This window comes from Podarcis liolepis (assembly GCF_965112155.1).
Source record: "Podarcis liolepis genome assembly, chromosome: 14".
Taxonomy (NCBI): Eukaryota; Metazoa; Chordata; class Lepidosauria; order Squamata; family Lacertidae; genus Podarcis; species Podarcis liolepis.
In genome coordinates, this window is record NC_139569.1 from 28,593,967 (window position 1) to 29,700,428 (window position 1,106,462).

Genomic DNA, 1,106,462 nt, shown 5'->3' on the forward strand with positions numbered 1-1,106,462 from the left:
AGAAAAGAGATATGTAGTCCTTAAGGCTGTAAGACTAAGCTAGAGTGTGTGTGCATGTAAAAAGCTGCAGATGGCAGGAAGCTCAGAGTGCCTAACAGATCTTGCTGCCTTTCCCCACAGCCGTCAAAGGTAGAATTAACTATGCACAGTGCTGAAAGATATGCTGATTGGCTGCATATTATGGCTTTCCCCCACTGCTCCTGTTTAGCAAAGGCTGGTTCTTTAGCTGTGGTGACAAAAGTGAAAATTTGTGCCATAAGTCCTCTTGAGTCACTTGAGAACAAACACTTGGGAGAGGCTCATTTTGGCACATTTAAAAACATTTAAGGGAAATTTTACGGAAAGGCTGTGTGGATCAGTGGTAAGCACCTGTTCTGCATGCAAAAAGCCTCAGGTTTAATCGCCAGGCAGAGCTGGGAGAAACTCTTGCCTGAAGCCTGGGAGAGCAGCTTAGTATCAACAGCACTGAGCTAATGATCTGGCATGATATGACACAACTACCTATTTAAATCAACCCCTTAATTTCAAACCATGTGGACTATAGCCTTACTTTATTTAGAGGGGGAAACCAAAGCTCAATAGTGGACCACATGGTTTAACATGCAAAAAGTCCCAGGTTTAGGCCCCGGTGTGGGAGGGACCCTGCCTGAAACCCTGGGGAGCTGCTGCCAGCCAGTGTAGACAATACTGAGCAACACCAACCAATGGTCTGAGTAGGTATATGGTACCTTTTACCTACTGGGAAAATCCATGATCTGTAGCAGGGGTAGGCAACCTAAGGCCCGTGGGCTGGATGAGGCCCAATCACCTTCTCAATCCGGTCCGGGAATCAGCATGTTTTTACATGAGTAGAATGTGCCCTTTTATTTAAAATGCATCTCTGGGTTATTTGTGGGGTCTGCCTGGTGTTTTTACATGAGTAGAATGTGTGCTTGTATTTAAAATGCATCTCTGGGTTATTTGTGGGGCATAGGAATTCGTTCATTCCCCCCCCCCAAAAAAAAATATAGTTCGCCCCCCCCCCATGGTCTTAGGGACGGTGGACCGGCCCACGGCTGAAAAAGGTTGCTGATCCCTGATCTGCAGGCTGCAACAGGACAAGAGGCTGATTTCTGTATGATTGTATACAGCAGAATTGTCTGTGTTCTTGATTATCATTGTTTAAGGGTAACTCGGGCCACCCAGGTAAAACAACTGTTAGGTTTGGGGAGTGGAGAGAGAAAACTTGCAAATGCAAAACTTCTCAGCTCCACTTTGGACTCCAAAATCCCTTTTTGTTCATATCCTAGAAGTACGTCTCCTTACATATTCTTCCTTTGGTTTTAAAAATTAGACACTTTGGGGCAGGGGGGCAAAACCTATAATGCAAATACTTTATTATCAACGAGTGTCCGGTATTAGCTTTTTTCTTCTTCTGGGTATTACTATTATTTTTTTTAATATAAAAAACTATACAGCCCAAACATGGCGCTACTTCCAATTTTTGCTGTATAATTTTTTTCCTCCTTAAAAACAAACACAACTGTATTGAAAGACCTCTAAGCCAAAGTGCATTTTCCTTTTTTTGTCCATATACACATTGCACCATACATAAATAATTACATTGTAAAAATGACTCCATAATTACAAGTATAATATATATTTTCATATAATATATAAAACTTTATATTAAATCTAGGTAGATGATATTTGGGGATAAGTCTCGTGTCCCGCTCGGCTCTCCTCCTCCTCCTCCTCCTCCTCCAAGGCTGGAGCGGCTATCTGTGGTTGTTGAGCAAAATCTCCAGCCAGCAGGGGCAGGAGGTGATGAACTGTCTGGAGTAGGAAGGGCCCCAGCCTTTTGCAAAGCTGATCCGGACACTGTTAGGGTCAAAAGGCCCGTCTGGGTACCCCAAGTCTGTGGCGTGCTGCAAGAGGCAAGACTTCTCATAGTCAAAGACCTTGATCGAGTAGCCAGGCATCACTTTGCGCACAATCAGAGTCCGGCAGTTGGGAATGTCCAGTGTTGGGGAGTTGATGAAGATGGGGTGCTCGCTGCGGTTGTAGGCCCACACGCCGTCCTGCTCCTTGCTGAGCAAAATCCCATATCCAATCTTACTTCGAGTCCGGCGGACAGTCTCGTTCCTGTTCTCCAGCTGCAGCTGTCCCAGGCAGAAGCCGTTTCCTTGAGGTAGGTCATAGAAGATACTGACGGACTGTTCGTACACGGTGTAGAGGCGCCCGACGCGCGTCCGGTGCTCCCAGTAGGCGACGTTGCACCAATGGCTTTGCTTAATTGCGTCAGGGGACATGCTGGCATCTAAGGAGAAGAGGAGACACAGAAAGGGCAAGTTAGTTTCCAAAGCAGCAAACCTCATGCTGCGTGTCCAACTGGCGTCAGAAGTGGACCTCCGTCACCCAAATGCAGCTTATCCCAAATGGGATTTCGTGTGTGCGATTTGCAAACCAGTTCAACTGGACTTCCAACAGGGCTGTGTTAGTGACAATCAAAGATTTAGGGCTTAGAAAGGAGCGTCGGGAAAATCCCCCCTCCTCCCCCCCCCGGTTCCTTTCCCTGCCCCTATTCCACGGCCCCAGGAAACAGAGGCAGAGCGATAACCCAAGGGTTGCCTCCCGTTGCCCCACTTGCAAAACTGCGCAGCCCAGGAATCGACATCCTTGAAAGGGGCCCTGGAAAGGTGAAGCTGCTTTCAAAACATGTAATCTGGAGAGCTCAGCAGGCTCTTTTCCAAAAAAAACCATTCGGGGGATTCCAAGGATGACCGTAAAATAAACAGAAAGTCCTCCTGCAAGCACCCTATCTGCGTCAATTCCCTGGCCGCCCCGCCTTTCGCTCGGCTCTTTTCTGCTGCCACAGCTGAACCACACTCAAGTTGTGCACACGCCCAGCATCTCCTGCCTCTCAAGTGCTCAGAGGATTTATTTCCCCGACTCTGTTAAGGAGGCTTAAGGCTGCCCACCCCCACTCCACGCCCCCTATGCCAAACACCGCCGTTCCTAGCTCAGGAAGAGCCAGGGCATCTGCCTGCCACGCAGATAAGTCACAGCATCTCCAGCTAGGACTGAGAAATATCCCTTGCCTGGGAACCCCAGAGAGCTTCTGCCAGTGTAGACAATGCTGAACTAGATGGACTCAGTAAAAGGCAGCTTCCCATGTTTCTCTGTGCCCAAGAGTCTGCAAGCTTGCAGATGCCACAAGAAGCTTACTCTAGTCAGCAGCGAAAGCTTGGAGGACAGGAGACCTGGCTCCATTAACCAGGTGTGGGTGGAAGTCCAGCACAATCCAGAGGTTTTACACGGCTAGCCACTGCGGTGGTCAATATTGCACACATCTTCATAGCCCCAAGACAGCTCAGTCGGAACTTAATCTTAGGGTCAGGGGTTCGAGCTCCACGTTGGGCAAAAAGGTCCCTGCATTGCAGAGGGTTGGACTAGATGGCCCTTGAGGTCCCTTCTAACTCTTCTTTGATTCATTCTTTGCTCCCCATGCTTGCTCTGGAGTGTGGGAGAGCACCTATACTGTTCCAGGGCTGTTACTGTACGTACACAGACTCCCAGGCTCTGTGCCCCACAGCCCCGGGTAACCCAGTTCGTAAATGGGATCCTTTTGTTGTTGTTGTTCTTCAAAGAATGGCGGCGTTGGAAGGGTTCCAAAGGATCATCCAGCCAACCCCCTGCAATGCAGGAATCACAGCTAATCCCAAGAGTCTTCAGGCATCCAACCTGGTGGGCACAAGGCTGGCAAAGATTGATCCAAGGTCCTTGGTACCTTCCAGATGTTTTGGAATCTGCCTCCCACCAGCCCCAGCCAGGATAGTTGTCAAGCGTTGACCAAGTCTGATGTGAGGCAGATTCCAAAACATCTAGATGGCACCGGGCTGGACGGAGAGTCTGCCAGAGGGCAGTGGAAGGGCCAAGGCAAGTTCAAGCCACCATGACTCCTCTCGAGTCTCAAAGATTCTCACCCACTGCCGCCAAAGTTCAGTGAAAATCCACAACCCCCCTCATTTTCTTCCCTGACCAAAAGAGCTGGATGTTGCCTTCTATTCTGCAGTTCAGAAAGAATGCCAGAGATAACCCTGGAGTCTGATAAATATTCCAACCCAAACGTTTTGGAGGATTCCTATGGAAACATTTCCCCAGAACTCTCCAAAATGCTTCCCCTCCTACTCCAAGGAACTCTGTCAAAGAGATGGGAGCCCCTTCCTTTCTGAAAGCGTCTCCCCTGCCTGTACACCATTTCCCTGGCCAAATGGGGCTCAGCCACTTAGCAAATGCCAGGCTTCGATTGGTAAGCAAACAGAGAATCAGGAGGCAAACAATGATTCTCTGCCTGCTCCTGCGTGTGGGGACTGGTCTCTCCAGCTCTGGCCGGACTTGGCTCCACCACTGTGGCTGTGAAGCACCAGGCCAGGATTCTCAGTTCAGGGCGGAGCTACGGACCTGGCAAGGAGCTGGTATTCAGCTCCCTGACAATCTATCACGAGACGGCGGCCTCCTGACCCCTCTGCCTTCATACCTTCAAGTCCGATTAACTCGCACACAGGCTGATGCCATCATTTTGCTTGAGAGATTCCATTGACTCACCGGATTTCAAAAACAGGGGGCTAGTGCCCCTGCCCCGCCCCACTCCACACTGCCCCCACCTTCCCCTTTCATTCTCAAATTTCACTGGCAGGGGAAATATAGACCCCGCTTGCCTGGAGAACAATCTCTGGAACTGTGCAGCTTTGTTAAAAGAGAGTTTTAACTTGAGAGTTGTAACTCTACAATTTTAAAGGGGGAGAAAGGGAAGGGAGGGGGGTGGAGATAATGGTGCTTTCCCCACCTCTCAGCCAGACAATGCAACAGGCTTAATAATCCGGCTGGTGCAAGAAAATGGTTTCATGTTTTGTCAATCAACCAAGCCCTTGGGGATTCTCAAGAGTAGCAGTTGCAGGGGGGGGATGTTCTGTTTTTTTCTTTTAAGTGCATACATGAAAACAGCTTTTCTTCTTTGGCTCATTTGCTTGTGTTAATAATTTCCCGATCGTTTGGTAGATCAGTTTGCCCTGAGCTGTGATCCCTTTGACGTGGGATTTATTTGGACAGTTTATGATAAACAAGTGAAACAACAACAAACAAATGGAACACAAAGAAAAATGGAAAATGATTTCATGGGGGTGGGGAACTGCAGAAACACAACAAAACAGGCCTGGTAGCAACTCCCAAAATTAAATGCATTTAAAAGACAGAGGCTTGGGTGACCTAATTGATTTAAAAGACCCGGGTGACCAGAAAGGGTGAACAAAAAGATGAAAAGTTGACCCCAGGAGAACCTCCCTGCACAGGCTATTCCAACTGGGGTGCCACTGCTGACGGCTGCCCAGCTGGCTTCATTTGGTGGGGGCACCGAAAGGTTTGGGTAGCCTAATTATGGCAGAAAGTGACTTTGGCCTGTTCCCAAGTTACCAACAGCAGTGGTTCTCCAAGTGGGGGGGGGTACTGCTCCCTGAGGGATGGAGTACTGAGGGGGGCACTGGGGGTGTAAATGGCTACCAAGACTTCTAAAAGCTGCCTTCACTGGACCAAGTTCATCAATGTTGTTGGATTAATTCAATTAAATAGTTTTAACTGGATTTTGAATAAATGTGCAATTCACTGCTGCTATTTTGAATGTTATTGTGTTGTTATTTTCCTTAGTGAGTCGTGCAGACCGCTATTGTGAATAATGCTCTTTATAGGATACAGTGGCAGACACTGGGGGTAGGTTTAGGGAACCAAGCATTTGAGAACCACTGGCTTACAGCTTTAAATGAGATAAAGCCAGCACTTTAAAATGATGAGCTGGAAACAGACTGAGGTGGCAATGGGGGGAGAGTAGAGCTGGCAAAGCACAGGTGCTATAAGTCGACCCACTTAATCTCACATCCATGCTCTGGACCCCTTGCAGTCTCCGGACCTTTCTTAAAGGCTGATCCATGTATAATGCAACAGTCTAAACGGGACGTTATCAGAACATGGGGAATAGGAGCCAAGGTATCACCATGCAGGTAAGATGACAGCTTGCAGATCAGCTGATAAAAGCCACGTTGAGCCACAGAGGTCACTTGAGTTACTAATTCCGTTGCTGTATCAATAAACACCTCAAGATGGCAAAGCCAATGTTTTGGGGGGGAGTGCAACCCCCATCTAGAACAGGCTGCTCACCTGTATATGTGCATATATATACGTCTCTCAGTGTGCATGCGTTGATAGATATAATTGTGGAATCTAGAGGTAATAAAAATGTATTCTTTCTAGGAGGAAGGAAAACAAAAGCACCTCAGATTTTCCAGTTTTCCAAAGGAGGTGTCCCTTTGAGACCCAGCACTTAGCCTCCGCTCTGAGGGGAAGGATTCGAAAACCTGAAGGCAGCTTAATTGCCCAACCTTGTGGAGGAAGATGCAGTTCCTGTTGAACTCTGAAACCCATTCAAGGGAAATAACATTGACTGGAGGGATGGGGTGGGGGCGGCGGAAGAGACATGGATGTCACGTAACTTAGGGCTTCCAGCCAGACCCCTGGAACTCAGCCACCTGCCTCCAACCGGTTTGCTTGGGCTCAGAAAGCAACAAGTGGCTTTGTGGTCCTTGCAAAAAATTCCACGGGCAACTTCCTTGTGGGGGGAAAAGGATGTCATTCAGAGTCACCTGATAATAAATGCTGAGCCCATTGGCAAAAAAGGGGCTTCTCTCCACTTTGACAAACGGCAGTCTTTTCATCCCTGAAAACTGTGCAGGATATAAGGGCTGCTTGCAACCTGCCTGGAATAAGACAACTCCCTCTGGCAACTGACATGAAGATCTGGGATGAAGGACATGACTTCCCAGTGTTGTGTAGTTGCTACAGCACTCTACTAGGACCAGAGTTTATATCTGCACTCTGCCATGAAGCTCACTGGCTGGTCTCGGGCCGGACACCCGCTCTCAACCTAACCCACCAATATAGATGGCATTAAAGGAAGTTTAGGGACACGGGTGGTGCTGTGGGTTAAACCACAGAGCCAAGGACTTGCCGATGAGAAGGTCGGTGGTTCGAAACCCCGCGACGGGGTGAGCTCCCATTGCTTGGTCCCTGCTCCTGCCAACCTAGAAGTTCGAAAGCACGCCAAAATCAAAGTGCAAGTAGATAAATAGGTAGGAATCTGGCAGGAAGGTAAACGGCGTTTCCGTGCGCTGCTCTGGTTCGCCAGAAGCAGCTTAGTCATGCTGGCCACATGACCCGGAAGATGTACACCAGCTCCCTCGGCCAATAAAGCGAGATGAGCACCGCAACCCCAGAATTGGCCACGACTGGACCCAATGGTCAGGGGTCCCTTTACCTTTACCTTTAAAGGAAGTTTGGACAAATTCATTGAGGAGGAGGCTATCAATGGCTACCAGCCACGATGGCTCTATGCTCTGCACCAGGGATAGTAATGTTTATGAATACCTGTTGCTGGAAACCACAGGGGCAGAGGGTGTTCCTGTGTTCAGGTTCTGCTCGCGGGTTTCCCACAGCTATCTGGCTGGCCACCGTGAGAACAGGGTGCTGGACTAGATCAGCCTTGGTCTAAATCCAGCAAGGCTCTTCTTATGTTCTGACTGTTTTTAAAAATAGTAGAGCAGCTCTCAGAGGTATCCTCCAAATTGGACTTCTTACTGTCCGACTCCCCTTTTAATTGACACCACGCACAATCCTTGCTTCTTTACTTGATTTTACCCTGCATTACTCAGATGGAGCCAATCTGAATGCTTTGCCTTTCCCTGATCTATTCTGCGTTTCTTTAAACTACAAAACTTTTGCACAATGTATTCTGATTTTGCTCGCCATAAGGCGAATCAAGGGACTGTGCAGGGCATCCAATCCCTGCAACCAACCACTTCGAAATTTATTCCGTGACCCTTCTTTTGCTCTAGAGACCATGCTGCATATTTTCTCATTCATAAGACTCAGCCCACGACGAATATCCTCAGTAAGAAGTAGCTGAGTAAGGAAGAAGTAAAATTCCCCCTGCAGAAAATGGTACTTTAAAGCCAGAAAATGTAGCCGTCAACCTCCCCTGCCCCCCTCCCGCCCCAACACTACTTCGAATCATTTTCATCAAGCCAGTATACTTAAAATACATCAGCCTTACAAGTTTCAGCTGGAATGCATCACTATAAAACAGAGCTAAAGCCTGCCTCCAGAACTATCCCATTACATTAAGAGCTCCAATGGAGAGCAAGGGACTTATCTGGTGGTGGAAAACTTGCAAGAGGCATGGCCTGCAACCAACTCCGCCAGCTCCCTCCCTCCCTCCCTCCTCAAAAGCTTTCCCTCCCTCCTTATTTCATTATTATGCAGGAGGCGAGATTGGCGGGTCCCAAGACAGGCGATCCGTGACAGGTTGGGGGGGGGCATTGTTGGAGCAGCGCTTTCACAGCCCCAAACTGCTTGTTTGTACAAGCCAACTCTTCAGAGACATACCTTCGGAGTTAAGTCAGCCGTCAGCTCGCTTTACTCCCCACACCCCTCCCTCGAAAGACCCCTCCCCGCCTCTTTATGTTGCTTCTTGAGGTTGAGTGCATGGGCGGAGGACACACACAGAGAGGGCCCACGGCAAATCGTGGTTTCCGTAAGAGCTGCCCCCCAAATTTTGCCAAAAGAAAAAAAGTCAAAAGGACTTTAGAGGTACCTCTTGTGGGGCGGGGGGAAACTCAGGGATTATAGGGAAGCCAGAAAGCAAATCTCCCGAGGGTAGGGCTGTCCACACACCCCTAGTTTCAGAAGAGTGGTTATAGGATGGTTTGGCAACGCTGAGAGGGTTTGCAAGGCTTCGGATCACTATTCCATTTAAGATCATTGGTGCTTCCACCAACAGACCAGTGTTCTGACAGTAGAGAGACAAGCAACATGTGACTAGAGCAGCCTTCACCAACCTGGTGCCCTCCAGACTACAACTTCCATCATCCCCAGCCAGCTGTATGGCACGGGAACTGATGGGAACAGAGCCGCATTGGCCCCTGGGGGCTGATGGGAGTTGTAGTCCGAGACATCCAGGTGGTATCATGTTGGCGAAGGTTGGATTAAACTGTGAGCCTCGGCTGATTGCGGAGGACCCCTTTGCCACAGGAGGGTGGGTGGGTGTCCCCGACACAAGGGATCTGTGCAAATGTTTTATCCTCTGGCTTCAGCGCCTAAGTGCAAAATAACATGCAGCAGTTCTGCAAAAACTAAGCACTGCCGTGCTATTTCATTTCTAAAAGACAGAACTCACCAGCTCCTTTTTAAATGCCCTTCTTAGAAAAGCATTCCCCTGCCTGCCCCCTTTTGCTGGCTTTATCTCTCCCTGATCCTTGGAGCGTGGCCCAAAGCCAGCGCTGGTTATTAATTAATCTTGAGGGTGCAAGTTACATTCCTGGCAAGTCTCACCACTTCCTGCACTGGCTGAGGCAGTGGGCATCGTTTGCCCTGCGCTTCTGATAATAATGCAACCGCAAGACCTAGCAGAGAACATTCACAGCTTGTTACCCACAACAAAGAAACCCCAAACTCTACAGACGGTTTTTTCCCCCTTTTGCGTTTTTTGATGGAAAGCACACAGTTAAAAACAGGGGAAGGGGAAGAAGCCTTGAAGAGAGGCGTGAGGTTTTACTAGGAATGCCAAAATGGCCTGTGACCACCTGGCGCCCCCCAGATGGTTTAAACTACAACTCCCATAAGTCCCAGCCTGTTTGGGAGCTATAGCCCAAAACATCTGGGAGGCATCAGGCTGGCCTTGAGAGTTTAGAACAGGATGAGGGAAGACAGAGCCTGGGATCAAATCCCCTTTTGGCTGAGGATGTCTCCGGAGGATGCAAGCTTTAGGCAGGGGTCGGCAACCTTTTTCAGCCATGGGCCAGTCCACTGTCCCTCAGACCATGCGGTGGGCTAGACTATATTTTGAAAAAATATATGAACGAATTCCTATGCCCCACAAATAACCCAGAGATGCGTTTTAAATAAAAGGGCACATTCTACTCATGTAAAAACACCAGGCAGGCCCCACAAATAACCCAGAGATGCATTTTAAATAAAAGGACACATTCTACTCATGTAAAAACACGCCGATTCCCAGACCGTCCGTGGGCCAGATTGAGAAGGCGACTGGGCCGCATCCAGCCCATGGGCCTTAGGTTGCCTACCCCTGCTCTTAGGCTTTATACTACACCGGCTCACCCTGGAAAACAGCCCACTGTTACAAAAATCCCATCTTCTGCTTGGCCGACTTTTGGCCTCTGGCTCTGCCCACTGCTACTCGCATGCGGCCCCCAGAAGCTTGCCTGCAAGGGAGTGTGGCCCTCAGGCTGACAGAAGTTCCCTGCCCCCGTAACAGACAAAGCGCCTCAACAGGGAACCCAGCAAACAGGGAGCCAAGCCACCCCACTGCCGGGATGAAGCTGGAGTACCTGAAATTGTCCAAAAAACTGACACAACCATCATTACTGAAAATGTAGACAGACAACATGAAAGTTTGCTGCTCTAAAGAGCTTGTGACATGGATGTGAGCGGCAGCTAGAATTTCAATAGCCCCGTAGTCTTGAAAGATCTACATCTGTGGTACAAGACTTTGGCTACTGCGGAAAAAGTAATACATAAACTGCACATCTCCAGAGAGATGAAGGACCCAGGCTGCTTTTATGTCATCTGGTGGACAATGTTAGAAACTCAGGTATATAAGCTTGGTGCCAAATGGCAGCTCAAATCTCGGTTACAATCGCCACACAACGGAAGGCCTATTTGCCAGGTGGTTGGACTAAATGACCCCTGGGATCCCTTTCCAAAGCTACAATTCTATGATTCCATTTTCTGAGCCACATTGTTTGAGTGTAACTTGCTCTTACAGCAATTCTCTTGTCCCAGTATGCAAGAAGGAGAAACACACACACAGTGGAAGTGGAAATGGTATAGACTAAGGCAGAGGTTTTTAAACTGTGGTTGCCAACCTGGTGCCCAGAAAGCTCCACGAAGTCATAACTGGATCTGTGTTAGTAGCAAAATGCGCTTGGCGCCTGGCTCATTTCAAAAACTGCAGGTGGGATTTTATTTCCTATGCTTCGGACTTGGATGCTCAACATTCGCCATCCAAGTCATCTCAGGAAAGAGGGGTGTCTTGATTTGAATCAGCGTGCAGTCATTTCTTTCTCTTATTGTTTTCATTGCTTGCTTGCTTGCTTGCTTTGCATACGGTACAATGCTACCACACTTTGGGGTTGTTAGTACAGTGGTGCCTCGGGTTAGTCGCTTCAGGTTACAGACTCTGCTAACCCAGAAATAGTACCTTGGGTTAAGAACTTTGCTTCAGGATGAGAACAGAAATCGCGCGGCAGCAGCGGGAGGCCCCATTACCTAAGTGGTGCTTCAGGTTAAGAATAGTTTCAGGTTAAGAATGAACCTCCAGAATGAATTAAGTTCTTAACCAGAGGTACCACTGTAATGGCGATTAAGGAAATTTTAAAAAGGAACAACAACAACAACAACAACAACAACAACAACAACAACAACAATGCAGTGCTATTTTGGATGAGGGCTTTTGCAGGCCTCTGATCCTGTGACCTCAGTGCAGCCTTTGGCAGAGGAAGAGGGGTGAGCCGAAGGCCTAAGTAAAACAACCCCCTCCCTCACCAAAACCGACACCAGAGGCAGAGGAAAATCAGAAAGGGGTGTGTGTGAGAGAGACATCTGATCTGTTTGGCCATTACAAATCAGCAGGGTACATAAAGATCTGTGACTCAAAGTTCTTATTCTCTAAGGTTTATTTCCTTAAGAGGTCCTATCAAAAAAAAAAAAAAAATGGGGGGGGGGAGAGCAAGAGAAGAGAAGCTAGGCAGGACGTGACAGCCACTTTCTCCCCCCGCACACCGACAGAGTTGGTGGCGGCCATCGCAACACTGTTAGGAACAAAACAAAGCCGGAAACAAAACTGCACGGTTCACATTTTAAAAAAACAGAGCAAAGGGGGGGGAGGGAGCAAGCCCACACAAACATGGGATTAAATCAGCCCATCTCTAAGCTGGCACCCTCCAGATGTTTTGGGCTGTGATTCCCATCAACCGCCTCAACATCACGGCAGTGCTGGCAGCGGGGGCTGATGGGAGTCGTGGTCTGAAACATCAGGAGGGCACCAGCTTGGGGAAGGGCTGAGTTGAGTCAACATCTGCAAAAGATATCCCCGCCGAACCAAAGAGCAGGATTTCATTAAGTAAATTGCAACTTGGCACAAATTCTGAAAGAAAAAAAGGGGTGGGGGGAAGCCACAGTCAAGCCTGTAATTTAAGCCCCGCTTTCAGGGTGATGGCATGACTGCAACAGACTCCGGCTTCCAAGCTGACTTGAAATAAAATAACCGCCTGCCCCCCCTCCCTGGCTCCTGCAAGCTCCACCTCAACGACCCACAATGTTTGCAGGTAATTATAACATTAGGAAGAGCCTCCCTGCTGGGCAGATAGAAAAGAGAGACCGGAAAGTAGAGAGAGGATGGAGCCGCCATTGTCATCTGAAACAAATTTACCAAGTGACCAGGAGTGTAACTCTCTGGGGAGAAGCTTTTGACCACAGGGGTGAGCTCCAGAGTTGCTCAGCTCAGCAGCTTGCTGTGCTGGCACACCTACCCAAAAGCACACAAAAACTGAGCGTGCAAAAGGGAGTCAGCAAGGGCTGAAACGGTAGTCCAGGAGCCAGAAGCAGGTGTGCAAAGTCGGTCCAACAGGACGTTCAAGCCCAGGTTCAATTACTTTCCCCAAGCCCCAACCACACTGGAAACAGAATTAGTTCGCTGCAAGCCGAGAAGGCGGTTTGATAATGCTTTCCATTAGTCTGGTTGCTTCTTTCAATGCAGTTGTGCGAAAACTGGATGCAATCCCTTCCAGTGACTCAGCAGTGTGCAAATGCTCCCCACCAAAAGACCAGGAGGAACCTCACCAAAGGAAAATCACACACACACACACACACAAACACACAAAACAATGCCACCTAAAAATAAACCAACTTGTTATCAGCTCGCTGCCTGCTGCTAGTGGGCATGCTTTTTTGCTTCAACCCTGGCAGAAGATTTCAGCTCTCCCAAAGTTAACAAAAACAACCTTCCAACTTTCTGAGTTAAATGCAAAATTGGTAGGGGAAAAAGAAGGAGCAGCAGCAGCCCACATCACCAATTATTTGCTTAGACTGGGCTTGGCTTCTTGCAATTTTCCTGGCACTTAAGACTACAGTCTGTTATTTTGGAAGGCTCTCCACTGTATACAGAGCTCAGAAACCAGCAAGCTGACTTCCTCCATGGTCTAAACATCCGCATGCCGTCCCTAGCTGGATAAAACTGTGCACTTCAGGAAACAGCACAAGAACCCTCAGTAATTCTGTGTGCGGAGGACAAACAGGCATCACCAAGAAAGCAAAAAAGCTAAAGCAAGATTTCTAAAGCAGAGCCTTTCTGTGATCCATTCAACAGGGGGTTGTGATTGCAACACAAGCCATTTTATCCGGCTTCCAGAATATTATCTAATGCACCCACTGGATGCCTGAGGATCTCAGCATCACTCCTCAAATGAACAAGCACCGGACCCTTATGATTGCAGAGATGAGCTTGTTAGGTGGGGTGGCCCAAGGAGCCTGAGTCCTGGATGTTTTGCTCTGGGCCCTAGATGTGTTGCTTCTTCCTACTTTCGGGAGGGGGGGGGGAGCCTTAACATCTTATTGGGACATCCAATGAAGCTGAATGTTGGAAGATTCGGAGCATAGAGAAGGGGGGGAACTTCATCACACAGAGCATAGCTCAACTATGGAACTTGCTCCCAAAGGAGGCAATGAAGGCCATACCTTGCACTGCTTGAAAAGAGGGTTAGATGGATTCTCAGAGGATAAGGGAATCAATGGTTACTAGCCATGGTGTCACTATCTGAGGAGGTCTGCCTCTGAATGCCAGTTCCTGGGAAATTCGGGTGGGGAGAGTGGCTGTTGCACTCAGGTCCCACTTGCAAGCTTCCCACTGGAGTATTGGGTTCGCCATTGTGTGAACAGGATGCTGGACTAGACAGGCCATTGGCCTGATACCGCAGGGATCCCCTTACGTTCTTAAAGGCTATTGGGTAACCCACAAAGCTCAATCACAGAGCCCATACTTTGCATGCAGAAAGTCTCCCTTTTAATTTGCATTCTCTTCCGTTTCCCTTCTAAGGAAATTAGAAGGCAATTTCAAACATTTACAGGACTCGTGACTTGAACCGGACTTTTGGAGAGGCATCTAAGCAACAGAGGATTATTCGTGGAAAAGATCTTTGGTGATAGTCAATCCGCAAGTATGAAGGATCCTTTTGCCTGTAAATGTGAAAGGAAAAGCCTGTTTGGATGCTCCTTTTTTGCCCTGTGACCTTAAAAAACAAACCCTCTCATCAGGGCTAATACTATGTTCTGTCACTAGATGTCACTATTCTTAGTTTATAATTTGTCTACGCTTTTCTCTAGCACAGAAACAGAAGGAAAATGTACAGCAAAGCCTTGATACACTAGCATAAATTTATTCCATTTGCAGAAATGTGGGTCTGCAGGTAGCAGAATTTGGACTTTGGTATGGATTGAGAGAATATTTAATAAGCAGGGATAACTGAATGAAAAAAACAGACTCTTATTTCAATGGTCCTTTAATTTTTACATTCCCTATGTGTGTTTGCCCTCACAACTAGCCCTGTGAGGTAGGTGATGGCTACTTGGGTTCCCCATCCCCCGATGAGGAACTGATGCTAAAATATACAGTGACCTGCGTAAAGCCACATAGCAAGACTACTGTGGGTGTAAGACTTGCATTGCAGTCTGTCAGATGTGTCCATCACATCAGGGTACTGGCCGGCTATCATTTTCTGCCTGGTTGATAAACAGTGTGAGTTCCAACGTTTCTCAAGTCACTCAACCTGTTTCTTTGTGAGCTTGCCAGAGGCATCTGGTTGGCCACTGTGGGAACAGGATGCCGGACTAAATGAGTCTTTGGCCTGATTCAGCAACCAGCCTCTTATGTTCATTTATACCACCATCTGAGAGGGCAGGAATTGGGTCCTCTGTTTGCAGAGCAATTTCAACAGGACTGGAAAATGTAACTGGCTGTTTGCAAAGGAAAACACACACACACACACACCCCACATAGCCTCTTGCTCCAACTTAGACTAGAGAACCTCTGAATGTCCCAAAACGGTTTTCAAAACCGGGTAGCTTCCAAAAAAAAACCCATTCAGATGCGGCAGGGGGCATGAGGTTACCACAATATATTAAAAATAACAACAACTAGCAGTGCCCTGAGAAATGCAAGGAATGCGGGAGCATTGGAATGATTTAGCAGGAGAAAACATTATGGGAGTGCAGGACTTAAATGCAGCCTTCTCTCCACAGAGCCCATGCATTTGAAATGCCTTCCAAATTGCCACTGACATTCCTCATGTACCATCATCTCACAGCAATACAAAGTCATATTCTGCAGGGCAAATAAACATGTTTCCTCTCTCCCCTCAACCCCTTTCCTCAATCTCAGCTTTTAAAATGAAATAAAAAGGCTAATTTCTTAAACTTTATGACTCTGCTCCACTTGCAAGAAAGAAACGGTATTTGGTGCCCCTGCTCAGAACTGCTGACATTTCAGGGGAATGAAGTGACCGAGCAAATTACTGCGAAGTCCCCGGGGCTTTCCAGATGGAAACTGCACTCGTTGCTGACGTGTTTGGAGGTGCAGAGTCTTTTTTCCCCTTTGACGCAAGCGAGGGCTCCCGGTAATGGAAAAAAGGAGTCCGGTCTGTCACTTCGTCACTTCACGGTCCTGTGGCAAAGTGCAGGGGGGTTGTGGCCACCTAGGGCTGGTGGGGAAGGAGAGGGGCACTGGAAATTGCCTGAAACCAATTCCTCCACAAGGAAACTTCCAGAGGGGGCAAGAGCTGTGTGTCAAATATAATGAAGGGGCTTGCAAGCACACGTTCCTTGAGCACTTTGGCCTGGCCGAAATGCGTCCTTGGAAAGTGAAAATGCCTCTCATTTTCCTGGATGGATGTTGGAGAGGTGTGTTGGTGGCTTGTGCAGAAACCACTGGCCTTTGTGTGCCTGCAATCCAGCCTATTATGCAAAGGGTAGGGGGCACACCCATGGATAAACCCACTTTCGCCAATGACATGTGGCCCCCAAAAAGTTCCCTATGAAGAGATGTGGGCCTTCCCGTCCCCTGGGAGATGCTTTCATGGTGCCCAGAGTCCAGTTCAGCAGCTGCAATGCTTACACAGAAGGTAACTTAAAACGTACGGACACCCCAAACCCCACCACTGCCGGGTCAAAGGCAGCACAGCTATGGAAGGGTGACGGGGAACCAACGTTTATTCCCTGTGAACTCCAGTAAGCAATGGCAGAGGCACTGGGCTGGGCTGGTGAGGCAGAAGACAGGGAGCCTGACAGCAGGTGGCACCAGACCAACTAAGTCCAGTTTTGTCCTCACTGTTAAAATCTACAAGTGCGACCCCTGGGGTGAAGAAGGAGAAATAGGGCTGAGCGATATCAGATTTTCAACGTTGTGAAGCATCACCAGCTAATCACTGCGATACATCACAATGTTGAAAAGGAAAGAACACTTCCGCTGGCCTTGAAAGGCACCAGGGTGAAGTCACTGCTGCCAACGCCTGGCGCAGGGATGAAGGAGGCAGCTTGCCCACTCGGTCGGAGAAGCTAAGGCAACAGCTGGCAAGTTCCACTCGCAATATACTGCTGGGTCAAAACACCATTGCGACCTGGCCCTCAAACCTGTCCTGGATGATGTACCAATACATTGCCCAAGCCTAGGGAGGAAACTGGCAGGCAGGGCCACCCCCTGGTCAGTAAGTGAGTGGCTGGCTAAGGGCAGGCTGAGGTCAGCGGGGTAGGGCCCCCATTTGCCCCAGTGGATCTGCCTCCATGATGCACAGTGAATATGCGAGCACAAGAGTTCCCTGCCAAATGTTAGCACAGCTAATCAAGAGCACCAGACCCCTGGAGTCCTTATGGCCTTGAGGCTGGCCTCTCCAAGGTTGCTTTGTCCCAATACGGGCAAGAAAGGTTCTCAGAGAATGTGTAGTCTATTGGGTCCAAAATTAGCCTCTGGAAAGATCTGTGTTTGGGTTGTTCCCAAAACTACTCAGCCTGTCCTGAAAAGATAGCTGAACTAACAGCTCCGACCATGACTGAAGGCCTACCAAGTGCGTTTGTATAAATTTCAGGAAGTACTTTAAACATTTACACAACAAGTCATTTAAAGAGAAACCTGTTATGTCTCAAAAATGCAACCGCTAATCATTCTGGAGTTACCATCGGTCATTTCAGGCTTCCTTCCCCCGGAATATCTCCTTTTCAAGGACAGAAAATAAAGAATTGCTAAGGAACCTTCCTTTCTGGGCTTGAAACCTAACTATCTATATTCACAATGAGCCCTATAGGAGCCTCCAAGCCAGATTTCGCCAACCTGTTGCCCTCTATGTGTTTTGGATGACACCTCCCATCACAACAACAGCTGGGTCTGGTGGAAGCTGTGGTCCAGAGCATCTGGAAGGCACCAGAGTGCTAAGAACAGCTGCTCCTTGGAATCAAGAAACATCAAAACCTGCTTGTGGGTTCCTGTTTCTCTGGCCCCGGAGACTCTATCAGAGAAGGGCATTCATCCATTCTTGCACACTTTATAGAATTCGCAACCTATTCAATCTCCTGCTTCTTTCCACAGGAGGGGAGCAGCCTGGGATACTTTGACCAGAATTCTGCAAAGAAAAGAAGATAGACAGAGAAGAGGGCCAACGGTCTGGATGCTGGGTAAAGGCAAAAAACAGCCCCATTTCACAATTTCCTTAGAAACTAAGAATCATATGTGGCTGCAGGTTCCAAGTTTCTATCAGGGCCCAATGTGTGGGGCAAGAGAATGTGAGAAAAGGCTGAGTGCTGGATCAGGCAAGAACCCCTTCATAGTCCAGTATCCTGTTCTCACAGTGGCCAACTATGTGCCCCAATGGGAAGCTCCCACTGTACTTTCCAGAACCTCCAGGCCTGCCGGTTACTGGGCCTAGCAGAGTCTGACTGGGCAAGGAATGGGCTCTCCTCTTTGGGGTCATGGCTTCTGATCTGCTAGGCCCATCTCCCCCTTTAAATCTATTCCCATTTGCTACCATCACCACAACATCCAGGAGTGAATTCCGTACATAGCATAACAACCAATTTACTAGGCTCTACTGACAGTCATCGAGTAGATGTTTATAGGATGAATTCCACTGGGAAACCCCATTAAGCCTTAACCAGAGACCTTCAGCTGGCCGTAATGCAACCTTCAGCTTTTAACAGGGAATACGGAGCATCTTGCAAAGTGGTGCCGCCAAGGAAATGGCTAGACCTGAAGTAAGAACCCCATCAAAGAAAAGGAAATGCGTGCCCAGCCTCTGCTTGATCATTTGCCTAACTCTCTTGATTTCCACCTGCAGTACTCTTCCCCAAAAAATGAGCAAAACTTGAAAGCCTCCACATCGCATCATTCACTTGCAAGGAGGGCCCATCAGCTGTGCTGGCATTCCAGCTGATGACATCATCGCAAAAGGAAGAAATCTGATTTCCACCAGGGGGGAAACTAAGCAATTCTCAAAATAATCATCTGCACCCCAACTTTTAGGCAGCTGTTCTGTTTCCTCCATCAGGCTTTGTCTCAGGACAGTGTTCATTAACAGGGTGCCCTCCACGTCAGAACCAAACAAAACGTCACAATGTAAGTTAGCATGCTTTTGAGATCTCCAGAACCCTTCATCAGGCCGGATTCTGAACAAAGCAGTTTTCAGTCTCAAAACTGGTGAAATAGGGGTGGGTGGGTCCCAAAGCAAGTTTTTAGTATTTAAAAGAGGAGCAAGAGTGATGACAGCGAAACGAACTACCTCGCAAGGTAGCCGGGCTCTCCTTCATTGGAGGTTTTTAAACAGAGGCTGGACAGCCATTTGTCAGGGATTCTTCAGCTGTGATTCCTGGATTGCAGGGGGTTGGACTAGATGACCTTTGGGGGGTCCCCCTCCATCTCTTACGATTCTGAGTTTCCACTACCGGAAGACAGGACACAAATCAACCAAGGAAACAAACATTTCTGCATAAAGCAACTTGTCATCTAGGAGTGCCGTCTCCCAAAATGACGCTGAGGAATTTTAGCATCTCATTGCTCCACCGGGGCTTGCTCCTCAAAATCTGGTGCCACTTCTAAATATTTCAGATATTCTTCCAGCCATGGGAATTAGGGTTGTTGATGGAGGTGCCAGACTTGGGGTGGGGGGAGAGCATACAAACACCAACTCAGCATGCCAACATACAAATAACGCACCCTGGACCTTACAGATTTCCCATTAAAAATATGAACCAAATCTTTGGACACAGAGATGCTGGGGGGCTGGCTATACTCCAGCCCCACCAATATACGCCCAATGTTTATGATGTGCAACAGGGAAATGGAAAGACCCACAGACAGTTCACGTTATCAAATGCACAGCCAAAAACATGAGACAGGTAATCCTCTTCTGAATGAACGAAGCTCGATTAGAGATAATGAAATATAGAAACGCACATCCTCCTCCAAGTATTACATCACCATCGATTTCTAGATAGCTGGAATCTCCCGCTGATGGATTCATAGCCAGCTCCTCCCTACCAATCAATTTACAACTGCTGCAAGGTTGCTGAAACGCTGCCTCGTTTTCTACTTTTTTTTTCCTTTTATGAAGCCAGGATGGCTGCTCGTATATGCAAATGCGGTGCCGAAATCCACAAAAGATTCCAGCGCGCGCAAAATACCGCTTTGGGAATTCACGTTACGCCCCAGGCAACATGTGTTTACATTAATGTGAATGGGGGAAAGGCGCTCGCGGAGGGGAGGGAGGGGTGGAGAGTGCATGAAAACAGTGAGCATTTCAAAAGCAACAGACCCAGGAGCAGAGAGCTGAGGAGGCTAGGAGCTCCGAAAAAGGCCGCCGGGCAGCATTAAGGAACAAGCGAGGAACATGCAGCAGCAGAAACAAATGCCAATTCCAACTCCGCCAGGCCCCTCTCTGCGAGCACAGTTTTTGCTCCTGCCTTCGAGGGGAAAACTCATTTTCATAACCAGCTGTTTTTAATTGTGCATTCTTCGCAGCATGCCTAAATAAGTGGGGGGGGGTGATGGAAAGAACGCAGGGCTGATGGGGGTTTGCAGGGTTGGCGGGAGGGTGGGGGAAGAAGAAAGATCAGGGCTTTAAATAATTCTGGGCCGACTTGGACAAAAGTTGAGTGGGCTAGAAGGACGCAGAATTTGCCACTCCGGCCCTGTGAAAAGAAATATTCCAATCTGCAAGCTCTTTTCTGGCAGTCTTGGCACAATTATCCTCACTTAAGAAGAGAGGGCTCAGCGTCAGCATATTTAAGAACATGAGCAGCAACACAGCTATAGGACTCAACTCCCTCCCTCCAGAGCCCCAGAACACAAAATGGCTGCCACTGGAGGAGCAGAAGGTGTATATCGGCTGCCTCCTATACCCGAGAGAAAAGGACAACCGAATTGATCAAGAGGATGGAGAGACAGTCCTATGAATAAAGGTTGCAGCATTTGGGACGTTTTTACTTTAGAGAAAAAGGTGAGGAAGAAGCGACACAACACAAGTTTACAAAATTATACCTGGTATGACGAAAGCAGGCCGAGAAAAATTTTGTCCCTCTCTCCTAACGTTTTATTACATTACACAACATTACAGCTCATGAGAATCCAATGAAGCTAAATGCTGGACAATCTAGGGCAGGAAAAATATCGTTAAACTATGGAACTCTCTCCCACAAGAGGCAGGGATGGCCACCAGCTTGGATGGCTTTAAAAAAGGAGTAGGCAAATTCATGGAGGACAAGACTATCAATGGCTGCCAACAACAACATGGCTATGCTTTGCCTTCAGAGTCAGAGGCAGCATTGCTTCTGAATCCCAGTTGCTGGAAACGCCAGGAGGGGAAAGAGCTCTTGTGCTCAGGTCCTACTTGCGAGTTTCACACAGGCATCTGGTTGGCCGCTGTGAGAACAGGACGCTGGACTAGACGGGCCACTGGCCTGGTCCAGCAGGCTCTTCTCATGTACAGTGGTACCTCGGGTTACAGACGCTTCAGGTTACAGACGCTTCAGGTTACATACACTTCAGGTTACAGACTCCGCTAACCCAGAAATATTACCTCGGGTTAAGAATTTTGCTTCAGGATGAGAACAGAAATCGTGCGGCGGCAGCGCGGCGACCCCATTAGCTAAAGTGGTGCTTCAGGTTAAGAACAGTTTCAGGTTAAGAACGGACCTCCAGAACGAATTAAGTTCTTAACCCGAGGTACCACTGTACTTATGACTTTGCACCACTCCATTAGCAACAAGAACCAGGAGGAACGGCAGAGGGCACATAACAGTCTGAGCCACATTTCTTAGAGCTAATGGCTCCCAGTTGTGGCATCTGGTTGGGGTAGGGGAGAAATAACCAACAACTCGATGACAGGAGTCACCAGGAAGTCAGAACATTCTGGCCAATAACATTAGTTTATTTTGTACATTTATCACCCACCTATCTAATGCCAAGAACCCTCCCTCCCGGAGGGGGGGTGAGCCCATGGGGTTGCCCATCCAGCCACTGACCAGGCCCAGACCTGCTTAGCTTCACCAAGGTGGTGGGTTCATGAGCCTTCAGACCACATCCTGAGGCTCTATCCTGGGGTGGGGGAGCAAAGAAGCAAGGAGTTTGGAAAGGGTTTCAGTCCAGAGACTGGCCAGCTAACAAAAATAATGCTGGATAATTTCAAAATGGATCCCTATGTTTTCTTAGACACTCATAAATCTTTTGGTATCTGCCGCCAAAGCCACCTCCTTTGGGATAATCTCAACTTCCCTGAGAAGAGATGTGAGTGGCTAACCCAGATTTCACCAGCCTGGTGCCTTTCCTGATGTTTCCTGAACTACAATTCCCATCAGCCCCAGCCAGCACAGCCAATGGCCAGGGGTGATGGGAGTTGTAGTCCAAAACTGCCTGGCGAGCACCAGATTTGTCACCTGCATAACAGTGATTTGCGGAAGGCCAGTTTGTGAACCCACAACCCAAGATAGCCTTCACAAGGAACAACTCCTAAGAACGTGGAAGCCCTACGTCTTGGAAGCAAGAAGGAGCAGCTCTCTCAAGCCTCAGAGGCTCTTGCACAAATCTAGCCAGTCAAGCGCCAGGCACCTCTGCCCAGATTGCTTTGCATTCAAGAAGGAGCCTTGGCTGTTCCAAGCACAGCTGAATCCAATTTCAGATCACCAGATTCATATCGGTGGCGCTGAAATGGAAAACACTAAGGGCATTCTCAAGTATGTGTGGCTGCAACAATCTGAAAACTTTTATATATATATAAAAGGGGGGGAACGTATCCAGAGGAATTGCATGAAATGTTTCTACCAATAAACAAGCCAAGTACTTTCGCATACCTCTGTTGAGGTTGGCCTTTGGTGACAGGGAGAAGGCTGAGAGAGACATGGGAGGGGGGACACACTTAGAATGGGGGTCTTGGAAAATAAATCCGAACAGCTGAAAGGCATCAATGCGAAGGATTCTGCACTTCTAAGACCCACACAAGTGCACTTGTTGCAGAATTCCAGAAAAGCACCTCCGCTGTCCTTTTCTGAGTTTTCTAATGATTGAAAAGAACATGCTTCTTGCTCCTACATGTGCAAAGGTCACATTAAAACAGGGGACGGCAAGGTTTACCTTGCCTGGGCCGGTTCACTCCTGCAGAGATCACTTCGTGGGCCGGAATGCGTCTGTGCAGACGCAATGTCCGGCGCTGTGGAAGAGAGTCCCTGCTCCATGCTGCACCACTTTAGCGCAGCGCACAGGGACTCGCCAAGTGGGCGGCTCAGCTCGGGGGCAGCTCATGGGCCGTTTAAACGACCCCAGTGGGCCAATGGGCCGCAGGTTGCCAACCCCTGCATTAAAACCTCACAAGCAAAAGTTTGACGATTTCTTCGTAGCTCTAGTTGGAGGCTCCCCAAGGCAGTAGGACTGTCAAGTGCTGCTCTACCCATAACTCCCACTACTCAGCACATCTCACAAGACTGAAGAACAGAAGATGTGCCTGCTGGATCTAGTCCCTCATCCTGTTCTTGTAGTGGCCTTCCAGATGCCCATTATGGCAAACCTACAAGCAGCACCTGAGCACAAAAGCAGTCTCCCCTCCTGCTCTTCCCATCAGCTGGTATTCAGAAGCATTCCTGATTTTAAGCACTGGCAGCACAGCATAGTCTTCATGGCTAGTAGCCATTGATAACCTTCTCCTCAATGGATTTGTCTAATCCTCTTTGAAAGCCACCCAAGTTGCTGGCCCTCTCACTGCCTCCTTTGGGAGTGAATGCCGTAGTTTATAACTATGTGCTGCAGGAAGAAGTCCTTTCTCAAACTTCCAACATCACTGGATGTCCACTTCCCAGCCTGATCCACAGTTTCCTTTTTTGATTTCCCCTTTTCATTTTTGCAATTCTATACTACGGTTACCAGATTTTTTCAATTAATCCGGGGACACTTTTCAATTTCAATAGGAATGATAGGATTTTGTCAGGGGACTGATTTGTAAATCTGGGGACTGTCCCCAGGAAACAGGGATGTCTGGTAACCTTATTCTATACAGCCTATCTGGGATGTAAAATTGGGGGTGTCATAACAGGGAATGCTTAATCAGTGTTTCCAAGGAAAATACTGTGACTGTTTACAGACAAGTGCCATTTGTGTCACGATACCCATAACAACAGTGGTGCTTAACAGTGCTTTCACTGTTGTCCGTGGGCTACCAGTGGTCACAAACAGGAAACAAGGGGCAAGGGGACACCAGTGGAGAAGAGCAAGAAGGGAAGACACCGAGACATCAAAGTCTGGAGAGAAGCATAAGGTAGGCAAACATTCCTCATGCCTTATCTAAGAGACCTTTGTTGAGAATGACATCCATCCAACTCTGGGGGAAGGACCATCCATACCTTTGCATGCAGAAACCTTTTGGAACCTCCAGGCAGGGCTGGGAATACTACTTGCCTGAACCCACCAAAGTTAATGCTGGCCAGCTAATGGGGTGCCCTCCAGTTCTTATTGGACTACAACTCCCATAATCCCTGACCATGCTGGCTAAGGCTGATGGGAGTTGAAGTCCAGCAATATCTGGAGGGCACAATGTTGGCTACCTCTGCTGTAGACAATATTGTACTAGGTGCTTTGTATGAAGAAGTCCTCAGGTCAGTACCAAGCATCTTCTGGTATGCTGGGGTCCATTTCATCTGAAAGTCTGCTTCCAGTCAGCATGGACTATATTCAGCTAGATGGACCAATGGCCTGCCTCGATATAAGGCAGCTCTCTAGGTTCCAAGCTCTAAGGGCAGCTCTCGCCCCAACCATATCATGGGCATGGTGGCATGGGGATCCAGAAATTGCATGTGCTGTCACCCAGGGATAAGGAAGATCCGAGTCTTGGAAACCATTCCTGGAAAACAGTGAGCCCATTGCCCCCAACATTTTCCACAACAATAGCGTTTGCTAAATAAAAAAGCAAACCGAAAAGGGGAAAACACACCCTGCTCTGAGGCGGAAAGGCAAGCTACAGCCAACAGCATTTCCCAACTGTAAAACAAGGTTCACTTTATTTATTATTTTGAAAACACAAATTACTTCCAAAAGCAAGAAAGCGGAAGGACACAGCCTGCCGGCGCTGGCCAATTGGCCGGCGCTGGGCCAATCCCATAAATGTTTGGCAGTCAGCAGAATACAGAGCCCTCTTCTATTGAAAAGGGGGCTAGTGACTGCTATCCCCCCTCCCCCCCCGCTTTGCATTCCCAGCGGATTCATAAAACACTTTTCAGATTTCAGAATGCACTTCCTCAGCCTGTCCAAGTTTGAAAGCAAAGCCTGTAGGAAGTGGTTGGTCTTAACCTTTTTTTGCTATGGAGAGAGGTTGGGGGGGGTTGAACTTCTTCCACCAGCTATCATAGAATCTCATTGGAAAGCATCTTCAGACTTCTCCTGGGCATGAAACCAACAGGGTAAAAGTCCGTAGCTCGGGGGGGGGGGGCATCAGCCTCGCATGCAAAAGGTCTCAGATTTCACCCCACACAGTATCTCCAGGTAGGGCTGGGAAAGACTAAGAACTAAAAACCCTGGAGAGTTGCTGCTGGTCAAAACTGACAACAGCAACTACAGGGATCCATGGTCTGACTGGTGCCTCTGTCCACACTAGACACTTAAAGCATTATTATACCACATTAAACCATGGTGTCTTCCACCAAAGAATCCCAGGAGCTGTAGTTTGCTAAGGGTTTGTTAGGAGACTTAGTCCTCTCCCAGAGCTAAAATTCCCAGGAGGAGGATTGATCGCTAAACCACTCTGGGAATCGTAGCTTGGTGAGGGGCTCTCTTAACAGCTCTCCGCACCCCTAACCAAGTACAGTTCCCAGGATTCCTTGGGGGAAGCCATGACTGTTTCAAGTGGTATGAGGTAAAGTGCAGATGGGACCCAAGCAGAGGGCAGCTTCTTATGTTCCTGACACCAGGAGTTTCCACCCATGCTTTTCTGGGCATAACCCTCCATTTAGCTCATCTGCCGCTTCCACCATTTCCCACATAAAGATGTAGATTTCTACTCCTAACTTAAGAGCCCCAGGTGTGCACCAAGGTAAGCTTGCCAATGGAGGGAGTCACTCCCTTGCACATCCCTTTCATCAGTGGAATCAAAACTGCCCCCAGTAACAAAAGCTTTCCTTTCAAGTGAGATGCGTTAGAAGGGTGCAAGCAGTGGCCTGGCTCACACTTATGGCTTTCTCCTCTTGGAGAGTCAATAAAGTTGAGGTGCATAACATCCAGGGACTACCAAGTTGGTGAAGGTTGCATTCAACTGTGTGCCAGGGAGGCAAGTGTGCAACGCAACCCAATGTATGTGCCCTCAGACCACTTGACAGGATGCCAGGGGGACAAGTGCCTGTGTGCCACGTTTAAGGTTTTGATTTATTTTTCATAAAATTTATACACTGTTTGATTGTTTAAAGAAAAGAAAACATGAAAGTGGTTTACAAAAAGAATAAAGCAATAATATTATCAGCAAAGGCAGTTAAAAGCAACAATTTAAAACATTTATGTGTGTAGAATTTTGTAAGAAGAAATATATATATATATATATATATATATATATATATATATATATATATAATTAAAAGCAACTCTGAAGAGCGATGAAAATGCAAGTCTACATTCTACGTATCTGGGTAAGCGATGGGTAAATAAGATAGGCTGCTATCGCTCAAGAGATGCCAAGGGGAGTGTGGATCCAAGACAGGTAGACAGAGGGTTCTTCGCTGAATAAGGCTCAAGATCTGAACACAAGCCCAGCCTCTGGGGCCTCCAGAGGCTGGGTTCCATTGGTTGCCAAACCAGCTAAGAACAAAGAGCCATGGGAAAGACTACAGCCAGCTACTGTGCCGACATCATCCCAAACTGTCTTCTCCTTGATCCACATTAGGCATGAACCATCTGCCTCCAGATCTTGGGCCTAGCTTGGCACACACCGTCACTTCTAATACCAGGGTGTGCCAAAATGCCATGGAGTTCAAAGTGCTTGCTTGTAACAGCACACAAGTGGCAAACCCAGCCAAGACAACAGCAAGAGGGAGTCCCGACAGGTTTATGCCCTATCAGGAGGCATGGTGAAAGTTGCGGAAGGCAAACAGTCCCCTTGAGCTCGATTGAGGTAGCCAATGCATTGCATTCCTCCAAATCCCATCAGCACCAGCCAGCATGGCCAATGGACAGGGATGTTGGGAGGTGCAGTCCAAACATCTGGAGGGCACAAGAATCGTAGAATTTTAGAGTCATCTAGTCCAGCCACCTTGTAATGCAGGAACCTTTTTGCCCAACATGGGGTTCAAACCCACAAGCCTGAGATTAAGAGTCTCATAGTTGTGGGGAAGGCTGACCTAGATGGACCAATTGTCTGACTTGGTCTAAGGCAGCTTCCATCATAACTTCCACAATGGCTGCATTCCTTCCTCTGAATCAAATCCAGGAAAGCAATGCACAGTACAGCATCTTAGCACAGTACGATCAGATATTACGTGGGGTGTGTGTTTCAGTTCCAAGGGTTCTATATATACACAAAAACGCGCCTACTCAAAAGGCCTAGTAACCCAAACCCCATGCAAACATCTGGGGGCTTTCGGAACTGGCACACCGGCTCCAGAAACCCTAGGATGCTCTTGCGAAATCGCACAGGGCTGCCCACATCCATGCAAAATTTTGCAGGACCATCCCAAACCCAGCAAGAGGTGAGAGAGCAAAGCCATCTCCATGCACTGGATGGTTGTGGGATTTCAAGCAGCCTTCAACTGCGCAAGTGGAATAAGCGTAAGATGTCATGGTACTGTATGTCCTACTTAAATCTTCTTTGCATCACCAATGGGCACGTATAAATGCTTGTTTCCCAAACAAGAGACTGCTATGGCCATTCAGATCCAGACATTTGTAAGGGGGCAGGGAGGGAGTCTAAGAAAGGCTTTCTATGCAAAGTACTTTTGTCCTGACACAAAAGCTAAACATCAGTTTGACACATTTCTATCCATCAAACCACCACCCTCAGAACTGGAATTTTTCCTCATCTGGAAAAGATTAAAGAAGACCTCTCCCCTTCTCATGCTCTTTAGGTATATACCTTTTTTCAGATGAGCCATTCTCTGATTCTTTATTTTAAAAACTGAAATAACAATGTGTGTGTGAATACAGCCAATGGAAACGCAGGGTTGATGGTGGGCTGGTGTCCCGGGGTCTGGCTGAAGACTGTGTTCCTTCATCTATATATTCTTCCCTTCCTTTTACCACAACAAATCTGACCGCCCCCATAAATCCGCAAAATGCAAATAGCAGGTTGCTCTGTACATTTTATAGATTTGCATAACACATTTCTAGCTTGGAAATGCAAATTATCTCATTGCAAACATTTCAGCTTCTTGTGTTCCCTCTCTCTCTGAAGGGCTGTCACATGGCATAGGGAGCAAAGTTGTTTTCTGCTACTCTGGAGGGCAGAATTCATATGGAAAAATAGGAGATTCCAACTCAACCTTAGGAAAAGCCTTCTGATAGTAAGAGCTGTTCCAACAGTGGAATGGACTCTCTCAGGATTCCTTAGCTGCAATTCCTGCATTGCTGGGGTTGGACTGGATGACTCTTGGACCCTTTTCCAACTCTTGTGATTTCCAATTCTATGATTTTACATCTGATTAGAGAGGAGGGGGGATGAGAAAAGAATCGGAACAGTCTCAGGTTCCGGAAAAGTTCAAAGCTGTCGGCAGCCGAACCAGGAACGGCCAACGCTGTATTCTCAAGAGCTGAATCGACACAAATGCCCAGTGTTCCAGGGCAGCAGGATTCAACCGCCAGAAATTCTTTGAAATTATGGGTGTTTCTCTGAAGTTCTCTCCCTTCAGTTTGTTTTGGGAGGGTTTTGATTTTCTGCCCGCTTTTTAAAAAAAGGTATTCTTCCGCCATCTCTGACTCTCCAACTGGGCCCCCCCTCCCCCCTCCTGAGACCCGAGCTTTCTCCCAAAAAGCAAATTGCTGAGTTTGGATTTGGCACCTCCAGGAAGAGGAGGCACCTTTGATGAATACCAAGCGGGCAGACTTCAATCGCTTCAATGAGAGCCGTGCGTTTAATAAGTTATTTCCATGGAAAAACCTTGGTCACAGAGTTTGGAGGGAAGGCTTATAAACGCCTCCCCCTCATCAAAGCGGCAGAGGGATGGGGCGGAATGGGGGGGGGGGGAGAGTTACTGTAACTCTAAATAAGTTCTCTCCACAGGTTTCCAGAAGAACTCAAGAGTTTCTCCCATATTACTGACCTGGTTCTTAAGCACGATAAAAGAAAACAAACTTTGACCAGCAAACGCGTATATACCCCTAGGACAAAAGTGGAGGGACCTCAGATGCAGGAACTGAATGTGGCCCCCAGGCATTTCTATCTGGCCCTCGGAACTTTCGTCATGACACCCCCTCACTGTGACCCCACTTTTCACCCTGAGCGCTTTGTCCTAGCAGAATTTACGTCCTTCAGCTCCCATATTGCCCATTGGTTGTCCGGATGGAGAAGAGAGGTGTGACTGTGTGTACAATCACAGAAGTAGAATAACAGAAACATAGAACTGTAGAATTGGAAGGGACCTCAAAGGTCATCAAGTTCAAGCCCTTGTGATGCAGGAATCTTTCACCCAACATGGGGCTCAAACCCACAACCCTGAGATTGGAAGTCTCTTGTTCCATTGTCTGCTCCAAGCACTTTAGCCTCTGGCTCCACTCACTACTAGCTTGCATGTGGCCCCTGGAAGGCTGGCCAGAAAGGAACGTTCCCCAGCCCTACTCTGTGCCTTTACTTGCCTAAAAGCATGGGGTAGCGAGTTGGCCTGGGAGGGAACCTTTTATTCTACTAGGGTTTTGGGTTGTTGTTTTTTTTACTATTTCTCATAGTCTGCTCAGGCTTCTAGTCCTCAAGGACATGGGATCCATGATTAATGAAGCACCTTTTAACACACTATCTCGGCAAAAGGCCTCTCCTAGCCCTCCTATGCAATGATCTTGCCAACTGGCGTGGATTTGACTGCTGATTAGCTTATGCTGAGGTTTTAAGATGCAGTTCACTGGCTCTGCGATTACGGGGTCAGCGGAAGCTGCACTATCCTGAATCAGGCCCATTGGTTATCAGCTCTGCTGAGTTTCAGACAAGGGGTAATTCCCAGATCTATCTGAAGGTGGCAGAGTTCCTTCTGCATGCAAAACAGGTGCCCATGAGCTGCAGCCCTTACTGCTTGGAGAGCCTTCAGACAAAAAAGCAGTGTAGAAACAGACTGTTGCCATCAACACCATCATTCTCCCCCACCCCCAAAAGCAAACCAGTGTGGTTCCAGGCAAATTCATCTTCCCAACTGACCTCTTTTATAAACCACCTCTCTGATAGGAGATTGGTCCACTTCATAAGCAAAAGCATGTTCCACTATTGTGGGTGGTGGCAGCCCCTCCCCTGCTGGTCCAATTCACCAATTCACACACCCCCAGCCCCCAAACCTGGTGCCCTCCAGATGGGCCTGATCCAGCAGGGCTCTTGTAATGTTCTTAGGGCATGTTCCAAAGCCCCTGCCTCATCAGTGGAGCTTGGAGCACAACATCTAAGAGAGGGTCCAGTGGCGGCTCTACCTCCTAGGTCTGCCTTCCCCAACCTGGTGCCTGGAGGACACACAGCCAAGAGAAGGCTATTCTACGGCAAGCCACATTTAGCTTTTTGCTCTAGACCAGCTCTTCATTGTTGATGGGATGGCAGCTCCCACACAGGGCTTTCTGGCTGTTCCCTCATTGTGAGAAGTGAGGTTACGGAGAACCAGACAGAGGGCCTTCTCGGTAGTGGCGCCCGCCCTGTGGAACGCCCTCCCTTCAGATGTGAAGGAAGTAAGCAGCTATCTTATCTTTAAAAGACATCCGAAGGCAGCCCTGTTTAGGGAAGTTTTTAATATTTAATGCTGTATTGTTTTTAACACTCGATTGTGGCTGGGGAAACTCAGCCAGATGGGCGGGGTATAAATAAAAAATTATTGTTGTTGTTGTTGTTGTTACTATTATTATTATTATTATCATCATCATCTTGAGAGTCCCATGGACTGCAAGAAGATCAAACCTATCCATTCTTAAGGAAATCAGCCCTGAGTGCTCACTGAAAGGACAGATCCTGAAGCTGAGGCTCCAATATTTTGGCCACCTCATGAGAAGAGAAGACTCCCTGGAAAAGACCCTGATATTGGGAAAGATGGAGGGCACAAGGAGAAGGGGACGACAGAGGACGAGATGGTTGGATAGTGTTCTCGAAGCTACCAGCATGAGTTTGACCAAACTGCGGGAGGCAGTGGAAGGCAGGAGTGCCTGGCGTGCTCTAGTCCATGGGGTCACGAAGAGTCGGACACGACTAAATGACTAAACAACAACAACATTATTATCATCATCATCATCAATCCCACACAGATTGGCCAATGCTCTGGGTTGATGGGAGCTGCCGTCCACCAACATCTTGAAGGCTGCAGGTAAGCCCACCTGTGGCCCAGGCAATCTTTTGTTGTACTTGCTTGAGAAGGAAGTGTGCAAACATCGTCTGATCATGGAGGAGAGGTGGACTATTGACTACTTGCCGCGATGGCTAATCTCTGCCTCCACAATCGGAGGCAACAATGCTTCCGAATACCAGTTGCTGGAACCGCAGGAGGGGAGAGGGCTCTAGTGCTCGGGTGCCGCTTTCAGGTTTCCTACAGGTATCTGGTTGGCCACTGTGAGAATAAGATGCTGGACTAGATGGGTCACTGGCCTGGTCCATCAGGAACATCTTATGTTCTTCTGGCTCCACACTTTTCAGGATTCTGGGAAAGCTTACACCACAATAACAGATTTTTGTTTTTGTTTTGAACCACAAGAATAAAAACAGCAGCCCTCTTGGAAATTAACACTTTTCCCCACTGCCTTGGTTGATTTTTTTTCTCATCAGAGAGAAAAGACTTTGGAGGCCTGAGAAGTCACTTTTGCCTGGAGCTCCAAAGAGGGTTAAACGTTTTGTGAAAACAAAGGGAAGGAATGTATTCTTGGAGGGAAGGGGAAGGAGATTCTCCCCCTCCTTTATTATTATTTTTTATAAAGCAACAAAATTGCTCAGTCATGCTGTCGCTCTGCGATTTTCATCCAAAATGGTTTATGGAATCGTTTGGGCCATATGGGGAAAGCGCCCACAAGGGGCAAAGAATTTTTACTTTTTTTGGAAGCGTACTGGAAAAGAAATGCCCTTTTATTTCCCATCGGCAAAATAGGTCCATAGAGGGAAAAATGTTTAATATAAAAACATCTGAACGAAGTATCCCCAGCTACTTTCTTTGCTTACTCTTCCCTCTTCCCCCACCATGCCCCCCCCTTTTTTTTTTGCTTCTAAGTACTACTTTTTGGCAACGGACACGTTACCTTGTCAAGAAGACTTTTTAGCCTGATTGTAACAGGGTACGCAGAGAGAGAAAGGCCAAATAACATGAAATGAAGGGGAAGCCCAAGGAGGGAATCTACATCCTTTAAATAAGAATAGGGCAGAGATGCAACCGCTTGTAACAAAGAGGCCTCCTTCTTCCTCTCATAAAGGCCCTTTCATATTGTGTCATCATTAGGGGACTTCTCCTTTTGAGACAGGGGCTTCTACGTGATTTATTTATTTAACTTATTTATTAAATTTGTCAGTTCTGCTTTGCCACCCAAAGCGACTTACATTACAACCAAACATCAACGGACAATAAACCCCACAGAGATACATTAAAACCAAGAGGAAAGAGAAGTATTTTAAAAGCATCCCATCCACTGGAACATCTATGAAACGAGCACTCTCCCTCTTATAATATGTGGCTGGCACAGCTGTTATTCAACCTTCAACGCCAGTTAAAGACATACAGTGGTACCTCTGGTTATGGACAGGATCCATTCTAGAGGCCTGACCATATCCTGAAAAGTCCGTAACCAGAGGCGCCCTTCTGCGCATGGCGAAACCCAAAAGTATACACTTCGCAACCTGAAGTTTATGTATCCAGATACATAAGTAGAGGTATGACTATTTATCTGACCAGGTTTTCCGAAGGGGTCGACAGGAGGGGGCCTGCTGCACATGGATTGACGTAAGAACAGCCCTGCTGGATCACACCAACAGCCCATCTAGTCCAGCATCCTGATCTCACAGTAGCCAACCAGATGTCTGTGGGGAACCTGAGGGCAGCATTTAAGAGTAAGAGTCCTATCCCCTTCTGTGGTTTCCAGCAACTGGGTTGGTGGACGTTCTGTTGCAGCGCTGTGCTCTGGTTATGTACAGCTCCTTTTTCAATCATTTTCATATTCATGCTATTGCTGTGAGCTGCCTGAACCAATATAGCAGTGGTTCTCAACCTGTGGGTCCCCGGATGTTGTTGGACTACAACTCCCATCATCCCTGAGCTCTGGCCTTGCTAGCTAGGGGTGATGGGAGTTGTAGTTCAACAACATCTGGGGACCCACAGGTTGAGAAAGGCTGCAGTAGAGGACAGGCCAGAAATCTAAATAATAGGGCATGTTCTTCGGAATGGAACCTCGGGCCCGGGGTCTGAATGTGGCCCTCCATGCCATTCCATCTGGTCCTCAGAACTCTTTGGGGGCCACACACCCTCCCCAGCCTTGTATCACACCATCCTTGACTGCTTTTTCACAGACTGGAATGTGTCCTGCAGGAGAAAATTTAGCCCCACCCACTTTGCCACTCCCCCCACCACGGGCATGTGATTTCTCCATGCCTGAAGCATGCCCAGAAGAGAATGCACCTCTCAGGCTGGAAACGGTTCCCCTCTCCCACCATCTGGTTTGGGGACGCATGACTTTGCTGAACTCAAACCAGTGCTTGGATGGAGGACCTGCTAGCACCTGCCCCGCCTGAAAGCCAGTAGTTGGGAGTGTCAAGACTAGGACACAGAAAATCGGGGTTCAAATCCCCACCATGCCAGGAAACTCACTGGGCGTGACCCCCGAGGTCACTGCCTCTCAACCTAACCTACCTCGTACGGTTGTTGCGGGGATTAAATGAGATGGGGAAGAAATCACGTGCGCCACTGTGAACTCCTGGGAGAAAAGGTGGAATTATAAATGCAACCAACAACTAATAATAATAATAATTTATTATTTAAACCCCGCCCATCTGGCTGGGTTTCCCCAGCCACTCTGGGCGGCTTCCAACAAAGTATTAAAATACAGTAGTCTATTAAACATCAAAAGCTTCCCTAAAGAGGGCTGCCTTCAGATGTCTTCTAAAAGTCTGGTAGTTGTTCTTCTCTTTGACATCTGGTGGGAGGGTGTTTCACAGGGCGGATGCCACTACCAAGAAGGCCCTCTGCCTGGTTTCCTTGTAACTTGGCTTCTTGCAGTGAGGGAACTGCCAAAAGGCCCTCGGCACTAGACCTCAGTGTCCGGGCAGAATGATGGGGGTGGAGACTCTCCAACTAAATAAATAAATTCATTGGATTTCATGATGCCATGCTATTGTTGGGGCTACTAGCCATGATGGCTATTGCTCTGCCTCCACAGTTAGAGGCAGCAATGTTTATGAATACCGGTTGCTGGAAACCACAGGAGGGGAAAGGGATCTTGGGCTCAGATTCTGCCTGTGAGCTTCCTTTTTGGGCTTCTGGTCAGCCACTGTGAGAACAGGATGCTGGACTAGATGGGCCACTAGCCTGATCCCACAGGGCTTGTATCCCAAGTTCTTAAAGGGGCATGCATGGGGCCACACCAGGCCAGAGACTTCCTGCCAGAGACTGAACTCCACTGACGTTGCTCAAGTATGGCACGCTCAGGGTTAACTTCAGCTTGTCTCTTATCCTATATATATGTAATCCTCCCCACTGGGGAAAAGATAAATAGCCCACATTACACTCTTATGAAGAGTTGCGCCACTTGAAATTCCACGGTAGGAGATGGGAATATCCAGTTACACTACAATCTTGGTCACAAAGTGATCGTTATTTTGTTCCCAAAGAAAAGTTTAAACCCGCTTTCTTCTCCCGTCAACAACGCAGGGCTCAGATACCACAGAATCTAATCCGCCACCTTCCCCCTGGAAGCTCACAGCTATTGTGTGTTTTCATCTGCGGTTTATTTAAAGAGGGGGCTGTGTGTGGAAATGGATCATTCCAAGACATTATTTTAGAACTGAAAGTTTTCATGCTGAAAATTCATATGCGAGCCTTTGGCCCGGTGGTCAGAAGCTATATTTACTGAAGTTCCACATCTGAGTCACAAGCCAATATAGGCCAAGCCCTGATCCAAACGCCAGCTCTCTTTCCTGGGTTGTGGGGCTGGAGAAATATCTCAAATTCCTGCATGTCAGAATCAAATTCGTCCATGCTCACCCAACACTTCCTCCCCGCTCTCGGATTTAGCACCAAGAGGACAAAGAGGGCAGAGGAAAACCCAGGATTTCCTGGGTTGTTTCTTGACAGAATCAGAGAATAGGAAGGGACCCAAGGGTCATCTAGTCCAACCCCCTGCAGTGCAGGAATCGCAGCTAAAGAATTCCTAGCAGATGACTATTCAACCTCTACTTAAAAACTTCCAATGAAGGAGCGTCCACCATTTTCTCACTGAGTCCGTTCCACTGTCGAACAGCTCTCACCCTCAGAAAGTTCTTCCAAAGCTTATTCAGAATCTCCTTTGTGGTCATTTGAATCCCTCTGTAGCAGCAGAAAACAAGCTTGCTCCATCTTCTACATGACAGTCCTTTAGGGTATTTGAAGATGGCTGTCGTATCCTATACTGCTGAATTGTGAGGGAATCACACAAGTGAAACCTTAGTTGGTTCCATCTTCAGGTTTTCTCCTTGTCCAGAATAGGTCTCAAACTCTGCCAGCAGAAAGGTGGGTGTGGTAGGGCAGAGACACTTTCCTGACGCTGGCAATGCGTCTCCTGACCTAGATGGGGCCAAGGAGGTCAGTACTGCGGTGTCAGGACTCATCCAGTGCTCCAACTGGTGCACCCACACAGCCCCTAACTCACTGCCACCCTGCCTAGTCCAGGGAAGTAATGGTGACACTGGTGTCAGGAAGACAGCTCCACTCCACAGCATGGATGGCTGAGACCTTTTGCTCTAACACAGTGATTCCCAAATTGGGTGGCACCCCCTCCCAGAGGCAGGAATTACCTAGCAGGGCACTAAGAGGCAAGGAGGTGGCAGGGGGGCTTTGGAGGTACAAATGACCACCAGACTTTGAAAAGCTGATACAGCATTGGATCAAGTTATTAATTTTGCTGGCCTAGTTAAGCAAACTAAATAGTTAATGGGACTTTGAATAAATGTGCAATTATTTGTTACTGCTTTGCATTTCATTGTGTTGTTATCTTCCTTAGTGGACTGTGCAAACCACTATTCTGAAAGCTTTTTTTATAGGGTAGAGCAGGGAACCAAGGGGGTGCTGGCCCCAAAAAGTTTGGGAGCTGCTGATTTAACAGGTCAAAGGTATAGGGACGCCTAACCATTAGGTCCAGTCGTGACCAACTCTGGGGTTGCGGCGCTCATCTCTCTTTACTGGCCGAGGGAGCTGGCGTACAGCTTCCAGGTCATGTGGCCAGCATGACGAAGCCACTTCTGGTGAAACCAGAGCAGCGCACGGAAACGCCATTTATCTTCCCGCCAGAGCGGTACCTATTTATCTACTTGCACTTTGACATGCTTTCGAACTGCTAGGTGGGCAGGAGCAGGGACCGAGCAACGGGAGCTCACCCCGTAGCGGGGATTCAAACCGCCGACCTTCTGATCAGCAAGTCCTAGGTTCTGTGGTTTAACCCACAGTGCCACCCGCGTCCCTTATCTAGCAGGCTACAAAGCAGCAATTGGAAGTCTCAAGTCTAGCCAAATCTGCTTCAAGAGCAACAAGATGTCAGTTACTCAACCATAACTTTGAGGGGACACAGCTGAAACAGCCACAACAACACCAGCAGCATTTGAGGAGAGGACATTTGCCACCATCACGTCCAACTCTGCAAAGCATCTTCAAGTCACTACTGTCCCGGGTCAAGGTTCCCTGCATGTTTCAAAAGGAAGATGGAGAAGAAGTCGCAATTTTCGACCCCAGCTATGGGGTTCATTGAATTGTGTTAACTGCTTTGACCAATTAGACGCTGTCGTTTGCTTTACTTACATGCTACTGTGTTTAATATCATAGTGATTGCCTTGCTTGTTGCTGTTTTAATGCCACCGTGGTTGTTGCAAGCTCAACACTTGTTGTTGGAAAAGCAGAACACAAACATTAAACCAAACCAAACCAAAATTAAACCAGTTGGGTATTTGACAACAACAAGCCACAGCAGTCAGGAGAAGATCCATGGCCAGTGAGTAAAACCTGGCCATAAGGACTGCCATTTGTCAACTACTTGGATGTGGTTATCATCTTTTTTCTGCCTGCCTTGAGAGAAAGCAGGATGTGTGCATTTCTGAATAAACAAATCACAGCTTCAGAAGAAAATGATGGGAGTCTTCCAAAACCCCCACTTTTCTATCAATTGCCAATCTGGTCTGATTACAACCATGCCACCATGGCCATCCTATTTCCCTTTGCTTCTTTCCAAACAGGTCTCTAAATCAAGCTCCCTCAGCTTGGTGCCCTCCATATACTTTGGTCTGCAGCTGCCATGAGTCCCACCTAGCACAGACAATTGTCAGGGATACAAGGAGTTGTAGCCTAAAACATCTGCAGGGCATCGGGCTGGAAGAATGCAAACTCCCACCTCCCACATTAGGACGGCAACAAAGAAATACTATACTTCCTGGTCTCAGCAAACTTGTTTATGGCTTGCTGCTGGCTCAAAAAACTATGGGAAATTGAAAGGGTGGGCAATGTCTGAAGCACATTTTCAAAAGCAGTAGCCAGGACTAATTAAAACGTGAAACTTGGAGTTCCACAACAAATAACAAGAGGAGTATGAGAACTTGATTATCCAAGTTTCCCTTGGGCAAACCAAGTCCTGCAAAACAGGAGAGATCATTTGCAAAGGGAACAACCGGTTGCCCGATGGAGCAGACAGACTGTCCCAGCGACCGCACATTTTCATTCTTCTTTTTCCCCAAGCCAGCAATATGGTGCAAGAGAAACTTCCAACTGACACCAAATTAGGAAAATATAACAGCAATTCACATGGCAGGGACATTTTTGTTGTTGTTGTTACAGAAACACAGAACTCCATCATGCTCCATGGAAAACTAGATCATTTCCACTTTAAAATTCGAGCCAAGATTAGTTCCCAATATTTATGACAAATTTTTTTTTGAAGAAACAGATAATCAGATAAATGGAAACATACAAACAAAGCTCCATTTGCAGAGATACTTAGAAGGCATGCACTGATTATGAAACAAAACTGGGTAGAGAAAGGATTCTCAACTCTAGATTAACTGCCCCACCCCCAGTAAATACCCATATTAGCAACTCTGTGGCCTTCCAGGTGTTATTAGAACCAGCTGCACAAATCTAAGATGGGGAACACCTGGATTACCAATAATACTTATGAAAAGGATCTAGGGGTCTTAGTGGACCACAAGCTTAACATGAGTCAGCAGTGTGATGCAGCAGCAGAAAAAGCTAATGCTATTCTGGGTTGCATCAATAGATGCATAGTGTCAGATCAAGGAAAGTTGTAGTCCTGGCTCTGGTCTGCCTTGGTCAGACTTCACTTGGGAGTACTGAGTCCAGTTCTGGGCACTATAAATTTAAAAGGATATGGACAATCTGGAACCTGTGCAGAGATTGGTGACCAAGATGATCAAGGGTCTGGAAACTAAGCCTTATGAGGAACCGTTGAGGGAGTTGGGCATGTTTAGCCTGCAAATGACTGAGGGAGAAACGATAGCAGTCTTCAAATATCTAAAGGGCTGTCACATGGAGAATGGAGCAAGCTTGTTTTCTCCTGCTCTGAAGGCTAGGACCCAAACCAGCGTCTTCAAGTTACAATAAAGGAGATTCTCTAAACATCAGGAAAAACTTTCTGATACTAAGAACTGTATCAGTGGAAGGAGGAAGACCTCCTTGGAGGTTTTTAAGCAGAGGCTGGATGACCATCTATCATGAATGATCTAATTGAGATTTCTGCACTACAGAAGGTCAAACTAGATGAACCTTGGTATCCCTTCCAACTCTAAAATTCTATGATTCTATAGGATGGCCAATGGTCAGGAATAATGCAAATGGTCCAGGAACATCTGGAGGGCCACAGGTTCACAGACGCTGGCCTACACTGCAAGAGTAAACTGCTTTTAAACCATTTTAAGTGCCACAACATCCCATAGGGAGCCCTGGGGCCAGAGGTTTAGTGATGGGGTTCAAACCCATATTAAGAGATCCTGAGCCCCCCCCCATAACTGCAATTCATGGAGCCTCCTACACTACTTTTAGGTGTGTATCACACCTACGCCTTAATTTTCTCTTTCTATTCCATGTCAAGCAAAACCATTAACAAATATCTTGGATAAAATTCTGAGGCTACGAAGCCCTGGGAAATGTCCCTTTGATATACACGACCATCACCCCTTCGTTTCCCATATTCAAATGAGCATTTCAACTTCTTGGATTCTATTTCCCAAGAGAGAGTCAGTTTCTAATACTGAGTCTGACAAAGTTGCCCCAAAGAGTCCCTTCATTTCAACACGCTGAAAAATCTGCTAACCTGAAAATTCTCCAGGGGTGACATTGGGCGAGTTTGTAGCCTCTGTTTCAGTGTACGACAAGGTGGAATCTGAAAGATCTAGAAGCAAAAGTAAGAGAAAAGACAAGGGTTATTTCCTAGAAGACAGGCATCTTATTTGCAAAGACTCTGAAACCCAAGTTGCCGCTCACTCAAAACACAAAATACGCTAGCACAAAAAAAAGCTTTCATTTCAAAACCAAATCCTTATCGTTCTTTAAAGTGTTGCCTTGCCCTTTCTAGGGGTCAATGTACATGTTGCCCTCTTGGTGAAGCCACACAAGCAAGCAAATCCCACTATTGGTTACACAACCCACCTGGAGCAAAAATGTAGAAGGTTCCTCACGCAGTCCGGGGCTGGAAGGTGGAGACGGATGACCTATTTGATCCAGAGAAATCAGTCCCCAAGCAGGAAGGGTGACAGAGGGGTTAAGGGACAAGTGGAAAATGGCAACAGCAACTGGGAAGCATGGAGTTAGGGGGTTGTTCTTGGGAGCACTCGATAGGATGGCTTGCTGGATCAAGGAAGTTGGCTCAATTCTCCCAGAAGACAACACAGGTGAAAGCATAGCTGTCAACTTACAGATTTGAAAATAAGGGACCAGCAGCCTCGAAAATAAGGGATCAGCAGCCAAAATAAGGGATTTTCCCTGCACAGGTATGTTCAGCTTCTGAGCCCCTCCGAGCCAAAGACAGAAAGCCCAGCCAGCAGCCAAACGAAGCCTCAAGCGGTGGTTCCCACAACGCATCAACCCAGCAAAAGGGATGCAGCAAGGAAAACCACCGTCACCTCTCCACTGGGAAGCGCTGAGCAAAAGCGAGTCCCTAGGCAACGCGGCCGATTTGATTGGCACAAGGCATGCAAACTCCACCCCCTAGTCATTCTTAGACTCCTTATTGGGTGAGCAACACAGCCAAGCAACACAGCTGGAGCCTCCCTCCTCCCTGGCCGGCAAGGAGGGAGGGAGAGGAGCTGCTTCCTTTGAAACCCGGGAAATTTAAGGGACATCATCAATAAGGGACAGCAGCGGGACACGGCACTGGGATAAGGGAGTTTCCCGCCAAATACGGGACGGTTGGCAGCTATGCGTGAAAGGCAGACTGGTTAAGTACGCTGGAACGGGATATGGCAGGAATTGGGAAACTTAAGGGCAAATGAGGCCCCGCAGGCCTCTCTCATTGGTCCTCAGAACTCTCCCTAGGCCACACCCCCTCTCCCAGGCCACGCCCCTCAGCAGCACAGCTCCACAACCCATTCCTTTGCCCTTGAACAGAGATGATGGAGAAGTACAGAGAGCCTGCTTAGCCAGAAGCCCTAATGGGAAATGCACAAGCAGGACCTGAGCACAAGGACCCCTCCTGTGGTTTCCAGCAACCATAGGAGCCAACTTCTAGGCACTGAGGTCCCTTCAGCCCTCCCCATAAAATATTTGAGGGGGCTGCCCCCCCCCAGTTGATGGGCATCGTCATTCAAATGGGGGGAATGTGATCAATTATGCAGGGCAGGGCTTACCAATGGCACCCCCCCAATAGTTTATTCAAGTTGCCACCCCTGCCAGCATTTGGAAGCATTAATGTAAAGGCAGAAAATTGCCATCATAGCTACTGATAGCCTTCCCCTCCATGAATATGCCCAATCCCCTTTTCAAGCCATTCAATTTGGTTTGCCATCACAGCCTCCTGTGGAAGAGAGTTCCATAGGTTAACTATGCACTGTGGTTGGCCCCTGTGGAACAGGATGCTGTTGCTAGATGGGCCATTGGCCTGATCCAGGAGGCCTCTTCTTATGTTCTTACATTCTCCATGAATTTGTCTAAGAGGCACCCACGTTGGTGACCCTCCCTACCATAAACTTTTCCATCAACTAAAAAAAGAAATCTGGCTATGGTTGAACCTGTGGGATCTTCTGCTTGCAAGGCCTCTTGAGATATGGTGGCCCCTCACCGAACTTCACACTAGCCCCATTTCCCTTTGTTTCATGTCCCTGCAGATCCAAGCGCCATTCACTGCTCCCCTTCCCTTTCCTGAAACACCGAAACTGCCCTCAAAAATAACCCAAGGTTGAGTGGATCAAATCAAACAAGTAGGAACTTGGGAGCGCCGCGGATAAGGTTACACTAAGCCTCCAAACAATTCATCGTTACTATACTTAATTATCACTATTAAAATTCTTGAAGCTGTTTATTCTTGTTTCCTTCCTCCCTTCCTTCCTCCCCTGCTGAAACCAAGGAAACTTTGTTTTAACAAGTTAAAAGTCTTTGTTGATCTTTCTCCCTCTCTCCTCCACCCACCCCCACTTTGCTTGCACCCCTTTAATTAAAAAGGTGCTCTAAATGTTTGCTCCAAGATCAACTCCGTGTGTGCGTCGCCCTCCCCCATCCCTTTTCTTTTCAGTCAAACCAGCCTGAAAAGCAAAGCTTCACTTCGCAATGTGTCACTCAAAGTTCTCCGTCTAGGGAATGCAACTCAACTTGGTGCACTGTGTAGGTGCTCTGAACTACAACTCCCATCAGCCGCAGTCAGCATCTGGAGGGCACCAGGTTGGGGAAGGTTTGAAGAAATTATGACACCTCCAGTGCAGGAATATGCAAGTGGCCCATATGGGGATAGAACCCACAACCTTGGCATTATCAGCACCACGCTCTAAACAACTGAGCTAGTTCTCCTCCACCTCATTTAATCCCCACAACAACCCTGTGAGGTGGGTTAAGCTGAGAGGCAGTGACTGGTCCAAGGTCTCCCAATGAGCTTCATGGCCAAGTGGGGATTTGAATTCTGGTCTGCCAGATCCTAGCCCAAGACAATGGTACCTCGGGTTAAGTACTTAATTTGTTCCGGAGGTCGGTTCTTAACCTGAAACTGTCCTTAACCTGAAGCACCACTTTAGCTAATGGGGCCTCCCACTGCCGCCACACCACTGGAGCACGATTTCTGTTCTCATCCTGAAGCTAAGTTCTTAACCCGAGGTACTATTTCTGGGTTAGCGGAGTCTGTAACCTGAAGCGTATGTAACCCGAGGTACCACTGTACTCTAACCACTACACCACACTGGCTCTCATACTTAATTTGAGCAATTGATGTGCACTGTTATAGTTCTATTGCTTTTGTTATTGTATTCCATAATATGTACTATGCAACAAAACTTTAAAATAAGCAGTTAATTATTTTTTTTAAGTCTATACAGTGGTACCTCAGGTTAAGTACTTAATTCGTTCCGGAGGTCCATACTTAACCTGAAACTGTTCTTAACTTGAAGCACTATTTCTGGGTTAGCGGAGTCTGTAACCTGAAACGCATGTAACCTGAAGCATATGTAACCTGAGGTACCACTGTATTGGGCAAATACACATTTTCCTTGTTATGTTCTTAGGAGGGTTCTCGTGAAGAGCCCTGAACTTTAAAAGGTACCACTATACCATTGCATTTGGTGACTGCTTATTTGCAAGGGATATGGGGTGGGCTGCACACGATCCGAATTCATGATTCTTGACTTTGCATTCCCACCTAACTGACCAGCCTCCCAACCCCAAAAAGCCAGAGGCAGAATCGGGCACTCCATCCACTGAGGTCTGTGCTTGAATTCCTCAGAGGCAATATATACTTTGGAAGGCCACTCCTTTTGGATTTCACTAGCTTTTAAAGTAGGTCAATTTTTTCCCCCAGTTCCCAGCTTCTTTGACCATTTTTCCTTTGCTTGATTTGGGGGAAGGGGGAACAACAACTGGAACGTGTCCAGAGGAGGGCAACCAAAATGGTCAAAGGCCTGGAAACAATGCCTTATGGGGAACGGCTAAGGGAGCTGGGCATGTTTAGCCTGGAGAAGAGGAGGTTAAGGGGTGATATGATAGCCATGTTCAAATATATAAAAGGATGTCACATAGAGGAGGGAGAAAGGTTGTTTTCTGCTGCTCCAGAGAAGCGGACACGGAGCAATGGATCCAAACTACAAGAAAGAAGATTCCACCTAAACATTAGGAAGAACTTCCTGACAGTAAGAGCTGTTGGACAGTGGAATTTGCTGCCAAGGAGTGTGGTGGAGTCTCCTCCTTTGGAGGTCTTTAAGTAGAGGCTTGACAACCATATGTCAGGAGTGCTCTGATGGTGTTTCCTGCTTGGCAGGGGGTTGGACTCGATGGCCCTTGTGGTCTCTTCCAACTCTATGATTCTATGATTCTAAGGAGAGAAATTAAATCCAAAGCATCTCACATTGCTGTGTTTAAGGGAGGCTTGTCACCTTTGCTGTGGCCAGATTCTTTTAGCAGACTCAGTTTTCCCTTAGTTGGCAGAGCACAAGACTCTATCAATCTCAGAGTCGTGCGTTTGAGCTCTATGTTGGGCAAAAGATTCCTGTATTGCTGGGGGTTGGTCTAGATGACCCTCAGGGTCCCTTCCAACTCTACAATTCTGTGATTCCCCTACTGCTGCACTGATCTGCGGGTGGCAGACAGACAAAAGGCAACCCGCCTGCAACCGTTGGATTTTCTGCCTACCGTACAGGTGCCAATAGCTCAGGTGCCCTATCAGTGAAAAATGTGGTAACCAAAGATTATAAAGAGAGCTGGGGGGGGGGCATTAGCTCAGTAGCAGAACATCCGCTTTGCATGAAAAAGGTCCCACACAGTTTCTATCTCCAGAATCTCAAAGCAGGGCTAAGAATGCTCTCTGTCTGAAACCCCGAAGACTCTCTGTCCCTGTACATCCCCAAGAGCGTTCCTGGGATCTTCTAGGGAAGCACTATAAGTGGTCCTCCATGGCCCAGAAGCACAACTCATGCCAACAAGTCATCGTGCCTTCAGGGTGCAACCCTGTGGAACTTCCTCCCACCAGAAGTCAGACAGACACAGTCCTTGCTGAGGTTTCAAAAGCCTGGTTAGAACAATTTCATTTCAGGAGGCCTTTGCACTACAAACGCTTCCCCTTTGTTCCAAAACATTCTGACGCTCTTTTTTTGTTTCTGAGATTTTAAATTTGGGGAGTTTTGTTTGTGTTTGGGATTTTGTCAATCGTCTACAGTGGTACCTTGGGTTAAGTACTTAATTTGTTCCGGAGGTCCGTACTTAACCTGAAACTGTTCTTAACCTGAAGCACCACTTTAAATAATGGGGCCTCCTGCTGCTGCCGCACCGCCGGAGCACGATTTCTGTTCTGATCCTGAAGCACTATTTCTGGCTTAGTGGAGTGTGTAACCTGAAGCGTATGTAACCTGAAGTGTTTGTAACCTGAGGTACCACTGTATTTTTTTTGTTGCAAGCCACACTTTGTGAGGCCTAAATGGCAGAAAGCAGGATTTAAAAGAAATGAATGAGATGGGCTTGGCCTGCAGCAGCTTTTGAACATTTCGCGTGAAATCACAGCAAGACACACAACTCCAGGACTCCAGCAATGTGCAGAAAAAGAGATACTTACCCAGTGGCTTTTGCTCGTCATTTGGAGACAGCCGGGAGTAAGGAGGGGGTGGAGATTCTGAAAAGCGAGGAAGACACTGATTAACAACCCCTGGAAGTTTAGGTTACAGAAGCATTTGCCCCCACACCAAGGAAGGAACCATTTGGCTGAATGTATGGTGGAATATCTCTCTCCTTGTTTTTATGGAGACACTGGGCACCATTACTCACTCCTAAAACCATAGGTAGGCAAACTAAGGCCCAGGGGCCGGATCCGGCCCAATAGCCTTTTAAATCTGGCCCACGTATGGTCCAGGAATCAGCGTGTTTTTGCATGAGTAGAATGTGTCCTTTTATTTAAAATGCATCTCTGGGTTATTTGTGGGGTATAGGAATTTGTTCATTCCCCCCCCCCCAGTATAGTCTGGGCCCCCCAGGGACAGTGGACTGGCTCTCTGCTGAGAAAGTTTGCTGACCCCTGCCTAAGACAAAGCATTCATAAGCACATCACAAAGCATAGTTATTTAACAACACATTACCCCTCAAGGTGCTGGGTGTATACGATAAAATGGGGAGAAGTGCTTTCATGGACCACAATGAACTAGAATTGGGTCTTAAGGAGGCCACGGGCTGCAGTCCTTAATCAAATTTACTCTGCTGTAGTCCCATCAACCGGGGACACGGGTGGCGCTGTGGGTAAAACCTCAGCGCCAAGGGCTTGCCAATCGCATGGTTGGTGGTTCGAATCCCCGCGGCGGGGTGAGCTCCTGTCTTTCGGTCTCAGCTCCTGCCCACCTAGCAGTTCAAAAGCACTCTTAAGTGCAAGTAGATAAATAGGTACCGCTTTATAGCGGGAAGGTAAACGGCGTTTCTGTGTGCTGCGCTGGTGCCGGTTCGCCAGATCAGCTTCGTCACGCTGGCCACGTGACCCGGAAGTGTCTCCGGACAGTGCTGGCCCCCGGCCTCTTAAGTGAGATGGGCGCACAACCCTAGAGTTGGACACGATTGGCCCGTATGGGCAGGGGTACCTTAGTCCCATCAAAGACAAGGAGGGTACTCTGGCCAGGTTCACTGGGAATACAATGCACTTTGTGGCTAGCAAACTCCTGCTCCTACAAAGGCACAAAACGCCTATTTGCTTGGGAATAGGGACCACTGCCTTTTCAAGTTCCAGAACTTCCTCATTAGGGCTGGTCGATATATCGTCCAAAACCCCGGTTTGAAGTTCACATCGTGATAATTGTTTCATAATATTTTAGCTAGCAATATATCGCGAATCACAATGTGTGTAGGGGCTAGGTCAGGCATCCCCAGCCTTCAGCCCTCCAGATGTTTTGGGCTACAATTCCCATCATCCCTGACCACTGGTCCTGTTAGCTGGGGATCATGGGAGTTGTAGGACAAAACATCTGGAGGGCCGCAAGTTGGGGATGCCTGGGCTAGGTGATTGCTGGTTTTCAACATTGTGATAACTCACCAGCTAAACACTGCAATGTTATCAGGAGCTAAACCTCACAACATCACCTGCTAAATGTTGCCATCTACCACAATGTCTGAAATCTGGATAGAACTATACAGAGGCAAACAGGACAACGTCCTGGCAACTGCTACTACTTAGGGGTCTAAAACAGATAAATGACAATATTACCAATAATCAAATACTCGGTTTCATCAGCAGGCGTGCCAAAATGCATCCCAACAGGACTTTGGGTTTGGGGCTTGGCTACCAAATGGTGGTATAGAGGACAATCCAAATTACGGCGATGAGTGATAGTGAATACATATAATCTGGGGCTGCCAGCAGGCCTACTAGGCGGCAGAAGTGGCAGTGGCAGAAACAGCTTGCCATGACCGCGGTACGTGGCAGCAGCAGCAGCGACAACCTGCAAGGCATGGCGGCACAATCAGTGGTGACCTGCAAGTCCTCGTGGCTGCGACGGGAGCTGGTAGCAGTAGCAGTAGTAGCCTGCAAGGCCTCATGGCGGCAGAACAAACAGTAGTAGCAGTTACCAGGATATTGTCCTGTTCGCCTCTGTGTATTTCCGTTCTTATTTCAGATATCGTGATATATTGATATATCACGATGCTTAGCTGGTGCTATATCGTGATACGGTGGTACCTCGGGTTACATACCCTTCAGGTTACAGACTCCGCTAACCCAGAAATATTACCTCAGGTTAAGAACTTTGCTTCAGGATGAAAACAGAAATCGTGCGGGGGCGGCGCAGCAGCAGCAGGAGGCCCCATTAGCTAAAGTGGTGCTTCAGGTTAAGAACGGACCTCCAGAATGAATTAAGTACTTAACCCGAGGTACCACTGTACTGAAAACCCATTACTGTATTGTCCAGCCCTATTCCTTATCAGTGTACAATGAGAACTGAGCGTTTACTTGAAATTTCAGGGCAACTAACTCTCAACACTGGTGCTCCAAACAAGACTGCAAGCTGAGGGAACCACACTATGGAAGGGCATCAACACTTCAAATTTTTAAAAGAAATTTTCAACTAGTTTATTTCAATTTCAACTCATCCTACCAGCCCAAAGGAAACCTGGGAACTATAGTTTTCAGAGGTGCCTGAAAATACCCTGTTCCAAGGTCCAAAGGGTGACAAATTATGGGGTTTCTCTAGGAGCCAAGAAAGTCCTCTGTAGAGTTTTGACACTGCTGCGGAAAGAATCCAGAACAACACTGTCACATTTTTTTAAAGCTGCATTTTGGGGGTTCTCTTTCTTGGGAGGTGTTCAACAACAGCTGCTTCCCTCCAAAACCCTGGACACAAAGTCAGTGCACATTTGTTACAAAGAACACGGTATTCCGTGTTCCAGTGATATTCGAGAGAGAATATTCGAGAGAAAGAAATTCCATCACTCCCTGTAGGAAAGATCCAAAGTGAATGGGGATTGCAAAACAAAGAGAATTAAGGAAATTAAGGAAAGTTGACTTGCCAAAAAAAGGGGGGAGATTCCCCGCTCCCCTTGCAGCAACGCAGAACAGAATTAAGAGAGAGAAAAGCGCACACAGAGAGAGAGAGAGACTCCTGTCTTGTTCCTGTCAACCAAAGAACAAGATCTAGGATCCTTTTCCAAGTCAAGTTTCTTAGACAATTTAATTTCTACGTGAACTGAATTCTATAGTTAGGGCAACAGAAAATTCAGGTTCGTAGAGCTGGTTTTTCCTTCTCTTAAGGAGTTTCAACAGGAAGGCAGGTTTTGCTGCTTTTTAAAAAAATGGAAAAACCCCAACTTGCAATAATAATAAAAAACACCAGAAGTTAGGAAAAGGGGCACTGCAGCTTTAAGAGAGGCAGTCAGATAAATTGCCAGTCAGGCTGGCGCCAGCAAAATGCAAACTGCATATTATCACCACTTCTTCACCTAAATAGCAAGAGGGGGGAACCTGCTAAGGAAAAGAAGGGAGGGAGGGGGGAAGGAAGGGGGTGCTTTTTAAGAACAACTTGAAACTGATCTCGGTTGAAAGGGGATAATGCCAGGCCAAAAGAAAAAGAGACTTGTGTGTTTGTGCGTTTCTCTTTAACTCCCATTTTCTTTTGCCTGAAGAAAACCAGTGATTTTCTATACATCCCCTCCAAAAAGGTTAAGTCTCCTTCGGCATTGCCGAAAGGGCAGTAATTTTGTGGATACGGTTACTACCACCAAAAACAAAAAATGCAAAAACAGGCAAGGCAAAATTTGCCTTTCTAAAGAGAAGGAGCCTGCGATGAGAGTTCAGCACACTTCTTTGTGTGATGGCTCTTACTCCTGTGCAAATTTACTTAGGGCTGTCTTGGGAAAACAAGCCCAAAGCCTGCTCAGCCTTTTCTTCCCACAGAGTTTTGCTTAATTTAACACGTGTTCGCAGAAGCCCCTTTGGGAATCGAACTCAAACAAAGTGGATCTATATTTTTTTTAAATGCCACCAAGCTGTTTGTTTGCTTTTGCTGGTCTTGATTTCTACATTTCCAGCGCCTGCTGTCAGAGCAGAAGAATGAGATAAGGGAGAATCTTGGATCTCCTCCTTCCAAAATGCTTTGGTGAACGCTAACTATTCCTCTGATGGAAGCAGAAATGGATGGTGGCGTTTGTGTGTGAATTTGGTCCAATGGCAACAGAAGAGGGGAAAGGATCCTGGATGTTAAAAACAACAACAACACTGTACTTCAAAACATCTGGGGGGGGACACCAGGTTGTAAAAGGCGCCATCCCGCCAAACTTTGTCTAACACGGCCCTTTTCAAAAACACACAGTAAGAATGCACAGAAGATGGTGTTTAGGGATGAAGGGAGAAATCTCATTTGCACTACTCTGTATTAAGTTACAGGGAGTAGAAGGGCTGCCTACTCTTACTTCACCCTCCTGGCATCCTATAGACCCCATGGCCACAGGGAGTGAAGGGGGCCAGCCAAGGGAAGCCAGCCTCTCTTTCCCCCCCAACCCCACCTCAAATTGCAGCCCCTGATGCAAAATGTTAACCCCTTGCTGCCTGGAGCACACCATCCATTGACGTGCTCTGCTGGGATCAACAGGTGTTGCTGGTTTTAAGCAGTGGGGAAATCTGCACTCTCTTGATGCCTCAAGACTTCCACTAAAGGAAGCTGGGAGAACTGTGCAAAGGTGAGGGGGACCGCAGCCAGCTTCATCTGGGACACCCAGGAACCCACCCTGGGGTGCAGGTAAAAATATGGGCATAGGAAACTGTCTCAAACCAGTCAGACCACTGATCCGTCTAGCTCAGTTCTTAACCTGAGGTACCACTTTAGCTAATGGGGCCTCCCGCTGCCGCCGCGCGATTTCTGTTCTCATCCTGAAGCAAAGTTCTTAACCCAAAGTACTATTTCTGGGTTAGCAGAGTCTGTAACCTGAAGCGTCTGTAACCCGAGGTACCACTATACTGTCTACTCTGACTGGCAGGGAATTACCAGGGTTACAAATATGGGCCTTACCCAGTCCTACCTGGAGATAGCGAGGACTGAGCCTGCTAAGCTAGTGTTCAGCCACTAAGGTACAGACAGCCCACCTCACAGCCCCTGAAGCAGAAGAATGGGTTACTGTCTTGAAGGAAATTAATACCATGTTTTGTCTAGCTGATTGTCCAGATTTTCTATGACTATTATTACAGTGGTGCCTCGCAAGACGAAAAGAATCCGTTCTGTGATTCTCTTCGTCTAGCGGTTTTTTCGTCTTGCGAAGCAAGCCCATTGACGGATTGGCGCTATTAGCGGCTTATCTGCTGATCGGATCAGCTGATAAGCGGCTTAGCGGCTTAGAAAAAGGGGGGGAAGGGGGGAAAAACCCCGCAGGAACTCGCAAGGCTTTGTCGTCTTGCGAAGCAAGCCCATAGGAAATTCGTTTTGCGAAGCACCTCCAAAACGGAAAACCCTTTCGTCTAGCGGGTTTTCTGTCTTGCGAGGCATTCGTCTTGCGGGGCACCACTGTACACTGACATCCCATTCTTCCTCCAAGGAGCTCACGTAATATACATGGTTCTCGCAGTCGTCCTCACAACAACCCTACGAGGTAGGTTACACTGAAAGATAGGGACTGGCCCAAGGTCACCCAGTGAGCTTCACAGGCAAAAGGGAATGTGAACCCTGGTCTCCCAGGGTCCTATTCCAACACTCCACTTGCACTCATTCTGGATTAGTGGCAAAAGGGTTCCCACACCTGGGGCTTCATGGTTCCCACACAAGCACAGAAAAGGCGCAGAATTTGGGTCTGGATGCAGAATTCAGCACCCATGTTTCTGGTCCTGAACACTCTGAAAATAATAACCATAAACACTCAGCACGAAGATTCTCTGGAGCTCCATCCATTCCCATGTTATAATCCTCACGACAACCCTGTACGGTAGGCCTCCATTTGCATTTTACAGTTCTGAGGCTGGCAAGAGAAGAACTTGCTTTAGGCCAGGTGCAGAATTCATAGCAGGAGGGATCTGAATGAAGACTGGACTCATCGGTTACACTAGCTTGAAAGTTTGTAGAGGACCATACCCGGGAAATGTCTGCAGCCAGATGGGCGGCTGAACAGGATTCCCGTCAGCTGTTTGGCACAGCATCTGCTTTGCATGCGGAAGGTTGCAGGTTCAATCCCCAACAGCATCTCCAGTTAGGACTGGGAGAGAACCCTTCCTTAAACCCTGGAGAGCCATTGCTACCAATCCGTGCAGACAATATAGAGCTTGGTGGACTAATGCGTCTGATAGCTTCCCTATGTCGGGTCACAATTCCTTGTTTAGAGCCAAGCAATGACTGGAGCGTTGATCGGGGTGACAGTGATCTGGAGAGGGGAGGAAAACACCCCGGTTCCCCCAGGTCAAATATCACTGTGACCAACATTACTGTGACCAACATCACCTCTTGTCGCACAGGGAAGGGTCCAGGAGAGCCCTGGACAACCATGAAGAAGTAGGCAAGCTTCGATTTTCACCATACATTTTTTGAGCTATTCTTACCCCTTGTGAAATAAACTTTGTCCCAGTTTTTGCAAGAAGGAGGTGAGGAGGTAGACCTGAATTGCACCACTTTAGAGTGGAGGTTTGCCCTACAAAATGGTCCTTGCGTTTGGTTTACATGCAGAAGGTCCTAGGTTCAATCTCTCTAGGTAGGGCCAGAAATGTCCCTAACCTGAACCATGAAAAGCTGCTGCCAGTCAGTGTAGACAATACTGAACTAGATGGACCAATGGCCTGACCCAGTATAAGGCAGAAATTTTCTTTGTTCCTTAACAAAAAAACAGACTCCCTGGAGATACAAAGGAAGCCAAGACGAGAACTCTTTCCCCTAACTTCTCCCCTAACATCTCGGGCTTTTTTGTGGGCAAGGAAATTTTTTTTCAATCATGCAAGCCCCACCCTGCAATCTGAGGAGGGACAACTCTTACCAAGCTCATCAGCTGCTTGTGAGAACTAAGTCTCCCTTGCAACCGGATAACCAATGCCGATTTCATTCGTCACTTTGAATACGGCCACTGAGCGGCAAGATATGCATTTCATACACGAAATAACTATAAGCAACATATAAAGTTTAAACTCAGCAAACAGGTTTCCAGTGCAGCCTTTGATCCAGGGAGATGATGCAGCTTTCTAAGTGGGCCAAGAATCAGGTGTCCTGTGCGTGCGCATGTGAATGGGCGACCCAGGGACTTTTTCATCTACTCAGATACAAGGCTTCACACGAAATCTGCCAGAGTCAGCAAATCCAAAGCAAAGATGCATGAATCAGAGAAGTCAAGGGATGCACATGCATGTGTGAAACAGCCCTCGCTCGGACAATGCTTGACATCAGTCTTCAGCAAACCCTTGAGGCAGACAGAGCACAGAACAAACACTACACTAGGGTGTTATTCAATAAAGGCCTGTGTTTTAGTACGGCATTACCACCTGCAGTCCAACACACCTGGTTTTAGACATGCGTAAAGTAAAGCAAAGCAGTATTTTAATTTAAGAAAACAAGAATGTGCCATATGTGTGTCCGTGTGTGTATAATACTATATAAGAGATCCCTGTGTATATAAATAGACCCTGAGTGCTTTCCCTAATTTAAGCTACGATCTATTCCAAAAGAGGGAGGAATTGAAATATGAGCAAAGGTGCTCTGTTGCCAGTTTTGCTTTGCTCCAGGGCTTTTTGGCTGGTAAACCTTAAAGCATCTCTGCATTTATATATATATTTTTGAAAGCCGCAGCTAGCATGGCCAATGGTCAAGGCTGGTGGGAGTTGTAGTTGAAAACATCTGGACCATTGAGCCCAACCCACTTCCCTCCTTGGTACTCATAACAGGAGGAACCAACCACAATCCCTGGCTTTAGTGTGATGGCAGAACTTGGGACCATGGTTTGTTGTACCCCAAGCAAACCATAATGATAAACCAAAGTTTGTTCTTGCCATACCAGTCATGGTTTACTTAAGCTAAACAAACTATGATCCCTGTGGACTAGATGGGCTATTCACCTGATCCAGCAGGATCTTCATATGTTCTTACAGTTCAGATGTAGCTTCAGGAATCATGCTTTGTTTCCTTCCAACATGAATGGGGAGGATCAGAACGGGCACCATGTTCTTGTGTAAACCAAGGTTTCCAGCTAAACATGATGTGTCACCTTGGCCACTATCTTCAGCTGGCCTTTTCCCCTAGTAACGTGTTTGGCATCAATGAAGTGCATTGTCCTCCTATATTCTCAAGGAGCGTCTCCACCCCCATTGTTCAGCCCGGACACTGAGGTCCAGCGCCAAGGGCCTTCTGGCGGTTCCCTCCCTCTGAGAAGTGAGGTTACAGAGAACCAGGCAGAGGGCCTTTTTGGTAGTGGCGCCTGCCCTGTGCAACGCCCTCCCAGCAGATGTCAAGGCAATAAACAACTATTTTACTCTTAAAAGACAACTTAGGGAAGTTTTTAATGTCTGATGCTCTATTGTTTTTAATATTCGGTTGGAAGCTGCCCAGAGTGGCTGGGGAAACCCAGCCAGATGGGTGGGGTATAAATAAATTATTATTATTATTATTATTATTATTATTATTATTATTATGCTGGCCACCAACATGGATGGCTTTAAGAGAGGATTAGACAAATTCATGGAGTTTGAGGCTATTAGTGAATGTCAAAGGCAGTTTGCCTCTGTATGCCACTTGCTGGAATCACAGATGGGGAGAATGCTGTTGTGGGATTTCCATAGGTATCTGGTTGGCCACTGTGAGAGCAGGATGCTATGGTAGATGGGCTATACTTATGTTTTTATCTCTCACTCTCAAAAGTTGGGATACAGGCCTGGGCACAGCAAGACGTCTCTGGCTTAAATTCGTCATGAACTATGTTGGACCAAAAATACTTTAACCAGTGCGCTTTCCACACTGCGCCTGTCAAAATTGCACAACAGCCCTGTCAACACTGAAAAGGAAAATCAGTTCAACTTCCAAGGGCCAAGCACCAAACATCAACAGATCTGGGCCACACAGAACCTGCAAGCTGCTCTGCTCTGGTAGTAAATAGCCATTTGCCACAGGTGGTGCAATAAATAAGGACCACTTCAGACAAGCATGTGCATCACTTGGTTTCTCAACACTGGATCACCCTCAGCTGGAATACTGGAAGCTGAAGATGCCCACTGACTTCTGCAAGCCTCTGGCGACATTTTACAGTTCTCTTGGTGGCCCCTGGAACTGTGATGGTGCATCCACACATGCAGGCTATTTTATCTGATGCCTGCAGTTTCTAAGTGAACCAGGTCTTGATGAGTGGCAGTGGGATGTGTCCACCAACTTGGTATGGGAAGCCCTGGGTCTGAGGGGAACAGGAAGCTCCTGGGATGCTTCCTTCACGGATGCAGGCCTCCGCTGGGTGCTGAAGTTTTCAAGTGCAGAACCTGCACATGTGAATCAGCCCTAGGGTGGCAAAGCGGAGAGGTCTCTGGTTCCATGCATTGTGTGAACCATCACCATTCCAAACTTATCATCCCCAAAGTGGCCTGCAACTTGAACTGCTCATGTGGTGGACAAAATAAGTTCAGATCAACATTCCTAGCTTAAGAAGGAAATGGCTAGAAGTTGTTAACCATAAACAGAGAGGTACTGTGTGGCTCTAGGCGTCCTGGAGGTCACACCCTATGACTTCAACACGATGCACCAGAATCCCAGAATCCGTTCTGCACATGCTCAGATATGCAGGGAAGGGCTGAAGCTCAGTGATAAAGTATCTGCTTTGCACGCAGGTCCCATGTTTAATCTCCAGGCAGGGCAGGGAAAAAGACTCCGGCCTGAAATCATGGAGAACCACTGCCAGCCAGTGTAGACAGTAGGGAGCTAGAGGAACCAGTTTGCGATGTTCCTTCCTATGCTGCTACGATTAGCTACATATACAAGATTATCGCTAGACATGGCACTTTGCAGAGTTTCTCACACACACAAATTCAGGTCCTTGCCCCAAGGAGGTTCCCATCATGTCACATGTGCCAAGCCTGAGATCTGGCACTGAAAACTTGTTTTCAAAGCAGGCTGAGCGCCTCTCAAATAAACAGGGCGAGAAAGAGATACAAAGGCACCAGAATTCTGCAGCACCTTCCAAGACTAACAAAGATTGTTGTGCACCAACTTCCACAGGACAGTCGTTACATCTGGCAGTTTGAGCCGGCAGCCGTCGTCATGCCCTCCAAATGCTGTCAGACCCAAACTCCAATCATCCCTGACCCTGAAAACTGGCCATGCTGGCTGGGAGTTGTAGTTCAACAACCATAGCCGTATGAAAGGGCAGTAGCTCAGGGGTAGAGCACCTGTTTTGCATGCAGAAGGTTCCAGGCCCAATCCCTTGCATCTCCAGGAAGCCAGGTGTTGTTGGACAACAGCTCTCATCATCCCTGGCCAATGGAACTGATGGGAGTTGTAGTACACCAGCATCTGGAGGGGACCACATGGGCTACACTGAGGCAGATGGACACAGGTCTAACTCAGAAGAAGGGAGCTTCCTATGTACATCTGAAGGGCATCAAATTGGCTATCCGTACCAAACTCCATCTGCCCACCTTTGAGATGCCTCCTATGGCAAACTATTCTGGAAGTTGCTTATGCCACTCCAGGCAAACTTTTACACTTGCAAAAACATCATTCCCTCTTGGTTCAGACCAAAGATTCATCTGACCTAGAGATGGGGAACCGCTGGTCTTGCAGACACTGTTCAACTACAGATCCTGTGATCCATGGGAGCAGGGAACCCAACAGCGTCTAAGGGCCACAGGTCCCCCATCTCTGATCTAGGCCAGCATTATGGATCCCATAATGCAGCAATCCCCTTGATTTTAGCCACACAGGTGATAAGATTCTCCCCATGTCGTTTGCCCCCAGCAACTGAATTCAGAAATACAGTGGCTCTATCTATGGTGCTCCTATTCAGCCACCATGGTCAAAGGAGATCCAAGTGAGAGAATTTTCACCAAGATGCCTGGGCATGTTGATTTTCAACACTGAATACTTCAAATGGGAGGGGGTGTAACTGTGGGTCCTTTATGAAGATGCACCTTCCCCAATACTCCAGTCCCCCTCCCTGTACTGCCTCAGGACATCCCAGCTGCCCAGCCCTCCCACGCCCCAGGTGGCGCCGAGGCAATCGACGGTGCTACTAACCTGGCCCGCACAGCCTGCTGAAGTGATAGGGGTTGCAGCACACCGTGGGGCCGTCGGGGAGGCCGAAGCTGCCGCACTCGCACAGGGGCTTCAGCTCGGCCGGGTGCTGGAGGTCCGGCCAGCGGAAGAGCTTCCCCAGCAGGAGGTGCGGAGGAGCCGCCTGACCGCCCAGGCGCACCTCGGCGCGGGAGACAAGGACACAGTCACTGGGCATCCCGCCGCGGGACTCGACGGCTTCGAGGAGACTGTCGAGGGAGCGCTCCTTGAGGCGCTTCAGGAGTGAGTACGTGACGGCCTTGAGCTCCTGCTCCAGCAGAGAGAGCCTGGAGCGCCCTTCCCGGGCTGGCAGCTCCCGGGGCCGGGGCGAGACGGCGTCAGCGTCGGCGTCCCTCTCCTTGAAGAGGCAGCAGGTGACGGTCATGCCGTCGCTCTCCTGCGCCCACCACGGGCTGTCCCTTTCGAGGCCGCCGTCGGAGCCGCCATCCTCGGCGTCCTCCAGCGCTGCTGCTGCTGCTACGGCCGCTGCCTCCTCTTCCACCTCGGGGGGCGCCGGAGGGTCGCCCTCGCCGTGCGCCATGGACCTCTCCAAAGCGCACGGCTCCTCGACGGCGCCTCCGCCGGTCACCGCTCGCCTGCCGCTCGCAGGGGGCTTCTCCGGGCTCCTGCCGTCGCTGCCCCCTCGCTCATGGCTCTTCCTGAGGCTGCCGGTGCTACTGCCGGTGGAGCCGCCGCCACCACCATCTCCTCCTCCTCCTCCGACGCCTTCTCTGTCGGGGAGGACCCGGCTTCTCCAAAGTCGCCGCACAAGCCCTGCCCGTTTGGACCTGAACATACGCTTCGCCCGGCCGCGGAGCTGCTGGCCTTTCCTGGCTCCGGGTCAGATCCTCCCAAACGAGGGCCGCATGAAGGAGACCCAGCAACGACGGCAGCGGCGCCGGCGCCCGGAGCAACCGCGGGGGCTCCTCGCCCGCCCGGCCCAGCCACTCGCCCAGAAGCGCCGGCCGGGCAGCCACATGGGGGAAGGAGGCAGCAATAGCATAGAGCGGAGCCCCGCAGGCCGGCGTCCTGGCGAGCGGGGGATCCGCCGCAGCCCGCCCCCTCGGCCCTACATGGAGCCCCGAGAGCCAGGAGGGGACGGGGAAGGCTTGCCGGCCCCCCTCCTTGCGAGGGAGTCCTTCCACGAACAAGCGCGCAAGCAAACAAAGCAACAAAACTCCCCCAGGCTTTTTCCTTTTCGCCCTGGCAAACCCTCGACGCCGCGGTCCTTCCTTTGCGTCTGGCTGGGGCGCCTTTTAAAAAGTTGCCCCGACGCCTTCCCAAGTTAGACGCTGGCCGCCCCCCGGGGCAAGGAGCAGGCTGGCGGCGCCGCGCATGGCTTGGCTCGGTACTCAAGATCCCAGCCCGAGAGAAACGCGGCGGCGGCGGCAGGAGAGGCAGCACTGCAGCAGGCGCATGAGAAGAAGCGCCGTCGCCGCCGCCGCCGCTCGGGGAGAAAAGGCGCCCCAAATCCTCCTCGGCGGTCCGGAGCAGCCTCAGCAAATCCACGCCAAGCGAAGCCCTGGGTGCTTGCAGAAGGGCCGGCGAGGCTCCTGGGGGCAGAGGCGTCCACCCAGGCTAGAGCCCCCCGACTTCACTCCTCCTCCTTCTTCCGCCCCCCGGGCTTGGGGGGCCGCCGAGATCTGCCTCCCGAGCAGCGGAGACCCTCGTCGCCTCTCCCTCCCTCTCTCTGTCCCCCCCACTTCTTCCCTCTCTCTTTTTTGTTCTTCTAAAACACACACGCAGGGCCCCCTAGGAGAGCGCTGGAGTCATTGGCTCCCTCCCATCATGTGCCAGTCTAGACACTTTGGCGGCGCGGAGCTGCACTGATGGTTGCGCAAACAAGGTTTCAAGTTTCTTAACTCTTAAAGGAAAACGCCTCCCGGTTCTCGCTCGCCTCTCCTGGCTTCTGGCTCCCCCTTCGCTCTCTCCCTCCGCGCTTCTGGTTTTGGGGCACCCTCTTGGCCCCCACCCCTAAAATAATAATTAAGGGAAGGGAAGGAGCTTCTGTGAGGAAGACGATTCGCAAAAGAACTAATAATAACAACAACAATAATAAAAAGGCTGGGAAATGGGAGCGAATTATAATAAGTTCTCCTGTCTGCTGTGTGCAAATGGCCAAAGTGTTTATTTGTTTATTGGAGGCATTTTTTATCCCCCCTCCTCCAAGGAGCTCCAGGTGGTGTCCACGGGTCTCCCCGTCCTCATTTAATCCCACAACAACCCTGTGAGGTAGGTTAGTGGGCCAAGAGGCAGTGATTCTAAGAATGTCCTCTTTCATATTGATAATAATATTGATAATAATAATAATATTAATGAACTGGCTGAGCAAGTCTTCATTGAGCTCCTGCATTTGAAGCTCTATAGAATGTTCATCCTTTTTCAATAAATCCCATGGTGATGAATGAGACCTAGTCCCAAGTAAGCATGCAAAATTAATAACCGCAGTGGGAGTTAACTTCTGGGCAGACCTGCCTGAGATCAGGCTACAAGTGCACTAAGTGGGTGTCTACTGGGGTGGGGAACCTGCTCCCATCAGTCCCTTCTGGACTTTTGTTCTGCTCTTGCTCTCAAGTGCAGTATGTCAGTTGTGGCAACTCAATCCCCTGTCTGACTGAGGCTTAACTTTCAGTGGCTCCCAGTATAAATGTTATATTTTGCACCCCCTTGGTTCAGTTCCTTTTGTGCAGGAAATGCCCACACTGCCCTAATTCCGGCACTGGTGGGAGTTGTAGTTCAGAAAGATCTGGAAGGCTGCAAGTTCTACATCCTTGGGACACAGCCTTCAAGGCTGCCCAAAACATCAAAGCTGCATGGCAGGTTCTGGGAAACATATACCTTGGGAAGATAGTGTGCATATTTGCAAGGGATGCTGGGGTATAGCTTCCAAATTGTATTTTCCTGCATGGGATCCCAGCCACTGCGCACTGCAAGGCAGGGACCCTGGCACATACCTCTTGGGTTGGAAACTCCACTGGCGCCCCCAAGCAGCATCACCTTGTGATGTAGGCAGCTGTTCCTCCCATTTTAACACAGGGGGAAACTGAAGCCGAAAATTCGCATCTCACATAGGTTTGGCTGGGACGTTGAGGCTGCAGTGGGGAAACTTTTTACCCATTGGTTACCTGCAGTTTAGGGCAAATTTCTACACTACACTTGATCTTAGCAAAAAGGCCGAGTAGCAAGTTTCATTCGTAAGGAAAGTGCTTGGACATAAAATGCCTGCTTGCAAATTGTTTGGGTGCAAACAGTTCAGAAGGAATCTGAATCCCCATTGCAGAAGTGGATGCAACCACAGGCTCACCTTTAATTATTTAGCGAAAGTCCAAGAAGAGCAGGGGATAAAGCTAAACATGGCTGCCACATTTGGAATCACCATTTGCTTTAAAAGAACAGAAGGGCTGAAGCTCAGAGATAGAGCATATGCCTTGCATACAGAAGATCTCCCCTTTTACTCCCCAGCATCTTGAGGTATGGCTGGGAGAAACCCCTGCCTGAAACCCTGAAGAGGCGAGCTGCTGCCAGTCAGTGTAGACAATACTGAGCTAGATGGACCAATGGCCTGACTCAGTATTAGGCCGCTTGCTGTGTTTGCTAGCTGATAAAGACTATGGAAGGGCATTTCTGCCCTCCAAGAATCACACCCTCAATTCAACTCCCTAGATCTCCCTGGGACACACACATCACAACACCACACCCCTTGTTTTGCAAAGACTCATCTGCACACCCCAAACTGCCCTGCAGCAGTGTACAGTGGCTGCAGCTCTCCCTGTGCTTCATCTCATTAATGCAGGGTTGCTGTATGTTTTTTAATAGCAGCACCCACAACATATCATTTCAAAGATTGCATTTTGGTTTTTTTTAAAAAAATAGTCTGCTCACGAGGCCCATCTTCATAAAAAAGTGAGGCCCTGGACTGCATAAAATGAGAAGCTATCACCAATGTCCTGTAACACAAAGTGTAAGTACTGTACAGAAATAATCTCAAAATGCAATTTTGGGGGTTTGGATGGCTTCAGAAAGGAGTTGGTTTCTTTTTGTTTTTGAAGCTGTTACCTTGTTTGGATGTAAACTCTCCCAAGCCCAACCCTGCTTGACTCTGGACACAGGACAGAAGTGTCTGCCGCATTGTTGGGGCTAAATAATGCTGGACAGTGCTCATAATATGCAACAGGGCTTGGTATTTCCAAGATTATCTGATATGCACAGAATAGTCTTATCAAACGCATTGGGGATATTTGCTATATAAACACACATACATTACTTTCTGTTTGTTGTGTCCTCCTTAGATTATTATATAAAATAATAAAATTGTTATTGTATAAATTTCTCAAATGCCAAAGAAATTGTGGGTTTGCAGGAGACCCATGCATTGTACTTTCAGAGGTAGTGAGGACCAGATGGGTTTCCAGGAGAATCCTCATGCCTTGCTTGTGAAATTTGGAGAGCTATTCAATTAGTTGCTGGGTATGTGGACTTTTTATCTTATTCATTCTTTCCTCCATCATATCTTGCAAAGTTGTTCTACAATTGCGCGTGTATGGAAGAGAGAGAAAGGATGAGGTCTTGAAATCTCTGGATGGGCTGACACTTCTCCCCCCTCCTGCTCCCTACCTTCTCATACCAGGGTAGCCAACTGACCATGATGACCACAAATACCTGCTCCTGTCAGCTGGCTCTGCAGAAAGCAGGCAGTGAAGCCTTTCACAGTATTAAGATAAACTGTTCTTTTAAGGCACAGGAACAGAACCCAGCAAAACATATTTGGCAACGCCATTCAGCATCAGCAATTACCCTAAGCAAGTGAAGATATTTCCTGGCTTGTCTATAAGCGTGCTGGGAATCGCTTCGCCTGCTTTATTTATCCCGCCGCCCCCCGCCCCGCCCGGCTGCTGTTCAAGACAGAGGAGCAGGGCCAAGGCAGGCAAGTTGGCAACCCCCTGCTTTAAAAGGGTAGGCTTTGGAAAGACGTTCTCCTCCGGCGCGCCAAGGGTTAAAGCGCCTCTCCTCCGCCGGAGTCAGAGAGGCTGGGCCACGCCTCCGGGATGTATTAACTTGTTCAGGGTGGCAAAAGTTCAGGCTCCGAAAGCCCTGGTTGGCCTTTGGCAGAGGGACACCCCGCCTCCGCAGCGCGTCCATTGGCTCGGCTGGCCGGGGGGGTCTCCGCCTCCTCCAGATCACAGATTGTCCCTGAATGAAATAAATTCCGTTGCTCTCATTGGCTGCTCGCCGCAATATTTATGCAACATTCCTTTCTCTCCCTGTCGGCCGCTGTTTTGAATGAAGTGGCTGCGCAGGCAGCCGAGGCAGCGCCGCTCTGCGCGGCTCAGCTTTTGCCTGCGTGGGGCTTACTCCCAAGTAAAGCGACCCGAGCAGCGATGCGACCCGAGCCTCCGTGCACGTTTACGCTGCAGGAGAAGAGGCGTTTTGAGAAAGGCCATAGCTCAGCGGTAGAGCAGTTGCCTTGCATGAAATCCTGCCAGTCCGTGCAAACAATACTGAGCTAGATAGGCCCTTGGTCAGACAGTATAAGTTAATTTCCGTGCATAGGATCAAACCCCTGTTCCATGCCCTTCAGGCAGAGTTCCTGACAGATGAGCCAATTCCTGACAGATGAGCCCTACCTTTAAAAAAAATATCTGATGATTCCTACACCCTAATATAAAAACTATTTCTTTGTGGGTGGGGATGGCACATCTCAAAGCGTTGTTGATCATGGATTGGGAGATGTGTCTCGACCAGCAACTCATTCAGAGACATTGTGGGAAGTTGCCTCTTCTGAGGTTGAGTGATTCTGTTGCAACCCTGCAATGGGAGCAGTTGGATAATTCAATCCCATGGTAGAATGATTTCCCCCACCCCAAATGTGGACTGAAGCAAGCAAGGCTAGAGTAGGGAATGATGGAGAGAGGCTGGAGACAGCCTCCTCTGTGTTTGGCTGCTTTGGATTTTCATTAATTTCATTAATCAAGGTATAACCTTCACGGTATGAGAGAGCACTGGAGATTTAGGGTGAATTAGTACCATTTATGTTTTTTGACAGATACGCAAACAAAGCATAAAGGTAAAGGGACCCCTGACCATTAGGTCCAGTCGTGGGCGACTCGGGTTGCGGCGCTCATCTTGCTTTATTGGCCAAGGGAGCTGGCGTACAGCTTCCGGGTCATGTGGCCAGCATGACTAAGCCGCTTCTGGTGAACCAGAGCAGTGCACGGAAACATCATTTACCTTCCCGCCAGAGCGGTACCTATTTATCTACTTGTACTTTGAGGTGCTTTCGAACTGCTAGGTTGGCAGGAGCAGGGACTGAGCAACGGGAGCTCACCCCATCATGGGGATTCGAACCGCCGACCTTCTGATCGGCAAGTCCTAGGCTCTGTGGTTTAACCCACAGCGCCACCCGCGTCCCTAAATAAAGCATAGTACAAAGAAATAAGCACTGGCAGCAGGTAGCACAACCAGTGATCCTGTCTCAGTTTTCCAGAAAGTCACTTTTCTACACACGCACCCAGTGCTTCCCCCCCCCTAAAAAAAATGTTTAGGGGTACTCTCACTTTGACTTAAGAAAACCACCATTTTATAGTTCGAATCGGGGAAAATAAATACAGTAAATGGACAAAGTACATAGATTCACAAAATGTTTAGGGGTATGCGTCACCCCCAGAAAAAAAGCACTGCATGTAATTCAGTGTTGCACACCAGTTTTACTCTTTACAAAGATCTATGTCCACCTCTGTAAACTTAAACTGCAAAACTGTTTCCTATCCCACTAACTGGAGGGTCTAAACTTCCTAAGCTCTGACGGGACAGTGCTTTCCAAAGGCTGGAAAGCGATTCTCAGCTATCAAGATACATCACAGTTCTTTTGTTAAAATATGAAATCGGTTGCCCATTCAGATTAATTAGACAGCCAAAACCCAAACCACCGATTTACATTTCAACCGCCCTCTGTTTAAAACTGGTTCCAGATGAGCTTTTATGTGGAGAACTACAGCTATGTAAATGTATGATAAATACCAGTGATACATTGAATTACTAAACTGCAATTTAGTAATCTATTGTAATGACTATGCAGGGATAATCAACATGGTGCATTCCGGAAGGGTTTGGACTACAATTCCCATCACCCCGACCATTGGCCATGATGGCTAGGGCTGATGGGAGTTGTAGTCTACAACATCTGGATGGCTATCCCTGGGCTACAGCTTTTGTCTATGTGAGATGGGCAAGTTCTGCAATACCATCTCTGCTCGCTAGGAGGTAGATGAGCAGCTCATCCTCATACAATGTTTTTGAGGAATCCTCGAAATGTGTTTTAAAACCTTTGATACAAATGTCTTTTTCTAAACAACAACAACAACCAACCCAAACTAAATTTGATACTTAAAGCCATCAAGGCTTGCATAAAATATAAGCAATTTGTTCCACACAAGCAACATGGAAATCAAACACTTGATTTTTGCCCCCCTCAGTTGTGTAACATTTTGTACTATTGATTATAAGATTCTATCAGACACTTGAGCAACAGACATTGACAGTTTCCTTTGCAAGACTTCCCTCAAAAACCAGAAAGACAAGCTAGTGTCACGGAAGTAGAAATAGCTTGCCTAATTTTAAAAAATAATAATGTTATATTGATAACTTGACATATTTCCTGGCAGCACTTTAAAGACTCGTGGGCTGATTTTCTTTCATTTTTAAAATCAAACTTGAGACACACACATAGGAAGAAGGCATGCCAGAACTAGCTATCCACATAAAATTGGTTTGTTAAGTTAAATTTATATCCTACCCTTCCTCCCAAAGGAGCAGCAAACATCAAATTATTAAAATCAAATGCCTGGGTAAAGTGGAATACCGGGGAGGGCATTCCACAAACAGAACCACCACCAAGAAGGCCCTGTGTATGGTACAGTGGTTAGAGTGTTATACTAGGATCTGGGAGACCAGGGTTCAAATCCCCACTCAGCCATGAAGCTCACTGGGTGTCCTTGGGCTAGTTGCTGCCTCTTAGCCAAACCCACCCCACAGGGTTGTTATGGGGATTAAATGAGCGGGAGAACCATAGAGACCACCTGAAGCTCCTTGGAGAAAGAGGTGCGATATAAATGCAATAAATCATAGAATTGTGGAATTGGAAGGGACCCTGAGGATCATCCAGTCCAGCCCCCTGCAATATGCAGCTGTCCTAAACAGGGATTGAACCTTCAACCTTGGCGTTATCAGCACTACGCTCTAACCAATCGCAGTCAAAAGCAGCAGTCAGAGGGACCCCACCCATCAGGGCCTCCCCTGCTGTTTGTAGGGCGTGAGATATGGTTTGGGGAGTGAATAAATGTATCTGACCCAAAAGGGATCTAAAATCATAACTGGTGTGATCAGTGATGCTGAGCATCACAGACGATCAGCTGTGGTGACTGAAAACACTTCCTCACACTTCCCAGGTGGCAGGAGGTTCCAAGGGCTGCCTTTCTGTTTTGTGCAGAAACAGTGCTATGTAGAGGGGCCACAGCCCAGTGGTAGAGCATCTGTCTTGCATGCAGAAGGCTCCAGGCTCAGTCTCTGGCATCTGCAGGGAGAACTGCAAATGCACCCTGCCTGACACCCTGGAGAGCCACTGCCGGTTATTGTAGACCATGGGTCGGCAAACGAAGGCCTGGGCGCCAGATCTAGCCCAATTGCCTTCTGGATCCGGCCCGTGGATGGTCCGGGAATCGCCGCGTAGATTGGCATGGGGATTCTGATCATTTGGGCTCCCTCACACACACCGCCGCGGCGGCACCTCCCTCCCTCCTCCTGGATTCTCCCTGCCATGCCTAGAGGAGGAAGGGGGCTGGGCTTTGTTGAGCCATGGTTGGCTGAGCGCCATTTTAAGCAGCCCCTCTCCAGAGCCAGTCCTTTTGCACCACTCATCTTCCCTCCGCCGCCACCAACCCCTGCCACTCACAAGGCACAGGTAAGCATTCACCGGAGCTTTTCCGGTGCTGTGGAGAAGGGAGGGGAGAGTCGGTGGGGGGATCCCCCCCAAAAAAGAATATAGTCCAGCCCCCCACAAGGTCTGAGGGACAGTGGACTGGCCCCCTGTGAAAAGGTTTGCTGACCCCTGGTGTAGACCATACTGAGTTAGATGGACCAGTGATTTGACGCAGTGTAAGGCAGCATCCTATAGGGACGTGGGGTGCGCTGTGGGTTAAACCACAGAACCTAGGACTTGCCGATCAGAAGGTCGGCGGTTCAAATCCCCGCAACGGGGTGAGCTCTCGTTGCTCGGTCCCAGCTCCTGCCCACCTAGCAGTTCGAAAGCACGTCAAATTGCAAGTAGATAAATAGGTACCGCTCCGGCGGGAAGGTAAACAGCGTTTCCATGAGCTGCTCTGGTTCGCCAGAAGCGGCTTAGTCATGCTGGCCACATGACCCAGAAGCTGTACACCAGCTCCCTCGGCCAATAAAGCGAGATGAGCACGCAACCCCAGAGTCAGTCACGACTGGACCTAATGGTCAGGGGTCCCTTTACCTTTACCTTTAAGGCAGCATCCCACTTGAATCTGCTGGCCGTAACCATGTATTTGCAGGGCTGAGGTTTGGAATCTGAACCAAGGGCCTTGTTTAAATAAATTATCTGTTATTGTTTTGGCAGGCAAAGCATAAAGCTTCTTCAACACCGTATAATCACCCAGCATGCAAGAAGGCATCGTCGAAGACAATGGAGCTTCCATAGCAATGCAGGCCCACTATCACAGCTAGCAGAGATATGCTATGCAGAAGCTGTCCCAGACATGTGCAACTCTATATAAAGCATCCCAGGACAAAATCAGGATATATTTAAAGGACGTAGCAGAGGATATATTTAAAATGAATCTTAACTCTTAATTCATGCATTTTAAATTCAGTAACTTTTAGTGCTAATTTGCCAAATTAATTATTGCACCCTTGTTTGTGGGTTGGTTTTTCTACTTCGCCTCTTAGGCTGCTATCCTGGGCAAACGTACTTGGGAATAACCCCAACTGAAACACAGTGCAACTTATTTCCCAGTAATCATCAAGTATAGGATCGGGTTGCCCAGAGACAGCCATTATGTGGGGGAGGTCAGGGCAATTTAGAGGCATCAGATTAGAATGCAAGTTCCCATTTTTGCAAGCAAAAGCAATGTGCAAGAATGTCTCACACAAATTAATTTTGTCTCCTGCAGAAATGTCCCTCTGTCTTCTTAACGTAAAAGCTTATTCATGCATTATGATGGAATTTGCTTAGAGGAGCTGATCGGAGCCAGCTATAGCAGGCATGCTTTGTAAAAAGAAAAAAACAATTCCTCCCTTGGAAAACACAAAGGCAGGCAGACAGGCTGGCCTGGCGGCTTCCCTCCCTCCTTCGCCTCTCATATCAGCTGCCTTGGGCAATAAGTTCTGTTGTGGCAGCTCTCGCTGAAGAGGTTGGCGTCTGGTACATTTCAGAGCAGACGCCAGTCACTCCAAGCGAGAGCCACTTATACCAACTCAGTAAATATTTTGTGCAGTGCTGCTGCTGCTGCAGTCTTAAAGGGAGGGAGGGAGGGGTTGGGGTTGCAGCGGGGGTCGCTTCACAACAGGGAATCTCCTGGAACAGAGAGCACCTTGATAAGGCAGGTGCTGGGAGCGGGGCTGTACTCAGTAAAGCAGGGTGGGCGAGTCACAGAAGCTCAAGATCGATTTCTCCGCCCTCCTGGACTGCAAACTTTTTGTATGACCTTGGGCAAGGTCACACGGGCCTCAAAGTATTCAGAGAGGAGCACATGGCAGCAGCACATATGGCTTCGGTGCTGCTCAGGGGATAGAGGGGTAATAGCACCAATCCTAGGCATAGCTTGTCAGAAGCAAGTGCTTCCAAGTTCTGCGGCACGTACTCCTGAGAAAACATGCATAAAAGGAGCCCTACCCAAAGGCTCTGTCATAGCTTCTGTGGTGCAACTAGGAATGGGCGAATGTTGGTTGCTCTCATTTTGCAATCTGAAGTTCAGTTCTTCACATTTCCATATCAGTTTGTGATTTTTTGTTAAAACTCACCAGGGTTCTAGTGCAAATTTCCCCTAATACAGTGGTACCTCTGGTTAAGAACTTAATTCGTTCTGGAGGTCCGTTCTTAACATGAAACTGTTCTTAACCTGAAGCACCACTTTAGCTAATGGGGCCTCCCGCTGCCACTGCACCACCACCACACGATTTTTGTTCTCATCCTGAAGTAAAGTTCTTAACCCGAGGTACTACTTCCGGATTAGCAGAGTCTGTTACCTGAAGTGTTTGTAACCCAAAGCATTGGCAACCTGAGGTACCACTGTATACACATTTTTATAGTGTGTTTTGTCATGTTATTTTCACAAATACATACATCTTTATGCCCCCTCTTGCCTCATTACAGTGGTACCTCAGGTTGCATACGCTTCAGGTTACATACGCTTCAGGTTACAGACTCCGCTAACCCAGAAATATTACTTCGGGTTAAGAACTTTGCTTCAGGATGAGAACAAAAATTGTGCTCCGGTGGTGCGGCGGCAGCAGGAGGCCCCATTAGCTGAAGTGGTGCTTCCGGTTAAGAACAGTTTCAGGTTAAGAACGGACCTCCAGAACGAATTAAGTTCTTAACCTGAGGTACCACTGTATGTGCATCTTTCTGCATGTGATTTGGCTGCAGAATTGCAACATTGAAGAAGCCGGTTTCGCTTTGTGCCCTGTTACAGGAAATGTGAATTAGATAGGTTTGCCTGGATTGATTTCTCCCCCTAGCCCTTAGGTGTGACTATGTTGGAATAAGCTGAATCATATGGTAATGAGGGATTTCAAGATGTCACTAGGGGTGGATCATGCCTGGTATTAAGAACATGATTGAGCAGGACAGAAGGTTTCAAGCATCATCAGCATAAACCCTGTTCACCCGGGGTGGAGAGGAGAGAAGAAGAAACCAATACAAGCTGATGAAGGCAAAAAAGGGACCTCTCCCCCTTTTCAGTTTTCAGCCCAAGGGCCACTTTCCAGGGGCCATATGCTGGGAAGTGCCAGCAGCAAAAGCGGTTGTTCGGGGCATGAAACTCTCTTATTATTTTGTGCTACGCTGCATTCCAGCAAAAGTCAGAGGTCCCTACACACCGACTGCCCACATATCTTTCCATCCAGAGAAGCAAGGCTGCAGTCACACACCAGGCCTGAGGCACCCCTGCTTTATACCATAAGACAAGGAATGGGGAATCTCAGGTTCAGGGAACAAACACAACCTTCTAAGGCTTCTTCATTTTGACCCTTAGAACTCTCCCAATGGGACGTCCCCTCCCCTGGCCACCAACCCCTGAGTGCCTCAGCCTGGCTGAAATGTTTGTGTGTGTGTGTATTCATAAAATACATTAAGAATCAAAATAATAATCAAAATATACCCTGCCCATCTGGCTGGGTTTCCCCAGCCACTCTGAGTAGCTTCTACATTTTAAAACTTAAGAAAATATCAGACATTAAAAACTACCTAATACAGGGCTGCCTTCAGGTGTCTTCTAAAGGTTGTGTAGTTCTTTATCTCCTTGACATCTTGATGGGAGGGCATTCCACAGGGCAGGTACCACTGCTGGCTCCCCGTAACCTCACTTCTCTCAGTGAGGGAAACGCCAGAAGACCCTCAGAGAAGGACCCCAGTGTCTGGGCTGAACGATGGGGGTGAAGACGATCCTTCAGGTATACTGGGCCAAGGCCGTTTAGGGCTTTAAAGGTCAGCACTAACCTAGTCTACAGAACAAGACTAATAAAAAGAAAAAAACCAAAAATAAGGCGAGAAAGAGAGAAAATATAACCATAAAACCCTTTATCATACAGTGGTACCTCAGGTTAAGAACTGGAGGTCTGTTCTTAACCTGAAACTGTTCTTAACCTGATGCACCACTTTAGCTAATGGGGCCTCCCGCTGCTGCCGTGCCACTGCTGCACGATTTCTGTTCTCATCCTGAAGCAACGTTCTTAACCCGAGGTACTATTTCTGGGTTAGCGGAGTCTGTAACCTGAAGCGTCTGTAAACTGAAGCGTCTGTAACCCGAGGTAGCACTGTATTTATATCTCATATATCCTATCCTTTATCCACACACAGTGAAGTAGACCTTCCCATCTTTCACCTAGGAGCTTACCATATTTTTTGCTCTATAAGACTCACTTTTTCCCTCCTAAAAAGTAAGGGGAAATGTGTGTGCGTCTTATGGAGCGAATGCAGGCTGCGCAGTTATCCCAGAAGCCAGAACAGCAAGAGGGATTGCTGCTTTCACTGCCCAGTGATCCCTCTTGCTGTTCTGGCTTCTGAGATTCAGAATATATTTTTTCTTGTTTTCCTCCTCCAAAAACTAGGTGCGTCTTGTGATCTGGTGCGTCTTATAGAGCGAAAAATACAGTACTTCTTCTCCCAGTCTCTCACCCAGGGAGACTCTTTTTACCCTGCCTTTTATGCAGGGGCCTTCCTCCTCTGACTGTCCCCTTCGTGCGTGTGCCCTCCTCAGTCCAAGATTAAGGACTGCTCAAATGTCTGACGATGTCTCTTACTCGCTCGGACGGAGAGGTGTGTCTGTGTGCAAACCTCTGACTTCCGTACGGCTGGAATGCAGCCTATTGTAAGAGTCACGCACATCGTTCCACCCACGGTTGGCATGTGGCCTCTGGAAGCTTGTCCATGAGTGAATGCGGCCCCCTCGGGCTGAATAAGTTTCCCCACCTGAGCCATAAAGGAAGGGGAGTGCCTGCCTTTCTCTTCTTCTCCTTGGTGTTCGTAACGTTGCTGGCGTTGTCCGCTGTCAAAATTCAGCTTATAAGCTCCTGAGGGCAGGAAGTAATCTCACCTTTCCTTACATTGTTCTGCAAAGCTCCAGCTATATCAACGCTACTATAGAAAGTTGATTAGGATGATTAATAATAATAATAATTGTAGTGCCAACAGAAACAGAGCAAACGTGTTTTACGTGAGGCCTGTCCATGGCAGGGCCTCTCCGGTTTCATGTGACGCCAGACACCTGCAGAGTTCCTCATTCACACAAACGTATTCATCGCTTGATAGCTGCAGTATCGTGGCTTGGACCATGCCTGCTACCTATCTTCTTGGTCACCCCAAATGCAGGCCTCTTTCCACAGTCTGTTTACACCAGCTTTTGCCAACCCGGGGCCCGCCAGAAGTTTTAAACTACAACTCCCATCAGCCCTGCCCCAGTCAGTGCTGCCATACAATGCTGGGGCTGATGGCTGATGGCAGTTGTGGTCCAAAACATCTGAACCCCTGGAGATCGCTGCCAGTTAGTACAAAGATACAGTGGTACCTCGGTTTACATACGCTTCAGTTTACATACGCTTCAGGTTACAGACTTTTATTGCTTATGCAAACCACTCAAAATATATGGCTGGATGACAAATTTGACTCGTGGCATCACACCCTACCGGAGGAATGGGGAACCTCTGGCCTTCCAGAAAGGTTCTGAACTCCATCCCCCATCAGCCCCAGCAGGCATGGCCAATGGCAAAGGATGATGGGATCTGCAGTCTTCCAGCTTCTGGAGGGCCAAAGATTACCTCAACCCCTGCCCTACAGAATATCACAGGGCGACGATCTGAAAATGGGTATTTTCTGCTATTACAGTGGTACCTCGGGTTAAGAACTTAATTCGTTCTGGAGGTCCGTTCTTAACCTGAAACTGTTCTTAACCTGAGGTACCACTTTAGGTAATGGGGACTCCTGCTGCCACCGCACGATTTCTGTTTTCATCCTGAAGCAAAGTTCTTAACCTAAGGTACTATTTCTGGGTTAGCAGAGTCTGTAACCTGAAGCGTCTGTAACCCAAGGCACCAATGTACAGTGGTACCTCGGGTTACAGACACTTCAGGTTACATACGCTTCAGGTTACAGACTCGGCTAACCCAGAAATAGTACCTCAGGTTAAGAACTTTGCTTCAGGATGAGAGCAGAAATCGTGCGGCGGCAACAGGAGGCCCCATTAGCTAAAAAGGTCTTCAGGTAAGAACAGTTTCAGGTTAAGAATGGACCTCCGGAACGAATTAAATACTTAACCTGAGGTACCACTGTACTGAGCATGGGGTTAGTCGACTAAATGTGCACCTCAGAATGCTGAGCGCTGCTCCCTTCACAGAGTTACAATTCCCAGAGTTCCCTGGGAAGAGGGACTGATGGTGAAACCGCTCTGAGAATTGTAGCTCTGTGAGGGGAATAGGGGCCTCCTCAGCACCTTTAACAAACCCGAGTTCCCAAGATTATTCGGGGGAAGCCATGTGAGCTAAAGTGGTATGATACTGCTTTAAATGTAAAACGCAGGTGAGGCCTAAAGCAAGGAGAAAACTGAGTGGTGTGTGTATCAATATTGATATTGTTATAGATATCTCGGAGGCACAGCTGGATTGCTCAGTCGATAGAGCATGAGACTTAATCTCAGGGTTTAAGCCCCACGTAGGGCAAAAGATTCCTGCATTGCAGGGGTTGGACTAGATGACCCTTGGGGTACCAACTCTACAATTCTATGATTCAATTATTCTATACAATGGTACCTCGGGTTAAGTACTTAATTCGTTCCGGAGGTCCATAATTAACCTGAAACTGTACTTAACCTGAAGCACCACTTTAGCTAATGGGGCCTCCTGCTGCTGCTGCGCCGCAGGAGCACGATTTCTGTTCTCATCCTGAAGCAAAGTTCTTAACCTGAAGCACTATTTCTGGGTTAGCGGAGTCTGTAACCTGAAGCGTATGTAACCTGAAGCGTATGTAACCTGAGGTACCACTGTATCTGTGATTCTTGTATTGCAGGACTAGATGACCCTTTAGGTCACTTCCAACTCTACAACACACACACACACATTCATGCTTGAACTAGTCCAGTACTGGACATCAAGCAGACATTTCTTCATCCATCTTCACTCTCCCCTCTTGTTAACCCAAGGCCAGCCTGTTGCAAAGAGCTAAAGTCTGACCGTCTGCCTGTTTGACTTTCTCTCTGCATGTCAGCGCCTGCCCTTTATTTAGTCGATTGAGCCTGTCCGAGGGATGGAGACAGGCTGGGTTAGTCACTCTGACCACGGGTCGCCAGCCACTGAGAACCGCCTTAGGTCATTTCCAAAATGCACCACTCACAATGAGAGGGAATCGAGCCCCAGGAGACCTGCAGGAAATGGAGTGGAGATGGAAGAGACAGATACCGTCCTTCACAAAGGAACACAGAAAGAATGTCCCCCGTGTGTTTCGTCGGGCAAAAGAGTTTCTTCCTCACCAGGGCCGCTCCATCTATTTTAAGTTTGTTTGCAGACCAAAAATGGTCATTCAAAGTGCTGAGTGGTTCTTGATCCAAGAACCACCCAAGGAAATGCAACCCCTTTCGGCTGACTTTTGTGAGTGGAATTCCTTTCAGCGGTTCCTGGTTGCAGAAGGAAATGGTTTGCGACGACCTTTTTTTGTCCGCTTGGCACTCAAGTTGGGCTGGAGAGGCTCTGGCCTGGAACGGCAGGAAACTGAATGAGAGCTGGTGATTTGCGCCAGCCGAAGCTCTGGGGTGGCTCTCAGGCCTCAATGCACTTCTTCGTGCAGCAGGCAAAGAGAAGGGAAGGACTCAAGTTCTCGATGGGGGAATCGTAGGCATGTGGACCAAATTTGGCCCTCTGCGATTCTCTATCTGGCCTGCAGGACTCTTCCCAAGCCCCTTCCTTCCTTCCCCAGACCCCTCCCTTGCCCTGCTCCCCACTCTCCTCAAGGGCTCTTGTTTGGCTGGAAAGAGTCCTTGAGCTGTGCCCATGCTTCTTGCTTGCCCCGAAGGAGGGCAGTGAGCTATGTACATGTGCATACCCTCTAACATTCTCCAATGTAAATAGGGACGTCCCATTCCATCACCATCATCATTTTATTATTTACACCCCGCTCATCTGACTGGGGGACGCGGGTGGCGCTGTGGGTTAAACCACAGAGCCTAGGACTTGCCGATCAGAAGGTCGGCGGTTCAAATCCCCACAACGGGGTGAGCTCCCGTTGCTCAGTCCCTGCTCCTGCCAACCTAGCAGTTCGAAAGCACCTCAAAGTGCAAGTAGATAAATAGGGACCGCTTTGGCAGGGAGGTAAACGGCGTTTCCGTGCACTGCTCTGGTTCGCCAGAAGTGGCTTAGACATGCTGGCCACATGACCTGGAAGCTGTACACCGGCTCCCTTGGTCAATAAAGCGAGATGAGCGCTGCAACCCCAGAGTCGGTCATGACTGGACCTAATGGTCAGGGGTCCCTTTACCTTTATCATCTGACTGGGTTGCTCCAGCCACTCTGGGCGGCTTCCAACATATATAAAAACATAATGAATCATTAAAGATTTAAAAAACTTCTCTATACAGAACTGCCTTCAGATGTCTTCTAAAGGTTGTATAGTTATTTATCTCCTTGGCTTGCGGGGGTCGCAACATTTCTCAGATGCAAATAGGGATATCCTGTAGAAACCTCGGCCTCTTGTTTGGCTGGAAGGCAGTCTATTCTGCAAGTCACCTCCATTGCTCAGCCCTTTTTTTGCCTCTGGTCCCCCCTGCCACCAGTATGCGGCCCCTGCAGGGTTGCCCACAAGGCAATGTGGCCCTCAGACTGAAAACGGTTCCCTGCCTCTCTGAGGGATCCTGCTACTGATGCCAAATGAAAAGGGAAGTCCCAGCTCATGCTTTAAAACAGAGGTTCTTAACCTGTGGTCCATGGATCGCTGGGGTGTGTGTGTCTATGGATGGGGCTTGGGGGTTCATGAAACAGACCAGGGTGGGGAATGGTTTTTTCTTTGATTTCCTCCCTGTTACTTTGACAACTGTCTTTGTGGGGGGAAATTCCGATAAGGGGGTCCAAAGCTTTCATCAGATTCTGAAAGGGGTCTGCGACCCTGCTTTATTTTATTTTATTATTTTTTAACAGCAGACACAATCATTTTTACTTCCAAGCCAAACAGATACATATATATATAATAAAAAACCTTAAACCACTTTCAAAGCTACTCTTCCAGCAAACAAGTTCACTACACTGTCATTTAGCTCCAAGCAGCTCAGTTTCTGACCCTTATATATCCCCACTTCAAGGAAGCACAGAATGGTTCCCAGACTTTCTAAGCGTAATGGCTCTCGCTCATTCACTGTCACAAATTATTGGCTCCTTTTCCACGAGTGAGAGCTTGTTGAACCAATCTAGAAGTACTCGTCTTTAGAAAGACGTCTATAAGTCAAACCTCAAAACTCAGATTTTAAAAAAAATATTATTATTTCACTTTAATACATCACAAAAAAATGGGAAATACAGAAATAAACAAATATCCATCACCACCAAACATCAACAAAAAAACAATACATTAAATCCTGCTTTAAAGGATGGCAGAACGGCCATTTGGATGCTACCACCCATAGCTGTCAACGTTTCCCTTTTTTAAAGGGAAATTCCCTTATTCCGAATAGGATTCCTATCAAGAAAAGAGAAAAGTTGACAGCTGTGCCTAACACTGGCAACATTCACCATATGTTTAAAGCACTATGGAAAATATTAAGAAAATGATATACAGGTGGTACATGACACCAGTCAAGCTTGCAAAAATCTATCATCTGCCCGATAATAAATGTTGGAAATGTAAAGAAACTTTAGGTACATTCTTTCACCTTTGGTGGACATGCCCAAGGATTAAGGCTTTCTGGGAGATGATATATAATGAACTGAAAAAGTTATTTAAATATACCTTCTTGAAGAAACCAGAGGCCTTTCTCCTGGGCATAGTCGGCCAATTGGTGCCAAAGAAAGACAGAACTTTTTTTTATGTATGCCACAACAGCAGCAAGAATACTTATTGCAAAGTATTGGAAAACACAAGATCTACCCACCCTGGAAGAATGGCAGATGAAGGTGATGGACTATATGGAACTGGTGGAAATGACTGGCAGAATCCGAGACCAGGGAGAAGTGTCGGTGGAAGAAGATTGGAAGAAATTTAAAGACTATCTTCAGAAATGTTGTCAAATTAATGAATGTTAGAATGATGTTGGATAGAAACTAAGTGGTCTTTAGCTGTAATGTTATAAGAGAATACGAGAAAATGGTTATTAACAGGTAAAAACTTAATGTTATAATATTTTAAAATTGAAGATTAAGATGATTGAAGAGGGGGAGGGATTTGCTGAATTAAAAATTTGAATTGGAATACAGAAAAGGGAGGCCTGAGGAGGTCTGGGAAAGAAGCAAATGAAAATATGTGATGGAAAGACTGAATTGTTTTTAACTATTTGTATTTTTTCTTTTTTTTCCCTTTCTTTTATATTTGGTAACTTTTTTGAAAATCTCAATAAATATCTTTTTTAAAAAAAATAAAAAATAAAGCACTATGATACCACTTTAAAGAGACATGGCTTCTCCCCACAAAGTTCTGGGAGATGTAGTTTGCAAACAGTGCTGAGAGTTGTTAGAAGACTACTGTTCCCGGAGTGGTTTTGCAATCAATCTCTCTTCCCAAAGGAACCCTGAGAATTGCTACTCTGAGACAGGAACAGGGGGATCTCACACCAACTCTCAGAACCCTTAACAAACTACAGTTCCCATAATTCTTTGGGGGGGGCATGAGTGTTTAAAGTGGTATCATACTGCTTTAAATGTATGGCTATTGAGATGCAGCCAACAGCTTACTGTAAGCTGTCCAAAAAGTCAGGAGCAAGATGACATGAGCCCTATAGAACGAGCTGGGATTTGTGATGTGCACAACTGCTGCTAAGATCGCAGCTGGATCGAGGTCACCGACTGAGAGAGAAGGAAAAAATAGTGGACTTGTACCCGTAAAACACATTGCCCTCCGTTTGAAAAGCCACAGAGCTGCAGTGAAATGCTCACTCCAGGAACATCAGTGCCATTTGGTGTGTGGGTACATTCCAGGGTTTTACAGTGTGCAGAGAAATGGCTGAGTGGGTCAGGATTAGGAGTCCCTCCACCACCCTGCTGCTCTTTAATATCTGATGGAAAGATCACTCTAGCGTGTCGTTTTGCTCCAGCCACGGACTGGAAAACGTCTCTCTTCTGGAGCAGTTTTCTGTAGCTTTCCTTTGCTTTGCTGGCCTGGGTAGGGAGGGGTGGAGGAGCCGTAAGCACAGGACAAACTGGCTATTGACTTCAGTCTGGGTGAGTGTATTAAGAAGCTGTACATTCTGATGCCCTTTTTTTGCTCAGGGTAGAAGGGGGGCGGGAATCTACAACCCTAAAAGCAGAGGTGCATGGAAGGGACACACCAACAAGCAGGGTGGCCTGGCAGATAAAGAGGTTTAGTTCTGGAACTAAGGTGAGGTTGAGGACAACCATCTTATTTGCTGCACTACAGAATGGGTGCAATTGCCTGATTACCCTGCTGTCAACATTCTCAGTTACACACATCCTCTGTTAAACTTCGCAGCTCTTTGTACTATATACTTAAAGCAATATTATACCACCTTGCATTCATGCCTTCACCCAGACAACCATGGGAACTATAGTTTGTTGAGAGTTGTTTGTTGTTGTTTAGTCGTTTAGTCATGTCCAACTCTTCGTGACCCCATGGACCAGAGCACACCAGGCACTCCTGTTTTCCACTGCCTTCCGCAGTTTGGTCAAACTCATGCTGGTAGCTTCGAGAACACTGTCCAATCATCTCGCCCTCTGTCGTCCCCTTCTCCTTGTGCCCTCCATCTTTCCCAACATCAGGGTCTTTTCCAGGGAGTCTTCTCTTCTCATGAGGTAGCCAAAATATTGGAGCCTCAGCTTCAGGATCTGTCCTTCCAGTGAGCACTCAGGGCTGATTTCCTTAAGAATGGATACGTTTGATCTTCTTGCAGTCCATGGGACTCTCAAGAGTCTCCTCCAGCACCATAATTCAAAAGCATCAATTCTTCGGCGATCAGCCTTCTTTATGGTCCAGCTCTCACTTCCATACATCACTACTGGGAAAACCATAGCTTTAACTATATGGACCTTTGTTGGCAAGGTGATCTCTCTGCTTTTTAAGATGCTGTCTAGGTTTGTCTGAGAGTTGTTAGGAAACCCCTATTCCCCTGATAGAGCTACAATTCCCAGAGTGGTTTAACAATAAGTTCCTCTTCCCAAGGAACTGTAGCTCTGGGAGGGGAATAGGGGTCTCCTAACAGCTCTCAGCATCCTTAAGAAACTAAAGTTTCCCACCCAGTATTCTTTGCGGAAGCTGTGACTGTTAAAGTGGTCTCATGGCACGTTAAATGTATGGTATGCTTGCAGCAAAGGCACCTGCCTGAAGTCAACTGCAGCATGTTCAGGCATTTCCCTGAGAAGATGGGCTGATTGTTGAACCACTCTGGGATGGGGGCATAGTTGTAGAAACAGGCATAACACCAGCCTGGTTCATCCATAACACTAAGCAATGGTTTGTTTAGCAAAAGTGTAGTTTGTGTGAATGTCTGAATTCAGTCCAACAGACTAACCATGGGTTGTTTTATGGGAACAGACCACGATATTGGCCTATAAACCGTGGCTTGTTTTTACACTGGTTTGGTTTCAACCTTGGTTTGTTTTTAGGTGGATGACCTTGCTTACCCATGAAACCATGGCCACCCCAGAAGTTTGCCAAGCTAGAAAAGCCTTGAGGAGCTAGCTGATGAAAGCCAAAGCAAGCTTCAGAGGAAACAACCGTGGTTTGTTTGCTTATCGGCGAGGCAACTGCTGGGTTGTTGGAGAAACCATGGCTTAGTGTCATGTGCAAATGCAGACACTGTAGATGTATGGGCAAAATAAAACCCAGCCCCACAACTCAGAGTGGCAACCAGCAGAATAACTTGCATGTCTTTTATAATTGCTTTTGTTGGCGCAAGATTCTGATTTTAAGTACAGTGGACGCTTGGGTTGTGAACGTGATCCGGGCGGGATGCACGTTTGCAACCTGCAGCATTTGCAACCCGCGCCTGCGCACACGTGGGTTGCAATTCGCCGCTTCTGCGCATGCACAAAGCGCGATTTAGTGCTTCTGTGCATGCGTGACCGCTGAAACCTGGAAGTAACCCGTTCCGGTACTTCCAGGTTTCTGCGGTCCATAACCTGAAAAAACACAACCTGAAGTCTCTGTAACCTGAGGTATGACTGTACTTTTAAAGCCCTGTTTAATCAAGCCAGGAAAGCTCTACTGAATTCAGCATACTGTTTCCAACAAAGTTCCAGCAGAGGTTTTGCAAAAGTATGCATGTGAAGGCAACAGCCCTTTGCTTATTATCCACTGCCAGCTTCTGGTATACTGCTTCTTTATCTGGAGGTTCAGCTGAGTTATCAGAACTAATAACTCTTGATAGGCCTACTCTTTATTTATTTGTCTAATCCTTCTTGGAAACCATCTACATTCCTGGCATAAAAGGAGCCTTGCGGATGAGAGCAAATGCCCATTCATTCCAGCATCCTGTTCTCACAGGGGCAACTAGATGCCTATGAGAAGCCCACAATCAGGACATGTGTGCGATAGCACCATCACTACCTCTTGTGGTAGTGAGTTTCATAAGCTAGTCATGGCCCATGTAAATGTGTTTGTGGATGTTTCTGTACAGAGCACATTCTCTTTGCATGTCAAAGGAGGCTTTGCAAATGTTCTGAGTCCTGGTAGAGCTTCATTTCCCCCCCCCCCCCCGCTTAAAATCATTTCGTCTGTCATCACAATAATTAATTCCTCTGCACAATTGTTGGCATGTAGATAGTCTATTGAAACAGCAACAATAACAAATAGAGGAAAGGCCTCTTTTTGCAAGAGAAAGGATAAGGAAGAACAAGACATAATTATAGAATGAGCACATCACAATGGAGAGAGAGAAAGTTAGGAGATAATTCCTTAATTGCCGTGGTTGCTCATTCTTCTGGTGCTGGTTTTATCCATTCGAAACAAGGAACTTTAAATTATTATTTTTAAATTATTATTATGTATTTATATCCTATTTGTATAAAAGGGAAATCAAAACATGTCGTCTCTTTTTACAGTGGATTCAACCATATCTCTGGCAACACATTTTCTTGAACTTTGCTGCATCAATAATACATAACAAACACACTCCATTTTTCTATATAAATATGATTTGTCTTTCCACCCATAGCCAAAACAAATTAAGTTTATTTCACCATGTATACTGTATCCCAAACCTTTAACATCTGGTCCTCGGAAGCTGGGGTTTTTACTCCCCCTCCCCCAATTTGAACTCACTGCCATTTATTTGCACAGTGAAGAAGAAGAAGAAGAAGAGTTTGGAATTGATATCCCGCCTTTCACTCCCCTTCAGGAGTCTCAAAGCGGCTAACAATCTACTTTCCCTTCCTCCCCCACAACAAACACTCTGTGAGGTGAGTGGGGCTGAGAGACTTCAAAGAAGTGTGACTGGCCCAAGGTCACCCAGCAGCTGCATGTGGAGGAGCGGAGACACGAACCCGGTTACCCAGATTACGTGACTACCGCTCTTAACCACTACACCACACTGGCTCTGGTCAAAAGATGGAACATTGCTTTCCTCCTTTCAGGTAAAACAGGTAAATCTAACAATTAACAAGCAGTAGCCATATCCTGTTATTATTTCAGTTTTAGATAATACCCCAAAAATATTGTTTTAGGACAGCTTCTGTCTTTTAATTTATAGCTTTAGCTAATTTGAAGAGGGTGGCTTGTTGCTTTGCCTTGACGGGTAGCCCTTACTGATCTGCCACTGACTTAGTAGGAATTCATGAAAGGCTTCCTCAAATAATTCTGGGAGCTGTAGTTTGTTAAGGGTGCTGAGAGCTGTCAGGAGACACCCTCCCGTTCCCCTCCCAGCACTACAATTCCCAGAGTGGTTTAATTGCCAATCCCTCTTCCCAGGAAACTCTGGGAATTGTAGCTCTGGGAGGGGAACTTGCAGCGCCTTTAATTCTTTGAGGGCAGCCATGTCTGCTAAAAGCAGCATCACAGCACTTCAAATGTATGGGGTGAAGGAGTGCATGCAGGAGAGTCCTCTGCAGTTTCACCAATCGGCTTTTCTAGCAAAGGAAGGGATTAAATGCTCGCCGCTGTTCTAGATCTTCCTTTGCTTGTGCATTTAGGCTCGGTTCTTGCTCAAGAGAAGCAGTTAACGGGATCCTGGGAAAAATAAGCATGTGCTGCTTGCAACTGGGGCAGATTCTGAAGCGGGGCAGTGGGGTGGAATAGGTGCAGGGTTGAATGCCTTGAAGTCGCAACCATATATTATACATTCCATTATTGCCTCCTTGGTTCCACTGAATGTCTGCGAGAAACCACGGCCAGAAACCAGCAGAGGTCACCCCTTTGGAGACGAAGGGTTTGCTGTGTGAAAGGAGTGTAACTTTGGGTGCCTTATCTGCTGCTGGCTGGTTTGATGAAGAGTGCTGGCGTCTGTCTGGTTAAGCTCGATGGCTCCCATTTAACCCCGGCAAAGGCTGCATCAGCGGAATGCAGGGGGAGATAGCTGGGCCTGCTATCTAATCGCAGGCCTTTCTAGCATTCAGGAGGGCCTCTGGCTTTCCATTTTGCCAGGCTGGGAGCCCCAGACTCCCTGGATTTTCACAGGGAGGGAAAAACAACAACACCAAACACCCTGTCAACAGCTACCCTTTCAAGACTTCCCCAGCCAGCGGTGAAAATCAAGATGGGCAGGGGGGTATTTTATCAACCAAACTGGCAGACTTCTGTTCTCCGGCTTCCAGGTATTGGGCCGGCCAACCTCAACTCCCTTCTGCAGCCCCTGCGAGCGAGACATCGAGGAGACCTTTTTGAGATAACAGCTTTTCCCTTGGCTCTCTCTTTTCCACACAGTCCCTCATGAGGAGAGCCCCTTCCATGGGAGCTTCGTTTCCCAGCTGGCTCCGTCTGGGTAGTTTTAACTTTCCCAAGAACGAAGGAGGCCTGCCTCCACAGAGATTGCAAATTTCAAGGCGCTGCAGGGTTTTGCAAACAAGCTGGTGAAAATTCAAAGCGCAGAACAATGAAAAGTGACCTTCAGAGATTTCCTAACCAGGTCTCTCAAACTTGTTCTAAAGATCCCATTTCCTCTGTCAGGTTCAAGGACCAGCTATAGCAAGGCCCATGGCTCAGTGGGAGAGCGCCTGACTTTCATGCAGAGCTGCTGGCAGTCAGTGTAAACAATAATGAGCTAGACAGACCAATGGTCTGGCTCAGCATAAGACAGCTTCCCATGTTCCTTTGCTCTTCAATAACTCCAACTGTGTGGGAGATTAGCAGATAAACCTAACAAATGCCTTATTCTTGCTAGTTAGCATTAGAAGGGACTAATACCACAGAGCTGTACTGCTGATAGGCAGATACTCAGACCAGAGAAATATAATGGGTAGAGGGGGCTCTGTGTGATGTCATTTCCCCTCCTCTGCTGGAGAGGAAGGAATATATAGTATTTCCTGTTCCTCTCCCTCTACCTTTGACCATCATTGGATGCAAACGTTCCTTCACTTTCACCAGCTTTAGGCACACGCCTGAAATTGTTATACTCCAAATAGAAGTACCGTATTTTTCGCCCTATAGGGCGCACTTTTTCCCCTCCAAAAATGAAGGGGAAATGTGTGTGTGTCCTATGGGGCGAATGCAGGCTTTCGCTGAAGCCTGGAGAGCGAGGGGGGTCGTGCACACCGACCCCTCTCGCTCTGAAGGCTTCAGGAAGCTATCCGCTGCTAGCGGAGAGCTTGCCGGCACCCAGAAGCTTGGGGCACACTGAGCTCAGCATGCCCCAAGCTTGGGGCTTCGTGCAGTGCTCCGCTAGCCGTGGGAGAGCCGCGAGAAGTCGCACGGCTCTCCCACGGCTAGTGGAGACCTTGCCGGCACCCAGAAGCTTGGGGCACGCTGAGCTCAGCACGCCCCAAGCTTGGGGCTTCGTGCAGTGCTCCGCTAGCCGTGGGAGAGCCGCGAGAAGTCGCACGGCTCTCCCACGGCTAGTGGAGACCTTGCCGGCACCCAGAAGCTTGGGGCACGCTGAGCTCAGCACGCCCCAAACTTGGGGTTTCGCGCAGCGCTCCGCTAGTGGATAGCAGCCTGTTCTGGGGGTGGGAAATAATTTTTTTTCTTTATTTCCTCCCCCCAAAAAACTAGGTGCGTCCTATGGGCCGGTGCGTCCTATGGGGCGAAAAATATTTTGCCAGCATGGTTTTTACTACTGCCATTGCTGTGAACCAATGAAGGATTATAAGTAAATTTTTTAACTTTGTTCCCAAATTCTTGCCTGATACTTTGTTAATCGGGGTAAGAAAGGAAGAGTCACCTTACTTCATAGCTAGACTTGCTCAAAACAAAGCTTTGCAGCCTAATACCTGTGTTTTTAATTTTGCTGCCAAGGATGGTATTTTGAAACTCTGTTCAACCCACACAGATGGGTGCCTGGAGGAATAAAATGCAATTAGTATGTCCTCTCCTACCCATTAAAACCCACCCCACAAGTTGCACCCTTTTTAGAAACCTAGGAAGCTGCTTAATCTGGAGTCTGACCCCTGATCCACCTTGTTCAGTAATTTTTACAACAGGGACAGTCAGCAAAAGGGCCCTCCCGATGTTCTTGAAATACAACTCCCATCATCCTTGCTGGCCATGCTGGTTTGGGCTGATGGGACTTGCAGAGAAGCAAAATGTCAACACCCAGTGCTGCCTCAATACAGCTGTGTGCTTCCGTTGCTGTGGTCCATTGAAAACGGCTACTCCATGCAAACCAGGAAGTGACCTCTCAAGATAACAGAATGACTCTTCTTATCTTTGCAGCTGTAATCTCCTGATGTCAAGGACTGATCAGAGGAGGAATGGTGGAGACTGCCTCCCCAGCCTGACCCTTCCAGAGAAGAAGACAGTTCAGAATTACAACAGGGGTTGGAGGGAGGTCACAGCTCAGAGGCGGATGAGGGGGAAAGCTGGGAAATAATGTGAGAAGACGAGGAGGAAGCACCAGCAGGGTGACAGCTGATGGACACAGTGTCTTTAGAAAGCATTGCAGACCCCACCCCCTCTCCCAGAACCCGGCGAGCCTTGAAAGTAGTAGTGCAAAGAGCTCAGAAGCAAAGGGCCCTCAGCACCACCCATAAGGGAGATGATGACAATGATGAATGAGCAGTGGCGTAGCGTGGGGGGTGCAGGGGGGGCCGGCCGCACCGGGCGCAACATCTGGGGGTTAGGGTTAGGGGGCGCAAATCCACGGGTTAGCGGGCGCAAATTACTTGCATTGCCCCGGGTGCTGACAACCCACGCTACGCCACTGTGAATGAGGAAATGGGAGAAAAGGGGGGATGGAGAGTCACTCTGGACAATGCCATTATCCCAAGAGGCTGTGTTCCAATCCTCTCTCTGTAAATATTGAATAAAAAGCAGAGGGTAAGAACTTTTCCTTGTCTTACACGTTCCTGGCAACCGGCCTTGGGAGTTGCTTACTGCCGCCTGACACCTGGGTGATGCAGACGCCATTAGGCAGTTGAATGCACATGCACACTCTGTCTGTTTCCCTCCCTCCCACCCTCATGTGGCCCAGGGAGCTGGCAACCCACGCTACACCACTGGGACAGACAACCGAAAGTACCTCTCCATGCAGCGCATAGTTTTATAGATTATGGAGTGACATCCCTCCTCTTTCTCTCTACACATTTTTCTCTCTACACATCCCTCCTGCCTCTGCTGTTGACAACAACAAGGAGTGCTGAATATTTCCATTCTTGTGGCAGCCACTATCGTTGCCATTCCAACATCAGCTGCAAGCACTTCTGGAGTCAAAGAATTCAAATTATGTTTTCAGATGGCGTTCTCGCCAACAGCGGGAAAGTCCCTTAAAGCACATGCAAAGACAGCAAGTTGGCTCAGGAGTGCCACGGATAATTTGCCTGGTGCAGTTTCTGCCCGTTTGCAGGGCAGAGGGGAAAGGAGGAGGGCATTAAGTTACACAAACGTATTATCTGGAGAAATTGGGAGAACAAAGTGTTCAATGATTGTGCCAGTCTGTTCCACGGTGTGCCAATTACAGAGCCAAAGTATTTAAAACATCCTGACAGTGCAGCAAGAAAATAACCTATACAAACTTGAGCATACTGGTGAAAAACATTTCTTTCTACCACAAGAAACCAACAATGGAGCACATTCTGTGACTTGCTTTACGTATAAACCCCTTCTTGGGGGTCTGAGTACTTTATATAGATATATGTATAGGAACTCTCCCTTTCAATGCTTCTCTAATTAATTTGCTCTCCCGCTGCCACAACCAAAGAGCTATAGAGTATTTTATTTCTTCTCTGAAGTATCTTATATAATGCTGTGCATATATGAAGCTTTGCAAGAGTTCATCTCCTAGATCAAGCATGTTAAGCTTTGCAAGAGCGAATCTGCCAGGTCAAGCAAGAACGAAATTTGTGAATAGTGGCTACATTCACACTATACTACTTCAAACAGCTATGGAGCTACAATTCTCAGAGTTCCCCTGGGAAGGGGGATTGATTCTGCAAATTATAGCTCTGTGAGGGGTATAGGGGTCGCATATCAGCTCTCACCACCCTTTCCAAACTACAGCTCCTAGGACTCTTTGGGGGAAGCCATGACGGTTTAAAGTGTTATCATAGTGCATTAAATATATGGTGTGAATGTGGCCAGTTACATAAGCAAACTTGAGGTTGTACTATCTTTCTTTTAACTACAGCTCCCCAATAAATAAATAACACATACATTCAAGCCAGCTTCAAAACAAAACAGAGAGAAATATAAAACTTACAGGTCTTTCCAGTGCTATTTTTCTGCAAAAAGGTGTCAGAACTCACCATGCCTCCCTTGTTGTCTTATAAGAGGTGCTGGAACTGAGTTCTGGTGAGTAGTTGAAAAAAAGCCCTGGGTCTTTTTAAAAGGCAATATGAAAACATTACACCCACTGAAGGAGGCTTTTGGCTGACCCCTAAAGATAAGCACAGTGGTACCTCGATTTTCGAGTGTCTTGGGAAGCTGAACATTTCAGTTTTTGAACGCCGAAAAGCCGGAAGGAATTGCTTCCGTTTTCAAACGCGCCTCAGAAGTCAAATGGCTTCCACTGCATGTTTTTTCATTTTTCCATTTGAATTTGCAGCCGGCCCTTTGCACCTTGGTTTTTGAACGTTTTGGAAGTCAAATGGTCTTCTGGAACAGATTACGTTCGAGAGCCGAGGTACCACTGTAATGATGCTGCCACACATATCTCTCTGGGGAGAACATTCCACAGTCAGGCAAGTCTCCCCAGGGAGAACATTCCACAAGCAGGGAGCCACCCCTGAAAAGGCCCGTTCTCATGTTGCCACCCTCTGGAGGGGGCACAGGGAGAAGGGCCTCAGAAAACAATCACAGGGTCACATGATGAAGGGTTCTGGAGAACTTGAAAGCTTGCACACCATTTGGTGATATTTTAGCTGGCTGGGTAAAGGTTTTGCCCTTATATGGATGTTGGAAACTCTATTCTGGGCAAAAGCAGCTACCTGGGCTTTCTGTCTGACTGCCCTTGCTCCTGATCCCAGCCGTGTGAGCGACTTCTCTGCTCCATGTGTGTGGTTTTGGCTGGTTCAGCGTGACTGGAGGTTCCTCCTCCTTGAATTGTTCTCTTCAACTCCAATGAAAACACTTCTCTCTCTCTTTTTTACTCCTCCTAACGTGCCGCAGTCCTGCCTCACATTCCAAGGGCAACAAATTAGAGCATTTGCAAAAGCTGGAAAGATGCTTTCAATGCTGGGACAAGCTTTAAAAAGCCTCACGTGGACTCTAGGCTTTGTTGGAAAGCATTTTGTAAGGGCTGCTGTCATTTTCTTCTTCTTAATTTGCAGGCAACTTCAGTTGGGAAAGGAGCCTAGGAACCTCCACCCTACTGCTGCATTTAGGATGATTCAAAGGCAACTCATTCTGTATAACAGTGAGCTAGAGGGCAACACAGTGGAAGAACGTGGGTACAAACCACTAGGAGAGACTTCCCCCACCCTGGCACTGTTTTGGACCGCAACTCCCATGCTGGCTGGGGCTGATGGGAGCTGTAGTCCAAAACATCTGGGCAGCACCATGAATGGGGGAGCCTGCACCAGAAAGTTCTCAAGGTAAGACCCACTGAAGAAAAGACTGAGAGGTAATCAGAGAGCCACCTGCAAATACCTGTCACATGGAAGGTGCAACAAGCTTGTTTTCTGGTGCTCCAGAGGGCAGGACCAGAACCGATGAATTCAAATTACAAGAAAGGGATTCCTTCATTGCAGGTTTTTTAAACAGGGTTTGAATGGCCATCTGTCAAGGCTTCTTTAGCTGTGATTCCTGCACTGCAGGGGGTTGGCCTTTCTCAACCTGTGGGTCCCCAGATGTTGATGAACTCCAACTCCCATCACCCCTAGCTAGCAAGGCCAGAGCTCAGGGATGATGGGAGTTGTAGTCCAACAGCATCTGGGAACCCACAGGTTGAGAACCGCTGGCCTAGATGATCCTTTGGATTCCTTCCAACTCTACAATTCTATGAAATAAATGGGAGGCACAGGATATGCAGCTCTTATTGATTTCACTTGTATAGGGAGCACTTTTGGGTGGACTCTGCCCTTTGGTGCCCAAAGAGAGCCCTGCTGGATCAGGCCAATGGCCCAACTAGGCCAGCATCCTGTTCTTGCAGTGGCTAACCAGATACCTGGAGAAACCTGCAAGCAGGTCCTGAGCACCGCAACTCTCTCCCGACTTGTGATTCCCAGCAACTCGTAGTGACAGACAATACTGCCTCAGACATTGGAGCTTGTACACAGGCATCATGCCTAGAGCCATTGAGAGCCTCATTCTCCATGACTTTGCCTAACACCCTTCTAAAGCCATCCAAAATAAACCTGCTTGTTTTGCCAAGACAGGACAGCTGCTTTGAAAGCTTTATTGGGGGGGGGGCAGATTTTCCCCAGCTCTGTTTCAAGTTATGGGTTGGATCCCCTAAAGGAAGAATCTCTTGGTTTTATGGCAGGGGTATATAAGGCATGCCTTGACCACTTGGAAGGGTGAATCTGTCAATTTAAGTTTCTCTGTTTCTAATTTTTCCAATCCTAAATTCATTTCTTCACATTTACACATCAGTTTGTGTTTTTGTGTGTGTGTGTGTTTCTTTAAGGGAAAGTCCTTTTAGTCCACCTAAACTTTTCCCTAATATGCACATCTTTTATGCAATTTCACCTAACTTTTTTTTTTTGCAAGCAATTACCCCAACTATTGTGCTTTTTTGTAGTTTAACTAGTCTGCGCTTTTTGAAACACATTTTTTGTACTAACCATCTTGACCAGCAATTAGCGGTGGACTCGTAATCTGGTGAACCAGGTTTGCTTCCCCGCTCCTCCACACGCAGCTGCTGGGTGACCTTGGGCTAGTCACACTTCTCTGAAGTCTCTCAGCCTCACTCACCTCACAGAGTGTTTGTTGTGGGTGAGGAAGGGAAAGGAGATTGTTAGCCGGTTTGAAACTCCTTAAAGGGAGTGAAAGGTGGGATATTAAGTCCAAACGACTACTCTTCTTCTTCTTCTTCTTCTTCTAATTCCCAACTCACATCACACCTTTTTTAAAGGTAAAGGTAAAGGTACCCCTGCCCGTACGGGCCAGTCGTGTCCGACTCTAGGGTTGCGTGCTCATCTCGCTCTAGAGGCCGTGAGCCGGCGCCGTACGAAGACACTTCCGGGTTACGTGGCCAGCGTGACGAAGCTGCAGCTGGCGAACCAGCACCAGCGCAGCACACGGAAATGCCGTTTACCTTCCCGCTATAAAGCGGTCCCTATTTATCTACTTGCACTTTGACGTGCTTTCAAACTGCTAGGTGGGCAGGAGCTGGGACCAAACGACAGAAGCTCACCCCGCCGCGGGGATTCGAACCGCCGACCATACGATCGGCAAGTCCTAGGCACTGAGGTTTTACCCACAGCGCCACCCGCGTCCCTTACACCTTTTTTTATCACCTCTCATTTTTGTAATTTGAAAGTTGGAAAAGTCAACATTCACTACTATGATAGGGCCACTTCAGTGGTAGCTCCCTGGTTGTGAAATGCCCTCCTACACGAGGTGCGTCTGTCTGTCTCCATCTTTATGCACTTTCAGGAAGAATTTGAAAGCATTCTGGTTTAACCAGGCATTGGTGGCAACCCCAAGATGGAAGTATGTTTTAACTGCAATTGCTTTTAGTTGTTTTTAATTGTATTTGTTTCTAGAATCTTTTAATCTGTTTTAGAATCTTATTGTTTTTACATTGTTTGCTGCCCCAGACTCCTCGTGAAGGAAGGGATATAAATTCAATAAATAAACAAATTCAGTAAATAAATAACTTGCAGGGCCATATTTTGAAATGCGAATGTCAAAGCATGGCTGCTTTATTTCATTTATTGTTTTGGGAAGGGCAAATCACCTTTAAATGTGAACAGAACCTAATTTCTCCTCACCCCTTCTTTACAGATGTTATGGATTACAACTCCCATCATTCATTGGAAGTGTTGGGTATGGCTGATGGGAGTTGTAGTCCACAACATCTGGAGGTCACCACATTATTTATCCCAGATTTAAGACCAGATCCAATGCTTGTAATATTCACCTGATACATCTCTATATCTAGGAACCAGGCTGTTTCAATATACCTTTTCTGTAGCCCCAAAGCGTTGCCTAGAACAAAGCCAAACAATTTCTTTGCCGCAAGGATGTCTTCCATTCTTCCAGATTCTCTCTCCTCTGGCCCCGCCTGTACACACTTTCTGAGCCTATTTTTTTGGTACAGCTGCCAAAAGGTTCAGCTCAGCATGCCACTAAAAATGCAGACTTCTGAATTCCAAACTTTCGCTTGAAGAATAATTTATGTTTGGGTGGTGGAAAGTACATTTTCCCACTGCCAATGGAGACAAAAAGAATACCTTTGCAAAAATACATTGGGAGCGCAAGAGAGCCTGCAAGTCCTGCGCCTGTTGTTATTTTCATAGGACAAGAAACTTGGCCCTGGGCTAGTTTAACAATGTGAATACAATGACATGGGGCTATTTTCTGGAAATCCAGTGAGCTCATTCAGGGCATCAGATTCCCAATCTCACACGGGTTTCCCGATCCACCTGTCGCACAAATGAGGATATGTCAGTCCTATGTGCATGGTCTTCATTAGGACTTCAGACACTATCCAAACTGCCCCTGCCATTGTACAATGAATTATTTCAGAAGCTCTTGTGTAAAGACCAGACTGGTTGGCTGCTAACTCTCCACTGTTTAGTGGTGATTAGAGCATCTAACTACTACACACTAGAGAAGGGTCTTAGCTTAGTGGTCGAGTATCTGCCTTGCAAGCAGAAGACCCAGTTCCCAGCAGCATATCCAAGTAGGGATGGGGGTGATTCCCTGCCTGAAATCTTGGGAGAGCCACCACCAGTCAATACTGAGCTGAATAGACCAAAGGTCTAACTCCATATAAGGCAACCTCCTATGTTTCTAGTGTTGGACTACAACATGGGAGACGTGTTTGAATCTCCACTTGGCCACTAGGTGACCTTCGGCCAGTCACTGCCTCTCAGCCTAGCCTACCTAACAGGGTTGTTGTGAGGATTAAATGAGGAAATGGGGAGAACCATGTATGCCACCTTGAGCTCCCTGGAGAGAAATGTGGGATATAAAAGCAGTCAATCAAACTTGGTATTCTCCCTGCCTATGCAGAAAATCAAGTGAGAATTAGGAACAGAGCCTGTGCTTCATCAACAAAGCTCAGGCTTGTCAAGAAGTTATTGATATGTATAGAATGATTTCACAAAGTTAAGTTAAGCTAAGCTAAGCAGATATGTAGGATTGAATGTTTAATTATTAAGATACAAAATTACAGTCTTAATAATAAAGTTACAAAATAATAACATGGAAGTCACGCACGGGTGGAGGGAAGACACAGGGCAAGAAATAAGAAATGGATAAATGTTGGTACATAATGAAATGTGAAAATATGAATTTACGAATATAATGTATATGTATCAATATGTAAAGATTCCATATATGTATTGTAACATTAATAATAAACAAATTAAGTGCAAAAATTAAAAAGAAAAAGAAAAAGGCAAAGCTCAGGCTTAACTCCCAGTCATTGAAATAGGATTCCCCAATAGATTGCACCCAGAGAAGGCATAAATAATATTTGACAGATAACATGCTGCATAATCTTCGGAACTCTCTCCCACAGGAGGCAGCGATGGCCACCAGCTTTAAAAGAGGAATGGACAAATTCATGGAGGGGAGGGCTAACAATGGCTGCCAGCCACAGTGGGCATCCTCTGCCTTCATAGCTGGAGGCAGTGGTGTTCCTGAATCCCAGCTGCTGGAAACCGCAGGAAGAGAGGGTGCTCTTGTGCTCGGATAAAGCTTGTGGGCTTCCCATTGGGGCACCTGATTGGCCACTGTGAGAACAGGATGCTGGCCTGATGCAAAAGGCTCTTCTTAACAGGTATTAAGAAACCAAATTCAGGGATGGCCATCCAAACAAACAGGAGTGCAAATGGGAGAAAGAGGACCTTGCTGGTGTCTGACGTCAGCCTAGTTCTCTGGCTGATGAGGAATAAAAGTGGAAACAACGGGGAAGGAAAAAGGAAAAAAAACACACACACACACAAAGGGGGAGGGGGTGGAATCAGAAGTCAGAATCTTAAACAGGAAAAGCCCGGCGTCAGGACTGGCTGGCGATAACAGGGAACTCCGCCGAATACACAAACAAACAGGGTTTCGGCAGAGGCGACCTGGCAAAAGCAGCCCTTGCACGGATCCAACCAAGAACACAGAACATCGGAAGCTTATACAGAATCAGACCATTGGTCCATCCAGCTCACTATTGTCTACACGGACTGGCAGCGGCTTTCCAGAGTCTTCAGCAGGATTCTCTCCCGGTCTTAACTGAGACGCCCTTCAGGTGGAGCTGAATGGAGGTAACCATTCTGAATTCCATGGGACTTCTGAGTTGACATGGTTCGAATTGCAGCCATCATGCCCGTGCCACTAAGTTTAAAAGGGGTTGGGATGTGGTTATGTGTTTGGCATCCCCAGCTCCAACAGAAGACTATTCTCCCATCCATCCAGGAAAAAGTTAAATGTTTCTGCCCAGCTAAAATTTCAACAAATACTGAAAGCTTCCTTGCTTCACTGCCCGACATCACTGCAACATCCATGCTGTAATCAAAAGCACATTTTTATTTTATTTTTTGCAATTGTGAGGACATTTTGCCAAACCAACAAAAAGCATCAAACTTTACCAACTCGTCCAAAAATACCCGACGTGTAATTTATGCAAAATCAGCAAAACTCATCTTTTACCCATCCCCCCCCCCAGCCACTTCAAAGCGGGGGCCTTGAAGAAGGGCAAATGTGAAAAGTTCAGAAGGAGAGGCAAAGTCTGTTCTGCAAAGTGCCGTTTGTGAGAGTGAAACAGACAAGCATTACCCAGTGCCATTTCTGAGTACAGGTGAGCATATTCTAAGGAAACAAACAAACAAACAAACAAACAAACAAACATATTTTGCCTCTTTCCCACTGGGAAAAGAAGATTAACTATTTTGGCCATTGCAGCAAATTAAACCAAGATTCAAAGTTGGGAGGATGCATGAAGACAGATTCACACTTGCACATGAGTAACTATGATCTGAGAGATGTGTACTCAGCCATGAAGCTCACTGGGTGACCTTGGGCCAGTCACTGTCTCTTAGCCTAACCTGCCCCACAGGGTTGTTGTAGAGATTAAATGGGGAGAGCCATGTACACTATCTTGAGCACCTTAGAGGGAAAGGTGAGATATAAATGAAACAAATAAATCAACAAATATTGGCAAGTATCCAAAGAAAGGATGCGAAGAGGGAATGGCACACACAGCTGGGTCTGGATTTTGCTGTACAATACTAATTCCTCCGGGATGCGGGTGGCGCTGTGGGTTAAACCACAGAGCCTAGGACTTGCTGATCAGAAGGTCGGCAGTTCGAATCCCCACGTCGGGGTGAGCTCCCGTTGCTCGGTCCCTGCTCCTGCCAACCTAGCAGTTCGAAAGCACCTCAAAGTGCAAGTAGATAAATAGGTACCGCTCCAGTGGGAAGGTAAACGGTGTTTCCGTGTGCTGCTCTGGTTCACCAGAAGCGGCTTAGTCATGCTGGCCCCATGACCCGGAAGCTGTACGCCGGCTCCCTCGGCCAATAAAGCGAGATGAGCGCCACAACACCAGAGTCGGTCACAACTGGACCTAATGGTCAGGGGTCCCTTTACCCTTTACCTTTACTAATTCCTCCAGCCAAGGAGGCAAGCCTCTTTACAAACTGAGCATTGCATTGCCTCTTCTTCCACGGCAAACTCTGTTGCAATCAAAAGGCCACAAGCACATTCATCCTTTGGAGCCCAGCCGTAGGCTACGATCAAACACCAATCCTGTCAAAATAATGAGAATTTACTCAGGATCGTGCCCAAGGAGTCCTATGGCACCTTAAGGATGAATATAGTTCAGGGATTGCCAAGAAGGGACCATGTGGCCATAGGCGCCGACTCCATGGGGCCTGAGGGGGCCCGAGCCCCCTCAAAAATTCGTTTGGGGGGGCTCCGCCCCCCAATAATCTCCGGCGCCCCTCCAGCAGAGCGCCCCTCCCCCAGCCCAAAATGCACAGGGTCGGGCTGCATGCCTCCTGCCCTCCCTCCCGAGCAAAAGCTCCACCCAATTTCCTTCGGAGCTGATTAATAGGCGCAGCACGCTCTCCCCTATTCGCTCATGAGGAGGCGGCGCCACTTTATTTGCATATTCATGAGCTTATTTATTATTCATGAGCTTTCATTTATTATTCATTATTTATTATTCATGGGCTCCCCCAATATTTTTTATAAGTCGGCGCCCCTGCATGTGGCAGAAGTCCAGCCCCCATCGGCCCCAGCCTACCTGGCCAGTGCACAGGAATGGGGGGGGGGCTATCTTCCACAGCATCTTAAAAAGCAGAGACATCACCTTGCCATCAAAGGTCCATATAGTTAAAGCTATGGTTTTCCCAGTAGTGATGTATGGAAGTGAGAGCTGGACCATAAAGAAGGCTGATCGCTGAACAATTGATGCTTTTGAATTATGGTGCTGGAGGAGACTCTTGAGAGTCCCATGGACTGCAAGAAGATCAAACCTATCCATCCTTAAGGAAAACAGCCCTGAGTGCTCACTGGAAGGACAGATCCTGAAGCTGAGGCTCCAGTACTTTGGCCACCTCATGAGAAGAGAAAACTCCCTGGAAAAGACCCTGATGTTGGGAAAGATGGAGGGCACAAGGAGAAGGGGACGACAGAGGACGAGATGGTTGGACAGTGTTCTCGAAGCTACCAGCATGAGTTTGACCAAACTGCGAGAGGCAGTGGAAGACAGGAGGGCCTGGCGGACTCTGGTCCATGGGGTCATGAATAGTTGGACACAACTAAATGACTAAACAACAACAGAAATCTTCCAATGTGGTGGGCACCACGTTGACTATGTGGCTGTGCACCTGTTTCCAATCCTTACACACACCAGAGTCTGCTTCATCGAATGGAAATGCAACTGCCACTGGATTTGGTTACCCCAGCCCAGACACCTAAGCATGCTCCAAAGCATGCATGGTGGTTTTGAAGAACATCAGCTATTCTGCTCAGTTTCAGCATAGGCAACATATCCTTGCGCATGGGCCCATGCCCTTCTCTTTCCTCTGGTTGGTGGGGTTTGCTGCGTACACTCATCAGAACTCCTTCACCCGTATAGTTTGGGGCACTGTTTCCTTTTGAGCAATTTCCTGGGGCTTGTGTTTTCTTCCCTCCCCCTTGCCCCCGCTGCAGCTGACTTAGCAGCTGGAATGAACAGGGACCAAACTATGCATCTGCAGCAGATGCCATAAAACAGATCAACCAAGAGCCCATGGAACACCCAGCTTTCTCCTCTTCTGCAGTCAGGTCTTGCTTGTACGCTTCCGATCTGGCTGGCTCCACTGTGAAGGGCAGGAAGCTGGACTAAATGGGCCTCTGGTCTGATCCAGCAGCCAGGTTCTTCTTATGGACTAGAGCAACTCCCAGAGGGAACGCTGCTTTAGGACACAGGAAACTGACCTGTGATGAGTCCATCTAGCTCAGGGTTACTGCTGTATGCCAGTTCCTGGGAATCATCACAGGGGAAAGAGCGCTGTTGCACTGTGGTCCATCTTTTGGGCTTCTCATTACGGCATGTGGTTGGCCACTGCAAACAGGATGCCCGACTAGATGGGCCCCCTTTGGGATGGACCCCCCTCTAGCAGGCCTCTTCTTATATTGACACGATCCTTGCTGAGCTCCAAAACAGCAAACGAGAAAATGTTTGGGATCTCCACGGCCAAGAGTCCCGCCTTTCCCAGCCCAAAGAAGAGCATTTTTAATTAGAAGTTCCAGCATTTGGTTTTAATTCAGCCCAGTGAACAGGATGGTTTATTTCCACACACAGCATATTTTCATAGACTCATGAAACACTGTGCCACTAGGAGGTCGTTACGAGCTGTGATTACAGCTTTTTACATTAAGTAATTACGGCGGGAGGAGCAAAACGTTGACTTGATCTGCTTCAGGAGAATGGATCTATCATCCGCGTGCAGTTAATTAAGCATTCCTGGCACAAGTCAATTAGCGAGCAGATGAAACAAAACAATAACACCAATAATTATATATGCAGTGGTAGCCTTTGCTTTGGGCATATTGAGCACAAGAAATACGCATTCTGCTGATGTTACGGACCAGAACAGAAGTCAATGCGGAAAGCCTTTTAATGGCATGCCTAGTGGACAGGACGACGGGCAGTTTTGCATATTAGGTAGGGGGCAAAAAACCCCTGTTTGCTTCCAATGAGACATCCAATGCCACGGAGCAGCCGGTGAAAGATATCTCTGTACAAGAGATGTCTCTCCTGTCTCTCTGTCAGAGACAGTATGCCCCTGAATATCAGTAGCTGAGAACCATTAGCGGGTGGAGGCCTGTTGTATTAAAATCTTGCTCATGGGCTTCATATTAGGGCATCTGGTTGGTTGCTGTGAGTACAGGATGCTGGACTAGATGGCCTGATCCAGTAGGGCTCTTTTTATGGTCTTGTGGAATACAACAACAAAACACCCATGGTTGGGAGGGAGAAAAACCCTCCTCTTTACAGTGGTACCTCGGGTTAAGTACTTAATTCGATCCGGAGGTCCGTTCTAAACCTGAAACTGTTCTGAACCTGAAGCACCACTTTAGCTAATGGGGCCTCCTGCTGCTGCCGCACTGCCGGAGCCCAATTTCTGTTCTTATCCTGAAGCAAAGTTCTTAATCTGAAGCACTATTTCTGGCTTAGTGGAGTGTGTAACCTGAAGCGTATGTAACCTGAAGCATATGTAAGCCAAGGTACCACTATACTGTTTTTCATATATATGTGTGTGTGTGTGTGTGTGTGTGTGTTTTAACATATCATTTTCAACAATAATTAAACATACTTTTACATCTTATACTATTTTTTGACTTCCATCAATCCTGTCTCAAAATTTTCCAATCTAATCTCTTAATATACATTTCTTACTTCCCCTAATACATTTAAATCTCATAACTCATATCTCTATTATTTTTCTACTTTGTAACATTTCATATTTTTCTCCTTACAGAACTTCTTGTTGTCCTACTAGCGTAATTTGTTGATTATAATTGCTCTTCAAATAGTTTGTACACTTCTTCCAATCTTCTGTAAATCTCTGGTCCCGCAGGTTTCGAATCCTTCCTGTCATTTTATCCAATTCTGCATAGTCCATTAATTTTATCTGCCATTCTTCTTTCGCCGGAATTTCCTCTTTACTGTTTTTCATTCCCCGATGCCATCAGATGTTTGCGGCCATAAAGCCCACTAGCTGTGGCTCTCATGGCCAATGCTCAGGATGATGAGAGTTGTTGTCCCAAACTTCTGGAAGGCACCAAGCCATGGGAGGCTGCCCTTTACCAATCATGCACAACCTCAAAAATCAGTACACTATAAGTGATTATAATTTACTTTCAGCAATTAAAATGGACTCCAAGGGATTAATTGGTTGACTAATCTACCAATTGCAGGTTACAGCCCTAGTGAAATGAAACCAATGTAGTGTTCTTGGGCTCGGGGCAGTGGTGTAGCGTGGGTTGTCAGCACCCGGGGCAAGGCAAGTAATTTGTGCCCCCTAACCCATGGATTTGCGCCCCCTAACCCGTGGATTTGCGCCCCCTAACCCCCAGATGTTGCGCCCGGTGCGGCCGGGGCCCCCTGCACCCCCCACGCTACGCCACTGGCTCGGGGGAGTGCAGTTGGGGAATCTGTTGACACACATGGATTTGCAAATGGATCTGGAAGGAGGTGGGAACATAGGAAGCTCCCTTATACATCTAGCTCAGTATTGTCTACACCGATCAGCAGCAGCACTCTCCTGGATTTCAGACGTGGGGCAGGGAGTAGGGATGTCTCTCCCAGCCTTCCCTAGAGATGCTAAGGATTGGACCCAAAACCTTCTACATGCAAAGCAGATGCCCTACCACTGAGCTATGGCCCTTTCCTAGACAACGCAGGCAAAAATCCCATTTGCAGAGGAAGCAACTGGACTTTGAGGGTTTTGGCCACAAAATGCCAGCATTTTAGGCACAGATGACTTTCTAGGTGGCCTTTCAAGATTGTTTATCCTGGCTATGCCCTCGCTCCCCTTGGCTTCTTGTACCAGCAGCCTCCACTGTGTGCAAGAACAGCAGCCTCCACTGCTGACGCAGCCTGCTTGCTCACGGGCAATCTTAACTCCATTCCTCCTCCACCCCCCCAAAGGTCTTTGTCCCGTCTTGGGCCTTATACTGTCAAAACAACGTCACCAGGAAGATAAGAGAGCTCCAGATATTAAGAGGCTCCTTCCTGCAAACCGCCGTCTATCTCCAAGAAACTCTCATCTCGGAAGGGCAACAGACACACATGGAAACCGGGATGTGTGTGTCTTCCAGTTGCATTGCCAGAAATATTCCGAACCACTCTTGACCTCCAGATTTTCATTTTCTGCTGTGTGTTTTTTTGGTGGTGGTTGAAGCAGCAACACAATTTTCACGTACAGAAGGATCTGTGTTTTCCAGGAGTCACTGAGGCTGGTCTCCCATTGGGGAGAGGACAGTCATCCAGGAAAACACACATTCTTTGGGACTGGTTTTATCTCTGCCTTTTTGTTTTTTTGGCATCCACCCCCACCCCACCCCTGCTCTCCCCCAGCCTAGTTAGGATCCCTGGAGCCTCCTCCTCCTGAATCGAATTAATCTGAGGCTTTGGACTCGGCCCAAAACCTGCCCCACACAGATATCCAAGAGGAAATAAGATTATAAAGGGATGTGATTCGTTTCGTTAAGTTTCCCCTTTTCAATTACTAAGCTCTTCCTTTGAGAAAAGTCATCTTCAGTCCAGAGTGAGCAAGTAATTTATTTATTTCCCAGTGTGTGGGGGGGGGGTATGAAAAAGGGTGGTGGTGGAAAATGCAGAAGCCTCTCCCCGGTAGCTTTAGCATTTGATTGAACAAAAAGTGGGGAATTGCTTTATTTTATATTTATTTATTACATTTGTATCCTGTCCTTGCTTTCAAAGGAGCCGACGTTAAAACAGCACAATGTACAATAAAATAAAAACACGTTTTAAAAAATTGAAAAACAATTTGAAAAATCTGAACTTTTAAAAGCAATCACTGTTATTAATTTCAGTTACCAATCACATACTCTCACTGTTATTAATTTCAGTTACCATGGCCAGTCTCTATCAGCCATCAAATGCCTAGGTAAATAGGAATGTTTTGAAGTTTTTGCTGAAAGTGAGAAATGAGGGAGACAAGCACTCCTCACCAGGGAGGGCATAGGGGCTCCTCTGCTGCCCCCCCAATTTTGATTCCCCCCTAAACCTCCAAAGCCATTGTCCAATCTTCTCCCCACTTCCACTGGCATTTTCCACTGAGTGAGAGGCTTCCTAGATGAATCTGCCCATCTCCTCGGCTTAGTCAATCAAAATATAATTATTTACTAGTAGGTCCCATCCATGTCTCCAATATCTCCCTCCCAGAGAAATGGCTTAGGCAGGGTGGTGAATTATTCTGCTCATTTCCCTCTCATTTTTCTTTCTCCACAAGCAGAAAAGGCCTTTTTTTCAGCTGGAACTCACTGGAACTCAGTTCCAGCACCTCACAGGTGGGCGCCACTGCCATTATAACGGAACAAGGGATGTGTTCATGGTGAGTTCTGGCACCTATTTTTCTAGAAAAATACTACTGTCTGTAAGAATCTGTGGAGAGTAAGTGGGTTGAAGGAACAAGTTAAGGTTTATAAGGAGGTGGGATTGGGGTGGGGGACACTGGTAGCCCTACCTGTCAATTAGTCCACGCTAAGCCAATCAGAACCATGCATTCTTCCTGAGGCATCTTCTTCAGGTCTGCAGTTTATGCCACACACACACACACACACACACACACAGAGAGAGAGAGAGAGAGAGAGAGAGAGAGAGAGAGAGAGAGAGATTTTTAACTCATAGCAGGAGCCTTGTTTACTGATACATTTTCTAATCTGCAGTATATAAATTACTTAACTCTTACGAGGTCTTCAAAAATGTGCTGCTATATTTTCTGGTTTTTCAAGATGTTGCTTTATCTGGTATTATAGTTTTTCAGTTTCGTATAGAAATAAATATAGATATAGATATGAAAAATTGCAATATATGTACAACTACAATATTTTATACTTATATACATATGGTGTCACTTTTGTAAACCGCATAGGGACACTCTAAGTATTAAGCAGTACATAAATATATGAAACAAATAAACATGAAACTAATTTTTAAAAAGGTGACTATTTCTGCATTTACAACTATAATTATAAGCTGGCAAATGCAAAATTGTACCCTCTTTAAGCTGAGGCTGAAGCATCTGCCCTACATACTGAGCAGAGAAGAGATAAAAATTAGGAACATACATGGGTTCATATCCAAAGTAGTGTTCAGTCTCTTGTTCCACTGGAACAAGAATTTATCATTTCACAGCAGAACTCCTCCCCCTCCTTTCTCTGCCCCCCCTAAATTTGTTCTGGGACTCTACAACCCCCATCATCCATGCTGGCTGGGGCAAAAATTTGATTCAGTCTGTGTTTAAGGGCGAACCTACCTAATCCACACTTTTTGAACCAAAACGTGGCCATCCTTCAAAATTTGCATTTCTCCGAATTTTGCAGTTCAGTTCTGCACCCAAGTAATGTGTACGTAAATGCATTTACTAGGGTAATGTGTGCATAAAAAGGAATATATTCGTGACAATAACATGCAGAGACACATTATGTTGAGGAAAATATAAATATTAGGGAACAAATGCTTTGCCAGAAAGGATGTGCATATTCGGTACAATTGCATACAAAATTGTGGATATTAGGAGGAATTCACAATAAAGTACTGACGTGTTTTCCCAAGGACCATCAACATTCTTTTCAAAAGTTGCAAACGAATATGGAAATGTAGAGAACTGAACAAGAAACAAAAATTGGCGTATTTTCTCATCCCTGGCCAGGGCTGACGAGAATTGCAGTTTGAAACATCTGGAGGGCACCAGGTTAGGGAAGGCTGATCTGCAGGAATCCTACATGCATAAGAACATGGGGACCCCTTTCTGGTTCTCTTTAAGGACCTACAGGACCAGAATCCAACTCCCCCTCTTCCGCTTTGCAACAGTTTCTTGAGAGCAGCGCATCCCTCGCCCCTTGAGATTAACCCGGCTTAGGAGATCTGGGTCTGGGATCCCAGGCCTTGTTCTTGGTGACTTTCCCTCCCGGCACCTCTTTGTTAAGGCCGGGCGGGCCTCCCTTTCCCATGCCAGGGAGAGATTTGCCTGGTGCCGGCCAGCTCTTTGTCCCAGAGCGCAATTGATACAGCTTCCCCCAGATAAACACAAGCTTGTTTAACTATGTCTGTTGATAAGTCCCAGCAAGACTTGATAATGTGGCCGGTCGGATGTTGTCAGGACGAAGGAGTCAGACATGCTGGCAACAACCTTTTCCCTTTCAAAGCACATATGTTTAGAGAAGAGAAGGGGCCGAGGCTGCTGCCTCTGAAGCACCACTGGAGGCTATCAGAAGCATCAAAACACAGAGCGGAATGCTGTCGCCCAGCCTGTGAGCGCAGTCACCCCTTCCCTCCCAGGCCCGGATCATGAAATAAAGATCACACACTTACAAAAATGAAAGGATCTCGGTGAAATGGCTCATGGGCACATAAGTGGGATGCGGGCTGCATCCCACGTAGTCCTGCGCGAAAATTCTGTCGGTGCAGGATTCCTGCGTGTGCACTGGAACATAAGAAGAGCCTGCTGGTAGCGACCCATCTAGCCCAGCACCCTGTTCTCACAGTGGCCACCAAGATCTCCTAAAGCAGTGGTTCTCAACCTGTGGGTCCCCAGATGTTGTTGGACTACAACTCCCATCATCCCTGGCCTTGCTGGCTAGGGGTGATGGGAGTTGTAGTTCAACAACATCTGGGGACCCACAGGTTGAGAAAGACTGCCCTAAAGGGAAGCCTACAACTCCCATCACCCCTAGCTAGCAAGGCCAGAGCTCAGGGATGATGGGAGTTGTAGTCCAACAACATCTGGGGACCCACAGGTTGAGAACTGCTGCCCTAAAAGGAAGCCCATAAGCAGGATCTGAGCACAAGAGCACTCCCTCCTGGCCCTGGTTTCCAGCAGCTGGTATCACTCTGTACACTAACCACACAACACCTAAATCTGTTCTAGTGGTTTCCCCAATCCTCTGGAGAAGATTTGAGGAGGGCACACACGTGTGTGTGTGTGTGTGTGTGTGTGTGTGTGTGTTTGTGTGTGTGTGTTTGTGTATGTGTGTGTGGAAGGGAGAAGTCCCATTGTGCCAGCAGAAATCCTTACACTGATGGGACAAGTTCACTGAATACCACTCCAGGTATGCAGCACTGTGCATGTATGTTTGTGTGCAAATGTGTGTGCACATTCAACAGTTCTCTGGATATATGTTGGCTGTTCAGGCCATTGCTGCTTTCTAGCGCTGCACTGACAAATTTTATCCTCTGCCTCCTTGCAATCGTTCTCAATCGTGTACTAAGAGAAGAAGTTGCATTCGAAAATTATCAAAGGGGAGAGGAAAATTGGTAAAATGTTTGCGTGCAGACTTTTTGTTGTGCTTTCCTTACTTTTCAGGTGGTGTTTATGGGACTGTCCTGTCTTTCATTCTACAAATAATCTGGCCAGTGGTCTGCACTCTACAGCCTTCCCTGGCTTCCCGCCCATCAATCACAAAGCCCAGGGGAAGATGTTGTGATGCAACTCTTCCCCCGGGGCTTTTTTTGGACCAGGAAATGTGGACAGCCAGGGAGGCTGGATAAATGTTTACTGGAAAGAAGAGAAACACACACATGCACACAACCCATAGGCACTTCACAGGAACAAGGTAAGCTCAAAACCCCAGACCTTCTTAAAACCACAATCTAAAGGGTCCTAAGCATGAAGTCGAAAATGGAAGCCTCTTGTGCATAGGAGGCAACCCTGCAAGGAACTGCAGGGCAGATCTGGGCAAAACAATGCTGTTGTGTTGGATCCTCAACCTACTTACAGCGATTTCATGACTGATTCATCTGGTTTTCATCATTGCAATAACATGTATGTGCATTGCTCTAGTTCCCTTTTCTTGATGGCTACACACTGGGGCCAAATGGTAGGGTATTTATGGTGCTCAGAACTGGTCGTCATTTACTGAGGTGGCCGTTGAACTAAAACTACTTGCTGTGGACCCTCCATCGAAACCTATTGAACCTGTTCATTTCTAAAGCAAGGATACGAGAACATGTGGCCCTCCAGATGTTGCAGGACTACAACTCCCATTGTCCCTGACCATCAGTCATTTGGGTCGGGATTGATGGCAGCTGGAATCTGACCTGCATGTGTGAATGGACCACCACCACAGCAAACTTCACTGTCACCTTTGGTGGACCCAGATCACACATTAGGCCTGCAAGGGTGCCTGTCTCTGTGATGCAGCCACATGTTTTCCCACCCCTGTTCTAAAGAAAGACCTTTGTGGGTAAGGGCTGTAGCTCAGCGGCCTTGCATGCAGATAATCCAGGAATGTCCCAATGGCATCTGCAGGTAGGGCTGGCGAGGACCCTGGAAAGATGCTGCCAGTCAGTGCAGACAATACTGAGCAAGATGGACCAATAGTCTGATTCAGTACAGTGGTACCTTGGGCTACATACGCTTCAGGTTACAGACTCGGCTAACCCAGAAATATTACCTCGGGTAAAGAACTTTGCTTCAGGATGAGAACAGAAATCGTGCTCCGGCGCTGCAGCGGCAGCAGGAGGCCCCATTAGCTAAAGTGGTGCTTCAGGTTAAGAACAGTTTCAGGTTAAGAACAGACCTCCGAACGAATTAAGTACGTAACCAGAGGTACCACTGTATAAGACATCTTCCTATGCTTCCCTCTCTTCTCTCTGTCTTAAAGGGAATCCAGTCTGAAAAAGCTCAAAGCCCTTGCAAAGTCTCCATGAATAAAATCAGAGAGCATTGAACCTGACAAACAGGATCTGTGCACGGAAAGACCCCATGCTGGATTCCAAGCCAAGCGGCCTGCCAGAGGCATCCACCCGCCTGTCATCCCTCTCTTGAGATGGAAAACTTTCCTGGCCAAAGGGAGCTCTTCCCTTTTTTACACTCTCTCTTCCAGTGCTGAGGAAGAACCCACAGCACAACTGGCACCTGAAAAGAAAGGCACTCTCATGCCAGGAGGCAAGTCTGTCTTTTCTTATTTCAAACGTTTGGTGTTTTAGAGTGTAATGAACAGATTAAACGAGCTCACACCTACAATCTGCAGCAGATATGCGGTCAGCAGCAGCACTGAAGTTACGAAATTTAAAACCCTGTGAACGACGTACCAAAAAACAAGAACAACGCCCGCAAAGCAGGACCGCACCTGACACTGAACAAAGGGGGAAGTAGTGCAGACAACTTTCCCTGGACTGGGCTGGTGAAAGCGGCTTAAGCAAGCTGCCCTGAGGACAGCATTCCAGAGACAGGCTGGCAGCTGCATGTATGAACTGACACCACTGGAGGTGACAAGAAAGTTTGCTGTGGGAGCAAAGGTCTGCAGTAGTGGCCCAAATGCTGAAGCCATCAAGCAGTGAGTATGGTGGACATGGGAGACTGATTGATTGATTTTTATACCACCCTTCATCAAAAGATCTCTGGGTAGTTCACAATACAAAAGACATGAGATAAAAGCACAAATACAGTGGTAAAGGTAAAGGTAAAGGTACCCCTGCCCGTACAGGCCAGTCGTGTCCGACTCTGGGGTTGCGCGCCCATCTCGCTTAAGAGGCCGGGGGCCAGCGCTGTCCGAAGACACTTCTGGGTCACGTGGCCAGCATGACAAGCTGCATCTGGTGAGCCAGCGCAGCACACGGAAACACCGTTTACCTTCCCGCTTGTAAGCGGTCCCTATTTATGTACCTCAGGTTAAGTACTTAATTTGTTACGGAGGTTCATTCTTAACCTGAAACTGTTCTTAACCTGAAGCACCACTTCAGCTAATGGGGCCTCCAGCTGCTGCCGCGCCGCAGGAACACAATTTCTGTTCTCATCCTGAAGCAAAGTTCTTAACCTGAAGCACTATTTCTCGGTTAGTGGAATCTGTAACTTGAAGCATATGTAACCCGAGGTACCACTGTAAATAGCTAAAACAGATTTCACGACCACAACGGAATGCAACTCTTTGGATGCTGACGCTGAATTCCCATTATAAAAGATGAACTTTGCTGAACCTGAACTGCAGGAAAGTTCTTGTAAGACCTGGGTCGCTTTGCAAGCTAGGTGGCCCCATTAAAAGCGAGCTGCTTAATGACAAGCTGACGAGGTTTCCTTCCCCAGCAGACTTAATCAGCGAGAGTCAAAGGGCCAAACCTAACGGGATGGTAAACGCATTATTGCTACTCCTGTCAAAGCTTTTAAAATTAATAGCAGGCATGGTGAGGGGGGGGGGGCGGTACTGATTTTCATCAAGACCATAGCATTCAGAGGAGGGGAGGTTTAAGCAATGGAAGTTTTGCTCCTAGGTCTCCTAGTAACTTGGAGGGGGGGCAATTTTCATTAGGAGTTAGGAAGGGTTTAACATTCCTACTTGACAGGGATGACAGGTATATGGGGTGGAAGGGGCTCCAGTCGTTGTCCCCAATATTTTGGGGCAGGGGGCTGTCCCCCCAATATTGAGGGGGTTACCACCTCCCGCCCCCTGGCATCCTCTGGATGCCCCAACTCCAGCCTCCTCCCGGCAGCCGGGACAAGCGAGGGTGACCAGCTGGGATGAGCAGAGGCATTGTCAGCACACAAATCTGAAATCCAAGATGCTCCGTTGTGGACTTTTAAAGCTTCCAAAAATATACTTGGATTCGGGGCCAAGGTCAATACAATCTTCCTTCACATCCACACACCAGTTTAAAACCCACACAAAAATATGGCAATCTGCCCTTCCCTCTTTTTTCTCACAGGGAAGCTCACAAGCAGTCTTTCTTTTTATCACTTCAAAAGCTTAGAATTTATAACCACATCAGCTCCCAAGTCAACCTCTTAGTTATTACAAGAAACGACTTAGGAGAGGTCTGTAGGTTTATGCAAAAGGTTGTATATCAAGGAGCCCGCCTTTAGATTTAAATTCTTTGCGAGTTCTCTTCTCTTAGGTATTTTAAAAACATCTTTCATAGAATCCCTATATTTTGACCGACTTTATCCTCCCAAATCAAGCTGGTCCTGTTTAAAATCTGGAGAAATCTGCCTCTAACTATCCAGAACCCAAGAGTTCTGGGCTCATTTTTTTATATTAAAAAAAAAATTCGCTCCCCATCCAACCGAGTTCTAAGTTGTAAACACCTGAAGTAATTCTTTCCATAAGCCGAGCCACTGTGGGCCTCACTTGCTCATCACACACAAATCTTCAGAAGTGTCTTTATGATGCGTAACTGTGTAAACATGTGTGAGCCAATGAAGCATCAGGGCTTTAACTGAAGAAGAAGAAGAAGAAGAAGAGGAGGAGGAGGAGGAGGAGGAGGAGGAGGAGACTTCAATGGCACAGAGTGCAAAACCACCAGGGTGCAATTCTTTCCAGCTCTGCTATTCTCAAGCCATTGCAACCAAACACATATAGAACTTCTTGTAAGGTGGGGCAAATTTTCATAGACACAGCCCTGGAGGAAAGCTATACCTGAATATAGTCATGGGAATAAGAACAGTACTCAGCATTTAATCGAATCTTCGTCAGTCTGCTGCCTTTCAGATGCTTTGGACTACAATTCCCATCAACCCTAGCCAGCATAAGGTTCCCAAAAGCTAACTTCACCATTGCTTTTTGAGTGTTTTTTTAAAAAAATATTTTATTTTCAATTGTATACATTTCAACAGTTTTTCAGTCATTCTAACATTTCAAAACTTGACTTCCTTCCTCCTCTTTCTGCAGTTCCTAAAATTTATTTTTATCATTTACTGCATATTCTAAATTAACTTAACTTATTCTTTGATTCACCTACTTTAATAATATACTCTTATGAAACTGCAGGTTATTACAATAATCCTGCCAATGTCCTTATCTGTTTACAATTTGTTTGTAAATATTCAATAAACCATTTATTAAAAGTTCTTATTTTTCCGGTAAATTTCACCATTTCTGCATGGTTCATAAGTTTTTGTATCCATTCTTCTTTCATCAGGACTTCTTCCTTCCATTTTTAAGCAAATAACATTCTTGCTGCTGTAGTCACATACTGTACATGAATAAATTTCTATACCATTTAGGTAGTTCTACCCCCTATAATCTTTTTTTTTTTTTTACAAATGTTATTTTAAACATCTTTTTCCATTCATTATATATCATTTCTCAGTAAGCTTTAACCCTACTACAAGACCACCACAGGCTTCAAACAAATCTCAAAAATCCTCTGACACCCAGGTTGAGGGGGAGACTGCTGCCACATTGCAGATGTTGACAGAATGGCTGTTGGAAGTGCAGCAGCAGGGACCATCCACCTTGTTACTTAAGGGTTAATTCTATTCTCATAGAAGTCAAGTAGCCAAGAGGAGAATGGGTGGAGGTGTTGCTTAGCAACCAGGCAGAGTTATATGATCTTCACTTAGATAGCACAGTGCACTGATTGGCCATGTAGTTCTAAGTTTTCCTTTGTATGTTTGGTTGCATATCTCTGTGCTATGTACAAGGCCTGAACTAAGAAAAACAAAACCTCTCTGTTTCTTTCTTCTCAAATTATGCACTGTTTTTGTTCAGTTTGGTCAGTCCAGTGTTAACAGGACTTTTCTTTTTTATTATTATTAAATTGTTGTTGGTTTAAAATACAAAGATACAAACATACAACAAAGGTAAGTATTTCAGATTTAAATACAAAAAATAAAAAATAAAAGAAAGGGGGGGAATAATTTTGAAACAAAGACAGAAAAAATGATATAAAGGAAAAAAGAAAAGACCAAAGATTTATACAACATTATATCTATCATATAATTTTTTTTTGCAAAAAACTTCTAATCTTTCTCATTATACTTTTTCTGTTGTCATGATATTATTGTGCGGTTTTGTTTTATATCCCTTTTCATACATTCCACTATAGTGTTTATATCATTTATCTATTATTCACAAGTATCATTCCAATTCTGCTAAGGGGAGTTTTAAACCAGAAAACATACAGAGAATGGAAAATATTTAAAGAATATATAAGATTATATTGCGCAAAAAAAAAAATGTTAACAGGACTTTTCTGCCTGGACTCCATCTGCATTATTTGAGTAACTGAGACTACACTCTCTACCAGGACTAACTAGGAAGTCCTGTGGGAAGGCAACATGCTACATAACAACAGAGAGAGAGAGAGAGAGAGAGAGAGAGACGGGGTGGGGTGGGGGGAACAGACAACTTTCCTTCCCTCAAGCACTGTGCCAAATTGGCATTAACTTGCTTAAGCTGCCAGCTACCAGGCATAGTTCATTACCATTCTGCCCAATTGCCATGGCGTTACTATCGTGCTGATCAGCTTGAGATATTTTTTTAACAAACCTCAGCTTCATCCAGGCAGCCAATTAAGAGGGCTCTTTGAACTCACACTAATGAATGCATTATGGTATCATTCGAGGCTCATGGCAAGAGGAGGCATGTTTGCCAAGAGGAGGCCAGCCCCTCTTTCCACCCCTCTCAAACGCAGACGCACAAACACACAAGCGTTGCACAAAACAGGAGGTGTGGCTGGGTCAAATCCCACAAGATGGCACCCTGAGCCACCTCTGGCGAGACTGATCTTGTTCTCGGGTCCTGCTTGTGGACTTCCCATTGGGGTACCTGGGTAGCCACTCTGAGAACAGGATGCTGGACTAGATGGGCCATTGGCCTGATCCAGTAGGCTTGTCTTTTGTTGTTAAGTCTCAAACATCAGCAAGTGGCGGTCATTTTCTAGAAAAAGAGGTGCCGGAACTCACCATGAACACCTCCCTCAATCTCGTGTGATAGCAATAGTGCCCACCTGAGAGGTGCTGGAACTGAGTTCCGGTAAGTTCTGGCTGGAAAGAAACTCTTGTCAACAAGGCACCAGACTGGGGAAAGGGTGCTCTAGTCCGTCTTCTCTGTGGAGGGTTTGAGTTAAAGCACCAAGTTAGCGGAAATGTCAATGACCAAACAGCCAAGACTTGAGCTGCTTCTGCGCCTGATAGTCTTATCTTGTGCGCCGCCATTGCCAAGGCTCTCAGTCAAGCCATTCAGTCAAGAAACCTGCGATGGTCGTGCAAGTTGCAATTTGTTTATAAGCTCGTGTTTGTAATGAATCATGCAAGGAAGTGTTCACCGCATGGAGACAAAAGTCTGGAGTTGCTAAATCAAAAGGGAAATGTAACGACGCAGTTTGCCTCTCCCCTTGGCACAGAGTATCTTTCAGGGTTTTGTTTTTTTTCAAAAAAACAAAAACAAAAAACCACGTGTGTGTGTGTGTGTGTGTGTGTGTGTGTGTGTGTGTGTGTGTGATTTTCTGCTTATTTCAGCTGTTTCTTTTTGTCTCGTTTTTATATAGCAAAAGCTAGGCACGGTATCTGATTTTAAATAAGAAAGGCTTCAGACATTTTTTTAAAAAAATGTACACTTATTCAGAGTGGAAAGAACAGCCCAGTGCCCTTTGGAACTCCTTTTCAATGCTAAAATCTTTTTTTTTTTTTTTACAGAAATAAGTAAGCAACAATGTAGAATAGAGTTTGGAGAGGGGAAACTTCCATACTGCAGTTGTTTGCAAATAAAGAGGAGGGGAGGATTCACAGCAGCTCACAGGCAAAGAATCAACATTCCCATCCTATCCACCACTAATAAAATTATTAAAATAAGTACACAGATAGATTCAGGGTGCCTCCCTTGACTGGTGAGCTGCGGGGCTGTTTCAGGGGTGAGGAACCAGGTCACTTTCAGATGTTGCTGGAATACAACTCCCATCATTCCTATCCACTGGCCATGGTGGATGGAGCTGATGGAAATTGGAGCCCAACCGGGTGTTAGGGGTTTAAATCATTGATTACTCAGGACTACAAAGGGGCCACAGCTCACAAACAACCCACCACTCCCCAAAGCTGTAGGTGGGATCATTAAGCATGAGAATAATCAACCACAGTGTAACCAGGAGGGTGGGGGCTTCTTCCAGCAGTATTATCACCCACCTAATGGTATTTCCCTTTTTAAAAAAAACTTTCAAGGCCACCCAGCCCCTAAGAATCCTAGTATAGTCCAAGGCAGAGCCATGACTTGCTAAATGCTAGGAGTGGACAAGAGAGGATGGCGTGCTCGCTTGGTGCCCTCTGCTGTAATCCCAAAGCATGAAAGGCTAGAAGTTGGAAAACGAGGAGCTGAAGGAAGGGCCAGAGGCGAGATACAGCAGGGAGCTTGGGTGAATCGGTCCATTTCAGTTTCTTAGGTTTCCAGTTTACCACACTTCCACATCAGTTTGCATCTTTAAAAAAAATAGTGCTCATGAAAATGCACCAGCATTTTAGTGCAGATTTCTCCTTAAATTCGCATTTTTGCAAAGCAATTTCCCCTACTATAATGTGTTTCTGTATGCCATTTTCACTAATATAGGTACGTTTTAATGCACACTTCACCCTAGCGCACACATTTTTGTGCGCATTGCTTGGCTGGAGAGCTGCACTGCAAAATTCAGAGAAGTGTGGATTTTGAGGGGTGGCTGTGCTCATGTTTAGTTTCAGAAAGTGTGGATTAGGGAGGCTCGTCATTAAATGCAGACCGGATCAAATTCCACTTCCATTCGTAATGCCACACATTGTGTTTTGCATGTGTGTTGCTGCAGGTTGAGATCATGGAGATATTTTCACATCACAAACTGGCTTCTTGCATGCCAGGCTGTCCCTGGGAAGTTGTCAACAAGCTACTTAGTGATTGGCTGGCGGTGTCACCATGGAAACTTGGGGTACGGTTGGTGTGGTTGTTCTGTGCTTTGGGCTTTTTGTGTGTGCTGGGGGGTGCCTAGGATCCTGACTAAATTGTGCCAAAAGGAATGAGTTGCCAACTTGCCAAACTACAGGGATTGCTCAGTTACTCTGCCCAGCTAATGAACAGGTTTCCTCTAAGCCAGCCTTCCCCAACCAATCAGTTGCAGTCAGCACAGCCCACATTCAGGGATGATGGGAGTTGTAGTTGAAATCATCTGGAAGGTGCCAGCTTGGGGAAGACTGCCCCACCATAGAAAAATAAAAATTCAGCCCTGGAGAAATATATACCACCAAAGAACATAAGCCGCAAGGGGGTTAGATGTGGCACGACTCAAGTCCTTGAAGATGAAAGATTGGCATTTATCAAAATGTGACAGTATAAATATCTTAATTACATTAGGGCAACTGCCAGAACATAATTGCCTGAATGGTACAGACAAGTATGCTAAATCTTCTCCAAGTGGTAGCCAGGTAAGGATGATTATGCATCATTACACTTTTATCTCTGCAAAAGCAGTTGGGGGGGCTGCTTCTTCTTTTTGTGATCTCTTGGGTACAATTAAATGTTTGCTTCTACTCCAGGAGAAGATTGAGAAGGTGAGACAGGAGGGGGAGTCATCCTGCTCCAAGTTGTGAGGGGTGGAATCTCTCACTCTTGCCAGCAGTGAGGCTGACATATTCCCATCAGCTTCTTTTAATCATCCTGCCCCCAGAAACCTTTGCAAGGCAAGGCAGGAGAACAGCAAGCTGCCATTTATGCTTATTTGACGCGTGGGTGTCATTTAAAACCAACGGATTCAAATGACAAGAAAGGAGATAAGGAATAACTTATTGATGGTAAGAGCTGTTCAACCACGGAATGGACAACCTGGGAAGGTGAGGGACTCTCCTTCACTGGAGGTTTTTCAACAGAGGTTGGATGACCATCTTTCAGGGATTCTTTGGCTGTGATTTCTGAATTGCAGGAGGTTGCACCAGATAACGTTCAGGTGCCTTCCAACTCTACAGTTCTATGATTTTATGACATTTTTTTCTGTTCAAGCAAGTTTCTAGATTGGGAATGACTGGAGCAACCTAACTCTGTCCAATTTCATTTTCACTGGTGCTCAGCTATAAATCCATTTCATCTCACTTTGTGTGGATCTTCTTCTTTTTTTAAGAGCAGACAGATTCCCAGTCTGTAAATTGTACGTGTTTAATGGACTTTTGATGTAAGGAAGTGAGAGCTGGATCATAAAGAAGGCTGATCACCGAAGAATTGATGCTTTTGAATTATGGTGCTGGAGGAGACTCTTGAGAGCCCCATGGACTGCAAGAAGATCAAACCTATCCATTCTTAAGGAAATCAGCCCTGAGTGCTCACTGGAAGGACAGATCCTGAAGCTGAGGCTCCAATACTTTGGCCACCTCATGAAAAGAGAAGACTCTCTGGAAAAGACCCTGATGTTGGGAAAGATGGAGGGCACAAGGAGAAGGGGACGACAGAGGATGAGATTGTTGGACAGTGTTCTCGAAGCTACCAACCTGAGTTTGACCAAACTGCGGGAAGCAGTGGAAGACAGAAGTGCCTGGCGTGCTCTGGTCCATGGGGTCACGAAGAGTCAGACACGACTAAACGACAACAACAACAAATGGACTTTTTGCATCAAAACCAAAAAATGTTCATACCTTTTATGTATGCATTTTTCTATGAAATGTGCGTATTTTTAATATAAAATATGTACTTTTCTGTGCACTTTCTGCACACCCAAACGGCACTGCAAGATCTGCAGCACAGCGGTATCAGACTAGGAGTTCCACTCTGATCTGCAAGCAACCAATGGCACTTCAGAAAAAAAGGAGTGTCTTGGTCAAGCTCAACAGTTGTGGAATCCAAAGTTTTGAGAAACTCTTAATTTACCTAGCTAAGTAGGAAAATGCCCCAAAGATCTCGGTCCCCACAAGCAAAACTAGCTCACCCATATTCCAAATAGTCAGGACACAATATGCAAAGTGAAATTTGTAACACAAGCATGCAAGAACACTCATTAAGCTTTTGAAATGCAGACCTCATTGGGGCAGACACAACAAAGGGTTAAAATGCAGCATGGCCACGAGGTCAGGAGTCCCCTTTGCATTGCTTGGAATCCTTAAGCTCTCTCATAAGATCACCCACAGGCTGCGTCAGACCTTCAAGAAGATCAGATTTGCCTGCTGTTGCAACACACTTGTCAGCATGCCAGGTCTCCATTCACTACCATAAACCAAATCTCTAACCCTTCCCCCTCCATGCTCCATATTTTCTGACAATCCCTTCATTCATCCTAACTGCAACATTTCATTGGACAGAGAATCATTCTGGGGCAAAGCATCGAAAGGCACTTACCAAGCCCTGACCAACAGCTAATGGTTTGTGGGGTTGGAAACCACCCGCAGCGGGTTGGTTTTCTCTGCGATCACAAAATCATAGAATTGTAGAGTTGGAGGGAACCCCAAGGTTCATCTAGTCCAACCCCCTGAGATGCAGGAATCTTAACTAAAGCATCCACGACAGGCGGCCAACCAACCTCGGCTTAAAAACCTCCAAGGAAGGAGAGTTCCCCACCTCTCATGCAAGTCCGTTCCACTGCCAAACACCTCTTATGGAAGATGTTTTCACCAGACTGCACAAGTCCACTGGTAATGGGAAGACCAACACCCTGCCCCAATGGGTCTGCAAGAAGACTGGAACATAAGAAGTGGCCTTATTTGGAACCAGACCCATTGAGCCACCTACGTAGCTTACTATTGTCTACACTGGAAGACAATGGCGTTGCAGGGTTTCAACCTGAATTTCTCCCAGCCTTACCTGGAGATGCAGAGGACTGGAGGACATGCCTTCTGCATGCCACACAAATGCTCTAACCACTCAGCCTCTATCCTTACCTAAGGGGAGGAGAAGTGCATTTAGGTCCCCCCCCCCACCTCCCACAAACTCTCTAATTTTCACTCCTCTGTCTAATCCCCTCCCTCCAGCCTGCGCTCTCAGAAAGTTGCAAATAATATAAAACCATAATGATTCTTATGCATGTCGTGGCATAAAAGAAAGGAGATTTGCAGAGGCCTGATGAAAGTGGAGAGTTCAGCCAGCAAACTCTGAGAGATTGTTGGCAAATTTGTGAATTGGCCTCTCCCCATCTTCTACAACCCGTAGAAAGTAGCTGCACTCAGGATATAAACAGAGCAGGCTGAGTAAGGCCACTTCATGGTGCCTCAGAACTAGCCAGGACTTTGGGCAGGTGGCGAGGAGCAGGGGCCGTCAGAAAGGTGACAGAATATCCACCCCATGTCTTTGTGTAGCGTCTGACACACGTTGAGGATTATCGCATTCAGAAATACAAAGCACTTCCAACATCTGAAGTGCCAAAAGCAACCTCAGCTAATGGAAAACTTTGCAGAGTATTTAACAACTGTTGTGTTTGTCCAGGCTTTTTTGCATGTTAGTGAAGGAAGTCAGCTTTTAACACTGACACTTTGGTTGCTCTGTCCTTTCGTAACTATTTGCGGATTTTGGGATGTTGTTGCTTTTGAATTTTTTCCTGGAAACTCTCTGGACTGAGGAGTAGGACGCATTCCAAGCAAATAATTAATAGGCAAACTTGGCACTGACCTTTCAGCAAGCAATCGCCAGTGATTTCAGCCTCTGGGTTTTGTGGCTGCACTTAAGTTAGTCATTTCAATTCATTTCATATTTAAAGGTGACCCTACCTAATATGTGAACTGTGGGGGAAAGCCACCCTTTGGAATTCACACTTCTCTGAATTTTGCAATGAAGTTTTCCAGTTAAGTCATGTTTACAGATATGCATACATATGCATATATTAGTGAAAACAACATACAAAAATGTGTTATATTGGGAGAAATTGTCTATATTAGGCAATATTGAACGCAAACATGTGCATATTAGGATGAATTCACAGTAAAATGCTGGTGAATTTTCATGAGGACTTAAGAAAACTGATGTGGAAAACTTAAGGCTGGAAATTTTTGAAAATGAGAGAAACCAAAATGGAAGGATTTACCCATCCTTCGCTTTCATGCATTACAATGCCATTGGTAACTTTAAGTAAAGCGCTGGGCTGATTTGGGCAATCATAGCTGAATAAGCCAAGATACGAACGTGCCTCTGGGGTGCCTGTGCCACCCCCGTGCTTCTTCCTTTGTGCTGGGAGCAAAGGAACCAGAAAGTTTTCTGTAGAGTTTTTTGTTCCATCCAAACCAAGAAACTATGGTTAACATAACACAGGATAGTAAGCAAACTTCATCATCCATAATCACTTCAGATATATATATATTCGTTAAACCATAGTTTCCTGCTTTGGACTAAACGGGAAACTGTAGCTAATGAGGAACCTCCTGGTTTCTTAGCTCACTTGCACAAATGGAGAAGGGGAGTGGCTGCAAGCACAACCCAGAAGTTTGCTCATAGCTTATTGAGCTGAGAATGAACATCCAAATGCAGCTAAGTTCACTCACAGCAACCCCCACCCCCAATCTGCCATAGAGGGATTATATAATCCTGGTCTATTTTACGGTCCTGTTTGCAAAGATTACAGGGTGACTATATGAAATGCATTGAGGTCTTAGGAAGAGCCAGTGTGGTGTAGTAGTGATTAGAGTGTTGGACTAGGACCTGGGAAACCTGGGTTCAAATCCCCACTTGGCCATGAAGTTCACTGGGTGACTTTGAACCAGTTACTGCCTCTCAGCCTCACCTACCTCACTGGGTTGTTCTGGGGATTAAATAAGGAGGGGAAGAAGCATGTCCGCCAGCTTGAGCTCATTGGAGAAGTATGGTGGGATACAGCTGCAAGAAATACCGTAAATAAGTGAACTTTATGAAATCTAAGGGGCTTTTACCCTTGGCTTTCTTCCTGTTGCTTTTTCATTTTCAAATTAAAACAACAACGTACTTTAAGTTCGAACCTTAACATCACTTCTCATCTCTTTCAATAGCCAGTGGATGAAGTCACGAGAGGGAATACAGGTCTTTTATCCATCAAAAAGATTGGCACCTCAGTCAAACTAGAACACCCTCCCAGTGGGGCTGCCTCATCAATCATGATGCCCCCTCACCTCCTTCCTCTCCATTTCCAGTAGGAAATTTTGCACCTTTTACAAGCAGTAGCTCCTCCAGAATCTCAGCAAATTGGTTAGGAGTCTGGTATACTCATGTCCTCCTGCCTGGCTCTAGTCCCATCCTGGCTTTGTTTATCGAGACCCTTTGCTTCTCGTTCTAAATTCACAACAAAGGTGTCAGAGGGTGGTGCATACACACCATCAGGTGAACGGGACATTTGAGGCATCAGAGTTAAGTGCACTTTTCGCTTCTGCTTGACTGTGCCAGTATGGCCAATGATCATGAAAATTAAGAGTTGTACTTGAATGGCTTCTAGAGAGCCACAGGTTAGCTACTCATTTTTATCCTGCTCTTCAGGCAAAAGAAAAAAAGGGAGGGGGGGCTTCCAAAGATCAGAGCTGAAAAAAGTACCTGCCTGCAGACTTATGTTTTTGAAGACGTGGCACGCAAGAAAAGGAAGATGGGGAGGGAGGAGGAAAAAAGCAAGCTCAGACACCAACGTTGTGTGGAACCACCCTTGTTTCTCAAGTGTCTTGTTGTGGCTACGTGGTTATTATAACTTAGCACCTGTATATGCTGTTTGAATATGTATGAAAACAAGCAAATAGTTTGTATCAGTTCTTAATTCCTCTCTGTGTCTGTGAAAACAAATCTCTAAAGCCACACACACATCACTTTTCTTTTTTTTATATAAACCTGGGCAGCAAAAGTGAAGGAATCACCTCAAGACATTCCTCAGCAGCTCTTATCTGATGAAAGATCTCCGCAAATGCGCCCAGGCAGCAGAAGAAACGCTCCTTTGTTAGGCCTTAACATTACCTCATAATCCAGGCTGGAGTGCTTACGGAAGTCCAGATGGTCCATTTAAAATAAAATAAAAACTGAGCATGTTGCCCCTTCTGGTTTGCCCAGTTTGAGGAAGAAGCCATTTGCTGCTAGAAGTTACTGCGACACCGGAACACGATTCATGCCTCCCTGATCTCCCACTCATTCCATAGGCTTCAGAGCAGACGGCAAACTGGGGGAGCGAGAGGAAAAGGCAACAGAAAGGGCCCCACATCGCGGCTCAAGTTTTAGCAATATCCTTCAGCAGGGCTGTAATTAGATAGTGCACTGCATTAATCTGCCGCATTGCCTGCAGGCCGCCGTTGGCCTCCAGCAAAACCTCCCTTAATGAGAGAGGATTCCAAAGATTCCAGGATGGGAAACAGTACATGAGAAACCCTGGGCCCTTCTGGGTTCTCCTCCCAGTCAGCTAACCCAGGAGTTGGCTAACTGACTGAGCTGCATCAACCGGCAGGTCATGAGGAGGCCTATGCCAAAAGTAAACATGCGGGAGGAGGGATCCAGTTCAGTTTGTATCTTAAGGTGAACCCACCCGACTCATGTTTCCTGGAGCAGTACAGTGGTACCTTGGGTTACAGACGCTTCAGGTTACAGACGCTTCAGGTTACAGACTCCGCTAACCCAGAAATAGTACCTCGGGTTAAGAACTTTGCTTCAGGATAAGAACAGAAATCATGTGGCAGCAGCGGGGGGCCCCATTAGCTCAAGGGGTACCTCAGCTTAAGAACTGTTTCAGGTTAAGAACTGACCTCCAGAACAAATTAAGTTCTTAACCCGAGGTACGCAAATCGTACCCACTGTACGCAAATCAAAGCACCACCACCCTTCAAAATCTGCACGGATCTGAATTTTGCAATGTGGTTCTCCTATCGAAAGGAATGCATGAAATTGTGTGTATTTATTTTGTTTACAAATTTGTACACCACTTGGTTGTTTTTAATATTAAAAGGTCCTCAAAGCAATTCAGGACAGATTGAAAGGAAGGGCTTAATTCATGCAGCACATGGTTAAACTATGGAAACTCGCTCCCACAGGAGGAAGAGGTGGCCAACTTGGATGGCTTTCAAAGAGGATGAAAGAAATTCATGGAGGAGAAGGCTACTAGATGACTATGCTGTGCCTGTACAGCTGGAGGCAGCACTTCTGAATCCCAGTGGCTGGAAGCCACAGGAAGGGAGAGGGCTATTGTGCTTACATGATGGGCCACCAGTAGGTTCTTCTTATGCATGGAGAAAATACCTATACAGAGAGAGACCAACAGAGCTTTTTCTCCCTCTCTCATAATAATAAAACCTGGGGAACTCTCTCATCAGGGAGTCAGGCCTGGCACCATCACCACCAGTGTTTTTGGCACCACCCTCAGGCGTTTCAGTTTCCTGAAGATTTTTTGGCTCTTAATCATGGATCCGACCTCAGTAGGATTCTGGCTTCTGTTCATTGTTTAGTGAGGTGGAGTCAGATTTTATAGGAGGACTAGATCAGCACTGCGGGAATTTTGCTAGCTCTGTTTTGTTTGTTTTTCTTGCTGTTTGTTTTTTAACTGATTTTAGCTGTCTTTGTATTTTATTGGGTTGAAAGTCATTTTGATGCGCTTTTATTGTATAAAGCAACAGATAAAGGACAGGCAAAGCAACCTGTAATTAGCTGGCGGAATGCACAGCATTTCAATTCACTAAAAAGCACTAAAAAATGCATATTTTGCATCAATTGTGCGTGCAAAAATCCCTACTTTATGCAAAAAGCGGAAACAAAATGTGTATAATTTAAATGTATTTTTTTCATGTTATTGTGAAAAACCCACACAAAGTGAGATGAAACTGACTTATAACTGAGCACCAGCAAAACTGAAACAGGATGGAATTTGGCCACTCAGCCCATCAGTACCTGCCAGCATTCATCCCTTCAAGAGGTCTGTTGCCTTTGCTAGTTCTCGGTTGTTGTTTGTACTGATTAAGACTCCCACGCTCTACTGACTGAGCTATGTGAATTAATACGTGTCTTATAAGTAAGCAAGTCAGAGCATCTGGCGCTAGTAACCCACCTCCCCAGAAAGAACGCCTTTAAAAAGTACCTATAAACTGCAAGTTTGTTTTTCATTAGAAGCAGAAAATGCGCCCAAGCCAAAGGGATTCCCTCCATCAACCTAACTGGAGTGGCTTATCTTGAAAATCAAGCCCAAATTCTCCAAGGCAGGATGAGGGCTTTGAAACCTGATCCTCAGATGCCTCAAAGAGGGCCAAGGCACCTCGCTCTGAGCCCTAGAGCCTCTAACCAAGACTCCAATTGGATTGGCTGAGGGAGGGAGGGATGGTCAGAGTAAGGGGGGGGATTGTGTATCATTCTGTTGCAAGACATTTTGGCACCTGAGACAAACCACAAAACGGCACCCCCCCTCTCCACCAGGGATGAGTGCAGAACTACAAGAATGGATAGGTTTGATCTTCTTGCAGTCCATGGGACTCTCAAGAGTCTCCTCCAGCACCATAATTCAAAAGCATCAATTCTTTGGCAATCAGCCTTCTTTATGGTCCAGCTCTCACTTCCATACATCACTACTGGGAAAACCATCGCTTTAACTATACGGACCTTTGTTGGCAAGGTGATGTCTCTGCTTTTTAGGATCTCTGCTTTTTAGGATGGAAACTACAGGAGGGGAAAGTGCTCTTGTGTTTGGGTCCTCCTTGTGGTTTTCCCATGGGCACCTGGGAAATGGGATTAGCCACTGTGAGAATGGGATGCTAGACTAGATGGGCCATTGGCCTGATCCAGCAGGCTCTTCTTACGTTCTTAAGATGTTTGGAAAGTGTTTCTCTGCAGAAAGAGCACATCTGAGGTGCCTGGTGTTCCAGGCCTCAAGCGAAGGCAGGAGGCTCCTTCCCACAGAACTCAGGCATGTGGGATGCACTGCTTCTGCTAGAAGGCCATTCAAAGAGGGACCGTTCTGAACCAGAGGAATACGTGCAATTTCTGGAGAAAGAAAGATAGCTTGGCACACACAGTATTATTTAGATAACACTTTGTCCTAAAGGCGAATGTGAGACGGGTATAAAAAGGAGAGGCTCCATCTCACTCCTCCTGCTTTGCCGTTGACTGATAAGCAGCAACACCCTGGCATATCAGCTACAAGGATCTCCCAGGAAATCTGGCTCCAAGACGTGGGCACAGGTGGGAGACAAGGAAGGCTGAGGGACACTTGCCCCAACAGAGAACTTCTCCAGGGCATGTTCCTGAGGATTCCTCCCCACCTCATTGCTCTGCATTCCTCACCCTGCAAAGGAAGATGGAAAACAGAGGATGCAGCCACGGGGGTTGCAAGGAGATGGAAGCTTTACAGGGACATAGGAAGCCAGAGTTTGGCCCTTGGTCTATCTAGTGCAGTATTGTCTGCACTGACTGGCAGCGGCTCCCTAGGGTGTCAGGCAGGACTTTGTCCCAGATCTACTAGAAGATGCAGGGAATTGTACCTGGGAATTGTACCTGGCAAAGCATGCAACTTTCTGCGAACTGGAGGGCTGGCAGAGTTGATAGAGAGCAAAAGAACGATGGCAGGACACATTTGCTGGCATCGTTTGTGTGACCACCAAGTATGGTGGAGAAGCACATGCTGATCGCACCAAAGAATTCATATATGTCGTTAGGATTTTCATACCACGTGGGCTCTGAAATCCTCACACTCCCTGCTTCAAGGAAAACCCAATAAATCTTGGTTGGGAATTTTAAAATTTGGTTCTGACATGAATGAAGCTGTGCTGATGGGGAATAGGGGGGGGGCAGAGAGACTGTTGTGAAATGCACCATTTCATTGTGCTCTCAGGTGCCAATGTGAGCACCTCCTGACAGTGGTACAGTATTTATTGATGTCCTCAGCTAACTGTTGCTGCTTCAAGAAAGCAAATCTTCACTGGTGCAGTCAATGACCAGCACCAGGGAGACGAAATAGGAAGCGCATAAAACACATTATCCAAATGTGTATGATAGAATAAAACAGAATGCATTAAGTTGGATAAAAAAATAACATAAATAATAATAATAAATAAATTTTATTTATACCCCGCCCTCCACAGCCAAGGCTGGGCTCAGGGCGGCTAACAAACAATAATAAAAACAAGTTGAATGAATACAACTTAAAAAAAAGATTAAAATACAACATTAAAACATAAAGTAAAATGATCGTCAACACCTTTCCTCATGAAAATCCAAGGGACACAGCACCTTTGGAAGCTGATTTTGTCACAAAGGAAGATGCAACCGCATCATCTCATCCTCCTTTTAAAACCCTTGCTTAGATTTATTCTGGGTCTTGGGGAGCAAAACCTAAGCATAACATCCAATATGTTTCTTCTTTGGCCTTTCTTTCTTGTTTAAATTGTCACCAATAAGCACTTCACTGCTGAGACTTATTTTTCCCGTGAGGTGACTGCCTCAGGCGGCAGGATCCACTGGGTCAGCAGATCCCAATGTAGATCTTCATTCCCCCCTTGGTGCTCAGGAAGCTTCTGAACTGCCCCTGCCACAATCATAGCTTGCTTTGTCAAGAGGGGGTGAGCGTGGCTACCTTTTCCTTCCTTGAAAAGCACTTAAAAGTGAAATAGGAAGTTGAAAGAGTGACACTCTTTCCCACTTCCTCTTGCCGCTCTGTGTGCTTTCCAAGGCTCCAGTTGGCACCTGAGCATCTGAAGAGAAAATGGCATGACCGAGAGAGTAGAAAGGGAAGGGGAGAGATCTGGGAGGCTGAGGGAGGAAAACAGTGCAAAGCGGGGGTGGGGGACTCAGAATTCAGGAAAGAGAATGCCAGAGAGAGAGGTTGTGTGCTCTCACACACAGGCTGAATCCAGTAAAATGGGTGCTCTTGAAATTACGTATTTATTTAATGGGTTCTCCCATGTCCCCAGCCACTTTCAAATCACAGATCACACCTGTCTCCATTGACTCAGCTGCAAAAAAAGTGGACCCAGTGTTTTCCAGCACTGCCATAGCACATTTCCTCCGCCCACAAGAGATTCCTTTGAAATCACCATCAAATCATAGGTAACATCTGTGCTCTCAGTTGTGTTCTGTGATTTATGGTTGTCATCCTTTTTTAAAAAAAGCAACCACCATGAAGATCCATAATGATCTGTGCCTTGGTGCTGGCAAGCTCCAGACCTATTATTTTCATTGTTCAGCCGTACAGCAACATAAACTTTAATTTGATGGTAGTTTTTTGGGTGGACCTCATGTAAAGCTCTGCAAATTCAATATGGATCTGTTCAAATTCTGCCCAGGCCTTTAGAAAAATGAAGTCCTGGTGGCTAAGTACTGGAAAGGTAAACAAATACCCGCTAGGGAAGAATGGTTATGCAAACTTTGTGAATACATGGAACTAGCAGAGCTGACAGACATTATAAGACACAAACCAAAAAATATAGATAAGAAGGAATGGGACTGTCTGAATGAGTATTTTGAAAGACAAGATTCAAGGGTAAAAAACTGGCTGTGTTTAGAATGATCTCATGAATGGAAAGGAAAATGTGTACACACACACACACACACACACACACACAACACATTAAGATAAGAATAATAACGAAATACAGATAGGCATATTAAGTACAAAAGGAAGTGCTGTGAGATTGGTGGAAGTCTATTATTTATTATTTATGTAAAAAAAAGGTGTTAAGGGTTTTTGAAGTATTTTTTCTTTATTCATTTCTCTATTTTTTATTTCTTTTCTACTTTCTCCCTTCACCTTCATTACTTTTTTCTTTCTTTCTTCATCTTTTATTCATTTCTATGCATTATCTGTTATTTTTTATGTATTGCTTTGTTTCAATGTAGTTACTTTGCAAGAAAAATAAAAATTATAAAAAGAAATAAAGACAAAATGAAGTTTGTGTGGCCCCAAAGAATTGGTGACCACTGATGCTGCCTTAAAGCAGGGAATGCTGCTGATATAAGTCTATCTTAGGACTGACGTCTTGCAAAGATGGCTTACACATCCATCCTGGATATTCTAGGCTTAAAACCCAAACACGTAAAGCGGGAAAAGGAGTTCTCTCCAAAAGACCACAGTCTGAAAACGAAATGAAATCACATGAGCTGTATGGAGTTCAAGGCATCTTGGGAGCCAATGGTTTCTTATCAGCCAGATAAATGTGAGGAAGGAGAAGCCTGACGGCAGCAGGCAATTGTACAGCTGAACACTGCATATGGATACAACAAAGCGCATTTTTGAGCCACGGTGCCCCAGAATAATAAAGGCAGTGTTGACAGGCGGATCGGACGTTGGTCTTCTGTAGTGAAAGAGGGATGGGATTCCAGTGGCAACCTTGCACCTCCTTTAGAGAAGTCTGAGTCCAACTAGCTGGAGCAGACACAATGAAAGCCAGTATAAAAAAGGAGGGCTCTCTGTGGCACGTGGATAAATTATTTAGTTTTATCAGTTATTTGTTTTCAGGGTTCTGTTCTGGGCCCATTGTTGTTCAACATCTTTATACAGTTGTACCCTGGAATCCATTTCAGAAGTCCGTTCAACTTCCAAAACATTCGGAAACCAAAGCGCGGCTTCTGATTGGCTGCAGGAAGCTCCGTCGGACATTTGGCTTCCAAAAATAGTTTGCAAACCGGAACAATCACTTCTGGGTTTGCGGCGTTCGGAAGCCAAAATGTTTGGGAACCAAGCTGTTCCAAAACCAAGGTACGACTGTACTGTAAATGACTTGGATGAAGGTATTGAGGGGATGCTTATTTAATCTGCAGATGACACCAAACTGGGAGGGGTGGCCAGTGCCACTGAATTGGGATTCAATATGACCTTAACAGATTGGAGAACTGAGTTCCACTTGAAAAAAAGCCCTGGCTTCAGGAATCACAGCCGCCGTCTGGGGTGCTGGCTGGGGTATCTAGGAGCTGTGGAGGAGCCCCAGATAGGTTACGTCCAATGCATGGGAAGTTAAATTCAAGGGTCATAGAAAAAAGTCTTTTGGGGTGAAGACTCAGGAGCCAGCTGTCAGCCCACCACTGCAAGATATGAACAATCTACAGCCTTCATCACTACTACAGAAAGGCCACACCTACTCTCTTCACAGCCATCCCGGTCTCTGTTTCACACCCTCCTTGGGTGTTTTTGCCAGGTTGGACTGTGCCTTTGCACACTGAGAGTGCCTCTTGCTTGTCTGGATGGAGGCTAGAGACCGGTGTGTGAACGTGTGTAGAAACTAGCCTACAGTACAAAGGTACAATTTGTTGATCCACCCACTTTGCCTTCGGCCACACCCATCACTGGCATATGGCCCTTGGGAAGTTGCCCAGAAGAGAACATGGCCTTCAGGTGGAAAATAGTTCCCCAGCTTTGCCAAGGTGGAAGATAGAGAGAGGTGTGCTTGCATATAAACTTCCCTACTGTCCAAAGGTTAAATTTGCATTTGTTGCTCCACCCACCTTTATCTCTGGCCCCTCCCACCACTGGCACCATGCAGCCCCTGAGAGGTTGCCCAGAGGGGAATTTGGCCATTAGACTGAAAAATGGTTTTCTGCCCCAGATGTAAGCAGAGCCAGTTGGCAAAACAAACCACATACTCTCAACACCTATCTACTGCCCTTCATGTGACATCTAAGAAAGCCATCCAAATACAGAATTTTGCCCCGTTCCTCCACGGTCATGCCACCCAGATTTCTAGGTTGGCTGGCCATCGTACCATTTTATTTAGGCTAAGATACCGAAACCACAAGGACGGCCCTCCAGTGGAGGGAGCCCTGTTGCATAAACAATACTTTCGAGAGAATAAGCAAGGTTCTGTGTTGCCGTGACCCACTCCAGAGCCAATAAATTACATCTACGCTAATAAATCGCTCAAGAAAGAACACTCTTGTTCCATTAGAAGAATGGCGCTCAACTCTGACCCCGAAAGGAGTAATCGTATTACAGTATTAATAAAACAAACTCCATCCGATATGTTATTTTCCTTCCAGGAGAACATGCACTCTCGGTCCTTCACGGAGGGGAGGAAGGAGTAACAATTCCCCAGTTAGCCGCGTCAGGAAAAATGCATAAAATGCACCACTACAGCTGACAGGGAGAGCAGAGAAAATGATTTATAGGGTAAACTCGTAACGCTTTCAAGTCACATTCCTCCTGCCCACACAGCCCTGCTCTCCTTGCTGCAAGAGAGCCCGTTTCTCAGGGTGTACGATGAAATTTAAGATTACTTTTAATTACAGAGGGTGTGGGAGAATGTTTTCATGGGAGACAAATGCATCTTCTGCTTCTGAACTCTGTTGATTTAAGAGGCTCACAGCAAAACACAAATAAACCAATTTATTGGCATGGGGGCATAACACAGCAGACGGCCTCAGCGCTTCAGATTTACATATATTTTCTTTAGGAGTTTGGCCTCTGGGCTCATTATAATTGGGCACTGTGGAGTGCTTGTAGAAGAAAGGTTATTTTGACTTTTCTCCTTCGAAACCCCGGTTTATGGATCCAACGCTGCAAATGGGATGCAGGTGAGATGGCCAGCCTGCCATTCCCCATTCCACGAGCTGACAGAAGATCCAGGGCCCCTCCAGACATCCTCTTTACGGCCCATTCATGTTGATTTCTGCTCACGGTGCTCTTGAGGCAGTCAAACAAGACACCCCCCCCTTTCAATACTGTTTGCCCTTGCAAAAGTTTTGGGGTGGTTGCATAACTTCCTGCTGAAATCCTGTAACTTTCTGTACTGTGCATGTTCTGGTTTAGTTTTGTCTGGACAGCAGTAATGTGACAGAAGTGGGGCAGCATCACAGGACAATTAATAAAGCAGTATAAACCCACCAGTTTATTGCATCAAGACTGTTATGTACTGAAGTTCTCAACCTGGGCCAGCAGGGGGATACTGTAGATAGTTTTCACTCAGGTCCACATATGCAAATAAGGGATTGAAAGTGATGTTCAGTGATTGGATAGTTACTTGGAAAGTTGTTACTGTTGCGTTGTAGTGGAGCTCTATATAAGCAGGCTGGCTGAACCCTTCAGTTCAGTTCTGTTCTGGGTCTGTGAATAAACAAGAGCTGTTTGAAGAATCACTGTGTTGTCTGATATGTTCACCCACAACTTAACAAAAACTATGTTGAATAAACTAATGGAAGAGCCCTCCCTGTACACATCCTTCTTTGATAGTGGTAGAGCACCTTCTTTGCATGCAGAATGTCCCAGGTCCAATCCCCAGCATTTCCAGGTAAAGTTGGGAGAGACCCTAGTCTGACACCCAGGAGAGCTGCTGCCAGTCAGTATGGACAGTACTGACTAGCTAAGAATAAGGCCTAGCTAAGAATAAGGCAGCTTCCTATGTCCCACTTACAGAGCACTAGAAAAGAGGAAGCACATCACCAGGTACAGGTCTGTATAACATTTTCAAATGCTAATGTATGTGCAAATATAGATATATAGCTATATATCTGAAAGCAACATAAATAAGTAATACAAATAAGGACTATCATTGAGATAGAAATACCAAAAATACTTCAGCAGGGTGTGGAGGCAGACTTTAACCAGATGATGTGTCTGCTGCCCAGGTGGTCACTGTTCATTGCATGCAGCGCTGTTCCTGTTCTGCTGCAGTTCATCTCCCACCAAAAACTATGTCATCCGTCTCGCTGCTCACTCTGGCAAAATTACATTGTTTGTATAATTTACGTTCATTGGTTATATAAATTACTTTGCCATTACGCTATTCCTCCCATTTCATTTCATTGCACAGGAAATGCAGCACAAATGGGGACAAAACATAATCAATTACATATCATTTGCAAACTGAAAACAACAGCAGCGAATGCCTATTGCAGTGTTTCCCAACCGGTGTGCCGCGGCACACTACTGTGCCGTGAGACACCGGCTGGTGTGCCGTGGGAGGGAGACGGGCGAGTCGGGCGGCGAGAGGCGGCGGCGGCGGCGGCGAGGATCCGCGTCGAGCCGGGGGCGGCTCCGCGGTGGTGGTGCCGAGCGGCGGGGCAGCTCGCGCAAAAGGGAGGAGCGCGAGACAGCGGAGGAGGAGGAGGCCGGCATGTCCGGGCAGCAGCAGCAACAGCAGCAGCAGCAACTCCCGGCGACGGCTCCTCCTCCGCCCGCTATCGCCGCCGCCGCCTCAGCTGCCCTCGCTCTGCTGCCTCCTCCCACCCCGGCAAGGGGAAGGGAAAAAACGTTCATTTTTGTGCGTCCCCCCCCGCGTGACGCTGCGCGCTGACGTCACGGGGCGGGGCTTTAATGGTGGTGTGCCGCGAGATTTTTTTCCGGTAAGCAGGTGTGCCGTTGCCCAAAAACGTTTGGGAAACACTGGCCTATTGTATCCATTGCATTGATTTTCATCCAGACATGAGAGGAATAAGCGAGCATTGGCAATTGCTACTCCCATTTCCGTTTCCACAGGGAATTCTCTGACCTCTCCATCACTGATGACAACTTCAAACCCACATCCACCTCTCTGCTAGTCTCCCTTCTCAATGTTCATTGCCCTTGAAGTGGGCTTGGACCACACACTTTGGAGTACAGTGGTACCTCAGGTTACAGATGCTTCAGGTTACAGACGCATCAGGTTACAGACTCCACGAACCCAGAAATAGTACCTCGGGTTAAGAAATTTGCTTCAGGATGAGAACAAATCGTGCGGCAGTGGCGCGGTGCGGCAGCGGGAGGCCCTATTAGCTAAAGTGGTGCTTCAGGTTAAGAACAGTTTCAGGTTAAGAATAGACCTCCGGAACGAATTAAGGTCTTAACCCGAGGTACCACTGTATATGGAACAAATCCTCCTTGGTGTTCTTCCTGCTTGCCATCTCCAGAGTGACCCTGGGAGCCAATCCTCCAAGGCTGAATCCCCTCTTTTCACTCTGATTGGCTCCAATCAGAACAAAGGGCAAGAAGACTTCTTCTTAGCCTTCTGCTGATTGAGTGACTCTAGGATGCTGGACGACAAGAGACCCTGCTGGGACCCTGCTGCAGAAATAGTAATAGGTGTCTGCCCCCCACCCCCGTATCCTTGGGCCACAAAATATTGGGTACTGCACCACCCAGGTTTGGTGTTTGTTCCTTACAAATGGCATTCTGGTGTTCTCTTGAACAAACGCTCCATGCCATGGAAACATTGCTTCCCTTGTTCTTCTTAAGGCCAAGTTCATCTACAAGTCAGGGTGAAGGCGGCTTTGGCCATCGAAAGCCAAGACACTCTGACGATGCTCTGGATGACCCAAAGGACCTTCTCTTCCTTGCCAAACAACCTGCCAAGTCAACACCACATCTCTGTGAGAAAGCTGCCATTTCCCATGATATACGGGCAACGATTCTCTCTCTTACTGGCAAGATCACTGGAAAATTGCAAAACATTTTCACTTAAAAGAGGCGTTTCAGCCTGCTTCTTTACAGGAATGTGTGGGGGAAAGACCCAAAAAAACAGCTGGAAAGATTCCGTGGACCTTTTGTGTTCTTAATGCCATTTAAAAAAGGAAGATATATCTAAAGTATAAGGAGATAAGGAAGAGGCACAGTTATGTGATCTGCATAAGTAGGGAAAGTGGGAGCTTTCAGGACCTTAAATGGGGGCGGGAATCCCTGGCCACAGTCAAATGAGTGGGAGCTGCGCTAAAGCACTGACACTCAGGGATTGTTTATTGTTTCCCTTGCGCAATCAGCATGCATGACAGAATGATAAGGGAAGGACACAGATTCCCTGCCCCAGGGACCTTACAATCAAAATCTCAGCAGAAAGGAAGGCAAAGGGAAGAAAGGAAGAGGCAAGGGTATAAAGGGCAGGTCAATATGTACAAATCCAGCTTCAGCCAGCATGGCCCAGCAGTCAGGTACAACAGGGATTGCGGTACAGCAACATGTGATGGGGAACAGATTGGGTACTAGCCCATGACAAGTTGGTCATGTGCACACAACAATTTATTGATGGTGTGTGAGAAAGGTCGTGAGTGGCAGAAAGGCATGGCAAAGAGTGTGTGTGTAATAAGGAAGCTGCAGGAGGCGGCTCACATTACAAGTCTTGTACAGTTTTTATATAAGCTTAACTGTTGTGCATTCTCCCAAAGGATCATGGGAACTGTCATTTGGCAAAGGTATTGAGAATTTATCTGCCGACGATCCCTGGCTTCCCTCAGCTTTGGAGAACTACGACTCCCAGGGTGCCCAGGGGTGGCTATTAAAGCCTGTGAGCCAGTGTGGTGTAGTGGTTAAGAGCGGTGGACTTGTAATCTGATGAAACTGGTTCGCTTCCCCGCTCCTCCACATGCAGCTGCTGAGTGACCTTGGGCTAGTCACACTTCTCTGAAGTCTCTCAGCTCCACTCACCTCACAGAGTGTTTGTTGTGGGGGAGGAAGGGAAAGGAGAATGTTAACCGCTTTGAGACTCCTTTGGGTAGTGATAAAGCGGGATATCAAATCCAAACTCTTCTTCTCTTCTTAAGTAGTGCTATGCAGATATACCCATGAAAGTGTTACACAGAGAGAGACACAGACACACACACTGGATCTGTTGAGTGAAAGGTGCCAGCTGGCCACCCTCCAGATTCTTACAACGCAAAGCCCTTTAAATTGTGCTTGGCTGTGGTTTTTAGGAGGGTGCCTAGTCTTGAACAATCAGAGGATGGTGAAGGATCCACCATCCCTCTTGGCAGCCTTCCCCCTCTCCTCCAGCACTTATCACCCGTGTATGATTAATTGTGTTTTCTTTTTATGTCTGATTTGCATTTTTCCAACTTTGACTTCCTGCCCTGGTTGATCCCGCCCCGCCCAATGGTAGGTCTCTCACTGATCAGGTGTAAACCTTAAGAGTGTTAAGAAAAAGAAGTCTCTGCTTATAATAGCATGTTACTTCTGCTGGGGACGAGCTGGATGGATTATACATGATGACTAGGAATTTAGGCTTGAATCTAAGCTACAAACTGATTTCAGTTTTAATTCAGTGTCATTTTCATGGCTTCCCCTAAAGCATCCTGGATACTGTCATTAAAGAATGATAGAGAGCAATACATAGTAAAAATGCTTGACAGTGATAGCTACCGTATTTTTCCGTGTATAAGACACCCTCATGTATAAGATGCCCCCTATTTTTTTTTTAATCCAAAATTAAGAAAATGCACTATGCACTATCCATGTATAAGACAACCCCTTATTTTAAACTTCAAAAATTTAGGAAAAAATATAGTCTTATACACTGAAAAATAAAGTATATGGCTAGTGTGAGTTTTGGGGCTTTGTTCACAGACACAAATGGAGGACTCAGTGCATTCAACAACATCCAAGTGTTGGCAGAAATTGTTTTCTCCACCTCAGAAAGACTTGTTTGTAACTATCACAACAAACTGGGTGAAGTCATGCCAAAGTCACATTTCGGTTTGCCTTCTTGGTTCAAAATGGCAACTGGAATCCCAATGTCAATGAACACTGCTGTCCGCGATGTGGAAACTCTTGTGCCAAGTTTGAAACTGGAACAGTTCAGATCCGTCACACCAAAAATTGGACAACATCATGCTAAAGTCACGTTTCAGAGCACCATCTTGATTCAAAATGGCAGCCAGCATCCCAACATCAATGAAAACCGCCACCTCCCATTTCAGGAATCGCTGTGCCAAGTTTGGTGATGATATCCTGAGAGACATCCAAATGCAGAGCGAACAAACAGTTTCTCAAAATATACAGTCGATTTTGAGGGGTCAGCAAGAAGAAGACTGATGGCATTTCCCCGAGTCTTTACTTCCCATTTGCCTTATCTGCCGGGGGGAGAACCCCCTGTCTTCTGCATGTCCTCAACATGCTACCTTTCCTCTTTATGGTTATTTCCGCAGGTGTTTTGTGGCTCTCAACAGATCATTAGCGAAGTCTTCTCACTTGATAACGTCAAGAGCCAGCCAGATCAAAGCCACAGCTGATCTTGCAACCAGTAAACTTGACTTTCTCCACTGTAATTTCTCTAATGGCTCAGCAAGAAGCTCCGAGGGTTGATTGCTTTCCAGCCGTGGCGCCAGATTCTGAGCCCTCATTAACTTCTGCACCAAGGTTTGTGCAACCCAGGAGTTAATAATGACTCTGAATTAACATGGGCTTGGCATTGCTCCAGGTGAGATGTTGCGGTGTGATGGGCTGCACCCAGCCACACAATGGCTGCAGTGCATTTTTAAAGGAATCTTCTGGATGCCCTGCAAGCCCCACCCTAACCCCTTTGGCCATCCTGCAATTGCAGGGTGATTTGGAATTATCCCTAAGCAGGGCAACAGAATCTGCACCAGGTTTCCCCCTGGTGGCTTGGAAGGAGGCAAGAGATTCCTGTACGGAAATCCAAAGCGCATTTAAAAATAAATGCCGAAGCTTGTCTGAAGTTCCCCCATGCAAGTTTTTACACAGCTTTTCATTCTTGGAGCTGCTTTTGTATGCTGCTTTTTGGGCTGGAGGAAGGGGAGTTTGTGCTTTTATTCTAGGCTGTATCTGCATTTTATTGCTTATGCAAACCACTCAAAATATATGGCTGGATGAGGGTGTGTGTATATATAACTGTAATAAACAAATTTGACTCGTGGCATCACACCCTACAGGAGGAATGGGGAACCTCTGGCCTTCCAGAAAGGTTCTGAACTCCATCCCCCATCAGCCCCAGCAGGCATGGCCAATGGCAAAGGGTGATGGGATCTGCAGTCTTCCAGCTTCTGGAGGGCCAAAGATTACCTCAACCCCTGCCCTACAGAATATCACAGGGCGACGATCTGAAAATGGGTATTTTCTGCTATTACAGTGGTACCCTAGGTTAAGAACTTAATTCGTTCTGGAGGTCCATTCTTAACCCGAAACTGTTCTTAACCTGAGGTACTACTTTAGGTAATGGGGCCTCCTGCTGCCGCCGCGAGATTTCTGTTCTCATCCTGAAGCAAAGTTCTTAACCCGAGGTACTATTTCTGGGTTCGTGGAGTCTGTAACCTGAAGCGTCTGTAACCCAAGGCACCACTGTACAGTGGTACCTCGGGTCACATCCGCTTCAGGTTACATCCGCTTTAGGTTACAGACTCGGCTAACCCAGAACTATTACCTCGGGTTAAGAACTTTGCTTCAGGATGAGAACAGAAATCGTGCTCCAGCGGCACGACGGCAACAGTAGGCCCCATTAGCTAAAGTTGTGCTTCAGGTTAAGAACAGTTTCAGGTTAAGAACGGACGTCTGGAACGAATTTAGTACTTAACCCGAGGTACCACTGTACTCCTTATCTGCAGAAGAGGGTAGAGAGAGAAGCGCTGTGAACACTTCAGAATGGGATAAAAAGGTTTAACAACCTATATTCCTAACACTATACTGCTGTCTAACTTTTGTGAGTTTAATCTCTGCTACTGGGGCTCTCTCCCTGCAGGAGATTGTACAAAGCCTCATGTTTTGAATCCAGGAACACAGCTGTTTTCTTTTGTTGTTCACCCACACAACAGGGTCTGTAGGGGTTCACCTTTTATTCCCCCACAAATAGCAACTTCAGAGGAGAGATTTGCTCAGAAGCTGACCAGCCAAGAGGTGAAGAGGCATCATGCTAGCTTCCGGGCAGGTGAGTAGCTGTTGCTTCCTGAGATGGTGAGGGATGAGACCACATGGGAGGTCAGAGTGGTACAAACATGCCAACAGGAGCACCATGCTGGCTACACTGCTGAGTTTGCACTGCACCAACCTCCTCACCACATTGTCCCTCCCTTCTCCATCCCAGTAAGCAGCAGTGACCTGCCTGCTGAGAAGCGAGAGCAGCATACTGGGAAGTGTAGTTTGTTAAGGGTACTGAGAGTTGTTCTTCACAGAGCTACAATTCCCAGAGTGGTTTAGCAGTCATTTTTGCTGTTGTAGGGCAATGTAGCTATGCAAAGGGAACAGGAATGTCTTAACAACTCTACACCCTTAAACTACACTTCCTAGGAAGGCATGACTGTTCAAAGTGCTGTAATAGTGCTTTAAGTTTATGGTGCAGACAGGGCCCAAGGTATTGGCACCCATTATCGCACACCAACTTTCCTCATGACTTATTGACAACGGGTGCTCTCACCAGCCCTTTGCGGCCCTGCCAGGGTGGCGGTGGTGCCCGCTGCCTCTTTATGTGGGGCAAGGCTGACTCCGAGGGCAGTGCTCTGTTTCCTCAGCTGGAGAGAGCATTGTGTGGAAAATGTCACACAACCGCTCTCCTGCGCAACCGAGCAAGCGGCGGCTTCATTAAGATCCATGCGTAATGAGCACATCGTTCCCGTAGGACCTGCCCAACGTAGAAGAGGCTGCCAGGCAAAACCCTCCTTGAAGGAAACCAGACTTGACTGTAATTTAATGGAGTAGCAGCTTTGCATTCTTGGAGCGTTAAATAACCAGGAGAAATGATCATAAATTGATCAAGCCGGAGTGTGTAGATTTCCCCCTCCCCTTTTAAGCGCTTTATGGTGCCAGAGCTGCTTATAGAGTGAGCAGAACAAGATCTCCGGGAATGGTAGAATGCAGAGAAGCCCAGGAGTTTACATAATCCTAAATGTCAGATGGAAAATCAGTTAAAGGAGGAGGGACCCTCCGCCTCACGCACACACGCAAGCACACACACACACACACACACACACACACACACAGACTGCATTGAAGTGGGGATTCCATTTGGCCCAACTACCACTCCTTTTAAGGATTGTATGGGAGGCAATAGCCCTGGGGCAAGGTATCAAGGCTACAAATGCGAGCTGGAAAGGCCCCACTTCAAATTTCTTCTCAGGCCATAAACTCACTAGGCTTCAGATGGGGAACCTCAGCCCCAGGGGCCATTTATGACTCTCCATGCCTCTCATCCCTCTTCCCAGACACACCCACTTTTCACTGGCTGCCCCCTCACTAGCCCTGCTTTGTACCTCAAGTATTGCTTGCCTGGTTGGAGGACAGAGAGGGTGTGTTGTGTGTTTGTTTAAAAACCTCTGGCATGTGGGCTGGAATTGTTGGGATGTGATTAGATGCTCGGAGAGGATATGTTTATTAGATGTTATCTTTCCTCCCTCGGGTTTGGAAGTCCAGCAGAGTGCATCCCTTTGCAGCTTAAAAGGGAAGATAAGATAGGCTAGTTTCAGCCTTTTAGGAGTTTATCCAGGATGTTTTAAGACAGACTGACTGTATTTTCCTGGTATTCCCCACCCCCCTGTAAAATAATAACCAACAACCAGAATTATTAAAAGGTAAAAATAACATATACTCACTCACAATGCTTCTTGAAGAGTAACAGATACAGCAGCTGTGTTCAGACAGGCTTAAAACATTAATTCGGTTACAAAGACGTACTTAAGCCTGGCTTAAAAATGGAGTTTGGGCCTGGAGCTCAGACACATAGATGCTTCCACACTGCTAGCATGGTGCATAAGAGCAGAAAAAGGATGTGCTCAGGCAGGGAGAAGCATATATAGTGACAATCACTTCCTGTCAGGGCAACGAGGGGAGTGTTCTCATCGGGTTCTCTCTAGGAAGCTCACAGGAAAACTCTGTGAGCCTCAGCCCCTTAATGCACCTATCTGGCAAAACATGAATTGTTGGTTTGACTGCCTTTAAACATCCCACAGGAATGTGACCTACTGTACCAAGGCAAACAAAACTTCACTCTGTCCCCTTTTCTTCCAGCCCCACCCACAACTGGCATGTGGACCCCAGAAGGGAGGGAATGTGGCCCTTGAGCAGAAAATGGATCCCTGCCCCAACTTGGAATTTCAAGGGCCACTTGGGCAAATTGGTTAATCTTTCCTGTAGTTTAACCACCCTTCTGTTTGTTGACTTAAAAAAACCCTAGCATTATTATTATTATTTGTTACATTAATATACCACCCTTCATCATTAGATCTCAGGGCGGTTCACAGCAGAACATACAAAATAAAAAAGCAAATAATTAGAATAAAACAGCAAAGCAATAACCACCACCACCCTTCCCACTCACACATTTAAAAGGTTGTAGAATTTTAATCAGCCAAAGGCCTGGTTGGAGAGGAATGCTTTTGCCCGGCACCTAAAAATATATAATGAAGGCACCAGGTGAACCTCCCTGGAGAGAGCATTCCTCAAATGGGGAGCCACTGCAGAAAAGGCCCCTTCTTTTGTTGCTATCCTTATGTGAAGGGCCTCAAATGATGAATGCAGAGTTCAGGGCGGTTTGTATGGGAGAGGTGGTCCTTGAGGGAGGGAGATCAGAAGTTACCTGCCTTCCCTCCCTGCCCCATCTCTCCATCTGAAGTAAATGGCAAACAGTTTGTATCATGGTGTGTGTGTGTCAGAGGGTTGAGAGTGCATGTAGAAACGAGATCACCCTACAAAAGGTCACATTCACACTCATTGTTCTGTCCATTTTTTGCCTCTGCCCCCACCCTCCACTGGAAAGCAACCTGTCCAAAAGGAATGCAGTCCACAACCTGGGGGGGGGGGGAGAGATTCCTCACATCTGGCTTCCTGGAAGGTGAAGGAAGGAGCAGCTGCAGCAATCAGAGGACGAGCAGATGGCTGTTTATTGCCTCTATCTAGGTAGGTCTGCATATATATTTACAGGGAACTGTATTCAAATTTGAACATTTGCATGATTTGAAATGGTGCAGGCAGGTTTTCTTTGCACAAACTTTTGCATTTTCTTTCTGCACGGCGTACAGAATGAGCATACGGCCGTTGAATGTTGTCTGAATGCGCTTGGCATCCCACACGCCTGAATTTGCATGGTGTCCTCAGCAGTGCCAAAGCCTGAAGAATATGCCTCTTTCCCCCATTTCGAAACTTAATGGCCTGTGGACTGTGTTTTCTCCAAAGGAGAGCATCCATCGCAGCGCACTAAATCTCTGCCACACAACTGGAAAGCTGCCTTTTGCTCAAGCCTGGCTCTAGAATGGGAATTATTTAGGTCAAAGTCAAAGTGTATTTTAACTTGCTAACTCTATTTCTTCCTTAATTAGTGGCAAGAGCCATGCTGATCCAAAGCAATAAACTTCTCTCCCATGGTTTATCTATCCCAAATACATCTCCTTCCCATTTTTATGGGTGCTCTGTTGCACGTGTGAAGCTGAAGAGGGAGCGGAGTATTCCCTTCCGGCCATTAATGGAAGACACTAAATATCCTTTTCAGCCTGATTTCAACAGTTTTGCAGTCCATTTGCATGGTAAATTTTGCCAGCGTTAAGAACATTCTTGCTTCAAAGAGCTGGGACTGGAGAAAGATACAGTCTATATACTTCATTTGGTGGATGTAATGACACTTCTCCCCCATTTCCCCACAACTTTGAGAATGCTCAGAGGCATTTTGTGGTTTGCCTTCTGTGACTCAAGAGTGGTTCACACAACCCACTCCTTTTGTTTTGGGTCAGAATAATAGAATTGTAGCATTGGAAGGGACCCCAAGGGTCATCTAGTCCAACGCCCTGCAATGCAGGAATCTCAGCTAAAGCATCCACGACAGAGGGCCATCCAACCTCTGCTTAAAAACCTCCAAAGAAGGAGAGTCCATAACCTCCCGAATGAGTCCGTTCCACTGTCAAACAGTTCTTGCAGTCAGAAAGTTCTTCATGAGGCTTAGTCAGAATCTCCTTTCTTTGTAACTTGAAGCCTTCTATTGTTTTAAAAGGTTGGATCATTCTCCCTGCAACTTTGCACCCTCCAGATCTTTTGGACTACAAATCCCATCAGTACTAGCCAGCAAGTACAGGTCATCACATTTGCACATCAGCTTGTGTGCGTGTGTGTTATGTACTGAGCTGAATCCTAGAATAGGATCCAGAATGCGGCAGTCTGATTGGTCCGCAGGAGCCACCCAATCCAGCTGCAGATGGAAGTGAATCAGTAACCTGACTGGCCTGCAGGAGCAGCCAATCAGGCTTCTGGAGGAAGTGAATCCGCAACCTGATTGGCCTACAGGAGCAGCCTGGAATTAGCCAATCACGCGGGGCCCATTGTGTAAATAATGTATATATAACTAGAAGTTTTGGGGAAAGTTTCATTCATTGCTACTACGAGCTGAATAAAGAGCATAAAATTCACACTCGACTCCGAGTATATTTCAGTGTGTTTTAAGTCCTCACATTCTGTCTGATTTACCATTTGGCCTTTAAGCTTCTGCCTTTCCTGATCAAGTCCCTCCTTTTTTGCAAGCAGTTTCCCCTGATATAATGCAGTTCATATGTTATTTTCACTAGCACATGGTATTTTGGCTTTGTCCTAATATATACATTTTTGCACACATCTCAAAATTCAGAGAAACGCAAATTTTGAAGGGCAGCTTTCTTTCAATTTTGTACATATTGTTCTCAGCATTGTAAAATGAGGCAGTTTGTGAATTGAACTAAATTGCCTCCCCATCAGTGCACAAGAATCTACCCCATGAAGTATAAGAACTGGTCTGCCTGAAGGAAATCAAGGGAAAAAGCACTGCTGTGAAGTTGTTGGGAGATGGGGAAAGCAGGTCACTGATCTCCCTGAATTAAACAGTTGATTATCCACAACGAGAACCAGTGTGGTGTAAGTGGTTAGAGTCATAGCTGTCAACGTTTCACCTTTTTTTAAGGGAAATTCCCTTATTCCAAATAGGATTCCTCGCAAGAAAAGGGAAAAGTTGACAGCTATGGTTAAAGTGTCAGACTAGGACCTGCAAGACCTGCCTTCAAATCCCTCCTTGACCATGAAGTTGCTGGGTAACCTTGAGCCAATCGCTGCCTCACAGCCTAATCTACCTCACAGGGTTGTTTTGGGGATTAAGTGAGGAGGGAGAGAACCCTGTAGGCCACCTTAAGCTCCTTGGAGGAACGGTGGGATAGAAATGCAGTGAAATGAACCAGAGGACTCATCTCTATGTGGCAGTCAGATAGAGCTATGAGCAGATATCAAAAGAGATTTCTCTTTTTCCTATGAAGAAGAGTGGGGGTGGCTGGGGGAGGTAAAACTTTAAAATGTGAAGCCAGAACTTGACCTCAGAAGGCAACACGGTAAGGAAACATCACATTATGTGGAAAGAAAACGTCCCCTCTGCTGACGTTAAGGCCACTCAGTATTTATCACCAAGTTGCCGTGTCATAGCAACTTGCAAAAGACAACACATCATGCAGGGTGACTTTTTCCTCCTTTGAAATAATTAATGAGCGGAGAGCTGTCATCTTGGTGTCCTGATTCAAGGAGAAGACAAGTCATAATTCAGAAGGAGGGCAAACTGGATATATACAGTTCCCTTCACTCACTGCTGACATCCATAAATGACAGCATTAATTGCCCATCAAACATACAGAAGATCTTACTGTATGCATTTTGGACAGCCCTCAGCTGTCAGAAATTGACACCTGCCAGGATTGGTTCCCTGAACTCCATGCTTATTTTTTTTCCTGAGGTGACAGGAGTCCGTGAAATTGACTAAGCCGGGCTGATGGTTATACACGAGAATGGAATGCTCTGAACAGAGGATGGTGTGCGATAGGTAACAGGTTGCAATTGCCACATAACTTTGGAACTCCCTTCCTGAAGAGGTTAAGCTGGCCTGCTGGCCTTATGCCGGCAGGTGATGACATTTCTATTCCAACAGGCCTTTGGGAACTGATAGTTTTTGTGAAAATGGCTGGTGCTGTGATGCTTTAATTGCTATTGTCTGTGTTTTAAATGGACCTTCTAAATATTTTAATTCTATTACTGTTTAATTACATTTTAATCATGGTTTTTTCTATGCTTTTAGCTCATTCTATTTTATCTGTGTAAGCCACCTTGAGTCCTGGACTGGGGACAGGGCAGCATATAAATATAAATATAAGCTTTGGGTGGTCAACCAGATAAAGTGAGAATTGGTAAAAGGTATAGCTTAAAATTAATAATAATAATAATAATAACAACAACAACAACAACAACAACAACAATAATAATAATAATAATAATAATATAATTTATTATACCCCACCCATCTGGCTGGGTTTCCCCAGCAGCCACTCTGGACGGCTTCTAACAGAACACTAAAATACAATAACCTACTAAACATTAAAAGCTTCCCTAAACAGGGCTGCCTTCAGATGTTCTAAAAGTTTGGTAGTTATTTTTCTCTTTGACATCTGGTGGGAGGGTGTTCCACAGGGCGGGTGCCACTACCGAGAAGGCCCTCTGCCTGGTTCCCTGTAACTTGGCTTCTCATAGCGAGGGAACTGCCAGAAGGCCCTCGGCGCTGGACCTCAGTGTCCAGGCAGAACGATGGAGGTGGAGACGCTCCTTCAAGTATACTGGACCGAGGCCATTTAACGTAAGCCCTGCTGTTTGTCCACCTCTGGTAACGAGACACCACCACACGAGTTAAATCTCCATAGAGACTGCACTCACCCTCCAGCGGTCTCACAGTTATGGGAAGCCGGTGCCTTGTGTGTGTGTTTTAATGCGTGTTTTCCCAAGACCAGCATGCGCCTTTACTCAATCTCTCTCCCCCACCACCACCACCAAGCTCTTTTTTTTGCATTTGTGTGTTTGTAAGATGGGCCTCTCCACCTGCCTTGTGTTGAGGTGTGCACCCAACAACTCCCTTTCCTAAAATAAAGCATGAAATCCCCCTCCAAAAAAAGTGTCCCCAGATTCCTTGAAAAAAATCTGCTAGCCATAGAGTAGGTACAACATCCACCATGATTCTAAAGCTCCTTTGAAGCCATCCAAGTTGATGGCCATCACTACTTATCATGGGAGCAGATTTCCAATGTTCCCTGTGAAGAGGGATCAAATATCAAACCACTTTGAGAATTGTAGCTCTGAGAGGTGAACAGGAGTCTCTTGGCACCCTTAACAAACTACAGCTCCGAGGATTATTTGGGGGAAGCTATGACTGTTAAGTGGTATAACAGTGCTTTAAACATATGGCATGGAGGGTCTCTAGCTAAGTTGCTCTTGGATTGTTTTACAGCCTTAATTAATGTGCTATACCAGCTTACTTAACGGTGCTCTGAGGATTGGTTTTGCAAATATCAAAGGGCATCTAGCAAACTCAGAAGACTGTATGGGAGCATTCCCAGGGAAATCAGATTTTGTTCCTTGATTGGCCTGAATTAACTCTCCTCTTCCCACTCCTAACTCCCAGATTATCACTCACTCTTCTTTTTTTCTTTGATAAATGGTGTCCCCTACTGGTTTGATAAAACATATATAAATCACTAGACTCCTGGGGCCTTTCTGCAGGATCCTGAAAGCACACTGCTACTGGCTGCCTAGGGGGCACCTGCTTTGTAGACTCAGAACCCACCTTCAGTCCCAAGCTTCAAAAAGGAACATAGTTTTCTTTCCTGCTACTCCTTTTTCTTTCTCCTCATATAGCTGACCTTGGTAGTACATTGTGCAGCTCCCTCGCAAACAGCTACATCCATTTTAGACCCCCCCTTCTTATAATTCCTTCTAGATCTTTATTCTTTTCATTATTTGCATCCCTCACAATCGGCAACAAATGGTGGCAGAAGTATTGGTTACATAAGGTTACCACCTCATGGAATCGTAGAGTCATCTCATCCAACCCTCTTTAATGCAGGAATCACAGCTAAAGAATCCCTGAGCGATGACCATCCAACCTCTTTTTTAAAAACCTGCAATGAAGGAGAGTCCACCATCTGTTCCGTCTCACCCCATATAACCCTGCCCAAAAACTGTGCTAAGGGGTGAACTAGGAACCGGTCATTTAACTGTTATAGCTGCAGCACTCTAGAATTAGTTACCAATTGAACTTAGACTGGCATCTATATTGAATACAGTCATACCTCGGGTTACAGATGCTTCAGGTTGTGGTTTTTGGGTTGTGCACTGCGCCAAACCTGGAAGTATCAGAATGGGTTACTTCCGGGTTTTGGCGCTCGCACATGTACAGAAACACCGAGTCACAACCCCGCGTGCGCAGAGGGTTGCGAACTTGCCTCCCGTACGGATCATGTTTGCAACCCGAGCGTCCACTGTAGTTAGTTAGTTAGTTAGTTAGTTAGTTAGTTAGTTAGTTATTTTCTATACTGCCCTTCATCCAAGGATCATGGGGCAGTTTACAATATGAAAACACATAACACAGCAACAAACTAAACAATACCCTCCCTGCAGTTTAAAAGGCCATAGAGATTGTTGAATTAGCCAAGGCCTGGGAGAAGAGGAAAGTTTTTGCCTGGTGTCTAAAAATATGTAAGAAAGACTCCAGGTGAGCCTCCCCGGGGAGAGCATTCCTCAAGCAGGGAGCCACCACAGAAAAGACCCGTTCTCGTGCTGCCACCCTCCGGACCTCTCATGGAGGAGGCACATGAAGAAAGCTGTCCAACGATGATTGCAGGGTCTGGGGCAGTTCATATAGAGAGAGGTGGCCCTTGAGGAATTGCAGTCCTGAACTGTTTATAGCTATTAAAGCCATTTTACCTGAAAGACTGTCTTCCTGACAGCCAGTGTGGTGTAGTGGTTAAGAGCGGTAGTCTCGTAATCTGGTGAACCGGGTTCGCGTCTCCGCTCCTCTACATGCAGCTGCTGGGTGACCTTGGGCTAGGCACACTTCTCTGAAGTCTCTCAGCCTCACTCACCTCACAGAGTGTTTGTTGTTGGGGAGGAAGGGAAAGGAGATTGTTACCCGCTTTGAGACTCCTTAGGGTAGTGATAAAGTGGGATATCAAATCCAAACGCTTCTTCTTCTTCCTTTCCACTACCTGGTAACAAGTGGATGGTTATGATTATCAGCTGGCTTTTTCACTAGTAGCACCAATGTTGTGGAATGCTCTCTCTGCTGAAATACAAAAGGCGCCATTGGTATTAGTGTTCTACCAGTTCTTAAAGATGCACTTGTTTAGGCAAGCATTCCCCTGATCTCCTGACCCCAACCTTCTGTTTTAATGGCTGTTTTAATTGCTGTTTTAATTGTGCTCTTTTAATGGCCTTGTTTTATGGCACATTTTAATTGTGGATGTTTATTTTCATGTTTCAACAGAATTTTGATTTATTGTGTATTTTAATTATGTGTATCCCCCCCCCCCCCACGTAATTGGGTTTATACTTGTAAACTGCCCAGAAGCCACTTTGGAAATTAAGAACCAAATAAATTTAACAATCACCACTGTCATATTTTTTGGTTCAAGAAGAATTTCCCTGAAGTGTGACTGGGTCATGTTATGGAATAACGATTGTACCAAAATTGTTTTTTTTGGTTTCAGTTTACTGAGTTTGTAACCTTTTAAAATTTAGTTTAATTGTATTGCACTCTGCGTCAGTGGTGAAATGGTTTATAAATCCGCAACCAAATCAATAAAATAAGTGTGTTCCATCTTAGGTTAGGCTGAGATGCACTGATGGACACCTACCAGCTGAAGGCCATTATGAAAGCACATTTTTAGACATTTCACAGTACCACCACCCTACACAAGTGAATTTTCAGATAAATAGCACACAATAGATAAACAGCTAGGGCAAGTAGCCTTGTTCAGGGGGCAGGAAACATGCTGCTGTTCTCTAGAATGCCACATGACACTGTGTAGTAGTCAAAACTGCATACAAACAATCTGTATATTGGGAGAAATTCACACAAAAATGCTGATGAGGATTTTTAAATTTTATTTTAAAACAAGATTAAAAATCGCAAATTGCTGTGCAAATCTGAAGAACCAACGTTAAGACTGTAAAAATGAAAAACTTAAGTTGACAGATTTGTCCATCCCTCATTGCCATGTGGAATAAGCTCTAATCGTTAACATTTTCCACACAGTTACGTTCTCAGGTTTGCAATTGTGGAGAGAAAGGGCTGTTTATACGTGTGAACTGTGAGGAAATTTGGGGTTCTCTTCCTTGTAAAAGGAACGTGTAGGGAATGTGTGAACCTCAATCCAAGAGGCAAACGTAGATCTAGTGAGTCTGTTGAAAACTTTCTTCCGCCCCATTCAAACACTCAAGGAGGCCCACTTCAGAAACCAGTTTGGCAGGAATGCTGGCAAGGAAAGATCAAGCAGTCCTGCAAACATGTTTGATTTCCTCCAAGTAAATCCATCTGGGATAGAATCTTAGGTGGAGGGCTTTTTGCTAAGATCTTGTTCTTAAGCCATTTTGCTTCTCAGATCATTCTCATTTATCAAATTGCAACAGAACCCCCTCCAAAGAATCCCAGAGAAAGTCCTGGGTGCAGATTCCCAAAGACAATGAGAGTTCAAAACTGTAATGGGGATTTTTAAATCTCTCATCAGGCTCAGGGACATTACTCAATGATTGCAACCACTTTCCAGAAACAGTTGGGAGACATTTTTGTTCCAACTAGCTTCCCCAGATGAATGACTGTATCTGTGCTGTGGGTGTCCATTTTCTGTTTTTGAATTAGTTCAGTGAATTAGTGAATCTGTTCACTCCAAGCACTGCATTTATTATACAGGTCACATTAAGGAAAGACATACCAGGAGTCTTTTGAAGAGGTATCACTGGATAATAATTTATCCCAAAAGGGAAGTTGGGAGCAAAAAAGAGAGAGAGGCAGGAAGCAGCCCAGCATTCAAGCTGGTTCACCCGGCCAAAGTCCTCTGCCTTTTCAGCAACGCCAGAGTCCCCCTCAAAAAGCCATTCACGTTAATTAGAGTTTTGTAAAAGGAGAAATCCCCACCCCCCAAAAAAGATGTCAAATTTTATCTGGAGTGTTAGTGATGGATGGATGGATGGAGTGAGGCTTTTGGGCCTCTTAATTGGGTCTGTTTGTTCAAGCGCCACAAACGCTTTTGACACGAAATGTTCTAATAACCCGGCAGCACAGGTGGCCCATGTTCCTGACAGGCCCGGTCTTCATGTCCGTTCCGTTCAGGGTCCGCACGACTGAACAGACGGCTTTGGGCCTTACAGTCATTAACCCTCATGTTCTCAGCCGGTTGCCTAGCAACCAATTTAAGTAGCCGGGATCTGTTAACATCCGTACCAGAAATCCACACAAATAAAAAAGCGGTTCTGGGGTAGACTGGATTTTATCGACATAGATCTCATGAGGGTTTGGTGTGGCTTTTTTCTTCCTGATTAACTATGTGGGCTGAGTGAGAGACAGTCAGCAAAAACCTCCCACTTTTGACACTGCATTCAAACACTACTGAAGATCTCTGCACATGTTTCTAGAAGTTCAGTTTGGTTTAGCTGGTCTAAACATCAAGAATGCAGTGTAAAGGTTATCAGGGCAACCTATAAAACAAAGATACCCACAATTTGAATGCACACAAGTTGTGGTGCTTTCATTTATTTTATTTATTTCATAAAATTTGTGTGCTGCTTGATAGTATAACACACAAAAGATCAAAGCAGTTTACGGAAAAGATAAAACAATAAAAGTATCACTAAGAGAAATCAACAACAATAATTGGGTCATTCCATATCAAGTGATCCAACTTTTTTTACCCCATGTCATCCAATTTTCTTAATATTTTGTAGACTTGTTGAATGATCAAAACTAAGTTTAAATTTGAATTTTGTATCTCATCCTGTTTGTGAGTTATGAGGATTTGAATTTTTTTAAAAAATTGACAATTTTGGCCTCGCCAGAGTACACAAAAACCTTAAAAGCTCAGCCCCAAATTGAGATACATCAAAACTAAAGACACCAATTTCTTCAGAACTTCATGAGCTTTAATCTTATATGTCAAATTTTAAAATTTAAGTTACAAAATTTAAAAAGTGATTTCAAAAACATGTATTGATTTTAATATTTCTAAGAGCTATCTGCAAAATTTCATCTAGGAATCTCAATAGAATCACATTTTTGAAATATATTTTGTACATACACGTCTGCCTTATTGGGTTCTATTTAGGATAAATGGGTCTTCTTGGAGTAAAAAACTATAATACCAGTTACTTCAGGCATTTCTTCAAAAAGTCCTTCAGACGTATCTGAAATGCTAGTCAGGCTTTTCTTTCAAAAATGTGTTCCAAAGCCGAGTGATAGCTTGCTATTGCATGTTAAAATTAACGCTTAAAATACTTATTGTTAATCTACCTATTACCTCATGAACATTACCTCATGAACAACAAAATACATATCAAACAAAGGATGACACTGCAGAAACTCTTTAACTGCTGCCAAGATAACATCCCTTCTATCCAAAAAAGAAGAGGGAAAGTGATGAAGGGAACAGAAGGATTTCAATGCTTCGTTCCATCTACATCCATTCTAACGGAAAATGTGAGCATTTCCTACCTCCCCACTCCTATAAACCTCTTGAAGACATGGGGTCGACTTAGTAGAGACATCTTTGCTGCATGCCTTCCACGTGCAACCTCTCAGGACCTGCAAGGCTTCCTCTCATTGTCTTTGGCGCTCCTCAGAGCAAGGGAGAGATGATTGATGGTTCGGAGACATTTCCATGTTATGTATTATTGACACTTTTAAACCTTGGCTTTATTGCTAACTCTTAAATTGTAGTTGTTTTTTGTTGCCCGTGCAATAAACGAAAAGGCAAAGCAGCGAGATCGCACCGATTAGGAGCAGATAGCAGCTTGTATTACACATGCAAATAGGGGTGTTAATCGTTCATTAAGCAACCCTAAATTAAATATATATTTATTTTGTTGGGACAAGCTGTACCCTGAATTGCAAAAGGAGCGGGCGAGATAACAATCTTGGAACAGCATCTGGAAGGGGGGAGGGGAGGGAAGAAAGTTGCTGTTTTATCTAATCTGATGTTTTGCAACCTGTTACCTCACTCGCTGCCAAAGCTGGCTGCTCATAGAAAGCAGGCAATTAATCATCCAGGGCTGATTGTTTTTGAATAGCAGTCTCTGATGCTTTGGGAAATGAGGAAAGCCCGCTTATGAATTTGTCACCTTTGTAACCCAGCTATTTCTTCACCAAGCATTGGTGATTGGGATGTTGCTGTACGTCATTCTAACAACAATCCTGGGAGGTAGGCTAGGCTTGGAGATGATGACTGGCCAACATCACCCCAGGGCCAGGGCAGGAACACTTAGAACTACAAATGATTACCGTAGTTGGTATATAAAAGATCGAAATAAAATAAATAATGTTAAGTTGTGGGTGAACATATCAGACGACACAGCGATTCTTCAAACAGCTCTTGTTTATTCACAGGCCAGAACAGAACTGAACTGAAGGGTTCAGCAAGCCTGCTTATATAGAGCTCCAGTACAACGTAACAGTAACCATTTTCTGTAACTATCCAATCACTGAACGTCACTTTCGATCTCTTATTTGCATATGTGGACCTGAACTATCTACAGTATCCCCCTGCTGGCCCAGGGTGAGAACTTCAGTACATAACAAATAAAATAAAGAGGAAAATGTCAAGATGACATCCCCACTCCCCAACCTGCGTAGCAGCTGAACCTTCCTTTAACATGGAGGACAGAACATCTTCCACTGTACCTGAGAACTACAGGCTAGTTAGAAGGGGCAGGATAGGGTATTTATTACAGTGGTGACTCGGGTTAAGAACTTAATTCGTTCTGGAGGTATGTTCTTAACCTGAAACTGTTCTTAACCTGAAGCACCACTTTAGCTAATGGAGCCTCCCGCTGCTGCTGTGCGATTTCTGTTCTCATCCTGAAGCAAAGTTCTTAACCTGAGGTATTATTTCAGGGTTAGTGGAGTCTGTAACCTGAAGTGTCTGTAACCTGAAGCATCTGTAACCTGAGGTAACATTGTATTATAAATCAGGGGTCAGCAAACTTTTTCAGCAGGGGGCCGCTCCACTGTCCCTCAGACCTTGTGGGGGGGCGGACTATCTTTTTTGGGGGGGAGGATGAACAAATTCCTATGCCCCACAAATAACCCAGAAATGTATTTTAAATAAAAGCACACATTCTACTCAGGTAAAAACACCAGGCCTCACAAATAACCCAGAGATGCATTTTAAATAAAATGAATCATAGAATCATAGAGTTGGAAGAGACCACAAGGGCCATCGAGTCCAACCCCCTGCCAAGCAGGAAACACCATCAGAGCACTCCTGACATATGGTTGTCAAGCCTCTGCTTAAAGACCTCCAAAGTAGGAGACTCCACCACACTCCACTCCTTGGCAGCAAATTCCACTGTCGAACAGCTCTTACTGTCAGGAAGTTCTTCCTAATGCTTAGGTGGAATCTTCTTTCTTGTAGTTTGGATCCATTGCTCCGTGTCCGCTTCTCTGGAGCAGCAGAAAACAACCTTTCTCCCTCCTCTATGTGACATCCTTTTATATATTTGAACATGGCTATCATATCACCCCTTAACCTCCTCTTCTCCAGGCTAAACATGCCCAGCTCCCTTAACCGTTCCTCATAAGGCATCGTTTCCAGGCCTTTGACCATTTTGGTTGCCCTCCTCTGGACACGTTCCAGTTTGTCACATTCTACTCATGTAAAAACATGCTGATTCCCGGAACGTCCACAGGCCAGATTTAGGAGGCGATTGGGCTGGACCCGGCCCCCAGGCCTTAGTTTGCCTACCCATGTTATAAATAATAAAGCTGGATAATGAAGCTGGATAATGAAGTCGCCCCCCTCCCCCGCTCTACAATGACTATAGCTCCAACTCCTGGGAAAGTGAGGACTTTTAACTAACTGCCTTCTTTTCACACTAACATTCAAGGCCGGCCCTATCATTAAGCAGAGTGAAGCAACTGCCTCAGGTGGCAGATGCTCAGGGGCAGCCCCTGACTCTTCCTCCTGAGCCTCTGGTAATTGCCCTCTGATGCCACATGGCCTCTCCTATGCCCCCCCCCCCAATTCAGCCTGCTGCCTCCAGTGTGTTGGAGGATGTTACCCCATCACAAGCATTAGATTCATCTGCTGGCCCAGGCAGCTTCTGTGTGTAGACTTGGTAAGGAGCACTGAAAGTAGGTCCTTAAATTTTGCTCCATGGAGCTACCGTTGGCAAGCGGAAACAGACCAGAGTCGCATCAGAAGTAAAATAAAGTGGAAAGATTTGTTTAAATTGAAACAAAGAAATGGTGAATATATATAATCTCTTCCATTACTAAAAATATATAAAAAGAATGCATGAATGAAATGTAAGAGTGCATATTATAAATGGAAAACGAGATCAGATTGGCAAATAAAAATAATTAACCTTTAAGTAAGTAAGTAACCCAACAGTTGCCAATAAAGCATGCATATTCCTAAGCCCTAAATTGCATCCTCCTAAAACTTCCACCAGTCCAAACTAGTTGAAAGCTTACTAAATTCCAGCCTTATAGCAATTTAACAAAGATCAGGAGTGGGAGTGGATTATAACTGCCAATCCAAGCAGGGATCTGAGGAACTGGCTTCTGTGGGCTCAAAGGGAAAGTTGGGGATGAATCATCCAGGATCTGTTGTAAAGGATCCAGAAGGATCCGAGGGGAAAATAAGTTCAGTTTAAAAATAAGGAGAAATGTTTAAAACTGGATGTCTGAACCTCAGAAGGGAATACAGTGGTACCTCGGGTTAAGTACTTAATTCGTTCCAGAGGTCCGTACTTAACCTGTTCTTAACCTGAAGCACCACTTTAGCTAATGGGGCCTCCCGCTGCTGCCGCGCTGCCGGAGCACGATTTCTGTTCTCATCCTGAAGCAAAGTTCTTGACCTGAAGCACTATTTCTGGGTTAGCAGAGTCTGCCTCTCACATTCCAGACAGAAAAGCATTTCTGCCCTCAAGACAGGCATTCAGGACTACTACATCCATGAGCCAAAGCTTCTGGGTTCAACATTTCTCTTCCATTCCACTCCACAGCTTTGTAGAGTGATTATCTTCACCCTGTGTGCAGATTTTCCCTCAAAACTGACCTCCCTGAAAGGCTCCACCTCCTCATTTGTCTCAGATAACAAAATGTCCTGGGCCAGTCCTCTTGACATGGCTCCTGGGACAGTATCTCAGTGTCCTTCATTCAGTCCCATCAAGGTGAGTTGAACACACACTTCGCTCTCTTCATCTGAAACTAACAGGACTTAAAAGTGGACAAATGAAACTTTTTTATTATCGCTCTCTCACTCTCTGTTATGTATTTAAGTCCTCACCCTGGTCATCAGAGGTATTGTGTATATAGTTTTCACTCAGGTCCCCGTCAGCTAATTTAGGCGGGAAACCCTGGGATGTTGTTGTTACAGTGTTGACAGCCGGTGTTATGTACTGAGTTGAATAGGATCCAAAATGCAGAAGTCTGATTGGTCCTAGAACAATAGGATTCAGAATGCAGCAGTCTGATTGGTCCTAGAACAATAGGATCCAGAATGCAGCAGTCTGATTGGTCCACAGGAGCCACCCAATCCAGCTCCAGGTGGAAGTGAATCCGCAACCTGATTGGCCTACAGGTGAATCCCGGAATTAGCCAATCACGTGGGGCCCATTGTGTAAATAATGTATATAAAGCAGACATTCTGGGGGAACTTTCATTCCTCCTCACCACTATGAGCTGAATAAAGAGCATGAAATCCACTCTCGACTCCGAGTGTATTTCAGCCGGCTGCCTATAAAAGCAGGCCGGCTGAGCAGTTCAGTTCAGTTCAGTTCCAGCTTACTATAAAGAACCACTTGGAGAAATCTCTGTGTCATCTGCTTTGTCACCCACTACCTAATATTCTCATAACCCTAGAACTCATGGACATCCAATGAAGCTGAATGTTGGAAGATTCAGGGCAGACAAAAGGAAGTACTTCTTCATTGAAGTGTGTAATTGAACTGTGGAACTCATTTCCACAGGAGGCAGTGATGACCCCAGCGTAGATGGCTTTACAAGAGGATTGGAAAAATTAATGAAGAAGAGGGCCGTCAATGGCTACCAGCCATGAGATTGTCGAGAGCCAGTGTGGTGTAGTGGTTAAGAGCGGTAGTCTTGCAATCTGGGGAACTGGGTTCGCGTCTCCGCTCCTCCACATGCAGCTGCTGGGTGACCTTGGGCCAGTCACACTTTTCTGAAGTCTCTCAGCCTCACTCACCTCACAGAGTGTTTGTTGTGGGGGAGGAAGGGAAAGGAGATTAGCCACTTTGAGACTAGGGTAGTGATAAAGCGGGATATCAAATCCAAACTCTTCTTCAGTTGGAGACAGCAGTGCTCCTGAATACCAGCTTCTGGAAGCGACAGGAGGGGAGAGAGCTCTTGGGCTCAAATCCTGCTTGCTGGTTTTCCACAGGCATGTGGTCGGCCACTGTGAAAAGAGGGTGCTGGACTAGATGAGCCATTGGCCTGATCCAGCTGCCTCATCATATGGTCTTTTCTTCCTATAATATTGTTAATAGAAGCCAAAAAAAACTTTGCAGCCAGGAACTGAAGGCAGTTTACTCTCCAACACCCAGAGAAAGGCTTTAGCCGAAACATGGCAGGGTTAGCGGAGCGAGTGCCTGCAAAGTCACGCGTTAAATAAAGCTGTTCTTTTTCATTCAAGGTAGCTACTGTCTAACAGTACATAATTAATATCGACTTGAAAGGCAGACTTCCCAAGGGAACCTAAACAAGTGCTGATGCTACACGCCGATAAAAGGAACAATCTGGGTATCTGATGGTCTGTTTATGCCATAACCTAAATGAATATTTGTCAGTTCCAGTTGGAATCTCTTCTGTCTTCTGCACAAACTCTTGGCCTTGGAATAAGGGGGAACCTATGGAAGATGAAACAGGAAACTCTGCTGGGTTGGAAAGAATCCAGCCTGCAGAAGAAACAGATGGTACCTGCTATTAAACCTTTGTCTTATTTATTGAAAGTATTTCTATACCATTTTTCATAGGAAAGTTTGCACAATGGTTTACAAGCAAGGTGCGGTGTCAAATCAACAAAATTAACAGTACAAAACTGCACCAGATAAAAACGTCGTAAAACATCAAAACCCAGGCAACAGAACAGCATAATCTTCCCATAATTCAGAGTAGGGTAACTAGAGGTACCCTAAGCCTGGCTGTGTAAAGATGTCTTAGCAATGATGCAACCAAGTATCCCAAATGGTATATGTACCAAATTGCCCAATAGCAGGGAAGGAGAAAAGATAATGGGCAAGTCCAGTGGCGTAGCGTGGGGGGTGCAGGGGGGGCGGCCGCACTGGGCGCAACATCTGGGGGTTAGGGGGCGCAAATCCACTGGTTAGGGGGCGCAAATTACTTGCCTTGCCCCGGGTGCTGACAACCCACGCTACGCCACTGGGCAAGTCCATTGGAGAACATGAGAATGCAAAGTAATGAAAAGCTTTGATTATCAGCCTTGATCATAAAATGAAGAGTGCTATTATGTCTTATTGTTTTCATTTTTAGCTTTGTAAAACTATAAAATCCAATAAAAATATTTAATATGAATAAAATGGATAATGGCTATAGAGCAACTTTGAACTGCATTGAAGGTGCATGAAGTCCCTATTTGGGCTGACAGAAAAATTGGCAGCGGAATGCCTGCTGCAGGGGGGCCTGGTCAGGAGCCCAGCAACTCTGAGCACCAGCACCCCACAACAACCAGGGTCATTCCTCCTTCCAGGGAATTCTAAGAAATATACTGGGTGAGGAAAACACAATGGACCTCTAATAGAAATCTCATCACTTCATCAGTCTCAGAGGTAGTCACAGGAGCTATGTAAAGGGGTATAAAGTAAAGCTATGTTTACAGGGCAAAGAGGATCTGAAACTCAGTAGGTAACAGCACTGGAATCCTGTTGACTTCACAAACCTTTGGAACTAGACGACCTGAGCTGATCCTTCTTTCCTTCCTTCCAAGAAACCCAGCCAAATGAGGAAAGAACATGTTTTAATTAGCTGACGGCTGTAACGATAACAATGGAATCAAGTAAATGTGCTTAATTCCTAGCTTTTAATAAATTTAAATACAAAATTTACATGTTGCATCGCTGGCTAGCAAGCAAACTGGCAGAGCATTAAAGGGTTACAAATTTAGCTGGAATGAGCACAAATCCGATTTTATTTTTTTTGTTTTATGATTACAGCTAAGTAATAATCCCACAGGAGACAAAGTTCTTTTCTTCAAACTATGCCAACAAAGTTAGCTGGAGAAAACACACACACACACACACACACACACACACACACACACACACGAGACCTTAAGAAACTTAAGAATATATTTGAAATTTTAAGTATTCTTTAAAAAATAATAATAATAATGAATTCACCCCACGACACAGGAAACAATAATCAGATGACCTCAGCTCCAAAAATATTCCACTGTAGTGGCTATGCCAGGTTGGAGAGTTCATGTGGAAAATAAAAAGCTTTTTAATGTCTCCAAGTATCAGTCATCACTTCCAGATACCTCTAAATACAGCCATTCATTTCACGCTGCAGGATATTGTATCGAAAAGCAAGGCAAGGCACAGCCAATCCAGCACCTTCCACTGCTAACTCACACACACAGCACACACAAGGACCTCTGGCTAAGTGTGTTTTTCCTATTTGGAACAGGGCTTCTTCAGTGCTGGAGAAAGATTTGTGGAGCGAGCGCTCCTCTTGGATAGGGAAATTATTCACAGCCCTCTGCAATGCAGTCCTAACATTCCATGAGAGCTACATGGCAGAGATGCTCCTAGTGATTCAGCAACCGCTTCCTTCTGTGATATGCATCAATCTTGTATGGATCAAAGCAATGCATAGCAATAGAGCCGGCCCTACCATTAGGCAGAGCGAGGAAGATGCTAGGGAGAAGGGCACGGCAGCAAGGTGTTGGGAAACAGAGCTGTGTGTGCCAGCACTCCCTAGGCTGGTGTGTTGACCCCACAGGTGCAGTGGAAAACTGACACACACCCCACCAGGGTAAAAAATAATTCAGTAGAGAGGGGGTATTTGATTCAGTTCACATTTAAAGGCAAAACTACCAAATTCATACTTTCTTGAAACAATGCCGTTCTCTAGCTAAGCAATGTGTACAAAAATGCTCAGCTCTCACCTGTGGCTCCTAAAAGCTGTCAGCAGGTGACAGCAGCCACATCCCAGGAACGACTGTGACTTGCTGGCTAAACCAGGAGAGGCTAGTCAATGGGTCTCAAACCCTCAGTGAGTTAGGGACTTCCACTGCATGTGAAGACGGGATCTGGTAGATTGAGGGAAAGAGACCAATTGTGGGTCCAACGGTTAAGGAGGCAGTTTCTGCACTTGCTGTAGAGGGAAGTGGGGAGCAGATGGAGCTCATCAACCTGGGAAGGAGAACTCTGGTCCTAAACCTCTGCTGTCTTGAAGGATGTATTCGGGAGAAGAAACGGCTAAGGAGTAAAACCCTACACAAATCCAGAGTGGAGACCATAAGATGGTTGGATGGCGCCTTGTATGCCTCCTTCCGGCAACTCCTGCAGCCAAGCTGGTTCCAAACGTATTGCTCGGCTTTCCTTTGGACCACATCAGCAAGGTTGAGGGTGTGGCTTTGTCATCTGGGCAGCCCAGGACCCCATACACACTCCGACCCTCCAAGTGCCCCTATTTTCCAAGGACGTCCCTGATTTAGAGAAGCCGCCCCAGTTTCTGATTTGATCCCGTAATGTCCCACTTTCCCTTAGGATGTTCCTATTTTCACTGGAGAAATGTTGGAGGGTATTGTAGAATGTCCCTATTTTCATGGGAGAAATGTTGGAGGGTATGCATATTGCCCAGGTTTTCACCTCAGGGAGGTCACTTCACTGCTGCTAACACCCTGGTGTTCGACTTCACCACCAGAGGCGCACTCCATTGTCTTTCAAGACAGACAAATGCCAACAACATAAGGAGCGTGAGGCATGGCAACGGTTGGGACATCTTCACTGCTTCCATTCAGTCCTGCAGCTCTTGTACCTTGGAATCATGACTTCCGGGCCCTGTGCTTGTTTGTTGAGCCTGCACTGCCATTAGCCTGAAAAAAGATCTCTTCTTTTGGGACATGAGAGTGGCAGGAACTTCTGGCCGGTGGGCCAGTACTGGTCCAGCAGGAGTTCTGATTTGGCACATGAAGTTTTGTTAAACCATGTCCACCTGTCAGTTAGAGGTGTGCGCACATTGATGGGCAGGTTTGATATGCACAAGGGAGCCCTGACCTGAGCAGGATTGAACCCCAGCTTACCACCTGACGGGTAGGAAACTGAGTCCTGCTTTCGGCTGCAGGTGCAGCTGATCCCTTCACTGAGCAGAACTGAACTCTCCTCACCCATCAGCTGAGCCCAAGGCAGTTCATTCCTGCCTTGGTTTGGCTGCATGTGCCAGTTCTCCATAGGGAACTGGCTCACATAGTCAATCCCTGCGCCAAACAGGGCCAATCAATCCCTGTGCATGCCAGTCAATTTCTGCAGAAAGCACAACTGAACTCCCGCTCAGCTGATGCACAGAGAATTTAATACTGCTCAGTTTAGCTGTGGGCACAGTGAAAAATGTTGGAAGGCATGCTCATCTTCCTCAGCCCCTCCCCCCCCCCATGCGCATTGGGACAAGAACAATTGTGGCCTACTTTACAAGGCTGCTATTAAGGATTGCTGCAAAAATGTGTGTGAGGCACTTAGAACTCTCCCCAAACACTATATAAACTACCCCCCCCCTTCACTAGGTAATAAAATCCAGCCACTGGAATCCAAATCTTTGGGAAAGGTGCTGAGTTGCAGATGTTTGCTTCCTCCATGACATAAATGCTCATGTTTTAAAGTCTAGTTTACACAAGATAAGAGAGCGAACTTGGGCTGATGTTGCTGAATTGTTGCCTGAGGCGCTGCGTGGATGTCAGAGCGCTACCAACTAGGCCTGGAAGCATTAGTTGATTACTCAGTGTGATTAACCAATTAATAGCTTGATTACAGAGTAAATATACAGCTCTGGCTAATTGGAACTGACAACCCACTGGGGGTCTTCGACTTCCACTGCTGGGGCTGACATGTTGCTTAATGCTCCACTTTCATACTGTGCTGCCTCCCACAGCCCGACTTGCACCCCTAACCTTTCTCCACCCCCTAATGAATAATTGTTTGTCTCCTAACATCTCTGAACATTCTTCACTGTGGCCTGCCTTGCCTCCACTTTGGTTTGGTTTCTGGAGTTTGTGAGCATGGAAGGGTTTGAACAAGAAGCCTCAACAGTCAGGAAAGTATAACGTCAAGACCAAATTGTGCCAGATAATTTCGCCTGACCACAATGGCCTAATTTAAGGCCTTGGTTTCCCCTGCCTTTTAAGAAAGGCAGCTCAGAGCTTGCACTAGGGGAACGAAAAGAGGAAGTCAAATGGAAGAGTTATTCTAATGCTGCCATCTTGTGGGGGGAATGGAACATGGAACCGTCTGGCATCTATGGTTTGTCTTCTTGCGAATTTTAGTGCCTGGTTGCTGCGAAAGTGTCTCCATCACTACGTTTTTGCCTGAAGGGGCTGCTCAGCAGAGTCAGGGATTTGCAAAAGAACCGTAATGGCATTTTAATGGCTGTGAAAGTGACCCAAGGGCAATTCATCTGTGGTGTGTGTTTCAGATGAAGCTATCTGTGCCCTACAGATGGGCTACTCCAAAGCCCTGTCTGTGTGGCTGCCTTCACTGCGTTGGGCCCAGGAGGCAGGGCTCTCTTCCAACACTGTTGTGAATAGATTTCACTTTTGTAAAAGGTGGTGGGTGGCTGGGTGGGTGAGTGAGAAAGCTTCAATTGGTGCAATTATCCAAAGCTCTAACAACACCTAGCTGATGCTGGCTCTGGTCTTATCAAATGCTGATAGCCTAGCTTAAATTGAGATGCATTCTGGGTGGATAGTGGAGATGATGTCACCATTTGAATTCAATTGTTTGGAGGCCAGTCATCAAGCGTTAGAGCAGCAACTATTAATTTTAAGGACAGAATGCCAATATTTGAAAAGTGAGCTACTCACTAAAAAACCTCCTCACCAGTCTTCATACTCCAAGTTGAAAACTCTGTGTTTTGGGATAACCTCATTCCTTCTTGCTTTGATATGTGATCTCCTCATTCTGTCCTCATTCTGATCAGTTTCATGGGATTCCCCCTCCCCATTGGGTGCTTCCAGATGAGTGTTGATTGAGGAAAGGCAGCTTCTCAAGCATGTAAATTTTTTTGCAGAGCCTGTATTTTCCCCCCCTCCCTTTGCAAAATCTCAGCGACCCATTTGCAATTTAAGCCTGCACCTGGAAACACTCATTAGTAGTCAATAAAATTCTTCAGTAGGTGCTCTTGCTCAATCGAAAGATGAAAAACTACTTTTGCTGGACAGCTCTTGTCATGTCCTTTGCATTGCACTTGGCAAAACCGCTTTTAGTGGTCCAACAGGTTTCTTGCAGAACCCCCCAGGAAATGAACAAAGCCTTGGCAAAAAGAGCATGAAAGTGACCAAGTCCCATTTGGTTCAAGGAAGATTCCACACTAAAAATTCCCACGGATGGTGATGGGGCTCATCCTTCATTATGAAGCTGGGCTTACCAAGTCCTTTGCGAAAAAGAAAAAAAAAGGAGGGGAAGGGGAAACTATTTGTATAGTTAAGCTAAATCCTTTGCTGCACCAATGGCTGCGGACAAAATAGAAGGATTGTTCTGTATTGTTGTAGGGCGTTTTTTGTTGTTGTCGTTCTTGTTTTAACCAATAGTACATAGATGGGGTGGCGCTCTACCTAGAAGTTTCTACCATATGTATGAGGCAATCTGTAAAGTAATGTAAAGGTGAATTTGTTGTTCGTGCTCTGGTAGTTTTCCAGCTGCGATGTGAAAGTCTCCCCCCATCAGAGCACCACGCAAGGAAAACTAGCAGGTAAGAGCAAGCAAAGAGAACAGTAATTGAGTGAGGGGGGCAGCAGCTATTTTAATTAGCAGGTAACTTACTAAAAAAAAAGGGCAAGGTTATTTATAAATATGCCTCCAGATCAAGAGAGTACAAGAGTGTGTAATTGTAAATCAGAATTTTCAGACTGACTCTCACACATGTTAGCGCTAATCGTTGCTAAAGTAATTATTCATACAGGTTTTCTAATTGCAGTTTGGGCCTGTTCTCGTGTCTTTAATAGGAATGGGGTAGAGGGAAGCAAGTGACGTTTTTCCTGGGCCCTGGTGATAGAGCAATAGGACGTGAGCTGTGTGTCAAGCTGTTGTTAAAGGCAGCAAACAACCTCTTCTATCAGACTTTACTAACCTGGTGGCCTCCAGAAGGCTTGGACCACAATACCCATCAGTGCTTCCTGAAGCTGACAGGTGTTGCGTTCCAAAATGACCGGAGGACACCAGATTAGCAAGGGTTGCCCTACCTGAATCTTCATCAGTTTCTTTTTGGATAAGAATCTGGAAGAACCAATAAGAAGGTACACTCCTGTTGGGGGAGAAGGAGAGTAAAAGATCAGTCCTGGATGAGAGCTGTTGTTCATTGCAGTAACAAAATGGAGCCTCTCTATTCAGCAGCAGTCTCTCTCTGCTCACCAGATGATGCAAAGGTTCCATGGAAGCATCCTGCTGGCCACTGGCAGCGGACGAATGGAGAAGATGGGGCTTCTTCTGATCTTGCAAGGCAATCCTTAGTTCCAAACAGGTTAGCTGAAGGAAGGGCAACATCTAGATTTGTTTGGAATATCCCTGAAATGTTGATCAGAGGTGTTTTTGTTCCATCAGGTGGAACCTTGGGACAGCCTTTTCATTGCAATGCTGGTACAAGGAGCAGTGCAGATGTGTGTTTTGGGAGCAGCCTTTCTGCTTGGGCTACCACAGGGTCTAAAGCCTGCAGAGGACTTCTCACGGACAAAGCAGAGCCCATCTTCCTTTCATTACAGAGTTTTCCCAAAAGGCATATTCCATCTATGGCTGGTTTTCTTCTCTTTTTTTGCTCGGGGGTGGTGAGAGATTGTGAATTTATCTGTCGACCCAGGATTGCCTGCTTTTTGAAGACAAGTCTTGTGGCACCTTGAAGACTAACAAATTTATTAGGGCGCCTCCAGGCTGTCAGTATTCTGTGGCAGGGATTTAAATACATCCCAGGAACAGAGCTGGCCCATCCATGAGGCAAGAGGAGGTGACCGGCTTGGGCGGCAGTATCCCCAGGGGCAGATTTGGCCTCCAGGGAATGCATCACCCGCTACCCCTGCCGCGATGGCAGTGATGACTGCAGTGGGCTTCTTGGAGGCCGGATCTGCCTACTCCTTGGCAGCCCCCTTCCCCAAGCAATTCTCTAGAGCAGCCTCTAAGCCCATAGAAGCTGCTGGTGGTCTCCTCCCACTCTTGTTCCTGATGTAGATCTTCACCCACCCCTTCTTTCCTGACATGCACAGAGTAAGGGGGGAGCCATTTTGTGGTTTGCCTCGGGTGTGAAAATGTCTTTGGCTGGCCCTGCCCAGGTTTGTGTGATTAAAAGTCAATGGAAGTGCTCTGTCATCCCCGCTTAAAAAAGAAAGAAAAAGAAATGGGCATTTTATGGTTAAGAAAGTGACAGGGAAACACACTGAAAAGTGGGGATGAACAAACGACTAATGGGAAGATGTGTAAGCACCCTGCAAGCAACTCGGAGTGAATCTCTTGATTTCCTTGGAGAAGAGGTGGGATATAAATGCAATATCTATCTCTAGCTATCTGTCTGTCTGTCTGTCTGTCTGTCTATCTATCTATCTATCATCTATTCAGTGACCATGGACCATAATCTGCTTCATTAGAAAGCTTACACCATCATTTTATTTATTTATTTATAAATAAATAAATAAATAAATAAATAAATAAATAAATAAATACACGTATGCCACAATTTCATAGATTTGTTAGTCTTCAAGGTGCTGCAAGACTACATTCTTTTTGGTACAAGAGAGTGCCAGGACTGCCGATCTGGGTACTGCTTCCGAAGGCATACATTTACTTCAGGGCTGTGGCTACTGTAATCTAAAATTTAGTGCCTTTTTTGGAAGAAGAAAATCTGGTGGGCTGGGAAATGTGGCTAATGTGGCTGTTCATTTTGGGACTTGTTTCCAAACAGGTAGATTTAGTTCGGGGCTGGAGATAACAACAAATGAACCAATGTTGCCAAAATCCAGTGCCAAAAATGTTTAACGTGCCAACCCTCATAAATGCAAGCTTGACAATGCTTTGACATAAACAGCTAAAGCTCTTCTTTAAAAAATCTCTTTCTCAAATACCTTTTTCCTTTCTCTCTCCTCCCCCTTCTGCAGAGCACACCAGAAACTGTAATAACCTAAGCCAGATTAAAGAATTGGGCACAAACATGCCAGTGCACATAAGGGAATTATTGAGCAACTATAATACACTGCATAGACAGAGAGCAGTTCCCTGGGCGTCAATATAAACAGCAGTTTGCTATCCGATTGTGGTTTCTGCAACGCAGCATACATGCCAGCCATTTAAAGCATGTGACTCCCCTCAAAGAATCCTGGGAACTGTAGTTTAACCCTCACAGAGCTACCATTCCCAGCACCCTTACCAAACTACAGTTCCCAGAATTCTTTGGGGGAAGTCATGTACACCTCGGGGGAAATGTGCTATAAACAGAAATGAAATGGTTTGGTGGGACTCCTGTTTGCTGACTTGTTTTTTCCTGTGCTCATTTGTCGATATCTTCAGGGTTCCTCTGGGGCGTTGGTAGTTCTGCCTGCCAAACTGAAGGCGCCTGGGACAAGGATGGAAAAGGCCCAAGTATCTGGGACTCTTTCGGGCACCAAGCAGGGAAGGTCTTTATGAACCGCACAGCAGATTCGTCATGCAAAGGCAACTATACCGTTAAAGTAAGATTCCTCCCCAACCCTCCAAATTTTCAGGACTAAATTTCAGCAAATTTGTAAGCAGGATGCTGTTGGGTGGATCACTATCCTGACTCAGCCTTGCAAATCTCCAATTTGTAGCAAGACCTGTAGAATGTTTTTAAAGACGTAAGCAAAACTAATTTATTTCACCCTCTTTTCCCCTCTGCTTGTAGGATGACATTCAGCTGTTGAAAGAACTGAAGGTTAATCACTACTTGTTCTCAATTTCCTGGCCTCGTATTTTGCCCACAGGGATTAGATGTAAGCCTAATGTTTTGGGGTAATATTTTCCTACAATATGGCAACTAACTGATGGTGTGGGATTTGGTGGTGATCCCCCCCTCTCCATACATGTATCGTATAGACCAAGAGGGAGCTTTCAGTTTTTGTTTTTTTCTGCATGATAAACCACTCTTGAAACTGAAAGAAGTTTCAGGAATACAGTGGTACCTCGGGTTAAGTACTTAATTCGTTCCGGAGGTCCGTTCTTAACCTGAAACTGTTCTTAACCTGAAGCACCACTTTAGCTAGTGGGGCCTCCTGCTCCTGCTGCACTGCCGCCGCAAAATTTCTGTTCTCATCCTGAAGCAAAGTTCTTAACCCGAGGTACTATTTCTGGGTTAGCCGAGTCTGTAACACATTCCATTGGGTGGCTGCAAACTTATGTGGGCCAAAGAAGTTCTTCTGCCCCATATATCAGGGTCAGTTTATGTATTTCCCCCTGAATTACATCTTAATATTGAGATCCTCTCTTATTCTCCCCCACCCCATCCCACCTGTTCACAGCTCAAGTGAATGAGAAAGGCATACACTTCTACAACGATACCATCAACACACTCTTGGAAAACAGGATTGTTCCCTTTGTAACCCTCTACTACTGGGATCTGCCTCAGGTTTGAAGGAGGATACTTTGATAATGTGGGTTGGGCTGGGGAATGACAACTAACATTTTAAAATGTATTTTTTTATTGACCCATCCCAGTAAATCTTAAGTTATATAAAGGAAAAATAACATGGGTATATAAAAGCATCTTGGAGTTTACTGTTATAATTATTTCCCCCATTTCTCTGCAAATGCATTTGTTACTTGGTGGTGGTAATAATAATAATAATAATAATCATAATCATAATAATTAGTTATTACCAACCATTCAACCCTGAGGTCCCAGATAAGTTACAGCATTAAAAACAAAAGAAATGTACAACCCTAAGGATAAGATGGGTCCCAAAAAACATGCCCTCCCATCTGATGTCAAAGAAATAAACAACTACAGTGGTACCTCGGGTTAAGAACTACATTCATTCAGGTCCATTCTTAACCTGAAACTGTTCTTAACCTGAGGTACCACTTTAGCTGATGGGGCCTCCCACTGCAGCTGCATGATTTCTGTTCTCATCCTGAAGCAAAGTTCTTAACCCAAGGTACTATTTCTGGGTTAGCGGAGTCTGTAACCTGAAGCATCTGTAACCTGAGGTACCACTGTATCTGGCTTTTAGAAGACATCTGAAGGCAACAGTGTATCGGGAAATTTTTAATGACTAATGTTTTACAATTTGTTCATGTGTTGTAAGCCAACCAGATGGGCATTGTACAAATAAATAATAATAATAATAATAATAATAATAATAATAATAATAATTATTATTATTATTATTATTATTATTATTATTATTTATTACCCCAAGTGTCAAAAGCCAGGGTAAAGAGGGGTATCTTCAGCATCCTCCAGAAGCTATACAGTGGTACCTCGGGTTAAGTACTTAATTCGTTCCGGAGGTCCGTTCTTAACCTGGAACTGTTCTTAACCTGAAGCACCACTTTAGCTAATGGGGCCTCCTGCTCCTGCTGCGTCGCCACCGCACAATTTCTGTTCTCATCCTGAAGCAAAGTTCTTAACCTGAAGCACTATTTCTGAAGCAGAGTCTGTAACCTGAAGTGTATGTAACCTGAAGCGTATGTAACCTGAGGTACCACTGTATAATGAAGGTGCCAGACACACTTCTGCGGGTAGGGAGTCCCACAGATTACCAGCTGCCCTCTTCCAGACTGCCACCCCAAGCCTCTGAGGGTGGAGGAACTACCAAGAGATTGACAGAAGACTTCAGACAGAAAAGCAACTGTGCATACCTGCCCATAGCAATCCAATATGGAAGGAATCCTTAAAGATTTCCAATAAGCTGTTGCAGTATGTAGGATTGACATTGGCTCCCAGCATGATTCTGAATGATAACAGGTAACAGGGGTGTGCTAATTCCAAGTGGTAGCATTTCGCTGCTTTTGTAATATGCTACTGTTAATTAGTACTGTTGTAGTACGGCAGGTCAGGTGTGTGTTTTTATCCTGCTCTGAGCAATCTCACCCCCTGCAACTGATGGCCTTTGGCTAAATTCTAAAGATTTGGCTTTAAGATGGATGGAGTGACACAGCTTTTTTAAAAAATATTAATCTTGCATTTATTAAATCAAAAGAGAATGTTGGACATTTTCAAAAATTGTAGCCATTTTAAAATTTCTTGCACACACGCAGGTACTTCAAGAAAAATACGGAGGGTGGCAGAATTCGAGCATGGCAAGCTATTTTAAGGATTATGCAGATTTGTGTTTTGGGGACCGGGTGAAGCACTGGATTACTTTTAACAACCCCATGGTAAGTCCCAACTTCGTCCAGGAAGAATGCCACATTAAAGCCAAACATCTGTATAATGCAGAAATCCAAAGATCCACACAAACAATACAGTGCTGTAGCAGCAAGGATGGAGGTTTCTCTAACAGCAATATGGGGCATAATGGCCAGAGCTTGGAGACAGAGGAGAACTTAAACATTATGGCATCAAGTTTTCTAAGTGTGAGGAAGTTTGTGCTTTTTAAAATAAATAAGTAAGTAAGTAAGTAAGTAAGGTTAATACTTCACTAGGACTCAAGATTATAGATGTTGTTAAGTGCTCCTCAATCTCTGAGCGCTAAGTGATCGCAGAGGTCTCTGGGCATACCTTGGGTTATGGTTTCCTTAGAATGATCACTGGAAGCTATTGGTGGTCTTTTGGAAACATGGCTTTATTTGTACATGCATGCAGGCTGAGCTGAAGGTGGAAGGTCTCTGTAGATCTTGCTTCCCCCTCAAGCCATTCCTTTATGCCTCTTCCAATCCCACTTCAACACTGCCTGTTCTTTGTTCTCCTTCAAACACAAAGACCTTGATACCACCTTCAGCCAGGGAAGGGGAAAGGCATAACTTCCCTTCTGCATATCTTATGTAATTCCCATGGCCACCACTTACGTGTATTCCTTACGGTTGCAAAGAGACCACCTAAAGCCATTAACCTGCAGTACTTTTTCTCTGCAGGAAACCCTGAAACCCTAAAGATATAACATCACAGGCTTGGCGGTGAGTAGTTTCCCAATTTAAAGGCTGCAGTCTTAAGCACATATATATGTGATTAAAGCCCAGTGAATACAGTGGGGCTTTCCTTCAGAGTAAACATGCAGAATGTTATAGAGAGAAGCTAAAACATGGGTTGGAAAACTAAGGCCCGGGGGCCGGATCCGGCCCAATCGCCTTCTAAATCCAGTCTGGGGACAGTCTGGGAATCAGCATGTTTTTACATGAGTAGAATGTGTCCTTTTATTTAAAATGCACCTCTGGGTTATTTGTGGGGCCTGCCTGGTGTTTTTACATGAGTAGAATGTGTGCTTTTATTTAAAATGTATCTCTGGGTTATTTGTGGGGCATAGGAATTGGGTCATCTTTTTTTTCAAAATATAGTCCGGCCCACCACATGGTCTGAGGGACAGTGTACTGGCCCCCTGCTGAAAAAGTTTGCTGACCCCTGAGCTAAAACATTGTGTGTGGGGGCTATGTGGCCGATTACTGGCCAGGGCACAGTTTAATTTGGCAGTGCCAGTTCTTATGTACTTTCCCTGCCTCTGCACCCTAAGTGAAACAAATGTCGTGTTTCCAGGCAATCGCAGTGGAAGGCTATGAGACAGGACAGCATGCGCCAGGCCTCAAACTAGGCTCGGACGGAGCTTACAAAGCAGCACATCATATAATTAAGGTAAGATGGGCAGAACGCTGAATCCAATTCATGTTAGTATTGGATTCCTGTGTGACCAGAACAGTGGAGACACCACTTTCCCTTCTCCTCAACTTTGTATCATTCCAGTCACATTTATAAACACACCTAAGAGCCTTGTTAGATCAGACCAAAGGCTCGTATAGTCCCGTGTCATTTTCACAGTGGCCAACTTGATATCTCTGGGACATGAATGCAACGGCACTATCCCTGCTTGCAATTCCTACCAACTTCGCTGTGAGTCCCAGAAGCTCTTGCTCCCTGCCTTGTAGGCCTTTTCCCACTTGGCCTGGGAGGATGGGGGCCCTGGCTGACTCAGCTACAAAAGTTGAGGCTGCTGAACAGACTCTTGGACTGGGGTGTTATTGCTGCTGGTCTTTTGTATCTTTATTTTAGATCCTGTTGTGATTTATGTAGAAATTGTTCAGTTTGGTTTTGTGTGTTTTAATGTTTTTTTTAAAATTTCTTGACCACTTTTGTTATGTTGTGCTTATGTACTTTGTTCATGTTGTAAGCCGCCTTGAGCACGGTTTGAACTGTGGAAAGGTGGCTTACAAAAAAAGATTATGTATGTATATAAACTGGTATTCAGAGGCACAATACAGCCATCATGACTAGTAGCCATGGGTAAAGGTAAAGGTAAAGGGGCCCCTGACCATTAGGTCCAGTCATGGCCGACTCTGGGGTTGCGGCGCTCATCTCGCTTTATTGGCCAAGGGAGCTGGCGTACAGCTTCCGGGTGATGTGGCCAGCATGACTAAGCCCTCTTAAGTCAAGTAGGGAAATAGGATGTAGAATGATTGTGGTTGTGCACTCTTACCTTTAAGGGCTAGTACAGAAAAAGTCATGGGTGCAGCCATCTTAGTGTAACATTTTTTTCTCGCTAGAGACACATTGCACAGCACTATGGAAGCTGCCTCCCAGCACTGAGCAAGCACCGTCTTGAGGATAGTTAGTAGTGATGGGGAAAGAGGGTGCTCCACTATGTGTGCACCAGAATGACAAATGGTGAAGCTGCTCCAAAGATTGACAACTCTTTCTTTCCCTTTCTTTAAAAATTAAGAGTATCAGCAGAATACTGTTGCTAATATACTCGGACTAATTCACAGTAATGGGCACAACCCATTTTTGTTATCATCTGAGCATTCACATGCTTGTAGATTCTGTTAAAGGGGGGGGAAAGACAGGAATCTAGAATTGGGCTTCCTTGTGTTTCAAAGTTCTTATGGGAGTTGTTGACATTTGTTCATAATTCCAACTTAGTGCAGAATGACAGCAATGCTGTTCAAAAGTAGTTTTTGATGAAAATGCACAGCTGTACTTATCTAGCCCCCACTCTTTTCTCCAATTTCAGAGCCTTTGACAACTCATTTGGAAATGGTGACTGAGATTGTTGTGCCAACAGTTTTCACCCTCAGCATTCTCATAAGTGCTGTTCTACTGCTGATTCTACTCTGGAAACATCATTAACAAGCTTTTCATAAAACATCTTCATTTGAAAAATGTTCCCACCCATTTATTTCTCCATCTATTGGCTAACCAAAGTTCATCTTTTTGCTGACTTTATCAGTCATCTTTTAAATCAACACTTCCTTTGGGTCAATCGCGAGCGAAATAGCTGTATCCATTAATTCAGTGAGAACACTTTATAACAAAGTAGCAAATTTTTATTTTACATTCATAACCTATCTTTTTTCCAATATGGAACTCAAGGACCTTTGGCAAGGTGGCTGCATCATGTGCCTTCAGACTATGCTGTGGGACTTAACTAGACACAGCAATCTCTGATCTAAATTAGGAGAGGAATTTAACATATCATTTGTCTGCTTCTGAAGTAAAAAGTGGCCTTCAAAAATTAAGAAAGGCTACATAAAAATGGCCGTTCTGGAATATATAAATAATATCCAAGAAGAGTTCAATGTTGAAAATCCCACACTAAACCTCACTTGCTGCTGCCCAAAATTCCAGCTTGTAAAAGAAAGAACTTAGCTTGAATTTTAACATCAATTAGACTGATTGGATGACAGTTGTTGGGTTGTTTTTTAAAAACCTTTCTTAGAGATCAGGACAATACTTGTGGTCCAACCCTGTGATACACTTCCGGGATGATGTAAAATTTAAAAAGTGTAACAAACACTGAGATCAACCAGTCTAAAGTCTTTTCTGATTAATTTAGCAAAAATACAACCTTCTGCTGAGGCTTTCACTAAGAAAATGTTATTTGAATTATAGAGAATTAGGTAGGTGCCAACTGGTTCAGGGTTACTCAATAGCTAAAATGAGCATTTTTTAGTAAGTTACCTGTCAATAGAAGTGTCTTGCTTTTCAACACAGTCCTCACTACCTCATTTTTCACTGCCACTCTCCCCGACATCCCCACTTTTCCTTTGCTAGCCCACAACCCTCCTCGCTTCCTCTCAGTCCCATCTACCTAACATAAATTCCAAGTATTGTGGACAAATGAGTATATTAACTTCTGGCACACTGTAGACACTACATAAATGTTTAGCAGGAGCAAAGAATAAACCTTAAACTTTAAGGCTGCAGCTCTGCTTCATGTATGGACTTTGGTACAAAGCTGGAGTGGAGTCCAACAGTCCATTTATCAGGAAAATAATCATCATTTATTTATTATTTCTACCCCGCCCATCTGGCTGGGTTTCCCCAGCCACTCTGGTGGGGGGCTTCCAATAAAAGATTAAAAATACATTAAAACATCAGGCATTAAAAGCTTCCCTAAACATAAGGAAGTTGTCTTATAGAGAGTCAGAACATACTATCTCAGTACTATCTATGAATCTTCAATGGATCTATTGGTGGTTACTAGACATAAGCACAATTTCAGTGTCAAGAGGCCTGCGACTACTAAATTTCAGGAACACAGAAAGCTGCCTGGTTCTGGGGTCAGATTATTGGTCCGTCCAGCTCAGTATTATCTATACTGATTGGCAGTAATCTCTCTCAAAACTTTCTGCATGCAAAATAGATCTTCCTCCTGCTATCTGCTCAACTGCATTTTTACTATTATATTGGTTTTAATAACTGTCTTATGTAGATTTTATATTTGGCTATTGTTAGATGCCCTAGGCTCTTATGGGAAGAACAGGAAATACTGCCAATATTTTATGTAAAGTACACCTGAGAGCACTCGGTGAAGGTAATAAAAGACAGTTCTTTACTGCCACCATCTTCAGTATCATCCAGAAGACCTGCAAGACCAAAGAAAAGTGGTGACAGGTAGAGAAACCACAACAAGTGGATTATGAGGTGCTACATGGGATGTTAAGAGCAAAACATTGGACTTATCCATGAAGCTTTTTCTGGTTAAGTAAAAGGGGAGACTTCTGTGTTTTCCATGGGGGGGGGGAGACTTTCTCAGGTTTGGAAGTTCCCAGAGTGAAGGAATAAGCTGAACTATACAATTCAAGAAACCCGGAAACTCACTGACACTGAACACTTTCTTGCACAGAAAAAGAGGACAGAAGCCCATCCACAGGATCTTAGTTAGAATAACTAAGACAAAAACACATAGTCCCTAGGTAGAATGTGGAGACCTGGTCTATCTAGGATATTCTTTCCAGGAGCAAAACGTCCAATGTTTTTTCAGAGAATCTCTGAACAGTTTGGGATGAAATCTGGATCTGACATCTACATTCTGGTGGTAACCTTCATCTTAGCATCTGACCTCCACTACATCAGCCATAGCTGTAAGTGGCAAGATGGTACTTCTCCCTTTCTGAAGACCTCAGAGCAAAGCCATCAAAATTAATCAACCCATCAGCTGCATGGCCCTGACTGTAACCAATAAGGAACTTGTTTCCAGACTCACTGAAAAACTATTATGCCTCTCTACGAACTAGTTTGGGGAGTTATGTGAGCCAGTGCCCTTGTTGTTTACCTTTCCTCAGTTCAAGACACACACTTCATAGAAGAAACCCATCTTCTTCTCTTTCTAGAGAATGACACTCCTGTAAGCTACACCCCAGAAATTCCCTTCATTTTTGGAGGCCAAAAGGAACTGTAATCAGTGATCTCTCGTACATATAAATAGCCTCTCCCTTGCTGATATGCAAGTCTTCACACATGCCTCAGGTCTACTCATTTAAACCACATGTAAGATGTGTCTGCATTGGCAATCACCAGTCTGCCATCAGCTCCAGTACTGGAAAATAAGATTCCCAGTAGTAAGACATTTGTAAGGCAGGCTACAGGAAGTGGAATGAGGCAGAGCAGGGAGAGACAAAGAAGCAAAACAAACACTGAAATTCAGATCATAGAGACCCACTCACCTACACTGCTTGAGCTCATGTGTTCAGCTGGCACTGTGGTGCTCAGTTGCCATATTGTTTTCACTTTTTTCTCTCCTTGCCCACTGCTGATATCCACTCTCCATACTTGAGGATTTGCACTGAAGGACAGTCAAGAAGAAAGCCAATTATAAGACAACCTGGAAGTTAACGCTCTACAGGCATTTAAATTCTAGGGTTCAAATACTGAGGCCTAGCTTACTTTTGGTAGAACTCCTTCACAAAAGTTGTCCTGACTGGTAGCTGAAATACATGATTTTCATTCAGGGGGTTTTCCTTGTAGTAATTTATACAGGACCTAGGAAAAGAGAATTTCTTTGAATATCAGCGCTCTGAAGAGATACCCAGGGAATGTTAACTATTGATCCCTGCAAAGTAATTCCAAACCAGCCACATCCTTAATCTTTACAGTGATCAGCTGGCAAAAAGGTATGAGATACACTCAGGCAAAGCACAACCTATTTGGAAGGTATTTTCATAAGTGCCAGAGTTAACAGGAGTTGTGCAAAGAGCACATTCATGCTGAAAAACTTAGGGGCCTTTACAGGAAATAGCAGCAACAGGAAATCCCTTCAGATGATTTTTGATTTCTTAAATAGGAGCAGAGAGACACTTTAATTTAGAGCTGTGGTTCTCAAAGTGACGTTCTGTCCTCTGGAGGGCGCTAAAAGGCAAGTGGGCAGCAGGGGGCCAGCGGAAGTGTAAATGGCCAACAGACTTTGAAAAGCTGGTATCATCAATATAGTTGAATTAACTGAACTAATTAGTTTTATTGGATTTTGAATAAATGTGCAATTAAGTGTTATTGTTTTGAATTTTATTGTGCTGTTATCTTCCTTAGTAGGTTGTACAAGCCACTATTCTGAATAGTGGTTTTTATAGAGTAGGTGGCACTGGGTATTAATTTATGTAACCATGGTGTTGGTGGCATGAAAAAAAATTGAGAGCCACTGATTTAGAGCTTAGCTGTTAAGAATTAAACAGTACTCCCCTCCCCTTTAGAAATATATTCTATGGCCAAAAACTTGACACACAGCAACTTGGGTGTCCAAGAGTAAGATGTCAATAATCCAATCATTATTATATATTTGCCCCCAAGTTGTATTTTTGTGACAGCTGCACTTCTCTTAAAACCACTTACAAACGGAGAAAGGAGTTAGCAGCAGTACACACTATGATATACAGGGAAATAAAAGAAGGGTTAAATAAATAATAATAATAATAATAATTTATTATTTCTACCCCACCCATAGTGGGGACTGGGATTGCAGTCTCTATCTTCAATTAAGATGGCCATTTTCCCTTTCCAGATATCAGTATTCCAGAGCATTCACTTGTCCTTGCTATTGAGATTTGCTGGTAAACAATTACTGTGTCAAGAAGATGAGGTTCTCTTGCTCAAGTTTCAGAAGTTCTACACAATTGTCCACGATCTCTAACTTATGGTGGAGTTTCTGGATGCGCTGAACCTGCTCTTGCAGATCTACTGAAGTTGACATGAAGTAGTCCTTCAAGACAAAGAGGTGGCAAAGAACAAAAATCAATAGCTTTTAAAAGAGACACCAAATATATATAAGTTGCTCGGTTAAGACAGAATGCAATGCAAATACTTCAACACATGCAAGACAGTGCTCACCCCTACTTTACTCAAGAAAGACTAAGCCAAAAGAATTGCTGCAGTTCCGCTCATAAAAGGTCTAGTTCGCTCATCATAGTAAACCATAGTTGATGGTTTACTCTGAACAGGTACTTTGCTCCCCCTGTTATCATGTGGAAACAAACCATGATTCTTGGCCTAGTGTTCTGTCCAAACCAGAGATCATGGTCTGCCCCACTCCCCTAAACCCCTGAACTATAACCAACATTTGTTTTTGGCTCACTGACCATAGTCTGTTGGGAATGAAACAAACCACCATCTCCGGTTTGGAAACAATGCTAATCCAGGGATTATGGTTTGCTGCTTCTTGATAAAGCACAAGGGGAAACTTAAGTAGCCAAGATCAGCGAGTTGTATCAAATGCTAGTCCTGCTCAGAGCAGACCCATTGAAATGGATGGGAATGACTAGCATAGGTCCATTAATTCCAGTTGGTTTACCCAGAGTAGAACTAGCATTGTGCAGGCTGGGCCAGTCATTCACTACTGTTTTGAAGAGAGGAAATATTGGAAGTCTCTTACCAAGTGAGTACGGATTGCAAATTCCTTGCCTGAAACAAAGATAGTTCTACTTAGCATAATTTTAAATACAAGGGAAACTTTCATTTATATAAAAAAACCCAAATGCGGATATTACCCAGAAAGTCACAAGCCTCCCTCCACATTTGCTCTGCAAAGAGCCCAAGACCAATGAGAAAACTTGAGATGAAACCCAGATGAGTAAGAGACCTTGAAAGTTGGCCACAGCAGAGTTTTAACTTCTTAATAAATTAAGAACACTTTTTTTTCTTTTTTTGTATCCCAGCATTTGGTTGACTTCTTATTGGAGAATTCTACTGGATATGTGTGTTTTGTTGCTGTTTTAAAGTTCTATTTGCTGATATAATTTATGCTTTGTTGTACTTATTATATTGTTCCCCACTCGAGGATTATTTTTTATTGAAGAGTGGTTCAGAAAACTTTTTTTAAAAGAGGGCAGTTTTGCAACCACTAATATTTACAGGCAGCAGAAGGCCCCTGTTTTAGTGGCAATGCTATATACAATGTATTGATAATATCAGTTAGGTCAACAAAATAACCCCTGAATGAATGGATCTAGGAGCATGACCAGGAGTCTAGACCACTAAGTGCAATCAGAGAGTCATTAAAGGTATGTAAAAAATGTAGAAGAAAACTGGTACTAGAACTATTGCCTAGTAACACATATAAAAAGACAGATGTACAGTGGCAAAAATGTTGGTTCAACCAATAATTTTAGTTGCTAAATACTTGGGAAAAATAATAAATTCCATCAATAAGACTCTAGTGCATAAATTGCATATTATTAACAAATATGGGAAGGAACATTAGAATTTTTTTTTGCAAAGTTTCCCTTAAACCTTGGCACACATTCATATTTCATTAGTAATAATAATAATAATAATAATAATAATAATAATAATAATAATGTATTAATTATATGCCGCCCATCTGACTGTGCTACCCCAGCCACTCTGGATGGCTTCCAACAAACAAAGCGAGTAAGACATAATAGTGTAATAAAACCAAACATTTGGGTCAATAGCTCTCTGTATGGGAGGCGATTTAAGAAATGTGCTGAAGCCAATATTGAAAACTTAGTTTGTACATAAACGGTACTCATCATTGTACCCCCTTCCGATGGATCTCTAACGATTCTCTCTTCTATCTTTGTGCTTTTGTTTTAAATGCAAACCTCCTCCTCATTCATTTATTTATATTCCACCATTCCCACTTACAGGGACTTATGAACACTTTCTGCTCCTAAAAAAATTATCTGCAACCCCCCCCCCCAAAAATTGTCTTTTAAAAAGAGAAATCTACTAAATATTATGTGAAGATAATGTAGAAAAGCAACGTAAGGACAAGGACCATCTGGCAAACTCAGCTGATAGTCACTTTTGTTGGTTTATATCCAAAAGTAGCATTCATGGAAACAGTCCTAACATGTAATTAAGGAATTTGCCCAACAGAACTTCAAATCCTTTTTCATGACATGCCCGTCTAGATTTTTTAATTGAAAGAGATTGATTTCAAATGTGATGGACTGTTTGGACGCAGTCACCCAATATCATGATGGTTGTGCAAAGCAGACTTACCTACAAAATAGCTAACATAATCTCTCTTCATCTTATCCACACCAATTTCTAGAAGCATTTGAATTGGAGTATCTCCACTAAGAGAAACTGATTCTATGCTTCCATTATAAGATTGCTTAATCAGTTTGCTCAGTAAGCTGTTACTTCCTTGATGAACCTACAGAGACATAATCCGTATAAATAAATGTATACATCCTGTCTACTGATAAGATATAGTGAAGTACAATTACAGCACAAAGAGTAGTTTTAAGAGAGCCCATTTCTGAAGGCTATACGAGTCCGCTCAGCCCTAATCATTCAACCAAATACATTCACTGATACTCATTCCTTCAATTAGCAAAGTCAGGCAGTAGAATACATCTTAGTTTGGAAATAAAGCAGGGTCACTCAAAAGTAATGAGTGGTTTCATAGTTGGGAGCCTATATAGTGCCCTCCAGATGTTAGTGGACTACAACTCCCATCAGACCCAACCAGCACAGCAAATTGTCAGATTTGTTGTAACCCAGCAACATCTGCAGAGCGACCCCTGCCCTGGGTACAAAGAAATACAATAGTTTGTAAATTAATTTATTATTATTATCAAATTCACAGAGAGAATGGCATGCAAGTTTCTAGCATGTATGGAATATTGAGGGGTGCCAAATAAAGGGAAATTGTGGGGTGGGGGAGAAAATTGGCCTCTGCAAACCCCTAAGATGGTTAGTAACCTGACAGAAAGGAATTAAGGTGGGGGCAGGTGTATGACATGACATTAAAAAGCCCACCTACCTTCTCTGCACTGTATTTCGGGAGCAAGGAAAGGAAAACACAGATTTTCTCTTTCCCATTCTCCAGAACCCTCCCACCATACTGGCTACTTAGGTTTCAGATGCTTTGTTTCATGGGTACCAGCCTTAAAACAGAGCCCACTGAGAATATAAGCTGCTGCTTTTTACCACAACAGGCTGTTTGTCTGTCTCATCCACTGTTGCCTAATTTTGACTGGCAGTGTTATTTCAGAGAGTCGGGCAGAGATATGCCATATGGATGCATTATCTTATCCTCAGCACAGCTGGGAATGGTATCATAGGGGTGGGAAAGAAAAAAAAAGTGGTCTATTTATTCTCCGTGAAACTCTGCCTGCCCCTACCCGCACTTACAAAGCCTGAATAGGACTGGCTGAACTAAAGCATTCCTCTTAGGGGCTGGAAGCAGACCTGCCATAAAGAAGTTTCCTGGTCACCACTGGCAACTAGAAATTGCTGCCAGGCAACCAGGCAGTGACTCAAGACTCCTCAATATGCAGCACATTCCCCAGCACGAGCCTAGTCCTTAAAAAAAAAAAAAAAAACCAAAGTAAATTCACTGGATATGCTCTGTTCAGTGCCAATTATATCAAACTAGAACTTTGTCTCAGAAGCCTCCTGCATGACTTTGTGGAGAGCACTGTCATTTCACGATCAAGACTCCGTAAACTGAGATGAAGACTCAGGGTGAGCAGATTGTTCATGGTCTTTGGAAGGATCTTTAGCACCTTCTGTTTGCTTTTGCCTTGAGGCTGATTCATTAGGAAGGTGTAAAGAGAGCTCCAATAAGCCATTTACTTTTGTAGAAGCTGCAGCTGCCTTAAAATAACCTGGAAACTGCTTTGATAGGAATTCTGCAAGGGCTATACAAGACTGCTTACAGTCACTCAGCAAGTAAAGAATAAACATATCACTTAATATATGGCTTCTAGGCATTAGTTACGTCAACCTGTTTGTGAGCTGAGTCCTGGCAGTAAAAAACAAACTTTGGTCCAAGTTCTAGTGAACACCAACTCAGATTAAAAGGAGAGAAAATGAGATCTGCCAGAGGTGCACCTGCAGTTGTGTTGTAAAGAGGTGCTGGTTTGGGGCAGCGGGGGAAGATTTCTTTTGCTTTGTCTGCCCAGCAAGGAGAAGTTCCTCTGCAACTCTGTCCAATATTTTAAGAACAATATTCCTGTGCTCCTTTGGAGATTCATCAAGGTAAATCCAAAACCAAACCACCTTCTCTATTTTCCCCTTCGAGTTTTATTTGTCCTGAGACTTTACTTTTGTAATTCCAGAGCAGCTGGTTTAAAAACAAAGCAACCCCCCCTTCTCTTAAATCTGAGGTGAGAGAATTGACAAGAAGTGCTTTAAAAAAAGACTCACATCAATATGGAAGGAATTAAAATACAATGAGCCAGAGGCAAGGGAAAGAGGGATTCTAATCTATGTACTCAGCATTTAATTAAAAAGGTATTTATTTCCGACCAACTTTAGCAGGTAGCCCCCTGGATAGCTGGCTAAGGGTCAATGAGGTCCTCGGCCTGAAAAAGGTTGGCCACTGCTGACTTAAGGGAACAATCCTATATTGTAGTTCCTCTGGCTGGGGGTTTACAAGATTTGGTGGAAGCCCAGCATGAAAAATGGCTGCAATGTAGGCATCCTTTCCAAAGCAGCCCGATTGGTGGGCTGTAGCACCAAGGAATGCCGAGGGAGCTTGTCATTTTTTTGGTTATCTGGTTGTGCTTCTCCCCATCCCAGACCAAATACTCCCAGGATACCACAGCTGCTCAGCTAGCATAGTAGCTGTGCATCTTGTCTCCCTGCCTACTTCCCAGTAACGTAATTACTATAAAGCAGGGGTGGTCAGAAGGTGGACTGGGATCTACTGGTAGATCTCTGGGGGGGGGGGGTGCAGTAGATTAACAATTGGGAATGAAATTCTTGGTGAACAATAGAAAAAACTTCTTGTTTTCCAAAACGAAACAAAAAGTGGTGGGCTGGAGGAATGGATTTTTCAGCAGAACAAAAGCGAGCTCAGGTTCTGGCATTGAAAACAAATTCCTGGGCACCAACGTATGCCCTGTTCCTTAACTCTAAGGATATACCTGCTCCACTTTCTAAGACAGTACAGTGGTGCCCCGCAAGAAGAATGCCTCGCAAGACAAAAAACTCGCTAGACGAAAGGTTTTTCCGTTCGCGATTTGCCTCGCAAGACGAATTTCCCCTATGGGCTTGCTTCGCAAGACGAAAACGTCTCGTGACTTTTTTTCTTTGACTAAAAACAAAGACATGTTTTGTTTATAAAGTTAATTTATTTTCCCTTAAATTTTCGAACTGCTCTTTACAGTATGTGTGACTTTAAAGAGCAGTTAATAAACTGTTGTTGTACCAAATTTGGCTTTGTTTGGACTTTTTTTGACCATAGGAACGCATTAATTGATTTTCAATGCATTCCTATGGGATTTCGTGCTTCGCAAGACGAAAAATTCGTTAGACAACAAAAATTGCGGAACGAATTAATTTCGTCTTGCGGGGCACCACTGTACTTTGCACATGGTTCCAGTTTGCAGACAGCAGGATTACAGGGAAAAAGGCAGATAATAATAATAATAATAATAATAATAATAATAATAATAATAATAATAATATCTTTATTGTTATTGCCCCCTTCGGGGACAACGAAATTACTTCCCACAAGCTTGATCCCACAAGCTTGAAGTCTGACCATCCCTAGATAGGATTGGTTTGCCCAAGATGTAAGCTTTATTAATCATTACATACCCAGGTCTTCAATTCACCACACTGGAGAGCTTTCATTATCAACATGAAACACTTCACCAATTCTTCATATGAAGTGACATCTTTTTTTGGGGGGGAGCAAAGCATTAAATAAAACCAGTGTTAATTAAAAGTAGCTCAAATGAAAAACAAACAAATAAGCAGGACAGTGCATAAACCTTCAGTCATTTCTCTTACAGGCTAAAAATCTTAAAATAAAAGATAGCTAGGGTCATCTAGAAGCATACTTACTCTTCCATATTTTACACCAGAACTGCTCAACAAAATCAATGTCTCTTCTCCTGCTAAAATGTGTTTTCATGGTGCCATAAACTGCAGCAGTGTCATCCTGGAGATTCGGAAAATAATTTTTAAAATCATCCTTCATAATAAAGGCATGGATTTAATATTATTTTAGTTATTTATATCTTGTTCTTCAAATAAATCTATCACCGGGCATTTACAATAAAGAAGCAAAAAACACTACACCTTTTTTTTAAACCAACAGCAGTAGCAAATAAAAAGGCCAAATAGTTAAATATGGAAGAGTTCCTTTGGATCACACAATGTTAGGTTGGTAATGGCACCAGGTTGGAGAAGGCTGAACCAAGCGAATCAACAGGAGCAGACATGCCACCCCAAACCCATCAGACTCTGTGTTAGACTAGTTTAATAGGTCCCCATCACTGAAATGAGCTGTACTAGTGCACCCCAGGACCTGAGAAACTGCCCCAATATAGACCTGTAAGGTAACTTTGATCATCTGGAGAAATTCTACTCATTGCATCACGCTCTATTATATTTTTACCATAGGGTGGTGACCTGAAAACAAGCATTTCTGCTACTGCCCATTCGGTGGCATGCCTTTTTCTGTTTGCCCTATGCGAGAGCAGCAGCCATCATATGCTTCTGATGTCTTGTAGAGACATCTTTTTGCCTAGGCTTTTCTTGACCCAGAAGATCAGACTCTTGTTTTATTGTTAGAATTCCCCAATTCCTATTGTATCTGTTTTATATGCTTTTATATTGCTCTTTTTTCATATTTAGACTGCATTTTTAAATGGCATTTAAAAATAATTGCACACCACTTAGTGAACACTTTTAAATAAATAAATGGAAGTGGCCGGTGCCAATCTGAATTGCAACAGGATATGACCCAACCATAACAAGGGACTGCTTCAGTATTTTATAAATATAAAAGTATTTAAGTTTAAAAAGTAACAAAAAGCAGTTGCACTGGAAGAGAGTTTGAATAGCACAGTCCCTCCTATACACACCTATGAGGCATAAAATCATGTTACCAAACAATGAACAGCCAACACATATCCAGCAACTACAGATTGAAACTGCCCTGGCAATGATGAACAATGAAAAATTTCACAGCTCTGAATACCTCAGCATCACTACTGTTTGGCATCTTCAAACCGTCCATCATGTCCTTTAAATCTAAAGTGGGAGAGAGGATGACAGTACAGATCTATTGGCAAGGTACACATAGCAGAGTATCAATACATAATGCAAATGCCATTGATGTAATGCAAATAGTTTTGCTAAAAAGTTTGGCTGCAATGGACATTTACTGAGCACAACAAATTTACCTCTACTTCTATTGGAAGCACAAGAAGTTGCCTTACGACAAGTCTGACAATTGGGTCTATCTAGCTCAGTATTGTCTACACTGACTGGCAGAGGCTCACCAGGCTTTCAGGTAGAGGGCATTCCCAGCTCTACCTGCAAATGTCATAGTTTGAACATGGGACCTTCTGTATGCAAAACAAATGCTCTACAACTGAGCTATGGTCATGTCCAGCTTTTCACAGCAAACATTTCCAGAATACTACAAAGTTACCTTTCAAAAGTTTCTGTACTAGTTCAACAGCTGGTTTCCCCCCCACAAGTTTAGGCCAGTCAGCCATGCCAGTCTTCAAGCTCTCAGCCAAACTCTTGACAGCACCGTGTAAACAAAACAAAAAGATCACTATTCAAGAGCTTTGTATTGGTTATGGTAGGATACACAGTTTATGGAACCAAATTGATGGCCCCAATTTTTGGGGGAACCACTGTTTTAAATGTATAGAGGATCTACCCCTAGAAAAACCATGTCTAAATTCTGCCAAGAAACTGTACTCAGGGTAGGATTTTGGTTCAACTAAGAATCAATTATGTTTACTCAGACAAGACCCACTGAGATCATTGACCTTACTCCTTGGTAAGTGTGCTTAGGACTGTACTTGAGACTTCATACTTTGTTCCATTTCTTAAAAAGAAAAGAAATACCACTGGAACTACCATGATCTTTACTGCAAAACATTTTTTTTTTTAATTGGGAGTATTCTTGGTAAAGGTAAGGGGACCCCTGACCATTAGGTCCAGTCGCAGACGACTCGGGGGTTGCGGTGCTCATGTCACTTTATTGGCCGAGGTCATGTGGCCAGCATGACTCTGGCAAACCAGAGCAGCGCACAGAAACGCCGTTTACCTTCCCGCCGGAGCGGTACCTATTTATCTACTTGCACTTTGTGCTTTCGAACTGCTAGGTTGGCAGGAGCTGGGACCGAGCAATGGGAGCTCACCCCATCACGGGGATTTGAACTGCCGACCGTCTGATCGGCAAGCCCTAGCATCTGTGGTTTAACCCACAGCGCCACCCGCGTATTCAAATATTTATTTGATTTAAGGGAGCTGTTTAAAACCACACAACCATCCTTGTTACTATATGATCAATAGTTCTCTTCTGAAATGTGATTTTCATAGCTATACTTACAAGAAGGAACTGCAGCTCCCTATTCAGTTCATACACAGAACTCAAGGGGCTCCCAGATGCCATCTGAATCTTCTGAAAGTTCAAAAAAAGCATAATTCTTGATGTGGATCCTTGCTAGAGCCCAGGAAGACTAATAAATCATTTAATGCACTATCACGTTAAGCTACCTAACATTAGTTTGTCAATTTACACTATTCATAGTTAAGTCAGCACAGTTTTACTCTGCTACTATAATTTGTTAAGAGAGGTGATTTCCTTACCAATGTGGCAGCTGAAGTCAGGGGAGGGGCCTCCACCATCTTCTTTACAGAGTTCCAAGAAAAATCAGCGAATATATTTCTCTCCAACGGAATAAGGGTGTCCTCCAGTGAGAGGGAGTCTAATGAAGTGGTTTCAAGGAACTTGTAACGGGCAAAACCCTTTATTGTCAACTATAATAATAATAATAATAATAATAATAAATATTTATATCCTGCCCATCTGGCTGAGTTTCCCCGGCCATTCTGGACAGCTCTCAACAGAACACTAAAAACAGAATAAAACATCAGACATTAAAAACTTCCCTAAACAGGGCTGCCTTCAGATGTCTTCTAAAAGTCAGATAGTTATTTATTTCCTTGACATCTGATGGGAGGGCATTCCACAGGGCGGGTGCCACTAGCAAGAAGGCCCTCTGCCTGGTTCCCTGTAACCTCACTTCTCGCAGTGAGGGAGCCGCCAGAAGGCCCTCGGCCCTGGACCTCCATGTCCAGGCTGAACAATGGGGTGGAGACGCTGCTTCAGGTATACTGAGCCAAGGCTGTTAACTAGAATTAACAGTTTACAGTTGCAGAATGCTGTTGCAAAGGTGACCTCCCAGAGCATATTTCTGAGGCAGAAGGGACCGGGGGGGGGGGGCAGGTAAGGAAGGGGAAGTCTGCTTGTCTAACATTGGATGTCACCCATAGTTTAGAACAAGAAAAACACCCAATTAAAAAGTGGTTACCATAAAAATCCCATTAAGGCTTAAATCCCAAACAAGAGCTAGACCCAGATTGTTTAGGCTCTAGCCCTACAGAGGCCATGTCCTAAGACTAAATATCAGTATTTTAGGGGTCTAGGCAGTAAGTGACTTGAGGTTTCGCCAGTTGTGTGCATGTGAAAATTAAAGTAGTTCCAATATTTGTATAGGTGTGAATAATAATAATAATAAACTAGAGAAACCTACGTCAGAAGAGTGATTCCTCATTCTGTGAGTATCTTTTAGTTCTTGCAAGTCTGCTGAATAATTTTTATTTGATATTGGACCTGGATTAAAAAAAAAAACTGAATTTAGTAGAAGTCTTCTAACTTTTGAAGAACAACATGTCAGTTTCCTCTTGGGATCTGCTTGCATCAGAAGATTCCCCTCATATCAGTATCCTACTGCCTCTCCCAACACTGATAAGCTATGAAAAGAATCTAGATTATGGGTTTCTCCGAGACAAAAATTATTACTGGCAACCAGTAATACACACCCACTTGTCCACATCTCTTTAAAACAGCAAGTAAAGTACACCCACCAGACCATCAAGATTAAATAGGTACATTTCCAGGTAATACCATTTGAATTAAGAAAAACCCAACTTGTTTACTGTACTACATGCTGTATTAACCAATATAGCCAGCAACCACTTTCTGAAAAACATCTTCGGGACTAGAGGTGATGAACTAACACTTTGATTATGGACCAGAAATGCAGACACTGTATTTTAAAGACTAAAAAAAAAGGGGGGGGGATTTACATTAATAGTCTTAACATCTCTACTTCCTCTCACTCAAATTCAATGAAGAGGTTGCTGACAAGTAAGGTATCCAAGGGAAAATCTTACCATTGCAGGTAACTGTGTATAGATGGATCCCCGTAATCTTGTTTCCAGTGCAGAAAGGTTCAGCTCCTAGCCAGACAGTTTGTTTGGGGTCGGAGTGATCACAACGCACCCACAGTGGAGGAAGCGGTGCTGACTCGTTTATGTTGGGGTGGGCCATATTTGGATTTTGAGACATTGTGTAGAATGAAATCAACTGCCTGGAAACAAACTTAAAGACATCAGAAATGTTCAATAACTGTCAGAAGTGTATTATGAGGGGGATAATGCTTAATTCCTTTCTATGCCACAGTAGCCTGATTTAGAAGATAACCTCTTCACTTAATAAACCAAGAAATGTGCGTGCTATTCTAAGAAAACACAATGGTGGTGTACAATAAAAGCATTAAAACACCACAGAGTACAGAATAAATGATAAACACAGACTCAAATTAATTCTCTGAAAATGCTTAGCGAAGCAGAACTGTTTTCAGCAGGTGATGAAACATCAAAACTGCAGGTGCCTGACTTGATAGGAAGGAACATCTGCTCTGTTCCTGGCTCAACCCTTCTTCCTTTTTGCTGGCATGCTGTGGCACATCTTAAATTAACTGCAGTTTCCTGCAATGTCCAAACTGGGAAGCTATAGTTACTGGTATGACTACCAGATTCAGAATGAGCAAGCATCTTAAACCAACTTCAAACCATGAAATGTAATTATAGTTACCTTGTTCAGACATCATTGGAAACGATTAACTGAAGATTTCCTGGCTTATCACATTGCATTGAGAAAGGGGAGCATAAGGATGGGGTTGACAGGGGAAGTCTAGTACACATATCATCTTAAGAAGTTGAGATATGACAATCTAAACCAAGCCACTAGTTCTGGGCTGGATCATTTGATCTTACAATTCAGCATGCAACAGCAAGCTATCCCAAATCAAAGAAAGCTAATTTATGTCTCACGTGTAATAAAAGCTATTATCATCATGCAAATTTAACATAAGCTCCTCTTAGAGGAGTTACAGGTGGCTGCCTACTAAGGCTGTCATGAAACATTTGTTTCCAGCATTTCTCAGAAGTTTACACATTCAATTACAGTAGTTGACTTGCATAATAAACAATTAGTCTTTTGTTAGTTGTTAAGAAAGTGCATTCTTTTCAATAAAAATATAAAAATTAGGATTCACACACCTTGCTTTTGGAAGGGGTAAAGCAAGTGCTGAAGAATTCTCTTTTGGGAAAGTCCTAGAAATAGAAGGGTCACCTATCTGCTCCTCTTCCAGTTCTTGCATTTCTTCACAAGGTCTCTATAAGAATAAGCAATTGTGTTAGAATGATTACCACTCAGACAAAAGCAAGCTCAATGTTTGTTTTAAAATAAAGACACTAAACATACTACTTTCTCCATAATGAACATTGTATCACTCCTGTCCCAGAAGCTCTCCAAGGGATTTATACATCCTTCCTGAATCAAATAGACTTGCACATCAGCCTGGAAGAACAAACAGTTTAATTTCTGCAGTACAGCTTTGGGAAGCATTTAAATGACACTTGAGGAATAGAACATTATCTGCTATAATTAATTTAGAGCATCAATACATGAAGCAAATCTATATGAAGTGACACTAAGAATGAGTTTTCTTCTGTCCATTTCCATCTCCCCTGACTAAAAGCTAATCTCCAAATCACAGGGAAACCCCCGCCCCTGATCTCAGCGATCTTTTCAGTGGTGATCCAGAGTTGGACTTTTCACATTTAATGAAGGTTAATGTGACCTCCTATTGACGTACATTGCAGCCTTAATCTACATAGCATACACATACTTAAAAAATTAGGCTGATCAATGTCAAGGAAGCATCTCTTTAAGGCAAAAGCACCAAAGCTACATCAAAAATCTTGAGATAAGGGTCTACGATATGGCAAAAATGAGAGATCTATATTTTCCTTACAAAAAACTGTTAAGAGTTCATTCCAACATCTCAACTTTCGAGGCACAGAATGAAATTTACTCAATAGCTGTTCTTATAGCATGAGTTGATTTGCCATTTCAAATCAATCAGATAAATTTCTCAGATTCAGAAATACTACAATTTTAAAGTTTGTCAATCAGATTAATCCATAGATTTCTTCTCCTCCTTCTTTTCTGAATGTAGATCTAAATTAGCACCCCCACAATTGCAGAACTATACATTTTCATCTACTGTACTGTTGTAAAACACAATGGGTGTTTTTGGTAGAAATTATACATGCCTACCTCAAAGGTAAGTGGTCCTTGGTTGATATTCTTTTTTCCTTCCGCATATACTCTGTAACATAAGCAATTTATAGTATTTGGTTTTCTGAATTAACAGACTTCAACAGAAATATTTTGCAGGCCAACCCTAATAATCTTCTGGTAACACTGTCAGTATACAAATACTGCTAAAATCACCATCTGTCCTAAGGTTGCTATTCCACTCCCACCTCCAATCATTAAACATTAATTAAGCAGCAGTAGAAAAATGCTCACATCCATTTAATTTTTGCCTGTCAAGTTGTTACTAAAAGTTCAGGACAAGACTCATTGCCAACAGTGTCCCCAAGCGAGTGCAGCATTTTGCAGATTCCCTTAAGCCAGAATGGCACCCATCCACTGCAGGAGAAAATAAAAAGAAACATTTGGCACATAGTTAAACTATGGAACTCACTCCAACAGGAGGCAGTGATGGCCAGCAATTTAGATGGCATTGAAACAGGATTAGACTAAATTGTGGAGTTCAAGGCTACCAATAGCTACTAGCTACAATGGCTATGTTCTACCTCCATTGAAGGTTCTTCACGGTAGAACCTCCACAAAATACCTCTGAATGCCAGTTGCTGAGAATTGCTGTTGAGCTCATATTCAGCTTGTGGGTTCCCCATAGGCATCTGGGTGGCCACTGTAAAACCAGGATGTTGGACTAGATGGGTCACTGGCTTGATCCAGCAGGCTCTTATGTTCTCATGGCAGCATTGTGTGGGCTCCCACTGACTAAGAATCAAGCCTGTTTTGCACTGCCTTATCCCTTTGTGGGCCTGACCCCAACCTGTGCCTTGTATCTTGGTTAATTAGGGGCAAGCAGGATGCAGAAAGAAAGAAGAAGAAGAAGAAGAAGAAGAAGAAGAAGAAGAAGAGGAGGAGGAGGAGGAGGAGTTTGGATTTGATATCCCGCCTTTCACTCCCTTTAAGGAGTCTCAAAGCGGCTAACATTCTCCTTTCCCTTCCTCCCCCACAACAAACACTCTGTGAGATGAGTGGGGCTGAGAGACTTCAAAGAAGTGTGACTGGCCCAAGGTCACCCAGCAGCTCCATGTGGAGGAGCGGAGACGCGAACCCAGTTCACCAGATTACAAGTCCACCGCTCTTAACCACTACACCACACTGGCTCTCCAGTGCCAGACGTTGATTTCTAGGGAACCACCTGCAGGTTCCAAGGAACTGTCACAGGTATCCCAGAAGGCCCATTCCACAGAAGGAACAAAATTAAATTCTGTAAGCTTATTTGATAAGTTGCAGACCTGATAGCAATATATAAATAGATACATTTCTATTAAGCAGTGTTCTGTATCATCCTTGGTGCACGATTATGATGACAAAGCCTTGACACCTGCCCATGCCTGCCCTTCTTCCACCCTTGTCCTAGAGCTGGACTTTAGCCGGAGAGCTCCAGGTTCCAATTCTCTCTCACTGCTTGACCCAAAACCACCACTCTGGAGCAAATTCACCTGTTCCTTATTTAACTTGCAAGATGCACCATAACTGCAAGAGGCAAATTTTTGAAACATAATGCGTTACCAGGGAATTATATTCCATTATTTTTAAAACCCAAAGTTTCTGCACCACTCAATATTAAGAAATGCACCACAGTAGCCCTAAAATGAAAAATGAGTGAGGTTTCAACTAAAGAAGAATGGCAACTTAAACTGATGGAACATGCGCAGCTTGCGGACCTAACATATAGAATGAGAACAAGAAGAACATCCGTTTAAAGAAGATTGGAAAATGTTTATTGAATATATGGGGGGAAACTCTGCACACTTGAAAACGTTGGCAGCATTAAGATAAACAGTTTTGATGAATGTATTAATGGAATACTGAATGGTTTAGTTTATGTAAAATATACAGGGATTTATGATATACAAATTGAACTACGGAAAGAGAAGAATGGAAGTCATTGACATTTTAAAGTTGTTTAATGAATATTTTAAATTGTAAAATAGAAAACTTAATAAATATTTGTTGTTGTTTAGTCGTTTAGTCGTGTCCAACTCTTCGTGACCCCATGGACCAGAGCACGCCAGGCACTCCTGTCTTTCACTGCCTCCCACAGTTTGGTCAGACTCATGTTTGTGGCTTCGAGAACACTGTCCAACCATCTCGTCCTCTGTCGTCCCCTTCTCCTTGTGCCCATCTTTCCCAACATCAGGGTCTTTTTCCAGGGAGTCTTCTCTTCTCATGAGGTATACACACACACAAAGAAATGCACCACAGAATGACATAAGAACATTCAATTATTTATTGCACCCCCACCTTTCTTCCAAGGAGAGATACATACTGGATTCTTGTCTCATTACATATGCTAAAGCTATTTTTGGTCATCTGCATACTATCCCTTGCTTTTTCCTGTAGGACTAAATGCAGTAGTCGTCAACAGGTTTACCATACCCATTGAGTCACCCACCCCTCTCCTACTAGTCTTCTGAGAAAAGCCCCACCTCACCCTCCCACTATATATATAAGGGTCTGGTGACTTCAGTATATCTGAAGAAGTGTGCATGCACACGAAAGCTTATACCCAGAACAAACTTAACAAACTAAAGTGCTACTGAATAGTTCTTTACTTTTTTTTCAAGCTGAAGCACATTACATAGCTCTCTTTCTCCCCATTTCCTCCTCGCTCCTGCGAGAGGCTGTGGTTGGCCAGCAGACTTCATAGTTGTTTCCTTGTGAATGGTGCAAAAGCGAATTACAACAACTGGACAAAGTGTCCCCATAATAACTTATATGCAGAATTCATCATGCAAAAGGCTGGGCTGGATGAATCCCTAGCCGGAATTAAGATTGCCAGAAGAAATATCAACAACCTCAGATATGCAGATGACACAACCTTGATGGCAGAAAGTGAGGAGGAATTAAAGAACCTTTTAATGAGGGTGAAAGAGGAGAGTGCAAAATATGGTCTGAAGCTCAACATAAAAAAAACGAAGATCATGGCCACTGGTCCCATCACCTCCTGGCAAATAGAAGTGGAAGAAATGGAGGCAGTGAGAGATTTTACTTTCTTGGGCTCCATGATCACTGCAGATGGTTACAGCAGTCACAAAATTAAAAGACGCCTGCTTCTTGGGAGGAAAGCAATGGCAAACCTAGACAGCATCTTAAAAAGCAGAGACATCACCTTGCCAACAAAGGTCCATATAGTTAAAGCCATGGTTTTCCCAGTAGTGATGTATGGAAGTGAGAGCTGGACCATAAAGAAGGCTGATTGCCGAAGAATTGATGCTTTTGAATTATGGTGCTGGAGGAGACTCTTGAGAGTCCCATGGACTGCAAGAAGATCAAACCTCTTCATTCTGAAGGAAATCAGCCCTGAGTGCTCACTGGAAGGACAGCTGAGGCTCCACTACTTTGGCCACCTCATGAGAAGACTCCCTGGAAAAGACCCTGATGTTGGGAAAGATGGAGGGCACAAGGAGAAGGGGACGACAGAGGACGAGATGATTGGACGGTGTTCTCGAAGCTATCAGCATGAGTTCGACCAAACTGCGGGAGGCAGTGGAACACAGGAGAGCCTGGCGTGCTCTGGTCCATGGGGTCATGAATAGTTGGACACGACTAAACGACTAAACAACAACAACAAGATCACCACGCGTTCGTTGTGCTGGAAACTATTACTCAGCAGCAGCCCTACCTTACAGGGTTGTCGTGAAGGTAAGTGGCGAAGGCACCTCCCGCCCTCAAGACACTTGCAGCTTGTCATGAGGGGAAGAGGGTGGAGAGAGAAGTCAAAGGAAAAAGGTGTGAAGAGGGAAACACTCACCGCAGGAGGAGGCTGTGGAACCGAAGGAGCGACTCCTGCCTCTGCCGGGAGCCCATCGCCGGTTCTCCCGCGCCACTCCCGCAAATGCGCAGCAGCTCCCTCGGCTTCCTTTCACTCAAGGGACAAACGAACTGCGCGCCAGAACTTCTTCCTTACAAATCGGCCTCGGACAAGTCTCCGGTAGGAATCCCTCCGCCGAAGTGAGGTTTCCTCTCCGCCGCCGCCCGCACACACTAAAATAATCCCTAGCATTTCTGAGGAGAACTCATGCAAAGAAAGGGAAGCGAAGGCGCTCTTTCCTTAGTTTTCATCAAAGAAAGCGGCAGCGAGGAGATTTACGTCCAGGGAAGAAAAAAGAGGGCGCCGAGAGTTCAATCCGCTGGGCGGGGGGGGGGGGGAGGGGAGGGGAAGGAGGGCGGAGCTGTGAGCGGAAAGGTGCGCAAGAAGCAAAAGAGGAGCGGCCGCGAGCAGTCCTTCCTTTTCCGGCCGGGGCCGAGTTGGTGAGAGAAGCCAGCGTGAGGGGCTCCTCCGCTAGTCGCCATCATGGTGAGCAGGGAAGGGGCCGGGGGCTCTGCCGGAGGTGAGGCTGGGGAGGCAGAGTGGTCGGGGGGAGGCCGCCATGGCGGGCGGAAAGGAGGAGGAAGAGAAGGAGAATGGGAATATGCCGGGCGGTGCGGAGGGGAGAAGCGGCGTTACAGGCCGGCCGGGCGCCATTTTGGAGCGGAGAAGCCGCCGCGTGGAGGCCTGGCTGACTCGGGAGGGCAGGCCCAGTGCCCGCTCCTGCGGCTGCCTGGCTCGCTTGTCTTCCTCCCCGCTCGCACCGACCGCGACCTGAGGGAGGGCCTTTAGCTAGGAAAGAGGGACGCAGCCTGGAGCCGATAGCGCTGGGAATGCGGAGGCCTGGAAGGAAATCCCCCCCTTGGCTCCTCGTTTTTCCCTCCTATCCACCGCTCATTGGATTGAGTGACTTTAATTTTAAGTCACACAAGGGAAGAGTCAGTGGCCGGCCTAGTCCGGCATCCTGTTCCCACAGCGGAAAACTCGCGATCAGTACCCGAGTGCAAGAGACGTGGCCTTCATCGCTTAAAGATGCGCGGCAAGGCGGGTCTACAGCAGAAGAGGGTCGTGCTGTAGTCCTGACCATTCACCACATTGGCTGGGATTTGCGGCCCAGCAGTAACTGGAGAGGGGCACATTCCGCCCCCTCCCGTCTGCTGTAGACATATATACAGTATTTCTAGTCCCAAGATGCTTCTGAGCTCCCCAAAGGTGGTGCCGTCTTCGTGAGAGGACTGTTTCAGTAATGCATTTTTTTAACTCTGAAATTTCTGGGTTTTATATCAATTTACAACCACCACCACCCGCTTTTCAGATGATAAGTTATCCTGTGCTTGTAGGATAGAGTGCAGCACGTTTCCGTTAAGACCCTGATTATTTTGCTGGAAATTTGCATTTACCAAGCCAGCATGTTTACACTTGGGCTTTCATTCTATATGTGCTTACCTGTGAGTAAACTGCACTAAATCCAATAAATATGCATAGAATTGCTACATGCTTTCATTATAAATATGTCAGACAGCATATAAAATTAATTGCACTGAGTTACATATGACACATTGTAGTTGAAACAGTAAAATAAGTATTGCCTATGTTCCAGTTTTCCCAAAACCTTTCCAGTTTTCTAACTTTCCCATTGGCCTCATAATGTCTAGAAACCATACACGTAACTTACAATGATGTAAATATTAAAATGGTTAATAGCAACAATAGTATAGAGCTTCCAAGTTCAGCTGATGTTGAGAGTGTTGCAGCTTTCCTAAGACTATGTAGTGAGTTGAGAGCAGAAACAAGATTTGCACCAGGACTCCATAGTTCAGTCTCTTTGCTGCTGCTCTACATTACCTATTAGAGGCTAAAAGAGTTAGATTAATTCATGCAAAATGGGCTTATCAATGCTGTGTGTTAAATACCTATATTCTTGATGATTAAATTGAACATGTTCAGACAGAATATGCCTCTGAATACCAGTTGCATGTGGCAGGGCAGGATAAAAAGTGCAGTAGCTGTTTTTTAACCTTGTTTGTCAGGCTTTCAGAGATACATTTGGCAACTGAGGGAAACTGGATGCTGAAATTATAATAGAAAAGATTAAAAAGAAACCACAAATAGTCTAAAACTACAAAATGATTATATCATAAATAACCTTTAAAAATCAGATGAGAAAGCAAGATGATCCATGGCAGCTTGACTTTTGTTTGTTCAAAGTAGTATACGTACTTGGAATGTGGAGGAAAGTTGCCTACAGACAGTGTCTTCTATAACTTGCTTGCTTAAGTGGTCAGCAGATCCAACAGTTTCATGGCAGTCCAGTAGAAGACCTGAGTAGTGGACAGGAATTGCATTGTATGGACGATATAGAGGGCTGCAGGTTCTCAATCCCTGACATCTGAGAGTCTAAAAAATAAGCCGAAATACTTGTATGTTCATTCTTTATTTAACATAACAAGCATTTTTATGCTAGGTGCAAGAATGCATTACATTGCGTGAGTGCACATATTGCTGTGATGTTGTAATTTGCGTCCTATCCGGTCTTCAGGGGCAGTAGCCTGCTGTCCACTTGCTGTTGCCGTTGAGCTGACGACTTTCTGAAACTGAGCAATATTTGTGCTGTTGCTGAACTGCAATAACACCAGTTACTTGTATTTGAGAATTTGCTTCTCTCCCCATCCCCAGGCTTGTACTCGTCCTTTGGTTTCGGTATATTCCGAAAAGGGGGAAGTTTCGGGTAAAAATGTCACTATGCCTGCTGTGTTCAAAGCTCCAATTCGTCCAGATATTGTGAACTTCGTTCATACCAACTTGCGGAAAAACAACAGGCAACCATATGCTGTCAGCGAGCTTGCAGGTAAGAGTTGTACCAGTACCACTGGGGATTGAAAATTTAACATACACATCTTATTTTTTAAAAAAAGCTTTTTGGATATAATTTCTGAAAACCTGACTGAATAAAAGTCTTGGCTTGTTACTTCAAGTAAGTTTTAAAAGATCCATATGGCATAAAAATAAATATATACCTTGCTGAAATGATGAAATTCCACTTCATTGGTCCGTGTTTTTGAGCTCTGTGATATCAGTGGAAGTTCTGATGTTGGCTGTTAACAATTTCAGGAAAATGACATAGAACATGGTGATCAGTAATTATTTAATGTCATGCTTCTTTTCTTTTCAGGTCATCAGACCAGTGCTGAATCTTGGGGTACTGGAAGAGCTGTTGCTCGTATCCCAAGGGTTCGTGGAGGTGGAACTCATCGATCTGGCCAGGGTGCTTTTGGCAATGTATCCTTGACTCTGGCTGCCCATTCTGATTATGTCCTCAAAAGCAAAGCTAATCAATTGAAATATAATGATTTATTAACAGCATTGTGATAGAATGTATTGTGTGTCTAGAAACTGGTTAGGAATAGAGGGATCGTACTTGCCATGATGTCGTAATTTGCGCCTTACTCTGTATACAGTGACAGTTGCCTGCTGTCATCAGGCTGGTACAGATGGTTGATGATCAGCTAACTCTGAGCAAGACTGAAAGAGGGGGTGGATCTTCCACAAGAATATACTTTGGTTCCATCCTTTACACTTGACAAATAGATGTGTCGTGGAGGTCGCATGTTTGCCCCAACCAAGACTTGGCGACGCTGGCATCGTAGGGTGAACGTACCTCAGAAGCGCTATGCCATCTGCTCTGCTCTGGCAGCTTCATCCCTTCCGGCACTTGTTCTGTCCAAAGGCAAGTATGTTGTTTTATGTAGGGCCATTCATGTACTTATTAAATGTGACATAGTTGTAATTGTGGGACAGTTTCTAGCCCATGTTTATAGGAAGCAGAGCACCTTTTACAGAGCATGTAACTCCAGATGTTGCAGACCACCAACTCCAGTCGGCCTCAGCCAACACGGCCAGTGGTCAGGAATGATGACTTGTAGTCCAACAACTTTTGCAGTTTAACCACCCTAGGAATAGAAGGTGACTGATGAGCCTGGAGGACAGTTTAGAGTACTTACAGAGACATTGGGGTGTTATAAGTGGGTTTTCAGGAGAACAGGCTTAGAGTGCAGGTTTTTTGCTATCCTGGTGTTTATTAATGAACCCAGACATTTAGTGGTGCTGGTTGTTTATTTGCCATTGTAGTCAGTGTGCACTAAAATCTAAAATGTGCTATCTTAACAGGCCATCGCATTGAGGAGATTCCAGAACTTCCTCTGGTGGTTGAAGACAAAGTCGAGGGCTACAAGAAAACAAAGGAAGCTGTTCTACTGCTTAAGAAGCTGAAGGCCTGGAACGATATCAAAAAGGTGTGCTGAGTGTTGACTGCAAAAATCTGGGGTGGTAGAGGAGTGTGTGTGTGTTTAACTAATCCAAGGGGGAAAAAATATATATATATATATAGCTTCATATAGATAAAAGCATTCAGCAATCTGATTACTGTTGCTTCTGCAAAATGATGAATTTTTCACTGGTCCGTGTTTCAGATGAACACTGATGATTGTGAAGTTCTGAGTTGCAGAAGCACAGTTGTTAACCCTGAAAGTGGTTACTTGGTTTTTACACAAAATGTTTGTTTCCACCCAGGTCTATGCCTCCCAGCGTATGCGTGCAGGCAAGGGAAAAATGAGGAACCGCCGTCGCATCCAGCGCAGGGGACCCTGCATTATTTACAATGAGGACAATGGCATCATAAAAGCTTTCAGGAACATCCCAGGTAGCTTTTGAATTACTATGCAAGATGCATGAGGGAGGTTGTAGGCTGGAGGGGTGTAAAAAATGATGATATTCCACTTCATTGGTCCGTGTTTATGAAACACATGATTTGGTGGAGGTTCTGACTAAATACCCAGATTGGGGTGAATGTTTAGGTGGGAATATGGTTAAGAGCCGCATCGTGTTCCCTTTTATCTTCTAGGCAGTAAGAAAACAATTCATTAATCAGAATAGTGAACATGTGTACTTAAAATACGTACACTGTGCTCTTATCTAACAGGGATTACCCTTCTTGATGTCAACAAGTTGAACCTTTTAAGACTTGCTCCTGGTGGCCATGTTGGACGTTTCTGCATTTGGACTGAAAGTGCTTTCCGCAAGTTGGATGACTTGTATGGCACCTGGCGTAAGCCAGCCACCCTGAAGAGTAACTACAAGTAAGCTTGTTTTTAGGTTCTGGTTGGGTTTGCTTAGCCTCACTAGTGGTTAGAAGTGTTAATTGCCCTACAAATAAAGTGGGAGTTTCAAGTATTGTAGTGGGCTTGGTGACTGTTTGGTATGCTCACTGGAAAATCCCATAATAGTTGCCATTCCTCCTTAATGCCTCCTTTTCAGGCCGAAAAACACCTTATCAAGGAGGAGAGGGTGGCAGACAGTGGATGGCTCCCACTTCTCCAAGGCATTGGCTTGGGTGAGGAAGGGCTGTAGGAAATAGTGGAAATGGGTTCAAATCCCAGTTGGGGCAGGGGACGGTAGAAGCATGGTTGTGTGTGACTGAGGTTGCCCTATTTGAATGAGAAATTGTCACATTTTGTACTCTGCCATTTGGAATTCTGTCCAGGCCTACTTAATGACAAATGGAAGGGTGCTCATGTAAATACTTGTAATATCTATCATCAATAACTAAAAGGAGATGAAATGTATTTGTGTGTGAGAGTTCAGTGCTAAAACTGTAACATGCCTGTATTTAAATGCAGCCTGCCAATGCACAAGATGACCAATACAGATCTTGGAAGAATCTTGAAAAGCCCAGAGATCCAGAAGGCCCTCCGTGCACCAAAGTTAGTGTTTGTTTTAAATTTTCAACTTAAAATAGTAGTCCTTAAGTAGTGCTATAAGTGAGATACACTGGATGTTTTCTGGAACATAGATAAGGGGAAATGAAGCTTCAAGTGGGAATTTTAGATTTGAACCTTGAATTTCTGTCATATTGTGTAGCAGTATTTTTCTAGTTGCACACAGATTCTCTCCCTAGTATCTGTGTTTGGCATCCTAACAGAGCTTAGGAATTCCTTTTTTTCTTCTTCTTCTTCTTTTTGTTGTTGTTGTTGTTATTGAGCTGTATATAATCTAACCCATCTGCACTGCATGATGGTGATGACTAGGCTATAAATAAAAGGGCTATGTACTCATCCAACCACCTTCTGCAGGAAAAAGATTCACCGCAGAGTTCTTAAGAAGAATCCACTGAAGAATTTGAGAGTTATGATTAAACTGAATCCATATGCCAAGACTATGAGACGCAACACCATTTTGCGCCATGCTAAGAATGTAAGTGGGGTAAAAATTGGATTGAAATTAGATTTCCTGTTTTCAAAGCACTGCGGAGTATAACCATCTTAATTTTTCCCTACAGCACAAGCTCAGAGAAGAGAAAGCAGCAAAGGGCAAAGCAAAGGTTGAGGCTGCAGCTGCAGCTAAAAAGACAGAAATTGCAGCTAAAAAGAAGGAAACTGCAGCTAAAAAGACGGAAACTGCAGCTAAAAAGAAGGAAACTGCAGCATAAATAAGACAAGCATTGGCACTTCTCTGCTTCAGTGCTGAAAAGGGCTGTACTGTGGATTACAGTTAATAAAAAACAAATCTATCCAGAGTGCTGTCTTTACTAATCATTTGCGCTGATGCCCTTCAGTCCTGAAAGAATGGAATGGAAATTCAGGAGCCAGTAAATACATTTTTATGGAATGGTTTAGCCAGAGACCTAAGATGATTTGCATGTGTTATAAAGACATATCAAAACATTTTTTTTTTGGATACCATGTTATTTATAGTACCACATAAACTACTCTGAAGTGGAGTGTTAGGACTTGTGAGTTACTCTTCAGAAGAATTCTGGCACACAAAACCAAGTTATAACAGATAGAATTTGGAGTCGGAACAAAATTAGAGGGGAAGGAGAGATGGAAGTTTTGAGGTGATGGATTTAACTAGGATGCAAACTCATTAAAACTTTCATCAGTAATGTGGAATGGGCATTGGAGGGAGTTCTAGGGATAAAATATTGGAAAGGGCTTTTAAATGGGCATAAGTGGAAATACAACTTGCAGTTAATGTGATATCACAAAACACTTGACCAAAGACTTTCAAAGTTGCTGATTCTGCATCAGATTTCCTCTTATGTACATGATGCAGAGCGGGTTGCAGTTGACATGCAGTTTTGATTCTGCATGTTCTGGGAATAATTGTAGATAGCCCCTGACCACTGAATATATAGAATGGAAGGATGGCCTATAAATCCTTTTTAAAGTTAAGTGAGGACAGGTCATTGCTATAGAAATAGTACCAATAGTAAATATGAAGGAATACACAAAGTAGTTAAACACTCAGCCAGTTGTGGGATTTTTTTCTGGTTGAGGTTCAGTTTGCAACATCTGACATGTCCAATCTTTTGAACTGCTGCTTAGAAAGTGCAGGAGGGTAGCTGTCCCGTTCCAGCAAAAGCAAGCCTGTACCTTAAACCAAGAGTCAGTGCTCAACTATGAAAACTTGTGTCTACAAAATAATGGAGGTGGTGCAGTGGGGTATGAGAGCTTGAAAACAATGCCAATATATTTCACACCTGGCATCGAGGTGTAGTTTGGTCAGAATTGAGTATACACTAAATACATCTGGTAAAAACCACCATAGCCACTAGAGGGGCATGAAAAATTGGGATTTTTAGACTACCAAAGTACAAACCAATGGAGCACATTGGTTGCCAGATGTGAAATGAATTGGCAATACAGTATATTCAGCTTTTCTACCCCACTAGCAGACCCTGAGCTCCGTAAGGGCTACAACAACTGCAGGTTTGCTATTTTAAATACAACAAAGAGAATACCAGAATTGGAAACATTCTAGCTAAATATGTTCCATTATGCGCCACCTCTCAACCTGACGCAGGAGAGGATTCACAAAAGAAATTTCTTTCCCTCGCTTCCCTTTGCAATGAGAAATTATGCCGCTGCAATGGGTAAACCGGTCCGCTAAAGTAGAAGCAGACGTGACTCCCTGCCCGCGCCCTCACCGAATTGCAGAATGGGAGAAAGGCGGGCGGGCCCTTTCTGTCGAAAAGCGGAGCGGCCAATAGAAAGGGGTGGGCGAAAAGGATTTACGCGCCAGCCATCCGGCGGAACTTTGAGCACTTCCGCCCTCAAGCAAGATGGCGCTGCCTCCTTCCGGGCAGGCGAGCTGCCGCGACAAAGGTAGCGTCATCACTCCACGCGGCTTGAAGCGGTGGCGGCGGCAGCAGCAGAAGCAGGATGCTGAGCCGCCTGCAGGAGCTGCGCAAGGAGGAGGAGACGCTGCTGCGGGTCAAGGCGGCACTGCACGATCAACTCAACCGGCTCAAGGTCCGCGGGGGGCGGGAGCGGTTTGAAAGAACAGGAGCTGGAGTGGGGTGGGAGGGGAGAGAGGCTTTCTGGGCCCGTCTCTATGGGGGGGGAGGGGGTTTATTTGCATATGCAATTTAGGGCGTTATGTGTGTGCGTCTGCAGGTGCACGTGTGCACGCGTTTCCTCAACCCGTGTTTGAGTTGCGCTCGGTGCAAACGCCTGGCGAGTGCAGCCCGTCAGCAAGGGTGGAGGGACGTGCGGTCAGCGAGTTCAGGGCGGTGGGTTTTTTGATCCCCTTCCATGCAAAATGAGGCTTATTTGGGGACCACGGCTGTGGGTTTGCTGGCAGAACCCAGGCTTTCGCTGCAACGGGTCAGCGCCGTGGTAGAGGATCTGCCTTGCAGCGTCCTTTATTACCCTTGGGTGCAGCCCATCAGTTCCCGGAAATTCGAATTCATTTAATGTAGCTACCTCCCGTAACACCTCTTTTCCTATCTTGAGCTGCAGCTCCCTCCTTAACCTAGCTCATTTGGTTATCACCAGGTTAGGCACTGCTTTCCTTTTGGGTGAAAATATATTAGATTTTATTATGCATCTTATTGGAATTATTTCAGGTCCGGGGTGGGGAATATGTAGTCCTCCCACATGTTGGATGTCCCCATCAGCCCCAGCCATCTTAGCCAATGGCCAGGGATGGTGCAAGGTGAAGGCTGATGTCAGCTGGAGGGTTGCAGTTCTCCATCCCTAGGATAGACAGTACAGTACTGAGCTGGGGAGGCCCAGTGCCTGGTTCTATATAAGGCAGCCTCCTATGTCACAGAGGATGACATGCTTAAGAAAGTTGCCGTCTACACAACTGGAGGGCACCAGATTGGCATATGCTGGGTTAGGTGGAGGTTCTTGGGCTAACGTAGGAGGGCTCTTTATTTGTTTTTATATAGGTCCATTTTGTGTTCCTAGGTGTTCTCATTTGCCTCTGTAGCATGCATGTGTTTATGCAAATAAGGGAATATCCACAGCATACATTTCAGGTACATGGCTTCCCCCAAAGAATCCTGGGAATTTACAGAGCTACAATTCCTAGTGCCCTTAAAATATAGTTCCCAAGATTATTTGGGAGAAGTCATGTGCTTGAAATGTACGGTATGGATGTGACTTAAGAATCAAACCCATTCCTTCCTCTTCTCTTTATTCAGCTGTTTTCACAATAGTAGGCCTCTATTTTTTCCTCATTTCAATAGAGCCCTTAGGCCTGCCTTCTCCTCAGCTCTTGTGCACTATCCATCCTCTTCCTGCAACAATTCTTTTTTGTCATACTCAAGAGTAGACCCATTGAAATGAACTTGAGTTACTTAAGTTCACTGATTTCTGTGGATCTATTTTGTGTACAGCTCACATTGAATATCACTCATTCTCTCTCCCACCTGAAGCTCACTCTTCAAATAAAATTCCTATATTGCTCAATATGACTTGCTAGGCAATATTGGCATTTGAATGGGTCCTATCCAACATTACACCTATTCACAGCAGACCACACTTAGCCTTAGTGTGACTCAGTTGGAGATCACCCAATATGAAAAGATAACAGCCATATCAGAAAGCTGTATTGGCATACATAATAATTTAGACATTTACATATTTATATCCTCTCTTTCAGTCTCTCAAAGAGCCCCAAGATGGCAGGGGGGGTGGGGGAAGAAACAGTAAGATTCATCTTGAAGCTCCCCCAAAGAAGAAATCCCATAAGGAAGTTGCTGTAAATTAGGCAGCCTTGCTCCTTACAGTAACCAACCTAACATCAAAAGATAGCTTCCCTTAAAGCTCTGAACCCACAACTTTGTGTGTGTAGCCCCAGAGTAAGGAAGCTTTGACTTTCCAGATGTTCCTGGGAGGGGAGGGCCATAGCTTTGTGGTAGAATTCTGCATTCAGGTTCAATCTCCAGTATCTCCAGGTAGGAGTGAGAGAGACTCCTGGCCATTTTAGCCAGGGCTGATGGGAGTTGTAGTCCAACAGCAGCTGGAGGACTACAGGTTTCCCCAAACCTGGTGTAGTCTTTTAAGCCTCTTGAACTTTTCCTTCATCTTCCAAACAAAGGTCAGATGAAGAGTGCTTATTTAAAGGTGCAATTTCTCCATAGACCATGCAGTTTGCTTCCTCTTCTGCAACTTGTAGCTATAAAAGGGCTTGGCCAGTGGTTGTTTGCAGTGTTTTGCTTTAAATGCCACAAGGTTTTGGGAGCATTAGTACAGCTTTCAGCTGAGTGCTAAGGCTCTGGTATGGAGAAGGGAAAACAACAACACACACACACACGGCAGTGTTATAAATAGAGCGCTAGGGAATGCACTTTCCGGAAGAGATTAGAGCTTAAGCTTCCTGGCATGTGCAGAGTGCTAGATGCTATGCTGATGCTTGCTCACCATTGTTTTGGCTTCATTCCATGTTTTGGCTTCATTCCATGTGCCTGTTAAGTGTGCCTCGCAAACATGGAATTCAGTTTTCTTTTAAAAGTAGTTATTTTTAAAAATCCCTTCCAACACTACAATTCTGCGACCCTAAATTTCTAATCCTTGTGATGTGGTAATTTTGTAAATCTGGGCAATGCTGTCTCCACATCCATCCCTGTGGACTTTTTTTTTAAAAAAATGAAACTTGAATGCTTTTGAAGCGGGAATTTTAATTTTGTTTACAGCTACCCGTCTTCCTGTTATCTCAGTTCGTTCCTGTTCAAGCTTTTTCTCCTCCACCTGCTGTAACCCACTCCTTCTGTTCTTCATTTTAACATGTCAACATGACTTTATATTCAAAAGAGCAGGACTAACTAACTCCGTGCACCTGAATATGTTTGCTGTAAGCTGTTTCTTGTTCTGCTGTTTCTTGACAATCCTGCCTTCTAGTGAATCCAGCCAAGTTGCTTTTTATTGGGGTGGGGAATTGCGCAATTTACCCACAGGGAAATGGGCTGTAGCTCACTGGTAGAACATCTGCTTTGCATGCAGAAGGTTCCAGGTACAGCTGGGAAAGACTCCTTACCTGAAATTCTGGAGAGCCGCTGCCATTCCGTGTAGGCAATACTGATGGACCAATGGTCTGACTTGGTGTACGGCAGCTTTTTACACTCCCGAGAGCTTAGAGGATTTGAATTTTGGTGTTCATAGAACCATAGATTTGTAGAGTTGGAAGCGACCATGAAGGCCATCTAGTTCAACCCCCTGCAATGCAGGAAACTTTTGGCTAATGTGTGGTTCGAACCCACAACCCTGAGATTAGGAGTCTCATGCTCTACTGACTGAGCTATTTCCCCAGCATCATGCTAATTTCCCCTGACACTGGGTGGTGAACGAGAGCAGACTTTGCCATCCTGGTGCCCTCCAGATGTTTTGGACTGTCAACTTCTATTGGTGCCAGCTGTAGAGAGCGCCAGGTTGCCGAAGGGTGAACTTGCTGGTTTTAACATTTTGGCTGTGCTGCTTTCACTGTTCTTTAAAACATTTCTAGGTGGAAGAGTTGGCCCTTCAGTCCATGATCAGCGCCAGGGAAGGAAAAATGACCGTACCTCCCGATACCGAGATGGAGGAGCATCAGAACGTAAGTTCCCGCTCCCCGCTGTTCTCTTTTGGGAGGAAGGCAGTGTCAGGTTGCCAAGAGAGACAACTGGCCCTGATCGAATGCTGGTGAGGAGGTGCAACATACCATCCACTAATCCTTTTAGCGTTTATTTCCCCCTGCCTGGAAAGGAGAATGCCTCCTGTGCCAAAATGGATTTGAGCCAGCTGAATGGTCCCAGTAGCATTGCTGACACACTAAGAGTGGGGGGTGGGGAGTCGCACCAGGAGAGAGGCAGAAAAAAACATGTCATTTTCTTTAAAGAACTGTTCCTTTTCAATTTCTTCCATCCCCTGGTCACCCCAGGGAGTCAAAGGTAGCCATTGCTGCCACACAAAACAAGTGTGGAATGAGTATTTTGTGGCACCAGTGTCTGTTCTGCAAATTGAAACAGCCAAGCAGGAACCTATGAGCTTTCGCAACCCTGCAAGTAAACTGGAAAGATGTATTTGGGGGTGTTTATGCACATTGTTGGGACGCAGGTGGCGCTGTGGGTAAAAGCATCAGCGCCTAGGGCTTGCCGATCGAAAGGTCAGCGGTTCGAATCCCTGCGGCGGGGTGCGCTCCCGTCGTTCGGTCCCAGCGCCTGCCAACCTAGCAGTTCGAAAGCACCTCCGGGTGCAAGTAGATAAATAGGGACCGCTTACCAGCGGGAAGGTAAACGGCGTTTCCGTGTGCGGCTCTGGTTCGCCAGAGCAGCGATGTCACGCTGGCCACGTGACCCGGAAGTGTCTTCGGACAGCGCTGGCCCACGGCCTCTTGAGTGAGATGGGCGCACAACCCTAGAGTCTGGCAAGACTGGCCTGTACGGGCAGGGGTACCTTTACCTTTATGCACATTGTTGCATCTCTCAAATAGGAGGGCGCTTCTGGTTTGCGTTCTTTGTCCTGAAGTAACTGGGTTTTTTATTTTATGCATGCTCACGGGACAGATGGACAATGAAGCTGCCATCAATCAAACTAAATTGCAGTTGCAAATGCATGTCAGTGAAGAGGAAGAGGAGGAGGAGGAAGAGGAGGAGGAATCCGATTCATGAAGTGTAGCATGCAGCAGCCTGACAGCCTTTTCCTCCCAAACTCAGGAACCTCCCTGTCCACCACCATTCAAGCAAATTACTTCATTGGACTTTGCTTGGTGCTACAGAGACCAAACAGTATTCACAAGTGCATCTGGGTTTCCCAAAGGCTTCCAGAGGTGGTGATGAACTGTGGCCGGTGTTGGGAGAATGCAGTGTCGATGCATCACTATGTAGCATGATTCCTTTTAAACACACACTCTTTGAGCCAAGTAGCATTTGGGAAAAGTCCAACACGCAACTCCTCCCAAAGCAATAATCTACCCTTTGCAGCATCTGCTGCTGGTGAAAATAAGATGAAAAAGCATCAAGTCTAAGCCAATGGCACTATCCAACCTCAAATACTACAAACGGAAACGGTACTTTGGGACTTTTCTTGCATGTAGCATTTGCTGTGGCATTCACAAAAAGCAACAATTTCCTTTGATTCCAACCCACGGTATGAAACTTTGAACATTTTATGTATTGTCTACAAGTAATAATGGGGAACATTTTGAGACAGGAGCTTTTACTTCTGAAGCGGGCATATGGAACGGTGTTTCTTTCAGCAAAAGTCAGCGGATCGTATTTGTGTACAAAATAGAGGGGAGTCTGTTGATCTTCCTAAAATCAGGGGTTTCTTGCCTTGAATGAGGTGCCCAAGTATCCCTCCCCCTTACTGCTTAGTTTGGCAACCACAGGCTTGATTGCAACAAGCCCATCTTCTGGAGTGTGTCTAAAATACCTTGGGCTTCTACCGAAGGGTTTTTAAGATAGGTCCTGCTGGAAGCAAGTGCTGTACTTGTGATCAAGGGTGCTGAGTGCCTGCAGTGGCTGCTGGTCCTCAGAGCTGAAGTGCTTCTCTTTCTAGCCTCCCTTAGCTCTGTGCTGCTATGGCAGAAGAAGCTGATTCTTCCTACCTGCCAACCCAGCAGTGCTGCTTCCTCTTAGGGAAGTGAAGCTGGTTGTGCTCCTGGGTGTTTTTCTTCTAAGTCCTTTTCAGCCCCAGGTGCTTTCCCCTGCTCTTCCTCTTCCCAGGTGCAGGCAAAAAAAGTGGGCTTAGGCAAGACCAGAGAGGGGCCTGAGGGGTTTTGGTTGTCTGTTTCATGTGTCTGTGATCCAGTGTCTGGATTTCACATGTGCTGGTTTACGGTGTAATAGCTGAACATCACCCAAGGGAGTGGGGCTAAACCCAGATGTATGACCATACAGATGTGTGCAAACAGCTGCGGGGTCTCCTTATCTGTCACAGGCTTTGAGGTGGAGTGAACAACTGCAAGCAGCACATATACTCCCAACTAATAGTCGGGTGGGTGGGTGTGTAGCTTTATAAATTGCCCCATTCTCCCCACTTGAAATGGCTAGCCACTGGCATGCACGGATACTGGGAGTTGTAATATATTACCATTGTGGCTGATAAGACATTGATAGCCTTATCCTACATGAATTTGTCTAATCCTCTTTTCAAGCCACCCAAGTCGGTGGCGATTGCTACATCTTGCGGTAGCGAATTCTATCGCTTAGCTATGCGCTGAAGAGGTTAGCTTGATGTGCCACAAGGAAGAATGGAAGGAAATCTACAAATTGAATGCGTGACAATGTGCCCGGGAGGAGGAGGGTGTGCAGATCTCAAAGGGCAGCACTGGAGTAGCAAACCTCTCCTCCCCCCCCTTGCCCAAACGCCTTGAATCCGTCTTGATACCAACGAACCACAATTAATAACCCACTCCCTGAAGTAACTTCATGACATTTATTAGTGTAAGATGAAACACCTGAAATAATAAAAATGATTAAAAGAATTTTCAAACACTTGAGTATGCACAATTTGTCATATCAAACATCAGCTGACCTAGAAGGGAAACCATTCTGATGTGTATTATTATTATCATTTATTACTCATTCTTCAAAAAGTCTTTGATTCTGGTTGAGAGAAATAGTTCTTTCTCATCACCTGTTCTCAAAATACAGATACAGGCAGCCCCCCCCCCCTCGTTTACACGAGGGTTATGTTCCGAGGCACCGTGCGCATCAGTGAAATTGCGCATAATCGAAACCAATTGAAAAAGCCCACAAACACCATTCTGCCCTTTTTAAATGATGTTTCAGTGGTGTCTTTAGGACATTTCCAGGTCACTTCCAGGTTTGGTCTCACACATATTGAATGTGCATAAACGGGCAGCTGCCTGTACCAAATTAACCAGAAGGGGACAGATGTATACCACTAAGCAAATCCCAAACATATGCAACAAGACACTTAAAAATAAATAGAAGTGCCAACAGATTTCTGTGTGTTGACCTGGGGGCGGAGGGTGGCAGCAGTCTACGGCACAGGGTCCTACTCACATTTACCAAGAGTCTGTTATACAAACCAAAATATCAGAGCCATTATTCATAACTTCGATCTCAGATTAGCAGCAGCAAAGACATGCTTCAGGGGAGGCTGGACTTGGGGCATCTCTGAACTGTTCTGCCCGCAACACTGGCTAAGCAAGGCTTGGGGGAAAGTACCACAAAAGGCTCACGGTCAAAACAACCCAGGAGAGGTGAGAAGGAAGCAGCTCCAGCAGGATTTCCTACTTGTTGAAAGGATATCCCAACATCCAGTGCCAAATTTGCCATATCGCTATCACTTAAAGCATCACATGTTTGGTCAGTTAACAAATAAGGAATCAAACACAACAGCTGTTAATTTAGAACCCTAAAGAGGAAATAAAAGAGACGGGGAATGGGGGAGAGAATTTGGCACATGCTAAAATTAGGGAGACACTCTTAAAGGGAAGTTTATGGGCTGGGGAATAGACTTTTTTTTTTTTAGTAGACAGAAGCTCTGAGAAACAGGACCAAAACAGCTTTAAACAGTTGGAACAGGAAGTAGCTTGGAACACAAATCCACCAGGCGCCATTCCAGTTTGCTTTCAGTGGGTCTTGCAGGGGGAGGTCCTGGTCAGACTCCACTTGGAATGAAGGTGGCGCGGGAAGAGCAGGAGCAGAAGGAATCGGCCGCAGGAGCTCTTGGTGTGTTGTTTGCCCTGGAGACTCCAAATTCAGACTCCTCCCATGTGGGTCGGGGTGCTAGGCTGGTTAAGGCCTATGGTGGCACACAGCCAGCCTGCAAAATCCACTTCCTCGGCTTCTGATCTCTTTATGAATGTGTGGACCTAGAGGATGCAAAAGGGGGGTGTTACAACAAAGAAAGCCCAACTTTGAGGCTCCCATGGGAGTTGTTACATAATTAGCATGGAGCAGATTAAGGCAGCAAAATGTATTTTCCTTGCACAGGTAGAGGCCAGAGGGGACCCTTTTTATACCAGCTTCCCTAAGACCGTGACTTCTGTCCAGCTTCCAGATTTCAAAAGCTGGCAGAAGGCATCTTGGAAAGCCCCAGAATACTGTTAGCAGAGAAAGGAGTTTCCACTCACCACCAGCTGCTTCAGATCTGCCCTCTCTGCTGGATTCTTGACCAAGCTGCATAAAAGGAAAGAGTGTCATACTCCTCTTGCCACTTCAATACACTCTGCATCGCAGAACGGACAATGCCAACCATTGCTCTCCATTTGGCCGGCTTTAGATGGTGATACGGCACTGAATGACAACTCTTGTGTGGCTCCTGAACATTTCAACAGGGCTTGTGCAAGAGAACTTCACCCTGGCTTGTGCTGTGGGCTGAATCTGGGGTGGGGAACTGGATCCTGACCAGTGGAGCAGATCCTTCACACACCCACAGGCCAGGTTTGACAACCGGGATTCAAATGACCTGTTTTTGCCACACTGCTGGAAACCAAACCGCGAGGGCAAAGAAGTATGTATAGCATTTCCCTTCTGCCGACAATCAGCTGACTGCTAGCGCTAGGTTCTGTGTGCAGCTCTACCCAAGCAGCAACAATCAGCTGATAGCCAGTGCTTGGGAAACATGGCGCGAAGTGCTTTGCAGCCAAAGCTGAAAGCAGGCACTGCCTAAGTCCTTTTTGTCCATGCCCTGCCTATACCTGTCCCACAGCTGATGTCATATACAGTGACAGGTGAGTATGGTTTGGCCAAAATGGCCTCATGGGTCAAATGTGGGTGGGGCTTGGGAGGGCTTCATTAGGCCTACAGCCAGAGGTTCCCCACCCATGTTAAATTAAGGGGAAAGAGGACTGGCATTTGGGAGACCCAGAAGCATTTTGACCCCGTCTGCTTAGGATTCTTTCCAAAAAGCAAAACCACACTTTTTATTTACTAGTGAACCCCAAACAGAGTTTGAAAAACACACGTAAAAAACATTTCCTCTGAAAATAAGCTGCTCAAGAACTGAACTCACCACTTGTTCACGAAGTCCTGGAATTCTGGACTGAAGACTCCACTGGGAAGCTTTGGAGGAGGCTGGGGGGGGATGTGGCAAAGAGATGAAAGCAAAAAAGAAGAAACATTGCAACAATATAACTCCTGAAACTTGCAGTTTATTTAATGGTTCTTTAGGAAGGCATAAAAAGGATGCAATTGAGTTGAAGGGGTTTTAAGCACTCTCTTGACAAATAAGGCATTCACATATGACATCAGAGAAAGGTCCAAGTGGTATTTTGTGTGGTGTGAAGGGGCTGACAAAATCAGTTTGTTCAAAAAAACTCCACCCACATACAAACATTAGCTGTCTTTTGAGACCGGAAGCACAGATTTAGTGTTGGCAGGCAAACGGGGGTGGTGTTTTGGGGGGAGGGCGTGTAGACATGTTGACAATGTCAAAGGATATGATCATGGCAGCAAGTGTCTAAAAGGCAGGGTTTTAGTTTTAAATTGAACACCAGAGCACATTTGTGAGTCACCAAAAGAAGTGCATAAAAGCTTTGTGTGCATCATGCAATGTGTACAGTGACTCCAAGCCCCAGAGTCTCAGGGCTGGAAATCAGGGCTCTGAAATGGGGAATAAAATGCAGTGGTGCTTTTGCATGACAAGGTATTAAAATAAGCGAGGGCAATGTACAGCCTTCCTGCATTTGCAATCCCTGGGATGGTCTCTCTTGGATGCTGCATCCTGGGAAGGCAGTGTTTCAATATCTTGCAGCCCTTGCTTTGATCCAGGCTTGCCAAATGATCACGGGTCCAAAAGTGCAATCTTTTAGGTTCCACATGACTCGAGCATGTTAGGCTTGGAACTGGCGCCCTCCCTTCTTCCCCAGGGGAAATGAAAGAGCACAACAACTGGAGGAGGAGGAGGATGGAGGATCAGGTGAGAGCCTTCCTGGAGGGGGTGCTGCAAGGGGTTCCCTCTCGGCCCCCAAATTGGCACAGATTGCAGGGAAGAAGCCCCCACAAGCAGCTTGTCTCACTTGAGTTAGCTGGGGTGGGGAAAGCTGTTCAGCCAGAGGGCCACATTCACTTCTGGGCAATCTCCTGAGGGCCACATTAGAGTGAAGGGCAGGGCAAAAGTGAGCAGAGCAACAGATGTGGATTTTGCCCAGGTATGGGCAGGCAAACGAGAAGCATAATTGGAGTTCAAGGACACATCCCAGCAGGACAAGAACACCCAGCATGTGAAGTAGAGCCCAGATATGAGTGGGGCCTATGGCCTGGAGAGTTCCAAGGGCCAGATAGAATGGCTTGGGGACCACATGTGGCCCCTGAGCCTGAGCTTCCCCACTTCTTGTCCTAACATGTTGCTTGAACTGTGTGCAGTACAGGGGAGTTTGCACCCACCCCACCCACATCCAGGGTGAGGCAAGCTACCTTTACGTTTTGAAGGATCCATATGCTGGAATGGGGTGAAGTCTAAACCCTCCTTACAGCACATTTCCTCCTTGCAAAACTCGCCAAAATGCAAAACACAGAATAATAGCAGCTGGCTTACCTCGTTGACAATATAGTCTAGGAGTTCAAATATAGCCATTGGTGGTCTGCTGTCTGAGCCATAAGCTGAAAAGTCACAACAGAGGTTGGAAGTTAATGAGACAACTCATTTCTCTTTCTTACGTTTTGTTGTTGCTCCTACCTTTTCTAGTAAGTTCTGTTACCCCCAAAGCCATCTCTAAATGTTGGTTTTCAAATGCTCACATGAAGTCCAGATATTCACATGCTTACAAAATGACCACTGAGGTTTTGTTATTCATTGCTGCTTTGTTTCTTTTTTAAAAACAAAAAAAAACCCAATTCTGTCTGGCAGAAGCATTTGGCAGTAGCTAGGTACCTCATTTCCTTAATTCAGCCTCCTCCAACCTGGTGCCTTGCAGCTTTTCTGGAACTACAACACCCATCAATCCCAGCCAGCATTTCCTGGCTGAGGATGATGGGAGTTGTAGCCCAAAACAGCTGGAGGGCACCAGGTTGGAGAAGGCTACTTTAGTTACAGTGAGCCCCTTGTGAAATGGGAAGCAGTTAGGAAAGAGATTCCATAAATAATCTGAAAATAACCATGTGGAAAAAGTCTTCCAAGCACCTCATTTTGTCATAATTACTCTTGAGGAGACGTTTGTGCAGTTTTTGCAGCCTCAATTTATTTATTTATGTCTATTTACCTAACAAGGTTTATATATAGCTTGGACAACTAAAACCAGCTTAACATGAAGCAGTGCAAAATACTGACTTAAAAAATACTGATAAAAACCCAGCGTTAAGAGCAAGCAGGCATAAAATTTATCTAAGTAAATAGATAACACCAGCAGTCTTTTAAAATAAAAAATATACATACATAATAATGAGTAGGTTTGCCTTAAAAGGGGGGGGGCAGGCATTGAAAATAATAAGGCACCGAGCTAGGAAGCTGCATGTTGACGGATTGCTGAACCACCATCCAGCAGAAGAAAATTATTCCCCAAAGGTGTATTCAATTCACCATTGCACAAATGGCTACTTTATAAATGAGTCTCAACTCCTACCCTGAGGAGAGTATAATTACACTTTGGGGAAGGGCCATAGCTCAGTGGCAGAGCATTTGCCTTGCATGCAGAAGGTCCCAGGTTCAATCCCAAATGGCAGCTCCAGGCAGGACTGGGAAGTGTCCCCACATGCAATCCTGGAGAGTCACTGCCAGTCAGTGTAGACTGAGTTAACTGGACCCATGGTCTGATGCGGTATAAGCAGCTTCCTTTATTCCTAGGTATATTGTCTTCATCAACTCCAAGAAGGCCTCCATGCAGAGACCAGCTCTGGGATGGCATCATACGTCTTCGCTGACATGGTCCTCCTCCCTGTGTTAAACTGGACAACCTACACTGTGGGCATGAAGAGGGAAGTTTGCTACAGAAAGCAGGATTTTGGGTTTAGAGAGGAAAAGACGGCATAAATGACACCAACCTCTGACCACAAGACTGCTGCATTGTGAACTCTCCTGTTGCCTTTGTAGAGCTTTCCCTATAGGCAGCAGAACCTTGGAATTTGGGTGGGTTTAGGCGAATTTCCAGATTTCCAGGCCGTGGGCACAGAATGCATCAGCCAATACAGTGGTACCTCTAGTTGCGGACATGATCCGTTCCAGGGTGCCGTTCGCACCCCGAAAAGTCCGCAACTAGAGCGGCACTTCTGCGCATGTGTGAAGCACGCAGAACGTTTCTGCGCGTGTGGCGATCGCAACCCAAAAAACCACAACATGAAGCAAACGCAACAAGAGGTATGACTATGATCTTACCGCTCATCGGCCGGCTGGGTGTTCTTTGCCTTGGAGATGCCTCAGAGACAGGCGAGTCGCCCCCTATGGGGCAGCCGAACATGAGCTCCAGCTCCTTCGAATCAGGTGGGGGGATTGGATACCTGCCGATGGCCATCTCCACCAGGGAGAGCCCCATGCTCCAGATGTCCGACTGGACCGAATAGTGAGTCCCTTGTAGTCTTTCTGGCTACATGCACAAAAAACCACAAAAGATAGAACAGAAATAAATCTAAAAGCCCGAGACAGCGGAAATTTGCAATGTAAAAGAGAGCAAACCCCTGGCGAGTGTGGCAAAGAAAACAAAATGGAGGAAGGTGTTTTAATTCTGCTTAGGCAGGCCCCTTTTCTTTTGCTTTCCTTTCCCCTACAGCAGGAGACTTGGAAGCCTGTGGGACCTTCAGAAGCCTTCAGGAATGCTGCACTGCTGAAGCCTTCATAAATATCAAAGAGAACTGCCAATTTTTAGTTGTAGTTCGTGCTGCTCGGCCTGCAATCTGTTGTTAAGCCTCTATGCCACAGGAAATAACGTGGCGCTCAACTTGAAACGAGCACGGCTCCTCCACTAGCCCTCTCTGAAGCTGATCCTGGGAATAACACCAACCACAAGTAATGGGAGAGGCAAGTCAGGTCCGGCTCTGAGGAAAGGGTCAAGTTCCTTAATCTCCTGCCCCAACTGCATCTGAAGTTCATGAGCCACAAAATCCTGGCAAGGTTTGATTCTAGCAACGTCTGTCATAACTGCATCCCTTTCCAGCAATGCAAATGGCTCACACGTAATTCTGTGGCACGTACACAACTGCAAAGCACACCAACGTGCAACTGTCACACATGGTGAAAAGCACACCACACGAAGGCATGGAAGCGCTCTCTGCACATGGCCATTTTGTCCTGAGTAAACTGGACCATCACAGTTTCATCATCATCATCGTTGTCTGTACTTACGGACATGTAGGACCTTGTGCCCACAAAGGAGTTAGCCATTGAATCTATCAGTTGTCCACTGACACCAAAATCACAAAGCTTGATCTCCCCTCTAGAGTTTACCAAAATGTTGGATGGTTTAACATCTGGGAGGGGAAAAAAAAAGATGAATGGACGATATTTTAATTACTTGTTTTCATTCAGGCATTTCTGCCTTGCTTTTTTTAATCTCTGGTGCTTAGTATATATTAAAATGAAATGAGAGGGTGGTTCGAAAACAGATCATGAAAGTAACAAACCAAAAAGTGAAAGGGAGAAATGCAGTCCTTTCCTTTTTATAGCGCAACAGAAAAAATTAATAATAATTCCTTCGGTAGGCCTTCTGTTTACCTCATGACATATAGGAGACAAGATACTTTGACATTCCACACCAGCCTTCCCCAACCTGGTGCTCTCCAGATGTTTTGGACAACAATTCCTATCAGCCCCAGCTCACATGACTATGCCAGCTGGGACCGTTGGGAGTTGTAGCCCAAGTCTTCTGGAGGGCACCAGGTTGATGAAACACCAGCTGTGGTTGCAAGTTGTCCAATTCAGAGTTCACTGGTTTGTCCATTCTGGGCAACCTTCCAGGGGCCGCAAGGCAGTGGTGGGCAGGGCCAGAAGCAACAGTGGGCAAGGCAACCAATTTTACCTTTGTACTGTAGTTTCATTTCTACATGCACTCACAACACCCATCTCATCCTTCATCCAGACAAGCAAGAAGCATCATCACATTTCAAGGCCACTTTCCAGTCAGGCAAAAAGAGGGCCAAGTGTCTTGGGGGAAGTTCCAAGGACTGGATAGAGAGCCCTGAAGCCCTCCATTTGGCTCACGGGTCTGAGTTTTCCCTTCCCTGCTTTACATGGTCAGGAGTTTTGCTACAGACCAAGAACGTTCCTGAGGTGGTGCAAGCTGATCTTGGTCCAAACATATCCCAAACTCAGTCCAATTATGCAGTAAAGGCTCCTTGTGGATTGCTCCAAGGATGACTGAACCCAAACAGCTTGTTCATGTAAAGAAGAAACACGACTTTGAAAAGAGCGTCCTGTGGCACTTTGCAGACCAACAGTCAGATCACAAAGGACTTGACTTCTATAGAATTTTATCTGTTTATCTAAACTTGTACTGTCCAATCGGAGCTGGAGCTGCAGCAGAGAGGAAGATGCTTTCCCTGGTCCTGGGACTTGACAGCCTTTGTATGGGAGATCCCAAGGGCTGAGCAGAGGAGACCTTCTGCAAACAGTGCCAAGTGTTCCACACAAACACTACACACACACACACACACACACACACACACACACAGAATCCTGGACTCTCTGCCCATGGCACCCCACTGACATAAGCATTTGCAAGCTACAGCTGCTTAGACAGATGGCACAGTCAGGACACAGAATATGTCCTCTGAAACGCCAGCCTCACTGCCTGTTCTCTGCCTGTCAACAGACTTCCTCTACTCATGAGGCTTCACATGTTTTCATTCCCTCCCAAACAGTTTCCCTGGATCAAAAGCAAGAATTCCCAGCTGAATTCCTACAGTCTTTTATCACGCAGGCATGCATGGGGGGACAAGGCTCTTTGATTTCACAACTCCAGAGTGGTGTTATGGGACAAAAGTCACAACCTCAGAATATCACTCAACTGGGGTTCACAGCCCTGTTGAGCCACACAGCTCCTCTCGTTCGCTCTGTCTAAGCTACCCTACAAGGATGCTGTGAAACGACTAAGGGAGAGAAATTATGTATGCTTGCCTAAGGTCTTTGGAGGAAAGGTGGGGTTAAAAAACAGGGTTGTATTCAACCAGATGGGCGGGATATAAATAATAAAATTGTTGATAATATCATAAGTCACTAGATGAGCAGAAAGATTTCCATGAGTTCAATGTAACTCCTTTCTCTCTTCTTTAAGGATGCTCCCCAAATCTGTTCTGGGGGTTCCCCCAACCCTCTGGGGCAGATTTGGGGTTCTGTTGCACTTTTGGAAGCTGTTCCACACATGCAACGATTCTGCTAGATTCAACGCACAATAAAGCAGGGACTGTTTGCAAACCAACAGGCAGGTGGCGAGATTATGGTCAACCACCTCCCACTTCAAATTCAGTCTTGATCTACTTTTCAACATACACAAAGCAACAAAAGTAGAGGAAACTGTACCCTGATCTACCTGGCATATGGATGGCTGAGTCAACAGCGGTAGTAAATAAATGTCAGGTGGACTCTGGAAAACTTGGGTTCCCCCCACTGCACAAATAAGGGATAAAACTTTTGCAAAACACCAAGTTATGGGATGAGAAAGCAAAACTTGGTTGTGCAAAGGGATCCAAAGCAAGAAGCTCTTCAAGCCATCCTCTTTGGACAAAAATTGGAAAACATGGTGGCTGCTGGAGCCCATCGCTCATCGGACCTCTTCAGCCAACTTTGATCCACCACACTTTTCCAACAAAACCATAAGAACCGAAAGCAATCAGTGAGTCTTTTGGTTTTGCAGAAATCAAGGCTCGCTGTAGAAAAACATGGTTGTCTGAACCAAGCCACCACCAGCTTACATATGCAGCCCTGCTTCCTTAAATAAAGGCTGTCTGTAACTAGGCAACTGAAAACTATTTATGAATGCTCAGGCACTGGAAGCGATTCTTTTCATCTTTTCTGCTGTAGGCGGAGGACACCACTGTAGAATAGAGCACTTATCCAGTCATTAGTAATGCATTAAGCCTTATGAAATAAGCAGGCATCTCTGCAATCAATTCTTCTGGTAAGGAGGAAAAATGAAGCAGCTGAAAAGTGGTGGAGGTTCAAGGAAGCAGCAGCAGCAGCAGCAGCAGCAGCAGCCTCTCACGATTTCTACTTGCAGGGCAGGGAAAGTCAAGGGCCCAGAGTTCCTTCCTCACTTCTTCTTTTAAGAAACCTTACAGTGGATAAGAGAAAACATCACTGATGTTTCCAGTGGGTTAGCTGTGCTAAGTCTTTTGCACCTACTGGGCTTCTATGGTGGATGGGAAAACAGTAAACCTCCTGAGTCAAAGCCCATCTCTGTGGTATAGTTGCATCATAGGAACATCTATGTATGTTAAATCTATGTGGATTTTCATATTCATTGAGTGGTGGGAGACTGGGATCACGCCAGCTCACCCTGATCCCTTTGGTGCACCACCAAACCTTTAATCCTCAACTAATTTGCACATTTCAGCACAGAGGACTCCCGCCCTCATTGGACATCAATGTCTCGTGCTACTGTTATCTAGTGCTGAGTAACACACTTCCAGGGCAGTGTAGCTCTGTGTGATTGTGTGTGTGTGTTCTTTCACTATGGCCTCATTCCCTGTGACACAGGAGCACAAAGGATGGAAGGAGGAGTTTCCACATTCCTCCAGCACTTCCAACAGCCTCACCTGCCACCTGGAGTTCTGAGAACCAGAACATCATTTGCCCAAGGAGCCCCTCAAGAAAAGGTGCAAATGAAAACCGACCTGCATGTTTTGCACACCTTGGGTGATACTCAGAGCAGAAATCAATAGATGCAAGTCCATTCATTTCAGTGGATCTAATCAGAGTACTGACTGCACAGGCTATATCGCTCCTTGAGCTTTCAGGGCACAGACAGCTGATTTGCTCCCTGAGACATTTAGGACTTATACAAACGGTAACTCTAACATGTGAAGCACAGATGAAGCCAGTGGTGGGGTGGGTGCCCGATATGGCTGGGCTGGCTTGGTCCATTCCCTTACTGTACAGGAAGTTGCTGTGTCAGCTTGCTTCATCATAATATTGCGGTTCTCCATGACACCACTGCATGTTCCTGCAGAGCTCTGGGACCAGAATGGAGACTTCCCACAATGGAGCAGTAGAGCCAAACCATCATGTGGGAAGACTTAAAAATTATGCGACCTCTGAGCCAAGGAGATAAGTAGCTATACAACCTTTAGAAGACATCTGAAGGCAGCCCTGTATAGGGAAGTTTTTTAATATTTAATGTTTCATTACGTTTTTATATATGTTGTAAGCTGCCCAGAGTTGCTGGGGCAATCCAGTCAGATGGACAAGGTAAAAATATATTATTTATTATTATTATTATTATTATTATTATTATTATTACTACTACTACTACTATTACTACTACTACTACAGTAGTAGTTAGGTTAATCAGGTTAGGTAGTCAGGTTAAGTACTTAATTCGTTCCGGAGGTCCGTACTTAACCCCGAACTGTTCTTAACCTGAAGCACCACTTTAGCTAATGGGGCCTCCTGCTGCCGCCGCACCTCCGGAGCCCGATTTCTGTTCTTATCCTGAAGCAAAGTTCTTAACCCGAGGTACTATTTCTGGGTTAGCGGAGTGTGTAACCTGAAGCGTATGTAACCTGAAGCGTATGTAACCCGAGGTACCACTGTACTACTACTACTATGGAATAGGTCGTCCCTATTTTCATTGGATAAATGTTGAAGGGTATGGTAGAATGTTTGATGTGTACAGCAACTCTCACCCTCAGCTTTCAAAGGAATCTCAGGAGGCACCCAGCTGCTATCTCTTATCTCCACTGGTCTGATATGTGTTGAAGCTTTCATTTGAATGGTCATTACAGCCAAGAGAAGAGGCAGCCCTCTTGATCATGGTAGATCTTCACCGGTACTGTTTGCATCTACACCCTCCCGGATGAAATATTTAGCACCTGCTTCTCCGAACCTCACATCCCTGCATCTTGGCTGCCATAACAACCCAGTGCTTTACAGCTGCAGAAGGAGCCAGCTAAGAGCCTAAGTAAATGCAGTCAATTAGACTAATGCAAGAGTACAGTGCTAGTTCTTTATCACTCCCTTGCCAGCGCCAGGACCCAAAGGCTCTTCAGGATATTTAAGTCAGGATCTCCAGTCCTCTGCCGTGCCTTTCCCTTTGCGGGGGTGGGCAAGTCATTCCCCCTAAGGGAAGGGCCATAGTTTGTGGTAGAGAGTCTGCTTTGCATGCAGAAGGTCTCAAGTTTGATCCCCAGCATCTCCAAGTAGGACTGGAAAAGACTCCTGTCGGAAAGTCTAGACCAGGGGTTCCCAAACTTGGGTCTGCAGATGTTTTTGGACTATAAGACCCATCATGCCTAGCTAGCAGGACCAGCGGTCAGGAATGATGCGAACTGTAGTCCAAAACCAGCTGGAGACCCAAGTTTGGGAAACCCTCATCTAGAGAGTCACTGTCGGTCAGAGTGGGTGATACTGAGCGAAATGGACCAATAGGCTGACTCTGCATTAAAGGTAAAGGGACTCCTGACCATTAGGTCCAATCGTGGCTGACTCTGGGGTTGCGGCGCTCATCTCGTTTTATTGGCTGAGGGAGCCGGCGTATAGCTTCTGGGTCATGTAGCCAGCATGACTAAGCCGCTTCTGGCGAACTAGAGCAGCACACGGAAACGCCGTTTACCTTCCCGCCGGAGCGGTACCTATTTATCTACTTGCACTTTGACGTGCTTTCAAACTGCTAGGTTGGCAGGAGCAGGGACCGAGCAACAGGAGCTCACCCCGTCGCGGGGATTCGAACCACCGACCTTCTGATCGGCAAGTCCTAGGCTCTGTGGTTTAACCCACAGCACTACCTGTGTCCCTGACTGAATTAGGCAGCTTCTAATGTTCCCCTTTTTGTTTTCATGTTAGGAGGTGCCTGAGTGAAACACACCACTTAAAAAATGTGAACTATATTATCCTATATTCTAGGATATCGAAATGAGCGTCTTGCCTCTTATATTAATCACCGGGCTCTATAGGATACCATCTCACCAGGAGGTCCACCCAGTTCCATACAATGCAGGAACTGGACCTTCAATGGGGTGGCACCTCCCTTTTGAAACTCCCTCCCATTAAAAGGTAAAGGACCCCTGGATGGTTAAGTCCAGTCAAACTGGTTAAGTCCAGTTATTGTCTTTTCAGTGCCTACTGAAGACTTCCAGTGTTCAGACTGCTAGGAGCTTGTAGCCCAACAACATTCAGAGGGCAAAAGGTTGGCCAAGGCTGGGTTTCCTGCACCGTTACCCAGTGCTTGTAACAAGGCAAAAGGAAAACAGAATAAAAACCTACAAATTCCAGTTTCTTTGGGGGCAGAATGCACATAATCACCCCCCTGCCAGCTGGGTATGTGTCCTGCATGGGCAGCCTAATCCACAGGAAAGGAGATACACAAGTGCACTTTTCTGCAGTACCTCCCCATTTGTGAAATGCTCTCCCCAGGGAGGCTCACCTTTAGGTGCCAGGTGAAAGCATTCAACTTCAACCAGGCCTATGGCTGCCTGACATCCTGCATCCTTTTAAATGTGTTTGCGGGGAGATGGGAGGAAGAAAGAATCCCTACTAGACAGGAATGGCACATCAAGCTCTTGGACTTGGCAAAACTGACCGGAAAGCTCAGGGACCAAGAAGTCAAAAACTTCAAGAAAGAAGTAAGCAGATGAAAACATTAGCAGGATTTTAATCTCACTTGTAATGTAACAAATACTATGCACAATACGGATAGATATAAAATATAGGCTATGATATAATATGCAGTTGAAAACATTGACATGGAGGGGATGGGGGGGAAGTCTCGAGATTCAAAGAAATTTCTATATATGGATATGTATTTGATTTTGTTATAAATTTATATCTGTAAAATCAAATAAAAACGATTAAATAATAATAATGTGTTTGCGGGGGGAAGGGGAGTTATTGATTTATTTTGGTTTTGTTCTTGTTTTTATTATGTATTTTGTGTTTTTATCTTGTGTTTTTATTCTGTGAACCGCCCTGAGATATTTGGATGATGGGTGGCATACAAATTTAATAAGTAAATAAATGCAAAGATCATCTCAGGGTAAAGGCCCTGCTGGCCAGAATCAAGCAGCCCAAAATGACTGTTCTAGCAGTTTCATACAATTCTTTTTTCTTAGCCTTTTAATCTCCTATTTATCTGAGCTCTCTGGTTTTATTGATTTCCACCATCTGAACATCCAATAATGTCTGTCAGAAAGAGAATAAGTTGACACAAAGACACAAACACACCTTTGGAATATTGGCTTTTGCAAACAGCCTCCTCCAGGTTTATAAACCCCCCAGGGGTGCTTGGCTGCAGAGGATCTATGGAAGGAGGGGTTATGTTGGGACACGGACACTATTAAGGAACTGGGGAGCGGCTGGGGAGCTGACAAAGGAGGCAAAATTCACACTGCATTTGAAGGTGAGAATTGGTTTTTTAAAATGCGTACATTGTACAGTAGGTACCTTTTTAACCTTGAAAGGCTGAAGCAGCAAGTTGGCCTTGGAAATAATAAAATGATGCAAAGCCCCAGTCTCCTCACCCCCTCCACTGACCATGCAAACAACTCTGCAAACAAGTGTTTCTGGAACAATCCGCCCTATGCATTTAAAGCACTATCATAGAGACTTCAAACAGTCATGCTTCCCCCCAAAGAATGATGGGAATGGGAATGCTAAAACGCCAAGGCTAGGAAATTAAGTGGTTACCGCTGTATTGATTGGGTAATGACAGGAGGGGTAAAAGGTCAATCAGTTAAATTTTGAAGCAAGGATTTGCTGAAAGAAATTTGATAATAGGGATGCAGAAAGGGAAGGTATGGGGAAGTCGGAGAAATAGGGTTTATGAAAAGAAGGTTTTGAAATTTTACATGTCTATGTGTTCGTTTGTCATTGTATTGTGTTCTGTATGTGTTAACTATGTGTTAAAAAACCAATAAAAATTTATTTTTAAAAAAAGAATGATGGGAATGGTAGTTTGCTAAGGGTGTAAGAGTTGGTTCAGAGACCCCTCAAAGAGCAGCAATTCCCAGAGTTCCCTGGGAAGAGGGATTGATTGTTGAACCACTCTAGGAATGGTAGCTCTGTGAGGGGAGTTAGGTAAAGGGACCCCTGACAGTTAGGTCCAGTTGCAGACGACTCTGGGGTTGCGCGCTCATCTCGCTCTATAGGCCGAGGGAGCCGGCGTTTGTCCGCAGACAGCTTCTGGGTCATGTGGCCAGCATGACTAAGCCGCTTCTGGCGAACCAGAGCAGCGCACGGAAACACCGTTTACCTTCCCGCCAGAGTGGTACCTATTTATCTACTTGCACTTGACGGGCTTTCGAACTACTAGGTGAGCAGGAGCTGGGACCGAACAATGGGAGCTCACCCCATTGTGGGGATTTGAACTGCCGACCTTCCAATCAGCAAGCCCTAAGCTCTGTGGTTTAGACCACAGCGCCACCCGCATGAGGGAAGTCAGGGGTCCCCTAATAACTGACCATTCCCCTACAGTTCCCAGGATCCTTTCAGGGAAGCCATGATGTTTTAATAATGTGGTATAAGTGATCTAAGCATATAGTGCAAATTGGGCCTAAAGTATGTCCTTACAATTTGTAACTGGGATTCAAGAGCAGCCCTGCTGGGGTCAGGCGCAAAGTCCAACACCCTGTTTCAAACCTCAAGCAGCTGGCCGGCTCCAGGAACCTTGAAATCAAGTTTATTGTTGCTTATTTATTATGCTTGTGCCCTGCCTTTTTCTCCAAGGGATCAGGCTTGGCTCTCCCACCCCACCCCAGCCCCATTTTATCCTCACAACAACTCCGTCAGCCTCCCCCAAAGTGGTGCCCCATCCAGGTTTCCCTGGCCAACACCCACAACTCTACCCATCACGTACCACACTGGGTTCCCTATCGGTAGGAGAAAACAACAGAGGCCAACCAGAGTATATTGAGAAGTAAAGCGGCTAGTATGCCTGATCTTTATTAAAGGAACTGCTGCAACATGGTCCCCACTCACCACATGCAGGAAGGTGGTGAACCCTGAACAATGCTGCACAAGCCCTTATATAGACTTTTGAAGTTGCCCACCCTGTAGCCCAAGACTACCCCCCAAAATATCATACATACATCCCAGAAAGAGGTGGTCTACAGCAGGAACCCTGTCTGCCAGGATACCTGAGAATGATCACTGATTGCACTACCTGGGCAATCTGGCCATTCTTTTGTGGTGGTTAATATTTTACTTCCTGAATCCAGGTCACAGGCTCATCCTATTCATACACAAAAATGCCCTTGAGACAGGATTTGAAAGCGAAAAGACAATGGGAAGGCTTTCCATATTTGCCTCTCTTACTGCAGGTTTGAGGTTATTGGGAGAGTCAAAATGGCTTCAGGATTGCTCTCCCATACTATTTCAGACACATGGTTCATATATTTAGATACGTGTGCGTTTATGAATATTTATTCTATATTTGAGACCTTAAAATTCTTTTAACACTCCTCCAAATGGGCTGAGCTCAACCCTAGTTGTCCTCAGAGTAGACCCACTGAAAATTAATGAGCCTTACTTAGTCATGTTCATTAATTTCAGTGGGTCTTCTCTTAGACGAGTATCATCCTATGAGCTAACCTCACAGACACCTACAGGGAAATGAAGCTAAAAAGCATAGACGAATGCAGAATATGCTTGATCGTGAAGAAGGAAGATTGCATCCTTACCTCTGTGCATGATCTTATGCTTCTCTCTCAAGTATGTTAGACCTTTTATGACCTGCATCCAAAACCAAAAGATTAAATTAAAACAAAAAAAATAGCAACGGAAATGAAAAGCCATATATTGCATAAAATACAAGGGGAAATGGCATTATTTCTCCTTGATTGGGGAGCAGCAATGCTCTTCCTTCATGTATGAATTGTGCTTTAAATGAATTTAGAATTGCAAGACAACTCCTCAGATTTGGCTCCACTTGCTAGTAGAATACAGCAGAATTTAATTTAAAATTTTAATTTAATTTTTAAAAAGCAACATACACGCCCCAGAATAAAAACTCACAAGCTAAGAAGCCGTTAAAAACCAGCTGAAAACATTTTAAACAAGCAGGGCAATAATAATAGCAACAGAACCCCCTAAACAATACCCCAACCCCAAAATCTGTTCAGCTGCCTTGGCTTTTGTAGATTGAATCAGTCAGGGCCCTGCCCTCTCAGGCCAGGTAGAAAGGGAGCAGGGAGCAAGTGGTGTTAGGATGAAGGGCAGTATACAAATTTAATTAAAAAATAAGAATAAGCAAAATAAACTTTAGGGGGGTTTGGGAAGCTGTTTTATTAAGTGGGTTGGTAACATCCAAGGTTGAAGTGGAGGAGGCAGATGCAGAGACAGCAAGGAGGAAAGGGAGGGTCTCTCCTTGCATCACATACTTTTCTCTCTCTCTCTCCCATCTGCCTGCCCTCTGACCCCAAGTTGCATCACACGCTGGGGAACAGGAAGGGCATGCTAGACCACAACAAATGAGTTCTCTGTGGGTGACTGTAGTGGCTGTCCCACCCAAAAGCTGCTGCAGTCAACTAAAGGCTTCTGGTGACAAGGGACTTCTATATGGGCTATATTTCCTGTGCCAAGTGTGTCTTTCTATTTAAAAGGGGGAAAGCAATATATTTAGACGCACGAGTCATAGCTGTCCATCTCATTTCAGTTTGCCTCAAGCAGAAACTTTCAACCAGCTGTCTCTGCCTTCTGGACTTGACCTGCCATCACTGACTACATTTCGATTCCACTTGCTTGAATGCCAAAGCAACATACTTACGGCAATGCTAACTTTGCCCAGAATCTGTTCGGGGATTCTGCCAGCCTTTTTCAGGACTTGATCCAAGGAGCCGCCGTCCTATTAAGAAAAGAAAAAAACATGTTTAAACATTCAGAGCGTTAATCATGTTTATCCTCAAAGTGTCAAAGACACTCCGAAAGGCCTGAAGGGGGCAGGAAAAAAGGCAGCTTGACATCTGATAGCAGAAAAGGAACAGCTGGACCATGTTTTTGATGAAATCAAATGGCAAGTAGTTCTGCAAAAGGAAAGAACAAAGGAAGGCCACACAGAGCAATTTCTTACCCACAACTTGAGGACGTAAAGGGCACACAACTTCCTGTAACTCATCCCATTAACCCCTGAACTCAGATGACACATTTAAGGTTCATAACCCCTTCCCACCAGCATGTTTCTGTGCCATAAAGCCATTATTTATCCAAGTGTGGACATTGGCAGGTGTGTCCCTCTTGTTACCTGCACACCCTCTAGAATTTGCACTGCACAAGATTACAGCTGAATTAACAACACATTATCTTACTTCCACATTTTGAAACAAATTAATCAGCAGGTTACTGGTCACCACACAGCTGGAGAATGCAAGAGCCCTGCTGCATCAAAATGGGGCAGGGGCCTAACATCCTCTAACATCCTTTTCCCAACGGCATGTCAGCCTGTTGGGTTTTCTAGAGGCAGGGACACCGACTTGCCTCCCACCCCTGAGGTGGTGCCATCGCGCTTGCTTGTCCCAGCCCTGGGTTGGCTCCTGGGCTGCCAGGCGGAGGCTGGGGCTGGGGCATGCGGAGGGTGCCCAGCGGCAGTGGTTGAGGGGTTGGCCCCCTCAATATGGGGGGGTGCAGCCCCCTGCCCCCAAATATTGGGGGACTGGAGCCCCTTGAGCCCCATATATCTGGCACCCCTGTCCAGAGGTCCAAGCAGGTCACAAAAGCAGGAGCCCTTCCCCACTGGTCCTCAGCATTTCCAGGGTATACTGCCTTTGAACATGGAAGTTCTATACAGCTGTGAGCAGAGCACACCTTTTTACGTCAGGCAGAATTAGTTAGGTAAGGAGTGGGACACCCATGACCTGCCAAAACATGGGTTTTTTTTGGGGGGGGGCGGGTGGAGCAAGGAAGGCAAGCAAGACATAACCAAGCAGCACAGAAAGCCTGCTATCCTTAGACATCAGTCTTTAAAAGAAAATCTCTTCCCTTGCTTATCGGGGCCTGTTACAGAACGCAAACACACCCTTTCCAAGTTAAATATATACTGCTGTTGCTAAGAGCTGGAGGCAGAAGGGGAGAGGAACGGTGTAAGTCACAATAATTTATTTATTTTTTGCAAAGCACAACCATTTTGAGGAAAGAACAGGCTTTAAAAAGAGCCCACCTCTCTTCCAAAACACAAAAACCCCAATCAAAATCTTTATTTTAATTGTTTTCACAAATAGAGTTGGGAAGCGTCTGTTTCCAGGGTGGTGGAGAGGTTCGTGGTGTTCCAGACTTCCTGAAATGCTTGATTAACAAGGGACAAACAGTCTCTGCAGTTAATTTATTTACTAACCCTCTAACTTTCCTCTAAGGAAGAGACAGTGTGGGTGAGACGCAGGGATAAAAAAAAGCTGCCCAAGCAAGGAGCAAGCTGGGTGGTCTGGGACACTTTAAAGCTCCTCGTCTGGATAGTGTCATTGTGAACGGAATGGTAAAGTTATTTTATAGAACAGAATCACAGAATTGTAGAGATGGAAGGGACCCCATCATCATCATCATCATCATCATCATCATTCTGCAATACTAGATATGCTTTTTATATCATTTTGATTCCATGGCTAGATTAATTACTTAATAAGCTTTTTATGTTTTTAGCTACATTTCTTTCAAGTGTATTTGTTTTAATTTTTGTAAGCCCACTTGAGTCCTGGCTCGGGGGGAAAAGGTAGGATATAGATAAGGCCAGGGTTTTCTAAACTTGGGTCTCCAGCTGTTTTGGGACTACAGTTCCCACCACCCCTGACCACTGCTCCTGCTAGCTAGGGATGATGGGAGTTGTAGTCCAATGACAGCTGGAGACCCATGTTTGGGAAACCCTAAGTAGATAGGTAGCTGTAGGATACATCTGGAAAAAACACCCCCCAAAACTCACCAGCCAGGAAGGGTCCTTTTGACCTACTGCCCTCTTTCTCATACACCTTCACAGTGGTACCTCTGAATGCGAATGGGATCCATTCCGGAACCCCATTCGCATCCTGAGTGGAACGCAACACACGACTGCGCATCTGCGCATGTCGCTGCTTCTGCACATGATGTCATTTTGAGCATCTGCGCATGCACAAGCAGCGAAACCTGAAGTAACGCGTTCCGTTACTTTTGGGTCGCCGCGGAGCGTAATCTCAAAACGCTCAACCTGAAGGAGATTTAACCCGAGATATGACCGTATTTTAAGTTATTCACTGCTCTTCCTGTAGAGTGTGTTTTCTGTGAATATAGAATAAAAAAAACCAACTCATGTCCTTCTCATTTCATAAGAAACATTAGCAACAGAAAGGGCAAATAAAACAAAGACTTCTGTTAGAGTAGGACAGAAATAACGATGCATCGTGGCGCTCAGAATGCCAGCTATTTTTGTAGGCACCATTTCATTTAGCCCCAAAGCTGGGACTTTGGTGTTTTTTGGGGGGGGGGGATATTGCACAACAACATTTGGTCACACATGTGAAATTGTTCCGACGCCTCCGCTGGGGTTGAAGAGAGAGAGGGTTATGACTGACCTTTAATGGAGGGGGGGGGGAAACTAGTGCTCTAAAACTAGGGGTTCCATCTGGCTCGACAAAGGCTGACAGATGTCGAGAGCAAAGTGTCATTTTTTTCTCTCTATCAGAGTGAAAATAAATGTTAAATAGTTAAATAATGTTAAACCTGAAACATTGGGAGAGAGGGAAGGGAGGGGGAGAGAGAGAGAGAGAGAGAGAGAGAGAGAGAGAATGGAGGGGGAACTTTCTAGTTTTGTTAAAAAATGGAAGATGGGAGCAACCCCAGGCAGCCCATAAAGGTAAAGTGACCCCTGACTATTAGGTCCAGTCGTGACCGACTCTGGGGTTGCGGCGCTCATCTCACTTTATTGGCCGAGGGAGCCGGCGTACAGCTTCCGGTCATGTGCCCAGCATGACTAAGCCGCTTCTGGGTGAACCAGAGCAGTGCACGGAAACACCGTTTACCTTCCCGCCTATTTATCTACTTGCACTTTGACGTGTTTTCGAACTGCTAGGTTGGCAGGAGCAGGGACTGAGCAACAGGAGCTCACCCTGTCACGGGGATTCGAACCGCTGACCTTCTGATTGGCAAGTCCTAGGCTCTGTGGTTTAACCCACAGCGCCACCCCAGGCAGCCCATGCTCACTGTTTATTTCCCTACAGGTGAGAACGGCAAATGCAGCAGTGAATACAAAATAAAAATACAAGGTGAAGTGGAGCAGTATGGAAGAGATACTACGTAGATTTGTATTTAGGGTGAAGCTCATAGTTTATATTTTTCTGTTTGGGTAGGGCACACACAAGGAAGAACTCGTCTTAGAAAGAGCAGTAAATCCTACAACTGTCTCTACAGGAGGGGCCATAGCTCAGTAACAGAGCACTTGCGCTGAATGCAGAAGGCCTCAGGTTCAATCCCCAGCTTTCCCAGGGAGGACAGGCGAAGACTCATGTCTGAAACTCCGGAGAATAGCTGCCAATCAGAGCTGACAACACTGAGGTAAGAAGGACCAATGGCCTGAGTCAGATTCCTGTATTCCTACCTCTTAGTCACAGGTCCTTCCATATAGAAGCTGTGCTTCCATCCAATAGCCACCAAGAGCTCTGATGAAGCTCTTGAGCAGGACACACAGTTAAAGCACTCCTTGGATGACTTTCAGAAGTGATTAGACAAATCCATGGAAAAGGACGTTATAAGGATGTACCCAGTGCTAGCCCTACTCAAGAGCAGATCCTGACATTCATCCTCCCCAATTTTGTCATGTTAATTCATTTCAATGGGTCTATGCTGAGTAGGTCTAGCAGTGGATATGGCCTACAAGTCATGATGGCTCTGTTCCATCTCTACTGTCAGAAGCATACACCAAATGCTGGCATTCACAAGTTGGGAAAATGCTGTTGCACTTGGATCCTGTTTGTCTGCTTCCCTTTGGGGTATCTGGCTGACCAATGCAAGAACTGGATTCTGGGCTAGGTGAGCCTCCTTGGACCTGATCCAGCAAGGCTGTTCTTATCTGCCTCTGATTAACCAAAGCAGTTCGGTGTTTGGTGTAAATGAGTTCTATGAGTTAATCACACAAAGCATCATGTTGCGTGCCTTAACCCTGCCTCGTGAGGACCCAAAATTCTGGTACTTTGAGAATGCACAAATAGCTTTTCTGTATTCAACCTCATGGAATTGTACAGTTGGAAGGGACCACAAGGGTCATTCAAGTCCAACGCCCTGCAATGGAGGAATCTTTCGCCCAATGTGGGGCTCAAACCCACGACCCTGAGCTTAAAGAGTCTCATGCTTTACCAACTGAGCTATCCACCTCTCCATGAAGACACACAATGGGGAAGCCGTAATCAGGGAAGGAGCCCAAAGGCGGGGGGGGGAGGGAGGAGAAAAGGCATACTTACCATGTGTTCCATGCAGATGCTGATCTCACCGTCGCTGTAAAATGCTCCATAAAAGCCCACAATATAGGGAGAATTACATTCATGCAAGACCTGTAGCTCACGGATGATCTGGTTCCGGATTGCCGGCTTGATCTCCAGGTGAATTAACTGCAAAATGATAATTGTCATAAGTTTCCGGGGCATTTAAAAGAAAATAAGCATACCCCAGATGCAGGGTGTGCTGCCCGAAGGCAGAAAAGTCATGACATACCAAACACAGATTGACCCTAAGAGCTACAAAGCTGCATTTCATGGAGGAATCTCTTGTGAAGTCTGAATGTTAGAAGCCACAGAGGAGAACACCTGTGGTCTGAACATCCTCCTCCCAGAATTATGGGCTGTACTGATTGATCTCTGTGGATGCGTACCAAAAACTTACTAGACTTTTACTCAAGAATTTGCCAGGTGGTAGAAACTGGCTATGGCAACTGTGAAATAAGTAACTCTGTGGGTATTTTATTGCTTTTTACATGCATTTATTTTATTTTAAGTTTGTACTGAATAAATAATAATAATAATAATAATAATAATAATAATAATAATAATAATAAATGTTTTGATATATTGCTGCCCCGGGCTCCTTTGGGATTCCTAATTTTTATTTGTTTCATTTCCCCAAATTCCCAATTTTATTTGGTTTAAACTAAATTTGTACTACTGTTTTACTGGTTTTATGTTGTATTTTTGTTTTAGTCATACTGTTTATTGTTTTTATACGTTACTTAGAGATTTTTAAATATTAATCAGTTTATATGTAGGTGCTTTTAAATAAAATAAATTATAAATAAGACTACAGAATGGGCAAATTTGTCAGTGGGAAGCTAGCCAAAACAGCTTTCCTCATCCTGTGCTGGATATGCTGGGACTGATGGGAGTTGTAGTCCAAAAACTTCTGGAGGGCACCAGGTTGGGGAAGGGCTGGCCTATAAGGTCAGTAACAATGCTCACCTTCCTTGCCATAATGAGGCCAGAAGGTTTGTGCGAGACTTTGAAGACCACCCCGCCATTTCCTGCACCCAGCTCGCTTATTTTCTCAAAGTCATCGTCCTTTAGCTCCCCAACTTTTTGTTTCTGGGTAAGGAAGGCCTCAAGGCGTTTTCGCTGCTGCTCATCAAGTTCTAACTCTTCCAACTTTTTTTGGAGGGCTTCCAAATTTGTCCTGGAAGGAGAAAGAGAGAGAAAAGGCAAAGAAATAGCCATTAACTGAACTCGAGTCACATTCACAGACACTGCTAAATGAGAAAGTGGAGAAAGAGGAGCCAACGCAATTCAGCAGGGCCAGCTCTACCATTAGGAAGAGTGAGGCAATTGCCTCTGGTGGCAGTTGCTGTAGAACAGAAGCATTAGCAGTACCCCCTGATCTGTGGCTCAGAACCAATCCCACTCCTCCTTAGCACACTGCACCAGTCTCAGAATGGCTCAGGGAAATGCTGAGGTTGGGACTTGGATGAATCCTCATCTCAAGGGAAAGACACTCCACAATTGTGGCACAGCCACAGAAAAGGCATTCCACGAGCCCTTGGAACAAGGTATGCAGGGCTCCAACTGTTTAGGATTCTAAGTCAAAATGAGAGCTATGTAGATTCCTTGCCAGAAACATCAACATTCTAAGCCAGGTCATCTGAATTCTGCACCACAGGAAGTGCAATTCTGTTTCTCTCGTCACGTGTGCCATGGAAATCGGCACAATTTCTCTGATTTTACACATTTGTTACTCAGTTTTACTGTTTTGCAGAATGTATTGTGGTTTTGCTAGTCACAGGGAGGGGCAAATATCTTAGCAGGATACTGAAAACACACACATTCTAGAAATCCTCTTTAGTCACCTCACTCCCTGCAAGTTTCAGAGATTTCGGAAGCTCTTGCCAACGTGCTTCCAAGCACCTATCTGCAACCATAAGACCCGGAGACTTTACCTCTCTTTTTAACCGAAAGCTGAAATTGTCAGGAATCTGAAAACCAGCTGAACCCAATACCGCATTCTGCTTGCCTCCTTTCCCCTCCCCAGAACTGGAGCACATGCAGAACTTGCATGTTTGGTGGTGGCGGATGCAACATGAACAGGAAAAGGAAATGTCTGTGCATAAGAACATCTAGGTGGATTCAAGCCAGCCACCCCTTTGGGACAGGAAACCGAGTTAATATTTGACTCAACACTTCCATTGTCCATGTGGCCCCGTTGACTCAGCAGTGCTAACTCATGTTCCAGTGAGCAATCACTACCTCTGCAGAAAGGGTTCTCGGATTGAGTGAGGGGGACGGATAGAACGTGCAATCATACCCTGCAGAGCTTGTGTAAATATTTCAGATGCGTATCTGTGCCAATTCAAAGGCAATTACATAACCATGGGCACGCTGCATGGAAGCTTCTTGCTTGCGCTTCTCCCTCGTCCACCCTTCCCACATAAATAAAACGTGTCTGTTCACTGAAAGGAAAGGAAAACCAAGGAAACACAAGAGGGCAGCTTCCCTTCCAGAGTCCACACCGATTGCTGATACCTCTGGTTGCTTCAAGTCATTTCCTGCCGAATTTGAACTGACTCCCTTTTACCAAGTACAACACTGATCTAAAAGCCACTTGATTTGCTAAGCACCCAAGTGAGTCCTACCAGCAACGAAACAGCAGCCAGCTTGCATTTCCCTTCCTCCATGAAGTTTGGAGGATGTATCAACAAAGAACTATGCTCAAATGAAGAGGATGTGGCTAAGCAAGGGCTGAATCTGTCTATACGTGCGGAACAGTAATCAGTGTTAGAAAAAATAAAAAAATTCCTTCCAGTAGCACCTTAAAGACCAACTAAGTTAGTTCTTGGTGTGAGCTTTCGTGTGCATGCACACTTCTTCAGATACCAAGTGTGCATGCACACGAAAGCTCATACCAAGAACTAACTTAGTTGGTCTTTGAGGTGCTACTGGAAGGAATTTTTTTATTTTGACTATGGCAGACCAACACGGCTACCTATCTGTAACCAGTGTTAGAAACTCAGATATATAAGCTAATTGCCAAAAGGCATCTTAAACCTGGGTTACGGTCACCACAATGGAATGTCAAGGCGCCATTTATTTTTACAATGAAATATTGTTCATGTTGTTATTATCATTATTACTAATTTCATTTCTATACCGCTTTATATTTTACAGAAAAAAATCTCAAAGTGGTTTACAACACACTAAAACATCAGATAAAACAATCCAGAATAAAACAAATTCAAGCTTCAAGGAAAATATTTCAGATCCTTCTCTAAGTGACATTTTGCTTTCCCCATATTTCATTACCTTCTTAATTTATATAGCTGCCCCATAGCAGAAGTACTATGGGAAGCCAATGTGGTGTAGTGGTTAGAGTGTTGGACTAGGACCTGGGAGATCAGGGTTCAAATCCCCATTCAGGAAGCTCACTGGGTAACCTTGGAGTCGGTCACAGCCTCTTAATCTACCTTCTAGATCAAGCCAAAGCCCATCTAGTCCGGCATCCTGTTCCTACAGTGGCCAACCAGATGCCCCAATGGGAGAAACCTGCAGGCAGGACCAGAGTCCAACAGCATTCTCCCCGATTGTGAAACCCAGCAAATGGGCTTCCTCACTGTGGTCTGCAAGAGAGCTTCTCCTTTTTGTATGCTGCTTTGAGGTTTTATTACAAGTTGTGAAATAAAATAAATAAATAAAAGTCCCAAAGATCTCAGAAACCTGCTCCACAATAACTCCAAGCAGGGCTTTCAGTGTGGCTTTCCCTGTTCAGTTGTCGTGACTAGTAGCTAGCTAACTTCTGGTCAGAAGCATAGCTGTCAACCGTCCCTTATTTGGCGGGAAAGTCCCTTATCCCAGCGCTGTGTCCCGCTGCTGTCCCTTGTTGACGATGTCCCTTAATTTCCCCGGGTTTCATGCTCGCCCAGCTCGGGAGGGAAGCAGCGGCTCGGGGTCCTCCGCCGTGTGAGAGAGCGCGCGCACGAGCTGCCGCGTCTCTGTCTCTCCCTTTTCCCCCTCAGGGGCGCATCGTGAGGAGCCCGGTAAGCAAAATCCCTTATTTGGGCTGCTGATCCCTTATTTTCGAGGCTGCTGGTCCCTTATTTTCAAATCTGTAAGTTGACAGCTATTGTCAGAAGTGAACCCAGTAGCGGCAAATCGGTTGTAAGCTACAACAGCCAACATGTGTTTCCCAAGTTTGCAGACCAGCACATTTCACAAACAAAAAGGGAGTAATTGCATTCTACGCAATGGCATAGAATGGTAGGGTTTATGCAACATATATGAAATGCCTATAATAGCCTTGTTCCACCTGCCACATGCTTCTCCTCCTGTTACAACAGAAAGACGGGAAACCGAACATCTCCTGAAACAGGAAATCTGCATCTGTTTCAGGCCTGGGACACAAAGAATGCAAGAGGATTGTGTTTTCCTAGCCAACCCCCCCCCCCATTAAAACAAAGAAACAGAGTTCCTCTCTCACAGCCCTGCAAAACAACTGATGCATCAGCTAAAAACAAGAGGCACAGGTGGAAACAGCTGCCTTCTGCCCCTTTATGCCAACAGTCAGAAAACAAAATTAGAAGCTGCTCTCATTAAGAGGAGGAGGCAGAGCACTTGCCTTATCGCAGGGCAGTAAATATTTGCATGTCAGTGCAATCTGATTATTCACTTCCTGCCCTGGAAGTTTTCTGACAGGGCAGGAGAGCAGAATAAGCAGCTCACGCTTCTGAAAGAGCATCTGCTGGCAGGGCCCACCTGGTCAGCTGAACTCCTTGGCTCAGAGCCAGCTGAGCTAGGACCCGGGAGCTTCCACAGCAAAAAAGATCAGGTGGTGCCAGAGACAGAATATCCTGGACAAATGACAAGAGCCATGCAAGAAAAACTGCCAGCACCATTCGCAATTCCAGGTCAGAATGTGAATTTATTTACAGATAATATGTGCACTTATGAAATCAAACAAACTGTAAGTTATTGGGGGGGGGGACAGCCATGTGGTTCTTCTGCTGAACCTGCATTCCACAAATTCCGCAATTAAGCAAACCCTTCTAAGGGCGTAAGCAGATTACTGCCCACCCGCTCCAGATAAGAAGCAAAACAGGCCTTTCCCATTTATGTCTTTGTTATTCAACAGTTAGAACTACATGCTAGGCCATGGGTGGGGACCCTCAGGGATCAAATCCTGGTCCCTAGAACTCTCTCTGGACCACGCTTCTCCCTAACCACAAACCCTTTCCCCTGGCTTCCATAAGATATCCTGCTTGAGTGGCCATACAAGCAGGTGGCCATCACTGCCTCTTGTGGTCAATTTTACATCATGCCTGCAGTTTGCTCTTTAAAGATACGGTATATATAACCATTGTCATGGTTAATTGCATGAATCGTATCACGTCTAGCTGCGTTTCACATCTACTGACACAGATTCGGGGGTACGGGCGCAAAGGCACGAGTGCTCATCTAAAGCACCTACGCACCTGTCTGTTTTTGAAAAGGTAGGAGGTGTTTGACAGTACAATTTGCATGAACAATTGCAACTGGGGAGATTGCTGGTGCGGGAGAGTGAAAACTGAAATTCTGCAGACAGCTCCATACATCTTGAAAAGCAATACATGCTCGCTTCCACACGGTGGCTGAAAGAAGAGGGCAAAGTAATTTTTTTAATTGCTTTTCAAGAGCAGCATCTCAAGAAATAACAGAAGGCAGCTCAGCCTTGAGGAGCCTGGGAAACTCCTTTATACCAGGGTACTATCTGACTGGCAGCAGCAGCCCTCAAGGATCTCAGACACAGATGGATCTTTCGCTTCCTGGTCCTCTCCACTGGCATTCCTGGCACCCTTGACAAGGAGCTGTACTGGCACCACTACCTGAAAAAAAATCACTTTGCAGAATAGCCACCAGCTGAGCAAGTCCCACATAAGCACCAAGGCTCTGCTGGGACCACCTCCTTCTCCTCCTCCTCCTCCAGGGTCCTCTCCCCCCATCCATCTGGGTGCACACAGCAGCAACGCAGCTCCCTAGGCTGTGCTATCACCTAGAAGCAAGCAGGCGCAGGCAGGCAGGCAAGCAGGGCCTACTCAGGCTCTGACATTTTTGATGCTAGTGCAGTACAGTGCTACCTCAGGTTAAGTACTTAATTCGTTCCAGAGGTCCGTTCTTAACCAGAAACTGTTCTTAACCTGAAGCACCACTTTAGCTAATGTTGGCCTCCTGCTGCCGCCACGCCGCCGGAGCACGATTTTTGTTCTTATCCTGATGCAAAGTTCTTAACCTATTTCTGGGTACTATTTCTGGGTTAACGGATTCTGTAACCTGAAGCGTATGTAACCTGAAGCGTATGTAACCCAAGGTACCACTGTATTGATGAACAGATTGATAGGTTTAAAGACTGTCTCAAGGCAAATCTAAAAAAATGTAGTATAAACACAGACAACTGGGAAAAACTGGCCTGCGAGAACTCCAGTTGGAAAACAGCCTTTACCAAAGGTGTCATGGACTTTGAAGACACTCAAACTCAGAACGCAAGGGAGAAATGTGCTAATAATAAAGAAGAAGAAGACCTGTAAAAAGACTGTGTGAAAGGATATTGTTAGGAGAATCTGCTTATTGTAAGTGTCAAGAAGGTTTGTGCAGGAAAAATCTCAGGCTTGGACCAGCTTGATAGAAAGCACACACTGAATTCTTTCTGCTGAATCAGGCACCCAAGCTCTGATAATGCAGGCATGCTTTCCCTCCAAGAATATTGCTTAATTTCTCCACCTGCATCAAGCTAAGGCAAGGGAATGGAATGCCTCTATATGAGCCTTTATAAATTATAGGCCTGTGGACTCAACTCTTGTTGATTCCCCAGCAACCACTGTTGCGACCAAATAAAAGCTGTCTTGAACATTACCATCTGGACAGCTCCGTTGGTTAGAGCGTGGTACTGATAACACCAAGGTTGCAGGTTCGGTCCCGGCTCCATATTCCTACATTGCCGGGGACTGGACTAGACAATCCTCAGGATCCCTTCCAACTCTACAATTCTATCACAACTGTAGTGTTTAACTGCAGAAAATCCACTACACTAGCATGTAAGCATTTAAATGTCTTCTCTGACGATATACAGCTGACTCTTTAACGTTTTCATTTTGGTTCCTAGGAATTTGAAGCATTTCCCCCCCAGACCTGTTTCACAGGAGAATCTCCTCCAGAGATTGAAGATTAAGCTAATCAGCTTCCTGGAGCCCTCCTTGCCCCTGACATTAGTCCGTGCGCACACACACTCCTGATGGAATGTCTAAGAAGTGATGAAATCTCTCAGAGAGGCCATAAATCGTGTCACAGTCACTGAGGAATGCCAGCCAACAACGTTCCAAAGGAATTTGCTCTTTTCCTGTTCAGACAGGGCTGTGAGTAGGAGAGAGACCTTCCGTCCATCCGAGAGCAGATGTTTGCTAAAAATTTCTGAGCGGCAAATGGTCCCTTTCCCCCTTCGAACAGCTGCTGCTTTGCTGCAGGGTAACAGCCAGCAAAGACTTTTGGCATGCGGTTCTCGGAGTCAACGTGTCCTCGGATGCAACCCTTTTGCGGCTGGGGGGAGGAAGGAAGGGAAATTTGCCCGCTTGGAAGGCAGGGGGAAAGTTCACCACTCAGTTCCAATAATAACATTAATCGGAAAGCACTTGCACAAGGAATGCTTCCCTTCCTGACGGACTCAACCAAAGTCTTTGGTGCTGCCTTTTGCCAACCTGGTGCCCCCCAGGTGTTTGGGGTGACAACTCCCATCAGCCCCAAACATCTGAGGGGCACCAGGTTGGCAAGGCTGCCTTAGCATATCAATAAAAAGGGAACAGAATCTTCTGGAGCTGACAGAAGACAGGACCGCAGAAGAGGTTTTGCCAAAGGAAAGTGGTTTCTGGCCAGAGAAATTAGCCACAAGAGAAACCAACGCATACCAGATGTCAGGAAAATACCACCAGCAATGGGGAGGTTGCTGCTTTGGAGTCCTGCTGTGGAGTTTCCAGAAAAATCTGTCTGGCCGCTGTCAGGAGTGGAAGAGAATGCTGGACGAAAGGAATCTTTTGCCCACTGCAGAAAGACTTCTCTCACACTTATCAGTCACTTTCCCTGGGCTGGAAGTGGGAAGAGCAGCCTGGACCTACCACACTCTCTCTCTCTCTCTCTCTCTCTCTCTCTCTCTCTCTCTCTCTCTGTGTGTGTGTGTGTGTGTGTGTGCGTGTGAGATATATATGTGTGAGTAAAAGAAAAATGACAACAAAAATGCACACTGCAGGATTGCACTTGCAACTTTCTGCAGCTGCCCATACCTGCAACACTCTTAAAAAACTCTAAATGTGCCCTCACATCCCTGGAGGGTCAGCTGACCCCTGCTCTTTGCACTGCCTCATCCTGAGTCAAACTGTTTTGCTACCTGGCCCAGCACTGCCTACACTGACTGGCAGTGACCCTTCAAGGGTTCAGACCTTCCCAGTCCTACCTGGAGATACTGGGGTGAAATCTCACGAATGCAAAGCATGTGCTATATCAGGATGCTCCGACGCTTCCTAAAAGGTCCTCTGCAATGTTCAAAACTCCCATTGTTCTAGGCGTATTTAGCGACAGGGAATGTCATTAGCTCAAGCACTTTCTGAGCTCTGGGCGCAGTACTGCGCCTAAGATTTCAGATAAAAACTGCAGAATGGAAGGAAAGGAGGACCTTTTTCTGCTCCCCATTTCCAGCTACTCTCTGAAGACTGGAGAAGGGACCCTCATAAGAATATAAGGGGGTGGGGCAGGGGAAGAATTAGACCATGTGAAAAATGAACATGATATTTCAGTTGCAGTTCATTCATTTTCAGCTTTGCATTCTTGTTATAAAAAAGTGTGCCTAGACATTCCGTTGCTGCACCCATAATCTAGGTTTAAGGTGCCATTTAGCTCCTAGCTTTCATATCTCAGTTTCTAACACTGGTTCTCTGTATCTAAAAATGTGCACTTATCTCCCATCAGTGGATTTCCTTCCAGTGCAATTTAACAACATGAAAACACATCAAAATGGTTCGTGTTATCACACAGCATCATTTTATATCCAAATATCAAAACACAAATCTTTTCTCAGTCTGTACAGCGTGAGACACTTAATCTCAGGGTCATGGGTTCGAGCCCTGGGTAAAAGATTCCTGCACTGCAGGGGGTTGGACTAGATGACCCTTGTGGTCCCTTCCAAATCTACAATTCAATTATTCCATGAATGGCCTTGCCTGCAGGTTGAACACAGGAACCCTTGCACCCAAGGGAAGCAACGTGCTCCCAGAATCCAGAACTTGTCTTAGAGGTTACCTTGGTGAATGATGCCTGGAGGTGATTCCCCCTCCTTTTTTCTTTTCTTTTCTTTTTTTTTGCATCATCACCAACATACAGTAATTAATTGCTCATAAATTTCATTTTTAAAGACTCTCATGTGGCAACACATACAAGGGTTAAGAAACACTGCCTACACACTTTCCCTTGTACATTTCTACCTAGCTCTTTATAATTAAAATGGACACTGATGAGAGTATTTTATTTCTCCTGGGGGTAGATTGGAAAGCTGGCCTGCCAATCTGTGCTTGGAACTGAATAGGGATTTAAGGTGGATTTGAAAAGTGCATTTAATAACAAACAGTTCCGCCATTAGCTTGGAATTATGCTAAATTCATAATGCCCGGCTCGTAAAGTACACCCTTTCACAACCAGGGTGGACTGGTTAACATATTATCAGTAGGGAAGGGAAAAGGAGACTGTTTTAAACAAACTAGATGGATTCCCCCCCCAAAGCAATAAGCACTTAGAAGACAAAAACGTAAGTGAGGCCATTTTAGAGACAGGAGATGTAAAAAGAGAGAGACTGTCATTTTACTAAATGGACTCATTTGGCACCTGAAGAATTAACCAATGTATTATAAGCATAAGCTTTCTATGAACTAAAGTACATTCTATCAGATGCACGGTGTGTTAACCTCAGGGCAGGTATCTCTCTCTCTCTCCCCTCCCCTCACTAGGGATTAAGAAGACCTATGTTCACACAGCCACAAAGCCCACTAAGCAGCTATAGCAGCTATGGGTGGGTCACAATCTATCAGCATGTCCAGCCTCACAGGGGTGTTGTGAGGATAAAAAGCTAAGGGAACCTTATAGCTTCTTCTTTTAAACAAAAAACAAAAAAACAACTGCGTTGATGCTATTTAGGAGGATTTGTATGCTGGCATAAATAACTGTGATAAAATGATTTGTACTTTTCTGGAGGAAAGACACAATATAAATGAAAGATACACATGCATACATAATTGCCTATATATATCGTTATCCGTGCACAAAAGGACAGGTCAGTGCCCCAAGGGGATTACAGTCTAGAAACAGACACAACGGACAAAACAGGGAGGAAATGGAGGCAGGGCATAAACAGAGTGAGAATGTGTGGCTATTGCAGTTATACAGGCTTTGTTACAGTATGAGGGGTGATGCCCAAGGCTTTGCACACAAACGTGGGTTTTCAGGGTAGATTTGAAGAAAGTGAAACTGACAGCCTCAGAGAGGCATTCCAGAGGGGGAGCTGCATTAACAATGCTTTATGCCGAAGTAGCCAAAGCTGTGTTCACTAGATGTAACTCAACTGCGATTCCCATCAGCACCAGCCACCTTCCCAGGGGCAGGAGCTAACCCACAGCTCAGTGACAGAGTGTCTGCTTTGCAAGCAGAAGGTCCCAGGTTCAATCCTCACCATTTCCAGATAAAGCTGGGAGTGTCTCCTGCCTGAAACCCTGGAGAGATGCTGCCAGTCAGTGTGTATGCTACTGAGCTAGATCAGGTACTATAAATTATAAATTAAGTAGGTAACAAAATATGGGGAAAGCAAAATGTCATTTAGAGAAGGATCTGAAATATTTTCCTTGAACCTTGAATTTGTTTTGTTCTGGATTGTTTCATTTGATGTTTCAATGTGTTGTGAACCGCTTTGAGATGTTTTTCTTTAAAGTATAAAGCAGTACAGAAATGAAATAAATAAATATAATAAATTTCATTGTAAAAATAAATGGCGCCTAGACATTCTGCTTTGGCAAATGTAACCCAGGTTTAAGATGCCTGTGTTGGGATACTGCCAGGGAGATATAGTCCATCATGGCAATTAGCTTATATATCTGAGTTTCTAACACTGATTGCAACCAACTAGTGGGTCCAGACCCACCAGCTGAAGACCAATGAGCTAGACTGACCAGTGATCTGACCTGGCAGAAAACAACTTCTTATAGTCCTATGTACCATGGTTAGTAGGGACGCGGGTGGTACTGTGGGTTAAACCACAGAGCCTAGGACTTGCTGATCAGAAGGTCGGCGGTTCAAATCCCCGCGATGGGGTGAGCTCCCGTTGCTCGGTCCCTGCTCCTGCCAACCTAGCAGTTCGAAAGCACATCAAAGTGCAAGTAGATAAATAGGTACCGCTCTGGCGGGAAGGTAAATGGTGTTTCTGTGCGCTGCTCTGGTTCGCCAGAAGTGGCTTAGTCATGCTGGCCATGTGACCTGGAAGCTGTACGCCGGCTCCCTCGGCCAATAAAGCGAGATGAGCGCAGCAACCCCAGAGTCGGCCACGACTGGACCTAATGGTCAGGGGTCCCTTTACCTTTACCTTACCATGGTTAGTGGTCCAGGATGCTTGGAATTGCAGCCCAATTACATCTGGAAGGCACAAGGTTGGCCACCTTGCTTACATCCAAGTCCCCTGCCCTTCGCCGGAAGCACAAGGCCTCTTCTAAAGTAATAGCTGCCTCTCTGAGAGCTGCTTGCAAGGCACATAATTCCCATCTAAGACAAAATTATATTTATGGAGGAACAGAAGAACAGACGTGCATAGCAAAAGCATTAAGAACAAAATGATGTTGAGAGCAACAAAAAGGTTATATAATAGAGCAGTACCAACACAGAAAGGAGACGTTAGGAGCTGGCCTCATTTTATCTCTGGCGTTACCAACTCTGAGTTGCATAATTAAAGCTCTCCAAATCAAATCAACATATTCCTACTAAGCAGCCTTCCCCAACCTGGTGCCCTTCAGGCATTTTGGACTACAACTCCTCAGCAGCCCGCTGTACACCAGATTGGGAAAGGCTGGTTTAAAGAACGAAAAATACTTTCTTTCCCTCCTGAATGAAGCATACCTTGAAAATGATTTTTAAAAGGCAGCAATGGTGTGGCGATCACAAATCTGGCAAGTTAAAATGCAGGGCCAGCCCTCCAACATCTTCACACCAGTAGCAAAATAGCATTTACCTCCTCTGATTGTTAACCTGGCACTGGCTAATTTTATCAGCTAGGAAAGGTAGGGATCCAACAAGCAAGCACGGTGTCTCAACCCTCTAAGCAACTTATCAACATCCTCAGGCTGTTCAAGCTAAAAATAATTCATAACAGGGCCAGACAGTGTTCTAGCTGTATCTTTCTCAGATTCTGTCAAAACTATGCCAGAGCTGACATGAGTGATCTCATCCGCAGAAGGCACCTATGGGCCTTTGAGAGTTAAACAGGTTGATCCATTGGGCCTCTGCAGCACAGGCCTTTCACCACTGAGAAGAGCTGCATTTGCTGGCATTGTGCAGAATCAATGGTGGTGGTGAAGTGAGCTTTCTTCACAACAGTAGTATAAGCTCTAAAAAGGGCTCCAATCTGTGCTTGATCATATTCCCTTTGAGTTTTCCACCATCTGCTCTCCAACAGTCAACCTTGCAGTTTCATTGATATGGTGCAGAGCTAAAACCCAAAAAGCTAAATTGACTCTATGGCTTGGCCAGTAACATTAGGAAGCAGTCATCTCAATGGCCCAGGTCACCTCCTGATTCAGGGGTAGGCTACAGCCTCGGTAAGACTGCTGGCCAAATCTGTGGGAAGTTCTGAGGGTCTACCAGTCTTCAGGGTCAAACCATCAAAACTGGTCCTCCACATCTATGGAGCTTAATTGCAGCAGACAGCCCAGACCTGATCAAATAGTGATTTGTCCATGACAACAGTCATTACTAGTACCCACAGACTGCCACGCCTGGTAGGAACGCAGAAAAGGGCCTTCTTGGTGGCTGCTCCCAGACTCTGGAACTAGAGAGTCCTGCAAAAGCTAGACTGGTTCCCTCCTTGTTCTCCTTCCACCAGCAGGTGAAAACCTCCTTGTTCCCATAGGCTTTTGGAATTGACTGTTTTTAATGAAACGGCTTCTGACGTGCTACTTTTATTGTAACCGTTTGTAAGTTTTAATCACGATTTTATATATGTATATAGTTTTAAGTCTATTATTAATTGCTTTTTAATTATTGTTTTTCCTATGTTTTAAGCGACTCTAGCTTTTATCTGTAAGCTGCCTTGAGTCCCATCGGGGGAAAGGTGGGGTACAAATAAATATGTAACAACAACGACAATTACAGACACTCAGAACCAAACAATTCCTGAAGTGGGCATCTGACAAAGGAGATGGGCTATAGAAACCCCACCTCTTCAACACTCAAGCAAAGGCTCATGTGGCACCCCAATCTGAGAGGCTCAGCCTGAACCCCTTAAGCAAACCAGGTCTCTGTTATACATTCCACACCAGCATTTTCCAGGTTGACATAATGCATAAAAAAGATACTATATATCAGCAATGTCCAACAGGTCGGCCGCGATCAACAGGTAGATTGCCGGGGTGTCCCAGGTTGATTGCGGGATATTTGAAAGTGTTTGCCCAGTTGCTCCTGAGAGCGATCTCCACGCTCCCTGCCCCCAGCGCTAATTAGCATTGCTGCTAAGACAGCTTGTTTATCCTCTGTCAACAAGTGTGGTATTCCCCTCCTAAAAACAACTAACTCTGCCCCCCCCCAAAAGCTCAAGAACTATTGGCAATGACAATGAGTAGATCACTGCCAGTTTTACTACACTGGAAGTAGATTGCCTTCTCTAGAAAGTTGGACGTACCTGCTATATATCATTTACGCTGGGTGGCTGCAAGTTCTAAGAAATTGAGAAAAGTGTTTCTCTATCCATTCCATGTATCTACCTAGTCTATCCTACACAATATATCATTTTATAAACCTCTCTTACGACTTCTGTTTAGTTTCCCCCCAAATTAATATGTCCAACATTATTTAGCCCTTCTGCATTGGAAAAGTGCTCCAACCTCTTGATGGTGTTGGTTGCCCTCTTTTCCACCTTTTTCTAGAACTAAGATACCCCTTTTGAGAGCAGGCAACAAGAACCGCACACAGAATTCCAAACACAGCTGCGCCATAGATTTACATCAAGGCAGAATGACACAGGGTGTGTTTTCATCCCGCTTCCTAATACTGTACTTCCCAGCACAGAATTTGTCTCACTCATTTCAGCCGGGTACCAAATTGGCACTCACATTGAGCTATCCACCGTGTCCCCAATATCTCTTTCAAGGTCAGGCACCACCAGAGCCCATCAGTGTATCTGAACGCGCATCACTTTGCAATTAACTTACACTTAACCTCATTTGCCATTTTGTTACCCACTCATGCAATATAGGCAGATCGTCCTAGAGCTTTCCAGATTCCGCTTGGGTTTTCACCATCCTGAACAATTTGCTGACATTTGGAAACTTGGCCATCCCAAACATCTCCCATGACTACAGACCATTTAAGAATGTTAAATTAGCACCAGCTTCTTACAGAAGCTCAGCACTTCCTTCCTTCATTGTGAAACCTACTTTTGCCTTCTACTTCCTCATCCTACCCTAGAAACTAACTGATAAAGAGGTCCTAGCCTTTTTACCTCAGCTCTGCTAAGCTTACTTAGCAGCCTGAGTTTGCACACGGGTTGAGTCAGAACCTATGTTCAATTCTCAATGGCATTTGACCATTTCCAGAAGACTGATTCATTGTTCCATTGACCTTAGCACAATTTTTGCCACTGCGATTGCTTGTGGAAGTATTCTGAAGGGGGAAATGGCACACCAGAAAAGGTCTGTCCATCCATCCATGTGGATTTTTAAAGTAAATATTGTTATTTGCAGCAGTTTAATTTTTATTTTGAATAGCCAGGCACCTTGATGAATCTCTCTCTCTCTCTCATTTTAAAATGGTATTGTATGTTTTCACATTGATAAATGCCTGGATAGTTTATGATATGGTGATAGAGATGGACCTTTACAAATAAATAAGAAAGAAGAAAAATCTACCTTTCTGAGGGGAGCCTCTCACTTCAAAGAGTCGTGTGGATATCCAATAGCAAACATTTTTCTACATATACAGGAATCATTAAAAAATGGACTCGTGGATATAAAAACATCATGTGGGTGGTTATGACCAACAACAATTCATGCACACATATGAAAAATGGAAAAGGATTACAGGACCCTGACAAACCAACAGCAGAACTCTCACTTTAGGAAAGGAAAAAATCAATCCATTTCTGGGCAGTGTCAGATAGATAGATAGATAATACTTTATTCATGTCACTTTTGCATGGTTCTGTTGTGTACGGTTTCTATATCAATCTGTGATTAAGAAAAACTAAAGGAAAACTGTATAAAAGTACATACTTTCAAAATTGCACTTTTACTTTTAACCTTGCATTTCTAAATGTAGGTTTATAAGCTTTTTGACCCTGGGACTATGAGAGAGCATTCAGAAAGTACAAAAGCCAGCTGATAAATTCCAATTAGCACGCCCCCAAAATTTCCTGTCGGTCCTGAAAGTGTCAGTTTGTATCTGACTTTGGAAATACAATATCGGATTCCGTGAATTCCATTGTGTACATCTCAGCATTGCAATGGAGAGGAAATTAGGGACCTGCTTGTACTATTCATTCCCCCACCCTTCACTAGGCAGAAGGCTTCAATACAGAACTTTCCAGGCACTCAGAGTTGTCAATTCACAGGTAATCCTGACGATCAAAGGCAATAGTTTTGATTAATGCAAACATCTTGGTACCATTTCAAATGAGTGCCTAAGGCAATGAGCTGCTTGCTGTTTCATCCCACACTCCACCCTTCATCCCCAGCGCCCGGATTGTGATGTGCAAACAGAAGAACATCTTCAGTTCTGTCAGAGAACATCCACGTTGTTGGAACAGCCTGTAGTCAGCATAGCAACAGCACAGTATGGCGATTCCGTGGGGTTATGCAAACATATTATTGCAGGTGTCTTACTTGTGTGTTTAAGTAGCATTTCCTGCAAACAATTAATGTAGTTTTGGCGGCCACAAAACTGTCACTGCAGACTGGAGCGGGAGGGTGCGGAAAGGTTCTGCCAACTCACAAATAAATTTTAAAAAGTGTCTCTTTTTCACAGGCGCTGCTTTTAGCGATGCAGCAGCTACAAAACACTCCGGGAAGTCCTCTACAACGGTCTTCAGCAGAGAAACCTGTAGCTAGGCTGAAACAGCGAGTCCTTGCACTAGGGCAGTTTACAACTTAACCTCCAGCCATAATTTTATCTTTAGGGCGGGGGGAAGTGGTTTAATAAGCGCAGATTCTGAGTCTCAATAGTCCATTCACTCATTTCCTCCCTTTCTTTGAAAATACCCCTACACACGAGCCCGAGCCCACAAGAATATTCCTGTGCTCTTCAGCCTACAGTTTCGAACCACCACTTTAAAAGCAACTAAGCATGCGAAGAATTGATGCTTTTGAATTATGGTGCTGGAGGAGACTCTTGAGAGTCCCATGGACTGCAAGAAGATCAAACCTATCCATCAGCCCTGAGTGCTCACTGAAAGGACAGATCGTGAAGCTGAGGCTCCAAGACTTTGGCCACCTCATGAGAAGAGAAGACTCCCTGGAAAAGACCCTGATGTTGGGAAAGATGGAGGGCACAAGGAGAAGGGGACGACAGAGGACGAGATTGTTGGATAGTGTTCTCGAAGCTACCAGCATGAGTTTGACCAAGCTGCGGGAGGCAGTGGAAGACAGGAGTGCCTGGTCCATGGAGTCACGAAGAGCTGGACACGACTAAACGACTAAACAACAACAACAAAGAATGCGAAAGGAAACGAGGGGCTCCTGGATTTCCGCCGGGCGTCGTTTCCCACCCCTCCAAGTCCCCCCCCGCCCCCATCTTCCACCGAAGTCCGGCGAAAGAAGTCCTGCGCTCCGAGGGCAGGAAAGCGCCAGGGCGGCCCGGCGAGGGACCCCAGCCCGGCCCCGCTCCACTTGCCTCCCCCTCCGTCCCCCCAGCCTGACTCACTCGGCCGCGCTGGTCCCGTTGATGGCGGAGCCGTCGGGCGCGGGGTGGAGCTGGATGGGCATGGGCTTCTTCTTCGGCATGGTCTCCCTCGCGCGCTCCGAGGAGGCTGCCCGCCAAAGCGCCGCGCTGCCTCCGCCCGCCGAGCCCCGCGCTCTGCCCTCTCGCCCTGCGGCGCTGGGCGCGCTCCCTCCTTGAGGCTCGGAAGCCGAGCGGAGGAGCCCGGGGCGAAGCAGGCGCCGGCTCGCTCTGCGCCTTCCGGGCTTCGCCTGGGCGCTCCGCCACCTTCTGGGCGGCGTTTACTGCGGCTGCTGCTCCTGTGCCGAGGCGAGCTCTCGCCTCCTGCGCGCTTTAAAGAACAAGGCGGGGAGAGAAGCGCCTCAGCGGCGCGAGAGGGCGGAGGGTCCTCCCCCCGACGAGCGAAGGGGTCCGGCTTAACGGAGGGCGCATGTGCCCAGAGCCGCGCGCATGGACGTTGTGGAGGGGTGAAGCCTCCGCCAAGCTTCCCTACCCTTACTTTGCCCGGAATGCGTGGGAAATTGCGGCAGGGAGGGGCCGCGGAAGGCGCGCTCCGGGGCCAGAGCAGCCCGGGAAGAGCGAGCCGGTGCAGCAGAGCGGCAGATCTCGCATGCAAAACGGGGCACAGGTTCAATTCCCTCCCCCATCTCCTGGGGTGCATCCTATCGTTCCCAGGAATCAGCGTTGACAATACTGAGTTAATGAAAAATGAATGAATGAATGAATGAATACTGAGTTACAAGCAACTTGTTTCTGGGACAAGAACAGCGGCACAAAGTCTCAGGTTCAATCCCCGGCGTGTCCAGGAAGGGTTTGGAAAACCCTCGTGCCCTAGAGCAGCGATTCTCAACCTGTGGGTCCCCCGATGTTGTTGGACTACAACTCCCATCATTCCTGAGCTCTGGCCTTGCTAGCTAGCGGTGATGGGAGTTGTAGTTCAACAACATCGGGGGACCCACAGGTTGAGAAAGGCTGCCCTAGAGTTATCTGCCAGCCAGTCTATACAGTGGTACCTCGGGTTACTTATGCTTCAGGTTACATACGCTTCAGGGTACAGACTCCGCTAACCCAGAAATATTACCTCGAGTTAAGAACTTTGCTTCAGGATGAGAACAGAAATCGTTCTCCGGTGGTGCGGCGGCAGCAGGAGGCCCCATTAGCTAAAGTGGTGCTTCAGGTTAAGAACGGACCTCTGGAATAAATTAAGTACTTAACCTGAGGTACCACTGTACAGTACTGCGCTGTATGGACCACTGGTCTGGCTCATTTCTCAGGCAGATTCTTGGGTTCCTATAATTTCCTTTATTATAGAAGACTTAAAGTAAGGCGCATCAGCAGTGTTTCTTAGCTGTTGTGTCTTCTTCGGTGGCACAAATTGACTTGGCACCACTCACAGCTCCAGAACATTACATGGACTCAGGGCCAGATTTAGATGAAGAGGGGCCACTTGTGAGGCTCCTCCCCATCCCCCACCCTCACAACTAGAAGGAAATGGAAGAGTGTTATGAACAAAATTGAGTGAAGCCAAGGATGATGACGGGTGTTTAAAATTCTACAATTCACAATTTCTCCTCTAAAGGACATAAAATATTATTGTTATATACCCTGGGCAGGCCGCAGGCCGGGTCATCCTCTTATATACCTGCTGGGATTGACAAGGCATCTGACCCTCACCTGAATCTCATTAGCATCACATGTCATGTGAATGGAAGTTGCCGAACCAATTAATCAACTTGAAGGATTGCTGTTAATAGCACCAGTTTTCCTAGAACTTGATATTGCTGGATAGTTTTGATGAACTGCAAAAGCATTTTTAGTTTGCTTTCTGTTGCCACCCTGGAAGTTTTCTTTATTAGTGCCACTTTGTTTTGTACGATTCCTTGCAAATGAAGGAAAACAACTTTTCTCCCTCCTTGTGTTATCCTCACAAAAACCCTGTAAGGTAGATTAGGATGAGAGACAGTCACCGGTCCAAGGCCAGACAGTGAACTTCATAACCAAATGGAGATTGAACCCTGGTCTCCCAAGTCCTAGTCCAGCACTCTTAACCAGTATATTGCTGTAAGCTGCCTTGACCCTATAGAATACAGCAATGTGTGTGCACCTGAATGTATAGGACAGAGTGTGTGTAGATATGTAAGAGTGGGTACTCTTACATATACTTCTTTTTCCTGTACTTCTTTTTCCAATATTTTCTAACGTGAACATTTTTGTTTAATATTTCATATACCTACTTTTTAACTACAAAAAGAATAACGAACTGCAGAAATTGGATATAAGATTTAGGATGAGCATTGCTTTTCTATTTTCTAGATTAATCTTGACAATAAATAAAGGTCCCATAAAAGCATCAACCTAATTAAATTAAAAACGTTGCACAAATGCTCGAAGCAAATTGTGATTGCTGTGGAAGTTTTGCAGTAGCGTCCTATCCAGAGCCAAAAGTCATGCCAGAACAATTAAGAAGGAAGAGAAGTAATGAAAGTAGCTGGGAGAACCTCAAAGGAACAAATTGAGACTGCGTGAATATTTCTGTTTACTCTGCATCCAGTGTGCTCCCACTGCTGGTCTGGAAAGTGGTGCACACATTATATGAGCTACAATCCATGTCTATATTGCATCCTGTTCTCTTCTTGTTGTTGTTTTTTTAATATATACCAGTATACAGTGGTACCTCGGGTTAAGTACTTAATTCGTTCTGGAGGTCTGTTCTTAACCTGAAACTGTTCTTAACCTGAAGCACCACTTTAGCTAATAGGGCCTCCCGCTGCCGCCGCGCTGCCGGAGCACGATTTCTGTTCTTATCCTGAAGCAAAGTTCTTAACCTGAAGCACTATTTCTGGGTTAGCAGAGTCTGTAACCTGAAGCGTATGTAACCCGAGGTACCACTGTACTGCATTTTGCTACATTTCCCCCTCAAACCAGCTTCAATCCAAATTGAGGAAAAAGAACAACCTAGCTGAGTTTTAAGCTGGTAATGTGTACAAAGCCTCAGTGTAATAAGGCATATAGGCGCTTGTCTTTCATGGTATAATTCACTTTGCACTCTGAAGGCCAAATTGGGTGAACAGATTCTTGGAATGATTGATCCTCTTGAGTCGTGCTGATCCTGAATCTCGCCGTAGATAATTTCTGCCTGCCGTGGACTTTTTAAAAGACACAACCTCCCTGCCAAGAAAAAGGGGGGTGGGGAGTAGAAACTTCGTGTTGTATTTACTCCAAGTAAAAGAGGTGTGACGGAGCAAAAGTGAGGGCTTGTGGGTCAGAAATGGCAGTCCCTAGACTCTTACATGGAAGTAAACCCCAGCAAATAAAATAAGATTTGCTTCTGAGGAGACTCCTGCACTCAGCACTTAGGTAAACTACAGAATTTGCTTGGATGGTATTAAGAGGATTAGACAAATTCATGGGGGATAAGGTTATCAATAGCTATGAGCCATTATTACATTTATATCTCATACTTCTTTCCACTTTTTTATTGTTTTGTTATTATTATTATTATTATACAGTATTTGTATACCTGCAGGTCTCAGTTACAACATAAAATCACAATATAAAAACACAAAATACATAATAAGAATAAAAACAACCCGCTAAACCCCCCTCCTCAACCCAACACATTTTAAAAGGGTATTGGAGGTAGGTTGGGCTGAGACGCAGTAGCTGGTCCAAAAACACCCTGTGAGCTTCATGGCTGCGTAGGGATTCGAACCCTGGTCTCCCAGGTCCTAGCCCAGCACTCTAACCACTACAGAGCACTACTTCCGCTGTTATATATGTACTCCGGGATCTTCTGCGACATTCATGAAGGGCAATAAGGCTATCAATGGCTATTGTACTTCTCTTGGCAAAGGCAGAATCCCTTTGAATGCCAGATGCTGGGAAACACAGATGAGGAGAGGGCTGCCACATAGGGCTGAGCGATGTCTGGTTTTCAACATCATGATATATCACAATATACCAATATTTCATTGATGTCTGAAATAAGGATAGAATGATGTAGAGTGAACAGGGTAATGCCCTGGCAACTGCTACTACTTTGGGATCTTAAAAGAAAACCTTTTTTCTTATATTTTCCATATTGTTATAACTGTTACTTTATAGTACAGAACAACGGGGGTGGCAGGAAGCTTGACAGAAGCGATGACCAGCTTCACGGTTTTCCCCACATCACAATTTTTTTTTACATAGCACACACACACATCACAATTCTCGATATAGCACCACGTCAAATATTAGGAAACCGTGACCATGATGTGGACTTCAAACCGATTTTGGACGATGTATCGATACATCACCCAGCCCGATTGTTGTGCTCATGTGCCACTTTTGACTAAATGGGCCTTTGCCCTGGTCTAACGGGGCCCTTGTTATGTTCTGGGGATTCTGGGGCACAAATTCAAGACTGCACAGCACAACCATGCAATGGGAAGTACAGTGGAACCTTGGTTCTCAAACGGCTTAGTTGACGAACAAATCGGCTCCCGAACGAAAACCTAAAAACCCGGAAGTAAGTGTTCTAGTTTTCAAACGTTGTTCAGAAGTCAAGCATCTGATACGACTGTTGGCTATTGCTTTCGGGGCACCTGCGCACAATCGGAAGCCACACCTTGTTTTTTGAACGTTTCGGTAGTTGAACGGACTTCCAGAACGGACTACATTCGAGAACCAATGTACCACTGTATCAAAATACTTAATGCAATCCAGGCCAAAGCCCTCACACTGAAATCTGACCCCCTACCTATGCCATTTATTTAATTACGTGTTACGTTCATCATACCTGGGTCTCCATCCACTCCTGTTTTATCCTCACAACAACCCTATGAGGTAGGTTAGACTGAAAAAATGGCTGGTCCAATTCAGCCAGTGAGCTCCATGGCTGTGTGGAAATTTGAACCCTGGTCCCCTAACTAACCACTACACCACACTGGCTTTCATAATGTTCGATTTTCTAATCTTCATCACAAGATATAATGATTATTTATTAAATTTGTGGGTCACTTAGCACACAAAGGTAAGTGACTTAAATATATATGTGTGTGTGTATACTTCAAGTCAACTTATATTGTTTAAATGTAGCTATCCTTTTCCATATATTAAGAATGGAAATTTTATGTACTATATTTATGAACAATGTCATCCTGTAAAAGATTATCTAAAAGAAAATAACAATACTTCAAATAATATAATGCATATAAATATCTGGACACCAGATGGCACAATTTATACTGTAGAGGGAGGGGGTGTTAGAGGGGAAAGGGTTGGTGCAACTGTGTTCAGGTTTTAATTATTCTTATTTTTGGACTATTAGTTTCCTCTCAGGCACAGTTTACCACTAGTTGGCCACTGGGGTAAAAGCGTGCACCAAGCAACTGCATAGCAACAACAGAAAGGGGCCAAAGTAACAGGTAATGCAAATGAGGCGACCAAGTATGTGTGCGCAGACAAATGGGTAGGGTGGAGCAAAGCAAGTACTGCAATTAAGCGAATAATCGCAGTAAATTGAATCACACAATTTTTTTTGTTTCCGAGTGCATATAAAACTTACGTTACCACTATATTGTAGTCTACTAAGTGTTGTTGTTTAGTCGTGTCCGACTCTTCGTGACCCCATGGACCAGAACACGCCAGGCACTTCTGTCTTCCACTGCCTCCTGCAGTTTGGTCAAACTCATGCTGGTAGCTTCGAGAACACTATCCAACCATCTGGTCCTCTGTCGTCCCCTTCTCCTTGTGCCCTCCATCTTTCCCAACATCAGGGTCTTTTCCAGGGAGTCTTCTCTTCTCATGAAGTGGCCAAAGTATTGGAGCCTCAGCTTCAGGATCTGTCCTTCCAGTGAGCACTCAGGGCTGATTTCCTTCAGAATGGAGAGGTCTGATCTTCTTGCAGTCCATGGGACTCTCAAGGGTCTCCTCCAGCACCATAATTCAAAAGCATCAATTCTTCGGCGATCAGCCTTCTTTATGGTCCAGCTTTCACTTCCATACATCACTACTGGGAAAACCATATACGGATCTTTGTTGGCAAGGTGATGTCTCTACTTTTTAAGATGCTGTCTAGGTTTGTCATTGCTTTTCTCCCAAGAAGCAGGCGTCTCTTAATTTCGTGGCTGCTGTCACCATCTGCAGTGATCTCTACTAAGTGTGCAATAGTGTTATTAAAAAAAAAATCAAACAAACATCAATGTACATACCTTAATTAAAAAATACTTTATTGCTAAAAAATGCTAACCATCATCTGAGCCTTCAGTGAGGCGTAATCTTTTTGGTGATGGAGGGTCATGCCTCAATGTTGATGGCTGCTGACGGATCACCTTGGTGATCGCTGAAGCCTGGGGTGGCTGTGGCAATTTATTAAAATAAGACAACAGTGAAGTTTGCCGCATTGATTGTCTCTTCCTTTCGCGACAGATTTCTCTGTAGCATCCAATGCTGTTTGATAGCATCTTACGCACAGTGGAACTTCTTTCAAAACTGGGGTCAATCCTCTCAAAGCCTGCTGCTGCTTTATCAACTAAGTTTATGTAATATTCTAAATCCTTTGTTGTCATTTCGGCAATGTTCGCAGCATCTTTGCCAGGGGGAGATTTCATCTCAAGGAACCCCTTTCTTTGCTCACCCATAAGGAGCAACTCCTGTTGTTTAGCGTCACCACCTCCATCCATAATCTTAGCTAGAACTTCTGGATAGCTTGCTGCAACCTCTACATCAGCACTTGCTGTTTCAGCTCGCCCTTTTGTGTTACGGAGGCGGCTTCTTTCCTTAAACCTCATGAACCAACCTCTGCTAGCTTCAAACTTGTCTTCTGCAGCTTTCTCGCCTCTCTTGGCCTTCATGGAATTGAAGAGAGCGAGGGCTTTGCTCTGGATTAGGCTTTGGCTTAAGCAAACGTTGCGGTGGGTTTGATCTTCTATCCAGACCACTAACACTTTCTCCATATCAGCAATAAGGCTGTTCCTCTTCCTTATCACTCGCGTGTTCACCGGGGTAGCACTCTGAATTTCCTTCAGGAACTTCTCCTTTGCATTCACAACTTGGCTGACCGTTTGGCGCAAGAGGCCTAGTCTTCGGCCGATCTCGGCTTTCGACATGCCTTCCTCACTGAGCTGAATCATTTCTAGCTTTTGATGCAAAGTGAGGGACGTGCGACTCTTCCTTTCACTTGAATGCTTGGAGGCCATAGTAGGGCTATTAAGGGATTTCAATATTGTTGTGTCTCAGGGAACTCAAACTCCCAAGGAAAGGGTGGAAGAGGGTCTAGGGACTTAGTCCATCCCCTGGTCCTCTTGGCTGCAGGGGCAAGAGGGGGGAAAACCCGGCTCCAGCCCTAGCCAGCTCCACCAGGGCTGCCAGGTGCTGCACCCACGTCCAGGCTCCTGCAGCCTCGTCTGCAACCCAGCAGCAGTAGCTCCTGCAGTTCTTCACATTGTCAAAACCGCAATATCTGCGAAGCGCAACAAAGCGAGCCGTGACGTTTACAGTCCTGTGTCGCAATAAGGGGAAAGTAGCGGCGTGGAAAAGAAGGAGGGAAGCGAGAACACAGAGCTAGAACCTCAAGAGGCAGCCCATCGCTTCGCTTGTGTTATAGGCGATTTTCGGGTTCAGATAAAAAAAAAAAAGATATTTTAAAGTGCCGCTTCTGGATGGAAGAAGTAAAACCTAGGCGGAGAAATAAACATGGAAATTCAAGGTAATTGGAAGTTGGGCGCAGACTGCTCCCCCGCCCTTCAGAACAGAAGGGCACCAAGAAATCGAGAAGTCCTTGTTTTCTAACTCTTGCTTCTTTTGAAACATTTGATTTACAGTGCAATCCTCTACGTGTCTACTCAGAAGGAAGCCTCGTCGAGTTTAATGGGGCTTATTTCTGAGCAGAGGCATGCACAGAATTGCATTGGTAATTAGCTCCTGAAGCGTGTTTTTTTTTTTAAAAAAAAATTAAATTAAAAATAGCCTAATCTATGCAAAATATCAGTGCCGATATGCTCTACTGTCTTCCACAATGGAAACTGGGGCAGTTGAAGAGAGAAGAGAGTTGCGTTCTCAGCCAGGGGCGAGCACGATCGAGCCGGGATTTTTATTTGGAGGGGGCAGGGTTTTTTTTAGGAACTCAAAGTTGTTTCTTAGGAAATTAAAGCTGGAGAGGCTTCTGCTGGGGGGCGGGGGATGGCAGAGCCTCAGATTATTTAGAGCTTTAAATGTTTTTGGAAAATATTTGTGGATTTCCCCCCCCCACCGCCATGCCATCGACTTCCTTCTTCAGAACCGGGTTGCGCTGTAATGTTGCACATGGAGGCCGGGTCAGGCTCAAGTTGTGGTTTTACAACAGCCTTGCAGCCCCATGATGCCGAGGGGAGTCTCACACAACACCCTCGCCATGGGATCCACCGCCGCCCATGTTGTTGTTGTTGTTTAGTCGTGTCCGACTCTTCGTGACTCCATGGACCAGAGCACATGGACCATACATCATTACTGGGTCACCGCCCATACTTCATGCTAAAGAGTGCTTGCGTCTCCCACCCCCAAATACCCCAGGTAAATCTCCTTTTTTATCCACAATCTTATCATCAATCTTTTTTCCCTTTTCTTTTCCATTTGGGGCGGTAGGAGTTTCCTTCCCCGCCCCCAGGGAAGAAAACGAAACGAAAAGATGAACTCGGAAACTGCCTCTGCCACCTTCTGCCTGTTAGGTCTACTGTTGTCTGAAGTCTATGGGAGAAGAGCGCGTGTCGCTGCTCTCGCGAGATGTCGCGGCTTCCGCCTCCAAACCCCTCCCCGCGCAGCGCTTTGGCGCGTTTTCTGCTCGGCGGGAGCGGAGGGCCGGTTTCTGAGGGAAGTTGTCGCTGAGGTAAGCGAAGCCATTCCGTTGGTATTGTCCGGTAGGGAGGGGGCTTCCTCTCCTCGGAGGGTTTGCGTGGAGGCGGCTCGAGGCCCAGGTTGGCTGGATTAGGAAGAGGAGCGGCGGCGGCTCCCCTTCACCTGCCCTTCAGGAGGAGCTGGGCGAGGCCCAGAAAAGGGCTCCCAAAATCATGGTCAAGGGAATGAAGGAGCAGCTTTTCCCCTCTGAGGGAAGGTTGCAGCTTTCAGAAGGAAGGAGGGTAAGAGACGACATGAAATCACTCGAGGTGGGGGGGGGGAAAGCGGAAAGGAATAATAATAATAATAATAATAATAATTTATACCCCGCCCGTCTGGCTGTGTTTCCCCAGCCACTTTGGGCGGCTTCCAGCAAAATATTAAAATACAATAAAACATCAAATATCAAAAGCTTCCCTAATCAGGGGAAGGAGGCTTCCCCCCCCCCCAAAAAAAACCCTCTGAAGCTCAGGGACATCCCATAAAGTTGAGTGTTGGAAGATTTGGGGCAGATTAAAAAAAAAGGAAATCCCTTCACGCAGCGCATTGGTGAAGCTGTGGAACTCCCTCCCACAGGAGGTTTTTCAATGGCCACCAACTTGGGACGGTTTTAAAAGAGGATAAGGTAAATTCATGGAGGAGAGGGGCTATCCGTGGCTGTGAGCGAGGAGGGTTATTTTATCTATTGCCTGCCTTTTACCCTAAGGTCCCAGGGTGGGTTGCAACAGCATTAAAAGCCATATTTATAACAAACTTGGATGGTTATGCTCTGCCTTGATAGTTGGAGGCGATGATGCTTTTGGATACCAGTTGCTGGAAACCCGAGGGGGTGGAGAAAGGTCTTGCGCTCGAATTCTAAGTGGACACCCAGGGTCTATTCATCCTGCTGGGAAAGCTCTCGTCAGAACGAAAAAAACCCCACATCTTCAGTTTCTGCAAAGTGAAGATAGTGTGGTATCTCAACAGGAAAGCTGTTCCAATGAACAGGGATGGCCAGACTGAAAGCCCTGCCCGGAGTTAGTGTGGAGCGGGGTTTCTGAGATCTTTAGTGCTAGCTATTTATTTATTTATTTATTTATTTATTTATTTATTTTATTTCACAATGTGTAATAAAAACCTCTGAAGCCCAGTTGCTGGGTTTCTAAATGGGGAGAATGCTTTTGCACTCTGGTCCTGCCTTGGGGCTTCTGGTTGGCCACTGGAGGAACAGGATGCTGGACTAGATGGGCTTTTCACTTGATCCTGCAGGGCTTTTATTAAGTTCAGCCAGAATGATCAAGGTGGCTGGAGACCTTCTCTATGAGGAAAGGTTACAGTGCAGTGTTCTCAGGAATATGAGGTGATAACGCACAGCCTTCTGAATGAAAGCTGTGTTGCTCTATACTTGATTCTGAGACAGGCTTGTTATTTTCTAACATAAAATTTATAACCTGTAACTTTTATAATCTGTCTTTTTTGTTGTTGTTACCTCACATCATCTGCCCTTTGTCTGAACGTTATCCATGACTACTTTACTTCTTTATCCCTTGTTCATCTTGTAAGTAACATTTTACAATTTTGCATTGCTACTTTTCCAGGATAGAGTACTTTGGATCGCAAGATGATAGATCCAATAGATGGCAATTTGTTTGATCTTCCTGATTATGAACAAATCCAAGATGAGACGTTTCTACCTCTACCACCTCCAGACTCTCCAGGAGATGTTGAAGACAACTTAGTGAATGGAGGTGACTGTTCACTTGAACTAAATGTTCACATTTTGAACCCTGATAGCACAGTCTATGCACGTTTATTTGGATGTAAATCCCACTGTGTTCAGGGTTTTACTCTGAGGTAAGTGTGCATAGCTTTGTGCCCTGAATCCATGAAACGACATTTGCTTCTAATACTAGACTTTACGAGGCGAACTTATTTTATGCACATAGTATGTTTTTAAAAAACCAACAATAACCCCTATTTAAATTATATCTGGTGTTTTTGTCTTTTTTAAAAAAAGACTGATTGAGTTACTTTGCACACTTATTCCTTAAGGTGGTTTAGCTTTGACACAACAAGCTGTAATATGTAGCATGTGGACTATAGCCTTAGGGTTCTCCCTAGGCCATGCCCCCTCTCCCAAAGTCATGCCCCCTTGCCTTCTTTGCTCCAAAGCACTCATTGGGTGCTTTTACCTCACTGGAATGTGCCCTTGAACTGTAATAGCCACTTATTTGCCAGGATGGGGTCTGGAATGGCAGGAATGTAACCCACCATTCAAAGGTAAGTCTCCTAACTGTTGCTCCTCCCAATTTATGTTTTGGATTTGCCACTACTGTCATGTATCCCTGGAGGTTTGCCCATGAGGGAATGTGGCCTTGAGGCTGAAGGTTTCCTATCCCTGTTTAGCAGCAAGGGGATAGGACACTAAATATAAGACACCATTGCATGAATAAATACCTTTCCTGGAATATGCCTGTGTGACTGTTACAGCATTCATATATGGTATATAAAAATATATGAGAATGTTTATTACTATGGATGTTTCACTCAGTAAATCTAATCACATTCTCAGTTTTAGCATATGTTGTTTTTCATTTGTCAGAATCAGAAGAAAACAAATTGTCACAAGCCAAGGATTCTTCTAGGACTACAAGGCGATCTGTTAAAAGGCCGGTGCCTAAACTAGATGCTGACAGGTACTGTATTTAGAAAAAAATTTCCTAACCCTATGTGTGCCTCTATTTACTCTGTTGCATATTATTGCTCTTAATCCTTTTAATTGATGCCAAACTTCTAGAATTTGGATCTTTGAGATGCATCCCAATATACATAAGAGTTTTTACCTTTTGTTGACCTGTATGGTGTTCTCCTATGGTTACTAGAGTGGAACTTCCCTAGAGTGGAACTTTGGTTGCTGAGTCCCACCATCCATTGCTATTGTCCTTAGAGATCCTCTTTTACACAGAGGTCCAGTTGGCTAGGATATGGGACAATGTCCTTTCAGTTACAGTGTCCAGGTCATGGAACTCTATTTTCAGGACCCCAGGGTGGGTTCCAACCATAAATACATAGTCCATTCTTTACTGGCACTTCAACATGCTGCCAAAACCTTTTTGTCCCACCATAGCTTTGGTTTGGTTTAGTTTCCCATTGTCTCTTCAGTGACTTTAGTATCTGGCTTCTGGCATTTAGCCCCAATTTTAGGAAATTTATATTACGTTAATCATGTGAGCCATCTTATGATGACTGTTGTGAGGGGCCCAAAGGCAGGACATATGAATATTTAAATAAATGAATAAATTGGTGATTTTGTAGATCAGCCTAGGCAATGGGTTGTGCTATACCTTTGCCATTGTTATGTTGCAGTGTCACATCATTTGCTTGGCAGTGAGTGACGAGAATAAAATGGAACTGAGCAGAAAACATTTGGAGACTTGCTTAGTCAAGGGCCCTCTTCCCAACACAGTACTCAAATGGGTGCCAAAACCCATCCAAATAATGGCTTGGCAACTCAATTTGTAAATGGTTTGTTTTAAGGAGGTTCAATTCAGTTTTGTTGGCTTAAGAAATATGTATATACTATTGTATATATGTGTGTTTGTGTAGGTATATGTATATATGTATTGTAGATTCTGCTGGAACAAATCGTCTATGACATGGATAGCCAATATCATGTTCTCCAGACTACAGCTCCCATCACCCCTGACTATTGGCCGTACTGACTTGAGCTGAAGGGAATTGTAGTACAAGAACACTATGTTGGCTATCCCTGGAGAGTTTGATAGCATTTTGATACCTCTTCAGAACTGGAAACATTTTCTTACATGAAAATTATGTGCATCATCAAAACCCATAACAGACTGTATACCATGCCTCTTGTACACATTGGCATCGTATTTCAGAGTTTTGGGTGGAATACCTGTTATTGAAAAAGAAAATTTCAAGTAACTGGAGACACTTCTAACATTCACAGGTTAGTTTCAGAGCGAGGACTTCCAGCTTTGCAGAATATGTTTGATAATGTAAAATTCAAAGGTAAAGGTTATGAGGTAAGCAATTCTGAGAATTCTTCTCTTGATTTTTGTGGCCATTGCATGCATATTATGTATTCTGGGATATAAGCTGTATGGAACATACAAACATGAAGTTTTTCAGCAAAGGATTAGATTAAATGTAGGGATTCTAATACTAACATGTTTAGCTTTGTTGATCAGTTGTGAATTGCCACTCTGTCATGATGATGATGGCACAAAATTGACTATTTTGGGTAACTTACGTTTAACATTAGCCTTCCTTAATAGTATAAGGGAAGCCAAAGCAAGGAGAAAGATTTGCCTCATTGTTGAAAAGATTGCTGTGTAGGCTCACTTAACTAATACATTCATTAAAACATACCCTTTCCAGACAAGATACTATTTTACAATATCTTAAAAGACTGGAGGGGAGAAGCAATGCAAGTACAATTAAAAACCAGTAGGAATATTTAAAGTGATGGATATGCCATCTCCAGTCTTCAACCACAAATCCACACCTGAATGGACCATCTCAGTTGGTGGAGCTCCTGTTCTTAAACCTCTGGGGACACAAGACTGAGGAACAGTGGTCTACACTGGCTCGCAGTGGCTCCAGGATTTTAGACAGGGAACAGTCCCTGCCTTAACCTGGAGATGTAGGTGTTTGGGATTTTTTTTGCGTGCAGAACAAATGCTCTATAACTGAGCCACAGCAACTCCCCAAGCATCTTCAAGAAAGGGCCTTTAATCTGTTGTTGTTTTTTAGCTAATAACAATTACTGTTGTCAGTTGGATACACTTTTGCACCCCAAATGTACAACTTCAGTATTTAAGGCTTTGTAAAATAAAGCTTCAAATACTTTCTCAATGTGAGCATGCCCAATGTTTAAACTGTATCTTGTTCTTTATGTTCAGGAAGCAGACCTGAAGGCGCTTGTGAGGCATATGGAGCACTGGGCTCACAGGCTATTCCCTAAACTTCCATTTGAGGATTTTGTTGACAAAGTAGAGAGTTTAGGAGGTAAACAACCAGTCCAGGTGAGTGTCAACCGATCTGAGTAAAAGTAATGCTTAACTGAAAGCAACAAATACAACTCGGATCTGTAACATATGGCACATTTTCTCATTCTAGGCATGCTTGAAGCGAATTAGACTTGACCTGCCCATGTTGCATGAAGAATTCACAAGTAATGAAGGCATGTATGCATTGAAAATGTTAGCACTGCATCCTTTTCTCTTTTGACGGTTTAGGTGCTACTGAGAACTGACAGCAAAATTGATGTCCTTTAGGACTGAGCTGACCAGTCTTGCATGGTCTCATTTTAAAAACTTGAATCCATGTGTCTGCTGCTAAAATTACAATGCCATAGTGCATCGCAGGAAGTCTTTAACAGTTGAGGATAACTTGTTGGTATTGAGTGCTCCTGAACTTGCATTTTTGCTTAAAGACTTAAGAAGTGCCTTGCTAGATCTAAAGAGCTACCTAATCAAGCACTCTGTGCAGCAGATTCTAGTAGCAGGTCCTAGACGCACTGGAAATTAGCTAGAGAACTACTATGTACTTTCAGCCCCTCCCTAGAACAATGTATTTAATCCTTTTTTAAAAAAATAAGGAACAAATGTCCGTTCCATAAGTTTGTGTATTTGTTGGGATCCATCTGCAGTCCAAACACTGGATTGCACATTGTGCTTAGGACACAATAAGTTCTGTTTCCAGAATACAGGATTTAATCTGAACAGTCTCCTTAAGTGGTGTGCATTTTGCTAAGCCCTTTGATTATACATTAATTGTAAACTTTTGTGGTGTCTTGGGAAGCTTGGACTCATAGAGAGAGGAGCTAGGTAGAAATTTTGGCAATTGCTGCAACAGTGCTGAAGTTTAATGACAATCTTTCCTAAAAGATTAGCAGAAAGGCCACTACTGCCACTGACTTGACTTTAAAAGTGTAAACCATTAATATGCTGTTTTGCCTTCCTCTCCTGGGATATCAGAACAATTAGATAATTGTGGATGCAATGAATATTGGTTGCATTTGTTAGCTATACAATGCAGCCCTAGGCAGCCACATATATTAACAAAATGGATCCTGCCGACAGCCTCTGTCCAGTTATCAGATTTCTGTGCGATGGTTCCATACATATATGTTGAGTGACAGACAACAAGAGTTTTGGCTTAAGGAAAGGTGAATGACATTTTGTTTCAGGAATTAGATAACTTTTTGATTTTGACTGCTTTCTAATTAATAAGACAGGAATTAACACTTCTGCATTATTGGACAAGTAGCTTTCCTTCTATAATTTGCTACACTATTGAATGAGGGAATATTATTGTAGTTCCGGCAATATGATGATAAATCTGGTATACTTTTTTTAAAGCAGCCTAGCTTAGTGTAGATTTTGCCTGGAAACTTCTGATAGCCTTTTCCCATTCAATATAGGTGAGGATGGAGGAAGCAATGGACCTAATCCAGCCACTGAAGAATTAGATTTATTTTCTGAAATCCAAAATGCAGGAGAAGACTTTGGTTTGCCCCCAAATAGCACACTAACAGAGGAGCAGCTGCAGAGAATTGAAAGGAACAGACAACTAGCCATGGAAAGAAGACAAGCAAAAACACAGTTAAACAGTCAGTCACAAGAAGGTAAATTCTAAAGTATGAATAGAGGCTATTCATGGTGATACTTTGGGATAATTGAATTCAAAAATCCTGCTAAAAATCAGCATCTGGTTCTGTTTTGACAATTGCAAATATAAAAATTGAGGTTTTCTTTAAATTTGTTTGTAAATGATTTCTTCCCCTTCAAAACAGTTTCCCTCTCAATAGGCGAGCTGTGGTGTGCACATCTACACGGGGGTTAAGTTCCAAAGCCAGTGCATTAGGCAAAATTCATGTATAGTCCAATTTACCTTAAATTACCTCCCCAGTCTGGCTTCAAGGCATCACCACTTATCTGAGGAGTCTCCTTTGGTCCCTGTTCTTTCCCTGAGGAGCTGGATCAGTGGAGAAGGAAGAGGGGCTTTCCAACCTTCTCCATGCTTGTTGCTGGCCAGCAGGACTGCCTTTCCACAAATGGCAGGAGGGAGGGGGGTAGGCAGGCAGGCAGGCAAAGGGAGGCAGAAAGAGAAAAAAGCTAGAACGGATCTTTACAGTTGCAGATGGGGTCCTAGTAGCAGCTTTTGCAGGAGCTTGCTGCCGATCATCTATAATTGAATTTGTGTTATTTATGTGTGTGTGTGTGATGCGATTCCATTATACTTTCAGATTAGCAGGAAGTTCATGTGATGACTGGTTTATTGCTAGTTCTATATATGCACTGCCCTTTTACACTAAAACTTGCCAACTTGATATAAACAGGGAAATTAAATCAAACAGCTGGTCTTTGTCTTCACCTGAACAAGATTCAGGTTACCTTGTTACTAGGTGAATGAGCTACCAAGGATTGCCACAAGAGCGGAATAGTTATTAGCAGGAATTTTTCTTCTCCACCCCCCTTCCTTCAACTTAGTAATGAGATTTATTGTGGTGGAGATTCACCAAGTGGCCTGAACCACGTTTCTTCATGAAGGTGTACCACACTATGACAAAACCAAAGAGAAGGAGAGTTTATGTAGGAACAAATGTCACAATTTGTTCTTTCCATACATTTGATGACTGAACTAAAGTGTCTTGGTCTCTATTACAATATTCTGTGGAAAGCTAGCAGCCAGAACATTCCTCTCCTTGCATTTCGAATTCATGTTTTTCAGTTTTAAATTTAACTATTTCCTTCAACTTGACCGCTGCCTTGTGATAATTGCTTCATTTTTCTTACTAATAAAAGTTTGGTTTAAAGAAATTGATTGCTTCTCTCACCTCATAAAACTTCAAGTTATTGACTGGGCTAGGGAGTATGAGCCTAAGCAATTACATTAGAGGAAATGAGTTAATGCAAGAATGGTGACAGCCAATATTTTTTTGTTTCTAATAGAGCTGCAAGTGACCCAGGCAGATTAAGAATGTAACATCTTTGTGGCTCAGGAACAAGATGACCTGCCTGTGGGGGAAGGAGGAAATGTACCTTTTCAGACTATTGAGAAGAAGAAAATTGGAAGTATAGAAGATAAACGACCTTTAACTTTTGTATCAAGTGACCAAGGACCAACATCTTGAATTATACGTCACGTATTCCTGTTATTTCTTCCTCTTGAAAGTGGTTTTTTTAATGAATTTTTTTCTACTGGAACAACTGATCATTCTTCTCAGTTCCACTGGTCTCACTTACATGTAAAGATGAGCCAAACCATGCCTAGGCATGGATGAGCAAGTGTCCTGGTAAGAGGTGGAAACTGTGGCTGCTTGACTCCACCCCTGTAGTGCCTTCCATGGTTTGTCTTAATGTTCTGTGCAAACCTAGACTTGTGGTTTGTCTTCTCCGATCAAACCATGAGCAGTAAGCTAAGAACAAGCTTTAGTTACAGCTTGTGGCTTGTTTCTAGTGAGACATACAAGTCTAGGCTCAAATGGGTTAGTTCTGTAGCAGGACTCAGGGAGGAGTAAAGTGGCTGTGATTTTCACTCTGTACCACTATGCTTACTTGCTCACGCTAAGGTATAGTTTGGCTTAATGTTGCATGCTAACTTGGCCTTTCAGTGAGAGTTCTGTAATTCAGATTTTTTTTCTCTTTATCCACCACTTTGGAAATGGTGTTTCTCCGTTTAAAGTGAGACGAGTTGAAGCTTGAATTAAAAGTAATGGCTGCTAATCCTTCAATGAGAAAGCACCATTCTCACAGTAGATGTTATAAAATGTTACATATAGAAAGCAGACCAAAGCAATGATAGTTCTGCCATTAAAATCTTTTATAACTTTCACATTGTGAAATACTTGTGCTATGTGTCCATATTTTACACTGGAAATGAAGATGTTGGAAATCTGCTGTGAAACGGGAGACTTTGTCTGCTACTAGAAGCAGCAACTAATATACTGCGTAGGTAAATATTGTATAGGTTGATCTTGCAGAATAGAGGTAATGTTCAGTGGCATAGCATGCAAATTAGGGGATATCTATGTGCAAGCTTTTAGATACGCTACGTATAAAAGTAGTGCTCATTAAAGGAGCATGGTTTGGGATATCTGGAAGGTTACTTTGCAGTGTAACAAAATGGCACGATCCAGTGTTAGAATGAGAACTGAGTCGATTCAGATAAGCCTTTCCTGCAACCTCATCCCATCCTGAATTCCTGCACATTGCTTGGATGGTTTCCACATGGCAGGTAGGAAAGCCTAGTCTGAACTGAGAGGCTGAAGAAAGAAAAATACAAAATCTCAACTAAACTTAGTTCTTATATGCGTCATTGCTAAAGTTGTTACTCAAGAGTTTTGATCATGGTTTCGTAATTCGGAGGTACATTTCAGTACAACTCAATGGTGGTGAAAACAAAAAACAACCCAAATGCTAAATACTGGATATAAATTAATGGGAAGTGTGTAACATTCTTTTGCTGTATAGTCACTTCCATTATCAGAGAGTAAAATTTTAAAGAGCTACTTGGTTGTCATATCAAATTATTATTTATTCCCTGAGGTGCTTTGAAACATTTGCCATTTTATGTACTCAATTCACAGAAGGCAAAGTGCTATTTCATTACCATCCATGGCTACAAGTGTGTTTTAATGTATAGCTGCCTGTTTTCATAGAGATATTGTATTATACCATGTTTTACCAAAAGCCGAGCCAACTGAAATAACGTAATACATTTAGAAATATTAGAATTTTTTTTTTAGGACAGGCCAAAGGAACAGCACTTGCATAAGAGCTTTCATGCTCCACTATCTGCAGATACATCCAATAAGGCCAATTCCTTGATTTCCTCCAACAAGTGATACAGGCTCACACCCTGAGTCTGGCGATACTCCTCATATTCTTCCTCTATCATCTTTGTTTTGGCCTTGTCATGAGCAAGCTGGGCCTCCTCCACAGTCTTCGTTACTTCCCGTACCAAATCTGTTCTAGATATGTGGGGGCTTTGAGACAGTTCCAACTCTGGTGTCTTGTAAGGTTTGCAGCTTGTTATATGCAACTGAATGCGATCGGTATGGCAACGAGAACTCTGTACGGAAATTTTTACCTATGGGTGGAAAAAGCACACAGTAAGATTCTATTTTGCCTCCTTGTGTTACAGGAGAGTAATTTCAATGCAGATACGTTACATACCGCCACATGGTCAAACAGGTTCAGAGTAACAGGATCCTCAGCTGTGGGAGCAGAGATAATTTTGCTAGGAAAGCGCTGGAGACAACCAGGTTTCCATTTGCAGCTCCCATCGGCTTGACAAGAGAGGACCAACCCTTCCTTATTTTTCAGATAGGCTGCCCCTTTAATTCCATACCTGTGACAGAAAGAGATTAGGTTCCCAAAAAAGTATCCAATTGCCAGTGAACTTTATCGTTAAAAAGCCTGAGGCAATTAATTGATTAAAGTAAGTACCTCTTTTTAGAAAATTCAATAAAACTATTAGTAAAAAACAAAAATAAATGTAAAATAAGTATCAATTAGTATTACAAAACATGCTTTTTTAACAAACAGAAAGACTAGGCAGTCTCTGTTGCAGGAGAACTTATTCAGTGGAGCTCTGTCCCACCCTATGCCAGAGGCTCAAAGCATTGTCACATGGGGGCCGTATCTAAGTAGTGAACAGGCTCTGAACAGAGAAGGTCCCAGGTTCAATCCAGCATCTCCAATTGGATTTGGGGAAAACTCCTGTCTGAAACGTTGGGAGAGCTGCTACCAGCATTTGGTTAGAAAGACAAGTGGTTTAACTGAATAGGGCAGCTTCCTAGATTCCTGAATTCAACTTCCCCTCCTCCCAACGTCATTTGAGAAAAATGTCCCCACCAAATCCCACAGGATTAAATTAAAAGCTGCTATGCTGTAATCCTTTCCGTGTGTTCCAGATTGCCCAGAAATAGGCAACTTGCCATGTGGACTTGCTTGTCTGGCCTCAAGCTACAGTTGCCTTACCTTGGCACAAAGACAAGCACGCCATTCGTTCGGATTGAATAGATAATCCCGTCTGCTGTGCGCTGCTCATCTCCATCAAGACTCTTATCTCTGAAGTACATACACTGGAAAAGTTCAGTGGACTGCTTCTGGGCATGCTGGGCGGCCTATCCAAAGAAAGCCATTTAGATTAGAAATGAGGGTTTCCACTATGTTGGTGCCACTACCAAAAAGGCCCTGCCCATGATGTTTTGATATCTGGTCAACCAGACAGCATAGCTCAAGACAATGACCTTAAAACCTATGTAGGTTCATATGGATGGAGGCAGTTCTTTAGGCAGCGGGGTCCCAGAACATTTAAGGTTGGGAATGACTTCCTGTCTTGTCCATTCTCTTCCTTTTCTTTATGTTCTTTAGGTTAATGTAATTAAATATTTGCATAAATCATTGTGATTTATTTGCACTGGCCTGCTTCCAAAGCAAGTGGGATGACAAACCTCCCTCAAAATAACTTCCCATCTTCACTGCAGTGAATCAACCTTCACAGTAAATCCACATTCATACTACACATTTAAAGCCCTCATCATGATTTCCCCAAAGGAGTCTAGGAGCTGTATTTTGTGATGGGTGTTGAGAATTGTTCACAAACCCCTAGTCCCCTCCCACTGCTACAATTCCCAGAGTCCCCTGTGAAGAGGGATAGTTTTTAAACTACTCTAAGAGGGGAATAGGGATCTCTGAACAACTCTCTGCACCCTTAACAAACCACAGCTCCCATAATTCTTACGGGGAAAACCATGATTTTTAAAACTGCATCATAGTGCTTTAAATGTATGGTGGCCTAAGTCAAATGTGCCTCTCTGAGAATCTATTGCATAAACATACCCAAATGCATGCTCACGAATCGTCTTACCCTGTTTCTGTTGTTGATGTGTCTACATAGCTCTTCAAGTTCTTTGTTGCTAAGCAAGTTCTCCTTGGTGCCTGATTTATCTCCTTTCGAAGTGGCCACCAACAGCAGCCGGTGGACTATTATATCAGCATATCTTCTAATTGGTGAAGTGAAGTGGGTGTATTTATCAAGAGCAAGACCTGCCGCAAAATAGGATGCAATAATGGACACAAAGGCCATGAAGACAATAGTGGAGGAGTTGGAGCTGGGATTTTAAAAGCACACAGAAAGAAACAAACGACAGCAGTTACCATAGTGAAAGAACTCTTCTTTGGGGCAAGAGCCAGTTGAAAAATACAAGGCGTTAGACATTGCCTGTGTGGCCATAGATCTCAGCAGCCTATTCACCAGAGGATCGGATGGGTCAACTGCCTTATCCAGGGAGTCAGCTAATGCTTTGTTCGACCTATCGAAATGAATGGATTAATGATAACAGAAAACCAATTTATTTGAACTTTTCAGTAATGTATATGCTTCTTGCTACAACTTTCACAAATGAACCTACGCCACCCACCTGTCCTAAAACTAGTCTTGGACTTACCTGCACAATCTCAGAGCAATTCCAGTTCTACACCAGTTGCTAAGGGGTCTAGCTCTAAGTTTTTAAAGATGCAGATGGAGAAAAGTTTCCAAGCCACTCTCCTCCCCTGCCTTTGAAACTGTACTTTAGTCCAAAACTCAAGTTGCTGCAACCGAGCTCTTCTATGGCAAGCTCCAGCTGGCTGCCTTCTAACCCTGCAACCAGACTACTCTGAATACAGAAGGGTAGAGCAGCTGGAAAGATTGTAATAGCCTTTTTCCTAGCCCAAAGTGCCTTATCTGTACATATTCAATAATGAAAATGCTGCCAGAAGATAACTCAGGTTCTGGAGTGGCATATCAATGTCATAATTGTAAAATACGTTCTTAATGTTCTATACAGTGGTACCTCGGGTTAAGTACTTAATTCGTTCTGGGGGTCCGTTCTTAACCTGAAACTGTTCTTAACCTTTTGCTAATGGGGCCTCCTGCTGCTGCCGTGCCACCGGAGCACGATTTCTGTTCTCATCCTGAAGCAAAGTTCTTAACCTGAGGTACTATTTCTGGGTTAGCGGAGTCTGCAACCTGCAGCGTATGTAACCTGAGGTACCACTGTACCACCCTGGAATCTTTTGATAAACGGTGGTATATAAATATATAAATTAATTAAATAAACAACGCATAAGCCCAGCCTGTTTCTGAAAATGCAGATGATTTGGGCACCCAGAGCCGCATTGTACTTGGAGATATTTTTGAAAACAACTACTCTGCAGCTTAAGGAAGGCCTGGACTAGTAAGCCCTGATTCAACTTGCCGTGTATCTATGAAGAAGCCTTTTGTTCCAGCACATTCTCGGAGCTCTGAAAAAAACTCCTGCCGTGGGGGTGGGTGTTGGCGCAGGAGGGCTTGGTGAGGGAAAGTCTCCCATATCTTCTTGGCCACCCAATGGTTTGCGAGAATCATACATTCGGCAATCGTTTCGTGGACTTCCAGCGGCTGCCGAGGGATGAGGTCGTCAATGTTCTTTTTGTCATCCAGTAGCACTCTGACCTCGACCCCTTCCAATTCCAGCGCTCCGCAGCTGTCCCTCTTAGCTCGAATATGCCGGGCTACATCAGTCAGCTTCCCTATGGCCCAGGTCAGCTCATCTAACTTCTGTTTCCTCGTATCTTCGCCCATATCTTTGAGCTCCAGAATTTCATCGGCCACTGTCAAGTCTCCATCCAGCAATGCCTGGGCCGCCTCATAAAACAGTTTGTAGGAAGAGCGAATGATGGTTCTGTGGTACCAAACCTCCTTTATTTCATAGGAAGTTTTTTCAAGTTCCCAAATGACACTTACAGCATACCTTGAAAATAAAACAACATTGCTGATTTATAAATGACAATTCTGACCATCATGTAGCCTCTTTCCATATGAACATACCCAGACCTTGAGATCATCTTCTGAGGCCCTTCTTCGTATGCCTCCTCCTCAAGAGGTTCGGAGGGTGGCAACACAAGAGCAGGGCCTTCTCTGCAGTGGCTCCCTGTCTGTGGAATGCTCTCCCCAGGGAAGTTCACCTGGCACCTTCATTATATACCTTTAGGCGCCAGGCAAAAACATTTTTAACCAGGCCTTTGGTTGATCTGATTTATATCCTATGCCCTTTCGATTTTTTTTTTTGGGGGGGGGGGGTTATTATGTATTTTGTGGTTTTATATCTTGATTTTATTCTGTGAACCGCCCTGAGACCCCCAGGTATAGGGAGATATATAACTTCAATAAATAATAATAATAGTTTCAAGCAAGAGAGAAACAGAGTTCAGTTGGTTTGACATTCATAACATGGGTTGCTTTTATGAATCATAAACAGCTGTGTTAGCAAAATCCACTTGTTAGTCATTGGAAAAAACATGAAGTTCACCCCTAGTTTCCACCCTTTCAATTTTCAGTACAGGGGAGAAAAGACAATGGCCAGTGACGGAGAAATTGATTTAATCGTTATATTTTAAGTATGTGCAGATTCTAATAATGGCCAGACTTCTGTGCTTGCAAAACACGCTAGAATGTTTTGTGTATGAAACGTTTCTCATAAACTGAGAAAAGTTGCAGAATATTAGAATGCTACAAGGGGTTATTTTGGTCCCCCAAAGAGTCGGGGCTAGGAAGAAGCAAAACACCAAGAACTTGTCCTAATACCCGAGATGCTAGGGCAAGTCAGTGCTAAGAGCTCACCTGTCAACATTCCCAAGAAGAGAACATAAGTTGGCACTCAAGACGGCAGGCAGCATGTCGTAACGGCGATCTGCTAAGTAGTAAGTAGTAGCCCTGAAAAATTGGAGAAATAATTATTACAATGCTCGTACTGCACATCTTTAAAGTTTCAGAACATTTGGACGCATATTGCAACACGGTTGGCTTATCTAATGCGAGTGCTAAACAATTTAGGACGGGCCATTTATAATGTAGACAAGAGACATTTGTTTCAGTGACACTAGTATATGCGTAAAATAACCATGCTTTAATCCCTTTTGCTGTGGGGTGACTTATATTGATATCTACTGCTAATTCAGAATAAGAGCAGTTGGCAGCTGTAAGAAACAAACACCCCAAGCATACATGTTAAGATTAGTTTCAGCCTAAAACAGCAGCAAAAATATTAAAATCAATTTTGGGCAATTGTACATCTAAACAGAGCTTTCACAGTTACAAGAAAAGATTTCCCTCTGATGACACGAGTGACTGATTCTGCCATCTCCTATGCTGCAGTATTTAGTCACTACTGTTCATTTCAGAAGTATATTACATTCTTGGTATTGGCTATTGAAATCACTATCAAAAGAACAATCATTCAATTTCTCCCCCTGCCAGTTAATACAATATACAGGTCCATACCATACATTTATAGCACTTTAACAGTCATGACTTCCCCTTCCTGGAAAGTAGTTTGTTAAGTCTGCTGGGAACTGCAGCTCAGCAAGGGGTAAACTATAATTCCCAGGACTCTTTGGGGGAAGCTATGACTGTCAAAGTGCTTTAATTCTATGTTGTGGATGTGCACAATGAAGTACAGTGGTACCTCGGGTTACATACGCTTCAGGTTACAGACTCCGCTAACCCAGAAATAGTGCTTCAGGTTAAGAACTTTGCTTCAGGATGAGAACAGAAATTGTACTCTGGCGGCATGGCAGCAGCAGGAGGTCCCATTAGCTAAAGTGGTGCTTCAGGTTAAGAACAGTTTCAGGTTAAGAACGGACCTCCGGAACGAATTAAGCACTAAACCCGAGGTACCACTGTACTATTATTATGCTTCGCAATCTTGTTTTCAAATTGATTTTCCTATGTTATTTTATATAACCTTGTTCACTTAGGTACTTTGTTTTAACTGGTTTATATATACAGTGGTACCTCTACTTACATGCCCCTCTTGTTATGTATCCTTCAGGATACGCATGCGGCAAACCCGGAAGTATATTTCCGGGTTTTGCTGCGCGTGCATGCACAGAAGTGCTCTATTGCGCTGTATGCATGCGCAGAACAGGCACCTCTGGTTGCGGAAACCTCGGGATCTGACCGGAGCTCCGGAACGGATCCCATCCGCAACCGGAGGTACCACTGTATTGCGACAATAAATATTAAAGCTTTCAGCTTCTACCCCAGAATCCAACCCACCTTGCTCTTGCCTCAATATCTGTGTAAGAATTTGCAGCCACGAAGTGAGTCACGTCTGCAATGTGAACCCCTAGCTCCAGGTTTCCATTAGGCAGGGTTCTAATGGACAGGGCGTCATCCACATCTTCACAGCCTTTTGGATCAATGCTGAAGACTAAGTGGGTCTCCCTCAGATCCACACGCTTGAGCTCTTCTTCTGGAGCCACTTTCCATGGCTTCTCTGGGATAACAACTGGCATCTCACACATCTGCAGGAGGAAAGTCCTGCCCGTCAGAGATTTTAGATTGAAAAAATAACACTTCATTTGTATCCTCTCTAAGAGTCAGCGAGTAAAACCTGCTGGAGGCAGCTTTGCCCCCTGTTTATACTGAAATCACAGTACATCAGACCCCTTCAGTGCAAGGGGCAGAGTTTGCTTTTCTAAAATGACACCTTAAATTCAGCACTGCTCTAACACAACTCTGCAGTGCTTAGTACAGTCGTACCTCAGGCTTCCGATTGGCTGTAGGAAGCTCCTGCAGTCAATTGGAAGTTGCAGCGGATGTTCGGGTTCCAAAAAACACTCACAAACTGGAACACTCACTTCTGGGTTTGCGGCATTCGGGAGCCAAAAGGTACGAGTGCCAAGGCGTACATCAACCAAGGTATGACTGTACTGTATAATAATATTGTATTATTTGTACCCCACCCATTTTGACTGGGTTGCCCCAGTCCCTCTGGGCAGCTATAGCTGTTATAGTGTCTGACTAGGACCCTGGAGTCCAGGGTTCAAATCCCCACTCAGCCAGGAAGGTCATTGGGTGACCTTGAGCCAGTCATCATCTCTCAGCCTACCCTACCCTGTGAGGATAAAATGGAGAGGAGGAGAACCACATATGTCACCTTTCCAAGAGGAAAGCCGGGATATATGTATAATAAACAAATAAATAAAAACTGCTTTTATCTCAAACCGCTAACAGCAAGAGAGCCATAAACAGGCCTGCTGCATCAAGCAAATGTGGAACTTGATATTGGGTGCAGAATTCAGCACCCTGAGAGCATAGAGTTTTATTTATTGATTTTAAAAGCAGGTTTCTAGCCCTCAGCTGTAGCGATAGTTTTGAAAGGGAGCAGGTGAAACCTGTTGAATGCCAGCTGGTAGTGGTTAGGTAGCACTGGCAAAGGTCTTGCAGACCTTTTTGAGCCTCTCCATGCCAGGTTCGGTTATAGTTTACTTCTATGACACTTTTCATCCCAGGTCAGCTCCCAAAGGTTAAAACACAAAGACATCATTCAAACAAGACAATGAAATGTAATTTACAGCAAATTAATTCAAAACAGACATACATCAATCACATCTATTTAATGGTGTGTGAATTCTTGGGAAGAGGTCTGTGTTTGGTGGGCAATCCTTAAGTTGCAAAGCCTCTGTCAAGAATCTCCACTTTCACTACAAAATACATTTCACTGCAGAGCTCTTGCAAATTCCATGACTAACAGAAGCAGAACAGTTTCCCCCTCCCAAAAAATAAGCAAATTTGCACTATTTACAAAGGCTGCAGAATTCAATTGCTGCTTTTGTCTGAGGTTACCTTTGTATGGAAGGTTTGGGCCAGCCTTGACAATAAATAATAATAATAATAATAATAATAATAATAATAATAATAATAATAATGACATTTGCATAGACCATCACCCACAGTATCTATTACCTGAAATAGTATGGCATTTCTCCAGTACACCTAGTATGTGTTTCATGCAATTGAACAGACTGCACTGTACCAATTGCTGTTATTACCAAACCATTGGGAACAAATATACAATTACCATTTACCAGCTGAAGTATTAAAAGCAAATGCAGACCAACCTGCGCTTCGGAGAAAGGGCTCACAGAGATGCTGTTTTCCACCAGGATAGTCTGAATTTCTCCCTCAAGATCTCCTATCCGCCCTAAAACACGCACAAAATGCCCATTTGGATACACCGATGTCGACTCCCAAGAATCGATACGCACGATAACCCGGAAGTCCTGTTGTGAAACACCAAGTCAACAGAAAACCCATGATTAGCAAATGCAGATTGGAACTTGGTTGACATTTATGCACCAAGGAACTGTTTTACCTGTAGAGCCTCAGCTTGCTGCGTGCTAATTCTGATCTTGGGGATTCTGTAATCCCACGGTGTCACAAGGACTTTCTGTGCATTTTTGCCGTGCGACTGGCTCTCTTCTTTGGATGGAAAAGTGACCACATAATCACGCCAGTTCTTCTGTATGATGCCAACGACTTTACCTTTGAAAGTGGAATAATGCTGTGATTATACATCAATCCCTTGGAAGCAGAAGCAAAACGCATGATAAGGAAGATATTATAGATAAATCCATTTACAGGAAGATCTATCGTGCCCAAGAGGCAATAAGGCAATTGATAAAATGATACAGTAGGTCTGCGAAGTGTTCTTACAGGACTAGCTTGCCACTTTACAATGCTACAGTGCATTTCAGACAAGATCAATAATTTCTTCTTCTAAAATATGAGCTTGTTTTTACAATGGCCCTTCCTAGCAAGGCCCAAGGGACACCACTACAATTTACAAACTTCAACACACCCCAAGTAAACCAAATACAACTAAAAAGTTGTCAGCTGAGCGGCTGCTAAAGCTTGAACAGGGTAGCAATGCGTATTAACATGATGTCAGTGACAACTTGCTCAGAATTTGTTCTGCAAAGCACAAACCATGGAAATGTAGGGGAAAATGTCTATTTCCAGCTCACAGCCCTATGATGTTCTGTAGCGTGCAATGCCAAAGGTAGAATTTCCCCAGGTGACTGAAGTGCTTTTACACGTCTTTACAGAGGCAAACAGCCTTTCAGGTAGCTTGCTCTCTACACTTACCTGTGGGCATAGGTTCACTGTAAACCTCCCCAGAAGTCTTCTCTTCGGTCTCGTTCTCACAAAGGGCAGCAGTCCGTCCCTTCCACTCGCTCTTGGGGAGTAATTCAACCGCTACCACATCACCATGAATTGCTCTGTTCCGAGCTTTGGTGCCGTAAATGAGGACATCATTTTTGAGATCTGGGTGCAAAGAAAGGAGGAATGACTCAGTGGAAACTAGAGCAGACAGCAGATTCCTATTTCTCGAAGTCTGATTCTTTTTTGGCATTTTCTTATATAAAAAAAGGGGGGTGGGACTTAGCCGGCCTCACAGATAAATAAATAAATTTTAAGAATGCACACAGCTTCCAAGCCACACTGCCTGTTTCCTAATCACTGGTGTTCATCTATATACAAGATGAACTTCTGAAACTCATAAAGCCACTCTCATAACTAAATGTGAAAAACCACATATAGAGATTTATAGGGCCAAACTCCAGCATATACCGGTACATAAATTCTATGTCAAGAGAATAACTGGATTACTATACATAATATTATGGTTGCCAAGTGTCCTTTACTTTCAAAGAACTGTCCCATATTACAGGACATCCCCTTATTCATTTTGAGCACAATCCAATCCCTTCCTGTTGAAATACTGATCTGATCATTTAAGGGGGAATCATTTGGAGGGGGCTTTCCTGGCAAAGGGAGAACCCTAGGAAATAAATCACATTATTTATTTCCTCTCCCCACTGTTCTGTGGAAAGCGGCAAAAAGATCTACCCCTGAGAATCTGTAAAACCTGATTGCAGAGGACAGCTGAAACCCAAGAGAATACCTGCTCTAAAGCAGAATTGCAGCAGCAGGAATGAAGAAACTATTCAGTATGAGGCAGCTACCACCCTTTAATCAGCTCTCACTATGAGGCAACCTGTTCAGTCTAGACCAGACAAAGGCAAACTCGGCCCTCCAGAAGTTTTGGGACTACAACTCCCATCATCCCTGACCACTGGTCCTGTTAGCTAGGGGTGATGGGAGTTGTAGTTCCAAAACATCTGGAGGGCCGAGTTTGCCTATGCTGGTCTAGACCACTAGGAACCTCAGAGAGAGAGAGAGAGAGAGAGAGAGAGAGAGAGAGAGGGAGGATTCCAGAAAAGTAAGTGCTGCATGGCAAAGTAGACCCAGATGACCCAGCAAAGTAAGCCAAGCTGTACTTTGCAGAAGGAAAAACCTAGCAAAACCCAGTTCACTAGTCAAACTGAAAGCATGGAATCTGTTCTCACCTTTTTCTTTGTTGCTGGCTCCTTGAAGTCGCACAAATGCTTCAACCTGCGCTCTGTGCTTATTCACATTCAGGACCCCCTAGAATAAATTAAAATTCAGAACCAGGCACAGCCAATACAAATATACAAGGCTATGTTAAATTCGGCTCTGTAGTACTGTAACTTGCTAATGACACCCAGCTCTTTCTCTCACTGTTCCCTGCCTACACTTTCTATAAGTTCCAGGGAGACAGGAGAAAGTTTGAACCGTTGTCTAGAATCAGTGAGCCCAGCATTTTGGCCAATAAACTGAAACAACCTGGACAAGACAGAGGTGTTCCTGCCCAGAAAGAATGCCAATCATGAGAATTGCTGCTGCCTGTTTTGGATGGAGTTGCACTCCATCAAAAAAATCCTTGGGTTTAGTGCTTAATTAGTTCCGGAGGCCCGTTCTTAACCTGAAACTGTTCTTAACCTGAAGCACCACTTTAGCTAATGGGGCCTCCTGCTGCCGCCGGAGAACGATATCTGTTCTCATCCTGAAGCAAAGTTCTTAACCCGAGGTAATATTTCTGGGTTAGTGGAGTCTGTAACCTGAAGCGTATGTAACCCGAGGTACCACTGTACCTGGGTTACAGAACTCACCTACCCCAGGAGATCCATTTGGATCCTTGTTAGCAACTTTTTGTCACTTCCTGGACTTCTTTGCTCTAGCAAATATTTGCACAGCCATCTGGCTGGGTTATTACTATTTTCTTCTTCTTTAAAATTTGCAACATTCTGTCCACTGTGCTCATTTTATTAACGATGTGATTCTGAGTGTTTTTATATTTTGTCTTGTTAGCTGCTCTGGCATCTTTGATGGGGAGAGCAGGATTCAAATTAACTGAAATAAATACTTTCTGTACACAATGCCAGATCTTGCAACTGATCTTGCTTCTTTCCCTATCAACACTGTAATGAGCTATAAAGGCCACTGCCGACATTTCAGCAAAAGACTCCAGTCTATCTTTTCCCACAGAGACACTGTCCATTACGGGGCAAAAGGGCAAGGGGGAAACCAAGCCAACTGATATCGAAGGGAGCTTATTTGCAGGAAGAAAGTTTCCCAGTGTTGTCTGTTTTATATCCCTACTCTAATCATTATCCTCTGAGCATTTTACAGAAATGTTATGAAAACTGACCTCCTTGCTTGCTGTTTCACTGTTCCAGCGTCAATTTTGGATTTAGTACCTTTTTGTGGCAGAAAGAGCCCATAAAACTTTTCATTTCAAAGTCCAGCCTCCAAACTTTTAAAAACGTTGTGTTAGAACTCTTGCAAAATTGCTTATTATTCTTATTACTATTACTGCAGCGTGTACAATTTGCTTCACCTATTTTTCTTCTCGTATCACTGGGTGCTTTCACCCTGCCAAGATCACACGGGGTAACTTCAAAAAGATGGAAAGTTCTGACTGTTTGAGCTCACACTATTGGAGGCAATGTTCTGCCTCCATACTGGTAAGCAGTACGCTATGATTACCAGTTGCCGGGAAAGCACAGGAGGGGAGATAGCTCTTGTGCCCAAGTTCTGCTTGTGGACTTCCCAGAGGCATCTGGTTGGTGTGATAGGAATTTTGAGGTCTTAGATATATGGTAATGTTCATAAGTGTACCAACCAAGCACGTACATAGATCAGCAGAGGAAGACCGACCTGGAACCATTTTGATTCCTAAACTCAGCAAATGTTTTCTCTGCAAGGTCAAAATGGGAAACCTCCCATTGTCTCTTTCCTCACAAATCCTGTCTTAAGGGCACATTTAAGATATGAAAAGGGTGTGAGCCAGGAACTAAGTATTTATCATTGCAAAAAACTGGCCAGGCTCCCCAGGAAATCCAATCAAGTAACCTGCCAGACAGGAGATAAACAACGACAGGAGAAAAACAACATTCAAATTCCTGTTTTAGATCGGCTTTTTTGTGATGTAGGTGTGATGTATCTGAGGGGTGGTCTTAGATTACACCCCTTCTATGATGTATGTATGATGTTTCTGGGGGTGGTCTTGATCTACAGGGTGGCAATTTCAAAAGTCTTTATAAGGCCTTGCACGCCATTTTTCTGGGTTCCTCCTCCTCCCTGCGGGTGAGGGGAGGACCCTGTTGCAACAGATCAATAAAGATCAAGCTTACTAGCTGCTTTGCTTCTCAATATTCTCTGGTTGGCCTCTGTTATCTTCTCCTACCAATAGGGAACCTACGTAAGGACTCTACATGGGCTCTTGAATACCCTATAAGGGAAAAGGACAATTTTTGTTTACAACATTGCTCATTGTGAAAATAGGATGCTGGACTAGATGAGTCACTGGCCTGATCCAGTAGGCTCTTCTTATGTTCACTACATGTTGTATTGGTGGAGTTAACAGCCATGAAACCAACTGTCCATTAGACTGATCTGGAAAGGTTTTGGCTCTGTGAAAAAATACTCAGTTATTTAATGGCAGGCTTTCATTTCCCTATGCACATCTGAGAAACTGCCTCTCCCTAGCCTGCTCACTTAGATCTATGGATGAAGATCTCTTGCTGGTGCCTCTGCAGTAAAGCATAGTGGGACTCAGGCATGTGCTTTGAGCAATCAGGCACCAGTTCTCTTAAATTCTCTTCTGTTAGAAGTGAAACAAGCCCCAACATTGCTCCATTTTCTATAACTGCTGAGAACTTTTCTTCTCAAATCAGCCTATTTCAAATCTGCAGATTTTAACTCTTGTTGGCTTTTATGCCTTAAAACTATTTTTTTATGATCTGCATTATGTTTGATATTTATACTCTCTTTCTTTTCATACTGGTTTACTGTTTAGCTGTACCATATTCTGTATTTTCATGTTTTATTGTCATGCAAACTTGTTTTTTTTTAATTGGAGATTGTATGCTGCTTTGTGAAGGAAGTTCCTCAAAAAGCAGGGAATGCTTTAAAAAATGAAATAAAGAAATAAAACAGAACCTGTATGTATCTCCCCGATTTGATCCCTGCTTCCAGCATTTCCACAGGGACATGTTCAGGGTACTCCCTTCCGTGATTCTCTTGACTTTCATTCTCCCGTTCGCGCCGTGAGTGGACTATAGACTCAAAAAGCTCGTGAGCAGCTTTTAAGTCAGGCCAAAAGTTGTCCAGATAATTCTGTGCACGGACAGAAAAAGAGGAAGGAGATTATCCCTGTAATTCGTAAACGGGCAATTCATAACAGGACCAGTCCATGTTGGAAGCCCTAATAAATAAGGCAGAAATAGTAATCCTAAAGTGAAATTAGTGAAATTACTGGGTCATCCTGCTGCTCCATGTTCAACCTTAACCATGTACCACAATGGATCTCTCAATAAAGACGGCAACTGTATCTGCTAAAATACAGGGATGCAAAGAGCTAAGTCATCCCTCTGAAGAGCCACATACAGTGGTGCCTCGCAAGACGAAATTAATTCGTTCCACGAGTTTTGTCGTCTTGTGATTCTTTTCGTCTTGCGAAGCACGGTGTCGGGGAAGTTTTGGAAAAGCTTCAAAAATCACCAAAGTCTTTAAAAACCTCAAAAAAGGCTACCACACCGCGTTCTATGAGTTGCTCCTCGAAGTCAAGTCGCAACTGTATTAACGGTGTTAAGAAAAAGGAAACAAACTTGCAAGACGTTTCCGTCTTGCGAAGCAAGCTCATAGGGAAAATCGTCTTGCGAAGCAACTCAAAAAACCAAAAACCCTTTCATCTAGCGGGTTTTTTGTCTTGCGAGGCATTCGTCTTGCAAGGTACCACTGTACATAGTATTTGCCAATCCCAAGATATAGAGCAGAGGCAAGATGAAATAATTTGGTCCCGTAAAGGTATGTGACTATATAAGGCTTTAGGAAGAACTAAGCTGTGTTAAGAGAACATTTACGTCATCTCCTTTCTCTCTAGAAGGAACATTTACTTTTCCATGCCCTTGTGTGTTACCGAACAGTTCTGATGTTTTACTACAAAACGGGTCCATTCTATCCATGTTGCTTTAATGCAAAAGAGCGAATAAAAGGCACAGAGGCATTTCTGCAGGCAAACATCAAGTACTGAACTGTTTCATTTGCCATTACAGTACAGAAAGATTACCTTGAATGAAATCACAAAAACACCTTCTGTTTCACTTCCAAGTTGCTGGATGGAATCTTCATCATCTGTTACCATGACGATGGGCATCTGACCCGCAAAGTGATTATAGTACCAAACGGATGCATTGTAAATACTCCTAGGAGAGCAAACCTTCACAATTACCACTCCATGTCCTGTTACATTTTTGCCTTCATTTTGACATCATAAATGTGTAAGACTGAGTCATTATAAAGGCTTTCTATTTTAGTATAATTAACAAGCTTCTTATGGGTCAGTCACCCACTGACCAGGGCTGAACCTCAAGGGTGGAGAGTTGCTGGACACAGTTTTCTAATAATTTTACTGATGCTTTTAAACTGGCGACACAACCTCATATTCAGCACATACCTTGTCTGCCACTTCTCCAAAGATTCTCCCCTCTCTCTTGGCAAGTAAGAAAGCAGCTGGAATTCATTAAAAAACATAATGCAATCATGGCGGGCATCCCTCACCAAATTTCGCAGTTTATTGTACTGTCTGTGAAAGAAAGAAGTCAAATGTCACTCTGCCAAAGCATTACAGCTGTATTATTTATAAATGGTAACATTCATTTTAACAAAGGATCATTAATCCACAGACCATCTTGTGCATGTAGTTAGCACCCAAAGGTACTCCTATTGCTGCCAAACAACTCATTGTTAAGTATCTAAATATTCATCCATATTGTATTCAAATTTAGTACTACTGTAACAGTAACATTATAACTTTTATACGATCAGAAATTTTTATATCAATTATAGTATAAATTAAGAAAATAGCTCTATTTTTATTATTGGTACGTTTTATTAAAGGGTGGGTAAGGAATCAAATAAATACAATTTGCTTTCTTTCTTCATTCCTCCCCGTTCCTTTTCTATTGTGCTTTTTACATTCTGATCCTGCGGGGCAGGGAATGTATGATATTTTAATCTGCGCACCGTGTTTAGAAAGTTATAGGTCCTTTAAAAGCAGTAACTCACAATAACATTGACGATGAATCAACTTTTCAATCTGATCTAATCTTTAAATGCATCCCTGTACAATCAATATCCACTAAAATGATTTAAACAAAAGTGCAATTTAAGTTTATTAATTTTAAAATTATGATTAATTACGAATTGTTAAAATTTAAATTATAAAATTTAAATTTAAATTAGACTTATTTCTCTACCAAACAGGGCCAATACAAGGATGTGCACAGAGAGATTTCAGAGTTGCCTCCTTACCCTGCAAATACTAGAAGCTGCTGATGCGGAGAGTACCAGGGGCCAGGAGTCAGATTCCTCTTCACTGGGTGATCAAGGGAGGATTCTGAACCAGAAGGGGAGGTGCAGGCAGGGCCAGCCCTGGAAGTACTGCTAGCTGATGAAAATGCATAATGCTTTTTTTTTGCCGCAGCCTGAGGATGTGGCACTGCTGTCCTCTAACTCAGAGGACTCCATTGCAGAAGACCCAGGAAAGCCTGAGACTCACCTTCCTTAGGTCTCAGTAGGAGACTATTGGAGAAGGCTGGGCCCCTTTTAAGTCAATAATCATCTTGCAGCACAGGGGGTGCTAACCATCAGGCAGCACTACCAGCTATTACAGTTTAAAGACTTAATTTCAGCTCTTCCCTTGCTGGAGGAACTTCAGAGCATTGTGTTCCCAACAGCACTGCCTGAGCTGTACAGCCTGTTTGCTGCTTTCCCTTATTGCAAAACAGAGCAGGATAGAATGGGTTGATGCAGAGACAGAATCACAGAACTGCAGAGCTGGAAGGGACCAGGAAGGTCATTCAGTCCAACCCCCTGCAATGCAGGAATTAATATGATATGTTAAATTTGTATACCACCCTATACCCGCAGTTCACAGGAATCGCAGCTAAAGAATCCCTGACAGGTAGCCATTCAACCTCTGCTTAAAAACCTCTAAGGAAGGAGAGTGCACCACCAAGATTCACATGTAAGGTAAAGGTACAGGTAAAAGGACCCCTGACCATTAGGTCCAGTCGTGGCTGACTCTGGGGCTGCAGCGCTCATGTCGCTTTATTGGCCAAGGGAGCCAGCGTACAGCTTCCAGGTCATGTGGCCAGCATGACTAAGCCGCTTCTGGCGAACCAGAGCAGCGCATGGAAACGCTGTTTACCTTCCCACCGGAGTGGTACCTATTTATCTACTTGCACTTTGACGTGCTTTCGAACTGCTAGGTTAGCAGGAGCAGGGACCGAGCAACGGGAGCTCACCCCGCCGTAGGGATTCAAACCGGCGACCTTCTGATCGGCAAGTCCTAGGCTCTGTGGTTTAACCCACAGCGCCACCCGTGTCCCAGTAGATTCACATGTACAGCTCTGCTTATGCCCCCATGTTCTATACCCCTTTGGGAAAAACTCAAAACAAATGTGTCCCCTTCCTATCCCTACTGATCATTTCAGGAAGAAACTGCACCATTCCTGCTATAGTTCCCGACATCTGAATTGGGCCGTACAACTCTTATCAGTACAAAATATGATGAATATAATCACAGATCCTAGCCACTGTTCTATATATCAAGTCTCACAAAAGTGCAATGCTGAAAACAAAGCCTGCAAAGTTGGGTGGGGGTCGGTGGGGTGAAACCTGAAGCATTAAACATTGAAAAATATGCATAACCGTTGGTATAATAAAGGTGGCAGCTAAGTAATTAATGCACAATGAAGAAATGGCTGGCTGGGGTTTCAAAAATGAATAGCCACTCTGCAGATATGTGAACCTCATCTCGCGGATGCCAAATTAGCTCCATCAAATAAAGTGACTGATGTTGGACCAGCGGCTTGTAGGCTGTAGCTTTCCCCCCCACCTAAGACCCCCGCCCCCTCTCAAATCCCAGAATTTAAAAAAGGCCATGCAGAAAGACAAGGGCCAGACCTTGTGTCACAATCAGAAATATTTTTAAAAGAGACCCACATGAAAACTTTATCTCAACCTGGGGAGTGGTCGAAGGTCAAAAAAATAGAATAAAAAATGCTGGCGGGAAGAAAGCATTATGTATTTTCATTAAATTGCCTTGTTATGACTGAGGATTAGAATACTGCCATTACCTCTGAAATATATTCATAGATAATAATGCTATAATTAATGTCAGTGAGAGAAATCCCTGATTAACCTTTGGGGTCCCAAGGGCATCTGAAATACAGATGTGCTCACAAAATTGCTGTAGCATAATATTAACCTTTGTAAGTCTAAAAAAAGGAAGGGGAGTAAAAGACATTTCACAGTTCGGTTCTATTATTTCTTGGCATTTACAGTGTCATTGTGAAGCTGAAATAAATCTGCCACATGTATTGTTTATAGAGAGGCATCTAAGGATATGGCGCTTTTGACAAAAAAAGAGGCATGGCCAATCTCTACCCAAAGGGCTCGCCATCTAAGAAAGACGGGAGGCTGTATCCAATGTAGCACTAAGTTAAAGTTATTTAGTGGAATGCTTGTTCCACTGGAGAAATGTTTTGTGCCAATGGACCGCTGTTGCACAAGAGAATGCATAAGCAGTTCAGCTTTGTTGTGCAACAGGTTGCACAATGCAGAGTTTGTTGGGTGCTGAGTTTCCACCAGTGCAACAGGACCCTCCAATGGATCTCTACCCCGGCACTGACCACAAAGAGCCATTGGATTCACCCATCTCCAACACAGAACCAGGGGAAACAGTGATGCAGGGGAAACAGTGATCCGGGCAGGAATTTCATGCGCTAGCTGCAAATAAGGCTACTCGGGAAGACAGAGAAACATGTGAGAAGCACCTGCCCAGGTCAGGACTTGGCTGAGAGCCAGGAAGGAGAGGAGCCTGCGGTTCCTATAAAAGTGATAGTGCTCCTCTTAAGATGATCTGCCGAGTCTTCCTGGCTTGGGGTAATGCAGAGCAGGACTGAATGCTCAAATATTTATCATTTTATTTTTGGAGGAACTTGAAGCATGCAGGAGGCTTCGTGAAAAATCAAGATACCTGCGCCCTCTCTGATGCTGCACTGCTTGACATGCTGTTTGCATGAAAACAATCCCCCTGAGCTCCAGGAACTCCAGTATCTCCAGATAATCTTGGACAACCTTCCAGTCAGGTACAACATAGTGGGTCAGATCGTCGGACAATAATTTCTCACCTGAAACAGAATTCAAAGTGTTACTGTTTGCTTATTTATTTATGGCCTCTAAGAATTATGGTTCTGGAGGAGACTCTTGAGTGTCCCATGGACTGCAAGAAGATCAAACCTATCCATTCTTAAGGAAAAGACCCTGATGTTGGGAAAGATAGAGGGCACAAGGAGAAGGGGACAACAAAGGACGAGATGGTTGGATAGTGTTATCGAAGCTACCAGCATGAGTTTGACCAAACTGCGGGAGGCAGTGGAAGACAGGAGTGCCTGGCGTGCTCTGGACCAAGGGGTCACGAAGAGTCGGACACGACTAAACGACTAAACAACAACAACAAGACTGTGTTGTGCTTTACAAAGCACGTGTCTCCACACTGAGGCGCGTACAGTCTTGTAGACTATAAGGGAAAACCTATAATGGAGAAGGGTAGAGTATGGTAAACAAGGGAACAACATGCAGTCATATTTCAGTTATACCTGCATACTGTGGGTTACAGCTTTAGTTGCAGTAAGCAAGGTGGAGAGGGGGAAGCTGGTGCCCTTCAGCTGTTGCCCTCCAACTCCCATGAGCCCCAGCCAGGACAGACAAGGGTCACATATTATGGGATTTATAGTTCAAAAGCATCAAGAGGTCGGACAAGGTGGGTTTTCTGAAAGGAGTGGAAAGAAGAGAGGGGAAAATAGTGCTGGCTCACTAATTTTACTCTGTACTACCCTTCGTCCACCTCTTGGCCTCCAGATTTTTGGATTACAATTCCCAGCAGGCTGGTGTGGGTTGTAGTTCAGAACATCTGGACGCCAACAGGTTGGCAAAAGGTGCTCTGTACATACTAAAAATTATATGGTCCCAGAGAGCCTCAAATCCATCCTTCTAATGGACAGATAGTCCTAGATGGCATTAAGTCTTTCTCACTTTATGAATGGTGATTGAGGTCAAAAAGAGGGCACACTGCAGTAACAACCTGGCAACAAGGACAGAAACCTTATTTGAATAGTAAAGGCATATGCTGCTTCAAAGTAAAGGCTACCAATCAATTTACTTTCAGGGGAAAGGGCAAAAGGGTTTATTCTACTTGGTATAAACCATTTGACCTTAAATTCTGATGGAAAATAATGTAAGAGAGATGTTGGATCTTCTGTGCATTGCTACACAGCATTTCTGATTTTCTAACACCCACTTGCTACAACAAAGTTAGCAACGAGCCTCAAAAAATATACAAGAATCCCTAAATTCGTACTGGAAGAGTTGCAAATTACAAGTTTTATTCTTGGAACATCCAGTGATTCATTCCTATGATAAAAATTACAATGGGCAGATAGGTACAGTCTGATTCAATCAATGGATTGTGTTTGTACAGAAACGTAATAAGACAAGATGGAAATACTGTGGGAGAGAAAATCTGTTGATCTGGAGGGAGCTGTGTGCCCAGTACTGGATAGGGATGCATTCCCCCAGAAAGACCAAGTCTGAACTTTGGGCTGGGGTGTCCTCCTGGATCTAGTGCTATCACTAGAGACATAGGTGCTATCTGTTACCAGCAGTGCTTTTTATCACCTTTGCCTGATTTGCCAGCTCCAGTCCTATCTCAAGAAAGCAAACCTTGCCTCATTCATGCCCTGGTTATGTCTAGATTAGACTACTATAATGCACTCTACATGGGCCTGCATTTGAAGATGGTTCAGAAGCTACAACAGGTGTAAAATTCAGCTGCCCAGATGTTTTGAGGGCCAAGCAGCTGGAGCGCCTAATACTCATTCTGTACCAGCTACACTGGGCACTTACGCATTTCTGGGCCCAATTTAAAATGCTGGTGGTTACCCTTTAAAGCTCCAGAAGTTTGGAAGCAGTTATTCAAAGGACTGCCTGCAGTTGTGTGAACCTGCCTGGGACCGAAGTTCACCCACAGGGGCCCCATTTGGAAGCCCTGCCATTAAGCTCAAGCAAATTCCCAGGCACAAAAGACAGAGCCTTTTTTTGTGATGCCCCTCTCCCAGTCTTGGTGGTACGTACAACTGGTTTCCTTTTTAGTGGATGCTAACAGATCTTATGGCTGCTTTTAAATGCTGGACCAGGCCTGGAGTTTTAAAACAATCATTGCTTTGGGTTTTCTCTTTGGTGGTCTGGATTGGGATTTTTATTTTATTTTTTGCTTTTTGTTAATTGCTGCCTTGTTTGATGTTTGTTTTTATGAGGATTCTTTATGCTGTTGTTTAGTAAATGTATTGAGTAAATGTAACCACCTTGGTAATATTTGTGAACTACTTTGCATTGCCTGGAGAAGCAGGATATAAATAAATAAACAAATCCTTCCTCCTGCTTATTTGGGCCCTGCTTCTTTAGCACCAACATGAAATCCAAAACCAATCGCACTGAAAGGCACAGGAGCTGCTTAAGGGTGCTACTACAGTTGATGTGAGGAGTCACAATGGCTCCATGGAACATCCATGGACAAGGGGTCCAGTTTGTCTGTGGAATTCCCAAAGGCATTTAACCGGTCACTACAGAAAGCAGGATGTTGGAGGAGATGGGCCTTCTGACCCAATCCTGCAGGGTGGTTCTTATGTTCTCCTTACTAGGATAGCCAACGTGGTGCCCTCCCGATTCTAGAATCTGCCAACGTAGAAATAGTCAGAGATCCTGGGAGTTGGAGTTCAAAACATCCAGAGGCCACCACATCAGCTACTCCTGTTCTAGTAGTATAATTTTGTGTGTATATGTTGACAATCATGCTCCTCTCCTCCTGTTTTATTCATCCCGGACAACTACCACATCCCCAGTTATGTACTCATGAGTTCTGTTGGAAATGGCACTCTACCGCTTCCTAAAAGAAATGAAATAAAGCACCACAGACGCTTTCCTCCCACCCTAGTGAATGCCCAAAGAGGGATAACTAAGCCACGTGCATGGAGCTGAAATATACGAATTCAGGAAGATTATACCAAGTCAGATATCTGGTCAATCTAGCTCATTATGGCCCACATATAGCCTTTCCCAAAGCTACTTGAGGATGTCAGGCCCTCAACCAGGGAGCTCTGGCCATTCATGTATGTGCATGTAGAATAAGCAATTGTGTGTGTCTTACACAGAAGCACCCCCCCACTCCTTTTCCCATTCACATGTACTAAAGTTAAACCCTTCCATAATAACAATAATAACAATAACAATATTTTTATATAATACCCTGCCTATCTGGCTGGGTTGCCAGTTGGGCGGCTTCCAACACATATAAAAACGTAATAAACCGCCAAACACTTTCCTGCTCTTTTGAATAGGGAGCAAGGAAAACACTTTGCATATGCCCAGTGACCTCTTTTCCTGCATTAGCCAGTTTGGTGTAGTTTAGGAGGACAGGGTTCAAATTCCTGCTCAGCCATGAAACTCACTGCTTGATCTTGGGTCTCTCAGCAAAAACCTGCCTCACAGGCAAAATAAAAAATTCCTTCCAGTAGCACCTTAAAGACCAACTAAGTTAGTTCTTGGTATGAGCTTTCGTGTGCATGCACACTTCTTCAGATACACTTCTTCAGATGTATCTGAAGAAGTGTGCATGCACACGAAAGCTCATACCAAGAACTAACTTAGTTGGTCTTTAAGGTGCTACTGGAAGGAATTTTTTATTTTGACTATGGCAGACCAACACGGCTACCTATCTGTAACTGTTTCACAGGGTTGCTGTTAGGACAAAATGGGGAGGGAGAGACTTATGCAGAGCTCCTTGGAGGAAAAGTGAAGTATAAATGTAATAAATAATAATTTAAAAATACCAAATCAGGCATGAGCCTTGGATAGACATTTCCCCTCCCTGCCCCACCCAAACATGACACCATGCCCCGCCTCAATGGCCAAGCCCCACCTCCTTTCAGCTTACAGACCGGTGCCCCGCCCACCCTCCTTCGCCCCGCCCACCTACCGCGGGGACAGTCCGCCCGGCAGAGGGCGCTGCCGCAAGGCACGTCGGGCCTCAGGTAATGCTCGCGCACCACCCGCACGGAGCGGCCCAGTAGGCCCCGCAGCTGGAGCACCTTCTCCGTCCGCTGCATCTGGAGAGGGAGGGAGGGGCGCGCGGGAGAGAGAGAGGGCCTGCGGGAGCGGGCTCGAGCGGGAAAGCCACACCTCCAAACGACCGCCCTGCGCCGTCCCACCGCCCTGATTCGTCGCCGCCGCCGCCCGTCCTGAGAGGAACGTGGAGGCGGGCTAGGGGCAAACGGGGAGGCCGGAAAGAAGAGGCGGGGCTACCTCTGAGAGAAACAGGGAGGCGGGGCCGCGGCGCGAGATCAGAAAGGGGCGGGGCCGCCTTAAAATGGCGGGCATGTTTTCCTGAGGGGAGAAATTCCCTGAGGGGATGAGGCCGTTTGCGTCTATTCGCTTTCCACCCTCACGGTTACAGCCTTGGGCAGTTTAGTAAACCCCATCGTCAGAATAGAATAATAATAATAATAGTAATATATTTATACCCCAGCCACTCTGGGCTGCTCCCAGTAGAAGAATTAAAAAATGTGATAAAATATCAAACTTTAAAAACTTCCCTAAACAGGGCTGCCTGTTAATGGGCATGGTTAATTTCGCCCCATTCCTCCTCATGGTGAGAATAATTAAGTTACATCACATTACATTTCTACCGAGCCTTTTCTGTAAGGGACTGAAAGGGACCTACTCAGTTCTCCCGTCACTTAAATTTCAACAACAACCCTGTGCGGCGGGTTAGGCTGGTATTTTGCCAGCATTTCCCTGCAAAAATCAAGGCCTCCGAGGTGGCAGGCAATGATAATAAAGTAAGCTATTGAGAGAAAAAAAGAGGTGGTGGGGAAAACGGAACTAAAAATTAACGTATAAATCAATACATTCATTCATAAATTTATAAATCCAAGGCAGTGCACAAAACCAAAGCGACTAAAAGCCAGAGGCAGCAGTTCTGGTCTATTTAAATAAAGAAGAAATTCATTAACAGGCAATCTCTTTATTAGGAGCGTCTGAAAATAAGTTTTCCAAGTTCATTGGATCCTTTTAGGCAAACAGAGTTCAAAAGGGAATGAATTGAAGACTGTGATTTGGTCCCCTGGCAGAGGTGGTTTTAGGAGTGATCTTGTCCCAACCCATCAGGATTAACTTGAGAACTGGATCTGTTGTTGAAAAATGGAAACAGGAGACTGACATTGCAGCTAGCTGTCCGGCTCAGAGGAGACTGGAATAGACAAAATGCTGTCATTTTTTACTTGATTAGTATCTTGATTTTGGGTGGCATGCCAGAGCCGTTATCAATTATTAAATAAAGAAGAGAAATAAATTGACAGAGATATACACAACACCGCTTTCCTACATAAATACAGCTGTAATGTATCATCTTTTGACATTTTAATGACAACTCTGTTGCACTTTATGTCATCCACGTATTACAGAAGTTCCCCTCCCAACCTCTCTCCATCAGGCAAGACTAATGCCTTTCATCACATACGGAAAATTAAAATAACCAAATGCAGCTAGTCTCCAGAAACATGTTGCCAACAGCAAAAGGAACTGCTCTGGTTGGTTTCAGGGTTGAAACGAAGATGTTAAGAATTGTGCAATGCAATCCCATGAATGTTCACTCAGGAGTAAGCCCCACTGGGTTTAGTGAGGCTTGCTCCAAGTTAAGTGTTTTAGAATTTCAGCCAAAGATTCACAAAACCCCAATTCTGGAAATCCAAGAACCCTTTGCTCTGAAGATAATTTAGCAGAATGTCCTGGTGCCTGTCTGCAAGTCATCAGGATGCATTTTCCATTTTTGTCACTAGGAGTCACTGTTTCACTAATACAGTAAAGATAAGCTATATGATGGGGAGTTTCCTTTGCCCAGATGCAACAGACACAAATCCACTCAAGTCCGTGATAACAACATAAGCAGATTGTCTTCAAAATAAACAAGAAATTAAGTGTTTCCCTACAAAACAACAACGTAAACAAATCCCTCAATTTATTGGAAGGATTCAAGTAGTGGAACATGAAATTACAAGACCAGCTTATGAACATTACTGGTTGTATAGAAATATCTTGCTTGCCATAGCTCTTTGTTTTTGCTGCCATGTGTTTAAGAGTCAACTTTACACTTTATCTCTGGATTAAATTGTTTTACTGTCAAACCAAGCTGCATATTACTTTTATTTTAATTGCAGCCTGACCCTGACACATACTTAAGCCCTTGAAAATCAATGGTCTTGGGCATAGCTAAGTCTGCATAGAATTGCAACCTTAAACTCCAGTTCTATGCACATGTGCTAGAGGATAAACCCCATTGCATTAAATAGGACCTACTTCCGAGTAAACTGTCTGGAACTGAGCTGCTGAATTTTTTTAATTTTAGTTTCCCAAACTGCCATTAAGATCAGGAAGTTTGATAGATGGTTTAATATTACTTTCTTCTATTACCTACAGCAAATCAGAATGTTGAAGGCACTGCATGGATGGAGCTTTTATTTTTATTGGATTAAAAAAAAAATCTCTTTCTCCTAAGTAGTCCAGGGTAGTTTACGTGGGTCTAAGCCCCTCATTTATTCCACACAACAACCTTGTTTGGTAGATTTGGCTCAGAGAAGGTGCTTGGTCCAAGATTGCCCTGTGAGCATGGGGCTGAGCAGGAATTGGAACCAGAATCTTTCCCGTTCTAGTCTGGCCTTCAAACTACTATGTCCTACTGGCCCTCACAGCCTTTTTACCTCAGTTGTTCCAAACACAGCAGCCAACAACTCGGGTGGATGGACTGGCTATAATATGGGAAATGAAGCCAGATAGTGTGCCTTAACTCATGTATCTCCCCACAAGGGCCTTTACCTTTTTCCAGGCAATGCCTGACTATTCATGTAAACCACTTCAGAATCAGGTCCACCTTAGTTAGGAGGAGAAAGTGCTGGTTGATTATCACACCTGCCGCCCCCCGGCACCTTTCTCTCTTGAATTTTAATGCACATCCTTTAGCCGCTAAGAAAAACTCTTCTTATCTCATTTGTACCGCAAATGACAACTGGAAAGAGTTCAATGGAGGTCGATTGCCTCCTCATTTAATTTCTCATGATCGGTGGCTAAAAAGGAATCCATCAATTTCACCTCAACATCACAGCTCAAGAATGTGAGGGCAAGGGAGCATTCTTCCATTTGTAGGTGGACTTTTATATACACAGCAAAGCAACCAAACCTATTTCGGAAATAGCCATGGCCCAGCCTGTCAGGAATGGGGGTGCGGACCTTTAAATTTTGGAACTTCTCCATTGTACTGTTGGTCAAATATGGGCCTATCTGAACTAGACGTGAAACCCAGATTCTCCCTCTTCTGCTGATGTTTTGGTAACGAGCACAATGAAACACTCCTCAGATTTCAGTACAAGGCTACCTTCTCCTTCCAAGTTACAGCCTTTTTTAAATGCTGTCCTTAATACCTTAGAAGCTATAACTTGCTTTTATGGGAAACCATAGTGAAATGAGCATTATAAACTACAGGAGCAAATAAAATAAAATCTGAATGGCAGGTGATATTCATGCCTCTTTATCTAAGACTATAGAAACAGAAAAAAATATTTCATGGACCCTAGAAAAAAAGAGAGAAAGCAATGAGCAAGCTTTTAAAATAAAATAATTTATAACAGCTATAACACATAAATCACTCTTGGTTGGCATGGAATAGTTGTTAAATGGTGGTGGCTTGATGTAAAATGGAGAGTGAATGGGGAATTGCATTTGTGTGAGTCCTTATTTTTTAAAAATGCAACACCTGAAGGCTCTTGGCTGACAAAACATGTAGCTATGGGTAGGGGTGGGGACAACTCCCATGCACTGTTGGTTATGTGTGTGAACTGCTGCTTTTTCCATGGTGTAGTTAATGCACTGAGCTTCAGCACCCTGGATAGTTCATTATCCCTCTGCTAATGCTGGCTGCTGTTTTTCCTTTGCCTCACCTATCTCCAAGTTGTATCTAGTGTTAGTCATACTCAGAGTAGACCCATTGAAATTAAAGACCATTACTTACTTTCGTCCATTATCTTTAATGGGTGTACTTTAAGCAGAGACGGTTTGCTAGAACCTTATATCTATCTCACCTCTTTTCTAAGCCCATTCTAAACCATCTCCCAATTCCTTTCAAAACCCGCTTCTTGGATAAATAGTAAGTTATGCAAAACAAATGCGTGTCAATATGACTAATTCTACATGTGCATCTCATTTGCAGAATTTGGATTTTCGTGGTGAATATTTTTTTTATTTTTGCACAGTACATACGGCCTCCATCTGTTCTTTGTGTTTTCTTCCAGAGAGGCATAAAAACATAGTTTATGCTGACAAACCTCTAAGTATGCCGGTGAAAACTATGATGCAGTCACCCATCACGAGGATGAAGCTTACAGAAGCAAGTTGATAGATTTATTTGCTGATCACTCAAGAAAAGGAAGGAATGAACTGTGTCATCCTGCTTGCATTTTTACAGAAGGCGTTTGCTCATGCAGAAAGACGATCGGCATTACACCAAGGTGCTATGAGTTGTTGTTTTTTTGTTTTTTTGCAGACTCCTGGTTGAACTGGCAAAGGCACATGAAGGTCAAATGACTTGCCGGAGGTTATTCATTGATCTGAGTGTTTTTGGCAGGATGGCAGCCAAATCTTCATGCTCATCCTGGTGCATTGCCCATCAGCTGTCAGTGCAGGATTCTGTTGTCTTCAGTCTGTATTTCATTTGTAAAACAAAATGGGCTTCACACCATTTGGTAATAATTTAATAGATTGCACATTAAAAATCCAGAGGGCATGTGTATGATTGCTTTACAGCACATCAGCAAAATGCCACTATCATGCACAGGAAATGCAGTGTTTGGAGTAAAGCTGAGATTCAACACATTCATTCAAGCATCAATCTCAAGCAGAGGCAAGGCAGAACAAGCAGAGGCAAGGCAGTAGTACCCTGGACAGCTCCACGCAGGGCTCAAGCACTGCTCAGATGTTGCTTCAGCACCAGTTATTTAGATTGCAGCTCCCTCTCAGTAGCTAGCTCTGCCTTTACTTCAAGGGGCCTAGATTTCTCTGGCAACCTTTGAATCTGACAAGGTGAGTGAGACTCTGGGACTCATGTGATGGAGCCCTTTGAGTCAGATGTGGGTCAGAGGGGAACTGGGTACACAGATTCTATTTGCAGAAGTGCTTTCAGTAGGTTAGGGGCTTCTGGTACTGATCCAGAGGGCAATTCCCTCTCCCACTCTGAATCCCAAGCTCATTTCCCAAAGAAGGTAAATCTGACCCCGAGGTCATGACATTTCATCCTCTTGAAAAGCTGTTTCTTCTTTCACTTTCATCTTCTTTGGTGATCACTCACAGCCAAATAAGATTCCATAAACTTCTATAAACATGGTTTTAACAGTGGGTTCATAAGTGACTGTGGAGGCCAATTCTGGATCCACGCGTCCTTCCACAGTGGGGACATAGGTTTCTGGATGGCAGTTGATCATGGTGAAGGTTTGCCAAGCGTGCCTTCCTCTTATTGCATTTCTCCCTTTCATCCTGAGTTTGAGCATCTTCAAAGCCCATGACACCTTCCATAAATATGTTGAAACAGAGGTAAGAGCATCCTTCCTTTTATTACAGTTTAATTATGCTGAGTAAAAACATTGTTTGTGATCATACCCTGTCAGTGGCCAACAACTAACTGAAAGAGTGGTATTTATACTGGAGTAATGATATCAAGATGAAACAATTAAATCAGGAGTGATTTAATTCTGAACAAAACATAAATTATTTTAAACAAAGAAACAGAAGTGTGAAATCCTCAGCTCTCTGTACATCCTGCTGTACAAGTCCTGTTGAAATAAATGGGAGCTGTGCAAGAGTCCTGCTTCCCAAATATATTTTGCTTGCCCTTTTCACTCTGTGGCTTATCTTCCAAGGATTTTAAGAACATTCCTCCATCTTTGGTTTCCCTTCATCCTATTGAGTTGTCTTTTTCTCCTCCCCACTCACCCTGTTCTCCACTGCGTGGCTCCCCATGTGTCAGATAATTAAAAAAATGGAAATTGCAAAACACAAGGCTGGAGAAGGTAGCAGAAATCCATACTGGTTGAGGCCCTCTTGAATATTAAAATGACTTTACTTTTGAGAGCATAGCAAATTCCAGCCTTGACAATTTCATTTTGGAAACTGTTTATGCTCACAAAAGTCCATAACAACAACATTTCCATTATGTTCTTGCAGGATTTTCTTGTGGTCTTTACTTTTGTGAGTCAGCTTTTATTATTGTTCAGCACTGATGTCGGGCAATGCAAATGCAAAACAGGAAGAGCTTTGCGGTAAAGATATTGCTGTTTTCTCAAAGTACAAAGGTGTCTGTCGGCCTGCAGCCCTGATGTTTTCTCCTCCCGACCTGCCTCAATAATGCAAACTAGCAGCAGTGGAATTTATTCTCCTGAGACTGTAATCTTCATTTACCTGCTACCAAGGTACTCTACCTGACTATATTTAGATTTCTTTTGAATGTTATCTCAAGAGTCTAGAGCAGATTATAGTATATCATCATCTCTTTTTATCTTCACAAAGGCTATGGGAGGGAGAGGTAGTGGTTTGCCAAAATCCATGCAAATCAGCTGCATCTCCCATGTCCAGACTAGCCAGGGCACCACAATGTCTCTGCAGGGCAATTAGTGAATTCCCATCTCTGGTTTCTGTCCCTCTCTTTGGACTTTCTCTGTAGAAGCTGGGTGCATTCAAACAATCTCCCCCTCCATTGATCTTGCATTAGGAACAGCTATTTTCATTTAAACAGCTGCGGGGAGTCTGGAACACTGACCTAAAAGGAAGTCAAATTTATTTGAGGCTGATTTTATTCTCATGCTTTATTGTCCCATTGAACATTAAGTGATACATGCAGGCATGCATGCACGCACACACACATTCTGCCATTGGGATACGTAATGCAAATGAATCATATAAACAATTTTTCATACATAGAATAATTTATCATTTCCCCAAGATCTAGGTTTTCAAATAATTTAGGCTGGTTGGAAGGAAATAAGGTAGGCAAAATTATACCACAGGGTCTGAAAACAAGGAGAATGCCGAAAAGGAGAGGGCTTTTTCTGTGGCAGCTCCTAAACTGCTGAACCTCCACTCCACAAAGATGCATCTAGCACTTCTGTTACCCACTTTCCGCTGTGTGCTTTCTAATCTGACCTTTGACAGTCAAGGTATTATTGGGCGACCCACCTCTTCTGTTTTCCTTAGCTTTTAAAGGTAAAGGGACTCCTGACCATTAGGTCCAGGCGTGACCAACTCTGGGGTTGCGGCGCTCATCTCACTTTATTGGCCGAGGGAGCCGGCGTACAGCTTCTGGGTCATGGGGCCAGCATGACTAAGCCGCTTCTGGCGAACTGTGCTGCATTTGTTTTGAATTGCTTTACTTGTTCTTAATTTTACGATTATGAAACCCATAATAAATAATATAAATAATCTAATAAATAAATATGAGACCACCAACAGGAAGGTGCTTTACACTGAAACAGACCATTGTCCCTCTAATTCAGTGTATTGTCTACACTGTCAGGGGCTGTCTAGGGTTTTAGGCAGGGTACTTTCCTTCCTGGAGATGCCTGGGATTGTACCTGGAACCCCCTGCATGCACAGTGAATACTCTGTTACCACTGAGCCACAGCATTTCCCCTTAAGCTGCAGCCCTTCCACCAAGCCTCTAGGGCAGGCATGGTGAAACTTGGCCCTCCAGCTGTTTTGGGACTACAACTCCCATCATCCCTAGCTAACAGGACCAGTGATCAGGGATGATGGGAATTGTACTCCAAAACAGCTGGAGGGCCAAGTTTCGCCATGCCTGCGGTTCGAAACCCTGTGAGGAGATGAGCTCCCATTGCTTTGTCCCAGCTCCTGCCAACGTAGCAGTTCGAAAGCATGCCAGTGCAAGTAGATAAATAGGTACCACTGTGGAGGGAAGGTAAACGGCATTTCCATGTGCTCTGGCTTCCATCACGACGTTCCGTTGTGCCAGAAGTGGTTTAGTTATGCTGGCCACATGACGCAGAAGGCTGTCTGCAGACAAACGCCGGCTGAAAGCAAGATGAGCGCCACAACCCCATAGTTGCCTTTGGCTGGACTTAACCGTCCAGGGGTCCTTTACCTTTACACTTCCAGATCACCTGAAATCCCCTTCACCTCCCTTGTTGTAAACTCCGTGATAATTTTGCATACAGTTAGAACAATCTCCCCACCCCCTCCCCCCATGTAGATCTTTTTTTCCAGTGGCATCTTCTTTTACAGAGGAAAAGCACCACACTGGAATCCATTGCACTTCATAATGAAGACAGATGGTTTACCTGGCAGCTCCTCTTCGTGCCTTCTGTCTCAGGGCAAGCAGATTGAAAGGGAGGAGGGGCAGAACCAGGGGGTCACATGGAACCCACAGTCGGACCGAAGATCCACAGAGGATGGCGCCCTGGAGGAGCAAAAAGAAAATAAAGAGAAGAAAAAAGAACTTACCAAAAATAAAGGTAACCATGAACCATTGTTCTGACACAGGCAGCCTCAGACTATTCTCACATGCTTCTTCTTTTCAAGCAACCTGTCTGCTTTCAAGAGCAGGCAATCTGCTCTTCTCTCTGTGTGTAGGAGGAGGAAGCATGCTTCGAAACCATCTAAATGCAGCTGCTTCTTATATAAAACTCAAAACATGCAGTTTAAAGACTTTGACAAAAGTGACAACGTAAGTGGAACAGCAGCTGTTCCCGAGAGAGGGGGAAGTGAACCCCAAAATGTCCCAGTTGACCAACTGCCAGGGGACCCTTGTTCCTTTAGCTGCCACAAAAAATGTGAAATTCTCCTGCCTTTTCCTCCATTTCCCACTTAGTTTGCATTTGCTGGGCCCTGGGGTCATATGGAAACCTACGCCTGGAAGGTGGAGCTGGAGACAGATGCAGAGCAAAGTTTCAAGAAGGTGGAGACCCTCTGAAGCAGAATCAGTTCTGCTCAGTTGATTAGGCATTAGCATCAGGCCTGGCCCATCCTCCAATTGCACCCCACTGAATTCCCCTCTGTGCCTGAAGAGGACCCTGAAGCCTGACCAGTTCTGCAAGTTTCCAAGCTCCAGGAATGAATCTTCATGCTAGACAGTGAGTAAAACGACTGTTATTTTCAGGGCATGACTTGAACATCTTCAACTGTCATGGCTTTGCTCAGGGAGTCTGTCAGAGTCTTAATCTGAGACAGGCTGGTTTTTCTCAAGAAGTCAAAGTGGAAACACACAGATATCCCTCTTCACAAAAAGCATAAAGTGCACCTCCAGAAAGAAAGAGTCACACCTCTGTCCTGCGCATGGGCCTCCACCATAGGCATCAAGTTGGTCACTGTGCGAAGAGGGTGCTGGACTAGATAGGTATTTAGCAGAACTCTTCTTAGAACACCTTTGCATAAGATTTGCTTACAGTATGCTGATTTATAAGAGTAGATAGGGAACAAGACTGTGACCATCTCTCAGCTAGATTGGTAAAGAAAAAGGGTTTTATATGTGTTGTATGTGCGATATAACACTTTTGACAACAGATGGCGCTGTGGAGCCCCATCTTTCCCTACTGGATTTCCCTATATGAGTTCGCAACGTGTAACTGAATCACTCCTTTGACGTCTCTAGATCCAGCCCTGGTGGTCTGTGTGCCTGCTTAGTCTGCTATCAGCTGCTAATTAAATGGGAAACTCCTGCTCTCCCTTCTTAGGGCTTTTTAAATCTTTAAACTGGGCAGCCTTCAAATTTCTTTTTCTTCAAAATAGTATTACGTAGTAGGACCAGGAGGCGGGGGGCAGCTGCTACCTTTCTGCATATCACCGAATCTGTTATTCAGGTTGAGAACTTCCAAGATGCTGAAGCAGGTGTATTCCTAATCCTTTGCTCTGGATAACAACCTTCCCACGGGGACTTTCTTCAAGGGCACCTCTCTCTTAGACCTCAGCAGCTGGCCTGCTTTGATTCTCCTCTATACTTTCAACAATCACTCTTCACAGCCACCGTTCTCTGTTACCTGTTCGGAGTGCTTCAGAGGGAAGAAAGTCTCACTTGTGCTCACACTCAACAAGAGAGCATGAACAGGTAGGTAGCATGAGAACATAAGATGAGCCTGCTGGATCAGGCCAATGGCCCATCTAGTCCAGCATCCTGTTTTCACAGTGGCCAACCAGATGCCTGTGGGAATTACTAATAGCTTCCTCTTACATTTCCCCCGTGGTGGCTTGTACCTGCGCAACTGGCAGGGTGGAAAGCGGAGACGGGTGGGTAGTCAAAGCCAGAGCCAGTAATGGGCGGAGCCACCGCCTGGCTGCTTGTAAGAAGGCAGGCAGGTGGGGACTAACTGGGAGCTTTTTGAGATGGGTGGGGCAATGCCCAGTTCACCCTAATGAACAAGTCTCCACTGCTGTTTCCTATGCTCATTCATGTGCATAGGTCCTGACTCTGCACCTTTGGTCTGAAATGTACAGATGAAGACCTTGTTTTTTTGCTTGAGCAAAAACTCTGCGTAAAATCAGCCACAGTGTGTTTGAAAGGGGGACTGCGTTTTATTTTGTTTCCTTTGGTCTCAGCGCCTAAATCTAATATATGTTATTTGATTTGGATCCTTTGGATTAGTAAAAGGGGATTGGCTATAAAGGGGGCCAGCATCATTATTCAGTGTTATTAATGATGTTGTCAACCGTTAGATTTCCCCAAACTAGAAAACTCATAAATTTTACTTATGGGGGGAGTGGGTGGAATCTCAGAATGATCTAACAAATATATAAATTCTTTAAAGTATTTAATATGTGTTAAGAGGACAGCATGATAAATTCAATATTGAAAACCAATATCAGGTTTACAATTATTTGCCATTTATCATCCCTGATTGCACAGACAGTATCTTATTGAAAAGAATAAAGTGATTCATAAAGAGAGTTCTATTACAGAAGAAAGGAACCAAAAAGAGAGAGGGGAGGAACAGTCAAAAATATCTTGTTTTCCTCTCCTACCATTATTGTCAGCTGCTATTTGCTCTTTTGAGAAAGGAACCGTGTGAGCTTAATCGCCTGCACTTTGATATTAGAGATACGATAAATTTATAAAGGGAGGAACCATCTCATTTTCTGAACAGCATTCTGACAGCACATTTTTCTTTAAATATCTGATTTTCTACTTACGGAGGAAAACAGACAGCTCTGTTCCATCTTTGTCTTTACAAGCTTGAGTTCTTTGAAGTTTAGTACATTTGTGGGGGGCCTTGTTTCCCTTCCCTGCCTGCCCCATGAGTTTGTCATTCTGTTACTGGTGGAATACGTGGAAGAAACCAAACTCCAGCAGTTAAATTGCACATGATAAGACAGGAGAGGGTACCATTGGGGGAGGGCAGGGCACCCCATCCTTGTGTTCCAGAGACCACATCTGATAATTTCTGAAGTACAGCTATTGCCTACTGTCTCACTGGTCTACACTTTGGATGAATGCTAACAATGGCATTGGCCTATGCACCAGGCATGTATGCCAAAGGTGCAAACCCCTTCCCTTCATATATTAAGATTTGCAGAGGGGGCTTTGTGTATGTAATGGTGCCCAGGAGAGGACTTTCTCTGTGGCACCCCTTAAATTGTCAAACTTCCTCCTCACAGTGCTGCGTCTAGCAGCTTTAAACACATTGTTTGTTATGTGTTGGGGTGCCAGAGTTTTGTGGGTGCAAGGCACCCATAATCCTTAGAATTCATAAAAGTCAGAATTAACCAAGGTTTGATTAAACGGCGCCAAGCACAGAAATTCCTGGGTTTAGCTTCTGCTAACGAGCCAGACTAGCCTGGCAGGAACAGCTGAGTGCAAGCCATTCAGAGACAAAGACCAGTGATGCCCATCAAGGAAAACCCCAAGAGTGAGTGAAGACTGCCAGACCAGGAGGGGAGGGGCCCCTCCTCCAGCTGTGTGTTGCTTGGTATTTCAGACAAACAGGAAAAAGTGTCAGTTTTGCAAGTGGTTTGGGAAGCAGAGAAGTGGAGGGCAGAACATGATGTAGGCTGGTTGTGACTGGCTAGAACAAAAGAGCCACAGAGCATGGCTTTTTGCTGTTCTTTGAATCCAGTGCTATGCTTACAGGGGAGGGCAAACCCCCTTGAAATGTGTATGTTCTGAACTCTCCCCATCAGGTTCAGGTTACCTATCTGTGTAAATAAACCATGTATCCTAAAGATACCAGTGTTTTTGCTGTGCCTTATTCCCAAAAGGAAACACAGGCCCTGGGTAAGCACCCTGAACCCCTGAAGTCTCTTGCACCACCCTTTGGAGATTGGGGTGGCGTATAACAATATGCTGAACAGCGAAAGGGGCACAACATGGCTCCTTCTCTTGGCCAGAGAAGGAGCAGCTGCAAAGAGCTTAATTCTTCCTATCCCACCTGCCTGAATGACCACTCAATTACCTCTGGCTGTTGCCCTGGGACTGCAGAAACAATACACAAATAAATAATGCACCCTGCCATAGTCCCTATTCAAAGGTAGTGGGCTGTTAGGAAGGTCCCCCTGTGAGAGCAGGACTCAATTCTGTATTCCAGGTGAGAGCAGGCTACAATTTGGGGCATGATTTATTGGTCCTGAAAGAAGTGATTCTGCGCAGGTGAGATCTGGGCTCACAAGCAGGATGTGTTTGGGGACAGTGAATAATTGCGTGTAATTTTTTTTGCTGCAGTTAATATGTTTTGCTCTTTGGCAGTTTAAATTAGGGTTATCAGCTCTAACACTCCTGGTACTGCAGGCCTTTAAATAGGAAATTGATTTGAAACCTTTTGAAACCTTTTCTGTCTTAATTCTGCTATTAGCAAGCGTTCTATCATTTGTTGGTTAGTGCATGTCTCTATGGCAGTGTGGATGGAGGTGTCCCAGTTGTCAGCGTAAGTGGTAGGGTATGTTACAGTGATGGGAGGATGATGTTCTGTATAGATACTTAAGAACTGTCCCTCCTCTCATCTAAGGGAACCTCAGTTGCCCTGTCAATGGACCACTGAAATTGCTGGTGCTAAATGACAGGTCAGTGAAAGGGAAATGTAGCTTCCAGGACTTGTTCCTGAATCGGGACCAACCTGGTCTACATAATTAAGATATGGTACAGTGAGACTGGCAGGTAGGCTCGTCCCTAGACATTTTGCTGACGGAGGTGAACAACAGGATGGCATCCACTTCCACATTCCACTTAAAGAAGTAGACTGGATTGGGAACTGAAGATTGCTTCAATGTGTGCCTCTAGCACACCTGAGAACAGCAAATTCTTTTAGGAGATGCAAGGCAAGTTGTGTGGCACATGCAGTTCTGTCCCCCAGTAGTTGGGAACACCTAGAGACTCAGGAGGAACAACCAGAAGACTGCCACCGTCTTCAGCATCTGCCACCTGAGGCAGTCCCTTCACTCTGTCTAATGGTAGGGCCAGGCCTGCAAGAAGGGTTGGCCTGTCTCAGTCATAGTTTTTCAGTGTCCTGTCAGCACAGCATCAGCATAGGTAGGGAGTCAAGGAAGCAGAGTTTCTGTCTTTTATCTGAGCTCCATCTTCTACAGGTTCAGCATGGATCCAATTTTAAGAGACCGTGTTGTACCTCCTACCCTGCTTCCTAACAGACTTCCCTGCCTAAGCAGGTGGAGGAGGTCTTGAAGATCTTCAAGCCTTCAGTGTTGGGCAATTAAAACATCAGTGGTAGAGCATTTCATGCTACCTGTATGGTGGACCACGTGCTTGACATGCTGGCACATGTGTGGGTGAAAATTCCCTTACCAGGAAGAGCTAGACTTAAGCTTATACAGGCTTCTCTGCAGCCATAGGGGATCAATTAACCACTAGAGGGTGGAAGTGTCATCAATATATTGATAACACCCATCTCTATTTCTCTTTTCTAACTTAACCAGGTAAGGAAGCTGACACTCTGAACAGGTGTTTGTGATCAGTAGTGGACTGGGTGAGGAGGCTAGCAAACCAAAGCGAATTCCGGACAATATGGCGCCCTCGCTGGTTGGCAGCTCAGTTGATCCTGGAGTTAATGTCTGGCAGCATTTGAAATCGAGTTTGTATTAATTGGTGTACTTTGGTAGTATGATATGTATACTGATACGTTGCAACCTGTCCTGTGACCATGTGGTGAAGGGTGGGAAATAAATCAATAAATAAATGAAATTACCACTGCAATCAAATTCCCTCCCTCCACAAGCTAGGACTTCCCTCTGACGGTCCCAAAGTAGTAAAATAAGAAGCTGCATTTTACTAAGCCAAACAGTGGTCCATGTAGCTCAGTGTTGTTGAAGCCCAGGATGTTTTGAACTCCTATCAGCCCCAGCCAGAATTTTGAAGGGTCAGGGATGACCTGAGTTGCAGTTCAACACATCTGAAGGGCAACAGGTGGGCGAATGCTGCTGTGCATTGACTGGCAGCACCTCTCCAGAGTCTTTCTGTGTCCTACTCGGGGATGCTGAGGATTGAACCTGGGACCTGCTGCATGAATAAGCTGATGTCCTGATCATGGAGCTGGATGAATCATGGCTCTCCTAAGATGTGTAGCTAAGATGTGTAGTCAGTGTGTAGCTGACTCTTTGATATGCCTTTTAATGAGTGCCATTGTGTGTTTGTTTGATCCCCTGCTTCTTTATTTTTAATGGGTCTTTTATGGTATGGTGGGGTTTTAAAAAATGGTTTCAAGAGTTTTTATTATTTGGAACTGATTTTGTTTGCCAAAATCATTGGATCTCTTTCTTAGTGGAAAGGCATAATATAAACACTTAAATAATTAAAAACAAACAAACAGCATCCTCCCTGCCTTGGTGGTGGTCATCTTCTTCTAGGGCAGGATGTAAGTAACTTAAGACGGAAATACACAAATCACGAGTTTGTTGTTGCTGTAGGTCTTCATTTGTTTTTAATATTCTTAAGCAAATAATAAAAAAGCAATTAAGTTTATTCTTATTTATTCAATAAAGCCATTGCTAAATTTCAATCAATATGCAATGGCGTTCAATCATCCCCTAATTTAATCAACAATTGCTAATTTATTATTAATGTTGTGAGCTAATAAGAGGTTTGTAAAAAAAAAGAGAGAAAATAATTAAAAATAGACCGGCGTGCTGAGCATAAAACTGATGTGAGAATGCACCACCCCCGTGCTGAAATGTATGGGGCAGTTGCAGTGTTAGGCAGATACGTGGCAGAGGTTGCTGCAACCTTGCGTGATGAGGAAGGCAGGGAAATAGTTTTCTGTAGTGACAAAGGGATTATGGAAATGGGTTTTCATAGAAAAGTGGACCAGAAGCCAGCAGCAGCTGCAAACGTGCATATAATCCTTTGCTCTTGTCTTGACGCAAGTGGTTGATAGCAAATTCAGGTAATGCTGACTGCTGAATTTGTATCCTATTTATTTAGTAGATTGATATCCTGCCTTTTCGTCTGTCGTGCAATTGAAAGTTGGCAGATATGGTGGTTTTCCAAGCAGCCCTCCATCCAGGGTGCTGGTTAGGGCCAGACCTTGCTGAATACACACACACACACACACATATATACATACATATATATATATACACACAGTTACAGTTTCCTGCACCCCGAACAAAACTACAATTCCCTGGATTCTTTAGGGTAAAAAATGTGCTTTAAATGAATTACATGTACACAGTCTGGTGGGCTTGTTTGTTTAACAAAATTTATATACTGCTTGATTGCAAGAAAAGACCTTACTAGTTTACAAAAATATGGAATAAACCATTGAAATTCTTGATTTAAAAACTGCTAAAAGCAAGTGTTTAAAAACACCCAAAAGATGATAAAAACCAACAGTAGCTAGGAAGAGATGAAATAGGTTTAACATGCTTGCCTAAACAAAATTGCTTACAGCAGGACCCAAAAAGAATGAGTGAAGGTGCCTGCTTAATAGGCAGGGAGTTCCAAAGTGTATCTGCTGCCACCCTAAAATGTTCATTACAAGTGCAGAAAAAGTGCTGTGTGGCACCTGCAACAGTATTGGTTCAAACTGAAGAGACATCCAAGGGGTAAAGGCTGCATCCAACATTACTTCTACTCAGAGTAGACCCAGTGAAATGAATGGATGCAAGTGCAATTCTAACCCTGCTTACCTGGGCATAAGCTTCGTTGAAGGCAACAGGACTTCCTTTCAAGTAGACTGGTCAGGACTGCATGCCCATTGATTTCAATTGGTCTACTCTGAGTAGGCCAAGCGTTGGCTACAACCCAATAGTCTTACTGGGGTGGAGGCGGCTGTTTGGATGGGGATGCGTATTGCTTTACGTCCTCCAAAATTTGGTCCCCTAGCCCTGCTGTGTATAGTGTGGGTCCTGCTTGTTCCGATGAACGGGGTCATGGACTTCTGGCCCCCAAGTCCTGCCCTGACGGCACCCCCTCGCCCCGTTTCCAACAGAGCCGGCCAGGTGCCCCGCTTTCCCCAGCAGTACCTGAAATTCTGGGGTAGACTGCCCCTTTCCGAGGAGGCTTCATACATATCCAAGCTGCATTTAGCTACCCCGTGAACCTTGACACGTGCAGGAAAGATGCTGACACCCCCCCCCCCGGGAAAAAAAACATGGGCCGCGTTTCTGCTCGGTCGGTAGAGTGGACCTCTCGTCATTCTGAGGCCCTACCCGCGAGGTTTACATTAGCATCATCATCATCATCATCATCATCATCAGTGTTTTGCTGCGAGGTTACTGCCCAGCGGGACCGGAAATGCACTCCGCACATGCTCAGAGGCGCCCCGCTTTCTCTTCTCGACTCCCAACGGAGAAGCTGCCAGCAGGCGGGGACCCAGCCAACGTCTAAGAATATCCCGCCGCCGATCCCAGAAGGTTTTGCTGTGGGGGTTGCTGGCCGGTTGGGAGAAAGAGGCGCTCTGCACTTGCTCAGAGGCGCCGGAGCCTGGCGTCCCCTCGCCTCCCGTGGGGGCGGAGCGGAGGGGAGGTCCGGCTCTGAGTCTCCGCCCTCCGGGCCGCCCCGTCTTGCTGGGAGGCGGGTTTAAGGCGCTCGTGCGGCCGCGGCAACTTTCCTAACAGAGCCAAAGAGCCGCCGGGAAGGAGCGCGGAGCCCCGGCCAGCCAGCGAGCCAGCCAGCGAGCCGGTCCCAGCCCGGGCTGCGGCTCCTCTCTCCCGACCGCCTCCTCCGCTCCAGGCAGACGCTCCCTTCTCCTCAGGTAGGTGCCGCCGAGGCGGGCTTGGCGTCGCTGCTGCTCCGCTCCGGCACCCGGCGAAGGAGGACGCGAACAACAAGCGTGCTCCTGAGCGCGTGCAGACTTCCGTTCCTCTCGCCTCCTCTCTGCGTGCGCTGGGCAGGCTAGGCGCCATGGCTGCCTCGCTCGGCGTTTGAGGGGCGAGTGGGGCAGTTGCTGGATGTCGACGGCTGTGGGAGGGGGATGGCCGTGGGTCCTTCGTTGCGTCCCCCTCCCCTCACCCCAGGGACAATAGGGTTATATCGCTCTCCGGGACGGAGAGCGTTTGTGGAGAAATACTAACCCTAACCCGAGTTAGGGAGTCCCGCCCCCAACTGCTTTCCAAGTTCCTAGCCCCTATGAGGGCTGCTTTTCTTGCAAGCTATTTGTGTGACTGACCGCGAGCAAGCAGCCAAAAATCTTTCCCCTTGCCTCTCTCTCTCTCTCTCTTTGGAAGCGTACGTGGCCAACAGGATAACCCGTCGGTCGATGGTGCAGGGCGAGCCCCTCTCACTAGGCAGCACGTTTCCTGCACTAGGGTCTTCGTTTCGTGTGCGGGAATGTAATTCTGTTTACCAGGAATTCGTGGGTGGAGTTGGCTATTTCTCTTGTGGCATCCCCCCAACCCCCCAAAACATAAGGCTGCAACGTGACTGTGTGAGAAACCCCTCTTTTCTTCCATCCAGAAGACCGCTCCCCTATTCCATTCATCCCAGTCCTAGGTCTGCTCCCAAGGACCCCCCCCCCCACAAAAAACAGCTTTGGGGATATGTGTGAGATGGGTTTTAGCTTTCCAGAAAATTGTGGCTTTTCTTGTATGCAGAAGAACAGTTTCGAGGACACCCCCACCCTTGCATCTCACAATTTTCTTGCTGCTAGTTAAAGATCAACTTCTGATCTCTCACCTCCCCCCCCACTCCAACATGCTCCAAAAGCCCTGCAGTTTTTCCCTGCTCCACATTCACTCCACGCATCAGCCCTAGCGCTTGATGAATGGGGTTTCCCTGGGGGTGACTGAGTGGGAGGGACATTGCGGGCCAGGCCTGTGGTGGGGAGGGGGGGATTGGGTGGCAATACTGATGGAAAAAGGGAGGAGGCGGGGGTCTTGGCAAATTGGAGCTTGGTGGCTGGACGCTGTCCAGAGCCAGCCTGCTGCCTCTTCAAGCCTGCAGAGCATAGCTCATATCTGGGAGGAACGATAGCCTCTCTCTTTGGGTGTTTTTTTCCCTTCCCTTTTGCAGTAGTTGATTGCAATAATCTATTAACGTGTTACTTGCGAGGTGGCAGCTGAGAGAGGGAAGCCGGTTTTGAGGGAGAGGAGGGCTGTTGACGTAGCAAGAGAGGGGATCCATTTCGAAACTGAACCCTCCCCCCCCCTTAACAAGGCTCTCCTTGAAGTCTGCTCTGGAGCTGTGGTGGAGGATGATGCAAAAGGATTTCTCCAGGCAGCCAGCCAAAGACGTAAGGAAACTCCTGATTTAACTTTTTTTTCACCCCGCTGCCCCTTTGCTTTTGACAGCTGTAGGAAGAGTGCATCCTGAACTCTTGAAGGGGGAAAAGATCACCAGCCCAGTTCCCAAAACTGGAGATAGAGTGGGGAGAGTTTCACTTAGAAGTGAACTAGGTTAGTGAAATCACTTGAGCCTGCATGTCTGTGCCTTTGGTTTGCTTCCAGCAAGGATAGTCCCGCAAATGTAGACGGAATTCCCACTGACTTCCTGGATGTCCCAGGAAGCGTGCTAACTTGAGGCTTAATTCCTTGCAATGAAACCTCTTGGCACAAAGGAGATGGTATGCTTTTGTTGGTTTGCTGTTTCTTGGGGGGGGGGGGAGATAAGAGTGCCTACTCAAGATCATACAAACCTTTGCCCCCACCACCCGCACTCAATCCCTGTTTGTATGATAGTCGGGCTTGATTTGCCCATCTCTGGATAAGGAGCTGTATTTTACTTTCAGTGACTAGATGACGCTAGTTAGATGAAGCTTGCGATTTTATGCATGGGGCATGTTCAAGTCTTCTTATGGGACTGTATCGCCATCAAAAGTGTATATTAGCGGAGAAATCAATGGAGCGAATGCACCAACGGAAGCTTCCTCGTATTGAGTTGGAAGGAATGTGTTGCATGTTGAGTGCCGTTCACCTGCTGTGTAGTTGGATATTAGCACGGATAAGTAATTTATGGAGCAGACTATTCTGATGGTAGGCAGGTGAAAGTGGGGTCTATTATGTACCTCTAAGGTTTTTCTTCCTCCTTGCATCTCTCCTGGATATAAGGGGCTCTACTTCGAAATGCAAGTTTCATTTACCCCTTCCCCACCCCCAAAAAGCACTCCCTACTAACTTTTTTCGCAAAGGTGCTTTGTGAAAGTTGTTTGCTCATCTTTTGTTCACATTCAGAGATTAACTTTGCAAATAGATTGGAGGAGGCAATTTTTATCTCCCTATATTTCAGAATGGAATGGAATGTGATGGTTTTGATTGCCCCGGGGAAAATCAGATACCGGTAGCTGAATGCTGTTTTATAAATTTAAATAAGTTTTAAGAGATTTTGCTGATACAAAGGTGGAAAGCAAATAATAGTTTTTCTTTTTCTGAACACCCACCTGCTTCACTCGGGGACATTTTCAGCTACTTCTAAAACAAAAGCCACACGCACAAAGCCCAAATGGGCTTGTTGTACAAATTTGTCTTCATTATGCTTTAAGCGACCATTATCGTTCTATGTCTTAAAGCAAATGTGCTACTCAGCAAAATTATGATTCCTTGAAACTAGGCAGTTCCTAATGGAATTCTGAATCGAGCTTTTAAAAGCCGTTTGCACAAACTGCCGTTCTCAGTTAGGAGCACAGCTCCTCCTAACCTCTCATCTAAATGTGTGAAATTGTTCCTGTGCCTTTGCTGCTACAAAATGAGTGTCTGGCTGTGGCTTGAGCTGCTGCTTTTAAATATAATATTTAGAGTGCTCCTAGGTTGCTTTGAAAAAAAGAAGAAGTCAGAAGGAGGCAAAAGGGTGTGGGAGAAATGCCGCTTGCTGAATATTCCTACATAATTGCTACTTCTGGCTTCAGAGCTCTCAAAATCTCTGGGGCAGCTTCTCAAATGGTAGCAGTCCTGTATAGCTCAGTTGCTTCTTATAGTTGGGCTAGTTTGTATGATGAAAGCTGTGAGTTGGGTACACTTTCTCTGTGTGTGTTTGGCCAGAATACCAGAGCTTTAAATACAGTGGTACCTCGGGTTAAGTACTTAATTCATTCCGGAGGTCCGTTCTTAACCTGAAACTGTTCTTAACCTGAAGCACCACTTTAGCTAATGGGGCCTCCTGCTGCTGCCATGCCACCGGAGCACGATTTCTGTTCTCATCCTGAAGCAAAGTTCTTAACCTGAGGTACTATTTCTGGGTTAGCGGAGTCTGTAACCTGAAGCGTATGCAACCCGAGGTACCACTGTAGTGTGGAATTATAAAGTGAGCAGGTACCTCCAGGCTTCCTTGTAATGTGGGCAAGCCAGAACTTCACTGCACCACGCCAGCCATGGACTCTGATGGTTAAGGCATGATGGGCACCCCCCCTCCGTAAACTTTTCCTCCTGTTGTCTTGTCCTGTAGGTCAGAAGGTTGATGGACACCTCTGGTTGATTTGCAGTAGATTTCTGACTCCCAGCTGTCTAACAATAGCATCAGCTAAAAAGTTCTCGAAATTTGCATGGAAGAATGTTCGTTTTTGGTTGCTGGTGCTGATCACAGATTCCTGGGCAGACCGTGTGCCTGGATTCTTAGTGTAAGTCTGCCCTGCTTGAGCTGATATTTTGCAACTGGCTTAGGCTGGTGGACTTTATGGTATGAAAAAGAGAGAAGCTGGTCCTGCAAGCCTGAAGTCTGCCCTCTCTGCATTCATGTGAGGCATGTGGTGGACATGACCCTAGGCTTTCGGCAGCCCCTTATGCAAAAGGTACTTTGGAGCCCCACCTTGCAGACAGTCTTCCCATCAAATCCAGATTAAATTTGCAGGGCGAGGCACTAGCTGGGGCCACAGCTAGAGGAACCTGGTTGCCCGGAAGTCTCTCCAGCTTCTTCCCAGCTTCTCTCTGGTCCTTGCAATTCCAGGTGTGGAAGTACAAACTTGTTTCTCAGTTTCTTCCTGTTTTTGCAATGTGTTGCAAGCTATCTGGCGTGGCCGATGAACACTAAGACATCTGCCACATTTTAAAGCTCTGTCAAATGTAATAAATTAAACCACTTTCCCATTGTAATTAGATTATTACTATTTAGGCTGCGTTGACTTTGCCGAGGCCCCTCCCATGTATCCGTTCCTTCACCCCCTCCTTCCCAATTTCATACTGCGAGTGCAGAACAGGAAATTGTGTGGCTCTCCACATGTTTGATGGGCTTCATCTCCCCATCAGCCTTGACCGCTGCTCTGAATGCAGAGTCCAGCAACAACTAGAAAGCTACAAGCTCCTCACCTGTAGAGAGGACTCTGCAGAAGGTCTGAGTAGCTTCCAGCCACGTGACGGGCAACTTTTCCTGCCAAAGTGTCTGAATTAATCACAGTCTGCAATTTGAACAGTCCTTGGAACTGTGTCCTTAGTTCAGATTTGCTGTCCGTAGAGCCTCCTTGCCAGTGTTAGAAACTTAGATATTTAAGCTAGATGCCAAATGGCACCTTAAGTCTAGGTTTGCGGTTGCCACGAAAGAATGTCTATTCCCCAGGGGGTTGGGATAGATGATCCTTGGGGTCCCTTCCAACGCTACAATTCTATGATCTCAACTACATTGACTGACTGTAGCTTGCTCTTAACAATTTGCTTGTCCCAGTATGCAAGGAGGAGAAGCACACACAGTGGAAATGGAATTAACTATGGACTATGGCAGAGGTTTTTAAAGCGTGGTTGCTAGCGTGGCGCCCAGAAATCTCCACGTAGTCGCAATTGGACCTGCTCTGGTAGCAAAATGTGCCTTGCACCCGGGTAATTTTGAACACTGCTCTTTGCTACCATGTTGTGGCCTCTCATTTTGGGGTCCAGAATGGTGTAGGGCTGTACTTGACGGCAGAGCACTTGGTATTTCTCGGCACTGGGGGGATAGACAATGCTCTTGTCTGAAGCCCTGGAGAGCTGCTGCCGGTCAGTGTAGACCGTACTGAGCTAGATTGACCAATGGTCTGATGGATGTGTGAAGGATGCCCCCCTACATTCCCAATGCTTCTTGACTTGCCGGAGGATTTGGGGTATGTGCAGGAGGGTCTCATGTATTACTCAGCTTTGGGGTGGTCAGAAATCTCTCTGAAGTGCAGGATAGCCTTAAATGCTTTTTTAATAGTTATCTGCCTTTTCCAGAGAACTCTGCTGAGGGTGGGCAGATCCATAGTCTTCATGAAGCTTGCTAAAAATGGTGACTGGCCCAATCTCATTTGCGGAGATTAAACATGTTGCTGTATGCTGAGTGCCATAGAGAATGGATGGCGTAGGAATGTAACTGACTAATACTTTTAGTGGAAGAAAGGGGTGTCAGGGAGAGAGGAAATGTTGGCATGTGCTTAATCTTGAATGGAAATCTGGGATGGGGAGGTGAAATCCTCTGCTTCCAAGGCAGATAACTCTAAAGGGCACTGACCTTGTCAAGGTCATTGAGTCTGTGGGTGGCCTAGTGGATATGCCATTCCTTATCAGCATGAATTCAAAAGCCCACTTAGTCATTTGCCAACCTGGTGCCCTCCAGATGCTTCGGACTGCAGCTTTGGTCAGCCCCATGGGAGTGGCTTTCTAAAACCTTGGGAGGGAATCAGGTTGGTTAAAGTTGCCCTAGTCTCCATTCCACCTGTGTTCTGCTATCATCACTGCAGTCTCATGCAGAGGCGTACCTAGGGTTCCTTACACCCTTGGCAAGGAGCTGTATCAGTTTCTACCCCCGAAAAAGAAACAACAACCTGATTTTACGTGACCCAAGTACTTAAAGCATCCAGAGTGAGGTTGAGGCAAGAAGGAAGGACAAAAAAATAAAAATGGCATGCCTTGGTGCCATGGTACAAGAAGGAAGGGCAGCTGTGAGAGCCAGTGTGGTGTAGTGGTTAAGCGCGATACTCGTAATCTGGTGAACCGGGTTCGCCTCTCCGCTCCTCCACATGCAGCTGCTGGGTGACCTTGGGCCAGACACACTTTTTTGAAGTCTCTCAGCCCCACTCACCTCACAGAGTGTTTGTTGTGGGGGAGGAAGGGAAAGGAGAATGTTAGCCGCTTTGAGACTCCTTCGGGTATCAAATCCAAACTCTTCTTCTTCTTCTGTGTTTGATCTCACAATGACAGCAGTCGCATGCACACCATACATTCCATAGTTCAAGAGGTGATTTTTGCACATACACATACTGGCCTGTGCTCCTGGCAGGGTCTGGTTTCACCAACCCCTGGGAACGCCTCTGGTACGCAAGGATAAGAGCTTCTTTCCAAAGGATCCTATGCCCATCTCGGTCTGATTGGCATTGGGGCTTCCACTTCAATGTTGACTAGCCTCCGCTAAACTGAATTGGGCCCCTTTTAGGTACCAGAGCAGAACAACTATTTGGATCTGCATCATGGTCTAAACTCCCTCCTTGCTGTTCTCAAATGGAAGCAGAGACACCTTTTAGTCTTTCCTTAACTGTGTTGGTGGCTTTCCCTTTTGTGCTGGACTTTGAGATCTAGAAACACTCCAAATTTATTTCTAAGATGGTGTTGGGGGCACAGCCATTGCTTTTTTCTGTCAGATACACATGGAATTGCAGTTGACTTTCCACGCTGTGGGTTTTTGCCTTTTTTATTTTTTAAAGATGTTCTATTCATCCAACTGGGTGGTACATGTGGACAGGGAAGGTACAATTCACACTCCAGCCATTTTTAAAACACTTTTTTTGTATCAGTTGAAGGTAACTTAAGTCAAGCTTTTTTAAAAGTATAAAATCACATCATTTCCCACTACATCACATGTTTTATGAACTATTGCTCAATTGCTTTAATTATGTACAAAAAGTCAAACAGTTTTAGGGTCATCTTTCAAAAGAATAATAGAAATTTGTTTTGTTTAATTGCTCAGCATATTAAAATTAAATGATATAATAAAAGCCACATTGCAAAAAGTGAATACAGAGTCTTTTTAAAGCAATTAAGAATAGGATAGACTGAAAGGTGTATGGCTGACAAGACTGTCTATAACTGATGACATGCTGATGACTTCCCACATTTTTGAGCATTCATGCTTAACCTGTTTTCACAAAGTTTGTGCAGAGGTTAAACAATGCCTGATGTTTACGGAGCATTCATTCTTAATTGTTTGCGCGAAGGTTATACTATACCATGTCAAGCAATTCTTCTCCCACGTTTTCCGGTACATTTCCCTATTACTTTCCTTACAGAAAGAAGACTGGTTGGTTTTTTTGTGTGGAAGTGGGATTGTTTTGCAAGAAGACCACATTCACTTTAATTGTACAACCCAAATGCGTTGATACATCACTGAATTTCATCTGTAAAATAGCAGCAGCCTGGAAGTGGCTGAGTTCAATCCTGAGTTATTTAAGCCTGAAGAACAACCATGTTTCTAGGAAAATCTGTAGATCTGATAAAAACAAACAAACATTAATTGCTGCCACCAGAAAGGGTGATAGCTAGTAGTAAATCATTTTTAAAAACAGCCTTTGGGGGCTATTATACAAATATGTTAATAAAAGCATAGCCAAAAAAGCATTCTAACTTTAATTAAAAGATTGGGGGTGTTTTTTTTAATGGTACCAAGCGAAAAGCTAATAGTGACGGCCTGTCAGTGATTCTAGCTTCACCTGCCTGACAACTCTCTGCATATATAAAATCCTGCCTTTTGAAAAAAGATGAAGGATAATGTGAAGAGGTTTTACACCTGTGGAGATTGTGCTACTCTTCCCTAAAAAATAAAATAAAAAATTGAGGTTTGAAAAGGAATCATTTCAGGGAAAATAACAGGACGACGGGGATTTGGGTGATCATGTAGTTGCCCTGTAGAAAGCAGGTGAACGAAGTGTGACAGTTATTTCTGTGTTAAATACCTGGTGTTTGGGATTCCCGAAGCTTGTGAAATTCCTGGAAGTGGGGTTGAATATTGCTGAAGGTATATGAGCATAATATGGGCAGAAAAGCAGCAAAATATACCGGTACATAGACAAACACACTACATCAAGGGTGCCCAAACTTTTTCCAAAGAGGGCCAGATTTTTTAAGGATTTACCCCAAAGCTGTTGGGCTTTTTTTAGGATTTTACCCTGGAACATATACTGCTACGGGGGCTGGATTAAATCCCCGAAACGGACTTTTGACATGCCTGCACTACACACTGGAATTGATTGGTATTTCAAATAGTGTTAGGCTTGTCGTTCCCCGGTTGAGCCTCAGTGGGTGTTTTTTGTTTTTTTAAATTGTTCAAATAGTTAAGATCAGGTACAAGAAAAATCCTTCACAGACCATCCAAACATTAACAAAGAAGAGAAATGAAATGAAATGAAAGAAAATGTATAAAACCCGAAATGTATTTGCCTGTTTTTGTTCCAAAGTCCTCCAATAAGTGCCACTTGAATGTAATTTATGCTTTGACGTAAGTGCTGTAGTTGGCTTACCAACTTTAAAAATCCAGCTAAAACAATGATAAGAAATCTCGGGTGATATCCTGCATCCTTCATATTTAGAGCCAGACCCATTGTAGCTTAAGCCTAGTGAGCCTCCTCTGAATATATGCAATAATTCTGGAAAATCTCCCACTGATAGTGGGAGTCTAGCAAATAGGATTTCACAAGTGATGGTTTGCAAATAACGTATCTCGACGGAATTGCTTGCACTGCATGTCAAAGGTAGAAATTTGCCTGAAAATGAAACTTGCAGCATAAATTTAATCTCTCTTCCCTCCTGCCACCCCCCCACCCCAGTAGCCTGTGGGGTCTTGTGAGGAGAAACACAAGATGTCACAGCGTGGAGAGTGAGATGGTTAATGATTTAATAACTTGGGGTTTTCATCTTAAGTCATTGCAATAAGAAGGTGGGAGGTGAATTATTTAGTAAGGATGAAGACCATTAACTTGATCAGTTTAAGGTGGATTATTCTTTGTTGTTGGAATGGATTGTTTATACTTTGGGAGTAGCTTACCTTTGGTGGGGAGAAGGAAGCAGAAATAAATATGAGGTAACCTTCATCAAAATGCTGGCAGCCAAGGAGAACACCCTATACACAAAAATGGGATGTGCCTTGATTTGGCACCCTGGACACCTTGTTCAAGAATTACTTATTCCAAAGAGCTCAAGGGAGTGTACATGGTTTCCCCCCTCATCGCTTAATCCCCATAACAACCCTGTGAGGTAGGCTAGATGGAGAGGCAGTGACTGGCCCAGGTCACCCACTGAGTGACTGAGTAGGGATTTGAGCTCTGGTCTCCCAGCTCCTAGTCTTACACTCTAACCACTACACTGTTAAGTTGTGGGTGAACATATCAGACCACACAGCAATTCTTCAAACAGCTCTGGTTTATTCACGGGCCAGAACTGAACTGAACTGAAGGGTTCAGCCAGCCTGCTTATATAGCGCTCCACTACAACGCAACAGTAACCACTTTCTGTAACTATCCAATCACTGAACGTCACTTTCAATCCCTTATTTGCATGTGTGGACCTGAGTGAAAACTATCTACAGTATCCCCCTGCTGGCCCAGGGTGAGAACTTCAGTACATAACATACACCACACTGCCTTTTCTGCTGCGCCTCTTCCTTCTGCAAGGTGTGGTGCAGGAGATTGACTCAACTTCTGCCTTGCTGTGAATCCAGAAGAAAGGGGAATGGCTTTTCATCTCCAGCTCTGCCTTGTCCTGCGAGGAGAGACTGGGGCGGCCCCAAGACTTCCATAGATTCTGGCGTGTTTTAGAATTTTCATGAAATGGTATGAAATGGTGTCTGGTTTAGCAGGTGATGGGGCCTTTGCTGTGGCCGAGGCAGGTAGAGGCGACCTCTTTCCTTGGCATTGTGGCACAGCACATTCTTCGTTTTTTGTTTGCTCAGCATGTCTTGGGTTCAGTCCCCCATATTTGTAGTCAGAGCTGGGGCTATCCTCTGCCTGAGAGCCATTGCCAGCCAGGGTAGGCTATGATCTATCTGGGCCAACAGTCTGACTCTGTATCAGTTCGCTTCCTGTGTTGGAAACGTTAAAAAAAAGGGGGGGGGAAAGGATAGCAAGCTGGGTTTTGTTTTGTTTTTAATTTCATTGCATCTGTAGTTGGACTTAAATAAAGTGCCCAAGGCTGTGGTTTGCTGAAATAAAGATATTTGGATTGCTTTGAGGAACTTGGTTTTTGGTTCCTACAGATGGAAGTCACAGCAAAAGGTGTCAGCATGGAGTACTCCTGTTCAGGCTTCTACTCAGCCAGCCATACCCTCTCCTGAACACTCCATTCCGCTCCTCCTCCAACAGCCAGTCAGCATTCCATCCTCACCAAGCATGTTGAGTCGTCCTTGCACTGTTGTTTTTTTGTTTGTTTGTTTTGCAGCGGTGTGTGTGAAATTTTGTATACCTTAGAATTCCCCTAAAGATCTCCTTTCGGAGAACTGGCTTCACTGGTATTATATAGAGCAGGGGTAGGCAATCTAAGGCCCGTGGGCCGGATGCAGCCCAATCACCTACTCAGTCTGGCCCGTGGATGGTCCGGGAATCAGCGTGTTTTTACATGAGTAGAATGTGTGCTTTTATTTAAAATGCATCTCTGGGTTATTTGTGGGGCATAGGGATTCATTCTCCCCCCCCTCCACAATATAGTCCAGCCCACCACATGGTCTGAGGGACAGTGGACTGGCCCACGGCTGGAAAAGGTTGCTGACCCCTGATATAGAGAATGCCAAAGGATGCCGTATTATAGCTCTTGGAGTTTGTGAAAGTCTACAGCTCCCCAGAGAATCTTCCGTTTTATTTCGGGGTGGGGGAGAAAGAGAGAGAGGGCATTTCACTTAATCACTTGCTCCTAAAAACTCTCAGTTGAGGTCTCAGCGTAATTTCCAGTCACGTTAAGGGAGCTGTCCGTGTGCATTAAGAGGAAAATAGACTCATTGACGTCTGGTGTCAAGTAATGGCAAAACTATCAATGCTCTCAGACAAAGACGGCCTGTCAAAACAGGATATGTTTGCATCTTGGGATTGAAAGGGCTTTTTTATCTGTTCGCTACAACTAGCTTACCATGTAGTCAAATTAAGACAATGCTGTAGCATTGTAGCAGTAAATGTAGCATTAATTAGTCTTTTGATTGCCTTTATCTTAAAATGCAAGAGATGTAAAATATCTCACTTTTAAGAAATGTGTGGGCAATTAATTTTAAATTGCATGTACCCTCTACTTGTAGAAGATAAGGGTGATCAAAAACTGTGATTAGATCTACATTTTCTCTCTGCCTGCCCTCCCCAGATGGGAAGGAAACTAACCAAAGTATTCATGTTCTTTCTCCTCCAATCTGTGCTCTCTTTCTTCCTTCCCCTCCCAGGTCAGATGGACCTTTGGTGGGGAAGGTTTGAGGGGGATAGGAAAAAAGGAATAGCCTGATTCTTCAGAGCATACAATACAGCTCAGCACCTTTTGAAAACCTGGGCATAGCAGGCATCAGCACTGAAAAGTTTTCTACACTGCTTTTAGTTTTACGAAAAGGAATACCAGACAGATACGACAACAGGGAACCTGTGGCCCTTCGAATGCTGCTGGAATACAGTTCCAATCATCCTCTGCCACTGGTCCTGCTGGCAGGGACTGATGGGATTTGGAGTCCAACAATACCTGGAGAGCCCCAGGAACTCCATCCTGGCACTATAATAAAACATAGCAATATCCCACTCAAGGTCTCCTCCCTTTTCCTATGTTTTGGGACCAGGCATTTATTTCTAAAGCCGCCGCCTCCTCCAGCTTCTCACAGCTTCACATCTCACAGAACATCCGAATCGTAAATATCCCATAAAACCAATCATCAGTAAAATCAGAGAAATCATCACTGCTGTCGAGCATACCAGGAGCTTGTATTAATATTACATCCTATAATAATGCTAATAGTGTTACCATTAATTAATGTTAATTATTAATAATGAAGCTCTTAGCAAAAGGGCCGGGGACAGCCTGGATGAACATCTTGAATTGCAGGGGTTGGGGCTTGCCTGACCTCAATGTCAGAGGTGCCACCAGGCCAGTCACTCGCAGGATGGTGAAAAGAGTTGTGTCTCCTTAATTCTCTAGTGGGGCAACAGTGGTGGTGGTGCAGGATCCACCCTTACAAAATGAAGTCGACTTTTTAAAAAAATAGTCAAACAGTATACAAATTTCATGAAATAATGAAATGAGTGCATAAGTGTCTAAGGACTGGCAGAATTCTGGAACGGCTTTCTGCCCTCCAAACTCCATAACGCTGGTCTCGGGGCTTGGAGTGTGAAAAATTGGGGGGGGGGGTGTCAGTGGGAGGGCTCGTCTTTTTTTGTAGGCAAATTTCTTCACAACAGAGAATCTCCTCTTGCCCTCTCCAGACTGAAAGAAAGCGACTTCTTCTTTTCAGTTTGGATTCTTCACTGAAGATGCCAGGATGTTTTTTAAAGATATTATAGATATTGAGAGGGCATAATTTACTGCTTGTGAGCTTAGTCTCTGCCAGCTTGGTGCCCTCCAGATGTTTTGGACAACATCTGGAGGGCACCAGGTTGGGGAAGGCTGGCTTGGATTTTGTATTGTCATTCTGTTCTGTGCCGGACCATCCGAGGCACTCTGGCGACGAAGGTATTTTTAAACCAATGTTGCCTGAACAAAGAACGTTACCAAGCCTTTTTTTCTTTCCTTTTTTCTTTTTTCTTTCTTTTTTTTTTTGTAGATGCTTTTCAGAATAATTCTTGCAGAGTGCCTATCCATCAAGGCTGACTTTGCTGCAAGAGGCAGTTAAAACGCTGGCTTGTAAAATGCTCATTCACTTAACCCAGAAACTGATCATCTACAGAACATTGTGACTCCACTTAATCGGAAATGGAGTTTTGAAAATAGCATCGTCCTGGCCCATGGAGCCTTGGGTTCCTCTGTGTTGGAAGAGGAGGAACCTTTTGTTAATTGAGTTTTCCAAATTTCTCTATTTGAGGCTTTCAGAAGATGCAAAATTATATTAAGAGTAATAATAATAATTGTGCTTATGTGTGGGGGATTTGCTATTGTGAAAGCAGGGAGTAGAAACTAATAAAAAACCCAGCACTAAGATGAGGTCCGTTCGTTCAGCTCTTGCTAAAACTTAATGGGGTGTGAAATTCTGCTGTATCTCAGAAGGGTGGGTCTTGGCAAATTTATTTAGGAATATATATTTTGGGGATTAAAGTTTGCATCTGTAAGTAGGATGTATAAAGGGACTTTATTGCTAAGCCCCAAGAGAAGGAGCAAGGGATCCCCTCTTATTGAGGTCTCCTGGACCCTGCATCTCAAATGACCCCAGGGCCAAATCCAAACCCTTGAAGAGCGTCGGCTGATCCCCAGGTTACAAATGTGGAAACGAGAAGCGGGTGGAGAACAGGGGTGGCAGATTTCAGGCCCTGGCGACAAATTCTGTGTTCCAGGCCTCCCTGTTCAGTGCTTGGTACTCTCAGGAGGAGAAAACCTCCTTTGATGCTCTCTCTGAGTTCCTTTGGACGTGGGTGGCGCTGTGGATTAAACCACAGAGCCTAGGACTTGCCAATCAGAAGGTTGGCGGTTCGAATCCCCGTGACGGGGTGAGCTCCCGTTGCTCGGTCCCTGCTCCAGCACCCACCTAGCAGTTCGAAAGCACATCAAAGTGCAAGTAGATAAATAGGTACCGCTCCAGCGGGAAGGTAAACGGCGTTTCCGTGCGCTGCTCTGGTTCGCCAGAAGCGGCTCAGTCATGCTGGCCACATGACCCGGAAGCTGTATGCCGGCTCCCTCGGCCAATAAAGCGAGATGAGCACCGCAACCCCAGAGTCGGTCACGACTAGACCTAATGGTCAGGGGTCCCTTTACCTTTATCTGAGTTCCTTTGCCTGACTGGAATGTGCCCTTTACTCTGATAAGGCACGGAGAGAGGTGCAACATGCCTTTTCTTTTCATACCAAAACACAGGATCGGTTTTTAAGCACAGCACTGGTGAGAGCAGATGGTTCATTGGCTACCCAGGCTCCAAGCAGTCTTGGGGCTTGAAAGCTACTTGGTCATTCTCCATCAACCTGTCTTGAAGTGTCTTGACTGTCCTCAGTCCTGGGGACTTGCCTTCTTCCTGCTAGTGGGAGACCCAGAACTGGGTTTTGCTTGAGCTGCTGCTCCCTCTTGCCATGATTCCTCAGCCCACCCAGACGGGCCATTTCCCCCCTACTTCATGACCTTTGGTGTGCCTGTTGCTGCCCCCTGGTGGGGAGGCAGGTGCTTTGCCTCTGAAGGCATGCAGTGCTGCTGTCTCGTGGCGAGTTATACTGAGGAAGCGAGAAGCAGAAACAAGCTCCAGCTTGCAATGTTTTGGCTGCTGTTTTTGCATCTCCAACCTTCTCTGGGCAGGATTTCAAGGGAGTAAATGAAAGACAAGAGTACGAGACCCTGCCAAGGACTTGGCACTGTCTTGCTTTTTTACGCTGGTGTTCCTGTCTTCTCCTGGGTGGGAACAGACTGAGCTGTTTGTTCCAGTTTTCCCTTTCCCCTTTATGCTTCTACCCAGGTAGTGACTTCTTAAAACAGGGTTGGGGAACTGGATCTGACCAGTGAGCCAGGTCCTTCTTCCCCTGCCCTGCCTGGAGCCAGGTTTGGTAAGTGGGTGGTGCCACCTGACTGCCAATCACCTGATGTCACAATGTTAATAGGTGACTCTTTTGCAAATCTACACTTGGAAAGGCATTTTCACAGGACTTTGCAGTCACAGCTGGCTGGTGCTGCCTGCAAATCCCCTTATGTCCAAGCCCTACTTTTGCCTACCCTATGCCAGGAATCATAATTCATTTATATGTTTATTAATTAGTTATATTTGTTGCTTTTCTCGCAGATTGACCCAAAAGTGACTTGCATTAAAATTAATTAAGAGCAACCAAGTAAAAACCTAAAATGACAGCTAAACAGATGAAAGAAGCCTTTGCTTTGGTGCCCAAAACCAGATAGAGATTGCCTCCATTCCACAAATGGGGAGCCACCACTGAAAAGGCTAGTTCTCATGTGTTTATGAGTATGACTTACCTGAAATGTCCTCATGGGCCAAATGGGGAGGCCTGGCATGGAGGTTCCTTACCCCTGCTTTAGAAAAGATCTCCATCTCCATTTCCTGGCTTTGTTGTAATTGATTTGGATTCATTCGACACAATATCTATACCATGTGGGACAGCTGGGAAATAAGATGCAAAAGACTTCACAGAAGAAGTATACTTAGCAGACCAAACACAGTTTGCAAATAACAGGGCATGTTCTTGTATGTTGCAGACTCCCAAGACACACAAATGTTCTCTGCAATCCTGTGCATATGCTGTATAACATAAAAAAATAAATCTGCTTGCAGGTAATTCAAATTCTGCAACCAGTATAAAATATGCTTTTCTAAGCATTTGGGCAAAGCCTTCTCAACTTTTGGAAGCCTGTGATGTGCTGCTGAGTAAGGCTCCCAGTGGTTGGGGAGCAGAGTGTAAGTCCCTGTGCAGATCGCTTTATCCTTTCTCCATGCAAGAAATTGTTCAAATTCACATCATTTATACATGCTGCGGAATTGAGGTGGTTGCACAGCTTGGATTTCAAGTTTGGTTTTGTGGGGAGTACGCACACCCCAGAAACTTACCGTACGTTGTTGGAAACTGTATTGCACACAAGCCCTCCGTGGCTATTCTATGGGAAGCTTTGCCTAAGTTGCAGAGGTGATTCTCAAGGAATGAGCTAAGCCCCTTCTGCTGGAGATTCAGAGCATCTGTTCCGCCAAAGCATTCATGGGCCGCAGGGCGAGGAGTGAATCTCAAATGCCTGCTTAGTTCAAATCCCACTCTGGCAAATGCTGAATTAGAAGCATTGATCCTTCCCCCAAACAGGGTGGTGCGCAGGAAGCCTGTTGTTTGGCAAGTCCTTTTAAAGCCGCAGCTCTTGGGGTAGGCAGGCTCATTCCACTCCTTTCCCAGAGCTAAAGATGCTCCATTGCATACAGCCAAAACTTGGTAAATTGATAAGCATTGTGTCCAAATGCTGTGAAGGGGTCTGTCCAAGGGCTATAAGCAGTGGGTCACTGGGCTTACCCAATGCCACCGTTCCCTCTAGGTAGGAGCAAGATGGATTTGGCATAATTGCACACAGACAGTGTTTAATCTGGGAAAGGCCATAGCTCAGTGGCAGAGCATCTGCCTTGCATGGAGAACATCACAGGTTCAATCCCCGACATCTCCAGACTGAGTTATGCCAAAAACTGTCAGCTAAATAGACCGATACCCTGACTTGGAGAAAGGCAGTTTCCTGTGTTTCCTAAAACACAGGAAAGCCCTGCCTGAGTAACAGAAGGTATCTAAAAATGAACAGGGATGGCTGGGACCGAGTTCCACAGGCTGCCTGCCACACTAAAGGCTTGGTCCTTGGCAAAGGCTTGCTGAATATCAGGGTTGTGGAGAACCCCCAAGGCTTGCTATCAGAGGGCCTCCGAGCTCATAAGGAGGAGCACAAGGAATCTTAAGGGCTTTGTGAAGAACCTTGGACGTGACCTGGTAGCAGAATTAGTAACCAGCATTTCTGCTCTCAGGAGCCATCATAGAGTGACGAAGTCCATCGTAGTTGTAGCCATGCACTTCTAAGATTTCACTTTTTTTTTTAAGATTATGCAATTATCTTAGGGACGCAGGTGGTGCTGTGGGTAAAACCTCAGTGCCTAGGGCTTGCCGATCGCATGGTCGGTGGTTCGAATCCCCGTGGCGGGGTGAGCTACCGTCGTTCGGTCCCAGCTCCTGCCCACCTAGCAGTTCGAAAGCACCCTTAAGTGCAAATAGATAAATAGGTACCACTTCTAGTGGGAAGGTAAATGGCGTTTCCATGTGCTGCGCTGGTGCTGGCTCGCCAGAGCAGCTTCGTCACGCTGGCCACGTGACCCGGAAGTGTCTCCAAACAGCGCTGGCCCCCAGCCTCTTAAGTGAGATGGGCGCACAACCCTAGAGTCGGACACGACTGGCCCGTACGGGCAGGGGTACCTTTACTAATTATCTTAACATTTTACAGTAATAACAATAATTAGGGATTCATCACAATGATCAGTGCAGATCTCCATCTGTTGTCTTTCAGCTAGATCTGAAAAAAAGGATCAGGAGGGTTTATCTTCTTTTGGAGTGACTTAACTGTTCCATTGTGCATAGCAGAACTTGCATATTGTTCTCTTGAAAAGGAAGCAGCTTGTGTTTTTGGTGTTCCTAAGTGCTTCACTTCCGGCTACGCAGTGGTCTCCTTTCATGCTCTTTGGGCAGCTCTTGGGTGCTGGAGATCCAGCTGCAGAAGTAGGAACAGCGTTAGAAACTCATATATAAGCTAGGTGCCAAATGGCTCCTTAAATTCAATTGCCAAAATGGAATGTCTAGTTGCCATTTTGGGGGCAAGAGGACTCCAAAGTCTTATTTTTCAAATGATGGACTGACTGTGAATGATTCCCAGTTAAACATCTGGCTAGTTCAGATGACAACCTCGAGCTAGGTTAAATGTTTTGTGAACTTAAGAAAAGTCACTTAATCCAGGGACAGTCCACATATGTATTGGCCCATTTCAACCTCTTTTTTGTAACGGTGGCTGCTCCTGTTTAGGCTGCGCGGAAAAAGCCTCTTGGCTCCTGAAATTCATTCCGATTGTGCCGATAAAATATAACTGAAAGAATTCTACAGGATGGTGTTATTACTGTGCGAAAGCAGTCCAGGTCCAATGATCCCCAGATGGAGATATCAGGTGCCATCCTAGTGCCCAGGCATCTTTGATTGGTTGCAAGGGGTTGAAAGCTAGGTGCAAATTGTGCCTGGCGCTTGGCTAGTTTCGAACACCGAATAGAAATGGGTGTTTGATTCCCCACAACCCTGGACCACTACTCTGCTTCTCAGCAGAGGATTAACATGTTGCCAGTAACCTGCTCCTATGAGCTGTCTGGCTATTTGTGGTGAAAAGCAAGCGGGAGGCACCAAGTTGGCAGAGGCTGGCATATAGTGTGTTGCTGCCAAGAGGCAACAAGCATTGAAGCTGCCTTATAGCCAGGCTTGGTTTTGTTTGAGTGCCCTGTTGCTTATTCCTGACAGGCTGCAGCTTCCTCCACAGTCTTTCCCCTACTTTTTATATTGGAAATGCTGGGGATGAAACCTGGCGCTTTTATATATGCTGAGCACCTGTGCTACCAACCGAGCTGCGGTTCCTCCCCTAGCGAAAGAAGATTGCTGGGCACTCAAAGTGCATCTACAGTGTGTCGTCTTAATTATTGTCTTCCACTCTGGCTTTTTCCAGCCCCCTGGTTCCCCCCCACCCCACCCCTCGTTGATCCCCAAGATTGCCACGGAAGAAATCAAAGCAACCTAATTGCCATTCCCGAATCCATTTTTCAACGGTGCCAATTAGGAGTAGTTTATTAGCGACCGGCTTGAAAAGCGTCAGGGAGGCTAATTTACCATAGGAGGCCTTTCATGCACTTTGAAATCCAGGCTCTGTATCCAGGTTCCAAATGAGATCAGCAGAGGAATGAACCTGCTATTTAAAAGCTAATTTGTACACAGGAAATTTAAGTTCTTGAATATTCCTAGTGATGAAAAATGCATTATTTGGTCTTGTTAAGGCGCCTGGCTGCTTTTTTTTTTTTTTTAGAAAATGAAGCCCTGATCTTAGTCTTTGCACTAAAAATATAAGCAGTGGGCTATTAAGTGGGGAGGAGGTCTGGGTCAATGGGGGCATGTTTTCTCCCTCCTACCCTAGTGTCTATGTAAGAAACACCAACATCTCAAGCTGAGGAGTTGAGGTCAACACAAGAGGCTTTGTCCAGAGCTCAGTGGCTTGTCTTTGAATCAAGTGCTCTCTTGCTGGGACCCGGGCATTCTGAGGCAGGCTGGGTATAGGATCCCCCCCCATATCCTGATACTGCTGACCCCCAACCCCAAATCACTGTAGCAGGTTTCCCAGAACAGGATGCTTGACCAGTTGGGTCACTGGCCTCATCCCACAATGTAAGTCTGTGGGTTTTGTGCATGTGAATAATTGTGCTTCTATTAGTTGCTTGCTCTACATATGGCTATGAAGAAACCCTAAAAAACTAGACACCCCCCCCTTCCTCTGAGTATTGTCATACATTTTAGAACCCCACAAGGAGTAGAAACCTAGATTCAACACACCTCTTTCTTCATGGGCCCATTTAGGGCGATTAAGCTGTGGCTTCCTCATGAAAATCTTGCAACGTGACAATCCAGTTTCAGGTTCCCTGCTGGAGACTGGAATTTTGTACCATTTGACACCAGCATTTTAGTTCTATAGATTGTGTTTAATGAGCCATTTTTTCTCTGAGAGGTTCTGGCCCACTGTTTATTTGCCAGAGTTTTATATGCCTTGTTGTTTAGTTACAGTGCCAAGGCAACAATGCTAAATTAAATCTTTATGTTGACAGCCCATCATATTCTGCAGCAAGGTACATTAGCAGAAACCGAGTTGCTTAAAACCTCACATTAAAATACTCCTGGTACTTTGGACCATTTCGGTACACTTTTAAACATTGGTTTCATTGTAATGCAGAGGGCTTTTTTCTGTTGCTGCTGTTCTGTTTTGCTTTAGGAACCATCACTGCAAGAATGAAAGAAAGCTCTTAGCTTAATTGAACCGGGTGTCTTAATACAGCAACTCATCAGTCAACAGCCAGAGTTCGTTCCTTCTGTTATGGTTAATTGTATTTCTCTCTGGGGCTTTGCAAGATCAATGCTTCTGATAGAAGATGCTCAGCATTCTGTCTTCCCCCCGCCCCCGCCCCAGTAGTTATGCAGATAAACAATTGGTCATAATAAACCACTTAAGAACAGTAAGAATACATATTTTGAGAGCTGTGGAAGAAAACAGGCTTCTGGTGCATGGCACCAGCGACTCTGAGTTGGTAGGAAGCTGCGCCTTTGAATGTGGAAAGGGCCACGCTGGAAGAAAAGGAGGGGCCATTGGTAGCCAATCAAATGCTTCTCTGTAGCTCACCAGCTGGACATGAAGGCAATGACCATTCCTGTCGCTTATTAGGTGGGTTCTGCAGGAAACCTGCACACAGGAAGAGCACTCCTTCGACAATCAGCACCATGGTCAGTGGCAGGTGCGGCTGCTTTGCATGCAGAAGGTCCCAGATTCATTCCTCGGCATCTCCAGGTAGTGCCTGCTAGCGGCTTTCCAAGGTTTCGGTCAGTGTAGACAATATCGAGCCAGGTGGGGCAATGGTTTGACTGTATAGAACAGCTTCTTATGCTCACACTGATATCACCCCTTTGCTCAGAACCCGGAGGCCAGAGATCTATCTTCATTTTTACATCTTGAGCTGCAGTTGTAGTGCTTTGCATGCAGAAGGTCCCATTCACTGGCATCTCCAGATGGAGCTGGGAACATCCCTTTCAGAAACCTGGAGAGTTGCTGCCAGTCAGGGTAAGCAGGACTGAGCTAGATGACCCAACAATCTGACTTAAGGCAACACCCTGTGTTCCTATGTAATGCTGGCCTGGAAGCATTCTAGTGCTGTGTTGCTTTTTGAAAATCAAGGCATCTTGTGTAGGACGTTGACAGCAGGTGGTGTTGGGCTGTGAGGTACATCTTGAAAGCCTGTGTGGCATAGTGGCTAGAGCTTCAGACTAGGACCTGGAAGACCAGGGTTCAAATCCTCATGCGGCCATGAAATTCACAGGGTGGCCTTGGGCCACTCGCTATCTTGCATCATAACCTACCTCACAGGGTTGTTGTGGAGATTAAAACCATATACACTACCTTGAGCTGCTTGGAGAAAAAGGTGGGATATAAATGCAAGTAATAATAACAACTTCATAGCAAGTGAGCTCAATTCATCACAAACGAACCACTTTTGTTCCATTTGTTTCTGTGCATGAACTTGCACTGTCTTCCTTGTAATTGATGCAACTTTGACTTCCCTTTGGGCTGCTCTGCTATTGCTGGAGCGGGTCTAAAGCACTAAAGATATTGACTTTCCTTTTGGGTGGCACAGAATCCTGGATTTCTTCTCCGGGACAGCCTGCCAAGTTGGGCGGGGGGGGGGGAGCGGGGGGGGAGAGACACACCACTTGTTCTTCACTGTGCAGATTGAGTCACCAAGGATGTCTGTGCCTTGCCAAGCCAAGAGAGCATCACTTGGTGTTTGAAAACAACCTGCGTCATCTTCTGTCAATTTATCCTAAGCAGAGCTGTGTTGGGGAAATATTAGAGGCGGGTTTCGGACGAATACAGTAATGCTTGGTTCAATATGGGCAAAGCAAGCCAATTCCACCTAGCACTGATTCTAGTGATGGGAAAGACCAGGGTGTGACGCTTGGTCTTACATATTTAAAACCATTTAATACATTTCCAAAAAGCTCCTTAAGAGGTGAACATTATATATATGTGAGAAAACAGATTTGGGGGATTCATACATGTCAACCAGGGTCCAATCTGATGGGTTGGGGAAGGGCCACGGGAGAGCCCTTGCTTTGCATGCAGAAGGTCCGGGGTTCGATCTCTGGCAGCATCTCCAGCTAGAGCCGGGAGCAGCTCCTTATCTGAAAGCCCAAGAGTCTCTACCAGTCAGTGCTGAGCTAGAAAGACTGATGGCCTGACTTGGCGTAAGGCAATGTCTTGTGTTTCTATGTCAGGGAAATCCGGGGTGTGAAAAATTTATTGAATGCATTTATATCCCTCCTATTTCTCCAGGCATCTCAGGGTGGCATTCATGGTTCTGACCCCTCCATATTTAATCCCCACAACAACCCTATGAAGTAGTTTAGGCGGAGAGGCTGTGACTAGCCCAAGGTCCTACCTTGGTGGGAATTTGAACCCTGGTCTCCCAGGTCCTAGTCTGATGGTTGTTGCTTTGCACATGGCAGAGGCCATCTGCAGACTATTTGCCTATGCTCCCTGTGTGGGGTGTGTGTGTGTGTGTGTGTGTGTGTGTGTGTGTGTGTGTGTGTATCTGTCTGGAGAAGGCAGGGCTAGGCTTATGACTGAATGTAAAATAGGAAAGCTGTCTTATACTCAGCCAGATGATGGGTCCATCTATCTCAGTATTGTCTGTCCTGGCTGGCAGCAGCTTTCCAGGGTTTCAGGCAGGGAGTCCTTCCCAGCCCTATTTGGAGATGCTATGGCTGAACTTGGGTCCTTCTGCACACCTTTATGATACAGGGGCAGGTGATTTTTCTGGTAACCAAGTCCTGAGTTGATTCAGGCCTTTATATGCTAACTGCTATGCATTTCATCCAGAGCAATTTGGATGAAGGGCAATGATAAAAGAGAATAAATCTCCTTGGACCTCTTACACTTCTGCCTGTTTCTGCACTTTTTCTGTCTCGTTATGCCTCCCTATTAATCTCTCTCTTGCAATATTTTAGCTCTCATTTAACCTCTTTTAGGATCACTCCAAATCATGACCTTGTGTGGGGATCTGTTACAGATGAGAGAGTATCCATCGCCCAGGCGTTGCGGGGAGCCTTGGTGCTGTCTCCGTTGGAAAAGGAAATTATATTTAAATGGGAATATTAAAGCCCTTGTTAAACTGACTTCAGGCCTTGCAAACGTCACTTTGGGGAAAAAGAAGAAAAACGACTCCCTTGCTCTGTTGCAAAGATTAAACTAAGCGTAAGCACAGCTCTGCTATATCAGGGCTTTGGGCTCTGGTATGTGAAGTAAGCCCAAATAAGGGCCCTTTTGTGCATGGACAGAATGCTTTTTTATATTAGCACAGAGGAGTCTCACCAGCTGCAAGTTGTCTCTGATGATGGCAAGGGACTTCTGTGTGTCAATTACAGGTGCTTGAACTGCCACTTACTGGCTTCCTGCATGGGCATACAGGTGAAGGAGCCAGAACTTCTCAAGCAGAGCTCCGTCATGGATCTCTCAAGTTAACATGAAATCCATCCTTTGGTTTTCGTTTTCCCACATTGCTGTAGTCAGTCAGAACCATGGACAGCTCCTTTTCCTAAGCTAAGCGATGAGGATTGGACTGATGAATCAGTTCTATGGCTCTGTGTGTAGACATATGAACAGAGAAGGGGTTGGAAGGTGGGGAGATGTGGCTGGAGCTAGGGTTGCCATACATCCACAGTTTTGCAGACATTGCCGGTATTTGGTGCTAGTAAACAGCATCTGGGCGGAAAACGATGAAATGTCCGGGGAAATTTGGACGTTTTAACAGTCACAAAACACCCCTTGGCTCTCCAAAAAATGCTCAACAACTTTTGTGTTCGGATTTTCATTTTTTGAAATTTAGCAAGCCTGCTGGAGCATCATGCCCAAGTCCCTCCCCAAAACCTGACCCCATGCCTGCCATAAAAGGGTAGATGCAGGCTGATAGTCTAAAGGCAAGTGGCAATAAGGGGAGTAGGGTTCAGGGTTCTCACTTCTAGGCTGCAGTGGGGGCAGCCTGCTGATCTTGCATTGGTTGCAATTCATGCTTCACAGCAACTTTGCCTCTCTCCAGCCACGGCCCTGAGCGAGAGCCGGCGATGCTCGATGGCTGCACATTAATGCGCCAGAGCAGCCGCAGCTTGTGGTGAAAAGGCTGATTTGTCTATTGTGCTCCCTGAAGATGGGAAGCAGGAAGTGGCAGGACAGAGCGATGAATGTTGCCTTCCCAAATGGGCTGCTTTTGATCTCGGGAGCCTTTGCCGATTGGGCTTTTCATTAGCTGCCTTTTTGGCCTCCCCCAACTGCAGCGTCTCCTCTGAGCCTTTTTTGTGCTTTCCGGTGAATGATCCTCTTGTTTGCAGCGGAAAAGCATGGCTGTCTGGGGACTTTTGGAAAAGCTTCAGGAATGCATCTGGGGCAGAGTTCACACCTCTGAAAACGACAGCTCCAAGCAGGGGGTTAGCCAAGGGACTTCTGAGTGGCCCCTGTGAGGCTGGATTTACATGATTCGGGGTTTACTCCCTCACTTTGTGGCTAGAATCTATTCCAGCTGTTTGAAAGTGTCCTATGTTAGGTTGGCTATGGACCATGTAACCATCTGTAACAACAGCCCCATTGAGATGGGCAGAGAAGCAGGAGCCTAGGAAGCTGCCTTAAGCCCAGTTGGACCAGTAATCTGTCTGGCTTAATGTTGTTGACACCAGCCTTCCTTCTACACAGCCTGATGTTTGGGATTATGATAGGGCTGGGCAATATATCAATACATCGCCCAAAACCGGTTTGAAGTTCACATTGTTATATCAATTTCAGAATTTCTGACCTGGCAATATATTGCAAATCATGATGTGTGTACTATGCAAAAATCACAATGTAGGAAAAACCATACAGCCAACCAATGCTTCTCTCAATTCCTGCGGCCCCTGTTAACTCTGCTGGCTCAGCTCTCCCTTGCCTCATACAGGGGGCAGCAGCTCACAAGAGCAGGCACCAGCAAAAATCACGATGCAGAAAAAACCGTGAAGCCAACCAATGCCTCTACATAGCTCCATCCTTACTTCAGATATTGTGATATATTGGTATATCACAATGTTTAAAGGTAAAGGTACCCCTGACCGTTAGGTCCAGCCGCGGACGACTCTGGGGTTGCGCGCTCATTTCGCTCTATAGGCTGAGGGAGCCGTCGTTTGTCCGCAGACAGCTTCCAGATCATGTGGCACATGACTAAGCCGCTTCTGGCGAACCAGAGCAGCGCACAGAAATGCTGTTTACCTTCCCGCCGGAGCGGTACCTATTTATCTACTTGCACTTGACATGCTTTCGAACTGCTAGGTGGGCAAGAGCAGGGACTGAGCAACGGGAGCTCACCCCATCACGGGGATTTGAACCGCCAACTTTCCGATCGGGAAGCCCTAGGCTCTGTAGTTTAGACCACAGTGCCACCCGCGTCCCCTATCACAATGTTTAGCTGGTGATATATCACAATCCTGAAAAACCAAATATCGCCCAGCCCTAGACTACAACTGCCCTGGACAGCACACTCATTTGCCAGGGTGTTGTAATGCAAAACAGCTGGAGGTCACCAGGTAGGGCAGGACTGGTCCATACTGAATGGCAGTGCCTTTCCAGGGTTTCAGAAAGGCTATTTTGCAGCCCTTCCTGGAGATGCCAGGGATTGAAACCAGCACCTTCTGCATGTAAAACAGGTGCCCTATCTCTGAGTGCTTTCCAAGCAGTTTGGGACATAGGAGCCTGGCTTATACCCCATCAGCCCATTGGTCCATTGAGCTCAGTACTGTCTACTCGGATGGGCAGTAGTTTTTCTTCAAGCCCTATGGGGAGATGCTGGGATTTGAACCTGGGACCTTCTGCATGTGAAGCAGATGCTCTGCCACTGAACCTTTTGACGCATGCCAGCTTTCAATCAACAGAAGCTCTACCCCTTTTTAAAGATTTCAATTCCAAAGCAAAGTAGCCTTCTGCCTATTTTGTTTTTCCATCTTTCAGCGGCACCAACAAAGCACCTATTCCCTAAGGCTATTTCGAGGAGGCCGCATTATTTTATGTAATAAAATTGCTGCTCGTGGACCGCGTGTGCTGGTATTCCTGGCCTTGAGAATCAATGAAGTTAATTAGCAGTGATTAATGAGAGAGTGCTGATTGTTGACTGTAGCCATTAGGGTCGCAAGCGGTCAAGCCATTGGCAAGGAGGTGCCGGCAGTCCCGCTGCAAAGCCAATTTAGACTTTTATATTTTCTGCACTGTTTGCAGCTTGGTGTTTAAATATAACCCACTCCAAATGAAAACGGGAGGAAAACACCGGGGGGGCGGCAGGAAGAAAAGGGGAATTCTCTTTGGTCTCAGATCTATAAACTCTCTCCCATCCAACAGAGCCAGAGTTTGTTCTCTGGTACTGGAATTGTAGGACGCGGGTGGCGCTGTGGGTTAAACCACAGAGCCTAGGACTTGCTGATCAGAAGGTCAGCGGTTCGAATCCCCGCACCGGGTTGAGCTCCTGTTGCTTGGTCCCTGCTCCTGCCAACCTAGCAGTTCGAAAGCACGTCGAAGTGCAAGTAGCTAAATAGGTACCACTCCGGCGGGAAGGTAAATGGCATTTCCGTGTGCTGCTCTGGTTCGCCAGAAGTGGCTTAGTCATGCTGGCCACATGACCCGAAAGCTGTACGCCGGCTCCCTCTGCCAATAAAGCAAGATGAGTGCTGCAACCCCAGAGTCAGCCACGACTGGACCTAATGGTCAGGAGTCCCTTTACCCTTTACCTACTGGAATTGTACATAAAGCTACATTATCCCACATCAGACCATGGGTCTATCTAGCCCCACATTGTTTACACTCTCTCCAGGGGTTCAGGCAGGGGACGTTCCCCCAGCCCTACCTGGAGATGCTGAGGATTGAACCTGCAACCTTCTGCATTCAAAGCTGATGCTCTACCACGGAGCTACAGCCCTTCCCCAGATAAGTATCCAAGATAGAACCTGACACAGGGATTTAGGAAGCTCCCATATACGAATTGGTCCACCCACTCAGCGTCTTCTACACTGGTCAGAGGCTCCCTGTCTGACCTGAAAAAGCCCCAAAGCAGGAGTGAGAATGTCAGAAGAGCTGGCATCGATCAGGCCAGTGGCCCACCTAGTCTAGCATCCTGTCCTCACAGTGGCCAACCAGAAGCTTGTGGGAAACCATCAAGCAGGAGTAATCACATGATCTCTTCCCCTGGGCTTTAATTGAAGTGTGGGGACCCAGGGAGGCAGACCCCTGCTGTGGATGGAAGAAATAACAGTCACAAAAACACCCCATGGCCACCTCAAAAGTAAGGTAAGCACCCACCTTGTGCTCCACCAAAGTGTTCTCTCCCCCTTGATGGTATTCTAATGCAATTTATTTTCTCATTCGTTCATTCATGGAGAATGGGAGGAATCTTTGGTGTGCCCCTTGCTCCTACTGATACATCTGCCCACATCCTCCTCCAGCTTCCAGGGCTGAATTTCCTTGCAGAAGTTGGTCAGAGGCCCAGGAACTCCTGGAGTCATCAACCCCCTCTCTCCCTTTATTATTTCGTTCCTCCTGAGTCAGCTCTTAATTGCTCTTCAGGTTAACCAGGTCTTCTATATATTCTCCCACCTTAATTATCCTTGCGTTCTCCTCTCTCCGCTGCACATTATTTAAATTCAGCTTCCTAAGTGTGGATGAACATTGAACTGCTGTCAACAGTTTTCGTGCGTGTGTTGGGGACTCGGCCGCTCAGCCATGTAAGCACTCAAGTCTGCCCAGAGAGTGCCTCTTTGTTCCCTTACTGTTCAGGCCAACACAGCACCTGTGGGCCCTGAGGGTACCACTTGAGCTCCTTTTGGCACCCAGGGAAGACCCCTGCCAGTGTGGTGTAGTGGTTAGCGTGTCTCACTATGACCTGGGAAAGCAGGGTTTGAATCCCCGGCTTCATGAATAAATAAATAAAGAATGAAATTAATCTTGGGTATGATTAAGCCAGTTCGGTTAGGGGTTTCCATGTGTGTGTGGCTTTGCATGGTGATGGATGTGTTTCTTGGAGCATCTGCTATTTTCCTTCTGTGATTTTGTTGTGCCTTTTTGGGGTGTGTGTGTGCTAATGTGCAGGTCAGTATCTGAGGCTCAGACCCAACATTTATTTACTACATGTATATCCCATCTTTCCTCCAAGAAGCTCATACTTCTCCTTCCCAACAACCCTGTGAGCTAGGTTAGACGGAGAATGAATGATTGACCCAAGGTCACTCAGTGAACTTCGCGGCCAGGTGGGTATTTGAGCCCTGATCTCCTTGTGACAAGGCAGGTGATCTTGGCAGCATTTCTGTGATTTGGCAGCCATTTTGTGGTGGTGCCCACAGCAGGGTTCCAACCCCCCCCCCCCCAATTTCCAAATGTGCCCCTGGACCCAAAAAAGGTTGGAGATGTGACCCCTGTCTTTTTTTAAGGGAGCATCATAGAATTGTAGAGTTGGAAGGGACCTTGAGGGTCAGGCCCCTGCAACACAGCGATTTCAGCTAAAGCACCCATGACAGATGGCCATCCAACCTCTGCTTGAAAACCTCCACGGAAGGAGATTCCACAACCTCCCGAGGGAGACCGTTCCACTGTCAAGCAGCTCTTACTGTCAGAAAGCTCTTCCTGATGTTTAGCCGGAATCTCCTTTCCTGTAACTTGAAGCCATTGGTTTGGGTCCTGCCCTCTGGGGCAGCAGAAGTTTGCCCCGTCATCCACATGGCAACCCTTCAGATATTGAAGATGACTGTTGTATCGCCTCTCAGTTTTCTCTTCTGCAGGCTGAACATACACAACTCCCTCAATTGTTCCTCATAAGGCTTGGTTTCCAAAATGACCAATTTTTAATTTTGGTTGCCTTCCTCTGCACACTACAGTGGTACTTTGTTCTCGAACTTAATCCGTTCTGGGAGTCCGTTTGACTCCTGAAACGGTTTGAAAACCAAGGCGCAGCTTCTGGTGGGCTGCAGGAGCTTCCTGCACTCAATTGGAAGCCATAGAAGCAGCGTTGGATGTTCGGCTTCCTAAAAATGTTCGCAAACCGGAACACTTCTTGGTTTGTGGTGTTCGGGAGCCAAGCTGTTCAAGTACCAAGGTACCACTGTACCTGGATGAAGAAGTCACAGTGTTAGACAGTCATCATATTGCATTGCTCAGGAATCCCAGTGATAGCCTGGTCGACTGTTGTATACACAGCCACCGGCTTCTGGGCCAGCCATGTGGACCTCGCAAATTTCAAGCGCTCCATTTCTCGGGGAATGTTCTCTTGCAAAGAACCTTGTATATCTCTCTCTTAGCAGAGTGTATAATGCCATGGCACGAATTGCAGGCTATTGAATCTCTACTACCAGCACCCGCATTTAGCCTTTGGCTTCCTTTTAAAGTGTGGAGTAGGAACCAGAGAACAAAACCCGACACAAATGCAAGGAATGTCTCCTGGCAGGGGCGGCTATTAACGGGCTCTGCGTCGGGCTGAGCCTTTTTTTGACTCAACGGCTCGGCAGTTCTTTTATGCACCCAACAGAGGGCTTTTTCTTCTTCGTTTGCTCACCACGCTTTCCTGCATATAAACAAGAAAATGAATAAAATTGTGCTCGCATGATGAGGCTCAAAACTCTTCCCCCCTTTTTTCCTTTTAAATGGAGAGTCTCGGCACTCCTGGTGGGTCGTGCGCAGTCAAACCTCCCTAATTGAGAGCAGATTGCTGGGCCACATTCAAGCACATGGATGAAGCCAAATGGCTTGTTTTCTGCTCCTGATGAGTCTCCAGTGAGAAGAATATGGGGGGGGGGAGCAGGGATTTACCAAGTTAAAAACCGCACGCCTTGAGATCTTCTCTTTTCCAGGAATCTTTGCTTAGACGGAGATCATATCTGTGCCGTACATTTACAACACATTTAAAAAGGGAAAGGGACTCCTGACCATTAGGTCCAGTCGTGACCGACTCTGGGGTTGTGTGCTCATCTCGCTTTATTGGCCGAGGGAGCCGACGTACAGCTTCTGGGTCATGTGGCCAGCATGACTAAGCTGCTTCTGGCAAACCAGAGCAGCACACGGAAACGCCGTTTACCTTCCCGTCGGAGCGGTACCTATTTATCTACTTGCACTTTGATGTGCTTTCGAACTGCTAGGTTGGCAGGAGCAGGGACCGAGCAACGGGAGCTCACCCCGTCACAGGGATTTGAACCGCCAACCTTCTGATCGGCAAGTCCTAGGCTCTGTGGTTTAACCCACAGCGCCACCCACGTCCCTACAGCACATTTAATAAACATCTAAAGAACATGGTGCCTCAAAGAATCATGGGAACCGTAGTTTATTCCTTGCAGAACTACAGTTCCCAGCATCCTTCACAAACTACAGTTCCCAGGAATCTTTGGGGGAAGCTATGTGCCTTAAATAGATGGTGTGGATATGTGACCTGAGTGAGTTCTTCTGCCACACATCTAAGGAGAACCTGGTAACACACATAGACAGAGCCCCAACCAACTTGGCAAGAACCTCCCCATTCTTTCTGCATTAAGCGCTTGAGTACACAGGGACTACTTTTCACTGAAATGATTGCAGAACCCCATAATAATGTAATAAGGAGAATAATTTATTTTTAGTACCCCACCCATCTGACTGGGTTGCCCCAGCCACTCTGGGCGGATTCCAACAGGCAGTGCTTTTTTCCTTAAAAAAATGTTTAGGGGTGCTTTCATTTTCCTACTCATATTGAAATACTGCCCCTCAACGAGGGCAAACTTAGAGTCACAAAATGTTTAGGAGTATGCGTCCTCCTGCGTCCCCCAAGGAAAAAAAGCACTGCCAACAGGGTATACAAAACAACAACAACATCACACAATAAAGCGTCCCATGGCCAGGAAAGCTCCACTTTCTCTTGGTATTTCTACAGAGCTCTGGGAGTGTCGCATAGTCAAAGGGCAGCTATTCATAGACTTTGTAGTGAGCTTTCCTGAGATGAGACGTCTGAGGTCCTGCTCACACAAGTTGAGGTTGTGATGCTGATGCTCTGGAATGTCTTTCTCAAAAGGCCTGCCATATGTCCAGATTTTTCTGGACATTACTGGGATTTCAAAGGCAGAATTGCCATCCGAGGGGAATTTCCGAAAGTCGGTGCATTGTCCTGGATCTTAGGCAAGCCAATCGAAAAATTGCATTCTTTTGGTGGTTTTAGGGGGTTTCCTAAAAAACCCCAAGTTTTGTGGTGTCCTGGTTTTTACTTTTTGAAATATATCAACCCTCCTTATGACCCCATCACTGTATGTGGTGCCACCACAAATTAGGCCCTATCCCTGGTCAATTACGCGGTTCAATCCCTTATAAACTAACCCAACATATTTAATTCCCCACTCCACCAGGCATCTTGACCACCAGCCTCTTTACATGGCCTGTTAGCATGACTAATTTTGGGGTGGGTGGGGGGATGAGGCATTTGCCCCCCCCACTACTATATATTGAGTTGGTGGGGCTAACCAACAGAGATGAAGTTTCTTTCTTGTGAAGTGAATCCTCTGCCCTTGAGTCCAGGTGTTGAAACAATGGTCAAAGGGTATTCCCCCTGCCATGTTCCACCTCTGCACTCTGCGTAAATACCGTACATTTTTAGTGGCTTAAAAGGTCACTGGACTCCTCTCTGTGCTCCTCCCCACTCTTCTCCCCCTTCCCCAACTGTCCAAAAAGGATGTATACAGGCTGCTTGGAAAATATTCTGCAAATTGTGCCCATCTGCATTATCTTTTTATGCTGTTCAATATCATTAGGTATATATATATGTGGTGGGTTTTTTTGTGTGTGTGTGTATAGATATATATATGAGGTGATTTAGTACGTGTGGAATAGCAGTTTGGATCCTTCTTCAAATGGATTCTGAGCTGGCTGGATTTCTTGGTGGAATTGACTTTTCTTGCCTTCTTTTTTTAAAGGATTGTAAGTAAATGACATTTAATCTTTGGTGCAATAGACCTTGTCTGAAACTGTTCTCTAAGTTTTTATAATAAATTAATTAAAGTGGACATTTTTAAACTAATCAATTTTGATGTAATTATTGTGGTGGGGTTCAGTGTTTAGTGACGAGAACAATGAATCCTAAGCAGTACAGCCCCCACCCCAGCCATCCCACCCCCACACTTTGTTTGCCAATATCTTATCCAGGGAGGCAGCCAGTCCCAGGGGCTGGGTGGTTCGTCTATGTCGCAGGAGACCTTTGCAAACTCCCTCTGTGACCTTCATGTCTCTCCCCTGCCCAGCCCCACTTTCTGCTTTATTCCTGGGAGTTTGCTTGCAGGTTATTTGGCTGAATCTTGTTTTGGAACTGGTCTGGAGTCTTAACCTTGAAAAACTGTTATGGCTTTATTTTGCCTTATTATAAGCAGCGGTCTGAAAGTATTTTTAAATAAAGAGTTAATCCTTTCTAAGGCTTTGCAAAGGAATCCGCAACACTCATTAGTCCATCTGCCCACAAGGGTGTGGGGAAAGCATGAGAAAAAGCCCCCTGGTTTTTAAAAATGCTTCTGGTCAAAATGTTACCCCAACCGGTACGGGTGTATCTGTCAATTTCAGTGTCTCATTTTCCACACTTTAAGTCCTGTTATGCAAACTGCTAGCAAACTTTGCAAAGCTAAGCAGAGTCTGGTATGGTTTGAGATTGGATGGGCGACCGTGTATTGAGATTCCTGCATTGCAGGGGGTTGGACTGGATAACCCTTGGGGTCCATTCCAATTCTATGATTCATATTCTGCTGCAGTTTCAGGTTTTTTTTAAGTTCTTCATGAAACTTTTTGGCGTTTTAATGTGTATTCTGCTGTACATATTTTGCTATGAAATATTACCATATACAGTGGTACCTCAGGTTACAGACACTTCAGTTTACAGACTCTGCTAACCCAGAAATAGTACAGTGGTGCCCCGCAAGACGAAAAACTCGCAAGACGAAAGGTTTTTTCGTTTTCGAGTTGCTTCGCAAGACGAACTTCCCTATGGGCTTGCTTCGCAAAACGAAGCTTGCCCCTGCACCCCGGACCTCTTTTGAAGCAAGGGGCGGTGGGGAGAAGATCGCTTCTCCCCATTGCCAGCCCTGCAATCTCCGGGGACAGAGGGGAAGGCGTGCGCGCGCCTTCCCCTCTGTCCCCGGACCCCTTTTGAACCAAGGGGCGGCAACGGGGAGAAGCGATTCTCCCCGCTGCCCCTTCCCTTGCTTTAAAACAGGTCCGGGGACAGAGGGGAAGGCCCGCGGCGCTTCCTCTCTGTCCCCGGACGGTCTCCATAGGAACGCATTGATTGATTTTCAATGCATTCCTATGGGAAACCGTGCTTCGCAAGACGAAAAACTCGCAGGAAGAAAAAACTTGTGGAACGAATTAATTTCGTCTTGCGAGGCACCACTGTACCTCGAGTTATGAACTTTGCTTCAGGATGAGAACAGAAATCGTGCGGCGGCAGCGCAGCAGGAGGCCCCATTAGCTAAAGTGGTACCTCAGGTTAAGAACAGTTTCAGGTTAAGAACAGACCTCCAGAACGAATTAATTTCTTAACCAGAGGTACCACTATACATAGATATACAGTATTTTTTATTGTTATTTTCACTGATGCATGCACTTACGCCCACTTTACCCTAGTGTATACATTTTTGTACACATTACTTACTTGCTTGGAGAACTGCAGTGCAAATTAAGTGCAACTTTTGAAGGATGGTTGTGCTGAGCTTGGGTATTGTTTCGGAAAGCGTGAATTGTGTAGGCTTGTCTTTAAAAGCGAACTGAATCGAATTTCTCCTCCATTCCTAACTTCAACATTGGTTGGGGGCGGGGAGAGAGCATCCTTCCCTCACATGTGAGGATAGCTAACTAAGGCCACATGTGCACTATACCTCTAAGGTGCTATTATACCACTTCAAGCTGAACAAAATAACACAGCACGATGGCCAATAACAATGGCACTAAACATTATGTATAGACTAATACAAATGATCAAAAATTGCAACCAAAGTCTCTAGATCTTCTTCACCAGTCGTGGTAGAATAATTCAAAAGTTCAATATTTACATAATCTGTCACCAAATATCAGTGACTACAGTATCATATGAGCACTGATCCAGAGCATATTTTCTACAGCATTTATATTTACTTACATCATGTTAAGAAATTGAACTGCATCCTTCTCATATCAGTTCTTACAAGTCTGGCTGATGAAGAGTTGATCAAGATTGGCTGATGAAGCATTGAACGAAACAGATTGGTTATCCGGAAACTCTGTTCCGGCGATATTTGGTGACAGATTATGTGTATATTGAACTTTTGAATTATTCTACCGCGAATGGTGAAGAAGATCTAGAGACTTTGGTTGTAATTTCTGATCATTTGTATTAGTCTATACATAGCGCTGTGGGTTAAACCATAGAGCCTAGGACTTGCCGATCAGAAGGTCGGCGGTTTGAATCCCTGCAAGGGGGTGAGCTCCCGTTACTTGGTCCCTGCTCCTGCCAACCTAGCAGTTCGAAAGCACGTCACAGTGCAAGTAGATAAATAGGTACCGCTCCGGCGGGAAGGTAAACGGCGTTTCCGTGTGCTGCTCTGGTTTGCCAGAAGCGGCTTAGTCATGCTGGCCACATGACCCGGAAGCTGTACGCCGGCTCCCTCAGCCAATAAAGCGAGATGAGCGCCGCAACTCCAGAGTCAGTCACGACTGGACCTAATGGTCAGGGGTCCCTTTACCCTTATACATAGTGTTTAGTGCCATTGTTATTGGCCATTCTGTTGTGTTCTTTTGTTCAGCTTGTCTATTTTGCAACACAGGGGTCTGATTACAGATCATACCACTTCAAGCAGTCATGGCTTCCGCCAGAGAACCCTGGGAGTTGTAGTTCGGTACGGGTACTGAGATATGACCTCTATTCTCCTCACAGAGTTACAGGTCCCAGAGTGGTTTAACTGTTAGGCCCTCTTCCCAGTGAACTCTGGGAATGGTAGCTGGTAGGGTTCTCCTCCTAGCTCCCAGCACTTTTAACAAATGACAGTACCCAGGATGCTTTGGGGAAAGCCATGACACTTTAAAGTGGTAAAATAGTGCTTCAAATGTATGTTGTGGTTGTCACATAACTTAGGTGGCCTAGGGCAGGCTCTGCCATTTAGCACTTTGGCATTCATCATCTTCAGCTGCCTCACTCTGCCCAATGAGAGGACAGGTGGCTTTTGAAATTAGACCAAGGGCCACAGGTTGTACTACCTGTCCTCTAGGCTTTTGCTTAGTTAATAAGCCACCTCTTTTTTGCTTCACTTGACCGATAAAGCTGTAAAGCTGCGTGCAAGTTCAATAAACAGTGTTCAGTGGCAGAGGTTCACAGAATGTTAGAGACTTTCCCAGCTTTGACTGCTTCTAATCAGATCAGTAGAGACATCACCTTGCCAACAAAGGTCCATATAGTAAAAACTATGGTTTTCCCAGTAGTGATGTATGGAAGTGAGAGCTGGACCATAAAGAAGGCTGATCGCCAAAGAATTGATGCTTTTGAATTATGGTGCTGGAGGAGACTCTTGAGAGTCCCATGGACTGCAAGAAGATCAAACGTATCCATTCTTAAGGAAATCAGCCCTGAGTGCTCACTGGAAGGACAGATCCTGAAGCTGAGGCTCCAATACTTTGGCCACCTCATGAGAAGAGAAGACTCCCTGGAAAAGACCCTGATGTTGGGAAAGATGGAGGGCACAAGGAGAAGGGGACGACAGAGGACGAGATGGTTGGACAGTGTTCTCGAAGCTACCAGCATGAGTTTGACCAAACTGTGGGAGGCAGTGGAAGACAGGAGTGCCTGGCGTGCTCTGATCCACGGGGTCACGAAGAGTCGGACACGACTAAACGACTAAACAACAGCAATCAGATCAGGCAGATCCAAAGCACATTGAATGCACATTTAAAGCCCATGACTTCAATCTGAGTAGTTCTGGGGAACTGTAGTTGAGCTCTGCCATGGGGAAACAACAGTTCCCAAGATTCTTCCAGGGAAGTCACATGCTTTAAGTGTGCATTGAATGGGCTTTAATTGTACGGGCTTGGTTTGCCCTTGGGCATGGCGATTGCTTGGAAGACATCCCATCCCATGCTAAAAGCATTTTTTCCCTGTCTGCCTACCACCACCGAGAAATCGTTTTTCAAGTTCAGATGAAGATTTTTGGTTTTCCTCTGTGAGGGATGCGGATGAGCTTTCCCCCCTTCCTGCAAAGCTCAAAGCTCAATGCTGTTTTGACAGAATTATGCATGGGATTCTGAGGTTTCCCGGAACACCTGAATCACCTGTCAGGGAGCCATGATTAGCTGTATTCCCCTCTGACACACACACACACACACACACACACACACACACACACGAAACATGCAACATGCATCCTCGGTTTTGCTGATGCGTAATGTGCAAAGCAGCCTTTGGTCTGCCTGCTGTATTCTCTGTGCGTGCGGAAGGGCTGACTTCGCTCCTGTGGCAGTGGGCCAGACTTGCTAAATAAAGAAAGAGGAAAAAGAAAAGAAAAAGACTGTAAGCTGTTGGCTGGCAGCAAATTCTGCTGACCCAGGAAAATGGTGTTGCAGAAACTCTTGACTTTCGAGGGAGGGTGCAAAAGAAAAAGTGTCGGGGCTCCCCGTTGTTGTGAATTAATCTAGACATCGCTGAGCTGGTGGTGTTGCTGGCCTCCAAATCCTTTTTTTTCCCCCCCAGAGAAAGTCGACATAAGACGGTGTGAATGGCAAATGCCTTTGAAAAGGGGATTTGGAGAAGAAATTGACTCAGCTGCGATAAAAGGGAAACCTAGTTAGATCTGATAGAGAGCAGTGAGTAGGGAGATTCTGAAGTGCTTTTTGATTTAAAAAGACAGCTTCATTAAAATGGTTTGGGTTTAAAATTTTGGTTTTTGATCTGCAACAAAATGCTGCAGTGTGGTCCTTTCTGTTCTGGATCCCAACTGTTCCATTCCATCCCCCCGTCGGTTTCCTATTCCCCCTCTCCAATAGTTCATCAGCATTCCACACCCACAGGGCATGCTCAGTCTTCACTGACTTTTGGTTTGTTTCGCCAACTCCAAAGATACCTGTTTCTACTCTGCCCTAACCTTGCTGCCTCCTCCCTACTCCTGTGTACAGTGGTGCCTCGCAAGACGGAAAGAATCCGTTCTGTGATTCTCTTCGTCTAGCGGTTTTTTCGTCTTGCGAAGCAAGCCCATTGAAGGATTAGCCGATTAGCGCTATTAGCGGCTATTAGCGGCTTATCTGGTGATCGGATCAGCTGATAAGCGGCTTAGCGGCTTAGAAAAAAGGGGGGGGGGGAACCAGCAGGAACTTGCAAGACATTGTCGTCTTGCGAAGCAAGCCCATGGGAAATTCGTTTTGCGAAGCACCTCCAAAACGGAAAACTCTTTCGTCTAGCGAGTTTTCCATCTTGCAAGGCATTCGTCTTGCGGGGCACCACTGTATAGGTTTGTTGTTTGGACTACAGAAGGACTCTTCAGACCTGAGGTAATTACTAGTAAGGTTGGGGGAGTTGGGGATGTTTAGCCTGGAGAAGAGAAGGCTGAGAGGTGACATCTCAAGGAAGATGGAGCAAGCTTGTTTCTGCTGTTCCAGAGGGTAGGATCAGAACCAATGGATTCAAATGACAAGAAAGGGAATTCCAACGACATTAGGAAGAACTTTATGATGGTAAGAGCTGTCCAACAGTGGAAAAGATTAGCTTGGAGTGCACATTTACACCACCTGACTTCCCCCAAAGAATTCTGGGAACTGTAGGTTACTCCTTGCAGAGCTACAATTCCCAGCAGCCTTACGAAACTGCAGCTTCCAGTACTCATTGGGGCAGGTTGGGTACTTTTAATGTGTCGTGGGTGTGCTTGAAATGCATGTGGCAGACCTGCCTCAGCCTGGTCTCAGTTCACAGTACGGTCCACTTGTTGCTCTGTGCCTGATCTGCAGACTTGCAGAAATTGCTTCCCTTAACACGCCATTGCTGCGTTTGAACCTTGCTCAGCCGCTCAAACAAGCACATGGCTTGGCATAAACCTCGGGTGAAAAGGGATCAGGAAGTGAGTGAGGGGTTTGGGTTTTTAACTTGGTAATTTTTTTCGGTCGGAGGCAGCAGAAGCATATCTTGTAAAACTGGCGTCCAGGGCTTTCCCTGTGACTCTGAATCATTTTCTTTTCCTGTCTTCCTTATCACCTCTTGGGAAAAGTACAAAGAGAAATGCCCAGCCTGTTTTTCAGGAGAGTGATTCATGTGTTGCCGGGGTTATAATTTTGACTGCTTTTATGGGTCAGAAGAGATCTGTTCCTGGAGCGTGGTTTTCTCCCCCCCCCACCTCCAGGCTACTCTTTCTAATGTTTAGGGAGGGCAAGAAAATGTACTTGCAATCAATGCAGCTGCTATAACTGTGTTCAGCATTGGTGGTCTGAGGTTTTTGTGGGATGTAATAGCTGTTCCTGTTGTTACTCTTCCTGCTGTTATTATTACACTTTGGGTGTTGGCCCAGCCCACAAATTTCCTTCGAGGGAATATGACCTTTGACCTAAAAAAGGTTGCCCACCCATGGCCTACACTGGCTGGCAGCAGCTCTTGAGAGTTTCAGCCAGTGGTCTTTCCCAGTCCCACCTGGTGATGCTGGTTATCAAATATGGGATCTTCATCATGCAAAGCATGTGTTCCCACCTTTGGAACTGCAACCCTTCCATCCCTCCATCCTAAGGACTAGAAACTTATTTAAAAAAGCCAAGACCATTATAAATCTGACAATTTTTAGGTCCCTAGATGAACTGGATGTTGCAAGAACAGCTTCCTTTCCTGCCATTTTGCTCTTTGCCATGCGAAGAGGTGTCATGGTGCTCAAAGAGCCAGCCCACATTCTGTCGCTCCCCATCTGCCTCTTAGCCTTCCTCTCAAGGGCAGTTTTATCCTACGCATCCAAGTGCGAATGGATTTTTCTTCTCCCCTGGGTCTGTTTTGAAAACCAAATTCTGCAAACAGTGTTGAAGGGGGGTGACAGAATCCTGCCACTGCGTAATCATTTATGGATCTGGTAGCGATTTCCCCCCCTGTTCTGTGACTTAATGACATCTCTGTGCTCTGGGGAGCTGAGCTCCCTTTGTCAAATATTGCTGATACACCCACTTACGTCTGCCAATGCTGATCAAAGCTAACTGCCTTATTTTATATGTACCCGAGTCGCTCAGTTTGCAAAGGAATTAGGAAGTGTTGCACAAGGCACTTCTGTTTTCCTCTTTTCTTTTTTTTTATCTTGCAAAAGTGAATAAGGATTGCAGCCGGTATATGGGGTTGGTGGGTAGTTTGCTAGCTGAATCTTCCTTGGAGCTGCAGCTAGAAGAAGAGTGAGGTGATGGGGACTCATTCCTGCATGTAGCCAAGATGACACACCCATGACTGAATGGGCCACTGGTGGGGTCAAGTACTTCATCCAGAGGGTGATATTCAACTTGGTCCTTCTTTGAGTAGACCCATTAAGAACTTATGTCGGATCAGGCCATTGCCCCATATCTAGTCCAGCATCCTGTTTTCACAGTGGCCACCCAGATGCCTCAATGGGAAGCTCCAGAACAGGATCTTAGCACAGCAACACTCTCCCCACTTTTGATTCCCCACCAGCTTTCTCTGACGGTGGGCCAGAGTGGCTTCTGAGTGTGACTCACATTGGATATTGTGTGTACGTGTGTCTGACGCTTGTTCTGTGTCTTAAGCAGTGAAATGTCTTTAGGCAGCTAACCCTTTCATGTAGGTAGATATAAATAAAGAAAGAACACAGAACTTTTTTATTGAGAGAGCAATGATGGGCAAGAGATTCGTTGGTGTTCTGTCATGCAGTATTCTTCAGTCATCATCTTCAATTGTAGGAAATAGGTTTATTGGATAATTAGACTGTCCGTATCACAGAGATGTAATTAAAATCCTAAGGAAGCTAATTAATTTCCTTAAAAATAAGTTTCTTTGAAACCGCATTATAGTTGCTTAAAATAGGTTTCATTTATTATTATTTTTAAAAGCAAGGAGCTATTCCTGGGCACTGACTTTCCCCTCGCATATGTAAAATAGCTAAAAAAACAGCGTTTTGCCCATTATTCATTTTTGCAAGCCCTGGTCTTTATTTTCCTGTTGCCTCCCACTGTGTTGATGCAAAGCTTTAAAAGTTCTTATTCGTCACATCATTGCACTGGCTAATTGGTTTCTGATTACCCAGAGAATGTGGGAGAGAACCCATTCTATCCAGCCTTTTCAGTTGCCTGTGGCTGAGGACAAGGGCATGTGTAGGCAACTTTTGGTCCCCCAGATGTTGCTGAACTACAACTCCCATAAGCCCCAGCAAGCCAACAGTCAGGGATGATGAGAGTTGTAGTTCAGCGACATCTGGAAGGCCAAAGGTTCTCCGTACCTGGAGGGATGGTGCCCTCTTCCTGTTCCACCTTAGAAGGGGCTCGGGGCCGGCCCTAAGATTAGGCAGAGTGGGACAGCTGCCTCAGCCGGCAGATGCTGGGAGGCAGCAAAAAGTGATGGAGAAGTATAGGGGAACAGAGTTGTGTGTATATGCTATACAGCCTGTCTTGCACCTCCTAAGACAGCCTGATATTCACAAGTGGGATCCAGGAAGCTGTCTTCTTGCCAGCATTGTATTAAAACCAGCTGCTAGTCAATGCCCCTGTACTTCTCCATCACTTTTTGTTGCCTCCCAGCATTTGTTGGCTGAGGCAGCTGCCTCACTGCCTAATCTTCGGGCCGGCTCCGAGTCACTTCTAAGGTTTGGTGGATGCAAGCTTCCAGTAGTGCAAGCTTCTTGGCTCTTTGCTAAATTTCTTTCTAATGCTGATTCTGGGAGAAGAGCTGAAACCAGCACCTTTTACCTAACCTCAAAAGCCAGGCAGCTTTGAGAACAATCTGACCTCCACGACAGTGCCTAACCCAGTCAACGGACATTGGTCTGTCTGGGATGGCTCAGCAGAGCCTCCACATACAGGAGCAGTATACCTGTGCATGACGAGAAACAACACAGGCCTATTGTCCCCATACCCAGCTGGTGGGGATCCTTTTCAGCCCAAGAGCTGCAGTTCTTCATAGGCGACCATGCTGGGGGTGGGGGCTGCCTGCCAGTTGATGGAGAGGCAGAGGCAGAAGTGGGTAGAGGAAAGGATACAATGCTTACCTTTGCACAGGAGACTCCATCCCAGCTATGCAGATGCCTGAGGCTTCTACACATACACCCCTCCCTCCCTCCCTCCCTCCCTCCCTCCCTCTCTTTCTTGCTTCTGACTATGAAGGCAGAGCATGGCCATGAAGGCTAGCAGCTGTTGATAAGTCTTCTCCATGAATTTATCAAATCCTCTTTTAAAGCCATCCAAATTGGTGGCCATCTCTGCCTTCTGCAGCAGAGAGTTCCATAGTTTAACAACAATATGCCTGGATTTACACACAGCCAGAACAAGACTTGGCCTCAGGAGCTTGCCCTTAAATATACCGGATTTTTTGCTCTATAAGGCGCACCAGACCACAAGACGCACCTAGTTTTTGGAGGAGGAAAACAAGAAAAAAAATATTCTGAATCTCAGAAGCCAGAACAGCAAGAGGGATCGCTGCGCAGTGAAAGCAGCAATCCCTCTTGCTGTTCTGGCTTCTGGGATAGCTGTGCAGCCTTCATTCACTCCATAAGACGCACACACATTTCCCCTTACTTTTTAGGAGGGAAAAAGTGAGTCTTATAGAGCAAAAAATATGGTATTTTGGGCACACACACACACACACTTTTCTACGGTGGGGAATATATAATTGGTGGTGTGACATGGGAGAGAGAATGCACTCTTACAAAATGTGTGGGGAAAGGCGTATGTTATGGGGGGAACAGCAAATACAGATTTTTGTTGGAAAGTAACTGTTAACGCATAAGAGGATATTGCCGGGTTGACAAGCTGTAAATAGTCACTGCTGGTGGAATTTAATATCCTCCTGACTTCTGACAGAGATGTTTCGATGAGTCTCCTGCCATCTCTGCAGCCGCTCAGAGCTGCTCTGTCTCTGACTGCCTTGTCAGATTCCTCCTTTAGCCAAGGCAGGGAACAAGTCCCTCCACAACCCCCTTTTGTTTCCAGGAAGGAGAGAGCCTTGCAGAAGAACTCCCTCTTTTCTCCCTTATTTCTCAAGGTTCTTCTCCCTCTGCATAAACCTCTTGGCTGTCATGGTTTATGACATCAGCCCAGCCGCCCGCATGAATTACGGTTGCGTTCAGTTCAGCGTTGCTGGATTTACAAGGTGAAGATATTAAGGTGAAAGTCTGCGTTAAATTAACAGACTTTGGGCTTTGTTGAACTTGTTGCTACCACACAGTACATCTCAAGGGCCCTATTCAGACCCCAGAACGCTGAACGGAACTCTGAGGGTTGGTTGGTTTAAAGCAATCTAGGGCTCTCTGGAGAGTTTGAACTATAACTCCCATCAGCGCCTGGCCATCTTGAGTGACTTGTAAAAAAAATCAGAGATCCGGTGCTGACCAGCATTTCTTTGACACAAAGACATGGATCTGAGCCAGGGATCCTTGTATGTTTTCTTAAGGGATCCCCTCAAAAGCACCATCAAATCATAGGTCGCCTTTGTCCACAGATGCATTCTGTGATTTGTTGCTGGTTTAGTTGTCCTTTGTAAAAAATAAAGATCATGAATATCCATGAGGATCTGTGCCTTGGAGCAATGTATTTTGTGATTACCCCCCTTTCTTTGTGTGCAGTCTACCCGATGTATGCTTGAATTTGATGGTGATATATAGAGAGGAGGGAGGCAGTGTAGAATTGTGTAAATTCAAGAGGGCCAGTTTTTCTTACCCAAAGAAAAGCAAAGTGTGTGTTGTGTGTATGCAGTTCACACACATGCTTTCTCTCTGTCTGTCACGCCCCTTGGCACACGCCCAAATAAAAAAAACACCCAAATTCCACATGGGTTCATGGGCTCTGAAAGGTTGATGACCCCTCAAACACAACAGAACTCGGGCATGGTATAAGGCAGCTTTCTACACTTGAGTCAGACTATTGGTCCATCTAGCTTAGTGTTGTCTACACTGACTAGCAGCAGCAGCAGCAGCAGCACGCTAGTGCTGCAGGCAGGGCTCTTTCCCAGCCCTACCACAAAATGCCAGGGATGGAACCCTCAATTTTCTGCATGCAAAGCAGATTCTTTGCCACTGCAATGAGAGCATGGAAGTGGCGAAACCTGAGGAAGCTTCTTTCTGTCTCCCAGAATGGTCAGCTGCTGACCTGAAGGTGAAACTTCAGAGTGAGACTCCAGCATGGAATGTACCACCAAATTAGATTCTGCTCAGTATGGACGTAATTGGGATTGTGGGTTTCTTTCCCACTACAGGTATTAAGATACGATGCCTACGACGGCTGTTGGGAATGTGTTAGTTGGTTTTTACAGTATTCTGCTTAGAGCAGGCATCCCCAGCCTTCGGCTCTCCAGATGTTTTGGACTACAGTTCCCATCATCCCTGACCACTGGTCCTGTTAGCTAGAGATCATGGGAGTTGTAGGCCAAAACATTTGGAGGGCTGTAAGTTGGGGGTGCCTGGCTTAGAGCATGGTGTGGACAACACCAAGGTTACAGTCTGAGCCCCATATGGTACAGCTGCATTGCAGGGGATTGGACTAGATGACCCTCAGGGTCCCTTCCAACTCTGCAATTCTATGGTTCTATGAAGTTATTCGCCGCTGGGAGGGTATGTAAAAATATCACAGACTTATTAAAAATGCCTTGCATTTTGTAGAATTCTGCTCCCACTGCAAATTAAGTTTTGTATTCCTTTGTGTCTGTGTGCGTGTTTATAGATAATACGTATTTGCCAACAGAGACTGGCTTCCCCTGCGTCTTCTGAAGTGGGCTGTGAAGTTTTCAAGGTGCTGCAAGGCTCTTTCTCCCTCCCTCCCTCTCTCCCACTTGCTAATTTGTTCTGGGGCTGTTTTAGCATGGAGATTTGCAGTGTGATCAAACACTATGTAGATTTCCAGCCTCCCCGGATAAAAATCTTGACAGGAGCTGAGATGCATTTGGGAAAAGCTGCTGCAACAGGACAAAAGTAGTGGGGGGGGAGGGAGGGGAGCTGTGGGTTATTAGAATAGACTTTGTCACGTCAGTGAACCTGGAAATCTGCATCTCTCGGCTTGTCACTATTACTTTGTGACCTTATGGATCTTAATGTTGCCCATCTGTTATTGGTGAAGCCGCCGATGTGTCATGCCGTTAATAGGGTAGCTTATTCAGCAAGAGCGCTTGACCCGTAATCAATGGTGGAGGCCAGGGGCTGTAAATTAAACAACATCTGACTATTGCCTGATATGCTTTTGGTGCAGTCCTGGGACTGAGAGTTGCAAGCGCCGGTGAAGGGCACCTCCCTGATGAAGGGCCTTCGCTTAGTGGCAGAGCACCTGCCTTGCATGCAGAAGGTCCCAGGCTCAGTCCTCAGTTGGCATCTCCAGGTGGGGCTGCGGGGAAAGGCCCTGGACCTGAAAGCTTGGAAAGATGCTGCCAGCCAGTGTGGGCAGTACAGTGGTACCTCGGTCTACGAGCAGTCTTGCTAACGAACGCTGTGGACAGTGATCTCCGCAAAACCGGAAGTCGGTGTTCCAGTTAGCGCACTTTGCCCCGGAAGACAAACGGGAGGCGTCATTAGGGAAAGCGCGTGCCTCTGTTTAAGAATGCTTCAGTCTGAGAATGGACCTCTGGAACGGATTAAGATTGTAACCCGAGGTACCACTGTACTGAGATAGATGGACCCAGTGGTCTGGCTCAGCAGAAGGCAGCTCCCTATGTTCCTATTTCAACCAGCTTTTTCATTCAGAAACATGAGGACCTGAATCTCGGGGAAGGGGCATCACTAAGTGGTAGAAGCATCTGCTTTGCATGTAGAAGGTCCCAGGTTCAGGTCGAGCACCATTTCCAGGTAGGGATGTGGAAGAGACCCCTGCCTGAAACCCTGGAGAGATGCTGCCAGCCAGTGTGGGCACTACCCTGAAACCCTGGAGAGATGCTGCCAGCCAGTGTGGGCACTACTGGGCTAGATGAACCCAATGGTCTGACTCACAAAATGGCAGCTTCCTGCATCTTACCTCCATCCTCCTCTCTGCACATGGAGGCACAGGGACTGTGTGCTTATTCCTTTTCCTGGAGTGGGGGGGTCGAATGATTTTTACATACCTTCCAACATTTCTGCGATGAAAATAGGAATGTCCTGTTTAATAAAAATAAAAAATAGTAATAATAATAATAATAATAGTAATAATAATAATACCCCGCCCATCTGACCAGGTTTTTCCAGCCACTCTCGGCAGCTTCTAACATGTATAAAAACATAATAAAACATTAAACATTAAGAAACTATACAGGGCTACCTTCAAATGTGTTCTAAAGGTTGTATCTCCTTGACTTGGGGGGGGGGTCACATAACTCCACACCCTTCAACATTTCTCAGATAAAAATAGGGATGTCCTCTGTTCCTGCACTGCAGGGGGTTGGACTGGATGACCCTTGAGGTCCCTTCCATGATTCTATGTTACCATACGCTCCACCATAAATCTGATGAAAACAGGACGTCCTAAGTAAAAGCGGGACATTCTGGGATCAAATCAGAAAACAGAGGAGTGCTTTTGTAAATCTGGGACTGTCCGTGGGAAATAGGGACACTTGGAGGGTCTGCTTTTAAAGCAGCCTTTGCCAACTTGGTGCCCTCCAGGTGTTTTGGACAGCAACTTCTGCCCACTCCAACCCCCACAGATGTGGGTGCTGTAGCAGAGCAGGCTTGGGGGACACCTTCATCCATCCAAGTGTTGCTCGACTCTCCGCTGCCATCATTCCCCCACCCCGACCGAACCAGTGTGACCAGTTTTGAGGGATGCTGGAAAAGTTGGAGTCCAGCTGCACCTGCAGGGCCACAGCTTTCCCATCCCTGCTGCAGAGGCTCAGGTGTTGTGCCAGGCTTGCATCTTGAAAGTAAGCCCAGGAGCGTATGATTTTTAGCAGGCCTTTTCTGACACATCTGCACTCCCAGATGGCTCAAAAGCCATCCCGTGGGCATCTCTGCATGGAAATGAGTCATTCAACTTTTTCTGGAGCTGCATCTGTTACCAGGACTCTAGGAACTTGCTCACTCGGGGTTTGCGTGGGAAGTACTAGCACATGGCCCATGTGTGGGGGGGATTAGCTATGTTAGGAACAGAGGAAGCTGCCTTATTCCAAGTCAGATCCTTGGGTTCATCTAGCTGAGTGTTGTCTATTCAGCTGCAGCGGCAATCCAGAGTCTTCAGGGTCTTCTATCTGGAGATGCTGAGGATTGAACCAGGGACCTTCTTCATGCAAAGCAGATGCTCTGCCACTGAGCCCACAGCCCCACCCTCTTGCAACCTCATGACTAATAGCTGATGAAAGGAACAGAGGAAGCTGCCTTATACAGATTCAGACCACTGGTCAATCTCACTCAGTGTTTTCTACACCAGGGTTTCCCAAGCTTGGGTCTCCAGCTGTTGTTGGACAACAACCTCTCGTGATACTTGGCTATCAGGACCAGTGGTTGGGGATGATGAGAACAGCTGGGGGCCCAAGTTTGGGAAACATTGGTTTATACTGTCAGGCAGCAGCTCTCCAGGGTTTCAGATATGGGACAATTCCAGCCATACCTGGAGATGCCAGGGATCAAAACTTGGACCTTCTGCATGCAAAGCTGATGTTCTGCTGCTAAGCTACAGCCCTTTGCCTATGTCGAATAATAGAACCAGAGAATCTTAAGAGTTGGAAAGGGACCCCAAGAGTCATCTAGTCCAACCCCTAGCAATGCAGGAATCTTCTCCCCAACATGGGACTAGAAGCCACCACCCTGAGATTAAGCGCATTAGTATTTAGGAAGTATGAGAACAATCTGGGAAGGTAGACTGGTATTGCCGTCTCAGTATTCCAGAGAGCGGCTCTAAATTGGAGCTGTGCTCTTAGTCCCCATGCTGCCCCAGCTCAGGACCAGGACTGACTTAGGGTGGTGCTTATGGGAAGGTGGGCATCCTTTAGCATCCTGCTGATCTATGCGCCTTACCCAACTGCTATCTCGTTGCTTACCTTAATTGCTTTCATTAAGCTGGCAAAATTCATTACAGCACTCCAGATTTCTTGGCTTTCCATGCTTTGAGTGTCGGGGGTGGGGGAGCCGTTCAGACTCGTCAATAGTAAATCTTATTAATGTTCTTGTCATCTGTTAGGATGTGCCTTAATGAAAATATAATGTGCATTTGAGAGAGCTAGCAGAAGTCTTTGCATCTGCTACCCCAAACAATTGGTGCAAGAGAGTTTCTTCCCCCACCCGTTTTCCACCAGCCGCTCCTCTTGTGCTTCTGATCATTCCCAGCTTATTAATTCAAGGAGCTTTAAGCAAACATACTGGGTAGCAGCAGCTCCTGCCTGTGGGACCCTCCAGGCTGCTGCTATTTTGCTGGTGTCTTCTGCAGCATGTCGCGGGCACAATAATAGCGTATTAGTGCTGGATTTATATATGACCTTCTACACTTCATTCTGCTTTATTAGTTGTTCTGCGATGCTTCTGTAATGTTAACGCCTGATTGCTGTCTACAGGGGCACTTTTATGCTATAGCTCAACAAAAGTGTGTGCGTGGGGGAACACCCGTAATATCTGCTGCATGGCAAGTTGCAGGATTTCAGCGGGAAGTTTCTTATAGTATTGGCTACCAACTTGGATGGCTTTAAAAGATTGGTCAATTCATGGAAGAGAAAGCTATCAGTGGTTGTTAGCTGCCTCTACTGACAGAGGCATTATGCCTCTGAATCACTGTTACAAACTCAGATATAAACTGGGCACCAAATGGCTCCTTAAACCAGGATTATAGTCACCAAAACGGAACTCCTAGTTGCCATTTTTGAGCCAGATGGCTCGGAAGCCTTATTTTTCAAAGGAAGGGCTGACTGTGAATGATTCTCAGTTAAACGGCCCGCTAGTTCATATGACAGGGACGCGGGTGGCGCTGTGGGTTAAACCACAGAGCCTAGGACTTGCCGATCAGAAGGTCGGCAGTTCGAATCCCTGCGACGGGGTGAGCTCCCGTTGCTCGGTCCCTGCTCCTGCCAACCTAGCAGTTCGAAAGCACATCAAAGTGCAAGTAGATAAATAGGTACCGCTCCTGCGGGAAGGTAAACGGCATTTCTGTGTGCTGCTCTGGTTCGCCAGAAGCGGCTTAGTCATGCTGACCACATGACCTGGAAGCTGTACGCCGGCTCCCTCAGCCAATAAAGCAAAATGAGCGCCACAACCGCAGAGTCGGTCATGACTGGACCTAATGGTCAGGGGTCCCTTTACCTTTACCTAGTTCATATGACAACCTTGAGCTAGCTTAAGAACATTGAGAATTTTTTGGTTCCTGAAATTCATTCTGATTGTGCAGATAAAATATAATGGAGAGAATTCCATGGGACGTGTTGCTAGTGTGTGAAAACAGGCAAGACCCAAGGATCCCCAAGCATGCACCTCCAGATGGTAGAGACCTCAGCTGCCCTCCTGGCACCTGGGCATCTTCACTTGGTTGCAAGTGGACAATAGCCAGGTGCAAAGTGCAAAGTGAATTCTGAATGCTGCTCTGAATACCACCTGCTGCAAATCACAGGTGGGCAGAGTGCAGTTGAGCGCTGGTCTTGCTTGTGGGTCTCTTGGACTAGATGGGCCATGGGCCTGATCCTGCAGGCCCTCCTTACGTTCTTATTGTCCGGAATAATTTTTACGGTCAGCCACTTGGTGACTGTATTGGCGGACATCTGCCTTTCTGCTGCAAGTGCCAATGTTTTCCAGCTCTGAGTACTGTGGCTGGATTATCTCAGTCTGCTCTGTTTTGGGCTCTAACATTGTGGGAGTTCTTCCCTCCATCCTCGGTCCTGTTCCGCGACCCCCCTCCCCTGCATGAGCCCTGCTAGGTGCCCTGCTGGCTCCTTGCGCTGTTGAGAGAGGCTCTTTTGCCCGTGCCTGCCCGCAGTGATTACTCGGCATGGCTTGTGGTGATGTGCTAATGGCAGTTCAATTAATATGATAAGATCTTAATTGGCTATGTAGAATATTGTCCTTTCTAATCTATGCAGAAACTCCACGGCTACCAAGAGTGAGGCTCTTGTAATTCTCCCTGAGTTATAATAAAATGGGGACATCAAAGCTCCTGTCTGCCTGGTGATGAACACCAGGGTGGAGTGAGCAGAAGGTTGATTGCCGGTGTCACTCACTGGGTTCTTAATTCTTCTTGCCTGAGATTGCAGCAGTACTTGCTGTCCAGTGGTAAGTGTTGTTGGATAGGAGTGAGTCTCTACACAACTTGAGTCCTGGTCTCGGGAAAAGGTGGGATATAGCTAAATAGCTAAATAATACGACTGCAGATGGGTGAGTCTCTCAATTTTGGTTTTTCTCTCTTTCGATTCTCCACATTTCCACATCAGGTTGCTTTTTTTTTTTAATGCGTCATCGAAAGTCATCAGCAGTTTAGTGCAAGTTTCTCTTAAAATGTTTTTTTAAATTCAGTTTGGCCTAATAGACCCATTTTTGCAAAGCAGTTTTGCTTAATCTAATGCATTTTTGGATGTTCACTAATATATACACGATTTGGGTGGTAGTCAGCTAAGTTCTTGTCCCTGAAATGAGCAAGCATGACTGAGTTAGGTCTAGCCTCAGACTCTAAATACCTTCTATGAAATGTAGTAGGTAGAGTCTACTAGCAAACATGTTTGGCTTAGAGGACACGCCCTGAAGGCAGCTGGTCCAAAGACTTTATTGTCTCCAGCAGCAAGACTCTGCTCCCTCTGCCCAAGTACAATTAAGTCTACTACCACCTAGTGGCTAAATGATATATGACAGTATCCACCCAGCTTTCATGCTCAGCTCAATATATGGTGCATCATTTTTTATACTTAATTGTCGTATGAAAGCCATCTATTTCTAAGAGAACGAAGAGGGGAAACAGTCCTTTTAATCATCTTCAACATATGTTCCCTCTGTGAGAGAGACATTCTGTCTTCATTCTGCCATCCTTCTTTCTGCTTTGCTTCCTTTAGAAGAAGGCTGGTAATCTCTTTTCACACCATACTTCGCGGCAATACTGGAGTTCTGTTTTGGGGGCTGGAATCTGAACAGAACGGAATCTAAGTTTCCTTTTGGATATATATTTAAAATTTTTGGTCGATGTACTTCATTTGACAACCTGAAATAACTTCTAACTGTGATTTATGTCTCTCTTCCCCGCAAAGCTTTGGCTCATCTGATTGAATGGCAACAGAAAGACAACTAATTCTTTAAGAAAAAAAGATTGAGGCAACTTGCCTGGCATATGCAGCTGTTGAATTTTGTGTGGGTGGGTGGCAGGGAGCAGGGATAAGGCATTTGCTAGATGCCAAATAAACACTTCAAATGAGGGATGGGGCAAGAAGTCCTTTCAGCTTAGAGTACACAAAAATGCATTCTGTTACTGGAAATCAGCTAGCAGAAATGCCTGTTCCATTATTGCTATTTATTTGATTTATATTTCACTTCCTCCTGAAGGATCCCAGGGTGGCAAAGCTGCAGACAGAAGTGTGTTCATTGGGAGAAATGCACACACAAATTAATACAAATGCAGAGTTTGTGTAAGCTTGCCATGGACTGAACTGTCCTCCTCATCAATGCACAGACTCCTGGCCCCATACTGCTGGAGGATGATAGTGATGAAACAGGAGTACTGACCAAAGAATGGGTGTTTGGTGCCAGTGCTAGAATCATAGAACATTTGGAACTGGGTGCTTGATGAACAGCTCGATTCCCCACTCCTCCACATGGAGCTGCTGGGTGACCTTGGGCTAGTCACACTTCTCTCTGAAGTCTCTCAGCCTCACTCACCTCACAGAGTGTTTGTTGTGGGGGAGGAAGGGAAAGGAGAATGTTAGCCACTTTGAGACTCCTTAGGGTAGTGATAAAGTGGGATATCAAATCCAAACTTCTCTTCTTCTGATGTGGTCCAAAGGAAAGCAGAGCAATACATTTGGCACCAACTTGGCTGCAGGAGTTGCCAGAAGGAGGCATACAAGGCATCAACCAACCGTCCTAGGGACTCCACTCAGAGTAGACCTATTGAAATTAATGTATATATGCTAGCCATTTCCAATGACATCAATGGGTGTATTCAGCATTGAATGCAACTCAAAGCTTCCAGTGAGGGAGGGTTGGTCCCTCTTAGGCAAATAGGAGATTGCGTTTCCTGTTCTATTTTAAGGTGTTGACTCCTGCCCTGCCTGTCACTCACCCCTTGATAGGAAAATGGTTTGGGGGGGGCAGGGAAGAAAGGTTTGGGCATAAAAATCCTAACCAAGGACATGGCCTCTTTGAAAGCTTTCCCTAAGGGGAAGCTGAAGTGAACAGAGATGCTGGGATTTGCTTTAGCTATTACTATGAATGAATAATTATGTTCAATTCAGCCAGTGATATGGGTTCACAGCAGGTTAATTGGTAATAATGGCCTTCATTCCAAACAGTGAGGGAAAATGAAATTTCCATGGAAAAATAGGCTGCCCCTAAAATGTCCTTGTACTTGGCGTTACACATTCATAAAAATTGGCAGCCGGAGAAATGGGGATCATGTCTTCTGCGGTGGGTTGCAGAGAGAGAGAGGGAGAGAGAGAGAGAGAGAGAGAGAGAGAGAGAGAGAGAGAATATTCAGGGCTCCAGCCAGGATGGGGAAGGTTCTCTGAGGAGGCAGGACCAGTTGTGCAAATCCTCCTCCAACTCGGAGGGGGGGGTATTGGAGAACATAAGATGAGCCTGCTGGATCAGGCCAGGTGCCCAACTTGACCAGCAACCTGTCCTCTCAGTGGCCACCCAGAAGCCCATGGGAGACCCACAAGCAGCACCTGAGCACCAGAGAACACTCCTCTTCTGTGGTTTCAGCAACTGGTATTTAGAAACATCTCTGCCTCCAACTGTGGAAGGCAGAGCACAGCCACTGACACTTGTAACTATTGATAACCTCATCCTCCATGAATTTGCCCAATCCTATTGGAGCCAGAGTGCGGAAAGGTATTTTATTCAACTAACGTTAACCGTTTTATTTGCACCATGCACTCCCCCCCTAACATCCTCTTAAATTGGGGGCTCTTCCTGACGTTCGTTCATGATGACTGAGAATCTACATGCAGCCCCTAAACATCTGGATGCCTGTCACAATTTGTTTGTAGAGGTTAGTCAGGGTGACCACTCGTGTTTTGGAATCTTGACCCTTTGGGATGATAAAAACTAGCAGGGAGGGGACAGCTGGCTCCAATAGGACTAATGCCTCCTTATGAGAGGGGGTGGTCCCTGTGGCTTGACAAAGGCAACATCCGATGCCTTTTAAAATGTGCTTATTATTTATTAATTAAATTTGAATACCTATACCCGTAGGTCTCAGGGCAGCTCACAACATAAAATCATAATATAAAAAACACAAAATTATTATTATTATTATTAATAATAATAATAGACAACCCAATAACCCACCCCCCCCACAACACATTTTCAAAGGGCTTAGGATGTCAATCAGCCAAAGGATTGGTTAAAGAGGAATGTTTTTGCCTGGCACCTAAAAGTGTCTAATGAAGGCGTCAGCCAAACCTCCCCGGGGAGAGCATTCCGCAAATGGGGAGCCACTGCAGAAAATGGGGAGCCACTGCGTTGCCACCCTCCTGACCTCTCGTGGAGGAGGCACACAAAGAAGGGTCTCTGAAGATGATCTTATGGTCTGGATAGCTTTATATGGAGGAAGGGGGGGTTGTGTTGTGGAAGGGTGGGTTATTGGTTTGATTCGTTCATATTTTTATTATGTGTGTTTTGTTTTTATGTGAACCACCCTGAGTTCTATGGATGAAGGGCAGTATACAGATTAAATCAGGCATAGGAAAACTCCGGCCCTCCTGAGTTTTGAGACTACAATGCCCATCATCCCTGACCACTGGTCCTGTTAGCTAGGGATGATGGGAATTGTATCTCCAAAACATCTGGAGGGCCGGAGTTTGCCTATGCCTGGATTAAATGAATGAATGAGAGTAGGTCATGGGGGTGTTTGCAGAAGGGCCTACATGGGGGTGGGGGCGGAAAATCCCTTTGGATCTTGGGGGCTTCAGTTGATGTAGGCTGTGGGTGAATTCTTCTCAAACATTCAATCCAAGACTATGCTGGTATTGACCAGGATAACTTATTTCTGACTCTAAGGAGCTATTGATTGCTATCTTGATTGATTGTTGCCCACTGATCACTGCCTATTTGTTGCTAGCATGCGGGCAAGTTTGGGGCTGGCGCCATTGGTTCTTTGTTGACGCTTGTACAGCGTGAGAAGAGCTGGGAGGAGCAAGTGCTGTAAATAAGAATTAATTCATTGCAATGATACTTCAGGGCATATTAGATGTATCCTAAAACTTTTCCTTTGGAAAAGATAGATGTTCTTGTCTCTAAATGGAAGCCGGCTCTTCATGTATTCTTGAGTGCTTCCCCCGCCCCCAAAACCCTCATAATGTGTAAATATAATGTGGAGGTCACTTCCTCCTTGAAATTGGTTTTTCATAAGAAACAGACCCTGTCTGTGGGTGTGATAGGGGTTAGGCACTGCTCACATAACTGTTGCCTTGGATTGAGCAAGACTTGAGGCTTTTCTCCGGAGTGGTACAGTGGTACCTTGGTAGTTGAATGGCTTGGCTCCCAAACAAATTGGCTCCCGAATGCTGCAACCCAGAAGTAAGTGTTCTGGTTCGCTAACGTTTTTCGGAAGCCAAACGTCCAACGCAGTTTCTGCGGCTTCTGATTGGGTGCAGGAAGCTCCTGCAGCCAATCAGAAGCCACACCTTGGTTTTTGAACGGTTTCAGGAGTCCAACGGACTTCCGGAACGGATTAAACTCAAGAACCAAGATACCACTGTACTCTGGATTCTTTTGCATTTCAACAGAGTTGCACATTTGAATATCAAGTCAGATACAGATAGAATGTACACATTGGGTTTTTTTTTAAAACGGCTCTGTTCAGTTTTTCTGTCCTATCTTAACATGCTTGTAAATGGCCCATTACTGAATAAATTTATAGATTGTAAGCTCTGTGGGGCAAGGTCTTAATCGCCTGCCCTCTCTTTGCTTTTGCTGCTTAGTGCCTTATACACAGATGGTATTAGCATGAAACAGTAAAAACTTGTCTTTAAAGTGAGGTGATGTAGCACAGCAGCGAGGAAGTCCTTGATCATAATCTAAGTGTTTATTAATATATTTATAGCCTACTCTGTGTCAAATGAGCTCTCAGTGGGGGGCACCAATCATTAAAACAACGAACCCAATTACAAACCGGGAGTAGCTAAAACAACAAGCAATTCTAAACCACCAGCCACAGTCACTACAAAAATTAAGCTGTGAGAATGAGGGATGGGTGAATATTTCAATTTCTCTCCTTTTCTCTTTTGCTCCATTCCTGAGTTCAGTTCTTCACGTTTGCATATTTTTTTAAAAAAGACCTTATAAGAATTCATTGGTATTTTAGTGATATTTTCTCCTGATAGCTGCATGTTTTTATGCAATTTTGCCTCACATATGCATTTTTGCGAAGCCATTTCCCTACTGTAATAAATTTTTGTGTGCTGTTTTCACAAACACATTCATTTATATGCACACTTTTTACCCAGACTTTCCCATACCCATAAGATCAGACCCAGTCTATACTACTGTTTTCCAGGAAATTTGTGTTGTATTTTTGTTTTAATTAGTCTACCTTATGTTGTACCACTACTTAGGGATTTTTTAAAAAAACCAATTCAGCGCTTTATAAATGCTTTAAATAAATAAATAAATGCATTCTTGAAATAAATGATACATCAGGCCATTTGCAATTCCCTCAGCCTTTTGGATCTTCATTTGCAAGGTGAGGGATCCTACCTTAGAGAGGCGTCATTAGGATTTCCGAGAAGTGCCCAAAGTCAGGGCCGGCCCAGTATATCCAAGCACCTGAGGCACACCCCAAAATGGCTCCCCCCCTCCTGCCAGGAAATAAGGGGTGAGTGAAGATCTACATTGGGAACAAGCAAGGAAGAAAGTCTGACATCAGAATCTGCTGCCCCTGTAGATTCTGCCGCCTGAGGCAATTGCCTCAGTTTGCCTCACGGGTGGGCCGACTGCGCCCAGAGTACTTAAAGGCCTTCTTCTCTCTAAACACCCAACATCTATTGAAGGAGGGGAGGGAAATCCCTGCTATGTCAGGCTTCTGTTTGCTCCAGCTATAAATTCATCTAAAAGGTCACTATTGCTCCCTCCAATTTCTCAGGCTCAGCTGGGAGTTGATTAAAACTGCCAGCAAAGGCATGTCAAGGGGTTGTCAGAGAGACAACTATATCAACACTTTTCTTTTCGTCATCCACCCTGCTGGATGGTATAAACATAGTTATCTTTTGAGTTGCTGACGGGCTGAGTGCTGGAACATCAGCAAGGCTCAGGCGTTCATTATTGGGGCATCATCAGGAGGGCAGTTTTTGTCTTGGAGCTAATCAGCTTTATTTATCTTAGCAAGATCCTGAGTCACGCTGAATATTGTTATTGTGGGAGCTAGTTCACTGTGTTTGTGTGATGTGTGCAATCCACCCGCCTCAGAAATGTTGCTGTTATTATTCAAACTAGTTTTTTATAGTGGTGTTGGAAACCTCAGGGCTGGTGGGGGTGGGTGGGAGTTCACTGAATCTGGCCCTCCCGTCCTCTCTACCTGGCTCCTCGGGACTATGGAGGGATGAATCTGTCAATTCTGGTGTCTTTCAGTTTCTCATTTTTATCCATTTTTAAGTTCCATCCTCCACATTTCCATCTCGGAGTCCTCATGAAAATTCGCTGGCATTGTTGTGAAAATTTCTCCCTAACAGACACATTTTTAATGCAATTTTGCCTAATGCATTCATTTTTTGCAAAGCAACTTTCCCTTGCATAGGATACATTTTTGAAGGCTGGCAAAACGTGCATGTCTATACACACTTTACCCCAGCACAGGCAATTTTGTTACATTATGCAGCTGGAGAACTGTACTGCAAAGTGAAGAGATTCTGAAGGATAGCTGTGGTTCAATTTCAAGTATTGTTTCAGAAAGTGCAAATTAGGGAGGTTTGCCTTTAAATGGAAACTGAATTGAATTTCCTCCCTCCCCATCTCTACTTGGGATTCTCCCTAAGCACATGCGTCTCAGCCCATGCCCCTCAACAGCAGGATTGCCAATTTTAATAAAATGGGGGGGGGCAGGTAATCATTGCCTTGCATAATCGATCACAAGATGTGGAGCACACACACCATTTGAATGGTAATGTCCACCAACTTTTGGGGGGCCTGACCCCCTAAAATATTTTATGGGTGGGGACTTAAGGGGTTTCGGCCCCCAGGAGTTGGCTCCTATGCTAACCAGCCTTGCTCCACACCCACCTCGAGGGTTTTTGCCTGGCTGGACTATGTCCTTGAACTCTGATTGGGCCTCCTGGCTGCCTGGATAGAGGATAGGGAGGAACATGAGCAGAAACTAGCCTACTGGAGAAAGGTAAAATTTGCATTTGACCTTCAGAAGGTTCCCCAGATGGGAACATGGCCCTCAGGCTGAGGAAGCTGCTCTAAAAGTGGTGGCTTAGAAGATGTTCTGTAATTCACAAATGGATTCTTCAGTGTGAACCTGCCTCATACTGACGGAGGGCCATGTGAAGAAGGAGGGTCTGCTTTGCTTAGGCAGATTGTTTTAATCTTTGCTATGGAAAAGGATGTCACTAGCTTCTGGGTTAAACCCTTGATTCAATAAGACGTATTCTGGCCAATTTACACTTTGTGGAGGTGACGTCGTCCAGACTTTGGTGTACTGGAGAATTGGAATAGTGCAGGTATGCTTGTGTATTCCAGGGGAGCCAAGCGCAGAGTGTGCAGTGCACATTACTTTAATGTATGGATTTTTGGCGAAATTAAGATTTCTGCACTACAGCCGCTGACGGCAACGGAAAGCGGAGCTGTCCCTAAACATAATTATTAATCACTTTAATAAATGCAGCGGCACTCTTCGTACCCAGCTCCTCTTGAATGAAATTAGATGCTGCAAAGCTGTAGGTTGGGTTTCTGGTATGGGGGTCCCCTTAGCTGGGATCGTTCCTCCCCACATCACATGGACGCACAGAACTGGTCCCAGTCTGCAGCACTGACCACAGAAATTCAGCAGGGAAGCTTTCCAGGAGATGCGGTGAGGGCAAAACCTCACCCGCTTATTCTCTGCATATGAGTTTGGCATGTAAGACACACGAGACCCGTCAGAAGAACTGTTGGCCACCTAAAGCTAAAGAGGGTTGTGTTGGTTTTCCCTGGCCCTTCGGTGGCTGCATTTTCCTTTTAAACTCCACAAAGTTTTACACGTGTGGGAAAGGTTTCGCTTGAGATGACGACCCGTTTGAAAGCAGTGGCGTTAATGGAGCAGCTCACAAGAGGCTGTGGTGGTGTTGCTGCATTTCCCTTCTCCTGGAGCAAGGGGGAGATGCGGCGTTTGGCTCTGCTTGGTCTCGCAGGCAACATGAATTTAACGGTTTTACCAAATTCCCTGCTGTCTATTCCTTCATCAGCGCAACTGATGTGTACAAGCTTGAACATGCACTCTTGTACAGTGGAAAGGCAATCTGTTGCACAGAGAAACAAGTGGCAGGCAGAAGAAGGGGGGCATTCCTCCCACGGTGCCTTAAGCACTACGACTCCCGGTAGCGCCAGTACGCTTGTAGAAATCTGCCCCTGGTTTCCCCTTTAAATGCTCAAGTAGTGATTGTAATCGCAAGGGGGAAATAAGCTGGGGAAGGCTTCCCAGTGGGAGGAGAAAGACAAGAACGAGTCCTGACAATGGCTCTTAAGGGATAGCTAAACGACCTCAAATGAAACGTAGCGTTGGAAGCTTCAGAACAGATAAAAGAAAACATTTCTCCATGCAGCACATAGTTAAGCGATGCCGCTGCCTCCCACAGGAAGCATGGATCGCTACCAACTTGGCTGGCTTTCAAAAGAGGATTGGAAAAGTTCATGGAGGAGAAGGCCATCAATGGATACTAGCCATGAATACTATGCTCTGCTTCCATGGCCAGAGGCAGTAATCCTTCTGAATACCAATTGCTGGAAACTGCAGGAGGAGAGTGTGCTGTTGTGCTCAGGTCCACCTTGAGGGTTTCTGATTGGGACATCTGGTTGGCCACTCTGAGAACAGGATGCCAGATGGGCCTTTCGGTCTCATCCGGCAGGGCTCTGAGGTTCTCATGTCCTTACCCATCCAGATACCCATGTGTGGAAGCGTGGAACAATTCCCATTTGCCTGCACGTAGGCAAACACATTCAGACTCTGACTTGCAGGTTTGCCCCTGTGACTGGGTGGTAGGAAAGCTCTCTGTGTGGGTGGTAGTGATTGCATACTACGGTGGTACCTCAGGTTAAGAACTTAATTCATTCTGGATGTCCATTGTTAACCTGAAACTGTTCTTCACCTGAGGTACCACTTTAGCTAATGGGGCCTCCCACTGCTGTTGCCCCACCGGAGCACAATTTCTGTTCTCATCCTGAAGCAAAGTTTTTAACCCAAGGTACTATTTCTGGGTTAGTCTGTAACCTGAAGCGTCTGTAACCTGAGGTACCACTGTATTTGCAAGCCACAATCTATGGCACAGCTACAGAGTAAACATTCCTCAGGCCCTTTCTTTGAGGGAAGCTCAAAGAGGGAGAGGTGGTGGCCAGGAAAAGGAGGCCTTTCAGTTGTGGCTTCCTATCCGTGGAATGGTCTCCACCATGAGGCCCACCTGGAATCTTCACTGACACCTGTTGATGGTGATGACTTTGCTGTTGTATGATTTCCTGTGACTGTAGGGGTAGGGGTTGTTCTGTATATACTTACCAATGGTGTGTGCTTTTGTTATGAAGGTGTCTGTACCTATGTAATCAATGTTCATGGTTTTAGACATGTTGCAAATTGCTTGGAGGCTTTTGTGTAACAAGACACTGACAAGTCTACTGTAAATAACAACAACAAACCAGCATGGATTATGGGAATGTTCCACAGAGTGTTCATAGAAGTAAAACACTTGATCTGGGATGTCTCTACTTCTGTGACAGCCTCTGCTACAGACTTGCAATATTGCCTCAGACAAATTGCCTATGCCCCCCTCTTTCCTCCCCCCATTTCCCTGACTTGAAACTTGCCTCACAGGTGGCTGTGAGAGGCAACAGACAACAGTGAAATGACAGTCACAGTTGAACATTCCCAAAATAACCCTAATCAGGGAGCGTGCTCTCAAACACTGACAGAGCTCTGATATTTCCATAGGAGGACTTTATTCGCGTATTAATTTGCTTGTTAATGAATCTTCTGGTCGGATATTTATTTACCAACATGTATGCTTTGGGATTCAAATGAAGATACAACGATTAGGATGGTGGTGTGTTTTTGTGTCTGTGCAGGAGTTGCCATTGATTATCAATACATTGATTATTAGCTTTCAGTATACTTTTTGTAAACCATCTGGAGGTCTCTAGGTTGTGGAAAGGCTGGTTTATAGACTTGTATACTGTCTAAATTGCATCGAAAGGCAAAAATGAGCACTTACATCCTCTTGGAAGTGCTTATGGTGTGAAAATATTATCTTCTGGTTTTTTAACACTGCCTGGTAATGGACGCCTGAGATTTATCCCCTTGTGCAAAAGAGAAATACAGCCTGAGCAAATTAAAGTTAATAACTCCATCTTTATGATGTTGAGTTGGAGGCGGCATTAATGTTAAGGTGGCGGTAAAACTGGCAATGAGTTACAGCCCAGATGTTTACAGAAAATGAAACCAGAATTTGAGCCAATCAGTGTGTGTATGTGTGTTTCTTCGTTCCCTATAGTAGCATCTATTTTATTCCAGCTTTCACCAAATTGGCCAAACATTTGTAAGCCAAACATTTTTTTAATGTGTCTTGGAATAGGTGCTCCCGAGCAGAACAGGTATGCAGCAGGGGGGAGTTTGCTTGCAAAAATATGCAGCTATTTGAGTATTAGGTTACTGATGTGGAAAATTGCTCTGACAGTTATGATATTGTGCCTTTTCTTTTATTAAGGTTTAAAACTGTTGTTAGCTTCCGACATGTCCCCCTCCTCATCCTGTTCCAACTGGTGCTTGGCTTAGCCTCGGATTATAATTGGCTGGTTGCATATTTTTTGCATATTTTTTAATGTGTTCACACTGGAAGTGGCACATTGCACAAAGTTGGCGTAAGAGGAGGACATTCCAAAATCCACAGCAGGCCAACAAATATGTCACAAAATAGTGAACAGGCTTCAGAGTTCTGCAGAAGTCTTCATCGCCTTGGGGATGAAGTAAAGCAAGCTGGAGGAACAGGGAGTAAAATGGTTTGGTGTTTAAAGTCAGAATGCAGGGATGAGGAACCTGTGGTCTTCCAGATGTTGCTCAACTAAAACTCCTATCAGCTCCAGCCATAGAGATGTGAAGGCCTGGAAAAAACCCTGAGACAAAATAATAATAATAATAATAATAATAATAATAATAATAATAATAATAATAATAATTTATTTATACCCCGCCCATCTGGCTGAGTTTCCCCAGCCACTCTGGGTGGCTCCCAATCAAGTGTTAAAAACAGTACAGTGTTAAATATTAAAAACTTCCCTGAACAGGGCCACCTTCAGATGTCTTTTAAAGATAGGATAGCTGCTTATTTCCTTCACATCTGAAGGGAGGGTGTTCCACAGGATGATGGGGGGCGCCACTACCGAGAAAGCCCTCTGTCAATTGGGTAAGTACAGGGGTAGTCCAAAGAGCTCAAGCTATTCACTGAAGTGACCTCCATATCTGAACTCTACATTGGAGACTGTTGTCTGTACCCCTTCTAATGGCAGTGCCATTTCTGTGGAGAATGCACATTTTCTGATACTTTCTCTTTTGGGCAATGTGCATTCAAGATGGCTGAGGACATGACGCCTTGGACCTCGGTTCGCATTAAAGGACAAAATACAGTCTCAACCCCTGTGAGATGTATACAAAATGTGGAGCTTTTGAGTGGATGACTGACTATCCATTTATGTAAAACTCAAATCTGAAAAACAAATCTGAAAAGCCTTCCTTTCATTAACGGAAGATATCTTAAGCTAAAGAGTTGCCTTATGCAATGCTTGGCTAATAAATCCCACTCTCTTTCTACCCTGCCAGAGAGGATACTTTTGTCTCAAAAGATATTCCCCATAAATTACATCTGATTCTGTATACCTCCCCGCTGAATAAGAAAAAGAAACGAACTGCAGATTGCGTAGCCGAGAGTGATTCTTGAAGACCTTTGGCTGCTGCAGTTGTCTTCCTAAATAATAGTTACTGAAATAATTCCTAAATTACAAATGCTTTTAAAAAATGAAGCGCAATTAGCTCATTCTCTATGGACCCTTTTACCACGTGCGCTGTCATTAATTAACATTAGATGTCATTAATGATCAGTCAACTTATGCAGATCAAAGTAAATGTCTGTTGTAGCAGAAATTGAGAAATAAGCGCACGGTTACTAATTATGATGTTGGATCTTTTTTCATAGTTTGGAAACTTTAATTATAAGTGATACGAAGTGGACTTCATAGAGTCTGCTGTGGGTGCTTTGAACACGAACATTTGCTGGCATTTTCTTGCAACTCTTACATAAATCACATCTGAGGCTAATTGAGTATCTCCTTTCAAAAGGTGATGTTTTAACGGACTTTGAAACCTGAAAAGAGTGAGTTCTGTCTGGTGCCAGATGAAAGAGGCAAGAGATTTGGGATTTGCCTCCCCTGTTTGTTTCACTTCTGATTTTTTTTCTTAACAGCCCTGTGGAAAAAAAAATATGTTTCAGATCTCTAGGCGGGATACATTTGTGCAGCGGAAATGTATAAGGCAACTCTTCCTTTTAATTAGCAGGCTGTTCTAATACACCTTTTCCCCCAAGCTCCCCTCGGCTCTGAAATTCCTAAAGTTCACAATACTTTTTCGGTTTCTGAAAGTTCTCAGTGAGGGCTTAGAGAGGAAGAGGGGACTGAGAAGGAAGCAGAATGGGGAAACTGTTAGACACACAAAACCCTGAAGCGTTGTAAGAGACATTAATGATGATTCTTCTTTATCACATGTGAAGAATGTTTTCATAGTGAAGTAGGAAAGGGTATAAGATCAATAGCATAATTACAAATGCTATTCTCTTTCCCCCACTCCCTGCCTTAATTGCTTTACTTACGAACACAAAAGCTGCATTTTGAAAGTGTGTGTGTGTCTAATTAACTGTGCCGTTCCGTGACACTGAATTTGCGCCCTCTTCATGGTATTAACGGGAGGGGGGGGGAAGCTACCCAAAACATCTATTTAAACTGCAAGGCAAAGGTATTTTGCTCCTCTTTACCTACCACTTGATCTCCAATTTTCCATCTGTCACTGATTACCCTGCTTTCTGCTTGACTTCGCTTCTTGGAAAGCAGGGGAGAGATTCATCATGCAAAGTTGAGAAGTAAATGGGCAACAGGGCACTGGCTTCACAGCCTCAGGATGGCAGAAGGAAGAGCAGTTTTATCTAGCTGCTTGGGCTAACAATGGCTGGTATCCAGTGTTAGCCCTGCTCGGGGTAGAGCCATTGAAATCAATGCCTCTCCAAGCTTTGCCAGGCATTCCAAAGAAGGCACACTTCCCAGTCTGTCTTTGCAGCCAGAGCTTATCAATAAAAATAAAATCTAAGATGCTAGATTCTGTACCAGCATTGGGCTCTGGGTCTTATGCAGTTGCTATGCAAATGGAAGCTTTTGGGGGCTTTCCCCCTTCACTGTCCAAGCTACTGTTGTTGTTGTTTAGTCGTTTAGTCGTGTCCGACTCTTCGTGACCCCATGGACCAGAGCACGCCAGTCACTCCTGTCTTCCACTGCCTCCTGCAGTTTGGTCAAACTCATGCTGGTAGCTTCAAGAACACTGTCCAACCATCTCGTCCTCTGTCGTCCCCTTCTCCTTGTGCCCTCCATCTTTCCCAATATCAGGGTCTTTTCCAGGGAGTCTTCTCTTCTCATGAGGTGGCCAAAGTATTGGAGTCTCAGCTTCAGGATCTGTCCTTCCAGTGAGCACTCAGGGCTGGTTTCCTTAAGAGTGGAGAGGTCTGATCTTCTTGCAGTCCATGGGACTCTCTTCTACCCAGGGGCATAGTTAGGGGTTGGTGAGATTGGCTCCAATTAAGGGTGCATGCCCAGTGGGGCACAAAAGCCATGCCTCTTCACTCTGGTGGCTTAGAGCCCTTCTGCCCATCTGTGCGCTCACTGGGCCACCTATACGCTGCTTTGGGTGGCTGGATGAGGTGTGCAGGCTCCTCTGGGCACCTTGGCAGAAGAATCTGATTGCTGGCATGGACCATTGCAGCAGCCCTGTGCTAAGGACGGGGGGCGCAAGTACAGCTCCTTGCCAAGGCCGCCTCTTCCAATACCTCCTCTGGGAACTGCTGTGGATCAGCAATCCAAACATTTGTGACCGGAGATCCTGCCTCTCGATAAATGTATTTTATGTTTTCTAAGGAAATGAATGGATTTGTGTTATTTTCATTTAAATTTTCTATATAATTTATATAAAAAATGGGTATAATATCACAAAAAAGAGCCACCTAATAACCGAAGAGGAGCCCTGTTCTTAGACTGGCCAACTAGATGCCTCAATGGGAAGCCTGTAAGCAGGAAATGAAGGCAGTAGCCTCCTGCACTCTTGTGTTTCCAAGCGATAGGTGGTCAGAGGTATGCTGCCTTGGGATACTGCAGATATTTAGTACCTTGTCTCACAGTGGCTAACCACTGGGGAAGCCCACAAGCAGAATGTGAGCACAACAGCATCTCTCCCCACCTGCCATTTCCAGGAACTGGTTTTCAGAGGCATATTGGCTCTGATGGTGGAGGTAGAACATAGCTATTCTGATGCTTAGCCATTGACAGCCTTATCCCTCCATGACTTGGTCTAATCTTTGTTTAAAGCCATCCAAGTTGGCGATTGTCACTGCCTCCAGAGGGAGGGACTCTCATAGTGGAACTATGCACAGACCACACCTGGAATATTGTGTCCAGTTTTGGGCGCCACAATTTAAGAAGGATGTTGACAAGTTGGAACATGTGCAGAGGGAGGGCGACCAAGATGATCAAGGCTCTGGAAACCAAGCCTTATGAGGAATGGTCGAGGGAGGCAGGTATGTTTAGCCTGGGAAAGAGGAGAGTGAGAGGAGATATGATAGTCATCTTCAGATGTCTAAAGGGCTGTCACATGGAAGATGGAGCAAGCTTGTTTTCTCCTGCTCTGGAGGGCAGGACCCAAATCACTGGAATCAAGTTACAATTAAGGAGATTCTGACTAAACACCAGTTTTATGACAATAGAAGCTGATTGACAGTGGAACAGTTTCCCTTGGAGGCTGTGGATTTCTCCTTCATTGAAGGTTTTTAAGCAGAGGTTGGATGGTTATCTGCCATGGATGATTTAGTTGAGATTCCTGCTTTGCAGGGGGTTGGACTACATGACCTGAGCTTCCAACTCTGCAATTCTATGATTATATTGTTTTGTTCTGTCCTGAATCTTCCAACATCCAGCTTCATCAGTTGCCTTTGAGTTCTAATGTTATGAGAGAAAGAGAAAAAACTCTGTACACTTTCTCTATGCCATGCATCTATTATTCACCTTTTCTCTAAACTAAAAAGCCCCCAATGTTGTAACTTTTTCTGATTGGGGAATTGCAGCAGGAATTCAACCAACCAATCAACTTCAGTTCACAAAATAACTTCATCATTCAGCCTTATTAATACTGGAAGTGAAAAAAGACCATCTTCAGGTTACAGGTCACAATCACTTGGAGACCTATGGAAAAGCAATCTAGCTACTTACTGGGTTTCTGTTGAGGCAGTCTTCAGTTTCTGTCCTTTTGAGCCTATCTTCTTTGAACCACCTGTGCTCTTATATAGCTACAGTACATTTGTAGCACCCAGAGAGTATTTTTCAAGCGTGCCTCAGGGCAAAGTTGGCAAATCTGAAATGGACTAATGATCAGTTTGCTTCTGACTGGCATAATTGAGAAAGCCAATTTGCCCCCAGCTTATTTACTTGTGCTTTCCATCCTCCATCCCCACAGGAAACAGTTTTGGGGGAATATTGCATTCAGATTTCTCTGAATCGTTGCAGAGAACTTTCATGTTTGGAGCCTGCTGAAATGAAGAGGGCTTGAGGTAAACAGGAATGGATTTCTGTGTGAGGAAGCACTAAGAGCTCAGCTCAGTACCCACACTCAAAACAAGATCTCTGTGCACAGAAACTGCTCAAAAGCGCCAAGTCCTTTCATGTGAAGTGCAAGTCTTTTGCACATGCCTCCAGTTGGTGGACCTCAGTATTCTAAGAAAGCACAAAGTCGAAAAAGAGAAAAAGAAAGCAGAAAGTCTGCCACTTCCCAGTTGCAAGATGCTTTGCATAATTCAAGAGGAGTGATGCAAAAACATTCTAAAAAACGGGGGCACGCCATTTCCTTGTTGGGATGACTCTGATATTGTCATGGACATGACTTCCGACAGTTAAGATGAGCAGTCTGAGTGGAGGGATAGTCAGTCAGAAGAGGAAGAAAGCCTCTTTCTCAGCCAGCCAAAGGCAGTGGGTTACAACCCCCCCCCTTCTCAGAAGGAGGAGAGGCCTACACATTATCAGTACAGTGAGATTGGGCTGGACGGAGGCTAGTTCTCTGAGGAGCAGCTGTTAGTCACCTCACAGGGGAGGGGAATCTTCTGCAAAGGAAGAGGTGGATACGACCCCAAGAGTCCCAAGGCTCGCAGAAGAACAAAGGTCAAGGAAAGGCGTCAATTAAAGAAGAAGAGCGTGGGCGCTTTCGTGTTTCCTTGGACTACTGCAATGCACTCTATGTGGGGCTACCTTTAAAGGTGACCCGGAAACTACAACTAATCCAGAATTTGGCAGCTAGACTGGTGACTGGGAGCGGCCGCCGAGAGCACATAACACCAGTCTTGAAAGACCTACACTGGCTCCCAGTACGTTTCCAAGCACAATTCAGAGTATTGGTGCTGAACTTTAAAGCCCTAAACAGCCTCGGTACAGTATATCTGAAGGAGCATCTCCACTTCCATCGTTCTGCCCGGACACTGAGGTCCAGTGCCGAGGGCCTTCTGGCGGTTCCCTCGCTGCAAGAAGCCAGGGTACAGGGGACCAGGCAGAGGGCCTTCTCGGTAGTGGCACCCGCCCTGTGGAACGCCCTCCCACCAGATGTCAAAGAGAAAAACAACTACCAGACTTTTAGAAGACATCTGAAGGCAGCCCTGTTTTGGGAAGCTTTTAATGTTTAATAGACTATTGTATTTTAATATTCTGTTGGAAGCCGCCCAGAGTGGCTGGGGAAACCCAGCCAGATGGGTGGGGTATAAATAATAAATTATTATTATTATTATTACTACTACTACTACTACTACTACTACTATTATTATTTCTTGTTGGAGGCGCAATTTGAGCTGAGATGCCTCAACTTCATCTTGATGGATGGTCGCTAGTGTGAGCAGCTTTGAGGTTAATGACTGTATACAATAAATCTTCTTGTAAATACAACTATTGTGTGCTGATTATCCAAGCCAACAGCCTGTCAGATCCTGCCAGATATCCTTTTGGAATGTGTAGAACAGAGGTGGGCAACCTGTGACTTTCTAGCCTTTTCTGCCATCATCCCTGGCCACTGGACCATGGGCATCTAGAAAGCCACAGGGTCCCCCACCCAGCAATGTAGAAAGAGATGGAAAACTTATTTTTATTTTTCTGGGTCAGACTAAAAGTCCATCCATTCCAGAATCTCCCCCCCTCCCCCAGAGGAGATATAGCTAACATGGCACCCTCCAGCTGTTGTTTGACTCCATTTCCCATGAGCTCTAGCCAGCATGGCCAATGGTCAAGGATGATGGGAGTTTGTAGTTGAAAACACCTGGAGGTGTTTTTATTGTTTTATTGTTACATAGTTTGTATGGTTTGTTTCTATGAGCACCACTTAGAAATGTGAATGACTACATGGTATAGAAATGCCTTAAATGAAATAAATACATCAGGCTGGAGGAGGCTGCTTTATGGTCTGAGAACATGATCAAAAGTACGCACACATACACAACTACACACATACACAAACACACACATGCACAAACCCTGACTATTCTGCTGTGCTTTCTGGCCTTGACTTTTTTCAAAGCAATCCTCCTGCCCCCAAACCAACAGAAACCTAGAGAAAATCCAAGCTGCATCTCTTCACAGTTTCATTTCCATTTTCCTTCTTAGGGTCATTATTGATGTGAGAGGCGAACTGAAGGGAAAGTGCCCAGAGGTTGCTTCTTTCCCTTTCCCTTTTGTAACGAATGTTTCTTTCTCTTGAAGGAGGACAGTTAGTCTTTAGTGTGTTTTATGGACGAGAGCTGGGCGGATGATAAAGCACAGGCTTGGCATATGACCCTGGTTGCTTTTTCAGCTTGGCAGAAGAAACGACCCTTTTCTAAAGCAGTGCAGCAGAGAGGAATTTCTCTGAAGCCCAGACAGAAGAGGGAGGTGGGAGGGAGGGCTGAGAATGATATTAATTTTTAAAATCTTGTTCTGTCTGCCCCTATGAATGTTTGCATGGAAGTGAAGATGGTTTTTACTACTAGATAAGCCTCTGTAGGGGACGCGGGTGGCGCTGTGGGTTAAACCACAGAGCCTAGGACTTGCCGATCAGAAGGTTGGTGGTTCGAATCCCCGCGATGGGGTGAGCTCCCGTTGCTTGGTCCCTGCTCCTGCCAACCTAGCAGTTCGAAAGCACCTCAAAGTGCAAATAGATAAATAGGTACCGCTCCAGCGGGAAGGTAAATGGCGTTTCCGTGCACTGCTCTGGTTCGCCAGAAGCGGCTTAGTCATGCTGGCCACATGACCCGGAAGCTGGCTCCCTTGGCCAATAAAGCGAGATGAGCGCCGCAACCCCAGAGTTGGTCACGACTGGACCTAATGGTCAGGAGTCCCTTTAAGCCTCTGTAGAATTGCAGTCTTATTTAGAAGATCTTGCACACTGCCTCCCTGATCAATCATATTTCCTACTGTCCCCCTGGTCAAAGTTTTCCATAAAGTGGTTCTGTCATCTGGGCAGTCCACACCATTCAGCTGTCAGGGCCATGCTGTGATGCCAAAGTAAACCAGGGGCAGCCAATATGATTCTCTCTAATGTCGTGGGGTTACAACTCCCATCAGTCCCAGCCAGCATAAGAACATAAGAAGATTCTGATGGATCAGATCAAAGGGGGCCATTTAGTCCAGCATCCTGTTCTCACAGTGGCCAACCCAGATGCCAATGAGAGGCACCAAAGCAGAACCTGCATGGCCCAGTAGGCAGGGATGATGGGAGTTGTAGTCTAGTCCTGCATAAAACAATGGTTTTTAGCACCGAGTGTTCATATTGCACAATGAATGATTCCCTCAAGAGAACTTTTAAATGGGGCCGGTTCACACATTAAGCTGCCCACCATCAGGCAACTGGAACACCCATAGAAGGGAAGATTCACTTTGTGTAGGAAAGTAGCATGTCAAGGGGAAAGCGCAGTCCAAGCCTGCAGCTATTCGGTGTGCAGGGAATCTCTTAGGGGAGAAATGAAACTTGGAGGGTGGTGGTGGTGGGAAGGAAGGACCACCCCACTTGCACCTGTAATGGCAGTATAGGAATGGCATTCGAGGAAGTCAAATCAAGTTCTACCTTGTTTTGAAGGCTGATAAGTCTGGAGACCTTCTTGCTACTGAGATCTATCTGCTGATATTCCACCTAGCAGGGCTAATGTTAGTGTCTGGTCCAACAGTTTTGATTTGTTTTGCAACAGGCCCCTGTTCATCTCCCTCTTCCCCCCTATTTCTTAAGTGTTTGCTTTTATTTTCCTTACAGAGTGACTTTCCCTCTGAGAGGCCGTAAATTCGCATCTGTATGTATAGGTTAGTTTATACAATTTTTAAAAATCTAAATTTGTGCCATTCTATGGATCTAGGAATGCCCTTGCCACTTATAAACTGTTTCCTAAAAAATATGGGCAAAAACGTTGTCAAGTCAAGGGGAAGAATCAGTCGTATTTATAAGTTCTTGACCCTCTTTCTGCACAACACAGATGGTGTCCCAGGAGGCCTAGCAGATGCTAAGAGTTGTCACTCTGAGCCTGCAGACGGCTCCTGAACCCTCCACGGACCACCGTAATTAAATCTGAACACACCCACCGGGAATTGGAAGTCACCTGGAATGAATCCCATGCTGCGCGGCTGTTTGCTTTTGAAAGATATCTGCAGGGCAGTTGTAAAGATGGTTTTATGCCAAGGTTTTGCCAGGCAGGGAGGTGCTTTGGGGAGCTGGCGGGGGGGGCATATGGGGGATTAAAATGTACTGCCTTGGGGGAGAAGGTCTGCTGGCAGTTTGAAAACGCAGCGCCAACGGAAGCACTGAGATCATAAATCCAGAAATAATAAAACCAGTAGGGTGGCAACCTGTCTTGTTTTAGATTGGACCAGGCTGATTTTTGTGCCAGCTGACTTGCTGCTAACTGCTCTGGTTTATTTTTAAGGTTAGAACTCCTTGTGAGGGAAATGGGAACATATTTGATTAATATAATTCACATTCAGCAGAATATTGGATGTATTTCTCCTTCAGAAGAGGTCAGGGACCAGCAGTAGAATTATCACTCTGTGATCTGTGCTTCCCTTTGAAAAGTACCTGGGAGTTCCCTTAGGGATTTCCCACAATGCCTCAGAGAGATGCTGCAGCAAGGGGGCATTTTGGAAAATTGTACGGGTTATTTCCCCCTGGGCACTTTCCCATTTCACAGAAGAAAACTGGACATTTCTAAGACACTCCCCACTCCCCTACAGAAAATAAGCAAAACACTTTTACATACCCACAAAGCAGCACAAATTTAAAAGCAAAACAAAATAAACAGGCAACACGCCCTAAAAACAGGCACAAAACCATAATCCTCAACCTAAATAAATAGGAAGGGCAACCTAAATAAATAGGACAGGCACCAGAGGGCACAGGGGTATCTATGAACATCACATTAGGGATGCCAGGTTATATACCACCAGTTCATACAATAGAACACAGTGGTTCAGAGCAGCGTGTATACAATAAAATATCAGACCGCATAGGAACACATGAAGCTGCCTTATGCTGAGTCAGAGCATTGTTCCCTCTAGTTCAGTATTGTCTACACTGACTGGCAGTGGCTCACCAGGGTTTTAGGCGGGGGTCTCTCCTAGCCCTACCTGGAGATGCCGCTGGGGGTCAAACTTGGGATCTTCTGCATGCACAACATGTGCTCCACCACAGAGCTATGGCCTCATAGAAATGGTAGGAAATGATTCAAACTGAGTGTCTGATCCAAAGAATAAAAACTAAACAAGTGAATTGTCCTGTCCTTATGAAAAGGTCTCCAAGAGACACCCAAAGGTCAGGAGCTAGCAAGGATTAACTCATTCATTTTATTTGTATGCCACTTTTCCACACACAAGGGACGCAGGTGGCGCTGTGGGTTAAACCACAGAGCCTAGGGCTTGCCGATCAGAAGGTCAGCGGTTCGAATCCCTGCGACGGGGTGAGCTTCCATTGCTCGGTCCCTGCTCCTGCCAACCTAGCAGTTCGAAAGCACGTCACAGTGCAAGTAGATAAATAGGTACCGCTCCGGCGGGAAGGTAAACGGCATTTCCGTGCGCTGCTCTGGTTTGCCAGAAGCTGCTTAGTCATGCTGGCCACATGACCTGGAAGCTGTACACCAGCTCCCTCAGCCAATAAAGCAAGATGAGCGCCGCAACCCCAGAGTCGGCCACGACTGGACCTAATGGTCAGGGGTCCCTTTACCCTTTCCACACACACACACTCTCAAAGCTGCTTAAAACAAAGAAACAAGAATGCATTTCAAACAAACACTACAAAACAATTGCATGATAACATAACAGAGCAATGACATAGTAACAATTTCATAATGACCTAGTACACCCAAAATCTAACAACATACAAAAATCTATATTTCAATACTATAAATATAGTAAGATTACTTAAGCAGCCTGCAGCATCCGATAGCAGAAATAACAAGGGAGGATGCCTGCTGAATTCTTGCAGCACTAAATGCCCTTCTTCTAGTGAAAGCCAGTAGGTCCTCTGTAACATGGGGTACAAATAACAGCACTCCTCTGGATGATCTTAGTGATCCAGCTGCAAAACAAAGGCTCAGGGTTCAGCATTCACTGGGAATGGTTTAGGTCAGTCTGCGTCTCTCACTCCTCTGACTACTTCTTGATGTTTTTGACATATTAATTCAAAGGAACTTGCCCACCAATTTTTCTGATGGATTGTTGTCACCCTGCCCTGTTACTGGAAAACTAGGTGCTTTTGCTAATAATTTCCTGGAAAGAAGCCCCGCCTTTGGGAGAAACAATGGATAATAAATGAGTTAGACGTTACCGGAGATGAAAGATGAGTGAAATTATGCAAAATTAAATTGCAATAGGTGTCGGATCCAGTTGTGTTTCTATTTGTCATTGCATCCCTGGAGTAGCTTATGAAAATTAAAGGCTGGTTCTTGGAAAGGGGAGACCGCCATAAGGTGTTGACAATGAATGTCAAAATTCAAAAGCTTCAGTGTGATCCGGAGGTAACAACTGGAGCCAGTTCAACACCGGAGCTTTCATCAGTGGCTTGCCTAATCAGGTATAGGGACCCTCAGGCCCTCCAGGACTCTGTGTCTAGCCCTGTCAGGAATGAGCCAGCTCCAAGCGAAGGTTTGCAGCCAAATGCAGAAAGCAGCCAGGAACAGGGAGGCTTTGATGTTAGGCAGGGGAGACTTAAAAGTAGGTGCAAAAATGCCCACGTTGGCCCATCCACACTTTCGTTTGTCCTGTGATTTCTAGTATTTTGTATCGCTCTGTTATCATGGGTCTGAGAAAGGTGTTTTTTGTTGTTGTTGCTCTGCTTTCCATGGGAAAGCCTGCTGAATTGTGACAAATTTCAATCCGCAACAAACCCGAAGAAAAAGTTGTCCCTCTTCTGAACTGGTCTTGAAATAGTTCCTGGACTGACTTCTGTGTGCTTTTCCATGAGTGTGATTAGGGACGGTCTGCTTCCATCTCCTTTCCCATGCTACCCCTGCAGAATACCGTATTTTTCGCTCTATAACACGCACCAGACCATAACACGCATGTAGTTTTTAGAGGAGGAAAACAAGAAAAAAAATATTCTAAACGAAATAGTGGATATATGATTTTTGTGGTTCATGCTGTGGCCACAGACATGTGATCTGACAGTGAGTTTGGAGTAGCCCAATGCAAAAATCCTGAGGATCCATGTGGATCCATGCTTTGTAACCACGGAGGAGGGAAGGAAGGGGAACCATGGATCCTCTGCTCACGACTGCAGCAGATCACGCCCGCCACCCGCAGGCATTCGCTCCATAACACGCACAGACATTTCCCCTTACTTTCTAGGAGGAAAAAAGTGAGTGTTATGGTGCAAAAAATACGGTAATTTTTCCAGCATCAAGCACTTCTGGTTTTCTCAGCACGTTCATTAAAAAAAAAAAATTCTCCCTATTTAGCGCTCGTATAAAAAATTCTGATCAAACAATATACGTGCAAAATATGTGTGCTCCCACTTGTTTGTTTTGATTGGTTTTGATGCTTCTAATCACGACTCACTCATCTTAGGAGTCTCATAATAACAGAATCCAGCTTGTCTCCCTTTTGAAGAGAGCCAGTTCACAATAATGTTGTTTTGAGTAAATGGGGTTAAAGTGAAAGTTCAAAGACAGCCCTGGGTTGCTGTAGGAAACCCTCCCAGCCTCTGGTTGAGGAAAGAGGTCATTAGTGAGCAGTAAGCTATGGTGTGATTCGGCGGTTCATTATCTCATATACAGAAACCTTGAGAGAGGATGAGTATTTAAGACTCTCTTGCACAACTCTGTGGTTTTCTTGGTCATTAGTCTTTGAGCTTAAGTTTGGTTTTAATGTATTCTTTCCTCCACGGACAACTCGGTGCACCTGTACTCTGTTTCTCCAGCAGCAATTTCTTTGAAATTGGGCAAGGAGGAGGATTATGTCTCCCACTCCATCCGAAAGAATCTCACATTCCTGATCCATTTTCATAAAATGTCTTTGGGAATTTAGTGCTTAATGTCCAGAAATCTTGATCTGATTTAAATTACGATCTTGGGAGTTCCTCTTGAAGAGTTGAATGAATTCATTAGCATTAAAAGTCAGGGAAGAAAAATATTAATTTGTACTTCTTTAATGCAGTGTCTACTTGCACACCCTCCAGACTTACATATTCCCCCAGTATCTTTTGACATTTTTGGGATAAGTAGAAATATGCATCTCCTACTGAATCATGCAAGCATCTGAACGCAGGGACTGCTGTGGATCAGCAGCCAAAAGTTGGGTTTTAATTCACTTGCTTTTCTTGCCTACCTGTGGCTTTAAAACAAGTAACTACTTTTAAATATTAATTTAAATATTTATTTATCATGTGTATTCCCTGTTCTTTAGCTTCCAAATTTCTTAGTATACTGTACTACATTGGATACAACCCAATGAAACTAAGGGCTTGTCCATACTTTGTTTGCTCCTCTGCTTCCCTCCCAGGAAAACCGATGGTTTAGCACTGAATCGGAGCAAACAGCATATAGGTTTTCTAAGGATTGCCATTTGTTCTGATTTATTGCCAAAGAGAAGGTTTTCCAAGGGAAGGCAGTAGGGCAAAGACAAAACTGCTCAGATCTGTGATGTCCAGGCACAGGACAAATAGAGGTATGGGTGAGCTCTAAGTTAAAGTCACTTAGCAGTGTATGGGTTGTGCTGGTGGAATATTGCACAAGGGAAAGAACTAACCAGATATTGTTGTGCAGTTGAGTTATTGTTGGAACGTGCAAGAGAGCAGCCCTGACATATGATGTGACAAGGGAGAAATTTAACTCAGTTCACATTTAAAGACAAATTGCCTAATTTGTGCCTTCTGAAACAACACACGTACCAAAACGCAGCCGTCTTCTGAAATTCACACATCTCCAAGTTTTGCAGTGCAGTTCTCTAGCCAAGTACAAAAATGCATAGACTGGGGGTAAAGTGTTTATATGAATGTATATGTTAGTGAAGATAACATACAAAAATGTGTTATGTGCTGGGCAAAATGGTTTTGAAAACCTTTGCATATTAGGGGAAATTGCATACAAATATTAGGAGAAATACGCACTATGTATTAACTTTCTATACCGCCCTTCATCTGAGGATTACAGAGCAGTTTACAATATAAAAAACTAAAATGCATAACATAGTAACAAACAAAACCAATACTGCCCTGCAGTTTAAAAGGCCATTTATTATTTAATTAGCCAAAGGCCTAGGAGGCTAGAAAGTTACTGGTTGGTTTTCATAGAGAGCCATGTGGTCTAGTCTAACCCATCTCTTTTTTTAAAAAAAAAATATTTTATTAAGTTTTCAAACACAGAATAAAGAGTAAACACACAAAATTCCTTCACCAAAAAGATAACAAACAGAGAAACAAATACAAGTATACCAACAAACAATATAGATAAGAAAAAATAAGGAATGTAACTAACTGGACTTCCTCACATCTCCCTTACCCTGCATTATTTATAATAAAAAATACCAGCAAATTATTACCTTGTTTCATACCTTATTTTGTACTTTTCAAATGTTATATTTCTAAATTTAAAGTAGTTTTTGTCAGTTATTTGTACCTTAAATTAAACATAATATTACTTTAAGTTTCGACCTTTTCTTACTTATAACTTAATTTTCTGTATCTCACAATTAAATTACTGGAGCCGTATTTTTCTAAATCGTGCAATTTCTTAACATTCATACAACTTATATTGTTTTTGTAAATAGTCCTTAAATTTTTTCCAGTCCTCTTCCATTGTTTCTTCTCCCAAATCTCGGATTCTGCCAGTCATTTCGGCCAGTTCCATATAGTCCATCAATTGCGTCTGCCACTCTTCCAGTGTGGGCAAATCTTGTGTCTTCCAATATTTTGCAATAAGTATTCTTGCTGCTGTAGTCGCGTACATAAAAAAAGTTCTGTCCTTTTTTAACACTTTCTGGCCGACAATGCCCAAGAGGAAGGCCTCTGGTTTCTTGGTAAAGGTATATTTAAATACCTTTTTTAGCTCATTGTAAATCATTTCCCAGAAGGCCTTCACTCTTGGACAGGTCCACCAGAGGTGAAAAAATGTCCCTTCAGCCTAGTCTAACCCATCTCTTAAGGGATTGAAATGAGAACAGAATGTGGGGACTGGGAACTCCTCTATGCCATCCTGTAGTCCTTGGATGGGCTGAAAAGATCTGCAAACAGTCAGTTCTTTGCTTTATGTGTATAGTCCCCCTTCTCCATTCTACAATAACTAATATATCCTAGTTCTGTGTGGAAAGTTGGTTAAAAAGGTTTGAAATAAATAAATAACTTGGAATGTGGCTCACCATTGCTTCTTTCAACCTGAACCTTAAAGTCCCTCTTCAGTCTATATAGGGCTCTTCCAGATGTCTCTTTCAGTATGCATTCATGATGATTTGTGCTTGTGATGGTACTGGGAAGTTCCTACACTATTTCAATTTCAACACTGTTTGTGCCTGCAAAAGTTCTGAGGCAGACATACTGCTTCATTTCCATTTGCTGCATGTCCCATAATTTTTTGCTGAAATCTTTTAACTTCTTATACCACAAAATGTTCTGGTTTATTTTTTTGTTCTGCTTTTGTTGGGCAGCAGCCCACAACTCTCCCTTCAGACAGCAGTAATGTAATAGCACTGGGAAAGCATGGCAAAACATCTAATAAAGAAAGATGTGTGGACAGTCCAGTATAAACCCATCACTAATGCAGTATTATTACATTAATGACATGTTGCAGAATATCCTTCAACAGCCTCCCCCCAATTTAGAGAGAGCCTTAAATGCCTGTCCTGATCTTCCTTATCCTTGTTTCCTAGCTTTATTCCCCATTCCTTACTCCCCCACTTTTTCAATATTTAACCTGAATGTGATAGGAAATGCTGATTAACTTTTGCATTTGAAAAATCCTCATTTTGGTCATCTGGTCGCTGGTACATCCAGCACAATTTCACTCTGGCATTACTTGAGCAAATATTTGCAAGTAGGGATTTCCTCTATCTACATCTGTTTTTTAATTCACTTCTTCTCCTTCCCTTTGTTCAGCTGTGTATTTCTCTCTCTGCAGTTTCTGAAGGACGTCTGAAAAGCCTGCAGAGTGGTTCTTTCTCTTGCCAATGAACTCTGAATACTTGATGGATTCATAGCCACAAGGGATTTACAGCACACTGAGGTGAGACTGTTAAAAACTTGCAAATTCAACTTTTAGTTTGCTTTTTGTTTTGTTTCAGTTAAACAACATAAATAGAGCTCACTTTGGACATATTTGACAGGTGGCCAATCTTTCCATTTCAGGTGGTCATTACAATAACATTATAACAATGAACTAGCACTTGAGTTCGCTGTTTATTGTTACCCTTCTCTGTGAATCCTTTCCCTTTTGTGTCATGTCTTTTAGATTTTAAGTCCAATAGCAGGGACTGGGTTTTTTCCAATGTAAATTACCCCCCCCCCAAAAAAAAACACCTTTCAATAAATAAAGTGAAACAACTAAGGCACAAGCAGATTTCGGCCGTGATGCAGGAGAAAACAAGGCCTTGTTTTCACTGAGGTGGTAAACCTTAGGAAGGTGGCTAGGCTGAGTCCCAAGGAAAATCCTGACATACTAATTTTCTATATCCAAGGAATCTTTTTGTATGAAGTCTTTTTAACCCCAGCCCGCCATCTGAAGTGACAACAGCCTGACAAGAGGTTGACCACTTCAGGTCAAAACTGGGCCAAAGGATGGGCCAGAGTGAAGCAGTGCCTGAGAGAAAAATCGTGTTCTGAGGAAAAAAATTTCACAACATGTGTTTTTGTTAATTATAGCTGATTAGGTTGTATTCCCATTATCTATCACACCACTTCCAAATGGTTAGGCTTCCTTTCTCTCTCTTTTAACTTTATTACCTCAGCTTTCTCATTGACACCAAGCCATTCATTGCCAGTTTCATTATAACGGGATGAAAATACCTTCTCTCCACTAACCCACTAATCTTAGTGTTCATCTTAACATTTCTGCTAAGTTACCCTCCTTTCCTCCCTCCCTTAGGATTGATTTTATTTTATTTTTTTGCCCATGCCTCTTCTTGCTACAAAGTGCTTTGTGCTTGAAATGGCAGCCGCTCTGGATTTTAGCTTTCTGAAGTGTCTCGACAAAGAGAGACTTGGTCATTTTTGCCTTACTTTGTTATTGATTTTGATAATATTTCATAACTGATCAACTTGGCATACCCCAAAGCAAGGCAGCTCCTATACCGTTATAAGCATGAGGAATAATTACACTTGACATTAACTGGAGACAACCATGTTTCTTGACATCACTCTGGGAGTGATTGTTGCATATCCATATCTGAAACAGAAGAAATAAAATCCCACCAGACAGAACTGAAATGTTCAGGGCCCTCTTTGCCCTTGGAAGCATGTAGTTATGTGTTATTTTTCCTGCAATGGCAGGAGTCCATAAGGAAATATTCAAATTATGTAGTGTTTCCACTAACGTTGCACTATGGAAATCCTGGCAGCTACCAGCATCCATGTAAAAATATCTTTGGTAAAAAACAATAAAAGGCCTTTGGTCAGTCCACATGTTCAACAAAGAAAACTGAGGGGAAGCATGAATAGGTGTTTTAATTATTTTAGTTATTACTTGGTGCCATTTATGCATTGCTGACATGGTATCTGGCGTCAAAACATAGATTTGCTGCATTTTTTGACTAGCTCCTCCAGCTGCCTTTGTTGACCTGGTGCCCTGCAAATGTTTTGGACTCCAACTTGCATCAACTTCAACATTATGTTAGCTTTGGCTGATTGGAGTTGTAGGCTAAGACATCTGGAGGGTGGCAAGTTGTGGAAGGCTTGTTGAAGTAATACAATGCTTTTCTATGGTGAACATATTTATTTATTTAGACTATTTCTATAGAAGGTAAAAAAAAAGGGTAAAGGACCCCTGGACGGTTAAGTCCAGTCAAAGGCGATTATGGGGTTGTGGCACTCATCTCGCTTTCAGGCTGAGGGAGCTGGCGTTTGTCCACAGACAACTTTCCGGGTCATGTGGCCAGCATGACTAAACCGCTTCTGGTGCAACAGAACACCGTGATGGAAACCAGAACACACAGAAACACCGTTTACTTTCCTGCCACAGCGGTACCTATTTATCTACTTGCACTGGTGTGCTTTCAAACTGCTAGGTAGGCTGGAGCTGGGACAGAGTCACAGGAACTCACCCCGTTGTGTGGATTTGAACTGCCAACCCTCTGATCGGCAAGCCCAAATTCTAAGCAGCATATACAAAAGTAAAACAACAACAGATGTTACAAAATGTGCAGCAAAACTCTTAATGCAAGCTACTAATAAAATAGACAATCTCAATTCCTTCTCTGTCCACTTTCTCCATGCCACACATAATTTTATAGACCTCTGCCATATCACCTGTTCCTCGCTTTTTCTCTGCAGTAAAAATTCTCAAGTGCTACAGTCTTTCCTCATAGGGGAATTGCTCTAAGGACAGTCCTGCCACATTGCATCCTAAATACCAAAGATGTGTAAGGACCCTAAAGGGTTGCATGCATCCCCTGCAAAAACCTGTGAGGCTCTGACTCTGGTTTGTCCTCCAGAAGGAGGGAAACTCTATCCCTGGGGGCCACCATCAACCATGCCATTTGTCATTTGTATTTTGTGAATGTAGAACATTATCGAGATCCCTGGGAGTGAATGACTACAGAAAAGGGAGAAACCCAGTTCTTGTTTTGATATGAACCTACCTAATTCACACTTTCAAAAAAACTACCCCAAGCACCACACCATCCTTCAAAATTTGCATTTCTCTGAAATTTTGCAGTGTAGTTCTTCAACCAACAATGTGTATATCAGGGGAAAGTGTTCATAAAGTGCATGTATATATGTGAATATAACTTTAACTTGCATAAGGGAAAATTGCATACAAAAATGTGTATAATAGGAGGAAAAAATAGTATATATTTTTTTAATTGCAAGCTAATGGGGGAAATGTAACAAACTAAACTTAAAACATAGGGGGAAATGAGAAATGGAGGGCAACTTGTAACTGGCAGATTCAGCCATCATTAATTGCAATGGCAGGGAGCTGAAGTCTATCTCTCAGGTATATCATAGCCCTTAAAGCTTTATGTCGAACGAGAACTTTCTAAAATGGTGCCTCAAAAGCAAATGGATTTCTTCTCTGAACTCCGTAATAAGTCCTGAAAATTCAATTGATTTTCTGTCAATCAATCATAATCTGTAGTAGCCATGTTTTGGAGGCAGATTTGGCAGCCTTGTGCTTGACACTTGCAAACTCCGTTCAAATTAACAAGAGCTGGTTTCTGTCTTGGGTGAGTGTAGAAGTAAGCTATTATAATGCCTCAGTGGTTCACTTTAAGGAAATCTTTTTTTAAAAAATATTCTTTTTTTAAAAAAAATGAGCATAGGAATTGCGGAAAGAACGCATTGCTAATGGAGAAAATTAATGCCAGCAGATGCTTTGGCCTTCAGTTTTCTCTTTTCATTTTTTTAAAGCTACACTCCAACTCCAACACTCTAACCACTATACCAGACTGGCATAAAATGTACCAGAAGCTATAACTGGTTAATTATGATACTAGGAAGCAATTGTTTGTCTTAATGCTTTTCTCTCCTTTGTTTAGAAGCAGCGATGATGTTCTGCCTCCTCCTGTGGTGGAATCTCAAAGTCCTTGCCCTGTCTCTCCTTCTGAAAACCACCATCTCCTTAAATCCAGATGACCCAAATGTTTGCAGCCATTGGGAAAGGTAAAATGTTGCTCCCTCGCAGATTTAAAAACCTCTGTATTCCACTTCATTTATAGAGCAGTTCTCAACATAGTTCGATACAAAACTGGAATAAAAATGTTGTCAAGACACACTGAGCCTTCCTTGGGAAGAGAATTCCACAGACCCACAGTTGAGGACCCCCTTCTCAGTCACAATCCACCTCATTTTTGAGGAGGACCTTGAGAGCAGATCTTCCATTGCAGAACAGTGTCCTCTTATGAACAGTGCTGCAAGATTGGAGGCATGCGTTTACTTTGAGTTCTCTCTTGTGTGTGTACTACCTGCCTTCAGAGGAGTCTCATTTCCCCAGCTGTGGTTGTGCTGTTGTCCCCCTGGTCAAAATACTCGTGGAGATCTTGATATGAGGAATGCAGTCAAGGAACTGTTATCATTGTGGGTGACTTCAACTATCCTCCTATAGACCGGCTACATAAGTGTTCCAGTCATGACAAAGAGGTAACATTTCTGAATACCCGAAATGACTTGTGCCAGACATTACTGACTTGTTAAGCTGAGGTTGCTGCTCATGTGGTCATAACTTCCAAAAGGGCAGGAATATGAGGCATCCATCTTCTTCATCCAAAGCCGGGTAACCTTTAGATGTTGTAGGGCAAACTATCTGACTGTAATTTGTCACCTTTGGAATTTCTGCTTTGGGAAGGGCTTTGCGTGAAAGTCCCAGTTTCAGTGCCTAGCATTTCCAGGTAGAGCTGGGAATTGCCTGAAACCATGGATAGCTGCTGCCAGTCAGTGTAGACAACAACAAACCAGATGGGCCATTTGTCTGACTCTGTATAAAGCAACTTCCTACGTAGGTCCCACTTTTCTGCTGTAAAGCTCTTAAGCTAAGCACAGTCTTGCTTGTTTTATCCAAGAACGGGCTCTTTAAAATGTGTTTCACCTTATGCTATAATGAATATGAATCTTCTTTAAGTAACGTAAACAGCTCTTAGTGGCATTCTGAAGTTCATTATGCTTAGATTTATTAAGGTGTTGTTGTGTGCATGCATTTTTTTATTTTATTTTTAAGGATGTTGATCACGCAGCACAACAGGCTTTGAGGGCAAACGTGGGTGGAGATGGAGCCTGTGATTTGGTATTGTTTGCAGTTGCACAGCAAAGTACATTTCAAGCCCAGGAATACAGTATTGATTTTGTGTGAAGGGAGTCAGCAACCCAGAGACCCAATCAAGGAGAAACAAAAATTAAATACCAGAATTGATTGGCTGCCCCGGCCAAGATGACTGTGATACTTAGATGGTAATAAATCAGCCCAAAGAGATTGAGTTAGGGTGAGGTCAAGAGGAGCAAACAGGATCATAAAATAATAATCAAGATGACGAGGGGGTTTATGTTAATAAAAGAGTAGTCTAAATACGTTCTGCTTTGGCATATTTGCCAGCAGGATATCTCATTGCCCCGCGCAGACAAAAGAGAGGTCAGCTCTTAGGGCTGACATTTTGTTGGCTGACAAAACCAGGTGGTTAAAGCCCTGTGCCCAAAGCACTGTAGGGTATACTCCTGCACACACACACAGGTTTTCCAGTAGGAGTGGGGGAGAAATACATTTTGGCATGAAACTCTCTAACTTGCACTTCCTGAAACAAGGTGGGAACCAATGTACTTAACCCTTTGGCATTTGCATTTCTCTGAATTTTGCACTGCCATTCTCCAACCAAATAAGGTGTATTAAAATGTGTATATTGGGGGAACCCAGGGCTATTTTTCTAGGAAAATGGTGCTGAAGCTCACCATGAACCTTGTTCTCTTAGAATGGCAATGGAACCCACCTGAGAGGTGCTGGAGCTGAGCTCTGATGAGTTCTGGCTGGGGGGGGGGGGAAAGCCCAGGGCGAAACTATGCGTATATTAGTAAAAAAATGCATTGTATTGGGAGATAGTCCTTGCCAAAAATGGTGTATATCAGGAGAAATTCTCACTAAAACACTGACGGATTTTCTTGAGGACTTCCAAAAAAAATGTGGAAATGTGGAGAACTGAACTTAAGAATGGGAAAATGAGAAAACTGAAATTGACAGATTTGTCCCTGCTTAAAATGTGGCCACAATCATTTCTGGTGTTGGCTCTCACACAAAGGCCTCTGAATCCAAAGGGCTTCTGGTCCCAGACAAATGGCAGGTTCGGACTAAGCGTCAACCCTTGGATTGTCTTCATTTAGGACCCCCATGTTGCAGAGCTCAGGTACATATCAATCCTCTTAACTAAGTGAGTTTCAGGACCCTGAAGGTAATACTTTTGAACCCTGACAGCAGAGCAATCAATAGAAACAGACTGACAGGCATTGAAGGTGATCTCTAAACCTACTCTGTCTCGATACAGCGTGTTTAACCCCCCCAAAGGCTGCTGTTTTATAAAGCAAGACACTGTATTAATAATTAGTAATAGGATTTACTAAATACAGTTTTTGTAAAAATAAAAATCTACAGTGTTTTACATCCTTACAACAACCCTTTAAACTAAGGAAAGCATGTAAGGGAAGTCCCGTGTAAGGCTATTGGTGAAAAAATTGTGAACAAAAATGCAAATCTTGCTTTGAAATGCATATTTTAGGGAGGAGCTGTATTGAAAAGATTTGAAAAGCTTTGAAAAAAATGTGCCAAAATGTATAGGAAAATGTGTACAACTTACATGCAGATTTCTTGCATGTTCTTTCAAAACCCAGGATGGAGCAGACCCATGATTGAGTGCTTGCTGAACCCACATGCAATGGGCTTAGGTTAGACTAATAGAACCATAGAATTGTAGAGTTGGAAGGGATCCCAAGGGTCATCTAGTTAAACCCCCTGCAATGCAGGAATCTCAACTAAAGCATCCATGACACATGGCCACCCAACCTCATCCGTTCCTCATAAGGCTTGGTTTCCAGACCTTCGATCATCTCGGTCGCCCTCCTCTGTACATACTCCAGCTTGTCAATATCCTTTTAAAATGGTGGCTCCCATATTTGGACACAGTATTCCAGGTGTGGTCTGAGCAAGGCGGAACAGAGCAGGACTATTACTTCCTTTGATCAGGACGCTATACTTCTGTTGATGCTGCCTAGAATAGCATTAGCTTTTTTTGCTGCTGCATCACACTGTTACCTCATGTTAAGCTTGTAGTCTACTGAGATTCCTAGATCCTTTTCATATGTACTACTGGCAATCCAGGTGTCTCCCATCTCATATTTGTGCAACTGGTTCTTCCTGCCTAAGTGCAGACCCTTACATTTGTCCCTGTTGAAAGTCATTTTGTTATTTTTGGCCTAGTTCTCCAGCCTGTTAAGATCATACTGAATCCCGATTTTGTCTTCTGTGGCATTGGCTACCCCTCCCATTTTATTGGTTGACGCAATGCTAAAGTTTTTCAGGGAATAAACAAACAAACAGAGAACCCGCTGCTTAACTCACAATTTATGGTTCTCAATTACTGGTTAATTTCTGCTACAAATTATCTTGGATTAAAATAGGTTCTGTTTAAAATGAGCAAAAGTGAAAAATCAAGCCCCAGAGACCTCTTTCCTGTTTCTAATATAAAAAAGCCTTGTGTTTGATTGGTGTGCCCATCATTTTGCGGTGCTTGTGCCTTCATCATCAGAATGAAGTGCCGGGAAGCCTCGACAGCATTATGTTAATATGTGCTTTTAATTAGCCTTTTTTGTACACAAGTAAAAGCTGAACAGTCCCAGGAGGAAGAATATCTGATATGGTTTTATGTGAGGGCATAGAACTCCCCCCCCCCCCGATCCCTCGTTCTTTCTTTTTTATTAATGGTGGCAAGCTTCAATCAGTTTACATTTTTCCATTGCTCTTTACAAGATTTCCTTTTTTCTTGGTTCAGAAGCTCCGTGTCAGAGACAAAGCTTTGAAAATCACTTGCCTGTTCTTTCAGTGTTCCACATCGTGAGGGCAGTTTGTGACTTGTCCATACTTGGAACCTGATGTCTCCCCCAACACAGCCCCCACTTCCACAGCTTGTAGCCATCAGTAAGCCCAGAAATGAATACTGGTTTAACTGGATGGTGGCCAGTTTCAGCCTGCAGGCCTGCAAATTCTTTTTGGTGGGGTGGGGGCTGCTGCTTTGGTTCTGATGTCTCAGTATTTATTTATTATTTATTATTCTTTATTATTCATTTATTATTCATTAAGAAATAATACCTGAGTGGCATACAATATAATAAACATAATAACAATAAGTTATTTTAACGCAAATAAAACTTTAAGCAGCTACAAAACACATTGATCCAGTGGGGCAGGCACGCCCTTCTTCACCAAAAGCAAGGTGACTGAAGACATGGTTGGAAAAAAATGTTTTTTTGAACTGGTGCTAACAGCCCACCAGGGTCCTTCATACTTAAAAATGGAGTGATTTCTTTAAATTAAAGATGGTATTTCTAGAAATCTACGGCAGCTAATATGAGAATTAATGCATCAGGAGCCAGAGTCAGGGGCAGGTCAGCAATAATACACCTGGTGTCAGTGAAGTTACCAGTAATTCTTTTTCAAAGGAACCAAAACAGCCCAGGGCTGGTGATCACAGTAACACTTCCCAGGAGGTCTTGTCCCAATGAGGCAGTTGTGAAGACTGAAGGTCCCTGCTTTCCCACCACTCCCTAAAGCTCCTCCCCCTGTTCCTTCCCCAGCACCCTAAGGCTCCTTCATCTTATCTTTCTTTGCTCTGCCCACTTCATTTCTCTGCATGTTCTGGAAGACCAGAAAGGAGAAGGGCTTGTCGCAGGAGGAGCGGGAGACCCCCTGGCTTCTTCAGTAGCCGACCACATTTCAATCTCCTGGCCTCCCTCCTCTCCAAGCCTCCGTTTCTGCCTCTGATTCTGGACTGCTCTCTGCTGCAGCCTCTTCCTGCTCACTAAAACCTGTTGCCTCTTCAGCTTCCTCCTCCCAGTCTTCTCCCTCTTGCCACTCTTCATCGTCCGACCACCAAGCCCTTGGCTCTGAGCTGTCTCCCCCCAGCAGTTCCCTTGGGGGTTCCCCAGCTGGTGTCTCCTACCACTCCTGTGCACCCAGCCAGTCCATGACATAACGCTTCACTTATTTCATGATCTGAAAAAGCTTTGGCCAATGTGAGCATCTATCTAGCTTTCATCTGTTATTGGACCAATTAGCTCAGTATCAACTTTTTAAAGACCCTGGACAGCCTTATCTGTGCGAGTGGTTGACCATTATTTGGTGCCTCAGAGAACCTAAAACAATTAAAGTAGGTCATTCGGGATTTGATTTGGGGAAGTCCTCTTCTGATGCAGGCTGCAGTCTACCAAAACTACCTTTCCCCCCCCCTCCATCTCTTTCCACCTTTTCTTCCTAATGTCTCAACAAATGAAACTGATCTGTAAAAAAATGTTACTTGGGGAAAAAAGAGAGAGAGAGATTGCATATACTTTTGTAAACCAACAAAATCTTTAATAAAAATACATTAACAACAACAACAACCTCATGGGTATCTACCAGTAAATCACAATCAACCTGTTGGACATCCTTGTTATATGCCACTGACGCAGCTAGAACCTTATTGGCACAAAGGTGGAGAACAAGTATAGTACCCGCTAAGGAAGAATGGCAGTGTAAAATGTTTGAACATGTTGAACTGGCTGGTCTGACGAACAAGTATAAGAGAAAATAAAGATAAGGAATACAAGGAGGAACAGATCATGTTTATTGAATATTTCAAGAGCCAGTATAAACAAATACATACCCTAGCAGGTCTCGAGTAAATCCAGCAGAGTTGAAAGAGATAGAGGTTTTTAATAGATAACAAATTGGATGATTAAAAAGATGTGGATTACACAGAGCAGTAGAAAAGCAAAGGAAGCAGGAAATGGGTGGAAGGAAAGTCATATATGGTATATGTATACATGCTATATTTGGTATAAAGTTGTAAATGGGACAGGGGGAGCAGGGTTAAGTATGCTCTCTGTTCCTGTTTTTACAAATAAAAAAAGAATAAATATTCCAAACAAATACATGCTGGGTCTTTGGGAGACCTTGGAGGGCCAGAGTGATTTGCTGTGACTTGTAACCTTCACATGTTGCGGAGAGCAGGAGCTTTAATATATGAGCAAGAGAGAGAGGGGCAGGGGGAGCTTTTACAGGCTAATGACCCACCTTTTCTCCCCCTTTCATTGTCTGCTTCCAGCTATGCCGTGACTGTTCAGGAATCGTACTCACATCCCTTTGATCAGATCTATTACACGAGATGCACGGATATCCTGAACTGGTTCAAGTGCACTCGACACAGGTAAGTGGCGATCGGAAGATATTTCAATCTCCCTCTACCGTTTCATCTTCTCCACATTGCCTTCTTTTTATCTAAGGCTCGGTGATACTCTCAAGATGTTGAGGATAAATATAGACCTCTCTTTGCCAGAATCCTCCTGCAAAATTAAAGAGGCTGAAATGGAATTTTTTTCTTCCAAGAGAACTTGCTCTTTTTTTCTTTTTCTTTTTTTGTTGTTGAAAACATGACCAATTTGATATTGTAAATCTGCAATTAATTTGGGTTTATTATTATTATTATTATTATTATTATTATTATTATTATTATTTTCCCTTTTTTGAACAAAACAAAAGTTTTGATTTAAACTTAAGTCACCCAATTCAGAAGGAATGAAATGTAAATATCCTGGGGGGGGGAGTACAGAGACAAAGAACTGAAAAAAGCCCTCCCTCTGTGAGGAAAGGTTACATTTGAGGGTTTTTGTTTAGGAAAAAAGGCAAGTAAGGAAAGGGTGTGGGGAGAGACATGATAGAGTTGTTTAAAATGATGCATGGTGATTAAGAAAGTAGACAGGGAAGGTTTCGTCCTAGAACCAAGGGCCATCTAGTGACGCTGAGTGTTGTGAGATTTAGGGTAGACAAATGAAGCAATTCTTCACACACCACGTTAAACTTTGGGAGTTGCTACAATAAGATGTGGGACGTGGGTGACGCTGTGGGTTAAACCACAGAGCCTAGGACTTGCCAATCAGAAGGTCGCTGGTTCGAATCCCCGCGATGGGGTGAGCTTCCGTTGCTCGGTCCCAGCTCCTGCCAACCTAGCAGTTCGAAAGCATGTCAAAGTGCAAGTAGATAAATAGGTACTGCTCCAGCGGGAAGGTAAACGGCGTTTCCGTGCGCTGCTCTGGTTCGCCAGAAGCGGCTTGGTCATGCTGACCACATGACCCGGAAGCTGTATGCCGGCTCCCTCGGCCAATAAAGTGAGATGAGCGCCGCAACCTCAGAGTCGGCCACGACTGGACCTAATGGTCAGGGGTCCCTTTATCTTACCTTTACAATAAGATGTGACGACATTTGCTGACTTGGATGTGATGATTTTCCTGAGGCATCTGGTTGGTCACTGGGAGAACAGGATGCTAGACTAGATGAGCCAATGGCCTGATACACTGGGGCTCTTCCTGTGTTCTTAACTGAGACCTGAATCACACGTGTGCATACATAACTAATGAAGTATATGCATTGGACGACTGCAGCTGTGAATCATTGATTCCAGTGAAAAACTTGGTGCTTTGAGATGCTACAGCAAGAATGTCTATTCAAATGGAAGCCATCACTTGATAATTGCAGTTATCAAGCGATGAGCATACATTCACAGATTACCTGTGATATAAAACAGACTAGTTTTCTGCATTTTAGCAGCAATATATTTAATTTGAAGTTCAAATATGAGTTGCACTTCGGTTCACAGATGGTTCAGGAAGTGCAAAGCAGGCAGGTTCACCTTAAAATGTGGACAGGAGCCAAATTTCACTCCTGTTCCTTTTTAGAGACAGGCAATGGATTTTGACATTCTTATTTCCACAGAGAGAGACACACAGAGAAAATTGTTTTAGAGTATGAATTGAACTGTAGAGTTCGAAATCTGTATTGATCACACACACACAAAATATATATATCAAAAAACATTTGAAAGTAATTATTGAACACACCCTCCAGGCAGTAACACAGTGCAAATAGTATTCTGAGTGTGAGCATTGATTTCCAATGTGTTCTTTCTATCTCACAATTTAGAATAAGTTATAAGACAGCATATCGGAGGGGACTGAGGACTATGTATCGGCGACGATCGCAGTGCTGCCCAGGATATTACGAGAGTGGAGACTTCTGCATCCGTATGTACATGTGTTTTGCTGGGTTGGTAGGGATGCGGTGCTGGACCATTTGATACAGTTGTTGCCCTACTTTCCAGATGTGTGTTTTGAAATTTTAATTACAGCTTGCATTCCTTCGCAGGCAGTTTGTGCTGGTACCAGCAGGCAAGCAGTACTGGGCAGCAGGGAAGGGACACTGGCATTGTGCACCATCTCATGTTTCTGCAGTGCAAGGTCTGGGGTAACCCACCTGGAGTAGTGGAAGGAAGCAGGAAACTGAGCTTGTCAGCTGAGGGTACTTTCAGGACTCTGGACAACTCCCTAGGATGCTGAACTGCCCAAACCCAACTGAGTCAGAATATCTAGCTCACCTACTTATTTTATTTATTTCAGCAATCTGTATATACTGCTTTATTACAAAAATCTTTAATTTGTGTAGAAGTAAAGATTTTAAAAATCAGTTAAAACTATAAAAAAATCAGAGTTCAGTCAAAATAGCTGCTGAAATAATTTTTTTTTAAAAAAAGTACTCAGTTCAAGTTCAACAGGAAGAGAGGCCTTTCTGTTCAACTGGAAGGGAGTTCCATAAAAGTGAGCTCGTAATCCTGAACACATGGTCCCTGGTGGAATGCATCTGAACCATGGGAGACCACTGACAGTGACTCACCCCAAGACCACAGTGATCAGGCAGGGATAGAAGGGAGTGATGTGGTCCTTAATGTATCCTGGATCCAAGTTCTTGAGGGCCTTGTAAATTAATACAAGAGCCTTGAACCTGGCTTGGTAGTGTATGGTCAGCCAGTGCAAGCTTTTAAGCACAGGATTGACGTGCTAGTCTTTCTCCACCAGCAGTCTGACCGCAATATTTTGCACCAGCTGAAGCCACTGGATCAGGCCCAAGGGTAGATTCACATATAGTGTGCTTAAAAGCTCTTGGCGTGACAACCAAGAATTGCAAGAGATCTTCAGAGAGTTGTGCCTGCAGTTCTAGACCTGGTGGTGCCTTTGAAGGCAGGCATCCCAGTAGATGACCCTGTCATTGGAGTGGTCTGGGATCTACGTGGGTCACCTCTGAAGCATGAATGGCGCATGTGTGCATTGGCCCTTGCAGATTGGGGAAAGAGATGGAAATGGGGAGTCTTTATTCCCCAGATGGGCTGGTGAGTTGTGAGTGGTTCCTTGAAGTTCCAGGTCTCCACTTTGATGCTATCTGTAGATACAATTTGTGTGGGTTCTTTGGTGATAAATCCTCTCTGACAACAAGCCACACAGTTCTAGCCAGGGCTGATGGGAATTTGAAGTCCAAAATATCTGGAGGGCACTGGAATGGGAAAGGCTGAGCTGCCTGGTTATTTCACTGTGTTACCTCGGAAGATACTGATTTCATTTTAATATTTTTGGGCCCTGCTTGAAATAACAAGTGTGAAATTTGCATCCCAGGGAATTGCAAGTATTACAGAGAGAGCCTCCTGTAAATAGCACATTAAAATGTAGTTTGAAAATTGCTTTTCATAGAATTAATAGTTGGTTATGCTGCCACAATTCCCAGGCCTGTTTTCCTGATAAGGAATGATGGATGTTTCATGCCGGAAACGGTTCGCTTAAATGTAGCAAAGTCAGTCGGACAGCGGTTGCACGCTTGAGTTATGTGGCTAATTATATCGCTAACTACATGCACACAGTAATTTTAAATTCTCCGGGTTGCCAACTCCTGTGACTTTGTCTTGTTGCTTTTTTAAAGTCGCGTTCTTAAAGTGTCAGTATTATTTTTTACGGGAAAGATTCTAGCCCTCATGGTTTATGGATGCAAAGTCTCTAAAATCTCATTGTTCATACAGGTTGGAATTCTGAAAAGCCAACTGCTTCGCTCCTCATCTCTGATGTGTAAACACAATGTTGATTCCTGCAATAAGATGAGATAAACAAAACCCTTTATTCTGGATGGAGCAAAGTCTATTCTCTGTCAGTGGATGTTCAGTTGCAAGTTCATACCCAGAAAGGTCCTTTTAATCTCTTCTGTCCCCACCCCACCAAGTACCAGTCGTTTCCTGTATATCTGAAAGGAGATTTTGCTGCCAATGTTTCCTCTTATGGGTGGTGGTGACAGCTCTCTGGGCTCTCAGCTGAAGGCCTCCCCAGTTTTGAGGCCCTCTTTAATTTGGAGAAGACAGGGATTGAGCCCAGAGGCTTACCTAGGCTCCCTTGCACCCTTGTAAAAAAGTTGTATCAGCACCTCCAAAGCTGGGAAAGACCATGGACCAGAAACTAAAAAAGTTTGCTTTTCATCACCAGTGACTTCCTCTGATGCCATTGGAGTCAGATCTGCTTTCCTCCTCCTCCATTATCATCAATCTGTCTGTCTACCTCCCTCCCTCCCTCCGCCACTCTACATGGCAGCTTGGTTCCAAGAATTCAGTGTATACACGAAAACGCATATATCCAAACTGCCCCTGCATAAGCTTCCCTAGCCTTCTGAATCTGGTGCATTCAGCAGGCCTTGTCACCCTAGCAATACACAGGCTTTAAAAGCCAGTCTTTCCCTGCCTGGAAAGAGCTTTTCAGCTTTCTTCCTTGCCTGCAGAATTTCAACCAACTGGCTTTTGACTGTCTATGGTTGAAATCACGCAAATTAAATGCACAGCTGAAGTCCAGCAGAGGCGTTCTATCGTAAGGTGGCCATTCATAGGACTGGGCGTTCTCTCTTCACTTGACCTTGTAAAGCCACTTTTGTTGGCGCTAACTGGAGTTAATAGTGTGTGACGAGGGGAGACCAAATCTCATGGAGCATAAAATGATCAAAAGCACTTACTTTTTAAAAAAAGTTTCCATTTTTTTGAAGTTTTAGATTAAAGACTAATTGGTTCTTCTTTCATTAATAGTAGCCTTGCTTTCTTGTAAAGGTTTTTTGGTTTTTTTTAAAGATGGCTTTCTAATTAAGTGCAACACATTTGGATGACTGAGGACCAAGCTGCTGTTTCTTTATAATAATAAAAAATATCTCTATTCATAGTTTTCTTTCTGGTAGCACAAAGTCAGGATTCCTTGCTGCGGTCTCCTAATCTTACCCCTTTTTTTCATCTGTGCTCTACAAAAGGCAGGCTTCTGTGACTGTTCTTTATAGTGAAGGCTGTATATTCTGGCCCGGGTGGGGAAAAAGATTATTATTCAACGCTTATAAAGTGCCTAATATTTCCTAAGGGCTGTACATTTAAGACAGTCCCTGTCGGCAGGCCCATTATCTAATAGACAGGATAGTAAAGGAAAAATGAATGGGGAGGGGAAAGGAAAGCAAGCACTGGAGCAGCTAAGAAGAGCCTGCTGGACCAGGAGAATGGCCCACCTAGTTCAGCATCCTTTTCTCACAATGGCCAACCTGGTGCCCCAGTGGGAAATCCATAAGCACAGCTAGCGTGCAATAGCATTCTTCCCACCTGTGTTTCCCAGCGACTGGCATTCAGGGGCATGCTATCTCTGACAGCTGACCTTCTCTGGTTGATGGAAGAGGCCAGGTTGTTGCCTTCCCTGCTTGCCCTGGTGTTCTTTCTGAGAGATAGAGAGTGGAACCTTGCCTCTCTGTCTGCAAACCTACATAATATTTCTTTAAAATACAGTTAATTCTAGATTTTGGAAGTAACTGAGTGGGTGGGGTGAGTGTTTTGCAAGTGATTGAAGCCCTACTGTTCAGACTTCTGGAAATTCTTGGATAACCCTCTGGCTTTTAGAATTTTGCCAGGCTTTGCTCACATGTTTTAAATTCTATCTTCCTTCACAACATGGTGCTGGGATGGTGGGAAGGTCTAAGTTTTTATTTCACTTTAAGCACATTCTGTGTCTGGTTGCTCTTGGCTACTGCGTGTATTTTTTCCTGTATTGCTTTTGAGCTTTTCGTTCTTGTCGATTAGGTTCCACCCCATTGGCAGACACACACACACACCTTCTTACCTGACTGGGCTGGAGGACATGCTGCCTGGTGTGAAGTCCTGAAAGATTTAAAAGCAACGCTTTTGAGATCATAGCCGAACGCTACAACCTCTTTGCAACCACCCCACATTCCTTTGCTCCTGTTGGGCTTGGCTATATTTCAGCCATGTCTGTGGCCGTGCTGGAGGTTCACTTCCTGGGACAGGGCTCTTCCATTATGGATGAGTGCTTCCCCCCCTCCCCATTACAGGGAGACCATCAATCTCATTTTACTACGACATGATGGATGGAAGTTGGTGGCTTGAGGTGAAAGGAGTTCAGTGAATGAAAGTGCTTTGGTAGCTTGGACACAAGAGATGTGAAACTAGGAACTAAAGAAGTTTGATATCCCCCCTTTTGTCTCTTGAATGGGAGATCTCAAGTACCGTAATCACCAAGCATGAAATCGCAGCTTTGTCACTCACACTATCGACCAAATAGTCGAAGCGGGTTGGGGGGTGGGGATGAATTATTTTGGCTGACTTTTCGCTCTTTAACAATTCCAGTTTGCATGTCAGAGAATATCCGGAATTAAGGATTCATGTTTTGGGCGAATGCTTGAGTTGATCTTTGCTGCCATGCATTTGATAATTGGTCACCTAGGTATTTGGATGTCTGTGAAGACTGATGCTGTTTGGCAGGACAATCTATCCTTTGGAGGAAGGCACTGAATAATTTTGTGAGCAGCTAGTCCTTATGATTTTACTGGGAAGACAAGGGCTGCAGGGGAATATTGCTTGCTGGCCATTGAGCCTCTGAGTTGGGTATGCAACAGAGGTGGGTATTAGACAACCTCTCCCTACAGGGGACCTTAGGGACCATAGTTCTGTGAGAGATGCTTATTGATTATCCCTCTAGAAAGTATTGATTATTGTGCTCCTTGGATACAGTAAGATAAAAGGGTCATGGATTCATCTCTGCTTATGGATGTCTGTAATAACCAATTAAATGTGACATAGTGGGATGCATGGTAGGCTCTGCTAACACCTGTCTTGGCTTAGCAGTAGCTATTGGGGCTGAGTATGGGCAGAGGTGAATTTAGGGCAGCACAACCGGTTCCACCGTACTGGGCGCTGAACCTAAGGGGTGCAGGGCATCTCAACTATGACCTAGTGAATTGAGCAGAAGGCCAGAGGCATGTGTGTGTGAGTGTGTCAAATTTTGGGCTTGCACAGGGCGCCATTGAAATTTGAAAGACCAAAATCTGTCATGACAGGAGTTGAATTAGGCTGTAGTGGGTAAGTGGGATGGAGACTTAAGTTTTCCACATTGCTTCCACCCCATGTGAGTGGTGCAGCAATAAAGCTGCCGGCACATTTGCAAACTAAGCAGGGTCCAGTATGGTTTCAAATGGGATGGGAGACAGTGCAGGAAGTAGGGCTAGAGCAGGCACCCCCAACCTCCAGCTCTCCAGATGTTTTGGCCTACAACTCCCATGAGCCCTAGCTAACAGGACCAGTGGTCAGGGATGATGGGAATTTTAGTCCAAAACATCTGGAGGGCCAAAGGTTGGGGATGTCTGGGCTAGAGGATCGTTGGGGTTCCTTCTGACTTTACAATTCCATGGTGATATGATTTTAATGGCCTTTTGAAACTACTGTTGGTGGTGCTGGGGAGGCAGGCGACCACGCTGCACCTGCCTCTCTGTGCCCCTCTCCACATTAATAGCAATTCAGAGATGGGCAGTGGAATTTTGATTGGGGAAATGATTAACAAAGCAACAGCTTAAAAATAATAATGATGTGTGTAGTGAGTTTTCAGAAACAGCATACAAAGACTAAAGAAACAAAACCGCCACAACTGTGTGGAGCGCATTATGGCAGTTAGAATAAAATAAACAGCAGGCTCAGTACAGTTTTGCAGACAGCATAATAAAATAGTTTCCGTGAAGGGACATTTTGGAAGTAAGAGTTACATATCGATAATGCAGCCTCGCCGCATAGAGGCATGTGTCTTTGGGGAGACTATGCAGTGCAGTATTTTTATTTATAAAGCTTATTCTAGAGGCTTTTGAGACCTGACTGCTTTTAATGAAAGGACTGGTGCTGTGCTGTATTTGTTGTAATTATCTGTATGTTTTAAAAGATCTGAGAGGGATCTTCAATTGTTTAATTATTTTTATTAATGATTACCTTCTTCTTCTTCTTCTTCTTCTTCTTCTTCTTCTTCTTCTTCTTCTTCTTCTTCTTCTTCTTCTTCTTCTTCTTCATGTTTTTAGCGCTTCCTGTTTTATATGCAAGTTGCCTTGAGTCCCTTGAGGGTAAAAGGCAGGATATAAATAAATATATAATAAAAATAAATAGAGACCATACAACATCAAAATGGTCTCATTTCATAACTTCTCTTTTCACACAAACTCCTATAGTAGGTCTCCTAACAGCTTCCAGCAACCATAACAAACTACAGTCCCCAGAATTCTTTGGAGGAACTCATGACTGTTAAGGTGGTATCATAGTGTTTTAAAGGCTATGAGCCATAATGGCTATACTGTACTCTGTCTCCACAGCTGGTGGCAGCAATGCCAATGAACACCAGTTGCTGGAAACCACAGGAGGACACAGTGCTCTTCGGTTCAGATCCTGCTCACAGATTTCCTGTTAGGGCATCTCATTGACCACTGTGAGAACAGGATGATGGAGTAGATGGGCCACTAGACTGATCCTGCAGGCTCTTCTTGAGCTATAAATGTCTGGTGTGGATGGACTTTGTTGCTGGTGTAAAAGAATTAGGTGTCAGGAATCCTCACTGATCTCTTGCAAATCATCCAGAGATCATACCTGTAGAGCCTGATCTACCATCAGCCTATGACAGGTGGCAGAGCCTGTGCAGGTGAGCCTGGAAAAGTCTAGAGTAGGTTAGTTTTTCCACATCCTGATGCCACCATGGGTGGTAACCCTAGATGTCACTTAGTTCTTCAAATGCAGAATAATGGAACCCTTGCTGATTATGATAATTTTATTAATTATACCCTGCCCTTCTGGCTGGGTTTCCCCAGCCTCTGTGGGCAGCTTCTGACATATATAAAAACATAATAAAACGTCAAACATTAGAATCTTCGATACAGGGTTACCTTCAGATGTCTTCTAAAAGCTGTGTAGTTCTTTATCTATAGGACATCTGATGGGAGGGCGTTCCACAGGGCAGGTGCCACTACCGAGAAGGCCCTCTGCCTGGTTCCCTGCAACTTCACTTCTCGGAGTGAGGGAACCACCAGAAGGCCCTTGGAGCTGGACCTCAGTGTGGAGACGCTCCTTCAGGTATACTGGGCCGAGGCTGCTTTGCTCATGTAACCATATACCGTACATCCCTCGGAACACTGCTGGCTGCTCAGGAAAGACCCTGTTTTCTGGAAAGAATGAGCTATGTCTCTCCTCCTGTTCTCCAGCTCCCCATGATTATGCTTTCTCTAGTAACACAGCAAACTGCCTTATACTGGTCTATCTGTCTCATCACTGTCCACACACTGACTGGCAGCTGCTCTCCAGAGCTTCAGACTGGGGTCTTTACCAGCCCTATGTGGAGATGTCAGGGATTGAACTTCCTACAAGGAGATTAGATTCTGTGCCACTAAGCAGCAGTCCTTCCCTGTGAAGTTATCCAGAGTTGTATTTGAAAACAAACCACACACCACAGGCCATTAATTTGCACACAAACATGATTTAGTGTATTCAGTTTGCAAAGGTAAGCCTTTTGGCAAAGCAAATGCATAAATTGCAGAAAAATCTCCCCCCACCCATTCCCCGCCTCCAATACACAACAATTGTCCTCTTTTTAAAGGCTTTTAAAATTATTTAGACTAGATTAGAGCTCAGGGTAGCTTTTCGATTTCTTCCTTGATGCTTAAAAAACCCCCACATCCTGGAGCTCTTTTGTCCTGTGTTGCCCTCTGAGCAGAGACACTAATTGAAGATCTCCTTCTTCTTTTTTTGTAAAGAAGAAAGAAAAAGGGAGGAAAGAGCCTCCAATTTACTAAATGGATCTCTTTTTCTTCTGAGGACCAAGCCTTTGTTAATCCTGTCCTTTTCAATCTTTGCACCCTATCAGGTTTATATAAAGCATCTTCAGAGAACTGGTAGCTGAGTTTGTGTTGGACAACAGGAGTGGCAATGATCTAGGCACCAAAGGAGGAGGGGATGGCTTGTTAGGAAACACTTCTGCGAAATTAAAGAAGGTAGTGGACTAATTATATATATATATATATATATATATATATATATATATATATATGACTTATTAGTCATGTGTTAGACAAAGCTCTCCAAACGACACATGACATATTTTAAAACATCAGCATAAGTAAGTAAAAATGCACTTTTGTGTGAACACATTCACACAAAAGCACATAGAATTCATTAAAAAGCACACAAAAAGAAGCGGGGTGGGTGGGGAGACACCTTCATTATTCTGTTTTTGGCAAATACTGAAGACACACCTGTTCCCACTGACTTTTGATGCTTGAGATATATATTTTTAGGCTCCATTTTATTTTTGTAGTTTTAAATTGTTTTAAACTGTTTTTAATAATGCATAATATTGTGTTTTAATTGTTGTAACCCACCCTGGGACCTTAGGATGAGGGGATGGTAATGAAGTGTAATAATAATAATAATAATAATAATAATAATAATAATAATAATAGATGTTGGTAGGGATAGGCTCAGTCAGTAGAGCACAAGAGTCATAATCTTAGGGTCGTGGGTTCAAGCCCCACGTTTGGGCAACAAGACTCCTGCATTGCAAGGGGTTGGACCCCTGTGGTCCCTTCCAGCTCTACAATTCTATGATTCTGTTATTCTAAGTAATAAATTTAAAATGTAGAAAACCAAGGTGGTGCTTGGAATACGGCACAGGTGACTGTCTGGAACCCTGAACAGAGAGGAGTATTTTACATTGCAATGGTTTGCAGAGCCTGCTTCTGTTGTTGAATTTCCTAAGCACCGCCCCCCCCCAGCTGTCAACATTTCCCTTTTTTAAAAGGGAAATTCCCTTATTCTGAATAGGATTCCTCGCAAGAAAAGGGAAAAGTTGACAGCTATGCTCCTCCCCATGTGTTTCTGGTCTGGGACCCTGTCAAATACCTTCCATGGTCCTCTGCATTGCCAGTCAGCATTGCTGTAGTGCATTTACACCTCACTCTTCGCTACCTGAAGTAGACAAGGTGGCGTAAGTAATGCATTATTTGGGTTTTAAAAAATCCCACCGGGAGGCTCTCTCAATGAAGCCATATGGCCTAATTGTTAAACAGCTGGACTGTCGAAATAACCATTCCACAAGCCTCCCACCATCTGCACAAATTTAATTTTCTTTCTGTTTGGGGAATAGGCTGATATAATACAGCAACAGGACGGTCAAGCGATCTTCTGATTTGGAAAGTGAAATAAGGCTGAGCCTTCCCTTCTCGCAACCACCCTGCCTGGATGCGAGAAATGACAGCTCAGCGTTTTTTGAATTCTCTGTATCTTATTTCCACCTCACAATCCTGTTAGAAAACATTTGGGAAAGGGGCAAAAAAACAACCACCACACATCTTTGATCGTAAGGAGAACATTAAAAACTTCCAGCATTTTAGCAATTTAAACACGTTTCACTGTGTAATGTCTTTTTTAAAACCTCCTGGAGAAGTGCCCATTAAAAGTTTGCATCAGTTGCCTTTGTGCAGAACGCATCTGGGTGTGTCAATCAGCACTCGTGTCTTACCAGGGCTGCTATTTAAATTAACAGAAACAAGACATTTCATTATTTGGAAGCATTCCTCAAATGCAAAATAAAATAAAAGTAAAAATTCCTGGACTGCTTAGGCAGATGCACAAAACGATTTCAAGGCTAAAGCAGACTGAAGACTCACAGATCTAAGAACATGGGGATGTGGGAGACTGCTGCACACTAAATCTGAAATTGGTCAGTATCGTGTGTGCTTGCTTTATTCAACTTGGTGTCCTTCAGATGTTTTGAACTACAATTCCCATCAGGCTTAGTCAGTGGAATGGAACTGTCTACTCCAGTACAGCCATACTGTTTAAAACAATTCTTTATTGCTTAATTGTTTGCATTTCTAAATGATGTACATAAAAGCGGTCCACAAAAAATGGGACAATAAAAAAAAAATACAAGTACAGTGGTGCCCCGCAAGACGAATGCCTCGCAAGAAAAAAAACTCGCTAGACGAAAGGTTTTTCCGTTCGCGATTTGCCTCGCAAGACGAATTTCCCCTATGGGCTTGCTTCGCAAGACGAAAACGTCTCGCGACTTTTTTTCTTTGACTAAAAACAAAGACATGTTTTGTTTATAAAGTTAATTTATTTTCCCTTAAATTTTCGAACTGCTCTTTACAGTATGTGTGACTTTAAAGAGCAGTTAATAAATTGTTGTTGTACCAAATTTGGCTTTGTTTGGACTTTTTTTGACCATAGGAACGCATTAATTGATTTTCAATGCATTCCTATGGGATTCCGTGCTTCGCAAGACGAAAAATTCGTTAGACAACAAAAATTGCGGAACGAATTAATTCCGTCTTGCGGGGCACCACTGTAAACCAAACACTACCTTAAAATGCTTGCTGGAACAAGAAAACCTGAGCCATGTACCTGAAGTTCAGCAAAGAGTGTGCCTGTCTAGTCTCAATTCACAGGCTCAGGACCACTGCACTGAATGCATGGCTTCTGGTAGTTAGGAGCAGTGCATCTGAGCCATGAGGGACTGCCAACAGAGACTCCCATTAATTGGGCATGTATAATCCCGTGACGGGTGAGCTCTCATTGCTCAGTCCCAGCCCCTGCCAACCTAGCAGTTCGAAAGCACGTCAAAGTGCAAGTAGATAAATAGGTACCGCTCCGGCGGGAAAGTAAACAGCGTTTCCGTGCACTGCTCTGTCATGCTGGCCACATGACCCGGAAGCTGCACGCCGGCTCCCTCGGCCAATAAAGCGAGATGAGTGCTGCAACCCCAGAGTCGGCCACGACTAATGGTCAGGGGTCCCTTTACCTTTATTGAGGGATCAAGCGGTCCTTAAGATACCCTGGACCCTCCTTGCTAGAAAGAACTCTTTGTAACTGAGAACAGATAGCTGGGGTTTGCTCTCCCCTCCCCCTTTCTTCCCAATCCCTTTTGCTTTTGTGTTGTGTCTTTCAAATTGTAATCCTAAGGGCAGGAGCTGTCATTGTAAAGTGCTCTGGGAGCCTTTTGGGAGAGGGAGTGTTGACATGCTGGTTGTCTGCATTTTTAAAACCCTAAAGGCAGGGAATCTGTCCTTCCAAATGTTGCTAGACTACAGCTGTCGCCACCCTAGGTTGGCCTGATTTGAGTTGGAGTCCAGCTGAACGGGGGGGGGGGGGCAGCAGGGCTGCATTTAGGTTTGATGAGGCCCTAAGCTGCTGAAGGTAATGGGGCCCTTTATATGTCCAGCTGTCCTTTGTCAACAACAAATTCCCGCTGTTTTTGTGTTGGATATATGCTATATGGTAATCTATAGACCTAATAGGTATCTAAACCCAGTCCATGCAGAATGTAGGTACCCTATATATAAAAGGTAAAGGTAAAGGGACCCCTGACCATTAAGTCCAGTCGTGACTGACTCTGGGGTTGTGCTCTCATCTCGCTCTATAGGCCGAGGGAGCCGGCGTTTGTCCGCAGACAGCTTCCGGGTCATGTGGCCAGCATGACTAAGCCGCTTCTGGTGAACCAGAGCAGCGCACAGAAACGCTGTTTACCTTCCCGCCAGGGCAGTACCTATCTATCTACTTGCACTTTGATGTGCTTTCGAACAGCTAGGTTTGCAGGAGACCCTATATATAGAAATGAGCGAACCAGTGACATTTTAGGGAGCAGGCTAGCAGGCAGGGCCCATTACTTACATCATAGGATCCTACACAATGCAAAACACTGTTGCTGTATGTAGGTTTTATTTTTATTTTGATTTATGTTATATTTTGGAAATGTATATCCAGTTTTTTCCCTTTAAAATTTTTGGGGGCCCACCAGAGAGTGGGTCCCTAAGCTATAGCTTGTTTAGCTTATACGTAAATCTGGCACTGGAAGGGGGGGGGGGTCTCAGGTTCCCCATCCCTGTTCCATCAGAGTCAAGCTCCTGTAACTTTAAGGATGCTCCTGATGCTGCAGTTTGGCGCTAAAAGTGGAGAAAAAGGCTCTGTGTCTCGGCTCTGTATAGGTTCTGCTTTCTTCCATTCTGTGTGCTCAGGGTCTGTTCCCGCCCCCCTTGTTTCCCCAAAAGATCCTGCAGGCTTCATTGCTAGTCTGCACGGGTGTGGGCAACCATGTTGACATCGTGGAGATCAATAAGGTCACATGAAGCAGAAATGACACTGTGAGAAATGAAACACACGCTTACAATTAAAGGTGGGGTTCTTCCCCCTGCCCAGCACCCCTTTCCCTCTGTCCATCTCTCTCAACTGCAATAGATTTATTTCTGCTTTTTTTGTTCCAGAAAACTTCTTTGTCATCCTCTCTTAACAAAAATAAAAAGAAAACACAGGAGCTGCCTAAATCAAGATGACCTTTAAAAAAAAAAAGGCTCAATGTGCACGGTCAAATTTTGAGATACCATCTTTCCCACTTTGTCCTTTTGTATTCCCGACCAGCTGTGCCCCTCTTTAAACCTGCCCCCTTGTTCTCCACCCGCTTTCACCAGCCATACAATAGCCCTGAACTTCAGGGAGGCTAAAAAAGAACAAATCTCCCCCAAACATTCCCTCATTGATTCCAGAGGGGCAGCTGCTCAAAGCTGTTCCCCTCCCCTCCCCACCATCCAGTTTTTAACAGAAATGAAAATGAATCAATATCGCAACAAGAGGGCTGGAAGTGCCTTTGAAGAATCCCGATAAATAAAAGCCTACGACGGCAAAGCTGGCTCATTGGTCACAACCTAATTAAACTCCCAGATGTTAATTGAGTCTTTTGGAGCTTGTCTGGAGCTTCAGCAGTTGCAGAGAACTGAGTGGAGGATTGTTCTTGCGATTTAAACTTCCGGAGAGTAAATGGGGCTGTTTTCCAGCTAAATAATCTGTTGTGGAACAAGGTCTGGTCACAAGGCATGCATGTTGCAGGCTTTCCAAAGCTGGGGCCCTCCAGATGCTTGGGTGTCTAGGCTATGTTTGGCTATGTCAACAAATTATTCTGTATTTTTTCCAGCCATTTATTGATCAAAGGGGAGAGGAATTTTTGGTAAGATTCCTATGCATCCCATGTATGGTGTAGGGTTTTGTGGCGCTTGCTTTACTTTTGAGGTGTGGCCTTTTTGTGAGTGGCCTTTTTCTTTATCCTACAAAACATCTCACTGGCTGGTGCAAAGGTCTCAGGACCACATGTCTTCCTAGGACTGAAAGAGAAGACTCTTAAGTGGTCTGTGCTATAATCTCTCATTTGGTTAATAGCCCACTTTATTTTGGCAAGGCCCCACTTCTTTCCACTTATCACTTTTTTAAATCAAGCCAGCTCTGGGCTGCTAAACAGTCTCTGTGTTGTCCCAGTGATGCATTATGGCCAAGAGAAAACGCATTGGCACCTTCTTGGGAGCCAAAACTAAGGATGTGCATTTAAAAATAGCTCCTGTTAAAATTTGCTAGCAACAGCTGCCCACACCAGGTGAAGGGTTCCGTATGGCCCTCTCTGTACTTGATAAGAGCAATGCCTCTTTCGTCTCCCATCTGGAACATAACTCTGTGTGTTCTGAGAGCGTTGCTCTGTGTTAAATATGCCTGATTTCTTTTGGATGTCTTCCATATTTTGAATCTATGATGCCTATGAGAAAGAAGGATGCAAGGAAGCTGAGGGTCTCAGGGCTGGACAGTCTCTTCCTGTGATCTTATCCTAAGTACTAGGAACACAGGAGGCTGCTTGAACTGAGTCAGAACATTGGTCCGTCTAGCTCAATATTGACTGGCATCAGCTCTCCAGGTTTTCCAACAGGAGTCTTTTCCCAGCCCTACCTGGAGATGCTCAGGGTTGACCCTTCTGCATGCCAAATAGGTGCTCTGCCCCTGAGCTACGGCTCTTCTGTTCAGGAGGGAGGTGCAGAATGGTGGGCACCAACATGTTGCGTGAGATGAGAGACTCCTTTATCATTTACAGAAACCCAACAGCATGCTGATCTGTGCTCTGCTCAGCCAGAGGAGTGATACAGGCCATGTCCAGAGTGCTTATATTTCATTGTGGATAGAGAGTGGGGAAGCACCAGAGCTCAGAGGTAGCTGACCACCCTTGAGGTCCTCCAATAGTCTACTTGATGTGGCTATGTGTAGGGCAACTGTGCTGGCTGGGGCTGATTAGAATTGCAGTCAGAGTTATAGTGGTTCAGGGTTCTGAGGCTTTAGGTGGCGGACAAAGACCGGTTACTAATTTTACAGCAGGGCCCCAACAGAGTCACTTTCCCTAGCATCCCTATTGCCTCCCAATCAGCATGAAAGAGGAGCTTTTTAGCCACCGAGAAGTAGTCTTCTCACCCTTTGTTCTGAGTAGAACCAGTCCCAGTGAAAGGAGGTGTCACGGTCCAGTTGATGGGTGGTCAAAGTCCCAGCTGAGGACATCGGGACCGGGGGCAAGATGACGGGGTGGGAGCAGGAACGGAGTCTGGAAGCCAAGGATCCGAGGGTCAGAGAGCCAGGAGTCAAGAAGCCAAAGGCAGGAAGCTTGTTGCTGTGGCAAAGAGCCAAAGGGGAATGCTGACCTTGTATCCCTTCCTGGCTCTTGCCACCAGGTGCTGTGAGTTACCAATTGGCCTCACCTGTGTGGCCACGCCTTGCCTTTTCAGAACAAACTTAGGAAAGCCCCAGTCCTGCGAAGCCCTACCAGTCACAGGGCCTGGCTCCGGCACACACTCCTGACAGGAGGTGAGTCAGTCATTAAGGGTTAGCTCCTAGGGTCAATCTGGAGAAGGCACATAGGAAAAACATTAAGGATGAATTGTTCTGTATGCCCCAAAGCTAAGCATTTTGGAATAATGAAAACGCAAGGTGCTTCTGTTTCAAGAGAAAGGTGTGCAAGTTTTGTTACATCCAATGGAACTTCAAGCAAAAGGCAAATTAGGTCACTTCAAAGGGAAGGTACTGGAACACCCCAAATCTATATATGTGCCCAAATAAGAGTACTTCTAGCTGAAAGGGCACATGGAGATCTGCATTGACCATTGCAATATATCCTTAATTGTTATCATTGTTTAATAATAGCATGATTGTGTAATCTTAGAAGGGGCCATGGCTGTGAGTATTGTTCTGAATTTTCCACTACGCTCCTAGCTGTACAGTGGTGCCCCGCAAGACGGAAAACCCGCTAGACGAAAGGGTTTTCCGTTTTTCAGCTGCAAGACGAATTTCCCTATGGGCTTGTTTCGCAAGACGAAAACGTCTTGCGAGTGTTCCGATTTTTTTCGCTTTCCCCTCCCTTTTTCTAAGCCGCTAAGCCGCTAATAGCCTTTTAGCCGCTAAGCCTTTAATAGTCGCTAATCCGCTAAACCGCTAATAGCGCTAATCTGCTAAGCCGCCAATAGGGTTGCTTCGCAAGATGAAAAAACCGCTAGACGAAGAGACTCGCGGAACGGATTATTTTCATCTTGCGAGGCACCACTGTAGTCTAAAGCATATAGAGGACACCAACATGTGGTAGGAAGAGGGATGAGTATGTCAATATTGCTTTCTCTCAGTTTCATCTTTTTGAATTTTAAGTTCAGTTTGCACCATCTCTGCAAATACTTGCAATTCTTTTTAAAGTCTGCATTTAAATTTGTACTCATTTTCACCCACATTTCATCCATAATAATTTGTGTGCATATTTCTTGCAATATATACACAACTTTGTCTACTATATGCACTTTCCCAAGCTATTTCCCCTGACAGAATTCATTTTTGCATGCTAATATACACTTCTTCTTTTTTGGTGCACTTTTCAACAAGGTGCACATTCATTGGTTGGAGAAATGTAAATTTCACAGAAATTTTGTGTTTTGGTTCAGGAAGCACAAATTTAGTATCAAAATGCAAACTTGGGCCAAATGCCTTACCCACCACTACCTACACCAGCACCAGCTCCATATGTGGATGAATCCTTTTAAAAATAATAATTTCCTGTTCTGTTCTCATGGCTTGGAAGGAGGAGAGTAAAGTTAGGTGAGTTGTTGCAAAGGAGTCTGCCAAAATTTGGAGTTTATGGCCTCTTGACACATGCATACACACCCAGGATCTGGAATGAGGCCTTGCTTCCAAAAGGAAGCGAAATGACTGAAAAACTTTATAAATGATAATATTGGTGAACTGCAGGGGAAGAATAAAACAGAGGAAAAAGTTTAAGCACATGGATTCTTGAGTCACGTGCTGTGCTGATTCAGCAGGTATGTTAACTACATTATCCCATTGAAGACGTTCGTAATTCATCGCTAAGTGTACTAATGGCAGTTTAGGGCCGTGTGGCCAGTAAGTTGGCCATCTCTTGGCGGATATTAAACGCTGGGAATAATAAAGGGGAATGTTATTGTATTAACTTTATTGATTTAGCAGGATTGATTGAGCCTGTCTCCCTGCGGAAGAGGGAGGGGATTTGCTTTTTTGCTGGAATGGCATCATTTTTTCCCTTTCTTTTTCTTCTTTAAGCCAGTGGCTTAGAACCCTGGCTGTGCTCACATCCAAAAGTTGCACTATTTGCATATCTCATTTACTGTGTCATTAGCAAGGCGTTGTAGCTCTACACATGAGGGAGTTGGCATGTGTGGTTCCTTTACTCTTTGTGTCTGTATTCGATTCCCCACTCTGTCCTTTTATAATTTGGAACTGTGTGTCTTTTTGACAGCCCAGTCACAGACGCATAGAATTGTACCTTTGGAAGAGACCACAAGGGTCATGTAGCTGAACCCCCTGCAATTCAGGAGTCTTTTCCCCAATGTGTACTTTCACATTTAAAAGTTCTGCACCCGTGTTAAGTCTTATTACTATGATTATATTAAGCAGCTGTATGTGTATGTACACAGAGTTGTTTTAAACTGCTTTTAATATTGTGCCTTAATGCTGTAACCCAGGCATCCCCAAACTCGGCCCTCCAGCTGTTTTGGGACTACAACTCCCATCATCCCTAGCTAACAGGACTAGTGGTCAGGGATGGTGGGAACTGTAGTCCCAAAACAGCTGGAGGGCCAAGTTTGGCAATGCCTGCTGTAACCCATCCTGGGACCTTTGGGTGAATGGTTGTGTAATAGATAAATAATAGTCATATTTGAAGCACTTTAAAGCTCTATATAAATGCTTAATAATGATGCCACCACTGTGGCTGCCCCCCCCCTTAAGAAGTTGCCTAGAAGTCCATCTAGCTCACTGACTGGCAGCATCTATCTGGGGTATTAGGCAGGGAGCCTCTCCATGCCCTACCTGGAGAACCTGGGGATTGAACCTGGAACCTTCTGCATACAAATCAGGTTCTCTTAGCTATGGATGTTTCTCATGAACACTGGAAGCTGCTTTCCACCAAATCATATCAAGCACCCAGCATTGTCTAGCAGTGGCTCCCCAGAATTCCAGACACCCCTACCTCAAGTTGCTGGGGATCGGACCTGTGACCTTCTACATGCAAAGCGTTGAGCTACTCACACAGGCCTGCAGAAAACCCTGTTCCTGAGCAGTTGCTTTAGCAATCTTTGGATTTGAAAATTGGCACCAGGGTTTGGAGGGTTGGAGATTAAGATGTGTTAAGAGTTGGATTTAGTCCGCCGGCATGTTTCACTGTGGCTTGAGCTGGAGCCAAACTGGCGACTGCAATTAAAAAAAGCCAAGAAGCGATAAACATCGAGTGGATCTGTTTCCCCAGCTCCCATCTGTAGGCTTCCCCCCCCCTCGTTTCTTTTTAAATTCCATGCTGAGGAATGATTGCCGCATGACCTTGAACGCGGCCCAATATCTCATGCTAAACGCATTTGCAACCAAGTTGGTTCTGTTTTGGCAGGGCTTTGATGTAGGTCGTTTTATTACCAGGCTGAATCCAACTCCATACTGATCTTCTACTCATGCCAAGAATGCTAATAATAAACTAATCAATGAGGTGCTGGATTGTTCTTGTGAAATAGTCCGTCATGATGGGGCAGGGTGGGGGAGAGATGCAAAAGTGGTGGAACAGTCTGCTCACAAGAAGGACTGGCTGTTGCCCTGGGTGGTGGAAATGATGTTACCTTTGCTTGCTTGCTTGCAAGAGAGAGTTTTCTTTACCCCTGGGGTCTTTGGCTGTATGCAGAATAGGGCAGTGCCTAAGAGCGCAGGCTCATCTTTATTTTAGCTTGACCTTTTGGTACAAGTAATTTTTATAGTTCCATTAAATGGCGAGATCGTTTGCAAAAGTACATTAGGAAGAGTGCCGTGGGGACCACTATCCTATTATGTGGAATGTTAATAGAATGAAAAATTAATTAAATGCTAAAGATTACAGCAGGACACATTCTTTTCTCTCTTTCTCTCTCTCCCACCCCACCAAAAATACTAATTCATGGGACAGATATAGAAACTTGCACTAACTGCAACTCAATTTTCAAGTGGGAGGGTAGATTTGATGTATTGAACCCAAAGCTGCCATTTTCAGTGTAGGCAGTTAATCAAAACTTCTTCTCTTCAGAGGTGCAAAGCATCTTTCAAACCCTCTAGCTCATTTGTCTTCCGAACTCTGCCTAGTAAGTCTTTCTATTTCCATTTTGCAGCGAGAATAATTGAGGCCACTCAAGATTATCGGGTAAAGTCAGGACTTTTCAGAATTCAGATTCCTCTTCATAATTGCTTGGGTCCAATTCTTGTCTACCACTGGCTTGTGCTGTAGGAAGGGATGGGACTCAATGGTAGAACATCTACTCTGCATGCAGAATGTCTGGGTTGGACTGATAGACTGGTTATAGAGCTGCTGCCAGTCAGTGCAGTCATTACTGAGCTACATGGACCAATGGCCTGAGTCTGTATAAGGCAGCTTCCCATATTCTTAGGTTTCTTTTTTAATGCCCAAGTTTCTGTGCAAGAGATATTTTAAGGATTATTGAGATAAAGTCTGCAAAGCTCTTTAAATGCTAAGGAAAAGCACAATGTAAGACTTAGATTTTTAAGTGCTCAGTAGAGTTGTGGCAACAGGGTGTCTGGCTGCTAATTACAGTCTGATGCTACACTGTAAAATCCAGCCATTAAAACTGACTATTGGATAACAGTGTGTGTGTGTGTGTGTGTGTGTGTGTGTGTGTACTCTTTTTTTGCATGAGTCTGTAGAGCTCTCCAATCAAGAGGAGGTGGGAATGACACTGTAACAAATGTCTTATTTTCTGATATCTTACAAATTTGGTACAATACAATACAATACAATACAATACAATACAATACAATACAATACAATACAATACAATACAATACAATACTGATTTGCTGTTTTTGTTGCACCAAAGTAACAAAATATTGTTCACACATTTAGCAATTTTGTGAATTACTTTCTTTTTCAAATGGCAGATGTGGGCCCCCAGATTCAGACTGGGATCCTGGTAGTGATGGTGGGGGTGTTTGTGGCTTTAACCCTTTAATTCTCCCCCAGACTGTAATTCTGATTCATCCCAGTCTCCTTGCACCCACAATTGCACTAGGAGGGGAAAGCTTCCAGTGTCACAAAGATACCCCTCCAATATAAATAGTAGGTTGGAACTTCTAGCCTGGATTGGTACGGCAGCAGAGGGGGGAGGGTTAATGCCCTCTATATCTGCATCAGAATCCTCACAGAGATCAGGTCTTCTGTTTGTGTGAATGCCACATCGTCTGGTTAACTCTGAGCTTATATCTTGATCAAAGCAACATCTATCTTTTAGATCCTGCAGGGTTTGACCTCTCCCTGCTGTATCTGAATCCAGTGAATAGTCTGTTGTTGTTTAGTCGTTTAGCCATGTCCGACTCTTCGTGACCCCATGGACCAGAGCACGCCAGGCACTTCTGTCTTCCACTGCCTCCCGCAGTTTGGTCAAACTCATGCTGGTAGCTTCGAGAACACTATCCAACCATAGTCTAGTCTAGTGAATAGTCTAGTTCAGACATTGACACTAAACCATTGTCTTATGTTGCTGGAAGAAGCTGCAGGGATCCTCAGACATACACATCCCCCCCTTCTCTTCCAGAGCAGCTGTAAGGAGGGGCTAAGGCTCATTCTGGTAACACTAAACCATGGTTTAGCATTACATCCAAACAAACCATTATGCCTTAATAGCTCTTGAGCAGAGCCAGACGAGATGGCGAAGTCCTCATTCAAGGCATGTTCAGTGCCCTATGGAGGCTCAGCCCAGATGATTTGGGTTCGTTGTTATTGTGTGTGAAAAATATATTGCCATACATTATAAAACCCTTAAGGATGCAGACAAGTAAAAAAAGGCTGGTAATCTACACAAATCATACCCCTGCTCCCCTTACATTGCAACATAACAAATATATGATTTTCTCCCCTGTTTCCAGCTCTCTGCACAGAGGAATGTGTCCACGGAAGGTGTGTTTCTCCCGACACGTGTCACTGTGAACCTGGATGGGGGGGCCCAGATTGTTCCAGCGGTGAGTAGAAAAAAACAGCATTGATTCTCCATAGCCTTCCTACATAGACGTCCCAAGAGGACAGTGCCTTATGGTAAATCTTTTGGTTTCATTTGTCTATCCTGAGATGAGAACAACAATGCAAACGAAGCAGCAAACCTGTTACTGTTTTTATCCTGTTATTTATTTATTTATTTTGGTCAGTTTGCTTTGATAATGTCATAAATGCACTATGACTCATTTGTTGCTCGCTGTCCAAGCATATAAGCATCTTCTGTTGAGGTTGAGCTTCTGTAGTAGGGAGATTATTCCATTTCCCCATTACTGGGTTCTTTCTGCTATATGGGGGGGAAATGTCATTCTTCTCTCGAGCCACCCGCCTTGGCACCCAGATATAAAAGCTGTGGTGGTTGTTGAATGGAACGTGGTTGTGCAAGTGTTGCAGACCCTTTCTGGTTTGATGTCTATGTCATCGTTACTGGTAAGCTTTGCAGAGCTTCCTTCTCCTCTTGGCTTCATGCTATCTTGCTCTTTCCTTCTTCTTTTTAACTGTTGCAAACAAAGCCATGCCTTGCACTGGGGCTGGTTCCAGGGCTCAGGTGGCCCATGCCAAACAGCTGTCCTATGGGACTGCCTCCCACTCCTGATGCCTACTCTGAGTTTTTAATTAACATTATCTTCCCCACCCTGTCCCCTAGCACTATAGCACCTAATGGCTTCTGGATATCATATTGGATTTGCCCCACACCCCAAAAGCCTTGAAAGTTGAGTCATTCCAGAGTGGTGTGTGTATGTGTATGTAGGACTATGGATGCCACTGATGCTTTCATCCTCAAGGACAATTTCTAGGACCTTTTAAAAAGAAATAAATATTATTATTATTTAGTAATGTTAGCAGGAGTTAGTGGTGGGATCTGTCAGGGCACTTGTGCCCCAGTACCTATTTGAATTTGCCTCATTTTGGTGCTGGGCCTCCTGAATATACAGGCAGACTCTTGCCCCCCCAGTTCAGCCTTTGACCTGCCTGGTGCTCTCTGGATATTTGGGGCCACAGTGCCCCATCAGCTCCAGCCATTATGGCCTTTGTGGGAAGGTTGGTCTAGTCCATTGTCATTTACTGTCAGGGACTTCAGCACTGCACAGCCTAACATTTTTTAAAATCCTAGCTTATTTGAACTTATGTGGTCCCCTGGTGTACATTAAGTTTTATGAAACAGCTGAGTATACTTGTTTTATGATTTGTGCATTTAATTTTTTTTTTAGTTAGGGCATCATTTTGTTCATGAAGAACATGGTATTTAATTCTTTGATTACTAATAAGATGCCCTTATAATGAGGATGATTAACATTGAGACATAACTAATGTCTTAAGGCATTAATTTCTTTAAAGAGGGTATGCTCTGAATAACATAATAAGCTAAGGAATTTCTTGCTGGGTCAGATGAAGAGCCACCTAGCACAGCATGGATAGATAGATGGTGATCGATAGATAGGTAGATAGGTAAATAGGTAGGTAGGTAGGTAGGTAGGTAGATAGATAGATAGATAGATAGATATCTCTACCAGAATTCTAATAACCGGTAGTGTTGAGAATAGGTCCTATCCTATGGATGGACCACAGTCCATCTTCTTCTCCATTTCTAGAATGGCAGTGGTCTCATTCTGTCTCTGCAGTTTGAAGTCTCTTTAAGTGGTGACCCCAGGGACTGAACTTGGGACTTCCTGCATATGAAACAAGTGCTGAGTCACCGCTGAGCTCCATCATCATGCAGCTCACATACTGGTTATTGTGTTTTACATAAGAAACTCAAGTCACAGCAAGGTTACACTCTCTCCTTGTTCTGCTCTACCACTTTAGGAGCCCCCTTTCTTAAAAAAAACCACAACAACCACAACATTGTTCTCAGGAAGCTTGTGTATGAAACAAGGGTAAAAGATGCTTTAGGACCATTCTCTTTCCTCTTTAAAGGAACAGTCAAATGGGGCATATATTCAAGGTTTTTCAAATATATTTTTTGGTGCTATAGCTTTGGACTTTTACCCGTTTTGCTGAGGGGAACTGGGGCAGTTAATATCATCAAAACTCGCTATGGCTTTATCCTCTCGGAAGGATAACTTCTGTGCACCTGCATCCCAACTGACAAAAGAAGGCCAAATTTGTCTGATCTTCTGCTAATTTGGCAAATCACCCCATTTGCTGGCTTGGCAGACTCATTCTAGAACGTGTACTTGAAAGTAAACATCAGAGTTACGCAATATAAGGTGACACATCCATTCCTCCAAATAATGGTAATAATCTTGTTAACTCTGCTGGAACAGATGGGTAAATAATACAGCTCTGTCCAATAAACATATTGCAGTTAACTGAGTGGGCGGCCTCCCTTCTATTTTTGGTATCGATTGGAAATTTCAACAAACATCTGTGGAGATGAAGATGATGGTGGAATGGTATTTTGGTTTTTTCTGTTGGAAGGCTGGAACACTCCCTCTTCTGCATCACAGATTTGGGTTTGAAGGATTATGGAAGCACATTGACTAACAAGAAGCATTTTCTCTCCTCTCCCAGCTACCGGCTATGCAGGTAGCTGAAAGTTTTGGTTAAGGAGGTTGGGATTATAGTAGTTGAAGAGTGAGAGTGTAGTTTATGGCTACATCCAGGGAATTCCTAAAGGGTTACACTGATCCTGAGGAAAGAAAGGGATGTGTTTGGGGGAACTCAAAGAGCAGGTGGGAAGCCTTGTTTGAACAGGAAGCAAAAGAGGGTGTGCATGAGGAATGGGTTGCCTGATTGCTAAGGCAAGGGATTTCCTAGCACAGGCTCCCAGTGAGTGGCCAGAACTGAGTGTGGATCACACCCAATAGAGACTGCTCCAAAGTAGACAAAAACTAGTTGAACTGGAAGTGCCAGGGATTGAACCTGGGACCTCCTGTGTGCAAAGTAGGTGCTTTACCCCTGAGCCACACCATACCCGCTCTAGGCACGGGCACTCACAGCTGCCAGTAAGTGGTGTACGGTTCCACTTAAGGATGTTAAATTCCCTTGTCTTAAAGACGGGGGAATCTTTTCCTCAGAAGGCATGCTGATAAGAGCTAGCAAGTCTGGATGAAATACTGAGTGGCTATTAATAGAAAAGCTTTTTAAAAGCCCTTGGTAAAAATGATTGTGAAATATTGCCCAGAAGTCATATTATTCTGGATTAGTCTTTTTATCATCTTCTTTTCTTTTCCTCTTTTTCTTTTTGCGCACAGACGCAATGCATACTTCTGTAAAATGTATGGTTTGGGGGCAAATGGCAGGGTGGGGCAATGGCAGAGCCATAAAAACTCCAGTTGGTGTAACAAAGACAAGGCATGGATAACGTTCCAGCCTCTGTATAGGTATTTGCACCCTTGTGCAGACATTCTGCATTGTTCCTCTTTACGTTGTTTATTATTTTATCATTTCTTGAATCTCTATCCCACCCCTCCTTCCCTTTGAAGGAGCTCAGGGTGGTGGTGATGAATTGTGATGGTGGCAGCAGTCCCTGTGCCCTCCACGAACCCACAAAGATGTATGTCCACATTTGCATAATCTGCATACTGAAAAATGCAGTCCACACTGAATATCCGTACAGGGCTTTGGACAAATACCATTATGTGAATCACAAAAGGCCACTAATTTGGGAAGGGGATTTCTCTCTTTAAAGTGGAACCCTCTTTACATTAAATATTCCAGCTTTTAAAAATAATTAGGAATATTAAAGCACTGACAATGATGGAGAAGGAAGCATTATTCATAACTTTTATTTCCGCTCACTGGGCAAAGATCCAGCATATTTCATTTGCAAGAGGGTTTTTTTGGAGGCTGTAGGGAGAGGGATGTTAGCCAACTCCTAAATTAACTATTCTCTGGTAGCCTTTGCAAATGTTACCCCGGGATTAGCCTTGATATCTCAGTGTACTCTTTTCATTAAATATAATTACTGCATTTGTTAGTCTTGGAGATTTGGATGTCTTCATATCCCACTGGTGAATTCTGTAGAACTTGGGTTGTGAGCCTTAGAACAGTTTCCTCTTCCCCAATCTGGTACCAGATGTTTTGGACGATAGCAGGCATTCCCCCAGCCCCACCCCTTGCAGCACCATCTGCCTACTGCAGATTCTGGCTTCCACAATCTAGGAATGGGGTTAGCTCAGTGGTAGAGCATCTGCTTTGCATCCAGAAGGTTTTGGGTTTAATTCCTGGCATCTCCTGGGCTGGGAATTCCTGAATCTCTATCCCATTCCTGGGCTGGGAATGCCTCTTGCCTGAAACCCTTGAAGAGCTGCTGCCTGTCAGAGCCGTGGCCTGTTCTGCTTTGATACTTCCTGGCAGCTTCCTATGTTTCTGTGCCACTCTTCTGAGCTCTTTCCCCATCTGCGTCAGAGTTTCTATCTGCCCCCCCTTTCCTTTCTGACTTTCTCCTCTAAACACCAAACTCTAAACATGGCAACATAGAAAGCTGCCTTGTTCTGAACCAGACCATTGGTCTATTGAGCTCAGTATTGTCTACCCTGACTGGCAGCAGCTCTCCAGGGTTTCAGGCAGGGGTATCTCTCAGCCCCACCTGGGGATGCCATTGGGGAGTGCACCTGGCAACTTCTGCATACAAGCCACTGGGACATTGCCCATCCCTCCTAAACTGGTGGTGGTGCCCTCATACCATCAATGTTTGGGGCATGGCCCACTTGTTGAAGATGGATGATCCACAATCCCGTCCTCCAAACTGCTGGTCTCTTGTAGCCCTTATGATGGACCATAAATCTCATTAAAGTTTTTGGTGCTTGTCAAGGTTGAAGTGACTTTTAGAGACAGTTTATCAATAGGGAAAGGGAGTCTGTGCCATATTTGACTCGGCATGGCGTCTTGCCTACACTGTATGCTGGCTGGCAGGCAGCTGCCTGTGCCTCCAGGCCTTGCTTTGATTTCATATCAGAAATCAGTAATATATAGAGGCTTGATTACCATACCAATGAAAAACAGAAGTGGCGAGGTTCATCTGTTTTATATATAACAAAGACAACTGTTGAAATGAATTGTTTCCAAGGTCTTAATAATGTTAAAGGGGAATCATATCTAGCCAGTAAGAAGTTTCCAGCCCTCCCTCCCTCTCTCTTTTTTTAAAATGGCTTTTAAGTCTCACCCCCCTCCACCCTGGTGACATTTTAATTCATTCAACCTGAGCTTTGGTTGTTCAGATGCAGAAGAAAAGTGGCAAATGCTCAGTGCAAACCTTTCCTGCTCACCTGCTCGATGATTTCAAAGCAATTAACTTCAAACAGCAGCAGCAGGCTGGTTTGGGGCTTCCTGTGGAGCAGCGCAAAGCCGTTGGGGATATACCTGGCTTTAAGCAGAGGCTCTCGTGGTTATGAGTGGCGGACATCCAGATTGATCAGTGTTCAGTACGACAAGTACATAAGCATGGCATTAGAGTACTCTTCAGCAAATGTCCTTCATACACAAGAGTAGCCTTTGGTATGTGGAAAGCTGTGCTGTCACATTTGAAATGAACCACATGTTATAGCAGAGGGAGGGACATCAGACCTGGGCACCAAATAAAGCCCTCTGAGACTTTCCCTAGCTAGCCTACAACCCACACCAGCTCTGCTTCACCTTAATGCTTAAAGCCCTAAAATGATTTAGACCCCAAATATCTGAGAGAGCACTTCCTTCCCTACAGATCCTTCCAAGTGTTAAGATCAGTTGAGGGGACCTTTTTGACAGTTTCACACCCCCCCTCAGAAGTTTGGGTGTGGTGATGGCCCTGGAAAGGGTATTCACTGTGGCAGCCCCAACAGTGTGAAATTCCCTCCCCACAGACATCCATCTGCCACCTTCATGATATAGTTCTGTCATGTGCTGAAGGAGGGACGCGGGTGGCGCTGTGGGTTAAACCACAGAACCTAGGACTTGCCGATCAGAAGGTCGGCAGTTCGAATCCCTGCACCGGGGTGAGCTCCCGTTGCTTGATCCTTGCTCCTGCCAACCTAGCAGTTCAAAAGCACGTCAAAGTGCAAGTAGATAAATAGGTACCACTCCGGTAGGAAGGTAAATGGCGTTTCCGTGCGCTGCTCTGGTTTGCCAGAAGGGGCTTAGTGATGCTGGCCACATGACCCAGAAGCTGTATGCTGGCTCCCTCGGCCAATAAAGCGAGATGAGCACCGCAACCCCAGAGTCGGCCACGACTGGACCTAATGGTCAGGGGTCCCTTTACCTTTTACCATGTGCTGAAGATGCTCCTCTTTACTACTACTACTACTACTACTACTACAACAACAACATTTTATTATTTATACCCCACGCATATGGCTGGGTTCCCCCAGCCACTCTGGGCGGCTTACAGCACATATAAAAACATAATAAAACACGAAACATTAAAAACTTCCTGATACAGGGCCACCTTCAGATGTCTTCTAAAAGTTGTGTAGTTATTTATCTTCTTGACATCTGATGGGAGGGCGTTCCACAGGGTGGGCTTTGCTACCGAAAAGGTCTTCTGCCTGGTTCCCCATAACTTCACTTCTTGCAGTGAGGGAATAGTCCCTTAGAGGTGGACCTCAGTGTCCAGGCTGAACGATGGGGGTGGAGACACTCCTTCAGGTCCCTTGAGCTATATACTTTTAGGGCTCACCCTATTATTATGACTATTACTTCTTTTGAACTGCATTTAATTCTGTATTTTGAAATTGCTGTCACCTGCCCTGGGGCCTTCTAGTGAAGGGTGGGTCATAAACCAACTAAATAACAAAAATAAACACAAGGGGAAATTACATTATTTAAGCTACCCTGAAAACCTGCATAAAAAGGCTGTTGTTTGTTTGTTGTTTCAAAATTGGTCTCTTCAGAGTGTTTGTGTGGCTCTGAGCTATATTCCAGATCAGATTCCGCACCTTAAAGGAACATTTCCAAAAAGCCATTGGTAGTGCTTAAGGACCACAACTCTGACCTAGATCTAATTTCCTTTTTCATATGTAACTTTTTCATTGAATTTTTGAAGAAACAGTCCATTGTCAAAGCACTGTAATTACCTAGACCTAATTTTGAGGTTGCTGGCAACTCTTGATATTGGGGGCACTTCACAGTAAGACATAGTCCTGATATCTGCAGCCTTTTGCAAAAAGGGAAAGGGTGATTAAAAAAAAAAATCTAAACTCTGAAGGCGATACATGAAAAGCAAAGTAGATTTTCCAGCTGGTTGACCTGTATCCACAGGAAACCACAGGAGGGGCAAGTGCTCTTGTGCTCGAATCCTGCTTGCTGGTTTCCCAGAGGGAACTGTTCAGCCACTGTGAGAACAGGATGCTGGACTAGATGGGCCATTGACCTGGTCCAGCAAGGTCTTTTTATGTTATTATGTTCTTATCCCCCTTGGGCTGCAAACCTAGTTTTCGTACCAAGATCTTTAATTTAGCGATTCTTTGCTTGTTGTTGCTGTGGGAGGAAGAGGAGGAGGAAAGCACCCACGAGAATTTTTCATCTGAGAGAGGGGGAAGCTAGAGAGTGTGTACAAAGAATTATAGTACCAGCCACGGTGACAGGTTGGTCAGTAATCTGCACAGATAGTGTAGTTTTCATCACACTTCTCAGGACAAACTGTCATTAGAAGAGGAACCTATTTCATCTTTATCTCTGTCAAGAAAGAAAATAGCCAAGGTCATAACAGGCAAGTGTAATGTCTCAGCAAGATTCCTTTGAAGGTATATTCCTTGAGCAGCTGGGTGCTTGAACACTTGGAGATTTTCATGAATGAGAAGCACAGCTGGAAGATGGTTTTACAGAAGGCCGCATGTGGCTTGTCCTACACACATGTATTTTCCATGCGGGGGGGGGGGGGAGTTAACATATGGCACAGATCTTGGTCACTTAGAACCAACCTGAAACATTTGCTCTATCAATAACTCTCTAGCCTTATCCCAGGTATAGGCAAACTTGTAGTCCCAGATGTTTTGGGACTACAACTCCCATCATCCCTAGCTAACAGGAACAGTGGTCAGGGATGATGGGAGTTGTAGTCCCAAAACATCTGGAGGGCCGAGTTTGCCTATGCCAGATGTCAGGGAACTGCCATCAGAGGGAAGAGGAGAGGAAAGTCGCTCCAGCGATGCAGGGGAGGGAACTAGCAAGGAGAGAGAGAGGGTTCCCACAGGGGAAAGAAATCCAGGGGACACCAGGGAGAAAGGGGAAGCCGGGAGCAAGGTGGAGGGGAGGCTCAGAGACTGTTCCAGTGAAATCAGCGGAGAGAGCACAGGACCTCCGCTTGGCACGCCCACGCTGTGCAGAAGGCTTTCACGCAGAGAATCTAGGAGGAGACTTGGTGTCAAGCAACTTTTATGTTGGAAGAAATTTAGATCCCGCCCACTGACGGATTCTGCCAGTGACTAAGACAGCCGCGTTTCAAGGGCTGTCAACCGGGGAAAGTTTTAGCTACACGGCAAGCTTGGAGCAGTTTGCAGTTTACGCACAAGCAACCCCAATTCCCATTACACCTGCCTTATCCAGTCTGGAAATGATAGGCTAATAGAACATTTGAATGGGAGGTTTTCATACACCTCTGATTGAGGGCTCAGTATATTTTAGAGGATGGGGGCATAAGGTGGAGTCATGTGCAGCTATTCTGACTCCTCCTTGAATAAAGTTTTATCTTCATTGATTAGAAGCATTTGCTTGAGGTTGTGCTGTTTACTCCCCCAGAAGCTATGATTTGAGTCAAAGATGATTTGGCCCATCAAACTCTTGACAGGTAACAGAGGCCTTTGGAATGGGTTTGAGGAACACAGCAAGTCAGATCCATCAAGTTCTGGTCCATCAAGTTCTGTATTCTCTGCACTGACTGGTAGCAACTTTCCAGGGTTTCTAGCAAGAGTCCTATTTGGAAGTGTCAGGGATTGATCTTGTATGCTTGAAAAACAGTCTTCCCCAACCTGGATACCTCCAGATCTTTAGGACTGCAGCTCTCAACAAACTTTTTAGTGTAGAAAAATGGCGAGAAAGAGGTAACACTTCCGAATATCAGTTTCTGGAAATGGTGGGAAGTGCCCAGGTCCTGCTTGCAAGTTTCCTCACATGTTTGGTGACTGTGAGAACTGGATGCTAGACTAGATGGATCATTGGCTTGATCCAGCAAGCTTTTCTTGTGTTTTTATCTCCTCTGCCACACTGCAGTGATCTCTCCACTGCCAAGATAGTGAAAAAGAGAACAAAAAAACCCCCAACCCTCCGAAACAAACCCACAAGCAGTTGCAATTTAAAACAAAGTAAGACCATCAATAATGGGACGTGGGTGGCGCTGTGGGTTAAACCACATCACCTAGGGCTTGTCAAACAGAAGGTCGGCGGTTCGAATCCCCGCGATGGGGTGAGCTCCCGTTGCTTGGTCCCTGCTCCTGCCAACCTAGCAGTTCGAAAGCACATCAAAGTGCAAGTAGATAAATAGGTACCGCTCTGGTGGGAAGGTAAATGGCGTTTCCGTGCGCTGCTCTGGTTCGCCAGAAGCGGCTTAGTCATGCTGGCCACATGACCTGGAAGCTGTATGCCAGCTCCCACGGCCAATAAAGCAAGATGAGCACCGCAACCTCAGAGTCGGTCACGAGTGGACCTAATGATCAGGGGTCCCTTTACCTTTACCTTAAAACCATCAATGTGCCAATCCTCTGTCTGAACCTGGGGCCGTGGTTTGTTTCACTCAAACCATGGTCAGTAAGCCAAGAACAAATCTTGGCTATCAGGTTTGGGCACAATGCCAAGCCAGGGATTGTGGTTTGTTTCTCCCACGCATTGGCACGGAGGAGCAAAGCAGCCCAGATGAGCATGTTGATGGTGAACAAAGTATGGGGAAACTTTAGCTCTCTGGTTGTTGATGCACGCCATTTTCCATCCTTCCCAGCCATTGGCCATGCTTGCTGGGACTGTTGGGAGTTGCAGTTCAGCAACATCTGGAGGGCCAGAGGTTCCCCACACCTGCAGCAAGCCTTTACCTTTAGTTTACTATGGCAGTATTTTTGCGGTGGAAGATTGGTTACATCTTCGTTGTTGTCAAATGCAGCATCATTTTTTTTGAAAACTGCAAGTGGTTTTAAGATATGAATATGTGTGTAAAGCGTGAAGTGGGCGAGACTTGCATGCAAACAGCCTCCTGCATTAAAAGCAATCTGTCAGAAAACTGCCGGGTTTTACTGGTTTGATTGTGATGTCTTGTTTTCCAGCAGAGAAATCTGCTCCTCACCTGGTCCAATCATGTCCATTTATGGGTGAGCACCTTTTATCTCCTCTGTGTGAGAAGGGGCATACACAGAAATAAAGATGATTAGGTTTGTGGCATTTATGAGGCAGGCAGAGCAGCTGAAAGGAAGAGAAGAGCAATTTGGGGGCAGGTTGGGGATTTTCAGAGTGACTTTCATTAACAGCAGGTAACATGTGCAATGCTGTGTGATGTGGTGAATGCGTTCTTAGACTAAGGCAGCACTTCCCCAGCTTGCTGCCCTCCAGATGCTTGGAACTACAACTCCCATGAACCCTAGTCCACATGGTCATGTGGGCTAGGGTTGATGGGGGCTGTAGTTCAAAGCATCTGGAGGGCACCAGATTGGGGTAAACTGGTTCAAATTCTTGCTGAGCCGGAAAGCTTGCCTTTCTCACTCACTCTCTTCAACTGCATGTGATAGTGAGGATTACAGTTAATTTATTAATCACTACCTAAACCACAGACTGAAAGCAATTCATACGTACGTAAGATAATTGAAAACAATGAATATGTTTAAAACAAGACAGGAGGGGGGGAAATCTCTTTACAGTAAGCCTGCAACTTACCAGAGGGTTTGGTTCCCTTGAACTGCATGCGATAAAGAAAGAAATGTATAGTAAACTAAGAAGGTCGCTTTAAAAAGGTCAGTGTAAAAAAAAACCAAGCAGTTAACAGCGAATGGTGGCTGCATTGCTTAGTTTTCCTCTTCTGAGTTTGATGTTGCTTCAGGAAATGAAATCACAAGAAGGGGTGCGGGGGTGGGGTTGACCGGTAGCCAGATGAAGATGATGAGCTTGGTCGTAGTTCAACATCAGAGCTGTTGCTGTCCCCCCCCCCTTTTTTTCTTTTGGTTTTTAAGATATGGTGATTGGCAACTGCCGCTCATCTGGAGCTCATCACACATTTCTTTGTAGGGTCTCAAAGTGTATGTAATCCCATGGGTGATTTTTCAGGCTGCGTTCCATGGAGGGATCATATCATTCACGTGCTTAATTGCACAGAAGATTTTTGCAGGTTCCAGCTTGCTGCCTCATGCTCAGCATCAACAACACCATCTTCACCCTTGGTGTCTGTGCATAATTTCACCGGTTTCTCAAGCTCTTCATCAGTCAGTGTTTGTGCATAGCCCTTGATGGACTATCCCACTTCTTCCTGGAGAAGATAAACAAAGCCATCACCACCCACTTAACTTGCCGTGTGCACAATGTCTCCCACTTCATTGTCCATCCTGGGAAATTGAGTGAAATTGTGCATACATTCCTTCCATAAGTTCTGCCTGTGTACATTCATTGTTGCAGATTTGATTAGATCTATTGCTTGCTTGATTTAAGTAATACAATGGGCAATGTTGAAGGACTTCCAGCATGCCATGAGATATAGACCAGCAGTCATTATATTAAGGATCCATGAAAAGGTGGACTTTGTGTGATTTGCCTTGAAGCAGTGAGTCCAGAGGGAGGTTGTGTTGGGGGTGGGCTTACTGTAGTTGTTTTCAGAAAGTGCAGGTAATGGGCACCTGTCAGATCTTGACAGGGATGTTACTCAGCAGAACAGGGCCAGCCACACTAAAAGCCCTCCTCTGAGTTACTGCGGAGTGGGATTCTGATATCTCCTTTTGCATGCACACACACCCAGAGCCTAATCTCCTACAGAGATTTGCAGGGATAAAAAATGAATGCATTTTGCCATAGAAAAATATCTCATACTTACTTGTTTCATTAATTGCATTATAAACAAACAAACAAACAAAAACTTCTATTGAATTTGCCTGGGATACATCCCCTCCCTTTTGGGGGGGGGCTGCACCTTATTTAGCTCTTGCCATTCCTGTCCTATTTAATCACATTCCTGAGTACCGTTCAGAAAACTAGGACCCAGAGCTGCACCATCTTGTAAATGGATGGCTAGCTTCATGGCAGAGAAAGGGGGGTGGGGTGCTGACTCTGCAGTTATCAATGAAATTCAGAGCATTGTGATGGTTCAGCTTTTCACTTGCAAGTTTTGTATAGGGCACAACCAGGTTAAACCTGTTTGACTTCAAATATGGCTGAGAGTGCACCCAACTTTGGAAATAAAGACCAGTCAATTAAGAGAAGTTTGCTGGTCCAGGGGGCCCCTTAAATCCAGAAAATGGAGAGGCTCCCTCCAGCAGATAGGCAAATAGATTCCTTTTTCTTTCCCCTCTCATCCTGCCACTCTCACCTACCTTTTAAAAAGTGGGTTTTTTTTAATTCCAAATGATCTCCAGCTGCTGCCAAGCTGCCTATTAATCACAACAAACCTAGCAGATTGTGTTTATCCTTCATTCTCCAAGGGGTGTTGAGGACATGCGTTTTGGCTGTGTGAGTCCATCCATGTTTTTAAAGGTCCCAGGGTGTCCAAGACAGCCTGAGCAAGGGCAGTCTGTGTCCAGCAGCAGGAAAACATAATAGGAAAACATATATAAACACTTACAGAAATAAACAAAGAGGAATCCCATCATAAAATATTGTATGCCTTTTCAAAGCAAATTATGAATTTTGTCAGACTAGATGAATTCATATATCAATGACTGAGACTTTCTTCTGGGTTAATGAAAATGTGATTTACTGTTCTACAATTCATTTCATGATCATTGGCTGGATTCTGCCCCACATTCTGATTTTTCAGGGTGATCGCTTCTCTTCCACCCTTGTCCCAAATGGATAGGGTGACAGTGCACCCTACTTTATAGGGTATGTCTCTCTGTCAAAGCTCAGAAAAGCTAATTTTTTTTATTCAAAATTCATGGTGAAAGTAGGGGTTTTTTTCACATGCGAGGCCCTTCATTTAAAGCTATAAGGATTGCCCCGAAAGTTTTATTTTAGATAATGGAGTTTCTAAAGTGAAAGGGGGGCTAGGGTGGAGAAAATCTACTATATAGCACTTCCGAATGTCCAACTTTTCAGATGTTGACTCCGTATTCTTCTAAGACTGCAAGGTTGCCTGAGAGCAAGCTCCATTGACCTCAGTGGGACTCAGAATTAAGTGTGCATAGGAATAAACTGTAAACCAGAGGTGTCTAACCTTTTTGGCCCAAGTACCACATTCACCGGCGGGACATGTGTGGTGCTGTGGGTTAAACCACAGAGCCTAGGGCTTGCTGATCAGAAGGTCTGCGGTTTGAATCCCCATGACGAGGTGAGCTCCTGTTGCTTGGTCCCAGCTCCTGCCCACCTAGCAGTTTGAAAGCACGTCAAAGTGCAAGTAGATAAATAGATACCGCTCCGGCGGGAAGGTAAACGGCGTTTCCGTGCACTGCTCTGGTTCACCAGAAGCGGCTTAGTTATGCTGGCCACATGACGCGGAAGCTGTTTGCCAGTTCCCTCGGCCAATAAAGCGAGATGAGCGCCGCAACCCCAGAGTTGTCTGCGACTGGACCTAATGGTCAGGGGTCCTTTTACCTTTACCTTTACCACATTCACCCGTGACTATCAATTTGAAGGCTGCATGGCAGCAGTTGGTGTGGCTGTCCCACACTCCTTCATGCAAGCACACACAGAGCCGCCCCCCCAGCAAATGTGTACAATCTGAGAGGTGGGGTTATTACTTCCTCTCCACTCATCAAACGATTAATCCGATGTCCAAGTTCACCCTAGTGCTGTGCCTACTTTAATTTTCTTCTCTTTTCATTTTGTCATTGCCACCCAAACTGGTAGGGTATTGGACCTTGCCCGAAAAGTTTACTGGGCAGTCAGATTTGGTTCCCAAGCTTGGAGGTAAGCCTCCCCTGCTGTAGATCACTCTGAGCATTTGCTCAGGATAGACCCTCCTGCCAGCAGTAATGCAACCGCTGCATTTCTTTGCAGGCTAAATGATGCTGCAAACAACTCTCACCCTCTCAGAATGTTCGCTCTCTTCCTCTGAAGTTCTTAAATTGCTAGTCTGAGCTGGGAGCCCCATCAAAGAGAAATATCCAGCCCTAACCTGCGCAATTCTTTTCTTCACTCCTCCAGATTTTTGGGGGTCTGCAAACCATCAGTCATGGTTCCGACTGAGCGAACGCTTTCAATTCTAACACTGCACATTGCTAGCCTGAGCTGTGGGGGAGCTGAATCCCAGAACAACAAAACTCCCCTTCTCCAAGCTAGACTCAGCCTGGCATGCATCCCTCTGGTCTGGAATTCCTGCTAGCTTCAATGAGCAAAGATGAGGTGACTTGACCCTATGATCCCTACATGCCTAATCCCCTCAAGAGCGGAAATTGCCCCAGAAACCATGCCTGTCTACTGCTCACATGACCCCTCACTTGGATGATTGTGGGGGTGAAGCCCCCAATTTACCAACAGTAGCTACTTCTATTCCATGAGTAAACTTTTCTTTTTTAAAGGTTTTGATTTATTTTTGCAAATATGCAGAGATTTCATTTGCTTAATTCAGTTTACAGAATTTGGATTTTTATTTTTTTTACCCAGCTGTGCCTTGTTTTGGACTGTGATTTTAAAGGTTACACTTGAAAGTGAATAATTAATTGAAAGGGTTCGTTTAAAGGAAAGCTTCTGAAGTTCCTACACTGATCACACCCCCCCTTTACTGAATTTTACCTGCTGGAGGCTTACTCATTCATCACCCAGTATTAGGCATTTTGAACAGATGGCTTCTTGGAAAATGTGAAGGTTGATGGGGGGCTCTTTTGAGTACATCCACATCTGGGCCTCTAAATCCAGCAGTTAGCAATGTTATTTTCTAGTGCAACAAGGTCGTCACAAAGTAGGTTTGTGTCACCTTGCTATACGGTTGAAGGTGTAAATGTTTGCATTAGTGACTGGTACCCTTTGGGACTGGTGAGGCAGAAGACAGGGAACCCAACAGTAGGTGGAGACAGAGCCAATGGCAAGTAGAACCATCTCATTCTAGTTCTGTCCTCATGCACCTCTGTGGTGTTCTGCAAGTGCAACACTGAGACCGAGGAAGAGAAGGAACCTGAGAGCCCGTGCCACCTCCTAAACTGATTGTAAGACAGGAGAATATAAGAAGAGCCTGCTGGATCAGGCCAATGGCTATCTAGTCCAACACTGTGTTCCCACAATGGTCAACTAGATGTCCGTGGGAAGCCAGCAAGCAGGATCTGACTGCACCTCTGTGCAGGATCCGATCTCACCTCTGTGGTTTCCAGTGACTGGTCTTCATAGAACCATAGAATTGTCGGAAAGGACCCCGAGAGCCATCTAGTCCAACCCCCTGCAATGCAGGGATCCTGCCCACAGTCTGGGTGGGCTCGAACCACCAACCTTCTGGTTAACAGTCAATATTCAGAAGCATTTCTCCCTCTGATTGTGGAGGCAGAGCATCATGGCTAGTAGCAATCAATAGCCCTCTCCTCCATGAATTTGTCCAGTCCTGCTTTAAAGCCATTTGGGTTGGTAAAAGGTAAATGTAAAGGGACCCCTGACCATTAGGTCCAGCCGTGACCGACTCTGGGGTTTTGCGCTCTATAGGCCGAGGGACCTGGCGTTTGTCCGCAGACAGCTTCCGGGTCATGTGGCCAGCATGACTAAGCCGCTTCTGGCGAACCAGAGCAGTACATGGAAATGCCGTTTACCTTCCTGCCGGAGCGGTACCTATTTAGCTACTTGCACTTTGACGTGCTTTCAAACTGCTAGGTTGGTAGGAGCAGGGACCAAGCAACGGGCGCTCACCCCGTCACGGGGATTCGAACTGCCAACCTTCTGATCGGCAAGTCTTAGGCTCTGTGATTTAACCCACAGCGCCACCTGCGTCCCTATTCGGGTTGGTAGCCATTAATATTTCCTGTAGGGAGAGTTCCATATTTTAACTATAAGCTGTATGAAGAAGTTATTTCTTTTGTCTGTCCTGAATCAGCACCGATTCTGCTTCCTTGGATGTCCATGAGTTCTGTAGTTATGAGAGAGAGAGCAAAACTTGTTTCTCTACCCACTTCACATAATTTTATAAACTTCTATCACAGGGGTCAGCAAACTTTTTCAGCAGGTGGCTGGTCCACTGTCCCTCAGACCATGTGGTGGGCCGGACTATATTTGGGGGGAAAAATGCACGAATACCTATGCCCCACAAATAACCCAGAGATGCATTTTAAATAAAAGGACATGTTCTACTCATGTAAAAGCACGCTGATTCCCGGACCATCCACGGGCCGGATTTAGAAGGTGATTGGGCTGGATCCAGCCCCCGGGCCTTAGTTTGCCTACCCATGTTCTATCACCTCACCTCTTACTTGCCATTTTGCTAAACTAAAAAATGCTGCAGCCTCAGTCTTTCAAGCCCCAAAGTCTTGGAAACAGACAATCAGGGGAACAGCTACAGAGGTCAGAGAGACGGGCAGAGAGGCCTCCAGGAACACAGCACATCACTTCTGGGAGAGCAAGGGGGGAATGGGCAGACACTTGAGCTATCAGCAGGAAGCAGGTGTTGCAGCTTTCTCTTGGAAGGTGCAGAAAAGTAGAAAGAGGCAGCGAGGCAAGAGCAGAAAGGAAAAACGACAGAGCTATCAGTGGTTGGCAAGAAGACAAGTTGTGTCCCCCGCCTTTTTAAAAGACTTCAGAAAAAGAGAAGAAAATCCCTTATGTGCAAGGCAAAACACCTCAGACCTCACACGGGGGAAAGGAGCTGGAATGCCTTTTTATCATCCAAACCATTTAACGTTGAAGTGAGGAACAGGCCTCATGATTGTAAACTGGTGGTAATAATCTGACAGTGGAAGGGAGATAGAGATGAGTGTTACCTCTCAAGAGGCATTCATCTGCACGCCGCCGCCCCCCCTCCAACCAGCCTCCAAAGGTATCCGCTAAAGTGTTTATGAAGGGTGTAAAGATCTATTTTATCGGCATTGTCGGTGCTAGAGGCTCAATAAACATTGTTTAATGTTTAAACACAATCTACTGGAAGCGATTTTGTGTTAGCTGCCGAAACGGCTGCTTTCTGCTGTGGAAAATGTATGAAGGTGGGTGGGAGGGGAAGAAGGGGGGGGGAGAGTAATGCCACCTTTCTGCATTGCACCTTTTTCCGGTTCATTTCAGACAAAGTATCAGAAACTGAGCCTTCCAAGGAAATTGGTCCCGGCCTTGTGAAACCAAGGACCCTGTTCTTGTATCGGGATGGATGACTCTTGTCAATTTCAGTTTCTCTCAGTTTCCCATTTTCCCAGCCTGAAATTCAGTTCACCCCATTTTCACTTCAGTTCGTAATTTAAAAAAAAAAAGTTATCACAAATGTTGACCAGTATTTTATTGTGCCTTTCTCCTAATACGCACAGTTCGCATGTAATTCTTCCTTTTGCAAGGAACTTTTTCCTAACAGAATGCATTATTATGTGTTGTTTTAAAAAATATAAATGCACTTTATTTTTTGACACATATTTTGAGTAGATAACTACATCACAGAATTTGGAGAAACATGAATGTCAAAAGATACCTTCACTTCAGTTTCTGTATTGTGTTATGCATGGGCAAATTAGGCGGCTTCTCATTCAGATGTGAGCCAAGTTAAATCACTCCTCTGTCCCTCTTCAAGTGTTACCGCTTCCTGGATGTTTTTTGGTAGTCGCATGTCTTTTTCTGCAGTGCCTGAGTGGGAGCGCTTTCATGCTACTTTCCCGCAGAGTCTGATTGCTTGCTTTGTAGACAAGAAATTGATGGTTTGCTAGGCGCAGCAAAATATCAAAAACTTTGGAGGTGGTGGAACGGAAAACAGCTGGAAGAGTGGCGAGGGAAATGTTAAAGAGCATGTGGAAAGTCTCTGTCTGAGTGTAGCGCAGCCCTCATGGGAATTCAGAAACAAAGTCTGATCCTATTGAGCTATATCACGCACATGCCCTCATGAGCAGGGAGTGAGGGAGAGATTCATTCAGTTCCCTTTAAATGCAAACTTAACAAATTTGCACTTCCCCAAGCAATGCATAAACCAAAATACAAAACTCCTTTCTGCCTTGCAGCTCTCTGATCGAAGAAGGCATACAGATGCCTGTGCTAGTGAAAAGCACACACAAAAAGGTGTATATTAATAAATTAATGTGCAAAAGTTCATTTTATTAGGAAAAAATGCTTGCAAAATGAATATATTAGGCAAACCTGTCTGCAAAAATAAAATAAAAATTAAATCATATAATGGATGTGAAAATATGTATGAACTTTCATGCCACCTTAAAAAAACCACAAACCTCACAAATGTATATGAAATTGGAGTTAACTGAACTTACAGAAATATATCCATCCTTCATGCCCCAGGAGTCTTCTAATATTTTCTGGTGTGACACAATCGTGTATGTAATTTCTGCAATGGTGTAAATTAGATTTATGTCAGTACAAGGTGCTAACGGGCGAAGAGCAAGAAAGAAAAGCACCCTTTTGTGGAAAGACAGGGTGTAAATTTAAATAATAAACAGTGCTTTTCTGCAAGAGGGGTGGGCAACTAGCCAATTTTAGCCCTTTGCTACATATCCACATCCCTGGTTGTAGGAACTGCATCCATTGGAGCAGAGAGGGGTAGGGAGGTAGCCTGTGTGACTCTTGCATAAAAATGAGAACCCAGTATATACCCACAAAACCATTCAGTGTAGTGCCAAGCCACAAATGCTGGTGAGCTTTCCTGGCAACTGATTGTGGATGTCCCATTGTCAGGTACCTGTTCCATTTGCATTAGAAAATTGCTATACACAGTAGGGGTTGTGCCTCTGCAATGGAAGATAGAACTTGCACAGAGCACGTCCTTCAGGTTTTGCTTTGATGTCACCCTAATAGTTGTCCAGTGGAGTTTGTTTTGTCTGCCTCCCTCCTGCTGTAACGGGCAACTACATTCACGAACTTCTTAATCTGGGGAAGTGAAAATTGAAAGTCAACAGAAGCTTTGATGTTTCTCAAGATACAGCCTTTGAAAGCAATTGCACATGGAGCAAAAGGAACCTTTTAGCGTGTTATCTGTGTCCCCATCCTGAATTTTGTGATGAGCGAGCATGTGCAGTGGTAGAATGTAATTGCTTTTAAAGCAGGGAAATAGGCTTGGCCTTAGTCACTGCAAGTGTTTGTTTTTTGCCGTAATTAGGTAAATTCATCACTCTGTTAGCTTTTTAATTCGGAGCATAGGATGCTTACTGCCTCTTGTAGCTTTACAGCTGGGCTCTGGTCTGATGCCAGAGCCTACAGGTAAAGTGGCAAGCCGAGAGGCAAGTCTCATGACCATGGACAGCTCCAAGTGAGCAACTTGCTCCATGAAAGGAGAAGACTGGGACCTTTTATGCCTCTGTCTCCCATCTAGCTCCTCCATCCAGTTGTAAAGATTGTCAGCTCCTTGAAGGGCCAACCCCCTGGCCTGAAGACAAACACTCTGTCTCTCTTCCACAGCCTCCCTCCAGGTGTGCTTCCAGCATAGCTGAACTGATGATGTTTTGCTGGGAGCCATCTGCTTCTTCAGGCTCAGGGGACGGTGTGCATGAGGGTCCAGGTTCTGATCCTATAGGTCCCTGGTAGTCTTGGAAGTTTCTCTATGAGTTGTCCAACTGCCTCAGGTGCGGTGGTCTTCCTATTTTCCTCAGTTAGCTTTCAGTCCTGACTCAGATCCAGCTTCCTTTCTGGTGCTCCTGCAGCCTCTGATTCCCAGCCCTACCTGAAGATTCCTTTGGGGATTGAACCTGGGACCTTCTGCTTGGGCTGCTATGGCCTTTCCCCAGGAGTTGAAGATATCCATGGCAGAAGGAGATGGAGCCAACCACACAACATGCATTTGGATGTCACTCTGTGATCCCTGATGTTTCCTTACCATGGCCCTTGTATGGATTCATTAGAGCATCAGTTTTTGAAAGCCAGCTTGGAGGCTCTTTGGTCCTGAGATCACAGGCAAAGAGGATAAAGGCTGCTTGGATTCACTTTGTGTGTTGGAGTGACTGTCCTGGCAACCATGCCTGCACCGATTAACCAGACGCCTTTTCTTTAATTGAAATCATTAAAATGCCATTAGTGGAATTAGTGTTCTCTCTCTTGGCTTTACGATACTGAGCACTTGAAAGTAGCTTCTGCTGGTGAAGCAGTTTGCAGGAAAACTTTAGTTGTACGTAGAAGGGAAAGTGTGGGGTGGAGTTCAAAGTGTTCCAGATCCCCCATCTTGCAACATTTGGAGTTTACTTGGGATCTGGGATCTGGTGTAGCCTTCCAGGTTTCACCAAGTTGTTGCAAGAACTGGAACATACAAGCATGAACATGGCAGGTCTCTTCACATGCTAGCTTTTCCTAACTGGAAAAGTTACTGTACGCTTTATCAGTGAACTTACATGACTCCTCTATGAGGAAAGGGTGCACCTTTTGGGATTTTCTAGTTTAGAGAAAAGATGAGTGAGGGGCAGCGTGACAGAAGTTTATAAAGTTATGCACAGCATGAAGAAAGGGAGATGAAAGTTTTATCCTCTCATAAGACTAGATCTAATGGACATCCCACGAAGCTGAATGTTGGAAGATTCTGGACACCTATGTACTTTTCCAATAGTTAAACTATGGAACTTGTTCCCCCAGGAGGCAGTGGTGGCTTAAAAAAAGGATTAGTCAGAATCATGGAGAATGCTACCCATGGCTACTAGCCATGATGGCTGTTCTCTGCCTCCATGGTGGCAGGCAGTAATGCTTCTGGATGCTAGTAGCTGGAAACCATGGGGGTAGAGAGTGCTGCTATGCTTGGGTCCTTCTTGTGCATATCCTTCTGGGGCAGCTGGTTGGCCACTGTGAAAACAGGATGCTGGACTAGATGGGGCCCCTTTGGCCTGATCCAGTAGGGTCGTCTTATGTTCTTAACTAAAGGTGGTGCATTGTACCTTTGCAACATGGAATGGGTAGCTGGCTACCCTGAGCTGAATAAGGGGGACTAAGTCAGTGCCTGGGGTAACTGATGAGCTTGGTTTTGTTGGGAGCTCCTTCCTGCCAAGTGAGATGATTGGTCCACCTAGCTCAGTGTTGTCTGCTCTGACTGGCAGTGGCTTTCCGGGGTTTCAGGCAGGGATCTTTCACATCTGTTACTGGAGCTGTCATGATCAAAGCTGGGGCCTTGTGCATGAGGATCATACGCTGCACCCCTTTCTCAATTCTGCCACAATTACTTGTGTGTTTCAGAGCTGAGAACTATTTGCATATCCGAGAAACTAATACAAATTATCTGCAAAAAAAAGAGAGAACATATTAATCCCTAACCAGCCAATGGCCCCCTGGATTATACACATGCAGGTCCTCCAGGATGTGTCTGCTTGGGGTTCTTGCTGTGACCACCATGTTTTAAGGCAATAGGAAAGAAGTCCAAAATCACAGTATAAACAGAACAAGCATAATTTAACATGGTTGGCCTTCCCGTGCAGCGGGTGTTGGATTGAGGGTGGAATTTGACATTCTGCTTGGACAGCTTTCTGTTAGTACAAGTATCTCAACTTGCCTAGTGGAATGATCTCCCCCTTTCTCCTTCTGTGGGCTGTTCTGGGGGTTCCCCTTACCTTCTAGAATCAATGTGGGGAGGAGGGAGCCCCACTGCTCTAGCAGGAGTCCTTGTTCTGGCTTCTGCCAATGGAATGGGTTAGCTGAACCCGGTCGTGAGTTTCAAAAAGTAGACAGAGAATCTTTGCTGTTGGGTGTATTTAAAATCTGCTAGGATTCTTGATCAGGGATTAATATTGTTATTAAGCTGGGTTGGTCTGGCACCTTGACAACCTTCTGAATCCCCCTTGAGGCTCTCGTCCTTCTGATGGTTAAGAAAGCAAATGGCAACTGGAAGGGGAGCCCTTTGAAGTCTTACTGTACACCTTTGCTCACATTACTCTTAAGTACTGCCTGGGGGAAAAAAAATCAGCCCAAAGGGTTGTCTTTCAATTAAGCTCATTAAATGTAGCTTGAGCAAAGCGAATTATGCAAATATCCTTTTAAGCTTGTGGAAAATTGAATTATTTTGGGTTCTGGCATTATTTTTATTCCCCCTCCTTTTGTCGAGCAATTAATATTTAACTCCTTTGAAATAAAACTGACACACAATATGGCCTTTACAATATAGGCTTAAAATACCTACCTATTCTTTTATATACTGTGGTTATAAAGCATCGACATGGTGATATTGAGTGGCAGTTTAATTTTGCTTTTTATTAATTCAGATCCCGAGTTGGGTTTAATAACTCTCTTTATTTCATTCCATTTAATTTTCTTTCTATTTGTGCAAGCGAACTTTAAAAAGTGGGGGCATTAAAAAAGGAGGATGGCTTTTTAAATAGGCCTCGTTCTCCGTCCCTCATAAACATTTTGTGGGCTACCTAGGAATGTACCTCAACTTTAATTCTCTTAGTTACAAGCAATTTGCAACTTGAGTCATAATCTTCCTAACCTTTGCGATGCTGCCATGTCCTTCAGGTAATGGAGAAGGTTAGAGTAACACATTAGTAGTCTCTTACTGAGCTCCGGCTGTACCTGTGATCTAATGATATTTAACTCTCCACCTAATATGAGCTTACGAGTGATTACAAGCTGTCCTTTGGGATGAGGCTGTGGGAGAATTTCCAAATAAGTTGCAAAACAGCGATGAATTAACTTGTAGGCCTGTCAAAACCAATTATCTCCCTTGACAACTCAACTCTGCTTCCCTCCCCCCCCCTCCCCACTGGGTGTTTTTGCTGTGATGAAACTTAACAACAACAAAAAATGCACACCGTGCATGGAGGCTCCATAAGCGCCCCCTCCCCCCACCCATTTTGGTTTTTGTAGAGGATGGACATTTCACATCTACGAGGTTCCCATCCATCGTCAAGTCTAATCAAATGGCATGCTTCTGACAGACCTCTGGGTCATATATTCTGTATTGATTTATGGGTGCTGCATCTAGCTCTTATAATTAAAGGCCGCTTTTAATTAAGCCTTTGGGGCTAGAGGATGAGCAATGGCAGAACAATCACCCACACCCCTTTATGTTTTATCAGAGAGTGTATTTTGGATCAGTGGAGCCCATTTGATACTTCTAGGCCAACTTTTTTAAAGTGTTATTCAGAAACCAGTCTGGTTTGTTGAGTATGATGTACAGTCTATCTGTTCTTTTGGAAGATAGGAATCTGTCACTTGGACCACTATTGTCCACACTGACTCACAGTAGCTCTCAGGGGTTGTCAAAGGAGGGTCATTCCCAACCAGGGGTTGAACCAGGGGCCATATGCATGCAAAGCAAATGTTCTGGCACTGAGCTATGGCTTCCACCCCACCCCACCCATCTATTCTGGTACGCAGGCTGAGACCCTACCTGCCCGCAGACAGTCTCGCCAGAGCGGTGCATGCTCTAGTTATCTCTCTCTTGGAGTACTGCAATACGCTCTGTGTGGGGCTACCTTTGAAGGTGACCCAGAAACTACAACTAATCCAGAATGCGGCAGTTGGACTGGTGACTGGGAGCCGCCGCCGAGACCATATAACACCGGTCTGGAAAGACCTATGCTGGCTCCCAGTACATTTCCGAGCACAATTCAAAGTGTTGGTGCTGACCTTTAAAGCCCTAAATGGCCTCGGTCCAGTATACCTGAAGGAGCATCTCCACCTCCATCATTCTGCCCGGACACTGAGGTCCAGCGCCGAGGGCCTTCTGGTGGTTCCCTTGCTACGAGAAGCCAAGTTACAGGGAACCAGGAATAGGGCCTTCTCGGTAGTGGCACCTGCCCTGTGGAACGCCCTCCCATCAGATGTCAAAGAGAAAAACAACTACCAGACTTTTAGAAGACATCTGAGGGCAGCCCTGTTTAGGGAAACTTTTAATGTTTAATAGGTTATTGTATTTTAGTGTTCTGTTGGAAGCTGCCCAGAGTGGCTGGGGAAACCCAGCCAGATGGGCAGCATATAAATAATAAATTATTATTATTATTATTATTATTATTATTATTATTATTATCATCATCATTGCCTCTTTTCCTTCCACAACAGTTTCAAGACTAGTTTAGTGCCTTTTAGCAATGTCATTATGCTCAGTCTATAGCCTTCAACCTCCTCTTAAAACCCGGGAGCAACCTATCGCCCAAGCTTAACATGGGACACGCTTCTAATTTTGCAGCATTATATGCCAGTCAGGATGAGTGAGCTCGCATCTGCCTCAGCATCATATGGGCTGTGTTTGCGGGTTTCTGTTGAGAGTTGCAGTCCAAAATGTCTGAAGGGCACCAGGTTGGGGAAGAATCATGAGAGCCTTTCAAGCCGTGTCCTCCGTGGCATTGGCTGACCTAAATTGTCTCTGGATCAGGAAGGCCACATTCACACCATATATTTAAAGCACTGTGATACCACTTTGAACTGCCATGGCTTCCACCTGAAAAATCCAGCGAGTTGTAGTTTGTTAAGGGTGCAGAAACGAATTTAGGAGACCCCCCCATTTCAGCCCTCCAGAGCTACAATTCCCAGAGTTCCTTGAGAAGAGGGATCGATTGTCAAACCACTCTGGGAATTTTAGCTGAGCACAAGTGGTGTTGTGAAAATGAGCCAGTGGCAATGCCTCAATCTGTTTGCTGAAACTCTGTGCATTGCAGAGAAGTTGGAACATTTTCCTCTGCTCTTCAAAATGCAAACAAGATTTGTTTCTTTCCCTCATCCCCCTCTACTTTCCTTCTTTCTCAAGATAGACAAACATAAATACAGCCAGCACAAAGTTACCTGGCAGCAATTTTTCTGTGCCTTATATTCTAAATATCTACTTGCGCATGACATTTACTGAGGAAAAACATTTGCAAATTACCTGTTTGATTAACACCCCCGTCTTCTACAGTTTCGAAAGGGTAAGGTAATTGAATGCTGAGTTGAGTTTAAAAACATGAACTTTTATGTGAGCGGCAGTCCCAGACTGCAAATTGCCCTGCCTTTCCTGTTTTGAGTGCCCCATATGTCAGGGTGCTGAATGTATTTGCACTTTGCAGCAGGATCACTCCGCCTTTAGATGGATTGATACGAATGGGGTCTTGGTTGCCACTGCTGGAGCACAGCAGTGAGTAGAATCATGAGAACTGAAATGCTGAAACAGAATCCTAATATTTGTAATGCAAAGCAGGACATGAGGCCACAAGGCCTGGCCAGAACTTACATCTAAACCCTGCATGCGTTGCAGAAGATAGACAATATCCGATGTAGCACCAAGTTAAACTCATTTGGCAGTATACTTCTTCTGCTGGCAAAATGCTTTGCACCAGTGGAACGTTGATGCGCAAGAAAATGCATAAGCAGGTTGCTGGTGACATTTTTTGTGCACAGCAGATTTTGCAGCCTGATGTGCATTGAGTTTCTGTTAGTGCAGCTGGTGCATTGGATTCCTCCGTTGTGCAACATTAAAACTCACCCGTCCACTAGTGTAAGAGCCCTTGCACTAGCAAACAGAGGGTGCTGGGTATACAGCCCTCTGTTCAAAATCCACTTTAGTACAACAGGGCTTCTATGGCAGACATTATTATTGGTAAGGTAAAGGTAAAAGGACCCCTGACCATTAGGTCCAGTTGCAGACGACTCTGGGGTTGCGGTGCTCATCTCACTTTATTAGCCGAGGGAGCCGGTGTACAGCTTCTGGGACATGTGGCCAGCATGACTAAGCCGCTTCTGGTGAACCAGAGCAGTGCACGGAAACACTGTTTACCTTCCCACCGGAGTGGTACCTACTTGCACTTTGATGTGCTTTCGAACTGCTAGGTTAGCAGGAGCAGGGACCAAGGAACGGGAGCTCATCCTGTGGCGGGGATTCAAACTGCCGACCTTCTGATCGGCAAGCCCAATTTTCTATCCCGTCTTTCCTTCCCAAGGAGCCCAGGACAGCAAACAGCCTAGTATTTATATTAACAACATTTGACTCTTCTGCCCTGACTTTGGGATTATGTGTTTGCTACCAAGCCACAGTTGCCTGTCTTACTGGGTAGAGTTTGTTCCCCGTTCTTCCCTTTAGATTTGGTGCCTCCTGTCGTCTCCTCAGAGGCAGGATGGCTGTGAGGTCCAGAACTTGCAGGTGGTGTTGCCTTTTCTGCTTGGGAGGACTTGGGAGAGGGGCTGTTGCACTGAGCTGGGGGTCTGGCCTGAAGCTTTTGCTCCTTCTCTAGGGGGCGTCTGCTTCTCCAGCGATGCCTCAGGTTGCTCCAACCACAACTTGTAGTCAGGGTTGCTGAGGAAACGCTTGGTGAAGCCACAGTTGAGACAACGCACAATGGTCCACTGCTGATTACAGTGCTTTATCTTGCTCAAAGTGGAGCTGATTTCAGGGACGAGAGGGGAGAAGCAAGATTTGCAGATGGATCCTGTCTTAACGCGAGCCTCCGGCTGATGCTGTTTCTGTGTGTGGCAATAAAAGCGAGCCAGTTCCGGGTTCTCTGGGTTCTGCTGAAGGATGCAATGCGCTGCCTGGTAGAGGAAACTGAGCCTCTGAAATGCTTCTTTGTCCTTTCTCATGGCTGACCTAGTATTTAGTTATTGACATGTAAACAAGTAGTAGTAGTAGTAGTAGTAGTAGTAGTAGTAGTAGTAATACTAATAATACTAGTAAATGTTATAAGATGTATTCACTGCTATCCACCATCAGGTCTCAAGGCAAGTTTGCAACAAATAGAAAATGCAACTTTTAAACAGATAAGGAATTGTCAGGGAACTGCCATCAGAGCATCAGGTGGTGGAGGGACTCAGGCAGGATGAAAGAGACTCAACTGCTGAAGCAGGGACCAGCAGGGGGAGGAGTGGGTCTCTGAGGGAATGCGAGCAGGAGGGAGGGCTCAGGGAGGCTTCCAGCGAGAACAGTGGGGAGGTATCGGAGTCTCCCATAGGGAGACCCACACCTCGCAGGAAACTGTCACGCCGTGAGTCCAGGAGACGCGTTTCCGTTAAGGAACTTCTTTGCTGGAAACGCTTCCGCAGACAGCCACTGTCGGACTCTACTAGTGACTAGAGCAGACATGTCTGAGGAGCTCCGTCACACACGGAGGTTTGTGGGGTCGCACAAACTCTGAGGGAGCACGTTTTCACGCACAAGCAGCTAATCAAACCCTCACAGCAGTCCGACAGTCTTTGTACGCTGCCTGTGCAAGAGAAGGCATCATGAGCGAACCAACCGGAACCGGAGGAGCAGGGGCTGGAGCTGGTCCAAGCTTGGAAGATAGATACCGAGCGTTGGAGGTTCAACTGGCCCTGCAGACGGCGAGGCTGGAGGAGAGAAGGGCTCAGGATGCAGACAAGAAGGGGAGAGCCACTCAATTCCCCAGAAAGGTACCAGGATTGGTGCAGAAATTTGGGGGGGACCCCAAGGACTACCATGCTTTTAGGACAGAGATGCAATATGCCCTTAATGTGCAGTTCGATGAGTTCCCTGATGAGGAATCGCGAGTTGCTTTTGTAATTGGGCATCTTGAGAAAGGGGCTAGAGACTGGGTTCGACCCCTAATGGCAACGCACAATGACATACTAAAGGACACAATGAAGTTCCTTCGTGCAATGGATATCATGTTTTCCAGCGATATTGAGGAAGGGGTGGTGCGCAGACAGCTAATGGCTTGTAAGCAGGGAAGTCGATCTGTCCGTGAATATTGGACTGAGTTTACCATGCTGATTCACAGACTGAGTTGGGATTTATCGGCGGCACCCGTTCAAATGCTATTTGAAGAAGGTCTTTCTTCGGGGGTGAAAGACGAGCTGGCACGGAGCCCCAGGGCGGAGTCTATGGATCAGCTGACCAAATCTGCGCTGACCATAGGAGCGCGGCAGGAGGCAAGAGCCTTGGAGAGGCGGGAAGGGAGAGGGGAACGTTGGAAGGAGTTCCGCATTCCAGACATTCCTGAGCCAGCTTTCCCGCCGGCAGAGCCGATGGAAATCGGAACAGCGCGCGCGCGCGCATTTTCAAAAACCAGCGAGGGAGCTAAGAAGGAGGGAAAGGGCCCCCGGAAATGCTATCTCTGCCAACAGCCAGGCCACTTTGCCAGAGTCTGCCCCCAGAGGAAGGAATGGCAAGGGATGGTGGGAGCTGTTGAGGGGGGAGAAGAAGGGGGAGCGGAGCAGGTAAAAGCCAACGCCTGGTTGCCACAATTGGGGCACTGCAGCCAGGCCAAAGAGCAGTGAAAGTGCCCGTGCCAGAAGCTCCTCGACCTGCTCTAGTGATTGAAGTGTCGCTAGAGCTGCAGAATGGGCACCCCCTAAAAATAAAGGCGCTATTGGACTCAGGCAGCTCCTGCAATTTTATGAGCAAGGAGTTTGCTGCTGAACACCAGATACAGACCATCCCTTTAAGCAACCCCCTGCAGGTGACCACGATTGATGGCAGGGAGTTGTTGGGAGGAGGAGTCCGCTTGCAGACTGTCCCAATGATAATGAGGGTGGCAAGGCACACAGAACTGATAGCGTTTAATGTGGCCACCCTGGGAGGCGCTCCCATTATTTTGGGAATGAGCTGGCTAGCTCTACATGATCCGCTGGTTGGCTGGCATCAAAGAGTGGTGTCCTTTGGTTCAGCACATTGCCTAGAACACTGCAAAGGGGAGAAGGGTTCAGCAGGGGCCCAAGCCACCCTAGCAGGGACTGAAGTAATGGGGAAGGTGAAGGTACCACCACAGTATGCAGATCTCAGCGACGTGTTCAGCGAGAAGGAAGCTGACCAACTACCACCTCATAGACCCTTTGATTGTCAGATCAATTTACTCCCTGGAGCACAGCTTCCCGTGGGCAAGTTGTATGCCATGTCAGACAGGGAAATGCAGGAGTTGCGAGGGTTCATTGACAAGAACCTGAAGAGAGGCTTCATCAGAGAGTCCAAAGCAGCAGGGGGGAGCCCAGTGTTCTTTGTGGACAAAAAAAATGCGGACAAGCCGAGACTTGTATGTGATTTTAGGCGGCTGAATGCAGTGACTGAACCGGTGGCGTTCCCTATGCCCAGAATTGATGATATTTTGACCAGGGTGAGGAAGGGAAAGATTTTCACAAAGCTGGATCTAAGGGGGGCGTACAACCTGATACGCATAAGGAAAGGGGATGAATGGAAAACCACCATGTTTACCCCTTTGGGGGCGTTTGAATACCTCGTTATGCCATTTGGATTACAAGCCGGCTCCGCGTGTTTTCAATCTTTTATGAACCACGTGCTGGGCCCTTTGCTCTACAAGAATTGCGTTGCCTTTCTAGATGATGTGTTGGTGTATTCTGAGAATGAGGAGCAACATGTGAGAGACGTCAGAGAAGTGTTGAGCAGACTGCAAGCCAACAGGCTGTGGGTCAAACTGGAGAAGTGTCGGTTCCATACCAAGGAGGTGGAATTCCTGGGGTACCGCCTGTCAGACAAGGGATTGGCCATGGATCCCGGCAAGGTACAGGCAGTGCTGGAATGGAAAACACCCAAAACCAAGAAGGATGTGCAGAGGTTCCTAGGGTTTGGGAACTTTTATCGTAAGTTCATCCGCAACTTCGCCCATCTGACGGCGCCCATCACTGACTGTCTCAGCAGTAAAAAGAAGTTTGTATGGACGGCGGAGGCGGAGCGAGCGTTTGAGGAACTGAAAAGGGCCTTCGCCTCTGAAGAACAACTTCTGCATGTGGATTTACGAAAGAAGCTAAGGGTTGAAACAGACGCATCTGACAGAGCCATAGGGGCGGTGCTTCTTCTGCAGCCGGGGAAGGAGGAGTCAGAGTGGCGTCCGTGTGCCTTCTTCTCGCGGAAGCTGAACAAATCCGAGAGGAACTACACGGTGTACGACCGAGAACTGCTTGCTATTCATGAGGCGTTCCGGAGATGGAGGCATCTGCTAGTTGGTGCACAACATAAAGTGCAAGTGTGCACGGACCATAAAAATCTAGAGTACTGGAGAACGGCGCGAGTGCTCAACCAAAGGCAGTTGAGATGGGCCCAAGAGTTCTCCAAATTTAACTTTGAGATTTGTTATGTGCCAGGCCCAGAGAATGTTAGGGCGGACGCTCTCTCACGCAAACCTGAATATTTGGAGGGGGAGGGAGCACCCGAAGAAACCCATATCATTCCAGAGGACCGCTGGGTGTGTGGGGCGACTTTGGTGGGGCAAAGGGAATTGGTAGAGGGTACGGTGCAGGATGCATACGCCCAGGGGAAACTCAGGGATCTCAGAGGGGAGGAAGACAAATCCGGTGGTTTTGAGGAGAGAAATGGGGCATTGTATTATAAGGGAGCGTTATATATACCTGAAGGGGAATTGAGGGAGAAGGTACTCAAGCAGCTGCACGATAGCCCCACAGCAGGGCACTTTGGGCAACACAAAACCATGTGGCTGGTTACCAGGGAATTTTGGTGGCCCAAGGTCAGGGAAGATGTGCGGGAGTATGTGAGAGGGTGTGAACAATGCCAAAGAGCCAAGAGGGAGAGGCAGGCGCCGGCTGGTTTATTAGAACCACTGCCCACACCTGAGAGACCGTGGGAAGCAGTGGCAATAGATTTCATGACTGATCTGCCAAGGTCTAGAGGGAAAACAGCCATCATGGTTGTAGTAGACCTGTTAACTAAAATGGCCCACTTCATAGCCTGCTCACATGCGGTTACAGCAGAAGAAACCGCCAAATTGTTTGTAGAGAATGTGTTTAGGTTGCATGGCGCCCCCTTGAGGGTGGTTTCAGACCGAGGGAAACAATTTACTTCCAGGTTCTGGAGGAAGCTCATGAGCTTACTGCATGTAGAGGTTAATTTCTCGACGGCCCGTCATCCTGAAACCAACGGGCAGGCGGAAAGAGCAAATGGGGTTCTCCAACAATATTTGAGGTGTTATGTTAATGACAGAGAGAATGATTGGGTGGAGAAGCTGGCGTTGGCAGAATTTGCCTACAACAATGCAGAGAACGTGTCCACGGGGATGAGCCCCTTTTTGGCTAATCACGGGTGCCATCCCAGAGCCTTCCCAGGGGGGGAGGGGGAGAACTGGAGCGTTCCAGCTGCAGAACAGTTCGTGGAAGAAATGGAAGCGATCCATCGCCAGCTCCAACTCAACTTAAACAGGGCTAAGGAGGAATATAAGAGGCAGGCAGACAAAAACAGAAGGGAAGGTGAAAGCATCAGGGTGGGGGACCAGGTGTGGCTGTCAACCCGAGGGTTGCCATTCAAAGGAGGTTGTAAGAAATTAAGACCCAAAAGGCTGGGTCCGTTTGAAGTCATACAGCAGGTCAATCCAGTGGCTTTCAGGCTCCGGTTACCGAACCACATGAAGCTGCACCCAGTTTTTCACAGGTCGTTGCTGTCACCGTATAGAGGAGACAGTGAGGGGAGGGTCACTAGGGGACCAGCAATGGAGGAGAAGGAACACAGCTACCATGTAGCGGAGATCCTCGATTCCAGGTGGAAGGGAGATCAAGTAGAGTATTTGGTAATGTGGGAAGGGGAACCGGAGTCGGAAAACACCTGGGTTAGGGCAGAGGATGTCAATGACGAGGTTTTAATAGAGACTTTTCATCAGAGGTTCCCACGTAAACCTCAGCCTGTAGCGAGGTTCCGAAGGGAATACTTTGCCACCACCGACGAGGAAGAGGAGTTGGAGGGGTTCCCAGATTCTGAAGAGGAGGAGGATTCAGCTGGCCAGGACGACGATCGATGGAGAGAATTGTTCGAGACGTCAGAAGATGAGGAAGATTCGTTTCGGGGTTTTAGCCCTTCACCTCCCAGGGGGGAGGAATTGGGAGGGGGTGAGGGGGGCCCTGGAGGGGAGGTGGATGTCAGGGAACTGCCATCAGAGCATCAGGTGGTGGAGGGACTCAGGCAGGATGAAAGAGACTCAACTGCTGAAGCAGGGACCAGCAGGGGGAGGAGTGGGTCTCTGAGGGAATGCGAGCAGGAGGGAGGGCTCAGGGAGGCTTCCAGCGAGAACAGTGGGGAGGTATCGGAGTCTCCCATAGGGAGACCCACACCTCGCAGGAAACTGTCACGCCGTGAGTCCAGGAGACGCGTTTCCGTTAAGGAACTTCTTTGCTGGAAACGCTTCCGCAGACAGCCACTGTCGGACTCTACTAGTGACTAGAGCAGACATGTCTGAGGAGCTCCGTCACACACGGAGGTTTGTGGGGTCGCACAAACTCTGAGGGAGCACGTTTTCACGCACAAGCAGCTAATCAAACCCTCACAGGAATGCTGCATTTTTAAAACATCCAAAGCCATGCAAAGTGGATCGGTGTAATATAGTAGCAATACAAATAGTAAAAACAGTGAAAAATGAAAAATAAAATGAAACATATTTAAAGCACATAAGAACATCTAAAAACATTTACAGATTTGCATGCCAGTACTAATACTTTGACTTGGGCCTGGGAGCTGACAGTCAGCATGCTTTCAGGACTGGTGGATATGGTCCCATCAGATCGCTCCACTCATCAGTCTACTTTCTGTACTTTGCAGCAGTTGCAACTAACAGACTGTCTTCAAGGCCAGCCCTGAGTAGAGTGCACTGCAGTAGTCCAGGGAGCAGGTCACCTGTGGATGGGCAACTGATGCCAGGCCTTACCCTTGGGATTGCAGTCTAGGGTTGCCATACATCTGGGATTTCCTGGACATATCTGGAATACTGCAGACGGCAGCAGTGTCCGGGTGAAAATTGGTAAAAAAAAGTCCGGGAAAATCTGGATGTATGGCAGCCCATGTTGGCAGTGTTGTTTTCGCTGATTTTCCATAAAAATAGGTCAAAAATGGCGATTTTGCCAAAAGAGCTGAACAACTTTGGCCAAAAAGTTTGGTGAACAGATTTTCACTGTTTGAAATATGGCAGTCCTAGCAGTGACAGATTGGAACCTAGGAGTTCTTTGGCAGAGGAAGGTTTCCCTCAGGGTAGGATGTCTGAAAATGCTTACAATTAAAAAATATATATATTTAAAAATGGAGGACAGGATGATATGCAAGAGGGCCTTAAAAACATGGTTACAAGTAAAGGATGAAAAAGAGAAGACACATTTAATATCAAAAAGAAAGTTTTAAGAGGTAAGGAAATTGTGCATTATTTACGCCAGGTCTGTCAACAATTTAGCTGCGATGAGTGAGAGTATCTATCAAGGTGATCAGGTTGGGAATGGTAAAAAAAGAAGAAGGGAGATTTCATTCTTCCTTTCTGGCAGTTGGTATTCCAGAAATGACTAACATAGATACATGCAAGCCAGATTTATGTCCACAGTAAGGGTAACAGTAATCTTAAATATTAGAATAAACTTTTCTAGTTGGAATTGCAGGTAGGGCCCAAATATCAAAAAGAGAGCATGCAGATCTTCTTTACTCAGTTTTCAGAGTAAGATTGGATTAAAATGTCAGAGGCATTTTAGGTGTAATGGATGTCTGTTCAGACTAGAAGATGTTTGGAGTTAACTTCAGGTTCTCTATGGAGAGCCATAGAGCATGTCGCTGCAAATGATTAATGTGGCCCATGTCTTAATATTCACTTCTAGATCCAGTCGCCACACTCTCTTTGGATTAATACATTTCCCACATGTCCCAGCAGAACCCTAGTTTCACCTCAGGATAAGTTAGCCTTTTTGAACCTGTTGCACTCCAGGTGTTTTGAACTGCAACCCTCATGAGGCCCAGAAAGCACAGCCTGATGGGAATTGTAGTTCAAAACTCTATCCAGCAGCAGCAGCAGCAGCAGCAGCAGCAGCAGCAGCAGCAGCAGCAGCAGCAGAGATCCTTAGAACAAGCTTGGGTGAAAGAGACGAGTGGAGGAAGACCCAGAAACAAGACATTTTTGAAGAAATGCTCAGAAAGAGGGGTTAAGAACATACAAAGAGCCTACATGATCAGACTAATTACTCATGTAGTTCACCATCCTCTTCTCACAGTAGCCAGCCAGATGCCTTAACAGGAAGGCCACAAGTAGGAAGACCTAAGCCATCCATCTTGGTAGCCATCAGTGTCCCGAATCTTTCAACAGTGCTATCCTTGTGACTGTTGCTACCAAACTGTATCCTTTTTAGTTTAGACAAAAGGCGACCAAGAGGTGGCACGATAGAGGTGTGTAAAATTAGGCATGGTTTGGGGGGGGAGTGGGTAGGGAGAAGTTTTTCTCTCATAACACTAGAATTTGGGGGCATCCAGCGAAGCTGAATGTTGGAAGAACATCTTCAAATATCTCAAAGGCTGTCACATGGAAGGTGGAGCAAGCTGGTTTTCTCCTGTTCTGGAGGGTAGGACTCAAACCAATGGCTTCAAATTACAAGGAAGGAGATTCCAACTAAACATCAGAAAGAACTTTTTGACAGTAAGGTCTGTTTGACAGTGGAATGGTTTCCCTTGGGAGATTGTGGACTCTCCTTCCTTGGAGGCTTTTAAGCAGAGGTTGGATGGCCATCTGCCATGGATGCTTTAGTTGAGATTCCTGCATTGCAGGTAGTTGGGCTAGATGACCCTCAGGGTCCCTTCCAACTCTTCAATTTTATGATTCAGGGCAGGCAAAAGAAAGTACTACTTCATACAGTGCATGGTGGAATTCATTCCCACAAGGATGGGCACCAACTTGCATGGCTTAGGTCCCTCTTGTGGGCTTCTGGTTGCCCCATGTGAGACAGAGGATGGTGTATTACATCGGCAATTAGCCTGATCATGCATGTTCATCCGTATGTTGGTATCCTCTCTTCTTGAGCATTTCTTCAAAAAGGGTTCATTTCTGGATCTTCCTCCACTCACATCTCTCTTCTAAGGCTCTCTGCTGCTGCTGCTGCTGCTGCTGATGATGATGATGATGTGAGGGTAGTGTGGGGAGTATGACTCACACAAAGTGTGTTCATACATACATTCAAGATGCATGGATGCATCCACATCTCAAAGGTGGAAGGGGCTGGCCCCTGCAGGGTGCGTTTCAAAAACAGTGAAATGCGAGTTGTAAATGAAGGCATTTTTGAATTCATCCTGTAAATGGATTGAGCAAAACCCACATTTTCTCTAAGACTGCTTATAAGTATGGAACTTTTTTTCTCAACTGCATTGAGCTTCTTTAAAACCTCCATTTTGCAGATTTAATTTGGTTCTGCATCAGCTGTGCAACGCTGGAAAGGAGTAAATTAGAAGTCCCTTATGAACTGTAGGATGCAATTTTTATAATAGATTTATGAACTACAGGATGGGCATGTTTTGGGGGGTTTTTTATTCCCCCCCATAAACAATGCCATTATATCTGCTATTATTCTTGTTTACTTGACTTACAGGCTGCTGGCAATAGCGCAGGAATAGATTTAGAGAATTTATACATTATATGCATCATGAGAAGGCAACACGGGAGCAGCTGCAAGATTGATTTGGGTAAGAGCTAGCATTGATCATATTGTCTTCCTGCCTCCCCAAAAGCAGGGAGGGGGGGTAGAATAATTTGGTAGTTCACAGTTTCTCTGAGTACCAGCTGCATCCCTTATGTTGATGGGGGGGGGAGAGAGAGGCATGAATGAGCCACCCCCCACCTTAAGTGTATGTATTTGGTCCAATAATGGAATATTTACCCACCTACCCCCGGCAATACACACACAGCTCCCTTCAGACATGCAAGGACAAGAGTGTGTAGAGATCTAGGAACATTTCTGCACTAGCAATTTTCCTGCTCAAACTGGCTCCACCCCTTCCACTCACAGACATCATACGTTTAGCACAGAAGTCTGCAAGGCGCTTCTAAGCCTCTTTGATTGAATGTGATCTACCAAAGACTCCTGAGTAAGCTTAGCAGTAATGAGCAAAGAAGATAGGTCCTCATATGGCTAAAGGGTAGGAATAAATGGACAGTTCTTGTAATGGAGGCAAGTAAGAAGAGAGGTCCACTAAGGATCTGCTTTGAGGATGTGTGATTTTTAACTTGCTTATACAGTGATACCTTGGGTTACATACGCTTCAGGTTACATATGCTTCAGGTTACAGACGCTTAAGGTTACAGACTCCGCTAACCCAGAAATAGTGCTTCAGGTTAAGAACTTTGCATCAGGATGAGAACAGAAATCGTTCTCCGGCAGCGTGGTGGCAGCGGGAGGCCCCATTAGCTAAAGTGGTGCTTCAGGTTAAGAACAGTTTCAGGTTAAGTACGGACCTCCGGAACGAATTAAGTACTTAACCTGAGGTACCAGTATAAATGAGTTGGAGTTAGGAGTGAACAGTAAGGTGACTAAATTCGCTGATGATACCAAATTGTCCAGGATGGTTAAAACAGACAGACAGACAGACAGACAGATTGCAAGGCACTCCAACAAGGATCTCTCAAAAAATGGGAGAATGAGCATTAAAACTGCAAATGTGGCAGGCATAAAATGATGCCCACTGGGGCAAAAGATCCCAGCTTCATGTATACACTTAAAGGGTTTTAATTGGTTCTGCCTGAGCAGGAACGAGATGTTGAGGTTATGGTGGATAGCTCGATGAAAAGGTTAGTCCAGTGTGCAAGAGCTTTTTCTCCTCACGTGCTTTGGTTGAATGCTTAGAAAAGGCTTGCTTTTATGAGTGCATGTTCCAGGATGAAATAGCTTTGCTGGCATGATTAAAGTAATCTTAGGGAGCAACCCAAACCCAAGATCCACCAGGATGAGTAGAATTTGGAACAGGCTTACTCCCAGCTGAGCTGGCTGAGTCTGGGTTCACACAGGGCTGTGTTGAGTGAAGTCCCTCAGTCTGCCTCAGCCAGAGATAAGCTGGCATAAGTCCTCCATCCCAGCTCAGCATGTGCTCAGCTGAAGTTGACTGACCAAAGGATGGGGTAAGTTCTGAAAAAAGGGTGTTCTGTGGGAGTGGTGAGCATGTGGCAGGGATAGAGCAAGGGGAGACTTACTCCCATTTAGCTTGGTCATGTGACCTAGCAACCCAGCAGATGTTACACTGGCAAAAAGTGTGGTGTCAGTCAAACTCTGCTTTCAAGGCTTGTTTTCCTACTGGCAGGCTCAAACCAGCTCAGCTGGCAGCAGCTCCTGAAGGTAGTAGGGGTAAGTTACCCCAGCACAATTTACCCCAGTACAATTTATACTGACTTCCAATATCTTGGATTGCTCTGCCTGTCCATCAGTCATAGGAGTTCTAGCTCAAGTTGCTTTGCTCATGGATAAAAACTATTCAGGGGGAAGGCATCTTCTAAAATGGTGCTTCCCCCTTGCCGTTTCCCCAAGCACTTATGTTAAAAACAATAACTTCAAAATCTGCTGGCTGTTTAATCCTGGGCACCTTCTTCAACCATCAAAATGACATTTTAATCTATTAATCTAATTTCTCAGCTTGAATGTATCAGAACAAGTTGCCTTTGCTGAATCAAGCAAGGCTCTTCATCTGCGTTTGGGAGGAAGACAACAGACCGCCTGCATTTTTAGAAATCATCCCCAGATGCCACCCTTCCAATTTATCTCTATTACAGTTCAGGAAGAACTGCCATATCATTTTTACTTTTGATTTGGTCTGTTACAAGGGAGACAAATTGCCCACAAATAGCATGATATTGCTGCATCCCTGGCTTATACACTCCTTAGTGATTTCCATGGGAAATCTACAATGCGTTTATTATTTTGACACAAGTCAGATACGCTGATAGCTTTAACAATTGCAAACTGAGTCAAATGATGGTACCCTACTGTGTTTTTCCAAAACATAGAAGTTTTGCAGAGAAGTGGACAAGAGGATGGGCAAAACATGCTGTATGGTTGGGAATGTTCTCAACTGGTGATCTCTCCTGTCTTTCTAATATGGGATGCCTCAAAGGATTTTATAGTTGGAACCAGGAGTGTGGTTCCCTGCTATGCATTTGTGTGGTGTACTTTAGAACATATCGATATCTCTCTGTTTGCCTAAGGATACTGGCAGTCTACTCACTAAGCAAAGTATTGTATGGAGCAAGGTTGTGTTTATGGTTTAATTCCTCTAGAGCTTCCCAGTGAGATATGTCTGCTCAGCTTGCTCCCTTGTGGGATGACTCCAACTACCCTCAGTCTGAGAATCTTCCCCAGCATGAATTCTGAATCCATTATGGATGTCTGCACCTGGAGAACATTGAATTACATGAGCTTTGAGTGAGCATAAGGTATGAAGTTTAGGGTCTAGGGCTGCTTTGAGAACAAACCTATCACAAGTGCCGAACCTGTTCTGGATTGGCGCTCACTGCTTTTTGTCTGGACAATGAGATTTCCCAAAGGAAATCCATGTTTGGGGCAACTGATCCTTCCTGTTTTCCATAGAAGCTGGCTGTGCAGAGTGTTGTTGGGCAAACTCTTGAGCTGATTGTGATACTATCTCCCTCTCCAAGGGCAGGGTTTCAAGTTAACAACTGCTGAAATATGGCAGTAAAAATTTGGCCAGTTCAATATGCTAAGTGCCAAAAGACTTTTAAAAATAAATAAATAAATAAATAAATAAATAAATAAATAGGAAACCCTTCACTGATTTGAAGCCAGGTTCATGTGTCAGAAGAGGAGCAAAAGGCAAGGGGAAGCATTCCTTGTCATACAGCGGGGGGGGGGGGGTCTACGTTTTCTCCTGGATGTAGGGGTGTTGGTACGGATCCAAAGACCTCTCTGTTAAAATTAGGAAAGGGAAGGGGACTCTGGTCAGAGTTAGCTCAGCAGTTCTATCAGCCCAGATGTGATAGAAGCTTATAAAACTACACATGCCACAGAGAAAGTGGGTGGGAAACCCTTTCTGCCTCTCTCATAACACTAGAACACATGGACATGCAATGAAGCTTGAATGTTGGAAGATTCAGGGCAGATAGAAGAAAGATTTCTTCATGCAGCACATACAGGAGACAAGAGCCACTAACCTAGATTGATTGATTGATTGATTGATTGGTTGATTGGTTGATTGATTGGGTGGCTTTAAAAGAGGATTAGTCAGATTCATCAAAGACAAGGCTACCAGTGGCTACTAGCAGTGGTGGCTATGCTCTGCAACCATGGCTGGAGGCAGCAATTCTTCTGGATACCAGTCGCTGGAAACTACAGGAGGGGGGAGAGCTCTTGTGCTCAAGTTGTCTGGTTGGCCACTGTGATAACAGCATGCTGGACTGGATGGGCCATTCGCCTGTTTCCAGCAGGCTCGTCTTACGTTCTTACATTGCTTTCCCTTCCTATGGAGCATCTGGCTGAAGATTGTGCACTGTATCTAATGCTAGTCATAACTAGAATAGACCCGCTGAAATTAATGGACATGCCTAATTCAGGTCTGTTAATGTCAACGGTTTTATCCTGAGTAGAACTTAGGTACAGCCCTGTGTACTTTGCCCTTCGCAGCAGTGCTAATGTTTGTTGAATCCAAGGGTAACTTTTGGCTACTCTACCCAACATCTCGTCTTTCAACAGAATTAAAGTTACCCTCATTGCATTTTTTATTTCTGTTCCGTGGGTGGGGGGAAAAAATGCAATAAAGAAATCCTGACTTCTCTTAGCATAAAAATGCATTTGATTCTTGGCAAAGCCCATTGTATCCAGCAAACCTCTCATCCATTGTTCATTTAAACAGTGTCATTTCTTTGCTCCTGTTAACCTTTTTTCTTTTAATACTTCCACTTTAATACTTATGGTTTATCACCAATATCCATTTGTTACTGCTCCACTTCCAGACAAGAACAGAAAACATCAGTAAGTGATGATTCTTCCTACAGACTTGGGATCATTTCAAGCATCTATTAATAAACTGTTGTAGTGGCTGGGGTGCGGGGAGGGGGGGAGATATCTTTGTGACTAATGCAGTACCTCCTTAGGAACATGGCTTAATTTCCGGCAATGATGGAACACCAACACAAAGCAGGAGACTGTTTATTCGGGATATCATGGCAAAGCTTTAGAATTGTAGGGTCCTTGTTCTTCTTTGAAGATTAAAGGAAGGGTCAGTGCATGCTTCCTAATTTGCTGGTGATGATTAACTTTTGAAATGGGCTAACCTTTCAGCAGTGAAAGAAATTTTCATTTGTTGCAATTGTTATATATTGTGCTTTCTTTTTATTGGGGTCTCTTGGGAAGGGAAAGGAGCTGCTGGCGCAGCCTAGATGAATTGGAATTAGGAATGGGGGAGAAACTAGATTCAGTCTACTTTTAAAAGGAAAACCTACCTAATGCACACTTTCCAAAGCAATGTGTGTAGCTAAACACAGCTATCCTTCAAAATTCACAATGCAGTTCTCCAGTATAAAAGGGCATCTACTGGGGCAAAGTGTACTTAAAAATGCATATAATGGTGAAAAAGATGCTGTTGAAATTTAATGAGGCCTTTTTTATTAAAAAAGAAAAATCAGAAATGTGGAGAAATATTTATTTATTTATACATACATACATACATACCCACCCATCTGGCTGGGTTTCCCAGCCACTCTAGGCGGCTTCCAACAAAATATTAAAATACAATGGTCTGTTAAACATTAAAAGCTTCCCTAAACAGGGCTGCCTTCAGATGTCTTCTAAAGGTCTGGTAGTTGTTTTTCTCTTTGACATCTGGTGGGAGGGTGTTCCACAGGGCGGGTGCTACTACCGAGAAGGCCCTCTGCCTGGTATAAATAAATTTACCATTGGGAAACTGAGAGAAACTGACAGATTTGCCTATGCCTAACTGAAAGAGATTCGCAGAATGACGGTCTCATTTGGGAAGACGATCAATGTACACAGATTTCTTGGCCCGCTGTGCCATTTGTCTGTATTACCTGCAGCATGGCTGAGCATAGGTGCTCTCTCTGGAATTTCCCAATCCTCACTGTGTAATTCTGATGGTGCTGGTTGATTTCACACCAATGCGTATCTTAACTGTTGCCGTTTAGTGGTCTAATTCAATTTAGATATACCACTCATCGCTGCTGCTTCACAGTCTCCCACCCAGACAGCTAATCAGGCCAGAACCGCTAAGGTGAGGCAGTAGGAACTGTCGTATCCTGTGAGGCAATGCCTCAGCTGGCTAGAATATCAGACACCCACCTGTGCTAAGCCTGAACAGAGTGATGGGGGATCCAATATATCCCTTGTGTTTTCCTTCATCCATTGGCATCTACCAGGTGGTTGCATGAGCTCCCACTGGATCAGCAATTCATTAAAATCTGCCCATAACCCTTCCACAGATCTTGAGGTTTTCCCCACTCTGTCTTTATGCCCCTCTGAGAGTTTCTTTACTACTTCCTTTAGAAGGCAAAAATTAGGATGTGGTGAGTGTGTGTTAGATTATTTTACGCTGAAAGCCTAATTTGTCCCTGGGGGCATCTTTGCAGTCATTAGCCCAGAACTCCTGGGAGTTTGTGTCACCTCTGCTCTCCCACCTCCACCTCTTCACATGGAGGCAAGACTGATTAGCTGTGAAGCAATCTCTGGCACTTAAGTGCCTATGCAGCTTATCTTTAAAATCCTCCAGTGACTGGGGCTCCCCTTGCAGCAATTAATGAGCACCTTCAGGGGCACCCCTGACCTATGGCTCTGCTTTAGGGGTTCACGCCCTCCCCTTGGGGATATCAGGATGCAGAGATACTAGAGAAGGGATTTGGAAACACCATAATGCTTGGATTGCTTTTCTGGCTTGAAAGAACACAGTGTTGTCCACATGGGGTTCCTGAATGGTAGGGAGACCTTTTATTTAATAGGTTGTGGGTTGCAATGATTGCATTGTTTCCTGTTGGTCTACAACAGGCTTCCTCAAACTGGGCCCTCCAGATGTTTTTGACCTACAACTCCCATGATCCCTGGCTAGCAGGTCAGGGATGATGGGAATTGTAGTCTCAAAACATCTGGAGGGCTGAGGTTGAGGAAGCCTGGTCTACAATGTTGGCTGGCCTTTTGGGGGAAGGAAAGGATACTAGGAAGGGGCCCATACTGTTGTGGGAGGATTCCAGGTATAATTGGTAGCAAGGAAGAATGGGCAAAGTAGTTTGGGAGCAGGAAGCATTCAGTCCCCTATGATTTCTCCATCTTGCTTCAACCAAGGGGGGTGCATAGGTATGCTCATCCCCATCCACACTGTGTGGGACCCAGGATGTAATGGCTGGGCAGGCAGCCCTCACCAGCCCAGCTACAGCCTCTGACTACTGGGGAAGGATGTGTGTGGAAGTCCAGGAGTGCTGTGGCTTCCTCTTCTAACCTGTCTTAAAGTAAAGGTAAAGGGACCCCTGACCGTTAGGTCCAGGCGTGACTGACTCTGGGGTTGCGGTGCTCATCTCACTTTATTGGCCGAGGGAGCCGGCGTACAGCTTCCGGGTCATGTGGCCAGCATGACTAAGCCGCTTCTGGCGAACCAGAGCAGTGCACAGAAATGCCGTTTACCCTCCCACCGGATGGGCAAGAGTAGGGACCGAGCAATGGGAACTCACCCTGTGGCGGGGATTCGAACCGCCAACCTTCTGATCGGCAAGCCCTAGGCTCTGTGGTTAAATGCTTCCTCGTTATTCCTCCCTCTGCCCTGATGGCCCTTATGCAGGCATGCAGCAGAAGGCAATGGGAGTCTGTAAGAGTTTAGTCTCACCCGTTGCCTCCCAGCATGAAAACTAAGGTTGGCTGCCATTATGTGGCCACTGAACTGAAACCCATTTTCGGGAAAGGATGTGGCCAGAGGGGGAATTTCCTTTGCCATTGGCTCTGTGGTTGTTTATTTTCTCACACAAAAAGGCATGGCTGCTCTCTCCAAGTCATTAGCTCTTGTCCTCCAGCCTGCGTTCAGGCTCGGGTTGTCTGACCTTGGTGTACCTGGATGGAAAAAATATCTGAAACAGCACTGAAATCCACTTTAGGCGACAGACTATATTTATTTATTTATTCATTCATAACAAATATTTTCATAACACCCCCTCTCATGAAACATCAGGGTGGTGTATAGCAACATATAAATAAACATTTAAAAGCAGTACAGAACAATCATGAAATTACTGGTTACTCAAGAAAAAAAATGTAAACAACTGCATAGGCCTGTCGGCATAAAAATAAGTTTTCAAAAGATGCCTTAAAGCCAAAAGCAAGGATGCCTGTCGAATCGCTGCTGGAAAATTGTTCCACAGCATGACAAAGGCAATACTAAAATTTATTTTATGCTGATTTTTTGTATTCCATTTACTATATGTAATTTTATACATTTCCCAAGATAGTTATAACAAATAAACAAAAAAAATCATGAATTGTTGAACAAACCATGGTTCAAGCAAACCATTGCTTAGTGTTATATATGATGCAGCCGCTGTCGTTTTCTCCCACAGTTTTTTGTGGGTTTTGAAATCCTACAAAATCTATTTTTCCAGGTTTAAAACCCAAAGCCTTCACAGTTTGATGATCGTAACTTGGCAGAACACGTGTTTATGTCTTGGAACCGGAGGTCATTTAAATATATATATATATATATATATATATATATATATATTCTAAATTATTTATATTCTGGTCCATGGGGGGGTGGAACTATAGCAGAATATAATATAAAATTATAAAGCAAAAGAAACCCAATAAATCAGAACAAAACAGTAATGCATATATGATCCAATCTGGTGCTTGTGTGTATAAGCAACGTCACTGATACCTGTGCGAACAAGTACTTTGTAAGTATGCAGCTGAAAGCTAGTACAGTTTGCCAATAATGTTAAAGATCACTTGTGGGTGAATAAAAGATGGAACACCACTTGCTGATGATGATACCACAAAGAGGGCCTTGTCTGCAGATCTCAGTGAGCAGCTGGGTCTACGGGGGAGCAGGTGCTCTTTCAGATAGACGGATCCCAAGTTGTTTAGGGTTGTAAATGCGCACTGCAAAACTCTAAACCTGCACTGGAAGCAAATTGGCAGCAAAGTGTTATATGCTCTCTTTATGTCACACCAGTGATCACATTCTAATCCATAATAGCTGTAAAACAGCCTGGTTGCTCCACACAGAGCACATTGCAGTCCTCCAGTCTTGAGGTTATTAGTGCATGGGTTACTATGGCCAAGCTGTCCGTCTTGTGTGATAGAGACACCCACGAAGTCACAGGGGACCCAACAAACTCAAGTGAGATGTGAATTAGTTGACAGTACAGCACGAACGTGTTGTCTGTTTAGAATCTCATTTTGGTGGTTCCAGCAGCAATAATTAGTGTGTACTTTTGAACAACTGAACCCCTGAGGAGGGTGAAACCTTGCTAATAGGAAAGGAGGAGGGGCGCTGGATCAGATTTGCATGATTAATGAACCATAAATCCATGTTTAATCAAAGGTGAAGCAACAAACTAATTTGACATAATTTTTCAGTCCCATGAAAGGGCTGTGCAGAGTCTAAGCAAGCATGTGATCTTGCCTGAACTGATTCCTTGTCTCCTGTCTGGGGCTAAACTCTCCAAGCCCACCAACGCATCAGGCTCTGGGTTTACGCTGCTTTCATGAAAGGTTACCTGGAGAGAGCATCTCCCATTCGTTGCAAAATTTATTTCCTGATGAATCCAATTTACATTAATGTGGGCTCATTAAAAGATAATTATTGTGCCACGGAGAGGGCCGCAGCATCCATCAATGGAATGTCTCTAATTGTTTTAGTCATATGATAAAGAGATAATCTTGCACCAAGCTTTTTCATTAATGCCACTCATATAAATGTCAAAACTGAATTTTTTAAAAAAACTCTTAACTGCCTGCCAAAACATAATTGTCTCATTATTCTTGTAGCTATTGTTATCAAAATCTGGACACCTGGTACCTGGTTCCCTTTTGCACAGTCTTGCACACCGCTGGCATTTTGCATCTGACGGATTTCTTAGAGCATCTATAAAAAATGCAAATGTGACTGAAAATGTTTACCTTTTTGAATCAAGATCAGAGTGGAATGTTCCCAGCACAATCCTATGCACGCTTGCTTGACAATAAAGCCAGTTGGACACAGTGGCTTGGGTCCAAAGAGCTGTGAGTGAAAGGTGAAAATGCATTCGTGCTGTTTTGTAAACTCTTGTATAAGTGAAAACTTCTTGCTGTGCAGCACCGATAGTCCACCAGAGGTTGTGCTACAGTCAGAACACACTGGCTTTCTATGGAGTGAGACTAATGGTGTCTGTCCTGGCTTCTACTCATGGACAGTAGTTGGGCTCTTGACCTGGTTATTATTATTATTATTATTGAAGGCTTTATTCCAGAATTCACTACTGTGCCAAAACATTGATCAAGGAACAAATTAGGTATTTTATTGCATGGCTTCCATGGCAGAGGGCAACTTAGCTTACTTTCACAAGGCCTCTAGTGCTCTTCTGCCAATTGCTGCTGTCTGTTTCTGGCACGTCTTTTTGGTCTGGATTGTGTACATTGAAATACATGGGTGGTTTCTAGTGTGCTCTTGCCACCTTTGGGGAGCACAGGTCAGTGTCACCTTTTGGGACCCTGCAACTATGATTCCCCTAGTAACATCTAGGGTGCTCAATGAATCAGTATTATTTGATTATCTGTTTCTTTCTTTTTACTGATTAAATTTATTTAGATGCACTTGCATGTTACCAAAATGTGGAAAAAGAGAGAGAGAGAGATTTTGATTTAGTAAGTTATCAATTATTGGAAGGAAAGTTTGTATTTCAATAGTTTAATTCCTATGCACAGCAACCTACCAGACTATAGGGGGAAGCAGTGTGGGGCGGTGAATTGGATTGCCTCTTGTGTTTGGTCTTGGAGGTCTGGATTCAAATCCCTGCTTAGCCATGGACCTCACTTGGGTGACCATGGGCTAGTCTCTTGGCTTAACCTATTGTCATGATCTATGACCCAGCGATTTTGCAGTGTGCAGCAAAGGATACCGAGGTAGTCAAGGTTCAGGCCACTTCACTGGAACGGGAATCATTAAAATAAGGCTTCAGGCCCCTTCTGGCCAAAGGACACACCTCTGCCACTATCCTCTGATTCAAGAGGTTGAGTTCCTGCAGCATCTGTTTCCCAAGCCTTTCAGGCATCAAAGCCTACAAAGCAAGATGAGGGCTCTTTAACCAGCCAGCCTAGCACACTCCAGATCTGATGAGCCTGCATAAGGCTTCAGCTGGCTGAAGCACCTAGCAGATAACAACAACATCAAGGCCTCTTGGAACTGTCCAGGGTCCTGTTCTTTTCTGCTACCCGGGGCTCTTCACCCTCAATTTCTCCTGTGGGCATCAAATTCCCATGAATCAAGACATGTATTTCACACAGTTATTGAGAAGATAAAACAGGATAGTCTCCTTATATAAGTGCCACCATGACTTTTATTTGTGCACAGCCTTTCAGTCAACAGTGCAGCTGACAATAAAATTCTGAAAGTACAATAAAGCTAACTAATACATAAAAATAAGCTACACATGCAAATCTATAAAAGCAGTGCTCTCCCCCCCTTCCTGGGATAGTATAAATAATAAAGTTTGCTCTTAACTCACAGCCTGGTAGATGTTCAGTTGGGGCCCAATTTTAATCAATTGGCTAAATCTTATAGCACTCATAACTTCCAGCATTTTCTCATGTAGTTCTGCCAGGAAAGAAAAGGAGAGTATTTAGGGTTATATCAATAGATCAGCTGAATTAAACAGCCATTGTCAGACTTAGACCTTACAGGGCCAGAAATGTATTATCAATGCCTGGTTTTGTTAGCTGACTCCCATTGCTTGTCAGGCATTGCATAAGAACGTCTCAATGAAGATGTTCAACGCCCTTTTGCATTCACTGTTCTGCAAACACTGGGGAACAAAGTATTTCACATGGCTAGCTAGGGTAAAAATCATGGCAGGGCAGGTCACACTGCCTGAGCTTGTAATTGTAGGACAAAGGAATAACAACTTATTCACTGTTGAGGCTGACAAGTACCTTATTGCATGAAAGAGTAAATAAAGAGGACAAAGTGCGTTGGCTTGAGTTTGCTGACATCTTATTCAGTGTTGGGAAGAGTAGGATGAGTCTGGTTGAAATCAGCTAGAATGCAAAACTGAAGTTCCACTGATTATTAGAGAAGTTAGAAAGATGCAGATTCCACATTGAATCCTTCTCTTGATCCCTCTCAGGCGCATTTGGTGGAGACGCCAGAAGGGGCCTTACTTGGTGGCTGCTGCCAGACTTTGGAATTCCCTCCTTAGAGAAATTAAACTGGCCCCCTCCTAGTTGTCCTTCTGCCAGCTGGTGAAGATCTCCTTATTCCAACAGGCTCTTGGGAACTGACTGCTTTTAATGAAATGCCTGTGCTGTGCTGTTTTTTATTGTAATTATCCGTTTGTTTTTAATTGTGTGTGTATATATAATCTTTAATTGTTTTTTAATTATTGTTTTCTTGCTATGTTTTAAGCTGCTCTTATTTTATCTGTAAGCTGCCTTGAGTCCCTGTCAGGGGGAAAAGGTGGGGAATAAGGAAATATAATAATAACAATAACCCCTCTACTCCACCCCTTTTTCTTTCTTCCTTTTTTGGTCAAGAACGATGGGAATTATAGTCTAATGGAACCTATCAACCGATAGGTGCACTCTAAATTTTGAGAAGTCCTGGGCAATAAGGAGGAGGAGAAGGCGTCCCAGAAATAGGTTTTTTATTTCATGCAAGTTAATCACATTCCCCCACCTCCACTCTCTGCATCTGGATCACTGAGCATGCTTGTATTTACGCATTCCAAGGAAACTTAAGATGTTATAAGCGATCGATAAAGAGGTTTTCATTTGCAGACTGCACATTTTGAAATATCATCATCCCATCCCATTGATTTTTGAAGTAAAACTTAACCAGGGATCCTCACAGGAATTGTGGAGATTGATTTGTTCACGAAGATACCCTCTGGAAAGAAAACTGATGTTAAAAGTCAAAACAGTTTTGAAGATGTGGGTCTGAATTCAAAAGTTCTCATCTCCTTTTCAATAAATATGCATGCGGGATATTCAGAATGCTTGGTCCCTTTTGGCTTTCTGAGCTAGGCGTTGGATGGTCACCTTGTGAACAAAGCAAGATTTCTCACAAACTCCAAGCCATGAAAGGTCCAAGAAGCATGAGACAAGTTTTTGTCAGGCTGGCATTTTTTAAAAATTATTTTATAAATAGCCAGGAATATTGTAGATCAGTTCCAATGATATGTACAACGGTTTGGTCTTATTTCAGAGAAAATAAGCTTAACTGAAGAAGTGTTAGATGAATTAAGGAAAAATGAAATGTGGATCTAATTAATGGAGTAATTTGTTTTGGTTATAGGTTAAAGTACTTCCCCTGTGTGAAACCCTGAGCAGCTTTTGTCAGTCACTGGGTGGGGTTCATACTGAGCTAGATGGACCAATGATCTGAATGGATAGAAAGCAGTTTCCTATTTGTGCATGTGTGCTCCAGAGTAGGCAACCTGCATAAGAGTGAAGTCTAAAGGGGGCTTATTCCCTGTGATGTAAATGTGGAAGGTCAGGGCTTTCCCCCACAGTAGCTGCATAGGACAGCACCACATGCATAGGACAGCACCACATTTACAGTACATTGCCTCTAATGAGGCAATTTCTATCACCAAAGGAAGAGGGCAAATGACAGGGCCGGCCCAATATATTTTACTGCCTGAACACAGCAAGTTATCCCAAAGTCTTTAATATCTAGAGCTAGTCTGTTTTTTTAGGCACCTGAGGCAGAAAATCCCACACGTGCTTCCCCTCAAGCATTAAAAATGCAATACTAATAAATTGCATTTTAAAAAACTGTTTGCTGCCCTTTCACGACACTCCACATCTTCTGCCTGAGTCAGCCACCTTGTTCTGTCTAATGGTAGGACCAGCCCTAATGAAAGAGAACACTGATTTGCATTCAGTTTGCATGTGTTAATTCATAGGCATCGATGCAAATTTAGAAATAATTACTATAATTGAAATAGAGCCTAAGCACATCTCACTGTAGAGGGGAAGACTATGATCAGGTGACCTGTATGTGCCTGGGTCAGTTTTTGTTTTTTTAAGCAGACTTGGATCATACAAACCTACAAATAGCAGATGCCTTCAAATGGAGGAGTTTGTAAAGTTAGGCACTTGACCATCCTAAGGCAGCATCTTACTGAGAGCAGCATTTTTGCGTTGGCAATGCGTGGAAAGGAACCCCCCCTCCCCCAGTATTCTGCTTCCGCAGATACAATTTATCCCTCCTCCAGCTGCCCCCATCTTTTATTTTTGCACTTCTTCCTTTTTAATTGATTTTTGTCCTGAAAACTTTGCACTCTGTAGAATCTCTCTCTTGGTCTTTCCCCTATTGATTCTGTCTTGTGGATATGAAAAGATGGAAAGAGATGTGCAGATCCTTTTGTAGTAATTACTCACCACCGCTTCTAAGAAGAGCTCGTGAACCTGAAGCGAGCTGCTGAGCTGCAATGAGTGCCAAGGGACTCGGAAGCCACCCAGGTGCCGTCACCTTTAACTGTGATAATGTTCTCCCTTCTCCCACTGCCTCCCTTTGCCTGTCCGTTCTCTCGCTGCCTGCACTGCTTACGACTCAACTGCCAGATAGTCCAAAGTCAATTTAGTCCAATGGATAATCCATCTTGCTTCTGTTGCACGTGCAATAAGAGCTGGCAAGTTCTGGCACACTTTTATTATGCTGATTCATCACACTCTGCTTGGGGTTGCCTGAGAGGTCTGGCAGACCTTGAATCAGCAACAGCAGCTCTTGAGGGTTATTTTTCATTAATAATAAAGGATGCGACCTTCTGCTGTTCCTCGTCATTGATTTGTGATTGGGGAAGAAGTGATTGGCAGAGTTTCAATGGCAGCCTGTGGCCCAAGAGACACCCTCCTCATTATGCATTAACATTGCCATCAAGCTCGGTGCAAGGATCTCTGAAGCAACCTGGAGTGCAAGAAGTTTAATTTCTCCCCTGCTGAGGATGGGGTGGTGGAGAAATACAATTACCTACCTAATTCACACCTTCCCCAAATCAATAAGCAAAATGCAACATGCAACTGTGCTTTGAAGTGTACATGTCTCTGAACTTTGCTGTGCAGTTCCCCAACCAAAAGTGGACAGCAAAATAAGTTTATTGGAGAAAAGTGTGCGTAAAATGTGCATATCAGTGAAAACAGCACAAAACACCTTGTATTAAGGAACATTGCTTGCAAATTATATATTGGGGAAAATGTACACTTAACAAGTGCTGAGAAGTATCCCCCCAACTAGGGATGTGGGAGAAATTTGGTTCACTTTGAACTTTAATGCAGATTTACATAATCTTCATTTCCAAAAACAATACACAAACTGAAATGCAACTGTCCTTCAAAATCTGCTCTTTTCTGAATTTTGCAATGCAGTCCTCCAACTTAAAAAAAAATGTGCAAAAATCTGTATAGTACAGGGAAATGTACATAAAGACACATTATATTAGAGAAACTTGCTTGCAGAATTGTGCACAAAAATGAGTTTATTAGGAGAAGGAAAATGCTGCTGAATTTTTGTAAGCATTTTTTAAAAGTGCAAACTGATATAGAAATAATTGGAAAAATGAGAGAAACTAAAATTGCCAATTCATCCAACTCTTGCACCCCTGAAACTGTTGTTGGAGCGCAAAGCTTCATCCTATGGAATCCTTAGCAAGGCTTATCTCCTCATAACTACCACCATCAGCTCCTGCCCACCGCCACCTGGTGCAGGAAGACAGGATCTAGAAATGATCTAGAAACTGCTTTGTCAGTTTCTAAGCAAGGTGAGAGTTCAGTTCCAGCTCCTTCAATAGGAGATCTTCTCCTGCTCTCTTTTTCCCTGAGCACAACTGGAAACCAATGGTTTCATGTCTCAGTTAGTGATCTTAACATTTATTTATTCATTTGATTGGTTGATTTATAGCCCCACCTTTCCTCTAAGGAGTTCAAGGTGGCATACATTGCTTTCCTCTCCCCATTGTATCTTCACAACAACCCTGTGAGGTAAGTTAGAATAAGAGACAATAAATGGTCCAAGGTCACTCTGTGAGCTTCATGGCTGGGTGGAGTCCAAGTCTAACACTCTAACCATTACATCGTACCAGGACCAGCCCAAGACATCTTGCTGCCTGAGGCAAAGGATAAGATATTCCCCTTCACCTTATTCCATGTGCAGAAGCCAACCAATCACCACCTTACTTCAGCACTGTAATTAAACCCGAGAGACGCTGGCTAGATTAGGGCAAGCCGTGTGACATACGCTCAGACACTTCCCCATTGCTGCCTGCCCTGCAGCATCTGCCACCTGAGGTGGGCTGCCTTAGCTCTGGCTAATGGTAGGGCCAGCCCTGCGCCATACTAGTTCTCACATTCTGCTTCTCCCTTATTTACTCTAGGCAAGAGGTTCAGGACGCATTAATGGCTCAGGACACTCAGAATAGTGAGAGTCACAGAAGAGCCCACATTCCTTGCACCAGCGTTCATTGTAAAGAAGAGCTGTGTGATGTCTCAATTAGACTTTCACAAAGGCCCAAATTTGCAAGGTCGTTCACACACTTTTTGTTAAGAAGAGGCAACCATATGTTTCTCATCTTAATTGCCCTTCCTTATCCTCCCTCTCTTTCTTGCCTTCTCCCTGAAAAAAGAAGATGGTAGTAAAGAAGGTTTATTACACATTAAATTAGTTTCAGTAAGTGTGATCATTAACTAGGTCGTAAAAAGCGGTATTGGAATGTTGCAAAAGAGTACTTTAAAAGAAAACAAAAAAGAAAACCTCACCCTGAGATACTTATTAAAGGCCACTGCCTCTGCTGATACGTTTCCAAGGGGCTTGCAATGCAGTTGCCCACCTCAACCTAGACTCCCACTTGATGTGACTTATATGTAGGGTGACAGTCATTTCCGACCTGCTACCCTCTGGACTACCACTGCCTACAGCTGCAGACGGGGAGTTGTAGTCCAAAACATCTGGAGGGGTCCATACATGGTCCCTTCCCCCCAATTTCCACAATTCACTTGGAATTGGTTTAATTATGGCAGAGCTCCTTGAGGAGTGACTGCTAGCCATGATGGCTATGCTCTGTCTCCACAGCTGAAGGCAGTAACGCTTCTGAGCACCAATTTCTGGAAACTGCAGAGGGGAGAGTGCTCTTGTGCTCAAGTCCTGCTTTATGGGTTTCCCACAGGCATCTGGTTCACCACTGTGAGAACAGGGTGCTGTACTAGATGGGCCATTGGTCTGATCCAGCAGAGCTCTTCTTATGAGGGTTTGGCTCCTGGGCTTCTAAGCAGACCCAACTACTTCTGGCAGTTATTTGCCCTCTGCTGCCTTGAGTTGCCCCCCTGCTTCCCAAAAGTCTCACATTAGGATCTAAGAAACTACTTTTGGTGCAGACTAATGGGATCCTCCCCTCCCCTTCCTCCCCTTCCTCCCCTCCCCCATCCTGTTTTCTGTGTACAGCAGCACCCATCATTACATTGATGCCATTGCACCACAGGATGCAAGTTCTTCCTTGCAGCATAAACCATTTGTGTGGTCCTTAGGACTCAGGCCCCACTATGGCAGAGTGTGTGTGTGTGTGTGTGTGTGTACTTGGCAGCAATTCCTGTTGGCCCAGAGGACAAACTTTGAAGGACTTGTGGGAAACTGAATATTTTGATTACTATTTACGTGCCTCTTTCTGTCTTTGTATTGCTGTCTCCTAAATTCAGAGTCATTCTGGAGAGCAGGAGCAAAGCCCCATCTAAGTGAGAATATTTTAAATGAAACAGCCCAAATAAACTTCATTTTCTCCCAAAACCGGATGCTGGTAATGAAGTTTTATGATCTGTTAGCTTAATGTTCAGGCTTATTACAGCCAGATGCTTTCCAGACTGCTGTGCTATCTTAACTCCATTCCCATTAGCAGGAGCAGAGATTCTGTTTTAGCAAATCATACACCAAGGCCACTCTTAAAAGCATGATAAGAGTCAACGATGGAAGGTCTATCTAGAGCAGGGATGGGAAATCTTTTTCAGCCCGAGGGCCACATTCTCTTCTGGGGAATCTTCCAAGGGCCACATGCATGTACATTTTACCTTAATACAGTAGACTAGTTTCTACAAACACATAAACACACACCCCTCTTTCCATGCAAGTAAGAGGCATCGTCAGAGTTCAATGATGCACTCCACCCCAGGAGGGGTGTAGCCTGCAAAGAGTTCTGAGGGCCAGATGGAAAGTCCCGAAGGGCTATGTTTGGCTCATGGGCCAGAGGTTCCCTCATATAGAGCAGCATTCATTTCCCATAGTAGCCATCCCATTGCTTCTCAGAAACTCACAAGATGTAGTGATGGCCACCAACTGGACAGCTTTAAAAGGGGATTAGGCAAATTCATGGAGGATAAAGCTACCATTGGTCATGACACTAGTCATGATGGTCACATAATACCTTGTGTGTATGTATTGCCTCCAGTTTCTAGGAGGCAACAAGGGAAAGGGTTATCATGCCCATAGCCTGATGGGCAGGATTTTAATCTGGAACAGTGTTTGATTCCCTCTGCCTCCTGATGGGAGGAAGGGTCAGGGGGAAAATAGTATAGCCACTCCTCACTTTGTTTTTTGATTAACACTGAGTGGTTGCACACAGAGTCTCCCCTCTGAGGACAGAGACATTGCACATTTCCATTCCAGGCCCTATACGCTGTGTATTTGGGCATGGGATTTCAAAATGCTTGCAACCCTTGCCTTGACGTCTGAATGAGCCTTAAAACAGCTTGAAACATTCTCAACCAACATTTTTATTAATTTGCTTCATGAATTGTGATGGAGGAAATGTGTGCTCCTTCTGTCCGAGTCTCAGTGTGCCCAAAGTAATACTGTCCCAGCCCATCAGCAATATTCTTCGTGTGACACTATTTACAAATGCTACTGTGGTTCTTAAAAATGATTTATGCGATTGTGTACCTGGGGAACCTCCCGCATTACCCTGAGAGTTCTCTGTGTTACAGGATTTAGATGAGGCATGAAAACACCCCAAAGGATAAAACAAGCTCTCTCTTTATGCTAATTTTTGTCTTTCCAGACAAGAAATAGGCCAAATTCTGCCTCTGGGTATCAGCAGCCAATTCCCAATTTAGTCTGACTGAACAGCGTCTGATTGTGGGGGGGGTGTTAGGAGATTCATCTGCCCCAAGTCTTGTGGGGTTGGATGGAATCCCGCCTGAACTGATACTAAGTGTGGGAATGGTTGGCTGCTTGCCGCACAACTTCAAACGATGAGAGTCTTTGTGAGCCAGTGTGGTGTAGTGGTTAAGAGTGGGGGACTCGTAATCTGGTGAACCGGGTTCGCTTCCCCACTCCCCCACATGCAGCTGCTGGGTGACCTTGGGCTAGTCACACTTCTTTGAAGTCTCTCAGCCCCACTCACCTCACAGAGTGTTTGTTGTGGGGGAGGAAGGGAAAGGAGAATGTTAGCCGCTTTGAGACTCCTTAGGGTAGTGATAAAGGGGGATATCAAATCCAAACTCTTCTTCTTCTTCTTCTGTAACCACACTTCAGTCAGCAAGTGGTTGTCATGCTCCTGTAAAGCACTTGGAAATCCCTAAGAAGCGTGTCCTAGTCATGGGTTACTTCCCTTTGTTCCTCCATTGTCCTGTTGTTTTATTAGCTCTCTGTCCCAGTAGTGACTGCTTAGTAAAGAGATTTTGGGTTTGAGGTGGATAATGCAACAGAAATGTTTACCCATCACATGGCAGCTAGTGAAAAGGGAAATTCCAGGCTACAGATAATTGGGAAACGGATCAAAAATAAAACCACCAGCTTTGTAACGTGTTTAAACAAGGGATGAGAAGCTTTCTTTGCAGCCCAAGGGCTATGTCCTGTCTTGGGCCACATGCCAATGTTGGGTGGGGCCAGATGTAAAAGTGGGTGGAGCAACAGGTGTGACTCTTACCTTTGTACAGTAGGCTGCATTCCAACCATGCAGAAGTCAGTGGTTTCTACACATAGACTACACATCTCTGCACCCTGGCCATCAAGAGGCATTGTCACAGTTTATGGATACATCCCAGCCAACCATATCCATCTCTCAGCCATGAGGTTCCTCACTCCAGCTTTATACAAATCTCTGGTTCTACTACACTTGGAATACTGCATCTCAAAAAGGACATTGTAGCACTTGAAAATGTGTAATAAAGGGCAAACAGAAGGAACAAGTGACTAGAGCTTTTTCCTCCCCCATGAGAAAAGGGTACAACATTGGGGGCGTATTTGGGTTGGGAGAAGAGCAAGAGAGAGGGGACAGGGTTGAGGTTTGTGAAATCATGCATGGTACTGAGAAAAACAGACAGAGGTTTTCATCCTTGACTCCTAATACTAGAACCCAGAGGTGTCATCCAATGAAATTGAATGTTTGGAGATATGAGACAAGCAAAAAGAGGTGCTTTGTCACAACACATAATTAAACTGTGGGATTTGCTTCCATAAGCAGTAGTGAAGGGCACTGATGGGCAGCATTAGAAAAGGATTAATGTTCAACAGCCATGATGGTGATGTTGTTCCTTTCCTCTTGGAGGAACTATGCCTATGAATGCCAGTTGCTAGGCATCATAAGTGAAGAGAGGGCTGTTGTTTTACATGCTTTTGGGCTTCCATAGATGCATCTGGCTGGCCAAACAAGTTGCTGGACTAGATAATCTCAAAAGGCTGTTTTCACTTTACTCTGTGCATTCTCAAAGTCTCCTGCTGTCTCTCCCACACCAATTTCATAGGTGCCCCCTTGCAGCATTTGTGGGCTCCCTCCCCCTTCAGCTGTTGGGCATGTTGAGCATTTCCTGACTCGACATCAAATTCTGGATGCCATAGTTCTTGAAATTATATGACTAGCTGGATGTTTTAACTGTTGTGTGATATATTGATTTCTCTTATATATGGATTGTGAACAGCTTTGAGATTTATAAATGAAAAGTGGTATCTTAAGTTTATAAAACAAATAAATAATATTCATGTATAGGAAAGTAATGTAATGTTTGGTCTGTAATGTTTCGTTTTGCTTCCCCCACCTATTTTCTGATACAGTATTTAAATAGGGAGCATCTGTTTTCTCTGTTTTGCTCCAGAAGGCAAATGATGCTTGGAGGATCTCCAGCTGTTGAGGAGGAGGAAGAGGAGGTTTGTGACTCGTCCTCCAATCACACACAGCTGTACTCTTAAGTATCGGACTAACATTTCAGAAGTCCTTGGAAGCCATGAAACCTAGCTACTTTCAGGGCTTCCTTCCAGCCATACAATTATGTAAACTTATAAGACAGTCAAGTGTTCATTGCACATATAGTGAATATGCTCCTCTGTTGCATTTAACACAACCTCCCTAGTAGTCTAGTTGAAAACAAAATATCTTAAGTTGTTCTTGATGTACTTAGCTTTGGAACATTGAGTATCCGGGGGAGGGAAAAGAACGGGGGGTGGGGGTGGGAGAGAAACAAATGGCCACTGATTTTCAAAGCAATGCAATTTAACTTTGTGGTGTGCCATATGCAAGTCTTCAATCATTTCTCGTGCCCAAGAAATGAAATATGTGTTTGGAAAAATCAGATTGGCAAATAGAGAAATGCTTTGCATGTTAATTTGATGTACTTGTTGAGCATTGGCTGTTCCTTAAGACATTGCAAAGGGAGAGGTAGAACCAGTTATTCACTAGTGTAAACGTGGGATGTTTAAATCCAGGCTTTTATTGATGCTTGCAGCAAGGAGATAATAAACGCTTAACAAAAATCTCATCAGCATCCTTTAGCAGCCTCCAGTAGGGTCATGGCTCTTCACAGTGCTTCCTTATTTCTCTCTCAAGCTATCAGAAAACGGCAAGTATCACTCACTGCTCTCTCTCAGAGCTGTTTAGCTCTCCCTGGGAAATGGAACCAGCTTGGGACGAGCTGTGGCTCTAATTAGAAGACATTGGACATTTATAGCTCCAGAGGCATCAAATGGGGTCAAGAATAATCTTTTGATCAACTAATAGAGGCATCTGCAGATGGAAGTCACCCAGTCAAAAGTCCTGCTTTGAAAGCAGGTTCTGAAATTAGAAGCAAGAGCTTTGAGGAGCTGAGATTAAGAGAGGAATTGTTTGAGTGGGTGTTTTCGATCAGCGTGTGGCAGTTGTTGTTCTCAGGCTCTTGAATTCTCTTTGGCAAATTCGGGTAGCAATGGTGACAGTGAGATGGCATGTGATGCTATTTGGTCTGCTATTAATGAGTTAGTTATGGCACATGTGTGGTAGCCTGATTCTAGAGGCAGAACTTGGAGCGAACTCTGCAACAAGAAAAGTCAGTTTATATGAATGATTCAAAGTGAAGCACTAATTGGCTGGTTTTGCACCATTGTTTTCTGCCTCTGCTAGCCATTGGGAGGCCAAAGGACACCACCCAGAGATCCTATAATGGTCTTGAAGTAACTGATCAGGGAATGGCATAGAAATGGTAGCATCTACTAGCAATGGATGCATCTGTCAGTGTTGGTTTCTCGGTTTCTCATTTTTTCATTCTTAAGTTTTATTTTTTTTACATCCCACATTTCTACTCATTTCTCCTAATATACATATCCGTTGACTCAGTTTTGTCTTGTATGTGTGCTTTTGCAAACGCTTTCCCCCCAACAGACTGCATTTTTGTATTTTATGTTCACTTAGGTGCATTTTGGGTGCGCTTTTAATTAATATATACATTTTTATAATTCAATAATAATAATAATAATAATGACTGTGGTGGTGGGGTTATTGGTTTTGTTTGTTGCTATGTTATATATCTGCCCCGTGATCCTCTGATGAAGGGTGGATAATAATAATAATAATAATAATAATAATAATAATAATAATTGCTATTATTATTCTTTGACTGGGCAACTGCATTGCAAAATTTGGAGAAATGCAAATTCCAAATGAGATCTGTGTTTCAGTTTGCATATTGGTTTGGAAGGTGTCAATTTAGCAGGGTCTTTAGAAACTGTGGCAAGTTGCAGGAATCACAGACATTGCGCTCATGGGAAGGAAAGTGACACTAAACTGGAGGTCCTTCTTTAAATTTGGATGCTATGGATGTATGATGGCATTTCCCCCCCATTCTGCCCTGTTTTCATCAAATGCAGCATTGTTTCTGTTCCACTACAGTTCATCATCTGCCAAAAGCGGCATTATTCATCTTGCTGTCTGCTGTGGCAAAAATTACATAATGTATGTAATTTAAAGAATTAGTTACGTAAATTAATGTGCCATAGCATTATTCCACCCCATTCATTTCAGTGCAAAGAAAACAGTATGCAAATAGGGGTGGGACATAATCAGTCACACATCGTTTGCGGACTGAAAGCAGCGACAACCATGAATACCGATAGCTTTCACTAAATTGATTTCCATTCTGGATATAGGATGAGTAAGCAAACACAAGCAGTTTCTGGTCTTGTTTCTCTTTCCTTTGGAATCCTCTGACTTCTCTAGCGGAAGCAGGCCAGGTAACTGCTTAATCCCAGCTGTTGTTAGAATGACTTTTAAAGGGGCAGCACCTTGTTTCCTTCTTCAGGTGTGTCTGTCTCAGGTTGAGGTTTAAATAACTAGCTTTGAAGATAAAAGTAGAAAAGCAATTCATTAACTTAATAACAATAGTTCTGAAATCCAGTTACCTTTGCTGCAAGTGAAGTCCTGCTAAAAATCACAAATGGAATTAGATTCCACCACCTTCCTTCTTCTGTCCTGGAAGTCTGTCCAGACTGAGCGGGTGAATATTTTGTCTTCTGGAGGTTGTTGAACTATGCTGGCTGAGGCTAATGAGGGTTGCATTGGCTACTCCTGACCAAGAGTAAAATCACAAGTGGAATTGTAACCAATACAGATTAGACTCCCCCTCCCACTACACCTATCTTGGATATCTGTCCAGACTTGGGTAGCCAATGATGGGCCCTTTGGATGTTGTTGGAACTTCAGCTCCCGGCATCAGCTCCTGAACATTGGCTTTTGCAAGTTGTATTCCAACATCAACTGGAAGGCATTACATTGACTACCCCAGCCTAGATTTGGTATTCCAAAGGTGGAGAAGCAGAATCTGAACCAGCAGTTGAATGCTCTTACTCTGCAGCTGCTCAAAGGGCTTTTTTTTTTTATCCTGAGGACAGTCTCTCTTTGCCACTGGAATTTCATTTGTCTTTATTAGGCAGTGATCGGAGCCCTCTGAACAGTGGGCTTTGATCTTGCCTCATGTATCACATTTGCCACTTGCAGGTGCCCTCCCACCGTTTTGCATCTAAACTGTCATCAAAGTGGGTGTCTTATCACTTTGCTTCCATTCAAGGCAAGAGTGATGAAATGGAACATGCTATCCTATAGACCAGAGGTGCAAAGAGGTGATGTCATCCCCCTCCTTTAGGAGCATAAAAAGATGCTTATCGTTGCTGCTAAAAAGAGATCTATGAGGAATAATTGCAAATGTGCCATGAGAAATTGGCTCAACGACAAGACAATTTCAGAGAAACAGCAGGTAGCTTTTAAAAAGCTATATCATGTAATAAACATCTTGCTGTGTTATTAGGCTTTTGTTTTAAGTTTTTTATAAAGGATATCTATATCTATCATCTAGCTATCATCTACCTACCACAGTGTACAGAAGCTGCTGTTTTGAAAAAGTGCCTTGTTTGGTCCATTGGGTTACGGCTGGAATTCCACCCAAGGTCTTCCTGGTTTGAGGCCATTTGGCTGCTGAGATGTTGCAAGGAATGAGAAGCTTTGGGGCTAAAGGAGCTCCCTGATCTTTACATGCAGTTCTGTGCCAAATAATGTGAGGGATCTGGCACTGTACTTAAATTCCTGAGAATCACTGTCTCCTCCACTTGCTTTATGGATGTGGAGGTCAAGTCTTTGTAAGAAGAATCCTTCAAGATTTGGTCAAAGGTCCATCTGATGCACTTGTGCTCCCAAACATCTGAAGGACACAGAGTTTGGAAAGGTTGTCCATGGCTTTTATATTCCAGACATGGAAGAAGAATCTGACTTGGCAATTGTATTTGTTTAAAGCTGTGCTTTTTATTTCAGTTACTTGTTTAGGTGTTTTAAAATGTATTTTTATTTCTTATGTTCTCTGCTGTCTTTTAATCTCACAACAGCTCTGTGAGGTAGATGAAGCTGAGAGATAATGGCTGACCCAATGAGCATTGTGGCTCAGTGGGATTTTGAACACAAGTCCTAGTGCAACATCCTGACCACATTTGCTTTACCCTCCATTTCACCTCAGTGGCCAGCTAGGTGCTTCTGGGACACTTACAAGCATAGTATGAAAGTTATGGCTTCCCCCATTGCTTGCTCTTATCAGATATACTACCAATGGACATGGGTGTTCCATTGTACTGTAGATGTACAGGGATACATCTTTCAAAAGTATCCTGAAGGGTGAGGAGCTTCTGTGACCTGCTTGTATGGCTACATGATTCCTCAACCTGCCTCTACCTTCCTCAGTACCTTTCCCAGCCTTGCTTCTTGTGTTAAAAGGTATAATAATCTCCACACAGGTTAGAGACACATTGGATGATTCATGAGGCTGGGCCCAATGTCAAATAACTCACGATGATCTTCCTCTTCTATGCAGCTCCTTTGTTAAAATGGGAAGGTGAATTAACCCTGACACCGGGGACAGCCGGCATGGTCAACCAGCAGCTTTTTGAAGGCACAACTCCCATCAGCTTTGACTGTTGGCCTTTCTGGCTGGAATTGTTGGGAGTTGAAGTCCAGCCACATTTGGCAGCCTTGCCTTACACTCATGCAACAAAAGCTCCATTAAGGAAATGATGCAAACTTGCTTCATTTGCCTACAGAATTTGGAGTGGCTGGATGCAGAGGATGATGAAGAGGAAGAATATTGTATAGCATAAACATAGCCTGGACCATCTTCTTCAAAGGATGACATGTGATGCAGCCTGGCTGTTCGGGCATTTAATAAATATTATTATTTTGCTGTCTCCAGCTTTTTATTGCCAACCTCTGTCATTCCCTCCGCAGAATAAAGACTTATGAGATACTTCTAGTTTTGAATACAAATAGGGTAGGGAAATACTGTGGTGAAACCTAGGAAGTTAACCATTATGAATTAACCCAAACTGTTCATTTTAGTAAAGGTGCTTTGAAGCATCTCAATACGTTCTGCAGCATAAGCTCCCTGGCAGATATTCTTGCACCCAGCTTGCTATTAATTTGTATTTCAACAGGGCCTGTGTATTCACACAGCTGAAGGCACCATAGATGCAGCTGGTCTTCTGTGAATGGGGATCCTTCTATATACTGCTGGCTGGCCTGAAATTATTCCCTTTGAGGTGGCTTTGTCACACTGGCACCTCTATTGTCCGTTTCTGGGCATTAGATCTTGGAAAAGATTGCAGGCAGTTTGTCATTTCCCTCTCTCCATAGATTGAATGAAAAGCCAGACACAATGATCTCTCGTGGGGGATTTTAGCCACACACAGAAGCCTTGCCAGTGCCTTGCCTTGCCGTGTGTGTGTGTGTGTGTGTGTGTGTGTGTGTGTGTGTGTGTGTTTATACCACTGTCATCTGAAGATTTCATGGCAGTTCACTGCATATATATATCTTCTATGAAAACCTTACCCAAACCCGATACTCTCCAAATGTTTTGTTGTTCCATTCCTATCAGTCTCAGAAAGGGATGGGGAAGATATTTAATATCGTTTGTGATTAAAGGCAAATCTACCTAATTCACACTTTCCAAAACAGTACATGAATCACAACACAGCAATCCTTCAAAATCTGCATTTCTCCAAATTTTGCAATGCCATTTCCCAGCCAAGTAACACGTACTAAAATGCACATACTAAGGTAAAATGTGCATATAATGGTGCGTATTGGTGGGGAATGACATATGAAAATGTGTTATACTATAGAGAATATAAAAATTAGAGAATAAGCGCTTTGCAAAAATTCATGGATTGGGTAGAATGGCAAAGAAAAAAGGGTGCAGTAGGAGAAATTTCCACTAAAATGCTGATTAATTTTCATGAGGTTTTTTTTAAATGAACTGATATGGAAATGTGGAGGAAACTGGCTGACAAGAGCTGATGGAATTAGGGAAATCCAAAATTCCCAGAGGGCACCAGGTTGGGGAAGACTTCTTTATGAAACTGGGGTTTTTTTTGGGGGGGGGGTTGCAAGAATTTTTACTTAGGTGTCTCATTTTGCCCCAGTCTTCACCTCCCTGTGTGGTTCTTATATTGCAAAACAAAACCATGAAACTGGCATTTATCCACAGCCCAATTTTGTTATGTTGCTGCTCATTGTCCATATCACCAGCAAACGTACAGTTGATGGGAAGGTTTGACTAGGTTCCATTTATTCTTTCATTCATTCATTCCAAAATGTTTTAGCTTGCTTTTCGCAGAAGAAAAAAACTCCATCCACCCACCCCACCCTGCAAAATGTGATTATAAACTACATTCAGAAGACTTGTGTTGAAAAAGCAGTATAGATATTTATTAGATTAATTTGATTCAGTGAATAACCCATTAGCAGCCTATTTTCTGCATCATGCTTAATCAGGATTGCTTTGGCTTAGTATTTGGGGTTTCTGTTTAACATGGTTGTTTTTCTTCTTAAATCTTTCTGTAAGGTTCCTCCCCGCCCCCCTTAGGGCTGTATCCAACATTATCTGTCCTCTAGTGTGAGAGCAGATAGGTGAGCTTTAATATGACACAACAGAGGCCACAACACCAGTTGCACAACACAATAGTTCTGCTAGCGGAAACTCATTGTGCAACATATGGTTGCACAATAGACTGCAAAGTTACCAGCAACTTGCTTTTATACATTCTCTTGTGTAACAATGTTCCACCGGTGCAAAAACCAGTGGGACAAATATAAAACTAAATGACTTTAACTTAATGCCCTGTTGGATAAAAAACCAACAACAATGAAGGTTTGTAAGTATCTGTTTAAATAAATAAATAAAAGCTTACCCATTGTGGGCCTTCAGGGGAGGGCAAGCTGAGATTGAAACAATCAGAATAATGAAATAGAAGCAACTAATTGTATGAACAGCCAACAGATGCCAAAAAGAAATCCATCCAGACCTTACATTGCAGAATATAAACCATTGTGCTCTAAGTCATTGCAGGGGCTTTTTTTTTGTAGATTTGTCTTAATGCATGAAATATAAATCCGTAGGATGGCTGTCTCTTTCTGACACCTGACCTGTGCCATGGGGTCACTGGAGTCTTTCTCTGAAAGCCCTGCTGCCTATGTTTTTGCCTGCGGCAGGAGGAGAGACCTCGAGTAATGAGAGAGGGTTCCAAGGCAGATGGGTGCCTAACAATAGAACCAACTGCTGTCTCATTTTGCCCCAAGTTCAGTATTTATTGTGGTTTTGGTTGCATCATTTTCTCTTCACTGCCCTTCTTAACTTTGGAAGAATAAGAGAGGTTTTTAAAAAAATAAAATAAAAAAGAAGAAGAAGAATGATGGGCACCCGTCAAGTGACTGTCTATGTTCCTGTCAGCAATATTTTCCCCATCTTGTCTTTTCCTGCCCAAGGAAGCTTTTAAGTTCTAAAAATGTTCTGGCCTTAATTTGTCTAGAGGTTGACTGAAGTGCTATGCATCTGTCTCTCTCTCTCCCCTTTCTCCCTGCTAAACGTGTCCCTCCACCATCAGCAGCCTGCAGTAGTTCTGGCGTTACAAGCTACCTTTTCTGAGTACAACCTAATCCGACTTGGTTAGTTCAAGATTGTTAAGGCAGAACATCCCCCTCCCTGGCTGCAGTCCTAGGTCACATCCGCACCAAACCATACGCCCTTATACTATGTGAACAGCCATGGCTTACCCCATGGGTAGGCAAACTAAGGCCCAGGGGCCAGATCTGGCCCAATCGCCTTCTCAATCTGGCCCGCAGATGGTCCGGGAATCAGCGTGTTTTTACATGAGTAGAATGTGTGCTTTTATTTAAAATGCATTTCTGGGTTATTTGTGGGGCCTGCCTGGTGTTTTCACATGAGTAGAATGTGTGCTTTTATTTAAAATGCATCTCTGGGTTATTTGTGGGGCACAGGAATTCGTTCATTCGCCGCCGCCCCCCAAAAATATAGCCCAGCCCTCCACCAGCTCTGAGGGACAGTGGACCAGCCACCTGCTGAAAAAGTTTGCTGACCCCTGGCTTACCCAAAGAATCCTGGAAACTTGTTAAATGTGCAAAGATCTACAGATCTGAGGAGTCGTCCCGAGACAAACAAAAATGCAGGGAGCCAGCTTACTGAGTTTCCCAGAATGGTTCTTCAGGTTCCTTTGTTAAGCAAAACAGGGAATGGGAGGGAGAAAATACCTAAGGCATTGGTCTTTTTTCTAAAGTGTGTGTGTAACTCTTTATTTTGCCCTAACAGCCTCTGCATCCCGAAATCAATTTGCACCTAGGACAGACTAATGCATTAGATTTGCCTAACATCACCTGCATCCCATCTCAAGACTTTACAGTCTCCAGACTTTGCAGCGACTCCATCGTGCCTTGTTCTCTCTCCACATCCATCCTTCTGACTGGAACCATAGCTCACTATTCTGCAGTATTGCAGGTGTCCTAAAGGAATTAGAATTACCTAACTGTGTCGTTTGTTCTCCCCACAAATGGATCAACACAGCTCCCTACATCTTTTGAGTGCTACCATTGTTGCTATGGAAATTGCATCGCTTGATCTTAGGTATAGGAGGCCAAGCAGCTTAACTGGCTATGCGAATGTGGAAGATGATTAAGATATATATTTAAATAAATAACTGGGGCTCTCAAATTCGTGTGCATTTTAAAAAAAAAGGCACAAAGCCCCCCACAATTCCAAACGTGTGGAAAGATGTTAATTGAGGCTTCTTTGGTCTTTGTGTTTTTAAATGGCCTGTCTTGGTGTAACTATTTATGAACTGAATTGCAAGGCAGGAATTGGAAATCCAAAGGGCATAACAAATAATGCATTGGCCCCAAAGTTTAATCACTGCTAGTCAAGGAAGACGGAAAAGCCAGCTTTGCTTGGCCCGCAGACACGGCTTGTAATATAGGGCATTGGAATGTCACTGTTCCCTGTGAGTCGAGGGGTGCCCTTGCATTTTAAAAAGGCCGCTTTGAAAGCACCGAGGAGGACTTGAAAGAGCATCTGCCCTCGGCAGTCTGTGCAGGTTGTGTGTAAATGGGGCTCTGCGGTGTTAACGGAGCTAAGCCTGGATTACTGCCTCCATATCGAGATCAAGGCAGCACTGTATGGAGATATTTACAATAAAATATGGATTTATATAGTGCCTGTCTGAAGCGGCACTGCAGCCCATTGCTCAGGTGACAGAAAGATGTTCCAACTGCTGGTGTTATATGGTGCCAAAATGATGAGGTCTGTGGCAAGAGCAGGGTCCTCTGCAAAGAGATGTGGCTCTGGTGGCATACAGAATAGTGCCCCCAAAGCAGGGCATAGTTCCCCAACCCAGGTTTAATGATTCATAACAATCAATGTAAAAGTCTGTAGGGCTGCCGGTTGGCAGCCCTGCAACAGTCACCTTAGCTCATTAGAGAATGCTTGTTGCTGAGTTTGTTGCATGTTCTGCCCTTCCAGAGCCACATCACAGAAGCATATGTGCAAATTACCCACTTTACAGGTAGACTTAGTGACTTCTTCACCAACATGCTTACATTTAGGGAAACTTTCCTGTCTGAAGTGTTGAAGCTCTGTTGTCTGTCAGCTACACTTAAGCCTCCCTCCCCCGGGGAGTTATGATACCCCGGGGACATTCTGTGACATCACAGAAGCTCATTCAGTGGCCAGATTGTGTTTCCGTGCAAGCAGGAGCAAAAGCAATAGGCTTACTGCTTCCCCCAAACATGCCAAGAATTAGCTGTGTGGAGCTGAAATAAATTGAAAAATGCACGTTTCAAGATGTTGCCTTTCCTCTGATACTCCCAGCTCACTTTGTGGCTTGCTAAATTTCTGTGCCGTTACCTCAGCACTGTGGGAACCTGTGTTGATTAGGCCCAACCAAGCCTCTGGATTTGGCCTGCCATGTTGAACCATGTCCAGCATGTAATGTCAGGGGTGGGGAAATTCAAGCCTTCAATGCCAAGGAAGAATTGGGGCATCTGCAACCATAGCTTCAATTCAGTGCTTTTTTTTGAACTTGGTGCCTTTGTCTGTCACCCTGCATTGCAGAGGATTGAACTAGATGACCCTTGGGGTCGCTTCCAACTCTGCAATTTGATGATTCTTGAATTCAAGCCGCAGCTGCAAAAGAAGATGGCAATTTGTTTATTTTTTTAAAGAAAAATACTGGATTATGTGAAACCTTTCACTGGACTAGCATAAGACTGATTTCCAGAAATATTCTGTGTCTTGTTCTAATGAGGGGGAAAAGGGGAGGTTATTTCTTAACAATCAAATGTAGTTTAGTTTCCGTTTGTTCTGTTTGGGGATCTCAGGCCCTTCTGTATTCTTAACTGTGTGTTCTTGTTATGCTGTTAGTGTTCAGTTAAAGATGCTCCCTTTCCTTTCTCTTGCCATCTTTTGCTCTCGCCCTCCCCTCCACCTCGCCTCCCCCCCTTCTTTTCTCTGCATCCTTCCTTTTCGTTTTCCCATTCAATGTCAGGAAGGGCCACCTCTGAAGGGGCACCCGAGCACACGGCAGCACCAGCGGGGAGTAGCAGGAACCACACCGCCAACAGTGAGTGGGTCCAAAACGCAATCTCTAGTGGTGGTGATGGTCTGTCTTTTCTTGTTCTTTGCAAGAGTGTGTTGGCTGGGCTGGGGTGGTGGTGGTGGTGGTGGTGGAAGTGGTTCTGTCCATTCTGTTCACTGTGCATGCTTTTCCTTTCCTTTCTCAGCTCTTTTGTGCCATGCATGTCACACGGCACTGCATTCTGTGTGTTTATGTCAGGCTGTGTGTGTGTGTGTGTTTCTCTTTATTTATTCAGTCATTTGTAAACCGCACTTTTGGTATGCAACAATAAAACAAAAAGACAATACCACAGTGACAGCAGGAAAGACCTCGATAACATAGCAGGTTGATTTTTTTTAATAATAAAAAAGTGCCAAAGGCCTCTCTGAACAATGAAGCTTGAAAGAAAGTAGGCATTGCTCTTGCTGAAATTGTATTGGCATGGAGTTCCATAGGGCAGGGCCTGCCACAGTCTCAGTTTGGGGCCAACTGAACTGCAAGGGAATAGGGGACCACCAAAAGTGCCCCATCAGAAAGTCTCTATGATTGAGATGGGCTGAAGGAATGAAGCAGTCCTTAAGGCCTTACTTTGGGCCCAAGTTGTCTAGGGCTTTGTGAATTAACAAAATAAACTTGATTCTGACCTGGTAGCAAATTGGCAACCAATGCAGCTCTCTTGGTAAAGAAGTACCTTGCTGCCAGTAACCTGCTCCTGTGAGGAATCTGGCTGCTGCGTTCTGCAGGAGTTGCAGCTTTTGGACTGGATGCAAGGACAGCCCCACATAAGGCATGTGTCAGTAATCAAGTCTTCAGGTTACCCAACCATGGTAGACTAGACTGGTCTAGGAATGTTTGCAGCTGGTGTGTACCAGTTGAAGCTGGTGGAAAGTATATGTCATTCATATATACGATCTGAAATGTGATCCATAACTCTCTGTGTATAAATAATGGAACTTTACTCACGTGGGGAAGTTGTCACAGTGTTCATTTGGCTTAGACTGGTGAATAGGGTGATATTCTTCCAGTGGCTTTCCTCGTTTTTTGTTTTGCCTGGAAAACTCTAGGAAGCAATTCAGAAATGGAATCAAATGGATAAATAGATGGGGAGCCTGCTCAATATGTTTTGCTGGCTGAATATGCAGAGCAAGAAGTCACCCATCCCTAGTTCGCCTTCAGAAGCCTGGTGATCGGATTGCATCCTCCCCCACCCCTCCTCTGGTAGCAGGATAGTTGAGGGGCCCAATTGAGCATGCACAATCCTATCATTTAATATAGGGAAATGACTCAGGAGAAGCAGCTGAGGGGGATTGCCACCAAGACCTCCCTGCTGACATTTCCTACTTCAGCTTGCTTAATGGTAGGGTTGGCCTTGAGTCCAATTACAAAGACTGTGCTAGTCTGCCAGAAATCCCTTGAGATGTCAGATTACATGCTGTCTCATGCTTCTTCACAGTTGTAGAGTAATGCTTGGGGACCGATCAAGCCCTCTGTCCTTAAGGGTTCCTGGGGTGGGTGGATCTTCTCCTCCCTGTTACTCAGAACTTCCCTACCACTCTCTCTCTCCTGGCTCTCATCTTCCTTCCTTCCCTCCTTTCCTTTAATATTGGGATGGGGAACCTCTGGCTCCTGAGCCAAATCTGGCCCACCAGGGCACTTTCCCATAAACCACACCCACCTGCTCCGCACCTGATATAATTTTTAACATCTGGTGTGAGGTAGGTATTGATGTGGCTACAAAGGTACACTCGGGGCCTTAAAGAGAGCTCCCCATTGTTCCTTCACTAGCTCAAGGCACCCTCCCAATCAGCTGAGGGGCAGGGGGAGTGTACCTTGCTCCCAATAGCACCAAGCAGTTTACACTGAACCAGAGAAAGCTCCATTTTAGCAGTGGTTTCAGTTCAAGCTGCTCGGTGACACTGGAGCAGCAAAGTTCTTGTGTTGTGGTTCCCAAACACCTGCTGGCTGCCACAGTGGCGTAGTGTGGGTGGTGCAGGGGGGCCGGCCGCACCGGGCGCAACATCTGGGGGTTAGTGGGCGCAAATCCACAGGTTAGGGGGCGCAAATTACTTGCCTTGCCCCGGGTGCTGACAACCCACCATACGCCACTGGGCTGCCAGGTTTTTGGGAAGCTCTGCCCAATAGAGTTTGACAGGTGAGCGGAACAGCCCTCCTGTCAGTCATCTGATGTCCTAATGATGCTGGGTGTTTGAGAGGTGGAATGTCCCACCTACCTGTCAAAGTTGACCCACGGATGTAAGGCATTATATGGAACTGAACCACTGAGTTCCCCCAGCTTGGCTTTAATGCTGCTGTCCATCAAATTAGTCTAGTCTATGTATATAAAACTAAAAAAAAAAATGCCAGTAAGCCATAGGATAAATTTTATTAATTTATCCTATTCAAAATGTTTGAAATTTATTTCTGTTGGTGTAACCTGCGATTGCCTTGGCAGGGTCTCGGCTGGCTAAACTGCTCAGGCAGAGTCAAGCAACAGTTCCCTCCATTTACAGTCTCTGTGGGTTTGAATTTGTTAAAAATCCTCATTAGAAGAAAATGCGGAAGCTTTTTTTTTAATAAAGAAAAATAGAATGTGCATTTGGCATTTTATTGCTTGTTGCCCCCAAATAATTTCCTCGTTAGGCAAAAGCGGGTGACATCACACTTGCTAACTACTAGTGAGAACTTCCCAAGTCTTTATTATTGTTGGGACAAATCCATTTATGCATAAAAGCTTCTGGGCATTGCCAAAATAACATGATCTGATTGGAATCAGGCACGCGTTCTGCACTGCAGTCTTGGGCTGGTGCCAACAGCTATACAAAGTGAGAAGGAGAATAAGCTGGAGAGCCAGTAATTCTTTCTCTCCTGGTCTTGCACACGCACAAGATGACACCCTATTTCTCTCCCTCTCTCTCTCTCTCTGCTCTGGATTAATTAATCTCTTCTCAAATAGTCAGAAACTCAGTTTAGAGTTCATGCACACCTTATTTTTGAAACCTGGATGCAAGAAAAACAGTTTTGGGTTTAAATTATAAAGTACATGCATCATCCTGAAAGCTGCATGTGCATTTAAATGTCTGGGCTACTCTGCAGTAAACACTGAAGCCAGTTCCTTTCCCAGCCACAAGTTTGATGCTTAATGGAGGGAAACCCAGTCACTTAAATACTGGCATGCTATGCACCATTGGCAATACCGTTTGCTTGTTTTGCTACTTAAACACCGGTATATTGTATATGTAGATATAAAACATAATGTAGGAATTGCATCCTTAACTCTACACTGAGAGCCAGTGTGGTGCAGTGGTTAAGAGCGGTAGTCTCCTAATCTGGGGAACTGGGTTCGCGTCTCCGCTCCTCCACATGCAGCTGCTGGGTGACCTTGGGCTAGTCACACTTCTCTGAAGTCTCTCAGCCCCACTCACCTCACAGAGTGTTTGTTGTGGGGGAGGAAGGGAAAGGAGAATGTTAGCCGCTTTGAAACTCCTTAGGGTAGTGATAAAGCGGGATATCAAATCCAAATCCAAACTGTGCTCATAAGTGGAGGAGGACTGTAGCTCCGTGGTAGAGCACCTGTTTGGCATACAGAAGGTTCCATGTTCAATCCCCATTGGACCCCAACTCCCATCACCTCTGACCTTTGCCTGGTGTGGGTGGGAAGCTGCCAGTGGATGGCTATAAAAGAAGAGTGGACCAATTTATGGAGAAGGCTCCAATGTCTACTAACTTCAATGGCTATGGTCTGCCTCCACGGTCAGAGGCATTAATGTTTCTGAGTACCAGATGTTGGGAATCACAAGTGGGGAGAGTGGTCTTGTCCTCAGGTCCTGCTTGCATGCTTCCCACAGGGTTCTGGTTGACCAGTGTAAGAACAGAATGCTGGACTAAATAGACCATTGGCCTCATCCAGCAGGCTCTCCTTATGTTCTTATGAGTTGGAGTCCAGCAACAGCTGGAGAGTGGTTAGCCCATGCCTTGGGCAATAGACACTACTAGATAATACTGATTTAGGAGGACTAATGTTCCAATGCCTTTTAATAAGACAGATTCTTATGTGTGCTTTGAAAGAAACGCTCTTTAACCATCCTGGATGTGCAGAAAATCTGTGGACAAAGTAGGAAGGAACAGATAGGTGTAGAGAGGGGGAAAGCAGTGCAGATTTTTGGCAAAAGATTTTGTTTTGTGTTCCATTGCTAAGTTCCAGGTAGCATGAGACTTGAGTCAGAATATTGGTTCATCTAGTTCAGTGTTTTGATTGGGTGAGGCTGTGCAAGGTCTGAGGCTGAAGCCTTAGCCTTGATCAAGACCCAAAATGAATCAGAGATGCTGGGATTGAACATTCACAGCCACACACCCTCCTGAGCAAAACTGTCGAGTCCTGTGAGGGATAGCTCCATTGTCAGGACTTCTGTACGTCTGCAGTCACAGCAGACGAGCAAAGAATCAAGTACAGCCTAGAACAGCTGGAATATCTTTTGCTCCTGAGAAGGATCTTGGGATTCTATGGGCAACAGAATTTAAAAAGTGGGTACCGCAAAAAAATAAAATAAACAACCCTGCAAATTCAATTTGTGGGGTGTTCTTGTGTTCCTGTTGATGCCATTTTGGATGCAAGTGTGTGAGAGGCTAGACTCCTTCTGGGTGCTTTAATTTCAGCAAATAACCATGTGAAGCATTTCCACTGCCAGAGTTGCTTAATAGGGATGATTAAAGGCCTTCCCGTTTTTAGTGCTGTCTGTCTATGTACTTGCTTCCTTGCAAATCTTAAATTCACTTTTTAAAAGAATGAAAGAAGTTCAACAAAAAATGGGGGAAGGAAAAAAAAAGTACGAGTCTGCTCATAAAAGAATGTGAATTTTTAGGAGGAAAGTAGCTATAAATGGCCCTTAGTTTATGGACTTTTCACATTGTAAAAAGCCATCTGCTATAACCATAGCCAGCTTAATTGGAATACGCTGTTCTATTAACGGGTACATGAGAGGTCTGTCAGGAAGAACTGCAAATCACCCCGCTCTTATATCTTTCCCCTTCTCCAAAGGTTTTGGGGGGGAAGAAACTCTCTTTGCAAGTGTTACATTCAGAGATGTGTTTGCATCGGTGATTTCTTGAAGGAGAAGGAAGGATCTGTTCTAAAGACAGCCAAGGTGCAGTCTGTGGAAGCCCCTGGTGTCAAGCTTTTAAAATCAAGGAAAGTTATTCTCTTGCCTTTCTTTTGCTCGGGGTGCTTAGTTTTCTCAGGCGCACCAACTCCTATGCGCGGAGGTGTCTTTGGCCCCCTAAATATCTGCTGGCAGGTGGCCAGGCCCCCTCGCTGTTGAGGGGATGGAGTAAGCTGAACGCAGTTCAGTTCAGCAGTTGGCTTCTCCTGAGTGTGAGAGCGGAAGCTGCACCACGCTGGACTCTGTGCTCTGCCTCCTCCTGATGATGCGATGTGTGTGTCATGCGTTGCATGCATGACATCAGACACGTGCGACACACACTGGGCTCATGACATCACATGCTGTGCGCTGGGCTCTGCCAATCTTTGTCACAAGATGGTGACTCTGGTTTTGCTGGAGTTAAGGACAGACAAATCTGTCAGTTTTGATTTCTCTCAGTTTCTTGCTTTACTAACCTTAAATTCAATTTTTCCTGATGCAATGCATTTTCATGCATTATTCTCACTTATATATGCATTTTTATGCACATTTTCCCCTAATGCACACATTTTTTTGAACACTGTTGGTTAGAGAACTGCATTGCAGAACTTGAAGAAGTAGGGAAGGTTATTGCTACATTTTGTTTCACGTGTTGTGTTAGGAAGTGCAGATCATGCAAGTTCATGTTAAAATACAAACCAAACCAAATTTCTTCCCCATCTCTGGCTGGAGGTAGCACTTCTCAGTTGCTGAATGGTTCTTTCTCCCGTGTTTAAAATTGCACAGAGCGGTTTAATGTGTTCAAGACTTAGAAAGTTCCTTTCCTCGCCCCCCCCCCCCACTGAAGGGTGAGCCTTTGGGGAGAGCACTGTTAGGCCATGTCTCTGCAGCTGGCTAGACTGGGAGATGGCAAAACAGATGTTACAATGATTTGTATTTTAAGGGAAATTAGTAGCTTAAGACAGCCTTCCATCACCCAGTGCCCCTCCACATGTTTTGGACTAGAACTCCCACCATCCCAGACCATCAGGCCTGCATACTGGGGCTGATGGGAGTTGAAGTCTTCAACATTTGTAAGGTCCCAAGTTGGAGGAGGATGGCCTAGCCCTAGGCCATGGAAAAGAATCCTCCTTTCCTGAAGCCTTTGGGTTTTTGTATGCTAGTTTATCTGGTTGATGACATTGGTTGTTCTCAGAAAGCCCATCTCTGTTTAACTCTCACTTTTATACATGTATTTATATAAATCAGTTTCTTAACATCTCTAAAAATTATATATTACTAAACCCTTTAGCTAGGTGCTTATAGGCTAGGGTTACCATATGTCTGGAATTTCCTGGACATAGCCAGAACACTGCAGTTGGAAGCAGTGTCTGGGTGAAATAGCAGAAATGTCTGGGAAAATATGGATGTATGGCAGCCCATATCTGCAGTGTTGTTTTTGGCGATTTCCCTTTAAAATAGCTTTAAAATTTCTTCCCCCCACCCCATCTTCAGTTTTGCTCAACAACTTTTGTGTCCGGATTTTAACTTTTTGAAATATGACAACCCTATTATAGAAACATGGAGGGTGGATGAAACCTGACATGAAGTAGATCAAATCTTCCTGCTAATAAATCAAAGCACCACCCTCCTTCCTTTGCCCTTTGATTTTTATGTCACAATTTTTCTCCTGAATTTTGGTTTTGCGATGGGTTGGCTGTAGGTTATCCCTTTTCCACTTCCAAGTTAAATGAACCTTAGAAAGTGTACTATATAATTAGAGAGGGAATGTATTTATTTGAAATAATTATATCCTGCCTTTTGATTGAATGATACTCAAGGTGGCTTGCAGCAGATTGTAGTAATATATGCAAACCAACAGAACCATCCATCTTTAGTCCCCTGGCTGATAGGTGGGGCCCAGAGTGTTCTTTCTGTCTGAAGTTCAACAGCAGGGATCATTTAGTGTCCAACTTAAGGGGTTAATTCTGTTTTTGTTAAAAGTCGACTGGCCAAGATGCATTGCTTAGCAACTGGTCAGCGTGGCATAATCTTTCCAGAGGTGGCACATACTCTGATTGGTGGTACCATTCTGAGGTTTCCTTTGTGAGTTTCAGCATCTTCTTGCTATGTACTAGGCATGGACTAAAAAAACCCCCAAACATCTCTGTTCCTTTCTCCTCAAATTATCCACTGATACGCCAGTGTGGTGTAGTGGTTAAGAGTGGTAGTCTCCTAATCTGGGGAACCGGGTTCGTGTCTCTGCTCCTCCACATGCAGCTGCTGGGTGACCTTGGGCCAGTCACACTTCTGTGAAGTCTCTCAGCCTCACTCACCTCACAGAGTGTTTGTTGTGGGGGAGGAAGGGAAAGGAGAATGTTAGCCGCTTTGAGACTCCTGAAGGGGAGTGAAACTCCTCTTCTTCTTCTGATACATATTTTTCAATGTTGATTTATGCTGCTTTCCTTCTAATAGTCTCAGAATTGATAGGTTTGAGTCCAGCTTCTACAACAAATTTAGATAGGATGTTTGCTCATATCACACAAATTGGATTGTGTGTGGTGCAGGTTCACCTCGGTGCCTTTCCCCCTTGTGCCAGAGGTGGCTTGTCAACAGGAAGAAGGCTTGCTAGTGATTAGGACATAGGTGACCAATGTGATTCCTTCCAGATGTTGTTGGACTACATTTCCCATAAAACCTCATCACTGGTCACACTGGCTGAGGCTGACAGGAATTGGAATCCAGCAACACTGGCTGTTCCTGATTTAAGGTGACTTATTAGCTAGCTGTAAATGCCTACTTGCCTTTTCATTCTTGATCGTGATTGTGGTTCATGAGGAAATGCATAGATTGAGTGACGTAGTAAATGGTGCTTTCATATTCTTGGGAAAAACGCAGAGTGTATAGCTGGAGGGAGTGCATACCGATTAACTGCTGAGGGTCATATTCAACGAATTTGTGGAGAAGGGAAGTAATAGAACCACTATATTCTTCCAGGGAAGGGACCCCAATGGCCATCTAGTTCAACCCCTTGCAATGCAGGAATCAGCAAAATCATCACTGACAGGTGGCTACCCAACCTCTGTTTCAAACCTCCAATGAAGGACAGTTCCACACCTTCCTAGGTAGTCCATTCCACAGTCAAACAGCCCTTGTCAGAAAGTTATTCCTGATGTTTATTTGCAATCTCCTTTCTTGTCATTTGAATCCATTGGTTTTGGTCCTACCCAATGGAGCAGCAGGAAACAAGATTGCTCCATCTTTCATGTGACAGCCCATGTGACAGATATTTGAAGATGACAATCACCCACCTCTCAGTCTCTTCTTCTCCAGGCTAAACATCCCCAACTCCCTCAACCATTTCCCCCATTTTAATTTGGGACAGGTTGAGTTTTTTGCTCTTCACGCCATATTTTTCTGAAATGGGATTTAAGCAGAATTCCTCTAATCAGAGGAACACCTGATTTGTGTATATGTTTTTTGTTCCCTTTGCCTTTTGGGAAACATCTGTGATAAAATTTAATTTTGTTGTATTTACAGCAAGATCAATTGCCTGATTAAAAAGCAATGGTTCCCACTGACTGACCTTGTAGAATGTCAGCTCTGGAACTCTGGATATCTGTTGGAAGATTGTTATGGCATAACTCTCTCTGCTGGTGTATGACGGTCTATTGATTGAAATAACCTTACGTACAAATGAGTCTATAACTGGAGTTCTCGTTGATTTTTTTCTGTTGGATTTTTATTTGATACCCTTCAATGTCAGGCAAGGAGCACTTTGGCGTGGAGAGTTGCATATAGCGAAAGCTTGTCTTGTGTGAAAAATTCCAACGTCAATGCCTGTGGTGAATGGACCATTTCTGAAAAATCCCCTTGCCCTACAGTAGAGATTCAACGATAAGAGAGTCATTGTCATCAGTTATGGTCCACCCCCGAGATCTCACATCCCCATAATAGCTTCTTCAAGCCTTATTGGCTGATCAGTTTTTCGGAAACTGCATTAGTTGAGGAGAGAAGGCATGTTTTCCCTTTCTGGCAGTGCATCATCCTTTATCTGGGGAAGGAGATAAAGGATGATGTTAAGCACTGAGGTTTTATTCTAACTAAATGAGCAAGATAGCTCTGCTTCCCCCCCTTAGGTATAGCAATTAAGAATTTATATAGCTATTCATTCTAGATAATAATGTACAGAAACTGTTTTGTGCACTCTCGCCCTTTGCTGTTAGATGGGAATAAAAGAGCAGCATTGTCTGTTGCAAGATAGCTCTTCTTTGCATGGTTGATGCCAGCAGTGGCAAGTCACTCACACACTGACCTTGGCACCTTCCTCTCACATGTGCTCTGTGACAGCTTAAGGACATGAGAACAAGCTGCTGGGTCAGGGACAAAGGCCCATCTAGACCAGTATCCTGTTCTCATGATGGCCAACCCAATGCCTGTTGGAAAGCACTCTGCTCACCACCTGTTTGCCACAACTGGTATTCAGAGGCATACTGGTATTCAGAGACAGACTGCCTCTGACAGTGGGAGTAGAACATAGCCATTGTGGTTAGTATCCAATGGGAGGATTATCATTTATCTAACCCTCTTTTTAATACCATCCAAGTTGATGGCCATTCCTTCATCTTGTGGGAGACAATTCCATAGTTTAGAGATTGTGCAGGTGTGCTCTGTATTCCTGGCATCATAAAAAGGCATTAGTGGTGGATCTGTTCTGCTTTATCAGTTGTTCTGCAATGCTTCCCCAGTGTTGCCACATTATGGCCATCTGGAGGGGCAACTCTTGAACTAGAGTGGAAGGGAAGAGGGAAGAAAAGAACTTCAAAACATTTGTGGTATGAAAAATAATGGGATTTCAGCAGGAAGTTACAGGAAGCACACTGCTTGGAAATGGGGCAGTATGACCACCCTGAAATCTTTGAAGGTGTAAATAGTATAGAAAGCGGGATTGCATCTAGCATTATGAGCACAAATCATCCTCAGTGCAGAAGGAAGGACATCTGGAGGGGCCTAGAGAGTCTTGTGGAATCTTAAAGACTAACACGCTTGTTATGGGGCAGATCTTTGCGGACTACGGTTGGCTGCAGCGGATGAGCTCTGTGAACAGACTACAATCCACTCTGCTGCTTCTCTGCATCTAATCTACAGATCAATTTGCACATTTCTTGTATATGTGGCAGTTAATTTTCCAGTGTCAGCCCTGATAAGGATGTGTGACACAGATACCAAGAAATTTCACCAGACCGGTGTTACTTTGGATACCCAAGACACAATTATTTTTAATAGGAATACTAAAATGAGAGGCATGTTTTTTCTTCTTCTCTCTCTCTCTCTTTCTTTAGCATTGGTTGAAGGCTATTTTGATCAGATCCCAAGTGAGCAATAAGCAGGCATCCTGTTTGCAATTGTAGGGTAAATAAGTTCACATTGACTGGAAATCCCACCCTCTGCCTTGGCAAGTCAAAAGGGTTTTATCATTCATTCATTCATTCATTCATTCATTCATTTATACCCCACCTTTCCTCCAAGGAGCTCAATGTGGCATATATAGTTCTCCTCCTCCCCGTTTTATCCTCACAGCAACCCTGTCAGGTAGGCTAGGCTAAAAGACAGTGAGTGGTCCAAGGTCACCCAATAAACTTCATAGTTGAGTGGGGATTCGAACCCTGGTCTCCCAGGTCCTGGTCCAACACTCTAACCACTGCACCACACTGGCTCTTTTGTGATGGAACTGTATTTTAGAGAGTGGTAGAGCTCTCCTGATCCAGGCAGCAGTAGAGTGGGGTGCATCCTCCCTCTCCTTCTAGAATATAAGAAGAGACCAGCTGCTGGATCAAGCCAAAGGTCCGTCTAGTCGAGCATCCAGTTCTCACAGTGGCCCACCAGGTGTCTCTGGGAAACCTGCAAGCAGGGCATGAGCACAACAGCATTTTCCCCATCTAAGATTGCCAACAGCTGGTATTCATTGTGTGTCAAGGCCCCTTGACAACCTCATTCCCTAGGTATTAAATAACTAGACAATACACAGAATACAGTGGTACCTCAGGTTAAGTACTTAATTCGTTCCGGAGGTCTGTACTTAACCTGAAACTGTTCTTAACCTGAAGCACCACTTTAGCTAATGGGGCCTCCTGCTGCTGCCACACCGCCGGAGCACGATTACTGTTCTCATCCTGAAGCAAAGTTCTTAACCTGAAACACTATTTCTGGGTTAACCTGAAGCGTATGTAACCTGAAGTGTATGTAACCCGAGGTACCACTGTATTGGTTTTATAGGATCAAATAAGGCCACAGCTTTATTGGTTACAGTTGTGAAGGTTTTGGCCATAGGCATTGGGGTAAGCAGCCCTGTACACCACTCTAGCCCACCTGCTGGCATTTTCTCTAAGGGTAAAGGCAACTGGGAGGGATGCCCTGTGACCTATATCAAATCGGGCATCCCCCAAGTGGTCCCCATTGGAGGAGTGGTAAGTCACTAGCATTGAACAGGAGCCACTCCTCCTGGATCCTTTTAACAGTATACCCTTACCCATAGAGGGGCAGGTGGAGACTACAACCTCCCCTCCACCCAAGATCTAAGCTCACCCAATGACTATCCACTTTACAAAGTTGTGTCGATTGCTATGAGGTAGGTGAAAACCAAATGGCCAGTGCCAATTTGCCCAAGTGGGAAAATTCCTGCCCAGCCCCGAATACAACAATCGACATTGTCCATAGCAAGGTTGTAGCATCTGCAAAAACCCTGAATTGAGGGAGGGTGGGTGAGAGAACTGGCGAAACAAAAGAGGCCAAATGGCCTGGCAGGCCCACAATATATCCTGGCCTTGGGTACCGTGCCAAGTGCTGCCATTAGACAGTTGGTCCTGACCCCAGGGGAATGCCCACAAAGTCCTGCTGCCATTGGCCAATTTGGTGGCAGGCAGACTATCTGGTTTACTAGGGAGGCCCGGGGCCTGCCCACAAAGCCACCCACCCTAGAAGGCGAATGGACCTGCCTCTGAAAGTGAAGGTAGAAAATGAGGCATCGTGGCTAATTTAGGAACTGAGCCCTCAGACTCACTATGGCTTTACTAACTGAAGTGTGATTAACAAGTATATTATGTGAATGTGTATGGTAACTATTCACTGGTCTGCTTCTATTATTTTGTCATTTATCAGCAGGGTAAGTAACTCCAGTTAGTCTCATTTTGCTTAAACAGATATAGTTTAGTAGCCAATTGCAGTCTACTTTGCCCTTCAGAAAATACCACTGCTGCTAGAAATCTTTCTCATTAGAATAAAAAATGAATGCTTGGTGGGTGGCTTATATTTTTTGCTATTACAAAGATATAGTTCCCAGGCTGTAATGTTTTGCAGCAAGTTTCGTAAAGGAGAAAAAGCAGTTGTTGTTGTTGTTGTTGTTGTTGTTGTTTGTTAGCCACTTTATCTTGCCCAAAACGACTTACAACCAAACTTACAACAGTTACTTTCATTATCTCTTGGCTGTCTGCACCGAGATTTTCATTAACTAAGCAGCATAAATAGACCTAAGTCACACGCTCCTGCGTCCTTTATTGGTACCAGCATGGTTACAGTTAGCAAATGTAGGGTTATGTTTAATAAGTGTTCAAGAAATTTAAATAGATGTTTAACAGCCACCTGAGTAATTCCTTGTATCTACTGTTGTATGACTGGTTCAGTTGGACTAGCTAGGCACATTATAATGAGATACAGGGAGTCCTGGGTAGCTCTGTCAGTTTCTGCTTGCAGAAAAATGCACATGTGTGCAAGGGACAACAAGGAGATGGTAGTTGGGATCCTATCACCCCTTGGTGCAGCTTCAGGTGGGCCAACTCCAGGGGCAAGTGCTTAAGAACATAAGAATAGCCTGCTGGGCCAGGCCATTGACCCATCTTGTTTTCACAGCGGCTGAGGAGATGCAATGGGACCTGAATGCAAGAGCACTCTCCCTTTCTGCGGTTTCCAGCAACCGATATTCAGAAGCACTGCTGCCTTCGACCGTGTAGGCAGAGCATAGCTGTTACATAACTTGTTGTTGTTGTTGTTTAATCATTTAGTCGTGTCCGACTCTTCGTGACCCCATGGACCAGAGCACGCCAGGCACTCCTGTCTTCCACTGCCTCCCACTGTTTGGTCAAACTCATGCTGGTAGCTTCGAGAATACGGTCCAACCATCTCATCCTATGTCGTCCCCTTCTCCTTGTGCCCTCAATCTTTCTCAACATCAGGGTCTTTTCCAGGGACTTCTCTTCTCATGAGGTGGCCAAAGTATTGGAGCCTCAGCTTCAGGATCTGTCCTTCCAGTGAGCACTCAGGGCTGATTTCCTTCAGAATGGATAGGTTTGATCTTCTTGCAGTCCATGGGACTCTCAAGAGTCTCCTCCAGCACCATAATTCAAAAGCATCCATTCTTCGGTGATCAGCCTTCTTTATAGTCCAGCTCTCATTTCCATACATCACTCTTGGGAAAACCATAGCTTTAACTATATGGACCTTTGTTAGCAAGGTGATGTCTCTGTTTTTTAAGATGCTGTCTAGGTAACCAGTAGTCATATATTGCCTTGTCACCCATGAAAGAAACTAAGGTGGCCCAAAACAGGTGAAAGCTCCAAATGCTCTTTCTGGGTCTTGTTCTGCGTGATATATATGTGCGTTGATTACCAGACTCATCCCATGTGCTCTGGGCAGGTTGCGCCAGTGTCGTAAAAAAAATGGCCAGGCCCATCATTGTTTCCAGCGGGTCAAAATCTAAGCAGGTAACAGAAACTGGTTTGGGGAACAAATGACAACTGGACCAACTCAAAAGTTTCTTGCTATCTTTGGTGGGGCAGAGCAGGAGTCGATTATGGGCAACCAAATGTGTGTGGTGATTATGAAAGACATCCATCAGCTAATGAGATCATCAACATCATCATTTCTTTGAGCAAGACATTCCCCATGGAACGTTGCAGATTGGTTTTGAAACTTCCCTTGGTTCCAAAAGCTGTTTGGCATACAGATGTTCAAGAAACAAAAGCAAGATGCATTTTCCTTTGGATCTTGGCCCTAATCTGTTTTGTAACCCTTACTTCTGAAAATTAGATCTGACAAGTCCCCTGCGCTCATTCACGCTGGCCTGTCTTTGCTCCCTCTGAGGCTGGTCTCATTGGTAGGGCTCGCTAATTTGTATCATAACAAGTCTGCGGAATTCAATTTGGGAAGCGCCAAAGCCGCAGATAATGCTCTGGCTTTTTATTTGTTAAGGTCGGATGCATCAGTTCGTAGCATTGAGTTTTGCCGGTGCGCAAACGACTGCCGAGGGTGTCAGTCCCGTTATTGTTTTCTTCTCCTCCCCAACAGGAAATCGATGGTGTCAGGAATGTGCGGATCAGTCTGCAGTTTGCAATCAATGAGCTCTGATTAAAGTGGTTGTGTCTGTTGGGTAAATTTGCTGCATCATAATTAGAATTATTAATTAAAAATAGGAAATCAATTGACACAAATTAAACCACAAAGAAATTTTGTTTTATTGCTTTGACATTGTCATCTCCAGAGGCCCCAATAACTGTGGCAACCAGAGACGTGACTGCAGCCAAATGTCATTTAAAAAAAAAGAAAAAGACAACCTTAAACAATGCTAAAGTTTTTTCTTTTTCTTTATAATAGCTTGGCACGGAGCCACTGTTCCAACATATGAAAAGCTTGCTGCTGATTAAGTCCCACATCTCCCAAAAGTACAAGAATTGGGTCTGGAAGCTTTAGTTAATTTAATTATGATATTTAGTTTAATTTGGGATAGGGAAGCTGTGGCCCTCCAGGTGCTTTTGAACTACAGCTCCCATCATCCCTTACCATTGGTTGTGCTTGCTGAGGCAGATGGGAGTTGGAATCCAACAAAAATCTGGAGGACCACAGGTTCCCTATCCCTGCTTCAGTTGACTGATCAACACGGTGAGCCAATTTTTTAACAGAGTGCAAACTTTAAATAGTGGTGCTTCAAGGACCCCCTTGTTTGATTCTGAAGGGTGTTTTGTTTTTGATGAAAAATAATATGTGGAAGGTGACCTCCTAGGCATGAATGGTAGCTAAATCATAGAGGATTTTACAATTTCTTTACCATGAGTCTTTGGAAATGGGTTTTTGCCATGTATAGCTATTTGCTATGGTTTTAGTAAGGGCTTTTTTCAGTCAGAACTCACCAGAGTTGGGCTCCAGCACCTCTCAGGTGGGTGCCATTGCCATTCTAAGAGAACAAGGGAAAGTTCATGGTGAGCTCCAGCACCTCTTTTTCTAGAAAAATAGCGCTAGTTTTAGGCATGCTTTAAATGTATTTCCTGTTTTGTGTTTTTAACTGTTTTAAATAGTCTATTGGACATTACCTTAAGATGGTTGTATAGAAGGTGATGAATACACCTACAGTGATGATGGTGTTGATAATAATAGTAGTAGTAGTAATAATAAGAATAATAATTTCTAAAGTATCTCAAAATGGTGTGGGCTATATTCAATGTAGCACTAAGTTAAAATCGCATAGTAATATACTTGATTCTCCATTGAAATATTTTGTGCCCATGGAACATTGATGCTCAAGGTTGCTGGCTACTTCGTTGCACCATCAGTTGCACAATCTGTTGTGCAATGATTTTCTGCTCATTGTGCATTGCATGCTTCTGTTGCATAACATTAAAACTCAGCTACCCAGTAGCACAAAAGCCCTTGCACTTGTGGATAGCAAATGTTGGACTGAAATTGCTAAGACAGGAAATAAATTCATTTCAACTGAATACTACCATCTTCTGAAAAATGACCATTCTCTTTCTAAATGATGCAGTCACTCTAATTTGTAATTCGAATGTTCAGGGCCACATGTGTGAATTGAATGGTTGTGAGCCATTATTAAAAATGAGCATGGCAAGATTTGAAGGATCAAGTGTGCAAGTATTCCACAAAGAGCAGCTTTATGACTCTTTTGCTATATTAATGACTCTCTTGCTATATTGCTGTTTGTAATGCCATTTAGTGCTTTCCAGCCTTCTGCTGTGGAGTTTCATTAGCCTGTGTTGTAATGGACAGAGTTTCTTGAACAATTTTCCTTTGTGTATTTGTCCCCCACTCCACCTCCTGCAACAGATTTGTGTCGGTATTAGAAACTCTCAATTTCAGTCTCATTCTTTCTCATTTTTTAGTCTTCAGTTCGGTTCACGCCCTTTCTGCATCTGTTAGTGATTCGTGTGTGTGTCTGTCTGTGTCTGTCTGTGTCTGTGTCTGTGTCTGTCTGAAAGTTTCTTTTAATATACATATTTCTCTTAGCAATTTTCCCTAATAAATCATTCAAGCGATTTTCCTGTGCACCTGGTATTCTGGGGTATACTGCCTCTGATAGCAGAGTTAGCACAGAGTACATAAAGAGCTCCCTTGCAGGTCATTGGCCCATCTAGCCCAGCATCCTGTTCTCCCAGGCACCCCAGTGGCAAGCTCACAAGCAAGACCCGAGCTCAACAGCACTCTGTACACTTAATATGCACCAAAACAATACAATGAGGGTGCTGCTAATGTCAGTGGGTGGGGGTAGGTGCTGCCATACTAAAAGTGTGGAGGTACATGTTATGTGGCACTTGTTGTTTATTCCACTGTAACATGTGTGGTCTCCAGAAAATATGTACAGTGGTACCTCGGGTTACATACGCTTCAGGTTACATACGCTTCAGGTTACAGACTCCGCTAACCCAGAAATAGTGCTTCAGGTTAAGAACTTTGCTTCAGGATGAGAACAGAAATCGTGCTCCGGCAGCATGGCGGCAGCAGGAGGCCCCATTAGCTAAAGTGGTGCTTCAGGTTAAGAACAGTTTCAGGTTAAGAACGGACCAACGGAATGAATTAAGTACATAACCCGAGGTACCACTGTATATGTTTGTCCAGCCATCCTTTCTCCCATATACCTGTTTTATAAAGTTCTGTATTATTTGAGGATGAAATGTTAAAGATGTCTGGTGATGTTTATTGCTTTCGCTTCCCACGAAAGAGAAGTGAGATTCAAACCTACAGTCTCTGTAACACGTTCCAGTTGTGTAAACTTTGCTTAACCCATTGAGCCACAGAGTTCTGGATGCAGTCTTTGCAAGCTCATGGGGGTTAATTTTGGCTCTTGTCTGGGTAGCTTGTTGTTTTCTGTGCACATTTATTCAATGAAAAGGAAATCATAGAAATATAGAACTGGAAGGGGCCCCAAGGGCCATCTAGTCCAACTTCCTGCAATGGAGGAATTGCAATTAAAGCATTCCTGACAAGTGGTCATCCAACCTCTGCTTAAAAACCTCCAAGGAAGGAGAGCCCACCACCTTCTGAGGGTGTTCATTCCACTGTCAAACAGCGCTTACTGTTAGAAAGTTTTTTCTTAAAAAAGAAGCAATGAAGACATCGTCGGTTTAAACACTGAAAGGCACCGAGCTGCTGGTGTGCAAATGAGGAAGTGAAAATATTTTAAATCTTGCATTCTGACAGGTTTAAATGGCTAGATCATGGGGTGGTTGAGCAGGGCTGTCTGTTAAGACCTCGGTGGCGACTGAGAACATATGGAGACCAAAGGAGAGCTCTTTCAGACATGTTTGATCGCAACTCTTGAGTGCCTCAGAATTAATCTGCAAAGCTTTGGCGCTGTGTGAGAAATTTATACTGAGCCCAATGTAAATAGCGTGAAATGTGGCAGATCAGCTGCAGTTGATTGAGGGATGGAGGCAGCGGCAGCAATAGCCTGAGCAAAACAAGCCCCGCAAGAGACATAATTTGGAGTGCTCCCGCAATGAGGAAGGCTCCAAAAAATTCATTAAGCCTTGAGAAAATAAGGACTTTTACTGTGCCAAATGATTCATGCTTAGTAAAAGAATTGGCCTGTCATCCCTGTTTCAGGGAAGGGCCATAGCTCATTGGCAGTGTGTCTGCTTTGCAAGGAGAGGGTTCCAGGTTCAATCTCTGACAGATTTGGGAGAGGCTCCTGCTGGAAACCCTGGAGAGCTGCTGCCAGTCAGTGTAGACAGTACTGAGCTAGATGGACCAAAGGCCTAACTCAGTATAAGGCAGCTTCCCATGTTCCTACAGTGGTTGTGCTCCTAGCACAGTTGACAGACAATGACCTGCAAGGAAAACCTCAAGAGAAAAACCACTTTCTCTTCTTGGAGTGGAAAGCTCAGGGAAGTTTTTGTAGGACACATTTCCTATTGGGGAGACTTGTGGGGGGGGTCTGTTTCTGGGGAAATAAATTAGCATTCTCAATATTCATTGGGCTGTTTTGGAGTTCCAGCCCCTTAGAATGTACCTCCCAGAGGTATACCGTATTTCTCGCACTATAAGACGCACCAGACCATAAGACGCACCTAGTTTTTGGAGGAGGAAAACAAGAAAAAAATATTCTGAATCCCAGAAGCCAGAACAGCAAGAGGGATCGCTGCGCAGCGTAAGCAATGATCCCTCTTGCTGTTCTGGCTTCTGGGATAGCTGCGCAGCCTGCATTTGCTCCATAAGACGCACACACATTTCCCTTTACTTTTTAGGAGGGAAAAAGTGTGTCTTATAGAGCGAAAAATACAGTATGTTTGTTTCTGTAAACCTGGAGCTCCCCCAGGCCTGCTGATACTTCCCCTCTTGTGTAGATGATGTAATTTGGGGCTACATAAGGACCCACCATTGTAGAATGAGTGGGTCCTTATTAGTAAAACATGCTGATTCCTTCATGAACAGCTCAGGAGTAGCCAACATGGTGTAATGCAGATATTGTTAGATTTAAACTCCTGTCAGTCCTGGTTAGTGGTTGGGGATGATGGGAATGGTAGTGTCAATAGCATCTCATGTAGATTCCCTCTGCTGTAGCTGAAGGTGGGGCTGTAAGCTGCATCTCTGAGGTCCACATGCAGTGCCTGCCTCTGATTTAGTGTTAAGTAGGCATTATTGGTGGTCCTAGTTTTCCTTCAGGCAGCAGCTTCAGGATTCATGACATATCAACATTTGCATTTTCTGAGATTTGTTATTTCTGTTTCTTGAATTGTTTTTCTGGGCTGCTTCTGATTCACGTTTTAGGAGTCAGTTCCTGTGTTCATTTACTTGCTAATTAGATATGGTAGCGTCTGCTGGGGTGGCTGGCTTATTAGGTTTAACAAACTACTCCATTATGGGCAGGGATCAGCGTTGTTTCCTTTCCACTGCAGTTTGGTTTCTGCCAGAAACACATCAATCGCCTCATCCACCCTTACGTAGCCATCTGCATGACTCGCATACAATTTAATGTGAAGGAAATGTCAAAACAGTCATTTGTTACAATCCGTTTGTACACTGTAGAAAACAACCACAATGTCAAGGATTGCTGATCCTATTCATTTAACTGATTTCCATTCTTGCTTCTTTTATTTGCAATTTTTGTTACCGTATTGGCCTGAATATAAGCTGCACCTTTAAAATTCGGCGGGGGGGGGGGGAGTTGAAAAAAAGACAATACCCGAATATAAGCTGCTCCCTTAAAATTCCACAGGCACTCACACCCGTTCAGTGTTACCGTATGTCTGTTTCAGCAGCAATATCGTAAAAGCCAGTTTCTGTAATGTCGCAAATTTAAGCCGCACTTTAACTTTTCACAGTCGTAATTTGGGGGGGGGGGGAGTGTGAGGCTTACATTCAAGCTAATACGGTATTTTGATTGAATAGTACAACCAGCACATGTAAACACACAAAGTTCTATCGGTTACAAGCTTGTACAAGGCAAAGCACAGAACAGAAGCAAGAAGAGGATCCATCAATATACAGCTGAGTTCCATTCCTGGCTGCAGACGATCACACGGATTGCAGCAATTTCCACTTCCTTTTCCATTTTCCCTGGAATTCTCCAACATCTTTAGTTCTGGTGGCCACCTCAAACAATGGGTTGTTGTCTTTACTCTTAGGCCTAAGGGTGGAGTTTCCTCCCTTTTCCTATTGGCTTAATATAAATAAAAATAAAAGAGATATAAATCAAATGAAGGTCGCTTAGCCGTTCCTGGACTCTCATAACTTTTAATCTTATAATGAACACCGTCCTCTTACATCTTTTACATCCATCCAGGCGCTGTGGTTTCCACCACATTCGTGGGAGCTCTGAAAAGCAGTTTTCTGTACATCATTAAAGCAGAACAGAATGAGTCTTGGGCTCACAAGGCTGGCTTTCAAATCTTCTTTATTTGAGGCCTGTGGGGGGTGATTAATTTTTTTAAAGGCGGCAGTTAAAATGTTGGCAAAGCATCCACGGGCCTAACAAGTAGGAATTCAACAGTCCCTTTCAGAAAATCCAAGGAAATCATTCTAGAAAATTATTCTAGAAGGGCAGTGTTGGTGCACCTGTGGGTTGCTTTTATTTGGTTATTTGAAGAACAACAAAGCAATATGGTTCTAACCACTGAGCCTCTTGAGCTTGCTGATCAGAAGGTCGGCATTTCAAATCCCTGTGACGTGGTGAGCTCCCATTGCTCTGGACCAGCTCCTGCCAACCTAGCAGTTCAAAAGCACGCCAGTGCAAGTAGATAAATAGGTACCACTGCGGTGGGAAGGTAAACGGTGTTTCTGGTTTTCATCACAGTGTTCCGTTGTGCCAGAAGCGGTATAGTCCTGCTGGCCACATGAACGGGAAAGCTGTCCGTGGACAAACAGTGGCTCCCTTGGCCTAAAAGTGAGATGAGCACCACAACTCCATAGTTGCCTTTGACTGGACTTTACTGTCCAGTCATCCTTTACCTTTTTTACCTTACAAAATAAAATTAAAGTGTGCACCTGTGGATTCCAGCAGGAGAATTCAAACCAGAGCTGTGGGATCTTTTGCATCCTGAAGGCTGCATTCCATTCTGGGTAAGCTTCTGAGGGGTAATTGCCAGTTAGTGGGCAGGACTAGAGGCAAAAGTGGGCGGAGCAAGAAAAGATTTACCTTTGTACAGTGGGCAACTTTCTACATCCACTCTCATGCACTTCTTTATCCTCCATCCATACAGTGGTACCTCAGGTTACATACACTCCAGGTTACAGACTCCGCTAACCCAGAAAGAGTGCTTCAGGTTAAGAACTTTGCTTCAGGATGAGAACAGAAATAGTGCTCCGGCGGCGCGGCAGCAGCAGGAGGCCCCATTAGCTAAAGTGGTGCTTCCGGTTAAGAACAGTTTCGGGTTAAGAACGGACCTCCGGAACAAATTAAGTACTTAACCTGAGGTACCACTGTACAAGCAAAAGGCATGGTCAGAGTTCAAGGGCACATTCCAGCCAGCTGAAAACACCCCAGGGGTCAAGCAAGGCCAATGAGGGATGTGGCGTGAGAAAAGGGCAGATGACCTGGGAGAGTTCAGAGGGCCAGACAGAGAGAGCTGGAGGGCCACATTCTCCCCCTGGGCCAAAGGCTACCCACTCCTGACTCCAACTTCCATTTACAAGATGTTTGTTAGTGAGGAATTAATTAAGGAAAACCATTCCTTAATGCAGTGCTTCTCAGACTGAGTGCTGAGAGAGAACTGCTGCAAGAAATATTTGTTTGTGAAAGATTAGTATATAGGAAATTGGGGAAATGATCCAGCAAAGCCTAGATACTCTTTCCCTTTTCTTTGATGAGGTCCATACTTTATGCCAGCAGTTTAAATAGAGGGGTGTTTATTTGCATCAGCCACCAACCATTGTGGTTTGTGCTCCACGTTCAGGAATATATAAACACAACTAAACAGATAAAATTGCCAAGTTAAATAGAAAAGTAGACAGTTTAAAGGATCTAAGCATCATCGAGGCCATTCTTTTGATGGCAGACGCTAGCATCGTTGTGATCTTTCCACTTACCTTAAGCCTGTAAGATAAATCTATGCAGTCAGAAGTGCCACTGACTTCAGTGGAGCTGACTCCTAGGAAACTATGCATAGGTCTGCATTCATACTGACCCTAATAAGCTGGGTATTATGCTGTGTAGTGCTGTTCTCTGTGTGTGCATGCATAAGAATGGATCAGCACAATTGCCAGCATTTTTTAAACTTTCCTTGGTGGCCTGGTTTCAGGGCCTGTTATGAAGAGCTCCTTCATTTCAGAGTTTACTACTATATCACCACTGATCAGGAGAACCAGGCAGCACAGTGACTCATAAAGAAACACAAGCTCCAGGTTTTCTGAGGGTGATCCTTACTCTTACATGCTGAAAGTAAAACTTTATTTTTTTGGGGGGGGGGGAGATTGCAGTGTGCCCCTAATGTTAATTCAGGAAGAAAAACTGTCTACATCTATTGAATATTGCTTTAAAAGCATTGCAACTCTCCCTGAATGTGAATTAAAATCATTTTGGAAATGATCTGCTGTAGAGTAGCAATGTATTTTTGAAATATTTCCCTTGTTTGCCAGCTGTAATGCCAATTAGATGGGTCAAGGTCCCAGAAAATCAGATTTCAAGAGAGCTGACCCAGGCAGTGGACGTTCCTTGGCGATACGTTTCAATTTCCTTTTGTTTTGTGTGAATATCATTCCAATGTTCCCAGAACCCTCGCAGCTCCCCTGCCAGAGTGCATCTTCTTTTTAAAAATTATTTGAAAAGAATTGAACAAGTCAATTATCTGATAATTAAGTACCTTTGAAGCAATTCAGCAAATTAGAAGTGGCGGCTGAGCTTGATAGAACGTACCAGAGAAAACTGCTGGAGTCGGTACATAAAATAATGAAGATAAGAAGCCGCCACGAAGCTTGGCTGTCATTGAGATGGCCGATGCTCAAGACTTCTTTTCATTATTGTTTTCTAAATGAATCAAGATAGAGACAGACAGCAATGCCCTCCCCCTGGTATAAAATCAACTGTTTACATCAGAGGTCAGGAACATTTTTCAACTAGGGACCACATACCCTTCTGGGCAGCCTCCCAGGGGCCACATGCCAGTGGTGGGCGGGGCCAGAGGCTAAAGTGGGTGGAGCAATTAATGTTGTTGTTGTTTAGTCGTTTAGTTGTGTCCGACTCTTCGTGACCCCATGGACCAGAGCACGCCAGGCACTCCTGTCTTCCACTGCCTCCCACTGTTTGGTCAAACTCATGCTGGTAGCTTCAAGAACACTGTCCAATCATCTCGTCCTCTGTCATCCCCTTCTCCTTATGCCCTCCATCCTTCCCAACATCAGAGTCTTTTCCAGGGAGTCTTCTCTTCTCATGAGGTGACCAAAGTATTGGAGCCTCAGCATCAGGATCTGTCCTTCCAGTGAGCACTCAGGAATGATTTCCTTAAGAATGGATAGGTTTGATCTTCTTGCAGTCCATGGGACTCTCAAGAGTCTCCTCCAGCTCCATAATTCAAAAGCATCAATTATTCGGCGATCAGCCTTCTTTATGGTCCAGCTCTCACTTCCATACATCACTACTGGGAAAACCATAGTTTTAACTATACAGACCTTTGTTGGCAAGGTGATGTCTCCACTTTTTAAGATGCTGTCTAGGTTTGTCTTTGCTTTTCTCCCAAGAAGCAGGCGTCTTTTAATTTTGTGACTGCTGTCACCATCTGCAGTTAATGTAAATGTTACCTTTGTACAGTAGGCTAGATTCTTCACAAACGTGTACCACCCTCTCTGTCCTCCACCTATCCAGGCAAGCAAGAAGCATTATTCAAGGACACTTTTTGCCCAGCTTGAGTATGTCCTTGAACTCTGATGATGCTTCTCAAGGAGGGTGCAAATCAGGGCTGGTGAAGGGTGTGGCTTGGAAAGGTGTAGGGCCCTTGGACAGTCACAAGGGCCAAACGGAGTAGACTGGAAGGTGCATTTGGCCCCCAGGACTGAGGTTTGTTGGTTGTTTACTGCATTTATATTCCACCTCCCACCTGTTTCTCCAATGAGCTCAAGGTGGGTCTCCCCATTCCTTGTTTAATCCTCACGACAGCCCTCATCCCTGGAATACATTGATATTTTTGTCATTGTCTTCTTTTATAATAATAATTATTTATTTATTTATACCCTGCCCATCTGGCTGGGTTTCTGCAGCCACTCTGGGCAGCTCCCAACAGAATTAAAAGCACAATAATACATCAGGCGTTAAAAACTTCCCGAAACAGGGCTGCCTTCAGTTGTCTTCTAAAGGTCAGATAGTTTTTTATTTCCTTGACATCTGATGGGAGGGCGTTCCACAGGATGGGCGCCACTACTGAGAAGGCCCTTTAGCAGTTCCAGAGCAGGGCGGTACAATAACTAAAGACAGTTTTACAGCATTTCCAATAATTGGGTTTGTGTCCCTAATAGTAGCTGGTTGTTTTAGTCTTCTGCTGATCTGACAGCTGCTGAACTTAACTGTGGGATGCCCCAGAGGGGTTTGTTTTTTCAGTCATGCTAGGCTCTTGGCAGATCCCTTGCACGTGGTGCTGGTGGTGGGACTCGGGCATGTTTTCTATTCATTTAGCTAGCCATTCGATGTATATCCCACCCTTTCTCCTAAAGGAACTCAGAGCAGCAAACAATCCAGCCTCAAAAAAAAAAGTAATAAACACCATATCTAGTAAACGTTGCAGAATATTTGACCTCATCCAGTCAGCCTTTAATGTGAACGTAGGCATGGATAATTCACTGGTAACTGACAAGAAACAAATTTGGTTTGGAAATGGAATAGCTTCAGCTAGAACTGATCCAAATCCTGGGCAAGCCCAGAATGTTTTTCTGTCTGAGGCAAAGGAAGGAAAAGATGGCAACTTCCCTTCCCTTTCCATATACAGAAGCTGACCAGAGTGTCATGGGGTCTGGTCAATTACAGCTAATGGGGCACTGCTCCACCAACCTAACCCTGCCTTCAGCCTGCCATCTTACTTACCGTATTTTTCGCTCTATAACCGCACCCGACCATAACACGCACATAGTTTTTAGAGGAGGGAAATCCGTAGGCGTGCCACCCGTAGGCATTTCCTCCATAACACGCACAGACATTTCCCCTTACTTTCTAGGAGGAAAAAAGTGAGTGTTATGGTGCAAAAAATACGGTACATCACCTGGTCCAAAGGAGCTGGTTCTGGCTGTCACCTTCCTCTTCCCCCTCTCAGCATTGTGCCTTATAGAACTCTGTAGGGAGGAAGAGGAGGATAAAACTAGAATTAGTTGGCACTGGTAATCATTGGTTCTGTCTCCCCCTACTGTTGGCCTCCTGCCTTACACTCATCTTGTCCCAATGGACACCAGTTACCTGAACTCTGGTGTCTTCCACTGCACCTGTGGCAGCAGACGTGAAGACAACTGGGTAATATGCCCAGCTCTGTCCTCCAGCAGATGGGAGTGTCCAGCTAAGGAGCTATGACTGCTGCCTGAGGCAGCTGCCTCACTTTCCCCAGTGGTAGAGCTGTCCCTGCCTAAATGCTCCTCTACCTGATCTTGCAAGCAGTTCTATCCTACGTGGGCAGAATCTAGCAGTAGAAGGAAATAGATTCATTATTATTATTATTATTATTATTATTATTATTATTATTATTATTACCATCACCTCCCTTCTAGCCTGTTAACTAGCTTGTGGCTTTTTGAAAAGAAGTCATCCCATTTTTCTTACACGTGTGAGGTTTTCCTCTTTTTTTTTTACAAAAAGTGTGTGTGAATACTAATGGTGTATTGGCTGAGAAAAGGAAAAGAGCATTTAAAGCGTCCTGCACTCCTTTTCCAAATATTAAAAGGACATCAGAAGGTTTAAATGCACCAAGAAGAAAAGAGAGCAGCAAGGAGATACATGTAGATATCTGGAAACAAGTCTTTGAAGTGTTTTGAGAAAATGAAAGGGAGCTACATTTCAAAGACAAAAATGGGACTGTTCCTTCGTTCATCCGCTTCTGAAATTTTTAGAGAACCTAATTGTTTTATATTTCCAATCTGGGGTGGCAGTGGGTAGGGAGTGGGGGAGGGAGGATAATTTAGCCTTAGGATCCATGAAATGAAGACCCTGTGTTCTTCCTCCACCAGCTCCAGCTGTTTTTTAGCTGAGGTGGTGGTTCCTTAGGGATGGGTGCCTCTGCCAATTTTGGTTTCTCTCAGTTTCTCATCCTCCTCCAAATCTTGATTTCATTTCTCCATACTTTCACATCAGTTTTTGAGTTCTCAAAAGTCACCCTAACAATTCTTCAGACTTTGAGAATTTACATACTCATTTTTGTGTGCAATTTTGCTTCATATAGTCATTTCTGCAAAGCAGTTTCCCCTAAAATAATGTGTTTTTGTATGCTGCCTGATTGAGGAGAAATGTTTTTGTCTGGCATCTAAAGGTATGTAATGAAGGCCCCAAGTGAGTCTCCCTGGGGAGAGCATTCCACAAACATGGAGCCACCACTGAAAAGCCCTGCTCTTGTGTTTCCGCCCTCTGGACCTCTCATGGAGAAGGGACACAAAGAAAGGCCTCCGTTGATGGAGTGCAAGGGCTTCAGATGGCATGCAACTCCATCCTGAACAGGTAATCTGCCAATTTCCCAAACATGGTAACCATGTTTGGGAAATTGATGAAGAGCCTTCATCTTCCTAGGAACAAGCACAGTTTATTGTCCCTTATCCAGTCCATGTATTTCCATGGTAGAGCATCACCCATGCAGTTCAGCTCTGGCTGCACCAGTTGAAGTTCTTAGGTAGAAGAGATGGGAAGGATACTTGAATGAGAATCCAGAAAACTGTTGATAATATTAGTCTATACAATGAGTCAATGATCTGATTCATGGAAATTGTAGAATTGTAGCGTTGAAGGGACCCTGAGAGTCATCTACTCTTAATCTCCTGCAATGCAGGAATTTCAACATACAGGCCCCCGTCCAGTTTGAAACAATACCAGACTCTGCTTAGCTTTGCAAATGTGCGAGCAGTTTTATTGCTTCACTACTAAGACAATGCTCAAAAAGCACCAAGAAGCATTCATGAAACAGACTAGCAAAAGAGGGGCTCCTCTTGATAATGATAATGATGATGATATTATTTTATGAGCCCAACCCCCTTCAGGTGCCACTACATTTTCCGCTGATGATGGGCATGCCCGTTGGTGGCCTGATGTCAGGGACTGGGCAGAGGAGGAATGGTGGAGACTGCCTCCCCAGCCTGACCCTTCCAGAGAAGAGGAAGACAGCTCAGAATTACAACAGGGAAGGTCACAGCTCAGAGGCGGGTGAGGGGAATAGTTGCAAAATAATGAGAGAGGAGGAGGAAGAGGAAGCACCAGGGAGGCAACAGCTGATGGACACAATGTCTTTAGAAAGCCTTCCAGACCCGCCCCAACCCGGTGAGCCTTGGAAGTAGGAGAGCAAAGAGCTTAAAGGCAGAGGGCGCTTGTCATGGACACATGAAGGGAGAGAGGGAGCAGGTGGAGACTCACATGGAGCAACGCCATTATCCAAGAGGCTGTGTTCCAAAGCCTCTCCCTGTAAATGCTGAATAAAAAGCTGGTGGTAAGAAACTTCCTTGTCTTTGTAGGTTCCTGGGCAGCTGGCCATGGGAGTTGCTTTCAGCTACCTGACACCTCATTCTGGGTTTTTTGTTTTTTTTAAAAAAAGATTTTCACAAACCATTAGGAACATATGAAGCTGCCTTATTTGAGTTAGACTAGTGGTCCATGTAGCCCAGTACTCCCAGGTTACATGTGCTTCAGGTTACAGACACTTCAGGTTACAGACTCCGCTAACCCAGAAATAGTACCTCGGGTTAAGAACTTTGTTTCAGGATGAGAACAGAAATCGCACGGCGGCGCAGCAGCAGCAGGAGGAGGCCCCATTAGCTAAAGTGGGACCTCAGGTTAAGAACTGTTTCAGGTTAAGAATGGACCTCCAGAACGAATTAAGTTCTTAACCTGTGGCTCTTCAGGGTTTCAGGCAGGGTACATTCTCAACCTGTCTTGGAGATTTGTGGAGTTGAACCTGGATCCTTCTGCGTGCTAAGCATGTATTCTGCCACTGGGTTATGGCGCAAAGGCTTCTGTTCTCACAGTAGCCAACCAGATACCTATGAGAAGCTCGCAAGCAGGACGAGCATGCTCCCCACTTGTGATTCTCAGCAACTGATATTCAGAGACACATGGCCTCTAGCTCGGGGGGGGTGGTGGTCCTCTTTTAAAGCCATGGAAATGCGTAACAGCTACCCCTCTGCACTCAAGTGGATTTTGCAGTTGTAGAGAAGCATCTCCTTCAAATAGGGCCTTAAGAATTGGTCTGCAGAATCAGATCAAAGGCCCCATTAATCCAGCAGCCAACCAGATGTTTTCAGGAGTCCTGCAAGAAGGACCTGAGTACGAAAGCACACTGTCTCCCTCTCCACTTGTGATTCCTGGCAACAGGTATTTGGAGACTTACTGCCTCCAGTACTGGAAAGCAATACTGGAAATTCACAATACAATTATCCTCCATGTTTCCTGTTCTTCGTGTGAGTTTGTTCACCTCAGCTGACCTCGAGGATCCGTTTGAAATTAACAGCCCCCTTGATCCTCAGCAGGATATATCCCTCTCCACAGCCCAGAGCAAAGCTCGCCCTGCAAGTCATTTTGTGGAGGCTGGATGTGGGGCAATTGCCTTTTGAATTGGGGTTGGGAATAGATACCCTCCAGGAGCCGCAGTATGAGATGGGAGGGGGGCAGCCTTTGAAGCAATCCGCTGGATAAGCAACTGGAAACTCGTTCAGCAGGGCAGTAATGTCTACAAAAGTCATAGAAAGCTTTTAAAAGAGAGGTAGGGATTTCAGATATTCCTTTCCCCACCATAATGCTCAAAGTGGCCATTGATTAAAAAATATCTTTTTAAAGAAACCTGTTTGATGTGTTTCGGTCGTTTTCTTTCCATCGCTGGGTTTTTTTGCTCATCTTTTATGTGTCTCCTATGACAAGTTCTTTTCGAGAATTGGCCAGCGGGGTCTGCATGCGTCCCCAAAATTTGTTTCTATCAATTAGAGGCACACACAAAAAAAACCCTTCAATTTTTTAAACTTTTTTGCCATTTGCATTATTAGACCAAGAACAAAAATTAATGCCGCTGAGGGGAATTGGCTAGGACATTATTTTAAAGGGAACGCTGCAGGACAGACCTTTGTCAGAGAGAAGCCTCTTCCAAATGGCACAGAAAAGAAAAGGAACTGTGAGGTTTTGGATGTTCCACAATTGAATTAAGCAACTGCATTCAGTAGAGTTGGTGGCTAATGAGATGGCTCTTCAAGATTAAATCGTGACTGTATTAGCCATGTGTGTTATCAGATAGAGACTGCCTGGCTGTGATACAATCAGTGGGATCGTTCCCTCGAGGATCCAAGGACATCCTTGTGTCTCTTTAGAAAAATGAAGATGGCATTAACTTCCTCTGCTGTGTGATCATCTATCTTTTTGCAAGGAACTGGCAAATGCTGATGATTTCCTCCCCCCCCCCATTACCTTGTTTACTTCTTATAAGCCCAAGGAAAGAACTCCAAAAGAGAGGGCAGATAATCCCAACATACTCTCAGAGGAGTATGGTAGCTGGTTCTGCTTACTTTCATTCTATAGAGAAGAACCGTTTGGGTCTCCAGCACCCAAGGAGAGGGGCAAACTTAGAATGGGGAGTTAATAAGCTGGAATCATAGAAATGTAGAGTTGAATGAGACCCCAAGGGTCATCTAGTCCAACCCTCTGCAGTGCAAGAATCACAGCTAAAGAATCCCTGACAGATGGTCACCCAACCTCTGCTTAAAAACCTCCCATGTAGAAGAGTCCAGCACCTTCCAAGGGAGTCGGTTCCACTGTCAAACTGCTGTGACTGTCAGAAAGTTCTTCCTAATGTTGAGACAGAATCTCTTTTCTTGTAACTTGAGACCCTTGGATTGGGTCCTCCCCTCTGGAGTGGCAGAAAACAAGCTTGCACCATCTTCCATGTGAATCACCTTCATAAGGACATAGCTCAGCATAAGAGTATCTGCTTTGCATATGGATGGTCCCAGGTTCAGTTCCCAGCATCTCCAGGTAGGAGACGTCTGGATGTCCCACATCAGAAACACACTGCCTGTCAGTGTCAGCAATATAGTGCTAGATGGACCAATTGTCTACTCTGTGAAGGGCAGACTCCTATGTTGTAACCTGGTGTCCTACAGTTTTTTGGGATTGCAACTCCCTGCGGGATAAATATTTGAGAGTACCTTGTAGACATTCATTGGATGGATGGATGGTGTGTGCAAATACGATTCAGAGAGTGTAGGTGGGTGATGATGACCTTAAGAGAGAAAGAGAATGTGGGGTTGTGATGACCTCAAGAGAGAGATGGAGGTGGCTCTGGCCCTGCACATCTCTGACATCTGGCTCCCAACAGATTATCCCCAGGGGCACGTGGGCCTCAACAGAAAAAGTTCATCGCCCATAATTTGTACATTTTGCCATAACTCTGGGTCTCTTGAGAAGATACTGAGAAGGCACATCAGGCTCATTGGAAGGGCTTGAAGACCTTTTGGGTCCCTTCCAACTCTGCAAGTCTATGATTCATGTGGAAAGCTTGTTTGAATAAGCAGTTGTGTTGTTGCTGCTTTATCATGATAAGCTTTGGGGGCTGGGTTTCAGCTGCATAAAGATAACCAGTGCATTGCTCCAACCAAAAAAGTAACTGGTGTGATTTTGATGCATCTTATGAAGGGAACAAGTCATTTCATAGACTTGGCTGGAGCCCACAGTGGAGTGGGAGGAACAGCCTGCATGGAAGTGGGTTTCTCAGCCTCTTGTTATTGCAACTTGTTTAAGCAGTCCCCTGTCCTGTGTTTCTCTTGCCAATGGTGTTCAATGGAGCCAAGCTGAACTGTGGCTGTGAAGTGGACCGCAGCCAACGTCGCCCTGCGATGCAACTGAAGCTGCTATGCTGTCTTGCTCTAACGTGGGAGTTGAAATGTTGACAGATGCTTCCCACATGCGATAGGGGTGGCGGGAGGAAGCTTCTCATTCCCCGCGTTGTGTTTTGCAGGTTCAGTGCTAGCCGCACGTGCTTTGTGCAAATGCTGTTCTCACGGGTGTGAACTCCCAACAGGGGAGTCAGGTATTACAGAAAGCAAATGTGGAAAAGCACCATCGGAATAATTGTTTCAAGTTTTGAAATGCCTCTCTTACGACCATTTCAGCATTGGTTGTGGAGGTGGTGGCGGAACCCTCCTTGCAGTGTTTTTCCTCTGCACTCAGCAAAGGGGGTGGCCCAGGGAGCAATTGTTGCCTTGTGAGATAAGGAAGGGCCATTGCTGAGTGGCAGATTGCATGTAGAAATGCCCAAGGCCCCAGCTGGTATGTACTGAAGTTCTCACCCTGGGCCAGCAGGGGGATACTGTAGATAGTTATGCAAATAAGGGATCGAAAGTGACGTTCAGTGATTGGATAGTTTTAGAAAATTGTTACAGTTATATTGTACTGGAGCTCTATATAAGCAGGCTGACTGATCCCTTCAGTTCAGTTCTGTCCTGGCCTGTGAATAAACAAGAGCTGTTTGAAGAATCGCTGTGTCGTCTGATATGTTCACCCACAACTTAACAGTAGCAGCTCCAAGTAGGACTGTGAGAGACTGGCTGAAACCCTGGGAGCTTCTGTCAGCTAGTCCAGGCAATACTTAGCTGGATGGACCAGTGGCCTGACTCAGTGTAAGGCACATTCCTGTGCTCCTAGAAGAGTTGGAAGACACACTCATGGCTCGTTAGGGCAATCCGGAATGAAAGCATCTTTTACAAATTTGTTCAATGTGTTTCCTGTTTGTTTGGGGTAAGAGACATAGTTCAGGGATAAGAGTACATGCTCTGAGTGCAGAAGGTCACAGTTCAATTCCCAGCAACTCCAGGTAGAACTGGGAGAGACCACTTCTTAGGACAGCCACTGCCAGTCAGTGTAGACAACACTAGATGGACTGATAGTCTGGATTGTTATAGAGTAGCTTTCTTTGTTCCTGTGCTAAGAGCGAAATTTAGAATAGGAAGAAAGAGTAGGCCTGGTTTTCATAGTTGGACAAGACTTAAGCATCTTGTACTCTGTAACTTTATTGGATGTTTGCTTTTAATACAGAGGGCGGGGAGCAGCCTTATACAGAGTCAAAACCACTCAGTAGTGTCTGCACTGGTTGACAGCAGCTCCTCAGGGTTTCCAGGGGTGTCTCCAGTTGCACCTGGAAATGCTGTCTGGGATTGAACCCAGGACTTTCTGCAGACAGAGTGGGTGTTCTTCCACCGAGCTGCAGCTCTTCCTCAAAGAGAGAGATATGATGGCTGTCCCCAAGTGCTCTGCTCCTGGCATTTCCTCTTCTCCGGTTCAACTTCCTCCGTTCAATTCATTATCTCCCTTCCTTACAAGATTAGTATTTTATTTAAATGATAAAAAATGCATGTTCCAAATGTTCTGGAATGGTTTATTATTCTGGCCGAATCCTCTCCTTTCTACCTCCTGCTCATCTGGATGTAAATTAGAAATAAATCGGGCAGCTCCAGGGTGGCTTGTGGTGCAAAAGGAGGAGAGGATTTGGCTCTCTTGGCTTTCAGGTTGAGCCAAGAATTCTCCCTTCCTTCTCTTTACCTTTGATGGAATATTTATAATGCTCCCCTGAGACATCATATAAAGAGTATGGATTTTGTCACGTGCAGAGAGAGAGAGAGAGAGAGAGAGAGAGACCCTGAAATAAGGTCAAATTAAGCCAGCGCCTTTAAAGATACTCAGATTTGGTTTTGCTGTAGTGAATGTTGCTTCCTTATTTACATGGTCTCTGGAGGAAGAATTCTGGTGATGTGTTTTTTCTTTTCTTTTAAGAGTGCTAATGATGCTATCTCACTGGGTTAACTCAATTGATTGAAAGATTTGTCCAGATGTCTGATAAGGAGTCCGGCACCAATGTTTAGTTTCTAAATGCAGAGATGTTGAGACTCAAGATTTCCTGGGAGCCTGTGGCTGCTTGTGGTCATTCCCTGGCAAGTCGCTTTGCTTATGTTCAGAGGCATCACCTCCCTTACTGCTGTTTTCTGTGCCCAGCCTTAACATAAGAAGAGCCTGCTGGATTAGGCCAATGGCCCATTTAGTCCAGAATCCTGTTCTCACAGTGGTCAGCCAGATGCCCCAATAGGAAACCCAAGTAGGACCCAAGCACAAGAGCACTCTCTCCTCCATAAATTCAGAAGCATTGCGGCCTCCAATTGTGGAGGCAGAGCATAGCCCTTGTGGCTAGTAACCATTGATTACTTTCTCCATGAATCTGGCTAATCCCCTTTTAAAGCCATCCAAGTCGGTGGCCATCGCTGTCTCCCGGAGAAGGCAGTTGTCTCCTGGGGAAGTGAGTTGTATGGTTTGACTGTGCGCTGTGTGAAGAAATACTCACCGTATTTTTCGCTCCATAAGACGCACCAGACCATAAGACACACCTAGTTTTTGGAGGAGGAAAACAAGAAAAAATATTCTGAATCTCAGAAGCCAGAACAGCAAGAGGGATCGCTGCGCAGTGTTCCCACTGGCTGTCCTGGCTTCTGGCTTAGCCGTGCGCAACCTCTCCCGGGCAGGGGATGAAGGCTCCCCTTGCCCAGGAGAGGCTGCGCGAGACTAAGGCTCCCCCAAGAGCCACGCTCCCTTTAAAGAGCGCGTGGAGTGTGTGTGCGGCTCTTCGGGGCTTTTCCCCGAGGAGGGAGAAGGGCTGCCCTTCTTCCTCCTTGGGGAAAAGCCCCGAAGAGCCGCACACACATTCCACGCGGCTCTTTAAAGGGAGCGCTGAGCAGAGCCTCCCGCCTGCATTCGCTCCATAAGACGCACACACATTTCCCCTTACTTTTTAGGAGGGGAAAAGTCGTCTTATAGAGCGAAAAATACGGTAATTTTATCTGTCCTAAATCTTCCAACATTCAGGTTCATTGGATGTCCATGAGTTCTAACATTATGAGAGGGGGAAACAGACTTGTTCCTGGCAAAAACAGGCCTAGGGGACAAGAGTCCTGGTCAACCTGGCTGCATACCAAGCCCTGTTCAAAAGACAAGTCTGTTTTTGAGAGAGAGCGTCTGAAATTGGCAGAGACAACAGCTCCTCTCTCTCTCTCTTTTCCCTGTATCCCCTTCCATAGGGAAAAGAGATAAATCCATCCCTGTTTACTATGCAGTAAAAACAATGCATGATGTAGTGGGTGTATTGCCAGGACTTGTTCCTTTTTTTCTGTTGCTGTAAATCCAGGGGACACGATCGCCCTGAGAGCCAGTCAGAGATTGGAGTGCCCTATCCTCTCTGCCAACACAGCACCAGTCCATGATCTAAAGGCCTACTTTAGACATACCCAAGTGCCTATCATTCTCTGTGAGCTTTTCAATATATTTTCTCCCTTTGAGGAGTGTGTGTGTGTGTGTGTGTGTGTGTGAGAGAGAGAGAGAGAGAGAGAGAGAGAGAGAGAGAGAGAGAGATGAGACCCTCAATCCTGACTGGCACAGTGCTGGGGTGGCAGCCGCTCTCAGCTGATGAGGAAGAAGAGGAGGGGGCACAAAGGATGCCTTTGGTGGGGAACAGCCAACGAGGGAGGGAGGGCCCCCACTCCCTTGCCTTTAGAGACTGGGGAAGGGACAGGGGAAGGGACAGGGCCACTGACTCCATGTCCTGCCCCATCCATGGAGTGGAGATATTCCCCAGGAACAGGGAAAGACATTGACCATCTAGAAGGGGGGGGGGCTGGAGGTAGAGGAGGAGGAGGAGCCAGGGTGCATGACCTTCAGCCCATCACCAAGAACTCAGCACTACATCTGCTGTTTGCAACAGACCCATGCCATTTAAGAAAAGCCTGTGTCTCCAAGTGCACCAGTCCCACAGGGAGAGTCTGGCAAGGGAGCACACCATGTCTTGTTTTTAAAGGATACTCCAAACCTGCCATCATTCCAAGGCGTTTGTGTGGGTGGGGGCACTACAAAAAAAGAGAAAAGGAATAGTGGAGAAAATGAAGATGAAATTCTGCAAAGGAAGGTTGAGAGAGGTGGGGAAATATTCATGCTATTTATTAAATGTATGCAGATACCCATCTAGAGTATTTCCTCAGTGATTTGCAACATAACATTTTTGTAAAAAAAAATACAGCTTATAATAGTGAAAAACAACCATAAAAGACAGCCAAAAAACCTTTTCTTACAACAGCTAAAAAGCTCAGGAAATACCTTCTGAAGAATTTCGGCTATAATTTCTACATATGTGTATGTGTGTGTTTGATGTGGGGAGTGCTTCATCTTTTCTTCTGTTCCTAACCTTCCAAGGGATCACGTGAAGTGCCACTAATGTGATGTGTTCTTCAGCTAAATGAGCATATGTTTCTCCTTCTCCTTCTGATTCTAGGCTGTGATAGTGACCATTGGGGTCCTCACTGCAGCAACCGCTGCCAGTGCCAGAACGAAGCGCTTTGCAATCCCATCACTGGCGCCTGCGTCTGTGCGACTGGATACAAAGGATGGCGCTGCGAGGACTTGTGCGACCCAGGAAGTTACGGCAAAGGCTGCCAGCTGAAGTGCCAGTGTCACAATGGGGCCACCTGTGACCATAAGACCGGGGAGTGCCACTGTGCTCCTGGATACACAGGTGTCTTGTAAGTTGAGTGCTGGGTACCTTTTACATGCGGGCTTTGCGGCAGTTGCTTTCTCTTAGGACCATGTTCACACTGTACATTTGAAGCACTATGATGCCACTTTAAGCAGCCACGGCTTGTCCCAAGGAATTCTGGGAGCTGTAGTTTGAGAGTTGTTAGGAAGCCTCTGTTCCCCCTCCCAGAGCTACAGTTCGGAGAGTAGTCAAACCATTGACCCCTCTTTGCAGGGAACTTTGGGAATTGTAGTTCTGTGAGGAGAAGAGGGGCCTCCTAGCAACTCTCTGCACCCTTGGCAAACTACAACTCCCAGAATTGTTTGTGGGAAGCCATGACTGTTTGAAGGGGCATCATAGTTCTTTAAATATTAGTGCCACAGTTGTCTGAAATGTGCCCAGTTAGGATTCCTTCTTTTGGAGAGAAGCCCTGTGCAACTTTTGACCCACTGAGGAAGCAAAGCTCACCATCACCTAGTGAACATGTTTCCCTCGCGCACCATCTGTGTGGCATGCACGATTTGCATGTATACGTAGGAACCCTTCGAACCAAACCTTGCGTAAGAGGTGATCATGCTGTATTGCAAATGTTTGTTGAGTTTGGGGAGTTTAGCACATAACTTCCACCTAGCTTGCCACCTAGCTTGCCAAGTATACAACTGAATCTTCCCCTTGTGGAAATACTTTTAGCTCCCATGAACCAGAGGTTATCTTTCTGAGTGAAGGGCTCTTAAAATGAATAAAGGATCTGAAACAAAAGCAATGTTGTTCGGAGCAATAAATATTGGATAGCTACATTTTACCATTGATGCCGTCGATCGGAATTTGCTGAGTGTTTGATTATTTGTGTAGGCGCTCCTGCAACAGCCCTGTAGTGGGCTGCCCTCTTGTAGCTTCCTGATGTAAATTGTTTCCGTGTCTGTTTTGTGTTTCATTTTGCTGTCCGTCCCTCCTCGCTTTCGACAACACCTGCGAAGCTGCGAAGAGCATTGTCCTCCCGGCACCCATGGAACGCAGTGTGAGCAGCGGTGCCCATGCCAGAATGGGGGGACCTGCCATCATGTCACTGGAGAGTGTGCCTGTCCCCCAGGATGGATGGTATGTAACACTGGACTACAGCTGCAGTCATGCACCCCTTGGAACATACTTTAGTGCACATAAATGTCGATGGGGTTAAGCTTTGCATAATGCCTCTCCAAGCCATTTGCACAAGACAGATTCAGTAAGTGCCTTTTAAAATATGGCATCCAGTCTCATATTCTAATAGGCAGTGCTCCCCAGAGATCTGTTGGACTGTTTTCCAGGATGAGCACCAGACTCACTGAACTGACAGTGAGGCTCAAGAGATGTGCTGAGTGGCTGGCGTGAGCTGAGGCTGCATCCACACCATACATTTAAAGCAGCATGATGCCACTTTAACAGTCATGGCTTCCCCCAAAGAATCCTGGGAGCTGTAGTTTGTTAAGGGTGCTGAGGCCCCTGTTGCCCTCATAGAACTGCAATTCCCTGAGTGACTTAAAAGACTGTATTTCCCAGAGTATGCTGGGAAATGTAGCTCCCTGAAGGGAAAAGGGGCCTTCTAACAACTATTACAGTGGTACCTCAGGTTAAGTACTTAATTCGTTCCAGAGGTCTGTACTTAACCTGAAACTGTTCTTAACCTGAAGCACCACTTTAGCTAATGGGGCCTCCTGCTGCCGCCGTGCCACTAGAGCACAATTTCTGTTCTCATCCTGAAGCAAAGTTCTTAACCCGAGGTAATATTTCTGGGTTAGCAGAGTCTGTAACCTGAAGCGTATGTAAACTGAAGCGTCTGTAACCCAAGGTACCACTGTATCATCATCATCATCAATAGTTGGGGCTGAGTTCCATGTCATTGCAGGGGTTTGAAGTTTGACCCTTTGGATCCCTTCCAACTCTACAATTTTGTCATTCTATGATTTATGAGAAAGATAAACTAATCGCACCTTTTGCTTCTACCTGAGCCTAACAATGAGATGAAGCATGTGGCTCTTTATCAGGGAGATCTGGCTTCCATTTGCCCTCAGCCATGAAGCTCCTCAGGTGATCCTGCCGCAGCCCATAATCTCTTAGCCTAACTATAAAACGTGGTCTGTGCATAAAACGTGGTCAGTGTGGGGTGGAGGCTCTTAGGCCACCAATGAGCTCCCGGGAGGAAGAGCAAGATTCAAACGAGATGGATGAGAACAAGAGGCATCCAAAATCACAGAAAGGGAAGGCATGAATGCTGCAACTCAGAGACTCTGGGGAGTGTTTGCACTGTGTCAGAGGGAGGTCTGCTACAGAGGTCAATGCAATTCTTTCCCTCCCGCTCGCATAATCTTGCTCATTTCTGGCATAATTTTACTTGTGTTAAGAGGGGCTGCCGGGGATTGGCTTCGAGGCAGCGCATTATTACTCGCACCTTTAATTCTGTGTGTCAAGGGAGGGGGGTGGAGAAAGGCTATGCTCTTTTTTCTCTCCCCCTTTTCCAAATCTAAATCTGTATCAATAATGTGATAATTAACTCCCTCTGGATTTGCCAAGGCTTCATTCAGCTGCGCTCCGTTCCCTGGCATCATTCCATCATTTGACAATTAGCCTGTTGGCAAGTCCCGCTGCTGGAATTGGGCAGAAAAAGGAAAGGCAGGGGAAGGGGTGTCAGACAGACTCTGGGGATCCTCCCTGGTTAATACCATGAAAGGCTATGAAGATGGCTGGAAGCTGTGGATTACATGGGGGTGGGGAGTGAGGAGCCACCAGGTCCATGCTGGAACAATCGTGACAAGCTCTGAGCTATGGCAGAAATGTGCTGAACTGCGCACTCTTCTTCTCCCCATGGATCCCCTGGTGAATTTTGGAAGGGTGGAGAGAGTGCTGAATGGCAGGACTACCACTGTTATAATTAGGGTTGCTCCCCAGGATGCAAGGCTAGTAGAGAAGCATTGGATTGTGTTTAGTGTTAGCCATAGAATCATAGACTCATAGATTCATAGAATTTTAAAGTTGGAAGGGACCGCAAGGGTTATTTAGTCCAACCCCCTGAAATGCAGGAATCTTTTGCCCAATGTGGCAATCAAACCCATGGCCCTGAGATTAAATGTCTCATGCTTTACTGACTGAGCTATCCAGAATCCTATTCACAGTAGATCCACTGAAATGAATGGTCTAATTTAGCCCTCTTAATGTCTGTCAGTGGGACTACTCTAAGCAGAAATTTGCTGGACCCAACCCATTGGTTACGTTCTGTTGTGTTTTGCCACCATCACAAAGTTGGTTTCATAATAAGCTCTCAGCTGTGTTCAGTCGGGTCCATATCACCACCGTCATCATTGCAGAATCACAGAATGAAAGAGTTGGAACGGACCCAAAATGTCATCTAGCCCAACCCTCTGCAATGCTGGCATCACCACCTCCATCGTCGGTTTGTTTGTCTGACACCTTCCCACAACATGCTGCCCAAAGTGAACAATTAAGTATAGCCACTCAAAAAAGTGCAGATGAGAAACAATTGGAAATAAATGCAAAAAAACCCACCCCAATCCGAACACATTTGTATAAAACAATAGAAATACAGTCATACCTCAGGTTACAAATGCTTCAGGTTGCATTTTTTCGGGTTGTGAACCGCCGAAACCCAGAAGTACCAGAACAGGTTACTTCCGAGTTTGGGCAGTTGTGCATGCGCAGAAGTGCTAAATTGCGCTTTGCGCAGAAGCGCCGAATTGCAACTTGCGCGTGTGCAAACGCACCGCTGCGGGTTGTGGACATGCATCCTGCACGGATCACGTTCGCAGCCCGAGCGTCCACTGTAAACCAATCCAACTTGAGCACCTTAAAACTGAACAGGAGATAGAATAATGCCTAATACAGATATCAAAAAAGTAGTATTGAAAACATCCACATGCTCCAGATGATTCATTTATTTCCATTAGTTTGGATTGAAACCCCCATCTCCAGGTGCCCTGCCCCATCTCTCTTGGTATAAGGCAGCTTCCTATGTTTCTGTGTTCACAATCACAATCAAGTTTGGGGTAGCAATTATTTTCTTTTGTACAGACACTGAGTAACAGCACCTCATTGCCAGAGGGCAAATTGCTAGGGCTGCTTAGGTTATTTAGGTTGGAAGATGGACTGGAGCAGGGGTGGATTTTAAATGTCTGACCCTTCCTGTTCCCTCACCTGACACCATCACATTTTCCCATGCCTGTAACTGCTGTAACCCCACGGAAACTATAATAATCCCCAGGCAAATTTCTTGCAATATTTTTAAATGATATTAAACAGCAGCATAATAATACAAACAACATAGTTACAATTAATAAAGTGCAGGAAGAAGGTGCATAACAACTGGAGGCAATGTTTCTTTTCTTTATTTATTAAATTCATATAGGTATGTATATCCCACACTTCCACACAAAGGAGCATAGGGGGGCAATACAGCTTGCAGAAGGGCATCATTGAGGCTGTGTCATAAACTGCTAAATACAGAAAGCAAGTGGGTACTGAATAATTGAATCCCGCACAACTGATGATGCCAGCCTGTGGTCTGGATTCTGTGGCTTGCCTGAGCATGGATGTTAAGCCATGCGCAGTGGACTTATTGTGCCGCACATCACCCTGAAGCGGATAAGCTGCACATCACCCTGAAGCTGGTGGTGCAATATGACCTGTAGGTGTGTGCCTGCACAAGTACAGCCAGAGAGACTGTCAAAAGTGCACTACCGTGTGGGTGGGTGTGTAAGCTGTAGAAATTCTATTCTACTCAGTTGGTGGGTGGACCGTAAATGAGGCTGTCTGCACTGATGCTGCCTGGAAGAAACAGAGAGATGCATTCCAAAGGCCAGGGGTTCTTCTTGAAAACCCTATCCTTGGCTGTTCTGTTCCCCAGGGACAAACCTGCAGTTAACAGTGCCTGCTTTTGAACTGAGCTGAGTTTAAAACACACATGCACAGACTTGCAGACTCTGAAAGAGGCAGAGCAGGAGCTCTGGGGGAAGCAGAGGCAGTTAGAAGCAAAAGCACTCCACTTGCAAATGTTGGGATTTTAAGTTTAAAGGGCCTCTCCAGGGCTTTCATGAAAGAGGAAAAAGATTCTGCACAGCCACTGTGTGTCTCTGTGTAGGGGAGAGAAACTTTTTCCTTATTCTTGCTTTGTGTTTTTAACCCTTGATGTGTGGAGGACAGTTCTGGCTGCAGCAAGCCAGGAATGGAGAAACAGAAAGAAGGTGCTGCTGTCCTCGTGGCCTTGTGTTCCACAGAAGGCCTGTCTTTGGCTGTAGACATTTTGAATGCACGTTTAGTGTGCTTTGGGCGTATGTATAATATACGCTATGCATGCACCAGTATTCCTTGAAGACATTTGCAACTTCAGGTTTATTAATATACATCGACTCCAACTTGATTTCACCTGGGACCAGAAACCATCGCAAGAGAACAGCAGTTTCTACGCTCCCCTGGGGTGCGTATGATGAAATGCAGCTCTGCCAAGAGATTTGCTCCCTGAGGAATCAGGTTCCCAGTTGAAGCAGGAGATTGAAAAGGAAGATCAGCGTGCGCTCTCTGTCTCTTTCCTCCTCCCTACCCTTCAGTTCCCTCCTTTTAAAGATAGCATTGCTCCTGTTCTCAGTGTGCCTGCTCAGTAGGACGAAGAATCTAGCAGGAAATCCAGCTTTACAGCAATAGCAATCAGTGTGGTGGAAACAAGAGCCACTCTGTCTGGCACAGGGATCACTGCAGCTTCCCCGGATGGAGCCGAGCAGGATTTGGATCAGATGCAGCAACAGAGCCAGTCTGACACTGCTGCTGGTGTGTCTGCACAGCCACAATCTTGCCTCCCCACCAAACCCCACCCAGGAGAGATGCGACAATGCTCTGTGCCTCTGCCCCACTAAGCTGGCCACTACTGCTTTACCGTAATCTGTTACTGTTAACTGTAATGATCTATTGCAATGGCATGCAAGGAGAAGGCTACCAGTGGCCACCAGCCACAATGACTATGCTCTGCCCCACAGTCAAAGGCAATGATGCTTCTGAAAACCAGTTGCTGGAAGCTACAGGAGGAAAGAGCCCCGTTGCACTCGGGTTCTGCTTGTTTGCTTCCCAGAGGCATCTGGTTGGCCATTGTGAGAACAGGATGCTGGACTAGATGGGCCATCAGGCTCTTCTTATTTCTTAGAGCCTTTGCCAACTTGGCATCCTGTGGAATAGCTCAGTTGGTGGAGCACAAGACTCTTGATCCCAGGGTTGTAGGTTCAAGCCCCATGCCAGACAACAAGACTCCTGGATTGCTGGGGGATGGACTAGGTGACACTTCCAACCCTACAATTCTGATGCGGGTGGCGCTGTGGGTTAAACCACAGAGCCTAGGACTTGCCGATCAGAAGGTTAGCAGTTCGAATCCCCACGACGGGGTGAGCTCCCGTTGCTCGGTCCCTGCTCCTACCAACCTAGCAGTTCGAAAGCACCTCAAAGTGCAAGTAGATAAATAGGCAGGAAGGTAAAAGGCATTTCTGTGTGCTGCTGTGGTTCGCCATAAGCAGGTTAGTTATGCTGGCCACATGACCCAGAAGCTCCCTTGGCCAATAAAGCGAGATGAGTGCCGCAACCCCAGAGTCGGCCACGACTGGACCTAATGGTCAGGGGTCCCTTTACCTTTACCTTTACGTGATTTGGAGGATCAGTCCCCACCAGCTTCAGCCAGCATGGACTCTGCTGGCTGTGGCTGATGGCGGTGCGCTCCAAAACATCTAAAGCGCACCTGGTTGACAAAGGCTGCTCTAAGTTGAGGCATGTTCTGGCTAAGTTGGACTCTGCCTAGAGTGCAAGCATCCCCTTTGTTAATTCCCTCTGTTCATGTCCATTGTCAGGCAACTCTGTCTCCAACTCTCCGCAGAACAGTTATGGGGCTCTCTCCGGCTGCATTGCTTGGGGCTACCCTCAAAAAGTGAGTCCCTACTGACTCTCCTTGTCTGTAACAGCATTATTAGGCTTATCTCAAAGGGAGCACAAGAAAAAGGGGGACGGCATCTCAAATGAACAAAACAAGGCTCACTGAGGCAAAACTTTGTCGTAGTTCAATGCATTTCCACAAAAGATACTCCTCCTTCAGGACCTTGAACCCCCCCCCCCTTCTCTCTCCCCATCATATTTGCAGAGGCTCAAAATGGATGAATGAGGGAGTACAATTGCTTTATTTTTCAAGCTGATTCCTGAGTTGTTCATGTTTTGAAAAGAGCTTCTGAATTTTAAGAAATCACAAGCTCCTAAAGAAAGATTGTTCCACTCTAAAACACACTGAACTACAGTAAGGAGCCTTATATCAGTGAGCACCAGAGCCTGTTCTCCTTTAGGTTTTGCAATCTCAAATGGAGCCAAGATTTCATGCCAAACATATGAATGGTACCCCTGCCCATTTTCACGCTTTTTGTGTTTTGCATCTACCCCAGAGGAAGGTCTTTCAGTTCCGCTTTCACAGTCACTCGTGTGAAGTGGAATCCCTGGACATCTCCAGAGTGTTGCTCTTTTGGCGTGGGATTCAGCCACATAGTAGCAAGTTCAGGTGGCACAACCGCAGTTGATTGGGAGCTCTTGCACAACACCTGCCTCCCTCAAAGATAAGACTTTTGCAATAAGAAATGTGATCGGAAGATGCACAGGAAAACGTGGAATGTTTGGTGCAGCACTGTCTAACCTCCCAACAAACAAATGAGATGAATGCTAAATAAACACATTGTCTGGGAGAGCCCCTTCCCTCCACTGCCCCCCTGCACTTCCATGGTGCATTGTGTCAAGGTCTGGTCTACGGGCAGTCAAAGTCCCAGCTGAGGACATCGGGACCGGGGGCAAGATGGCAGGGTGGGAGCAGGAACGAGAGTCCAGAAGCCAGGGATCCGAGGGTCAGGAAGCAGGGAGTCGCGAAGTCAAGGGTCCAAGGGTCGAGAAGCAAGGAGTCAAGAAGCCGAGGTCCAAGGATCAGGAAGCAAGAAGCCAAACACAGCAAGGCAGGAAACATGTTGCTGTGGGAAAGAGGCGAAGGGAAATGCTGACCTTATATCCCTTCCCGGCTCTTGCCACCAGGTGCTGTGAGTTACCAATCAGCTTCACCTGTGCAGCTGCGCCTTGCCTCTTCAGAACAAACTTAGGAAGGCCCCAGTCCTGCAAAGTCCTATTGGTCACAGGGCCTGGCTCCTGCAAGCACTCCTGACACATTGAAAGGTCTGAAAAGAGCGAATATCCCATCTAGTCCAGCATCCTGTTCTCACAGAGGCTGCCTGTGGTATTTCCATCAGCAGGACCCAAGCACAGGAGCACTCTCCCCTCCCGCAGTCTCCAGCAACTGGTATTTAGAAGTATTACTGCCTCTTGTTGCAGCTACCAAGCATTGATAGGCTTATCCTCCATATATTTGTCCAACCCTAGTTTAAAGCCATCCAAGCTGGTGGCCATCACTGCCTTCTGTGGGAGCAAGTTCTGTAGTTCAACTGTGCACTGCAAGATGGAAGTGATTATCTGACACCCTGGTTATGAATAGAAGAGAGTGGTTGAAAGTTTGAAGTTGTACCTAATCCTCATTGAGGCTCTGCTGTGTATTCAAGATCATGTTTGATTGCCCCAAAGTCCTTGCAGCGCACATGTTCTGTTGGAGAGGAGAATGCCTTTTAATCCTTGTTCTGACTTAAATGAAGTGTTGGGAGAGGGGGTGGTGCTGGGGCCATCTTTTGCTTTCCTTGGCAGCTGTTGATGACATTGGGGAAGGGCGCTGAAGAACGCACAAGCCTGAAGTCTTTGCAAAGTTGCTGATGGAACAAACTGTGTTGATGAGATGCATAAAATTGCTTGCAACTTTGCTCTGACATTTGATCCTCCAGAGATGGGCATTTTGTATTCCCTAAATGCACGTTTGTGCCAGAAGATTCACACCTCTCTTGAGGGGATGCATCTCTGAGCACTGCTTCCTCATCATTTGCTGATAGAAATCCTCTCCTCTTTGAAACCATGATGAGAAAAGGCATTTATTATCATGATCAATGGGCAACTTGCCTTCGTGGAGAGAGTTTCAAAATATCACTCCTTGCTCAAGCCTAGAGACACAAATGGTTATGGCAGGGCCCGGATGCTCTTGACTTGAGGCCAAGCTATCCCTTCCACAGCTGAAGAGGCAGCAATCATACAGGTTAGGATAGGCTTTCAGAGTCCTTCTTCATGATTAGTGAGACCCACTGTATTCCATTCTGGGGTTGTTGGTATTGCCAAATCTTCCTGGCCTGTGAGTGAAGAAACTGTCAGAGGAAGGCAAATATGAAGCCGTTCCTATTCCCGTTTTGAGATGTGCTGTGTTTTTTATTTGCCCTGAGAACTGTTCATTGTTTCCTCTTCCACTACCACCCTCTCCTGCCTAAAATGCTTTAAGGTGCTTGGCTGAGAGGCAGGGCCGGTCCTGCTGTTAAGCCGAGTGAGGCAACTGCCTCAGGTGACAGATACTACGAGAGGGGAAATGGCAGTGAGTTGTGGGAGGACAAAGTTTTGTGTGTTCCACACAATGTGCCCTAGAACCCCTACGCTGGCCCCTTACCATAAGGTATGGTGGAAGACACTGTCCTATTCCAAATATTGAACTGAGATTCATCTGCTATTATTATTATTACTATTTATTCAATTTGTATACTACCCTTCATCCGTAAATCCATATCTTACAATGTAAAAATGCAAAATGAGAATACACAATACATGGTGCCTAAAGGTATATAATGAAGGCACCAGATGAGCCTCCCGGGGGAGAGCATTCCACAAATGGGGAGTCACCACAGAAAAGGCCTGTTCTCATGTTGTCACCCTCTGGATCTCTCAGAGAGAAGGCACATGAAAAAGGGCCTCAGATTATGATCGCAGGGTTCTGGCTGGTTCATATGGGGAGAGGCAGTTCTTGAGGTATTGCAGTCCTCAGACATTTAAGGCTTTATAAGTGAAACCAGCTCTATGAATTGGGCCAGAAAATGAATGGACAGCCAGAATCAGTGTAATATGCTCAAAGTGTCTTGCCCCAGTGAGCAACCTGGCCACTTAATTTTACACTAGCTGAAGTTTCTGAGCCATCTTCAGAGGCAGCCCCACATATAATGTGTTGCGGTAGAGGTTACCAGAGCATAGACAACAGAAGTTAGGTTATCTTTGTCTAGATAGGGGTGTCAATGGGTCACCAGCTGTGGCTGATGGAAGGCAGTGTGCGTCAGTGTGCCTTCTGAGTGGTTGTGTACACCTAGGGTGATTCCCTCTCCCACTCAGAACCCCTGGCCTCATCCAATGAAGAGGGGGAACCTGACCCGAGGGTTGTGGCAGTCACAACATGGCTTGGCAGGGTTTCCAAGCAGGATTGAACCCCATAGCTTCTCAATGGTAGCAACTACTGGTAGAAATTGGATGGATTGTGTGGCATATGAATGGAAGGCTCAGTATGTTTCCATGTCCTCTTGCATTCATTCATAAGTCCATTCTGTACCATTACTGCATGAATCTGCAATTTTTAAAATGCACATTACTTTGTATTACTTTGCATTAAAATTCACATTACTTTCTATGTATTCCTTGGCAGAACAGACATTTATGAACACAGTTTACCCTAAAGTGGTCATTTTGTACACATTTTATCCTAAAGTCCACATTCTCATATGACTTCCAACCTAAAATATGCATTTAATATACGTACATACTGGTAAAGTAGCACACACTTTATTAGATGGCATGAAATGCAAAGCACATCCTTTAGTGTACGTTTAAATGCAATGTGCTTGTTTGTTTTTCTCCATGTTAACCTGAAATGATGTTAACCTGAAATGACTGTTTTTTTCTCTCTCTGTCTCCTCCTACCTAGGGCTTTGTATGTGCCCAGCCGTGTCCATCAGGAACATACGGGGTTAACTGCAGCCAGGATTGCCCATGTCATAATGGAGGGCAATGCGATCATGTGACAGGGGTTTGCCTATGCACTGCAGGCTACATGGGAGACAGGTAGGTATGGAGGTAGCAGGTGGAAAACTTCATTCTCCTGTGTGTAGATTGCCAGTTAAAACTCTTTCAACCCAATGAAACTTCAATTAGCAAAGTCCCATTGTCAGAGATGGTGAACCTCAGGTCTGGGGGGATGGCAAATGTGGCCCTCAAGGCCTTTCTGTCTGGCCCTTGGGCTCCTCCCCAGGTTACACCACACCTTGGCCCTGCTTGCAGTTTCCTTTATGCCTGGCTGGAATGTATCCTTGCATCCTGCTAATGCTTTTTGCTTACCTGGATGGAGGATGCAGCGAGGTAGGTGAGTGTGAGCCTACTGCTCGCAGGGCCCCCTGACCATTAGGTCCAGTCGTGGCCGACTCTGGGGTTGCGGCGCTCATCTCATTTTACTGGCCAAGGGAGCTGGTGTACAGCTTCCGGGTCATGTGGCCAGCATGACTAAGCCGCTTCTGGCGAACCAGAGTAGCGCACAGAAATGCCGTTTACCTTCCTGCCAGGGCAATACCTATTAATCTACTTGCACTTTGACGTGCTTTCAAACTGCTAGGTTGGCAGGAGCAGGGACCGAGCAACGGGAGCTCACCCCATCACGGGGATTCGAACCGCCAACCTTCTGATTGGCAAGTCCTAGGCTCTGTGGTTTAACCCACAGCGCCACCTGCGTCCCTATGCTCACAGGTAAAATTGGCAGTAATTGCTGCACCTACTTTTGCTCCTGGCAAGATGTATGAACCCTTCCCCAGCCCCCAAAAAGTCTAACAAATACAGAGAGATGCACTATTTAAATCAATAAAAAGAGAAAGCAAACATTTAGTAGTATTTGAGTTATTTTAAACTTTTACATTTGTTTCCCGCCTTTCCTCCAAGGATCTCAGGGTGGCATACACACCTTCACCACCTCTCCACAACAACCCTGTGAGGTAGGTTAGGTTGAGAGAGGGTGACTGGCCCAAGGTTGCCCAGCAAGCTTTGTGGCTGAGTGAGGATTTGAACCCTGGTCTCTCGGGTGCTAGTCTGACACTCTAACCACTAAACCTCACACCACACACATATTTTAAGCACACGCCATACGTAACTTGATAAGAAAACAATGCAAAAAGAAAACCTGCAAATCCTCCCAGATGTTAAGAGCACAAAGGCTCCTGGGTCTTGTTCAAGCCTTATTCGTTTTGACAGAAGGAGCTTCAGATCCCATAGAGAAGTAAAAAGTCCTAGCTGGAGACATTTACATATATCTCTTGAAGTCCTTGCAAACACATGAATCAGGTCTGGCCCAATAGGTGTCAAATATAATTCTTCACACTAAAGCTATTTCAAGAAAACTATTTTAAAAGGGGATTGAGAAGATTTTCCTTTGAAAGTGTCAGTAATGGAATCCGATAATAAAGAGCTCCTTTTCCTCGGAGGATAAGGCTTTGATCCTGTGTACGTTTACCTGGGAGTAAGTCGCACTGAACCAAACAAGGATTACTTTTTAGCAGACACATATATTTATTCATTTATTTATTAACAGGTAACTGTTAGGTGGATTTGTAGCTGACTGGCTGAACCCAAAGAGTACTCATTAATGGTTCCTCGTCATCCTGGGGGAAAGTGGCAGGTGGGGAGCTATTTTTTCTAGAAAAAGAGGTGCTGGAACTCACTATGAATCTCGTTCTCTTATAATGGCAATGGCACCCAGCTGAGAGGTGCCAGAACTGAGTTTATATTTCTGTTTTGGATTGTACCCAGTGTTCGTCCTGCTCAAGTGAGTAGCCTATTTAAATTAAAGGTCATGATAAATTTATCACCCTTAATTTCAATGGGGCTACTCAGAGTAGAATTTAGTCAGTTACAACCCACTGTTTTTATATGGGGGGGACCTGTGCTCCTCTTCACTCGACTCACCACCCTACCCATATCATCCCCACATTAACCCCTAGAGCCTCCCCTTCCTAGGATTCTGACGAGATACTACAAATCCTCCAGTGGGGACTATAAAACAACAGCCTTACATTTTTATGTATATAGGAAGACATGGTATACACTGTAGATTGAGTTTTTTTGAAATATTAAGCTGTTTAGAAATGCTTTTAATTAAATAAATAAATAGTCATGCACCCCATTACTTTTGCTGAAATGAGACACATTCTTTTTTTATAGCTAGATATTATCACTTCTATAATTTTTTTTTGCAAAGCTCCTCCATTTTTATTATAGCTAGGATGGTGTGGTTTTCCTTTTTTTTAATGTCCCTTATAAAACATAATGGATTAAATTTAATTTAATTTAGATATTTGCAGCAATAAACTTGAACGGGGACGATCTCTCCGTGTTTACAAGATATGCAAATGAAACACATTTATACCAATTAATCCCCTCAAGAGTAAGCACTGAATTTCTCCATTTCCCATACCGCACTCCAGCATTTCTAGATGGGAGAGTGGAAAGACTGTTCAAAGCACCTGAGAGTCCCAAATGATATATTTCTGTAGACTAGCAATCCCTGACTTTGTGTCTTCCAGGTGATTAGTGGACTACAACCCCCAACATCCCTGACTGTTGGCCATGCTGACTGGTGCTGATGGTAGTTGTAGTCCCACAACATCTGAAGGGTACCAGGCTGGGGACAGCCGTTGTAGACTGACATCAACCTTTCATGGATCTATAAGTGAAGGTCCCCAATAGGACCACTGTAATTATCAAGGGCAATGGCAAAACTCTTATCTTTTCCCCAAAGAGAAACATAAGCTCTAGTCATGCTTTCAAAATGATACTTGAAGGCATAAACTAGGATGTGGGAGTGGGTGTACCCACTTCGCCCCCAACTTTCTACACTGAGCAGGCTAATGTCTTCAGGCTGGTCTGATCCACTTATGTAAAGATGGTCATTCATTGGCCTAGTAAAGGATTGAGTGACCAGGTGTTCTTTGGTGATTTCAGCCAGTGTGGAGCTTTCAGCCAGTCTAGGAGGTGAAAGACCAAGATTCAAATCCCCACTCAACTGGGTGAGCAGTTATTGCCTCTCGGGAGAAGAATTTAGGGGCTCAGAAGTTTGCTTCTCCTTTGAGATGGGGTTTTACAAACTACTGAAGATTGCATTTGTCCTTGGATAGCTCTTGTCTGGCCCCTGGAACTCTTCCCAAGCCAAACTTCTTGCTGGCTCTGCTTTACACCCCAAGTGTGTATGCCTGGCTAGAACGTGTCTCTAAACTCCATTAATGTTTCCTGCTTGACTGAATGGCAGCATAGAGAGGGGCATGTCAAGCATGTGTAGAAACTAGCCAACTGTACTAAGGTCTAACAATTGCTCCACCTACCACCAGCACATGGGACTGGAAGGTTGTCTAGAAGGGAGTGAAAAAAATTCTCCATCCCTGAGTTCACCCTGGATCCCAAAACTGGGTGCTGAAGCCAAGCCCATTGTAATTGCAGCTTTCAATCCTAGTTCAGCTCATGATGGGCTGCTGGTTCACTTTTAGGACCCAAAAAATAAATAAATTCTTATTTTGTTCCTAAAGTTGCGACTAAACCGTTCTCAATTAATTTGAACAATGGGACCAACCAGCCAATTTCATTTCTGTCCCTATTGCTCCCTGGGCTTGATGGGCTGCAATAAGATTCCTCTCCCCCATCCCCCATTCTGGGTGAAATAACGTGCGGGTGACCTTTTAAATAAATCAAGGAAATGTTCCTGTTAATGGGTGCTCTTTTACAACAATCCCTTCCGGATCCCCTTTCTAATACTCTTCAAAGGTAATCTGTATTAGCCTACAGCATACAGTCCTGCAGAAGAGATAATAAAACATGTATTTTTCGATAAATATTTGTGGGGAAATAGCTCGGTCACAAAAGCCTGTGGGAGCTGAATAGCTCCCTTTCCTTTCTCACTTTTTTCTGGTTCGTGGAGCGTGCCTGTGCATTCTGAATAACTCAACAAACGCCAAGTTGATAGGGCCAGATAACTTCCCTGCTGCACTGAAATTTACGTGAGCTGAGCATCCAATGCAAATGCTTTCATTGTGGACCCCAATTATTGGAAGCCATAGTTCTGGTAGAAATACAGCATGGGAAATCAGTTCCCAAGTCTTGCAGCCGGCAAGAAACTGTATTTGAGCTGCGGAATTGCAAGATTAGAATCTTTTATGCAGGGAGGACAATTCCCCCAAATCTCACCAATTACAGCGAACAAGTTTATTTTCCTTGCTATTTTGTTACCCGTGAGTACTCCATTATGATATTTATGAAAACATGATCACCCAAGTTTTTAAATGCTTGCGGTTTTTTGGGTGCCATTTCGATTCTTTTCATTGGACAAAACTATTATCACTGACGAGAGAACGGGTTGGCAGCACAATATAGCTCCTCTTGTGACATCCTTAGATCAGGGGGTTGGGAAAGTGTGGCCCTCCATGTGGGTTCCGCTGCCACCATGGCCAGTGCTTATGGCATATGAGAGCTGTTCTTCCCCCACAGGATATCTGAAGGACCACAGATTCCTCACTCTTGCTTCAGAACAAGCCTGGGGAACATTCAGCCTGCAAGCCAATCTTGGCCCTCCAGGAGATCCAGTCTGGCCCACAAAGCCATTCACCCCCCCACCACCATTCCTACCTGTCAATCAGCGGATGACACTTATGCCATCAGCTGGTAGGAGAGGAGAAAGAAGTACAGTACTTTGCCAGCCTCAAGTGCTGTGCTTCCTAAAGTGGCTGTTGGCCAGTTGGGAACTCTGCTTAACAGATTTTGACAGGTGGGTGGGTGGGGCAAAGCACCTGTCCAGGTTTGCCCATGGGGCACAACCAGGTAAAGATATCAACTCCCTTCCCCCCCAAGTCAGAAAGTTCCCCCACCCTTGTTGTGAAAGAAACAAATATTGTTTTGTGCATGTAACGTGTTTAACAGGGCATCATAATGTTTAATACGTTGTGAAATTGTAGCCATTAATTCTACAGCTGGCATATATATTAACCCAACCCCAAATAATTGTACACTTATTAAACTTCAATGGCACTTATAATAATGTGGCTCTTCCTAGATAAGAAGGAAGCCATGTAAAATAGAACAAGAAACATGACGATGGTCTAGTCGCTTGTTGAGTAATTTAATTGAGCAATGCATCTGGCTGCTAATGGTGTTGCAGGCCCATTAGATTGATACGTTGCAAAGTGATGACATTTTCTGCAGCAAGTTAATTCCTACAGCGATGATCCTTACATTCCAAAGGAGCCATTATTGGTTTCTTGTGGCATAAAATTCATTTGCAGGGGGTTGCTTGATTTCCAGATAAATAAGTTGGTTAAACAGTTAGGAGAGCGGTTGGGTTGGGGGCAAGAGGGTAGCTAATTGTGTAAATAGATTAGGTCATCGATGTTTCATTTCTAGATGCTCTTTCCCACTTGGTTTCATCTATAAATATAGGATGATATAGTATGGTATTGACTACTCTATTCATCTTGCGGAGTATTTTACATTTATGCTCAAATCGGCAGGCTGCACTTGGAAAGCAAGCTCTCCAGACATCTCACCATGCTTTCGGGCCTGTCAATAAGATCTGCAAATGGAAAGCAGGCATCTGTGCTTTTAAATACCAGTGTGGCAGGGGAAATAGTTCTTTGCCTGCCTTTAGTGTCATAAAGCTGTATATGCTTTCTAGACTACGCAGGCAGGGAAGCTCCGCCCTGCCTCCGCGTTAGCTGAAGTAGCACACGGCAAACTTTGCAGCAAGGAAAGTCTCCGTGGTAAACAGAAGGGATGCAAGTCAACTGGCATCAAGTGGTAATCCAGGGGGTTGCCAAGCTTTGGGGGCACATGGGCACATTTGCAAACCAGAGAAATCGTGGCGGTCACCTCACACATACAGACTGCTATCAATCACCCTCAGCCAATGGTTCCTTTCAGCAATAGAATGCTTCTTTCAAACTTAACTTCAGGTCTCATCCACAATATACATTTAAAGCACTATGATAAAACTATAAACAGTCATGGCTTCCCCACAAAGAACCCTGGGGGCTGCAGTTTGTTAAGGGTGCTGAGAGTTGTGAGAAGTCCTCTATTCCCCTCCCAGAGTTACAGTTCCCAACATGGTTTAGCAATCCTTCTCAGGAAACTCCGTGGATTGTACATTGGTAAGGGGGTCTCCGGGATGCGGGTGGCGCTGTGGGTTAAACCACTGAGCCTAGGGCTTGCCGATCAGAAGGTCAGCGGTTCGAATCCCTGCGACGGGGTGAGCTCCCGTTGTTTGGTCCCTGCTCCTGCCAACCTAGCAGTTCAAAAGCACATCAAAGTGCAAGTAGATAAATAGGTACTACTCCAGCGGGAAGGTAAACAGTGTTTCCGTGCGCTGCTCTGGTTCGCCAGAAGCGGCTTAGTCATGCTGGCCACATGACCCGGAAGCTGTACGCCATCTCCCTCGGCCAATAAAGCGAGATGAGCGCCGCAACCCCAGAGTCAGCCACGACTGGACCTAATGGTCAGGAGTCCCTTTACCTTTACCTTTACCTTTACCTAAAGGGGTCTCCTAGCAACTCTCAGCATGTGTAAGAAACTACAGCTCCCAGGATTATGTGGCGGAAGCGATGACAGCTGATGTGGCATAGTGGTAGTATGTTATAGTAGGAGAACTTCCTTGCAAAACTGTGTGCATGAAAGTGTAAATATTAGGAGAAAGGCACTCTAAAGTGCTGGTGAATTTTCAGTAAGCTGATGCTGAAATGTGGCAAACTGAACTTAAGCCTGGAAAAATAAGGCGCCAAGAGAAACTGAAATGGGCAGTTTTGCACGTCCCTAACTACAGATGTGTTGCAATAGCTGTTCCACTGAAAATACCTGAGAATCATTGCCTTGTAGAATCGGATGTAAGAATATGCAGCAATGGGACATGTTGTTTGTTTCAGGGGGGGGGGGGGACGGACATATTCAGTGGAGCCAGCAGCTGCAATAGCACTTTTCCTCTTGCATCAACCAATTTCATTGCCATTCCCCTCCCGCGTTCCCAGGCAAGCATTGCGTGTTTAAATCCTTTCTCCCTGATCATCATATTTTAACTCTCTCCGGTGCTGTCTGCGAAATGACCCACAAAAGGCATTTAACAATCTCCTCTCTGCGTGGAGGTTACAGTAAACATTTTAATCAATGGCAGGATTAAATGAATGCTGATTGGGCAATTTCCAGTCCCTGCTGCCCATGCGATAAGACTTTATTAATAATACGACATAGTGGTCCTTCATGGCAGATCATTTCAGACGAAGATGTGAGCTCCTTGCAGGGTAGGGCAAGCTTCAGAACTCAGGAGGTGGCTTAGGCACCGATCCCTTGCGTGGCACTGTGTTGCAGCTTCTCGAGTAGGAGCCTGTCTTTACTGCTGGAGGAACCAGTAAATTTGCGCTGCCTTTTATCAAGATCATGGTTATTAGTGGCAAAATCCGGGAAGGGGGGGGGGGCTGCAGAAAAATGCTTTGGCATGTAATGTCACTATTCAGTGTTCCAGGCTGCCAATCAGACCATTTCTACATTAATCTATGGCATTTTTTTCATCCTCTCAAAATACATATTTTAAAAGTGTATTTTTATAAATTCAAATGCCAAGACCCATAATGCAATATTTGAAGAAGTGTGAACTCCAGTATGTTGCTGTGTTCCAATCTGCACATTTGTCTGAATAGGTCATTTTGTATGGGAATTTGAAAAGATAACAGTCCTCCAGCTTTCCTAGCCTCAGTTTGGACAGAGAGGGGAGCTCTCAGAGGAGAGCATTGGCATATGACTTTAGAGCATGGGCAGGATGATGCAGGAGCTACTAGCCATGGTGGCTATGTTCTGCCTCCCCTGGTAAAGGTAAAGCTAAAGGGACCCCTGACCGTTAGGTCCAGTCGCAGACGACTCTGGGGTTGGGCGAGGGAGCCGGTGTACAGCTTCCGGGTCATGTGGCTAGCATGACAAAACCACTTCTGGCAAACCAGAGCAGTGCACGGAAACACCATTTACCTTCCCGCTGGAGTGGTATTTGCACTTTATTTACTTGCACTTTGACGTGCTTTTGAATTGCTAGGTTGGCAGGAGCAGGGACCGAGCAACGGGAGATCACCCTGTCGCAGGGATTCGAACCACCGACCTTCTGATCGGCAAGCCCTAGACCACCAAAAGCCAGTTGCTGGGAATTACAAGTGGGGAGAGTGCTGTCTGCTGTTACACTCAGCACCTTCTTGTGGGCTTCCCATGGGCATCTCATTGGCATGGGACAATGGGCATCCAATTGGCCACAGTGAGAACAAGACACTGGGTTGATAAGCCTTTGGCCTGATCCAGCAGGGCTCTTCATTTTTTCACATGTACAGGTTTTCCTTCAGCCATTTTTATGCCCTTCTTACGAGCTTCCAGTTGCATCAGGTTGGTGCATCAAGCTAACTTGACGGCTACCAAAAATATAGCAAGACCTTCTTGCCTGGTCCAGCAAGCCACTTCTCATGTTCTAGTTCTGTGCAGGTGGGGATGTTGACAAGGAACAGACTGGATCCAGAGCAACAGGCCAGCAAGGAACAGCAAGCTTTCTTAAGCTGCCTTGTACCATTGGCCCATCTAACTCAAAACTGCACACCTTGACCAGTGTTGGCTCTCCAGAGTTTCAGGCAGGGCTCATTGCTCATCCTATATGGAGATGCTGGGACATTTTGCATGGAAACTGCCACTGAGCTACAGATTTTTATTGGGCCGGGTGCTCTTTAAACTTGACTGGTTTGCTAGAAGCTCTCCCACATCTCCAGTTTACATTGAGCCTCTACCTGCCTTTGCTTCTTCTCCTTTGCAGATGCCAGGAGGAGTGCCCTGTTGGGACGTTTGGCTTTCAGTGCATGCAGAAATGCAACTGCGAGAACCGAGCCAAGTGCTACCACATCAACGGGGCCTGCCTGTGCGACCCAGGTTTCAAAGGGATCCATTGCCAGGAGCGGATGTGCCCCGAGGGATACTATGGGCTGAAATGCAACAAGCGGTGTCCTTGCCATGTTCCAAACACAGTCAGGTATGTGCATCATGTCTCTTGCTAGCTGTGAGAGTGATAGCTAAGAAGCAAGAAAGCTTCTTTTGGGAAGAGAGTGGGAAGGAAAAGCTGGAAGAGTGGATTTTTTTGCTGGGCAAGTCCAGTGACTCCATCTCCAGCATGGAGCAACTCCTGAACTTGGTACAAGCAGTGATGCATGTTTGTTGAATGTGGGCAGTGGAAGAGCCCATTGCTGGGCTGAGGAACAAAATGAGGAATTGGCGGTATTGGCACGGGTGGCGCTGTGGGTTAAACCACAGAGCCTAGGACTTGCCAATCAGAACGTCGGAGGTTCGAATCCCTGTGACGGGGTGAGCTCCCGTTGCTTGGTCCCAGCTCCTGCCAACCTAGCAGTTCGAAAGCACGTCAAAGTGCAAGTAGATAAATAGGTACCGCTCCGGCGGGAAGGTAAACGGCGTTTCCGTGCGTTGCTCTGGTTTGCCAGAAGCGGCTTAGTCATGCTGGCCACATGACCCGGAAGCTGTATGCTGGCTCCCTCGGCCAATAAAGCGGGATGAGCGCCGCAACCCCAGAGTCGGCCATGACTGGACCTAATGGTCAGGGGTCCCTTTACTTTTACCTTTACCTTTTACCGCCCACCTGTGGTGTCCAGATCCTGAACATCAGAGAAGATAATGGGTGAAAGTGTTTTAAAAGTTGATTAATTGATTGATTTGTAAGCTGTCCCATAACACATATTTATTTGTATGGCTTACAATATTATTATTATTATTATTATTATTATTATTATTATTATTATTATTATACCCTGCCTGTCTGACTGGGTTTCCCCAGCCACCCTGGGCCGCTTCCAGAACATATAAAAACATAATAAAACATCAAACATCAAAACCTTCCCGATACAGGGAAGCTAACCAAAACATACGTTAAAAGCATAACTTCCAAATTAAATAAATGCTGCAAAAACAGAGCACACAGATTAAAGCCACAGGTTTGAAAACTGAGAAGTAGACTGCGCAAGTGTTTTTTTAAAAAAGAAAACTTGGCTGAACAGAGGTGTCTTTGCCTTGGGATGAAAGGACTACAAGAATGGTGCCAAGCAAGCTTCCTTGGGAAGGCTGTTCCATAACCCTCTCCTTGCTGACTACTCCGTAGAGGTAACTTGGTAGTCTTAGCTCTGTTGTTCTCTTCTTTTGCTATGGCTCCTAGCAGTGCTATTTTCTAGAAAAAGAGGTGCTGGAACTCACCATGAACACCCCCCCAGTTCCCTTAGAATGGCAATGACACCCAACTGAGAAGTGCCGGAACTGAGTTCCCCCAAGTTCCTGCTAAAAATAGTTCTGGCTCCAGGGTCATCATCTGCCCTTCTGGGAAAATATTAAATTTTTGCATAGTGCAAAAGAACCCACGTGGCAGGCTGTAAGTCTTCTAAACAAACAGACTGTAGTGTCACCAGAACTTGGACTTCAGAGCTCATTCCAGTCACAAACTCTGTATCAGCTCTCATGTGAGGCTAATATTACCCTGCTTGAATAATTAGCATTTATATAAAAGTATTAATATTGGTGCCAAACCTCTATAGAATAGATACTGTGTCTTTAGCCTTTCTCATCATTTAAAGTTATCTGATAAGACTGCCATCTAGATGGATAGAGACTGAGCTTTTTCAAAGCAAGACTTTAAATTTAATGGGGGAAATGTCCCTCTGAACATTTACTCTCCCAGGAGAATATTTGCACCTTGCACTGCTTCTGAGCTGGCCAGGTTGCTTCTTCGCCTTGGTTTTCTTTTCCCCCATCCCATCTGTTTGTACTGTCTTCAAGCATTCTTGTCTCCAGATGGTATCTGCTCCTCTTAATAAATGAGTCTAGTCTCTCCCTGTTGATAAAAATCTGTCATTCTACTTGGTCTTATCTCAACCACGGTGGAACAAAAGAGATAGCGGGAGGCAGAGATCCGTAGATGTTATTTTCATTCATCCCATTGGCATTTCAGCTTTTGACTTTCCAAGCAACTCTTCAGCAGCTTGTCAAAGTTTCAAGACAAAGGGGGCACCTAAGCTGAGAAAGGAGAGCTCACCTTCTCTGAAAACAGCCTTGTGGCTATTAAAATGTAGGGATTTAATCAATCAATCAATTATACCGCCCTTCATCTGAAGATCTCAGGGCGATTTACAGCATAAAAATGCAAAATAAAAACACAAAATGCATAACAAAAACAAGAACAAAACAAACCCATAAGCCCCCCCCCAACTCCCACATGCGTTCAGTTCCATCCATGAAGTTGTACAGTACTAGCATTCCCACCTAATTATGTACAACCAGTTCCCAGGGTTCTGGCACATTCTAGCCATCATGGCACCCTCCAAATGCTCTTACACAACAACTTCCATTGGGGATCTTGAGAGCTGTAGTCCAAGAATATGATTCCTGGATCAGGATAGCTTGAGCACAATTGATTGTGCATTGGTAACTTCACAGCTGGGTTACTGCAATGCACTCTATGTGGGGATAGCCTTGGGGTTGGTCCAGAGGCTGCAGCTGATGCAGAACGTGACAGCTAGGTTGTTTGTGGGGGCAAAGTACCACCAGTGTATATCACTTTGTAGGAGTTGCATTGGCTGCCAATCTGCTACTGGACAAAGTTCAGTGTGTTGATGCTAACATAGAAGTCCTTATACAGCTTGGGACCAGGTTGCTTGAGAGGCTGCCTTCCACGCCCAATAGTTTGCTGCAGTCTGTGGGAGACTTTCTCCTGTAAGTTCCAAAGATTTCAGAAGCCTTTTCCACAGTAATGTGAAAGAGCAGGGTTTTTAGTGTGGCTCACCCTGTTCTGGGGAATAGCATTCCTGTCGAGATATGACAGAAACTCACTATCTGCACTTTGCAGAAACAGTTGAGGACATTTTTGTTCTGAGAGGCTTTCCCAGCAGATAAATGGGTCTTTGCCAGGAGTGTCTTATTTTAAACATATTTGCTGTTTTTGTGTTTTTAGCTGTTTTTAATTATCTTATGTACAAATCACCTTGAGACAGTGGTTTAGAAGACAATTAATAAATACATCATCATCAACAACAACAACTGCCTCACTGCTTTCAGGTGGTGGTTTAGAATGCGATCAATAAATCAATAATAGTAGTAATAGTAATAGTAATAACAGTAATACTAATGATAATAATAAACAGCTGGAGGGCACTACATCAGCTGTCCCTGCTGTGGTGTGGCCAAACAATATAGGATCAAGATCCACAGACAGGAGCAAACACGGCTTTCAGTAGCTCTCCTGCTATATCAGTGATAGGTAGATGTTGGAATAAAGGCAAAGCAAAGAGAAGGTTGCATTAAGTAAATAGCACATGAAATCGCAAACATAAATCTTCCTGGGAAGCGAGTTTGTGCAGGAGAGAGTGAGAAACAAAAGACATGGGAATATCACCAGATGTATAGTGGACTTGAAATGGGAGAGGGACCCTCAGCCTGTTTCTGAATGCAGTCAGTTTGCTTTAACTCTATTTTCCTTGCAGTTTGCATCTCATGCAGCCCTTGTTTTGGTTGGGACATATCTTTTACCATTCATGAAGTGTTCATATTTCATGAGGAGATTTGGGGGGAGGGGGAACCTACCCCTCTTTTTTTATTTATAAAAGACTCCGCCTTGCGGTTGAAATGCTTACCGGATGCCGTATTTTTCAATTGAATTGTAACAGGCCAATTCAGATTGCTGGGAACATATATTAGTTTTGAAAGATTTAATTTAGCTTTCCGATGCAAAGCTGGTTGGAAATGTACAGTTCTGCACGCCAGGAGGAAAAACGCAAAACGAGGGAAACTAAACTATTTCTGTGCTGTTTAGTTTTCTGTTCCCATTACCTGAAGATTAATAGATGCAGAGATGGGGGGGGGGTTGCAGTTCCAGCTTTTTTTATTACTTTTTCATCTAAATGTTAAGAGGTGTGAACCGAGCAGCGTATAATTCCAAGGAGTGCTTTGTCAAGCGGAAACCTGGTGATTTTTTTTATTAAGCTGATGAATTGTTTTAATTAGTTACCAGAATCCTCCGAAGAAGCACATGACAGCTACAGAACTTGGCAATTTTTAGTCACAACATTATGCACTAATCACTTCTGCTGGTAACAAAACAAAGGCGGTGAGGGAAGGAGGGGAAATTAGGAAAGCCAAATAAATGTTTGTTTGTGAGGATTCCACATTGTACTTCTGTCCCAGATTGTCAAGGAGGGTCTCTTCCAACCGAGAGGGTGTGGGCGAGACAGTCTGTGTGCATAAAGCAAGGGTGGAGAATTTCAGACCCAGGGAAGGGATACGGCCCTTGAGGTTTGTCTATCAGGCCCTCAGGAAGCTTACTTAGGCTGAAACCAGCCCTGCTCTACACCCTCCTTCAGTACTTTTGCCTGACTGAAATGTGTATTTGGACTTAATTGTGCCTCTTGCTTGTCTCGATGGAGATATGGGCAGGATATAGAAACCTCTGGGTTCTTCATGACTGTAATATAGCCTGCAGTCCAAAGCTAAAAGCCACACCCATTGCCCAGCCATCCTTTTTCCATGGCATGTGGCCTCTAGAAGTCTGCCTGAGATGGAATGTGGCCCTTAGGCTGAAAAGGTTCCTTACTGCTGATATAAAGGATGTGCACATAGCATGTTGTTGTTGTTGTTCAGTCATTTAGTCGGTCCGACTCTTTGTGACCCCCTGGACCAGAGCACACCAGGCGCTCCTATCTTCCACTGCCTCCCGCAGCTCAGTCAAACTCATGCTGGTAGCTTTGAGAACACTGTCCAACCATCTCGTCCTCTGTCGTCCCCTTCTCCTTGTGCCCTCCATCTTTCCCAACATCAGGGTCTTTTCCAGGGAGTCTTCTCTTCTCATGAGGTGGTCAAAGTATTGGAGCTTCAGCTTCACGATCTGTCCTTCCAGTGAGCATTCAGGCCTGATTTCCTTAAGAATGGATGCGTTTGATCTTCTTGCAGTCCATGGGACTCTCAAGAGTTTCCTCCAGCACCAGAATTCAAAAGCATCAATTCTTCGGCGATCAGCCTTCTTTATGGTCCAGCTCTCACTTCCATACATCACTACTGGGAAAACCATCGCTTTGACTATACGGGCCTTTGTTGGCAAGGTGATGTCTCTGCTTTTTAGGATGCTGTCTAGTTTTTTTAAGATGCTGTCTAGGTATGCTGTCTATGCACATAGCATACCCTCCGATGAAAATAGGGACATCCTATTCCAAAATGATAATTTGACTATTTATGCCTCTGAGTGGGTTGCCCCAGCCGCTCTGGGCTGATTCCAACATATATACAAAACATAATAAAACGTTAAACATTAAGAAAACACCCCTATACAGGGCTGCCTTCAGATGGCTTGGGGGTTGGATAACTCCATGCACTCCAAGAGAAAATAGGAAATCCTAAGGAAAAACAGGACAATCAGGGACCAAATCAGAAACCCGGACAGCTTCTGTAACTCTGGGACTGTTCCTGGAAAATAGGAACACTTGGAGGGTCTGATATAGGGATTACCTGGTGGAGCCACTACTTCTTTGACAGCTTTATCTATGTTGCTTTTGTAGTCTCTGCTTGTGTGTCTGCCCAGCTCTCAGCTTTTCTGTGTGCCAAGCACAATGGTTTCTTGCCCTCCATTTCCAGCCAATAGCACAGAGACCCTCTTACCCCTCCCCTCACTCCCTCAACAGTGTCTGAGGTTTTGTCCAGCCAAAGTGGCCTTTCACTTCCACTGTGGAAACAGTCAGCACTCTGTTGTGGGCAGATATCCTCTCATCTCCCACACAGCAGAAATGTTTGTGAGCATTCTGTGGCATCCGACAAGCTCAACTACCGGCTGTAGGGGATTTGGCGTTGGGAATGCAGATAAGAGGCGTCTTGAGAGTGTGTGTGTTTCACTCGGTTATCCGTGCCCTGAAATGATGCGGTTTAATAATCAGATGCCTTCTCTTTCCCCTTCCCACTGGTGCTTCTCATTAATACCTATCTCTCCTCTTATCAGCTGTCACCCTCTGTCTGGAGAATGCAACTGCAAAGCCGGCTGGGCAGGACTCTACTGCAATGACACCTGTCCTCCAGGATACTACGGCGAAAGCTGCCAGCTTGCCTGCCACTGCCAGAATGGAGCAGATTGTGATAGTATTACAGGGAAGTGCTCCTGTGGCCCGGGATATATGGTAAGCCCTGGGGGGGGTGTGTGTGCACATTTCGATTAAGTGATCAGAACACTGGAGAACTTTCCCCTGATATTGTCAGTATTTTTTATTCCAGCTCAGAGTTCTATCTGAGCCCCTTTGGAAAGGAGAGGGCGATAAATACGGAAAGCTAGTAATGGCAGGAGCAACTGTAGAAGCAGCCTTATACTATTGGTCCGTCTAACTTAGTATTGTCTACACTGGCCGGCAGCAGCTCTCCATCTTTTCAGACCTGCCTGGAAATGCCAGGGATTGAGCTAGGACCTTCTGCATGCAAAGCAGGTGCTCTGCCACTGAGCTATGGTCCTTCCTTGTGGCGCATTTCAAAATATATGAATCTAACTTCTACCAAGTCAAAGCATTGGTCCATCTAGCTCAGTATTGTCAGCACTGACTGGCAGCAGCTTTACAAGGGTTCAAAGAGAATCCTCATCCTGACTTTCTGCCACTTAACTGCAGCCTTTCCCCAAAGCCCTGCTTGTGTTTTCTATGTTTGTCTGTTGCTGTTTTCAATCAGTAATCAGTATTTTTACTTACATGTTGGCATCCGTCTCTCTAGGGAGACAATGGAGGAGTGCGCCTTTGGGGGTGAGGTTAGACTGTTGGGCGGTTGCAGCGCCTGCTGTGGCTGTAGAGACTGATGTAGGAGAGACATGTCTTGTTGCAGCTGGGGCAGATGAAGGCATCCAGTTGTGCTGCTGCAGATGCACCATGGCATTTCTTCTCTCTGCGCTCTGCCCAGTGGTCATTCCTCCTCTGATCACTGCTTTGGATACTTGCAATAATAGCAATAATAGAAATAAAGAAGAAGGGTTTTTAACTGAAATTAGAACAAAAACTCGAAAAAGTTTTTTGCTATATGCTATTGAATATGTGCAAGCGTACCCTTACATATATATGTCGCTCCCTCTTGAGATACCAGTTCTAGGGGGTTCCGCTACCCACTTCTCAGCAGCATCGGGTGGCAATCCCATAATGCCGGTTGCTTAGCAACTCAGACTGCACATCAGATCCAAGCCACGTGCATCACTGGGCCGGAACATAACCAAGCACCAACTGAACAAATGAGTATGATTGTCTGCTGCTTAAGATCTTTCCCAGAACCACAAATTACCTTTCAGCTCCAATACACCAGGTGTAAGAGAAGCTTCTAACTCTCCACATCTCCAGAAAGGAGAGCTGTCAGAACAGTCTGACTACCAAGGAGCGGGACCAATGTTTACTTTTATTGGGTCTGTCCCATTTCTTTACTGTTCATATTTTAAACGGGGGCATGGCCCACAGGGCGGTGACATGTTGCAGGACATTCTCAGTGGTGGCCCCCCAGCTGTAGAATTCCTTCTTGATGGAGATCCAGTTGCCCCCATGTATGTTACTTTAGGTGGCTGCTTAAGACCTTTTGTTCAGGCCTTTGGCACATGTCTGGATGGGAGAGCCGTCTATCTGCTGCCCATCATGTTGCATTTTATTGTTTTTCTGTATTGTTGCTTTTATGCTATTTTTTTCCGGATTAACTGCCTTGGGCTCTATTTGGGAGGTGGGATATGAGAATCAAATAACAGCAAAAATAACAACTTGTTATATGAAAAGTGGAGGGGCATGGATGTTAGAAGCTGACACACACATACCCTGCTACCTAGGTTGCCCATGCTCCACCGCTTATATGTCTGTGTTACCAGGATCACTTCTGGTATCTAGATGGGAAAGGAGATGGGGTGATCAGCTGCTAGGAGGGGAGGTACTGTATGGTGGAACCAGATGTCAAAGAGAACAACAACTACCAAACTTTTAGAAGACATCTGAAGGCAGCCCTGTTTAGGGAAGCTTTTGATGTTTGATGCATTACTATATTTTAATATTTGGTTGGAAGCTGCCCAGAGTGGCTGGGGAAGCCCAGCCAGATGGGCGGGGTATAAATAAAAATTATTATTATTATTATTATTATTATTATTATTATTATTATCATTATCATCATCATCATCATCTCCCTTCTGGTGTTAAATGTAAGTGTTGCTCATAGGACCTCCCACTTTGGTTCTTTTTGCATATGTTTATCAGATAGTCAAAATAACAACACGTTTGTTTCAAGGCAACATTCTTGAAAAGGTTGATTAGGCTCTTCTGGCCCATTTTGAAAATAACGTTTCATCTCCCACTAAAGAGCTTTCTCCGCACTGACATTTAAACAGCTTGGTTATTGAAGATAGCACCATAATCACTGGAGCATATTTAGGCATTAGTATCATTGCGCTCTCATAATATACAATAATCTCTGGCAATTAGTCCAGGAGGGGTTGTTAAGCCTGGGAATTGCTAATTTATTGTGGTGGAAGTGTGTTTGTCATGCACAGGATGAGTCGGAACACAAGACATCATCTTACACAGAGTTACTGAGCTGTCAGGAACTGCTAACTCTCAGAGCTAGAATTAGCCACGGCCTCTGAATCAGAGGGGACCCCCAACATTTCCCATGACCAGGGGGAGACAGAGGGAAACCTCGAGATTATTCCCCAGGACAGTGTGCCACCCAGGGAACTGGTGGAATTGGGGAACATTAAGGGCCCTGAGTGCACTCATCTGACAACTCTGCATCTCCCCGCAGCCACCACCATGTCTTCAAGAACAGTGGTGGCAATGAGCCCCAAAATGAAGTTCGGTCTCAAGGGCAGCACAAGGCATTCCATTCCAGAGATGGTTGGGATTAGGGCTCCATAACTACACTAGGAAGGATAGGGCAGCCAGGCTGAGTTCTTGAACCCTAGGTTGTTGCCTGAAAGCCACTGTTACAGCAGCTTCCATAGGCCTGCTCCTAGCCTAACAGTCTTGGTCCATAGCTCCTTCCATCACTACTAAAAGGCAACAACCCAAGTTGTCTCGGCACTGGCTTTCTGCAACAGCCAGAGCTTTATATACTGGACTTGGATGACACAGACTGAATTACAGTGGTACCTCTGGTTACGTACTTAATTCAATCCAGAGGACGGTTCTTAAACTGAAACTGTTCTTAACCTTAAGCACCACATTAGCTAATGGGCCTCTCGCTGCTGCCGCGCTGCCACCACGCAATTTCTGTTCTCATCCTGAAGCAAAGTTCTTAACCCGAGGTACTATTTCTGGGTTAGCGGAGTCTGTAACCTGAAGCGTTTGTAACCTGAAGCTTATGTAACCCGAGGTACCACTGTACCACTTTTTGGTTGATTCAGACCTGCTAGTTAAAGTGCCAGTGTCCTTTGCAGCCATTGGCTTCTCCTAGATGATGTGCTTTTGGCAGTGAAGACTTGATCTTTGGATGCTCTTCAGGGCTTTCTTGATCCTCTGTAATATCCAAGTCCATAGGCCAGGGGACAGGGAGCTAGGTGCAGAATATGGTGCTGGTAGGTCTATACAGGATAGAGCTGGGGAGGGGATTCATCCCCTCTTCTGAGGTACTAATGATTGGAGACTCTGAGACTGATGACTCAGAGTTCAGGACCACGGTACCAGCAATCTGCTGGACAGCTTCCCTGGCTAAGGTGATTGGAACAAGACAAGATAGCTACAAAAATAAGAAGAAGGAAAAAAAATATGTAAATGTTACAGAAGACTCAAAGTGTTGGCTCCCCAAAATGGTTGCTTTTCATTACCATTTTTGAAAGTCATCCCACTGCTAAAGTTGTAATAATCCCCATTGATTGCAGTGGATTTGCAATCCAAATGCCCATGCATCTCTTTCCAACATCCTAGAAAAGGGCATGGGTGAGTGGCCAGTTGGAATCCTGAACAGGAGCACTCTGTGCTGCAACATTTTGTTGCAGGTCCTACTTGTGAGAGCCTACCAGCCCAATCCTTTTATAACCCACCAGCAGGATGAAATGGTGCAATCCTCACTATCACCTCGTTCTGCTGCATGTACGGGCTTGCACCTTTCAGCTGAAATCAACACACCTCTCAGCCCAAATCCTCAAAGTATTCATTGACTTCCCTTCAGCTTTCCCAGTTAGGTTCTTGCTCTTCATCTACTGTGTTTCTAGTATTTGAAAATAGCTGCCCAACCCAACTGAGCTGTTTCCCCCCCAGTAGCAGTTGGCTTGGGGCAGCAACATGCACTTAACCTCCCAACAGTTGCATCACTGCTACTTACTGGGAAGGAGAAGGGGAGGGACGAGGCTGTGGGGAGGTTGGCACAGTTCAACACAATGCATTTGCATCATGCCAACCTCCCTGGCACCTCCACCTTTTCCTTCCTGGTAAGTATCCGTAACTTGTTTATTCCAAGCTCAGGGGAGCATCACTGCTCCACCGCACAGTCTGCTGTGGCTTTTTCCAAAGAAACAGAGTGTTTGCTTTCTTCCTTCTCTAATTGTGGTGTTATCCAAGAAGCTGCCAATATTTCAGTGGCCATGACATGCAACTGTTGAAAAAATAAAATAATGAGAGAGAAATAAAATAATCAGGTGCTGTGCAGCAGGCTGACCTGAAAGAGGATCTTGTTTGACCATTTCTTTCAGGAGTGTGACACCAAAGTCACAAAGCACATCTCAGAGTGTGTAGGAGTTTATAAAGGGGGATAGCGCAGAGGGGTAGCCTTGAGCATTTCATATCCTGGGTAACTTATCTACAAAAGGGCCATCACCCCAACGTATGACCGAGCAGAGTTGGATTCTGCTGTCAGCAAAGCCAAGACGACTGTGAATGGCACCAAGAGAAAAGAGGGGTGGGAGGGCAATGCTGCCTTTTTGTTCAACGGACCAGCATCTATTTTAAAATAGAAGAAGCTGAAGAAGATGCAGCTGCGAGGAGGAGAAAGTGATTACAAGCAGATTTGCACCTTTATCAAACACACACAGCCTTCTGTGCAGATCCTTCCTTAGTTTCCTGACCAAAGCATTTAGGGTGAAATGGGGTTCTTAATAGGCACAAATATGCCTTCGGAAGAGGCATTTGGAGAGCAAGAGAAAAACATCCTTGGTTTCCAGATGCCTCTGCATTCCTAAGTGTGCCTGAGCTGAGTTTAGCAATGAGAGGTCAGGAAGTTCAAATGCTTCTTTTCTTTAATTTTGCCCTTGCCAGGTAAAGTTCAGATTTATGCTGAAATGAGGTCAGAATCTGCCTTCCTGCTAGAATAAATTCCAATTATTTTCCTATTGTACTTTTTAAACAGGGAGGGTGCAGCATCTTTTGACTGCCATAATTGAGGGGGAAAGAGAGGGAGAGAGCAGCCTCTGCATGACAATGGGGTCACCTGTAATTCAATTCACAAGTTTAGATTTTAAAAACAACAGTCCCTGATAAACATTCTGGAAGACTTGGGGAAGGGCCATAGCTCAGGGGTAGAGACTCGACCTTGCAAGCAGAAGGTCCCAGGTTCAGTCACCAGCAAATCCAGGTAGGGTTGGGGGGAAATGCTGCCTGAAACCCTGGTTTCCTGCTGCCAGGCAGTGTAGACAAAACTGAGCTCAGTTGAGTGGTAGGCTGGCTAAGTATAAGGCATCTTCCTCTTTTAATGATGTTACTTGGGTTTCAGTCCCACAGACCTATCATATAGCCTTGGGAAAGTCTTTAGTCTGGTTATACATGGCATAAACCTTGGCTCATGGTTAGGGAGGAGAAAGTGTAACCACAAGCCCTTGTTTGGACAACATGCTAAGCCAAACTGTGACTTAGCTCAGTGCAGAATAATAATTAAAAAAGGACCAGGGAGGAAAGCAGCAGCTGCTAGCTCCTCTCTGGGAACCCACACATTCATGAGGTCCCAGTAAACCATGGCTTAAATTTATGTGTTGTGCAAACCAGACCATTATAACTCAGCCCCAGCTCCCTGCATTGATAAAAAGGGAGCTGAGTGCCTCCTTGCCTGAGAAATGAAGTTGAAAGCAGTCAAAATTTCTCAAGAGGTTTTAAGAATTAAAAGTACTCTTTTCCCTTAAATAAGGAATACTTGAAAGAGTGTTTCTACACATATCTGCTAGCTCTGTAACTGAGATTGCTGCTGTGCGGTGGGTTAGGGGTGGACCTTTGTGATTCCACCAACAGTGGCTGCCCAGCTGGCTGTAACCTCTGAGAGGACTTTCTCTGTTGTGGTGGAAATCTGTGGAACCTCTTAACCCTGAAACTGCATTCAGGCACCTTCAGTGTGGAGTTTTCAGTGTCAGCTGAAAATGCGTTTGGGACATCTTGATCACAGGTGCGTGCTGTCTGTCCAAAGTTCATTGTAGCTGACATAAGTTTTCAAATTTTGGAAGCAGGAGTTTCCAAGTATACCAAGCAAATCAGCATTAACTGAGATGCTGAAGAACAAGTTGGATGCTGTATAACTTTAAGGAGCATCTCAGTTTTTCACTATTTATTTATTTATTTATTTATTTGTTTTGAAGCATTTATATAAATTGCTTAATGATAGTTAGCCTGGTAGATGGTACTGGTTGTAACATTCTGCACCAGCTGCAGCTTCCAGACCAATCCCAAGGGAGGCCCCACATAGCGTATGTTACAGTAGTTCAGCCATGAGGTTACCATAGCACAAATCACCATGGCCAAGCTATAGATGCTATTAAACAGACTTGGACCAAAGTCCAAGAGTCAGGAGCAGAGCTGCTGCAGAAACCTACTGTATTGTCTTTTCCAGGATTATAATGTCTTTCCATCAGAGAAGGAAAAAACCTCCAGACCCATGAATACTGGAGTTACATGCTCATTTATGCCACTGCAAAGCAACAGAAATATATCGTTTGAAGGTTTTCAGAATACATCACCAGCAAGACCTTAGGGCTGGCGATTTTCTGTTTGCTTCTGATTTTCATTCCTGTATTTCTGTAAAATGTCAAAAGGGAGGGTCTGGTTCATTAATTAAGCATAGCATGAGACTGTGGGATTCTTGACCTGCCTTGCAGGGAAGTCTTGCAAAGAACCTCCAGTGCTCACTTGTTAGCTCAGAGCATCATTAGATTTGCCCTTGAAACATGGCTGGTGTGTTTTCACTGCTCAGCCCACAACTAATTGCAACTTTCTCAGAGAGGATCATTAGTAAGATGCTGAGTCAACATTCACTGATGGCTCTTTGTTCCTTTTTCAGGACAGGGGAGCCTCAGGCCCCTCTCATTGTGTTTTTCTTTTGCAGAACGCACCTGGTTTTGGATTCCTTGGTTCTGCTAGGTGTTAAGGAAAGATAGAAGAAGTAGGGACTAATTCATCCTATGATGGTCTCAGCCTACTCAGGACTTAGCATTGATAAATATCACTAATTGGGTCTTTGTACCTTCCAAATTATTTTGAGAGTCAGTGTGGTGTGTTGGTTAGAGATGAGAGCAGCCAATATGGTGCCCTTCCGTCGCTGTTGTTGCGCTACAACTCCCATCAGTCCCTCACATCATTAATTTCTATACCGCTCAATATGTTTAAAATATCTATAAGCGGTGTACAGAAAACTGAAGCAACAACAAAAAATATTCCCAAAATACAGTTACATATAAAAACATGATATTAATGCAAAGTTGCTAATATCATCAACCCCAGCCAGCAAAGTCCAGGAATTATGGAGATTAGCCTAGCAGAGTTCATGGCTGAGGTGAGGTTTAAACCAGAAACTTCCCATACCACGTCTAGTTCTTAAGCCACTCTGCCACCTAAGCACTTCCAAATGAGAGGCTTCCTCTCAGTTCCAGAATTACAGAGTTGATTCTCTCCCTCTCTCACAAGGGGGAAATAAACCTTGGTGACTCACATGTACCAAGCATACTTTAAAGCTGGCTGTCAAACGAGGTGCCAACATGAATAACATATGGGGGGGGGCAGGTAAGCCCTGCCCCATATGCCCATCAACTGGGAGGGGGCTCACATATTTAGTTGTGGGGGCCAAAGGGACCTTGGCCTTTAGGAGTTGGCTCCTGTGTTGTCTTGCTTTAGTTAGTGCTGATTGGCTTTGGTGGTTTTACCTGTATTTGCAGGTAACTCTAACCCCATGATAGCTAACATGGTGCCCTCCAGGTATTTTGGACTGCAACTTCCATCCACTCCTGCCAGCATGTCAATGGGAAGGAATGGTGGAAACTGTATTCCAGAACACCTGGACAGCCCCAGGTTGACTACCTCTGCTCTAACCCATTGGAATAGCCTTCACTAACCTCGTGCCCTTCAGCTGTTTTGGACTGCAAGCCCCATCAGCCCTGGCCTGCATGAGGGCACAACTGGAGTGCATGGAGTTGGCAAAGACTGTGTTAGAGCAACCTGCGCCACCAGCTATACCTAGTTAAACCACTTTAGCTGTGGGAAGCTTGTAATGCAGTTGAGTTCTTGGTTGACATGATGTCCTTCCAGCGATTGCCACCTCAGTGAGCCCCTCATGTCGATACATCATAGCGAGGTGACAGAACTTCTATTGCTTTAACGAGTTCATCTCTTTAAGCTCCAATTTGTTGAAGACCTGTCCACTTTTATCGAACTCAGAGCGGTGTCGAGCAAAACTAGCACTTCATCACCAATACGAAAGGATTTGATATGAAAGGAGTCAACCTGACTTTCTCTCCCCTCCACACACACACACCTGTTTTGACAGTTTGGGGAGATTGCTCTTGTACAATATGAGGATAAAAATGTATTTTCCAGGACAGAATAATTCCATTCCCATCCCCCTGCCGTGTTCAGACAGCAAAGCCATATGTCACAGACCTCCAATAATAAGATTATCTATGATCCAGAGGGGATTTGAAAGGAGCAAGGTTTTCAAGAGAGGAGTGAACTTCTAGCTCTTGAACCTAGTCTGAATGTTCTCTGGTGGACAGGGGAAAGAAAGTCTTCGGGACACAGTATGCCAGAGGTGGGTGTGGCCAGAGGCAAAAGTGGGTGGGGCAAAGCAGAAATCTTTTTCCTTTGGTGTACAGCCGGGCCCCATCCATGAAGCAGTCAGAAGCAAGCTGCACCCTGAGAGGAGGAGAAGAAGCTGCCACCCAAAGTGGCAAGACTAGCAAGAGGTTAGTTGGGAGGCTGCACCTCCCACCACCTTGCCAGCAGCAGCACTGCCAAGACTCCCCACACCATCATGCCTCCCCCACTCAGATTGAGGCAGTGCCCATGCTACCGCCTCCTGCCCGTCACCCCTGCCAAGTGCCTGGCACACAGCACTCACCACTGCCTGGTGCTTGCTGCCTCCTGGTCCCTAACCCTGAATGCCCTATTGCATACTTTTGTTCTCCCAAAGTCACCCTCCTTGACTAGAATTTACATAGCTTATAGAACCATAGAATTGTAGAGTTGGAAGGGACCCTGAGGGTCATCTGGTCCAGCCTCCTGCAATGCAGGAATCTCAACTAAAGCATCCAGGAAAGAAACTTTAGCTTAAGTGGATGGTGCATATTCTGCTTTTTTATATCAATAAATATGGTGAACTACATATTCTGCGGCCTGTATACATTTTGCAGATTAAAGATATGTGCATGTATTTCCTTAGGTTTCATAATTCTGTGCATGCCAGTTACTCAGGGGGTCAATGAACTGTGTCATCAACCGCCATCGTCTCCTTCTGGTCACCTTGCAGGAATCGTCCAATGGGGTTTCTATGCTCCAGTTGGCTCTGACCATTCCTAAAAGACAGGTCTCAGAAGGTGGTGCTGGGAGACCATTGCTTTTAAGCAAGGATCAGCTATGCTCCAGAGTGCCTGACCTCAATGAGGCTTGAAGTCAATCAGCTGGTCATTAGTGATGACTTCAAGCTTTGCTTCCAGCATGGATGAGTTGCGCTCAGGACTTCATAATCAGAAACTCTGGAGTGCAACTGATCTGTGTTTGTCTTGCATTTGAAAGCTGAATTCAAGGTCCACCTGCTGAGGAACAAGCAGGAATGCACCTTAAGGCTCCAAATTTGTTATTTTGCAGCCATATATTTATCTGCCCCGTCGTTCGGTCCCAGCACCTGCCAACCTAGCAGTTCAAAAGCACCCTCGGGTGCAAGTAGATAAATAGGGACCGCTTACCAGCGGGAAGGTAAACGGCGTTCTGTGTGCTGCGCTGGCTCGCCAGATGCAGCTTGTCACGCTGGCCACGTGATCCGGAAGTGTCTGCGGACAGCGCTGGCTCCGGGCCTATAGAGTGAGATGAGCAAGACTGGCAAGGGGTACCTTTACCTTTATTTATCTGCCCAGATGCCATTTTTTACATCAGATGTAGGGCAGGTGGATGCAGCTTGGGGGAACCAGCATTGTGGAGCAAATTAGGATTCCTGGAGGGTCTAATCTGGCCCATAGGCCAGAGGTTATGAAGTTGCCTTTTACTGAATCAGGCCATTGGTCTGTCTAGCTCACTATTGTCTACATTGACTGGCAATGGATCTCCAGGATCTCCCAGCCAAGGCTGAGGATTCCCAGTATTGATACTGGGACCTTCTTCATGCAAAGCAGCTGCTTTACTACTGAGCTACAAAACTATAACCAAAACAATAACCTTCCAAAACTATAACCCACACTTGCTTTGATCACTACACCACACTGCCTCTCACATCTCAACCTTCCAGGGGACCATATTCAACATATTTTTATCATCCATATTACAATTGCACAATGTATCCGTGTTCTTCACATAATGAACAAAACTTCCCTTGGCCTCAAGCTATTGATTAGAGAATGCGGGGAAAGGGAGTTTATAAAATTTGCAAAAAAGGCTTCTCCTTTTAATGTCAGAAATGAACCTGGAGCTGAGACTGTTGGATCCATTGAGGGTCTGTGATGGCAATTTAACTCATTTAAATGATCGGTTTCCCTTTGATATGATTCCAGATGTACTTTTAGTGCGGGGGGGGGGAACTATTCTCGTCTGAAGTTTCTGGAAGAAGAAGAAAACTCGGGAGGGGGTGACGTTCAATGGAGCTCCTATCCTTTTATCCTTGATTTAGTGAGCATATCAGATGCTCCGCTTTGTTAACAGCCCTTTTCATTTGTAAAATAAATCCAGCTATTTTATTGGGCTGTTTTTGTTAGCGATCACCAGCATAAATTTTGCGCTATGTGAGATTGGGGTAGGTATTACGGCACAGCAGTTGTCCAATTAAGTGGAGCATCGCTGGCAAAAAAAAAAAAAAGCCAGCTTTTCATTTTGCAAGTTATCTATGGGCGCAAGAGGACTTTGTGTGTGTGCGTGTGTGATTTTCATTTTGCACATTATCTATGGGCGCAAGAGGACGTACAGTGTGACCCCCCCCCAATTGTACTAGGAACATCTTTTATCCTGTGCTATTTAACCAGCTGTGGATCTCTTACTGCTGGCAACACAGAAGATAAAAGGCACCTGTTTTCTCCTAAAGAAAGGTGCCTTTTCCTCCCAACATTCCAGAAAGCCAAACATTCATACAGGGTTTTTTTTGGGGGGGGGTTTAAAAAAAGAGTTAGAAGATACCAGTAGCAGAGAGCTACTTTTGTAGAATCTGTTTTCACACCTATCAGGGAGAATTCAAACTGGATTTCCCATAGATCATTGAAAAAGATCTCAGGGAAGTTTACAATAAATACACACTATGCATTAAAGCACACACACAAGAAAACAGCACAAAAGTTTAAAAGAGCAGGATGAGAGCTAAAATGCTTCAAGGGTGTGGGAGGATGAAACACTGTTTGCCTAGTGCCCATTAGATGACAAGGTCAAGTGTGTACTTGGCCCTGTTTAGAAAATAGAAGTGATGGGGTGTCAGGACTGGTGGTCTGGAGAGAGGGGAAATATTCACTGGAAATAATCTGCAATTAGGAAGGGTTTGAAGATACGGCCGGAGGAGTAGCCATTACAGCTCGGTAATACGGAGGCTCCACGTCCAAATCAATGGGTGTTAGAATTCTACAGTATATGAAAGGAGAGGGCAAGTATATTCCTGGGAATATAACCTTTTCTTATGTCTGGTATTCAAGATACTCTCAGTTCATCTGAGCTTGAGCTTAGCATGTATTGCTTGTGTCCTGTTTCTTTCTGTATGTAACATTCCGAGTTGTTCAGGGTTTGTTGCTCCAGTTTCATTTCTGCCCTGGGACTTTAGGGTGAAGGCTGGATAATAAATTGTAGCCATAGTAATCATCACCATCATAATGCTTCACCCTGTGCATACTATGGAACTTGCTCCCACAGCTTTCCGACAGGTATCTGGGTAGCCACTGTGAGAACAGGATGATGATGATGGATTAGATGGGTCATTGGCTCCTCTTGTGTTCTTTAATTTGAGGTTCCTTCCTTAGCCTGAATAAATCTGGTGCAGAGGGGAAAGCATCTGAATCTCACTGCTGATGGCTGTGCTTGAGAACACATTTGACACATGCCCAGAGGTTTGCTTCCAAGCAACCCAAAAGTACTTTGTCACAGTTTTGTTAGTTAGTTAAAAAGAAGAAGAAGCTCCTATCTCCCTTTTAACAATGTCTGCATACTTCCCCCTGGTACCTAGGGAAAGAATGTAACTGTTGCTTTGGGTCCTCCAAGTTCCTCATTCTTCAAGTCTTAATTCCAGCTCTCTACATTTCTTCAGCAATTTGTGAATTTATTTGTTAACCCCCCATGAAAACTTGTCTGCATTTCAGTGACCATTTCTCCTAATAAACACATGCCGTCTTGATTAATGTACTGTACACATTTCCCCTAAAATAATGCATTTTTTTGTAAACATTGGTTAGAGTTCTTCCTTGAGGAAGGGTGCATTTCAGAGGATGGAAGCAGTATTTGGGTTCTCACATTGTTTCAGAAAGTGAAAGAAAGATAAGGTCACCTTTGAATGTGAACAGAAATGATTTTCTCCCCCATCCCTACTCATGTCAAACTATCTGTATTTTTAGACCCAGACCCTGACTGTATCCTCCTGCTGCTTCTTGACCTCCCAGATCTCATTCAGTTACACAGAATATTTAAAAGTCACCGGAGGGAGAGGACACCTTCAGCCCTTTGCTTCTCCTCCTCCTTGTCCTTCCTCTGTGTCTCCCCTGTGTTCATATTTGTGGCAGTCTCCTGGGATTTTGCAGTGACGTCCCTGGGTTTCGGCTTTGTGCCAGGGCCTCTTTGCAACTTGTTGACATGTCTCTTCCATTTGGCTCCCTTAATTGGCAATGTGGGCATGTCGCATTGCATTTCCGTTGCCGCTGCCTTTCGGTACCGCAGGGGCCCGGTACCTTAACTTTAGACTTCAGACTGAGTTTATTTCATCTCCATTTCACAGGGCAATCTAGCCTTCACCAATCTCCTTCCTTCCTTTTCATCCACTTTTAACACTTAGGAATTTTTATATTGCTTTGTCAAAGGCACCTGCTTAGAGACCCGTGTGGCTCTTTGCATATCAAGAGCAGGGAGCTGGTTTAGTTTGTGGTTCAGATTCAAATTGGGAATGGGAGGGGGATAACGACCTGAGAAATGATTGAAAACCTCTACAATAGAATTAAAGCCTTTTATTTCACTTTCTATTTAACTGCATTCCTCAGGGGCCCTTTGAAAGAAATGTATGCAAATCTTAGAACTTAATTCCATGCTTCACAAATAGCCGCCAAGCAGCCTTCTGACCACTACAGGGGAGAGAGAGAGAGAAAGAGAGAGTAAAGAATAACATGTGAACAGGGCTTGCATGGATGCTGTCCTGCTGTAAAGGTAAAGGGACCCCTGACCATTAAGTCCAGTCGTGGCCAACTCTGGGGTTGCGGCACTCATCTCACTTTATTGGCCGAGGGAGCCGGCGTACAGCTTCCGGGTCATGTGGCTAGCATGACTAAGCCACTTCTGACAAACCAGAGCAGCGCACGGAAACGCCGTTTACCTTCCCGCCGGAGCGGTACCTATTTATCTGCTTGCACTTTGATGTGCTTTTGTACTCCTAGGTTGACAGGAACAGGGACCAAGCAATGGGAACTCACCCCGTCAAGGGGATTCAAACCGCTGACCTTCTGATCGGCAAGTCCTAGGCTCTGTGGTTTAACCCACAGTGCCACCCGCGTCCCTGCTGTAGGTACAGACAAATCTGCCACTCTTGCTTCCTCAATCTTCCAGTCTTAAATTCAGCTCTCCCAACTTCCACCTCTGCTTCCCAGTCCTAGCTGGAGATACTTCCAGGGATTGAAACAGGGACCTTCTGGATGCAAAGCAGGTGTCCCATCACTTAGCTTGAACCTTCACCTAAGTGCTGATAATAGTCTGTTAGATCATTAAAAGCAACAACAACAAATGCTCTTAGAGTATAATCCAATTGGAATGAGGTTTCGTTTGTTAGTCCTTGTTAATCTTGAATGCTTCCAGGAGCAGATCTTTAAACTTTGCTGAGATGTGCTTGGGCATCTATGGAGCTCCTTCACTTAGGTTATCTCCATGGCCTCTGGAAGGACTCCAAAAACTTGTATTAATAGTAAGTTGCAGAAATGTTTTCTTTCCTTTCTCATAATGCTAGAATTGGGGGGCATCCAATGAGACTGAATGTTGGAAGATTCGAGACAGGCAATAGAAAGTACTTTCTACACACAGCACATAGCTAGAATATGGAACTCATCCTTACCGGAGGGAGTGTTGACCATCAAGTTGGACTACTTTACAAGATGATGGCTGCCAGCCACAATGGTTAGGTTTTACCTCCCTTGTTGGGCTTCCACTTGGAGCATCGGGTTGGCCACTGTGAGAGCAGGACACTAGGTTAGATGGACCTTTGACTTGATGAAGCAGAACTCTTCTTATGTTCATAGCAGTGGAAAGTGGATGGTGATTCTTATCCAGCCCTTGAAGTTCACTACGCCCTGGGAATAATTTACAACAGGCATTCAGCAATTCAGTAATTTAGGGCAGCCACAAAGCACCTACACCTGCATGCAAAACAGGGTCCCTTTTGCCCTGTTACTTGGTACCTGGATAGTTGCAGTCCTTCCTTTTCCTACTAAATATTCATGGCATAAACAAAGTCGCCGGTTTTCTGTTTGAACAACTCAATGAGTTTGTTTTACCGCTTTGACCTTAAATAACAAACTGATCTTACATGGCAAGGAGTCTGAATAACAATGCTGTTCAGTCAAACGCTTGACTGCACTCTCGCTCCTCCTCACCCTTTCCTTTATGAATGTTTTCATGGCTGAAATGGTTGGGTCCACCCAGGTCCTCCTGCCAGGGCACACTAAAAGAGAGTTTTAATCAGAGGAGATATTTCCAGCTAGACCCATTCCACTGGAAATAGGAAGCTGCCTTATACTGAGCCAGATCATTGAATCCATCTAGTTCCACACTGAGTGGCAGCAGCTCCCTTGGGTTACAGACAAGGAGTGTCTCCCAACCCTAGCTGGAGATGCCTGGGATTGAACCTGGAACCTTCTGCATGCAGGGCAGATGCTCTAACTGCTGAACTATGGCCATTCCCTGCTATTGCTCTGAAAGAAAAAATAACCCTCCTGGAAAAAAACCTGTTTTGCATTGCTCAAGTGTCTGTGCTCACGTTGATTTCCATGGGCTCTGTGGTTTTTATCTGCCAGACTGCCAAGCATTTTCTTGAGTGGCCTCTTGAGTGCCCAACCCTATCAACAGGCAGGGTGAGGCAGCCGCTTCAGATGAGAGATTTCAAGTGGCAGGCAACAGCAGCTAGTCTGCTGCCCCATGTCAGCTTCTGGACACGCAGTGTGAGACAGTTAGGCAACAACAGCACAGTTCTTTGCACTGTGCAAATGTTTGCCAGGAAGTGGACATTTGCAGGGGAGTATTGCCAGCCAGGATGGGGTGCTTATCCTTTCCCCTCCCGGCTCCCACCCATGGAGTCTCCCCTGCAAATGCCCCTCTGACTGCGCTTAACTTGATTTCTGCCCACTAAACTTTGAGGGAAAAGGCTGGGGAGGTGGGCATATGCAAGGAGAAATCAGCAAGTATACAAAGGATAAATTATCGCTTCTCTTGCCTGGCTACTTTCTCCTACAAATGGGCCCATTCTCTCTTCCCACCCCCCACCCTGCCAAATGTTCCCACATTTGCATTATCTCAGCATGTTCAGGTTTGCCGAGATCTCACGTAGTTCCTCCCTCAGCAGACCTGCAAGTTCTCGTCCATGCAACAGGATCCCTGGGGCTGTTTATCTCACATCATGACCCGTCCTCCCTGCCCAGTATTTTATCATTAGCACCAATAACAGCACCTGCAGAGAGCTATTAGCAGCGCTCCAAGAGGAAACTCATCCTTCCAGAGATCATCCTTCTTTTTGGAAGGCTAAAGACATGACTGTCCTGCCTGGGGCTGATGGGCGTTGCAGTCCAAAAACATCTGGAGGGAAGGCTGATTCAGAATTTTAGATCTGCTGTGTATGTACCTGAGAAGCACCCCTCTTAATTTCCACAGGAACCCAATTAGGGAACTCAGTCTGTTCTCCCCACTTTGATATGGGAAGCCATATGTTCCCCTTGCGGGGGATTGCTTGTCAGGAGCTGAGGTGGGTTAATTGTAAATGTTGCCCTTAAGTTAGCAAATACACACATCCATATCTAGGATCTGCATCAGTGCACTGGAATGTTTGAGGAGGACATCCCACAGCATTTAAATACATCCACGGTTTATGAAATAAATCGGCTTATCTGGCATAGCAGATTCTGGGATCAAGCAACCCCTGTATTTTTGTCACTCAGACCTGCAGAGATAAAGGTGTCTATTGGTACCTTTCACCTACTCTCTGGATTTTATAAACATCTGTGGCCCCTGCAAATTGCACATTTCCTACAACACCCTCCCTTGATGGGGGAGCAATGGGTTTTATTTCACCAAATTCCCTCTGTGTCTCTTTTAATGCACTCTGCTTCATACCCTTGCCTTACTCATGATGCTGGGGAGGGGGGCACAAAAAATGTGCATTTTACATTTTTGAAAGAGAAACAGGAAAAGAAGAAAAAAATACAACCTTCTCCCTAAATCAGTAGTGGGTGACCATTTTTTTTCCTGTTGAGGGCCACATTCCTTTGGGAGTTATCTGTTGGGGGCCACATTATGGGCAGTGGGTGGGGCCTGAGCCAAAGGTGGGGGAGGCAACCCCATTTTCTCTCTCTTTTTTGCAACCCTTTTGAGACCCTAGGAGCCCATCCTCCGTAGCTAACTCATCTTCGTTTACTCTTCTTGGCACCAGTCAGCACAAGGGGTAAGAAAACTGCTTCTCCGTGACTAAAAAGCTCGCCTTTCATGTTGATTGGGCATTTCTAAGATGCTGGAGACTGGGACTCTACTGTAGAAACACAAACAGGTCTTCATCCTTCCCCTACTCCCTGTGACCCTCAACCACAAGACCTCTGCAGGGTACCTCTCAAATGTGCAGCTGTCCCACCTGAAGCCTGATGCAGTCCATGCAAGCTGCCATTCACCATGAAGGGTGGAAAGAGTCAGGTATCCATATTGTGTCTGCCCCCACCCTGCTAATATGACAATTTCCATTATTTCAATGAGAAAATACATGGATAAAACCACAGCAAAAAAAATCAATAAGAGAGAGAGAGGGCAGTGGTTCATTCTGGGATTGATCAAAATTTTGTTCTTTGGCTAAAATCAGCCGGCGGAGTGGGAGCGAGAATTAGATCCAGAATCCAGCTTTTGGTGGGAGAGTAACCTTTTTGTCTTATGATATCTTTCTCATGGAAATTATATTATGGAAATCTCCATAACAGCCAGGGGAGGAGAGTCAGATACAATACAGATACCTGTCCTCATCTTCCTCCCCAACATTGTGGTGAAGAGCAGCTTGCATGGGGGGGGGGGGTTACGTGGGGAGGAGGAAGCAAGCATTTCCATTGAGCTCAGGAACGGAGAACAGCCCTTTCAAATCAGCCCTTTAAGCTGAAATCCCACAGCAAACAATTAACTGCCGATGAATCTTCACGTGGTCCATATGGAATCCTCAGCTGTGGGAAAAAGAGGCATTAAATATCAGTCTATTTATGGCGAGATTCCTTAATATAGCCATAACACCTTTCCCCCACTTCCCATGGGGTGGGTGGGTTATACATTTTGAATTTAATTCACTATCCTTTCTCGTTTCATGCTGCCTCCAGTGGTACCCTTTCCGCTGGAATGTTGCGTACTGATTAAGTTGCCAAACTGCCCAGAAGGAAAAGGGTGGGAGAGAAGGGAGGGAGAGAACAGTCACCATATGGAGCCCAGATGTTGATTAATTTTGGTAAATGGGATAGGAATCTGAAACACCATATTGCAAGAGAAAAGATCCGCTAACACTTGATCCCCAGCCTAATAGAATATATACTCATTAATGACTGGCAAGGAAGAGAGCCTGTTGCAATCATCGTCAGAGGTGGGGAGGTTGTGGGTGCGTCAATTGGATAGTAGTGCCCACGTGCATCTCATTCCGTAAGCCAGGCTCCCCAAATTGAGGTGAAAATGTTAATGATTTTTGCATTTAGAATTAATCCCTGCTTGGAGCGGCTGCAGCTGGTTTGAGTCATATGTTTTCTGGTATAGAAGCTAAAAGGGCAATCCTATGTCTGTCTGGGACGCGGGTGGCGCTGTGGGTTAAACCACAGAGCCTAGGACTTGCCGATCAGAAGGTCGGCGGTTCGAATCCCCGCGACGGGGTGAGCTCCCGCTGCTCAGTCCCTGCTCCTGCCGACCTAGCAATTCGAAAGCACGTCAAAGTGCAAGTAGATAAATAGGTACCGCTCCGGTGGGAAGGTAAACGGCATTTCCGTGCGCTGCTCTGGTTCTCCAGAAGTGACTTAGTCATGCTGGCCACATGACCTGGAAGCTGTACGCAGGCTCCCTCGGCCAATAAAGCGAGATGAGCGCCACAACCCCAGAGTCAGTCACGACTGGACCTAATGGTCAGGGGTCCCTTTACCTTTACCTTTATGTCTGTCTACTTAGAAGTAAGCCCCACTGTGTTCAATAGGCCTTGTAGTCTGGCAACTGTGCATAGGATTGAAGCCCTCTTAGCAGTCCCACCACCCGCAAAAGCTCTGTGGGATGGTGGCCTGGGAGAGGGCATTCTCTCTGGCCACCTCTAAGAAGATGTGCCTGGTACCTTCATTGTGCAGTTTTCAGCAGATGTAGAAGACACATGTCTTCATCCTGGCCTTCCACTGTACCTGAGAGCAGCAGACTAGCTTAGAGGAAGCAGCACATGCTGCTGCTGCTTGCCTCACACAATCCCTCACCTCACGTTGCCTAATGGTAGAGCCGGCCCTTTCAGAGGAAATGCTTGGCAGTCTGCCTGATAAAAAGCCATAGTGGCCATGGAATATCACCATATTTTGAACTGCTTCTTCTTAATGATAAACAGTTGGAACAAATAGCAGTTGTGGGGGGTGGCAGGAAACCAGGGAGGGACCCTGATCAGAACAAGAGCACACTCCAGAATGGTGGGGACACGACTGTTTTCTTTCTTCCAAATAAAAGTGACCAGCTTAAGCACACTTTTTAAAAATGTGTGTTTATCACAAAGCCATGTAGTGTTGACCTTAGTTGGGAAGTTCCCTCATCCCTCACTCAGTTAATGCCAAGCTCTTCTGTCTCTAAACTAAAGGAGTGGCTTTGAGGATTATTATCGTGTGAAGGTTGATGGAACCTTTCCCCCCCCCCTGAAGTTTCTCCACACACCCCTTGACCTTAATAGCTCCTACCACACATTCCTTTGGGCACCATCCTTCTCAACGAAAAAGGTCCACCTGTGTACAAGTTTTCCCTGGCCACTGTGAGAAAAAGATGCTGAACTAGATGGGCCCCTGGCCTGATCCAGTAGGCCCTTCTTATGTTCGCTGATTTCCATTGTTAGCTCAGTGCTTCAGTCCAGGTTCAGTAGATGAATGCCATAATGTAACTGTCTGACTTAATGTTTTGAGATTCCATAAAGCATATATATTCCGGCCTTTCCATTGCACAGATGAACTTCAGTTTTGCAACTTTCTTGGGGCACAGACATTTCCCCTCCCTTTTATTTGTGCTAATTTGCAGAGCATCTCATACATTGATTTTGCAATATAAATAATACATCATTATGTATGCTCAGCAGTTTCTCTGGGATTTGAAAATATCACTTCTTTGGGGCCTTGTTTGTTTGTTTGTTTGCTTGCTTATTTTGCCTCTGCGAGGAGACCAAGCTTCGCACGACATTAAGCCCTTGTCGTCTTTTGTGATTAGCGCTTTGTCCGTGATGTTTTTCTTAATGAGCAAACAGCTGTTCAGAGAGATTTGCCATTTTACCTTTCCTACCTCCCGCTGTACGGCTGCCAATAATTTGTCCCTGTTCTCCTTTTGCACCAGTCCCAAAGAAACCATTGTGATGCTGTCAGTTCCTGGGAAACAATGGACTTTGTGTAGAAGGACTTTGTCTAAGCAGGAGATGGCAATGGCTGGATAGCCCAGGCTGCTTTTCAGACCCGGAGATGCTTCCTTAGAATGTTGAGAATCTCAGCTTTGCTGCTATGATGATTCAACCTTTCAAGGATAACTATAAATGTGATGCAAAACTGAAAGGGGTTTCAACAAGATTCATAGCAGTTTCCCACTTCTGCAGTATTTCAGGGTCACTTAAGAACATCATAAGAGCCTGCTGGGTCAAAGCAACAAGCTATTTAGTCCAGCATCCTATTCTCACATTGGCCAACCAGAGGCCTGTGGGAAGCTCACAAACATAATTCAAGCACAATAACACACGCCACACTCCTGCATTCTCCAGAAACCAGTATTCAGAAAAACTGACTGTGGAGGCAGAGCAACAGCCATCATGACTAGTAGCCATTGGCAACCTTCTTCTCCATGAATTGGTCCAATCCTCTTTTAAAATCATCCAAGTTGGTGGCTATCCCAGTTTCATGTGGGAGTGAGTTCCATGGATTAACTGTGCACTGTTTAGCTTCTGGCGTGATTCGTTTCCTACACAGGATGCTGGAAGCAGCATGCAGATTGTTCTGTGTATTTTTTTCTCTGTGTCCATTTACATGTTTTGAGATGCTGCAGGCCACTGTGTTGTTCTGTTATACCTTAGGGACAGCCTGAACCAAGCTTACCAGTGTGGTGTAGTGGTTAAGATCTGGGGAACCGGGTTCGCGTCTCCGCTCCTCCACATGCAGCTGCTGGGTGACCTTGGGCTAGTCACACTTCTTGAAGTCTCTCAGCCCCACTCACCTCTCAGAGTGTTTGTTGTGAGGGAGGAAGGGAAAGGAGAATGTTAGCTGCTTTGAGACTCCTTCGGGTAGTGATAAAGCGGGATATCAAATCCAAACTCCTATTCTTTTTCTTCTTCTTCTTCTTCTTCTTCTTCTTCTTCTTCTTCTTCCGCCTTCTAGTTGCTTTGAACTACAGCTCTCATCAGCCCCACCGTTACCGTATATGGCCATGCTGCCTGGGGCTAACGCAAGTGGTGGTCAAAACATCTGGAAGTTACCAAGCTGAAGAAGGCTGCCTTAGGAAATTACTCTTTCTGAGCGTTCTTCCAGATGCCCTCAGGGATTCAGCTGTATCATCCTTGAGGGAAGTGCAAGGAGTTTGGGCCTTCTCAGTAGAGATGGGCAAGTTCTACGATCCTCTTATTAGCTTCTGAGCTGGCCACGATTACCTGGACCCCATACCTCTCCTTCTTCCTCAGCTTGGTTTCATTTTGGTTTGCAGGGAGAAGACTGCTCTGTCGTTTGTGCAGCCGGAACATACGGAGGCAACTGCTCATTGGTTTGCAACTGCAGAAACGATGGCGGGTGCTCCCCAGTGGACGGTTCGTGCTTTTGCAGAGAAGGTAAAGGTCCTGCTTCAAGGGCTACCGTGAGGTAGCATAAATCATACTCTCATGTGCTAAAATGTTCACCAAATGGCTCCAGGCTGTGAAGCAGGTCAGGATCTCTCAAGTTGGTAGTAAATCATAACATGGAGTGTTATGCTGCCCTTCGGAGGTCTATGTTTGTGTTTTTCCAGGAATCAGTTAACATTGGTTTACTCCTGCTACTATGTATATCTGAAGAAGTGTGCATGCACACAAGAGCTCATACCAATAACAAACTTAGTTGGTCTCTAAGGTGCTACTGGAAGGGATTTTTTAATCCTGCTACTATGATATGGTTGACACATGCATGTCTGTCAGTTGACAATAAGTGATGGCATTCGCATGTTGATGGGCTGTCATAGAGCAAATGCCTGAGTCACATTGTGCTTTTACTTCCAAATACTGTACACCTAAAATGTTAACAATATTTCATTTTGTATGTTGTTATTAGTAGCAGTATTTATTATTTAACATTGTGACCTCTGATCACACAGTAAATTGTGTATTACTCTGCATATCATGTAGGTACATGTATCAGGGATGGCTGCTAAGTGAACGCTCAGCAGCACACAGGAACATCAGAAGCTGCCTTACACTAAGTCAGACCATTGGTCCATCAAGACTGGCATTGTCCCACAGCATACCCACTCTTCCCAAACAAACTAAGGAAAATACCCACAACACTTAACAGACACACAGAAACCATGCTCAAAGCATGGAAAGCAGAAATAGGCAAACTATCTCCAGCCCCATCCCCACTAATTCCCCTGGTGTACCACCCATTATTCCACCACGCAGCACAAAACCTCCAGATTAAAACCTGGCAAACCAGAGGCTTATATCGCCTAATAGACTTCTATCAAAATAAAAATAAACCTTTGTCAACACAAGAAATACAGGACAAACTAGAAGACACCCAAATGCCCTGGTTAACACACCACCAATTACATGCCCTCTTAAACAATCAAGTAGTAAAATCAGCAGCAACTAGGCCCCTGACAACCTTCGAAAACCTCCTCCTAACAACAAAGGGACACGGCAAGGGGATGGTATCTGCAATATACAAAATACTACTCCAAAATCCCACGAACCCCCTAGAGGCAATTAAAAAACAATGGGAGGACAACATAAATTATGAGATTAACCCCATCCAGTGGACCAAAACATGGTCTACCCCCCCCCCTTTAAATCCATATCCATGAAAAGAAAAGAACTCACTCTGAAACTCACCTACAGGTTGTACCTAACACCAAGAAAACTAGTGCTAATGCGCCCAGGAACTTCACCTAAATGTTGGAGAGGGTTACCGCCTCCACATACCTCCACATGTGGTAGGAATGCCCCAAAATCCAACTATTCTGGACAACAGCCATATGAGAAATATGTAAAATAACTAAGCAAGTATTAGAAATAACCCCAGAATTGGCCCTACTAAACATCTTCCAAGACAATAACGGCCATTAACATCACAAAGAACTCATAACCCACCTACTTTCAGCAGCCAGAAACATCATAACCAGACATTGGAGAGACCTGTCAGGAGTAAGCATGGACCAATGGTACCAAATAGTATGGGAAACAGCCCTACTAGAAAAATTAACCAATAAACTGAAACTGACACGGGGACAAATAGAAGAAGACGCCTTCTTGCCAACAAGACAGTAAGAATCCACAAACAGCATACGAATCAATATGGCTAACCTGATCCAAAACACCCACCTACCCCACTCACACATGAAAACAAAGCTCACCACAGCCAATCACAAACGAACAACCACACCCTAGGCCACCTGCAACCTCCCTCACCACCAAAGGAGCACAAGTGAATAGCAGAGAACCTGCACAAGCGATGCTGACACGAAACCCCACACATACATTAAGTAAAATAGAAACATCGCCACCCGACCCCACCCCCACTCGTCCTTCCCCCCTCCACCTCTCTCCCCCTTTTCTTCCTAAAGTAACACTAATGTCTCAACAAATGAAACTGATCTGTAAAAATGTTACTTGGAATAAAAATTTACAAAAAGAAGAAGAAGAAGATTGGCATTGTCTGCACTGACTCTGCACAAATCTATGGCACTTAGGTAGAAATTTCATGTCCCCTCAGACCATGAAGATTCTCAATTGAATGTTCTCACACACTTCACTTGTGAAAGCTGAATTCCGATCGATTGATTCCTGTGCTTGCTTTTGGCTTGGCCATTCCTGTGTGGTTAACACAGCCTTCCCCAAAACACCAGCCGTCACCATATGTTCCAAAGCACATTCTGCCCTACTGATTGGAAACATGACAAGAAATCTAGATGGCACAGTTCTGTGGGTGCGTGACACAAACAACTGCTACCATCTCTAAATTGGGTGCCTTCTCCAAGAAAGATCTGCAGGGCAGGGTAGCCAAGATGACCCAGTTTTCTAGGGCAAAGGACAAGATGGTGCCACCTATTCCATGCACTGAATAACTGGCAATTGCCTCCTATTTCAGCACTGGTGACTGGACAGCGTACTGTAATTCACTTGAGCCTGTCTGCTCCACACCCCTCAGCTTTTGCCACCTGAGGCAGCTTCCTTGTCCTTCCTAATAGCAGGGTCTGCTCTAAAGGGGGTAATGGTTGACACATCTGACTTGTGCTCTGTCTTGTTCCAGGGTGGCAGGGAACAGATTGTTCCATTCCATGTCCGAGTGGCACTTGGGGTCTCAACTGCAACCAGTCATGTTACTGTGCCAATGGAGCTGCCTGCAACCCTGTAGATGGATTCTGCCTTTGCTCTCCTGGCTGGCAAGGGGATTTCTGTGACCAGCCCTGCCCTGTAAGTTTACTTTTGATCCTTATCCAGGTCAGTAATTAGGGTGCCATTGACCTAAGAACAGCATCCAAACAAAGGGAACAAAACGTCTTTTCAGTGTTGTGCATGAAAATGACCAGATCAGTGGTTAACATCTATGCTAGGACATCCACCCCACCCCGCCTCATGAAGGCTGCAAGGTCCCTCCAACTTTTGCAGAAGACATCCGTACACAGAACCTGTTTTTGCTTTGCTTTTCAGATCTACATCCTAAAACAGTTAAAATGTTTGAAAAGCAATTACAGTTAAAAACATCTAAAAACTATTACAGTTAAAACATTCTAAAAGCAATGTTATCATTAGAAATATTATTCCATCCAAGGATCTTGTGGTTGCCAAGAACACTTTTCTTCAGCCACCAAATTCCTGAGCAAACAGGAAAGGTTTCAAATTCCTCCTGAAAGTTAATAATGATGGAGAAGCACTTTACTAGGGAGGGCATTGCACAACTACGGAGCCACCCCTGAAAAGGCCCTGCCATGGGTGAGTGCCAACCAGGCAGGCCCTGGTGGCAGAACCACCAACAAGGCCTCGCCTGCTGATTGTAGAGTCTGAGAAGGTTGGTACTTGGAAAAGGCAGTCGTTTAGGTCTAATTACAATCACAACTACCAGAGTGGCTGGTAGGAAAATGTAGATATATATATATATATAAATAACTAAGAGCCTCTTCCATTCTCTGTTTCTTTTTCTGGAAGGACGGGACATACGGCCTGAACTGCAGTGAACACTGTGATTGTAGCCATGCAGATGGATGTGATCCGGTTACAGGTTATTGTTGCTGTCTCGCTGGTTGGACAGGTAAAAATGGCAAGCTGACAAGTATGTTATCCTGCAGCTCTATCCATGACCAGTTCAAGTGCCACACTTTGCCTTTAAACCTTTTTTAAAAATCCCATTGAGGCCAGTGAGATCTTCATTGATACCTTAAGGGCCCCTCCAGACTGCTGGTGGGGTGTGTGTGTGTGTGTTGTTTTGTTTTGTTTTTTGCAAGTGTATTCTGGAACATGTCATTGATGCAGTAATAGTGTATTAGTGATGGATTTGTACGGGATCAACCACAGATCATTCTGCTTTGTGGTGCTTCCCGAATGATACAGCATCGTATTTGTCACACACATCCTGGACCATTTGCGGCATAAAGGGTTACAGGACTTTAGCAGCAACTGATGGCACATGCACTGATTAGAAATGTCCTGAAACATTTGCAAGCACAAGCAACACTGAAAGCACGTCACCCCACACAGGCCTGGGCAGAGGGTGATCCCAACAGAGACTGGCCAAATGGAATGTGAGGCCAAGGTCTTACCTTGAGAGGCAGCAGTGGTGGCAGCAGCAGCAGGGTTGCTGCAACAAACAGCTGTGCAAGCCTTTGGGAGGCAGAGATGCAAGAGGGCATCAGAGGAGGGAGGGAAGGAAAAACAGACAGAGGCCAGTATTGCCCATGGCACCCCTGACCATCATTCAAGGCACCCCAGGGTGCCACGGTACACTGGTTGAAAAGCACTGGTCTAGAGTAAAGCCCAGAATTCTCCCAGATGCTACCCTCCTGTTTTGACTGTCACTGTTACACATGGACAAATATTGCAGCACACTTTATTATTCACATTTTACTGAGGCTGAAGCTGAAAGGTGGCAGAGTAAGGTTGCCCATTTAAGACTGTGTCTGAGGTGGGAATCACTTGCCAACAATGTCTCTGTTTAATTCAAACAGCCAGCGGTTTCTGCTGCTAATGGCATTATTTTTAGAAATGCTGCTTCAACGTTGCCGCTGTGACTGCAGAGTCACACTGAGCAACAGCTGCGGCTCTGAAGATACATTAGTGATAGGATTTCTTGGGAAATTTGGCTGCTCCCCTCAACAGGAGAGATACGGACCAGCATTAAAACCAGCTACCAAGTTTTGGGTTCTGGAGCGCCGAGCCTTAATTACTGGCGATGGACAACTTTTGCCGCCTTCTCTCTGTCGAGCTGTGTCATCATCACAGCAGCAAGCCCTCCCAAGAAAACAATGGGGTTGCAGAGGAAGCGATGTGAAGGGCTCCCAAATCAAAAGGCAACTTTTTATAATTAAACAGCATGGAAGGAAGGAAGCAAGGAGGGAAGGAGAGGAGAGTGAGAGATGGGAGTTGTGTTGCTTAGGAACCATTTGTAGCGGGGCCTTGGCGCTGCACAGTTCCATCCGCCGGCCAAGCTCCCCCACTGCCCTTTTGATTGACGGCCCTTGCAGTCATCCCTCTGAGGTGCCAGGTGCTCATTGGCCTCTTGCTGTCAGGGGTGAACTCCATAAGGGCAACTGCACAAGGTTGTTGTCACTAAAACGACAAAGAGCCTTGCGGCACTATTACTAAATTTATTGTGACAGGAACAGGGACTGTCAGCAAAATAGGGCCGGAAGATCTAGACCCATAAGAGGAGTCTGCTGCATCAGGCAAGTGGCCCTTCTAGACCAGATTCCTGTTCTCACATTGGCCATTCAGATGCCTGTGGGAAATGGAGGAGGGGTCATGCGTTAGACCACCTGTTTCTTAAACTGGCGAAGTACTTTCGGATGCCTCCTTCCCTACTTAGAGAAGAGACCATGTGGCTCCCGATTAAAGAGGATCATTCATGTGACCAGTCCAACAAACATTGCTTTCTAGACAACATTTGCCCTCTGTGACATCGTTCCAATCTCTCTATGGAGTCCGTGGTTGGCTGGGATCACTCCAGATGAGCGAGATCAGTGAAGGGAAAATGGCATCCACCCTGAGAAATTAATGACAATAAATAGTAGTGAATGTGGCCTTTAAAAAAGACCAAAGCGAGGGTGTTTGGGTGGTCATTTTGAACTCCTTAAAGCTGGCTTAGTCAACCTGGTGCATCTAAATCTTTTTGAGTACAATTCAAGTTGACCCCAGATGGTATAACCGTATGTATTGGGGCTGATGGGAGCTGTAGTTCAGCACATTAGGTTGGCGAAGGCTACCTTAAAAGCATAATGTTCATCCTGAAACTATTTGCAGATGAACACTGGTTAAAAAAACAAGCAAGCAAGCAAGCAAACTTCCTGTATGTAGAAAACCAGAATCTATAGGGGAATGGTAGCCCAGCTGGGATTTTTTTTTTTTTAATTGGGAAACATGATTTTAAACCTACACTTTCCAGTCCTTGCACTCTGAAGTGGTGTGTTGCTAGTAGCGCATCATATTTGTGAATTGCAATATTTCTGGCTTTGAAGTTTGTGTATTGGTGTGCTTGGAGAAACATCTTTACACTTTTAAAATCCTGTTAGGAACATAGGAAGCTGCATTATATTGAATCAGGCCATGGGTCCATCTAGCTCAGTATTGCCTGCACTGACTGGCAGCAGCTCTCCAGGTTTTATGCTTCCCCTCCTTGCTTGGAGAATCTGGAGTTTGAACCTGGGACTATCTACATGCAAAGCAGTTGCTTTGCCACTGAACAACTCTTGATGGTTTGCTGTTTGGCGCGATGCTTTTGGCGTGCTGTGAAATTTCCTCTTCCTATTTACAAAGCTTGAAACTGAGCAAGAAGACCCTTGTAAGATATTATACTTGCAGTTTCAAGTCACAGGGATCAGACATCGCATTCTTATGGCTTTCATGTTATTGTTTGAAGTTGTGAACTGTATCATGTTGTCCGTTTTGCAAACATGGCATTATCAATAATAGAGTGCCAAACTTGATGGGGGTGGGGAGGGGGGGAAATTGCTGTCCTGGTTTTTTTACTAATTAGAGATGGCCTAGAAAAGATCAGAAAAGTTCAGGAATTTCTGAAGGTTTTGCTCTCTGCAGCTCATGAGGGTAAGCCAATTCAAATGACTCTCTGATGCTAATGGCCAGTGAAAGTCTGATCTAAAAAAAGTTATTCTGTGTGTTCACCCACCCCCCCAAAAAGGAATTTGCATTGATGTCAGGAGCTGAGTGCAAGAGATCAATGGGAGGGGAAATAACTGGGTTTTCTTTCCTCTTTAAAGTAGGTTCTCAAGATACTACTCATTAAAAAAAAAAACCCTCCCAGAAACTAATAATATGAGTGAGTCAGACAGGAAGCACAGGGGAGAGAACTTGGATAAAAGTCTTCAAGGGGTTTGTACAGGACTTCTGTGTCTTAATTTTTTCCTTAACATTTGTCATCCATCTTATCAAGTCAGGTAGCAGCAACATACAGTACTGAACAACCCCACCCTGTGATAAATAACCGACATCCATACTGGTAGCAACCACAGAACAAACAGGCACAGACACATACGGTAGCAGATAGAGAACAAACATCAACATCACGCCTATGGGGACACCAAAAGGTCACCATGAACTCTGGGAAGCCCACAAGCAGGAAGTGAGCACAACAGCATTCTCCCCACTTGTGAGTCCCAGAAAGTATTCAGAGGCACCCCTGTGGGTGTGTTGGACGCTATCTCACATTTGCCCTTCCTAAAGCTTTGTGTGACCTCCTGCCTCACTGTTCACTTAACATAAGAGCATAATAAGAGCAGCATCCTGTTCTCACAGTGGTCACTGACATCCCTGTGGAAAGTCTTCAAGCTGGACATGCATGCAGTAGCACTCTCCTCTACTGTGGCCTCCAGCAACTGGTATTCAGAAGCATTATTGCCTTCAACATTACTGAAGAAGAAGAGTTTGGATTTGATATCCCACTTTATCACTACCCTAAGGAGTCTCAAAGCGGCTAACAATCTCCTTTCCCTTCCTCCCCCACAACAAACACTCTATGAGATGAGCGAGGCTGAGAGACTTCAGAGAAGTGTGACTAGCCCAAGGTCACCCAGCAGCTGCATGTGGAGGAGCGGGGATGCGAACCTGGTTCACCAGATTACGAGTCCACCGCTCTTAACCACTACACTACACATGACTGCACAGCCATCGTTACTGGTAGCCTTTGATAGCCTTGATCTACATGAATTTGTCTGATCCTCCTTTGAAGTCATCCAAGTTGGTGGCCATCGAAAGTTCTGTGGTTGCACAGTGAACAAGGAGAGCAGCAGGCCAGACTCAAGCTATTTATACCAGGGCTGGTTAACCCAGAAACTTCATACTGCCTGTCACAGGAGCTGGAACCTGCCAGGGAAGTTCAGGGGACAAGCAGATCAAGCTAAGCCAGGCAGTGTCAAGACAGGTCTCTCTAAGGAATTATGGACTCTGATCAGCTTCCAGTGGATCTTGATGGCTGGAAGATGTTATCTCAGCCAAAACCTGGAGCCAACTGAGGCCTTATGGAGGCTGGCAAGGCTAGTATTACAGTTGACCCCACCACCACCAGGAGCCAGCATTGCTGACTTCAAGGTTCCTTGTCTAACTCAGCAGTCACTGACATCTACACTGTGAAAGTGGTGTTAATCCCCTGAGTAAGGTGAGAAGACCAGAAGGATCCAAGGGTAGCTGCTGAGGGGCCCCCTCCAAGTGGAGCAGCTTGTTATTGCCTCCTCATAATATTACCTTCTTCAAGGTAGAGTGAGTGGACTCATAAAACAACATTGCTCACCCCTGTTCCCTTCTGTGTTGAGTTTACATTTTTTCATGGTAGCCTTGGATCCTCAGGTATTCTGTCAGTTTTGGTAACAGTGTCGACTTCCCTCTGCCTTTGCTAAGACAGTGTCCAGAGATGCTACCCCAGAGTTGCAGCTGCCTCTTCTCCTGCCCTCTTTCTACCTCCTGCCTGATCCACTAGGTGATGGAGAAATAGTGCTAGCAGCAAGTACCACTAAAAACATCATGGATGTAAACATGCCCATAAATCTTCAGTGGGGTTAAGCTGGGGCTAAGCTGGGGCTATGACTTTCCGGTGTCCAAAACAGAGCAGTCGTGGTAGATTTGAACTTTTTGTGAGAGCCTCTGTGCCCCTGGCAAAGGGAGTTAATGGCGTAGAGAAATGAGTAACTGGCTGGGCACAGATAAGCTTGGCTTTGAGAAAGGAAAATTCGAGTGCAGGGAGGCGCTTTGGGAAGCAGAGAGCAACATCCTTTACTGTCACTCAAACAGTGAATCCTGTTTCTTCTCTCCTGTGGACACATTAATTCAGGAGAACTGATAAGGTGCATACACACACACACACACTCAGGGGGAGGCCTTTTTTAATTCTGAGGGAAGCAGTCCCTTTGACTGTGAGCTAGGAGGTATTTTTAACTTTGGATTTGTGAACAGTTGATAGAGGAGAGAAAGCCAAAGAGAGTCGTTTTTGATTGGCTTTGTGAGAAACAAAGTTATTCTATAACATCATTGTTTTACTAATTTGAATCTGTCCCCCTCAGCTGTTGTAGTGCTTAGCTTGAGGTAGTTAGTATTGTGTTCAGAGCTGGCATATGGTTGGCACTTAATTAATGTTAAATAGTCGGGGATGTGTTTTATTCTGGGATTATTGTGTAGCGCAGAAGTTAGTACGAGGCATGGAGTTCAGCCTCCTAACAATTGCAGCTTTCGTTGTATGATTTGTTTTTTTGTGCAAAATGCAAGTTTCTAACCCTTATGGCGAAGGCAGCATGTGGGCACTGCCTTGTGAAGACACATGTGTGGGGACTATGTTATTGCTTCTGTGGTCAGCCACTGCAAATCAAACAACTTGTAAGGGGTTAGCACAGTGGTTCTCAACCTGTGGGTCCCCAGATGTTGTTGGACTACAACTCCCATCATCCCTGAGCTCTGGCCTTGCTAGCTAGGGGTGATGGGAGTTGTAGTTCAACAACATCTGAGGACCCACAGGTTGAGAAAGGCTGGGTTAGCATGATCACCTCCCTGTGCTTGAAACCCAATGCATTTTGGTGGAACCACCTGACATGTTCCATTGTGAATTGCCAAGTGTTGGTTCCCATTCCATCATTTGATGGGACAGCAACATGAAGTGGTGGCTTGCTCATGGACCCATCACAGATTTAGCATAGCAACAGAGGAAGTTGCTCTTCCAAGTGAGATCATTGGTCCATCAAACCCAGCTAAGCTCTGCTACTTTGCTTTCCAAGGGCTTTGACATGAACTGAAAGCAGAGCCCCATCCCCATTCCCTGATGGACAGAGAAAAGCTCCATGATTCAGAGGCTCCTCCTGCATTTTGTTGACTGCCCTGATCAGAGGGCAGGAGGACTTGGTGGAAGAAGGCAGCAAAGAACGTGGGGAAGGACTGTAGCTTGGTGGTAGAGCATCTGCTTCCCATGCAGAAGGTCCCAGATTCAGTCCTCAATAGCATCCCCAGATGCCTGGGATAGACTCCATGCCTGAAACCCTGGAGAGCTGCTGCCAATCAGTGTAGACAAGCTGGGCCAGTGGTCTGACTCAGTATAAGGCAGCTGCCTATGTTCCTATGTGTACTCCTAGCTACAAATCTCCTGCCAACCTAGCAGTTCGAAAGCACGTCAGAGTGCAAGTAGATAAATAGGTACCGCTCCGGCATGAAGGTAAACAGCATTTCTGTGCGCTGCTCTGGTTCGCCAGAAGTGGCTTAGTCATGCTGGCCACATGACCTGGAAGCTGTACGCTGGCTCCCTCGGCCAATAAAGCGAGATGAGCACCGCAACCCCAGAGTCGGCCACAACTGGACCTAATGGTCAGGGGTCCCTTTACCTTTACCTGGCTGCAAATAGAATGCTCAGGTCACATTGGGTGCAGGGCTGTTCAGTGGAACCAGTTTTGCTCATTTGCATGCCAGTCCACAGAGGTAGAGAACTCAGGTAATGTCCATTCATGTGTAAACCTACCTATGGAATTCGTGTGTATGCATGCACATGAGTCGAGCGTAATTTCCAGGGGCAGGGTTTCAATGCCCTTTAGTTAGTTAGTGAAGTTATTTATTTATTAGAAAATTTGTTAACAAAGATATCCCCCCACCAAGAATATATTATTGGAATATAATTAGGAAATATTGATTTAGAAACGTCCTGGTGGATTTATGAGCTGTCCTTTGGTATAAATTTCTTAAGGCAGCATGTGTATAAGAGTGCTTGCCTTCCTGTGACTAGCTAAATAAATATCGCAAAACATAAGCAAGTTTATGCAAATGTTCTGAATGTGTGGCACTCATGGAGAAGGTTGGATTCTGCTGCTCCTGCTGCAAAGTTTAGACTACCTTGGCACACAACTTACTTTTCTTTTAAGGGCAGAGTATAAACAGTTTCATTTCTAGGGGACTTTCCCTCATCTTTTGGGATATAGCAAGCCCTTTCAAACAAGTGATATCTTTCCTGAACGTTAAGCAAAGGGTGCTTCCAACCTGTCACTATTTACAGGTGGGATTCTATCACATACTGGCTAATTTAGGTTGTTCCTTTGGGAGGTCTTGTGTGACAAATCCCCTTCCCCAAAAAGATTGTACTATTTGTGATCAGGAAAGTGTTGGGGGGATGTACTAGAAAGTGTGAGATAACAGTTGCTTTGACATAACATCATCTAACCTGACTGCAAACAAATCAGGTTAAATGTTCAATAAACAGACTTCCAGGCAGCATGCTGAGAGTTTCACAGTGCATCTTAGTGCATTGTTACGTGCATGTTTAAAAGGACCTTTATCCCTCGCCGATTCCTTTTTGTCCTCTGCTGCTATGCTACGTAGAAAACATTAGATAGAAACATTCCTGCGTTCACATTAGCTTGCCATTTTCTGGCTGGCTGTTCCCGTTATCTCTGCCATAATTTCCGTTTAATCACTTTTAGTTACTGTATCCTAGCTCTTGAAGTTAATAATTTAGTTGTGTGATATTCCTGCATCCTTACATTGTCTTTAAAGGAAGGATGGAACTGAGACATTTCAGCAGGATGGGTAAGTTATCACAATCCCCTTTTACCTGCCTCCACTGGGCGTTTTTTGAAAAGGGAAATGTCTTTTCCCATCTGAAAGGGGAGCACTTAGCTTTCTGGCTTCTATCAGTGCCCTCTAAGCCTTTAAAAATGTACCATAAGCCTATTAGAAATCAGCTTTAATTTTTCATTGGCTTAATTTCAAGTGAGATGATAAGATTTTAATGTCCTCCTTTTGCTTAAAAATTCTCTCTTTTGATGGGGAACCTTTCAGGATGGCTCCTGCTGATAGCAGGCTATTTTTTAAAGAAAGAAAAAAAACTAATCTGCATTTGCTAAGTTATCAAAGGCTCCACTGATGTCCTCATGTTAACTGAGCCTCTGGAACTTATTGATGAGGTGCCCAACTCAGTAGAACTAGATCAGTATCTTAGTCAAGTTTATTTTTTGTTTACCCAAAAGATAGACCAAAAAGATGTTTTTAGGGCATGAACCGGAATTTTATTTTTTAAAGGAGAAGGGAGATTTAAAAAAATAGAATATACCATACCTTCTCAAATAAATGGACAAAAATGGGAGTGGGATGAAGGTGGAAGTGTTATACTTTATAAGTCTACTTACACCTTAACATAGTGATGAGGCACCTGTGGTCCTGCTGTTGTTTCTAGACTCCAGTTCTTATCATCCCCAGCCAGCTTGAGGTGTGATGGTGAGCACCACAGCTCAATAACACCTGGAGGGCCACAGATGCCCCATAGAGCACAGACCTTCCTCATGCTTGAGTCCCTCCAGATGTTCTGGACTGCAGCCACCATCAGCCCCAGCTGACACAACCTTCCTTCCATATTGGGGAAGGCTGATACTACAAACCAGTAAGCAAGGGATGGAAGATCAGAGTTCCTGGTTCAAATCTCACCTCCACCATGAACTCATTTGGCCAGTAACATATTCAGAAGTGCTGGGTACCTTCATGAGTCTCACAGCCATGTCCCTTCCAAGGTCACAGTAACCTTAGAATTATATAGTAATAATAATAATAATAATCAGGGATGCTTGCAACAATAAATGCAGATTTGGCCTTTCAGTTAGATCTGCTCTTTTCTGTGCATATACATGGGCAAATGATTTGGAGTGCTCCAATACCTTCTATCAGAGTGGCTTAAGTTGTGTTTTTCCTTGAAGTTCCATTGTACGTAGCAGAACTTCTGAAACGGAAGCACCTTGTGTTTTCGGTGTTGCTAAATGCTCATCTTTGAAGCATACAGCAGCTAAAGAGGTCCCTTTTCATGCTGATTGGGTGGCTGTAGGTTACTGGAGACAGGGACCGTGCTGCAGAAATAGTAGTGGGTCTTCAATCCCAGACTCTTACACCGCTGTATTTGGTGATGAATATAATATGTGAGTAGCTGGACCATAAAGAAGGCTGATTGCCGAAGAATTGATGCTTTTGAATTATGGTGCTGGAGGAGACTCTTGAGAGTCCCATGGACTGCAAGAAGATCAAACCTCTCCATTCTTAAGGAAATCAGCCCTGAGTGCTCACTGGAAGGACAGATCCTGAAGCTGAGGCTCCAGTATTTTGGCCACCTCATGAGAAGAGAAGACTCCCTGGAAAAGACCCTGATGTTGGGAAAGATGGAGGGCACAAGGAGAAAGGGACGACAGAGGACGAGATGGTTGGATAATGTTCTCGAAGCTACCAACATGAGTTCGACCAAACTGCGGGAGGCAGTGGAAGACAGGAGTGCCTGGCGTGCTCTGGTCCATGGGGTCACGAAGAGTCGGACACGACTAAATGACTAAACAATATAATATGTGAGTGTGTTTGGCGTCTACACTGACTGGCAGTGGTTCTACAGGAGATGTCTGGGGTTGCACCAAAGACCTTTTGCAGGTAAAGCAAATGCTCAGCCACTGAGCTACACAGTCACAGTCGGAGGCCATGACTCAATGCAGGCAGATAGACAATCCCCGGACTTCTACACACATTCCAGAAAAAGCTAGGAACCTAGAAAAGGTACACCATCCATGTAACCAGCCGCCAGACAATGATATTCTAAGAAGACACAAGGCATAGGCAGAGCACAGCATGCAGTACATTAGAGGGCACACAAACCTGCTCCACTTTATGGAGCAGACACCAATGGCTTGAGATAGTTGCACCAAAGCACCACTAACAAGGGGCGCATGGGCCTTTCTCCTGAATCTCACCCAACTCCAAAGCACATAGAGCAAGCAAGGGCCCAGGCCAGCATTTCACGCACTCACACAGGGCTGCCAACAACAAACCACCCTATAGGAAGCCCCCCTCCCAATGTTTCTATTCTGTGCATGACTCGTAATTGGACAGAGGCCAGAACTGTGATGCAAACAAAGCCTCAGCAGGCAGATTCCTCTGCCATCTGCTCTCATGTCTGCTTCACAGGTGATCTAATGATCCAACAGCCCCCGGTGCTAAGATGTGGCAGAATTAAGCTTCCTCTGCCACCAAACAAGAGCTGATGACATGGAAGTCCAGTGGCTTGTTCTGAGAAAACAGCAAGCCCCCTCCTCTGTATGTGGGTTCTCTTGGGCCCTTTAATTATTTTCTCGCACCACCCTAATGTGCCCCAGCACTAAGTTCAGGAATGACAGTTTCAGTATGCCTCCACTCCCATCTGTTCCTCCTGGGCAGCTGAGATGGAGCTAATCAGATGCTATTCCTTCAAACAGCCCTGTTGTATTCCCCTTTATCCAGCCCGGAATGGATGCAGTGGCATGCTAGGTACACACACAACCGAGCGTGCCTCTGTAATTGCTAATGAGTAGATTAAAGTACAAGCTGTTAGGCACTAAGAGGACAGTGTGACGGTAGAGGTAAAACAGCAGAGTCATTGGGAAGGACAAACAGATCACCAGGCGCCGGATTATAAGATATAAGTAAGCCCCCATGCCATCCTGCATTGGCATCTCTGCAGAATAATCTCTTCTAGGCACTTAGGAAGCTGCCTTATGCTGAGTTAGATCACCCATCTAGCTCAGCGCTTCCATACTAACTGACAGTGGCCAGGGGCGTAGGAAGGGGGGGCAGTGGGGCGGTCCACCCCGGGTGTCATCCAGAGGGGGGGTGAGACGATCCCCCTGGGTGGATCACGTGCAGCGCTGCAACCAGCCACCCAGGCAGCGCTGCACCGCGATCAGACCCCCACCGGGAGGATCACGCAGCCGCACCAATTGCTCCGTCTTCGTGGGCAGATCCTTGCTCTGGGTGCCCACCTGGCTAGCTCCACTGCTGGCAGTGGATCCCCAAAGTTTCAGGCAGGGGTCTCTCCCATAGCTACCTAGAGATGCCATTGGCGATTGAGTCTTGGCCCTTACATGTGCAAAGCAGATGGCCCCTTCCCCATCAAGGCGGGTAAATGTAAAGGACACCAGGACAGTTAAGTCCAGCCGAATTTGACAATTTCAGGCCAAGGGAGCCAGCATTTGTCCACAGACAGCTTTTCTGGGTCATGTGGCCTGCACCTGGGTCATGTGCGCTTCTGGCACACAGAATACCGTGACATAAGTCATAGCACACGGAAATGCTGTTTATCTTTCCATCGCAGTGGTACCCGTGTATCTACTCGTGCTGGTATGCTTTCAAGAGGCTTGGTGGTTTCATGAGAAGATCAGAGTATGTAAGGGGACAAGGTCCCTACCCCAAAGGAGCTTACAATTTCAAATCCCCCTTCAACTTAGGAAGGGGAAGATACTTGGAAGTGAATGCAACCTGGGAAGAAATTTGGGCTGTTTCAGTTGCACATCCTTCAGTTTTGGAGTTCCAGTTTGAGACTTGCCATGGTGAAGATGGAAGCAGGGTGGTGGTTATTCTGGATAAATCAGTCTGGAACACTTTAGTCTCTGCCTGGTTCTGAGTAGAGCTGGCACATGAAACATGATGGATTTTCCCCAAGGGGGAAAAAGGTTGTCTACCCCTGTATGCAAAACAAATGTTCTACCACTGAACTTATAGTCTTTTCTAGACCCAGTCCAGCTCCTTAGCTAAGAGCATAAGAAGCGCATGCTGGAACTCAGAAGCATTAACTGGAATCATAGAATTGTAGAGTGGGATGCGACCCCAAGGGGCATCAGGCCCAACCCCCTACAAAGCATGAATCACTACTAAAGAATCCCTGACCGATGGCCATCCAACCTCTGCTTTAAAAAGTCCCATGAAGGAGACTCCACACCTTCCAAGGTGATGTGTTCCACTGTTCAACAGCTCTGACACCAGAAAATTCTTCCTCATGTTTAGTGGGAATCTCCTTTCTTGTGATTTGACTCCATTGGTTTGAGTCCTACCATTTGGAGCAGCAGAAAACAAGTTTGCTCCAGCTTCCATGTGACAGCCCTTCAGATATTTAAAGATGGCCATCCTATCACCTCTCAGTTTCCTCTTTCCCAGGTGAAACGTACCCAACTCCCTCAACCGTTCCTCATAAGGCTTGGTTTCCAGACCCTTGACCATCTTGGCCACCCTCCTCTGTACGCATTCCAGCTCGTCAGTATCCTTCTTACTACCTTTGAGGTAGAGCTTAGCTATCATGACTAGTAGCCATTGACAATGTTCTCCAGGAATTGATCTAGTCCTCTTTTAAAGCTACCCAAATTAGTGGCCATCACTGCCTCCTGCAGGAGCAAGTTCCATAGTTTAACTCTGCAACGTGAAGAAGCCCTTTTAAAAATTTATCCTGAATCTTCCAACATTCGGCTCCACTAGTATCTAGTATTATGAGAGAAGAAGGAAAACTTTTCTTCTCTCCATTTTCCTCTCTGTTGTTCCCGACTCAGTGTCCTGGCCGCTGCTGGGTTTTCAGGGTCACAGCAGACAGAAGGATTGCCTTCCCTTTTGTCTGGGTGCTGGTCTGGCCGAGCTAGGGAGCTCCCAGGTGCCTCAAAATCTCCTTGATACCCAGCACCAATTCTGCAGCTTTGACAGGCTCACATGGCCTGCAGTGAATCAGACCTAATCTCTCTCTGCACTCCAGGAACTGCTATCCAAATGTCAGAGACAAGTGGCTGTTATGACTTCGTGCCATGCTGAGAAGACAGAGGAGAGTAGCAGGGTGTTTAGCGTCAGATCCACCATGTCTATTGAAGTCCTGTCAAAACTAATTTCTGTGGAATGTACTTTGAGATGGTGATTAATGTGTGGCGTGTTGTTGTTTTTTAATGTGCAGAGAGAGAGAGAGAGAGAGAGAGAGAGAGAGAGAGAGAGAGCACGCTCCAATAATAAAATAATTACAGCGTATACATTGATCTATCCATCTCCCCACAGATCCTTCTTTCCTTTCCCCCACTTTGAAACAAGAGGAAAGGAAGCTACATCCTGTAATTTCTCCAGGTCTTACATCCCTTAGAAAATAATTAGATTCCGTTCAGTAGCAAGAACCCCCCCCCCAAGACTCTGCCACAGTCAAGGGGATAGGAGGAGCAGATCCAGGCCGAAGCCTCCAGCTCTCATTTATTCCAATCCACCTTCTTCCTTCCTTCTTTTCTTCCTGCATTTGGAGAAGTGTGGTTGTATTGTCTAGAGGCATGAACAACCGGTTTCATTAGGAGCAGGAGCTGCCGTTCAGCCAAGTTGGATGGAAACACAGCAAGGGCAGAAACCAGGGGGCAGTTTCTTTTCTCCTCGACAAGAGAAATTCCGTGCCGTAGGCAGAGTGGAGAAATGGCAGAGTACAAAAATGTTAACATCCTTTGTGATGATGATTATTTGTAGGTGTCTGTGTGGTTTACAAAATGTAAAAAAATACAAACAAAAAAACCCAAAAAAATACAAAAAAGACACAACATTACTAAAATACACTATAATTAAAATACAAACTAAAGCAATCCCATTGCGCATAGGACCAGGACTTTTTTCAGTTCCGGCACCTCTCAGGTGGGCGCCATTGCCATTATAAGAGAACAAGGGTAGTGTTCATGGTGAGTTCCGGCACCTCTTTTTCTAGAAAAATATAGCACTGCACAGGACTCACAGTTTCTCTCTTGGGACTTGTTGGCTTGTGTGAGTTGAGACTATGGTGGTCCCAGGAAGAGATCCAGGATCTTTCCAAACACAAAGGGGAAAATGCCATGCTTTATTTATTTGATCCCCCCCCCCCCCGGGCATCTCCATGGTGCCATTAAATCATTGTCCTCTTTCATTTTCCCATGAAGCTTCTCTCTCTTTTAGACCATAGAAAATCTAACCTTTTTAGAAAGAATGGGGATGTTTGCTACAGCTGTAGATTGCCTTAGTGCTGCCCTTCCTTGTTTTCTAAGAGGCACACTTTTGACATGTTCATTGTGGAATAAGCCAGGTGAAAATATCGCCCCTGTACACCTTCCTGGTTGGTGTCATTTTATCAGCATTTTTGTTTTTTCTCTATCCATCTATCCAGCCACCTGTCTTTTAATGAGCACCATAACTGTTCTTTGCCTACATTTCTAAAAGAAGATATTAAAATTTAGTTTGAAAGCATTTAAATGAAAGAGTGTTGTAGAGCTAATTAAAAATTGATTTAATGTAACAGAGCAAAAGACCCCACTGCATTTTCTGTTGCTTTCGTTTCTTTGTTTCAGATTTCAGGTAAAACAGTTTGTTTAAAATAAATATGTGCGTATATGAGAGAGAGAGGAGAGAGGTGTAATTGTCATGTCAAATAGATACAACTGAGTTCTGCCTTTATCATATTACAAGTAAACATGGAGAGTTGTGCAACTGAAAATCTTCTAATAAGGGCCACTCCATGTGTTTGCTATCTATCTCTCTTTGCTAACCTTTGGAATCTAAACATGCTTAAAAGGTGTGATCCTGCTCTCATCTGTTAGATGTGATTAAGGCTTCCCTTCCACCACCTCTGCGTTGTGCTAAGTCAGTATCCCCATCAGGAATCATCTTGCCTTTATTTAGTCCTGGGAAGATACTGCCTCATTAGTCTTCAGCTAGAGGTGACTTCTCTGCCGCGGGAAACGGAGATGCATTTTAATGCTCCTGCCTTTTTAAAAGAAAGGAGCTGGTGTCATTCTCTGAAAAACTCAAGACAAGAAATAATGTTCCTTAATTGTCTCCATTTATAAATAGCCCGGTTTACAATGAAAGAATTCTAGTCCAAATATTGCTGTCAAAATGGAGGAAGCAACGTGACAACTCTTCCCTTAATCCCCGTTTGCACTTAATTCCAGGAGTCTGGCTTGGCAGTATTTAAAATGAGGGGAGGCAATCCATCATTAGGTTATGCATTCTAATTGCGCAAGTAGTCCACGGTGGGGTAAGCCACTTGGTGCCCCCCCCCCGGTCATTTATTGCCTGCTGGGTTTTTATGGGATCAGGACCCCTAACACAACTGAAATGTAGCAAGCATGGTTAGCAAAAGTCTCCCAAATCATATTGTTGCACACACCCTAATCTCCAAGTGGCAGGAAACTCCAGAGGTTATAGCGCTTTGCCCAGAGTTTGGTTTCCTTAGAATGAAGGTCAATGGAGAATGTGGTGTCTTTAGGATATATGGTTTTATTTAGACATATATACAACCTGAGTATAGCTTGGAGGGCCTCAGTCACAGCATTAACACTCAATGAATCTTGCCTCTCCACTCAATTCCCAGGGAGTTCTCCAAACCATATCTATGGGTCTTGCACAGAACAAGACCAGCTTCTGTCTCTAGCTTGCAGCATCAGCCAAACTCTCCTTCCAGCACTAACTCTCCTGGCCTATTGCTCTCCATCTTGGTGATCTGGCATCCAGCCAGGTGAGGTGTGGAAAGGCCCACCCATTTGTCTCTATGGCAACAAATGGACTTTTCCACCTGGCCCAGTAGAGCAATTCTGATATTCTGTTATTGTTACTTATTATTTTCTTTCCTGTTTCATTTTACTCACCTTTTATTTATTTTTAGGTTTGTGGTTGAATTGAAAGGGAATTGATTTATGGTGCCTTGTTTCCTTATAGTGTACGTTTATATCAGTAATACCGGTAATTTCCAGGGGGAGTAGCTGTGTTGCGCTAATACAGCCAAAAGAAAGAGAGTTTTGTTGCACCTTAAAGACTAATAATTTTATTGGGGCAGTAAGCTTTCATGAACCAATGTCCACTTCATCAGGAGCTTATCAGTAATATGTCAGTAATATAGTCAGTCCATGATATAATGCAATATAAAGCTGTGCTTTTCTTTACTTTCAACATGCTTCTGAACCTCATGTTAAGATGCCTCTGGCTTTGGTACAACTTCCCTTCTGAAATGTGTAATTATTTCTGAACTTGAATAGAGGTGGGTGGAGGGATGAGTCCTGCTATGCTCCTTTAGTGCACTATCCACAGATATTTTTGAAAACTGCCCTGTATGTATGCTCGACAGTGATCGTTCTGTCAGTTTTAATAATCCTCCAAGCAGGATGTCCGAGTGGGTGGCAAGTCCACCAACATGGCATGTTCCTCATGGCAGCCTAATGAAGCCATCAAAAAGCAGGAAATGAGCTGAGATGAAGCTTATCCATGGCAGCACATATAATCCAAACTCTGGCTGAGTTCAGGTATTTTGGAGTCATCGCCCGCGCTTATCCTTTTATCCGTGAGAAACATGCGCTTGGCTGATAAAGAACTTCCGGATGGTGTAGGGATTGCTGGCTTAAATGAGGTCTGTATCAGATCTCAAGGCACACTGAGGCAGCAAACTCCTGAGCTCTCAGTCTGGTGCTCATGTGCTTTAACAGGACCTGTGCAGCATGCGACCTGCGGAGCCAAACGCAGCCCCCGCCTCCTGGCATGTAGTGTGTGGCCTGTCAGTGCAAGGACAACCCTTCTGGTTTTGCAGGGCCAGGCAGACATTAAAAACCGGAAGTTTATCAGCCCCTGGCTGGGTTGCCATACATAGCTGGTGGGGTGCATTCTGCTTTGCGGGTACTGAGCTAAAATATGCAGAAGGCAGTGGAGGAGAGGTTTTGCAAAATATATGATTATTTATTCCCTTGCACAGTAGACATCTCCCAACCCTTTTTCTTCCTTGCCTTTCCCATGCCTTTAGCCACATGGAATGCACTAAGTGGTGGTTAGTGTTCATCAAAAGTGGAGACTCAGAGCATAAACTTGCTACTTCTTCAAAGCAGAATAGACAGTGGCGGAGCTGGCTGCATGGGTACCATGCCCCTGGGGGGGTTGGGCGATCTGCTGTGCGGTGGCAGTGCAATCTGCAGCTGCGGCGACGTGACTCTCCACACGCAGCTGCAGCAGTGGCAGTGCGATCCTCCACATGTGGCTGCGGCGGTGTGATTTTCCATGTGGCGGCAGCTCGCACCGCTGCGTCCTGGGGTGACGGGCCTAGCCCCCCACGGTGTGCCTTTTTGTCACCCTCCTCAGAGATGGCACCCAGGGCAAACCGCCCCCACCTTCCCACTCCCCTGAGAATAGCATTCTAAAACTATGGGCTGATTTTCTTTCCAAATCTACCTTGCCAGTGTCAAGGTCCCAGTGCATCCATCAAGAAAGTGTTGTGGTGTTTTCGGTCATGTTTAAACCCAACCATGTGAAAAATGCTGTTTCTTCCGTGCTGGTTTGGGCAAGGTCAGGTCCACAGACATTCACACATAGCAGGTTCAGCGATTAAACTGCAGATGTAATTCAGCTGGCTGCAACCCCATGATACAGTTCAGAGAGTACCAAGAGTGCTGCACTTGCACAGTCTGAAAGACCAAAACCCTACCACACATCACAACTGTGATTAAAAGCCATTCCACAAAACAAACTTTATGGAGTTGAATTAGTTCAGATGCATGCCCTCTAGCATTCCTCAGATGAAAATAGGGACATTTTATTCTACATCAGTATCACTCCTTAAGCAGTTCCTCCTGGTCAAGTAAAAAAGTTATTAGAGGAAACACACAAAACGGCAGTATTTTAAGCACAGAAATCTTTGAATGTATGTGTTGCCTGGGGAGGAAAGAAAACCCCAAATCAATAAATACAACTAACTTATAGGTGTGTGTGTGAAAATTGTGCATTATCATCATGCGTTTACACGTATTTTGGAAGGATGATAGCTTTGAACAACTATTATTGTTGCAATTGTGCAGGTGTATCCTATGGGGTATTATAATGTCTATTTTGGGGTACAGGGACATACAACTGTTATGGGGGATACATAAACTTCCTTTTTTAATGTTTCAAACTTCTAAACAAATTGTGAATGTGTTAGCAACTGCAGCACCCAGGAGCTGTGGTGAATCCTGTGGATGGCTCAGCAGCACAGACACCCCTCACCCCCCCCCACCCCAGGCATCCCCTCCCCCATCCTGTCCTGGGACTCCCCTTCACTCAAATGCAAAAAATGGGGAGACTCATCAGATTTCAGAAGGTGCCACCAGTTCAGCTCATGGGAGAGATCAATGCCTTTTTCCTGTCAGAGAATCCCCCTCTTTTGCAACTGTTAAAGGCACAGGCACCCTTGCTCCAGCTCAAATCTGATCAGGTTAAATGATTCTCAGGAGTACTCCCATTAATTTGAGTAAAATAAAGTCTTGCCCTCGTGAGTCTTACACAGATGAGTGACAGCTCCTTAGAGAGACCCCGTGGGCTTGCAGGATTGGGCCCTGGTTTATTTTAATTCATTTGTTGACAAGTGAAAGAGGAGGGAGAAAGGTTGTTTTCTGCTGCTCCAGAGAAGCGGACACGGAGCAATGGATCCAAACTACAAGAAAGAAGATTCCACCTAAACATTAGGAAGAACTTCCTGACAGTAAGAGCTGTTCGACAGTGGAATTTGCTGCCAAGGAGTGTGGTGGAGTCTCCTACTTTGGAGGTCTTTAAGCAGAGGCTTGACAACCATATGTCAGGAGTGCTCTGATGGTGTTTCCTGCTTGGCAGGGGGTTAGACTCGATGGCCCTTGTGGTCTCTTCCAACTCTATGATTCTATGATTCTATGATTCTATGATTCTATGATTCTATGAAAGAGCAGGAGCCCTTATTTAAATGTCACTAATTAGAATACTGGAGGACAGAGCCTTTAAATCACCTGCTAAGAGTCTCTGCACACACAGAGTGCACTTTGGTAGATTTGAACGTCATAATAAATGCCAAACTATTGTCCTGGGAGCCATTTGGTGCCTGGATTTGCATCTCTGCACGTTTGCAGAGCATACAAATTTATGTGAATAAAGAGAGAGTCCAGGGTAGGATCTATCCACTATGCTAAGTGCTCTGCAGAGCGGGGACATAACCTGTGTCCTAATAATCAGAGAACATTTATTTTCCCATTTCGTCCATGTATGAAGGGCGGTATACAATTTAAGCACCAAAATCACAGATTTAAGCTCCTCACCACAGATGAGCATGCAAATTGCAACAATTCCCACTTCCTTTTCTATCTCCGGTGCAATTCTTTTGACATTCCTACCTGGACATTTATTTCCTGAAAGCCCTCACTGAAGCTACAAATTCAGGGGAAGGGTTGCTGCCTTTCTCCACCACCCCCATCCTCTTGCTGCTTCTGACATATGTCTCCTAAAGTGCATGAAGCAGCCTGGGTGCCAAGACAAAGGGTGCCACCATCACAGCAGCCATACCCATCACCCTATTAGACTCTACCCTGTATGACTTAACATAAATAATATCAGGCATTTTATTATTTTGCCAGTTTTACTGCGAATTTAAAATGTAATGCTAGCCTTAAAATGAATTCCTATATTTTAAAATTAACTGGTATGAGACAACTTATTGCAATGATGTCCTTCTGCTGGTATTTTATTATCATGCCTGTTATGCAGCGCTTTTCCCTGGGGGGACGCAGAGGGACGCATACCCTTAAACATTTTGTGAATCTAAGTTTGGCCTAATTGAGGGGCAGTATTTCAATATGAGTAGGAAAATGAGAGTACCCCTAAACATTTTTTAAGGGGAAAAAGCACTGCTGTTATGTATTCAGAGGTCTGTGTTTGCCTAAGCTTGAGTCTAAGGTTTCTGAGCCCCTGTGTTCTGATTCGATACATGATATCCAATCACAGAACATTTCAGGATTTGGACCTCTGCCATTGGCCCTTAAATTCTGAGTCATGATTCGCAGCTGGGAAGTTTAGGCAGCCAATCACGTTGGGAGTGGGAGTGGCCCAGGCCTTCGGAAATGTATATAAGCAGTTGCCCAGTTCTGTTAGTTCAATAGAGGTTCTTGTTGTTATCACTGTGTGTGATAACTTCTTGGGAACCCACCTACACCTCAGTGCCTTCACCCTAAGGCTCCGGGCAGTTAACAACAATTAACTGAAAAACAGTTTAAAACAACTTAGTCACAAAAAGGCGTCAGATGTAAAGCATTTTGGATTTGCATCTGTGCTCTTCTCCAGGCATCCATTGCGACAGTGTCTGTCCAGAAGGGCGATGGGGACCCAACTGCTCCATCACCTGCAACTGTGAAAACGGAGGGTCCTGCTCCCCAGAGGATGGGACCTGCGAGTGTGCACCAGGCTACCGAGGACCGCTGTGCCAAAGAAGTAAGTTCTCCCCCCAACCTACGTACTTTCCTCCACTTTCCATTGGCTAAATACCTGCCTCATCCCATCCCTAATTCCTCCTCAGCCATTATGTGGAGAGGAGACCATAGGGAAGCAGGTGGCCATAGGAGCCAACTCCTAGGGGCTGAGGGGTCTCGGACAGTCCAATAATATATTTGAGGGGGCTGGGGGGGCAAAGTTGATGGACCGATTATTCAGGGCAGGGCTTACCCCCCTCCCCAACGAATATTTTATTTAAGTTAGTCTCTTGCCCTGCAAAAAAAGGCCTGGATGAGGGATCCACAACAGAGGTTGTGGAACTGAGCTTGACCCAGTTATCCCATCCTCAGGTTTGCAGTTTGTATGGCGGGAACACCCAAACACAATTACTGAGTCTACACTGGAATTGTGCGATTAAACTCAGAATGGCTCTTTACAGAACCAGTGTCTTTAACTCTGCAAATAACTTTTGCACACACACAAAATTCCCAGTTCACTTCTCGTTCCCCAGCCCCAAATTTCGCAGGTCAGCCTTGGCACAGGCAAAAGCTCCTTTCCCCCCAAATAACTTGCAGCTGCTGTTTTTCTTTTTTATTTAAAGCCATTACGGTGCTGACCTGGGCCAGGGCTGCCATCCACGGCCTTTGTGCATTTCAATTACAAACCCCTCTTTCCCTGTGAGGTCACGGCAATTCTCTCTCTGGCTGTAAAACTGCTCTCCAGACCCGCAAAAGAAACCCTCAAAGAGTCGGGGAACCAAGGGGGGGTTTCTTCCTCTCTCTTTTTGCAAACTTTATATCCCCAGGGTTTAGAATGTGACAAGAGGAAATTGAAACTTTCCCAGAGAGAGGAGAGAAATAACAGGTTAGCTCTATCAGTCGGTGGTGCAAAGGCCGGGAGGGCATCTGAGTGCCTTCATCTTATCCATGTAATCAGGCTGTATAGCCCAAGGTGGTCTGCTTGGAGCTGTGGCAAGAAGAGAGCTTGGCTTCCTTCCTCCATTATCGGCGGCCTCATTATGCCAGGAGTTGCACCTGCCCCCTAAGTATCCCTCGTTATCAGATCCGTCCCTGAACTGAACTTGCATATTTAAAGTTGCTGCTTCTCCCCACTAGGCCTGACAGGTATGGAGGGTCTTGTTGCTTTTGTTCCTTTCTTTGCTTCTGATAGTTCATTTGTGTCTTGAATATAGAGATGGAGGGGAAATTCCATTCTATTTCCTATTTTTATTATTATTATTATTATTATTATTATTATTATTATTATTATTATTTTATTATTATTTGAATTTATATAAAGCCCTATATCCGCGGGTCTCAGGATGGTTCACAGAATAAAACCAAAATATAAAAACCACAAAATACGTAATCAGAATAAAAACAACAACAACCTAATACCCACACACATTTTAAAAGGGCATAGGATTTAAATGCAAACCCCCTCCTAATTTGTGCTTTCCGCAACAATACACAAACTGAAATACAGCCATCCTTCGGAATCCAAATTTTGCATTGCAGTTCTCCAGCCAAATAATGGATGCGAAAATATATAGGCTTAGGAAGGTGTGCATTAAAAAGATATATTCATGAAAACAACATATAAAAATGCATTCAATTAAGAAAAAATGTAGTCGAGTGGTTAAACTGTATGGTGCTTTCTTTGTAAACTGCATGCATTGTTGCAAATAACTAGTAACGATGAGGACTAGTGTCTTATTTCTGACTTCTTTACAGTTGTAGTACAGCTTTTGTTATTTATTTTAGTTTGTCCACCTGGTTTCTACGGACATCAGTGCAGCCAGCCGTGTCCCCAGTGCATTCATAGCACTGTCCCCTGTCATCACGTTACAGGACATTGTGACTGCCTCCCAGGATTTTTTGGCCCACTCTGCAATCAAGGTATGAAGACTCTTGGTGGTTCTCGCTGGTTGTACTTATTTATGAGCAATTGATAGAAGCCAATGGAAAGGTTTCTGGGCAAAGCTCGCCTTTTTGTACTATTATTATTCTTGTAAGCCTTTGAGGTTCTAGATAGCAGCAGGGGAAAGAAAACCTGTTTTCCTTTGTAGGCAGAAATGCAAATAAGCACTTAGTCTCCCCTTTGTAAATAAGTTGTATGCTAACATGCTTAAGTAAGGCAATTCCTTAGTTTTGGACAGAAGTGCAAATAAAATGTGGCAGATGTTGCAAATGCAGCCGGCTACTCAAGGCTCACATCTCTTTACTGTCAGAACCTAGAGCATCTCAGGCACACAGTGGCACTTGTAAGTTGTGCTGTTAATTAAATGTAAAAGGTACTTGTCAGTTAGTACAGACTGCACACACAGGCAAGTACATATTGCCGGCAGGAACTTTTTAAAGTGAAATTCTGAAATCTTGTTTGAGTTGGCCGATAGCTGAGAGATGAGCATTGTGAATGAGCTCTTGTTGTCCATACTAAAAGTCCATACTAATGCGAAAATATATAGGCTTAGGACTAAAAGTCCCAGGTTTCACCCCAGGCTTGGAAAGACCTCAGGGGTGGGGCTGGGAGTGAGGTGGGGCAGTCAACATTGGACAAGATGGACCCAAGGGCCTTTCTCAGCAAAAAAGCAACTTCATGTGGCCATATATTTAAGGGCTGGGGCCGTAGCTTATAATAATAATTATAAACTGTATAATAATAATTATTATTATTTATTATTTATACCCCGCCAATCTGGGCAGCTTCCAACAGAATATTAAATTACAACAACCTATTAAACATTAAAAGCTTCCCTAAACAGGGCTGCCTTCAAATGTCTTCTAAAAATCTGGTAGTTCTTTGACATCTGGTGGGAGGATGTTCCACAGGGCGGGTGCCACTACCGAGAAGGCCCTCTGCCTGGTTCCCTGTAACTTGGCTTCTCGCAGCAAGGGAACCGCCAGAAGGCCCTCGGCAATGGACCTCAGTGTCCGGGCAGAACAATGGGGGTGGAGACGCTCCTTCAGGTAAACTGGACCGAGGCCATTTAGGGCTTTAAAGGTCAGCACCAACACTTTGAATTGTGCTTGGAAACGTACTGCGAGCCAGTGTAGGTCTTTCAAGACTGGTGTTATATGGTCTTGGCGGCTTACTGATAGAACACCTGCATTTGCAATATCAGAATGTCCTAGGTTCAATCCCCAGCATGGAAAAGACTGCAGCCTGAAACCCTGGAGAATGGCTGCCAGCCAGTGTGGACCAGCATTGTTGGGCTACAAGTCCCACCATTGTTGTCAAACGCTTTGGAAGCCGAACAATTTGGAACCCAAACACTACAACCCAGAAGTGAATGCTTCCGTTTTCAAACGCTCCTTGGAAGTCAAACAGCTTCCGAGGTTCATCTCTCCATTTATTTCAATGTATTTTGCCAACCAGCAATTGCGCCTCAGTTGTTGAACGTTTCAGAACTCAAACGGTTTTCTGGAACGGATTATGTTCGACAACCAAGGTTCCACTGTATATCGCAATGTTTAGCTGGTGCTATATCGCAGTGTTGAAAACCAGATATCGCCCAGCCCTAGTAAATGTATATTTCTTATTTGGGTGTAATCTTCAATGTTTTATTTTAATATTTCATAACGATTCCTTTGATGTTTTCAGTTAGGTTGCAAACCGCTGTGGGATTTGTTTATTAATTCTCAAAATGCAAAGTGGCATAGACAAATGGGAGACTAAGGCCACCCTGGACCACAATTCCCATCAGCCCTCAGGCAGCAGGCTGGCTGAAGGGAGTTGCAGCCTAAAACATCTAGAGGACACCAGGCTGTGTAGATTTAACAGATAATATGCTGCATGGCATTTGCCTGTCCGGTCATCATCTTTTGTTTCTTTGGGGGGGGGGGTTAAGGAAAAAATAGAACTCACTCTTTTTTTAATGCCGTGCTTTTCCGCAAGGTACAAATTATAGGCAGTACTTAGGCAAAAATAATTAAACATAGATTAAGTCGAAACATATGTTTTCTTTTCTCCTTGCCACTTTCACCACCAAGATGTAGAGCAATTAATATGAGAGCAAGCACTTTACTTTCCCCTTTTCGGCGAATGTGTCTGTCTCAATGCAAAAACCCCAGCTTAGTTTTCACAGTCTGAAGCAGGCCTAATTATCTCATTAAGCAAAACCCTGTTTTCTTGATTTCAATCTGTTGAGCGTCCCTGCCTTCCCTTTGAAATGTTGATCCACCCAGCAGAATTGCCATAAAATATTCATGTTCTAATTAAAGGCAGTCGGTGTTGCAATTTGTCATAATGTTGCAAGCATATGATATGATATATATGCTTTTCTTTAATATAAAAAATGAGAAAGAAGAGAAGAAGGATGCATTTTAATAATTTATTTTAGGCTAACTTGGTGCAAATATTGCTGTTTTCAAAATGCAGCTATTATTGCAGGTGCTTTACTTTTTCGCTAAGTAGAAAGATTATTTAGAGCTAAGCAGAGGGGAAGAAAACTCCTCTCTGTGCTAGCAGCCCTAGAGAGAGAGCATTTACAGAGGGTTGTTCTATGGCCCATACCTGTGTCTTGGGTCACACCTCCTCGATCCATTTTCTTGGGGAGGGAAACAAGAGAGAAGAGGAAAGGACCCATCTAAATTGTATATGTGAGTAAAGGGGGGGGGGGACAATACCTTGGATTGGAAGATGGGCCCTGCGTTGTACTCTGGGGTCAAATGGTTTCTGGGCTCTTGAAAAATTGATGGCCACAGGGTGGTCCAAAGGGATGTTGTGGTTCGCCAGCCATCTTCCAGCGGGCCACCTAATTCCTGCTGCTGGCTGATAGGATTCTAGCAGGGATTTCATCTCCTCTTCTTTTATTTATTGATTTTAAAATATTTATTTCCTAGGGCAGCTCAGAGTATGAAATTTAAAACAAGTTATTGCAACCGTAGCAAAACAAAGTAAACAAGTAAAACTACATGAATCGGGGCTGCTGTTTTTAATCGATTAACCGGTGAGATCAGTCAGCCTTAAAACGTTTTTAATCAACTGAATAGGCACCCCTGAGATACATGCGGAAATAATGTTTAGAATAAAAACTGTCAGCGGCAAGCAACATCTTCAGTGGGTCTTTCTCCTTTTGCCCTCTTGGCCGTAGGGGGAATCCCTTTCCTATGATGATGCCTCACAACAAGAGTGTATCATCTTAGAAACAAAGGAAATGGGTTTTCTTGCTTTAGAAATGGCCAGCATGACGAAGGTGCTTCTGGCGAACCAGAGCAGCTCACAGAAATGCCGTTTACCTTCCCGCCAAAGCGGTACCTATTTATCTACTTGCTACTTGATGTCCTTTCAAACTGCTAGATGGGCAGGAGCTTGGGACCAAACAACGGGGGCTCACCCCGTCGCGGGGATTCGAACTGCCAACATTCCGATCGGCAAGCCCTAGGCTCTGTGGTTTAGACCACAGCGCCACCCGCATACCACTAAGGGCCTTGTACACTAATACAAAAACCTTGAACCTGGCCCAGTAATGTATAGGCAGTCAGTGCAGATTTTGAACACTGGAGTTGATTATATATTGATTTCTCTTGATAGAGGGCTTGCCTACACTTCCACTTCTCCCATGCACATGTGTGAGCAGTTTTCTGCTTTTCCTGTGCTTTCTAGGCGTGGGTCCGAGCAATTTTTTGTTTGCCCCACCACTTTCCCTGGGAAAACTTGCTCTTTAGCGCTGAATCAGTGCAAACATCAATTGAGGTTTGTTCCAATTCAGCTATAAAGATTGAGATTTCCCAGCGGAAAGCAGCAGGAAGAGAGGAAGTCTGGACGCACCCTTAGTTCCGTTTACATTCCTTAGAATTTGGGTTGTGGTCAATGACAACTTTATAAGCTTAACAAGGGGGGTCATTGAACCCTAATCTGGATTTATGCAATGGGAGGCCAAAGCCAAGCTAAGGATCCCCTACCATTAATAGGAATACAAGCAGCTTGGATTGATAACGAATTATAGCTGCCAGAAAACAGCTGATATCTCAGCAGGGGCTTGGAGTAGTCCCCCTTCAGAGCTCTAATAACTAATTAACATGGCAATTACATCCTTGTATTCCTAATACAGAAAGCATTATTCCCCTTTTCTGTATTCAAAATGTCTCAGATCCATTTAACTATTGTTTGTGCGTAATGCATGCAGCTTCAGTGAAGATCTTAATAGGCTCTAAGAAGGGTAAACAACTCACTTTTGAAAATGGTTCTAGTGGGTTGTTTCCCCCCCTACACGGTTCAGAGAATCTTGGAGAATGAAGATATATAGTAAACATTTTACAGGCAAATATACCTCACAATACCATATATATCCCATTATATGGTTGAGTTGACTTGTTTTCCAAATTGCTCAGCCTTTGGCTTCATAGGTAATGAAATGTGCTACAGTGTTTTGTTCATCTGAGCCCGACTTGCATCAGAACCAGACCAACCAAACTACCAGGTTCTGGACTACCAGGTTCCCAGTGCACTCTGGGTTGCTGTTTTTTTACCAGCCAGAAGGGCGTTGCAGTTCATGTCTAATGACAGCATTTGCATGTCGTGGTCAACACTATTTATTATATTTATTTATCCCATGTATGAATCATCACCTATGAAACGTCTCAAAGTGATTGACGGTAATAACATCAACAATTTAAATAATTTATTATGTTAAAACTATTCAAATCCAATGCAGATAACAGACTGGGATTTAGAAGGCTTGTTGAAGGAAAACTATAGGTCATGGTTTAGTGTGAACGCAGAAAAGATCCATGCTTTCCCAGCAGGAGCAACAAAGCCACATTCTCTAGTTTAGTGTTACATCCAAACTGAGGACTGTGGTTTGTTTTGCTCCAAACAGGGGAGAAATTTGACTCAGTTCACATTTAAAGCTGAATTTCTCAAATTTGCACTTTCTGAAAGGAGCCTGCGAATGAAAACGCTTCCACCCTCCAGAATTTGCCTGTATTTGAATTTTGCAGTACAGATCTCCAACCTGTTTACAGAAATGTAACTCTTACAGAAATGTGTGCATTAAAAAAAATTAGTGAATATAACATACAGCTGCATACAAATGTTATTGGGAGGAATCTGCCATGAAATGCTAAAGAATTTTCATGCAGTTTATTTTTTTAATGCAAATTGCTACAGCATTGTGGAGAACTGAATTTAAGGTATAAAAAATGAGAAGCAGAGAGAAATCAAAATTGGCAACTCCTCCTATCCCCAGCTCCAAAAAACAAAACAAAACAAAATCCACAATGTTAATCGAAGCTGGCTTTCCCATAGTTGTGTTTTGTCCTTTTTGACTGAAACAAACTATGACCACCAGTTTGGACATTACACCAAGGCAGAGAGCATAGTTTTTTTCCAGCCACTGACTTATGGGGGAGAGCAAAGCAAAAGTCATCTGTGTTCCATGGTTTACCATGATGTGCAAACTGGGCCATTGTCGTGTCAGCAGCAAGTCAGTTTGCTGTCATATCCATGTGTGGATATTGAGTACAGATCCATATGAAACAGATCATCCATTCTCGGTTAACCCATCATAAGGGGGTGTAACCACTTGTGCCTCTGCACTTGTGCCTCTGTTTTTAAAAAGTTAATGTTTATTATTAAGAATAATCAACAAATGAATTGGGAATAGAAAGGAAGGAGATAAGAGAAGAAAGCTGTCATAGCAACAAGAAGTAAATGTAAAATGACCAGAGAGGACAGATGAAATAAATTGTCACTTAAGGGGGTAGGGATGGGAATAAGGTCCATGCTAAGTATGAAAGGAAAATGAGAGAAATGAGAGGAGATGGCTAACAAAAAATACTTTGAGAGGCTTGCGGAGATGGGAAGCCGGAAACATCAGAGGAAAAATCTTCCTCACTTAGAGCCTCTGGGTCAACAAATTCAGCCTGAAATGGGGAGGCTGTGTCACAAAACCTCCAGAGCAAACACCTTGAGGAATGCTGACCTGTGGAACTCTTTGCCACAAGGAAACTGCTATGAAGGGGGTGGGGGGAAACAGCCATTTCTGAATATGTATTAGATATTCATAGAAAGCGATGCCAGTAAATGTCAGCTGACCATGCCAAACTCTGACTCTGTCAGTGCCACCATTTTGTGACTGGGGGTGGGGTGGACTTTTTAATTTTCAGCTGCCTTAAGTGGGCCCTGGCAGTAGAAAGATTGAGAAGCTCTCTCTGAGAGTATATGTGATTTCCCAGCAACTTCTGTGACTCTGTCGCAGTCCGATAAGGGCCGTATAACATCATCGCCTTCTTTTTATTTTATGTAAATTGGCTTTCTAAAACCAGGCTGTTGGGAACGTCCTCTTGATGGGATTATGTTTCTGCCAAGGATGCCTGTCACTGAATCCATCTTTTTTTCCCCTCTCGATAACAAAATTGTGTTATAATATTGCTGAGATCTGTTAGAACAATGGGCCTGTGCATGAGGGAAGACAGGTGGACAGATTGTTTCGGTGTTTCGTCCTTTCTCTCTAGTGTGAATATTTCTCCCTTCTCTTCCTGCCTGCTACGTTTTCTCTCATTTCAGTGAGAAAACTGTTCCGTTTAGCATTTAACTTCAAAGTCAACTTTATCTACTCTGGGAGGGAGATAAGTGTGTTTTGAGACTGTATGTGATTGTCTTCCGGCCTATTCTTACCGTCCCTGTCATGGCGGGAGTTGGAACTGGCAGATGATTCCCAGCTCCAGATTTTAATCTCGGACTGAAGCGCTTTGGGAATAGATTGAGGTCATCTCCCGTGAATGTGAATCAGGAAGCATGAATTGTCGAAATGCTAAAGTAGGGAAATAATGCCAAAACAAAAACAAAATACCTCTACCTATTTGCAAGGCTATGAGTCCAGTTATGTTTGTGTGCCTTCGTTGCACTGATGGACTGGGTGAGCTGGTTTTATCTGTTTAGTGAGCGTGGTTATATGATGCCTGCTTTTGTCAGGGAGAGAATCCAGCAGCCAATAAGAACAATTTGACAATGCTTCCATTGTCATGCTAGAAAACAGGGACTACGTACTGGTTTTCCATCAGTATTCTGTAGTTATGTTGGAACCTAAGGATATAACTGTCTGTATAGAAGAGTTTAATTCAATACCCTCAAGACCTGCTACGGTTACAGCGTTCCTTCACCAACCTGGGGCACGCTGTATGTTTTAGACAAGTCAAGGCTGCGATGGCTGGTGCTAATTGGAGTTGAATTCCAAAACATCTGCAGGGCACCAGATTGGCTTTAGAATAAAATTAAAGGGTTTTTTCCTCCCCTGTCTTATGGACTAAGCAGCGCTAGGTGAAAAACTTAATACTGATGCTCTCTCTCTTTCCCTCCCTCCCCCCCCTCTCTTTTTCTCTCTCTCTCTCTGTTTTCTTTTGTAATGACATGTGTCCTAATCAATGGGTGGATTTACAGTGGTACCTCAGGTTACATACGCTTCAGGTTACTTACGATTCAGGTTACAGACTCCGCTAACTCAGAAATATTACCTCGGGTTAAGAACTTTGCTTCAGGATGGGAACAGAAATCGTGCTCCGGCAGCGCAGCGGCAGTGGGAGACCCCATTAGCTAAAGTGGTGCTTCAGGTTAAGAGCAGTTTCAGGTTAAGAACGGACCTCCGGAACGAATTAAGTACTTAACTCGAGGTACCACTGTACAGTGGTGCCTCGCAAGACGAAATTAATTCGTTCCGCAAGTTTTTTCTTCTTGCGAGTTTTTCGTCTTGCGAAGCACGGTTTCCCATAGGAATGCATGAAAATCAATCAATGCGTTCCTATGGAAACCGCCTTCAGACCAGGTCCAGGGACAGTCTGTCCCCCGACCTCCTCTGAAGGCTGGGGGGGGGGACAAGGGCTTTTCTTCCCACCGCCAGCCTTCAGAAGGCTGTTCTGAAGGCTGGCGGTGGGAAGAAAAGCCCTTCTCCCCACCTCCCGCCCCGCAAGCTCCGGGGACAGGAGGGCTTTGCTGCCGACCGCCAGCATTTTAAAAGTCCCCGCTGTCCCAGGGCAATTTTAAAATGCTGGCGGGTGGCAGCGAAGGCTTCGCTGCCACCCGCCAGCATTTTAAGATCACCCGGGACAGCGGAGAAGTCTCCGCTGCCCCGGGGGCTTTTAAAATGCTGGAGCTTGCGGGGCGGGAGGTGGGGAGAAGGGCTTTTCTTCCCACCGCCAGCCTTCAGAACAGCCTTCTGAAGGCTGGCGGTGGGAAGAAAAGCCCTTGTCCCCCCCCCCCAGCCTTCAGAAGAGGTCGGGGGACAGACTGTCCCTGGACCTGGTCTTTGCTCCCGACCACCAGCATTTTAAAAGAGGTCCCCGGAGATTTCCCTATGGGCTTTCTTCTTGCAAAGCAAGCCCATAGGGAAATTCGTCTTGCGGAACGACTCAAAAACGGAAAACTCTTTCGTCTTGCGAGTTTTTCGTTTTGCGAGGCGTTCATCTTGCGAGGCACCACTGTATTTCATCCATCTGTAGATGGATGGATTTCTATGGATATATACTTATTGAAAGCCATGCATAGCAACCTGTGGCCACAGAGGGGAATAGGCATCCTTTTTGTCACCAGAAAACTCATTCAATGGGTCTCAGTTTAGCATTGTGATTTGTGTTTCACGAGGTGTTTCCAGAATCTCACTAGCCACCTGGCCATGTGCCTCCTTGGCTTCAGCAGCTGAACCACATCTTTTACCTTCAGGGCATTCTCTCTACACACCCACCCACCCACCCACACACACACACCATAGTCCAGTGACCAATAATGCAATAATGAAGCTCAGTGAGACTCAAGACAAGGTTATCTTTGGGTCAGTGCGTCTGGCTGTTAACTAGAAGGTTGGTAGTACGAGTCCACCCTGGGACGGCTGTGGGCAGGATTCTTGCATTGCAGCGGGTTGGACTAGATGAGCCTTAGGATCCCTTCCAACTCTACAATTCTATGATTCTGTGTGCATTTCTGTTTCTATACAGTGTGTCCAAGCGGAAGATATGGGAAGGATTGTGCCGAAGTGTGTCTGTGCACCAACAACGGGACATGTAACCCCCTGGATGGGTCTTGCCAGTGCTACCCTGGTTGGATAGGCAAAGACTGTTCCCAGAGTAAGGAGCAATTTCTTTTTCTGTCTTTCATAGCAATAGGTCTGCCTTATTTTCATGTGAAAAACACATTTGCTTGTCCTTCACCCTGATTTGCGGTATAGCCACATTGAGACGAAGCAGGAATTGTTGAAGAAAGGCAGATTGGAACAAATGAGTCTTCGAGAATTGCCTGAATTGAAGGGGCCTCTCATAGGTGTGAGAAGGGAGGTCCACAAATGTGGAGCCACCATCAAGAAGGCCCTATTCCTTGGGTTCACTAATCTAATATACCATATTTGTGGGCAGTCTATATCTGATCTTATAAGTAGACCAGGTTTGTACAGGCAAAGCTGAGTGTCCTTTAGATAAGCCAGCACCATTTAGGGCTAACACCAGTTCTTGGCTGTCACAGTGAAACCCTTTATCCGTGTCTCTTTGCATCTCTGTCATTGGTTTGGGAGAACATGGTTCATTCTGTGTAAAGTCTCACATAGTAAAGGATGGCTCTTTGTCCAGTTAATAGCCATTAATCAAATCAAAATGACTCCTCCAGGATAGCTCAGGTAAGGAAGCAGCCCTAGTTCAGAATAGTAAATTCAACAACACAGATTTAAAAAACACTTATGCACAAACCTATCTACTAGGAACTCTGTCCCTGAGCCCGACCTTCCTACAAGGTTTTCTACTTAGTATTCTTGTTTGTTTGCATAGGTGAATTTGTATTGAACTGCGAAGCAAATGTACCCATTTGTATTGCTAGAGCAGGCTTTGCCAGCCTGGCACCCTCCAGATGTTTTCATCTGGAGGGCACTGAGTTGGCAAAGGATGTTCTAAAGGAACGTCTGTTCATTCTTTTCAACACTTCCCTTAAGAAATCATTAAGTGATCAACAATTCTGTGTTGCAAGGTCCATATGGCTGAGAAAATTAGAGAGATGAGATATTCCTATTACACATAATTTAGTTGTTAAAATCAGTGCTTTCTGGAGGGACGTGTGGTGACTTCTCTGAAATTGCCTAGGTAGAAGATTGACATTTGAGGATCCAAAAACTGGCATTTCCCTAATGAATCCTTAATTGGAGGCGGATCATCTCTGGGAAGACCCAGCCTGTCGTTCAGAAATGTTACTTCATATTCACAGTGCAATGAAGGTATTAGACAGCACTTGCAGTAAAACATATTAAACCTCCAGTGATAAAGGAGGGATCGGATAAAAACAGACAGCTGTAATTTTGCTTTTATTGTGCTTCTTCCGCAGGCCAAATATTTCTGTCACTCAAAACAGAAATTAGGAAGCCTGTCAATTTCAAATATAGTTCATTATATTTAGAAAGTAATTGGGAAACTGCTGTTCACTTCTGCTTGACTTCAGGTGACGGGCGCACATTTTCTTTTTCTCTTTTTTCCCCCTTAAAAAGTGATTGTGGCTACACATGACAACTGCCTTCAACAAAAGCCACAATTCTTGCTGGATTCCTTGCGTATTTACTTAAATTTCCAGAAGAGTGCAGCAGTGAACATTTCTCCTGCCTCTTTCCTTCCTTTCCTTTTTTGTAAACATCCTCCATTAATTAATGAGAAAAGAGATTCAATTCAAGAATAAGGATCAAAGGTGAAAGAATATCTGGTTTATTCTCATGGGTGGGGTGCAGTGTCTGTGATGTGCCTACCCATAATTTTGCTGAGGGTGTTTGTGAACAGGGAAGTGAGGAAGCACGGTTCTCCATTCTGCCCTCTCACAAGCAGCGCTGTTTCCAGTCCACTGCAGTTCATCTTCTACCAGAAATGGCATTATTTGTGTCGCCATCCGCTATGGCGAAATTGCAAAACTTTTTGCGTAATTTACATTGCCATTATGTCTTTCCACTCCATTCATTTCAGTGTAAAGGAAACCCAACGCGAATGGGGGGGGGGGGGCTGAGAGAACGTAATCGGCTACCTATCCTTTGCGACCTGAAAGCAGAAGCAAGAGTGTATAGAGATTGTATGCACTGAATTGGTTTCCATTTCAGACCTGGGGCGAATATGTGGGCATCGTCATTTTCTGCTTCCCTTTCAGCCGGACTTCTCTGTCATCCCTGTTTGTGAGGGCTGTTTCTTACATGGGACAACTGTCATCACCAGTGTTCTGCACTCTGCAACCTTCTTGACTTCCCAGGCTCTAACTTGAAGCCCAAGAAAGATGCCATGAGGAGGAGAAGGTTGTTAAACAGAGCTTGGATAGCTACCTCTCAGGGATTCTTTAGCTGTGGTTCCTGCATTGCAGGGGGTTGGACTTGATGCCTCTTTTTGTCCCTTCCCACTACGATTGTATAATTCTATGAACTCGTCTCATGGGGGCTTTTCAGATCAGGAAAGACCGGAGGTTGCAAAGAAAGTGGAAAAACATTTTGTGGGGGTATTGGAGAACACAATTCCCCTTGGCCACCTTACAACAGTAATAATAATAATTTTTTATTTTATTTTATTTATTCAGAAAACCGGGCTCAGGGCAGCAGCTAACAACAAATTTAAAACACTTAATTGTAAAAGCAGCATAAAATACAGTATAAAAACATGAATAACAATAAAATTCAAAGTTCAGAAATCAGTTTGGGGTAAATCCATCTAATAAGCATTAGATAGTCACCAGGGCAAGCTGGCTGAATTGGGCCAGCGAGGAGGCCAGGAGAGAATTAGCTGTGGAGGTCTCAGAGCAAGTAATCTTCATAAAAGGGGAGGGGGAGGGAAGAGAAGGGAAATAAAAGATCAGACTGAAAAGATCAGAGCCATCACTGAAAAGGCCCTGGCCCTGGTGGAAGATAGTCTGACTTCCTTAGGGCCTAGGACCTCTAACTATGGTTATTCATGGACCTTAAGGTACTCTGTGGGGCATACCAGGAGAGGCAGTCCCGTAAATACGAGGGCCCTAAGTCACAAAGGGCTTTAAAGGTCAAAACCAGCACCTTGAACCTGACCCTATACTCCACTGGGAGCCAGTGCAACTGGTAAAGCACTGGGCGAATATGCTCCGATGGCAGGGACCCCGTGAGGAGCCTCTCTGCAGCATTCTGCACCTGCTGGAGTTTGTGGGACAGTAAGGGAAGCTCAGGGATGCGGGTGGTGCTGTGGGTTAAACCACAGAGGCTAGGACTTGGCAATCAGAAGGTCAGCGGTTCAAATACCCGCGACGGGGTGAGCTCCCATTGCTCGGTCCCTGCTCCTGTCAACCTAGCAGTTTGAAAGCACGTCAAAGTGCAAGTAGATAAATAGGTACTGCTCCAGCGGGAAGGTAAACAGCGTTTCCGTTTGCCAGAAGCGGCTTAGTCATGTTGGCCACATGACCTGGAAGCTGTACGCTGGCTCCCTCGGCCAGTAAAGCGAGATGAGCGCCGCAACCCCAGAGTCAGCCATGACTGGACCTAATGGTCAGGGGTCCCTTTACCTTTACCTTTACGGGAAGCTCAACACACTCTGTTCTCACCGATATGCTAAAATGCTCTGAGAATGAAGCAGAAAAACCCTGAATCTCTTTTTCACCGGGGGGGGGAGAGACTTTTGATAAATTTGAGAAGAAATGTTGGCGTACCACTAGGCATTATGCCCCCATTACCCCCTGGTTCTATGTGGGCCTGAGTGCACACTCAGAGCTCCCCATTGACTTCTGTGCAATATGCAATTACATTTTAGATACCTGGTGACAGGTGTATTCGGACATCTGAAGTGTTGCATCAGTTTTCCCAATTATGATGCTAGCACTTCTACTCTGCTTTTCTAATGTTCTTTTCACCCTGTTGCATTATGAAACTGTGGCCTTTTTGGCCAATATACTGGCATGCCCTGCTAATTTTCACTCACACCTTACCCTTTCTACACAGCCCGCTTTCTCCCCTCCCCCCCCCCATGATTCCCCCATGAAAACAGCAGGAAAGAACTGCGTGCCAATATGCCTCCCCAAATTTTGTCGCTTTACTCTCATGATTTTCCAGGTAAAGGGAAGGCGGCAAACGGGATTTTTTCTAGAATCAAATAACATGGAGCACTAAGCATGCACTATATTCCATTCATTTTCTGGAAATGGGTTTTATATTGTGTGAAAGCTTAAGAAAGAAATTATCAGTTGGGGAAACATTGGGGGGAATGGAGTAAACTGCTATGTGAATGCAGCCGAAGTGGCTGGCCTTTCAAAAACATAGATATATGGAAATATTGTATAATTGTTTTATCTCTCTTTCTTTCTCTCCAGCATGCCCTGTTGGCTTTTGGGGTGCAGACTGTTTTCATTCTTGCAGTTGTCATAATGGTGCAGTGTGCAGCCCTCACGATGGAGAATGCAGGTGCACCCCTGGCTGGACCGGTCCCTACTGTACACAACGTAAGATTTACAGCTTTAAATGATGGTGGTGGTGGTGTTTAGTGGGAATGTGTCTGTTTTTAAAAAGTATGCACTGCCCCCTTGCGGGAGCTTCCTGTATTGCATCCGGGGGGGGTTGCTAATGCACACTTAATCTCTGCCAAAAAACAAAGCAAAGAAACAAATGTTCCTAGTAAAAAGAGATGTTAACCAAAAGAGAAAAAAAGAGGAATAAAACTTGATTTATCTATTTGTGTACATAACATCTTAATTCCCCAGCACTTACTTCCAAGGCAGACACGTCAACATTTCTGCAGTGCACTTAATTTGTTCTGAGACAAAGCCAAACAAGACCACCAGATTTATTTTGGAATTAGGAGATCACTTACCTGCGTCCTTCCAGCGGAACGGCAGTTTTTAGAACCTGAACATTTGGAATTAGGAGACTTTTTAAATGCAAGCTTCTGCATCATTAGCAGCCAAGCGTTCTAAATTAAATAGTTGAAATTGGGGAAGGGCTGTTGATCAGCGGTGAAGCATCTGCTTTGCATGTAGAAGGTCCCAGTGGCATCTCAAGGTAAAGCTGGGAATGTCCCCTGCCTGAAGCCCTGGAGAACAACTACTGCCAGTCAGTGCAGGCAATACAGAGCTAGATAGACCAATGGTCTGGTTCAGTATAAGGCAGATTCCTATGTCACTGCGTAAGAGTCACACTTCAACATCTTTACAAGGCTGACTCACACATTTAAAGAAAACATATCAATTTCCTTCTGGGTCCCTCTCCAGCCATGCTGTCTCTACAAGTCATAGGAACATAGGAAGTGGCCTTATACTAAGACAATTGGTCCACCCAGTTCAATATTGTCTACACTGGCAGCGGTTTTCCAGAGTTTCAGACTGGGGTCTTGCCCAGCCTTACCTGGAGATGTCAGGATTTGATCCTGAGACCATCTGCATGCAAGGCAGATGCTCTACCACTGAGCTACCATTCCGGTGCTGCTGTTCTCCCCTAGTCTACATACTCTGTGGTTGCCTCTTTCTTCTGCTGCAGAGCAGCTAGCAGCCACCCTCAGACGTCCCTGCATTTCCCCTTTCCCCACACTAGGTGTGTTCAGACTTTACATTCAACAAGTATGCAGTCTGTGTACCTGTGTAGACAATAGCTGAGCTGTACCCTTGGACACGGGTGGTGCTGTGGGTTAAACCACAGAGCCTAGGACTTGCCGATCAGAAGGTCGGCGGTCCGAATCCCCCCCCCTGCCCCCCCAACAGGGTTAGCTCCTGTTGCTCAGTCCCTGCTCCTGCCAACCTAGCAGTTCAAAAGCATGTCAAAGTTGAAGTAGATAAATAGGTACCGCTCTGGCGGGAAGGTAAACGGCGTTTCTGTGCACTGCTCTGGTTCGCCAGAAGCGGCTTAGTCATGCTGGCCACATGACCCGGAAGCTGTACGCTGGCTCCCTCGGCCAGTAAAGCGAGATGAGTGCCGCAACCCCAGAGTCGGTCACAACTGGACCTAATGGTCAGGGGTCCCTTTACCTTTACCTTTACCCTTGTACATAAAGAAGGCTGATTGCCGAAGAATTGATGCTTTTGAATTCTGGTGCTGGAGGAGACTCTTGAGAGTCCCATGGACTGCAAGAAGATCAAACCTATCCATTCTTAAGGAAATCAGCCCTGAGTGCTCATTGGAAGGACAGATCCTGAAGCTGAGGCGCCAGTACTTTGGCCACCTCATGAGAAGAGAAGACTCCCTGGAAAAGACCCTGATGTTGGGAAAGATTGAGGGCACAAGGAGAAGGGGACAGAGGATGAGATGGTTGGACAATGTTCTCGAAGCTACCAGCATGAGTTTGACCAAACTGCGGGAGGCAGTGGAAGACAGAAGTGCCTGGCGTGCTCTGGTCCGTGGGGTCATGAAGAGTCGGACATGACTAAATGACTGAACAACAACAACCCTTGTACATGCAACGAGAGTGCAGTCTGTGTGCCTGTGTACACAGTAGTTTGTACAAATTGACACGTGCACACACTTGCATACAAACAAGAGGCAGCTTGTACCTGTGTTCTCTGTAACTTGTGAACAAGCCTCCTGTGATTTGATCGTGGGCATGGCATGCAGGAACCAAAATAGAGCTTCGGTCACCTGAGCAATTTTGAAACTGGTTTTTTAAAAAGCTGTTGTCGTTTTACTTCCAAGCAGCTTAAGGCAGCACACAGGTTCTCCTCGCCACACCCAACCTTTTTATCCTCAGAACAAGCCTACAAAGTAGGTTAGACTGAAATAAAGTGACTGGCCCAAGGTCGCCCAGTGAGCTCCATAGCTAGTTGGGGACTTGACTCTTGGCTTTGCAGCTCCCCTGGTTAATAATAATAATTTATTATTTATACCCCGCCCATCCGGCTGGGTTTCCCCAGCCACTCTGGGCGGCTTCCAACAAAATATTAAGATACAATGGTCTGTTAAACATTAAAAGCTTCCCTTTTCTACTTATTTACCTTTTCTTCTTTCTACCCCACCCCAGGATGTCCAGCTGCTTTCTATGGGAAAAGCTGTGCCAATGTCTGCCAGTGTCAGAATGGAGCGGATTGTGACCACATTACTGGGCAGTGCACATGCAGGACAGGGTTTACGGGGAAGCAGTGTGAGCAAAGTAAGTTGTTGCTGACCTTCTCCCCTTCATCCTAGGAGGGTCTATTCCCTTTGGCTGTGTTCACAATTGAAAATGAATATATGTGTGTGTGTGTGTCCTCACATCTTATGCTCTGTTTCAAGTTGTGGGAGGCAGCTGTTGAAGCTAATTGCAAAGCACCTGTAAGGGTTGGGAGTTACTCGTGCGTAAACCTTCCCGTTTGGAAGCTTGGTTGCATAGGTTAAACCGTCTTGATTGCACAGCCCATCTCAGCGTGGCTGCCTCAGTTGCTAGCAGAATCTGTCTGTGGGCGTTTCTTAAACCTTTGCCAGCATAAAAGCTGCTTGACACCCAATCGTCTCCGCCTCTCATTGCGCGGAAGTCTCCTGCACAGGGAGGGCGTGGGTAGTGGAGGACCAGTGCTCTCCTCACTGACTTCCAAGGAAGAATCCCGGAGCCTTTCCACCTCCTCTGCCATTTGCTCTCCTGGATCCTTGGTGTTATGCTGATTTCCTTCCCCCTCTATCAAGCTACGTCTCCCCCTTGTGCTGGTACCTTCGCCTGCAGAATCGGAGAGCCTCTCCTTCTCCTGTTGCTCTGATGTCAGTTTCCTGACAGCACCCTTCCCCCTTCTGCTACAGCAGCAGTGGGGAACCTTTTTAAGAACATAAGAAGAGCCAGTAGCTCATCTGGTCCAGCATCCTGATCTCACATTGGCCATTCTACTATCAAACAGCTCTTACCACCAGAAATTTCTTCCTAATGTTTAGCTGGAATCTCCTTTCTTTTAACTTGAATCCATTGGTTTGGGTCCTACGCTCTGGAGCAAGAGGAAACAAGCTTGCTCCATCTTCCAGCCCTCTTCTTCTCCAGGCTAAACATACCCAACTTCCTCAACAGTTCCTCATAAAGCTTGCTTTCCAGACCCTTGATCATCTTGGTTGCCCTCCTCTGCACATGTTCCAGCTTCTCAATATCCTCCTTAAATTGCGGTGTCCAGAACTGGACACAGTACTCCACAGAGTAGTCCAGGCATGGCAGAATAGAGGGGGACTATTCTATTTCTCTTGATTTGACACTATACTTGTGTTGATGCAGTCTAGAATAGCATTAGCTTTTTTTGCTGCTTCATCCCACTGTGGACTCATGTTCAGCTTGTGGTCTTCTAAGACCCCCTCAATCCTTTGCCCATGTGCTATTGGCAAGCCAGGTGTCCCCCATCTTGTAAATGTGGTTCTTCCTGCCAAAGTGTAAAACTACAGTGGTACCTCAGGTTGCAGACACTTCAGGTTACAGATGCTTCAGGTTACAGACTCTGCTAACCCAGAAATAGTACCTCGGGTTAAGAACTTTGCTTCAGGATGAGAACAGAAATCGTGCGGCAGCAGCAAGAGGACCCATTAACTAAAGTGGTACCTCAGGTTAAGAACAGTTTCAGGTTAAGAACTGACCTCCGGAACGAATTAAGTTCTTAACCCAAGGTACCACTGTACTGAAATTCATTTCATTAGTTTGAGCCCAGTTCTCCAACCCGTTCAGTGCTCTCACACCAACTGCTTAATTATCTGTTCTAGGAACTTTCCTTGTATCAATGTCAAGCTCACCGGTTGGTAGCTACCTGGGTCTTCTCTCCACCCCCCACCCCCCACCCCCCACTCTCCCAACTCCCACCTCCCACTTTTTGAAGGTGGGGACAATATTACTGCCTCTGAATGTGGAGACAGACCATAGCCATTTTGGATAGCAGCATTTGATAGTTTTTTCCTCACCCCCACAGGAGTCAAGCTGGATGGTGTTAAAAGAGGATTGGACAAAATCATGGAGGCAGAGGCTATCAATGTTTACTAGCCACAGTGGCTAAGCTTTCACCCATGGTCAAAAGCAGCAATGCTTCTGAATACCAGTTGCTGGAAACCACATGAGGAGAGGATGGTTTTGCACGTGGGTCCTCCTTGCAGACTTCTCCTGGGTGGTCACTGTGAAAACAAAAGAGTAGACTATATGGGCCACTGGCCTAATCCAGCAGGCTCTGCTTATGTTCTCGTGATCCTGTCTCCTAGCAGAGGCTAATCCAATTAAGGCAGCACACAGCAACTCCTAGAATCCACCTTCAGATGCTTACAAAGTATAGGTGGTGTGGCTTTGATATCACGTCAGCTTTTGCTGTGTCCTGTTGGGCTTATTTATTTCTTCAAGGTCAGGAGACAAAAGGAAGTCCTTTTTCACATAGTTCATAGTTCAATGATGGCATCTGCTCCCACAAACATGCAGTGATGGCTGCCAACTTGGATGGCTTTGAAATGATGGAGGAGAAGGCTATCAATGATGATGGCTGTGTTCTGCCTCCAGCGCTGGAAACAGTGTGCCTGTTGCTGGGAATCACAGGTGGGGATAATGCTGTTCAGCTCCAATCCTGCTTGCAGCCTTCCCAGTGGGGTATCTGGTTGGCCACTGTAAGAACAGTCTGCTGGACTAGATGGGCCCCCGTTGGCCTGATGCAGCTGCAGGGTTCTTATTTATCTGTCTCTTTTATTTGGGGCATTTTTATACTGCCCAATTAACCGTGCTCTCTCTGGACAGTTCACAAATTTTAAAAATCAATGCATGGCAAATATAGTCAAAGCTAAAAACAAGCAATACGGAAGCAAAAAAAAAAATACTGGCACAATGATCGGCATCAATGCCACATAAAACCATCAAGAAGCCACAGCGCAAGATCAATAAAAACTATTTAAAAACCACTAAATCCAACAAAGGAGGAAATGAAATGGTTCTAAGTGCTAAAATGCACAAAACCTCAGTGATTAAAAGACCCAAGAGAAGTGCTTACTTATCCATTCTGATGAAGAGCTCTAGAGAACTCCAAAGCTTTGCTCACTTTTTGTGGCAGGTAGGTTGCCCTTTAATGGATTTTAGGCTCCCCACTCCACCCATGGATCAGCAAGAACATAAAAAGAGCCTGCTAGTTCAGGCCATAGGGGGCCCCTCTACGCCAGCATCTCCTGGGTCTCCTACCAAATCTCAGCACCCTTAACAAACTACAGCTCCCAGAATTCTTTGGGGGAAGCTGTGGCTGTTTAAAGTGGTATCATAGTGCTTTAAATGTGTGGTGTGAACATGACTATGGCCTTACATGATAAAAACAGCTCTCCCTGCAATTTAAGACAGATAACAACGTTGAGAGCTTAGAACAGGTCATTTGGAGCCAGCTTCCTTGTCTCATGTTCACATTCAGGGCTTTAATGATGGTTTTTGGAAGGAGAGAGTTGCCTTCCTCCAGTGGACTTTATGAAAGTGTTGCTGCTGGGCTGGGCAGCCTGTGTCTGATGGGACCAAGGAGGTGGTCATCTTGAAGGAGCTTTGCTGGTTTAGGGCGAATAAATAGTACAGTTGACTGGCACTTCCTGTAGAACTCCCCATTCTTCTCTTTCTCCAAAGTCTCAGGAGTTTCCAGGCAGCTTTGCAGCCTTCCTTTCTATTTCTTACAGAAAGTTGCCCAACAATATTATAAGCAGCCTCTGGATTTATTGTCCTAGACCATCATGGTAATTGCTTGAATAAATTATGTCATTGGACATTCAATCATTTTGCCTCTGGTAGAAATACAGGACAACCAAACTTTCAGCATCCAGGAGGAGAGAAAAAGGGAGGAAGAATGCAGAGCTAAATCATGGATACTTTTGTTGTCAGGACTGGCTTGGGGCCCCTACCCCTTCCAGGGAAAGTGTCCTTTAATGGATTCCTCCATTGTTTGTGGACCTTAGGCAAATTATTTAGCTGTGGTGGAAGCAGTCCAGGCAGTGCTCAGCCACCCTTTAGGTTTCCCACAATTTCCCAGTGGTGACACTAGGCGAGGGTCATTGTGGGAACTCTTAAGGGTGTCTACACCCAGACACCTGGTCTCCTTGGGAGTGCTAGGCCAGAAAATATTGGGGGAGGGGGCATCAGCAGCAGACCCCTGTAGCTGCCCAATGATGTCAAGCGCTGGTGCCATCCCAGGATATTGTTGCTGCTGTCACTGAAGCATCAGAGTCACAAGGCACAATTTAATGAAGTATAAACTTGCTTTATTTTAGTGGTCCCTACAGATTTATGAAATGGTGTTTTATGGTTGCTGTTGTTTTTACAGTTTATAAATATTCATAAACAAATTAAATAAATGCAGAAGAATAGATGGCAAGAGCTCTGCTGTCTTTCTGCCCAAGACATAGGTGGGCAAACCTATGGGCTGTGTTCAGCCTGCAGCCCCTTGGCCTCACTCCCCCGCCCCACCTTCCCAGCCTCTCCTGCTCCTTCCCTGCTGGAAGAGATTCCCTGCCTTAAACCGTGGAGAGCTATTGCCAGCCAGTGTAGGCAATACTGAACTGGATGGACCAGTGGTCTGGCTTGGTATAAGGAAATTTCCTCTGTTCTTGTGTACCATGGAGATTGCCATTACTGTTAGCTGCCTTGAGTAATAGATACATGTTAGAAGAGCAGGATATATGAATCATTATACTAACAAATCCTCCATTTAAAAATATACCGTATTTTTCCATGTATAAGACTATATTTTTTCCTAAATTGTTGAAGTTTAAAATAAGGGGTCGTCTTATACACAGATAGTACATAGTGCATTTTCTTAATTTTGGGTTAAAAATAGGGGTCATCTTATACATGGGGGCGTCTTATACACAGAAAAAAACGGTGTATATATAAAATTTATCTCCTTGTTCCAAAATTTCCCAATATTTAGGCCATTTGACCTCCATATTGAGCTTTTTCTTGGCCTTTGCTTCCATCGGTGACAGCCACCTTGGGGTTTTATTTTCCAATAAATCTTTATATCTTATCCAGACATTAAACAATGCTCTTCTAACAATATGATTTTTAAATGCTTTATGTGCTTTAACCTTGTCATACCACAAATATGCATGCCACCCAAAAACGTTATTAAAACCTTCTAAATCCAAAATATCTGTGTTCTCAAGAAGCAGCCATTCTTTCAGCCAGCAAAATGCCGCTGATTCATAGTAGAGTTTAAGGTCTGGCAGGGCAAATCCACCTCTGTCCTTTGCATCAGTTAATATTTTAAATTTTATTCTGGGCTTCTTGCCCTGCCAGACAAATCTAGAAATGTCTCTCTGCCACTTCTTGAAACAGTTCATTTTGTCCAACACAAACACAGCTTTCTTGCGGTCCATAGACCCATAAATTTTCACCCTTTTTGAATTTGCAGAATGCCCCCCAGGAACATTTGGTTATGGTTGCCAGCAGCTGTGCGAATGCATGAACAACGCGACCTGCGACTACGTTACAGGCACCTGCTACTGCAGCCCTGGCTTCAAAGGAATCAGGTGTGACCAAGGTGAGACAAAATCCCTTTGCCTTTTCTTTCAAACTGAGTGCCTAAGTATGTCTTTCGGCAGCCTCTCAGATAGCGATGGGTGAGCCCAAGTATGGGACTGGCAAGATGAGAAACTAAAATTGACATTTTTGCCCCGGGGTGGGGGGAAAAAACCCTTGGATAGGGGCAGCGAGTTACAAAATATTTTGCTGGTATTGCAAATGTTTCCATCCAGTATTTGTAGTCCAGAGATTCCAAAGAGCCAGGAGGGAGGGAAGGAGAGATGAACGCCTCTCCTTGCAAAATGGGTTTCTGCCACTCAATTTAACAGCACATTGTGAATTATTTTTAACAGCGGCTCTCATGATGGAAGAATTAAACCCCTATACTAAAATTAGTCCCGCTCTTGGATCGGAGAGGCATTCAGTGGGAGCCATCATTGGGATTATTATCCTCCTGCTAATTATTATGGTTCTGCTGGCACTCTTCGTGTGGTATCGACGGAAGCAGAAGAAAGGCCACGACATGCCAAGCGTCTCGTACACGCCAGCCATGCGGATGACAAACACCGATTACTCACTCTCTGGTAAGGGACACTTCCTTTCCTTATGGTGATGCAATGCGGGCTCTGACGCTTTTACGAGGGAAGGGAAATAAATGTCCGTTTCTTTTTGGCACAAAGGACTTCTTCGTTTTCCTCTTGGACGCTGCCATTCCCCAAAGTCTTACCTTGGATATGTAGGGAGGCCAGGACAGGCAGAGGCTGGTGGGTGGAGCAGAGAAATAGACTCGCTCCCCTGCCCCCCCAAAAAGCAGCAGCAAGAGAAGGGCCATAGCTCAGTGGTTTAGCATCTGTCTTCCATGCAGAAGGACCCAAATTCAATCCTGGATGGAATAGCCAGATAGGACTGGGAGGTAACCCTGCCGGAAACTGTGCTGCTGCCAGTCCGTGTAGACAACACTTGGGTTAGATGGGCTGGCGGTCTGCCTATGCCCTGTGTTCCAATGAGAGTCAGAGAGGCCGAGTTTCTCTAACAGCCTTTGCCGACAGCTGTGCTAGCTGGGAGCTGGAGTTCCAAACATCTGGAAGGTGCTAGGTTGGGAAAGGCTGAACTGCAACATTCCAAGGCTTGGTTCTCTAGAGGGAAATTCCCATAGAAGTCAGTGGGAGTTCAGTAGCAGAACTACACACACACACACACACACACACACACACACACACATACCCAAAATGCACAGGTTATTTGTGTTCTGGATGGAGTTGCACTCCCCCTATAGAAACAACAACCAAGTTTGAGATTTCACGGTGCTTTGGGGCCAAACTCTGTCATCTGAGGGGCGCAAGTGGCCTTGATGGCACAGACCGCTCTTTGCCAGCCTGGGCTGCTACAACATCACCCACGACCCCTTTCCAGACAGAGATGCCCTAACTTCAGTATTCCATGCTGGGGTAGCTTCTCAGTTGGGCTACTGCAATGCATTGTACACAGAGCTGCCCTTGGAGACACTTCAAAAAGCGTGGAGAGTGAAGAATGTTAGGGTGCTATCTAGGAACACCCAACTTGCTGGTGCAGAGAAGGCTGGGGTGGATCCTAGTCCTTTTCTGGGACCAATTCAAAGTGTTTGCGCTCCCTGCTATAGCCCAGGATAACTGGCAGGTCTGTCCGCCAGCCCATCTCTACAGGGGTCTGCCCCAAGCTCTGGGGTCCTCTTCAGAAGCCTCTCCCTGGGAATGCGTGCTCTCCCATGTGTGATGGGCAGCAATCAGAGAAAGATGCTTCTGGGTGCTGGTGGTGGGGATGCCTCTGTTGCCGAATGCCCCCCCTAGAGGGGCTTGCCTGGCACCAGCCGGGTTGTCATTTCTTTGACATCAGATGGAAACCTTAATAATAATAATAATAAATAACATTTATTTATTTTATTTGAAAGATTGATAGACAGTTTGATCAAAGAGCTGTCTTAAAGTGGGGTACATAATCATAAAACTGTAGATAAGACGCAGCTAAAATCCACAGATCTTTTTTTAGAAAAAATATACACATAAAATAATCATCACTAAGACACTGATAAAAGCACTAAAACTTTTAATAGTGAATAAAGATAGCTGTGTTTATATTTTCTTCTCTCCCAGTTTCATTTCAGTGTTTGGTTCTCATGCTTCTCTTTTATTTACTAATTCAGATTTGCACTGTTATTTTATCGCTTTTATTTTAATATCCTTTTTTCATGGTGCATGGTTGTATTTTTATCTTTATTGTGAGTTTTCCTGGGAAAGTTTCTTTAAGGGGGGAGTGTGTGTATGTCTGTGTGCGCACAGAACTACCAACCAATTTCAGTAACCCTGACAACAACCTTGTAAGGTTGGCCAGTCATTAATATGACCCTCAGGTTGCAGGTGGATGACTGAAACTGGGAGTCATTTGCCTCTGGTCACTTAGTGTGTCCATGTAACATTTGAACTCGGTGCTTCTGGCTCATAGCTCAGGGCCCCTCTAGACTGGTGAATGGTAGGTTTTGCAAATATCTTCTTCAGCATGTCATTCATTTAATAATAGTTCACTAGTGGTGCATTTACACTGTCTGCACATCAGTCTGCTTTATTAATTGGTTTGTGATGCTTCCTCACTGTTACTGGATTATTGCCATCCTCAAGGGGCTCTTGAGCTCTAGTACAACGAAAGTGGGACCCCAAAAAGCACATTTGCGAGTGGAAATGGAGTTGAAAGCAAGGCTCATGGATAACTGCCCTAATACCATCGTGAGCACATGAATGCACAATAAAAACACAAAGTCTGGAAGGGCTCTCAGGTGCAGCCCAACATTCTATGCTGCCATCCACAGGCACCGTTCCAGATACTGTTTTATGCTCCAAAGCATAAATTGGTTTTGAAGAGCTCCAGTTGCTGCAGCTCCCTCAATTTTACGATTTTGTGAGATTGTCAGGGAGTCCATAGAGCTATAGTCCTTGGGATTACTTGGATCAAAACTGTGATGTATAAGCCACCCAGCTTGCAAGGAGGAGAGGCAAAGAAGGGGTTATATATCCTCTTCTTCCAAACTACCCAGACAGTCTTTTGCCAGCATCCCTGGGGGAAACAGCCATAAACTTTCTCCAGCAGTAATGCTGCAGAAAACTCCTTTCTGATGAAATGCATCCTCCGTGCAGAGAGAGGGTCGTATCCATCCATAATTCCAGTGGTAAATTGCTTGCTGTCTGTGGAGAGTACATCTAAATTCCCAGAAGCCACAACGTTACCTGGAGAGACCCAGTGAGAGTGAAATCAGAGGTTGGAGAGGGCGGGGGGGCGAGGAGGAGGGTCCCAACTCCATTCTCCCAAATTATCCCTTCCCACCCTGTGGCAAAGCCCTCTTGCCATGGTGTCCAACCCCTCTTCACAGTCACCTTTCGGCCATGCAGTGTACTGAGTGTGACAGTTGTGTCACTGCCAGCCTTTGCGTGGCGAGTTCCCGACCCCTCCAGGTGGAAATAATGACACATGACACAATTATTAAGGTTAATGGGCTAAAAAAGGCCACAACTTTATTGGTTACAGGTGAAGAGCGTTATTGGCTTAGGCATTGGTCCTAACCGACTATATCCAACTCCAGCCCATCTGCTTGAACTCTGGGAAGGGTTAACCACCAATAGGGGGGAGTCCTGCTGATGCACATCAACTAGGAACTCCCCTGGGGTCACCGCTAGGAGGCGTGCCTTGGGCCCTAACCTCCTTAGGCTTCGGACAGGGCCATGCCTCCTGGAAACCTTTAATGGACTACCCTTCTTCCCGGCTGAGTCTCCCCCTAGCGCTTGGACCTTCCCCTGCAGAATCAGAGACCCTCTCCTTCTCCCGTGCCTCTGATGGCAGTTCCCTGACACCCCCCAATCACGCAGGGCTGTCCTCCGCCCACCAAGCACGTGGAGAGGCCGTGAAGCCCACAACTCCTCCTCCTCCTTAGGCGGAAGAGGCTTTCTCCTGCTAGTGCATGCAGCAACCTGCTTAGGTGAGTCAAAGTAGAGGCAGTGGCGAAGGAAGGCTCTCCGGCACCCGGTGTGGGGTGTCGAGGGGCAGGGTGAAATGGCCACAGGGGCAGGGCAGACCGCCCAGCGCCGCTGATACGGATGGCACACGCATGGCACCAATAAGGGCAGCACTCAGCCACCCAACAGTGAGTGTAGCCCTCGGCCACCCGCCATTTTGGCACCCCCCCTCAGGGTGACACCCGGTGTGGACTGCCCACGCTTCCTATGCCCCTGAGTAGGGGTGGGGGAGAAAATAGATTTGGTTTGCATTTAAAGGCAATTTGTACTTTCTGACACGCCTTTCAAAATCTACATGAGTCCAAATCTTGCAACCAAGTTTTCCAGCAAAGTAATACGTACAAAAACATATATATTAGGGTGTACAATAAAACGCATATATATTAGTGAAAATAGCATGCCGAAATGTGTATCTTATGAAAAATTGACACACAAATACTGGTGGATTTTCACAAAGAAGGCTTTTTTAAAATGTAAACTGATTTTGAAGAGTGGAGAACTGGACTAAAAGGAGACTAAGAGTTTCTGTGACTTTGCCCCAGCCTATCTGAGGAACTTAACTTGGGATGGGATGGGATCCTATGTCAAAGGCCAACTCACTGCTGAACTACATTTTTATTTTATTTCATAAAATTTATGCCCCACTTGATTGTAAAACAAACAAACCTCAAAGAGCTTTACAAAAAGGTAACACAATAAACTGAGAAAAATCGCAACCATACTTTAAAACATAAATAAATTAAAATACTGAAAACAGATTAAAATTACCTACACTTTCAAAGCATTTGGGTAGACTTGTTTGAACAAGAATGTTTTTATCAGGCAATGAAAAGACTATGGGGAAGGTGCCTGCTTGATCTCAATAGGCAGGGAATGCCAAAATGCAGGTGCTGCTGCTTTAACAGTTCTGGGTTCAAATTCTACCCTCTGGTGGAGCCATCTGTGTAAAAGAAAAAAGAAAAAAGGCCACATACTGCCTTAAAGGTGAAGAGCTATTTATTTGCACTCAGTGCTGTCTGGACTTCAAACACAGATAAGGCAGAACCAGGCTCTGGGCAACAGGTCTCAGGGAAGTTGATCTGGGCCACCTGTGCCTCCTTCAATTTGACAAATGCTTTCTTTCAGGAACTCCACAAGGTGTCAGAAGAGGCAAGTGTATCTTTAAAAAAACAAAAAACCCTCCCAAGTGGCTTGGATTTAAAATGGATCTACTTAGTGCTGTGCCAGGATTTATTCTGTGTTTTGTTGTTGTTTTGCCCCTCACCATTTCCCCTCAGTTAATGAGCGAAGAAATTGCACTTGAAAATTACCAGAGAGGAGAGAGAATGTTAGGAAAACCCTTATGGGTAATGGGCAGAATTTTTGTTGTGCTTCCCTTCCTTTTGAGGTAACCCAAGGGCTGTTTGCGAGTGTCTTGTCTTTCATCCTACAAGTCATATTGTGCATTCTGCTTGTCTGCACTTCCTGGAAATGCTATTACATCCTTGGGTGGGCTTTGCTGTAATCGCAGGAAGGGTTGAGAAGGCTGCCCACTGTACTCCTGTTGGCTGTTCATTAAAAAGGAAGAATGGATAGGTGGGGTACCTTTTTCACAGCAACGGCCACATTCCCTTCTGGGCAGCATCATGCAATTGATGGAAGGAGCACAGGTGGGTTGAGCAAGGAATGCAGTGTACCTTTGTGCACTAGGCTACTTTCTATAAATGCTCACACACACACCTTCTGCTTGCCATCCAGACAGGCAAGAGGCGTTATGAGAGTTCAAGGACACTTTTGAGTAAGGCAAAAACCCTCGAGGAGGATGGAAAACAGGGCCTAGAGCAGCGGTTCTCAACCTGTGGGTCCCCAGATGATGTTGGACTACAACTCCCATCATCCCTGAGCTCTGGCCTTGCTAGCTAGGGATGATGGGAGTTGTAGTCCAACAACATCTGGGGACCCACAGGTTGAGAACCGCTGGCCTAGAAAGTGTGTGGCCTTGGGAAAGCCCTGGGGTCCAAATCGAGAGGCTTGGGGCCGCATGCTTCCTCCAGGCTTGATGTCCCCCACCCTTGTTCTAAATGAAGTGAAGTCACTTCAGCAGTTGAGGGAACTGGGTCACCTGGAGAAGACAAGACTGAGAGGGGATGTGATAGCCTTCTTCAAATAACTGAAAAACTGACACATAGAAGGTGAAGCAAGCTTGTTTCTGCTGCTCCAGAGGGCAGGACTCAAACCAATGGATTCAAATGACAAGAGACAAGATTCCGCCTGGGCATTAGGAAGAACTTTCTGGCAGCAAAAGCTGTTCAGCAGTGGAATGGCCTGGCTCAGAAGGTGGTAGACTCTCCTTCCATGGAGGTTTTCCTACAGATGTGGGCTGGCCATCTGTCAGGGATTCTTTAGCTGTGATTTCTGGCAGTGCAGGGAGTTGGATTAGATGGTACGTAGGGCCCTTTCCAACTCTACAATTCTATGATTTTTATGACTTTTTAAGAAAACAGTGCCGTGAGCTTTGTTGTGAGGAAAAAGGAAGGACTTCACCTAAAAACAGAATCTCGAGGGCTTGGTATCCAGCCTCCCCTGTCTCATGCCCCAATGTAAGCCCATCACGAGGTCGTCTCCATGGGGCAAGTCAGGAAGCAAAGGGCAGATGCGGACACACCATCCTTGTCCACTGCACGACGAGATGGCAACCCCAGCTGCACACCCACTGAAATCAAAGGACCTTCTTAAGCAGATGAGGCAGGGGGAGGGGAAGAAAAATTTTGAGTAATTGGAGGGTGGATTTTGGCACAGCGCTAATCTATTCATTCCAAGTCGGCTCTTCTCCATCTGACAATTAAAGTTTGATTCCAGCCTTTCATTCACCAGAGGGATTCTGCAGAGGTACTGCATTCCCACCCCCAAACCTCTATATCATTTGTATCCTTGAATCATGAGGTTTTCACTTAACAAAGGAAGCACCCAAGTGTGCCGGTGAGTTTTCCAGTTCAGTTACCAATGTTTTTGTTTTATCGGTAGAGGTCTCCCCCAAATTAAGATTTTTAATTAATACAAGGTAAATGAGAGCCTGCCTGCCTGCTTCTTTTTCTTGTTCTTGCTTTCCAAAGCCGCTTGCTGTTCTTATCGGTCTTTTAATTCATCTGGGAGTGGTTTAATTGCTAAATTGAGTTTGTTTCACTCTTCCGAAGGAAGTGTTGCTATTTTGATCTTTATGGGGTGGCGGTTTTTGTTCAATGGCAAGGCAAATGGATTGCCAACAGATGGTCGTTAAAGTTGGCAGCTCTGCATCCCTTAAATAGTTGGCATTCCTCTCTGGGTGGCCATAGACTTTGGCCGAGGAGAAGGTAAAGAACTGTCACTGATTCATGGATGTTGTTAACCTCAGGGATGTTTCTCTGCAGAACGAGGGCCCAGGAGAGCTGCTCTGTTCCCTCCTATGTGCCTGTCACAATTTTTGCTGGCTTTCTCTCAGGAAGGCGCTGCCTTTTCCACGTTGCACCAAGGGATCAAGCTCTCTCCAAGCTCTGTTGTGAATAGATTTCACTTTTGTACTTTTGAAAAAAGCGTCAATAAAAAACTCAGACATCCTGCATGCATTGCGCAGGTTATTGTTTATATTATTTTTTGCATACTTTACTCTGGTTCTGAGGGGGAAGGAGGGGCTATTAAGAACATAAAGAGAGCTCAGTTGGATCAGGCCAAGGAGGTGGAACATGCCTATTGTGGCTAGTAGCCACTGAGAGCCTAATTCCTCATGAATCTGCCTAAACCCCTTTTAAAGCCACCGTAGTTGATGGCCATCACTGTCTCCTGTGGAAGCGAGTTCCGTAGTTCATGCGCTTCATGAAGAAGTACATTATTTTATCTGTCCTGAACCCTGAGTTCTGGTATTACTTTTCTCTATTCAGTTGCACTCCTCCCCATCTGTTTACCCATTGCTGCTGCTGCTGACAACAAAATGGCAGCGGTGTTGGGCCCAGGCTTAGCCACAGCAGGTCCCCTCGAGCGCCATGTCCTGGCCTAAACCACGCCTCGCCAGAGCAGTTTCTCCTCCACCTACCCGCCTGAGAATATTTTAGTAGACAAGCCCAATGATCAGTCTTGGCGGTAATCTTCTGAAAGCAACTCCCCTCCCCAGTATCTGATCTTGAAACTTGAAAGACTAGCCATAGTCCAGAGCATCACATCTGGGAAGTATGAAAAGACCCTCATCTGCAATTTAAAGAAGTTTAAAGTTTTTCGGTGGGATGAATGAAGACCGCATGACAGATCTATTCCGTGGCTCCACATGATTGCAAGTCTTGAGAGACAATAGAGTGCACCTCTGGGAGTGAAGCCAAACCACTGCACCAGCAGAACCAAAGTGACCTCCCTGAGGTGCAAGCCTGGCCATTGTGTATGGAGGTCCTGAGCAGCCCAGATGACACGACCCCCCTCTCAGCCTCACTGATATACGGTCCAAAGGAAAGCAGAGCAATACATTTGGCACCAGCTGAGCTACAGGAGTTACCTAAAGGAGGCATGCAAAGCACCATCCAAAGGTCTTAGAGACTCCACTCCAGATTTGTGTAGGATTTACTCCTTAGCCTTTTCCTCTCCTAAATATATTCCTCAAGGCAGCCAGCAGAGGTTGAGGATCAGAGCTTTTCTTCTCCTAGATGGGCTTCCGTCCCAGATTGATGAACCCCATCTGCCCCTCACATCCCTCTACAGCACATGTAGAAGTACAAAATAAAATCGTTCTTTAAACAAATTTAAGGGGCAACCCACACTGGTCAGTTGGGCAGGGGGAATGGGAAATGGAGGAGAGGAGATGGAATGGCTTGCTGGGAAGAGGGTGTGGCTGGCTGGCTGGCTGGAACCCTGAACAGGAGTACTTCTGCTAGGAGGTGCAAATGCAATGCAGCTGTTTGTTGTAGGTCCAACTTGCAAACATCTTAATTACAAGGCGGGGTTTAAACATGCTAGACATGATCTCTGTGTTTGGATGGTCTTGCACATAGAGCTTCATATTTATATGCATCCTCCAGGCTGCATTCAAATTTATTCTTTGCACCGTACCAGAGACTGAGTCTTCCATGGTCCCTGTCTTCCACAATGGTTGGTGCAGGGCTGTGACTGAAGGGAGGGGAGCTTAGCAAGGCAAAAATATTCCTGACTTGACAGATCGGAAGTGGTGGTGTGGTTTTGTAACCTAACCTACCCGTGTGTGTGTGTTTTAGCACATAGGAGTGTGCACATAACACTCTCTCCCTCTCTTCCCCTCCTTCCTCCCGTGCAGCTCCAAAAGAGTGTTGTGATGACTTGTTTTCTTCCCAGATATATCTCAAGGTAACAGCAATGCACACTGTTTTTCCAACCCAAGCTACCACACCCTGCCATGTGGTGTGACTTCACGGTTCTTTCCCAGTAATCTGGATGGAAACCTCTCCAGTAAGGTAGATATGACCCTTGTCTTGCCCTCCATTCCTGGCACCGTTCTCCCCGGTTCAAGGAAATGTGCCGTAATGGTTCTGTTTAGTTGTCATGGCTGAATAAGCCTGGGGTAGGCAAAATGGCACCCTCCAGATGGAATACAACTCCCATCATCCCTGATCATTGGGCATGTTGGCTGGGGCTGGTGGGAGCTGGAGGTCAACAACATCTCGAGGGCACCATGTTGGCTGTCTCTGGAATAAGCTACCCAGTTCATGGACAACCAACATGTGCTTTCTAGATGCTGTTGGACTACAGCTCCCACCAGTCCCCAGCTAGTACGGACAGTGGTTAGGGTTGATGGGAGTTGTGGTTCAAGATCTGGAGATCACCATCTTGTCTGCCCCTGGAATAAGCTACTCAGCTCATTGACCGCCAATGTGGTGCTTTCTAGATGGTGTTGGACTACAGCTCCCATCAGTCCCCAGCTAGCACAGTCAATGATCAGGGATAATGGGAGTTAAGAAGAGACTGCTGGATCAGGTAAATGGTCCGTGTAGTTCAGCATCCTGTTCTCACGGTGGCCACCCAGATTCTCCAATTGGAAGCTCACAAGCAGGACCTGAGTAGCACAGCAACTCTGGTCACCTGTGTTTCCCAGTAACTGGAATTCAGAAGCATTACTGCCTCCAACCATGGAGGCTAGAAGCCATTGATAGCCTCCATGAATTTCTCCATTCATCTTGTAGTCCAACAACATCTGGATGGTGCCACATTGGCTAACCCTGACTTCAGTTGGTGAAACTGATCATGCTGTTGCAGTCCTCAGCTTTCACAGGTGGATCAAAAGAAGAGTCAGATAAGGTGAAAAATGACAAGGGGTCTTCCTTATTGTGGCTTGAGGCAGCAACAGATTTCTCCAACCTGGTGCCCCCCAGATGTTTGGGGCGGCAATTCTTATCAGCCCCATACTAGGGCTGATGGTAGGTGTAGTTCCAAAACATCTGGAAGGCATCAGGTTGGGGAAGGTTGGGGTACAGCCTCCTTTATGATGCACACCTTTTGTAGGGCATTGCAGCAACCCAACATGGCTGCCTTTCTGGAATTTGTCTCTTTCAAAAGTAATTCCTCTGTTGTGCATCTAACGAAGCAGACTAAGACTCTAAGAGAGCTCTCATGGCAACAAAACTCATTAGCTTTTAAGACGTCCGATCTGCTGCAACGGATTGAGATGCTCACTCTCTATAAAAGATTTGGGTTCTTCCTGATCACAGGTGGACCCATTCTTGCTCCCTTCTAATTGCTTAGTTAGCTTATTGTCTCTGTCAATGATTGGTCTTGCAATTGTGTCCTCTGACAAGGGTGCAGTGCCCTGTTGCAGGACTGGCTAAGGGACTGGCTGTAGCTCAGTGGTGGAGTATCTGTTTGGCATGCAGAAGGTTTCAGGTTTAGCCTCCCAGCATCTCCAGGTAGGGCTGAGAATATCCCCTGTACAAAATCCTGGAGAACTGCTGCCAGTCAGTGTAGACAATATTGAGCTAGACGGACCAATGGCCTGGCTTAGTATAAGGCAGCTTCCTCTTTCCCTGTGTCTTAAGGGAAGGACCATAGCTCAGCAGTAGAGCATCTGCTTTGCATGCAGGTCCCAGATTCAACCCCCAGAATCTCCAGGTAGGACAGGGAATGTCCCGCTAATGAGGACAGCCACTTACAGTTACTGCATAGACAATACTGAGCTAGATGGAGCAATGGTCTGGTTTGGTATAAGGCAGCATCCTATACGTAGGAACAATGCTTCTAACCTAGGATTGGCTGGCTGGAAAGTCACATGCTAGAGCACTTCTTCATTGAACTCCCACCCAATATACTTTGACCACCCACAACCAGGTTCTTTGTAAGTTCAGTTCCCTGTTCTCACCCAGCAGCACCTTAGCCTCCATTCATCCCCAAATGATGGTGGGAAGAGGAGCTCAGAACAGCTTGCCATAGCTCCTATGGGGAAATTTGCCAGGTACATTGTGAGTGATGTGTCTATCAGATGCCACTCACAATGGAGAGACTTTCCCCCCTCCTTATCATGAGACTGGGAACAATATGCAAACAAACACAGCTATCCTCCAAAATTTGTTGCTCTCCAGTTTTTGTGATGCAGCCCACAAAATATATAGAAGTGCACATATTAGCAGAACTTATTAATAAGAAGGCATGTATTAGTAAATAAAATTTTAAAAATACAGAAATGCATTATATTAAGAGGAGAAACTTGCAAAAAAAGGTGTATATTGATGAGGAAATTTGCATACAAATACCGTAATGGGGGGGCGGGGCAAGAAAGGCACACTATAATGCTGATGAATTTTTGCAAGGACCTTTTTTGTTAAAATTGCAAACAGATAATAAAATATGCTGAACCGAAGACGAGAAAAATGAGGTATTGAGGGTAACCAAAATTGACAGATTTCCCATCCCTACTTGAGATGCTGAGCGAATCCCTGTTGCAACAGACTGAATTGTTTCTGCAACTACCTCCTGAAACTCTGTTTGGATTTTGCTGGTGGATCTGTTTTGAGCATAGTGATCTCCTCCAAGGTTGCTGATTTTTTCCTTGAATTGGAAGAATTCCTCTTCATTGTGTTGATTAAGTGAACCTCCCTCTTTTCCGACTAGTTTTGTGACTGCATGCTAGTATCATTTTGTGGTGGTGGTGGTGGTAGTTTTATATATATATATATATATATATAAGCCCCTTCCCCCTTCACTGTTTTCTCTGGGTTGTGTCTTAATTTGTAAGTCATTTGCACAAGCACCTGAATATTCTCTTGGGGGGGGATAGCAGTTGTGGCCCCCCTGTCCTTCTCAGCATGCTCTGGTGTAGCCAAGCTCATCTCCTTCTCATCGCATCTTCTCTGTCCTGCCAGTTTCCAAAGTTCCCAGTGAGTCTAACTAGCTTGTTCCAAGGAAAGACTCTCAGCTTCACTTCCCCACCTGCCTATTTCAATTTCATTTTTCAACCCCCCTTGGCTTTGTTGGTGGGGCTCTTTAATTGCTTCTGCATTAACTCCTTGCTGTCGTGACTCTTTGAACAGCTCAGTAATAAAATCCTTGACAGACGCACTGCAGACTGGAGAGCTTACGGCTATCTGAGTGATCTAGGTCAGTAATTTTCATCCATTAAGTCATTTGAAGTCCCAGGTCCACTTAAAATATGAGTTTATGCAATCAAAAGACCCTTGCTTCCTTTAAACAGTCCGTTGTAGGTTTTCTAAAAACCTACCCAGGTGGGTTTTGTCCTACCACAAAGAAGTCTATTGAAAGTCCAAGTCTTTTGTTTTGTATAATGCTGAATTTCACAGGCAAAGAGAGTTTTGACCAGGTTCAGGAGAGTGCCTGTTTGGTCAGTTCTCTTTATTTAGTGGATGGCTTAATTCTATGAGGACTTTGTGCTTCTCCACACTTCTTCATGTCTTGCTGCTTTCCCCTGGGGAAAACCACTCTTCAGTGCTCAGTTGGAGCAAATGGAAATAGGACGGTTCGTGGATTGCTGTTTGTTCCAATTTAAAGCTAGAGTGACTTTTCCCTGGGAAAGGAGCAGGGCAAAGGGGGAAACTACTTGGCCCCATGCTTTCTAGGCATGAGACAAGAGGAAGTGTAGACAAGCCCTTTGTTTCAGTGCTGCTTTCTGTCATAGAGGTGGCACTATAGCACTGCTTGTTATATGGAGTCTGATGGTGAAAATCTCATACAGAGATAGCCAACAGCACTGTAGTGGCATGTAGTGGTAGAACACATGCAGTGCAATGCAGTGCAGTGCAGTGCAGTGCAATGCAATGCAATGCAATGCAATGCAATGCAATGCAATATTAGAACATCAAAGGAAGAAAAAGCACATTGATTCCAATCTAACCACAGAAATACTCTTCTTCTTCTTCTCTCTCTCTCTCTATATATAAACATTTTCCAAGTTGTCTAGCAAGGCATAAGCAGTGTATCAAACTGATATTGTCAGGCTGCATTTATATTTATATATTTTCTGTTCCTGATTCCTGGCTTTATTTACATAAAATCATTATTAATTGACATTCTTATTGAATCACTTTCAGGTTTCATGACCATGAAACAGTATATACATTTTGTGAAATAAAATAATTGTAGTATTAATTTTTAATTGTTTTGTTAGATACTTTTTTATTTCTGTTCATTATTTATGCACTCACAAGGCACCTAAAATTTACTAAGCACTGTGTAGAGATTTATTCAGCGCTGTGCAAGCTCACAGTCTACTAGACATGATACAAAAGGGAAAATAGAGTGAGAAAGGAAGAGGAAAATCAAGCAAATTCAGATGCCAATTCTTTAAGTTGTGTAATTGATCAACTAGCTTGAATGGCCAGTGAGAAGGAGATGGTTCTGGAAGAAAAGGGTCAAATGGCAGCTGGTCCCAGATAACCTGATGGAATGGGTTTGGCTACCATGTCCTCTTCCACAGATGCAGCCAGGTGGAAATGGGAGAAGTGGAGCCAACACCAGCATTAACAGTTTCAAGAGTAACTTTCTGCCTGGTTTTCCTCTAAATTCTCCTGCCCTGATGCAGTTCATACTGAGAAGTTCATACTGGCCATTCATACTGAGAAGTTCATACTGAGCATTCAGGAAACATTAGGACCAGACGGAGACCACCTGTTGTTTCCTGGGCGCTGAAAGTTCAGAATGACACTCCCTCATCCACATAAATACACAGAGTGACAAATGCCACCACTGATAAATTTCATTGTGGGATGGTTGATCATTAGAAAATACTTAGCAGGCCAGATCAGGCCAACAGTTTGTTACCTCTAAACTAAATCCGTCCTCCAGATTTAAGGCCTTTGTTGTGAGCTTGGGTTTAAGTTCTCGCTCATCACAATGCACTTTTCTTTTTTTCTTTCCATTTTAATGGCCCATTCAGCTAGATTGTCCATCTATAATTGCTTTGGGGTGGATATAGCGCTGGCACAAGTTTGCAAACAGCAAAGAAACAGGGAGAATTCGGGTGTCTGTATATGTGCATTTCTCCCTCCCACAGAGAGTTCTAGCAAAGTTAGTTGGTTGCAAGGACGTAGCACTTTGCTGCGTTTTCTAAAATACCACTTTTTCAATTCAGAGACTGTAACAGGAGTGCAGAACTTGTGACCCTCCAAATGTTGTTAGATTCCAGATCTTGTCATTCCTCAGTTCCCATCATTCCTGGCCATAGTGTCTGGGTTTGAAGGGCGCTGGAATCCAACAACTGGAAGCCTGCAATACAGGCTTGTCCTGTTAGTGATTTCCCAATATCTTTGTTTGATGGCTTGATCAGTGTGTGTGTGTGTGTGTGTGTGTGTGTGTGTGTGTGTGTGACTGTAGAGAGTCTGGATACTTTTCATTTTGGCTGCCCATTGTAGCCCTATTGCCTTTCTTCTTTGGCGATCACTCGTAGCTGAGTAAGATTGTCTTCCATGAAAACGGTCTTAACAGTGAGTCCGTAAGTGACTGTGGAGGTCCAATTCTGGATCCACACATCTGTCCACAGGTTTCCAGGCTGGAGTTGATCACGGTGAGGGCTTGTCAAATGTGCCTTCCCTTTAGTTCGTTTCTCCCTTTTGTCTTGAGTCCGTGCTTCTTCAAAGTCCGTGACACCTTTGGTAACGACGGTTCTCCAATTGGAGCGCTCACAGGCCAGTGTTCATATATGAATACCAGCATATCATTTTCCACACACACAAAAAGCACTGGCTTTGATGCAGGCCTTAGCTGAAAGACTAGCGCCTTCAAGGTGGCTGCTCTAGGGAATGAATGCAGCCCAAACCACAGCAGCATGGGCATACAAATCAATGCAAAACTGAACTGGACCTCCTGGCAAGCTGTGCCAAGCAGATGATAAAGGGTCTGGAAACCAAGCCTTATGAGGAATGGTTGAGGGAGTTGGGTATGTTTAGCCTGGAGAAGAGAAGGCTGAGAGGCAGTATGATAGCCATCTTCAGATATCTTAAGGGATGTCACACAAAAGATGTTTTCTGCCATTCTCAAGGGTAGGCGCCAAACCAGTGGATTTAAAGGACAAGAACAGAGATTCTGACCAAAGGTTAGGAAGAAAGTTATGATGGTAAGAGCTGTTCCTCAATGGGATGGACCACCACAGAAGATGAACTCTTCTTCATTGGAAGTTTTTAAACAGAGGTTGGGTGGCCATCTGTCAGGGATTCTTTAGCTGTGATTCCTGCATGGCAGGGGCTTGGACTAGACAACCCTTGTAGACCCTTCCAACTCTACCATTCTATCATCCCTCAACACGAGTCTTGCATATGGTTACACCAGCTTCTATTGCTTCATAAAAATACTGGGCAGTGGTGGCTTGTGCCCATTGGGACTGGTAGAGAGGGAAGGCAGGGAGGCCAACTGTAGGTGGGACCAGAGTCAATGAGTGGTGGAACCAACTTATTCTAGTTTTTCCCCCATCCTGCTTCCCCCCTCATTGACTTCTATGGGGGCAAAACTGAGACTAAGGACAAGCAAGCTGACAGCCAGAGTCACCCCCTGTCATGGTTGTTAAGGAAGAAGGCAGGCAAGTGGCTGAGGGCAGACTGAGGTTGGTGGGGCAGCCTTTGTTGATAGTGGTCTTTGTGTGAGAAGAGGGGCCAGGAGGAAACCCTGAACAAGCCTTATCCTACTCCACAAGCACCATCTCTCTCAGGCCTCTGCAAGTGAGCCTATTCCATGCCGTTGGGGTTGAGCATGGTGCATGTTCACCAGTCATAGAGCACTGGGATTACTACAAAACCAGCACACCTGTGTGTGGCCAGTCCCCTTAATAGCAAATGTGGGTGCTGAGCACCAACAGAATTGTTGGGAGCCAAAGTGGAGCCACTGGGTGTAGGCATCAGCAAGCTCAGGAAAACCCTAAGTCAGGCATAGGCAAACTCAGCCCTCCAGATGTTTTGGGACTACAACTCCCATCATCCCTGACCACTGGTCCTGTTAGCTAGGGATGATGGGAGTTGTAGTCCCAAAACATCTGGAGGGCCGAGTTTGCCTATGCCTGCCCTACGTTTTGCAGATGTAATTTTTTAAAAACCATCCCCCAATTGAGATTTTATTTTTATTTTATTATTATTATTATTATTATTATTATTATTATTATTATTATTATTATTATTATTTTAATGGTCCTCTGAGGGCTGGGCACATTTAATAGTCATGGAGTGTTGACTCAGGAGGAAAAGGGGGGGAAAGTGGGAGAGGAGAGTGGAGTAGAGTAGAGTAAAAATCCTTTTTTGTTGTTACCACCTCAGATTTTGCAAGGGAAACATTTGAATGTCAGCTGCAGACGGGTGTCCTCAAAGCCAGGCCGGGGTGGGGGGGAATTTCCCATCCGCCTCGTTGAATCTGTGCAAATTTTAAGTGGCTTGCAAAATGCCCCCACGTCGCATCATATAATAAGGCATCTCATTTTGAAGGGACTAACCTTCAAATCCACCAGCGACAGAGGGCTTCAAAGTAAGTGCTGCAGATGCATATTTATACCTCCATTGTGTTAGATCGCTCCCTAATTTAGCTGAGTCCCCGGCAGGAGATTTTCCCACTTTCCTCCTGATGAGGAGATTTCCTTGCCAAGGATTTCCAGCTGTAAGAGAGTGCATTGAAAATAGAAACCCATCCATGCTATCTCCATCTGCAAACAGGTGCAGAGGTAGCGGGATTATGGGGTAGAGGCAGCTCAACTCCTTTGAAATCAGAAGTTTTGCCATTGAATGTGAACACCCTCCATTTCCCCCTTTGCTTGGAAGAATTTAATGGACTAAATTTTTCATATGAATGTTTGCACCACAAAGAGTAGCCTGAACAAATTTTACATGCCAGGCAATTTTTTGCATATACTTAAAAAAAAAAAAGTTTATCCATTTAATGATACCAGTAAGGGAGGGATCCATAGCTCTGCAGCGCACTAACGCCACCCTTCTTGACCACTGCACATCTCTCTAGAATGGCTTTGACCGCTCCACACAGGTGTAGTGACAGCAGGAAGAACAAACCTCTGTTCTCCCTGTCTCATACGAAATAAATCTTTTGCAGCCTCTCCAATGGGGAAGATGTTCGTACCAGGGACACATTTCAAGCTCTTTTAGTACTGCTTCTTCACCCCCCGGTTTCTGAAATTTCACCAGAGGGGTCAAGTGTTCTCAAGAATGCCTTTGGTCACCATGAGGCCTAGAAACCTGCCTTTTTCAAAATGCACCCAAATTGGATTATGTCCTTGCATATTGTCTCAAACTGGGTCTGCTTTCAGTAGTGGGAGTTAGTGGCATGCCAGATGAAAATCCTCCTCCCCAAGTGGCCTGAGACTTGGGATGGGGGGAGGAATTCTACTCACTTCACATATAAAAGTTACCTGATTTGCACTTTGGGAAGCAAGATGAGAAACTGTCATTCACCCACCCTTCAAAATCTGCAGTTCTCCAGCCAAGTCATGTGTATGTAAATGCACATGCTAGGATAAAGTGTGCATATGCATGCATATATTAGGGGGAATTGCTTTGAAGAAGAAAAAAGGTGCATTTTTGCACACACAAAAATCAGCGAACTGCAAAATTTTGAAGGGTGGTTGTGGGTCAGTCCATGGATTGTTTCAGAAAGTGAAAATTAGGTAGATCTGCCTTAAAATGCGAAGAGAAACTTGTTTCTCTGCTAAAGCGACTTCTGGCGAGAGATCCAGACACCCTCCCACCCACATGCCACTTGCTCTTTGCAAGATGATTCAACACATTTCTCCCTCCCTCGCTTATCCCCCCCCTCAAAAAAAAATCCCTTGTGTCAGCCAGCAGAGCGCATTGGGCTCCCCGCCCCCCACCATGGTCAAGCACTCACTTTTCCCTGCCTCTGCATCACAGTGAGCCAAAGGAGACACATCTTTCTGCTGCACAAGTCCAGTTTGCATAAAGTTATTTATGCATTTTCCATTGTATATTATTTTTGTGCAGGTGCTTATGGGATGAATAGACGTCAGAACACATACATTATGGAAAAAGGCTTCAAAGGTATAGTATCTGATGCTGGCAAGTGACCCCATAGTGGCCAGTTTGGGTAAGGCAGGAGAGGTGAGCTCGCCAGCCCCAAACATCTGCAAGGTGGTTGTTAGTCGGTCTGCAAGCAGGCAGGCAAGCCAGCGCGTTTTTTGAGACCTCTGGCGACAGCCCAGCTTTGACTTGGAGCTTTGCCATGCCTGTTGATCTCTGTCCCACATTCCTGCTGTTATTGCCTTCCTCCTCCATTGGCAAACGAATTAGAACTGAGCTCTCTGTTTAGGAAAGCCAATGGCAGTAGCACTTGGTAGATGTGGATCCACAGCCCACCTCTGATGTGGACTTGCCATGTGGTTTTGAGGCAACTCGTCCCCTGCGCCTCAGTTTCCCTACTCCCAAGGGTGGCGGGCCTTCTTCAGCCTGAGGGCCGCATTCCTTCTGAGCAACATTCCGGGGGCCACATGCCAGTGGTGGGCAGAGCCAGAAGCAAAGCTGGGCAGAAGAACGAATGTAAATGTTGCCTTTGTATGGTGGGATAGTATCTGCATATGCTCAACACACTCATCCTCTGGAAAGCATCTGGTTTCAAGGACACGTTCCAGCCAGGCCAAAGCATTCAAGGAGTGTGTGTCCTGGGGAGAGCTCCAAGGGCCAGATAGAGAGGCCTGGGCAGCCATATTTGGCCCCTAGGCCTGAAGTTCCCCATCCCCGCCCTACACTGAAAATGGAAAGACTGGTGGTTTACTTGGAGGGTTGCTGTTAAAATATCTGCTCGAGAAATAAATGTTTTCCCTGAGCCTTAGACTAGACTATAAGAGCACCGCACTGAACTTTTGTGGATTTAAGGGCTAAAGAGCAGGGATCAAAAATGGTGGCATGAAGAGGGTTTTCCTTCTCTTAAGAAATGTTTTCTTTTCTTTGCTGCTTATTTCCTTGCTGCATTTATATCTCATATTCCATCATGGTGCTCAAGGCGACGCAGAACTGGGCTCCAGGCACTAGCCAGGCTCCGACTAGCAGAAGCAAAAACCCCCATTTTGAAATATTTTTAATTTCTCTCTGCAAGCTGCCCAGACAATCTCTGGTTATAGTGTGGCAGATATACGCTGAAAATAAACAAGGTCCCTGTATCATACGCTTTCAGACCCAAGCACCAAAATCAGGGCCAGCGCCAGAAATGGTCATGGCGTGGATCTACACAAAACGGGGGCAGGGGGGGGGAGAGAGAGACCACTAAATTTATGTCAGGAATTAGATCATTATAACAAAATAAAATAAAACCTTTGGGAAAAGGCATATAAACATTTTCTGCTCTCTAACGCCATCTGGTGTTACATGTTTATAGCACCTTCAAATCGCTGTTTCTTTACTAGTGTAGCTGAGTCCATGGTTGGTCATATTAGCAAGGCCCCTGAGCCCAGTGACAAGGTTCCCCTGGACCTGTTCCTCCTCTTAACAAAAGAGCATAAGAAGAAGAGCCCTGATGGATCAGGCCATTCTGATCCAGCATTCTCTTCTCAGAGTGCCCCACCAGATGCCTGTAGGAAACCAAGGAGCAGAACATGAAGACAAGAGCCCTAATCTCCTGTGGCTTCCAGCAACTGGTATTCAGAAGCATCCTGGCCATTCACCATCCTTTGTGAACTTGTCCAGTCCTCTTCCTAAAGCTTTACAACTTGGTGGCCATCGCATTCCATAGTTCAGCTATTTCCCCTCCCCACTTTGTCCTGAATCTTGCAACACTTAAACCGTTGCAACCTGCTTGCTGGTTTACATGCCTCTTAATCTGGCCCAAGGGAAAGCTGATGGGGAGAAGGAGGAGCAGGAGTGGCTGTGGTTAAAATTTCTGCATTAGGAAAACAACCAAATAGTTGTGGGGAACTATGAAGTCTGATTGTATTCTATCAGGTGATTGACAGGTAGAAGCCAGTCTTGAAGGGTGGGTCACATCCGGACCCACCTCCAGATCTGAGTAAATTAAGGTCTCAATTTAGCACCAAGAATGATAATGAAGGAAATAGGTGTGTTTCCATGGTAGAGCATCTCATGAACTTTGTGGGGGAGCCACCACTGAAAAGGCCTATTCGCACTTCGCCACCCCCCACACCACCCTCAGATGAAAGCTCTGAAGGAGACCACAGGGTTGGGCTGATTCATATTGAGGCAGAGACAGCCCATACAGTGTTGTGGTCCTGAACAATTTAAGCTTTTATGGGCCCAAACTGGAGCTTTGACGTGACCCCAGAAACTAATCCGTAGCCAATGCAGTCAGGCCGCAATTGGGCTAATAAGCTCAGGTCTTTTGGTCTCGGTCCATAATTTGGCAGCTGAATTCTCCACTAGGCGCAGCATCTGAATTATCTTCAAAGGCAGCCCCATGTATAATGCATTATAGTAATCTGAAGTGTGTCTAACTCCCCTCCGCCCCCCCCCCCAAAAAAAAGAAAGAAAAGGGAAATAACTTTTGAGATGGGATTGTGAAGTTTGGAGCCAAAACTGCAACGGGACCTGGAAAATCTGATTTCCCCGTGTGTGTCCTTTTTCTCATTTAAAACCCACGTACAAGAGCCCCCTTGTTTATGGACAATTGAACCGTGCTGCAGTGATAGTCAAGGAGAAGTGGGAGAAGGAGTGTTGGTTAACTCCAGGCACAGTAATATCAGTTGCTGGAAACCACGGGAGGAGAGAGTGCCTTTGCTCTCCAGTCCTGCTTGCGGACTTGACACTGGGGCATCTGGTTGGCCACTGTGAGAACAGGATGCTGGACTGGATGGGCCATGGGCCTGATCCAGCAAGCACCTCTTATGTTCTCAGAGGGGGTTACATGAATAGAATAGAATAGAATAGAATAGAATAGAATAGAATAGAATAGAATAGAATAGAATAGAATAGAATAGAATAGAATTTATTATTTATACCCCGCCCATCTGGCTGGGTTTCCCCAGCCACTCTGGGCAGCTTCCAACAAAGTATTAAAATACAGTACAGTGGTACCTCAGGTTAAGTACGTAATTCATTCCAGAGGTCCGTACTTAACCTGAAACTGTTCTTAACCTGAAGCACCACTTTAGCTAATGGGGCCTCCCACTGCTGCTGCACCACCGGAACACAATTTCTGTTCTCATCCTGAAGCAAAGTTCTTAACCTGAGGTAATATTTCTGGGTTAGCGAAGTCTGTAACCTGAAGTGTATGTAACCTGAAGTGTATGTAACCCGAGGTACCACTGTAGTCTGTTAAACATTAAAAGCTTCCCTAAAGAGGGCTGCCTTCAGATGTCTTCTAAAAATCTGGTAGTTCTTTGACATCGGGTGGGAGGCGTTCCACAGGGTGGGTGCCACTACAGAGAAGGCCCTCTGCCTGGTTCCCTGTAACTTCACTTCTTGCAGTGAGGGAACCGCCAGAAGACCCTCAGAGCTGGACCTCAGTTTCCGGGCAGAACGATGGGGGTGGAGATGCTCCTTTGGGTATACTGGACTGAGGCCGTTTAGGGCTTTAAAGATCAGCACCAACACTTTGAATAGGGAAAGGGGGTTTGAATAATTGTAAGTAAGTAAGAAAAAAAGCTCAGTCGGTAGAGCATGAGACTTTAAATTTCTGGGTCATGGGTCCAAGCCACACCTTGGGCAAAAGCTTCCTACGTTGCAGGGGGGTTGACTCAGTGAGCCTTAGGGTCCCTTCCATCTCTACAATTCTACGATTCATATGCTTGCAAAAGCCTGTGGTACAATTTGCATGAAATTTGCACACAATAATTTCTATGTATAGATATTTCAGGGCAAAATAAGACGGTGGTTGGGGAGGTGTCACTACATTTCACAGGGCACCCCCCCTTTTTTTTGGCCCAAACAGCCCAGAATTGAATTCAGTAGTAAAGTGGAAGCTTTGCACTGTGAGGCTCTGTTAACTGTAATAAATAAATAGGCCTCTCTTATGAATAAATAAGAAAGAAATAATATATTCAGTTTACATCATGCCCTTCCTCCTGAAGGAGCCGAGGGCAGCAGACTCAGCAATGATAAAGCACCAACAAAAATTAAATCCAGTAGCAATCAGTTTTAAAGTGTCTTAAGGTAGTTAGGAACATTCTAAAAAATGTGTATCCGTTAGTTATTGGTAAGACAGAGTATTTTTGTTGTTATTATGACCAGCCCTTCACCAGCGGGTCCCAGGGCAGGTTACAACAATTTGAAATTCAGAACTAAAAAGAGTTGAAATAGTCACAGGATGAGCACTGAAAATGCACGTCTCAGGTGTCAAAGGCCAGGGTGGAAGTGCATCTTCAGCATTTGCTGAAAGATGTATAGAGAAGAAGCCAGACGCACTTTGACCAATCAGGACGAGAGGCTCCCGCTCTCAGAAGGGCAAATGCAAATAGAAGTTATGACTCTGTATGCAAATATGTGACCTCACCTGTGAATTCCTGTGTGAGGAAGGAAATGCAAACATTCATCACTCAGCAAGCAGTGAATAGTGAAGTCAGAAAGAGACCCGGGAGGCATTTTGTAATTTCCAAAGGCCATGGCAAGCGCAGCCAGGCCAAAATGGCAGCCAGTGTTGTGTAGCCGTTGAACTAGGACATTTCCCCCAATCCCTACTTAGTCATAAAGCTCCCTGGGGCTGTTGGGCCCTTCGCTGCCTCTCAGGGTTTTACTGAGCAAAGAACATGCCAACTTGAGCTCCTTGCAGGAAAGGTGGGATATAAATGTAACAGTCATTTAAAAAAAGCAGGCTGTTCCCAAAAGAGAACATAAGCATCCAATATGGAGCTCGTTCACCAACCTTGTAAAAACTCAGGTACTTTCCATCATGAGAGATTTTTAATCCTTTCTCACTCTCCAAACCAGTTCCCTGGTGAATTGTCGCTCGCCCTCCTTCACACCTTGAAGCTGATCTTAGCTGGAAGCAGGGAGATGGGTGAGGTTTCCTCACCTTCACAGCCCATTCCTGCTTCAGAGTGAGGCAAGCTGTGTCAGCCTAGTGCCACCATCTCCACCCTGGTTTCCTCCAGATGTTGTGAACTACAGCTGTCAGCTGGGGTTGATGGGAATTGTAGTCCAAAACATCTGGAGTGTGGCAGGTTGGGGAAGGCTGCGTGTGTTGCATGTGTTGCGTGATGGGTACAGTAGCTAACTAGGATTGGGAAGAGCCAGGTTCAAATCCCCACTCATCCACAAAGCTTGCTGAGTGACCTTCAGACGGTCATTTCTCCCAGGTCAAAATAACTTCTGGTGTTAAATGCATGCAGATGGGCAGATGGTTAAGAAATGCAGATAGCATCAGAAGCAGAGAGAGAGAGAGAGAGAGAGAGAGGTATCAAGATGGCAGCATGTGTGGCAGTGGAATGCCTTTATTTTCAGCAAGAAAACCCAGAGATCACAAGGACGTAAGGGTAGCCCTGCTCTCAGAGCGAGATGCCTCAATGGGAAACCCGCAAGCAGAACCCGAGCACAAGTGCCTCCTCCCCTCCTCCTGTGGCTTCTAACAGCTTATACTCAGTAGCATCACTGCCTCTGACCACAGAGGCAGAGTTAGAGCCTTCCAGGGTGGGGTGGACTTTGGGTCACATGACATAATTCCTCTGGATGCTCCTTAAGAAATCTGAGAGGTGGGGAGGGAACCCCAGCTAATATCCTTAAAGTGACAGGTAAGTGACCATCATCCGATTCCCTCTTTGTATCCACGATAGAGCCAACAAAGCTTTATTTTTTACCTGGTGGTCTGAGGCTGTTTGCAAGATCGCAGAGCTGGCATTCTCCTTCGCACCTGAGATGAATGTTTCCTGTATTACGATGAGGTGGTGGTGTCAGCCTTATAAATGATGTTGCTGTCTATAATGTCAGTGGTGATTTGCAGGACTGCACAAGCAAAACAGAAATGTCAGGTCCCTGCCCCACCGAGCTTCCAACATTCCCAGTCGGGAAGTCAATGAAGGGAGGGAGAGGCAGAGATAACAATGGTTTTATTTCACATTTTCGGGAAGAAATGCTGTTTGTCTGAAAAAAAGGCAGAGGAGGGAGGGGAGAGAAGAGAGAGCAATGTGAAAACTGGATTTTACCTTCCCGTAGAGATCACAGAATTTCTCTGCTAGCAAGCAATCTTCCTTCTAAACCTATTTTAACATGAAAATCTAATCATGCCATTCTGGACTTCTCCCTATAAAGCAGTTCAAACAAACAAACAAACCAACCCACGTTCCATTAAATGTGTGGGATTTCTGGGTGCCACCCCTGTAACAGGTATTCTACCCAGTATGCCAAAAGACTTTGCTTGCTAGCATGGTTCTCTCTGCCAGGGAGGAGGGTGGGACTTGTGCATGATCTCTTGGTATGGAAAGGGGGATCTTAACCAGTGTTATCCTTTAAGGCAGGCGTCGCTAGTTCATGGCCCTCCAAGCATTGTTGGACTACAGTTCCCATCAGCCCCAGCCAGCATCGCCAATGGCCAGGGATTTATGGGAACTGTACCCCACAACATCTAGAGGGCCGCGGATTGTGCCATCCCTGCTTTGAGGGATGTGGGGAATGGTGGCATGGGGTGGTTGTGTGTGTACAAACTGATGTTCTTAATGTAGCAAAATGAGACCCTTTTGACCGCAGAGTCCGTGGCACTGAAGGGCTGTTTTCTTTCCTACTGAATGTTCAGGAAATGACTTGCGAATGAGTTTGGATGAGCAGATGGTTTGGAGAGACAGTGGTTCGGAGATCCCTGAGGCGTAACTGGTGGGTCCCTGTGCTGTGCGCTCTGAGGGCTAGAAACCCCCTCCTCCCCTCCCCCTTCTCCTCGAGGTCCGGTCGTATGTGTGCTAAGAGGCCGGCCCGGCTCTTGTCTTGCAGACTATATGAAGGGATCTGCCTGCAGCTCCAGCACCTGTTCCCTCAACAGCAGCGAAAACCCCTACGCCACCATCAAAGACCCCCCCATCATGGCATGCAAACATTCCGAGAGCAGCTATGTGGAAATGAAATCTCCCGTTCACCGGGACGCATCCTATTCTGACACACCAGCCTTGTCAGCAGCTAATAAAAACATATACGATGTTGGTAAGTATCTCCGGTGATCCAGCTGCAAGCAGGGAGATCTAGCTGGTGCTGGGTCATCAACGGTGGTGCAGCCCAAGTTTTTGCTGCGTTGAAACTCCCCATGGCCCCCTGCCCATTCATTGGCCACGCTGGCGGAGGCTGATGGGAGCTCAGCAACATCTAGCAGGGGAACCACACTGGCAAATGGGCAGGCCAAAAAAATATACACTGACTGCTCATTGCCCATTGAGTTGGTGCAAAGTTACTACTGTTTCCTTTGCAAACTGGCAAAGGGCTTTCCCAAAGTGTGGTTAACTAGCAGTGGCGTAGCGTGGGGGGCAGTGGGCCGTGGCCCTGGGCGCAAATTTTCGAGGGGATGCAATGAGACGCCCCCATGGCAGGCTCCTTCATCAAGGCTGGGGCTGCAGGGAGGTAAGCGGTGCCAGGGCAGGACCTTTGGAGCTGGGGTGGCGGCAGCGCTTTCACCGCACGGCCGGTGAAGGGACACCCGCTTTTGCCCCGCCCCTGGACCAGCCCCTGGACCAGCCAGGGGGGAGCGAGTGGGAAGGTGCTGCCACTGCCACCCTCCAAGGAGGGAGGAAGGCAGGCAGGAAAGCACTGCCAGAGCCATGCTCAGAGCAACACAGCAGTGCTCCTGCCTTTGTGTTTCACTGCCTTATCCATGCTCCCAGGTTAGGGCTGGTTTGCAAGGAGAGGCTCCCTTGATTAGATGCTGGCCAGTGAAGGGACTGACCGCTACACCAGGGGGCCAACACTTAGCGAGCCCTGGGCACCGGTAACCCACGCTATGCCCCTATTAACTAGGGCTATGTGGCTTCTTCGTCCAAGAATTTCAAGTTCCACATCCCAGCAATCCAAATTGCACGACGTGCCAAATTTTGCGCCAGTATGCTTTATTTGTTTTTATGCACATGTCTGTGTTTTCCTAATGTTTTCACTGTTCTGCATAATTTATCTGGGGCTTCCTTAGCCATGGGAGGGACCAGTGTGGGTCTGCTGAAGCCTCTCTTCCTAGATTGCTGGCAGGGGTGGATGGAGCAGCCTGGTTCTGGTCTGTGTCACTTTTCACCTGCGTTCATTCCTAAGTCTGTTTGGTCCTGATTCCAAATTAATCTGCAATTAAATAATAATAATGATTTACCTGGGAATTTGTATAGGAAGAGCAAGTTTCATCTCGGTGTATGCATTTTTAAACAGATTTGAGCCAAATGCATTTCGTACTTTGAGCTGAGAACTATATTGCCATCTCTGGGAAAGTTTGGAAGCCAAAGGATAGTTAAGTTCCAATTCAAACATCGGTTGTGTCAGTGTACACCAGAATTCACTAAAAGAGAATTCCTCCAGCTTCCATAAATATTGGTAATCACCTAGCAACTTGTGTGTGGCTTTTGCTCACACACTTTCGGCTGGAGGCACTAGAAACATGGTATATTTGGGTTTTTAGAGACAGGGGAGGGGGAGAAAAAATAGTGGTTCTGAGTAACCTGAGCTTTACATCCATTACCACATTTGCTGTGTACGTTTTTCTTAGAGATGGGTGTTTCTGTCAATTTTGGTTTTATTTTTCTAGACTTAAGTACATTTTGCCACACTTCTACATCAGTCTGAAATCTTTTTAAAGTCTTCAATTTTGCCAGCATTTTTGTGTGCATTTCTAACATTTCTGTGATAAATTTCTTCTAAGATAATGCATTTGATATATTATTTTCTCTTTAACATTATTATTAATTTTCTTGCTTCGGGATTTCATTTTAGTATTTGCCCTAATCTGAGGAGACCCATTGAAAGTAATGGACCTTGCTCACTAGGTCCATTAATTTCAGTGGATAGATTCTGTCAGAGCTGCTTGAAGATCCTAGCTCACAGAGGATCACGCTAGCCAGCGATCATTAAGTAAAAGTCTTTATTGAATTACAGTTTCCATTCTCACGCTGCTGCGCGCAACTCTACGTCTAGTAGCTAGATCGGCGAAGCTCCGTCTGAGTCTCCGCCCCGTGTGCACCAACTTAATATCCTAGCCTTGCTCCACCTTTTCCGCCTGACTGTCCTCCTCTGGGTCCCTCTACCCCCCGGGGCTTCTTCCTTCCGGGATTCTTCTGACGCTGACCCGGACCCTCCTGCCTCCTTGCGCCGGGCTTTAGGACCTGGTTCCCTTTCGGGGCTGCTTACTGCGCCGCCTTCCTCTGCATTTGAACTTGGCGCGCGCGCCCAACCTTCCACTTTCCGCTTAACCGTTTCTTCGCTCCCCGATGGAGGTGTGGCCACTCCTGACTCGTGCCCTCCCTCCTGTGGTGAGCTGCCAGCGCTTGCCCCCTGGCTCCTTTCCTCTTCCCTGCTCTCTGGCGGTGACGCTGGTCCCGATTTCCAACTGCTCTCCTCTGAGTCCCCTCTGGCTCTATCTTCCTGGGGTGTCCCCCTAGTCTCCCCCCTTGCCCTGGCCACTGGTGCTCCTTTCTGTGAATCCTCTGATTCACTGGAAAGACTAGGAGATCTCGGGTCGTCGTCATCACTCATCTTTTCTTCTGCCTCCTCCCCTTCGCTCTCTGTTTCCTCCCTTGCCCGTGCCTCTGCTCCTAAACCCCTGACAGATTCTAATTCAGTTGGCTACAACCCAAAGCTTTAATACTAATGATCTGTGTTATGCTTTTATATTCTGTTTTCGTACGCCACTCTTGGGTATTCTCTGATTTTGGAGCAGTTAAATAAATATAAGCATATTTATGCTCACTTCCACCTACTAGTTTATTGGAGAAGCAAAACAAATAAAACAATTAACAACAATATCAGAGAAATAACAAACATCCACTTCCAGTACTGGGTAAATCAGAGGTACAGAATGAAATGTAAACAGTTAAAAAGAGGTAGCAAACAAGATCTACAAAAAATAAAGGTCAGAAATAAGTTTTTTTAATGTGATATAGTACGTATGGGAGCCCTCAGAAAGTAACATATAAGCCCAATAGTGTGTAACTATCACCAAATAAAGTCATACACAGTAGACACTAAATCTCTTAAACACAAAAATGCTGCAGGATATATATAAAACATGTTTAAACCATTCATAGTGGTGTTTTTCCATCTCTGTGGTGGAAAAGTTCAACGGGAGTCTGTGTGGTACTCTCTGGATTGTGCTGGATTTCATCTGAGCAGTCCTAGGAAGCATGGCTAATGCACAGGGGATGGTATGAGTTAAGCATCCAGGCAACACTATGCCAGCTACCTATGGGGGAAGAGAGCAGACATTGATATGCTTTTACTGCCAAAGTTAACGCAGAAAGAAGCTTTTGCTAAGGGAATAATTGTCTGAAGCAGCTCATGGTAGAGGTAGCCAATGTGTTGCCCTGCAGATGATGTTGGACTACAACTCCCATCCCTCTTGTCTGTAGGCCATACTGTCTGAGGCTGATGGGACCTGGAGTCCGATAACATCTGCAAGGCACCACATTAGCTACCCCAAAGCTTGGTAGCAGAGCTAAGGAGCCTCGGCTCATTACTAGAACAACCCATCCCAGAATTCCTTGTTTAGAGCTAACAAGCTTTGGAATGGATCATACTGACGGTGTTTGCACAGACATCTTTTGTCTTTAGCATCTTTCCCCAAGTCTTTTGTTTCTGCTTAGAGGAGGCTATTCAACAGGTCCCTGTTTGTCTTTGCAGAGCCCACCATCAGCGTCATCCAAGAGGCTCGTCTCCGCAATGCTGTCTACATCCAAAACCCATACGACATGCCCAGGAACAGTCACATCCCCTGTCACTATGATGTTCTCCCTGTAAGACACAGCCCAACGCATGGGACACTTTGGGACAAGCAGTCTTAGAGGGCTGTGCGTGCTGCTGCTGCACTCATAAACTTCATTCCCCGATGCAATGACCGAAGAGAAGACAATCCTTTCTGTTTTGTTCTGCTACACGCTGGATAAACAACAACACAACCCAAGGAACCCGAAGACGAGACTTGTATTGGGCCAACTTCCTTCTGCATGAAACACTTTCTTTTTACAAGACAGTTTTATACCGATCACAGGAGAAACCAAGAAAAACTGCTCTATGTACAAACTGGGAGGGGGGAAAGGCTCCCAGAAGCAGTTTCTCATGCAAGTCTAGTGTTGGACAAAGTGTATCTTACTGACTTGACTTTGCTTTTTAAATTGGAGGGGTGGGGGTGGAGGGGAGAAAAGAGACAAAGATCCCTTGCTGTAAGTTCTTAGAGCTGTATGTACTATACTATCACTTGCTGAAAAAGAGGGGTTTAAAAGAACTTTTAAAGACAAGACAGTAGAGGAGAAATAAGCTCTGCATTGAAGAACCACAGGAGGGAGCAGGGCTCAGGTTGCTTCTGCCATCCTGGCTAGACAACGTGCTTGAGCTCTGCTTGGTTCCTCAGCGTTCGTTTTGAGTGTGCACCTGCTATTCTACAACTCTGTGTGGAAGAACCAAACTATCTGGTGCTCATGCACTTCCACTACTGCTTCAAAAATGCTTCTTGCTTGCAGCGGTGGAGAGTGCCGAAGAGGTCAATTTCAAGTAGAGAAGAAACGAGGGTACTCCCTTGAGGTGCTTCTGTTCTCATACTTCAGCATTCCACTATAAACAAGGTTCAGAGGCAGAGAGATACTCAGCCACATAAAGAAATGCCAGAGGTGGCAGGATAGGTGCAAACATAGGAAACTGTTCTATATTGTATCAGAACATCTAGCTTGGTACAGTTGATGGTGTCTGACTGCAGCTCTCTCCAGGGTTTCAGGAAAAGGTTTTCCCAGCCTACCTGGGGATGCTGCTGGGGATTGAACCTGGGACCTTCTGCATGCCAAGCAGCTGTACTTAACACTGATCTACGCCCTCCCTTCAAGCCATGCCACCTAATACAGTCAAATCAACAACATACAATTTCCAGAAGATTTTTTTTTTTTTACAGGCTCACTCCCCACCAGGCAACTGCTCATTCTATACACAGTATTTTGATGTGATGTTTCCTTTTGCGCATAAGATGCCATGGCAGCAGACACAGAAATTGTCACTGTTCAAAACTTCCATTTTTCCCTCTAGATTGTTTTGAGCGTGACCTATTGTTGGGACTCAATGTATTTATTTATTTTTTAGGGCACGTGCAAAGAGGGGTTGCAAAGAGGAGGCTGCTTCACCAGGAAATACCAATTTAACAGTATTACAGTTCAGTAGGAACCAGATATGTGGGGGAAACGAAAGGAGTTTCTAGAACTGGTATGGCTGGAAATGTCCTGTGTCTGAAACTTTGGAGACTTGCTGCCAATATGTGTAGGCAATACTGAACTAGGTGGCCAATCATCTGACTCAGAACACGGCAGCTTCGCACACCCACATTCTGAGAGCTTCAAACAAGTCCCCAGCTGGAGTGGTAATCTGATAACAAATAGTTCTTGTTGTAGAAAGACAGCTAGTGACCCACCACGCTCATTTAGGAAGTCTTCCTGTAATAGCTAACAGGCTCCCCTTATGAAGACAATTGCTTCTGATTTTTGGAGATGGGCAATGCCGACGAGATCCCTCTTTGTTGCCTTCAGTGTGTGAGCAAACTGTACGTTACCTGTCCGTGGCTGTAGGTATGTGCTGGCATGGAAACAGTGGGCGAATGGCTGCCACTCAGTGGCAGAGCATCTGCTTTGGTTGCAAAATCCTAGGCTCAAGCAGCAGCATCTCAGTCACCAGCAACTAGGAAATACCTCTCTGAAACCCTGCAAAACCAGGGACTTCAGTAGAAGGCAAACCCCTATGTCCCTAGTGCAAAAATGCAGGACATTACTCCTGAAGAATGAACTTCCTATTGGTGATCACAGATGTACTGATCTTCTACAGGCAAAATGAAATGGCAGACTCTTTCTAAGCCAGGCCCAAAGGCATTTGAGGAGGATGGAGTAGATGTTATTTGCACATAAGGGGTAAAGTTGCCAGGAACAGCTGCAGCCTAAGCAAACACACTGTTCTCTTAAAACTGAAGCACCTTTTGTTTTCAGTGTTCCTGAATGCTTATCTTTGGAACACAGTGGCCAAAAACGTCCCCTTTCATGCTGATTGGGCGGCTCGAAGGATGCTGGAGACAGTGACCCAGCTGCAGAAATAGTAAGGGGTCTTTGACCCTCTGTGACCTCAGACCACTACACCACTGAGGTACAGGATTGGTTTCAGCCAAGTAGCAGACTTGGGTAGACTTGTTGCTGGGTGTAAAGCTCAGCTGAGTCAGTGCCAGACTTTAGCCCAAGAGTAGGGGACCTTATTGAGGCTGAAAAGTTTTCTGAGGGCCACAGGGCAGTGGCGGACGTGGCCAGATGTAAAAGTGTGCGGAGCAATGAATGTCAATTTTGCCTTTGTGCCATTGGCTAGATTCTGCTCTGTCATTCATCTGGACAAGCAAGAGGCATTACTCAAGTTCAAGGACACATTCTAGCCAAGCAATAATCTAGGTGGAAAGCAGGGGCACCAAGGGTTCTGGGCCCTGGGGAAGGGTGCTAAAGGCCAGAGGCAGAGGCCTATGTTTAGCCTAAGGTTCACCACCCGTTCGGCCCATTGACCTGTTCAACATCCACCGGTAAGTTGAGATAACTAATGGCAGCTTAATCCCTCTCTAGAAGCAGCGTTGAAGTACTGAAGGCCTCTCTCTCCTAAAGCAGGGAGGGGGATATCTTATGAAACAGAGCAAGGATGTTCCCCAGGAAGGATGACAAGATTTATCCACAGCACAGGAGGAAATGTAGTTATTTACCCGAATGCTGCATGTGTGCATGAGGGGTGGGGGTGGGGTGGGGGAGGCAAATGAGCCATTTTACTTTCCAGGAAAGCCTTATGCAGATGACGAAAAGTAGCAGAACCTTATTTTGTAGGGCCAGTGGGGATATATATTTTAATTACGTGTATAGAAAGAAAAAAGTCTTACCTCAGAGTTAAGCGATGGGAAAAGTCCTCCATGAAGGCTTTTTTTCAGACAGGGTAACTTCCCAACTGTGTTCACGTCTCACTCGGAAGTTAACACATTTAACCCAGATGGAGCGAGGAAACCGCTGCACAAATTTGGAGGGACGTCATCCTGCCTCTGCGCCGCATCCTGGACTGTAGCAACGCGCGTTGACTGGTGAAATTGTCCCCACCGGCGGTTTGGGCACAATGGAGGCATAGATGGGGGAAGGCAACCTACTGCTACCCCATCAGAGGGTGCAAGCTTTCAGATCACACAACTCTCCCTCTAGTAGCCACATGCGTCATGTTGCTGCACAGTTGAGACTGCACCAGGTAGCTGAACGTCCTTTGGCTTTTAAAAAACTGGATGGTTAAACCAAATTGAGGGTTGGGGGGAGGGAGAAGAATAATACTAAATCCAGCAGGAGACAGTGAAAAGCAAATCCAGTTCCACACACAAACACACACATATATATACATATAAATATTATATATATATACATACATATATATATATATATAGCATTCCTTTAAAAAGGAATCTAGACACTGTAATGGCAATACTTTTTTTAAAGCAAGACAGATTTGTAATATTTGTTGACCGTATGACGGTGGTCTACCTTGTAAAAAATAAACTGAATTTCTCTCAGCTGTGTACTTCTGTAACACAATCCTTTGTGAACCTTGCAATGTTGCTAAAGCTATTGTCATTCATGAAAACCTTACTGTGTCAACTGGGAAAAACTGATTTGAGCCTCCCTTCTTGCAAGTGTTCTGGAACTGAGAACACTTATGTTTAAAAGCAAGTGAGAAGTATTTTGGTGGCAGTAATCAACCCAACAGATCTCACTCCTGGGAGGAAAAGAGAACTAAGACCAGTGGTTAAGCTTTCACTCCTCTCTCAAAACAAAAAAAATATTAATTCTGTGCATGCGCACTCAATCTCCGGAGAGATCTTGGCTTATGTACTGGGCCCCCAACAAGCCTGGCCAGCTGAATTTTCTCATCCAACCTTTTCTCGCTAGTGACTGTCAAAAACTTTCAGCACCTGCAAGAGAGTTTCAATGTGTTCAGCAGGAAGGAGCTTTTTGTTCAGTGCCTGATTTTCACCCTCCTTTGTGATCTTACATACAGACCCATAATGCATGACGATCCAAAACACACTTTTTCACACACACACACACACACACACACACACACACACACACACTGTAGCATGCAAACTGAAATAGCAAACAGATTCCGATTTGCATCTCAAATTGATTTGCATAATTTATTCCGAGTAATATCTGCACTGCATATAACGTTCAGGTTAATCATCTTCATATACTTAAGTGCCATGTTTTAAATACTGGAATGCCCACAGCAGCATAATTCCAAAGAAGTCCACTCAACAACAGCTGAACAGTCCCCCTGTGATTCTTTTATTAGAATTCCAATAATGAATAATTTCAAATCAATCATAAAAAAATATTTGAGGTACAGAATGTGCATACAGTACAAAGCAAATTTACAAAAAAGGGGGGGGAGTTTGTGGAACAAAAGATCAACAACTACAGGAAAGACACAAACATGAAGGGACTACAGCAATGCCTTCTGTGCTCCTCACACGTCATGAGCACCGCAAGACCGACAGGCTGGCTGAGAGAGTCAGCACTCTGTACGTGCCCTCGTGGGGGGCGGGAGCAGCAGGAAGGAAAGGACACCATATGGGTCTGTGGCATCTTTGTGATAAGCCTCTTTCCTTCCTGTCCACTCCCCCCTAAATATTTCCTGGAGCCATTTCCTCTTCTGGTTGCAAATGGGCTTTCCAAATACCACAGTATTGTATGCGTGCTTGTATGTGTAGATATAAAGAACACTGCTTGTTTGAACAGTGCTTTAGAAGTAGAACAGTGCTTTAGAAGTAGGGACATCCACAGTTGGCTTAAAAACTGCAAGAATCCAAGAACAAATCTTCTGGCATGTATTTCTGGATTTCTTCAGCAGGGCTCATGCGCATGGCCTGAGCTTCTCTAAATAAATGAGGAAGGGCAAGGAAGAGGCCAAGCACGCTCCCTGGCCAGTATCAGGGAGGTGCAACAGAGGCCTCCTGCCAAAACTGCAGACTAGATTTAATCCCATCCTGTGCCTTGAGTGGTTGCTGGAATCAAACCCCGCTTTCACAAGGACTCGAGACTTAAAGAGAAGGAGGTGCAATGATGTCCCCGTCCTGCAAATATTCTCCATGCCTTTTTGAGAATGACAGCAAGCATTGCTGCACAGGCCAAGGTGCAAAATGGACCAGCGGCCCAGGGGTGCATGAAACGAAGTACTGCAAGCCATAGGCACTTGCAAGAAAAGCAGATGGGCTACTGAGCTACGACTTACTGCTTCCTCTACAGAAGGCACCCATCACCAACTCTTTGGGCCTTAAGACAAATGGTACTGCATTGGCTCAGTATAAAACTACACCCACCCTCCCCAACATGCAAAGCGACTAATCCCCCACTTGCTTGCACAAAGATGATTATTTGAATGCTGTGACTGGATAAACATTTACCTCGCTCCAACTAGCCATCTTCATGAAGTGGCACTATTGGCTATTTGGGGACACAGTAGGTAGGAGGAGTGAGCAATTTCTTCTGGGAACGTTACGTACATACAACTCTAATTCATTAGATCAGCCTCCCCTAACCTGGTGATCCAGATGTTTTGAACTACAACCCCCACCAGCATTAGTTTTGGCTCATGGGAGATGTAGTCCCAAAACATCTGGAGGGCACCAGGTTGCTCAGAATGGGTGCACCCACCGATATAACTACAAGGAACTGAGAAAACTCAGCCTCCTGGGCCAGGATCCCTCCTCTTAGCAATAAATTAGTGTAGTTCCTGCATACTGTTAACTGTGGGATACTGCTGGGAGCCACAGGATAAGCCACACGAGATGCTCATTCCATGAGATGCAATATTGAGGCTGAAAGGAGGTTTAAAAGGCTCGGTCAGACTCTCAGGAGTATAAGAATTGCAAAGACTTAAGCTGCAGCAATCTAGTTCTTTGCTGAATGAGCCAACCTGTTTGGAAAAGAGATCAGTCATGATTTTTTTAAAACTGCCCTGCCGGGACTAGCATTCTGATAATGCTGCAGCCACATGCAAACAAACTGATGATTTGTAATACTGAAATAAAGGGGAAGAGTTAAGACATGGAGAAATCCAAAGAGAATAAAAATAAGGTTTCATGGAGAGGGAGAGGGAGAGAGAACTAAAAAGAGGACAATGTGAACTCAGAATCTATTTCCATCTCAGACCTGGGGAAATATACACAGCTTTCGAGGAATGGAACCTGCTATATATTTTGACAACACTGCATCTTTGGTTTATTTTCCGTGGTCGGGGGGACGTGGATAGGGACCACATTGTTGCTTGGTGACATGTCATTCTCGCGTCTGTCAGACATTTGCTTCTGAGACACGATGCGATATATTTCTGAAAGAGGAGGAAAGGTGTCACTAACAGAGGCAGCACCTGTCCTATGGCTGAAGCCCCTCCATCCCTCCCATGGCAAGCTGGCCAGTCCTGGATTGCAGCATGCTGCCACCTCACTTCACTCCCAACTCTGACCATTTTCGTGGGCAAGCAACCCAACATTCCCACTTGCAAAATTTGGGCATAATGTATGCAAGTTGTCACCAATTCAACTCGTGCAGTAATGAGTTCTCTCTTTTGTAGAATTTGGAATGTATTTTAAGGTGTGCTTTAAAAGCAAAAAATAAAAAGGGTTGGTAAAACCAAGTACTATAACAGTGATGGGAAACTTGCGGCCCACCAGATATAACCGGACTTCCATCAGCCCCTGCAGTCAACTTGGCCAACGGTCAGGGATGATGGGCACTGGAGTCCAGCAAAAGATGAGGGGCTGCAGGTTTTGCACCTTGCACATCCGCTACAGATAAGACTGTCTCCGCCGCGCTTGCCTCCTGCAACTTTCACCTGGGACGGCACTCCTATTCAGCTGCCCCACAGGGAGTGAGAAGAAACAGGATCTCTCTGTTGGCTGTGCTGAGACCCCCAGCTCAACAGGGATCCTCCTTTCCCTGAACGGTCACTTGGCAGGTGCCATGCCACCAACTGACAGCAGGAGGAGAGAAGAGAAGCAGGAAAGCTCCATCAGCTCTGCTGAGAGACGAGCTGCCACTGGTACCCACTTGCCACCTATCAGCAGCCGTTCTGAGAGGCTGCAGAACAGAGAAATAGATGAGAAAGCAGGGCCACTCCACTGGACTCACATAGGAACCAGCTGCCTTCAACTCCTCCTCTCCTTCAACTGCTTCCATCCCAGCTGGTCATTATGAGAACTTTGTAACCTAAAGGACGGGTGCCCAAGTCTGCTCGTTTTCCTCTTCCCTCCCCATCTCTTTCGTTTTGTGTTGCGTCTTTTAAAATCGTAAGCCTGAGGCCAAAGACTGCTTTTATTATTGTTGTTGATCCGTAAACTGCTCTGGGAGCCCCTGGGGATAAAATGCAGTAAACAGAGTCATTTATTCCCTGGCCTATCTGCCAAAACATGCCTGCATTGAGGACATGGGGAACAAATTGTACACTGCAGCTTCTGCACAATCTGGCAGTAGCTGCGATGGGTAGGATAAGGGGACAGAGAAACACTTCCCTGCCTCATTATTAGGTTTTGAAGTTTTCTGGATATACCCAGGTGTGAGGACATGGCTGGATAGCTAGTTTTAGAAACACATTTAAATAATTTGGTCAATGGAGTCTCTTCCCACCATGAACTTGTAAACACCATCATAAATGCTCATTTCTAATAAGCTGTACTTGTCCACAGCTTCTTTCAATTAAAGTGGACACATAATTGGATTTGGTCGCTTTCTAACATTCCACTGAGTATACTTTGCTGGTAGCTGAATAGTTTGTGCAGGAAAGACCCACTTGGTACAGCTATTCAGCGCCTTAGGCAAAATGAAGAGGAATCATAGCTCAGTGGCAGAAGTTTATATGCAGAAGGAAGGTTCCAGCTTCATTCCCTGGCTGATCTAATTGAAAAGAGATCTTGGGATAACTGTTGATGTTAACTTTCACTGCAATGAATGTAGACGGCACTTGGCTCGAAAGGCCAAGGGTCTAATATAAGGCAACTTCCTATGTCTGCTCATTTCCACACAGAGGAACTGAGCAAATCTACAGTGATGGCAGGAAGCAGAGGATGTGCTGTTCCACACAGAGAACAAGTGGCTCTGCGGTGATCTCAGCACCGAGGGGGCCAGGAAAATGTTGCTGCCAACAGAGATGAGCAGCCTCCCTTGTTCCTCCGCCTCTCAGCGACAGGACACAAAAGGTGGCCAGTTAAGAGTTGACTGCCAGGGGCCCAAGAAGACATCAATAGCTGTCTATCAGCAGGGCTGCTATGTACTCTGTGTGCTTAAAGAAAATTCTGTGCCCAAGAAACCCCAGATGCTGTAAACAAACTGGATTCTGCAACTAGTTTCAATTATGTTTCTTTTCAGGTGCTTGCTTACTCTGCATAATTTATCCTGCTTTTCTAGATATGGGACAGGCAAGTAGCTATTAACAGTGGTAGAGCACCTGCTTTGCATGCAGGTTCAATCCCTGGCACCTCAAGATAGGGCTGGGAACACCTCCTGCCTGAAACCCAAGAGAGCCTCTGCCAGTCAGTGCAGACAACAATGAGTTAGTTGGACCAAAGGTCAGACTCCATATAAGGCAGCTTCCTCTGTTCCAAAGAAGTACCGCTCCTTAACTGCTGGAAATCAGTTTATGGCTTCCACTATTTTGGCAGGCGTTGCCCGCCCCAGCCTTCCCCAAGCTGGTGCCCTCCGGGTGTTGTTGAGATGACAAGCCCCATTCTACTTGATCACTGGGCCACAGGGCTGATGGGAGCTGGAATCCTAAACATCTGAAGGGCAGCAGATTGGGCAAGACCAGCCTGCACACTTCCAGGCATGCCTATCAAGGGAGAGAAAGCAAATTCTGGTGACAGGCTAGGGAAGGGGCCTGCTCAGAAGAAAGTAGGATCTAGGGAAGAAGTGACAGATTTGCTTCAAAACGCAAGATTATCAAAAATGTTGCCATAGCAATCTTTCCCACCAAGTAGGTGCATAGCCAATCTTGCAAAGAAAAGACTCAGTCCTGGGGTAGGACTTTCCTGGAAGAGCCTCTCTAATCTACACACATATTATGTGCCCCAACAGGGAGGATCAATGGAGGCATGGAAGAAGATCCCAAAATCCTCCTCTGTTCCCTAGAGGAAAAAACAGCCCTAAGGTACCGCCTCCCTGTTTGCCTCCAGCATCGAAGACTCTGAGGTTTCCCAACTCCCAGCTCCGCATTTCGTTCTCATGGCCCACACAACTCTCCCACATCAGTGCCAAGTCACCTGTCAGAATGGTCTGGAAAGCAGCTTCCACATTCGTCGAGTCCAAAGCTGAAGTCTCAATAAAGGAAAGGCCGTTCTTTTCTGTGAGAAAGAGCAGGAAGTTGATTAGATCTGCCAGTCCAGTGAAGAGGCCTGAATAAAAGGCTGCCTTGCTTCAAGCTCAAGAGCTTCATAGCTTCCCATCGCAGCCACAGAGACCAGGAGCCCAACTTCACACCCGTGTTTGTGCCTTTGGCTGTGCTGCATGTGGCCTCCCTAACACTATGTCTCCCTCTTCCTCCAAAATGCTCCCCAAGCCTTGCTTTCCCCCATATTTTCTGCCCTGCCAGCTGCCAGTTTCAAAATTTGCACAAACTCAAAAACCTCAAATTACGAAAATATACTTTTGTCACGGTGCAAGCTGGTCAGTAAATCACACAGTTCGAAGCTGGAGTTAACTCTTTATTAGCAAACATGATCTTCCCAGACTTGGATGAGTGTCAGATGTAATGAGCATAGCAGCTCAAGCCCTGTGGGTCATAACATCAGTTGCTGAGACTAAAAATCCTTGCCTCCTCACAGCAGCTTATGTCTCCGCCTCTCCAGGGCTTCTTGCAAGTAATCAGACTGCAGCTTGTTTTTGCTCCTCCTGTTTCATACCTCTCCTAGTTCTGGAGTCAGGGGGGTGGGGAGCCTGTTGCAGCAGGAGGGGGAGACCCCCTGGCTTCTTCACCAGCCTGACTCATAGCTGCCTCTTGACCTCCCTCCTCCTACTCACCTGCTTCAGCCTGCTCCTCTGATTCTTGACTTCTCTCTGCCACAGGCTCTCCCACCTCACTAAGCCCTGTTACCCCTTCAGCTTCCGACACTTCCTCTTCCGAGTCTTCTCCCTGTCCCAGCACCACTCCCCGGGCTCTGAACCTTCTTCCTTTGGTGGTTCCCGAGCTGGTTCCTCCCATCATTCCTCTATTCCCAACCAGACCATGATAACTATATCGTACTCAAGAAACATACGGTGGTACCTCGGGTTAAGTACTTAATTTGTTCCGGAAGTCCGTTCTTAACCTGAAACTGTTCTTAACCTGAAGCACCACTTTAGCTAATGGGGCCTCCTGCTGCCGCTGCGCCGTCAGAGCACGATTTCTGTTCTGATCCTGAAGCAAAGTTCTTAACCCGAGGTACTATTTCTGGGTTAGCAGAGTCTGTAACCTGAAGCCTATGTAACCCGAGGTACCACTGTATACAAAACGAAATACACAAATAGGATACTAAGTAATGCACAATGGAAGACAGGTTGTGAACCTGTTTCGACTGTTAAGTCTTTTCCCATCCTGTCACAATAATCTTCACTCCTTGGAAACAGCGGCAGGAAATGTTTGGCTGTCTCCCTCTCACACAGCGCAGTTTTTTTTTTTGTCATATGCTAGAAGTCAGGGTCAGCTTCTGTTAAGTGGGTTTACGAAGAACTTAGATGAGGGTGCTGTATAAAACAGTATTGAACCCCACGGATTTTGTGTGTATTTTAAAAAGCTTCTTCCATCACATGGATGAGAGGGCTTTCAAACACTCCTCAGAGAGGAGAAAGAATAAAGCGGGCTCAGGTTCCAGGTTTCTCTGTAGATCCTCTCTCGCTTCCCTAAGTGATTAGCAAAGTGTCACCTGACCAAAGAGGAGGAAGTCTTGCAACCATCGGAAAATTGCACCTTAGCTGCAAGATATTTAATGACTCCCAGAGAAGAGGAGGGGAGCCATTTCTCTGGGACTGAGGCCATGAAAACCAGCTGCCAACTTTCCCCTCCTCCTGCAAAATTCCTCTCTGAACTGCATGTGGCATAAATCAAGCATTTTTAATCATGATTAGTGCAGAGGACTCAAAGCCACATTCCAGAGTGGAATGAACTTATCCTAAAAACCAACCAGATTTATGAACAAGTCAATGTCTTGAGGTCACAGCGGATGCCTCCACATTGTTAATTGCTCCTAGCCTTGGGGGAGTGAGGGTGAAGGGAGAGAAAAGGGGGCACTCTCATTTAATTAAAGAAGAGGCCAAGATGCTGCTTAGACTGCTCGCTGCCCCTGCCTCACATTCCTACAAGTTACACACAAGCATAAAAATCCACAGATGGCATCTGTCAAAGAAAAACAGATGTCAGGAACTCACAAACTCGGCTGGTACCAGTCACCGTTGCTGGGCAGCCCAAATCCAATACCCAGGAGACAGTGAGTGGGATGGGGTGCAAAGCGGTCATGCAAAACTCCAAAGCTATTGCCTCCTGCTTCTAACTAGAGGACATCTAGAAGCAGGAACGTGGAAGAAGATAGGAAGCTGCCCGATACCCAAGGGCAATGGGTACCTGATTGTTGCTGCCATGAGTGCTGGAAGGAAGGCCTGCTCCCTGCTGGAAGACCTTGGCCTAGGAGGCAGGGCCCAGACTCACCCTGAACAGCTAAAAGGATCCTGGGAGGCCACTGGGACATTGATACAACACTTGGGTTGGGGCAACAGGCTAAAATGTTTTAAACAGTTCCAATTTTAGTTCCTCTGTTTCATTTTTGTCTGGTTGGTGTTGATTAAATGTTTAGTTGGGGTTAGTGGTTACTTTGATTTGGGTATAACTGTAAACTGTTTATTATTGTTGCTATTATTGCTGTCATTGGTTTTTATTGATTTATTGGTTTGTTTGTTGCTTGGATGGGATACCGTATTTTTCGCCCTATAGGACGCATTTTCCCCCTCCAAAAATGAAGGGGAAATGTGTGTGCGTCCTATGGGGCGAATCCAGGCTTCAGGAAGCTATCCACAAGCTGTGGGAGCCCAGCGCGAAGTCGCGCAGCTCTCCCAAAACTTGTGGAGAGCTGCCTGCAGGCTGAAGCCTGGGGCACGCTGAGCTCAGCACGCCCCAGGCTTCGAGCTTCGCGCAGCTCTCGGCAAGCCGTGGGAGAGCTCCCTGCAGGCTTCGGGCTTCGCGCAGCTCTCGGCAAGCCGTGGGAGACCAGCGCAACTTCCCACTGGGCTCCCTAGGCTTGCGGATAGCAGCCTGTTCTGGGGGCTGGGGTCGGGGGAAGTTCGGGCTTCCCCCGCCCCAGCCTCGCGCCTGGGGGGGAAATAATTTTTTTCCCCTTTATTTCCCCCCAAAAAACTAGGTGCGCCCTATGGGGCGAAAAATACAGTATCTTGTTTTTTAATATTTGATGTTTTGTTGTGTTTTATATGTTGTAAGCCACCCAGAGTGGCTGGGGAAACCCAGCCAGATGGGTGGGATATAAACAAATTATTATTATTATTATTATTATTATTATTATTATTATTATTATTAAGCTCTAAGCTCCCTGCCAGTTCTGCTACTCTTTGTCTTTGCACAGGACAGGCTGAGGAGGAAAGGTACCGTACTTTAGATAGTTTGACTTAAGAGCAGCAAGTACTGACATGACCTGGGAGACCAGAGCTGAAATCTGACTGGGTGACCTTGGACCAGTCACTCGCTCTCAGTCTAACCTACCTCACAGGATTGTTGTGGGCATTCATTATGGAGGAGGAGGAAAACTATGTATGCCATCTTGAGCTTCTTGAAGAAAAGGTGGGATAACAATGCAATAAATAAATTTTACACAAACATTATCCTGCCAAGATGGAGATTATCCTGTAAAAGATACACATGGAAAGAAGTTGTAGGATATGGTTGAAAGGTGCATAAGGACGCCTCCTTGCAGGTCTCAGCCTGGCCAGATAACCCTGGATTCAATGATGGCAGGGGGGAGGGGAGGCAGGAAAAAAATGAAAGCAAGAACCATCCAGACTTCTAACATACTAAGGAGACTGGATCATCTTCCTCTTCCCACACTGATGCCTAGGAGCTGATGACCCAACAATTAGCAAGCGGCAGGTGGCAGAAGCGACAAAATCTCTGGAACCTCAATAACCGCTTCCCACCACACAGTTACAGAGAAATGCCTCTGAGTCACCTGTTTGAGTTTTTCCAGCAGAGAAGTGACCATGATGCAGGACAGGGCCTTTTCAGTTGTGGCACCTGACTCTAGAATGCCCTCCCCAAGGAGCCTAGGCTGGTGCAGAGACTGGTGCCTCTTGGGCTCCGTTTCCACATTTCAAAAAACTTGGGAAGTTTTACAAAGTTTCAAACTGGCTCTGCTGCTGTTTTAGTATTGCTTTCCATTTATTGTTAGCTTTAAATTTTCGGCAGCTGCTCTAAGAGGTTTTGCAAGAGAATCAGAAACTGAGCAAAACAAAACAAAGAAGTATTCCTGCAGCAAGCCCACTCACCTGCAAAGGCTCGGGCCTCATCCGTCGGAACAGCCCTCAGGTGGCGCAAGTCGCTCTTGTTGCCCACCAGCATGATGACGATGTTGCTGTCGGCGTGGTCTCGCAGCTCCTTCAGCCACCGCTCCACGTTTTCATAGGTGAGGTGCTTGGCGATGTCATAAACCAGCAAGGCCCCCACGGCACCTCGGTAATAGCTGCAGGCAGAAGCACACAACCCACGTGAGCCCACAGGCAAGCACAGAAAGGGGGCAGGGGAAGGAAAGCTCAGACCTCGCCAGGCTGCCCAGTGGGGCATCACGACACTCTCCAGAGAGCCAGTGTGCTGCAGTGGTTGAGAGGGCTGGGTCCTAGGACCTGGGAAACCAGGGTTCAAATCCTTACTCAGCCAGGAAGCTCACTGGGTGACCTGGACCAGTCACTCACTCTCAGCTTACCCAACCTCGCAGGGTTGATGTGAGGATAAAATTGAGATAGCGAAAACTATGCAGGCCACCTTGAGCTCCCTGGAGGAAAGATGGGATATAAAGCAATACATGCATTTTAAAAATGGGCTCCACTTCGTACAGGCTGCATGTGTTTCACAACTGCCCCAGGACCACCCCAGCCCTCCCCTAACCTGGGGGCTTCCAGATGCTCTGGGCTACCAAGTCCCATCATCCTTGACCAGATGTCAGGCTGGCCGGGACTGCTTAATGATGTAAAGTTGTTGGATATTTTAATTTTACCAACTGGTGAGGATTAGCTGCCCTTAAAACGCTGATGTATCGCTGGGAAACCCAGCCAGATGGGCGGGGTATAAATAATAAATTATTATTATTATATATTATCAACATCGCAGTACATCGCCAAAGCGCAATGTTTGGCTGGTGATACATCGCCACCCCTAGTCAGGGGCAGAGTACGCACTGCCTTCACCCAAGTGGGAAGTTGCTTGTGCTGGATTTACACTGCTTCTTACGTGAACTGCTCTGAGAACAAGCCTATCTGTGGAAAATGCAGCAGATAAATAAACTGACTATGGTGAAATTGACTAGGATGGGAGTTAGTGTCCAAAACATCTGGAGGACACCAGGGCGGGTGGGGCTGGCACAGCCTCTTGCCCAAGGCATAATTTGGCCTTCCGATAACCCCAACTTATTTCCAGTTTTTCATCCTGTCGTGACTTGGTTTTATAAGTTGCCCTGTTACAGTCATTTAGAGAGAGAGAAGTAAATGTGATTATATGCATCATCACTACAGTTGACCTAAAATAAAAAAAGTGGTTAAAGCTCTTTCAACAGCAGCTGCTGGAAAAGAACACATCCCTAGCTGGCCTGATTTTGGAGCCAGTTTTGGACTCAGTTATCCTCAGTTTGGACTCAATTTTGGACTCAGTTATCCTACAGCAGTGATGGAGAACCTCCAGCCCATGGGCCTAATCAGGCCTGCCAAGTCTCTCCCCATTTTGGTCAAGCCATGCTCACCTGCCTCCATCATATATGAAGCCACGTACAGGGCGGATGAGCAAGGGACTTGGCTAAAAGGACCCTCTCATAGGGCGGTTTTGGGCAGCCCTTACAGAGGGGCTGATTTTTCGGATCCTCAGAAACATTTGCTCAAAGCAAAACAGCAGACAGAAAAGGTCACCTGATGTCATCGTAAAGTCAGGTGATTTGACAGGTGGCTGGTGGCTCGGCCTGCCAAGTGGAGGCATATATCAATCTGGCCTGCCAGGCTAGGAGGCTATTGATTTTCAGCTAGTGGGTCACATGATTCCTGTATTGCAGGGGGTTGGACTAGCTGGCCATTTGAGTCCTTCCAATGCTACAATTCTATGAACATTGAAGACTAGCAACTTAAAGAATGCAATGGGATTCTTGAATGCTGTTCAATCTAAAAAGCAGTATTTTTTCGCTGCAAACACGATGTCTGCAAGGACCATCACATAGAAGACACACACACACTTGCAGTGCTCCTGCGTCCTGTTCCCATAAACTCCCCCACAATCCCCGGGAATGATCTGGCGCTGGTCCACTTACGCCGACGTGATCGCCCTGTATCGCTCCTGCCCTGCCGTGTCCCAGATCTGAGCCTTTATTGTCTTGCCGTCCACTTGGATGCTCCGTGTGGCAAACTCCACGCCAATGGTGCTTTTGCTTTCCAGGTTGAACTCGTTGCGAGTGAAGCGGGAGAGGAGGTTGCTCTTGCCAACTCCAGAGTCTCCAATGAGAACAACTGGGAAGGGAAGAAAGAGAGGAGAGTCAGAGAGGAACCCAACACACTCTTTCCTCTGACACTGTGAACCTCCTTTGCTGATTCACCTGGCCCTCTGTGTAGAGAAACTGCCCAGGTAAACATTTAAGGAAACCAGGCGAGGGGGGGTTGTTACCAGAGGGAAATTACATTTTTAAGCTCCACATACTCATACTCATACACACACACACACTCAAAATACTAGCTCTTGAACTAAATGGGCAAAGAAAGCAGAGGCTAAATGTGATCCTGAAATGTATTGTTCCTAATTAATCAATTAATCAAACATTGCTCATCTCTACATCTCCTGCATCAGCAGAAGGTTAGACTGGATGGCCCTTTGAAGCCCCCTTTCACCTCTATTGGCTTTTGCTCATCCACCATGCTGCCTTCTCAGGTCTACATATATGTAGTTGATATTGACAGCCACAATATCCCCAACTGCATAAAGCTAGAATGTTAGCTTTCTTTCAGAAATAAGACATTTTAGCTGCTGTTAACATTGCAGTACTAAAGTTCTTGTTACTCAGTAAAATTAACTGTTAGATCTGGCTCCACCCAGGCGGCAACTGCAGAGCGCTCGCTTCTTTTCTCCCTGCCAGAAAGGCTACTCTGCTCCAGGTGCTCTGCAGCTGGGACTGCAGAGCTGAAGAGAAGGGCCAGAGTTCAGTGACACCTGCTCTGCTTGCAGAAGGTTGCAGGTTCGATCCCCAGAAGCATCTCCAGGTAGGGCTGGGAGAAACGCCCTGCCTGAAATTCTGGAGAGCTACTGATGGTCAGTGTAGACAATACTGAGCTAGATGGACTTGGAAAAGGCAGCTTCCCATCTTCCTACGCTCTGGCCTTTGGCAGCAGCCAGAGAAAAGGGGACTCTGGGCTGTGTGTGTGTGCGTGTGTGTGTGTACATGCCAGCCAGTTTTTATATTACCACAATGTTAAACAGCGACCTTGAGAACCATACGATTGCAAGCCAGGATGTAAATCTTCAATTTTTTCTGGCTCCCTTTCGCATCCCATTTTATCTGAAAATATACACCTATGTTTACATGGTTACCATCTGAATGCTCATTATGGTCTATGCATGCCAGAAAAGGATCCAAAGCAGAGTCTCATTCTTTTATAGGTCAAACCAAAGACTCTCCATCTGCATCACTTAAGAAGGGGGGGGGTGGGCAGCTTGATCCAGAAAACTAACATGACCCGGGTATTTATCCTGCAGCAATCCATGGCTTCATCCTTCCAAGACTGGCATATTTGCTTCTCAGTCCTTTCCTCCACTCTGAAATTATGATAAAACAATCACATATGGGATTTCATCTTAATTAATTACTGCACAAATCTCACTGTGCGGACAAAAACAACCAGCCCTTTTTGTCGTCTCTCCCCTTTCAGCTGATTCAGCAAAGCAGGAGCCAAAACTACAAAAAAAAACAACAGGAAGAGGCTTGTTAACTATTCATGCCCATCAGGAGTTTGATGCCAGACTAAAAGGCATCAAACCTTCCCCAACCTGGTGCCCTCCTGATGTTTTGTTTGAACTACAACTGGCTGGGGGTGATAGAAGTTGTAGTCTAAAATATCTGGAAGGCACCATTTTGGGAAGGTTCAGCTTCAGGGGTTTCTCTGTTAATTCAGAGTAAGCCCATCAGGGCTAGCACTCTCTGACACACACACCGGAAATTAAATCCTATCACAAGGTGTTTGTTATCCGACCAAAGTCAGGCAAAAGAGAAACTGTGAAGTCCAGAAGAGAACCTGGCATTTAGATGCTTCCTTTTTTTGCACAGAAAAATCCCTAAAGTTTTTCTCATGGCCACTGAAGCCACATCTCAGCAACTCGCCAACTATACTTGTCTACCTGCAAACCTCCCATTTCTGCTTCCTGTGCCTGGGACCGTGGAAGTGTGAGCATGGAGATGGGGGTTAAAATACTGACCAACCCACCATACATAGCCACTGGTTCAATGTTTATGTGCCCCCTGCCCTGCCAAGGTCAACAAGTGCATTTCATGGCTGAGTGGAGGTTTGAACCGCAATCTCCCCGCTCCTAGTCAAGCACGAAGCACCCTCACCACTATACCACCCTTAACAAGCACCCTAACCACTATACCACCCTTAACAAGCACCCTGACCACTATACCACCCTTAACAAGCACCCTAACCACTATACCACCCTTAACAAGCTGGTGGGTGGCATTCAGTTTGGGCAGGCAGTTTTCAACTCTTTATTGCTCCTACTCAGTGGACGCTGAGGGAGGGAGGATGTTAGTGAAAGTTGGGTGGCTCTTAACCCAAACCCATAACATCACAATTATGCAAGCGAAGCTGGGAGATGTTAATTGGGTGCAAATTCAGAAGAGCTGTCTGAGACACATTTCCCCCCTTTTCTGTGTTTGTTAATATTATGAAATTCATTTTTTAAAAAAATTGTTAGAGAAGAGCTGTCGGAAGTATTTTAAGGAAAAAAATATGTCTTTTCTTTGGTCTCATGGAGCAAAGGGAAGAGTGCCCTTGTTTCCAGCTTGAGTTTCACTGTTAAGTTTAATGCATGATTTAACTTCCTTGAGCAGGTGACAGGAATTTCCAGGGCACTGTTTTCTTCCAGGGGTGGGAAATTAGGCCCAAGGGACAGCAAGGGCAGGCAGAGATTTGGTTGGGCATCATCTCACTGGTAAAGAGAGGGAGGACTCTGCAGAAGGCTTTGGAATGCAAAGATGCCAGCAAGTAAAAATAAAAAACCTAAACCAATGGTATGGCTAGAACTTATCCAAGGACACTGATAAGACAAGCCACATGTGAAAGCTCCTGTTCATAAAAGGAAAGGAAACCAGCTTCCCCAAAGGAGAGTGTAAAAAGCATATGAGAAGGTTTACAGCATTTCTAGGTGCACAACTCACAGGACTTGCGGAAGGCCTGAAAGCCTGACTAACCAGATTGCCCAGTCCTTGTGGTTTTTATTTGTTAACAATAAAGCTGGGGAAAGCAAAGAGTCCAGGGTACACTGGTAATCAGCTGGTCTCAGCAACACCCAAGGACAAGCAGGGAAGAGACAAACTGAATTACCTCACCTCAGCGCAGTCAGGTGGCTCAAAGCTCTGCAAATACAAGCAGCTACCTCAGCCCCAATGTGTGCAGCACCTCTCCTCTTCTATGCAAACTTTCTCCAACTCCAAAACATCTGCAGGACACAACTCTCCGATCGGCAAAGCCATGCTGGCTGGAGCTGCTGGGAGTTGTAGCACAAAACAACAGGATGGCTGATGTCAGCCATTCTGAATAGGCCAGGGCTATACAAAGACCCAGAAAGGAAAGGGTGGAAACTGGAGCAACCCTGAATCAGTATGAAAGCAGGGATATAACGGAGGAGCTGTAGCCAATCAGATTTTAAAATGCTCAGTGGGAAACCTTTGTCCCTCCAGATGTGCTGAACTACAGCTTCTATAAGCCCTAGAGATCATGGTCAATGGTCATAGAGGAAGCTACAGTTCAGCAACATCTGGAGGGTCAAAGGTTATTTGCACCTGCCATAAATGAACTGATGAATGGTGGGGAAGATTGCCAGGTTCAGCTGCCAGTGTAGACCCACATCTGTAGTTATTGCAACTTATCAACTCTTGGGGCTTGGCTTCTGTTCTTGCTGAAAGGAATTAAAACAAGATGGGAAAATGAGAGCCTGCGACAGCAAAGCTATTCTCAAACGGTTTGTTCATAGGCATATTGCCAGAGTGGGGTCTGTACTATAGCCTTTCCTAAGGCCCCATTAGAGAGCAGAAGAGCATCTTCTCCAGAACGCAGAAGAGAACTCTTGGACTTCAATAACCACAAGTCATGCACAGAGAGATACTTTCCATACTTTCTTTCCTTCCTCCCCCTCTGACCTCACTATTTACAATCCCCTCCCTCCAACCATCTGTTTGTGTGTATGTTTATATATACACATGCCTGAGTCACAGAGGTGTGGGCATACACAAACACAAACACCCCTACCTCAGGATAGCAGAAGAAGTGAGCTTTATTCCACAAAAGCTGACACCACAGCAAATACGTTAGTCTTTAAGGTACCACAGAACAAAGGCCATCCTGCAGCTAACCAAGTCCTGGGCTAATTAGGGCTTTAAATATCAAACCCAGAACCGCGGTTCAGAACCAAATTGGTAGAACAGTATAACAGGGGGAAGTGTCATTCGTTTATTTATTTGCTTACATTACTCTTCCACCTTTCCTCAAAGGAGCTCAAGGTGGAATACTGTACATGGTTCTCCTCTTCCACAGTTTTATTCTGACAACAACCCTACATGGCAGGTTAGGCTGAGAGGCACCATGACTGGTCCAGGGTTACCCTGTAAGCTTGATGGCTGAGTGAGGATTTGAACTCTGTTCTCCTGGGCCCCAGTCCAGCACTCTAACCACTACATTAAACTGTGAGAGCAATTTACTGGCTCTCACAGTAAATCAGGGTGCTACGGAAGAGATTTCTCATCACCCATCTTACAGAACTACAATTCCCAGAATTCCTTGGAAGAAAGTTAAACTATGTTTGCAACACAGGCTGTGCCCTGCTAACATCGTAAGGATGGGAGTGAAACTCAGGTGTGGAAGAGGGCTACAGAAGCTACTGTTAGGATGAAATTAACCAGATTGTTGCAGATGTTGCATATCAACATAATGCATGTGAAATGCACTAGAAAGTACAGTATTGAATGCTTCTATGCAATTACCATGCAAGTGTTTAAACCTAAAAAATGCAAATACTTGCAATACATGCCACAGGTCCTGGACTATAGAGGGTTATTATTGGGACTAGTCTGCAGAGAAGTGAGCAAGGAGGGCAGGAAGCTGGGCTGCCACATTAGCTGCTTCACTGGCCTTTCCTGCTGTCTGAAGATGTCAGGAGAAGGTACACATGGTCAAGTATGTGACATGTCTAGCTGCTGCCTCAGCAGAAACTGCTGTTCACAATGAAAACATGGCACACCTAAACATTTACAGGCCGGACAGTAAGGAAAACTGGCGCAAAAAAGCAAGGAAACAGTTCAATGTGTGTTCCCTGTCATGCAGCCTTTGTCTCTAAAACCCAGATTTATAACCTCTGCAACATTCCCTCTCTGCCCTGTTATCTGTGCAGCCAAGCATGTTATTTCCCAACACATCCTGCTCACTATCGGGGGGGGGGGGGGCTCTGCTGGGAAGAATGCCTGCACATCCAGGAGGAGGAGTAATGCCCTAATGGGCTGGTAAATGTTATGTAGTAACAGTAAGACCGGAAGTGAGGTCAGTGGAGGGATGCAAGTTCCATGTCGCCTAGAAGGAGCCACTCAAGGAGGGTACAGTTGCAAGCAGCAAGGAACAGCCAGTCTTGTTTATGCCCTGATCAGGAGTTTCACAAAGCAACAAGGCTAGATCTTGCTGCTGCTGCTAACTAATCTCTGTTGAAAAACCTGTTAATAAGTCCCTTAACTCTTCACATTCAGCAGATTCTAGGCAATTAACCACCATCACCCTGCAAGCTCAGCCTAGCTAAAAGCATGCCAGGGCTTACATTCTTTTGTGTGATAAGAACCAGACAACCCACAGCACCAGCACCACCGCCCCAGAAAGACAGATAAACATTCCACATTGAAACAGTTGGCTGTTATTTTGCCTGGTTTATCCCTACAGGAAAATGCACTGCATTAGAAAACAAACAAGCTCTATAATATAATACATTTTTTAAAAATCCCACGCTTGCAACATTCACCAGTTAACCCTCTCCGTTTGCCACCCCTGCCCCCCGCAAGCTGGAAGTTGAGGTTTCAACATTAAATCACTTGCTCGTTGGTTGCCATGCCTTCCTCAGTCACTTCCTTTATCTCAAAGTAAAAAGGGGGAGGGGGGGAAAGCAAAATTCCAGAGGAAAACCACACCAAGACCACAAAGCAGTGGATCAGGGTGATACTTTTACAAAGATTTCACACAAAAGCAGCGAAACACATAGAGTAAACCAAGTTATCAAAGGGAAAGTTCGTCTCAAGACAGTATACATTCTTTCTGAAAGGGAAGCGGCTCTCCCTGTACTGTATTAAGTAAAAAGCCCACAAAGTTACTAACTAGCATTATTCATCACCGCAGTGACTGGAGGCCACCCCCACCGAAGAACAAAGTGCTGATCAAAAGTCCAGCCTCACCCCTGAAGAGCTCTTTCCTAAGCCACTGCAGCAGCCAAGTAGGGCAGAAATGCTGAACACACACAGCAAGAAGGATGACAGATTTTTAACAGAACTTGGGAGATCAGACATGCAAAGGTGAACTCCAGGGGAGGCACCAGAAGGGCCTGGCCATTGGTTTCTATGAGAAAAGTCTCAAGAAAGGGATAGGGAATAGGACTATAATTACAAAACAATAGGGGGGGTGGTTAGGGCGGGGAATATAATAAAAAAGGAATGCAGAGAAAACAATTCATTCAAAGTTACTTGGCTTCGCAACAATAAAAGGGCCAGATTCTACAGTAGCCAACAGATATTGCCACCAGTCCCCTTTTTGCTTTGTGTCACCTTTTCACTTACTGGGGGAATCTGATATAGTAGCCCCAAGTTATGCCTTCCCCACTTCTTCTTTTTTAAGGTTTTCCAACTGCACTGCTCTCTTTTTATGGTGAGAGGATGTGTTCTGGGGTATGCAAAGAGAGAGGGGAGGAAAGAAGTCAACAGAGGCACACACAATAAGAAGAGCCTAGTATGGCACTGGTCTTTATCGGATAAGTCGGAACCCATCACTGGTCCACCAACTCTGTACTGTCTACAATGACTGGCAGTGGCTCTCCAGTGTTTCAGGCAGGGAGTCTTGCCCAGCCCTACCTGGAGATGCTAGGGGTTGAACCTGGGTGGTTCTGCGTGCCAAGCAGGTGCTCTGCTGCTCAATTGCAGGAAGAGAGGTTGTGGGACTGGATCTCCTGTTTAGACTGGTGTTCTTCCCTATATTTCTGCTCCAATCAGCTGCTGTACTCATTTTGTGTTGAGGCAGATACCCCCCCCCCTTTAGCCTCTTGTTGGCCATCACAACTAAATAGAGCCTCCATGTCCCGATGCATTATACCTCTCCGAGTATGACTTGAAGCATTCCTTGGGGGCTTTCCAGAGACCTCTGGCCAGCAGCTAGAGCAAACTGGAGGATGGGGACTAGAGGGATCCTTATGGTTTGATCTAACCAGGGTCTTTCTTATGTTTAACACATACCTGCCCATGTCTTTTACTGGATGTTGAATAACTCACTGATTTAGCACACATAAGGGCATCTATTTTAACTTCACTTCTGGGAAGATGTCATTTTCCAAACTTTCTCTTTAGTTGCACTCCGAATGAAAGAAGGGATGGAGGAAAACTGGTTCAGGGTTCTCTTTGTAACCCAGCCCAGTAACCCCACTGTGCTGATTAAGCCTGATGTTTTGTAGCCTAAACCTCTGAAGAACACAAGGTTGAGGAAGGCTGTTTTAGTCAATAATACACTGTGTCCTGCAAAATGTCCAATCTTCCCCACCCACCCCTCTATGTTGTTGCTGCCCTCACTGGGCAACACAGCATGTCAGTCTCATTAAGCAACTGCTGGTGTTGAAAGGCACTTGGGATAATCTTAAGCAAGAGTGCAAATTCAGGATCACACAGATTAATTACACCTTGACAGTTAGGATTTCTTATATCTACATTATTATGTTATATCCCACTCCCTCACCCAAGGAGGTAAAAGTAGCACATATGGTCCTTCTCCACATCCTCTCCTTTTATTCTCACAACAGCCCTCTGTGGTAGGTTAGACTGAGAAATCATAACTGGGTCAAGGTCACCCAGCAAGCTTCATGGTCAAGTGGAGATTTCAGCCTGGTCCTTTTCAGCCACGTCTGACACTTTAAACTTGGGCATATAAAAAAGAGAACAGGATCACATGTGCTGCCCTGACCTCCTTGTGGTAAAAGTGGAATATAATAATGCAAACTGAAGAAATCCTAACAGTTACCCTGTGTGTAGCAAAAAGAATCTGGTAGCTTTTAACCAAAGTGTCAAGACTGTCTTCACCCCACATTAGAGACATCCCAGATTTCAAAGCCCAAACACAATGCAGCCAACTAAATACAACAGACATTTCACAACACTCCATTGCAAAGTCCCAATACAAAGCCCGTCCACTAGTCTGGTGAAACAAGTATTAAGTATGAAAATCATTAAACGATTTTTTAAAAAAACAACCCTGTCCAGCGCCTAGCAAAGGGTGGGTAGGCTTTCTGATGTGCCAACAAGGCCTGAGATACTTTACTGAGAAGGACTGGGGGAAGGGGAGCCAAGGCTGTGGACTGTATCCAACCACATTAGACTCGGAGTAGGCCCACTACAATTAATGGGCCTATGCTAAGCGCGTTCATTAATGGGTCTACCCTTGAGGAGGACTAGCACTGGATACCACCCAAAGGGCTGGGGCGAGGGAGAGGCAAGGGGGTCGGCTTCAACCAACTGCATTTCACTCATAGAGGAGGCCCCTGGGAATTAATGGACCTTAGTCAGTGGTGCTCCATAATTGTCTATCGGTCTCCTCTCGAGTAGGGCCGGAAACCATCCAAGGAATCCTGATCGGGAACCGGGGGGAGGGGTGGGGGGGTCTGAAGCAGCCCCCAGGGAGCGGGGGGAAGAGGCGCGGCGGGGGACAAGGGATGCAGGCCCACCTTTGAAGAGATAGTCGTACTCGTCGTCGCGGGAGCCCCCCATAATGACGGCGGCAGCGGCGCCTCCTCCGGCTTCTCAGCTAACAAGGAAGCGATAGCCAGAGAGCCCCTCCCTGCGCCTCTTGCTGCTGCTGCTTCCTCAGGATCAGCCGCACTCCGGTTCCGCCCACTAGCCGGCCCTTCCTTCCTTCCTCCTCGCTCGCTCGCCGACCAGATACAGCTTCCGGGAGCACCGGCTTCCGGTTCGCATGAGAGAGAGGCCATTTTCCGCAGAGGGGCCGCTCCGTAGACACGTATGACGACACTTCCGGGCACTCAGGGCACCAACAGAGGGACCGGGAGAACGACTTGAAAAACGTACGGAGCGCTAATTATGTTTAGGAGGGAAGGAAATCGGAGACTGGCGGGTTTCTGAATACACTTCCGGTTTTAAACTTGGACTTGTTTTCTGAGGCAAAGGCTTTCATCAGAGAGTTTCCAGATTCCTAGAGCGGCGCCGCACGAAGTCCTGAGCGAATGCGGACTTTCGTTTCTGTGCCGGAAGTTATCTGTAGCCTTCAGCTCCCACTTTAGACGCTTTTCATCTCTGTATTCTTTCCCCGCATATGACGGCGACCGAATGGAAACCGGAATCGATACCTGAGTGCGGCACCTCTTGTCATTTTCATCTCTATTGTTGTGGAGGGCAGAGCGAAGCGGGCCGTAGATCAGCCTTCGCCCGTCTGGATCCCCTAGAAATTTGGCACTATAGGGCTACTGGGAGTTGTAGTCCAGGCTGGACCGCAGAGGCCTCTGGGAAGGGTGGTGAGGTGTAGAGCCCCATCGGGAAAAGCTTGCCTCTGAGCATGTGCAGAGTGTTTCTCTCTCCACCTCCCTTTTCTGCTTCCCCGTGTCGTTTTCCTCCTCTGCCTGCCACAGTGCTTTGACTTGGATTTCAACTCACGCCTGGGATGTGGGAAGGGAAGCCCTTCTCAGCCTTGGGCCCCCAGATGTTCTTGAGCTACAACTCCTATCATCCCTGACCACTGGCCATGATGAGAGTTTTAGTCCAACAGCATCTATAACGACCCAAAGTTGATGCAGTATTAAAAGAAGAGGATGCCTAGAGGCATGTGCAGAGTGCCATTCGCTCAATGCCTCCTTTCTTCCTGGACTGCAGCGCGGGAACCGAGAGCGGGCCCCGGATCCTACCTTCTGAGGAATGCACGTCTGCATGCCTTCCCTTGACTGAATGAGTGTCAAGCGACCTTGGTAGTGCAGTCCCAGTGATTCATACATAATATAAGCATAAATATACATAATATAAGCAGCAGCTTGTTGCTCAGACAGTCAAGAGGCAGAGACATTCCAGGTTTAGGGCGGTATATAAATTCAAATAATAATAATAATAATAATAATAATAATAATAATAATAATAATAATAATAATAATAATAATAATAATACTGTAACCATATTTCCATATTGGAACCTTCCACCCACATCTCTCTGACACCTTCATTGCAGACAGGCAAGTTCATTTATAAAAGAGTCCCCTGCCTGCCACCCACCTCTTCTGGTGCCTTGGTGTCTGTGAGAGACACGGAGCACGTGCAGAAGAGTTAGTTGTCATATGCGCTCTGTATATGCTCACGGGCACTCTTGCGCCCGTCGCAGTAGAAGCTGCAAATAGGTTCCGGGGCTAAACTTTAGCCTCGACACCCGCTCGCCCCACTCCAAATGCACGTGCAGTGGCAACGGGTACGCGTCCTCTAGCGCCATCGTCCTGCTTTCGCATGCCAGGCTTTGCAAGACTCCTAAGTGCGCACGTGTAAACGCAGTCGCTCCCTGAACCTATTGCTGCTCCAAGCCGGAGAAACAGAAGCTGCAGGGGAACATCCGATCCGGGCTTGCAAGAGCAAAAGGCGTCGCTTGGGAGCGCCGTGGGGGCGCTGGAAGTCAGCGCAGAAGAACTGCAAGGCTTTAGTGGGAGCTGCTGCAATATATCGTCAGGGCGGTTCCATGGTGTAATGGTTAGCACTCTGGACTCTGAATCCAGCGATCCGAGTTCAAATCTCGGTGGAACCTGCAACGATCCTTCCTTGTTTTTCTCTTTAAGGCTAGTTTTATTTTATTTCTCAAAAGCAAAGGTCGCGTGAACGCAAGTTATTTTCAAGTGCCCAAAACATTTCCAAGCGAAACTCCCATCAGCTCCGAGATCTTTGAAATGCTTTTAGAACTACAGCGACTGGAACGCTGAATTTTAAGGGATCGCCTCTTCACACATGGGAAAGTATGACCTGCCAACCTGAATAGTCCTTGCGACGCACTGAGATGGGCTGGATCCTGTACCCTGGGCTGCAATAAATGCTCTTGGCGAAAATGAAATGAAATCAAATAGGAAACATATGAATAAGTATTTCCTGAAATACACTGGGTTAGGATGATGCAGCCTCTTGAGTCATGCATCAAGATGGGTCGTATCCTGCACTCTGCTCTGCAAATAACCATCGGAAATGAATGCAGATCCTGCTCTCTAATAAAAAGCATACCGACAAGCCAGAGTGCTTATTAGAAGCTCAAGTGCAAAGTGGTATGTTTTCTTTTTATTATTATTACATTGCATTCAAATCTCACTTTTTCTCCAAGGAGTTCAAGGTGGTGTGCAGAGTCCACCTCATTTAACCCCCCACAACAACCCTGCGAGGTAGGTTAGGCTGCAAGGAAGTGACTGGCCCAACTCACCCCAGCATTGGATTTAGGGCTGGGCAAGCGAATTTTCTCGGACAAGGTGCCTAGCTGAGGGGCTGCAAAATAATAATTAATGAATTATTGTGAAAATAATAAATATTTAGGGGGCATGCCAAATTTTGTCGTCGCTCAGGGCTCCCCTGCTTACTCTGCAATCACTGTGTAGAGTCATGATGGCCCTTAATTCAAGAGTACCTTCGACCACCAATGGTCCATCACCAGTGATCCACAGCATATTTGTGGTTGAAGATGGGAGACAGCACATCCATTCAAAGTGGGTTTCTTTGTGTTATTACAGCAAAGTGGAACCAAAACTGACAGAGTAGCACATTCCTTAACACTGCAACATGATGTTGTGGATATTACTCATGTGTTCACAGTGGTGAACTGTATACAGTGGTACCTCAGGTTACATACACTTCAGGTTACAGACTCCGCTAACCCAGAAATAGTGCTTCAGGTTAAGAACTTTGCTTCAGGATGAGAACAGAAATCGTGCTCTGGCAGCGCGGCGGCAGCAGCAGGCCCCATTAGCTAAAGTGGTGCTTCAGGTTAAGAACAGTTTCAGGTTAAGAACGGACCACTGTACCTTACAAGATCCTACAGCTACCAGATGAAGTTAAAGAGGAGTTTAGGGAGGGAAACTTAGATGTCAAGAGGCCTATAGGAGACAACTCCTAGGAGCCAAGGTCCCTTCACATCCCCCCCCCAAATATATATATAAAGGGGCCAGCCACCCCAAAGTTGATGGGCATTATCATTCAAAGAGTGTGCATGTGTGTGTGTGCCTGTCTTGTGATTGATTATGCAGGGCTGGTGAGGCGGGGTTTATCCACTCCCCCCCAAAAAAATATTTTATTCAAATTGACACCCCTGCAAGCAGGATCAGATCACAGGCGTGATTGCTTAAACAGAGACACACACAAAATGGGATCCCACTGACATCACAAAAACAAACCACATTTAGCAGATGAACAATGAAATGGCTCAGATTGTTAGTGGTACAATATCATTGTCTCTAGCAGATCACAATGATCTCACACACAGTGAATCAACCACTTGAAGGAGAGGCAGATCCGTCCTGCAAAGAACTAGACCGAGTTACTAGCTGTTTTACTCTGTCCATGGAAATGAGCTAGAGTTTTCTAATAATAAAAAGAGGGGTTGGCAAAGCCCTGCTTGACATAGGGAGCTATATTTTAAAACTTCCCATTATTTGGAGGGGGGCGGTTGGAAGCCATGACTGCTAAAGGTAGTATCACAGTGCTTTAAAGGTAAGGAGGAGATGTTGCCTCTGTGCCACACAAGACTCTTCTAATGTTTTCTTGGCAAATAACACAGCTACCTCTGGTAATGGATATTTGACCTTTCATCTGCCACAAGGCTCCAGCTTTTTCTACAGAAAACAGGACTTAGCAACAAACTTTTGCAGCTATTCCTATCTGAGTCCTGAATGGTTGAGCACTCAGGAATAGTTTAAAAGTTGGTCAAAACTGATCAGGCTACGCTACGGCAACCTCAAGTTTCACAAATCAGCAAGGAAAAACAGTGTCTTGGCCTTTAGTTCATTGTATGCTGTCAATGTGACATTCAGACAATGTGACATTGCTAATAGATCATTGGCGCTCGCGCTCTCTCTCTCTCTCTCTCTCTATATATATATATAAACTCATTAGGCTTTCTGAGGAAAAGGGAAATGGGATTAATAGGGCAGAGCCCCACCAGTCTTCTTACTAGCAACCAGCCCCAAAGGTAGATCACATGCCTGGCATGCAAAATGATAAATATTTTTGGAGATCCACTGCTGGTCAGTCAGCTAGATGGACCAATGGTTTGACTTGGTATAAGGCTGCTTCCTCTATTAGAAAAGAAGAATTATACATGCCCAGAATACAACATTTGATTTGATTTTGATTCATTATATTGCTATGCTGTTTTTCATTCAAATGAATCACAAAGCAGCTTACAAACAGTAAGTAACAATTACATACAAATGCAGCATAAATCATATAGAATAATTAACAAATAATCAAATAATTACAATCTATTAAAATCAACTTAAACAAATAAGCTAAACAGCACAATTACAACAGAAGTCGTATTATAGCATTCACAAAGTACTACAGCATTCATAATCTATAAAATATCATAATGCCGGCATTATAAATTGTACAGATTTTGTGTTTGTTTTTCCTTTTCTTCCAGGGGAATGCTTTGAAGCTCCATAACCAATCTGCAGCAAGTAACACGTCTGATTGTTGATGATAGTGATGGTTTGTCAGCAAGGTAACAGCATGTGGCTGGAAGGGATTTTGGATGGTGCAAAGTCTCACCTAAGACAGGTACACATCTGTTCCCCCAGAAAATGATTTAATGAGGTTTCAGGGAACCAGCGGCAGTTTCATTGTTCCGTGGTGACACTTCTGATAACAGATTGTTTCAGAAGCCTGGCTCTCTTCCTAGGCATGTTGATGAGATATACACAGGCTAGGATGGGGCAAGTATTGAGAATGATGCAGACTCTTAGCAGCAGATGTTTCATTGTGAAGTTTGAGGGGTTTGGGGGCAGAGGACATTTCTCTGGACACCTTTGCTAAGTTACCCTCCACTTCCCCCTTGTGGGCTGGATTGAAAGGGAAAAAGAAAGAGTTCAGTCCTAAGGAAGCCAACTTGTTCTTGTTGTCTCAGCAAAGCTTCACAAAAATGCTCTCTTTGATGCAGTTTGGTTTCCCAGACCATTTGGCAAAGCAACTATTGTTTACCATTCCTTTGCATGGGAGAAATGCAGTTCATTTCAGATGGCTTTCAACCACCCGTCTCCAACCTTGCACCATCCAGATGTTTTGGACTTCAACTCCCATCAACTCCAGCCCTGAATGGCTGGGACTGATGGGAGTTATAGTCCAACATCTAGATGGTGCTAGGACCAGGTTGGCAAAGATTGGTTGAAAGCCATTTGAAATAAACTGCGTTTCTCCCATATCAGTGGTTTAAAGCTCAATAGCTTTAGGTGCAGATAGAATACCATAGCTTACTCCCTTATATAGGTGTTAGGCTTATACAGTAGTGCCTCGCAAGACAAAATTAATTCGTTCCGCGAGTTTTGTCGTCTTGCGATTTTTTTCGTCTTGCGAAGCACGGTGTCGGGAAAGTTTTGGAAAAGCTTAAAAAATCACCAAAGTCTTTCAAAACCTCAAAAAAGGCTACCACACCGCGTTCTATGAGTTGCTCCTCGAAGTCAAGTCGCAAGTGTATTAACGGTGTTAAGAAAAAGGAAACAAACTTGCAAGACGTTTCCGTCTTGCGAAGCAAGCCCATAGGGAAAATCGTCTTGCGAAGCAGCTCAAAAAACAAAAAACCCTTTCGTCTTGCGAGTTTTTTGTCTTGCAAGGCATTCGTCTTGCAAGGTACCACTGTATAGTTTATGTGTTGAACCAGGTTAACAGCTTTCTGCTTACTGTACTTGACTAAACCGAATATTTGGTTAGTTCTTGGCTGGCATAAGTGTGTGAATGCCAATTAACATGCATGTTTTTGTTATGTAAATAGCAGTTCTTGGGAAACCTGACTAGATTTAGGATTATGGGATGGAGAGTTTGATTCCTGCTATCCCTGCCAAGTTCCCAGGGCAGGGAGGGGAGATTACCTCTCTGAAGGCATTGTTTGCTATTGTCAACATCATCCTCAACACTGAGGGAAATTGTACTTAAAATTAAATTAAATACATTACACACAGTAACCTGTACTTGATGTATATGACCAAGAGTCTTGTGCTACCTTAAAGCCCTAGACATTTACTATGACATAACCTTTTATGGACAATGACTAACCTGTTGTGGATTACTACTACTACTACTACTACTACTACTACTGCTGCTGCTTTATTAATTGTCTTCTAAACCACCATCTCAATGTGATTCACACAAAAGATAATTTTAAAAAGTTAGAACGCAAAAAAAGTAAATTTATAAGAGACTAAAACTCAAAGAATGGACACTTGTGGTAAAGACCCACGGGTGGCGCTGTGGGTTAAACCAGAGCCTAGGACTTGCCAATCAGAAGGTCGGGGGTTCGAATCCCCACAATGGGGTGAGCTCCTGTTGCTCGGTCCCTGCTCCTGCCAACCTAGCAGTTCAAAAGCACGTCAAGTGCAAGTAGATAAATAGGTACTGCTCTGGCGGGAAGGTAAACGACGTTTCCATGCGCTGCTTTGGTTCGCCAGAAGCGGCTTAGTCATGCTGGCCACATGACCCGGAAGATGTACACCGGCTCCCTTGGCCAATAAAGCAACATGAGCGCCACAACCCCAGAGTCGGCCACGACTGGACCTAATGGTCAGGGGTCCCTTTACCTTTACCTATCCATCTGGGAAAGCCTGCAGGAGCAACAATGCCTTTGGACGCTTCTGAAAAGTGCAGGTGATAGATGCTTGTCATACACAAAGAAAAAAGAAAAAGTATTGTCCAAGTCATCTTGGAATTCACCGTTCCAAAACGCTGCAAACAAATTCCATCTTCCAGTAAACTTGTTTGTCTGTTAATTTCCACAGCAGGTTAATTTGGATAAAATTGCCCTGTTCCATCTTCCCTGATGCCATTCAGACATCAACAGAACAAGTGCTTTCTTCCAATTTGCTACTGTAAACATGTTGGCAGCCGTAAAGTAGGTTTACAACCACTTCAAGATCAACATCATTAATCAAATCCTTAAGATAACTCAGAAACTATTTAGGGATTTTGTGGTATGAAACAACCAGCCGTTTTATCAATCACATTTGGAATCAGAGCCCAAAAGGGTTGTATCATTGGACTTGCATAAAATGTAATACTAATTACGGTATGTGAATGCAAATTTACCAAGCACGTTGTTGTTGTTGTGTAAATAGTTGCCCTGGAGAAGCCTGATCAACACTGGAACTGCTGGGGAGTAGAAGTTCAATTATTTCTACCGCTATCACAATCCTTCCCACACACTTCTCTGAAGCTGTTATTTGGTCTGACTCAGTGCAAGTCTGCTTCCTATTTTCCTGTGTCTTAAGGGAAGGACCAAAGCTCAGTGGCAAAGCATTTGCCCAACACTTTCTTAGATGCAAGGAACTTCTCACCTCTCCAGGAAGTGGTGGGAAGCCCGTAACTGGATTTACACATACAATCTGAATTATCTGTGACAATTAATATTACAAAAGCACAGGGAAATGTATTGTCCAAAAATTTGGTGCTATCACCTTGCACAAATATCCTCTGATGGGGTACCTCTTGAGGGCCCCCATGCCCTTGAGGTTCAGTTGTCCTTCAGCAGAGATTTGGCAGGAGTCTCCACTCTATTCTTTTAAACATCCTTTGGAAGATACATGCTTTGTTGATATTTTTCACGATGTTTTATGGATGCCTTTGCTGATTTTATTATAACATTGTATGTTGTATACCGCCTTGATATAAATTTATGAAAGGGTGGGTTATGAATACTTAAATAAATAAAGATCTTTTAATTTAGATATTCCACTAGTACTTGTCTCCGCTTTGCCTTGCAAATATGAATCCTCATACTGGTAGTGCATGCTGGAAATCTGGTGCAAGGAAAGCAGCCTTTATACTTTATACATGTATGATGGATTTGTGCAAAAATAAGTAAGTTTGTGGGGCATTATTAACATTATACAAAATATGCTAGGCTATTATTTATTACCACTGAGGCCATTACAATTCCTTTTAGAGTATCTTAAAAATGATATACATCTGGAATGCCATAATTTGGTGGGAAATATGTTAACTAAAGCAAAAAAAAATTTTTTTAGCAACACTCAAATAGCATACGCCAGCAATTCCAATGGAACAAAAGTGGATTAATAAAACATGGAGCGCTGCCATGAGATCTAAGCTGACTGAGACGGCACAATTACGAGTAGGATGACAGAATGAAGAACAGTTTGAGAGAGGTTTATGCCTCTTCAGTGATTATAATATGGAGCTATTTAAAACACAGATGGGAAACCTCTAGGCTGGGTCTCCCCTTCAAATGTGCCCCCCAGGCCTCACTGACCCTCAGGACAGTGGTGTTGCATCCTTTGTTGATGTCCGGGGCATGTGTGTGTGCACACCAGGTTGGGACCAGGTTGGTGTGGATGGTGAACAATTCAGGAGATGGCAAAGAGTGATCAGGAGCCAGTCTTCTTATATAAAACAGGTGCCATCTCTGCAGATAGGAGCAGACACTCCCCCTGGAGAGCACATTTGCAGTCCCGACATTTCCGCATAACAAGCAAGTGAGTGTGCTGTGCCTTATCTTTAAAAGCTTGGCATGTGTGGAAGCTGTTGGGACATCTTTGTTGCTTCTGTCCAGTTCTGAATATCTCGCCCGTTTACTGAATCCTTGAATCATGATTCCTGAACTCTGTCTGCTGCCAAGCCTGTGCTGTTACTTTCCTGAATCAAGATCTCTTTCTTACTTAAGATCCTCTGTCTGCATTTGCTGGGCCTGAAGCAGGACACTTACTCACGGGAATCCCATTAATAGGGTAATTAAAGACACATGTAATCCAATTGCAGTAAATAAAGAGTTGGCAATTCGTCAGACTAGTTTTCACTTAAGAAACAGTTTACGACTTTGCAGTTATTCCACAGGGCTGTTGTGAATCAAAATAAGAATAGCAAAGCATTTAGTTCTCTGAAAGGGTGCTATTAAAATAATCAATTTCAAGAACACATTTCTAATATCCAGTGATCAGAAACAGGGAAACCTTAATACTGAAAACTTGCTTGACATTTAAAGCTTAAAAATAAGTACATTTGCATGTACAGGAGGTGTTAATACCCAACGGTCTGGAAAGCAAGATTTGAAGAACAGTCACCATGAAGTAAGATCCTCTTTTTTTAACGTCACGCTTGCTAACTTCTTCCTGTACGTTTATTGGCCCCTTACACAGATGTTTTTCTGTGTTGCAGTAACACAGGACATCACCATGGAGACCCAACACAAATCTACGCAACACGGAGAGAATCTGAACATTTTCTGTGAGATGCTACTTATAATAAACCATCTCCGTTCTACTGCCTCTGCTTCTTTGGACATTTTGAAGAAATGCATGTCTTTATTCTATTTAATCTGTCTATTTAGTAAACAAAATTTATATACTGCTCAATGGCACAAGGTCACTCAACAAGTTTCACAGCTGAGTATCTGAACCCTGATCTCTCAGTTCCTAATCCAACACACTATCCGCTACTACACCATACTGATGCAGTCCACCCAGCTGGCCCCATACATTTTGCTGCCTGAGCTGCAGGACAAGATGTTGCCCCCTTACAATTCCAAGTTCAGAAGCTGACTGCACTGGCGACTGAGTCTTACTTAAACATGTCTGATCGGATAACATCCTGCACCATACCTGAAGCAGCAGTCCCCGAAGGGACTATGTGGCAGCAGAAGGGGAGTCAATAGGAAATTCTGGAGGCTGATACTGCTGTCCCTGAACAGCTACTGTAACTGCCTTAAGGCAGTTACAGTACCTCACTCTGTTTAACTTAGGGTTGGCCCTGCAACCCTACAATGCTGAAGGTATTAGAATCATATGCTAAGAGTCTAATCCAGAATGCTGGATGAAATGGATCTTAGTCTGACTAGTCCAGCCAGGGCAGTTCCTGCCAAGTGAGTAAAATGCAGAAGTTGGAAATTTTTTTGTTGTCACAATGCAAGAACTATATTAATTTTACAGGTTTTACTAGATTCTCATGGGGGGGAGAACAGTTTGAGGGGCAGATTGCAACCTGGAACATGTGTTCATATAGTGGGGCCAAGTGAACTAATTAAGTGGAGTGTCCCCCACTCCCCAGATTTAATGGGATTTTCCTTAAAAGAGGTAGACTTGATTATTTATTCCCCTTTTCACATTCTTTTCCCTGTATGCCACACATTTCTGAAAAGTTGCTACTCCCCAGGGCCCCGGTTTTGTGTTTTAGCAGCTGTTTCCTATTGTTTTCTCAGACTGGGGCCAGCAGCCGCATGGAACACATTACTTGTGCCCAGGAGTGTTTCCTAAACTATTATTTAGTCAAAGATGCAAGGCAAACTGTGATTGTGAAGAGCCTGACAACTTGCAGAGCTACTTTGCCTCTTTCCAGGGCTGGATTAACTGTTAGCTAGGTACACTTTAGTGTATCGCTCCAGGCAAACTTGGACCCTTGCTATGGTCCATAGCTATTTAGAAATTTCCTCTGCAATCAACCAAATACCATCTTTTCCATGCTGAGTTCTCATAAATTCCTGGGGCTGTTTGTATATGGAAAGAGTGGGTATTATTCCAGACGTATTGACACTTTAAACACCTGCACACCCTTGTGCAGAAGAAAGGTCTATCCTTTTTTTAGCAGCTGCACAACAGGCAGGGACTGAGAGGTGATATTTCCTTAGGTCTGGAAAAGCAGGTACAATTTATTGGCAAATACTAGGTCTTCAGCTTGAGATGGGCTTAAGTTCAAAATCAAGGAAGGGGCCAGTAAATGCTACAAAACTCCTTTCCCATTACATAACTTATCAATAGCCCTTAATTTTACGCAGAAATGAAAGAGAAACTGAGCCTACCACAATTCTCTCCTTTGCTACACTTGTAGTCACAGGAAATCTGTATCGTGAATGCTATCTGTGGTTTTATCTGATGCCCATTACTTTGATTCTAGAATATGTCACAAATGCCCAAGTGTTCATTTGTGATCATTAGAATAATTATAGGGAAAGCATGTGGATCCTGGGTTGAGCGTGCCACGAGAGACAAAGCTTTGTAAACCTTCCCAAATGATTAGTCAAGAGTACCTGGTGTTTTCTCCAATATACAAAGCTAGTTCTGAGATGTCACTTGGATCAGTACTCTTTGTCTTTACAGTGGGGTGTCCTGATTGAACTTGGGGGGGGGTTACCCAAACATAAAGCTCTTTCCCTCCCTCTGGGAACAGCTGCAAACAGTTAACCCACATCAGCTTCTACTGCTTCAGAACTCTTGGTTGAGTCCTGACAACTCTGTCTATACGTCTTGTGTGTTTCATTTTGTGTGTATTTTCTTTTGTTTCTCCCCCATACCTCCGCCCAACTAATGGATGTGAAAAGAAATCAGACGGTTTCCCCAGATAAATAAGGGCCTTGGTCCTACAGAGTATTCATTAAAGGCTTTGTAGAAAGAAAAGTGGATTAATCAAGAGCAGCTGGTGATGTGGGTGGCCTCACTGGTGCTGCATTTGTAGCTGAATTTCAAGTTCTGAATTATCTTAATGCGTGCTCCATTACTGGAGAATATTAGAATAATTCAAGGGAAAATATGCTTTTAGTAATTGAGACCAAACACAAGCATCACATAAAACCGGTTAATGGTAATAGTAAGGCAGACACTGATTCACTTGTTGCCCTTTTCGAGATGGTAAAAACCACATTGCAAGAGTATTTGAATATTTATTTCAAGTGTTTATAGCCAACCCTTTCCTAGATAGTCACAGAGCAGGAAATACATATATATTAAATACTGTGGCCAGCTCTTTCTGTCCAGGAAAGACTATATTCTGTGAAGCAGCTACAGCTGGGAAGATATTCCCAGCCACTGAATCCACCTGGGCTTAATGTGACAAATGTGGCCTCAGGAGCACCCCAAAGGTGATCTTCCAAATCCTGGACCAAGAACCCGTCAAGTCACAGTACGTCAGTGTTGTCTGGATTCAGTTTCAATTTACTGGCCTACATGCAAACTATTATCACCACCAGACCTCAGTTCAGCACCTGCATCTGGGCATCTTCTGTATATTGATGACACCTCATTCCAATTCCCCTGATGCTATATGCATAAACTAGGGTCACAGTTCTACATCTGCACACAAGATCTGTTGCAACTGCTTAGAGAAAAGCGACTTGAGAGTTCTAGTTTAAGGGCTTGGTTGAATTGCACCTCCACTCTCAAATACAAAGATATGCTGGACTTGCTGGTCTGTGCTATTCACTTGCTAGCCCACAAGGCTGATAGTAGGCATGGATTAATCTGTCAATTTCATTTACTCATTTTTGGCATTTTCACTTTTTGCATCTTTAAATGCACTTGATAATTTGCAAAAAGTAAGGATTGCTGAGGAGTTTGGACATCTTCAAATAAGGTGCTCATTTATGCAGAGATTGGACTTCCCAATCCTTTAAAGTGAGAGAGAGGGTTTATCACTGCCCCAAATATTAAATAAAAACACTTTGAGCACTTATTCCACATTAGAGCACATTTCCATGTTTACATAAGCCCACAACTAAAAGCAGATTAGCAGCACAGTGAGAACACACTTAACAATGCACAGAGCTGGTCTAACTATAGAAGCAAACTAGGCAACTGCCTGGAATGCCAAAATCCCAGTGGCACCTGCATCTGCTGTGCAAATGGCTTAGCAAACGAACAGCTGTTTGCATGGTTCAGTTTATCTGGGGGTTTTTAATGGATGCTTATCTGTGAAATAGGGAAACTAATTCATTAATGAACTGAACCACTTTTTATTTTTAATTTATAAAATAGGGTTTCCAAGTGCCCAACAGCCAGCTGGCTGTTGAGCACTTGGGAATCTGCAACAGCTTCAAAGGCAAACCCCACACTTCCACATGAGCTCCCAGGAGCAGGGGGTGTCAGCGTCTGAAAGCCCTTTGCAAAAGTTATTTCAAGCAGCCCCTCCTACTTATAACATCACTATGTTAAAGGCAGTGGGGAGAGTGCTTAAAGTGCTTTGCAAAATCTATTTTAAGCCATCTCTCCCCTTTAAATATTTCTCAAGTGGTGTTTGACGGAAGAGCGGGAAGCTGCTTCAAAGAGCAAATTTGCAAAGCGCTTGAGGACAGTCCTCCTGCTTCCATCCTACAGTCTCAGATGGGCTTAACACAGGGACTGTGTTAAGTGCTTTGCAGAAGTGCTTTTTGAAGCAGTGCTCAAGCAATGTTGGCGTAGGGAGGCTACTTCAAAGAGCACTTTTGCTTTATGATTCTCTGTACATTTTACAAGCTCCTTTACCCTCCTGTCTGCCCAACTATTTAAAGAAGGTGGTCAGCTGGGAGTGTGTGGGCATGGTTTGGGGAAAATTACCTAGAATGTCAAATTGGACCCCCTGGCAGACCAAGGTTGACCTACAGGCTGGATGTTCCCTACCCCTGATCTAAGACAAGACATGTGAACAACAGCTTCTCATAATGCAAATAGCAGTTTTGGGAGGGCAGGTGTGACATACAGCTCAGAGCTTAATAAATCTCCTTCTCCCCTCACTTGTCCTGACTCTTGTTGAGCTCTCCTGCTGCTGCTATTTAGAGATTATAAAAGAACCATGCAGCATCAAAATATGTGTTCATAACTGGTACAGCTTTGCTCTGAACTTTATCCATTGTCCTCTGAAATCAGAACAACTTTCCCACTGGTTTCTTTGGTCTGTTGTATGAAAATATTTTGGTGGGAGACCAGGATTATTTTTTTTCTTCGTTGCAATTTTTGCCGCTTTAGTAAGTGCCTTCTACAGAGAATTCATCACCACCGCCATCCATGATATTCAGTTTCCTCTTTTATAATTTACAGACAGCATGGGTCCCTGGAGTAAGAAATTCCTTTCCAAGACCTGCTTTGAAAGCAAAGGAAAGAAAGAAAGAAAGAAAGAAAGAAAGAGAAAGAAAGAAAGAAAGAAAGAAAGAAAGAAAGAAAGAAAGGCAAACACAATGTTCTACCGCTGCCTCACCATCATTGTTGCATTTAAATATGCTGCTTCTTAAGTTTAATCAATCCCTATCAGACATCATTCTTCTAAGCACAAAGGGATGAATGCTAAATTTCCTACTAATGAACAAATCAAAAGCTTCTGGCTTCGCTGCCTAACTTTTAATAAGAACATACCATGCCAAAAGCTCCATTTTGTTGTATAACATTTAAGATGTAGAGACATTACTGCATCCTAAGTAAGCTGGATGAAATGATAAGGTGATTTGTCTTTTGGAATGAGAACTATTTTGTTGCCTATCAGTTTCAGTACCTGTTTCTGTTATTCCCAGACAGGATAAACAGATGCCATACTTGAAAGAAACAAATCAAAACTGCAAGGGTTAAAAATGAAATTTTGGATGGAGGAAAGTAGTATTATGTTAAACCTAATCACGTAGAGTTTTAAGGCAAGGTTCAATTGCATCTCTCCCCACTCCCTACTAAAACAGAATTAGCTTGCCTCAAGTCAGGTACGCTGTACACTACACTATGTTTATGAGCTGGTGGTAGCAATGGGAGAGATAGTTAATTTATTTCACATTTAAAGGCAAACCTACCTAATCTGCACTCTCAAAAGCAATACGCCAACTGAAAACACAGCTAGCTCTCAAAATATGCAAAATTCAGAGTAATTTTGCAACACAGTTCTTCAGTAATATGTACAAAATGCATACAATGTGACAAAAGTGTGCATAAAAAAGAGTTTGTTATCAACATTAAAATACAAAAATGCATTGCATTAGGGGAAGCTGCTCTAGAAAAAGGCAAAACTGCAAACATGTATTACAAAAAATTCATACGAAACTCATACTTTTTATGACTCTCCCCCCCTTAAATCGCAAACAGAAATGTGGGAAACAGAATTTAAGTTCTGAAAAACGAGGAACTGAAGAAAACCTAGGAGGACAGATTCGCCCATCCCTAGCTGGCAGTAATGTGGGTGAGTCAAGCAGCATAAACATTTTACAAAACAATAAAATTGGTATGTCCATCCCAACCCCAAGAATCACAGAACTGTAGAGTTGGCCCATCCTTCCCTCAGCAGCAAAGCCCTGGGCCAAGAGACCCCAACCCACTTGGGACCCCCTCAGAAGTCAGGGGTGCTGGACGGACAAGAGACCCCACTTGGGACCCCCCTCAAAAGTCAGAGCTGCTGGATGGATGAGACACCCCACTTGGGACCCCCCTCAGAAGTCTGGGATGCTGGACGGACAAGAGACCCCAATCGGGACCCCCCCTCATAAGTCAGGGGTGCTGGACGGACAAGAGACCCCAATCGGGACCCCCCTCATAAGTCAGGGGTGCTGGACGGACAAGAGACCCCAATCGGGACCCCCCTCATAAGTCAGGGGTGCTAGACGGACAAGAGACCCCACTTGGGACCCCCCTCATAAGTCAGGAGTGCTGGACGGACGAGAGACCCCACATGGGACCCCCTCACGGGGGTGGGGGCGCTGGCTTTCTACACAGCCAAGAGGTATACTATACTGTATAAACCTTGTGAAATGAAAGGAACATAAATAAACTAAAACAAAACACCCACCCCCTCATCCCACACTGGAAATCCCGCTAAAAACAACAACCCTCGAGGGAGTCCTGAGAGCTGGCCACCAGGCCGTCGAGGGACCCCCACTTGGCTCCCTTCCCCGCGCGCGCCCCTCGCCTCCCTCCTCCTCCTCCTCCTCCTCTTCCGTCCGTCCCCCGCCAGAGAGCCAAGATGGCGGCGGCTGAGGGGAGGCGGGGAGGGAATCCCGCCTGAGGCGCCCACACGGCGAGGGAGGAGGCGGCGCTGTTGCTGCTGCTGCTGCCGCCGCCAGGGGAAGGAGGATGCCACAAGAGGCGATGCTGTCTTCGTGATCGGCCGCGCGTCGGCGAGGGAAAAGCGCTTCGGGACCTCGAGGGGACCCCCCTCTCTCTGTGTCTCCCCTCCATTCATGCTGCCGCTGGGGAGCAGCGCCCCCGCCTGAGGTGAGGTCGCTGGGGCGAGAGATGGCGGGCTGCCTCTGTCTTTCGGGGGCGCTGCTTCTGTTATGGATGCGCACCTCTCTCTCACCCCCCCCCCACCAAATAACGGAGCCGAGGGAAGAAGGCGGCTGTTGCTGCTCTTCCACTGGGATGTTTGGGGCAGCGGGTTGGCGGTGGCGAGGCGGGGGGGGGGGGAGAGAATAATACGCAATTTCGGGGCATCTCTCTGGCGTGTTGTGCGTGTGTGGTTTTAGGATGGGGGGACGGACGGACGACGAAATGATGCAACTGGCGCGTGTGAGACATGACGGTGGGTGATGCCAGATGCTGGAGTATATAATATTCAAAAGAAAGGAAAGAAATGGGTTAGCAGCCCTACTCGGAGTAGACCTTTTGGAATGAATGGGCTCAGGCCCATTAGTTCCTGTGGGTCTCTTCCCGAACACGACGTGGCTGGGGAGAACCCGGTGTCATCGGTGGTTTTAATCTGTTTAGGAATGAAGCTGAAGTATTTTAAAAGAAAGGGGGGTGTCATGTGTGCAATCCCCCCCCCCAATCTATAAAGTATTTAAAAGAAAGGGATAATCCATTCAGTTGTTTCTGGCTAGTCTTATTTATTTATGTTCAAAATTCGGCGAATGTTGGTGTTACGTGTGAATGTCGACTGTGCCTCAGGAATGTATGAAATGTATGTTTTCTTCTGTGGTTTGGGGTTTTTTTTGGACCTCGGTATATTCTGATGCTCTCTGCCCCGTGGTGAGCTGACCCACCAATGTTCACCAGCCTGTCCCTTGAGTTTGGGGGACTTGGGAAGCGTCTGCTTGTGAATGCCGAAGTACACCAGAATTTGAACATTCAGTTGCATGTAACAGATGTCAGAGCAGCTCCCCCCCCCCCCCGTCACGCTCTAGTGTGACCAAGCGGCTGATGCTAAGATGTGATGAGGCAGATGGGGTTGGTTTGACCCCATGGCTGGGCTCATCAAGAGCAAAGGTGATAGTTTAGTTTCCTAGCGCAACGGGGTCTCTCAAGAGCATGTCTTTGCCTTTTCCCATATGAGCGAGTAGCTGACATTCATTCCTATGGAGAAATGCAAAATGAACACAGTAAACTGACTCACAGCAAGTCTGACCATTGGTTCATCTAACTTAGAATTGTCAACACTGACCGACAGCAGCTCTCCAGGGCTTCAGGCAGGCATCTTTCTCAGACTTAGGAGATGCTGGGATTGAAACTGGGACCTGCTTCATTCAAAGCATAGGCTATACCACAGAGCTATGGCCATTTAAACTTAAGTAAGTACTGCGCTCAAAGACCAAACACACCTCAGTAAAAAGGGAGGAAAGGGGTCAGGCAATCAGGGACCTAATACTGTACAAATTCAGGTTCAGATTTCCTGCACCACCCCATAACAACAGTCCTGAAAGGCAGGCCAGCAGTTATTACTCCACTGTGAAAGCAGCTTGACTGAAAGGAGATAAAGAAAAAACAGAGGTTTGGACTGGGTATTTCCTCTTCTTTTGGATTTCTTCTGTAGAAATGATACCTTGACATGTGGGATAATGCTACTGGGAATGATTTCTAGGCTTAACTTGTGAGGGTTGTTGTGAATGTGGAAACAGCCCCAAGTTTGAGGCTCCTTTATTTATAGCTTGGTCCATTACTACAAAATCCATAGGGCCATTAAGATACTACCTTTATGGGACTAACCAATTTCCGTGGAAAGCCCTGAACTTTAAAGGTAAACAGAGCTCTTCTTCAGCAGAGATAAGCTTATTTTATTCTTGTTTAATTTGGGGGAATGTGTATAGATACATGCTATTACAGTGGTACCTTGGGTTACATACGCTTCAGGTTACATATGCTTCAGGTTACAGACTCCGCTAACCCAGAAATAGTACCTCAGGTTAAGAACTTTGCTTCGGGATGAGAAGAGAAATTGTGCTCTGGCGGCGCGGCAGCAGGAGGAGGCCCCATTAGCTAAAGTGGTGCTTCAGGTTAAGAACAGTTTCAGGTTAAGAACGGACCTCCGGAACGAATTAAGTACTTAACCCGAGGTACCACTGTATATAGAAGCATATTTTGGCTTGAAATTGTTTTTAAATATTCTGTTGTTTTATAAATGCAGTTGTTTGTGTTGTGTTGTGAAATTGCTTTGAGATGCTTCATAGGAAGTGATTCATAACTGAATTAAATTATAATGAGGATGAGGATGTATGTGGGGCTGACTACTATTAGTGTGTGTGTGTGTGTGTGTGTGTGTGTGTGAAGAGGAAGAGATGGGTGCTATTTGACAAAGATGACACTGGTACATTGGAAGGCAGGTTAATGGTAGAAGCCAGGCTGATCTTTGAGAGGGGGGAAAGAGGGAAAATACTGGGGTGTTAGAAAAGGTGGTTTTATAGTTGATTGGAATGTTTGGGGAACCAGGTTAACAAGTAAGCTTCATTTGTGTACTTATCGAAAAATCACTGTTGAATACATATTAGTGAAGGAATTGGGGTATGGCAAAGGAAATGCTGGGGTAAATTTTACAAAGCGTTACAGCAATTCTGGTGTTTCCAGGTGGCCACCTGCTAAAATGTTAGGTAGTCTTTATAACTAACTTTCATCATGCACCAGCAATGTGGAACTTTTGGAAACTTTTGAATTGGAAAAACTTTCTGAAAAGTTTTCATTTGCAAGTTAGGGTAATTTATATGAGGAAGTTTTCTGTTGCCCTAGAGAGTGGTTTAATTTAGCATGTTTATTTTATTTGCATTTAGTAAACAAAACTAAAAACTTTCAAACTGCCAAACCTTCCTAATATTAATTTGCAGTTGGCATCCATTAAGTGTTTTTAATGAATTGCAACATTTTCTATGGGGGAAGAAAAGCACTGCAATTTTTTCTGCACCACATCATAGTCACACATTCGAATTACTCTTCACTCTGGGTGTTGGGTAGTTTGTGCGTCCATTATTTTCTATGAGTTGGATTCTTTGGAGGAGGCATTATGCCCCCATCTTTATTTAGACACCTGGGATTTGTTTTATTTAGGAAAAAGTGGTTAGGTAATTTTGTCCCGCAACCTTTCCTGTTTGTAATTGAAATGATAACTTTGCTTTATAATAGCAGAGTACTTGATATGAGAGGGAACTCTTTTGATTAAAATAAAATTAGACTGTTGCCAGTAATGGTTAGGTGTTTCTGGTGTTTAATACTTTTCCCCAATTATGGATGACTAATAATGTTTTCTTGCATGACAATAGTAATAGACCTCTGTAGTGGTAGAAACAGAACCTTGGGGTTCTATTACCATATATTTATGCTACAGTTTTCATATCTACCCATCTGTCTGTCTCTGTCTAGCAAGCCTCTTTTTTAAGGCTTTTGGTGCCTTGAACTGACTTGAAGATGAAGCAAGGCAGTGACTTGCCTACAGCTATAAATCTTCTGCAGACACTGATTTTGGACAAGATTCTAATGACCCTGCCATGTTACAAACATGGCAAAGAGCTGGCCTGACCCCTCTGAATGAAGGAATAAATTCAGGTTTGTGTCCAGAAAACATTCAGTTGATCTCAAACAGTACATAAACTGCCATCCAGGATGAATTGGTGATGTCCATTCTGGGTTAGAAAACAACACAGCATGATGATGCAGATGGGAAATTCAAATGTCACCCAACTTTCTGCAAAGCAGCAAGTATCACAATCCACCTGGAAATTCTCTTGCACCTAATTGAAATGAGCAGGAGCTATAGAAAGATGTGGTAGGTCAGGCATGTCCAACTCACAAGAGACTGTGAGCTACTCCCAGTAAAAAAATTCTGGAAGTGATCTACCCATGAAAGGAGGGTGGGAAGCCAAGGTTGTTGACCTTTCTTTAGGGGGGGCCAAGCCAAAGTTGCTGGGCTTTTTTTTTTTTTTAAGGAATGTGGAAGACAAAGTTGTTGAGCTTTTTTTAGGGGGTAGTCACAGTGGCAACGTCTATTTTAGTTTCATAACAACAAAATACAATTAAAGAACACCCATTTGACGCAACGGAGGAATACAGCAACAGGGGGGCAACAGGGACTTTCACTGCATTGCTTTTCACTACCGACAGTCGGGAGGGGTCCCGTGAGCAACAGCGATCAACAGCGAACATCCGGGGATCGACCTGTCAATCACGGTCGACCAGTTGGACATCCCTGTGGTAAGGGAAGGGCTGTAGCTCCGTGGTAGAGCATCTGGCACATAGACCCATGCAGAAGGTCCCAGGTTCAAGCCCTGGCATCTCCAGGTAGGGCTGGGAAAAAATCCTGTCTGAAACCCTGAAGAGCTGCTGCCAGTCAGTGTAGACAATACTAAACTAGACAGATCAGTGGCCCTACTCTGTTTAAGGCAGCTTCTTATAATAGTGCTCTGTGCAACAGATCCATTCGCCTCTCACTCTGCTGCCCCTAACAGCACTCAGGTTGTGCCAGTTTATGCTGATCTCTCCTTGCTTCATGGCAGGTCCGTCTTGGCTCACCCTCTTGTGTGTTTTGTTTTTTTGTTAATGCATTTCTCTTGGTTACATACAGCAGGTGACCTTAAAAATGGATGGATTAGTGTACCTCAACTAACATAGCAACAGTTTATGCTCTGGGGGCTGAGACTTTTTGTTGCTGTCCTGTCTCTAATAACTAGAAAAGTCAGCAGGCTAGATACTAATAACACTTAACAGCTTGTTAATTATGTTGGTGGCCTTGGGCCTCTGCTAATCTCATGTTCTATTTAAAGAATGCACAAATGTGTATCTGACCCACTCTCAACCAAGATGCATGTTGATGTGTAAGTTGGAAAGTGAGTTTTTGTATGTGGCTACTCAAACTGAACATTTGAAGAAAGCGCAATTTGCCTTTTAGTAAGTTTCACGTTTCCCCTACACTCTCTGTCAGTCTGCACTTAAATATTTCACTTTCTAGATGATTAAATGCAGAACTAATCTGCACAATCCTAGTGCTTACTACCTAACTGCAGTCCTGTCTACTCAGAAGTAAGTCCTATAGAATTCAATCATGGGCCTTACTCTTAGGTAAGGGGGGGGTTAGAATTGCAGCCTCTGGCAAATACTGAAAGGACAAGATTCCAAGTGAGAGGTGGAAAATTGATTTCAGTATTGGGCAGATAACTCATTTATAACTTTATATTTTTAATTTGCATGAAGATTCAGAACTGTAGTGCTAAATATAATCATTAATCATAGGAATTATCTCCATCATCCCTCTAAAGTAGGTGTCAGCAACTGGCAGCTCTTGAGTCAAATCTAGCTCCCTTAGGAGGCATTTTAGGCCCCCAGTTACAAACTCAAAGCCAGCAGAGGTGTGTGTGTGTGTGTTATGGAAAGAACAGCGGTTGTGGTTGCAATGTTTTATAAATGTGGGGAATCAGTTGAGGCTTTTACATGGTACTGTCAATAAGTCACCTTCTGGCAAAGCTAGTTGCAGACTGGAGCCCTATATAATGAGAGGTTTCCTTGGGATCTCTGTAATTTCTTATCAAGTCAGATTTATTTATAGGAAATAGAGCAAAAAATCTTTGTGTCAAAGTAAAACTAAGGGCAACGAAGATTGACTGCCCTGTCCCACTTCTGTGCACAAATCATTTGTTTTGCTGGTTCCCCCCCACCCCCCAAATTGATAGACTGGGCTCTTGCACTTTATAAAATCTAAATATCCTGAACTAGGACTAGCTGGGTCTTATGCATGCTTGCTGACAAGTTTGATCCACACAGTACATTTAATGCACACCCAGTGCACATTTAAAACACATAACTTCCTCAAAAGATTATTTGGAGCTGTTGTTTCCCTTATAGAGCCATAGTTCCCAGCAACCTTAACAAACTGCAGTTCCCCTAACTCTTTGAGGTAAGTTATGTTGTTTTTTAGTGCTCTGGTCTATGGGGTCACGAAGAGTCGGACACGACTAAATGACTAAACAACAACAACATGTGTTTTAAATGTGCATCAGATGTGCTTTAAATGTATGGTGTAAAACTGCTCTGAGTCCCACAGGCAGAACAATTTTATGAAGGTCCTTGGGGTGAATGGGGGGGGGAGTGTCGGTGACGGAGGCAACACCACTCCCTCAGTTCTGCTAGGCTTGTGGCAGCCTGGATGGAAGTTGGGGAACAGCTTTATTCCTTCTGTCCTCCCCTTTTTAAAAGAGTTTTACTTTCTTAAAAATGTTTATCCCATTGGTTTTTATGGGAGGGGGAAAATAACTATATGGTTGGAATGCTATTCTTTCTGAAGACCCCAAGGCCTTCTCAGAGTTCATGACATACTCCCTTTCAAACCATGCTGCCATCTGAGCACTGATGATGGTGGAATAACAGTGGCAGACTTTGCTGCCACCATAACAAGCCCTCTGACATCAAACCTGCCTCTTCACTGGCAGAAGGGCAGGTTTGCAACATCCAACAGCCCATCAGACGGTAGGACCCAAACCAGTGGATTCAGATTACAAGAACATTCTGACTGGAAGAACTTTCTGATGTTGCCATCAGAGCTGTTCAACAGTGGAATGGACCACTTTGGGAGGTGGTGCACTCTCCTTCATTGGAGGTTTTTAAGCAGAGGTTGGATGGCCAACTCATGGATTATTTAAGCTGTGATTCCTGCATTGCAGGGGGTTGGGCTAAATTACCTTTTGGGCCCATTCCAACTTGGAAGTCCTGTGATTTGGGCCCCCTGTCTGGGAGCTTAGGCTTGCTCCCTAAATTCAACAGGACTTATCTGCAAATAAGGGTTCGTCCGCACAGCTAAATGCGACTCCAACTCTACCATTCCATGATTCTATGAAAAGAGGGCATTGATGTCGTGTTTGATTTAAACATATTGCTTCAGTTTTCCAGAAATGAAATCAGAGGTTCTTGAGCAACAATCATATGACATAGCAGGAGGCTGAAATGACCCAATCTTAAGTAGTTTTTGGAACATTGAGTCTTGTATCTGGAAATGGGACTTGTAGGATGTTTTGACATTCCACAGGAGAGGAAAGAAAAACATTTATTTTTATCTTTAAAAGTGTAAAAGTGCTAAGATTAGGTAAAACTATAATTTTTCAGAAATGGACTCCATAAAAATTGCAAGTTTAGTCAGTAAGAAACTAGCTTAAGTGGGAGACCTCATTAAATTCTGTTTTCAAAACCTGCAATTCACTAATATCCTAGCCTGCCTCATCTTTGAGAATTAAAAATTTAGAAGGAGGATTAGCTTGTTTTATAGAGATTGGATGGAGAGGACTGCACTTTTCAGCTTGGGGATGAGTCATCTCTGTTTTCTTTTCTCTGTTCTGCCAGAGTGTCTGGTTGGCTTTTATACAACTGGGCAACCTCCATGCATCTGCTTAAAAGGGTGAGTGGGAGGGGGAGACTACTTTTCAGAGGAGTAATTAAATTTCGAGGGAAAGCATTTGAAATTGTATTGATTTATTTCAATTAAAAACAAATCTCTTGACCCTTTTTATACATAAGCTAACACCCGCATTAAGGGTTTGTGTGTGTCTATGGAAACAGGAAAAATATATCCCTGAGCAGATGCAGGAAGATTTTGTACAAGCGCATCTGCCCTGTTTCAGGCCAGTCTCTCTGTGCTGTTTTGTCCAGAGCCCAAGTATTCTGTTATCTATCGCCACCTAATCAATATAATATTGACACTGATAGATGTGGCATGTGTCCTTATGTTGACAGAAAGTATCTCCTCTTGTGTATCCACATGATCTTTCCTTTAGTGGCCATAAAGTGTGCCATGAATCTATGTTGACTTTCCCTTTCAGTACATCTATACTGTACTACACATTTTTTAAAAAGTCATTCAGTCTCCCAAGGGGACCTTGTAAATCGTAGTTCTGTGCCATGGCTAGGGATCTCTTAAGATAAATCTGTTAGCCAAAGGAAAAATAAGAGCCATAATGTCAATACGTTTATATCCAGTGCCTGGATATAAACTGCTGCTGAATTCTGCTATCAGTAACAAATTCTGCAGTTACAGTATTTTATGCTTGCACAGAATCTGTATCAAAGTAACAAAAGCTGTCTGTTGGTAAATTGACCATATTATTAGTAGCATGTGGTTTCCTGTTTTAACCTTTAGGATTTCTTAGATTATTACATGGTAGGACACATGTTCTCAGCTGGGTTTGAACTAGAAGGATAATAGACAATAGATAACCCTGATCTAAATGCTACAATAAGCCAAAATGAGTTGCTGCTCTTTGTGGTTAGTGACGTTTCGGAAGTCCAAAAAGGGAAGGAAGTTTCCTGTGATGAGGCAGGATGGATATCTGAGAGACTTCGGCATTGCTCAACTGATAATGTGATGAGTGTATTTTTTAAGGGTTTGTGTCAGGCCGTCTGTCTTCTATTGTTGGCTTTCAAAAACTTCACCCTTGGGTTTTGCATGCACCCACAGAATGAATCTGAGTGAGCAGGGGGGAAAGAGAAGTTTATACTGGTGCTTGAATAATTTATTGATTCAAGTATGCTTGCCAACAGGTTTTTAAAAAAAGAGGTCTTCTGCAATGTAATAACTATCAGTAAATGCAGAATAAAATCAATCAGACAACAACAATGCCATCACCGAATGGCTGGGATAACAGCTATTAGGCCATTAGAGTACAAAGTGGATAAAATGATGAGTGACTGTTACGCAATATATGTCAATAGTATAAATAAAACATCAAGGCTGCCATGATAGAGCCATCATAGCCTATCCTGTATACACGCATTTTCTTGTTCTATTTTAGTCACTGTTCGCACAGTGCTGCAGGGTTTTGAGGTACCACAAAAGCCTGGCAAAAACAGTTTAATCAGATCAGATGGTGAGATGAGGGTGTGCACCATGAGTGATAGTGCCTTTCTTGCGCTACTTTCAGCTCTGAAAAATCTACTGCCTATTTCCAGCTCCAGTCTGTCTCCAAGCTGTCTTCACGCACTGGTAATTCGTAGTCTAACCCAGTTCTTTCTCCCTTGGTTCTTCAGAACAGCCTGTTTACCATTTAAAGAATGCTTTGTGTTTGTCCATTATACACTCTGATATTTCCATGAGGAAGACGTTTGTGTTGTTCGCTCTGCTTTTACCCACTGCTCTAAAAAAAGGGGGGGGGACACTAGGCAAGTGACTAAGCTCTGTTGCATCATTTAAGCTGTTAAGAGCAGATGCTTATATAATGCCCTGTAGCTTTAGGAGTGTTTTGTTTCATTGGCCCAAGACACTTGTGATAGTTGAGGATAGGTTTTCATTTGAATTAACATTTAATATACAGAAGGTGTGCTCCCGAAGATGTTGGTGCTGGAAAATATTCCGTTCCTTTATTTTGATAAGTAATGCAGTTTATTACAAAGATAACTCATTACAGTGGCAAGTGTGTGAGCTTGTGGGCCCCACATCTGTGCAGGCACATTAAACTCAACAAGCTGTTCATAAGCTAGCACATTTGTGTCAACGTTATTGAAACTGGAACTTGGGTATGTAAGCCATGTGCTTATTTCATTATAAAGGAGAGAGAAAAGTCTGTTTTACGTAGAACAAAACTTGGCAACGGCATCTGAGAAAAATGTAATGCTTTTCAGTGTACTCTTAAAGGTTGGTGGTTTTCAGAGACCTTCTTGTTCTTTCAGTTTTACCATATCCCACATTTCTTTCATCCCTTGCTAGGCAGATTGTTCTGTGATGGAAGATGGAAGACAGAGGGGCCCGTGTTGCTGACTACTTTGTTGTGGCAGGATTGACTGATATTTCAAAACCACTAGAGGAGGAAATCCACTTCAATGATGCTTGTCACAAGCTTGCAAAGCCAAAAGAGCCAATCACAGATGTGGCGGTGATAATTAAATCTCTGGGGGAGGAAGTGCCTCATGGATACAAATGCATAGATGTTACTCCATCAGGACTGTCAGCAGATCTCAACAATGGCAGCCTTGTGGGACCACAAATATATCTGTGCTACAGGAGAGGGAGAAACAAGCCCCCACTTACTGACTTGGGGTGAGTAAATTTTATTAGCGTTGCTTTAAATATATATATATTCAAGTTGCACTACTAAGGAATAGATCTGCTAACTTTTTATTTAAAAAACATTGGTCCGTTAGGTTTTGTTTGGAGGCAGAATTGGGGGAGAACCTGATGGATATAGAATCATTGAATCGTAGAATTGCAGAGCTTGGCAATTCAGGGGAGAAACTGGAGTGGGGTCTGCTCTGAGGTGGGGTGCAGGTGGGACTGTGTTGCTGACCTTCCTTCCCAGTGCCATGTGTCACTGCCACTTACCGAGATGGGGAAGTGAAAGAGCAAGGCAGCAGGAGCTTGGCGCACTGCTGGTTCAGTGCAGACACAGTGTCAGAAGCCTTGGATCGGTTCTGCAGTTGCACCTGTGCTGAGCATGTCATTCATGCAACCCAACCCTTACTGCTTCATGAATGGAGCATAGTTGACTGTGGTCTATTATGGGCAGAGCCTAGCAGGATTCCTTCCCACTCCCCACAATACTCCTTACCTGTTGTTTCTAAAAACCTGTCATTGTGTTTTTGGGTATGTCTTCTGTCTAGGGTTTTATATGATGGGAAAGAGAGACTAAAACAGGGTTGTGAAATCATCCAAGCCACTCCGCATGGCCGCCCTGCAAATATCAGCGGTGGTGCTTCATCGCAAAAAGTATACATCACATTCCGAAGAGCCTTGGAGAACATGACTCAGAATACCTTGGCTGTCACAGACATATGCATAATTATACCAAGTAAGGGAGAAACCCCACCACACACATTCTGCAAGGTTGACAAGAATCTGAACAGCAGTATGGTAAGGTGGACTTCTGGATTTGTAGAAAATACTCTTTAATGGATTTATAATGCTTACAATATAGTTGTTGTTGTAGATAGGTAGCCGTGTTGGTCTGCCATAGTCAAAATAAGAAAAATTCCTTCCAGTAGCACCTTAAAGACCAACTAAGTTAGTTCTTGGTATGAGCTTTCGTGTGCATGCACACTTCTTCAGATACACTGAAACAGAAGTTGCCAGATCCTTCTATATAGTGAGAAGGTGGGGAGGGGTATTACTCAGAAGGGTAATACCCCTCCCCACCTTCTCACTATATAGAAGGATCTGGCAACTTCTGTTTCAGTGTATCTGAAGAAGTGTGCATGCACACGAAAGCTCATACCAAGAACTAACTTAGTTGGTCTTTAATATAGTTGTTGTTATTGTTTAATTTATATACCTCTTAAGGACAAAATAGGCTTTTAAGTGGTTTACAAAGCATAACATTCAGTTACCAGTTGGCATTAAAAAACCCCAGGTTGGAGTAGACATATATATTTCTAATTAATCCCACTCTCCTGTAAGATTCCAGAGGATCTGTGCCAGTTTCTTCTTCATGTCTCAACAATGTCAACTTCTCATGAGCAATCCATAATCCCTTGAAGGGTTCTCTGCTGTGTTGCAGTGTTATCTGCTCTTTGCCCTATGGACAATGGTATAAATTAAATGCTGCAAGCGGCTTTTTATGAAGTTATTTGTGCAATCCTAAGGCAAGTACTTAAAAAAAAGTAAGAATTGCTTTGCTGGATAGACTAAGATACACCTAGGTGGAATCTACACACATATAAAAAACGCTGTGAAAATGCTTTTTTAAAAAATGTTTTGAAAAATACATTGAATTTTGCATAGCTCACTGTCGCCTTCTAGTGCCACATTTGTATATTGCACTTTACAACACATTTAAAGTTGTGTTTTTTTTTTTTTTTTTTGCAGCTGTGTAGCTGAGTCCCTAGTTAATTCACCTCCGCCAACCATAGCTCAGTAGGGAGACACAAAATTGCAAAATAGTTTCCCCCTCTTCTTTACTCCCAGCATCTGATAATGAGACGTAGGCTGCCTATGAATATGGAGGCTCACTTGTTGTTGAATAATATATTGAATACATTATTTTTGTCGCATCAACATGATTGAAGAGTTCTCTTTCTTTAAGTCTTCCTGCTACTCATTATCAAAGTAATAATTGTTGGCATGCTCTATAAAAGTTCCCTCAAGTCCTCTTTGCTGTCACAATGTTAACGAATCCAGTCTACTCCACCATCTTCTGATGCCTGTTAGTTACACAGAACACTGGGAAAGCACTTCTTGCAGGCCTTCCATATGAATAGTCAATTGCACAAAAAGTATATAAGATACCATTACTTGGTTTTCAGTAGAATATTTTAAATGCAAGTTAAATTGAATGGATTTCTGGTGATAGCATTTGTTCAATAGAAACAGTATGATTCAGGTGCACTGTGGCATGTAAGCCTGTGGTTAATGCACTGCTATTTTCCATCATTTTTGCTTTTGTGTGATCAAATCATTGTCAAGTGATTTGATTTTTTTTAAAGCCCCTTTTATTTATTTTTTTGCAAGCCCTTCTCATGTGTATTTAAACTGAAAATTTTTATTTATCTCACTGGGCCATAGTGCTATTTTTCAATGATAAATTGTCGTTATGCCACTTTCTAGGATAAAAGAAAAGGCAGAAAATCGTGTGTGTTGGAGGGGTAGGAGGAACTATGATATACACAGGGTAGCTTAGAAGACAGTTCTTAAAATGCTTCAAATTATGGACTCAGTTATAACACATTCCAGAATTCATGGCTATTTGAAGTAGGAATGTATGCTGTTTTCTGAGCAAGCCTCTGGAATAGGGCTTTTACATCTTTCATGATTTTCACTTATGGCACATAATCATTTGTTTTGCAATAAGTAGGAGCTGCGCAAGGTTTTTTATAAACTGAAGTTATTAAAATGCTACTGAAATCAGTGGGAATGAATATTAGCTTCTCATTTCTCTGGTATGAATGCTGTCTGAGCTACTCCAAAACATATACAAAACCTGAGCAAGCTAAAAAATCAAGTGTATTTCATTTGTAGTACCCATTATGGCTTATGTAGTGCATGAAAGTACTCATTTTACATTCCAAAAGTGTTTATGGGCTGCAGACATTTGTTGGTAGCCCCCTCTTTTTTATTCTTGTCTTCCTTTGGGTTTACCAATGGTGACAAAATTTATCAGAATACTATAAATTTCTGTTTACCTGACACATTGCCAGCAGCAGAGAGAAGTTGGTACTGTTCAAAAATTACGAAATCGTATGAGATTTTGTGCTAAAAATGAGTCATAGAGTGAAAAATTACAGGTTAAGAGACTCAAGCATGGTTATAGAATACTTAAACATCAGCATGAATCAAATGAAAGGGCTTGCCCAGGAAAATAGTTTGTGTTTTTTTGGCCTTAAGTCGGGTTCTTTAATCTGACACACAAGAGTGCTTCCATTATTCATTACAATCATTGAATTGATTTTAAAGGAGTATAATTTGACCTTTTACAAGTTGTCTGATCAGGCTTGTTTATCCTTCCCACTTGTGGCATTGTACTCTTGTCTTTCTACATTGCCTAGTCAACTAATTCACCCTGTTCTGCACTTCTCTTGCAGTGGGGCTCAGCAGTATACTTGTGCTATAAGAAGTCTGTGGCAAAAACAAACACCATATCATACAAAGCTGGTAAGTCATCTGTAGGTTTTATTTATTTATAATACAGTAATGCTTATTGGCTGCATATAGTAGACCAATTCTATTTATGGATTAATTCTTTTATGTAAGCTTAGACTGGATTTGCACTGACGTGGGGAAATTCTGTAATATCAAGAAGACCAAGAATGTTATGTCACTTTGAGAGGCAGGCAGCCTACACACTATGCATTTTAAACACACCCACCCCCACCCCCCCAGAATCCTGGGAATTGTTGTTTACCTGAAACAGACCTACAATTTCCATCACCCTTAACAAACTACAGTTCCTAGGATTTAGGGGGAGGTGTTGTGGAGTGTGAGGAAGAAGACATGCTTTAAATGTGTGGTGTGTACACATTCTCATTTATGACAAACAGGATAAAGACTCGGTTCTGTGGGCCTGGAGGGACTTCAGAGGTTGCTTATTTATTATATTTTTATTCCATTTTCTGGACCATTCTTGACTTCTAAAGTAGCTCATATTAATGACATTTTAAAAAAATGAGAGACAGGAGCTGTCATCAAGCTTACAAACTAAACAGATGAGATGCAAACAAAGAGAAGGGAAGGGGGGGAGCAGAAGTAAAAGGCAGAGGAGGGAGGTCCAATTTTCAAGGCCAAAATGAAGTGGTGAGCTATACGCGGGCCTTCGTATTCCATGCTGCCCACATTCTTCTTCCCTTGTTGGGGAATTTGACTTGCGGTTACTTTTCATGAAAAGCTTTCTCTTCCCCCACTTCTCTGCGTAGCAAACCACTTTTGGAATTAATGGGAGGTCCAGTAATGGTTTTTGATACGGCATAATGGGTGGTCTTTCGTTGCTATGCTTTTGTAAAACAAAATGAGGGGGAATGCACAACCCTGAGTCACTTTAATTGGGATATTTTGGAAGCACACAGGTATATCTGCCAAGTACAGAGGCTCATCCTCTCTCTGGAGCTTGCCTGGGCAAGCCCAGTTAAAATGAACGCAGCATCGCTTAGGAGGCTTTTATCCAGTATGCCTTCTATTGAATAAGCAGAATGAAATGTTGAGTTATTTTGATTTCATTGCTGGGAAATTGGATTGGATTGACTGGAGGAGCTGTGAAACCAGTTCAAGTGGCAATGCTGTCTGTAATAGGACCGATGTGGTTCAGCAGATAGAACAGGGATTGTCAGTGTGTTTCCCATGGCACAAGTCCTTCTCAGACCGTGTTTTTGTTTTTAATTTTCTTTTTTGTTAACTTACCAACTCATATTCTTTTTCATGTCTGCAGAGTCCACCTAGTATGCAGAGGCTCCAGATTTCTTTCTGAGAGGCCCTGTGTTTCTGCCAAACTTGTAGGAACCCGAGTTCAGTATTAGTAGGAGCAAGTGGGGACTTGCAACAGTCCTCAACCCTAAAAGGAGTGTTCCTATTCAGGACTTTTGGCATTCTGGAAAAGGATCCTCAATGATCCCTTCAGGGCTTGCAGAAAGCTAGAAGGAAGGATTCAGGAGCAGAAAGGGAGAAAGGACACCTTTTAATTTCTTCCCATTTGAAAATGTCTCCTCGTGGCTGGCCCTGCCATAGGACAGAGTTCAAAATATACGAATAAGCCACTTCAAAATGATGTATATATCATACAACACATCTCACAAAATATACAAGTAACTACAAGTCGTTATATGCATTAGAGTCAAATAAAGAATCAAACAAATCAATGAATAGCGAGGAACGCCAAGCCGTCTCTCAAAGGAAGCCGTTTCACAAAAGTCTCAAAGGAAGACATCTCTCTGAAGTCTCAAAAGGACAGTATATCAAGAATAGTTCAACTGTTTCAGAATAAAGTCTTCATCAGCGAATAATGAAATATTCATACTAGTGGGGAATCATGCTAGTGGATCAGTGATCACTGGATAGTGTAGCTGCAACACAGGGGTTTGTGTTTGTTCATAGGGCAGAATTCGACAGCCACCTCAGGTGGCAGATGTTGGTAGGGGCAGGGAATGTGGCAACATGTTGGAGGATTGAGCTTTGGACACCCCACAGCCAGCCCCATACTCCCTAAGCTAGCCTGCTGGCCTCAGATGTGGTGGAGGATGCTTTGTGTTTGAAGTAATATTCAGCTGCTGGCCTGGTTGGTACATAGAATGGGGGAAAGGGCATTGTTGTGTTTCTTGCCTCAGGGAGCAAAACTTATTGGGTCAACCCTGCTTCTCCTATTGTGTTATGTAGTGCTAAAGGACATAGTCTTAGGACTGCCAGCCAGCCCCAAACATGAGAGTATTAATGCTAATATACCAAAAGAAAATGTTTCCGTTCTTTCCTGCCTCCTTGTAACCTTGTGATACACACCTGCCACCTCACCCCCTTTACTCCAAACCAAGGATACTATAAGCCAGGGGTCAGTAAACTTTTTCAGCAGGGGGCTGGTCCACTGACCCTCAGACCTTGTGGGGGACCGGACTATATTTTTTTGGGGGAAATGAACAAATTCCTATGCCCCACAAATAACCCAGAGATGCATTTTAAATAAAAGCACACATTCGACTCATGTAAAAACACCAGGCAGGCCCCACAAATAACCCAGAGGTGCATTTTAAATAAAAGGACACATTCTACTCATGTAAAAATATGCTGATTCCTGGACCATCCGCGGGCCAGATTTAGAAGGCAGTTGGGCCGGATCTGGCCCCTGGGCCTTAGTTTGCCTACCCATGCTATAAGCTATTTGGCAAATTCCCTCTATTTATATTCCTTTCCCACCCCACCCACCTAACAGACTTGCAACCTTCTGTGTCTCAACTGTCCTCTATGTTTTATTAGTCTTGGAAGCCACTGTGTGTTGGCCCCCATCCAGCTGTTTGTTGCTGTTTTTAAAGTATTTTTCTTTTATAAACTAATATTCCTGGGAGCATGAAGAAGCTATTTTCTTTCTTTCTTTCTTTCTTTCTTTCTTTCTTTCTTTCTTTCTTTCTTTCTTTCGCTAGCAGCCCTGTTTTCCTTTCAAATGGATAGGCATTGGACCACCCAAGTTTGGTATTAGAAGGGATGGTGATGATGCAGAAATTATACATGTCAAAACAAGAAACAGTGAAACTGTAGTCCTAAAAGACACACAAAAAAATCCAAATACGAATCAAGCAACATCATTAAAAACTGGATTGCACTCCACAGCCCAAAGCTTTCCTGAATAAAGTGTTTATTTTACATTCTCACTGGATCATTCGATGATGGCTAAGGACGATATTCCTTAATTTGTCAACAAGGTCAGAAATAAATGAGGTATATTGAAATTACCTCAATCAAAACTTTGTATCGAAAGATATCAACAGTGGATAGATGGCAGTTTGACAATATAAGAGCTTTGAATCTTGAGCTTTGAATCTTGATAGATGGCAATTTGACAATCTTGAGCTTTGAATTTTCCTTATTTGCTCTAATTGGGGCAATTTAAATTTCTGCTGTGTTGCTTGATTTAAAAGATGAAGGGTTTTTAATAATTTTTTGTATATTTTTGGAATGCTCAATATGGTGCTAATGTTCAATTGAGAGCTTAATTCCTTATTAGACTGATACGTGTAGTTTTTCTTTAATTGTGTGGTGTTGGCCTTCATGATTTTTCAGGAGTATGGTTAAACTGGATCTCATGTGACTTGGAAGTAAATACCATAGAATTAAATGGTCTTATTCCCAAGTAAATGTGTATAGGATTGTGCCCTTAGCTGGAAGTAAGACCTGTTTAATTCAGACTTGTTTGTGAGTAGGCATGCAAAGGATTGCATTTGTTGTGCAGGGAAGCATAGAAATTGGGAAAATAAACTCTTAGCATGCTTCTTAATAGTTCGGTGTGTTACATAAGGAATGGTTTTTCTGGTATGCTCAGTGGAGTTCAGGTCTATCAGCAATATAAAAAATTGTTTCTCCAGGTCTAATATGCAGATATCCAGAAGACGACTATGATTCATTTCCCTTACCGGAATCAGTACCTCTTTTTTGCCTCCCAATGGGGGCAACAATTGAATGTTGGCCGTCTAATAGCAAGTATCCCCTCCCAGTGTTTTCTACATTTGTACTAACTGGAGCTTCAGCTGAAAAGGTAAGGATAAGTTTGTCAACAAGTATAATTTTCAAGTACAGCTTGTTCTTTTATTTTATTTTGTTGTTGTTGTTCTTTCATTTTTCTGATGAATTCTGAGGAATTCATCAGAAAATGTTTGAAAGCTTGAAAATTCTTCCTGCTATAACTTCACATGATGATTAATGCTAGACTTAAACTGATTTGGTCATCATTCCTTCTCCATGAGGAGCACTGGAAGCTGTAGTTCTGTGATGGGGAGGTGGGATCTAACAGAGCAGGGTCAGCTCCAGGACTGAGGGACCCCAGGCAAAGAGACCTTGGGAGGCCCCCTCCTCTCTTGGTAGAACAGAATGGGCTTACTTGGCAACAATGCTGTGTTGGGTGGATGGAGACAAGATTTACATCTCCCATAATGCCCCTCAGCAAAATACTTTGGAGGCATTGGGATAAATTATAATGGCCACTAGACCTTAAGTGCCATATCTGATGTGGCATTAATTGCCCCTCATTATGCCACCTGCCCAGGAACACATTGCAACCCAGCTATTGAGACATACATTTTAAGAAGTTGTTCATTAACCTTAAACTGCTTATAGTGCTGCATGCATGCACAAAACAACTTTTTATTGCACTTTTACGTTCATATTTAGTTCTCTGAGTTGCTTAAATTGTTTTCATAATATTTCAAGAAGTGCAGTACATTAAAGTAAATCTGTTTGAGAAATGTACATATTCTGGAGTCCTTTGCCTTTGGTCTGAAGCAAACGCATGGAGAACAAGCATGTTCATTAAATCACATATTTTGTTGTTTGCAGGTCTATGGTGCTGCGATACAGTTCTATGAAACCTATTCTGAAGAGAATCTCACAGAAAAGCAGAAATATCAGTTGGATTTAGTGGCTACTCCTGATGGGAAGTCTGCTAGCTCCAAAACAGTTCAGACGAATAAATGCATCTGCCTTCTTTCTCACTGGCCATTCTTCGATGCTTTCAAGAAATTTCTTACTTTTCTATATCGTTATTCCATCTCTGGTCCACATGTCCTGCCCATTGAGAAGTAAGTTCTGTAGGATAGTTTGTCCATTTCACATCAGTGCTATTGTAGAACAATTTTATTAATTGAGACTGGCCACTGGTCACAGCTGAGAGTGCATTCTGCCTAGCCAGTAGCCAGCTGGGCTCATTGCTAGCTTGAGTCAGACCTTGCACCAAACCTGTTTTAAGTAATATTAACTATGGGTTGATTTAGATATAATGCCAAATCATGGTTTGATGATACAGGAACAAACTTGGAATAAGGAGATACTCCCAACAAGAAACTTCCTGAGTGGGGCAGAGTCACTATGCTTGTTTCTCAGCAGGTGGGTCATTGTTGCTTACTGGGAAGGGGGTGAGCAAGGCAGTGGTGAGGTCAGTGCAGTGCAAATGCACCAGCAGATCCAATCTGGTGCTGCCTGGTGGTGCGTTGCACCCCACCAACCTCTCTGCCACCTCTTCTCTCCTGCTAATCAGTAGTGACCCACCTGCTGGAAAGCTAGCAGAGCTACTTCTGTTCCCAGCAAGTTGCTGAATTGTTCCCCATAGCTTGCCCTTACTCTTTGTGCCTCCATGGAACACACAGGTCATTATGGAAAACTCTGCACTGATTTAAACAAACACAATTGAATAGAGCTTGTCTGCTAAAAAATGTTTTAATGCTTTTTGTATGCTGGATGTACACTGGCATCCTGCATTCCGTAAACGGATTAAATTTATTAAGCTGAAATAATTATTTCTTCTTTCACAGGCATATTTCCCACTTTATGCACAAAGTTCCTTTTCCATCCCCTCAGAGGCCAAGAATTTTAGTCCAGGCAAGTGTAAATTTGCCCTTTACTGTCCACATGTTGTTCTAGTTTCAGCAGGTTCATGCATGTATATGCATCACTAGATTACATGAAGGTTTTACAGGTGACTGTAAACTCATTCAGTTGAAAAGCAATATGCCAGTGGCACAATGGGTCAGTGCGTCTTGCTCTTAAGGTCGGTGGTTCGAGCTCATCCAGGTATGGCTGTGGGCAGGATTCCTGCATTGCAGGGAGTTGGACTAGATGACCCTTGGGTTTCCTTCCAACTCTACAATTCTCTGATACTCTGAGATGAATGTTTGATCTGTGATGGCTCATTCATATAAGCAATTCATTGTTGGTTGTAGCACTCTTTAATGTTTAAGTGATATGTGTGAGCCATATATATGTATTTTGCTTTTGCTTTTTTGTATTTGTATATAATTCTTATTGTTGATAATATTTTGCATTCATATATTATTGTTGCTAGCCACCCTACATTTCTTGTGCGGAAAGGTAGAGTATAAATTTACCATATTTTCCAGCGTATAAGACGACTGGGCGTATAAGACGACCCCCCAACTTTTCCAGTTAAAATATAGAGTTTGGGATATACTCGCCGTATAAGACTACCCCTCTTCCAACACACACCAAATAAAAATTTAAAAAAACCGATCTCCAGTCCGGCTCGGAAAGCTCCACTTTCCAGTGGCTGGGGGCTTCTGTGCCAATTTTCAAGCGTATTTCTGCTTCATCTAGAGAGCTTGGTGTCCTCTGATTTAATTTGCTGTCATTTTATCCTTTGGTGGGGAGTTGCTGCAGGAGCTGCTGCTGTAGCTGGCGTACAAGACGACCCCTGACTTTTGAGAAAATTTTCCTGGCTTAAAAAGTAGTCTTATACGCCAGAAAATACAGTAAATAATAATAAAAATAGATAAGCCAGCACATAGTGCTGGCATCTTTTTATTACATAATAGCTGTAGAGCAGAGATGGGGAACCTGTGGCCAAACAACTGTTGTTGGACTCCAGCTCCCATCAGTGGCTAGGGAAACCCAGCCAGATAGATGGGGTATAAATAATAAATTATTGTTGTTATTATCTCTGACCACTGACGATGCTGGCTGGGTCTGATGGGGTTTGGAGTTCCACAATGGTTGGAGGGTCACAGCTTCCCCATCCTTGCTGTTGAGATAAAGTTGAAGAGGTAAAGTTGAGAAAATTCTAAACTCAAGCACCCACCTGTGTGCAGCTGTGATGTTACTCCCCTTTCTGTACCAAATAACCTAAACTTCTGAGGGCTGTTTCTTGTGTGTTAAGATCTAGAGAAGGTCCTGCATCCTTTTCTTCGATGCCAGTTAAAATCCTGGTTAAGGGGCACAGTGTTGTATTTTCATGTGTAGAGATCTTTTTCAAAGTGCCAACTCGTGATTTATAGCCACAAGAGCAGCTGTATATTTAAGGAAGCAGACTTTTACAGCATGAACATTCTATTTGTCATTAAATCAAGACAATTTTGTCCTTTTGGCATGGAATTTGACATGCTGAATCTACCTGGTGAGAGGGTATCCTCTGGACAATTGGTGGGGAGGCAGCAACAGAAAAGAGTTGCTGAGCTTTTGCAACAATATGCTCTGAATGCATATTGTTTGGCAGTCATTTTTCTTCCCTGCTCAAAAGTTACGTATCCCTTTGCCAGCTTAATCATGTCAAGGATTCAAGGCTATTGCAGGAGTCTGCCCTTACTGGATTCATTAAAATCGATTATACAGATCTGCCACCACAGTATCTTTGGTCTTGATCCTGGTATTTCATTTGGGGTCAGGTGGAACAAATGTGAGGTTTCTATATAGATTGAATTTTGTTGGTCATGTGCCAAGTTGTATGTGTATTTATTTTTGTTGTTGGTTTAAGAGATCTACCCTTGTTGTATTTGTATGTACAGTGGTGCCTCGCAAGACGAAATTAATCCGTTCCGCGAGTATCTTTGTCTAGCGGTTTTTTCGTCTTGCGAAGCAACCCTATTAGCGGCTTAGCGGATTAGCGCCATTAGCGGTTTAGCAGCTATTAAAGGCTTAGCGGCTTAGAAAAAGGGGGGGGGGCGAAAAAAAATCTCAACTCGCAAAACATTTTCGTCTTGCGAAGCAAGCCCATAGGGAAATTCGTCCTGCGAAGCGCATTGAAAAACAGAAAACCCTTTCGTCTAGCGGGTTTTCCGTCTTGCGAGGCATTCGTCTTGCGGGGCACCACTGTATGTTTTGGAATACTCAGTAAATAATGATATTCACAATTTTAAAAAACTCTATTGTGTGCTCCAAAATTTAAGAGGTTTCAGTAGGCCATACCTGATGCAATGTAGGAGGTTGGTGTGGTCTGCAGTTTTTCAAAGTGTTCATACCAGCCAGGGTGGGGGCAGTTAAAAACTGCAGCATTGTGGAAAGAAGGTAAATCTTCTCCACTGAGTATTTCCTCCATTAAAACCCCACCACCACCAACTAAAGCTGCTGCTTGATTCTATGCTATTTTATACCTGACAAGAGAAAGTGGATTTACACAGAAGCAAACTTGCAAGCGAGCACAATATGTAAGGCTATAGAATGCATTTATTGGTTACAGAGCCTGAAAGTTAATTTGCTATTTGTTTGCCACTCAGTGCATGAGTGTATATGTGAACTCTTAACCCTTCTCTTAAAAGGAGAAGTTTTTCTGTCTTATAATTCTGATGCTTTTGTGGGCTTCCTCAAGCGTGTTTTTGAAGAAATCTTTGGGAAGATGATACCTATATTAAATAATTTAGCTAGCTTGCAAGTAAACAGACCAGTGCTAGGTTAAACTGCCTGAGACTTTGAAGTTGAGCCATAACCTCTTTTTCAATTGAAGCTTTCTTAAAAAATATTAACATTAAGGGTATGCATACTTTAAAACCAGCTTGCTATGGATGGGACAACAGTATTAATTCTGCGAGGGTAATTGATGTTTACTAAAATAGTACATAGTTAAGACTGTTAGACCTGTCAACAGTGTTTTCCAAATATATGGTGAAGTCTTTATTTTTTGTCTAAATGAAATAAATAGTAGGGATCCCTTCTATGAACTAATGACTATTTCCTGTGTATACTGTTACTTTTTTCATGTATGGTTTAGAAGTCCAATACCAGACCATGATCTGAAATTGCTTCTTTTCTTAAGCTTTTCTTTAGTAATGTATTATTTGATGTCTAAAATATCATGTAAATATAAAAATCTACTTTTATGTTATGTTTTTATAGCTGTCGCCTCATGACAGTCTGATTCTTAGTCAGCCCATATCATCACCTCTACAACTGAGGCAAGTAAAAATAACATTTTAAAAGTAATGCATTATCTGAAGGATGGGAAGAGGGGTTGATTGAAAAATTATTGATGGTGAGACAAGAAGACGATATAAATATTTGGAGTAATAGAAATGAGTTTCTTCCCTTGTTTCTTTAACATTTTGCTGAAAAACACTGAAAGTTTTTGAAATACTTTTTTTCAATAATTTAGTGAGAACTAATTCACTAGGAACTATAAACAGCTTGTCCCATCTTGTTTCTGCTGCCCTTCAGTTCATCACAATAACTTTCTCCTGTTGTGTACTGTACTACAATGCATGTAGAGAAGAAAGGAAGACTTGTGGCAGTGCTAAATCCAAAACGTCTGCTTTTCTGTATTTTCAGCTCTGTGTTATTCTTACATTACTTGCAATAATTATTTAATAGCCACGGTGGTTTTGTGATTAGGGCCAAAGTAACCAACCTTCCTGATGATTTGAACTACAGCTCCCATCAACCCCATCCAGCATGGTTAGCGGACAGGGGGTGGGGTGGGAGCTGTAATCCACAGCTGTAATCCACAGCATTTGGAAATGCACCATGTTGACCGTCCTTCGGTTAGGCTGTTGGACTTAAACCATAGGGTCTTGGATTCAAATCTTTGCTGAGCTGCAAGGCTGAATAGTGGAGGACCTTGCGCTAGTAAAATGGTGCTGACGAATTGTGTTGTGGTAAAGACAAAATAGCACCTAGGAGGCAGGGTAGCATTGTAATCAATAAATAATATTTATCAGTACATTTTATTCTCTTTGTCTGACAGTGGTGGCAAGTTTTCTGCTCTTCTGCAGAACCTTGGGCCAGAGAATGCAGTAACTCTCCTTGTATTTGCGGTGACGGAGCATAAAATCCTTATCCATTCTTTACGACCGTCAGTCCTTACCAGTGTAACAGAAGCACTTGTCTCTGTAAGTAGCATTTGTTTTTATCCAGTTAAATGGCTATAGGGTGTCCTGGTCCTAGGAACTTAATACTTTCCCCGGTATTTATTAGTAACATTCCCTATTTGCTCAAGTGTAAAATGAACTGGTATGTATCTTTTATCTTTGCCACAATGACCAGGATCCACAGCTGCATAGAAATGGCTCTATGGACCCAGGGGCTTTAGACTGTTTTTGCTTGAACACCAGCTGCATGTCAAACCGAGGGGGTGTTTCAAACGCTGTTTATCACACAGCATGAAGGTCAATTGTTCAAAGAAATAAAGTCAAAAATTCCTCTGAGCTAGCACAAGCCCCATGCATAAGGCTTTGTCATCCTTTGGGTCCTGGCCTCTGCTCCGTGCTGGGGGTCATGTGTTAAATATTTAGCTTTTTTTCGTGGTGGTGGTGGGTTTTTTTTTAAACCTTCCAATGATGTTTATGCAGATGGGCTGCTGCGAGTGTTTGCCATCTTCATCTCTGTGTCCCGTTGCTTGCTTCTCACCCAGTTTTAGATTGTTGTAACAATCCTTGGGCATAGTCCTTCAGGAAGTTATTCTGTACAAGTTCCATTGAAGTAAATCAGAGTCCTCTCCCATTCATTTCAACAGGGCTTGCACAGGAAAGCTCCCTGAAGGCAGTGGTCCATTAGGGCGAATGGGGCACAGCCCTTCTAACCTCAGTGTGCAGTGATTTGTGTCACATCTGTAAATGTTTTGTACACTGCAGTGGGGGAAGGGCCCTGGGGAGCTGCTGCCTGTCAATTTAGACAGTGCAGAGCTAGGCAGACCCATTGGTCTGATTCAGTATAAGACTGCTTCCTCTATTCCTGTACCCCTCTCCCCTCCCTATACATAAGAAAGTAAGTAAGAGGGTGGCACTGACTGTCAGCATTCCTCCTACTTAGTCTCAGTGTTGCCTTTGTACAACTCATCAGTGAAGAGGTTGGGGATGGCACGAGAGTTAGTTGGCTGCCTATCATTGGCTCTGGACTCCACCTACTGTTTGGGCTCCCGGCTTTCCACCCTACCCATCCCAATGTGCCCCAGCCATCACTGCTTGGAGGATTGTCCATTTGTCTGTCTCCTAGTAGTGAGCATTTTAAAGTATAGGAGTTGCTGCATTTTCCCTACAACATTGCACTGACATTAATTGAAATCTGCAGGGAATGTTCACGGTGAAAGTGCTTCATATGTGGAAAATGGTCTGTGATTGTTATCTTAACTTGAAGCACAATTGTTTGCTTATATACAATGCATACATTCTTTTCTCTTTTTTAAAGATGATATTTCCTTTCCACTGGCCCTGCCCGTACATTCCTCTCTGCCCTCTAGCCCTGGCAGATGTTTTGAGTGCGCCGTGTCCATTCATAGTAGGAATTGACTCAAGATACTTTGATCTCTATGACCCTCCACCAGATGTTAGCTGCGTTGACCTAGATACAAACACCATTTCACAGTAAGCATTGAGAACTTTTCTGTATGATTTTGTAATAGTTCAGCAGAAGGCACAGTGGTGAATTTTTGTTTCCTACCTCATCTAGTTCTGCTTACCAGAAACTGCAAGTCCTTTCACATTTGCATCACTTGATTACACAGCACCGGATGACTTGCAGCTGAAGTTGTGATCTGATTCCTCTGAAAATCATTGTGTCAGAGGTGATGATCTATGGCATTAAATTTATGAGGGCTCATTGAGGCATACAAGTCACACTTAATGGTTATGGTTACCTAGCATGTATATAGTGCATTTCAAGTGTCTACGTGTATTTTATCTCAGGGACCCTTACAATAGCCCAGTAATGTAAACCAGTACAGTAATACCTTCATATTGGGCCTGAGGTTGGGAGTATAAAGCCATGTATTGAGCTCCACACATTCCAGCTGTTGATTCACCTGTTTTACCACTATACCAGCTACAATGGTGCTACAGTTATGAAGGAATAAGCCTGCAAGTGCAGACTAACCTTGTCACCCTAAGTTTTTTTCCTCGCACTTCCTTGCTGTAGAAATCATGTGTTAGTAGATCACACAGACAAATTGGGTACCTCAGCACTTTGACTTTGCCAGTACATGAAACACATTCTAAGTAATTTGCAAATAGTCTCACTAATCCTCATAGTACTGTGGAAATCAGTTAGCTTTCCTAAAAACAATACTTAAAGCTCATGTGAACAAAGGATGCTCCTTAAAGACCACACAATCTGAAAGCAGAACTGAGATTAGTTTTCTGCAGTTCTTGGTGGTCTAGACTTTGCAGTCTTCCTTAGCGGGGAAGAGTACAGAGGAAATGTGTTTGTAAAATAAAGGAAACAGATTTCATGGGCAAGTTCCAGTGTTGTTACTAATTTAACTGCTCTCAACTTGCAATTCTCTTGGAGTATATAAACATGGTTAATCTTGGTAATCTCACTGATGGCTTGAGAAGGGGGAACTTGTACCATCTTTAATCAGGGACATGGAATTAAGCGAGCATTTCTGCATCATTTGTCAAAAGTGAATGTCATATACAGTGGGTACCTTGCTTCTCAAATTTAATCCATTCCGGAAGTCCATTCCAAAACCAAAGTGTTCCAAAACTAAAGCATGCTTTCCCATAGAAAGTAATGCAAAATGGATTAATCTGTTCCACACTTTTAAAAACAACCCCTAAAACAGCAATTTAACATGCATTTTACTATATAACGAGATCCATAAAATGAAAGCAATAAACAATGTACTGCAGTCACACAATCAATCAGTAGCTGAACTGGGTTCCACACAGTCACAAAAATGAAACATAAAAACCACAAAAACAAAAACGCAAAATAAATAGCAAAAACAGACAGACCTCAGCGTAACACTCGAAACAGAAGTGTGGCACTCAAAATGGAGCAGATTTGGCTTCCAAAAAAAGTTCACAAACCAGAACATTTACTGCCGGGTTTACGGTTCCAAGTTTGAGTACCAAGGCATTTGAGAACCAAGGTACCACTCCATAAGCCTTATATAACTGTTTTCCCTTAAAGTACGGGTGAGGAATTAGCGGGCTTCCAAATGTTGTTGGACCCCAGGTCCCAATGTCTTTGGCCACTGACCATGTTGACTGGGGCTTATGGGAGCTGGAGTCCAACAAAATTTGAAGGGCCACTGGCTCCCCTGACTATTGCCTTAAAGGATCTTGAGAACTTTTGTTGGGTGAAGAATCACTGAAATGCACACCAAGAGTTGGGTATAGAGCAGGCCACAACTTTCCCATTATTTAGCAGAGAAGAGATAGACAAGACAGTTGTTGCCGACAGTCCATATTCTCCACCCACCTTACTGCTGGCTAACCCTGAGGGGAAAGAGTGGCCATTCTGAGAACAGAATGCTGGACTCACCACCTGGTCCTTGTTGCTGTGCAGTTTCTTGAGTTCCTTTTATGGCCTCCCCAGAATGGTTTGTGGGGAGCCTGCCTTTCCTTATCCCTGCACCAGTTGTCACATTAATTCACCATCAGTGCCAAAAGCAACTGCTTGCAAACCTTTGCTGGGAGAAAAGTGAACTCTTGCCCCCTGCCTGATCAGTCTGGGAGGGAAGTTCAGTTACTTCCTGGCCCTGTCATCTTAAGTTCATGGCAAAATTTATGTAGCTGTATTGCAAGAAACCCTAATGAGACCAGGCAGAGCATTACTATAAACCAGCTACGTCTAGATAGCCACAGCAGTTGCATAGAGGAGAAAAGTAACAAACTAAGCTGCTTTTTGGGCTCCTCTCGCCTATATTAGGCAGGAACGGGGCTGTTCCTACTCCAGTTCACCACCCACATGAGCTGCCCTCTTCCCAGCCAATGTGATTGGCCAAATTGTGGGGCTAGGAGAAAGGCAACCCAGCTCATTCACAGCCAGTCATTCTGTTCACCACCAAAGCTCCAATGCCCCTGCCTGAGGCACAGCCTAGTCATTATGCTGTAGTGGTGTCCAAACTTTTTTCAAAGAGGGCCAGATTTGATGAAGTGAAGGGCCATGAGGGCCGACCAAAGGGCCAAGCAAAGTTGATTGAAGTTGTTGGGCCACAGGGGCCGGATTAAACCGAACACCGGCGGGCTGGATTAGGCCCCCAAGACGGACTTTAGACATGCCTGCTGTAGAACAATTGCAGTTAAAAAAGGAGAGCAGGAGTGGTTGTTTAACTTTACTCGTGTCCAAACCAAAATATTAGTAAGCTGTTAGGAGTGTGCCATACAGGTGTCAGGGTATCAGATATTTAGGACTCTCACATGCTTCAAGGAAATACTGAAACGAAACCATCAGCCGAGGCAACAAGGCTGGGAATTGAGAGATGAGAAGCTGAATCAATTAGTATGGAAGCAGAGGACCAGATAAGATTTTAAATATTAATAGAAACAAACAGCATGTTGGGTGCTTCCCACAGAAAGAAGTGAGGGGGAGGGAAATCATGCTTGCAAGGTTTCCAACAGCAACAGAGGAGAGCAGAAGCTTGAATAATCCGAGTGCAGTGAAGGACACTTTGCCAGATGTCATCTTTTCACAAGCATATTTAAAAATACACTGCTATCTATAAATAAATATTTCCATACCTAGATAACCATTTATGTGTACACTTTTTAGCTGTTGCTTTGTATTTTCAAAATACCATGTTTTGCATAATACCTCTGTTTTTATTCCAGACCAGGAGATAAGAGAAATATTGCATGGAAGATCTTACCAAAGAAACCCTGTAAAAACCTGATGAACACTCTAAATAACTTGTATCAGCAGCTAGCAGAATGTAAGTGGGGAAAATGACACAGAGATTGGTATATGCAGTGGCTTGTTGTAGTCGTTCATGCTTTAAGATGGTTAAGCTGTTGTGCTACTTAGCAGGAGTGGACTTCAGGGAATCCAGTGAAAAAGCTGTCTTTGAAGAGGGGAGAAACATATGGTGTTCCTTATTCTATGCAGATGGAACAGATAGTGATTTGGGAAAGGACCGTAGCTCAGTTTAGCGCTCAACCAGCCATCCTTGCCTAGAGGAACCCAGACAAAATCACAATAGGTTTTTCATTATTTTGAAATTTTCCAATGATTTTTGACAAAATTAGACTAAGAGACTTGTGGCATCTTAAATGCTAAACAAATCATTATGCCATAATAAATCTGTTAGTCTTTAAAGTCCCACGAAAGTCTGTTGCAGCACAAACAACAAACACGGCTACCTTTCTGGAACTTCTGTGAATTACTGTTTAATAGGTTGCATAAATGTTATGTATTTGAAAAGCTGGGCTTGTTAAAATGTCCAGCTTTGAAAATCAAATAAAAATTATTTACTAATATTAAAAATGTCATGTGCCTGACACCTTTTTATTCACCCAGGCATTTAAATTGTACTTTAAATACATTCTGTTTTATACTACCTCTGCTACAATGAACATTTTGCTGCTTTATATTTTATTTTTGTTTCTTATTTATTGATAAACATGAATAAATGCATTTAGAAAGCCAGTATGGTGTACTGGTCAAAGTGCTGGACTAGTACCAGAGGGACCACATTTGAAATCCCTATTCAGCCGTGAAGCTCCCTGGGTGACCTTGGGCCAGTTGATATCTGTCAGCCTGACCTACCGTACTTCACAGGGACAATGTGGTGATAAAATTGGGGGAGGGGAGAACCATGTACCCAGTTTTTGTTGTTTTGGAGGAACTATAACATATTGATATAATAGATAAATTCATAAGATCTGTTAGACTCTTGCTCAGAGCAGAGGTATCTACAGTGGTTTCCTTTATTAAAAATGTTATTTCTCTTGAGCCCTTTATTATTCCACTGAGGTGATATAAGTGTGCATCAAGAGCCACATGCAAATTCCACTGAAATAACCAGGAGTCACACAGGAGCAGTCCTTGGCAGATTTCACCCCGGGGGCTAAAGCTATATCACTAACTGATGTATGCATTTCAAAAGCTTACATAAATTGTCTTTTTCTATGTGCATATCACTGTGTTTTCACCCAGACTAATTCTGTCATAGTTTCCATAGCGACGCCTTTTCTGCAAAAAGTAAATGTGCTTGTCTGAGTCTTTTGTCTATCTTGGAGACTAGTGATTTGCATCCTTTTCTGCCATAGCTAATAGCTGTATCCCACTATTTAAACCAGATCTAGGGAACTAGTGATGAGGCCACCAGTAAGATGGGATATTAGTATTGCCAAACCTCCCTCCTGGTTGCTCTGCATTCCCTACCTTATGCTTGCTTCCTCTGTGTCTCTTCCTTCTGCTTTCCCAGCCTCTCTTAGTACCATTGGTTGATGTGCTCTGATGTCAGGGTGGGCCATGTTAGCCTGGCAGCTGTTCTAATGTCACAGAGAGGCTGTCCAGACAGCCAATATAAGTGTTTGGTAGTCATTGGGGATGGTAGGATATGCATTCTTTGGTGTCTCAGTTCTTGAAGCAAAATTAAACTTGCCTCCATTTGTGACTGTATGCTACGCGCTTCTGAATAACGCATTGAGGATGCAAATAAGTTTATTGGTCTCGAATCATCTTGACAGAAAGAGACAGGCAATGCTTGCCACTTATAAGTAGCATAAGTAACTTAGCAAGGTGGGATAATGAAGTAAGCCCTGTGGAGCAGAAAGGAAATGCTAACTCAATACTGGAAATGTTTTCATATTTCGTCCTTTTATTCACAGTGCAGCAAAGACCAAGAGATGACGCACTGATGGAGCTGGCTATGAATGACTATGATTTCCATTCAGGGGAGAAGCTGCATCTGTTAGATGTGGAAATCCAGGAGGCGTTTCTCTGTTTCATGGCCTCTATCCTAAAAGGTTACAGGTCATATCTAAGACCCATTACCCAAGCACCTTCTGAAACAGCAACAGATGCAAGTTCCTTATTTGAGCTGCAAGGTAAAGGAGCAGACTGTTATACCTTCCTCCAGTTTGTAGCTTGGTTTAAATGACTGGCAAGGGGGAAGCTGTAAAGGGATTGCATCCAACTAAGTTTTACTCAGAGTAGACCCATTGAAAGTAACACTTAGTTGAATTGCAGGTGTTTAAACAGGTTGGATGGCCTTCTGTCACAGATTCTTTAGCTGTGATTCCTGCATTCTAGAGGGTTGGACTAGATGATCCTTCCAGCCCCATAATTCTATGACTCTGTGAATGCATACCTGTCTGTTTTAGGCCCAGGCAGTATTTCAGTATCTTCCTGCAGTTCATTTAACATCCCTTGGAATTCCTACCATGGTTTCACCTAGGCTTAAGTACTTAAGCTTTAGGCTAAATTCGGTGTCTAGTTTTTGGAGGTTTTTCAACATGACATTCAGACTTTGAGTTTCTTGCAGTTTTGTGACTCCTGATGATGGTAGCAGGGACCCCATATGGAATATTTATTTAATTTCCTTTTCTTAGTGGAGTATATGTTCTTTGCTTTCCCTGCCGACCACGTTAATAACATGAAATGTTGGGTTTTTGTTTTAACTTTATAGGGTTCTTAAAAAGCCGTGACCGTTCACATCAGAAGTTTTACACTATGATGACCAAGACACAAATGTTCATTCGCTTCATTGAAGAATGCTCCTTTGTCAGTGATAAAGATGCAAGTCTTGCATTTTTTGATGACTGTGTAAATAAAGTAAGTGTGGCTGACATACTTCTCCATTGAACCATGTCTGACAACACACACTCTGCTAACATAGGATTTGGCAACTCTAGGTAATTTAGAGTGGCTCTCATGGCCCCACACTGCCCACTGTTGCTGATGGGAGTTGTTGATCAGCAGCATTTGGAGAGCACGATATTGGCAAAGACTGATCTAATTGGCTCTGATACCAAAGAGTTTATTAAATCTGTCAGTGTCCATATAGTTGACATCTTCACAGCTGACACGTTCTGAAGATGGTGGCTTTTGCTTTTTTGCAGGTGTACCCTTGACTTAATTGTTGCAACATAAAGTGCATGTCACAAACCTGAGAGAAATTCAGCAACTATGGAAATTGGCCATTTCTTTCCTGCCATATGCTAGAAAGATGGCCAGCTCAAGTGCCATTTTATTGATTATAGACAATTCTGCTGCAAGAAGCGGGGTGGGGTGAGCTCCTCGGCAATAGGCAGCCTTCCCTGACATAGGATCCTGTGAGGAAATTGGCTTTTTACAAAGGGAGCAGTGGTTTTCCTATGCAAAGCAAGGAAACAGGACTAGCTTGGTTAAGTATGTTCATTGTGTGCCATGACAATGTATTTATTACATAAACACACACTCACACTGAAACATGCTTAACCAAGCTAGTCCTGTCTCCTTGTTCTACATATAGCATAAAATGAGCAGCTGAAAAATATCACTTTTTGTGAGAAGCTGACTGCTGGAATCACTTTCAAGATAAACAAGGCATGACAATATTCTATGAAAGGGATATGACTTGAGACCAACAAAACCTTTGAAAGCAGTATGCGGAAAACAACCCTCTCATCTTTATACTGAATTGCTAAATTTCTTCAAAGGAAGTCCAAGATGCAGCCTTTTTCTTTCCTTTTTCTTTTTTTTAAAGAGATTGGAGACCGAAGGTGGGGGAATTGCAAAAAATGACAGTAAAACACAGGAAACATTATCTAAATGTTTCATAAAAATTTCATTCCACTTGACTGTAAAAACCCTAATGTTACTGTATCATTGGCAACTGTTTTTTCTACACACCATTGTATGAACAATACCCTGCTTCCAAAATGTGAGCATATGTTGTACTTGAGATAAAATACATTTTAAAACTATTTTATGCAGGTAGATATGGATAGGACGGGTGACACGCGGCTTATAGAACTGGATGAATCATACAAGAGTGAGCACACGGTTTTCATAACTCCCCCAGAGATCCCCCACCTTCCCAATGGAGAAGAAGTTCCATCACAGTACAGGTAACCCTTTAGAATGTGGCAAGAATCCTGGCAAAATGCTGGTCCCTAAGTTGTGCTGGCTGCAAAGTATTTTATGTGTCAAACCTGCTGTACCAGTAGAGGGTAATAGCTATACCTGGCCTAAACAATGTGTGTGTGTGTGTGTGTGTGTGTGTGTGTGTATGTGTGTGTGTGTATCTCACCCACCATCCACTCCCCAGATTTGAACACCAGACCTTTGCTTATTTTGACAACCACCAATTGGTGGTTGGTGGGTTTGTTTGTTTGTTTGTTTGTTTGTTTGTTTTGGTCTTCCTGAAAGTCCTTTTTTAAAAAATCCAGCAATCTAATTTTCTTTTTCAATTGAGTTTGCAGGTCAATATTGATTTTTATGGGCTTCTGCTCTTTCTTTGTTCGTTAGAAACTAAATAAGCTTTTCAGATGTTCATGGCATAAATGCAGTCAATACTAATGAAGTTGTCACTCTAATTGAATAGCACACTAAAAAAAAAAAAAAATCCTTACTTAAATACTCAGCCTTAAGTGAGTATATAGATCTCTGCTCAGGAAAGAGTTTTACTGAAGGGTCATACAAAGAAGAGGGGGCCCAAGTTAACCTGTCATTTGTCCATTTTTCACGGCAATTTCATAGTTTGGTGGCAGAGCACATGCTTTGTGTGCAGAAGGTTCTATCTCCAAGGACCAGGCAACACATGACTGGAAAGATCCTGCTCTGCCTAAGACACACACTCCCCAGAGACCCACAGCCAGTAAGAGTAATGACCATAGCCTAGACTCAGTACCAGGCAACTTTGTAAGTCCCTCCATTCATCCCTCCTCATCTCTTAGTTGTCTCAATTATGAAGATGGACAGCAATTGTCAGAGGGCCAAATATGGTCAGTTACTGAACCATTATATACTGATTCCACTCAGTAAATAAATGCTTGAAGGATGTCTTTTTCTTTCTGCCCCCCCCCCACCCCCGGTCAGGGTTTTTACTTGAAAAAACAAAGAAAGTACAGCAAGCTTGTGTGTTCTCTATTCAATTTTTTACTCCTATAATAAAACTGTTGCCCACAAAAATATCAGTTGTAGTCAAAGCAGCATCATGGCCCAAAGCCCTCTGTATGGTGTTGGGGCATAAGTAAATAAAATAAGATGGTGTCTCCCTTCTTTTTCAGTTATAGTGGATTTCCTGTGCTGCAGCAAGATCTGTTTGAGCGGCCTAAGGCACTCCTGACAATACAGAACAGCAGATTGTCTTCAAAAGCCAGCAGTCCCAACAGCCCGTTGCCAATGTTCAGGAGAACAAAACAGGTACTTAGTAAGCATGCGGCACCCTTCCGTGTTCTGTGTATCCTGGTTTCACTGTTTCTCCCAAGGAGTTTGCTGCAGTGCTTTTTACAGTCTCTTCAAACTTGGGGCGAGTTACAGCAAATTGCTGCTGGCTGCCATGGACAGTTGAGAGAGCGCAGTTAATTCATTCATTCCCACTTATTAAATTTGTATACTCCCATTCATCCATAGATCTCAGGGTGGTTCACAACATAAAATTACAATATAAAACACATAACAAAAGTTATGTGGTTTGGAACAGGCTGCAGCAAGAGTTATTGAATACCTACACATAGTTCAGTGTATAATTTACCGAAAAGAAATGCATTCCAGTATAGTATTAAATGTGAAAGAACATTTTTTATTATTTTTACGGTAATGTTACTTTACTTTTTAGATCAGCCTTTATTAGCCTTGGGAGGCAGGGACAGGGTCCCCAGATGCTGCTGGAACACAACTCCCATCATCCCTGACTGCTGGCCCTGCTGGCAAGGGACAATGGCAGTTGTAGTCCAACATCATATTGGGATAACCACCCAGTCTGATGTTGGGCTGAGGTTCGGCTTGTGGGCTTCCCAGAGGTATCTGGTTGACCACTGTAAGAACAGGACAAGATGGGCTTTTGGCCGCTCCATCTGGGCTCCTCTTACGTTCTTATGCACAACCTCTTCCTCTCTCCCAACCCAACAAGCTGGGTCACATATGTAACAAGCTTGTGCCCTTTGGGACTTTGAACTAGATTATCTCTTAAACAGCAGCTTCCCCATACTTCCTCGTAAGCTGCTTTTGAGAAAAACTCAGGAAATTTAAAGAGCAAGTGTGGTGTTTGCCTCCTAGGATGGGTCAAGGAAAGGGTTAAAATGGGTGTGATGTGATTGGCCAGTGAGAATGCAAGGGGGGAGTAAAAGATAGAGTGGGAGGTTTTGAAAGTCAGTTGAGGTTGGGAGTTGGGAGTTGAGGTTTGTCAGTTGGGAGTTGCATTCTCACTGGCCAATCACATCACACCCATTTTAACCTTTTCCTTGACCCATCCTAGGAGGCAAACGCCACAGCAAGTTAAAGTGCTTTGTAAACTGTTTGCTTTGAAGAGTTAAAGAGGCAGACATCCCAGCAAAGCCACTATAATGAAAATAAGTGCAGGCATTGTGTAAAATTGGGTATGTTATGGGATGTATTCTCATAGCAATGGGCTTTTGAAAAGAAAAAGAAGTAAAAGGAGTGGCAGCCTTGTGGCAATCCAGAAATGCACATTTGTGTGTTATACGGGAATAATTTATTCCAGCTTTTGGGTGCTCTATAAACCTCTGCTTGTCAATGATATGAACTTAGTTTGAGTGGCTCTACTGAATTGTAACGAGGATCTCAGCCTCCCTAGGGACTCCATGCTATAATTTAATCTCACATTTCCCTTTTCTTTCCCTCTGCTATCCACAGCAGCTGTTGCACTGAAGTGCTTGTGGGTAGAATTAGGCATAATAAACCACTTTTAAAACAACATTTCCTTCACAGTTTGTATCTTTTTCTCAGATAACCTTCCTCTGTCCTTCTGAACAATGTTTTTTCCATTTTATTTTGCTCCTCACCTTCCTTGCTGGTTTTATTTAGTCACTATTACTAGCAGCGAACCACAGTTATGGTATTTGAAGCATTTGTCAATCTATCAATTAATTATTTTCTAACTGTCTAGTCTTGTTTTAAATTGCTTTGAACTGCTTTCATCTATTTTATGTGTACTGTAAATCACATTGAGATAGTAGTTTGTACTGTTTGTAAAGTTTTATTTTATACATATATTGCTATACACCCTTTGCAATGTTTTATGAGATGGCAGTATATAAATAAATAAGAACTGTAGAGTTAGACGTGAAGCAGATAATCATGGGCTTCTTCCTTGTATGGGAGGCATCTTCTTTGTTATTGGTGTCTGCAGCCTGCTGGAAACAGGTTTAATATCTAATTTGGATAGTTAAGTCACTTAACCTTGTTTGCCTCTTGTTCTTGTGAGCGCTGTTTGGCATGTTAAAATACAGTGATATGCCCAAAACATGCTTTAACTAATGAAAATTCTTTTGAGCACCTGCTGGTTGTACAGCAATGGTAATGACCGAGTTATCCCAGTAATTATTTTTCTACTGTGCTGCTCTTGTTCAACATTCAGATAACGACACCTTGACTTCTATTATCTATCTATCTGTCTTGTGGTTTGAGCGACCATTTAAGGAGATTATTTTCCCCTCTAATGCACTCCACGTTCTGTTGCATTTCAGATGAATATGTATGTTCTATTGCGGTGATGCTGGCATGCTGTCACCCTCAAATGATTTCACTAGATAATAGTTTGCATTTCAAACAAATTAAGTGTATTAGTCATCCTTGTGTCTTCTCAGTTATGAACTAGAAACACCAGTTTTCTGATTTTAGAAATGAAGCAACAGTGGAATTAATGAGGGTGTCAGAGCTCACCAACCAGGCATAGCCTTTGCTGAATTAGGCCACCAAATCCTGCACATCAGGAGATAAGCAGGCTGCAGAAGCCAAAGTAAAACATAGTACTGAACACCTTCTTCCAGGAAACCCACAAGTTTGGTGAGCGATTGAGCCAGCATAGGCCAATAATAGCTTGTCTTCAGTCTGAAGACTGAAGACCAGAGTTGAGGGTCAGGCTTGATGAAACACAGAAGATTCGTGGCTCGATTATCTGACATAGTTTTTTTAATAAAAAAATTAGCCACCACAGACTGATTGGCATATCAGTGGTGGCTCCACTTTTTGGGATGCTCTCCCCAGGTAGGGGAGGCACTCTCCCCAGGTAGGCACACCTGGCACCATCGTCTGTTTTTAGGTGCCAAGCCAAAATGTTCTTGTTCTGCTAGGCTTTTGGATTCAATTTTCTGCTTATCATTTAGTCGAGCGGGGCTGAGTTAGATTTGCTCTTTTAAATACATTATTGTTGGGTTTTTTTTTCTTTTTATGCTTGTTTTTGATATTTTTTTATAAGTGGCTTTAAGTTCCCTTTTCTGAAGAAAGTGAGTAATAAATATAAACCCACTTCCCTAGCACTATAGTCCTGATCCAATTCGCACTCACCTCCCCCTAGCAGCTGTATTAATCTTAGAAGAAAACACTGGGAGACCTGATCACAGATCCCTTGTGTATCATCTGAATTGGTCCCGAGGCTCTCTGTGGCCACAGGAAAAGCTGCTAGTTGTTTGTATTGCCAGACAACCACTGAGTCTCGCAGACCAACTGAATTTGTTCCACAATTCAGTGGCCTCCAGGGAAGAGTGTGCAGCAGTCGATAGTTGCAGAGCTGTTACTGAAATAATTCAAGTGAGGATCTGCCTCATGCTTATCTCCCTTCTGTGAATGTGAAGAGGATTTAAAAAGTGTAACATACCTAAAACACAATATTTTCAATGTGTCTTTGCAGGAAATCAAGTCGGCCCACAAGATAGCCAAGAGGTATTCCTCCATCCCTCAGATGTGGTCTAGGTGCTTGCTGCGCCACTGCTATGGCCTCTGGTTTATCTGCCTTCCTGCCTATGTCAAGGTGTGCCATTCCAAAGTGAGGGCTTTGAGGACGGCCTATGATGTGCTGCGGAAAATGCACTCGAAAAAGATTGATCCACCTGACGAGGTAAATTGCCTACGTCTAGTACCTGGTGTGGAAACTGGAGCTTCGATTCAGGAGCTGTGCTAGGGAGTTCTGGAGCTGGTGACTTGATGAGTTCAAAAGGGGCAGAAATATGATTTATAGTCACCACCAGTATTTCCTCTTCCTGGACCTCTGCTGGGTTATTGCTTGCAGCTTGCCTCCCAAGTAGATTCTTCACAATACAGCTGTCTGGCAGTGAAACAGGTGCTTTTCTAGCAACTCTGAACTTTCTCTTGAATCTGGTGTCACCTTTGCTTCCAAGGCCTGTGGGATGGTGGGGGAGAGTTGGGGATGAAGGAAAGGCTCAGAATGGGGTTGGAGGGGTTCTTGTGGGAGCCCAGGAATCCCTAATATGGATCTCTTCTGGCCACCTCTGCAAGTTCCTCCAGGTTTTTAGGGTTCTCTATGAGGCCCCAAGCCTTTTCCTTTGAAGAGGTCTCTCCAGTGTCTAGGTTAGATGGGATCCTGACATAAATGGATGTCCTTTCTGAAATATGATGATGGCCCTAAGTTGGCCAGTTTCTTGAGAATGAATTTGTATTGTGCTTTTATTATTTTTTGTTGGCAGCCGCCCAGAGTGGCTGGGACAACCCAGTCAGGTGGGCAGCATATAAATAATGCATTATTATTATTATTATTATTATTATTATTATTATTATTAAAGATTTTTTTTATGTTCAATGCAGAATCATAACAAAAATTACAAACATTGAATCAAAAATAATACTGTACAAACATAAATCCCCGGAACATATTATTATTATTATTATTATTATTATTATTATTATTTTATCTGACAAGGAGAATCTTGTTTTTTTCCAGGTATGCTACCGGGTGTTGATGCAGTTATGTGGACAATATGGCCAGCCTGTGCTAGCAGTGAGAGTCCTTTTTGAAATGAAAAAAGCCGGAGTTGACCCCAATGCCATTACATATGGTTATTATAATAGGGTAAATATTTGTTAATTATTTGAAAGCCTTGCATTTTAGTACTGGAAAAATAATTCTTTGTAAAGATAATGATCAATTGGCCAATGTCTGATTTCAGCAAACCATTGTATATGCAGTGCTTTTTTTCTGGGGGGACTCAGGGGGATGCCCAGCCCTAAACATTTTGTGAATCTAAGTTTGGCCTCATTGAGGGGCAGTATTTCAATATGAGTAGGACAATGAGAGCACCCCTAAACATTTTTTTAGGGAAAAAGTGCTGAGTATATGTATGCATGACTGCATACATGGTTTGGATTTTTATCCATCTGTTCTCTGTTTTTAACACACTTCTCAGAGTGGTTTAACAATCAAAATGTCTCTTCCCAGGAAACTTGGAAAATGGTAGCTCCATGAGGGAAATGGAGGTCACCTAATAATTCTCAGCATTCTTAACAAACTATGGTTTCCAGAATTCTTAGGAGGAAGCTGTGACTATTTAAAGTGACACAATACTGATTTAAATGTATAGTGCAGGTAGTCTTGCCCAGAATGAGACCAGGGAAACCTAGGTCTCAAAATCCTATTTAGCCATGACATTTTTGGAACAGGTTGATCACTGGATTGCCTTAATATAGAATGGGATAACTGAAAGTGTACTACTCCAAGAGCCTTAGGTTGTGTGATTTAAATAATTTCCTTTACTGTTATTACAGGCTGTTTTGGAAAGTACTTGGCCGTCAAGCAATCGAAGTGGCTATTTTCTGTGGACAAAGATAAGAAATGTTGTCTTAGGAATAGCTCAGTTTAAAAGAGTTCTAAGGAAGCAACCTGCAAATGGCATCCACAAAGTTCTTTCTGGTAGGAGTTTTTATGCATCTTTTGGTTTGTAGCTCTGCAAATGTAACTGCTTTCAATAGGTAGAAATGCCCAGTTTTCAAAATCAGTCTTAATTTATGCAGCATATTCTATTCAGTGTTGTAATTGCTGTAATGGATGACACAAAGACCAGGGATGTCTTATCCAGACTCACATGAATGAGAGGACCTCAGCTATGTAGCACATTCTGCTGCGTGTACCTCTTGAAAATGTGATGAGCTACATGACACAATGAGGAAGAGAAATGGTCAGAATCCTGGGTCTCTCTGGAAAAACTGTGGGGAACAAATATTTAAAGATTTATCGCATTGCTATCTTACTCCTCAAAATATTAGACATATAGGAAGCTGCATTGGTCTATTGAGGTCAGCACTAATCACAGACCAGTAGCAACTCTCCATGGTTTCAGATAGGGAACATTCTCATCTCTGCTTGGAGATGGCTCAGGGGACCAAACCCAGGACCTTCAGCGTGCAAAGAAGATCCTCAAACACTGAACCATGCCTCTTCCCTGTAGAAGTCACAGTGGTCCATAATATATAAATTCTAGACTGACATTTTGGCAGAGATTAAGTTACTGGCTGTCGTCTAGATTCATCTGGTAAGATAGTCTTACTCAGTGCTTGAGTCCGCCCCCCGCCCCACCCCCCAAAGCATTGGTCTTATTGAATTTCATAATTCAGAGGGGTAAAAATCCCTTTTCTCACAAACAGCTTTGTACATCCTTCCTAACTGCAGCCAGACAGGCTCTGGAACCAAGGGTCTTCTTTCTAATAATCAGTGTCATGCAAAAAATACAGGCAGTCTCTAAAAGCAGAACAGCCCTATTAACTGAGGACAGTCTTTAGTCACCAAAAAGTCCCCCAAGTTTCTGGAAATGTTCTACTGCTGAGTTTCCTCATTCAAACAAATGGTCACTTTTACAAGCAATATCACCTTTATATGTATTTCATCGCAACAGCATCCCATTATCCCCTTTCTGCTTGGCATTCTTTTTAAAATAAAAAATGCATTGTTAATTTTTTATCCTTTTTATTATGATAGGGGAACATTCAGATCTGTTATACAGGCTATCGAAAGCAGCAGCTAAACAAGGGAAAGCCACTGCTCAGAGGAATGGTGAGCAAAAGGAAGAGAAGAAAGAGAGTGACTCTAGTTCTTGTAAGTATCAAATATTGATACTTGTCATGTTGCCTGAATTCTGTTCCTTTGTTTTGATTCCAACTTTTATGCACTGCCTCTCTTTTGAATATCCCTTTACTGTTGTATTTCTGTGTCATGTTGCGTCATAGACTTCAGCAGCTTGGGAGAACTGTTGAGGCAGCCCCACCTCTTGGTGTCAGTATTTTTAATTGTTAGCTCCCTTGGGTGCCTTGGTTTATCAATGCACTAAAATGCAATACATAAAATTATAATGAATACCTTCCACAAACACTGCTGGGCAAATGCAAAGACAAGGAAGAGAGTCAGTAAGAAAGAGTCTTCTTTCTTCATCATTATTCTCTCAGCCCTTTTTATTATTGGCTGAATGCTCACTGGAGCAAATGCGTATGATGTAGAACTATAACAACCTCTATGGTTTCATAAAGTGAATTTATGCACATTTGAATTTAAGAGGTTTGAAAAGATGGTTATGCCTACAGGGGATTTTAATCCATTATGAGTCTTAAAACAGACATGAAATACTTGGGATTCTTGCCTCTGGTGAAAAGTAAAGATTTTGTGTGCTTCTGGGAAGAGCGTGAAGACTTTGTAACTCAGTTGCATAACAGATCAAAGAACCTAGATTTTTACAGGGATGTGTGTGTGCGCACATTTCTAAATCAATGTTAAATTGTGTGGTGGTGCTGTTTATTATTATTATTATTAAAATTTATACCCAGCACTTTCCTCCAAAGGAGCCCAGGGCAGCAAACATAACAGTGCAAAAGCAATGCAATTAAAACTTCTAAATCCAGTTAAGATCAACCTCTAACAACAGTTAGAACTCCTAAAAGCTATCACCTCCTCTCTGACTAATAATTTCTGGGATGCCACAGCCTAGGATTTTCAGCCATCCAATGCCTGGGTAAACAGGAATGTTTTAGAATTTCTCCTAAAAGTTAATAGTAAGGGAGATGGAAGCACCTCTCTAGGGAGGGCCTTCCACAGATGGGAAAGCCCCACCGAGACGGCACTGTCACACATCACTGCCAACTGGGAAATCCCCTTGGCACTGTTTTGCTACTTGAGTTCCATGCCACTTAGGGCTTTGGGTGTTAATACTAATACCTTGAATTGGGCCAAATAGCTCATTGACAGCCAGTGTTGTGTCTTAAGTACCTGTGACACCTAGTCCCATTAGGTTGCCCCACTTATTAACCTAGCAGCTGCATTCTGTATTAGCTGCAGCCTCAGGACTATCTTCAAGGGCAGCCTCACATAGATCACATTACAGTAGTCCAAGTGGGAGGCCACCAGAGTATGGGTAACTGAGGCTATCCCAATCCAGGAATGGCTGTAGTTGGAGAACCAGTCTAAGCTGGGAATAAGCACATAAGCAATATCGCCTCCTGTCACTGCCCTCCTCCCTGCACTATAGGGCAATCACTTGTCATGTGTACTTACTGCTAAGAGATTCTGCTGCTCAGGTTTCAGTTGCCATGTTCCCTTGTTGATAATGCACCATGCTAGCATCTGCACACATGCACAGTATTATATGGAAACATGTAATATATGTAAACCAGCCTGCCCTGCGAGCAGTAAAGAAGTGTGAGGGAGTCTGCATGGCATGCTAGTTTGACTTTTGAATACCTAACAACATGGGGAAATGGCTTATGGTTAATGCATGTATTTTTCTAGAATTTACTAAGAGCAAGCTCAAATATTAAGAAGTGATATATGTCTATTGTCTGTGTATACAGTATCTGAAGTAGAAAGTGGAAAGGGCAGTGGTGACTGCCTTCCTTCATTAAATTATCAAAATTCGAATAGAGCTAAGCCTGCGTCAAGGATTGTTCGCCTGAATGATAAAATTGGCAAAGTAGCAGATACAGCAGGAGAGATCGGCAGAGGTAAGCTGGTGCAGTTGATTCTTATGAATTGATGGTTTTGACTCATTTATTTTCTGTGAGACAACAATCCCATTGCATACATTCATTCATAAGAGGGCTAGATATTTTTCCCCAGGAATGTTAACAGGATTCCCTATTAATATGGTAGTACATAAGGGTCCCCATCCTATGATAAAACTCCTACACATGTTAGAGATGTCTAAGGTTTTATGGCAATTTCTTCACTGCTTTGCTTTGTGACTAAAGTAACCCCACTTCCCTGGATTTGTGTGTGTTTCCCCCTCGCAGAAAGCTCTGCAGGATTGTTATTCTCTTGCTTTGAGGATATCAACAAAACAAGAGTTACTAAAGTTGAAAGCTTAAGAAATAGGCACTTAAATGCTGCTGAACTGGATCAGAAACGGATAGTTTGGAGAAACAGGAACCGTAATCTGAGTGGAGATGCTTTGATAGAACTCATGAAAAACCATATTAACCAGGAGGCAAGTCCAGAACAAATTGTTGAAAAACTAGGAGTGGATGCAAAAATTCTTTCCAAAGTGTTTGAGAAGAGAAAAAGGCCTAACACTCTCAACATCAGACAGTCTTCCTTGGGACCCAGTAAGAGAGGTAACTTGGAGAAAGAATCCAGTGATGAGGATGCTCCCTATGAGGACCGTTTTGTGGACAAAACAGAGTCTCCTGTCATATTTGATTTGGAAGATTTGGATAATGAAGCTTTCTCAGTGAAGACTGTGAAGCTGTTACATAAAAGGCCAAAGAGGATTCAGCGAGCCATCAGCTTTCCAGTAAAGCTTGTTGAGAAAACTGGTGTTGAGATGGGATTTGATCCACTTTCCTTGCTGGCTGCTGAGACAGAGCAACAGAAAGAGGAAGAGGATGACGATGAGGACAGAAGTGCCTCAACCCCGTCTGCAAGGCGAGATTTAGCTGAAGAAATAGAAATGTATATGAACAATATGAGCAGCCCCTTAACAAGCCGTACGCCAAGCATAGATTTGCAAAAAGCCTACAGTGACAAGAACACCAACAAAAGGAGTCCAACGTTGGCTCAGCCATGCCGGAGATCTAGCCTTCCTCCAAACTCACCCAGACCGGCGAGCCTTACCAAATCCAAAAGCTACCACATAAAAAATGAAGAAAGGGGAAGGGACAGACTTTGGTCCTCTCCGGTATTTTCTCCCCATAGTCTGTCCAGGGGACAATCTCAGGATACAGCTGGCGCAATAGCTCTTGCCTCTCCAACTGCATTCAACTTGGATACACTGCTAACACCTACCTTTGATGTTCTAAAGACCAGCATGTTTTCTGCAGGGAAAGGGGTTGCTGAGAAGGCCAGCAAGTGGTACTCAAAGTTTACTACGTATGCGGCATCAGCAAAGGTAAGCATCTTAAAACATTGCTGGGTGTGAGGGGAGCCAAAATAGCTCTTGTAGTACAGCAGTTCTCAAACTGTGGTGTACAGCTCTTTTGTGCAGTGCAGGTGTGTGAGAAACTTTCCCTGTCACTGAAGATGATAAAAATGTTTTCAGCAAAGATTTGGGTATGCATACAAATCCTGTGATTTAAGAGCCAGGTGTATGTAAATCACGCTGAGACTGACAGACCTGGCTTTCCTCTGGGAGACTCCAAGAGGAAAGAAAATAATAGTTATGTCAAACACAGAGAAGGAAAATGGTTGCAAAATAAATAGATAGGGCCCTCTGTCTTCTTGCACTGTAGGGACAAGTAAATTGTTGTTGATCAAATTTTTCATCCTGAAAAAGGAAAAGAATTTTGCTCTCCACCAGCCAATAAATTTTGGAATGTGATGAGACATTGAAAGTGGCATCTATATGATAACTATTGCAGGAGATATTTAGTCTTCATTTGTTAACTATATACATGAGTCAGGTTGCTTGGCACTCAGCTTTCCACTACCATTTAATAGAAGTCAACTTGGATGTTCAAAGCAGTTATTCTAGAAGAAGATCCAGCTTGGTTCTGTTGGTATTGATGGTGGTGTTTCTTCCAGATACTTCCTATAAGACCTTTAAGCACAGAAAACATTCCTATTCTTGTTTTCAGGATCAAAACTCAGACCGAGCAAGCATTTCATCCCTTGGGGCCCTTGATTCAGAAACTGCCTCCCTGACTGATGAGGACATCTGCAATGATCTCGAAAGCAACTCCTCTCCTCAAGAGAACGCCTCCTCTGTGTTAAAGGGAATTGGCTTGAGTAGGACAAGTCTTGAAAGTTCAGCTTCGAATAGTGGCACATCAAAGCGTTTTTCTCAGTCCGGTAAGAGTTCTCCTTAAATTTCTCAAATTTCCTTTCTTACCCTATTTATTTTATTTTAGTTATTTAGTAACAGGTGTATGGGGTGTTAGGGGAGGGGTAGTACCTCTGGTGAGGGACACGTTGTGCTTCTTCTGGGGTAGTTTGTCCACCTTTGGTCCCCACCCTGCACTCAGCTGTCACCTGCGGCTCCTAGAAGCTGGCAGCATGTGACAGTGACCACACCCCAGAAATGGCTTCAACTCACCAGTTAAACCAGGTGAGGGTAGCCGATGGGTCTCATACCCTCAGTGGGTTAGGGACTTCCCCTGCATACAAAGACAGGCTCTGGCAGATTGGGTGGATGAGACCAATAGTGGGTCCAATGGTCAAGAAGGCAGTTTCTGCACATGCTGTGGAGGGAAGTGAGGGAAAGATGGGGCTCGTTAACATGGAAAGGTAGCCCTTCTAGGAGAAGGAAAAATCTGATCCTAAACCTCTGCTTTATGGGATATCTTCAGGAGAAGAAAACATTAAGGAGTAAACCCTACACAGATCCGGAGTGGAGTCCCTAAGATGGTTGGGTGGCGCCTTGCATGCCTCCTTCCAGCAACTCGTTCAGCCAAGCTGGTGCCAAATGTATTGCTCTGCTTTCCTTTGGACTACATCAGTGAGGCGGAGGGGTCTTGCCATCTGGGCAGTCCAGGACCTCGGTACACGCTGTCCAGGGTTGCGCCATGAGGAGCTCACTTCGGTGCTGCTAATGCAGCGGTTTGATTTGATCCCTGGAGATGCACTCCATTGTCTCTTGAGAGAGACAGATGTCAACAACAGTTATTTAGAATTGTGTACTGTTTTATGCCATGCAGGCCTCAAAGCATTTCCCATTAAAAATATACATCGCAAAAAACAATATCAATAAAATCTCGTAAAATTCAAAACATATAATAACAGTTTAATTCTATTTAACAACAGCACAAGATAGTGGTAGGGAGAGAGAAAATTAAACTTATCCACAAAAAGCTACTCAAGATTTCCCCTAGCTATTACTTGCACAGTAACAACAGCAGTGTACTCATGCAACTAATGTCACATCATGTCTAATTTGCAATAACTTTTATTGTCTCTCTGTGGATGACCATCTCTCCTGTCATTCTCTTCTCTTCTGCTTTTTGTTTGTAATATTCCAATTTCTAAGAATGTGTTTCTGTTTTTATTATTTATTTTTATTTATAAAATACTTATATACCTCTATTCATAAAAATGACAGCTGTTTACAACAATTGTACTTTCTATGACAATGTAGGACCATTGTGGGTCAGTCTAACATTTCCTTCTGCAGTAACAAGTATCTATTTGCCTTTTAGGCTCTCTTTCAAAGTTTCCTTTGCCTGGCAGATCAGAGCTGGTATCATCTTGCAGTACAAGCAGCACCAGCGTGTTCCAGAATTACGCACTGGAGGTATAGCATTTCCCCTTTTTAAACAGCTTGTGTTCTACACTAGCAAAAAGGATAGGTTATTCGCTTTCTCAGTTTGGTGTGGAGGAGGTATCCAGATAACAGGTTGTCTCCTTCTTCTGGCGAGAAACAGACAAGGGACCATGGGACCCAGATCTTTTGTTCTACATCTGATTTCCTGAGACTCCTGCCTCATCAAAGAGCTCTCTGCTCTATCCCCACTCATCTTTACTTTACATTTCCCTGCTTAAGTTAGTGTTAGTTCTGATGAAAAGGATGGTTCATATACTTTCTAGTTTGCCCTGTGGAATGGCCATCACTTTAGGGCAGTTTCTAAAATCTAGGTGACCCTTCAGTTCAGAAATGTAGCTTTCTAATATTAATGGAAGATTTTCTGTCCGTTACTGCTAAGGGGACCTTCATTACTCTTTCAAATGAACCTTCAAAAGCCTCATTACTATCCAAATGAGCAATCGTTGATACCCACTGATAAGCTGTTGATAGAAGAAGCCAGCAAATCAATCTAAAATGTATTTGTCAGCTCTAAAAATAGAGTGATTCAGCTGCTAATTTGTTGACACCGCAGTGCAGCAAAATCCTCATAGCTGCTTTTTCTTCCATTGAGGCAACTAATTAATTTTTTGTGACAGGGAGGGGTGTCCTCAAGGGGATCGGCTGAAAGTTGGAGAACTCCGTATTGCGCTCTGGAAAGGTCAGGACTAGATAATTAAATCTCAAAGGATTTAAAACAGGTGGGGAACCTACAGCCCACAGGCCAGATCTGGCCTGCTGCTTGGTTTTATCTGGCCCATGGGCAAGTATTTAGGAGATTTAAAAACCCTATATACAAATTGGTTCTTCCTCTTTTTCCTTCCACGCAGTGGTACCTCAGGTTAAGTACTTAATTCGTTCCGGAGGTCCGTTCTTAACCTGAAACTGTTTTTAACCTGAAGCACCACTTTAGCTAATGGGGCTTCCCGCTGCCGCTGCGCCGTCAGAGCCCGATTTCTGTTCTTATCCTGAAGCACTATTTCTGGGTTAGCAGAGTATGTAACCTGAAGCGTATGTAACCTGAAGCGTATGTAGCCCGAGGTACCACTGTATCTTGGCTTGGTATCTGTTATTTAGCATTGATAAGGATGAGGGAGAGGGAATGAGAGTGAGCAGCGGGTGTTTTATTGACTGATGTGACATCACATACACAACGCTTGCACAGAGCCCAGCTGTTCCTCATCTCCCACCCTCACTTTGACCTACTTCCTTCCTTTGTGCTGGTAGAGACAGAACACTCTATCTGGGTCTACATGTGCCTATGGTGTGTGTGTGAGAGAGAGAGAGAGAGAGAGAAATGGTACATGCAAGATGCAAGTGAATGGTTGGTGTTATTCTTCCTTTCAAGAATGAACCAAACCAATAGAGAAGGGAAGTTCCACACTCCTTTTCACCTTCACACTTCACTGTCTGCCGTGACAGTGGTTCCTGGAGAATATTCCTGAGCCTGGCATATGACCTGCCTAAGAGGCTGCCTGAGCAGCAGCAATCCCTACACTACCATCAGCACCTTGTTCAGATCTTCGCAGCACCTCACCTTGTCAAACAAGTCTTGCGTACCTAGCTGAATTGTTAGCATCCTTTACAGGAAATGTGGTGATGGTGGTGGTGTTCAGGGGCAGCCGAACATAGTGTAAAATGGTGTGAGGCTCAGTTAGCAGCCATACATTGTAGAGATGGGCCTGTGGCTCTTGTGGGGTGTGGAATTCCAACATCCCCCCCCCCCCCGCTGTGAACTTTTTCTTGGGGTCTCTTATGGAGTTTCTGCCCAGGAGCCCCAGACTGAAAGACTCCCCAAAAAGTCTCTGTATGCTGAGAGGTCAAGCAGGGTCGGTTTTGTTTTGTTTTTTAATTAACAGAGAAGCAGGCTGTGTTGCTACTTGTGGTTCCATTATGCAGCCGGCTGAAGAGAATGCAGCCCAACATTCTTTGCTTTGAATTAACAAGCCGTGTGAGAGAGAAAAACATCCTGCCTGTCCAATTGAAGTCCCCAGAGGCAAACTGAATTTGGCTCACAGCATGCAAAGAGGTGTCTTTGCCCTCACTTCTCTGCTCATTCCTTTCCCCCGCCCTTGGGCCAAAGGCCCTTGCAAGGCAGAAGCTTCCACATCCCTGGCTTAAAACAAGGTCACTAACAGAAAGAGGATATGCTGATGGTGGATTAGGTTGCTGATCTCTGGGTACCTTGAATTGAACATCTTTGTGCCTTGCTGGATTCATGTGTTGAAACTGAACTGCTGGTTGTTGTTTTTTAGGCCTGCAATCTTTAATTAGCTTAATTAGTAGATTAGACAACTGACGTTTTAATTGGTTTAATTGGTATGAGGGCAGTTTTTGCTCAGGAAGGCTGGGAGTTGAGAGCACATTTACTTATTTGCTCAGCCTCTTTTAGTTCCAGCATGTAAATGTAAGAGCAGATGACAAAGAAATGGTTGAAGTTGCCTTGCAAACAAGTCCACAAGCAAGCATTTTTGTTAGCCAGCCTGCCAGTTCAGCTATAAGACTGCAATTCTGCGCATGCTTAACTTTGAAGTCAGCCACACTGAATTCAGATTTGCTTTCCAAAAAAACACATCTGGAATTGGACTGTTTTCATCTCCAGAACCTGAAAAACAGTGAAAATTTTACTCGATGTTTCACTGTAACCTATCAGAGTGCAACATATTCAAACCCTGTGTACATCTGCATACGATACATTATTTACTTTCAACTTCAATGAATGAATCTAAAATACCAAAATGAGTTTCATTTACAAACATTTCCAACTATATTTTAAGATTTCCTTTGGTGGTCAATTTGAAATGGGAATCTCCAGCCCCCCTGAAGTTTTCAGCCAAAGAATAGGATGCAGAGCCGAGAGGCGCTTTCAGCCCAGCTCTAGGTTTTATGAATTCAGTTGGGTTTCTATTGCAGTTTGGTATGACTTGGGATTTCTCTTGCTACTGGGGGCAAAAGCCGCACTGAGGGCTTTAATGAAGTGCTTTCCACAGGTCCTCATCTCAAGCTGTTCACGATGCCATACCTGTGACTGTCTTGTACATGATGAAGAAATCATGGCAGGCTGGACAGCAGATGATTCCAACCTTAACACCACATGCCCTTTCTGCGGAAACCAATTCTTGCCTTCCCTGAACATCGAAATCAGAGATCTACGGGGTCCTGGAAGGTAACTGATTATTTGCCATTGGATTCTTGCTTGCAGTATTTCCAAATGTGTGTTGTCTAATTGCAACATTTTTTGGGGTACTTTTTATAGATATTTCCTGAAATCCAGTCCATCTTCAGAGAACATGCAGCTTCCATCATCTTTTTTCAACCATGCAGCAAAGTCCTGCATTTCTGATCCCACATCAGGATTTTCAGCATCTCTAATACCTGCTCAGGATGACTTGCATTCAAATAGGTAAAATCATCACATTTTGACTCAGTCAAAGAAAAAAAAACACTTGACGTGCCTGTGGGCATTTAATAATACTTTAATAAATGCCCACAGGCAAGTCATGGTTGCCCACTCCATCCTGACTCCTCAAAGTGGGTAAGAGGATGCTGACTTCGATGGTCCTTGGCCTGATTCAGCGATAAAAATTAAAACCATAAAGCAACATCAGAAAAGCAACAGTCTACCCAAAATACCCATTAGAAAGCCACAGTAAAATCAGCATGAATCATTATGCTAATTTTGATTAATAATCAACAGTGGCACGGTAATAATCTATGCCCATCAGTTAGACAAATTTTAGAAGATGCAGGGGAAATGGGGAGGAGGTTGTCATGAAATGGCTCATATACATGAATAAGAAAAACTGTGTTCTGGCTTAGTGGCTAGACTGAAGTCTATTTTCTGCCCACCTAAGAACCGGTTAGCAGTATGGCACATTTATCAGACAGCAGGCAAGCAAGTTTATTGAAGGATGAATTCTATGTGCAGTGTGTTAGAACAGCAAATAACAGGACAGTGTTTGACCTTACCTTTTCTTTTTATTGTAGAGTTGGGGGGGGGAGATGTTGATTTTTAAAGGTAAAATTAAAAAATACAAATACAAATATTCTTTTGTTGGTAACAGATCCAAAGAGCCTGATAGCACCTGTGCCAGAAGCATTCAGATCCCTCCAAGAAGGCAAAATACTGCTGGGACTGAGCATACCAGCCATGCCTTGTCTCGAAGCATGAGTACCTTCAGTCCCCTGGAGGTGGAGGAAACAGAGCATCACAAGCACAGTCACATTGTTCCCACTGGGAGCTTGCCTACCACATTGCAGGGGACAGCTGTGAGTACTTAGGCCTTCTTTCTTGCCTCCCTAACTGGAATATTCAGAGCAATCAAAGATTCTGCAAAGCACAATTGCTTTTACCATGTTGGTGCTAGTTGTCCTGCTTAATAATTACCAAAGGGGGGATAATTGACCAATGGTATAATCCCAGAAGTGTCACACAGAGTTAAACGATGAAGCTTGGTCCCACAAGAGGCAGTGATAGTCACCAATTTGAATTGCTTAGATGAATTCATGGAGGATAAGGCTACCCAATGGCTACTAGCCACCATGTTCTCCCTCCACTATTGGAGGCAGTATGTCTCTGAATACCAGTTGCTGAGAATCACAAGTGGAAAGAGCATTGTTGCACTGGGGTCCTGTTTGTGGGCTTCCCTTTGGGACTTTTGGTTGACCACTGGGAGAACATGATACTGGACTTAAAAGGGCATTTGGAGCAAAGGAAGCTTCCTTTTACTAAGTCAGGACATTGATCCATCTAGCTCAGTATTGTCTGCACTGACCAGCATTAGCTCTCCAGAGTTTCAGATTGGGATCTTTGCCCAGCCCTACCAGAAGATGCTAGGGATTTAACCTGGGAACTTTCTGCACGTAAAGCAGTTGCTCTTAACACTGAGCCATGGCCCTTCCCCAAATTAAAGCCCATTGGAGAATAAAAGGCTAGGAAAATGAAAAAGTCTTCTCCTAGCACCTAAAGGAGATCAGTGTAAGCGCTAGGAAAGGTTCTCAAGAGTGTTGCGACTGAGAAGGCTGCCTCTTCTTACTGACTTTAGTAGCTCCTGAAGAAGAATCTCTAAAATAGAGCTTAGCTAAAATGAGACCCAATGTGGGGTAGTGGTTAGAGTTTTAGCCTAGAACCTGGGAGACCAGGGTTCAAATCCCCACATAACCATGAAGCTCATTGGGTGACCTTGGGCCAGTCCCAGTCTCTCAGCCTAACCTACCTCACAGGATTGCTGTGAGGGTAAAATGGGTAGGGTGGGGTTGGAGAGAACCATGTATGTCACTTTGAGCTCCTCAGAGAAAAGATGAAACGTAATAATAAATACAAAAAAGTTTCTTTTTATTTCTTTATATATCCAATAGGATCCTTTGGGGTTGGAGTGGCGTTTGCAGAGTCCAGAGCCCATAACTGTCCCATACCTGAGTCCTCTTGTTGTATGGAAGGAGCTTGAAAGTTTATTAGAAAACGAAGGTGATCATGTGATAACAGTGCCAGACTTTGTGGACCACCATCCCATTGTGTTCTGGAATCTAGTGTGGTATTTTCGACGCCTGGACTTACCCAGTAACTTACCAGGATTAATACTGTCCTCTGAGCATTGCAATAAGAATTCAAAGGTATGAAAAAATGGCTCTACATTTGTTTTAAGGGCTTGACAAATTATTATAAACCTTGTGCCTTCCGACTGCAGCTTTTCTCTGCTCCTACAGCTTCCCACCCCAGGGATTTTGGGACTGTGCATGCATGTGTTTTGGGGCGGGGAGAGAGAGAACTACCAATCTGTTTTAGACCTGTATTGAACGAGTTCTGGGATTGCTTCTGATTCTAGAGAGCCTGTTGATATCCTCATAATGAAAGCATGCTGGCTAGATCTCTGAAATTGAAGCCTGAGCAGTATTCTGCTCACCCTTGAAAATGCTTCAAGAATGGAAAATAAGTGCATGTCTAGTCTCTGGACCAGACTAGCTGAGATGCCAGTAGCCAGTGCAGGGGACTGGCAGAGATGTAAATAGTAGGTGCCAGGGGACTGTGCATAGTTTTTTGTTTTTCGTTTTACCCCTCCTTCACTGTGTTTCAAATCTGGATTGACGAGTCTGCTCCTTGCACTGGAGGGAAAAGTTCAATTTGTGACAATGGCACAGGAACAGGGGGCCAATCCAAATCCATACCACTGCAGGGAACAAAGAGCGAAAAACCACATTACACCTTCCTTCACAGGCTAGGGTCTCAATCCTGTTTACTTTTTTGCCTTTTGCCACACCCACTTTCACCTCTGGCCAGGGTATTCATAACTCTTCAGTGGGGCCCTAGCAGAGAAGAAGCTTACAATGCGATAGCCGAAAGTCAGAATTGTTATCCTTTCACACTGTGTGTGTGGCATCAAGGAAGTTTGATGCTGTTCTGTAATTTCCTACTATTATGTTCAGTCTTGTCTTTTGTGTTCTTATTGCTCAGATTCCCAGGAATTGCATCTTAGAGGACAGCAAGTATGTTCTAATTCAGATGCTGTGGGACAACATGAAATTGCATAAGGATCCAGGGCAGCCTCTCTATATTCTGTGGAATGCACAGAGTAAGTGATGACCGGCATGCAGCCTGGAAACTGTTGTGTGCTGTTTTCAGAACAAATTCTTCACTACGACCACCAGTAACTTAAGCTGATAAGCAATGAGGATTTTGATTGTGCTAATCTGTTTGTCTTGCAGGTCAAAACCAAACACTTGTGTTTGAGAGTGAGTGTTACATTCTGTACTGTTCAGGTTGCTTTTTTATTTTGTTTGTTTTTAAAAAAATATTCCCCTTTTTAGTGTGTATGTGTGTATATTTTATACAGTAACTTTTTGGCTTACAGTGTACTGCCTTAGCACAAATTTATTTTCCAGCCTTTTTTCCATTCAATTGTTAAATTCCTATCCTTTTTTTTTTTTAAGATGAACCATTGGAGTTGTGTTGGTGATTTGCCCCGTAGGCAGAGGTGGCTGGTCCATTAAGACAAATGGAGACACTGCCCCATCACCCTCTGCCAGACCCAGCTAGCCTTCCCATCTATCTGCCTTATATCAAGCCTAGGAGGTGGCTGTGGCTGCCAGCTTCCTCCTCCACCTTAGTCTCAGTGCTGTCATTGTGGAACTCTGCAGGGAAGATGATGCAGGCTAAACTAGCATCTCTTGGCTCCACCTGTCATTGGTTCTGCGTCTCCTGCTTCTCTGCCTTCCTCCCCACCTGTCTCAATGGACACCAGCCACCACTACTTGCAGGGTCACCTGAGTAAAACCTTGCATTGGTCTCAATGCTTGTTTTTGAATTGGCTTTTAATACCCATTTGGTTGCAACTTTTATATGCTATTGGCCAGAACTTCCCTTTTATGGCTTGCTTTTTTGTACTTTATTTTTGTACTCCCTTTATCCTGATTCTGTCTTTATATGACAAGTGCTTTTTTTTGCAGAGCCAACTTAAAAGGTATCCTTGTTTTTACCTTTCAGCTGTTATTCCCCCTACCCCATCACTGCTGTTTTTCATTTCCTTCTTAAATATTCCTTTTTATTCCTTCTCCCCAGCACAAAATTACCCAATGGTTCGCTTACTGAAGAACGATGACAGCTCATTTAACCAGGAGCTCTTAAGAAGCATGGTGAAGAGTATTAAGATGAATGATGTCTATGGGCCAATGAGCCAGATTCTAGAGAGACTGAACAAATGGCCACAGATGAAAAGGCAAAGGTAAATGAGCACAGTTAAAAAGAAGCCTATAGTATCATGTTGTAAGAGGAGGAAGTCATTCATCCCCTTGAGAGTATCAATGCTTTGATGTTCTGCATCTTGAAAAAGGATGCCTCTTGATAGGATGCCTTATGGGCTGTAACATCATTTCGTGCTATGTGTTTGATACCTGAATGCTTCTTTAGAACAAACGCTCTGCACAGTGTTCACTGCCCCCCCCCAAAGAAAATGTTTTAAATGCATATCCAGTCCTGTGGGCTTTCCAGTGGTCTCCCACCCAAATCATGCCCACATCTGATAAGATTCAACAATGCTGCAGCTCCAGGTGATGCCAGACCAATTCACCGGACTCCTTGAACCTATGCCCTCAGTCCAAGCAGCCACAGTGCTGTGTGCTTGTGTGTATCCTATTTGGCAAAGCAGCAGTGAGGATCACAAATGCACTATTAAACATCAAGGCTTTCTCACTCAGTGGAGGGTGGCAGCCAGAGTGGTTCATTCTTCCCATTTGTTATGGGGGAAGGGCCATGAAAATTATTCAGGCAGGGACTCTCCCCCTCACATCCTGGCTGCTTCAAAGAGACAAGGTGTTTCAGAGCTTCTGCTCCACTTTCTTTGGAGGTAGGTAGTTGGAATAGGAAGCAAGCTGGACCAGCTTTGCATTTTGATCGTGCCTACTGCACTGTGCTCTCCTAAGTGGGTCACAATGCAAAACCGCCATGGCTCACACAAAAAAATGTGGAAACATAGCAAAGTGACGCCCTGATCAACCCCAGAGGCAAAAACAGAACAAAGTGAAGCAATGTCAGGCATTACAAAACAGTGTTTATGTAGAGCCCAGGCAATTTTGGGGAAAAAATCTCTTTCTCAAGGGCACTGCAAAAGCATGTACTTAACGTGATTGCAGCTTCTGAAGATCACCAGACATAGATACAGGGTGAGTCCTTTAAAACAGGCTCCATGGATACAGAGTACACATGTTCCACAGGGCCTCTTTTAAAAGACTCACCCTGTAGATAGATGGATAGATAGATAGATAGAGGAGCAAGCTTGTTTATCAGGCTCTGGGAGTCTTCTCAAGAGCCTCCCAGAGCCTGTTAAGGCAGAGGGTCTAAGAATTATTTCCATGCCACAAAAATCCTTAACAGAAAGAGCTTTTAAACCCTCCACCCTGCTTACCAAGCTGTGGGAGACTCCCATGAGATCTCAGGCAGCCCCATTCTCAAAATCTTGGATGGCAGGGACAGTTCCAGGGCTTGTTCTGCCTTTGCGTGATTCTGCCTTTGCATGCAGTCCCTGGGAATGTAAACCTTGTGTCAATTGCAGTCCCACTATGTGGTATAAACAGGAAAAAGGGTACCGTATTTTTTGCCCTATAGGACGCACTTTTTCCCCTCCAAAAATGAAGGGGAAATGTGTGTGCGTCCTATGGGGCGAATGCAGGCTTTCGCTGAAGCCTGGAGAGTGAGAGGGGTCGGTGCGCACTGACCCCTCTCGCTCTCCAGGCTTCAGGAAGCTATCCTCCCAGCCCGGCAAGCTCCCAGAGCGATGCCCAAGCTGCATGCAGCTTCTCCATCACTCTGGCTCCCGTTCTGGGGGCTGGGGTCCTTTATTCCCCCCCCAAAAAAATCTACGTGCGTCCTATAGGGCGAAAAATTCGGTAATTAGTACAAAGTAGAACAGCCTTCTCCAGTTTGGTGCCTCCCCTACCCCAGATGTTTTGGAGTAGAGCTTTCATCTGGACCTAACCTGTATGCCCAGGTTGGAGAGTAGGGTGCTGTGGCGATCACACAGGGCCCCTGGACGTTTCACGGTCTATTGACCCTGTGCCACCACTGCGGTTGCTTTCTTCGCTGCCACCACCCCGCTTCTCACGGGGACACATGGAGTCCAGACAGTTGTTAACATAAACATATAATCAAGTTTATTTTTAAGTGCAGGAATAAGTGTATGGTTTCGGTTTATTTTTCTCTTGTCAGTTTCTTAAATCTTAGTTCCTAACAACTTCAAACTGAATTATTCCCAACTATCTATTTACCTCCCTAACAATTCCTCTCACTTTCTCACAATAACTCGACCAACCCACTGCCTATTCCACCCTCTTCCTTCTCCAACACCCAAGCCTCAACTCCCAACTGACAAACCTCAACTCCCAACTGACAAACCTCAACTGACTTTTCAAAACCTCCCACTCTATCTTTTACTCCCCCCTTGCATTCTCACTGGCCAATCACATCACACCCATTTTAACCCTTTCCTTGACCCATCCTAGGAGGCAAACGCCACAGGTGCAATCCAGCCTTCCAATCTCTTTTAACAGTGAGAACTCCCCTTCACCTCATGGTGTGTTTTCTAGACCTGGCAGGGCTATCATCATGACCCAGTTACAAATAATAATAACAATGCAAAAATCACTACTTTCAGAGTGGAGAAGAATGTCCAGATTATATGAAGTATAGTAGGTTCATATAAGATTGTGGTTTTTAAAATAACACTTTCCAATGTATCTTTTTAGGAGCCTTTATAGAGAAATACTATTTCTCTCTCTTGTTGCGCTTGGAAGGGATAACATTGATATAGGTAAGCCATCAAGTTGTGTTGTGTTGTGCTAAGTGCGCATAAAAGTAGTCATTGTAAACTGTTACTTCAAGACTTAAAAGGATACTTTTTGTTTTAAAGCATCTTTCACAATCCTGTTTAGATGAAGTATAATAATTTAAACCTAGTTGCTTCTTTTCTGTAAAGCCAGACTTGTAAATAGCTATTTGCCTGTGTGTGGTGAAGATCACCTTCAGGCAAACAAGAGTGGGGAAGATTTTATAAAGGGAATAAGAATGGGTTTATTCCTCTGACTCAGACTATTGATGGTCACTGAAACGTGACCAAGCCATTTTCAAACCATGGAATATGAAGAGAGCTTTTTTTTAACTAACCAGGGTTTGTTTTAAAACAATAATCTCTTATTCATATTCATTCATAACTCAGGATTAATGAAAACTCAGAGTAAATGCTGCAGAAATTTTTATTCTGAGCTGAAGGTTTTGCTCTGGCTTAATTCTAATGCATGCACCCATGGTTTAGCATTGTGCAAACCAGCCCAATTTGCAAGCAGCTACTATTTATTTGTTGCTGCCACTAAGTTGGAACACCACTAAGTTGGAAGCACAAGCCATTTGGGGGCCATCCATCAGCCCCCAATTGAGGTTATTGGTTCGTCTTGCTAATCTGGATATAACACATTTTTTAAAAGGAATTGTATGATGAAGTGCTTCAGGCAGGCTCTTTTGTGAAACATGAATTCAAAACTGTTGTCTAAAATGGAATCAGTCTCTTGAAAACACACACACACAGTATTACAGAAAAGAACCAGACACTAATATTAACAATAGTAATAATTTATACATCACAGAAGCATATAAAATATATCTGTGTGGTGTACAACCACCTAACATATAAAACCAAACCTTAAAGAAACAGAAATACAGGAATGGGTCATCCGACAAGAAGGTTATAAAAAGAGTAAATCATTTTTATCAGGTTTGCTTCCTGAGTTGGTGCCTAAAGTCAGCCGTGGACAGAGTGCTTTTTTCAGAATCCCCTATCTGAGCAGAGTCCACTGGGAAATCCCCCTGCCCCAAGAAATGAATCGGAGCTGTGCAGAAAACACTCCTAGTTCATAGCTATCCCAAAGCTAAAGCATTTCTGGCACCTGCTCCATTGTTCTGCTATAACCTCCCCCCTCCTGTCGTTACAGATGCTTTTGACAGAGAATACAAAATGGCTTACGACCGCCTTACAGTAAATCAGGTGAAGAGCACCCACAACTGTGATAGGCCTCCAAGTACAGGAGTGATGGAATGTCGAAAGATTTTTGGGGAGCCGTACCTTTAAAAAAAGAAATATTGCACCTAATGAATTGCAGCAGGGTTTGTATGAAGAAACAGAAAAGACTTCAGAAAGACTCTCACCCTTCTCCATTTAAAAAAGCATCTTCAGCTTTGTTTTAAAATTAGGACTTCCAAGGGGGGAAATGTTGCTGGAATGACTTATGAGCCGAGGGCCACAGTAGGCTCTCTTCGCTGTGGACAGTGTCTGCAAAACATGTAGGGGAGAAAACGGAATCATCCATTGTAGAAAGCTTAAGCAGAGATGGACCAAAATCATGTACTGAAAGTTTGCATGAATGAAATAAGCTTTTCAGAACTGTTTACATAGAAAGTTAAAAATGTCACAGAGCTCATACCAGAGTTGTATAATAACAGATTTTAAATTATTTATAGCAAGTTCATATTTTTTTAACTTTTTAAATTACTATAGTGAATCAAGTGATCCTGTTGCAGAAGCACTACTTTTGTCCTCCCTCAGAATATTGCTGTTTATAGCAACTGGTCTTTTTTGCAGATAAAGCCCTTCTCTCTTTCATTTTTTAAAAAGTAGTGTGGAAATATCGATGCTGTTCTCAATCGCAGTGCAGGTTGTAGTATTTCCTTCCCTCCCCATAAGTGCACACTTAAAAGATTGCAGACTTTAGCTGACAAGTATTTCAAACTTGTATGAAGCTTTCATAAGTTACCTGCATTTGTCACTTTTAAGAATCCGACATGGTTGGCTGTTGGGGAGCCACCGCTATACAGATAATCCATTGCAAAGCCTGCCATTTAAAGAGCTACTTTAGGCATTCCAATGGGCCAAGATTTGCCCTGTAGAGTTGTGGACCTTTCCTCATCAAAATAACAAGCTTTGCACCAGAGGTTGGGAACCCTTTTCAGTCTGAGAGTCACATTTCCTCATGGAAAACCTCCCAGGTGTTGGGCCAGGACAGAGTCAAAATTGGACAAGGGATGTGAGACTTACCGTTGTACAATAGGCTACATTCCAGCTATCCAAAACTCCGAGGTTTTGAAACACATAGCCCCACACCCTGCCCACCTCTCCATCCAGGCAAGCAGGAGGAATTGTCACAATTCTTTTTTTTCTTCCCCTGGCAATTCACTGCTTGCATTTATTTAATATTTGAAGATGCGGTTTTGAAACACATAGCCTCACACCCTGCCCACCTCTCCATCCAGGCAAGCAGGAGGAATTGTCACAATTCTTTTTTCCCCCCCTGGCAATTCACTGCTTGCATTTATTTAATATTTGAAGATGCCCTCTTCAAAGCACCACACTTTGAACAAGTACCTCTTCCTGGGGAAACATAGCCCCACACCCTGCCCACCTCTCCATCCAGGCAAGCTGGAGGAATTGTCACAATTCATGTTTTCTGGGCTTGAACACATTGCACAGGGCAAATGATAGTAATTCTAGGGCCTAAATTCATAATGGGAGCTAATCCCATTGTACTGAGCCATAAAAATTTCTCTTGCGAGGGTTGGATATATATGTTTGAGATCTTCACAATGCCATAAGGTTTGCCGTTGCTAGAAGAGTGTTTCCAAAAACAGACTTTAGAGATCCTCTTGGCAGCTTCCAATCTGAGCTAGTGTTGTTATTCAAGGCGGGCAAGTTCTTGTTCCACAGTGGCGGCTTTCCAGGGGTTTTAGTCTGTTGGTTGCTTCAAGATTCATAGGCAGAAGCCCTGGCCACCTGACACCCATTTGGCATCTGGGACATAGATAGGTGGCTGCTCTTCATCAGAAAGGCCCTTGCTCCCGCGAGCGGAATCCGCCATCTTGAAGCAACTCGGAATTATCACAATTCAAGGACACATTTCAGCCATACAAAAGCACCTGAGAGGGCACAGAGCCGAGTCGGTGAGGGAGTGGGCCCAGGTGGAATTCCAAGGGCCCAGGGCTATGATGTTCCCTACTTCTGCCCTATACCATATCAAAATCCATGGGCATAGCTAGGGGGGACAGGGGGCAGTTGCCCCCCAGTCAATAAAAATACACAGCTAACTGAGCTTCTCCCCCCACCAAAAAAAGCCAAAAATCCTGGCTACACCCATTTCACAATCTGCTTTCAAAAGTCCCTGCAGTTTCCAAAGTGGTGTGTCATGTGTTTCCGCTTCCATGGGCTGCTGCCTAAGAAGGACAAACCCAAAGCACCTCTGGGCACATGGGAATGGGGGAATGGTGCTTTGGATCCCAGCCAAAGTGTATGGCAAGTCGCTTGGGGAAAATGCTTATATACAAACTGAAGGAAAGAACTGTATAATCTGTGGACCAAAATGTTCCAAAATGGAATTTAGGACAAGCTTGTCCAAACAGAAAATTTGGGTGCAATAGGATCATGTGGGTTGGGGAAGAGAATGTAATCTACTTTGAGATAAGATGTGTATCAGATATATTAGATATCATTGCTTGTTTGCTAATATGCAAACATAGCAACTTCTTATTTTTTGTTGCATGGCTTCACACTGCTTGTGTTTCAAACCCAGATACTTTAAAATTTTGAGAACTGGAGAACATTATAGTGTCTTCTCTAATTTGCACATACATGTAGAGTTCCTTGTTTACAGGAAGATGTGCTGCCTATTCTGTCACCTCCTCCCGGTTTTTCTCCAGCTAATAGGTTTGGTTGGAGGCAGTGTGCTTCTGAATACCTGTTGCAGGAAACCACAGGATGGGACAGTGCTCTTCTGCTCAGGTCCTGCTTGTAGATTTCTCATAGGCATCTGGTTGGCCACTGTGAGAACAGGATGCTGGACTAGATGGGCCATCGGCCTGATCCAGCAGGCTTTTCTTATGTTCTTAGTATGCTAATAGTCATTTTGCATGGGGATTATTAACCTATGCCTTAGCAACTTGGTCTTAGACCTGAATCCAAAGAGCTATTTCAGGCATTTTGAATTTTTCTTTGTCTTTGAACAGCAGATCCCTTTTGCCATGTCTCAAACTGTTTTTGAATCTGCTCCTGGATTCAGACAGCATGTGGGCCTGCTGCTCAAAAAACATTTGAGGCTGAAGCCTCTTTGGGTGTGTTGAAAGTGTAGTCTCTAAGGACACAATGAACTAGGAATTTCTCTTGCATAAGTCCCCCCTGCATCCTCTTGCATAGCTTCCATTCAATTCTGCGGGCTTGCATAGGAGAATTTTCTCGTGCATTTCCACACATCAGTACTCACCTTGCAATTACAGACAAACACAGGTAACTTTAAGAGAATGTCATCTCCATGAATTTTGTGACAAAGCTATGCCTCCTGATATAGTGGGTATAGAACTTTGGAAGCCACATTGCTAAGTACCTAGTAATGTGGGTGGGTGTTAATTTCTGTGTACAGTATCTGTGCTATGTTGTATCCACACAGTTATGTTGTGTAAGGAAAAGATGTGCACTGTGGTTGCCACAAATGTAAATAAGTCATTTGGTATTTGTATTGTGTAGAAGAAAGTAGAGTGCTGGTCAGCCTTTGAACTGCAACTTCTTGCTTCTGTTAGCTGTGTAAAAGCCACTATTTTATAGCACTTTAGAGCTATGATGGAGAGCTTCTTCCTGAGCTCTGTCTGGTGTTTCTAGGGATACCAAGAAAGTGACAAATCAAATTCACTCATATATGGTATGTATAACGTGTTTGGGGGAATATGGTCTCACAAGGGTGTGTGTATGTGTGGGTGTGTCTACTGCTGTCTTAACATCAAGGTTTCAATTAACGTGACAGCGATAATTTTCCAGTTGCAGCACTTCCTAACAGCATAAGTGTGTATATACTAAAATCAAGCCCTCTAGGCTGGTGTGTTAGCTTGGTAAGAGAGAAGGATAGAGAGGGATATTGTCCTATTAACATGTTTGGCCAGAATTCAAGGAATTACTTCAAACATACTCAATAACTTGTGCACACCCAAAATATGTTTCAACGCCCCCCTTTTGAATGGCTGATCCCCATTTTTACCACGGACACAAAATTAAATCTGATATGTCTGAGGTGGCCCATACATTCACTTAAAAACAAACATGGATTGAGTTTACATTTTTAATCTTTGTTATTGAAAGGCAGTTTTGAAATCTTTTTCCTTCTGTTTATAGTGAGTTGTCCTAATACTTAGGAACAGTTCTGTGTTTCCTACTGGTAATATAACAAAGCCTTTTATCCTTATGGTTCATGGTATCTGAAACATATTTGAGGCTTTTAAGTGCTTATTTTCTTCCTTTTTACTGTGTTCATAATCCTTGTAATGTTAGGTTTGCTCTTTGTACAGATATGGATTTATCAAGTAGATGACTTTAGTATTTCAATAGGAAATGCTTTATCCCAAAGACAGAAAATGGATATTCATTACATGTAAATGTTTGTATATATGGCATTATAAAGCAGGAGATACAGCTGGTGGATTAATTTGCTAAAGAGCACTTTTACAAATGAATGGTTGTAGATTTGTACATATGTAATGTTTACATTTTATTTACCAACAAAGAATATCAGTTTTAAGTGTTTATTTTTGTTTTGAATTTGTAGGTCAATTTTAAGGTGTAAATTTCCATGTTCGCAATGGAAAAAGCTGTGTTTTCCCCATGAAATGTCCTAGAAAAATGATTCTATTTAAAATTTTACAATGGCTCAATAAAGAAAAGTGAACATGATCTTTGTGCTCATTCTTTTGTCTTATGTTTATATTGAGGACAAGTAGTTGCAATGTTTCTCCATCATTTCCAGGATTCATAAGACTTCAGTAACCCTAATAGCAGTTTCCAGAGGGAGGTTCAGTGTCTTGCAGCGAAAATCAGAGTCTCGTGACACCTGAAAGCCTAAGAAACTTAGAGTAAGCACAAGCTTACTATAGCATAAACTTAGTATAGACCACAAATGCCTTGTCAGAAATTTGTTAGTATTTAAAGTTCCACAAGTCTCTTAATATCAGTGGATTTTTTTTATAAATATAGAAACTCATATTTGCAGCCTGAAAATGTCCTTTATTACACTGAAACTTGTGTGGGACTCCTTTGTGAATTGCATGTCACTAAGGCAGCTTCATGTACCGCAAGTATTTTTAAAAGCTCTAGTACCAGCAACATAATCTGATGATACTCGGTATCTTTAAAAAAAGGTAAAGGTACCCCGGCCTGTACAGGCCAGTCTTGACAGACTCTAGGGTTGTGCGCTCATCTCACTCTAGAGGCCGGGAGCCAGCGCTGTCCGCAGACACTTCCAGGTTACGTGGGCAGCGTGACGAAGCTGCTCTGGCGAACCGGCACCAGAGCAGCACATGGAAACGCCGTTTACCTTCCCGCTATAAAGCGGTACCTATTTATCTACTTGCACTTAAGGGTGCTTTCGAACTTCTAGGTGGGCAGGAGCTGGGACCGAACGACGGGAGCTCACCCCGCCGCGGGGATTCGAACTGCCGACCATGCGATCGGCAAGTCCTAGGCACTGAGGTTTTACCCACAGCGCCACCCGCGTCCCCTCTTAAAATATTCAGTAGCAAATATCAGAAGGGCAACCTGCACACCCCAACATTTCCTAGTTGAAAAAAGGGCCTGCCTTTAACACCCTGTATTCTCTTGCCAAGCACCACATAAAACTTACATTTTTCTGAAGTCACTACTCTGCCTGCTCCATTTATTTAAAAATTAGGTTTGTTTTCCCCACTTAGGAGCAGGCTTATGCTCAGGGAACTAGCACTGCACTGAGGCCACCAAAGCCTCAGGCAACAGCAAAGGATTCAGAAGTACAGTGGTACCTCAGGTTAAGTACTTAATTCGTTCCGGAGGTCCATACTTAACCTGAAACTGTTCTTAACCTGAAGCACCACTTTAGCTAATGGGGCCTCCTGCTGCCGCCGCGCCACTGGAGCACAATTTCTGTTATCATCCTGAAGCAAAGTTCTTAACCTGAAGCACTATTTCTGGATTAGCGGAGTCTGTAACCTGAAGCGTGTGTAACCTGAAGCATATGTAACCTGAGGTACCACTGTACCCGCAAGTAACCCCTCTGAATGAATGGAGAGTGAAAGATTACTGGTGCAACCCAGTCAGATGGGCAGCGTATATTACTATTACTGTTCCTATTGGGCTGCCATACGTCCTGATTTTTGGAAATCAGGCAAATATCCTGGAAAACCGGCAACGGGGCTTAAATTGTGCTGAAAATGCCTTCAAAAGCTCCCAAACTCCAAAATTCTTGTACCAGTGTTTGCTGGCATTTTTCATGGATGTATGTGTGAATAGGAGGTTTCAAATGTGGTCAAGGCAAGTGGCATGCATATGTACATGGATGTGATGTGGATGTTGGCCAGCTGCACTTTGTGGATGAAGTCGCCAGGCATAAGCTGGTGGAGGTACCTAGGTGATGCTGTTAGATGATGGGCATCCCACTAATTTTCCATTTTTTAAAAAAACCTTCTAGGGATGTATGAAGTCAGTGAGGTTTCTCGAGATCACCGGTAAAAGCAATGAAAAGAAATGAAGGACTTAAATTTCTAAATAAATCTACTTTTAGTATCCGTTCTTTTTCTTCTGAAAATGGGATAGCAAATATCCGAGTTTTATGGTGCCCCCCCATCAGTACACATGAAGAGTGGACTGGGTGAGAAGCATATAATAAATGAATCAATGACTCTTGAGATGCCCTCCACAAAAGACAAGCATGGCCAGCACATAATTTGAGATTTCAACAAGGGCTAGAACCTCTAAATTCTTTTTCTATGATTTCTTTTTCTTTCATGACATATACAACAGAACCATCATTTTTAAGACAGCTCTTACCCTTGTCACAGGCCTGGCAAATCTGGAACCAAATTTAATAATCTGATAACGCTGATCATCTTAACTTGGACTTTCTACCTATTTTATAGTTTTGCTTTTTCACCTTTTAATTTTCACCTTTTGTTATAATTGACCTCTCTCTTTTATATACATGATAAAATGAAAATAATATTTACAAAACTAGTTCCCCATTGCCAGACTCTCGTCATTAACACAGACTTTTAAAATTTATTATACGTAAGACACTCTGGGAGACATTTTGGCTGAAGAGTGGGATACAAATGCTCTAAACAAATTAAATAAATAAATAATCCAGTGTATTTGGAACATGCACATTCTTTTTTTAAAAAGAAAGTTATTTTTAAAAAATTAAAAAATTAAGGTTGATTTTTTAAAAAATTGTAGCATAGATCTGCAAGCTTACTCCCCCTCCCGCCCAAAAAAACCACCCTTCTCTGCATTCTGGAGATGCAAGGAAACCCGATCCCTGTATTCAAAACCAAAAGCCGTGCAGGGAAACAGCTCCTGCTCTCGGGGTTGCTAACATGCCCTCCTCCGCTCTCGAGCTTCACTTGCCGCAACTGAGCGTGCGCGAGGCCAACCGAGCCGCGCGTGCCCAGTAAGTGCTTTGTAAGGGCCGCTTTCTAAAGCCGGCCCCAAAGGCTGCGGTTAGAGCAGCAGCGGGGAAGGAATTACGGGGTGGACCAACATGGCGGCGGTGTGTGGGTGAGGTCCCCATCCCGGATGGAAAGTACGATTTACACACACATCCCACCAGAATGGGGCTGGGATCTCCCCCTTCTCTAATTAGACGGGCCCCCCAGTTCCTTTTCCACCCCCTTTTCTTTCTTACTTTCTACGTGCCCCCACATACTTTCTCTCTTGTCCACATAATGGGCATGATGATGGCTGTGGTTGTTTGTGTGCGGCTTCCTTCCTCAGACCCAGGCAAGCCCCTTCCCCGAGCTGCTCACGGCCTAAAAGCAACTACCAGCCACGATAGCTATACGTTCCCTCCACTGTTGGGCTCACCGTTTAGCTCAGTGGTGGAGCACCTGCCTTGAGTTCTGGGGGGTCCCAGGCTCGGTCCTTTACACCCCCTGGTGCGGTTGTGGGGGTTGGAAAACGACTGCTGGCCCGAACCCCCCGGTAGGCTGCTGCCAGTCAGTGTAAGCAATGCAGAACTGGATGGACCTTCATAGTGTGGCTCTGTGTATAAGGCAGCTTTCTGTTTTCTACGGCAGCATGCCTGTTTCTGCGAATTGCATGTGGGGAAATAGTGCTGCTTTTGCACTCAGGTCCTGGTTAGGGGTGGGGTGTCCTTTTGGGGTACCTAGTTGGCCACTGTGAGAACGGGATGCTGGGCTAAAAGGGCCACTGGTCTGATAGAACAGGGAAATTCTTAACAATGTTCTCTTTTTTTGTTGTTAAAGCAGCCACAGCCGAGGAAGAGACAAAGGCAGCTAAGGGGCTAAATGTGAGCAAACGCACCTAGGTTTGCTTCAGACTCCATCGCACAGTTGGGATGCAGCCAGAAGCCACAGAGAGAAGGTGAGTTTGTGAGGGTTTTGACAAATGGGAGAGAGGTTGCAAGCTTCTCAAGACGTATTTTCTGCATATACCGGTATCGTTCCTCCTTTTTTTTGCCCACACTAACATGGTGCTTTAAGGGGCTACAAAACCCCTTGTTGGCTTTGCTGCAGCATGGCTACCCCTTTGGAATTCACTCTTGACCCTCATCTTAGATTCAGAATGTCACCAACTTATTATTAGGTAATGCTCCACTGTTTCCACCAATTTGCCCTCTTCCCTCAGATTCTTCTTACCATCCCTTGCACTCCAAATAGGTGCTGCCTCTCTCCTTTTCTATGCATTTTTTGGCCTCTTTTATGCTATCCACTCCCTTATAGGTAATGTACTGCTCTTCCTTCACCAATTTTCCCCTTCTCATATTTCCTTTATTATCCTTAATTGGCTTGCTGTGCTTGTGTTGACCATCCCTCAACCACACAGTGCCAGCATGCATATTTGTAATTCTTCCCTAGGTTCCTTTTTTGTTTTGTTTTAATATTTATTTTATTTATTATTATTACATTAATAGCTGCCACTTAGCAGATGTTTTCTGGGGAGCTCACTCACTGGTTCCATTTCTCTCCTTGCAACACCACCTGTTTATTTATATACCAGTTTTTGGCCCTGCCCTAGGTAATGAAAGTGGAATTAGTTGTTTCTAAGATTATTTTATTATCATTTACTTGGTGCATTAGTCTCCTACTAAAAGTTTAAACAACTTACAAAAAGGCTAGAAGCCAAAAAGTCATAATATTTCAATAAAATTATTCCAACAATCCAGAAGGAAAACCTCCTGATTTGCAGGAGGTGTTATTATATATTTAATTTGAAAAAAGTTAAAACTGATGGGCATTTATTTCAATTTCTTCCTCCACAGCAATTTCCTCTTGCACATTTGATAGAACAAAGAAGGGGACACCATGCCGACTGTGGTGGTGATGGATGTGTCCCTCTCAATGACCCGACCAGTCTCAATTGAGGGCTCTGAAGAATATCAGCGGAAACATCTTGCAGCTCATGGTCTGACCATGCTGTTTGAACACATGGCAACCAACTACAAACTGGAATTCACTGCTTTGGTGGTGTTTTCATCCCTCTGGGAACTGATGGTTCCCTTCACAAGAGACTACAATACACTCCAGGTACAAAATATAAAGGCAGAGAATGTTTTTGTTGCATTGTAAATATGAATTAGGACTGATTGTCATTCTCAAAACTCCAACTCAGTCCTGTATAATTGAGCAGCAAGTTGCATATAGAGTATTTTTCTAACCCAAACCAACTAGTATGTAACTTGTGTTGACAGGAAGCCCTGAGTAATATGGACGATTATGACAAAACTTGCTTGGAGGCTGCTCTGCTTGGGGTTTGCAATATTGTGCAACAGGAATGGGGGGCTGCCATTCCCTGCCAGGTAAGATTTTAGACTATTCCAGATGATGACTATTATAAATTAGGGTTCAGGATTGAGCAGATTACATGTATCTGCAGGAAAAAATTTCACATCCTGGTAAGGTGTACTAAGCATACCCTTTTTTGTGAGCAAGGAGTATCCTGTCAGAAAGGTATCCTTGCCACTCAGTACTTTCTGTTTGCCTCTTTTGCCACAGGAGTATTAGTTGAAGGAGCGGGTTGTATCTCTGAGGTTTCCTTTTGGCCTAAGAGCTTCTAGTTTGTCGGCCCTTATTAAACACTGTCACATCCTGTATAATTCTAATGCATGGGGGCCTTCCTATAGAGGTTCACATGATGTACTACTAGCAAAGAGAGGCCTGAAGGCACATTCAAACCTCACATGGGAAAACACCTCAAGGACTTGGGAAAGAAATAATGATTTTGTAGGCTGGCCTTTCCAACAAGTCTGAGTTTAAGCTGTTATAATCCCCATGTTGCAGGTGGAAAACTGAGGATGTGAAATCTCAAACTGGTACTTCTAAAATCGACTGACAAGTGCTTGCAGCATGGGATAGTTTTTGGAGATCAACATGTTTGTTGGGTCACTGCTTCTCTTGTTCCCTCCTTGCTAGGTTGTCCTTGTTACTGATGGCAGCTTGGGCATTGGAAGGGGCTCTCTCCGACACTCTTTGGCTACTCTTGGCCAACGAACTGAAAGCAACCGGTTCCCTCTGCCTTTTCCTTTCCCATCAAAGCTATACGTCATGTGCATGGCCAATCTGGAGGAGGTGAGTCCCCTTTGGCCTTAAACAAGGTTTGCTCTTGGTTTGTCTACAGAAGACAAACCACAAGCCTGAGTTTGGATTTTATGATGAGATAAATTATGGCTTAGCTCACAGCAGTGCAGCAGCAGCAAGACCAAAGAAGCAGAATGGGAAAATCGCCTCTCCAGGAAGCTGCCTGCTCGCACAAAGCTATAGTTTGGCATTACATGCAACTGGGACACTGTGTGTGAAGTTGTGCTTTCTTTTGTTAAAGCTCCAGAGCTCAGATTCTTTAGATTGTCTTGAACGGCTCATAGACTTAAACAACGGAGAGGGTCAGATTTTTACTATTGATGGACCCCTTTGCTTGAAGAATGTGCAGTCCATGTTTGGGTGAGTACACCTGTGATCAGCATTGCTGTGTAAATGCTATCCTTCAACACAGAGTCTTGCATGACATGGTGTGGGTTTGTTTCCTTCTCTTCCTACCTAGCACAGATAAGTTATTGGGTAACTTTTCCACCAATATAATTCAGTCTTCTGATGCTAATGTGTCCTCTGCCTTTCAGTTGTGACTATTGTCCCTTCTTGTTTGTCTGCAAGGTTAGTTTCCTCCACAGTTTCCCCCCCTCCTTGAGTAATTACTAAGATTTGATGGTAATTATCATAGAATTGTAATGTTCGACGGGACCCTGAAATTTCAGCCTGCGTGACAGAGGAAAATGGCCAAGTAAACAGCTATTTTCGTGGAGGAGGGTCAAGATATTTACTGATATGCATGAAATTTCAGATACAGCCACACAATCCCTAGTGTAGTAGTCCCTGAGGGTCATTTAGTGCGCCCCCTTGAAATTCAGGAATCTCAACTAACGCATCTGTGACAGATGGCCGTCTAAATTTAGTGCTATAAACATTGAGTTGCAAGGTTTTTTGAGGAGAAAATCAGGAATGGTCACAGTCCAGCCACAGTTAAGTACAAAGTCTCACTAATGTTAATACTTCGATGAATTGGACTTTAAAATGCTTAACTTTGGCCGGCTGGTGCTCCAGCTTCCATGTTTGCTCCAAAGTACAAAATAGATAAAGTAAATGAAATGAACAGATAAGATAAGACATAAATTTTGGGATGAAAAGATCATGAGTTGCACACAATTCTGTTGGCAGGATAGTAATTTAATCATATGAGCATTGCTACATAAATTGATTTCTCTATGAATCCTCCATTCCCCTTTCTTCCAAAGCAGAGCTCTCCAAATTTGACAGATAAAACTATTGGAATTGTGGTTTTCCATGTACTGCAGGAGATTTGTTGTCATTGGCACTCTTAGAAACTACAGTGCCTGCTTCCTTAATGGAGTCTATGGCAGCTTAAGCTAGTTTAAGACCAGTTTAACTGTGTAGCTATGTCATAGAGAACTCCTAGGATCATAAGAAACTGCCTTATCTTTACACGTTTGCCTATCTAGGTCAGTATTGTTTACACCAGCCTTTTCCAGCCTTTGGTCTTCCAGATGTTGGACCACAGCTCCCATAATCTCTATTAGCTGTGGCGGCTAGAGTCTTTCCCTGCCTACCTAGAAGTGCCTTGGATTGAACCTGGGACCTTTTACCACTGACCAATCTTTTAACTGCTCTCCCAGCATCATCTACAAAGGGCCTTATTTATCACTGATCTTATGGCCGCTTTCTTAGCTCTTCTTTCTGATGAAAAAAATCCTGTTCCTTGAAAGATCACATAATTCTTTGCAACTAGAAATGAATGGTCAAGCAAAAGATGTCTTGTCACCAGTCTTCCCACCCATTAAACATCATCTAAACTCCTTGTTTGGATTTAACTTTTTGTTTTAATGATAAGCTCTCTTGTTCTAGAAAGCTAATAGACGTAGCTTATACCCCCTTCCATGCTGTTCTGAAATGCGGCCATTTGTCTTCGGACGTGCAAGCCTTTCCGAGGCCGGAGCCTTTCATTATAGATGAGGAAATCGATCCAATCCCTAAAACAATTAATACGGGTAAGTAGCTGCTTCTTTTCTGGCAACAACTTTGATTTAGCTCCTCCTCCTCGGCAGTTTCTTCCTCTGACTTGGGCTGTGGAATGTAGCCATCTGTCCAACTTCTGACACTTAGTACTGAAAGCTCTAAATGACTCAGGTGACAAGGATGTGGAAGACTGCCTCCTTCCCTATAGACACTCTCAGGGGTTGTGATCGTCAGAGGGGGACTTCTTGGTTGTTCCACCACTCTCAGAAGCTTGAGGGAGGGTGGCCCAGGAGACGGTATTCTTTTTTTTTTTTTTTTTTTTTTTTATTTATAAAATTTTTTATTGCGTTCCTTTTCATAGGTTCACAAATTAGTTTACATAGCAACATGCAAGAAACATTTTTTTTTATATATAAAGAAAAATGAAAAAAGAAAAAAAGAAAATTAAATATGTTACACATCATGTTTCATAAATTTACTTTCTTTTGGACCTCCCCACATCTTCCCAACATTGCATTCATTGTTCTAACCTGATCAGCAGTTTGTTACCTTGTTTCATAACTTATTGTATCTTTGACTTTATTATGTTACCAATTTCGAAAGTTTGTAGTTTACTTTTGGTACCTTCACAATAAACATAATATATTGTTTCAAATTTGTTTCCTTTTCTTTTTTATCTAGACTTATTTTATCCCTTGCTTAAATAGGTTGCGGAAGCGTGACGTTTCCTAATCATGCACAATCTTAACATTCAAACAACTTATAATATTTTTGCAAATAATCCTTGAATTTTTTCCAGTCCTCCTCTATTGTTTCTTCGGTCAGATCTCGAATTCTGCCAGTCATTTCTGCCAACTCCATGTAGTCCAACAACTGTATCTGCCAGTCCTCCAGTGTGGGTAAATCTGGTGTCTTCCAGTACTTTGCGATAAGGATCCTTGCTGCTGTTGTCGCATACATAAACAGAGTTCTGTCCTTCTTTGGCACCTTCCGGTCCACCATGCCCAGCAGAAAGGCCTCTGGTTTCTTAAGAAAGGTATATTTAAATACCTTTTTCAACTCATTATATATCATTTCCCAGAAGGCCTTTACTTTCGGGCAGGTCCACCAGAGGTGAAAGAATGTCCCTTCTTCCTTCTTACATTTCCAACACTTATTATCAGACAGGTGGTATATTTTAGCCAACTTGACTGGGGTCATGTACCACCGGTATACCATTTTCATAATGTTCTCTTTCAAGGCACTACATGCCGTGAATTTCATACCGGTGTTCCATAACCTTTCCCAGTCCTCAGACATAATGTTATGTCCTACATCCTGTGCCCATTTTATCATAGCCGATTTAACTGTCTCATCCTGTGTATTCCATTTAAGCAGCAAGTTATACATTCTCGAAAGTACCTTAGTTTTGGGTTCTAATAACTCCGTCTCTAGTTTCGATTTCTCCACCTGGAAACCAACTTTTTTATCCATTTTGAAAACCTCTTGCATTTGAGCATAATGTAGCCAGTCTCGCACCTTGTTTTTTAATTTGTCTTGGCTTTGGAGCTTCCAGTTGTCTCCAACTCTTTCAATTAATTCCCAATATTTTGGCCAGTAGGCCTCCATATTGGGCCTTTTTTTGGAAACTTTGGCTTCCACTGGTGATAACCACCTCGGGGTTTTACTTTCTAGTAAATCCTTGTACTTCATCCATACAGCAAATATTGATTTTCTGACAATATGGTTTTTGAACAATTTATGAACCTTTGCCTTGTCATACCACAAGTATGCATGCCAACCATAAACATTGTCAAACCCTTCCAGGTCTAGGACATCAGTGTTTTCCAACAGGAACCAATCCTTCAACCAGCAGAAGGCTGCAGCTTCATAGTACAACCTTAAATCCGGCAGGGCAAACCCCCCTCTTTCTTTTGAGTCAGTTAGTATTTTAAATTTTATTCGGGGCTTTTTGCCCTGCCAGACAAACTTAGATATATCCCTCTGCCACTTTCCAAAACATTCCATTCTGTCCACGACCTGTAGGGTTTGAAATAAAAATAACATTTTTGGCAAAACACACATCTTTATAGCTGCGATTCGGCCTGACAAGGTAAGTTTCAATCTTGCCCATATATCCAAATCCTTTTTGATTTCCAACCAACATTTTTCATAATTATCTTTAAATAAATTTAAATTTTTGGTGGACAAAAATACCCCCAGGTACTTCACTTTTTTCACCACACTTAACTCTGTTTCTTTCTGGTACCCCTCTGTCTCTGTAGGTGTCAGATTTTTAACCAAAACCTTGGTTTTTTGTTTATTAAGCTTAAATCCCGCCACCCGACCAAACTCCGAGATAAGTTCAAGAACTTTTTTTGTACTAGATTCTGGCTCCTGTAATGTCAAGACTAGGTCATCTGCGAAAGCTTTCAATTTGTATTGTTTCGCTCCGACCACTATACCCTGCACCAACCGGTCCTCTCTGATCATATTCAGCAATACCTCCAGGACAGAAATAAATAACAGAGGAGATAGGGGGCACCCCTGTCGTGTCCCTTTTTCAATTTTGAGTTCCTCCGACACCACATTATTCACTATCAGTTTGGCTTTTTGTTCTGAGTAGATTGCTTCTACTCCATTTTCAAACCCCCTTCCCACTCCCATCCCTTTCAGGTTTTTCTTCATAAACCTCCAAGAAATGTTGTCAAATGCTTTCTCCGCATCAATAAAAATTAAAGCGGCCCTTGTGTTCCTAATTCTCAAAAGCTCCAATATGTCAATAATGTTCCTGGTATTGTCCGACATATGTCTGCCAGGGAGAAAACCTGCTTGGTCCTTATGAATTACTTCATTTAATACTCTTTTAAATCTATTTGCTAAAATGTCTGCAAATATTTTGTAATCCACATTCAGGAGTGAGATGGGACGATAGTTCTTAAGCTGGGTCTTTTCCATCTCCGACTTTGGAATCAATGTGATGAATGCTTCTTTCCACGTTTCCGGTGCCCTCTTCCCCTCCATAATCTGGTTGCAAACCTCCAATAATGGTTGTATCAAAAAGTCCTTCAAAGTCTTATAATATTTGGAGGTGAGCCCGTCCGGGCCTGGAGATTTGCCGAGTTGCATATTTCGAATGGCACCTTCAATTTCCTGTTGAGTTATTTTACTGTTGAGAATTACTCTTTGGTCTTGGCTTATTTTAGTTAGACCATTTGTTCTCAAAAATTGGTCTATTTCCAATTCTTGCTGAGGCCCCTGTGCATAAAGATCTTTAAAGTATCTGTGGAAGCACTTCCTTATTTCTTCTGGTTTCTGCACTATTTTTCCTTGAATCTCTAAATTTGTAACTGTATTTAACTTTTGTCTTTTTTTCAACTGCCAAGCTAACAATTTTCCACATTTATTTGCTGATTCAAACGATCTCTGTTTCATTTGTTTAATTTTCCATTCAATTTCTTGATTAATCAGTTTCGAATATTGTGCTTGGTGGAATTTGATTTCTCTTAATACCTCTTTTGATTTTGGTTTGGTCCTCAGCTTTTTCTCTCCTTCACTTATTTTCTCTAAGATTTTTTCCTTTTTTCCATTCCAAAATTTTCTTTTTATTGTGTTCTGTTGTATCAGAAACCCTCTCATTACAGCTTTACTTGCGTCCCAGACTGTTCTCTTCTCGACCGTAGTGTTCAAATTTATTTCAAAATAGTCCTTTAAAGTTTTTTGGGCCTTCTTAACGATCTCTTGATCTCTTAGCAAGGTGTCATTCATCCTCCATCTAAAGGATCCGGTTGGGATAAGTCTCAATTCCATTTTTAAGGCATTATGGTCGGAGCAGGTTTTTGGGCAGATTTCCACCTTTCTTGTTTTAGGTGCCAGCCCTCTAGATATCCAAATTTGGTCGATTCGTGTCCATGACAAATGGGCCTCAGAAAAGAAGGTTCCTTCTTTACCCAAGGGGTTCCTTGTCCTCCAGATGTCAATCAAGTCCATATTGTCTGTCATTTCAAAAAACGTTTTGGGGAGTCTGCCGTCTGTTGTTAAATTTTGATTTTGGGATTTATCCATATTTGTTGAGACCACCCCATTCATGTCTCCCATCACGATAATATTAGAATAGTCCAGGTAGTCAAGCAGTGTCTCATGCAGCTTCTTATAAAATTCTGATTTTCCATCATTTGGTGCATAAATTCCTAGTATCAAAATCTTCTCCCCTTGTGTTTGAATTTCAATTGCGAGAATTCTTCCATGGTCATCTTTGAATAAGAATTTTGGTGTCAGATTCTCCTTTGCATATATTACAACGCCTCTCTTTTTAACTTTGTCTGATGAGATAAATTCTTGGCCTAATCTTTTATTGATTAATACTTTCCTGTGGAGCCTGGTCACATGTGTTTCTTGAAGACATATTAAGTCCAATTGTTCTTTTTTTAGGATATGAAATATCCTCCTTCTTTTTTCCGGAGAATTCCCGCCATTTATATTCCAACTAAGTAGCTGCAGGGACATCCTGTTCTAGTTGAGATGTTCTTAAGATGAGGTGTCTTCCTTTTGCTCCGATCCCGAGGGGGCAGGCGTTGGCCCGCTTCCAGGCAGAATTGATGTTGGTAAAGGTGGAAGCCAATCTGCTCCTTTTTGGAGATCTTCACCGTGATCGTGAAGGAACTTTTGGTTGTCTTCAGGTGTTCTAATTTTAACCTTCCTTTCTTTATATGTAAAGGATAATCCTTGTGGAAACTCCCACCTGTAGGGAATTGCGTTGTGTCTCAGTAATTTTGCTAGTTCTGTATAGGTGGCTCTAAGGTCCAACAGCTGTCTTGGGATATCTCTATAAATTTCCACCCTTTTGTCTTGTATTTGAATTGCTTTTTTGAAATGAAGGCCTAGGATCTTGTCTCTCTCTTCCCTTGATCTTAGAATTATCAAACAGTCCCTGGATCTGTCTTTCCTTACCAGTCTTCCCAATCTGTATGCCGAGACAATTTTAAAGTCTGTATCTTCTGTTATGCCCCAGAACTTTGAAAATTCTTGTGTCAGATATCCAATCAAGTCTCCTTGCTCAAGTTCTGGAATGCCTCTCAATTTGATGTTGTTCTCACGATTTTTCAATTCCACCATTGACAGGTAGGTTTGTTGTTCACCCACCTGTTTGTGCAGAGGCTTGACTTCTCCTTTTATTTCTTCAACTTCTTTTTGTAAGGCTCCCACTTTTTGAATTGCTTCTCCAGCTAGTTCACGGTTTTCCGCTGTTGCTCCTTGCAGGTTCTCTATTGCTTGCGTATGCTGGGAAACTTGATCAGTCAATTTTTGTATCGAAGAAGTCGCTTTGTCTATTTTCAGAGACTGGTCATCCACCTTCTGGTTTAAGCTTGATAACTGCTCCAATATTTGTTTTAATAGTGTGTCTGACCCACCTGCTGCCATATCTTCCTCAGTGGACTTTTCTGTTATTTCAGCTTGCTCCCTCTGTGTCACCAGTACAGCTGGAACCGACGATCGGCGTCCTTGTGTCAGTGTTGTTTGTACAAATTGTCCTGGTTTTCTTTCCTTTTCCTTTTCTTTTTCCTTGGCCTCTTTAGTTTCCTTAGCTTTAGATGCTCTTGTTCTCCCTGCACCACTCATTACACATCTGTCAGTGTTCAAGGTCAAATTGTCTATTGTTCCATGGGAAAGACAGAACCAGTTATAAACAATCAGTAGAATGAAAGCCAAAACAAAGATCAGTTCCCAGGATTTTATAATCCGAAAGCCCTGTAGGGGGAGTGCCACCAAGTTTCAAAGACAAAGAAGGAAGTATTCCGCCATTAAAATTCCAAGTTGTTTCTGCTCAATAAATCCAATAATCCAACAGTCCCTTCACCGGCCAAAAAAATTCCCCAAAGCACCTCTTAAAGTTCAGCAAAGTTCCATCAACGGTGCTTGCAACAAAGTCTCATACAGTCTTTTCTGCTCAAATGTATCAGTTGCACTCCAAAAAAGTTTTTTGCAACTGTTTCTGCAGTTATTGCAACCTCTCTCCCCGGCAGTCCGACGTCTGACTCTTTAGAAGTACAAACCAAAAGAGGCAGGAAATAGGAGGAAAGTCCACATTTACAGCTTAATTTAGTCAATATCCATTCCTTCCTTCCGTAAAATAAAGAATAGATCTAGTAGCGCAAGAAAGTTAAAACTTCCCAAAGTCCCGTTTCAAGCGCTTCCGCTTCTTAAGGCTTTGCTTTGATCTTGTCAGCAATGTCGGGAGACGGACTTCCCTTTTCTCATCTCCCGATTTCAGCCAAATCCAACAAATTCTTTACCAAATTTAAATCCCTTTACTCACGGGTATGTTGCTTGCAGTTTAGTGTTGATTTTAGGAAGAAAGGTCAGCGCTCATCTGCAACAGCCGCGCGGCTTCACTTCCGCGGAAAGAGCGATGAACTCACAGCACCGCTACCCCTCCTTCACTCCGGGTCTCCTTACGGGGTCCCTTCTGTGTTTTCAGGGCAGCTTCTGGTGCCCGCCGAGTCCCACGGCCACGGGCTCACTCTACCCGTGGTTTATCTTAATGGGTCGTCGCTATGCCGCAGCGAACGACCCTTTTCCGCGGAGCCCCTCTTCAGAGAACGAAGAGGACCGCCATTACAGTTTCGCGCCGCCTCCGGAAGTCAGGAGACGGTATTCTCAGTGGCAGGCCCCAATTCTGGGATTTGAAACTGAGGATAAACCACTGTGGTCTGGTTGGATTCCACTTTGGAATGGTCCTGGTCTACTTTTGAAAGGGCCAGGGGCATGTGTGAGATGGTGTGTTCCTGTTTAGACATTATGTGGGTGAAATCCCCAGCTGGCGTGTTTTTTGAAATCTGATCACCTTCTCTCTGTTTTTCCCCCTTTTAGATTTGGAAATAGTTGGGTTTATTGACATAGCAGATATCTCCAGTCCCCCCGTCCTATCTAGGCATTTGGTGTTGCCTATTGCTCTCAACAAAGGTGAGCCCTTCTGCTCTCTCCCCTCCCCACACCCAGCAGCGACAACTCTGTATTTTTAGTCTGTTGAGCACTGATCTGGGCAGTGTGTGGTGTGGTGTGTTGGTTAGAGTCCTGGACTAGGACCTGGGAGACAAGGATTCAAATCCCCACTTGACCATGATGCTCCCTGAATGACTTTGGGAGCCAGTCACGATCTCTCAGCCTAGCCTATCTTGCAGGATTGATAAAGGGATGAAATGTGGAGGGGGAGAACACAAACTTGAGTTCCTTGGAGGAAAAAAGTGGGATATAAGCATAATAAAAAATGATACCTAAGCAGCAGCAGTAGTAGTAGTAGCAATAACAACCATTACCACCCCAGTGAGAGGAGGCAGGTTCTGATAGTGTCTTATTTTCCCTTTTCCCTAGAAGGAGATGAGGTGGGTCCTGGGATTGCTGATGAGGTTGAAGACGAGAATTCGGCTAATCAGATAGCGGGCAAGATCCCGAACTTCTGTGTGTTGCTTCATGGGAGCCTGAAAGTCGAAGGCATGGTGGCTATTGTGCAGTTAGGGTACGAAGGGTCCAGGGGATGGGGGGAGGGGGCTCGTGGTTCTGGAGAACAGAGATGTTATTGGCTATAATTGTATGTATTTGGGGCCAGTGATTGATGTTCAGTTCATTTCAGTATTGAAAAAGGGAGACTGGATTTAACTACCAGATGTCCTTTGATGGGCGACTTACGTCTGCCACAACAAGGCAGGGGTTCTAGAAGCTTCTGAAACAGGGGTGGGAAAGCCTTTGTTCTGCCTGAGGGCCACATTCACTCCAAGTAATCATCCAGGGGCTTCCAAGTGGGTGGGGTCAAAGGCAAACAGAGGATGGAGCAAAACAGGCAGTTCTTGCCATTATACACAGTAGGTAACATGCCAGCCACAGAAAACCCAAGAGGTTTCTACACTCGCCCACATATCCCTTTAGGCAGGCAAAAGCCCTCAAGGAGGGGGTCACAGAGCAGGGCCAGCATGGGGCCTGGGGAAGAGTCACAAGGGCCACATTTGGAAACTTCCACAGCAGAGGCCCGGTCTTGGAACAAAGTGTCCCTAAACATTTCCTGAAAATTAATAGAAGAAGAGGGCAGATAGAAGTTTGTGAAATAATGCCTGGCATGGAGAAAGTGGATAGAGAAATGGTTTTCTCCCCTCTCTCATAACACCAGAATGCATGGACATCCAGTGAAGCTGAATGCTGGACAGATAAAATAAAGCACTTCATTCAGTGCATAGTTAAGCTATGGAAATTGCTCCCCTGGGAGGCAGTGATGGCCACCAACCTGGATCGTTTTAAAAGAGGACTGGACCAATTCATGGAGGAGAAGGCTGTCAATGGCTACTAGCCATTACGGTTATGCTCTGCCTCCACAGTTGAAGGCAGTAATGCTTCTGAATACCAGTTGCTGGAAACCACAGGAGGGGAGAAAGCTCTTGTACTTGGGTCCTGCTTGCAAGCTTCCCGTTGGAGCATCTGGGTGGCCACTGTGAGAACAGGACTGGATGGGCCATTGGCCTGATCCAGTAGGCTATTCATATGACAGATCATTTGTGACTTCTGTCTGTTCTTGTAGTAGTGAGAAGCTGCAGGGAAAGGGAATGCCCAGCCCCAGATTGGCCAGGGCGTTTTCTTTGGAGCAAGAATGGTAGAACTGCTTGTGGATGTTCTGCTTTTCTTTTCAGCCCTGAATGGTATGGGATGCTGTATTCTCAGGCTGACAGCAAGAAGAAGTCCAACCTCATGATGTCTCTCTTTGAGCCGGGTCCGGAGCCTCTTCCTTGGCTGGGGAAGATGGCCCAACTTGGCCCCATCTCAGGTAGGGGTCATGCCTGTCTGAATGGTTCTAGCAATCCCCTCGGCGTTTGAGACACTAGTCTTCCCAAGCCCATTTCCTCCCCTGTTGGGTCCATGAGTTCTACACCACAGATTCCCCGCTCATTTCAGTGAAGGCTCCAGATGTAGTTCCCTCTTTTTGCTCACAGAACTGCCCCAACCATTGGTGTGCAAATGGTGGGGTTCTGTGCACACAGGAACTTTTGGTGTGCATGTTCCACCTTGGATCAAGGGCTCTTGTGTCCTGCGTATCTCTTGACAATTTTTTAGAGTCCCCTTTTCAAGCATCCAGACCATACGTTCAGTTGCTTTGCTTGCTTGGAAGTGGTCTCGTTCTTCAGCGATTCGTTTTCCTTTCAGATGCTAAAGAGAACCCATATGGCGAAGACGACAACAAGAGTCCCTTTCCGTTGCAACCCAAGAATAAACGCAGCTATGCACAGAATGTAACAGTGTGGATTAAACAAAATGGCCTCCAGGTGAGCAGAGGGCTGAATTCAAAGCCCACAGCAAGCATCCACTTTCTCTTGTGCTCCCAGGTCTGTGTGTGGGAGGGGATTCTCAAGAGGCTTTCAGTTTGATAGACACTCCACAGTGGGAGGGAAGGCCCAGAAGGTTGTGCCCGCTTTCTTGAAAGGCCACTTTCCTGCCCCCCCCCCACCTTCAATGTGCAGCCCCAGGGCACATGGAACAACCTTTTACACCAACCTGCTGCTGGACAACGGCTACGAGGATTAGGAGTTATGAGTGCTGAACCAGAACCTGGGAGACCAGGGTTCAAGTCCCTCAGCATAACCTACCTTGCAGGCTGGTTGTGAGGATGAAATGGGGAGGGACAGAACCACATATGCCCCCTTCAGCTCCTGGGGGGATGTGGAGAGGTAGGGCCGTAAATGCAGTAAGTGAAGCCTCGTGGAATTAGACTAGAGTTCAGCTCCTGGTCTACTCCTCCTCAGCAGACTCGGGCAAGATGTACTAATCTCTCTGCCTCAGTTCTCCAGCCATAATAAAAGAATGAAGACTGTCTGGAGGTTTCTGTTGGTGCAAAAAGCGGGTGGCTGCTTCTGGGTGTGGGAAGATCACCTTGGTGCTCACAGCATTCATGTCAGCCTGCTGTCAACTTCTGGTACAGTTCCAAGGTTTCTGAGCAGTAAAGCGTATTCCCCATTAAGAATGCTACTGTGTGGGAAGGGGGTTTGAGGGTGTGTGGTGGTGAAGTTGTCCTTTTTTGTACCTGTAAGGGGGTGGGGGATGAAGTTTCAAGCTCCAGCAAGCCAGGCATATTTTCCTTTTCCTTTCCCCGCAGACAGATGTGCAGAAGATACTTAGGAATGCAAGGAAGCTCCCTGAAAAAACACAGACCTTCTACAAGGTGAGAGCGGCAGGCTCCTGTGGCACCCTGGTCTCCAGGGACTCTCTTGCACAGGCGAATAAACTGCAACTCACCCAGTGCTTTTTCTTCCCTGGTAGAACAGAGAGAGCTAGTTGTGTCTTAGCAGCAGTGAGAGGTGGCATAGTTGGCTTAGAGCAGCTGTTCTCCAGCTCAGGGCTGGAGAGCCCTGGTTTGTACTTGGTTGGTTCAGAGCTTTCTCATTGGAGGAGTCAGTAGCTGGAGGCTAACTTCCCTGAAAGAGGACAATGTACACCCCCTTCCTGTGTAACGTGCAGTTGTGTGTGTTCTGAAGCGCACTCTTCGTTTACATACAAGGAAATAGCCAGTGCTCTGCTTAAATGAACTGTACACCTCCAGAGGTGCACTCCAGAATCCTTTGCAACATGCACGGATCCTTGGCAGACAACAGCAGCGTGTATGCTAGTACTACCTAGTGAGACAAAGTGTAGAAGCCTCTGGCCTTAATGCATTTAAAACAGGGATAAGGAATCTGTGGCTCTCCAGCTGTTTTATTCAACACACACACGCACACCCAGCAACATCTGGAGAGCCACACACATCCCTTATCTTTGATTTTAGAAGCACCCGTTTAGAGGGAATGATTAACTCATTCTACTTTAGTGTTGCACTAGACTTTATAATTTTAAGACCTCCCAGTACTGCACAAGTGCTTGATTAGAAAGCGTTCTATCTTCAGTGGAGGCTGGTCCACTAGGGAGAATGGGGAACAGTAAAAGATCGCACTGGCTGTCAGCTTCCTCCTCCATTGTCTCAGTGTTGCACTTGTAGAAAGTTGGGGAGGAAGTCTGGGATAAAACTAGAATTGACTCAGGCTCCACCTACTGTTGGCCTCCTGTGTTACACCCTATCAGTCTCAACTGACACCAGGACTGCTCTTTTTCTCTCTCCAACTCCTTTCTAGGAGCTGAATCGCTTACGAAAGGCAGCCTTAGCCCTTGGGTTTTGGGACCTGTTGAAAGGCGTAGCAGATATACTCGAAAGGGAATGCACCCTCCTGCCAGACACAGCCCACCCAGATGCCGCCTTCCAGCTTACCCACGCTGCTCAGCAGCTCAAAATGGCAGGCAGTGGCACCTCGGAATATGCCACCTATGACCACAACATCACACCTCTGCAGACAGACTTCTCCAGCAGTGGGACGGAGCGCCTGTGATGACCCTCTAAAGCGAAACTTTGCCCATCATTGTTTTCTTAACTGTTGTATTCCAAGCTTGCTCTGTAAGGGCAGACTGAACTTTATTATTAAATTTGTTACATTTTCATCCTTATTTCCTTCCTATCACAGGCCCCGAGGAAGGGAGAATTTAGAAATCCCTAAAACCAACACAGTACTCCTGAAATCCGTCATACCATTTCAAAGGTTTCCTGAACAAGGAATGTAAAAAGACATCAACAGTGGGGATTTCTGCACCATAGGGCTATTTAGGTAAACCACTGTCAGTTGCGGAGATCTTTTCCTGCACTTTGGTTCTACAGCACTAAGATTTGACATAGCTCCCATGGCTTGAATAGTGAATCAGCTGGTGTCATTTTACATCAGGTGATTGACTGCTGGGCAGCCCTGCCCCCCATCAAAACAGCTTATAGAAGATGGTCTGGAACTGGCTAGATCAAGTCCCCCACCTCTGCTCTGGAGAGAAAGTTAGGACAACTATTTTTTCTGGAAGCTGGGCTGTGTAAAGAAAAAGTAAAAAAACAAAAACCCCTGCTGCTATTTAAACAGTGTGACTGGCATGCACTTTTGATGTACGTTTAAGAGTCTGGTTCTCAAATGGTAGCACTTTTTAAATTCCCCACTCTGGTCATTAATTTCACATTTTCACAACGACTGAACTTTGGTATCGATGGTGAATTGCAACAGCCAGAGCTCAGAATTCTGCTTCTATTAACTGGCAGGTTGGAGGGGATATGAGTAATGTCATATGCTGTTGAACTGACTGGAAGCGATGACCACAAAGAGAAGTGTGAACCCCCTTGTAGATCAGGGGGTTCAAGAGATACATTATGTAGGTGTAAAGCTGTAAGGGAAAACATTTCAATAGTGGGAAGGAGCAGAAGCACTCAAGCAGACCTTTCCCCACTCTCTGGCCATGGGTGGGGCATGAGGGGAAGGGGGTGCTGAGCCAGAGACCCGTGTTGTAAATTATTCCAGTATCACTCCAAGAGCCACTCAGATTCTGCTTTGCTTCCCTCTGTTCTGTCAGGGTCCTTATTTATGACTAAGAGACATACCAATACGCATATGTAAATAGGAGGCATAACTCATTCAAATGTTGACCATGGTAGAATATCTGCCATCGGTATAATTTAAGCACTGTATTCACCCCAAATCCTGTTTAGTTTTTTAAAGAAAAAAGAAAACGGCAATGAGTGCACAAAAGACGTTTTTAAATCTTTATTATTAGAAATACACATTCTATTTGCCTCCCGAAAGACCAGCAAATACAGATTCATGACAAAAGTGCCTGCACCCTAGAGTGTAATTTTAACAGATGGGACAGCAATGGAAAGGGCTAAGTAAGGTGCCCTGTGTGCTATGGTTGAAAGTCAGTGTCACTACTGGCAGATCAGGACTTGGGTCCCCCAAACCCCACCATTTACCCTCCTGGAGTAAATTAAGGTGAAACAGTCACCTCCAAATTGGCCCTGAGGAGGGTGCCTGTGCCCAGTCTGGTGGATAAAGAGTGCTTCTTCCCCTACCCCAATTCTAAAGGCAGGGTGGTGCCTTTCCTAGACCCCTCAAAGACAAAGCACGTCTAGAACCATGGAGCCACCCAAAAGCCTTCTTGTACCAGAAGCAGAATTGTGATATTGGGTGGTGAGCTGGAGGAGGTCCCATCAAGCCCACTCCAGAAACGACAGGTGTCTTTCTGCAGAAGTTCTGAATCAACAGGATGTCCTTCCACATCAAGGGGTTTAGAATACAGACGTAAGAAAAGAATGAATCCCGGGGTGGGGAAGCTGTGGTCCTCCAGATGGTGGGACTCCCAATTCCCATTGGTCCCTGCCTGCATGTCCAACTCAGAATTAGTTGGAGTTGCAGTCCAGCAACATTTGGAGCAGTGTTTGGGTCTCCAAACACTACAGCTCCCATCATCCCTGGCCAATGGTCCTGCTAGCGAGGGATGATGGGAGTTGTAGTCCAATGACAGCTGGAGACCCAAGCTCGGGAAGCACCTATCTAGAGGGTCACAGGTGCCCCACTCCTGATGTGCATAGTAAGGGCATGCCAGTAGCAATTCTGAGGGAGAAGGAGGGGCCTCTGACTTACCATCTCCACTGCAGGGAGAAGGAAAGAGAGGCAGGCCTCAATAAACCACCAGCACACCATTTTTGGCTAGAGGAAAGGGTGCTTAAGGTTACCACCCTGCTCAGGACTTTGGCTTGGGAGCCTCAGCAACAAGCAGTGACCAGCTAGCCTCCCTGCTCAGGGACCATTCCAAAGGTTTTGATACTGGAAGAACCCATAAAAATAAATAATTTTCTGCGTGGAGAAGCTCTTGCCTCCACCTGTGGACTTAGCCAGGCAAACACTGCTCAACTCCTGGATGGAAGGGAGTTGTGTTCCCACCGAGGGGGTCAGTTTTATTTGCAGGTAGCACAGGACACAAGGGCTATTGGCTCAGCCTTTCAGGTTGACCAAAGAGTCGCTGCACCTAACTGGGAGGTGGGGAATGTCACCTGGATCCATCTTTGTGTGGGAGGGGAGATGCATGTTGGCTATAACTGTACAAAACTGGTTTTTCAGATCAACAGGGTAAGTAAAACCGTTAGGAGAGAGCCCTAACCCTGCCTTCAAGGTAGATTAGAAGAAGAAGAGAAAGGAACCATTCCAGGCTCCGGCCTAGTGCATTTTCCTCTTTTTGGGTCCAAGGTGTCTCTTCCGTTGCTTGTAGAGGTAGCGGAAATTCACAAACGGCCCTGGAGGAAGAAAAAAGTCTCAACTCCCAAGGCCAGGAGTGCCAAGAGAGAGAGAGTACTGGTACTCAAGCTCCCCAAATTATCAGTCTAACATGCTGGTAGATGGTTTTAAATTGTAATGATTGAACTATTCAATGTCTCCTGCCTTAGGTGCTTTTTTGAGAAAGGGCAGGATAGAGATTTAATAAATGAGTAACGTACCTCTGTGAATAGTGGCCTCTCATCATGCCCTTCTGGCCTTGTAAGGCCCCAAACTACCCCTCCCCCTTAAACAACTGCAGCAGGGGATGTGTGCCAGTATTTATTCACTTGGTGTGGCTCTGTTCCTGCCTTAGCAAACAAAGATTGGAGAAGGGAGGGCAGGAAACGGACTTTGCCAGCAATTCTTTAGGGGGGGAAAGGAATGTAAAGCAAGGTGACAATTTATGACAACCCCTAACTCTGCAGAGCTTTGTGCAAAACCTTACCCTGGGAGGAGAGTTCCCTTCAGCAGGATACTATGATGATGATGATTACTACTACCACCACCACCAAGTTATCCAAGAACAATTCTAGTCCTCATGAAGTCCACCCCAATCCCACATTACCTTGTTTGCAGACTTTAATCTGAAACTCACCTAGAAACAAGAAGACAAGGTAGAACTGTAGAAAAAGGGAGAAGGGAACGGTGATGTTCAGCGGGTAGGGCAGCATGAAGCTAAATCTCCCGGTGCTGCTGAAGACGGGAATAGCCTGAATCACGGAGACAGCTGGAAACAGAAGGAAATAGGGCTTGAGGTCAAGGCACCTTGCAGGGAAGAGCAAAGGGCTACAGTTTACATGCAGCTTCGTTCAGCCTCGTCTCCAGCAAAACATGTGAACATCATGTGAACAACAGGAGGCAGGGAGCTCAGGAAACCAGGCAAATGTACCGCAATCCAGGCTGGAAGAATTGCTTCCAATCTTCAGGCACCCAGGACTAGGGCAGCGCTGGAGAAAATGTTATCCCTCCAGATACTGATAGACTCCAACTGCCATAAGCCTCAACCAGCACAGCCAACGATCCAGGATGATGGAAGTTGGAGCCCATTCCTGGGATGGTGATGAAGATCAGATTTTCAGCACAGAGCTGGGCTGGGGGAACCTTTAACCTCCCAGATGTGGCTAAACTGCAACTCCCATCAGCCCCAGCAAGCAGTGCCAAGGGCCGGGGATGATGGGGCTTGTAGTTCAGTGACATCTGGAAGCCCACAGGTTCCCCACACCTGGCACAGGCTGCTTCTGAGCCTTGAGTGGCGTTGGAAGGCAAGTTTGCGGTGCTAGGTAATGGGTGTCGACACAGTCGCCTATGTCTCTCCAGCATACCTTCTGCTAAGATCCCCAGAGGGTAGAGGGGCATCCAGATGCTGTATCGAATCCAGGTCAGGATCTTCCATTCTATATCGAGGCACGAGAGCATGTAGAACGGATACCTGGAAGGGAAGCCCTGCAAGTCAGTGGCTCATCAGGCTTAGCCACCAAATACCCCCCAGGAAGGAGAAAGCATGAACAATGGCAGCGAGCTGAAAAGACGTAGCACAGCCAGGGTAGCGTAGCGGTTAAAGTGTCGGACTAGCACCTGGGAGACCAGGGTTCAAATCCCTCCCCAGCCATGAAAGCTCACTGTGTGTCCTTGGGCCAGTCATAGTCTCTCAGCCTAACCTACATCCCAGACTCTGAAAAAATGAAGAGGAGAACCATGTCTGCTACTTTGAGCTCCCTGGAAGAAATGTGGGATACAAATGCAACAATAAAAAGCTTCCTCAACCTGGTGCCCTCATTAAAATAAAAAATACATTAAGAATTTGGATGGGACTTGTGGGGGAGCACAAAAAAAATATTATGGCCTTTGATGCTCTGTTTTGAGCACCTGCTAAAACTGTATTTAGACAAGCCCTACCCAGAAGTGTAAAGTTGACATGTGTTTTAATAAGTAATTGTATTTTACAGTGTATACTTTTAACTGCTGATTTTCATATATTAGAATTGTAGAGTTGGAAAGGATCCCAAGGTGTCTAGCGCATCTAGTCCAACCTCCTGGAATGCAGGAATAATTGTTTATATGTTTTATTCATTTATATATATATTTTTAATGTTATGTATACTTTATATTTACTTAGAGATTTTTATAATTAAAGTGGTATAGACAAATTCGGTCAAATTAACTAAATTTACGAATTAACCCGGCTCGAGCCAAGTCTATCACCTCAATTTGCGGATCTTGCACTTCTGCAAGCGCCACACAATGTCTGCTTGCAAGCAGCTGTTCCTTGAGTGTGGCAGCACCTGCACTTTGGAACTCCCTGCCTATTGACACCAGGCAGGCACCTTCGCAGTAGCGGTCAGGGATTATGGGAACTGTAGTCTCAAAAACATCTGGAGGACTGAGTTTGAGGAAGCCTGGGTTAAGCTGAGCAGGCCAAAGCACAAGACAGTGGCTTCCTTTCAGCGGAGATATAAATGAAAGGGTTAAGCCTGAGCTTCTCAGCTGTGTTCTGTGTTGAGGAAAGATTTGAATATGGAAGGGAGAGGCGGTATGGGGGTGTGTGCCATGGAGGAAACCACAGAAGGGGAGGGTGCTCTTGAGGCATCTGGTTGGCCATTGTGAGAAATTGAACAGGATGGTGGACTGGGACGGGCCATTGCCTGGCTGGACAGAGCAGCCTGGGACTGCAAAGCAAGATTCCCCGCTACCTGAAGATCTCCACCATGCTCCAAATATAGAAGATGAAGAAGACGACAGCTTTGCTCTGCATTTCTTCCACACCTCCAAGGACAAGTAACAACACAAAGTTTCTCCCAAAGACCTGGGCAGGAAGAGGGGAGAGAAAGACGTAGAAGCGTTTGGAACAGAGAAATGGCATACACGTAGCACACTCTGTGTCTCCATGTCTCTAAGCCAGAGGGCAGGAGGGAGCTAGTACTGTATTCAACATGCTTCCAGATCATGAAAGCAATTGACCTCCATGTGATTTAGCTCCTCTTCTCGTGAAAAGGAGAACAGAAATTAATGTGTGAAAGGCTCTGCCAGACTGCCAATTAAGGCTGCCCACATGAACACAGGCCCAAGTCTGGAGACAGGCAGGATCAAACCAGGGTGGTGTAGTGGTCAGAGTGCCAGGCTAGGACCTAGGAGACCAGGGTTCTAATCCCCACTGAGCCATGAAGCTCACAGGGCAACCCTGGGCCAGTCACTCTTCTCAGTTGGACCTACGTCACAGGGTTGCTGTGGAGATACAACTGGGGAGGACCACATAGGCCTCCTTGAGCTCCCCAGAGGAACGATAAGGCTCAGTGTGGTGCAGTGGTTAGAGCGCTGGACTAGGACCTGGGAGACAGGGTTCAAATCCCACACTTGGTCATGAAGCCCTCTGGGTGACCTTGACACAGTCACTGCCACTCCAGGAGACAGAAGCTAAGGTGCACAATTGGGGAGGGCTCTGCCACAGCCTCCCCTTTCTGCTGGAACTCCAGCAGAGAAAGAGAGAGAGAGAAATAAATAAAGGGCATTTGGCCTAGATGGGAGCCAGGAGGCCCTGGCCAAGTTTTGAATATGGGCCCCGGGGTTACCAGAGAGGGGTTGCTGGCTCTCTAAGTGCAATTACCTGGAGGATGACAGGCATGAAAGGAGCCCGAACCAGACCAATCAGTGTGTTCACAATCTCAATGAGAGACAGCGTCTGGCAGAAGTACATCATGTCTGCCATCGTGTGGAAAGTATCGAAGAAAGAATCTGCAAGAAAGAAGCAGACAAGGAGGTTACTCTTTGGAACTCCTTAAAAAAAAGAGAGAGGTGCACCTTGGAAATTGAAAAATGACTGGATCAAAAGAACAGGAGAACTTTGCAAGGGGAACTCTGGAGTCAGGCTTCTCAGAGAACGGTTTCTTCAGCCACTCAAGTGTTTTCAAGTATGTTGGCTGGAGGCCTCTGCAAAACAAACAACTAACATGTCTGATAACAACAACAACAACAAAATTTATGGCTGGCTTATATTGAGGCAAACCATTGAGTCCCATCTTGCCTATTCCAAACAGCAGCAGCCCCCCAGGCCCTCCTTTCCAACCCCTTCCGTTCAAGATAAGAGTTGTAGTGGTCCAGAGTTTGGGGGTGTGTGGGTGTTGAAGATCTATTACTATTCTTGCAGTGCCCTTGAGTTGCCCAATCAGCATGAAAGGGAAACTATATAAACACCAAGAAGCCTTCTAATTGCAGCCAATCAGAGTGAAAGGAAGTGAGTCAGCCACTGAGGATTGGCTCCTAGGGTCACTCTGAAGAATGTGTGGGAAGATCCCACACCAAGAGGAGTTGTTCTGTATGCTTTAAAGCAAGAGTTTAAGAATCCTGCAAGCGACTTCCGCTTCAAAAGAACGTGCAAGTTCCATACAACAGAATTTCAAGTACAGTGGTGCCTCAAGTTACATACGCTTCAGGTTACATACGCTTCAGGTTACAGGCTCTGCTAACCCAGAAATAGTGCTTCAGGTTAAGAACTTTGCTTCAGGATGAAAACAGAAATCGTGCTCCGATGGCACAGCGGCAGCAGGAGGCCCCATTAGCTAAAGTGCTGCTTCAGGTTAAGAACAGTTTCAGGTTAAGAACAGACCTCCAGAACGAATTAAGTACTTAACATGTGGTACCACTGTAAACACAACTTAAGTCACTCTGAAAGACGACACTGGAACACGCCAAATCATTTGCCTATGTATGTGCACAGAAAACAGCAGATCTCGCTCAAAGGCAACACATGGAGATCTGCACTGACTGCTGCAATGCATCCTCATTTATTATTGCATAACTTCAAGATTATTGTAGAATCTTAGAAGGGGGCGTGGCTGTATCTATTGTGAAACGGCCCTGAACTTCTGCATGTGCCGCTCTACTGCTGCTCAAGGACCTTTTAAATGAGAGCAGCCAGGGATTGAACTTGGCAGCGGAGCACCAGCCGCCAGGGACAAGAGGGCGAAGAGGGTCACTTGCCTTTCCCCAGCATGAAGAGCCGAACGGTCATGTTCACGAAAATCCATGAGTAGCCCAGGAACTGCACAAGGTTGTACATGAAGAGGTAGCCTCTCTTCAGGTGCCGGAAAGCTGCAAGGCATTGCAGAAGAACAGGGGCTAAATGGCAGAAGTCAGTGGAATGCAAGATCCTGTCTTTGGTCGGAGGCACGATGACAAAGGCATTCTTTTATATACATTCATTTTTCACACCGCACATAAAACTACGTAACCATGTTGCTTGAAAATATCCAATCGAATTCTTACAGTTCACACCAAAAAACCTTTCCACATATTACTGTGAGATCTCGGCGGTTTATGAACACAGTCTTCTTGACACACATAATCCAAAAACGGTTGCCACACACTGGAGAAAAGATGGGGGTTAGAATTCCCTTTGTCACACGAATCTGGCATGCCAGCTTTTCAGCCAGGGCCATTGTCCATGCTCTGGAGCACCACGCTTCAACGTTGAAGCCCAAGGCAGTTCACCACCATCGCATGACTATTTCCATATGTGTTGCTGCAAGGAGGAATGTTAGAAGGTCTTTATGAGCAGCTGCTGGAGCAGACATGTCCTTTATTCCAAGTAAATCAAGTTGAGGGGAAGGCTGCAGCTCCAGTTTGTATATTAAACTCAACTCTTTAAATACCAGAACCCAAAATGGGTAAACAGGTTTGCAAAACCACCACATATGTCTGTAGGATCCAGTCTCTCCATATCCCCTCCAACAGGTTGATGTTGCTCCTGGTATCATGTGGGATATTCACAAGGGGGAAAGATGCCACCTGTGTAAGAGTTTCAAATAATATTCCCTTAATTGGGCCAAAACTGTTTTAAAATGTGTTTTCCCTGCAAAGCAGGTTTCATTACTTGAAGGTCCGTTTCCCAGGGAATTTTTGTGGCCATAAGATGGCCAAATTCTACCTCTATTAATATTTTGTGTGTAGTTGATACTACACCAGGAACATGTAGCAGGAACACTGACCATAAGTTTATAGAATAATAGAATTGTAGAGTTGGAAGGGACCCACGAGGGCAATCTAGTCCAGCCCCTTGCAATGCAGGAATCTTTTGCCCAATGAAATTAAGAGTCTCATGCTCTACGGACTGAGCTATCCCAGCACTTTTCATGTTTAATTGTTTAGTAGTTCTAAAGCGGCCAACACTTGGTCTGACTGAATGGCTAGTACATGGTTTTAGCACAAAGAAAAGCAACCAATTAAAATTAAACTGTGACCATGTTGCATTTCAAATCTTAGCCAAAATCTGTTCTTCATGTAGGGAGAAAACATTTACACAAAAATCCCTAAGTCTATATAGACCTGCTTGTTCCCAGTCTTCCCAGTCCATCGTATCTCCAGCTTCACAAAATATGGGGTGGTATCTAAACAGGGAGATTGGAGGAGCGGTAAAGAAATCTTGCTGGCGCAGAAAGGTTTGCCAGACAAAAGATATTGTAGTACGACTCATGCAACACGTTGACGACTAATATACACACAAGTATTACCAAAATGATTATACAAAAGATACTGGCTACTTACGGTCTTTGGGGATGCGGTTCTCTATGCTGATTTTGTTAACCCTTTCTTCCTCCTAAAAAATGAGCAAGACGGGTTTTTAGCAAGTGTTAGTGCCATTGGGGGGGACGCGGGTGGCACTATGGGTTAAACCACTGAGCCTAGGGCTTGCCGATCATAAGGTCGGCGGTTCGAATCCCCTTGACGGGGTGAGCGCCTGTTGCTCGGTCCCTGTTCCTGCCAACCTAGCAGTTCGAAAGCACATCAAAGTGCAAGTAGATAAATAGGTACTGCTCTGGCGGGAAGGTAAACGGCGTTTCCGTGCGCTGCTCTGGTTCACCAGAAGTGGCTTAGTCATGCTGGCCACATGACCTGGAAGCTGTACGCCGGCTCCCTCAGCTAGTAAAGCGAGATGAGCGCCGCAACCCCAAAGTCGGTCACGAGTGGACCTAATGGTCAGGGGTCCCTTTACCTTTACCTTAGTGCCATTGGGAAGCCACCTGCTGACTTTTGGGACAGACCTTTGCCAAAAAACAAAACAGAAAAACCAACTCAACAACATCCAATGTGAGCTGATGTTGAGCCAGCCAGTTCTTGGGTGATGGTGTCTGTTGGCCAATTCAGATGGCCTCCAGTTTCAGCTCTTTTCCCCCCTCCAGCCCCCAACTTGCCTGGGGCATTCTCTTTCATTTTTGCTTTCATTTTAAATTGCCTCTCCTCCTCCTTTTCAAAATCCCTGCTAAGCATTGCCTTCCATCTGCAGTTGCTACTTAATCACCTCGCAGTCCTCTCTGCCTTTAACAAAATCTGCCTTTGCAAAAAACAACACTACTTAGCATTTAAAATAGCACAGTTCAAAGTGCTTCGTACACTCACTGTAATGTTTAGAAAACTTATTCTACCACTTCATTACAATGGCCTCTTAGGCAAAATACAATAAGCTCAATCCAATGAAAATAAAAATGACTTCGAACGAACTATTACATCAGAATTAATCAGTTAAAATGCCTGCTGGAATTTTTTTTAAATAAAAAGGTTTTGAGTAGGCAGAAGTTCAACAGGGAGGGAGCCTGCCTGGCCTCAGCTGGAAGGGAGTTCCATAGAACAGCTCCTGGTGGGCATTCTAGCCATGGGGAACCAACAATTATTATATTATTAATTCTATTTATACACCACTCTCTATCAAAAGATTTCAAGGCAGCGTACAACATTAAAAACACATTACAGAACATCACTGATTAAAAACATAATTAAAAACAGAGTAAAAACCATACTGACCGATAGCCTAATAACAAAACAATCATTCCACTCCCCCATACTTTTACAGGCCATAGAATATTTAACAGCCATAGGCCTGGTTAAAGAGGAATATTTTTGCCTGGCACCTAAAAGACATGTAATGGCGGCACCAGGCGAGCCTCTCTGGGGAGAGAATTCCACAATTGGGGAGCCACCACAGGAAAGGCCCCGTTCTCTTGCTGCCACATTTCTGGGATGGGGGACATGGAGAAGGGCCTCAGATGACAAGTGCAGGGTCCGGGTCGGTTTGTATGGGGAGAGGCAATCCTTAAGGTCTTGAGGTCCTGAGCCATGTAATGCTTCATAGGTTGACACCAGCCCTTTGAACTGGGCCTGGAAACTAACAGTGACTCCCCCAAAGACTTCAGTAGTTGGATAGAGATGTATGGACCCAAATTGTGGCGGGCCTTGTAAATATATAGTAGAGCCTTGAACCTGGCCTAGGAGAGCATAGGAAGCCAGTGCAAGCATTTGAACACTGGAGTTACGGGCTGGCAATACAGTGGCACCTTGGTTCTCAAACGCCGAAAACGTTTTTCAGAAGCCGAATGTCCAATGCGGTTGTCGGCTATTGTTTCTGGGATGCCTGCACCAATCAGAAGCTGCATCTTGGTTTTTGAACCTTTCGGAAGTCAAATGGACTTCCGGAACGGATTAAGTTTGGCGCTTTTGTTTTTGCTATTTATTTTGCGTTTTTGTTTTTGAGGCTTTTCCGGTTAATTTGTTTTTGTGACTGTGTGGAACCCAGTTCAGCTACTGACTGACTGATTGTGTGACTGCAGAAATAGATAAAAGCCCCTCATCCAAACAATGACTATCATCAGTGCAGCTAAGATTTTTTTTTTTTTTTTATCATCTACAATACTATCTTATTTGTTTTATAGTACAGTACATTGATTATTGCTTTCATTTTATGGATCAATGGTCTCGTTAAATAGTAAAATTCGTGTTAAATTTCTGTTTCGAGGGTTGTTTTGGAACGGCTTAATTCGTTTTGCATTACTTTCTACAGGAAAGCGCACTTTGGTTTTGGAATGCTTTGGTTTTGGAAGAGACGTCCAGAACGGATTAAGTTTGAGAACCAAGGTACAGTGGTGCCTCGCAAGACGAAAATAAAAATCCGTTCCGCGAGTCTCTTCGTCTAGCGGTTTTTTCGTCTTGCGAAGCAACCCTATTAGCGGCTTAGCGGATTAGCGCTATTAGCGGTTTAGCGGCTATTAAAGGCTTAGCGGCTAAAAGGCTATTAGCGGCTTAGAAAAGGGGGGGAGCGGAAAAAATCGCAAGACTCGCAAGACGTTTTCGTCTTGCGAAGCAAGCCCATAGGGAAATTCGTCTTGCGAAGCGCATCGAAAAACGGAAAACCCTTTCGTCTAGGGGTTTTTTCGTCTTGCGAGGCATTCGTCCTGAGGGGCACCACTGTACCACTGTAGTCTGTTTCCATCATCAGCCAAGCAGACAGGCCCACATGTCCTCATGGAGCAGGGATGGGACAGAGCACATTGTGGATCACTGGCTAGGCCTTACTTTGGCTTTCAGCTCCATCTCAGCATCCGACTCATCCAACCAACGATCAAAGTCCGGAGCAAGGAACAGCGGCCGCTTCTCCTGCTTGGTCAGCCGTTCCCACCACTGGCTCTCCTTCTTCGTTACGGTGATGTTCAGCTGCCTCTGTGTCATTTTATAGGCTGGCTGAAAGAAGACAACCACAGAGCACTGGTATTGAATCACACAGAACTTTGGAGTTGGAAGGGAGCCCCCAAGGTTCATCTAGTCCAAGCCCTGCAATGCAGGAATCACAGCTAAAGAGGCCCCGACAGACAGACCCGCCCCCACCTCTGCTTGAAGACCTCCAACGGAGGAGAGTCCACCACCTTCCGAGGGAGACCGTTCCGTTATCAAACAGCTCTGATCGGAAGCTTGTTTTAAGCAGTGGGCTGGAAAGAACTTCACCAAAAATCATACACACAAGCACAGTTGTGGATAACCTGCAGTGCTACTCAGCACAGGCTACCCTGGCTTTGCAAAAGCATCCACACCAAGCTACTAATTCGCAACTTTTAAAACTGAATGTTCAGATTTGTGACCCAAGCCGTTACCCAACAGGATTCTTTTCACCTGACATCACGATGCAAGTAAGGACAAGCCTTCAAAGGTACAATCAAGAGCTGGAGGGCATTGATGGGTGCTGGGTGCAGCGGCAGAGCATATGCCCACGCTGTGTAGGGGGGGCGCACTCCGGAGGGGTGTGTGGCCTCCCAGGCGCAGAATAGCAGCTAGGGTGTTCAGAGAGGCGTGCGCGCCCTGCAGCAGGGGGCAGAGTGAGCCGCCCATGGCTCGGTACGGTAGGTTTGGGAGTCACAGGTGGGCAGCGCATCGAATGTCACCCCCTCAGTGAGGGCACCTGGGCGCTCCGCCCCCATCGCACCCCTTCCTATGCCCCTGGCTGGGTGTGCACCTTACTCCTGGAGGAGAAAGCAGTTTCCATTGCTGAAATGAAGGGTGCTCAAATATCCATTTTAGCAGCAGTTTAAAGAGACCCTGAGCCTCAAAACGGCCCCGCGACGACTGTTGCAAGTAGCATGTTCAGTGAATATTTTGCCATTCAATGGCAAAAATTACCAAGGGCGCTGCGACCTTGAATGAACTTTCAGAGGGGTGTGGCCTTGCTCCTAGACATAAGGGGTAATACCATTGCTGTAAGATACATTTTGACATAAGTAACGGACTTTGCAAAATACCCACAAAATTCATGACTATCGTGCACTCCTTGTTTGTTGATTTGGCACAGAATGTACCATATTTCACACCGGAAGCAGCAAGGCTCTCTTCCTCTTAGGCCAAGGTTACTTCAGGTAGGTGCCTGTCAGTCTGACAGCCAAAACCATTCTTTATCAGACTATGATGGTTACAACTGAACAAGGCTAAACAGACAAGAATTGTGGAGTCGTTTCTGTGCAGATTTCTGTAGCACATTGACATCTGTGACTACGACTGGGAAGCCATCCCTTCTCTTGCTTCACAGTAATTTGGTGCTATCCAGGATTAGTCAAAACAAACCCATTTTTCAATGGGTCTACATTGAGCACGGCCAATTTCAGATTTCCCTCACTGTGTTTCATAACTTGTTTGGGTTATTTTGTACAACCAGTTCTGTGTACTGCTGGCCCCAATTTGTGTGCTCGACTGGGGTGAATTTCTTATCTCTCACTTGTCAAAGTTTGGAACTCTATAGTTGTGACTGAGCTTTTGGCATAGAAATCACAATTGCTCCAGCTTCTAAGGGGGCTTTGACATTTCTGTTCCCCTGCAGGCAGGACGATTGCAGAAATTAAGATCCAGGCAGGCAGTTTTCCCCATCCAAGCGGTTAGGTGAGCACTGCAGGAAACTTGAGCCAGGTATCTGATACTGAAGTGGCTCCAAGGAACTCCCTAGGACAGGGGTCTGCAACCTTTAAGACAAAAAGAGCCACTTGGACCCGTTTCCGAAAAGAAAGAAAAACTGGGAGCAGCAAAACTCGTCATTATAAAAATAACTTTTTTGTCACCTTTTTATTATTTCTTTGCTTGACCCCTCAGAATTACTCCTCCTCATAGAAATAAATGTTAAATTAACAAGTTCCCTTTTTTGTGTGTGGGTTCACTCCCCTTCAAAACAGTGACCAGCATCACGCCCCCTTTCAATGCAGTGACCAGCATACATGCCCCTTGCATGGGCCCCCATGCAACGTCACAGCCAGTACAGCGCCCGCCACAGTGGGGAGTGTCGGGGCGCACAAGGCGCCTCCTCCCCTTGCTAGTATCCGCCCCGGAGCTGCGGCAAAGGTGTAAAAGAGCCACATGCGGCTCCGGAGCTGCGGGTTGCAGACCCCTGCCCTAGGATAAGCAGAAGCAGGTAGCTCTAGGATGCTGGCATGTAGGCAGAGCAGGTTCTTGCCCGAGGCAGGAAGCATTAGCCAACTTCATTGGCTAATACCACAACCTACACACATGATTCTGGCTTATCACACAATCAGTGCTTACTGGAATTTCAGAGTTGCAAAAACCACTGAGCAATCCCACATGCTGATCTTATCTACATAGCTGCATGGCCACACCATCATTCTCTGAAACAGCAAACTCAAGATGGGAACCACTGAGAAACAAAAGAGGTATTGTAGTGCTGGAGGAGATTCTTGAGAGTCCCGTGGACTTCAAGAAGATCAAACCTATTCATTCTGAAGGAAATCAGCCCTGAGTGCTCACTGGAAGGACAGGTCCTGAAGCTGAGGCTCCAATACTTTGGCCACCTCATGAGAAGAGAAGACTCCCTGGAATAGACCCTGATGTTGGGAAAGATGGAGGGCACAAGGAGAAGGGGACGGCAGAGGACAAGATGGTTGGACAGTGTTCTCGAAGCTACCAGCATGAGTTTGACCAATCTGAGGGAGGCAGTGGAAGACAGGAGTGCCTGGCGTGCTCTGGTCCATGGGGTCACAAAGAGTCGGACACGACTAAACAACTAAACAACAACAACAGTGAAGTTGGGAAATCTTAGTATGTTAAACTTTGGTTCATGTAGGCATGATGCATTGCGGGAGAGTTAAAACTGTGGATTTCTGGGAAATAGAGATCTGGTCTCTTTAACTGTAAAACTCCCTGTCTTTAGAAGTGTAGATCAAATTGCCTCTTGACTCTAGGTGGGATGCTATGTTATCTGGTTTGCAGATCCTGGCACAGCTGGGGGCTTGAATGTGGATGGAGTGTGAAAAGTTACAAAAGGCTATCAGGTAATTTACAGCTCAAGAGCCTGGTATGGGTCAGAGAAGTTTGGGAATGAAGGGAGAGCCTTTTGATCTCAAGGACTCTGAGAATAAACAAAGTTCAGCTGTGTGGGTCTTCTCACAATCAGGAGTTCTTGTCTCATCATACAGCCATTGGCAAATTGGTAATTAACCCAAAGAAATGATTGGTTCCCAAACCTGTATTCCAAGGATAAAGGTTTGGGGAATTCAGATGCAAATTGCAGACTACCTTGTCCTGGTGTTCGCCTGAGGGCGTTTGACCAGAAGAACAGACTTTGTGACTTCTTACTATGCTTTGAACTACTGATTACTTGTGAGTATGTTTTAGTTAGTGATATTATGCAATGTTGTTATTTTTCTTGTTTGTAACCTTTTAAGAAATGTGCAAGCTTTTACTCTTTGAGTAGCTTTTTCAATAAATTTGGAAAACGACTTTTGCCTTTCTGTATTCTGTGCCTTTTGCCCAGAGAAGCTGAACTGGTGCTTGACCACTTAGTACAGTGTTTCCCAACCGGTGTTCCGCGGCACACGAGTGTGCCGTGAGACGTTGCCTCGTGTGCCGCGAGATGCCTGGAGGGAGGCGGGCGAGTCGGGCGGCGAGAGGCGGGGCGGCGAGGAGAGGCCGCGCCTCCTGCTGCTGCCTGGCGCTCCTCCTCGCAGCCGGCAGCGCTGCCTGGGCGCCTCCGCGCGACTCTGCCTCGCTGGGTTTGGTCTCCCAGCAGAGACGGGTCACACGCGCCCCTCCCTCCCTCCCTCAGCCTGCGCGGAGGGAGAGCCAGAGAGAGGCATCGCTCCTGCGCGGCGGGAGAGGGAGCAGCCGGAGCGATGCCCCAAACGAATGCATGGGACCGGAGGGGAAATCCTCTCCGAGGCGGATTGAGCGCAGCTGAGAGAAGCCTTTCGAGGAGCTGCCGTGTCCCCTGGAAACCCCCTTCCCAGCTCTGCCTCAGCCGCCGCCGCCTCAGTTGCCGCCGTCCCTCAGTCCCTCGCTCTGCTGCCTCCTCCCACCCCCAAAGCTTGGAGGTTCCCCAGCAAGGGGGAGGGAAAAAACTTTCACTTTTGTGCGTCCCTCCCGGCGTGACGCTGCGCGCTGACGTCACGGGGCGGGGCTTTAATGGTGGTGTGCCGCGAGATTTTTTTTCAGTAAACAGGTGTGCCGTTGCCCAAAAACGTTTGGGAAACACTGACTTAGTACACACTACCTGTTGGATTTCTGTCTGCGTCACGGTTAAGTGACACAGAGCTGGGCAACCCAATAAATACTGAAGGGGGGTTCTCCTCCTTGGACCCCATTCAAGGGTTGACCCAGGAGAGGAGGTGGTGGCAGCTTACAATTTGTTTTGTGACTTGAAACACCTCTCATAACTACCCGTCTCCCTGCCAGGTCCGGCTGGCGTTTGGAGGACTGGTCAAGGGGGGGTGTGGATAGCTGCGCGATTGCTACAGGTATAAGCACGGCTTTTTAAGTTAAAAAATGAGGTGTCAGTACTCATATCCTGATAAAAGTGCTGTTGGTCCAGCACAAAATGGCTACAATGAGCAGCAAAAAGAAGTGAGAGTCTCTGTTGTGTAATGGTTACAGTGCTGGACTAGGACCTAGGAGACCAGGGTTCAAATCCCTGCTCAGTCACTGTCTCTCTGCCTAATCTGCCTCGCAGGGTTGCTGTGAGGATAAAATAGAAAGCAGGAGAAGTCTGAGCTCCTTGGAAAAAAAAGGTGGGATGTAAATGTAAGGGGGGGGGGAGTGAATAAAATTAATATTCTGTACCAGTGAGTACTGTCACAGAGGAAGTTTTGAGTATAAGCGTACTCAGGGGAACTCTGAAGGCTGCAGAGGTATACGCAGAAAACCACCCACAAGAGACAAAACTCCAAAGCACCATCCACCTGTTGATCAGAGCACCAGCCTTGTAATTCAGCTGCAGGAAACACCAGAAGCTGTTACCTTCTGGTCCACTGGTGCCAGGAACTCAATTTGAAATTCATACACGTTGTCTCCCTTGGCTCCATGGCCTTGAGCTAGGAAGAAAAACAAGCAGAAGTAAGAAATCTACTTGAGAATTGCAGGAAGTGGTACAACTCTGCAACTGAATGACAGCTCCGTTTCTCAGAAGGCTTTCCAGGTTAATTGTCGGTCTGTCCTTCCTGCATTTTTTTTTTTTAAAGCAGGTAAATGATAAATCGGAAACACCAGGACTTGGCCCTCTGTAGGGCATAGTGATGCATCCAGGCACAACCCGCCACATATCAAGTCTGGTGTCAAGGAACTGCTAAAATTGACAAGAGTTCACTTCTGTCCTCATCATGGCTACCACCTTCATTGACATCTTTCAGAACCAGGTAAAGGCTGCCCAAGCTTCTTGTCTTTGTTATGGGGGTCATTTTTGCTTTGTTTTAATTGTTTAATATAGTTATGTTTATGTTTTTAAATGTGTTGTTAGTCACTTGGAGACCTTTGGGTAACAAGCAACTAACAAGTCCAATAAATATTAACAACAACAACAACAACAACAACAACAAATAATAATAATAATAATAATAATAATAATAATGCTGCATTTTAACATGGTAAGTGTGCCCCCCCCCGCAGGTCATATTCTGGAAGCTGCAGTTAAGGGTTCTGAGAATGAGTAAAGGGGTAAAGGGGCCCCTGACCATTAGGTCCAGTTGTGACCAACTCTGGGGTTGCAGCGCTCATCTCGCTTTACTGGCCGAGGGAGCAGGCGTACAGCTTCTGAGTCATGTGGCCAGCATGACTAAGCCGCTTCTGGCGAACCAGAGCAGCGCATGGAAACACCGTTTACCTTCCTGCCGGCGCAGTACCTATTTATCTACTTGCACTTTGACGTGCTTACGAACTGCTAGGTTGGCAGGAGCAGGGACCGAGCAACAGGAGCTCACTCCGTCGCGGGGATCTGAACCGCCGACCTTCTGATCAGCAAGTCCTAGGCTCTGTGGTTTAACCCACAGCGCCACCCGTGTCCCCTGAGAATGAGTAGGAGGCCCCCTTTCCCCTCACAGAGTGATAATTCCCAGAATGGTTTAACAATTAATTCCTCTTCACAGGAAATTCTGGAATTGTAGTTCTGTGAGGGAAACAAGGGAATCTCTACACCAGTGTTTCCCAACCGGTGTTCCGCGGCACACTAGTGTGCCGTGAGACACCGGCTGGTGTGCCGTGGGAGGGAGGCGGGCGAGTCGGGCGGCGAGAGGCGGCGGCGGCGAGGATCCGCGTCGAGCCGGGGGCGGCTCCGCGGTGCTGGTGCCGAGCGGCGGGGCAGCGCGCGCAAAAGGGAGGAGCGCGAGACAGCGGAGGAGGAGGAGGCCGGCATGTCCGGGCAGCAGCAGCAACAGCAGCAGCAGCAACTCCCGGCGACGGCTCCTCCTCCGCCCGCTATCGCCGCCACCGCCACAACAGCCGCTGCCGCCGTCCCTCAATCCCTCGCTCTGCTGCCTCCTCCCACCCCGGCAAGGGGAAGGGAAAAAACTTTAACTTTTGTGCGTCCCTCCCGGCGTGACGCTGCGCGCTGACGTCACGGGGCGGGGCTTTAATGGTGGTGTGCCGCGAGATTTTTTCCCGGTAAACAGGTGTGCCGTTGCCCAAAAACGCTTGGGAAACACTGCTCTACACAACACTCAGCACCCTTAACAAACTACTGCTCCCAGGATTCTTGGGGAGCAGCCATTAGTGTTTAAAGTGGTATCATAGTACTTTAAATGTATGGTGTGTAAGTGGACACACACACACCCCTCTATGTAATAATGAGTTAATCTCATTCAAAGACAGGATTTGGGTTGGGGTTTTTTTTTTTTTTTAAAGTAATGCAATGCATTGCTCTTACAAGTTTTTAGACATAAGGCAAATCCATGATGAGGAATCAGAAGATCAAAATAAAAACCAAACAAACATTTGCATTGTATCCACTTATCTTTCAAATTTGAATGTCAGTTCCTTATGCAACAGCAACAGTACACAAGATGTTTTGGAAGAGAGAGACCATTATTAGCAGGGCTTACAGTCAACTCAATAGATCAGGGAAATTTCACTGCTATATTCAAATAGGTTGAATTTTGTTTGAAATTATGGCACAGGAGGGGAAAGATGGAGCGTAAGCCTCCAAAGTCATGTTAATTTTACAGATATAGTAGTGGCTTTTATGTCAAGAGCTCAGTTGTTTTAGGCCTTGTGACAAAAAAAATAACGCTTTTAAAATGCAAACACGGCTTCTCCTTCCCCACCCCCCCCAAAGCAAAAGTTTAACAAAAGTCAGGAGGAAATAGTGATTTTAAAAAAGGATATTACATATTATTTATCGATACTAAATTGCCATTTACTGTGTAAAATCTTGCCACAGCAAGATCCCATAGCCATTTTCTTCCAGAAAAAAATCATGAAAACACAACAAAGCTGACCTACCTTTGAAATGGAGCACATTGTCTGTAATTGTGATGTCAGGATCCTGCAGAGAAAGAGGCAACAGAAAAAGAGCCGTATTGGATCTGATAAAGGTTTTCATTAGCCCATTTGCTTGTATTTAAATTACCCGAGGTGCCTTCGACAACCTTTTGTATCTTATTGCACCCCACTTTTGTAGCTCTTGCCTGTGAAGCGGTTTCATAAACCTACAAATATATTTTAAAAACCCATTCACAGAATTGTTGTAGGAGAAGGGGTGTTATTAGTTTGTGGTGGTTTTGTTCCTGGTTTTATCATGTATTTTGTGCTTTTATTTTGTATTTGCAGATGAAAGGTGGTAATAATAATAATAATAATAATAATAATAATAGAAGCAGACTATCAGAGACAGGGATCTGCAGAGGACGGCATAATGGTAATTTTATCATGCTTTTATCCCAGCAGATTCAGCTGCTGTTCATCACAGCTTGGAATGGGAAAGTACATACTTTTATTCAAATCCCCACTCAGCCATGAAGCCTGTGGGCATAGCTGTCAACTTTTCCCTTTTTTTAAAGGGAAACTCCCTTATTCTGAATAGGATTCCTCACAAGAAAAGGGAAAAGTTGACAGCTATGCTTGTGGGGTGACTTTGGGCTTACTCTCAGAATACCCTACCTCACAGGTTGTCGTGATGATAAAACGCAGAGGAAGGAGAACAATGTATACCACCCCGAGTTCCTTGGCGGAAATTATAAAATTTACATATAAATGTAATAATTATAATAAACTTTTTTTAAAACTATGGTCAGGCGCTTAGGGGAAAAGCCGTGATGGCATGTTCCCTATAAAATAATAGGGCCTTCAGAAGCCTAATGTGAGACATATAGGGACGGGGGCCCTACAGAAAGGGGTCACCAAAGCTGCAATGTGTTGCAGGTGGGGGGGGGGATAAAGCATAGCTGCTTCTCCTCTATTCCACAAAAAGGAGCAGCAGGAACTCCACAAGGAGGGTGAAAAGGGCATAATGCTGTCACCAACCCCCCAAACCTCACTATCTCCACAATGAGGCTTAACATTATGTGTATTTTAACGAACTGAAAAGTGTGAAAGAATATGAGTCACGGGGGCGTGGAAAGTGTGTGTATGGACTTGTGCTTAGCGTACGCTTTTCATTAATGTTGTTAACATTGATTTATAGATTATAAATGGTGTATTGAATTACGGATCATATAATAAGAGTTTTTGCTGCAACCGTGATGTTTAGATTTTTTTTTTAGCTGCTGTTTCATTAAGAGTGTTTTACAGATTGTAATTGTTTTATTTGTTTTATATTATTTGTGCTGTATTTGGGAGGTTCTCTTTCGTTTTGTTATTTTTTTGTCAGACGCTTTGAGATGTATTTGAATGATTTTACAAACATAAATTAATCACAACACCCGATATGTATTCATAAAATGAGATTTCTCTGAATGGAAAGCGGCATCGAAATGCTATAAATCTAATCAAATCAAAAGTTTTTAGCAATACCCTTATAGCGCCGGAGACCAGTGCAGGATTTATGGGGGAAACTTTCCTGTAGGAGAAGGGTTGTAAAAGGGAAAAGTGTGCCAAGGTGTGCAAAATCCTGAGAACTGTAGTCTTTAGTTCCTTGCAGAACTACAGCTCCCAGCACCCTGGGGGGAAACTACAATTCCCAGGATTATCTGCAGGGGAGAGGAATGTGTGTTAACTGTATGCTGTGTCAAATGTAGGTGGTATGCACACATGCGCACAGGGAACCAACCAGATCGAAGAGATAATAACCTGCTTTCTCCCTTCACCTTTGCACACCCACTTGCCCCTGTGGATCCCGCCGGGCAAAACCGGCACGCACACCATGTTACTTAAGAACGACGATTGCATTATTAACTTGCATGGCCCTGAAGCCTCCTCTGCAAACAGCCTGGGGCCTGCCCAATGATGCCCAATAAAGCACCCCCAAACGCTCCTCGGCCAAGTGGGGATCGGTGGCGATCAAGGAGCACGAATACCTCGCCGTGGAAGCACATGCGGGCGTACCTGTCGCTCAAGGGATTTTTTTTGGGGGGGGGGTGTTTTATTGGGCATCAATAAAGCACCTGCGGCCCCCCGGGAAGTGGGGTATCTATAGGGCACCCGGGAGGGTGGGGAGAAGAGAGGCTGCCCCAGAATCCCTTGGGCAGGAGTGGAGGAGGGAAAGGCCGCAGGAGAGATTGCGTGTTATGGGGTGGGGGTGGGGGACCGACACCTACCTGATCCCCCCACCCCCCGGTTCCGCAGCCCACCGGGCCAGGCGCTCACCTGGACGTCGCTGAGCTCCACGCGCAGGTAGAGCTGGTGGTGCCGCTGCGCCCAGTGCACCTGCGGGGTCAGGCTGGCGTCGGCGCTCGGCATCCTCTTCCTCGCGTCTTGTGCGGGAAGCGCCGGGAGGAGAAGGCAGAGAGGCAAGCGAAGGGGCGGCGCCAATGGTGCCCGCGCGGATCGGGAGCGCGCGGCCACGTGCGCGCGAGCCCGCTCCCCCGTCCCGCTTCTCGGGGCGCGCGCGAGCCTAACAGACTCCGCCTCGCGCAGCAGCTTCCTTTGGGGGGGGCGGGGAGAGGAAGCCAGGCCAGGCCAGCCCCGCCCCGCGCATGCAACGGACGCGACTCCCCGCAAGGCGAAAGCTAGCAAACCAGGCAAGAAGCGCCTGGCTCTGGGGGAGAATGAAAACATCAGGGATAGGATGCACAGTTTGCGGGGAGGCCTTGGTGGTTTCACCGCGCCGCCCCCCTTCCCACTCCAAATATCCAATGGAGCCCAAGTTCTGTATGCTAGCTTTCTCCTTGTAGAGAGTTGAGGGTTTACCAAGTCGCAACCCATTCAGGGGCGCCGACTTATAAAAAATATTGGGGGGGCCCATACCGGGGTCCTGCCGCTGGTTCGCTCGGGTAGCCGGGAGAACGCAGTTCGAGGTGGCGGTGTTGGGGAGAGACCCTCGCTCAGGGCGCCACTAGACTTGGCGGCCGGCGGCCTATCTGGGGGGTTTTGGAGCGTATTTCGGCGGAGCGATTGGGGAGGAGGGGGCTTGTTGCCGGATTCTTCAGCTGGGCCGGAGATCCGCTGCTGGGGGTCCCTGGGCCGAGTTGTGAGCACGGCCTGCTGAAGGGAGATCCAGCCGATTGCGCGACGGGGACGGCCGGGGCTCTCCGGCTAGGGCGCGCGGCTGGCTGGCTGGCGAGGGAGCAGGTGGGGAGGAGGCGGGGGTCCTCACTTTCTTAGGAAACGCACCCGCGCGCCCGATTGCCACGAAGTCCGAAGGGTGCGTGTGTGGAATTAAAAAGCAAAAACGAGATACGGGCAGGGCAGGCAAAGAGTTTTCTGCAAGAGGATGGAGGGCAGGTTGAAGAGAAAATCACTCAGGATGAGACAGTCAAATCAGCCATGATAAAATGGGCTCAGGATATTGGGTATAACATCATGTTTGAGGACTGGGAAAGGTTATGGACCACCGGAATGAAATTCACAGCATGTAATGCCTTGAAGGAAAATATTATGAAAATGATTTATAGGTGGTACATGACCCCAGTCAAGCTTGCAAAAATATATCACCTGTCTGATAATAAATGTTGGAAATGTAAGGAGGCTGAAGGGACATTCTTTCACCTCTGGTGGACTTGTCCAAAAGTGAAGGCCTTCTGGGAAATGATCTATAATGAGTTAAAAAAGGTATTTAAGTATACCTTTCCCAAGAAACCAGAGGCCTTCCTCTTGGGCATTGTTGGCCAGAAAGTGTTAAAGAAGGATAGAACTTTCTTTATGTATGCAACTACAGCAGCAAGAATACTTATCGCAAAATATTGGAAGACACAAGATTTGCCCACACTGGAAGAGTGGCAGACGCAATTGATGGACTACATGGAACTGGCTGAAATGACTGGCAGAATCCGAGATTTGGGAGAAGAAACAACGGAAGAGGACTGGAAAAAATTTAAGGACTATTTACAAAAACAATATAAGTTGTATGAATGTTAAAAATTTACACGATTCGGAAACTATAGCTTCAGCAATTAGATTTGGGAAACAGGAAATTATATTTTAAGTAAGAAAAGGTCAAAATCTAAGGTAATACTATGTTTAATTTAAGATATAAGTAACTGATGAAAAGTGTGTTAAATTTAGAGGTATAGTATTTGAAAAGTACAAAATAAGGTACGAAACAAGGTAATAATTTGCTGATATCTTTATTATAAAGAATGCAGGGTAAGGGAGATGCGAGGAAGTCCAGTTAGTTATATAAAAAATGTGTTGAATGGTTGGTTTTCTTTTCTTTTTCTTTTTTTCTTTTTCTTGTTCTTTTACTTTTTTCTTCGGTGTATGTTTCTAACTTTGTACTTGAAAACTTAATAAAATATTTATAAAAAAAGAAGAAGAGAAAATCCTTTCGCTTTTCTGGGGCTCAGGGAAGTCTCAGAGCCGGAGGTTGGGGAAGGGACCCCCTTTGCTCTGCCCTCTTCTCCCGTCTTAGATTGGCATGGGGGTCCCCGGCCGAGCTTGCCTGGCCACCGGGCCACACAAGGGCCGCGCTCTACGCGGCGCACTTTGCTAGCCGCGCAGCTGTCCTCCGCGGCTGAGGAGCGGCCCTGCGCCGGTGCCCAGCCCCTCTGGGCGCCCGCTGCGCTGCCAATGACAAGCGGGCGACGTCGCGGGCAGGGAAGGCGTCGCTTTCTTTCCCGATCCTGCATCCTCCCAGTCTTCCAGCCCTTTTTTGGGTTGGAAGCTCGTCTCGTTTGCCCTTCTCCTTTCTTCACCCTGCGCGCAATTTTCCTCCCTCGTCTCCCTCCCCATTTCTCCTTCCTTCCTGACTGACGGGCTTGGGCTCGGGCTCAGGCTCGGGCTCAGGCTCGGGCTCCGGGTCGGGCTCGGGCTCCGGGGCGGGCTCGGGCTCAGGCTCGGGCTCGGGCAGCCACAGCGTCGGTGGTGTTGGCGATCGGCGGCGCGGGGGGATGGCCCTCCCGGGGGAGCCGGCGCTGCTCAATGGGGTTGCCAAGGAGACAGGCCGGCCGCCCCCCTCCCCCGGACCGGCGCCCCCCGCCGCGCCGGTGCCCGTTATCGAGCTGGTGCGCGCCGGGCGCCCTATAAAAGCCGCGGACGCGCCCACCGCCGCCCGAGATTATTGGGGGGGCTGAGCCCCCCCAAATGAATTTTTGAGGGGGCTCGGGCCCCCTCAAGCCCCATGGAGTCGGCGCCTATGAACCCATTCCACTGCTCGGTTAGGGTTCCTGCCGTTGCGTATGTAAAATTATCCTCCCTTGGAGCATAGAAGCTGGACCTCGACCATCCGGAGTCTTCTAAAATGGGCGCATGCACTGCATTGGATCCTCCTAAACTGGCTTTTTATGATAATAAAAATAATAAAATTCAATTTAAAAACGATGCTATATGTGATCCTCACTTGCAGTCTTATAAATTACTTAATGTGTTAACATGAATAGAAGTGATAAATATTGCAGCTGTTGTATAAGGGATTACTATCATGATGGGAATGTAAATGAAATCAATTTTGAAATGCAGGAACAAAGTAAATCATCAAACCATCAATTCTAGCATGCGGGGGGGGGCACCTAAATTTTATAATTTGGTATTTGAATGATTTGTATTAGGAATTGTATTATAATTTGGCATTGTTATAATGAGGCTATTATTGTAATTGAAAACTAATAAAAATTATTTAAAAAGCAATTTAAAATTCAGGATTAGGAACAGTTAAAACATATTACATTCACAAGAATACTGTGGTTCCTGAAAGAATGAAACACCATTCAAATGAAATATTCCAAAACATTTCATATGTGTGGTGCATAGAAAAGCCTTTTACCAACTGCTGCTTGTTCAACAGCAACGGCCATTCCTGTACCAAGAGACCCTTCCCACAGTAGTTCATGCTTTGGCTACTTCAATACTGGATTACTGCAATGTGCTCTATGTGGGGCTCCCCTTGCATTTGATCTGGAAACTGCAGTTTGCACAGAATGCTGCAGCACAATTGCTGACAGGAGAGAGAGGCCTTGTCAGCATAGAAAACCTATGCTCAGAGTCCTGCACTGGTGGCTGGTTTGCTACTGGGCCAAGTTCAAGGTATTACTCTTACAGGTGCCACATAATACGTGTTCTGCACTTGAAAGAACTCGATCTCTTTGTGTGGCAGCATCTGCACTTTGGAACTCTCTGCCTCTTGACAGCAGGCTGGCCCCTTTGATGTACTTTTTCTCTGCACCTGCTAAAAACATTTTTGTTTAGGCAAGCCTGTCCGGAAGTTTAGAAAGTTTTAATCTGTTGGTTAACTTATCAAAAGCCTCAAATTGTTTAAGAGCACAATTCAAAGAGTTGGTGTTGACCTTTAAAGCCCTAAACGGCCTCAGCCCTGTATACCTGCAAGAGCATCTCCACCCCCATTGTGGTTCCCTTACTGTGAAACAAGAAGCTACAGGGAACCAGCCAGAGGGCCTTCTTGGTAGTGGCTCCTGCCCTGTAGAACGCACTCCCATCTATGTAACACATATAAACAACTATTTGACTTTTAGAAGACATCTGAAGGCAGCCCTGCTCAGGGAAGCTTTTAATGGTTGATGTTTTACTGTGTGTTTTAATATTTTTGTTGGAAGCTGTCCAGAGTGGCTTCGGCAACCCAGTCAGATGGGTGGCATATAAAACAATTCCTTATGGATAATTTTATTTCTTTTTTGTAAACGGCTTTGAGGCGATCAGCTCAGCTCAGAAGAAACTCTTCTTTGCATCAACCACTAGCCATAGCAATAAAATAAAATGTACTGAAGATAAGAGGTAAAAGCTTAACTGTACAAAATACATTTTGGAGGTTTGCATTAATAATAAAATAATAGATTTTATTCTAAATGTCCTCTCTAAAAACCTTGCAGTTTTTGCTGTCACCTGGCCTTTGAGGGTGTGTGTGTGTGTGTGTGTGTGTGTGTGTGTGTGTGTGTTTGCAATAAATTTTATGATTGAAATAAGATAACATGCGCGCCCTGTATGCAAAATGCAAAAAAAAAAAAAAGCAGATGAAAGGAGTTTTATCCTGCTCTTCAGCTACCGGTGTGGAGGTGCACAGAAATAAGAAATAAAAAAACAACCCTCTCTGCTGCAGCTTGGCTCTGGGTCTGTGGGGCTCGCCTTGTTCTCCTCTCCGGAGCGGTGGGCCACAGCGTTCGCGGGCGGCCGAGGCTGCTGCGCTGCGCCCGGATTGCGCACCCGTGAGCAGGTCCCTGGCTCTCTCTCGTGAGCTCCGGGGCTTCCTCCGTGCCCGGCGGGGGCGGTGTGAGGAGCGCGCGGGCTCCGGCAGGGCGTGGGGCGCCGCTCCTGCCGCCGGAGGCAGACGAGGAAGCGGAAGCGCCGCTGCAACATCAGCAAAGCAGCAGCAAGAGGAGGAGGAGGAAGACGAGGAGGAACCGGCCAGGGACGCGCCGCCCCCGGGAGTGAGTAAGGACGGACCCCCCCCCGGCACAACACACACAAGCAACACCCCACCCCAGGGAGACGGTGAAGAGCAGCAGGCCTGACACCCCACCCCACCCCACCCCCCATTCGGACGCAGCAGGATCCCCCAAGAGAGGGCGCCGCGCCCTGCGCAAGGCTGGAGTAGGTTGCGCCCCGCGCGCCCCTCGCCGGCCAGGCCAGCGGGTCACTTGCGCGCCCCCCACCTCCGGTACACAGAAATCTCTCCTCTCCCCCACAGAGAGCAGCGACGCCCCTCCGCCTCTGGCCTCCGTGGCCGGAGAAAGGGGGAGAGAGGGTGGACAGCGGGGGCACTGGCCACCCAGGAGTAGAGGTGATCGTCTGTTTTTCCTACTCACCTCCTGGCAGGGGAAAGGCGGAAGCTCAGGAGCAGAACACCTGCTTGGCATGCAGAAGGTTCCAGGTTCAACCCCGCCACATTTCCAGGTAGGGCTGGGGGAGATTTCCGGCCTGAAACCCGGCAGACCTGCTGCCAGTCAGTGTAGGCAGCGTTGAGATAGGCAGACCAATGATCTGACGCGCTATAAGGCACCTGTCCGTTTTTGTTAGGGGGAAGGGCTGGTGGTTCTGTGGCAAGAGCACTTGCTTGGCATGCAGAAGGTCCCGGCTTCAGTCACGGGCATCTGGAGGTGGGGTTGGGAGGGATCCAGAAAGCCTGAGGAGCTGCTGCCCATGGGGTAGATGATGCTGAGCAAGATGGAGCAATGGTCTGATTTGGTACATGTCCTTATGTTCAGGACACGAGACCTGAAATGTCATTTTGTTTTTAGGGGAAGGGCTGTAGCTCAATGGTGGAGCATCTGCTTGGTATGTAGAAGTTTCCAGGCTCAATTTCCAGCATCCCCAGGTGGGGCTGGGAAATAACATGGAAATAACCCCAGAGAGGGGACGCGGGTGGCGCTGTGGGTTAAACCACAGAGCCTAGGACTTGCCAATCAGGTCGGTGGTTTGAATCCCTGCGGCGGGGTGAGCTCCCGTTGCTCGGTCCCAGCTCCTGCCAACCTAGCAGTTCGAAAGCACATTAAAGTGCAAGTAGATAAATAGGTACCGCTCCGGCAGGAAGGTAAATGGCGTTTCCGTGCGCTGCTCTGGTTCGCCAGAAGAGGCTTAGTCATGTTGGCCACATGACCCAGAAGCTGTACGCCGGCTCCCTCTGCCAGTAAAGCGAGATGAGCGCCGCAACCCCAGAGTCGGCCACGACTGGACCTAATGGTCAGGGGTCCCTTTACCTTTACCTAACCTCAGAGAGTTGTGTAAACAATGTCAAAGGAACTAGATGGACTCTTGGTCTCATTCAGGCCCTATGTGCACAAAAATATTTAAAGCTTTACACAGTCATGGCATGACCCCTATTGCCTTCCAGAGCTACAATCCCCACAGTTCCCTGGGAAGAATGATTGACAGTCAAACCACTCTAGAAATTGCAGCTCTTTGGGGGGAACGGGATCTCTCACTAAAACTTGGTACCCTTAACAAACTACAGCTCCCAGAATTCTTTGGGGTTATTCAAAGTGGTGTGATACAGCTTTAAATGTTCAATATAGATGGGGCATCAGCAAAAGGCACATTCCAGGGCTGAGGAAGGGCTGTAGCTCAGTGGCACAGCAAAGGATCACAGGGTCATAGAATCAGAAGGGACCCTGAGGGTCATCTAGTCCAACCCCCTGCAGTGCAGGAATCTCAGCTTGATAATGCATCCATCCTCTGCTTAAAAACTTCCAAGGAAGGCGAGTCCACCACCTTCTGAGAGAGTCTGTTTCGCTGTCTGACTCTAACAGCTCTTAGTGTTAGAAAGTTCTTCCTGATGTTTTGTTCGAAATCTCCTTTATTGTCATTAGAATCCATTGGTTTGTGTCCTACTTTCCAGAGCAGGAGAAAGCAAGCTAGCTCCATTTTCCACGTGACAGCTCTTGAGATAGTTGAAGATGGCCATCATATCTTCTCTTTCCCAGGCTAAACATACCCAACTCCCTCAGCTGTTCCTCACAAGTCTTGGTTTGATTGTCTTAGTTGCCCTGCTCTGCAGGTAGGGCTGGAAAGATGCCCTGTAAGTCAGCTGCAGAAGTACATAAGGGGATCTCGCTGGAGCTGGCCAGTGAGCCCACCAGGTGCCTGTGGGAAGCCTTCAAGCAGGACGGGAGCCCAAGTGCCCTCCCCCTCCTGCCGTTTCCTGCAACTGGCATTCAGGAGCATTGCTGCCTCCAAACATGCAAGCAAAGCATAGCTAGCAGGCTTTGATAGCCTTCTCCTCCCTGAATTTGTCCAGTCCTCTTTGAAGGCCATCCTAGTTGGTAGCCATCACTGAGCAAGTTCCATAGTTTACCTGTGGGAGCAAGGACTTTACAGTGGTACCTCGGGTTACATACCCTTCAGGTTACATACGCTTCATGTTACAGACTCCGCTAACCCAGAAATAGTGCTTCAGGTTAAGAACTTTGCTTCAGGATGAGAACAGAAATCGTGCTCCGGCAGTGCGGCAGTAGCAGGAGGCCCCATTAGCTAAAGTAGTGCTTCAGGTTAAGAACAGTTTCAGGTTAAGTACGGACCTCCAGAATGAATTAAGTACTTATTTTATCTGTCCTGAATCTTCCAACATTCACCTTCATTAGATAGCCATGAATTCCAGAGTCACGAGAGACAGAGAAATTTTTTTCTCTTATCCGTTTTCTCCATGCCACGCATGTTTTTTTAAAAAATAAACTATCATGTCACCTCTCAACTCTCCTTTCCTCGAAACTTAAAGGTCCCAAGCGCTGCAACATAAGGGAATCTCTCTACCCCCTTGATCGTTTTGGTTCCCAGCCTTTTCCAGCTCTGCAATACCCCTTTTTTGAGGTGAGGTCTCAGGTTCAGTCCCCGGCATCTCCACGTAGCCTTGGAAAGTCTCCCTTCCTGAAACATCAGAGAACCTCTCCAGTCCATGTGGTGGCGCTCTGGCCCGTCTGCTGGGGAGAGGTTGCTGTGGCTCAAAGAGGTTTTGTGGGGTTTTCCCTTCCAGGAATCAACATGCAATATGGCAGCTGCAATGGAGACTGAGCAGCCAGGGCTCGAAATCTTTGAAACGGCCGAGCACAGGGAGAATGTGGCGCCTGGAGAGAAGGCCAAGCTGGAACCGTACTACGTGGAGAGGTATTCCTGGAGCCACCTGAAGAAGCTGCTGAATGACACCAGGAAGGACCACGGCTGCCTGATGGCCAAGGCGCCCCACGACTTCACCTTTGTGAAGAGGACGGATGCAGAGAGCCCCCACTCAGACAGGGTCTATTACCTGGGTAAGTGTTGACAGCTTCCCACGCAGCCTGGAGGATTTATGCTGTGTTTAGTGTTGCTTTCAAAGAATCTCAGCTAAGCAACGTGTATGAACCAGGGATCCTAGTTTGCAACAAACCATGGTTAGTTTCCAAGCAACCCAGCTTTAAACCATGAGTTATAAAGCTGGCATGTGTAACCCTTAAAAGTGAGAATAAACTCATCAGACGTCCTCCTGGCCACCTATGTTGGGTTCACAGAGCAGTGAGCCATGGTATAGTTCAAACCAAGCCTGTCTGTCTCTAAATACCAGTTATCGGGGTGGTGGAAATAATGCCATGTGAAGATTCATACTCAGTTTAAGCCAGGAAGGCTCATGTTATATTCTTATTTCCTTAAGATTTTGGGAAATGTGCAGATTTGTTAAAATTGAATTGGTTACAAGCCGAATCAGCTACTTGTTCTTAACGTTATTAGCTGAATAGTGAATTGTTAAAATGATACTGACTGAAAATGAAAATAAAAATAGAACTGCATCGAAAAGGGTTTATTTTAGAAATCATGGTAGTTTTTGGTTTTAAAGTCTCCCAACAGGATTTGGCTTCTCTCTTTCTTATCTGCTTGGTATTCTGCTAATGCAAAAATAAATAAATTGCAAACTGTGTTTTGTTTTTTAATACTCAGCAATGTCCGGTGAGAACAGAGAAAATACACTTTTCTATTCTGAAGTTCCCAAAAACATAAACAAGGCTGCGATTCTTTTGCTCTCGTGGAAGCCACTCTTGGATCTTTTTCACGTAGGTGACTAGCCTGAATCTTACACATTTCATCCCCTCCCTTTCTCCTTTTCCAGTGGACAGTCTTCCAGGTAATGACATGCCCTGTTTGAGAGCTTGGCAGCTGTCAAAAGATGAAAGCCCATTAGCCAAGGGAATCTTAGCAGCTCTAATGTTTGTTCCAGCTCTCCTCCTGCCTAGCTACACTCGTTGCCAATTAAAAATTCAAAGCATTTTCCATTTCTAATATTTTTTGCTTGTATGCATTTGGTGAACCGCCCTTTGTTGAGATAGCTCCTTCTTCCATTTACCTAAAAAAGTATTTAATGCAGCTTGCCTCGGGCTGGTTGCTGCGGTTTTCTTAAGGAAAAAGGCATGGCAGAGGTCTTTGGGCACAATTCAGCAAGTGCTTGTTTATTATGGGAGATGTCCACTGTTACTCGTACTCAAGAGTAAACCCACAGAAATTGTTGGGACTTCCATTGGTTTCAGTGGGTCTGCTCTTGATTTAGCTGAATATCAACATATTTAATCTATATTTAATCTGATATATATATAATCTACAAATTAGAAACCCTAAAGTGAAACTAAATGCATCCTGTCAATATTGCAGTTTAAAAAATCGAGAATGAAAATATTGAGTAGTGCATTCTAAAAATTAACGCCCCCATGTAGGTGTCTAAAACAGGTCGGATGACTCCTCTCCAGTTACATGGGGGGAAATCTGATCATTGTGATGTAAGCCTCCTTTGGAATCCATGGGACTTCATTTCTCATACTATGAGTATACAGAAGCAAGCCCTCCCCCTTTACTTTGGGCACACTCAGACAGAGGAAATACCACATTTGTTTTCCTGATTATAATGCTAGTGTTTCTGTCTTGTTTCCTAATGTTCCATTCGCATTGCAGTACCTATTGTGCTATAGAACTGTGTTTTTTGACCAATAATACTGGCATGTCATGCTACATATCACGTCATTGGGCCCAACAACAAATGCCATTGGACAATGACATTTTGACCCTTCCTGCACATGTGTGCTTTATTCCCCCATTAAAAAGGCAGGAAGGAACTGTATGCTGGTGTAGTGCCCCAGGTTTTGTCACTTTACCCTTGCAATTATCTGGGTTAAGGGGGCTGCAAATGGATTTTTTTCTGGAATCAAATAACATGGAAACGAGTGGTAAAAATGCACTATATTCCATTTGTTTCCCATAAGTGGCGTAATGTAAGGAAGCCTCAAATGTAAGGAAGAAATGAATGGAATGAGAAACACTGGTAAAGTGGAAGAAGCTATTGTGTGAATGCAGCTTTAGTTGGATGCCATGGGATTAAACCCCACATAAATAAACACAGGATTGTGACCTTAAGGAAGTTGCAACTGAGCCCAACTGCTTTCTGTATCACACACATCTTGCTCCTGTGCATGTCTGAAATTTTAAAAATACACGAGTCTTTAATGGTTGTGCAGTATTTTATCCAGTTCTGGGTTACCTTATCGATTTGTAATATTTGTATTTCCCCCTCCCCTCTTTTTGTAAGTGCTTTGGGAATGCCAGCTGGGGTTGGGTGGTGATAGGGAGGATGTAGTAAACAATACAATAAATGCTTAGAATTAATTCAGCAGGAGTTACCCTCATGTAATTCTGCATAGGATTGCAGCCATAATCATAAATTAACTTTTGCTGAATCATACTTTGGATTTTCTTTGACAATGTAAAACAAAAAAACCTCAGTGGCAGTGAAAAAACACCCTAACAACAAAAGAAAACACAGGCTGTGGGTTGTAGTTTTTCTCCCTCTTGCTTTCTCCCGGTCAGGCCAGCCTCGATTATGGGATGTACTCTCGGGAGGAGGAGCTGCTGCGGGAAAGGAAGCGGATCGGGACGGTTGGTATCGCCTCTTACGATTATCACCAAGAAAGTGGCACCTTCCTGTTCCAAGCCGGAAGTGGGATTTACCACGTGAAAGATGGAGGTCCCCACGGGTTCACGGTAATAAAAGACGGCAAGCTACACTTTTGTGAACTGCTCTATGCCCTGGGTTTTAGGTACAGTGCCCTCTGGAGGGCGGAGGCTAAAGGGAAAGTGCAGCCTGACCTCAGTGCTGGAAGTGGGTTACAATTATTTACTAGTCGTCCAAACTTCAGGGGTTATTTATTTATTTATTTATTTATTTCAGCATGTGTATATGTTGTCAATTCATACAGTATAGCATGGTGGGGGACAACAAAAAATAAAATAGCTGAAATGTAAACCCCACAATAAAATATACAATGCAATATGCTATAAAATGCAAAACACCATGAAAACTAAGGGGGGGAAATGTCATCAAAATGATCAAAAAATGTAGACAGTTACATAGGCCTATCTGCATTGAAAAAGGTCTCTAAGAGACAACTGAAAATCAAAAGTGTGTGTGACAGTTGCTGGAAACTGCAGGGGAGAGTTCTCTTGTGCTCAGGTCCTTCTTGGAGAGTGGGAGCAGGTGGCGCTGTGGTCTAAACCACTGAACCTCTTGGGCTTACCGATCGGAAGGTTGGCAGTTTGAGTCTGCGCAATTCAGGTGAGCTCCCGTTGCTCTGTCCCAGCTCCTGCCAACCTAGCAGCTTGAAGGCATACCAGCGCGAGTAGATAAATAGGTACCTCTGCATCAGGAAGGTAAATGGCATTTCTGTGCACTCTGACACTCGTCACAGTGTCCCGTTGCACCAGAAGCGGTTTAGTCCTGCTGGCCACTTGACCCAGAAAGCTGTCTGTGGACAAACGCCGGCTCCCTCGGCCTGAAAGCGAGATGAGTTGCCTTTGACTGGACTTAACCGTCCAGGGGTCCTTTACCTTTACCTATTTGGAGGTTTCACGTGGAGGCACCTGGCTGGCCAATGTGAGAACAGGATAATGGGCTAGAGGGGCTCCCTTTGGCCTGATCCTGCAGGCTCTCCTGAGGCTCTTAGGTGCTTGCCACATTCTTGTTGGAAGAGTGTTCCACCATGTGTAACCAGACTCCTAGTGGAGGCCAATTGGGCCTCTGTAACATGGGGGGCAATTAGCCATGTGTTGCTGATCTTCCCCACCAACTGAGATCTTCTGGAAGAGTTTTCCTTCAGTCTCCTCTCTCATAGCCCTGGATCTCTGGACCATCCAATGAAGCTGAGTATCAGAAGATCCTTGATGGGCAAAAGGAAGGACTTCTTCACACTGTGCATGGTTAAAGCAGTGGATTCACTCCTAGAAGAAGTTGTGCCTCTACTTCATTGGTTGACCCCATTGACTTCTAATATTCTTTATTTGAAAGTAGCATGCACTATTCTAAATGAACAAATGCTGCTTTTAATTGCTGTCTGCCACATTGCTTACGACAGCATTTGTGTGGTTTTCTTATTATGGCCTCTTTTGGTGAAGGAAGGGCGAGTTATATGCATTTGAAATAAATGAATAATCAAATAATATTGAGAGAGAGGGTGAGAAACATCTCCCGGTTCATTTGATGCCCCTCCTTTTACTCTCCATTTTTCCTAAGCTAATAAAGTCCGTAAGGTGATTCACTCTCGCTGACTCTTACGGCATCCCAGACACTTTCTGCAAAAATTCCTTGAGCCTCATGGGAAGGGTTCACTAGTTCAAAAGGGCTGTTTTCCAGCGTCTTTCTCTCCTGCGGTCTTTTTTTGCAGAAACAACCCTTGCAGCCCAATTTGGTAGAGACGAGCTGTCCAAACATACGGATGGATCCCAAGCTCTGCCCAGCAGATCCAAACTGGATTGCTTTTATCCATAGCAATGACATCTGGATCTCCAATCTAGCAACCAAAGAAGAACAGAGGCTGACATTTGTACACAAAGGTATGGTTGCCTTTAGCATGGGACAAAAGCAGAAGAAAGTCGAGGGCAGCACGAGTGGGGCAGTGTGAGGAGGCAAAAGTGGCTTGGGAGTTACACGTGAGCCGACTGGGTGACGCATTCCTCACGGGCAAGGATGCCCCAACAGAGTAGGAGGGCCATCAGTCTCTGGCATGGGGTCTGTAGAGATTGTGCCCGCTTCAGTTTGCAGAACTGGCATTGTTACAGGTGCCACATAATACTAATTCTGCAGTTGTAAGAAATGGATCTTTTAGTGTAGTGGCACCTACACTTTGGAATTCCCTGCTTGTTGACTTCAGGAAGGTGCCTTTGCTGAACTCCTCCCACACTCTTAAAAGAGAAGCAGAGTTGTTTCAAAGAGTGCTTTTGCAAAGCGCAAGCCCTTTGCCAAAGCACTCTTTGAAGCAGCTGCTCCTGCTCTTTTAAATATTGGTGCAGTTAGCCAGTTGGCAGGGGGCTTTTCTGTCAACCCACTCAGTCAGTTGCTTAAAGGAGAAGGAGGTTGGCTGTTTCAAAGAGTGCTTTTGCAAAGATTGTTAAGACAACTCCCCTTGCTCCTGTTTGAGCCTCTGCAGTCCCCTTTTAAACCTCCGACATTAGAAGTTTAAAGCAGCATGGTGGAGACTTCTAAGATATCCAATGAATTTTGATAGGTCCACTCGTCATATCGGGCCCACAAAGCTGACCCTCTTAAGGGCCTGGTCCAGAGAGCCAGAGGGGTTCTCCATCCCCCCTGTGGGGTTGAGTCCTTGACATTCCAGCTACAATAATGGACATTTTATGAGTCACAATGCATGCTTCAAGCTTTCCATGGGCATTCTTCTCTCTGAAAAATAATGTTTCTTGGCATTGCCTTCATAGAATTTGCCAACATTGAAGAGGACCCCAAGTCTGCTGGGGTTGCTACCTTTGTGCTACAGGAAGAGTTTGACAGATACTCCGGCTACTGGTGGTGTCCCGATTCAGAGATGAGTAAGTATGCAGAATAGCATTAACTCTTTTTCAGTGCTGCATCACACTGTTGACTCATGGTCTACTAAGACCCCTAGACCCTTTTCACATGCCAGATGTCCCACATCTTATATTTGTGCAGCTGGTTATACCTGCCAATGCAGAACCTTGCATTTGTTCCATTTGAAATTCATTTTGCATCCATCTTTCTGGTAGCTGTAGGTGGAGGCAAAATCCTTAGAATTCTGTATGAAGAGAATGACGAGTCGGAGGTGGAGATAATTCATGTCACATCCCCCATGTTGGAGACAAGGAGGACAGATTCCTTTCGGTACCCCAAAACCGGTGAGATAGATTGTGCTATGGCTCAAATGGGGGCGGTTTAATCCTAGTGAAAGCCACCAGCAGTTCCTTTCCATTTCAGTGTGAAATGTATTTGCTTTGGGTTACAGTATATCCAGCAAAGTGCTAGACGCACTCACGTTTATGGGTCTGTGTTAGCAACGTCCGTTAATTTCAACAGGCCTACTCTGAGTAGGACTAGCATTGGGTTCAGCCCTGCATTACTATTTCACTTTTTAAGAGAATTTCCAAACCACTTCATAATTTTAAAATGTTCTGAGTGGTCAGATCAACATGAAACTCTCAAACAATATAGTAAAAACAGAGAGGGGGAGGAGCCATACAAAATTATCAATGGCACAGGATCCAACCTTATAGAATAAGGAAAGCTTGTGCAAAAAGATACATGTTTACAAGGTGTCGGAAGCAAATAATTGAAAAGCCATTTCCATGTGTAGGGGCAGCAGCAGAAAATGCCAATTTTTAGGACACTGCCCTGAAATAATTCTGCCATTCCTTAGTGACCATTGACTGCTGTCTTTTCTTTTTTAGGTACCGCTAACCCCAAAGTAACTTTCAAGCTGTCTGAAATAACCATCAACGCTGAGGGCAGAGTAAGTCTGATGTTCTGTTTCGCCTCATTTGAATCAGTTTGGTGACTTGTCTAGCCTGGTGGCAAATCGGTAAACTGCTGGAAAGCCAACGGGGCAAGAAACATGAGGCACCCCTTCAGACAAGGGTGGCTAGCCTTTCCCGTTCTGAGGGCCACATTGCCTTGTTTCAAATCCTCGGGGGGCCACATGCCTAAACGGCGGTGGGGGAGGGGCAAAGGTTTGGATTCTTGCACTGCAAAACGGGAGGTACATTTCACATGGTTTGCATTATAGCCATTTAAAAATCTTTTAAATTAGTGTGGTGTTCTGGTTAGAGTGTCGGACTAAGGAGCTGGGGGAAACTAGGGTTCAAATTCTCACTCAGCCATGAAGGAGACTGGGTGACCTTGAGCCAAACACTGCCTCTCAGCCCATCCTGTCTCCCAGGGTTATTGTTGGGACTAATTGAGGAGGGGGCAAACGCACACACATTTCCCCTTACTTTTTTGGAGGGAAAAAGCGTGTCTTATAGAGTGAAAAATGCAAATTGGTAGGATTAATGCCTATGTATTGTGGGACACGGGTGGCGTTGTGGTCTAAACCACTGAGCCTCTTGGGCTTGCCGATCAGAAGGTCGGCAGTTTGAATCCCCACAACGGGGGGAGCTCCCGTTGCTCTGTCGCAGCTGTCTGTGGACAAACGCCAGCTCCATCAGCCTGAAAGCGAGATGAGCATCGCAACCCCATAGTGGCCTTTGACTGGACTTAACCATCCAGGGGTCCTTTACCTTTACCTTTTATTTTGGGGTTAATGTAATTAAGATGCATATTAACTGAAACAAGTCCACTACTGTGCAAACCATTCAGTAATGAATTACAATCACAGTCATTTTTGAAATTGCTAGCTTATATTTTTATTTTATGTATTAAATGCGAATGCCGCCCATCCTCCCAGAGGAGCCCGGAGGGTAGCAAACAACAATGGAGAAACCAATTTATAAAATTTATTTAAGACCTCTTAAAAGCAGTCCCAGAGCACACTTTGGGAGAGCTTTTCTAAACGGTACTTCCCTCACCCTCACCTCTCTTGGCAGATTTCTGATGTGGTTGACAAGGAACTCGTCCAGCCCTTCGAGATCTTGTTTGAAGGCGTGGAGTATATCACTCGAGCAGGATGGACCCGAGAGGGGAAATAGTGCGTGTTTGTACGGTTTCCTGCATTTCTCCAGCAGCTCTTGGCTGGAACTGGACTGTTCTGAGCAGGAGGCAAACTCCTGGTGTTGGAGGGCTTTGTTATTATTGGGTGTGGCGTAATGGTTAGAGGATCAGCCCAGGGCCTGGGATCCCAGGGTTCGAATCCCCGCTTGGCCATGAAGCTCACTGGGCTTGACCTTGGGCCAGTTATTTTCTTTCAGCTTAACCTACCTTGCAGGGTGGTTATGAAGATAAAATGGGGAGTGGAGAACCATGTCTGCCACCTTGAGCTCCTTGGAGGAAAGAAGGTGGTCAACAGATATAATAAACCCTTGGAGGTTCTTAAGCAGAGGTTGGATGGCCACCTATCATGGATACTTTAGTTGTGATTCCGGCATTGCAGGGGGTTGGACTAGATGACCCTTGGGGTCCCTTCCAACTCTACAATCCTATGATTCTATGAAATAAATAAATTTTATTACGGTACATACGGCTTAGTGCCAAGATATGCTTCTTTTTTAGTTTTTATTTATTTTAATAATAATAATAAATTTTAAATACATTTTTATTTAATAATAATAGTAATAAATAGTAATAATAATAAATAAAAATGTGCACCCTGAGACCACTCCATTGTAAGTATCCAACCTCTCAAAATTTCAACACCTCTTGCGATGCTTTGATCCCTTTCCATTAACATGCTTCTAAGCAGTTTGCTGTATTGCTTTTGAGACCTGTCAGGTGCTGGTGGTGGTTGCTTGCGAGTAACCAGGCAGGACTCCGACCTGTCTTTTACAGGTTTCATTGGTGCAAACTACAGTTCAGAAACACAAAGTTCATGTCCATCCTAGTCACTTGCAGATTCCGGGAGTGGCCCTTTCTGGTTTCTCCCCCAGCATAAGAACTTAGACACCCCAAATCTCCTCCTCCCCTCCTTATGTTTCACCCCTCTGCGTAAACTGGGCGACGGAAATGGCATGTCTGTCTCCTGGCCAGCCGGGCTAGATGAAGCGCTTAGGCACTCAGTAGCATCTTTGAGCCCTCCCCTCGCTCGGCTGCCCCCTTCCCCCTCTGCTCCACTGGAGGTGTGGCTTTCTCCACCGCTGGACCAGGCGCTGCTCCTCAACAACATGGGAGGCTCTCTGTATCCCCCTGCCTCCCTCCCCTGTTCCGGTGGCAGTCCCCTGACAAGAGCCGATTAAGGGGCATTCCAAAATAAATAACAATAACATTTATAATACAACATATTTGTGATGGATATGATATGAAATCAGCCTTCTTCAGTTGTTCCAAATGACCCTTGCATAGCCCATAGCTGTTTTTTGTTGAGCTCAATGTCCAAATCTCGGAGAGCCAGTGTGGTGTAGTGGTTAAGAGCGGTAGTCTTGCAATCTGGGGAACCGGGTTCACGTCTCCGCTCCTCCACATGCAGCTGCTGGGTGACCTTGGGCCAGTCACACTTCTCTGAAGTCTCTCAGCCCCACTCACCTCACAGAGTGTTTGTTGTGGGGGAGGAAGGGAAAGGAGAATGTTAGCCGCTTTGAGACTCCTTAGGGTAGTGATAAAGCGGGATATCAAATCCAAACTCTTCTTCTTCTTTGTTGGATGATGATGATGATGATGATGATTATACCCCACCCATCTGACTGGGTTTCCTCAGCCACTCTGGGGGGCTCCCAACAGAATATTAGTAATAATAATAAAAAGGCGATAAAACATCAAATATTAAAATCTTCCCAATACAGGGTTGCCGTCAGATGTATTTTAAAAGTTGTGTAGTTCTTTATCTTCTGGACATCTGATGGGAGGGCATTCCAGTACCGAGAAGGCCCTCTGCCTGGTTCCCTGTAACTTGGCTTCTCGCAGTGCAGGAACCACCAGAAGGCCCTCGGCAATGGACCTCAGTGTCTGGGCTGAATGATGGAGATGGAAACGCTCCTTCAGGTATACTGGGCTGAGGCTGTTTAGGGCTTTAAAGCTCAGCACCAACACTTGGAATTGTGCTCGGAAACGCATCCACAGGGACTTGGGTTCGGATCTCTCCAGCTGGGGTTGTGGGAGCTGGTGTTTCGACTGCAGTGCTCAGCTGCAGCTCTTGCCATGTTCCGAAGCTCTCCCCCTTCCGTCCACAGTGCTTGGGCCATCTTGCTTGATCGCTCTCAAACACGGCTTCAAATTGTGCTCCTTCCCCCCGCTTTATTTATCCCCGTGGAAGAGGACGCCATGGAGAGGCAGAAGCTGATCGACGCAGTGCCTGACTCTGTCACGCCGCTGATTGTTTATGAGGAAACAACAGACATTTGGATAAATGTAAGAATGTTATCCCCTTGAGCGAAGTCCTGCTAGCAGCCCCTAGACTAGGAGCGGGGAGACTTTTCAGGCCAAGGGCCACATTCAGCCACCTGGGCAACAGTCCGGGGGCCGCATGCTAGTGGTGGGTGGAGCAAGAGGCAATAGTGGGTGGAGCAACAGGTGTGGCTCTTGCCTTTGTGCAACAGACTTAAGTTCAGGCCACCCCCCCGTCAGAGGCTTCGCCTATGCCCCGCTTAATCACGTGATTTTCTATCCAGGCAAGCAAGAAGCATTGCCACAGTCCAAGGACACATTCAAGCCAGATACAAGCAGGGTTGATGAGGGGTGTGGCCTAGTGAAGGGGCGGATCCTACAGGAAGTCCTCAGGGCCGGCTAGAGAGGCCTGAAGGGCCACGTTCAGTTCCTGGGTCTGAGGTTCTTCAGCCACGCCCTAGTGTGATGTCATCGTTTATTGACAACGTTATAACTGCATGGAGGGAAAGTGTCAGCTACAGAATCTCGACAAATATTGCAGCTTCTAAATGAAAGTGGGTTGTCAGTTTGCCTGCCCTACAGGAAATAGCTCACACAGGCTCCAGGGGATGGTAGGTGCTGATTGTGTAAGAAATGACTGGACAGGCAGGGGAATTTTGGGAGGAAGGCACCTCAAAGGTGGCTGAAGGACTGAGTTGTTCAGGGTACGCTGATTTTGCTAGTGACCGTATTTTCAGGTAACACTAAACTGTGCTCCATTGCAGTGCGCTGGCAAGCCTTAACGCTTTGTGTCCAGGAGGAAGACTTTGACAGAGCTTAGTTTCAGTTTTAAAGAATCCCAGCTTAGCTTTAATTGCTTGTACTAGGGATCCTGGTTTGAAACAAACGGATAGGTTTCACAGCAAGCCACCTCCAAACCTTAACTAAACAGATCTTGTGTCAAGCTAATTCTCCCCTGGTCTCCTTGCTGGCCCAAATAGGACTAGTTTAGCCAGCTAGCCCTGGTGATCATCTAATGTTTATTGAATGGATTTCCCCCCTAAATTGATTTTTAAATTCTGAATTTATTGTTATTCACGTGTTATACTGTATTTTAGGCTGTTTTTTGTTGCATCAGTTAAGTGTTTTAAATTTGTTGTTAGCCGTCCTGAGCCCGGTTTTTTTGAACCGGGAAGGGCGGGGTAGAAATAAAAATTTATTTATTTTTATTATTAAACCAAGATTCCTGGTTCAAACATAAAGCACACGAAGCTGGCGTTCCTTAAAAGTGAAAAAAGACTCTGCCATGACTGTGCTGGAAGAAGAAAGAAAGGGGTGTGGGAGGCAAATGCTTTGCTCTGCATTGACTAGGCTTGCCCGCATAATATTAAACCTCAGTTTACAGTTGCGTGCGAACGGGCCCAATCTCCATCCTTCGGTTCAACTTCCAACCCTCCTGTGTTCCAACAGGTCCACGATATCTTCCACGTTTTCCCCCAAACCAATGAGGATGAGCTAGAGTTTATCTTTGCCTCCGAGTGCAAAACAGGATTCCGCCACCTGTACAGAATCACAACTGTTTTAAAGGAGAGCCGGTACAAGCGCTCGAGTGGAGGACTCCCTGCTCCAAGTAACCAGCTTTGGCTGTTTTTGCTCCTAAGTTCAAATGAAATAGAATAAGCTGCACCAGGTGGCTGAGGGAATTCATTTTCTTAGGAGATTTCTTTCAGGTTGGCATCCCAGCATTGCAGTGGCCCATTAGGCTTGGATTAGGGCTGTAAGCATCTTGCACTTCCGCAAGTCAGCTTGCGCCCCACTTTAAAGTAAGCTGCGAGTCCTTATGATTCTGAAGATGAGTTTGAAGTGTTGTAAGGAATCTCAGTAGCCCAAGAGGAAAGATATGGAAAGTGCGGGTGCTTTGCTTTGTCTAGACCGGTACCCAACGTTTGTGGAATACAGTACAGTGGTGCCCCGCAAGACGAATGCCTCGCAAGACGGAAAACCCGCTAGACGAAAGGGTTTTCCGTTTTGGAGGTGCTTCGCAAAACGAATTTCCTATGGGCTTGCTTCGCAAGATGACAATGCCTTGCGAGTTCCTGCGGGGTTTTTTCTCCCCCCCCCTTTTTCTAAGCCGCTTATCAGCTGATCCGATCAGCAGATAAGCCGCTAAAAGCCACTAATAGCGCTAATCCGCTAATCCGTCAATGGGCTTGCTTCGCAAGACGAAAAAACCGCTAGACGAAGAGAATCACAGAACGGATTCTTTTCGTCTTGCGAGGCACCACTGTATGCAAACGAAGCAACAATTTGCATTTTCTCTCTGTAATCTAGACTGGAGAACTTGACAGCCGAAACTGGCTGGCTTGCCTCGTGCTGGGCAGGCAAGGATCCAAACAACAGCTTGTAAAGCCCAGATTTCCCTTGCAGGGAGTTGGACTAGAGGAACCTTGGAGTCCCTGCCAACTCTGCAATTCTGTGATTCCTTACCAGCCTTCTGGCATGTCAAGATCAGCAGAGGGGGCCCTCTGGGTTGTTCCGCCGCCCTCAGAAGTGTGTGGGGTGACAGCCCAGGAGAGGGTCTTGTAGCAGCCCCATAAGCAGCCTTTGCCTGCTGTTGGACTACAGCTCCCATCAGCCCCTGCCACCGCGCAGACATTCCGATAATTTTGATCTTGATTTTTGCAGGTGATTTCCTGTGTCCCATCAAAGAAGAGGTGCCAATTACCAGTGGGGAATGGGAAGTTCTTGGCCGACACGGGTCCAATGTAAGACCCTTCAATTTTATTTTATTTTTAATTTGGCAAATGCATTCGGGAATTTTAAGTATGTGCTTGACCTCTCCCCAAAAGCATGAGCTGAAACATGGGTTGAGCATCAAGCCAGTCTGATCAAGGGGGGAAACTTAAATGCAACCTCAGTTCCCACATAGTGAAAAACAGAACAGACAATGCAGTCACAGATTTGTGTGGAATTATCGTTTAGGTTCATTGTTGCCATTGTCATTTATTGTTCATGTTCCACATGCATATCTTATGTAAAATGTAGAAAACCTAACAGTGTAGAAAATATAACAAAAACAACTAAAAACAGGATGTGATGGGGGGGTGGGTTGTTTTGTGTTTTTCGAACCGCAATGTAATGTGGACGCCGATGGCAGCGACCAATTTGTCTGGTTAGGAAGGCTTGTTGGCAGAGAAATGTCTTCAGTTGTTTCCAGAAACTGCAGAAAAAAATGGGTGCCTGTTGTATCTTGACTTGGCAGCTATTACACAGAACAGGGGGAGCCACACTGAAAGCCCAGCTCCGAGTTAGCTGCACAGCAGATCTCTCCAGTAACAAACAAGAGAGTGGTGTTCCTACCTGTGACACGCCACCTTGCAGCTTGGTTCCATGGATCTGTGGCCCCTACAAAGTAACTGGGGCATGAGGAAGCAGCCACAGGGGTTGTGCAACCCCGCCAGAGGCTCAGGAATCTGTACACAGCCCCTGTTTTCACGTCCTGTTAGGGACATACCCATAGAAATCCGAAGTGGGGAAAAACATGCAATTGAAGTTGTGTAATGGAGGGAAAACAGGCATTGCAGGTCTCGGAATTCCCACTCCTCCCCTGAGCAGGGGCATTGGTGTCCAAAGGTATCTTTCTGGGGGTGGGAGCAAACAAGACATTGAAAGGGAGGGAAGTCGGCTAATTTCCCACAAAAACAGAAAACGAGGATAGTGTTTGTGTGTTTTCCTTCATATCTCAGGTTCTGCAGATGCTAGAAGCCTCTTTAAAAAAAGAAAGTTGGCAACACGGGTCTCAGTATTCATCCAGGGAGGAGTACACATCTTTTGAATGCTCCCCATTAGTTGAAATCAAACATAGTTGGCATAGTTTGTGCTGAGATAGACCCCTTGTTCCTGATGTGCTAGTCCTCAGTTTGCAGGGATTTGCAGTCGGAAGTGGTATGTGCCCTGCAGTGAGAGGTATAGTCTGTCCTACCGCTTCATTCTCTGGCCAGCATCAAGATTCACCTGAGAGCTTTTTTCCTGAGCCAGGAGGCTGCAGTGGGGTGTAACTTCTTCCTTTAGGTATACCTGGGTTTTAAATTAGCTTTCCACATAGGCAGTTGAAATGAACTTAGTACTAAATCCAACCTGGGAATTGTTGATGCTACAAACTTGGGTCACTTCTGTGTTTTTTGTGTGTGTGTGTTTGTTTTTTTTTATCAGATCCGGGTCGATGAAGCTAAAAAACTGGTATATTTTGAAGGTACAAAGGATTCCCCCTTGGAACATCACTTGTATGTTGTTAACTACGAGAACCCCGCGGAGATCAAGCGGCTGACAGAAGCTGGTTTCTCCCACGCCTGCTGCGTCAGTCAGGTATTTCACCTCCTTCGCTGTGGTTTTGTTCTGTGCTGAGTTCCCACATGAAGATAGCAGGAAGGAACTGTGCGCTGATGCACAACCCTGAATTTCATCACTTTACTCCTGCAATTTTATGGGTTAATTGGTTTGCAAACTGATTATTTCTGGGACCAATTAACACAGGCACGAGTACTAAACGTCTACGAGATTCCACAACATTTCCGGAGATGGCTTTTACGTTGGGTGGAAGCTCAAATATAAAATGGAAACTAACAGGGAAATGGTATAAAGCACCATGTGATGGCAGCATAAACCTTGAGGGAAATTGCCTGGTAGGCCCAAGCTGGTTTTCAGAGGTGGTCACTTACTTCTCCTCCTGCCCTCTAGAACTGCGACATGGTGATTTGTAAATTCAGCAACCAGAGGAACCCTCACGAGGTGTCTCTCTACAAGCTGACCGGCCTCGAAGATGACATTTCCAACAGGTCCAAGGAATTCTGGGCTACCATTTTAGATTCTGCAGGTATTTCGGATATGGCGCCAGGCTGTCCCTGAGCCTTGTTTCATCCTTGCCCTCATGCATCCTCTGTGACAACTCTTCCTTTATTTGTCGGTTCGTTTCACGTGTGAACCAATTCTTACAAAGCACCCTGAAGGAATTTTGCAGTGCTTCCTCATGTGAGGAAGCCAGTTGAAAACTGGTGGGACTCCGTGAGGTGGAGATGGGGAACCTTTTCCATCCCAACGGCCATATTCCCTCATGGGCAGCCTTTAGCGGGCCACAGGGCCCTGGTGTGCAGAGCAACAGATGCAACTATGGCCTCTGTCTGGTAGGCCAAGCCAGAGTCAGAGGTTTCTCCACACACACGCACACACACACACAGACACCCCTCCACATTCCAGGCCAGGCAAAAGCATTTGAGGAGGGTGCCATGCGGGACTGGTTTTCTGGAGAGAGGAGAGTGGCTTAGGGAGGCTCCTGAGGGCTATGAGGTTGGAGGGCCACTTCTGGCCCATCTGACTGGGGTTCCCCCTTTCCTGGTGTAAGGATTGTGGTTGTGCAGTCAGAATCTGATTTTATTCAGGGGTGTACAGACTTAAACCTAAATGGCCTCGGCCCAGTATACCTGAAGGAGCGTCTCCACCCCCATCATTTTGCCGGGACGCTGAGGTCCAATGCCGAGGGCCTTCTGGCGGTTCCCTCACTGCGAGAAGCAAAGCTACAGGGAACTAGGCAGAGGGCCTTCTTGGTAGTGGCGCCCGCCCTGTGGAACGCCCTCCCATCAGATGTCAAAGAGATAAAACAACTACCTGACATTTAGAAAACATCTGAAGGCACCTATTGGCTAGTACTTGTGACATCCTGGATGCCAGTAGGGACACCCACACACCCATCTGAAGTTGTTGCTAAATACATCTTGCTTTAAATTGAGGCTTGTGGTTATTGAGATGGGTTGGACTGAAGGGTTTGGGAACCTGTGGATGTTCAGCGTTGGGATATAATGGCCAACTCCGCTCTGCCATGCCGAACGCAAACGACACCTGTGCTTGCATCCTTGCAGGGCCTCTCCCAGATTACGTTCCGCCCGAGATCTTCTCTTTCGAGAGCTCCTCAGGGTTTTTGCTTTATGGGATGATCTACAAGCCCCACAACCTACAACTCGGGAAGAAGTACCCCACAGTACTCTTCATATACGGGGGCCCCCAGGTCAGTTGATAACATTGTTCCTGGAAGCTGTTAATAAAAAAATGCTGTTTTTAATCAGTCCCCGTGTGTGCAATGTAGACGTTTAATCTGCGCTTCCTTCCAGGTGCAACTTGTGAACAACCGGTTTAAAGGAGTCAAATACTTCCGCCTGAACACCCTAGCTTCCCTTGGTTATGTTGTGGTGGTGATTGACAACAGGGGATCCTGCCACCGCGGTCTGAAGTTCGAAGGTGCCTTTAAATATAAGATGGTAAGTTGCTCAGTGGGTACAGAAGTCCTGACACAGATCTGAGTGCTGCGACCTTGCGTTTTTATTAAGAGATGAGATAATCTCATAGAATTCTGCCTCAGAGGCCTCATCCCTCCTTTCCCAGTTGTATTTAGGTTCAGAAAAAGCATTGCATTGGAGGTCATAGAAGGCTTTCCCCCCCAAGCCTAATTCTGTTTTTTGGGGGGGGCGGGCGGGGAATAACAGCTACGGAGTGTAATGTTAACCCTTCCCTGTGTATGATGACACTTCACCCTCCCCATTGTCCATGATGCCATTATTTTTCCAAGCCTAATATTATTTTGGGGGGTTGGGGGTTGGTTTCTTTCAACAGGGACAAATTGAAATAAGTGACCAAGTGGAAGGTTTGCAGTACTTGGCCTCCCGATACGAATTCATTGACTTGGACCGGGTTGGCATTCATGGCTGGTCCTACGGGGGATACCTCTCCCTTATGGCCTTGTTGCAGAAGCCAGAGATCTTCAAGGTAGGATAATGTACAACAAGACAGCCGGCTGTGTGTCTCTGTGTGTGTGTGTGTGTGTTGTGTGTTTCCATTTCCATCTTTTGCAAGATGTGCTGTTCATTTGACAGTTCAAGTCTTGTTAGGATTGATTGTACCATCTGTAAATATAACACATAAGAAGATGCTTTATGTTGAGCCAGACCCATTGGCCCAGTTCAGTATTGTCAACACTGACTGGCAGCAGCTCTCCAGGGTTTCATGCAGGGAATCTTTCCCAGCCCTACCTGCAGATGCTGCCAGGGGTTGAACCTGGGACCCTCTGCAAGTGATCAACCCTTCTTGACCTATGGTCCTTCCCCCAAAGAATCCCGTTTGCAAGGGGTCAAGTTTGTATGGAAAAATTCACTTTCAGTCAGGAGAAAATGAGTGCCTGCCTCAAAAAATAAAAAAGTTGGTCATCTCTGCCCATGGTGAAAGGTATTGGTACCACTATATAAAGTTGCATAAAACTTGGAACTGGATAACTTGAAAGGTGGTCTTTTATATACCCAGCCAATCGGCTGCAACAGATACCATCTCATCAGCTGGTCCATTCTGTACAATGTCGGAATACGGCATGGGTAGGCAAACTATGGCCCGGGGGCCGGATCCAGTCCAATCGCCTTCTAAATCCAGCCTGCGGACAGTCCGGGAATCAGCATGTTTTTCCATGAGTAGAATGTGTGCTTTTATTTAAAATGCATCTCTGGGTTATTTGTGGGGCATAGGAATTTGTTCATTTCCTCCAAAAAAATATAGTCCGGCCATCCACAAGGTCTGAGGGATATAAGATATGTCAAATGAACCATGGAAAGAGAAGAAAGGAAGTCGTTGATATCTTAAGGATGTAAAATGTCTGTTTGAAATTGTAAAACAGAAAAATTAATGAAAATTATATTAAAAAAGGGGGGGAGTCACATTACACAAAAGCTGCCATTGGGGTTTTCAACTTTTTCTTTTTACTGATAATTTCATTGTTTCATTCTTTTTGCAGACTGCTTTCATATTCCCTCCCCCCCCCAACAATCCAGTGTTATATATGTACATTTTATGAAATAAATGCATTAATGAGAATAACACAACACTGACCGTCTTCTTCCCCATAGGTCGCCATTGCTGGTGCCCCAGTCACCCTGTGGCTCTTCTACGATACAGGGTACACCGAGCGCTACATGGGTCACCCAGATAATAACGAACAGGGCTATTACCTCGGCTCTGTGGCTATGCAAGCGGATAAGTTTCCTTCAGAGTAAGTGTGTTCCTGCCCCCCCCCTTCACCCCCAACTGTGCTACATTCCGACCTAGCGCTGCTGTTTCTTGCCTAATTAAATGCTTAAACGGTTGCGTGGTAGTAAAGAACCACTTAATAAACTTGAATGGGCATTTACATAATCACGGCCCATTACGAGTAATCTGCTTTTCTAGCCTTGTTGTCATTAAAGTATTAACTTTTGCCTCAAGAAATTGCAGGCGGACCTCCCCCCTGCCTCAAATTACGCAATTAGCCCCAGTCTAATTAAGTGCATTAATTAGACATACCACCCTAGTGGCTGGCTGTAGATCAGCCACAGTTGTTGTTAACAGGGCTTGAGAGGGAAGATTGTGTCTTCTAGCCTAGAGTGGCCCTGTCAGCTCCTCCATACAGACACATACACCGTCTGCTTCTTCCGACTTAGGTTGGTATTCTGCCATCCGTTCCCACCTTTTCTTATTGGCCTGGGGTTTAAATTCTGTGTTTAAATCTTCCGGGACAGTGAATGGAGAGATGGGAGGCTGGAGGAAGTGTATAGTGGTACCTCGGGTTAAGTGCGTAATTCGTTCCGGATGTCCGTTCTTAACCTGAAACTGTTCTTAACCTGAAGCACAACTTTAACTAATGGGGCCTCCTGCTGCCGTCGCGCCGCCAGAGCCCAATTTCTGTTCTTATCCTGAAGCAAAGTTCTTACCTGAAGCACTATTTCTGGGTTAGCGGAGTGTGTAACCTGAAGCGTATGTAACCTGAAGCGTATGTAACCGAGGTACCACTGTATTGTTTTGGAGCCTTGGGATCAGCGATGTGGGTTTTCCAGAAAACTTAGAACACATTTCTGCTGTCCTAAATCGATGAGAGATCTGATTTCACACAGTCGTTTTGATTTGCTTTGCTTCACAGAGGTTTACCCCATAAATTATTCTTGGCATTTGCGGCAAAAAGTGGTATATAACTAAACTAGAACAGGCATATTCTGTAGATATGGGAACCGTTAGCCCAACATCCGAAAGTAGTTAAATCGTTTTATTACAAGGGGGAAATCAGTTTAAGTGCATTTCAGCTGTGATCTTCTGTGCCGGGGGTGGCTGGTCTGTAGTCCTATAGTTGCTGCAGTTCCCCAACATCCCTGACCATTGGTCATGCTGGCTGCAGGAGTCATTGGGAGTTGGGGTGCAGCAACTGGAAGGCCACAAGTTCCCCAACCCTCCTATATGTGTTTCCCTGGGAGTAAGTTCCATTGAACTTAATACGACTTATAAGCAGTCATCGATAGGATTGTGATATTCGCATGATTTAGATGAACTAGCTAATTCAAAACTTTGTTTGGAAATTATTTTGTTGGAATCCTAAACATGGATGAAATGATTATATATAGTGGACAGACTAAGAATGGGAAGTTCTTTAATCTCTGAATTGCATGTTTTCTATGTCCTCTTGAAAGTTCTTTTCTATCTCTTCTTATCTCTTTTTTCTTTTTTTGTCATGTTTTTATTTTACTTAGAATAACGTTGGACAAAAAGGATATTTGAGATTGTTTTGTATTTCTCTTTATAAACTCTAAAAAACAACAACTTTATTTTTTTTAAAAAAGGAATCCCAAACATGTCAGCTTAAAGCTTCCCTTCCATTATTTAGATTTTAACTGGAGGGTTGAATAAAAAAACACTGGAAAAAGTTAACATAATTCATTTAGCAGGCCTAAAGATCTTTCTGTGTCACTTCCTAGGGATAGTCAGCTGAAAAAATAATTGCCACTCTGATTTTCAGATCCAGGTTTCAGTTGCCCAGTATGACTTGTGTTTTGCATTTTGTTACTAATTGGTTTTATGAATCTCTCTCTATTTCTGAACAATTAAAATGGGCTGTGGGGAAAATAAAGCAGTGGGGGAAATTCCAACCCTGTGGGTCTGTTATTTCACGCTCCCCTTCTGGTATTAGCTACATAGGTATCTTCAGACGATACCAGAATTCGAAGAAATTCTAATTCAAACGAGCTGAAGGCGTGGCTTACTGTTTCTCCCCGTGTCCTTTCAGACCCAACCGGTTGTTACTGTTGCATGGATTCCTCGATGAAAATGTTCATTTTGCACATACCAGCATCTTGCTTAGTTTTCTGGTCCGGGCTGCAAAGCCTTACGATCTACAGGTAAGATGCTCTAGGGCAGCCTTCACCAACCTGGTGCCCTCCCACCCATTTTGGACTACAACTCCCATCAGCCCCAGCCAGATACAAACATGCCTTTTAGTCATATACACATCTCCTTTGCTTTTCCCTTCACAGTATAGCAAACAAACCAGGGAGTCTTCCATTAACTATAGTTTACCGTTTTGTCCCAACTGAGAAACCGTGGTTAGTGCCTTCGGAACAAGCTAGGATAAGCTTCATATCCACAAAGGCTTCATATCCTGGCCTTCTCCGAACCTCTTAACCATGGGTAGGCAAACTAAGGCCCACAGGCCGGATCAGGCCCAATTGCCTTCTGGATCTGGCCCACGGACGGCCTGGGAACCGCCATGTGGATTGCCAGCGTGTGTGTTCTTTCCCTTTCCCTCCATGGCAGTGGCGGCTCCTCCCTCCCTCCTCCTGGCTTCTCCCCGCCCTGCCTAGAGGAGGAAGGGGGCTGGGCTTTGTTGGTGCCAGCAGCAGCAGCAGCACTTGAGCAGCTGCCATTTTAAGCAGCCCCTCTCCGGAGCCCTTTCACACGCCGCTCATCGTCCCTCCACCAGCCCCTGCTGCTCGCAAGACACAGGTAAGCAGCCACCGGGGCTCATGGTGCTCTTGCATCACCCCCCCCAAAAAAAATACAGTCTGGCCCCCCTCAAGGTCTGAGGGACAGTGGAACGGCCCCCTGCTGAAAAAGTTTGCTGACCCCTGCTCTTAACCATCGTTTCTGCTGCCCACCAACCACTCCTGTTCCTTCTAGTTTTTAAATTTTTTAATCAAAACAGTTGAGGTTGGTTGGGGGGGTGCCTACTTCTTGTTGTTGTCTGTGCTTTATTGGGCTTTTTGCGGGGTGTGTAGGTGTTTTGCTTGTTTTGTTATGGTTCTGAGCATTGCAAAAAAACAAAAACAAAAACTTTATTTTCTTAAATTACAAAACAGCAACCGTAGCGTTAGAACAAAGCTTACCCTTCCGGACTTTCTGAATATGTGAGGTTACATTACATCAGTGCTTAGATCTCTGAAGTTGTTCTGTTTTTAGTGGTGTGATGGTTCCAGTTACCACATGCAATCACAGTAACAAAACGAAAAAAGGAATATCGTGGAAAAGGATTTTCCTCTTTAGCACTGTATGTAAGAAAAGGATGCCAATTCACCCAAAATGTGTCTTTTGGTTTAATTCCCTTGGCTATATTTAGTTTAGTAGTTATTTTTTTTTACCAGTGCTAATTGCGAGCGTTTCTAGTTTTTCTTCTCTTGAAATGGTTGCTTTGAGGTGCCAAGGGCAATTTCCAAATGTGCCCCCCGGCAAAGTTTGAGGATTCCTGCTTCTTCCTCTATAAAAGCTCCCCCCCCCCCTTTAAAGTTTTTATTAAAGATTTTCTTGTGTAATAAAACCAACAAATCAACAAGAGAAAGTACGTAGAGCGTCTCCACTTTCAATTCATTGAGTCTTTGCCGCAGTTCGTTTACATTTGGTATGAAACACGATTGTTAAAGACATTGTGCGTTTGGGGGAAGAAGGAGAGAGGGAGAGAGAGATCGGTTGTGGGGGGCGAAAATGATATTTCGTTCTGTTGCATAGTGTTTGTAGTGCTTTTGCGTCAGCATCACATGGGTAGGTTCTTTATTTATACATATATATTTATTTTTATTGGCACTGCAAGAGAATGGAGGGTCCAGAGCTTGGTTGGTTGTGTTTGGTTGGTTGCAGTATGTTTTGTTTGCAGGGGGACGGGTGGGCTGAGTGGGTCAGATGCTTTTGTGGGGGGATTTAGAAGACATCTGAAGGCAGCCCTGTTTAGGGAAGCTTTTATTGTTTGATGGACTACTATATTTTAATATTTCATCGGAAGCCACCCAGAGTGGCTGGGGAAACCCAGCCAGATGGACAGGGTATAATAAATTATTATTATTATTATTATTAGCCGTTGTCGTGTTGTGTTGTATATGTGATATTGGGGGGCATTTAGAGAAGCATCTGTAAACCTCTTAACCAGGCTTCCTCAGACTCGGCCCTCCAGATGTTTTTTGAGACTACAATTCCCATCATCCCTGACCACTGGTCCTGCTAGCTAGGGATCATGGGAGTTGTAGGCCAAAAACATTCAGAAAGATACCTCGCAACGCACGACACAAAAGCAATAATATCACTGCAACAATAATGCAGTGATAGAACTTAAAACCAGCAAAGCAGTTTATTATAAAAGCATATTAAAAATGAGAATTCAGACAGCGAAGGCAGGGCCAAAGAAAGCCTGGGCAAAAAGATAAAGGCCTTACAAGACATCTGAAGCAGCAGATTATGTGAATACCTCAAGAAAGAAGGAAAATTGACTCCTTTCCCCCCCTTTCTTTAGATCTATCCACAAGAGAGGCACAGCATCAGGGTCCCTGAGTCTGGAGAACACTATGAACTGCACCTCCTGTATTACCTCCAGGAGAATCTGGGTTCACACATGGCCGTGCTGAAGGCAGAGCACTGATGACACCCCCCCTCCCTCCCTCCCTCCCGCCCACCCTTCCAGGAACTCTCAGCACAGACAAATACAGCTGCTTAACCAAACGCCTCGGAAAGGGGCGTCATGTTGTTGGTGCCTGCTTCCCACACAGATCAGTCGACACGTCCTCGGCCTTGCTTCGTTTTATTTCTCCTTATTTTTTTTAAAAAGTCAACCCGGTGCCATACAAGGAGACGACGCTGTACAGCAAACGAATAATTTTAAATGTAAATAAAGAAAGTCAACATCTGTGCTACTTGGCATTCCAGAGGTTTTTTTTTCTCTTTTAAGGGTGGTTCACACACTCCAGAGTAAGTGTGCTTACCCAAAACTTTATACCATGGGTAGGCAAACTAAGGCCTGGGGGCCGGATCCAGCCCAATCGCCTTCTAAATCCGGCCCGCAGACGCTCCAGGAATCGGCGTGTTTTTACATGAGTAGAATGTGTGCTTTTATTTAAAATGCATCTCTGGGTTATTTGTGGGGCATAGGAATTCATTCATTTCCTTCCCCCCCCCCAAAAAATATAGTCCAGCCCCCCACAAGGTCTGAGGGACAGTGGACCGGCCCCCTGCTGAAAAAGTTTGCTGACCCCTGCTTTATACAGTTGTACCTTGGTTCTCGAACAGAATGCGTTCCAGGAGTCCGTTCAACTCCTGGAACTGTTCGAAAACCAAGGTGCGGCTTCCTATTGGCTGCAGGAGTGTCCTGCAGCCAACTGGAAGCTGCGTAAGCCATGCCGGACGTTCGGTTTCTGAAAATTGTTCTGAAACTGGAACACTCACTTCCGGGTTTCAATCATTTGGGAGCCGATTTGTTTGGGAGTCCAAGGTGTTTGAGATCCAAGGTACGACTTTACTGCTTAATATCGTAAAGATCTCTAAGCACTCTGAAAAACAATGATAATACAACATATATTATCCAGTAAAAGTTCCGAAAACAAGATAAAAACAAAAACTATGTGTCAGGGAACTGACATCGGAGCCAGAGGCGGAGAGAAGGCTCTCAAGTGATGCTGGAGAGGGACCCAGCAGGGAGAGAGGTAGCTCAGCGGGGGAAGGAAATCAGCGCAACACCAGGGATAAAGGGGGGCAGATGGGGGAATCGGCGAGAGGGCTCCAGGACTCTTCGCTGGACACCAGCGGGGAGAGCACGGGTCCTCCGCTACCCACACCCTCCCTGCGCAGAAGACTTCCGCGCAGGGAGAGTAGGAGGAGACTTGGCGTCAAACAGCTTTTATGCTGGAAAAGGTTTAAGAAACGCCCACTGACGGATTCTGCTAGCAACTGAGGCAGCCACGAAGTGAAGGGCTGTCCAGACAGAAAAGGTTTAACAAGGCAACATAGCCAGGAGTGGTGGCAACTTATGCACGAGCAACCCCTATATTCATTACACTATGTATCACAGAAGTGCACAGTGTGATAAGCTGTGATTCCTGCATTGCTGGCGGTTGAGCTAGATGACTCTTAGGTTTCCTTACAGCTCTCAGCTCTGTGATTCTAGAATGAGCAGCAACTGAACTCTTCTTGTCAAGTGCTGCATTTGCACAGTTATTATTACTATTTGGCTTGCTTTGGCTCTTTTCCTATTCCTCCCCAGTTTATTTGCTCTTTAAAATACAGTAGCTTTGGACGTTCTGTCCACGTAATATGAACACTCTTATGGGTGGCTAATGATGGGGTGGTCAGTTGAGAGCTTTGTTGGCTGTCGAGGAAGAAGCCCATTTGGTAGGAGAAGCTGTACAGTGGTACTTCTGGTTAAGAACTTAATTCGTTCTGGAGGTCCGTTCTTAACCTGAAGCTGTTCTTAACCTGAGGTACCACTTTAGCTAATGGGGTTTCCCGCTGCTGCTGTGCCACCGGAGCACAATTTCTGTTCTCATCCTGAAGCAAAGTTCTTAACCCGAGGTACTATTTCTGGGCTAGTGGAGTCTGTAACCTGAAGCATCTGTAACCCACGGTACCACTGTATTTTATAAATGGACCCGCTTTGCCGTAGCTTAGTGGCAGCTCACCCACTTTGAATGCAAAAGATCTCAGGCTGAATCCCCAGCATCTCCCAAGTAAGCTTGGGAGAGGCCCCTGCCTGAAACCCTGCCAGTCAGTGCTGACATTACTGAGCTTGATGTGCCAACTTAGTGTAAGGCAGCTTCCGATGTCCCTATGAGCCACCCATTTCAAAGGGGCAAGCTGTCATCCTTTTTGCAGAGCACAATTTTTCATTGGTGGCCACCCAGCCTAAGAGCTGATGGGAAGATTTCCTGATCTTTAAAAGTGTTGAGGTTCTCTTGAATGCTGCAAAGGCAGACTATAAGCAGCTTCAAAGGTCAGTGCTTTGTGTTCCCAAAGCCCCCTGAGATTCCACGAGCTGTTTATCTCCTTGCCGCACCTTCCTTCAACAGCTGATCAGAGAGGGGGGGGGTCTCTTCAGCTGCAAATGCAGATTGTTCTGCGTTTTCAGCTAAAGCGGGGAAGGTTGTACTAAGGTAACTCAAGCATTTTGGCTTGGAACAGCCACCCACACATACACCTAAGCTTCTGTTCGCTTGGCTAATGAAAACTCGGCAAATTCACCTTGTGTCCCTGTACATGCATCCCCACCCCCACCCTGTCAAGGATATCTCGACGCCTTGTTCACTTTGTTCTGCACCGGTAAGTAGACATTCGGGTTTTCAGTTTCAGAACACACCGTCCTGCTGTTTCGAAACACCTGGCTCACAGTAACCAGGCTGCGCATCTCCGGTGTCGCGTCTGCACATCAATGTTCCTGATTATGCAAAGAGGAAGCGTCTAGTTAGCTTGTGTTTTCCTTCCTTTTGGAATCATACCGAACAGCCTGGTAGCCTTTCCTAAGAAGGTCTCGTCCCCCTCCCTCAGAAAATTAAGCTCTACTTACTGTATTTTTCGCTCTATAAGATGCACCAGACCACAAGACGCACCTAGTTTTTGGAGGAGGAAAACAAGAAAAAAAATATTCTGAATCTCAGAAGCCAGAACAGCAAGAGGGATTGCTGCGCAGTGAAAGCAGCAATCCCTCTTGCTGTTCTGGCTTCTGGGATAGCTGCGCAGCCTGCATTCGCTCCATAAGACGCACACACACATTTCCCCTTACTTTTTAGGAGGGAAAAAGTGAGTCTTATAGAGCAAAAAATACGGCAATTTATCGGTCCCTCTACAAACTGGGAGGGGTAGCTAATATGTCACCAAACAAAATCAGGATTCAAGAGGACCTTAACAGGTTGGAGAACTGTGTCCATAAATGAATTTCAGTAGGGGCAAATGACAGGTTTTGCACTTAGGCAAGAAGAACCAGCTGCACAAATATGAGGTGGGGGACACCTGGCTTGACAGCAGTCTATGTAAAAAAAGATCTAGGTGTCGGAGTAGACCACAAGCTAAACACGAATCAATTCAATGCAATTCTAGGCTGAATCAACAGAAGTCTAGGGTTCAAATCAAGGGAAGTAATAATACCACTCTATTCTGCCTTGGTCAGACCACACCTGGAGTACTGTGTCCTGTTCTGCGCAGAGGAGGGCAACCAAGATGATAAAGGGCCTGATAACCAAGCCTCATGAAGAACAGTTGAGGGAGTTGGGTATGTTCAGCCTGGAGAAGAGGAAGACTGAAAGTTGACATGAGAACTGTTTTTGAATGTCTGAAGTGTTGCCACATGGAAGATGGAGCACGCTTGTTTTCTCCTGCTCCAGAGGGTGGGACTCGAACCAATTAATTCAAATGACAATAAGGTAAAAGGTAAAGGACCCCATGATGGTTAAGTCCAATCAAAGGCGGCTATGGTTGCGGCGCTCTGCTTATCTCGCTTTCAGGCCAAGGGAGCTGGCATTTGTCCACAGACAGCTTTCCGGGTCATGTGGCCAGCATGACTAAGCTGCTTCTGGTGCAGTGGGACACCGTGACAGAAGCCAGATCACACAGAAATGCCGTTCACCTTCCTGCCGCAGTGGTACCTATTTATCTACTTGCACTGGCGTGTTTTTGAACTGCTAGGTTGGCAGGAGCTGGAACAGAACAATGGAAGCTCCCCCCATCGTGGGGATTCAAACTGCCGACCTTCTGATCGGCAAGCCCAAGAGGCTCAGTGGTTTAGACCACAGTGCCAAACATTAGGAATATCTTCCTGATGGTAGGTATTGTTGGACAGTGAAACGGACTACCTTTGAAGGTGGCCAATTCTCCTTCATAGGAAGTTTTTAAGGAGAGGTTGGAGGGCCATCTGTCAGGGATTCTTTAGCTGTGATTCCTGCATTGCAGGGGCTGGACTAGATGACCCCTGGGATCCCTTCCAGCCCTGCAACTCAGTGAATACCCACCTACCCCAGAAAATGCATCCCAGCCAATGTCCTTATTTAACTTTTATTTCCTAGTAACTGGGTTGTATCCACTGTAGTGCTAAGTTTTAGTCACTTAGTGGCATAGTTGCTCTGCTAGTAAAATATTTGTTGCCTATTGGGATCAAGCTCTCTTTTCAGCACCTGCCAAAGACATTCTTGCTTAGACAAGCCTACAGAGACGCTTGTAAAGTTGAGGTAATTTTAATCTCCTTTAGTATTTTAACTATTGTATGAGTTAAAGTATGAGTGTGATTTTTCTTCTTCTTGATTTTGTGGTTTTATCTTTTTGTAAACCGCTTTGAGGTGGTTTTTGTTTTTTTAACCATCAAATGCTGTATAAATTTAATGAAGTAATAAATAATAATAAGGTGCACAAGCATGTAGCTGGTGATTTTATTTTTTTGCACGGGAGATTTTGCAACCTGTCAGACAAACGTTTTCTTGGATTCCTCTGTGGCACAATATTAAAACTCACTCATCAGCTCACGCAAGATGGACAGAGAGCATTGGATACAGTCCATGGTGATGAAGAAAAGGAGAAGGAGAAAAGAGAGAAATGCACAAAAGGAAGAAACCATTCTTATATGACTTGGTGAGCTAAGGCAATGCACAGTGAGGGGAGAACCTCTTTATATGCGAAGACTGTGGAATTCGAACTCAATGTCAAAGTTTACAGGGTGGGGGGCAGAGGATTTCATATCTCAGTTCTGATCCTTTAACTGAGTCAGGAACTGCAAGTAAGGAAAATGGGAGTGTTGTCGGCCTGCTACAATCAGAGATTGAAACTTTAATTTTTTTTGTCCCTTGTGGCTGTGAGGAATCATTAGATCAAATTATGGGAGCCTCTCCTACAACCAGCAGGCAGTGCTGTAACACAAGGCAACCTGCAAATTACATGTGGTTATGGAGGGAGCTGCAGGAGACCATCATCCACAGATACAGGTCGAGTGTGTTTAAAGATGCTGCAGCCCAAAAGAGTGACTTGTTTTATTGTCCAAGATGTCACAAGGCATCTCGGTGCCTCACCTGTATGTGATATATGAATGCAAGAAGAGCCCAGCTGGAAGAAGAAGAAGAGTTTGGATTTGATATCCCGCTTTATCACTACCCGAAGGAGTCTCAAAGCGGCTAACATTCTCCTTTCCCTTCCTCCCTCACAACAAACACACTGTGAGGTGAGTGGGGCTGAGAGACTTCAAAGAAGTGTGACTGGCCCAAGGTCACCCAGCAGCTGCATGTGGAGGAGCGGAGACGCGAACCCGGTTCCCCAGATTACGAGTCCACCGCTCTTAACCACTACACCATTCTGGCTCCCCAGTAAAGCAAAGACCCAGGAAGTTTAGCATCCTGTTCTCACTATAGCAAACCAAATACAAACCCAATACCTATGGGAAGCCCTCAACAAAGTCCAGAGCCCAATAGCACTCCTCACGCTGGCGAAAACATAACCATAGTAGCCATTGATAGCCTTATTCTCCATGAACTTGTCTAAAATTCTTTTTAAGCCACCCCTGTTGGTGGCCATGAAAACCTTTGGTGGGAGCAAATTCCATAGTTTAGGCATTTTGTGAATGGGTAATTTATGTCATCTGTTTGGAGGCTTCCAACATTCAGTTTCATTTAATGTCTGTGAGTTGTAGCATTATTACAAGAGAGGGAGAAACACAGCTCTGTATCCATTTTCTCCCCACCGTGAATAATTTTTTGACAGTTGTATCATGTCTCCCTTTCCTCTAAACTACGAAGACCCACAAAGTGGCAATGTTTCCTCGCTGGGGAGTTCCTCCAGCCCTCTTGATATGATTTTGGCTGCCCTTTTCTGAACTTCTTCCAACTCGGCAATATCCTTCATGAGGTGAGGCCACCAGAACAGTTCGTCGTTTTCCAATTAACTAAGAACGGGCTGCCCTTTCCTGGGGCACAGCAGGGGCAACTCACCTGACATGGCTCATCTCCACCCTGCCTCAGAGTCTGTTTACTGCAGTGTGACCTTTTGTAAACAAGGCCTAATTAAAAAACCGAAAAAATAAATAAATGGGTGGCTGTTCCCGAAAGGGAAGTGCGAGGTAGCTCCCTGGTTGCAGCACCCCGCAATTATTTGAAACAGAAAGCTCTATTTGGGCAAGAATGGTAGAGCGTATAAATCAACTGAACAAGACAGGCAGAAGATGAGCTTACAGCGAGTCTGTTTTCCTTGGCACCTGATTAATAGCTATTGCCGTTTCGACAGCGACACTGATGGAAAAATCCTGCCTTTATGTTAAAATGGATTATGAAATCAGCCTGGCTGAGAACACGAAGTGAGCTGTTTTCCAGGAAACATTTCATTTCTCATCAGTAAAGATGCATTTGCACCAGTCTTAGCCAAGCCGGTGCCCTCCAGATGTTTGAGAGGGCAACTCCCACCAGGCTGAGTCCCACATCTTGGAGGGCACTGAGTGGGCAAGGAGGGGAGTTCTTTTGAAGTTAACCCTGGGACTGTCAGCCTTCGAAATGGCTGCTTCAAGGAGGATGACAATCCTGCAAATTCTCTTCATCGGGAGGGCTGTAGCTCAGCGGCAGTGCATCTGCCTTGCAGGTCCCGGGTCCAATCCTGGAAATCTCCAGGTACACTTGGGAAAGAACCCCTGCCTGAAATACTGTAGAACCACTGTCAGTCAGTGCAGACCATACTGAGGACCCACACTCTGATTCAGTGAAGGCAGTTGCTCAGCTCTTGGCTTTGTAGCACCTTTGCGAAGGGGAAAAAGAAGACATGATCTGGAATGGAGATGATGATAATAATTATTTGTACCCCACCCATCTGACTGGGTAACCCCCGCCACTCTGAATGGCTTCCACCAAATATAAAGGCATAATAAAACATCAGACCTGAAAAACTTTCCTGTACAGGGCTGCCTTCAGATGTCTTCCAAAAGATGCTGTTTATCTCCTTGACATCTGACAGGAGGGTGTTCCACAGGGCAAGCATCACTACTGAGAAGGCCCTCTGGCTGGTTCCCTGTAACTTCACTTCTCACAGTGAGGGAGCCATCAGAAGACCCTCGGAGGTGGACCGGGCTGAACTGCCCTGAGACCTGCGGGTATAGGGTGGTATTAATCCAACAAACAAACAAACAAATGATAGGGGAGATGATGCTCCTTCAGGGATATAGGTACAGGTCAGGAGTGATTCTAATAAAGAATAATACATTGCCTAAAAGAGTTGAATAGACCAACTTCACAAAGCACCTCTTGTTTCTTTCAAAAGGCTGCCCAAGCTCAAGTTGTGTTTGTGGGGATTTGTCAGCCTGCCGTTCTTAAACATCCAGGAGGTATGGGAGGGGATGCTGGTCAGTGGTAGAGCATCTGCTTTGCATGCAGAAGGCCCCAGGTTTAAACCTTGGCATCTCCAGGAAGGGCTGGACAATACTGAGTTAGAGGTAAAGGTAAAGGTAAAGGGACCCCTGACCATTAGGTCCAGTCGTGACTGACTCTGGGGTTGCGGCGCTCATCTCACTTTATTGGCTGAGGGAGCCGGCGTACAGCTTCCGGGTCATGTGGCCAGCATGACTAAGCCGCTTCTGGCGAACCAGAGCAGCGCACAGAAATGCCGTTTACCTTCCCGCTGGAGCGATACCTATTTATCTACTTGCACTTTGACATGCTTTCGAAATGCTAGGTTGGCAGGAGCAGGGACCGAGCAATGGGAGCTCACCCCATTGTGGGGATTCAAACTGCTGACCTTCTGATCGGCAAGCCCTAGGCTTTGTGGTTCAACCCACAGCGCCACCCGTGTCCCTGAGTTAGATGTACCAACTGCCTAATTTGGTTTAAAGCAGCTCCCTCCCCGCTAGAACCATGAGGACTAGAATCTTACTTTAGTTTTAGAGGACAGGACCATAGCTCTGTGGCAAAGCATCTGCCTTGCATCCAGGTTGAATCCCTGGCATCTGCAAGTAGGGCTGGGAACCTTTTCGTCTGGAAATCCTGGAAAGCTGCTGCCAGTCAGTGTAGGAAATACTGAGCGAGATGGGCTAATGGTCTGGCCACGTATAAGGCAGCTTCCTTCCTTCCTCTGTCGTCTCATTCTTTAATCCAGCTCAGTGCCTAAGGGGCAGTAGCCAAAATGAAGAACTTTCACAGCATGATAAAAATAAAAAAGAGAAGCACTCATAACTGCCCAGTCGCTTGTGGGATCAGTTTCCCTTCCTTACTTTGCAAATGGCTTGATAAATGGTTACTTAGCAGACCTCAACTTGTTTTCAAAATCACCCAGAGTTCTCGGGAAGCTGTATAAATGCTCATTTGTCAGAGGGGCTTGGAAATGAGACAAGCCACTCCATCATTTCTGAAGCCCAAGTGAAGGAAGTGGGGAAATGGAGGGTGGGGGGAGAGAACAGCTCAGAACTCTCTAGCAATCGACTCTGCAGACAAAGCAATCATTACTCAGGAGGAGAGAGAAATGACCCCTGTTCCTTCAGAGGGAGTGATCTCCCTCTCCTTCTCCCTCTCTCGTACAGTCTGTTGTTCAACTGGAAAATTATATATTTCACTTTGGAGGCATGAGGATTGTACTAAGGACTAGGAATGCAAGAAGGCATCCTTTTCCATTCTGCAATGCAGGCAGCTGTTTCCTTTCCATTGCAGTTCATTTTTCACCAAAATCTACATCCTTCGTCTTGCTGTCTGTAATGATGTGAACTGTGTTGCTCCACCCTGTTCATTTCAATGGAAAGGAAAGGCAAAGTGGGGTTGTGATCAATTATATGTATCATTTGTAGACTGAAGGCTGAAATAACTAAGAACTTTAACTGAGAGCGTAAGAAAAGTCCTGTTGGACTTTTCTCACAATGGCCAACCCCATGCCCCAATGAGAAGCCTGCAAGCTGTTCAAAAACGGGCGATAGATATTGTTACTGGTTGGTCTCTAAAAAGTGTCCCTGCAGCTACACTTTGAACCAAAGGAAATTTCTAAACAGTTTATGCAGTAACCCAGGTGGAAACTACACACATATAAAAAAAATCGTGAAAACGCTTTTTTAAAGAAACCGTTTAGAAAAATATATTGAATTAGCCATAGCTCACCATTGCCATCTGGTGTTACATTTGTATAATGCACTTTAGAACATGCTCAAAACATGCTTTTATTTGCAGCTGTATAGCTGAGTCCCCAATCTGGAGGTGACCAGAGCAATTAGTACTCATCACTACCGCTTCAGAAATGGGCCAGCAACCCTGTGTACCCATGTGTATCCTTGGGGATGAGGAGATGCTTCGTGAAACATTATATTACATGCAGAAGGGGTGAGTGTCTGGAAGTCTTAACTATGTGGTGTGTCCATACAGTTGCCCTATTTGTTGATGGGGCCCTCTTTCTAAACAGAGGGTCAAGAACCCAGTTCTAAGAATAGGATTCCTGGACCGCCAGGGCTTGCATTTCCTGGTCAGGGCCTCAGGATGACATCTTAGAGGGGGTCAACAATGGGTAGACCAATATCCCCAGTGAGATGGTGTGTGTAGCTGCAGGAAATGTGGTCTTGCCACAGAGACAGCGAGAGCTGTTCCATCACGGGACATTAGATGCGAGCTCTGCTGCTTTACCTTGTCACTAATAAACAGTGTTGATGAGCATTCAGTTCACAGCTTCAACTGCCACATGTCTGGGTGGATGGTGCGAAATGCCAAATCTAAGTTTCTTTACAAAGAGCAAAGGATCCATTATATGGAGCTATTTCAGCAAAGAAGTTTATTATGTTTTTATACATGCTGGAAGCCACCCAGAGTGTCTGGGGAAACCTAGCCAGATAGGGGGGTATTATTATTATTATTATTAACAAGGATCCAGAGGGTGAACTCTCATCTTTTGCAAAAGTTGGTTGCTACACACGGAACGGCTCTCATAAAAGAAAAGTTATAGAGCAGAAGCCCTCTTGTTTCCAGATACTTTTATTTGCCTGCTGGCTGCTTATAAAGGTAAAGGGACCCCTGACCATTAGGTCCAGTTGTGACCGACTCTGGGGTTGCGGCGCTCATCTCGCTGTACTGGCCGAGGGAGCCGGCGTACAGCTTCCGGGTCATGTGGCCAGCCAGAGCAGCGCACGGAAACGCCATTTACCTTCCCGCCGGGGCGGTACCTATTTATCTACTTGCACTTTGGCTGCTTATATTCAACCATAAATACCTTATTCTAAAATAAACATAGCTTATTCAATATACTGAGAGTAAGCTCAGGCTACTGCAACTGTGGAAGACAGGAGTGCCTGGCATGCTCTGCTCCACTGGGTCACAAAGAGTCAGACACGACTAAATGACTAAACAACAACAACAAGTGCAGCTGTTGCATCAGATTCCTCTGTTGCACAATACCAAAACTCACCTGTCCGCTATAGTAAAAGCCCTTGCGCTGGTGACACAGAACTTTGGATGGAGCCCTTAATTTTTGTTTAAAAAAGCCACGGCATGGCTCAGCTTTCCGAAGTGTGTTTTCGCAAAGTACCTAGTGAGAAAAATGCATATTGTACCTCCTTAATGTGCATCCATGTTGCTGCATCTCTGTTCTCAGATTGCTGAGTCACGATCTTGGGCAGCCAGGCAGGACAAAGGACAACAGTTTCCATTATGCTGACTTATGCGCTCTGGGAGGAGAGAAACCTAAGCCATCTCTGCCTACACAGCTCGGAAAGGTGAGGGGCTCACTTAATCTCTGTGAGGCTTTGTTGTCAAAGCCCCAGCTGACTCTCCCAGCCCAAAGGACTGTTATCACCTTGTTTTGCTAATCGGTTTGCATTGGTGTCCCAGCAGGGTGCAGGAGGGGCTTCCCAGAGACATAGTCCTGTTGGTTTGCAGAAGTAAAACCAGCAGAGAGTCCTGTGGCACCTACAAATTTATTGTGGCATAAGTTTTTTGTGGACTACAGTGCACTTCATCAGATGCATGAAACGTTATCCTGAGTTGCAGGCACACGTATGCAGGGTGGGAGTTGCAAATGGTGAGGTCAAAGGCAAACGAAATGCAGATGCTACAGAGATGGTGATAATTACGATATTGACAGCAGTAATTCACAAAAAGGTTGGCAGACACATTGGCATTGGTGTAAGCCACTTCACGCATGTGATGTTATAAATATCCGTTGTCTCTGTTCAGTCCGCAAGCAATAGCACCAAACCTCTTGCTAGCCCTGTTGGCGTCTTTATTTTGGTATTCCTTCCTTGTGTTTCCATCATACTTCCAGATGAGCCTCTAAAGGTTTTTAGGCTAGAAGGTTTTTAGGCTAGAAGGTGCTTTGGGTGAAAAACCCTTACCCGTCTCAGGACCTCAATACCTTAAAAACTCCTTTTCACATTTTCCCTTTTGTCAGCATTATTATTGTCGCTATTGTTATACACAGTTGCATTATTTGATGTTATTGTCTTTTGTCTGCTTATGTCTCTGTCTGTTTACGTGAGTTATAACCACTTTTAACTATTAGCTTTTATCCCTCTCTCTTCTAAGACTTATGTGCTTTATTTCATTCGCATGTTTGTATCTTATGCTGGTCTGAGACCGTAATAAAGTTTGTTGTTGTTGTTATGTTATCATTCTTAGCCGTCTCAAACTCTTCTGAGGAAAGGCGGGAAGGAAATGTTTAAATAAACCCCCAGGAAGGATTTAGGCCCAAACCCCACTGAAGATTAGCTACCAGTGTCTCTCTGCATCCTCTGCCACTGCTTCTCCTGCCCAAAGTGGCAGCCCATTTGTGTGAGAATGGTAGGCATTTATCTTACTGTTGGTGTATCGATTTCCTGTGCTTTTGCTGTGGGGCTGTCGGATGCTTTTGGGTAAGGGCAGCTGATTTGCTTGCTCCTGCAGTATTTCCTTGAGTGCGTCTCTGCAGAAAGAAACACCTTTAGAAGGGGAGAAATGATCTGAGCCAGAGGTAGCCAGCCTGGGTCCCAGGTACAATCTCCAATGACACCTCCAGGTAGGGCTGGGAATGTCCTCTGCCTGAAACCCTGGAGAGTCACTGCCAGTCAGTGCAGACAATACTGAGTTAGATGGATCAATTGCCTGATGATATAAGGAGCCCAAGGGGACGCGGGTGGCGCTGTGGGTTAAACCACAGAGCCTAGGACTTGCCGATCAGAAGGTCGGCGGTTCGAATCCCTGTGACAGGGTGAGCTCCCGTTGCTCGGTCCCTGCTCCTGCCAATCTAGCAGTTCGAAAGCATGTCAAAGTGCAAGTAGATAAATAGGTACCACTCCCGTGGGAAGGTAAACGGCGTTTCCGTGCGCTGCTCTGGTTTGCCAGAAATGGCTTAGTCATGCTGGCCACATGACCCAGAAGCTGTACGCCGGCTCCCTTGGCCAATAACCCCAGAGTCGGTCACGACTGGACCTAATGGTCAGGGGTCCCTTTATGTGAAAGGGTCTCCTTTATAAGGAGCCTACAACTCCCATCATCCCTGACCGTTGGCCATACTAGCTAGGGCTGATGGGAGTTAGAGTCCAACAGCATCTGCAGGGCTTCATGCTGGCTAACCATGATCTGAGCAAGTCAGAAAGGTAGAGAGCCTGTGGCAGCAGTTTTCATAGAATCATCAAATTGTAGAGTTGGAAGGGACCCTGGCGGTCATCTAGTCCAACCCTTGCAATGCAGGAATCTCAACTAAAGCATCCATGACAGATGACCATTGTTGTTGTTGTTTTCTGAAAAAGGGGTGGTGGTGAATAAAGCAAGATGTATTGATTGATGGTTAAGCCACGCTCAGAACCTTATTGCAGGGTATAGAACAAATGTTAAGGAATGTGAATGTGCAACCGCAAGGCATGTGAATATGCATTGCAAGTTCTCAGCTTCTTGTTGAAGGAGAATCACACTTGGGAGTCATATTTCAGCACTTTGGGTTCTATGGTACCATAGAACTGTTGGAAGGCTTCACAGAAGTGATCTAGTCCAAACCCCAGCAATGCAAGAATCATAACTAAAGAAGCCCTGACAGGTGGCCATTCAAACTATGTTTAAAAAACGCCAATGAAGGACAGTCTGTTATAGTATTTTTTATATTAAAAACCAAATTAAAAAATAAATATGAACCAAAATATTAATGCCAGTGGAAGAGCACTGAAACAAGAAAAGTTTGTGTGTAATAGATCAGATGGAGAGAAAGCATAACTCCAGCTCAGGATCAGTTTCTTGGCATAAAGGAGTTTGATGGTCTGTCTAAGCTGGGACCACTATTTAAGGAAGCCAGTCTATTTCAGACAGCTGTGGCAGGCCCAGAAATAAATGAGGTAATGTGAATTTATCATTGGAGGAACAAAATATCGCAATCTAAATTGGGAGCTGCTGGTCTGTATCTCGTGTCTCAGAACTCTGGCTGACCACAAACACAGCTGAGGTGGTGTTTTTTTTGGGGGGGGGGTCCTGAGCACGCCAGAGAGATGGAGGCCCCTGGGAAAGAGAGAAGTAAGGTCACCATCCCATTCCCCCAAATTTTCCACATCCTTTTATATAAAGAGGGCTCAAACTGGAGGACTCTGATCAGTAAGAGAAAGATGGAGCAATTCAAATTATTCCACTCCAAAAAAGCAGAGCACATTCCACAGTGTCCACCTCCTCTAGGGATGAGTAAATCTGTCAATCTCAGTTCCTCTCAGTTTCTATTTTTTTTATGTTAAATTTGCCATATTTCCACACCAGATTGCAAATTTCCTTTTAAAAAGAAAATTCATCAACATTTTCATGTAAATTTCTCCTAACATGCACATTTCATATGCAAAGTTACCTAAGATACGTATTATTTCCCCCTAATATTTCTATTCTCCCTAACGCAATGCATTTTTAAAAGGTTATTTTCACGAATGCGTGAGCTTTTACGCATACGTCACCTTGGTATATGCATTTTTGTGAGTCTTATTCGGCAGGAGGCCTGTGTTGCAAAATTCAGAAAAGAGCGAATTTAGATGGGCAGCTGTGCTTCAGTTCACATATTGATTCAGAAAGTGTTAATTAGGTGGGTACAAACTGAACCTAATTTCTTCCCCCATCCCTCCTGTCAGCAATAGGGCCCAAAGAGCCTGTGTGCTGGATCAGGCCAAAGGCCCAGCCCTCTGTTCCCTCAGTGGCCAACCAGATGCCTTGAGGGGAAGACGGAAAGCAGGTCTGAGAGCAACTGCGACTCTCCCCACTGGTGATTCTCAGCAGCTTTCAAAGAAGGAGTGTGGAGTGAGGTGGAGGAGGCCGAGTTTCCCTCTCAGGAGGCTGCCAAGATGGGTAGCGGCAGCAGCAGCAGCAGCAGCAGGCAAGCTGCAGTTCACCCTTCCCTTTGCCAGGAGAAGCCAGCTTGCTTTTAGAGAGGCCGTTCTTTCTCCCTCCACTTTGTATTCTGTGTGTGATTCGCTTGCTCAGAAAGGCTTCTTGGCTCCTGTCGCTGAGTTGTTTGTGATCATTAGCTCCCTGGTTCTTTTAGATTTCCTTAGCTTTTTATTTCATGTCAAGCAGACCAGTAAACAGCACCCAAAGAAGGCCTTTTTAGTAATAGAGGGTGCTCTTTTCCTCTTTCCTCCCTCCTTTTTTATTGCTTTCTTTCTGTTGTGTTCCCATTTCTTCAGTCTGCTTTCCTCCCAGCCACCCTCCTTCCACTTGTTAATAAAAAAATCTGTTCCTTTCTCCCCCTCCTCCTCAGTCTCCCCCCTCCTCTCCATCCCAGCAGCTGTTGTTATCCATGAACAACACCCCCCCCCATTTCCCCATGTGGCTCCTGTTCTCAAATCTGTTTCCATTCATCGATTTGTTGAGTGAAAACTATGACCCTCGGCTCACCAGCAACATGCAAAAGTTTGAAAACTTTTGAAAGAGGAGTGAGGTGAGGAGGCAGGGTTAAAAAAACCCCAAAAAGCACCCCTCACCCCAACAAACACACTTTTCAGCAGCTGTGAAGGGAGCTGGTCAGGGCAATAAGAACAGCCTACACACACACACGAGACAGAGAGAGAGAGAGAGAGAGAGAGAGAGAGAGAATCTTTTCACAAAACTGTAACCCTCCTTTTCCCACCAGGTTTTCCTCTAGCCCTTTTGGAGGCAAGATTTGCTTTGCAAGAGGACTGCTTGGGGAACGGCGCAGCCCAGCCCAAAGTCCTGCCCCTATTCCACACCTGGTGTGTCGAAGCTAATGACAGATGGATAGACAGACGTTTTCCTTCCTCTCTCACAATTCTAGGCCACATACAGTGGTACCTCGGGATGCGAACGGGATCCGTTCCCGAGCCCCGTTCGCATCCAGAATGGAATGTAAGTTGCGACGGCGCGTCTGTGGGTTGCGTTTTGCCACTTCCACGCATGCGCATGACATCATTTTGAGTGTTTGCGCATGCGCGAGCAGCAAAACCCGGAAGTAACGTGCTCCGTTAGTAAGTAACGCACCCGGAAGTAACGCACTATGATACCACTTTAAATAATCATGGCTTCCCCCAAAGAATTCTGGGAGCTGTGGTTTGTGAAAGTGTTGTTTGTGAAAGAGCTGTTGGGACATCCCTGTTCTCCTTCCAGAGAAGTTTAACAACCCCTCCCTCTTCACAGGGAATTCTGGGAATTGTAGCTTGGGGAGGGAGTCTTCTAACAGCTCTCCAGATAACTACAGCTCCCAGAATGCTTTGCAGGTAGACATCACTGTTCCAAGTGGTATCATAATGCTTTAAATGTGTGGTGTAAATATGCCTCAGGAACCCAGGGTCATCCAATGAAGCTGAATGGTTGGGAGATGCAGGGGGAGGGGCCATGGCTCAGTGGTGGAACACCTGCTTTGCATGCAGAAGGTTTAAGGTTCAATCCCCGGCAACTCCAAGTAGGGCTGAGAGAGACTCCTGCCTGAAACAGTAGAGAGCAGCTGTCAGTCAATGTATAAAACGGGTTCCCAAACTTTCTCCCACCCACCCGGACCACTTGAAAATTGCGTAAGGTCTTGGCAGACCACCTAATGATTTTTCTACCCACTGTAGCAGTTGTACTGCATGCTGCTAGATGCTTTATGGTTTGTATTTGTGCCTTTATTGCTTCTTTAATTACACATTGCATTTTCTTGTATTCCATAGAATTCAGACTAGCAATACAATCAAATACAACATGCGATGTAAGAGTAGCAACTAAAACACAATTAAATTTTGTTATGGATAGTTAATGCCTTCCCCCATGGAATGAAGTTTGCAGACCGCTGGTGTTCCACAGGCCACAGTTTGAGAACCCCTAGTGTAAGTCCCCGTGCTCCTTACAGAACTATAAATCCCAGGTTCAAGCTGTGTACACAGCATACATGGCTTCCCCCCAAGAATCCTGGGATCTGTAGTTCACACCTTACTGAATAACCCTTCCTGGCACCCTTAACAGACTACAATTCCACCCCACATAATCCATCACATGATGCATCACAAACACACCATTTGAATGGCAATGCCCCTCACCTTGGGGGGAGGGAGGGGTTCGTTCCTATGATCCCAAGGATTCCTTGGAGAAAGTCATGCATTTGAAATGTACCATGTGCACACAGTGTGTGTGTGTGTGCAGGTGTGAGCTGGAAAACCCCATCCTTCTCGTGTCATGAATTGACAAGAACTTCCCCAGGCAGATGGGACAGAGTTTACTGGAAGGGAGGCCATATCGTTCTGGTGAACCCCCCCCCCCTTTTTTCTCACAGTGCATTAGGTGGCCTTTCTCCTTAGACAATGCGCCCGCCCCTGCCTCCCTTTCTTCCTCTTGTTTGCTTTCCCACATTCTCTTCGCACCTTCATGAATATTCAGTGGCGCCTGGCTGCTTTGGAGGCTATTGAGAGCTCTTGTTAACACTTCGGCTAATGGCGGGCACCTTCAGTTGGAAACAAAAGCAGAGATAAGAGCTTGTTAGCAGGGGATCCTTGTTTCCCACCTAACAAGGTTCCCATTCACTTGGACACTTGCAGCGGCGCGCGGCTTCCTCTGAGAGGCGACTCTTCGGACGGGGGGCTAGCTGTTCCTGAGAGGGGTCTCCTCTCTTCATAATGCTCCAACAAACACACACATACACTGCAGTCTGAAACTCATTAGCGCAGGGGACCCCAAATGGCTCTTATTGGGAATGATGAGCTAACCACAATGGGTGCACAAACCTTGGGGCAAGTGGACAATAACAGAAGTTGCAAAGCTTTGTTAATAATAATAATAATAATAATAATAATAATAATAATAATACTTTTATTATTTATTCCCCCTCCCATCTGGCTAGGTTTTCCCAGCCACTCCAGGCATCTCCCAACAGAATATTAAAAGCATGATAAAGCATCAAACATTAAAAACTTCCCTAAACAGGGCTGCCTTCAGATGTCTTCTCAAAGTTAGATACAGTGGTACCTCGGGTTACATACACTTCAGGTTACAGACTCCGCTAACCCAGAAATATTACATCGGGTTAAGAACTTTGCTTCAGGATGAGAACAGAAATTGTGCAGCAGTGGCGCAGCAGCAGCAGGAGGCCCCATTAGCTAAAGTGGTGCTTCAGGTTAAGAACAGTTTGAGGTTAAGAACAGACCTGCAGAACGAATTAAGTTCTTAACCCGAGGTACCACTGTAGTTGTTTATTTCCTTGACATCTGATGGGAAGGCATTCCACAGGGCGGGCGCCACTACCGAAAAGGGCCCCTGCCTAGTTCCCTGTAATCTCACTGTGAGGGAACCGCCAGAAGACCCTCAGAGCTGGACCTCGGTGTCTGGGCTGCACAATGGGGGTGGAGACACTCCTTCATGGGGTTTGGCCCATCTCCTCTGTGGCCTCGCTGCCCCCTGAGGTTCCTGAGCTCCTGTAACATCTGAAGCCAGGTGTTCCATTTTCTACTGCAGAGTAAAGGTATATAGCAGATGCAGAAGAGTCTTCAGAATTGTGCAGGGGGTGGGGCGCAGAGGTGGAGGCAATGTCTCAGGTAAACTGGCCGTAATAAACTTTAATGTGAGAATAGGGGAGCTGTACATAGGGATGGATGGATCTGTTAATCTCAGTTCTCCCTATTTCTCCTTTTCCTGGTTTTAAACTCAGTCATGAAAATTCACCAGTATGCAAATATTGCCTAATAAGCACATGCTTGTCTGCCATTTTGAGAACATAAGGGATAGCCTTGCAGGATCAGACCAACGGCCCATCTTGTTCACTATCCTGATACCCAGCTGCCCCAGTGAGGAGCCTGTGAGCGGGACCTGAGGGTGACAGCACTCTTCCTGCTTGCAATTCCCAGCAACTGGGGTTCAGAGGGATACTAGCCTTCATGACTAGTAGCCATTGCTAGCCTTATGCACTGTAAAGAGTGGCTTGGCTGCCATTTCAACCTTAAGAAATATTCTAGCAATCCCTCACAACTCCTCAAGATTGACAATGACGAATTTTGGCCCATCTTTCCCCCAAATCTCACAAGAAGCTTCTTGCTCATTCTTTGCAGAGACCCTGTGAATCCCAGCTTCTCAAGGATCTGACTGCATTTTTTGTCACCATCTCATCAAGGTGCCTTGGTTTCTATGGCTACAGCTTAATTATATTCCAGCTTTCCTAAGTGGCCGTGCTGCCAATTAAGATGGCTGAGTGTTGAAGGAGGAACTTCAGTTTGAAGTTCATACTCCCCTCCCCCCCAAGTGAGGGAAAGGGCAGTCCATCACACACCCACACACCCACACACCCACACACCCACACACACACCAAACAACCTGTTCAGCCTATTGCTTGCTCTTTTATCAAAATAAACATTCACAGGCTATACCAACCTTCTCCAGCCCAGGTTCCTGAAGATATTTTTGGACCACAACCTAAGTTCTGGCCAGGAGAGCTGTATCATGCTGGGGCAGAAAGGACACAACTACACTGGCTGGAGCCAATGGGTGTTGTTGTTTGGATTTATATTCCGCTCTTCTTCCCCAGGGTGCCAAAGAGGTATACAATTTTAAAACAAGCAAAAAACAAAAACAAAAAATCCCAATAGATCAAAACATTCTGAAGACAATTACAGTTTAAAACCTCTCAATGCAGCTACCATCAAAACCATTATTCCATCCTATGATCTCCACGCTGCCAGGAACAGTATTCTTCAGCCACCAAATGCCTGGGTAAACAGGAATGTTTTCAAACAACTGTCCCTAAAAGTTAATAAAGATGGACACAGGTGAACCTCCCTAGGGAGGGATTTCCACAAACGGAGAGCCAATACTGCAAAAGGCCCTGTCACGAGTCAACACCAACTGGATAGTGAAACCAAGAAGTACAAAACATCTGGAGGGCACCAGTATGGCAAAGACTGAGCTAATATATCCAGAATGAAATGCAGTCCTGACTGGAGAAAGAGAGACAGACAGAGACAGCAAGAGAGAAAGAAAGCACACACACCTAAGAATAACAGGGGACTCAGCTATACACCTGGAAATAAAATGTTTTGTGTGTGTGTTGTGAAGTGTATTATACAAATGTGACACTAGATGGCGGTGATGAGCTCTGGCAAATTCAATATATTTTTCAAAACGGCTTTTTAAAAAAAGCATTTTCACAATGTTTTTTTCCATATGTGTGTAGATTCCACCCAGGTAAGTGGGATATCTATCCCACAAAGGCAGGTTTTTCAAGTCCACGTTAGATGTACCTTGTTCATTTGTTTTCCACCCAGAGGCAATATTTAAAGGTCAGCCTTTCTAGCAAGGGAAAATAAAACATCCAACAGAAATTAATCAAACAATTGACAAGAGCAACAGGAAAACAAGACCCTGTAAAAATAGAGGCGGGTGCAGCAGATTAAAACGAACAAAACCAGGGGCCAAATCAGCAAAGAATTTTCTACTTGACAGGCCAAATCCCTACTGGCTAAGGAGCAAAAAGCAAAGCAAGTGAGGAGGTTAAAGGGAGCTCCAGACTTTCAACATCTAGGTGCAGCCATAGAGAAGACTCTCTCTCTCCCCCTCTCAAACTTGCTGGCTGACCTCGGGCCAATCACTATCTCTCAGCCTTGCTTACCTCGCAGGGCTGTTGTGAGGATAAAACGGGAAGTGAGGACAGAAAGGGTTTAAAATGGCATGCAATGAACAGATGTGCCTCTACTCCCTGCTATGTGCCATTGAGATGTCTAAAATTTCTGGGTGTGCCTTTTAAACACACCCAGATGAGGAATCAAGTGGAGAAAGACAGAATATCCACCCAAGGACACCCTGCAACAATCAATGGATTTGTGCATGGGTGTGAGCCTTTGAAATGCCCCAACCAGAACAGATTGGGCAGAAATTCAATTCAGTTCCCATTTAAAGGTGAAGCTACCTACCTAATTCACACTTTCTGGAACAATACGCAAACCAAAATACAGCTGCCCTTTGAAATTTGCACTTCTCTGAATTTTGCAATGCGGTTCTTCAGTCAAGTAATGTGTACCAAAAAGTATATATTACGGGGAAATAAATATCTCAATGAATATATGCATAAATTGCATATACAGTGGTACCTCGGGTTACAGACGCTTCAGGTTACAGACTCCGCTAACCCAGAAATAGTACCTCGGGTTAAGAACTTTGCTTCAGGATGAGAACAGAAATCGTGCTCCGGCGGCACAGCAGCAGCAGGAGGCCCCATTAGCTAAAGCGGTGCTTCAGGTTAAGAACAGTTTCAGGTTAAGAACAGACCTCCGGAACGAATTAAGTACTTAACCCGAGGTACCACTGTATTCTTGAAGATAAGATGCAAAACGCATCATAGTAGGGGAAATTGCATGGCAAAACTGCCTACAAAAATGGATATCTTAGGAGAAATTTCCACTAAAATGGTGGTGAATTTTCATGAGGATTTCTTTAAAATTGCAAACTGATGTGGGAATATCAAGAACGGATCTTAAGATTGGAAAAAATGAGAAACTGAGACTGCACACGCACTTACATTTAAAGCACATTACTTCCCCCAAAGAATCCTGGGATTTGTAGTTGGAGGTGGGGGCTCAGAATTATACCCCAGTGAGCAGTAAACTACAGTTCCCAGGATTCTTTCCAGGAAGCCATGTGCTTTTGATGCACTTTAAAGGAACGGTGCATCTGCAGCATGAGAGAAACCAAAATTCACAGATTCCTCTCTGGCTCCCAGCCAGCGAATTGCTCAAGGCACCATGTCCAAAGCCTTTGGGAAACTGATTGATTTACTAGCTGGGAACACCTAGTGGGACTTAAGCTGCCTCTCCCGCTCTTTCTTTGGGAGCTTAAGGACAGCTGGGTTTGTGGAACGGACTTCCCATACTCAACCTCGCAGCAGCAACTTGCAAGGGGTGGGTGGGAGAGGGAGAGCAGGGCTGGAAGGAGCAAGCATAATCTCCATGATTTACAGGCTGTCTCTCGAGTTTAAGAAACATTCAGCTCAAGCTATTAAATTACAAGGTGGTGCCACCTCCTCTTCGGCAAGAACCAGTTGGTTGCTCCTGCTAATGGCCACATTTATCTTTAGCTTTATCTGCCCCAGCTGGCAACCTGCTTTGCCAGCACTGTAGCTCAGAGGCAGAGTGTCTCCCATGCATGCAGAAGGTCCCAGGTTCAGAAGGTCCCTCGCATACAGGAGGTCCTCCCTGTTTCCTCCCTGAAGCCCTGGAGAACTGCTGCAGGTCAGTGTTGGCAGCACTGGGCTGAATACACCCAGTGTTCTGGCTCGGTAAAAGGGCAGCTTTCTATGTTCCTGGGGTGTGTGTGTGGGACAAGGGGGAAGACCATAGCTCAGTGGTGGAGCATCTTCTTTCCATGCGGAAGGTTCCACGTTCAAACCATAGCATCTCCAGGTGGGGGCTGCTAGAGCATGTTTCCTGCCTGAAACCCTGGAGAGAAATGCTGCTAGCTGCTGGCTGGACCAGCGGTTCAGATTAAGGCAGCTTGCTCCGCTCCAAAGTCATTTTTGTCAGCCAGCCAAAAGCTCAAACCACAACAGCAGCTGCAGACCCAAGACACACGAATCTTTCCCTGTTTCCTCAGGGAATGGTGCATTCTCCTGTTAGTTAAAGCAAAAAGTTCACTAGGGTTTGGCAACTGTGAATGGTTGCTGGAGAATTTTATTTCATAGAATCATAAAGTTGGAAGGGACCCTGAGGATCACCGAGTCGAACCCCCCGCATTGCAGGAATATGCAGGGATCAAACCCTCAACCTTGGCGCTCTAACCAGCTGAGCTAACCAGATTGCTGTGTCTCTATTCCACCTTTCCACAAAGGAGCTCAAGGTGGTGTATGTGGTTCTCTTCCTCCTCGTTCTATCATCACAGCAACCCTGTGAGGCAGGCTAGGCTGAGAGACTGTGCCGGGTCCAAGGTGACTTTCATGTCCGAGCACAGAGCTGAACTCTGCTCACCTTGGTCTCCAGCTTTCAACCTCCCCTTGCTCTCTTGAAATGCCAAGTGTGCTTAAGATGCAACCAGAGCCAGGGCTTTTTCAGCTGTGGCCCCAATCTGGTGGAATCAGTGGCGTATCGTGGGTTGTCAGCACCCGGGGCAAGGCAAGTAATTTGCGCCCCCTAACCCATGGATTTGCGCCCCCTAACCCGTGGATTTGCGCCCCCTAACCCTAACCCCCAGATGTTGCACCCGGTGCGGCCGGCCCCCTTGCACCCCCCACGCTATGCCACTGGGTGGAATGCTCTGTCACAAGAGACTAGGGCCCTGCGGGACTTGACATCTTTCCGCAGGGCCTGCAAGACAGAGCTGTTCCACCAGGCCTTTGGCCAAGGCACAGTCTGACCCCCTCCTTTGGCAATCCTCACAGAACTCTAGCCCAATAGTTGCCATTAATTTGATTTTGAACTGATTTTAGAACGAATTGATTTTAGAATGCTATGTTACTTTTATTGTTGTTAGCCGCTCTGAGCCCAGCTTCGGCTGGGGAGGGTGGGATATAATTTTTTTAGAAATATTATTATTATACATATTTTATTTCAAAAGTCTGCAAAATCGGATGTGGCAAGGTGATGAACTGAACTTGGTTTTGGAAACAAAGCCGGAAACAGAGAAAAGCCAAAACTGACAGAGGCGTCCATCCCTTCTAACAGTGCAGCATCCAAAAACTGAGATCCTTTTATCTTCTATTTCCCATGGATGGGACAAACCTGTTTTGCTGCCTTCAGGTATCTTGTTCTTCCTGATCCACCACTTTCCTTGAATTCTCTCAATAATCTTCCCGGCTCAAATCAGTGAGAGTGAGAGGAAATGGAATGGGGGTCCTGCAACACAGAGAGAATACGGAGAGTGAACGCAAACCCCTCAGGGGGTGACGCCAGCTGCCCTGCCCCCCACGTGGATAGGTGCCACTCACATCTAGGAATGGGAGAGGAATTTGGATCAGTCCACATTTAAAGGCGAATCAACTAATCCACACTTTGAAATTTGCCTTTCTCAGAATGTTGCAGTGTGTGGTTCTTCCACTGTGGAGGGTAAACAAAGGTGCATATACTGCGGTAAAATGTCCCTAAAATGGGGCAAATAACATACAAAATGCAATGTATTGGGGAAAATATGAATATAAGGGAAAATACGCTTTGCAAAAAGGTGTATCATAGGCAAAATGGCACGCAAAATGTGATATGAGGATAAATGCGCACCAAAATGCTTTTTAGTTTTCAAGATAATTTTTATTAAAAGGAATTCACAAGACGATGTGGAAATGTGGAGAAATGAACTTAAGATTCAAAAAATGAGAAACTGAGGCAAACCAAAATGTACAGATTAGTGTATCCATAGCCACACGTAGCAATGAGTAGGGTTGCCATATTTTGAAGAGCAAAAAAGAGGACACATTGGCTGACTTCTACTTTTAACTATGGATCGCTATGACGACTCTCATTTCACATACCCATAAAAAAAGAGGACGTGCCCTGGAAAAAGAGCGCATATGGCAACCCCAGTGATGATGCTCCCCACCAGCCATGTGTTTTATGGCAATGTGAGAAGGACCCACATGCACAAGGATGTACATGCATAAAGTCCCTTTGCATTGCCACCAAACATGTGGCTGATTTGTGGGGAAGGAATGGCTAGTTAGCAATGCCACACAACTGTCTCCTGTGAGCTTTCTGTGTCTGGTGGGGTTTGCATGAACTCCCCCCTCTTCCCTGAGATGATAAAACTCTGAACGAAGGCACTCCAGCTGCAGAAAGCAAAGTTTTATAGGGATATTTTGGAGACAGACACAGACGTTAGTTTCTTGGCAGGGTCCTGGGAGTTTAGTGGAGAAATTTGTGGGCCTATTCTGCAACTGAATTTTTCACATAGGGGAATCCAGTGCTTGGAAAGTTGATTTTAAAAGAAAATTGCTCTGCTGAAGTTGCTCTCCTTAAGTATGAAATATATACACAAGAAGGCTAGAAAGAAATCAACACACACATTGTGATATGAACAATTGTTTTATTTATTTCCCCCAACAATTATGATATTTAAGCTTAGACAGCATCAACATTTTTCAGATAGGTAAAAATGGTAAATGCAATGGCCACAGTCAAGCACAGAGCTAAGTGCAATTATAAAAATTATATTAAAAATATAGAATTAAAATGAGAATGGAATTGAATTGAATTTGCTTTCATTTATTCCAGAAACTGTGGGAACTGTCAGCAGACTTTGCATCTTGGGTAAACTACATTGGGACAATCACTTACAGTTTCTGGAGTTCAAAGGCTTTATTCATGCAGGAACTATTTACAGGGTGAGTGGAGATGAGTAAAAGTAGCAGACATAGCGGCTGGAGAGAGCAACAGACAAAATGGCTCCGCTTTTAAGGGTGGTGTTAACTCAGATTGCTATACGAAGTGCAGCTAGATTGCTATACAAAGAGCATCCTTGTGTGGTTCCCGAGCTGGTGCCTCCTACCACTCCAACCAGTCCCTGACAGCATGTGTGGAAAACAGGGCTGGTCTTGCCATGCCCCAGATTGAAGTGATCTGCTTCAACTGGCACCAGGTGTGCATGAAGATAGATGCAGACGGGAATGGATGTCTGTTCCATGCAGCAAGCCTTTGAAAGCATTGACTTTCATGGGAGAGGGGTACCTTTGGACAGCCAAATGTGCCATCACTCTCCAAAAACCACAAAGCTTTTCTTTGGAGAGAACCTATTTCTCCATCAGTTGATTGAAGCCCTTGTATACTAGAAGAAACACATTTCACAAATATGATAACCTTTGCCGAATATAACTACAGGCATTAGAAACATCAAGCGTGTAAGTTGATGTAAGATAAAACTATGTTGTTGAGTTTTGGGGGTCCCCCCCCCCGCTTTGATTTCAAGAGACGTTGGCATTTAATTAGTCTGAGACAGACCTTCAATCGCTCAGTTTGGATAAGCCCTCTGATCACTGCAATTTTAAATGAATGCAGCCACAGATTAATTAATTAGAAGGAACAGTGAGCTGAGTAGTGCATGTCTGATGCCACGGTGGAGAGTTAGCATCACAAGAGAAAAGGATTGTTCAGAAGCTTTCAGATCTGCTTTGATGGCAGCAATCGGATTGGGGAATCAGGTGAGAAAGTGGGGAAGTGAGCAGACAAGGTGTGTTGGCCTCAGGTTCAAGAATGGCCCTGGAGGTCAGGTGCTTATTGGGACTGGTAGGGCACAAGGTAGGGAGCCCAACAGTAGGTGGCACCAGAGTCAATGACAGCCAGAGCCCACTCAGTCTAGTTTTGTCCCCATCTCTTGCCAGGGAGGAGGAGGAGGAAGTTGACAGGCAGTTCTATCCTCTGGACTGGTTCAAAGTAAGGTGGCAGGCAAGTGGGGACTGGCTGGGGCAGACAGAAGAGAGTGGGGCAGTAATACATTTGTCCTAAGGGAACAGCCTCCACTCCCAGAGTTGAAGCAGAAACTCTGTTCTATTTACTTTTGAAGGGGAGGGAAAGGTCATCACCCTCACAAAGGGGACTGTGAGTTGCTCAGAGGTTTTGCAGACACAGGAACACTATTGCATCAGCAAGCACCAGGAACAAGTAGTCTGCCTTGGGGGGCTATAGATCTGCAAGACTCTCTGTGTCCAGCACCTGACATGGAGGTTGGAGCCGGATTCAAAATTGTAGCCGGGGCTGAGCCAAGGAGTTCTGTAGCGAGTGATTCAAGTGGTTAGAAAGGGTCTGTCAACCAGCAAAGGTCCAGAGGAGGCTGAGAGACTGAATACACCTGCAGTTAAGAGGTGTGCGAATATGTCGATTTTAGGTTCTCTTGGTGTCTCATTTTCCTAATCTAAAATTCAGTCCTTTTGCATTTTTTAAAATAAAAAAAGTCTTCATGGAAATCTATCAGCATCTTAGCGCAAATATATTCTAATATACACATTTTGTATACAATTTTGCCTAATATACACTATTTTTGCAAGGCATTTCCCCCTAATACAATGCATTTTTGTATGTTATTTTCAGAGATATATGCATTGTTATGCTATGTGCATTTTTGTAGCAGAGCATCTGCTTTGCATGCAGAAGGTTCAACCTCTGGCATCTCCAGGTAGGACTGGGAGAAATCCCCTCCATCTAAAATCCTGGTGAGCCCCTGCCAGTCAGTGTAGACTGTACTGAGCTAGATAGACCAGGTGGTCTGCCAGCATCGAATGTTCTGGTAAACAGATGGGGCAGGTTTTAATATTCAAAAGCCTACCAAATCTGTTGGATCAGCAGTAACAGTGAGACGAAAGAGGGAGACGAGCATACTGTTTAAATCTTCATAAAACTATCAATCATCTCCTGCCTTGCTTTTCTGGATTCTTATTCCAGTCTATAGAAGAAAACAAATGGGCTCGCAGGACTTTGGTCATGTTTTGTCTCCATGCCCCATCTTCACTGTTTCCTACACCATACATTTAAAGCACATGACTTCCCCCAAAGAATACTGGAAACAGTCTATCCCTCACAAAACTACAGTTCCCAGCACTTTTAGGAAACTATAACTCCCGGGATTTTTTTGGGGGGGAAACATGTGTTTTAAATGTGTTTTAACTGTAAGGTGTGGATGGTGAAATAAATTTCACAAACCCGCTTACCATCACTCCCTGATTCCTTTAATCCTTTTCTTCTCTCTCTCTCCCCCCCTCTCCTATTTTACTCTTTTTAAAAAATGTAAAGTTGTCTTCAGTTGGGAAAAGTTAAGGGGGAGTGCACAACAGACCAATTAGCAGCGATGATCTCGTTAGCAATTCTCCTCCATCACTTCCCAGGGCAAGGCAGCTGTAAGACAATAGCTTTGTTTATGACAAATTTAATTGGACAGTTCAAAGGGAAGCTGATGAGCTTCTCGTAATTGCTTGGATGCCATGGGAACTTGGAGGGTGAGAAGGGTTTTTTGTGTGTCTGTGTGTTGAAAGCCACATGAAATGTTGTTTGAAAAGCTCTGAAATTATTTAATGGTGCTGTTCTGTTGCACTCTGGCGGTATTTACTGGTTGGAACCAAATGACTGAGTGCAGCAAGGGACACTCTTTGTGGTAAGGGAATAGAAGGGCAGTATGGTATTTCACTAAATCAGGCTCATGAGCAGAATGACTTCCACATCTGCAGTGGGACTTCTGCCCCATCTCCTTCCAATGCATCTCCCCCTAATTTGCTCCAGAGTTGGGGGGAAACCCAGAACAGATTTAGAGGCGGGGGGAAAGGGGGGGGGGAAATAGTCCTGTTGCACAAGCCCCATTGCACAAGTCCTTCAGCTCGGTACCTAGTGCTACTTATCACTATCTTTAATACCGACCCATCTCTTTTTGCCCTGCCAACAATGTGAGAACACCTGCTAAGTCTGAGCTCCAGCTCAGACACCATTTTAAGCTAGACTTAAGTTAAGTTTTTGTAACCGATTTACCATATTAAGCCTGCCTGAACAAAGCTGCTGTATCTGTTGCTCTTCAACAAGTATTCTGAGTGAGTATACAGTGGTACCTTGGTTTTTGAACGTTTCTTTTCTCGAACATTTTGGTTTTCAGATGCCGTGAACCTGGAACTAAATGCTTTGGTCTTCAAACTTGCCTCAGAAGTCAAACATGCCATGCGGCTTCCATACTGAGTTTTCTGTATTGAGCAGGGGTCAGCAAACTAAGGTCCACAGGCCAGATCAGACCCAATTGCCTTCAGGATCCAGCCCGCAGACTGTCCGTGGATCAGTGTGGGGATTCTGTTCATTCGGGCTGTGCCATTTCCCCTCCTGCGCCATTCCATTCCCCCCCCACACACACCGTGGCAGCAACCTCCTCCCTCCCTCCACTGGTGGAGGAAGAGGGGGGCAGGGGGAGCGCACCGCCCCCAGCACCACAATCCCGGTGGGGTGCCACGCCCCTGGGATGCGCACCAGCCATGCCCACGTCTGCTCTCTGGCCTCGGTGCTGGAGCTTGAAGCTCCTCTACTGCCTCCTTCCTCCTGACTTCTCCCTGCCCTGCCTAGAGGAGGAAGGGGGCTGGGCTGAGCTGGCTGAGCGCCATTTTAAGCAGCCCCTCTCAGGAACCAGTCCTTTCGTGCTGCTCATCTTCCCTCCGCCGCTGCCACCCTGGTGTTCCTGTGGGCCAGAGAGCAGAGCGGACCAGCTTGCTCTGCTTACCCACGAGAAGCAGCAGCAACAATGGCGGTGGTGATGGCGGTGGCGGCTGCCTCAGGGAAGGTAAGCAAAGTGGCTGGGGTTGGGGCTGGGGGGTGGGGAGGAGGACTACTTGCCCCCCCGCCTCTTCTTCCAGCTCCCTCCCCCCCGGTGGCGCTTTTTCGGCCCACCACAAGGTCTGAAGGACAGTGGACCAGCCCATGGCTAAAATATTTTGCTGACCCTTGGTATTGAGGCTTCCCTACAGAGTTTTCAGTTTTCAAACATTTCAGAACTCGAACGGATTACGTTTGAAAGCCGAGGTACCACTGTACGTTATTTTTACCTTTTACAAGACTGTTTGTGGGATTATGGTTTTAAGGGGGAGAAAAGGGAGAGATACCAGGGGCCTTAAAGCACCCTGGAATATTTCAACAAAAAGGCTAACACTAGCCTATCTAAGCTTCCCTTTAAGCTGCAAAGGGATGAAACTCTGCTGGACTCACAAACGTGAGGAAGGAAGGATAATATCTTAATAAATATATCTTCTCCTAGCATCTATTCAGGGACGCGGGTGGCGCTGTAGGTTAAACCACAGAGCCCAGGACTTGCCGATCAGAAGGTTGGCAGTTCGAATCCCCGTGACGGGGTGAGCTCCCGATGCTCGGTCCCTGCTCCTGCCAACCTAGCAGTTCGAAAGCACGTCAAAGTGCAAGTAGATAAATAGGTACCGCTCTGGTGGGAAGGTAAACGGCGTTTCCGTGCACTGCTCTGGTTCGCCAGAAGCGGCTTAGTCATGCTGGCCACATGACCCGGAAGCTGTATGCTGGCTCCCTCGGCCAATAACGCCAGATGAGCGCCACAACCCCAGAGTCGGCCATGACTGGACCTAATGGTCAGGGGTCCCTTTACTAGCATCTATTCACATCTCACATCTGGACCTTGTGCCTGAGATTCCCAACTGCTGGTTCCATCACTTCGCCACACTGAATATGATGAAAAACCCCACCTATCTATTTCTCAGCTTCCCGCGCAGGAAAGGACAACTGTGTTTTTTTAAAGCTTGGGGTGGGGGGAGCGGGGAAGAAACCCAGAAGTGAGATAAGAACACCGCTTTTGACTGAAGAGCAGCGATTCACATGGAATGCCTCCAGCAGCGAGGTTTCAAAACAAAATGCTCCTGTGTGTGTGTGTGAGGGAGCTGGTGGCAATAGGAACCAGGCATGCAAAATAAGGGAAAGTCCTGTTTTTGAAGCCCCAGCGGCTTGGGATGTGTTTATTTGCTCTCGTCACTGTAGGACTCTTCGCCGCCGTAAAAAGAAAGAGCTCCTCGTGTCTGGACTTCTCAACGTTGCTGCTGTTTTCAAAAGCAGAACCCCAACCACTTAACACTGCCTGTCCTTGCCGTGCCTTAATTTGAACTCTCATTTTTCTCTAATGCCAAGGTCTCAGCCTTGACATATTAGAAATCATGAGGCAGTCTCTGAGCTGGCACAGATATTCTGCTAACCTGTTATTCAGCAGCACTGTGAGCTGGTCTTACCACGAGGCAGAGTGAGATGCTTGCTTCCAGGGGCTGATTTTGTGTATATTGTGATAGGGAATGGGTAGGCAAACTAAGGCCCGGGGGCCGAATACGGCCCAATCACCTTCTAAATCCGGCCCGCGGATGGTCCAGGAATCAGTGTGTTTTTACATGAGTAGAATGTGTCCTTTTATTTAAAATGCATCTCTGGGTAATAGTAATGATGATGATGATGATGATACCTTTATTGTTAATGTACAACATGTGTACAATGAAATTAACAATTAATTACAATGAAATTATTTGTGGGGCATAGGAATTCGTTCATTCTGCCCCCCCCAATATAGTCCGGCCCCCCACAAGGTCTGAGGGACAGTGGACCCTGCCCCCTGATGAAAAAGTTTGCTCACCCCTGTGATAGGGCACCCAACGGTTAGCTATTTAACCTGAGTATTATAGTTGTATTTTATTTTATTATTTTATTTTGTATTTTATTTTTTTTACTCCCCAAGAAAGAGGTGCTTGTGGGGCTTTCTGACTCTGGTGCCAAAATAACACGAATAGCTGTGGGTGCTGTGCATCTTCACTGGGGGTGGCAGAAAGGGGCAAGCAAAATTGTTGGGGAGGGAGAGGGGTAAAAGCACTTTCCCTAAGAGAAAAGGTTACAACATTTCAGGGAAGGGCCATACATGACACAGTACCTGCTTGGCTCTTGGTATGGCTGTCTGAACCCCTATACAGCTGCTGCCAGTCAGAGTAGACAGTACAGAGTTAGATGGATAGGAGAAAAAACTCTGCTGTAGCCCTAGAACCCAGAATCACGAGGCAGAATTGTGGGCAGGCAAAAGGAAAGACATTTAAAATTGTATACTCCATGGGAGCAGAGAGCACCAGGCATTCAAGGGCATTCCAGGCCACTCAAGGGTGGCTCAGCTCTATGGCAGAGATTTTGCTGTGCATGGAGAAGGTCCCAGGTTAAATCTCCAGAGACTTCTGGAGAGACCTCTGCCTGAAACCCTGGAGGGCTGCTGCCAGTCAGCGCAGACAATACTGAGTTAAATAGGGCAATGGTCAGACTCAGCATAAGGCAGCTTCCTATGTAGTGTATTCTTTGTTTGCTTTGGGGAAGCTGAGGGCAGTGGCATAGGCAAGCAGGGACGAATCGCCACCCCTTGTTTAATCTACTTCACCGCTATTTGCCAATCCTTTGCATGCCAAATAAGTGAGCTTTTCGCAAAGAGAAACCTACCCAATAAGCAAAGCAGAAGAAGGGGAGGTTGCATTATTTACATGCACGGCTAAAGGTTAAAACTGCCCCTTTTGTTTTTCAGAACTACCAGAAAATCAAAACGCCGCAAAGTAGTGAGCAAGCTTTTGAGTCTGGCAGAACTCTTCATCATCAGGCTGGATGTTAAGCAAAGTGTGTGTGTGTGTGTGTGTGAGAGAGAGAGAGAGAGAGAGAGAGAGGAGGAGGAGGAGGAGGAGGAGGAGGAGGAGGAGGAGGAGGAGGAGGAGGAGGAGGAGGAGGAGACGACAGAGGGTGGGCTTGGTATTGAAACCATGTCTTCACTGTTCAAAATTTCATTTTGTACTCCAGCTGCAGAAGGGGGTTGTCATAAAAAAATCAGAATTCTCCACCACCACCACTGGCCCAAAGTGCAAACCACCCTGCATATCATAGCTGCTTTCTATCAAGTCAGACCATTGGTACACCTACCCCAGTATTGTTGACACTGACTGGCAGCAGCTCTGCAGGAGCTCCCCTGTAGCAGGCGTTTTCGCAACCCTACTTGGAGATTCTGGGGATCGAGATTGGAACTTTCTGCACGCAAAGCAGATGCTCTACCACTGAACCTTCCCTTTAAGAGCCAGGCGCATAGGAATCACAGAAGCATAGAATCATAGAGTTGGAAGACCCGCTGCAATGCAGGAATCTTTTGCCCAGTGTGGGGCTTGGACCCATGGCCTTGAGATTAAGCATCTCATGCTCCACTGACAGAGCTATCCATCAGGAGTCCTACACAGGAAGCTGTGTCAGACCATGAGTCCATCTAGATCAGTATTGCCAACACTGACTGGCAGTAACTACCTTAGCTTTGGCCATTCCTTTAAACATAACACTCCATTCCTCATGGTTCTTCATAAAGGACAGATTTAAATAGGGGTCTAGGAAGCTGCCTTATCCTGGTCAGACTGTTGGCCCATCTAGCTCAGTATTGTTGACACTGACTGGGAGCCTGCTCTCTGGGGTTTCAGACGGGATCTGCACCCCCACCCCACCTAGAGAATCTGGGGACTGGACCTGGGGCCTTCAGATGCTCTGTTGCTGAGTTAGGACCTTTTCTGGAACGGAATCTGTCTCTTGCCTTCTCCAGTTTTTGCTGCCACCCTTACCCTCTCACTCCCCCAAAGCCTCTTGTCCAAACAGACTTCTCTGCACAGCTTGCAGGGAGGCCAGACTGAGAGGGGGCTGAGCGGTGGCGGCAGAGGGAGGAGGAAGCCTCCATGCCTAAGAATAATGCATCCACCACCCATCCTCAGACGAGCAATGAGAGGTGGTTGTGCATGCAATAAATATTTATGAGAGCCAGCATAATGAAATGAACTTATTATACATAAGCTCCCGGAGGGCATGAGCATCTAAAGGGCTGCTTCCCCTCCCTTTTCGCTGTACAGAATTGCCCTGATATCTCTTGAGTTGTTGAGCAAATTGCGTATTTTGTTGTTCACTTACATTATGCCTATTAAATGCAGCCAGCTGCTGCTCTTTGGCACGGCTGATCCAGACAAGACTTGTGGCTGCTGCTTGGTGTGTGTGTGTGTGTGTGTGTGTGTGTGTGTTTGCTAGCAGACAGAGTCTTTGGTGATTTACTTCACACACTCACACTCACACCCGCACACCCCTGCCCATCGGACCCAGTTGGGTTGGTAGGGTAGCAAGCTGTCAGATCACACAGACATCTTCTTCATCCAAGAGAACTTTTCTGCTACATATTTCAGAAACGGCTAGTTGCACCTTCTTCACATGTGTATGTGTGCCCAATGGACCCAGTTGGGTTGGCAGAGTAACAAGCTTTCAGACCACACATGCATCTTCTTCACGCAATAACACTTCCCTACTATTTCAGACAGGACTGGTTCTACCTTTGTGTGTGTGTGTGTGTGTGTGTGTGTTTGCTTGCAGTTAGGGTCAGTGACGGTTCATTGTATCCTCACCCTTCCTCACCATAGGTCTAGTTGTGTTGGCAAGGTGGCAGGCTTTCAGATCACACAGGCATCTTCTTCACTCAGAACACTTGTCTGCACCCCCCCCCATTTTCCAATAGGCTGTTAAAACTTACCAAGTTACCAATTAGCAACCAATGGAGTCCTGCTGAGCTGTATAGATTCCACATTGAGTAGACATTTACACCAGGCACAGAACTATGCAGTTATCAGCTTCAAAACGCTTCTCTCCCTGACCTGGTGTGAATTTAAAGGTGCACTTCTTGTTAAGCCTGTGCCAATAGGCTTGGAAGCATGTGAGGAGGCTATGGCAGAATCAGAAGTCTGAGTGTCCAGCAGACTTCCTAGGGCCCTACACTCTTTTCATATACTTGTGATTCCTGCATTGCAGAGGGTTAGATAAGATGACCTTTAGGATCCATTCCAGCTCTGCAGTTATATGGTCCATATATCACTGTGCTATGTAAGAACATAAGAGCCCATCGGATCAGGCCAGTGGCCTATCCAGTCCAGCATGCTGTTCTCACAGTGGCCGAACACATGCTTGACTGGGAAACTGTCAAGCAGGACTCAAACCTAACAGCCCCCTCCCCTCCCGTGGCTTCCAGCAACTGGTATTCGGAATCATAGAGCTGTAGAGTTGGGAGGTACCCCGAGGGTCATCTAGTCCAACCCCCTGCAATGCAGAAATCTTTCACTCAGTGTGGAGCTCAAACCCACAACCCTGAGATTAAGAGTTGAAGCCTTGCTGCCTCTGACTGTGGGGGCAGACGACAGTCATCGCGGGTGGAAGCCACTGGTAGCTTCGTCCTCCATGGATTTGTTCAATCCTCTGTTAAAGACTACCAAGTTGATGACCATCCCTTGCCTCTTGCGGGAGCGAGTTCCAGAGGTTAACCACGCGCTGCGTAAAGTTCTTGTCCCTGTCGCGACTCTTCCAACATGCAGCTTATGTGTTCTAGTGCTCTGAGAGAGGGAGAAAAACTTTTTTCTCTCTCCTTTCTGAATGCCATGCATGGTTTTTATCTCTGGGTGCAAAAAGAAAGCAAGGAGGGGGCGAGGAGAGAGAGAGAGAGATTCATTCCTCCTCTCTCGCCCGGCCAGCAAAAGCAGGGGAAAAAGCAAGGCTCCCTTTTGCCTTCTCCGTCCGTTTTGCGCTGGCAGAGAGACCACCCCCTTCCCCTTCCCAGGAGAGAGAGAGAGAGAGAGAGAGAGAGAGAGAGAGAGAGAGAGAGAGAGAGAGAGAGAGAGAGACCCATCTGTCTGGGCTCAGCAGCCTAGAAGAGACAGCCAAGGGGGCGCGCGCGGCGAGGGGCAGTCCAGGGGGAGCGGCCGGCGGGAGGTGGCGCCCGGGGCGTCTCCCTCGGGCACCGAAAGGGGGACTCGGCTCGGGCCGGGCGCGCGTGGTTGCGCGTGTGTGCCTTGCAACTCCCAGAGTCACCTCTTCTCCTTTTTTTCTTTTCCCTTTTTTTGTATTCACACAAGATGGCGATGGAGGAGGGGAGGCAGCAGCGGCAGCAGCCCTTCGCTCGCGCGCGCGTCTAACCCTCGCGCGCCAGACCCAACAGGCGAGCCGCGGAGCAGACTCCGGCCGCCGGGGTTGCTGCCTCGCTCGCTCGCTCGCCCGCTCGCCGCCACCTCTTCCTCCCGGCGCCCCCTTTCGCACACCCGGAGCTCCGAAGGGCTTACATGGCGCTAGAGGGACTGTTTGGCCTCGCGATTCTTGCCTTGACCTTGACCGTGGAAGGTAAAGACCCAAACCCAGGAGAGGGGTCCGGGGAGGGGGGCTGAGGGCGCTTGGCGTGGCTGGGCGGGCGCTCTTTTTTCTTCGTGGGATGGGGATTTGTGGTTGTATTTCCTACCCCCCCCCAGCCTTGCTAGTCGGTCGGTGCAAAGAACCGGGCACGGTGGAGCGCAGAGCGGGAGCTGGGCAGGGCGCGCGGGACCCCTCGGCCTGGGGCCACGCTAAAAGAAACGCGCAAATAATGGGTTGTGTGTATACGTGGAGAGGTCAGGCTCGCCGCTCCGTGGTTCCATCGCAGCCTCCAATCTTCGCTGGCGCGTCCACAATGGGCAACGTGGTGGTGGTGGCCCTGGCGAGGGGGGAGGGTGCGCGCCGCGGGGCTCCGGCCGTCCCGTTGCTCGGCGGGGTGACAAGCGCAAACAGGTGTGTGCGCGTTTGTACGTGCAATCCGCGCGCAGAATCCTTGGGCGGCCTCGCCTTTTGCGACTGGTCGCCGGGCTGGCGTGGCCGGAGCTGCCCGCGCCCCACGCGGGGTGGGTTTGTTTGCTGGCTTACGAGGCGCCGTAGAAGCGGGACGCCCGCGGCGGGGAAATGCGCAAACGGACCTTTCTCTGGAGATCGGATGGTGCCCTCTTTGCGATGGCCTTGGTTTTTCGAAAATGCCCCCCACCCCCTCCAAAAACACACACACCCGTCCTGCATACTGGGGTGGGGGGGTGTTAAAGAAAGCCTTGCAAAAAATGCGAGGTGGAGAGGGGAGTTTCAGGTACTTCCATGGCGACGTTTCCAGCGTTCAATGAGATTTGCGCGGGGGATGGGGGATCAACAAACAAAGACCGCCATGCTCTCCAAGCGGGCTTTGGAACGGGGTCTTCCCGGCTGTCCAACAGATAAAGGATCTATTGGCAACGAGAGAAAATCACACCCACATTAGCCAGCTGTCTTGTTTGCAAGATGGCATTGGTGTTCACCGCCCGCCACCCTTTCCCATTCAGTCTTTGTCCAGGGTTATGATCGCGTTCGCCCTCCCCACGTCCCTCAAAAGTTGTTTTCCTAGGGAACTTCTCGCCCCTGCCTGGCAAAACTGTCTCGGGGGCTGCTGTGAGACATCTCACCAAAGATGAGTGAAGAGCCTTCCCAGGCGAGTAACTCTGAAGAACGGCTGCAATGAGCCTTAGGGAAAAGTCAGCAGGTTGGTGGTAGCCAGGCAGCTGCTTTCCTGATACTTTCAGAAAGGGCTGGGTATGCCCCCTGGCTAAAACCCGGCTGGTCAGTATGGACAGTGCTAAGCTAGATAGACCAATGGACTGTACCAGGCAAATTCCTGTGCTCCTGAGACACGGCAGGTGCAGGCAAGCTGGCTGGCAACTTAGCCCAAATCTTCCCCTGGTTTTCTACTAGACTTTCATAGAGGCAGAGATGCAACTACTGCAGCTGCTAGTTGAGTTAAGTTGGAAAGCAGAATAGAGCAGCTTTTTGTGCGATGGGTACCCTCCGTGATGTTTTCAGGCTGATGGGAGTTGCAGTCCCAAGATTTCTGGAGGGCACCTTCTGCGGAAGACAATTCCTAAAGTAGTGTAGACTTTCTGGCCAGGATGGAATGGGCAGAAGGTAGCCATGGCTGCTTCTGAAAACCTCAGGTGGCTGGCCAGTGGAGTGTCATTTGTGACACCTTTGTTCCAAAATCCATGCAGTATAGAGCACACGGCTGGGCTCATTGGCATGAGCGTCCTGGAAAGTATTTGCTTTGCCAACGGATGAAAAGGGAACACTCTTCCGTTCCTTTTTTCCTGCTCTCTCACTGGATTAGTTTTGAAACAGCTGTATTAAAAATCCAGAGAATGTAATAAAGTGTCACTTAATATTTGGTTGAACGATTCTTTCATACAATCATAGAATTGTAGAATGGGAAGGGAACCTGAGGGTCATCTAGTTCAACCCCCTGCAATGCAGGAATCTTGCTCATAGCTGTGAGCCATCCCTGGGCTTGAACCACCAGCCTTGTGGTTAACAGCCAGAGGCACTGACCCATCAAACTGTAAAGAGCAACTGATTCTTATTATTAAACAATTCCTGCAGCTGACATACAGTTCAGGTAGTGGCTCCCCCCCCCCCAATAAGCTATCTCTGTGCTGTGAAAAACCCCCACTACAGTATGTTTGTTAATTTCTACCATGCCAGACTGCTGCTCAAAGGAGCAGGAGTGGTGCAAGAAGTTTGCAACCTTAATTTCATGTGAAAACAGCTGTCTGGCAAACTGCTTTCTGAAGCACTTTCCCCCTCTTTTGAAAGGGCTTGAGGCTTGGGCCAAGCAGGGAGGGGAGGGACTGGGTGAGGTGCAAAGAGAGGTGGATTCGGTCAGGTGCAAAGGGGGCAGGGTTTGGTGAGCTGTGGGGGAAATGGGGTTGGGAAAGGGACTAGCGAGTGGAGCAAGCAGGGGTGGCAGCCCCTACTGTATAGGCTCAGGGGCTTACGTCTAGGCATGCTAGGAAGCCCCTACCCCTTTGGACAGTGTTGGAAATGGAGTCAGGGAACCCCCGGGAAGAAGAGACTAGGGAGTGGAGAACAGTGTGTTCTTTAGAGGCTGCTGGATCAGGCCAATGGCCCATCTAGTCCAGCATCCTGTTCTCACAGTGGCCAGCCAGACGCCTTTGGGAAACCCACAAGCAAGACCCAAGCACAAGAGCTCCTGAGGTTTCCAGCAGCTGATATTCAGGAACAATGCCAGAGCACAGCCTTTGCAGCTTGTAGCAATTAATAGCTCCATGAATTTGTCTTTTAAAGCCATCTACATTGCTGGCCATCACTGCCTCCTGTGAGAGCGAGTTCCGTAGGTTAACTATGTACTGCTTGAAGAAGTCCTTTCTTTCAGCTCTCATATCTGATGGGCTTGCCTTTAGAGTAATAAAGAGCAATTTTTCAAATGATTCTCAAACGAATGATGTTTAAATTATCAAATGAAATACCTCCTCTCCACTGTTAAAACTTTGCTGCAGTTGCATTTAGCGGGTGTGTGTGTGTGTGCGGACTTCAGAGAGGTGATTGCCAAATGTCTCTCTGAAGTACCTCACCCCTCTATTAAACAGCTCACCTGGACCACCTGCTATCTGCTTGCTTACCTGCCTGCCAACATACTGCTGGTGGTGTGGCCACCTATTAGCAGCCATGTGTACTGCAGCATGACAACAGCCTTACATTTTTATGTATATAGGAAGACGTGTGTCTATAGTAGAGGGGATTTCAGGGCAGAGATGAGTTGTACCTGCTGACATTCCCCCTTGCACACATATATGAACTGTTCCAGGAGCTCTTTGGCTTCTCTTTCTGCTGCCTCTGGATTATTAAAAAGTGTTAAATGTGGCCAAATGGGAGCCCTGCTTTCCAGATCAAACTGATTTGCAGCTCCCTCAAACTTTGCTCCTGCTGCTGTTTTGGTTAATGAAAAGTTCTGCTGTGGCTTTAGCTTAATGCAGGTCTGTAAATTGTTAACACGTTCTGTACATTATTCAGCTGGAGTTCCTTTAAAGAAATCTTTCTCTCGTTTTCCAAGGTGTGCAGTATAAGGCTTGCAAAACAGCAGGTTTTTTGCTTGATTTGACTAGCCTCCATTCTTCAAGTAGATAGGAAAGAACTTTCCCCACCGAGACAGGCAACCCATCAAACACAGCATCTCACTGCTGTACCCCCCCCCCAATTCCACTGGAGATGCACACAGTCTTTCCTTATCCAAATTTCTGTTTGTGTAGGGGTGTGCAAGTTTTTGGGTGCCACAGGAGTCTTCCTCAAGCAGGATGGAAAGAGGGGCAGTGGCTTGGGGGTGTGGAGAGCAAAGCCCAGCTGTAAAAGTTTCTAAGCCTCATAATTGTAGCCCATCAAACAGCCTGATTGTGCACATGCTTAATCAGAGGCATGCCCCAGTAATTTCAATGGGACTTTCCTTTCAATAGGACCGCAGTCATATTCCTTGCCCACCCCCTTCCCTAAACAAAATCTTGTCTTAGAGTTCTGCATCTCTGTGGCTTGGTTTGGTTGCAGTTTTTAAGGCTTGCGCACATCTCAATAAAAGAGGCGAAGGAGAAATTTTGGCAGATGTCACTTGTCATGCAATTCTTTTCTCTGTTGCACAAGAGGTCGTTAACGCAGAAGCCCATAATCTCCTTTGTGTCAGGATTATTCAGATAAAAATCAGGCAAGCCACGTTATGTGCTGAAAACGTAAAACCTTTAAGAAGTGGATGGGAAAAGGCAGCTGAGGAAATATGGCTTTCGTTGTTTTCTAAAAATGCTTTCGGGGGATGGCTTTTCACAACTTGTGTCTGGATAAATATGGTGATACCAGAAATGCATTTATAAAAATTATAATGACTTGCTAATAATCGGAAAAATAGCACAGAGCTATACATCATATTGCATTACAGTTTCAAGCATCTTTCTTTCTTTCTTTCTTTCTTTCTTTCTTTCTTTCTTTCTTTCTTTCATGTCTTTCACTTTCTTTGCCCACTGAACGTTTTCAATTAAATATAAATATATTTTAAAAAACTTTTCCAGGGGGAAGTGATCACTCGGAAGAAACACTATAAAAAATCATGTAGCCCTTCCCCTCCCCTAAAAGTTGCCAGCGTGTTCCCCAGGCACACAGAAATTAAGCAGGGTCTTTTTCCACCCCAATACTCTCCCCTCTGTACAAGGGAGGAAACCCTACTAAATTTTGCTGTGCCTCTCTTAAAAGCACAGGACTAGACTCAGTGAAAAACCTGGCAACCCCCCATTCTCTTTTGTCATTCTTTTGTCATGTTTGCTCTCCCTAAGAGGGTCCCTCTCCAACCCCCTTGAAAGCCTGAACCATATTGCTGGAACAGACTCTGGGTGTGTATTGCAAACTTATAGTATTCACCTTTTCTCTGCTCAGTGCAGACTGTTCTGACTATAGCAAGGTCTCTTCTGTTGTGGATTTTCCCTGAAGAACTTGCAGAAGCACTTTAGAAAAAGAAAAGAGAGCGACATGCCCCGTTGGTTTCTGTTATGGCAGGGCGCGTTGCTTGCTTTGTGGTGGGGCACCCGAAAGGGACAGAACCAGCTCTGGGAACGGAGAGGTGAAAGAAAGAAGCTTTTTCCCACTAGCTCGACAATCGGATTATATAATCCTCAATTTAGGCAGTTTGTATCAGGTTCCTTTTGTGAATTTCCTCCCTTGACTTTAAGGCTTTTTTTGTTCCCGGCGGATGCTTTTTCTCCCTTTCTCTTCACTCCCCCCCACCCCTCCCCACACCAGAAGCTGTTGGCGTCTGAATAGACTTAGGACCCTTTCCCTGAGAATTTGGGTCTCCCATTGTCTTGGCAGTCACATGCCTCTTGCTCGTTTTCCCCCCGAATGGTCACCTGCATGCAGATTTCATTCAGCTCCTTGCACAATATCATTTTGCAAAGGCACACAGGCCTGCTTAAAATGCGGTTGGCTTTTTCGGGACCAAGTTTCTATAGAGAGATGGGCTGGCAGGGAAGGGGAAGTTTGGGGTTGGTGGCTTTCAGTGCCGGCTGGGAATCAAATTGGCTTGAGGGGGCAGTGGATGAAAATACTCTTTTTAAATTGTAAAAATTATTATTATTATTATTATTATTATTATTATTATTATTATTATTATTATTAGTTTGTTGTTGTTGTTGTTGTTGTTGTTGTTGTTGTTGTTGTTGTTGTTGTTGTTGTTGTTGTTGTTATTGTTATCCCCAGCCACTCTGGGCAGCTTCCAACAAATTATAAAGCCACAGCAAAACATTTTGGATGCTGTTTGTTCAGAAGAAGACAAAACGTGGGACTTCACATTCTCAGAATTAATTCATTGAATTTGCTGCCCCCCGGGGTAGGCTGATAGATTAGCCTTTCCTAACCCATTGTACTCTTGACATTTTAGACTACAACTCCCATGGCTGGGCCTGATAGGAGTTGTAGTCCAAAACATCTCAAAGGCAGCGGGTTAGAAAAAGGTACATCAATTTTGGCTTGATGGATTCTTGAAGGCAAGATCAATATGCTTTGCTTGGTAAGTAGAGACTCCATGCTCAGAGGCAATGTACCTTGGGATACCAGTTGCTGCAGGTGATGCACCTGTGCACAGAGGAACATCCCAGGTTGCCTTACACCAAGTCAGACCTATTGGTCCAGCTAGATCAGTGTTGTCGACACTGACTGGCAGCAGCTCTCCAGGGTTTCAGAGCAGGAGCTCCTCCCAGCCCTTCCTGGTGCCCTCAGTGGCCAGTGTGGTGCCTATTGAGGCAGCTCCAGCCTGCTTACAGTCTCCTTCCCTGCTCTTGACGTTTCCCACAGCAGTGAGCCCAGCCGCCCTGGTTCATATAATTAAGCAAGTATTTAATTGCACAGTAATTTGTCTCTGGCCTGCATCCCAACGTTTTTCCTTACTCCATATTTGCATTACAGAGGGAGAACGCAGCAACTTAACGAGAGCATTGTTGTTTGGGTAGCGAGTTAATTTTGTGCTTTGGGAATAGAAAGAGGCTATTTGGAGAACTGAAATGCAACTTAGGCAAAAATGCCCAGGAGAGGAGGAGACCTAGGTTGCATTTCTGCCTAAGTATTCAGTGATAGACTTCCTTTGAATATGGAGGTTCTCCATGCACACACACAAAGTACCCAAATGGATTCCCCAACCCTATTTCCTTCTCCCTTTATTTAAAGGTTTATTTTTCTTCTATTACAACTATAGTGGTACCTCGGGTTACATATGCTTCAGGTTACATACACTTCAGGTTACAGACTCCGCTAACCCAGAAATAGTACCTCGGGTTAAGAACTTTGTTTCAGGATGAGAACAGATATCGTGCTCCGGCGGCGCGGCAGCAGCGGGAGGCCCCATTAGCTAAAGTGGTGCTTCAGGTTAAGAACAGTTTCAGGTTAAGAATGGACTTCCAGAACGAATTAAGTTCTTAACCCGAGGTACCACTGTATTCCAAATCTACGTTTTTGTCCCAACGGGGGCTCCTGAGTCAGTTTGAAAATAGAGATTTCTGTCCTGCCGATATGTATGTATATAAACAAATTTGCTAAACGCGCACCCCCTGCAAAAGAAGCCCTCTAAGTAGTTTACAAAAATATATATAATAAAACATTTACATTATCAATAAAACAAGTTAGAAACAGGTGTTTAAAAACGTCCAGAAGACGATAAAAAAATCAATAGCAGCAGAAAAAGAAATATATGTAACTTCTCTGTGTCTGTAGAGGCTTTCCTGAACACAAATGCTTTAAGCAGGTGATAGAAAGAGTGCCTCCCTGGTGTCAATAGGCGGGGAGTTCCAAAGTGTAGAGATGCTGCTGCAGTAAAAGATGGATTTATTACCAGTTTCGAAAAATTCCAAGTTGGTTTAATATGAAATAGTGCCTCACAAGTGCCCCTTGCACCAGATCTGCCTCTTAGCACCACCAGGTGTCCAACGCTGCTTGAAATCTTACAGAATCCTCATATAGAACTATCTAAACAGCACTATGCTTCCGGGAACTTGGCTGAAGGCACTCTGTCCAAATCACACCCAGCAGAAGGTGTGTTGGGATCTACTGGTAGAATTTTTGAATACAGTTCTTTTTCTCATTAATTGATGGAGAATGGTTAACCCTCACCCCCCCCCAAAAAAAATATGTCGGAGAAATTTTCAGCATAATACTAACCGGACGAGAATTATATGGAAAAGAAGACTGCCATACAAAGGATTGGACCACAAGGAACTGTGGGAGGGATTCCCGGTGGGGTAGCTGTGGTAGCAAAAATGGCAGTCTTGCAGCACCTTAAAGACTAACACGGCATTCTTATTGATACGCAACAGTGCTCAAAGCTTAGGCAAAAATAAGTGTAAACATGCCTGAGACAAGCGCTATGGCAGATGGCAGTAGTTCCACTTGTTTTGTGTACAGAAATATTGTCTGTTTGAAACGGAAATAAAAGTACATTATATTTTAGATGAACACATTGATAATGGCATAAGCCTCAGCCCACCAAAGCTTATATCTTTCTATATGCATAAAAATGTAAGGCTGTCATCACGCAGCCCACATTAGAGGATTCACAGTGCCTCGTGACAATCCTGGATTTGCATGAGGTCAGGTTGAGGGAGGGAGCAAAAGAGAAGGTAGTTTTTCATACCTTCCAACATTTCTCTGATGAAAATAGGGATGTCCAGTGCTATTTTTTTAGAAAAAGAGGTGCCAGAACTCAGCATGAACGCCTCCCTTGCTCTCTTATAATGGCAATGGTGCCCACCTGAGAGATTCTGGAACTGAGTTCTGGCAAGTTCTAGCTGAAAAAAAAAAGCCCTGGGGATGTCCTGTTCCATACCCTCCAACATTTCTCCGATGAAAATAGGGACATCATATAGATCAGTTCTAGTTGTTTTGTACTGTCCCCCCACCATCCCTGACCATTGGCCATGCTTGCTGGGACCACTGGGACCTGGAGTTCAGCAACATCTGCACAGCCACAGCTTACCAACCTGACTGTGACTTATCTAAGATCTTTCTCTCTCTCCTTTGCATAGTTGTATCATTTAAAAAACAAAACAAATTACTTTTTAAAGAAAACATCCCCCCAGGATTCTCCTGCAGACCTTGGACTTCTGCTACGTCTCCAGGGACCCCTATCCCTGCTCCTTCCCCAGATGATTTAAAGGCACATCACAACTGTGCAGTAAGTTTAGTAACAGTGCATGGAGCATACCGGGGGGGGGGGAATCTTTTCTGTGGCTTTTAGACACCTTTGGAAAGCAGGTGTGCCTGTGTGCAACTCTGTCCTATTTCTCCCACGCCTAGGGGATTTCCGCCTTCTAGCTGATCTTTAAATAGGCAGTCAATAAATAATTAAGTTAATTGGTGTGGCCAAACAGGCCATTAGCTGCCTTAGCAGATTGTTTATTTTTATTTATTTGCAAACCGGCTCTTGAGATTTCGTGTGCAGAGAGTAAAGGGCACGACTTGGGGGTGGCGAATGAGATGTGCCCTTATGACAAGCTGTGGGAGGCAGGGCGCCTGCTTGGCATGCAGAAGTCCCCAGGTTCAATCCCCAATATCTCCGGAAAGGCCCCTTTTCTGAAACCCCAGAGAGCCTCTGCCAGTCCTTGTGGACAATACCGAGCTAGATGGAAAAGGGTTCTCTCTCTGGTTCCAAGCAATGATTAGATGACGCTGGCACCAATTTGAAATTCACTTTGTTCCATTACTTTCATGGTGTTTCGGTTGAATTTAGATTCCTCAGCCAGATGGCTTTGTCTGTTGCCAAAGTGGCCTGGATGGCAAGTGAACCAAACACAGCCCACTAGCCAGGCATGGGAAGAACCACTGTGCCTCTTCTGAGGCTCCAACCCAGAGGCTTCAGAGTGAAGCTGATTGCTCAGAGATATAGTGGCACCTCAAGTTACAAAACTTTGGGTTACAAACTCCACTAACCTGGAAGTAGTACCTCGGGTTGAGAACTTTGCCCCAGGATGAGAATGGAAATTGCGCAGGAGGGCCCCATTAGCAAAAGCGCAACTCAGGTTAAGAACAGTTTCAGGTTAAGAACGGACCTCTGGAATGAATTAAGTTTGTAACCCGAGGTATCACTGTAGTGCTTGTAAAAGCAGTGGTGGTGGAGGGGAGAGTCTGGCTTTTTAAAAGAGCTCTCAAGCCTCTCCCAGGCAGAATTGTCACTCACGTTGCTACTTGTTTCTCAAATCGATTTATTATCCCTTTATTGGTGCCCATTTCTGTTTGCCTTCCGCAGTAAGAAGATCCTAATACGTTGGAGAAGGTGGTGCTTTAGATTTCCTAACTGGGGGTGGGGACCCTGAAGTCTACAGATCACTCCCTCCCACCATTTGCTGCAAGTTCCTTCATCTGGAGCAGGGTTTTCCAAACTTTGGTCTCCAGCTGTTTTTGGACAACAACTCCCATCATCCATAGCTAGCAGGACCAGTGGCCAGGAATGATGGGAATTGTAGTCCAAAAACAACTGGCAACTCAAGTTTGGAAAACACTGGTCTGGATGGTTTGAAAACATGGGCGCAGCCAAAATTTTGTTAGGGGGGCAGGAGTTTGTTGGGGGGGGCAGGACTTTGTGGGGGGGTGGCAGAGCTGACGTGATTGGTCAGTTAGTTAAGTATTTCTGTTCTTTTACTTGATCAGGGGGACAGCTGCCCCCTTTGGCTAAGCCCATGTTTAAAAAGGAGGCTAAAACCTTGAATTGCCAGATCAAACCCCAAGACCTGATTGTGTGGATAGTGTCATTATATGGTTTAGTCACTAGGTGGCAGTGGGCTCAGTTGTGTTTGGGTGGAGTCAGGACTTGCCTGTTTGGTTTCGTTAGGGAGGCACCATAAAGTTGTTGTCTAGGTTATTGTCTGTTGCTCTTCAACCTAGGATCCCCAGCTGTGGTTAAACTCCAACTCCCATCATCCCCAGCCAAGCTTAGTGCAATTGTCAAGGGAGATGGGAGTTGGAGTCCACCAACATCTGCAGGGCCAGAGGTTCCTCACCCCTGCCTTTGAGAGATGTAAATTTTGAAGCAAAACAAACCAACTTGTGTGCATTTTTACATTTCAGACACATGCAGTACTGTAGTGTGCCAGAAAACAGATCCAGTGGAGCTTGGTAGAGGCTTCAAATTTCACAGTATCATTTTTTTTATGGCGTTGGCAAAGCTGAACTAATAGGATATTTGGGAAAGAGCAGAGGATTGGTTGTGGGGGTTGTGGGTTTTTTTTGCATGAAGAATTTGCAAGAAAGAAAAAAGAAGATGTGATTTGGATTGTCCCGGTGATCCGAGCAAGACTTGTAATTCTCTCAGTTTTGGAAAACGAGAGTGCTTATAGACCAGCAACTAAGAAATAATCCGGAGCTAATAAACTGTAAGCTCAATTAATGGTAATCCCTTTCCAGCGGCAGTGACAGTCTGATGAGCACAGGGCATCCCCCAAATCTTGTTTGGATGGGGCAGGGACTAAGTAGTCACTAAAGCTACAGGAAGGGAAGCAGTTTGGATGTCTATTTCTTTATTAAAATGTATACCACTATTGATAAAAAAAATAGAGCATCTTACAACAATTGTACATCAAATCATACAATAATTTAAAATCAGAAATTGTTATGGAAAGATGTCTTTTTTACTTGACTGCATAAGCCTAATGGGGATATAAAAGTTTTTAGCAGGTGCTTAAAAGTTGGCATGGGAGACCTCTGCTGAATCTCTGTTGGCAGAATGTTCCACAAGTCTGGCCTGATGACACAACAGGCTCAGTTTCTTGTTGTTGTCAACTCTTGTCCACTTCAAGGATGACCCATGACACTCCTGCAGATGATGTCAGTGACTGAGCTGGGGTAAGAGGGTCAAAGAAGATCAAAAGCATCCATTCTTAAGGAAATCAGCCCTGAGTGCTCACTGGAAGGACAGATCATGAAGCTGAGGCTCCAATACTTTGGCCACCTCATGAGAAGAGAAGACTCCCTGGAAAAGACCCTGATGTTGGGAAAGATGGAGGGCACAAGGAGAAGGGGACAACAGAGGACGAGATGGTTGGACAGTGTTCTCGAAGCTACCAGCATGAATTTGACCAAACTGCGGGAGACAGCGGAAGACAGAAGTGCCTGGTGTGTTCTGGTCCATGGGGTCACGAAGAGTCGGACACGACTAAACGACTAAACAACAACAAGAGGGTCAGGCAGTCCCTGAGGTTCTCTGGACGTATGTCTACTTCATCCTATGTGGTCATTGGTAACAGATTCAAAATGGGCATGGAGCAGTTTTCCCATGGTGGATGGTTAGGGAATGAATTATTGATTCAACCCTTGTCAAGTGGTTCAGTCGCACTGGGTGTGGAGCCTTGGGGGCACGGCAGGGGATCACAGAATTGTAGAGATGGAAGAGACCACAAGGATATAATCTAGTCCAACTCCCTGCAAAGCAGGAATCTTTCACCCAAAGTGAGGCTCAAACCCACAACCCTGAGATTAAGAGCTTCCTCATCTACCAACTGAGCTATCTGGCTAGAATGGAGTATGAGTGTTGGGGTGGGGGTGACTAATCTTAGCATTGCACAGGTGACTGCTGAAATTTGAGACCTGCTTAAGGAAGCTGGATGGGCCAGCCAGGTGGAGATATCAGATGCCAACCAGACCTCCAGAGATCTCCATGTGGTCGCAATTGGACCCGCGCCAGTTGCAGAACACGCCTGGTGCCTGGGGGATTTTGAATGCTGGTTCAAGGTTCTTGTGTTGATACCCAAAGGCCTAAATAACTTGGCTGCAGGATACCTGCACATAACACCAGTCCTGAAAGACCTACATTGGCTCCCAGTACATTTCTGAGCACAATTCAAAGTGTTGGTGCTGAGCTTTAAAGCCCTAAACGGCCTCAGCCCAGTATACCTAAAGGAGCGTCTCCATCCCCATTCTTCAGCCCAGACACTGAGATCCAGTGCCGAGGGCCTTCTGGCGGTTCCCTCACTGCGAGAAGTGAGGTTACAGGGAACCAGACAGAGGGCCTTTTCGGTAGTGGCACCCGCCCTGTGGCATGCCCTCCTATCAGATGTCAACAAGATAAAGAACTATCTGACTTTTAGATGACATCTGAAGGCAACCTTGTTTAGGGGAAGTTTTTAACGTTTGATGTTTTATCGTGTTTTTAATATTCCGTTGGGAGCTGCCCAGAGTGGCTGGGGAAACCCAGCCAGAAGGGCAGGTATAAATAATAAATTATTATTCTTATTACCCCAAGGAAGGCCTGAGTCTTCATGTCCCAGCCCCATTGTGGAGAGCATGGAAAGGAGTGCTGTTTGTTGTCCCCCATGTTACAGATACCCAACTGAACTCAACGAAAAATCTGGCTTTTAGTGTCGCCAGTCCCATGCCTGTGGAACGCTCTTCCAGCAGAGCTGCAGCAGGCACATCCTCGCTTTTGACTTTTGAGAGTTTCCTCAAAAAGTTGAGCATTTTTATACTTTGTGGCTTTTAGATCCCGCCCCCCTTTTCAATTATCCAGACACCTTAACGATTATCTGCAATTATTTTTTTAAAATGGTGTTTGATGCCTTAGCATTCTATACCCCCTGATATTTTATGACCAAGAAATGCTTTTTAAAGATAAATAAATAAAAATGCCCTTGTGTGTCCCTAGTAAACAACAACAAAACACCAAATCTCCAAATTCTTAAATGTAGGCAATATATTGGTCCGAAAGGAGGCTCCCTTAGTTTATAACGCAGGTTCTTTTGCGGAGCTGAGTAGTGTGTATTGCATAGACTTATTTTCATGGGTTGTCAAGGGTGTGTGTGGGGGGGCATTTCCCAGCAAGGAAGAGATTAGGATGTCACGAAATCAGGCCTTGGGAGCTCCAGGGAGGGTAGTAAAAATACCCTTATCTCTGTTTTGCAATTGGAGCTGGAAGAGGCAAAAGTCACCTTTTGGGAGATTCACAAGGCCGCAAGATGTGCTCCGTGAAAATGGCTGCGATGGGAGTCAATGCTCCTCTTTGGTCAGGTCACCTGCCTTCGCCCTGTAGTTGCTGATTAATGAGGACTTGGCAGATTTCGCTCTGTGCCCTTGATGGCATGTTCCATGACCTGGAATGACCTGGAGAATCTCGACGGCTTCCAGTAGGAATGGGGAAGAGGGAATGCCTGTGACTCAGAGGCAGAGCAGCTGCTTTGCATGCAGAAGGTCCCATTGGTTCAAACCCCAATGGCACCTCCAGGTAGGACTGGGAAAAAGCTCCAGCCTGAAACCCCGGAGGCCTTGATTGAACCTGGGACCTTCTGCATGCCAAGCAGGTGTTTCGCCACTGAGTTCTGCTCCATCCTCCTTGCATGAGGTCACTCTGCAGTTTCTCATCAGGTGGGCAATCCATTGTAAGATGAATGTGAATAGCTTCTTAAAATAATCAGGTTGCCAATGGGCTGGATATACCATTTCTTGTGCTGCCTGCCTGAGATGGCAACAACAAGGTTCTTGTGCAGGCAGCACAAGAAATGGAGCTCACCCGTTCTGGGGATTCGAACCGCCAACCTTCTGATCGTCAAGTCCTAGGCTCTGTGGTTTAACCCACAGCGCCACCTGCGTCCCTTTGTATACTCCTTAGCTGTGAGTAAAACCTCAAAGCATTTGACAAAAAACAACAACAATAAAATGTGCGTTAAAATGATAATTAACTGTCAAAGTTAAGAGGAAGTTTTTAAAACATCAAGATGTAATTAAAATCAGCATAATTAAAATTTCAGATCAAAACGCCTGCTAGTGTTTACATAGATTCCTAGGATTTGTTGCAAAAATGTTTTTAGCAGGTTTCATAGAGTGCAGAGCAGAGGTGCCAGCCTGTTTTCAATAGGCTGGGAGTTCTGGGATGTAGGTGCTGCCACACTAAAAAACTGTGGCACGAATATTAATAGCGTGGAATGGATATTATGTGGTGTGTGTAAAAGTGCCGCAGATCAAAGCGGTCGAGTTGGCATATATGGGGTAAGATGATCCCGCAAGTAAACTGGTCCCAAGCTGCTTTATGTATATTAACAGCAACACATTGAACTTGGCCCAGTAAGAGATTTGCAACCAGTACACGGGCAGGGGTGTCGTATGTTGACAAGGTCTCACTTCTGTCAGCAACCTTGCTGCAGCATTCTGCACTAACTGCAGCTTCCACACCGAGCGCAAGGCAAGCCCCGCAAAATAAATAATGCCACATAATTAAAAACCTTGCAAAAATGTAACACCAATTAAAAACACATTTTCAGTGTTGTACACAACAACTTAGGGAACTGTAGCCTGGCTCTTCCTAATGGCAAATCTGCTGCTGAGCCAGCAGCCTTTGAAGGTAGTGGCGGAAGATTCCTCGGGCAGGTAAGTAGCCACAGCCCAGCAGCAACGCTGACCGAACCCCTCCAGGCTTTGAAGTCATAAGCAACTGGTTAATTTTTTAAAAGCCTTCAATGCCCGCTAATCCAAATCAATTTTCATTTCTTTCATAAAGCTCAGGCTTTTGCATTGGGCACCCGCAAATAATTGCAGCTAATTTGTTTTATTTTTATAACACCCATAATTGGGGGCGGGGGGGATTTTGATGTCCTGGCAGCCATGTTCCCTTTAGTGAGTTCTTAATGGAAAGATCCATTAAAGTCGAAATGGTTCTGGGCACCGGTTCAAAAGCCAGATGTCTCTGTGTGTTCTTGAAGAGGGTTTCAGGCCATCTGCCGATCTCAGATATGTCACCCAAAGAAGTGATACCGTCATTGGCTTGGGGGAAAGGCTTGAGCTGCCCCCACCCAGCATATATTTTCTGTGCCTGCCAGACCCACTGGGAATTCAAGTACAGACCAGCATGGCAAAAGCTCACTTGCCTCACCCCAATTCGAACTATTTAGAGCAAGGTTTCCCAAACTTAAGGGACGTGGGTGGCGCTGTGGGTTAAACCACAGAGCCTAGGGCTCGCTGATCAGAAGGTTGGCAGTTCGAATCCCCGCGATGGAGTGAGCTCCCATTGCTCGGTCCCAGCTGCTGCCAACCTAGCAGTTCAAAAGCACGTCAAAGTGCAAGTAGATAAATAGGTACCACTCCGGCGGGAAGGTAGACAGCGTTTCCGTGAGCTGCTCTGGTTTGGTCATGCTAACCACATGACCCGGAAGCTGTATGCCAGCTCCCTCGGCCAATAAAGTGAGATGAACTCCGCAATCCCATAGTCATCCGCAACTGGACCTAATGGTCAGGGGTCCTTTTAAACTTTACTTTTTCCCAAACTTGGGTTTCCAGTTGTTTTTGGATTACAGTTTCCACCATCCCTGAACACTGGTCCTGCTAGCTAGGGATGATGGGAGTTGCAGTCCAAAAACAGCTGGAGACCCAAGTTTGGGAAACCCTGATTTAGAGTCACGGACCCCTCCACAAAGTGCAGGCAGGCACACGTGGTTTCGCTGGCTGGGGCTGATGGGATTTGTAGTCCTGCTACATCTGGAGGGCAGCAGGTTGGCAAACGGTTTCTTTAGGGTCTCTGGCAGAGAGGGTGACTGAAGGGTGGAGTTAGCTTGCTCACCCTGCCCCCTTCATGTTGATTTAACTCAGAACTTGGCTATGGAATGTGCAAGCAATATCCAGTCCATTATTCAGCAGAAGACACACTGGCACTCTCAGCTCTCCCGCGCATTATGTCACTCGTTTGACCCTTGCATCACAGAGGCTTCTGCAGAGCTCTGGTTTGAAAAATTAGCCTCACGGCATGTAAGGAGTGCAGTGATTAAATGCCCCCAGTGCTCATCTGTAAGTGTGAGGCGTCATTTCACACCACTGAATCGACACAAGCTGAAATACCTCATGGCTGCGCATGTGGTAAGAGAAAATCCGTGGGCTTCTGACGTGCCTGAAGGCACTTTGTGGCCAGGGTTTGGCCAGACCAGAGGGCCTCCTGAGGAACCCCCATGCAGCATGAGAATTTGGGTCATCAGTTGAAGCCATGAAACTCCTTAGCAAATGGGGCTTTTAACAATGCGTTCATGCACTGTCCCATCAGATGTTTATAGAGCACGATTCACTTGACGAGTCTTTGCTCTTTAAAGTCATTGGCATCATTTGCAGGTGTTTGAGGCTTGGCCCACTTGATCCTTGTAGATGATTGGCGCCTATTAACACACTGGCTTCCTGGTCTGCTGCCGTTTTGGTTATAGGTCTTGCTGGGTGCGTAACTTTTGGCTACCAGACACCACCTCTTCGTCAAAATCACAGAGTCCAGTGCCGATGTCTGTGCTCCTCTGAATGCACACAGTCCTGCCTAAAATGATCTGATCCAGGCTTCTGAATAAGCTGCACACCTGTCTGTGGTGAATGAGAGTCACTGCCAGTCTATAGCTTTCATGTCCTGTGCATGCTCTGATTCTGTCTTGGAGTGGCTCCTGACGCTTTCCCCCAGTTCAGTAGGCTAGAGGCAAACTGGTGAGATTAGGGCACATTATGTGGTAGACAAAATTTGTAGTCAGTCCCTTAGTTGGATCCCAGATACACCACTGGAAGTATCTTCTTCTTACCTTGGAATTGGGTCACCCTTGCTGAAACCTGAGGCACTTCCAGACGTTTGTTGTTGGGTTCTGCAAGGTGCACATACGTGGTTTTCTCCAGGGAGGTTGGCGTGCCCAGAAGCAGGAATGGAGCTGGCTGGCTGGCTGGCATCCAGGCCCAGCGAGAGGGACCTGTCTGCGCAGTAGCAGCAGGAGCTGTCCAGGAAAACTCCTTGACTGGTGCCAAGAATCGGATAGTGATGTCAGCGTTGGAAGGAGGATGGGCTAGCCAGCCCTTCTGCTTCTGCTCTCTGTGGAGTGCAAAGTGTCTGAGGGGGTCTGCTTAGTCTCTGCCCCTCTTTTTTGTTCCTTTTTGCTGAGTAGATATTCCAGCCTCGATGGGTTGCTTCTCTCAGCCGCGGAAGAATGCCTTGGTGCTGGATTTTGCAAGCGCTGTGAGGAGCACGGATTAGCCAGCTTTTATATACATTGGATGCCTTTACATACATGCAGGTCAATTGTAGAGTTGGAAGGGATTCCTAAGGGTCATCTAGCACTACCCCCTGCAATAGAGGAAGAGTTTTTCCCCATTTTTTAATTTATTGCATTTATATACCACAAGGATCCTGTCAGGTAGGTTGGGCTGAACAAATGGGACTGGTCCAAGACCACCCATTTATACCCCCATCTTCCTTCAAGGTGCTCACAGTGGCATTTGTCATTCTCCCACTCCTAATTTCGTCTTCACAACAGCTCTGTGATGTAGGACAGGCTGAGAGATGGTGACTGGCGGTCCAGGGTCTGAGTGGGGATTTGAATCCTGGTCTCCCAGGTCCTCCTAAAGCAGAGACATCACCTTGCCAACAAAGGTCCGTATAGTTAAAGCTATGATTTTCCCAGTAGTGATGTTTGGAAGTGAGAGTTGGACCATCAAGAAGGCTGATCGCCAAAGAATTGATGCTTTTGAATTATGGTGCTGGAGGAGACTCTTGAGAGTCCCATGGACCGCAAGAAGATCAAACCTATCCATTCTTAAGGAAATCAGCCCTGAGTGCTCACTGGAAGGACAGATCCTGAAACTGAGGCTCCAATACTTTGGCCACCTAATGAGAAGAGAAGACTCTCTGGAAAAGACCCTGATATTGGGAAAGATTGAGGGCACAAGAAGAAGGGGACGACGGAGGACGAGATGCTTGGACAGTGTTCTGGAAGCTACCAGCATGAGTTTGACCAAACAGTGGGAGCCAGTGGAAGACAGGAGTGCCTGGCGCGCTCTGGTCCATGGGGTCACAAAGAGTCGGACATGACTAAACGACTAAACAACAACTCCCAAGTCCTCCTAGTCTAACACTCTGACCGCTACACCATACTGCCTATGTTTGGTTTAGACCTTTGTGATCAGATGGAATAGATTCTAGGGATGGGGCACCTTTTTGGAACAGTGACAAGGTGTCTACAAGATCCAGGTCCTTCAACCTGAATATCTTGTGCAGAAAGAGGGTAAGGATTTTTTTTTTGGGGGGGGGGGGAGAAGCGCAGTGCAGCTTCTCACACCAAAAGTCTGCAGCGAGAAGACCACAACACTCACTTCTGAAATAATGGCCACTATGATGGATTGCAGGCCGAGGAAGGAGGGTGAATTAAATTAACTGACCATTTAGCCATTTCACTTGCCAAGAATGCAATTTTTTTCCAGCTTTCTTTGCACGTCTTTGAAGAATGCAATTTAACTGTGTTAATGTTGGGCATCGCTGCAGTTAATTGCATGCTCTGGAGAGAGCTCTTCTCCACCCCCACCCCCGAGAAAGGTGGCCCTTTTTATCATACGTAGGTAGCAGAAGGTTTAATTGGGTGCTTGAATAGCTATAAAATTAATCTGCGATAGGCACTGGGCACCCAGCCATGTGGTTCCCAGCCCGTGCTGATAAACTTGTTATGGAACCAGGAAACATTTTCAGTTGGAATGGTAACAAAATTATTTGGCGCAGGGTTGTAAAAAGGAGCTGGCTTGCGGAGGGTTTCCTCATGGAGGAGGCTGCTATAGCCGTGCAAATTCCTGTTGGCCACCGTGTTTCTCAAGGACATTTGCAGATAATGGCCAAACACTTTCAAAAAATACTACGGCTCTCTTGCAAGTGGGCACTTTGGAGGTTAGTGTGGCCCACGTCAGGCTCTCTCTGCACATGCTCAAGAAACCACCAAACACCAGCGCTTGTTGTTATTATATGTTGGTTGTCCTGCCCTTTTTGTCAATGACGATGACAACTTTGGGTGCACAGACTAGTAGGAAGGGCTAGGTTCTGACTCTCACTCAGCCATGACACTCACTAGGGTGGCCTTGGGGCCTGTCCCTCTCTCTCTCTTTCTGCCTAACCTACCTCAGATAGTTGTCGTGGGGATAAAATGGGGGGAGAGAGAACCACGTACGCCACCTTGAGCTCCTTGGAGAAAAGGCGGGATAGAAATGTAATAAATAAATAGTTGTATTAGTGTGTGGAATTATCAGACCCTCCAAGTGTCCCTATTTAATGTTTCATTGTTTTTATATATGTTGGAAGCTGCCCAGAATGGCTGGGGCAACCTAGTCAGATGGGTGGGGTATAAATGTTGTTGTTGTTGTTTATAAATGTAGTAGTAGTAGTAGTAGTAGTAGTAGTGGTTGTTATCAGTGTAAAGTGGTGCCTTGGGTTACAGATGCTTCAGGTTACAGACTCCGCTAACCCAGAAATAGTACCTTGGGTTAAGAACTTTGCTTCAGGATGAGAACAAAAATTGTGCAGCAGTGGTGTGGTGGCAGTGGGAAGCTCCATTAGCTAAAGTGGTGCTTCATGTTAAGAACAGTTTCAGGTTAAGAATGGACCTCCGGAATGAATTAAGTACTTAACCTGAGGTACCACTGTAATGTTGGAGAGTTTGTATTGTTGTTGTTATATTCCTGTGGTTGATATGACCATTATTTGTCAAAACAACAACAATCAAAAAGTTACATAAATAAAAAAAAATTTTTTAAGGCGTCCTGTAGTTCCTGCAACAAGCCAACCTTCTGTTTTGCTTTGCTGCAGGGGAACCATCTCCAAGGCCTTCTCTGGAGCTGACCTGCGGGCCGGGCCCAGGCCAAGTGACCTTAGAGCCAAACCAAACCCTGGAGCTGCGCTGCAACTTGGCTCCCGTTGAGGAGCTCCTCAACATTACTTGGAAGAAGAATGGGCTCCCACTAGCAGAAAAGGACAACTTCCGCCTCCTCCCCAATGGATCTTTGCTCATTTCGTCGCCAGGGGCGTCACCTTCAGCGGAGGGAGCCTTCCCAGGAGGGTCCAGCGCAGAGGGAAATTACTCCTGCGTTTCCCATGGATCTTTCGGCTCAGTCGCTGGCCAGACCGTTGTACTTCGTGCGCCGAGTGAGTATCCGGGTTTTTGTGCCCACCTCCTTTTAGCATGAAAAACAACTCCTTCTGAAAACAAGGGGAAGCAGCAGGTTTTATTTACTGTTTTCTAAAAACAATATCAAGTAGGCAAGTTCTGTATTGCTTTTAAAGGGGTGTTGTTTTAACACCGCAGTACTTAATGTTTTGTGAGAGGGCTCAGAATATAGATAAATAAATTTAAATAAGCAATGCCAGTAAAAATGAAAGCCCAGTCATTGATGAATCCCAGTCAGGGAATCTTTTAAAAGAATCTTTTAAAAGATTCCCTGACTGAGATTTAAAGAGTATTTAAGTAGCTCTTTCTAAAAACAAGAGGAAGAAGCAAGTTTTATTTACTGTTTTCTTAAAAAAAGAGAAATGGGGTAGGCAAGACATTTTTATGATTGGTTTGTATTGGTTTTAAAGGTGTGTTTTTTTAATGCAAACATCGCTGTACTTGATGTTTTGTGAGAGGGGTCAGTATATAGATAAATAAATTTAAATAAGCATTGCCAGTTAAAATGAAACCCCAGTCACTGATGAACCAGGGACTATCTTGTTTGAACCTTGCCTCTGCCACAAACTTCACTCAGTGTTCTTTGGCAAACCTCTCTCTCTTTTTCTCTGCCCCAACCTTCCTATCTTAGGCTTGCCATATTTCAAAAAGTGAAAATCCAGACACAAAAGTTGCTGAGCTTCTTTTGGCCAAGTTGTTTGGCCAAATTTTTGAGCAATTTTTAAAAGGAAATTAGCAAAAAAATCAACACTTCTGACATGGGTCGCCATACGCATTTTTACCGATCTTCAGAAATTCTGCCCAGATGCTATTTCTGACAGATGAATCCTGGATATGTCTGGGAAATTCCGGACGTATGGCAATATCTGCAATATTGAGAGAGTAACATTGACCTACCTTGCAGGGTTGTTGTAATGGCTGTGGGGAAAAAGAAGGGAAAAGTCCATAAAGCACTTTGAGTCATCTAAAAAGGCTCCTAAAGATTATTCGATGGCTCATGCAGAAGAGACAGGAAATCTCCCTGATGAGCTTTTGCTCCTGGTGCAGCTCAGCATCTTCTGAACCAGAATGGGAAATATGCCCATTGTGATGGATGAAAGTCGCCTGCTGGGTTGTTTTGACCACGAGCTCTTTGTGTGCTCCATTTAGCATTCAGCCTGTGTGAGCGCAGGAAGGATCCCAGGGAAATCCATCTTGCAGCAAGTGGGACGTAATGTTGTGTTCGATCAAAGGACTTGTTTACACGCAGAAGGGTTCATTCCTCATGCTGGGGGTAGGGAGGGCTGATTAATATTCGGCAATATATCATTTATGTCAGCGAAGGTGTATATAATAAAATATATGGAGAATGGGCCCACATTTTGCATGCAAAAGGTCCCAGGTTCAAGACCCAGCTCAGGGGGCAAATATTCTCACCTGGTTTGAGGCAGCTTCCTGTGTTGGGGAGAGGCTGTAGCTCAGCGGTAGAGCACCTGCTTGGCTTGCAGAAAGACCCAGGTTCAATCCCTGTTATCCCATAATATGCCTGGGAATGTCCCTGTAGGGGTGCTGCCAATCAGCGTAGATGTACCAAGGGTCTGGCTTTGTGTAGGGTAGCTTCTTCTGTTCCAGGGGCTGTAGTTGAGAGGTGGAGCATCTTTGTAAAGTCCCTTTTGATAAAGGTTCAGTCCCTGATGTCTCCACTTAGGGTTGGGGAAGACCTACCAGTCAGTGTTGACACTACTCCGCTTAGGTGGACAAGACTGTGTTTATGGCATCTTCCTCCACTCCGGGGGAAGGGCCACAGCTCAGCAGCAGAAGGTCCAGGTTCATCCAGCATTTCCAGGGCAGGTGGGAAGGACTTTAGCATCCTGTCCTGAAACCATGCAGATCTGCTCCCAGTATTGAGCTAGGTAGACCAGTGAGGCAGCTTTTCATGTTTTTTTTGGGAAGGACTCAGCATCAGGGCCTTTGCTTTGCTTGCACAAGGCCTCAGGTTGAATCCTAGGCATCTCCAGGTAGGGCTGCCCTGTTTTTGCCTCCACAGTTTGAAATCAATCTGTGCAGGCCTTGCACAGCCTGAAAGGCACTGATGGTCAGCAGAGTGCTAAGCACCAGGCGCAGCAATCAGCTGATTGCCAGGCCTTGCACAGCACTTTGCAAGGCCTGCCCATTCTCTGAGCAGCTCTGCAACCCCTGACAATCAGCTGATTGCCAGAGCTTGCAAAGCCATTTGCGCAGCATGGCCCCTTTGGGCTGACCTTCATCTTTACCTGTTCCACACCTGACATCATGAATGGTATCAGGTGCTCAGTAGGTGGGGGAAACCAGGTGGGCCTCGCAAAGCCCATAGGCTGGAGGCTCCCGACTACAAAGCAATGTAGTTCCACTTCCCCACAAGACCTTGGCATTGATGCCTATGGGGCAGAGCGAGGAGAAAAATTGAACAGGCTTTATTGCACAATGGACATGATTCTTTGGGAGGGAGTGGCCCAATTCCCAGACTGGCCCATTCCCTGGGGCACACCTTTGTTTGGGATGACCCCTAGCTGGATGGTAGAGCACAGACTCGCAAAGTATAAAGCCCCAAATCCAAATCTCCAGCTCTTAAAGCAGCAGGATAGAAAAGAACACTTTCTGATGAGACCCTAGATAGCCACTTCAGGAGTCAGTGGCTGGGCTCTGACATAACCCTAACTGGTTTAGCATCACATGCATGTCCTGTTTCGATCAATTTCCAGAACCCATGGGGAAAGCACCAAGGCTGGTCCAGTGTTGCTGGACCATGGACAGCTCCAAGCGAGAAAATTACTCTGATAAATGTCAGGCTGAGACCTTTTATGTCTTTGTCTTTGGACTTCCTCCTCCAGACTTTGTCCCAGGCAACCAATGCTCCTCCCTTCCACAGCCTCTGTCCTAGCGCACTCTCAGCACTGCTGGGATGATGATGATGTGCAATGGGAAGCATCTTGCTTCTTCTGGCTTAGGAGAAGGTGTCCTTGAGGGTCCAGGCTCTGGCCCTATCAGCATTGGTTACCTGGGAGTTGCTCTGGGAGTTCTTGCCCAACTCACAGTGGTCTTTATGCTTTCCACCGTCAGCTTTGAGTCCTGACCCAGACCTGGCTCCCCTTCTGGTGCCTCTGCAGCCTCTGACTCTGTGTCTAGATCAGTGCTGGATAAACAGATCATGGTAGTGCATGGGCCTTGGGCTCACAAGCTCCCTTTCCCTTCTCCACTGAGGTTGTGACAAGGAGATGGGAAGCGTCTGCTTCTGTTTTTCGCTAACCATGATTTGCTGACATGTGCAAACTCAGAACGGTGTTTAGTCTTGACTACAGTTCAGGGGAAAGAGCCGGGATCAGAAACCGTGGTTTGAAGTTGGCTGGTTTCTCTGGACCATGGTTAAGAATAAACACTGCAGTTTGCTGAAAATGGGGATGGCAGCTTCTGATCTTCTTGTGGCTGTGTCGAAGGGAGGGAGAGCTCACCAGTCTGTTCGCATAATGCTAAACTATGGATTAGTGTCACCTCCAAACACAGCCAATTCTGGGAAGGGCCACAGCTCAGTGGTAGAGCATCTACTTTGTGTCCCAGGTTCAATCCTTGGCAGCAGCTGCCCCCTGAAACCCATGAGCGTCATTGTCAATCAGTGTCAACGATAGTGAACTGGATAGTGAATGGTCTGGCTCAGCTTCCTATGCTCCTGTGGGCTAGATAGGCTGGGGGTCAGATTTGGCAGAAGGTAGTTTTCTATGTTACATATGAATAATAACGCTCGGATCTTTCTTTGTTGGCCCCAGTTGGCCACTACAGAATCAATGGAGTAAAACATAGAGGAAATTATCCAGCAATTGCTCCAACTTTTCCTTGAGCACAGATGTTCCCTCTTCTGTCCTTGTTTGCCATTCAGGCTGCAGAGGCAGAACTGGCTCTTAGATGTGCTCACCCTCCCTCTCGGGCCTTGCCTCTTGGCCTTTGGATGAAAGAACGTGGTCTCTAGAAGCCATTCGGGAGGGTTAGAAATTCCTTTCCCTCTCTTTCTGGAAGCAGATCTGTTCACACTTTCAGCTGAGCCAAGTAAGGGAAGTCATGTTGCCGCCTGTTATGGTGCGCAAATGGGGTTTTAGTGTGTGTGTGCTGTTCATGTGATGTTGACGTGAAATAAGACATGTATGATTAATTGTTAAAATAATATTTAATTATCCTACCTGGCTTTTCCTCTATAATCAGCTCAGGGCTGCAAGGAGTACAGGGAAGTTGTCCCATTTTATTGTCACTAGAGGTGGATAGATCAGCTTGTTTCTGCTCTTTGCCAGTTTCACACACGATCATTTGTGAGTCCGTTCAGTTCCATATTAATCTGAATTTTTGAATGTATTTTCTTACAAAGTGACCCTCAGGGTTCCTTCCAGCTCGACAATTCTATGAAAATGCACACTCCTTTCTTTCAGAGTATGCATTTCTAAACATATTTTATCCCAAAATACACACTTTATATACCTTCGGGCACTTTTTTTTTTAGCTGAAAACTGCATTACAACATTTAGGAAGAAGTGTGGAGGGTGGCAGTATTCCCACCTGCACATTCATCCAGGAGTGGCAGAACAGATCAGTTCATATGGGAATTCAGGAAGAGTGAACTCTTCAGGCACCCCTAATCCTTACAACAACCCTGAAAGGTAGATTAGGCTGAAAGAGAGGTGGTTGAGCAACATCACCCAGTGGCCATTTAAGAGATCCAAGTGCGCATTGTGCCTGGCCAGCCTGCCTGGTCAAATATTGCCTAATTTGTCATCTGCTGACTGTGATCAAATATTGCCCTGTTGTTTCTGAAACCAAACACTATTCTGTAGGTGGCAGTTTGCCTTTCTCCTTTCTTAGCAAGGGCAGGAGTGAGGGGGGGTTGCCTTCCCTGTACTTTTGCCCCAGTCATGGGCAAACCAAGCAGCATAGCAAAGAATTTCCTATGTCCTTCAGGCCACCAACTGCATGAATACCAACAGAAGCAGTCATTAGTAGCCAAAATCACTGCCCAGGACTGCCCGGGACTCCACTTTGCTTGCTGCAGGAAACTAGGAGTGCCTGCTCCATATCTTATCTGTCTACCTGTGCTCTAAAGCACCCGTGAAGGACTCTAGCAGTGACTAGGAACCCATGGTGCTCCAGATGTTGTTGGACTACAACTCCCATGATCCCTGGTCATCCTGGCTGTGGATGATGGGAAATGGAGTCCAACGACACTTGGAGGACCACAGATTCCCCATCCCTGGATTTTAGATTCAGATACAGAAACTTAATCCCCCCCCCCCAAGTTAATCTTGTTGCACAATAATTATTCCATAATTTTGGTTTTTGTGCATGATTCACATATGTGGTATCAAACATATGTGCATCAAAACATGTCGATGATTAAAGGACCCCATTGGTTCTAATAAAATGAATGCTTTAACCAGGGTTTCCCAAACTTGGGTCTCCAGCTGTTTTTGGACTATAAATCCCATCATCCCTAGCTAGCAGGACCAGTGGTCAGGGATGATGGGGATTGTAGTCCAAAACCAGCTGGAGGCTGAAAGCTTAATTGGTCATTGATCAGATTTGTTAAAAACCAGTTCGGTACCTAACCCAAGACCCCATCCTTGATCCAAACACAAAACTTCCTCCACTGTTTTAAAATACAAAAATTTGCCACTTTTATTTATGCGCACAATTGAACACATGTGTTGGTACGTAAACAGCATGGCTGGCACTTTTTAGTATTCTTTCGTCCTTTGGGGGAAAAACCCCTCCCACGTGCTCCCACAAGCTTTGATAGAGAGAAATTGTAAGGAACTAAAACTTCTCCTGTTTCTCTGCCCCATTTCCTGCCTCTCTTCCACTGCCACCCTTGACCTCCCACCTCCAGCTTTGTCTCAATTTTTTCAACATCCAGAGTCCCAGACGGTGAAAGAAAATGGGATGGCCCGCTTTGAGTGTCGGATCAAAGGGCTGCCTCCTCCAGTGATCACCTGGGAGAAGGACCATGTGGCTGTGCCTTCAGAGGCCAGGTGAGCTGGGCTGGAGTGTGTAGCTTCCAGGTGGATAAAAAGACTGTTTTTTTGGAGACATCAGCTCACATTGGCAATATGGATAATTCATCAGTCCAAATACAAATATTATCCTTATTGGCAATTATGTCCTGCCCCTTCACCCTAAGGTCTCAGGGTGGGTTACAACAGTAAGGAAACTGATAGAAACAGTTTAAAGCAACATAAATTACATCAGTAATCTGGGTCCTAAAAATGTTAACAGTCCAGAAGATGTTATCCCAACGGTTGGGGAAGGGCTAAAGCTTAGTAGTGGAACATCTGCTTTGGATGAAGGTTCAGTCCCTGGCTGCATCTCCAGGTGGGGCTGGGAGAAACCCCCTCCCTGAAATCCTGGAGAACTGCTGCTAGCCAGTGTAGGCAACACTGAGCTAGATGGACCAATGATATTATTCGGTATAAGGCAGCTTCCTACGTTCCTAAGCAATAACAGCTGAGAGGCCGCTCCTGCTTTTAAAGAAAGGGGTGCGGGGCAGGACCAGAAGCATTGAATAGTAGAATTGGAAGGGACCCTGAGGCTCATTTAGTCCACCCCCTGCAAGGCAGGAATAAGCAGCTGTCCCATAGAGGGATCGAACTTACGACCTTGTCATTATCAGCACTATGCTCTAACCAACTGAGCTATCCAGGCCCTGTGTGGTTCTAAGGCACAGGGAATGGCACATCCTGAGTCCAACTCTTCAACCCTCTTTCCACCCCCAACCTAGCCGGCTCTACTAATTGACCAGCTGCATCTTTGGTAACCCCGGGAGTCAACGCAGGATCTGGCCCAGCCAACTCCCACTTCAGCACAGAGGTGTCCAGCCAAAACAGTGTGGGACTCTCTCCCTCCCCACTCACTGTGCTTTTCCCTGACTTGGAGGTCCTCCTCCTCTGACAGATCCTGACATTCCCATCCCCATAACACCGAGAGATAATGCGTCGTTACACGTGCACGTGAATCAGCCCCATGATCTGTGCTATATCGCTGGTGTATTGGCTCAACCTAGCATGGCAGTCAATATATATATATATATATATATATATATATATATATATATATATATATATATCCCCCTGTCCTTTGATTCCCACAGGTTCATTGAACTCCCCAACGGGGTCCTCCAGATCATAGACGTGCAGGAGAGTGATGCTGGAATGTACCATTGTGTGGCAACCAACTGGGCAGGGCAACGCTACAGCTCTGGAGCAGTTCTCAGCATCTCAAAAGGTAGGGGTTATATGAGCTAAATCTTCTCTGTTCTTTTAATATCCAGATTTGTCAGCCTTAGTGACATTTGATTCTTTCTTCCATCCTTTTTTTATGGCCCAGCACCAATAAAAGTAACTCTGAGCTGGGTGTCTGCAGCCACCACAATCTTTTACATACCTTCCAGTGACATCCCCTAAGCAATGGTACATCGGGGCCCAGAAGCATTGTGGGAAAATAAAGATGGTGGCAGATACAGTCACTTGACTTTGCATTTTGCCTGCGGTTTTTTAAAAATGCTGCCACCTGTAACTAGCAATCCCTGCCACTACCAGATAGGCTTATAGTGAGGAGGGGAATGGGGACCAACTTTTAGGATGGTGCTAGAAGAGTCACTAGGGCAGCGCTGAGGAACTTTATGGAAAACACAATTTAAGTCACTCCAAAAGAAAATACTAGAGCACTCAAAATCATTGAAATGAGTAGATATAGCTGAAAGGCAGCACATGGAGATCTGCATTAATGCATCCCTTCTTCTTCTTCTTCTTCTTCTTCTTCTTCTTCTTCTTCTTCTTCTTCTTCTTCTTCTTCTTCTTCTTCTTCTTCTTACCGTATTTTTCGCTCTATAACACGCACCTGACCATAACACGCACGTAGTTTTTAGAGGAGAAAAACAAGAAAAAAATATTCTAAACGAAACAGTGGATGTATGATTTTTGTGGTTCATGCTGCGGCCACAGACATGTGATCTGACTGTGAGTTTGGGGTAGCCCAATGCAAAAATCCTGATGATCCATGTGGATCCATGCTTTGTAACCACGTTTTTGTGCCATTGTGGCCCCATGAAACAGTGGGTGGGTGTGTTTTTTTGGTGCAGGCTGTAGCCATGGACATGCTATGTGATCTGATGGTGAATTTGGGGTGACCCAGTGCAAAAATCCTGATGATCCATGTGGATCCATGCTTTGTAACCACGTTTTAAGTGGGGAGGGAAGGAAAAGCACTCAAGGAACAAGGAGCACACGTGGGGGGGGGTGGAGAAGGATGCTGCTAATAATGCAGGAGAAGGGTATAAGGGAGAAGGCTCCTCTCCTCTCCGGCTTTGCTCCTTTAAAACAAGCAGGCTCTGCTTCTCTCCCTCTTCCCCGGCAAGGAAACCACGATAGTAACCACTCTGAGACAAATCAAGAAAAATTGCGACCAACACTCTCCCCCAACAAGCGCAGTGAGGTCAAAACACACACACACACACACACACACACACACACACACACACAGAACTGGCCCTAAAGTCGCAGGGCACTGGAAGTCGCAGGGGCGCAGGGAGAGTGAACGGAAGCAAGAGAAGGAGCTCTCTCACACACACAAACACGCACACAGAGTGTCAATCCTAAAGTTGCAGGGGCGCAGGGAGAGTGAACGGAAGCAAGAGAAGGAGAAGGAGCCTTCACACATAATCTAAGAAGGGTGTGTGTCTGTGACTGTCATGAAGGGACCTTGCACTTCTGGGTTTGCCACTACACTACTGAGGAATACTCTTATGTGCAAAGGGCAAACTTCTCTGTCAGTGGAGCTTGTCTATTATTACTTGAGTCTTACACTGATGAATCCTAAGAAGGTTCTGGATAAAAACTGAGGTTCTCCCAGGAACACTGTGTGGCATTCAGCATGGTTTTCAACAGTGAAATTAACAAACATGATTAAGTTCAGTCCATCATTTTAAGTAAGTCTACTCTAACATCGAGTTACATACTACTCAGAGTTTGAAAACCACTGTTTTTAAGCAGTTGCCAGGCTATTTTTCTTTTCTTTTATGAGGAAAAGAAACCTCCCCACCCTGAGGCAGACAAAAGGCAGACATGACTGTGGGTGACAAAAACTCATCTGTGGATGATGAATACGATGTTTTGTTTTTAATAAGAAACACCGCCCTCTGAAAGATCATTGACATCTCTGGCAGGTGGCTGATCCTTTGCTGCTTTCCTTATTTCCAAAGCAGTCAAGGAAGGCAAGTGGCGTCTGGTCAGAAACCGTTTCTGTTGCTAAACAAAGCTTTATACATACATGCACTGGCAGCCTCATACCTGAAGTTGCCCAGGAATTCTATGAAACCTAAAAAAATTAGTGCAGTATAGAAACGTTCAGCCTGCCATCTTGATTCAAAGCAGCACCCAGTCGTATCCAGACATAGGCAGAAACTTGCTCCTCCATCTCAGGAACCATCAGGCAAAATTTGTTTGCAGTATCTAAAGAGGTGTCTAAATGCATAGCAAACAAACCACTTTTCAAAACACATATGGGAACCACAATCCCCAGAGTTCGCTCTGAAGAGGGATTGATTGTTAAACTGCTCTGGGAATTGGAAGTTCTGTGAGAGGGGAATAGGAGTCTTCTAAAAATTCCAGTTTTTCTTTCCCTGGATGGAGAGGGGACCCCACCCCCCTTGGCTATTTCAAAGGCGAGCTCATCCCCATCGAAGGTCACCGAAAGGGGTTTGCTACCCTGTTGGTGGCGGAGATGCAGGCAGCAACTGCGAGTCGGGGCTGTTGCCGTGCGAGCGGCAGATGTTTCAGGCCGGGCAGACGTCACGGTGTAAATTTCCAGACACTCCTTGGGGAACTGCATTCCAAACGGGGAGAAGGATCTAGGGGCCTTTTACAAGCGGATCTCTTTCATGGCCCTGAAATGGAGAAGTTGTCGTCACTTAGAGGAAATATCTCCACAAAGAGAGAGAGAGAGAGAGAGAGAGAGAGAGAGAAGAAGGGAGAGAAAGAGAATAGCACAGCCCTGGTCATTTAAGTCCCTGTCCAGACCTCAGAGAGGGTGACCAAGAACTCCCCACCTTCTGCCCTCTCCCAAGTGGGATGCCAAATACATTGGTACCTTGGGTTAAGAACTTAACTCGTTCTGGAGGTCCATTCTTAACCTGAAACCGTTCTTAACCTGAGGTACCACTTTAGCTAATGGGGCCTCCTGCTGCCGCTGCTCTGCCACAGCACGATTTCTGTTCTCACCCTGAAGCAAAGTTCTTAACTTGAGGTACTGTTTCTGGGTTAGCGGAGTCTGTAACCTGAAGAGCCTGTAACCCGAGGTACCACTGTATGAGCCAGCCACAGACTCTCTTCTGAAAAGAAAACTGGTGAGCCAGTGTGGTGTAGTGGTTAAGAGTGATAGACTCGTAATCTGGGGAACCGGGTTCATGTCTCCGCTCCTCCACATGGAGCTGCTGGGTGACCTTGGGCTAGTCACACTTCTCTGAAGTCTCTCAGCCCCACTCACCTCACAGAGTGTTTGTTGTGGGGGAGGAAGGGAAAGGAGAATGTTAGCCGCTTTGAGACTCCTTCAGGTAGTGATAAAGCGGGATATCAAATCCAAACTACTCCTCCTCCTCCTCCTCCTCCTCCTCCTCCTCCTCCTCCTCCTCCTCCTCCTCCTCTTCTTCTTCTTCTTCTTCTTCTTCTTCTTCTTCTGTCGGACCCCAACTCAATAGGAAAGTGTGCATGTGTGGATTCATCAGTCCAAAGAGAGAGCAGGGGTGGGGAATGCGGCCCTCCAGTCCTCTCTGCCTGGCCCTTAGCCACACCCCTTACCAGTCCTGCTTGAAGTGCTTTTGCCTGACCAGAATGTGTCTTTGAACTCTGATTGCACCTCTCACTTGCCTAGGATAGAAGGGGGAGTGTTTTGAGCGCGTGTAGAAACTAGCTGACTGTACACAGGTAGCATTTGTTTGTTGCCCCACCCACTTTGGCCTCTGGCCACACCCACCACTGGCATGTGCCCTCCCTCCACCCCAGGGTTGCCCAGAAGGAACCTTGACCCTCACATCCTCCTTCTCCTCCTTCCCTGCCTTCTCTTCAATCTGCTGCCACTTTGCTTTGTCCTGAGGGAGGAGAAGCTCTGCTGGGCTGAGCTGCTGGCTCTCTACCCTGCTGCTCACATCTTGTACAAATATTTGATGTTGGAAGCACATTTTTAGTGGTGACAGAGCCACAGGAAGCGATTCAGCCAGCAGCAGCCTCCCAGCGTCTTCTCCAGTAATGGCAGGCTTACCCAGTTCTTTAGCTGCAAAGCCATGGCACCCACCCAACCCCAATTGTTGTATCGGGGGGCCTACATCTCAGTAGTGGTACCCACCCTGTGGAATGCCTTCCCATCAGGTGTCAAGGAGATGAGTATCTACATAACCTTTAGAAGACATCTCAAGGCAGCCCTGTATAGGGAAGCCTTTCAATGTGTAATGTTTTATTATGTTTTATATATGTTGGAAGCCTTCCAGAGTGGCTGGGGCAGCCCAGTCAGGTGAGTAGGGTACACATAAAATAAATAAATAAATAAATAAATAAATAAATAATAATAATAATAATAATAATAATAATAATAATTAGAGGATGGGGGAGACCCATGTATACCACCTTGAGCTCCTCAGAGATAAAGGTGAGATATAAATTAAGTAAGTAAGTAAATAAGTAAATAAATAAGCAAATAAATAAATAAATAGCACACAAGAATCATATCAAACAGGGAGCTGTCCATGACTCCAAGCCAGAAATATAGGAATTTGCCTTATACTAAACCAGACAGTTGACTTAGTATTTGTCTGAACTGAGGACCTATCCGCACTTACCTTTTCCTTTGAGCTTTCTAGGCACTGCTTTCCTGGACCCCACCCCCTGCACCGCTTTTCACTGGAAAACCCGATCTTTACCACTAAGTCAGAGCAAACGGCAATTTGGGTTTTCTGTGGATTGCTGTTTGCTCCAATCCAGCAGTAAAGAGCAGGAATTCTCTCTGAAAGTTCAGACAGGAGTCAATTCCCAGTCCTGTTTGGAGGTGCCGGCAATTGAACCCAGGACCTTCTGCGTGCAAGGCAGATGCTCTGTCACTGGACCACGGACCTTCCCCCAAAAAGCTCCTGCCTGCACCTGTTTTGTAATTCCACCAATACAAACATCTTCATTCCACCCTTCTTCCACAGAGCTCAAGGCAGCTTGCAAGATTTTCCCCCAGTCCTCATTTTATCCTCAACATCAACCCTGTGAGTTAGGTTAGGCTGAGGTCACTTACTGAGCGTCATAGCTGAGTTGAGGATCTGAAACCTTTTTATAAGGCCGAAATTCTGTGAAAGGTAATCTGTTGGGAATTGCAGGCTTGGACAAAAGTTGACATTGTCTCTCTCCCTGCTACCCTCTTCTCTCTCTTTCTCTGTTGCCCCCCTTTATCCCCCATTTTTTTCATGAAACCAGGGTTGCCCGCAGGTTCCTCCCTTCTTGCAACAACCCCACAGCACAGATGAATCATGGAGTGGCCTTAAGAGTCAGTTTTGAGAAACTAGCCCCAGCAGAAGCCTGCCCAGGCAGAGACGGATGGCTGCTGCCATTGCCTCTGCCCCCCAACCCCCGCATTTCGCAAATGCTCAGCCCCACACCACTTGCGTTCCAACATGGCTCGCTTGCTGGTGGGGAGGCCGGCGACCGGCTTGGATCTCAGCTGTCAGCAGCAGCCTGAGACGGCGAGATATCAGACAACTGAGCCCTGCTCTGCTGTTTTGCCGTGAACTTTCTCACCCTTTTCCAGAGGAGGAGCTTGAAGTTTTATTCAGCCCCCGAGAACCTCCCCTGAGAATAGATTCAGGCTTTTGGAGCAGCTGTTCAATGGAGGGAAGGGGAGGGAAAAGGATCCGTCTGTGATTTTCTACCATTCTTCTGCAGATAGCGAGAGACCCATTTTGCGGTTGCTGCAGAGGAGCTTTCAAAACTCAGCCCTTCTCCACCCACCCTTTTCCAAGGGAGGGGGCACACTGTGCAGTCCTTGTCCATTGGGAAACAAAAGGAGGCTTTACAGAAACCTTCATTCTTTATCACATAATTAGTTTTGCAAGTTTTAACCTGTTTAACCAGAAGATTAAGCAATGGAAACGTGGGAAGGAGGGAGGGAGCGATTTTGATCAACGAGAGGACGCTCTCAATTGGTGAGCCTGAGAATTAAGTGTTTGCTTCCCAAAGTAATGTTGACTCTGAATGGTCACTGCAGTAAGGAAAATGAGAAAGAGGGGGCAGCTTTTGTTGCTGGAAGGGTAAACCGTCTCACATGTCTCCTGGTATCTCAGACAAGACGCCAGCGTTGAGCTTGAGGTGATGGGCTGATTTGTTTAAATTGAGGTGAGTCCTGAATTAGGAGGGACGCAGGTGGCACTGTGGTCTAAAGCACTGAGCCTAGGGCTTGCCAATTGGAAGGTCGGTGGTTAGAATCCCCACGATGGGGTGAGCTCCTGTTGTTCGGTCCCAGCTCCTGCCCACCTAGCAGTTCGAAAGCACACCAGTGCAAGTAGATAAATAGGTACCGCTCCGGCGGGAAGGTAAACAGCCTTTCCGTGTGCTGCTCTGGTTCGCCAGAAGTGGCTTAGTCCACATGCTGGCCACATGACCCGGAAGCTGTCTGTGGACAAACGCTGGCTCTCTCGGCCTATAGAACAAGATGAGTGCCGCAACCCCAGAGTCATCCACGACTGGACCTAATGGTCAGGGGTCCCTTTACCTTTACTGAATTAGGAACCAAAGGAGAGTTTGCTGGATCAGGCCAATGGCCCATCTAGTCCAGCATCCTGTTCTCACAGTGGTTGAGGCCTCGTAACAGAGTAAGCACGCAGGTTTCTGTAACTTGGAAGGGTAAACTGCCATCTTATTGTTTGGTGCTTAAGGTAAAAAGGGGGGTCGAGCAGGCAGAATAAGGGCAACAGGCCCTTGGATCAGCAGCAGAGCTCATTTTATAAGCAGAAAGTCCCAGGTTTGATCCTTGGTACCGCATATTAAAACTCTCTCTCTCTCTCTCTCTCTCTCTCTCTCTCTCTCTCTCTCTCTGGGTGTGTGTGTGTTTTGAAGCCTTCCAGATGTTGCTGTACTCCAGCTCACATCATTCCTGACCATGCCTATGGGAGCTGGAGTCGCAACGACATCAGGAAGGTGACAGTATTGTCCACGCTGACTGGCAGCAGCCCTCTGGGGTTCCAGACAATAGTCTTTCCCAGCCCTGCCACGAGACGCAGTCAGGGATTGAACCTGTGACCTTCTGCATTCCAAGCAGATGCTCTGCCGCTGAGCTGCAGCCCCTTTCCCTAAAAAATAAATCAATATTCCAGTTCTCATGATTTTGAATAACAGGGTGATTCAATTAGGAACATAGGAAGCTGCCTTGCACTGAGTCAGAGCATTAGTCCATCTAACTTAGCATTGCCTACACAGACTGGCAGTGATCCTCCAGGATTTCAGACAGGACACTGTCGCAGCCCTACCTGGAGATGCCAGGGATTGAACTTAGGACCTTATGCATGCAGGTGCTCTGCTGTGGAGCTACAGTCCTTTGCCATGAACAGGATAGTACTTCTCCCACTTGTGCTGTAGTCACTATACAAGCACCTCCTTCACTCATAGGCATCAAATCGAAAGCAGCTCTGGGCCTGGAAGAACCAGATTATTTTCCTGAAAGCTTGGCTTGCTTAGATTTTTAAACTTTTTATTTAGAGATATATACATTTCACTGATTTTACAATCATTTTGGCATTTTAAAACTTGACTTCCTTCCCCCTCTTTCTGCGGTTCCTTAAATTTATTTTTAATACCTTCTGCGTATCCAAATTCACTTAACTTACTCATTTATTTTTATCTTCTTTAAATATATACTCTTTAAATACATGACCCTGCCAGTGTTTTTATCTGTTTACAATTGATCTGTAAATATTCAACAAACCATTTCCACAATTTTATAATAAAAAGTTTGTTATCTTGATTTCTTATTCTTCCGGTAAGTTTCGCCATTTCTGCATATACCGTAAATTTTTGTATCCATTCTTCCTTTGCTGGGACCTCTTCTTCTTCTTCCCTTGAAAGTTTGGCTTTCTTAGAATGCCTCAACACCTTTATCTTGTTTTTTGAAAAGACTAAAAACCTGTACTTTATTCCGCTAGGGCACCAGCTGCCTGCGACAGGAGACGTTGCCATCGTCGCCGTGCCAGAGAACGCCACCGTCGTGGTTGGAGAGAGCGCCGTGATGGAGTGCATGGCATCTGCAAACCCCACGCCATTTGTTTCTTGGATACGGGATGGTAAGTGAAGACCGCCAGCCCTTTTGATGCCAAGAGGCGACGGTGGGACCCTTTGGTTTCTGAAAAACCCATCAGGAGAGGAATGCGCCCCGAGAAGCTTTGCAAAGTGCAACTGAATACAAGGCGGCCGAGCTCTCCGTGGCCGGGGAACGGCTCCTGAGTCGAGCTCGCCCATTAACGTTAACGCGATACAAAAGCATGCGGTTCATTTATGTTGTTTGATCTGTAAAAGATATGGAATTCTAGTTGCTGGATGCCTTTTGATCTAAATTGGACACGGCCAATATCGAATGACGCCCCCCAGCTCGAAAGGGCAGGGCAGGAGGGTCGGGCCTTTTGTAGACGTTTCGCGGGGCTGGGCGCATCTGTTGCTGCTTTGCAAAAATAACTCGCGGGTTATCTTTAGGATTATAAAAACGTGATAAAGATCGCTGAAGGCGCTGAGGATGGGGCAGGGCTGGGGCATGCGTCTCTTTTTAAGAAATGCGGCATTTCCCTGTGGGAGTGAAGGTGGCGTGTGAAAGTCACCAGAGCCCCAAATTCGATGCAGATCAAAGGATGCACAAGCAAGAGCTACCTCACCTAATTTTGCAGGACTGGAGATTAGCAGGGCCTTTAATGTCAACTAACTGCCCTGCCTTGCCAACAAAGGTACGTATAGTTAAAGCCATGGTTTTCCCAGTAGTGATGTATGGAAGTGAGAGCTGGACCATCAAAATGGCTGATCGCCGAAGAATTGATGCTTTTGAATTATGGTGCTGGAGGAGACTCTTGAGAGTCCCATGGACTGCAAGAAGATCAAACGTATCCATTTTTAAGGAAATCAGGCCTGAGTGCTCACTGGAAGGACAGATCATGAAGCTGAGGCTCCAATACTTTGGCCACCTCATGAGAAGAGAAGACTCCCTGGAAAAGACCCTGATGTTGGGAAAGATGGAGGGCACAAGAAGAAGGGGACGACAGAGGACGAGATGGTTGGACAGTGTTCTCGAAGCTACAAACATGAGTCTGACCAAACTGCGGGAGGCAGTGGAAGACAGGAGTGCCTGGCGTGCTCTGGTCCATGGGGTCACAAAGAGTCGGACACGACTAAACGACTAAACAACAACAACAACAACTGCCCTGCCCCAAATTGACTGTAATGTGTATGGGTTGCTCGTGCGTAAGTTGCCGCCTCTCCAGGCTTTGTTGCCTTGCTAAACCTTTCAGTCTGGGCAGCCCTTCACTTCGTGGCTGCCTCAGTCGCTAGCAGAATCCGTCAGTGGGCGTTTCTTAAATCTTTTCCAACATAAAAGTTGTTTGACACCCAGTCTCCTCCTACTCTCTCTGCGCAGAAGTCTTCTGCGCAGGGTGGGCGTGGGTAACGGAGGACCCGTGCTCTCCCCGCTGGTGTCCAGTGAAGAGTCCTGGAGCCCTCTCGCCGATTCCCCCATCAGCCCCTCTATATCCCTGGTGTTGCGCTGATTGGCTTCCCCATCTGTGGAGCTGCCTCTCTCCCTGCTTGGCCCTTCTCCAGCATAATTTGAGAGCCTTCCCTCCGCCTCTAGCTCCGATGACAGTTCCCTGACATTGACCAACATACAAGGCTGGGGGGTTCTTAGGCCCAGGGTCCAAATGTGGCCCTCAAGGTCTCTCTGCCTGGCCCTCTGGCCCTCCCCCAGGCAACACCCCTCTCCAGCCACCCTCTTTGTGCCCAAGCCACACCCCACACCGATGCCACTTCACAGCTTCCTAGAGTGTTTCTGCCTGGGTTGAATGTGGCGTTGGGTAGTGGCTGCTTGCCTGGATGTAGGAAGATGCAGTGCTTTTTGTGTGCAATGGGACTCCTTGGTCCAGAGTATTGGCACTTCTTTTTTGGGGGGCTACCCATGCCAGCCATTATGAGCTGGCACCCACAGCCCTTTAAACAGTACCTCTTTGTGCAGTACACAGTTCAACTATGGAACTCCCTCCTGTTGGGATGCGTCCGGGGAGACGGGGGCAATTGGCAGGCCCCCAGCTGGCTCCAGCCCACCGGCTGGCAGCCAGGCGAACTCCGGTTCTCAGAGCAGCATCAAAACTGCAGCTCAAGCCTCAGAGACCTTTAGAGACTGAGCACGCAAGCTAGCAGAGATAAGAACTCTTTGCAACAGAAGTAGCGGACAGAGGCATATGTAAGCATATTTACAAGCATTTATTCAATATCAGGACAAAGAAAACACATGTCTGCTTCCCTTCGTGTCCAAGCAAACAGCATAGGCAAAAGCTATATACAACGGATGTTCCCAGCAGACTGTGCTGGAAGTAAACAGACTTGTGACATACAACAACTCCACATACCTGTTCTAAAGGTGGAATGGAACTATATCCTAACACCTCCCACAGGAGGCAGTGATGGCCACCAACCTGGATGGCTTCTGAAGAGGATTGGGCAAATTCCTAAAGGAGAGGGCTATCGATGCCTTCTAGCCACGATGGCTATGCTCTGCCCCTACGGTCGGAGGCAGTAATGCTTCTGAATGCCAGTTCCTGGAAACCATGGGAAGGGAGAGTTCGGGTCCTGCTTGTGGTTTTCTCACAGGCATCTGGTTGAGAAACAGGATGCTGTACAAAGAGCTAGAGGGATCATTCTTTCATATGTGGTGGACTTGTGAAAGGGTGTTGGGAAATGATCCATAATGAATTGAAAAAAATGTTTAAAAGTACTTCCCTCCCAAAAACCCCCAGAGTCCTTTCTGTTGGGGATAATTCAGACTGAAATTCCCAGGTGTCAAAAAAGGTGATTTATGTATGCTTGTCTTTTGTTAGCCCCCAAAAGGAAAATGAGCGAGATCCCAACCAAAGAAGAATGGCAACTTAAGTTGATAGAATATGCACGGCTTGCAGACATAACTTATAGAATAAGAGAACAAGAAGAACATATGTTTAGAGGAGATTGGAAAACATTTATTGAATATATGGGAATATATGAGAAATAACTCTGTACAGCTGAAAACACTGTCTGCATTAAGATAAATTCAACAGTGCAAATAAGTTTTGATGGATGTAGTAATGGAATACTGAACAGTATAATTTTTTTGTAAAATATGGAGGGATTTATGATATGTAAAATGAACCGTGGAAGTCATTGATATCTTAAGGATGTAAAAAGGAGTACTTTAAATTGTAAAACAGAAAATTTAATAAAAATTATATTTTTTAAAAAGAGAAAAAGGATGCTGTACTAGATAGACCCTTGGTCTGATCCAGCAGGCTCTTCTTCCATTCTTAACAAGGCATGAGTACTTGCACCTCATTTTTTAACCAAAAAAGCACTGAAGATATAGATGTGTGTGTGTAGAAACTAGCCAAATTTACAAAGGTAAAGTTTGCATTCATTGTTCTGATCCCTTTCACTCTGGCCCTGTTCACCTCTGGCATGTACCCCACACCGAAGGTTGACCAGAAGAAAATATGGACCTTGTCCTGAAAAAGGTTCCCCCCCCCACCGCCTCCGTGCCATAAGAGAAACCAATTTTGATGTAAAATTGCAACACCCCTCCCTTTTCTTCTAATTCATCAAGGACACAAGCATACATCCACTGGTCTTCATACACTCCAGTTCAGTGTGTCTCCTGATTCCATAGGAGACACGACTGTACAGTCTTTCTTTGGCTGCTCTAAGCAATCCGCTGGAAATTAGAATGACTCCTTGCAAACTTGGTGCTTAATTATAGCAGAAACGTAAGGTTCTCAAAACTGAGTGCAAAACGTCTGCTCCAAAGTCTGAAATATTAAGATCATGATCCTGCCAGAGCGATGCACTTTTAAGATGATAATGTGCAGGGTTTCTCTCCCTCCCCCCCATTATCTTCCTTAAGAATTTGATGCCTTGTTGTTCCTTTGCAGATGGGGACCCTATTTCCACAGATGTGATTGTGCTGGGACGGACCAACCTCTTGATTCCTCATGCCCAGCTCCATCACTCAGGGATCTATGTCTGCCGTGCCAATAAACCCCAGACCAGGCAGTTTGTAACCGCTGCAGCTGAGCTCAGAGTTCTTGGTGAGAACAGAGAATAAACCAGTTCTGTGCTGTCGTAGACTGTAGCTCGGGGGAGCATCTGCTTTGCATGTAGAAGGTCTCAGGTTCAATCCCTAACATCTCCAGGTAGGGCTGGGAGAAAATCAGGCCTGAAATCCTACCTAGAGAGACTTTGCCAGCCAGTAAGGGCAATGCTGAGGCAAGCGGTTGGCGCTGTGGGTTAAACCACAGAGCCTAGGACTTGCTGATCAGAAGGTCGGCGGTTCGAATCCCCGCGACGGGGTGAGCTCCCGTTGCTCAGTCCCTGCTCCTGCCCACCTAGCAGTTCAAAAGCATGTCAAAGTGCAAGTAGATAAATAGGTACTGCTCCGGTGGGAAGGTAAACGGTGTTTCCGTGCGCTGCTCTGGTTCGCCAGAAGCGGCTTAGTCATGCTGGCCATATGACCCGGAAGCTGTACGCCGGCTCCCTCGGCCAATAAGGCGAGATGAGTGCCACAATACCAGAGTCGGCCACGACTGGACCTAATGGTCAGGGGTCCCTTTACCTTTACCTTTATGGGCAATGCTGAGCTATATGGACCATTGTGTCTGGCTCAGATTATTATTATTATTATTATTTAAAAATTGTATTCTGCCCTTCATCTGAAGATCTCAGGGTGGTTCACAACATAAAAATATTAGATAAAAACACAAAATACATGATTAAAAGCTTTCTTCAAATAAAATTCAACACTGCACTGTGAAGGACTTAGAAGCTCAAAGCTGTAAGTTCCACCTTCCTGTGCTCTTTATGTTGTAAAAACTACCTCAGTATTTGGGGGCTCTTATTTCTGGGTCCTTGCAAAGTTGAATGCTGGGAATCTGCATGAACCAAGGTCTCCCCTGCTTGCTTATGGGGCCCACACACCACTTCCAGGCCCCTGTATCTATTCCAGCAGGAAAGAATAGAAGAAATGATTTTGGTTAGCCTTCACTTTGTCAAAGGGAAGGTACACGTTGCTCCTGCCTCAAAGTCTGGGCTAGGACAACTTTCCCCAACTGGGTGTTTTCCTGATGTTTTGGGCTACAACTCTCATGAGCCCCAGTCAACCTTTCTTATGAGAAGCCCTTAAGCAAGTCTCAAGCGCAACATGCTCTCCCTACTTGGGATTCGCAGTAGCTGATACTGAGAGGCATACTGACTCTGACAGTGAAGGGAGAACGAGTAGCAACTCATAGGCTTATCCTCCATTAATTTGCCTGCCCTGAGTCTTCCAACATTCAGCTTCATTGGCTGTCCCTGGGTTCTAGTGTTATCCATCACCATTCATGATTTTATGCTGCTCTATCGTGTCACTTCTCCCTTGCCTTTCCTCTAAATGAAATAGCCCCTTTCCTAACCTTTAGAAGCTAATTTTCTTCTTCTGCCTCTTAAGCTCCCCCTGTCATCTCCCAGGCTCCAGAGACCATTTCTCGGACGCGTGCCAGTACTGCCAGGTTAGTGTGCAAAGCAGAAGGGGAGCCGTCTCCCAGCATCCACTGGATGAAGAACGGAGAGCCTCTCTTGTCCAAAGGGCGGGTGAAGATGCAAAGTAGCGGCACCCTGGTGATCAACCAGATCGGGCTGGACGACGCCGGCTATTACCAGTGCGTGGCAGAGAATCACCTGGGCATGGCGTGTGCTGGGGCCAGGCTGGTGGTGATCGTGAGGGAAGGTTTGCCCAGTGCCCCTAAGAGGGTGTCTGCCAGTTCTCTCTCCAGCACGACTGTCTTGGTATCCTGGGAACGTCCAGAGTTCAACAGCGAGCGGATCATTGGCTTCTCACTCCATTACCAGAAGGCTTCGGGTATGTCCCTTGAATGGTTGCTTTGTCATCATCGTTTGTATCATGGCATATCGACTTTTAGACGATATCTGAAGGCAGCCCTGTTTAGAGAAGTTTTTAATGTTTGAAGTTTTATTCTGTTTTTAATGTTCTGTTGAAAGTCACCCAGAATTGCTGGGGAAACCCAGCCAGATGGGCGGAGTAGAAATAATAATAATAATAATAATAATAATAATAATAATAATAGTTGTTGTTGTTGTTGGGCAGGTGGCCTCCTGACTTCCTCCGACTTGAAGGTCACACTAGCTAGCCTTCTAATACTGCTTGGGCCTCTCTTAAAAGTCTGAGTTTCTGTTTCAGCTGTAATAATAATTTAATAATAATAATTTATTATTTATACCCCGCCCATCTGGCTGGGCTTCCCCAGCCACTCTGGGCGGCTTCCAAAAGAATATTAAAATACTATAATACATCAAACATTAAAAGCTTCCCGAAACAGGGCTGCCTTCAGATGTCTTCTGAAAGCCTGGTAGTTGTTCTCTTTGACATCTGGTGGGAGGGTGTTCCACAGGGAAGGCGCCACTACTGAGAAGGCCCTCTGCCTGGTTCCCTGTAACCTGGCTTCTCGCAGTGAAGTTAATTGGCGCAGAATTGACTGCCCCATTGTTCTTTAGGCCATACCCGCACCATAAATTTAAAGCACATGTATTCCACTTCAAGAAGTCATGGCTCCCTCCCCCAAGAATTATGGGAGCTATCGTTTGTTAAGGCTCCTGAGAGTTCTTCACAGACCCCTGTTCCCTTCACAGAGCTACAATTTTCAGAGTGGTTTAACAGTCAGTCCCTCTTTGCACAGAACCCTTGGGAATTGCAGCTCTGGGAGGAGGTCATTGCTGAGGTCAAAGCTCAGTATGAAGTCCTTCCCTCCTCCTCCTCTTGAAGGACTTGCTCACAAATTTATTGACAGCTGCACGAATTATGATAGCTAGGAAGTGGAAGGGGCAAGCAGAATATAAAATGGAAGAATGGTATAAAAAGGTGTGGGATATAACTATCAATGATAAATTAACATGTGCCATTAAGGTAGGATGGGGAATATGCAGGAGAAATGATTTTAAGGAGATATGGAGGGTTTTTGTAGAATTTGTACTACAAAGTAGTCAAACCATCACAAGAGGTGTTGAAATTTTGGGAGGTTGGATAGTTGCAATGGAATGGTCTTGGTGGTGGGGTGCACATTTTTATTCTTATTTATTTATGATTATGACTTTGTCAAAATAAAAATAAATAAATAAATAAAAAGCACAGTATGAAGGATGTATGAAGGGGGTGGATGTAGCCCTGAAAAGAGGGAATTGTTGCTAAAAACCACTATGGGAACTGTAGCACTATGAGAGGAGTAGCTGTCTCGTAACAACTCGCTTAACATATTCTTAAAACTCTCAACACGCTGCAAGTCCCAGGAGTCTTTGGGAGAAGCCATGACTGTGTAATAGCGCTTTCAATGTTTGGTGCAGATGTCACCTAACTCGTTGCCAGAAATGTGGGTTTGAAACCCTGATTGTGTTGAAAAGGTGGGAACAGCCCCAGCATTTGCTTAAAAACCAAACTGTGTGCCGTGAAATGCGCACTGGACCTTTTCTGCGAGCTGCTTGCAAGAAGCTGCTCTGAAGACAGGACAAAACACGTTCTTTTTCTCTCTTTTCTTCTTTTTTGTCTGACAGCATTGTGTACCCTCTCTAGGCGCTGACAACGTGGAGTACCAGTTCGCGGTGAATAACGACACGACAGAGTTCCAGGTCAAAGATCTGGAGCCCAGCACCAACTACGTTTTCTATGTGGTGGCGTATTCGCAGCTCGGAGCCAGCCGAACCTCCTCTTCCATCAATGTACAGACACTGGAGGATGGTTCGTAGACTTGGAGGGGAAGGGACTGTTCCCCACCCCCATGCTTCCTGGAAGAAATAAATCACATAGCGGGCCCCGTTGTGTGTGTGTGTGTGTGTGTGTGTGTGTGCAGCAGTGAGAAGTATTTTGAACTGAAGGGGTGACCTTCATTTGTGTTTCTAATTAGATGAGGTTAACACAATTTGCTGACTCAAGCCTTCCCTTACCCCCTTGCAAAAGCTGTGTCGGGGAGAGCTGGGTTTAAGGCGAGTTCACACGCTCTGCTGGACCCCTAGAGTCCCCACTTGCCTGTGGGGTTTTTTTGGGGGGGTTGCCTAGCCCTGACGTTTACCCCCGGAGCCCTGAAAGCCAGAACCGTGTCATCCTTTACTCAGATGACACGGAGCACGCCACCATTCCCTCTGCAGCAGACCGGAAGACAAAATAATTTTAAAGGAGACAAATTTGTTCAGCATTCCCCCCTTCTTTGCTAGGTACAACAGTGAGACATTTAATTTCTAAATGGCCTGTCTGGTCAGCATTCTGTTCTCACAGGTAGCCCAAAAGCAGGATATTGAGTGCGACAACACTCTTCCCATTTGTGGTTCCTAACAATTGGTATTTAGAGGCAGGCTGCCATGGTCTAACTTAGGCATTGTGGCTAGTAGCCATCCCTGTGCCATTTAGGCAACCTGTTGATATGACACAGCATGCGGGTGCATTATCAAAAATAAAGAAATTGCCCTGAGATCAGTTCAGCTTGGCGGTTCTCATGCTGTGCAGTCCTGGTGTTCTGGTATGTCCACCCTTCCCCCTTGGAAATCTCTCTTTGCATTGGTGTTAGAAAACACTTCTTCATGAAATGAAAACAGCCAGATTTCCATTCCTAGAGGAAATAGGTTGGCTAAGTGAATTGCAGAGTGTGTTTCCAAATGTTCTCTTATTTATTATCTTATTTATTTATTATTACAGTTATTTGTCACCTGCTACCAAAATGTCTCAAAGAAACTTAAAATTATAAAAGCGGGCATAAAACAAAATTTGAAATAAATAAATAAATAAATAAATAAATAAATAAATAAATAAATGAACATAAATTAACGAAAAGTGCTCATCTTGCAATAACATAAAATGGTCAGCCCCTATCCTGTCCTACTGAAGATGAACATTAATACAGACTTGGGTATAAATCACACCCTATTATCCAGTTAAGATTCAAATTCTTGGGTGAACAGGAATGTCTTTGCCTGGTGCCTAGAAGTTTGTAATGATGGTGCCAAGCATATCTCTTTGGGGATAGTGTTTCATAGTTCGGGAGCCACCACTAAAAAGGCCTGTCCTTGTGTTGCTTCCCTGTGAGGAGGCACACAAAGAAGGCCCTCGGGTGATGAACACAGGGTGTATGTAGGTTCATGTGGGGAGAGGTGGTTCCTAAGGTACTGTGGGGTTCTGGGCCATTTAAGGCTTTAAAGGTCAAAACAAACACTTCAAATTGAGTCTGGAAACCAATCTGCAGCCAATCAATGAAGCCCTCCAGGTTCAAATGTGTGTGTGTGTGTTTTCACCCACCAAATGGGTGTTTTGCTCATTTCCTTTGTGACGAGGTGGAGTCATCGCTTTTATCCTTTCACTCCCCAGTTCCCAGCGCAGCTCCTCAGCTGTCTCTTTCCAGCACAACACCGATGGACATCAAGGTGACTTGGCTGTCTCTCCTTCCGGAACTCAGCAATGGCAGAATCACCAAGTACAAAATTGACTACGCTCCCCTCAAGGAAGGTAAGGAAGAGATGGTTCTGGTGCCAGAAACTGGGGCATGATTAGGGATGTAGTGAAGCAGTGATTTTCACCTTGTCCTGGGTTCATCACAATCAGTGCTGTTTCTATTCTGCTACAGTTCAGCTTCCAGCAAAACTGGTGTTGTTTTCTCACTCTAAGCTTTGACCAAAACCAGTGCTTTTTTTCAGGGGGTACTGAGTACCAGCACCTACTTTTCAAGACCAATACTAATGTAATTAATTTCACAATCAAATTCAGTGGAAGGGAAACATCAAAAACAGTGCAGAAAGTAACATAATTATTTACGTAAAACAATCGCTTGTACTCACTGGTGTTATTTCTGTTCCTGACCTCAGATGCGCATGTGAACTGTGGCAATTTCTGCTCCCATTTCTGTTTCTGGTGGAATTCTCTAGCACCCATCAGCATGTTAGATTCAGCATGTTGGGCTCTGTTTTTCTAACAGATCTGATTTCCTCAACCGAGGTTGGTGCGAATGAGACCCAACTCACTCTTCACGGCCTGCACCCTAATAAAGTCTACAAAGTGCGCATTGCGGCGAGTACAAGCGTGGGCTATGGGGCCCCTTCAGAATGGACACAGCACCGTACCCCGGATAGAGACAACCAAACTCATGGTAGGTCAGCCCACTGCCCACGAGGATCATGTCCCCTGTTCTCAGGGCTTAGTAGGACATGGAGAGTTTTGTGTCTGCAAATGGAATTCGGATCCAAGATAAGTACGTGGAAGCTTTAATCAAAGGTAGGAAGCATAATAGCCAAGGAGAGCAAGCCTGAGATCAAGGTGGCAATGAAATGCTGATTCCTTTATTTGATTTTAAATGTATATGTACCACCCTTCATCAGAATGGATCCAGAGTGTTTTCTTCCTATATAAATAAAAATGTAAGGCTGTCATCACGCAGCAGTTCATGACCACACCAACTTCAGGAACAGGTGGCAAGTGAGTGAGCAAGCAGCATGGGTGGCAGTTGGCCGAGGCAAACTGTTTAACAGAGTGGGGGAGGCACTGGGAAACCTGGTGCCCCCTGTGTTGTTGGGGTCTCACTCCCATTGGCTCCAGCCATCTTGGTCAATGGTTGGGGATGAGGAAAGTTGTTTTCCAAAACATCTGGAGAGTATCGTCCTGCGTACCCTGATTTAGTACAACCCTGTATGGTACCTTCTTGTATTTTTATCCTAATTTTCCTCTAAGGAGCCAAGAATAGCACATTTATTATTATTATAATTTACACCCTGCTTTCCTCTCAAAGGAGCCATGGGCAGCAAACAAAAAGCTGATAAAATAACAACAAAAGCATTTAAAACAATTCCAGTACAGATACAGACTGGGAGAGAGCTCTACTTGAAAGGCTTGTTGAAGGAGGAAGGTTTTCGGCAGGAACCAAAAAAGACAACAGAGTCTGTGCCTTTCTAATGGGTTAAGGGATCGAATTCCAAAGGTGCCACAACGCTTAAGACCCAATTCCTGTATTGTGTGGAGTGGGCCTTCTAATAAGACGGTAGCTACACGAGGTCCTCACCTGCAGAGCAGCTGGGGTGTATAAGGGGTGAGACAATCCTTCAGGTTTCCTGGTCCCAAGTTGAGTAGGGCTTTATACACCAAAAACAAACAAACAAACAAAACCTAGCACCTTGATTCTTGAGGCAACCACTGTTGATGTTTCTTCCTTGCTTCCCCTAGTTCCATTTGCCCCAACTGAGTTAAAAGTCCGAGCGAAAATGGAGTCCCTGCTGGTGAGTTGGCAACCTCCAGCTAACCACGCCCAGATTTCAGGCTACAAACTTTACTACCGCGAAGTGGCCACAGAGGAGACGAGTGAGGAGAACCTCTCTGAAGGTCCGGGGGATGGTGCTTGGGATGTTGGGCCAATAAAGCTGAAGAAGAAGGTCAAGCAGCATGAACTGACAGAGTTAAGTAAGTTCATTTATTTGTTGAAATTATACCCCACCTTTTTTTGTCCAAGGATGTCAAGGTGGCGTACATGGTTCTCCTCCTCCTTCCTTTAATCCTCACAACAACCCTGTGAGGTAGGTTAGGTCAGGAGGCAGGGACTGGCCCAAGGTCACCCGGTGAGCTTCATGATCAAGTGGGGATTTGAATCCAGGTCTCTGACACTCTAACCACTATACCACGCTGGCTCTCGGAAAAGGTTTCCTGTGCCCTGCTTGTTCCTGTGAACTGGCCATGGAGGTTGTCTGTGGCATGGAGCCCACCAATGAGAACATTCTCTGATCTGTGTGGACCCAAATTTTCTAAAACTTGGGTGATCAGCCTGCGGCCTGAGGGCCGTGGTTCTCAACCTGATTTTGTGTGGGTAGCGAGGAAGGAGAAAACAGAGAGGCGGGATGAGAGAGAAAAGCAAGTGCCCCATTGGCTCCACCCTCTGCTGGCTTGCGGCCCTCAGCAGATTAACCTGAAAGGAATGTGGCCCTCAACAGGGAGAAAGGTTCTCCAACCTTATTCTAAATGCCATGCCAAAGAAATACAGCTTTTCCAGCTGGGATAAATGTAGCTACTTAAGCCAACTTTTGCAAACTTCCAGATACATAAGAAGTTAAATCTCATTTCTTCTGAGTTCCTGCTGATTTTAACCATCCTGAATGTTCTTAAATACCTGTTTTTACCAATAATTTTAATGGGCTTTTTTTTTTTTTGGTAAGCTGCTTAGAGGTTTCCTTACAGTTATGCAGCAAATGCATTTTGTTAAATGAATAAAATAAATGGCATGCACTGCTTGCGAGGGCCATCTCATATGCTGACATTTCAAGACAGGGTTTAGACAGAGCTCCCCTAACCTGTTGCCCTTCCAGATGTTTGGGGCTACAATTCTGTGCAGGCTGGGACTGAAGGGAGCTGTAGTCAGAAAAATCTGGAGGGCACCTGATTTGACAAAGGCTAGTCCAGAGGTAGAGAATTGTGAGGAAGGGGGGAGATTCTGAAAATTTGGGAAGAGTGGGCCATGGAGTCAGGAGAAGGAGGAATCTAGATAGCTGTGGGTAGAGGAAACAGGACTTCTTCCAGGCACTAGAACCACTTGCAGTTTTTTTTTGCAATCAAGCAGTGTATAAATTTTATGAAGTAAATAAATAAAATCACTACCCGAAATTCCCTGCATTAGCCATGCTAGCATAATTCCGAAGGTTGTATCCGATGCTAGTCTTATTCAGAGTAGACCCATTAAAATTAGTAGGCATGCCTAATACTTTCAACATGCCTGCCCTGAACCGTGCCAGATTTAATAATAATAATAATAATTTTTTATTTATACCCCGCCCTCCCCAGCCAAGGCCGGGCTCAGGGCAGCTAACAAGCAATAATAAAAACAAATTGAATGAATACAACTTGAAAAACAAGATTAAAATACAACATTAAAATATCGAAACATTAAAATATTAGAATGCAGCCTCATCACAGGAGGAGAAGGAAAAAGAAAGAGGGGGAGGGAATCACATTGGCTCCAAGCCAAAGGCCAGGCAGAACAACTCTGTCTTACAGGCCCTGTAAGACAGAGTTTAATTTAGGGTGGTGCAGGCGCCCAGGGCGCCGGGCCAAGGGGGTGCAAAACTGAGAAGATCTATAATTGAGAAGATCCACTTGGGTGTGCAAAATGCTGGCCTCACTCAGGGCTCTATACTACCAAAGATTACCAGATTCCGTCCCTGCTCTAAGTAGCACTTAGACCACATTTGCACCAGACACTGAAAACATCACAATAACTACTTCCAACAATCCTGGTTTCCCCAAAGAATTCTGGCAGGTGTCATTTTTAAAAGGGCGCTGAGGGCTGTTAGGAGGCCCCTATTCCTCTCCACAGAACTGCAATTCCCAGAGGGATATATTGTTAAGCCACTCTAAGGACTGTAGCTCTTTGGGGGGAATTTGGGATCTCTTAACAACCCTCAGCACCCGTAACAATCTACAGCTCCCAGAATTCTTTGGGGGAAGCCATGACTGTTTAAGCTGACATCTCATAGTGCTTTAAAAACATGGTGCAAATGTGGCGTTAGTTGGATACAACTTCAGTTGTACAGTTTGTTGTGCTATGGATTGGGTAGGTAGAAATCCATGCCTGAAAGAGGAGGAAGTTGAGTTGGCGGTTGTCTAACAACCATAGAACATTTCTTCCATGCGCCGTTGCCTGAACCAGGCCTGAGGTCTACCTCCATTACATTTGGGCTGTGACTGGAGGGAGAGGGCACCCTGTGTGGGGAGATGTTTAGCTGTGGGTCCCTCTTTTAAGCCTTTGCTCAATGCTGAGACACTCCTCAGCCAACACACACACACACACACACACACACAGCCACTCTGCAGTTTGGACCATCTCCAGGCTGACTCTGTTCTGCCTGCTGCCAAGATTTTCAGAGCAGACAAAAAAGCCTTTTTGCTGCGGCGTTCTTAGGGAGGCCGGCAAAAAAAGAAGAAAAAAGGAGCTAAAATGTTTTCTCTCTCTTCCAGATGCAAATGTGTGTTGCACAAGTGTAAGGCTTTTCCGATCCTTGCCATCCATGTGCTTTTCCTTGTGGGGGGGGGGGAGTGGCACCACTTGCCCCCCCCTCCGCACACACTTGCACAATCAAAAGAAGAGTGATACACTGGCACAGCCAAAAAGTGCTTTTGTACAGGCCGTATTGTGGTGGCGAAAGGAGCTGGCCATCTTCTCCACAGCAGGCCCTGAATAGGCACATCCTTAATTAGCAGAGCTTCGTCAATGAAACCAACAAGAGGTGCGGGGGTGTGTGGGGGAGGCCATTTGGGGAGGAACAAGGAGCTGGGTGTCCAAAGAGAGAATTGCCCCATTTTCCCTCTATTTGTAAACTTTGAGATGCTCAAGCAGTTCCCTTGAATAAGCAGATCTTACAAAAGAGGGGTGAAGAAAGAAGCAGGCGAGCTTTAGAACAGCCCTCTTGGCTTGCTCTCTCTGGAGCTTGGCTTGGATTGCAGCACAGCCAAAAAGGTTGGCTGCATCTGGCGCTAACACAGAATTCACATTGCCGGAAATCTCCGCTTTGGTTGCAAGGCTATGGTCTGCCCTGGATGGCCTTCAGCAATACAGCAGGTCCATGCACTCATTTAATGGGTTAAAAAATGCCCTATTTATATTTTGGCATCATCCAATAAAATGCTTAAACAGCCTGTTCCTGGTTCGCTCTATTCAAGAGGTGGGGTCAATGGGAGCGTGGAGTAGAGTCGCTGTACAACCCCCCATACTGATGAAATGCCAAAGGACAATTGCCTGGAGGAGGTTACTAAAGACTCACCCGGCACTTGATTCTAGTTGGGCAAAGGGAGATGGATTTGGGACGCCAAGTTTTTCTCTTAATTTTAAATGTATTCATTACATTTATACCCCACTTTTCTTCTAAGGAACTCAAGGGGGGGCGCACACACTTAACCTCCTTGACCTTTTTATCCTCACAACATCCCTGTGAAGTAGGTTATGGCCTGAGGGTTGCGCTCAACCTAACTTTTACTTAGAATAGACCCATTGAAATTCAAAATTAATGGTCCTAAGTCAGCTTTTACTTAGAATAGACCCATTGAAATTAATGGGCCTAAGTTAGAGTCGTTTATTTCAGTGGGTCTCCTATAAGTAAAAGTTAGTTGAATACAATTCTGAGAGACTGTGATTGGCCCAAGGCCCCTCAATGAACTTCATGGTTAATTGGGTATTTGAACCCTTGTCTTAGTCTGGCACTCTGACTGTTAAACCAAACTAAACCATCCAGATTTTTGCTGCTAATTGCCCTTGTTTCTTGCTTTTCAGTTTTTGGAGTTTTCTCTGATTTATTATCTTCTTTGTTTTAAAAAGATACACCCATTAATTATAGAACTCAGGATCACCAAAATAAGTCCACGGGACACAAGGCACAGGTGGTTTAAGAAAGAGTAATAGGAGGTGTTGTCCAAAACATCTAGAGAACAACAGGCTGGGGAAGTCTGGACTAGAACAGCAGAATGCCACTAAAACTATGCCAAATGAGAAAGGGGAGAGTTTGCCTTCTCGCTCTGCTTCCCAAACTCGTTTGTCTCTCCACTTTCAGAAACAGAGATGCTGGACTAGGCAGAACTTTTGCCTCGTCTTGCAAACCTCTTACTATGTGAGGCACACATTTAATTATTATGAATGGGTTGTATCTGGTGCAGTGCTAAGTTGAAGTCACTTAGCAGCATACTTGTGCTGGCTCATTACCACAGATGGTTGTGTAATGGATTGTGCTGCACGAACCAGCTGTTGTGCAACAAGCTTCCGCTAGTGCAATTGTTCCATTGGATTCCTTCAAACTCTTCCATCTGCTAGCCCAAGAGTTCCTCCCATGGCGAAGAGAGAATGTTGGATACGGCCCTTTGCTGAAATGGAGATGGTAGCCATGATTTTGCTCTTCTAAGCCAGGCTGCTTTTTTTGTTGCTTGACCCACTCTTCCATTCCTCTGCTTATTCTCTCCAGTTCCTGGGAGACTCTACGAAGTGAAGCTGGTGGCGTTCAACAAGCATGAAGATGGCTACGCGGCAGTTTGGAAGGGAAGGACCGAGAGGGCTCCTGTAACCGTAGCAGGTAGATGCTGCTGCTGCTGCAAGGCTTTGACTCCTGGCTCATGTTTATGGATGGCTTTCCCACAAAGCAATATGATAAGGCAGCCTTTGCCAACCTGGTGCCTCCAGGTGTTAAGACAAGGGCAGCCAAAATGATCAAGGGAATGCAGTGTTGGATTCACGTATAAGCTAAACAAGCTATAGCTTAGGGCCCCACTTTCTTGGGGGCCCCAAAAAAATTTAAAGGAAAAAAAACTGGATGTACGATTCCAAAATATAAGATAAAAAACAAATAAAATAAAACCTACATACAGCAACAGAGTTTTGAGTTGCGTATGGACCTATTAGGTCTATAAATTACCATATAGCATATATTCAACACAAGAAACAGCGACAATTTGTTGTTGACAAAGGACAGCTGGACATATAAAGGGCCCCATTACCTTCAATAGCTTAGGGCCTCATCAAACCTAAATCCAGCTCTGAGGGGATGGGGAAACTCCCCTATGAGGAAACGTTGCAGTATTGGGGACTTTTAGATGAGAGAAAAGATGGGTAAAAGATGACACGATGGAAGTTGTTTAAGAACAACAACAACAACAACAACTCATTATGTATATGCCAACCATCTAACTGGGTTGCTCCCAACAGAATACAGTGGAACCTCGGTTGTCGAACGTAAACCGTTCCAGAAGACCGTTAGACTTCCAAAACGTTCGACAACCGAGGTTCAATGGACGGTTGGCAAAATCCACTGAAAAAATGGAGAAACGCGCCTTGGAAGCCATTCGACTTCCGAGGCTTGTTCGGAAATGGGAGCATTCACTTCTGGGTTGTCGGCATTCGAAAGCCGAAATGTCTGACAATCGAGGTTCCACAGTATTTAAAAACAACAAAAAAACCAAGAAAACATTAAATATTTAAAAATTCCCTTTAGATGCAGTTTGCACGGCATGGAAAAAGGAGAAAGGGTTTTCTCCTTCTCTCCTAACCCTAGAACTTGTGAACATCCAGTGAAGCCAAATGTTGGACAACCCAGGACCTTTAAAAGAAATGACTTCTTCAAGCAGAGCGTAGACTATGAAAGGTGCTTCCATAGGAGGCAGTGGTGGCCCCCAACTTGAATGGCTTTAAAAGAGGGTTGGACAAGTTCATGAAGGAGAAGGCTATGCTCTGCTTCCATGGTTGGAGGCAGTCATGCTCCTGAATGCCAGTTGCCAGACACCACAAGAGGGAAAAGAGCTCTTGGGCTCAGGTCCTGCTTGTTTGTTTCATAGGCTTTTGGGCTGGCAGCTGTGAGAACAGGATGCTGAATTAGATGGGCTGTTGGCCTGATCTAGCATGTTCTCCTGAGGTTCTTATGGACCACAGCTCAAGTCAGCCCCATTTGACGTCTCCCATGTTCTGTGGCTCATCTGACCACAACGTTTCACCCTGCCTTGTTCCTCTGTAATTTCTGCTGTTGTTCCTTTGCAAGCTGGTCCAGTAGTCATACTCCCTGCACCTGATTGTACATATCTTCTCTTCTCTTGATCATTCTTTCAGACCCCCCGCTTCAGAAGGGCCCACCACTGCCCCCGGCTCACGTCTACGTGGAATCCAACAGCTCCACGTCAATTTGGTTGAGGTGGAAGAAGCCGGATTTCACAACGGTGAAAATCGTCAATTACACCGTGCGGTTCAGTCCCTGGGGGCTGAAAAACGCCTCGCTTGTGACTTACTACACAAGGTAAGAGGGTGACTAGCAAAGCTAATGGGAAAAGTCAGGGGAGAAAACACATGAAGAATGGAAAATATTTAAGGAATATATAAGATTATATTGTAAAAGTGATACCATCTTAGCAGAACTGGAATGATACTTGTGAACAACAGATAAATGAAATAAACATCAAAGTGGAATGTAAGAAAAAGGATATAAAAACTGTGTGATAATACCATGACAATAGAAGAAGTATAACGAGAACAACTGGAAGTTTCCTGCAAAATAATTTTATTTGATAGATATGAAATTCTTGGGTTTTTTCTTTTTTTTCTTTTTCCGTGTTCTTTTTAAAAAAATTGTTTTTGTTTTTATGTTGTGAGGTTCTCCCCCCTTCTTTTCGTTATTTACTTCTGTATTTAACTTTGTTACACCTATTTTTGTTGTATGTTTGTATTTTAAACCAATAAAGATTTACACACACAAAAGAGGGTGACTGAGCACCCGTGCAGTCTGCATATGGGGTGCTGCTGCAAAGAAAGAGGACGGGGGAAAGTGACTCTTCCCCACAGGAGGCAGTGATGGCCACTAATTTGGAAGGCTTCATGGGCAAATCCATGAAGAAAAAGGCTATCAATGGCTAAAATTGAGATATATACCATATTTTTCGCCCTATAGGACATACTTTTCCCCCTCCAAAAATTAAGGGGAAATCTGTGTGCGTCCTATGGGGCGAATACAGGCTTTCGCTGAAGCTTGGAGAGCGAGAGGGGTCGGTGCGCACCAACCCCTCTCGCTCTCCCGGCTTCAGGAAGCTATCAGCAAGCCTGGGGAGCCTGCGGGAGTTCCCGCAGGGCTCCCTAGGCTGCGGATAGCAGCCTGCCGTCCGGCGCGCGTGCGCCCTGAAGCAGAGCGCCCCTCGCGCCGGGCAGATATCTGCAGCCTGGGGAGCCCTGCGGGAACTCCCGCGGGTTCCCCAGGCTTGCTGATAGCTTCCTGAAGCCTGGAGAGCGAGAGGGGTTGGTGCGCACCGACCCCTCTCGCTCTCCAAGCTTCAGCGAAAGCCTGTATTCGCCCCATAGGATGCACACAGGGCTCCCACAGGGCTCCCTAGGCTGCAGATAGCAGCCTGCTGCACGGAGCGCTGGGCACGCTGAAGCAGAGCGCCCCACGCTTTGGGCAGACATCAGCCAGCCCCAGAAGCTCGGGGGACAGCGGGGAGGCGCAGTGCCGCCATCCCGCTGTTCCCCGATCTGGTTTGGAGGCTGGTGCTGGGGAGAAGCACGCTTCTCCCCAGCGCCAGCCCCACAAGCACAGGGGACAGCGGGGAGGTGGAGCGCCGCCATACCGCTGTTCCCCGACTTGGTTTGGTTTCCCCGACCTGGTTTTGGGGAGGAAATAAAGGAAATTTTCCCCCTTTATTTCCCCCCAAAAAACCTAGGTGCGTCCTATGGGACGAAAAATACGGTACATACACCTGTACAACTGAGATTTGGGCTACCATAAAAATTTGACCCTGAGGCGCCCCAAAGGGCAACTTCAGCATTTCCCTAGTAAGCTATTTTATTCTAGAGGATGTGCCTACAAATCTGGGCACAGAATCTGACTACCAGCCAGGTTGTCTTATGATCTTGGAGAAAATTAAGTTTAGACTTGTCTGAAAGATCGGTGAGCCTCTTCAGCAAAGGATCAATGGTGTCTCTACGAATCTCAACATAAAAAGGACATCTAAAAATATATGTTCAAGGCTTCCTATTTTCCCCAATGGCCGGCACAAAGTCTCCATGCGCATGGGACCCATCTATAGGAGCCTTCCAGAATCGGTGAGGGCAAGGCCGAGCTTCTAGCAAGAGTAAAAGCCCTTCTTGCGTTTCTGGATGTGAGGAAATAGAGATATGCTGCTGGAGCGGCTACGTATATCCCGTTTTCTATGATTTTATAATCGGGGACCCTTGTACAGTCCTGTTGTCTCTCTATGTCCATGATTCTTTGCCTAATCACGGATGTAGCTTGGCCCAGGCCCATAGTTATGAGGGTTTGGGGAGCAACGCCCAGTTTCTGAAGAGTGTTTAAGACTGCTGTCTGCCAGCCAGACTGAAACTGGTCACTCAGAATCAATGGGGCGATGCTATCAATGGCTACTAGCCGTGATGGCTATGCTCTGCCTCTATGGTTGGAGGCAGTACTGCTTCTGCATACCAGCTGCTGGAGGCGACAGGAGGGGAGAGGGCACTTGTGCCCGGGTTTCCCACAGGCATCTGATTGGCAATCTGGAAACAGTGGCTCATGTTCTCCTGTCCTGTCCCCTTTATAAAGATCTGAGGAATGAGATCATCACCCCACTCTTACTTACCATCCCAGGCCGCCCATCTGCGGCCACATTGTTCTTTCTGTTATCAGATCAAAATGATCAGACAACAGCAAAGGTTGCTAGGTTTATCAAGGGTGCAATGAGATTAAGGGCCACAATCCGAACGATAAACTTGATCATTTGATTGTCCTTTTTACCCATTGTTGTCTTTTTAATTGTACAGTGGTACCTCAGGTTACATACGCTTCAGGTTACAGACTCTGCTAACCCAGAAATAGTTCTTCAGGTTAAGAACTTTGCTTCAGGATGAGAACAGAAATCATGGTGCGGCAGCAGTAGGAGGCCCCATTAGCTAAAGTGGTGCTTCAGGTTAAGAACAGTTTCAGGTTAAGAACAGACCTCTGGAACGAATTAAGCACTTAACCCGAGGTACCACTGTATATATTGCTTGTTTTATGTTGCTATGGCCGTTGGCTAATGCGGAAAAAGTTTATCCATCTATCTGTCTGATTCAGACAGCAAGCTCTTCTTAATGTTTAGAAAGCTCTCTTGCACACTGCAGCCAGCTGTGTCCCAGAAGATAATTGCACATGTGAATTTGCCTGAACAGATGATCTTGGAAAAAAGTTAGCCAACAAACTTAAACTGGCCCAGGGAGAAGCAAAGGAGGATGCTTTCACCCCAGTGTAGCTCCCCTTTATCACACATACAACCCAACAAGACCTATCCCCCATCCCCAGCAGCATATGAAACGATTTGGCCAGTCTGATCCGACAACCCCCCCCCCCACACACACATAAAAACAAACCATACTGCAACCAACCGAACACAACCAAGCAAGCTTTGTATCCTATTATCTCTCATGAAGCCAATAAAAATGAATAAATATATAAAGGACCCCGTCCACATGATGCTGACACAAAAACCCTACACAAATACTGTGCAACAGAATGAAAGATCATATTCCCCACCCCCATCTCTCTCCCTCCCCTCTCTTTCCCCCCAACTGCACAATGTCTATGACAATAATGTTTCATACTGAATGTAAATGAACTGTAAAAAGACTTTATGACTTGAAAGCGGAGACGCTCTATGTACTTTTCCCTGTTTTGTAACACACACAAAAAATTAATAAAAACTTTTTTAAAAATTCATATTAAAGGACAGGTAGGTTGACATGTACGGAGATGGCCCATTATTGGCAGCTTCTGCTGTGACTCATGAGAAGGGGCAATGAATGTGCATGTTATCTTTGTACACTAGGCTAGTTTCTATACAGACTCTTACTGTCCTCCCTGCTCTCTATCCAAGCAGGCAAGACACCTAGTGGGAGTTCAAGGACACATTCCAGCAAGGCAAAAACATTCAAGGAGGGTGCAAAGCAGGGCTGATGAGGGGAGGTGTGGACTGAGGAAAGCCTTGAAGGACCACATTCAGCCTCTGGGCCTGCAGTTCTCCAGCCCTGTACATAATCCATGACTTAATAAACCATATATTGGCAATCCATGGGTCAGCATTAAGGCCAGTGAGTTCTGCATCCATCAGTTTCCTGTCCTATCCCAGAGAAGCCCATGACTTCTCTGAATGAATTCTTTGCTTCAAGTGGGGCTGCTGTTAGGTAAGAATCTCAAATATCAAGTGAAGCACTATGAAACCACAAGACCTGCCATCTCTTCTGTTTTGACAGCTGCCAGTCTCCTTACAAGGGGTACACAGATTGCAGATGGCGTCATAATATTTTCTCCCTTGTGGGCATTCTTCCTTCCATAGCTCTGACGAAGACATCCTCATCAGTGGGCTGAAGCCGTTCACCAGATACGAATTTGCCGTGCAGTCAAATGGCGTCGGCGTCGATGGGCCATTCGGGAATGCAGTGGAATGGTTCACCCTTCCAGACAGTGAGTACACAACAGAGTGCTTGATAAATAAATGTCTGCAGGTTTTGGGTGAAAGATTCGGATGGGGGAGTGCAGGCTACCTTACCTAACTGAACAATAGCATATGTGTTCCATGAAGGGCCGGCCCTATCGTTAGGCAAAGCTAGGCAGCGTTAGGCAGAGTCTCAGACAGCAGATGTGGGATGGAGGCAGTGACGGAAAAGGTGTTGGGCAGAACAGAGCTGGGCATATCACCTGCCTAGACCGATGGCTGCTTCTCTCCCAACCCTGGGACCAGTGGCTTCTTCACACAGCTCATAGTTAAATTGTGGCTCTGTGTCCCACAGGAGACAGTGATGGCCACCAATTTAGTTGGCTTTAAAAGAGGATTAGACAAACTGAAGGCTGCTGCTGTGTTCTACCTCCACTGTCACATTCAGCTGCCATTTCCTTGGCTTCTGCATGTGGAATGATGGGAACAGAGGAGGCTCCACCTTTCCCTTTGCCTCAAGCAGCAAAATGGCTTGGGTTCTTACCCAGGTTCTTGCAGTGCTTAGTTTCCAGACTGAGAGTTTTAAATGTAAGTTTTTAGCCCCTATAACTGCTTAATCGAAAATATTCTGCTGTTCGTTTTAAGAAATTCTCAGTAAAGATAGAAATCTCCAATACAGGCAAAAGCAAATAAAAATTTACGACAATAACTAATATTTGCTTCTCCAAAGTAATCAAATTTTCAGTGTGTTAGAACTCATACTTTGGAATTCCCTACCTATTGACAACAGGCAGGTGACTTCGCTGTACTCTTTTTGATGCCTGCTCATAACATATATTTTTTGCAAGCCTATCCACACATGCAGAACATTGACATGTGTTTTAATTTGGTTTTTAGCTTATCGTTGATTTTAATTATTCTTAAAGGTTTTTAAATAGTTATTTGTTGTTTTATTCTTTTTGTTAACCACTTTGAGAGGTTTGGCTTTTTAAATAGAATCATGCAGAATATAAATTTTGTGAAATAAATAAAAATAAAACACGAAGATGCAACAGCAGCCTCGACCAGAAAAAAATCCAAATTAAGAGCGAAAAATCCCAATGTGCTCCCATGGGCCTTGTCATCGGACAGCCATGCTGGCTGGCGGTGCTGATGGCACTTGGAGTCCCAAACATCCAGGGGGCACCAGGTTGGGGAAGGCTGGAGTAAGCCATAAAGTTGGTTTTCTACTGAGTCTCACAGGAAGCAGCCTTATACCAACAGACTGTTGATCCACTTAGCTCTGTAATGTATGCACTGACATTACAGCCCTACCAGGAGGCACCACGGATTGAACCTGGAACCTAGTGCATACAAAGTACCGTATTTTTCGCTCTATAGGACGCACCGGACCATAGGACACACCTTGTTTTAGAGAGGGAGAACAAGAAAAAAAAATTCTCCCCCTCTCTGCTCAGCGCCCCTTCAGCGAAGCGGCAGGAGAAATGGAGCCCCTTCCATTTCTCCTCCCGCTTGGCTGAAGGGGCGCTGCGCAGCTCCCCCTTCTCTACTGAATCCAGGAGAGTCTTGCTCTCCCGGCTTCAGCAAAAAGGAACCCAAAGCCTGTGGAGCGCAGCGGGAACTCACACTGTGCTCCGAAGGCTTCAGTGAAAGCAACGCTAAGCCTCCGGAGTGCGGAGGGAGCTCTCCCTCTGTGCTTCGGAGGCTTTGCGTTGCTATCGCTGAAGCCAAGGACCCTGCATTCGCTCTATAGGATGCACACACTTTCCCCCTTAATTTTTGGAGGGGGAAAAGTGTGTTCTATAGAGCGAAAAATGCGGTACATGCTGATCATTGGTCCTTCTAGCTGAGCATTATCTGCACCAGTACCCTTCTTCAACCTTGAAGTCCCTAGTGGTTGTTGGAGTCCAACTCCCAACATCTACAGGCAGCTTAGCTAAAGGTCAGGGAAGACAGGAGTTATAGCCCATCAACATGTGGGGACCCAAGGTTCAAGAAGATCACTGTGGCAGTGGCTCCCCAGGGTTCTAGATGAGGGACATAGCAGGTTGGTGTCAGGCAGCACAGGATCCAACCGCCCATGGCAGGTTGCCAGGAATGGATAAGACAAGGAAAAGTTCTTACCAACTGCTTTTTATTCAATATTCACAGAGAGAGGCTGAGAAATGCAGCCTCTTGGATAATGGCTTTGCTTCGTGTGAGTCTCCACCCCCTCCCTCCCTCCCTTCACGTGTCATCACTACGGGTGCTGACAAGCGCCCTCTGCCTTTGAGCTCTTTGCTTTCCTACTTTCAAGGCTCGCCAGGTTTGGGAGGGTGTCTGGAATGCTTTGTAAATACGCTGTGTCTGTCAGCTGTCGCCCCCCTAGTGCTTCTTCCTCCTCCTCTCCCATTATTTCCCAGCTTTCCCCCTCATCCGCCTCTGAGCTGTCATCTCCCTCAAACCCCTGTTGTAATTCTGAACTGCTTTCTTCTTCTCTGGAAGGGTCAGGCTGGGGAGGCGGTCTCTACCGTACCTCCTCTGCCCAGTCCCTGACATCTGGAGACGGCTGCCTTAACGGTTGCTCAATAAACCCCCTTCTCCCTTTTTGCTTTCTGTCCTCCCCTTCCTGCAGGGCCGTCAACACCTCCCTCCGACTTGCGGCTGCACCCCATCAACCCATATGCCGTCCAGGTCCACTGGTGCCCCCCCTCTGAGCCAAACGGCATCATCGTGGAGTACCTCATCCTCTACAACGCCAACCACACTCAACCTGATGAGATGTGGACTCTACTGACAAAAGAAGGTAAAAAAAATGCACAGAGGAAACTTTTGCGCAGGAGTACGGGAGTTGTTTCGTTGTTCAACTTTCCCTCAGGGGTCGTCTGCCAGGGGCAACATGCCAGGGTGAGCAGGGATGGCAGTAAATAGGTCTTTCTCTTCTTCTGCCATCCCCTCTCCCCTCTTTGCCACCCACATGAAATTGGACTGAGGGTTTCCCCACCCCTGTGTGTGTTTGAAGAAGAAGCAGTCTTCCTCAGCCTTGGCCCAGTATACCTGAAGGAGCGTCTCCACACTGGGGTCCAGCGCCAAGGGTCTTCGGCGGTTCCCTCACTGCGAGAAGCGAAGTTACAAGGAACCAGGCAGAGGGTCTTCTCAGTGGTGGCACCCGCCCTGTGGAACGCCCTCCCACCCAATGTCAAAGAAATAAACAGCCGTCTGACGTTTAGAAGACATCTGAAGGCAGCCCTGTTTAGGGAAGTTTTTAATGACTGATGTTTTGATGCATTTTTAATCTTTTGTTGGAAGCTGCCCAGAGTGTGCGGGGTATAAATAATAATATATTATTATTATTATTATTATTATTATTATTATTATTATTATTACTACTACTACATGGGAGCCGCAGAACATCTGCTGTGTTTTTAACCAGTCTGCAACACTTGAGCACCTGCTGGGTTTGCTCTCTTGCTCAGGCAATACGTTCAGCACCGAAGTCCACGGGCTGGAGAGCGACACCCGGTATTTCTTCAAGATGGGAGCCAAGACGGTGGTCGGGTCAGGGCCGTACTCCAACGTCAAGGACGTGCAGACCTTGCAGGAGAAGTTCTCAGGTACACACAGCAGCGCACACAATGCAAGGTGGGGTTCGCCTTGGCAGGCCGCGGCATCACCCTCTTCTCTTTGACTGCTCTCCTGTGTCCCTCAGATATGCTGGACGTTCACTCTGTCACGGGGATCATCGTGGGAATCTGCCTAGGCTTGCTGTGTGTCCTCTTCTGCATGTGCGCCAGCTTTCGCAACAACAAGCCAAGGTAGGTTTCTGCCTCGCCTTGGCCCAAAGTACATCAGAGCAAACTGAAGCCTGTCCGTTCAGCCATGAGCCTGCCATATCTGTATCGCAGCCTCTGTTCTGTGTCTGTTGTCCGAAGCCCTGGAGGACCACTGCCAGTCAGTGCAGATAGCAGTGAGGGAGATGTGCCAATAGTCCGACTCAGTCAAAGACTGTTTCCTATGGTGCTAGAGAAAGCATTGTCATGGACACACGTAGCAGGATAATCTCAGTATAATACAAAAGTAGCTACAACCCTAAAGTGTACCATAGCATATGTTTTTTGTATTGGCTGACTAACACAGCTGCCTTGCTGGAATTAGGAAGGCAGTGTCGCAGTTTTTGAAAGTAAAGGTCTCAGGTGCTGTCCCTGGCTGCATCTAGCTAGGGATGATGGGAGTTGTAGTCCAAAAACAGCTGACCTAGATGGACCAGGGGTCAAACTCTGTTTAGGTAGCTTTCTGTTCTGTATATCATCCCGCAGCAAATAAATCAGCAATTGGTCACTTAATAACTTGCTGCTATTGGCCAAGAATGAATCCTATGCCTAGCACTGGTTCAGTCTGCTGGGAAATCTCCAGCATTCATTGAGCTGTGGGGGAAGTTTCGTTACTGGTTGGTGAGTACTTAGTCTTTTGTTCATTCACTCCTGCAGGGAGTCTGTGGCAGGCCTGGTTTCCCAAGCAGCCGGGAACCACACCTACTATCACCGGAGCCGGCAAACACCGTCCCTTCCTGTGGCCCCCACCAACTCTCATGAACTGGAGTCCCTGATGACCCCGCTCTCTGATGATGCTCCCTCACCACCGGCGGACATCATGGAGCTGACTGAAGTGCAGGGCCTCATTCGTGGTTGCCCCCTGGATGACAGCATGGGCCACGTCAAAAGAAAGGTATTTTATTTGGTCCTGTGGTCCCCTTTCGTGGGGATCCCCTTGCCACTTGGAAGGGAAACAAGCAATCCTCAGATAACCTGCTCCCAAGGTGGGTTGGATATTTTTGGGGAGGTTACATCTTACAGTTTGAATTGTGCCTCGAAATGTTGAAGGCAGTGAAGATATTTCAATGCTGGCAGATTATGTTCCTGGCGATCCTGAAAACCCAAATTAGATTGCTTGGAAGGGGAAGGGGGACATGAAAGACAGGACCTTCAAGGTGGCTTTCTCTGAAATGCTACCTGTTCCACACGCGGGGCCAGCTAGACAATGCATGGATGAGATGTTGGGAAGAGGGGGTTTGAATTTGTTAGGCACTGGGAGACATTTTGGGACATGCTGAGAATGTGCAAAAGGGCCCAGGCACCACTTCCGCCAGGATGGAAGCAGGTTGCTGCAGCTTAAAATAAAAATAATAATTAAAGTGATTGCTGGGGGTGGGGTGGAGAACTGAAAGGAGCCAAGAAGTGTCTGGTTTGGGGTGAAAATGATTATGACTATCCAGATGGGGCCAGATAAGTTCTGCAAAGAAAGTGCAGGAGCACATGATAGCCAATTGAAAGGCACATTTTGATTTTTTGGTTGAGTGTAGCAAGCATCTCTTCACCCACCCCCATTCAGTTCTCTCCCATGGATCAGGCCTCTGCTCCACTGCCTTGCACCGCCAATATAGAAAATGTGTGCTGGGATCACAGGATCTGGGCAAAAGTGAGCTTGAGCAAAAATAATCTGAACCTTGAAGAGCACACAGAGCTGAAGGAGGAAGTGGGGAAGAGAGTCACTTTTCCAGCGTCCTCCTTCAGCTGTGTGAGCAAGGGACCAGCGAAGAGGAGCAGGAGGCTGGTTCACAGATACCATAGGAAGACCTCAGTGGAGGACTTGCTGGCAACCAGTGCCCTTGGGCTTAGCAAACGCAACGGTCCCCTGAGCTAAGCCATCCCTGTGCTAAGGTAGTGTAAAATAATAACTGCTAAACCTGGAGTACCAGAGAGAACTTCTGCAGTACAGAACCAAGCCAAATCATGTGTCTTAAGAGACGTCAGTGATCCCTGCTGTGGCTCCCACTTACTACTTCCCAAGATGTTCTGCATGTGTATTTAGCCCATTCCCCTTCGCTGGTTGGGGCTTGGTGTCAGCAAACTGCATGCCAGAGTGCAAGAAATGGTCATGGGTTTGAGCACCATTCTTTTTCCTCTGAGGGACGCGGGTGGCACTGTGGGTTAAACCACAAAGCCTAGGACTTGCCGATCAGAAGGTTGGCAGTTTGAATCCCTGCGACGGGGTGAGCTCCCGTTTCTCGGTTGCTGCTCCTGCCAACCTAGCAGTTCGAAAGCATGTCATAGCACAAGTAGATAAATAGGTACCGCTCCGGCGGGAAGGTAAACGGTGTTTCCGTGCGCTGCTCTGGTTCGCCAGAAGTGGCTTAGTCATGCTGGCCACATGACCTGGAAGCTGTACGTTGGCTCCCTCGGCCAATAAAGCGAGATGAGTGCTGCAACCCCAGAGTCGGTCATGACTGGACCTAATGTTCAGGGGTCCCTTTACCTTTACCTTTACATTCTTCCTCTGACTCCTTCTGTGGCCAGATATTGCCCCATGCACAGATTTGCATCATAAGGTTCTGGAGGTTGGTGTGTTTTATGGACAGGCGGGGGGGGGGGGTCTGCACCTGTGCGTCATCCCCACTCCCACTCCACCCCCCAAGTCTTGCTGTCATGGCAGTTTCTGCTCCAAGATCCTTTTATAACTTTTTCTTTCTTTCGCGGCAACTTATTTTGCCTGCCAATTGTGCCGCCTTTGCTTTTCCTCCCTCTTCGCTTGCCCCTCCCCGCCCACCCTTTTGCTTTAAAGCTTCCCAGAGTTTGTCTGGAGCATTTCATTTCATTAGGGAATGTTTAATTGGCCTAATTTAGCTAATCAGTTTATGCCTGTCTTTGTAGCCTGTGGAGAATGTGTAAGGTAATTAGGAGATTGACTGAAACAAGTGTGTGGCGAGCGCGTGGGATTTCGCGTTGGCGTCAATCATGACATTTCTTGCGGGTCCCCAGCCCTGAAGAGAAAGCAGCCGTCAAGCTGGAGACGGGGAGGAGGGCAAAGTGCAGTTGGGTGGCAAGAGCTTTAGCTGGGCAGGGTAGAGTTTCTTTACAGCCAGAGGTTTTACCAGTGCGGCTCTTTGCGGGTGGAGAAATGGCAGTGGACCTGGGTTCATGTCCTCTGCCTCCACCAAGGACTCACCACATGGCTCTGGGGCAATTCACCCTCTCTTATCTTCCATTCCCTGTACAGTGGTACCTCGGGTTACATACGCTTCAGGTTACAGACTCCGCTAACCCAGAAATAGTGCTTCAGGTTAAGAACTTTGCTTCAGGATGAGAACAGAAATCATGGTGCGGCAGCAGCAGTAGGCCCCATTAGCTAAAGTGGTACCTCGGGTTAAGAACAGTTTCAGGTTAAGAACGGACCTCCGGAACAAATTAACCTGAGGTACCACTGTATTTAAAAAGGGAATAATAGCTCCAGCTCAGCTGCTTGTAAACCGCTTACATAAGAACATAAAAAGAGCCTGGCTGCAGGATCAGGCCAAAGGGAGCCCATCAGTGTCCTGTCCTCACAGTGGCCATCCTGATGCCTCTGGGAAGCCCAGGAGGAGGACCCCAGCCCAGCAGCGCTCGTCCTGTGAATCCCAGCAACTGGTATTCATAGGCTTCTGGTGGCAAAGGCAAAACACCACCTTCTTGGCAAGTAGCCACTGATAGCCCTCTCCTCCATGACTTTGTCCAGTCTTCTTTTAAAGCTATCCAAAGTGGTGGTCATCACTCCCTCTTGTGGGATTGATTTCCATAGTTTGTTGGGGCTGTCATATGTCCGGAATTTCCTGGACATAGCTGGGATTCGGTCCTCATAAACAGCGCCTATGTCGGAAGTGTAGATTGAGCTATTAAAAATAGTTCAGAATGTCACATTTAAGCTCAGTGAGTTTGGCCAAAAATAATTTTTAAAAACTCAACAACTTTTGTGTCTGGGTTTTCACTTTTTAAATACGGCAACCTTAAACTATATGTTGCGTGAAGAAGTATTCATCCTGAATTTTCGACCATTCCGCTTCAGTGGATGTCCGGAGTGACAATCTGACGAGAGAGGGAGAAAAAGACTCTATCTACTATGTCCCCCTTTACACACCTGTACAGCAGGTCAGGTGGCCAGGAGGAGTCATCTCCGGGACCCTGTGAGGCTTGTCTGAGGAAGCAGAAATATCAGATCTTCCAAGAGATGCAACACATGGTCTTTCCTTTCCTTTCAGGCTCGATATTATCTTCAGTAGGCAGATGCACTCTAAACATCAGAGCCAGCCCTGCCACTTGCCAGGGTGGGACAGCTGCCTCAGGTGCCAGATGCTGGAGGTGTAACCCACCCCATCCTCCTGAGTCCCCAAAGCTAGTCTGTGCCCCCTAAGCTAGCCTTCTGACCTCTAGTATTGCGGGACGGAGGGGGAAGTTGTCCCACAACCACCCCCTTTCAGTGGTTGTGTGCAGATTTGCTGAGGAAAGGTGAAGAGTTGCCACCTCTGCTGGACTCATCAAACAATCTACCTGATGACTGGGAAAGGGGTGATTTGCACCCCACCACTGGTCTCTGCCCACCCTAGCACCCTGTTTTCTTAATTTCTCCCCTCCTTGCCACCACTGCCAAAATCAGACAAGCTGAATTTTTTGAATCGTCCTTCAAGGGCAGCCCCACCGAGAGCGTATTGGGGTAGTCCAGTCTGGAGAGCATGAAGTACAGTGGCCAAGTCCTGCTGGAAAGGAAAGGGACAACCCAGAGCCTCTCAGGGCCTTTGCCAGGCAGGGAGGGACCTGGGCATGAGTGCCCTGAGCACAGCAGCTGCGAGTGTTTTGTTTCAGCCTTAAGCTGGGCAGAGAGACATCTTCCGCCTGCTCTCCACGCCCCTGGCTGGCCGCTAGAGGGGAGCAAAGACAATCTATGTTCAAGCCTGCCCTGCAGAGGGGTGTGTGTGTGTGTTCTGCCACTACTGTCAGCATTTGGTGGGGGAAGGAAAGAGGCCTGCCCTCCTTTGAAGAATCTCCATGTAAGAGAGTCTCCATGTGGCTTCATCAACCATTGAGACCCCGGGTTATCTTGGAAACCGTGGATGAACGCAACTCTTCTTCGCTGTTCCATCTGAGCTGTTTGGGGTTTGAGCAAGTGATGGGGAAGGGGTGTTTATCCATTTATCTCGAAGTCCTCACCCACCCGCCTCTTTTCACACCCACTGAGAGGCCCCTGCTGGCTAATCCTGCTGCTGCAAACTCATTTCCTTTGTCCTGGTGGCTTTGATGTCTGTGCTAACCCACCAACCCAGCCTGGGTTAGGTTTTTAATGTAGCTGCTGGTCAGTTTCAGCTACAAGGGACAGCTGAAACTCCACAGTTTTCTGGTTTTCCAACCATCAGTTGGCCCAGTAAAAAGATGCAGCTTTCATCTTTGTCCTTCATTTTCTTCTACGCAAACCATTATTGACAGGTGCCGGTTGTTCCCCGACCTTATTTTGAGACATATTTTGGGGTGTGATTTCCACTTTATATCTCTACATAAAAGGGGGGAGGGTTGGGAATCTCAGGGTCTGTGTTGTTATTTTTCTAAAAGCAAATCTATGAGGTTGGGGGGGGGGGGAGGAAATGTGGCTGCCAAACCAAGATCTGGCCCGTACAGTCAAACCTTGGCTCCTGAACGCCTCCGTTTTGGAACGTTTTGGTTCCTGGATGCCAAAAACCCAGAAGTAACTGCTCTGGTTTTTGAACAATTTTCGGAAGCCGAACAGCTTCCAAGCCGTGTTTTTAATCCCCCCCATTGGCTTTGCAGCCACCCCATTGATCCTCGGTTTTTGGAAGCCGAACAGTCTTCTAGAACAGATTAAGTAGTAGCATCTGATCCAAACTCAGTCAGCCCCAATCTGCCTACCTTCTTATCAGAGAGGCAGGCTGCATCACTTTAAAAGGGGTTAGAGTGACATACTATGGGTTCCCCATGGGTATTTCCTTGGGGCTGCTGTGATTACAGGCTGGACTAGATAGGCCACTGGCCTGATCTAGAAGGGCCCCTCTTAACATTTTTTACATTAATAAAAGATAAGTCTAGAAACGCCTGTTTCTTGGCTACGTGAGGCCTTGTCATGGGCTGGTTGGACGCAGAGGAATAGTAGGAGGAACCTGGTGGGAGTCAACCTTGGAGCTGCCAATCAACAGTTAGCAAACCTGGACAGTGGATTTAGCCTAAGGTTACCAGAATTTTTTCAATGAATCCGGGGACACTTTAATTGATTGATTGATTGATTGATTGATTGATTACTACACGTTTGGGGACGTTAATGCTGCAGTGATGGCAGTGGCAGAGGGGCAGCTGCCACCTTGACCTCAACCACCACATTTCCACTTCCTCCGAGGCTTCTATCTCCTTTCTCCATGAGTCTGGGCAGCCCCTGAGTTGTTGGTTCTTTGGTGGTGGTGGAGGTGGTAGGGAAGCAGTGCGCGGTGGGTCAGGCATGGAAGGCGGAGAAGGAGGGCCGAGAGTGGTGGTGGCAGCAAGGCTCGGGCAGCATGATGCCTCCCCATCAGAGTAGTCCCAATCCAATTCCTACTTGTGTGCGAGCAGGAGGGGGTGGGGATCCCTCAGCTGGGAAGGGAGGCTTCCCGTTGCCTAACTGAGAGATCCCTGCCCCCTCCTGTGAAGCTTCCCTTCACAGCTGAGAGATCCCTGCCCCGCTCCTGCTTGCATGCAAGTAGGAATTGGGAGGCTGCTCTGATAGGCAGCATGAAGCCTCCCTTCACAGCTTAGTTGCTGGGGTCAGGGAAGGTGGAGGCAGCCCGGAAGCTGCATCTTAGAGCCCCTGCACCACCATCATATGGGGACTTCTGAGCAGCTCCTGAAGCCAGCCAGAGCTAACTGCTCCGGGCTGCTGAAACTGCCACTGCTGCATTTCCCAGGGACGTTAGATGAAATCCGGGGACATTCCGGGGATGGAATTTGTCTGGGGACTTATTCGCAAATCCGGGGACTGTCCCCGGGAAATGGGGACGTCTGGTAACCCTAATTTGGCGCCAAGGGCCTTCTGGCAGTTCCCTCACTGCGGGAAGTCAAGCTAGGGCCTTCTCAGTAGTGGCACCCACCCTGTGGAACGCCCTCCCACCAGATGCCAAAGAGAGCAACAACTACCAGACTTTTAGAAGACATCTGAAGGCAGCCCTCTTTAGGGAAGCTTTTAATGTTTGGTGCATGACGGTATTTTAATATTTTGTTGGAAGCCGCCCAGAGTGGCTGGGGAAGCCCAGCCACCCAGGCCTCCCCTCCAAGGTGAGAAGTATTTTACTGAATGTTTAGCAATCGTTTCTAAATTTGCCTCCATGTCAATAAATCTGGATATGTTTACTTGTGTCCCCTTTGGTCTTACTTTTTGGTGGTGTATTTTTGGTGGGCGTTGTGCAGAGTTAGGCATACTGTGAGCTGAAGAGTGAGAAGGACCCTGAGCGGCTCGTCTTAAGAGTCTTAGCTGCACTGATTTAGTCTTGGCTTGGAAGGTGTCCTTGCCCAAGGGATTGGCCCAGCTGCCCTGGCAATATGATTGGCACAAGGAGGCTCTTTAACGTGCCCAGCTCACCCTTCCTTGTCCCTTCCCATCTGGATTATTGACCACGGCATGCCATGGAAAGGTCACAGCACGAGAGAAACACACAACATCTGGTGTGCTCCCCTCCACCTTTTGACGTGGAAACGAGGTCAGCTCGACTTGAGCCAAGGTCAGCCTCGTGTTAGGAAGCATCACACTCTGATTTCTCACCCGCTCCACTGTTTCCGTGCCAGAACAGCAGCATGCTAAACAGATGTCAGGGAAGGTCCCTCTACTCTAATCCTTCCTCCTGCTTCATCTTATCTTTCCCCCCCCAGAGTTAAAACATGATTGCATTTCTCTTTATAATCCAGTGTTAGAATCTGAAGGTCTGTAGCTCAGTGGCTAGAACATAGGTCCTGAATTCAATGTACAGCATCTTCAGGCAGGACTGGGAGAGCATCCCTGTCTGAGAGCTGCTGCCAGTCAGTGTAGACAGCTCTGAGATTAATAATAATAATAATAATAATAATAATAATAATAATAATAATAATAATATTTTTTATTTATACCCCGCCCTTCCTGGTTCAGGAAACCGGGCTCAGGGCAGCTAACAACAAAATCTAAAACACTTAATTGATGCTAAAAAAAACCACAACAGCATAAAATATGGTATAAAGTATAAATAACAATAAAATCCAAAATCAATTTAGGGGGGAAATTCATCCAATAAACATTAGATGATCACCAGGGCTAGCTGGCTAAATTAGTCCCACTTGGGCCAGCGAGGAGACCAGGGGAGAACCAGCTGTGGGATCCCAGAGCGGGCAATCTTGACAAAAGGGGGAGGGGGGGGAGGAAGGGGAACAAGAGATCAGGCCAGGTTCAAATTGAAAGCCAGGCGGAATAGTTCTGTCTTACAGGCCCTGCGGAAGGAAGTTAAATTCTGCAGGGCCCTGGTCTCATGGGACAGAGCATTCCACCAGGTCGGAGCCATCACTGAGAAGGCCCTGGACCTTAGATAGATGGGCCAAGGCTCTAACTTGGTATAAGGCAGCTTCAGACTAAGGATCATAGGTCAGCTTTAGAGCATCTGCTTTGCATGCGGAAGCCCCGGGTTCAGTCCCCAATGCCTGGGGGAATCTCCTTCCCAGAATCCCTGAAGAGAAGCTGCTGCCAGTCAGTGTAGACAGTTTTGAGTTCGATAGACCAATGGTCTGGCTTTGGATAAGACAGATTCCTATGGTCCTCCTCTAAGATATGAAATGGGGCTGGGGGTACTGAAATCAGGACCTGGCATGCTTTGGGGTGGGAGGGGAAGGCGAGACAACACCCTGGCATTGCCAGTGGATATGGAGGCCTCCCTGGGTCCACTTTGCAAGAGTGGGAGGGCTGTGGTATGCCATTTTCAATTTCCAGCTAGCGGGAAGGTTGGGGAGTGGGTGGGTGGGAACAGCAGCCTCTGTACCTTTCGAAACACCTGAGAGCAAGTCCTTTTGCCCCAGCTGGGGGCCTCCAGCACCCAGAGAAACCGTCCCACTCTGGGATCTGGAAAAGGCCAACTTGAGAGCTAACCAGCTCAAGCTCTGAAAGGCCAGGCAAAGGCCCCAAGTGTTGCGCATGGTAGTTTTTATGGCAACCCAGAGAGGAGGAGGAGGAGGAGGAGGAGGAGGAGGAGGAGGAGGAGAGGTTAAAGGAGCTGTATAATTTAATTAGACTTGCAAATAGGGTAACACTTGTGGCCCACGGGATTGGAGAACGCCGCAGAGGAGCAGGTTTTGGCCTGGTTTATGAAGCAAAAGTTTTTGAGTCTGGGATCAGGGGCTGGGGGGAGTGAGCAGGATTTGGCCATGCAGCTGAAACCTCTTGAAGGAGATCATCCAATGCAAGATAAACCACAGGCCTGTCAGCCTCCCATTTTAAAATGTCTTAGCATCACTGCTGCCTGATTCTTTCTCTCACATGCCAGTGGTTCGTTCTCTCTCTCTCTCTCTCCTGCCATGTTAACAGCCCAATTCGCAAGGCCAATTCGCTTTTTCATTTCCCATCTTGCTGCCTTCCTCTTCCTCCTCCTCTAGTCAGGTTTTGGCTGTGTCTCCACACAAGGGAACCTCTTTGCAAAGACAGGGGCCCATCCCTAGCTGATGTTGTTTTCCTTTTGGCGATTTTGACAAGGGAAGAAAACCCATGGCCTTTTGAAACACATACATCATGTCAGGGAACTGCCATCGCAGTCAGGAGTGGAGGAAGGGCTCCCGAGCGATGCCGGAGAAGGTCCCAGCAGGAAAAGAGGGGACTCAGTGACCGGGGAAGGAAATCAGCGTTACACCAGGGAGAAAGGCGGGCAGAGGCGGGCTTCAGGGGGGATGGCTCCAGGACTCTTCGCCAGAGACCAGCGGGGAGAGCCTTGGTCCTCCACTGCCCACACCCACCCTGCGCAGAAGACTTCCGTGCAGGGAGGCTAGGCGGAGACTATCCGTCAAGGAACTTTTATGTTGGAAGAAGTTCAGGAAACGCCCACTGACAGATTCTGCCAGTGACTGAGACAGACACAGAATCAGGACTGTCCAGCCAGGGAAAGGTTTATCCAGGCAGCCTCACCGAGAGTGGCAGCAAGTTACGCACGAGCAACCCCCAATTCCCATTACACATCATATATTAACCTTCCTTGTGAATGAATTTACTCGATCCATACTAGTCCAAAGCTGAGCACCTAGGGGCAGAAAGACAAGAAACTCATTCTTCCATCCTGCCCGCTCCCACAAACAAAAAAGCAAGTTAGTTCCCTTAAGTCTGCAAAGGCAGACTTGAAACATGTGAGCCAAAGCCAGAGAAATTCAGAACCTAGCAGGGGAAGAAATGATGTGAAGCTGAATAAATTTGCCTAACTTCAGAAGACTGCAAAATTCTGTTTCTGTTGCTTTTTTTTTTAAGCAATTAACCCAGCTCTCTTTAATATTTTTATTTTGTTACAAGTCACTAAGCAGTAGGAAACTCATTAAAGAGTAGAATGCTTTGCAAGAGTTCATATACACTTCGTTGAGGCCCTTTTTGCCCTCATTCTCACTAAAGTGCTAGACTGCAGATGAGGGCTCACATCACTGAATACTCCTCTGTACAAAAAAAAATAAAAAAAGTTTTAATCCCCTCACCTAGAAAGCTAGCGTGTCATGCAGCTGTTGACTACCTTTCTCCCTGACATACTAATTATGTGCTGGGATTAATTCCTTATTGCATTTGGCTACCTTAAGTCCAAAGTGGCTCAGCCAAGACTCACCTCAGTGGAAACGAAGCCTTTATTTCATTATTTCACCATGGCTTCAAACTGGTTGAAGAAGAGCAGCCTTACTGGTGGTCTCCAGATGTTTTAGACAGCTGTGCTGGCTGGGACTGACAGGCGTTGCGGTCTGAAACATCTGGGAAAGGCTGGTGAGGAACAGCCTTTTCCTTTTTCACCTTACAAGAAAGTTCATTTAGTTTCCCTTTGTTTGTTTCCACTGCTTCCATTTGCCTTGCAAATCCCAGCAGCAAAGTGTCCCCAAAACCCTTAGGCTTTATTTCCACCCACAGACCTTGGATCTTCCTGTGTGGCACCAGAGATAATGTCCCTTCCTTTCCTTACAATTCTGTAGCCTCCCTGGGAGAAATCGCTGAGCAGCTGGGCAAACAGTATCACTGGCTATGGAGACACAGCTCCCAAAGATCCCACCATGGCTTTGAACGGATCGTTGAAGATGGCGTCCAACGGAGGGCAAAAGGTCTTGCTGCAAGCGCTGGTCTATGAGGTTGTTACGGTGTGTATTCCCAGCAGGGGGATTCTTGCTGTTTGGAACAAGAAGGAAAAGGTTTGTTTGCAGGGCTCACATAACACTGGGGACTGCGAAGTTACATTTAAATTCCTGGCGTCTCCGAATGCCTGGTTGACTAGTTTACCAGGATAAAGTGCATTCTGTCAACAGAGCACCTATAGGAATTTCCCCAGGTTGGTGCCAGGGGTCAGCATAATTTGGCTGACTCAGACTCTAGTGACTTCCCTTGATCTGGACATTCTACTTTTTGTGTGTGTGTACATCACCAGATCTTAACCTATTACAGTATTTGTAAGAATGGATTGCAGCAGGAGGCCCCATTAGCTAAAGTGGTGCTTCAGGTTAAGAACAGTTTCAGGTTAAGAACAGACCTATGGAACGAATTAAATACTTAACCTGAGGTACCACTGTAATCATAGAAGGGAGCCACATTTCCCCCCCCCCCAGGTCATCAGTATCAGTCTTTTTGCTGTGGTAAGGGCACAGAGAGTCCACCCACATTGTCCTTTTGTAAGGTTCCATGTGCTGCGTATATAATTCAAGAGGATATTTTGCTCTGTAAATGCAAGGTTGTTCTGTGCAGTTCTGTTGATAGTTTCAGTTATCTTCTGCCAAAAATCTTTCAATATAGGACAATGAAAAAACACATATGTTAGAGAAGCATTATCCCTGTTGCATCTTCAGCAGTTAGATACCTTAGATAGTGCTTTTTTAAACAGACATAATGGGGTCCAGTATATTCTAAATATTATTTTTTGTTGTATGAGCCTCAATTTAAGGCCCAGAGACATTATACTTCAGTTGACGCAGCCTAGAATAGCATTCGTCTTTTTTGCTCTTGCATCACACTGTTGACTCATGTTAAGCTTGTGTTCACTAAGACCTGCAGATGCTTTTCATATGTTCTGCTGTCAAGCCAGGTATTCCTCATCCTACGTTTGTTCAAGACACACCTCCTGCTTTTCGATAAACACACCTTGCAGTATTTCACCGCTGTTCCTACTCTTCGCTTGTCTCTTTCATAATACAGAATGACGCGAACAAGGAACACGCCCCCAGCAGCCTCAACCAGATGGAAGCAGAGGTCATTGTCCACTCTGACTTCTCAGCCTCTGACCGAGATTTTGACTCCCAGCTTTGTGTGCTGGACGGAGAACCTGTTCTCTCTGAGGACTGCGAACGGGAACACCTCCATGCGAAGGACTCGTCACGGCAGGCGTCCCCCAGCCTGAGCCTCACCAAAGCGTCCCAGGACCAAGAAAACGAGAGTGACCCTGAGGCCCACAGTGTGTTGCTCAGGATAGATGGGCAGGCCCACAAGATGGCCGCTGAATTTCTTGAGACAGACACTGGCTTCCCCAGGCCTGGCCAAAGCCTGGACTCGGCCGAGAGCGGGGACTCTGACTCCCTTCCAGAAGGGGGAGAAGATGCGCAAGCCAACCTGCGCAAGGCTTTCCCCACAGGCCAGTCGCAGCCCCTCTTGTGTAGCAGCCTCTCTAGTATAATCAATTCACCCTCAGTGTTTGAGAGTGTGGCCTGCGTCCACCATCTTTGAAGAGGGCGTTGGCTATAAACCTTTGACCAGAGCAGAGCTTAGAAGTAACGTAATACCTATTAAATAAGGCTTAGCCCTCAATGGTACTAAATAGCCTCACAGTTCCTGGTTTGGAGGAGGAGGAGGGCCTGGAAACCCCCAGAGAGCCACTGCTGCCAGACAGAGTAGACAATACCAAGCTAGATGGACTCGTATAAGGCAGCTTCCTGTGTTCCTGTAAGAAGGTACAGCAGTGCCTCCCAAACGTTTTTACTATGGAGACCTCCTCCCAACCCCACAAGTATTTTGCCTTTGCGTTAGGACCCCAGAAGCTGCTGCCTGTCTTATTTTGTGAGCAGTTCTCCTGCAGCACCCACTTTGGAAACGTTTATGTAGTTGCTGGGGACGCGGGTGGCGCTGTGGGTTAAATCACAGAGCCTAGGACTTGCTGATCAGAAGGTTGGCGATTCGAATCCCCGCAACCAGGTGAGCGCCTGTTGTTCGGTCCCTGCTCCTGCCAACCTAGCAGTTCAAAAGCACATCAATGTGCAAGTAGATAAATAGGTACCACTCCGGCGGGAAGGTAAACGGTGTTTCTGTGCGCTGCTCTGGTTCGCCAGAAGCGGCTTAGTCATGCTGGCCACATGAACCGGAAGCTGTACGCTGGCTCCCTCGGCCAATAAAGCGAGATGAGCGCCGCAACCCCAGAGTCGTTTGCGACTGGACCCAATGGTCAGGGGTCCCTTTACCTTTATGTGGCTGCTGAGGGTTAAGAAGGTGCCATGGACTGGTATTCTGGGGTCACAAAGGGCCAGGGTGGGCCACACAAGGCCCTCAGGGTGTTTTCATCCCACCAGGATTTCCCCCCTCCAGCCCACACAACCCCGTAGTGCCACTTTTTGGTGGTTGCCATGCAGCCAGGAGGAGCCTTGGCGCAATGGAATGAGCGCTGCTCCCTTCTGACGTTGGCACCAATGTCAGGTTTGCACCTCTGTATGGCACAGAGTAAGCCGGTCTCTGGCTCCAGCTTTTTTGAGGCCTTTTGGCCATCTGGCCTTGCAGAGGAGCAGTAGGTTGTGTGACTTGTGAAACCGACCCAGAATCTCTCGTGTCAACACAGGACCCTATGGAAGGGTCACCCTTTGCTGATGTAGGGCCTAAACAGGTGGGGTGCACTGCCTCTCATCTGGCTAAGCCGTTGCCTCAACCCACCACCCCGTGCAAGGATGGCTGTATTGGTCTGTAGCTGCTGAGCCCGTTAACTGGGGGGCAGGGATACCTTTGCCAACCCCTGGCACCAATTCAGCTTAATTCATATGCAAGATTAGGAGGAAAGGGGCACTTTCCAAATTCAGCCTCGAGGGGGGTGCTTTTTACAAGTCTTAAAGACTATGTGATGAGGGTTTTTGGGTTTTTTTTACCCCATAGGAATATTTTAATTATATTAAATATCAACTATCCAGAATTAATGCTTTTAAAAACAGGAAAGAGAATCCCCGTGCCTAATGGCATCCATAACTGGAAATGCCAAAAATGAATTTGCATTAGCATAACACAAATGCACATTTTGTTCAAACAGATCTCAGTTAAAATAACACAGAGAAAAGGGCCAAGGGAACAATATGATGATCCTTTCCCACTTGCCTTTGGTCCAAGGGCTCCAGTAATGTATTTCTACTACCAGCACGTAGAATTCAGCCTGCAGGTATTCCGAGTGCACTGCAGCTCATCTGGTGTTCTTCTGGTGCTTAAAAGGAGCCCCAACCAACCTGGTCCTCAACATCCAGCAGCAGGAAAGCGTTGGGGTGGGGGCACAGTGGGGCTGTGGAACTGTTCCGAAACACTCAACCTATTCCTTGAAATTTCCCTCCACCTCCCAGGCAGGCATCCTATTGGGTTGAGTCCTCTACCGATGCTGACTTTTCTGATTGAGTTGAGAGGGTCACCCCTGTCCCCCTTGTGATGCTGCTGGAACATCCCTGCTCCCTCACCTTATGTGAGAGTTGCAGTATTTAGGGCTGGTTTATACGTTCAGCCGAATCAAGCGGTATGAAGGTTTTATTGGCCCAGACAACAGTTTCACTTTAGCCTTCACCCTGACATGCTCACGACCACAGGTCAGTTTTTCCTCCCCTGCAATGAAAGCCTTTGCACGGGGGTGGAGAGCCTCAGTCCTGGGGGGTCAAAGATTCACACACCTCCATGGGCCTCTTGATCTGGCAATGCAGCCCTCCTAGGTGCTTTTGCCCAGCTGGGCTGTGTCCCTGAACTGCAATACTGCCTCCTGTTTGTCTCATGGAGAATGCGGAGGGGCAGGTGGGGCTGTAGGAACCTCTTTAAGTTGGCACACCTCTAAATCTAGCCTACTGTACCTCCATTGCTTCTGCCTTTCGCCCCCATGCAGCACTGGCATGCGGCCCCCGGGAGGTTACCCACGGGTGAATGTGGCCCTGGGGCTGAGAAAGCTCCCCCCCCCTCCCGTCCTTTCCCTATGTTTTCTGTGTTCATCATCGGCAGGAAAGCAGCCTTCCCCCTGCCCCCATGTTTCTGGTGGATGCTGGCCCTTTCCTTGCAGGCAGGTGTTGCCGCCACTTATTACACACTCTGCGAGTGCTTCTAACAACTTGTTCCGAAAATAGAGAACCATCTCCAGCAACTGGGTCACCTCACTAGCCTGGATGTTTGTGTTAACACAGGCCGCTTTCCAGGCAGGAAGCCCTCCTGCCTCAGCCCCACTAAAAGGAACGGGGGTCCATTTAGGGCTCTTGTTAATTTCACTGTGGGCTCGGTGAGGGATTCCTGCTGCGATGGGGCCCTCTAGGTTCTTGTACCTAATATTTTAGGTATTGGCCTTTCTCTTTTTTCTCCTTTTTAATGTATGACAATGTATTTTTTATTTCCTCAGAGCATCTTTATATTATTTAATTTTTATATGAAAAAGGAAAAAAAAATCTAGTAGTGTGTGTCTCTAGCGTAGCATTTGTACTGCTATTTCTCAATGGTGTCCCCCCCCCTCCTTAACACAACAACTACCTCATGCTTGTTTTTTTTATTAAAAAGAAAAGGAAGAATAAAAGCAGTAGATTTTTGCTCCTTTGCGGTGTTTGTTCTTATTCTTTTGTAAAAAAATATAAGTAAACTAAGTATCTATGAGTCATATCCAAGGCTTAACCCACTCAGAACAGGTGCATTGAACATGGTTACTTTTCATTTCAATGGGTGGGTAGGATTAGCACTGGACACTGAGGTCCAGCTCTGAGGGCCTTCTGGTGGTTCCCTCACTGCGAGAAGTGAGGTTACAGGGAACCAGGCAGAGGGCCATCTCGGTAGTGGCGCCTGCCCTGTGGAACGCCCTGCCATCAGATGTCAAGGAAATAAACAACTATCTGACTTTTAGAAGACATCTGAATGCAGCCCTGTTTAGGGAAGTTTTTAATGTTTGATGTTTTATCGCATGATGATGATGATGATGTTGGGAGCCACCCAGAGTTTCCCCAGCCAGGTGGGCGGGGTATAAATCATCATCATCATCATCATCATCCAATTCACTTTTACAAAGTGTGCCGGCAGCTACCCGCTTGGAGGCTTTAAAAAGGGTTCAGACAAACCCACAGTGCCCTCAGGCCCCTGCCATTGACCAAGGGACCATGGCCCCTGGGGGGTTCTACCCTCTGCCTCCCAGAAAGAACATGGCAAGGAGGAGACTCAACCTGGTATCACTTTCTCTGCCTTCTTCTTTGCTTTTCCCTGTCATTTGGTTGAAGGGGAAATAAGCAAAACCAGAGATTTTGAGGGTTTCATTAGATCTGGGGATATTAAATCAGGTCTGGCTTTAGAAGCCGCCCCTCCACCCTGTCGCCGGACCTGCCAATCACAGATTAATGAACTCCATCATGCCCATTGGTTATTTACATACATGTTGATAGGTTTTAAATGAACTGGAACCACTCAGGAAATAGATTTACATGCTGGTGTGGCCATCAGGATGAAAACATCTGCTCTGTGTGCAGCAACAGTTAGGGAAGAAAGTAAACCAGATGTTGGACTTAATTACAAAAAGCAGAGTGAGAAAGGGGGGCATTCTACTGAGAGTTACTGGGGTGGTGAGGGGGTGTTCACAGGATGTACTCCTCTTCGAAATGGCCAGGTCCGATTTCCTGCCAGCGTTAGACATGGTCAGGGAGGTATAAATTCGGGGGGGGGGGAGAGACACCAGGGGGGTGGGGTGCTACATCCTTCTCCTGACCACCACCTCCCCCCTGGAAATCTCACATCTCAATCTATTTTTAATATTTCTTCTTTCCCAGATGGGCTCCCAAACTAGAAGTCTTGGGAGAAGCATCAGTGGCAGTTGTGCAGTGTTCTGGGTGAAAGCGAGTGGCGGGGAGAGGCTGATGTTTCTGCAGCAAGGTTCTTTGCAGAGTCCCCATCCTCAGTGTCCTAGTCATTTAAAACGACATTAAAAATATATATATCTAAAAGACAATCCTATTTTTAAAAAGCTAAATGAAAACATTCCACCCACACAAAAAGACCAAAGAACTGATGAAAAAGAAGTTTTTGCCTGGCACGTAAAGATGTATAATGATGGCGCCAGGTGAGCCTCTTTGGGGAGAGCATTCCACAAATGGGGGGCCATCACCGAAAAGGTCTGCTCTTGTGTTGCCACTCTCCAGACCTCCATGAAGGGGGCCCATCTACAGATGACAATCACAGGGTCCAGGCTGGTTCGTATTGGGGTACTGAGCTGCACAAGACTTTATCAGTCAAAACCAGCACTTTGAATTGCATCCAGATGTTCCAAAGTGAAGGAACACTGAAAACACAACGCGCTTCCTTTTCAAGAGAATGATGTGCAACTTCTGCTACATGCAATGGAACTTGATGGAAAAACAACTTAAGTCACTCCCCACCCAAAATGGGAGCACTCCAAATATTTGCCCACGTACGCGCACAGAAAAGAGCAGAGCTAGCTGAAAGGCAACACATGGAGATCTGCACTGATTCTTGCAATGAATCCCTAGTAATTATTATTGTATAATTATAAGACCACTGTATAATCGTGGATGGCTGCATATTTTTAGAGGGGAAGTGGCGGTGACTGTCATGAAGCAATCTTGCACCTCTGAATTTGCAACTACACTGGGGATCAGCGGGGATGATTTGATGGGATAGGATGGCACCCACCGGCATGTGCCCCCCCAAGGTTCCCCACCAAGGAAAGTGGCCCTCACATTGAACAACAGCAGCAAAAGGTTTGCAAAACACAGGTCTTTCCCCAGAACAGTGAAAGCCTCATTTCTCCCGCGTCTCCCGCCCTCTTTCCTCCTCCTAATTATCCACGAAAGTGCGATTGCTCCCGATGCAGCTGGGATTGTTTTTGCAAGCGCCGGTCTAATCTGCTCGCGACGGCTGTGGAATTCAGTAGCTGATCCGGCGAAGTGAGAGCCGGCCTGGTCTGCTCTTCCCTCGCAAGGGGCTCCCGCTCACTGTTTGGTAATACAATCTAGTCCGGCTAGAGGTGATTCAGAGGAACTGGAGAGAGAGGGGGGGGGCCGAGGGACGGGACAGGGTAGCATATATGGAGCCGGAGCCCAGCTTGGGTACGTTCCCCAGGCTCCGCAGCTCGGGCGCTTCTGGCTCTGGATGAGAAAGGAGATCTTTCTTACAGCGCAGCAATAAAACAGCTCGCACGCTTGCGAAGCTAAGCAGGGTTCGGCATGGTTTCAAATGGGATGGGATACTATGTATCACAGGGGGTTGGACTAGATGACCCTTGGGGTTCCTCCCAGCAATACAATCCTATGAAAAGAACGCTGGAGGTTTCTGAAACTTAGGGGTGGCTAGAAAGAAGCATAAAGCAATGACAAACCTAGACAGCATCTTAAAAAGCAAAGACATCACCTTGCCAACAAAGACCCATATAGTTAAAGCTATGGTTTTCCCAGTAGTGATGTATGGAAGTGAGAGCTGGACCATAAAGAAGGCTGATTGCCAAATAATTGATGCTTTTGAATTCTTGTGCTGGAGGAGACTCTTGAGAGTCCCACGGACTGCAAGAAGTTCAAACCTATCCATTCTTAAGGAAATCAGCCCTGAGTGCTCACTGGAAGGACAGATCCTGAAGCTGAGGCTCCAATACTTTGACCACCTGATGAGAAGAGAAGACTCCCTGGAAAAGACCCTGATGTTGGGAAAGAAAGGCACAAGGAGAAGGGGACGACAGAGGACGAGATGGTTGGACAGTGTTCTCGAAGCTACCAGCATGAGTTTGACCAAACTGTGGGAGGCAGTGGAAGACAGAGTGCCTGGCGTGCTCTGGTCCATGGGGTCACGAAGAGTCGGACACGACTAAACGACTGAACAACAACAAACAAGAAAGAAGCATGCCTGCCTCTCTCATCAGGCAAAGGTAGACGACCTCAGACTTCATTAGGAATAAGGGGAGCGGCCTGCCCTGCAGGGATGTTGTTAGCGGGCGTTACAAGTAGTCTTTTGCACAGGAACTCCGGCATCTGTCTCCCCACCCCGCTTTAAAACTTAGTTTTATATATTTGTTGACTTTGCTTTGACGGCAGCTTTCCCTTTGAAAGTGACATACAATATTGGCCCATGAGCACATGTATCTGACATGACTCCTAGCACTGACCCGGTAACTGTCACCCGAGTCCTCACAGAATCATAGCATTGTAGAGTTGGAAGGGACCCCAAGGGTCATCTAGTCCAACCCCCTGTGATGCAGGAATCTCAACTAAAGCATCCATGACAGGTGGCCCTCCAACCTCTGCTTAAAGACCTTCATTGAAAGAGAATCCACAACCTTCCAAAACTGTCTGTTCCAACGTCGAACAGCTCTTACTGTCAGAAAATTCTTCCTGAAGCTTTGTCGGAATATCCTTTATTGTCATTAGAATTCATTGGTTCTGGGTCCTGTCTTCCGGAGCAGGAGAGAAAAAGCTTGCTCCCTCTTCCATGTGGCAGCCCTTGAAATATTTGAAGAAGGCTATCATATCTCCTCACAGTCTTCTCTGTTCCAGGCTAAGCATACCCAACTCCCTCAACTGTTCTTCACAAGGCTTGGTTTCCTGGTACTGGGACATTTTAGTCCCCGAGAGCGCCCCCCGGAGGCTGCCACAGAACCTGACTTTTTAGGCTCTAAGATTTTACTTTCTTGGGCTCCATGATCACTGCAGATGGTGACAGCAGCCACGAAATAAAAAGACGCCTGCTTCTTGGGAGAAAAGCAATGACAAACCTAGACAGCATCTTGCCAACAAAGTTAAACTATGATTTTCCCAGTAGTGATGTATGGAAGTGAGAGCTGGACCATAAAGAAGCCTGATATCCGAATAATTGATGCTTTTGAATTCTGTGCTGGAGGAGACTCTTGAGAGTCCCATGGACTGCAAGAAGATCAAACTTATCCATTCTGAAGGAAATCAGGCCTGAGTGCTCACTGGAAGGACAGATCCTGAAGCTGAGGCTCCAATACTTTGGCCACCTCATGAGAAGAGAAAACTGCGGGAGGCAGTGGAAGACAGGAGTGCCTGGCCTGCTCTGGTCCATGGGGTCACGAAGAGTCGGACACGACTAAACGACTAAACAACAACAAAAGCCTCTGTTGCCTTTACACTGTCAGACCATTGGTCCTTCTGCACTGACCTGAAGTGACTCTTCAGGTTTCCGAACGGGGGGCGAGGGAGACCATAAACAGGACAGGAGTACAGCAGTTCTCTAGGACGGAACATGGGACCTTCTGCACACCAAACATGTGCTCTGCTAGTGAACCACACTTTGTCTCTGCTCCAAACAGAGTCTTAGGCAAAGGCTGGCCTTCGGTCAATCTGGCTTAGCACTGCCTGCACTGACTGACAGCAGCTCCCCAGGGGCTCAGCCTAGAGCTTTTTCCCAGCCTTACTTGAAGATTGAACGTGGGGCCTTTTCTGAAGGTACAGGAGATGCTCTGCTACTGAGCTATGGTCCTTCTTAAAGATAAAAGGCTCCAGACCTCATGAATGTAAAAGGGGAGCTGATTTAAACACGGGAAGCGGCCTTCGTTCCGTTCAGTATTGAACAATGTACGGGGGCGGGGGGCAACCAACATGCAAAAGTACCCCTACTTTAGACCCCCGCGACAACCATCTTCTTTCTCAAGCCGGGCTGCTACGCAACGTCTAAATGTCAAGCGAGCATCTTTTGTTTCTCTCGCGCTCTCTCAACCCCCTGAATCCTAGCTCAGCACCTGCTCTCCGCTGACCGCTACTCTCGCCCGTCTCTAGTACCAGGCCTTGTGGGGTGCCCGGGCTCAGTTTCGGGGCGCAGAGGTCCTCGTCTGCCCCTGCCCGTGGGAGGAGCGTATGGGAGTCCCTGGGAAACTGTAGGAGGGTTTCCATCCTTTATCGAGCCCTCTGTCTCTGCAACCCCCCTGCCCGGCCACACTTCTTCAGCGGTGTGGATTTTTTGACACCGTCCAGTTACCAACCAGTTGCTACTTTCGACAGCGCTGCTTATCCGGAGGAGAAAATTCCCACCTTAAGGGAATCTCCAACACAGCGCAACTCATCGCCGCCGCCACCCCCTGGTGCAAAATCTCCTCGACCGCCCCAACTAACTTTTCAACCCAAAAATAATCATCTCTTTCCCCTCCCCACCTCAAACAAAAGCCTCACTGCCTCACATTTGCACCGCGCGCCAAGAAATCCCTGCGCGTGTTTTCACGGGGCCGGGGTAGGGGGTGGAATCTGTGCATTTATTTAGAGGTGGGCTCTTTTTTGAGGGGAGGGGGCGCAGACCTTGCAGACCCATTATCGGCCGCTGCTTTTTCTTTGCAACGGGAGGGGGGGCGAGAGAAAGGCTTTTCAAGCCTTTGCAAAGCTGCGTTGGGGAGGGCAGAGACCCTCACCCCCCCCAAAAAAAACCCCGTCTGACCTGCTTTGATTCCTAGCTGCATTTAAAGGAAACCCCCTCCCTCGGCCAAAAAAAGGAAGTCATTGGGGGCGCTTTATTTGGCCGTGCGCGCTGGCCGGCGGGGTCCGTCCCGTCGCAGGAGCGAGGGAAGCCGGAGCGCGCCGGCCGGCCGGCCGTTGGCTCGCCTTTTGTTCTGCCCCCTTTGCTGGGGACTCCCAGGGGAGGGGAGGGGCGGGGCGGGGCGGGAGGAGGAGGAGGAGGAGGGTTGGGGGGCTCGAAGGCGGCGGCGCTGCTGTTGCTGCTACTGCTGGGGCGCCGCCTGGCAGGCAGGACAGGCGAGCCGGGCGCCGGGAGAGCCGCCGCGCCAGAGCGCACGCCGGCGAAGAGGCAGGCAGGCAGGCCGGCTGCCCGTCCGGCAAGATGGCGCAAGGCGGCCTTCGCCGCCGCGCAGGCTCCTCCCGTCCTCGCTGCCGCCGCTACTGCTTCTCCTCGAGGCGAAGGTTGAGGCGTTAGGCTCGGCGTGCCCCACGGACGGACGGACGGACGGATCCCCTCACCCATCGCCGGCCCGGCTCCGAGGGCGCTCGTATTTGTGCCCGGCGGCGGGCGCACGTGCGCACGGCCGCTGCTTTGTGCGGCTCCGTGGGCTCCTCGCCACGCCTGCTTCGCCCGGGAGAGAAGCGAGGCAGCCGCGCCGGACGGGGCTTCGTCGTCGAGAGAAGGGTTCGGGAGAACCCGCCCGCGGGGAAAAGAAAGAGGACCTCTCCAATCTTCCCGGAGCCAATGGCTCCCCGCGGCTGGCCCTTGCCGCCGCTTTGCTCGCTCGCCTGCCTCCTGGTCGCCGCCGCCCTGGCAGCAGGTAGGACGCGAGGTTCCCTTCGGAGGGGCAGGGGGACGAGGGGGGCACCGATTCTCCAGGAAGGGTAGGGAGCCCCCTCCTCTAACTAGCTGAAATTTCAACTTTTGGGCGTGCGCCCTTTTCAGACTTTGTTTTTCTTCGACGGGGCGGGGGAGCCCTTTTCTCGGGGTGTGTAGTATGTGTGTGTGTGTGTGTGTGTGTGTGTGTGTGTGTGTGTGTGGAAATGGCAATCGCACCCCGAAGCTCCGGACTGGGCTGTTGCCGCGCGATCCCCTCCCCGGCTTTTCTCCGGCTGCGTTTGGGTGCGCGCGTGGTTCTCCCCTTCTTTCCTCCCCTTCTCTGGAAAGCACATGGGTCTGTCAACAAGTCCTCTTCCAAGGAGGGAAACGTGCCAAGTCGCAGTAAATAAACCGACGACCGCGATCCGCCTGTTCTCTCCGCCTCCCTCGCCTCCTTCAGAGGCACAACGGAGAGGCTGAGAGAGAGGCGCTTCTGGGCGAAGCACCAGCTCTTGCAGGGAAGGAACTGCGCTCGCCCTTCTGCCTCGGATAAAGGCTTCTGCACATGATAAAATCACTCTCGCCTTCCTCCGCACCCTCTTTGTTTAAGAGCATCAGGAGCGCTGTGCTTCGGACCAGACCGAAATCGCACCCTGGTGCTCTTGATTCCAGCGCTGCCTAACGAGCGAGAGATGTCTCTGCAAAGCTCAGAAAGGCATCTTTCCCCAGCGTCTGGGCTCCTGGGGTCTAGTGCCTCTTCACAATGTCTGGTAGCTATTGCCTGACCCGTCTTTGGTGTATTTATTTAATCTCGTTTACCAAAAAAAGATAGTGGTTGTAGTAGCTCAGTACAGTACAGCTCAGTACAGTACAGCTCAGTACAGTACAGTACTGTTTTGCGTGCCCAAGGAGCCCAGATTCAAATCCTGGTTACCTCTCCAGGTAGGGCAGGGAGAACCTTTCTCTAGGGTTTCAGCTGAGACGCTGCCAGCCAGTGTAGGCAGTACAGACCCAGGTGGAGCAATGGTCTGACTCGCTGTAAGTTCCCATTCTCTGTTCCTAGGTCCTGTTGGGTCTTATGGTAAGGAGCAGTGTACATTGTTAATGCAGGGTTGAGCCACGGTTTTGCAGTTGCTTCCATTTGTTGTGTGTTAAGAATAGGCCATGTGGAGAGTGAGATTTCTCCCCGTACCAGTGCTGTGGTGAGGCAGGACGCCTCTGATTCCCAGAGCCAGGGTGCCTCTGATTGCCACCAGGTCCTGGGGTTCAGCAGTTGGGGGTGGCTCTCTCTGTCTTGCCCTGGTGGGCATTCCCAACATGTGATTGGCACTATTGGGGACAGATTAAATGGACATTTGTTATGGTCCAATTTTGGTCAGTCCTTACGATCATGGGCTAGAAGGGGTTTGTGGAGTATGGAGGTTGAGATACCCTTTCAGTATGAAGTAGGGTGCAAGCAGGGGGTGCGTGTCTTCAGTTTGCTGGAGGGCAAGTCCAGAGAACCCGATGGGTATGGAGGAGTCAGTGGGTCTCACAAGTCCCATTCTCCTTGCTCCTTTCAAAACACAGAATTGCTGAAATGGTTGTGGGACCCACTCTTGGGTTTCAGGGACAAAGCAGGCATCAGTGGGGATGTGCTGGCCTTTTCTCCTTCTTACTGTTCTTATCTGGGATGGCAACATCCCAGTACATATTGGGAGGTATCCATAGGAGTGCAATGGATGGTTAACATTAAAGCATAAAGGAAACTTCAAATGCACAAAGGGCAAATGCACCAAGAGCGTTTCCTGAGAAAGGAAAGTGGCTTGAGACAGCAGAACTGGAAGGCGAAGCAAGGTGAACTCTTGAGATTACCCCAGTGTGGACCTTCATAAAGCCTCTTAGCTGGACTTTCAAGCTTGCCATCAGGGTACTTCTCTCACTCCAGCTAATGTATATGGGTAATAGCAAACGTAGCGAGCTGGGCATGCTTTTGTTTATGTAAACGGTATTGGTCATGAGAACTCCCATGTTCATATGCTGAGCTGAACTATTTTTTCTTACGTTTGTTATATCCCACATCTCTTCTCCAAGGCTTGTAAGGTGGTGCACATGTTTCACCCCCCTCTTCTGTTTTATCCTTACAACAATCCTGTGAGTTGGATTTGGCTGAGAAGCAGTGACTGGTCCAAGGTCATGCAGCAAGCTTCATGGCCAAATGCGGGATTTGAACCCTGGTTTCCCAGGCCCTAGACCTGCACTCTTACCACTATGCCAATTGGCCTGCATGGAGAAAGGGGCTGTTGTCTTTGTGTGCTGCTTTGTAGAGGTCTCTGGTTGGTTACTCTTGGAAAGATGCTAGGCTGTGCTGGCCTTTTTCTGGAGTCAGGAAGACCTTTTCTTGGTTGAAGTTGATGTGCTTGAAAAGATGCTGATGAGAAGACTAGGCATCTTGGAGAAGAGCCTCTACTACACATACTAGGACTTTTAAATGTTTTTCCCCTACCAGTTTCCAGAAGGATGTTCACTAACGTGTCTGCAGAAAAGCCACCTTTAAATTCACATTTTTAAAAAAACACAGTTGTAAAATGATCTCCCAAGTGGGCCATGGGGGATAAAAATGCCTCGCCTGCTCAGAGGCACTCTCTTTCTGCCTTGTTCCTTTGCATGCACCAGGGATGGGAAGGAAGATGAAGGCTGCAATTTTGTGCATGCTTACCTGCGATTAAATCCATTGGACTTGGAGGGGCTTTCTTCTGAGCCAAGCAGGCATGGCATAGAGCCACTGATAGAGAAGGCAGCAAAATCACAAGCCGTTGCACAAACGTGATTGGGAGAAACAGCATCTTAAAACAGCCGCAAGAGAAGCAGGATGGAAAGTTGGGCATGAGATTAGTGTTCTTTTCCTGATCCTCGAAAGCAGGAGGCTTTATTGCAATGTGTGGTTTTTACCTTTCAAGAAATGCAGGAACTTGTTAGTTAACACCACCCACCGGACTGAAGCAGAACAGCAAAAACATTACAGGGATTTCCCCCTTGGAACTACTGAGCTGAAACCTTTGCCAATGATTGCAAGCATTTGCTCCTCCTGTTTGCCATCATTCTCCACTGCCCCCCACTTTTTTTTGCTGCCTGCTTCCAAATTTATGTGAAGTGAATAGCCAGGAGGAAGGGGGCATTTAGGTCAGAAACAGGGAAAGTGGGAGGTTGCTGTCCCTTCTCCAACCCCACCCCACAACTTCTTTTGGGAACTCCTACAGCACAATCGGGACGCGGGTGGCGCTGTGGGTTAAACCACAGAGCCTAGGACTTGCCGATCAGAAGGTTGGCGGTTCGAATCCCCGCAACAGGGTGAGCTCCCATTGCTCGGTCCCTGCTCCTGCCAACCTAGCAGTTCGAAAACATGAAGTGCAAGTAGATAAATAGGTACCGCTGTGACGGGAAGGGAAATGGCGTTTCCGTGCGCTGCTCTGGTTCGCCAGAAGCAGCTTAGTCATGCTGGCCACATGACCCGGAAGCTGTACGCCGGCTCCCTCGGCCAATAAAGCGAGATGAGCGCTGCAACCCCAGAGTTGGTCACGACTGGACCTAATGGTCAGGGGTCCCTTTACCTTTTCCAGCACAATCATCACATGATCCATTGTTGCTGGTGGCTGTTCATACAGGAGGACAAGGCTTACCAGTGGCTACTAGTCACTTTGGCCACTAGCCACAATGGCAATGTTCTTCCTCCACTGCCAGAGGCATTATGCAGGAGATCACAAGTGGGCAGAGTGCCCTTGTGCTCAGGTCCTGCTTGGAGGCTTCCCAGAGGCCTCTGGTCAGCCACTGTGAGAACAAGATGCTGGACTAGATGGGCCACTGGCCTGATCCAGCAGGCTCTTAACTTTCCGAGAGCATGATCTGTGTACATGGCAGACAGTTGTGCACACTGCAGATCAGGGGCAGAGCAGATGCTCAGCATGCGCAAGCTCTGGGTTCACCCTCTGGGATCTGTAGTTAAAAGGGTCACAGCTGCTGCCTGCCGGAGTCTGCAATACTAGCCTAGGTGGGCAAATTGACTGAGCAGTTTCCTATGGTCTCCTGTAACGCGTTCCATATTCGCTGCCTGCAAGCAGCTGACAATCTAAATTCAAACAGCAGTAGTTTGGGGGGAGGGGAATGGGGAAGAGCAGAAGGAAAGGAAGAGGCAAGGGATGGAACAGGAGTGGAGAGCCTTTTCCAGCCTAAGGACCGCATTCTCCCTGAATAGCCTTCCAAGGGCCACATGCCATTGATGGGGAGGTCAAAGTGTGCAGAGCATTGAATGTGAATATTACTACTGTAGAGCAAGCTAGTTCCTACACACAAGGAGCATGATCAGGACAAATTCCAGCCAGGCAAAGACTCTGGGAGTGCAGGGCAGGGCCAGTGAGGGGTGTGGCCTGGGGAGAGTTCAAAGGGCTAGATAGAGAGGCCCAAAGGAGAGCTGCCTTTGACCTCTGAGCTCCCACTGCTGGTCTCAAAGAGACCAAGAGGGAAAGGAGGGTACCGGTATTTTGTTCACTGGAGGTGAGATGCCTCTTAGGAACTGAATAATGAGAGGGATGAGGCTGTGGGTTTCAGCAAAGAAAGGTCCCTAACACTTGCACCTCCAGCAGTCAAAGGTGAGCAGGGTGTGTATTGTGGCCCTTGTGAAGTACAAAGCGCTGATTAACTAAATGCAATTAGGGAGCTCTGCTTATTAGCACGTGCCTGTCATGATGTCAGGGCGGATAATAGTATGCAATTAAGATGATTGAAATAATGCTGATTCTTTTCTCTCTCCCCCCCACATCTGACAATCTCTTGAAAGCTGAACCCTTCATAAATGCAAACCACCAGACAGCTAGATGGGTATTAGGAAGAGTAGAAAAACAACAGACAAACAATCCTGATTTTTGCAGGGCATGGTTTTGCCTTCTGATCTTCCTGAAGATTGTATCTCTTGTGGCTTAAAGGAATCAAGGTATCCCTGGAGCTCACCTCCCAGTCCTCTTTGTATGAAATATTATTAATTTGTTGTGTGAAACTTAAAATACCAATGCCAGTTATACTCAAAGCAGTTACTGTGGAAGTTAAATGGGCGTTACTAACCTGCTTCTACTAGTTTTAACGGGTCTACTCTTGAGTAAAATGTGGTCTAGCCAGCTAAAAGGTGCACTTTTAGCACTCCTCTTTCCAACAGCTTGTGAAAGTAGATCTTTAATGACCCCATTTTGCAGAAGAGACTGAACACTTGTCCATTGCATATTCTTGTGAATGCAGCATTTAAATGTCCTGTGTCCTGATCAAGCTTTAACACTTGCCTTCGCTGGTTCTTGTGGCACTGAACTAATATGTGTGCCCGATGGAGGGAAATCTGTGTGGTTGGATTGCGTTATTATTGCATTATTCTCTTCCCACATTTGATCTGTGATTCATGCAGAGTCTCAGAACTCCACTGGTGGCTGCTCTAAGGTATTCCAAGTTGTTCCACTGGTGAACCAAGTTGTTTCATTCATGATTTTATTTGCATGCCATCTTTTCCTGCAAAAAAGAATCCTGCTCAAAGCGGCTTACAACAAAGAAAACAGGAATGCATCTGAAAATCAACCATTGCGAGAAAAATTTCATGATAACATAATAAAACAACAGCGTCACGGCAAATATAACAATACAGTGGTACCTCAAGTTAAGTATTTAATTCGTTCCGGAGGTTCGTACTTAACCTGAAACCGTTCTTAACCTGAAGCACCACTTTAGCTAATGGGGCCTCCTGTGCTACCGGAGCACAATTTCTGTTCTCCTCCTGAAGCAAAGTTCTTAACCTGAAGCACTATTTTTGGGTTAGCGGAGTCTGTAACCTGAAGCATATGTAACCTGAAGCATATGTAACCCGAGGTACCACTGAATACAAAACCTCCCAGCATTTCAGTACTGGAAATAAAACAATATTGCATTAACAACATTTCACCTCTTGGAGAAAAGGAAACAGTAACAGGGAAGCTTGACAGTTTCAGCTTGGTCCTAGAAATGTTTCCAGTCTTCTGTTGCTCACAGCCCTTCTCCTGCAATGACTTACAAGGCTTCCAAAGGCAGGGAGGGTGGGATAGCTGGATCAGAGTCTGGCATCCTGCTGTCACAGTGGGAAACCAGATCCCAGTGGATCCTAGCAGCTGGTATTCAAATTTGGAAGGGAACTGGGAGCCATTTTGTGGTTCGCCTCAGGTGTCAACATGTTTTGGGTTGGCCCTGATGCTGAGTCTCCACTGGCAGTGAGTTCCACAGGACAGGGCCTGCCATGCAAAAGACTCAGTCCCTAGTAAAGGTTGATCAAATCTCAGGGGCCTTGTGAGGAGCCACCAGAAGTGCCCCATCGGAGGATCTCAGTAATTGAGTTGAAGGATAAAGGATCAGGAACGGGTAACTTGAAACACTAGGTTTACAACAGCTTACAAGCCTTGATGCTATATATTTAAAAAATAAATCCAAAAAATTGTCTTTGTCTTGGGTGATGGACAGCTTTTGTCTGCTGCCACAGAGCCTGGTTTTCAGGGACCAGAACAGGATATGAGCTGCAGACCCTGCTTGATTAGAGCCCTAGAATTAAATCTTGTCATTTATATTTAACCAGGGCTTCACTTTTTAAATTATTCAAGGGTCTAAGCTTTCATTAATTCCTCTGCCTACATGGGTTTAGTTTTGTTTTTGATGTGGAATGGGATTGCTTTCACCTAAATTGGTGTAATACCCCCATATATATCTCCCCTTCTCCCTGCTTAAACCGCACGCCGGGTATCATTTAACGAATAAAAAACGTTGACATGATATATGAAATTAAAGCTGGCGTTGGGCATAGAAATGCATTTGAAAGTGCCGAGATTGGATCCGCTCTCATTTCTAATCAAAACAGCCAGCTTAACAAAAGGAAGGAGCAGATTGGTTCTCCGGCGTGTGAACCGAGCTGTGCTGGAAGTGAAAGAAAGGTGGATGGGAATGGGGTCAGGGGGGGTCAGCTGATTATTTACAGCAGCTGTCCCCCAACCTGGTGCCCTCTGGATGTTTTAGGCTACAGCTTCCATTGACTGGGGCCATAGGAGTTGCACTTCAAAACCTCCTGAGGGTACCTGGTTGAGGGAAGACTGGTTTATACGTTAACATTCCAGGGTTTGAGTGCAGCTCTCTGTTAGGTGCAGCTGCTCTGCTGACTTCCTGGAAAAAAGATCTAGTAGTGATGTATGGAAGTGAGAGCTGGACCATCAAGAAGGCTGATCGCCGAATAATTGATGCTTTGAATTCTGGTGCTGGAGGAGACTCTTGAGAGTCCCATGGACTGCAAGAAGATCCAACCTCTCCATTCTGAAGGAAATCAGCCCTGAGTGCTCACTGGAAGGACAGATCCTGAAGCTGAGGCTCCAATACTTTGGCCACCTCATGAGAAGAGAAGACTCCCTGGAAAAGACCCTGATGTTGGAAAAGATGGAGGGGACAAGGAGAAGGGGATGGCAGAGGATGAGATGGTTGGACAGTGTTCTCGAAGCTACCAGCACGAGTTTGACTAAACTGTGGGAGGCAGTGGAAGACAGAAGTGCCTGGCATGCTCTGGTCCATGGGGTCACGAAGAGTCAGACACGACTAAACGACTAAACAACAACAAATGTGGGCATGCAGTGAATGAGTGAGCCAAAGTGCTGCTTTTGGGGTCATTTTTCTGGTGCATCTGGGAGGAACAAAATTCCCATTCCGCTTTTCTCTCTTTCTAGTCTTTCTTTACTCCTGCTTTTGTTCTCATGAGCCCCTTTTGTCCTTTCTCCTTGGAACCCAAAGTCAACTCAGCTGTCCTCCATGCTGCCTTTGGAAGTGGCTGTCCATCAAGACATCCCCACCAGGCTTTCTGATCCACACCAGCTCCTTTGTGTGGCATGGAGAGATCAAGGGAAGCTGGCTTTATTGCCATGGCACAGTGACTCCTGTTGGGATGGCCTGGCTCTTGTTCCCATGGTAGCCACTGCTGGGTTGGGCCTTCCCCATTCCACCAGCTCCGAGGAACAGCTTGTCCAAGCAGATCCATGTGCTGGATTTTCCTTGAGCGAAGCCCCCAGCGTCCAGCGAAGTTGAAGGTTGGAAGCTTCAGGTCAGATGTTCAAGAAAGCCTGCGAAAGAGAACCATAAAACAAATATAAAACAGACCAGAAACGAAAGCAATTATTGTAGCAACAGTAAAACTAGCAGTAGATATAAAATCAAGCAGGAGGATGTGAGGCTGACTGCTAAGTCTGGCAGCTTTAACAGAGGATTAGATTAATTCTTGAAGGACATGGCTATCAGTGGCTACTAGCCACAATCATTATTCTCTGTTACCTCTACTCTCGGAGATACTAGGCCTCTGAATACCTGTTGCTGAGAATCTCAGGTGGGGAGAGCAGCGTTTGAAGTTCACCAGGCACATTTTGCATCTGGCGATGGACCACTTGCAACCAAGGGAAGATGCCTGGGTGGCAGGATGAGGCCTGATGCCTCCACTGTCTGGAGGTGCATGCCTGGGGATCCTTGGACCTTCACTGTTTTCACACACGAGCAACACATCCTGTAGAATCCTAGCCATTACATTTTATCTGCACAATCAGAATGAATGCCAGGAACCCAAAAAGTCTTATTGAAAAATATGACTTTCGAACCGTCTGGACCCAGCATGACAATGAAGCATTTCCTCTTGGTGACTGTAACCCTGGTTTGAGGAGCCATTCTGAGCCATGTATCTGAGCTTCTAACACTGGCCCAGGAGAGTGGCCATCATATCCCTGCAGATACATCAGGATGTTCATTGTGAGAACAGGACTCTGGGCCGTTAGCCTGATTTTGCAGCTAGCTCACCTTATGCTCTTCCCATCCTTGCAGTCTCTAGTAGGACTTTCCTAGTGTGTTTGGTGTTTCCACTGCAACTTGAAGTTAATTATTGCAGTGGTTGTTGGGGTGTGTGTGTGTGAAGGTGCCTTTTAAATACTTAGTGTAGTGGTTAGAGTGTCTGACTAGGACCCGGAAGACCAGGGATCAAATGACTGCTTGGTCACAAAGTTTGCTGGGTGACCTTGGGCCAATCACTGTGTCTCAGCCTCACCTACCTCACAGGGTAGTTGTGGGGATTAAATGAGGAGGGGGAGAACCCGAGAAACTTGGAGGAAAAGGTGCTATATAAATGCAATCAGTATACAGTGGTATCTCGGGTTAAGAACTTAATTTGTTCTGGAGGTCTGTTCTTAACCTGAAACTGTTCTTAACCTGAAGCACCACTTTAGCTAATGGGGCCTCCTGCTGCCGCCGCGCCGCCGGAGCATGATTTCTATTCCCAACCTGAAGCAAAGTTCTTAACCTGAGGTAATATTTCTGGGTTAGCGGAGTCTGTAACCTGAAGCGTCTGTAACCCGAGGTACCACTGTATAAGCTTTAGTTTGGAAGGGGATAGAACTATTCAAGCCCTAACTGTTATTTCCTCTTCACGCTCTTATTTCCATTTTCTGAACAATACCATTGTTAGTATCCTGTAGCAAGTCAAGTTCTCTATGGACTATAAACATCTGTTAAGTCCAAATGATTAGGGGGGGTTTGTGCATGAAAGAGTCAGTTCGGAATTACTTCAGTCTCACGAACTGGTCTGAACTTTACTGGAGTTCTTTTTTTTCCTTTCTTAAAAAACTTTACAGAGTTTTAAAAAAACCAATAAATTATGTAGCACGGCTCATGAAAAAGCCTGTCCTTGGCCAGTCAACCCAAAAGAGTCTAGAAAGTTTTGGTTTTGCAGGAGGATAAAAATAATTGTTTTCATGTGTTTCGCGAGCCCGTAAAAGCAACAGGGCAGGAAGTGAGCGGGCCCATAATTGCACTTTCAAAGAAAGAGAGGCAGAGAGGGACTGGCCAATGGCCCCTCGTGGAGGAGGCTCAGCCATGCTCCCCAGGGCAGCCTCAGCCTAAGAGGTAGCTTCAGTGCAGGTTTCCAGCAGAATATCTTGGGAAGCATTCATGCTATGCTGCCTAGTGCTAGTGTGTCCTTTGTTTGGAGTGTGGAAGGGTCTTGACTCAGCGCTCTGAGTGCAAAAATTCTCTGGTTCAATTCTTGATCTCTCCAAGTAGGAAAGACCCCTTCCCCAAACCTTGGAGATTCAGGAAGGGGACTTTGCAGCCATCTGGTAAAATGGAGTTTCTCTTTCATTGATTTCATAGAGGTTTCCATCCAGACCTGATTTGGATTCCCTGCTAACAAACCTCCTCCCTTTTATCCTGATGCACACCCCTTCCTGCATCAGGAAGGGCTGTGCATTGGAATCCCCTGCTTAAAGGGGAGGATTTCCCTCCCCCATTATAATTTTAGCAGAGGATCCTTGCAACCCACTGCCAAATCAAGAGGAGAAACTCTCTCCTTTAGAAGCCCCAGCTTCTGGACTTCAAAGTATCTTGCATGTAATGTCACTATGATGTCATGAAACCAATAGGTGGGCAGCCCCACCCACCAGTCCAATTTGGCCCTACAAGGCTGATTCTGATGAAGATGTGGCCCTTGCAGATGAAAAGGTTTCCTACTCGTACTTTAAAGCAAGGCCCTAGGAGAGGGTTGCTCACAGCAAACCCAAACAAGGCCTTCAAGCGAGTCTTCAGAACATGGATTAGATATTAGACCAAGGATGGCAGACTTCAGGCATACAGGATCTCCTTGGTTTGCCTGTTTCTCACTAGAATCTAGAGGCCACTGACCACAGCCAGGTTGAAAAAGGCCAATGTGGTGTAGTGGTTAGAGTGTTTTGTGACTATGATCTAGGACAGTGTTTCCCAACCTTGGGGCTCCAGCTGTTTTTGAACTACAACTCCCATCATCTCTAACTAGTAAGACAAGTGGCCAGGGGTGATGGGAATTGTAGTCCAAAAACAGCAGGAGAACCAATGTTGGGAAACACTGACCTAGGAGACCAGGATTCAAATTCCCACTTGGCCATCAAGCTTGCTGGGTGACCTTTGGCTGGGCATGCCTCTTAGTCTGAGCTCCCTCATTGGGTGGCTGTGAGAGTAAAAGAGGGGATGGGGAGAGCCATGAACACTATCTTGAGCTCCTAGGTGGAAAGTACCGTAAATGTAGTAATAAGTAAGAAAAGAAAGAAAGAAAGAAAGAAAGAAAGAAAGAAAGAAAGAAAGAAAGAAAGAAAGACAAAGTGGTTTAGTTAAGAATTAAGGAGTTTGTGATGATGATGATGATAATTTTATTATTTATATGCCATCCACCTGAATGGGTTGCCCCAGCCATTCTGGGCAGCTCCCAACAAAATATTAAAAACATTATAAAACCTCAAACGTTAAAAACCTCCCTGTACAGGGCTGCCTTCAGATGTCTTCTAAAAGTCATACAGCTGTGTATCTGTTTGACATCTGATGGGAGGGCATTCCATAGGATGGGATAATGATATAATAACAGTTATTATGATCAATACCAGAACCAAGCACACAGGTCCTTTTGAACCTAAACTCATGTTCTTCTCCCTCTCCTCACCACCCTGTGCTTTTAAAAAAGAAATAAAGAAGCTTTCTAGTTGCAATCGCTAAAAGATTAGGAGTCAGAACCACATGAATTACTGTGAATTACTCAGAGATCTCCCAATAGATCCCAATATGCTCCCTGCTCATTCCCCACCTCCCCATGTTAGACAGTGCAAGGACTGATCCCTTACGGTAGCTGTAAATAGATTTCATATGACCAACCTCTCACGGTGCCCCTCTGTGGAATCCCTGACTGAGCCTCCTGTAGCTTTGCAGAAAAAAAAGGAAAAGGGTCAGAGCTAGTTTGATCTCTTTCTGGCTGTCTCCTTAGAGGCCCCCCCCCCCCAAATTCCTTCCTGTTTCCCCTTAGCAATTGTATTTGGAGTGCTAACACCTGGGAAGGCTTCAGTTTAGTTTTGGAGCATCTGAAAAATATTAGGAGGGGTTGTTTTTTAAAAAATGCAATGGTGGGTTCTGCATTTACGGTGGCTTCCCTCCTGAAGCAAAACCCCCATTGTCATTGTGGGGGAGGAGATGAGATTCCGGGAGTCTGGTAACCCAGTCACAACACAACCCTTTGCAAGTTTACTCAGAAGTAAGCCCCCACCACGTTCAATGGGGCTTGCTCCCAGGTGTGGGTACACAGACTGCAACCTTGATACTGTGCAGTGGTAGTTGGTGCTGTTCAGGTTGTGGAAAGGAACGACAGATGCCCAGTTAAAAGCGAGGGTTGGAAGATGGGGAAAACAATAATTAAATCAACTTCAGAGTGCATTGAAAAGCTCTCATTCACCCCCAAGCCTCCTCCCTCCCCCCCTTTCCCTCTCTCTGCAAGATAAAACTGGGAGTTCAGCCTTTCCCCTGCTAATTGTTTTCTCTCTGATCAAATATTGGGTGATATTTTTTGGTTAAATAACTGTTTGTGTCGCCACACATCATATTGTTGGGGAAGATATGAAATGTTTCTCGCAGGAGAACTGGCAGAGAGGGGGAGTTTTCTGTCTTGAAGTTTTCCCTCCTCCATTGTGACATTGTCAATTACATTTTCCTTGCTCCCACCCTCCTTTCCTTTGCCATAATAAAAGGTAAAAGCGATTTAAAAGGAGGGAGAGAAAATTCCCCTGACAAAGCCCCAGCTGGAGTGGAGATGAGCAAGCACTTAATTGACTGGTGAAGAATCTCTCAGTTATTTAAGAAGCTAACTTGGCATAGGAGGCCACAGCCCTGGGTCAGAGTTAGACCCATTTAAACTTGCTTGGGCTTACATCTGAGCTGTGTTGGGCTCAGAAGTATATAGCACAACTGTATATAACACAACTGTATTATATTATTGCAGTGTTGCACATCCTGATTTGAAAAGGCTTCCTTCAAATCTGTCTTCCCACCCACTGGCCTCAGGGCTCTGGCACCATGATATTAGATTTGATAGGCATCCAAGATGTGAATAGGGCTATATTAGGAAATTAGCCGCAATTATTTTCTTTCCCCCTCCAGCGAAGTGAATGGTGGCCTTTTCCTCCTTCTCCATTAATTGTGTAATCTTATTTACAATTGCCTTAAACAAAGAAGAAGAAGAAAATGGAGTTGAAATCCACCTCCAAAACCACTTTTAACCTTTTGCCTCTGGCCTGGGGTGGTATTTCAGTTCTTCAAGGGCAAAAGACGAAACATCTCATCCATATCCGAAATTGCCTTCATTTCAATTGAGGCCACTCTTTTGCCAGCGAATCCAAGCTGATCTCTAAACCATTGAGTTCCATGCTTTAAGGTAGCAGGAGCTGGCTCTTTTCTGGTTTTGACAGTACTACCTGTGTCAGCAGTAACGCCCGCCCCCTTGGCACTCAACTGAGCCTGAGCATCTCTGTTGGCAGGGGCAGATTTTGGTCTTTCCAATTTCAGCGGCGCCCTGTGCCAGCCCAAAATTCAGCGTCCCCACCTCTCACCTTCCGTTCTGCTCAATTCGCTGTGTCATAGTTTCAGCGCCTAGTGTGGCGGAATTGGTTGCACTGCCCAAATCCACCTCTGCCGTTGGTCTGTGCTGACTAAGGCCTGGCTGCTCCCCAGCCCTCAACTTAGCCTGCTTGGCAAAAGATGGAATTGCTCTCACCTTTCCCCATAAACACTATTCTGCTTTGAAAGGAGCTAGTCGCTTCTCTTTTGCAAAAATGAGAACCCGTCTACTTTGGGAGACTTGGGCACTTTCAGAATTCCCCCTCTCGCCTTATATATGGCAACTTAAATTGGATTACGAGGGGATCAGCATGGAGTGAAACCTGAGATGAGGCAGATGGACTTGGGCAGACAAAGAGGCGGGTTTGGGTTACCGAGCTGCATGTCAGAGGTGAGGCTGCAGGAACTTTTCCAAATGGCGACTCCATTTGAGCAGTGGAGGCTGAGAATAAACATGGCCTTTGTCCGCCTCCTTTTATTAACCCATTAAGCATCTTAAAACATCAGGCTTCATCCTGTCGCGGAAAGACTCATCTAAAATTTCCCTCCCTCCCTCTGCTCTCCCTCTTTAAAGAGCTGCCTGTCTTGTAAACAGGAAGGTTAGTACTTCTAAACATCGAGGCAGATAGGTGCTATGGAGCAGGGCTGTATTGATCCAAGGGAACCGTATTTCTTGCTGGGATATTGGGAATTAAGCTTGGATTCCATTTAAAGGGGAATCCATCTAATTTGCACTTTCTGAAACTTAATGCGAACCCCAGTACAGCTATCATTTCAAATTTGCCTTACTCGAAATCCTGCAATGCAGTTCTCTGTGTGTACAAAAATGCATCTAAAGTTTGCACATATTGTTGAAACCGACAGTCAAAAATGCTTTATATCAGTCAGAGTTACATATGCAAATGGCCAAATTGTATACTCAAATGAATTTGCACTGAATTCATGCTGCTGGATTTTTACAAGGACTCTTGGAAACAAAAATTGATATGGAAATGTGGAAAACTGAATTTAAAGACGGGGAAGAGGTGGGAAATGGAAACTGACCCATCTCTAATCTAGAGGAGGGAACCCTGGGGGTGGTTGCAATAGCACTCTTTCCAAACTTGAGGGGTTCCGCACAGGAGAGCATAAAAACGTGTTCTCTGCTCTTGTGAAGGACTGGGCAAGACTGACTGGATTTAAGCTACAAGAGGGCAGGTTTCAATTGAACATTAGGAGGATATCTCTAACTCTGGATATCCTGCCTCAAACAGGCGTTTGAACTAGATGAACACCCCCCCCCCAGCTGCAGGATTCTGTGTCCTGTGCTCCGCAGGTCACAAACACATTTTTAGCATTCCCAGGTGCAAACCTTGAAACTTGGCTTTCTGGCTTCCTTGGGTATCTGAAGAAGTGTGCATGCACACGAAAGCTCATACCAAGAACTAACTTAGTTGGTCTTTAAGGTGCTACTGGCAGGAATTTTTTTATTTTGACTATGGCAGACCAACATGGCTACCTATCTGTAACTGGCTTCCTTGAAGTTAGTCCCACGACAGACCTGAGTAACTCTTACCTGTGCATCTTATTCTGTTTATAGACAGCACTGAGCTAAGTGGACCAATAGGTGACTCAATGATCATGTAGCTTCCAGTATTTGAAATTAGCCAGGAGCCAGGCACATTTTGTGACTAACATGGGTCCAGTTGCGACCATGTGGAGATCTTTGGATGCCAGGTTGCCGACTGACATCTCCATCTGGCTGGCTCCTCCAGCTTTCTTAAGCTGGTAAACAGAACAGCTTACTTATTGCATTTATATCCCACCTTTTCCTCCAAGGAGTACATGGTTCATCCCCCTCCCCAGTTAATCCCTACAGCAGCCCTATGAGGTAGATTAAGGGGCTGTGACTGGCCCAAAGTCACACAGTGAGCTTCCTGACTGAGTTGGGATTTGAACCCTGATCTCCCAGGTCCTAGCCTGACACTCTCACCACTACACCACACTGACTTCCTAGAGTACTTCTGCTGTGGGGCAGCTATATATATTAAGTAGGTAACAAAATATGGGGAAAGCAAAATGTCACTTAGAGAAGAAAGTGAAACATTGTCCTTGAAGCTTGAATTTGTATTATTCTGGATTGTTCGATTTGATGTTTTAATGTGTTGCAAACCACTTTGAGATATTTTCTTTAAAATAGAAAGGAGTATAGAAATGAAAATAATAGTAATAAATAAATAAATAAATAATCTCCTTGGAAAAAAGGCACCTAGAGACTCCATAACCAAGGCTTAAGGTGCCATTTGGCGATTAGCTTATATATCTGAGTTGCTAACACTGGACTGGCTTCCTATGTTGACATTTAAATTAGCTCTCCATTATGAATCATGAGGAATCTTTATCACTAAGAGAAGGACCACAGCTTGATGGCTCCATCTTCAATCCTTTGGCATTTCCAACTAGGTTTGGGGAAGAGCCTGCCTGAGATCTTTGGAGTACCACATGGCCAATCACTGTAGTCCATGATAAGCAAGACGGACCAGTGGTCTGACCCACTTGACAAGGCAGCTTCCTGGTTGGTGATCCCTGCCATGGTGGGAAGACTGTGTCTCTGTGGCCCTGGAGATGACCTCTCCTTCTCCTTCCCCTTCCCTCCTCTCTGTGTTTCAGACTTGAGCCGCTCCACAGAACTCTCCTTTGCCATCGAGCCCAGTGACCACATAGCTGTGCAGGAGCAGCCGCTGGTGCTGTACTGCCAGGTGGAAGGCATCCAGCCCATCAGTATCACGTGGCGCAAGAACGGGGTGCTGGTGGTGGACAAAGAGGACTCCTTCACACTCGCCAATGGCTCGCTGTACTTCTCCCACTTCCAGAAACTGAAGGGCGATGGGTCCTCGGACGAAGGGGAGTACGACTGCATGGCTCGGAATCGCTTTGGGATGGTGGTGAGCCGCAAAGCCAGGATTCAAGCAGCAAGTAAGTTGAGGAGGTTCCTCCATCTTGCAAATCCTTTACTTTGCCTTTGTTGACTGTTTGACATTAATGGATGTGCAGTAGCTAAGTTGGCTGCATGGTGTTGATGGAGCACAGGTTATAATTGCTAGAATGGGCAGGTTTTTAAATGGTGACAGTATTTGGGTGACAGTAAGCATGATGAGGGACACAGGTAGCGCTGTGGGTTAAACCATAGAGCCTAGGACTTGCCGATCAGAAGGTCGGAGGTTCGAATCCCCGCGACGGGGTGAGCTCCCGTTGCTCGGTCCCTGCTCCTGCCAACCTAGCAGTTCGAAAGCACGTCAAAGTGCAAGTAGATAAATAGGTACCGCTCTGGCGGGAAGGTAAACGGCATTTCCGTGTGCTGCTTTGGTTCGCCAGAAGCGGCTTAGTCATGCTGGCCACATGATCCGGAAGCTGTACGCCGGCTCCCTCGGCCAATAAAGCAAGATGAGTGCCGTAACCCCAGAGTCGGCCACGAATGGACCTAATGGTCAGGGGTCCCTTTACCTTTAAGCATGATGAGGGGCTCTACATCTGAAGCTCCTTTTTCTTTCTCAAAGATTGGAGTGGAGAATCCCATAGTGTGCAGTTAGGGCTGCAGTGCAGAAGGAAAGTTGTTTTTTTTCCTTCTTTTTAGTTAGCAGATTAATCAATGATTGGATTCCTTGATTCCTTAAATGAAGGGATTCCCTCTCTCTCTTTCCCCTCCCACCCCCTTTAATATGTGTTGTATCTCTGGACTGAATGGGGTGGTAGTGGTGGTGACAGAAACAGATCACAGTGGATTTCAGGAAAGCCACATGCTGTAATAAACATTGTCCAGCCACACAGTGATTTTCTATTTTTTTTATCTTCATGGTAAAAGAGGGGAGGAGGGAAGTGTGAGAAGCCAGGACTCTTACTAGGCTGGAATTTTGCCCTGGAAAAAGACTCTGGAGAAGTATGCCATTGGGTGAGATCAGTGTGAATGACCTGATCTTAATCTTGATTGGAATCAGGCTGCTTGGAAAAGGCCAGGTTGGGTCAGGATCAAAGGGGGGTAGTGGTCCAGGGTTGCAGGGGGCAGAAGACCCATTACTGTTTCTGCACCTGGGTCCATGCAAGGTCCCTATCCCCAATTTCCTAGAGCCACCACATCAGACTGAAAGGGGAGGGGTTTTTTAGTCACTGCGCTCCAAAGTATTTAGGAACACCAAAAACAAGAGGTGCTTCAATTTCAAGAGAATAGGGTGCACGCTCTGTTATGTGCAGTGGAACTACAACTAATCCAGAATGTGGCAGCTCAGCTGGTGACTGGGAGTGGCCGCCAAGACCACATAACACCAGTCCTGAAAGACCTACATTGGCTCCCAGTACGTTTCCGAGCACAATTCAAAGTGTTGGTGCTGACCTTTAAAGCCCTAAATAGCCTCGGCCCAGTATACCCGAAGGAGCATCTCCACCCCCATCCTTCAGCCCGGACACTGAGGTCCAGCTCCGAGGTTGCGAGAAGTGAGGTTACAGGGAACCAGGCAGAAGGCCTTCTCAGTGGTGGTGCCCGCCCTGTGGAACGCCCTCCCACCAGATGTCAAGGAAATAAACAACTATCTGACTTTTAGAAGACATCTGAAGGCAACCCTGTTTAGGGAAGTTTTTCATTTCTGATGTTTCATTCTGTTTTTAGTGTTCTGTTGGGAGCCGCCCAGAATGGCTGGGGAAACCCAGCCAGATGGGTGGGGTATAAATAATAATAAAATTATTATTACTACTACTACTACTACTTCATGGAAAACACACCTTTGGTCATTCCAAAAGAAGATACATACTAGAGAGCACTCCAAATGATTTCTCAAGTACGTGGACAGAAAATAGTAGATCTCGCTGAAAGGCAAGACATGGAAATCTGCACTGATCATTGCAATGCATCCCTGATTGTTATTGTATAATTATAAGATTACTGTATAATCTTGGAAGGTTGTATTATCTTAGAGGGATTCCATACTCAAACACAGCCAGCTGCACTGCATGGGCTCTGGGACTGTAATCATGCAATGTATGTTAAAAATTGACCTCCCTCTCTTACGCGATGGGGATAAGTTGCTTGCTGGCTTTTCCTATCCGCCTGCTGCAGGTAGGAGCATCACCCAGTGGTTTGCAGGAGGCTCAGGGGAAATTTATCCAAGGCGTTGCACTAATGGCGAATCCTGTTGAGCAATTTATCATCTTTAACTTGTCTTGCAAAACCGAGAAGGCTTTGGCATTGTTACAGCCATCAAATCTCAGCACATAGAAATCGTAAGGGGGTGCCTAGCAATTGCCCAAGGACATCTTCGGAATAATTGTATGTTTGCATTGTAAGGATGCAGGAAGAGCCAGTGGCCCAGAGAGCCCAGTGGCCAACCAAATGCCCGTGGGAAACCCACAAGCAGGACCTGAATGCAATAACACTCCCCCCCCTCCAGAGGTTTTCAGCAACTGATCTTCAGCAGCATTGCTTGTTTAGTCGTTTAGTCGTGTCCGACTCTTTGTGACCCCCTGGACCAGAGCACGCCAGGCACTCCTGTCTTCCACTGCCCCCCACAGTTTAGTCAAACTCATGCTGGTAGTTTTGAGAACACTGTCCCACCATCTTGTCCTCTGTCGTCCCCTTCTCCTTGTGCCCTCAATCTTTCCCAACATCAGGGTCTTTTCCAGGGACTTCTCTTCTCATGAGGTGGCCAAAGTATTGGAGCCTCAGCTTCAGGATCTGTCCTTCCAGTGAGCACTCAGGGCTGATTTCCTTAAGGATGGAGAGGTTTGATCTTCTTGCAGTCCATGGGACTCTCAAGAGTCTCCTCCAGCACCAGAATTCAAATGCATCAAAACTTGTGGCTAGTAGCCATTCATTTATGTGTCCCGAATCTCCATCATTCAGCTTCATTGGATGTCTATGAGTTTTAGCATTGTAAGAGATGGAGAAAAACTTTTCTCTATCCACTTCCTCTGTGCCATGTGTAATTTTATAAATTTCTTTCATGTCACCTTCTATCATCTTGCATGGTTCTCTGGACTAGACATGCTCCATGTATAGTTTATCTCTCTGGGTGTTTTCTTCACGGCAGGTTTCAGGTTGTTGGCCGTCCCCAGGGTCAGGGTGGCTGAACCTGCCAATTCCAGTTTCTCAATCTTCCATTCTTAAAGCTCAGCTTGCCACATTTCTGCACCAGTTTGCGATTTTCAAGAAGCCCTCGTGACATTCACCAGCAGGTTAATGCAATTTTGCTGAATGGACACGTTTTCCCAAGCCACTTTTGCATAGCAGTAAAGTAGTAGCAACAGCAGCAGCAGCAGCAGCAAACAACATTATGGGGAAACCTGACGCATTAAACAAGTTTTAGCCAGAAACTAAAACTCAGCAAGGTGGATGCTAGATAGGCAGAGGATGCTTCAAACCCAGAGAGTTATCAAGGGAAAAGGCCCTTTCTCCTAATTTGGAGAAGGGCTTCTGTACAGTGGTACCTTGGGTTACATACGCTTCAGGTTACAGATTCTGCTAACCCAGAAATAGTACCTCGGGTTAAGAACTTTGCTTCAGGATGAGAACAGAAATCGTGCTCCGGCGGTGTGGCAGCAGCAGGAGGCCCCATTAGCTAAAGTGGTGCTTCAGGTTAAGAACAGTTTCAGGTTAAGAGCGGTCCTCCGGAACAAATTAAGTACTTAACCCGAGGTACCACTGTATATTATTTAGCCATCAGGCAGGGTAACCCAGAAGGTGGGGAACCAAACTGGCCCTTTGAATTCTCCCCAAGCCTTCCCACTGGCCCTGCATAATATCGGGAGTGTTTTTGCCTTGCTGGGACGTGTTCTCTTGCTTGCCTGTATGCAGGTTAGAGAAGGGGGTGTGACTGTGTGCAGAAACTAGCCAGCTGAAATTGACAGCTGTTGCTCCGCCCGCTTTCACCTCTGGCTCCACCTACCAGTGACATGCGGCCCTCGGAAGGTTGCCCAGAGCGGCATGTGGCCCTTGGGTTGCAAAGGGTAACCCTGCCACTGCAGTTGGCATTTCTGCCTTCCCAGCCGCTCATCCCCAGATGTAGCATCTTGGCTTTTTAAAGGGAGGCTCCTTCTTTAAACTTGATTTTCAGCAGCTGGCTTGGCGGCGGCAAAGGCGGGGTCAGTCGGCTTTGCCTAAGGACCGCTTGCGAAGTGGCTGGGATGAAGGCCGAACCTGGGAGCTTCCCTGGTTCCCAGCCTTGGCCGTGACGTCTGGAGCAGATGGCCCCTTGAATGCAGCTCAAAGACGGCCACCCTTTCCCCTCCGCCTATTGTCCCTCATTGTTCGGAGCTGAATGGGGCGCTGCTGAAAGCGAAAGTCTGCTTGCTTTGCGGAGCCTGGGAGATGCGGCCCAAGCGATGTGGATTCTCAGAGGGATTGAAAAAGAGGCCTCCTTCCTCGCTGGGCTTGCATCCTTAAGAGGACTGGGAACTGTTCTCAGAGCACACACAACTGCCACCTTCTTTCACATCTACCTCTCAGATTTTTGGGGGGAGGGGGTGTGAGTGGGAGAGGACTCTTCCCCCCCTCCTCTCTTTTCTTCTGCCACCTCCTTGCAATTTTCCTGCTTGGAGAGGGTGCTCAGCCACAGACAATTGGCCATTTTCATTCTTTGCTCTTTCCCAGGGCGTCGAATACTTGTACACTGCTATATGTAGGCAGGAGGAGGGCCTTGGGCGAGCTCAAGTGCAGGCAGCTCCTTCCCCTCCTGCCTTGGGAGAAGGCGGCAGAACGGACAAAGCCCCGTCCCTGGTAAACAGCTCCAGAGACAGGAATGGTCCCTGCAAGAAAGATGAACAGGTGTAGCCCAAAAGGCTAGCGGCCTTTTATCTGCATAATGCATTCTTAGCTAAGTTGCGGTGGGAAAGAGGCTGAGCTCTGCACTTGAGTTCCTTGCAGAGCGGACCGCCATTCAAATGCCACATGGCTGGGGGGGGGGAAGGGCAAAGGGAAAGCCGTTGGGGAAAAGTGCTGGAGCCCCTTCCCAGGGAGGGACAGCTACAGAGTTGTGTGTGTGTGGGGGGGGGGGTTAGTTTAGAAAGGCTAAGGTTGCCTTCTCCCCATTAGGTGCTATGAGACCCCCACTGGCCATCAGTCTCTTCCAATGATCAGGGATGGTGGGAGCTTTAGTCCATTTTGGGGGGTGGATCAGGTTGGAGACGGTTGTGATAGGGAGGGCTCTACGCCATTTTGCTGTAGTTTGGTGGCAGAGCATCTGCTTGGCATGCAGAAGGCCCCGGGTTCGATTCCCAACAGCTCCAGGTCAGACTTTGAAATCCTGGAAAGCCTCTTCCAGAAGGTGTAGACCAGAGCTTTCCAAACTGTGTGTTGCAACACGTTAGTGTGCCGGCTGCAGTGTGTAGCTGTCCCTGCACTCCTCCAGGGGCTGGAAAGGGGTCCATTTAACCTCCAATTTCCTAGAAAACTGAATTAATGTGTCACAAAATGTCGCATTTCCAACAAGTGTCACCAACAGGAAAAGTCACCAACAGGAAAAGTACTATCTGGGGTAGATAGTACTGAACTAGAGGGACTAACGCAGGGGTCAGCAAACTTTGTCAGCAGAGGGCCGATCTATTGTCCCTCAGACCTTGGGGGGGGGCGGAATATATTTTTTTGGGGGAAATATGAACGAATTCCTATGCCCCACAAATAACCCAAAGATGCATTTTAAATAAAAGGACACATTCTACTGATGTAAAAACACACTGATTCCCAGACTGTCCACGGGCCGGATTTAGAAGGCGATTGGGCCGCATCTGGCCCCCGGGCCTTAGTTTGCCTACCCATGGACTAATGGTTTGACATAACTTTGGTTTAGCATAGCTAGCACTGCAGGAGCAAGGGCAGTGCAGGAGGGGGAGAAGTGTAGCTCACGGGAAGAACCCTAACTCTCTTTCCCAGCTTCCTAAACTATGAATGCAGCCAGGCACCAGAGTTTAATGCAATCAGCATTGTAGCATCAAATCCAGCAAAAGCAGAGGTTTTCTGGGTGCTTGTTCCTGGCTTGATAGGGTTGCTTATGCTTGGAATGTGTGTCTGAATTGACTATTAGTCTGGAGCATAAAAGGTTTCTGCTGATCATCTTATGGCATCTCCCCTTCTCGGTTTGGGAGCAGCCGCTTGGCCTCTCGACTCTCTTCCCCCGCCCTCCCCCAATCCTTTCTGAAGAGGAGCCACAGCTAAATAAGCTGGCACCTCCTTGAGCTCCTGCTTGATTAACAGCAGCGCTTTGTCAAGGCCAAGATCAGGCCCCAGCCCCCTCCTCTGCTAGCGTCCCTTTGATGCCGTCTCTTGCGCCCACCACCCTCGCTGAGCTCAGTGGCTCGGCTTTCACAGGTCACAGGAAGGGAACAATGGAGGCAAGAGGCCTTGCTGGAAAGAAGGCAGGAGGAGCAGCAAGCGGGGTTTTGCTGCGAGGCAAGGCTCCAGAAAGCTAGCAAGGACCGCCTTCTGATGCACAGAGGGGGCAAAGGGCTGGTGGCAGCATCCAGGTGGCATGCAGAGAAGTGGTGGTGCTCAGTCCTGCCTCCACTGTCGGAGGCAACAATGCTTCTGATTGCCCTTTGCTGGAAATGGCAGAAGGGGAGAGGGCTCTTGTGTTTGGGTCCCACATGCGGGCTTCCCACAGGCATCTGGTTGGCCACTGTGAGAGCAGGATGCTGGACTAGATGGGCCTTTGGCCTGGTGTAGTGGTTAAGAGCAGTGGACTCGTAATCTGGTGAACCAGGTTCGATTCCCTGCTCCTCCACATGCAGCTGCTGGGTGACCTTGGGCTAGTCCCATTTCTCTGAAGTCTCTCAGCCCCACTCACCTCACAGTGTGTTTGTTGTTGGGGAGGAAGGGAAATGAGAATGTTAGCCGCTTTGAGACTCCTTAGGATAGTGATAAAGCGGGATATCAAATCCAAACTCCTCCTCCTCCTCCTCCTCCTCCTCCTCCTCCTCCTCCTCCTCCTCCTCTTCTTCTTCTTCTTCTTTATAAAATAATAAATTTTATTAGTGTTTTCCACACAACAATACGAAAAATATCAAAAAATAACAATACACAAAACACAAAAACCAGCATAGAAAAAATATCCATATCTTTCAATTTAATAATATAAACACTAAAAAAACCAACAACATTGACTTCGACCAATCACACAGCACCTCCTTTACCTCTCATTGTATCTTCCTGTTTTCTTGTTTTCCTTATCATTTCTATCCTAGCATCTAGATATAAATCCCTCTTTCTTATCCTTTCACTTCACAAGGTGATTCTAGACACAGCCAGATTTCCGTCCTCGAACCTTGGCTTTTAAGGTATTCATTTAAGCACTCCCATTCCCTTTTCACTTCACTTTTTGATTTTTGTCTTATTATATCTGTCAATTTGGCTAATTCTAAATATTCTGAAAGCTTACATAGCCATTCTCCCCTAGTGGGTAACTGATTCCCTTTCCAATACTTAGCCACCAGGAATCTTGCTGTAGACATCGCGTATAAGACTGTAAGCAGGGTTTCTTCTAATGTTCTTATGGACAAGAACAACTCCTATGGCTGATTTAGGACAAATCAAGCCACAGGCCCTTCTAGCTCAGGATGGCCTCCGAACCCATTGCCGAGAATTGCAAGTGGGGAGACGGCTGTTGTTTTCAGGCCCTTCTTTGGGGCTTCACATTGATGCATCTGGTTGGCTGCTGTGAGAACAGGTCTAGAGGGGCTTGATCCAGCAGGTTCTTTTAATGTTCCTCAGCAAAGGCTGGAGGTGGGTTGGGGAATCTTTAATCTTCCAGATATGGCTGGACTCCCAATTCCTATGGTCCTTGTGGTCAGGTATGATGGGGGTGGGGTCCAATGACACCTGGAGAGCATGTGATTGCCTCCCCTGGTGCACAGAATGCTGAGCTAGTTGGATCAGTGACAGCATCCATTGTTTGTAGGAGCTCAAAGCGCCTGAGTCTCTGTGTTGTCGGTTTCTCCTTCCACTCAGCCTCTGCTGCTGCGGCCAGAAGTTCTTCCACGTCTTGGCAGTGCGTGGGGTTGGTTCATTCCGTCACTCCCAGTGCAGAGTCTTGTCTGCCTTTGGAGCCTCTGAATGAGTTTTCTGGGAGGAAACTCGCTTAATATTTTATTTCATTTCAAGATTCAAAGTTACACTTTGCCACTCAACGGTAATAATCCTATTCTGGAATACTAATGACTTCCTGCTCACCCATCCTCGGTATTTATAATCATGATTACACACAATTGCGTTTTTAAATTCCATCGCATCCAGTTTCATCTTTAATAGGTTTCTTAACTATGTTCCGCTATTTCTTTTTCTTAAACTTCAAACCCCACTGTGGACTTTCCATATGAAAAGGTATTTTTAAATAGACGAGAAAAGGTTTCCAGTCCTTGAAAGATACTAAACTTGTGCCTCTTAACAGCGCCGTCAGTTTTGCCATCTTTCGTATTCCATGATTTTCATCAGGTATTTTTCCTTTGAGAGTATTCGTTCCTCCTTCTGTTTCCGTGCATAGTGATTCCTTGCCGCTGTGGTTAAATAAACATAAATACAGTTGAAGCTTTCTTTGGAATTTCTCTGTCCAGAAAACTCCAGGTGCTAAGAAATAGTGTTTATTTTTCTGAGCCCAATTGCATTTCAGGGCACCGGTAGCGGCAATGGGGTGGGCGGAAGGGAAGAAATCTTTTTGCAAAGGTTCCAACCCCCTTCGCATCAGGATACTGCAGCAAGTCCCACAATATCTTCTGGTGCGTTAGAGAAATGTTGCTAAAAGGTGGCCTTTGGGAACAGGCTGGGCTTACAGTAAAAAGAGTTTTGTAGTACAGTGGTACCTTGGGTTACATACGCTTCAGGTTACATACCTTTCAGGTTACACACTCCCTTAACCCAGAAATAGTGCTTCAGGTTAAGAACTTTGCTTCAGGATAAGAACAGAAATCAGGCTCTGGTGGCGCGGTGGCAGCAGGAGGCCCCATTAGCTAAAGTGGTGCTTCAGGTTAAGAACAGTTTCAGGTTAAGAACGGGCCTCCGGAATGAATTAAGTACTTAACCCGAGGTACCACTGTACTTGGGAATTCCCTCTCCCTCCTCTTTTTAACTGGCTGGGGCTTCTACCCATTTTTGTGCTTGGGTTTTATGCTCTGGAAGGTGCTGTGGACCTCACTCAGACCTCACATGGGCAAGGGAGGTTCTCTTACTCTCCTGTCTGCTTTAAAAGGAAACTCCCCCCCCCCCCGACCGAGGAGAGCCTGGGTTGGGGAGGGGAAGTTGAGTGTGTGCTGGGCAGTCGGTAATTTGAGAAAGAGTGATTTAAGGCTTCCAGACATCCCGAGGCAGACTTAGCCGGATGTTGGGCCCGATCGCTGGCCATGGTGAGCATGAGGCCATCCACAAGAATCTCCAGGAGAAGTGGGCAGAGCTCGGCGCTTCTGCCGCTGCCTGTCCATTCAGAGCTGGGCTGTGTACATTTGAGCTCCTGCCATGGCAACAAGTTCATCCTCAGGCCAACGCGACGATGGATACCAGTGTGGGGTGTGAGCAAAGCAGTGTTATGAGGAGGCAGGCGGTGGAGGGTGTGTGTGTGTGTGTGTGTGTGTGTGTGTGTGTGTTCTAGCTGCCGGAGCGAATGAGAGGACTATCCATCCCCGGAGACCCGGTGGAAGGCAGAATGCAATTACTGAGCCCGAGGTCCTCTTCTCTTCTTCCTGGTATGCTTTGCAATTGGCAAAGAGGCCCAGGGCCATCGTCTCAAGAGGCCACGGCTTTGCAGAAAAGCATGAACTTTGCCTGCAAGGGCAGGAGTGGGGAGTCTAGCTTAGCCCGAGGGCTGCATTCCCCCAAGGGGAACTTTCCAGGGTCCGCAAGCCAGTGGGGGCTAGAGGTGAAGGTGGATGAGGCAGCAGGTGTGCTTCTTACCTTGTGCCGTAGTTTGCATTCCAGGCTTGTGAAAGGCAGGAGTTTCCACCACTTCCCCACCCAAAACACATTTCTCCAACTCTACCCAGCTTATTCATATATTTGAAGGGGCTATAGCAGGGGTCAGCAAACTATGGCTCCCAGGCTGGATCAGGCCTACCTGGGTCCTAAATCCGGCCCGCACCACGAAGCCAGAACCCGCCACAAAGCCGAGACTCCTGGCATTGGCAACAAAAGGAAGAGGCTGAGTGGTGGCGGCTCTGCCACTCAAACGCTGTGCCTGATTTACCTCAGCGGTGATTGATTGGCACAGACATCCCCGCGCCATGCTGAGGTAAACCAGGGGTGGCGTTTGATTGGTAGAGCTGCCGCCACTTGGCCTCTTCCTTCCGTTGCCACTCGGCCTCTTCCTCCCTTCCACCATCGCCACCCTGGTGCTCCTGTGGCCCAGAGACCAGAGTGGATGAGCTTGCCCTGCCCACCCACGAGAAACCGCAGCTGTGGTGGTGGTGGCAACCCCTGGGAAGGTAAGCGCTGGGGCTGGGGAGGAGGACTACTTGCCCCCCTCGCCTCTTCTTCCAGCTCTGCTCCCCGGTGCCGTTTCTCTGGCCTGCCACAAGTTCTGAGGGACAATGGACCAGCCCGCTGCTAAAAAATTTTGCTGACCCCTGGCCTATAGCATTGCCTCTTAGGAGCATAGGAAGCTGCCTTAAACTGACTCAGACCATTGGCCCATTTGGCTCAGTATTGTTTACACTGACTGGCAGCAGCTCTCCGGGGCTTCAGGGAGGGGGATCTCTCCCAGCTAGAGATGCCAGAGATTGGGTCTGGGACCTCCTGCATGTATTACTTCAGGCACAGAGGTCTCACAGAAGGACAGTTCCCAGAGTGGTTTAGCTGTCAGTCCCTCTTTCTAGGGAGCTCTGGGTATTGTGGCTGTGCGAGGAGAAGGGGGTGTATTAACAACTCTCAGTACCCTTAACAAATCATGCTTCTCAGGATACTGTGTTCCTGCAACAAATGTGTAGTGTGAATGGGGCCTTAGCTGTGTGATGCAGCTCTCTCACTCTGCCTCATGGGAAGGCGGGTGCCCGCCCTGTGCCCCTAAATACATGGGGATGACATCATGCTGGGGAGCAGCCAATCACAGTTAGGGATTAGAGGCACTGCCTTCTTTGCACACTTTACATGTCTGTTGAGGGAACCAGCAGCGCCATCTTGTTGCCTCATAACTAGCGAAAAATCTCTTAAGGGGAGTGGGGAGGGAGCCCTAGAAGTAAGGAGCATCTGATAAGGGTTCAGCTATGTGGGTGCTTTCCTTTTTGAAAGATGGAAGCCCCTTGGCAAGCCCTTGGCATTGTCTTACTTGGGCCTGATGCTGGATCTCACTGGACAAAGTGGGTCAGGAGTTTCAGGACCACGGAGAACTCCAGGTGAGCCTCTGTGCTCTGAGGAAAGCTGAGGAAGACTGAACCTTTTACTCCTAAGCTCTGCTCCCCCATGTGGATAACTTCAGCTTCTTAAAGGGCCAACTCTCTCACCTGAAGATGGGCTGGCCTCCTCTATTCCATAACCCACCACCTGGTGAGCTCCCTTTGCTGCCCGGTCAATGAGGTCCTGTGGGAAGTGAAGGTGCCCAAGACGACCTGAGCTCTGACCCTACTGGCGCTGGAGGTATGAGAGTTTTTTTTATAGGAGCTCTGGAGGGTAAGGCTCCACGATCCTCTGGATCTCCACCAGCTGGCCCAAAGCTTTGAACCTGGCCTCAGACTTTGAAGTCTTGCTTGCTGCTGGGTTCATGACAAAGCCAGCAGCTGCAATGCAGCAGAAAGATGGAAATACAGTATACTTCAAGAAACAAAGCCATCTAAGAAGAGGGCCTTGGACTTAGGATAGCTCATTCAGTAGAGCACAAGACTCTTATTCTTACGGTCATGGGTTCGAGCCCCACGTTGGGCACAAGATTCCGGCATGGCAGGGGGTTGGACTAGATGACCCTTGTGGTCCCTTCCAGCTCTACAGTTCTATGATTCTACGATTCTCTGGTAGTGGTCAACAGTCTTCCTCATAGAAATAAGGCATGTATCAGCATCAACGCAGTTTTGGTGCTTGCGGGGGGACGGGGAATTCTCCTCACTGTGGCTTTTGCTGGCTCTTGATGTCTGTCGCTGTAGAACTTTTAAGGATTATTTTTGGATTGTTGATTGATCGTTGCTTGTTGTATTTTGGTGATTTTTTTATTGCATTTGAAGGTTTTATATCGTATTTGCTGTACATTGCCATGAGACGCCCACATAACAGATGGGATATAAATATTTCAATAAAGCAAATAATAAGGAGAAATCCGCACATATATATATTTTCCCCGCAAGGTTTTGTGTTTAGAATTTTTATTTATTTATTTAATGGATCTGGCAGCAGCACGTCAACGAAAACTCTGGCACAAAATTGCTGCAAAGTTTGGCTCCTTGCCAGGGACGATAATGGCCCGGGTGCTGGATTTAGCAGACAAATAACACTTTCTTAACCACTGCCGCATAATTATGAGACACTCTTTTAATGCAGCTCTTTCTCTCCAGTCCCCCCCCCGCCTTCGGCAAGGCCACCCCCCCCACAAGAGCTGCCGAGTGAGCTGGGTGGTGGTGTTTTAAGGAAAACAAGAGTGACGTTTTGACAGCGTGACTCCAGGTACTTTTGGCAAATGTAAAATACTTCATTTAAATCTAATTTAGACAAACCAGACCACTTACAGTTGGAAAAAAAGGAAGGAGGATGGCTTAATGGTGGCTTTTTTATTTTTATTGTGAAGTGTTAAGTGGTTCCCAGTTTCTGAAAGCTCATTGTCCTCGCCTCCCACCTCCCAAAAAGGAAATTAGTTTGGATGGAGCTGGAATACTCCATTAAAGGACCAACGTTGTTCACTATTAACTGTGTCTAACAGGCGGTTTGCAAAACATTTTTGTTCCTCCTAAAGCAGCCTTCCAAGCAACCTGCAGATGTTGTTGGACTACAATTCCCAGCAGCCCCAGCCAGCATGGCAACATATGCAGGGGCACCAGGCTGAAGAAGGTTGTCCTAAAGCTTGGGCTGGTTTTCAGATGTCACTTGAAATGTCTCCTTTATTTGGGCCACAACTCACCTTCCAAAAAAGACATTACCTTTCAACAACGCAGAGGTAAACATGGTGCAGGTGATTTCTGTGTGGGATATAGTATCAATTGTGACGGCTCGCTTTGGGGACTTTTTAAATAACACATTACACTTCCTCAAGGACATTTTGAATTTTCTGAAACATGTCTCATTCCTTCCTCCCAGGATTTTTTGAGGGAGGTATTCCTGGTAAGTTCTGGCACATCTTTTTCTAGAAAAATATTGCTGCCTCCTCCCTAGGTCAGGGGAAGAAGACTTTGTCCCCAAATAGTTTTTTGTGATTTTTTTTTAAAAATAGAAGTCCAGTTTGGGTGGAACTGCACATAAAGAAGAGACAGACGAGGTTGTCAGTAAAACAAGAAGACTTAAATTGATTTCTGTCCCTTTGGTGGATGTTGTACCTAGTCTAGTGTGTTACTTTTTTCATATTTACATATTACTAAAGGTAACATATAAAAATGCATTTATATTGGGGGAAATTAACTGGTAGCATTTTGTGTATGTTAGATGCATATGAAGATACGTATATTAAGAGAAAGGAGCACTAAAATGCTCCTGAATTTACATGAAGAATTAAAACAACAAAACACAAACTGATTTGGAGTCCTGAATTTAAGATTGGGAAAACGAAAGAGCAAAACTGACCTCTTGGCCCATCCATGATTCCAGCAGGTACCTGCTTAGCAAACTGAGAAAAGAAATAGCATGTGATAGAGCCCCCTTTTTTTAATTTAACAAGATGTATATACTTCTTAAACAACAAAACTCCTCATAGCTGTTTATGCAAATCAATTTGTACATTAAAATACACATATAACATAAAACTTTTAAAACAAGTAGACATAATTCCCCCCTTCCCAAGTGTAGATTAAAACCTTTCAAGGACATGTACATGTCTGGGTAAGGTAAAGGTAAAGGGCCCCCTGACCATTGGGTCCAGTCGTGGCCGACTCTGGGGTTGCGGCGCTCATCTCGCTTTATTGGCCAAGGGAGCCGGCGTACAGCTTCCAGGTCATGTGGCCAGCATGACTAAGCCGCCCTGGCGAACCAGAGCAGCGCATGGAAACGCCTTTTACCTTCCAGCCTGAGTGGTACCTATTTATCTACTTGCACTTTGAGGTGCTTTCGAACTGCTAGGTTGGCAGTAGCAGGGACCAAGCAATGGGAGCTCACCCCGTCACGGGGATTCGAATCGCCGACCTTCTGATTGGCAAGTCCTAGGCTCTGTGGTTTAACCCACAGCGCCACCCACGTCCTGACATGTCTGGGTAGGCTCCCCTAAAAAAAGTTTTTAATAGATGTGGAAAACAGCACAATGAAGGTGCCTGCCTAATACTACTAAGCAGCAAGTTTGGGAAGTAGATCGTAGAATCATAGAGTTGTCGTGGTGGAAGGGATCCCAAGGGTCATCTAGCTGAACCCCCTGCAATGCAGGAATCTCAACTATATTGTACACGACAGGTGGCCATCCAACCTCTGTATCCAAAAACCTCCAAGGAAGGAGAGTCTACCACCTCTTGTGAGAGTCTGTTCCACTGCCGAACAGCTCTTCCTGTCAAAGGTTTCTTCCTAATGTTTAGTCGGAATCTCACTTCTTGTAACTGGAAGCTGTTGGTTTGAGTTCTGTCCTCTAGAGCAGGAGAAAACAAGCTTGCTCCCTCTTCCCTGTAAAAGCCCTTGAGATATTTGAGGATGGCCATCATATCTCCTTTCGGTTGCCACTTTTCCAGGCTGAACATATCCAGCTCCTTCAACCATTCCTCATAAGATCCTCTTTACTCTAGCAGTCTAGATGCTGCTAGACTCAAGCACTTGCAAGTCCTCTAAAATGTTGTTGTTTTTTAAAAAGCAGAATCTATCACTCTGCATGTAGAAACATAGCACATTAGGGGGGAAAGGAAGCCAAACCTCTTTCTGGCGAGTTAGCTGCATCAGACCAGTCAGTGTCTCAAGTAAAGGTAAAAAGATAAAAGGCAAAGGACCCCTGGATGGTTAAGTCCAGTCAAAGGAAACTATGGGGTTGCGGCGCTCATCTCGCTTTCAGGCCGATGGAGCTGGCGTTTGTCCGCAGACAGCTTTCCGGCTCATGTGGCAAGCATGACTAAACCGCTTCTGGTGCAACGGGACACCGGGATAGAAACCAGAGCGCACGGAAACGCCGTTTACTTTCCCACCGCAGTGGTACCTATTTATCTACTTGCACTGGAATGCTTTCAAACTGCTAGGTTGGCAGGAGCTGGGAAAGAGCAACGGGAGCTCACTTTGTCGTGGGGATTCGAACCGCTGACCTTCTGATTGGCAATCCCCAAGGGCTCAGTGGTTTAGACCACAGCGCCACCCGTGTCCCAGTTGCAGCTAGTAGCCACTGATGGCCTTGTCCTCCATGAATTTGTCCAATCCTTTTTTTAAATCCATCCAAATCTATCACTGCTTCTATGGGAGTGAATTCCCTAGTTTAACTATGTGCTCTATGAAGAAGTCCTTTCTTTTATCTGCCCTGAATCTTCCAACATGCGGTTACATTGAAATTATTATTTTTTTTAAAAAAGGAAATGAACCCAGCAACTTGCAGAAAACACTTTGAATAGTGGAATATTGGTTATGCAAACCCACTGGAAGTTTGTTTTAAAATTGTATCATGCATACTCCCCTCCCTGCATTAAAAATCTCCTTACCACCCACAGCTTCTAGTTCTCACAGAATTAAAGATTTTCAAACGTCTTTCATCCATTGTTGGCCACCTCTCCCTCCCTCCCACCCTCCCTCCTTCCTGCCATCTTCTTTCAGGGCTTCCACTTTGGGGGGGGGGGAGGGAGCACCAGGAAGCAGATGTCCAAAAAGAGCATTTTTTTTTTCTTTCTTTTTTCCTCCTCCCCAAGTTCTCACACCACTAGAAACCTTCTCAAGAGGGGAGCACTTCATTTTTATAATGTAGATGAATCCTTTTCCACCCCACCCCAGTCTTACACTGCCTTGAAATCCTGGGCTGGGAACATGCTAAGCCAGCAAATTCACAAAGCTTATTAGAGTCCTCTGGCCTTCAGGAACAAGAGGGGGATTTGCAATTTTAAGCTGAGAGGGATAATTATGATAATCATCATAATTTTGGGAATGGGGGCAGAAAGAGTCCTTTCCTCACCAATGAATTCTGGGGTTGCTTTTTTTGTAGGGGGTGGGAGAGGGAGTGGGGGAAGGGTCCGGATGTCGCAGACCACCCTGCCCTGAGCAAACAAATGATTTTGAAGGTCCATAATTGCAAGCCTGTCTTTTAAGGAATCCTCTGGAGGATTCCTGAGTAATGGAGGTCACGCAAGGTCAGCGAGGAGCACAGGAGGATAAATCTGAAAGCATGAAGTCTCTCTCCCCTTTTTAAAGCCCATGCATAAAGGATTTATTTTCTAGAAAGGACAACTTGGGAACAATACCCTGCTGTGTGTGTGTGCTTGCACGTGCACGCACACACATTCACACCAACACACATGCACACACCTTACCTAAGGGCTGAAAAATAAATAACAGAGCCCAGGCTAGCTCCCCTGTAAAGCATCATTGTCATTAGAGGAGGGGTGGGAAGAAAGAAACGGTTCTTTGAAGAAATAGCCCCCCAAGACTGTGGGCAGATTCTTAAGCCAAAGGGTATCTTAAGTCAGCCCATGAAAGCGGTTGGTTCATGAGATCAGGGTTTTAGAGATGAGCAAAACAGAGGTGAGAAAGTCAGAAAGTCAGATTTGGATTCATGGTACAAAATGCTCTCTCAGCAGTGGCCCAGTAGAAGTCAGTTGTGTGGACTCATCTGGCAAATTGGCATCTTAACATCCCTCAAAACATGCTCGCCAGACTGCTCCAAAGCTTGCAAAACCACCAAATGGAAAGTCGACTCAAATTGTGGATTTGCACAGACAGACCTCTTCCTTCTACACCCTCACCAGCTATCTTTAACAAAACTCCTCATAAACAAAACAGCTCTGAAGTTTGGTCTGGAAAGGGTTAGGCCATAAAAAGCCGAGGAAGATTGGTGACTGATGAAAAAGGTGAAACGCCAGCAGTTGCTAAACAGTCTCAAAATAAACTGTGATACCACCGTTCAAAGATCTTTTTGCCTTTTAAAAATCAAAAATCCAACCCACATTCATTCACATCACAGGCAGATTATATTCACCAGGTGAAATCCAGCCCACTGGTGGCTATTAAACTCGACAGTGTAATAAGTCCAATATGTATTTCAATTTACTTTGCAGCAACTACATTTAATTTACTCACTGCAGGGTTTGGAATGTAATCTTCTCCATTCCTAGTATTTGTCGAATGCATTATACATAAAGTCGGAAGAGGAACAGAGCACAGCTACCTCATGATTTGCTGCCTGGATGAGATGGTGAATGTGAGCCAATTAACGATGAAATCTTAGCAGTGCATAGTTTAATTATATTTGCAGATGAATTAAATGCATTTCCTCCCATTCCAGGTTTCCTGTGAAGCTTGATTAAAGTGGTTAAAAAAAAAAAAAAGTGTTGAAAACATCACACTCTGCAATCTTGGAGAAGATCTGGAGTTCTGCTGCTTGAATAAGAAAGTGGCTTGTTGAACTGTGCTGATACTGAATACTATTTTCCAGAATATGGCACATTTCTGCTTCCAAATTGAAATCAGAGAGATACCCCCAAATGTTTCCTTACTAGGGCAGGGAAAGCAGAGAGCAGCTATGATGTTTCCCCCTGTGGTTTCTGATTGTAAGGAAGCCAAGCCAAACCTCATGACTCAGGCAGAGACACAACAGCCAACATCTTTCAAGCATGGATGTCTTTGCCTCAGGAGTGACTGAGCGATCAAGTCACCTCCAGTGCAGGGAGGCAGCAGAATGACTTGCCTCCAGCCGAGGCCCATTGGTAAGTGAAGCTAAAGCAGTGAAACATACAGAGGATCAGGGGGAGACTCTTCTCCAACACTCAGGTTTAGGTAAAGGTAAAGGAACCCCTGACCATTATGTCCAGTCGCAGATGACTCTGGGGTTTTGGCGCTCATCTCGCTCTATAGGCTGAGGGAGCCGGCCTTTGTCCACAGACAGCTTCCAGGTCATGTGGCCGCTTCTGGTGAACTAGAGCAGTGCACGGAAACACCGTTTACCTTCCTGCCAGAGTGGTACCTATTTAACTACTTGCACTTTGACGGGATTTTGAACTGCTAGGTTGGCAGGAGCAGGGACCGAGCAACGGGAGCTCACCCTGTCGCAGGGATTCAAACCGCCGGCCTTCTGATTGGCAAGCCCTAGGCTCTGTGGTTTAGACCACAGCGCCACCCGTGCCCCTACACTCAGGTTTACTGACATCATTTTATTCATTTCTGTTTTCTGGTGGATTTCTGTTGTCACTACATTTTATTTTTTTGCATGTTCTCTTTTCAGCAAATAGTGTGTATGTATGCCAGCCGCAAAGACTGTGCTATGCATTGTTATGCATTGTTCTTAAACCAAGGTACTATTTCTGGGTTAGCGGAGTCTGTAACCTGAAGCGTCTGTAACCTGTAGCGTATGTACCGTAACCCGAGGTACACTGTACTTTAAATGTCTGGTCTCTGAGAGAAGAAGCTGAGATTAAAAGAAGTATCTAATCCCTGCAGTTCTGGTGGAATTCAGTTTTAAGGAAAGGGAAGCTTTTAAAGCAGCGCTGCACCTTTAAGAGTGTGGCGCTCCCGGCTGTTTCCACTTAGTCTCCTCTGGCCAGCTTGTCTCCGTGCATCAGGGCTTGGCTTTCATCATGCTTATCTCCCCCCTCCCCACCTCCCTTCGGGGGCCCTGGGAGCCAAAGGCTAGAGGGGCTGTGTGACAGGGAGCAATGACCTCTGCATAAGTAGTCCAGCAGATGGCCACACCCCCTTCCTTCGCTGGCTTTTCTCTCATAGCCCCTGGGGGCACAGGCCCCTGACCTCTGCCTCCGCAGAATACCAGAGACCTTCGAACGTGACTCTGGTATGTTCGGTAACAGGCATAACATTATCCTCCCCTTCCATCGGGGCGGGGGGGGGGTGGTGGGTTGGTGTTGGTGGCAGAGGCGAGGCATGCCGGCAAGTGGGTGGAAATTCGTTATGGCGGCCTCTTTGGGGCACCCGCCGCCAGCCTGCTCCCTGCACCCTTCCCCACGTTTTTGGACTGATTTCACAAGAACCTGGGTCAGGCTCATTGAGATCAGAATGCGGTTCTTTCAGTGGCCAACCACTGGGAAGCCCATAAGCAGGTCCTGTGGCTTCCAGCAGCTGGCATTTGGAGGTAATCCTGAGCTAGATGGACTAATAATAATAATAATAATAATAATAATAATAATAATAATAATAATAAATTATTTGTACCCTGCCCATCTGGCTGGGTTTCCCCAGCCACTCTGGGCGGCTTCCAACAAAGATTAAAAATACATTAAAATGTCACACATTAAAAGCTTCCCTAAAGAGGGCTGCCTTCAGATGTCTTCTGAAAGTCTGGTAGTTGTTTTTCTCTTTGACATCTGGTGGGAGGGCGTTCCACAGGGCGGGCGCCACTACTGAGAAGGCCCTCTGCCTGGGTCCCTGTAGCTTTGCTTCTCGCAGTGAGGGAACTGCCAGAAGGCCCTCGGTGCTGGACCTCAGCGTCCGGGCAGAACGATGGGGGTGGAGACGCTCCTTCAGGTATACTGGGCTGAGGCCATTTAGGGCTTTAAAGGTCAACACCAACACTTTGAATGGTGCTCGGAAATGTAATGGCTTGACTCGGCACAAGGCCGTTTCCGAAGGCCTATGTCAGCCTTTCTTTCCCATGGCAGTTATTGTAGTCCATTAGAACATTAGAGTTTCCCTGCTGGATTGTGGATAGCTCAGTTGGTTAGGGCATGCTGCTAATAATGCCAAGGTTGCAGGTTTGATTCCTATACAGGACTGCTGCATATTCCTGCATTGCAAGGCGGGTTGGGATAGATGATCCTTAGGCCCCTTTCCAACTCTACGATTCTGTGGTTCATCTAGTCCAGAAGCCAATCACATCCCTAGGAGAATCCCAGAAGCAGGAGCTGAGCACTACATCACTCTCCTCTCTAGTGGTTTCCAGATACTCGCATTCAGAGCATGCTGTCTCCCAACAGTGGAGGCATCCTTTTTCAGCCTTAGGTTGGTCCACCGTCCGTCAGACCTTGTGGGGGGCCGGACTATATTTTGAAAAAAATATATATGAACGAATTACTTTGCCTCACAAATAACCAGGATAAAAGCACACATTCTACTCATGTAAAAACACCAGGCAGGCCCCACAAATAACCCAAAGATTCATTTTAAATATAAGGGCACATTCTACTCATGTAAAAACACGCTGATTCCCAGGCCACCCGCAGGCTGGATTGAGAAGGCGATTGGGCCGCATTTGGCCCACAGGCCTTAGGTTGCCTACCTCTGAGGTAGAGCATAGTTATTTGGCAGAATAGGGGCTGATTTGCAAGACAGTGGCAAGCCCAGCCCAGCTGTGTCTCCAGTAAAAGGACAGTTGGCTCACCTGCTCTTACCTGTGCTCCTCATTTATCCTCCAGAGGGAATCTGCCACAGCCCTTGCAAAGCAATAAGGTTGCTTGTGGGCTGCCGTACTGTTAATTACGATCCCCTCTGTTTAAAAGAGGATGCATTTGTGAATGAATTGGCCCATCAGTTGGTTAATAACACCTCCTTATCAAGCCTGCTTATAGGTATTAGTTATGCCCTATAAAATTCATACAAGGCCCCTTGGGGGAAATCACTTAAATTGTGGGCCGTGGGGGTGGAGGGACTGAAACCCTGCTGTGCATGTATGGATGTGTTTTGCAAAACTGTAGAGAGACGTGGAGGCAAGCTGGCATCCCGAGCAACGGAACAAGAGCTAAGACGACCTACCAGCTTGTGTTTTAATAATTCTGGATTAAGCACTTCCCTTTCTGCCTTTCCACCTTCTCTCCCTGCCAAATAATAGAACAAGCAGACCATAAATTTGCTGATTATATGCATTTGGGCCGACTCTTTCCCTTAACGACCCTTTCTGATGATTGCAATTCTCAGTGATGGAGAGTAATTTCTCTCTCTCTCTCCCCCCCCCCCCGCCTCTCTCCTCATCCCTTCTTTGTTTCAAGTAACATCTTTTGCTTTCATGAATGTGGAATGCGTAGTGTGGGCCAATAGCGAAGCTAAAAGAAACACACACATATTCAACATCCTTGGGGGGACTGTCCTGTAAAGTGGTCAAGCTCAGAGAGAACCATTCATCACCAAAGAGCAGGAGTAGGAAACCTAAGGCCCATGGGCCACAAGCGGCCCTTGGGGGTCGTTTATCCGGTCCACAAGCTGCCCCTGAACTGAGCTGCCCACTTGGTGAGTCCCCGTGCCACACTACACTGGTTTAACGCAGCGCACGGGGGCTCTATTCCGTGGTGCTGAAAATCATGTCTGCACAGATCTGGAAATCACGTCTGCGCAGATCCAGCCCACGGAGGGATTTCCGCTGGAGTGAACCAGCCCAGGTGTGGTAAACCTTGCTGACCCCTGCCCAACAGCTTCAGGACTGAGCAGGACTCCAGATCTGCTTAAGAACATAAGAGCCCGTTGGATCAGGCCAGCATCCTGTTCTTCCGGTGGCCAGCAAGATCCCTGTGAAGCAGGCAGGCAATATCTGAGCACAACAGCATTAACCCCCTCAGAAATATTTCTGCCTCTGACTATGGAGGTAGAGCATAGCTCTCATGGCTAGTAGCCATTGATAGAATTATCATTTGTCTAATCCTCTTCTAAAGCCATCCAAAAGCCATCACAGCCTCCTGTGGAATTGAGTTCCCATATGTGTTGCATGAAGAAATCCTTTCTTTTTATGATAAAAAAATTCCTTCCAGTAGCACCTTAAAGACCAACTAAGTTAGTTCTTGGTATGAGCTTTCGTGTGCATGCACACTTCTTCAGATACACTTCTTTTTATGCTTTCTCTACCTTTGCAAAAGCCAGCACTGCGCGGCACATTGCATCACACTGGCTTATGGGTTTATTTTCTCAGAAAAAGAGAAGACGAGAGTCCTGTCCTACGACTGGATTTGTTTAATTGATTAATCAACCAAAAGCAGCACCAGTTTAAAACAGAGAGAGAAGTATCCCTTTTCTTTCAGTCTGTGTTTGTGTGTGTTAAGATCAGTATAAATGCTCCGTTTCTTGGGAGCTGCGGCTTAGAGCTGGGAAGCAGAAACACCTTAAGGTCAGGGTGAGGGGCCCCTCTTAATGGGCAGAGGGGGAGAATTGGGGTGGGGTGGGGAGGGGGCGCAGGATGTCATTTTGTCATTAGCTGAGCTTCAAAGGGAAATGGGCAGTGGGCTGGAAGGAGGGGAGGGTGTCAGAGGGCTGGGAGCCAATTAGAAGCGGTTCGACCCTTGATTCTTTTCACCTGGTATGCAGCTGCCTCTGAAGGGGGGCAGTGAAGGAAGCTGCAAGAGGGGAGGGGGGAAGGTATGCACTGGGGTCCCATTGAGGGAATCCGTACTTGGGCAACGGCTCGCCTTCTGCTCTGCTGCTGTTGTCTATTCCTGCTTCTGAACCAAAGAATTCACTGCTTTCTTCAAATTCCACCACTTGCAGTGGTATCACAGGAATTTAGGAAGCTGCCGTCTACTGAGCCAGGCCGCTCGTCCATCTAGATTAGTAAAGCCCACACTGAATGTCAGCAGTGGGTCTCTAGAGTCTCCGGCACAGAGTCCCTCCCAGCCTTACCTGGATCAAACCTGGGACATTCTGCAGGCAAAGCAGATACTCAGCCACTGAGCTACAATGCATGTATAAAAAGAAAAGGGAGGGAGTTTGGTGTTGCTGCATGGTTCTAAGATTGCTCTTAAGAGTGCGTTTTGCACTCTTTCTCGGCGGTTTCCACACTTACCCTCCAACCCCCAATTCCTTCAAGATGCAAGAGCGATGCATCAGAGACAGCCCAAGACGTTTTGGTGCCCTGAGGCACAGGAATAATAATAATAATAATAATAATAATAATTATTATTATTATTATTATTATTATTATTATTATTATTATTATTGACAGTTTTCTGCCCTTTAATGGCTCCCCAAAAGCTGCTGCTTGAAACAGACTCTACCTCACCTTGGCAATTGGAGCCTGGTCACGAAATTAAAAGACGCCTGCTTCTTGGGAGAAAAGCAATGACAAACCTAGACAGCATCTTAAAAAGCAGAGACATCACCCTGCTGACAAAGATCCATATAGTAAAAGCTATGGTTTTCCCAGTAGTGATGTATGGAAATGAGAGCTGGGCCATAAAGAAGGCTGATCGCTGAAGAATTGATGCTTTTGAATTATGGTGCTGGAGGAGACCCTTGAGAGTCCCATGGACTTCAAGAAGATCAAACCTATCCATTCTGAAGGAAATCAGCCCTGAATGCTCACTGGAAGGACAGATCCTGAAGCTGAGGCTCCAATACTTTGGCCACCTCATGAGAAGAGAAGGCTCCCTGGAAAAGACCCTGATGTTGGGAAAGATGGAGGGCACAAGGAGAAGGGGACGACAGAGGACGAGATGGTTGGATAGTGTTCTCGAAGCTACCAGCATGAGTTTGACCAAACTGTGGGAGGCAGTGGAAGACAGGAGTGCCTGGCGTGCTCTGGTCCATGGGGTCACGAAGAGTCGGACACGACTAAACGACTAAACAACAACAAACTCGAGTACAATGGAATTTGAAATGGTGTGTTGCAGCAAACAAGATGTTTGCGGCATGGGGGGTTGGAGGTGGTAGTGAGGAGAGTGGAAGTCACTCCCTGCCTCATGCAAAAGGCCATCCATTGGCTTCCTTGGTGCATTGTTTACATGTCCCTGCTAACCTTCCCCAGCCATTATTGGTTGCCCACTGATGTGGCGTACTTTCTCCCTCGGAGGATTGGCCACTGGGAGAACTGCCTTCTCGAGTGAGCCAGACCACAAGTCCATCTTAGCTCAGCATGGTCTGTATTCTGTTGATTGGTGGCGCCTCTCCAAAGAGTCTCAGGCTTTCCCAATCTTGCTTGAAGAAGTTGGGGTTGCACCTGGGATCTTTTGCATGCACACAGCCTGTGCTCTGCCATGGAGCTGCAGCCCTTTTTCTTAAAGACTCTAGTCCTCATGGTTCAGGGAACGGAGAACCTGCAGCCTCCCAGATGTTGGTGGACTGCATCTCTCATTCTCCAGCATGACCAATGGTTAAGGACTATGCTTGCTGTAGTCACAACAATGCCCCAAGGGCTGCAGGCTCCTCCCCCCTGTTCTACATGAAGAGCCACAGAAACATGGGAAGCTGCCTTATTGCTGACTCAGCCCACTGGTCTACCTATTCAGCATTGCCAGCACAGGCTGGCAGCAGCTTTCCATGTGCTCTGCTGCTGAGCCTTCTCTGAATAGCCTTTGGTCAGAATTTTTATTTATGTATTATACTTTTTACATTTATTTCCCACCCTTTTCTCCCAAGAGCTCAGGGTGGCCTACATGGTTCTTCCCATCATTTAATCTCCACAACAACTCTGTGTGGTAGGTTAGGCTCTCTCAGTTCCTAGTCTGACACCCTAACCATTCTTATCATGCCGGCTCTGTGGAGCTGTTCCTGACTTTCCTCTTCTTAGAAATGTGCAACTTGCAGTTGAAATGGGAGTAGAACCTCAGCTGGAAACAGCAAAAGGGGTGGATTTTGAGGGAGATGGCTATGGAGAGCAGGAATGGGCAAGCAAAGGCACCCATCAGTTTCCTTTGCCTTTGATGGGCTTCTCAGTGCCAACTCCCCATATGGCAGCGTCCTGTTACCAAAAGAGAAATACATTTAAAACAGCCCCACAACAACAAAAATATGTAAAATGAGAAAGCCACAGCCTCCCGCCAGCAGTAGCTTAACAATGCCTCTGAGTATTGCTTCAAATACACATAATAAATCTGGGCTAATAACACCAGGAGTTTACAAGCTTTTTAGAGATTTTATGGGATAAATTGTGCTCCCCAGCAGCTCGATTCGATTTCTTAATATGAGCGGCATATTTATCCGAGTCTCTTAAAACAGATAGGTAGGGTAGAGAGATGCCTGTCCTGCCATTAACTGCATGGAATTGTGGCGTGCGATTTATATTCCTGCCACTGGTGGGCTGGAAAAAGTTCATTATCCATGGGCCTTGCAAACCCAGTTATAGCAGAGGATCAGGAGGAGGATGATTTAGTTTAAAAAGAAGCTCGGGAAAGCTGCTCAAGGAGGTATACAGAGTGGGTACAGAGGAGTCCCATCACCTTTTGTTGCCCCCAAACACAGCAATAATAATAATAATAATAATAATAATAATAATAATAATAATAATGATAATAATAATAATAATAATAATTAATTTATTATTTATACCCTGCCCATCTGGCTGGGGTTCCCCAGCCACTCTGGGTGGCTTCCAACAAAATGTTAAAATATAATAGTCCATGAAACATTAAAAGCTTCCCTAAACAGGGCTGCCTTCAGATGTCTTCTGAAAGTCTGGTAGTTGTTTTTCTCTTTGACATCTGGTGGGAGGGTGTTCTACAGGGTGGGTGCCACTACCGAGAAGGCCCTCTGCCTGGTTCCCTGTAAGTTCACTTCTCGCAGTGAAGGAACCGCCAGAAGGCCCTCAGCACTAGACCTCAGTGTCCGGGCAGAACGATGGGGGTGGAGATGCTCCTTCAGGTATACTGGACTGAGGCTGTTTAGGGCTTTGAAGCTCAGCGCCAACACTTTGAATTGTGCCCGGAAACGTACTGGGAGCCAATGTAGGTCTTTCAGTAATGGTGTTATGTGGTCTTGGCAGCCGCTCCCAGTCACCAGCCTAGCTGCCGCATTCTGCATTAGTTGTAGTTTCCAGGTCACCTTCAAGCATGTTTTCTGGGGAAAGAAACTCGGAAGGCACAAACCCAACCCCCAAGTTGTAGGGCTGGTGGTGAGGGGCAGCAAGGGCAGGCATCTGTTGAGGGCTACCTGGGGGGAAGGGGGTCTCATGTACCAAGGGCCTCCAAAACCTGGGGTCGACACTGCCCAGCTACTGCTAAAACCCTCTGAGCTGTAGGAATATGCATTTCCAAACAGGTGCATCACACATGCATGCTTGTAAAGAAGCCAGAATTTTATTTATATCTTATTGATTGATTGAATTTATTTATACCCCACCCTTCCACTCCAGGGAGCCCAGGCTGGCAAACAAATGCACAATTTAAAAACAAGCAAAGCAAAAACTTTAAAAAGTGGTTACAAATATCCTAAAAACAATTACGCTGAAAATCAGCTACAGTTGAAACATTCAATTAAAACAAGCAATTTAAAACATTCTTCTATCCAATGTTCTCAGGGTTGCCAGGATCAGTATTCTTCTGCCCCCAGGAATGTTTGTTTTTAAATGGTTTTTCAATGATATGCATACAGTGGTACCTCTGGTTACGTACTTAATTCGTTCCGGAGGTCCGTTCTTAACCTGAAACGATGTTCTTAACCTGACGCACCACTTTAGCTAATGGGGCCTCCCGCTGCCACCGCACTGCTGGAGCACGATTTCTGTTCTCATCCTGAAGCAAAGTTCTTAACCCGAGGTAATATTTCTGGGTTAGCGGAGTCTGTAACCTGAGGCATATGTAACCCAAGGTACCACTGTATTGTATAAAGTTACAAAATAGAAATTGAATGTAACAAGAAATATAAAAACGAACAACAGGAATGTTTATAAATGTCTCCTGAAGGTTAATGATGATGAAGACAGGTATGCCTCATTAGGGAGGGCATTCGGCAACTGGGGAACCACCCCTGAAAAGGCCCTGCCTTGGGTCAGCACCAATCAGGCAGTCCTCAACAAGGTACCATCTGCCAATTGTAGGGTCCAAAGATGGTTGATATTGGGGAAGGCATTCCTTTGAATTTTTGAGTCCCAGGCCATTTGGGACTTTATATGCTAGAACTAACACCTTGCATTTGGCCTGGTAACTCATTGGCTGGGTGGTTCTCTCTGTGTATAATATGTGGGATAGCCCTTAACCTCATTATTTTACTGCCCTTGTGGTCCACGTTTGTGGTCCAAATCTCAGCATTTGTTCCTTTGGATATTGAGTCCGACTACTTGTCCAGCAGCGAAGTTGGGATGCGAATGGGCGCCACTCAGCCTCATTTTATCCATCATCAACAAAGCATGAAATTGCACTAGAAATGCTGATAGTTTTCCCAACAACATAAGATCTGCTTTGGTGAAACAGTAATTTGTTGACTAATTAGGAAAGTAATTGTTCTAGGCTTCTTTTGGAGCTCAAGGGTTTCATGTGTGTGTGTGTGTGTGTGTGTGTGTGTGTGTGTGTGTGTTTCTGGTGATTTTTTTTTTTTAGAGTATTCCTTCTCCCTCCCAATTTGGGTCTGGGTCTTTTCAGCACTGCAAGATAGCTGGCTTTCCATTCTTCATCTTTTACGCAGCAATATGCCTAAAAATCTTCTGTAGAAGGGTGTCCAGTGTTTTATTTTTCTATTCATTAGCAATGATGGGTTGACCTACTCAGAGTAGATCCATTAAAATGAATGGATATATATGTCTGGTATATGGGTTTTTTTTAAAAAAAATAAAATACAAAATGAACTCAGATGGGTCCAAATGGGTAAGAAATCTGGGGTGGGGGTGCGGGTGGAACCATAATGCATAATGAAACATGGAACCTACTTTATTTTCCGGGTTTTGTTGGTTTGAAGTGGCAGCCATAGTCTTGCTCCCAAGATTGGCTGCAGATGGTTTCTGGTTTGGATGCAGGATGAGGAGGGAAATAGATGTGGCCATAGATAGGCTGGAGGTCAGGCCCCAGATCAAGCAGGCGAGGATCAAAGTGCCAGGGACAAGAGCGGAGTCAGAGGCAGGCAGAAGGTCGAGTTCCAAAGTGGCAGGGAGAGGATTGATGGGGCCAGGAGGGCATGCAAGGTCAAAGGCAGGCAGGGGTCACAATCTTGAGGAAGAGAAAGCAGAAGGGCAGGCAAAACCCCACCAAGTCAAGACAAGTGGCTCAGGCTGATAAGCTGGCTTGGTGTCAAATGCTTTTTATTTTTAGAGTCTGATGTGTCCTCATTGGTTTGGGGAGTTGGCTGACGTTATGGGTGGCCAGCTCTACAGGCAGTCGAGAGGGTACTCTATTTCATAAGGCAGGGGTTGGGAAGCTGTGCAATGGGGGTCAAATGTGGCCCTCAAGACCTTTCCATCTGGCCCTCAGAACTCTCCCCAGACCACACCCCCTGGCTTTGGCCAGTTGTATAGTACTTCGGTTTTCAAGAAGATCTTATGCACCTCTGGCTGAAAAGGAAAACTAACTAGGGAACTGTTCAAGCTTATCAGAGCAGCAAACTTGTCGACTTGTGAATGCTGAAGATTTAATTCATTCATCTTAAAGGAGGGCTGCAGAAACTAATTATGTGCCTATTTAACCGTAAACGCAAGACTTGCCTCCCCTTTTTGCTCGCTGATCTGTGCTGCCTTGTGATGATGCAGCTATGCGAGTGTGTGTCTTCCCCCAGGCTTTTCTGTCCCTTGCAGACCTCCCCTCTCTATCCCCAAACGTTGGGGAAATAAGAAGCTGCCTTATCTGAGTCAGATCATTGGCCCTCTTGCAGAGGCTCTCCAGATTTCAGACAGGTGTGTCTCCCAGCCCTACCTGGAGATGCCAGGGATTGAACCTGGGACCTTTTGCATGCAAAGCAGATGCTCTAACACTGAGCTAAGGCTTTTCCTCCTGTTAATGAATGCTGCTATCTCTAGCCCAAAGGAAAGTGTATAGAGAAAGCAGAAGCTTAAGGTGCAGATACTGTCCTCCTCCTCCTAGTGTCCTAAACTTTTGTGTGTCCCTTCCCTGCCCAACCGAGGAAGAGGACTGGAAATAGAAGTCCAAGTCCAAGTGTGATACATGGAGGATGTCTTGCAAGTGAATCTCTTTGCTGTTTACACGGCACAGATATTCTTCCCAGATGTCTTTGCTTGCAAGTTCCATGCTTTATTGTTCATGAGTGAAATTGTAAGAGACTGAACTCTTCTCTAAAACCGATGGTTTTAAAATATTGCAGCACCGACAAATGGGTGTAAATGTGTAAAAAGAGTGGCTGGGGAAAGCCAGCTAGATGGGCGGGGGTATAAATAATAATAATTATTAATGTGTAGGGATTCTGACTGATGGGTATAGAGTACTTGCTATCAAACTCTTCACCCCCTACTTGAAATTGTTCGGGGTCTCAGCGGACCACTTAATAAACTTTCTGTTGTTCTACAAATCAATGCACATATGTAATTCATATTTTAAAAGCATGTTTTCTGCAACACTGCCATCATAGGCAAATGCAGCACTGTGCTATGAAAATCATAGCCCGGGTGTCAGAGCCTTGTTAGCCTGTTAGATAATACAGCCCTGGTCAAAATGACCTCCATCTCTGTTGTCAGGGAAGAAAAGATGCGATCGAGTACAGGGCCAGGTACAGATGCCCTCAGGTGTGCCCAGGAAATGTTCAGTTTGCATTGGGAAAACTTCCAAATTTGCCTGGTGCTTGCAGGATATCTTTGGAGAAGAAAAGGCTGAAGAGTAAACCCTACACAAATCTGGAGTGGTGTCCCTAAGACGGTTGGATGGTGCCTTGTACATCTCCTTTCGGCAACTCCTGCCTCCAAGCCGTTGCCAAATGTATTGCTCTGTTTTCCTTTGGACCACAACCGTGAGGCCGAGAGGGAGATCTTGTAGTCTGGGCAGCCCAGGACCTCCATACCCATAGCTGTCAATGTTTCCCTTTTTTAAAGGGAAATTCCCTTATTCCAAATAGGATTCCTCGCAATAAAAGGGAAAAGTTGACAGCTATGTCCATGCCCACTGTCCAGGGTTGCGCCCTAGGGAGATCACTTCCCTACTGCTAACACAGCAGTTTGGCTTCACCCATCTATACCTTACATTTAAAACACATGGCTTCCCCCAAAGAATCCTGTGAACTATAGTTTGTGAAGGGTACTGGGAACTGTGCCTCTGTGAGGGGAATACTACAGTTCCCAAAATGTGTGTTAAATGTGCTGCCTTAAATGTGCAGTGTAGATCTGCCCTTTGAGATGCTAAGTGTGCTTCTACATTGTTTTAGTGCCCACAGTATTTCCAGGCTAGTGCCCTCTTTTCACCAGGGAGAAGGACGACGGGGAGAAAACCAAAACAAGTTGGGTTCCACCACCACCACCTCTGGTGACTTCCTTGGCCCCATCTCCTTGCTAGCCCTATTAGGTGCCGTGGTTGCCAGCCACCACTTGGGTGGCGCATGGCCTCATGGAGACCTAGGCAAACTTGACATCAGGCCATTCCAAATGTCAGTTAGACGTTGGGAGCAAAACCATTCATCTGAATGGAGGTGGAACGGCTAAACTTTGGAATCTGGGCTTTCCATCCCAGGACTGTGAGGACTGGGGCTTTGTTTCCGTTCCCAGCCTGGCAAAAAAGAAAAGGGAGAAAAGGCTACAATTCTCATCCCAGCCCCACTAATTAAAGCCATGCCTGACGTTTAAAGCATCCTGCTGAAAGAAAGGGAAGGGGGGAAAGAAAAAAAAACCCTCACCTCTTTTCCTGCAGTGCCTGATGTGAGTGTACCTTAACTCAGGCCTCACTTCGCTGGGCCTCCCCCTCCCTCCTTTTTTCCTTGGGTTTGACTTATGGGTCTTCTCTCTCTCTCTCTCTCTCTCTAGTTTTTGGGGTGTTGCTGTTTTTTGCGCTCTTGGAGCTATAACCGTTTCCTGTGCTCTGATTGCTTTCTTCCTTTGCTCACAGGCTCCCTGCAGCAGTGGGGATTGCGGGGTAGGGAGGGGGAGGTTGTCCGTTTCCACCATTGACTTCTTGGAACCTGAACGGTGGTAGCAATTGAGAAATAATTGGGGGCGGTTGTGGGAACAAGGCATCATCACTGGGCTCAGTTTCACCGAGGCTCCATAAGGGATGTTGCTCCAGTGCTTCGGTCATTACTCAATATCGAAGCATGTGCAGGAAGGCCAAAGAAACGTGCCGCTTATGTGTACACCCTGATAACCCGCTCAGACAGGGCAATGCATGGCATTGAGAGGCAAGTTTTTCTGTCTTTCATAACTATTGGACATCCTATGAAGATGAATGTTGGAAGGAGGTAGAGACAGCCACTGACTTGGATTTCTTGGACAAATTTGTGGAGGAGAAGCCTGTCAAGGGTTTCTAGCCGCGATGGCCATGCTCTGCTTCCATAGTTGGAGGTAGTAATGCAGCTGAGTACCACTGGCTGGAAATCACAGCAGGGAGTGCTCTTATGCTCTGACTCTGCTTGTGAATTTCCTGTAGGCATCTGGTTGGCTTCTGTGAGAACAGGAATGCTGACTAGGTGGGCCATTGGCCTGATCCAGAAGGTTCTTCTCACACACTTACTGGATTAATTAACATTGACAGTGTGCGGGGGGGGGGGTTATTTTGAGTCACATGGAACTTTTCTTTAAGCTTAGGTGCACTGTGTGGGTGGGTGGGTGTACAGTGGTACCTCGGGTTAAGAACTTAATTTGTTCCGGAGGTCCGTTCTTAACCTGAAACTGTTCTTAACCTGAGGTACCACTTTAGCTAATGGGGCCTCCTCCTGCTGCCATGCCACCACCACACGATTTCTGTTCTCATCCTGAAGCAAAGTTCTTAACCCGAGGCACTATTTCTGGGTTAGCGGAGTCTGTAACCTGAAGCATCTGTAACCTGAAGCGTCTGTAACCCGAGGTACCACTGTATTTAAATACCATTGTTATAAAACAGCCTTCTGTAACCTGGGGTCCAAAAGCTTTTGGGATTTGTAGTCCAAAACATCTGAAGGGTACCAGGATGCAGAAGGCTGTTTTAAAAAGCATGCCGAGGTTTCTCTGGTAGCACTGAGCAAGAAAATGGGAAACCCTTCTTAATGAGATTACAAATTATCTGGCTCTGCTGGAATGATAATCTTTTCCAGCTCACCCCTGCCAACTGCCAAGCTAAAGTGTGATAGAGGGTTTTTTTGTTTGTTTTTGTTTTGTAAGATACGAGGAAAACCTCAGCTGTGAAATATGATGAGTCAGGGTTGTCTCCAGTGCTGACCATACCTGGAGAAGAAGAGGGAATTGGAGAGGTCGAAGGTCCGTTAATTTCAATAGGTCTATTAGTGAACAGTCTAAGGGGTTGTAGCCAACTAACTCTCTATCTCACAGATGTGTAGCTTTAAAAATGTACCCTTGCACATTCAATGAACACATGGGGGAGGGGAAGAAAGGGATCGTGCCCAAAGTCCAGCTCCTTTGATTTAAAACATCCCACCCACTAAAGGAGGCCACAGAAAGCCAAAGGCCTAGTGGAAAAGAAAGGTTTTGGCCAGGCACTTAAAGGTATATAATGAAAGTTCCAGGCGAGCCTTTCTCGGGAGAGCATTCCGCAGGCGGAAAGCCATCACTAAAAAGACTGGTTCTCATGTTGCCACCCTCTGAACTTCCTGTGGAGTGGACACACAGAGAAGGGACTCAGAAAACAATTGCAGGGTCCTAGTCAGTTCATAGGACTTGCCAATCATAAGGTCGGTGGTTCGAATCCCCATGACGGTGTGAGCTCCCGTTGCTCGGTCCCTGCTCCTGCCAACCTAGCAGTTCGAAAGCACGTCAAAGTGCAAGTAGATAAATAGGTACTGCTTCGGCGGGAAGGTAAATGGTGTTTCCGTGTGCTGCTCTGGTTTGCTAGAAGCGGCTTAGTCATGCTGGCCACATGACCTGGAAGCTGTACACCGGCTCCCTCGGCCAATAAAGCGAGATGAGCGCCGCAACCCCAGAGTCGGCCACGACTGGACCTAATGGTCAGGGGTCCCTTTACCCTTTACCTAGTCAGTCCATATGGAGAGATGGCATTCTTCTGAGCAGCCCAAAACAAAACAAAACAAAGCATGTGATTTGAAGACTTTCAAGGTTCTGTTTGATCAGCTGTGTTCTCTCTCTCTCAAGTTGCCAGTGGCCAAAATTCTATGTTCCTTGGCCCAGCCTTTCCTTTGCCAGCCTGGAGTCCTCCTAGTGTTTTAAACTACAACTCCCGTCAATCCTCAGCTATGTTCTCGTCCAGAACACCGGAAGGGACCTCAGGATAGTGAAGGCGACCTTAGCATATTGAGAGATGGGTCTAACTTTGGAAGCAGGAGTGTGTGTGGCTCTGACCCTGCAGCTGCAGAAGAATGCTCAGATATCCTCTGGCATGTGTAGAGCCTTGCATGTTTTTGCCAGATCCCTCTCATAGGAAATAGCTACCCTGACGCTCCCCGACAATGCTATTAAGTGGGAAGCTGTGAGCCTCCTACTCCTCTCTGTCCCTCCCCTTCCTCCTCTCTCCCCTCCCTCCCTCTCTTTTTAGTGCCTCATGGTCAGACGTCTCTCGACAGGCAGGTCACCAGTGCTGGCCCCATCCAAGTGGCGATCCATCTGCATTTGAACCATCTGCATTAATTTATATATATAGCTCAAAGCATCAGTCTTGGCTGGGCTTGATTTCCCCTGTGGCTTCCTTACCCAGCTGAATTGCTGTGGGCGTGCATTAGCCAGCCGGCCAGATGGTGGATTGTAGAGTCAGAGCAGGCTCACGGTTCTGTTGACACGAGCATTGTGCCTCCTGACAAAGGAGAGAGGGGCTGCCTGCAGTCTTCGCCTTTCCTTTCTTTAGCCTGAACGTGGCTGCCATTTTGGAATGCCTCAGCTCCTTGCAAACTGTGCCATGTGGTTTTTTTTTTTTGGTTTTTTTTTGCTCCTTCTCCGTATACTTTTAAGATGGGGCTGCAAAGGTTCCTTTCTGCCCCTAGGCACCACACAGCCTGGGCTTCAGCCCATGCGCTGCCCTCTGCTGCTGGTGTTGTGGCATAAACAAGTTAACTAAAGTGTCTCTGTGGGTCTCCCAGGGAGCTATTATAGGCAAACTTTTGTTCAGATAGCCTTCATAAGAGTCGTGCAGCTTTCTGGAACCACATGAAGGCCAGATGTTTTGGGCTACAGCTTTGGGAGTTGTCCAAAACATCTGGAGGGCACCAGGTTGGTGAAGGCTGTGGGAATGGGATTTTTGTTGTTGTTGTTGTTGCTTGCCTGGATTAACAAAGCAAGTTACTGTCATTGTTTAATTAAAAAAACCAAACAATGTTCTTGGTTTTTTTTTTAAAATAATGCTCCACCCATACCAAAAGAAATATTGAGGTATGTGGTGAAAATACAGCATAAGAATAGCCAGCGGTCTAAAGTGCATACCCTCCAACATTCCTCAGATGAAAATAAGACTATTTCTCACTCCCCAAAACTGACCCTCCTCAACCCCCTATTTTCATAATCTCCATCATTTCTCCAATGAAAATAGGGACGTATTATTATTATTATTATTATTATTATTATTATTATTATTATTACCCTGCTCATCGGCCTGGGTTGCCCACACACTCTGGGCTGCTTCCAATATATGTAAAAACATAAGAAAACATTAAACATTTAAAAAACTTCCCTGTTGTATAGGTTGTGTTGTTGCTTATCTCCTTGGCTCGGGGGTCGCATAACTCCATACACTGCAACATTTCTCTGATGAAAATAGGGATGTCCTACCATACCCGTCAACATTTCTCCAATAAAAATAGGGACGTCCTAAGGAAAAGTGGGACATTCTGGGATCAAATCAGAATCTGGACCGGCTTCTGTAAATCTGGGACTGTCCCTGGGAAATAGGGACACTTGGAGGGTCTGAAAGTGTAGACTATGATTTAACCTAGAACAACCCAAAAAGTCTGGACGTCTGGGAAAGTTTAGCATTTTTTTTTCTTATTCATGCAAAACCGTTCCAGTCAGTTGTAAATCAGGCTTTGTGTCTCGGTCCTTTTGTTAGTCATATTTTGTTGGCCAGTTTCTCTTATTAGGGCCAGTTGTCAAGCTTTATTAAGCCAATTTGATAAGGATGCTCCTTGCAAGTCTTTTCAAAATTGGGCTATAACAAGTCTAGCTGCTAACAATGGAGAACCAATAGGAGATTTAAGTGAAGTGATCTGTATTCTGACCCTGAAATATATTCAGTAAAGCTAACTCTGGGAACTGAATGATTTGTTGACCGATGATATTACATCTCTCTAAAAAAACTGTCCTCAACACAATGTCTCCATATCGTTTGCTGACTATACATTTGCTGGAAGCACTTCTTTTCATCTGGAGGTTCCTCACTACCAAATAGATGTGTGAACCTCTAGTACATGGGTAGGCAAACTAAGGCCCGGGGGTGTGTGGATCCGGCCCAATCGCCTTCTAAATCCGGCCCGCAGACGGTCCAGGAATCAGTGTGTGTCCTTTTATTTAAAATGCATCTCTGGGTTATTTGTGGGGCATAGGAATTCGTTCATTCCCCCCCTCAAAAAAATATAGTCCGGCCCCCCACAAGGTCTGAGGGACAGTGGACTGGCCCCCTGCTGAAAAAGTTTGCTGACCCCTGCTCTAGTGAGGTGTAGCTCATTTCCATAAGCATGATGTGTATGAGGCAAGCAATTTGCACGAGAGGTGCCCTGCAGAATAGAAATATGAGGACCCCATTCCCTGCCCCCTATAAACCTTCCCATGGAAAAATCACAGCAAAGTTCATATGTAGAGCAGTCTCCTTTACATGCTTTTGAAATCTGCCTTAGTTGGAGGAGGGGGGTGCCAAATTAACAGAGGGGGCGCTAACACACTGGGCAGCTAACCGCTGCTGTTTGTTTTTGGCGGGGTTGTGAGATTTGATCCCTGGCTTAAAGTATATGCAGCCTGGCTTAACTTGCCTACTATTAGCATCTAGGGGCGAAAGGCTTGTTCCAGTAGTTATAGCAGCGATGCTGATGATTTAATAGTCTATGACATATTCCATCCAAAGCACTCCCAACCAAAGATCAGAAATGGGTTGGTTTCAAAAGTCATATTTCACAGCAGCACAGACCAGAGAGAGATCAGTGAAAACATCAAAATGCATTTACCATCATAACAGCTGAGCTTGCATGCTGGAGAGCTACGAAACCTCTTCGTTCAGGCAGACCAGGATTTGGCCATCGGCCAACCGAAGCATAAGGCAGCCAGCACAGGCGGAAGAGGGAACTTCTAGTGACAAGCTATTTTCAACCAACAGGGCTTTCCCCAGTGAATAAATAGAACAGGATGCCCTCCCCCTCCCCCAATGTATGGAGTCATATGACCTATTTCCAGGGATATGCTGTATATTCTGAGGAACAGCTGATTCAACCTCCCTTGAATTTTTGCCAGCAAAATGCAGGAGTAGTTACAGGTGCCAAAGAGAGTGGATAGGCACAGCTTAGCTACGAGAAAGTAATTGCAGCTCCTCGTAGAGGGAGAAAGCAAGAAATACTCAACCTGTAGAAAATAAGATTAGCAATATTGGGAGATGTTGGATTACATATTCTCCCTCTTAATATAATTCAGTGGACCGGGCCATGGGGGGAACCTCAAGGCCCTCAAGGTTCTCTGTCTGGCCCTTGGAATCTTCCCCAGCCACACACCTATGAATGGAATCATAGAATTGTAGAATTGGAAGGGACCCTGAGGATGATTATCCTGCAATGTAGGACTATGCAGCTGCACCATATGGGAATCGAACCTGCAATCTTTGTGTTATCAGCACCATGCTCTTATCAACTGAGCTATCTTGAAGAATCTGTCAATTTCAGTTCTTGTTTAATGTAGCTGTTAAATCCAGCTTTTGGCTTTAAATGCAAACTGGACTGAATTTCTCTTCCATCCCTATTGCCCCTCAGTAGACCTGTTTCACATCCCCTTTTCCTAGTATGAGTCACTGAACTCTGAGGGATGTAGAGGGGAGGGGAGCATTGGTGTAGCAGGGACGGGGTAGCTGCCCCCCAACAAGTAAATAAATAAGAATACTTAACTAACTGACCAATTGACTCACATATAACTTGGTTCTGACCCCCTTAACATAAAGCTTGCCCTCCCCCAAACAAATTCTGGCTATGCCCATGGAGGGGAAGGTGGAATACCTGCTTTGCATTCCTGGTTCTATTCCTGCGGTGCCTCCAGGTATTTTCAATTTCTATATTTCTATATTACACCGCCCTTCATCCGTAGACCTTAGGGCAGTTCACGACATAGGGTAGGACTGAGAAAGGCTCCCACCTGAAAAGTCACTGCCACTCCGTGTTGACAGTACTGAGCTAAGTGGACCAGTGAACTGGCTTGACTGTCCTCTCTGTATGTCCCTCCAACCTTATTCTTTGCCTTGCCCCATCGGCCTGATGCCTTGGCCCAACCTGTTCTCAGCAAAACTCCCAACCCTGCCAAGGTCCACTGTACCCTTTTCCCACTTGACCTTGTGGGCAGGGGGTGGGGGTGAGCAGACCCTTCCGATATATGACAGCACCCACCTCCTAGGAAATACGATCAAACCAAACCCTAGTCTTTATTGGAGGCAGAGCAGAACAAAGATGACGTCTGCGATTGTCGAGGGGAAAAAACGGAAGGCAATTAACTCTGGCGACGCCATTGGCTGTTTGCCTGATGAAAATGGCACCTTGCCCGAGCGTTCTATAAATCACAGGTTCCATTTGGGAAGGAGCTTTCCGTGGTAATTAATGAGCCAGTATGAAGACATTAAATGTGGAGTGTGCGGTGATAGACTGGCTTGTCATTCATCGGTGTGTCATCTTCCTCTTACTTGGATATCCACCAAAGAACAAAGGGCAAAATCCTTGTAGACCCCGGAGCAAGGCTGCTATCTCTGATAGCAGCGAACGAAGCAATTCTTGGAAAATAACAAAGCTGGGTTAGACATTTAGTGAGCTAATTGCAAGGATGCCATCGCAAACGCATTCTGAAAGCTTGCGGTCTATTATTGGAAATGATTGCTTTGTGGACTTGTGAGGATTGACAATGTAAAGTTAATTTCCCCCTCCCATTTAAAATTCATTAGGCTTGATTGGGAACCAGGAAGGGTTTTGATGGTGTTATCGACGGGCATGTGCGAAATTAAATGGGTCTTTCCTGGAGGTGCCGTGCCTTGTAATCGCTATGGAAACCTTTGCCAAGCTGGTGCCCTTTGGATATTTGGGGCTGCAAATCCCATTGGGTCCAGGCAACAAGAAGTTGTAGGAATCAGGTCTACACTGATGGGCAGCACCTCTCTAAAGTTTAACAAATGCAAGAGCCGCAGCTCTGTGGCAGAGTATGTGTTTTGTATGCAGAAGGTCCCAGGTTCAAAACCTGGCATCTCTATTTGGGCTGGGAGAAACTCCAGGGAGCCACCGATACTGAGCTAGATGGAGCAATGGCAAGACTTGGAATAAGCTATCTTCCCATGTTCCTAATCTAATATCAGAATAAGAGCCTGGTTCATCAGACCAGTGACCCCTCTAGTCCTGTTATTAGTAAGATTGTCTACTGACTGATAACACTGCTTGATTAATTTTGTTGGGGTGGTATTTTTAATGGGATTTATTGTAAACTGCCTTCAGGTGCTTTTGTAATAGGTAAAGGTAAAGGGACCCCTGACCATGAGGTCCAGTCGTGACCGACTCTGGGGTTGCAGTGCTCATCTCGCTTTACTGGCCGAGGGAGCTGGCATACAGCTTCCGGGTCATGTGGCCAGCATGACTAAGCAGCTTCTGGCAAACCAGAGCAGCACATGGAAACACTGTTTACCTTCCCACCGGAGCGGTACCTATCTATCTACTTGCACTTTGATGTGCTTTCGAACTGCTAGGTTGGCAGGAGCAGGGACCGAGCAACAGGAGCTCACCCCGTCACGGGGATTCGAACCGCCGATAGGTGATGATATATAAATATTTCAATAAATATGCTCGTATTATAAAAATGGCGAAAGCAGTTGGGGTGTGTGTGGGAATAGAGCCTTTTAAGCCTGTTTTGCTCAGGTCATGGACCTCGTCTTGATCATGTTGAAGAAGAAGATGAAGAAATGTTAGCATTTCAACCCCTCTTGGAAAACATGCAAAGGCATGTTTTCTTTGCGTGGAAGGACAAAGAACAGCAAAAGGAGCCTAGATGGCTTTTTAAAAAAAATCCCGCCATTTTATTATATTCAAATCCTTCTTTTCTCTTCCCTTTCAGCACTAGGGAGTCCGGCCTGCACATTCCCCCCTCCCCCTATTCCTCGGACTCAGGGAGACTAAATGGGCGGCGCTGTCGTTCACACTTGGCTACGCATAGAGAAGGGAGTATTCAGAGCCGGGCTCTGGGGTCTGGCAGTGGCAGCTTTGGACAATAGCATCATTAGACACGGAGAGCGAGTCTCCAGTTTGCCGCCACTGAGCTTCCCTGAATAGCCAGCAGCCCCTTGTTCTGGGAGTGGAGCCTTTTGGTGGGGGGGAGGGGGTTGAGTGATGGAGGAGAGGGTCTTTTTTATCAAAGGGGGGGGGGATGCAAAAGGAAGATACAATGTCACTTTCTGAATGCCCTCAAAGCTTTGTAAAAACCATTGGGATTGTCAAAGCAGAGGGTCGCCGAAGGAAGACAAAGCCTCTCTGCTCCCTTCTCCTCTGCCCCCAAACTCTTTCCCTCCCTTTCATCTCCCAACTGCTTTCACATTCTAAGGTTCCGGAGTGTGAAGGGGGGACTGTATTAAATCACTTCTTCCCCCACCTTCCTCCGATAAGGGGTGCATACAAACCATATATTTAAAGCACGTTACCCCCCCCCAGGATAATCCAGGGGACCATAATTCACCCCTAAGAGAGCTACAGCTCCCAGCACCCTTAGCAAACTAAAGTTCTTGGGATTCTTGAGTGGGTGTGCTTTGCCTGAAGCCCTGGAGAGCCACTGCCAGTCAGTGTAAACAATACTGAGCTTGATGTATAAGGCAGTCAATGTCCAGACTCTCCATAGGGTTGACCTTGTGGCTCAGGCTGCAAGATTCATGGCATGGCCGGCTCTACCGTTAGACAGACTGAGGCAGTCACCTCATGTGACACATGTGACAGAAACTGGGGCTGGGGCAGCACTCTTCTCCTACCAGCCATTCCTCTTGACCCCCTGATCATGCTTGTCTATTGGAGATCAGAGCTATGCGGGCCTGTCATGGACCCTCTTGGGCCACATTCACACTGTGTATTTCAAGGTCTATGATGCCACTTTAAATAGTCATGGCTTCCCCCCAAAGAATTCTGGGAGCTGTGGTTTGTTAAGGGTGCTGAGAGTTGTGAGAAGACGCTTATTCCCCTTACAGACCTTCAGTTTCCTAAGTGGTTTGACAGTTCAATCTCTCTACATGAGGAACTTTGGGAATTGTAGCCCTGTGAGGGGATTAGAGGTCGACTAAAAACTCTCAGCACCCATAACAAGGTGCAGCTCCCAGGATTCTTTGGGGGAAGCCATGGCTGTTAAAAATGGTGTCAGGGTGTTTTGAACACATGCTGTGATAGCAGCCTAAATTAGCCTCCTGACTTCAGGTTCATTGAAGGGATGTTATCAACGCTGACAGGGTTTGGAAACAAGATTCAGTGGTTTATTCAGTCAAATTCAGTACATGGAGAGGGGACGCCATTTTGTCCGTTGCCTCAGGCGGCAAAATGTACTGGGCCAGCCCTGGTTCATGTTGCTATAATGTGTGTGTTTGTGGAGCTGTGTTTGTGGGGGAGGCAGGTAAGCCTGGCATTTTGCTATTTGAACTCGGGTCAGTTGAGGGGTGAGTCTTGTTGAGTGTGAGAATGCCAACAATTTAAGGAGCCAAATGGACGCTGGAGGTTGTGTTTTGCATCTTCCACTTTCAAGCATGAGTTTGAAAGGCTCCCATGTCTGTTTAATTGGCATGTTGTATAATGACGCCTTCTGCAGAAAGGAGTTTTTCCACACACAAACACCCCTGACCAATTCTGCCATCTGGAAGGATTCCAGAACAAATGATGCTCAGCCTCTGATCTTATAATGCTGCTAATTTAATACGACTGCAGACAAAAATTTCCCTCCACTCGCCCTACCCCGCCCTCTACAGGAAGGCTGCATTCTCATGAACCATGAATGGCCAAGGGAGTCAGAGAGAGAGAGAGCACACCTTTCTCCTTTGCTGTTCACACACAACTATTAAACATTACATTAATTCTGCTGCATTTTCCAGGGTCCCCTTGGCTTCCTTGGTGGAAGAAAGGTGGGATATTACTGAAAATAGGGCTCCCCGGACAGTAATGGGATTTCAAAGGCAGAAATGATGCCTGGGGGAGGGGGATTTCCAAAATGTGGTGCTTTGTCCTGGATCTTAGGCAAGTCAATTGAAAAATGGTGGTTTTTTGGCTCAACAACTTTCGAGGTGTCCTGGTTTTTACTTTTTGAAATATGGCAACCCTACTGAAAAAGGTGTAAGTAAGTAAGTAAGTAAATATGACATTTATACTCCTCTTTTTGAGGAGGTTGGAATCATGAGAGCCAGTGTGGCATCACAGTTAAAGTGTTGGACCACGACCTGGGAGACCAGGGTTCGAATTCCCACTCAGCCGTGAAGCTCACTGAGTGGCCTTGGGTCAGTCACTGTCTCTCATCCTAACCTACCTCACAGGGTTGTTGTGAGTATATGATGGGTTGGAGGAGAACCACGAGCTCCTTGGAGGAAAAGGTGGCCTATAAATGGTGGTCTATAAAGGTGGTCTATAAAGAAATAATAAACTAAAATAAAAATGGTTCAAATTCGTCTGAGCCACAAGCACATGTTTGCAGCCACAGCACAAAGTTGATGGCTGAACATTTTAGTGAACCTGGATGTCAGTGTTCCCCAATCTGGTGCCCTCAAAACTATTTTAGACTACAGCTTCCATCAGCCCCATGAGAGTTGTAGTCCAAAACATCTGGAGGGCATCAGATTGGGGGATGCTGGACTAGATAGACTAAGGGTAGCCAATTTGGTGCTCTCCAGATGTTGATGGACTCCCCAACTCCCATCAGCCCTGGCAGCCAGCATGGCCAATGGCCATAGGATGATGAGAGAGCGCCATATTGGCTACCCAAAGATAGACCTTTGTTCTCCACAACTATGACGGTTCTTACATTCAGTATCCGTGCTTTTCAAATTGTGTTTCAGAGGATCCTCAGGGAAGGTAATTAATGGTTGGGCAAGCTTCCCTGACAGATATATTCCCCTTCACAGACAATCTTCTACTGGGCTGCATGCTGGCAAGGGGGTGTTGTCAGATGACCTCTCAATTAATGAAAAGTGATTGTGAAACCAATGGTCAGAGGCTGCAATGCCTCTGATTACCAGTTGCTGGAGACTACAGGAGGGGCGAGGGCACTTGTGCTCAGGTCTTGCTTGCAGGTTTCCTACAGGCCACTGTGAGAACAGGATGCTGGACTAGACAGGCCATTGGCCTGGTCCAGCAGGGTTTTCTTATGTTCTATGTTGTGAGGGTGCCTAGTGCCCCTTGGGGGCTTAAAGGGTCACTTAGCCCAGATTCCCCTGTAACCTGGTGTCAGCTCTGTCTCTTCATCCCTCCTCTGCTGCACACACACACACACACACACACACACACACACACCCCACTTTCCGTTGCTTGCTGTTGATCCCAGGGCCTGTGTTTTAATGATCCTAACAGGCCTTGGATTTACTGTGACATATTGAGTTAATGTTTCCCTTTCCCCACACCAAATCGAGGCCAGCCTCCTCCTTATCGCTAATGCTCCGCTGAGCGAAAACGGATTGCCTCCTAATGGCTTCAATTTAGTTTTTCATGGAGTAAAGAAAATTTTATTCAATACCTGTTTTCATCTTTATTATATCAGATTTGCCGTCGCTGTCATCAGGCTCATGAGCTGGCTTGTGGTTCGATTAAGGGGGATCTGACCAAGCTGTTTGCCTGAATAAACCTCTCATGAATATGGATGGAGCTGTGACCTGGCCCTTAAACGGGAGAGGATAGAAGGGTTTATTGCTCTGTTCGTAAGCCTTTGCATCTGTAGTGAAGGAAACCAGTCCGCCGGAACCCACTGATATGCTCAGTGATCAGAAAGCACTGGGCACCGTATATGCCAGAGCCAGTTTAGATCCTAGGAAGCCTCCTGGATCAGACCAACGCTACACCAGCATCCTGTTCTCACAGTGGCCACCCAGATGCCTGTAGGAAACCTTCAAGCAGGACCTGAGCACCAGAGCCCTCTGCCCTCCTTTTGGTTTCCAGCAACTGGTATTCAGGAGCATAGCTGCCTCCAACCATGGAAGCAGAGCACAGCCATCGTGGCTAGTAGCCATTGATTTGCCTCTCCCCTGTTTGACAGGTGTTGATTGCGTTACTTTTATGGTGTGGAAAGAGAACCACACAAGGTAGCATTTCTGCGGTATGATCTTGAATTGGTTTAATCTTTAGGTCAGCTCCAATCCAAGCGGGTGGTGCTGTGGGTTAAACCACAGAGTCTAGGACTTGCTGATCAGAAGGTCGGCGGGTCGAATCCCCGTGATGGGGTGAGCTCCCATTCCTCGATCCCCGCTCCTGCCAACCTAGCAGTTCAAAAGCACATCAAAGTGCAAGTAGATAAATAGGTACCGCTCTGGCGGGAAGGTACACAGCGTTTCCGTGCACTGCTCTGGTTCGCCAGAAGCGGCTTAGTCATGCTGGCCACATGACTCGGAAGCTGTACGCCGGCTCCCTTGGCTAATAAAGCGAGATGAGCGCCGCAACCCCAGAGTCGGCCACAACTGGACCTAATGGTCAGAGGTACCTTTACCTTTATCTTCTCCAATCTGGTGCCCTCGGGATGTTTTGAACTATAGTTTCCATCAGCTCCTGCAGTCCAAAGCCTATGAAGAGTGTCAGCTTGAGGAAGGCTACTTTCATTGATCAGTCAGTAGAGACGTTCCGTAGCTCAGTGGAAGAGCATCTGCCTTGCAAGCAGGAGGTCTCAGGTTCAATCTCCAATTGCATCTCTAGGTAGGGCTGGGAGAGGCTCTGCGTCCAAAATGCTGGAGAGTCTACGCTTCTAGTCAGTGTAGACAACCCTGAGCTAGATGGGCTCAGTATAAGGAGCTTCTTGTGTTCCTGAGAATTTAAATGGAGATGTGAGCAATTAGCAAACGCCATTATTTGGGCTTGTTTCCAGTGCATCTCTGACAGTCATACTGGAGATCTCACGGTAACGGCAGTGATGGGACCACCACCCACCCGCCATTCAGAATCTACCAGCGATGGTTTGCTGCTGGGGCCTGGGGCTGAGCTGCAAGACATTTGCTCGGAATGGCTGCCTTTGCAGCTGTAAATAAAGTTTGCCAAACCCGTGTTTTAAAAACAAGGAGAAGAACATTTTGTAGCATGGGGCATGATTTATTTATTTAAAAACACAAATTATCAAAAACAAAACACCCAATCGCTTTGGCGAGGGTTGTGGCCTTCCCCCCTGCATCCGACACAAAACTGTGCTTTAAAGCCACATTATAGGGTCACTGTAGAGCCTTATTTTACTTAACATCCTCATCAATGAATTATTTATGCCCTCCCGATGTTTTATTCATGATAAATATTAATACCAGTGTCTTTAAGAGGAGAGGTTATTGCTGCAATTTTACCTGGAAGAGATGATATTATTGAAATAAAGTGACAGAGATCCCATTTCTTCACTCGGGGGCTGTTTTTGTTGACAAAGCTCTCCTTCCGGTTAACCCTTTGCCAGCTGGAGGACCTCTATCCTGGGGATTCCTAGAGAGCAGTTATGCCTTCTGAACTTGAATGGTTTTGGGGTGGTTGAGGTTTGCTTTTGTTTTGCTTTGGTCCCTGCAAATCATTAAGGGGGGGGGGCTTTTTCTGGCATGCCTGCTTTGTGTTTGGACCTGGAGTCAAACCATTTAGTTCATGGAAGTCTTTAAGCTCTGTGATGGTTATTCATTCCTCATATGAATATAACTAATAGCAGTGGTGTTCAGTCTTATAGTGGTGTTCAATGTTCTAGGGTGCCCACACAATTAACATGGGGCATCGTTTGGGGCCTCAGTGTTACCCTGCTTGAACACACTCAGCCCCAAGAACAAGAACACACTCAGTCCCAACGGCCCTTGCTCTGAGATACAGCATCTCTGCTTTGCATGCAAAAGGTCCCAGGTTCAGTCCCCAGTATCTCCAGGCAGAGCTAGGTGAGAACCCAGCCTGAGAGCTGCTGCCAGTCCGTGTAGACAATACAGAGCTAGAGGGACTCAGAATAAGGCAGTTTCCTAGGTTCCATTCCTAAACTTCCATTCGCAAAGCCCTGATCAGCTTCCATGCAACTCTGGGGTTACCCAAACAATTCAGAAATCATTGCTAGGGGCCCTAACCCAGAAAACATTTCACTGAAATGTGTAGCACAATGGAAAAAAGCTTGAGGATAAAACTATGTCCTGGCAGATCAGTTCCAGCTACCCTTACAACTTAGACTGTAGAATTTAACAAAAACATTTACTAAGAGCACTGCTAAAAATAGAGTGATGTTTCTTATGGGCCTCGCTATTGTATAATAGTATTGAGCGCTAATACAATAAGTATGTTCCGATTCTACCTCCACTTTGGTTGGTTGCTGCTCAAAGCCCTTTTCATAGCACAATAAAATGTAATTAGTGCTCAAGAAGCTTACATAATTTAATAAAATGCTCTCAGATGGCATTAAAATCCAGTTGAAACCAGGGTTGATTTTTTGGTGTTTTTTCCCCTGTTGTTAAAAGACGGAGAGGAACAACGGTGGATCCCTTAAAAGCACAATCAGCATGTTGTATTTTCTAAACCCTCCCTATTTAGTGAGCTGAAGCTTATGACAGAGGGGCGTGAGAGGAGGGTGATATGGCCCATGTTTAATGTATGAAGCGGAATAAGAAGTCTCCCATCTGTCGGAGCCCAATGGGAGTCTGGAGATGAATGATGGATCCTTCCTGACATGTCTTTGGTTCTTTCCCTTAAAGAGATGCACATGCATTATCTTTGATGTGTGTTGAAGGAAGGAGATTGAGGTGTGTGTGTGTGTGTTAATGTGCAGCCAGGAGGCATTTTGTGTTAAGGGGAGGCTGGCAGGGGGGCGAGGATAAGGCACAGTTTAAAGATGGGCTTTTTGGTTTTGGAGTTATGAGCACGGATGGAAATATCCTGGAAAAGGATATTGTGGATTTGGAAAAGGTTCAGGGAAAAGAGCAACCAGAATGATCAAGGAGATGGAGCGACTTCGCCATGAGGTTGCAACGTTTGGGGCTTTTCAGCTTAGGGGAAAATTGAGCAACAGGAGACATCATAGTGATGCATGAATTGATGTGTGGTGTAGAGAAAGTGGACAGAAACCAGTTTCCCCCCTCCTTCTCTCATCATATTTGAACTTGAAGCTGAATGTTGAAGGACTGAGAGCAAACGAAAGAACTCCACGTTGTTAAACTGTGGAACTCACTCCCGCAGTAGGCCGTAATGGCCACCAACTTGGAACAGCTTTAAATGAGGATGAGACAAATTCTTGGAGGGGAGAGGACTGCTAGCCATGATTGCTACGCTTTTCCTCCATAATTGGAGGCAGTAATGCTTCTGCGAATCACAAGAGGTGAAATTGCTCTTGTGATTGATTCCTGCTTACTGGCTTCTCACTGTTGGGTCGGTGTGAGAACAGTTTGCTGGACTTATGGGCCATTGGCCTGATCCAGCAGGCTCTTTTTATGTTCCATGTCCTGGCCCCAGAGCAGGAATATTCCTAAGAATCTTCATAGCAGGAATCCCTGAGGAGATTTAGCTGTTGGTAACATCTGGAGGGTAGTAGCTTGGCAAAGATGGACATAGGCTGCATTTTTTGGATTGCTCTTGACAGTAGCTGTGCCAGAATTTGAAATACAGAATTAAGTTTCAGTTCGCATTTCTTAGTGCAGAGAGTATTGATCTGATTTGTAGAGATCTTTCCTGTTCTACTTAATTCAAGAGGCTTCTGGAAGCTTCTCTGTGTGAAGGAAACAAGCAGAAGGTTCATTATATTTGGGTTATTCCTTCAGAGAAGCTGAGTAAAGCTGGCTTAAACTGATTCTGTTACCTCTTTCAGTCAAGGTCATGCTGACTATAAAAGTAGGGCCAGAAGGAGCCTAGGTTTCACTTTCTCTTTCTATCTCTCTTCCTTCTGGTATGGTGTTCTGTACATGGTTAGGGTTAAGGTTTAGACTTATTGTAAATTTAAGTTAAGTCTGTTGCAGCTGGATTTCTTATGGACAGTGCCAATCCTGAATGTATTGGATTTGTGACCATTATGCCCATTTGCCTTCAGTAGCAGTAAAGCTCTGCTGGATGAAATACAATTGCCTCTGATCTATTTTTTGGGAATCCTACAAAGTTTTTACTCTGCTAACTATACATTGGAGTTCTGCTCTGGATCTGGAGTAGAATTCGACAGCATTTCCCCCCACGTTTTCCTTTCAGCTTTTTCCTTCCTTTTCCCTTTCAGCTATGTCTGACTTCCACATCCACCCCCAGAGTGCAGTGGTGGAAGAAGGCGGCGTGGCCAGGTTTCAGTGCCAGATCCATGGCTTGCCAGAGCCTGTGATCATGTGGCAGAAGAACCATCTCCCCATCAATACAGAAAACGACAGGTAAGGACAGTGGGCCCAATTCCCTCCAAACAGGGCTGCGAGTGCTGCAGGAGGGGTGTTTTTCAAACTCTGCACTATTCAGAAACACCTTGCAGGTGGAAAGTTCTTCATATTTACTGCGGAACCCGTCGTTTATTTATATCACAAGATTTATATACTGCTTGATTGTAATGAAGCCTCAAGGTGGTTTACAAAAAGGATAAAACAACTGAATTATCAGTAAAATAAATGCAGTTAGAAACAGCTATCAAAAGTATCCAAAAATTAATTGAAATTCACAATAAACTGAAATTCAGATTAAAACACATGCCGACATTCTCCATGTCTGGATAGGCTTGCCTGGACAAAAATGTTCCCAGCAGGTGCTCAAAAGGGTACAGTGAAGGCATTTGCCTGGCGTCAATCAGCAGGGAGTTCCAAAGTGGGGCTGCCGCCGCACTAAAATATAGATTTCTTAAAACCCTTCCAAGCAGTTGGGGCCAACTGGGGGAGGTAGATCCAATTAGTCTGGTCCTTGACCTCAAAGGGGGCCTCCGATTTAGACACCCATTAATCTTTTGGCATCTGATAAGCTTCACAACTTTTTTTCATGTGCACTGGATCAAAATGTGACAAAACCCTCTCAGCTTAGAGCTACAAATTTATGCAAGTGAGAGATGTGATTTGTTAAAAGGGATTTCTTTTTGTTACCTGTTAATAGATTTTAAAGAGTTAAAATTAAAATGTTCATGAAAACCAATAGAAATATATTTGATGGCACAAGATTAGACCCTGATGAATGTATCCTCTCAGATCAGCTGATTATATAAACAAACCACTCACCCTTGTTCTCTTTTTTGGGAGGGAGGTGTGCCTTATTTTGCTTTCATGAGTTGTCCTTTAAATATTTTTTTTAGTGTAGCTAGGGTCCCCAAAAACTGGAAGTGAGATGAGCCTCTCTGGACCCATGGCAAGGGCTGGATGCAGCAGAGGATTCTGGGAAATGTTTTTGGGAACCCTGTGCTTGCCATTGCCTGGACAGATTGGACCTCAACACTGAACTGAGACTGTGCTCCAGAACATGCCTGGCATCCCCCCCTGTTGCCGAGCCTTTCAAGAAAATACTGTGGTTGGCAAGCTGACTTTCAGGGCAGATAGACAGCTATTACTGATCTGGCAAACCCCTGATAAGCTTCTCCGAAGCTGCAGGCTTTGAAAACCAGTGTTCCAGAATAATAGCAGCGCTAAGCTCGATATTATAAATAAGCAAGGGAACTTTCCAATTCATAACCTACCTTCATTCACCTGTCCCCCAACCAATCGCAGAGGCAATTAAACTGGTCAGTGAAAAACATCCCATGATAATCCCAGGGTGTGTGTCTGCGCATTTGAAATGAAGCTGATTCGGGGCAGAGAAAAACAAGGAACTTCTTTGTGCAGCACAAAGTGGAATTTGCTCTCCAAAGAGGCAGCGACATTCACCGAACTGGATGGCTTGAAAAGGGGGTTAAGACCATTCCCTGAAGGAGAATTAGTCCACAATGGCTATGTTCTGCCTCCCCTGTCAGAGGCAGCAAGCCTCTTGAATGCCCATCGCTGGGAATCGCAGGTGACAGGCAGTGCTGTGGTGCTCAGGTCTTGCCTACAGGCTTCCCATGGGCCTCTGGTTTGCTGCCACGAGAACAGAATGCTGGACTAGATGAGACTTCCACCTGATCTGGCAAGGCTCTTTTTGTGTTCATAGAATCAAGTGTCCTCATTCGATGCACGTTCGCAGAACAAATTTTGCAATTCAGGTTTGTGTTTGTTGGCTTGGTAGGGCTGCAGGGTCGTACCACTGCCTGTTTGCCTTTTCCCCACTTATCACAATTCAATGAGCATTATTCATTCCTTAGTTATTTGTTAATTTTTCAATCCATTTATTTCCACCCCCCCCCCCAATCATGGGTGTATCCAAGGGGAGGAGCGGGGGGGGCAGCTGCCCCCCTTAATCAGTAAAAATACATAGCTAATTGAGGTTCTGCCCCACCCTAACAAAAATCCTGGCTACGCCCATGCCCCAAATTGATTGCTTTATAGCAGTGCCTTCAAAGTAGCTTGCAAATATTAAAATGTTGCTGCTGCTGTTGTTTACCTGTCCTTTACCCTTAAGGTTCCAGGGCAGTTCATAGCAATTAAAATACAATATTAAAAACAATTCAAATAGTTCATAGACATAAGGTGGATCTTAAAAATATACATATTGGGTGTCAAAAGCCAGAGTAAAGAGCTGCATCTATAAAATACATACACAGATGCATAGAGTATCATCAAAACAATCCGTTTTTCATTCGGCTAATGCTTACCACATACAAAAAAATAGTATTTTAGTTCAGTTCTGAAGGGGAAAAACTGTTTACTTCCATCAACTGAATACTGAAATGCTAGAAAAGCAGAGAATCATAAAACCATCTATGAGATCAGGCATACCATGTGATTGTTCATCTCTTTCTTTCGCTGATCATTTTATCAGTATGCCCCTCAGGCAACTGCTTGGAAGCAGAGTTCGATCTGGCCTGCATATGCAGGCGAATAGCGGGCAGGATGCTGAGGTGGCAGAATGGACCACAGCACTACATTCTGCAGGTGTTGGATGCCAACTCTGAATGGTCTACTATGTGAAAACAAAATAAAATAAATCCCCTTGCAGTCAGAAAACTAACATAACAGGGTTCTTTGCTGGATGTGCTAGATTTCTACTTGCAAGGAGCCTTAACAAAAACATAAGGAGGAATTCAAAACATCACCAGCCACCTGCAGTTTGGAGTGGCATACTTTGCCCCCTCATTCTGGAGCAGGCCTTTACCCTTCTAAATACTCATGTACCCACTACTCTGCTGAAACCCTCCTCACTTTCTTTCCCTTGCTTTTTCCTGCTCCTTTAGGTACACGCTGTTGCCTAAGGGTGTTTTGCAGATTACTGGCCTGCGAGCTGAAGACACTGGGATCTTCCACTGTGTTGCCACCAACATTGCCAATGTGAAGTTCAGCAGGGGAGCCAGGCTCACTGTGTCAGGTTGGTGTGTTTGTGGGACGGGGGGGGGGGGCAGAAGCAGGTGGTACGTCCCACTTATTTCCTACCAGGCCAGCCTAGTAATGCGACTCATTTGGCTGCAGTTAAGACCGGTGCTTAGAATGGTGTTGGATGCCATGTGCTGGCTGGGACTGTTGAGAATGCAAAACACCTGGAGGGCACCGGTTAGGGGACTACTGAGAAGATAGAGCTTACCTTCACAAAGCCCCCCTTTTTTTACCCTCCCTGCCCGCTGTGCCCACTGTGCTTGTCAACCTGTCAAAAGTCTTGAAACAACAACCGTGTCCGGATTCTGCAGTGCAGGTGCATAGAGCTGTTTTGCCAGGGGCAAGCAGTAGATGGTTGACATTCCTTGAACACATTGCTCCGTAAAGCCGGCTGCTTCTCAGCAGGGGATGTGAAATTCTGCAGCCAGAATCCTACCCAAGAGCCCTGAATTTGTGCAAAGTACTTTGATGGAAATTAGTGGAATAGAGAGGAGAAGGAAGTAAAGTGGTTGGGTTGGCCCATCTTTTCTCATGCCCAAACACTGCAGACTGGTGGGACCAGAAGGCCACTCCTCTGCAGAACCCAACAGTCCTGGCTCCTGCTCAGCACACATAGGCAAAGGCTCCTAACGTACAATTAAGAAAGATACCTTAATTCGGGCTAGTATAAAGTACAGGTTCAGCAGCAGACACAGAGTCCCGGAGTTCAGTCTATTTAGGGCAGGGGTCTGCAACCTTTAAGACAAAAAGAGCCACTTGGATCTGTTTCCGAAGAGAGAGAAAACAGGGACCCGCAAAACCATTGCGACATTTAAAACAAATATAACACTGCATATATTGTTTCTTACCTTAATGTCTGATCTGACAGCGGGCGGGAAGGTGACGTTGGGACGGTGCGTGACTAACTAACGCACGCACTGCCCCCATGCGACGTCACAGCCAGTACAGCGCCCACCACAGTGGGGAGTGTCGGGGCACACAATGCGCCTCCTCCCCTCGCTAGTATCCGCCCCGGAGCCGCAGCAAATGTGTAAAAGAGCCACATGCGGCTCCGGAGCCGCAGGTTGCAGACCCCTGATTTAGGGTAAAGGGACCCCTGACCATTAGGTCCAGTCGTGACCGACTCTGGGGTTGCGGCGCTCATCTCGCTTTATTGGCCGAGGGAGCCAGCGTACAGCTTCTGGGTCATGTGGCCAGCATGACTAAGCCACTTCTGGCGAACCAGAGCAGCACACGGAAACACCGTTTACCTTCCCGCCAGAGTGGTACCGATTTATCTACTTGCACTTTGACGTGCTTTGGAACTGCTAGGTTGGCAGGAGGAGGGACCGAGCAATGGGAGCTCACCCCGTTGCGGGGATTCAAACCTCTGACCTTCTGATCGGCAAGTCCTAGGCTCTGTGGTTTAACCCACAGCGCCATCCGCGTCCCTTACTTACTTACTTACTTACTTACTTATTGCATTTAAACACCACCTTTGTCTTCCAAGGATCTAAAAGGTGGTTACATGGTTCTTCCTTCCCATTTCATCACCTTAACAACCCTATGAGGTAGGTTAGGCTAAGAGATGGTATGTTGAGTGGCCCAGAGTCACTCACTGAGCTTCATGACTGAGTGGGGATTCAAACCCTGCCCTCCCCACATCCCAGTCCAACACTAACCATTATTATCCCACACTGGCTCTTTTAAAAGATTGTAAAAGAGTCGTGCCTCGTGGCTTTACCTTGGAACCCTTGTGGACATCTGCGCACGGGAGCCAAGCCTAGTGAACTAGGGGGTTGTGGGTGTTTCAGCTTCCAGATCATTGCTGTTTTAGGATGGGATTGAATCGCATCCCAGCAAATTCAGGTTGCCCAATTATAGTTGACTGGGAGGTCTTGTGCAACAAACCTGCTTCCCCAAATTATCAGGTTTTTTGCAGTGAGGAAAGCAACAGGGCAGTGCATTGAAAATTGTGGAATTACACTTGCTTTCATGCAAGGTTGTGTAACCTCCCCCACAAACAAATCAGAATCATTAAATAGCCAGTGTTGTCTAATTTCCCTGCTCAATGAACAGGTTGCCTTCAGCTGTAGAAGGCAATAGCACGATGCAGCATCTGCTCCTGTGACTGACAGGCAGCATGAAGCTTCCTGATTGGCTAAGGCTGGTATAAATTCCAGGAGTCAGCCCCTTGTGCTCTTTCCTGGTCAAGAGAACCTCCTCCCTGCAGTATTTCAGCCTCTGCAGTGAGTGGGAAGGCAGGCAGGTTTGGGCCATGGCTGCCTTCTCATACGAACACTAGGAACTGCCTGCCATTGAGTCAGGCCATTGGCTCAACTAGTTCAGTACTGTGCCATAATGACTGGCAGAAGCACGCCATGGTTTCAGGCAGGGAAGTCTCCCATCCCTACCTGGGGATCGAACCTGGGACCTTCTGCACGCAAACAGATCCTTTACCACTGAGCTGCGGCTCTGCTCTAGCCTTGACGTGACACAGCACTTCTGAAACCTTACACTCGGAGCACCTGCCCCAGCAATGGTATATATACACATACAGATGCACCTTCTCGATTTCAGAATGTCTCATGTTAATGCTTGGTCTGCCATGCACAGGTTCTCATTCTCCCGTGTACAAGGATCCCATGATTCTCGTGGGACCAGAGAACCTGACCTTAACTGTGCACCAGACTGCCATCCTGGAATGCATTGCAACCGGAAACCCCAGGCCTATCGTCTCCTGGAGTCGACTTGGTAAGTGACCAGAGGTTACTCTCGTGTCAGAATCCATACACAAGAAAGGAGAGCGTTGCTATTACTTCAGTGCGGGCAAAGTTACCGTATTTTTCACTCTATAAGGCACACTTTTCCCCTCCTAAAAAGTAAAGGGAAATGTGTGTGCATCTTATGGAGTGAATGCAGGGGGGAGGCTCTGCTCAGCGCTCCCTTTAAAGACTGTGTGGAGCGTGTGCGCGGCTCTTGGGGGCTTTTCCCTGAGGAGGGAGAAGTGCCCTTCTCCCTCCTCGGGGAAAAGCCCCCAAGAGCCGCACACACGCTCCACACGCTCTTTAAAGGGAGCACGGCTCTTGGGGGAGCCTTCATCCTCCTGCCCGGGAGAGGCTGCGTGCGGCTAACGCATAAGCCAGGACAGCAAGAGGCTATCCCAGAAGCCAGATCCCTCTTTCTGTTCTGGCTTCTGGGATCCAGAATATTTTTTTTTCTTGTTTTCCTCCACCAAAAACTAGGTGCGTCTTATGGTCTGGTGCATCTTATACAATGAAAAATACGGTACATACAGCATATTGTAGTTGCTACTAGGTAGGAATTTGGTTTGAGGGGATGAAGACCCTTGTGAGCTGGAAGAAGTTGCTAGTTTTGTGTGTAAAGCTGGTTGCGTTGGAAGGGACCCAGAGGGTCATCCCTCTGCAATGCTTTTGCCTTCTGTTTCTTGTGGTTTCTTCACACCCACTTCTCTATGTCCCTGAAATGCAGGCTGCATACCCGTAATACATTTAAAGCACGTTGCTTCCCCCACGGAATCCTGGGAAATGTAGTTTACCTCTCACACAAGCATACAATTCTGAGCACCCTTAATAAACCACAGTTCCCAGGATTCTTTGAGGAAAGCCACGTTCCTTAAACATAGCATAAACACGTTCCTTGGAGCCAGCAGGATCAGATGTTTCTTGGCTCTCCATAGGAGAGCAAATTCACCCTTTCATTTTCAGTGCTAAAGCGCTCTCTGCTAGTTAATGAGATTCTAGCTTCTAATCCCTCACGGCTGGTTGGTGAGCTATGGAGGCCCTGCTGATCCCAGGACTGCTGGAGCAGAGTGGGGTCACTGCCTCTGTCAACCATAGCCAAGCTTAGAAGCTTTAACACACACACACACACACACACACACACACACACACGCACGCAAGGCCACATCAAGGTGCTCTGTTTGTTGTGGTTTGCTGCCCTGACCACAGCAATGCAGCTTGCTTTAAATACCTTTTGGCACCTTGACTGCACCATACAAATATGAAACACCTTCTTTCTCTACAACTGCATTAAAAAACATATATTGTGATGTAAATATCTGAAGTTGAGAGAAGGAACTGCTGCAAAAGTTGTGAGAGGCAGATTGTAATTATTAAATGGACAACATTTTTGAAGGATGCTCTGAATTGCAAAAAGAACTTAATAGAAATGGAACCAGTAGTTAGGTTTCAGTGAAAGGCCTTCTTTTTTTTTTTTTTATAAAATTTTTATTGGTTTTACAACATTTTTAAGAAAAACGAACAAACATTAAAAAAGACAAACATACACGTATAATTTCAAACATATTTTCATAAACCTCTTTTCTTGGACTTCCCCATACCCCCCCTCTCTGCATCCCAATGTCCATAATTCAACTAGCAACTCCCAATTGTTACTTTCCAATCTCTATCATCTTAGTCCTCTTTTATAGTCTAACCTTATATCCCTGTACCCTTTTGCTTCTGGGAACCACAACATTTTAGCATTCATTAAGTTTATAGTAGTCCTTAAGGTAGCTTTTAAATTTTTTCCACTCCTCTTCCACCGTCTCTTTTCGTTGGTGACGGATTCTGCCTGTCATCTCGGCCAATGTCATATAGTCCATCACTTTCATCTGCCATTCTTCCACAGTGGGTAAATCTTGTGTCTTCCAATACTTTGCGATGAGTATTCTTGCTGCTGTTGTGGCATACATAAAAAAAGTTCTATCTTTCTTTGTCACCAATTGGCCGACAATGCCCAAGAGAAAGGCCTCTGGTTTTTTAGGAAAGGTACATTTAAGTACCTTTTTCATTTCATTGTAGATCATTTCCCAGAAGGCCTTAATCTTCGGGCATGTCCACCAAAGGTGATAAAAGGTACCTTCAGTCTCTTTACACTTCCAACATTTATTATCGGGCAAATGATAGATTTTTGCCAGCTTGACTGGGGTCATGTACCACCTGTATACCATTTTCATAATGTTTTCCTTTAAGGCATTACATGCCGTAAATTTAATACCGGTGTTCCATAACCATTCCCAGTCAGCTGACATAATGTTGTGTCCAACATCCTGAGCCCACTTGATCATAGCCGATTTAACTGTTTCATCCTGTGTGTTCCATTTCAACAGCAAGTTGTACATTCTAGATAAATTCTTAGTATTGGGTTCTAACAGTTCGGTTTCTAATTTTGATTTTTCCACCTGGAAACCGATTTTCCTGTCCTGTTTAAAAAATTCCATTATTTGACGATATTGGAACCAATTTTCTACTTTATGCTTCAATTTCTCCTGACTTTGTAGTTTGAACTTATCTCCATCCTGTTCTAAAATTTCCCAATACTTCGGCCATCCGACCTCCATATTGAGTTTCTTCACTGCTTTAGCCTCCACTGGTGAGACCCATCTAGGGGTTTTGTTTTCCAATAGATCTTTATATCTTATCCAAACATTAAACAATGCTTTTCTAACAATGTGATTTTTAAAGGCACTGTTAACTTTATCATACCAAAGATATGCATGCCAACCAAAAGCATTATTAAAACCTTCCAGATCCAAGATGTCCGTGTTCTCGAGGAGCATCCATTCTTTCAGCCAGCAAAAAGCTGCTGCCTCATAGTACAATTTTAGGTCCGGCAGGGCAAAACCCCCTCTTTCTTTAGCATCTGTCAATATCTTAAATTTAATTCGGGGCTTTTTGCCCTGCCAGACAAATTTCGAAATGTCTTTGTGCCACCTCTTAAAACATTCCATCTTGTCAAGAATCTGCAAGGTCTGAAACAAAAATAACATTCTAGGCAATACATTCATTTTGATTACTGCAATTCGGCCTAACATTGACAATTTCAAATTTGACCATATTTCTAGATCTTTTTTAATTTCTGACCAACATTTTTCATAGTTGTCCTTATACAAATTCACATTCTTAGATGTTACGTAAACCCCTAGATATTTCACCTTCTTTACCACAGTCAGACCTGTTTCCTCTTGAAATTTCTCCTTTTCCCTATCTGTTAAGTTTTTCCCTAAAACTTTGGTTTTTTGCTTGTTCAACTTAAATCCAGCTACCTGGCCAAACTGTTGTATTATTTCTAAAACCTTTTTCGTACTAGTGTTTGGCTCTTGCAAAGTCAATACTAGGTCATCTGCAAACGCTCTTAACTTATAATGTTTAGCTCCGACCTGCACACCTTTGACCTGCTGGTCATTTCTTTTTTCCCCAGCCTGAGGGGTGCAATCCGCCATGGGCAACCTCCCAGGAACCACATTAATATAGGTTTAATATGAAAGAAAAATCTCCAAGAGGTGTATGAAACCCAGTATATAGAACCAGTCATATAAATTGTGGTTTTTTTATGTTGTATTAATAGGCAAATATAGAAGTGCTCATCCTCACATCATTCTAATAATAGGTAAAAGCATCCAGTGTGACCAAATTCAGTGGTCACGGTAAACCTGGGCATATGACTACACCTTTAAAATACAGGCAATGACCAATTTATGTGCGTCCAATGGATGTGCAACCGCGCATGCCTGGGTTGTGGCAATCTGGAAGTGGCCAGAAATGGGGGTGGAATGGGGGCAGGGCAAAAGGGGGTGACATGGGCTTACCCTCCTCTTGGGAAAAGAGGAGGATTATATGGCCTTGTGAAAACTGCAAAGTTTGGGAGAAGTATCTAAAAAGTGAAAAACTGTTTATGTACAACTGTTTATGAAAAACTGTTTAAGTACATTTATGCTTTGAAGATTGGTATCGTTGGCAAAAGCTGTTTCTAAACAGTATTTATTGGAACTTAAGTTTGTGCCTTTATTATATTTGTTTATTTATCTTGAATCAGGAAGAATGTTACATACTTGCTGAGATTTGTACATATGAGTAATTCTCATATCTCAACAGCATAACGTAATGTGCACTATTGTTGTTCATGTGGCATTCGAATAAAATTTATTAATGATTTTTTAAAGAACACAACTGAAGTTGAAAGCTAAAATCTGTTCAGGGCTGTCTCGAAAGAGAGTTTGGGTTTGACATAAAGGAAGCATATCTCCTCATCCCATTTCTGGTCCCTTAGAGTGAGCCTGGTTGTTCTAGGGAAAATGGTGCCTTGCTAGATTAAGCGAGAGAGAGAGAGAGTTCCAGTGTAGTGTGGAGAGCCAGTGTGGTGTAGTGGTTAAGAGCGGTAGTCTCGTAATCTGGGGAACCGGGTTCGCATCTCCGCTCCTCCACATGCAGCTGCTGGGTGACCTTGGGCCAGTCACACTTCTCTGAAGTCTCTCAGCCCCACTCACCTCACAGAGTGTTTGTTGTGGGGGAGGAAGGGAAAGGAGAATGTTAGCCGCTTTGAGACTCCTTCGGGTAGTGATAAAGCGGGATATCAAATCCAAACTCTTCTTCTTCTTCTTCTTCTTCCAGTCTCCTTCGCACCGTAAATACCAGACAGACCCAGGGTGTAATTTGCTCTTGTGTTTCTCCAACCCAGATGGCCGACCGATTGGCGTTGAAGGAATTCAGGTGCTTGGGACAGGAAACCTGATGATCTCTGACCTCACTGTGCAGCATTCTGGGATATACGTGTGTGCAGCCAATAAGCCTGGCACGAGGGTGAGGCGGACAGCCCAAGGAAGGTTGGTGGTGCAAGGTAAGCCAGTCAGGATCAGGATCCCTCAATTGCTAAGACACCAAATGGCTGTTTTCACAAGTGAAGCAAAGTGTAAATGGTGCCCTTGGATTTCCTTCAGCTAGAACAGAAGAGTGACATTGACTAGCATGTACACTCAGTTTTTTAAAAATGGTCTCTTTCACTTCCTATACTTCATTAGCAACATTTTACAAGTAGCACACTTCAAGTTAAGAGTGTTCCTGGCGTCACATGAAGAAATGTCCACTATCTGCTTCCTCATCATGAATGGATTTTTCATTTTTAAAAATTGTATAACTGTGTCCTGGAAATGTCCTCTTCTCATCACCTAAACAGGGTTGCAGCTGAAAATGTGGTGATAGTAACAAGGGAGTGATGAGGGAGCCTAAATGTATTTATTATTTTTGTTTTTTTGAAAAGATCGTTTATATACCACTTATTAATCCTCAAAACCTCTAAGTAGTTTTATAAATTACTTATAAAAATAGCCAGTAAAAAACCTTAGCCTAAGATTTATTTTTCGAAATAAAATCAGTTTTACAACCTACATTATAAAATAAAACTACACAGTAAAATTCGTGCCAAATTTCATGTCTGGGTAGGCTTGCTTTAAAGAAATGTTTGTGGCAGGTGGTGAAAATGTGCCTCCCTTCAATGTAAATGGGCAGGGAGTTCCAACATTCACGGGGTGCCACAGTGAAAGATTGCTTGCTTGCAAGTGCAAGAGCAAACATTATGTGGCACCTGAAAAATGCCAGTTCCACAGACCAAAACAGTTAAGTTGGCAAGGTGATCCTTCATGCAAACTGTTCCCAAGCTGTTATATACTAAGAGTAACACCTTGAATTACACCTAGTAACAAATCAGTGGCCAGTGCAACTCTCTGAACAGAAGTCTAACACGCTGACAGGACCTCACTTTTGTCAGCAATCGTGTTGCAGCGTTCGGCACTGCCTGCGATTTCAGGACCAAGCGCTGGGCCTCTTTCCCCATCCCTTAAACCTACAAGATTTGACTTGGCCAAATACCTTCAGCAGTCTGGCATTGTTCTGTACTCTTTGACCAGAGAGCACTGAGGTTGATGTTCTGCAGAGCAATTGGATAGAAAAGGACAACCGAAATAACTGAGGTGAGGGAATGATAACGCTATGAAAAAAGCTTGCAGCATTTGGGACTTTTTAGGTTCAAGAAAAGGCAAATGAGGCATAACAGTTTGTTTGTTTTTTAAATCTTGCATGGCATGAAGAAAGCAGAGATAGAAAAGTTTTTCTCCCTCTCTCATAATGCTAGAACTCAGTCAGGGGCATCCAGTGAAGTCGAATGTTGGAAGATTCAGGACAGAATCTCCGATTAACTCAGATTAGACAAATCCATGGAGGAGAAAGGTACCAATGGCTACTGGCCATGATGACTGTTCTTTACCTCCACATTTAGAGCCAGTAATGTTTCCTAATACCAGTTTCTGGAAACCACTGTATATGCTACAGTGCTCAAATCCTGCTTGCAGGTTTATGACAGACCACTGTGAGAACAGGAGGCTGGACTAGATGGGCTTTTCTTATATTCTTAATGCTGTCTGTCCTTACCTCCTTCCTTCTCCCTATGTAAAGGGGCTAGAAGCTTAATTTTTCCCTTTTGTTTTGGGGAAAGGGGAAAAAAAATGAAGCTGAAAATTTAGTGAGAGAGCTTAGTTCCATGCTCTCCTGTAGCTGCAGCCCTGTGACTAAACCCCTCTGCTGTGTGGCCTGTGCACCAGGGAAATGTGGGGGCTTTTCTCTCCCCCCACCAAAGGCAAAATCCTCCTAACGGCAGACCTGAAAAGCCATTTTTAATGACCTTGGCCAATGCTGCCCCAAAAGGACTTTCTCAAATGTTTGCTGTGCGTCCAGTCTCCATGGTGAAGTTTTTGCACAGAGAATGCCTTTTCCAGGGTTTGAGGAGGGGGGGGGATGGGGAGAGAAAAGGGGAGCAACACAGCTGGCAGCGCAGAATTGAATGCTGTTAATCCTTTCCCTGATTACGAGCCCTCGGCTTCGCCTTTGAAGTAGCCCGTTTCCAGCAGCCCGCATTCTCATCAGCTCCCCTCGTTAACCGCTCGGTTTGATGAGCCTCTGAATCTCAAATTATCTCTCTCCCACCTGAGCGGCCTAATTGGCCATTTTCACAGGGATGGCCAGGCAAGAGGTTTTTTTCCCTTTGGGGCAGTGGGGAAGGAGATCTCTTTCTGCTAACATCCTTGCCTCCAAACGACATTGTTATAGCCCCCGTTATAGCCAGACCCATTGGCCCGAAAGACCCCCTTCCTTGGGCTCCAGTAACTTGGTGCCATCCTGTGCCGTTCGCAAATGATTCCTCCAAACAACCATCCCCAAGTCAGTTGCGGCCTAGAAAGAAAACAAACATAGGAACAAACAGAGAGCACATGACATGTGCAGAAGGCCTGGCAGGGCTGGGAACACCCCTTCTCTAAAAGCCAGGAGAGATGCTGCCACTGTAGATCCACTGTTGAACCAAATTCCCTTGAGAGGAAGAGCAGGATACAAATTTAATATATAAGCAGTTCTATTTTTCTAGAAAAAGAGGTGCTGGAACTCACCATGAATGCCTCCCATAGTTCTCTTATCAGAGCAATGGCACCTACCTGAAAGGTGCTGGAACCCCATATAGAAGTAAACAAAAACAATTTGACCCGAGGGCTGCATTTCCACCTGGGCAACCTTCTGCCTTCTGGGCCCCACATGCCAGCGGTGGGTGGGGCCAGAGCCAAAATTGGATGGAGCAATTCCTGTCAATTTCAGCTTTGTATGGTAGGCTGGTTTCCATTCATATTTGCATACACCTCTACGAACAGGCCTGGTGGATCTGGCCAATGGCCCATCTAAGCCAGCATCCTGATCACGCTGCTGCAGACCAGAAGCTCACAAGTTGGAAATGGGCGCAACAGCACTCTGTCCATCTGCGCGTTGGCTCTGAAGTAGAGGTAAACCTAGCCATTGTGGCTAGTAGCCATTGATTGGCTTCGTCTAATCCTCTTTGAAAGCTGCTCTCTATCCTCCCATCTAGGGAAGGGTGAGGCATTACAAAAATTCTAGGACAAAATTCCAGCCAGGCAAAGACACTCAAGGAGAGGGTACAAAACAGAGATAGAGAGCCTTGGAGGGTACATCCAGTCCCCGGGCCTGAAGTTCCTCATCCCCTATGTAGACAAGCCTGAGCTTGCATGCGTTGACATAATATGAGGCAGCTCCCCACATCCTTTGGAGAGTTATGCTGCATTTACACCATACATTTAAAGCACATGGCTTCCCGCAAAGAATCCTGGGAACTGTAGTTTGTTGAGGAGCTGGGAATTGTGGGTCTGTGATAACTACAGTTCCCAAGAGCCTTTGAGGGAAGGCATGTGTTTGTGTGTGTGTGCAGCTGCCGTCTTGCTCGTTGCGGTTGACCAGGTGAGCGAAAGGTCGGCCATCCTCTGTCTGCAACACAGCTCTCAAAGCAGTTGGGCTGGAGGAACCATTATGCAACGAAAGAAGCAGAATGTGAGGAGGAGGAGGAACGGCTGCTGCTGACAGAAGATGACCCGTTCAGCAGCCTTGATGTTAGGGTGTCCTCCTCCTCCTCCTTCACCCTTTCCCAGACACTCAGAATAATTTATTTTTGCAGCAGTGAGTGGGCTGCTGATTTGAAGGCACCACAGGGTCTGGGGCATATCCATCTGCTGGTTTTCATCAGCTCACACACTACGTTCTCAGGTAGACACAAACGACATCCTGAAAGCAAAAGGTGCTAAACAAAATGCTTGTTAATAACTCATGCCGCAAGTGGGCTGGTTGAAGGTTTGGAGCAGTAAATCAGGGAGTGTCTGGAACATATCCAGAAGCTGCTGGTGTAATGCAAAAGCCTCAGGATTGCAGAGAAGTGGGAGAGAGTGAGGAAGGAAAGGGGAGAAGGGCCTTGCAAGCAGGAGGTCTCAGGTTCAATTCCTAGCGTCTCCAGTTAAGGCTTGAAATATCCCCTACCTGAAAAGCCTCAGAGAGTCACTGCCACTCAGTGTGGGCAGTACTGAGCTATGTGTGGCACATACTTCCATGTTCCCATGAAGGGCTGGGGGTCTCAAACAAAGAATCCCTCCCCTGTTCTTGTTGCAGTAGCTGCTGCTTTCTGTACCCACAGAAAATCTCTCATTCCTGTTGTTAGCTACTTATTGTGATCCACTCATACTCTTCCTTACATCAGATGATAACAGACTCCTTCTACACTTTCAGTAAGCTTAGGTGCTCCCTTTGCAAAGTTGGCATTCTTTCCTAAAGTATAAAGAACTGTTCTTTTGACAGTAGCATAGAACTAGCCTGGCAAAGGAGTTCGTTCATTCATTCATTCATTCATTCATTCATTCATTCATTCATTCCACTTGAATCTTGCCCATCCAACTAAGGCCACATCTATACCATACATTTTCCGGCCAACCTAGCAGTTCGAAAGCACGTCAAAGTGCAAGTAGATAAATAGGTACCGCTCCGGCATGAAGGTAAATGGCGTTTCCGTGTGCTGCTTTGGTTCTCCAGAAGCAGCTTAGTCATGCTGGCCACATGACCTGGAAGCTGTACGCTCGGCCAATAAAGCAACCCCAGAGGCGGTCACGACTGGACCTAATGGTCAGGGGTCCCTTTACCTTTTTTATACCATACATTTGAAGTGCTATGATACCACTTTAAGCGGCCATGGCTCCCTGCAAAGAATCCTGGGAGATGTAGTTTGCCCAGGGTGCTGAGAGTGGTTTGGAATCCTCTATTGCCCGCTCAGAGCTACAGTGTCCAGAGTTCCCAGGGAAGAAGGTTTGATTGTTAAAGCACCTTCGAAATGCTTATTTATTCCCAGCAATCATTATCTTTTAAGCTAATTTAACACAGTGGTATTATAATCAAGTTCAGTTGGGGGCGGGAGGACAGGAACTAAATGTTAAACCAGCTTCTTCTGTCTCCCTTCTCTGACCCCCTCAGAGAGTCCTTTTGATCTCCTTCCTTTGATCCCTGCAGCAGACAGGTTTCCTATATTCCTCTCGGTTCTCTGACCTCAGATGTTGGGAGTCTCATTTTCATCCCTTGTCGCAAATGAACAAGCTCCGTATAGGAGAATGGTTAACAACTTAAGACATACAACGACAAAATGAAGAGGGTGTTTCTTTTTGAGGCAGGGAGAAAGAAGAACAGATTGCAAAGAAACAGGGATCCCTCCCAGCCACCCATCCTTTCTCTTGTTTCCAATTAGCCATTTGGTGTCATAAGAGACCGGACAGGCTGGTGAATATCCAGATGGGCACCAGCATCCTCTGACTGAAGCAGAGGGGGGTGGACAGAAATGCTGGTCCTCCACAAGTATGCTGATACCTTCCTCTTGTTTCCCAGTTGCCCCTTTTTGTCTACAGTGCCATGAGCCGTCTACGGAGGCCAAATGTAAAAGAAGGCAAGGCTCCTGAGCCTTTAGTAGCTGGGTAGAAGAAGGGGTTGTTGTTGTTTGAGAGGTGTACTTTGCACAACTAACTCTACCTGCTGAAATTCCCTTTTCTGCACACCACTAGCTGGACCCACTACATCACTCCCTGCCTGAGTTAATAGGAGGGATGGTGCTGGTTCTAAATTCACTTCCTTCTGCTCTGGGGATTACAGTACTGGGCATTCCTTTCCAGATCATGCCATTCATTCATTGGTAATTTTGTTCATATAATGCTTTCCCACAAATGGTGAAAATGGGTTGCAATAAAGAAAAAGGGGAACGCTTCTCAAAATCAGCCATCAGAAGCACACACTGTTTTTGTGTGTGTGGCCACTGTCTATTTCCCCACTGAGTGCTCCAGGTCATTGGTGGCAGAGCCAAGACTGGCTGGAAATCATGCTGTGCCAGTCCAACTATATAACCCTCTAGCTCTTTATGCAACTTTCTATGCATGTGTATTTGAAGGCACAATGTTCTTCGTAGAGGGAGGCCAATACAGGCACCTCCCAGGGCACTTAGGCCCTGGCATCTCTCTGGGCATCATGATGATGCCAGTTCCAGCAGCTCCCATTCATTTATCTGGGTCTAGCACAGGAAAACATTCACCTCTGCAATAAGCTTAGTTTTCTGCCTCCCCCACCCCTAGATAGATAGATAGATGATATAGATAGACAGATGATAGACAGACAGACAGACAGATAGATAGATAGATAGATAGATAGATAGATAGTTGATAGATAGATGATAGATAGATGATAGATAGATGATATATAGATAGATGATAGAAATGGAGCCCATGTTTTCCTTTGTCTTTGCAGCTCCTGCAGAATTTGTACAGCACCCGCAGTCTATTTCCAGGCCCGTGGGGACCACTGCCATCTTTACCTGCTTGGCACAGGGGGAACCTCCTCCGCAGATAACGTGGCTGAAGAACGGGCAGATTTTAGAACCTACGGACCACATTAAGCTAAAGAACAACAACAGGTAAATCACTTATGTGTAGATCTTAAGATTCTCTGGGTAGGGGACGCCAAGCAGACTGAATGGGCCGAGTCCAGTGTTCTCTGTCTGCTAGTACAAGGGTCCTTGTCCTAGGGAACGGGTGAATACCTCCTTCTTCCAACAGGCTTCTGGGAACTGACTTCTTTTAAAGAAAGGGCTGCTGTTGTGCTGTTTTGATTGTTATTATCTGTATGTTTTTAATAGACCTATTATTATTATTATTATTAAGCTTTGCTACCTACCCGAAACCCGTTTTCTGGCCTTAAAGTTCAGTCTGCCTCACCCCTAGCAACAAACCCAGGAGTGTAAGGGCTGGCTGTGATAACCCTTGTGGGTACAGGGTAGGCACTCTCTACATGCTCAGAACCCCTTTAATTTAGTAGCATTTCATCATATGGCTGGCAGAACGTATGTTTTCAGTCAATGCCTTCTGTACCTCAGAGGACTCTCCACATGCTTGTAGGCCCAACAATACACTGGAGGAGCTTTGGATCATGACAACAATTATTATTATTATTTTCTTGAAGCTCATACACATCTGTTAATATGCTTAACACTGTTATATCACGTTAAGGAGATTATATGAAGCTACAGGGTTTATCCCTCCAGCTCTGTTATTTCTCTCTGTATTGTTGCCTGTTATTTCCATAGAAACCGAAACCCACTGACCAGTAATTTTCACACTAGGCTCACCCAGGCCTGCTATTTCCACCACACAAATATCACTCTGTACTACGGCATGAAAATGTGGTTCTTTGGTCTTTTTTTTTTGCTTTCCCTGGTGAGATAAGAGGCCCGGATTCAGAGGAAGTCGGTCACAAGGACACTTATTACCTCAAAGTGCAGGGAAGGGAGGTCAATTTGACCCGCAGTTGGGAAGCAAACCGTTAAACCCCTGTTGGAAAACGCTTCTGCAAAAACCAATGCCACTCATTGCAGCTTCCAGCATAGGTTAATGCAATTTCCCCCAAACTGGTACCCTCCAGGTTTTTTTTGTAATGCAACTCCTTGCAGGTGCATGCTGCAGAGAAAGAGATGACAGAAAAATTGGTTGCCAGTTTATTTCTGAGTCCAAGTCAAGGTGCTCATGCTAGTATTTGTGGTTGTTGTTTAGTCATTTAGTTGAGTTCAACTCTTCGTGACCCCATGGACCAGAGCACGCCAGGCATTCTGTCTTCCACTGCCTCCGCAGTTTGGTCAAACTCATGTTTGTAGCTTCAAGAACACTATCCAACCATCTCGTCCTCTGTCGTCCCCTTCTCCTTGTGCCCTCAATCTTTCCCAACATCAGGGTCTTTTCCAGGGAGTCTTCTCTTCTCATGAGGTGGCCAAAGTATTGAAGCCTCAGCTTCAGGATCTGTCCTTTCAGTGAGCACTCAGGGCTGATTTCCTTAATAATGGAGAGGTTTGATCTTCTTGCAGTCCATGGGACTCTCAAGAGTCTCCTCCAGCACCATAATTCAAAAGCATCAATTCTTTGTCGATCAGCCTTGTAAATGACTCAGGTGTAATGATTCATGGGAGCCAACGTAACAAGTCCTGCTAGCGCAATGGGACTTCTGCCCTCTCTTCCATGGATGAGCTAGAATTTGAACCCAAGTCTGTCCACTCCTGTTCTTGACACCTTAATCACTGTGCAGCATGACAAAGTTCTGTTTCTTTCAGACAGTGCTGGAGCACGTTGTAGGGCCCCATGTCTATTCAAGAAGAGCTTATAGGTCTTTTGTAACCCCCTCCCATCACCACCCTGTGGTGAACTGGGAAAACACCCTGGAAAACACCCAGCAGTCCTTTGCGGGATTGAGTTGTTGCAATACATAAGCATTAACTTTTCATGGAGGAGGGCCTTAAATATATTTCCAAGAAACACTTTGGTTTTGCAGAATGCAATTTGAAAATGACTGGCATAGGAAAATAGGAGGAGTCTGCTGGATCAGGCCCATCTAGTCCAGCATCCTGTTTTCACAATTTGTCCACTCCTCTTTTAAAGCCATCCATGTTGGTGGCCACCATTGCCTCCTGTGGGAACAAGCTCCATTGTTTAGCTATGTGCAGCCTAAAGAAGGACTTCCTTTTGATTTGTCCAGAATCCTCCATCATTCAGCTTCATTGGATGTCCCCAAGTCTGAGAGCTATGAGAGAGGTTGAGCGTTATGAGAAAGGGAGCAAACCTTTCCTCTACCCACTTTCTCCATACCAAAAAGGGCCTAGATGAACCAAGTGGATGCGGGTGGCACTGTGGTCTAAACCACTGAGCCTCTTGGGCTTGTCGATCAGAAGGTCGGCGGTTCGAATCCCCATGATGGAGTGAGCTCCTGTTGCTCTGTCCCAGCTCCTGCTAACTTAGCAGTTCAAAAGCACGCCAGTGCAAGTAGATAAATAGGTACCACTGCGGCGGGAAGGTAAACGGCGTTTCCATGCGCTCTGGTTTCCGCCACGGTGTTCCATTGCACCAGAAGAGGTTTAGTCATGCTGGCCACATGACCCGGAAAGCTGTCTGCAGACAAAAGCTGACTCCCTCGGCCTGAAAGTGAGATGAATGCCACAACCCCATAGTCACCTTTGACTGGACTTAACCGTCCAGGGGTCCTTTACCTTTACCTTTTTTTAATACTAGGGGTAAGTTTCCTACAACCAATACCTCCATGATTCCCAAACCCATGATGCTGAGAAGTCCTTTTCAACTATTTTTGAGGTGCTGGATGTTATTGGAAAGGAGGAGTTGCAGAAAGAAGCCAGGTTTCCTGGGATGCTTTCCTCATCCTTTCTCTCCCCTTCCTCTCTCCTTCCTATCAATCTCTCTCTCCCTCTCCCCCAAATCCCTTTGTTTCATGCTTGTGTGCATGACTAAATGGTATAGCCCCATTTCGTTCCAAGCAGAATCAGTTTGCATAGTGGCCTTCGGATGTGCACTGGGGGGGGGGGTATTTGTCTCTGTAATGATGGGATCTCTTATCTTGCAGTTAATGAGTCCAGCTAAACTGCAGCCTGAGTCTCTTAATTAGATTACATGCTTTCCCCTACTGAAAATTTCATTGGATTAAAACTCATCATATAGTAATAAAAAGACTGAATGCCCCTGAAGGATTCCCCCCCTTTTTTTGTTGATTAGAAGAGGGCAGGGGAAAGAGCAATGAAAATTGGGGGGAAGTAATCTACCCCAGATTGAACTGTTTACTAATTAATTGGCAGTATTATCTAAATGATCTCCTCCTCACTTGTTGGATAACAAATAGAAGAAAATAAAGCTAAATGAAAAGTGTTGGGTCACAGGCAATGGCTTTCCTTTTCCGTGGACGCTTCCCAAAATTCTAACTGGAGCTTTCCCCATAATTGCTATAAGAACTTAAGGAGAGCTCACATGAATGACATCTTGTAAGCCTACCCAGTCCAGAACCCCTTTCCCACAATGGCCAACCAGATGGCCCAATGGGAAATCCACAACCAGAACCTTGAGTGCAACAGTGCTCTCATGTGAGCCAGGAAGCTCCCAGCTTCTATATAATTCTGAGCACCATCTCACTCCCAAACTCCAGCCTTCCTGACCTGGGGGAAAGGGAGGGTTTCTTCATGAGAGAAAGAACAAGGAAGCCTACAGACCTCCAACTGTAGTTGGCCTCTCCAGTGCCCTAGACAGCAAGCCCATTGACCAAGGATGATGGGGAAAGTTTGTTGGGGGTTTTTTGGGACAAGAGGTTCAGAGCAGCCTTCTGCAATGTGTTAACTTGCCAGAGTTGCAGATAACAACTCCCACTAGCTTCAGCCAGCATGACCGTGGGGTGTGAGGTGAGAAAATGTAACAGAACAAAGGTGCATTGCTTTATTTTGGCCTGCTCTGTGCACATCAAGGGCCGTGTGTCTCTGCTTTGAGCAGTGGTGGTGGTGAGTCATCTGCAGGGAAGAAATAAATTATCTTAAAGGGTCTATATCGCCAAGATGCATTTACCACAACGGCATGTAGCAGAGGCCAACCATCTCGATGCAAAGATAACTCCTGATATTGATTTGTGTGTGTGTGTGTGTTCCTTGTATTTACAAAATGGTAATTAAGTGGGTATTATTTATTAATTCTGCCAAAAAGCAACGCTGAGCCCTGGCCAAGGACTTGCTCTCTTCCATAAACTAGCACCTTATGAACAACTCTTCCCCATCCCCACCTCTCCCCTATTAACGCTCTGCTTCCCCAGTCATCGTAATGTTCACTGGTCGCTTCTTGAATGTCTTTCTTTGAGATCACTCAGCACCAGAGGCAACACACCTGATGGAAGTTGTCGTCCATCAACACCTGGAGGGCACCATATTATATCTTGCTGCTTTAGCCATCATGGTCCATGCTGCTGTAATCTAAGGGTGGGCAGTCACTAGCCTTCCAGATATTACTGGACCCAAAATGCCATCAGTCACAGCCAGCTTGGCCAGTGGACAGCAATGATGGGAGTTTAGCAACCCCTGGACGACACCAAGCTGGTTCCCCTGACTTTAGGTGGAAAAGGGCGCAAAGGGTCATCTTGTCCAACCCCTTGCAAAGCAAGAGTAGGATTAGCATTGGGTACAACCTATGGCATCGTGGCTCTTCCAGGCATGGCAATGAAGAAGAAGAAGAGTTTGGATTTGATATCCCGCTTTATCACTACCCGAAGGAGTCTCAAAGCGGCTAACATTCTCCTTTCCCTTCCTCCCCCACAACAAACACTCTGTGAGGTGAGTGGGGCTGAGAGACTTCAGAGAAGTGTGACTGGCCCAAGGTCACCCAGCAGCTGCATGTGGAGGAGCAGAGACCCGAACCCGGTTCACCAGATTACGAGACTACCGCTCCTAACTACACCACACTGAACATTTCCTAGGGGGACTTCAGCCATACAAATCTTCTTCTTCTTCTTCTTTTTATGCCACTGCTTGCCATAACCAGTGAAGGATTCCTTATATGCATCAAGTCACCCTCAGATCCTGTAAGGTCAAATAATAATAATAATAATAATAATAATAATAGTAGTAGTAGTAGTAGTAAAGAGAGCTTTGACAGAAGAAGAAGTAACAGGATCCAGCTTCCTCAGAATCTTGGCTTTTGCTTTTTACAATGGGAAAGTTTCTAGCTCTTCTGGTTGCAAAGAGAGACTTGGAAAAACATGGCGAGTATTCAGGTGCTGGAGCAGGGAGAAGAAGCTGGGTGAGATTTCCTGGGGGGTGGGGGTGACGGTGGGGCCTCAGTGCCCTCTGCAGCTCCCGCCCTCTTTCCATGACAAGCAAAACTAGAATAAATTATGCAAAGTAGCAAAGGTGGCATAGTTATGCAAAATCTGGGGATCGAGCTGATTTGCAAGATTTGCATAATATATGTATGTTGCAGAAGCCAGCTTTCCCCGAAGGGATAGGATTTCTTTTTTTCATTTCATGCAGCGTACGCACAGCCCCATCTTCAACCCGCTAGGCTGCCCTTTCGGCATGAAACTTGGCCCGCTAGCATGAGCCAGTTGGACCGCACCTTCTGGGGCACCCTTCCTCTCTGTCCGCGGCCCCCTGTGTTTTTCACAGCTTGGCAGGTGGGCCTGTTTGCTCCCTCGGTTGTGCTGCTGAACCCGTGTCCTTCTGCATTCTTTCCTTGGCTTCCTCTCCCTTGCGGTGCCTCCGAAAGTTCATCTCTGGTCCGCTGACCTTTGATGAGATCAGTCATCTTGATTGCCTGCGGGCTGAAGCGACAGCTTGTGAATAGAGCTCTCTTTGAATGGCTGGAGACACCCGTTCTCTCCCCCCCCCTCCATTCTCTCTCTTGGGGCTGCGGCCCCCACCTTCGTGGAGCCAAGTGTGAATCTCCAAAAGCCTCCTCTCCCTCTTTGGTCCCTGCCTGTCAGAGTCATTGTGCAAAGGTTTGATTGACATCACGGCGGCTCCCTGAATGTGTCTTCAGTATAGGCAGGCTGTGAATGCCACTACCTGCCCGGCTCTTCGAGAGAGCAGATGTCCCAGAGTGATGGGCTTTGCTTCAAAGGGGAGCAATTACTCATCTTGGATAGCTGTAGCAAAGGGAAATCTCCCTCTCCTCTGTGTGAAAAATGCATCAACCAGCCTCAAGCCTTCCTTTCCTCCCTGGCCCAGATGGAGGAGGCAGTAGCTGGTTCTTCCACAGAGCAGCAGGCCTGGTGGGGGCATGGCTTGTGAAGAGCCCTGAGGGCCTGATAGAAAGATATGGAGGGCCACATTTGGACACTGGATCAGAATTTCCTCGCCACTCATTTTTGGCTTTCTTGGTACTCGAAACTGGACACCCAAAGTGGTTTTGAAGCATCTTTCTTGTGGTTTCAGATGGTGCAATTGCGCTGAGTTTCAGCTCTTCCGTGCTCTCCTCTGCTTCTGTTTCTTCATAATGTGTGAAGCTGCTTTTTAAGCAGCAACATTTCCTTTGTTGGGGTGGGGTGACAGCTGACAATGACAGAGGAGGCTGCCCCCCCCCTCCTTGACAGCCTCAGGGCACCTCTTTGCTCTATCATGTCTGTCACACCTAGCAACCCCCCCCCACCCCAAACATGAAGGCTGGTCGTCTTTACATGGAGACAGTTTCACACACACGCCAGATGGTGCCTGAGCATAAATTAGAACCTGACTGATTTGCAAAAAGGCTTGGCGTAATGTCTGTGATTCCATCCCCTCCCCCTTAGGCCTTCTGCACCTCCCCACAAAAGAGAATTAAGGTTTGTTGTTGACGTGGGGGGGGGGGAGTGACCCCCGCATGGAAATGGCAAATTTCTTGCAGTGCTTCTTGTGTCTGGGAAGCCCTTTAGGGGGCGCCCTTGGGACGAAGGTGATACCCCGCTCTTTTCTCTCTTTTTTGGAGCCCTGCCACCTGCCAGTCTCTTCCAAACGCTCATATTATTTGTGCCTGCTTGCAATTTTACAAGTGCCACACAGTGTTCATTCCACATTTGTGAGGATTTGGTCTCCTAGTGTTGCAGGACTTGCGCTTGAGAGCTCTCTTCCTCTTGAACGGAAACTTAGAGTGCAGCTGGTGGTGCATGTCTGTTACGCAGCCCCCTGAAACCTGCTTATGGTTTTTGCAGCCATGTTCCACAGGCACAAAACATTTTGCTAGCAGAACAAGGATTCTCCTAAGTGACTTTAGCTTAGAGCTGTGTTGGATACAGCCCTGCTCTCCAGAGCAGGTTTTTGAGGGGCAAAAGGAATGCAGGGAGGAAGAGAGATAAATGAAAGTGCCCACCCCCGTTCTGAAGTAGCATTCCACGAGCAGAACTCTGCTCACAGGACACTCCCAATGGAAGCTGAAGTTGGGAGCCTCCCCATATACAACCCTCCAGACCTCTCCATCTGCCACTCACAACTGTCTTAGGCTGCACTCCTTGGCAGCCCTGCTCCACCCCCTCGAGGGCTTTTGGAGACAACTGTGCATTTAAAGGTGAACCTACCTAACTTTTTTTCTTTGGGGGACACGGGTGGCGCTGTGGGTTAAACCACAGAGCCTAGGGCTTGCCGATCAGAAGGTTGGTGGTTCGAATCCCCGCAACAGTGTGAGCTCCCGTTGCTGGGTCCCAGCTCCTGCCAACCTAACAGTTCGAAAGCACATCAAAGTGTAAGTAGATAAATAGGTACCGCTCTGGCAGGAATGCTGTGCGCTGCTCTGGCTCGCCAGAAGCGGCTTAGTCATGTTGGCCACATGACCCAGAAGCTGTATGCCGGCTCCCTCAGCCAATAAAGCGAGATGAGCGCCACAACCCCAGAGTCAGTCGCGACTGGACCTAATGGTCAGGGGTCTCTTTACCTTTACCTTTACCTAACTCCCTCTTCTCCAAACAATATGCAAACCGAAACATAGCCATACTCCGACTTTTGGAGTGATGTTCTCTTGCCAAGTAATGTGCACAAAAACACACCTGAATTCTAAGGTAAAATGCACAAACATGCATATATTAGTGAAAATAATATTCAGAAATGAATTACATTTGGAGGAAGTTATGTTGCCAAAATATGTGTTTTAGGAAAACTTCTCACTAAAATGCTGATGGATTTTCATGTGGACTATATATATATATATGCGTGCAAACTGATATGAACTGCACATAAGATTAGAGAAACTGAAATTGACAGATTCCTCCATCCCTCCATCTGTCCCTGAGTGAAGAAGAGGCTTAGGGACCTCCTGTCCCCAACCTCATCCCTCAGCCTCTGATGACCTTTCTTTCCTTCTTGTCTTCTTGGCAACTTAATCAGATATGTTGAATCTGTGGCAATGGGGAGAGCTTATGGCCAGTCCACCGAAATCACCCCATCAGCCAAACCTCTTGCTAACGTTTCCAAGGAAACATGGACTCTTGGCACATGGGAGGGGGGTAGAATAAGCATCTGTTCGTCGGTCATTGTGGTTCTGGGCATTTGCAGAGCAGGAGAGAATGGACCAGCAGGCAGAAAGGTCCAAATTTTGGCCCCAGTGACAAGGAAGCATTTGTGGGGACAAATTGCCTCTTTTCATCGTACAGTGTGTAGCCAGGAAATGGCTGCAAAGGGGCATGTGCAGTGCCAGATCAGTGGGAGAACATCTGCTTGGCATGCAGAAGGTGCCAGGTTCAATTCCTAGCATTTCTAGGTAGGGCTAGGGAACAGTTATTTGCCCGAAACCCTGGGGAGCTGCTGCCAGTCGGTGTAGACCATACTGAGCCAGATGTTCTGAGGGCCAGACTCAGTATAAGGCAGCTTCCCCTGGGGGATAGCTCAGTTCGTAGAGCATGAGACCCTTAATTTCACATTGAGCAAAAAGGTTCCCGCATTGCAGGGGGTTGGGCTAGATGACCCACGAGGTCCCTTCCAACTCTACAATTTTGTGATTCTATGATTCTAAGTATGCTCATTTTAATCCAGTAGCAATTACGCTGTGACGTGAGTAGATTGAGCAAATTTAAAGGTGCAGCTTTCCTTGAGCTGCCACACTGGGGTCTGAGCAAGCTCAGCACCATTTAATTCTAGCTTCAGAATCTGCCTGCTCCTTGCAATCAGAATATAGGGAACGACACGGTGTGGATAAAGGGGCTCGGAGACCTTTGGGAGATCAAGTATTGGAAGGTCGCTTGTGATTTCTTGCAAAGCGTTTGATCACAGTTGTTCGAAGCTCTTTGTTCTGAGCCTGATTTTTTCAAAGCAAGCATGTCAGAACTTGCAAAAAAGCAGAGCGGTTGTTGACTGGCCCACTCTTCCCATGCCTGAAAGTGGAAAATGTGTTTTTAAACATGCAGTGGCTGGCAAGGAGGGCATAGTCTTGTTCAGGCTTTCATCAATAGTCAAGTGTGGCGCTGATTTTTGTGAAGCTTGGTTTAATTATTCCTCCCACTGGGATGGAAGCAGTTGCAAAGCAGGCAGTTCCCTTCAGCCAGCTCAGGTAATGGAGTGCTTGAGAGCACGAGTGATGAGCTGAAAGCTTCCACTTCCAACCCCAGGCCAGCCATGAACCTGCCTCCATGGCTCCCCTGATCACTGGACTCTCTCCACTGCTGTCTCTAGACTTCAGTGCAATGGTTCCCAATTAGCTACGTACTTCGGACCTCCTCTTTTTCAAAAGCCAAGCCAAGGATCCCTCTGCTTTTGAAAGTTTTGATATTACTATGGTAGTTTCTATTATGTGAATAGTTCCACAGACCCTCCCCCCTCCAGGTGGGTTACATGGACGCCAATGGGGAACCCCTGTACAGTGGGGGGGGGAGAATCTGTGGGCCTCCAGATGTTGCTCCAGATGTTGTTCTCCATCTCCCATTGTCTCAAGCCATTGGCCATGCTGGCTGCTGAGGTTGATGTGAGCTAGGATCCACTATGGAAGAACGTTGTGAGCTGGAAGCAATATATTGGTGAGCCTAATGTTCTCACCCTTGCTGTAAAGGTTGTTGAGGCAATGTACGTGAAGTGTTTTGCACACTTAGGAACACAAAGGAAAGCCATGATTTGAGCACCTTGGAGGAAAAGTGGGATACAAATGTAATACTGTGATCATGATTTTTAAATTGGGGGGGGGGGGGCTACCTGCCTCAATGCACACGTGATGCAACATCTGAATTGACTGTATATGTACTTTTATGTGTATATTAGGGGCTGTGTCCCTGCTTGCTCTGCTTGCCACCCCCCCAATTCCTCCCACAGCTTCCCCTTCTCACCCCATGCAACTACTGAGCTAGCTTTTCTTGACCTTTCGGGTTTCTCTTCATTCAAATCCAGGATTGCAATGCAGCACTAGAAATCCTCCAACGGGGGCTGTGCGACGACAGCCTTCCATTTCTATGTATATAGGAAGTCATGCCTGATGCAGATGTCATGGTGTCTCGCTGTGCATATGTATGCTGCATGTGTACTCTGCTGCACTGTAGGCACATCCACCAGGTGCAAAACACAATCGTATGAATGGCCACTTTCCTATTTTTCCTCTGGGAATCTGCCCTTTCCCGCTGAGATTTTAAATGCTTGTGGCTCTAGTCTCTTTAATGCAAGGCAGAGCTGAGCCATGTGATTATCAGAGCTGGATAATGCCACCACCAATATCACCTCCTCATTCCCCCCTCCCCCTGGCCTTTAACATAATCCATATGGTACTTCCCGACTGGGTTGCGGGTTTCCATCCCAGGCAACAATCCTCTACATTTTCTCCAGTCCTGCCAGAGCCAAAAGAGGGAGGAGCTGTAGTGAAATTCCCACTAAGCAGCCTTAGCCTTTCATTACATCCTCTTCAGACACATCAGGATTAACCTAGATATGGCTGGCCAAAGGAGGGAGGGAGGGAGAAAGGGCTGGGGGATTTCTAGGTTTGTTGCTGGAAAGCGCTAATCCCGATGGCCTTGCTGGGTTTCCCCACAGCACGCTGACGATCTACAGCATTGGCCAGGCGGACGAGGCCATCTACCAGTGCATTGCGGAGAACAGTGCTGGCTCCACCCAAGCCAGCGCCAGGCTGACGGTGCTGTGGGCCGACGGGCTGCCCGGCCCGCCCCAGAAGGTGAGAGCCACGACCGTCTCGGCCACCACCATCCAAGTGCTGTGGAGTGAGCCTCTGCAGAACACCAAGGAGATCATTGGCTACGTCCTACACATCAGGAGAGCAGCAGGTGAGGCGGCAACAGTCCATTGGGCATTGATACGAGTGCTGTGCTGAAAATTTTTCCACAATGTCCTGTCATGGCAGGGGTGGTTGTGAGGGGGCAGGGAGCTGTATAGTGCCACCACAGGCCCAACCTTGGTGGGTTGCTGAGTGGGAGTGGGAAGGGGAAGGACGCTGGTGATCACCTCCAATGAGGAATTATAGGCAGGAGTGGTGGCAATGAGCTCAGAAGTGGCCACAAGGCTTGTTCTTTCAGTCTTTAGGGTAAAGGTGGTCTCTGTGGCACTGGGCAGCTGCGTAATTTGGGGGCCTATGAGGGCCATCCTGATTGGTGGAAAGTGTGAGGCTCAGCCTCTGGAGTTACTGCTCTCTTGTAGGCCACACCTTCCCCCCAGCTGTCGGGACCTCCAGGATGGAACAATAGGCAAAGAGATGCTCTTTGGAATTGCTCCTCCTTGGAAGCTGCCTTCAAAAATTGTCAAAGGGGAGGTAAAATGTCGGTGAAATTCTCACGGGGCAGGATGCAGGGCCGTGGTTTTGTTTTGTTTAATATTTGCATGTCTCTTTTCCAACAACAATATTGAGTTCAATGCAGCTCACAGTTGTAGCAATAGTGTTAAAAATGTGACGTAATCGTTAGAGTGTAGGACTGTGACCTGGGAGAGCAGGGTTCAAATCTCCTCTTGTCCATTAAGCTCACTGCGTGACTTGGGCCAGTCGCTGCCTCTCAGCCTAACCTACCTCACAGGGTTGTTGTGGGGATTGGATGAGGAAGGGGAGAACCATGAATGCCACCGCAAGCTCCTTGGAGAAAAAGGTGGGATATAAATGCAATAATTATAATAAACAAATCATCAATGTAATCATACTGGGTTGCCAGTGCCAGTGCTCCTCAGAGGAGACCCATTAAATCCCCACAGCAACACTATGAAATAGGTTAGGCCTGGGAGTTGGGTGACTGGTTTAAGGTCACCCATTTACATTTCAGGGGCATGTGTTCATTGTTTTATTTATTACATTTATATCCTGCCTTTCCCCCAAAGAGGAGGCACAAATGGTTCTCTTCCTCCTCCTCCTCCTCCTCCTCCTCCTCCTCCTCCTCCTCACAATAACCCCGTGAAGTAGGGTGGGTTTTCAAGTGACTGATTGACCCAGGGTCACCCAGTGAGCTTCATTGAGTGAGGATTCGAACCCTGATCTCCCAGGTCCTACTCTGACACTCTAACCACTGAACACTGGCTCTCCTGTGCCTATCTTATTTTAATCACGCTGGCATCATGTGTAAGCTGACATTGCTAAGGGTGGGAAGTGGGGCGAGAGAGCGAGAAAGGAAATAAAGTAAATAAATAAATACCCATGATTGTAGTGTAGACATGCCCTGACATCTAGTGGCGAGGTCCAGCACCCCACAGCCTATGACACAGTGACTCCCTCCAAGCAGAAGACAACAGTCCAGCATTCTGGGAGTTCAGATGGAGACTTTCCCTCCACGACTAGCTTCCCAGATCTTGAGTTTCACCCTGGCACCAGGCGACCTTCCTGGATCGCTTGTCTCCTGGGAAGAGACTAGGTCTGTGGCTTGGAACCACCAGGATGCCTTGTTTGGTGACGCAGGAAGCAAGGGAGCAGAGCCAAGCTCCTGACAGTGAACAGAGTGGCATCAGGCACACCTCTGCCATTGTGCCACATCCTGGGGCTGGCAAACTACAACTGGAACATTGCCTCACTCTCTGTAGCTAGATTTTTGAGAGCTGCGAACAGTACCAGATGGAGAGGAGGGTGCTCTTATGCTCAGGATCTGGACGGCTGGATGGCAGGAGGAAATCCAGATGGATTTCAGAGATGTCAAAAAGGCAGTCTGCCCTGAAGGAAAGTCGCTGGGAATCACAAGTCTTGCTTTCCCAATATCTGAAATAGAAATCATGCTTGCTTTGATCAGTGGATAGAATAAGAGTCTTGCAACCTAGGAACAGATTGCTTTTAGAAGCTGACCGTGCTTTATTGACAGCTGCACAAATTATGATAGCTAGCTAGGAAGTGGAAGGGGCAAGCAGACTATAAAATGGAAGAACGGTATAAAGAGTTGTGGGATACAGCTATTAATGATAAATTAACATGTGCCATTAAGGTAAGATGGGGAATATGCAGGAGAAATGATTTTGAGGAGATATGGAGGGTGTTTGTAGAATATGTACTGTTAAAACGGAAAGGGGTCAAACCATCGCAAGAGGTGTTGAAATTTTGGGAGGTTGGGTAGTTACAATGGAACGGTCTCAGTGGTGGGGTGCACATTTTTATTCTTATTTATTTATGATTATTACTTTGTCAAAATAAAATAAAAACATTAAAAGAAGAAGAAGAAGCTGATTGTGCATGGATAAATATCATGGTATTTGGAATGCATTTATAAAAATTATAGAGGCGTGTTAATGATTGTATAGCTTTGTAATAATAACATTACTTATATATCATATTGTATTTCAGTTCCAAGCACATTTTCATTTTCATTTCTTTCACTTTATTTGTCCACTGAAATTCTTCAATAAAATATAAGTATATACAAAAGTCTTGCATCCTGGCTTCCCATTGGGGCATCTGGTTGGTCACTGTGAGAACAGGATGCTGATTAGATCCTGCTTGGCCTGATCCTGCAGGCTCTGCTTATGTTCTTACACCTTCCCCTTGCATTTCAGACCCTGTGGAGATGGAGTACCAGGAAGCCGTCAGCAAAAACACATTCCAGCAGCTTGTGACTGACTTGGAGCCCTCCATGAGCTACAGCTTCTATATAAAGGCTTATACCTCTCGGGGGGCAAGCAAGGCCTCTGACGTCGTGGTGGTGAGCACGCTAGGCGAAGGTAAGGAGGAATAAAAGGGCCGAAGAGAAATGGAAGTTCAAGCTCATCATCCTGCTAGGCTGTAGAAGGGAACTCAGATCAGTGGCAGAGGACCCAGTTTGCATTTGGAAGGTCCCAGGTCCGATCAAGACACCTCTCGATAAAAGCCTCTTATGAGCAAGACCAGGAAATTCCCTTGCTTGAGCTCTCAGGGATCTCCTGCAAGTCAGATCAGACAGCATTTAGCAAGATGGGTCAATGGTCTGATTGGGTATAAATCATTTTCATGTCCCATGGTTCAATTTATTTCCATTGCATATCAATTTCACACCCCAAATTCATGTCAATTTCTGATGTGTTTATTATTCATATCCCTTTTCTAAAGTAATCCGCTAATTTTTGTTTTAAGTGGCCCAAGTTTTTTTTTATTAATAGCAAGATACAATCTATTATATTATAGAGAGCCGGTGCAATGTCGTGGTTAGTGTGTTAGACAAGGATCTGGGAATCCAAGACTCCTATCCCCACTTTGTGTGTCTCAGTCCAACCTATTTCACAGGGTTGTTGTGGGGATTAAATGAGGAGGGGGAGAACCATGTATGCCACCTTGGAGAACAAGAAAAAGGCGTGATATAAATGCAGTGCAGTAAATCATAAATAACTAGATAATTACAGTACATTTCTCGCCTGCCCATCAAACTCCTCACGGCTCCTGCTCCCAATATCTGCACAGCTGGTAAGTTGCTCCTGTGAAGCGCAGCTGTATGTTCAGTCTTTATGGATGTTGCACTGTACACACAGGAGGTTCAGTGGCATAGCCAGAGCCTGCAGGGGCAATCTGGTACCCGCTGTGTGCTACCTAGGACCTTCCTGAAAAGGGCTGCACTCAACTGCTGGACATGTGGAAGGGTGAGGTGCTCTCCAGGGTACTGAAACTCCAGGGTGCTGAAACAGGGTGCAAAGCAGACACTGTGCTCCTGAACTACAGCCCTTCTCTTACTTGGAACTTCAGAAATTATTGTCTCCTTTATTACCACCAGCACAAGTTTCTTCCTTTGCAACCTTAACAACTAGAAATTTGTTTGCTGGTTGTTGTCTGCTTTTAAATGACAGCAGGGGATCACAGATTGGTGGCTGCTGTATCTGATGCGAGGTTCTGAGGCTACATGGAATTACAAAGCATGCAGATTCACTAGTGAACTCAGAAAGCAGGAGTTAGCAACCCATGTGTCAACAAGGAGCAGAGCAGAGCGCCCCAAATGGCTCGAGCAAGTGAACCAAGTTGCATGAGCCATCACAAGGAGAGACATACATGCAACCAAAATGGCTAGGATTTCTGCAGGAAGTCTGCCTGGGTCTTTCCATCATAGGTCACGGATGCCAGTAGGATGCAAAATAGCTGCTACATTGTTAAGCCACTGTAGCAGCAGCTTGTGACATTTTTGTTATTTCCTTTTTCAATTATTTTGGCATTTCAGTCATGCCACACAGCCCCCAAAGGAGCCCTCGGCTTACAATATATGATCCAAACATACACAAACCCAACAATAAACCTGCAGTACAACAAGACCTCGTAAAACCAAAGTACTAAAAATTCCTATAATGGCATAAAAGCCAACAGAGCTTGACCTTCTTTGTAATGCAAGGGTTGCACAGAAGCCCTGCCAGCTGTGGATGACTTGAGCAAAGGGCCCACAAAACCCCTGAGATGGTTGGCACCCAGCAATGGCCCCATCTTTCCAGATCCCTTTGCTCACCATTCTAGGATAGAACAACCCATTAACCTGGCCTCCTCCTTTTTCAAGCGGAGAGATTGACAAGGCTTAAAACCTTTAAAAACTTTGACCTAAAACCTTGCAGTTCAAGGCAGTAGCTTTCTGCCTCATAAAGTTCATGTTTTTCTGGAGCTTTGAGAAGTCAGGGCACTGCCTTTCCTGTGAGTTAAGGGCTGCAGGTCTTGTCGCACGCTCATAAATTACACATACCTCTTCAATGCTCTACATCATCCTACCACACAAAGCTCTAAAGTGTGGGTGGGTGTGTTTTGAAAAACAACAACTTTGCTTCCATGGAACAAAAGTTTAGACCTTAAGCTCCATCTCCTGTCATGGATGAGCAGGTGCTGTTAATCATTAGCTCAGCCCCTCTGTCCCCGTTTAATTTACAAGTCAGTCTCCTTGCTGGATCTGCCCCTGTGTTTAGAAAACCCCTTTGAGCTCCATAGTGTGTCCAGAACACCGTTTTGACAGCCGCTCCCCACATTTGAAGGGACGCTGGTGGCGCTGTGGGTTAAACCACAGAGCCTAGGACTTGCTGATCAGAAGGTCGGCGGTTCGAATCCCCGTGACAGGGTGAGCTCCCGTTGCTCAGTCCCTGCTCCTGCCAACCTAGCAGTTCGAAAGCACGTCAAAGTGCAAGTAGATAAATAGGTACCGCTGTGGCGGGAAGGTAAACGGCGTTTCTGTGCGCTGCTCTGGTTCACCAGAAGTGGCTTAGTCATGCTGGCCACATGACCCGGAAGCTGTACGCCGGCTCCCTCAGCTAGTAAAGCAAGATGGGTGCCGCAACCCCAGAGTCGGTCACGACTGGACCTAATGGTCAGGGGTCCCTTTACCTTTACCTTTACCCCACATTTGAGGGTCACTGGTTCAGAATAAACCATGGCTGACTACGGTAAGAAACATCACAAGGCCAGTGGTTGATTTATGTAGCCTTCTTCAAACTGGTACCCTCCAGATTTTTGAAGTACAACTCCCATCAGCCTCAGCCTTCATCTTTTTTAAAACCAAAGCACGAGGGGCTTTGAGAATGGCTCGTCCGGCTTATAAGGAATCCAAGGGAAGGGAACTAAAGGGGTAAAAAAAGGAGTCAAAGGGCAAAACCAACCATATCTCTTTCTGTGGCTTTGTTCCAGTGCCAGCCATGCCTTCACTCTTCATCAAAGTCCTCAACAGCACCACCATCCAGGCCACGTGGGAGCCCTCCATCAAACTGGGCCAGCACGAAGGGTTCAAGCTCTACTACCGCAAAGTCCACCTTCCCCACTTTACTGGGCCCATGTTCTTGGCCAGCAACATCACATCCTGCAACATTACTCAGCTCGGTGAGCATCATTTCCATTATTACAATTATTAGTTAAATTTATGTACCGCCCTTTGTCAAAAGGCTACAAGGTGGTATGTGACATAGAACGAAAATGTCAATATGTAGCATAATAGCTGTGCAAAGCAAACGTCAAAACAGTTAAATACGTAATCAAGAATACGTAACAGAATACAGATTCTCATAAAATACAGAGGGAGTGTGATAACATAAAAGACACAAGGGTCAAGCAACTAGTCCCTAGCGCTGCTGAGAAAATGTTAGAACCCTGCGCCTCAGGGTTCATTGGGGAAGGAGGGAAGGATAGAATATAAATTTAATTAATAGATTAAACGAAGGCCCACTGGAGTTGCCAAACCCACCTCTTCCTTCTCCACTCCTGCCAGTATTGCGTTCTGCAGTTCCCTGTTCCTCACCACCATTCAGGGCTCCAACATCTGACTTGCCTTCCTTAGAGAGGACTCTTTCTTTTTGCACCGCCAGTAATAAAATTTTATTAAGACTTTTCATAATACAATAAAAAAACTAATCTAAACAAAAAATAATAAACCAAAGAAGGAAAGAAAGAGAAGGGAAAGGATAAAAGAATGCAAAGTCCTGTCTCACAGATGTATCTTAAGTTTTGTCCCGTACGGAAAAGGTTGTACCCTCCCAGCTCTCACCTGGGAGCATCTTAGATGCTCACAGGTGGTCCTCCCAGCCTCTCTATCTAGCCTTTGGGACTCTCCCCAGACCACATCCCTCTCCCCATTCTGCACCAGCCCTGCTTCACATCCTCCTTGAGCATTTTTGAGCTCCTGCTTCACTGGACGGAAGCTTGAGGGGGCGCTTACGAGCGTTTGTAGAAACCAGCCTCCTGTACCAAAGGTAACATGTACATCTGGTGCCCTGTCCACTTTTGCCTCTGGACCAGCCTATTGCTGGCATGTGGCCCTTGGAATGCTGCCAAAGTGGGAAGGTGGCCCTCTGGCTGTAGAAAGGCTCCCCCAACCTGCTTTTAATGTAATAATAATTTATTACGTATACCCCGCCCATCTGGCTGAGTTTCCCCAGCCACTCTGGGTGGCTTCCAACAAGAGATTAAAAATACATTAGAACATCAGTCATTAAAAACTTCCCTAAACAGGGCTGCCTTCAGATGTCTTCTAAACGTCAGATACTTGTTTATTTTCTTGACATCTGATGGGAGGGCGTTCCACAGGGTAGGTACCACTACCGAGAAGACCCTCTGCCTGGTTCCCTTTAGCTTTACTTCTCGCAGTGAGGGAACCGCCAGAAGGCCCTCGGAGCTGGATCTCTGTGTCTGGGCTGAATGATGGGGGTGGAGACAATCCTTCAGGTATACTGGGCCGAGGCAGTTTAGGGCTTTAAAGGTCAGCACCAGCACTTTGAATTGTGCTCAGAAATATACTGGGAACCAATGTCTCGGCGGCCGCTCCCAGTCACCAGTCTAGCTGGTGCACAGCAAGCGAGCACAGCAGGTCTAACCACATTTAGGCACAGGTCAACCTCTCTTCTTTCCTTTTCCTGCCAGACCCATCAGTAGTCTACGAAGTCAAGCTCCTCGCCTACAACCAGCATGGTGATGGGAATGCCACTGTTCGCTTTGTGTCCCTTCGAGAGACTGTCGAAAGAACAGGTGAGTGGGCAAGCGGTCCTGCACAGCCTTGAGGGAGATGGTCTTTGAAGACAGTTGAGGAGGCTCTGGCTGAGGGGTGTTGATGAGAAAAGAAAGTTGTTTTACAGAGAGACACACAGAGAGGGAGATCAGTATGTTGAAAGTTTCCCCACGTTGCTGCTCTGATGCAAGTTATCAAGCTTGAAGTTTGCGAGCCACTTTGAGTTACGTTTGAAGAAGAAGAAAATGCTAATAGGTTTAATTAGTAATGATAAAATAAATAAATAATAGATGTTTAGATGTTTTACCCAAACAGGAGCATCCAAATTCCCCTCTAAATCTTGCTTTAGGTAAAACTCTGTGGCTGTATTCAAGCGCTGCTTTTGTTTTGGGACACATCTTCTAAAAGCGGTTTATGTTTGAGAACCATCTTACTTATCCTTCTAGGGACAACGTCCCCTTGTGATCAGGTTCCTGTTTGCTGTTTTTCTTTTTTATTTTCACAGTAAATGTTAATCTCAGCTGGAAATTGCAGCGGATCCTTGACAAAGCTTTCTTTCTTTCTTTCTTTCTTTCTTTCTTTCTTTCTTTCTTTCTTTCTTTCTTTCTGGTCTGGAATTGGTTTAACGACACCATTAGTCATGCCGTTACAACGAAGTGGGAGGGGGACCTTGCTGGAGTTGAAAGTGAGAGCCGGTTTCCCTTTCATCTATACCTTACTGACAGCGGCAGGAAAGAGAATGCGGAATTTGCAAATCACTAGGTGGAGGAGAAGGCTCTATAACAGCAGGCTATCCTTCCTTCCTCCTCTCTCCTACCCCGTGGAGTGATACCTTTTCACCAGAGTGCTGCAGCTATTGCCAACCTGGTGCCCTCCAGATGTTGTGGACTACAGCTCCCATCAGCCGACCCATTGGCTGCCAGGGAGCTTGGCTGGAGCGTTCTCCTCTGAGCCACTTTCTGTTGTGAAAAAACAAAGGGCCCAAATGGCGGAGGCCTAGCCTTTTGCTGTGCTTCACCTCCTGCCCACTGACAGGAGCCTGACTTTTCCTGGCCATGTTTAAACTTCTCCTGGGCAGTTAATCACCTCCCTACTCACCAGTTTTGCTCCTCTCTGTGTCCCTGACTGTTCCTTTCCCCTTCCCACACCTTGCATGTTTCTTACCAAGCCTGCTACTTGCTCCCCACCCCCCTCCACCCCTGTGTGAACTGCCTTAACTCATTTCTCCATCCTATGTTTTTGTCCTGCTCCTGGGTTCAAAGCCTTTCCCTGACCAGCTCACTGCAAGAGGCCCAACCCACCGGAATTCCAGATCCCACCACCCTCTTGCTCAGAGGTCCTCACTCTGCAGGATGGCTGTTGCAAAAGATGAGGTCCAGCATTTGGCAGCTTGCATAGAATGAAGGGGGCCATAGCTCACTGGTAGAGCACCTGTATTGCATGCAGAAGGTCCCTGGTTCCATCCCCAAGGTAGGGCTGGGAAAGACTCCAGCCTGAATCTCTGGAGAGCTCTTGCTGGTCAATGTGGACACTACTGAGCTTGATGGATCTCTGGCTGGACTCAGTATAATGCAGCTTCCTATTTAATTCAGGGTTGTTGTTTTTTAATAGAACTGTAAGGATTAGCATCTTAATTTATTTTTAGGGGGAAGGGCTTTAACTCAGTGGTAGAGCATCTCCTTTGCGTGCAGGAGGTCCCTGATTCAATCTTCAATGACTGGGAGAGACTCTTTCTCTCTCTCTCTCTGAAACCCAGAGGGCCACCACCAGCCAGCCTAGACAGTCCTGTACTGACAACTTTCCATGCCTAATGGAGCCCTGCCTCCCACTTACACCTTTCCTTTTCATCCCAGGGCTGAACCCACCTTGCAACTGCATGAAGGACGGGCAAACCAATAAGACGTCGGCCACTGGGATAATCATTGGGATCCACATTGGAGTCACCTGCATCATCTTCTGTGTCCTCTTCCTCATGTTTGGGTACCGAGGAAGGTATGGCTCTCTCTCCACTCATTGCGTTTGGAATGGGTGGACTGCTTTCATATTCCAGAGCAGCAGGACAAGCATTCTTTAGGCCAACCTCCTCCAGTCTAGAGATTGTTGGACTACAACTCCCATCAGCCCTAGCCAGTACGTCTGGTGGTCAGGGATGATGGGAGTTATGGTCCAAAACATCTGTAGGGCACTTGATGGGAGATGGATGCCTAAGGCATTGAATATACTGCCTTGGGAGTCTCACAACTTTTCTTATGAAACTCCCAGGTCCCCACACATTATAAACCACCTGGGGAGGTTTGCATGTTTGGGTTGCCCCACTAAGCTTTGCAATGAGAGGGAGTTTGGAAGGAAAACTCAGAACCTGGGGTCGGGGTGGAGGCAGAGAGATAAAACATAGGTCTGCAATACCCATCATCACTTCTTTGTTATTACTTATATTTTATTAAAAGAATTTCAGTTATAGAAAAGAAAAAAAGAGGGAGAAGAAAAGTGCAAAAATACAGTAAGAAAGATATAATATGTTACAGTAACTACAATGTGTTACATTTCCATACATTATTATATAGGGTAATATTATTGTTCTAATACATAAATGGTTATTAATAACCTATATTCTGTATAGACACCTTCCAAATGTCAATATATTTATCTAAACAAAGTCTACATCTATAAGCATCCCATTTATATGAAGTCCATAGCACTCTGCTAGAACCATGTTGTGTGTAGGGAGACGACGAAACTCAGATTTGGAAGGTCTGTAGCTCAGGGCTAGAGGACATCTCTTACATGCTTACGGTCTTCCTGGGCTTTCCAAGCAGGGCTGAGAAATTCTTTTGCCTGAAACCCCAAAGACTCTACCTGAAGGCACAATGAATTGATGCTGGGAGTTGTTGCATGTGAAACAGACTCTCTACCTTTCTCGTGGACGTCTAGTGTGGTGACTTCCTGTTCATATGATGGTACATTGCTAGAGAGGGTTTTATTGTTCTTCGTCTTTCGCTTATTTCCACAGGCTGCTGGTGTGCAAAGATGTCCAGGAGCAGCTGTCAACCCCACAGGTCCCAAGAAGCCAGAGGAATGCTGCAGGCCTGACCTCGAACGGATCTGCTCAGAGGGACAGAGACAACCCAGATGCAAACGGAAAGCAGCTGGATTTGAATGAACTGGAAAGGCTCTTTCCAGCCTCGCCTCCCCCGCCTGATCAACACAACAAGGAGATTGTGGTAAGGAAGGGACACTGGGGGCTTTTGTTTGTTTGCCACACTTTCAGACAGCAGTGGTGAACCTCGGGGCTAGGGAGGAAATGCGGCCCTGCACACCTTTTAGCCTGGCCCTTGGAACCCTCTCCAGGCTCCACACCCCGCCAGCCCTGCTTTGCACCCTCCTTGAATGTCTTGGTCTGGCTGAGATGTGTCCTTGACCTCTTTTTTGCCTGGAGGATAGAGGGAGGCGTGTGAGCACGTGTAGAAAAGCTAGGCTGCTGTACCAAGGTAAAATTGGCACTCTGTGCTCCGCCCACTTTTACCTCTGGCCCCGCCCATCACAGGCATGTGACACTCTGGGATTTTAGTCGGGGGCACTTCCTGTAGAGGCCAGGGATGGAATGTGGGGCCTTCTGCATGCAGAACAGGTGCCCTACCACTGAGCCACAGCCGTTCATAATCTCCGTTAGTTTCATAGGAAGCTACAGTCTAGCTCAGTATTGCCTACACTGACTGGCAGCAGCTTTCCAGACTTCCAGCCAAGTGACTCTCCCAGTCCTACCAGGAGATGCTGGGGATTAAACCTGAGACCTTCCGCATGTAAAGCATGTACAGTGGTACCTCGGGTTACATACGCTTCAGGTTACAGACTCCGCTAACCCAGGTTAAGAACTTTGCTTCAGGATAAGAACAGAAATCGTGCTCCGGCGGCGCGGCAGTAGCAGGAGGCCCCATTAGCAAAAGTGGTACCTCAGGTTAAGAACAGTTTCAGGTTAAGAACAGACCTCTGGAACGAATTAAGTACTTAACCTGAGGTACCACTGTATTCTATCACAAAGCCATGCCCCTTGATGATTTCCATTTGTTCTGGGATAGGCAACTCCTACTACTACTACTACTACTACTATTATTATTATTATTATTATTATTATTATTATTATTATTATTAAATTTTAAGAGGACAGTCAGTCTTCTTCTTGGGCATTCAAATAGCCATTTTTTCACTCTCCTTTCCCAGCTGGACCATATTCCTCCTACCTCACATGACGAAACCCAGACATCCATGCTTCCGCCGGATGACTTCAGCATCATCGAAGAGGAGAGCGACACCCTCTTCCAGCCCCCGCACTCGGGGGCCCCCGGCAGGCCCCTCCTCCACGCCAGCCAAGATGAGCCAGCTTTGAACCAAGCTCCAACCAATGAAGGATAATTGCCAAGACTTTGAAGACTCTTAATGGGACCTCGCCAGCCACCAACTCCCCACCCCACCCCCAACCCTACCCCTGGCGATGTCTTTAAACCGACTCATCAATCTCAGGTCAATTTTAAGATTTCTGCGATATGTTTCTTAATTTTTTTATTACATATATATATAAATATATATATATCTATATCGGTAGGCAGCCTTGCGGAAGCTCCATGAAGTTTTTTTCTTCCTGACTTGTCTCAGGCCTCCTTAGTACATTCCTTTCCAGCTGTTTGCTCTACAGCTACTGCGTTTGTGGCTTCTCAAGGCGCCTTCCTTGGCCAACTCCATAAGACACCGAGATGGGAACCTCTTATCGTCTTGGTTCACCAACGTTCAGTCCCTCGTTGGCAGCTTTAGGGTGACTCTTCTCCCACAGATCTGCCATTGTGAAATGTGTTGAGAAAACAGATTGGAATGGGGCCCTCCTCTCTAACCTAGCTCCGGGAGAGAGGGGGGGGGGAACGTTCAGGTGCTAAGTTGGTTGGCCAAACTTCTCGGTGCATTTGACGACATTTTTTGTCGGATGTGTTTCAAGTCTCTCTGTCTCTAATTCTCAGGATGTTTTGTTGCCGACGAACTATTTTAAAGGCAAAGCGAGTGTGTCAAAAAGAAAAAGAAAAAGGATAAAATAAAAAAACCGCAGGCCTACAAGAAGGTCTACTGAAAAAAAAGAAAGAAAATGAAAATACTTGGACTAACATCTCGAGTAAATCCAGAACCTACCTCAACCGGAATTGAATGTCTTTTGGGAAGAAGCAAAGTATCTTGTGTCTTCCTTTTGTTTTCAGAACAAAGTAGAGTAGCACTTGGTCAGTACAAGCTGTGGTACTACCTCAGAAGTTCATACTCCATGTCTACCATGTTGGTTGTTGGTTATCTTTTTATTATTTTTTTATTTTAAAGTATTCCTTTATTGTCACCATCGTTCCAATGTAAAGCACTTCCAAAACCTTGAAAGCAATGTTCTACCTCAAGAAGCATTTTTGTAGAAGAACCATGTTGTTGTGTCGTCAGACCACCTCGCCCTCCTTCGCCTCTCTTCCTTCGCTCGGCCCCGAGACTCCAAAAGAGGAATGACGATGAGCAGGCATGGATTCGTCCCCAGTAGTGGTTGTCGATGACATCCCCCCCCCCCCCTTAGTGTTATAAACTTGACTTTTAGGCAAGTTGCTAGTTAACTTGTGTAGAGGTTTACTGTGTCAAGAGTTGTTTTTATATCATGTTTGTTTGGTTGTTGTTTTTTTAAAAGGAACTTTAAAGATTGTTAGGGTTGTAGCAAAAAAAAGGCAGGGCCACCGGTCACCTAAAGATGAAACCTTTGCCCGTAAGCGACTACTTAACTACTGGTCACAGGTTACTACTGAAGAGCTGCTCTCTTTCCAGTTTTATCACTCAGAGCTGGTTCACCACATCTGTGCATACTTGATGACCAGAACATCAAGTGAGGATTGAAAACATCACGGGATGATTGCATGTGCAAATGATTTCATCACAGAGAGGACAGTCCTATCACTTTGTACATAAGGCTGTTCAGTGGAATCCACATTCTCAATGTCCAGTTCTTGCCTTATGCAGAGTACGGCCAGTGATCCATCTAGCCCAGTATTTCTCAACTGACTGGCAGTGGTCAGTCCAGACAGAGGTCACTCCCAGACCTACCGGGGGATGCCAGGGATTAAACCTAGAACCTTCTGCATGCAAAGCAGATGCTCCACCACTGAGCCATGACCCTTTTCCTTTGTCTTGGAGCAACTCCTCAGGGACTCAGGTGGAGAAGAGTCTTTCTCCTGGTACCAGAGATCCTTCATGGTGGGAGATTGGACGTGGGGCTGAACGTGGGGCTTCCTGCATGTGTAATAAGGGCTCTGCAACTAAACGAAGGGCCTGTAAAATATAGGAATAGAAGGAGCTACCTTATACCAAGTCAGACCATTGGTCCGTCTTGCTCAGCTTGGTCAACACTGACTGGCAGCAGTTCTCTGGGGTTTGACACAGGTGTTTTCCAACCCTACCTGGAAAGGCCTGGGATTGAACCTGGGACCTTCTGCATGCAAAGCAAGTGCTCTGCCACTGAGCTATGGCCCTCCCCATACATGCTTGGGATGAGCTGTAGTTTCTCCCTTCTGTAAGCCATCAAGCCAAGCCCACTCTGTCCTGTCTGGCAGCATCTCCTGGAGATTGCAGGCAGAGAGGAGCCCTCCGGTTTGAGATATTTTTAACTGCAGATGCTAGAATTTGAGCAGGAGACTATATACATGCAAAGCTTTAGCACTGAGCATTTCTCACCCAAAATGTGGAATGCCACACAGGTGCGTGTTTGTGTCAATTTTTTTGGGAGGGTGGGGGGCAGAATTGAGGTGGTTCCAATCTGCTTGGCTACTGTAAGAACAGGATGCTGGACTAGATGGGTCGTTGGCCTGATGCAGCAGGCTTGTTCTTCGTTCCAGTTTTAGCACACATGCTGTCAAAAGTGTGTGTCCATGTGAACCAGACCTGTTTGCTAAAAGGTGGACATCTTCTGCCAAGCCTCAAAGCACTTGATGCTGCTGGCTGAGCTTCTCAGCAGCCAGCTTCTCTCCTTGCGGAGATGTCTTCTCCGAATCTGGCGGTTGCTCTTTAGGTCACCGGTGGTGGCACAGCTGGTTATAGACCTCATATCTGAAGCCTTAGAATGTAGCGTGTTTTCTCTCTAGGCTGGTGACCTACCTCAGTACAAGTAGTCGAAGCAGCCATAAGGTTATGGAAGAAAGGATGAGGAGCCCCTCTGATGTGACCGTTGTCAGGAGGAGAAAGGAAGGGGAAAGATCTCCCCCTCCCCTAAGTCCATTGAGATGGGCGGAAGGACTCTGAAATGCCAGTGGGGCTCCTTTGGGCTGTGGGAGCTCCCAGCATCTCTCTTTCATGGAGGGAGCAAACGATGTGTGCAGGAACCCTGTGGACTGCCTCCTTATCCTCCAGAGACGCCACTTCCATTTTCATGTTTCGTTTCATTTTTTAAAAATAATTCCAATAGCTATTTTTATATATGGCGATGAAAAGAAGAATCGGAAAAACGGTTCTTTTGAAAATAATAATGATTTGTTTGAAAGAGAAGAAGAAGAAATCAAAGAGGGCCGTGTGGTGATGAGGGGGAGGAAACCAGCTAACGGTAACAATGGGTATTTAAGGTCTTTTAAAATAAGCTGATTAAAACAAAACAAAACCCCCAAAATTCTCCGTTAGGAGTACCAGCACTAGGGGATCAGCTGGCAACTCCCTCACTGCCCCCTACTTCCCATCCATCAACTGTTTTGCTTATGTACATTAAAAAGTGTAAATATCACCGGACGAGGACAGCAGAAGCGTCAACTGTCCGTGAATAAGTCTGTTGCTTTTGTGAGCGGTTTATTCAGAACTGGGCAACAGGAGAGGAGGGCAAACCACTGCAGCGGTGGCAGGGTGCAGTAAGAGAGAGAGAGACTAGTGAGTGGAGAAAAGGGTGTCACTCCTCTTTCAAAAACAGGCTGGCCCGTCTAGCCTCAAGCAAGCATTTCACCCTCACAAAAAATAGAGATTGGTGGGTGTCGTTGTCAGAGAATATCTGCAGGGCACTGTTGTTGGCTATCCCTGATCCACCCAATAAATACATATCTAGCACCAACTCTGGTTCTTTCCCAGGGATCCAAGGATCATAGGAAGCTTCCTTCTCCCGAGTCGGACGCTTGGTCCATCTAACTCACTATAGTCTACACTGACTGTCAAGCAGCTGTCCAGGCTTTCAGAAAGAGGACATTCCCGGCCTGGAGAGGCTGCTGGGGACTGAATTTGGGCCCTTCTGAATTCAAGGCAGATGCTGTGTGAAAGCCCTTGTCTAAATGAGCTCTGGGAATTCCTCAGAAATTCTCATTGTAGAAGCCCTGTTCAGGGATTATTCCTGAATAGGGAATGTAAGCACAGGTAGGGGAGATTAAAGGCATGCATGGCAGAACTGCCACCAGCATGCCTGTGTGGAATGACCTCTATGTGCTCCACACCGGCCTCCCCCAATATTCCGTAACTCAAGTTTGCATTACCTATTATGGCACAGCACCTGCAGTGTGGTGCAGCATAGTGACCAGATAGGAAGCCTCTGGCTCTCCAGGCAGTGCAGGACTCCCAACTCCCAAGAGTCCCAGCCACCATAACCAATGGTGAGTGGCAATGGGAGTTCGAGTCCAATAGCATCTGGGGGACAACAGCTTCCTCATCCTTGGACCAAAGTTGCAGAGAACCAAGTTCTAATATTCCTCCGCCCACAAAGCTCACTGTGCGACCCTGGTCCAGCCCAACATCTCTCAGACTAACCTGGCTCTGTGCAAAAATAAAAAAGTGGACTGAACTCCCTGGAGGAAAGTGGGGATATAAGTTTAAAAAATGGTAGTCAATATGGTACCCTCCAGATGTTGTATGACTACAGCTCCCATCATCCCTAGCCATTGGCCTCGTTTGTTGGGGCTGATGGGAAATGTAGGCTGACAGCATCTGGAGGGCACCATGTTGACTACCCATAGTTTAAAATAATTATCCCAGTTCCCTTTTGCAGAACAGATTCCCTAGGTCAAGAGAACACTCATTAAGCCTGTTTAAGACCATCATACATATACCCATGCCCCTTTAAAAAACTTTGATCCCCTTCACAACCCTTCAGAAGCAGTTTCTAGTGTTGCCACTTTGATGGAAGCAACTGTCGTTCAAAATAGACGCTCTCCCCCCTCTTCTCCTGCTCTCTGAAGGCCCAGTTCCTACAGCCAGAAGATGGGATAAGTGAATCCAATACGTTCTAGACTCAATGCAGCCAGTATTTGGTGTTCCTCCATCTTGTCACCAGCACACTGTCGAACATGGCTTAGTTCACACTGCATAGCTAAGAAACACAAAGAAAATGAACATTTATTTTGATTGTACATCACTTGATGACATCTGTGTCAGGGCGACCTCATCCAATGATTTATTTGTTTTTTTTAACACGATCTCTCTTCGTAAGCGATGTGAAGTCTCAGATTTAAATAAAGGATCATTGCCAAAGCAAAATACGTACTTTTTAGACTAGTTTTGGCTCCAAATCCCCAGGGCTGTATGAACCTGCTATTAATTTAATATCATGTTATTGTGATATTGTAAACAAATATTTGTCACTGCTTCCTTTGATTAAAAGGGAAAACGTTGTGCCATTTGATTAGTGCTATTATAGTAGCCTATCAGGTAGAAATTTCTTTCTTTCTTTCTTTCTTTCTTTCTTTCTTTCTTTCTTTCTTTCTTTCTTTCTTTCTTTCTTTCTAAATGTGATGACTTAATCCAGTGTGGACTTCCCATTGGTATGAAACAACGGATTCCTCATGGATGTGAACCCCTAAATAGTTTTAACATTATTATTATTATTATTATTATTATTATTATTATTATTATTATTACTACTACTACTACTACTACTACCACTACTACTACTACACTGTGTTTTGTTTTTAGGTGGTTGGATTTTCCTTTTGTTTTGGGATTTCTTTAAGCATTTGAAAGTTCCATAGCAAAATAGCCACAGGAATTTGTGACAGGCAGAAGAGGGGCTGATTCTGCAAGCAGGGCAGGAAAGGGGGCTTCCTTGTCTTTTCAGGGCACCCTTGCCCAACCGAGTGCCTTCTGGGTGTTTTGGACTACAACTCCCACCAGCCCCATCCAGAAGGTCTGTGTTGCATGGGACTGATGGATATTTTAGTCCAAAAACATCTTTGGGCAATGGGTTGGGCAAGCCTGTTTAGGAGTATGGTGAATTCTGCTAAAAGCAGTCGTCTTGTCTCTTTATCAACTTCCACTTTCCAATTCGAATAGCCAGCAAATTGACAATTGCGTTCACCAAACCACTGACAAAGTCCAAAACACCTAATGCAGCCGTGTTGCTGCATCTTAGAGCACCCTCTTCTGCTTCGGATGTGATGCACATGAAACTTTTTGCCTGTTCGGTAGAGTCTTCAGCTACATATTGAGGGGCTCCTTTCACTGAAGTGAAGGGACGTTCCTTTGCAGTTGAAACATTTTGATCTTTCAATTATTATTTGAGGGGGGAGACAGCTTTGAAAATTAGGGAATCTTCAAATGACCAGTATTTTAAAAAAGAAAAAGAAAATTGTTTCTGCAAAGGAAAGAACACTACTGCTCCCGTTTTATTTGGAAGAAAACACGATGCCAATGTGCAAGTCTGATTTTATGCCCTAATGAAGTCCCCCTGTGGATCCATTAGTACAAATAGAGCCCTTCTAACCTTGGTCTGGGGACGTGGATGGCGCTGTGGGTTAAACCACAGAGCCTAGGACTTGTCGATCAGAAGGTCGCGGTTTGAATCCCCGTGACGGGGTGAGCTCCCGTTGCTCGGTCCCTGCTCCTGCCCACCTAGCAGTTTGAAAGCACGTCAAAGTGCAAGTAGATCAATAGGTACCACGCCGGCAGGAAGGTAAACTGCGTTTCCGTGCGCTACTCTGGTTCACCAGAAGCGGCTTAGTCATGCTGGCCACATGACCCGGAAGCTGTACGCCGGCTCCCTCAACCAATAAAGCAAGATGAGTGCCGCAACCCCAGAGCCGGTCACGACTGGACCTAATGGTCAGGGGTCCCTTTACCTTTAACCTTGGTCTGCCTTCAGGTAGCTTCCCCCTCCCCACCTGACTCTTTACTTACAGGTACTCTGCCTGCTGTTGGCTCTGGCTCCCCCTACTGTTGGTCTCCACACCTTTCACCTAATAAGCACCACTGTCCCTGTTCATGCAGATGTGGGGCCCTGATCTATGGCAAGCCTGCTCATTTGGCCGCACTTCCCTAGCTGCGGCGAGAGGAAACTGCAGAGAGAAACTCAAGATAGTGTGTCACATGTTCATGCAAAGCCCCCAGTTCAAATCTCACCTTGGCCGCACATTTCTATGGCCTTACGCAAGCCAATGAGATGGATAACATTGTCCCACTTTATAGGGGTATTGCAAGGAGTCCTGGGACTATGTGTGTGTGAAGTGCATTTGAACACTTGAAATGCCCTATATGAATGCTCTTGTTACTATAATCACTCATAATTCTCTAGAGCACTTTTGCAGTCGTTTTCTGTAAGGCCTTCGAATGACTCTTGAGTATTAGCATTCGAATTCACAGGAGACAGTTGGCTACCTTAGGGAGAAAAAGCAGGAGGGGAATCCACTTTGGCCACAACCCACAAGCAATCCATTATACACAACCCCCTTTTGAAAAGAATGGGAGATTTGTGCTCTTGCAAACCTCTCACTTGCTTCAGAGGGGCAGATTATGGGCACTGGCTCCAATCCATCTGAAATTCTGCCATGACCAAGCCTCATGAAAACAACAAGTTAACCACGAGTGACTTTTACTTAGACTGGGGCCTACGGTCCTTAGTTCAACAGGGCGTAATTTGTCAACGGACGTTGCAATGTGGTTGTTTCATAATACCCAGGTTGAAAGTCTTTTCTTTGCCATCTTTTTTGCTTTCTTTCCTGAAAAGTGCTGGAATGTATTCTGAAAACTGCCCTGGAAGATTTGAAATAGTCTGTAAAGATGTGTATCTTAAGACAGCAATAATAAGAGTCATAAGGAACAACAACAAAGAGATCAAGATGTCATTCTCTATGTAGGCCTGGTGTGTGTGTGCTGATTTTTAAGTCAATGGGTTTCCATAAATCTGGTGTGCAGACAGCCACCCGAAGCACTTCTCAAGTGGAGTTTTTCTGTGACACGTTTATTGTGTCCACCCCTGTTTCTGAGAGCTCAATGTAGTTGCAATTCAGTATGGCATTCACAGGGTTTGGGGTTTATTTTTAAGGGCTTTTAAAGGGGCAGACATCCATAATGTGCTGCATTTGCTGGTGGTATTTCCCCCCTTCTTTTGGCGCACAAAGCCGAGGGATCTCTAGCAGCAACGGAAAGATTAAAATCAGGCCCAAAGGTGTGTGGATGTATGAGAGTGAGGGGGTGGGTGGGGTAGACTCACTCCCATTGCCTAAATATTTCACTCAACTCTTTGATAAGGATACAAGAAGACCCCAGCTGTACCAAAGCCACCCACCACTGTGCAGCCCCTTTATTAGGACCAACCAAAATTTCAGAAAATAGTGAGCGCACTTTCCAGTCCTCCCGGGTCCTTCATCAAGCTAGATGTTACACAAAGAAGTAACAAAAATAAGGATAATGTTACAGCCAGAAAACCAGCATTTAGGCTCAGTCCAAGATGGAGATTGCAAATTGAGTTAGTCTCTATTAGGTCCTGAGGGCATCAGGTTGCACCTAGAATTCCAAAATACATTTGTCTGGCCATCAACAAGCAAGCCAAGTAAAAAGCCAAGCCAAGCACAGGAAGCATTGGTTGTAGATCTACATCAGCCTACAATACCTACATCAATCTGGTGCCAGCTGGGGCTGATGAAAGTCCAAAACATCTGGAGGGTACCAGGCTGGGGAAGAATGATCTAGATGAGCATTTCCCAAACTTGGGTCTCCAGCTGTTCTTGGATTACAACGACCATCATCCCTAGCTAGCAGGACCAGGTCAGGGATGATGGGACTTGTAGTCCGAAAACAGCTGGAGACCCGAGTTTGGGAAGCCCTGGTCTAGACAATCCACATGACTGTGGCTTGCATTTGCAACATGGAAACCTGGCCACAGGGAAACAATGGTCTGGTAGGAGCTGTCCTGTTTGTTTATCAGACTTTGACATTCTCTCTCTCTTAGGGAGCTTGTCTGGCACCTTCCCCCAAAAGCCTGGACCGTCTTACCATGCATGTTAATGTTGATATCATAAAGGCAAATAAAATACTTTCTGTTTTGGCCCTCTTCAGGAATAACTGTGACTTGCAAAGCACTTCTCTGCCCTTTCTAATCTCTATTTCTTGCTCTTTGAAATCCCACTGAATTTACGATTGTATTTAAAAAGAAAGGGGAGGAATAAAATCTAGATTTTTTGAATTTTTTTTGGTAGGGTGTTTTGTTTAGCCTGTGGTTACTTATACAGACAGACAAACACAAATTAGAATAAACTAGATCTGGTTCTTTACTTGGTGTATGGCTTCCTTATTTTGCTGCTTGCTCAAAATAACATCCTTGCTAGTGGAAAATAAACCCCATGTCCACATATTCTGTTTTCATATTGGGTAGACAAAGCAGCTGCAAGTAGCCTGATCTAGTAACACTCTACCGCCTTGAGGCCCCCAAAGCCCCACTGTCTTAAATGGCTCTGCCTTATTCCCCTTGCTGCTCTTGATAGAAAACACCTCTACTGTGAAGTCTCAAAATTTTCACAGCTAGGCTACAGGTGTTCAGTTATGCTTGCCTTACACACAGTGCAAAAGCAGCAACAGATAATCTTAGGAACATAGGAGTTTGGGAGTTTGGATTAGATATCCCACTTTATCACTACCCGTAGGAGTCTCAAAGCGGCTAACATTCTCCTTTCCCTTCCTCCCCCAAAACAAACATTCTGTGAGGTGAGTGGGGCTGAGAGACTTCAAAGAAGTGTGACTGGCCCAAGGTCACCCAGCAGCTGCATGTGGAGGAGCGGAGACGCGAACCCAGTTCACCAGATTACGAGTCCACCACTCTTAACCACTACACCACACTGGCTCTCACTGCCTTACAGTGAGTCAGACCATTGGTCTATCTAGCTCAATATTGTCTGCACTAAGTGGCAGCAGCTCCTCCAGGGTTTCAGGCAAGAATCTCTCCCAGTCCTACCTGGAATGTTGTCAGCGACTGAACCTGGGTACCTTCTGCATCTGCAAGGAAGATGCTCTGCCATTGAGCCACAGCCCTTCCCTCTTGCGAGCTTAACTGCATCGAAAAGATAACTCAAGGCTGCCCCTTTATTCTGTCACACGGTTCTGAAGTGACAGAAACACCCAAGGAGACAGAGATGCTAAAAGTAAGTGCACAAAGGCTTTCTGAGAGAGGGTAATTGACTGGCGAACCTTGCTTGGAGCTAAGCAGAGAAGTGGCAATGTTGCCAGGCTGAAGTGCCTTTAGATCACACACAAGGGGACCCGAAACCTCTTGAAGGCTCTCAACGCACTTCAGAATCTACGTTCATTGCAGGCATTAAGGCTGTTGGTACATTTGGCAGATTTAACCAGGAAAGGTGCTTCTGGATGGTTTCAAGCTGCAGGTGATGACACAGTTTCTCTGAATGTGTCAGTCCACCTGACTGAGCTCCTTGCATATAGAGGAGATGGTAGCAAACCCGTTTTCTACTCCAACTAGGTATATACAATAAAAAAATAGTCGGCCATTTCCAACCAAATCCCAGCTGATTACAGTGGTACCTCGGGTTACATACACTTCAGGTTACATATGCTTCAGGTTGCATACGCTTCAGGTTACAGACTCCGCTAACCCAGAAATAGTACCTCGGGTTAAGAACTTTGCTTCAGGATGAGAACAGAAATTGTGCTCTAGTGGTGCGGCGGCAGTGGGAGGTCCCATTAGCTAAAGTTAGTGGTGCTTCAGGTTAAGAACAGTTTCAGGTTAAGAACGGACCTCCGGAATGAATTAAGTACTTAACCCGAGGTACCACAGTATTCAGTCAGCTCCAACACAATTCCTTCTTAAAGGGCCCCTTTTAAGGACATAAAATCACCCTTCTGGATCAGGCCAGTGGCCCATCTAGTCCAGCAACCTGTTCTCCTAGCGGCCAATCAGTTACCCCCAGGAAAAGCCCCCAAGCAGGACTTGAGCACAACAGGGCTCTCCCCACTTGTGGTCCCCATTCACTGGTATTTAGAAGCAATCGTGAGTTAGAAATAGACTGCTGGACTGACTCAGCAAAAGGCAGCTTCCTAAATCAGCTCCCCTCCTGAGCGCAACAATGCTCTCTGCACCTCCATTTAGCCTTCTTTGTCCATTTATTTATCCAATGCCTTCAAAAAGGTGCAACAAAACTTGGCAGCCCTGCCATTAGGCAAAGTGAAGCCGTTGCCTCAGGCAGCTAATTTTGAGTGTCAAGAAATGGCAGCAAATTGCTTTTCATTTAATACGCGGTCATTGTCTTTTTACACCCACGAGAGGTGCTTTTTGGAATATTTCCGCATATAGGTGCCAAAATAACTTGCCCTGCCCTGGGTAATACAATATTTTTCCGTGTATAAGATGAGCTTTTTTGACCCAAAAATGAGGTTCAAAATTTAGGCCCGTCTTATACATGTGTAGTGCTGAGGGGGTGTGTACAAATGGTTTTTTGGTGCGAGCCCGAGATTTTAAGCGGTGATTGGCCGCTTGATTGTTGGGGGGGGGTGGATGCCGAAAATCAACCAATACTGTAGACAACTGCCCTTGTCGCAGCAAGCGGGAGCATGATTGGTGGCCACAGAGGCAAGCAGGAGGGCTAATGGCAGTGATCAGGCAGCTGCCACGTGAGCGGTTGTGTGCTGCGTTCCGGCAATTGAGCGATTTCCGGCATTCCCCCCAAATAATCCTCCCCAAAAGCTCAATCCCCCCTATTTTCTAAATTTTGAGGCCCCAAAATACGGGGCATCTTATAGACAGGAGCGTCTTATAGATGGAAAAATACGGTATGCCCTTTGACTTTGGAGGAGGGGAACTATTTGCTGTTCCCCATCAGGCGGCAAAGCATTTTGGGCTGGTCCTCCAGCAGAATATTATTAAAAGACATCCTCCCCCCCAAAAAAAACCTTGATGCCAAACTTACAGTGTGCTAGTGGAAAGCCTCTGAGGCTCGTCATCATGGCATATCACACAGCTTCACTCATATAGCCTTCTTCTTTTAGCATTTTTTAAAAAATAAATTATTTGCATTTTCTAAAACAGGAACAGAGAGCATATTTAACCCCCTCCCCTCCCCTTGTCCCACTTGCACCTTCGTACCAAATACCCTTCTTCTTTTTGCATTGAGGAACTTCAGGAGTGAAATTTGGGGGTGGGCAGGGAAGGAATTGTGAAATTGTAGCTTGAAAGATGTCAGAAATCGCCCACAGCTTAAAAAAAAATAAAAGTGTGAAAATAAATTCATTTGGTAGTCAAAAATAACTGCTGTAATTTTCTTGAGTGCATATTTTTATGGCTGTCTTGTGGGGCATGTCATAAAGAAGGAAGATTTATAAGATGGCGGTGAGTGAGAAAGGATGAAGAGCCCCAAGCCAAAACTGTTCCAAAGAGAGGCAGTTACTGCTCTATAAATGGCTTTTAAACGTGGAGGTGCCATAATATGACATAAGGTAAGAATGTTGTGGAAAATTCAAATGGCAAAAAGGTTCCATTTGCCCCAGAAACCACATTTTACCCATGGCTTAAAATGTGCTCTCTCTCTGTGTGTGTGTATATATGCACTGCCCTAGAAAGTTAACTAATTACCTTATCCATTTATGAATGCTTTTTTGGTTTCTAGGAATTCCTACTCAACACCAGGTACTGTTTGCTAGCCTACCTCCAGTTTCACATTGGACAGTCAACTGAGGCAAAATCCTGTGTGACACTTTCCTTGCCTAAGAAAAGTAGTCTAGAAACTCCAAGCTGACGACAAACATTTTTAAATGCGCATTCTGCACATCCCCCCAGCAACCTCTGCTGCCAAAAGGCAAATTAAATGGGACAAAACAGGAATAGGGAAATGAAAACAAAGGAGCAGTTGGAGAGCACGGATGTTAACCTAATAACACGTGGCGCTCAATCTTGGCTTATTAAAGGTTTCATGGCACACCATGCCTCTGCCAGCGTATTGACAAAAGCAGTTTTGCACGTAATCAACGCATGCAGCTGTGTGGCTTTGGCTTTCAGAAATTTGCACGGAATTGAAAAGAGAAGCTACGGCGTGACTTTCCCTAGGGATGGAGTTTCCCTCGCTGGAGCCCTAAGCAAATGCATTAGGCAGAAGGCAATGCTTCCTAGTGAATGTTTATTCAGGATTAACTGCTATCAGAAAGGCCAGTCCCACAGGGCACCGCTCCTCAGTTTAAATCTGCAACTAAGCTCGCAGGCTTCACTGTTCAACGCGCGTGATTCTCCCTGCGCGTTCTGCTTGGCTGGGTAAGAAAATCAACCAAGGCATATTCCGCAGCCCAAAGACCTGCCGCTTGGCTCTCGGAAGGCTGGGTGACAGCTAAAGTATATTCTAAACAAGTCATATTAGATAGGGCTCCTCTTATAGCACCAACTTGCTTAAAAAAGGAAAGGAAACCACATTCAGAAGTGTGGTTCTCTTCTAACTCTTACCTGGTTTTCAAAATCTGGTTTTCTAATATTTATAGCAAGTATTGATTGATTGATTGATTGATTGATTGATTGATGGCTCCACTTGGCTGGGTGGAGGCTTGAGTTTGGGTGGGTGGATTGGTGGGGTATCTCTGGCCACATCCACCACAGGTGTGCAGCCCCCCACAGAAAGTTTCCCATACGGGGATGTGGACCTCAGACTGAGGTCCCACACATTAGTCTAGAACCTGGATACTGGTCCAGCGATGCGAAGCTTCCATTGTCTGTACTGGAAACTATGGATGGTTTTCCAAGTGATGCTATGAAAGCTTTTGGGGCTGCAGGCTCCCTTGGGAGAGAGCCTTCAGTGAGGCTTACTTGAAAGTATATATGCACAGACTTGAGCTGCATGTAGCTTTCCTGAACGTGTTATGAGAGATTGCATGCGACACATCATAAGAACCTAAGATGAGCCTGCCGGATCAGGCCCATCTAGTCCAGCATCGTGTTCTAACAGTGGCCAACCAGGTGCCTCTGGGAAGCCAGCCAGCAAGACCCAAGTGCAAGGGCACTCTCTCCTGTGGCTTCCAGCAACTCATCCCAGTCTGAAGCATTACTGTCTATGACCATAGAGGCAGAACATAGCCATCATGGCTAGTAGCCATTGACTGCTTTGCCTTCCATGAATTGGTCTGATTCTCTCTTAAAGCCATCCAAGTTGGTAGCCATCACTACCTCCCGTGGAAGCGAGTTCCATAGCTTACCTGTGTGCGGCATGAAGAATTCCTTTCTTCTACCTGTCCTGAAGGGATGCGAGTGGCGCTGTGGGTTAAACCACAGAGTCTAGGGCTTGCTGATCAGAAGGTTGGTGGTTCGAATCCCTGCAATGGGGTGAGCGCCCGTTGCTCGGTCCCTACTCCTGCCAACCTAGCAGTCAAAGTGCAAGGAGCAGGCCAGGCCCCTTTCGCTGAGCCCATTGGCAACCACACAATCAGAAGACGAGAGAGAGAAAGGCTGGTCTGCTGAAGACGGGAGCAGGCTGCCCACAATCTCACTCCAACGATGCGTCCGGTCAAATATATATTTTATAACACCCCATAAAAGTCAAGCTACCTGAAAGGTCATTTGGGTTCCTCTGAGATTGCATCAGGTCCTTTGGGCTCATTTGCTGACACTTTTATGAATCCATGCTTAATTTCAACCGAGAGGCTATAAAACCGTTTTTATAGAGATGTTTGCCATGCTGGAAAACGATCTGTAAAAATCAAGGGCTGGAACATCTTCATCAGCCGTATGCAGATTGGCAGGCTTCTCTCGACATCTGCCTTCCCCAACCCAGCGCCCCTCCAGAGGATGTTGGTCCGTAGAGCTCAGTAGCAGAGCACATGCCTTGCAGACAGAACACCCCATAGTCCAATTACTAGGATCTCCCTTTTTAAAAAAAAAATCAGGGGGGGGGGTGAGAAAAGCCATTGTGAAGAGCTGCTTCCAGTCAGAGTAGACAATATAAGAACAATGGTCCATCCAGTCCAGCATTCTGTTCACACAGTGGCCAACCAGAGGCTTGTGGGAAAACTGGAAGCAGCACCCAAGCACAAGAGTTTTTGGCAGCTGGTATTCAGAAGCATTACTGCAAATTTGTATTGGGTCACTTTTTTTTTTGGCAAATGATGCATTTCCTCTATGGGGACCAAAGACGAGAGGGTGCACAGACATTCCTTTCCCTGTACATAAGCTGATTAAACTGGCAGCTGAATCTCAATCCAAGAATGATAGTGGGATAGCATCCTACACCTAATAATAATAATAATAATAATAATAATAATACTTTATGCCCCACCCATCTGGCTAGGTTTCCCCAGCCACTCTGGGCAGCTCCCAACAGAATATTAAAAACACAATAAAACAACAAACATTAAAAGCTTCCCTAAGCAGGGCTGCCTTCAGATATCTTCTAAATGTCTGGCAGTTGTTGTTCTCTTTGACATCTGGTGGGAGGGTGTTCCACAGGGCAGGCGCCACTACCGAGAAGGCCCTCTGCCTGGTTCCCTGTAACTTGGCTTCTTGCAGTAGTAGATAGGTAGCCGTGTTGGTCTGCCATAGTCAAAATAAAAAAAATTCTTCCAGTAGCACCTTAAAGACCAACTAAGTTAGTTCTTGGTATGAGCTTTCGTGTGCATGCACACTTCTTCAGATACCATCTGAAGAAGTGTGCATGCACACGAAAGCTCATACCAAGAACTAACTTAGTTGGTCTTTAAGGTGCTACTGGAAGAAATTTTTTTATTTTGGCTTCTTGCAGTGAGGGAACCGCCAGACGGCCCTCGGAACTGGACCTCAGTGTCTGGGCAGAATGATGGGGGTGGAGACGCTCCTTCAGATATACTGGACCGAGGCCATTTAGGGCTTTAAAGGTCAGCACCAACAGTATCTTCCACCTGAGGCAGTTGCTCCCCTCTGCCCACTGGCAGAGCTGGGCCATGTGCAATTCATGAGCCTGGCTCCTGATGGCCCCCAAATTTGCATTTATTTTTACCTTAGGCAAACCATCGCCAGCTGATTCTGCTTCTCAGGCTACCAGTGAAGGCAGTTCAGGCCCACTGGCAGCGGGGGACCTTGCGGTCTCCAATTTCAGTGGCACCCTGTGTGAAGTCAAAATCCCCCCCCCCGCCTCTTGTGCTCCATTCTAAATAATGGTTGTGACACCCGCTGTGGTGCCGTCAAGACTCTGTGACCGAACCAGTTGCACTCCCCTGAATCTTGCTTTGCCACTGGCCAGGATCAGCAAAAGAAAGGCTGTGCTGTTTATTGGGCTATAAATATAAAGCTATGGTGTCTTAATCCACCAGTCTTTAAATCGAGAGAAGCAGCTCCTGACATTTAATTGAGAATAGCATGAATTCTTCACAGGCTGGGTTCACCACCTCGGCCCCAAAGCCTTTGCTTTATCTTTTGAGCCAGGAAATTATTTTCTGCTTCTCAGCCTTTTGGATGTATTGGGGGGTGGGGGAGAGGGCTGTCATTATCCGGACCTGCAAATATTACACTCGACTTTCCCTAAGCCCATTTATATTGGCAGCCAGCTGTTTTAAGCCCCCCTCCCCTCCATAAATCACTTGTATGAATTCTAATAATCTGAAAGCACTTTCAAACATGTCCCATTAATATGCAACATACTATTACAGCTGGGCTATAGATTCAGAGGCCATGAACTTGGTGGGTATTATTATTAAGCACGGGAGATGAAGATGTATGGAGACTCGGTCCATTTCCAAATTACGCCAACAGTGGTTCTTATTCAAAACAGGTTATGAGCGTTGCAATTTAACGGAGTCATCATTACACTCTCTATCTCTCTCTTGCATGTTCCTGAATGTTCACAGATAGATTTAATTCAGCTGCTGCTGCTGGAAAAAAATGTGCCTGAACAGAATTCAGGACTGAGCTCATCTGTCAGGTGAGCCATTAAAGCAAAATGCCTTATAGCAAAATGGCTCTCAAGGATCAGTGGCCAAAAGCCTTCCCCAACTTGGTGCCCTTCACATGTTTTGGACTACAACTCCCATCAGTCCCAGGCAGTGTTAGAAACAGAGATATGAAAGCTAGGAGCTAAATGGCGCCTTAGACCTAGGTCATGGGTGCCGCAATGGAGTGTCTAGAGTAGACACACTTTCTTTTATGTAACAAGAATACAAAGCTGAAAATGAATGAACTGCAGCTAAAACCTTATGTTTATTGTTCACATGGTCTAGTCCTCATCTTAAGACAAAGCCATACTCCCCCTGCCTGCCCCCCTAATATTCTTATGGGGGTCGCTTCTCCAGTCTTCAGAGAGTGGCTGGAAGTGGGGAGGCAAAAAAAGGTCCTCCTTTCCTTCCAGCAGTGGCAGTTTTAATCTGAAATCTTAGGCACAGACCAACTGGGGCTGCTGTGAGTTGTTGTCCAAAACACAGTGATACCCTGGGGAAGCTACCTTAGTATCGTAGGTACTTTATACCAGGGGTCAGCAAACTTTTTCAGCATTGGGCTGGTCCACTGTCCCTCAGACCTTGTGGGGGGCCAGACTACATTTTGAAAAAGAAGAAGAATGAATGAATTCCTATGCCCCTCAAATAACCCAGAGATGCATTTTAAATAAAAGCACACATTCTACTCGTGTAAAAACATGCTGATTCCCGGACCGTCTGCGGGCCAGATTTAGAAGGCGATTGGGCCTACCCATGCTTTATACCTCTAAAGCACATCCAACACACATTTAATGCCCCTGACTTCCCCCAGAGAATACTGGGAACTGTCGTTTGTGAAGGGTGATGGCAGTTGTCTCTTTATAAGGGGGGAAACAGCAGTTCCCAGGATGTTGGGAGGAAGCCATGCACTTTAAATGTGCACTGGATGTGTGTTAGAGGGATGGTGCGCATCTGCCCTGCGTCAGATCCTTGGTGCATCTAGCCTAGTGTAGCCTGCAAGGAATGGCAGTGGTTCTCTGGGTTTTCAGGCTTCTTCAGTCCTGCTTGCAGATATCATGGATTGAACCTGGGACTTTTTTCCATGCAAACAGTGTACAATGGTACCTTGGTTCTCAAACTTAATCTGTTCTGGAAGTCCGTTCCAAAACCAAAGTGTTCCAAAACCAAGGTGCATTTTCCTATAGAAAGTAATGCAAAATGGATTAATCTGTTCCAGACTTTTAAAAACAACCCCCCAAACAGAAATTTAATATGAATTTTACTATCTAACGAGACCATTGATCCATAAAATGAAAGCAATAAACAATGTACTGCAGTCGCACAATCAATCAATCAGTAGCTGAACTGAGTGCCACACAGTCACTAAAACAAGACAAAAAAGAGCCACAAAAACACAAAATAAATAGGAAAAACAGACAGACCTCAGCGTAACACTCAAAACGGAAGTGTGGCACTCAAATTGGAAGTGTAACACTTAAAACGGAGCATGTACGGCTTCCAAAAAAAGTTCGCAAACCAGAACACTTACTTCCCAGTTTGCAGTGTTTGGGTTCCAAGTTGTTTGAGTACCAAGGCGTTTGAGAACCAAGGTACCACTGTAGCCTGCTACAGAGCTTTCCCCCTTATCATTTGGAGAACACCAGTCTGGGGAATGCTAGGTTAGTTTACTAGCTGCCATGGACCAGCCTTCCCCCAACCTGGTCTTAGAAAGGCTGTGCCACAACCCCCCTAAAATCTAATAAAAATATAGACCGAAACCATATTGCTGAGGGTGTGGGGTGTGCCTACTTCAGAGGCTTTCTCTTAGCATGTTGGGGCACTGAGGGGAAAGTTACAGATGTCAAGGCATTTGATTGTCTTTGCTCAGTAACACGCTGCCCTGTTTCCTGCTTCATTTACCCAGTTTTAACCCCATCTGACCTGGCCTAATTCTAATGGAAAGCGGCTGGTTTTTCTTCTTCTTCCCATTAATCCATTTTCTGCACATGACTTTCCTGCTAATGGTCAAGCCTAAATCATTTCCCACTCCTAAGTGCTGGGTGTCATCTGTCTTAGGGGGATTCGCTGCAGATGTTGAAAAGCAAGGGGGACCAAAATAAAATATATGGAAACCCATAGGGGGGAAGTCCAAGTGAGCCTCTCCTAAACTGCCTTCTGATACCCATCTGTAATGAAGGACCAGCACCACTGAGAAATGGCCACCTCCTTCCAAGATCACCAGTGCAAGGAGGCTTAGAAGAAATGCAATGAAATGTACTGCAGTGTAATTGAAAGAAGTGTATTGAAAGTCATTGAGAAATCCAATGGCATCAACAGCGACACATTTCCACTGTCCAGCTCCCAGAGGAGGTACCAATCAGGGCAATCGAGGCCATTTCCATCCCCCAACGAGACCTGAATCCAGACTGAAATGGATCCAGACTATCAGTTTCATTTAGGAATTCTTGGGAGTTTGGTCAGCACAAATTGCCCCAAAATGCAATGTTGGACACCTGCCAATCATTAGTCAAAAGAGCGGAATCAAACAACAGCTTTTCCATGGGGGGGGGGGGGTCTGACTGAAAAAAAGGCATTAAATGCGAACAAGAAGAAGAAGAGGAGGAGGAGGAGAAGAAAAAGAAGAAGAAGAAGAAGAAGAAGAAGAAGAAGAAGAAGAAGAAGAAGAGGAGGAGGAGGAGGAGGAGGAGTTTGGATTTGATATCCTGCCTTTCACTCCCTTTAAGGAGTCTCAAAGCGGCTAACATTCTCCTTTCCCTTCCTCCCCCACAACAAACACTCTGTGAGGTGAGTGGGGCTGAGAGACTTCAGAGAAGTGTGACTAGCCCAAGGTCACCCAGCAGCTGCATGTGGAGGAGCGGAGACACGAACCCGGTTCACCAGACTACGAGTCCACCGCTCCTAACCACTACACCACACTGGCTCTCCAAATTTGCATGGGGACTTTTAAGATAAACAAACCAATAAAAAACCAATGTGGGGATGTGGAGAATTGAACTTAACATTGGGAAAACGAGAGAAACTGAAATTGAAAGCTTCATCCATGGAGTCGGTGGAGTCAGTGATGAGCTGAATGAGGGTAGGCAAAACTGAAATTAAATCCAGACAAGGCAGAAATGCTAGCGTGAAGCTTGCTGGTTGAGGAATAGGATATCAGCTTGTCTCTAGGAGATCAGGTTTGTGGCTTGGGAGTACAACTGGACCAAGAATTGTTGCCAGGTGCTCAGATGTTGCCTGTGGCCTGGAGCACCAGTGGCACCTCTTCCTGGTAGTGTTAGAGCTGACCATGGTCCTGAATGCATTATTTCTATCTCAACTGGACTACAGTGGTACCTCGGGTTAAGTACTTAATTTGTTCCGGAGGTCCGTACTTAACCTGAAACTGTTCTTAACCTGAAGCACCACTTTAGCTAATGGGGCCTCCCACTGCCGCCGCGCCGCCGTAGCCCAATTTCTGTTCTTATCCTGAAGCAAAGTTCTTAACCTGAAGCACTATTTCTGGCTTAGTGGAGTGTGTAACCTGAAGCGTATGTAACCCGAGGTACCACTGTACTGCAATGCACTCTTCACACACCTGCCCTTGAAAACAACTCAGACACTTCAACTGGTGCATAAAGCTGTCACTAAAATCTTGATGGGGCAAGCGCTTGGGGACAGGCAGTAGCTCAGTGGTAGAGCATTTGCTTTGTGTGCAGAAGGTCCCAGATTTAACCCCTGGCATCTCCAGATAGGGCTATCCCATTTCTGAAACTCTAGAGAGTCGCTGCCAGATAGTATTGACCATCGTGAGCTAGATGGACCAGCTTCCTACATTCCTTTGATCAAGTGATCTTCTTTGTATCAGCTGCACTAGCTGACAGTTCATTTTCAAGTGCAATTCAAGGTACTGTTTTTATCTATAGTGCTCTAAAGATCTTGGGATGGAGCCACATGAAAGACCATTTCCTTTTAAGACCAGCTGCTGTACTGGTGCCATTGCGTTCTGTGGTGAGATTGGTGGCAAAATGTGAGAGGATTTTTCTGTGGTGGCTTCTGATTTGTGGAACTCCCCGCCCTGAGAGGTTAATAATAAATAATCATAATAAATTTTATTTATACCCCACCCTCCCCAGCCAAGACCAGGCTCAGGGCGGCTAACAAGCAATAATAAAAACCAGTTGATTAAAATACAATTTTAAAAACAAGATTAAAATATAACATTAAAACATTAGGATGCAGCCTCTTCACAGGAGGAGAAAGGAAAAAGAAAGAGGGGGAGGGAACCAAACTGATTCTAAGCCAAAGGTCAGGCGGAACAACTCTGTCTTACAGGCCCTGCGGAAAGAAATCAGATCCCTCAGGGCCCTGGTCTCATGAGGCAGAGCGTTCCAGCAGGCCGGAGCCAGTGTTGAGAAGGCCCTGGCTCTGGTTGAGGCTAATCTTTCTTAGGTCACTTTCCGTTTAATCTGTTTTCTGCCTGTAATTGACATTTAAAAAAACAACAACAAAACAAGCTTTTAATTCTGTTGCTGCTTCATGTATTGATTGCTGTTCCCTGCTCTTTGCGTTTTCAATTTTCACTGCTGTTTTTTCATTTTTGGTCATTTGTTGAGTCACTGTTGCTTTCTTGGGCTTCCTTTTCTGTTTGTAAGCCACTCTGAGCACCTCCTTTGCCGAGGGAGAAAGCAGACTATCCCTTGACTAGTAAACAACAACAATTAATGTCATACTAACATTAAGGCTTTAAACAAAAAAGAAATTGCAAGACAGTGAGCTGAGCTTTGCAACAAGTGATGGTTGGAAAATTAAACACCGAAGAGCACATCAATGAGGGGTTCAGACATGCTCACATGGTTCACCCATTAACTAAGGATTCTTACTTCAGGGAGCGTGAATCATTCATCATCCGTGATCAATACCTTTCCCTTCAGCTGAGGGAGGAGGGGCTGCTCCCTTGACATTGAGATGACCTTGGGGGAACAAAGCCAGCTCATCTGAACCAAGTCAAAAGAGAACCCCAAGGGGGAAAGTACAGCATACTTAGATATAGGCTTTATTCTAATTCATTTCTCCATTAAAGGTGAACCTACCTACCTAATTTGCACTATCAAAAACAATATGTGAACTGAAACACGGTCATTCTTTTCAATTCACACTTCTCTGAATTTCAAAGTGCAGTTCTTCAGCCTAGTAACATATATAAAAATGCAGATGCTAGGGTAAATTGTGCATGAAAACACCCACTTTAGTGTAAATAAAATATGAATGACCCTCATTTGGGTCCAAATAGATTCAATATCCTCCCCCCCCAAAAAAAACCAACCCCTTCCCAGCTTACTTTGTGTACTAAAGTCCTCTGCTAGGAGGTAACTAGCAGTCCTTCTGCACTATCTCTATTTTCAGGTGGGATCCAATCACACAGGTTATGCAATTATAGATCCAGGTTACGCAATTATAGTTGATCGGTCTTGTTCAATTATAGTTGATAGGTCTTGTTCAATAAACCTATTTTCTTAAGACAGCAGGCTTTTTGCAAGAAGGAAAGTGATGGGGAAAATGTGCTGGGAAACCTGGGATAATGCTTGCTTTGATGCAATGTCATCTACCCTCCTTGCAAGCAAATCAGAATGCTTGTTAAAAAAGCCAGCTTTGTATAATCACCCTGCAAACTTATCAGGATAAATGCTCAATAAACTGATCATCTGGAAGCACCTAAAAAGTCACGTTTATTGAACCCTGAAGACTCGCAGCCAGTCAAAGTAGATAACATGGCCAAATCCTGTGTTCCTGGGGCTGTCCCTGGTGAATTGGAAATATATGAATGGGCGCCACTTCCCATTTGCACAGTTCGTATTCAGTTTAGCTCAGTTGCATCTCCAAGACAATGCCCAAATTATCGTTGCAAATTCCAGAGCTCTTCTATAAGTCTCTATTAAAGTTTTGCACCCAGAAGTATAATGGTAGGGGGAGGGAGGGAGGGAGGCTATTGCACACCCATAAGTCATAGCAGGCCTAATGACAGCAACAGCTACCCAAATAGTTTGGCGTCCCTGGGAAGATTCCACACCATTATAATGAGAATTGCTGCCTGCATTCCATTGCTGTGACATCCCCAATCTGGAAACGTTTATGCTGGGAACACCCACGTGGATCTGGTGCAGAGGGCATGGCCAGCTTCTGCTATTACATTCACAGCATCAACATTCGTCGTCTCTGCTCACTGCCAGCTCCATCTGCCTTCTTCAAAGTTTTTCTTTTTGAAAATTCAAATGGTGTTGAAATAAGCATTCTCACGGTGCCATTGACGAAAGGTCTTTTATTTCAGAAGCAAGACCCTCAAAAGGGCAGGATCATTTGACAGAGAGAGAGAGAGAGAGAGAGAGCGCAAGCAGGGCATTGGTAAAGAACGCCCAAATTATAGGGGAAAGGTGGGGGCGATAATTAAATCCATAACCCCCATCTCCTTCCCCATTTGCCTTCACAGACTAGCCTCCCTCCACTGAATGTTTCAACAGAATGCTTCGCTATTCCCTGCCACCTTACCCAGAATGCCTTGCTCTAATGACCCTTTTTGAGAGTGAGGCAGGAGAAGGTCCCATTAGAAGGTTGGCAGAGGGGCAAGTGAGCAGAGGACTCTGTGCAATGGCCGCTGGCTGCCTCCCTGGCCTGAGGCAACTGTCTCAATGCACCTCTGGTTAGGGTGGCCCAAACACCTGTTGGGAAACTGCCAGGGAGATAACGTCCATCATGGCCCCCAAGCCGGAGTTCGGAGTTTCCATCGGCCTCCCGTAGTCACGCAGATCCAACAGTTAGGGGCACAAAGCCTTTGGAAATTCTTAACCACATTCCTAGGCTGGTGCACCCTCTTTCAGCAGAAAGCACAGTCAAAAGCTTGCACCGCAGAAGAGCAGAAGAGCATAATTTACAGACTTTATTAGAACATGAACAGAACAAAAGAAAACACGTCCATTCTGTCAGCGTCTCTGAGCCGACTGAGAAAACGAAAGGAATCTCAGAAAACATAAACATCCTGTGAACTAGGACATGCGCAGACTCTGTGTCTCCCAAAGCCTGCTCCCTTTTAAGGTGGAACGGAAATATCCTAACATCCTCCCCCTTTCCGTGTAACTTGTTGTACCTGTGGTTCACCCAATTGCAACTTTTGTACATAAACCTTTAGTTGTTCTTTGTTAACAACCTTAGACAACAGATCAGCAGGAATTTCATTTCCTGCCATGTAGGACACCTGAATCAGTCCTTTCTGGATACACTCTCTTGCACGATGTAACTTAATCTGCAAGTACTTGGTTCTCTGCTTGCAACTCTCGGAGTTCAGCAAAGCCAAACACGATCTATTGTCTTGATACACTTGTACAGGACATTTCACAGACACCCTGATGTCCTTAAACAGTTGCATCAACCATTCACAATCCATGAGTGAAAATGACAGAGCATTGAGTTCTGCTTCACAGGAACTTAGGCTCACTGTTGTCTGCTTCTTGCACAACCAGTCAAACAGGCAGTGGTTGTACATGTAGCACACACCAGAAGTGCTTGTACCATCCGTGGTGTCACTTCCAAAACTTGCATCAGCAAAGATTTCAAGACCTCCAGTCTTCTGACTGGTGAACCTCAGCCTGTAGTGCATAGTCCCTTTCAAATAGCAGGCTATGCGCTTCAGAGCTTTCCAATCCTGAACCGTAGGATTGTTGGCATGTCTGCTAAGCAGATTACAGCTTACAGCTATGTCAGGTCTTGAACATCTGGCAATGAAATTCAGTTTGCCTAGAATGCATCTGTACAGCGTTGTGTCAGAAAACGCTTCAGCAGTACTGTCTACCTGGTAACCTGTCACCATCGGTGTGTCTGCTGGGTTTGCATCAACCAAATTCAACCTGGTTAATACATCAGCAATTTTCTGTGTTTGGTGTACCAGAAAATTACCTGCTTGGTCCTTCTCCACCTGCAGAGAAAGATAGTTGGATACCTCACCAAGATCCTTCATGTCAAAGTGCTCCTTCAGCTGAGCTAGGGTGCTTTGATAAAAAGCCTGATTCTTCCAAAACATCAGAAGATCATCAACAAAACATAAACAATACAGTTTGTTTTGCCCCTCCTCCTTGACAAACACACATGGATCAGCTTTGCCCTGGTGAAAGCCTAGAGAAAGCAATGTCTCAGTGAGTTTTGTGTTCCAACACCTGGCACTCTGCTTGAGACCATATAAGGATTTCCGCAGTTTACAGACCATACCCTTCTGTATCTCCATCCCATCAGGTGGAAGCATGAACAGCTGTTCATTCAAAATCCCGTACAAAAAAGCTGTATTAATGTCGTGGTGGGAAACATGCAGTTTCTCCTCCGCAGCGACCTTGAGCATCAGCCGAATGCTCTCATATTTGACTGTGGGTGAGTAGGTCTCGTGGTAATCCTGTCCTGGTACCTGTGAAAAACCTCTGGCAACCAATCTGGCTTTGTGTCTGACTACCTTGCCATTCTGGTCTGTCTTGGCCTTGAAGACCCATTTGCTGCCAACCAGTCTCATTCCTGGGACTACCGGTACCAATTCCCAAGTTTGGTTCCTGTTCAAGGAATCAACTTCAGCCTTCATGGCATTAAGCCAAGGCTCAGCATCTTTAGAGGTTAACTCCTGAACCTCTTTGAAGCTTGAAGGTTCCCATACCTTCTCTGAGCTACTAAGAACAGCAGTTGCTGTCTTAGCAAACTCATCAGCATACCTCTTTGGAGGTCTGCCCTTGGTCGCCCTTTCAGATCTGCGTACTAGACGCAAGTCTTCTGGACTCATCTCCTCTTTCTTAGGAGAAAAATGACCAATGGTGAACAGTGGTTCTTCCAGTTCATTGTCAGACGCATCAGATGGTCTGACTGAGGCCTTTGCGCTTTGGTAGTCTGCTGTGTCATCACTTTCACTGACATCAGCAGCAGCGCCGCCCACTGAACTGGAATCCGAACTCTGATCATCATCATCATCATCATCCTCATCATCATCCTCATCAGCAGCTTCCTCAGCTTTAGCTGCTTGCTTGACATCACCTTCATCCTCCTCTGGGTAACTCTGGAAAATTCCCACATTTTCCCCCCACTTAGGATTGTACTCAACACTCCTTGTGAACTTAATGGACTTAGAGTTAGTCATCCATACCCTGTATGCACCTTTTTCGTACCCCATGAACAAACCATGTGCCCCACGCTTCCCAAGCTTGTTGGTTTGTTGTGTGCGTACCCACATGTCCGAACCAAATATTTTCATGTGTTTGGTGTTGGGTTTCTTGCCAAACATCTTCTCATAGGGGGTACAACCAATGGGTGATGACAATCTGCGATTATAACTGTAAACCAAATTCCCCAGAGCCTCCCCCCAAAACTTATCAGGGAGATTGGCATCATGCAACAAGGTCTTGATTCCTTGCAGCAATGTCTGATTTGCTCTCTCCGCAAGCCCATTCATCCATGGCGATCTGGGCGTTGACATGTCATGCTGGATTCCCTTCTCAGTCAGGAAAGCTTCAAACTGCTGAGAAGTGAACTCCCCGCCCCGATCAGTAAAAAAACAAGAAATACGTTTACCGTGCACATTCTCCAACCAAGCACAGAATGCCTTAAACTTTGGAAACGCTTGCGATTTCTGTTCGAGCAAATACACATGAATGTACCTGGAAAAAGAATCAATCAGAATCATGAAGTACCTTGCTCCTCCTATAGAGGGCGCAAGTGGCCCAACCAGGTCCGCATGCACTAGCTGGTAGGGCTTGGAAGCCTGCCTGCTAGACTCCTTGCCTTTTGGAGCAACCTTCACCTTGTTCTCTGCACAAGATACACATTTCATGTGAAATTTACAAGGTTTGATGTTCAAACCCTCAACCACCTCTGGCATCTTGGCCAGTGCCTTCCAAGAGAGGTGACAAAACCGGCGATGCGCATCATGAATGCAACCTGCATGAAGAACTTTGTTAGTTTGTGCAACACAACAAGAATCAGCATTTGACACAACAGCAGTGTCCTCATAAGTTATATGGAACAAACCATCCATAAACTTTGCATGCAAATAGTCCTCTTTGCCTTTACTGATGACACAGACGCTCCTCTTGAAGGAAATCTGAAAACCACGCCCAGTAAGCTGCGGGACGCTCAACAAGTTGCTTGCAGCGCCTGGAACATATAGTACACCACTGATGGTTGTGTGCAAACTTGCAAGTTTCACAGTCCCTTCTCCTGCAATTTGCAACGTCCTTCCATCAGCCAGGTGGATCTCACCTTCCTGAGGCTTGAAGGAGATAAAGAGATGCCTGTCCTTGGAAACGTGGCGGCTGGCACCTGAGTCCACAATAAACCTGCCTTTGGCAGTTGGAGCAGTCTTTACAGCAAGCAAACCCTTGTTTTCCAGCGGTTTGGGCTTTTGCAGCTTGCCCCCCTGCTGCTCCTGGCCAGCAGACGTGCCTTTAGCCTTTGGTGAAGCCGTGCCAGCAAACAATGCTTTGTTTTCCCCTTGCGCGGGCTCTTCACCCTCCCTCTGCTCCTGGCCATCTGCAGGTGTCTGCCTGTGGCTCTGTTTACCTTTGCCTTTCCGGCCTCTGCAAAGGCGATGACCTTGGTTCTCACGAGAAACAAAGCTCTCAGCTGCCGACTCCTTGGCTCCCCCTGGAGGCTGGAATGCTGCCTGGGATGACGTGACGGTCAGCTCCCCCTGCAGCTTGCAACCGGTGCCCTCAGCATCCCTGCACTCAATCGCATTCTGGGAAACAGCTAGGACCTCCGATGCAGTCAAACTCTGGGCTGGGATTTTTGCTTTGTGAGCTTTTTTTAAAGCAGACCACATTCCACGTGCAGTGGTGTTGCCAGCCAGCGTCTTAATTTCCTCAAGAGATACGGATAGGACTATTATGTCAATCGCTCTCGAATCAGCTGATCTCCATTTCTCTGTCAGAGGAACTGGGGGGGCTTCAGAAACAACATGCCACACCCCAAACTGACGCAGTAAACTCTCACACCATTTTGCCCAAGTTTCATAATTCTGCCCATCCAACTTAGGGCACTGAGCATCTCCATCAGCTTGGAAAAGCTCCATTCCAGCTTTTACTTTAGCCGCAAGTCTATTTTAAGTTGAAAGACTCCTTATCTTGGCAGCCATTAATCACGAAGCCTTTTTGGCTCGACTCCCAGGCCAATTAAGCCTTGCCGTAGATCAAAGGCTCTTTGCCGAGGTATAACAGAAAAAGCGTCCGTCCCTTTCTTTCGCTTTCCCCCCCTTCATACCTCAAACGCAGTCTGTTGCAGCATTTACTCTCCTGTAGGTGCCGTGAATCTGGGCCCGAAACCTTGTTGTTGGGAAACTGCCAGGGAGATAACGTCCATCATGGCCCCCAAGCCGGAGTTCGGAGTTTCCATCGGCCTCCCGTAGTCACGCAGATCCAACAGTTAGGGGCACAAAGCCTTTGGAAATTCTTAACCACATTCCTAGGCTGGTGCACCCTCTTTCAGCAGAAAGCACAGTCAAAAGCTTGCACCGCAGAAGAGCAGAAGAGCATAATTTACAGACTTTATTAGAACATTGTCAGGGGTTCAGGAGCAGAGACGCAGAGAAGGGAGGAGACAGAGAGCGAGGGGGAGGAATACGAAGGAAGGATGAGTGGGGATGACGACCCGAGATCACCGAGCCTGTCTAGCGAGTCCGAGGATTCCCAGAAGGGAGCGCCAGCAGCCAGAGCAAGGGGGGAGAGCAGGGGGACACCCCAGGAAGAAGGGTCCAGAGAGGGATCAGAAAGCAGCAGTTGGAGATCGGGACCCACGTTCCCAGCCGGGAGCAGCGGGGAAAAAGGGGACCAGATATCGGGCTCCGGAGACTTTCAGAAGGAGGGAGGGCATGAGTCAGGAGTAGTCACGCCCACCTCGGGGAGCGAGGAAACGATCAAGAGGAAAGTGGAGAGTTGGGCGCGCGCGCCAAGTTCAAATGTAACGGAAGCTGGCGCAGTCAGCAGCCCAGAGAGTGAACCGGGTCCCAAAGCCCGCCGCAAGGAGGCGGAAGGGTCAGGGGGGTCCGCGTCAGAAGAGAGTAGGAAGGGAGAGACCCAGGGGGGCAGGAGGACCCAGAGACGGAAGGAAAGGCGCAGGAGGTGGAGCAAGGCTAGGGTATTAAGCTGGTGCGCTAGAGGCGGAGACTCAGACGGGTCTTCGTCGTTCTGACCTAGAAGAAGTAGGGCTGCACGTTGCAGTTTGGAAATGGAACCTGTAATCCAATAAAGACTCTTTGAAACTGAACGCTGGCTGACTTGGTCCTATGTGAGCTGGGACTGGGCGGCAGCCCTGACAGTAAGACCCGTCTCTCAAGCTTCTGACACCTGATACCTCGCAGCGGAGACAGAAGCAGCTGGAGGAGGGGATCGGTGTGTGGGAGCAAGCTCACGACGGTTGGCAAAGATGACGGAAGCAGAGAAAGTTTCAGCGCTGCAACAGGCAGTTACCCAATTGAATGCGGAGGTACTGGCATCCAAGAAAAGGGAGGAGGATGCGGCAGCCGCCTACCGAGATCTCCACGCCAGGTTTGAAGCATGGGTTAAGCATGGGCAGCCAGGACCCAGACCGGAGGGGGTTGGGTTGGCACGGAGAGCAGGAGGGCTGGTGGCTCACTTCGATGGGAATTTACAACAGTACCCCAACTTTCGAGCAGATGTGATGTGCGCACTGCAACTGCTGGCAAAAGACTTTAGAGATGAGGAAGAGAAAGTGGGGTTTATACTGTCCCATTTGCATGGGGATGCGAAAGCGTGGCTGCGCAATTTGTGGAGGGATAAAGATCCGGCGCTTCAGAGTGCAGATGCCTTTATCAAAGCGATGGATGCATGTTTTTTGTCTACCATTGATGTGGATCTTGCCCGACGGGAGATTCATGGACTGAAACAAGGGAGGGCGAGCGTCCGGCAGTACCACGCCCGCTTTTTTGCGCTGGTCAGTGCATTGGAATGGGACCGGGACTCGCCCCCAGTCAGGGACCTGTTCTGGGAGGGTCTCAGCTCTGCTGTGAAGGATGAAATTGCGAGGGGGGAGAGGCCCCGAAGCACGCAGGAGGTGGTCCAAAGGGCGCTGACTGTGGGGGTGAGGCTGGAAGAACGTCCATGGTGCAGAGATGAAGGACGTGGAGGGCGCGAAGCAGCGAGAAGTTTCTCTTTTGTTCCAAGGGAAGCAGCGCGTGCGCAATCCACACCTCCGCCAGGAGGGGGAGTGGAACCTATGGAAGTGGGAGGCGCCAGGGCTCAGTCAGCTAGCAGAGCCTCTGCACCGACAGCAGTCAAGACTAAACCTCCTAGAGGGACCAGGAAGTGTTACATATGCGAGAGCCCTCAACACTTGGCGAAAGAGTGTCCCCAGAGGAGCTCCAAGCACACTGCAGCCTCCGCAACGGTGAAAGTGGCCACGCAATGCAGCGAAGCCCAGCAGGGAAACGACGATGTCTGGCTGGAGACAGAGGCACTGGGGCCCAGCCAGACGCATCAGTGAAGCAGTCCCCAGCGATATTGCAACCCACGGACCCCCTCCCACCCAAACCGGTAGTGCAACTCACAGTGTCTCTCCAGCTACCCAATGGAGTCACCATCGAAGTGCCGCTTTCTGTGGATTCTGGAAGCAACGCAGACTTTATAGCACAGGATTTTGTGGAGTAGCACGCTATAAAGCTGCTGCCTGCCACTCTGCCCCTGCAAGTCGTCACAGTGGATGGCAGAGAGTTGCTAGGGGGGCAGGTGGTGAAGCAGACGCCACCAATGGTGATGCAACTTGGTAACCACAGGGAAGTCATCAGTTTTAATGTCACCCGACTGTCGGACACGCCCATTGTGTTGGGCATGAGTTGGCTGGACAGGCACAGTCCAACGCTGGCTTGGTACCAGAGACAGCTGATCTTCGGCTCCTCTTACTGCGCAGAACACTGCATCCTGCCCAGGCAGGAGGGGGAGGAGGAGGACTCACAACTGCAGTTGGGAACGTTGCAAGCAGTTCCCCACAAATACGCGGACTTTCTGGAGGTCTTCTGCGAGAAAGAGGCAGACAAGCTACCACCGCACAGGCAATATGACTGCAAGATTGACCTCCTGCCAGGGGCGACGCTGCCGAAGGGGAAGCTGTATTCCATGTCTGAGGACGAACTACAGGAACTCAAACAGTTCATCGATCACAATTTGCAGCGCGGTTTCATCCGGGAGTCCAGCGCAGTAGGGGGCAGTCCTGTTTTCTTCGTGAAGAAAAAGGACACGCCCCAAAAAAGATTGGTCGTGGATTACCGCCTCTTAAACAGAATGACCAAGCCCTCCGATTTCCCTATGCCCAGGATTGACGACCTGCTGGCGACGGTGCGCAAGGGACGCGTGTTCACCAAGTTGGACCTGCGAGGAGCGTACAATCTCATCCGCATGAGGGAGGGCGATGAGTGGAAGACAGCCATGTTCACGCCTCTGGGCACCTACGAATACAGAGTGATGCCGTTTGGTTTGCAAAACGGTTCTCACTGTTTTCAAGCTTTTATGCATCACGTGTTGGCGGGACTCCTCTACAAGAAGTGCGTCTGCTTTCTGGATGACATCCTGATATTCTCTGACTCGCAGCAAGCACACGACCAGGACGTTCGGGAGGTGCTGAAGAGGCTGCAGCAGCATAGACTGTACGCCAAACTGGAGAAGTGCCAGTTCGACACGACGGAGGTGGATTTCTTGGGTTACAAGCTGTCGGACAAGGGGCTAGCCATGGACAGCGCCAAGGTTCGTGCGGTGTTGGATTGGAAGAGCCCGCGCAACCGGAAAGAGGTCCAGAGGTTTGTCGGATTCGCCAATTTCTATCGCAAGTTTATCAAGGGGTTCGCGATGCAGACGGCAGCTATTACGGACACGCTAAGCTCCAAGAAAAAGAAATTCATCTGGACGGAGCAGGCGGAGCGGTCCTTTCAGACACTCAAGCGTCTCTTCGCGTCGGAAGAGCAACTGCTGCATATCGACCCCAGCAGACCGCTGAGGGTGGAGACAGACGCATCCGATAGAGCAGTGGGAGCGGTACTGCTGCAGAAGGACCCGCAGGGGGTCTGGAGGCCGGGGGCGTTCTACTCCAGAAAGCTCAGCAAGTCGGAGCAGAACTACACCATCTGGGATAGGGAGCTGCTTGCCATTCATGCAGCTTTCAAGGCGTGGAGGCACTTCCTGATCGGCGCCAAGCACACGGTGCAGGTCTGCACGGACCACAAGAATCTGGAGCACTGGCGCACGGCTCGGTTCCTGAACCAGAGGCAGATCCGTTGGGCGGAGTTCTTTGCTGACTTCAATTTCCGAATTGAGTACGTCCCGGGCGACACCAACATCATGGCGGATGCCCTGTCCCGAAAACCGCAGTACCTCGAAGAGGCGACGCCAGCGGCGGCCATGCACATCTTCGCGCCAACAGCGTGGGCGTGCGCTTCAGCCACAGTAGACCTGGATGCGGTGCGACGGGCGTTGACGGACGACTCATTCGCGCAGGCGAAGATGGCAGAGGTGCACAAGGGCACGGCGAAGGGCGACGAGTTCCAGATACGAGACGGCTTGCTCTTACGTAAAGGGGCCGTCTACGTGCCGGGAGACGAACTTCGCGCCCGGGTACTGCAGCAGCTGCACGACGCACCCACGGCCGGGCACTTTGGCACAGAAATAACGGTGGAATTGGTCGCAAGAGACTTTTGGTGGCCCAGACTGAGGGGGGAAGTCGCGGACTACGTCGCGAGGTGCGACACCTGCCAGAGGGCCAAGCCGGTGCACAAACCACCGGCGGGACTGCTGGAACCGCTGCAAACGCCGTTTGAACCATGGGAGAGAGTGGCCCTGGACTTTGTCACGGATCTACCCAGCTCGAGAGGCAAGACAGCTGTACTAGTGGTGGTGGACTTGTTCACCAAGATGGCACATTTCATACCGTGTGCGAAGGTGGCCACGGCAGAACAAACAGCCAAATTGTTCATAGATCACGTGTTCAAAGTGCACGGGCTGCCTCGGTCTATACTGTCCGACCGCGGACGCCAGTTCATCTCGAATTTCTGGCAAAAGCTGATGGGCTTCCTGAACGTCAAGATCAACCTGACATCGGCAAGGCACCCGCAGACCAACGGGCAAGCGGAGAGGGTCAATGCCATCATGCAGCAGTACCTGAGATGCTATGCCAATCAACAGCCTGCGACGTGGGTGGATTACCTGCCGCTCGCCGAATTCGCCTACAACAACACGAAACACGTATCCACAGGGGTGACGCCGTTCTTCGCCAACAATGGGAGGAATCCCAGAACCTTCCCGGGACTGGACAGAGTGGGGGAAGGGGAACCACAGACGGCGGACGCCTTCGCATCTGAGTTGCAAGAGGTCCACGATCAACTCAGACGGCAGCTGGAGCTGGCGAAGCACGCATACAAGGTCCAAGCTGACAAGCACAGGCGAGTTGGCGAGGAGATCCGAGTGGGAGACTGGGTCTGGTTGGCAGCCCACGCGGTGCCGACCCGATCGTTAGCCAAGAGGAAGCTAGGGCACAAGCAACTCGGTCCATACCGAGTCGAAGCGCAGATCAACCCGGTGGCTTTCCAGCTGGTGCTACCAGAGGGTTCCAGGATGCATCCGGTGTTCCACAGGTCGGTGCTCACTCCCTACAGGGCACCGCACAGGTTCCAGGAACCAGGAACGGCACCGAGTCAGTCTCCGGAGCGGACGGAGGTGGGAAGATTGCCACAGCAGGACCCCATCAACGAAGTCACGGAGATTTTGGACTCCAGATGGGGGGAAGACGGAGTAGAATATCTACTAGCAAGGGAGGGCACCCGGGCCAGTACTAATAGCTGGGTGCCGGACTACGCCTTGGAGGAACCCCTGCTCAAGGATGAGTTTCATGCCCTTTTCCCACACAGACCTATGCCAGCGGGCTTCTTCGACGACTGGTTGTTCACGCCCACGCTTTCCTCCAGCACGTTCCATGGCTTCGACTCGGAAGGGGAACCCGCACCGCGCACACGTTCCCCAGAGGGGTCACCGGAGGGTTCGGCGTCCGACAACTCGTATTGGTGGGACGATCGGCCAGAGGAGCAGTGGCGCCGGAAGTGGCAGGAGACACCAGGTCCAGCGACAGACGCAGAGACGGACATGGACGTTTGCGGGGAGGACCTTGGTTTCGAGCACGGCGGCACCGAAATGGCGGCGGAGGAGACCACCGTTGACGAACGCGGGGAGGAAGACTCGGAGGTCTTCAGTTGGCGGCCAGCAACGGGGAGCGAACTGTATCCGACATTCACTCCCGTGATGACGGAGCACCCACCAACCACCCTTGAAAGCGGGGAGGGGGGAAGGGGGGGCTTCGAGGGGGGGATGGATGTCAGGGGTTCAGGAGCAGAGACGCAGAGAAGGGAGGAGACAGAGAGCGAGGGGGAGGAATACGAAGGAAGGATGAGTGGGGATGACGACCCGAGATCACCGAGCCTGTCTAGTGAGTCCGAGGATTCCCAGAAGGGAGCGCCAGCAGCCAGAGCAAGGGGGGAGAGCAGGGGGACACCCCAGGAAGAAGGGTCCAGAGAGGGATCAGAAAGCAGCAGTTGGAGATCGGGACCCACGTTCCCAGCCGGGAGCAGCGGGGAAAAAGGGGACCAGATATCGGGCTCCGGAGACTTTCAGAAGGAGGGAGGGCATGAGTCAGGAGTAGTCACGCCCACCTCGGGGAGCGAGGAAACGATCAAGAGGAAAGTGGAGAGTTGGGCGCGCGCGCCAAGTTCAAATGTAACGGAAGCTGGCGCAGTCAGCAGCCCAGAGAGTGAACCGGGTCCCAAAGCCCGCCGCAAGGAGGCGGAAGGGTCAGGGGGGTCCGCGTCAGAAGAGAGTAGGAAAGGAGAGACCCAGGGGGGCAGGAGGACCCAGAGACGGAAGGAAAGGCGCAGGAGGTGGAGCAAGGCTAGGGTATTAAGCTGGTGCGCTAGAGGCGGAGACTCAGACGGGTCTTCGTCGTTCTGACCTAGAAGAAGTAGGGCTGCACGTTGCAGTTTGGAAATGGAACCTGTAATCCAATAAAGACTCTTTGAAACTGAACGCTGGCTGACTTGGTCCTATGTGAGCTGGGACTGGGCGGCAGCCCTGACAAACATGAACAGAACAAAAGAAAACACGTCCATTCTGTCAGCGTCTCTGAGCCGACTGAGAAAACGAAAGGAATCTCAGAAAACATAAACATCCTGTGAACTAGGACATGCGCAGACTCTGTGTCTCCCAAAGCCTGCTCCCTTTTAAGGTGGAACGGAAATATCCTAACAACACCTTCCTTGTTCTCTTCAAATGGCAATGGCACCAGAGGTGCCGGAACTCAAATATCTTCTGGAAATGTAAAGAAAAAGAAGGCTCCTTTTATCATAAAGTAACAAAAGCATTCTGGGAAATGATATATAATGAATTGAAAAAAATGTTTAAAATAACTTTTATTTTAAAAACAACAACAACCAAGGGCTTTTTTTATTAGGAGGTGCTGAAATTCCAAGGGAGCAGAAAAGATTTTAAATGTATGCGACGACAGCTGCACGGATGTTGTTAGCCCAGAGATGGAAGGGAGATAAAGTCCCTACGAGAGAAGAGTGGCAAATCAAGTTGATGGACTATGCCGAAATGGCAAAACTGACCGGAAAGTTCAGGAACCAGGAAGGACAAAACTTTAATAAGGAATGGGATTTTTTTTATAATTTACCTTAAAGACCACTGTAAGCAGTTGAAAACATTAGCAGGACTGCAATAACACTTGTAATGTAATGAGAACTATGGACACAATGCAGTTTTTAAAAAGCTTGGATTATTGAAAAAAGATGCAGTAGAAAAGATTTAACAACAGAACTCATGGAGGAGAAGGTGGGAAGTCCGGAGATTTGGAGGGATATTTTAACTGTGGATATGTTGCGGTGTGATTATAATTTTAAATATGTAAAACCCAAATATTGTGTGTGTGTGTGTGTGTGTGTGTGTGTGTGTGTGTGTGTGTGTTGGAACTGAGTTCCAGCAAGTTCCAGCTGGAAAAAAAGCCATAAATACCACTGCCATTCTAAGAAAACGAGGGGGATGTTTGGGCCGGCCCAATCCTTAGGCGCATTGAGACAATTGCCTCAGGCAGCTGCCATTGCATATATATGTGCTAAAAGGAAGGATAATTTTTCTGCATTTGTCTTCTCGCCTTCCAGGTTGCTGCCCTTCAGGATTCTCTGCAAGAAGCTCTTTCTGCCTGCAGTGCAAAGCAATTCCTTCTATTTCCTCTGCCTTGATAGGAGAGAAGGCAGTCAGCTCCCCGAGTTCTGCCTATGTAGTATGGAGAAAAGGCCACTCTATCCCACTGCCTTCCCAGATCTCTTCTCTCCCCAACACCTCAAAAGGAAATGAGGGGTGCCCAACATACATAAGGATAGTTACCAAGATTAAGACTGAGTTGCATTATTCATTACCACTGTTAAATAATTCAGTGAGGGAGAGAGAGAATAAAAATCAGCACTGAATTCGGTTGTCATGAATATTCCTTCTTGGATCGGGGTGAGAAGGTTATGCACTTGGTACTCTAAACACCATTGAAATATTGAATAATATCTGTATGGTGGTTTCGTGCATCCATCAAGGAAAAGTGCTATATTTTCAATGCCTGCCTTAGTTATTCAATATATTCCTGGATCACTAGACCTTAACCCGTCTGCATTTTATGACACTGTATTTTAATTTTAGGTTTTTAAAATGTTTTAGTGGCATAGTAGTAGTATATTTCTTTCAGTCAATGTGGTTTATATTGATGGTTTTATTGCATACTTGAGGTTCACTGCAATAAGATCTAAAAATGTTATTAAATAAAATTATTCTTTCTTCTTTGCCTTTTGCACAAACCCTCACAAGGCGGCATAAGATGAAAGTGTTGAAAAGAAAAACAGTTGAACAAACACGACACAACAAAACCCCTCAAATTGCCTTGGATTCCAAAACTGGCCATTCAGAGTTGAATATGATGGGTTGGATTTCCATTACAGAATCTCTCCCACAGAAACTCTTTTGACCCTGAAAAGTGGAATCTGGTTTCATGAATGAATGGCTATGTGCTATGTGTTACATGCTAATCAGTTGCCCAGAAATTGTTAATGGGGCACAATCTGGTGAAAGTTAGGTGCAGCCAATTCTCTGTGAAAATAAGCCAGGATTGTGGAGTCACCTCAGATTTAATGCTTTTCTGTGGAATCGGTTCACACAATCAGATTTCAGTCATTGTACTGAGTTGGGCTGGGCAGCCTGCGACCCTCCAGATGTTGAGCTACAGCTGTGCTCTAGGTATTCTGTCTTGGTTAGGAAGCCTCCAACCCTTGTCTTGCTTTTCTTGGAAGGAAGATCTGATACCCTCATGCAGAGGATATCATCTGCAAAGCTGCTGGATGCAAAACGGAGCCCACCATATTTGCTACACTGATAAACCTTACCAAGAAGGCCTAGAGAAATGCGTGGGGATTAAAGAAGAGTGGAAAATATTTATTGGATAAATGGAAAATAATTGTACACCGCTGAGAACGCTGGCAGCATTGAGAGTAAATAATATTTGATTGATGTAAAAGTGGAAAATTGATTTGAATGGTTATAGTAAAATATGCAGGAAACTATGATATGTAATACGAACCATGGAAGGAGAAGAAGGAAAGCCATTGGATATTTTAAAGTTTGTAAAAAGTTTAATTTCAGATGTAGAAAAATGAAAACTCAAGTGTGTGTGTGTGTAGAGAGAGAGAGAGAGAGAGAGAGAGAGAGAGAGAGAGAGCGCTTTGATTGGATGATTGGATCCTTCTTCTTACCACAGAGTTTTCTTGTGTGATTGATATCATTGCAAAAACCTTTGTTTTTTTCCTTTCCCACCCACGGTGAAAACTGCCCCCCTCCCTTCACTCTTGCCCTCAAGTTACCTGAACCACATCAACTAGCTAGCTGAAATTACTGACTTGTCCCAGATGCCACCTCTTGTTGCCTTATTAACTTGCATTGCTCTATTTGGGGGAGGGGAAATCGGGGGGGGGGGCAGGGGGGAAAGATGTCAGCTAGGAAAAGAACCTTCTCGTTGCTATGGAAAGATGAAGGCAAGAGCTCAATGCTCCACACTCTTCCTTCACCTTCCATTTCATTAGTTGCCTCTAACAAGGCAGGACCCGTTTGTCTTCCAAAGAGACTCTGCTGCCCTCAACAGGCAGAAACAGCGCACAAGTTTGTTCTTACTACATCAGGAGCTGCCTCACTGAACCTGCATCATACATGTAAAGCACATTCTGGCAAACTGTAGTTTGCTACTCCTACCCTTAACAAACCTTAGCTGCCAGGATAAGAACATAAAAAGAGCCTGCTGGATTGGCCCAATAACTGATCTTTTAAAGCCATCCATTTTGGTGGCCATCATTGCCTCCTGTGGGAGTGAGTTCCAAAGGTGAACCATGCACAGCTTGAAGAAGTACCTTTCTTTTCTGTCCTGAATCTTCCAGCAAATCTTTTGCCACACTGTCCTTCTGGGATTCTATATATCAGAACATGTTATTATGCTTGTGGGCTATGTAGCTGCAATCTTACTTCATTTACCTGGTGTGAGTTATTCCCACTGAGCTGCTTCTGAGTAGACGTTATACAGTGGTACCTCAGGTTAAGAACTTAATTCATTCCGGAGGTCCGTTCTTAACCTGAAACTGTTCTTAACCTGAGGTACCCCTTTAGCTAATGGGGCCTCCTGCTGCCGCCACACGATTTCTATTCTCATCCTGAAGCAAAGTTCTTAACCCGAGGTACTATTTCTGGGTTAGCGGAGTCTGTAACCTGAAGCGTCTGTAACCTGAAGCGTCTGTAACCTGAAGTGTCTGTAACCTGAGGTACCACTGTATTGCAAATCCATGGAAAACACTGACCGCCTACTCTTCTGTCAAATACTATCAAGTATTGCTTGCTTGCGTGGCTGATCCGGTTAAATGTTAACTGCTGCTGCATGTCAGCTGCCAAATTTGGTCAAAAATTCACCGCTAGGAGTCAGATAGAGTCAGACTCTTAATAAGTGGCTGAAGCAGCTCCTGTAATGAGCAAAGGTTACAACATACAGGCACTTTATAGTTTAGAAAAAAGGTGAGCAACTGGGGAACATGATAAGAGGAGTAAAAATTATCAGACCCTCCAAGTGTCCCTATTTTCCAAGGACAACCCTGATTTAGAGAAGCCGTCCCGGTTTCTGATTTGATCCCCGAATGTCCCACTTTTCCTTAGGACGTCCCTATTTTCATCAGAAAAATGTTAGAGGGTATGGTAGAATGTCTCTATTTTCATTGGAGAAATGTTGGAGTGTATGTAGTTATTTGACTCCAGAGCTGTCTGAAGGCAATCCTGTACAGGGAAGAGTTGTTGTTTTTTAATGTTCAATGTTTTATTGTGTTTTTATCTATGTTGGAATCTGCCCAGAGTGGCTGGGGCAACCCAGTAAGATGTGTGGGGTATAAATAGTAAAATTATTGTTATGGAATGGGATGTCCTTATTTTCATCGGAGAAATGTTGGAGGGTATGAATTATGCGTGCATGGGTGTAGCCAAGGGGCGCAGACAGGAGCTGCCCACCCAGATCAAGTTAAACAATAGAAATACTTAACTAACTGACCAGATACATCAGTTTTGCCCACCCCATGCATGGCATGAAGTAAGAGGATGGAGGACGTTTCTCTCTCTCTCTCATAACACTTGAATTTAGGGCCATCCACTGAAGCTGAATGTTGGAAGATGCAGAACAGACAAAGGGCAGACCTTAGTTAAACTATGGACTTGGCACCACAAGATGCAATAATGACCATTAAGTTGGATGGCTTTAAAAGGCGGTTAGAGAGAAACTGACGAAGTATAAGACTGCCAGTGGCTGCTGCTGCCGCCCCTGCTTTTTACTGATTTTTAGACAGCCAGGGAACATAAATTGATGCTGAAGGCTTACTTCTGAATTGACCTGGGCAGGATTGTACGCGCCAGTTAACTGAACGCTCTCCACGTGAAAGAAAGGTCAAGGCTGAAGCTTCACTTACTGCTACTGAGCATGCTCAGGATTGGATGAGGGCAGGACCAGGGCCAGGGGTTGAGCTTCATTGTTTATACTGAGCATGCTTAAAATCAGGTAAGGGCAAAGTGTGGCTTCATTTGCTGCTACTGAGCCTGTCTAAGAATAAAGGCCGGCAGGTGCTTCTAGTGAGCATGCTCAGGATGACGTAGTAAGCAAAGGCATGGTAAGGGTAAGGGAGGCGGCTCAGCTCCTGCCACTGCGCACGCTCATAATCAACTGCTGGCACGCCTGCGGCTTCAGCTCCTGCTACTGCGCATGGCTGAGCTGAGCTGAGCATGTTCAGTAGGAATTGGGAGGGCCTCTTCTCCTCTTCCACCTCAGTGAGAGTCGCCTTTTGCTGAGTAGCCCCTGAGGTAGGCCGGAGGGCGAGGGGAAGGCTAAAGACCACACACACACAAATGTCAAGGAGAAAGGGGAAGACGCTTTTTTGGCAGCGTGGGATCCTGCCCGTTTAACAGCTGCCTTACAGGCAGAAGTTCAACAGGTGAAGCTTGGATGCAAACGATAAAAACAGACCTGTTGGGCTTCAGCCCGTCACAGAGCTGCTGAAACACTTGCTTGCTAGGCAGTTGTATCTTTTGATTTGTGTTTCCCCACCCCTCAAAATACTTGCAGACTGCCATATTTGGGTCGGTGGGGTGGGGCTGGGTTTTCCAAGCTGGAAGGTGCAATGATGCAGCTGCGCAAAGTCTCACCTGTTGAATGCCTGGCTGCCATGTGACGGTTTAAAGGGTAGAAGCGTAGCCTCGGGCGGCCCCAGTGAGGGTAACTTTAATTCTGAATGCTGCAGAGTGTGTTTTATCATCTCTTTTTTGTTGTTCTTTCAACTCAGCGTCTGGGAAGAGTAGGATCGCTGTTCCCTGGGAAACGTCTGTTTGCTTGTGGGGATGTTTGCTGGAGACCTTATGGCCTGGTTTGCATGACATGGTAAGCCAAACGGGGACTTTTGAGGACTATGCAAATGTGTGGGTTCCCAGACAGGAGCGCTTAGCTGCTTGGCTTCTCCCTGGTATTATTCCCCCCACCCCACCCCGATGCCGAGCTTGTCATCTGAACCAAGACCTGTGAGTCTAGGTCTGGATGACGTGCCAAACACTCTCTTAGCTTGGTGCAGCACAAGAGTCAAAAGACGAGGGAAGGAGGGAGCAGAATGCCTGGGAATGCCTCTCCAGGAGGTAGCACATTTGCTTGGTCCCAGTAAGCTATAGCCTGGCTAATGGTGTTGTGTGAACCAGGCCTCTCCCAACTCTTGATTTTTCTAACTTCCACCTGTGTTTTAATGACAGGAGGGCCCCTTGGCAATGCAGGTGCCGGCTGCCGGGGTTGCGGGCCTCCGAGAGCGGGTGCGAGAGGCGCTCAAGGCAGATCTCTTGGCTGCAGACCTGAAGTGCAGCTTCTTCGTCTCTGCCCTGCAGAGCTACAAGCGCGATTCTGTCCTTCGGCCCTTCCCAGGACTCTATACCACGGACGAGACCAAGGATTTTGAGGCTTTGGTGAGTAGGTGGTGGGCTCTACTTCACTGGAAGTTTTTAAACAGAGATTGAATGGCCAGGAATGATGATGATGATGATGATTGCAGCAATTCCTGCATCGCCAGGGGTTGGACTACATGACCCTTTGTTGTTTAATCGTTTAGTCGTGTCCGACTCTTCGTGACCCCATGGACCAGAGCACGCCAGGCCCTCCTGTCTTCCACTGCCTCCCGCAGTTTGGTCAAACTCATGTTTGTCGCTTCGAGAACACTGTCCAACCATCTTGTCCTCTGTCGTCCCCTGACAACATGACCCTTTATATGCCTACAATTCTATGATTCTATCAGTAATTATTATTATTCACACAGCGCATAGTTCAACTAGGGAACTCATGAGAGGGTCTTGTCCCTGACGTTGCCTCTGAAATGCAGCTCAAGGCCAGGAACAAGCTGTTCTCCTCCCCAGCTTGCAGGGGTGGGAGCAGGAATTTCAAAAACAAGCTTCTTCCCTACCCGAGCTTGGAATTGATGTAGGGGATGGGAGGTTGTTTTGCCTGGTTTTCTGCTTGTAAGGGGCTTTGAGATTCCTGCATCTAGTTGGACTGGATGACCCAGGGGGTCCCTGCGAACTCTACAATTCTATGATTCTATTGAGCACCTGGTAAATTCCCACCCAAAGTAATCCCAGCATCCCTCATGGTTTAGGGCAGTGGTTCTCAAACGGTGTAGCAAGCCACACTGGTGTGGCAGGAGAGGATGGCAAGTGTTTCGGGAAAATCAAATAAACATTTAAACATCTCATTGTAGTGTAGCGTAGCGTAGTATAGCATCGTATCAATTTTATTATTATTATTATTATTACAGTGGTACCTCTGGTTACGAACTTAATTCGTTCCGGAGGTCTGTTCTTAACCCAAAACCGTTCTTAACCTGAGGCGTGCTTTCACTAATGGGGCCTCCCACTGCCGCATGATTTCCATTCTCATCCTGGGGCAAAGTTTGTAACCCGAGGTACTACTTCTGGGTTAGCGGAGTTTGTAACCTGAAGCGTTTGTAACCTGAGGTACCACTGCATTGGATATACAACCAGAAACAGTACCCCTTTCTGCAAATATCTTCCCATTCTAAGCAGACAAGGGTACCCAGGAGTCGTTAGAGGAGTGATGTTTCGTAATGAAAGATAGTTGAGCTCGGTTGTGTTCTAAAAGAATTCCACCCTTGCCATTTGTGGGGTTGTTCACAGTCCCACCATGCTTGTGGAAATAAATGCCACCGGTTATGAGGATCTGTTAGATGAAATGGTTCAAGTTTGATGGATTGAGGAGAGAACAGGAAGCTCTCTCTCTGTGTGTGTGTGTGTGTGTGTGTCTCCGTCCATGTGGAGTTTGTGTTCCAAGGGGGCGAATAAGAAGGTCTATAGGGTTTGTCCACAGGGATTTGCTTGCCAGCTAATGCCCTGAAGACGTGTGTTGGAGAAGTTGCCTTTCTTTCACCACTAGGGGGGTCTCTGACTGTGTGAGATGCTCAAGGAAAGCCAGCAACCCATGTTTCTCTCTTGTTTCTCTCTCTCAGCTTGCAGATACAAATGCCTTGGTGGGCTTGAAAGAGCTGCTTGAGTTGGCCCAAGATACAGGCACGAGAGGCTGGGAGTTGCTGGGCTGGGTTTTGTCTTCCAAGGCCCTGTGCATACACAGTACAAGCAAAAAGGAGGTGAGAAGCGGCGCTGGCGACAACCCAGTTATCGAAGGTGTGCAAATGGATCCAAGGAATATTGGAGGTGTCAGGGGTGTCAGCAATCTGCATCTGGGCACAGGGCTGCGGGGGAGAGTAAGCATGTTAAAGCAGAATCTGGACAAATGGGATAAATTATTTAAATTATTTTTTGGACAAAAGAGAGGACCTGTGAGGTGGTTAACAGATGGCAAAAATGCAATGCAGGAGCGAGTCAAACCTATAGCATACACACACACATCATTTTTTTCTCAAATGTTTCAAACCTTTTCACATTAACCATCAAATCAACTAATTACATTGCTTAGTAAGTCAACTCCGCACCCCCTCACCTCAACAGTGTCTTTGCTCAAACCTCTTCTACTACAATATATCCTCATCGATTACAAAAAGTTAACTGAGCATCAATGAGCCAAAAGCCCAGCAGGGGAGACACTGAAATCTCAGAGGTTACTGAATGCCTTTTAAAAATGCACAGCCTCCTGCTGGCTTCAGCATGGGCCAGGGAAGAGCTGGGGCAGCCCACTGCTTGCAGTATTACTGGGGTACATCTTGTTAAGTGGAGTCCCAAGACTTGGGGGAAGAGCCTTAACTCAGTGGTGGCGTACCTGCTTTGCAGGTTCAATCCCTGCCTTCTCCAGGAAAGACCCGTGCCTGAAATCCTGGGCAGCTGCTGCTAGTCCGTGCAGACAGTGCTGACCTAGATGGGCCAGGGGAAAACAGCTTCCTATGTTTCTTAAAGATACTATTTTACTTCCTATGGGGATGATTTCTGCCTTTAAATCAGCTTTTGCCAGCCTGGGGTCTGCCGGGTGCTTCAGAGCACAACTTGCATTAGCCCGGGGACTGGTGAGAGTTGTAGTCCAAAACATCTAGAGGGCACTGGATTCTCAAAGCAACCCAGTAACTTCAATATATTTTATTGGCATTGAAGTATAAGAAGATCCAGGAACTGACAGGAGTGCCCTGTGTCCCCGTCCCTGCACCAGACTTCCTGTTTGAAATCACTTATTCCAGTCAAATGAATGCCAAATTTGAAGAGACCAAGGCGGGACGAGACCTCATCTATGCATTCCATGGGAGCCGGCTGGAGAACTTCCACTCCATCGTGCACAATGGGCTACAGTGCCATTTAAACCGGGTAAGGTTTGAGTCTGAGTTGTATTTCAGAATTGAATACATTTCACATCTGGCAACCAGTTCTGGTTTCAGATAGCATATGGGTAGGCGATGACTTCCGAGGCCCGTTTGAAAACCTCAGCATTCACTTCCGGGTTGTCGGCTTTCGGGTTCTGAATTGTTCGGCTTCTGAAGCGTTCGACAACCGAGGTTCCACTGTAATGTATTTAGCGTTAGCTCTGGAAGTGTATACTTGATTCTGGCCATACTAAGCCTCCTGATGTATATTTTGCTCTAGGCTGCTTAGCTTGGTCAGAAAGCCGCCACCAGTCAGTTCAGACTGAACTAGGTCTAAATCAGCTTCCTAAAACGCTTCTAGGAATGAGACAGATTTGCTGTGATTGGATATGTTTGAAATGGCTGGCTGCCAGCTTGCAGCCCAGTTCATGTGCAACCCCGTCCTGCTTTTTCTAGACCTCCTTATTTGGGGAAGGCACCTACCTCACCAGTGACCTGAGCCTCGCTCTCCTCTATAGCCCCCATGGCCTCGGCTGGCAGCAGAGCCTGATGGGACCGATCCTCAGCTGTGTTGCCGTGTGTGAGATCATTGATCACCCAGATGTAAAATGCCAGGTGAAAAAGAAAGGTGAGTCTAGAAAAGACTTGACTCGGCGCAGCTGCTTAGGCCCCCAGCTCCCATCAGCCCCCAGCCAGCAGAGCCCTGCTCTCATCAGCCCCATCCTCGGTGCAGCTGTACTGGCAGGTTCTGATGGGAGTTGTAGGCTACAACATCTGGCACCAGATGGATAGCTCAGTTGGTTAAGAGTGTGGGGCTGATAACGCCAAGACTGCAGCTTCAATCCCCATATGGGACAGACAACTGCATATTCCTGCATTGCAGGGGGTTGGACTAGACCAGCCTTTCTCAACCTGTGGGTCCCCAGATGTTGTTGAACTACAACTCCCATCACCCCTAGCTATCAAGGCCAGAGCTCAGGGATGATGGGAGTTGTAATCCAACAACATCTGAGGACCCACAGGTTGAGAACTGCTGAGCTAGACGATCCTCAGGGTCCCTTCCAACTCTACGATCTGGAGGGCATGCAGTTGGGGAAGGCAGGGCTGAAGCAGCCTCACGTGTGATCAGATCATTGGTCCATCTAGCTTGGCTGGGCAACATTTTGTCTCTCGAGAGCCTTTCAGGAACACCTGCTGGAGGTGGGAGGAGCCAGAGTCAAAAGCCAGCAGTGGGAGGGGCCAGAGTCAAAAGGAAGCAGGCCACCGCCCCCTTTTTCTCTAGCTTTTTTCTGACACCCCCTTCTCTTCTTCCCTGTCCAGTAGGCAAGAGGATCAGATAAGCTCTGAACTGCTGGCTTTTGAAATTGCACCGAGGGCCATGTGACGTTAGAGTGAGGGCCACCCTGATCTAGCCCATTACCGTCTCCTGTGAGGCAGTGACTCTGAGAGAGAGAGAGAGAAAGAATGGTCACTCCAAAATCTGTTGCTTGAGGCTGTGAGAGATGCCCTGCTTCAAACCCCTGGAGAGCTGCTGCCAGTCAGAGTAGACAGTAGTAAGCTTGATGGGCCAGTGGTTCGACTCGGTATCAGGGATCTTCCTGTGTTCCTTTGAGATGCCTGCACTTTACTCAGAAAACAGACACAGCAATTCATGGGGCACATGGCAAGACCTGTGCTGGTGACAGGAACTGATCCCTTTGCCCTGAGACCTCCAGTGTGGTTGTATCTTTCACCTCCTTGTCTAAGAGGTCCTCTTCTGCTCATTTTGACCAGATTCTAAAGAAATAGACAAGAAAAGAGCCAGAGTGAGGAACAGCGAAGGGGGTGACGTTCCCCAGAAATACTTTGTCGTCACGAACAATCAGCTGATACGGGTGAAGTACTTGCTCGTCTATTCGCAGAAGCAGCACCGGAGGTAAGTGCCCTTCTGCCACCCTCCCTGCCCCCAAATACCCTGACCAGGGGTGCAAGTGCTTTGTAAGTTCATCTGAAAGCGTGTGCTTCAAAAATGCAGGAAAACCTCTAACATGACGGACAGGACTGTAAGGGATGAGTGTGCAAAACAAGTTGTTTTGCAGTGTTGGCATTGCTCAGAAGACTTCTGCACAAACACAAAAAAACACAGTTCGCTGCTTTGGTTGCAGAAGTTCAATTTATCTTTTTGTTAACTTTTGGAAAAATGCATATGCAGAATCCTGAACACACACACATTGTACACATAGTAGTATTTTGACATATATATTTTTGCCAGTGGTCTTCAGCACGGGCAACCAAAAGGGGACAAGTATTCAAATGACAATAAAACAGCTTTCAAAATCGGCCATATGAAAATACATTAAAAATGCACACATTGAAAAGACACAGTATGTGCCCAATGGGCCAGTGTGTCTGGCTGTTAACCAGAAGGTTGGCGGTTCAAGCCCATCCAGGGACAGCTGTGAGCAGAATTCCTGCATTGCAGGGGGTTGGACTGGATGATCCTCAGGGTCGCTTCCAACTCTACAATTCTATGTTTTAAAAGAGCTATTGCGGCCATATCTAAACCAGCAGCAAAGCTTTGGCCTGGGCATATAATCACATTGCGGGGGGTAGGGGCTTTGAAAAGTTGCGCCTCCTTGTGGCTGGATGTAGTTATCGCTGTCTCTTTTTTCTCTCTAGGCCTGCTAGCCAGTCGTGGGTCTCTAAGCATCGCTTCGCTATCATGATGAGCCTGTATCTGCTGCTGCTGGTTGCCATTGGGGCTAGCAACTCCCCAGCTTTCCTCTACTATTGGAACAGGATTTTTGACTTAAAACAATGAACTTGTGGGGATGGGACAGGGCTGCCGACCCTCACCATATGCCTTAATATTGAGCAATCTAAAGCCTTCATGAAACTTTCCACTCTGAAGCTGGGGGAGGGGGCCCTCTGGGGACTGGGGAATGTTTCAGCTGCCTTAACTTTCCTGGCACAGCTATTTCATATCTCTCTGGTTTTGCCTTGCTTCTCTGAACACGAGTCAAGTAGGTGGACCCTCCTTAGCTTAAAGATGGAGCAGGACGATGCAGGTGACAGGAAGTGCAGAAATCCTGCAGAGCAGGGACTGGCAAGACTTAAGGGTGGGGGTGGGCTCCCATGTCTGCAATCACTAGCAAGAGCTTCAATGCCCTGTGCAAGTAAGGGTGATGTTCTTCATCTAAAATCTCCCCCTTGCACTCTTTTCTGATTTGGGCATTGGAAAGAAATTTCCTGAATTCTCTCTCTCTCCCCTCCCCTCCATAGTAACCATATAAATGACGGAAGAGCTGGGTCAGAGTCAGACCAGATGCCCTTTTGCCCAGCAGCCCTTCTTACAGTGGCCACCTGTATGCCCCAATGAAAAGTTTAGAAGCAGGACCCATGTGCACTTTCCTGCCTGACTTGTGATTGTCAGAAATTGATGCTGAGGCAATCCCTAGCTAGACAGACTCATAGTCTGACCTAAGGCACCTTCCTGTGTCCTGATTTGGCCCAAGGCAACATAAGAGCCCTGTCAGAGGAGGCCCAACTAGCCCACCTGCCTGTTCTTGCAGTGTTCAACCAGATACCCCTGAGAAGCATGCAAGTAGGAATGAGCGCAACTCTGGGTGTGAGAAAGAAGACAAGAGACCCCGTGTCCCTTGAAACATGATTTCCACTCCAGCATTTGCCTGCCAAATGCCCAAGTCAGAAACACGTTCCCAGTCTGAGAGCAAAGGCATTCAGTCTGCATCCTGTTGCTTCTCCTCAACTGCTGGGCTCCCCCTTCCTTTGTGCTTTTCCCTGTTCCTCTTTCTCTTGCTTCTCCCTGTGACCAGCCTGCTGCCGCCCTCCTTTCAGCTGGTTGGGGCTTATCTTGTGGGAACACCTTCCTCAAAGGGGGAGAACCATCTCTCTCCAGAAAGTCCCCTTTCCCCCAAAGCGAGGCAAAAGTGTGTGGAGCAGCGTCTGCCCTCAAGCAGAGAGGCACAGGTGGCTCTCGGAACAGCAATCTGATCACCTGGCTCAGAGGGATGGGACCCTGGGGCCCTCCAGATGTTGTGGGGCTCCAGCTCCTATCATCCCTGACCATTGGCCCTGCTGGGGAGCTGCTGAGAGTCTAAGAGCCCCTGCAGGAGCACAGGGTTTCCACCTGTGATCTGACTGTAGGAAAAAACCACACGCCGGCTGAGCACTGGAAGAGATATTGCAAATGGCAAGATCATCTCCGCTGCAGCTCAGGACGGTAACACCTGTAAGAGGCAGAGGGTGGCTCAAGTTGCGAAGGTGGAAAAATAAGTAAATGGACTTCTTTTGGTTTGGACTTTGCAAAACAGACCTTCTGGGTGAATTTTGCATTTGCCTTCCTTGTTTTATTCTGCGTAGCAGCCGCTTTACAAACCACACACCGAGGGCAGTTGGTTCGAGTCCCCTCTTCTCCACAGGCCTTTGGGCAAATCACTTGGTCAACACCAGCCCTCCATTGATAAAATGGGAATTGTGGCGGCCTACCTCGCAAGCTTGTTGTAAAGGCAATTGCAATAAAGACTCTCATGCACTTTGAACATTAGAACTGCGGCATATGCGTGGTAAGTCATGACGCTCCTATTTTGAGGGTGGGGAGAAGGCTGCCCTGAGACACTAAGCTCCAAGGAACTGTTCATCTAAGCTCCCAGGGACTGGGCTGGGTCTTCGTATATGCTAGTGGTGGGTGGGGGCAGAGGGAAGAGTGGGCAGGCCAACACATTTGCCTCTTAACCCTGGGGCAGTTGGGTACATTCCGGCCATGCCAAAGGCAGAGGTTTCTGGACGCACCCACTTACCCATCTTCCTTCATCCAGGCAGTAATAATAATAATAATAATAATAATAATAATTAATAATACAACAAATTTTATTATATGGTCACAGACCCAATAACGGTTAATAGTAATAATAAAACTGCTACTAGAACAAAAATCATGCTACCCCAAATAAAGCATAATATAATTTCTGAAAACGTATCCAATTGGCCTAATACAGCTTTAAAAATTGACATTGCACAATGTGTTGGGTCTCAAGTGGCCGCATTTTGTTCAGGATGATTGTGGGACACAATTCGACCCTCCCCACTCCCAAATGTTTAACAACAGCTTGACATCTTAAATTCCATTTATGCTGAGGTCTCAGTACAAATGGGGTTTTAGAATCTGAATGCCCCACTCAGTGTTTGCTGGGGCCTGCTTCATACATGCCTGTCCATCGCTTGATGCCTGTGGCATAAACTGGTGACTTGCGTGTGCAGGAACTGTTCGACCCATTAGCTCAGTGGCAGAGCATCTGCTTTGCATCCAGAAGGCCCCGGGTTCCAGTCGCAGTCATCTCCAGGCACAGTTGGCGGCAATCCCTGCCTGAAATATTGGAGAGCTGCTGCTGGTAAATGTGGACGATACTGTGCTGGATTCACCAAGTGTGTGACTTGGGATCAGGCACCCTCCTATATCCCTAGATCACCTTAAACCTAGTGCAGCTTAAGAGAGTTGGTCCAGACATTTAGTCCTCAAGTGCAAAGTTAAGACAGGTGTAGCAATTCAGGTGTTCTGCCTGCATAAGTGGGCTCACCCTGAGTTTCATCCCTCCCAGAGGGTTTTCCCCTCTAGAACACAGTGTGCATAGTCCCTCCGTTGGAAACACTTGACGGCACCTGACCCTGGTCATGAGAGTCTTTATGGTTCATCTCTGAAACAGATGCAAGTTTTTTCTCCTGGTGGGCCACCGTCGCTTTCAGGTTCCTGATGCACAGTTTCATGTCCTCTCGAAAGGACGGGGTGTAAAGGCCGTAGACGATGGGATCCGTACAAGTGTGCAGCAGGCCGAAGAGGAAGAGGAAGTGGTTGATGTACTCCGGCATTCTGCGGATCATGTCAGGCTGGAACCAGTACCACAAGCCCAGGAGGTAATAAGGGGTCCAGCAAACGATGAAAGAAGCCACAATCACAACCGTCATTCGGAGTGTCTTCATTCTGGCCTTGGAGATGTGGTCGTCCTTCCCTCTGGCGAGACCTGTGGGAGAGGCTCAAAGGAATCAGTTGTGGGGCAAAAGGTTGCTCTCTTCTGAATGAAATGCACGTCCCACTCTGGGCTGGAGTGATCCAAGAGCAGGTGGGGCAGATAAAAACAAGACGGGGCCCCTCTGGACGGGTGATGACGTTGTTGCTTTGCAGTTGTATTCTGTATAGCAGAGGTTTTCAACCTTTGAGTCCATGGCTCCCTTGACCAACTACATTCTTTCTGCGGCTCCCCTGTGGGGAAACATGCTCTGAGCCTCAGAAGCCCAGTTATGTCACCCCTTGCTAGGCTTGCCATACGTCAGGAAAATTCCAGACATGTCCTGGTTTTCAGGTGTAAAAATGGTGTTGGGGAATTTTGCTGAATCGGCAAAATGTCAGGGGAAACCCAGATGTAAAAAAAACCCCAACTTTGTGGGTTTCAGGAATTTTACTACTACTTGCCTGCAGAGCCAGCAGTCCCTCACTCCTTTTCGAACACCCTCCCTTGTGGAGTGTTCCCTCAGTCTCCTCTTGCTCCTCTCTCCAGGCAGCTGCCGCCACTGCCCCTGGTCTCTGAGCCGCCACCCCAAAGAAAGGTGCCTCCTCATGCCACCCCACAGGGGCCTAGGAAGAGGGTGCCCCTAGCTCTAGAAGTCTGACGGAGACGAACCGAAGGGGAACCCCGTTGTCAGGCACCATTCACTCGGGGAGCTTGTAGCCAGGGCTGTTGTAACAAACAGCTACACAAGCCTTTGGGAGGCAGAGATGCATGAGGGCATCAGAGAAGGGAGGGAAGGAAAGAAGGACAGAGGCCATCATTCAAGGCACCTCAGGGTGCCACAGCACACTGGTTGAAAACCACTACTGTATAGGGTTGCCAGGCCGGGAGCATCCCAGACCCTGAAATTGCAGGGGCCAAACCTGAGCTTCAGGGGCAGCCCCTGGTGAGTCTTCCTCTGTGCTCCCTTCCACCACTGAGCCCTGGAAATGGAGGTTAATTGGGAGAGGGGTGGAGGAAGAGGAGGAGGACAGATCCCTCCAGGTAGTTGTGCAATACTTTGCAGGCTGCTCCTGCTGGACTGAAGCTTACAAGATGCACACGTAGTCTTAAGTCACCTGGATATTCAAGCCCTCCCCTGGAGGGGGCCAGGCAAACCTGGAGAGTTCAGGTTAGTCCCAGAGGTCTGGCAACCCTATTCCTGTAACATGTCATCAAGGCAATACTAGTGCATTAACAGTGGATTTATACTGGACAATCCACACACCAATCTGCTTTAGTAGTCATGTGACACTTCCCCAACATTACCATATTATTGCCATCCTGTGCTATAGCTCACCAAAAGTGGGACAAAAAAAATTAATTAGACCAGAACATTTGTGGCATGAAAAGTTTCAGGTTTTCTGCAGGAAGTTATGAGACGTGCACTGACTGGAAGCAAAGCTGAAACTTTTTCGGGTGAAAACAGTATCGAAAGTATGATTGTATATAACTGCCCCAACACCAACATGAGCACAAATCATCATGAATGTGCAATAAAAAAAGACTATCTGGAGGGGCCCATAGAGCTTTTCCCATTGGAGACATGGGTCTTCAAGTGTCTACCTTGTTAGGGTTCACTGTTGTTATAAATGCATTTGCTGTGTTTGTGTTTTTAACTGCTTTTAAATATGTGCAAATTGCCTTGAGACAATTGTTCAGAAGGCGATTAATAAATCACGGGTGGTAATAGTAATAGTAATAATAGGGGGGCAGGGGAAGGAAAAGTAGTAGTAGTAGTAGTAGTAGTAGTAGTAGTAATAATAATACAGGCACAATCCTCAGCCATTTCATAGCAATAAGGTCAGTGCCAAACCATGAGAACAAGCCAGAAAAATGGAAGGCTGTTTTTCAGGGGAAGAGAAACCTTTCGAGAAACTGGAAAAACACAAGCCGAAGGGCATTTCATTGTTCCTACCCAATGCAGTTGAGGGGAGGCCAACTCACCTTTGTTAATTTTCAGCTGCTTGCTGATCTCAAATAAGATGCGGACATAGCAGACGACCATCACGGTCAGCGGGGTGACATAGAGGGTGGTGAAAGTGAACATGTTGTAGGTGGTCTCCTGCCAGTGCTCTCTGAAACTCCCATGCGTCACGCACTGGGTGAAATTGACGCCCGGGATGGTGTAGAGGTGGAAAAGGAAGAGCTGAAATGGAAAGGTAAAACAGTCTAATAATATACACACTTAAATTAATTTGCACACATGTATTGGTTTGTTATTATATTAATTATCAATGCATTATTATTTATCTACAAATATGCAGCACTCTGAGATTTGAAATACTGCACGGTACATAAAGGCTTGTAAATAATGCATAATGACACACACACACACAAATACATTCAGGCAGCTAAAATAACCCACTGTAAAAGAAGGCATCTGTTTTCCCCCTTCTCCCTCCCCGCCCCCAAATAAATGCAGGATGGGAAAAGGTCAGAAGGATGAAATTGGTAATAATGACATTCTAAATGCCAGCATTCTCCGTTTCAGCCTTCATGCTCAAACACTGCATGATTCAGAAATCATGTATCTAAGGAAGCTGTTCCCCATGAGGCTGCTTTTATGGAGTGTTCACACATTATGTTCTACAAGTGCACAATCTCTGTGTACCTCTTTACACAAATCCTTGAGCTGTGCATTCAGTGTGCAATCTGTGCACCTGTGTACTCACTAACAGAGATGAAAAAATGAATAAGTGTATACTCTGTCACACAAACGCTTGTAAACATGTACAGACGGCTTGTACTTGTGTTCTGTGCAGTGCATGAACAAGCCTGATATATTTGGGGTGTCGTGTTTATATTTCTGCTACAAACGTTGTACTTCAGTATCCTGGCTGATGAAAATAGTGACATTACCCCAGCAAAATACTCTGTAAGATCCCTGCAAGAACGACAGAGGAAGCGAATTAAATAGGCAACTGTGGCGATGCACCGGAATGTATACAATCTCTTACTTGGGTTCTGGCATTGTGGGGAGGGAGGGAGGGAGGGAGGGAGGGAGGGAGGGAGGTGCTTGTTATTGTTTGGTTTTGTATTTCTCACTGTATTCCATTACTGTTTTGTGGCTTGGTACAATATGTGCAAGACGCGGGTGGCGCTGTGGTCTAAACCACAGAGCCTAGGGCTTGCCAACCAGAAGGTTGGCAGTTCGAATCCCCACAATGGGGTGAGCTCCCGTTGTTCGGTCCCAGCTCCTGCCCACCACGCAGTTCGAAAGCACGTCAAAGTGCAAGTAGATAAACAGGTACCACTCCTGCGGGAAGGTACCGGTAAATGGCGTTTCCGTGTGCTGCTCTGGTTCTCCAGAAGCAGCTTAGTCATGCTGGCCACATGACCTGGAAGCTGCACGCCGGCTCCCTTGGCCAATAAAGCAAGATGAGAGCCACAACCCCAGAGTCATCCATGACTGGACCTAACGGTCAGGGGTCCCTTTATCTTTACCTTACAATATGTGCACCTCCCTGAACAAGCCTTCTGTCCTAATGGATTCCTACCTGGGGAGCGGCCAGCAGGATGCTGAGGATCCACGCGACAGACAGCATGATCCGGTTGCGGCGGCTGGAGTTAGCAAACGAAAAGGGGTGCAGGATAGCAGAGTGCCGGTCCAAGCTGATCACCACCAGCACCAGGGCTGCCGAGTACATGGCAAAGAGCTTGAGGAAGTTCAGGAGCCTGCACAGGGCATCGCCAGCATACCACTGGACTGTGATATTCCACACAGCATCCAGGGGCATGACGGTCATTGTGACCAGCAAGTCGGCCATGGTCAGGCTCAGGATGAGCAGCTGGACGTGGGACTTCCGTCTCTTCCTCGTGACGCTGTACAAGACGGCAAGGTTGCTGCATGCTGCAATGACGAAGAAGCAGCCCGTGATGACAACTCGAGCTTTGGCAGCGAGTGTGAAGGTTGGCTCCACCCAGCCCTTTGGGCAAACCACAGATGCAGAGATGTTCTCATCCACAACGTGGCATCTTTGTGGGTGATTCATCAGGTGTTCTCTGTCTGTCATTACCTGAAGAAAATCATCATCATAATCTATTATTATTATTATTTAATTTATTGGCTCTATCTATCTGGGGATGCGGGTGGCGCTGTGGGTTAAACCACAGAACCTAGGACTTGCCGATCAGAAGGTCGGCGGTTCGAATCCCCACGTCAGGGTGAGCTCCCGTTGCTCGGTCCCTGCTTCTGCCAACCTGGCAGTTCGAAAGCATGTCAAAGTGCAAGTAGATAAATAGGTACCACCCCGGTGGGAAGGTAAGCAGCGTTTCCGTGCGCTGCTCTGGTTCTCCAGAAGCGGCTTAGTCATGCTGGCCACATGACCTGGAAGCTGTACGCCGGCTCCCTCGGCCAATAAAGCGAAATGAGCACCGTAACCCCAGAGTCGGCCACGACTGGACCTAATGGTCAGGGGTCCCTTTACCTTTATCTATCTATCTATCTATCTATCTATCTATCTATCTATCTATCATCTATCTATCATCTCTCTATCATCTATCTATCATTTATATGTTATACACAAATAACATAACATGGCATCCCACCACCCCCATAACAGGTATTGGGTTGAATGAATCTCATCGGTCCATATGGGTTATCCAAATGTCCAGGATATAATGTTCCAGGTACAGTACAAAAGTCCTAGAATCATAGTACTGTAGAGTTGGAAAGGACCCCCAGGGTCATGTAACTCAAGCCCCTGCAATGTGAGAATCACAGCTAAAGAATCCTCGACAGGTGGCCATCCAACCTCTGCATAAAACTTCCAAGTCCACCCACTTCTCAGGTAGTCCATTCCACTCTTGAACAGCTTTTGTAGTTGGAGTCAGTCAGGACCCCACCTCCACAGACCAGGGGAAAGGCCTGCAAGGCAGGGAGCAGGTTTTCCAGGACTCACAGCTGACATGGTCTGGTTGGCCACTGTGAGAATGGGATGCTGGACTAGATGGGTCACTGACTTGGTCCAGCAGGTTCTGATTCTAGCAGAGAGAAACACAGTAGTGTGTGTGTGTGTGTGTGTGAGAGAGAGAGAGAGAGAGAGAGAGAGAGAGAGAGAGAGAGAGAGAGGAGTTTGCTGGATTATTATGGAATGGGGCTGATAGACAATTCCCAACCAATGACATTGTTTATTTGGATGATAGGTTTGGCAGGGAAGGCTGAATCTGGAAGTTGGGGAGGGCAAATGGACAACCCACCAACATATGTATATCTAAAATCAGCAAGGTAATGAAGATGAGGGCATCTTTTGAATGCGCACCATCCTGCCAATTCTATCTTCCCTTCTGCTCAACATGATGGCATCCATAATTATTCTCAAGCTCCATCGTTGTTCACAGATGGGAAGAACAGGTTATGTGTGGGTGTTGGCTGACGTACACATACACGCGCACAAACGCACACACACATCCTTTGCGAATCCGGGAAAAAAATAGGTTCTTAATTAAGATGTCTCTTAATTAAGATGTTCTGATCTGGCAAGGGAGATTTACGTGTCTAGCCAGCAATATAGTCTTCAGCCCCCTAGTGAGTTTGCTGGGTGCACCTGAGGCATTTCAGATGCTCAGTCCGTCATGGGGCTAGGAGCCAGGCACAACGAAGTGCAAGGAGAGGGGGATTGGGGCCTGTGTCTTTAATAGCAGTCAGGTATGGAGTACTGCCATAAGTTCAACAGTGGGGTGGGGACTTGTTTGGCTCCACAGGTCAAATCCTTATGAGGATCTGCTTTGTGGGGCCAGATTTGACAGGTGGGTGGCTGCCAATCACATGACAGCATACCGGGCCACACCACCTCCCTTGCCACCCACTCCACCAACCCTGCTCCGCACCCTCCTTAACTGTCCCTGAACTCTGGTAATTTGTTTATTTATTTTTTATTGCATTTAAATCCCACTTTTCTTCCAAGGAGCTCAAGGCCCCTTCTTCTCTTCGTCCTCATTTTATCCTCACAACAATCCTGCGAGGTAGGTTAGGTTGAGGGACTATGGCTGGCTCAAGGTCACCCAGTATTATATGTCTCCTGCTGGTCTGAACAGAGGAGAGAGAGAGAGAGAGAGAGAGAGAGAGAGAGAGAGAGAGAGAGAGTAGCAACCAGCCCACTGACTCTGGCATGAGACTCACCCACTTGGGCTGAAATAAGTCCGCCCCCCCCCCCTGCTTTAATTTAAAATGTCCTATGGCCCCATTCAGGCCCCGATTCCTGCCTCCCCTTCCTTTCCCTGGTTCTGCCCTCACGGTAGACACATGACAGCCTCTAATGTGATTCTGCACAGGTCTACTCAGGTGAACCATGAATTTCAATGGGACTGAATCCCCAGCTGAGCAGGCATAGGACTGCAGCCTTAGGAACCAAGCAGGCAATCCTTGAAGCAGAGCCAGTTTTGAGAACTCAGCGCTTACTGCATCTCAATCAATAAAATGACGTACTGAGCTCAGTTCTAAAATTCCAGTAAGCGAACGTAAAAATCCCAGTAAATGCCAATTTAAATCTGAGTGCATACTCATGGCTCCATCAATCAGAACTTCCAATGACAGTCCATCTGAGGGAGTTTGCGCCACTGTCCAACGGCTCTTATTGCCAGGAAGTTCCTCCTAATGGTCAACTAAGGCTGCATAGACACCAAGCATTTAAAGCACACACACACAAAACACACACACACACAGCTACAGTTACCAGCGTCCTTAACAAACGACAGTTCCCTGGATTCTTGGAGGAGGGGAACATGCTTTAAATATGGTAAAATGTATGCCTCCTCACCAACAACACTCCCCTCTCCCTTTCGAATTAGAAAAAATAAGAATCTACAGCATCACACGTCACACACCTATATAATAAATGGATGATATCAATAATCAGAGTGGACAGTTTGATATCACCCAAGCCTAATAAAAATATGAGCCATCATACTTATTTAGAGAATGGGGGCTGCAATAGCTGTACTAGGGGAGAAAGGGGTAAGAAATGAGAAAAGGAGTCAATGATAAAGTAAAATAAAACGACTGTTTTCTGTCGATAGTTTTAAATACATTGAGAGTAGGAATTCTACCGTTTCTATACAGTACAGAAATATTAGCAAAACAAAGGACGCTTAGCTATCTACTTCACATATATAAATAAGAGGCTAACATGCTTTTGCTATCATGTAAGTGAAATTGGAAATAAGGGACTTTTAAAGAAATCAACTTTTTTTTTAAAAAAAAGAAAAGTAGGAAAAGGACCAAGCTGATCAACAGCCCGACCCTCTCTCTGCATAAGAAGACAATTTGGCCCAGTTCTACGGGGTATTACCCCCAAGTTAAGAGCCCCATCATATTCAGACTCTTTCTCCCGTAATTGGCAAGTCTCTAAAACAAAAGTCAGCAAGGCATTTCAAAGGCAATCAGGAACCCAGTCCCGGTCCGAGTCCCGCTATTGTACCTGCACATGTCCTTGAAAGGAGAGACAAGAAAAGGCTGCCTGGTTTCGTTTCCTTCCCCGGCTGGTGCCAAGTCTTACCAACCGGCTCTCCGCAGTGCCCTCAGCACCGCATTTCTGTTCCTGGGTGGCATCTGAGACGGGAAAGGTGAGCTGGGAAGCTGGCAGTTCTGCCCTAGGACTTTCTCTGCAGGCAAGGGAGATGCCATCCCAAGAGTCTCTGCCTGCCTCGGCTCCTGCCACCGGCTTTGGAGTCAGCCGCCTCCAGGCCCCCCCTTAAGCCTCCCCCCAGCTTTGCGGGAAGCGCAAAGAGGCTTTGTCAAAGCACAGAGGCTGTGAAACTGTGCAGAGGACACGATGCCACAACAGAGTGGGTTTGCAGAGAGCGCTTCAGGCAGGCAGGCAGGCAGGCAGAGATGCTCTCTGCAGTAACAGGCAACATTTTAGGTTATATGCTTAGTGCTGCCATTCAGGTTGGCAGATGTAGGAAGAAATCAAAGCTAGGGACATGCACAGGGACTACTGCCCTCCTCCACTCGCTGCCCCCCCCCCCACTGCGCCTTGAGTTTAGGACGGGGAAGATACTGGCTTCGCTTTGAATTTTAATGCAAAGCTGGCGAATTCGCACTTCCTAATTCACACCACTAGCTATCCTTTGAAATCTGCACCGACCCGAATGTTGCGATGCAGGTATCCGACCGATGGATATGTCGGAAAATGTGGATCTTAGGGGGAAGTGTGCAGGAAAAAGGTTTCTGTCTGTCAAGGTAATGTACGAAAATGCATTAGCCTAGGGGGAATTGCTTGCAGAATTGTGCATGGAAATATGTATACCTTTGGAGAAATTTGCACTGAAATGCTGGTGAATTTTCATGAGGAGATTAAAGAAAAATTCGCAGACTTCGCTGAGTTGTTTTTTTCCCTGTTAGAAGACACCCCCCCACACACACACAATTCCCCTCACGGAGCTACGATTTCCAGAGTGGTTTAACAATCAGCCCCACTTCTGGGAATTCACCACCCTGAGCAAACTACAATTCCCAGGTTTCTTTGCGGGAAGCCATGACTGCTTACAGTGGGATGATACTGCTTTCTGTGTCTAGTGCAGATAGAGCCAAAGTTTGGGGGAAATAATAAGCTTTTAATTTTTAATGGAAAGGTTTCCACCCAGCCTGCCTTCAGGTCACCTGCCTGCCCTGTGCCATTTCACCTCTGGGCCCTCTCCTTATTCAGTTCCTCGACTTGCCAGTGCTCCTAGTGACCCCCTGAGACCACCTTTCCCACACACTGCCTCCTTGTCAGGTGTTTGGCTGCTGTTTCAGGCAGGGATTTTCCAGCCCTATCTGGAGATGCTGTTTTATTGCACCTGGGGCCCAGATCTTCTACCACAGAGCAACGGTCCTTCCACACAGGACGTGGCTGGCAAGATGTTGAGCAGTCTTCACTTGGGTCCATTCGCTGAAATGCTTTGCTATTTAGGTGCTCCATGGGAATGCCAAGGCAACTTCTATTGGCAGCATGGGGCTGGGTTTGGTCTTGTCTCAAGTGGAGATCTGGAAGAAGGATCTGATTGATTTGACTGTCATGCTCTTAGTTTTCAGCTGTTTCGCTTTCAGCTGCCTGTCTGGCCACCATCTTGTCGTTTGCCTCAGGTAGCAAAATGTCTTAAGCTGGCCATGGGAACTGAAAAAGAATTGTTCTGATCTTTCACCTTGTGGTAAGAGTTCCCTGTGAGAAGGATAATGCCATCTGTTTGGTCTGAAGGCCATATCTTCTTCTATCAGCTTGATCATACAGGCTGCTGGTTTTGACAGACACATGGAGAGTCAGGGCTGGCCTGTTTTGCCACCTGAGGTCAAGAGGAGTCCTCCCTGTTCCACATATAGAAGCTGACTGGACTGAGAGCTGAATCTTACCTCAGCACAGCGACAACAAGTAGGGCTGGACAGACCCAATAAAAGTTTTCTCCATCAAAGTTCTGCACTGGCAGGGGACTAAGTACATACATGCTGTTTCTGTGTGGATTTTCAGGGGACGGTCCTTAAAAATCTGTGCAGAGACATAGATGTTAAAAAATAGATGTTTTAGAAGCACACACTGAGGGCAGCCAAGTTTTTTATGTACAGTTCCAACTGAGAGTGATGGAGCAGCCTGTCACTCCCAGAGGGATTTGCTTTACTCCATTTGAAACTTGTGGCAGCTAGCTGCTCCAGGCTGTGGGCGGCTGGATGGCTGAGTATTTTAGAAGGAAGGGGGGGGGGAGTTACCACCTTACAAAGAGGAGAGAGCGCTGCAAGACACCTCATAAAGGAATCTACAGAACTGCTGGTGCTGAAACAGACTCGTGATCCGATCTGGGTCATGATCTCCTCAGATAAAAGCAGATGAGTCTGCTTTGAGATCTGTCTTTTGCCAGTGAACTGATTTTATAATGAATTGATTTTAGAATGCTGTATTATTTTATTGTTGTTAGCCGCTCTGAGCCCGGCTTTGGCTGGGGAGGGCGGGGATATAAATAATTTATTATTATTATTATTATTATTATTATTATTATTATTATTATTATTATTATTATTATTTATCATCCTCCACCACACCTGAGGGCAGCTTAAAGGGTGCAGGACCCACTGAACTCTGTCCCCTCCATCGCTTCATTGACACTGCCTGCCCACTAGCATTTACTGTCTGAGGCAGCTGCCTCAGTGTGTCTATTGGCAGGACTGGCCTCATGTTTTTTTTTGGGGGGGAGGTTGCCCCACCTGTGTAGTTCTGCTGGCACAATGGGATTTCCATCTCCTTTTTTCCTCTCGTGCTCCCCAGATCTGTCCCCCAACTCTCTGGAGCTGATTTTGAGGGCTTGGGGGTGGGGCTGGGAGGACAGGAGATGAAGAGAAAGCTCTCTGATGTCCATTGCATCAGCAGAGCTGCGGTACGGGATTCATTAGGGATCATACCAAGTATATGTTCAGTACCACCCTGGGTATCGTAACCCGCCCAGAAAAGTTAATGTGATTAAAAGTGATGGGGTGGCATACAAACATCCTTTATAAATACAGTGGTACCTCGGGTTACAGTCACTTCAAGTTACAGACGTTTCAGGTTACAGACTCCGCTAACCCAGAAATAGTACCTCAGGTTAACAACTTTGCTTCAGGATGAGAACAGAAATTGTGCTCCGGCAGCGCGGCGGCAGCAGGAGGCCCCATTAGCTAAAGTGGTGCTTCAGGTTAAGAACAGTATCAGGTTAAGAACAGACCTCTGGAACGAATTAAGTTCTTAACCCGAGGTACCAATGTACGTCAAACAGTAGTTGCCATCATCAAGGAAGCACAACCCACTAGAAATCAGCCTGGGTTAAAGTGATTTTGAGCGGCTGGTGCAGAAAACTGCAAAAGGAAATCAAGACCTCAGCGCTACAGGACCCCAAACTCATTGTGGCTGTCAGTGTCCTTCCCCCAGACCTGACCATGTGCCAGATATAACATGTGCTAGCTGTGAGTCCAGTACGACAACTGGAGGTGTGGGATTTGGGGGTGGGTGGGAAAACCACAACACACTCCCTCTCTCCGCACTTTGCCGCTTGGAAAGAAAACCGTTGACATTCCAAAGGTTCTTTTCCCCCCTGTTGGGTTACCATGGTCCTGTTTTCTAGATTAGGCCTTGTTATAATACGCCTTTTGTCCCAGAGGATGCAAGGTGGGCGACTTATGCGGAGAGGGGGAGAGGGGAAACACAAACACACCCGGCCTCTTCCGCGGCCAACACATTTTAAACGTTGTTTCAACAATTTCACAATAATTTCCCAAGGAGATCAGGCTTAAGGCTGAAGTGGCAGATCAGAGCCAGCTGGACGACACTCAGGCTGTGTGGGCCACGGAGGGGCAAACTTCGCCAGAAGCCTTTAAAAGGGGGCAGATGTTGCTGGGGTGAAATGCCTAGGAGAGGGGGCAAGCTTTCTTGTGCCAGCTGTGGGGTCACTGAGCGAGCTTCCAGAACAGAATGTCTGCTCAACACCCTGATTTGTTTGTGGGTGACATCAGATAAAAGTGAATACAGTGGTACCTCGGGTTAAGTACGTAATTCGTTCCAGAGGTCCATCTTAACCTGAAACTTAACCTGAAGCACCACTTTAGCTAATGGGGCCTCCTGCTGCCGCCACGCCGCCAGAGCACGATTTCTGTTCTCATCCTGAAGCAAAGTTCTTAACCTGAAGCACTATTTTTGGGTTAGCGGAGTCTGTAACCTGAAGCGTATGTAACCTGAAATGTATGTAACCTGAGGTACCACTGTATTAACCCCACTTTTCAGTGCATTTTCCGGTCACTTTCCTTGCCACAAAAGTCCTGTCTTTTGGGGGAAGTGGGATTGTTGTGCAAGACCTTCCAATCAATTATAACCACACAACCCAAATTTGCTGGTAAGTGATCCCATCTGAAAATAGCAAAAGCCTGGAAGTGCCCTGAATTTCCAACTTGATAGAGCATGGTGGCCAAGAAACGAAGGCCAAGACTTATCAAGCCCCTCATTCAAATTTTGCCCCACCATAGCCTTATGGCCTAGGCAAATGATCATTGGGGGACCTCACTTCTTAAACTGGAAGAACATTTATTTTTGTTCTCTGTTTCCATTCTTTAACCAGATTCTGATCCATAAGGAGACGTGCCCTCTTATGCCTTGACTCCTAACCTTGCTCAGGATGAACACATATTTGCACGCAATTTTGCCTAATACATATATTTTTGCAAAGCAATTTCCTATTCCATGATGCATTTCTGTAGGTTAATTTCACTAACATATGCATTTTTACACACATACCCAAGAACATTTGCATTTTTGTATACACTATATGGCTTGAGAACTGCATTGCAAAATTCAGAGCAGTGTGAATTTCAAAGGGGGGCTGCGTTTTGGCTCACATACTGCTTTGGAAAGTGTGAATTGAGTAGGTTCGCCTTTAAATGCAAAGAGAATGTAATTTCTCTCCCCCACCATTCCTGGTGTATTGTCCCCTTCCTTGCTTATCCAATGTAGCTATGTGGGATAAAAGCTCTCTCTCTCTCTCTCTCTCTCCCTCCTCCACCCCCACTATTTTCAGTATTTTGTTGAAAAGCCTAAGTCGCTCTCCAACACCACATGCCCAGGGAAAAATCTGTCTCATGCTGGATCCTACGCAGAATGTCTAGTCCAGGGGACGTTGTGCTATGCGAGTAAATATCAATAACCATTAAGTCATTTCCTTGGGACTGGAAGGAAATGAGTGCAAGAGGTACAGCAGGTTCTCAGAAGCAGCCAGAAAGGTCAGGGGTTTTAAAAACATACTTGCCAAGGGCTTATTTTTTATTTTCTTAATCGTTAAAAGCACCATTAGCGTGTGGTCTAAGGCTTGAAAGCCACCAGGCAACTTCAATAAAACTGAGTTTTGCAGGCAAGATCAAACTAGCCAGTGTAAATGAATGCCAATAAAGCAAACAAGCACCCACAAAAGCTGATGCCATAATCAATTTGCTAGTCAGGTGGCGCTGTGGGTTAAACCACAGAGCCTAGGACTAGGTGATCAGAAGGTCGGAGGTTCGAATCCCTGCGACGGGGTGAGCTCCCGTTGCTCGGTCCCTGCTCCTGCCAACCTAGCAGTTCGAAAACACCTCAAAGTACAAGTAGATAAATAGGGACCGCTCTGGCAGGAAGGTAAACGGCGTTTCCGTGCGCTTTTCTGGTTCGCCAGAAGTGGCTTAGTCATGCTGGCCGCATGACCCAGAAGCTGTACGCCGGCTCCCTCGGCCAATAAAGCCAAGATGAGCGCCGCAACCCCAGAGCCGACCATGACTGGACCTAATAGTCAGGGGTCCCTTTACCTTTAAGATGGCACAAGACTCTGTTGTTTTTGCTGCAGCAGATGAACACTGCAAGTCTTCTGCAATGCAAGTTAATTATGTCCTTTATTTTGATGCAGCCAGAATCCCATTAATTCTGTACCAATTAGAGATGATGTCATTGGGATCTTGGTGGCCTCCAGTTGCTCCTGCAACTGGCCGACCACATGTGGAGGACCACAAGCTCTCCATCCCTGAGTAAGTTCAACTACACGGATATAACCACGAGCTGACACCAATAGCCAGCAAAAGCCACAGATAACAAATAACTTTTTCTCTGGTGCCCAGATGACTTCATAGCCAGCCCCATCTTATTCCAAAGGAGAGCCCATCCCGCAGATTGGGTGCCACCACTGGGAAGTCTCTGCTTCTGGTCATCACAAGATGGGCTTTTGTAGGCTACAGCATAGAAGATCTTACTGACTAAGCAGGCTGGCCTGTATGGGAGAAAGTGTCCCCCCAGATAACCCGACTCCAAGCTACATTGTGTTTTTAAATATTTTTTTCTGATTTTTGGATTTAAATGCAAGTCATTAAATGAAAATGTGTTTCCAGTGCTTTGAACGCTGACCTAACTGTATATATTTTTGAAGTCAGGGTGTTAAACTGGTTGTAAATTTTAGTGGAAAGAAAGCTAGGTCAACAGGCAGCGGTTTGGAAAATCTCAGAGTTGCCTATTTTTCTCCCTGGAGGCCTGTTAATATCTGAAATACCCAAGAAATGCAAGAACTTGAGCTGATCTGACACCAGCCCTTTCTCAACCTGGTGCCCTCCAGATGTTTTGGATTATAACTTCCAGACATCCGGAGCACACCAAGTTGGCAAATATTGCGTTAAACAAATCAAGGAAGCTCTTTTTCAACCCAGTTGGGTTTCAAAAAATTCAGCTTTCTTGTCCTTAATTGCCACCATTCCTGATGTAGAGAAACATGAAGCACTTATTTTAAAAAATGAAGGTGGTGGGTGATAGGGAGTTCAACTCTGTATGCTTCTAGACCAGCGGTTCTCAACCTGTGGGTCCCCAGATGTTGTTGGACTACAACTCCCATCATCCCTGAGCTCTGGCCTTGCTAGCTAGGGGTGATGGGAGTTGTAGTTCAACAACATCTGGGGACCCACAGGTTGAGAAAGGCTGTTCTAGACTGTTGCCATTGGGGGGGGGGGGATAGGAGTCAATCACATGCCAGCAAATTCAGGTTGTGCAGTTGATGGGGGACTCTTATGGAACAAGCCAACTTCCCCCCAAAACTGGATTTCTTTCAGGAAGGAAAGTGACAAGAAAGTGTGGGATAACAATTGCTTTGACACAGCGAAGCGTCTGTAACATACATTTAAAACAACATCATGCCACTTTAAGTAGTCCATGTTGTTGTTATTGTTGTTTAGTCGTGTCCAATTCTTCGTGACCCCATGGACCAGAGCACGCCAGGCACTTCTGTCTTCCACTGCCTCCCGCAGTTTGGTCAAACTCATGCTGGTAGCTTTGATAACACTATCCAACCATCTCGTCCTCTGTCATCCCCTTCTCCTTGTGCCCTCCATCTTTCCCAACATCAGGGTCTTTTCCAGGGAGTCTTCTCTTCTCATGAGGTGGCCAAAGTATTGGAGCCTCAGCTTCATGATCTGACCTTCCAGTAGTAGTAGTCATGGCTTCCCCCAAAGAATGCAGAGAACTGTACTTTTTTAAGGGTGCTGTCAACTGTTAGGGGACCCCTGTTTCCCTCACAGAACAGCATTTCCCAGAGTTCCCTGTGAAGGGGGTTGATTTTTAAGCCACTATGAGATTTGTAGCTCTGTGAGGGGATTTAGGGGGCTGCCTAACAACCCTCAGCACTTACAGGGAAGGAGCTCAGGGGCTTTGTGGGCACCAGGAGAAGACCTCAAGGGCTTCATTGTGCCCACGGGCACCGTGTTGATAATTCCTATGCTCTCTGGTTTATAGTGGTTGCTTCTTAAAAACAAAACAAAAAAGATCCTGGTTCATGGCCTAAAAACGTAACAGAGCCTGTCCATCAATACATCTGAAGGCTAGCAAAACCAGTGCCAAAAGATGATTGTAATACTTTTCCTGAATTACTTCCAACAAGAGAGGGAAAGATATCAATAGATAAGCTCTTTCGGAGTGTTCAGTTTTGTCTGCTGAGTGTGAATTTGCAAGAGAAAGAGGCTTTGGGGAAATAGTTCATTGTTTTCCAGTGAAAAGAGCTGGAAAAATAAAGCTTTAAAGTAAATCAATCTGTTTGCAGCTGCATTGGCTCAGCAGAATTCTCTGTTTAAAAAAAATAAAAATAAATCAAAGTATTAACAAGCAGCCCCCATATGTACCAGAAATGCCAGCCCAACACGAGTAACTGCCTGGAGGCACATCTTCATGCATTGAATACAGATGCTTGCAAGGGGCACCTACACATGAACAACTGTTTCCACATAGGTGCTCTGTGCAGTTGGGACCACAGGTGTCCACTGGGTGGGGCTGGCACAGAACCTGACACTGGGGCAGGAGGTGGAGGTGCAGCCTTGCTCCAGCTGCCCCATGGATTTGCCCAGGCATGAAGAACATTTCTGAAGAGAGCTACACCTGCACTCTAAAACAGTAGACCGCAGCATCAGGTGTGCTTCTTTCCGCTCTGATCCTAAGCACTGAAGGGAGAGCATTGCAAGCTTATTCTGGGTTAGAGGAGTCCTTGCAAGTACACACTCACCTGTGCTAACGCTTTGGAGACACCTGACTTTCAGTGAGTTGCCTACAGAACAATATGCCTCCAAATACCAGTTGTTTGGAGAGAGCTGCTGCTGCACCCAAGTTCTGCTTGCAGACTTCCCATGGGTATCTGGTTGGCCGTTGTGATAACAGGATGCTATAACTAGGGATGCAGGTGGCACTGTGGTCTAAACCACTGAGCTTCTTGGGCTTGCCGATCAGAAGGTGGTTCGAATCCCTGTCACGGGGTGAGCTCCTGTTGCTCTGTCCCAGCTCCTGCCAGCCTAGCAATTTGAAAGCATGCCAGTGCAAGTAGATAAATAGGTACCGCTGCAGCGGGAAGGTAAATGGCATTTCCGTGTGCTTTGGCTTCCGTCACGGTGTTCTGTTGCACCAGAAGCAGTTTAGTCATGCTGGCCACATGACCTGGAAAGCTGTCTGTGGACAAACGCTGGCTCCCTTGGCCTGAAAGCAAGATGAGCACCGCAACGCCATAGTTGCCATTGACTGGACTTAACCATCCAAGGGTCCTTTACCTAACAGGATGCTGGACTAGGTGGGCCATTGGCCTGATCCAGCAGATCTCACTATATGTCATTATATTCCAACTCAGTTCTGTTTTATAGAGCACCAGCAGAGGTTTTATAGAGGTTGCAGGGAGTCAAAGGCCCATTACTATTTTTGCAGGAGGGTCCTTGTCTCCAGCATCCTGAAGCTGCCTGACAGCAGCTTGAGAGGGGAACCTTTTAGCCACTGAGAAGACATCTTCTCACCCTCTGTGTTGATTGGAGCCACTCACCACGAAAGGAGGTGCGTCAGCAACTAAGGATTGGCTCCAAGGGTCATTCTGGAGAAAGAGTGTGGGAAGATCTCTGAGGAGGCATTGCTCCATATATTCCAAAAGCTAAGCATTCAGGAACACTGAAAACACAAGGTGCTTCAGTTTCAAGGGAATGGTGCACAAGTTTTATTATGTACAAAGGAACTTGAAGGAAAACACAACAGAAGTCATTCTGGAAGAAGATCCTGCAGCACTGAAAATCATTCGCCCATGTAAAAATGCATTGCAACAATCAGTGCAAATCAATGCAAATCTCCAAATAAATGAAGTGAAAAGGCAACACATGGAGATTAGCACTGATTGTTGCATACATTGTTATTGTTATTAAATCTTAGAAGGGGGCATGGCTGTGAGGGGGCCTAGTAGGGATCATGCATATCTAAATTTTCCAGCACCCTACTAAGCGCCAGTCCTTACTAACCTGAGTTGTGGTGAACAAGGTGCAGTGTAAACTCAAACCCCCATTTTAAAGGTGTGCGAGCTTATCCATTTGTAAAACATGGGTTTGGAGCTTTCTCATTTGTACTCAGGTTTCTTGCCTTGAGACAAGTTGCCCACATTTTCTCACTGGATTCCCAGCAGTGAAATGTGTCTTTATGAGGAGAGCAGGCTTTCGCTGTCAAAAAACCAGATTTCCAATAGGCAAAATAGTTTGCTCGGATTTATGATTTCCTGGCTGGCACAAGTCAGCTCCACCCCCCTTCCTTGCTAAGCCACCTGTTTCAAGCCTGGCTTTAACTGCAGAGAGCTGGGAATCTGCACTTGACGTCTGAGTGATTCACCCAACATTTTAAAAAACAACAACTGGGATTGAGCAGGCATGAGATTCTACAAAAAGACTGATGCAAGGAAGGAAGAGAAATCACAGCAGGCTCTGAAAAGGAAGTTACACCACCCTGAGCTCCTTGCCAGAAAAACAGTTCAGATAACAAATGAATGAAGCTGAGTTACTTAGAAGATTGAATCAAGTACTTTCTAAGGTAGCCTTGACCCAGTCTGCTAGTGTGTCAATTTGCTGCCCCTGTTTCATTACATTTGGGCTGTTAGAAAGTTATTAAAGTCATGATTTATTTTGTATAACTTATATACCACTTAATATCATAAAATTTGATTTTTTTTAAAAAAAGAATAATTTCTGTTTTATTCTGTTTTTATTAGCGTTTGTTTGCTGCCTTGAGTCTCCTTGTAGAAATTATAGAATTTTCAAAATTAAATTAAATACCCTGTGTTCCAGAAATCAACTCATGGCTGTGGTCATGAAGCCTGTCTTTCAGACATTCACCTTGAATGAAACAACCCTGGGGTATGTCCAGGCTGTCACACTTCTGCAGAAACAACAGCGAATGGAAAACTATGGTGAGAAATACAGGAAAACAACTATTTGATGGTGATATCATATAACCTCTGTGCACATTTTGCAAAGACAAATTTATTTACGTTTTTAAAAATGACCACACCACCGTTTAATATAATAAATTTCTCTTAAGTGGCTTGCATAAATGCAATAAAAGCACAATGATATCATTTGATGCAGCTTCCTAAAAGCTAGATAAAAATACAGCAAAACAGTATAGCACAGATAAAACTGGGTGTCCAAAAGGAAGTGTTAACTATTAAGAGTCAAAATCCAAGAAAAATGAACAAACACATAGGGTCCTTTCCAAGGCAGTGGTAATCTTAAAAAGTAGAGACATCACCTTGCCAACAAAGGTCCGTATAGTAAAAGCTATGGTTTTCCCAGTAGTGATGTATGGAAGTGAGAGCTGGACCATAAAGAAGGCTGATCGCCGGAGAATTGATGCTTTTGAATTATGGTGTTGGAGGAGACTCTTGAGAGTCCCATGGACTACAAGAAGATCAAACCTATCCATTCTTAAGGAAATCAGCCCTGAGTGCTCACTGGAAGGACAGATCCTGAAGCTGAGGCTCCAATACTTTGGCCACCTCATGAGAAGAGAAGACTCCCTGGAAAAGACCCTGATGTTGGGAAAGATGGAGGGCAGAAGGAGAAGGGAACAACAGAGGATGAGATGGTTGGACAGTGTTCTCGAAGCTATCAGCATGAGTTTGACCAAGCTGCGGGAGGCAGTGGAAGACAGGAGTGCCTGGCATGCTCTGGTCCATGGGGTCACGAAGAGCTGGACATGACTAAACGACTAAACAACAACAACAATTTTAAAGAGGTGTTTCAAGGTCATTACTCCACCACTGAGATGGTTTCCTTTGCATTGTCCCCAAGTGACAATCCGCTGGTTGTGGAACGGCCATCTCTGCAGGAGATCTTTAAATCTGGCTTTGTTTCTGTACTGGGGGAGGTGGTCTGCCAATCAGGACGTTTGCTCAAGATAAACTTCATCTGGAAGGGAACCCAGTTTTCCAAGGAAGAACTCAGTGCACTTGACAACAACAGAAGCAGAAGGAACTAGATGAATGTAAATAGAGAGAGTCAGACCAAAAGAGAGGGATTCTCCTGGGAGCTTAACACAGGCAGCTTCTTTTGTATGTAAAAGATGTTTCAAAACAAGCAGGATCAAGTAAGCAAGTGAAACCAGCATTAATATTTGTTGACATTATTATTTTTCAGCAGGGTCAGTGCTGAGCAAATGGAACATCTTACTAGGAAGTCTCAGTGGCTGTCAAAGAGGGCTTTCCCAACAGCCAAAGTTAACAACCCGTTTAAGGGGGTCACTAAATTATGGGTGGTTAGCTGTCCAAACAGACATCCCTAATCCCTAATGACTGGCTATGTTGGCTAGGGCTGATGGGAGTTAGAATCCAAAACATCTGTAGAACATCTGATTGGTTTCTCTTGCAAATAAGCTGTCATTAGCGGACATGGTGGTATGTTGTTTGTTTTGCATTTGGAATAAAAAGTTTAAGATAAGAGAGATGCCTCCCTTTGAAGAGCGAAAAGAGGATACAACATTCTGGTTTCCATCCCCTGCCTCCACCAAGCCTCACATCCATTGATATGTTTCCCAGCTGGGCTATATGCATTGGGCAGATGTCAGCTCCCAGACACACAACAATCTGAAAACACAGTTCCCACCCCCGTGCCTCCAGGATTTCAAGATGATAAAGGGTCTGGAAGCCAAGCGTGATGAGGAGCAGTTGAGCAAGTTGGGTATGTTCAGGCTGGATAAGATGAGAGGAGATAGGATAGTCATCTTCAAATATCTAATGGGCTGTTCCATGGAAGATGCAGCAAACTTGTTTTCTTCTGCTCCAGAGGGTAGGACCTGAACCAATGGATTTAAATGTCAAGAAAAGAGATTCTGACTAAACCTTAGGAAGAACTTTCTGATGGTAAGAGACAGTGGAACAGATTCCCTCGGAAGGTGGTGGACTCTCCTTCCTTGGAGGTTTTTAAGCAGAGGTTGGATAGTCATCTACCATGAATGCTTTAGGTGAGATTTTTGCATTTCAGAGGGTTGGACTAGATGACCCTATGGGTCCCTTCCAACTCTACAGATTCTATCTGTGGGTATCATCTGGGTGACAATACCAAACGGCAGTCTCATCCTGCCTGCCTGATTCCAGATCTCTTTAGCTATACCTCCGTGTCTATGAGCCAAAGGGGGCTTAGATATGAAACATTTTGAAAACTCTGAAATCAGGAATGCAAAGAGATCTCTGCAAAAAAAAAAAAAAGCAAAAGCAAAAAGGGCTTTGATCTGACACTGAGCACAATTAATTTCCCTCTTCCATCTTCCCCCAAGTTCAGAGCAATTTAAAAGGCATTATTTTTTTTTCAATGTCTGTAAAATGGGCCCCATTTGTCTGAGCTTTGGGGAACTTGACAGGTTTGAAGTGCTGTGAGAAAAATGCATGCAAATTTCATGCCATTCAGATTGAAAATACTGAAGTGTGCCTTCCATTAAATCTAATGGAAAGTTCATTAAAGGTTACCCCTTATATAAATGCCTCTCAAAATGGACACCCTTTGTCCAATCTCTCTGACGTTTGGCAGATATGATGCCCCGAGGGAGTAGTGCAATCTCTGCAAGTATCATGCCAATCAGTTTTTAAACTCTGAAGTTTTAGGTAGGAGAAAATAGACCCAGCTATAGGTCTATTTGCATCTTTCTTTGACTAGATCCTGTGTTCTCATGAACATCAAACAACTCTTCATACAGGTACCTGTAAGTGCTATGCAGGACTTTATACACCTGCAGGACAACAGCTCCAGAATTAACTCTGGGGCTAGTTTTCCTTTCATTCACTGCATGGGAGGAGAGAGGCCAAGAGGCAGATATGAATCAGGCTGATGAAGAGTCACAGGTGTCTCTCCCTCCTGCTGTGAAAAGTTCCCCTTCCCAATTGTTTCCCAGAACCAGAAGAGGCATGAAAAGAGTGGAGGAGAGGTTGGCTTCATGCAGGTGTAGTCTCCGATTGCTTGGGGAAAACCCTGGAGAGGCAGGAACTGTGGGGAGGTGGGGACTTTCAGACTCAGCAACTGATCCATGGGGCAAGACTTACTGAGGATGAGCTGCTGTGCTCATTAGGCTAAACACTCCATCAAGTCTGTGCAAATTGTGTTTTTGCTAACGGTTAACTCCAGCTTGAAAGGTGTGGTTGCTGCTGGCCTGCTCCTGTCAGCGGCAGTGGTTCTAGGATGTGGCTGTAGCTCAGTGGCAGAGCGCCTGTTTCATATGCTAAAGGTCACAGGTTCGATCCCCAATGGCATCTCCAGAAATGGCTGGGAAAGAGACTGAGTCAGTATAGACAATATTGAGATATACGGGCCAATTGTCTGATTCAGTGTAAGGCAGCTTCCTGTTTTCCTACAGTGACTGACAGTGGCTCTCCATGATTTCAGGCAGGGGGCCTTCCCAGCCTTCCTTGCGGATGCCATTGGGGATTGAACCAGAGACCTTCTGCACACACAGCAGATGCTCTGCCGCTGAGCTACAACCCTTCCCCGAACACAGCAGGACCTGGCTCTCCATGATGCTTAGGCGCCCACAGCCCCATCTCTGTATCCTGGCCAGAGAAGGAGGAGCCATCCTTTCTGACCATGGTGTGACTCACGCTGCCACCTCTTCCAAAGCAGAAAATCAGCCACGGGCTGGTTTTGGATCGGGTGTGTCAAAACCTGGGACCTTCTGGCACACGGCACTCCTCAAGTAATCAGATTTCATTTCGCTAATAATCTCTGCGCCCCTCACATGCAACAACAGCCTGGGCGCCTTCCATAGCCGAGCAAAGCAGCCTTAATTCAATTTTGCTCAGGAAGAAATGTTCTCTTTGCAGGGCCAAGAGCTCGTCATGCGCACTTCCGCATGACAGAACTGTTTATGTTCAGGTTGCAGCCCCATTGGCGCAACCTATTATTTCATGTGGACCAAAAAAGAGAGAGAGAAGAAGCAAGATGAATATACCAGCCAAATGGGTAGGAAACAAGCCTGCCACAGCTGGCTTCTGTGGCTCTGGCCTTAACATGGATTTAAAACACAGGTGGGGCATTTCGGGATCTGGAGATGAAAAGTGTCCAGCACAGTTGCAGAACCTTTTCCAGTTTGAGGGCCACATTCCTTCCTTGACAGCCTTCTGAGGGCCACCCACTGGTGATGGGTGGGACCAGAGGCAAAAGATGGGCAGTGTAACAAACACAAATTCTGCCTTTTTGTCGAAAGGTAACATTTTATCAAAACACAGCCATCCTTTTTGAAATCCACACTTCTTGACTTTTGCAATACACTCCTCCAGCCAAATAATGTGTACAGTGGTACCTCAGGTTACATACGCTTCAGGTTATGTATGCTTCAGGTTACAGACTCAGCTAACCCAGAAATAGTGCTTCAGGTTAAGAACTTTGCTTCAGGATGAGAACAGAAATTGTGCTCCGGCAGCATGGCGGCAGCAGCAGCAGGAGGCCCCATTAGCTAAAGTGGTGCTTCAGGTTAAGAACAGTTTCAGGTTAAGAACAGACCTATGGAACGAATTAAGTACTTAACCCGAGGTACCACTGTATAAAAATGCATATGCCAGAGTGACGTGTGCCTAAAAATGAAAATAATAATAATAATAATAATAATAATAATAATAATAATAATGAAATAAGCATACAAACATATTAGGGGAAAGTGCTTTGCAAAAATGTGTTTATCAGTAAAAAATGCATACCAATATATGGGTATTGAAGGGGAAAAAAATCACAATTCTGATAAACTTTCACAAAGACTTAAAAAGAAAACAACCGCAAACTTATCTGGAAATGTGGATAACTGAACTTAAGAAGAGAATTGTGGGCCACATTCACACCAAACAGTGAATGCACATTCATCCCTAAAGAATCCTGGAAGCTATAGTTTGTAAGTGCTCTCTGATGGTGTTCCCCATGTGCCTTAAATGTGCTTTAAATGTCTGGTGTGGGTATGACCTGAGACAGAAACTGAAATTGACAGATCCGCCCATTCTTTAGTGGAATTCAAAATGTTTGAGACGCAGAGCCTGAGCAGAACACATCTGCCTTTGCTATTGCTTAGAGGCACTTTTTAGTTAGACAGTTGTATAAAATACATTTGTCTTCTTGTAATTTCCTGTGCATGGGCCAGTAAACAAACTGCTCTCCGGCAACAAGAGTCCACTGTAATGCAAAGGAGGCAAAAACAATCTCCCCCCGCCACCTTTTATGTTATTGCAGTAACCTTTAGTGATCTCATCTGTTTTTGTTCTTTTACTGTGCAAACATAAATCGAACCCGGTGCAATCAGAGGCCGGTTATTTATTTCAGTGACAACTTTGCAAACATTTCTCTCTCTTTCCCTTGGCCCCATCACACAGCAGAGCTGGGAAGGCCCTAGACAGGGGTAGCCCTGAATCCTACAAGCCTTCCAAACTCCTGTTTTCAACCTTCTGCTCAAATTCAGATGCGTACCTGGAAAATCTGGGAGGGGGTGTTAGGGGACGGGTAGTAACTCTGGTGGGGGACACGTCATGCTCTTTCTGGGGTAGTTTGTCTACCTTTGGTCTTCACCCAGCACTCAGCTCTCACCTGTGGCTCCTAGAAGCTGGTAAAACAACAACAAACAAACCTGTGGTCACGTAAAGCATCCTCAATAAACACACGAGACATAACCGGCTGTGTTCTTAGATAAATAAGGTATACTATCATTGTATCAAATGGAATGGACAGTATTACATGGATGGACCTTATGCATGAACTGACTAGAGAATGATTTGATCCACTGCTTTGTTCATTTGTTGAACTTTATGAGCTACTTCTGTTGAAATTTGATACAATGAATAGTACAGTGGTACTTCGGGTTACATACGCTTCAGGTTACAGATGCTTCAGGTTACAGACTCTGCTAACCCAGAAATAGTACCTCAGGTTAAGAACTTTGCTTCAGGATGAGAACAGAAATCGTGCTCCGGCGGCGCGGCAGCAGCGGGAGGCCCCATTAGCTAAAGTGGTGCTTCAGGTTGAGAACAGTTTCAGGTTAAGAACGGACCTCTGGAACGAATTAAGTATGTAACCAGAGGTACCACTGTATACCTTATTTCTCTAAGAACACAGCTGGTTACGTCTTGTGTGTTTATCCTAGAAGGTGGCAGCATGTGACAGCGGCCACGCCCTGGGAATGGCTTCAACTGGCCAGTTAAACCAGGTGAGGGTAGCTGATGGGTCTCAAATCCTCAGTGAGTTAGGGACTTCCCATGCATGTGAAGACAAGCTCTGGCAGACTGAGTAGACAAGACCAATAGTGGGTCCAACGGTCAAGAAGGCAGTTTCGGCACTTGCTATAGATCGGGGGTTGTCCACCTGGTCCCTACCGCCCACTAGTGGGTGTTTCAGGATTCTAGGTGGGCGGTAGGGGGTTCTACGGCACAAGCTGAACCCTCCTTCAATCAAGCACTGGTGGGCGGTAAGGAAATTTACCGTCAAGAAAGATGCATTAGTGGGTGGTAGGTATAAAAAGGTTGACTACCCCTGCTGTAGATGGAAGTGAGGGGCAAATGGGGCTTGTCAGCCTGGAAAGGTAGCCCATCTAGGAGAAGGAGAACTCTGGTTCTAAATCTCCACTGCCTTGTGGGATATCTTCAGGAGAAGAAAAGTCTAAGGAGTAAACCCTACACAAATCTGGAGTAGAGTCCTTAAGACGCCTTGTTTGCCTCCTTCTGGCAACTCCTG

At 45.6% G+C, this 1,106,462-nt stretch overlaps 19 protein-coding genes, 7 long non-coding RNA genes and 1 pseudogene across 54 annotated transcripts; 14 read left to right on the plus strand and 13 right to left on the minus strand.

Moving 5' to 3' along the window:
• Positions 1–1,359: 1,359 nt before the first annotated feature.
• SMAD6 (SMAD family member 6) lies at positions 1,360–57,678 on the minus strand. The gene is made up of 4 exons (XM_083475146.1): positions 55,809–57,678; positions 44,726–44,782; positions 39,302–39,379; positions 1,360–2,299 (listed from the first exon to the last, which is right to left on the minus strand). Exons 1-4 carry the CDS (start codon positions 56,638–56,640, stop codon positions 1,758–1,760), a joined length of 1,509 nt encoding a protein of 502 aa, XP_083331272.1. The 5' UTR covers positions 56,641–57,678; the 3' UTR covers positions 1,360–1,757.
• Positions 23,505–30,378, plus strand: LOC310693337. Its single transcript, XR_014519099.1, has 3 exons — positions 23,505–23,936; positions 28,547–28,716; positions 28,872–30,378. It is a non-coding gene; the product is annotated as an uncharacterized lncRNA (long non-coding RNA).
• Positions 57,679–123,556: 65,878 nt separating the features above from the next.
• LOC310693336 lies at positions 123,557–127,115 on the minus strand. The gene is made up of 2 exons (XR_014519098.1): positions 125,572–127,115; positions 123,557–125,070 (listed from the first exon to the last, which is right to left on the minus strand). It is a non-coding gene; the product is annotated as an uncharacterized lncRNA (long non-coding RNA).
• Positions 127,116–156,819: 29,704 nt separating this feature from the next.
• Positions 156,820–163,394, plus strand: LCTL (lactase like). Its single transcript, XM_083476189.1, has 6 exons — positions 156,820–157,794; positions 157,986–158,073; positions 158,599–158,705; positions 160,340–160,459; positions 161,772–161,876; positions 163,215–163,394. Exons 1-6 carry the CDS (start codon positions 157,747–157,749, stop codon positions 163,353–163,355), a joined length of 609 nt encoding a protein of 202 aa, XP_083332315.1. The 5' UTR covers positions 156,820–157,746; the 3' UTR covers positions 163,356–163,394.
• Positions 163,395–163,530: 136 nt separating this feature from the next.
• ZWILCH (zwilch kinetochore protein) lies at positions 163,531–184,344 on the minus strand. The gene is made up of 18 exons (XM_083475101.1): positions 184,169–184,344; positions 180,364–180,415; positions 179,506–179,601; positions 179,301–179,416; positions 178,131–178,327; positions 177,488–177,567; positions 176,541–176,711; positions 176,281–176,352; positions 175,366–175,459; positions 174,910–174,962; positions 173,769–173,865; positions 173,520–173,599; positions 169,965–170,121; positions 168,370–168,398; positions 167,564–167,700; positions 166,395–166,490; positions 166,175–166,293; positions 163,531–165,094 (listed from the first exon to the last, which is right to left on the minus strand). The coding sequence occupies exons 1-18, from the start codon at positions 184,222–184,224 to the stop codon at positions 165,009–165,011; spliced, it is 1,788 nt and encodes a 595-aa protein (XP_083331227.1). The 5' UTR covers positions 184,225–184,344; the 3' UTR covers positions 163,531–165,008.
• A 31-nt stretch (positions 184,345–184,375) lies between these two features.
• Positions 184,376–190,796, plus strand: RPL4 (ribosomal protein L4). Its single transcript, XM_083475192.1, has 10 exons — positions 184,376–184,714; positions 186,902–187,073; positions 187,398–187,504; positions 187,814–187,952; positions 188,393–188,517; positions 188,795–188,924; positions 189,204–189,360; positions 189,901–189,984; positions 190,354–190,474; positions 190,560–190,796. The coding sequence occupies exons 1-10, from the start codon at positions 184,712–184,714 to the stop codon at positions 190,707–190,709; spliced, it is 1,188 nt and encodes a 395-aa protein (XP_083331318.1). The 5' UTR covers positions 184,376–184,711; the 3' UTR covers positions 190,710–190,796.
• On the minus strand, positions 184,733–192,247 carry LOC310693349. Its single transcript, XR_014519114.1, has 3 exons — positions 192,069–192,247; positions 187,243–187,320; positions 184,733–186,819 (listed from the first exon to the last, which is right to left on the minus strand). It is a non-coding gene; the product is annotated as an uncharacterized lncRNA (long non-coding RNA).
• A 79-nt stretch (positions 192,248–192,326) lies between these two features.
• On the plus strand, positions 192,327–198,986 carry SNAPC5 (small nuclear RNA activating complex polypeptide 5). The gene is made up of 3 exons (XM_083475284.1): positions 192,327–192,534; positions 196,013–196,102; positions 197,052–198,986. The coding sequence occupies exons 1-3, from the start codon at positions 192,445–192,447 to the stop codon at positions 197,154–197,156; spliced, it is 285 nt and encodes a 94-aa protein (XP_083331410.1). The 5' UTR covers positions 192,327–192,444; the 3' UTR covers positions 197,157–198,986.
• On the minus strand, positions 198,911–238,575 carry MAP2K1 (mitogen-activated protein kinase kinase 1). Its single transcript, XM_083475193.1, has 11 exons — positions 238,128–238,575; positions 221,934–222,144; positions 220,947–221,093; positions 216,302–216,379; positions 215,217–215,268; positions 205,735–205,859; positions 204,772–204,979; positions 202,999–203,063; positions 201,475–201,536; positions 200,594–200,639; positions 198,911–200,332 (listed from the first exon to the last, which is right to left on the minus strand). The coding sequence occupies exons 1-11, from the start codon at positions 238,205–238,207 to the stop codon at positions 200,219–200,221; spliced, it is 1,188 nt and encodes a 395-aa protein (XP_083331319.1). The 5' UTR covers positions 238,208–238,575; the 3' UTR covers positions 198,911–200,218.
• Positions 238,576–242,186: 3,611 nt separating this feature from the next.
• Positions 242,187–300,048, minus strand: TIGD1 (tigger transposable element derived 1). The gene is made up of 2 exons (XM_083475236.1): positions 299,854–300,048; positions 242,187–245,358 (listed from the first exon to the last, which is right to left on the minus strand). The coding sequence occupies exon 2, from the start codon at positions 245,321–245,323 to the stop codon at positions 244,370–244,372; it is 954 nt and encodes a 317-aa protein (XP_083331362.1). The 5' UTR covers positions 245,324–245,358; positions 299,854–300,048; the 3' UTR covers positions 242,187–244,369.
• Positions 246,840–256,515, plus strand: TIPIN (TIMELESS interacting protein). Of its 2 annotated transcripts, none has more exons than XM_083475256.1 (8): positions 246,840–246,987; positions 248,573–248,722; positions 249,577–249,670; positions 250,948–251,023; positions 251,903–252,025; positions 252,120–252,183; positions 253,426–253,629; positions 254,957–256,515. In XM_083475256.1, the coding sequence occupies exons 2-8, from the start codon at positions 248,596–248,598 to the stop codon at positions 254,980–254,982; spliced, it is 714 nt and encodes a 237-aa protein (XP_083331382.1). In that variant the 5' UTR covers positions 246,840–246,987; positions 248,573–248,595; the 3' UTR covers positions 254,983–256,515. The 2 variants fall into 2 exon arrangements, with proteins under 2 accessions (XP_083331382.1, XP_083331383.1); XM_083475257.1 differs by having other exon boundaries at positions 246,901–247,237.
• Positions 256,521–279,632, minus strand: DIS3L (DIS3 like exosome 3'-5' exoribonuclease). Of its 3 annotated transcripts, none has more exons than XM_083475013.1 (17): positions 279,552–279,632; positions 275,293–275,446; positions 271,705–271,833; positions 271,318–271,453; positions 270,189–270,365; positions 267,233–267,311; positions 265,968–266,147; positions 265,195–265,364; positions 264,941–265,102; positions 263,094–263,341; positions 261,657–261,749; positions 260,254–260,787; positions 259,172–259,326; positions 258,882–259,060; positions 257,990–258,135; positions 257,183–257,357; positions 256,521–257,096 (listed from the first exon to the last, which is right to left on the minus strand). In XM_083475013.1, the coding sequence occupies exons 2-17, from the start codon at positions 275,334–275,336 to the stop codon at positions 256,788–256,790; spliced, it is 2,916 nt and encodes a 971-aa protein (XP_083331139.1). In that variant the 5' UTR covers positions 275,337–275,446; positions 279,552–279,632; the 3' UTR covers positions 256,521–256,787. The 3 variants fall into 3 exon arrangements, with proteins under 3 accessions (XP_083331139.1, XP_083331137.1, XP_083331138.1); XM_083475011.1 differs by lacking the exon at positions 279,552–279,632 and adding an exon at positions 279,349–279,481; XM_083475012.1 differs by lacking the exon at positions 279,552–279,632 and adding an exon at positions 275,915–276,059.
• LOC310693322 lies at positions 279,531–293,598 on the plus strand. 2 transcript variants are annotated; one of them, XR_014519061.1, is made up of 5 exons: positions 279,531–279,638; positions 283,712–284,498; positions 285,636–285,880; positions 287,706–291,352; positions 291,410–293,598. It is a non-coding gene; the product is annotated as an uncharacterized lncRNA (long non-coding RNA). The 2 variants fall into 2 exon arrangements; XR_014519062.1 differs by lacking the exon at positions 279,531–279,638 and having other exon boundaries at positions 280,967–285,880; positions 287,706–288,553; positions 293,334–293,598.
• Positions 296,393–633,028, plus strand: MEGF11 (multiple EGF like domains 11). Of its 7 annotated transcripts, XM_083475002.1 has the most exons (27): positions 297,749–298,084; positions 372,538–372,642; positions 376,112–376,235; positions 382,406–382,507; positions 384,277–384,377; positions 404,759–404,851; positions 471,379–471,453; positions 506,789–507,035; positions 508,006–508,126; positions 517,899–518,035; positions 526,818–527,030; positions 533,031–533,205; positions 554,755–554,875; positions 557,547–557,710; positions 558,443–558,545; positions 578,828–578,974; positions 580,738–580,872; positions 589,906–590,034; positions 594,239–594,367; positions 596,869–596,997; positions 602,195–602,323; positions 602,658–602,888; positions 611,646–611,764; positions 614,828–614,894; positions 620,735–620,791; positions 627,611–627,817; positions 631,475–633,028. In XM_083475002.1, exons 3-27 carry the CDS (start codon positions 376,120–376,122, stop codon positions 631,633–631,635), a joined length of 3,408 nt encoding a protein of 1,135 aa, XP_083331128.1. In that variant the 5' UTR covers positions 297,749–298,084; positions 372,538–372,642; positions 376,112–376,119; the 3' UTR covers positions 631,636–633,028. The 7 variants fall into 7 exon arrangements, with proteins under 7 accessions (XP_083331134.1, XP_083331133.1, XP_083331132.1 ...); XM_083475007.1 differs by lacking the exons at positions 297,749–298,084; positions 611,646–611,764; positions 614,828–614,894; positions 631,475–633,028 and adding exons at positions 296,394–296,608; positions 627,420–627,496 and having other exon boundaries at positions 627,611–627,752; XM_083475003.1 differs by lacking the exons at positions 297,749–298,084; positions 611,646–611,764; positions 614,828–614,894 and adding an exon at positions 296,405–296,608.
• On the minus strand, positions 430,884–431,484 carry LOC310693313 (ribonuclease P protein subunit p21-like; annotated as a pseudogene). Its single transcript has one exon. The product of its transcript is annotated as a ribonuclease P protein subunit p21-like (transcript).
• A 3,119-nt stretch (positions 633,029–636,147) lies between the features above and the next one.
• On the minus strand, positions 636,148–657,026 carry RAB11A (RAB11A, member RAS oncogene family). The gene is made up of 5 exons (XM_083475258.1): positions 656,312–657,026; positions 647,412–647,607; positions 645,394–645,587; positions 641,136–641,216; positions 636,148–638,212 (listed from the first exon to the last, which is right to left on the minus strand). The coding sequence occupies exons 1-5, from the start codon at positions 656,352–656,354 to the stop codon at positions 638,073–638,075; spliced, it is 654 nt and encodes a 217-aa protein (XP_083331384.1). The 5' UTR covers positions 656,355–657,026; the 3' UTR covers positions 636,148–638,072.
• A 4,435-nt stretch (positions 657,027–661,461) lies between these two features.
• LOC310693325 lies at positions 661,462–672,315 on the minus strand. Its single transcript, XR_014519078.1, has 3 exons — positions 671,052–672,315; positions 662,452–670,646; positions 661,462–662,095 (listed from the first exon to the last, which is right to left on the minus strand). It is a non-coding gene; the product is annotated as an uncharacterized lncRNA (long non-coding RNA).
• A 72-nt stretch (positions 672,316–672,387) lies between these two features.
• DENND4A (DENN domain containing 4A) lies at positions 672,388–735,141 on the plus strand. Of its 5 annotated transcripts, none has more exons than XR_014519042.1 (32): positions 672,393–672,748; positions 682,417–682,742; positions 683,303–683,552; positions 686,216–686,285; positions 690,188–690,357; positions 691,155–691,396; positions 692,126–692,192; positions 695,433–695,491; positions 696,277–696,421; positions 697,716–697,891; positions 701,084–701,184; positions 703,085–703,303; positions 703,885–704,030; positions 705,174–705,307; positions 706,469–706,604; positions 710,053–710,259; positions 711,100–711,228; positions 711,921–712,065; positions 713,128–713,244; positions 714,987–715,136; positions 715,425–716,518; positions 717,204–717,417; positions 718,761–718,855; positions 721,894–722,069; positions 722,160–722,306; positions 722,968–723,172; positions 724,262–724,516; positions 725,355–725,472; positions 726,459–726,621; positions 729,137–729,201; positions 730,376–731,562; positions 731,691–735,141. XR_014519042.1 is itself a non-coding variant. In XM_083474955.1 (31 exons), exons 2-31 carry the CDS (start codon positions 682,435–682,437, stop codon positions 730,510–730,512), a joined length of 5,640 nt encoding a protein of 1,879 aa, XP_083331081.1. In that variant the 5' UTR covers positions 672,393–672,748; positions 682,417–682,434; the 3' UTR covers positions 730,513–735,141. The 5 variants fall into 5 exon arrangements, 3 of the variants coding, with proteins under 3 accessions (XP_083331082.1, XP_083331081.1, XP_083331080.1); XR_014519043.1 differs by having other exon boundaries at positions 672,394–672,748; positions 682,413–682,742; XM_083474955.1 differs by having other exon boundaries at positions 730,376–735,141.
• LOC310693346 lies at positions 721,200–728,786 on the minus strand. Its single transcript, XR_014519111.1, has 3 exons — positions 728,766–728,786; positions 727,801–727,917; positions 721,200–721,508 (listed from the first exon to the last, which is right to left on the minus strand). It is a non-coding gene; the product is annotated as an uncharacterized lncRNA (long non-coding RNA).
• Positions 735,142–737,849: 2,708 nt separating the features above from the next.
• INTS14 (integrator complex subunit 14) lies at positions 737,850–754,457 on the plus strand. Of its 6 annotated transcripts, none has more exons than XM_083475124.1 (13): positions 737,850–738,016; positions 738,699–738,816; positions 739,715–739,979; positions 740,144–740,251; positions 740,865–741,020; positions 741,271–741,389; positions 742,866–743,008; positions 749,826–749,918; positions 750,327–750,471; positions 751,631–751,764; positions 752,142–752,260; positions 753,088–753,153; positions 754,097–754,457. In XM_083475124.1, the coding sequence occupies exons 3-13, from the start codon at positions 739,758–739,760 to the stop codon at positions 754,346–754,348; spliced, it is 1,557 nt and encodes a 518-aa protein (XP_083331250.1). In that variant the 5' UTR covers positions 737,850–738,016; positions 738,699–738,816; positions 739,715–739,757; the 3' UTR covers positions 754,349–754,457. The 6 variants fall into 6 exon arrangements, with proteins under 6 accessions (XP_083331250.1, XP_083331254.1, XP_083331251.1 ...); XM_083475128.1 differs by having other exon boundaries at positions 737,865–738,016; positions 750,330–750,471; XM_083475125.1 differs by having other exon boundaries at positions 737,892–737,991.
• A 1,118-nt stretch (positions 754,458–755,575) lies between these two features.
• Positions 755,576–776,730, minus strand: HACD3 (3-hydroxyacyl-CoA dehydratase 3). The gene is made up of 11 exons (XM_083475167.1): positions 776,450–776,730; positions 774,149–774,191; positions 771,677–771,750; positions 766,475–766,639; positions 763,676–763,727; positions 762,113–762,223; positions 760,740–760,867; positions 759,829–759,941; positions 758,461–758,567; positions 757,734–757,865; positions 755,576–757,116 (listed from the first exon to the last, which is right to left on the minus strand). Exons 1-11 carry the CDS (start codon positions 776,540–776,542, stop codon positions 757,040–757,042), a joined length of 1,095 nt encoding a protein of 364 aa, XP_083331293.1. The 5' UTR covers positions 776,543–776,730; the 3' UTR covers positions 755,576–757,039.
• Positions 774,149–775,079, plus strand: LOC310693361. Its single transcript, XR_014519127.1, has 2 exons — positions 774,149–774,240; positions 774,403–775,079. It is a non-coding gene; the product is annotated as an uncharacterized lncRNA (long non-coding RNA).
• Positions 776,731–781,332: 4,602 nt separating the features above from the next.
• On the plus strand, positions 781,333–807,883 carry DPP8 (dipeptidyl peptidase 8). Of its 5 annotated transcripts, none has more exons than XM_083475032.1 (21): positions 781,536–781,617; positions 782,006–782,083; positions 784,656–784,929; positions 785,591–785,703; positions 787,502–787,675; positions 789,352–789,520; positions 790,400–790,510; positions 790,706–790,834; positions 791,384–791,445; positions 792,518–792,618; positions 794,750–794,927; positions 796,353–796,512; positions 797,568–797,647; positions 799,095–799,247; positions 799,620–799,755; positions 800,795–800,940; positions 801,044–801,190; positions 801,543–801,695; positions 802,820–802,962; positions 805,000–805,111; positions 807,487–807,883. In XM_083475032.1, exons 2-21 carry the CDS (start codon positions 782,045–782,047, stop codon positions 807,610–807,612), a joined length of 2,706 nt encoding a protein of 901 aa, XP_083331158.1. In that variant the 5' UTR covers positions 781,536–781,617; positions 782,006–782,044; the 3' UTR covers positions 807,613–807,883. The 5 variants fall into 5 exon arrangements, with proteins under 5 accessions (XP_083331161.1, XP_083331162.1, XP_083331158.1 ...); XM_083475033.1 differs by having other exon boundaries at positions 781,558–781,621; XM_083475034.1 differs by lacking the exon at positions 781,536–781,617 and adding an exon at positions 781,620–781,847.
• A 34,614-nt stretch (positions 807,884–842,497) lies between these two features.
• IGDCC4 (immunoglobulin superfamily DCC subclass member 4) lies at positions 842,498–920,420 on the plus strand. 3 transcript variants are annotated; one of them, XM_083474994.1, is made up of 20 exons: positions 842,498–842,964; positions 863,027–863,362; positions 869,266–869,407; positions 870,523–870,656; positions 878,596–878,733; positions 882,601–882,756; positions 884,151–884,561; positions 886,284–886,448; positions 888,066–888,203; positions 888,670–888,840; positions 889,908–890,141; positions 894,674–894,781; positions 896,305–896,488; positions 900,540–900,667; positions 903,253–903,423; positions 904,094–904,231; positions 904,327–904,432; positions 905,105–905,342; positions 915,617–915,778; positions 916,824–920,420. In XM_083474994.1, the coding sequence occupies exons 1-20, from the start codon at positions 842,907–842,909 to the stop codon at positions 917,346–917,348; spliced, it is 3,843 nt and encodes a 1,280-aa protein (XP_083331120.1). In that variant the 5' UTR covers positions 842,498–842,906; the 3' UTR covers positions 917,349–920,420. The 3 variants fall into 3 exon arrangements, with proteins under 3 accessions (XP_083331120.1, XP_083331121.1, XP_083331122.1); XM_083474995.1 differs by having other exon boundaries at positions 842,625–842,964; positions 869,293–869,407; XM_083474996.1 differs by lacking the exon at positions 869,266–869,407 and having other exon boundaries at positions 842,626–842,964.
• Positions 920,421–926,543: 6,123 nt separating this feature from the next.
• IGDCC3 (immunoglobulin superfamily DCC subclass member 3) lies at positions 926,544–1,031,980 on the plus strand. The gene is made up of 14 exons (XM_083475057.1): positions 926,544–927,093; positions 943,191–943,496; positions 990,977–991,121; positions 994,025–994,155; positions 996,756–996,893; positions 1,001,622–1,001,780; positions 1,008,092–1,008,257; positions 1,019,112–1,019,359; positions 1,022,046–1,022,210; positions 1,025,104–1,025,292; positions 1,026,826–1,026,930; positions 1,028,764–1,028,902; positions 1,029,921–1,030,131; positions 1,031,129–1,031,980. Exons 1-14 carry the CDS (start codon positions 927,018–927,020, stop codon positions 1,031,318–1,031,320), a joined length of 2,370 nt encoding a protein of 789 aa, XP_083331183.1. The 5' UTR covers positions 926,544–927,017; the 3' UTR covers positions 1,031,321–1,031,980.
• Positions 1,031,981–1,071,326: 39,346 nt separating this feature from the next.
• PARP16 (poly(ADP-ribose) polymerase family member 16) lies at positions 1,071,327–1,080,003 on the plus strand. Of its 3 annotated transcripts, none has more exons than XM_083474890.1 (8): positions 1,071,327–1,071,468; positions 1,071,948–1,072,042; positions 1,072,402–1,072,608; positions 1,074,159–1,074,296; positions 1,075,252–1,075,458; positions 1,075,911–1,076,082; positions 1,077,228–1,077,369; positions 1,078,113–1,080,003. In XM_083474890.1, exons 2-8 carry the CDS (start codon positions 1,072,040–1,072,042, stop codon positions 1,078,252–1,078,254), a joined length of 1,011 nt encoding a protein of 336 aa, XP_083331016.1. In that variant the 5' UTR covers positions 1,071,327–1,071,468; positions 1,071,948–1,072,039; the 3' UTR covers positions 1,078,255–1,080,003. The 3 variants fall into 3 exon arrangements, with proteins under 3 accessions (XP_083331016.1, XP_083331018.1, XP_083331017.1); XM_083474891.1 differs by having other exon boundaries at positions 1,071,420–1,071,599; XM_083474892.1 differs by lacking the exon at positions 1,071,948–1,072,042 and having other exon boundaries at positions 1,071,364–1,071,468.
• Positions 1,080,004–1,080,308: 305 nt separating this feature from the next.
• On the minus strand, positions 1,080,309–1,089,187 carry LOC310693170 (gonadotropin-releasing hormone II receptor-like). Its single transcript, XM_083474893.1, has 4 exons — positions 1,088,917–1,089,187; positions 1,084,996–1,085,514; positions 1,083,443–1,083,644; positions 1,080,309–1,081,471 (listed from the first exon to the last, which is right to left on the minus strand). The coding sequence occupies exons 2-4, from the start codon at positions 1,085,509–1,085,511 to the stop codon at positions 1,081,065–1,081,067; spliced, it is 1,125 nt and encodes a 374-aa protein (XP_083331019.1). The 5' UTR covers positions 1,085,512–1,085,514; positions 1,088,917–1,089,187; the 3' UTR covers positions 1,080,309–1,081,064.
• Positions 1,089,188–1,106,462: the final 17,275 nt, after the last annotated feature.

Excerpts from the sequence above, each read along its gene's own strand:
- SMAD6 (XM_083475146.1), bottom strand. The coding sequence starts at position 56,640 with ATGTTCAGGTCCAAACGGGCAGGGCTTGTGCGGCGACTTTGGAGAAGC. Across the intron at positions 44,783-55,808 it reads CAGCAGGCTGTGCGGGCCAG|AATCTCCACCCCCTCCTTAC; the intron begins GTTAGTAGCACC and ends CTCGCTTTTCAG. Across the intron at positions 2,300-39,301 it reads CACCCCTGGAGAATTTTCAG|ATGCCAGCATGTCCCCTGAC; the intron begins GTTAGCAGATTT and ends TCTTCTCCTTAG.
- LCTL (XM_083476189.1), top strand. The coding sequence starts at position 157,747 with ATGAACCGCACAGCAGATTCGTCATGCAAAGGCAACTATACCGTTAAA. Across the intron at positions 157,795-157,985 it reads AAGGCAACTATACCGTTAAA|GATGACATTCAGCTGTTGAA; the intron begins GTAAGATTCCTC and ends CTCTGCTTGTAG. Across the intron at positions 158,074-158,598 it reads TTTGCCCACAGGGATTAGAT|CTCAAGTGAATGAGAAAGGC; the intron begins GTAAGCCTAATG and ends ACCTGTTCACAG.
- ZWILCH (XM_083475101.1), bottom strand. The coding sequence starts at position 184,224 with ATGGGCTCCCGGCAGAGGCAGGAGTCGCTCCTTCGGTTCCACAGCCTC. Across the intron at positions 173,600-173,768 it reads CTGGTGTAAAATATGGAAGA|ATGTCACTTCATATGAAGAA; the intron begins GTAAGTATGCTT and ends CCCCAAAAAAAG. Across the intron at positions 165,095-166,174 it reads CATGAGCTCAAGCAGTGTAG|GTCTTCTGGATGATACTGAA; the intron begins GTGAGTGGGTCT and ends TTGGTCTTGCAG.
- RPL4 (XM_083475192.1), top strand. Across the intron at positions 187,074-187,397 it reads TGCTGTCAGCGAGCTTGCAG|GTCATCAGACCAGTGCTGAA; the intron begins GTAAGAGTTGTA and ends TTTTCTTTTCAG. Across the intron at positions 190,475-190,559 it reads TTTTGCGCCATGCTAAGAAT|CACAAGCTCAGAGAAGAGAA; the intron begins GTAAGTGGGGTA and ends TTTTCCCTACAG.
- SNAPC5 (XM_083475284.1), top strand. The coding sequence starts at position 192,445 with ATGCTGAGCCGCCTGCAGGAGCTGCGCAAGGAGGAGGAGACGCTGCTG. Across the intron at positions 192,535-196,012 it reads ATCAACTCAACCGGCTCAAG|GTGGAAGAGTTGGCCCTTCA; the intron begins GTCCGCGGGGGG and ends AAACATTTCTAG. Across the intron at positions 196,103-197,051 it reads AGATGGAGGAGCATCAGAAC|ATGGACAATGAAGCTGCCAT; the intron begins GTAAGTTCCCGC and ends CTCACGGGACAG.
- MAP2K1 (XM_083475193.1), bottom strand. The coding sequence starts at position 238,207 with ATGCCGAAGAAGAAGCCCATGCCCATCCAGCTCCACCCCGCGCCCGAC. Across the intron at positions 205,860-215,216 it reads GCATAAGATCATGCACAGAG|ATGTTAAACCATCCAACATT; the intron begins GTAAGGATGCAA and ends TTCCCCTCCCAG. Across the intron at positions 203,064-204,771 it reads ACCCAGCCGGCCGATGAGCG|CTTATGGCTCAGACAGCAGA; the intron begins GTAAGATCATAG and ends GTGACTTTTCAG.
- TIGD1 (XM_083475236.1), bottom strand. The coding sequence starts at position 245,323 with ATGGCCTCCAAGCATTCAAGTGAAAGGAAGAGTCGCACGTCCCTCACT.
- TIPIN (XM_083475256.1), top strand. The coding sequence starts at position 248,596 with ATGATAGATCCAATAGATGGCAATTTGTTTGATCTTCCTGATTATGAA. Across the intron at positions 249,671-250,947 it reads CCTAAACTAGATGCTGACAG|GTTAGTTTCAGAGCGAGGAC; the intron begins GTACTGTATTTA and ends TAACATTCACAG. Across the intron at positions 252,026-252,119 it reads GAGGTAAACAACCAGTCCAG|GCATGCTTGAAGCGAATTAG; the intron begins GTGAGTGTCAAC and ends TTCTCATTCTAG.
- DIS3L (XM_083475011.1), bottom strand. The coding sequence starts at position 279,478 with ATGCAGCGGACGGAGAAGGTGCTCCAGCTGCGGGGCCTACTGGGCCGC. Across the intron at positions 259,327-260,253 it reads GGCTTCTTCATAGATACACG|GTCGAACAAAGCATTAGCTG; the intron begins GCAAGTTGAATC and ends TCATTTCGATAG. Across the intron at positions 257,097-257,182 it reads ACCTGTTTGACCATGTGGCG|GTAAAAATTTCCGTACAGAG; the intron begins GTATGTAACGTA and ends TTCCACCCATAG.
- MEGF11 (XM_083475002.1), top strand. The coding sequence starts at position 376,120 with ATGATGTTCTGCCTCCTCCTGTGGTGGAATCTCAAAGTCCTTGCCCTG. Across the intron at positions 382,508-384,276 it reads TTCAAGTGCACTCGACACAG|AATAAGTTATAAGACAGCAT; the intron begins GTAAGTGGCGAT and ends CTCACAATTTAG. Across the intron at positions 611,765-614,827 it reads ATGGAAACCTCTCCAGTAAG|CTCAGTAATAAAATCCTTGA; the intron begins GTAGATATGACC and ends CTCTTTGAACAG.
- RAB11A (XM_083475258.1), bottom strand. The coding sequence starts at position 656,354 with ATGGGGGGCTCCCGCGACGACGAGTACGACTATCTCTTCAAAG. Across the intron at positions 641,217-645,393 it reads TGAGGCCCGAGCCTTTGCAG|AAAAGAACGGCCTTTCCTTT; the intron begins GTGAGTGGGCTT and ends TCTTTCTCACAG. Across the intron at positions 638,213-641,135 it reads TTTCCAGACCATTCTGACAG|AAATATATCGCATCGTGTCT; the intron begins GTGACTTGGCAC and ends CTCCTCTTTCAG.
- DENND4A (XM_083474955.1), top strand. The coding sequence starts at position 682,435 with ATGGAAGACAGAGGGGCCCGTGTTGCTGACTACTTTGTTGTGGCAGGA. Across the intron at positions 716,519-717,203 it reads CGTATGCGGCATCAGCAAAG|GATCAAAACTCAGACCGAGC; the intron begins GTAAGCATCTTA and ends TCTTGTTTTCAG. Across the intron at positions 718,856-721,893 it reads TCCAGAATTACGCACTGGAG|GTCCTCATCTCAAGCTGTTC; the intron begins GTATAGCATTTC and ends TGCTTTCCACAG.
- INTS14 (XM_083475124.1), top strand. The coding sequence starts at position 739,758 with ATGCCGACTGTGGTGGTGATGGATGTGTCCCTCTCAATGACCCGACCA. Across the intron at positions 740,252-740,864 it reads GGGCTGCCATTCCCTGCCAG|GTTGTCCTTGTTACTGATGG; the intron begins GTAAGATTTTAG and ends CCTCCTTGCTAG. Across the intron at positions 752,261-753,087 it reads TTAAACAAAATGGCCTCCAG|ACAGATGTGCAGAAGATACT; the intron begins GTGAGCAGAGGG and ends CTTTCCCCGCAG.
- HACD3 (XM_083475167.1), bottom strand. The coding sequence starts at position 776,542 with ATGCCGAGCGCCGACGCCAGCCTGACCCCGCAGGTGCACTGGGCGCAG. Across the intron at positions 771,751-774,148 it reads CAATGTGCTCCATTTCAAAG|CTCAAGGCCATGGAGCCAAG; the intron begins GTAGGTCAGCTT and ends TTTTCTTCCTAG. Across the intron at positions 762,224-763,675 it reads GAACCGCATCCCCAAAGACC|CTTTCCGGCACCTGAAGAGA; the intron begins GTAAGTAGCCAG and ends AATGCCTTGCAG.
- DPP8 (XM_083475032.1), top strand. The coding sequence starts at position 782,045 with ATGCAGAAGGTTCCAGGTTCAACCCCGCCACATTTCCAG. Across the intron at positions 782,084-784,655 it reads CAACCCCGCCACATTTCCAG|GAATCAACATGCAATATGGC; the intron begins GTAGGGCTGGGG and ends TTTCCCTTCCAG. Across the intron at positions 787,676-789,351 it reads GAGGTCCCCACGGGTTCACG|AAACAACCCTTGCAGCCCAA; the intron begins GTAATAAAAGAC and ends CTTTTTTTGCAG.
- IGDCC4 (XM_083474994.1), top strand. The coding sequence starts at position 842,907 with ATGGCGCTAGAGGGACTGTTTGGCCTCGCGATTCTTGCCTTGACCTTG. Across the intron at positions 903,424-904,093 it reads GACTCTACTGACAAAAGAAG|GCAATACGTTCAGCACCGAA; the intron begins GTAAAAAAAATG and ends TCTCTTGCTCAG. Across the intron at positions 904,232-904,326 it reads CTTGCAGGAGAAGTTCTCAG|ATATGCTGGACGTTCACTCT; the intron begins GTACACACAGCA and ends TGTGTCCCTCAG.
- IGDCC3 (XM_083475057.1), top strand. The coding sequence starts at position 927,018 with ATGGCTCCCCGCGGCTGGCCCTTGCCGCCGCTTTGCTCGCTCGCCTGC. Across the intron at positions 1,019,360-1,022,045 it reads ACACATCAGGAGAGCAGCAG|ACCCTGTGGAGATGGAGTAC; the intron begins GTGAGGCGGCAA and ends CTTGCATTTCAG. Across the intron at positions 1,030,132-1,031,128 it reads AACACAACAAGGAGATTGTG|CTGGACCATATTCCTCCTAC; the intron begins GTAAGGAAGGGA and ends CTCCTTTCCCAG.
- PARP16 (XM_083474890.1), top strand. Across the intron at positions 1,072,609-1,074,158 it reads CCAAGGATTTTGAGGCTTTG|CTTGCAGATACAAATGCCTT; the intron begins GTGAGTAGGTGG and ends TCTCTCTCTCAG. Across the intron at positions 1,077,370-1,078,112 it reads TCGCAGAAGCAGCACCGGAG|GCCTGCTAGCCAGTCGTGGG; the intron begins GTAAGTGCCCTT and ends TTTTCTCTCTAG.
- LOC310693170 (XM_083474893.1), bottom strand. The coding sequence starts at position 1,085,511 with ATGACAGACAGAGAACACCTGATGAATCACCCACAAAGATGCCACGTT. Across the intron at positions 1,083,645-1,084,995 it reads TCCTGCTGGCCGCTCCCCAG|CTCTTCCTTTTCCACCTCTA; the intron begins GTAGGAATCCAT and ends TTTCCATTTCAG. Across the intron at positions 1,081,472-1,083,442 it reads GCAGCTGAAAATTAACAAAG|GTCTCGCCAGAGGGAAGGAC; the intron begins GTGAGTTGGCCT and ends CCTCTCCCACAG.